Source organism: Pomacea canaliculata, linkage group LG1 (assembly GCF_003073045.1).
Source record: "Pomacea canaliculata isolate SZHN2017 linkage group LG1, ASM307304v1, whole genome shotgun sequence".
NCBI lineage: Eukaryota > Metazoa > Mollusca > Gastropoda > Architaenioglossa > Ampullariidae > Pomacea > Pomacea canaliculata.
This window is the reverse complement of record NC_037590.1, coordinates 27,855,019-28,989,734: the sequence shown is the minus strand read 5'-3', so window position 1 is coordinate 28,989,734 and position 1,134,716 is coordinate 27,855,019. Positions and strand designations below refer to the sequence as shown.

The 1,134,716-nt window shown below is 41.9% G+C and overlaps 42 protein-coding genes, 3 long non-coding RNA genes and 2 pseudogenes across 100 annotated transcripts; 27 read left to right on the top strand and 20 right to left on the bottom strand.

Moving 5' to 3' along the window:
- Positions 1 to 5,833: 5,833 nt before the first annotated feature.
- LOC112562264 (UBX domain-containing protein 8-like) lies at positions 5,834 to 9,864 on the bottom strand. 2 transcript variants are annotated; one of them, XM_025235403.1, is made up of 7 exons: positions 9,752 to 9,864; positions 8,567 to 8,731; positions 7,265 to 7,347; positions 6,988 to 7,107; positions 6,704 to 6,853; positions 6,433 to 6,550; positions 5,834 to 5,968 (listed from the first exon to the last, which is right to left on the bottom strand). In XM_025235403.1, the coding sequence occupies exons 2-6, from the start codon at positions 8,688 to 8,690 to the stop codon at positions 6,443 to 6,445; spliced, it is 585 nt and encodes a 194-aa protein (XP_025091188.1). In that variant the 5' UTR covers positions 8,691 to 8,731; positions 9,752 to 9,864; the 3' UTR covers positions 5,834 to 5,968; positions 6,433 to 6,442. The 2 variants fall into 2 exon arrangements, with proteins under 2 accessions (XP_025091188.1, XP_025091180.1); XM_025235395.1 differs by lacking the exon at positions 9,752 to 9,864 and adding an exon at positions 9,545 to 9,745.
- Positions 9,865 to 10,062: 198 nt separating this feature from the next.
- On the top strand, positions 10,063 to 14,024 carry LOC112562234 (S-adenosylmethionine synthase-like). The gene is given in 8 exon segments (XM_025235351.1): positions 10,063 to 10,238; positions 10,636 to 10,836; positions 11,267 to 11,523; positions 11,647 to 11,865; positions 12,078 to 12,227; positions 12,229 to 12,261; positions 12,390 to 12,523; positions 12,744 to 14,024. Coding segments are annotated over 8 exon segments (1,227 nt in total). The 5' UTR covers positions 10,063 to 10,108; the 3' UTR covers positions 12,847 to 14,024.
- A 28-nt stretch (positions 14,025 to 14,052) lies between these two features.
- Positions 14,053 to 22,073, bottom strand: LOC112560975 (meiosis-specific with OB domain-containing protein-like). The gene is made up of 13 exons (XM_025233069.1): positions 21,750 to 22,073; positions 21,437 to 21,494; positions 21,069 to 21,200; positions 20,563 to 20,638; positions 19,028 to 19,226; positions 18,604 to 18,704; positions 18,336 to 18,385; positions 17,912 to 18,007; positions 17,435 to 17,533; positions 16,849 to 16,979; positions 16,398 to 16,601; positions 15,931 to 16,017; positions 14,053 to 15,303 (listed from the first exon to the last, which is right to left on the bottom strand). The coding sequence occupies exons 1-13, from the start codon at positions 21,948 to 21,950 to the stop codon at positions 15,208 to 15,210; spliced, it is 1,530 nt and encodes a 509-aa protein (XP_025088854.1). The 5' UTR covers positions 21,951 to 22,073; the 3' UTR covers positions 14,053 to 15,207.
- Positions 22,051 to 35,130, top strand: LOC112562215 (protein Njmu-R1-like). 4 transcript variants are annotated; one of them, XM_025235312.1, is made up of 13 exons: positions 22,051 to 22,207; positions 22,760 to 22,822; positions 22,974 to 23,099; positions 23,882 to 24,028; positions 24,834 to 24,891; positions 27,728 to 27,772; positions 29,349 to 29,381; positions 30,652 to 30,771; positions 31,076 to 31,140; positions 31,380 to 31,537; positions 32,307 to 32,413; positions 32,685 to 32,755; positions 33,027 to 35,130. In XM_025235312.1, the coding sequence occupies exons 1-13, from the start codon at positions 22,092 to 22,094 to the stop codon at positions 33,163 to 33,165; spliced, it is 1,248 nt and encodes a 415-aa protein (XP_025091097.1). In that variant the 5' UTR covers positions 22,051 to 22,091; the 3' UTR covers positions 33,166 to 35,130. The 4 variants fall into 4 exon arrangements, with proteins under 4 accessions (XP_025091097.1, XP_025091113.1, XP_025091105.1 ...); XM_025235328.1 differs by lacking the exon at positions 27,728 to 27,772; XM_025235320.1 differs by lacking the exon at positions 29,349 to 29,381.
- Positions 34,432 to 37,224, bottom strand: LOC112562300. Its single transcript, XR_003098839.1, has 2 exons — positions 36,965 to 37,224; positions 34,432 to 36,235 (listed from the first exon to the last, which is right to left on the bottom strand). It is a non-coding gene; the product is annotated as an uncharacterized LOC112562300 (long non-coding RNA).
- Positions 37,225 to 37,322: 98 nt separating this feature from the next.
- LOC112562294 (centrosomal protein of 112 kDa-like) lies at positions 37,323 to 61,631 on the top strand. The gene is given in 31 exon segments (XM_025235454.1): positions 37,323 to 37,467; positions 42,904 to 43,433; positions 43,957 to 44,023; positions 46,139 to 46,256; positions 47,915 to 47,953; positions 48,273 to 48,421; positions 49,000 to 49,090; positions 50,197 to 50,266; positions 50,513 to 50,559; positions 50,752 to 50,838; positions 51,030 to 51,129; positions 51,330 to 51,448; positions 51,674 to 51,817; positions 52,028 to 52,182; positions 52,478 to 52,607; positions 53,001 to 53,093; positions 53,309 to 53,368; positions 53,775 to 53,854; positions 54,521 to 54,656; positions 54,908 to 55,027; positions 55,352 to 55,562; positions 55,688 to 55,800; positions 55,967 to 56,053; positions 56,204 to 56,266; positions 56,495 to 56,547; positions 56,905 to 57,001; positions 57,292 to 57,381; positions 57,658 to 57,723; positions 57,886 to 60,325; positions 60,796 to 60,925; positions 61,341 to 61,631. Coding segments are annotated over 28 exon segments (2,838 nt in total). The 5' UTR covers positions 37,323 to 37,467; positions 42,904 to 43,333; the 3' UTR covers positions 58,039 to 60,325; positions 60,796 to 60,925; positions 61,341 to 61,631.
- Positions 61,632 to 62,287: 656 nt separating this feature from the next.
- LOC112562278 lies at positions 62,288 to 64,149 on the top strand. The gene is made up of 3 exons (XM_025235414.1): positions 62,288 to 62,444; positions 63,025 to 63,157; positions 63,531 to 64,149. Exons 1-3 carry the CDS (start codon positions 62,391 to 62,393, stop codon positions 63,764 to 63,766), a joined length of 423 nt encoding a protein of 140 aa, XP_025091199.1. The 5' UTR covers positions 62,288 to 62,390; the 3' UTR covers positions 63,767 to 64,149.
- Positions 64,150 to 65,299: 1,150 nt separating this feature from the next.
- On the top strand, positions 65,300 to 66,948 carry LOC112562281. The gene is made up of 3 exons (XM_025235429.1): positions 65,300 to 65,449; positions 66,013 to 66,145; positions 66,472 to 66,948. Exons 1-3 carry the CDS (start codon positions 65,396 to 65,398, stop codon positions 66,669 to 66,671), a joined length of 387 nt encoding a protein of 128 aa, XP_025091214.1. The 5' UTR covers positions 65,300 to 65,395; the 3' UTR covers positions 66,672 to 66,948.
- Positions 66,949 to 67,580: 632 nt separating this feature from the next.
- On the bottom strand, positions 67,581 to 69,063 carry LOC112562288. Its single transcript, XM_025235440.1, has 3 exons — positions 68,906 to 69,063; positions 68,566 to 68,692; positions 67,581 to 68,008 (listed from the first exon to the last, which is right to left on the bottom strand). Exons 1-3 carry the CDS (start codon positions 68,957 to 68,959, stop codon positions 67,824 to 67,826), a joined length of 366 nt encoding a protein of 121 aa, XP_025091225.1. The 5' UTR covers positions 68,960 to 69,063; the 3' UTR covers positions 67,581 to 67,823.
- A 6,746-nt stretch (positions 69,064 to 75,809) lies between these two features.
- On the top strand, positions 75,810 to 80,603 carry LOC112560959 (transmembrane protein 26-like). Its single transcript, XM_025233064.1, has 4 exons — positions 75,810 to 75,983; positions 76,249 to 77,041; positions 78,702 to 78,834; positions 79,238 to 80,603. Exons 2-4 carry the CDS (start codon positions 76,764 to 76,766, stop codon positions 80,075 to 80,077), a joined length of 1,251 nt encoding a protein of 416 aa, XP_025088849.1. The 5' UTR covers positions 75,810 to 75,983; positions 76,249 to 76,763; the 3' UTR covers positions 80,078 to 80,603.
- A 1,308-nt stretch (positions 80,604 to 81,911) lies between these two features.
- Positions 81,912 to 91,436, bottom strand: LOC112562207 (annotated as a pseudogene).
- On the top strand, positions 91,391 to 98,731 carry LOC112562245 (uncharacterized protein C17orf62-like). Of its 4 annotated transcripts, none has more exons than XM_025235364.1 (7): positions 91,391 to 91,492; positions 93,345 to 93,456; positions 93,906 to 93,947; positions 94,854 to 94,927; positions 95,454 to 95,547; positions 95,898 to 96,042; positions 96,365 to 98,731. In XM_025235364.1, the coding sequence occupies exons 2-7, from the start codon at positions 93,369 to 93,371 to the stop codon at positions 96,552 to 96,554; spliced, it is 633 nt and encodes a 210-aa protein (XP_025091149.1). In that variant the 5' UTR covers positions 91,391 to 91,492; positions 93,345 to 93,368; the 3' UTR covers positions 96,555 to 98,731. The 4 variants fall into 4 exon arrangements, with proteins under 4 accessions (XP_025091149.1, XP_025091167.1, XP_025091158.1 ...); XM_025235382.1 differs by having other exon boundaries at positions 91,450 to 91,540; XM_025235373.1 differs by lacking the exon at positions 91,391 to 91,492 and adding an exon at positions 91,710 to 91,787.
- Positions 98,732 to 99,721: 990 nt separating this feature from the next.
- Positions 99,722 to 100,646, bottom strand: LOC112557106 (gem-associated protein 6-like). The gene has a single exon (XM_025226749.1). The coding sequence runs from the start codon at positions 100,354 to 100,356 to the stop codon at positions 99,826 to 99,828; it is 531 nt and encodes a 176-aa protein (XP_025082534.1). The 5' UTR covers positions 100,357 to 100,646; the 3' UTR covers positions 99,722 to 99,825.
- Positions 100,642 to 101,552, bottom strand: LOC112557114 (mediator of RNA polymerase II transcription subunit 9-like). Its single transcript, XM_025226761.1, has 2 exons — positions 101,338 to 101,552; positions 100,642 to 100,883 (listed from the first exon to the last, which is right to left on the bottom strand). The coding sequence occupies exons 1-2, from the start codon at positions 101,403 to 101,405 to the stop codon at positions 100,661 to 100,663; spliced, it is 291 nt and encodes a 96-aa protein (XP_025082546.1). The 5' UTR covers positions 101,406 to 101,552; the 3' UTR covers positions 100,642 to 100,660.
- On the top strand, positions 101,538 to 120,542 carry LOC112557065 (UPF0505 protein C16orf62-like). Its single transcript, XM_025226695.1, is given in 28 exon segments — positions 101,538 to 101,601; positions 101,847 to 101,937; positions 102,270 to 102,482; positions 103,913 to 104,054; positions 104,439 to 104,485; positions 104,487 to 104,519; positions 105,056 to 105,184; positions 106,743 to 106,827; positions 107,125 to 107,202; positions 107,400 to 107,544; positions 107,853 to 107,946; positions 110,085 to 110,162; positions 110,611 to 110,780; positions 110,981 to 111,092; positions 111,423 to 111,539; positions 111,962 to 112,015; positions 112,264 to 112,407; positions 112,670 to 112,755; positions 112,853 to 112,933; positions 113,371 to 113,405; positions 113,408 to 113,532; positions 113,883 to 113,960; positions 114,986 to 115,100; positions 115,322 to 115,461; positions 115,741 to 115,906; positions 116,293 to 116,411; positions 117,102 to 117,247; positions 117,483 to 120,542. Coding segments are annotated over 27 exon segments (2,775 nt in total). The 5' UTR covers positions 101,538 to 101,584; the 3' UTR covers positions 117,183 to 117,247; positions 117,483 to 120,542.
- A 550-nt stretch (positions 120,543 to 121,092) lies between these two features.
- LOC112557075 (activating transcription factor 7-interacting protein 1-like) lies at positions 121,093 to 130,354 on the bottom strand. 2 transcript variants are annotated; one of them, XM_025226704.1, is made up of 10 exons: positions 130,203 to 130,354; positions 128,293 to 128,505; positions 127,752 to 127,808; positions 127,201 to 127,416; positions 126,341 to 126,724; positions 125,624 to 125,803; positions 124,733 to 125,038; positions 123,420 to 123,546; positions 123,179 to 123,294; positions 121,093 to 122,968 (listed from the first exon to the last, which is right to left on the bottom strand). In XM_025226704.1, exons 1-10 carry the CDS (start codon positions 130,317 to 130,319, stop codon positions 122,810 to 122,812), a joined length of 1,875 nt encoding a protein of 624 aa, XP_025082489.1. In that variant the 5' UTR covers positions 130,320 to 130,354; the 3' UTR covers positions 121,093 to 122,809. The 2 variants fall into 2 exon arrangements, with proteins under 2 accessions (XP_025082489.1, XP_025082496.1); XM_025226711.1 differs by having other exon boundaries at positions 125,624 to 125,797.
- Positions 130,355 to 130,370: 16 nt separating this feature from the next.
- On the bottom strand, positions 130,371 to 139,643 carry LOC112557089 (dentin sialophosphoprotein-like). Of its 3 annotated transcripts, none has more exons than XM_025226724.1 (3): positions 139,531 to 139,643; positions 135,050 to 135,859; positions 130,371 to 131,038 (listed from the first exon to the last, which is right to left on the bottom strand). In XM_025226724.1, exons 2-3 carry the CDS (start codon positions 135,843 to 135,845, stop codon positions 130,407 to 130,409), a joined length of 1,428 nt encoding a protein of 475 aa, XP_025082509.1. In that variant the 5' UTR covers positions 135,846 to 135,859; positions 139,531 to 139,643; the 3' UTR covers positions 130,371 to 130,406. The 3 variants fall into 3 exon arrangements, with proteins under 3 accessions (XP_025082509.1, XP_025082518.1, XP_025082523.1); XM_025226733.1 differs by lacking the exon at positions 139,531 to 139,643 and adding an exon at positions 136,519 to 136,655; XM_025226738.1 differs by lacking the exon at positions 139,531 to 139,643 and adding an exon at positions 136,227 to 136,248.
- Positions 139,644 to 146,397: 6,754 nt separating this feature from the next.
- Positions 146,398 to 153,295, bottom strand: LOC112563273 (phosphatidylinositol N-acetylglucosaminyltransferase subunit Q-like). Of its 2 annotated transcripts, XR_003099001.1 has the most exons (9): positions 152,164 to 152,937; positions 151,513 to 151,633; positions 151,111 to 151,237; positions 150,723 to 150,876; positions 149,424 to 149,616; positions 148,691 to 148,805; positions 148,168 to 148,232; positions 147,452 to 147,735; positions 146,398 to 147,125 (listed from the first exon to the last, which is right to left on the bottom strand). XR_003099001.1 is itself a non-coding variant. In XM_025237119.1 (8 exons), exons 1-8 carry the CDS (start codon positions 152,898 to 152,900, stop codon positions 147,562 to 147,564), a joined length of 1,686 nt encoding a protein of 561 aa, XP_025092904.1. In that variant the 5' UTR covers positions 152,901 to 153,295; the 3' UTR covers positions 146,398 to 147,561. The 2 variants fall into 2 exon arrangements, 1 of the variants encoding a protein (XP_025092904.1); XM_025237119.1 differs by having other exon boundaries at positions 146,398 to 147,735; positions 152,164 to 153,295.
- A 2,233-nt stretch (positions 153,296 to 155,528) lies between these two features.
- LOC112563285 (dual oxidase maturation factor 1-like) lies at positions 155,529 to 163,119 on the top strand. 2 transcript variants are annotated; one of them, XM_025237144.1, is made up of 11 exons: positions 155,529 to 155,682; positions 156,279 to 156,446; positions 156,665 to 156,722; positions 157,578 to 157,715; positions 158,036 to 158,128; positions 158,388 to 158,541; positions 159,103 to 159,317; positions 159,988 to 160,107; positions 160,510 to 160,640; positions 161,559 to 161,722; positions 162,072 to 163,119. In XM_025237144.1, the coding sequence occupies exons 2-11, from the start codon at positions 156,285 to 156,287 to the stop codon at positions 162,085 to 162,087; spliced, it is 1,251 nt and encodes a 416-aa protein (XP_025092929.1). In that variant the 5' UTR covers positions 155,529 to 155,682; positions 156,279 to 156,284; the 3' UTR covers positions 162,088 to 163,119. The 2 variants fall into 2 exon arrangements, with proteins under 2 accessions (XP_025092929.1, XP_025092919.1); XM_025237134.1 differs by having other exon boundaries at positions 155,530 to 155,682; positions 156,276 to 156,446.
- Positions 163,120 to 165,272: 2,153 nt separating this feature from the next.
- On the top strand, positions 165,273 to 191,552 carry LOC112557025 (DNA-directed RNA polymerase III subunit RPC1-like). Its single transcript, XM_025226591.1, is given in 40 exon segments — positions 165,273 to 165,442; positions 167,723 to 167,858; positions 168,418 to 168,567; positions 169,668 to 169,827; positions 170,020 to 170,171; positions 170,373 to 170,426; positions 170,724 to 170,845; positions 171,095 to 171,194; positions 171,542 to 171,619; positions 175,084 to 175,221; positions 175,523 to 175,689; positions 176,560 to 176,701; positions 177,397 to 177,537; positions 177,755 to 177,824; positions 177,962 to 178,089; positions 178,667 to 178,802; positions 179,126 to 179,290; positions 179,485 to 179,569; positions 179,872 to 179,959; positions 180,090 to 180,201; positions 180,573 to 180,686; positions 181,197 to 181,354; positions 181,598 to 181,753; positions 183,589 to 183,725; positions 183,863 to 183,945; positions 184,195 to 184,287; positions 184,989 to 184,996; positions 185,445 to 185,532; positions 186,981 to 187,132; positions 187,591 to 187,677; positions 187,913 to 187,978; positions 188,444 to 188,560; positions 189,096 to 189,102; positions 189,105 to 189,203; positions 189,773 to 189,945; positions 190,079 to 190,112; positions 190,115 to 190,146; positions 190,326 to 190,389; positions 190,812 to 190,881; positions 191,121 to 191,552. Coding segments are annotated over 40 exon segments (4,224 nt in total). The 5' UTR covers positions 165,273 to 165,398; the 3' UTR covers positions 191,239 to 191,552.
- A 311-nt stretch (positions 191,553 to 191,863) lies between these two features.
- Positions 191,864 to 198,626, top strand: LOC112557006 (tRNA-dihydrouridine(16/17) synthase [NAD(P)(+)]-like). The gene is made up of 11 exons (XM_025226572.1): positions 191,864 to 192,884; positions 193,205 to 193,364; positions 193,616 to 193,728; positions 193,938 to 194,020; positions 194,254 to 194,357; positions 194,524 to 194,668; positions 195,185 to 195,281; positions 196,193 to 196,284; positions 196,582 to 196,780; positions 197,053 to 197,128; positions 198,177 to 198,626. The coding sequence occupies exons 1-11, from the start codon at positions 192,654 to 192,656 to the stop codon at positions 198,440 to 198,442; spliced, it is 1,566 nt and encodes a 521-aa protein (XP_025082357.1). The 5' UTR covers positions 191,864 to 192,653; the 3' UTR covers positions 198,443 to 198,626.
- LOC112557014 (alpha-(1,3)-fucosyltransferase 11-like) lies at positions 198,557 to 201,924 on the bottom strand. The gene is made up of 2 exons (XM_025226580.1): positions 200,103 to 201,924; positions 198,557 to 199,872 (listed from the first exon to the last, which is right to left on the bottom strand). Exons 1-2 carry the CDS (start codon positions 201,245 to 201,247, stop codon positions 199,719 to 199,721), a joined length of 1,299 nt encoding a protein of 432 aa, XP_025082365.1. The 5' UTR covers positions 201,248 to 201,924; the 3' UTR covers positions 198,557 to 199,718.
- A 364-nt stretch (positions 201,925 to 202,288) lies between these two features.
- Positions 202,289 to 216,892, top strand: LOC112560943 (protein transport protein Sec24C-like). Its single transcript, XM_025233063.1, is given in 25 exon segments — positions 202,289 to 202,415; positions 202,772 to 202,880; positions 203,412 to 203,589; positions 204,364 to 204,502; positions 205,138 to 205,182; positions 205,492 to 206,168; positions 206,310 to 206,418; positions 206,701 to 206,828; positions 207,125 to 207,198; positions 207,200 to 207,261; positions 207,507 to 207,622; positions 208,048 to 208,175; positions 208,401 to 208,479; positions 208,836 to 208,948; positions 209,693 to 209,903; positions 210,057 to 210,227; positions 210,444 to 210,540; positions 210,726 to 210,871; positions 211,112 to 211,250; positions 212,553 to 212,747; positions 213,088 to 213,191; positions 213,358 to 213,445; positions 213,708 to 213,811; positions 214,298 to 214,387; positions 214,594 to 216,892. Coding segments are annotated over 25 exon segments (3,570 nt in total). The 3' UTR covers positions 214,735 to 216,892.
- Positions 216,893 to 218,592: 1,700 nt separating this feature from the next.
- LOC112570245 (ATPase family AAA domain-containing protein 5-like) lies at positions 218,593 to 232,520 on the bottom strand. 2 transcript variants are annotated; one of them, XM_025248604.1, is made up of 17 exons: positions 232,427 to 232,520; positions 229,341 to 230,927; positions 228,718 to 228,772; positions 227,685 to 228,039; positions 226,782 to 227,177; positions 226,365 to 226,518; positions 225,845 to 225,958; positions 225,441 to 225,572; positions 224,070 to 224,211; positions 223,737 to 223,890; positions 222,682 to 222,855; positions 222,344 to 222,495; positions 221,976 to 222,134; positions 220,856 to 221,395; positions 219,947 to 220,653; positions 219,201 to 219,359; positions 218,593 to 219,077 (listed from the first exon to the last, which is right to left on the bottom strand). In XM_025248604.1, exons 13-17 carry the CDS (start codon positions 222,051 to 222,053, stop codon positions 218,978 to 218,980), a joined length of 1,584 nt encoding a protein of 527 aa, XP_025104389.1. In that variant the 5' UTR covers positions 222,054 to 222,134; positions 222,344 to 222,495; positions 222,682 to 222,855; positions 223,737 to 223,890; positions 224,070 to 224,211; positions 225,441 to 225,572; positions 225,845 to 225,958; positions 226,365 to 226,518; positions 226,782 to 227,177; positions 227,685 to 228,039; positions 228,718 to 228,772; positions 229,341 to 230,927; positions 232,427 to 232,520; the 3' UTR covers positions 218,593 to 218,977. The 2 variants fall into 2 exon arrangements, with proteins under 2 accessions (XP_025104389.1, XP_025104400.1); XM_025248615.1 differs by having other exon boundaries at positions 232,402 to 232,519.
- A 726-nt stretch (positions 232,521 to 233,246) lies between these two features.
- On the top strand, positions 233,247 to 237,835 carry LOC112566707. Of its 2 annotated transcripts, none has more exons than XR_003099680.1 (3): positions 233,247 to 234,854; positions 235,340 to 235,555; positions 236,776 to 237,835. It is a non-coding gene; the product is annotated as an uncharacterized LOC112566707 (long non-coding RNA). The 2 variants fall into 2 exon arrangements; XR_003099681.1 differs by having other exon boundaries at positions 235,340 to 235,910.
- Positions 237,836 to 245,736: 7,901 nt separating this feature from the next.
- On the top strand, positions 245,737 to 300,475 carry LOC112569391 (protein NDNF-like). Of its 6 annotated transcripts, none has more exons than XM_025247189.1 (4): positions 245,737 to 245,990; positions 286,797 to 287,021; positions 291,537 to 291,664; positions 292,684 to 300,475. In XM_025247189.1, the coding sequence occupies exons 2-4, from the start codon at positions 286,807 to 286,809 to the stop codon at positions 294,015 to 294,017; spliced, it is 1,677 nt and encodes a 558-aa protein (XP_025102974.1). In that variant the 5' UTR covers positions 245,737 to 245,990; positions 286,797 to 286,806; the 3' UTR covers positions 294,018 to 300,475. The 6 variants fall into 6 exon arrangements, with proteins under 6 accessions (XP_025102974.1, XP_025102967.1, XP_025102986.1 ...); XM_025247182.1 differs by lacking the exon at positions 245,737 to 245,990 and adding an exon at positions 251,750 to 252,558; XM_025247201.1 differs by lacking the exon at positions 245,737 to 245,990 and adding an exon at positions 268,455 to 268,701.
- A 14,398-nt stretch (positions 300,476 to 314,873) lies between these two features.
- On the top strand, positions 314,874 to 320,019 carry LOC112575285 (ragulator complex protein LAMTOR3-B-like). Its single transcript, XM_025257020.1, has 6 exons — positions 314,874 to 316,192; positions 317,056 to 317,090; positions 317,601 to 317,659; positions 318,013 to 318,146; positions 318,969 to 319,032; positions 319,531 to 320,019. Exons 1-6 carry the CDS (start codon positions 316,184 to 316,186, stop codon positions 319,596 to 319,598), a joined length of 369 nt encoding a protein of 122 aa, XP_025112805.1. The 5' UTR covers positions 314,874 to 316,183; the 3' UTR covers positions 319,599 to 320,019.
- A 297-nt stretch (positions 320,020 to 320,316) lies between these two features.
- LOC112575233 (probable endonuclease 4) lies at positions 320,317 to 324,816 on the top strand. 5 transcript variants are annotated; one of them, XM_025256954.1, is made up of 8 exons: positions 320,317 to 320,462; positions 320,957 to 321,694; positions 321,982 to 322,118; positions 322,555 to 322,714; positions 323,143 to 323,238; positions 323,577 to 323,708; positions 324,080 to 324,184; positions 324,520 to 324,816. In XM_025256954.1, exons 2-8 carry the CDS (start codon positions 320,989 to 320,991, stop codon positions 324,705 to 324,707), a joined length of 1,524 nt encoding a protein of 507 aa, XP_025112739.1. In that variant the 5' UTR covers positions 320,317 to 320,462; positions 320,957 to 320,988; the 3' UTR covers positions 324,708 to 324,816. The 5 variants fall into 5 exon arrangements, with proteins under 5 accessions (XP_025112739.1, XP_025112757.1, XP_025112748.1 ...); XM_025256972.1 differs by having other exon boundaries at positions 320,317 to 320,510; XM_025256963.1 differs by having other exon boundaries at positions 320,317 to 320,513.
- Positions 324,817 to 324,968: 152 nt separating this feature from the next.
- On the bottom strand, positions 324,969 to 328,147 carry LOC112575277 (ragulator complex protein LAMTOR2-like). Its single transcript, XM_025257008.1, has 4 exons — positions 327,990 to 328,147; positions 327,325 to 327,487; positions 326,265 to 326,354; positions 324,969 to 325,881 (listed from the first exon to the last, which is right to left on the bottom strand). Exons 1-4 carry the CDS (start codon positions 328,055 to 328,057, stop codon positions 325,825 to 325,827), a joined length of 378 nt encoding a protein of 125 aa, XP_025112793.1. The 5' UTR covers positions 328,058 to 328,147; the 3' UTR covers positions 324,969 to 325,824.
- A 12-nt stretch (positions 328,148 to 328,159) lies between these two features.
- Positions 328,160 to 342,207, top strand: LOC112575290 (protein ecdysoneless homolog). The gene is given in 15 exon segments (XM_025257033.1): positions 328,160 to 328,413; positions 328,681 to 328,798; positions 330,481 to 330,568; positions 330,883 to 331,061; positions 331,492 to 331,633; positions 332,138 to 332,188; positions 332,783 to 332,911; positions 333,150 to 333,275; positions 333,760 to 333,845; positions 334,091 to 334,194; positions 334,556 to 334,690; positions 334,693 to 334,743; positions 335,139 to 335,204; positions 335,445 to 335,695; positions 336,149 to 342,207. Coding segments are annotated over 15 exon segments (2,148 nt in total). The 5' UTR covers positions 328,160 to 328,211; the 3' UTR covers positions 336,569 to 342,207.
- Positions 342,208 to 342,937: 730 nt separating this feature from the next.
- Positions 342,938 to 359,605, bottom strand: LOC112575258 (nucleoprotein TPR-like). The gene is made up of 10 exons (XM_025256984.1): positions 359,464 to 359,605; positions 354,921 to 355,011; positions 353,879 to 354,556; positions 353,231 to 353,281; positions 352,369 to 352,509; positions 351,147 to 351,905; positions 350,119 to 350,244; positions 349,733 to 349,862; positions 344,638 to 344,740; positions 342,938 to 344,108 (listed from the first exon to the last, which is right to left on the bottom strand). Exons 3-10 carry the CDS (start codon positions 353,912 to 353,914, stop codon positions 343,988 to 343,990), a joined length of 1,467 nt encoding a protein of 488 aa, XP_025112769.1. The 5' UTR covers positions 353,915 to 354,556; positions 354,921 to 355,011; positions 359,464 to 359,605; the 3' UTR covers positions 342,938 to 343,987.
- On the top strand, positions 355,173 to 357,963 carry LOC112575267 (THUMP domain-containing protein 1-like). The gene is made up of 3 exons (XM_025256996.1): positions 355,173 to 355,231; positions 355,856 to 356,080; positions 356,355 to 357,963. Exons 2-3 carry the CDS (start codon positions 355,877 to 355,879, stop codon positions 357,357 to 357,359), a joined length of 1,209 nt encoding a protein of 402 aa, XP_025112781.1. The 5' UTR covers positions 355,173 to 355,231; positions 355,856 to 355,876; the 3' UTR covers positions 357,360 to 357,963.
- A 116-nt stretch (positions 359,606 to 359,721) lies between the features above and the next one.
- Positions 359,722 to 367,790, top strand: LOC112560931 (solute carrier family 43 member 3-like). The gene is made up of 10 exons (XM_025233060.1): positions 359,722 to 361,731; positions 362,858 to 362,904; positions 363,534 to 363,610; positions 363,776 to 363,875; positions 364,006 to 364,143; positions 364,619 to 364,831; positions 365,106 to 365,207; positions 365,516 to 365,852; positions 366,120 to 366,234; positions 367,151 to 367,790. Exons 1-10 carry the CDS (start codon positions 361,364 to 361,366, stop codon positions 367,268 to 367,270), a joined length of 1,617 nt encoding a protein of 538 aa, XP_025088845.1. The 5' UTR covers positions 359,722 to 361,363; the 3' UTR covers positions 367,271 to 367,790.
- A 1,149-nt stretch (positions 367,791 to 368,939) lies between these two features.
- LOC112561748 (monocyte to macrophage differentiation factor 2-like) lies at positions 368,940 to 383,485 on the top strand. 2 transcript variants are annotated; one of them, XM_025234414.1, is made up of 8 exons: positions 368,940 to 369,089; positions 371,276 to 371,476; positions 372,808 to 372,889; positions 373,711 to 373,868; positions 374,998 to 375,072; positions 375,712 to 375,813; positions 376,465 to 376,534; positions 377,457 to 383,485. In XM_025234414.1, exons 2-8 carry the CDS (start codon positions 371,427 to 371,429, stop codon positions 377,664 to 377,666), a joined length of 747 nt encoding a protein of 248 aa, XP_025090199.1. In that variant the 5' UTR covers positions 368,940 to 369,089; positions 371,276 to 371,426; the 3' UTR covers positions 377,667 to 383,485. The 2 variants fall into 2 exon arrangements, with proteins under 2 accessions (XP_025090199.1, XP_025090209.1); XM_025234424.1 differs by having other exon boundaries at positions 368,951 to 369,103.
- A 1,100-nt stretch (positions 383,486 to 384,585) lies between these two features.
- Positions 384,586 to 399,110, top strand: LOC112561723 (solute carrier family 43 member 3-like). Of its 6 annotated transcripts, XM_025234374.1 has the most exons (12): positions 385,646 to 385,879; positions 388,257 to 388,717; positions 389,763 to 389,809; positions 390,315 to 390,391; positions 390,893 to 390,985; positions 391,333 to 391,531; positions 393,076 to 393,282; positions 394,212 to 394,313; positions 394,571 to 394,760; positions 395,462 to 395,576; positions 396,875 to 397,015; positions 398,849 to 399,110. In XM_025234374.1, exons 2-11 carry the CDS (start codon positions 388,299 to 388,301, stop codon positions 396,968 to 396,970), a joined length of 1,545 nt encoding a protein of 514 aa, XP_025090159.1. In that variant the 5' UTR covers positions 385,646 to 385,879; positions 388,257 to 388,298; the 3' UTR covers positions 396,971 to 397,015; positions 398,849 to 399,110. The 6 variants fall into 6 exon arrangements, with proteins under 6 accessions (XP_025090149.1, XP_025090169.1, XP_025090187.1 ...); XM_025234364.1 differs by lacking the exon at positions 385,646 to 385,879 and adding an exon at positions 384,586 to 384,678 and having other exon boundaries at positions 396,875 to 399,110; XM_025234384.1 differs by having other exon boundaries at positions 385,644 to 385,850; positions 396,875 to 399,110.
- Positions 399,111 to 414,297: 15,187 nt separating this feature from the next.
- LOC112574878 (calcium/calmodulin-dependent protein kinase type II delta chain-like) lies at positions 414,298 to 513,458 on the top strand. Of its 18 annotated transcripts, none has more exons than XM_025256214.1 (22): positions 414,298 to 414,447; positions 457,600 to 457,714; positions 458,058 to 458,152; positions 460,566 to 460,625; positions 468,160 to 468,214; positions 468,859 to 468,924; positions 472,067 to 472,139; positions 473,631 to 473,733; positions 474,077 to 474,160; positions 474,541 to 474,635; positions 475,273 to 475,395; positions 475,709 to 475,792; positions 483,998 to 484,040; positions 486,916 to 486,924; positions 490,495 to 490,545; positions 495,185 to 495,265; positions 495,799 to 495,825; positions 496,422 to 496,514; positions 503,389 to 503,464; positions 505,220 to 505,314; positions 505,748 to 505,862; positions 506,056 to 513,458. In XM_025256214.1, the coding sequence occupies exons 2-22, from the start codon at positions 457,623 to 457,625 to the stop codon at positions 506,174 to 506,176; spliced, it is 1,641 nt and encodes a 546-aa protein (XP_025111999.1). In that variant the 5' UTR covers positions 414,298 to 414,447; positions 457,600 to 457,622; the 3' UTR covers positions 506,177 to 513,458. The 18 variants fall into 18 exon arrangements, with proteins under 18 accessions (XP_025111999.1, XP_025112009.1, XP_025112018.1 ...); XM_025256224.1 differs by lacking the exon at positions 414,298 to 414,447 and adding an exon at positions 457,374 to 457,493; XM_025256233.1 differs by lacking the exon at positions 414,298 to 414,447 and having other exon boundaries at positions 457,414 to 457,714; positions 475,712 to 475,792.
- Positions 513,459 to 513,543: 85 nt separating this feature from the next.
- LOC112560926 (netrin receptor UNC5B-like) lies at positions 513,544 to 824,578 on the bottom strand. Its single transcript, XM_025233048.1, has 23 exons — positions 823,798 to 824,578; positions 787,750 to 787,861; positions 633,695 to 634,591; positions 576,706 to 576,866; positions 575,419 to 575,629; positions 569,537 to 569,640; positions 563,381 to 563,561; positions 560,172 to 560,339; positions 551,983 to 552,147; positions 547,424 to 547,480; positions 546,643 to 546,684; positions 542,433 to 542,591; positions 539,708 to 539,758; positions 536,905 to 537,009; positions 536,377 to 536,838; positions 532,987 to 533,088; positions 530,746 to 530,912; positions 528,948 to 529,187; positions 527,407 to 527,553; positions 524,898 to 525,068; positions 517,882 to 518,012; positions 517,590 to 517,691; positions 513,544 to 517,169 (listed from the first exon to the last, which is right to left on the bottom strand). Exons 3-23 carry the CDS (start codon positions 633,771 to 633,773, stop codon positions 516,998 to 517,000), a joined length of 3,177 nt encoding a protein of 1,058 aa, XP_025088833.1. The 5' UTR covers positions 633,774 to 634,591; positions 787,750 to 787,861; positions 823,798 to 824,578; the 3' UTR covers positions 513,544 to 516,997.
- On the bottom strand, positions 769,616 to 785,817 carry LOC112560920 (sperm-tail PG-rich repeat-containing protein 2-like). Its single transcript, XM_025233035.1, has 7 exons — positions 785,706 to 785,817; positions 785,239 to 785,360; positions 784,315 to 784,455; positions 782,469 to 782,633; positions 775,946 to 776,116; positions 771,008 to 771,170; positions 769,616 to 769,848 (listed from the first exon to the last, which is right to left on the bottom strand). The coding sequence occupies exons 1-7, from the start codon at positions 785,815 to 785,817 to the stop codon at positions 769,616 to 769,618; spliced, it is 1,107 nt and encodes a 368-aa protein (XP_025088820.1).
- On the top strand, positions 786,405 to 902,230 carry LOC112574968 (short-chain dehydrogenase/reductase family 42E member 1-like). Its single transcript, XM_025256425.1, is given in 12 exon segments — positions 786,405 to 786,736; positions 787,298 to 787,494; positions 789,650 to 789,745; positions 848,881 to 848,938; positions 874,468 to 874,583; positions 875,296 to 875,454; positions 897,122 to 897,259; positions 897,605 to 897,670; positions 899,674 to 899,737; positions 899,835 to 899,908; positions 900,444 to 900,527; positions 900,529 to 902,230. Coding segments are annotated over 11 exon segments (1,188 nt in total). The 5' UTR covers positions 786,405 to 786,736; positions 787,298 to 787,308; the 3' UTR covers positions 900,676 to 902,230.
- Positions 902,231 to 902,770: 540 nt separating this feature from the next.
- LOC112574948 (cAMP-dependent protein kinase regulatory subunit) lies at positions 902,771 to 994,304 on the bottom strand. 5 transcript variants are annotated; one of them, XM_025256374.1, is made up of 11 exons: positions 987,055 to 988,492; positions 926,047 to 926,217; positions 914,509 to 914,600; positions 910,786 to 910,847; positions 910,321 to 910,367; positions 909,867 to 909,965; positions 909,476 to 909,535; positions 908,374 to 908,434; positions 906,615 to 906,736; positions 906,028 to 906,109; positions 902,771 to 905,613 (listed from the first exon to the last, which is right to left on the bottom strand). In XM_025256374.1, exons 1-11 carry the CDS (start codon positions 987,358 to 987,360, stop codon positions 905,441 to 905,443), a joined length of 1,275 nt encoding a protein of 424 aa, XP_025112159.1. In that variant the 5' UTR covers positions 987,361 to 988,492; the 3' UTR covers positions 902,771 to 905,440. The 5 variants fall into 5 exon arrangements, with proteins under 5 accessions (XP_025112159.1, XP_025112168.1, XP_025112186.1 ...); XM_025256383.1 differs by lacking the exon at positions 987,055 to 988,492 and adding an exon at positions 994,114 to 994,304 and having other exon boundaries at positions 905,441 to 905,613; XM_025256401.1 differs by lacking the exon at positions 987,055 to 988,492 and adding an exon at positions 985,212 to 985,271 and having other exon boundaries at positions 905,441 to 905,613.
- Positions 994,305 to 1,004,199: 9,895 nt separating this feature from the next.
- Positions 1,004,200 to 1,024,301, top strand: LOC112560910 (leukocyte receptor cluster member 8 homolog). The gene is made up of 17 exons (XM_025233024.1): positions 1,004,200 to 1,004,352; positions 1,004,881 to 1,005,159; positions 1,005,425 to 1,005,488; positions 1,005,758 to 1,005,932; positions 1,006,473 to 1,006,689; positions 1,007,775 to 1,007,822; positions 1,008,774 to 1,008,917; positions 1,010,130 to 1,010,528; positions 1,011,028 to 1,011,047; positions 1,012,597 to 1,012,801; positions 1,014,365 to 1,014,497; positions 1,015,114 to 1,015,203; positions 1,015,608 to 1,015,742; positions 1,016,645 to 1,016,713; positions 1,019,542 to 1,019,671; positions 1,019,916 to 1,020,123; positions 1,020,607 to 1,024,301. Exons 1-17 carry the CDS (start codon positions 1,004,330 to 1,004,332, stop codon positions 1,020,764 to 1,020,766), a joined length of 2,499 nt encoding a protein of 832 aa, XP_025088809.1. The 5' UTR covers positions 1,004,200 to 1,004,329; the 3' UTR covers positions 1,020,767 to 1,024,301.
- A 1,566-nt stretch (positions 1,024,302 to 1,025,867) lies between these two features.
- On the bottom strand, positions 1,025,868 to 1,031,807 carry LOC112560901. Its single transcript, XM_025233013.1, has 3 exons — positions 1,031,072 to 1,031,807; positions 1,028,907 to 1,028,988; positions 1,025,868 to 1,027,448 (listed from the first exon to the last, which is right to left on the bottom strand). The coding sequence occupies exons 1-3, from the start codon at positions 1,031,398 to 1,031,400 to the stop codon at positions 1,026,921 to 1,026,923; spliced, it is 939 nt and encodes a 312-aa protein (XP_025088798.1). The 5' UTR covers positions 1,031,401 to 1,031,807; the 3' UTR covers positions 1,025,868 to 1,026,920.
- Positions 1,031,808 to 1,033,596: 1,789 nt separating this feature from the next.
- On the top strand, positions 1,033,597 to 1,041,686 carry LOC112571882 (mitochondrial glycine transporter-like). Of its 2 annotated transcripts, none has more exons than XM_025251242.1 (10): positions 1,033,597 to 1,034,018; positions 1,034,751 to 1,034,848; positions 1,034,985 to 1,035,066; positions 1,035,502 to 1,035,572; positions 1,036,281 to 1,036,386; positions 1,036,572 to 1,036,641; positions 1,036,970 to 1,037,068; positions 1,039,224 to 1,039,389; positions 1,040,037 to 1,040,129; positions 1,040,403 to 1,041,686. In XM_025251242.1, the coding sequence occupies exons 1-9, from the start codon at positions 1,033,941 to 1,033,943 to the stop codon at positions 1,040,098 to 1,040,100; spliced, it is 834 nt and encodes a 277-aa protein (XP_025107027.1). In that variant the 5' UTR covers positions 1,033,597 to 1,033,940; the 3' UTR covers positions 1,040,101 to 1,040,129; positions 1,040,403 to 1,041,686. The 2 variants fall into 2 exon arrangements, with proteins under 2 accessions (XP_025107027.1, XP_025107019.1); XM_025251234.1 differs by having other exon boundaries at positions 1,033,603 to 1,034,018; positions 1,034,736 to 1,034,848.
- Positions 1,041,687 to 1,042,013: 327 nt separating this feature from the next.
- On the bottom strand, positions 1,042,014 to 1,045,261 carry LOC112571892 (lisH domain-containing protein FOPNL-like). Its single transcript, XM_025251256.1, has 5 exons — positions 1,045,212 to 1,045,261; positions 1,044,408 to 1,044,605; positions 1,043,329 to 1,043,413; positions 1,042,808 to 1,042,911; positions 1,042,014 to 1,042,366 (listed from the first exon to the last, which is right to left on the bottom strand). Exons 1-5 carry the CDS (start codon positions 1,045,237 to 1,045,239, stop codon positions 1,042,305 to 1,042,307), a joined length of 477 nt encoding a protein of 158 aa, XP_025107041.1. The 5' UTR covers positions 1,045,240 to 1,045,261; the 3' UTR covers positions 1,042,014 to 1,042,304.
- Positions 1,045,262 to 1,051,194: 5,933 nt separating this feature from the next.
- LOC112567862 lies at positions 1,051,195 to 1,057,871 on the top strand (annotated as a pseudogene).
- A 449-nt stretch (positions 1,057,872 to 1,058,320) lies between these two features.
- Positions 1,058,321 to 1,129,797, bottom strand: LOC112567844 (calmodulin-A-like). 5 transcript variants are annotated; one of them, XM_025244693.1, is made up of 7 exons: positions 1,129,196 to 1,129,797; positions 1,116,516 to 1,116,928; positions 1,102,879 to 1,102,921; positions 1,067,457 to 1,067,600; positions 1,066,422 to 1,066,539; positions 1,064,947 to 1,065,071; positions 1,058,321 to 1,059,275 (listed from the first exon to the last, which is right to left on the bottom strand). In XM_025244693.1, the coding sequence occupies exons 2-7, from the start codon at positions 1,116,633 to 1,116,635 to the stop codon at positions 1,059,247 to 1,059,249; spliced, it is 579 nt and encodes a 192-aa protein (XP_025100478.1). In that variant the 5' UTR covers positions 1,116,636 to 1,116,928; positions 1,129,196 to 1,129,797; the 3' UTR covers positions 1,058,321 to 1,059,246. The 5 variants fall into 5 exon arrangements, with proteins under 5 accessions (XP_025100478.1, XP_025100468.1, XP_025100485.1 ...); XM_025244683.1 differs by lacking the exon at positions 1,058,321 to 1,059,275 and adding an exon at positions 1,060,417 to 1,064,121; XM_025244700.1 differs by lacking the exons at positions 1,058,321 to 1,059,275; positions 1,116,516 to 1,116,928; positions 1,129,196 to 1,129,797 and adding exons at positions 1,060,417 to 1,064,121; positions 1,127,321 to 1,127,395; positions 1,127,561 to 1,127,786.
- Positions 1,107,363 to 1,108,348, top strand: LOC112567871. Its single transcript, XR_003099934.1, has 3 exons — positions 1,107,363 to 1,107,404; positions 1,107,737 to 1,107,922; positions 1,108,291 to 1,108,348. It is a non-coding gene; the product is annotated as an uncharacterized LOC112567871 (long non-coding RNA).
- Positions 1,129,798 to 1,134,716: the final 4,919 nt, after the last annotated feature.

Sequence of the window (1,134,716 nt, the reverse complement as noted above, 5' to 3'; positions counted from 1 at the left end):
TATATCTAATCAGAAGCCATAGGAGTAGCCAGGACACCTGTATGTGTGACATGCACGAAAAGGTCTCTGAAATGGGGCTTACTTTTCTACATTAGCTTTCATATCAGGCACAAACCTCATACCCCGCCCAACCCTCCATACAACTTACTCTTACACCCGACACACACACACACTGAGAAAGAATAATTCAAGCAGCGGCAAACAAAAGGAATAAGTATGATGCGACTGAAAATGAAAACCTGATATCCGAGGAAGCCATCGCTAACGAAACACCGATTGCCTGTATATATATATATGTTGATATAAATGGATGGTCCGCATGGTCTCCGACTGTCTTGTGTCTTCCGTCCAGCACGTGTCGCACTATTTCATCACTCTACACGCGCCAGTCACGCGCACGACTGCTGTCGACCTGACGCACACACACATCCACGGTAGTCAATGGTGCCATCAGCTGTCGGCAGACTGTGTAGATGATGCAAGAAAATATAAGCACATTTATTAGTTTATCTCATACAGCTGGCGGGATCAAAGTATGAAAGACCTGGAACAGAGTCATTTTTTCCCATTATAATGATAGGCAATGCTCAGTGTACGAATTATCTGCCTAAATGAAGGTAATATCTATCTTCCGACATACAGGCCTACAAGGCTACACCAGATATAGAAAAGTGTCAAAAACACAGAAATACAAGGGTTGTACGTAAAAACTTGACATTTAAAAAGTGCAATTAATTTAACCTTTCTTCTTATGAAAAGTCTGCTATAAATACTATATTACTGAAGGTAATAATAAATATTCTTTGATTTGGGAAAACATTTTCCCTCCAGCTCATGAGAAACAAGCCTTTGAACATTTCTCGCGGCGTCAGTTGGTTCCATGTCACGGCAACATGTCACGAGCAAGTGGACTGCTGCCTTCAGCGGGTAAGGTCAACTGAGGTCACTTCACGGACGTTCACCCCTAAATAAATCGATGGAAAAAATAATAGCACGTGTGTGTGTGACAAACTAATGACAACGGTATGCTCTATTTTGATTTTTGACTCATGGTTAACCACTAGAAACCTTCCACTAGAGAAAAAAAGATTTTTTAATGCTGATAACGAATGTATTTCTAGGAGACAAAACACGAAAGATAACCGTACTATACAGAATCTTGTAATTATTTTCTTTTCCTTATTATTGTAAAAGAGAGTGAGGAAACCCATAATTAACTGCAAATTTTCTTGGATTTTTTTTTCCCGTGAGCGGCAGACCCTATTCGCTCCTATACATTTTATATTAAAGACAATGTTCCACCTGGCCCACCTCTAATGCTCCCGTGCTAAACCCAACCCACCGCTTCATTAGATTTATAATTCTGCCGCGACACCTGGTACTAATTGCCTTGTTTCTGCACATACATCTTTAATATGTTCATAGCACACAGGATCAAAGATTTAGGGTCTATTTAAATCGTTGTACACCTTCGACTTGCTGTGCAAATAAAAAAGATATCGTGGTTATGCAGTTGACATTATTTTCAATTTTTTTTTAAATGGCTTACTGTACGGTAAGAGCATTATATAGCTTAGATAATAAAGTTGTTGTATATAGGATCATGGAAACAAAGTTGAATCGAAGACCAACCGAAGATGTAAGTAATAATCACATCTGTCCATACAAACGCTTCCTCGAAGACTCAGCCATTAATTCTCGACTAATCATCGTGAGACGAAGAACTTAAAATTAAATTCTTAGTTAAAAAGACGGAGTTTACGAATAAATATTTTAAAGTGCTAGGGATCCATTGAACCGATGCAGCAGATGCTTCGTAACAGATATGAGACACCTCGTGTCTGCGTCAGCATGCGAGTCTTTCATTTGACTGCAAGCAGTCATCGGAAAAGGTAATTAACTCCTAGGGTTGAGCTCGTCTCTCCTGTACTTTAGGACTTACCTTCGATCATTGGTAGTCACGATGACAGACTACTTCTGGGATGTCTGGTGTTGGACACCCGATATCAGCTTTTTGCAACTTCAGATCGTAGAGGAGGTATCGAACTGTGACCATGGTTTCTGATCGGGAGGTGTCAAAGGATCACCACAGCAATAATGATGATGATGATAATAATATTTATGTAGCGCTTTTATTAACTGCAGAGTCGATTTAATGCTCTTTACAAAACATCAAATACAAATTTAAAATAAAAGTACTTCAAATAAGACCAAATTAACTTATCAAACATGATACAGAGACATACCCATGGACAGAAATACAAGGTAGAACAAGATAATGCTGCGCTCTAGCATGCCACAGCAACACTGCATCATAAGGATGACATTAAGGTTGGGCTCTACAGTTGTGTGTTAAACTATTCCAAAGACACGAATGTCAGCAGATATTGAGTAAGCATAGTGCACTCAACTGTAGCCGCCCAGTGCAAGTATTCATGCATATTCGAGCGGAAACAGACACAGATTGATGGTAGACATGTCGCATCCATACGAAAGTAACGCAAAACAGTACACATGACATCGCAATAATAATAATAAATGTAAATGACTGCATGGCTGATTGCGTATGTCGGTGTCAGATGGGAACCTGGAATGAATCTTATATGAAGAAAAAAAAAAGACAGAAGCTCCGCCGTGAGAATATTCAGAGGTATCTATGTTATTATTTATTCAGAAACCTCCAGTCAAACTACATCACGCAAGAATACATATATTTCTGTAAACAAAATCGATAATAATATTAAATGAAAACGTAGCAATTTCCGTATGTGAAGTTTTTTGACTGCTGCCACGTCAACTAAATGTTGGCGGGTACAGGTATAATTTCGGTCACGGGATTCTCGTATGTCAGGACACCTCGATCTCTGCTCAGCCAAAATAAGACGGAAGACTAGCAGTGCGAAGCTTTCCTTTCATACGCGTGTGTGTGTGTGTGTCCTTCAGTGTATAAAACATCCTGCGTGTACAAGCACTCGAGCGTGTGTGTGTGTGTGCTGTCACGAGGCATACAAATCCCCTTTATTTTATACAGGTATATTATACAGATTTACACACGAATGCTACCACTGGCATAATGGCGAAGCAGGACATCAAGCGTGACCCGTTTTCAGGACGCGTGGAACAGGTGAAACTTTGTATGTTCTAACAGCTGACCTAGTTCTGTCGCGTTTTTTTTTTAGTGATTTTTACATCATAAGCATTTAAATCAAAATTTTATCTATGCATTACTCTTAGAGATAAGGCTGTATGGAATGCCCGAGTGCATTCTGGAGCTGTATGTGACATTTGAAAGCAGCAAAGAAGTTAAAATTCACATGAACACGCACACAATTTCTGATTAAAGTCTAGCAAACAAGCAAGGTGGCACTCAGCAGCGTCCACCATAATGTTCCATGAGCATTACCCTTACACCAATCAACACAGCTGTAATTAGTTGTGACTAGTCCGCACGCTCGTCTTCCCATGCAGCTGTATGACACGTTCCCTTCTGTTTGTTCCTCGATTCCTCTTTATGTCTTTTATTACTTGTCTGCATAGCTGTTTCTCCTTCTGTCCCTCATATGCTGTCCACGTCTCATACGCATGTGTCTTAAGCGCTGAGAGCATGCTCCCTTCGTAAAAGTGATTATGAGTTATTTAAACCAAAAGTTTATTATAATAATTATTATTATTAAGAATCTTTTCATCCACTGACGGACGAGGTCCTAGAATCAGTGATCAGAGTATGCTGGTCATATCTATGCAATAAATGTCTGCCTGCTCTTCGCCTCCCCCTAAAGGTCGTTTCCTGAAAAGTAGTCTCGCTCAACAAACGCAGATCATTTCAAGTGGAATGTGCATGGTTCAGCGATTTTAATCAGTTCAGTGCATCAGCGATTTTTTTAAAAACTAATGTATCTTTCTCCAATGTGCTTAGAGCTGGGAAACGGAACCATGCCACCCCTCTTCTTCGTTTTCTACACTGGCTTCTCATGCGTTGTCGCATCCAGCTCAAACTGTCCGTGATGTATTTTAATTTCTTTGCTGGCACCTTTCCTGCTTATTTCTCTGAACTGCGTCCCAGCTAGACAATTCCGATCCTTGTCTGATGATTGTGTCCTTACTCTTCCTGTCACCAACACATGACAGGATTTTTGTTTATTGGAAACAATGGAACTCCCTTTCCATACCCGCCATCTACACACCATTGAATCCTTTAAACGTGCACTGAAAACACACCTCTTCCGTAAACATTACTCCTAACACCTTTCCCATCAATGCTAGTCCTTTGTCACACCCCTCCGTTTCCAATATCATGTTACTGTCAGCTCTTGTTCTTTGGTTCCTCTTTGTCTTTTCTGTATTTGATTTTATTCTTTGTTTTGTATGGTTGTTCTTTTATAGTTCATATGTATTTATTTTCCTGTCCCTCGTATGCTGTCCATGTTTCGTTCTTGTTCTTAAGCGCTAAGAGCATGCTTGCTTAAGAGTGTGAGTATGTGCTTTACAAATTTTGGATTTTTAATATTATTATTATCATCATCTTTACACACAATACTGTTTGCTTGTACCAAAATGACGGCCTGAGAAATCAAATCACCTAGAACACCCTTAATCTGCTGACTAGATGGCCTTTTCAAACAACAGATTCGCTCAACAAGGATGTGGGGAAAGGGGCTGGGGAAGGTGAATTTTGTAACCACCCATACTCCCAAGGTATTATGTGATAGCCTTAAGGCCGTAAACAGATAACCCATTTAAGCACCAGCTCTTACCTACTTGCCTACCATCAGCTACTATGCTTGGGCCAGGCAATGATAACAATGGGCCAAAGTAAGGCAGCGCTTCTACCTTCCACTATTAACGCTCATTAGCCATGATACATTATAGGAGAAGAGTTATGCAGAAAATGTTGTAAGAATAAGTTATGATTACAAATTATGACTCAACTGGAATACTTTTGATAAAGTCTCAGAAACATTTTTGTTAATGTGGATGCATACCACATTCAAACCTACCAACATACAGACTCTACACACATACAATATGAAACCTGCATTGGGTATGATAGGCAAGAGAAAACAGTAAACATCAAATAGGCAAAAATGAGGGCAAGAGATTAAGAAAGTAAAAAAAGGTGAAACACAGGTGGGGAATGGACAAATACACATAGCGGAAAATCAGATGAGTGAGAAATGTTAAACACCACAATTTTCAGTACAGATATGCATAAGGAGAAATAAGGTATTGTTATTGTCACTGATTTGAAAATATTGTTAACAGTAACTTTGTTGAAGATAATCGAAAACAATGGCAGCTTTTATCACAATGTCGCCAACATGCGAATGAATGCATATTTCTTTATTGGGTAGGCAATGGAACAAGTTTATTATTTTACATTAAGATAAGTCAATAATTGGCTGGAACCCTCAGGGGAAGAAGAAAGTTGGGAGGCCAAAGCAGACTTGGAGAAGACTAGTTGAGAGCAAGGCAAAAAAAAATGCAGGAACCACATGAGCCCACAATCGGATCTACTAGGAGGTATTGTAACAGCTTTGTGCTTCTCAAGAAGTAGCAAGGAATAACTAGACTTACTAAATAAGCATGATTCATGAATTTAAAAAATATACTTTGGGGAGAAGAAGCAGATATGTCAAACAATCTCATCTGTCTGACCATACTGGAACTGCAAAATGAAAGACTACATCAGTAGTGTGGAAAATGCCTCCAAGCATTCAGCATTAAAACTGCCTTATATAGACTCTTTTACATGCTCATTTAATTCAATTTCCCAAATAAGATGCCAGAAAATATTCACATATTTGCATCACATCTCTTTCTCCTCGATATTAAGAGTGACTTGATTTTGAAACCCAAGCTGCAGTAGAGTGACATTTCTGTCAACTCCAATGTCCTGGCGTGGATAGGAGGTGCACAGGGTGTTGTAAGATTGGTTGAAACCACTTACTGTCATGAAGTCTAGCAAAGTCTGGAACAGGTAAAATTCAAAGAGAAACAGGAATAAATGAAATACTTAACTTGTATTGCTTGTCAGGTATGAATTGTGCATTTTATTTGTTCAAAATGGTCTCTTCCCCCATGTCCCAGTCTCCAATGGGTTACAACAACCACTGCTTTAAAGGCTGAACTTCCACTGCCTGACAGGAAAGAATGGGCTCAAACTGGCAAAGGGAAGTGAGGGTACATGTCAGGCTAGATAGAAGCAATTAGTGAAGAATGACCACCACTGGGGCAGAAAAATGACCACTAGTGTCGCTAGCACTGTGTCCACCTCACCTGCTCCCTTCAGGGTTGAATCATTTTTTTTCTAGCATGAGCTGTAAGTTTGCCTTTAACTTGCTATTGAGGCTTCTATCATCAAAGTAATAACAAAACACAAAGTGAACTGGTACTCCAAATCGGCTGTTAAAATAATCTTGCTGGATGTTTTACCTGGGCAGTGTCAGTTTGGTGAAATCGTCCGTCTGTAAGAGGTCTGGAGAGGTGAGCGTAGTATAACCAGAACTGTACTTTCTGCAGTCTCTTCAGGCTCCTCTGGCAACTTGATGATCTGAAAGGAAATATACTTCTGAGAAATCAATCCTTCAGAATTCCCAAAACTAGATTTGTTTGTAAAGACACATAAACACACTCACATGCACTATGGAAAAAATGTACACAGATATCAGCAGATGACCATAAATGCACATGGTTGTATACTTGCCTGTTTCTGCCGCACAGGTTTTTGGGAGGAAGGCTGTGGTGTTGGACTCTGAATCCTTCGTAAGGCAGCTGCCTTCTGACCTGGTGTTGTACATTTGTCCTGGTTCTTTGAAAACTCCTCCTCCCTCTTGGTTTTCGTGCCCTCATCCTCCTGAAAAGAGAAATAAACTAAATGCAGCAGACATTAAAATTAAGTAAACTTTACACAACATTTGGCACGCATTAAAATACATTGATTTAAATAAATTCCAGTCTTATCAATAAAAATGACATTTTCCGTCTCACCCCTAGTACAACTCCTTTGCCCTTCCATGCTGGTCCTAAAAATCTGCAGAACAATTCCTCTTTTTTCTTCTGCTTGGCATCTTCTCTAGGTGTTAAAATTCTCTCTTTAAACCCTGCAGCCTGAAAAAAGTTAAAAAGAAAGGTAATGATTTTACAAAAAAACAAAAATACCATGACAAGCACAGGCACTGTTCCAGATTTATCTTCTAAAGATTGTTTTCCTACCGTAATTTATGATACAATTAGTTTGTTAAGTTACAGAACACAATGTTGTCACCTTTGCCATATGATCTCTTTGTAATTCTTCTCTTGCTGAGTTTTGCTTTCTTTTCCACCTCTCTTGTTCTTCACCATCCTTGTCTGCACACAGCTACTCAACATAAAACCTAATATGCACTTTTTCTACAATCTAAAGTGTAAGGAGAAAAACCTTCACCAGTTTAATAAAATAAAGGCTGAAGTAATTTAGCTTTCGTATTTTCTTTACATCCTAATAGTGTTGATATGCCATTTGATTCTTTTGGCATGCATAATTGGGCCATATATAATACCACCACAGAAAAAGAATGATCTCTTAAATTAACAGCACCAGACATCAAAAGCACTCCCACTAATAAAGTAATTACAAAGGACACAGTCAATATGTATAGTCAAACTTAAGCACATCAATAATTCAAAAAAAGTACACTTGACAAATTAAAATAAAGAATGGGAAGACATATGAGAATGCTAAATCTCACTACCAGTTTGGAAGACTTGTGTCTGGATGCACAGCATGCTGCTAACCACTATCTGAATGACTAATGTATCACAGTCTACTAAACTGCTTATAAAATATTAGCAGTTAAGATGATTGCCTGATTTTAGCCATCCATTTAATACCTAGCACTGGTCCATGAACAATAAAAGATAAAGAAAAACAAGGACCCAGGTGTTCAAAACCCCCTAAAAGGTGGAAACTGATCTGAATTGCCTACTTGGAGATCAAGACTAAGTACATGATTACCTCCCTGGAGAGTCCCCAGGAACCTCATCTGGAAATAAGCACAAGCTTTGCCTGATTTTTCTATGTACTTTGACACCCTTCAGACCCCACAAAGACTGCTAATGCTGACATCAACATGGAAAGAAACATAAAAGAGAGGATATACCTTCCCATGCTAGACCTGCTCACGAAGGATCAACCTTGTCAGCTGCTGTATTAGTTCTTTCCTTCCTCCTCCCCCCACAGATCCCAGAACCAGAAACTGAACTAACATACACATGGTTGTCATCTCACAACCTGTATCAGATTCTGACCTTTTCTTACTGAGGCTTTTGCATTAGTGATTCAGTGATACATATGATTCAGTCACAACAGATGGTTACATAGACAAGATGAAGACAGTGCCCTCATCTACACATGTATGGGCTTTAAAAGACAAAGTACACACTTATGTTGGCAAACACTGATAGAAGAGTGGTGCTGTGTCAAAAACCAATTCCTTTTAATGTGCGATTCAAAGACCTAAATTATATTTTCTAACAATACAATATAGCAATGAAGTACATATATTTAAAAACACTGGATCTGACAGACCCTGTATCTCGGAAGTCACTGAAGACTGGTTAGCATTGTGTCTTTTGATAAACCAAGATACCATCCACTGAATGAGAGGCACAATCACTAGAGTCATCACAGCCAATCCCAATATACCTTTCATCAACCACTGTCCCAAGCTAAAAAGGGTTTCTCTCACATCACCTGTTATTGATGGAGAAAAAAAAGAAAAGCAATAACCCCAAAACATCAAATAAAATTGAAACATAAACCTTCTAAAAGAATCCAAATTTCTTTTTTTGAACATGAAGTTTTACATTTTCCAGATACATTACCTAAAAATGATTTTCTGATAGTAATAATTTATAAATAGAAAATTCTAGATGATAATAGACATGCCTGGACGGTGTAACTGGTCTGAAAAAGTCTTTATGCTTGTATATCTGCATTTGTATAGATCTGTGTACACATCTTAATATCAAACAAATAATACATATACATTTCATGTCTCAACTAAATGAATGTAAATGGTTCAAAATAATAATTTAATCATAGAAACTATTGATAACCTATTTACAACTATGACCTAACATTTACAAAATGTAAGTATGACTGTTTTCTTCACTTCTTTGATTTTAGTCTCCTCCGGTTGTCATGGCTTCCTACGTCATTATAAAAGCTGTCAAACATAAAACTAGTTAGGTATTTATTGACAACTTTTTATTTACTGTCACTCTTATTAGTCTTGTTTTTCGCCTTAGTAAATATTCTGACTTAACATGGTGAATGAATCGAATACCAGTCTGACGGACGATGTCAGTACTGAACAAAAACGAATTTTGACTTGTAAATCTGTTGCGCAGCAGAATAGGACGTCAAGACCTGTAAGACGCTAAAACCTCGAGTAATGACTCTTTCCTCCCCGTAAACCAGAAATCAATGAGTCCTTGAAATTTCAATTTCATGAGATTTTTAGGAGTATGTCCATCGTACTAGCTTAACTGCAGGTTTGTTTACCCATAGCGTGAAATTATGCCCTTCGTCCTCAGAGCGATGACAGTGCAAGAATGGGTGACTTCTCTCCCTTTAGACTTTAGAAACACACGTTGACAAATTGTTAATTACAGCGAGTATTTAACCATATGTAGATAGGAATAATTGTTTTCTGTTCAACATGAAATACAATAACATTGACGTCTTCTCAGCAAGTAAATTGTGGCTCACAGCGAATGATTGGTGCGCCATTGCACTCTTCATGAGGCTAATCCTCTTCACCACTACTGCTACAAAATGATTTCATATAGAATATGAAAATGTGTTTCAATAGCAAATGATAAATATATATGATATTATATGTTGGTCTGAAAGCGTAATCTATGGTGATTAAACGATGAATTTTAGCGCGGAAAACTGCGCCTTCTCTCCCTTTGAAGGGAAAAGTTTATATTTGGTCGTAGTCGTGAAATGGACCAATGTAAATTACGGATCCGTGGTCACATGGCTTTCGCCTCTCTATAAAAGTATGAGGCACCTTAACAACGTCCTCTTTTCCCTTTGTAGATCCTGTGAGAAGGTGTTAACATGTCAGTCAACGGTTTGAACAGCAGCTCCCATTACTTGGAGATCAATCAGCACTATGCTGAAGAATGCAGCCAGGATGACATTGGTACATTCCTGTTCACATCCGAATCTGTCGGTGAAGGCCATCCAGGTACTTCTGCACACCACTGGCGATTCTGGTTGAACAATTAGTTCTTGTGTTTGGCGCCGGTGATCGGTGCACACTGAGTGAATAGACACGTGCTTTTGTTTATGTCATTTGCGAAGGCCATCCCGGTACTTTTGCACACCACTGTCGACTCTGGATGAGTAAATAGGGTTGTGTTTGGCACCGGTATTCAGTGCACACTGAGTAAATAAACATGTGCTTTTGTTTGTTATGTGTTATCCATAGTTTTGCGTGCAGGATAAGCCGACTTTCGTTGTATTGTTCAGAAAGTAGACATTTATAATTTTTGAAATGTCTCAAACCGCAATTAGGCTAATATTAACCTCCAGCTTATCCCAAAATATACCGAATGGATGATTCTCAATATCTCTTTTCCCAGATAAAATTTGTGATCAGATCAGTGATGCCATCTTGGATGCACATCTGCGACAGGACCCCAACGCCAAGGTGGCCTGTGAAACTGTCACCAAAACTGGTATGATTCTGGTATGTGGAGAGGTCTCCTCAAAGGCAAATGTTGACTACCAGAGTGTCATTCGAAATACCATCAAGCAAATTGGATATGATGACTCATCCAAAGGTTTGGTTATATACTTCAAATTTGGCATAAATGCCAGTTTCTTAGTATTATTTAGCTCATGACGGGCTGCAAGATATTGTTTTGATGTATGGTGCAAGAGAGAGAGAAGGGGTGAGGTTAGCAGTCCACATTCTATTATTTTACATCTTCATATTTAAAAAAAAACAAAAGTCAAAAGATATTTTATATCCAGTGAATCTTGAAAACATATTCAATTTAGTCTTTTAGAGCTATATTCTATGTAGCTGCAAAGTACATTCTTATGCATGCACATTTTACTGCTAAACGGTATACCTACTACATGACTTTCAGGTTGTTCTGGAACTTTCCTCATGCTTTTGGGTAGTTACTGCAAATGTTTCCCAAATCTTAACATTTGACAGTTCTTCCCGTTCAGTTATTTTTAAATTTCAAGAATGCTGTTTTCCAGGATTTGACTACAAGACTTGCAATGTCCTGATTGCTCTTGAGGAACAGAGTCCAGATATTGCACAAGGTGTTCACGAAAATCGTGATGAAGACAGCATTGGAGCTGGTGATCAAGGACTTATGTTCGGCTATGCAACTGATGAGACAGAAGAGTGTATGCCTCTGACTGTTGTGCTGGCTCACCAACTCAATGCCAAAATTGCACAACTTCGTCGTTCAGGGGAATTGACATGGGCACGCCCTGATACCAAGACACAGGTTTGGAATTCCTTTTATGAAACTATGCAGGTGTTCGTTATTTTGGTGATAAAGATTTGAATGCAGTTTGTTTATAAAGGGAATGTGCATTGACTAGCCAATCAAACATTTCGTTTGCTTCAGGTGACTGTGGAGTACAAGTATGTGAAGGGTGCAGCCATTCCACTTCGTGTACATACAGTCGTTGTCTCTGCACAGCATGATGAGAATGTCTCATTGGAGACACTGCGTGAGGATATCATGCAAAAAGTTGTCAAAGCTGTTATTCCATCAAAGTTTCTGGATGAAAAAACTGTTTATCACATCCAGCCTTCGGGCAAGTTCATCATAGGAGGTCCTCAGGTAGATATTGAATTTTAAATATTTTCTTTGTAAAAGACATCTGTAAACACCCATGGCTGAAATATTGCACATAACAGCATTTCTTTCTTTTCAGATATCCATGCCATTTATCATTTGTATGATGTGCATTGTCTTTAAAGTTTCTGAATCATTAGGTTTTAGCATCATAGGATTAGTATATTGCCTCAATGATCATTGTAATAACTTTACAGGGTGATGCTGGTCTGACTGGACGCAAGATAATAGTGGATACTTATGGTGGATGGGGTGCTCATGGAGGTGGTGCCTTCTCTGGCAAGGACTTCTCTAAAGTGGATCGCTCTGCTGCATATGCTTGCCGCTGGGTTGCCAAGTCCCTAGTTAAAGGCTGGACTTTGCAAACGTGTTCTTGTGCAAGTTAGTATTCAGCTGGGTTTTTTAAAGTTATGATACCATTTGATGTCATTTATAATAACTGAAGATAATTTGCATTTAATTTAAGTGTTTTCAATGAAAAGTTCATGACGATAAAATTATGTCTTCAGGTATCTTACGCCATTGGCATTGCTGAGCCTCTGTCCATCACAGTATTCAGCTATGGGACATCCAAAAAGTCAGAGAAAGAACTTCTGCAGATTGTGAAAAATAACTTTGATTTAAGGCCTGGGAGAATTGTCAAGTAAGTTTAAATGTCATTTCTAAAAATGTTTTTGCCATTCCTTCTTAAAGTGTTCTTAAGGCCAATATACATGTTTTGTTTTTAAAAAAAGTTCTAACAGTCTAAAAGATTTTTACCCTATAGGATTGGTGCATGTAATAAGTTGAGGTTTGTATATTCATTTTCTGTCTTGACTGCATGTTTTTAGACATCACTGATAAGCATGCATTTTTTTTTTCAGGGACCTGAATCTCAGACATCCTATTTACCAAAAAACTGCATGCTATGGACACTTTGGACGAAATGACTTCACATGGGAAATTCCTAAAAAACTTGACTTCTAGACTTTAATCAAGAATCACTACTGTCATTTTTTTGTAGTTTTATATCCTCCATACCAATTTTCTGATTCACATTGGGTGTCTCATAGTCTTGCTTACATGTGGGGTTTTAAATGATAGGGCTTATAGCATTGCTTGTTGGTAAACAAGTTGCAGCATATTTGATCCACTTTCAATCCCGGTCAAATGCATTTGTCTTAAACATTCTTTTGCACTTTTTGTTTTTAAATACTGTGTTCAGTTTATACTTGTACATTATGTGGACCGGATTTGGGATTCTAGGGGGTTTATTCCCCTGTGAGCCACAGTAGCTAGAAGGATAGGTTGACGGAGAGAAACAGCCTATTGGATTTGGGGTCCCTGGAAGGCTAGGCATCTAGAAAGATTAGCTGTTAGTCTCCCTTGACTTTCGCCTTCTAGTTATTGCAAATGTGCTGATTTCCTTGACCTAAAATTTTAAGGCACATTTGTCTTGTGTTTATGAAAATTTTCATGGAAAAGAGCACTCTTTATAAACACTCGGGCTCACATCCCAAGGCTAAACTACATAGTTTAAAGTGTAAACATGTTCTTTTTAATATGTACATATGTGCATTTAGGGTTGCATTAGAGTTGCTTAAAATAAATTTATTCTCAACAGTTAGAACTAACCATTAGCCTTTTTAAGTGCAAATGTATATTTACCATCAACATCATTCAAATGATACAGCTTTTTTCTATTATTCTGTTATCATACTAAACGACTTTATTAGCATTTGTTCAAAACATTATGCATTATGATTAACTATTTTTTTGTTTTTGTCATCAACGGAATGTTGACACTGTGGTGAATGTGTGTGCCAGTGTTGGTCTTAAATTTTAGTGTGATTGTGGGGTGTTGGTTTTATAGAAAAGTTTAAGTTGAAGATATCTGATCAAAGCTAACTCATAATAACAATTAATGTAAAGATGTTTAACTTGCCATGCTGGCAAGTCTGGCACAAAGACTATTCAGAGTGTAGTGGTCATTTCATGCAAGAAATTCACAATGACATCCAGATGTGAAGTTCTGTTTGACTGCTTGGTCTTCTTGGATCTGACACTAAACACTTGTTTTAAATGTGGGAGTCCACTGGAAGGAATACTTGTACTTCTGGGAGCAATGCTATTTATTGTTTTTAATAAAAATATTTGTCTTCTTGCCTACCTTTTTCTCTCTTTTTTTTTTTTTTTTCCAAAGGTCAGAATTGGAAGGCCTCAATGGCATGGGTTTAACACATTCCATATGGATGAATTGACACAATTGAGCTTGTGGATTAAGTTGTAGCATCTGTAGGTGCAAACTGCATAGGAAGAGTTAAGAGCTGTGAACAGCGTTGTTAAAAAGAAGCATGATGTTCTCTTAAAAGATTATAAAGGATGTGAATCATAATTCTGAAGTAATTTAAAGAATGGTATTGAATTTTAGTGCTGATGACTGTTGCAAACTCTTTTTCATCAAACTTTTTTAAAGAAGATAACTTGTCTAAAGAATCATTCTTGTACTAACATGCTGCATGCTATGCATTTACAGAAAGTCTACAGATGCTGGAGGTTTCTCCCAAAGAGTACAATTTGCCTATATGCTGAGGCATGACCAGGCTTGTCTTTAGTCTGTATGAATTCTACGTGATTTTGAAGACCACAAATGCTGTGGTTAGTATGTTACAAAAGGATTGCCACTCTGTGCACTTTAAATCTAAATAGGACAGATGTCTGCAGCATGTCAAAAGGAATGGCAATTTTCTATAATTAGGAATTTGGAAATTGTTTTGAAAGCAACAGCATTTCACTATTCAGTGATCTAGAAAATGCTCAACACTTTAAGAATCCTTTATTAACATTTTCAGAAGCTAATCAATAGCAATTCTAAACAGAACATAACATCAACCATTCAAGAAATTTTAATCTTAATCAACTATGGTAAAAAAAATGTGAAAACTATTGTAGATTAATGGCTACTTCTGAATAGAGCATTTGGTGCACTGTATAAACAAAAAAATCCTTCCAAACCCTAATATCCGGGTATGACTAGGATGGATTAAACAGTCATATTTCAGTTCTATAGCAAATGGACTTTGTGCACAGCTGTGTCTATGATTTAATAACATTCTCCTTAAAACTATTCTTTTTAGTGTAATTGTTTTATTTGACAATATCTGAACATGGACATTGTTTAATGAAATTTTTTTTTTTTTTTTTTGCAATTACGACTATCCTTAAAAGTAAGACTAGCATCATAAGTCATTAAGGAAGTACTGTTGCATTCATACTTGTTTGATTGCATATGTATAGGTTTAGAGATAGATTTCTGATACATATATGAAAGCATGTGGAATTCATTGGTTATTTTTTACCAGGGATACTGGTAGTAAACACCTGCTTTTCCAACAACAAAATTTTTAGAGGAGCACTGATCTTATCACTTCTGAATTTCCGCAACTGAAATAAATACAAAATAAAAGCATCATTCAAATTAACAATGGATTATGTAAGCCACTCAGAAATAAGGAAATGATATCTGTATCAGCTGACTACATATTCTAGACTGTATTAATTATTCAAAGAAGCCATTGTCATTTTACTACAACAGTTTTCAGGTTTATTCATTTCAATTTAGAATAGCCATTTCGAATGTTCAGAAATAAAATTGTCCACTTTAAAATGCATTGTAAAATGAAGTTTGTGGCATGTAAGCATAAGTGTAGGTCAATCATGATTTTTTATGCTTATAGGTTAAGCATAGCATGAAATGGTGACAAAATCGATAATTAAAAAGGGTGTTACTTTATCAAAATGTCAATCTGTCTCCATTTTACACTGCATTTAATCTATAAGTGTAAAAGTATGGGTCAACGATTGATAGTTTGATAAAGAAATTAAAAACTTTTTTTTATGCAGAAACAATGCAGAGATGCTTGAGATGCAAATCTGACGTTTTAATGTGATAAACATGGTATGAATACCCTAGTGTTCCTTGTTCATAATTCTCTTTCCTCATAGTTAAAACTCCAGCAGTTACAATCAGGATGAGACCAAGGTTTTTATAAATGTAAAAGTAAACTTTACCTTAAATATTACTTTGCACCTTTCAAGCAGGACTTGCCATTTTATTTGAGTACGTTGTTCATCAGAGAGTGCCATGAAAACTGAAGGCTATAGACACAGTGGAACACACATGAAACATGAAAAATATTGTTGTTTGAAGATTCCCTTATTGCAAAGCTTTAAAAATAGCAATTCAAAACCACAAATTAAGGGAGCAGCAAAAATAAGTTACATGATTTAAATAAAACAAAACAAGATTTCTAGACCAGTTATGAAAATGCCTCGAAGTGAAATTCCAATTTGTTACTATTTAATAGGACTATCTAACCTCAACACATTTTTCTTTTGGTAATAGATACAAGACTGTAACAGTAAGTCTGCAACATACACACTTTTCAGCTAACTTTTTTAACATTAAATTAGCGATTTGCAATTTTGATAAATAATCCCACTTCTGTGTTTTTAATTATTGTAGTAGTAAAGCTGACCTTACAGCCTACAAGGGACTCAGCCACTTCTGATAGAAGGTGGCAGAATGCAATGGTGCCTGTGTGGTCAGACAGTCCAACAGTAAAATTGTACTCCAATATCACTGTGCTGCTAGGATCCACAATCCCAGTCAAATTAGTAGCGCATTCTGGCTTCAAACACTGTACAGAATTTTCAATTGGTCTTCTGCATCGAACACTGATTTAGAAACAAATATTTGGATTGGTTTCAGTCCTCATGTATTCAATATGCATTTCTTATTGCCTAAATTCCTATTTGGGGAGGGAAAAAAGAAAGCAAGTATCCATGTATAAATTCTGAAATAATTTTACAAGCATATGTTTTAAACAAAAATTTGATCAATTGAAGGTACATGAATCTATGAAAATGATATCCATGCATGCAAAACTACTGACAAACCATAGCGTCTGGACCAATGGGGTGACATCACCCATCAATATCAAATGTTGTCAGTACAGCAAACATTACACCATAGTGAGGAACTGTTGAGCTGTCTCTGGACAAAGCAACCTGCTTCATCTTCACTTGCTGAACAGTGAACACTTCATTGATGCTATTGACTAAGAAGTGGACATGGAAAAATAAGCAATAAATAATCCAGGAGTTTTCCATATGTGATATTCCTTAATGTAAAAGTTCAAATATTCTCACAGCTTTTATCTCGTTTTAAACCTTACTAAGTAAAATAAAGAACATCACAGAAATGCGCACACAGTAGCAAACTTGGACAAAATAATACAGAACTTGCACTGGGTTATCTTCCCTTTCCTTTCCCAACCTTCTTTCGTGCAGTCTCCCGTAAGGTCAGGGACAAGCTTTGCTTTCCTAAATCATGTTCCATCTCTCTTTCTCTTGGATCATACTCTAAATAAGTATGTTATACCCATGTAAAAGTACTGTTGATTTGCACTCAACCAGCATGAAACATCTAATAGGCATGCATACTTTGCTATACAAAATATTCATGGAACAGAAATAAAATAGGAACAGGTATAAGCAACAACAATTTTCCCACCATCTGGGTCAACATCATGCATTGGAAGGTCAAAGTCGATGTCCATGCCAGCATCCTGGGTTCTTAGGAACTGTCGCAAACAACGAGCTTCCCGTGTATCTGTAATCACACTGCTGCAATATTTTTGGGGTCTCACACTTCATGTACAGAAAATCATGGAAACCAACCTCTTAGCTCTTCTCTGTTTAGACAAAAATGTTTTGGGGTCTATACACTTCCTCTGTCAAAGAAAAGTGATCGAGGGTTCAGGTTTAGATAAGGTAGTTTTACAGTTAACCCTGCTAGCATGACCATATAGTAATAAACAATGAAAGAGTTATGTTGCAATCCTGCTATAAATGACATTCAGCTTTAGGCTCAGCAATTTAAAACCTTTAAAAATCATAAAGTATTCATACTGCAGCAATTAACAAACTGAGAAAAAATTCTCATATTTGATAAAAATTCTGGAATGTTCATCAGCACTTTGAATAACACCTGGATTTGTTGTAAAGATGGTCTTGCAGTCAGCTGAGGCCACCAGACTTGATTTGAAGTTGTTGTAAGTGATTTTTATATCAGCTGCAAAGATCACTGAAATACACAGTTTATAAATAATCATTACCATGATCTGTATTATAAATAATCTTCCTAAAATACATCAGTCTAGTTTGCATTATACATGCTGTTCCTAAAATATAAAGTTGCTTATTTATCTAAACTTTTTGAAACTGTGTAATTTAGAAATGAATTTCTAGCAGAATCAGATGGTATATTATAAATGCAAATGAAATAAATAGTTTTTTTTTTAAAAAAAAAGACTCTTTATGTAGATGTCTATGGATACTATATGCTTCTACTAGTACTTGTAATAAACTCTAGCAATACTTGACAATACTGCTGTTTTAATACCAAAACAAACCAGTGTCATATGGAATCCACTGAAAGGCTGTATCCACATGATGATCCCATCTGTAAATATCAAGACAAAAATAAGAGAAAGAATTCTATTGTAAATTATTTTTTATAAAAGGATATTATCAACTAAAAATATGTTTTATTTCTGATAATAATGTATATATACAAAGAAAAACTATGCAATACACAAAAAAATTAATAAGGTATTTAAACTTTTAAAAATATTACAAATATCAGAAACAGTTTAAAAAGCAACTTTTTTTCCTACTCACAGATCTAGAGAAAATGCTGGGCATGTTTTATCAAACAGGATGATCTCACATTTCTTCGTTTGTTTTCCCATTTTTGTTGTCAGAAAACGTACCTGACCAACCTAAAGCACACAAACAATAAAAATAGGTAACCATCTTTCCAGACTGAATATGTTGTTAAAACATGCCTTCAAAGAAATAACAATCAATATTTAGGATATTTTTACAAAACACCTAGAAAGGGTGGCAAAATAAATCCTAACTCTTTTATAGACAGCATAAAATGCAGAGATCTAAAGAAGCCATTTTCCAGGACTGTCCACATCAAACAACATAATTATTGACATGAGGAATGGATCTAAAAATTAGACTCAAAGATTGCCTGTACATTTAGATTTTTTTTGTATAATGCATGCACTATATACCAAAAGCAAAAAGGTTCGACATAACCTTTCTGACTGCAGGCAAGTATATTGACATGCTGGTCTTGAAGTGTACCACCACTTATATTTATGTCTTCTAAGGCATAATAATTGTTGCTTGAGCGTGTTGGAATTGTCAGAAAGTTTCTGTAGCTTTGTATATCCCATCCAGCATATGAATCTATAGAGCCATGGTTTTCTGATACACTAAGTTGAAATGGGCTGTGAATATAATCAGAATAATAAAAATAATTTGTAAGTGCATTTTTTCGTTTGAAGGAAAGCTCAATGGACTGTACATAAAATGCTACAACAACAACAAACAAACAAACTGGCAGTAGTGGCAGTCAACCACTTAAGAAAAACAAACAACACCAAATGGATGATACCATATGGTAAACATGCACAAAGTGACGATTGAAGACATAAGAACTGAGTGAGAAAAAGATTTACAAATGTTGTTTATAATGATGATTTCATACCCTGCACCTTTCCTTGAATTTATATTCTTAAAAGATATATATACATATCTTGTTATATATATATAGCAGTTTTCTCCACCATCAAAAAATCAGGTTGAAAGCGTTTTACACACATACATACAAATGCAAAAAGAGCCAAGCACATACACCCATTTATGGTAGGCAAAAAATGCATCTTTCTCTTTGTTATATTCGAAGATATATTCAAATGCTCTCTGAAAAGATATCTGTTCACAAAGTACTATCCTGAATAACCATCCTTAATTCCCTTGCAATACTTTCTGTCATGCTAACCATCATGTATGTAACGACTCCATCTTAGTTTAGTTTAGTTTATTTTTTATTCCTTGTTGCTCTTTGAGGAGCATAGGGCTGCAACAACACCTCGCCAGCAGACCCAGCTTTTGGGCAGCCCTCTTCAGTTGGGCCCAGGTGGTTTCGATGTCCTTTGCCTCACTCTCTACTGTTCTTTTTCAAGTCTGAAACAACTCCATCTTACACTGTTTATTATCTACATCCCTTTATACCTTCACCCGTTGCCTTACGTTCTACTCTTGTACCTCATCTTTACGTTGTTTAGTGTGCCTATATGTACCTCACTGTTTACTGGCTGTTATCTTTCATTCATCATTATTGGTCTGAGAAGAGAGTGCGATCTATCTTGGCCATGATGCTGCGCTCTTTAAGTTCTTCTTCTTATTATTATTATTGGTGCTGTTGTTATTACAAGTTTTGTTGAAGGTTATTAACAGACAAAATGACAATAAACTTAAACTCACACAGAAGACAGATTTCAAGGAGTGACATGTATTCAAACACTGCTTTAAGAATCAAAGTTGTCTTCCTGTAATTAAGAAAGGTGGGTGTGGGGAAAAAAATATAACTACTCTGAGGCAACTATAAGATCCATTTGCCTGTTGCAGAACTGATACCCTAAACTATGACTAATTATTATATACTATAGGCCCCAAGCACATGCATAAGCCACAGTGAACATCTAATTATGACCAACAGTTGTTGCGCCTGATTAAACTTAGTCTTTACCACATTGAAACTGTTGTTTTTATGATACATACACTGGTGTCCATGGTTTGAACTTTTCATCAGACTGATTGCTCGCCTTCGCCTGTACTTGAGCACTTTTGATCTGAACTAAAGAGAAACATTTTAATTTTAATTATACTTTCATAATTTTTAACAAATTAAAAAAATTAAAACGAAGTTAAATGTCTACTAGTAACATGATGGTAATAAGTGAAGTGTCTTAAATGTCTAGGTTATGTCACTAAGAATTAAATTACATTACCTATTCCTGTACAAACATGTTGTTTCTTGTATAGTTAATGAAAGTTTTTAATATTCTGAATAGTATTCCAGATATTAATTCTGGTAATTATAGTGCTGAGTTAAAACAATTATTACCAGCTTCTTTGAACAATAATCCACCCTCAAACCTTCCTTTAAGCAATTATAAGGACTAATACAATGTATTATATTATAGCTTCAATCCATTTTTATATTTCAAAATAAATTCATGATAGGCATTTATATAAAAAGTTCACCACTTTCCATGATACACTACCTATGTCTCCAACTTTGAAACTGGTGGCGATATGATGAATGAATTCAAATCCTCCCCAGCAAGTGACATTCACAAAATATGAGGGTGAGTCTCTCACGATGAATGAAATGAGATGTCTTTCACTACCAATATCTGAAAAAATATTACTTTTAGTACTTACTTCTGCTTTTGCATTATACATTTTTCTAATTTGTGTACTGTTGTTGTACTTCATGATCATAGGGTTAATTCATTAATTAATAGGGTTAATAAGATACATTCAGTGAAAAAAAAAAAAAAAGACAAAACGGTGGATTTTTCCCATAATTATGTTTACTTTGCTGAGGTTCACCTTAATATTTTAATATAACAGGGGCATAAATTCTTACTTTTTTTGCTGAGGAACGATCGCTGAGGTTCTTTTGCTATAATAATGCCTGTTACTGTCTGTAAAGATAAATGCATATATATTCAGAACAGATATAAAACAATGTATACCAATTTACTTTACATATTCTAACACACAAATACATGAACATTAATACTATTGGGTTAACTTATTATGCTAATCAATTTTATTGCTGGTCAACATATATACATATTTACTACAAGTTAAATTGTACTATAAAACCGTACTAAGATTCTAGAGAAAATATAATGATTTGCTTTGATATTTAATTTTCTCATCAATACTAGTCATACCACGGAAATCGTGTCTGCTTTGATGTCACACAGTCTTTTGATTTGTTCGGAAGCGGGCACTTCATGTTTTGTTGAAGTCGATACAGTGTCGAAGCGTTGGTTTTGCCTTTGGCTTGTGTTCGCTAAGTTTTTGAACGATTTCCCAGTCTTGTCGCCTTCTCCATACTGGCCAATATCATCAAATCTTCCTTGCCATGCCATTGCTAAAACAAAAGTTAAATTAGCGACGCAAACAAAACTCTAAAACCACCCAGTGCCTATGGTGGAAAGCAGTATAAAAGTTGTCGTCTGCTCTGTTTCGACCAAAACACGTAAATGCACGAGAGTTGTCTCTAAACAGCAATGGCCGATAAGGCTGATACAAGCACGACTCAGAATTCCACTGGTGATCAACCCAGCGAAAAGAAACAATCAGATATTAAAAGATATTACGCATTGTATACATTTTATCCAAACAGGTTTGAAATCTTATTTTAAATTCTGCTCTTAATGTAATATCGTACTTTAAGCAGCCGTTGCGAGAGATGAACGGACGTATCCGTATAGCTCTGTAGTTCTTTCGTGGTACCATTGTCACTAATTCATCACATTAAGTAACTGCAGCTGTTCTAGTAAGGTCTTATATTTTAAGAAGTCATAAATCATGTTTTCCCATTGGTACTAATAACTTAAGAAATTGGGAAAATGTAAATCACAAATCACAACCAGCATTACAAATCTTGTGACGCATCTTTACTATACATCTTTTACACTTTGTCTTTCCAATTTTGGCATTACTATTCTCCATATCCACGGGATCAAAATTATCAAGTAACATCGTCGGAATTTTCCCATACACTAGAAATGAGCGCTGTTCGCTAAACAAGTCCTTCGGGCAATTTCATTATATCAGATGATACCTTTGAAAGTTCAGACAGTTTGATTATAGTGTGGAATTCATCTAGACCATTTCTATGAATATTTCATTTGTGAATGTATCATGTAATTGCCAAAGTGCTTTTTGTCTTAAGACCTAAAAGCATCAGTGACCCTTCATCAATAGAAGAAGAAACATCTGAAGATGGAAATCTAAGGTATGATACCAAGGAGTCTTTGATGAGACTGTACTACACATTACATTGCTAAATCTGTAACAGTATTTATGATAAATATCATTGTGTAACTATTGATTCAGAAATTTTCTTTCGCTTATTTTATTTCATGAACAATAAATGCTGATTTCAGCCTCAGCATTGCTGCCACAAATCTGTCAGCATCTGCAGAAACAGATTTACGCAAATCTTTGGCTCAGCGCTTATCTAGATTACCTTCACCTTCAGGTCAAGGACATTTCCTCCCTGTTGGAATTAGGTAATGAAGTGGATTAAATTCTTATAAAGATTTTTCAGTTTACTTTAATCCTAAAAAAAAAAATTTCCAACATATGTATATAAAAATCTGTAAAAATGAAAAGGAATATTTTAAAATTAGATTCTGAAATACAAGATTAGATTTCTTTGGGGGTTCAAGGCATTAATAGTAGCATTAGTAACATTAATCTACTCCAACATTGACTCTGTTTTGTCTCATTGGTGGTCTAATTTGCATTGAAATGATTGCTACTTTTTAAATAGTTAAATGTTTGTACAGTTAAAATTTAAGGAAGAAATTAATCAGTTTGTTTTATGGTGTGAAAAGAAGCATCCTTTTTAATAAATTTGTAGGCAATGTTTGTTAGAGAATGAACTTTTTGGGGTTTTGTCATTTCTTTTATAAAATATTTCATAAAATTTAAATATACAAATGAATTTTGTTTGTACTGTTGTACTGTGTACTATGCTTGAAGCTTCCAATATCTGTTGTGAGGAAAGGCATCTATTACTAGTAGTAAATTTTATCATGATTCATTGATAAAACCGCACAGCAAGAACTGTAAGAGATGAATATCAGACAAAAAGAAACACTTTAAGATGATTGCTTATAAAGTATGTTTATTTTAAAAGTCATTTTAAAATATTTAGCAGAAAACAGTTGATATAAAATATTCTTTCAAACAAATATTATGAAAATTAACATGGGTAAATGTGTTTGCATTTATAGTTTGGAAAATCAACTTCACTTCTCTACTTTAACTCCTTTCCTTGTCATTGCAGCTCTACTGATGATGTAGCTTCAGCAGCAGCATGCTATTTCTGTGTTTTGAAATTGCCATCTGATAGTGAAAGTGATGCTGACAAATCAAACAACTTAAGGAGATTTGTGGTCTGTTTTGTGTCATTTACTGACAGCTCTCTTGATTTATATCCTTTGCTGTTGGAATAGGGGAAACTGAACTTCAGTTTTATGACTGGGAGATGTATTTTATAAACTAGAGATTGCAACTTTTACCTTAAATACTTTGAAATATTTAGTCCTGTTTACTTTGCAAAGTACATGTAACTGCAAAAATGTTTAAAATGTTTCTTTTGTGTGAAACAAATTCACTAATAATTATTATTAGAATTGGAGAATTGTTCTTAAATCTGGAGAAAATTATCAATCAAGTATTGACGACTACCAGAAAATAATTTTTATGGGTATGTATTCATAATGTCAGTATTGAAAATTAACTTAGAATGACATACGTTATGTGGCCTAGAGAAAGGGAGAAAAACTATTTCTATAGAATACTGGATTTAAGAACCAGCATTAATTGAAGTTAACGTTATGATTAAATGGGAAATACTAAACTTAAGTTCCCTGGCTGTGTTGTTATTGTTCTTAACTTAAAAGTTAAAGGTTAAAGGTCTGGTAGAACTACCAACTGAAACACTCTCTGTCCTAAACATGATAAATCAATTACACTTCAGTGGGTCTTTGGGAATCCTGCATTATCTTTTGACTGTGATGTAAGAACAAGTTTTTAAAAAAAGCTATTGTTTGAACAAGCCATAATGGCCGTAGAGTTATTAATTATTTAAGGTATTTTGTGAATTAATAATGATGATTATGATGATGAGAAAATGCAATAGTTGTAAAGAAACATTGCCTGGTTTGCCTGCTGTAAGAACCTGATAGTATGCAGGTAAGTCCTGCAGAAGTTGTAGATTCCTTAATAATTCTTACATTTCGTCAGGACCTTGACAAATACAGCGAAGGATTTGTGCAGTATCTAGATGAGGAGGTAATGTTACTATGTGTGGCTTATGTTCTGTGAGTGTGAGGTTTGGGCAAAAGTTATAAACAGAATTTCTTTTCACTTTGTGTGAAAAAGTGGGCTTATATAATATATTTTTTTCCTTTTTAATGTACTTTCTTTAATTTAACTGCCTGTTTACTGCAACACTTACTACAGTTTTATTATTTTTTTCTCTTTTGTTGCCAACATTTTGGGAAAGAAATTAGACAGCATTTAATAGAGTATATTTATGTTATTCTTTTTTTTTTTTTTTTTTTGCATGTTTACTCTTTATTAACCAGTAGAATTTCAAACATTTTCACTTATTGTAAGGCCATAGACTGATGGTCATGCAATTATATTTATCACAAATTGTGCATATACGTGCACTCACACTTATACACATACACTATTTCTTTCTCCTCACTTCCTCTGTCAATTGGTGGCATCATGAATTGCAGCAAATGTTGTTTAGGTATGCCATTCAGGCCTATTCTGTGCTCCTATCAGATCTAACTGGAGGCCTGTCCACTTCTTGATGTTGCTCAACCATCACTTCTGTTTTCCTCATTAATGTTTTGTTCGTCCACGTATCCCAGGAGGGCTATCTTGGGCAATGTGTCATGTCAAGCGACCTGCCTGCACCAAATCTGCTTCTGCCTCTTGATGGTGATGATCAGAGCTTTTTGGGGACTGATCAGGATGGTGAACAGACTGTAAACGAATTCATTTGACTTCTGTTCCCTGAAGGCGATATCATGCAGTCTCTGAAGACAGTTCATCTCAAATGCCTGAATCTTTCTCTCTGTATCTGTCAGAAGGGTCCAGGTTTTGCAGCCGTACAGCAAATGGGGACGACCAGGGACTTGTATAGCTATAGTATTGTTTTTGTGCTTATACCCCTGCTGTTCCATATCTTGTTCAGCTTTGCCATTGCTGCCTTTGCTGCTGTGATTCTCTACCAAATGTCCACTACACAACTGGCATCCTTTGAGAGCGTCACTCCCAGGTACTCTGCACCTCCTCAAGTTGCATGCCATTTAGCCATATCTCTGCTTTTTTCTACCCAACAGTGTTCACCATTGTTTTGCTTTTATCCATGCTGATGTCCATCCCATTATGTACTTGCATTGGTTGCAAGGCTATTTGTGAGAGCTTGCAACCTGTCATTGCTTTCAGATCGATGTCACCAAAGTGGAGGCTGCTTAGTGGTCTTTCTCTAATGGACACTTTCGATGGATACTCTCTTACATGCATATAAATATATACATATGAACACAAGGATCAGTGATTGTGCTGATTCATCTGTATATGCATGTGCACATGGGTTCACCTCTTCTGAAGTCTCTCTCTCACCCAAGTTCTCTGTCTGCACACATTGGCATCAGACTAAGTCATAAGTCATGTGAAGTCTGTCAATCAGTGATTTTTGAACTGCTGCATAGACTTCAAGATTTTGACTTCCAAAGAAAAATTAGGTCAGTTTTTATATGACAAATGTAAGATCTTAGAATAATACATTTTGAAGTAAATTTTATTTTGAATAAACATTGTTCAAATAATTGCTTCAATATACTGCCCTTTTTTCTCATCTTATGGCAGCTTTCTATGTGCTTAACATTTCATTTGCTTAAGTGTACCTTTTAAATGAATTCCATCTGAATCATAGAATGTGACGATTTGTTTCTGATCTATGGGCTCCACTGGCTGGAGGGTTCAACTTTACCTTCTTGCACAAATTAGCCTCTTCTGATGGTGATAGTGTGCTCTGACTATCATGAGCATTGTGCTGCTTCTGCTAATAGTTTTCACTGATGAAGTTCTCCATTATTGAACAGTTTAGATGTTCAACAACATTAGTTGCTATGATGATTACTATGCTTTTGTGAGCGTTTTCCATATACCTTTGTTCCTGGCCTACACTGTGCTCTCTATAAGCATGGTATGCTTCAGAATTCTGGTAGCATCTTGAACATATCCTTTCCTTCTTCTTTCTGTGATGGCCTGTGAGATATTCAGTATGTCTGGTTGTTTGCAACTTCTTCCTTTTCCATTGTCTGCTGCTGTGAGCAAAGTGAGCTCATAGAGAGCATTCATTGTGCTTACAAATGTACATCTTCTCAGTGAGTGCCATGCCAGCAGCAGCATAATCTGATCTCTCAAGGGGATGATGGATAGAAATGGCAACAAAATAATGGAATGACCTGGGATTTTTTTTTTTATATATATATATATAGTTCAATTGAAATGATGTGATTGGTGATTGCCAAGAGAGTGGCGGCCAACATGCAGACATTTTTCTTGTGCAGTATCACTTGGCAAATCAATTCGTTTGTTCACCTTCATCAAGGTTAAAGATATAATTTCCATGGGAAGTGCATTTATGCAGATCATAAAGTTGAACTCAAAAGGTCTGGCAGCAGGATTATCAGGATTAAGGACAATAAACTGAAATTGAGTAGATTTGTGTTACTAAAAGATTAAATATCTGAAACTATTTTTTTAACAAGCTATCACAAGCAAAATGTATGCACACATGATTATATGGATAAAAGATTATGTAAACAGTTTATGGTGGATTTAGTACAAAAGGTAAATGGCACAAATCTTGGGTGCATATTTGGTTATGCACTCATGCATGTGGACTTGCATGCACACTCAGTTTAAATTAAAAATTTTATCATGCTACAGTTACTTTAAAATAGAAAATTTATAAAATTACTGATACATGTATATGGAAAACCTGATGAAAAGGCAGGTGAAAGCATGAGTGAGGTTTTGTGCCATTCAGCTTTACAGTGATTCTGTTGCTGCACTGTGTAGATTTATGTTTACCTCTCAGCATTTGCCCATGGACAGTCCTCAAAGTGGTGACATTCATTGGCAGGTAGGAGAGCATGCGGGCTGTTCTATATGGGTTTTTTTGTTGTAGATTTGATATTTTCTTTCCTGTGCCTTAATGTTTCTCTCTCTTCTTTTTTTTTTTTTGGGGTAATCTTGATGTAAACAAGCGGCATCTGTTTGTATTGCTGTGCAACTGTATAATTTCATTTGCTTACTAGTTCCTCTAGTTTCTTGTATAAAGGACACATATTCACCAAAGTGTTGTTTGACTATTAGTTCCTCAATGATAGGTGTAGAAAATAGTTGATCAGTTAAGTAAGGGGGCAGGGGAATTGATGGGTTTTTTTTTTTTAAGACAGCAACTAAGGCTCTATCACAGCAAAGCAGTTGGTACCACATTCAGAAAACTAACAGCATACCTGAGATGAGATCTGAACCCAGAACAGCTAATCTTTACCATATTGGTGACAGGCACTAATTGTTGCACCACCAGACCACTTCAGTTAATTAGTTAAAGTGAATGGGATAATGTATTCATTTAGTGCTTATAGACTAAGGGAAAGAAGGCATGGCTTTTCTTGATTAGGTATTTTTGGAAAAATAAACCATATTTTTTATTAAGATATTTACTAACAATATTTTTATAGGGCTGGCCCACATTTGACATTAATTTGTATACATTACAATGATAATTCTACTGGTCTTGTGACTTGTAGGCCAGGTTATGTTAATAAAACTCTATTAGCTATAGTATTTGACATGATACCCAGCTTCAGTTAAGTCCACACAGCAATCAAAAGTCCCTTTTTCTTGTTTCAGAGTTTGTGTTGACTTTTTCCCTGGATTTTCTTTTTTTGCTGTTTTTATCTTTTTTTTTTAAATTGTTATTTTGTTTGTTTTATTGTGACTGAAGTTTGGAATGCTGACATTTTAAGCAAACAAATGTTTTAGTAATGAAATAGGCCATTTAATTTGTACATGATTGGCTAGATTTACTTAATAACTCATGGGCTTTGAATATTTATTTCTTATGATGGGAAATCATGTCTTAGAAGAATGTTTGATGTGGTCTTAAGTATCGTATGATTGTGACCTTCTATAAAATATAGTAACAGTTTTGGACAAACTAACGCCACAAACCTTTTAATTTGCTTTTTAAAGACCTTTTTAGAACTATTCCCAAAGCATCCAGGAAAGATGTAAATATGTCAATTTTGAGTCTTTTGACCTTTCTAATAACAATAAAACATTATATAATGATGCATTTATAATTATAATTTGCTGCTGTCTCTTCTCTTGGAAGTTAGTCATTCATTAAGCATCACGTAACATCCACTGAAACAGTAAAATGTTCTTGGAAATATGAATCAGTTGCATCAAAATAGTTTGCAACTTATATATGTGCTTTTCAGCGAGATACATAAAATGTAGCAGCACTAACCTGTTGATAACCTATTTGTGATGGTAGTGACATAGTAGTCTGCTGCTGTAATAATGAGGTTGACTATCAGAAACTGCTTTTAGCTTTGACTGTTTGCACCTATCTACATATTGTGTTTGATTATAACAAGTACTTCACAACTGATCATTTTAAATTTAACTTAATGATTTTGTCTCAGACACATACCTCACCTGAACATTTTACAAAGAAGGTAACAGAGTATATGCAAGTGTCGTTTGCAAATTAAATTGCATTACATGTAACTAATAGCATTGTTTTATACACATGCACTTGTTTGATGTCACTTATCCATCGCTTCCAGCACTTATCACAGATGAAGCTTGTGAATGGTTTCTTTTCTTAATAATAATGATTTTAATTTGCCAAAAATAGTGAAAACTCTTCAGAAAATTAAAATCTGAAATAAAACTTTTAAAAATAAATTCTCTATGTTGATGAGATCTGCAAGACAGTTTAATAATATTGAAAGAAAATATCATCATTATGTTTCTAAAAGTGAATTCATTGTTGTAGTTTACGAACAGAAATATATTCCATCATCGGATTCTTTTTTATTTAAATGCTTGCTTTTTAATTCTAATGTAATATGCTTCAGCTGCAGTACTGTAATAATATACATTGACATTTTGCAATAATGTCACTTAAAATGTAAATTTTGTACTTTTCAGTACAAATTATATTCAGATTTCACTATTTAAATGTGGAGTGGTCATATGTAATTATTTTCTTTATTGTTTGCCCCCAGACATTGTAAAAAAAATAACCTCTAGTTACTGTTCTATATTCAATGTTTCTTTTGTTACAAATAGTAATATTTTAGAAGAAAAGAACAGTGAGTGTACCTGATGAGAAGCATTTTTTACAAATGCATACATTGATAATACAATTATAGATGTTTAGGCAGTGAAAAGAGAAGGCTAATCAGTTTTTCCAATTTAAAACTGAGATGTTCATTTTTGGGCAAGTGGATCTCTGCAGAAAAAAAATGTATTTTCATCGGAAGTTCATTACAGTTAGTGGATCTAATACTATAAAAAAAGGGAAATTTAAATTTAAAAGTAAGTGCATAAAGAGGCATAGATTTTAGGTAATACTTTTTTTTTCTTCTAACCACTATTAAGTACATTATCATTCACAATATGCATTATGCTCAGAACAGTTTTGACAGTTCCTATACTTTGTGTTTCATGCAGTAACAAACTATAAACACAGCTATTAAATGACTAAATATTTACTATAAACTCAACATGAAGAGATTTTCTTTTAATTTGTAGTTTATATGAGATGAATGAATTATGGATTTCATTATTTTATGTGCTTGTTTTTCATTTATGTTTTTTTCACAAACATTATTTAAACTTTTAAATCTTAATTGTATTTGAATGAGATGACCATTGTGTGTGTGTTTTCATGCACATTCTTTAATTTAAAAAGGTTTATGAATTTCTATATTTTTTCAGCTAAGCCAGGTAAACACTGGACTGAAAAAGTACCTGGAGGCATGGCCTGAAACTGTACTGGAATATTTGACACGCTGCATCACTCGTTTGGGCCAAAATGTGCAATATCTCGTCTACAGTGTGAGTAAAATGTAAATAGTTGCATTAAAATAAGTTGATTGGGAGTTTCCTTCCACTTAAGTTTTCTTGCACTTGTATTTATAGACAGAAACAAGTAGTAGATTGTTCCTGTGGTGTCGCTGATTTACCATGAGAAGTTGTTAAAGTCAATGTTATGGGAACATTTGTGTTGTTTTCCTTCATGGTTAGAGCAGCAGTAAACATGGAAACTGTACATATGCTTAGAATCATGTAATATCAAGCACCAACATAATTCTAGACTTTATGTGCTGTTATTTTTTTTAATTTATTTTTGTTTCTGCAGGCTCTTGTGGATGCCTCACTTCAGGTATGTGATGCAACAGCTGAAGAGGAAGATGATATCAGAAAGTAAGCATCTGGAAGGGTTGTGGACTGAGTTTTTTTATGATCTCATGTTCATAAATAAAAATTAAAACCAGTATAACTGCAATTGCAGAAAGTGTGACGACTCCAAATATTGCATGGTTTTATGCATTCTTTTGTAAGCATCACAATGTAAATAGATCACGCTGGATTTTTTTTTGTTTTGTTCTGTTCAATGCTCAGATTTTTTTAATAAGTTCAATGGTTATGGTTTTTTTCTTCAGATTCATTAGCTGCTGCAGTCTGTCTCCTCTTCTAGAACAGTTGCAGGCTTCAGACCAGCTAAAAGCTGGAATTTCACCATCTGGAGAAGCATGGCAGGTCCAACCAGATGTCATCACTCTAAAATTAAAAGAACAGGAGGCAGTCTTTGACATGCAAGGTAAAAAGACAGATTTGTTGTTTTTTTTCACCTCATTAAGATGAAGAAAACAGCTGTATGGTTCTAATGAGTGTGGAATTTTAAAAAAAAATTAAAATTGTACAGCTATTACAAATCCTACACCTTATTCAGATTGGGTTGTTATAAATGAATGAAAGTTCCAGAAATAATTATATGGCGCTAACTGACTTGGACTAAACAAAGGCATAAAAAGTGTTAATACCTACAGGCTGTGATCTGATGCATTATTTCTCACCCAAGACAATCAGCACATGCAAAATCACACATCTGCCCACAATTGCCACCACCTGCCTTACATCCCCAATAAAGTGATTGCCCATGTATCACTGAAGAAAATCAGTGACAATGACCAACTTTATTTATCCCAGTGAGCAATATGAACATTGGAAGGTGCTCTAGTTACAAAGTGAAAGTTAGAATAAAAGTAAGAATAAAGTTCGTCGCAGCAGCAAGGTGCATTGTCAGAAGATGTCCTTGATGATCTAGATCTCAAAATAAGAAAATAGACTTCTGTTAATGTTTGAAAATGGTCCTAAGTATTTTCACAGAGGATCTGGTTTTCCCACTTGAACAGTTAACACATTTAAAACCGGAAGATGTATGCCTAGTTGACATTGGTTCAATTAGCACCTAGTCAACCTTTAACACTGAAAGCTATTCATTCAAAAGACTGATTGTAGTATTCGTTTTATAAATTATGGAACATGTTAATGGGAGTCTATGTGCATATTTTCCATTTCATTTTCAGGAGTTTTGCCATGTCATTTCTGCAAAATAGCTGCTGACCACCTCTTGTCTATTGAAGCACAGAATGTCACTAAAATCAGAGATACTTTGGAATCGGTCAAACTTGCTGTAAGTGAGGGAGCCTCCTTTGGAGATTATTTTCCTGTACTGGGGATGGTAATTATCACTTGCTAAAAAAATTACTAATGTGAACTGTTTTTGTTTATTATTGAATAGCATCGGTCATATTTGTTGGAAGCACTAAAACATTACCATTTTCTTAGAAAATAACATGAAAATTGCACATTTAAAATGGATAAAATAGAAGGGTTTACTAATACTAGTAATTAAACATATTTTGTTAATTATTAGAGAATTTCAACTTTTTTTTTTAAACCAGTTTATCCATAATCTAAACAAGCTCAAAAGATTTCTGAAGGAAGCAGAAGTGGATCATTATGCACTTTATCGGTAAGCAACATTTTGTAACATTGTCACAATTGGCCTCTGTAAATCTTCATATTTGTACAAGCATAGAAATGTATTACAAATATTTAAACTGCAAACTGCAATTTTAATATAAAAATATTGGCATTAACTTTCTTGCGTGAGTGTTTCATCCTTCTTTTTTTTCCAAACAGTTTCATGTCATCTTTATTATTTGTTTGGTAAGATTTTAAAAATGTAATGTTGTTACATGTATTTGTATTTGTTAATGATCTTTCTTATTTGTCTGCAACAGAGCATACGTGTTTCTGAAGAAATGTGGTTGCGGCAACTTACTTCTGCGCTATGTCAAACTGGATGCCAGCTTAGAGACCTCGGGTGTGTTAGCTGCTATTGAACACTTCATTAAAGAGAAAGGTGTTGTGCTGACATAAATACTTGCTTAGTGAACTTATGAAAAGGGATCACCACAGTAAATGGACAGTGACGAGTATGGTGCCTTACCGAGTCCTGGTGTTTACACAATATGCACATGGTTAGTCTCAATAAGATGATTTAAAGTTTTCCAGGCACTCAAATATTCTCAGAAAAGTTTCCAAGAACTTTTAAAAAATCCTTTCGATTTTCTCCTGTGCTTATTTTTTTAAGGTATTTCATTAGGATGATTTGGCACAAAGCAAAATATATGAAGATCATCTGAACAGTGATCACATCTTTCTAATTGCTAGTTTTATAAAAGCAAGAATGCCTTTTAATTATATTATCTTTGCATATAGCATGTGCAATTCGTCCTTTTTATAATGATCTCTAATCTCTGATAACTCTGCAATGAATGTTTTAAAAGTAAGCCCATTTTTCATTAAGTAGGAACATGACTACAGCAATGACCCATTTGGAACAGACAAACAAATTTGTTAAAGACAAATGTAGAAATGAAGATTCTCTCCCAGCATGAAAAAGGACATTATATGACAGCATAACAGAGTGCAAAAAAAACACTCAACCATGACATCCACCTCTGTTGAATAGCAGTGCTACTGAAATTGATATTTTAGGCCACTTACATTGTGTTACTCAAGGAATGGTTGAGATCCTGCAGTGTGACTGACAGATTAGCAAGAAAGATTAGAAAATGTGTGATGTAATATTAATATTCTTGCATTACAGAATCACTCAGTTTGTAAAAGGCGTCATTTTGACAATAACAGTGTTCAGACTGTGAATGTTGTGATAGATTGGCAGCACAAAAATTGTGCAATATATTTAAAAAAAAAAATATGATGTCTATCTTAATTACATTATTTGAGGAACTGCTTGAAGAGAACAGGAACAAATTAGCTCATTCTTACAAGACTGTGTGCTTCAACTTACTGACATGCAGACAAAGTAGAAATGTGCAGAGCTCAATTTTAAAAAAAAAGAACAAAATGATGACATTCATTAATGTTATTATATAGACTTAAAAATTTTCCATTAATGTATTTTCTGTAAAAAGAACCTGAGAAGACATATTATCAACAAGGCTGAGAGTTTTGTCGAGTTTAATCATCGATTATCCCCGCAACGATCCCTTTCCATCTTAATGTAAAATTGTCTTTAGGTGGAAGAAGCTTTTCCAGGCCAAATCAATCAACCAGCCAAACAACTACGATATGCACCGTTAATCTAATGATATCGATTGGTACAGTTATGACATTTAAAAAAAAAAAGACTATATATATTGATATCTATTAGGCATACACAGAATGCTCTATTCATAAACTTTTTTTAAGACAGTGCAAAATGCCACAGAATTCTCCCCACCATATATCAGTTATGTAAAGCTGTTAAAACAGCAGTTTTATTTCAGTGCCAGGGGAAATTTATCAAACGACAGAGTAATAATGAATTGAAAATTTACATGAGGTAATGTTCCAAAATACTTGTTGATCGCAATTTTATTTGTATTCAGTGAACAAGAATATAATGTAAAAATATAGCTGTGATGTTTTAATAGTAATGTCCCAATTCATTACATGCATGTTGTGTTTGGCTTTACCTAATGCAATCTCTTACAAGGCTCTTGTTGACAAATTCCAAGAAACATTTGCGTTTGGTCAACTATATGCCTACCACATGTCAAGCTTATAAACGTCATATTTGACTTTCTGAAAAATTTTAAATAATTTCTCTGTTCTATGTTTGTGTTGTATATGATGACCTTATTTTAATTCAAATCACTGTGCACATGTAACATGGAAGGTTTATGTATCTACTTCTGGGACCATAAAGGTAGAAAATTAATACGGCAGCATGATAATCCTATTTAATATCTAGATGTTACTTTTTGATATGTGATAAAAGATATTGTTATTTCTGCTGTGACATTGATAACATGGAAAAATGCTTGGGAACTTTTTTTTTAAAAAACTGAAGGAAGGGGACTGAAGAAGCAGGTTTTGTTCTGCTTCATGCTTCTGTCACTCCCCTTCCCAGGAAGAATGTTATATCCATATTTTAGTTTTGAAAATACTGAATTGTTATTTAGCCCCTCAAGCATTAGCATACTGACTTGCAGGATGGTGTCTGACTTCTATCCCTGATTAGATTTGTGCTCTGAACTACTAAAACATTAACACATTTGCGTAAATATTGCAGGTATTTGGAGAAGAGACACATGTATTTGAAAAAAAAACTAAGGTTGTGAAAGCATGTGCATACCTGCTTGCACAAATGCTGCTATCTTTCATGTGATATGTATGCATCATGACCCACTTTCAAAAATGAAAGATTGCATGAACAGTTTAAAAAAACTACTGTTTTTCTGGAAATTGCTTTTTTTAAAAAACTTGTAAAAATTAAAGTATTCTTCTAATATTGGAACAGGTGAGAGTATGATATTAAAAATGTTTAATTGAATACTGTTTTCCATCTGTTTTTGTCTGCTGTGGAGTTTGCTTGTATATCCTCTCTACCTAAATTTAATATGCTTATGGCTGGAGCACACAAATACTAGAAACTCTATGCATGAAACATAATTCACAAGAAAGCATAGCATGCTTTACAAATTTTTTTTTTTTATATGAAATAATTTTTATGATAAAGCTAAATCTTGGCCCAACTCCTCTTTAACCCCTCCCTGCACCATTTTGAGCGTGACATTCTTCCTGAAAGCCGGGCCAGTGCTGGGCGCGGCACCACAGACATCTTCGCGTCCGGAGCCCTAGGAAAAGTTCCAAGAACAGCACCATCATCTTTATAAGACCTTTGTTGACATGACCAAGGCTTTTGACAGCAGGGAGGGCATCTAGAAGATAATGGAGAAATTTGGGTGACCACACAAGTCCTTTAGATTCGTCTGGCAGTTCCCCAACAGGATTAGGTCACAGTCTTCGATCATGTAGAGGAATTCAAGTCCTTTCCTGTCACCTATATGGTGTCAAACAGCTGCATGGGCTTTAATTGTGCTCGTCCCAGTCCTCAGCATGATATTTGCTCTTACGCGACGAAGGATGCTTTCCTTGACTGCAAAGAGGAATTGGCGAGCAGATATATGAGTTAATGTCAAATTGTTCAAATTGTTTTTAACCAGCATTAACATTAACACAATTAAGGACCACTCTATCTTAAACGCCAGTACGGAGTAAGCGATGCTTTCTTAGGTGAACCCGTCTATCAGTGGCATGCGATGACTTCGGTCTTACCATCAGCACCGCGAAAGACCAAAGCCAAAGTCCAGCCTGGCCCTGGCAAGACTTCTCAGAAGCCGCACATCACAGTGAAGAGATACAACCTCAAGGAACTGAGCAATTCACCTACATCGGCAGCACTCTCAAATATATAGCTAACATTGACATGTGGAGATCAACAACAGAGTGTTACCTATGGAAGACCGCAAAAACGTTAGAAGTGACCTAGTCTACATTGCAGTAGTCCTCTCCACCCTCTTCTACGACAGTGAGACCTCGACCTCCTATGGCAAGCAACCAATTCCACATGATCGAGCTGACTCGATCCGCTGTCTGCTTTACAGCCGCTAACAAAATTAGATTTCCGACAGAGAAGTTCCAAGTCAGAATCCACACCTTTCTGATGAAATCGCAAGATAGATGGGCGGGGCATGTCGTTTGCCTATTTTTCATAGTCAATGCCTAAGCATGTGTTCTATTGAGAGCTGTGCCTGGGAAAGCGAACAGGTACGTGAAAAAAAAAACAACAAACAAACAAAAAAAAAAAAAAACGCTTCAAAGCCACCTTCAAAGATATTGGCATCACTGCCAACCGGGAGGCTCTTGCCCTCGATCGCCCATCCTGACGCATCATCCTCACCAAGAGAGGTCACGCAGTTAAGATTAGACGCTACAAGTCAGCAGAACAGAAATCCGCAGCATGCAAGGCCAAAGTGTCCATCTCTGCCACACCCTGTCCATCTCAAAATGTTTTTCTTTCTTTTAAATCATAGTCAACAGCCGCCAATGAATAACGTGTCTGAATGCACGTTTGTTTTAAACAACGTGTCGATTATACCTGCAAACATTTCGTTGTAAATTAGAAGAGAAGCGTGTTTTATAACTCTAAAAGGACATGATTTATGTCCCTTGAAGAGGTTTTGTGTCGAAGGGCACGCTACTCTTTACGATCTAGCGAGTAGTCCATCCAATATGGATGCTTTTAAACATGACAACATAAACAAAATTAAATCTCAAAGTCACAGACACGATTCTTCTACAGCGGATTGCAAAAAATTTCAGAATTAGGTAAGAAGATAAGTAGAGATTATAATTGTAGTTTAAGAAGTTATTATTACGAAAAATGTAATTATGCACCCCAAAAATGTCGGGTTTATTCCTCGCTTGTCAATTTACGTTGGCAATCTATTCCCGTGTACTTCAAGTTGTACCCAGATCTTCATCATTGTACAAAATGCATGTCGTGATTTGTCATGATTATTTTTCAGATGCATTTATGATCTCGTTTTCCATGTTTTTTATTTTTACTGCCAAAATACATTGTGAAAAAAATGCCGTAATTTCCCACTTGTAGCAGAACATGACCAGACACGTTATAGTGATCACCGATAAATTTTTTAAAATACCATATTTTCCCGGAAAAATATTGTGTGATTTTTATAGATATTTTCACATTATTTTAAATCGTTGAAAAAATTTATAACTCAAATTTACCTAAATTAATACACATAAAAAAATTGTCTAAGACATATTGAGCCACTTACAATCAATTGTCCGTTGCCCAATAACTCATGGGTTCATTACCTTTATCTACCCTACTCCTCTTTTTCTACTTTGTGTCACTAGTTTTGATGATAAAAAATTTCTGTTATCTTTTACTCTATTTCTCATTAAAGGTTTTTAAAAAAAATAGCCCACTTTTTTGTTGACGCTGTCATGTATCATTTAAAAATCTTGATTTCTCGCAGCATATATATATTTTTTCTCTCAAGTTTTTAATAAAACAATGTTTTGATAGTGTGTATATGTATAGGAAAGTTTAGAAACGCAGTGCTGCGAGAAATCATAATGTATTAACAGTATCAAATTCATCCTCATCGTTGTTACTAGTACTGGAATGCAAGCTTGAGTGGTTCAAAGAAAGGAGAGGGTTCTTGGTTCAGTGGCTTTTGTAACTGACTACGAACCAGAAAGAAAATCCTATAGCTGTTTAAGAAGCTGTTCTCATTCATTTGATATTCATTATCTTTTCATGGTTGACGGCTCTCGAGTAACTGGAATAACGGGATGATCGTAAAACATTTTCTAATTTCACAACCAGCTGTTTTTATTGGTGGGGGATAGGTGGGGGGAAACGTGAAAATTGATAGTTTGTAGAGTTGAAACGACCATTCGCGTGTGGAGCTGTAAAGAGTTCTGGAGGGGTTTTAAGGACGCGAAAGTTCGCCCCTTGTGTCACTGTTGTCAGGGTCTCAGAAGTGCGCACACACGCCACGCTAAAAGCTCAGGTGCGCTCGGTTCCAGCGTCGTGCAGAGCCGCTGTCAGCTTGTAGGGTCCTCTCAGCTTTGTCCGTCTCATTGTACCGCCACCGCCACCCCAGTCGCGAGTGGGCTATCTGTGATCTCAGTTGACGCACTTCACTGCCTGAAACGTATCATAGATACCACTGACGCCTTTTGCTGGACACGGTTGTTGCCTTCGTGTTGGACACTGATGTTGCCTTACGTTCTATATTGCTGATGCCTCATAAACTGTACATCGTTGTCGCCTAACTGTCGCTGTTGTTCGTTGCCGTTTGACATCTGGCGTATAACTTTTGACTGTTCACCTTACTGGTCGAGTAGTGACGTCACTCAAGAGATGCTGGGACCACCAACAGAGGAGTTGAAGTGGCCCGCGCTTAGCGCTTACAGATTCCCCTAGCCCCATCTCTTGTTGGAGTGAGTTTACAGGGTGGCATGTCTTACGGTACACTTTGTGTGATCAGGATATCACGCTATTCTTGTGTCGGGGCCGGAAGGTCGTGCCAGCTCGCAGACTGTCCTCGAACAGACAATGTGCGGCGTGCACGACAGCTTGTTTCGAATTGTGAGGAAGGAGACCCTTTGCTCGGGCTGAAGAATTGAGGGTTCAGAGGTGTAAACTGCGCCATTACAGGCGCAACATACAACAGATTTGACGGGATTAAGACTTCTCTATCAATCAATTAGATCGAGGGTTCGAGAGGCTGCAGAAGGACGCCACGAGCCCTCCGTTGGTCGATCTTCGATGCAGTGTCGACGGCCAAGAGCGGCAGCTTTTCAGGCCACTGACCATAGCGTGGTTTGCAATGTCCACAGACAACAATCTGCCTTGCTGCTTCCGATAAGTATCATTCTCCGAGCAAAGCGGCCGCCAGTAGGACTAGAGATATCAATTCTATCGGAAAATCTACCCTCACCTGAGATTAAATCAGAACTGATTATTCACTCAGCCTTGACATGTTGCCAGCCTTTCGTCTGCGGACAGCATGAACAGTGGCGACAAGGTGTTTATGTGATCATCAGAACTTTATGCAAATTTGACAGGCTGGCCAGGGGTTCGGCTTGCTACAGTTCTGGGCAATTCATAGTTGTTAGCACGCGCCGTCTGAACAGTCAGCGGTAGTGGTATACTTCTGTTAAATTACAGAGTGGCGCTTGGAGGCCAGTACGCTGTGTAAGAAAATGTTGTAAGAGGAGAATAGCATTTAAGGTCTACTTACGTTCACTTAGGAAGTAAAAAAAAAAAGTTTGTTAACAATGCTTTTGGCTGAATGCCGATTCATACCCGATACCCGTATCAGAGCATGTCTGTCTGGTCCCGAAGCCACACGGATTTGATGAAGTTGGCGAAGACGCTACAGGAGACTAACAGACGGACGAGACAGCGGCTGCAGCAGAGGAAAAGCTCCGTGGATGCGGGAAAACTGCCGAGGGCAAGGTCACTGTCACCGACGACGAGGGCTGAACGCACTCTGCTAGGAGAAAAGAATAGCTCTCCAAACAAAGATGGTCTGCCTGGCACACCTTCAGACACGACTGCGTTCACAGAAGATGTGGACGAGACGATCCCCGTTTTTGAAAAGATCGTCGTGGCAGATTCTGCGTTTTCTACTGTGTCAGCTTTGCAGCAGCAAGACGAGTTCGATGCCGCTGACAGGCTGTGTTCTCCACTGTCTTTATTCTGTCAGTCGTCGATGATTTCTTCTTATGTTGAGGATTTGTCGACCACAGGACGTCTTAGACAGGTCAAGATACTTACGACTCAGGCGCCTGCAGCCGCTGAAGACGTTGCTGCAGATATTTCTCCAAGCCGACAGCCTGAACGAGTTTCTAAAAACGACACGACAAAAGCCAAAACTGCCGCACACAACAGTTTATCTCGGCCCCCTTCAACGGAAGGCAAGTCAACAGATTTAGAACCTGCGGATATTTTACTTTTAAACAATGTTCCACATATGACTAGAACCCTATCACAACAAATAGAAATTGATACTGGCAGCGACAGGATGTGTCGAAGTGTCTCTTTCGAAAGTACTGTTTCTGCAGATGTATCCTGTGTAGGAGATGTTGTGCGTGTAGACCCCATGAAAGTCGAGTTCCCGAGTGTTGGAGATAATGACAGAAAATCAGTCAGGTGCCCAAAGGTCCCACTCTTAACCGCCAGAAGCCCTGAACTTCTACGCAAGTTGATGGAAGTAACTGTCAGTATTGGTGCAAGCAGACGTCGGCTACACAGCGATGACCTGACACAGATTAAAGGATCGGATCATCCAGAAAGTGAATGGAAATCAAAAGTCCCAGAGGATAAGGATATGCTACAACACGCTTCAAAATGTCTTTCTTTCGTTACGCACCAGAACACAAGCGTATCTACTACAGGAAAAGACCTGGAAAGGGAGCAGGTAAAAAGTCCTTCAGATTTACATGAGACATCTCCCTTGTTGTCATATAGTGCATCAGTTAGATGTCCTCCAGACAACGTCCGGCAGCTAGCCGTAGAAACCTCTACTTGTTGTGATATCAGTCATTCTGAGGAGTCAGAAACATCGTTAGATAAGTCAGTCCATGCACTGCTGTCCACTGCATCATCCGAAGGTTCACGGACGCTGTGTTTAACGCCGTCGGGTAATTCCACAGCACGTCAACCATTGGCAGCGCCTTCTGCGTCTCTCAGTGAATCACATGACGCGGATCCCGATATCAGCAAATGCCAGCTTTCCTCCACTATTTCGAGAGGTGAAATGTATTCTATGTGGAACCCGAAGACTATGTCACCTCCAGCTGACCAGCAACATTTCTTTGTTCACGACATGGACTTGCGGCTGGTACCTCTAAGCGCTATAAGTATCGTTGTGGGCACATGTGCTGAGGACGTTTCACACCTTGCTGGAAAGTCTAAGCTGGCGTCTGGCGATGACGATGTCTACAGTACAAAGCTAGAGTTTGACATGAAGCACTCTCATGAGAATGACGACAATGAACATCTCAGTCAGTCAAACTACAGCCACAGTTCTCAGTACTTTCACGGGGCGCAACTTAGTGAAGAAGTTTGCGTAGAGAGAGCCTCGACATCCTCCCTGGCAACACCCTCAGGTAACAAGGAGGAAGCAGAAAAACATCCCCTGACATCTTCTAGTCAGGACTCCCTGGAATCGTGGGTGGCCCTCCCCGAGAATGGAAACGAAGGCAAGAGTGGTTGCCTCCTCGACGATGACAAAACCACGCAGATTCAGGAGTCGGAGATTTCCGAAGGGATGCTGTCTCCGCGGATGGGGCTCAGTGAATACCGTAGCTCGTGGTCGGAGCAGTCTCGCTTGTCGTCCACCTCGGGGATTGAAGGCGACTGCGGCGGCTCGCCGGAGTGCACGGACCAGCTGGGATGTTCGACTACAACTTGCGACAGCACCGAGGATTTAGATCGTGCAAACGCCTTCATTCTGGAACCCTCCGAACATTTGAACTGCGGCGACCCGAAAAGGGAGACCGGAGTCTCTCGGCATACTCATGACGACGTTCTCCCCTCACCCAGCGGCGAAGGCCAGCCCACCTGCTCGTTAATGCATCATCACAGGAGACTTGGTTCTGAATTGCGCACCTCAGATAGCTGTCAAACATCACATTCTGGAACACCAAGAAAAAAAGTCTTTAGTTGCGAGACAGGTTCCTCGCTGTGTTCATGTCCGACGCCACGGGACCCGGCTGACGTGTCCGGATCCCCATCATCGGTCTATTCGTTCTGCTTGCTTGGATCGGAAGGGATAGGTGGGAGAGATATGGAAAAGCTGGAAATGGTTTCTGGGAAGTCGGTGGTGGCAGCGAATGATAGCCCTTCCTTCAGAAGAGAAAACAGCGAGCCCAGCCTCCCGTCTTGGGGGCCCCAAAAAAAGAAAAGAAAGAGAAGTGAGAGAGCGGGAAAACCTGATAGTGACACACGTAGCATGTCATGCACCAGCGCCTCGTCCGTCGATTCTTGGCTCTCAATGTCTGACACATCCAGCTGCGTGGTAGAAGTGATGCGCTACTTGAGTTCATCCTCCAAGCGTGGTCACCAGGGTTATGACCATATTAGCAGAAATAGGATGAAGAGGTTTCTAAGTTCTTGCAGCATCCTGACAGAACAGCATCACTGGATGCTTCTTCTTTGTCTGAGATCGAAAGAACTGTCGCTGAAATTCATCAGCTGTACGTTTCTCTGTCCAGAAATATCGAGCAACGACAGCAGCAGCAGGAGTTTCACAGGCAGCTACTCCAGAAACTGTCGCAAGTCGCTGCCGTAGATCCACAACAGCAAGATCAGATCACCATCGTGCCGCCGTGCATCCGCCGCGAGAAACGAGCCACCGCCGACACAAAGGTGTCAAAACGGTCCGGCCGTCGTCAACAGGTTCCTTTGTCATCGAAGACCGAGGCGGTGCTAGAGCGGCCGCGTCTCGTGAAGCAGGATCGGCTGGCTGGATCGGACTTCGAGGAACGTTCGTGCAGGTCAGGTGAGGCATCTGAAGAAGAAACAGCGTCATTAGCATCGTCGACTGCCCCACGCACCTGGGGCGACCTCGGACCTAACGCCGAAACACAGAACACAAGGATCGAGCCACAAGACGACAGCAAGTCCAGGTGCGCTGCGAGCAAGATGGAGTCGGCGGAAGATGCCGTCCTGCAGATGGACGAGGACTTCGACAAGATGCTGGTTGACATGAAGCCACATGTTCTCAAACTGCCACAAAAAGCTGGTAAGTGTGTGTATGCTCGCGCTTGTCTGCACAAAAGAGAGTTTGGAACATAACTTGTTATGTTGTCTGATTCATTGATGTACATGTTGTTGTTCTTATATGGATGTTTATTGTTAACGCAGTCATTGAAGAATGTATTTTTGTTGTCATTACAGTATTTATTCATGGCATTTGCAGAAATATTTTATATATTTGCCTAACAGCACTGACAATAACACTGCTTGATAGCTTTTGTATCGGGTTTCATTCGCGTCTGACAACTGCGTGGCGAATAGACAAAGAATGTTTTGTACAGCAGATTGTAAGTTGGCGGATAGACATTCAGATCAGATGTTTTCCTTTTATTCATATCTTCAACGGAAATGCTTGTGAGCCTTTCTCTTTTTATGCCACAACAATTTTATGTATCACGAAATCTGTGGGGAAAAAAGGGAGAAACCAGCACAGAACCAATCTTTTGTTTTCAATTTCATGCCAAACTGTATGGAGGTATCTATAAAAGTGAGTTTGTTCAACTTTGCAGATCGGCAGAAGTGTGCTGTGTGGATAAAGAAACTGTGCGAGCCCCCATCTTCAGGCATGACTGGCAGGTAGGACAGAAACACCCTCACTTATTTTTCTGGAGCCTGAAATTCTGTAGTCAGGTTTATTTTCATGCGTATCACGTTTTATGCGTGGTTTTAGTTCACATGCATGGCTCGCAATTTAGCTTGCACGTGGCATCGTGTTGTAGTTCATGCTCTATATCCAATTTATTATGTAATAGATATTAATAGCTAGTTTCCTTATTAGCTTTACACTGACATTCTTAAATGTTCCCTGTTTTAATTTTTAAGAGAGATGGGTTTATACGAGAGAAAGAGAAAAGGAGTTGGGGTGGTGGGGCGTAAGGAGGCGTCCTCTTGTTAATGATAAAAAGAATGTATGTAGTGCAGTTCTGTATTTTACAGAAGACTCAATTCTCTAATGCACAAAATACACAAAGGAGGGCACACAATTCATATAACACACACACACCATATCTGCGAACGAATGGGTATAGACATATGAACAGATATAAACACAGGACCAGAAAAAAAAAAGCTGCACACGAAGTATGCCGGGGGGAGTTAAGCGTGAAAAAAAAAAAAAAAGGACTGACAGCGCTAGCAGAAATGAAGGTAAGAGGTAGCGCGTGGAACCGCCAGAAAATCAAGAGCACTCATTGTGTTTACAAACTCGTGACTCGAGTGGTATCAACAGCGCCACAGACTTGAGGTTGCAAAATACATGGCTGCCGATTCGGCCGTCACATGGATGAATGGCATAGCAGTTTTATCATCAGCTGGGAAAATTCATGGAGCAATTGCAGAAAAGCAAGCGAACACCTGACACACAGATCTCAAAGCAATTTTAAGCAGTGGCACAGATGTACATCTCAGGTGACACGCAGCGTCGGACAGCTCGTGCAACTCTGTTCAAGAAACAAATTTGCGTTGTGAAGCATCGGGCGCAATCAGCATTGTACATGCCGCTAACGTCCTACCCTTTGTAAGAGAGAGAGCGTTTAGTCAAGAAATATAGTTTGTTTTGACTTTCGTTATTTCCAGTTTAATATATGCTGCATCACTTTTTACCATTTACCCCAGACAGGCCCGATAGTATTATTAAATAATATTGTTTAGCATTCCTGATTACCAGTACAATTACTTATTATGCCCAGTAGTAGTACTTTGGATACGGATGAACGAAGAACGATTTGTCCAAAAAGTAATGGTTCATTTTACGGTCTGCTAATTAGACATCTTTCTGAGCGCTCATGTCCATGCAGCGACACGGCGTTCGTCAGCCTAACCCCGGGCTTTGTTGCTAGTGACACTAAATGATTCGCCACACTTCTCATGGTCTTTGTAGTGTGGAGAGAAGTTGTGGGGACAGGGGCCGGTATCCTCTGGCCGCCTGGCGACGATTACTTGCGTGACAGCGTGTCGTCCTGTAAGACGCACGTTTCGAATTGCTGGCGCGCCTGTACTGTGAATACTCACCAGTTGAAACCTTTCACAGAGGTAGTTGGCTAAGGACAAAGACGAGTTGCCAGCGGAGGTGGACCGAGATGGAGTTGAGGGGCTGTGTGCGGTAGACTGAGTAGAGAAGGGCGCGACGGAACTATCGCGCTTTGAATGAAAATACAAAGCAGGTCTTTAATTCTAGAGCCCCTTCAGCTAATCAACGACACGTGATGATCTTTTGACCAACCTTTAACACAAAACTGTTCCCTTATAAGCCATACTTGACACATCCACTTCCACTACTGTTTAAAAATAAAAGCAAGCTTAGCTGAATATACTGGCGCTTTAAAAGTGTGCACACAATTCTAGCGAGCCCCCGTCGCCTCCACCCTCCCACATAATGCACCTATGGAAACACGACTTCATGCTTCCAGAAAAAAGACTCTTTTTAAAAAAGTATTAACGAGTGCTAATAATGAGATTAAAGAAAAGCATTACGATGCACGTGCTCTTTGACCAACAAAACTTTTCACTCCCAATCTCTTTGAGGAAGTACTCATTGTAAGGGCTGAAGAATTTGGTGTTGCTTCAAATTTGTAACCTTCAGAGCACTTATCTGCGAAGCTTTATTTAAAGTGTTTTGTGTTGAAGGTAGTATTATGGTGAGACTATTACCTTCATCCTTACCTAACATATTTCTTGTATCTTGTGTATCAGGAAAAATCGGAATATGTATGCAAAGTTAATGCTGCACATGCTAAAACGAGGCAACATTCAAGGACCTTTTGACAGGAAGCCTGAAGGAGGACCATTACAACCTTTGCCCTCGTATATGGTAAGTTTTTCAGAAAATTCTTAAAGTCAGTACCTCACATGAACAGATGAGATGGCCTCTGAAGGAAAATGCAGAGTGCCAGCAAACAAGATTATTTTGTGTCTAGAGAGGGGAGGGAAACTGCAGTGACAGATAAGGCCTTGATCTTTTTGATAAAAATAAGAGATCCCTAACAATAGATTTCTTCTCATAGTAAAACAGCTTATTGAAGTCTGTCCTCTGCATTTTCAGGAAACACAATGTCTTTCTGAATCTCTTACCACCTTTAAGTCTAAACTTAAAATGCATCTTTTCAGAACAGCAACCTCACTGCAACTCTGTCCTGAACATGAGCATGCATAAAACATCTGTATTTACTCTGCGTATGAGCAAGTATGTCTGTCGTAGAAGTGTACGTGTCTGCAAATATGGGTGCATGGTTGTTGGTGATTTAGTTTACTTCTGTATATCATTTCTGGAAAACGCTTTGAGCAATTCATTGGAAAAGCAGTATATAAATGTTCATTATTATTATGTAACTAGAAAATAAGCAGAAAATAGAAGAAAAATACAGAAATTAAAGATGAGTCTTTTAGCACATACATTTTTGTGAGTTTGTTTTTGTTCTTGAATTGATGTAAGTATAGAAAAGATGTCATATTTGACAGATTTTATAACTGTTTCATATGTACATATATCAAATGTCTAAAGTATTAATACAGTTTATCCACAAGTCTAATAGTCAGGAGGGACAACAGTGGCCCAGTTTTCCAACACCCCTCTCAAGGGTTATCCAAGAACATTACACACAGCAGCTTATGCAGTGTGGCTGCCACCAGCTGGGCAGCTGGATGTTTGTGCAATGTAGGTGTTGTTACCGTGTGGGGTTTTGTGGTGAAGGGCCATTCATGCAGTATCACCAGCATGAAAATTCACTGCTTGGGGCAAGTTAATCAGAAACATCACTGCATGAAACAGTTTCTCTGCATGGCAGCTGGGTTTTTTTCTTTTTGATAATTCCTGATGTTGAGTGCCAATTTTTTGTCTTGTCATCTTCAGACTCTTTCTGTTTGTTAGGTTTTTCTCCCCATTATTATTATTTGACCTTTAGATCACGAAACAGCACTTTCACCATTTTCCCTACCTTGACTCAAACATGAAAAAGAAATTGTTGATGTGATTTATCCATTGTGGACTGCAGTTGTATTTTGAGGATTGGATCAATTATATGGGGTTTATATGCATTTTTGGTTATCCATCATTGCGTGGATGTTATATTTCATTCTGATTGCTTCACTATTGCTTTCAGTTCTTTGAGTGCAGATATTTTGGTACTTGAGATTTTGAAGTATGTTGTCATTTAAAGAAACACACATATTTGTAGGTGGATACCCACTCCTCGCTACCATTTCCGACCTATGTATTTTCATCTGCATACAGACATGACACACATAAACTTGATTTTATGAACTTTCAGACAGATCTATTTTCATGACGATACATACATACATTCCAGATTTTTATAAATTTCAAAAATTATAAGGGCAATGAATGAGCTATATACTTAGTAGGTCACACAGATTAACTCAATTTTAAATGTGAAAGAAATGTAGCATGGGATTGTTTTTAAGACTATATTTGAATTTTTTTTTACTGTTGTTTGTTTTTTATTCTTGCAGTCAGTTTATTTTGATGATGGCCCTGAGAAGCACAAGGATGTAAGTGTCTTTGTACTATCTGGGTTCACTGAATGTTTTGAAATTTTGCAGAGATCTTAACTCATATTTTAAAGATAATTAAATTTAAGACAGAAATTTAAGGAGGCAGATCTCATATTTTCAATATTACACCCCTGAAGTATTTGACTTGATCAACACAGACATCTGGTTGACAGATGTCACAGCTGGCCAACAAAAGCTAAAGCTAAAAGTTATGATTTGGCAAGCAAGTCCTACCTAGTTAAACATTATTTGTTTTCAGGAATACTGCTCCTCCATTATTGTGACTCCTGTATATGTTTATTATTTCATTTGTCAGATTGAGAAGTTGCCAGACTGGGTTGAAGGAGAACTTGCAGAATCTACTGGCTCTTCCCTCTTTCGGCACATGGAAGATTTAGGCAACCCTGCAGCAACCTCCACCTGGGTATCTCATGCTGGCTCCTCCCTACATGGTGCCCGCCAGAGGTTTAATGCTGCTTTTTCTCTGTCAGTTACTATTTAACAGGAGTAGCTCTCAGATCTTGGCTTGAGATCTTGCTGCATGCTTCATCATCACCTGTGTTTTAATTTTTAAAGCAATTAAGTTAGATAGTCTGTAAAACATGGTTCTGATGTTCAGTATTTGGAATGGGAATCTTTCTTCCATTATTAAAAATTTATTTCTGATCAATGTTTCCAGCAGCTGTGAACCAACTCAGGAAAATCAAAGTATAGCTTAAATTCTGATAATGGATAATGCCTGACAATGTTCTGTACACCTGCAATTACTAACTACCAATATGTTCAAGTTTGGCTGTGCCAAATATATTGGTTATTTATATTTTGATTCCGCGAAATACCTTCATCTGACAAAAGGTTACTAAGTATCAAAGGCAAAACTTACTCTCACACTCTCTCACACATGCACATGTGTATCATCTAGATTATGCAAGATATACATATGCATTTTCAGCTGGTGTGTTTGAAGTTCAACATAAAAATCTGTTTATTTCTACAAGTGTTGTTTCTTTTATTTGATAGATGGCTTTTTATTTGGTGTACAGGCCACATACTAGTTTGGGCATTAATATTGACAAAGACCCTGGTCTCTCCCCAGTCAGAGGGAACCGTCATCAATCCACTGGATATTCTGCTGTAAGTCTTTTTAAACCTTGAAGATAAATCTAATATTGGCTTGGAAATGTACATTTTTTATTTTATGTGGCATAAGGAGCTAGCAATCAAAGCAACAAAATATCACATGGATAGCAGTGAGTACATCTTTCTTTCACTGAGTTTCATAATCTCCTTTCTGTATTCATCCACCCTAGCCTGTGCCAAAAAATGTATGGGTATGATATATTCTGAAAAGCAAATGTGGATTACAGTCTGTGGGTATAATCTTGTAGAAAATGCTATAGATATTTCCTTTTAGAAGTGGGGTTCACCTGAACTGTTGACAAGCATTTAATCTTACCTGAAAGATAATAAAGCCGTTCAGAATGCCAGCAGACCAAGAGAATGTACCCAGCATGTGAAAGTGATCAGTGAAGCGTGCATTGCTTTCTTCCATTGGTGGCTGGCTTTCAGCTGGTGGTCATGGTTAATGACATCTTTGCTTTCAACGTCCTACCTCGGCTTTCTTAGCATTGAAATGTTTCAATAGTGCATTGCTGAGGAGACATTCAAAATGGGTTGTATTTTATTTTATGTGGGAGCTGCTGTCATGATTGTGATAACTGTGTATCATTCACTTCTGTAAATAGAAGCCTGAGAGCCCTCTTGTCCTGCCTAATCCCTGTGCCATTAGCAACATTGAGGTGCACTGTGTATTTGGTCATGTCAGGGATTAAAGTATGAAATGAAATCAACTGCAGGGATTACTGGTTAAAGAGTGATAGCCACTTATTTTCATGCTTGTAAGAGTGTCAAAAGCCAGCAAAATGCTGAAAAAGTGCTACAAATGCATTCAATTTTTTTGTAGGAAATAAAAGAAAGCACCATTTGTAGTGGTAGAAGCCTCTGTGGGAAGATGATAAGTAAATTTCTGTAGAACTTTATGAAAGAATTTAGTGGGAAATGTACTATTTTTATCTACAAGTATACCTTTAAATACTTCAGTCATTGTAGTCATTTGATAGACAAAAGAGCCTTTCTTAGGGAGGTGGGTGATAACTAGGTGAATGATACACAAAGCTGAAAATATATGATTACTTCTGATTTTGATTAGTATCTCTTCCATTTTTTTAAAACTTTTGCAGCACATAGAGGCTGACATGACACAACAGTTTGGAGTCTCCAACTCTACAGCAGGAGCTTCACTTGCCAAAGGTATGTTCCCCTGCTGTTCCGCTGTGTATATGGTTGTAGTTTTGTTATGCACAGTTACTTTTTTAACAGTTCTTGTACCAGTGTGCACCTGTGCATCAGTGAGAGAGAGGATGGGAGATGGGGAGTGGTAGATAGTGTGTTTGTGTCCATCCATTTACATGCATGCATGTGTGTCCATCTGTGCAAATGTTCAGTTATGCTAGGGTGTAATTCAGATGGACTAACTGCCCTTGCAATGTTTTGCAGGTGTTTTTCTAGACGACACTACATTTGCCAAGCCTCAAGACAAAGAGGTGATACTTCTTTTGCATGTTACATATTAACACACACATTATACAGTAGTTACTAATTTATCATAGATGTTGCGTGTGCTTCTTTTCTTTATTAAATTCTTGTAGTGAGAGAGTGGAGATTTTAATGAAGTACTTCCTTAAACGGTGAGAAAGATATTAGCTCATGCACTATTTTTGTGGGTTTGTTTTTAGATTGCTTTACGCACAAAGATGATAGAGGCCAGATACCATGAGGAAAAACTTAAACTGCAACAGAAACATGATGCAGCAGTGCAGAAGGTAATTGCATGGAATGATAATAGTTTGTAGAGAAAACGTTTTTTTTAATGGCTGTACCAGACATAGTGATTTTATTTACCTAACTTTACAGCAAGTCCAGGGGTACATAAGCTTTGAAACAAATATCTGATGAACTTACTATGTAATGCTGGTGCAGTCTATATGTATGACAGGTTGTTCTTTCCATGCAGATCCTTGACAGAAAAAACTCTGAAATAGAGGACGTGAAAGGTCATTATCGCAACAAGATCAAAGAACTTGAGGAAATAATTACCAAACTGGAAAGAAAAAGTGGGTGCAGTACTGCAGTGATACTTGAAGACTTGGCTTTTATTTTGAATTTTACTTGTAATATTTTATGTAATGGTTGATAGTGTTGAGAAAGTGATGAAGGTAATGGCAGTGGTTATGAAATGTAGAGATGTACTTTTGATGTGGTGTTTACGTTGATATGTTGAACATGATGATGAAGGTTGTGGTGGTAATTCCAGTACAAACTTTGGTGAAGGAGACCACACTGGTTCGGGAAACAAAAGACAAGCAGATTGGTGAGCTTAAGAAGATGTTGGAAGACACAGCTGAGACACGCCGCAGTGAATTTGAGAAAAAGGTATGTCCTGTTTATCTTGAGATACATGTACTGTTATATTTACGCACCTTTGTGCTTTGCACAAGACCATTTTTGATGTGAAGGCATAAACTCCATGATTCAGTAAGTCTTTCCTTGCATTTCTAAAAATCCATTAACATTTTTTTAATTTTCCATTAACATTATTGATTTATGTTTTTGTTTTGTCTGTTTAAGATTTTAACAAAAGGTGCATTTTTGTTTCAGCTGCATGATTTAGAAGCAGACTTTGAACAGCAAAAGTTTGATCTGCAAAAGCTACACACACGCAACATTCAAGAAATCCTGGATGATACTAATTCTCGTTTGCAGCGGATGGAAACTGAATACAGTCAGCAAGCTTCCTCCACTGTTAGGGATAATTTTGATTCTATTCTCATCACTGACTTGATAAAATTTGATAAAATTGCTTTTGGCATTCTTTCTTCTTTCATAGTATCTTAATTGCTAAATAATCATACTGTTTTTTTTCTTTCTATTTCACTCTTAGCTGGTGTGAAGATGAAGTTCATGTATGTTAAAATATCCAGGTTTTCATTATTCCTTTGGTTTATTTTTCAGACTGCCATCATTAAAGAGCTTGAGGGGAGAGTACAACAGTTAACAGGCGAGGTAGATCGTACTTTGTCTCAACGTTCTTTACTGGAAAAAGAAAAAGTAGAGTTACAGAGCACAGTGGAAAAACTCACTTGTGACCTTGAGAGGGCACATGAGAGGTAAAAATAAAACAGTTAAAATAGTTCTGTAGATTTGGGCTTACTCATTTTCATACCAAATAAGTATTTGTTTAAAGAAAATTCTTGATAAGCAATTTGAGTTGCATTGTCTGACATCATTCAGTACAAATATGTATAGATGGTTTTCCTGTATAGCAGCAGATGGGATATAATACAAAGTAACACAAGTGGCCAAAGCTGAGGCAGCTGAATGATCTGGTGTGATATAAGGGATCTGGCTTCATGTATTTGTAATCTGAGGGTAGAATGAAATTTGTGTCTATTTCTGTATCAGGATGGGCCAGCTTGATCGAGAACTCAAGAAACAGATGGAGGCCAGTGAACAGGAGATGCGAGGACTGCGTAACAAGACGGAGGCAAGCCTGGAATTCCTGAAGCAGGAGCAAAACATAGCAGCATCCAAGGTCAGGCCTAGCGCTTTTTAATAGTTTTCAGTTAAAATCTGTTTTGGGTTTACCTTATATCTTTATATTTCCCCATCTGTTAAGCAGATAGGTAATGTAGTTTAGTTCACCTGCTTTTGCCCTACTGGCAGTATGACGTTTTTTGTTCATGCCCACATTCCTAGAGTCATAGACTGTTTATTCATGCTGGGGTTATGTGTCTGTTAGTGTGCATGGGGTACATACATAACAGGCCAATCTGACATACTTAGTTTGATATGTTAATTAAAGTAAAATAATTAACATTACGTTCCTTCTTTCCAGATTTATTTATCTATTGAAAGTATAATAATTTTTCTTAAATAGAGCAAGGCCCACAAGTGAATAACATGACATGATATTATTTCTATGCAGGCTGTAGATACCATTACAGACCTAGAGCAGCAGGTGGAGTACCTGAAGAAAGCCTTGAAAGATGCTGAAGAACACAGGCAGCGCCAAATAAGGGTAGGAAACTGTATTAACTGTAATGTTCAAGCTAATTAACAAAGCTTTTATTCTGGCACAGTTGTTTATCCTATTCTTTAGTGTCATCAGTTTATTTTGCTCTGTAAGAGAGTGAGTGTAAGAGAGAGAAAAGGAGAGTGAGATTGGAGGTACAGAGGAGAAAGGGTAAAAAAAGGGATGCACATTGTTTTAAGCGTGGTGATGCATTATCCTAGGAAACAGAACAAGTGCATCAACAGGATAAGCTTCACCTGGAAAATCTCCATGACAAGCAGGTTAGTCTTCTTTGAGAAAACTGTGTCACACCCACTTTTTGGTCATAAAATATTTAGATGGATGGATTGGTCTTGAAGAAAATTCAAAGAATATGCCATTTATGATACTATGTACAATTTTCCACATAGAATAAATGGAGGAAGACACACTTTGTGAACTAGATGATGCCATGCTTCTTTTTTATCAAACATCTTTGTAAGCAGTCTGCAGATGCATAAAATTCAAGTGTCCTTGAATAATGTAGGGGACTTGGTAATAATCAGTTTAAAACTGCTGGGAAGTATGTCTTACTGTAACTGTTGTCAACTTTACCAGCACAGATTACAAAAAGTGCTTTAAATGTCTCTTTTACTGTTAACCATTTTCAAGAAAACCTTATGCAGCTTACCAGCAAGATTTTTGCAGGTGCGGAGCATGAAAAAAGAATTGGAACAACTGGAACAAGAAATGCAGAGGAAGATGACACGGCTGGAACAATTACTGCAGTACGTGTCATTTGATTATATCTGTAAATGTGCCATCCATACTGTTCAAGTTTTATCTTCATTTGCTGTGTCAAGAACTGGATTGAATTTTGTATGACTTAAATTCTTTTCATATATATTGGATGTCATACAATGTACATCATACTTTGGTGGGGAAGGCTGGTGAGATTGATGCGTCATTTTATTCCATCATCATGTGTAGGTTATAGTTCTCTGGAATAATGCAAGCAATTTGTTTAACAAATTGTTATCTTTCTGTTACTTTTAAAAGAGATTCATGGCTAAATCGCCATGAAGTAGTTCCATAGATATCTTGATGTTTTGCTCATAACCCAGCAATAAGAGGCATGGTTAAGACTAAATGATTCTTTTTAGACGATTCCATGATACCTACAGTACTTTAGACGCTGAAAAAACGATGTGAGGTTATATTAATTTAATGCAACACTTTTTTAGCTAGAAGCTTATATTTAAAATGAATGATCTAGAGTTTATTCTTGGAAATTAATGTGTTCCACCACAGTAAGGCATATTTTTTCCCCAAAATTCGGCACGTGATATGAAGGTGTGTAATATTTTGTATGTCTCTTAGTAGTTCTATGGTCTAAAATTCCAATTATATTGATAATGTGTGTACAGAGATTATGATATTCTTGCTGATTCAAGGGACAAGGAGGCTGAGGTACAGAAACAGAAGGAGATTGGGCGAAGCCAGCTTCAGCAAGCAGAGAAAGCATTGGAGGAGTTCAAACTGCAAGTTGAAAAGAACCAGACTCGCATCTATACTGAAACAAAGCAGCAGGTTAGTATTATGTTTTGGGATGAGAAGAGAGAGCAGGGTGTCAGTTGTTTTGTCCGATGTGGTCATTAATTTTTACTATTGTTTATCTCTAGTCAAATATTCTTAGTAATCTTTTAATGTAGTTGTTTTATATGTGCATTTTTGCAGTGTGTAAAAAGATTAAGTGTTATTTTCGAAAATTTAAAGTTTATACACAAACATGCATTTAAAATCCTGTCTATTCAGGCATTATTGGAAAATGCATGTTGTAGATCGACCAAGTGCAGGCAGACTTGAAGAAGTCAAAGCAAATGAGGGAGAAACAAACTCAGGACTTGACTCGACAGCTGGAGAGCAGAAACACAAATATGAGCATGAGGTGAAAATAGAAAGTTCTTCAGTTGCCGCAAAATCACTCTCTTTGTGACTTAATACAGACACTTGCATCAGGCTATGAGATCATCAGTTCTATGGTACACCAGGAAGTCTCAAAATATTTATTAATCATAATTGTTATAATTTTTGCATGGAGTTAAAATTGACTTTAATTTTAACTTTAAAATTTTAGCTGCATTCTTATGATTCTTTAAAGAGAAGAAATTTGTTTCATCTCATTTAAAATTTACATCCTAAGTAACAAATGCCATTTTAGAAAAGGGATAAAATCTATCTTGGTTTCTTCCAGTGTGTTTAAGTAATGTTACACCTGTCCCCAGATAACAGAGCTGAAACTGAATTTAGAGAATGAAAAAGCCCAGATGCTGCATGAGATGCATATGCAAAAAGAACAAGCATCTTTGCAACATGACCGTGATGTGGAGGAATTGCATGACACTCAGAGGAGCGAGATAAAGGCTCTTGAGCTCCGTTTCAGAGAGAGACATGAGAAGGACATCAAGGTGAAGAAGTCAGATATGCATATTTATGGTTGTAGAAAGTGTTGTGTGATACCATGGAATTAAGAAGGCTGTTCAGTTTGAATTGTTTACAGTCAAGTGTTTGTCAGCTTCATCTCTTTGCAGATGATAAGTGATCTGGAAGCACAGTGTCAGAACTAAAAGAGGAGCTTGTTCAAGCCAACCAGCTTCGCAAGCAGCAGCTGGTGGAACTTGGCCTGCTGAGGGAAGAGGAGAAGCAGAAGATGCAGCGTGACCATGAAGTGGAGGTCAGTTTTACTAGTCTGTCAGAAACAAGGAACAATGTGAAGTGCTCCAGCACAGATGTTTCTTCAAATCTGTAGGGTTAATAAGCTTCCTATTTCTGAACTTATCAGGAACCATGACAACACAAGGTGAGACAACTAAGATGTATTTTGCACCATTTTTTTTCAGTTGGCACGGTGCAGAACAGATGCAGAACAGCAACGTCTTGAGTTGCAGAAAATGCACAGCAGTGAAACAGAACGACTTTTAGAAAAGGTATAAAATTCATTAACATAAAAGAAAATTTGAGTAGAATTTTTTGCAATAGTCTGCTATTGCTACTTGCTTTTAGACACATTTCTGGATGTGAATGAACACAAATGAGTGAGATAATTTATTACTAAAATATTCACACTTTTATTTCAGACAAATGAGAGGTTAAAAAGCATTGAAAAAGAATATTCAGAAAGAGCAAAAAAATCTGCAGAGGTGAGTTACTACTTAGAGTTATGCCAAACTGTGTGGTTACAACCATTCAGTTGTAAATATAATTAATTAATTGCATTATTGTGAGTTGGATGTTCTAGATATGTTAAATGGTTTAAATAAAAGATAATAATACTAATACAAACACTTGTACATTTCAGTATGTAATCTGTTTATAATATGTGACCTGATCATTGGATGTTTTAGTACAAGCACTTTCTATTTTTACAGACCATGGCTGAACTGCAGGGAACTATTAAACAACTCAGAGATGATAGTAAGAGGTAAGGATCAATCAGCGTTGAACTAAGTTTTTTTTGTGTGTGTATGAAATATTCTAAATTTTTATCAATATAATTAACACTGTTAAACCTGTAACCTTTATGCATGATAAGATAAAGAAAATGACAACAGTTAAACAGCAGTTTGCTTGTGTGATAGAGGCTGGCTTAGATGCTAGCTCAAGGTTGATAGGTTGGCAGCGGTGGTCAGCAAAGTTTGTGTCGTCCAGAGGACAGAAATCAGAAACATGGAGAGAACAAGACATGTCTCAGCACTATCAGTGAGCACGTGTTATGTTGGTAGGTTACCTGGTTATGCTTGAAGCAAAATCTGTTCAAATAAGTATTTGTTTTCCGCAGGGTAAAAGATGCTGCAGACTCAAAGGTTTCGGAAGTACGTAATCAGCTAGAAGAGGAGAAGATGAGTTTGAAGAAACAATACTCCAGTAATCTCACAGTAAGTATACTTGTATGCTGTCTTGTAGACTGTCCTTGTTTCTTGACTCTTTTTTTTTTCGTAACCTGAACACCAGTAATGAAGAATTTGTTCACATTTTTAAAGAGGCTTTCAATTTTTGGTGGAAAATTGTCATGACAGAGTGTTAGACATCATGCTGTAAATATGGAATCTTTAGCGGACGTTGACCTACAGCTGAGATCTTTTGGCGGGTTACAATGACTGGGTTCTTTGAAAATTATGTTAATCGTATCTTTGGTAGATGTCTTATTACCTTCTGGCCTTGACAGATGTTACAGCATGAGCTGGAATCCCAGAGATCTCGATGCCACAATCTGGAGCGACAAATGCAAAGGATGGAGGCAGAACAAGAGGAAAAGGTAACAAGATTTTGGTGCTTAGTGGTAAAAGTGACATTTATTTGTTTTGTAAGTTCTTTTAGAGAATTTTTGAAGAAAGTTTGAATGGTTATTACATTTCTTGCTTATTTCAAAGTATTTTTGAAAACATCTTGATATTATGAGACATTTGGGTTAGGGTTTCTTGAATGCATGTTGCTTGTAACCTTGATTGCTAATTGTATTTGCTTTTAAATAGCTGTATTTTAAGCAGATTGCTGCTGTTGTGTTCCATCATTTGTTTACTATTTGATCTAGATCACACGAATAAAATTTGAACATGAAGAAAAGTTGAAAGGACTTTTGCCATCAGAGCTAAAGCAGGTCTGTAATCTTATTTTTCTAGAGATATATAGATCAAAACTTTCATAACATAAAATATTGATGTTTAAAATAAATATTTTATAGAAAATCAGTTGTCAGATTCATGGAGTATAACATACAGAAAACTTTTGATTCTCACTCTGTTGTGTGCATGATGTGCAGGAACTGGAAGACATTATCATGTCACTCAAGTCTCAGGTGAACTCATTGCAGCAGCGAGCTGCCATGCTGCAGGAGGAGCTTGACATACGACTCAAAAACCCACTGGGAGTCTTTGGTTCTCGTACCAGCTCACCAATCAAGTCATCTGTATAGGGCATATTTCTTGGGCAAGGCAAATACACAGCGATTGCAGTGACGTGTCTAGATGTCTTGAGCCCTGTCAAGTTTTCTGGAAAATACTAAATGTCCAAGAAAGTGGAAAACATGGTTATTTACCAGCCACTGCTCCATATTTTGTTTTGGTGGTTTTTGAGACATGTTGATGTGCTCAGCTGCATCAAGTTTTCTGTGAAATACAGAATTTCTAGAACAGAAGAAAACATCAGTTGTTTGACTGTCACTGCTCAGTACTTTTTTTGGCAGTTCATCATGTCTTTGGCTTGTGGCGAGGTAGAACAGCATTTTTCCTTCCATCAGCTCTCTGGTATCTTCCAGGACGGACTTTCTTGTGCTCTCAGGTACAAAGACTGACTCGAGGTTCTTAGTTGTTCATTTTGGCAAAATGCAGTTATGTGAACAGTTTCATGACAACAAATATTTATTGACTTGTAAATTTTACTTTGTGCCCATATGTATTTTTTCCAATGGCTTTTGATAAAAAAAATTCAAGACATTTAAATTAACTTTTAATTCTTCCTATACAGTTTGCACCTACAAGTGTAAATGTTTACATAGCTACAGCTCAATTGCGTCACTTTTTCCTATTGAATGAGTTAACGCTTGAAATGTGAATAATAAGGCAAAGGTATAACTGAAGTGATGAGCGAAAAGGGTACGTGTGTTTTAGAACTTGTTTATTAATCGTCCACTTTTTATAAGGTAAAAAACACCAGTTTTAAATTCAACACAGGTGACGTAAAGGGGTTGACAAGTTTAATGCCAGTCTAAAGTATTAGAATTTAGGTTATTTAATGCTTGTGCCAGTTTCACTGGAAAGTTTGTGGGTGAAAGAGAAATTCAGTGCAAATGCATCTGGACTCATAAGAGTAATTCACTATGAATACAGATTGTGTAAAGATATCAAAATGTGTTCCCATGACTATAAAGTGGAAAATGGTCTTGTGAGGTATGTGCATGATTACTTGACACATTCTTGATGGTTGTAGACAGATTGTCTATACGCTATTTTTTATGAAGAATGATAGGCAAACATTTTTTTAAAAACATGATCAAATATAGTGCAAAATTTTAATGTTCAGTACCCATGTAGATGTTTTAATGCAAATAGCAAAGTAAACCTGTGACTGCTGACCCAGTCTATTTTCCAGCAAATTGATCCTTACCCAAGAAAGAAAGTGCAACAACATTTTTGGGAAAAGTTGTACAAGAAAAAGCTATATTTGGCTTAGAATGATTAAGGAAAAAGACTAGAAGAGAGCATTGTAAATAATTAGTAATATTAGGAAACAGAACACACAAAGAAAATCTAACCATATCACAGTTTATTTAGTTAAAACTTGTTATCCTATAAATAAAACATTTATAAAAATTCTTTATATTTTCTTTACTCATTACAACCCTACAAAATACTTTTTTGTAAAATTAATCAAAACTTTTGGACCCAGAAAATCTGTTAAAATAAATAAAACTATGGGCTGAACTATGTATAAGTCTTTTCGAGTTACTGATGCCTTATAGTGTTATACATGATGATAATGATACGCATTAGAGCGTCATCCCTAAACCACAGGAACTCCAGCCACGATTTCACAAACTCATGCTTGGGAAAAAAAGTACAAAATTTGTAGATTTCAATAGTTTCAACATGCAAAGCTAATGAACGAAGTATGTTCTGTCTAATTCTGCCCATACTTTCCATGTATCAATTTAAAGAAAAATCTGTTCATATTAAATATGTATGTGTTTGCTTCTTTGTCATCAGTGGAACATTTAAGGTGACAAACCTGTATTTTGCATCTGCTGCTATACTTGGTTTTTAATAAGACCACAGTAGGATGTTATGTCTGTGACTTCTTTACACATCTGCAATATCTTACAAAATGTGAAAATGCATAAAAGGAAGTTGCATTCCCAAGTATCCAAAATTATCCAAATATTTTTTTACCTCTTTCATTACGCATGTATGAAACCTATAAACTGAAAGCATAATACATCATTTTTAAAGATGATCGTGTGGAAAATGGTTGTCTCCTCTTTGAGCAGTATGTGTTGGATGAGTGTAGTGTAGAAGACTTTTTTTTTTAAGAGAAAAGCTGACAGATGTCTTTCCTACCAGCTTATCTTCAGTCTCCGGTCCTGAGTTTCTGCCAGATTACTTGACTCTTCAGCAACGTCAGTTTTGTGAAATATTATTCTCATTTTCTCTGAAATGAGGGGTGTTATTCTTGTGTTGCTATTTGTAATGCTGTCCATCAGTCAGGTAAAAACATTTCAAAATTTAAAACTTAATATTTTATGGCAAATTTCAGTCACAGAGGTAGTCAGATTTGTCTTTTAGTCTTCTGATCTTTTTCACCAGCGCAGAACATACACTGTAGATACAAGTAACATAATGTAATACAAACTATTTTCAAGTGATATATTTCTCAATCATCATATTTGAGAGTGATTTTCAGTAAACCAGAGACAATTTCTTTGCATCAAATTTTATCATGACATTCTGGTTTCTTTAATATTGGTTTCCTTAACAGGGAGCTTTTGCATCTGCTAAATGCTTGAATTTTCCTGTGTTCTTGTCTCCATATCCACATCCTACATTAGTGGCCCTTTCAGAACTTCTATGATCATACATGTACATGTATGTTCACAGACTGTCATTCCCACCCCTCTCTCTCTCTCACACTCACACACAAAGAGACAAGCACAGATACACACTGTTCACTTCTGTAGGGAGTAGTTGGCCAGGTGCACGTCCAAAGACCAGTGTGCAGCCGACGAGTGCTGTGAGATCATCAACATCGTCGTGGCCAGCAGGAAACGCCAGGCTCTGTTGCAGCCCATCCTTCCGTCAGCCAGTCAGGTGAGTTAACTGCAAGAGCCAGAAATAGATTTGACACACATTATAAAAAGTAAAATAATGAGAAAGGAAAGTTGCCATGTCAATCAGTGTTGAAAATAATAATGAAGTTTTTTCTCTCGTTGATCGGTATGTATGCACTGGACTTGATCTCCCAATCCCCCCATCCAAGATTTTTAACTTGAATCAATATGATTAAGGATAGCTACGTAGAAATAATAAATAAATATAGACTGTCCGAATGCCTATATTTATTATTAAACATAAGTGACTTGTATGCTGTTGACCATAAGCGTGGTCTGTGCGCGCTGACCCTGTACGACAGGTAAGCTGACCGACGTACGTGCTTATCAAGGATCAGTCTGTATGTGGCTTGCAGCACAATGGACACATTGCCGCTATGACATATCGTTTTCAGGTGTGTGCATGCGGTACAAACAAGAAGGACAGTCATGTGTCTCCTACGAAGTTCTTAATGGCTACTGCGGCTGTGCCCAGGGTCTGTCCTGCCGCACCGTGCGAGTCGAGCAGACAGGAGCGGAGAAGCGCGGTGCCTTGCCTCCAGGCTGGGTGGAGAAATGTGTTAAAAACAATTAGTAATACACTTGGTTGATGCCAGTTCTGTGCAACGGCAGAGAACATGAGGCCTATGTAAAAATTCTTTCTTATCAGCTATGGAAAGAATGGTGCTTTTGCATACGAAACAAAACTACTATTTATGTTTTTGCAGTGTGAGAGCAGAGGTGTGCACGCGCGCTGCTGTCTCACCAGTCCAGTCATATTTTCTGTGTGTGCGTGTGCATGCGTGAGAAATCTGTCTCCAAACAATGACAATTTATTTTGGAAACCGTCCTTTTCAGAAACCTTAGACTATTGTCCAAAAACTATTAATTAGTTTAATATTCTAAACTAAGCTATCGAGTCATTGACTTGGTGAATAAGATCCTGAGGTCAAAGGCAAATTAAATTAGCAAAGGTGTAAAGGCAGACGTTTATTCTTGTTATACTTTAGCCTGAGATACTTTAGCAACAATTGAAGATTCATTAACGGAGGTAGAGAGATACGCTAGAAATTGTGGATAGACGCTAGAAGTTAATAGGAATTCCATGCACTTTTCTTTAAAAATTCTCTTTTTTCTGGCCAGCGGCCTGAGGATCGTATCTCTTCAGCATGGGCCCGATGTTTTATTAATAATGAGAGCTGTAAACCATGGCGGAGGTGGGTTGGGGCAGGTCGTACATGAAGGATGAACAGAAAGACAGACCAGTGAATGACTTCAGCAAGCAATTCTTGTCATTGTAAAACTCTGATACTATGCAACACACCCCGACAGATGGCGTCACTGCTTACTTATCTCTGGTCTTTGGTAGACTGTTCTATTTATTACAGTCCAATCTGCTATCTGTCACTCGACAGCAAAGACGTTAACCAGTTTCATTTGTCTGTAGAACCTTTTCTGTCTTGGAAATGAGGGGCCTGCTGTCTGTATTACTGCTGCTGGCAATCGTGTCAGTCTGTCAGGTAAAACTGAATACTTGAATCAATTATATCGCGTTTCAGTGAATGGCAGCATGTCCAACGGCATCTCTTTAACTGTCACCATACACCTGTGATCCTGTCATTTACTTCTGTCGTCCTAGACAGTTCGATACGTACAAAACAGCTACATCAATAAATGTTTCTTTTAAAATCTCAGTTACCACCATAAATACAAGGCTTTTATTTATGAATTAAAATTGTCCCCAAAATAAGGCTATTTCGAAATATTTTCTTTCGTAAAAGTACGAGACCATTTTCAAGTAGTGAGCATGAACTCGGGCTAAGAATCTGATTACCTGGAGAGGTGTACAAACCTCTCCATGTAAGGATGACAGAAGCCACAGCAAGACATCACCAGACTGCATGGTCATTTTTTGAAACCTAACAGAGGGAGCCATTAAAGCGTTTAAAGTTTTATATTTCTAGCACAATTTCTTTTTTTCTACTTCATTAGTCAGTAAAAGACTCCTAAGTGGAATCTGCTCAGAAAACCTGCTTAAATGGTGTACACGTACGCACGCATGCATCATACACGTTTTCATACACGTTGTTGGTGGTGTAGGGTGAGGTGGGCCAGGTGTGCACGTCCAAAGACCAGTGTGCAGCCGACGAGTGCTGCGAGATCATCAACATCGTCGTGGCCAGCAGGAAACGTCAGGCTCTGCTGCAGCCCATCCGTCCTGTCAGCGAGTCAGGTGAGTTGCTGGAGTCGGGTAAGGAACTGTATAACGGTAGTGAGGGACAGGTGAGTTACGAGCAGAAGGAACTAGAGTAAGCCTATTTCCTTGCCCTGTCCTGGTGGTATGTACTGCCCCGCGGTCAGTAACTACTTATTTCTACACAAACAATTTGGCCTGTTTGGCAGCTTTATCTGGAGGCCATGTCGTTATCCGTGACCTGTGACCCGCTAGGATTAGGGTGGCTCAGCTCCCTGATTAAGTAATCTGACGCCAGAGCGAGTGAGTGAACGACTGAAGGAATGAATGAGGTTTGAGTTGAAAAAATCTCTGCTTCCCTCTTTACTTTTCTGCCGACCGAAAAGTGTTTAAACCTTTATGATGTTTGCAGGTACATGCAAGAAATACCAAGAAAAGGGCACTTACTGCCAGTCCTTTGACGTGCTGAACGGTTTCTGTGGCTGCGGCCAGGGCCTGACCTGCCAGTCGGTCAACATCGGTACCCTTACCCCCTGTGCTGGACTCCCCATCTCGCCGCTCTCTCAGGCCTGGTTTTGCATCGTACTGCCTGGAACCTTGAACGGAGTCAACGTGGAACATCTTCATGCGTCTCTTTACGTGATTTGAGATGCTTGACAAAAAAATCTCATCTTGAACTATGGCTCTTCTAAACAATTTGCTGCCGCTTTTAACTGTTTAACATGTCGCATTTAGAGATTTCGTATTTCATGAATTCTTTAACAGGATATAATTTACAAATACAGTCTTAACTCGCATCTCGCAGCACTTTTCTTCAAAGTTACCCTTAGTTATGGATCATATACCCTCGTCCCTCGTTATTTCGCCATGATTCGTGTTGGACACATGGCGGTAAGAATGAATTGGGACTGTCTGCCAGCAAGATGACCTACTGAAAGTTAGAGTTATTGTTTGATGTTATAGTGTATGTAGGGCTTTAATCAAGATGAGCTAATAATCTTTATTGCAATAAAATTGAGAACAGATAAGTATAGGTTGTTTCCGTCTTTTTGTTAATAGTACCGATGAATTTAATTTCTCGGTCCATGAAGTATTCATTGTACAGGGTCAACAAGTCAACATTCACTCAGCTGTAAGCTGCGATCGTGACATGTGGATGTCAGAAGAAATGAAGTCTTCCTGAAGCCGGCAAATAAAGCTAACGACACAACATAGAAAGATATAGAATTCTTTTACGTTTGACCAAAGCTAGCAGCCGAAGTTTTCTTGTTAAAGTGGGCGGGGAGCACTAATGTATATCTCATGGAGAGAGAGAGAGAGCGGAGAAGGGATACAAGGAAAGTGGGAGAAAGGCAAAATACACCATAGGCATAACTCAGAAAGAAAGAAAAAAGACGGAAAATCAAAGAACTAGAAAACTAAGCTTTGTAAGCTTGATTTCTAGAGAAAAAAGGAGCACTAACACCAAATACCTCCCAATAAAGCAATTAGAAAGACCCGCTTATAATACAAAACTCCTTTTGTCAAAAAAACTTTCTTCTCGAAGGATGCAAATCAATTTGGAAGAAAGGACCACAGTTAGCTGGTTTTTTTTTTTTAAGAGTTTTTGTTGGTTCTAAGCCACTGTACTGAAAGGCACGCAGACAGACGACAATTTCATGCCTACGAGCGGAGCGTTGTAGAGGAGGTGGTGGTGGAGATCATATAGTAGGCTGGTAGCTCACGTTAGCCCAGCAGGTGCGCAGCTACAGTAGAAGTTGAGAACATCAAAGAAGTTGCAGGTGTCCCTTGCTTTGTAGTATTTCTGGCAAGTAGCCGGGAAAAAACGAAACGATTAATTCGAAATTATTTTTCAATCAAACCAGTGAATGTAGGGCATCCAGCCGAGACATCAGACATCACAACCTGATATTAGCATTACAGTAAAAGATGATACGTTTAGAAAGAAATATGTCTTCCACTACTGAAAGATAAATGAACAGGCCATACAATGTGAGTGCGAAGAGAAATTGAATGACTCATGACCCAAAACTCAAAAGATGGGTGGTTAGATGAAGACCTGGACGAACCATTGAATGACTTCAGCAGACGTTGTCCGTCCTTATTCTAATCTAACAACACCCCCACCCCAACAACATCCCCACCCCAACAAATGGTGTCACTAAAGCCAACTTATCTCTTGTCTCTGCATGTGCAGACTATTTATTACCATACAATCTGCCATCTGTCACTCCACACTCAGTTTCGTTTGTCTGTAGAACATTTTCTTTCTTCAGAATGAGGGACCTGATCGCTGTCCTACTGCTGGTGACAATTCTGTCAGTCTGTCAGGTAAAACGATGGATATTTCCATTCGGTGAATGACAGAATATCTGAATGCCTTCCATCTACTTTGTGTGTTTAGTCTGTGTGTTTTTATAAATTGTCTGATTCCTATTACACGTGAACTGTTACAAAAGATTGTTTTAAAATTAGAAATAATTAATACAAAATATATTATCTATTTTTAAATGAATGAAAAACGTTTCATAATAAAGAAGTCAATGATATGTAATTTTTGGCCGAAGGTGTTACTGTATAAACCTCTTCCTAAATATGTCTTTAAAGACATATCAGGACATTACCGTTTCTGTCCTGTTATCAGACAGATCGAAGCTATGAAAACGTTTTAACTTTGAACAGTTTAGTCAATTGTGTATTGTCGGTTACCTGAATGGTTGATCAAAAAACTAAGAATTAAGTAATATATTGATGGCACAACCTCTTTTGAAGCTGGTTTTGTTCATCTCTTCTGTCAGCTAATATCTCCCAACTTAACATCTGCATAAACCATGTGCATACACGCACTCACACACGCACCCACGCATTCGTACATGCTGTGGTGGCTGTTGTAGGGGAGGGTGGGTCACGTGTGCACGTCCAAAGACCAGTGTGCAGCCGACGAGTGCTGCGAGATCATCAACATCGTCGTGGCCAGCAGGAAACGTCAGGCTCTGCTGCAGCCCATCCGTCCTGTCAGCCACTCAGGTGAGTTACTGGTGAGAGTCACAGGTGAGTGACTGACGTCAGTTTAGTTCTTATCAGTAACTCATACGTGTTGCTGACTCGAATCTGGTGAGTTACCGGCATGAGTTGTGACTTATTTTTGGTCAAGCTTGCCCAACAGTTTACATCAGCAATTATTTCGCTCCGCACTCTCGTTTTATATTCCTTGCACGATATGTGCGTACCTGCATGTGACATGTTTCTGATTTGTGTGCGTGCTACGCGTTTGTGTGTTTATGTGAGAATATAATTTTGTACAACTTCCGCCTCTTCATCTTCGACATTTCGGGACTTTGTGGTGTTTGCAGGTACATGCCAGAAATACCAACAGAAGGGCAGCTACTGTCAGGCCTTTGACGTGCTGAACGGTTACTGCGGCTGCGCGCAGGGCCTGACCTGCAAGTCGGTCTACGTGGGTACCCCGTTACCTCCTGTACCCGCCTCTCCTTCTCGCCGGGACATCATGCCTGGCTACGCCTTTTATTGTCTGGAAGCTGGAACTGTGTAATCCTCCGTCAGTCTTGGACTCTTTTTGAATGATGTCTTGAACCTTTTGACACCACGACATCTTCAACAGTGTCTTTGCGCCTATCAGTGCCTGCTAAATAATGAGCGCCTCGCTTTCTAGTGTGCCTTCAACAGGCTACAGTTTACAAATATTTGTCACTAGGATCAGGTTTCGAGTTTTATTCGTCTGTCCACTACGGTCATTTGTTTGACGCTCCAGGTTATGTACGACCCATGCTTCAAGAGGATTCCATGTTCCAATAAAGTTGTAAACAATATTTCCGCTTGGCAATTAATCATGATTTATATCAATCTTCTTGCTAACAGCACCAGTGTCATTTTATTTTATCAGCTGCTAAATCGGCGAACCTGACGTCTGTTGCATGCAAGAAGAAGACATCTGCCCGAAGCCCCCAAATACCATGTACAAAATGAAAAAAAGAATCAGAACAAAGAAACCTTTGACCGATTATATCACTCCGAATTAGCTTGTCTGTTTGTTTCTTTCTTGTTTTGTTTATTGGTGGGGGGGATGGAGGGTAGAGAGACATAGAGGAGGAGTGAAATGAAAACGTGAGAGGAAAAAAAGACTGAACTGAAAAAAGGAAAGAAAAAAAAACAAAGAATTATTCAATAATTGTGGAACTAGAGACAAAAAAGTTTTTATCAGCTTGACTTCCAGAGGGTACTAAGAGCAAATGTATTTATAATATCAAAAATATATTTATAACAGTATACATAAAAACTTTTAGTACAATAAACAAAAATATTCGTTCGTGATGTCAAATTGCTTATGCCTAATGAAAATATTACTATTATCAAATAACACATTTTAATTTGGAAGTATATTACCATGAAAAACAATTCTTACCTTCACCACCTATCCACGTTATCTCAATTTGAAAAAAAATTCGACGACATTAATTTTATTCTGGAAAAAGATTATTCGAGAACATCCTGAGAATAATCTAATCGGAAGCAATAGCTGGAATATTGTCGCTTAAAATAAATCGAATCTGCTGGCTTTTAATACGGTTTATTCGTTTTGAACCGTTATGTGTTTTATGTTGTTTTTATTTTTCCGCTGTTCTTCTCAGGTCCGACGAAGTTTGCACTGCCAGTCAGACGCTAACGTCGAGTTTAACAGTTGGTTCTAAGCCACTGTGCAGAAGGATGAATAGCCAGGCGCCATTTTCATGGCCGTGAGCGGAGCCGTTGCTGGTGTGGTGGACACCTGCACGGTGGTGCACGTCAGGCCAGGTGCGCAGCTGCAGTAGCCGTTCAGCACATCGAAGGAGTTGCAGTTATCACCTGCTTTGTGATATTTCTGGCAGGTGCCTAAAAAAGATGAAAAGAGTGATTTGCTATTATTTTCCGAAAAGCAAAGTTACCTATGAGGCGGAATCAAGTCCAAGACCCTCAGAGTACTAGTGCTTCAGAAAGAAACCGAAAAGAAATAATCTTCCGCTGTATAAAGGCAGACTGGATGGGGGAAAAATATTTTAGAGACTTTTATCCATCTTTATGATACGTCTTCCGGAAGTGAGTTTCTTATATAAGAGTATTCATTAAATTCTGTTTAAAGCGACAAAAATCGCTGTTCTCGGAGACGTAGCTGCTTGACCTGAGTTAGAAGTTTTCTGCTATAACAAAGAAATGAACTAGCGAACAAGCAAACAATAAAATCAAATAAAAAAACAACAGACAGACAATGAAGAGGCAAGGCTGGTGGTTGGAGTTTTAAGCGTGTCAGAAATTGTGGTTCTGTATCACGGCGACAAGGAATAGGCAAGGTAGCAAACATGAAGACAGACAAACAAACAAAAGTATACTGTTCTGTGTAAAGTTCTGTCTATCGTGATCCTGTATACATCTGATGATGATATGTGACATACCTGAGGTGTTGCGAACAGGTGAAAGTGCGAGTTCTCGTTTCTTGCTGAGGATGACGATGTTGACGATCTGACAACACTCATCGGCTGCGCACTGGCTCTGGGACGTGCAGACCTTGCCAACCTTAGCCTGATTTCAAAGAGATTTTTAAGAGAAAGAATCTTCAAACGAAGTGGATGAAGAAAAAAAGTCTTTGTATGCAATTTCCGTGAAAGTAGAGATACCGAGATCGTTGCCAAAATGTTTTTCCTCATAAAAGAAGACAAAATAAGAATAGAATAAAAGAATATATACTCTTGATATGCTACTAATAGCCGCAAACTTAAATCAGATTGCTAGTACCTTGCATGTCGCCAGAACAATGGCTGCCAGTACGGAGACAATCAAGACCTTCATTTTCCTTCTTCGCCAGCTGTCTGTTGGTCTACGAACAAAGCTTTGAAATGATAAAACAACTTGGGGTGAATTATAAACATTTTCTAGCAGGGATTTTGACCTTTTTTGTCACAACGCGATAGCAAGAGCTGACTGCATTGGCACACACGTGGGAGGCTTTGTAAAAATGTCCTTCGATGCCTTGCCACGATGGATGAGAAAACAAAAACAAAAAAAAAAAAAAAGGTGGGGTGGGACCTGCCGTCTGGTGTAGCAGATAAACCCGCTCGGTCACGGCGGGAGGGGCTCTTGCTGGTTATGTGCCAGAGCTGGGTTGCATAATGTTTTAATCTCTTTTCCATATATAATCATGCTTCCTGCGTATAAATGTTGAACGCCTTTTTACAGGCGGAACTATAAATAGACAAAGAATATCCGTGTAACCCAACCCTGGCAGTCAGGGTTTTCTCCAGTTATTTTAGTTTTCCCCCCTTCTTTTACCTTGTTTTCCGTGCAAAATCGCCATTTGATGGAAGCATTTTCATTTCATATTGATCGGGGAAGGGGGAAAAAAAAGGATGTACAAAGAGACAAAAAAAAAAAAAAAAAAAAAAAGAAAAAGAAAAATCCAAGGCCATGCAATCCACGAGAGGGAAAAAAAGGACAAGGCAAGATGACCTTTTCAAAGCTGCAGACTTCAATATTTTCATTTTGTAACAACTCTTTAGCTTGGCCTTGGTGACAACTTACCTCTTTCCTGCACTCACGCAGCACGAATTCACGCGCGGGCGCGCGCTCACACATACACACACAAACACACGCGCGCTTGCACACACACACACAACCCCCTCCCACACACACACACATTCAACTTCCCCCTCCCCCCACACTCTTTTAGAGAATCGCAGTTCCATACAACCACGCTTTCTAATTCCGTGTTTGTTTCGCTTTATTGATGACGTGTCTTATTAGGTTTGGGCACAAAGATTTCAACGTTTGCAGATGCCTACAAAAACAGTGTCCGCATGAACTTCGTACAGGTACGTTTACACCACCGTGAGTCACCCTCTACGAATTTGTTCGTTTTATTTGTAGTTTGAATTCAATACAATGAATTCATACAAATTCTCCCCTTTCGCCTTCTTTTTTTAAGCTGCTCTAAACCCACCAGAAGTCGTTTGCCCGCCACTCGACCTAACAGACAGTCCACAGCTCAGTTCGCCTTTTTAAAACTTCCGGGGGATGCCGTAAAGAGGGCTGTCGAGAAGACCTACATTCATGAAAGCGACAAAAGATGTTTGTGCCTGTAAGTGGCTGCCCCGCAAAAAACGTAAACAGCACTCAGTCCCCCTCCTTCCCATCTCCATCACTGCTGCCGACCGCCAAACCAGCGCTTCCGAACTCGGCAATCACTGCTCCCACTTCACGCAAGCAGACGCCACGGCATGGGACATGGTAATTAGACAAAGGTTACAGGGGTCACGGCAGGGTTTACCGAAGCAACTACTCTCCAGCGTTCTTCTCAAACACGTCACGTCATTAAGCTCCCCCTCTCCGTCTGTTGTTTTATCGAGAAGTTCCACCTGATCGTTTGCATGACTTTTTTTTTTTTCTTTTTAAATGGTTTTTTTTTTCTGTTGAACTGTAGTTTCACTCGCCTGCTCCCCACCACAACCCATCAGCAACCCTCCCCAAACATTGCTGCTGACAATGCATCCCTGGCACGTGACCTCAGCCGAGATCAAGGCTGAGGATGACTAGCAGTCTGGTGACACAGTTCTTGGCTGCCATAATTAGATATTTGCTATAAACAGTACCAGTGATATCCTGTGAATCCACTTCGAAGCATTTTCCTCCCCTCACTCCCCAAAAATAGTCACGCACACGCCAAGTTTGGACACGCACAACTAAACCATATTTAAAAACTATAATATTCTTTGAAAACTTGAAAACCATCTTCAAAAATCACAGTATCAGACATCTTGATGCTGCTTGAGGAATCTGTGGTCCGACCTTCTGTGTTCGCGAGCGCACGTAATAATAAAAAGATCTTGGATCTGTACACCGAGGAACCGGGGGAAGAGGGCAATGGGGGACAGCGGCCCCTGAAAAAAAGATAATGAGGAGGCAAGTGCCGGACGATATCGTCACATAAAATTTCTAAGAGATGTGGATGAAACCGAATGCCATGCTTGAATGACAGGCGAGATGTTTTCCCCCTGAATTCCTCTTTTCCAAAGACAGAATCAAAAGGCTTTCTAGAAATCTCTAATATTTTATATAATACATATATTTTCTTATTTTCAATAATAAAACACGTGATTTCCTATGTGATTTCAATGTGAGGAACAACTGATTTGATAGGTACTTATCCAGTTTATGCAAACACGAGGGTGAGGTGAATATTGTACACTGAAAAGAGAAAAGTGTATAGAAAATTTATTGTGGAATTTATGCGTGCAAATCTTTAAGATTAACAAAGCAACCGGTCACGACGGATTTCTGTGCTGTAATGATCACGATGGAATCTTTATTACACGGAAAAGTACCTGGGCACTGCCATCTGCTGCACGAAGGGCGGCGAGCAAAGTCCGGAAGTACTAGAGGCCATCAGAGGGCGCTAGGTTGTACTGTTGACGTCATTTATCTGAGACTGAGTCGCTTAGTAATGGCCACGCTTCCGGTCACTTTAGCGCTACTGAATGTGCGTTCTGCCTAACCTATTGCTGACTTCATGAGAATCTTTGGCTGCAGAGCAACAAGTCAAGACAAGGAAATAAGTACTTTCTGTGATGAAGGACACCTTCCGTCCACTCCTTCGCCCTTTCACACTTACTCTCTACAAAGATCCCTTTAAAACATTAAGACAAAATATCACATCTTGTTCATCTTTACTTTCTTTATTGTCGTCCGTTACGCTGCAAAATATCTTTTCTTTAATTCTTTGCCTACGTGGCTTCAAGTAAAAGAACCCCTTTCTGGCTCCATCATCCTAACGCCAGAAGTAAACTTTTACGATAGCAGTTTTTGGGAGTTACAGAAATTGCTACTCCGACGAAAATTTCAAAATATTGTGTTTAATTTCGTTTAACGAGAGAAGCAAGTGGGTGACCTAACTTCAGAGGTCACAAGGAAATCTTGGGGGAAACGTGGGAAGATAACTCGGCAGGATGCAGCAACCTCTCCCCGTTGATCGTGTGTTAATGGTATTATGGGTGCGCGAGTGCTTGCAACAGAGAGAAGGGGAGGGAGAGAATGTGAGTGGGAAGATAACTCTTGAAATAATGAGAGAAGTGTGGGGGAAGAGGAGGGTAGGGAGAGTGTGAGAAAGACGAGAGAGAGAGAAGACAGAGAAAAGAGAGGGTTAGTAAAATATGGAGGAAGGAGGAGAGAGAACAGTGAACTGCTATGCCACCAGTTTTCTGTAGTGTGGGGAGTAGTTGAAAAAAGGCCTGTAGAAGTGGGGCGAGAGGTGTTTACGAGGAAATCTTAGATGTCCTGTCTCGGGCACGAGCAGTTGTTACTTCCTGCTGCACGTGCAGAGGATTTTTCCCAAGTTTTCTTACCAGCTCACCTCTAGCGATGGCTGCTGAGAATGCATAACATAATGGTGCCTCGTATCAGTATGTCCAAGGATTAGGACCATTGCAGGAATCTTTGGCTGCCTTCCTTCCTGCTAGTCAGTTTATGTGTTACAATCTTTACCTGACCCTGCACTTGTAAGGGTGGGCATCAGACTGACAGTCAGCTCTTGCATCTGTCACATTATTGAACGATGAGGTATTTCAGACCTATCGTCTGCTTTATTTTCTCCTTTCCCTGGCATTACATGTCTTCTTCACTGGTGCAGCTTATCTCAGCTCCAGTCCATGCCTGGCTTATCTCAGCGTCAGATAATTCATGCGTGGCAGACCTCCACATCCTCACTGTCAGACTCTCCAGCTGAGCAGCCGAGCGCAGCTTCACTGGTTGATTACAGAGAAACCCCAGCGGCTCTAAACATGCTGATGGATAGGGCAGCAGCTCTAAACAGTCGTTGGTGCATGTTTGTACACGTCTGGAGGGTTACACGGGAAGCATTTAGCGCAAGAGCTACCACTGACCTTCCCTAATGGGTCTCCCGTGATGGAAACCGGAAAACAGGTGTTTCGTGTACAGTACACAGCGAACGAGTTTGGAAACGAGGGAGGGTGTTGGATATCCACGAACCCGCGACACCCGAGGCCATGCTAGAAGCTGGATATCCAGTCCGCAAAGATGCTTACTTATCATATAGCAAGAGATAAAAAATTACAGACAGAAATTATTCAGAAAATCACCGCTAGCCTGGTGGATCGTCTAGGTCTGAAGCTGAAATACTCCTCCTGATCTCTCAGAGAAGTGCTACCTGATTTATCAGAGTAGAAGGCTGCAGAAATAAAAGGCTGGACTCCTCGAAGTCCTAAACATGGTGTTCTCCACCTCACTATAAGTAAAGTATTGGACCCTTTATCTCACACACTGTTACCCTATAGTGGAAATTAAATAACACAGACTATAAGCTCTCTCAGACCATGTCGACACTGTCGCTGGGTGTGCAGTTCTAAGCATTTAATGAGAACCATTTGCTCTGCAACTGAGGAAGTGCAGTTTGGGAAATCGTGATGATGGCGACAGTAAAACATCTGCTAATAACTAAAATGTCTTCCTGGCATTTCAGAGTGGCAAAGGTTATTGTTGTAGTCAGAGGAACTTCCGTATACTCTTCAGCGGACGTAATTGTGTCAGTCATTCTCTTCTGCATACATACAGGTCAAGCACTCTTAAACTGTAATAGCTACACATGCACCAGCCGTGAGTATAATTAATCTATCCTTGTAGACTTCACGTGTTTTTAATCAGGAAATTAAGAAATAATAAAATATAATGCAATTTATATAGCGCACAATCATGCTCAGGTTGGAGAGTGCGCAGAACGCTGGACACAAAGCTAAGTCAACAGGTCAATAATAAATAACTCAAATAAATAATAAATAAAAGTGTGAGGGAACCTTACAAATATTTTACACTTAACTTTCTTTTAAGTGGTTTCAAATAAAAGAGTGGGGTTTTTTTTAAACAAATTTACTTATTTTTGTAGTCTTTTTGAATTTTGCTACCGGATTGATCGTTTTACTTTGTGAATATTTTCATACAGACCGAATTAGGGGAGATATCCCTACTGGTCCTAGAGCAGCAGTTACCTTTCACCCATAATTAGGCCTATAAGTTCTCATAGAAAGTTTTTAAAAATTAAAATATTTTACTTCTTGTGGACTGCTAGAAATGATTTAACACTATTGTACAATGCAATATGACTTTATTGATCCCCAGGGCTATTCAAATAGTCCTGGTACTTGCTATAGTATATACATCTACATGATATAAAAGAGATAATATAAATGCACATGTTGAACTAGTGTCTCTTTCACACACATATTCTGTCTCTCCCATACACACATTCCTAACAGCAGATACAGTGGGTGACCCCAGGCTACCTCAGCCTAGTACTAGATGACAGCCAGTAGAGTTAATCAAGTGAATGCCACGTGGAATTAATGAGTTGCGGTGGCGATTGTCACTGGAAATGAGTAACGGGTGAAACTTGCAGACCTGTGTGACGATGGGAAGTGGGTGGAAAATCGATTACAAAATTACAAACATACATAGAAAGTTAAATAAAAGTGTTTAATAATAATATTAATAATAATATAAACAGTACATACCTTGAGTATGTGGAAGTAAAAACCTGGTAATGCTCCCTGTTTTATCTCTTCCATTTCTTTTTGTTTGGTCAATAAAGAAAATTAAACTCTAAATTGTGTCTTTTCATCTTCAGACAGTTAGTTATTCATGTCCTTATGCTCAAAACTGTCTTATCTTCCACTGTAACGTTTACATTTTATTTGGCGAAACCTATAAAATTTGGTTATTGTGTTGTATTTTTGCATGACCTGAAAGGGCATGTCACAAAAGTGTCATTTAATAACCCCTTTACATACACCAGAGTAATTAACTAATTAGTTGTTCTTTGTTCGATTGTGCTATTTCAACTTTAGATGTTATTTTTTCAAGCTTATTTTATCTGGAAAAAAAACTACAAGTCTAAATGGTCTTGATGCGTCATTTTATAATTTCCATAACTTATCCCACCCACTCGCACTCCCAAAATGCAAACCACAGATGGAAATGGGAGGAGTGGGATAAAGGAAAATGTCCAGTGATTTTTTTTATTGTTTCTATTCTGATTCTGCACTATTTCAACCACCAACCTACTCATGTCGACAACCAAGGCACACTTAGTGCGTCCAGAACTTACAGTGCCTCTTAACAGGCGAAAAGACTTCCCACCGTTCCCGCTGCTGGTGTTGGTTGCCATCGTCGCGACCTCACGTGCAGAATAAAGCACGTCAGCTCGGTTGACGCTGCACAGACCCTTGTCCGCGTTCACCCGACAGTTCGCGCCATCCCTCTCCCTGCCTCCACCACCCAGTCATCGTTATCGGAATGGCAAAGTACGTGTGTTCTGCCCACAGAGATAAATCCTCTATATCTATGTCATATACCTCCGTTGTCTACCGGCTAACCTCAGCAACAGGTGATGTGCACGACAGAAACCCTATAGCGGCTCCCTAGCACCTCCGCGGCAGAACAGTGGCTCCACGTCTAACGGCAACAGGCAGCAGTCACGCGGCGGGGGCCTGTTTGATGATGCTCACTAAACGTCCTTCGCGAAGACCCTCCCCTCCCTCACCTCCCACGTACCACCGGCTTCCTTCCCCCCGTCGCCCTCCCATTTGCTTAGCGTGAAAAATTTCCGCACAAAAAAAGGGGGTTACTTTGGGGGGGAGGGTCTGCAGGGGGGAGGGGGAAGAAGGGGGCCGGAAGCACATGGCGACCGTTTCGAGATGTCTATTCGAACCGGAAAGGGGTAAAAAGCGCTGCACGGGCAACGCTCCCGCTGCAGACGAGCAAAGTTGTTACAGACGAGACCCACGCACAGTAGGAGTGGCGTGCGATTCTCACGGTACGTTCTTCCAGGTCTCGGGTTCTCAGCTTTGCTTTCGCCTGATCGCCATATCTTCTTTCACCTGATCAGGTCTTTTTCTCCTACTACTACTCATCACCTGTGGTGCACCTTTGTCACACCAGATTTTGCTTAGAGGTTTGCTTTTAGCAAAATGACATTTAATTTTTTTTTTTTTACTTCGTGGGTATTAATTTTTCCATGTATGTCATCTTACTGTTTAGCGATAAGTTTTTGCACGTCTAAAATTAACCTTTTCTTGCAGACACTTGAATCCACGATCTCATCCACAACCACTGGTCTCTCCGTGTTGCCTGACAAGTGCTTTCCCGCGTACCTCGCTTTCTTCGCCGTGGGTCTCGCCTGTGACGACTGTAAAGAAAGGGTATGCTCATATATCATAAGAAAAAAAGGGCAAATCTCTTACCCCTGGCTGGCTGTGACCTGAAATAAACTTGCCAGTTATAATCTCTTGCCTCGGTCACGGTCGACTGAAAACGCCATCCCCTCCCTATATCAGGGCTGCTGATGTCAACAGATCTTAGTTGGCTGGCTTTGCCATCGGTACTTGAACGGCCGGCCAGCCGATTGTTTCGTGAGATATCTATCTTGCTGACACCGGAAAATCATTTCTATCGTCGAAAGTTCGTTGACCTCTGTCGGCAACAAAAGCAAAACCACTGCATAATGGCCTTCGAAGGTGTTGCCAGACCTGTCAAAAGCATCTAGCATGCTGACTGAGGGGAGGTTCAGACGCGGAGGAAAGTCAATTGACCGGCCATGGGAAAGCAAACAGAAGGAGGGTATGTCCCGAGAGAAAGACGAAGAAACCCAGCCAGGAGCGCCAAGTGGTGGTGGCGCAAGCTGCATGGTCACTACACCAGTCTGGTGGCGCTGGCCGTGCGAGGAGTCCTGGCCATCCACTCCATCATCGCCTTGTGGGTGGTCGTCTCCCTGCGTGGCAACCCGACCTACTGGGCTTTGCTGGCCTGCAACCTGCCGCTGGTCATCGAGTCCCTCTACAGCATCTTCTGGCGGTCTGGGCGAGAAAGCAAGTGGTGAGTCTGTCGATGTTGATGCACTTTTTATTTCCGAAGTGCTTGCAAAGGTCTGTGTAATCGCAAGCCTGGATTCTGAAGTGTGTGAAAGATAGCTACAACAGTAGTCGGTGTGGTGTCGTGCGTGTAGGCTTTGTTTGTGTGTTTTGCGCTCATTCTTGTGTTCTCATCGTCTTAAAGTTTGATCCAATCATACTAAACACAAGACACCACTGTGTAGCCTTATAATCAGCTTCGGCATATGTGCAATATTCCATCGTCCCTGTCAGTCAGACCACAAGGAAAACAATATACTCGCATCTTCATTCTTTATTGTCCTTGGTTCCTTTGGACGCAAATATTCGCCATGCTGTTCCGGTTAAGCCATCAACCTTTCGTCGTTTTGCTTCTTTTCCGGGGTTTTTGAGCCTTCGAATAACTTTTTCGGAGGCCAAACTGCTTGCCTGACGCTACCCCAAAGTATCCCTGCCTGCTTATTTTCTCACTACCAATGGAAAGTATCACTACCTACCTCTTGTGCCCCTACCGACTGAATAGTGAGTGCGTCGAGGGCATGAAACTAGGCAATTTGTTTCGCCCTTTTTCAGCAGGTGTCAGAAGTAAACGTGCTCAGACTGGACGTTTGTGCCGTACCCGCAGGCATGCATGCATGAGTGTTCATCTGTGCTTGCACCTCCCGATGATGTGTGCGCCTGCATCTTGTTTGCTCACTTATCCTGTCTGCGTGCGTGTATGCAGGGGAGATGGGTCGAGCCGTAAACGCGGATTTACATATACGTCCGTGGTCGTAAATCTTTACAACCTGATCCACAGATAGACAAAAAGGTGAAATATTGAGTAAGTCTGTTCAGGATTCTCAGTTTATATTTATGCTATTGACACATAATGTCTTCTTGGGTTCTATCACATGTACAACAGTTTATAATCCTTAACGTAATTGTTAGCGGTTGTTGTATGTTGTGGGCGGTGGTGGTGGTACTTGTATTCTTTCTACCCCTTCCCTCCTTCCCCAAGGACAGTCAGTGTCACTGCGTGCATCTTGTGTAACTACCGATGTAAAGTTTATTTTACTTAAGGTTTTTGCTTTTTCAAGAGCGATGAAAATAAAAAAAAAAAAAAAAACGAAGAGGCGCCAGTTTGTCGACGGGCTGTGACAGGACCAGTGCTTACGGACTAGCAGTGCACTGGCCTTCTGTGGCGGTTACTACTGGAGATGGGGGATGGGGCTGTTGGTGATGATAAGAAATTGTGCTTACACTGGAGCCTCATCGGCGCGGCTATTACCGGCACAAATTTCCTGTTTGACAATCCTCTTGTGGCTAACAGACTTGACTCGTGATTTTAATCCATGTCATGCATAGCTCTCGTCTATAGTCTGTGCACACGCTCGTCCACACAAACAAGCGCATTCATTTACATGTATATATATATTCACCTGCATATGATGCAAAAAATCGGAGATTATACCTTATCCAGTTGTGGCAGAAGTTAGAAAACCAATCTGTGAAAATCTATCAAATGTTCGTCAAGCTCTTTGGAGTCTTCTAGCCGCTTTACCATCTGTGTGTGTAAAGAGAGAAAGAGAGAGCTTGTCCTTAATTGTAACAGTAGAAGTCGTTGCCAAAATGCTGTGTGGACTGATAAGACCTCCCTTGTGCAGGTTCTGTCCCTGCTTTGTGGCGTTTCTCGTGGCGGAGCTGCCCTCCATATGGCTGATGGAACTTAACAGACTTCACAGCTTTGCTGATGCCTACGAATCTGGCAATGTCACGGGCCTGTGGACATTCCTGGGATGAGTGGGGTAAAGTGTGAATAGCTCTATACCCGATCGCTGTTCACCAATGTTTTCCGAGATGTAGCAAACAAAAAGAACTACGCTCTCTGCTAGCACTAGCATCAACAGTAGTGATGGTGATAGTACTTCAAATGAACATTACTCTTAACTTTTTTTTAAAGTACTTTTAGACATTACAAATAAGCTACTAAAAAAGTTTAAAACGCTGTTTAACCGACCCTTGACTATAAAAATTGTCTTCTTTATTTTCTTTGATTAATTGATTAATTAACCGTTATCTTCATACCTTAAGGTTATTTAATCTCTGTATGTTGCCTTGTACGTCACCATTTTCTGCGCATGCTACACACGTGAGAAAGCCGGATTCAATGAATAATAATTTTCCTGTCGTACTTTTTTAGCTGACGGTGCCCTTCAAGTTGGAACCGAACATGTGGGTATCTATGGTGGAGCAGACTCTGCTGTTCTTGCTGGTGCTGTGTCGCTGGCTGCTGCCACGAGGCCAACTGAGCCGCAACGAGCTGTCGCAGCTGCTCTTCGTTTTCATGGGCATCGCTTCCGACAACATGGAGCTCTTCCAGCTCTTCGACGAGACGGAGGTGCGCAAGGACGAGGTACTGACCTACGTTATCCTGGCCGTGTGGTCACTGAGCATGCTGCAGTTCACCTTTGTCCTCACCTCCACCCGCAACCCGCGAAAGATGCGCGCGGTGCACGCGGACCCGTCGCCACCCGAAGCCGCAGTTGATCGCGAGAGGAAGAGGACGCAGAGCTGCGCAGAACTGTTCTTCACCACTGAGATCTGGAGCCTCCTCTTCAGCGTCATCGTGCAGGATGGGCCGTACGTCGTCGTGCGCATTTTCACTCTCGTCAAGTTCAATCTCGTGACCTACTCTGTCATCTTCTTCGTGTGCAAGAACGTGCTAGTCATCTGCCTCGTCCTATACCGGCTGATCGTCGTCTGCGCGAGCTGGGTCAGTGCTGCTGGCGAAAAGGACGACGACAACTTCAATTCCGTCGTCGACGTGAAGGAAGACGAAAAGAGAGAGGCTTGCTGGAGCCGCAGCCAGTCAAGGTTCTTCCTGTCCTACAGCTGGAGACTAGCGCTTCTCCTGACGAGTGCGATAAGTCTTTCTCCTAACTTGTGCGACAAACAAGAAAAATGTGATGGATCATTCTATTCAGATGGAAGTCAGTTTCGCGTACTGGTCAAACAGTTTAGTGCAGACGTTTCAATGTAGACTGCGATGAACGCAAAAGGCAGTCAAAGTCTTGAACAAGCTTTCAAGCTTTTGCTTCGAACTGATTGTCGAATTGTCTTCCCCTCATCGTCGTTTTCACGAACGTCTCAGTCGATATGAAGCACTGTTATCGTCATTGTTATTATCGTCATCTCAAGTTGTGACCGGAACAGTTACACAGCTGTTACGATGTTGATTGGTCCATCGTGGCCATTTTACAAAAGATCTCCTTTGATTGTGAACCCGAGGTGCTCTTCACTGTCAGCCTTTAAGACAATTACAGTCCAAGTGAGCCTGTAAGTTGCTCATGGATTATTTGGCACTTCAGGCCATCGACTAGTTTTATTTATCATTTCCCCTTAAAAAGAATAGAAGAAAAACAGGGCTTCCCTTGCATGATGCTTCTCGTGTTTATTTAATACTGAACATGTGTTTAGCCACGTTGCCATTTTTTTCTAAAACCTGTCGCTCAAAACTCTTTAGAATAGACGGTAATATGCTACTGAATTAAAACTTGCTTTTTACAAGTAAATCTTGTATTTGAAACATCAAGTTTGTGATATCTGGCAAGTTAAGAGCGTTCGACTTAGGAGATTTTGAGGATATGAAAGTTATTTTGTACTGTTCCCTAGTTTAAGAGGTCAAGAGGTGCGCCGCTAAACATGGGGTAACATACAGCTGTTATTACACATGACTGCACACTGTAACTCCTAATTAAAAATGCCACCAAAGAAGTGCCAGCTGACGGCTGTGCTGTGCATGAAAGACAAATACTGCACCCACCTCCCCCAAAAAATTAACCTAAGGAAAGAACAGGTTCGTGACAGTGAATTAAATTAGCTGATCTGAAATTTGACCAACAAAAAAAAATTATGTATTATTTAACTTCAACTGCCTCTACCTTGATGTTTGTTTCTTAAACGCTTTAATACTCTTATTAACTAAGAATGGGATCGTGACATTATCTAAGTGCCCTAAAGCTTAAAGTTTGTAAATGAAAAAATATTGAGCATAAAACATTTCAAATATCATAGCCAAAAAGAAGCTGCGTAGCAAAATTACGCCAGTGTTGTTGTCCCTGAACTCAGCTGCACTTTTTCCTATGTGATACAAGTGTGGAACTTCTTTCAACAGGAAAGAAGAGGGAAAGTTGAGGCTGGCGTGTGGTCCCATCCATCCTAGGGATACACCCCGACCAGCCCCTTTCCCATCCACCAACGCCGCCCCTCGCACTTACCGCCCTCCACTTCTCCGCTGGTTACTTCAAATGCGCTCTCGGATGATGGGCTTTCCTGTAATACATGTCCTGAGAAACTCGTGTGGTGAAGTCAACATACAAGCAGAGGAAAGGTGTCCTGAAAAGAAAATTGTTCTAAGACACAGGATGAAACCTTCAGGTGGCAGTTTGCGTACTTCACTGGATCAAGAATTTGGAGCCTCTTGACTTCCACTAAAGAATAACTATTTGTGTACCTGAATAATACTTCAGTAGTATTTTGTGTGATTCTTGTGGAAATGTTTTTTTTTTCATTTAAAAAAGTTACAAATAAGTAACTAGATCGAGATAATAAATGTATAACTCTCGGCCAGATTACAGTAAGGTAGGTGAGACATCTGAAAAACTGGCTCTCATCCCGCGCATCCTCCGCCACAATAATATTATTTTTGATATGGCTGAGCTGTTTCACGGGCGACCTGGCTCCCCTCCATGTGCTTTAAAGATAAAGGCTTTGAAAAGACTCGACCGCATGCTACAGAAGACTGCGGTCATTGTCTTCGTTATCTGGGGCCTGCACGTTGCCAGTCAGAACACAAATAGCGACACGTAGACACGGGGTGTTTGGAACCAATTTTTATTTTCAATGATAAGAAAATAAGCAAAATTTGTGGTATTGTTTACATCTATCCCTCGAAATAATTAGTAGAAATAAAAAATTACATAAATTCAGAACAAGGTAATAAAAATATAGAGCAATTATTATATGTACAAACATTATGTTGAGATCTGAATTGATATGTTTTGTTTTATTATAGGCTTGGACACTAACAACATGTGCATGTTAATTTTGTCGGTATAATTGACCTGAGTAGGATCCCTCTGTATGTAATCAAAGGGTTTGGAAAAGGTATTGTAGGAATCCCAATTTGAATTTGTACAAATTCTGGATGCCGTCTTTGGAGATATGAGGGAAGTCTGTTCCAAAGAACGCTGCCAGAATATTTTAGGCTTGTACTGAATAAGTCAATTCTCGGCATGGAGATGTTGAGAGACCCTCTTTTATTTTGATGGAGGAAATAGTAGAAAGTCTAAGGGGCATTTGGCCAGTTAGTATTTTAAAGATGAGTATAATTTTGTTAAATTTTAATCTGGTTAGTAGTCGTAAGCCCCACTAGAGATAGGAAATAGTGAAGCTGTATTTTTTGATTAACCGATTTGATAGCCCTTCTTTGAACGCTAACAAGAGGCCTAATCGTAGCACCACTAGCCGAGTCCCATAGGTTGGAAGCGCAGTCAATGGTCGACTGAATAAAGGCTGTGCAGAATAGTTTCCAAGAGAGGATTTAGAAAGTTTATAATTCTTGAGAAGAAAAAGGTTTCCTGCGCTACAGTTTTGCTTATGGCTAGGATATGTTGGGACCGTTGTTGTCAATAGCAACACCTAGAGTTTTGCTGATGCAGTTGAGTGCATTCACGCGCACTTTGGTGTAAACTTCGTATTAGATGCTAGTTAGTGCGTAGATCAACATCTTGCTCTGGGCGTACAGTACAAATCTGCACTGGGGCTGAATGTGTCAGTTTGCTAGACAGGTACAGCCATTGATGCTCAGGGAGTGGGTTTGCTTGCCTGCTGATTACACGCTTCTTCTAAAAGGACTCGCGGGCTGCAAAATTTGCTTCAGATGATTAGGTAAAGCTTCAGTGCAACATAATATTTCCCAAAATTTGGGTGAATACACTGCTTCTGTTTTCGAGTTACACTACAAACATCACCATGCACAGACATACTTTATTAACATATAGTCCCACCTCTCACTGAGGCGTTTCCAAGGTAAACTGATCCGTGTACAATCCTGGCGTACGTCTGTGTTGTTGATTTCTTGCTGACAATTGTGATGTCTGTATGCTTTTATCTCTAGAACGTAAGGATAACATTCACCCAAATTGTAGGAAATAATTTTTTAACCCAATCATTAGAAACAACTTTTGCACTCCACTGTAGTCATTCAGTTGTTCATTCACTGTAGTCATTCCTATGTTCTTTACAAGTATAGTTGCTATGCAATCATTGTATTCAAGCCTGACAACATTTCAAGTGTCGAAATAAATGCATAATAATACATAAGAAAATTAAGAGACAATGAATAATCAGGAAGAAAGAAACAAAACTATGAATAAGGCAATGAACAAGAACCCAAACAATAGAAAGTTGAAGTACAAGAGTAAGTTCAACCGGTAGCTGCTGGACCATTCTTTAAATTGTCCAGTTGGAAAACCCAGGCCCACTGGCAAGGCATCTGCCCGATATTAAGTACTGGAAGTTGGATTTCCAAACCTTGTCCCCCTCTTGGCTCCATGTGATTTCACCCTTATATCCAAGCAGCCTGACACTGGTATCAGACGCTGGTTGTGGGGCTCCCAAGAGTACTATGTCCGTGTCTGGCCACTCGAGTAATATAGCATAGACACTGGTCACTCCACTGCTTTGCTTTTTAGAGGTGTACCTAAACAAAAAGAAAAAACATCGTCATAATTCTGATGAAATATCTTTTTCAATTTATTATTAGTCATGCCAGTAGTCATAAAATTTCTGTCATCGGGGATGCAACTAGTTTTTCATCAAAAGAAGGCCTTCGGAACCACGAAAAGTAAAAAGGTCCTCCAAACATGTTTTATCTCCCTGTTTGATGGGGAATTTTGGAATGACAGAGGAAAAAGTGTTCAAAAAGTTTGTCTCTGTGTGTGTAGTGCACACACATCAAAAAGGGCAATGAAAGTATCTGGGGTTAACATGCTCAATCAAGTGCCAGTTATACATTTTTTTCTTTGGCATGTCCCCATTTATCTTTAATTTATGCCTTTACAATGATACTTTGAGGAATTTCTGTTAGTCTTTGCTTAGATTCACCTCTGAAAATGTTTTCATAAATATTCAAGTCATCTAAAAGACAAAATATTTGTTAACACTTCACACTTGCAGGTAAAGGTTTACACTGCAAGTATAAAGATACATCTGTGGATCTATGGATGTTTTGAGTTATCCTTTAAAGAACACTTTGTTTTCTAAACATGTACCAGGCTTCCATTCCACACTTTGCAGCTAATGCATCAGCTTTTCACTCACCATACACTTTTTGATGTGGTATCATTCTGATAAAGCCATGGAAATGTTCCATAGATGGCATCACCATTAACACTGAGCCACTGACCAACTTGCAGAAGTCTCTCTTCAAATATTGGAACAATAGTTCCATATGCTGTGGGTCCAACATTAAGCAGCAAGTTTCCTCCACAACTATAGTCACAAAAAACATGCAGTTTAAGAACTTCATTTTTTTCTGAACATATTAATATTCCTGAAGGCATTTTGACTATAATGGTCTAATAATGCTGAAAAGGTTATTATCACCATCTCAGGTGCAGTGTCTGAAAATTTACCTGGAGTCTGCTGAAAGTTCAATGTCCAAAACATGTTGGTGATAATAGCCTTCTGCTTTACAGATATTCTGTCTTTTGATGTACAAGCTGTCCCACCACATTTCCCAATAATCACCAAATATAGTACAAATCATCACAAGCTAGTCAACATGAAAAACAGCTACTAACAAACTCACTGGAAAATAAAATTCTGAGTATTATTACTAATAATCTTGTCAATACATTACATTGCTGCACGTGCTGAATATATATAGTCTCTCAAAGCCCTATGGACTAAAAACTGTAAGATCTTGCTATAATAACAAAAGCACAATCACCTCACGGTCTGCACTAGAGTGGTGATCAGTTCTTCAATGGAATGCACATCAGCGAGATGTAGATCTTTTCTAAACTCCCATGCTACGCGGTCAACTGTTGTTGCATCTTCCCATTTCCGCTTTTGCACAGTTTCTGACAGTAAAGATCCATGTGGGTTATTTACTAAATGTACGCCAGTGCTCATATGATTATTTTAATTATGTCATTTATTTAAAGTGTACATTTTTACTATTTTGATAAAAGGATTTTTTCCTTTTGTAGACAGTGCCTGCATTCCAAGAACAAGCAGGAACAGATTTTTCATCACACCTATCAAATCTTCTTTCAAGATACCCAGATCATGTATTGATGTATTAGAATTTTAAAATCTGAAACGCCACTCACTTGGGCTATAATGATCATTGCAGGTGAGATAGCCACCATGTTTGCAAAGAGTGTCATTTCCCCAACGGTCGTTTGTAACAACTGTATCTCTCACAGGACTGTGTTGAAAACAAATATAACATAAAGAATTTTTCATTCAGGTACTAATTCAGGTAATTCCATTATTATAATATCTATCAATCCGCCCCCCAATTTCTTTACCACTCAAACCGCACACACATATTCCTAATTTATGTTTTATAACTGTCTTAATTATTTGTATCTGCTACCAGTCATATACACTTGCAAGGTAGCTCTTCAAATATATTGCCTTCTTTCTAAAACAACTTATAACAGACCAGTAATACAAAAGCTTCATGATCATTTTAACTCACAAACAGCATTATTTTGGCAGATAATCTGTTGTGGTTCTCATCTGAACTATGTTAACTTTTATTCTACAACTAAATTACAAAACATGGCAGCATAACCCAGGATTTGTACACAGGACAAACAGTCGTGCAAGCATAGTTCACAAAGAGGAAAATTTACCCCACTTATGGAACAAGTACGTATAGGGGTGTCTCTCTATTCACCTGTCATTGTATAGCCAGGCCAGGAAATTGGTGGAATTCCAATAGCTTGAACTGGCTTCCCACTCACCATCTGACCAGATTACATCTGGCTTGTAGTTGTTCACTAATTCAAACAATTCTGGCATAGTTTTTTGCTAAAATGAAATATCACAAATGTTTTATAATTTACCAAACTTATAAAACAAATTATCGTAAAATTGCATGCAGTAGTAAATAATACTTGTTTTAACAAAATATACTAAGGACAACAGTATCTCAATTAAATAAGCATTATTTTTTTATTTGTAGGTAGAAAAGGTGGTCTTGTAACCTTTGGTTCACTGGGACGTAAGTTATTAGAGTCTTAGATACTCGTCTTCATTCTTTCACTGTCTTACCATCCCCAACTCTCTTCAGAGTCAGGTACCCATTCCAAACAGCTGGGTCATCTGGGGGAAGTTTGCTGCAGGTTTCAACTGAACTGGAGGAGTGCATAAGAATTTATTTATAAGTAGATATATATCTGTTATAAAGATAATGTGAGCAATTACATGGGACATCTGCAGCTGTTTTTGCTGAGAAACAAAACTTAGTTTAACAACAACTGTGTAGCTAAAAAAACAGAAAAGGCCATCCCATTACCAGTATCTGACCAAATGAAAAGGATATATATTTTCATCTGAAATGTATTTCATAAAGTGGTAATATGTTAAGTTTCATAAAAGATGGGTAGGATACGTGATTAATTCCAGGATTCTTCGGTGTAGGTATAAGGGGGTTTTTTAAAAGAAATTATAGGACTTTTTGCTAGTTTGAACACAAGCACATTTACCGCAACAAAATCATTGGTGATGAAACCATTAGCTTTGTCCCTCAGATACAGTGGGTTAAAGAACTCAAACAGTGAGTGGTATGTTCCAAATCTGAGGTCAGTCCTGGAGCGAATGGCATTTGCCAGTTCCCCTGTCAAAAAGAGAAAAACAAAAATTAAACATGCTGTCAAACATAAATCTCTAACATGAGGTAGAGATAGCATATGCTGTTCTTACAGGTTTTGCAGACTGAGAATGTGTTTGAGAGAGAGAGAAAGAGAGTGTGTCTGAGTAACACACATTTATGACATTAATATAATATCTGAAATATATATTTATATATGCATATTTAATATTAAGAATGTTAATTCCTGCATTCAGTCTTCCATATCATATAATAATGCAAGTTATTTGAAATGATATTAAAAAATGATTGATCACCTTACCAACAAGATCTCTCTTTGGCCCAACATCCATAGAGTTCCAGTTCCATGAGTATTTTGATGGCCAATTGCAAAAGCCTTCATGGTGCTTTGTAGTCAGCACTACATACCTTAAAAAAGAGAAATGAAAAAAAAAACCTGATGAAATATGGCATAAATTATGTATTCAATATTAATAGGCTTGATCAGATATCAATATTCATAAGAAATGGTTTGACACTCAAAAATGTTTAATAGCGTCTCTTCGCCAAGCAGGTTGAGGGAGGCGGCTCTACGCAATTTTTGTATTTGCATTTGTTGTACTAATGGTGCCCATTGTGTAGGCCGGTATGTCATTAATGCGCAGGACTGTTTGACTTTTGTTTTCTTCTGCGGCTTTTGGATTTTCCGGTCTTTTCTGCATATAAAGGTTTCTTCTGAATATCTTGAAGATCACACAGTCAGTCCTTTGCTTAAAAATTTTTCACGCAGTTTCCCTCTGCTTTGTGATTGCGTCAATACCAGCAGTCTTCAGACGATTTCATCTCCATTGCCCGAGTATCTATTGATCTATTCTGCGTTTCTTGTGACGACAATTATGGCTTTCCGATCTGTAGATTAGGGCCGTTGATAGCTGGCACGGGCCCTATCAGACGACTTGCTAAAACAAGTAGCTGGTCAAGTTCATAGGTTTAAGATTGACAAGAATTCAGACAAAGCACTAACAAAGCATTATACTTGTTCCGAATCTCTGCTGTCTGATTCTCCACCAGCAAGTCAGCCTAGCGACATCATCTTCCTACCATTGGTAGAGAACAAGGCGAAGCTCACCCTCAGCATCAGTGAGTCATCGTGCAGTTTGACCACTGTCTATCGGCTATAGACAGGAATAGACAAGGGTCACAAAGATACACCCACAGTGCATCTAGCTCGACACTCGCCAACAGGACTGCAGGTGCCTTTTAAACGAATTGATTCAGAAAACTTCGATCACTATTTCACTGATGTTCAGAAAGAAGTTTAACCAAGCTGTTACAACGTGAAAGTTTTCTTCCACACTGCTGTAGCTTCGTGCATCTGTGGACTGTGGACAGTACGTCATGGCACGAACTCATATTACTGGACTGCTGGCAGACGATTTTTTTCCAGTTAACTACTAAAACGAGGCATGCTTGTACAAAGCTTCCGGTTTAGTCATTCTTTGTTTAGGCTCGCCGAGACCAACAGCGGAGAACTTCGCAAGAGGCTAAGTGTTGGTCTTGGTAGACAGACAGCAGTCCACCTATCCGCATCCATGGTCATGGCTAGCGCTTTGAGTCCGCTTTGAGTGGGGAAAAGTGCTATACAAATCAACATATTATGATTAAATAATATTTAGTATCTTTTTACTATGTCAGTTTGTTTTGTCGTCACCTTATTTTGACGTCACACCACCTTCTGTCATTTGTGAATTAGCTTGTCCATAGGGCAGGGACTTGAGCCTGTCTATAGGGCAGCTTATGGCGCTAGACAAGCCAACTTTTATTATCATCATCTTCAGTTCAGGTACGTGCCTGTCATTTTACTTTCAAGTTGCATACAGCAATACAAATATTTACACGAATACATAACAAATTTCATTATTCATCAATGCTCTTCAACCAGTTTTACAAGCAATGGCCTCTGAAAAAGTGTGTGTGTGTGTGCGCGCGTGCGCGTTTGAGAGAGATAGATACAAATGGGCAAATCAATATACTTACGAGGGTAACAGCCAAAAAGAAAGTAGATCTAGTAAAAGAGAAAAGATGAGAAGAGAAAGTGTAAATTACTTGGCTCCCGATGCTTGGAATATGTCTGCCCATCTATTTGCATCAAAGAACTCCGTTGTAAACTGAGGCGCGAAGTCGGCATAGGTGAAGCCTGGCGGATAATTTTGTTCCATGAATTCCACAACACTGGGCAACGGTTTGGGTCCTTTCCAATAGTACCAAAACCATGCGCTGACGTAGCCGGGAACCGAGAAGACACCCCAGTGAAGGAATATTCCAAACTTTGATTCGTCGTACCATTGTGGCAACGGTCTTGCGTCTAGCGATTCCCATGTGGGATCATAGCGTGCCTCTCCTTGTCCGCACAGAACAATCAGCAAAATACAAGAAGCACTCAGTGGCAGAAAGCAAGCACTCATTTTCATTTTGTGGTGTACTGCTCTGCTCGGCTGTTGCGTGTTCGTTGTGGCGTGACTTTAATTGACCTAACACTTTTGTTTCCTTGTTATCGAGTCAGCATAGACGTGTTCATACAAGTTCGTGGTATAGCTTATGTTGTTCTAGGGGTTGTCGAAACTGATAGTCGAGCACAATCCTACTAGCCTGGGAGCCTGATCAGACGTGTAGGAACAATTTCCGTAGCCAGCCTGATTGATCACCAGCTGAAATTTTAAAGCAGACTGGTTACTAACGGAAAACGTCACATGACTTTTTATTTCACACGCCCAGCTAAATTATTGTTAAAAGTCTGCAGGAGATTACGACATTAGAATAATCAACGTGTAGTACAAAATTAAATAACCTGGTACAGTTTATATGAAAATATAACTCAACTCATGATACCTGCGTCCTAATGCGATGGAATGCCCTTTTAAAAATGAGTTTTCACGCAGTTTACACCAGATCTGGTCGACACTCCTTGGTGGCGCTCCTATCATACAACAATTGGCGTCATTTTTCCAAGGATATTTTTATCCTACTCTGGAGGGTTAGGGTTAGGGTTAGGTCACTGCCCCCAAAGCTAAAGTCAATTCGTCCCAGCCATGAACGAGGAATGACTGGCCCCCGGGCAAATGTGATGACGAAAAGTCCAACTCTGACCGAGAATGACACCCAAACTGCGGAACACAGGTGGAGAAAGGAACAGGTGAATTGTAACTGGAGATGACTAATAAAGATGTGTATCATCAGCATAACTCACATATGTGACATGTCATGACTCATGACAGGAAATGACACCAGACATGCAACACAAAAAATATTGGACCCAAGAAGACTGACCCCCGAGGGACCCCATATCTCAGGACAAAAGCATCTGAGCATAAACCGTTCATACAGTCTGGGTTCTGTCCGTGAGATAGGATCGAAACCAAGACAAGGCAACATCATGAGCCGAGCTTTTTCTTGAGGTGGGTAGTTCTGTCAAGCTATGTAAAAATTCAACATCAAAGAGACTGGCACAGCTCTGTAAGATCATATCTTGGAAAAGAGGCCGACGCCGAGATGGAAAGAAAAATACAGTGATACCTCGGTTCTCGAACGCCATGACTTTCGACCAAATCGGTATTCGACCAGGAAATTCGAGAAAATTTTGTCTTGGAATTCGAACAAATATTTGGAACTCGAACATCCGAACGTCCGAGATGAGCCGAGTTGAGCCGAATGGCGTTTATTTCGGCCCAGCGCGCCTTGCTTGCGTCATCAGTGACAATAACCATCCCCCTTCCCTCCTCCCTCCACATTCATTCCCTCCTGCCATAAAGTTTGGTACAGGTACAGTAAATGTATAATTTATATGGCAGTGTATGAAATTTCGAAATTAATTTACAAAAATTAATCCCTCTTAAAACTGCGCAAGAAATTTTGGTATTGCTGGCTTATAGTAGCCAGCAGCCACGGCCGGGTGGGCTGTTCAAGGGTGGCTATTACGTAAACAGCCCGCGATAAAAAGGGACAGTCCTGGAAGCTGTTCGATCCCTACCCTCTACAAAACAAAGACATAACTTAGTACACTACTAGTGTGTTACACTGCATATTATTTAACAGTAGTATTTCATATTTAATTCCTGAATGCTTCAACTATTCGAATTTCATTTTATAATCATCTTCCTGAATTGCATTTAGATATGTGATTTTCTTGTTTCCGGGATCAGACAGGTACTGAATTAGTTCTTGAAGGATCGATTCCAGTAGACGTGTCAAAGATTGCCCATTTAATGACGCATCTCGTGATCGAGGTAGCTTAATTTATGTGTTTTAAGAAATGTTCCAATCAGTTTAATTATATTCGAAATCTTAAATTATGAAAACAAACATACATCCACTTACTGTGCGCGGAAACACTAGGAAAACAACATTCGGTCTCCCCATGCATGGATCGACGTGTATGATCTCCCCTAGGGACGGGGATCAAAGTTCGCGGTCTCCCGTAGCGAAACAAGCGCGAGAATAACGTACCTCCCGCTCTAGAGATCGCTCTTCGCTCTCGACAGGAAAGTTACTTCCGTCAACTTGTAAACAGTACGGATTTTTTTTTTTTTTAATAACCTTTCAGTCTTGTATTGACATGTACGTATTTGAGACAGATGTTTAGGTATAAACTTAACTGGCTGAAATGAATAAGATATTCATCAACAAGTATTGTAAAAGCGCTTAGCGAACAGATATTGTTTAAAAGTTATTTCTTTCGTTAAAATTTATTGTTGATTTTGTTTTCACCTGATTCGATGATGACTCATTTTTATTTTAGCTGAAAGCTTCTTGTTTTTAACTCATTTTTAATATTCAAAATGTTTGTTTACTTCCTGTGGAATAGGTAGTATTATCATTTATGTTTATTTGTTATATTGTTATGGATACTGCATTCAAGACAAGTTTATATATACCAAAATGTCATTAGTCGAGAGCAAACCCAAACCAGTAGGCTTATTATGTACTTTGTGCGTCTAAAAGCACACAAATGCAAAAAGATTGCTCGTTTCAATTATAATTGATGAGTGATGTCTGTTCGTTGCATAGCTATAACTTACAGTTGAGATTGTTGTTTTACTGCCATATGGATAAAGAGATTGTTGCATTAGCTCGCCGTTGCATCCACAAAACAGAAACATAACAACTTTGGAGGCGGCCATAATTTACATATGCATTGAATGTATCGCTATTTGCATGTGCACCATACTGATTATATTTCACATGTGCAACTCAATTTTGTTAATATCCTTTTCTGGCTGTGTGAAATAATAGACAATAGTATTGCAGATCTAACAAGAAATCACTTGAAAATAGACAAAATTACATGATTTCTAACAATAATAGGATTTATATAGCAGATTTCCTCATATGAAAGCAAGCTCAGTGTTCTTTACAAGGGGTAGTAGGTAAAGATGCTGCATAACAGTGAGGCACAATCAGGCACATGCACAGGAATATGGAGATAGGAGTAAGATGGAGAAAGGAACAGTCAGGATAGACTGATTATAGTAGGTATTTCTGAACAAAATAGATTTCAAGTTCAGACTGGAAAGGATGTAGCTTCCCCAATGTACAGAGGTAGGGCTTTCCAAGTACTGGAACCAAAGAAAGAGAATGAACCTCTCCAGTCTGATATATAGGACAGTAAGAAAACTAGCATGAGCAGAGTGAACAGAGTGCCAGGCTGGTAGGGTGACACAGTCTTAGATAAATTGGAACCAGGCCATGAACAACATGATAGAAAAGTATGGCAATTTTGAATTTGATGCAAGCCCGACAGCAAGTTCAGATCTTGCAGAAGTGATGTGGCATGATCAACCTTCTGCTTGTGAAATACAATGCAAGCAGCACTGTCTGAGTTCACTGGAGTTTGTCAAGTAGGTGGTCAGGGAGATCAATGAACAGAGACTGTACTTAATAGAGTGAATGATGCTGTCAGTACATTATCAGCTATCCTGACAACACAGTGTATTATGCTCCCATCAAGCATATTCTTTTTATTGTGGCTTTTCACACAGCAAGATGTGGAAGTTGCTGAATGCTAAAGAACTAGTTAGAACAGTGCATATTTTTAATAAAGTCAGGTAGAAAGGTTTGAAAAAACTGCCCAGAGAAATCACTCTAAATAGTAATGTAATGTAATTGAGTCAGAATTTATAAAGTTTGATCTAACTACAGGTTTTGAAGAACAGTTTGATGAAAGATAACTGATGCTAGATAAATGATGAGAAAGAAGACCAAAAAAAATGTCAAGACAATTTAGCAAAAGGTTAGAAATGCATTGTAAAGGACTTTGGATGCTTGAAGATTTCTTAGTTTTGTGTAACCCTATTTGAAGCGGTGAGGTTGTTATGAACTGTTGACGATTGTATTGATTTAAAATCTTTCTCAACTGTTTCAGCTTTCCAGAGAGTTGAATGCAAAAATGGGATATGTGAATATCAAGGAACATAGCAATGAAAAGCTCTGCTTGAGCAGGGAACCAAACATCTGGTCATGGAGTGTGCTTATTGGTGGGCAATATATGTTTAACTGCCTTCATTCTTGGTAACAGCATATTTATAGACAAAGGCTGTCTTCTAGTAAACAAAACTATCATTTTTATGAACTGTAAGCTAATTTCATGACAGGACAAAGACAAGATAGATTGTGCAGATTGTTTTGTAGATTGGTTTAACAGTATTGTTAAAAAACATAATAACCTTACCATTTTCACCTTTGAATCACTTTGCATGTTTAGACCACATAATTATTTAGAATCAGCTCTGGAGTATCAACAACAATGATGGCCATATATTTTAAAGAACTAGTATGTTCACAAGTAAATCCTGTATCATATTTTCTTTTGGGGTACAGAGCCTTATCCCATGTGCTTTGCTTAATCAGAGGGATGTAACATCAGATAAAGCCGTGGATCAGGGAAGGAACTTCTATTTTATATTTCTCTTTTCTTTTTTATCAGGTGCTATTGGTGTAGGGCTGGGTGCAGCAGTCTATGGAACAGGTCAGTTGCTTCAGTTGTATGTGGCAGTTATAATGACTGTATTTTTAATGTTCCCTGAATATGAATTATCAAAATTAATTGCTTAAGGCAAGGGGTGGGAAACCTTTGGCCAAAGGCTGTATAAGGGTCAAGGCATCTGCAGGTGGGACTCAAAATTTAACATAAATTGTGAGGGACAGGAAAGGAATTTCCATTACGGGTTAGACAGGACTAAGAAGACTTGCAGGCAAGGAATGTACATGCTGCTAAAGTGTTAGCTGAGGCAAAACTGTGGCTGGACCAAATATACAAAGCTAATTTTTAAGATGATAGTTTTGTATGACCCATGAATGATGTTATAAATATCAAAATGGTCCTTGAAGGAAAAATAGATCCCCGTCCATGGCTTAAAGTTTAAGTTTTCATTTTGAATGTCAACGAGTAACTGTGCAACTTCAATTTTTTTTTAAATTCAATCATTTGAGAGAGTTTCATGTGATATGTATTTCAATTTTCAGTATTATGTGTTTGTGGATTAAATAGATAGCCTTGAAGGAAAGACAAGATGGCCTTAAATGATACTGACTAAATCATTTCTAATTAAAATTTTGGGTTGAAAAACAGTCGTTAAAGGCTGTTCTTAACAAAACAAAGTGTCCTAAAGTCCCATTATATTGGCAAATATCAATATCATGGAAAACACATTTGAACTTGGCTCAACATGTTGATGAAAGTTTCAACTGAACCTAGTCTCAAAACAGTTGGTTTCTTGTGACAGTGACCTTCACACACAACTTTGCCAAATTTGGTAAACTGTTGATTAATGTTTGCTTTATTAAAAATGGTCTTTTCTTACCAGTTCAGCATTTGTAAGTATACTTACCAGTTTCTTTATAAATTTTTTCTGTTATGATCATTTCTTAATAGATTCTCTTTTGTGGAAGATAGTTTACATAGCTGGTGGTCTGTATGCTGGAATTCTTTGGATGGAAGGCTGGGAAGTAAGTAATTGAATTTGATGTGCAATAGCTACACTGTAGTGCTTTGTGATTCAGACCCTTATGTTGAAAGCTCCCCCTCTTGCCAATAAAAAAAGCTCAACTTTTTCAAATAAGAATTATGCTTATAGGTAATATATTGAGAGGAAATTGTTGATTCTTCTTGAAAAGCAGTGGATTGTCTTGTCGCTCGTGTATGAAGAATTTTCTTTTAAGTATAAGTATTATCTTTGACCAAATATTAGATCATGGTTCCGCCATACTTTTATGTTGCAAAAACATTTAATTGAAATTAAGAAAGATATATTTAGATTGTAAATTAATGGATGAAGGTTTGAGTTTTCTTTCTTTCTGCATACCTGTAACTTAGGTAAGAATGGGAACCACTAGACTTGCAGAAGTTAGCAAGAACAGCATAGAAGGCAATTTAATTACTGTAAGAAAGTAATGTTTACTGTCCACAAAAAAAAACCATTTAAGGGTAGAAGAACTATGAATGACTGATGAAGATTTATTGTATACTTTGCAGGAGTGTGTACTGGATAAAAGAACTGCTGAAATGAAAGTGAAAAGAGAAAATTTATTTCAAAAGTTAGTGCCAGGATTTCCAGAACAAAAAATTAGTAAGTCATATTTATGATTGTTACAGATTTTTAATATGTTTAACATTGATGTTTGAATTAAATCCATCAGTATCTTGCTCAGACCTCTCTTAGGTCTGTCTTTTTACCATTTTCCTTATTTTCTCTTTCTCTCTGGCACTCATGCATGTGCAAACACCCACACATCCATAGCATAAAATTGAATGGCCTACAAGTTTTGATCCTTGACAGTCTAAGATTAAGAAATTATTTACATAATGTAATTTTCTAATGACTTTGTTGCAGAGCTTAAAAATATCCTTTTAGACTCTAGCATTAAGACAGTACTAAAATAAGATTTGTGCTGATGTATAAATTGCTATCTGTTTCAGTTGTGGTAAATCTAGATGATATTGTTGGTGTTCGTGTAGATGAAGAAGAGGTGCGATATTTTGGAAAAAGTCACATCGTTGTCTTCATTCTCAGCAATGGCATCACTATAGGTGTAACAGAGTCTTACACTTTTGGCAGCAGCAGGTTTGATGCCTTAAATTAACACAAGAGTTAAATAATTATTTCTCAAACACTTCAGACAAAAGTTTAAGCCTTAGCATATCTGTGCATGTGATCGACTTTTTCATTCATAAAAGGTTGATTCCCAAAATAATCATAACTGCAGTATATATGAAGAAGAGATAAATGGATGCATTTATGAAGGTAACAGAAAGTGTACTAGATTGAAGATCAGTCCATCTTGTGTAATAACTTTCAGTTCTGCCCTAAATATTTTTTAAAAAATGATTGTGTTGACTATAAGGGCAACTTCTAAACATGCATATCTGTTCCCATGTTGCTTCAGGGAACATTATCAAGTTGCTGATACTTTGCGCACATTTCTGGAACTGGATCAGCCAAGTCATCAAGTACAAGATACAGATGACTACCTTGGTGATGGGTCATCTTCAGAGGATAGCTTTGAGCAAGTGGATCATGGCGATCTGGAGTCTTGTCCAGAACAAGCCACACCCAGTGATTTAGCAACACAGTAGAGTAGCCCTTACCTTTGTTATCATGCAGCTCCATACCTGATACCATTGTTCGATGCACACAGCTATTCCTGCAAGATTTGCTGTAGAACCACCTTAGCGGAAGCCATTCCTTTTTTTCTGTGTACAGCAGAGGCAGCTCAAACTTGATTTGTCTAAAGTAAGAATACCTGTCTCCTAATTCATTTTTTAACAACGTTGTGATAAACATTTGCAGCTGAGAAACTTTGTGTAATTTCTTTTGCATATTTGACCATATACTAGTCTGTACAGCAATTTTACAGCTTTGTACTTGAATACAAGTTCTTTGCTTTAGACCTGTGCTAAATATGTGTGGATATTTCACCTCTTGACCAGTTCTGTACATTTGAAAGATGTTTTCACAACTTTTACAATATCAGTATCATGAGTACATTTATGTGTGCATTTTCATGTGGTTTATTGGGCATTCATTTTCACAAAATCTTGAGAAATGTTCAAAGCAGTTGAAATGATTGTTTTAGCCTTTTCAATCTTCAGAACTTAAGTAATAGGAGTTGTACATGGTAACTTATAAAGGGCTTCTTTTAAACAATCATAAAAGTAAGGTTTGTTGCAGACAAAATCTTGAGAAATGTTCAAAGCAGTTGAAATGATTGTTTTAGCCTTTTCAATCTTCAGAACTTAAGTAATAGGAGTTGTACATGGTAACTTATAAAGGGCTTCTTTTAAACAGTCATAAAAGTAAGGTTTGTTGCAGACTGGTAAAAATGAGACATAGTTATGTTAAAGATTTGTTTATATATCTTAGGACTTTTAGCTTGTGGAAAACATTTAGAGAACTTATTTAAATGTTTTAATTTCTTGGTCCTTTATCACAGGTTATATTTTTCACTTACTTCACCTTGCTGAAACAAATTCTTTTAGGATTCCTCGAAGTTTAAATTTTTCAAGTTCGTTTTGTGTGTTGCAGTTTTGAGTCACAAAATAGCTGTTTATAATGGATTCATGTTTAATATGCATTTGTGTAAATTCATGCCTCCCCTTTAATAAGGGATTTTAAAAAATGTAAGCCTACTTGCCCTTTAGCTAGCACTTGTCATAAAGGCTGGTGGCCATTTTACAGCCATATACCCAAAAATATTTTGGAAGTACTATCAAATATTTTGAGTTATGAAGTATGGTATTTTTCTTTCAACATAGGCTTTGCAAGGAATATAAGCTTGACGTTTTGGTACAATGATTTTCATTTTTGTTTATTAATGATCGTAGGTTGCATTTAGTTCCATTTGAGTAGGTGAGGGTCATAGGTTGTTCCATCAGCTAAAACAGCTGTGTCAAGATAAAGTGTCTTTCATGGTGAAAATCTTTTTAATGAGGCATTTATGGTATTATGACATAAAATATGCATATTTCTTGTTTTGAGATAGCATGTTTCATCCTTGTTTTCTTCCCTGTTCACATTTGTTACCTTTTAATTTACACCATCTTACATGAGAATCTCAGATTACCAGTCATGAACATCATATATTGATACATTACAATACAGTTGCATCTGTTTTTCTGTTTAGACAGTCTGTTATGGAATGCTTCAATAGTGAGATAATCCTGAAAAAGTTCTTTTTCAAAATCTGATGGAACTGTATAGATGAGAGGAAACAATTGCACAAAATAAACATTTTCACTGATGTTGCACATGAGTAATTTTATCTCAACTAATGCTTATGCAGCAGTTTCTAATGGTTCCTCATAACCATCTTTTATTTTCAAAAGTATATTCTACCTTTATGCCATTTCTATTTTTAAAAGTTCATTTGACATTGTTCAGTTTTAGAGTTTAGAGTTCAACATGAAATGGATTATGTATATATGATGGATGAAAAATAGTTGAAATAAAGTGTACCCTCAGTAATTTCGACCCTTATACTTGGTGGCATCCTTGTGCACAGATTTTCACTAATACTGCATTATCTGATATGTAAATATATTAGTTCAGCATTTTTAGAAAGATTTGTGTTTATTACAAAATTTCTTGTAATATTTCCAGAAAACTATGGAAGGTTTGTTTTGCTAAGTGATTACTGTAAAAACTTTTTTTTAACAAGGAAAATGGATGTTTTATCGCAAAGAAAGCTATTCATTGTTCAGAAATTTTGTCTTGTATAGTCAGTGATAATGATAAAATAAAAATATAAAAGTAACTAGGCAGTCTGTTTTTAATGGCACCTTGGTACCTTCAACAAATTCTTTAATGTTATGACACTCTAACAAAATGCTTTTAGATATGCTTCACTCGTACCAGCAGATGATCTAACTTGTAGCTAAGCTGGCCTCAGTCATCAAGAAGTTGGGGGGCCGGGGGGGGGCTATAAGCAGCAGCTGACAAGATGGGCGATTTTGAGTGGTGTTAAGCAGGTCAAGCGATCAATCAACTTCTTCACATTTGCCATCCAGTTTTTCCTGTTGGCTGCGACTTCCCTCCATGGTGCTCTGGAGAACAGTTTTAGTGTTGTGCTGGGTGAAATGGCCAAACCAGTATAGCTTGCAGCATTTCATTGTTGTGAAAAGAGTTTCCTAGTTTCCCACAAGGGTGGTGACTGTACTCCATACAAAATCGCTGGTCTTGTGTTCCTTGTAGATGATTTTGACAGTTCTCTCAAGCACATTTCAAATTCTTGAATACTCCATGCAGTAATGGCAAGTAGAGTCCATGTTTCACAACCATATAGCAGGATTATGAGAGATTGCACAGTCCATGCCTGGTGGTGAACCTTATGTTGCTGCTTTGCCAGACCCTGTCCAGTTTGGCCACTGCTGCTGTTATCCTGATACAGATATCTGCCACACAGCTGCTACCAAAGTATAGCATGTCACGACAGACCACAATATAGTGCCCACATATACCTGCCAGAAGAGCAGCAGCTGCATTTATCATTTAGGCAACCATATTGGCATTTCAAAGGCACAGTCATGTGTATGCTGTCCCCTTACTTGATCGGAAGTGTTAAGACAAACTGTGTCTTAATATTTAGATTGTATGATACTTGTCCTCTAATAAACAACTTATGAAAGAATTTACATTTTTAGGTATATAACTGCCTGAACACCTAAACAAACAAAAAAATGGATCCAAAATGCCTTTTAGAGGTTAATATACAATCATGGAGGAAGATATAGTATAAAGAATCAACATTCATCTTGAAAGTTTATTTACTGCTCTTAGATATCAATGTCTTCAACACCAAAATGTGTCAGACTTTATTAGTGCTAGAATGTATAAACTGCAACACAATGTTTACCACTTGTCATGATCTTCAGGCATGCTTTTTATCAGACCCTGAATGCGTCCAAGAATGATTTCATTCATACTGTGACAATTGTTTTCACCATATGGTGGCTGGATTATAAGAGCATCTGAGATGGATAAAATCTCAGAATTGTCTCCTGTCAATTGAACAGGTAAGCGGTTTTTTTCTAGCCACATTTTTAATTTCTGCTTTCTGGCCTTCAGCTCATCTTCTGAAATCTCTGCTTCAGCCTTTGGGCGAAACAAAGCATCCAGTTTTTCTTTGACCCCTACTCCAGCATCGGCTAAAACTGTCACTTTTGTGATGGATGAACCCAAGAGAATGGACAGCTGCACATTCTCTTCCAGGAAATGGACAAGCACAAATGATTCAGAAACAGGGTCAACAGTGTAAAGCCACCCAACATGTTCGTCATCATCTTCTGTCACCACACTTACATGTTTATACACATACTGTAACCACTCATCAGGATCTCGAAGAAATATTGGATGTGTCTCTGAGCTGTTTTCCACTTCCATGATTGCAGTCAGGTGTACAGTTGGAGTAAGTGAAAAACAAAGCTACAGAATCTTTAACACACCCAAATCAAGCAACTGACTGAAACCTGAAAGCTTCAAATTTTAAATTCTATTTCTGGGTTCATATTTTTGAGCAATAAAATTATGTATGCAGTCATTCCTTAGGGAATACTTTTTATTTCATGAATTTTATTTCACCTTCTAACTGTTTCAGCATTCACAACCATGTTTAGGTTGTAACAGCATAGCTGGCATAAGACGAGCAGGAAAACAGAAAATGTTTCACTCTTTTTCCTCTTGAAATTTATTTGCTGATATCAAACGAACCTTTAGATTTGTATTTTTGGAGAAGTTTTGTCTTCAGTTCAAGCTGTTTATGGAGAACTGCAACGCGTTTCAGCTGTTCTTCTTTGCTGTATTGGACACCTGGTAGTTTTTCTGCGCATTCCCTTGCTTTTTGAAACTGTGTTTTTAACTCATTCAGCTTCTGATTCACCTGATTTAAGTCTGGTGATTCTTTTTCAATACTGCAAAATATAAGAAGATATGTTACAGATAGCACTCTGAACAAGGCTGAAGTGACAGTGCCATAGTGTAAGGTCAGATCTATTAACCATAATCAAAGCAGCGTAGTTAATTTAAATGGCAACGAAGCAAACTGACTGGAATGGGAGGCAGTCGGTACACAATCGAATAGATATGTCCTTACTCCATGCTAGTGACCCTTATTACCTGCAATGACTGCTCCATTAGATCATAGTTACTAGTTAGATTATTTGGCTTATCAAGTTCATTCAGTCACTGTCTCATATTGAACGGTACTCCCGGTGCGACCACCACCACCAAGTACAGTGAACAAGCTATTCGACTCATGGGCTGTAATTCTAACAGACATAATGGTAAAAATTTGAAAGTTAAACACAATATCGCGTTCAGTCAACTTATAAAAATATACCATCCAGTCTATCATTATCGGTTTACCTTCGAATTACATCATAAACTGCTGGTAGAAGGTTCAATTCGTTCTCGGCGGGAGAGCTCGACGCCATAATGTTTCGGAATTATTTCCCCTTTTGTGACAGAGAGACATTAAATGGTTAATTATATTGTGTAATATCTCTTTCAAATGATGAAAACGTTTTTTAATGTACGGAAAATTTAATATTTTGGTTAGCTTTTTTCTTATCTCTCATGTTTTTCGGTCCAGGTGAAGTTCCCGTGACCCAAGATGGCGGCCTATGAATGGTTGGTATATCAGTTGGAGTAATATTTGTTTATTAACCAGAAAAGTTGCCTTAAGCATACAAACACACCCAGTTTTTACAACATTAAGAATATATTACACAAGCTTTTTATTTCTTTTAAAATCAGCATTGATAGTTAGTGTCATTACAAAAGTAGAATGTTTGGGGGTGTGTTCGCCAGCAAACGTCGTCTGCACGCGTAGTCGAATCTAGTCAATCAAAACAGAATACGCTGTTATTTTACAGGTTCGCCCGGCCAAGAAATTACGAACTCGAACTTCAGCAGAAGTCACTTCAAAGTCAACTTACTCTCTCGCATCCTTTGAGAGGAATCACTGTAAGTTTCTAAGCAAGGTAGATCAAGGACTGGTGTACTCTTGTGATAATATAATGGCAGGGGCATTCCACCACGCAGCATGAGTTAAACATAAATTATTACTTTCACATTCATGAATTTTGAGAAAAGAGATTGAAGAGCGTAATAACGTATTAGAGAATATACCAAATATATTGTGTATGTTATTAACTGGTAGCTGAGCAGACTTGAATTAAGTTTATGGCAATAGGAGTAGAATTAAATCCTACATTTTGTTGACAAATGAAAGGAATTTTTTTTCACTTGTGGACAAATAAAAATGTATGTGGCTTATGTTTATTTGTGATATTCAGGTTACAGAAATACGATCTACAGATGCTAAAGGAACACCAGCAAGAGGTTCAAAGGCAGTTGCAACAGATGATTTTGTAGATCCTTTGAGTGGAGGACTTGACCCACTGAGTGCTGATGGTGGGGTCAGTCTGGCCTTTGAAGGAGCTGATCCATTATCTAGACTTGCAGCAGAAGCTGAGACTGTTGTCAAGCCAAGAAGCAACAGTAGCAAGGTCATTTTAATTGTGTATAAGCTTGCACACCTGCCTACTTGTTTGGTCTCTCATGGTGAAGTTCAGATATGTCAAACACATGGCCCACAGACACTGTGCCCTCATGAGAATACAACTATGATCCATGCGGCCCTCGGGAGACCCTCAGTCTGACATGCCTGCTGTAGTGTATGTTAGAAAACACTAGCTATGAATACTCAGTTTCCTAGGCTGCTTTCTTCTGTTAACACAACCATCTGTGATTTTATCATCTGATTTTAATCTGTCATTCACATCAAGCATATTAATGTGCAGCATCAGTGTAGCAAAATGGTGGAACACTTGTATTTTTTATATCCTATAATGTCATAGGCTGACACTTCTTGTTCAGCAATGGGGGCTCAACATTTTGAATGAAGGGAAAAATAAAAAATGATGGTGTTTGCCAGCATCTTTCTTGCTTCCCCATTCCTCTCTCTTTGTTTCTCTCTTTCTTTCTCTGTGCCTGCTTCTTTTCTCCCATCCCTTTATCTCCCTCCCACCCTCTCTCTCTCTTTTTTTTTGCAACTTTGTATGCTAGCTCATTTCCTCCTTGATTTCTCCTTTGCTCCTATCTCTCTACTGGCCCTCACTCTCTTTCTTTCACTGTCTTAGGATACTTTCTCAAATTATGATGTTCATGTTTATTCTTAATTTTTAAAAATGCATTCATTTTTTTTTATCTTGAGCCTGCAATACAATCTTAGAATACAGAAAATAAACAAACTCAGGCATTGTGTACAGCTACCAAACATAGCCTATGATCTTCTCTAGCAAATATTCCTGCCAGTCTTGGTAAGGATCAAACAGTGGAGTGTGATCAGATATGCCCCCCTTCCTCCCCGCACACACACATTTCCACAGTCTGCTTTATTTATAAGGTTATGCTTAATTTTTGTAATGTTATGGGGTATACTACTGGTTAGATATGACTCAGCTGCATGTGTATATTTATAATTCAGGTAGTTCCTGATTAATGAATATCCAAGTTACGGACATTTATACCTATGAACAAGCTGCCACAAGATCTAATAAATTATAAATCTGAGTTACTGACAAATGGTTCATGGTAACAAAAGTGGGAATTAAGTTTGTTAATCTATAATTATAGTGTTTAAGATGTTTTATTTTATTTGGAAGTGTTTCCGGAATGTTTTATGTGCAGAATATATGACTGTGTGTATGAGAGAGAGAGAGTGCTCCTATGCACCTACGGACATAGTCATTGGGCATTTGCATTACCTCTGTATTTGTGGTGTTAAAAAAGAGTGTTTTGTGTGATAGTATTTTCTCTTTCTCATTTATGATGAGAAACCCTTTGGAATGCCATATTCAAGACCATTCAGGGCACACTGATGTAACATGCTTGCAAACACTTAAAAGTAACCTTTCATTGTTATAAATGACAACAGAAGGATGATGGAAACGATGACAATATGGATGAATCTTTTGAACCATGGTCAGCAAAAAAAGCAGGAATTCTGGCAAAATATACAACATCAGAGAAGCTTTCCATCACAACAAGCTTTCTTTCAGCAGGTGACAAAGAAAAAGGTAATCACTGTTTTTCTTAATCTCAGGTCAATTACATTTATTTTATTACTTTCTTCTGTCTTTGTATCATTAAATATTTTGTCAGGGAAGTACAAACAATCATTTCTGCACGGTTGAGGTGTTCTTAAATTTCATATTTAATTATTTCCAATGCAAAACAGAGTTTACTGCACTATTAGAAAGTAAAAAATATCCCAGCACACAAGTTCTAATTCTAATCATGCACCTCATTGTAACTGAACACATCACCATCTACAGCATTGGTTTGATTATAGCTTTTAGGTAAAAAATTAACAACTGTTGTTTCTCCTAGAATAGCTCCATTTTAGATCATTTGAATGTGGAAGTTTATCAGTTAAAACTGCATGTACTGAACTGTTACAGTGGTTATTAAGGCACAGCAACAAGTTACAGTCACAGATAAGGTTCGCAAACCGTTTGGAGCAGCTTGATGATTTTGAAGAGGTGATTATTTTCAATAATTTTAATCGCCATCAGTTTTGAGCTGCAGAACTGAACTGAATCTCTGACTGGAGTGTACACTGTGCTTCTTTATTACTGCACAGTATTTCAGACATTACGCTGCTTTATAGAACAAATTCAGTCTAGATTCTGTACATTCTGTACATGCTTTCACTTTTAAGTAAATAAAGCAATGTAATTAATAATCAGAGAACTTATATAATGCTGTTCCCAACTGAAGTCAGGCTCACAGTGCTTTACATACTATTTAAAGGTTTACTATCTGAAAAATATCCATCTTCCATCACCCAATACCCAACAGTTACACAAACACCACAGACCCATATATACAGTCTTAGGAAAGGAATCATTGTTGTCAAGCCTACATAATAAGCACATGGTCTGATGAGGGGACAGGGGACCTTGAGAGAGAAACAATATTAAGACTGATAGAGTCTGATGCAAATTAAGAGTAAAGGAGTGGTAGTACAGGGAAATGGAATATACATTGGACCATGGGTGCACTTATGCGTTTTCAGGGGTCTGTGAAGGAAATGATGAACCTGAGCCAACAGGAGTATGTGAAACGAATAGAGGAGCTGAACCAAGCCCTCATTTCTGCATGGGACCAGGATCAGCGTGTTAAGTCTTTGAAAATTGCCATTCAGGTATTTTAAAACATTTATTTTGGTATGTATTATTGCCTTTACTGTTTCTGTCAGTTTGTCCATGGTTTTGCCGATGCAGGCACTGCAGCTGCTGCTGTCAAGGTGTTGCACAGAATTGTTCACTTGTCTGGCCTGAATCTATGTCCTGAGGTTTCCAAGTCCATACACCAGACCATTATGTTTTACAACAGAACTTAGCCACTACCTACATCAGGGCTTCTGCTAAGGCTGGAGGGACCCTTCTTCAGATTTTTAAGAAATTTGAAGGGACCCCATTGACGAAAACTGAAGGGGTCTCCGAACTTTTAATGCGTACTGTACGCAATTTTTTGCGTAACCAGAAGCCCTGCTACATCACAGTGACATGTTGGCCAAGGGTGCTCACACACATGGGGCAACAGGGAACCATGTGCTCACTATTTGCATAATCTAGTCAGTGTAGTTTTTTAGGTTTTTTATTCATTTCATGCACAGTGATGGATGGGACCTCTGGGAAAATGTGCAAGTTCACAAATTTTGGAATTGTGGTGTTGATTAGTGTCTGTCTTTGGATGTTGCAGTCCAGCGAATGCCACCGTGCTACTCGCCAACATGCAGTCATGAAGGAGTATCGCGAGGCTGTCTCTTTGCGTGCACCGAAATGTGCCTATAGGATTTGGTCTCCCAAATCGCTGCGACTGCTCAGCAACTATTACCAGTAAATCCACCAGAGGGGGATGCTTGCTTGTATGTCCATGAAAGGCACTGTAAAACTGTTGTAGTGCGTGAAACAATCTGCACTCCAGATATCGAGCTATTGTCAGTCTCCCATCACAATTTGCTTGTAGGAAGGAGAGGGGTGTTGACGATGCCAAGTTGTTCATTCTGAACACACTGTACAAACATTTGGATAAGCCCAAGACGCATGCTAGACTTACTCTATGCAGATGAAGTGTCAGTGGTGTGTGCGTGTGTGTAATGTTGTAGGTGTGCACATGATTATTCTTTATGTAAGTTTGGTGTTTGTTTTATAATATATGTATAATTGTCTTGCCTTCTTTTTTCATTGCTAAACCTTGCAACGAACTTTACGTTTGTATTACCTTCCTATTTTCAAATTACCCACTGGGACAAATAAAGTTGATCATTGTTATTGTGTTTTACAACAGAACTTAGCCACTACCTACATCACAGTGACATGTTGGAAAGTTTTATATCAGACTCTGCTGTCAGTAGCATGTCTTCCATATCCATCTGTTCCCTAATTTTTTGCACCTCCTCTTCCTGCAGGGTCTGCTGGATCCTATAAGGATAAGGATCACTAAAGAAAGGAGGAATGCCTGTTCCATGACACCTATCAATAACATTTTTCTACTTCTTTTATTTATTAATATAATGTATATTAGTTAATTATTTTATGAATAAATTAATATGATGTTCTTGCATGTCTAATGTAAAACGCCTTGAGTCTTAAATTTTCACTCATTTCACATACTATAAATATGCCAGAATATTTGTATAATTGCAGATCTGAAGAAATCAGATTATAAAAGCACATTTATTTTGTTTGATCTGACAGTGTTCCAAACTTTTGGCAGATACTTCAGTCATTCCTTTTTACCCTAGCAAGTTTGTCCTCATCACTGATATTCTAGACACTTTCGGTAAGTTGACTAATTTTCGGTGAGTTGACAGTGGTGAGAAAGCAGTTTAACTGTAGTCTTTACAGCTGTTGATAGCTTTTGTTAATATCCTTTTTAAGGATAATATTTGTATTTGTCTTTTTTTAATTTTGAAATATGTGATAGAAGTATTATTACACTAAGCATTTACATTAACAATATGTTAAATATAATTATGCAGAATGAAAGGACACTCTAACAGTTAGCTCTTTTGACAGTGCAGTGTATGTACCCTCCAGTCAACTGGTGTTGATATTTGATAAACTTTTTTGTGGCCAGGACGGTTGGTGTATGACCGATTGCGAGAAAAAGCTCAGTACTTTCCTTCTGGCAGTATAAAGCCAGTGCGATTGCCAGGTTTGTGAAGAAATGTAACTAGATATTTTAACCATTTCTTTTGTGTTATTTTGTTAGGGAATCTAATTCCTCCTTGACTTAGAAATAAATCTCTAATTTGAAAGATGAAATGTGGCATAAATTTTAAATTGCTTGTATTTGTTATTATCTTATACATTCATGTCCCTAACTTCACCATTGATTGATTTCTTTTACAGATAATTTTACTCCTGCTGATGTGCCAGAATCTGCAAAAGAGACTTGTAGAAATTGGTTTTTTAAAATTGCTTCTATTCGTGAACTCATTCCTCGGTTCTATGTGGAGTGTGCTATCCTCAAATCCTACAACTTTTTGTCAACTGGGTAAGTGATGCATCATGAATGATTTTGATCACCAGCTATTGGTACTCCTTATTAAAAACCATTTTAAGGATAGAGAAAAGCACACAGTTTAGAACTTGATCACATAGGTCATGCTATCCATCAATTTGAACACTTTACAATTAATGTATACTAATTTATGTGAATTCAACAAAATATTGAATTATTCTTTGTCACAATATTTCTTTTTGACAATATGTAACGAATAAATAAACCCTTTAATTTCCTACTCTGTAAGATTTGTCACATTAAACAAAAATCTGTGACATGTAGAAATATTTTCTCTCTAGAGAGCATGCGGAAGCACTCAAGAGGTTAGCAGTGATGACACGTGGTATTGGTGATCCACTTGTTTCTGTTTATGCCCGTTGTTATCTCTTGCGGGTTAGTATCTTTATTGGTAATTTATTGCTTAGTCTAGTCACTCACATATTACACTGGTCAACACTGAAATTATTGCTGACTTAAAAAGGTCTTAATCTGTAGTATTTTGGTGTGCTGAACACAGAATATGACCATGATACATTTTTATTGGCTCACATTTTGAAGGTATTTGATATAGTTCATTTTCTATGTTTTACTGTGTACATTTATCCAGTTGGACTGTAACACCATCCTAAATAAGCCTAGAATGATGTGATATTGCATCACATATACGATCATGCACACATCATCCAGAGTTTACTTCATCATTTTCTGATACAATGCATACTACTGGCAGGCAGCTGCTGAAGTAAGCTGATGTCAACAGTGGCTATATAAAGCTTAGTCAGAAAGGTTGAGCATTTAAAATATTTTAGACTTTGTGGGATACAGTTTAAGCTACTGTTACATAAAACTGTTATTATTTTATCTATTTAGTTACAATACAGAGCACTAATGCCTTAAAAGGGCATTAATACTGTGGATACTTTTTGCTGTATTTGTGACATTTGCCAACTAGAACAAAGTATCGCTTCTCAGCTGAAGAAGGCATATCATCTTTACTTCAGATGTAAGATTGATTACCAAGACAAGCCTTGGGCTCGCGTATATGCTGTGCTTCATGTGCAACACAACTTTCACAGTGGTTGAATAGAAAAAAGACCATCAATACCATCTTTTTTTATTACTGAAATGCCGATTTCATGCACTGTGGGCAGAAGTTTCGCAGGCCGGATATGGCACCGCGTCGCGGGCCGTAGGTTGGGCATCCCTGTTCTAGAATATGTCACAATTACTTCATATTGAAAGTTTCACTAGCAGTTAGAGTTTTTCTGTTCCAATATTGAGGGCTTCATGAGTTCCTTAGAAATCACTCATGACCCACAAGAATAGAGACTATTTGTAGACTCTTCAAAACTGAGTCTTAAGGCTGTACTTTTGCAAAATGGAAACTGTCCTCTATCTATTCCAGTAGCACATGCTATCCACATAGAAAGAGAGATGATAACTCAAAGCAGCTACTGAATTCCATTAACAAGTACAGCTGGCACCTCTGTGATGATTTGAAGATAGTTGTCCTTTTAACAGAACTGCAGCGGGGATATACAAAATATATGTGTTTCTTATGTGATTGGAAGAGCCGAGCAAGGGAATTGTACTACTTGCGGAAGAAATGGACTCGCAGACAAAATGTAGCAGTCGGAGAGAAGAATATCTAGCACCCAGCTCTTGGTCAAGGCTCACAAAATCCTGCTACTGCTCCTTCACATCAAACTAGGTTTGATGAAGAGCTTCATGAAAGCCATGGACTGGACTTTGCCAGGTATGATACCTGCATGAAAAATTCTGTCAACTCAGGGAGGCAAAGATTAAAGAGGGAGTTTTTGTGGGTCTTCAGATTCAAGAGCTCTTCAAAGATGACCAAACAACTTGCTGCAGGGTTATGTGCAACAAGCCTAGTGTCTACAAACTTTCTTGGGAATGTTAGGGCAAAAAACTACAAGGAACTAGTAGAAGACAGCCCCTGCCGTCATTCCCATCCGGATTCTTCCTGACAACTGTGGTATGTTTATTGATGAACATGGCAAATATTTTCATCAAGATATTTCGTCAATGGAGAGAAGATACCAGGGAAAATTGTCCACTACCATGCTGGCTGATTACTGCTGGAACACTCCCCAGAGATGCTCCCAAACAGCTGTACAAGGGACAGGCAAAGAAATCTAAGACATAGTCTATGACTTGATTTTTTTTTTTTTAACAGGTATTAACCATAGGTCAATTACTATTAGCACGCATTTCATGATGTACACAGTAATTATTACAGATTAGCTAGAGACAATTTTGCATTTTGATTGTCATATTCTTGTTGAGCACATCAAAATTGATAAGAAATGACTAATTTTATTTCAGTAACATACTTTTGTATAAAAGATTTTGATCAGTGTTATTTTTTTGTATTTGCATATTTGACAGAAAATACAAATACATTAGTCTACATTAATATATTAGTAAAACTTTCTACTTTGTATCTTTGGTTGTGTTGATTTCTTCTCATTTTGTATACAATTTAAGGACGTTTTTATACTTATTATCAGGTAGGTGTTCAGATAGCACCTGGCATAAGAGACCATGTCCTGCCATGTTTTGATGACTTTCTGACATCATTTGTGCAGGTAAGATATATTTTTATAATTTTGTACAACATACTGTTCCTCAATCACTAATCAGTTGAAGTCTTGTATTTTATTTGCATATTGAATAACAGCATAGTCTTTCTCTACATTTTCTTTTATTTTGGTATAGTTAGCAGATTCCTTTATCATTTCTGACACTTATGAAAGCCTTTCTTTGGCTCTTCTGTCCATCAGTTCTTCTTAGATTGCTTACATATCAGATTTCCACAAATGTGCTGATTACCAAAATAGGCAAAAGCTGGTGATTGAATTTAGAGTGGCTAGCTAAGAAAGTTCTAATAGCTTTGTTTTTAAACAAAAATTAAATCCATACTTTTTTGTTGAAAAATAAACATGTTTTTACAATGATCCTCAAAATCATTGTTGCTGTGATATTCTAAGAAGCTTCCCATTTTACTGTCAATGGCTGAATGGCATGTTTGATCAGGTGCAAGGGGACAGTGTTCAAAACATTCTGGCTACACAAAAGCTGGAAATGCCCCAGTATCTGACTCTCTTCTCACCAGCATTGGACTGGATTTTACAGTGCCTGGCCTATCATGCGTCTGAAGTGACATTGACCACTACTTTAGATAAATGCAAGCTTCATTGTAACAAGTAAGATCATTATACTGAGAACATACTTCAAGGACTTAAAGTAGTTTATTGGTTTATAACACTCCTTTTTTGTTATATGTTCATATTTTTTTTTTCATTTGATGAAAGGATTGTTTCATTCCCATTTTTTGCCTATCAGTTATGATACTACAGTTATCCATGGAAAAATTAAGCTTGTTTCTTTTATTCTATTTTTGCAGTGCATTGCTGCTCAATTCTATTATGTCAGCATTCCATCCACAGTTTATTGCTAACAGAGCTCTTCACTTCACTGAACTTATCAGGGACTGCGAGGACACAGGATTTCCAAAAGTAAGTGTTCAGTCATGCACATTCACTTGTGGGCTTATGTAAGTTCATGCACCCATATGTGCAAGTATTAATACTCATGCACATGCAGATCCACAATTTCTGCAAGGATAAAAAAATATTGTCATTGCCATCATTATTATCATTATAGAGGTATGCCAAGTTTTGAAGTATATGTAGTATTTTATATTTGTATTATAGCTCTGTGAATTCTCTTAGTGAAAAAGAAGTATACTAAGCTATGAATGAGGTTTGATAGGGTTTAGACTGTAAATAACATTTTAGTTACCGTTTTAAAAAAAATTATTGTATATTGCATTTATTTGATATTAGCATCTTCTGCATCAAACCCTGGGGCGTTGTCTGGCTATGGCTGACCCACCAGAGGAACAAAAACTGAATGTACTTAATGAAGTTTGGAAGGCTGTTGTCAAACTCAAAAATCCAGGGGTGAGTCCCATGCTTTCCAGTTTTGATCTTACATCTGTAATTTTATTTATAATCAACCAACTAATTAACCAACCTGTCTACCTAACTACTTATTTCAAAGATAAATTTCTGGACATATTTCCTTAATAAGGAAGGGGATGGTATTGGTGTTTTACACTGACCTTGTAAGCCTCATTAAGGCTATATCTTGGCAAGGCAGCCGACCTTGTAAACATATGCTATATGCAGAGAAAGAACAGCGTACCCGAGGCAAAAGCTGAACTCAGGACAGCCAAACCTCACTGTCTTGGCGACAGGCACTAATCATTGCGCACCTGACCGCCCCTTCTTAATGAGGAATTTTGCAGACATTCATATTACATGTATAAGTCTTTATTGTTGGAAGTGAAAAAGCTGGTGTGAGTTTTTTTTTTCACTTTCAGGATTATATTGCATGTGCAGAAGTGTGGATAGAATTTGTTGTCAAACACTTTGGGGTAAGTTTTTCTTTAAATCATCATCTTAACTTTGAATAACCATAGGTCACCTGATGATATTTGAGATTAAAGCATGAATTGTGTGTTGCCATAATGGACATTTACTAAAATAGGAAATTTCAGGATCAGCAATGAAGGACTTCTGAGAAGAGCAATAAATGACAATAAATGAAATAAAAGGTTGGTGGTGTTGCTCATTCTATGGAAGAGAGGTGAATCTGTCATGGTGTCACCATGTTGTGTTACAGAGAAGGGAAGTCAACACAGTCTTGGCTGATATCATCAAGCATATGACACCTGACCGGGCTTTTGAAGAGCATTACCCACGACTTCAATCTGTGGTCATCAAAATTCTGACCCATATATACAACTTCTCACAACTGTTTGCCTTGGTTGGTGATGACTGATATGTTTATCCTTTGCTAAATATACTTTTGTTTTTGCAAAGAAAGCCCCTTGTAAATGTACCTATGGTATTGGTCTTGAATGTTGACAACATGATTGAGAATCAGAGTCTCGCTATCAAACACCCCAGTAAACACCCCAGGGGAAGAATGTTAAACTGATTTGAATTAAGAATCACTGTGTAACTGATTAAGATGTTTTTGAAGTACTCAGACTGATGTCAGAATCTTACTAATCTTTTGATTACAGGAAAAATTTCTTCCTTTCCTAGACATGTTTCAAAGGGAGTCCATCAAAGTGGAGGTTTGCAAGAATGTACTTGAAGCTTTTAGCAGGTAGGGACTGACATAAAAGCTTTAGCTTTATTGCTATTACTATTGCTGTAATAACAGTTTGTTTTTAATCTGATGAAAAATGTGTGTGATGTGACAGGCACCAGCAAGAACCAGTTAATGATCCAGTCGTCATCAATGCTATGATGTTTTTGAGTAAAACCGTTCACGATTCTGTCAAGTAAGTCACCATATGAATCAGATTAGAAATTATTGAGTTTCCTTTTGACAAAGATAGTATTTGTATCTCATGACAAAGTCTTGTCATGCATGAACATATCCTGTAATTGTAAATACAAGATGGCAGGCTAAATATTGCACCAGCTTTTAATGATCGTTTGGCTGACAGAACCTATTTTTAACATGGGTCTAACTTGCCTTGATACATAATACCATATATGTCCAGCTATTGTGAAAAAAGTCCCCTGAAACTTTAATTCTTAGGTCTAAGAAAGTAATTTCTGGATTGTAAATTGTAGACACCTGCTAGATTTATTTCAAAGGATGGCGCATTTTTGGGAGAGCATTCAAGATCTTTGTTCAAAAGAAATACATCTACAAGTTGTAGAAGTAGCATTTTCACCATTTCTTAATACTCATCATTGTGCTGATTTCCAGTGCCCTGACTCTGGATGATGAAAAGCGAATCCTTGGGGTCTTCTGTGTGCTTTTATTAGACGTGTGTCCTTTGGGAGGGACTTTGAACAGCAGCTAAGTTTTTATGTAGAGGCCAGAGCATCCTTTAGCAATCTGGATACAGTTCTGATAACACTCATACAGGCAAGTCTTACTGCCAGATGCTGTTTTGTAACACGTGAACAAAGTATATGTTTAGCATGAGAAGCTGGATAAACCATAGAGTATTAATGTGAATGGCATCTATTAAAGATAAGAAATATTTCGAATTGAGGTCTATGATCCTGTGCAGAAGTTTGGTGAGTAGGAAGATTGACGTATACATACATGTGTGGATGGGCATGGATATCTGCAAGCGCGCACACACACATGGGCATGCATATATTTTTCCTTAAAAGAAAGCATCCTTACTTAAACAGTGGACATATGTTTGTGTAGTGTCAGTATAAGTAGTTATTTATTCTTTAGAGAGACTGGTCTTTCTGATGCTTCAGAGTGTAAACAGTCTCTCCATGGAAACAAGAAGCGTGGTCAAAGGCAGTCACTCTCGGAAAACAGCTGCCTTTGTTAGGGTTAGTATGCAAAAAATAATGTTTCAGATGGACTATTAGGAATATTATTACTACTACTAGATACTCGAGTACAATTATTTTTCACCCTTTTCCTATCAGTTGTACTCCATATTCACGACCTGATAATGTGAAGCACGGAGAGCATGGCATGCTGGGATTATCATTATCATCAATTATCTATCATCCATTAATCTTCATCAGTCATACTATTATCATTCATATTTCTTATTCTGCTGAGAACCTGAGTGTCATATTTGAAGAAGTTTCTCATCTTTATATCTTGTTCTGCCAAGACATACTCCATTACATTAGCCAGATCTAGGAACATCTTTCAACTGATGTTACCATTAAACTTGTTCCTTCATCTTTTCTGGCATTGACTAATCCAGCTGTCTTCTTGCTGGTCTTCCTGACTCTTACCTTTTTCAAGTTTTTGTGTTCAAAGTAGAGAAGTTCACCTCATTTTTAGTAAGAAATTTAAACTGGCTCCCAGTATCTAAACACATTCAAGTCAATGTCTTCTGTTACAAGTGTCTTGCTTCTGCCTGCTTATTCACCTCACCAGATCTACATTCCACCTTGTTTTCTCCAATCCTTTTCCAGTCCCCTCCATCTTTGCATTTGAACCAGAATTGGTATGTTTGTCCATACTGTTTTTCTATCTCAGGCTAACTCACCTGGAACAAATTGTACCTTCAGATTTGCCAGAAACCCACTCTTCTTTCAAAACCTCACTGAAAACCTTTTTTGCTCTTACCACAGCTCTTATCTTCCTAAAGGGTCAGACTGTCTACACATTATTGTATTTATTTTTCATATATATTTATATTCTATTTTATGTGTGTATGAGTGGTATGTAATTGTGCATGCATGATTTTATACGTGTACCTTGAATTGTTGCTGCAAGAATAGGCCCTTTACAAATACTGTAATTGTTATTACTACTACTAATTCTGCTGCTACAACAATGAATTCAGTTTTGGTGATGGGGATCCATTCAACTTCCTCTCTGTGTTTGTTCAAAGGCTTGTGCAGCATACAGCTTCATCACAATCCCATCACTGCAGTCTGTCTCTGCACAGCTGCAGCTGTACCTAGTGTCAGGCCAAGTAGCTTTGGTCAACCAGTGCTTCTCCCAAGGTAAAAGCCCATTGCACCAGTTTTGAATCTTGAAACACAATCTCTTGCACACAGCTATAGCAACTTTTTTTTCATCCAACATAAGGAAAGGATCTCATTGATTACAAACCTTCAGTTTTCCATTGGAAAAGCATGCACAGCATCTCATGGGTATTGTTTTAAAAGTGTGTGCATGTGGTGTCTATGATTTTAACATTATTTTATTAAATTTATGTTTGCAGCCGATGCCTTTTTTAAGGCAGCCATTTCTCGCATTCCTGAACTTCCTCGTACATTGGACATGGAGGGCAAAGTCCGTTCTAGTGAGCCTTTGCTGGTTGAATACTTGAGTAACCTTGTGTCAACACTGCTGATCACACCAGTAAGAGTTTCACAGGCAGTGTGGCTTACTGCTAAGAGTTTATGAGGCTGTTTGTAGAGCTCAAGATAAGTAATAACTTTGATGTGTGAGCAGTCAGTCTTTTTAAAGTGTTTAATCTCTTTCACTTTTCTTACTAACATTGTTCATAGCCCAGGCAACAAGGATGCTCAAAGTCAGAGGGTTTGGACTAACCGAACCCCTCAAAAAATGTATTTTGATAGGTATGTTTTATAGAACACATTTATTGCCATGTGTTAGAGAGCATCATTCTTTCAACAGGATAATCCTGACACTGGGGTTTTGTACCTTTTGCGTGGACTGCTTAACATCCTGCAAGATTATACTTGGGACCAAAACTCAGACTCACGCATCCTTGTCTATGTGCGTGTTTTGGCAGTTTTGTCAGCTTACAGCCAGGAACAGTATATATATCATGCAGACAAAGGTGATTTTACAACTTTTTCTTGTATTGATCCATTCTGATCTCAAATGATATGGTAGATCCATCTAGCTAACTGCATTAATTTCTGTGAATTTGTTCAAAAGATAATTTTACACCCACTGTGCCAGATATCAAAGGGTAGGCCATTATAACCTCTACAAACACTGCTGAACCAAATAGTTTGGATCCTCAGACTACTGAGGTTAATAGATTGCTATTATTGTTTCTACTATTTTTTAAAAAAACTCATCTGAAATACAAGCAGATTACAAAGTGGTCATCTGACTGCAATATCTTGTAAAAATGTTTTCCTTACTCTGTTCAAGCAGCCTTAATGCATGTTATTCATGTATGGATGCTACTCTTGTGTTTGGTGTGAATTTCTACAGTGGACTCAAATGATGCAATGTATGGGTCTGACCCTAAGTTTTTGGCTGAAGTTAAAAGTGTTGGCGACACTTTGCTGAATCAGATTCTCTCACACCTCAAGACATTGTCTTCACCTGAGGCAAGTAATATGTTTTGTACATGATACTTTAAAGAGAATTTTTTTTCCTGGGCAAGTCACAGTAGAGAACATAAATGTGGGTACAATTGTAAATGTCATCTGTCTTATTACAGTTGCAATCTGTGTCAAACGTTCCATATTTGTGTCTAATTTTCAAAACTACATGTAGATTTAAAAAAAATTTTAAATGGATATGAAATCAGAGTGAAATAAGAAACACATAAGTCCTCTTCGTCACTTCTTTTGTTTTGTGTGGATGTTAAAGATTTTGTACAAATTGATGAATCCTGTAAATGCCTATACAATTTTAATAGGCATAGCTTAACGGTTTGTGTCAGATAATATTAATGGCATTACAGCCACTCTCAATAATCTAGTTCAATAATAGGGTCTTTATCAAGACAATTGCAGTGTTGATCAGTATACCTTTCACTATATCAGACTTTCTCTAAAATGGCGATGCATGTAGTCTTGTAGAGTTGTGCTCGTGTATGTACCAAAGGGGAGGTAAGAGACAAGATTCGAAGCCGAGGAATAGTAAGAGGGTTGTTATTCCTTTTAGGGTTTTTTATGCTTTGTATTTTGTGCTTAATTTTTTTTATTTTTTTTTCCCTCATTTTTCTAAATGTCACATCCTCTCCTGACTCCTTAATGATATATAAACTTTTACTTTGCCCTTTGCATGCGCAGACTGAAAAAGAAAAACTTCCCTTGCAATGGAACTACTTGGCACAATTGTGGGTCATGGAAACCTTGACAATCCATCAATGACCACTCTAGCAGCCAACTTGTGGAATCTGATCCAACGATCAGGAACTGCTGATAGCAAAGCTATGGTAAAAATTGCTTCTTATTCCTTATGCATCTAGTTTCCATGCGTCTCACTTAACATGCTTCAGTTTCTAATATTGACATCTAATGCTTTTACTCAGAAACTGACATCTGGACCTTGTGTGGAGTTCTGTTGTCATATTCTTTGCATGTATCAGTTGACATAATAAAACAGTAACTTTCTTTTTTATAAAAGCCGCTGCATTTCCAAACCTGAATGCTGAAAACATTTATTTGCAGTCTCGGCTTGCACAGTATGTTAGAACCAAGGCTGGCTCTGGAGAGAAAGGATTCCTCTTGCTGCTATCTCATCTGAAGACGGATGCTTGAGAATGCTTGTTGGAACCACCGGTTTAAAATCTAGAAACAAATGTGTGCTGATGCAATATATGATGTACCTAGTTTGCAGCTTCATGTGAGCTTAATCAGAAGCGCTGACATTCTTTTTATATTGTTGGTTTAACTTAAAATATGAGAGGCTTGGAAAGATTTTATAATTAAGACATGTATTGAATGTACATGATGACCATGCAAGTGGTTTGTTGAGTGTGCTCCGGTACATGTATGTTACATGTTAAAGTGAGAAAGGTGAGACAGTTTACCTACCCACCGCCCTCCAAAAAAAAAGACAAAATGAAAATAAACATTTTAACATGACCTAATATAAAAGCAAGAAATATGCGATGCCAATTTTGACTTGTTGAAAATCGGATATCAGTGCCATGATTCCTTCTTAAAGGCAAAATTCTGTGTGGACTAGTTCTACTCATGTTGTCACTTAAGGTACTTGCTCATTAATTCAATTATGATTTTATAAAGCTTATCAAAATATGTCAGTATCAATCCACAAATTGTGATGAAGGTATTGGATGAGAGACAAAGCCTGACACACAGAAGGCTAAAGCTATGACGGCATAAATTATTAGATTTTATCAAATAGGGTGCAAAGAGCTCCTGCGACAGTGAAGTCAAACCTCCGTTCATAGAAAATCTCTTTGTCAAACCTTCAATGAAAAGACAGTTAAGAATCATTTGAAAAAGAAAAACTGATGAAACCTCCAAAATGTACAATATTTAATTTATATCATATAGCTCTTAGAAAATATTTTAAACATGTATTAATTAAATATGCAAGAAAATCTCAATTTCAATATTTAAAATTAAAATTCTCACGTGTCCCTTAAACGTCCAGTCTATAGTAACAAAGTAACATTCTAACATCCAGTGACAATGGACATGTCATGAACTGACAATCATGTGCAAGCCATTACAAGATTTATAAAGCCATCCAATAAGGGTTGCAGCCACTTTCTGAGGAGGACTGGTATTTTAAGCTGAGCCTGCAACTAAGACTATATCACAGCAAAGCAGCTAGCCCTGTAAACAGATGCCACATGCAGAAGAAGAACAGCATGCCTGAGACAAGATCTGAACCCAGGGCAGCCAATCTTACTAACCATTGTGCGCACCACAAGACTGCCACAGCCACTTACTGAATCAGATGCGTTTTAGGAATAATTATGACATTCAGTGTAAACTTAAAGGTTGTGTTGATAAGCATGTAGCATGAAAACTGTTCGTGAAAAATGAGGTAAATTTTAACATCGTTTGCACTTGTTAAAATCGAGATAAATCAGACACATCAAGTTATATGAATATTGTTTCAAAAAACTACACATCCTAATGCTAAGGTCAAAATATGATTCAAATTATAGAATTTTTTTTTCAAAGCAGTATCCTGTTCTGCATATTGGCTTTAACTTTCTTGGCAGCTCCTTCTTGTGTTTGCCTTATTTAATTAGGTTTGCATTAGTGATCTGAGCATTTTGCAATGCAAGTTTAGAAATAATCTGGCCTTGACTAAAGGAAAACATAATTTCTCAACAAATACAGCAGATATCCAATGTACTTATTATAATCACTCAAAAATGAACACAACATGTTTTAACATGCAGATAAGTATGAGGGGAGGTGGACATCATGAGCAATGGTAAAGTACAGCTGAAATCTCCACAGCACATTCTGTGTATCACATTGCTCGCATGGTTTTAAACTGGAGTAAAATTAGCAGCAAATGTATGACTCGACTTTAGTCAAGCCATCTACCCTGAACTTGCAGCCAATACAGATTTATGGTATGTTACATGATTTCAAATTCATTATGATGATTCGAGGAAGGGGATAACTGGAAGACAGGAGGTCAAATCTTGCATACCCATTTGTATGCTATACCATTCTAGAAGCACTTTCTCCAAAATATACAAGTCTGCAGCTAATGAATTGGAGGTCCAGATACCTCAGTGGAAGCACCACTCCTCTTAGGACATAGACATTGGAGGTTTCCTCACTTTTTACATTTATGTGCACACTATGCCTCCAGCTCGTAGTCACCAGATGCCACATGGGACAGAGGATTCTTTTTTTCATCCTATTCTCACTGGCCTAGATGATTATCACTATAGCTCTTCCTATACTGAGCTATTTGCTGCCTTGACTGTACTGGCCTTCACAAGTCTTTACAGGACATTTTGAGATGTTATGGTTAAATCCTTATCAGGTCTTCAGTTCTCCCAAGAAAAATACTTTGGGATTTTGTGCATGTCTTGTTCTTGCCATGTAACTAGCCATAGAGTTATATGTCAGTGGTAGGAGAATCATGCAGTCTGTGGCTCATCTAAGCTTTAGAAATTTATGTATAGCGTATTCTGATACTGCCTATTTTCCGCAAATCTTTAATGTCACTTTTTACACAATGCGCATGCAATTTCAACTTATCCACTCAATTAGTGCCCTGTTGCAGACATTTTTAAAAAAATGTTTTATCACTATATATTTTCCCAATGTCTTTAATACCTTAGTTATAGGAATGCCATTTCACTTATTCTTTGTTTTGAGAACTTTTTACAAATTCAGTCTTTGATTCGGAATCAAAATCTAATCTTGGGACAGACCAGAATAAAAAAAAAAACTTGCTGCAGATGCATATGGCAAATGTATTTTTAAGCCTCATCCTTTACTGGTACACAAATACCTCTTATAATTTACTGTTGAAAGCTATTTTTAAGACATTATCATCTTCAAAAAACACTTTACATGATTTCACTGCTCTATGCAGCCTTTTTTGTTATAAACCAATTTAAACATGATTTTTGATAAATCTTTATAAATTTTTTCACTTCACCTGTACACCACTTTGACACTTTTTGTGTGTGGCATATATGTACTGTCATAAGCAACTTTTTTAATAATGGAATGTACACAAAGAAACCTGCCTTAACAGTAAATACAAATATAAAAGACTACACACTATTTTGTCAACATTGTGTGAAGGTAAATTCTGAATGCAAGTAACAAAAGTTAATGTTTTAAAAGGCTTATTCACCACCTGAACTTGTAGTCATTTTATTCTTTTATTAACTATGAAGGGGGAAAAATGTTGAAAATGATAATCACACAATCATAAGAGAACTTCTCTTTCATTAACATATATTTTAACCGCTGTTTTTCCTTAAAGCCAAAGCTTTACATATATCTAAATCCTACATTTTTCGATACCTGTGTGGAAGTGGGGGTATCTAATTATCCCATCTGTATGGAGATAAGAGAACAGTAAAAGCATGTTCTTTTGTGGTGTGTACATGCAATGTTTTATCTGTGAATAATCTATCAACTTCAATTTGCATAAGAGACAAATGCAAACTAGTGAATTAGTAAATTTCTTCCATGCCTAATATCTTTAAGCTATCTTCAAGCAAAAGAAAGAGTATTTGCTGATTACCAAACTGCATGTTCCCTACTTTTGAATTCAGCTATGTTTAACTCTTCACAGTACCGCTGAACATGTGTAAACAAAAAAAAAAGGTTTATTCAGTGGATGATCAGAAATACAAAACTGTAGAGTTAATAATAAGGAAAGTAGTTTTCTATCACACATATTCTAAACTGAAACTTCTAAACATCTTATGATACTCAAATTTGTTAAACTTTTGGATCTCAGAGAACAGAACCAATGATTTTGTGTAGAACAAGGTTGCTACACTTGTAGAAAGCCAGGAACCTCTACTTGCAACAGCCAAGTGATGTAAGCTGTTCTTCTTTGGCCACGTGAACTAAAACGACACCTTGTTGAAGAGTATCCTTCAGGGCAGCTGATGCTGCAGTGGCCAGAAGAAGAACTGGCTAACAAACGTCAAAGACTGAACTGGTCATCCTGTACAGGACCTTCTCACGATCACCCAAAAAAAGGTAAGTGTGGCAAGCCTTGTCAGCTGCTATGTCCTTACCCCCAACGACACATCAAAGGACTGAAATGTCTGAGGACCAATGAAGAGAATAAATCATCGCATGAAATTATTTATAAGATTTATTATTTATAAGAGTATTCTCTGATCAAAAGGAAAAAAAGTCACCTCAGAAAAAAAACAAAACATGGTGGATATCACTGTAAACTAATTTGAAACTGAAGGTAAAATACAAACGACATTCCCAGAGAATGAGATCAGTGGAGCAGAAGTTTGTGCATTAAAACTAACAGCTTGGCCATCAGACCTGCATGGAAATAGGTATCACTGTGGACATTTAAATAACAACATAAGCACAAGGGTAAGGCATGACAGCAGCTGAATGTTAATCAGTACAACAACCATGTAATGTCTAACTTTCTTAGTTCTAAGGACAGCCATATCAATTTGTTGTTAATGACTAATAAGACATTAATTTTGGTGGGCAGAGATATAAAGCATTCACTTTGCTGGCTGAGTGTGGCAGCAAAAAGTGGTTTTTATCATGCTGAATGCATATTATGTTTTTTAGCAGCTGCAAAGGAATGCCCTTGGGTGCACAGACTTGTTAAAGTTGCTTTGAAAGGCCATGTTTATTTTCTGAAGAATGCCGAATTCTAATTCTTTTTCAAATAAAAGGTTCATCATCAGTCTCCAAGGTTGGGTTTTTTTCCTATTTACTGCCAGTTTTCTTCCCTTCTCACACAAATGTCATTAGTGCATTATCTCTGTACAATTAAGGTCATGTCCCCTGTACAATTAGGGTAATTTCCTCCTTCCCCTGTATGTTGTGAGACCTTTAATAAAGCGTATTGTAGTTCAACGATAAAAGTGTTACTTCAGTAATTCCAACACTTCTGTCTCAAATTTGGAGCAGCACTGTTCTGTGAAAAATATATTTCACACATATAAACTAATCATTAGGCTACATCCAGGAAACAAACTTTACACTCATACACATAGTTACCCCTCTTACCCTCCTCTCTCTCGCTCAGGCAAGAAATAAGTAACACTATGTAATATTTAAACAATTAAAAACCAGTAAATACTCACTCACCATGCATAAAACAGTCAAAACATGCATTAGAAAAGACTGTTCACAGTTTGCTATACACAACAAATTTCAATTTTACGGCAATTTCAGTACCAGACAAAAAGGCAGCAAACAATGATGTAGTTGTGGTCTAAACATGCAGACAAAACCTTAAAGTGAATCACACGAGAAAAGCTACGCAGGCCACACTTTTCCCCTGAACGCCCTTTATTTCCAAAACAGGTCTTGTCCAGCTACGATGTCTTTGACAGGAAGATGAAAGCAGGATCACTAAAATTACTAGTCCTGCCATGGATGTCAACAGCCCTCACAGCAAAGTGATATTTGTTGCCATCTTGAAACTGGGTCAGTGTGCAAGCCATTGGAAGTGGTAGAGCCTTTACATCACCAACCTGAGGCAAAAGAATCCACAATCTGTTATCTCCTATAAAAGAATTTGGTAACAGCTAGCACTACATCTGAAGAAATGTTCATAAGTTATGCTCCTATTCAAACTTTTGTTAATTTCATGAAATGCCTTATGTATCTTCTGCACCGGCAAAGAAAGACCAAGCAACAACATTCACCAACCAATCAAGTGAAAATAACAAAAACACATTTACTTTTTTCCAGAGCGATGTACTAGGTGGCGCACTGGTTTCTTGATAGGCAAACAGCTGATAGGAAGCGATTTCCACACAGTCCTTTGGTATAGTCATGTTCCATGATAGTACAATACCTATATTAAAAAATGTAATAAATATTAGTTATGTGACTACATATTTTCTGTAATATAAAATGTCTCTTCTTATAGTTTTGGTGAAAACAGTAATCATTAAAACTTAAAGCAATATATATGTATACCTTGTTTAACCCGAGAAATTTTAAGTCCAGGCTGTGGTGGTGGTGGTTTTGTCTCGTTGGGCAAGTGATAGGTGACTGCTGCTGGAAGAGGAGCTGGATGGCGAATTTTTGCCTTGCTGGGTACATTCTGAAAATTTCAAAATGAAGTGAAAAGTCCTGTTTTCCTTAAACAATGGTTTTAGAAAAAAAAGTAAATTTTGAAACCTAGAACTTTGAGAAACTGGATACTGCTGGCATCTGAGCCCGAAACCTGCACAGTGCTCCTTTCTGATTGCTCAACACATGACTACATTCATCTTTATTTTACATATATGCACATGTTATGGATTATGGTTCTTGACGTGATCTGCTGCATGCCTATTTTACAGCAGGACTGCCAGAGCTAGCGGTCACATATATCTTGCAGGATGTGCTGCATGCTCTGGAATACTTGGCCTGAAGGCTAGCCATGTTTTAATATCAGCTAGCGGACAGGTGTGTTCACTGGCCTTCACAACTCTCTCCACAATCGTATGGGGCCAGTGCCTGTAAACAGTCTATGACTACAAACGTGCTGTTGATTGTATCCAGTGGTTCAGTTCAGAAATTCTTGAACTAAAGAATCTGGCTAGATACAATATTAAATCTGACATTTACAATGCGGGTATCTTGGCCTGTGAGCTGGCCAATGGACAGGCACTCTTTATAGGCATACCTATTACTCAGATACTGCTAGATAAGGTCAATGGAACAAAACCTATGCTAGCTTACTCTACCACCATGGGACAGTTCCTCATAATTCCTCGATTCCAGAATTGACAACTGTATGGTGTTAGCATTTATCACATGTGTGGTGTTCTTTGTGTAAAGCAGTCCAAGTTCACCTTAATGGTGGAGAAAGGTGCTATAGAAATCATCGTCATGATATATATAATAATAAATGCAAAATTTGTAAAGCGCATACTCACACTCCTAAGGAGTATACTCTTAGCGCTTAAGAACAAGAATGAAACATGGACAGCATACGAGGGACAGGAAAACAAACAAATAACATATTAGTTATAAAACAATTAACAACCGTACTAAACGAAGAATAAAATCAAATACAGAAAACACAAATAGGAACCAAATAACAAGAACAAGAGCTGAGATTACATGATATTGCAAAAGGGTGTGAAAAAGGACTAGCATTATATAAAAAAAAACCAATGCCTGTTTCACAAACTCATAGTACCTGTGCTAGTTAATTCACACAGTTTTCTTACTTTCAGAATTCAGCCTCATAAACTTTTTGTCCATAACAGCAGCACAGAAATAAGAAACACAAAACTTACTGCATCCTGCGAGGCAACTGGTGCAGTTGAAGAGGGAATAACACCAGTTGCCACCACCGGCATTCGTGCAGTAGTGGTTGTGGTGCTGGTGGCCAAAGATGGGCGCACAGTAGTGCTAAGACCAAGAACTTGAGCAGGGCGCATAATAGTCATTGCTGGTGGAGGCTGAGCCAAAATCTGAGGAGTCTGAGATCGTGAAACACCGGTGGTAGAAGGGTTAGGCTGACGCACCAGTGCTGGCTGACCAGACACCACAGTCAATAATGACCCAGGCCGTAAAGGTGCTGCATTGGCAATTGTCACAACCTAAAAGTAAAAAACAGTTCAGTTCTATCTTCATTCCGTACAATCAATTGCAAATCAACTAAAGTTTTTCCAACTATCTTTTGACAGAAAAGCTCAGTTTCCATTTATCACTACACACAGGAGACATCTCTCTAAAACAAGACATTCAAGTCTATGTCTCTTAAAGGCCGAAGTCCTGGTGGGCGTTTTTTTAAAATGGTATCGCCCGCGCTAGGGAAGGTAGGAGCACAAGTGGTGCCGACAGCCAGTGGTCACTTGCCCCCAGTCACTACATCAACTGGTGGGCGGGCTAGATGTACACAAACATCACCAACTGCCTGTGATGTCCACCCCGCCTTTTGTCTGGGTAGTAATTGGAGACTACTGGCTGCTAGCAGTCCTCACCGCATGTACTCCTACCTTCCCTCGCACAGGCGATACCATTCCATTTTGCTCGGACAGGAGACTTCGGCCTTTAAAACACATCTACAATAAAAATAGTTTAAAAATCTGATTATCCTTCCTCAGTTTAAAGAAAAGAAGTTTCAGTTTTTCTGTTTTAGGAAGGTTTCTCTAAGCTATTATAATTCAGCTACTCCAACTGACCTGAATCATTCCTGATGGGCGAGGCATATTGGGTGCAGTCACTATCTGAGTGCCAGCTGAAGAGCTAAATAAGATTGCCGATGTAGGGCCTTGAATACCTTGGCTGATGGGTGTTATCTGTCTGACCATCTGCTGAGGCATCAAATTATGCATCTGGCCTGATGAAGCTACCACCTGCATCTAGGAAAAAATCATTTACTACCCTCAAAAAAGTGAAACGCTGTCTAATAAATGACTATCCCAATAACTTTCTTTGCAAGTCTCAAGAAAATATCAGTGTCAGCTTTTAAAGTCTAAATTCTCTTGAAGCATTTAAAAGAGTTTTTTTATCATAATCATAATACTAATACTCTTACTGTCTTCTTTTATGGATTTTATGCCATACTGCTGTCTGACTCATTTACAATAAAAATAGCCAGCTGAGGGGAAATGACCACCATTCATTTAACTAGTCTCACCTGGACTTTATTTTAAAAGTCAAACCAGCAAGCAAAATGCTTTGGTGAACACATTCTAAACAAGTGAATCAGACCATAAGGTCCCATCCTTTCTACAGTCTTTGATCACAAACATCACTGAAATGCAAGGTCATCGACAAATTTCAGACAACTGGAGGCTGTCAGAAGAAAGTTATTTCCCTTGCACAGTTAACATCAACATCCCTCCCTTGTCAGCTCATGACGACATACGTGACTTGCCTAAACATTCTTCCATTACCTGCTTTGCACCTTGTTTTGCAGCACTACCATCATCTTCCATGGTTAGGTCTATCACTTTGATGTTACTAGGGGTGGTTGTCACTCCTGTTGCAGCAGTGAGGATGGCAGAACCTGCCACTGCACCAGAAGCCATCCCCTTGCTAACCAATGGCATGCCTGGGGAAGTATTCACAAAGACCAGATTTGTTGGTGAGATAGTATTTGAGGTAGTCACTTTAGACAGACTGCTTGCCTGATCCAGCAGGCTGCGGACTGATGCATTACTGGCAGGTACCAGTGTAGATGGTTGCCGAGGACCATTACTACTGGGGACAGATACTGGCTTGCTTGAGGAACTGACGCTGGTAGCAGCAGTGGGCATACGTGCAGTCTGAGACAGGAGCTGAAAGGGGGTGAAAAGTACTAAAATGTAATAGAAAATTTAAATGTGCATCAAAATTGTAATTTATTAAACGTTTTCGCTAATATATTTTATAATATTTCAACACTTCCCCACTTATCCTATCCCTAAAGACAAACATACACTGGTAAACCAAGTGCTCATTATTATTGATCTACAAAAGCTTGTGAATCTTTTTGTTTTCCAGAGATCTTTTTCAATGTTTGTTTTTCACATCATCATATGCTGTTTACTGGTGGTTACTACATGACTTTGGTGCAGAGAGTTTGATGCTCATCTATGTTTTTGACTGGAAAACATACACAAAAATCTAGTAGATGGGCACCTTTATCAAAGAAAATAAAACCCACTGGAAGGTAAAGACTGGGCTTTGCCATACACTTCAGTTCCCTGACATTTAATATGCTTATTTAATTTTTAGGGTAGCAGCTTTGCTGGGTGACAAAGCAAGGACATACCTGTGCAACACTTGTGTTGCGATTACCAAAGTTCTGGCCTATTGTGATAGTAGTGACCTTGCTGGGTGGTGAAGTGCATGAAACAGGAGTCAGAATTTTGGGTTGTCCTGGCAGTGAGCTCAACATCAAGGCTGGGACAGGAGATGGTGGAGATGCAGCAGATGACAAAGGTGTTCCGTTTCCACTTGGCACCGTTTTGGACATTTTCTGAGGAGTCTAAGCCAATGAAAAACATTTAGTTACATTTAAAAAATTGCAATAAAGAACTTAATTATGAGCAAAATGAGGACAAATCCTTGATACATCAGTACAGTGATACACTTAATTTACATTCTCTAACCCCTTGATGCTGCTTTTACAATATGAGTATCCATGTTCCATGAAAATATTAGAGATTTTTACCTCTTTTTGAGAGGAATGATCTCTGCAAATGCTTGCATCTCACAAATAAAACAATTTGGGAAATTACTATCTTTAAATCACCCACCTTAAAAAATTATCCACATTATATAACATGGAAATACATGAAAAGTTTTTTAAACCAATCTTACATTTGCTTTCAACTTTTCTTCATTGACTTGAACACCAATGTTCCGAGTGGTGATCGACTGTGTTGGAAGACAGAAATAGAGATTACAATCATGTCAAAATGAAAAATGGACTGATGGACTTTAGACGACAGGAATGCCAATATAGATTAAGAAATTTTTTATTATATTTTTAAAAAATCATTATCCTTAACACCAGAATGTAGGATAGGTGAGACTTAAGTGGTGCAAAATACCTGCTTTAAAAAAAGAACAGAAGAAAAATCCTACCAAACTAATCAAGATATATTTAAATAAAATTTACAGGAATGAAGACTCTTGCAAATACAGTTTAATAACATCAGACAATCTGATGGCTTATTAAGAGAATTTATCTGAATATTTACTTAGCAGCTTTCTTTATAACAGAAATGCAAAACTTATTTACAGGTTGAATGCCTTTTATCTTCAGTATATAAAGTGCTAATTCTGTCTCATCTTCTGTTATCTTTTTGTAATGACTGCTCAAATTATGCTTCATGTCCATAGAAATTTTAATACCCACCCTGAGAGCTGCAGTGTGCGCCTTACGCTTTTCCAGCTTGTGCTGCTTTAAAGTCAGCTCAGTCAATTTCCTTTCAAAGTCTTTGGCTTTGTTACGCCATTCTTCCTCTGATTTCATGAGTTCTTGAATCCTTGCATTCATCACTCTCAACTCTGCTCCTTGGTGTCGTGCCAAATATGCTTTCACTTTACTGCGAACAACACTGTCCAGCTCCTGGAAATAAAAAAAATGCGTGTACTGAAACATTTATGTGGGTTAACTTAAACATGACGCATATTCCTAGGTAAGACTAATTCTACATCTGGCCAATATCTTAGTTTACAGAAAAGTTTAGCAGCTGCAGAAAACCAAAGGAAAGTTAGAATCAAACGATTAAAAAATTATCTCAGAAAAAGGAAAAAAAAGTGTTTGCATGGCAAACATCAGGTGCTTGGCCTGCAGTACAGTCTTTGACGAGTGCTGAGCTACATGCACTGTGGTCGTATCTCTGTGACCTGTATATAGCTGATCGATACAGGCCACACTGTCAAAACTGCACGATGTCTGATGATTGTGATCAACATCTACAAGCCACATGAGTTAAGTGTTTTGTTTGCATTTCTGCGAACTGACTTCTACAGGCTACTCACTGTCAAGCGAACTGCACTCAATTTATTCACTATTCCTAATGTGTTATATACTCTAAAGTGCACTGTGCTTTCATAATGTTATGTGTTATCTTTCTGTTAATTTTTCAACATTGTACACACAGTGAATTCACTTACATAATGTATTACAAGAACCACAATGTGAACTATTTCTTTATTCCAGTAAATGGTAGTTTTACTTTTAACAGAAATGTATTGCTCTTTATCAAGCATCCAAAAGAATTTCTGATTATTAAAAAAATGCACACTTTAAGCAATCTTGTCCTAACCAAAAGCAATTTGCAAAGATCAGTCAATTGTCTCCTGTGGGTTAAGCAAAATGTTAACAGCTTGAATACTGCTACCAACCACATGCCTGTTTGCATACCACACCGTCATCTTAGTCATGGATTAACTCTTGCAGAAAACAACTTTGTAAAAAATGACTCCCAGCTTAACTCCTCCTACATCAGATATGGATCCTAAATACAATTCTCTCAAAACAAAGCTGGTAATTGTAACTGCAAGGCCTACTCCTCTCATGCTCCCAAATACAGCCCGAAAATATAAGCAGACTAGTGAAATTACGAAGATCCATAAGTAGCAACAGCAGCAAAACAAAAAGTCCAGGATCAAGACAGCTGGTGAAACAATGCTTGAAGAACAAGAAACACAGAAAGCAGAAAAAGTGGTTAAGCTTTTAGTTCCATCATCATGCTGCTGCAAAACCATTGAAACTGCACTTTGACAGCACAGTGATGTCCTTCACTATCCATGCAGAGTTGACCCACTCTCAACTCCTAACCCCAATATTCACCGCTTTGATGACAAGCACTTCCTCACTGCATCACCAGACCACCCATCATTTTTTAGTTACCATCATGCAAATAATATGCCGTCTAATATTTGATCATTCGGGACATCATAGTACAAATAACTTACATGCCATAAATAATAATTTTTTTCTAACTTAATCAATGTATATATGATGGTCATTTGATTATTCCCGCAAGAAAACTGAAACACAAATGGAATATTAACTCTTGTTCCAATTGTCAAATACACGAAAATTGCACATACACTGTGACACTTACATATATCACATGACACATACTTATGAGACAAACAAAATAAAATTTTTAAAAATCTCTATTCAAGAAACATACTGCTGAGCTTTATAAACATTGCATTAAAAGCATGACATTCTGCTGAACATTTTTAATCATTTTGTTCTTTTCTCACAATGTGTAAATTTCAATGAAAGCTTGCTGAAAGCTTACATACCTTGCTTGTAAGCCGAAGTGTTTTAGGGCTGGAAAGAGATGTCCTGTCATCTTCATCATCTGAAGCTGAGAGACTGACCCCCTCTGAATGTTTTTCTGCTGACTCAGAATCCTCCATGTTTGAATCCTCACAATCTAAACTTTCTGATTCCACTTGATTCGGGAGGAATGCTAATTCTTTCCCCTAGCTTCCCTATCATTAAGTCTAATCGTGAGCGTTTGGCAGGCTGACTGCTATCAGACTCCGATTCTTTTTCTCATGCTGCCTTTTTCTTTCATGTTCCTTCTCGTTATCATTATCTTTATTATTATCTTGATCATGGCTTTGTAGTGAAGTATCCAGAAATTTTTGCTCATCCTCTTTTTCCTTTAGAAGCATGTCCTTTCTTTCACACTCTGAACTCCCACATGCATTCTCTGGAAGAATTTTTTCTTTATCACTGTCTGCACATTGACTACCTAAACCAGAAACATCACAAGAATTTTGATTTCCCTGACAAGAATTAGACCAACTATTCGGTTCTTGTTCTGGACCCTCAGAATCATCACATTTTGTCACGGAATTTGTTTTTTTATCACTTAAGTCAACTTTTGGATCAGACACTGCTGATGTGGATTGAGTTAATGAATGTTGGTCACCAGAAGAATTGTCTTTTGGATTTGCTGAAAAATCACTATTGTTTAAAATATCTGTCTCTGACTTTGATAATGAGTTACTGGAAACCTCTGCAATGTCATTTCTTTGCTTATATGGATTGCTGCAAGCTTTCTCATCATCATTAGATAGAGCAGAAAGTCGTTTACAGTCTTTTTCACTTGGTACAGATTTTTCATCACCTGAAAGCCAGAAATTTGTGGTAACTTTCAATGTTGTAACCCTCATTTAACTCTAAGAAATGGAGTGACAATGTATGCTATTTTTAAATATGACTTTGGGTAGTTTGAATGAAAACAAAAACAGACATTAATTACTCAGCACCTACAATACCCACAGTCTGTGAGATCATCCAAGTGACAGTCCTTGCCAAGAGATTGATTAAAGAAGACAAAACGATCACAGTATTCTTTTACATTATCATCAGATGACTTTAAGAATCTACATCACTTTGACTTCATCAGCTGGATCAGGAAGAGGTAATGTGATGAGGCACAAATTTTTTTGAAGAATATCTGGATATTACTGAAGAAACCTTTAGTATTTGTCAAGCAAAATTAACAGTCAGTATTGTGGTCTCTTCGTTCTCACAACATAGGAATGGCATTCTACTCTTGCCTTTCAGTCACTGTGTGAGTTGAGTGTTACATGACAAAAGACGTGTGGTGACCACTTTCTTATTTGGGTCACCAAGCTTCATTCTGAGATACTTATGACAGGCACACTTTACCAAGGATGTTATTTTCTTCCGCTGCGTCTTTGCTGTGAACTGTCTACAGACAAAGCAGAAATTGTCTGGGTTGTTCAGACATCCATGCCGCTCAGTCATATTGTTATTAAATTTTGAAAAATAGTCCCAGTCTAACCAATGATCTCTAAAAATGCTGTTTATTTATTACAACTTACTGGTGTATGACATGACAAGGACAAGCACTTTTATACTGTTCAGTCAGCATGTGCTGTGTAACAGCGATTGTGAAAGTCGTGCAATGTCAAATGTCATTCTGACACTGAGTAAATATAAAATAATTATGCAATCACTTCTGTTGTTCTCTTGATTAAGCAAGCCTACTGGATTAATTGCATAAGCCTGTTTCCTAAAAATAAAGTACAGTGGCAACTGTTGGATTACATGTTTCAATTACATTATTCCCCATAACTGGAAAACCTTACGTGGCAGAAAATTTGAATTCGGCACAGTAAAGTTACTTAAACCACCTAACTGCTTATCTGTTACAAAAATTGTGTTGCACAGTGCAGTGAATCACGTGATCTTTTCAATTTTAAACCTGGATGCATGTCAAATGGAGAACAGTTTCAAGGTCAGCAAGATTTCTGTGCAACACCAGCTCCAGTACTCCCTTCACCAGGATACTCTCAGATATGGGTTAAATTTAAAGAAAAAACTTTGACCATGCAATCTGGATGAGCTACTGAGGACTACAGTATCTAGATTGGTCATATAGTGTTTAAAAAAATATAACTCCCTTTTGCAAATCTTTGCAAGTAGTTTGTTGTAGTAAATAATAACTTCCTTGGTGTTAATCCTGAAGGTTATTTAGGCTTGGAATTATTTAAAAACAGTTTACTCCAAGTAAACTTTACACCAAATCTGGAGTCAAATCAAGTTATCCTGAGTGATGTGCAGGGTTCACTCATTTTACGTCAATTCAAAACCCAAGCAGCAATAAGGATTAATGCATAGCGTTAACAGTTTTAAAGACATTTGGTCAAGCCTTGATCTTTTCTACTTCTTCAGATATCAAAGACAGGGATTATTTTCAGCAACTATTACTTATTACCAATCTCATACTAGTCTTCTAAAATTCTGATCACTTCCTCCCTTGTAGGTTTTCATGTTCTGGTTTCCTTCCCTTTCATCTAGCTACTAGTAGCAATGTAAGTAGTGGTTGTCTACAACATTTTTATAAACCTTTTGTTTGTATGTTTTCTTCCAAACAGATAGATGCTATATACAACCTAAGCTACTGGTCAACCATAAGGACAATATGTTGACATGGTTTGTCAATTATACTAATAAACCTTTCCACAAAATACACTCCTTTCTACTGCTTGTATTAGGGCACTTTAACTGTTCAGCCCTTAGCCAGTCAATATGTACTTTATTTAAATGCAACATGCACACAAGTATGTGAAATCTCATTGGCTACAGGACCTTGACCTCCATAATGATACCCAGAAAAATACATCAATTACAGACATTTTAACAAAATAATAATAAATCATCACCATTAGTTTGCATCAGCTGGACACAAGCAAGCTGATCATAGAAGGCAAAATAAAAATTATCAATAGAGATCATGGTACACAAAAATAAATTGCTCCTGGTTCAGTCCACTGTTAAACAGAATTTCTGACCAAGGTCAACATGACATAAATCAGGATTGTACATAGGTACGTTTGGGTTGTTGTGGCCTGGGCTAGAAGGAGAACTTGACCATATATTAATTAGGTGTAAATTATTATCTGTGTATGAACGATATAACAAGTCTGACCTCTTTTATTACTTGCATGGTGATATCTGTAGGCATGTATTTTGACAATGGAAAGGGTGTAATCACCCAGATTTGGGGAAAATAGTATCTTGTGTTAACTATACCTGATTATTAAAAAAAAAATTCCTTAAAATATTCAAATAACACTCACTCCCTTTCTAGCTGGATGTTTTAATTGCTTGTTTCACAACAGCCTTTTTCGCTACAGAAGAATATGCTTTCTACACATTTGTAGCAAGATCTAGAACTCTTTTGTAAAGAATAATATAGGTATCAAACTTAATAAGTAATACTACTGGTGATAAGAAAGGTGACCTTATATTATTTGAATGAGTACTTGTATAGAAAAATGATATCAGATTGTTATCTGTAGCATTTATAGATTTTAGCGAAAGCATTTGATTCCATAAGTAAAAATAAAGTCTGGCATATTCTGTATAAAAATGGAAAAACAATCAATGGAAAAAAATCAAATTGCAATAAAAAAACTTTTAATTTATTTGCTTATTTAACAGAACATTCTGATTGTTCCTGACATCTGAATCTGGGTAAAGTTAATATCTAACAATTTTTCGTTGATTCTCACTGCATTAGTTGTGAAATCTGTGACAAATGGATTTATGGAATTGAACTTTTTCCAGCTCTGTAAAACCACTTATTTCATTATTTTACTCTTCGATGATGTTTCCTTGTTTTCTGACACAGTAATGGGTTTGCAGATTTAATGAAACATTCTCATCCATATATGTAAAGCCTGAAGTAAATTGATAAATTTAATGTTATTAGTTATTTATAAAATTTTACACCAAAATATAAATACATACTACGATAATATATTGTACAATTTTGGTTTTGGAATGGTTTTAAGAAAAATTTTAAAGATCAAGAAATGTAAAACTGTTTTTTTTTAAAAAAAAGAATTTTAGATGAGATTTCACCAACTCTTGCTGATAAGACTGGCATGGAAAACTTTATGTTTGCTAGCATTTCTGGGGTTGTTTTCCTTCATTTAAAACAAATTTTATTTTCTGTTCCTACCTCTCTAAGGTTAGATGTGCACCTACAGGTTTTACAAAAGCCTTAGTTAAACTCAGATGAGGTTAAGTTATAAACTTTGATACTCTAATAAACTCTTTTGTGTTGCCCATTTCTTACTGTAATGAAACTGAACTACTTTTGTATTTGTTCTTCCTTGATACTATTCATTTATAGAACATGTAAGTTTTATAAATAGCCAACTTATTTTAGATGTGCTGCACACAAAGCTGATAGCAATCCAAGTCTGGATATCATGCTGTGGCACTGCAGCCTCTCACTGTTGTAGATTTGTATTTATTATTGTTTTAATGTACAATTATGATTTTTTATTCCAAGAAGTGAGAAATTAAAGATGGTTGGTTCTTGCTAACACTGCTCCAGCAATGGAGGCTGCATTACAGCAAAAGAACCACCAATAGATCTATTATTATCAATCCAATGAAAATACTGGTCTGTTTAGTGCTACTGAATAAAGCAGAAAAAAATGCTGGTTACCAGTACACTGTAGAAAACTGGGATCTTCTAACAAACTTCAGCAGTAATGATAGTTTTATGTAATTCACAATTTTTATCATTTAAAACTTATTTTAGTAAACGATGAACAAAACTACATTTTCAAAAGTTTAAGAAAATACTTACCTGATAAGGATTCCGCCTTTAACTTTGAAAGCTTACTTTCTTTATCAGAAATATCAAAGTCCAGATTGTCAAAGAGATTGCCCTTGTCAAGTCTTGCCAAAGGTACTGAAGGGGTTTCAGGGGATGAGGCAGTTTCCACACAGTCATCTGTTTTCACTTTATTCAACAGACTGCTCACTTCAGGACTGCCACTTTGTACAAGCTTGGACATTATGCTATGCACAGTACTGCGCACCTTATCCCCAATTCTCAAGGGATGTTTCTTTGAGGCTCCTGCTCCATTTTTGTCTTTTGGTATCAGTTCTTTGCTGTCCTCTTCCTTTGTATCGTCTCCAATAATCATCACCATGTCTTCATCTTCATCTGTGGTAGGAAAACTAGTAGGAGCCACAGTCACATCTTTATTCTGACCATTGCCAGTGACATGATCTGTGTGAGAAGCATTTGTTTTGCCTTCATTGACAATATCATTAATCTGATCAAGCAGATCTTGATCTTCATTCTTATTCTTCTCATATTCTATTGCGGCAGAAACAGGCAAACTTTTCTTTTCCTTTTGTACACCTGTATTGGACACCTGCGACTCCCTCATATTCAGCCTTTCTGTCTCAAGAACATCCGTTGCCCCATTGAGGGCCTTCAGATTGAAAAGCACTTCTTGAAAGTTGTCATTGGTTGAGTCGTGATAGTCTGTTGAATCTGTAGAGCCAATACCACTGTCAGTCTCATCTTCTTTTGCTTGTATATGAGACCAGTTATGAGGTAATTTTGTGGTTGATTTCCTGGCCACATTCATGGCTGGTTCTTGGGCTAAAGACAAATATGAGATCAAAACTTATGTTGTATGTCGCTTATATTAAATGCTTCAAACTTAAAAGTGGTAAAACCTTTTCTGATATCGACTCTTTTCTTTACGAACAGTAATTGGCAAACAAAAAATTGAAATATTCACATGCAACAGCCTGGTGGGGGTGGAGGTGGGAGATGAGGAAAAAGTCAAATTTAATTGTTCAATGTGCTATCGACGCTGTATGTTGGTACACCACTTCTTCTGTACATATATTTCTCTACATGTGTGCCATCAAATGAATGGTATGAGAGATTTCACTATCCAATCAATAATACATGGAAAATGTGAAATCGCTTGAGAAATTAGAAAACGAAATTGCATCTGTACCGCCGAAACGCTTCTAGAGTAGTTCTCATAATAACCAGAACAAAGATAATTACACACAGTCCTTTTCCGCACAAAAAATATACTTGTAAACGTTTTCATTAAAATTCAAACAGACTGACACATCTCGTCAATCACATCTACGACTTTGACCCAAATTTGATCCACATGGCAAGCTTGCGAAGTGCAGTGTTGATATATTTACATGTGATGCATTTATTTTCATAAAACACATCTCCGACCTATATCTCACGACAGCTTCGAAATATGTTAAATGAGTATTATTACGTCTTACTTTCTAAATATGCCTCCTTATAAGGATTCACACTCGTTTACTATCAATGACCTAGTTATTGCCCAGCCAACCCTAAAGAGATCGCTCGTTTACAGGTGTCACGTGACCGTAAATCGTTCCTTGCTGTTTTTTCCGCCATGTTGGAAAATGATTGCTGCTTGCGGGTCTGAGACGAAAAGTGAATCTTCACTATTTCTGACTTTTGCAGAACTTTTTTAACTTATTTTATAAAGGCATGCCAAAGTTTAAAAATCAGAGAACTAGATGCTATCTTTCGCTCGAGAAGCCGCGTTGTTAGTCGTGTGCTACAACGACGAAGGTTTTTTTTGTACTTAGCTGTCGGAAATTACTGCTTTATCAACACCTTTCAGTTTTCTCTTTTAAGAGTACCTCAGTTTAGTTTTCAAAAAAAAAAAAAAAAAAGCCTTTTATGGTCATCGGTGAAAGGTCAATGCAGTATGAATGAAGTATCGACTTAATTGTTTGTTCTAGACTGAAAATGTAAAGTTAACGCATACACCTCCGAGGCAGTTTCCCATGTATTTCTGAGATTAAATCGTGCATATTCTGAATAATCCAGCCACGCTGGCTTGTATTTTGGAAGTTAACAATTAAAAATATTAGTGTTGATACAATCTCTTTAAAATCGTCAATTTCAAAAGCTCCATTATACCATCTACAACACTTTGTCGTGCACCATATACACAAAACGTTTTCTTAAAGATGCGCATGTGAATAAAGCAAACTCAATAAACTCACAAAAACGCATGGGATCTACCTAAGTTATCTTATGCGGTTATCTACCAGAGAAAAATGGTGGCTCTAATTTTTAAATTCACAGCCTTTTGCACTTGCCCATCATCGCAAGTCGCATTTTGCAGTCTATAGTGTAAACGACGTGTGGAAGGAGTGTCAGTGGTTGTGTAGAGTGTGAAGTATTTTTCTAATACCAGATCTGGACATTTGGTATTGTGTACTACCATGCTTATGTTAAGAACTTAAGAACCATACACTACTTTTTTAATATGGAAAATCAACAGACTTTTAAATATAGGAGGGGTTATTTACTTCAGCTCAAATGGCCAGACCATATCCCAGCATGCTTTGTGCGAAGGCAACTACACTGACGGGTCTCAACGTCATGACGAAATGCTTGGGTAGTTCCAGTCAACCAATCAACGCTCACTTAGAAGGCGGATATGGGGGTTGTATCCAAACCCAACCAGCCTATTACCCTTATATATTTTGCAAATAAAGTTCTGTTTTGGTAACATTACACAATGATTTCATAAATTAATATTTACTCAGCTCTTGCAGAATTATACTGATTTCAACTTAATTTGCATCACATTAGTGAAAATGTGTTATTTTAAAAATAATTCTGTAGTCACATTTCATGCTCAGCAATCAGGCACTAACAAAAACAAAAAACCCCAGTAAATTAAATAGTCTGTAAAATAAATTTAATGCACATTTGTAAGAATTATATCTAATTTGTCACTACAGGCCGGAGTTTTTCACTCTACAAGTTGGTCACACAGAACTTGCTCTTGTAGCAAAACAATTATGTTCACCTCTTGCAATAATGTTTCATGTAAGAAATGTTTAGATCCAAAAAATACATTTGAATCAAACCATTCTAGTTTTGGTCGAAATTAAAAACTGACACAGGCTTGACAATGGAACTAGGGATTACATTTTACTTATAAGAACTGAATTTCAATAGGTGACATTCTCAGCTTAGATTTATCTTGATTGAAGGGGGAAAAGCAAAAAGATCTTACTCAAAATACTGTGAAGATTTGAGTAACTCAGATAACTATGACACAAAATTAACATCTTGAATGTTTTGGAAAGAATTATGCATATAACAGGTGTTGCATCATTGATCTTCTAAATGATTTAGGGTTAGGGTTAGCAAATTTTAATGTGTTTCATCTTGCTATGTGACATCCATGCATAGTGAAATATGCTACCATCATTTTACATTAAAAAACTGATAAAATCAACAGATTTTGAATAAAACATTCAGAAAAAAATTACTTTATCACATAATAAAAACTATAATGTGGTCGAAAGCACACAATTACTGGCAAAACTGACAACAAAGACTATTTTCTTCAATGAAAACATGCCTTATAATAAATATTTTCATTAGCAATACATTATAATAGTATAACTTTTCTCATATTATAAAATTCCTTACTGATTCTCGTTTGATCATCAAAAATGCTTGGATAATTCACTGCGTGAGTTTTATCATATTTTATGTTTAAACGATTCCCATTACTTCATTTCCAAGGTTTCAAAAACTGCTCTTAAACTAATAACGTATCTGCAATAAAGTAGAATTGCATCGGTCGTAGCGATTGGTTACTTTCCTGCGGTACATTTAGACGTGTGCCATAAATTATAACGGTGACTACCACTACGGCCCGCATTATCCATGTATGCATGCAACTCGTGTTGCTACTTATTTACTGTACTTATTATTACTGTACAAATGCTACTGTGAACTCAAGACATGACAACAAAATGCTCAAACCTATGTCTCATAGCATGTCTCAAGGTCACATGACTAGGGTAACAGAGGTAGCGATCAATGAGTTGCCAGTGCTGAATTTCGAGGTACGCTTACAGTCACGTGATTATGTTCAAGGCAGAGGGACCATCTCAAAAGTCAAGCCGAAGTAGAAGGGCGATAACAATGGATCCCAATTTGTTCTTTGTACTGTTTGCAACGTGTCTGTTCGCTTTATGGTAAGTTTCTCTCCAAACAAAGAGCTCTAACGTGATTCTAAATCCGTGGCTAAGAAAACAACAAAATAAACGTATATTCTGTTTAAAATCGACTTGACTACGGCTGACTTTACAGCTGAAATGTTGCCGATCACGAACAAGGACGGAGATATGACTGACACACGAGGTGGTCTTTATACACAGCCGTTTGAACTGTTAAGTCTTAATGAAACAAACGATCTACAGCTTTGACAGAACTGAGAAAATACTCACAGCGTTTGGCTATTTCTTCATACCAAGTAGATTTTTGGTCAGTTTACGAAGATGTGAACATGGACGCTTCTTTCATGATCTGCGCATGCCCAATGCATATTATGCAAATGACGTCGTCATCAGTGTAAACCTTTGACGTCACATCTGTAAAAGTAATGTAAGGACTGATAGACATCTTGTGCATTCATCGTTTCAAACTAACATCATGCATACACCGATGATATTGAACCACCATGGACACAGGCGTAAGTGTAATGCTAGACTTGGACAGTGAAATGACAAAATTTCTTGGTGATATCGCAGTTAAATTTTCACCGTCGAGTATTCTGAAATTTTCTGGTGTGCTATTAAACAACATACTGGTACGCACTTCGTTAGCCCACACCATTTCCCCCATATTATTTTGCGTAGAGATTTGTTACTTCTTGATATTTAGAAAGCCTTTTGCTCTGTGCTGTTTTGCTCGAGCGTTTGTCGTGGAATTGAAACTTATTCGATACATGTGCGGGATCACTATACCCTGTAGGCATATAAATGGGACTGTTTTAGAAACACGCTAATATTCCTTAAAGGTGGCAAACTGGAAGCATAAATAAATGTCTATAAAATGCAATAGCCGGTACTTTCACAACATTAATATTAAAACTTAGAGGCATTATCCCCGGGAGTACCGAGCCACAGAAAATTTTACATAGGATCACTGCAGACGGAAGGGGTTCCCTTAGCTACAACGTGCGCGAACCCTTTTACAAGCCAGTCCGAGTCGGCTATCATAACGGGGGCTTACGTTCAATATTATTATCTAGGGAACGTAACGTGCAATTTAGAGGAAATATATTTGCTATCTTTGTAGGTCTTCTGCTTTGTGAACTGGTTTCAAAGTGAAATAATTATATTTGGAACACCATATAAACTGTTGAATCCGCATGCGTAGCTATGTTTATTAAGACTGAGAAGGTTTATGCTAACATTAGTCTTTAGGAATGACTCATGCAGCTTGCACCACACAGCATAACAGTCGCTGCGAGTCAGCCTCGGTTGTCGTGCGGCGAAGGGCGGACCGTGCAGTCAGAAGAACCAATGCAGAACCAGGTAGCAAAGGTTGCGAATAAGCACGCCCCTTCATTTTCAATCTCTGCACATGGCTTTTTCCATGGCCCCTATATGCTGCTAGAAAATGTAAGAACTGCGCCAATAGTTCCTTCCAAAAACTAGTCAAACGAGCATCGTGTACTGATGATACTGCTTTAGAGGCTCTCTGATCACATTTTGAGAGGGAAAAAAAGATGAATTATAACTCGCAAAACGCCCCGAAGTATAGAACAAAATATATATCTGTAGGTACGTATTTGTATATAGTGGTATCACTATGCAGTTTCTGCTCGTCATCGCGAGTAGTCAAATTACTGTTCTCTCTCTCTCTGAGAGATAACCAACGCAGGATTACAAGTCGTCTAGCATTAAGTTACATATATAGCGCAATGAATTTGAGAAACTCCATCATCTAATTATAAAAGTTTGTTTTATAGCAATATTAATATGTTAAACTAGTTCTAATTCATTGCCATATGCTAAGCATGTAGCAAGGATAATATTTTATGAATATTTTATGTATAAATGATTATATGGATCTGACTTTATACTTGCATGTTTTGATGGGGGTTACAATAGATATACCTAGAGACATGTATGCCTCACCATAAGAGCAAGTTTAAATAAACCACAAGGTCGATCACATTTCAATATGAATGCATTTACTATTCAGATCTATTCAGAGATGTTTTTCATGTTTTCAATGTTTTTTGTATTCACTCTCTTCAGTTAAGGGCTATATGGCCTACACTAATAAAAGTGAAAGTCTCAAAGTCTATGCGAGAGATAATAGAGTGAGATTTTACTCTACATATTAGGTCGGAAATATAACAATTATTCAGATTTTATCGTGACAATTAATTTTTAATCGACTACTTGAAGTCAAACGTGACCGCGGGCCGCCCCTTGCCCTGGTCTGGTTTACATGTATCTTTATCCATATCGGTCACTGATGGACTGCGCGGCAAAGCAACTCGATCTTGACTGGATTGAAAGAATGCACTACTATCAACCATTGTTCACATTGTTTTCTTCCATTTCCATAACAGCTCCTATTTCCTCTCTGTCGCCGCACTAATGATTGGGAAGTCCTCACTTGAATCTGTGATGGACTCGACTACATTAATTACAGTTATTGTTGAACCAGAGATGTTTTTAAAAACCATTTTCCACATTTCGCAAAGAATTGTGTGTACAGCCTATGTCGTTATTACATTTATAGCTCGAACACAAAATATTGACGAAAAAGAACTGTTCACCACTGGCGTCAACATACCATCACCATCAATTTTAATTCCCATGTTTATATTATTTTTCAAAGTCCCTAATAGTGTTTACTAGTGTTTACACGAAAGAAAGCAAAAATAAAGAGGTAAAAAGACATTCTAGTATGTAATAATGGTACATGTCAACCCTCCTGTGTCGCTAATATAAACTTTAAGATATGATACTATAATGTAAGTATTCCTTTTTTGAGTGTGGTATAATCAAATCTTCTAATCTCATATGCAAAGACTGACTCGAATTAATTAGGGAAGGTATAGAAAGGACAGAAGAAAGGATCGATATAGCACTTAGAAGAACCTTTGAATGGACCAGCACCACCACATCCTTTCCTCGGTTGCCTATGACCAGCCCATCAACTGCAACCAAAGGAGAAAGCAAAAAAGAAAGACCTAACAGTATACCTGCAGAAGTTCTTACAGATGACAAAAGTAATCACAACACTCTTTATCCTTGTATCGTTTGTGAAGATTTGGGTCGAGAAGCAGATATACCAACTATCTAGAAAGAAGGACTTTTCATTCATTCCTCGTGGACTGCCCTCTGCCTATCTTGCTTCACAGCTGCTGCAAGTGTTTTGTGACTATTATGCTGACAAGATTTCGGACATTCGATCATCCTTGGGCTCGATATCGGTGCCTGACAGCATCTCCTGTGATATTCTTCTGGGATGCTCTCTGACCAAATTTCGACCAGTCTCTGATGCTGATATAAAGGCGATTACTCAGAAAGTCAAGCCAACAACTTGCCAATTAGACCAATACCCACAAGCCTTCTTCTTAAGTGCTTTGATATTTCACTTCCTTCCATCACAAAAATTGTAAATGTCAGCTTGTCATCGGGTGTTTCCCCATCTTTGTTTAAAAATGCCCAGTGAAGCCACTTCTTAAGAAATCCACGCTTGATGTCAACGTGTTGAACAATTATCGCCCAGTTTCCAACTCTCAAAGATCATAGAGAAAATAGCTTTTGACATAGCTCTGGGCCTACTTACAAGAGCACCAGCTCATCCCCCATGCTGTCAGCATATAGACCTTTTTACAATACTGAAACTACTTTAATTAAAGTGACACCGACATATTATCTGCCCTTGACAGTGGTGATGTTTCTGCCTTACCTCTACTGGAATTGTCTGCTGCAATCGACACCATCGACCACTCTCTGCTCCTTCATAGACTACACACCTTCTACTGGATTTCTGGACCTGCACTAGCGTGGTTCAACTTCTATCTCACTGATAGGACGCAGTCTGTGTTTGTTGATGGTCAAACATCTCGCCCTGCTCCACTTTCTTGTGGCGTCCCTCAAGACTATTACTCGGCCCAGTTCTGTTTATTATGTATATGAAGCCACTTTCATCTTGCATCCAGTCTCACAACATTTCTTATCAATCATATGCCGATGATACGCAGCTGTACTGCTCCACTCCAAACTGCTACCAGCACCATAGAACTCAGTATTAATGAAGTCAAAGACAGCACCACCGTCACATTCTGTCTACGCGCGCTACCAAACTCTTGTCTGTGCGTTTGTTTTATCCAGACCTGATTACTGAAACTCCTTGCTTCCTGGTTGCCCTGAATACCTTCTTCACAAACTCCAGAAAGTACAGAACTCTGCTGCACGTCTCGTGCTTAGAGCTAGGAAAGGAACCACGCCACCTTCGTTTTCTACACTGGCTTCCCATCCGTTTTCGCATCCAGTTCAAACTGTCCGTGATGTGTTTTAAATTCTTGGCTGGCACCTGCCCTGATTATTTCTCTGAACTGCTCTTCCCTTATGTCCCAGCTAGACAATTCCGTTCCTCGTCTGATGATCATGTCCTTACTCTTCCTGTCACCAAAACAACACATTGCCACATGACTTTTAATTATTGTGCAGCGAAACAATAGAACTCTCTCCTTTCCACATCCGCCAGCTACCCATTACTGAATTCTTTAAAGGTGCAATGAAAACACACCTCTTCCGTAAACATTACTCTTAATAACCTTTCATACAATGCTAGTCCTTTTTCACACCCTTCCTTTTGCAATACCTTGTTACTCTCAGCTCTTGTTCTTTGGTTCCTCTTTGTGTTTTCTGTATTTGATTTTATTCTTCGTTTAGTACGGTTGTTTATTCTTTAATAGTTCATTTATGATTATTATTATTCCCCAAAATAGAAGACCTCAGCATCTGTGTCAGCCACATAGGGATCAGTCCTCTCCATCCCATGAAAAACATTCAGTAGGGTTATTCTGAAGCAGAAAGAAAGACAAATTGACACAGCTTCGGGACCAGCAAGCCGGTTTTCAGAAAGCAAGATCGTGCACTGACCAAATCTCAGCTTTAGATACACGTTTTTGAAACTGTCAACAGAATGGAACTCATACACTTTCTAGAGTAAGAAAAGGAATTCGAAAGTGTCGACAGGGAATTGCTGTGAAAACTTTTCTCGCACTGTGGAACGCCCACGAAGCTGGTTAATGTAATACGAAGCTGAAAGTGAAGATCTGCACAACAAAGTACAGGTGACAGATAAGGCACTCCAGTGAAAACTGGTGTCAATCAAGAATGTTTGCTGTCACTATTCCTGATCTATTGGCTGAACTGTAAAGAAACATCCATAGAAGAAGGAAGAAATGGGATTTAGTGGACTCGTGGACACAGCTGAAAACATGGATTTAGCTGATGACCTGGCACTAGCTCTATATCTTGCTCACACACGTACGCTAGCACACACAAAACTGTTTTCATGGCGTACACATCAGCGCAAGTTGGCTGAAAATTTGATCAAGGTAAAACAAATGAAGACCCTCTTGTCCTAAAGGGTGAGACACAAAATGAAGTGAGAGTATTTATATATTTGGACACCACTATTAACAAAAATGGTGGTGCATACGCAAAGGTCACAGCCAGAGCTGCACTCCTGTAGATGAAAAACATCTAGAAATACAAAGAACTATCACGGTAAACGAAGATCCGGCTGTTCTTTTATGTGAGTCAGAGACCTACCGGACAAGACGACTACAAAAAGACTGCAGTTTATACGTTACATGCAGACGACATCAATCTGATAGCAGGCGCCAACGGAGAACCGTCGCCATCCTCTTAGACACCAGAAACCGCTTCTCACAACCGTCAAGCTGGTCTGGTTTGGCCACGTGACCCATTACGCCACTCACAAGACCATTCTCCAGCATATATTGGAGGTCGGAATGGTGGTCGACGCCGAGGTGGATAGAGGAAGAACTGACACAAACATTAAGGAGTCAGACATTCGTCCCTTGACTAGCAACGGTCGAGGGAGTACATGGTTGGATGCGGCATTTACGCCTGTTTTGGGTGATAAAGTCCTACAGGACAGCCAATCTGCTGCACGTTTGTAAGCCAGTTCTTCCTCTGTCCACCGCAGCGTCGACCAGCCTCCAAGGTATCTTGAACAGTCTATGACAGGGTGTCGTGCCGGGTCACATGGCCTAGCTGTTGCAAGCAGGATTTCTATTTTTCGAAAGTGGCAACCGAGCTTCGTATAAAGTAATTGGTTTTATGTTCTTTGTATAAGCCTCCTCAGGCCGTTCTTCTGGAATGACTGGATTCTCCTATCCGAAACGTCTCACCGTAGAGAGGTATATACGAGGGATTTGTACATATTTTTCGTAGTAAATTTGATGTTATGGCTGCTCCAGACCTTATCAAGCCTAGCCACTGCCGCGCTCAAGGTAAAACAAGTCAAGACCCTATTGTACTAAAGGGTGAGACACAGAAAAGTGGGAAGCTTTCATTTCTTTGCACTCCGTAGATGAAAACATCACAGAAACACAAAGAACTGTCAAATGAAGATCCGGCTGTTCTTTTATATGGGTCAGTGATCTGCCAAACGAGATGACAACAAACAGACCGCAGTTTACGTCTACATGCAGAGGACATCAATCTGATAGCAGGCACCAACAAAAACTGCAAGATATTACCAACAGACTGACAGTTCGAAAGCAAATGAAATGGAGACCAGAACTGACAAAAGCAGTCATGGACATTGGCAACGGCAAAACAGACCTACGCGAACGGGGTACAGTTCATAGGGTAAATAGACTTGGGAGCCACCCTTTCCAAAGACAGATATCTGCATCAGGATCGGGACGGCAACGTAAATGAGTGGACTGGTCGTTTCCATGTATCCCCAAAGACAGGCTTAACTCATGTCTTGTCAAAAGACGACCATTACCGGCGGACCAGCATAACCGGTAGACATTTGCTACAGTCATGAATTAATCAATGTGCTGTATCTACTACCAGTAAATGTAAAATTTCGATTTCGATTAAATCTGAAAACGGATGGCACGAATAAGAAGTGATTTTAATCCCAATGCAGGCTTAACGACTTATAGAGCACCTCAAAGTGATTTAAACCTCTGCTAGCATGCATCAAAATACAAGTCTGTTCATTGTAATATATTTTCTCGCATTAACTTGATTGCTGCAAACGTTGGAAGAAAAATAATAACGCTTTTATCACCGTGTAACCGAAAAAAAAAACTTTTATTGACAGATATGCTGACATTGTTTCAGTCCATACATATGAACATAAAATGATCCAGGTCAAATATTTACATCAATATTATAAGCTCATACAAAATGTTTCAATTATAAAGCAATAGTTTTGATACAATTCTTACTTAGTGTAAAATTGATCTTAATACTCTAAAAAAAAAAAAATCCCAAAAATTGTTGTAACTTGATACAAATCACTAAAAAGTCAATCAATAATAGAAACTTCTGGATAAATTATTTTAGGAATACTGTATTTATTATTTTCATTGATTAACAAAGGTCAAAGATACAATTTTTGTAAGAACATGAAAAAGATGTTTAGCAACATTTTTGCATCACTGTATGGTAGCCTTAGCACAAAAACATGTTGAGTAAAATTTTAAAATGAGGTTAAATTGGCACTGCATAATTAGTTTTGATATGTATATAGCACAAATGTATAAACTTAACAACATTAACTTATGCACATCTTTTGGTTTCAATAATTTGTAAAAAAATGATTTTGATTTTCCATCACATTTGCATGCATTGACACAAATTGTAATCAAATCAACATTATTTTATTCTCCTTCTACCTCTTTCTCATATATGAATGTACATAGATTAGTTAGTTAAATTAATTAAAAAAAAGACTGTTGAAAACCGATACTGGGCTTTACAGCATCACACAGCAGGAAGTCAAAAGGTTGCTGCAACCAATATTGAAACTATTCTCAAGAATATTAATAATAAAGTTCATTTAATTAGTGCTTTATCCCACCATCAAAGGTAGGCTCAAAGTGCTCTACAAAAAGAAAATACACACATGGTCTCTAAAATAAAGAGTTGATTGTCAGCCCTGTTAGTGTAGCAATACACATGTTAAAAAACATGAATAAACAAAGAATAAAACAAACAAGAAACGAAAATGAAGGTTCCATAACCTAGTAGGAGTAGTGACCTGCAAATGGTTAAGGATATCATGGCACATAGAAGATGAAGCCCAAGCTTTTACTGTCACCACATATTACCTTACCTGGTAAATCATACATGATCTGGCTGAGGAAGTTTTAAGTACAATGACCCATGTAAACCTTGAACTCTTCTTTGATGTTGTTACAGACTGCGCGCAATGAGTGGAATTCATTATAGCTGCTTTTCCTTGATGTGAGTCCTTGCTTGATTGATCCATGGATAAATAAGATCACCCACTGCTAACCGCTTTAGCAGTTCTGACCATGTGTATAGCTGGGTCTTCTCACTGTGCATCATTTGGTATTGGGCCTTTTTGTACAGTTTATAAAAAGGAAGATGTACAGCCTGAAATCAAACAAACCAACCAACCTCTTTCTTGAAAGGTTCATTTCTTCTAAGTCCACATATTTCTCTTATCATAAGATAACATGTTCTACAAAGTGCACTGAAAAAAACTGTAGCAGATGAAAACTAAGAAAGTGGCAAATACTTTACAAAACTGTCTATGTGTTAGATTTATTACCGCCAATTTAAAAAACTGTTTATATGAATGCTATCATAAAGTATGGACAGATGGTGGTAAGATTTATTTTGTAACTTCTCTAAAACACATATATCAAGACAAGTGGAAAGTACCTATACTTAGAGAAGCAGATCACCTACAGTTTATCTAATGACAATACCACTGATACATGTGCACTTCTGATAACTAGGTTGTCGAGCGCTATTTATCAAGACAATGAGTATTAAACAAACTGCTAATGAAATTTTAAATACCTTCATACAAAGAACCAAGCAAGTGCTGCAACATCTGTCTTCCTGCACTGTAAATTTAACACTTCCTGAAAATGATGATGCGGATGATGACAATTATTTTGCTTTTCTTTTATAACCGTACAGTTAATAAAGGTTCAAGATCAACTAACAAAAGTTGTAGTTAGATCATTATCGCAGCATTTCTTGAGACATTTATGTACACATATGAATTAACATGTTTCAATAATTTTATTATTATAAAGTCTTAAGTTCAATATGCACTCATATTTTCCTCTTATTAGGATCTAGTGATTTAAATTACCATGTCAATGTATAAGTAGTATATCGCCTTTATTATTCTAGGAACATTTTAAACATCAGCTCTTTGCTTAAAAAATTTCAGATATATGATTTCATGGCTAGAAAATAATGGAACGATGGAATTAAAAATAAATTAACATGGAGGGATAAGCTGTTGATTTTGGACAATAATCTTAAATAAAAATAAATTTCATTAAGTAGATAGATACCAAAAATTTGATACCTGTAACAGCTTTGGAATGAAGAATCCACAGAAGTAAAGTACACACTGGAATGTTGTTAAGATGAAGAACACACTGGGACATCATGCCACGGAAAAACAGTAGTAGTAGTCTTAGCTGAAAAGTACCATTTTTGAAAATGCTATGTTTCAGAAAGAACTTGAAGCATCAGATAACTGCCAACCCTCTATTTGTCTCATGTACATTTGCGCTCCCTCTCCCTGCACAGTCCATGTGTATGTTTTAACAATGTACCTGCTATTGCTAGTGGGCCAAAACAGAAAGCAGTCAGACGTGAAAAGATAAATTAAATAGCAGTAATTTTAGAAGGGTATATGCTCTTTGGTCAGACACATCATTTCTTTAATTTAGATAGGTAATTTTTAAAAAAGTTTTGGATGTAACAAGTGCATAGGTTTCAGAACACTAACTGAAAATGCAGACAATTCGCTACAGATTTGCAAAATAAGCAGGAGGAGAATGCAAATATTTCAGAACTTTCATTTCAAAATTCCCTTCAAACAGTTATGATTACTTCCATCAGTTGACAAATACTTCATATCATCACATGACTTCCCGATATTAATGCTAATATATTATTTACAGAAAAAAATGATGATAATGGAACATATTCATAAAAACACAAGCAACAAACTATTCTGTACTTAGCAAATTTGAATGAACTTGAAAATTCTAATTTAAAGTATTTTTCTTAATCAAACAATTTTCACTTACTGTTGTAAATACAAAGTAGTAAAGTGCTGTGGTGGGTAATAAGAACAGAAGGATAGTAAACAGCAGAGTGCCAACAAACAACTGATCAATGTTGTATGTTGCAGAATCAACGCGCAGCCTCAGGACATTCCACTTCTTTCCCCGAAACAATCGCCACAGAGAAGAAAGTGCATAGAGTTGAAGCCTGTAAATTCTGTTGACAGTGCCAATAAATTATATATTAACAATTTCTCTGCAGTAAAACCTTTACATTCATGTCCTACAAAATTATAATCTTAAAAAAGCAAGATCAAATGTTAAATTTTCAACAAAAATTTGAAATTTAGGAGAAAACCCCCACAATTTTGGTGTACGGGAAAGGAATGCAAAAGAACAAATTACAGATCCTCTCATCTTCAGCCATAACCAGACAAAATGCATCGACTTTTTAATCTGTGTTTTAACTGCACAGTCCTTCCAAGTCTAAAGATGGTTTTAGATTAGTGATTATTGTTGATCCCAGACTTGTTCTTAACTAGGAAAACCCTCATTCTAAACTCCAGGTTGACCACAGATCACAGATTAGGTTGAATAATAATAACTGGATTGGTAAAGCTCATTTCCTCATATTGACATGAGCTTAATGCTCTGCATATCTAAGACCACAAACAAACCACAGAAAACCATATTAAAACATAACAGTAAAAAAAAAAAGTGTATGAGGGGAAGTGAAGAAATATTAATTTTAAAGATTATTAATATTATGCAAGATATTTCCTGAGGAGACAGGTCTTGATGCCGGATTCGAAGGCTTCAAATGTAGATACACTTAGGAGAGAGATGGGAAGAAAATTCCAAACAGTGGGGCCTGAGAAGGAAAGAGTGTTTGTTGAAATTCTTGATGAAATGGAGAGTTGCAGTAATATAGCTGGGACATAAAGCTATTCGGTGGCAGAAAATCAAAAGAAAGACACGCAAAAACGTTTTCTACAACATCACTGTGTACACAAGCAGCTTTTGATCTTTGATGTTTCAATTATCAGCTACTGGCTTGTGCAAAATAAGAAATGATGAAGACAAATCAAGACAACTGTTTGCAACTGATTATTTAAGAAGGAATTTTTGACTGTGAGAACCATGTTCACATGGTATCACTCTAAAAGGATTTCTCAATTAAGACACCATTTCGCTTTGTATTCTTATATTTGTTCACAATAATTAAAAAAAAATAACAGCCTTTAAATTAATAAACTGACAGAGACCATTACACATTTTCAGCAAATTCTAATATAAAATTTGAGGAGTACCACTCTCATATACCTTGCAGCATAGACATAGAAGCAGTATATATGGATTGTCAACATGGAAAGAATGTCCTGTGCCACGCATAGCTGACTGCTTATACCAAATATGCCAGTGCAAGCTGTACACCACATACACAGTCCCAGTACTGGCTGCAGCAATGACAAGTATCCTGAAAATGTTAACTATCGATCATTATATATTATTAAACATATGTCATTTATATGCAGATGCCAAATACCCAACTATAAAATATATGAAAAAGTATACATTCATTACTAAATGAAAAAATAAATTATGATCATTGATTTCTTAAATCAAAAATTTGTTTTAAAAAAAGATGCAAGTCATTAATTATTACATCAATATAACATTTATTCCATTTGGAGAATCCTATTATCCTTACCTGTCCATAAGTAGATATGATATAGAAAAAAATTCCCCATGTATCCAGCTAGCTGAGAATTTAATTTTAATCCAGCAGGTGCACCCATAAGCCAATGAAGAAGATCAGTAAGATAAGAAGCAGTTACCTGAAATGAAAAACCAGATTAAATAATGCAAACACCGTACACCATATGCAACTTAAGTTTCTAAGTGATGTTATTAAAAAATACTGAACATATCGAAGAAAAATTACATCATAACCCAGAAATAAGTGATTAAACAGATGAAAGTAGGTGGATGAAGGATAAGAACACTTGTAAACATATATGCTTAAGTAAAGAAAGTGCAAAATATGTTTTATTTAAGCAAAAATGCCTTTTATCTACTATTTATGTATATATTGTCACATTCTTATACTTACATCTACCCAGTGCATAATGAAACTGGCAATATCACCTGCACAACCGCTGTGTATCACAAATGCCATAACCATCAAGCCCAGAAATGAATCCAATAACTGTTGACTACATATATCAAAAAGCCTGCAAAACAAAATTCCAAAAATCTTGTTAAACAAATAATTAAACAATAGGATAGCAAGCACTAACTAATGGACTATTTTTTTAAGGATCCTGACCATAACTTGGCTCAATATCAACCTCACATGCAAGAGGTCTAATGAATATGCTTTTGCAACCAATTTTCTATTAATTTTAAGTAAACTGAGGCCAGTTACCAGAAATCATGCAGGGCTAAGAAGGAATGGTAGTGATGAGATGGCCGTCAATCTATTAAGTCATTCAAAAAATACATAAATTATTTTAATTATTTCATCAACAGCAGGCCACTGTCTCCAAGGGTCCATTACAAGTTGTATTTCTATTTCTTGAAAATGCAGTTTCTAAACAATTCAAAACAATTGTGGGTTATTTTTTTGTTTTTTATTGCAAACGTAGACCATCACTTCCAAAAATAAAACTAGGACATGAAGTAAATGCAAAAACAAATTTACAAAATGATTTCTCATTGACAATTTTTCTCAATTTCCTTTTTAATGCCTTTTTCTACTTACACAAGTTTTCCTTTTGGTGTTACATTTGTTGACTGAATCTGACTAAATCGACTGAGTTTGTTGCTGATGTGGTTGACAAATTCTGGTGGCTGTACTGATAGATATTTCAAAAAGCACTTGAAGCTCAAGATATCTAAAAACTTCTCCAAACAAACAAGTGAAGTTGTCATTATCTGAAATATTTGTATGATGATAAGCTGGAATGCTTTTAGGGTTGTTGACGAACCTGCACATACTCCATTTGAAATACTTTCCTGGTGACTTTTGTAGACAGTTATTATGTGACTGACATAATCATGTAACTCACTCGCGTGGTTGCCTTCAGTACTTTCACAAATTAAAAATGATGATAGCAAAGCTCTTTGATTAAAGATTACACATACAGCACAATGGTCAGCCTTTTTTTCTTCTTTGAAATACATCACAACTCCAAACTCCTTTTGATGACAAAAAATATTAAAAAAGACAGACTTCTTGTGATTATTCACTTCATCGTGTTGCTGGCAGTGGGACCAATCATTAATGGCATCACCATGTCCCTGCCAAATGCCAATGATTCTGTCGATCTCGCACTCGGTGTGCGACGTATTTTGAGAGATTGTAAGAACATATGCAACACATTTCCGCTCATCAGTGTATCCTTTCAGAAAACCAGAGGCACTGTTGACGAGGTGATCTGGGAAGAATACAGTCCATATTTCTCCCATCCCAGTGTGGTCAATTCTTATTTTAGACATCAGCAACACTCTTTGCTTGTAACTTTCCCAAATACCACTAGAGGGAGCATGTAAAGTACACAAAATGTTATGATTCAAAGGATTTTAAAATACTACAGTTTATTAAGTCAATACAAGATGATCTTTCAAAATATTGAAAACGATAATATTTTGTAAAATTTAGGGTTAGCAGCCAGAATAATGAGTGAAATTTATTATTAGTTTGTCAAGTAATGATCACTCCCTCTCTCAACAGGCGAGGGCGTCAAAGCGCGACAAGATTTTGCAAACACATTTTTAAAACTCAGTTCTTACACTGCTTATAATGATAGTTAATAAGTAATATCCGATTTTAAAAGAACTTTTAAAAACAATGAATCAAAGATGGCAAGATGGTTATGTATAAAAAGAAAAAAAACAGCTGTACGTCTTTGATCTAGATTAAGATCTTTATAAATTTAATTGTTTCTTGTGAGGTCGGTGCCCAATTGCTACGTACACCTGCTTGAAAGGTGGACTGTACTTCAACTGTAGCATCTTGAGAAAGAAGCACATTCAGAAGCATCGGGAGTTATATTACATCTTCGTCGACTTTTATTTTTTTAAAAACATTTTGACAAAATCTGGAGTAAGGATCGAGCTATGGTATATGATGCTAAAATTCAACATCGAAGTGATCGATGAGTCATCAAAACGCTGTATATATAAGAACTCACAACGACTGCGCAGGACTGCCATGCAAAATGTTAAAATTTTCGTGGGGTTTAATAATACGTACTATTTTAAATTATAGCCCTGCCGCAAAAAGTGTTCGTTTTGCGGCCAGAATTAAGGCGATCAGTGTGTGCTGTCGTTTTTGATGAAATGATCATTAAAGAAGAACTGTCTTACAAGCTCGTAGCTAGAGGACAGTATTGAAAGGATGGAGTCTACGTGATTTACAACCTACATCATTTGCTCAAAAGCACTAAAGAACCTATATACTCTTTCAAAAGACCAGGTTCACGCTAAACAACAAAAATATTTCTAGGAAATACGTACGATTTCTTCAATATGATAGCAAACACTTCATCCAAACAGAACCACGACTCTCAGAAAAACACCTACATTTCCCAGAATTTTCAGCCCTTTGAATAAATTTTGCTTCAGGTTCTATCGCACAGTGTTGCATATCAATGATAGTTTCATTGGAAGTGTACCAGAAGAGGCCACTGAGACTACTCTCTTTGTTAAACACATGGATAAACTACTTAAAGAGTCAAACGACCTTAGCAAGTGTGGCATCCATACAATGCATCATATCATCTCGGAAACTTTGGGTCACGTAGAGTCATTGCATGAAGCGTTGATATTGCTGTCGACACTTAAAAGCAATTCATCAATTCCGCTTCCATGTCTGATAGGATAGAAAATAGTTTTACAAAGCTTTATTCAGCTTTGTAGCGATCTTCGTAACACGAATGAGGTTAAATTTATCCACACCAGCATATTAAACCAAAACTGCATAGAAAACATCTAAATTTTCTGCAATAAGAGAAACATTATGGCATGAAGATATAATCCAAGTCGAGTGGGTAGTTTCGGTTCTTTCTGAGCCAGGTGATGGTAGATGATCTCATCATACAGAATGCAAGAAGCAACGTACGTACTGCATCCAAGACAGAGATAATTACTTTCTCTTGACGTTGAACATAATCATTGCTATGCGCACGCCTGCGATTTTGGATGCATGATGTCAGCAAATCCAAAGATGCGAAATATCCCAGTTTACTGTCAGTAATTCTGCCAAGGAGCTATCGGTTCCTTAGAAAAATATTTTAACTTATATCGCTGGTCATATCGCCAAAAAGATCGTGTGATAGCTACGGAGTGATTGGATGTATCTAGATCAGTGGTTCTTAACCGGGGTTCTATCGAACCCTAGTTCGGTGAGTCGGTCTCAGGGGTTCGTCGGAGCTTCCAGTTTATTCACATTTTGATGAATAAATAAAACAAGGCATAAATACATGGTAAGACCCACTCTATCACAGAGTGCCAATGCCCTTCATCACCAGTAGCTGTTTGGTCGCAAACACTAGAGTCCCGAGCGGCTAGCGACGTTTACTTCGCCAAAAGGAATGTGGGTCTGCGCGCTGTGACCTCTGCCTGACTTCAAGCTCTCAGCAGTAGGCTTTCTTGTTGACACTCTTTGCTATACCCATGACCAAGTATTCCATGTGCAGTCCCGTTATCTGGAATTTTTTACCTGTGCGTGTCGAGAACAGAAGGAGGAGTATTCACCCAGAGGATTAATAGTATCTCGCTCTGAGATTTACCCTGTCGTTAGAAAGCAAAATTGCGCTTTCTTATACACCAAAACAATGTGGGTTTGAATTACATCCTTTTACCAGAACACATAATCACCAACGATGAGCCAGTTACTGCTCCTTGTCGCCTATGGACCACTCAAGAAACTCCCATCCCTATTCCCCTGATTGACAGCGAGTAAATTGGGCTCAGCAGAGCGACTATATGTATGGTGGCTGAGCTGTAGAACTGTATGTGTATTACATTGTGCGTACAGTAGCGGCGATCCCGGACGTAACACGATAAACCCGCCCGCCTTTGCAGATACCGTGTCTGTGCTTCTCACACGATTCGGGAAGTAGTTTTTCGCAGTCACGTGATGTGACCAGGAACTAAATTACTTGTCCTCGTAGCGTGCACCGCTCGTTTTATAGAATCTAGTAAAGGGAAAACCGCTCCAGACCAGGCAGTCACAACTTACCCAAGTTCTATCAAGATCCTTGCATCTGGCAATACTGTAAGTCTTCAAACTTTAAACATTTTTGTTAAGAATAAACTGGTGTATACGGACATCTGATTTTATGTCAACAACACAGTAAGGCATTGCTACATATATTTTAATAAACCGCCTAGGACAAATTGAATACAACACGCACACACACACTTTTTAGAATCTGCCCTCTATCTGTGTGTGTGAGAGAGAGAAAGAGAGAGAGAGGTGGCATACGTATATACTTGCCTACGCGCGTTGTGTGTGTGCGCGCGCGTGCGCGCGCGAGAAAGATGGCGTAAGAACGGATGCTTGCTTGTGTGTATGTTTTGATGGTGTGTGCACCCCGTCACTTTTCTCTTCTCTGTCTCCTTCTCAACCTCTTCCTTCTCTATGCAAATAAATGCATTCTTCTCCATAAATGTTAGGCGTGGCTAATACAGTCGTACGTCACTGTTTCGTCAGCGCTTCACGGATATTGTGGAGGGTTTGAACAGTGAACATCTATATACGCTTTCAAGAAATGTATGCAAAGACTATCTCATGCTGGAGAAAGAAATGTGTACATTATACACAGGTGCACTAAACATTACTAAACATCTTGCACACTTTGTGTTAAGTAGGTGACGATGGGGCTGTACGACGCTTTCAGACAGAATGGAGCGCCAACTTTCTACGAGGCTGTACACATCCCTGTAGAGGCCGATCTTGTAGTATCGGGGCTAGTGTTCTGCTTTGTTATTCTCGCTGCATCATTCTTCCTCGTACTGCCAGGTATCAGAGGAAAAGAGGTGAGTCAACAAAATAAACACTTTTGCGAGAATGGGGAAAAACTAATTTGTATCCTTCCCTTGAAAGAAAGATTGTGCAAAATATCTAGACCGGATAACACCAAGCAGGTTAGGTTTATATTGTACATCAGCAGGAAGAGGACAATATCGTTTTAGTAGTCAACGAAATAGCAACAGAATTGTATGATCATCTATTCAATAGAATTTTCTCTTTACAGAGACTGTTTGCTTTCACGCGGATCACTTTAAGCTTGTTCATTGGAGCCGTAATACTTGGTATGTGATTACTACTTTAATTTCTTTCACATTAACTACTGAAGTACGTTTGAGTGTGTGTGGTTGTGTGCGAGCGCGTCAGTTATCGTCAGTTTTCTTACAGACTGGACAGTCTGTTTGTATCGTTGTATCTCAAACCATCTCTCGTTAGCAGCATTAATACCCAGCGTTGTGGTTCTCAGCTTAGCAAAGGCACTTGCGTGCCATTTGGATGTTATAGTGAATAAAGATTTCTCTGGCTACATGTTATCTCTAAATAAGAGAAACCATTGATGCTTTTTGTCGTTCTCCTTGTTTGAATGTCTGATGTGGTAGAAAAAGCAGAAGATTTTTAAATGCCGATATAAACATTTTTATTACCTCCTACTCTCTGTTGGAGCCAGACAATACCAAGAACTCTTCTCTGATAACATTTTTTATGTTGTAATCCAGTTACATTATTTAGACTCGTGTTGTAAAATCATTTTATATGCCTATCTGCGGTCTTGATATATATGTATATCTGGACCTGCCCACCACCATCAACAATATGTATTTGAAAAAGGGAGGGGTACATCAAAGGGGCATGGATGTCAAATGTGTGAATGCTTTTTGAACTACAAGGTTAATTGACCAGGCCACTAGATGTCAGTACTGACTTTTGCTTGAAAATCAAAGAGTTTCCAAAAGACATACATCATTTGAATTCCATTTTTTTAAGGGTTCTTAAATTTCTCTCGAGCAAGTAACAAACAAGCCAAATAGACCAGAACAGATTTAATTGTAAAAGTCAGGTGTGTCTGGGACATTATTCGCAATTAATCGCAATTGTTCATATAACTTTTGTGCAAACCGACCAATTTTCTTACATTTCAGTATCGAATTTTGCCATGACATGGGAGGTATCCACAATCACCTCAACACCAACTAAATATAAAGCAGGCATCGGTGATGACATAACAGCTACTATTGGCGTCAACATTGGTCTCCGTGGCATTAATGTCACTTTAAAGGGTAATCTATTCATTTTGCCCAAATCACATGCATCTTGATCTGCTACCACTTTTAAGATTATCTTTTCTTCAAAAAAGGTTGTCATGCAACATCAATCATTTAAGATGATTTAAATTAACTATCATAATTACAATAGGTTGAGACCAATTACATAGTTTTTGAAGTGTTCGAATATGATTATCCAAATGAAGAGTTACCTTTCCAAATTATACTATTTTATGTCCCTTAGTTGTCTATAGCATCCTGTGAGCACAGATTTATCAGTTAGAGATAAAGTTCCTAATCCAATACAGAAAAAAGAATATATATATCTAAAACAGGAGAGCCGGAGAAACAGTTAAACGAGACTATCAACTACAATGAACACTTCAGCTGGGAATGGCGTCAGGGACGTCCTGGTTTCGGACCTTTTGGTAAATTTTTCAAATTTCCAGAAGGAATGGGTATAAGAATGTTATCGTTCGTGACACATTGCATGTATGCAAAAGAATTCTGGTCAGTAGTCATTTGCTGAATTTTTTTTTCGTGCAGCCTGTTTATTGTTTTAAGAGACACCTAACTTGTCCAGAGAGATGCCTCGAGTTAACAGACTACGAGTGCTGATGTTTCAATCACATTAAAAACTGCTAAGAATTCTTGTGAGTCTCGCTTACAGAAAATTGGTCGTTTCAGCTGGTCGTTTCAACCAGCAGTATCGTGCCGCACAGTTCCGTGGGCTGCCTTTGCCCATCTTGTGGGTGGCTGAGTATTTCACCTTCGACGGCGAGGGGATTCGCTGGGGCCGTCATTACCGCCAGGCTGGCTGGTATTCTCACATAGTCTTGTGGTGAGTAAACTTGTGTCTTGGGCGATATCTAGGGCAAAGATACTTTACAGTAACTATCCTCTATGGCTATGTACCCATCCTATGGGCACTGGCGACGTTTGAAAATTTTGTTAGTCTTTAGTCGTTCTCGGCGTGATACAGACACATTAACTATTATTGTCGTCTCATTTTTTATTTGTGGGGGGGAGGAGACTTTAATAAATCGTTATATAATTTTGTGGCATTGCTTGCTTGTTGTTCCCTATATTTAGTGCAAGTGCGAGAGAGAGAGAAAGAGAGCGATTGAATGAGAGTCGAGAAAAATAAAATATTTCTTAGCTTCATTACCACCTATACTGTTCACCACGAGGAAGCAATCTACATGACTTCTTAACCACAGACAATCTGTGGAAATATTTTAATATAAATCCTGGCTATAGATTGTAAAGTAGCCTTTTATGCTATTTTGCCGAAAAATGGACACAATTCGCTTGTCTCAATAAAATTGTACCGATGTTGTAGTCGATGACAATATTATAGTCTTCTGCACATGTGTCAATAGGTGAAATGATTTTTCTTTAGGCTGGCGTTTCCTCTGTGGATCCTGACAAATATTCTATTTTTCGTATTGCTTCGCTATGGGGCATATTTTTTGGTCATGACTGGAGCTGCAATGGTGACCTCCAACATCATATGGGCAACATTACGCAATGTTAACGAATTAAAGATACCATTCTCTGACAAGCATGTGCTGGAGTTCGCTTTTGGAGGAAGCTTTTGGATCTGTTTGATTACAGGTAAACACGTGGCCAGCGTTTCAGTCTGTTATAGTGTTCAGCTTTATGAACAAAATATTTAAAGGTGTTTACGCTCATTAAAAAATATGCAGACAAATGCTTGCGACTGTTACAGAAGTACACTTCTACAGACAGTATCCGACGCCTTTCAACTTAGATGACACACAGAGAGGAATGAAAGAATGGGCTGATAAAACTGATATAAAAGATATTAACTGCTTGTTGTTAGTGTGATCTATTGAAACATTTTGTCTAAACAATCTTCCAGATGTTCTGGATTATGTAGTTTGTACAGACGCAATGCATAATTCAAAATTAAGCAATAATTAAAAGTAATATCTCTTGGTGCATAAACAAAGGAAACTGATTCTCTAAAAACAGCTGCGATTTCGATGACACATCGAACTACTTTTGAGAACAGGATTTCATACATGTACATAATAATGTACTTTTAAAAAAGAAAGAATTCCTCTTGTGCGATGCGTGAAAAAGAAAAGATATTTTTTTTAAATAGGAAGATTAGCTTAAACAGATTCCTCGACTTGAGCTTTCATCGTAACAACGCATCTGGGTGAAGGGGCATAATTTTGACCACCGGCACACGCTCTGCTCTTTGTTTAGTGATTTGGTGATTTGGTAAGATGACGACGCTGCTTTACTTATCATTCAGGTATCTTGTGCATTATATTGGGTGTGGTGGTGTACGTTATGGATTTACGCTGTCCTCAACTGATTGCTACATTCTTCAACGCTGACGTCATCCAGGACTCGGAGGAGGTACAAGTAGAAAGTATGTCTAAGCATTTTTTTTTTTTTTAGTTTGAGTTTAAGTTTGCTCGGATAAGTTCAAGTTCACAATTAAACAAGTAATATAAATCTTAGAAAGTAGACATAACATGATTGAAAAATTATAGCTTCTTCCAGAAAACCAGCGTAACATCTGATTATTTGAACCCTTAGTATCTTAACCACGATGCATATTTGACCTTACATTTCCAAGGAAAACACCCACGGCAATGTGCGTTCGTAGCAGTTATATTTACTACGTGCTTTTTTTAATATATATATAGAATTTGTATTGGCATATCCTAATCATTAGAAAAGATGCGTAAGTACTTGCCCTTGATTGACAAAGGGGGGAGGGGAAAATGATCTGACCTAATTTTTGCCAGTGCTTTTGTGTTCATATCAGAGGAAGAACCGGTAGTAAGTGACAGAAGAGAAGAAGAAGACGAAGAAGATGAAACCGCCGAAAAGGAAGCTGATAGAAGCGCTTCTGCAGCAGCTGCTGAACCAACTGACGATGAGATATATGAAGTCCGGGTAGGTATTGTTCCGACTTTCTCTGACGTCTTCTCCTTGCCGAGGTGGGGAAAAAAAATCATATGAAAAAAACTTTGTTATGCCTGCAACGAAGATCTGACAATTTTTTTTTATTATGACAAACCGACTGGTTTTTGAGCATTTGTTTCAAAAAGAAAAATCTGCTTTAATAATTGATATGTTCATTTAAGAAAAACAGTACATTTGCTCTTAATATTTTTATATTTAAAAAATTTTTTTTATAAAAAGTTTAAAATTGGAGAATACCAAAATACCACTTAAAGACGATAGGATTACTTCATTACGATATTCTAGTTTCCAACCTATAAATAACTTCTTTCCCATTTGCGAGACCTGAAGTTTCAAACATAAATTGTGTGTGGAGAAGCATATCGTGTTAAACATGGACGTGTTTTGTTCAAACACCACTTTCTGTTTATGTAGATTGGCATGAGCCTGTATCTCACAAAAGGAATCTATTTGTTCTTAGTATCTGTAATCTAAGCCTGTCTTGTGGGGGAAAAAAGCATCCGAGGACAAAATAGCATATATTTAAGCATCATTATTTATTTATAGTCCCCTTGTAGAAAATAAAGCATTAAGGATTTAGGGGGTTTTCGACTGAATTTTATACTTTCTATATTTTCTGCCGAATATAATCTTTTCGTCACTTAATATTACCATAAACAGGTGAGTTTCAATCATGCACAATATTATGAATGCCTTAGCAAACTTTGTAACTGATACCACTAAAGGCGCCTATAATGTTACCTGGTGAAACAGGATAGGTCTGTATCTCAAAGAATTGACAGGGAAACCTTCTACCTCATAAAAAAATGCTTAAAGAAGGAAAATTAATTGTTCGTGGGTTAAAAGCCTCACAATAAGTGAAACGGGAAGTCATCGTCTCTTCTTCAGATGCCTCAAGAGATGCGCCCTGCACAGCGGCGATTTACTCAGCGCTTCCAGAAGCCCAGGCGCCGCCCCCCACCGCCGGTTCCCATGCGTCACATTTCCAATGATGACGGCGAGGACTATCAGAATATGCCAGACGAAGAGTACGAAAATGCAGCAGCCCTCAAGTAAAGAGATTTAAAAATACTCGTTGGCATTTGTAGAGATACAAAACGAGGATAGCAAAACACATGCCATTTTCGCTTTGCGCCTGCAAGAGAATTGCAACAGCAGAAATATGTATGCTAATTAAGCGTACTTAAACCTTTTGGCTACTAATATATCAGCTGTAAAAAAGAAACCGAAGTGACGTAGTTTCAAATAGAATGTAATATTTTCATTAACGTTTTTATTCATCTTCCTCTGTAAACGCTTTAGGCGTGCTCGTGTTCGTTACGCTTGATTTACATTTCATGTTATAATTTGACTGCAGTATAGACAACTTGTAAGGTTAGTCTCTCGTGCGTTCTGTTTCAGGATGAACAGATATTGAGAGTACACTAAAGAAGTATCCTATATAACTCCCTTCTCTGGATACATGTAACGACATCAAGCATTGCTTGTTATATAGCACTTAAACTACTTTTTATATGAAACTGCATCGCCATTAATAGTTCTCTACGTATGCAAACCTTTTAAGAAAAATGAAATGTTAACATCCTAAAGTGCATCTAGATTTTTTTCAAGTGCTCTGCTTGTTTTCCCACTTACTTATTGGCTTTATCTAGTCGCATGTTCATAATCATGTTGAAGTTCATGATCGAATTCATGCAAAATGGATTGATAAACAGGGAGCTAAAATAAATCCTCATCAAAATACACAATACTCGTTATGTACAGATTTATTTCAGCAGGCAGTGTATGATCTGCGCTTTTAACTGCGAAAATCAGCATCAGACCCCCCCCCCAAAAAAAAAAAACAAAACAACAAACAAACCAACCAAACAACCACAAACTTTTTTTGTGGGCAAAGCATGATTTATGTGGTGAAAGAAGCCAAAAGCACACAAATGATAACTGTTTTCCCAAACAGAACTACGGTCATTCGACAGTCCAGAAATATATATACCTTTGCTAATTCCCTATGATCGGGTATGCGCCATGACCAGTTACAAGGTATGGCTTTCAATTGTGTGGTTACCGACGCATGCACTAGTCTTAAAGCAAGTGCATTAAGAACAATATTCGCAGTCCTTGCTCAGAAATAGGGAATTTGAAGAGACGAGAGAAGAAACGAAAGCTGTTTTCATGAAAATGCAGAACAAAAGACGCAATTATGAGAGAATCGAGAATACAGTGACGATTGCGTAGTTGTCGATTAGCCATACGAGATGTAAATCCTTTTAATTCGTTGAAATCGAGTTCCTAACTTTGCTAATGTGATGCAAACTAATTTCTTACCACTGGGCGCCAACAGTCCACATATTTCCATTACTTTTATTTCTGTAATGTTGGAGCCATTAATATCTACATGTACTGTTTCAATGATACGCTGCTTTGGTCAATAAAATACTTTTAAAACATCGCTACAGTTTTGTTGTTTGTTTTGCAGCTCAACCGGAGGTGTCAGTTTCAGGGACGATTGGCACCTCTGGCTTCTCATCCTCACAGATTACATGTACGTGATTTAACGCGAAGGCGACAGAAATGGCGATGGAGAGGATTGGCTTCACCTTCCGCATACTATATATCTCCCACTTCATCCCTACCCCCCTTTTCTTTGAACTGTTTCTACCTATCTAGGTTCTTTGTGCAAAAGCTAAGTGTGGCAATGTGTCTGTGTAAGGGGGCTGCCCAAATCCAGGTCCGCTGGCGAGGTGTTGTTGCGGTCCTATGCTCCTCGAGGAGTAACAAGGACTAAACTAACGTGTCTGTGTGCGGTTACGGAAATCCACACCATCCCCGCCAATATTTAGACGAGGGCGAACATATACCACAGCAGGCTTTAAGATAAAACCATACAAAAACTGCGCCTAGTTACGCCTTTTAATACGCTAAGGTCAATCCTACTGTCCAGCAAACACCTCACTAGTTACAATATTTTTCAGTCATTTGTGTAGCATAAGGGTGATCTGGATTTTAATGCCAGATTGTGCTGAATACAGCCTATATATATATAAAAAACTATCCCTAACGTGTACTGCTTGCTAAAACCAAAAGTTCCTTCAAATAATTATGGCATATAGCACTCAGACAGGATTCTCAGCATTCAGTAAAAACTGTGCAGAACTCTAGCCTATTAAGTGTCATCATTGTGCCAGCGTGTAGCCGTAATTTTCTTCATAACAGAAATGTTTCAATGTAAAGTTTTCTTTACGCTTCAAAAGAAAACATTAATGCTGAAGTGTCCACCCTGCAAATAATAACCCTTTATGCTCATGAGAACGCTAAATTATCACACATGTTCATAAGAAAACTTTATGAGCACTCTCAGTAATTTATTCAAGTCTTCTTGTAACTCCTGCTGCAAACATGGTCACAAAAACTGTAACCAGGTTTGATAAGAAGTCATCCGACTCGTCATCTGAATCATCACAGAGTACTCTAGACATTATTCCCTTTCGCCTGAAAAATCTGCCTCACCGATTTTTTACTATCCTTTTAGATCAACACGTTTACAATCCCGGTAGCACAAATATTTCTTGAAAGGCATGAATACAAGTAATCTGTTAATCAACCAGCTTACAATAGAGAACAGACAACACAGCGTGTTCAGATTCTATGTGATCCATCAGGGCTTTGGAGACTCTAGTTTAATAGTCATCATTACACACTGGCTTAACTAACTACTTTTTCATGGTCTCTAAAAAGGAATAACAATAAAAACTTAAACCGCCATTACAATAGTTTTTAAATAAGGCCTAGAAAATAGTGGTATTTAAAGGGCAGTATTGCACACAGTCTGTTCAGATTCCATCTAATACATCACAATATTCAGCGACTCTAGCCTGTGGAACAAATCATCACCACATTCTGTGTGCATACCCGACTCCCTACTTCAGCAAACTGGTATTTTTATGAAACAAGTTTTACTATCCAGCTATAATTATAACCTAACCACCAAATTCCAGTATTTGACTGAACTAACAAATGTAAAATAAAGCTTATATCTGTCATCAAAAAGATAAATAATACAACGGAAAAAACCGTTGTAATAAGCAACATAAAATAAACTGAATACTTTAACGATGGAAATCATTATCAGAAGGATTGCACTGGATTCTATTTATTGGTCGATGGTTTTTTTTTTTAGTCTCTGGAATACATTAAAGTCGAAGCCACTTATTAAAAAAATAACGCGATAAAATAAACACATTTCGAAAGTTCAAAATAAATGATGACTGTCTCCAGTCCATATTACTGTCATCGATACCCTCTCAATGTACACTGTCAGAGAAACGCCGATCTCTAAGACCACCGACCTCCAAAAGACCACGATGCTCAAGTAAATGAACGATATCAGTGATCTTTCTCGCGAGAAACGGAAGTAGCGTGTATGCAAATCTGAAACTCTTTTTTCTTATACTTGTACTTTTTTATTCAGAGGAGTAAATTTAATGATATAATTAATTTATTTGTCTTTAATCCAAATATCTCAGCATATTTTGTTTCAGCATATAAATTATACAAGAAACAATAATGCGATATTGTCACTTGCAAGCTTAAAGAGTAGCCGCCCTTAGGAAAGTAGCATGTAAGGAATAAAACGTGAATGTAAATACAGCAGTTGATGGTCACCATAAACTTTGACGTTAATTTGAAAACTAAAAGAAGTGGTTAACTGGCTAATCAGCCACTATAACAATGGTAAAGGAACAGTTTCAAGAAACGGACATCGCCAAGAAAATGTGAGTGTCAAAAAGAAATATTGCTGCAAATAACACGGCAAATATTAGCATCTTCAGATGAAACTACAGACACATACGCGTTACAGATAAAAGCATGGGCTGATCTTAAACACATGCATAAAAGTATGAAATAGAAAGCACAACATGATTAGGACATAGTGGATCGTGGTAGAACGGTAGCAAATTTTGGAATATTCATGACGATAATTGTCAGACTATTCTGGCATTCATTCTATAATTATAGTTTATGTCCCATATACTATATTATGGGAAAGAAGTAACGCTCTTCGTCATAAAGAAGAGGTGTTGGTGGATTCTGCTTTTACCTTAGGTCCATTTATTATTCCATGGTAGATTCAAAATAATATTTAAGATTTTATATCACCAAACACCATAATTAATTTTGAGCAACTTTGTAAATGCAAATGTTAAAGGGTATTTCACTGAGGCCAAGGTGGATAATGACATCGTGGTAGTTGTTTACAGAACAAAAGGTTGTTCTCTTCTGAATCTTTTCTAGCAGATTTATATCTCTTTATTTGTGGAAGTTCCAGATGGATGACGCATACTGTGATGAAAGGGTTATAATGTAGTTGAGTACGTGGGACAGTCGATCTGAAGTTTCTCCTATCACAGAAACTGTTCTATTTGCTCTGTATGCTGTTGTCTTAATGTGGTTTGTTAAAGAGAGGTATCTACAATTAAAATTCTAATCTGTGCCTTTTTGCTCTTGAGGATTGACTATTGTAATTCTCATTTGGCTGACATTCCTAGGTATTTTCTTGACAGACATAAAAGGATCCAGAATAATGCTGCTCACCTCATCTAAAGGCCATCTAGATGTGAACACATATCACTCATCATTGGCCTTCTTCATTGGCTGCTAATTGCCTATCTTATAGCCTACAAACTTTCCACTTTGACTTTGTCATTTCTGGCACTGGCCCTCGGTGTCTCTCTAAACTCACTCCCATCCATATACCTGCACATTTTCAATCATTTTCTGACACCAAGCTTCTTCCAATCTCACTAATTAAGACAAAGATGTATGGACAGAGCTCTTTCTCCTATCAAGCCCCATCAACTTGGAATGGATTACCCATCAGCCTTTGTCACTCTAATTCTTTTATCATCTTCAAGTCCAAACTTAAAACACATCTTTTTAGAACAGTGGCTTCACTGTGACATTGTCCTGATCATGAGTGTGCATAATGTGTGTTTGTAATTTGCTTTGGGTTGTGGCCCTATGCTCCACTGAGGGCGAATAGGAACAAGAAAAAGAATTTGCTTTGCGTTTGAGTGGGTGTCTGTTGTAGAATCGAAACTGTCTATTGCATGCAAATATGGTGCATGGTTGTGGGTGATTCAGTCTGTTTATCATTTCTGTAAAGTGCTCTCAGCAAATCATTGGAAAAGTGCTAAATGAATCATTATTATTATGCCTTTTAGCTAGGATCTTCTCTATTTGCCATACTTGTTGTCTTTGGGAAGTATTGACTTCAACAAAGTATTTCAAGTTTAATACAATCATGACTTGCATGACAATGTTTTGTTCAATGGCAGACTGCATAAATGATCGTGATCGCATAAAATTACTGTCATACTCTGCATAATAATAGTATGGTCAGTGATGGACAGGGTATATGACTGTGGTCCTATAAGATTATAATGGAGCTGAAAAATTGCAATTACCTTGCTCATGTTTGTGATGATGTTGTAAAGAAACTGTGTTGTCAGTTGTGTAAAAGTATAGCACATACAATTATGTATAGCATATAATACTTCATAATGATGATAACTATGTTTATGTAAGTACACTATATGATATGATCACAATGACAAAATCGTCTAATGACATTTCTTAGATGTATCTCATTTTTTAGTGATGTATGACTGTACAGTGTTGGAGTGATATAAACTTTTCATCAATTTGTCCATCTTATTCATTTCATTACTCTCATGCAGAAAATTTAAATTTTTTGGCATTCTCTGTATTGCTGTTATTTATTTAACCTCTAGCATCTGTTTCCTTCACTTTATAACATGGTAATGGTTCTTTCCACATTTAAATTACAAAGACTTGTTAGTATCAAACTGGCTATGCTATAAGTTATAATATGCCTCTTTTGCATTTGATTAATTATAGTTTGAATTTTACAGTGCTGACTAGTAAATTCAAGTTAAAATTATGACACTTAATTTTGAATTGTTCACAATAAAAAAACTATTAAGGTTCAATTTTTTACTTTTATTATTATTATTTATTTAATTTTTTTGCAGAAGCCATGTCACTTTTGGATTTATGAGTTCAGAGGATATGCAGCAGGCATCACATTTACATGTCGTCAGCAAGAATCTGTACAGCCAGGATGGAAGTCGTAAACCAGTTCCATTTGGGGTGCTTGATCATAAGATGGTAAGAAAACCCTATAATTTATGTAGAATGAAACAAGTATAGGGCATCTTTGTAAAGTATATTTATATTTCATGAAAATGTTCATGTATTTTATTTTTAAATAGCTTAAAGATTGGAAGCCCAGCATAAGCACCTGAACCCTTCTTTCTCTTTCATGTAGCTACTGTCTAAAACATGTAGTTGTTTAATGCAGCAGTGTAACATGACTTCACTGCAGTCTCTCAAAATAAAAATGCATTTGTTGTGTTGTCGCCACTTGCAATGGATGCACTTGCAGGCCAAATCTTGAGATTAAACTGGCAGAATGTTAACTAGTCCATATGGCTTGATGTCAGTGGGCACTGGTGATGGCCAGATCTCTGTCCTCAGTCCTTGGGGAAGCCTAACTCTTATAGAATTATGTTCCATGGTTTGTTCTGCATCCCTACAGGAGCACTTTGGAGAGATAGCTTCTGGTATTAGCCTGTTATGCCCTCTTATGGGTTAAAAGTTATGTTAAATGGAAGGCATAGTTTGATTTCAGTATTTTTTAAATTTTGTCTTTACCTCTGTTTTACAGGGAACAAGTGAAAAGGGCAATAACTGTGAGACCTGTGGAAATGAGCTAGTTGACTGCATTGGACATTTTGGCTACATCGATTTGGAGTTACCTGTTTTTCATATTGGCTTTTTTAGAGCCACCATTACAGTATTGCAAATGATCTGCAAGGTGACATTCTAATTTGATGTCTTAGTACTGCTGGTTTTACTACTATCAGTTGACATCTTTCTTAAAATAAATTTTGTACACATACAAGTCATGAATGTATATTTTTATACAATGCAGCAGGATCTTATGAGGAGCACTCATCCCTGTAGGCAAGCTAATGGTTTCAAAAAGCATATAAGTAAAGTAAAAATTAAGAACTTCCATAATGTGATTCCTCTTCGATAATGTCCCGAAAAAAAATTTTACACACATATTTTGCTATATTAACATCATCTGTATTACAACTACCTTCTGACATTCTTGCAGGAGTCATATCAAATCAATCAAATCAAATCAAAATTTATTGTCTATCGAGGAAACCCAAGACAGAACTTTTTCTTTTGCTCAGAAACACATATAATATGACTGGCAGGCGTACATACTCATACAGACATTTAACATACATGCGCACCTACACATTCTCACATACAAATAGTTAACTTCGCAGGATGCCAGTAGACCTACGAGTCCTTGTGTCTTTTATTTAGGATGGTGAGGGCAACAGCTGGAAGTTGGGATGGAGAGGGTGCGTTAGGTCCAAAATGATGTTATATTCCATATATATAAATGAGATAGAGATTTTAGCGTTAAGTGCGATATTAAACCTTATTTTACAACATGGCACATGTTTACAGTAAGCAGTCATGTAGTAATGCCTCATGAAATTTTTGTAGTTACTTAAAGGCCCAGAAAATTTCAGCAGTTTTGTCTATGACATTGGTTTCGTTTGTTTTTTGTGCTTGAGCAGGAAGAAAGTCCTTTATGGTTGAGAGTGGTTTATGTTATCAAATATTTTAAATATTAGAATAGAATTGGGACTGATTGATATATTTGTGAGTTAAAATGTTATGTAGGCAATTTCATTGCTTCATATACTCAAATTTCTAAAAAATATTTTAAAATCGATAGAATCAGTTTATCAAATGATGATTGATTTGGTTCCCAGTTCCACCACACTTATTGAATTGCATGAGACCAACAAAATAATTGCATATTGTTTATACAGTTTAATTTATCAGCTCAGAAGAGTTAATAACCATTGATTTTTTTCTCCATCCCAGACATGCAGCACCATTCTTTTGGAAGATGATGTCAAAGCCAGTTTTCTTGAGAGTCTCAAGAGACCTAACCTTGGTTATTTGCAGCTAAAGGGGTTGCGAAAAAAGATATATGATAAATGCCGCAAACTATCTGTCTGCCCAAAGTGTGGAGAGTACAATGGTAATTTCATTTTTGACTGACTATACAGAATATAAAACAAAATACCATGATCTTTTTTAAAGTGTACTACATTAAACAAAATTTAGTTAGTGTGTGGGATGTAGTTTTGTTTTGTTTGTTTGATACCTTGCATTAGCAGAAAAGAGTCAAGATTTAAGATAAAAAGGCAATGTCCTTTTTTTTATTTTGAAGGAATGGTAAAGAAGTGTGGAATGCTGAAGATTGTTCACGACAAATACAAACCTCGACGTGGTGCAGATTGTGTGTTAAAAGAGTTTGTGGAAACCTTTGAAAATGCCAAAAGAAATAATAAGGAACTGGAAGCTCTGATTCCTAAAACTCAGGTGAAATTTTTTTATGAGTCTGATTAATATGCCAATGCACTATTGACACAAACTGTTTTGTATAACTATTTGCAGTCTTTTGTGCTTCCATTTTTTAAAAACTAAGGACTATTCTTTTTACTGGGATCATACATTATATTTTTGTGTAAAATAATTTATGATATGTTGATAAATTTTGTATGCCATTTTCTTTTTTGGCAGGAGGTTTTAAATCCAGTTATTGTACAGAAACTGTTTCAACAGATTGCAGAGGCTGTAAGTGACTTTATAGCTACCTTACAAAACTTTTAAAGTCTTGTCATGAGCATATTTCCCTTTAAGTGTTACAGTTGTAGAAACTAATCGTGACAGTTTTGTTCACTCACATGCAACAAAAATTAATCAAGTTATGTTGGGTCTTAAATTACTGCAGTTCTTCTTGTGGCAAGGTGCCTCAGGTTTATTGAAAATATTAGTATCAGTAAAAACATTGTGAAATGAATAAGGAATTAAAGTATGAAGTACTAGGTAAAAGTTATAAATAAATGGCTCGTGATTTTGAATTTTCTGCAGGATATTCCTTTGTTGTTGATGAACTCATCCATGAGCAGGCCTGAAGATCTGATACTCACAAGGATTTTTGTTCCTCCAATCTGTATTCGCCCTTCAGTTGTTTCTGACCTCAAGTCTGGAACGTAAGCATTTATATTTTATATGCATAAATACATAGGCCGTTTATAATTAGCCTTCAGTCTGTACTTTAGAATTCTTTTTTTCCTTGTTTCCTTTTTTTGAAGTTCCTTATTTCTGTTGGTGTTTCGTTTCCTGTCATACCCTCTAATCTCTCATTATTTTTTAAATTTGATTCTTGATATTGATGCTTCATGGTCTGAATGTGACCTTAAGTTTAACCTAAGTTTTTTTTAAATAATATTTTTATACAGAAATGAAGATGATGTGACAATGAAGCTGACAGAGATCATTTTCTTGAATGATGTCATACAGAAACACAGAGCATCAGGAGCCAAAATGCAAATGATCATGGTAGGTTCAAAAGTTCATTTATTCAGCTGTGTTTTTACAGCTACTTCTTCCCCTTCCATAAAAATCAAGATACAAAACAATCACCAAATGGTCAGGTTTACTCCTTATCAAGAAAAAGTGATGATGTAAAACTTTAAAGTAGATTGGTAGATGGACACTAATGATACACTAAAATGAAACCTGTGTAGATGGCTGTGACTGACTGATCAAATTAGTTTGTAATTTGTCATGAAGCTGAGGAGCTCATGAAGGAATAAATACAAATTTCTTTTTAATTATTTTAAGTGAATGTTATTTATAACATATTTTCACTGGTAAAACTGTTTATCTTTATTGCTAATGAACAGGAGGACTGGGATTTTCTGCAGCTTCAAGTAGCGTTACTTTACAACAGTGAAACATCAGGCATCCCTCTCCACATGCAGGTATCCGTTTATCAATTTATGGATATATTGCTATAAATAAGGTTTTTTGGCATATTAAATACAGCTTTGGTAGCACTGTTTTTAGCATTTTGCAAGCTCATAATTTAGTAGAGAAACCACCTGTACAGTTTTCACTAATTTTTATGTAGTCTGGAATATTTCTCAGCCTCGTCAACACTGATATAGCTTTGTTTTTTCTTTCTATCTAATCCTCTTCGTGCATCAGGTTGCACATAAGGCCTCAACCAGAGTCCGCCACCGATATCGATCGGCTGAAGCCCGCTCTAGGTGACCCCATGTCCAGCCCTTTCCTTTCATCTCCCTTTCCACTGTTCTTCTCCTTTGGGCGGTCTCGTTTTCTTCGGCCATCTGGAGTCCATTGTAGGGCGACTCTGGAGAGGTCTGCTGTTTGCCGGTGGAGCACATGTCCAATCCATCGCCATCGCCTTCATTGAACCTGCGTGGTGATGGACTCGGTTTCAGTTCTTCGGTGGAGTTCTTCGTTGGTGATGGTATTTGGCCAAAAGATGTTAAGTATCAAATCAAAATCAAATCAAATCAAAAATCAAAACAGACTTTATTGTCTGCCCAGGAGGACAGAAATTTGTCTTTGCTCACATACCCATACAGACATTTAACAAACAGTTAGGAGTAAAAGTGAGGAGTAAAATAGTGTCGATTGCACCAGTCCATCAAGGCAGTGTATGTTTATCCTAACAACAAACCTTGGGTGACCAAGGGCCTAAAAGCACTGCTGAACAAAAAGAAACATTTGTTCATCACGGGCAGAAGCCCACGACAGAAGATTAGTACATAGAGAGGACCATGATGCTATCCGTTGGGTGGGCAGAGGCTCTACGAGCATACTAGTTAGTCCGCTTTCAGTAGTTTGCCGGTGGACCAACGAGTGTCGACGAGATTGAAACAGAGGTCGAGTGAGCTCTCGCCATAAACCCGATGTGTCAGAATGCGGCTCGTGGTTACATCTTGAGCTCGCTGGAGGGACCTGCCAGACGTCGAGTGTTGATGCTTCCGCATGACGCAAGAGATACGCCGAGAAAGATCTTGGGTGTCCTAGTGGAGGCGTACGGCGAACGGAAGGATGTCGACATCAGTGCCACAGCAACGTGATGAGGTGGTCGACGAATACGCCGCGAAGCTCCAGAATTTAAGCAGGCGAGGTAGAAGGCGGCGCAGAGCGTCGAAGTGGCGGCGATTGACACCATCTCGGAGGACTGCAGCCCGACCGGTCAGGGAAAGTGACTGCCCCCGTCATCCGTAACAGGATGACAGGGAAATAAAGTGTAGCTGGCCTGACTGGAAAGTGTCCGACGGCGGAGGTTGTCATTTATGGCAGTTGAGTGATGGCGTTGCTCGACACCGGCAGTGAGGTAACGACGGTCACTGACGAGTGGGCACGAGGGCACATACAGGACTTACAGCTAAAACAAACTCAGGAGTGGCGGTGGTGGACATGTTTACGGCCAGCGTCTGAGGACGTTCCTATCCTGGTGGTCAAGGACCTGGTCGATGTGGTCACAAGTGAGCGCAGGAGGCGCGTGTCGCTTCTACTAGGGAAGAACGTCCTTGATCAGATAATGGACTCTACCGAAGATGTGGCGCAGGCAGTACAGGCAGCCGTGCATGAAGCTCATCTTGAGAAGACATTGTCAACAAAAGGACTGGCTAGGGCCGCTGGCAACACGCCCGTTCCAGGATGCCAATGGGTCTGACGTCCACACCAGCCACTTTCCAGAGGTTAATGCAGACCACCATGCGAACTGTTTAATTTCAGTCCTTCTTGTGTACCTAGACGATCATTTGGTATACTCCAAGATAAAGGACATTCAACTGCGGGAGGCGCCATACCTTCAGGATGACGACAGTGAAGAGGAAACGCCAGGGTGGTATGCTACTCTTCCAAACCATCACCACAGAACTCTTGTGACAATGCCTGTGGTGCCAGAAGTAACAGTGTCTGTGGTGTCAGATGACAGTACCAGAAATGAGTCCCTATCGTGTCCGAACCGCGCAGATCGCAGCGACTTACCGCGAGACAGGCAACAAACTCGCACAAAGTGTAGGATGAAACAGTTCGTGCGACGCTATGCCATGGCAATATGAATACCATGGATATATTTTTTAGTTGCGGTGATCGGTGACACCGTAGATGACACGTACGCATTGATCAGTTGTTTATTTTGCTAATTGTTCATTTTTCTTCAACTTTACCGCGGCTGCGTCCAGAAAATGTCATTGACAAGAATGACACACGAGGTGATGGCTGACAATAGATGTCAGCACTCACTCTTCTTCAGTCTCTGTTTGATTCCTCCTGAGTCCTTGTGCCTTTATTTAGGATGGTGATGGCTGCTGGCACGAAGGACCTCTGGTAGGCAGCTTTCCTTATGCGTGGTACCTTATAGCGCCTGCCTGAGGGCAACAGCTGGAAGCTAGTGTGGAGAGGGTGTTTCAGGTCCGAAATGATGTTATGTGCCATCCTTCTGACTGCATGAAGGTACAAGTCAGAAAGTGGCAGCTGTGCTTGACCAATAATTTTATTTGCCTGTATGCGCCTGAGGCATCTGTTTTGGAAGACGTCAAGTCTGTTACTGATGGTTTTGGTCATCTTCCATGATTCTGATCCGTAAAGGAGGGTGCTGATTACATTTGACTTGAAGATTCTCAGCTTGATCTTCTGACTGATGATTTTTGCCTTCCATGTGCGAAGGCCTGACTGGCTTTCGCCAGTCGAGCTCGAATCTCCACCTCCGCATTAGCTATGTTTTGTAGATCCCTCAATATCCCTTAATTAAAAAGTTAGTATTATCAGATTTGTGTTTTATTGTTGGTTGAGCTAAACTAGTGTACATACCAAGCTTGGTGATCATATTAGGTTTTGATGACTGACATGGGTCCCCCTTAACCTGCCATACATAGTGCCAGGAAAATGTGCGGGGATTCGGCAGCATCCTCTCTTTAATGACAACTAGATCTATCAAACAGTTAGTAGGCACCCAAGGTAGTTGGCATTATTAACCCTTTTCTCAGTATAATAAGAAGTACAAGCACAATGCTTTATCTCACCAGCCCTATCACTTACTGAACTTTATGAAACAACAGATTTTCCCTAGTCTCCCCTATGGTTCATATACCCCTTTTATGTTGGCACCATAGCCTTTTGCATAACATGTGTTGGACATTTGGTGGTGAGAATGAGTTGGAACTGTACATATATTTGCTTTACATTGTTGGTGTAGAGTTAATGTGCATCCTGTTGATTTGATTTTGAGCTATGCTGAAACTAAGCTTAGAACCTTTAGAGCACAGGAATATAATAATTGCCTATATGAGAGGGGAAAAAAAGTTGGCACTTTAAGCACTGGTGTTTTGCCTAGATGCAAAGAGTAGTTAAGAGAAGAAGAATTATCATAAATGCAGAGACACATGACTCGCTTTTGCAGCCAAAAAAACCAATGAGAGGCTTTGTCCAAAGACTGAAAGGAAAGCAAGGACGCTTTCGTGGCAACCTTTCAGGAAAGCGTGTTGATTATTCAGCCAGATCAGTGATTTCCCCAGACCCCAACATGCGTATTGATGAAGTGAGATTAATTTCTTTAATGTTCTTCTTTTATTTAGGATTTCTGCTTGTTGACTTTGATTTTCTTGGAAACCCTGTAAAGTTAAAGCTTTGTGAATAGGCAATGATAATAAAACTTAATGACTTTTTTTTATTTTCAGCTGTGTTTAATCTTACGGCAAATTTTGTAGGATAGCTGAACTGCTTATGTGCCATGTATATTTTGAAAGTGCAGATGGGAATCAGATGATATATATTTTAAAACTACTCATGTATAATTATGCACTTTGGGAGATAAATAATGTATGCTTTTACTTTTGCAGGTTGCTGTGCCAGAACATGTTGCCAAAATTCTGACATACAGAGAAAGAGTGACAAAGGCTAATTTGCAGATGATGAAACAGCTGGTTGTGAATGGCAGTGTCCATCCTGGTGCAATTGTTGTTGAACATCCTGAAATGAAGGATGGTCAGGTAACATATCATAAAAGGTATGATATTTCTGTGGAAATTTGTGTGTGTGTGTGTGTATACATACTGTTTACTGCATGAGCTGGAGAAAGCTGGATTCCACTGCTTTCTCTGTTACAGGGAAGTCGTGTTAAGCAGAAAGAAATTAATTGAAATGGTGAACTAGCTTTAGCTGGCTTTGAGAGAGTTGGTAGTGGCTCGAAACAAAAATCTGGTGTCCAGTTGAATGTGGGTTGGGGGTAGGGAAATGGAGAGAAAGACATTAGTAACAGAAATTCACACTCATATTTGCTTTTGCACAAGATTACTTCTTGACCACACAGTCTGTATCATGCAGAAAATGAACAAAACTTAGCTTTGATAAGAAAGTTTTATCTGATCGTGTATGTAAATGCTTTCCAGTAAATGTAATGAATCAGAACATTTTTATGGATATTTCACCTGGACATGGAGTTTAAGCCTATTTAAGGAACTTCAAAAATACCCACAAGCTTTGGTGTCATAAATAGATATTTGAATTTCCTCTTTTCTTTCGCTCTCTCTCTTTTTTTGTCTTGAAAAAACATCCAGTTTAATTAAAACAGTAAGCATTTGGTGTTGTGTGATAAGTTTTTTCAAAATTAAATAAAATGAGTTGTGTGTTGCTTTAGTTTTACAATTCATGACAGTGGTGTCTAGTTCAGTTATTCTTTTTTATAAAGGGAGTGATAGCAACAGCTATTTTTCAACATACTAGTCCACTGACCAATTTAAACAAACTTGTTACTTGCACATCTGTAAATTTATTAACATGTTCTTTTGTTATGCAATACCAGAGGATTTTTAGTCAAAATACACTGATGTGCATAGGATACAGACAAATTTTGCTTTCATCTTTCTGATTTTTCTAGGAATTTGTACTTTATTAATCGGCAAAATGTAGCCAACTCCCTGAAGATTGGTGATATAGTAGAGCGGCATTTGCTTGATGGAGATGTTGTCCTCTTCAATCGGCAGCCTTCCTTGCACAAGCTCAGCATTCAAGCTTTTTATGTATGTCAAGAGTTTATTTCTTACAATTAGTGCAAGCAATTACAAAACAGTTGAACTCATATTTTGCTTTTTGTTTTCTTCTTTGACTGTACCAGATGACATGACCATGGAGATAAAGGGTTATGTTAGCTCTTTAACTATTGAAAAGTTGTTTTCTGTGACACAAGTCCGGAGTCACAAGCGCTTTGCTGCTGTACAGCTGGTGAAAAAGGCAGAGCATACCTGGTGAACACCACAGTAACCAATGAAAAAAAAAACTGGTGTGTTGGCCTTGCATTTGGCCTTTTATGCTGTTAAAGAGCAGTTGCTCACCTGACTTGTAGAGTGCTCTGCACGGCAGGCACATGCTAGCTCACTGTCATGGGATACAACTTCTTGATGGTTAAAGGGGTAGTGTAACCCTCTATCTCCTATGGTAAAGTAAGTCTAGAAGAAAGAAAATTTACTCTCAAAATTTTTACTGCATATGTGTGCACATTTTTTTTTTAAAGGGTATTTGTTTCTTTTTAGAGTAGAAAAATTGTGTTAGCTTTGAATATGTATTTGTATTTGCTTTAAATGAGAAATGCTTTTATCTCAAAAAAAAATGATTGTATGCTATGATACCACAACACAATTTTGAACCTTGAAAATTGCACATTGTGCACAGTATCAAATTTAATTGTGCAGTTTATTTGTTTGTTTGTTTTTTTTAGGCTAGGGTGATGCCAAACAGAACATTTCGATTTAATGAATGTTGCTGCACCCCCTTCAATGCAGACTTTGATGGTGATGAAATGAACCTGCATCTGCCTCAAACAGAAGAAGCAAAAGCAGAAGCTTTAATTCTTATGGGAGTAAGGAATCTGTACTTCAATGCACATTTATTCATCTGCCTTTATGTCTCAAATGAGCATACCATACACACTTAGATGCATATTAGCAAATTCCTTTGCACATGAATGCTTATGAATATATTTGGGTACCCCTTTCATCTCCTCACTCTTTCTTTTACACACATGCATGCATGCATTCTAAAATGAGATTTAAATTGTGCTCTATTTATGGTTGCAGTCAAAATCTAATATGATTACACCACGGAATGGAGAGCCACTGATAGCAGCTATTCAGGACTTTCTCACAGGTAAGTTCTAGGTAAAGTATACGATTGATAATTTTTGAGTGATAGCAGTCCAAGAAAAAGATTCTAATAAATTCTAGACTACAGTTTGTGAAAATGATGAAAGCTAAGCAATTTAATTGCCTTCTAAATACTTGCAGGAGCTTACCTTATTACACAAAAAGATGTCTTCTTTGAGAGGGCTCGAGCTTGTCAGATTGCATCTTCCATTCTAGCTGGTAAAGATACCAAGCTGAAAATTGAATTGCCTCCACCTGCCATCTGGAAGGTAGGAACAGTATACTGTCATTAAAAAAAAAAAATGAAAGAAAAAAATAACAAAACCTGCGTTGGTGCGGAGATTTCTTTTTGGTAAGCTGCAAAGTAATCCTCTAACATCCTCTAGAAGCATTTTTTTTAACCTGATAAGCAGAATTCTATGATATCACCTTAGATATCCGAAACTGTTCGTTCATAAATTCAAGTAAAAACATGCCAAAAGTGAACAATTAGTGTTTTTAAAAAGTGTGTATTTTGTACTTTTAAAATGTGAGAACTTGTACTTCTACCTTATCTTGACAGTTATGTCAATTTAACCACGTTATCTGAGTGCTGTATGTCATCATATCAGTTGCAAATGTAGCTGAGGCTGGTATGGTCTATTAGTGAGAACATTTTTTGCCTAATATTTCTGTTGATAGTTTTCTTTTGATAAAGATCTAGACTTTAAAGAGTTTATGATCAGGCAAAAGTTTATTTCAAACCTCTCACATTAATTCAAGTAACACAACTTACTAATGAATATTGTCCAATTTGACATATTTAATAAAGATACTACTTTTTAAAAAAAAAATGCAATTTCACAGCCATGCAAACTGTGGACGGGAAAGCAGCTTTTCAGCCTTATTCTTAGACCCAACAAACAGTCTCCTGTCAAGGTTAATTTGAGAACCAAAGGGAAGAGATATACACGAAATGAAGACCTTTGCAGCAATGATTCATGTATGTATGGTATTTAGACATTTTTATATCTAACAAAATTGATTATTCTGCTCATTTAATGTACACTCCTTCAATTTGCTCTTGTAATCTTAAATGTCAGAGAAAATACCTTCTAGCATTTTTTTCCTCAGGGATAGACCACTTCTAAGCAGGGTAGGAAGACATTTTTAGGTCAGTGGTTTCAAAGAAGGAATTTTATTTTTTGGAGCGAGAAAATTGGCAGAAGAATTCTGTGGCACAGATAAATGGAGGAATGCATGGGAGAAAAGTAGAATCTTCTGAATATACACCTGATGAGACATGGCATTCTGGGCATGTTTCAGTTGTTGCCATTCGGAACAGTGAGCTGTTGTGTGGAACCATGGACAAAGCAACTCTGGGATCAGGATCCAAAGAAAACATCTTTTATATCATCTTGCGTGACTTTGGGCGAGAACATGCTGCTGATGCTTTGTCTCGACTAGCTCGAATCTGCCCAGCATATCTCTGTAAGTTACATTAAAAAAATGCTTGTTAACATCACTGTCATCATGACAATTGTGTCATTCATAAACATTCCACAAGAATGCATTACTAGCGTATCACCATGGCACTTTTTGGTCTCTTGCAACACTATATTGCTGTCATTAACAGGAAGTAGTTAGGTCTTGAACAATAAAGTCTTAAACATTTTGTGCTGCAGCCAATCGTGGATTTTCAATTGGCATTGGGGATGTCACACCAGGTGAAGGTCTCATCAAAGCTAAGAATAAGCTGCTGGCAAATGGGTAAGTAACTGTAGGTTTTTTTTTTTATTGGATTTGCTTTTTGCTAAAACCTGTCAGGAAGAAATTTATGTCATAAGATGAAATCATTAGGTGAGGATCTTGGCTACAAACTTGTAATTATTTGCTTCCGATTTAAAAAGAAAGATAGTCTTTTGCAACCTATACCAGATTTATCGAATGCACCTGTAATCTGTCCTGAAATGCTGTATCATTTGTAATGACTTCGTAATTTTAGGTTAAACTATAGGAATACATTTGTAACCCAAATATGATGAATAGATGGATAACATTAATAATTTCAGTTATGCCAAATGTGATGAGTACATTCGAAACATGGAAGAGGGGAAGTTACAGACACAGGCAGGGTCAACAGAGGAAGAAACGCTTGAGGTATTAAAACTTCTATGTTCTCTTGTAGTTTTCTTTACTGTGTTTTTCTCTTAGCATTGGCACCTTTAAAACTAATGCAGGATTGAAGTGTAACACTCAAGTTAATTTTTTGCCAATGGTTGTATTGCAGGCTGTGATTTTGAAGGAATTGTCTGTCATCCGAGAACATGCTGGCAAATCTTGCCTGCAAGAATTGCACAAGACCAACAGCCCTCTCATCATGGCCGTCTGTGGTTCTAAAGGTGTGTGAAATTCAAATAATGTCAATCATTGCTAAAAAGGGATTCCATTTATTAACTTCTTATTTGGCAATGCCATTTACTTCAGAGAAATCTTTCAAAATTCAAGCAGCAAGTGCTAGATGACATGCTTGTTATCACCATTGATATTATTTTGATAATGAATAGGTGCCCATTATATTTAGTGTCACATTTTTAAAAAGATAATTTGGTTTTTTTTCCTCTGATAACATTTATTTCCTGAAGCTTTTTCATTTCACAGTAATTGGTTGTTTCTGTTTTATCTGCATGTTGTTTAGCCTAAAGGTGAGCAGAGTTGTGAACAAAGTCACTTGTGATGAAAAGCTCTGTGCATCTATATTTTTTTTCTATAGGTTCCTTCATTAACATCTCCCAAATGATAGCTTGTGTGGGACAGCAAGCCATAAGTGGCAAGAGAGTGCCAAATGGCTTTGAAGATCGTGCTCTTCCACATTTTGAAAGATTTGGTAAGAGTCATGGTTACATTTATTACTTTTTGTTCAGCTATATTTGTATTTGGTGAAGGTCTTTTTTTAAAACTTATTCAGTCAGCAGATTTTTTTTTCAGCTATGTTTCCTTTTAGTTTTTTGTACAAATTTTTCCAATATGTGTTAATCTTTTAGACCATATCCTTCTTCAACATTTTCAGCATTGTGAATTAAAAACAAAATTCCATATTATTATAAGGGGATTAGTATCTGATTCCATCAATATTAAAAGAGTATATACTTATATGTAACATCAGTAACATTACCATTTTGTTTTAAAATGTAAACTTTTCTTATCTTTGCCATGTCTTTTAGTCTTATTTAGTTTGCAGATTTAGTTTTGTTATCTGTCGCCTTCATACTTGTAATTTTTGTTTATTTGTTTTTTTTTTCTTTTCTTTTCTTTGTGATTATTATGGTTTGCTTTGTATTCTGTTGGCATTTAGGAACTAAATCTTTCTGTTTTTTGTACAAAAACATGTGAGCAGCAAAACATCCAGCAGCAAGAGGATTTGTAGAAAACAGCTTTTATTCTGGTTTAACACCCACTGAATTCTTCTTCCACACGATGGCTGGACGAGAGGGGTTGGTAGACACGGCAGTAAAAACAGCAGAGACAGGATACATGCAGCGCCGACTGGTCAAGGTAGATTTCTGGCTCAAATTCCAATGTGCATATGTGGACATGCCAAATGTACACACGTTTCAAACAGGCCCATATGTATCATAAAAAATTATGATAATTTAATGAAGTTCAAAGTGTGCATTTAAAAAAAAAATTGATGAATTAACTTAATCTTGGTAGTGCTTATCTTCAGCTGTTAAAAACAAAAATACTGTGGTTAACTTTTGTGAGATGATATGTCCATGATGTGTTTTGTCTTCTAAGTCACTTGAGGACCTGTGTGTGCAATATGACATGACTGTGCGGTCTTCCACTGGAGAGGTAGTACAATTCAGATATGGAGGAGATAGTTTAGATCCTGCTGCCATGGAAGGCAATGACAAGCCCTTAGATTTTCAGCATCAGCTGCTGCACATTTTGGTGAGGAATAAATTTTAAATTATGTTTCCTTTTTGTCTTCATCAATTTGACTGAGACAGTATTTCTGTGAGCAGTAAATGATTTACTATTTGATTGCAGCATGGATTACATGTCCTTACTGTCAGTGCTACATCTGTTGGCTGCATTTGATACTCTTGACCATGGCATCTTTCTTCAGCATCTTCATGTTATTTTTGGTCTTTCTGGCGCTGTTTTAAATTGGTTGTAGTCTTACCCAACTGATTGCACCCAGTCTGTGGTAGTTAAAGCACATCTTCGCCTGTTCCTTTGAAGTATATGGTGCTAAAGGCTTTGTTCTTTGGCCTCTTTTATTCACTCTGTACATGCAACCACTTGGTTCCACCATCTGCCACCTGGGCCTTGCGGTATCACATGTGTGCTGATGATACACATTTGTTAGTGTCTAGCCACACTTCTCGGCTTCAGCATGTCTGCATCACTACTCAACACACTGGCAACTGTGTGAAAACCTGGATGTCCATCAACATATTGACTGATAACAAAACTGAGGTCCTTACAATAGCCCCTGCTAATAACCTGAACTTTGTACTGTCCTACCACTTTTACTTTCTTTGGGGTAAACATCTCTCTCAGACTGTCCAGAATCTTGATGTTACCTTTGACATATCAATATGTCTTGACTATCCCATCAAAAAACAGACTATGCTACACCCCTCCTTCACTGGCTGCCAGTCTGAGCTCACATTGATTATAAGATCACCAAACTGTGCCACAACTGTGGCCTTCCCACAGCATACCTATCTGAGCTACTGACACATTACCACCCTGGTTGGTCTCTTCAATCTGCTTGTGTTGCCCTTTGCTCTGTGTGGGAGAAATTTGGCAGATGCTTCTTTTACGTCTCAGGGCCCACTGTTTGAATTCTCTCCGCTTTCTCTTTACACTTGAAGGCTACGAATCTGATCTCAAAACAAATCTCATTAAGAAATATCTTGTCTAATGGAAAGTACTGTTCCACCTTCTCTTCAATTCTTCATCCTTGTAATTAAAAAAAAATGTCTTAGGTAATGTTGTTTTCTATTTGCAGATGCTTATCTTTATGTTATTGTTGGCTGTTTGTAGTCTTTTGTGTTTGTTGTATTAAGTTTGAAATGTGCTTTAGAAATATTATTTAAAAAAGAAAAGGGTGTGTGTGTGTGTGCATGCTCATGCACAAGAGAGTTGATTATTGAACGTTTCATATTGATTTTTCTTAAAGAAACTAGTGCAAATTAAATACATACTCAGGAAAGATCATGCTTCTAAGTAGAAGCAGCATCAAAGAAAAAAACTAGGTTGTCAGTAGATGTGAAGAGATCTAAAGAAAGTAAAACCTGGTGGCAAGAATTAGAAAGGCTAAAAAGGGGAAAATCTTGACATTTAGATAGCATATATTTGAAGCTCTGTAGCCCTCCTTATGTTTCTTCAATATAAAGAATTGTCATGACATTTTTCTGTGCAAGTGAGCAGTGGAGAAGAAGCAGGTTTAGGCTTTGCTGAGGTCTTAAAAACAAAGAGAGAGATTAAGCCATGGCAAATAATTGCATTTGTAAATGTAAAAGTAGTGCATCACTGCATGGAGACTGCACTTCATAAGTTAAGTTAATCAAGCTCATTTCCCTCTAACATCTGACTCCTGAGCTGTCTACAAAATCGTTTTGTCACCATGCAGATATGATGGAATTGTGATTATGTATGCCTGCTTAATCTTTCTAGTTCTTTATTTAGAATCAACTATTTGCTTCCAGAAATAGACAGTTTATGGTTTTATCTATTGAAAATTGCCAGTTATCTTGATCATGTTTTTTACCCAGGCTGTGACTAACAGTGAAGTACGAAATGAAGACTCTTTATCTGATACCCAGCTGAGTGCATTAGTGGAAGATGTGCTGATGAAAGAAGAATGGACAAGAGCAGAAGAAAGTTTTGATGACTTTAAGAAAGAAGTCAAGTAAGTTTATCATTTAGTCTTATAAGATGTTGACTTTTGTAGATATGTTTGGTTTTTTTAAAAACTTCTGTGTCTGTTATGTTTTATAGATATTTAGGTTTTAGTTTCATTTTTTACTATATTTTATACATTTACAGGAGTTTTATGGACACTTTGGCTCAGAGAATAACCACTTCGAGGACAAAGTTTCTAAAGCATGGAGAAGTGCAAAATATGAGAGGTAATAAAACTGTGAAGTGTAACCTTTTCTGGCATCTTATGAAAGTCTTCTAGCATCAATAAGGAGTAATCAATGAATAAATCTTTTACAGAACTAATTTTTGCTAAGTAAAATTGTCTGTTTATTCTTCATTTTCTTCTGATCTGATTTTTAAGAGAAAAAAAACAACAACAAACATAAACATTTATGCATGTCCATGTTGATAATTTGTTGTAACCATGCAGTGTAATACATTCATATATCTTGTAGCATTGAACCAACTGGAACGCATCACCAACACTCAAGTCCTTCGATTTATGGAAGTCTGTCTCCATAAATACCTGAAAGCAAACATTGAGCCAGGCAAGAGTTTATTTATTTCTTTGTCTGAAAATTTTGTTGTGAAATTACTTCTTTTAAATTACTGCTTTGATTTTTGCTGATACTAAATGTCTTTTCATGTACAATAAAGAACAATGGTTTGTTATTTTCAACTAGGAGACATTAGTGGATTTTCAGCTCCTACTAATCCCATCTATTGCTGTCCAAACTGGACAAATCACTTTCAGAGCTTTGAAGGCTGGCCTTAATACCTCTTTCGTGAATACCTCCAGTAGGTGATAGTCTCTACCTATTCTCACTGTATTTCCTTCCCACTCTTGTTTTTATAGTTTGTAAGCTGTGCTCCTGTATTTGTTACTCAAGCTGTTTTTTTTTTTGTTTTTTTTTTGTCCAAGCGCACTGAGCTCTCTACCAAACAAGAAATATGCTGTACAAATATTTTATTATTAACATAATGACGACAATGACTAGTTAAGAAGAGCTAAATTTGGAAACATCAAAATGGCAAAATAAATTGTCTGGTTCTACTAAAGTATTATTTTAAAAATTTAATGAACAGCGATTGACCTTTAGAGCATTTGATCATCTTGGTAATTCTTCTTCTTCTTTCTATTCGCCCCAGTGGAGCATAGGGCATCTTGGTAATTGCAAAGACTAATAGTAGATACAGCAGGAATGTATATGCAGTCTTGATATTTATTCCTGTTTTCCATTGTTTTAAGGCACTGTTGTCAGCATCACGCTCTAACATAGGGTTGTTTTTTTTAAGTACTTGTTTTTTCTTCACAATCAAAGGACTTAATAGTAAATTCTTTGTTAATATAGTACGTTGCCATTCTAACCTTATCATGTGTTTAACCCTGAAGTAAATGTTTATCTGCATAAATGAAATGGGAAACTTGAAACTGGAAAGTGGTCTAATCTTTCAGTAATAGCACCTGGCTGAAAAATAGTTATTTCTGTTGACTAGTATCTTACTTTTTAAAAATTCCATTCAGCATGTTAGTAAGGGAAGTATCTTTGTTCAGCCAGGTGGCTATTACTGGATTGGTGGGAGAAACCACACTTTCAAATATTTGAATTGGTTTTAATCGTCCTCTCTGAAGGCATTCTGGTGAGTCATTTGAACTGTTATGTCACAATCTCAATAAAAAAAATTTTTCATGTAGGAGAAGCAGGTTGGTGCCATTACTGCACAATCCATTGGAGAGCCAGGCACTCAGATGACACTGAAGACTTTCCATTTTGCTGGTGTTGCTGCAATGAGTATCCTTTACAGTTCTGCAATGCTTGGGAATGTAGTACATTCTACCAAAATTTAAGGCTTCCTTCTTTATTATGTTTATTGTGCATAACGTTAGTGCTTGGCTATAAAGTCAATCATGGTTTAACATAAAAGTCGCTAAAAAATCTGTTTCTTTTAATAAGCTGTGGAAGGGAATCACATACCTGAAGAATGAAAGTAACTGTAGCTTCCCAAGCCATGGCAAGTCTGAAAGAAAGATATTCTACTTTAATTTAATTTGTGGACTTGTAACGCCAAGATAGGTTGCACTCTCTGCGCTGACCAGCAATGAAAAAAAGGAAGACAATGGAAGGTTAGGCACACTGAATAGATGCAGTGAATGCCATTGCATGGAATCTTCAATAAGTCAATAAAGTTCTGTATCTGAAAATACCTGAAAGTTATTATGAAATTTCTATGGAAACTCATCTCGCAAGCTTTGGTGCATTGGCCCCAACTTAAGCAGATTGAAATATTGTTCTCTCATAACTCTTGTGAGAGCACCACGCTAACAATCCCTGTAAGCTGAGCAACTTGGAGATACCTGATTGCAGACTGGCCTGCACTGCATAAAAAGCTTGCTATGATAGCGTGACATAAAATCTTTCTGAAGCAGCTGCAGGAAGGTAATCAGAGTTTCAAATTGACTTCAAAAGCAGTGGCAGGAAAGTCATCCAAGTTTGAAATCAACACTGCTGATGTGTAGAGCTAAAATCTAAGTGATGGCAAGATGGCGCAGATGTGATAGTAGAAATAAAATGGCTCAGGAAAAGACGAAAAGTGGCACAGACACACAGGAATGTAGCAAATATCATAATAGGTGTACTGATGAACAGTAGACACAAAACTTCACACATATCAATGGGCAGATATGAAAGTTAGTGAGAGTAGTCACCCTCAAGCCAGTTAGGCGAAGAGACATCACTCTTCTCCTTTACTTAAAAACACTATAATTCTGTGGAGAAAGATATTGAGTGGAAGATCACATTTCTGTGAATGCTGAAAAACAATGTTCATCCCAAACTTTGTATTCTCTCAAATGCACTGACAACAGCAGCCATCGCTCATGGTAAAGTGAAAAGGTGGGGGTTTTCATAGCCTTATGGTTCACTGTCTCTAGGGATACTGTGGAAGGTGGGCCAAAGTCTTCCTGCTGCTGTTTTTTACCTTTCCTGATAAATCAGGTACCAATATTGTGGTCAGTAGGGATAGATTTCCAGTTACAAGCTTCAAACTGATATCAGTATACTCTAAAAATGAGCACACTGACTACCAGGCTTCCCTCAGTAACTTGAAGAGTTAGTGATATTTCAGAATCTTTAACATATAGTCATCTCATTTGCTTAACGCTGAAAGAACAATCTATATTAACATTTCATTCACAATAATTCAAGAATTGATGGATTTCATTAACCTTAACCAAACTGAGACATTACACTTGGTGTGCCACGCATCAAGGAAATCATTAATGCATCTAAGAATATCAGTACACCTATTATTACCGCACCCCTTCTAATTGACAATGACCCAGATGAAGCACGTATGGTCAAAGGAAGAATAGAAAAGACCACACTTGGAGAGGTAGAGTACATCCTTTTCATAATTTTGATTTATAGCAGCATTAAATAGTGAGAAACCAGTGCTGTTAGAATTATATCTGGGGGGGGGTGCATCTGTTCAAATGTTTTTGTGAATTTTACAAATATGTTTTTAATGATCATTCATCATATGACTGGTACTTGTCATAGCAGCTGACTAGCCTTGCCACTTGAGCTTGTCTTCAGTGACATTGATCAGATTATTCCATCTCTGAACTTTATACCTGCATTGCTTTCATTGCCATGCTTTGGAGACCATGGTGATACACAACTCACCCTGAATACTCAACAATACCACAATCCTTTTTCATACCTAAATGAATACATAATCAGTCAATCTAGAATATTCCACGAACTTCTGATACAATGCAGCCTCTTCCTGGCTTTTTGGACTGTAGGAGTAGTAGTAGGTCTGATGTTTTCATGTTTGTAACATTTCAGGTGACCGAGTATTTCGAAGAAGTTTATCTACCTGATAACTGTTTTATTCTTGTAAAACTGAACCTGGATCGCATTCGTCTTCTGCGGGTATGTCTTCACTTAAAAGCAGAATGATATAAGAAAGAAAAAAATATGGTTTAAGATGGTGGCTGTGCTTGAAGTTGAACATTTTCAGGCTTGCTTTTATGGGTTCTTGTCAAAAATAATTGTGTGTACTAAATTTTATGGACATAAAGTTTTCAATTCTCATTTTATTGCATTCAAGTGTTATTAACTAACTGTTGGTTGTACTCTGTATTTTGAATTTCTCTGAAATTTGCAGCTGGAAGTGAATGTGGACACAATAACTACATCAATTGTTGCATCTAAACTTGGAGTCAAGTTGTCTGTAAGAATTCTTTGACAATCTGTGCATATGAATTTCACAAATATTTTTCTTTGAAAGCCCCACAGGTAAAAGCCAAAAAAAGTAACTTGCAAGTTGGCATGTAGATGAGTGTTTCTGTCTGAGACACGCAAGATTCGTTGTCATAAATATGATGTTTATGTTTAATTAGTCCATTAACCACTAAAGCTATTAACAATTTTTATCATCAGCTCATTTGCTGGTGTGTTTTTAAATGTTCATGATAGCTCACTGGCTTTGCATTATCTGCAGCTATGCAGTTCCAGGGGAAATCACTTACCTTATGATACTTCAATGAGTGTTGATGGACTGTCTGTTTTTTAAAGGGCAATAGAAATATTTTGTTGAAATGAATGTATCAGTGAGAGTATAATCCTTTGGATAATTGTCGTAATATGAATTCATCTCACAGATGTTTGGAACTTTGATTTTAATATTTTAATGCAGGACATCAGTATTGCTGGGCCTGATATTCTGACTGTGTCTGGAACAGAGACTAGCAAGAGCAGCATGTACTATGTTCTGCAACATCTAAAAAAGAACCTTGCAAATGTTGTCATCAAGGTAACTGCCTTTTTTTCAACATGTATTGGCACAATTGTGTTTTTGTTAAAGAAGGGTGGTCTGGAGGCTAAATGATTAGTGCCTGTCACCAGTACATTGAAAGCTGGCTGTCCTGGGTTCAGCTCTTAGACACACTGTTCTTTCTCTGCATGTGGCATCTGTTTACAGGACTGGCTGCCTTGACGAAATAGCCTTAGTTGCTGGCTCTGTGTAAAACACCAATTCTCCCCTCCTTGCTAAAGAAGAAAATATAATGATTTACATTAATACTCATAATAAATAATAATTAAATTTGTAAAGTGCATTTTCTTGTGTGGATGGAGCTCGATGCACTACACATAACTATGACAGTACTGGCAAAAAACACAAGCATCAGCAAACAAATGACAATATGACAAAACAGGAATTAATGCATGGATGAAAAACCTGATGAGTGGAACAGTTCTTTTGATTGTGCTACATATTTCTTATTGAGATTGGTTTTCTGTTTTAAAGACCCTTACAAATTTTATTGTTACCCTTCATATATTTTTAGGGTATTCCTTTGTGACACGGGCATTGATCAGTATGGACGAAGAGAAGAAAAATACGTACAAGCTTTTTGTTGAGGGAGACAACCTGCTTGGTGTTATGAGTACTCGTGGTATGTCTTGGTGTCTTCACGTGATGAGACAGTATGAGTTAAGATAGCCTTTATCAACTCCAATATGTTTTTAACATTTTCAGTAGAGATGGTTATAGCAGTTTTCTTTAGATGGAATGACAATGCCAAGAACATGTCCTGAACTAAGGAAATGAATTGTAGTGTTTGCAAGAATCAAGTTGCTCAATCCATTGACATAAATATTTATGCATATCTAGAAAAAATGTTTTAGGGTATTTTATAACTGAAACACAAAACCTGTCAAATCACTCTATTCACATAATTGCCTAAGTTTAAAAAAAAAAACTAACTGCTGCCATCAAGTGTGCTCTTTATGTCATTCTTCTGACAAAACAAAAGATGAAGATAAGTGAAAATGACAATTTCACCCAAAAATAAACTTTCATCTGACAACTCATATAACTTTCCATATGAGAAACAAGAAAATCTGTTCATCACCCATCTTGCATTAAGAAAGTTAAAAATAGGATCAGACAGCATGTTAGACTGCTGTAAGAAGTCAACATGATAATGATAAACCCCTTTACTTATACATTGTACTGTTGCAGGGGTGGATGGAACTAAAGCCACGTCCAATAACACCTATGATGTTTTTCGTACTCTGGGTATTGAAGCAGCACGAGCAACCATCATGAAAGAAATCAATTACACAATGACCAGTCATGGCATGAGCATTGACATTCGCCATACTATGCTCCTAGCAGATCTCATGACTTTCAAAGTAAGGGCCAGCAGCCTCTCTTTTATCAGTAAATCATTTATTATAAGTCAGTAATTAAAGCAGTTTTCTAGTCTTGTTTGACTTTATACAAGAATTTAGAGCAGTGCTTGAATATTTTCTTGTTACATTTTAGGGAGAGGTCTTAGGCATCACAAGATTTGGATTGGCCAAATGAAGGAAAGTGTCCTTATGCTGGCATCTGTAAGTAATTATGTTTTGTAAAACACAAGATCGCTGATATCTTTCATTATCCTGAGAATTTTAGCAAAGCATGTTTTCTCTATGACTGTTATAACTAAAAAAATGCAAAAATTTTACATTTTGTTCTTGTATAAGATAATTTTTCACTTGTTTGTTTAATTTCTTCTTTCACATCACAGTTTGAAAAGACTGCAGATCATCTGTTCGAGGCTGCCTATTATGGACAGCGAGATGCAATTAATGGTAAGATTCAATTTCTGAAGTATAAAGTAATATTTCGGTTTTCAAAGTCTACAGCTTTGTTCCAAGCAATGTATTTTGCTGTGTCTTCTAAAGAGGGCATACTTTAGCATCAAAGAAACACATGTAAATACTTGAAATAAATGCATATCTTACCACCCATTCTCCTTGAGTTACGGTATGCATACTCACAATCAGTGTGCAAGTTCCTAAGGAACAAGACCTGATGATGGGCAACAGACAACAAACCAAAATGTGTGAGGCATGGGGCATTTTACAGCCTGAAATTTGGGACATAATTGGTGTGGCAGTTTCATATCTTTCAGATTTATTCACAATTAACAGAGGCTTTGAATCATAAGTTCATTATAACTTTTAAAACTTGGGCATAATTAAAATTACACCATTTATTTGTTTATTGACAGGAGTCAGTGAATGCATCATCATGGGCATTCCCATGAACTTGGGGACTGGAATCTTCAAGCTGTTGTACAAATATCCTTTTTAAAAAGTACTTAATCTCTGACATTGAGTCTGAATACAAGTGTCAAAAAAATAAATCAAGTTGCAAAAATATAAAAATAATATTTTAATAATCAGTTTCTTAACATAAGGATGTTAAAGTGTATTTCGTTGTCAAAACTCATTTTCAGAATTCATTGCTTTAATTTTTGTTAATATAAAGTGAAATTAAACAAACTATGAAGTGTTCTTTGCTCCTTAATACAGTCTACAGCAGAGAGACCAGCAACAGGCTTCAAGCGTTCACTTCTGTTGAAAGTCCAGACTTTCACATTCCTGGGACCCAAACCCAGTCATGAAGTTGTGCCATTTGTTAACTTTTGTTATTGACAAATAACAGTGTATTCTTGAAAAAAAATGACAGCTGTAACTTGCACATTACTTCAAAGATGAAGGAGACATTGCAGAACAGCTGACAAAACTGCACAAGAATCATTTCAGAAAAAGACTGAATTCAAAACCATCTATGCAGAATGTCTCTGCCAGCACATCTCACTGTTCTGAATCTGTTTAACATGCCTGTCTTATTTATGATCTTGACAGAATTAAAAATTTTGTGTAGAATTACGATTGTTTACTGAGACATTAAAGGGCTTTCATTCATACTGTTGATAAAACTCTAAGATAAACTTGTATCAAGTTCATTGGTAGTATCTCTGAGTCATCATTTGTATACCGTGTGTATGAGAGAGAGAAAGAAAAGGACAACATCAATGATGTTAATTAGATGCATAGAGAGCATATACATACATGTAAATATTTTTTCACTTTATCCCAATCTTTCTTTTATTTGCCTGTGTCTTCAAGAAGGTAGAATTGGCACAATAGGCTCGTATATAGCTATTTTTCGGGCATACTTTATACTAAAGTTGTTGTTATTATTTGTGCGCATTCTAAAAATAATAAGAGAAATGGGGAAAAAATTGTACGCGTTGAATAGATTGCGAGTAACTTGGTGCTGAAGGGGCTAGTTTAAAAGATACAATTTCACTTAGACATATCATAGTAAAGGGTTTTAAGACAGGAATGGTTAAATAATGACAGTATTTGCTAATCCTCTTGCAAGTTTCTTGATAAAACACTGAAACCTTCCTTATTTTAAAACCTATAATAGCTTGTGGTCACATTTTAAGAAGCCACGGCTAAATGTCTCATTTATAGGAAAAATAGTGCAATTCATGCTCAGATATGGAAGAGAGACCCTTTGAGTTAAAAAGAAAAAAATGTGGCAGTTGTGTGGTATTTTGAGGCACCTTTTCATCAGTTCAGCTTCGTATAGGAACGGATCACTCTGCAAACTGATGGGTAATGTGTAACAGTGGCGTCCCTTGAGATTCCACATGGGTAGCGGTGACGTTTCTGTAAACATTGAGCTCTACTTAGGAGGCGGCTTCTTTCTGAGATTAAGGACAATTATTGCGTTCGTCGTTGACTGGAGATCGCTGTTTAAATCCTTACTAAGTCATTCATAGAGCAAAAAACTGTCTTTGGTCAACACAAATCTCGTAGTCTTTTATACCACTTGCATGCTATTGATGCTTGCATCGTGCATAAGGTGAAGAACTATCAGAAAGTTGAATGTGAGCAAGTGCGTGTATGAAATTCTGCATATAAAGCTGAAAAAGCTTTTTTTTTTAAAAATGTTGATTGTAACAACAAAAAAGAAGTCTGTATAGTTCCTCATTACAGTTATATAGAAGTTCATTAGCTTTGCAGATTAATAAATTAAACGTATTGTGATAAGCATGGCTAAACCTGGTGGGTTCGACTTTTGGAGAACTAATCTTCGATCAGCAAAGCTTGTTGTGGCTCCAATGGTTGATCAGAGTGAGCTTGCATGGAGAATGCTAAGTCGCAGATACGGTGCTCAGCTGTGCTATACACCCATGCTGCATGCATCTGTCTTTATTCGTGATGTAAATTATCAGAGAGAATCACTGCAGTCATGTGAAGGTGATCGACCTCTTATTGTTCAGGTAACTTCTAATTACACGGTATCTCAATGAATACTGTTTGTAAAATAATTTAGAATTGAGTAACAGCAGACAAAAATCGCGGGTTACAATTAATGAGCTGTTGCTATAATTGCTTAATAATAATAAAAAAACATTCATAATATGTTATTGGTAAAGTTTTTCTCTTTTTGTTGGGTAAGGAGTAGAGTGGACATAATTATACAGCACTTGCTTTACATATGCCTAAAGTATCATATTGGATAATTTTTCAAACCTTCACACTCATTTAAGCTAAAAAAATATAAAAAAACTAAATCCAAAAGATTACCTTTAATCTTCAGTTTTGTGCCAATGACCCCAATACGTTGCTGGCAGCTGGGAAAATTGTAGAAGACAAGTGTGATGCTATTGACCTCAACATTGGCTGCCCCCAAAGTATTGCACGTCGTGGTCATTATGGTGCTTTTCTACAGGATGAATGGGATCTTTTGAGAGATATGGGTTTGTTTACTATATTATTTTAATTACATTTACACTTGTTAAGCAGTAGCACTGGCCCTGGAAGTTTAAAGGAATGTACTAACAATGTTGGTACTGTATTGATTTTTTAAGAATCCTCTTCATTTGTATGTTTATAAATAAACTTTAATCATCACTTTGTGAATTTCTTATAGATATTCGCATTTTCTCTAACATCTTCCATGACCTTGTCTTTGTAACTCTTATGAGACTGTATTATTTTAATGTTGCAGTGAAAATATGCCATGAAAACTTGAAGGTTCCAATCACTTGCAAAATTCGTGTATTCCCATCTGTGGAAAAAACTGTGAAGTATGCTAAAATGCTGGAGAGTGCAGGATGTCAGGTACAGTTGAAATTTAAAAGACATATATGAAATGAAAGCTGTCTTTCTGTTGTGGATGTAGCATGCATACTGATAGAAGAGAATCTGGAGATTGGTGGGAAGAAACAGATTAGAGGGGATAAAGTAATATTTTCTTAAGATGCACTCTTAATGTTGTTTTACAATGACCATGTGAATGAGCTTTTGTGTGCATTTTTAACTTGTTTCAGCTTTTGACTGTTCATGGGCGCACAATAGATCAGAAGGGTGTACATACAGGCCTTGCAGATTGGAACATCATAAAGGCAGTCAAGTATGTTTACTGAAATGTTTCTCAACATAAGAAGTAGTCCTATCCAAATGTTAATGTCATTTATTGCTTGATAAAGGGAGAGAATTTTCAATAAAGCTTTATTTATGATGTTTACTCATGATTAATAAAGGTATTTTATTAAGACTACTATTTTTAGTTAGTATTATCTTGAACCTGCTATTTACTGCCCAAATCTTTGTTTCAAACAGCAGTGTTATTTCTTCCAATTCTAGAAATGCAGTTAATATCCCAGTGTTTGCAAATGGAAATATACAGTATATGGAGGATGTGTATCGATGTCTTGAGGAAACAGGAGCAGAAGGAGTTATGACAGCAGGTATTTTTCATTCTGTTTGTACCATGTTTATAATTAGTCCTAAAGATTTATTAGGTTCTATGTCCTCATATTTAAGTATTTTATATATTTTTGTTGTACATAGATGACAAATTTTAAAAGTGTACATATCATCAGCTTAAATGGACTGTTGTTTGATGATTTTCAGAGGGAAATCTTCATAATCCTGCTCTGTTCCATGGTTTATCACCACCTATTTGGGAGATGGCAGAAGAGTACCTTGACTTTGTAGAAAAGTACCCATGTGTATCTTCCTATGTTCGAGGTCATCTGTTCAAGCTTTTTCATCATGCGTATGTGTCAGTTACTGTCATAATTTTGTTTTTAAGTGTCTCAAACAAATATATAGGTGGGAGTTCTATGTCTAGGAAGTATATCTTAGATATAATAACCTGAAAACAGACCTGGAATGGAAAATTAAATGGAAAAATAATGGCCAGAGAGTTATAGATCATCATACTAATTTTTTGTGTGTTGCTTTTCAGTCATGGAGATGGACTGTGTAAGTTCAGAAATTTTGTTTTGTTTACAGCCAGTTTATGGTAAAACACAAGTTTTCCTAACTTGCTGCTTGCCAAGATGTGAGATTCAAAACTTTTAGAATTTAGTCACAATTTGAATAGGTACAATTGATTTACAGCAATGTTATGCAGGATTATGTTAGACTGCCTGTAACAAGGTGTAAGAAAAAAAATCTCACACACAGCTCTACCAAATGTCTGAAAGGTGTTGTTAGCAAATAAAACAGTTCTAAAATCTGTTCAAAGGTTATTACAATACATGTTTAAAAGTTGTATGTATTTTTCCAGGCTTCATATACACAGAGACATTCGTGATGCTGTAGCATCAGTAAGGACGGTAGCTGAATTCAGAGAAGTAACAATGAAACTGAAGGAAAAGTGCCAGGTAGAAGATTTTGTTTGAAAGTTTCACAAGTTGACAGAATACCGAAACCTGCATAAGAGTAATAAATCTTGTTAGAATGGAGATATCATTTAAAGTGGACTACAATATAAGACCCCACAGACATTATCATAAACTATTTACTTTTAAGACCATCTTCCATTATTATTATGATTAGCTGGTCTTAAAAGTAAATAGTTCATTGCATGCCCTGGTCACGTAGTTACTTAGGTTGAGAAAAAGGTAGATGCTATCAGAATAGATACAGTCTTCAGCTTTGCCATTGCATGAAACCTTTGATGATAAAGTTCTGCTTCAAAAAGTAGCTGAAAGTTATTTTAACTCACAATCCTTGGTGCGGTAGTCTAACTTTTGCAGACAGAAATATTCTATCTACACAACTTGTCTTAGAGCATACAGTCGTCTTAAGCTTAGTCTTTTTATTTTGGAGATGCAGTGTCAGCAATATCAGTTACTGTGCATGAAAGGTTGTTTTGACAGCTTAGCATCAAAACTTTCTGGAACAACTGCAGAAAAAGGAATCAGTCTGAAATAAAATGTTGAAGGCAGCACAGATCTAAAATATAAGTAATGGCAGGACGGCCCAGATTGTGGCAGTAGAAATAAAATAGTCAAAGCAAAAAAAAAAAAGAAAGAAAAAGGGTTTTGACAGAAATCAATCCAGGAACACAGCAAATGACATAACAGGTTTACAGATCAATATTAGGCACAAAACTTGATGCAAATCAACAAGCAAAGTCAAAAGTGACCCTTTAGCCAGCTATGAAGGGTTGTCACCACAAAGGGACATTGAGTGTGGGTATATACATGATAGCTGATATGCAGTGTAACATGAATTGTCATATAAAATTTGAATTGTTGATTAATTTGTTTTGTTCTTGTATCTTTTGTAGGATGATATAAATGAGTTTGAAAAAAACCCTGAGAAATTTATTTCAAATCTTCCTTATCCATATTGGATATGTCAGCCATATGTTCGTCCTGGGTAAGTTCTTTAAAAGTACAATAAGCTTTGATTAAAACATTATTTTTTACACAACCAGAAATAGACCTTAAGGTTCAAAGTTAAGTGCATTTGGTCAGTGTCTAGATGTCTGCAGATTGAGTATTGTAATTAGCCTGGAGAGATTAAAAAGTATTTCTTTTAGTTTGCCATGCAATAAATGTCCAGGATTTTTTGTTGGTGGTTCAGTTGTTTCAATTTAAGCATTTGTATAATACATAAACATTAATAATTATTGAGTAGTTGACAATACGTGCATGAATTAGTTTCAATTTGCAGACCAGATACTCCAAGTGACCCAGAAAAGCGAGAATTAAGAGAGCAACTGAACCAGCAAAAGGCAGAATGTTTGGAAAGAATAAAAGAGGATGGCCTTTCCAAAAAACAGTTAAAAAAAAGACTAAAAAATCCATCTAAAAATTTTGATCCAAACAAAAAGCAGAAGTTTGATACTTGCTCAGCTTGTGCAAACCCTAGGGTGAGTATTAAAAAGATGAATGAAAGGTATTTTGAAGATATTAATTCCAGAGAAATGTTAAGACAAATATGGTTGACGTGGCTGTTTTTACCCTTAGAAAAGTAAATTGGACATTACTGCTGGGATCCAGAAAATGGAAATACTGTATCAGTGTGACTGTGTTACATTGTTTTTGATACGACACATGATTTTTTTTATCAGATGACTTTGCCTGAGTATACTTAAGTTTTGATTCTATGGCTTTGTGATTTTTTTTCGCATGTTTTGAAAAGGGTTTAAAGTGTGCATTTGGACTGTGCAAAGGCTGTTGTCGTAACAAGGCATCTAAAGAAATTCTTGACTGTGAATGTAAGTCATTAGGAGTTTTATGTAAGTCATTAGGAGTTTTGTGTACTTCATGAGGAATTTGTAGCCTGTGTGCATACTTTTTTTTCTGAATGAGTCTTTTATTTTGAGAAAATGAAAGATTACAACAGACCATAATCTACATAAGTTGCAAGTGTCAGGCACACACAGACTTGCATATTTAAACCGATTTGCTTGCTTCACTCTGCCAACTGGCAGTGAAGAGCAAAAACTATCCTTCACTCTGCCAACTGGCAGTGAAGAGCAAAAGCCACCATCCATATTATGTCCCTTGTGACAAAAACACCACCTTCCAGAAGCAGGAGGTGCAGGACATTTTTGCACCCTTCTCCCGATGCACATTATAACAAATGAGAGTGAAGCAGCATTCGTTTTTACATGAATATTCATTATAAGATGAGAGCGAAACAGTGTTCATTATAATCTTTCCTCAGGCTCTCACTCTTGGTGCAAGACAGAAACAGCCACTGCTGTCAAGCATTACGTTTGAAAATGGCAAATCTTGCACAACAAACACGCCTATACCTTGGATCCCTTGTGTCATAGGTTAAATGCACAACAATAACAAAGTACCAAATATCAAGAAATACATAATTTTTCGAGTAATCATAGTCGTTATATATAAAATTCAGTATTTGTCTAGGTTACTAGTTGCTTATAGGGAAGTCATTGTTGTGTAATTTTGTCTTATTTCATTTCTATACATGCATTAAATTTTTTCAATTTTGTATCTGTATTTCAATATTCGAATGAAAGGTTCTAGGTGGGGGATTTTTTAAATAAAAATCGTTAAGAACATATATATATATAATTTAGCAATCTGTAAACTTAAGTCTAATGCCTGTGTGCATCCTTGTATCTCATACTGCACAGGGTCACATGTATTAGCATTTATTAGACAGTATTTGATTATAGATTAAATTTTATTGATACATTTTATGAGCATTATTTTAATTTTCCATTGTTATAAAATATGCTATTCACATAAAACAAATTTTTGGCTATTATTATATCTTTCCTTTCTGTGCAGGTCACAAGATGCAGTATAAAACAAAAGCTGCACTTAAGGATGATGCTCTGCCATACAATAATGATAAACATCTTCCAGAAATGAAGAATGATGGCCTTGTTTTAGAGAAAGCACACCTGGAAAACTGCGAGAACAAACTAGAAGCAAAGAGAGATTCTACCTGTCAAGACACGACACCTCTTATTAGTAATGCTTGTTTAGAAAACAGTGCTGATAATGTTGGTCCTAGAAAGATAGCATCTACAGAAAATACTCATCCATCTTGATAAACTGTTCTTTCATAACATGACCGAGAAAAGAGGGAGGGGTAGGAGTTGAAGTTTAACAAATTTGTATGAGTGTAAAATAATGATGACCATATTTTGTGTCTGTTTTTTTTTATTAAATGAGCTAGGCACCCAATAATAAAATTTTACTAATTTTTATGAGTAAATAATAGTGATGACAGTATTTTGTGTCTGTGTTATTTTTTATGTGCTAGGCATCCACAACTGCAGATCGTGCAAAGTTCTCAAAGTTGGTGCATTTCTTGATAATGGGTAAGCCTAGTCCATGCGTGTCTGTTGGAATACATAGCCATAAAATGGTTCACTTCAGAAACAATAAAAACATACCTTTACTATCTACTACTCAAGAGCTGATCACTGTGGACTTTGTGTTTTTGAAAAAAAATGAAAATTGCATAGATATGCTTCTCTTTAAAATTTGCAATTGGCTTGCAAGAAATCTACATGTTTCAAGCATGAAAACCATTTCAAATATTAGGATGAGTATGGATGCCTACTGCATGTGCACAAGCCTTGTGTTTTTCTGTGTATACATATCACATTGCTCTTAAATCCAAAGTAAAGCTGAGGAAATATCAAAGAAGCCATTCTTTGTGACTTTATGGTCCAGTGTGGACAGTCACTAATGATTGAGATGGACTGAAAATTTCCAACTTAATAAGTTGTGACTTTTTACCTCAGCTTGAAACCCTGCAGCTTAAACTGCAATGTGGATTATTCATAGTTTTTTTCATATTTTTCAAATTCTGATTAATTTTTCAGTGACCTCATGTTAATGTGTTAACTGTTTACATTTTAATATCAAAGCTGCATACAATTAAAGCATTTAGATCAGTTGCTGAAAGACACACCCTCATCATGCTGAAAATGAGATGAAATGCCTACAATGCAGCTTTCAAGTTCTATGTATTTGCGGCTTATAAACTAATTTTTTTGTGTGAAAAAAAAGGAGAGATTTTTAACAAATTTAGTGGGTGCAGCTTATAAACACTCAAAAGACCAAAATTTATGGTACATAATGTGCTTGTATTATTTCTTTAACTATCAAATGGGAGGAAAAAACTCACAACAGACTTGCTACCATTACATCATGTCTATAATAATGCAGATACTTGACAATCAAAAGCAAATTTTAAATCTAGCAACATTTTTCATGTACGAATGAATAGGTGTATCTCGTAAATGTAAGGAAGCTTGCACAAAATTCTTGCATGGCTGTTGCCTGTCTTTATATTTCACTTTTAAAAAATGAAATTTAGTGCTTGTTATGTGCTTTTGACATTTCTTCTCTGAGGTACTTTCTGAATGTTGATGGATTAGTTTCCCCTGCTTTCACCATTTGGTAAGCTGCCCTTGCTCGATCGAGGTCATGCCAGTACATGCCAGTCCAGTCAATAAGTGGCCACCGTCTAAAGATATCACAAAGTAAAATATTAAAAATGCAAAAAATCAGCTGAAAGAATACATTTGCAGATAAATACCTCTCACTAGTTGCATTGATCATGCATTTATGGTGAGAAAGTTGAACTTGTGTGTTAAAAATAATTAGGTGAACATCTAGGATTCATTATGTAATAATGCCTGAGCATCTAGGAAAACAAAAAAAGAAAACAAGTTGGCATTTACAGAAAAAGCTTACAGCTGTTCTTCTTTTCCCTGAATCTGAAGGCGCTGAGGCATGGGGCATCCAAGATGTGAGCTGTTGGCAATACGGATGGGAGGAAGAGTCACAGCTGGGTTTAGCTTCTTTTTCTGTTCAGCCTCCATGCGTTCCGCAAGCTGCTTGCACAGATGGCACTCGAAACCCCTGAAAAAGTCTTTCATTCCCTCTTCCCACTCGCGTTTCTCAAGGTAATTTATTAAATGAGAGTTGGTTATGCCTTTTATCTTGAACTCTAAATATTTCTCATATTCCTCATCATTGTTATCCAAATAAGTTATAAACTCAGCCAGTTCTTTAGGGGAATTGAAGTCCTCAATCATAATTATGCTGTGATTATTAGGCATCCATTTCTGTACTACTGGTGATCCTTTGTAAATTGGGACAACACCGATGTGTAATGGCCGTATAAGTTTCTCAGTCATATAATCGTCACAGTATGCATTTTCAAATGCTAGTGCGAACTTGTATTCAGCTAGCAAGTCAAGCAAGTCATTGTGCTCAAATGTTGCAGCTGGGTCTCTGAGATGAAAAGGTAAATCTTTATTATTAAGACATTCACCATATGAATCCACTTGGATGTATTTCATGAGTTCCTCAACATAGCTGTCTCTGTCAGAGGGAACATCACAATGTGTCTGCAGGTAGACAATAGGGGAATATCCTTTTGATTTCTGTGCAGCATTTTTCTGTTTTGTACTAACAGGTTGTCTTCTAGTCAAATAGTCTGGATGATGGATGGCAAATGTCGTCAAAGGATAATCAGATTTGTGACTGAAAGTAGCAGTATGATTGAAAAGCTGAATCATTGGGTTATGGCTGAGCATGTAATTATTTAAGGGTGATTCCTCGTGTATCAGTGCCCACTCGTGCCATTCTCTCCTCGGCAATGGAAAATCTTCAGGATCAACATCAGTACCATAGAAGAGTATGCCACGCGTCCTTTTGTCATGCAGCACATCCCTGTCGACAGTAGAGTAACAAGTGGCGCCGTTATGGCAGGTAAGTAGCGTGTAAGTGACTTTGCCATCAATTGTACCATGAGGGCTGAGGTTACCATTAGCTGTCCACCAGATAATGATAGGTAGGTTCTCTGCTAAGTGAAGGGATGCGCTTTGTACCATATCCAGGCCATGTCTCCGAATACATGTGATGGAATGTATATACGTTTTCTTTGCCGTCTGCTGCTGAGTACAATTCGTTTGAGGAGAAAGCTCTTTCAAGATATAACAGTAGAATGAAAAGGAGAACCATTTTAAGTCCACGTTAGCTTAAAAGAGGAAGGTGCAGTCTTTAGTTATTCATGGCTGTTCGGTACTGCCGGATTTAGATATAGCTTCGCTGCGAATACTTGCCTTTTGTAGCAAAGCCAAAGCACTAACAGGAAGTAATACTTGTTAACTTATATTTATCCTATAAGTGATTGATGTGTTTAGACATGCCACTATTAGACATCCTTATCAATGACTTATTTAAATATGTCATTGTTTAAAGATATTAATACATTTGTTAATCAAACGTGCATGAATTTATTATAACAATAAATTAGCAACTTTGCCACGACTGACTGTAACTATGCAACTTGTTATGAGTACTTTCCCTTTATCAAGCAAGTTCCTGTCAACGTGGCATAACCACGCATGTACGGAAGTGAAAGGTTAGTTCCGTACGTGGCATAGTAGTCGTCGATATCATATTTATGATTTAGCTTCGTGCTTACTGTGTAAACGTGTCCTTTGTACAAAGTGTCTACTTATAAAGGTACCGGGATTCTTAACATTTGATTCACATCAGCTGACGCAGAAGCGAGGAGTTCTAATTATCAATCTGTCATCTTCTTCGCCCTAGCCGGCTGCTGGAAACAGGTATTTAGTTGTAACATCGTCAGTTCATTTAAAGCAAACGCACATCATACTATGACATAACACAGTGTTTACCTGGTTACGCTCCAAGTGGTGTAAGATATTATTGTAAAAACTTGAGTCCTTAAGTTTCAGTCCACTGATGGATTAGGAAAGGGTAGGCTTTACTATTACCTTTGATTTCCAGTAAACAGGAAAAAAAAAAATAGGATTACTTGTTGGTAATACTATGTACTTCTGTCAGATGCGGCATCCATTGTCTTTCCAGATGACCATATTACTTATCTGATAACCTGCTTTTCGATGAGTGGACAGTTTCCAGGAAATTTTGGTCCTGGACAAGGAATGCCAAGATATGGTGCTCCTCCAGGACCACAAATGACTGGGGCACAGCCACAGGGACAACCATCCATGTTTAATGGGCCACCAGGTAAAAAAAAACCTCTGCCTTATAATATGATGTTAATTGTTTAAAGTGGATAATAATAATAATGATGATGAACAACAACAACATCAAAATACAAGTTCACAATAAAATGATGACAAAATCTTTAATTTAAAAGAGAAAAATCACATTTATTTGCCATTGTAAGATGCATTCTCTGGTCTTGGGGCAAAATGACTTATTGCCGATATTTTTATGCTATCTCTGATGGTGTTTTAAGTGTTTTTTTGGTGGTGCTTGGTATTTTTAATTATAGAATGTTTTGGCTATTTGGACTGTAGATATAGTAACTTTTTTGGTAGATGTAGTATTTTGGATTACTTGTTTACTTATATCTGTAGCCTCAGGACCTGCAAGCAAGACAAGCATAGGACCTCCACCTCTGCAGGGAACAGGACCTGGTTTCATACAAAATGGCTACCAAGGTGGACCACAGGGGGATACCATGAGGTCAGTGATAGGGCACAAGTAGCTATTGAATGATCATCAAGAAGTTTAAACTGTTTGTTACCTTTTCATCCAAGAATGCTCTTGAAATGACGGTGGTTTTGGAAAAAAATCCCACAATGGCAGCTGTGCCAGAATGGCTTCCACTAACAAAGTTCATTTTTGAAAAATATTATCTTTAGTTATTGCATGAAATGTTACCTATCTCCTTATTTAAGAACATATAGTACAACACAACAACAAGAAGAAAAATAAGCTCTTATATATTGTGCAGTTCCTATTAAGGCTCAAACAAACTTTACAATTATCTCTCTCTTGCACACAAACCAACGAAAAAGTATACACACACAAATTACGAAAACACACATACATCCAGCAAAAATCAATAAATCCATAGACTAAAGCAAATTGTAGATTTCTGAAGGAAAATCCAGATTTTAAAAAAACTGGTGATTGTTGTGATTTTGCTATAATGTCTTAAAATTTATGTTGCATGGTATAAAATGTTGTAAAACTGGTCTTTTTGTGTTTCAGACCCACAGGTCCATCACCAGGTGGTATACCTCGCCAGCCTGGACCACCAGGACCCTATGGGCCCTCACAATCATTGCCTTCTGTGGGAGGTCTTCCTGGCCTAGGCTCTGTGAGGCCTTATGGCACACCAGCACAGCAGCCATTTTCCCAAGTCTCCAATATGCCTCCTACATCACAGGTACTCTTTGGATTTGTTAGTAAATGTCAAGACTTTAAGAATGAATTGAAGAACATGAATTCTCTAAAGCAAACAGTCTCCTCACTGTCAGTTCATTGTAACAACTCATTTACTGGTGAAAGATAGTCTGTGTTTTTCTTTTGAGGGGTTACAGGAGGAAGAGGGGTTGGTTGTTGGGAAGTTGTTGCTTAAGGGAAGCTGTGTCATTGTGATAGGGGTGGGGGAGTGAGGCAGTGCTGATAACGATTGCAGCTGCTTTATGCCATGGTTATTATTAACTCTTTACCTTTGATTGTGAAGAGAATTGCTCTGTGAAAGGAGTTTTAATTGTCATTTAAATAATATTGATTAATTTGTTGTGCAGTATATAATAAATATAAATAGGAAGCAAAAGTAATTTGAAAATGATAAAATTTATTAATACAGGTAGATCTGTTATAAAGGAATTTTTTTCAATGGTTCTTTCCAATTCTTTGTCAGCGATAATCTTAAGATTTTGTGTTTGTGCACAATGCACTACATGATGTTTGAGGTAGGCACAGGCATGCATACACTGGCAGTATTGTTTATATAGTAGGGTTGATAGTTGTGTGAATTTTTAAGATACATTCAATTCATAATTGATTCTCTGAGCAACAAAAATGATCTTTGTTATTTAAACTGCTTTTTATCCATTATACACTCGGCCATGTCATCCTTCTCTAATGCCTTTGTCACATTGGATCTGTCAGGCACTGTTTTGAAATGTTTCCAGTTCTACCTGATTACACCTAGTCTGTGGTAGTTGTAGGCATGGCATCTTTGCCTGCTCCTTTGAAGTATATGGTGCCTGACGGTTCTGTTCTTGGGCCTCTTATTCACTTTGCACATCCAACCACTTGGTTACACCATTTACCACTTGGACCTGTCACATGTATGCTGATGATACTTGCTAGCATCTGGCCTAGCTTCCTAGCTTCAGCAGTTCTGTCTCACTACACAACACATGGTCAACTCTATTAAAACCTGAATGTCCATCAACATATTGAAAATGAATGATGACAAAACTAAGGTCTTTTCAATAGCTTCTACAAATAAACTGAAATGTGTGTCACTCTCCTCTACCTTTATTTACTCTTCAGTTCTCCTCTCTCCCAGATTGTCCAGAATCTTGGTTTTATCTTTGGTTATCTCTTGAATCTCACCAAAGCAGCCTGTAAGTCCATCTTCTTTGAGCTTCGCAGGATCAGTCATATTTGATTATTCCTGTTAGTTTCTGCCACCAAAAAGCTCATATCTGCTTTTGTATGGTCACAGCTGTATTACTACAACTATTTGTTGATCTCCCAAACTGCCATACACCAAACTTCAAAGGGCTTAAAATAATGCTGCTTGTGTTATCTTCAAAGGCTAAAACCCATTTATGGTTGACTGTCGGTTTGTTTGTAGTTTTTTGTTTACATGCATTTATCCAATTATTATTATTACAAAGTGCTATTGCTGACAGGATGGGGAAACTCAGAATATGTGATCAATAAATTTCAGTGCTTTTTTATTTATTTTAAACAGTTTCAGGGCCTGTCTATATCAGCACCACCAGGATCTCAACCAACTGTAAGTTTCTGAATAAAGCATTTTCTTGATAGCATCATTATATTATAATATTTTAAGCTTTTCATGCATTTGAGCATCCATTTTTCATTATTACAGATTTACCTTTCATTGATTTTTTTTAATTTTCACTTGTTGGAATATCATGTGTATCACCCTTTGAGTGCAAAAGATCATTTGCTGGCAACATTTTTATAATGTTTGTTGCGTTGTTTTATTACTTATTAACTACCACATAGACTGGCATTCTTTGATGTCAAAATGTAACACTTGTTTTATTAAGAAAGAAAATAATTTTGACTTCTTCTCTAGGGATCTGCAGGGTTTGGTGGTCCTCAGGAGGAGGTGTGTACCCGCCAATTTCTGGCAGTAACATTGGCACAGTTCCTCACACATCTGGAATGGGACCTCAGGGTCAGATTCCAGGTGCTATGCCCACACCCATTGCTACAGCTCAGCCCATGATTAATCCTGGACAAATGCCTGGTGCCATGGGACCACCACCACGAATGGGTCCTCCACCTCAGGGAGGTATGGGGCAACCTCCTGGACCTGTAGTGTCTCTGGGTCAGCTTCCAACGAGTACAGCTGGGCCTGGCCAAGGGTATGTGACCCCAACATCTACTGGAGGGTTCCCTCCACCAAGTGCTACTCCTCCACTGTTTGGACCCCCTTCTGGACCTATGATGCCAGGCCAGGGATATTCACAACCACCTAGTGGCTTTAGCCATCCATCAGGCATGGTTCCGACCTCTTCTGGTCCTCTAAACATGCCAGGCTCTACAGTGCCTCCCAGTGGTCAGTACATTGGTGGCTTCTCTCAGATGCCACCAAGTTCAACTGCTGGTCCAGGAAGCCAGTTTCCTGGAAGCCAACTAGCAGGATACCCACAACAACCAGGATATGGTATGCAGCCATCACGAACACCTGGTCCTCAGACGCAGCCTCAGCAACCTCGTCGTCTTGATCCAGAGCAGATGCCAAGCCCTGTAAGTCAGATTAGATTTTATTTTTTTTTTCTAGAAAGATTTAGCATTAGAAGTAAAAGTGCTTAAAATATCTATACAAGAAATCAAAATAAACATGTTCTGGTAAAAGTTGCATTAAGATGATCTTATCCTTTATTACAGATCCAAGTAATTGAAGATGACAAAAGAAACAGGAGTGGGCCATTCCAGACAAATCAGAGGGGCACATTGCCTCCTCTTGTTACAACTTCTTTCATAACACAGGATCAAGGTAGAATATTGTTCCCCTACCTGCCCACCTACCAAATTGATTTGTGTCTTTGTATCTGAAATAATATCTTGCTTGTTGCATCTGTTGCTTGAGGTATTGAGGATTTGTGAATGTATTTTTACATTTTGATTTTATTATTAAATGATTCTTGGGGGTAGATATGTTACCTCACAACAAAACTTTCTTTGCTTAACAGATTTTATTATGTTTTTCCTCTATGAACATGCTGGTTTGAGGTTTTAAAAACAAAATATAGAACTAGTCATCTTTTGTTACCTACAGGTCATACAAATCCCAGGTTTCTGCGTTCTACAATGTATAATGTACCATGCACAAGTGACATGATAAAAGCAAGTCACATACCATTTGCTCTTTCCATTACACCATTTGCAAGGCTTTCACCTCAGGAGGTATGTAAATAGCTCCAAGGAAGTATATCATTTGCCATATCAGCTACAGTAATAATTGAAAAAACTGCGCATGCACCATTAATTGGGTTTCCTTTATGGGTTTGACATGCCACGACAGTACTGCAAATCTTGTATTATTTAGAACTGTATACATACAACAGAAATGAGAAATATATTTTATATAGTGAGTCAGTATTTTGTGATGGATTATGTAATTTACTGATATTATTTTAACATTTTTTTAATGTGTTGTGTTACTTGTTAAGTTTTTATGTTTGTTTGGACCATATTTATAGATGCCACCGCCTATAGTTGACCTTGGTGAGCTGGGGCCAATCAGATGCAAGCGGTGTAAGGCATATATGAGCCCACATGCAATTCATTGATGGCGGGCGTCGCTTTCAGTGTGTCTTTTGTAATGCAGCTACTGATGGTGAGGTCCAAGTTGATTCTACATATACTTAAGTTAGCCTTTGTTTTTAAAGTGGACTCTTAGAAAATCTTGAGTTGGAGATGTGAAAGAAATTTCTTTATAAACATTCAGCTTATGTCATAGTCAGAAATGAGGGCTGGTGACTTAAACATATTAAATGGTATGAAAGGGGAAGGGAAGATGGGTGAAAGAGGAGGTAGTATTCTTTCAAATTTGGCTGTTCTACTTTTTGTGTATGATTTCAGTGCCAACTGAATATTTTGCTCATCTGGATCACACTGGAAAAAGAGTTGATTATTACAACAGAGCTGAACTTTGCCTTGGCACGTATGAGTTTGTAGCAACAAAAGACTACTGCAAGGTATGTTCATTCTTCTTCTTTCACTATTAGTAATCTTAAATGACATTCAAAAAACAAAAAAATGCTCATGATTATTATCGCCACTTCTAAATAACTAAAAGTCCACAAGAGGTTAAGAACAAAGGGCACTACCCTTTTTATGTCCAGTGTGTGTGAACTTCTTAAGGGCAAAGAAAAGTAAAAGCTTCTTGTTTGCATTGTTGGAGTGAAAATACAAGTTTCCTTTATACTAGGAGGTTCTTTGTTGACTCAGATATGTTTATATCTCATCATAGCATTTCAGAGTACAAGCTTGACGTACTTGTGCAGCATTTCTCTGTCCTTCCATGTAACTCTGCATAATGCAAGGTCATTTATTGAAATTGGAGCAGGTTGGAGGGCTTTAAATGCTAACAGACGCATTATTCGGATTTTTGTGTGCACAGAACAATGAACTTCCGAAGGAGCCGGCCTATATCTTCATGATTGATGTCTCTTACAACAGTATAAAAAGTGGTCTTGTTAATCTTGTCTGCAGCCGCCTCAAAGATGAAATTCTTGTCAATTTACCAAAGTGAGTACAGGTCACCAAGTGAACCAGTTTATGACAGTCATCAGAGCAGATTAAAACAAAACAATCTTGAGCTAAATTAACACAGCAAGAAGGGTAGACAATTCTTTGTTAGCCCCTGAAGTAGCTTGTGTTTTCAATTCTTCCTTTTTGGATTGGTGAGAAATTAAAATAGCATATTTTTGTTGCTGTTTTGGGGAAACTTATGCCGTATAACATTGATGGTAGGGAGAGTGGTGCTGATGAGTCAGAAATCAGGGTCGGCTTTGTGACATACCACAAGGAGCTGCATTTCTATAATGTGAAGGTAACAGTTTTTTTATACCACAATATGCTTGGAAGTAGGAAGATACTTCAGCACTGCAGATGAAATTTGATTTTTAAACTGTATCTTCACACATAGCTTTTTTTTCCTTGAGGCGTTAATTTTTAAAGTTGTGTCAGGCTATACAGCATAGCATATTTATGCATGTTGGTAAATGAGGAATAGCAGAAATACTGCCTAGCTGTCAGTGTGGATCATGAAAAGAGCATTTCATTCTACTGAACCACATGAATGTTGGCAAACATTGATCAAAGGATTTAATGATGGGCAAGAGAATGAAATAATTTTTGATGCATAATGGCAAGTTGGGAAAGTGTGAGATATCCTTTACATTTCAGAGTTCCCTTGCTCAGCCACAAATGATGGTGGTATCAGACCTTGAAGACATGTTTGTGCCCTTGGTTGATGGCTTCCTAGTCAAGTTAACAGAGTCAGAAACTGTTATTGACAGGTACAGTTATTTTATGTGAAATTGCATTTATTTTCGAAAGACTGAAACTTGAAATTGTTCCTTCTGGTAATGTGTTGTTTCTAATGAGAATTATCTTTGGAAATAATAATATAAATAAGTGAGAAGTTATAAAGTGCAATATCTCAGCCAAAGGTGGAGGACTTATTATGATGAAATAAGGTCACGAAGAACAACATGAAGACTTCTGGGTTCTGGCAGTAAAGGGCGATCACTGCAGATTTAACAACAGTGACTCTAAAGAATAAGGGTTGGTGACATCAGGAGAATACTGAGAAGATATTGAGTAATCTTGAGAATGTGAAGAAATGTTATGAAACTGAAAAAGGGCGATTGTCACTTAAGTGTATTCACTTAAGCTCAATGTCGCCGCTGAAGCACAGTGGAGTGGAATCCAGCCAATCGATCCAAACAATTTGCACTTCAAAATAACATTATATGCAGTCCAGCTGCAAACCAGAAGAGGAAGAAAATGCAGCAGAGCCACATGTAAATGTGAAGGTCCAATACTTTTATCCAAACCGAAGCACAGCCACAAAACATAAACAAAATCAATGAGAGCTGATCCCCTCAACCTGTTAGGCGAAGGGACAGAACTTTCATATTTTCATAATTCAGTTTCCTTTAGGAAAGTAGACTGCAAGGGATTCTTATCCATTGTTCCCCACCCAATTTTTTTAAATACAGCCTTATTGCTTGGATTAATTACTTGTTTTTCTTCTACAGTCTTTTGGCACAAATACCACAGTTATTTGCTGATTGCAAAGAGACAGAAACTGTTTTGGGACCTGTGATACAGGCTGGGTTAGATGCACTCAAATCATCAGAACGTTGTGGCCGCCTTTACATTTTCCATACATCTCTGCCTACCATGGAAGCTCCAGGCAAACTGAAAAACAGAGATGATCGTAAACTTCTTGGCACTGAAAAAGAAAAGGTGGGTTTCCTTTTGCTTTTTCTTTTTTCTCATCTTTATTGATAAATTTTGTTGTGCTTTAAGCCTAAATATTGAAAATATTAGACTTAACAACAAATTTTAAGCAGGTTAATCAGTCTTTGAAACTGACATTCATTTGGATTTCATTTTCAGACAGTTCTTACACCACAGACACCATTCTACAGTAAGCTTGGTCAGGAGTGTGTAGCAGCAGGCTGCAGTGTGGATCTCTTTCTCTTCCCCAACTCATACTGTGATGTAGCCTCCATGGCTGACGTTGTCCGCCTTACCAGTGGCAACCTTTATAAATACAGTTACTTTCAGGTTATAATATTTTGTTACTGGAAACAAAACAAAGAAAAAAAAATGCCAGAAACACAAACAAAACGCCAGATTGTTTTTCAAGAAATTGGTGGATGGGAAGGGGTGGATAAAAATTAAGTTTAAAAGAAGAGACAATGTAGTTGTAGACGACCCATATCTTATGAATGAAAATGGTAGATATAATTTCTTTGATGTTTGGAGTCTTATCATTTTCAGGCTGACATTGATGGTGATCGATTTATAGAAGATTTGCGCAGAAATGTGAAAAGGCCAGTTGCTTTTGATAGTATCCTGCGTGTCAGGACAAGCACAGGTGTGTAAAATCTGGTTATAACTGCAGTTTCTGCATTATAAGCTTGTCTAAATTAAGAAAATTACATTTTTAGCATGAGTAAAGGATTTTGATAAGATATATGCAGACCTGTTCAGTTGAAGTACTATAACGATTTTTGTCCATCTTCACATTCAACATTTATCTTCAATCCTTTATTGTGGCAGGAATTCGACCGGTCGATTTCTATGGCAACTTCTACATGTCCAACACCACTGACGTTGAAATGGCTGCTATTGATTCCGAACAATCAATAGCAGTAGAGATAAAACATGATGATAAGCTGTCCGAGGCAGAGGGTGCATATGTTCAGGTATTTTAATTCACTAAGGATACATCTCTTGCCACATTTTAACACTAGATATGCATGCTTTTATTTGTGAACTTATAGAATTTCAGTAACATTTCTATGCAACTACTAAATGTCTCGGATATTTTTGTCTTTTCAGTTTTTTCCTAGTTGCTTGAAGAACACAATCTTTGACAGACCTTCAAGTAGCCAAAGTATTAAGTATTAAGATAGAACAGCATTTTGAAATGTGGGATTTTACAGGTGGCAGTGCTGTACACAAGTGTGAGTGGACAGCGACGGCTGCGGGTCATTAATCAGGGTTTCAACTGCTGCATGCAGATGGCAGATCTCTTCCGCTCATGTGAGCTGGACACTCTGATCAACTTTATGGCTAAACAAGGTGAAATATACTTCTATGCTGAACAACATTTGGTTGAAATAGAAGTGACTGCTATGCTACTATTGGATTTGGAAAGTCATCTTTCCACTTGTGATTTTTCATTTTCAAGCTTTGAGCAACATCCATGTTCCCTTATATATTTGTTGGCATAACACTTGCTGTTTTTGTGACAATTTTTGAGATTAAAAACCGGCACCAAGAGCACACGAAGGACTAGTTAGGTAACCTCCACTATATTTTAAATCCAAAAACACTTGTTCAATCAGAGGTTAAAGATAAGAATAAGAGTTGCTTACAGGAACCACTGCATTATCCTGCCCTGTCTTGTAGGGAGTTTGCATACACCTAAGCGTGAACCTGAATAACAATTTCCTTCTTGATCACAGTGGGGACTCTGGTGGCAAAACAGTTAGTGCCTGTAGGCATTGGCTGTGCTGGATTCAGTTTTCGTTTCGGCACATTGTTCTTCCTGCATGTGGCATCTGTTTACAGGGCTGGCTACCTTGCTGTGATATGGCCTTAGTTGTTGGCTCTTCTCAGCCCTCGCCTCCCCCTTTTTCTTGATTACAGTTTATTTATTCCCTTAGATGTTAGCCTTTTTAGGGATTTTGCTTGTTTGCACAGTGGCGGGAGGGATTTTTTTTTTCATTTTTTAACGAGATTACCCAGAGTCCTATATATATATATATTTTTTGGTCTTTAAGTTTTATCTTTCAGTTATAAAGTGAGGGCAAATCATTGCCCTGGGACAATATGGGGAATCGAGGAAAACCATCTTGTTTCTGAAGTTTTAAAGTGGTATCAAGGCCCCACAGGTGTTTTACATCAGGAGTCATAGTTGTAAAGCATCCACAGGGTCCGGGAATTACATTGAACTACGAAAACAAGATGCTTTTCCTTAACTTCCAGTTTTGCCCTGGGAGAAGGGACTTGCTCATGCTTCATAACTACAACCCCTCATTTGTAATCCTTCCACTGCTGAGGAGATGCGCAAGCTTAGGAATTTCACCTTTTGACACAGTAGAGTCGCTGTTCTCAAACGGTGGGGCACGCCCCCCCCCTCCGTGACATGCTTACAAGGGGAGCGCAAAGGTGGTCATTTTTTAAAAGTTTCTTATACCAGTATTAGTGAAATTAGTTTACATTGCTGGCTAAGGGGGACGCGCGTGGACGTACCTTTGTTCATCAGGGGTCGTCACAAGTAAAAGGTTGATAACCGCTGCAGTAGAGGGTCAGTCAAAGTTTAAAAAAAAACTACAAAAAAACAAATAAATCAGCATAATGTTTATTTCTTCTTTGCAGCTATTCGACACACACTGAACCAAAACCCCAAGTATGTACGTGAACACATTATGAATGAGGTGGCACAGATCCTTGCTTGCTATAGAAAGAACTGTGCCAACCCTTCATCTGCAGGTCAGCTTATTCTGCCTGAGTGCATGAAACTTCTGCCACTCTATGCCAATTGCATCATAAAGAGTGATGGTATTCAAGGAGGTTTGTATGTGTTAATTATAGAGTTGGGAGAAGCATTTTTCTCCATTAGTACCATTGGACATATTTTAACTACAAAAATAGGTTTCATATTTGGAAGACCTGCTATAGTTCAAACATAACTTTTTTGAAGAGATATAAAAGAATTATGATTGTATTTGTTTTTGGTAACTTGTAAAAACTGTAAACATGCATTAGATGGATAGATAATGCTTCCCATGCAAAGACGGCAGACACAGACAAGGACACATTTCTTCAACGTTGCCCTCACTGTACTTGTATTCATTTTGGAAAAGGTTTAAGTATGTAAGTATACAAAATTAACATATTCTGTACATTGCAGGCTCAGAGATTTCAACTGATGATCGCAGTTATCTTATGCATCTTATCAACGCCATGGATGTTGGCCACACCAGTTGCTTTTTCTATCCTCGTCTCTTGCCTTTTGTAAGTTTTTGTTCATTTTATTTAATCCTCATCTTTTGCCTCTTGTAAGTCTGTAGTTCCAAGTTTTAAGACCTCTATAAAGACTTTTGAAAACTGTTGTCAATATAAGTTTGCAGTATTCCTCTTGTAAAATTCTGAGTTTTAAGCTGTGGTTTTCAATTTCTAGCACACAGCAGACTTTGACAGCAGTGAACTACCCACTGCCATCCGCTGCTCCATTGAGAGATTGCAAGACAATGGAATCTATCTTCTTGGTATGTTCTTGAGTAGCATCATATTTTTTCTTAATTTTTTTTTAAAGGATTAGGTGGTGTTTGTACCAAGCAGAGTAATGGCAGTAGAAAAAATGTCATAAGTATTTACAGGAAGATTTTTATTTAGAGTAATATTGCATTTTTTTCTTCTCTTCTTATTTATTTTATTAGGAAAAATTGAACAAAAATGACATCTGTTACAGGCATTTCACATTGTGGTAGCATAATTTTATATGCTGCATTATTATTATCTGATTTTCAGAAAATGGCTTGTCCTTGTTTCTTTGGATTGGGCATAATGTTGATCCTGAACTGATTCAACACATATTTGGTGTAGCTAGCGCTGCACAGGTGGATATAGACAAGGTTAGTCACTTGCCACACGAGTTCTTTTTGTCTTCATATTTTATATCTTTGTGCATTGTATTTTTTCAAGAGATTTATCCATCCCAGAGACAAAATTCTACACAGCACATTAATAACATCCTGCACAGTCTGTGTACTTTATTACTTTTTGCTGAGTAGGGTCATATCTGTACTGTTCAGACTGATAAATAACATGCATTTTTAGTTTCATTAAACATCAAAGCTTAATAAATCAGTTGGTAGGGTAATACATTTTTGCATTTTTCGAAAATCTGTTGAGCTGCCCTCTTTCATTTAGATTTACTGAAAAAAAAAAAAAATATATATCTTCATACTCATAGTGCGAAAAAAGGCTGGGTAGTGTTTAACTTTGCTTTAGACTGAAGAAAGCGTTAGTTAGGAAGATTTATGACTCCAGCCTGGTTATTTAAGCTGTGAAAACCAGATATGTGGGTTCATTGTTGGATTTGTTTTGATTTGGCACAGGCTGACTTACTGGAATTAGACAGTGCTGCATCACGGAAACTTCGGGACATGATACAACATATTCGTCAGGAACGATCTCGCTATTTGAAAGTAATATCTTCTTTTTTGGTCTTATTTTCTCAGAACAATAATTTTACTAGACTCTTAGGTAACTGTTAATTTGAGATGATTGCATCCCTTGTGAAAAGCATTTTTGTAGGAAATGAATGTTATGCTTTCCTTTATGTTCAACGATTTTGCATTCCTATTCTCAGAATGTAAAGTGTCATCTCCAGTGTGAAATGCTTTTTGTGCAGCTGACAGTTGTGCGTCAACGCGACAAGCTGGAGCCATGGTTTAACCATTTTCTGGTTGAAGACAAAGGGATGAATGGCAGCTCATCGTATGTGGACTTTCTTTGTCACATACACAAAGAAATCCGTAACATCCTGAGCTAGGCCTCCCATCCAATTTGGTGTCCAGTTTGGCCATCTCCACTCGTGTCATACTCACTGTTCTGCACTGCTGCAGGTCCATACATGGAAAATGCAAGCCAGTGCTGATGAACTTATGTGATTTTTGTTTAAAGACCATCAACAGACTGCATCCTTTTCTTTTTCAGTTATAAAAAAAATGGCTGTGAGAGCCTTATGTGGCATATTAAAGCTTCTCGGCATTCTGTTGAGCTGTGAAAAAATAGATGCATGTTATTGTCAGAGGATGTCTGCTTTGTCTCAAGATGCAACATTAAAATTGTAATTTTTAAAATTTCATATTTACACAATCAGCTTGGTGCATTAGTTTTCATATGTATACTGCCTCTTCAGACATTCACTTTATCTGCAAGACAGGTCTCTGGATCTTTTTTCTTTAGATTGAACATATTGGATACACTTCTCTCTCTCCCCACAATTATTAGGGTGGTCCAGTGGCACAACAGTTAGTGCCTGCCACCAATACAGTGAAGGTTGGCTGTCCTGGGTTCAGCTCTTGTCTCAGGCATGTTCTTTCTCTGCATGTGGCAACCGTGTACAGGGCTGACTGCCTTCCCATAGCTTCTTGCTCAGCGTAAATCACCAATTATCCCCCTCCCCATACTATTAGTGGGAATTATACATTAAACGGTTATAGTAAATGCAGCCTCTCATAAGAGATCTCTTTTGTTTTGAGTGTTTTGTATTTTTTGTTGAATGTTTATAAATAGGTTCATCTTTGACCTGGGCTGGGTAAAAATTAATTTCTGTTAAATGATGCAAAATGTTCAGTGATAAACAGGGTTCCTCAGCAAAATTAATTTTAGGTGTACAATTGTAGACCATAAACAATTTTTTTTTACATTTGCTTTCAGGTGAATATTATAGAAAATAGTCAAATCTGCTGTTAATGAGGCATGATGATGAGTTACCTAAACTATGAATTCATCTTCTGCTCCACTTAACTGCTAATCAGCAGAGACAAGTTTACTTTTGAAATATGGTTCGTATAACAAGATAGGTATGATAGGCCTGTGTATAATTTTAACTGTATTATTATAGATTACCACAGTTGCTTTCTGTCTGGGTGAGGTTGTTTGGTTCATGAATCACTGTGACTGTTGATAACAGATAAATGTTACTTTTGACAGTGGTAAGAGTTGATGTCTTTGTGCCAAGCAGATATGAAAGAAAATCAGCATTAATACACTTCTATTTATATTTTTTCCTTTGGCATATTCTCTGATGGCAATCATTTGCTTACCTGTGAAGAACAGTTGCATTCTCAGAAATAGCTCATTGTTTCAAGTCAAAATTAAAAAAAAAAAAAAAAAAAAAAAAAGAAAATTAGCAAGACGGACTTTTAACTGGTAAAATTTTCAACAAGTTATGAAGCAGGATCTAACTGATAAGATTTAACTACTTTCATCCATCTGTTGCATTTGCAGCTGGCTTAGATGCTTGTTTCAGGCTTATGGTCAAACTGGAAATAAATATTACAGGGCTTCTGCTTATGCAAAAAATTGCGTACAGTACGCATTAAAAGTTCGGAGGACCCCTTCAATTTTCGTCAATGGGGTCCCCTTCAAATTTGGGCAAAGAACAGGGACCCCTTAAAAATCTGAAGAAGGGGTCCCTGGGACCCCCCAAAGAATTTAGCCTTAGCAGAAGCCCTGTATTACATCAAATGTCATGTAACAATGAAAGTTAACTGGACTAAAAGATTGATTCTGTAACAAAAGAAATCTGTCATCTTTCAAAATACCAAACTTGAATACACAGCACAATATCAATGGTGGTGGAGGTAAACTCGTGTAAATTCTTTACTGCTGGCAACCAAATGTTTTGCAATGTTGTCTAAGCGATAGTTTGAAAACAATGTGTTAAAATGTATGCATGCATATTAGTTTGTTGTGTACATATACTGTTTAGTATCTCCATTTTTCTTCTTGAATGGCATGCACTTGCTAAATGTTGTGGGTTCCTTTAAAAAAGTCCATGGAACCTATACATGCAGGGTAGCTAGAAGAGTAAGGCACCACATTACGGTGTGTAACAGGAGGTTGGTCTGCATGTCTCTTAATACCAGTGATGCCTTTGTGCAGAATGTACGATTGACATTAAAACTGAAAGAAAAATAAAATGGAACATGCCATTTTTTGTTTACAACAAAGGAATGAAAAAAACCCTACCAGGTTTGTTAAAATTATAACAAGGGTGATAATTTTTTTTTAACTGCACGAAGTTTCATAGTTTGATTTATGGAAGCTTCCACATTTCTATTTTTATCAAACACTACATGTTGAACAGAGACAAAAGAGAACATCCAAATTTGAAAAGGAGTGCTTTTCTATTTTCAGTTAAACTTCAGTCCCAGAGAACTAACCTTTCATAATCATAGCACTTGTCTTGGTTATTAGTCTTTTTGACCGCATCAAACTCAAACATCACCCAACTGCACATGGGAATAACAGCTTTGCTTGCACTTGGATTCTGGCCTCACAAGTGTGGGGTTGTATTTAAATATCCAAAGGCGTTGGGGTTGATTCCGTTTACCATGGGAACTGGACACGGTGTTGTCCATTTGCCTGATGGCTCTTTTGAGCTATTGCTCATCTGCAAGAGCACAAAGGACAGGTGCTAGCCATTTCTAGGGTATGAACGACTGTGGTTAGGCCGCCCACCATACAATTTCTACAGGAGCCCCTGAAATTGTCAAGTTCAAAAATTTGTTAAACAAGATTTTTTTTTTTTTTAAATTCTGAGTAATGGAAAACATTAAAGATGCTTTAGAGAGAAAAAGACTAAACAATTTACAACACTAAAGTTTAAGAATTAGTTGTTGTAGATCTCATATTAAAGGCATATGATAAAAAGTTTATTTAGAAAATAGATTCCACTGGCACCAATGGGAATTGGCAGATGCCCGGTAAATGTAGTTTGTGTGGGTACTCAGTAAGGTAGTGAGTTTACTGGGTAGACATTGTATCAGGATCACCAGTCTGAGCTTACATTTCCACCAGAAATGGATTTCAACTTGTCTAAAATATTTTTTGGGCCAGTTGCTCAAGTTTTAGTTAATGGAGAGTCTGCTGTAGTATTTAAGTCGCCAGCCTGAGTGAGTCATGTATCATGCCTCCTTTTAGCAGTTAACTGGGAAAAATCGTCTGCCAGCAGTCCAGAGATATTAGTTCCTGATTTAATGATGAAATGAATCCTGACTAAAAATAAATTTTGCACTTGGGTTCACAGTTGAGTAACAGTCACTTGTCAAGGTAAACAACAGATGAAGGAACAATCACACAACCATTAACAACAGTATCTTTGACCTGTTTTAAGGAAATTCCCACTGAAAGTTGTAACAAGCACAATGCTGATATTGTTGACGTAGGTTAGTTTGCACATACTTCAAAAATAATTGTTGACCCATTCTAGACAAATGATTGTCAGTCTGGATATTACAGCAAACTATAGTTTTAGTTTATTCCTTGTTGCTCCTTTGAGGGGCATAAGGCCGCAACAAAACCTTGCCAGTGGACCCGGTTTTGGGCAGCCCCTTCAGTTGGGCCCATGTGGTTCCAATGTCCTTTGCCTCGCTCTCTACTGTTCTTTTCCAAGTCTGGTTTGGTCTCCTAACTGTCCTCTTCCCCTGAGGGTTCCAGTCAAGTCCCTGCCTGGCAATGGTGTCAGCTGGTTTGCGCAGGGTGTGTCCTATCCAGCCCCATTTGCACTTTTTGATGTCTTGGTTAGTGGCATTCTGGTTGGTTCAGCAAACTATGATCTGGGTTAAACTAAAGTAGTCCATGTAACATGCCTCATAAAAATGAAAACTCTAAATTATTCTCAATCAAGCTACATTTTTAATTTCATCTCCCATGACCCAAACTGAAATTCACAAGTTGATGAAAGCAGAACCTCTGTACAATGTTTCCTAAACTATAAATATATAGTGTTCAAAATAATGCATGATTTCAGAAAAACAAAAAACAAAAAACAAACTGATTCCAGTAAACTGTTATATTAACTTAAATACCGACAATGAGCTGCAGCTTAAGAAACTCATCTTTTTAAAAAAAAAATAAAACAACAAAAACATTACAAATGTTGCACACAGACATGTACACATTTCATTCATGCTCAGCTTAAACAGCTGCTCTCTCCTAATGAAATCATAAGTAATCAAAATAAGAGATCGCTTGTCAAATAGTTGTGGGAGAGATCATGCAGATCAATCAGTCAGATTGCAGTCTGATGGAAATCCTTGGTTCAGGACATTTAAAGTAGATGTACAGAGGCACAGACCAATATTGTCGAAGTAATGATGAAATCTGCAAAAGAAAAATGTAAGTATTTTTTTAAGGTGCAACATAAAGAAAACATGAGCTTAAAATGTATTCAGACAAAGGAGGAAACGAAAGCACTGACTTTCAAAATGGGAGATAAAAACTGACCTGCGCTTAGCCTTGGCAATCTGACGGCAATGCTCTGCCTGGCCAATTGTGCGAAGCATGGGCAGGTAATCCAGACTGATGGAGCTCAAGCAGTGGAAGCTAGTTAAGGGCAAGTTACTCACAACACTGTGAAATGCAGTTTTGTATGGCTCTGGCACACTGAAACAAAGTAAAACAGAAAAAAAAAAAAAAAGCAATTTGTTACCTATATTATTCTTAAATTTGGCCCGTAAAATAACCATGTGATGCCCCTAAATGAGACAGAACCAATACCCAAGATAACTGAGTGAAACAAAACCAGCTAGACACCCTTCAACTGAGGCCAATACCATTCAAACACCCACTAAACCCCCATCACAAAGCTGTAGAGCTGAAGGGACTAAACATAATGCACAACCAATAACTTAGAGTTGTAAATTTCATGTTGACTAATAAATCTCGGCAACATTTTCAAATGATTTTATAAACTTTCAGTCACAAGGTATTATTTTAAAGGTTAGAAAATGGAGATTACAACAAGAGAGGATTCAGACTTACTGAGGCAGCCATTCCACACTTTCTTAGTACATAAATACATCCTGCATAGTTGGTATTTAGAAAAACAAAAGCACCACGGCAGATGACAGTGAGCTGTTATAACTACAGGCCAATGCAATTCTCAAAGAAAAGGAGGAAGAGGAAAAGTACAGGAGATTGAAAGAAAGAAGAGGTTTTTAATGCTCAGTTCAAGTTTAGTAAAACCATACCAAAAATGTTTATCTTTATATTGCACTATTGTCTCGTGGAATCCCAAATTTCCAGACAGTGGGAGGTAACAGCGCTCAGGAAGATTGTCACTATCACTTGTTTTTTCCCATTCAGCAACATCTTCTTTCACAGACTGCAACAATTGCCTGGCACTCCTCACTTCGATCTCAGCTTGCATGAGCAGCCCAGCTTCAAGCTTCTCATCAGCCTGCACCGATGGAACACTGTCATCCATTCCTGGCAACAATGCCCACCGCTCACCAGCAGCCAAATTTGTTTGCTGTTTTTGTGAGCAGTGCATAGTGTCTGCCATGGAGATAGCATCATAGTACTGAGCAAAGCTTCTGAGGACACGAGAACACAGAGAGTTGCCATGCCTATCTGCCTTTGTTTCTTCTTCTCCTGAACATCTTGTTACTGGTGTAAGCAGTGGGTCATCACCAGCATGACAGGAAGACACAAGAACAGTGTTACAGCTGTTGCTTTCACCATCAGAGCCCTCACTGTCAACAAGACTCTCCATACGAATTCTTTTTCTCAAAGGCTGTTTAGCTGGAATCAGTTGTGGAGTCCATTGGCTAGGAAGTTTTATTGTTGGCAAAGGAAGCACACTGAACAAACTAAACTGCAGAAAGTCTATGTGTTGCGCTTTCAGCTCTAAGTGATGCCTGGCAAGGTCTGATACAGCTTCTTCACTGTAGGCATTCTGAAAGCAGATTAAGATAATCTAAACCAAAGAAATGATGTGGACATTTTTCCACGAAACAGAGAAAACCACATAGATATTCATCATCTGATATCACTTCATATCTTAGAAATCTTGTTACAAATAGCAAAATATTAATAGGTTACAAACAGATCTGTTTTAAGCTCCAAAACACAGACACAGGACAAACGTGATTACTGACCTTCATTCGGTCCACAAATAATAATTGTACATCCGAAGGCAAGCCCAGCATACTTTCACACAGATTGAGATGAACTGCCGGCAGTGTGCTGGCACCTGCTACTTCCAAAGCTGCTATGGATGCACCAATGCTATCACATGATGCCTTTGTATGAAGTGTTGCATTGGGTAGTCCAGCAGTGCAATCGCCTTCCTCTTCATCCAGTACTCTATGCACTGTCTTCCTGACACGTCTTAAACATACAAAATCATCATCATCAGTGCTGTCTTGTGAATCTTTTAAAGATGCTGGTCCAGAGACTGCTTGTTTTAAAGATGCTGTTTCTTTTGTGCAGTCTTTCTCATCCTTAAATTTGGGTTTGGTACAGACAGACTGGGTTCTGGTGCTGGTTCCACCTCTGGACAGAACCAAAAACTGCAGAGTGAGGAGAGCACGACGCACATCTCCTGTACAAGCTGAAGCCAGGGCTTGAATGTCTTTGGCACAAGTTCGAATGCCTGCTGCTAGGCATGCTGACTGCAGGTAGCTGGTCATACACATCTGGACAGAAACGTGTCATTTTTCAGCCCATTCACTGTAATACTTAATTTAACAAAATAATTATAGTATTCTAGGTTTAAAAAAAACAAACTGTTGTGCTGACTATAAAAGACAAACGGGCAGGATAACAGGAATATTTTCTTTGCAATGAATGTCTTCCCCACTCTCTAAAAGTAAGGAAAAAAGTGATTTAAATCTTGCTACAAGCAACTGTTGGGTTATATTTCTTGTTTTGTTTTTGTACAACAAGAGACGATGACTGAAGTTAAGAGCAAGTCATTTCCCTGCTGAGCTTTTTACCACATCACATACTTTCTTTAATGTAATACAACCTGAAAAGACACTTTCCATCATTGAAACAAACTGATTAGGCACCAGAATTGGTCAGATAAAAGATAGACATAAATTAGCTGACAGGGCTAAAATTTGTCTCCAGTTACACAAACAACATATCAAAGTCAATCATGATTTTGAAATTTAGTTTTGGCATGTTACCAATAAGCTAAAAATGTTGATGAAAGCTTATATATGTGAGTGTGCAAGTTAGATCAAATATTTCTGAGTGCTCAAAAAGACACACCAGTGAAGGGGGCTTAAAGGTAAGCTGCTCGAATCTGGCTGTTATCTGTCTGCAGAAGCCAGGATCAGAAGCAGTCATGATGATAGGAATCTTGGTTGTGTGGATGAAATGTTGCACTGTTTGAAGGAAGCCACTATCTTCTTTAAATACAATGTCCACCTTTAGAAAAAACATAAAACTCAATAAGTTCAGACACACAAAGACTTTTGCAAAGCAATAGGTGTGAAGTGGTTTTCTAGACATATAAAGATAAGTACATCAGAGATTCCAACAGGCCAAAAAGTAACAAAATCAAGGGCATATTTCTTTACCACCATAAATAAAGGTGTCTACATATGAATAATTAGCATCAATAATTACGTTCGCACCTCATCAAACAGAATCAGTGAAGTGTTGCTCAGGTTCAGACAGCCAGCCAGATTTACTTCCTGTAGTTCTACCTGCACATCTATGGCCTGTTTGGGAGCTTTGTCTCTTCCACTTTCGCCTCGTAGCTTTTTCGGTGTAGTTTTTGGAGAACCTGATAAAGCACAATGACCATGGTGTGTTTTATTCAGAGCCAGCAGCTTTTTACATTAGTCTTTGTTATTCAACAATCAAATTTACCAAATACTGTCTCATTCCCAAAGTAACACACACATTTGGTACACTCAACAGTGACCCTCGCTAGAGAGCGATACTCAACAACTCCAAACTAGGAACATACCTGCACAATCTCGTTTTCGCTTTTGTGGAGTTCTGCTTGCAGAAGTCTTTGCGCTTCTGCTTTGAGTGACAGAACATTCTGCTCCGTTTGTGGAAAACACAGCAAAGGATTTACCTAGGGAAGCCTTTTCTTTTTCACAGCGTGAAAGTTTTGTTTCCTTTGAAATAGTTTGTGCTGAAATCAATAAACCAATCATTATCATATTTCCTGCACCAATGGAGCACTGTCATCCATTCCCGGCAACAATGCCTTACACTGACCAGCAGCCAAATTTGTTTGCTGTCTTTGTAAGCAAAGCATGGTGACAGCAATACAGGTGGAATTGACATACAATCCACACTATCATATACACTGACTGTTGTATATGCATAATATTGAAACAAATCAGCTGCAAACTGTCTCATTTTTTGTTTTCATAATTCTTGATTGTCGATAGTTCAAAAATTAGGTGTGAGTTTGGTAACAGATTATTTTATAATTTACAAAATGTAACAGTTCAGTTTTTCAAGCTTCTTGCCCCATATCCTTTTAAATGCAGCGGTCCGGTGGCCCAACGGTTAACGCCTGTCACCAATACAGTGAAGGTTGGCTGCCCAGAGTTCATTTCTCATCTCGGGCACGCTGTTCTCTCTCTGCACGTGGCATCTGTTTACAGGGCTGGCTGCTTTCCGTAATATAGCCTCAGTTGCTGGCACGGCGTAAAACAACCCCCCCCCCAATATCCTTTTAAAATTCATAAAAATTTCCTTGCTTCCCCTGGAACATCAAAGCTTATAAAATACTGATTCTTTTAGCAAGATTCTGCAATGAGAAAGCTTTTAAATGACTTGTTGATGCACAGAAAGGTAAAAGGTAAAGTTCATCCCATATTTTTCTTTTTTTAAGAATTCTTGACATCTAGGTTGATTGGAGAAAGTTTGTGGCACCACATGGATATCAAACTGACATGCCTCTTGGTTTGGCCATCTGCTTTCCTTATCTGAAGAAAGGGTAGTAACTGAAAATGTGGAAGATCTTTTGCGAAGAGAAAGTGTTATATGGAGGTAAAAGCTAACCTGTGACTTGGAGACTGGTAAGCAGTTGAAGAGGAGGAGGGTGCCGAGTGGTTCTATTCTTTTTCTGGGCCACTTGGTGAGACTGGGTCGCCTCTTGAACTTGAGCTAAGATGTGCTTACCAAGTCGAGATGATGATGCATTTACTTCAAATACCTGAAACCCATATAAAAGTACACAGAAAGATAATTATATGTTAACACTACAAAATAATGTGTGTTTTGCACAAATACATTTATGATGCCAAAATAAATCTAGGCATATTGTGACAGCAGTGACTCAGTCCACACACCACAGCTTCGTCTGCTTCCCCAGGAAAATGAAAAATTACCTACCTTATAGCCGAGCTGCTGGGCTAAAGCATAAACAGCAGCTGTCTTGCCCACTCCATGTGGTCCAACAATCAACACAGTATTGCACAGCTGCCTGGCTTCATCATCACCATCGGAACTGTTCCATCACTGCTGCCATCATGTGCTGAAAACAGATAAAAATAGTAACATTTAGAACATTTTAAATCTCATTCTTTGCTTAAGCATCAACATAAATCCATATGCAGTAAAACCTTGGTTTTCATTGACTTCGGTCATCATCAATTTTGGTATTCGTCGATATTTTCCCATAAAAAAAATTTGTCTTGGTTTTCGTTGCTTGCCTTGGATTTTGTCAGTGTGCCCATGTGAACTTGATACTAATTTTGAGAAAACAGAGCGACCCACGCGTTCTCCTACTTAGTGTGGCATTGTTTCTTGTTATGTGAGCATCTCCCTCTGCATCGAGCTAAACAATACCATTGCTTCCAACAGTTTTCAGGCTTTTTTAAATTGATTGCGAGTGCTAATACTAAAATCACATGTATTTAAATTTTCGGTCTATTGAGTGCAACTATTTATAAGCTGCGCCCACTGAATTCAACAATTTTTTTTTGTCACAGATAAGCTACAAATGTATACAACTTGAAAGCTACGTTGTAGACAATTCGTCTTGTTTTCAGCACGATGAGGGTGTGTACTTCAGCAACTGATCTGAATGCTTCAATTGTATGTGCCTTTCATTTTAAAATGTGAACCATTAACACTGTAACAAACGAACAGTTAACACTTTAATAATGAGGTCATAAAAAAATTAATCACAATATGAAAAATCCACAAACAAGCCGGATCGCTGTTTAAGCCGCAGGGTTTAAAGCTGGGGAAAAAAGTCATGGTTTATATAGTCTGAAACTTACGGTAAGTGATTACTGCATATACAGCATTTGGTGTAATGCGTTTTTCAGTTTCACACGTAAGATAAAATCACATGCTCAAATCTCCTTGTCCGTTAGGTGTTTTCTTTGCTAACAAGTTAACCCTTTCCTTTTAGCTCCATCATGGGACCTAAGAAAGTTTCCAGAGCCAGCAGCTCTTTACATTAGTCTTTTATATTCATTTTATTTCAATTTCTTATTGCTTTCAGTTTCAAACCTTAATTACTCTTTATAAAATGTGTTTGGTTATGTATTTCGGAGTGTCTAGATGAATTGGATTTACAGTAATTCCCATGGAAATAATTGCTTTGGTTTTTGTCGGTTTCGGATTTTGCCTAGTGTCTTGGATGGATTATTGATAAAACTGAGGTTAAACTGCATTCCAGAATAAGGTTAAATGATGCCTCTTTGAACAGGCCCAGTCTTTGGTACAAAAACCGTACAACTACAATTTTTTTACCTGCTTCGCTTTGTATTAACTGCTTCCACTCTTCAAGCCATTCATAAAGACGCTGAATGCTGCTCTTGTTGCCAATCAAATGGACTGCTTGAGCAGGTTGTAAAATTTCTGTCCAGTGCTGACTATAATTGTCTGAATAAAAAAAAAAATATTTTATTATATTTCTGAGGAGTTTTAAGCACTGATTTTGAGTACATTAAGAGCAGGAAAGGAGAAAAACCCCCAAAGATAATTTAAATTTATTCTCCGATATCTTTTCATCATGACAATATTTAGGTTACAAGCAAAACATTGAAAATATAAAGTTATAATGAACGTCTGAAACTTGCTAGCTAGATTGTGGCCAGAGATGAAGGTGTATGCCTAGAAATAACATACTGTAAACTTAAACAGCTGTAACACACCTTTGTCAGAATGACCGTCTTCAACCCCAGTGCCCATCTCCAATAGCAAAACATCAGAGTCACTGGATATATTATTTGTTGACATGTCTGATCCAATGGCGTCTATCTTTGAATCTGTCATAAAATAAAAGCTGTGGATATATTTTTACATTTGTATTGGGAAGGAGAAGGGGGAAGGGAGTGAAAGCCTAATATCCAACAATTAGAAATAAACAGCACTACACAGTTAACAAAAGGCAATTTTAGAATGGCAAAATAAGAGTTACAAATGATGGAAAAATATAACTAAGACAGATTATTAAAAACTTTTAATCTGTTTAGCTTCCCTCCCTGCTCTCATGGATGTATAGGGTGAGAAAAAGAGAGAAAAGGGGATGAGGCACCCAAAAACCCCAAAATAAGCAAAACACTTTTAGATTCCAGACTGTTACACTATCATTATTAGCCAACCAGTAGACTGACTATACAAGAATGTGTTTAATAAAATAAACAATATAACATTCTCAGGTGAACACCACACCTTCTGTACAGTTTGGCTTACTGCCATCACCAGCAAACAGAGTTTTGAACCTATCAAACATTGAAGTTATGGCAGTGTTGGGGTAAGTTTGTTGCAGTTCTTGCACCAGAGCTTCTTCCTGCTCAGCGTTGGATAAATTCCAGTTAGCAGGTGTCTATACAAAAAAGAAATTGAAAGTTCATTAATTTGCTCTTATCAGTTCTGTTACAGGAACAGCAGAAATATTTTATGTTAATCATAAAATATCATCAAAGGTATCAAAATTATAATTTCCAATTCCACAGGTCATATCTACGTTGAAGATATAAGCTCTCAGCTACCCAGCCAAGTGTGCACTTCTCTCTCTGTCACTCACATTCAATTTATCATATGACACTCACATATGTTCACTAAAACTATACAAAAAATTTCACCAACTTTCATGAAACATTTTTCTGCTTTAGCATGGGGGTAGATGGCCACTGTAGCCTACTCCACGAAAAGTCAATGTCCTTCTCATCCAGATCAAAATATTCTGCTTGGAGTTGAAGCTTATCCTTTTGATGTACCAAATGCCAAACATCTAACTGGCAATCTACTAGGGCTGCTGAAGTCTTTTGCTGTACATGACTTAATTCTGGCCAAGGTGCATATTCTGATGCCACAGCACTGGCTATGGAGGATGCTGAAGTCTGATAACGAAGCTCTGATGGCACACCACTCATGAGAAACTCTCGCCGCCTCCGCTGAACTTCAGCATCTTCATGCTGAACTCTTTCAGACTTGCTTCCACATTCCTTTTCTTGGAAAATATTGGAGCAAGTTTGGTAACAGCTGTAAGAAGAAAAATTTAAAGTGGCATCACCCAGTTGATCGTTTCAGGTCTTATTCTTCTTTTATCCCCTTCAGTGGTTAAAAACTGAGTGTAGTTGTCTGCTGCCCATTTTTGGGAGACAGGTATGATAAAGAATTTATTTGCCAAGGGACATTACAGTAGCAATTCTGACTTGATGATAGAAGCCACTTATTTGACAAATATCACACCCACAACACTACAACTGTTGTTTACACCTCCCTAGCTCTACAAAAAATATTCCTCCAAATAAGTATGCAAGTACACAAGTAAACAGTATGCTATATTAATAAAATATATTAAAAGCAGCAACTTTTAGTACATGACTACAGTATACATTTAATTTTTGAAAGGTAAATATTGTTTCACGCTATATCTGCTTCATAAATTAAGTACAAAATGCAGAACAGAATTATCTAGTTTCCCGTTAGTTTTATAACACACATATGCATGCATGCATGCATGCAGACTAGTACTAAGGCAATTACCAGCTTTCTTTGGACTCTCTTGACATACAGGTTTCTTGGATGATGATTTCAGAGCACTAGGTTTCCTTGAACATCTTCTAGGTGACCAATCCATTACTTCTTCATCAGAGCATGATAGCACTTCGCAGTGTAAGTTGTGTTCCTGAGTCTTTTGTGATTGCAAGCCTACACTTTGTCTTCTTTCTAAGCCATCAGTCACATTACTTTTCTCAGAAAGCTTCTTTTCATCATCTGTTGTTGAGATCTCCACCTTCTGTTTTGGTAACTTCGCATTCTGAGTATGTTTAACCTGTTTACTCTGGTGTCTGGCTCTCTGAAGCAGCTCCTGTGCCCTAGCTTGTGCCATGGTGCTAGCCTGCCAATATACAGCAAATCACTCATTAGACATTAATGAATTAATACAGAAATTACAAGTTGTCAAACATACTTAAAAAATACAAGGAGAAGAAATAAACTTTCATAGCTAATTTAATGCTATTCAAAACAAAATGATTTAAATTCAATCAAAGAATTCCTTCCCATGTCTCTAGGTCCAAGCAAAATTTTTGTTCTTAATACCTGGATTTAACAAAGAATGAATAGTTTCATGAATATTCTGAATTTTATATACTTAAATATATTAATATTATATATATTAAATATTTCAAAACAGAAAGACTAATATCACAAGTTCAAGGTAGACAACACAGAAACCTACAAGATTTAATAAAAATTTGGCACAGTACTTTTATACAAATTAAGTGCCCTGTTAAGTATGAATAGGTCATGTCAAATAAAAAAAGTCACAGGTTACTCTCTCACCTACAGCATTTCCTCTAAAAATACACAGGTAAATTTATTTAAAATGTAAATAAAGGTAAAGTTAAAAAAAAAAATCTTCAAAAATCAGTTGACATTTTCACAGAGCAGATAAAAATATATGCACAAATTAATACTGATCTAAATTTTCTAAACATTTCATCTCCTGCTATGTGTCAGATGTTAAAAATATAAGTTTCTTATAAATATAAATATACTTTAAAAGGAATCTTACCCTTCTTGATCGAGGAGTGAATTCCTTTATATCACCTTCCAAGCCACTGCAGTCTCTGTAAATAAAAGAAGGAAAACAGAAAACAATAGGAAAAAAAAAAAGTTTACCTGCAACCACTTCTTTTACGTCATATGCATATGTACACTTAAATGTACAATGTGCACAAAATGCTGGCATATCAAATTACGCTTTACATAAGTGGCCCACTGACATTTTGTAATTATCTCATGTTTGTACAGGTGTGTGTATATATATTTTCAAAGAAATGAAATGTAAAATAACAATAGAAGAATGAAGAGCAGTTAAAAAAAAAAACCCCAAGAGGAGGTATGACATCAGATCCTCATTGGACAAGTAACAACATGAACCATAAATCCACCCCATTAATAACAGAAACAGCACCACTGTGTTCTATGCATATACTATCAAGTCTGAGTAATGATTAGGGATAGCTGGTTATAAAATGTTTTGCTCCAGCTCTCAAAGCAGACCATGACATAGAAATAAATGACCTTTCATACATTTACTTCTGTACCAATCTGTGTATCAAATTCAAAGTTCTATACTGAAAAGATTTGGCAAGGGCAGATCCTTTTTAACATGTACCAGTGGTAGACACTAACCTTAGTTTAGAAAATGCATTTCCTTGACTTTGTTCATTCTCACCAGACCCCTTTTCCTCATTTGCAGCATTTGGAAACTGTGGAGTGTCTTTATCCTGCCTAAAGGATTTCTTCCTGTTTTTGTCAATCAGCTTTGCTGTCTCACAACAATCAGCATCAGCTGCCAGCGAAAAGCACTCAGCCTTGATCATTTTGAGGCCCCCATCCTTATTGAATTGTAATGTAGCTTGTGCCTTTTTCATCAAACCTCATTTTTTCTGCCTCCTGAATTATCCTGTGATGAATACTCAAAGCTATTCTTATCACTTGTTTTACTCTCAATCACTCCTACTGCTTGTTCTTTTGTTGAAACTGGTTGTACAGAATCGCTGTGGTTGAAGTTTTCAACATCAATTGTTTCTGACCCAAGTAATATTATTTCACTTCCTGATGTGCATTTCTGCTTTGATTTAGCTCCTGATTGCCTGACTGTTGAAGACTTGGACAACTCTTTTCGAACTGATTTCAGAGATGATGGTTCACCATGTATATCAGCTACACTGTCACCATACTCTGTCTTGTCTCTTCCTCTGGTGTTTGACTTGACGATTTTGGGTGTCTTTGAAAAATAATTTAAAAGAGACAATGTTGATGCCTTTTTCACATTACAGGGCTTGAACGGTCATCAGCTTCTGGTTGTGTCAATGTCTCAGACACAGTGATGGCATTGTTTTCATTTGTCTCAAACGATGCACCTATGCTTTTTAAATATTCTTCATAAGTCATTTCTAAAATATCTTTACCATGTAGTGACAAATCACTATCATCACGTTCTTGCTGACGCAAAGTTGGAGTCGCTTGATGGGAGAGAACAGGGGAGGATAAGGCCATCATTTCTTGATAGCTTTTCTTTGTCCTTGGCCTTAGGCTGCGCTTCTCACCATGCTCTTCTGGAGCAGAAGTCCCTTGTTTGCCGTTATCAGCATTTTCTTTGCAAGATGAAGCATTTTTAACTTCTTCTGCTAGGCACCTTTTGGCTACCTCACAGTTTTCACTTCTGTTTGTAGTAATCTTCTCTTTTTGATTTAATAAAGCTAACCGTTTAAATTCTTCATAGTCTATTTCTTGCGGCTTACTTGTCATTTTCTCAGCTACATCATCAACTATGCATTCTTTGTCATCTTTGTGTGCCTCTGCTGCTTCTGAAGATAATGAAGTTTGTGTACTGTTCACTGAGTGAAGGTTTGTACTTTTCCTGTTCTTTAGCTTACTTCTGTCTTTTGAAGATTTCTGTATTGCTGGTTGTTCCTGACATAGAGTGCTTTTTGTCTCTGTATGGTCTTCAGAGTCATTTGCACCTTGGTGATAACTAGAAAGACTGACTCTGCTACTGTTTGCTGTATTTGCTTGCATGGACTTCTCACAGGAAGAAGCAGCAGAGCCAATACTATGGGCGCTTCTTGGTGTGCTGGTACAAAATCCCAAGATGCCTTTTGCTTTTTTGCCACTGATAGGCCCCTCTTGAAAGTCTGATGTCTTGAAAAAGTCCACAATGGTTCGTTTTGGTGATATGGAAACATCTGCTGCCATTGAATTTTCTTGGCTTGCCTAAAACAAGAGAAAGAAGCATACTGAAAGATGTTTTAACTTCTTTAAATCATTCTATCAATAAAACTAAAACTGAAATACAGGCGGTCCTTGGGTTACCCAGTCCCGAGTTACGATGTTTCGTGGTTACATCTTCTATTTACTTGTTTCGACTTAAGTGGTTTTGCATCGTCAACGTCGTAATGCAAACTTTGTGTTCGTTATTAAGCATATTTTATATGTGTTTTTTGATAATTACTGGTTAGGATAGGATAAGTGCTCACAGTTTGTTATTTACGAACAGTTTGTACGTATGTTCCGACTTACAGCAAAAGTCGGTTTACGACGTGACAAGAGGAACGGAACGTTGTAAGTCGAAGACCACATGTATATTCATTTCACATGGTAATAAGCAGGAGCATCTAGCCCAACATTAGCATCAGCAAAAATTCATGGGTTTACTCATACTTTTTTTTTTTATCAAGCAAAACAAGCAAGTGAAATACACAAGATATGATTTTCATGAAACAGTATAATCAATAATTATAAAAGTATAATCTACCTGAATCCTCTATCAATCCTGAATTTAATGTCAAACAACATTAACTGAACCATGAAAATAACTAGTTTTAAAAACTGAACATAGCCTAACATTCATAAAGTTGTTCATAGTACAATCTAGGAACAATCTATCAGCAAAACTGTGACCATGCTGAAGTTTATAGCAAGCTGGCTGCACAGAGCTAATTAAATAGAAAAATATTCTCTGGTGACCAGTGACTCCTGCAACTAGTTCTGAAATCTTTCCCATTCACCTTAAGTACACTGTGCTACAACTATTTTCTTTGTTCACAGACTATTCCTGTAGCATTGTACATTTTTTTTTGTAACTGCTTTAATGTCAATACTGAATTGTCCACTGTATAGTCATTTTGTAGTTATTTAATTCCTTTAAATTTTAAACTCCAGACATATTGTACCTTCCCCCTTTTCTGTATCCTCCTAGAACTTGATAACTTTTTTTTTTTGAAAGCTTATTATAAACAAGCCCAATAAATTGGTAATTTAAATATCAATTATTATTAATGTCAATAACACCAAACATATTCATCTAATGTAGCATTACTATTTTATTATTCATAATCTAGTGATTCAGTTTTGTTGTGGTAAATGTTCTCACTGCATTTATTTCTCATAGCACGATGGAGTGAGAATGCAACTAGTCAGCCATCGTTAGTATTATTACGATGAAAAACAGTTGAGGATGCAGGATAGCAAAAGTATTTATGTCAGAAAATATGTTTGTATAATGTTTTCCTGATGCAGCAAAACATAATAGTACGTATGAGTCACTGTTCTAAACTGAAATCAGAAATACCCAAAGTTTCACCTGCTTGCAATCTACCATCACACATCGTACAGTGATCTGCGAATTCTCGTCTTTGACAAAATCCGAAATTGAAAATCAATAAATTCATATCTCTTATGTACTTACGAATTTAGGAAACTTTCAAAAGTACCTTATTAGATTTTTATAAGACCGTGTAATTTACAAGCGCTTTGGTCGAGCAGAGTTGGCGCGCAACAGAATACAATAACGACCTTGACCTTTTCTGTTACACCAGGTTAAAGTTTCGCACGTAAATTTTTGTAAAAAAGCAAAATATAGGAAATACAAAAGAATTTAGTTTAAAACATATGACCTTGATTTTTTCTTAGTTATCACTTTTAATTTTAGAATAAAACACAGAGACTTTTTCTAATTTTCGCATCACCAAGCAGACGACACAGGTTGCTACGGTTACGGACATAAATCTTAATAGTTTTTATCAAACGCATCTCCGTTATTCCCGCAGCAGTCATATGGTATATAAATAAAGACTTAAACTGACTGGGAAAATCTTCAGGAAGAGTAAACTTTTCATGCATACTCGTGCTTTAATGACATAATCTGTACTCCAGGTTAAACTGCTTCGAGAGCAGCCACTATAGATGGCCAAGATAAAACGTGAAATAAATATTTTAAAAAAGTATTCGGTTTGATCACAGGTGATAAATAGCTTAAAATGCAACAATAGCTCAAAATAATATGGATTATTATATATGCAACTTTGCGTTTACGCTAACGAACCGTATAAAACAATTTTCATGCAGGTTTTCGAGAGGCCTGAAGGGTTTATGAAGGCTAAAAATGTCGAGAAAGACCGAACCATGCAGTACAAGCGTCTGGTGTAGGTTTGGTAATCAAATACTTTAAACAGCATCATTTTGATCAGTTTTAATTTTCTTGCTGTGTTGGGCCCCCAGAATGGGAACGAAAGATATTGTGAGGAGAAAAGCAAGACGGCAATCGAAAAATGATTGCATCCTATAAAATATGGAGTGACGTGCGTTTTAAGTGTAATGGTTATCAGTTGCCTTAAAATGCCTTGGATATGTTTAGTCTAGCGAGCACCTTACTATAGTGCACACGAGACTAAACAAATCAGATCTTTATTTGAGCTTGAAAGCCCGCAGGAAGAAGGACATGCATTAAGCATATGGAGCGTGGATGTGAAGACGTGCTGTTTACTTTCACACAAATCATATAACGTGCTTACCGTGTATTCTTTACTTGGGAATAACGATACTATAAAGGCATTTATGTGTAATGTTGCATTGACATTTGACTTCAGTTCTCGAGACTTCTTTGAAGCAATGTTGTTGTTTCATTAGGTGAACACGCAGACAGATCTGAACCCGATCAGCATTCTAGGGCTCCCTTTGAAGAACAATTTGCAGTTTTTATAGTTTCTTGTTTTCACTTGTTCCGTTGCTTCTATTGACATCACTCTGAAGTATTTGTTTTTGAAAGCAGAACAAGATAAAAGAACTCAAATCGGTGAATGAAAAAAATCGCTTAGTTTATTTTATCTTTTTCATTCGTCCAGATAAACAAATGCTTCAATAGAACTTTTTTCTTATTGATGGATATGGCTCTATCACATCAACATTTCAAGATGACACTGAAAATGTTTAGGTAATAGACAATCCTCACCTGGTCAGGGCAAAAAATCTCAAACAGATCGGCCCACAAGAGGTATAACAGACAAGGAGCAACTCGAGCTATAACCGATAACAAAAAATCAACAGGTCGACCCACAATAACAGACAAGCTACAGGTCAGCCCACAATAAATAACAAGCACACAAAGGCCCACAGTGTTATAGAGCTGAGAGCATTGTTGGCTTGTGGACCAGCGCTATGCTTCTATTCCACACATGCTTTCCCTAAAGTGGATATTGGTCAACACAGCTGATTTCCAAGTGCTTCGGTCGTTCGTCACGCCAAGAAAACCTATGATTTTAAAGGCTTGACCCGAGTCTAAAACTGGTCACATTTAGCCGCACTCGAGTATACCTTTCCCTTACTCGGCTTGTTAGTTTAATCCTCATTATCAAGGAACGCTTTCTTATCGTGGGCGTTCAAACCTCTCCGTGAAATTGCCTCCTGGATCGGGTAGCACACGCTCGCGCGGGGAGGGAAGGGAAAAGAGGTGGTGCAGGCGTGATGGTGGTGGCGGCGGATTAATGCAGTGTTTATTGCCAAGGTAATCAAGGCGGGCGGCGTGTTTGCCCCTCGTGGAGCGTACTCCACGCAGCATACGTCAGCCCATCGATCAGCCCGCGTGTGGTCACCTCTAAAGGGGCGTGCAGGCCAGCACGAGGCTCGCGTTCTCGCATTCTCGCGTTTCCGCTCTCGTCGCGCCTGGCATGTCGGGACACTTGGTGACAAAGCGCGCTGACGTCAGCCTATGGTAACCGACACCGTCGTTCTTCTCGTCTGCACGGCAGGCGGCAACCGGTTGAATGTCATTTGAAAAGGTAATTTAGATCCACGGGCCTGTCACTGCGCAATATCGCCGAAGCTGGGTCGGTTCGAATATATGCTGTGAATCAAGAGACAAGGGTACTCATATCTTTCGGAACCATCTTTGTCGTAGTTCGCAGGCTTTTGAAATAATGGTCAAAAGAGTGGTCAAATTGGAGGAAAGCTATTAATTTTTCAGTTAATCGTGATGGTGTTTGAACTGATTAAACAGAAATAGTTGAAAAGTATTATTAATTAAAATTACTGCGTTAAAACGCCAGTATGCTACTATTTTTGGCATGTGTTCAGCAGAAGAGAATTAATATGCATGGTGTCCAAAAAAAAAATCTTAATTCTAGTATGTATAATTGTTGCATACAACAAAATTTCAGCTTGAGCTATATGTCTTTGAAAATGCAGTATCATTCTGTAGAGAAAATGAGCCTACCAACTAGATTATTCAAACAGCATGCGCGCAGAAGTTTGCGTCTACACAATATGAAAGCTAAATTCCGAAATGAAAGTGCTGACGGCTCATGAAAATGCATCACTTATGATATTCTTGGTAATCCGTCTTTGTCTAGACGGTCTGGAATGGAGCCACGCAGCTAGCACCCTTCACCACTCACGCCTGAAATGCAAAAGTATGGCGCAAGCTTAGTTTATACAAACGGTTCTACTGTGCGGCCAGCATGGCAAAGTGACTCAACACTTCTGGTCAGTGTCCACACACCTCCATCCCACGGGGCAGCTGTCAGCGGAAGTTTGACCGAACCAGCGGCACATTTTGGTGGGAGTAGGTGGGAGTAGGAAACCACCGATTTATCATACTGAGGCACACTATATACAAAATAAGCATTTAGTATCTTTGGTATGACTGTCTGACCTCGTTGCGTAATCCCCGGTGTCATGTTCTCAGAAATCCCCCTGCCTCAGAAATCCACCTTTAGATATGCATTCGTCCTGTTTAAATATAATTTAATCGGACCTGTTTCTTGGAGGAAGATACCTTTGTCAAAGTCTAGATGAATACTATGCCATTGCTCACATTACGTATGTAGTTTTATCGAACAGCACATGTGATTTTACTATCATACCAAAGAAGACCACACGTCACATTACTTGATGGCAGGTGCATCGACTTTCCTATCAAAGGTCAGTTTCTTTCTTTTATTTTGAATAAGTATTACAGAAAAGATGAAAAATATAGGTCCAACATCAGGGGGGAACACTTAGGAAGATTAGCTGTTTCTGAGAAATGATGAAACTCAAGCAAAGAAAACACACGCACACACAAATCTACGTGTGCGTCTTATATACACGCTTTCATACTCGCCCAACAGCTTCTTGCTCTCTTTCCACCACGAACTTGATTGACTGACTTAGCCATCCACCCCCTTGATTGTAAAATGACAATAGTCACACAATATTACATAAGTAAATACAGTTTACATGGATATACGTAGCCGAAAAATAGCTAGAAAAAAACCCCAGAATTTGCTGCAGTGTCTGATAGTGGCTGCACATTCTTTCTTTCAGCATTTTCCTTTGTTGTAGCCTTCTCTCCAACACCTCTTTTCCTGAACATTAAGTAACGGATACTTTTGCATTCGATTTGACTCGTTATCTTCTCTCGTGACTAAGAGTGAAAATGTAAATTTTCTGGGTGTTCAAAGAGGACCAAATGCAGCACGAACGATGAAACCCATCATGTCGTCGTTGCTTTTCACCAACATTGAAAGTACAGGCACAGATGTGGCTCTCCTCCTTCTCCTCCTTCCCTCTTCTCTATCTCTCTCTGTGCGTGCGTGTGTGTGTGTGCGCGCGCGGCCTGTTGATTAATAACTTCCAGATCTAACTTTCCCTATGGTCGCAGCCAAAAAAAAAAAAAAAAATCCAGAATTTATCTTTTTCCTCACTTTGTGTTATGTTCTTCAGTGTTTATCAGTCCTATGTTTCTCTGTCATACCGAGATCAGCGTGTCTGTGTGTGTGTCTTTCGTTCACTTTCATGTTGGCAGTTCCCCTGACGTCATGCCTCGCAACAAGATTAAACGTGGCATTAAAAGAGGACGGCAGCAACGATACTTCAAATGTTTGTGATCTTAGCTGGAGGTCGGAGTCACCCAGGGATGATTTATGCTGCAGAAGTTTGAGGTGGTGAGTAGTAGTAGATGGAGAAGCAGAATCTGGCGATCGTGAACAAAACGATCACGAGCAACACAATAACTTTCCATTTAAAAAGTTGAAAGAAGTTAATTGCAAGCTATGAAGAATGGACTGTTCAGACCTATTGACCTAGACTGAGTATTGAAGGAGCGTTCCTTCATGTTTCCTTCTTTGTTTATTGTTTCAAACTGTAGCAGGCATTTACTGTTCTACCCGTCGATCCGATCAAAACATGGGTCTAAGATCTTTACAATTAAAATTTCTTCAAAGGACACGGCAACTTTTAGACAGTTTTTTGGTTAAAAAGGGATTCCGTTATATTAAACAGCCATTTACATTCCTAGAATTCAAATGAAAATAAGAAAGCCATCCAACGTGCAGATGCCAGATACAGGATGGTTATCAACGGGACAGGCTTGCGGTCTCTCAATGTCGAGTCTTACTACTGAAGTATCGTCTGCACGGATCACACTTATCTGCATCTTGCGCGCCTATTAAATATTTGCACCTCACCATTTATCGTCCTTATCATATAGGGAACATTAAATGTGCAGTTTGAAAAGGATGTTTGAACAATTTCTTCATATCTTTTGAAATATCTAGCTTCTAGCTAGGCGACTGTTGTATGACATGTGATTCAGGGGGGAAGGCATGAAAACATTTCAAAACACTAAGAATAGAATAAGGACGCAGAAGACGACTTTCATTGCATCCTTCAGTATAACAAATTTGTTAAACATTTCAACAAATATACGTTCCAAAAGCTTCTCTGTGCAAAAAGTAATATAAAATGTTGTATAAAATGTCAATTCCTTGCACTACTGCTTGAAAGTATATCCTAAAATGGCCAGCCTGCTTCTTCCTTACATACCTCACTCATCATTCACACTCAAAGTCAGGATTTAAACGTTCGCTAAAAACTTATTTGTTTAAAAATCCTACGTTTGATTTTTGTCTTCACATACCAACTATTAAGCATCACAGCAGTTCCTTTTCCAAGGACTTTTCTCATTCGTCAAATGTTATTTGCTTTTCGTATTTCCTATTTCTTTTTAGCTTGATGATTACATGTTTCAGCGACTGAGTGTATTCCGTGTAGCACAGTGTGTCAGTGTAAGCTAGTGTTTTATTGTTCACTTTTGGCGTTTTTATTATTCGTTGGTCAGCGCAGAGAGTAGAACTGGTTTTGGCCATGATGTGGTGAGGTACAAATGTTCAGTTTAACGAGGGATTGTAGAGAGAAGGATTAGAATCTCGCAGCGTGAGCCAACATCTGTTGCAAAGCCCCGGTGATCGCTCACAGGTAGACCCAAGGCAATACATACTTTGGGTGATTCACATCAAAACATACCTGACGGATTTAACGTAGACCAGACTTTGCAGGTAAAAACTGAAGTTTTATAAATGAATATAATGAAAGAGTTTGGGGAAGCATTAAGATTGTAGATTGAAAAAGAATGTAGAAAGAGAAGGATGGTAAAAATTGTGTGTGATGCAAAGCCAATAAAGCTACTGGCGGCCACGGTTGCTTTGTTGTACGGGGATGCTTTTCACAAGACACCCCCCTGATTATGGCATTACAAACTTTACAGTTCTTGATAACTTGATAAACATAAATAAAACTGTTTCTATTGAACAACCTTTTGTGTCCATTTTGTCCTTTAATCTATTTTGACCGCAGGATGTGAACATTCTGATGTTCAGCCTGGTGGAAAGATAACATATGTGTGCCATCTACACATAACTTCTTTTATTTTGCCTACAAATAAACTTACATTTGAAAAAAGGGAGAATGATTGCTGAGGACACTTTTACACATGGATTAGCCAAAACAGTTTGTCGCAGTCATCCGTGGAGTGAACAGACCATTATGCACATTTTTCAGCAAATTACTGTGAGATACGTTATTTCAACAAAACCAAAATAAAACATACATGTACCTGATATCTGGAAACATTCTAGAACAAAGTGGATAAGTCATATTATGGGTCTTTCGACGTTGAAGCTATCGTCACATCTATTCGCTGTACAAACAAGTTAGTAAGTAAGTTGTCAGCACAGCTCCTTAGGATAGTAAGTTTACTTTGTCAGGACTGGCTTCAATTGAGTGTGCACTTCGAGAAGTTGTCGGCACACCTTCTCTTCTCTAAAGACGGTAATATCGTCCTCTCCTCTTTCAAAACATTATTAAGCGCCTCTCTCAGCTTATTTCTATCTTCTGTAAAATCATGGCGGTCAAAACGATAAAAGAAAGAATTCAGATTATCTCCTTGTTTTCTGTTTTCTGATCCAGTTTACCACCGTTTACCCTGGTGCCTATTCATTAGATTAATCCCTTCCAGATTTTCTTTATATTGTGCTTTTCACAATTTTCATTTACCTTCTGGTTATATTTTTCGTTCCCCTCCTTGATGGCCCTTTTGAGTTGTATGTGCACTGCCTTTAGTGCCTCCCTATACCCATCCCTAAAAGTCTCCCTTTTTTTTTGCTACCCTCTTAATGTCTTTGTTAACAGGGTTTGTTGTTGGGATAAACTCTGATGGATTTAGTTAGTAGTTTCTTTGCAAAACTCTTTAAAACTTTTAAATAAGTTTTCCGAGGGGGTCAACCCTTTGCCTTAACTTCTCTTCGAAAAAAAAACCCCGCTGAAATGTCTTCCTATCTTCTCCGAGAAGTCTAATATGACTATAAATAAATTTGTGTTTCTTTTCACGTTTTTGACATCTTTATTTATGGGGAAAAACAAATCAAGATATTATCAGCGATTCAGCAGAAGAGCGAAAATCAATCAGGCCCTCAGATTCTCGAGCTGTCCAAGAGTTCGTTCCTCTGGGAAATTGCTCATTCCAACAGCAGAATATGATCAGTGAATGCATGCTACTTTCTTGTAGCGTGGGCGGTGAATAATGGTGGCCAGTTTCCATGCACACAGCTATTTTGGGGCTTATGCATAAACCAGTAAATTCCAATGAAAGTGGTTTTTGAAGTGGACGACACACTGGAGACACTTCTTTGCTGAGTTCCCAAACGAAAACAGACCGAAAAAGCAGCAAGAGATGAGAAATATTCTTTTAGAATAAGTACTGCCCCAGAAAAGCCTATTGAAATTTGTTTTCTGTTTAGAAATTTTCTTTGAAAACTTTGATATCAATGCTTATTACCCATAATTCACCAGAGTTTGAGATTAACGTGCGTCTCGAGGGAAAACTGCTGCGCTTTTTCATTGAACTTTTTATTTGTTGATCGCGTTAGGAAGAAAACACACACCCACACACCCACACACACACACCCACACACACACCACCCACACACCCACACACACACACACCCCGTTCATTCATGCAGTCAGTAATGGAGAATTGTGGGAGTGCGTTTTGTGAGTTTCTCTCCATTTGACTTCGCTCCTGCAATGTATACTAAGTATTCACCTGCCATTTCATTTGGGAGCGAAGTGTATAAAATATGAATAGTATTCATTAGAAATCAACAACAAACTTACAGTTTTATGATTTCAACATTAGTAACTTCTAAGACTTCAAGAATGTACAAATTCAAAAGCCTGTAGCGTGTTATGAATTTATTTAAGATCACTTAGTAAAACCCAAAGATTTCTGAAGCCAAATTTTAAATACAATTAATCCAGTTACAAAGGCTTTGAAACAGTCAACAGAGTACACCACACGATCAAAATACAGAATGAACGAATTCCCCAAATTATACGAAAGAAAAGATTAGAGGATTTGAAGAACACAGAATTATCGAATCACAATAAAAATTCCAAACTAGAGATAGAAAAGACCACCATTAACAGACTCAAGCAAAATTAACCATATAAATACTCCGTTGAGCACTTAAGAAGCACGTTACGAAAATTTATCGATGCTTTTTCTTATATTGAATTCACAGGGGAGCTTCAGGTGAAATCTTTTCCAAGCTAAGCTGAAGGCGCTGTCACCCAAGCACGGGAAAAATTCTAGTGCGTATAATAGAAATGCACAGAAGATACAATAAAAATATTCTAACATGAGTTGTCAATTTGCTGCCTAGCAGCACAAATGTCATAGGATAATTCTTGTTGTAATCAAAACATTTTGACTGTACTTTGAATCGTCCTGCATGAAAATGGAATGTATTTGTGGAGGTATACCAGTCAGGGCAATCGTGGTTAGTCGCAGTGTCAAAGAGAATAGGTTGAGAAAGGGAGGCATGAGATGTCTAACATTGATTGAACTGAATTCTTATTATTAATTAACACAGATAACTTATAGAGCCCTTTATCCTACCATCAAAGGTTAGCTCAAAGCACTTGACAAAGAACACACAGAACAATAGTAACACACACGGACGCACAGAACAATAATAATAACAACACACACGGACGCACGCAAAAGGACATGAAAACATTATGTCTATAGAATGCCATATGGAAGGATGGAAGATATGTATGTTCGTATTTGCTCCCAGTGCTCAATGTAGTTAAAGAACTGTAAACAAGGTTGCAAATGCTCCTATCCACACACTGTTCCAGTAAAGGAAAGTTGGCTTATATATCGCCTCTAACCCATGCCTGTCTGGAAAGTTCTGACTGTTGTATTCCTGAGCATAAAAGTTCTTCCAAACACCAAGTTCTACCAGTGCTACTTGAAGTATTTGTTATTCTGTCATTTGATACACACACGTGTACTGTCTGATACTGCCTGATACTGTCTTGAGCGTTTGCACGAGCGTACATCTGCACATATCCAAACAAATACTCTTGCATTTTAAGGAGAGAGATTGCTGTGTGGAACGAGAAGCTGCTTTAATTTTAAACATCAAGTTCACCTGCAGTTCAGAAAGTTGTTCGTCTTTTTCCTGTGCATGATTTGAGAGAAAAGGGATAAAATCGTGAAAGTCGTTCACCGTGACACATTCTCTCGTTTGTTGATAGGGTATGCCAGTCTTTTGCAAAACAAGATTCTTTTTTATTTTTAGCAAGAGGTAATATTCCCTAAATACTTCATTCCTACGATGACTTTTTCCAGCGGTCGAGGGAAACACAATCATCAAATACATTCTGCAGGCACTCCTCAGCAGCGGGGAGGTAATCGAGGCCACAAGCATGAAATTTTGTTCTGGGGTCTGGCGGTCTCCTTCCTACCGCGACTAACTCTCCTTTGTGTCACAGTAACCCGTGGCATGCTCCCAGCCCCAGCCCTTGTAGACGTTTCACCATCTACTTCTTCAAGCATTTATCGGTCGGACTACACATAAACACGCAAAAAATGTGGTCACAGAAGCAGTTGGCACATTAAATCCACCGCCGACATTATGATCGTCATCTCACACTTTCTCGCGCTATGGCAAAGACGCCGAGGGAGGTAGTGGGAAAAATTGGGAAGCGGGGTAGGGGAAAGGAAGGAAGGAAGGAGGAGAGGGAGATAGTTCATCTACAAGAAAATCATTTCGCCTGAAAGTCTTCAGAACTCTACTCTGCAACTCTAAAACTGCAAGACTAGCCACTTTGCATTCTCTGCGGAGAACGCAGGAACATTAAGACGCTGGAGGAGAGAAAAAGAAAGAAGAAGAAGAAAAAAAAAAAAAAACAGACATGGGGCTGAGACGTTGCCCTGAGGACGTGGCTAAAATAGCTTGCACCCTCCCTCCCCTCCCCCTGGTCCCGCTACCCATCCCCTCGACAGCTCGGAGGGTGACAATCTCTCGCGGGTCGACATCGCTTACTGACTGCGGTGTCAGCGTATTTGGAATGCCGAACTGAACCTTTTATCTTGGAAAATTTTGCCGCTATATTTATCGCAGCTTTAAATACTGATGATGCATCTGAGGGCAAGCGTGTAAATCAGCTGGCGGAGTTTTCTGACCGACACTGGAAAACGTTAGTCGGGTGAACCATGCACCTACTGACGGAAAACACTACTGGGAGGTTCCTCCTCCCTTCTTCTCCTTATGTGAGAGGTAAGATTTGGTTACCAAGCCAAGCAATGTTCAGCAGTGGATGTTTCAGATACTTAAGACAGGTTTGTACAGCATTTTTTTTCTTGTCCAGTTATATGTATGCTTACGTAGATAAGCTACTTTCATAGTGTCATCGATTTCATGTTGACACTAAGTTACACGTCAGGTCTATTTATACTTCGCTGTTGTTTCTCAATGCTGACAGTTCGATGCCTTACAATCATCAGTAGACGAGAAGGCAAGGAGATATAGCTCTTAATTGAACAGCACTTTCTATCACTAACCGAATCACAATAAAGTTCTTGTACGAAGCGGGATTTTTACCCTGGGTATTAATACTCAATGCACTTGGTCTATGTAATAAGCAGAATGAAAATCGTGTGACAACCAAGTCAGGCCAGACATATGTTTACCAGAAGCAATAGCAGTCAGAAAAAAATCTTGTCTCCGTTCAGTCGTCTGTGTGACCGGTCTTTTCCCAAATTCCGCTTTTTCTCTGCAGGCCCGTGCTCCATTAGAGGAGCTGAGCTCACGGAAAGTAGTACTTGACCTGTTGCACGTGCCAGACCCATTCATCGGTCACGATTACCGCTCGTCAATGAGATCGCCCTTCTGTTCTGACGGAGACAAATGATGTCCATCATTAAGACATAAATGCTAGTAATGATACTTCCATTTTGTGACCATCTGTTGTTTATTGTCCTGTTCATCCCGTCTGTAGTCCAAACATTGAAACATATTTTTCTGAAACTACGAACGAAAATAATACAATTTTGGATTTAAAAGAATTCAAACTCAAAAATTATGAAAAGTTTATCAAAAGAGATGGCTGGCTTCGGTTGAGATAAGATTTATATATTGGTAACAATCGCTTAGCATTTTTTTATTATTATTGAATCGAGTCTGTTCTGCGATTATCTCGTAAAAATCATCAATTGTTTGCTCGTGAATGGTTAGCATAATCTTAAAGGGTTAAATAAATTTGTTCCAGTGAAAGTAATATCTGATCTTTCCGCATCGACGCCAATTATTTACTGTTAAAAGACTATGAATTATTTACTGTGAAGTTTGAGAAGCAATGTCGTCCAGAGGGCAGGGAGGAGAGCTGAGATTATACAGAAACTCCGTTACTTACTTAATATATGCATGTGTATGTATATATATATATGGACGATTGAGCTGAGTATTCATTCTCTCTACTCTCGAAATCTCGCCCTGTGAAATCTTAAGTCCGCTTCACACTGTCCGACTAGGACAACGAAAGCGGTGTTAGGAGCTGGCACGACCATCTTTAACAAATATTTCAATAATTGTCATCGAAATATTTCTTATACAACTTCTTTTTGCTAACTTTGTGCGGGAAATGTATCTGTAGTCTGTGTAATATTCTCAATTGTAGAAAACTCATTATTTTAGGACGGTTAGCAGTTCTTCGCTGTATGTTGTCTTTCTTTGAGATCTTTATAAAGCTTTTTTGAAAACCTACAGGTTGATTCGTTCATTCTGCGCTTTAGATATATATTAGAAAAACATTGTTTGTGTATTATTATTAGGTTAAAGCCCCCAGTTTAGATGCGAAATAACGTTTAAAATAAGCAAAAAATAGGAAGATCGCAATAAGGAAATACCAGAGGGCTGCTAAATTTCGAAGCTGATTGGTAATCTGAAAGGTAATCTAAGGTGTTGATTGTAAATCAGTGTGCCAGCTGGCCTGGTGCTTGATCTCAACGGCTGCTCCGCGACTGCAGGTTCCAAAAACCAATAAACGGAGCGAGGTGTAATCAGAGCAAAAACACTCCACACACCACAGAAGTTGTACACTTGGAGATCACTGGTGCACTCGGGGTCTGGTCCCATCCGCAATACGGAATTCAAGCGGCGGAGTGCAAGAATTTGGAACCTATGCATAATGCTTGAAGTATAGTGCCCTCCCTCCTGCCTCCGTCCCTCGGTCCTCTCCAAGCTCGATATGGAAATACCTTGGACTGTACCCACCTTCATACTGAACAAGTGGTTACTCTATGATTGCTGTGGTTAAGCCCGGCAGACTCCCGCATTGCAACAACACCACGAGGGGGGAAGTGGGAGGTTCTGAGTGGTTGCCAAAGGTGACATTTCTGAGATACTTTTTTGATACTGATTAAAGTGTTTTTGATTGCGAATCAGAATAGTGAAATTTCGATTCAGTAATACGTAGATTAAGAAACCGAGGAAGCTTTCGAGGAAAGAATGCAATTTGACCCTTTATTTGCTGAGGCTTTGAACCTCGCTTTCGATCCAGCGAGTTTCATCTAGGACTTCAAAGGAAATTCTTAGTCTAGGCTAAGATTTAACTAGGCTTTTTGCCGCGTGAGTGTCAAAGATACGTGTTTCTTTTTATAAAGCCAGCTTTTCTCCAGCTTTTAACGAAGCATCACGTACATTTTATTTAAGGTCAGAGCCGATGTTTTTAACACTGGCCCAATCTGGGCGTGCCTACTTTCGGAGGAGATGTTTGCTTGAATAAAAAAGCTTTAGATAACACGAGAAAGAAAAATAAGATTAATATTACCACAGATAGAACCTACAACTCCGAATAATGAGTGCAGAGCTCTTGGCCTACAAAAACAATTTTCACCTGTGCAGTCGTACACAATTAGGTAGAATCATAAATCCGATTCGTTGGCTAAACAGAACTGTTTATCTTCTTTAAAAAAAAAAAACATCCGTTAACGGGATTTCTATAGAACTGCAAATGCTGTATAGCACATTAAAAAGCTCATAGTGTCACATATCTATACACAAAAGCACGCCCATGCGCTCACAAGTAAGATAAGGACGAGAGTTGCCACAGTACCTCAGTACCGCAAATAACGGCCACCACAGTGATTCTTGTGAATGTTTTAAAATATTTGAGGATTTATGCCTCGATGTTTGAGAAAATATGTGTTGGTTATAAATCCTATTTAGGGTATGCTGGAGGCTCGATGCTGAGAACCGTACGCAATCTTCAAATGGGGCAGACACTCGAGGTGCGGCAGGAATGCCCCCGGGAGGCAGTTGTGTGCTGAAAACACTACTCAGTGATACTGATCCCGGTGTGGAAGGGACATCTCAGTTTATCGTCAGAAGGGTAAGTTTTCATGCTTTGTTTTCGTGCACCTCATCTCACCCCTTGCCCACTTTTAGAAATGTTGCATTCGTAGACATGTGCTAGATATCGCAGGATATTTCGCTGTCGTGACCACATGAATTGTTTTGTTTTAAAAAATTAAACAATATTTCTTCTCTCTTGCATTTCTTTGCTATTGTCGCTGTTGTATTCCGTATCGTTCACAAGAAGACTCATAACAGAACGTTTTCTGCGGGACATTTTCATCACTTAGAAGACATACAGCAATAGGTATTCATTAGTAGATAATATGACACAGGAATTCGGCTTCGGAGCAAACATTTGTTCCATCTCTTTCTCTCTCTCTCACACACACACAGAGGTTCCAAAGGTAGTACTGTATCTGTGCCTCGATTATTTCTCATATCCTGATGTTTTACACGAAAAGAGTTGAAATCCTTATAATTCAATTTTTTGCCAAGATTTGTAGCCTGTCTGTCTGTAAGCTCCATCATGTGTATGACATATAAACGACTATAGTTTGCGCCCAACGACAAATTTTCTGGAAATGTAGGTGACCAATGGAGTATTCGACACAAAGTAGGACACAACCACCGTATTCAGACAAGGCCGTCAGACCACGTACTCTCGCGAGAACTAGACGAGAACTAGACGAGTATTCAAGACGTGAACAGAATGGTCTCAGACAAGGCCGCCAGACCTCGTACTCTCGCGAGAACTAGACGAGTATTCAAGACGTGAACAGGTCTCAGACAATGCCGCCAGACCTCGCACTCTTGCAGACGACAGACTGAGAGCCAGGTCTGCTCTGGATCGGGTCAAACGTCGTTCCTGACAATCGTTGCCAGCCAACAAACCTTGGCTGGAAGTGTGGTACAAACACAAATGATGAAAAATAGAATGTTCGCGACTTTATTTTTAAAAAAAAGTTCTTTAATGGCATGTTTATATCTTGCGTGTCTTGATGGAGTAGTAGCATGCAGGTGAGCCGGTGAGGCCAACAATAAACCTGCTGCTTATTGGATCCACCTTTAGTTTTCTTTGCCATCCGCAGATTTTGGCTCACGTTAGTAAACAAGGTCTACTTAACAGGCGACCTTCGCATTTTGTTTTGTTTTGATGTAAACATGAACGATAGCATATTGTCCAGAAACTGTGGATAGTTTCTTTTTTTTCAGTAAATTTATGTAAGGTGCGATGTAACATTAGTTTGTGCGAAAAGCCGAAAAAGTTAGTTAATAATACTGATATGTTTAAACATTCAGTGTTTTACTGATGTATTAAATATAGAGGTAACAACACGAAAAAATCAATTAGAACGATATCACTTTCTCAGAAAAAAATTAATGCGATCAAGCTCCAAAAACTATACCTTTCATTTCTGTCATTCCTTTCTGACACAAGCCACCCACGCGGAGCTGATAAATCATGTTCTGGCCGGCTGCTAGGGTCAAGAGTCACTTCCTCTGTGAGAAAGGCCAGCTGGGTGCGTTTTCACCCGTGGCTAAATGTGGCGAAGTAAAAAAAAATTGGCATCTTTTGCATCATTATGATCTTTTAATAGAAGCAATTCCATAAGGACTGAGTGCGAATCTTTTCAACATATGTTCATTTCCAACTGCTCGGCGTGAAGTCCACTGGCCGGTTGCGTGGGAGCTCACGTACTTTTTATAGCGGCTTCAATTTTTCAGAGGGTAAGTACGGGGGATTTTATCCGTGGAGAAAAAAAATCACGCAGCCCAACTCAGACCACTGCAGCTTGTCGAGATGATCGAGAACAACACCGAAAAAATAAAAAAAAAAAAAAAAAAATAATCACCATCATCATCTACATCAATATAGACAAATAGACAGACTTGGCCTGTACATCGCAAGAGAAAATTCGAATCTTTTACCTTCCTTTCGAGAGTTAAGACCCACCCACCCTTACCCTCAACGAACAAAATTGTCTTTTTTTTTTTTTTTGCAATATTCACCCAAGTGTAATCTGAAAATAACTTTCAGAAGCATTTAGCCACCTATGTGTTACCCACTCGGCAAACCACCAAGTCAATTATTAAACAGAAGACAATGGGTGAATGAACGTTGAGCAAAAATGGCAAGGACGAGAGTAGCAGAAGAAAAGTACATCGCAGCAATGAAAACGATGTTGAATGAGAGCAAATGTTTCCTCTTATGATGACTGCGCACGAGAGAGTGAGAAAGAGAGAAAGAGTCTGCTTGCGTGGGTGCACGCCCGTGAATGTTTGATGTTGTTTTTAGAGGAATTTCTGTCGGCACATCATGCTTCAGATAGCGGGAAGGTGAAAGACGGCTTTCTGGAGACGACGACCCTGCTACACTTGTCTCCAGAGGCTGTCGGTCCAGCATTGTTTGCGCGCGCTGTGTCTACGCGCATGGGCATAAAAGAGATTTCTTCTTTTCAACGCCGTCGTAAATTTCGTCTCTCACGTCGACTGGAGACGAACGATGAAAGACGCCTTGCTTGAAGGTGACGTTTGGCGGGGAAACTCAGTCTCTGATGAAAAGAACTGTTTTCCCGCTTCTCTTTGTTACATAGGTTGTCTTTCCTTGCAGACCTGCTCTTGGACATCTTGCACACCTATCTGTCTACATGTGATGACAGACACGGCGGCAATGCCGCATTGTTAAATGCACTTCGCATGTATGAAAATAACACAAGCTGAAGAATATTTTGGCTTGGTTGATTACAAAGAAAAAAAGTGGCTTGCACTTCATAATAAGTGATAAACCAAATGCAGAGTCTATCCGTCGATAAACCTTTCATGACTTGTACGTTTTTAGTAAATCAGTCGGAACAAAAAAGTTGCAAGCTTTTGTGATAGAGAGAGAGAGACTTGGCACTTGACAGCTTTAATATCACTGATTCAGTCATTAGAACATGGGAGCAGAGGGTTCCAGCAGTGAACAAAAAAGGATAGTACAAAACCTACATCAAAGACGAGACATTTTCTGGTTTTACCTGAAAATCAAAGTTTCCAGGTACATCGCGAATTATTTTAGAGCTGGTAAGATTTCTATTACTTTGTCCATTCATGCCTGATTTGCTCAAAACCACATAAAAGGTTGAAAAGCACATTCCTAAATATTTTAGCTTTTTGTCAGCTTCACTGTCATATTTTCATGGCCACTGCTCATTGTGTGTGTGAGAGACGGAGGGACTGCATCATGGATTCCATCTGCCAGGTCTTTGACAGTTCTGGCTCTCACTGTAAAAAGACCTTCAAATGTGTTGTGTAGGCGAGGAAGCAGATGATTATCTCTCGTATCCAGTATCGTATCCAGATAAGGAGTATCTGTATCCCCAGCAGAATAAGCCGACAACTTTAGAGCCGACCAATGAAATATCCAAACAAATATCTGAGTGGCATTCCGCAAAACAGCTTTCTTTTTTTTTTTTACAAATCTTTTATCCCCACTTCTGTAATTGTGGAATTTGTTTTTAAATTACAGTAAATTAAGATGCTTGTGAAGCAATCTGATAAGGAAACGTATTACTTGTTTTGATTATGCTGCAAAAGCTGCAGTCATAAATTTGACATTTTGACTCGTTGACTCGTTGTTTCTTCAGCTAATTAAAATATTTTAAGTTTTTACACTTAAAGCTACATACCCAAATGGCGCGAAAAACTGTCTGAAGAGGCAGAGTTCTCAGAAGGATAAATTCCGAGTAGTTTTAAAACACGTAAGTGTTGGTTATGTTTTAAAAAAATTAAAATTCAGTATTTGACAAGATAAAAACAATTTTCCTATTTTCAAGTGTTATTCTTAGGCTGGAGAATGTAGGATTTGTGATATGTTCAGGTCTGCTTGCAGGAACGCCCATATACACAACATTAATGAGCGGTCAAGATTTTTTACAGGAGGCTAATATTTAAGGGTGAGGTGGCCGACAAAGTTTAACAAAATTGTTCTTTCGGATTTGAAAAGAAATCGCGCAAACGATGCATAACGCATACGGTCAGCACATGCGAACGAACAAACAAATAAATATACTCAATGGACACACACTCACTCTCTCTCACAGACAGCCTTACAGAGACTTATTTGGACAAACACTGAGACAACACGTACAAGAGAAAGCGTGGCCACAAGTGTGTGCAGTATCTGTGGACACAGGCTGTGGTGATTCATGCTGAAGCAAGCATTGTAAACGTGTCCACACGCCGACATCTTGACCGCTCCTAATGGCCATCGATGACCATGGCGGTAACATTCAGAGACCAGAGGCGACTTGGACAGACTTAGCCGGAAATAGCCCGCCTCCCCTGTCTGCGAGCAGCAAACAAAGCAGAAATGTAGATGGCAGACTCGGAGGCGACACCGTGGCTGCTGTGGAGAACCATTAGGAGGATTATGACTCAAACCCTCGCGCCCTTTAGCCAGACAATCTCCTCCCTACACCGCAGATGCGTTTGCACAGCTGAAGATTGCCTACTTGTACTTTCGTGAGAAGATACAGGTTTAATGTATTGTATCTATCTACTGATTGACATGACTCCCTCCAGTTGTCGTCGTGGTTCTGGTTGTGTCGTCTTGCGCTTTCCTCCTCATCTCATCAACGGTGAGGTTGACCTTTTGTTTAAGGGCTACAAACAAAAAGCAGCTTGCGCAAGTTCTCGTCGCTGACTCTTGTCGCATACAAAAGAAAGCAGTTAAGCTTCTCCTTTTGAAGTGACTGTTGGTCTTCTTTTATTTCTCGTGCCAACAGCCCGAAGGAGAACGGTAACGGAAGCTGCGCGGAGGTGCCCCGAGCGTGTTCGAGAGATATGTGGATCCGTGAAGCTCGCACTCTGCACTCTTAGGAGGCTGCCAATACTGAGCTCAAGACAATGATATCATCTCTCGGGTACCTGCGTGCTGGGGTGGGAGGCTGAGCTGAATTAGATAGCGGCTGTAACTCAGTCTACAAAGAAAATAGAATTTCTTGCTCGGATTGCCAATATTATCGAGACGCAGCCGAAGGCCCTGGAGCTGGATGAATACTTCAGAATAATTGTTATGAAAAAAAGATTTTTGTTCACCTTCACCGTTAGCAGTAGATTCTCCAGCTCTCTCGTGAAGGGATTACGGACAGTGAAGCCAAAGAAAATGTGTTAATGTGGGACGAAAAAGAAACTCTTATTCATGTTGGTCATGGATAATACCACAGAAAACAAAAGCAAACAATTTTGTGCATTGCTACAAACAAATGTATTAGAAATGTTAAGTTTTTTCAAAGTAAGTCATGTAGAGTGAGTATTTGGGGCATCGTGCTGTAGTGACATTTTCATTGCTATGGTTACCATAAAATTACAGCATGCATCTGAAAGACATGTACCTTTTACACATTAGATGTAAAGATATCGTAGCCTACTATCTTTCATTCGGCCCTCTTCATCTTCTCCATAAGAAGGCAGTTTGCCAAGAACAGTATTCTTAGATAAACATGGTGCTTTCAACTTTTCCGCTGAGTTTGGATCCGCGCTAATGGCGTCTCTCTCTCTCTTCCTTTAGCTCTCACTTCATCCTCTTTCTTTCTTGCTTTCTCGCTTCTTTTCTCTTAGTGCGTTTTGATTTTATTATCATCATCATCATCATCATCATCATCATCATCATCATCATCATCATCATCATTCGGAATAGGGGTATACCTACAAGAAACCTAGTTCAATCCACAACTGGCATGTCCTTTTAAGCCTTCTTACCGTGAGATTAACAGATGTCCATTCTTCAGGTAAGTCTGAAGAGACGACAGCACATCTTAGCGAATTAGGTAGACCGCCATTTCGGGGAAGAGGGTTGGAGGGATTGCGGGGAGCCGTTCGTTAGGTCACGTGACCGATTTTCCGCGCTGACGGCGCGAGCTTGCATCCCTTCCCACTATTCACGCATGGCAAAAGGCAGCAAGTGGCACGGTATCGCTCGCAGAGTCAACGCTGGCAGATCGTCCACGTGTGGCCGGCCGGCTGTCTGCCTGGCTGGCGCTCCGTCTCTACGTCGTTGTTCTGTCTACCCTCATCCTGACTATAGACGTCCTCTCCACCCTCCCCTACAACACAGACACACATCCCGACACTACCCACCACCCCAGCTTCTCCTCCCCCACCCCCCTCAAGCCGACACATCCCTCGTCAGTGCAAGCTTCCCCGCTCCCCGACCCCACAACCGTGTGATACGTTAGTTCTTCGCAGACCGCTGGCTTCTCCAGAAGACGAGTTTCTCGTGCGTGAGGGAACCTTTCTTCAACTTTGTAAGCAGTTAGTTTCCCGGATCGACTGACATAGTTGCTGGAAGGTGGTGGGGTAGGAAAAAGGAGGAGAGGGCCGAGAGGATGTGACGTCGCCGACAAGAGAGTTGCTTCCCCGGACTGTGGCTGCTTGGTGGTTGCGGCGACTGGGACGCCAGACTTCAAAGGGTGGTCGCACGCGGATGCACGCTGACCAAGCTGTCCCGGACCTGCTGGTCTTGTGCATGTCCATGACCAGTCCCGCGCCGCGCTGGCGTCTGGCCGGACACCCGTGCCTTTACAGTCCGTCGCGCTTTCCCGGGTGGAACACATGAACAGGTAGGTGTCACAGGTGTCAGTGGATGACTGCGCACAGCTCCGCAGCTGCATTTGCTGCAATGACATATCTAGACACACTCAATGTTACATGACTAGACAGACTCGTTGTTACACTTATTATATAAAACCTTATTATGTAAGATTCGTTGTTAAGTGTCTAGACAGACTCGAAGTTGCTGCTACCGATCGAGGTTGTAAACTAAGCAGGCGAGTCGGTAAAACATCAACATCATTGTCTGGTATAGAGTTGTCGTCGGTATTTTGTATTCTTTTCCGGTAAGCTGCTCAGTCACATCGAACGATATTTAAGTTAATCTTTCTAGATAGTTTTATGTATTTATACATTTTATATCACTTAATCAGGCTTAATCAGAAACTTGATTCGTGGATTAGCGACCTTATCAGTTATCCAGTCTGCACTTTCTGACAAGCATGGTTTTTTTGCTGAATTATCCGTGGCGTAGTCGTGGTTTCACTAAAGTATTCTTTAAGTTTGAATGTCTTTTTTTGGCTATCTTTCCCCCCTTTATCACACACACACAAACAAGTAAACGCGTAAAAGTATGGCAACGCACATTAAGACAGACTTGTACTCGAGTATTTCAATAAGTTTAGTAACAGAAGACAGTAGACATAGCAAGTGGTCAGACAGACACGTAGGAGAAAAAAAAAAGCCGAATCCTTCAGACATTTTGTACTATCCTAATCCGTTAGACAAACTGTTGTATTCTACTTATTATCCGTTAGGCGTAACATTTTGTAACTCATCCGTCAGGCAAACATGTTGTACTTTCTTATCCGTTAGCAAACATTTCTACTCTCCTAATCCCCTAATCGTCAGGAAAACTTATTCTAATATCCTAATCCCAAACGTTGTTATCTTTCCCTCCCACCTCATTTTTAAAACTTATAGTGAATGGCGGGGTTTAAAAAAACATTTCGAGAAACAATGCACAACAAAGAAGGAATATTAGCGGCGCAGGCCTTTGTATCAATGCAAGTTTTTATTTTCTAAAATCACAAAGTGCTAAAGTACGTTTGTGTTTACCCATTGCAACGTGTGTATCAATAGAAGCGTTTAACAATAAAGTATATTCCGTAAGTCTGAAATACTCGATGATGTATTCTCGCCGAACGAAATCAGAAGGCAGTCTGTCTGGTGAGACTGGGAACTGCTTGGCTTCTAAACGCATGGCTTGCACACGACTGCTCTCAACATCACCAGTAGGGTGCTCACCATGTTTCAGTGAAACTGTTTCAGTTTGTGGTTCTGTTTTTTGAAAACAGTTACGAGAAATAAAATATTGCTGCATAAGAAGTTTTCCCGCCCATTTTTAAAAGTATACATGTAGGTATGTTTGCAGAAGCCACGCAACGTACACTCTGCAAAAAAAATGTCAGAGTGTGAACTTAGGAAAGGACTGATGAAGCATGGAGGGTAGTAGACCTAAAAACGTTGCCGTACACACGGCCGGGGTCATCTGATAGTTCTGACAGTTTAAAGGCAGCCTTCACGGCTCAAGGCTGTGCCATGGGGGCCTTATCAAGCACCACCCCTGAGACGCGACACAGACATGTGTGGTGATGGAGGCAGGGAGTCCTCCTCCCGGCTCTCACAAGCGCAGCCACACTATCTCTACACCGCAAAAATCACTCCAGAAATGGCTGGTTGTATAAAATGTTACAGTCGTAGCTGAACTTTCTTCTTCTTCTTTTTTTTTTTTTTTTTTTTTTGGGGGGGGTGACGAGTGATGGAGGAGAGAGGAAACGCTCCCTGGTCATCGTGCAGTCCGTGCTGACCGCTTACTCGGGCATCATGCAGCACCTGTTGCTTACGTCGGACGGAGGGCGCGCGGGCGGTTCAGTCAGTCAATCACAGGCGATGGAGGAGGTGGTGTGGTGAGGATCACATGGAGGTCTGGCATCATTGTCTGACTGTCTGTCGCGATGGGGGCACACTCTCTCCGCCGTGCCTCGTGCGATATGAAGATAAGGCGAGGACGTAGTGCATGCCACAGATACGCTGCCGGTTCGGAGCGGGGTTAGGGTCCCGGGGGGGAGGGGAACGGAGACTCCGTGCTTTCACCTCAGGCTAGAGTGAGTGGTTCACTGAATTCAGACGGACTTGAGGCAGTGCTGTGGGTGTCCTTGTAAAAAGCCGCTTGAAGACGAAGTGAGATATTTCGCCGTCTTGGATTATTCTTTTTTAACTTGAAAAAAAACCTTCCTAACAGCTGGGACAAAGTTAGTCAAGTGAACGTGTGGGGGTTTGGGGGGGGGGTGCCGTTGTGATACTTATTTCAGACGCAGAGAAAAGTTTTAAAGAGTTGACATAAAAGAACAAAAACAAAGAAAAAGGAATATTTGACTACCAAGAAAACGTTGGAGAGTTCCTCCCACCCCAGGGCCCCACATCGTGATCCTGCAAATAACAATAGGAATTACCAGGAAAATAACCCGGTCTTTCCAGTGATCATTAGAAGCCTGTAATGACTAAACGATCATTTCAGGCACGACCGTGTGGTCAGACGTCTAGACAACCCCAAGACCTCTTGACAAACGTGCTGGCAGACGTATGGCAGCGCTCCCTTCTGCCCCCTGAATGGCTGACGACCCTTCTTCGACTCGCACAGGAAACAGCAATCGATAACAATCATCACGTAAGGTCATCAACGACTCGCCCACTCATCGTTACTCCCGGAGTTGGCCGCAGATGCATTCAACTAGCAGAGAGAGAGAGAGAGCAAGAGGACAGGATGGGTGGTCCGTAAATGACCGCACTTTGACCTTTCGTGATGCTCATCGGAGACGTCCAGCAGGGCTCAGTCGCCTATTTGCATCTGTGACCTGTTGTGTCCAATGCTTTGTTTTTCGAGTAGCCAGTCCCTCGGGCCGTGAGTCATTGCTGACGTCGCGAGTGGACAAAGGAAGGAGAGGTGGAGTGGAGGAGTGGGGGATGGGGTGGCGTGAAACTTTGAGGTGTTCGTAGAGGGGTTGGCGGATGGTGGTGGTGATGGTGGGATGGTGGTGGTAACATGAAACTACCGAAATCACGATTGCAAATGTTGGCGCCCTCGTGTACAAGCCCACGCAGAAGCACTCTTACGCAGTCGGTGCATGGATGTGTTACAATGCAAGCAACGGCTTTACACGTTTCAGTTTATATACATATATAAACTTAATGAGAGCTGCATTGCTTTTTGTTTACTTCTATGTTCCCGTCAATATTATTTAACCGTGTATATAAAAATGGGATAAAACCGTACAGTCTACGCTCTTTAGTATTATTCAGTTTGTGTGAATTTGCTTTTTAATTAAATCAAGATTTTTACGGACATCTTTTTCAAGAGAAAGAATTTTTTTAACGAGAAGGAATAACTAAAGATCAATACAAGACAAACAAGTACTAGTAGAGGAAGTTTTGTCATCACACTATCCATAAATCTTTAAGCTGCCATTGGCTGATACAAAACTTAAGTAACGATTCATAAAAGTTTACCAAAATAACCGGTAAAAACCATAGTTGATAATGAAAACTCTGCTCCTACCAATTCTAAGGGTCATATTTTTAACCCCCGAAATCGTTGGTCTCCACGAATCCTGATAAGACTTACAAAACTTGATCCGAATTCGGAAAATCTGGATTACGTGGGAGTGTGTGAGTATTTTTTTCTTCGTAAATGCCCCGAGTGATTCGGGATTTCCAGCGTGGGCAGTGCAATTCTTTCCATTAGTTGTATTTCGTAACCCATTTTTTCTGGAATGGTAATATGAAGAAACGCACGCAGCAGGAGAAGGACAAAAAGTGGGTCTGCGCTATGAGGCGAGTGGTGGAAGCAAATGCCAGCTCTGCCTTGTTTGTTATCTAAATTTGCTGAGAGCGCGAACATGGGTAGAGAAGGGGGTAAGTAAGAAGGGTCAAAACAGCCTTCTTGATCCGAGTGCATGTTGATAAGTAGATAAATTAACCCCTGACATTTCCCCTCATCCCTAAATACTCCGACATCATCCGTGGTAGGTGTACGTCAAAATCAAGGTCGACACACAATATTTCGGCCTGAAGAGCCATGGACTCTGGGAACATCGTGTTTTTTTTCCGTTATACGATGTTTTTCTGAGACTTGAACCATGCAGCTTCAGTCTGGCGAGAAATTAGTCATTGTAAATATGGTGTGTTGCTTCTGGCCTTTCTTCACTCTATCGTGTAAGAGGGATATTTATATGTCTATTAGGTCTACTAGTCTTATTTATTTATTTTGTCAAATGACTAGACCGAGCCACGACCTGATACTTCATTTACGTTGTCGAGGTAATAACCCATGCAGGTCATCACGTGCAGAGAAAGACCGAAACTATGACGTCACACCAATGACCATAAAATACGCTTAATTAGCATACTGACCCGGCTTTCTCATTGGCTGGAGTCTTGGCGACGTAATGGTACCCAGGTACCTGAGGGATGTTTTGAATTTTTCTGTGCACGCTGCACTGACAGACGAATGCACGAATACAGTTACCTCACGCATCCACGCACGCACGCGCGCGTGCAAGCGCACATTGTGCATGCATTTTATGTATGTCTATTTTGACACTTAAGTTCTTTTGTTAATCTAACGCACATTGAATTGCATTCTTGCTCTGTCTTGGCTGTGTCAGACACCTCGTAAACTGCCACCGGGGCTCCCTCCATACATCAGCTCACAGCTTACCCGTAATCGCACTTGACGTCAATGTTTGCGGGTGGCCAATCATTCACACTGATACATGGGTGCTGGGAAGTCTTCGGCAGAAATATACCACCTCTAATGTTAAGTTACACTTTAGATACCCCTCGGCCTCTGTGTAATGTTCACCATATTCACCTCCTCCGAATAACTTGCCCTTTTCTTATTTTTTTTTGACCGTGTGAAATATTTGACGAAAATATTATTACTCGTTCATATGTATGTATCATGGACAAGTAATGTATACAATGATTTATGTACCCGTAAACCTATGTTTTTCTGGATAGGTGGATGTACTGCGGGCAAAAGCTTGATTGATATCTAACTGTAAACAACACGTCTGTAAAGCCTATGGTGTGGTTGATAGCAAGAAAAAACATAATTGTGGTCTGCGTTTAGTGTGATAACATGGGAAATATTTCACCGAAGGCCTTCTCGACAGATAGCATGTGAAACCTTATCACTGTGACTCGAGCTATGGGTGATAAGATAAACACATGCCACTGTGTTCAAAGACTTTGAACGAAGTATGTTTTCTTTATTGCAAAGCTCGGTGTTTTAATGACATTGGGGAACAAGACAAACTGATAGAGAGTAAGTTAGAAAGGAATGAAGAGAAAAAGTAACAAAGAGAATTTTCTTAGTATTTGATAGCAATACAAAGATAATCATAAGTGCGCCTCTTGATGAATACATGAATACAAATAAATAATAAATGTAAACCAATTATGACAGCGATGTAAAAGGGTCTGATTTCAGACTAAAGCTAAGAAATGTTTCTGATTACTTAAATTAAGAAGTTCATAACTGAGAATAATGAAAAGGTGGTCGAAATCACAGAAAATTATTATTTTGTGTTCGTTTTTTACTTTAGAAACAGTTAATGAAAACACAAGGGTTAAAAACTCTTGTAATTAGCAAAGTAAACATGGATCATGATCGCGCGCCAAGTACAAGTTCTCCAGACGCTTTTTAAAATTGTTTTAAAAGCAGACTTCTTTACTTTTGTGTATTATTGCTACACCTGCACCCCTGGTAGTAAATCGCCGTTAGGGGGCGTTCATGTCAACAACAGGCAACAGCAGGTGTGAGTGGAGGCAAACATGGGAATGGGACAGAGTTTACTGTTAGTATGGCTTACAGAAATTAGAGACAAGTAGCATAATACTCTTCAAGTTCTAATGGGTTTGTCTAAATATGTTTCGGCTCATTCAAACAGTTTATGGATGAGGCAGTAACAATGTAAACCTGTTTATACCTCTATACTGCTGTTCTTCCTCCCCCGACATGTAGCTCCGTTTTTGCCTTTTTTTTTTTTTAAAGAAAAGAGTAATAAAAGTAGATAGTTCAGATGCACAGGAACGATTAATTCCTCTCCTTGTGCGAAGACAACAACCATAATTAAAACTAGTCATTACCGTCCGAAACTTTTTTCCAGCATGGCAAGCTTCAACAGGTTAATGGCATTGGCAAGTTACTCGGTGCTTGGCTCAGTGAATTTCCCAGGCTCCAGCGAAAACAATCTTTTTTTGCTTGAAGGACCATTGCCTAGTATCAGGTTAGCTTGGTAAGCATGTGGTTAGGGCAACAGACCTTGAGCTAAACTACATGGCTGCGCCTCGATTAGTACCAAACTTCATTAGCACGAATAATGAAAATCTTTTCTGACGCAGAATTTGGTCACTGTCTGCTCTGGACTAATCGCAATACTAAAAAAAAAATTGGGGGAAAGGGACTGGTGGATAAGAGGGGGATATCAGGGATACGTCGTTGTCCTGGTGCATCCTGGGGAACTCAAGGACAACCGTCTTTTTCTAAAGTTAGAAAGTGGTGTCCAAACCCCTGGAGCTGTAGTTATGAAGCGGTGGCTAAAAAAAAATAAAATAAATAAAAATAAAAAAAATAAATAAATAAAAAAATAATAAAAAATTAAATAAATAAAAAATAAAAATAAATAAAAAATTCCGGGATTAAAAAAAGTGACGAAGTGTCCATTAATTCTGGGTATCGCATCGTAACTACCAAACGACGCTTTTCCTCGAGTTTCCGATTTTACCCCGAGGAAACGACTTACCGTCGCTTCATAACTACGGCCCCAGAAGTGGGCTTGTGTACCTTGGACGATGATGATGTCTGCTTAATTAAGATCTGTTTTCATTTCCATGTTATTACAATTCAGATGCCTGCTTTACGCTGTCTGACCTTGTGAAGTGTTAATGTACACAACACATCATTTCTAGTTTCTTACTAGAAGCGTACAGGTGTACTTATCCCTTCACCTGGCAGTTCCCTTAATGACGCCAGCGGGGGGAAGGTGGATGCAGACGGCTGTTACAGCGAGTGGGTAGGCCGCACACCTCCAGTGTTAATGGGGCCCGGGGGCTCGGGTCGGAGGAAAACCGTAGAGTTCTCTGTGTTGCTGTAGCCAAGTAACCACAGACTTCTATATTCGTCATAAAAAAGCAATATGGTTATGAATAGATTGAGAAAGCAGTGGCGGACTCAGTAAATGACATTCAGTGGGTCTGCTTGTAGCAGGAATCGCATTACAAATCGAAGCCACCAGCAGGTCTTAGAAGTCATTTCTCTTTGACAAACGACGTTTGATAATGGAGGGTCACTTAGCATCTGAAAAAAAAAGTCTCTGTGGGTTGTCATACTATTGCGAATATTTCAAGGAGAAAAGATTCTGACAGGGTTTTTTTTTCTTACCTGCACGAAGCACCTGCATAGTTGTGCAAATGTTTGATGCATCTTTCAGCGAGAGAAGATCAAAAGTATTTAAGGAATGAATCCGTTTATTTCGTCGATGAATGTTGAAGTGAGAGGGAAAAAAACAAACAAACTGTAGATTCCGAACTCGGACTCCGTGCAGACGTTTATCTGAAGAAATGAAGTGCACCTGTTCACCTCTCCCCCATTGATCGACAGGACCTGTGCTAAAAGTGTGCACTGGTTCCCTCACCCTGACCTTCCTGATAGCTTTATTATTGTTAGAACCAGAGACAAACTGTGGAGTCGGCAGACCGTTGTACGGAAAACCAAGATTTAGGTCTTCCACCAACACCTCCGAGTCCTCTATACCTCTCTTTCTCTCTCTTTCTCTCTCTCTCTCACACTGTGTTTTAGAGCGATAATTCGCATACAATGGAGCTGTAGCCAGTGCACAGTGAAGCAGTCTGAAGACAATGGAAGTCGTTCACGTGTGCTGGTGCGTGTGAGTGTCTGCGTGAATGAGCAGATGGATGCGCGAGTGTTTTTGCGATTAGTCGTTTAATTTCGCAATTTTCTTGTGTTTCTGCAAACAATTTTCTAGGTGTAAGAAGTTCAGTATGATGTGTCCATAGGATGCAACAATCAGCTCACGCAAAAATAGTGTTAGCTATATGAACGGGATGAGGCACTTAAGGTATTTTCCTTAATAATTTGACAGAAAACTTTTACACTGATTTCTTTTTTTTCCTGTTGCCTTTTTTGAACTTGATGTGACTGTTTATTACTTACTAAAAGTTATAATGCGTATGACCAAAAGAGGCGAAGTCTTGAAATCTTGATAATGTAGATCATCCGCCTCTTTCATGTTCAGGCTGAAGCACGTGAGTTGAAAAAGATCAAGATGGAGGGGTAGGAGGGATCAGGGTGTCGCATAGAAAGGCGCTGGTTACAGCAGCTGTCAACACCGGTCACGAAGCAGTGCCTTGACCAAAATTTCAAGAAACTAAATAAAGATTCTTCAAAGCAAGAAAAAGAAAGAAGTCACGAGAACTATAGCAGTGTTCTCTGAAGACTGTTCGGTAGCGGATGACTAGCAAACGGTCAGCTGCTTACTTTGCTTACTTGGTGTCTAACTCATCGAAATTTTCACCCGTATATCGTTGACGCAGGGTATGTGAGTCGCCTGGTTATGTTGCCACTCCTACTGAAACAATTCCAAAGTTCGACATGTGGATGCTCTATTGCCCCATGTGATGTCGACTGCCCAGACTTGAGCGGCACAAACCAACGACTCATCGAGGCTTCTAGATGTCGATAGAACATTTGGCTGAGTGTTGCTGCTATTTTGTCTTTGACATATGTCCAAAACGGAATGTTGCTTTTGGAGAAAGCTTTTATCGAGCTCTATGATGACTTTGAGTCACTGCATGGCGCTGCTGCTGCCAGAGGAAGCTGTACTCCACTCAGTGTTATTCTACTGGCATGCATGCCAACTAGCATGGCGTCTGTCAATACATCCAGCTATCTAGTTGTCTTTGATATTTATGTCTCCATTTACTCGCCGATCGTGGCAGAACTCTAGAAATAGCTGCAGATATATTTTATATAAACAACAAAAAAAATAATCGAATAATAGATGGTTATAACTATCATCTCGTACTGTGGAATTCGAAACCAAATGAGCTGACTCTATCATCTCTTACCGTGGTATTCGAAACCAAATAAGCTGACTCTATCATCACTCGGTTCTATTTTCGTCGGCGCTGTGTTTCTCATTTGTTCAGAACCTTCTACATGAGGTGAACCCGAGAAGTGAAAATGAGAAAAACAGAAATGAAAACATTTTCTAAATGCGAATTAGATTGGAGGATCAGAGAACCGAGCGTAACAATGACATTTTCTTTAAACTTGAGCACACAGTTCCTGAATTTCCATGACTGGGTGCGGCGGCTTCTTTAAAAAAAAACTATACAAACTTAGTTCTTCTCTGGTTTTTTTAAGCAAACTTTAATTCGTTCTATTGTGCAGTCTGTGTGTGTGAGAGAGAGAGAGAAAGTGGGGGGTAGCATGAGGAAGTTGATAAACGGAAAATGGAAAGAAAAATGTGTCCTTGTGTGTATGGGTGGGGGAGGGGATAATACCTGCACCAAAAATTTTATTCTGTAAAACTAGAAACAAAGGTGAAGTATTTTGTCTACATCAAAAACATAAGTACCTTTTAAAGTACCGCCTCTTTGACTGGTTCCGACTACATCAAGAGAAAGGACACTCGGCGATTTCAACAGTGACAGTGACACAAACCGTAGACACTATGATATCTCAAAGCAAGCTTTCGTGTCATTTGAACCCCTGACCTTTGGCCTGCTGTAAATTGCCTTGCACTGTCGCTTTGAAAGACTGAAGCATAGCTGGGATAGCTGAAATACTTGGGAGGAGATCGCGAAAGTGTCAACACAAAGTCTGCCCACGCGAGACTTTCACGAAAATAGAACTGCAAGTAGAAATGTGGTTATGAAATAACAAATACTGAGGTGTTAGCAGATGTTAGTAAAATAAACAAACCAGGCTGCTAGACACGGGAAAAGATACATGAAACATTTAAAATTAGACTTATAAAGAGCTGAAACAAATAAACAGGAAACCAGAGAAACGTTAGAACTGCCTTTCCCTGTATATATTTCTTCTTATGTTTCATTTTTTCTCTCTCTCTCCCTTTCTTTCTCTCTGTCCGTGGCTGTCTGTTTGTTTGTCTTCCCCCTTCTCTCTCTCACACACACACACATGACTGACGTGCAGCTTCCCTATAACTGCTGAACCGTGCACTTATACTGATGTTGTTTCATTGAGGATGGAAGTGGATGCTTGCTTCCAAAATTAAACACTCAAACAAACCTCAGAAAACTGATCTTGCGAAGATTTACATAAAAAACTAGTAATTGGAAAGAAAAATAATGAATGAAAACAAAGCTAGCAGTTATTTCCAAGATATTTTAATGAGATTTGCTGATCTGGTTTAAAGTGAAGGAGAAACGACAAATTCAAATCTGAATGTATAGTTCATGAACCAATATTTAACATGAGGTGTCTGCTTGGAGTTTCTTGGTTAAGTTTTGTTTTCTGTTTTCTCACAAAATGCAAGAAACTAGCAAAGTTTAAGCGGTGTTCCAATACGGGATTAGTAAAGCAGTAAAACTTCTCATTCCTTGTATTCTGGATCGGAATGAAAGTAGTACACGTGATGAGTTGTCAGAATGCAGCCATTTGTCCTATTTCGTCTGATGACGCTGTGATGACGCATGCTGAAATCACCCAGCCACCCAAATAGCCAGCCAGCCAACCGACTAATTAACCCTGCCAGGGAAGTGTTTGACTAAACACTGCACACTGCTCGTGCATTTAACGTCGCCCTACAGATGTCCCTTCTTACTTGGGTTTCTTTTCCAAATTTTGAAACCAGCATCCATTCTCGTTCGGAGATATAGAGCATATAGTGTTTCTACCCGATTACATTCCTGTCCCTGGAGATCATAGAGTCGGTGACTACTATTCGGTGGTCCTAGAACTTTGTCTCCACTCTTCTCGGTTCGTCGTGTTTCCTCATTTGATGCAGCGCACACCCTGTACGACACGGGTGGGGAACGTCCGGCCAGCGAAATCGCTTGATCCACCCCGGCCTAGGCAACAGCAGGCGAGAATCGAAGTTCGGTAAATCTGTGAAATGTTTTCATAGCAAAATAAATCTGTATGATGTGAATTAAAATAATAAAGCAAATTCTGACGGACAAGCCAGCATTACGCTGATCACGGGATAGACAGGACACATACGGGTATACGACGGGACAAACCCACGCGCTTCTCGTCGTCTGCTTGTATATATGGACATTTATGCAGATATATGACCATCTCAAGCCTGTGGTAGGCCATTTCCGGTTTGGTGTCGGCTGTTGATACCTGTAGCGTTCTTCGACAATGTCGTTTTTAACAACAACAAATAATAATAATAAATCGTCGACCTTAGCGTACAGTTCAGGCCTACAAGTGTCCAACGTTACTCTTTCGTGGATGTGCAATGTATGAGTAAATGAAAATCCCTTTGGCTGTTATTTGTGCATGTTCAAGCATGGCTTCACAGTCCGTAATTGGCCAACTGGTCTTGATAAATCAGTCACAACAGAGAACACCCTACACTTTTCTGTCACACTTTTGTAATTCATAGATAATGTATAGAAAAAAAAATCTAAAATCCAGCCAGTGAGTGTGATACTAGAGAAGCCTGTTGGCTAACGCTGTAATTCCTCCCATCCACCCCGCCGCCACACACGGCCACCCATGGTCTGTTGGCGCTAAAGCTCTTGTCACCAATACAGTGAGGATCGCGTCTCTTGGGTTCTTATCTCGTCTCAAACACTCAGTATTTTTCTGCAAGTGGCACCTGTTGTTTGCATGGCTGTAGGCTCAGCGTAAAACATCAATCAACAACCACCCACCCCCTAACGCACTAACGACCAACAGGTCAAGAAAGAAGACAAGTGAACTATTGTCATTTGTCCCCATCAGCACCCACTGTGCAATGGCAGGTCCAGTGACGTCAGTCATATTAACCCCACATAAGCAGACAGGATATTCAGACGCTGAAGACATTACAGTCACCGGGTCTTGCAAGTGTATCGATCCTGCACTAAGTCTCCGGTCTTCGAGGGCAAAAAAGTCTAGCCATTTTTTTTTTGTCGCCAACCCCCAGCGGAGCAGTCTCCCGGAGTGTGAATGACCCAGACACATTCTGAGACCACGCTCTTATCGGGCGCCACCTAGCGGCCAAACCTAAACCATCGTCTCTGTGACTGTTGTGACCTTTCTATAGCAAGTTGTGCAGGTGCTGATGGTGTCTGTCTTCAGGGTCCAACAGGATCTGCTTCACGACTCTAGCAGGCGGCGTTTGAGACAGGTCCACCTCAGCACTTTTCGTCAGTCTTTGAGTGCAGAGTAACACGAGAAGAAATTCCTGTTTTTGTATTTACCTCAGTGCAATTATAGCTACATAATTCAAGAAGTCAAATGGTTTTCAAGTCCTCGACCAATTTTTTGGTTTAGGTTTTTAAAGAATATTTTTTTTTAGAGAACCAGATAAAAGATGTACTTCTTTCTACTATAGGGTCGTCTTACGATCTTATCTATAAATTATCTTTTCTAAAGCTTCCGTAGACATAATATATTATAAATAACAGCACATATAGGATCTCATAATATTATTAACACTTGGAGCAAAAGCAGAATAACATAACCAGCCACAAATATTATTCTCCTGGTATGAACACTTAAACACTAATAAAATTACACAATCAACTTCAACTGTTCACCCAGTTCCTCGCCCTTGCGTGTGAGCTTCTTGTTTCTGAACTTTGCCGACATCCGTGAGGAATTTTAATTTCTGATAACTATATCGGTAAATTCTTGAGATATTCTTCAGTAATTTCCGAGAGCCATGTCAGGTATATGTAATTTAATGCATTTCGCAGGAGGGGATAGCACTTTCTGCATGAGTCTAGTCTGAGCACGTGGCAATAAACAGCAATTACATCTCCACTTCAGCAGCAAGTCAGGCTGCAGCACGTGTTTGAAGCAGCAGACCACGGTTAAGAGATCTCAAATCATTTACTCCATCTCTCTCTAGCAACCACATCCCCAAACTTTGAAGTAGGTAAGAAAGCAGCTATATATATACTCTGCGGTGTTACTGGCGTGACAAGATGTTACTAACCTTGGTAAATGATTTCATCATTACCCAGTGCAATGTGTAGAGAATGAGACGGGGGAAAAAAATCTGTCAAAAGCATCTGTGGTGCAGAGAAAACCACTTAGTTTCGAATGTGATATCGTCTATTGTGGAGAAATACAGCATAAATTGTTATATGATGATTGGATGGTAGAGGCGTTATAAAAACGAATTTGTTAAGAAGCCGCACATTAATAATAATGATAATTACACAACGTATTTATAAAACACATTTCTCCTCAGGGCTGAAAGTTAGTTTACATGCATAGGCGCCTGAGCACATACCATCAAATGCATCATCATGAATATGCACACATATCCATATACACACTGAGGAAACATGAGTACTCGAAGAAAAAAAGGCCAAATGGTCAGCCCTGTAAATAAATGCCACATCAAGAGAGAGTTACGTCGGAGCCGAAATGCGAACCCACAGCAGTCGAATCTCACTGGCGCGATGACAGGCCCTGTAATCACTGCGCCACTAAACAGCGCTAAATGTGTTTTACAATATGTGAAGCTACACAGAATATGGATGTTATATCCTTTGCACGGTATTTGCTCTGGCATAAAATTTTGGGGTGCACGAAGGAAAATTCTGAATACAGCTGACACGGTCTTTCTGCCGTTAAAAGCCGACAGGCTTAAATTTGGGGGGAATAGTATGATCATTGAATACTTTAATTAATACTAGCATTGCAATCGTCTCATGATTTTTCTTATTTTTGCCTGTTTGCTTTTTAAAAATGTTCAAATGGACTAAGCATATTCCGTGACTCTGCATCCTCGTTCTTTTAGAACTTATGGTCAATATGCACGATCATCCTACATGAAAATCAGTGTCGGTAAAACTTCAACATGATTCCATTTCAGTTTACTCCTGAACCTCGAAAAGTACAGACATTTTTATATTTTATTTGTGAGGTTTTTCAGTTTCAAGCCTGCAGTAAAAGTTTTCGAAAGGCGTGGCTTTGTCCAAGAAGTACAGTGATACCTCGGTTCTCGAACGCCTTGGTTTTCGACCAAATCGGTATTCGACCAGGAAATTCGAGAAAATTTTGTCTTGGAATCCGAACAAATATTTGGAACTCGAACATCCGAACGTCCGAGATGAGCCGAGTTGAGCCGAATGGCGTTCATTCAGCCAGAGATCTGTAGGGACCTACAGATCTCTGATTCGGCCCAGCGCGCCTTGCTTGCGTCATCAGTGTGAGTGCAGAGAGAGAGAGTGACGTTTTTGTGGAGAGAGTCATGAAATGTGTGCAAATTGGGCAGAAATCGCAAATTTTGTTGAACAACATCACCCTGATAAAGTGGTAGCAAATAGAGCAGTTAACATTTTAATGACAATGTTATGTCCACTTTCCGCAAAATTTTGCAAAGGAGAAAAAAACAGCAAACAATTGACAAATTCTTCCGTAAAGAAATCAGACAAGCAACTGCAGAGCAAGATTCTGATTCTCCTCAGCAAAAGATACAGAGAACAGAAACACCCGAAGAGCAGTTACCCTCTGTTTTTATTGAAGAGGACTCCCCTTCAATACAATAACCATCCCCTTCCCTCCTCCCTCCACATTCATTCCCTCCTGCCATAAAGTTTGGTAGAGGTACAGTAAATGAAACACAATTTACTGTACTGTACAGTACATTTTATTTATTTTTTTTTTTTTTAATAAATACACTTTTATTTCTTATTTCTTGTTGAGACTCATGTTTTTCTACATATTATATACAAATTAGGCCAGTAAATAGGCATTTTCTGGGGCTTGGAACGAATTAATCCAGTTTCCATTATTTCCTATGGGTTTCATTGCTTCGGTTCTCGAACAATTTGGTTCTCGACCGTCCTCCCGGAACGAATTATGTTCGAGAACCGAGGTATCACTGTAGTTTCATTCACGTACAAAGTACAACCAGCAAATCATTCAACGAAGCATTCCACCCCGTGCTCGAAGATGCAATCACTTTGAATGAAATCTTGAAGAGCCTGTACCCTGCATTAGTGAACCAGCGTGGATTTCCTAGCCGTAAATACAAGAAGACCGGGCCGACTGCAAGGACCGTATATCACTCTGTCACGCGGACACCGCTCCAGTGAACCTTTACCTACGGAGGAAAGGGTCGTGGATGATAAGCACTTCAGTCCGTGGGCGGCCACCACACATCCGGAACTGAAAGTACCCGCAAAGACGCCGCGACAGAGCCAGTCAGAAGTCAGCGAGGGCTTGCATCTTCTGCTTGTCAACTTCACACACTCATTCCATCGCAATAAATATTCCAGAAGTCTTTTTTTCTTCTTCTTCTTCTTGTTTGTTCGTTCAACGGCAGATGAGTCTTTTTTCCCCCATCGTACCCGCAAACAAAAACTACACCCCTACACAGGGAGAGGGAAACTCAAGTGTTCAACATTTTCACCTTAACGTCTGTGTGAAGTTTACTCACGTCGATGTCAAATCTGCCCACCCAGGGTGCACCACTTCTTGCCATCTTCTGTAAGTTCTGCCAGTTCACCGTATTCTTGATGAATGTTCCGTTGGTCAGCCGCCGTTCGACGGGAGGGCCCACGTAGATGAGGGGTGGAAGGGTATGGGTTGGAGTTCGGCATTGAATGGATGGTCCCAGACAAAAAAAGGAGTGCGCTGTTTTTCAGTCTTCCTTCACTGTCGGAGCAGCTTCTTGGATGCAATAATACGATTGAGACTTTCTGACACTGTCCGTGTCCAGTTGGGATGACCTCAGATGCGCTTTCAGGACAGCCTGGTGATCTCAGAAGTATTGTCAGGATAGTCATCTGAAAGCCGGGATTTCCCCGCTCAATTGCTTGGTCTTCTCTAAGTGGAGATAACTCCAGTTGCATTACCGGAAGTCATCTTAAAGCCGTGATAAATCTTGTTTCATCTTCAGGATAGTCATCTGAAAAGTGTGCGAGAGGTGAGTACCGCATTCTTTGCCTAGCCATTGACCCCCTCAAACTAGCATAGCATCAATTCACCAACAGGCAACTCGTTAGGGAGGCTTTAAATGGCTCCTAAAGATTGTCCTCCAAAGGACGTACCTCTTACCATGTACTTTCTTAAGCATTTTCTTTTGCTCTTACATAGATATAATTTTCTTCTTGTGATATAAAGTACACGCCAAGGTACCGACCTTTCAGGAAACCTGAATTACTTAAATGACGAACTCGTTCTTTCTCCAAGTTTTGATCGGGCACTCTGTTCGCTGCCCCTTCGTCAGAGATTCTCCTTGATGCTTTTAAAAGCCCACTTCTTTGCCAGAACATTCTATTTGACATATACATTTTCATTTTCTTGCCACAGCAAATATCTGGTAGAAAAATTTTCAGTTCTTTGCCAGAACTTTCCTTTTAAACGATTACAGTACAGAAGTTGCCAGGTACTTGAAAGCTGATATTTTTGCCGGAAGTCCAAACGTCTGTGCTGAACGGTAACAATACGGAAATTCTTTTCATCAGGCAATGCTCGCGTTTTGTTTGTTTGTTTTTTGTTGTTGTTGTTGTTGTTGTTGTTGTTGTTGTTGTTGTTGTTGTTGTTGTGTTGGTTCGTTGGTTGGTTGGTTTTTTGCAGAAAGTCAAAACGTTCGTGTTAAACGATCGTAATTTAGATATTCTGTTCTTTTTAGCCAGACGTCCAATCGTTTGTGTTAAACACATACAGAGATTCTAATTAGCAGTTAAATTCTCGCATCTTCTCTAGAAGTCAGAGTTGATGCTAAGTGACTGGAAGACATTCCAGTTTCCTGTCATCCTGTCGCACGGCGTTTTACCCACAATGCCCCGGCACTGGGTGCGGACCAAGAGATCCCCAGTTCAGCCACGTGGCAGCAGCTCCTGGCTGCTCGTCTGGCGCCCTTCAGGGTTTCTGTGCTCCCGCCCCTGCCGCTTTTAAAGGAGTCTATAAATATTATTGGGTGTTTGCGCTGCGCGTCAGCAAGAGAAGTATGATGCATGAGCAGACAGGTAACTTTGGTAGACAGGTGCTGGGTATGAAGACTATTCTTCATGTGAAGAGCCTCTTAAGTGGAAATGAAGAATCAGCTGTTTAAGTGTTTAATGTCTGAGGCTTTTGCACTTTAATGCTTTGCTAGGGTAGTAGTAAAGATTTCTTAATATTACACACATTCTTAAAATGATTATTTACACACATATATACGGAGAACTAATATACACTCGCAGATGTAGCAAAGTCTACATATGTGTAGGTGCGTGTGTGTCTGAGTGCATGCTTAGCGCACGAATATATATATATGTTTCCCCTTTCTCTGGGTGCACTTTCTGGCTAATAAAAGACAATAAATGTGAGTGAGAGTGAGTGAGTGAGAGAGAGAGAGGATTTAACGAGTAGAGTTTATTGTGAAACTTTAATGTTATGTGACGGACTCTGTAAGTTTTTAATGGTAAGAAGCGATTGAAAACCTTAACCCACCGTGCACAGCTCGAACCAACATCACTGCAACTGCAGTAACTATTGAATTTCATCATCCGTCCGTGCATCCATCAACCCCAACGTATTTATTACATCAACAATAAACGACAGTTTCGCCAAAGGATGATGCTATAACAATAAGATATGTGTTTCTTCTTCCGTCAGTACATCCAGCTACCACATTCTATACTTACATTATCTCCTGAAGCTACCACGAACCATAATTGTAACATTTCTCTTGATTAGACTATAATAGGTTAATGATTATCTAACATTAACGATAGGTGACAAAGAACAAGGGATGGTTATACTTTGAGCTTCTAGAATCAGAAGGGATTGTCCAGCATCTAGAATCAGAAGGGATTGTCCAGTCTCTCTCTCTCTGTTACTGATGCTGTTATAACAATGGTGTTCTCTAGCTCTGCTAGTCACATGGCTCAAACAAGGATGTTCCCTTCGTCCTGCTGCTGATGCTGTTATTAAAAATTCCAGTCCACAGGCTGCTGAGTGCATGGCCACGTGTTGTGCTGCTGTCGCTGCAACGGCTGTTTCGCTTCCGAGGTTGGGCTGGAAGCATGCACCTAAAATGAGACACCCGAGGCTTAAAATAGAACCTGAGTTTAAACGTCCTATTTCCGTTCGCATTTTTCCCTTCTTTTGTGCCTGACTGAAACATCGACATTTTTGTGGCTGCTCTGGATACCATTTTTGACACACTTGCACCCGTCGGGAATATTTTCAGTATTTTTTTATTTTTTACACAAAGTTTATGTTCAAAATAAATGTTTGGCACATGAGCTTCTCTTTTTTTTTTACCCTGGTTGTGTTTTGTCTACTAAAACTGATACAGTGCAGTTGTTGTTTCCTTATGTCAGAGCAGTCTGACATTCTGACATAAAGAGGTATTAAAAATACCATTGTAGTAAGTTCTAAATAGTGCTACGGTTTCCTTGAAGAACTTTTGCCTATTTCACGTTAATGTAAGAAAGTTTAAAGCTGTTCAGTACAAGAAAGGTAAGGAAGGGCGCATAAAATAAATAAGCCGAAGCAATTGCTTATCGCTTGGGCGGATGTCGTATAAAAATCTCTGGTTTTCGGAAATTTAATTTCACATTCTCCTTGTACCCAGCATTCCTTCCACAAGTGTCTCTTCCTTCAAAGAATTTCGATGCTGTCTGACCTTCCAGTTCCTGTTTTCATAACTTGTCGCACCTGAAATATGTCAAGAAATGTCTTCTTTGCTGTCTAGGACCTTCATGGTTAGCAAGTAGTTTGTGATCTTAAAGATGCTGTAACTAGTCTACTGTGATGTCATCAAGCCAGCTGCCCTGTGAGCTTCCCAAAAATCCAGCTGTCCACTGCTTACCAATAACCTTGCTGTCCTGTGAGCTTGTCAGCAACCCAGCTGTCCTGCAGGTTTTCCATTTATCCATATGTCTTCAGTAGTATACCCATCTATCACAATAATCTCGAGAAAAACTTACAATAATTAGCGTTATCGATATTGGAAGGAAAAAAAAGTGACCCAGACCTTATGTCAATATTTAGTCTTGAATCCTGCGGATTGCTGCAGTCTCGGGTACCTACTGTAAGAAATTCTTGTCGGAACGAATCATCTAACGTCATTTGTGAACATTTAAATTAAAAAAGTAAGCTATTTCAACCCTTCACCTTATCACAAGATGAATTACTCTGTATTGTTGACCCCGTGGCTTCGTAAAATGAGCAAGGAAATAGGGTCCATCCGCACAAGTGAATACATTTTTCTCTAGAATCCGAAACTTCGGGCCCAGTCTCCAGACCTTCTGATGCGTAGGTCGAGTCACAAATCCACCTGCAAGTGTTTCTTCGTTCTCTGGGTGCACTTTCTGGGCAATGAAAGACAATAAATGAAATTTATGCTCTGCTCTCGCCTTCTGCGGTCTTGGTCGAACACAGAAAATTTATGGACGACCATGCCAAATAAAACTGGCGGTGACAGTTCGCCTTTTTTAATTTTTTCGCACCATTTTAATCGACTAATGAGCCTAGTGCTTCATGAACAGCTTTTCTTTCTCCCTCCCATCCTTCCCTTTTTCCCCCTGTTTGAGAACAGGTGTAATGTGGGCTTGCTTCCAGCACCTTGGCACTAGGCCTTATTCCCCGCTCTGGAGAAACCTGAACTTGGCAGGGTATTCCAGGTGTTTTAGCATGTCATGGCTGATACCGCAAGATTGCCGGCGTTTTAGCATGTCATGACTGAAGCCTTCAGATTGCTGGTGTTTCGGCATTTTCATCGCTGAACACCACCATCACCTTCAGCCAGTGTCACTGTATCCGCCGTGTCTCTCAGGTGTTTCAGGCAGGCCGTCCTGCTTTCAGAGATGCGGGCTGAACCAGTCCCCCTCAGCGCAAACTGTATGGACCAGCAATGATTCTGCAGGAAACCACTGAGTTTCTGAGAAAATCAGGCACCCAAGTGTAAAGACAATATTGGCAAGCGATAACAACTCTCGTCTTCTGCGGATTGATGGCAGTTTCCCAGATCTTGAAGGCTATTTATGAAACCATATTACTGAAAACTTCGGAGATCGAGTCGTCGATACTGGTAGCGCTTGTTTGGACGAAAATATTGGATCCTAAAATTAGAAACAACGACGCTCCTTGTTGTATGTGCATATATATATATATGGAAAGGTGTATACACACATGTTATATATATATACACACATGAAAAGGTGTATTTATCTAACAGAGTAGTCTGGTCAAACTAATGTCTAGATGTCCTTCTCGATGGCGTTGCGTGTTTGTTTGGCTTGCATTCTGAATAGGAGGGTGGTGCTCAGCAATGGTAGTTCTGACAGGCAAGGTTATGTGAACAGACTGGCAGATAAATTGTTCTTGTTCACAAGACTACACCGACGTACGGGAGCTGAAGTGGCGGAGTGTCGGCAGGTTTTTTGGTGGAGGGTGGTACTTTGTACTTCTTTTGTTTTACTCTACGCGTAAACACATTCAATTAGTAGAACTATGGCGGAAATCAAGTGACCACTCTACATCCACTCCTTGAACAATGCTGATCGGAATTGTGTGTATGTGTGTAGTGGGGAAGGGGGAGGAAAGGAGAGAAGGAGGGTAAGAGTAACCCACAGCGCACCTAGACCTCTTGCCTGGGCCAGAGAACATTTCATGTCATCGGAACGTCTCCTCAAGTAGAAGAAACAAACCTTTCATTTTGACGATGTACTTTAATCTCGGTCCATGTCAGCAAACTAAAAGCTGTAAACATCCTTACTCCTATCCCTCCAAAGAAAATATTGAATAGGTACTGTGTTATGCAAAGTAGGACGAAAATGCGGGTCATCACTATCTCCATTCCCAGATGCTTCTCTTGACTGTGATAACTTGAGGTGGTACTAAGAGATAGAAAAGAGCCTACCACCTGACTGCCATATATTTTGTGTCTTCAGCTGAATCATCTCTTTAATGGTCAATTTCCCGTAATTGACTTCTTCGCGCCGCTGTCTACTTTTGTCAAAAAACGCTGGCGATATTCGTAATCATCTTTTCTCCCCTCCTTCGTATTTTGTTTTCCCAAAAGAAAATACCTCGCATAAAAACTCTATCTGAACCCTCTATAGCATAAACACTGTAAATAAGGACCCTATCTGACCCCTTCCTCCACCTAAGATTATGTAGATGGCGCATATGACTTCCTGTCGTCTGCCGATGGCTGATGATCGTCTGCTAGCTTATACTGTTGTACATGGCTTCAATAATGGCAATGTAAATCAAAGCTTAACATATACTCTGTAATCGGTTTGTTTTGGAACATTGACTTCCGTCCAATACACCAAGCATTGATTTCGAAGGGAAACGATTCCCGATAAAGTGTATTATCAGGAATGTTGACATCTAAACTGGTGTTTAGTAAGAAAGCTAATGATAAGATATCTGGAAACAGAATATTACATACACATATAAACTAAGAGTGAGCGAGAGAAAGGAATTTTTTTAATAGAAGAAAGAGACGAAAACCAGAAAATGAACACTTTGCTATTATATCTCAGGTAGGACATGCCTTCACGCGCAGACTAACTTACCTACGTATTCGTCCATGAATTAAAACATTCGCTAAAGAAAGGCTTAGCCAGTAGGTAAGGAAAGAAGCAAGAGAAGAAAGAGAAAAAGCAAGCGACGGGGGTTGGGGCGGGGATGGAGGTACAGATATAAGGGAGGAGGAGAAGAAGGGGAAAGATGGTGGTGTCTGGTGGAAGGAATATGCTTTGACTGTTTGCACTTACATCGAGGCCATTAAGTACTTCCGTCTGGACTCGGCAACAAGTCGGCAGACAAAAGAAGCGATGCACCCTACAGCCCAGGACCGTAAAACCCTCCGCCGGGTTCTCGCAAAACCGACCGCAGAACCATTTTACATCCTTTTAAATCTTCCCTTTTTTTCTTTCTCTCTCTCTCTCACAGACGAGCCAACGGCAGCTCTTGTCGTACCTGCAGTCGCATGGCCGTTGAAGTGGTGAGTGTCTAACAAGCACACGATTAGTGCCGAAGCTTCCAGACGCCGGTCTGTTGCCAAGACTGACAAGGCGAGCGGTGACGCAGTGGTTTCTCGATGGCCACAGACACCACACAGACATCAGTCCCCTCTGCCTCGGCAAGGCGTTGGGTTGTAAAACCTAATTATAACCTTCTCCAGACTCGTTAAGAATCGTTAAGCACAACGGTGATTGCTGCCTGTTCGAGTGGGTTAAGTGCCACCGAATCATAGGACGGTCTTAACAAGGGACCTACGTTACAGTTACAGGTTTGAACTCAAGCGCGCAGTCCTTTTTATATTTTATCTGAAAAGTAGTTTTGAACTGTATAAACCGAAGTGCTAGAAAGCAAAACAAAAAAAAAAACAAAAAAAGGTGGGAGGGGAGTAAAGTTTGAGAGCGCCATTTGCTGGCTCGCAGACTGAATCTTTACAACTGACACGACTTGAATCATGAGCAGCAATAACCATCTTAGAAGCGCCCCAAAACCCGATTAGTCTCGTTCACAGAGGCCATTCATCTCTCTAGTCCAGGGGTGGGCAACATACGGCCCGCGGGCCGGATCCGGCCCACGACGGGATTTTGATTGGCCCGCATACTGTTTCTGGTCGTACATGATAATGTGGCCCGCGGCCACATTCTGCCGCAATCTCCCACTACTAATTACTTGCTCACTGCGTCGAATAATAGTGACTGTTAGTTATTTTTTGGTTCTTTGTTTTCTTTGTTTTTTGATTCTTTGTTTTCAGTTAGAATTAGATTTAGAAGTCGGCAAGAAAGCAGTATGTTTGTTGTGCAGTGAAAGTGTTGCCGTGATGACAGAGTACAACGGTAGCCGCCATGATGCGACGACACATGCAGGCTATGGCAGTACTTTATCAGCAGCCTAACGGCAAACAAGAGCAACAGAACTGGACAGAAAACTTGTAAAGCAGCAGAATGTATTCGTAAAAACCAAAGTAGCCCAGAAAGCTGCTACTCATGCCAGCTTTGTGGTCGCATACAACATTGCCAAGCACAGCAAATCGTTCAGTGATGGTGAATTTGTCAGAATATCACAACACACTTTCCAACACTGGAGACTATGGTACCCCAGATGATGTCAACTGAGAAATACACTAACATGATATCTACACTAGACAATGAATTTGCTCGTCGTTTTGCGGATTTCCAGAAACTTGCTGCTGAGTTTGATATCTTGTCATCCCCGTTTACAACTGACTTTGAAAAGGTGTCGGATGCTCTACAGCTGGAATTGATTGACCTGCAGTGTGACTCTACCCTGAAAGAGAAATTCCAGTCTGAAAGCATTGACAAATTGTATGCCTCACTGAATGAGTCCAAGTTTGCCAACCTGAGAAAGATGGCCATGAAACTACTTGTTCTGTTCGGGTGTACATACATTTGTGAGCAAACATTTTCGACCATGAACATTAACAAGACAAATCTGCATTCCAATCTGATGTTCACGTGCAGTCGTTACTGAGGATTTCTATGTCCGACATGCACAGCCTGAGTTCAAGCAACTTGTTGACAACTTTGATCGACCGCAGCTGTCTCATTGACTTCAGCAGCTGTTGAAGTACATTACGTTAACATCATTGAATACTGTTTTCGGTCTCTATGCTTTAAAATTAAAGTTTACGAGTTTACATTAAACACGATTTATTCCTTGCATATGTAGATAAATACGCGATTAGGGTATTGATCCAGTACTTAATCTGGCCCGCCAAGGACTTCCTTTCCCCTTATCCGGCCCGCCGACCGGAAAAGTTGCCCACCCCTGCTCTAGTCAATTCTCCTGCTTAACTCCATCGCTCTGCGAATGCGACTTGCGATTAAGTAGTCGTTCTTACTGGTGATGGGGGTCATTGTTCCCACTTATGACGAAGTAGTCGTTCTTAATTGTGATGAAGAAATCTTTTTTAGTTGTGTTACTCCTGTCACTATTTTACCATCATCCTCATCCTCATCCTCCTCCTCATCATCATCATCATCATCACTACCACAACCCTCCCCAATTTCTCATCATCATCATTATCATCATCATCATCATCATCATCATCATCATCATCATCATCATCATCATCATCATCATCATCATCATCATCACTACCACAGCCCTCCCCAATTTCTCATCATCATCATTTTGTACGCAGATTGACGATGCGTTCTTTTTGGTGCTATAAAAGGAAGAGGGCATAAGAGACATCCCAAATACGCCTTTCACAAGACCTCATTATCTACTTACCTCTCTGTCAACATGCATACCTGCCTACCGATGTACCTGCTTACCTAACTACCAATTTGAATATGAATAGCGATATTCAGATTGTTTGTTCTGCTGTCAATCCTACAGACCATGACTATACAATTTATAAGCCAGTCCACACATTTCATTCCCCAGTTGCCCCCTTCTGTTCCTTTTGTAAGTCGGAGAAAGACTGTGCTTGAACCTCAGATGTTGAGCGGCCTTCCAGCGTGCAGTGCCATGATTGACAAAATATAAAGTGCCGGCCCACTGGGTGATCAGCCCTTCCTCAGGTCATACTCTTCTCCTACTCCGAAAGCGGAAGTAAGTGTGGCGGCAGGCAGAGAGAAGTCTCGCCAGAGCTGGAGAGGCCCCACGAGACAGTGCAATATCTAATGTGTCGGAGTTGGACGCGTTCCCGTCTCGTCTGCGCCCATCTCGCCCGCAGCGACCGCCCGGCAGAAGCGAATGAAATTAGCTCCATCCAGAGCCGTTTATTCGTCTCCTGACTTCTTGCGAAGATGGGAACTACTGAAGTGCTCTTTGCGATCTCCTGGCAAAACCAACAATGTCTGAGACCTTGGCTGTCATCCAAAGCCATTGAATTTCCCCCGTGTTCTCTGGCTCCACTGGCGAGGGTCCAGCGGCACCGGGGGGAGAACTCATTTGCCACAGCGTGCAGGACAATATATCGTATGGGCCTCCGTTGTGCGCGAAAAACCTACTCGTTCGTCTCTTAATCAAAACATTGGAGTCCTGCTGCTGAAAGATAATAGAAAGCACTCTTTGATTTGTGTCAACACTCCTTTTTGCCCCGCGCTATGCCATTTTTGCAATGGCCTGTATGGTACCTAACCCTGCGTGGGCGACAAACTCTGTTCCGAAAAAAGCCTCTTCTGGAAAACTCCTAGTCCCTGCACAAACGTGCAGACTAAACCAAAGTTTCTGTGGCTCTGAAGGCCTGATCTCTGTACGTAAAGATAAATGTTTGGCTTTACTGCTAAGCCTTACCTGCTGTCTCTCCCAGGAGTCGTGAGCACGGTAGACAAGCTGACCCCTGACCCCTCTCACCAGGCGGAGCGCAGTAACTACTTTCCTGTATGAATGACTCGCCACTCTCCACGTTTATCGCCTGTTTTTAAGGCCAGAGATAAATTTTAACTCATGACAGTGCTAAAGGCCAGTTGTTAACATATTTAAAGGGAGAAAACCCGAAATGAAAGTCACGTTAAAGATACACTACTCTTAAGAAATTTAAAAAAAAACTTCTTAGATCAAGAGAAATATTTTCTTCGAATTCTGGAGATGCACTCAAGAGAAAGGCCATGCATGTTTAGACAGACAAAAACAACTCAGTGTGTGTGCAGTTTATTTTGCACTGTTAACTCGAAAACACTTCCACGCGCTGGGGCGTGACCCTTCGAAGCAGTTCACGACGACAGGAAAACAAAAAGTGACAAAACACAACATTAATAATAAATACTCTTAGTCGCTTCACTTTGCCGGAAGTAGACATTTGCGCATGACAGATGTTTGTTTTCCGTTTTGTAACCTCGCGGTTTCGGTCAGTGATTAAAAGGAGTGTGTGGATGTAATGGTTGAAAGCATTTTGCAAAATCCAGTTAAAATTACACGTATACATACTAGTTTAAATGTTTAAATACTTTCGTATTAAGTAAAACATCTTCATGCATTCGGAGTTGTTACACGATCCTGACGCCATTGACAAGCTGATGCATGCGAAGAGTCAACGACCCAAGTCCGAATAATCAAATCGTACCTGGCCCAAAAGATAAATCGAAACAAGTAGCTATTAACATCAAATATTACCAAAAGAACCATACTTTGTTCAAACAATCGAGATACGCAAGCTCAGCTGCCTATTTTATACCGAGCCATACGAATAGGTTTAGCCACCATTTTACTAACCAAAAATTACCGCTCGGCAATAGGCATGCAGAGAACCTATCTTACATGGCGAATAAATGTGCTTTTTCTCTTTAAACAATTTTTTTAATTAAAATAAAATTTTTTCATAATTTTATTGTGACTTTTCTGTCACTTTGACTTTTTTCTCTATTATTATTATGATGATGATTATAATATGCAGAGTCGGGCCAGGGACAGTTTGACTTTTCGGTCTTGGGACGAAATGGACATAGCTGGGACGAATTGACTTAGGCTGTGGGGCGATATGACTGGGACGAAATGGTCTTGGGGCGAAATGACCGGCCGCCTTTGTGCTCCACGTTTTTCCCTTCTTTGGCCCCAGTGCCTGGAATACCTTCCCCTTAGTGCCCTGCACACCTTTGACACTTTGAAGGCTGACATCACAATATCTATCAGCCTCAGACTTCTTAAGTAATAATTATTGCAATGATCATGCTCTAATGTAATGGTTTTTTTTTTATTAATATTATAGTTTTCAAGGATGGAATTATAGACTGGGCTCAGTCTGAAAAACGTTTTACGTCTTATAAACTGTGCATCATATTCTTCAATTGTTTTATGACAGCTTGCTGACTGGTCCCCGAGGGCCGTTGAAGGTATGGTCACTTCTCTTGCATCGTCCAGATTCTCGCAAAGTCGTTCTGCTGCCGGTGTGCGGCTGTCTTTGTGTCCGCGCTCTTTGGCCCATGATGATCTTGCGCCGACAAGAGCATCAACTATTCAAGCTCACCCTCACATGCCAGTCCAGTCATGGAAGCAGCAAAGCTGTCTGCTGACAGGTTAAGAATACACCTGATGATATACACACGATGTGTGCATGAGCACTGGTGCTAATGGTTTACAAGAAAAAAAAGTTTCGGGTGCAATGCTTTTATAATGGATTACGAACTAAGCAGGTGTTGTATTAATCTGAAGGCTTACGGACGACCAGGCTCTATAAAAAAAAAACATTTTAGTAAGAATATGAATATCTAATAAATCGTAAAAATCTCATTTTAAGCGTTGCATGTGGTAGTGGGAACTAAAGTATTAAGTCTGACTTTAAGAGCTAAGCTTTCCTTAGAGACGTTAAGAGCACACAGCATGATACCGCACCGTAAGAAATGGACTATCTGATCTTGAAAACATTCTTGGGAGGGAAAATGCTGACGTGTTCCTGAAAAAAAAGAGAGAAAAAGGCAGCAGCAGGTTTATTCAATGTGGCTTTTTTGTACTTGAAGAGATCTCATGGTCGGGCAAAATGTACTACCACAGATGCAGCTGCCGGTAGTATCGAGAACACTATCTCGTTTTTCACAGGTGAGAAGTTACCTGCGAGACGAGCGCAGGCAGCGCTGGGGTGCTATCGCGACCTGCGCCGTGTTAAAACATTGCAAGGCGCAAGTCAAAATGTCAGGGAGGAGGAACAATCCTCTGCCCACTCGCAACCATTTCTGCACGTGTAGCAGCGGCTTGTGCCGACCCGGGGTCGCTTATAGGTCACAGCGGCCAGAAGTGTAGGCAAGGGCTTGTGTGACCACCTCCTCGGCTCTCATCTGCGACATGGACATTCATTTATTCTCTCTCTCTACCTTTTTCTCCCCCTTTCTCTCCTTTTGTGTGAACCATATTAATGCAAATCGCTAGAAACGTTTCAACTATTTCTTCCGAACTTTTAAAACAGGATGCTGAGATCACCACGCGTAACGTCTTGTCACGTGACCTTAGGAACGGAACTGTGGAGGAAGCAGTCAGTTTGAAAGCTACTGCGCATCGTAAATGCAAGGAGTCGTGTTTTGCAAAAGAGTGCGGGGAGGTACTGGAGGTGGTTGGGGAGTTTCCGATCGGCTTGAAGTCGAAACTGCGAGCAAAAATGCAAACTCACAGCGCGCACGTTCTCGAGAAGCACCGCAAAACTGCCGCTAGGCTTTTGTGAGCACCACATTCTAGTCTGGCAGATGACTATACATCCAAGCACTGATACGTAGTTTTCTTAATGATCTGTGTCGAGGAAGGGGAGAAAACCTCGCTCCTTGCGGAGCGAGTTCAGCGAGTTCAACGACTGCCAGCCTTGATTTACGCAGAGGTGCTAAGAGGGTCCGCTTGCAGGATTCAAGACACAGCCAGGCATCAGTTACGTAAGAGAGAGGAGAGGGGATAGAACTGCGCGTGGCTCCGGGACTGCGCCAAGCTGGTGGCAGACAGACAGACAGACCGACGGACCACCTGATGGCTATCTTCCTAACCTTTGCCGTTCGACCTGAGGTCTGAGCTCGAAGCCTAGGGCACAGGAGGGCGGAGAGTGGGTGAGTTGCCGCGGTGTGAGAGGTTGGTGTGTGCGGCTGCCTCTGTGTGGCACACCTGAGTATCAAGCGGAAGCCATGCAGACCTCCCGGCGGCTCGTTCCTGCGGTCACCCTTCAGACCCGTGCCAGACGCTGGTTTCTGCATGGCCGCTTATCGCTGCACCGTTGCTAGCACCGCAGTTCCGGCGGCGGCGGTGAGCGGTGGCTGACCTGGAGATATGGGACTGTGTCCTCACTTCACCGCGGCTCTGCGTACACGCTGAGGTAGGTTGCCATCGCATGCAGGTGTCTGTCGTGCAGCAGCAGCAGCAGCAGCAGCAGCAGCAGCAGCGCCGCGTCTAGCTATTATCGTCTGCGTCCCGGACGCTGACCGCGCGAGCGCTTTGTAAATCATCGCCCTTAATGTGTCTTACCTGGATCAAGAAAACAAAATAGGCCGAGGCACAGGTACTTGCTTTCATCAGCTCACCTGTATTTCAGTTGATGATTGTAGTTAGGAGATCGCGGCGAGGCGAAGGTAAAGTTAATAGCAGAGAAAGGGAAAAGCAAGGAACATATGAAACCGAAAGGGCAAATCCCCGAGCGGAGGGAAAGAAAAATAATCATTAGTAGACCACGTAGACTGAAAACAAACGTTGGGAGGGGACATCTTTGAACAACATTGTGCAGGCAATAGTTCGGATGCGTATCGGTGGCAGCTGGAAGCGGTGCCTACGATGCCACAAAGCGTTCCATATCACAGGACTGGGTGCAAGTAAACGGGTAAACGTACCCGCTCTAGTTAACTGATGATGCTACTCGGTACGGTTTGGTGCATTGTGTGTCTTGTCTTTGTAGGCTAAAGCATGTCGTCAATGTGTTGATGACTGTCTCATCATCGAGCTCTGTGTGCTGTCTAGCAGCGATCCTGAATGGAGCATGTCCCCAGTCGTGATGATGATAACTTCACTGTTGAGAATGTGTTTGATGATTTGAGTTAAGATGCCAAGTAGTAAGTAGCAGCTTCAATAATTTTAAGTCACATTGGTCTTCTATCAGCGTGTCGGGTAAAAGAGTTGCAACTACGTGAGATAGACGTTTTCCTGACGTCGTGCTGTTTGAACTCAGCCTGTAATCAGCTGGTTGAAATGAGCAATATTCCAGTTTAGTATTTGTCGTTGTCAGCAGGATGCTGCGGCAACAGTTTCATCGCATCAAAGTTTCATCGCATCAAAACGAAAAGTTTCATCAGTTAGTTGTTCGTAGAGCAAACCTGCGTTCGTTGTTCATTTTACTTGTCCCTTCCTCCATCTTTGCAGTCTTTCTGTTGCGTGGTCACAGTTTCTGCGAGCTTTTTATTGTTCCTCTCTTGTTACCAAGAAAAAAGTGAGCCAACGTTAAGTGGCCTTGGAAAATCATAAGAGATGGAACACTTAAAAGAACAGCACTTGAGGACGAAACTTATTACCGAAAGAACTATTATTAATCATGCAGCGTAAAAAAGGACCAGATGAGTAGAAATCCTGAGATTAGATGTTACCCTTCTCATCTGATTTACAGACTTTGTAAATATAGAGTTAAAGTGCATTTGTCTATCTCGTTTTACTTTTTTATGTTTACAATTTTTTCTTTTCTTTCATTTTGTGTTAGTCTTGCATTTTATTTTTTGGCTAGTCTATGTGTCTGCCGTCTGTGTGCTTTCTTTCTTTCTTTCTTTCTTTCTTTCTTTCTGCCTGACGGTGAGTTGGCGTTCACTTGTTTGTGTATTTTTGTCGGAAAGTGGTTGTCAAAATCCTACGATCAGTTTCGCGTTGAAGAAACTGATAAATTTACTAAAATAATATTTAGAAAACAGTGGCTTTTTGCAATATGCTCTGCGGGAGCCCTTTAAGCACAAGTGTGGCTGCTTACATGCCCTCTGCTGACGTTGGGTGTTTGACTTTAGCAGCGCCTGCCGATCCTAGCTGCGGCAGCGTTGAAATCGAGGAATTCTGTTTATTCTTCATCGTGCCGTCCTAAACTGATGCTCCCAATGTGGATCCAAGGACGGCTGGAGGCTCTTTACGTGCTGATCTGCAGGACAGTGCACTAAAAATAAAAAAAGCAGGTCAATGCAAAGATAAGAAGTCTGAAGACGGCGGCAGACATTTGCGGTGACTGGCACTTTTCTAGCTGCTTATATTGTCTGTCGTTAACCTGTTACCTACAAGAGAAACGTCCTGCTGGCTAATAGAGCTCCACAGTGTTTATGAGAGTGAACTCCAACACGCGAGCACACACGCACGAAGAGGACTACTAGATGTGTAAATCGTTTATGATATAGATGACGAGGCTTCCCACACCTTTTGCTGATGGTGTTGTCGATGGAGAGTCGATGGAAGTCGTGGCCGTGTTATATTGGAGACTCCTAATAAAGTCAACAATTTGAGTGTTGCGACAAGAATAGGTACAGGTGTCGCGAACAGCAAAACAAGCGACACATCACCGAAACTCCGACTCTCGGGATTTTACTTAGGTTGGTTGATCCGTGATGGCACGTAACTTAGGTTACATAGTGTCTGCTGACTTGTCTTGATGGACATGTTTCTCACATCTGTCGTGCTGCATACTATGAGGTCTGAAATATCAGTTCCATTCTACATACTCTGTCCATCTCAACCACCAAAATTCTCATTTACTAATTTGTTTTGTCTAAACTAGACTACTGAAACTCTCTTTTTGCTGGATGTCCACAGTACATCATCCACAAGCTTCAGAAAGTCCGGAACTCATCGTCCACTATCTGTTCATTTATCATTACTGGTCTGCGCAGCGAGTGCGATCTCTCTTGGTCGTGGAACTGCGTATTACAAATACCCATTATTATTATTATCATCATTATCATCATCATCTGTTCTGCCATCTAAACTTTGGAGAGTGATGTCCCCTCGCCCGACCGGCGGAAGTGGGCAGCTCTGTGTTTTTCTGTTTTGTCCGCGATATATTGTGTTTATCGTCAACTTGTGGATCTACATCTTTCTTTCGTTCCTCTGTGGGCTGGATTTTTTGTGGTTTTCTGCATATTTCCTTTTGGTATGGACAAATTAGATCGAAATTTTTGTTGACTGTCTCCATATCGTGCTACTTCCTCTGCAGTTCGTGATTTGCGGCATTCACATCAGCAATTGGTGTGCATCCAGGTAGCTCTTTGTAAACACTTTCTCCGACGATTGAATGCTTCAGTCCTTCTTCTACTGCTTTGCTTGGATGCTTTGATGAAACGATGGAACAACAAAAGATTGAATTTAGATCTACAGACTGTAATCACTCATTGGTTATCTCCCTTTTGCTAACTGCTTGATGATGACTTTCTTGTACATGTTATTCTTCACGCTCATCGTCACCTGGCTTGACTTCCTTACAGCATTCTTCCTGAGAGCAACTCGTTATCGCCGCATCTTTGCTGTTGTGTCACATCACCGCCTCTTCATCGTGTTTTGTTTCATCTTTGGACTGTGCCTTGATCTTCCTGTGCAGCGCACTAAGCTCGTCTTCTTCACGGGGAAGCAAGTGGCCTCTTATTATTATAAAGTGCTTTGAGTAGTGTTGATGTTGGAAAAAAGGTGCTTATTATTATTTTCTGCAAAGACATTGCACAACAGCGTGCCAGAAGCGGCCATCTTACGAGTCCATACCATGAGACGGTTTATGCCGGTGGAGCGTCCACGAGCTAAAGGTAGGATGGATATCTTTCACTGTTTTCACTACTTTACTTCTTATCAGAGAAATAGGGAAAGGCCGGCACGTCGTCGACTCAGGTACTAACAGACAGAAAAATGAGCCTGGCTGTTCAGTTTGGACTCGTAATTCTTCAGCACCCGTTGCCTTCTGGCCACCCCACCACCGTGCAGGTCGCTGGTGTCAAAGAGTACATCCTTGCTTCACCCCGCGTTCTGATCACTTGCTCTCCTGTAGGAGGCGTGACTCGGTGTGTCTTATAGTGAATCTAGTCTCCTGCCAGCGAGTGCTGGAAAGAGCTTTGGGGAGAGAGAGAGAGAGCGGCGAAACGCCGTCTTTTGTATTCCTACCGCTCCACAGATCCTCTCGCTGCCACACCTTACCTTGTTTGCTTTGAGAGCCTACTTCTGGAAGATTCTCTCGAGGAGCGACGGAAGCTGCGTGTGCGCAAGATGGCGGTCAGACGGTCCTCGTCAACGTGCTGGTGCTGGTCACGTGGCCAAAACTGCCATTGTCGTCCTCATCGTCGGGGTCGTCGTTTTTCATCGATGCAGGGACATCAGCGATGTACCAGGAGACTTTGACCGCCGATTAGGAAGTGGCTTGCCTGCCCATGGTGGTACGTAGCAGTTAACAGTTCTTGACATACTCCACACTATGGCTGGGGCTTTCAGCAGAGTAAGGAAATATCCAAACAGTCTTGTACCTCTTGCTCTTTTATTTTTACTCTGGTCGATAAAGATTGTGCCATCTGTCCTCAGACTAGTTTTTCGTTTCATAGCTGGTTACTAAATATTCGTAACAAACATTCTTTAATATTTCAAAACCACGCGTTCAGTTGTTTTGAGCTTATTTCAAGGCTCTTAATTCAAGAAATTATGATTGTCTCGTTATTACTCCAGATACCCGATCGTGACTAACTTTAGTGGATGGGTGAAATTTTGGGTGATTTAATGGGACAAGTATGACTGTCCATGTATGCAGAGAATGTTGGCGGCCAGATCACATTGATCTTTGTGTATGGAGATTTCTTCGAGGGCTCACATGAAATGGCAAATGGGTAATATTTTACATCACTGAGGCATCGGTTTGCAGCCCCTTCTACAATAAGTTTAATGTGTTACTGTTGAAGGCATCTGTTCTGATGTTACTGCACTGGCAGTGAATGAAGTACAGTACACTGCGCACTCACCATGGACACTCCGACTTTTACAAAAAACGTAAATCAGAAAGGACACCTTGTAGCCGCTTTAGGATTATACTTAGAGGGAGGGTATCTTTATCAGATTACAGAGAAAGACAAATTTTATTTTTATAGCTGCTATCTTTCTAGTTCAAGGTCAGTTTTGTGAAAATCGTTGTGTGCTTGTTTCCAAGGCGATATTGTCTGCACAGGTAGGTCTTACTCTCGTTCTGTTCCAGACTGCTGATGCCTTGCTTGTGCCCTGTTCACAAAGAAACATTACAAACTTTTTATGTGTCGTTGTATTATTAGATAAACAAATGTTTATAAATAAAATTAATTTGTGAATATCGCAATTGTTAATTGTATATTCGAGTTAGCGAATACTGCATGCGAAACATTTGTTTGCAAATGCTTTTTTAAAGTTGTTTTTTTTTTAAATGCAAAGAGCACTTGATAATAATAAACAATTTAAACTAAAACGTGAGGCTGGTACTTTTTTCTATATATTATCACCGGGCATCCTGGTGAAAAACTTAAAGCCATTTGTTATAATAGTTAAGCCTTCCGCGTGATGCTCCCGCCTGTAAAGTCATGACACTTAACACTTTGTCATAACCCCAATCACGTAAGGGACCTCACGTTTTCAACCGATCACGTGGTCAGATACGTTCTTTGACCGTTTCAGGAGGACTAGAATGCCGACATTGGACACGTTGGGCTACCTGGTGGCGCTGGGCAACTTGATCGTGCTGCTGGTGAGTGTGCCAAAGGCTGGGTGCCAGGGACTGCCCTCACAACCCCAACTCGCCTTCGAGAAGGAGGATTATCCCGCCGACCACTTTCACTACAGTCATCAGCTTCCAGACGGGAAAGAGATGAAAGTGTACCTGTTCGAAAACACGCCGACAAAGTAAGTCATTCTGCGTTGCACTTTTTCAAGTAGCGCATAGACACCAGGGGCTAGAGTTACGAAGCGAGGGTAAGTCGTTGCCCTGGGGAGACATGGGAACTCAAGGACAAGCTTCTTGTTTCAAAGTTAGAAAACGGTATCCAGACAAGCAGATGTTGTTTTGAAGCGTTGACCAAGGTGTCCTGGGGTAAAGAAATATGAAGTGGTGACCGCCTGCTCTGAACACTGCTTTATAACCTCGGAAACAAGATGCTTTTCTTTGAGGTTCCGGTTTTGCCCTGGGGAAAGGACTTACTTTCGCCTCATAACTACTGCCCCACCAGTGCGCCAGTGGAGTATCATTTCTTCGCCTGGTCGTTTACTCTTTTTGTGTCTCAACTACATCAGAAACTGTCTCAGAATCTTCCCTATTTGGGAAAAAAACTCCTTTCTCAGTCTCTCACTCACTCAGGCACGCGCCCAAGAACATACATTTATACATGCACACATATTTTAATTTGCAGATGCTAATATGTATTACATAAAAAAAGTCTGGTGAAGTTAACAACGAAACGTCTGCTTTAGTTTGGTGTCCACGTAGTACCGTCCTTATTAAAACTAAAAAAAAGCTCATTCCGGGATGATTGGCAAGATCTTTTTTCTTTTTATATTTACTAACCATCTGTTGATGGGAAATCGTACAGTTATTTTAATTTTTCCGCGTCCTGAAGGATCGTTTTGCAAAGGAGCATTTAAGTAAACTTAACTTCCAGTAATGAATTCTTTGCAGCCTAATTATTATCCCGTAACCGTGTTGAATGGAGACAGATGCTGAACGACACAAAGTTGACTGGAGTTGGGAAAAAGTAATATACATGAATATATTGGCCATTGGTACAGAGTGTGTAGGATTGGGAGAGGGGAGAGGAAAATGTCCAACGCCGTTTTTGCCCGACGCGGAGGAGAATGCCTCATCGGGCGGGGCTGTGGCTCCATCCAAACACTGCCCCTCCCCACAGTAGGGCCATGTCTGCAGACTCGGTGCCTTCTACCCTTGCTGCACTTTCACCTATCTCTAGTCGACAAGGTCACAGAAAGTAGGCAGGTGTTGTGAAGAGGTATCCAGAAGTACTTACTGGTTAGGAAGCGAGGCAACTGATGAGGCATCTATTGAACTCATCGTGTAGGAAGTAAGCTAATATGGAATCTATCCAGAATTACTTACTGGTTAGGAAGTAAGACAACAGAAAAAGCATCCCTACAAAAACTTTGCGAATAAAATATAAGGTAAACAAAGACAGAATGTGTCTAGAATAACGGATTGTGCAGGAAGTAAGTGAATATACGAAACACATGGAGAAATACTGGTTAGGAAGTAAGGCAACAGAGGTAAAAATCTACAAAAATGTACCGTGTAGAATATTAGGTAACAGATGAGACATCTAGAGGTGCTCAATGGTGAGCTGAACTTTTATTTTTTACATTCGCTGGCTAGACTTGCCTTGCTAAACTTGACTCTGTTAGGAGAAAAACGTGCGCCGGTGACCCCGCTACTGCTTGACTGTTCGCAAACGCTTTCCGAGCGAGTGCCTGCACGCGCGGGGCCAGTTGGCATTAGCCTTCAACCAAGCGACAACACAGACGTCGAAAAATGGGCCTGTGTGTGTGAGAGAGAGAGGGGAGACAGAAAGAGGAAGAAAGAAGAGAAAGAGTGAGGCAAGGTGAGAAGGTGGGGAGATAGAGCGAAGAGAAAAAGAGAGAAAGAAGGGGCAAAGAATGAGGAATAGGGGGAAAGGAGACCTTGAGGGGGTAGGGGCTTTTAGAGGTAGGGGATGGGAGGACGGCTGGTGCTTGCATCCCCAAGGGAAGCGGGACACAGGGGTGGAGGTCGGCGTGGTGCTTGAACAAAGCGATGCGTCGGGTCTGCTAAGCTTACGTGTCTTGTCCCGAGATTTACCGTCTACCTCGGTGTGTGTGTGTGCTTCCCCCTCCCCATCTTCCCTAGCAGCCGCTGTAGCAGAGGAGGCAGCAGCGGTACGGTAATCAGTTTCTGCGGGGAGCAGGTAAGTGGTTGGGTGCCGGAGCGTACAGCAGCGGGTAGGGAGAGCGCGAGTGGTGGTCTGGTGGGGGGCGAGGTGGAGAATGGCTCTGGAATATAGCCTGTCGGTGGTTCCTCCAGTCTTTCAACATAAACCAAATGATTTTTAAATGGTGAGAGGGGTGGTTGAGCGAGACACGGGCAGGGTCGCAGTCCCGGTCTGTTCGTCTGAGTGTTAGAAAATACAGAGTACAACTGCTCCAGGGTTAGCTTTCGGCAGTCTTCCTCCTCCCATCTCCATCAGGTCCCCCTTCTTTCGTTGTCTCCCTCTTGGTCAAACATGTTCGTGTTTATACTGTCCTCAAATTTTCCGTTATTTATTTTCCCTTGATTTTTCCCTGACTGCAGTTCACTGTGGTTATACTGCACGTGGAGGTTCCATTGAGAACGATAAGAGTTGCTGTAACTATTTTAATTAATAGTAAGTTCATCAGTTGTATAGTAGTCGTATTATTGTCGTGTTTATTATTAGTAGTAATACTAATCGTGTATTAGTCGTAGAGTAGCATTATAGTAGGGATGGTAGTAGTGTTAGTAGATGTAGTCATAGAGTAGTATGCTAGTAGTAGTTATACATTAGTATTTAGTATAAGTATTGTTTAGTTACAGACAACCTTAAGCCACTTTAACATACTGGACTACATGGACGAACGCTTGAGCAAGTATTGAAAAGTTTGTATACAATTATGACGTAAGAACTTCTGCAAGACTTGGTTAAACGTTCGTGTTAGAACGGACACTAAGGGGTTACATGAAAAGGAAAGACGATAAAATAAGAGAGATGGGGAGAAAGAGAGTCCAATCTGCAATTACAATCTTTCAAAATGAAACTCTAGCAATTTTTTAAAGACTAAAATAAGCGTAACTACAACAATAAATACAAAACAGAGACTAAGCCAAACTCGAGAGTTGCGTTACTTCTCTCTCTCTCTAATCTACTGTCTATTAGTTTTACTTCATATTGTAGCAAATCAGTAATCTGATCTCTCTAACATTCCTAAACGAGTGTAGTCATAAAATTCCCAGTTGTCACACGCCTCGTCCTTAGGATCCGTCGGAACTTTCCACGTCAGCCGAGAAATTCGCAAATTATTCGCTAAGTTGGCCGTTTGTTTTTCTGTGAATCCCATTCACATCTCTTGCAGTTATTTGACTTCAAACTATCTTCTACTCTATATGTATTTTATATTTAGCTGCGTATGCACACGAATTAATTGAATATCCCGTTATGGTGTATCGAAAGGACATCAAAGCTGTAGTTTCCTATTTCGATCCTCAAAATATTCCTGCAATTTCACTTCAACTTGACTTGGAAATAGGCGACCATGTTAAGTCCATATGGTCTATATTTGATCGTCAAGAACTGTCATAAATGTTTCTTAACAAATAAGAAAATCTCTACAAAAGAGCATCATTAAAGAAAATAATGCCAGACTGGCATTTGTCGATTGACAATAATGTACTCAAGTCTTGAAAAGCGATTCGCGATGATTGCAGATGTTCTCAAAATGCGCCTCTTTTGTTCCTCTTTTGAAAAGAAGTTTTATTTTTATTTACCCTTTTTTTTCGTTCGGTATTGAAAAGATGAGCGCAACCCCAGAACATGGGAAGCAGCCATTCCCATGTACAAAGCCAACAAAAGCATTGCCGAAGACAATGATATCAGCAGCTTTGGGATGGGGGTAGGAGGGTAATATTGCAGAGGTTATCGTCTCCTGGCTGTTAAAAGGTGTACTTCTTGACGTTTATGTCTGGGGGGATCGCCCTACAACATTGGCTGGCATGCTTATTGGGCGTGAAGGGCTGTTTTGTTCTGCTCTGATTGTGTCAAACTGACACTAGTCTTTGCTCTTACCTCCGGCGCTACCATCAAAAGCGGTTTTGTTTCCTATAACCTGGTTTCATGAACTCCATCTCTTTCCTTCTCAGAGATGGCAGAAAGGGGCAGGGGTGGAGGAGAGGGTGGAGGGTGAACATCTGTGTGAGTGCCCCAGGGTGCGAGTATGTCTGAATATGAATGTTTACTGTGGTACTGGTACAAAATGTTGTAAATACCCGGCTTTGCGGTACTCTACACTTGTAATGTCTACACTCTGTTTTACAGTCATGTTGACGGTAATCTGTACATTGTACACTCGTTTTTGTAACCTATTCACTGCATACTTTACAGACTCTTTTCCAGTAACCTTACACTGTATACTTAATACGGGCTTTTTAGGATGTGTACAGTATATTTTATCCCGCTAATAATTTGTAATATGTATACTTTTCTTTTTTTTTTTATAATTTTGTAGTCTGTATTCCTTTCAGCTTCCTTTTTTTATTCTGTACACTTTAAAGATTCTTTTTATTAAAATGTCTTCTGTATACTTTACATTTTCTGTACACTGCATTTTTATGACTCTTCTTGTAATCTGTACTTTGTGTATACTTTACAGATTCTTTTTCGTGGTCGAAAACGATCATAGCCATTTAGAGATTACGGTGACACCATGCGCCTCCCCAGTTCAGTGGAGACTCTACAGAAAACCATTGCCGGCTAAAGATGATTCCGAAGAATCTAAAGGTATGAACACTTGTTTTGGGAGGAGAGAGAACTTTTTATAATTAAAGAAATTTAACAAACTCATCGTTATTCATTATGGCCAACGTCAAAGAGTAGGAAACAATTTCTTGGATTGTCTTTCCTTTTCATTAAAATAAAGTTCTTAGTCCAGCTCTTGAGTGTTGATGTCCATGTGTTTCAGGTTATAAACACTGTTAATTCCATACATGAACAAATTAATTAAATTATTAAAAAAATTAGTATTGACACTTATGGGCCTTTCTTTGTCGTAATTCAAAAATCTTTTGCGCTACTGGTCTCTCTGGCTACTTTATTCTTCATGCTTGAAATCTTTGGAATCCGGTTTTAAGAGATACTGGCCTTCTAGTATGTGATCGGAAACTGCGGAGATCCTCAACCAGGGCTTCTGCTAAGGCTAAATTCTTTGGGGTCCCAAAGACCCCTTCTTCAGATTTTTAAGGGGTCCCTGTTCTTCGCCCAAATTTGAAGGGGACCCCATTGACGAAAATTGAAGGGGTCCTCCGAACTTTTAATGCGTACTGTATGCAATTTTTTGCGTAAGCAGAAACCCTGCTCAACTATCTATTCACATTTGACAGAAATGTTCCCAACAATGATATTTATTTAAAGGAGTCTGTATAATATTACTTACCCATCCATCCAACCCTTCTCTGTTCCAGCTTAAAGTTACAGTTGTGAACTAGTGTAGTCATCTTTCAAAATTTCGGTCAAAGAGCACTTTCATTGCAATCCAGATCTCGCAAGACTAGCCTGCACTTAAATATACTCTTTTGTTCACTAGAGATAACATACAAATGAAAAGGCTTATTTTAAAGTTTCTTTAGCTCGGCATACCATCGGTTTTCTCGTTATTTTTGAATAACACCTGTTGGCCTTTCTCTCCATGTCGACAATCTAGGGCGAAAAATTTATATAGTTTAAAAAAACTCATTTATGCTTTAAGAAGGATTTTTAAATACATAAGTTAAGGTTATTTTGTGGTTTTCTTTTCATTACAGAGACAGACCCTTTTCTGGTTCAGACCGTGTCCTTACAACGCAACTTGAACGCTCCATTGGTTCTCGGCAGCTGGCTGGGAGAATCTCGCGTGAACTACACGGACTATGACGCCGAAGCGGGGCTGTACATCCTGGACATCAACTCTACCAAGTCTGATTCTATCGTCAGTGTGCTCGCATCGCTCACGCCGCTGGCCAGCTCCCATTACCCAGCCATTCCCCCCGACGCAGCTGTTCACGTTACGGCAAAGACCCGTAACAAGCTGACCTTCCGGTGGGCAGATGCCTCCCCCGTCAACGCCGGCGCCGTCCTAGAGTACTGTGTGTCCGTCTCCAAAGTGCGAAACTTTCGCACTCGTTGCTCTGTTGTGGCACACGCCAAGGGCGACAAGAAGCCCAGTTTTTCATCGGAAGACAGATGGGGTTTCCGCTGGGAGAAAGTGCACATGCGAGAAATTCGAAGCAAAGCGCGCCCCGTCAAACCCATGTCGCCCAGGAAAGTTTTCTACCAGTGCGTAGGTTCCGACAGGGAGTTTACTTACAGGAAAGCACGGCCTGGGAAAACGTACTACATCGACGTGTTTGTGGTAAACAACAAGACAGACGCAGCAACAGCCTACAACGGCGCCGTTGCCAAGACACCCCGCGGCAAACCTAAGCCGCGGAAAAAGTCGACCACCATAATGGACGGCGAGAGGAAGACCCTCAAGTTGCAAAAGAAAGACGCGGCGCAGGCCGTGGTGTTCGAAGCCAAGCATCGGCTCTCCTCACTGGCCCTGGAGTTCCGGGTGTGCACCGGACGCCTGTCGCTGGAGATCTTCCACAACACCACCCTGATCCACACGTCCACGGCGAAGCGGTGGAAGCGCGTTCAGATGAAGAACGTGCTGCCCGGAGACTATGTGATAAAATTCCCCAAGCTCCACAAGCGCAAGACGTTTGTCTCCATTTATGTCACGTCAAAGCCGTCAAAGTTGACTTTGCCACGTGACACTACCATCAAAGTGTTTGACAATTTGACCACGTGCAGTAACGTGACGGTGGCCTGGATGGGCACGAATCGCAAACAAAAATACTGTCTGTACGTCAAAGACAGGGCCGAAATTCGGAGCCTCAAGCGGCAGAAGTGTTCCGAGATGGACGCCCGGCCGACCTCGGAGCGGGTGCTGTGTACGGAGTACCGGCACAAAGACGTGAACAAGGCTGTGATGAGTGCCACTGTGAGTGGGCTGAAGCCCAACACTCACTACATACTGGATGTATACTTGAGCAAGAAGCACAGTGGACCAGTGGTATACGACTCGGCTCAAGTCAGAACGAAATCGGCGTGTTGAGTGGGTGTATTGGCTGTGCAGGTCAGAACGTGGTTTGTGGGGGGACATGTTGAGGGACGATGGCTGCAGGTCAGAAGCGTGTTGGGCATGGTGAGTGGTGCTGGCTGCAACAGACCAAACAAGCACTGCTTTCAAAATCCCCTTGCCACTTTATCTGCTGCGTTAGGTGATCAATGTTTCTGCCACGTCATCGCATTTTAGAAGTGTCATTTATCGACTGTAAGATAGCCATAGATTCATTCCACATTGTGCTGCCATGTTGCTTGTTTGCTTGTTTGAATGGGCTTGAAGCAGATGACAGCAAAAGTTCACTTTGTCCATGACTACCTGCTTTTGTCGGAACGTTCGTGGACAAGAAGATCTGAAAGAGAATGAAAAGAAACTGTCGAAGGTATTTGCTTTGTAATGTATTAGCCGACGCTAATGATGGCCTCGGAGAATCGGCATTCGACTCGTTAACAGGAAACCAATCAGCACTAAGTATAACAATTGGCTTTAGGCCTTTTTTAATTTGGAAAGAGGCTAACCTGTTCATGACGTTGTAGCGAGCCAAACCGTATTGCTATAGTGGTTCAAAGAGGTCAAAGGTCACTTAAAATGGCACACCGCGGGAACTGCCTTTTCATCTGGAATGACAGGCTGGTGCATTCATGACATACAGAGACATGGCAGTCACTGAAACAAACTGAGACAATAATCAGATTTCAACCACTTCGCCATTTGTTGGAACTTTGTCTGCCGCCTGACGGGACATATTCGTGAACTCAAATAGCATGCGTAACGAATTCTGTTTTTTATTCCTCCCGTGAAATTTGATTTCAGTGAAAAGTTTTGCTATTTTTAATTATTTTACTTTTAAAATTTTATTATATATTTTTCTTATTTATTTGCACTTAGAAGTATTTTTTCTCAATTTTTTCTGATTTATCAGTTTATGTTGACATGGTAGTTCCCTTTTTTATGTCCTATTGGCGTCATTTGACCTGTGAATGCTCCGGGAAGAACTACGAAGTGGTCGGAATCTCAATCTATCCCCCTTTTCCAAACCGAGGCTCGCATGAACAACTAAAGACATTACATATGTATCAATCTAGTCACATGAAAATATTTTTCGTGGATTTGTTTTGCTTCATTATTTCATATTGCAATATGTTTTGAAAGTGGTGATATGGCTGGAAATTTTGTAGCCGACGTAACTTAAGAGGGAAGTGTGTGCACACAGGCAATTGTAGACACCAAACAAAAAACAAAAACAAACAAACAAAAAACCCCAACAACAGCAAGAAACTGTTTGCTATTCAGAAGAAATTACCAGAAATGTTGGTCTATTTTCTAGTCATATATTCATGAACAGTTTCCAAAACCTGTTGTTTTGTAAGTAATGAAATTTAAATGAGGTTCTGTCCTAACTGGATTTTTGATGGAATGATGGTCACTCACTAGACCAGTAGGTTACCGTAATTTTCGATCAGTTATATCATTCAGTGTGTATTCTGGCTGATAAAATATATTTAAGCCTGAAAATCTAATCAGTCACAAAAATAGGTCTCGTACCAGTTTCGTGCTCAGTCACATTAGTCTGTCACGACTGGGGTGTGGCACGGGTGAGTGTTGCTTTCCTGTTGGGAAACTCCAGACCTCCAGAACCCTCAGATGCTCTGATTGTCATATGGCATCACTGACCCGAGCTTTTCCTTCTGTACACCTCACCAGAACCTCTCTTTAGTTCTTGATTTTTTTTTTTTTTGGCTGAAGTTGGACGAGTTGGGTCACCGTGACCATGAGATCGGGATGCATGCCCACGAACAAAGTTTTGGCTTTCGTTCACTCATCTCCACGCTGTCGCTGTGGCTGTTGTTCATGGTTTGATACTCTCAAGGATGGGATGAAGACTACAAAGAAAATGTACAGTGACGAAGGTGTCAGCAAGCTGGCACGGGGTGCTTACCAGCTTGCAGCCAAGAGAGGGGAGGGACCAGTGACTGACAGTGGAGCGGTACCTCGTGACTCAGGGGTGGGGGATATGGTTGGCGCGCTACCTGACGACACAACGTCTACCGAGGGATTAGGCTGCCAGCTAAATACTTCGTCTAGTAGGTCTGCTCGTGACCTCAGCGGAGCTTGGGGGCTTGATGATATAATGCTGTTTGCGCTCAAGCGTCTGGGTGACTCCGGAGTGTCGGTTACCTATTCTGTGGAGGTACCCCGGATGGTGGGGAGAAGGGGGAGATGACTGGCTTCGACATGTTTCGTTCTGCCTTCCCGATTCTTTGCTGACCCAACATGGACGTTCTATTCTAGAACAAAAAGAATAACTGATGAGAGCAGTGTGTTTTGGCTTTATTATTATAAAGATGATTAAATGTCCCTACCACGGAATAATAATAATAGAATACAAATTTGCAGATGTGTCCTTCCCTGTGTAGAATCGAGGCCAATGATATAGGCAGTTGTATCAACAATGGTTGTTTTACACAGAGGTAGTCTTCCCCTAGCATATGCAGGAACCCTGGGACTGGATCCAAGTTTCCTAGTTTCCAAGGTCTGGAGGTCAACCCACGTATACAAGATATATAATAATGTGCACGGCTGCGTCACCAATTTCTTTATTGCAGCGATCCATGAGTATCTGCTTACATCCATGTCCGGAGAGTGGCACAAGCCTGCTGGCTTTACATGTTAACAGCTCATCCTCACTGTTGAGTTTTTTCTTCGAGATGTCAGTGCAGGATGATCCTAACCTCTAACCTCTGGTTTGACTTATGAACCTGACCTGCTCTTTTATTAACGTTCAATGCAGGATGTGTCCTGTTATCTTACATGAACTATTACTGCAGGAAGTGTACACACACCTTTATTCGTGAGATTGCGCTAATATACTATGGGCTTTGGTAGTAGTTAGCAAGCTTCAAGTGAGAAGCCAGTTGTCCTCCCTGATCCCTTGCTGACCTTTACGGGTGGCCAAGAGTTACTGTCCTTGTTAGACGCTACCCTTTTAGTGACAGAACAACTTGTCTTGATTCTTTTATTATATCATGCGAGTGAAGATGCTGACCAGGGGCTAGAATGGGTTGATTTTGATTTTTGTCTTGTGTTGTTTTTTGGCAGTCGAAAATATCTAACAACAACAACAACAACAACAACAACAACAACAACAACAACAACAACAAACAACAACAACAACACAGAAGTCTTTGTCAGACTGTATATTCCGTCCCATTCTCTCTCTCACACAGATATAATCGCTTACTTTAAAAAAGTTGCTTCAAACTTGACGACAGGTATCCAATTTGTCAATTCAACATTCCCTGGTACAACCAGAGGTAGGGGACACCAGCAGCGGCAGGTCTTCAGTGGCAGTCCTTTGTTAACGATAGCTTCGCTAACGTAGCTTGAGCACTAGAAGAAAGGGAAAGGAGGTTTCCTTTGAATCCCTCTGTACGCTGACCATTTGCGTTTGTCTGGGAAACGATCCTCACAAGCTGCTGCCGTCTGACTCGCCCTTACAACCGCAGTCCGATCTACGTGGGGCCAGACGACTTGCCCCCATTCAATATTGAAGTCATTAATAATTGCAGAGGAAATCTCACATTGGGTCACTCGATGATCTGCTAACAACAGGCATTGGTGTGACTTTATTATGGGGATGGGCTTTTCTCGTGCCTTTCCTGTAGGGAGTGTTGTTGAGAAACTTGTCTCGTTGTGATTTTGCGAATTGCCCAGCTTGCGTTTCTTGCCTGAGGGACTCGATGTTCCCCATCGTGACAGACCATGCGACGTGTTCCAGGGATTTGGCATGATTACAGTTCTGTCAGTCTGTTGTTTCTGTGACTTGGCATAATTACAATTCTGTCAGCCTGTTGTTTCGGTGTTTTGGCATGATCCGCGGTTCCACGTACTCACACTGGCAGTGACGAGAATCGCCTGACAATTTCCGAACTGGGACTCAGAAAGGCAAAACTAGCCAGTAAGCATTTTTGTTTCAGTTACGCGAACTGTTAGCAACTAAGTTGTTAGCTCATTTTTTTTTTAAATTTGGCGTTATATGTAAACAATTTATTTTAAAATGTATGTCAAAGCTACACGCACGAATACTATTTTTGTAGTTTCATGCTCTGTGAAAGCCAACCACTTCATGTACCGGAGACCTCGCAGTTGTCATATAATCAACTGATCAACCAAAAGTCATCCCCATCCGCGCTTGGTGAATTTTGTGTGCCATATCTGAGTGACTCATACATCATTCCCCATACCTCTATGAGCGCCAATGACTGCTCCACGTCACGCCGTCGGAGAGCTTGTCATTTATTGTGTATTTGAAGCATGCCATCCGGTCATCCATTAGTAGGGTATGCCCGTCGGAAGATGGTATGTTAGGGCACTTCATCTCCCATCTGGGGCATGCCACGCCATGCTACGTCGCTTAATCCCCAACACATCACGGCATGATGCGTCGGGGATGGCACGAAGCACGCCATACGTCACTTCATCCCAAACGGAGCATCTCACGCTACGTCACTTCCTCCCAAACGGAGCGCGCGGTGCTGCGTCACTTTATCCTCGGCAGAGGTGTCATACTACGTCACTCACTCCCCTACGATGGAGCATGCCATCCCCACTGTTCCCTTGACGTGCGCCGCGCGTGCGGCCTATCGCGTCTCGTGATTTCACTGTACTTACTCAGTATTGCACATCCCCTCCCTCTTTCTTTCTTTTTTTTTCTTTCAATCGCGGAGACTGTGGTTATGTTCATGAAATATCAGTTAATCACTGTTTGGTGTATATTTGTATATAGCAAGTCAAACTGGGTGGGACTACAGAAACGTGCAATTTATTGTTTACAGGTCTGAGATGTACTATAACTGAATGTGTACATAATATTTTACTTTCACTCTTTTTGTACCAGCTGATGACGCAGTAAGATTTGTACATGCTTTATTCCAGGAGCGTTGTGTATGTGACCTCTGCCGCTAGTCATGTCAAGAGGCTGTTTCTTGCGATGTCTGTACCGGGTATTGATGATATCAAGACCTAGGGAGCTTCTGTCGTCTGATACTAATGTAAGACTCCTGCCATCAGCGTTTTTTGTTAATCATTTACTATGCTTCTATGGCCTGGACAAAAAAATCTATTTATAACCGGCTTTCTCGCTCACTGGACATGCTTGTAATACCAATAATATTGCGCAACGTATTGTATACTCTTATTGTAAGACATGCAAAGCGTGAACTACGAGTAGCTTTGCTTTCTTACCCTCAAAGCATTATTTGCTTCTTGCACACTAATCACAAATCCTGACTCCTACGCACCTTGACCAACAGATTTCTCCAAAACCAAAAAGTGAGGTTTGCAAAAATATGATACTTGGGGGAAAAAACAGAGCACAGACCATGTACTGCAAAAGCAAACTAAGCTGAAAGATGTTTTCTTTCTAAAAGTTAGTCAAATACCACTTAATGTCAAGATATATTTAAGTACATACAGTTCGTAATGAGTTTGTAAAGGTCAAGGAATCGACGATTTTTTTTTCTTCCACAGTTCATATTTTAAAAATATTTATTGATGACCAAGGACTATTCTAAAGAGAGCGATGCGTGAGTTCAGAAGAGATGACTGGATATTGTTGAAGCGCGTTGTCTGGAAATAATTTGTTAATCTCTTTCTTTGAAATGTTTGATGAAATCGTCTTGCTTCTTTCATACATCGCATGTGGCCAGTCTTATGTTGGACAGTGTGGTCACTTAACATTTCAGTCTAACATTTGCCTAGTCCTTTATTTTGGTTAGTTGATCTTTCGGTGTAATGCTTTGTTGGTTAATATTTCAATATAGAGCTATGATAAAGTCTTGGCGCCTTTCATCCTTGTATAGCAGTACACAGTGGGGACATCTTGAGACACTTTGTACTTCACATTTTTTTTCCCATCTTGGAGGTAATTAACTCGGGCCAACCATTTATATCAGTAGGTTTCTAAATAATTTGTGGAAGGTAGGAATATGGGTGGAAGGAAAGTTATCCGAGGACTGACAAAAGACAGGATAACGCGAACAAATAATCCACTTGCATGTCAAAACAGAATATGTTGCACTGTACTGCTCGTCTTTATGTGCTCTGGTCACTGCCAAGTTGATTTTCTTTTCGGTGACAGAAATTAATTGTGGTTTTGTGTGCTCACTTTGCTTAGCATAGCTGCAGATAAGCCTCAACCAAAGAAAGTTTCGATGCCGTACAGTATACAGATGTTTTCTCTTAGTGTTTTATTTCAATACATGATGCAAAGGTTATTATTCTCAACAGCTTGTCTTTCTCAGAGACTCGGCAAAAAGGTACAGATTTGTGTTCATCAAATTTTATTTGGTAGAATGCTGAACAGTTGTGGATATTCATGTCCTTGTTTAACACTCCAGTAACGCCTGGCATTGTTAAATACTATGTTGTAATAAAAACTTAAAAACTGCCAAAATGTCTGTTCTTTAAACATGCCTGTATAAGGATTTATGGAAGTTCACTATTGTTGAACAATGTGTCCAATTTCATGCTCTCTTTTCATCTCTCTGTCGGCTGTCCGTGTGAATTTATATTTGTTTGCTTGTTTATTATTATTTTTTGGTCATGGCAATATGTGTGCATTTTTCAGTATTGTATTGACTGTAATTTTTGAATGAAAAAGTATGAAATGAAACACGAATGTTAAACTAATTTGCACCAACCCTTCACCCTTTGAGCCTTTCGCTGGGTAGAAGTTTTAATAACAAAGTCCGATTGATTTGTGACTGTGTAATTATTTTTAGATATCAGTATTTTCAAATGGCGCTTTTGTTCGACTTCGACTATTCGGTCTGTTTCGCTTTCTAACTCCGCATGCTGCCTCTCTACATACAGCGCTATTCTTTGCTTTACACAAAAATATGTAAAGGAATTTTTTCTTTTTTCAACTTATTTGTTTACTTAAAACTCCTGTCTGATTTTCTTTTTCACCTGGACTGAAGCACTAGACACTGCACTATTTTACATTTATTTATTCAACTGCAAACTGTTCGTAGGGTAGTTTTCATTCAGCCATCACGAGTTAACAAACGAGACTAGTTCGACCAGCACGAATAAATTCAAAAGTTAATTTCTTTTCGTGCGCACAGCATGAGAAGTAGATGCTCTACATACAGTAAAGTCTCCCTGTGTCGTGATGTGGACTTACACTCCAGCTTTGTCTTTTATTGTGGCTCTTCAAGTATGTGAGCTTAGAATTGTCGGCGTTCTGGTCTTTCCTAGTGATAGGACCACGAACTTGTATTCCTGGACTGCTGGCAGACTTTTTTCTATTTAACTACTAAAACGAGGCAGGTGTGCACAAAGCTTCCGGTTTATTCACATTTCATATTGAACTATTAAAACGAGACCGGTTCGTACAAAGCTTCCGGTTTAGTCACATTCATTGTTAAGGCTCGCCGAGACTAACGGAGAACTTCGCAAGAGGCTCAGCGTTGGTCTCAGCAGACAGCAGTCCACATATACACGTCCGTATGTTGCAGACCACAATGCTGAATGCCCGGCTGTTGCCTGTTAGGACGCCAGAAATAGGACATGGATGTCAGCCGTAAAGTGCGACGCTATCAAGCAACTTGTAATCACCAGCCTCCTTATTAGCAGGTGCGGGTTCAAGTAGGCGGGGCCGGGCAGGCAATGACTGGTCTTGCGTTAACCACCAGGTGAAGGGTCATCCATTCCAGACACAGCAGCCGCTGGCGGCAACAGTCAGCATCCCTTCTTTCTCTAAGCTGGGAAAAAAGTCAACTGTGGGGAAAAACTGGTTTCAAACATCAACTGTTCTGATCACATTACTGTTAAACGTAAAGGAAAGACATAGCACCCCTTTCTCTCTATAAAACACACACACAAATAAAAACTGGGAATGGTATTCAAACATTACGCTGACCTTATTCTTTAGCCAGGTATCTGTAGAGTAATCATTTGTGTAGTATGCTGGAAGATTCGATTATGAATGTCTGGGTCTTGTGGGACTCATACCTACACCTGTGTCCGCAGGAGGATTGGATGTAAGAGAATGGAAAGCTGTGACTAGGAACTTGAGTCTGCATGATGATGAGATAATGAAACACAAACTTTATAGTTTGAACCACTACCACTGGCGTTTTTAAGGATTTCTACCTCCGATGGACGACCAAGAAACACCAATGTGTATAATAAGCTGGAGCATGCATGTCTCTAAATATAGAGTATTTGGCCTAAGACAGGCCGTCCAGTCAACATCTCTCCACGTGCAAAACCCAGAGTGCATATCCCTAAACACACAACCCTGTCGACGTACCCCTAGATGACTAGCCCACAGGACAAGGGTGTAGACAGAGTCCAGACTACAAACCTGTGCAGATGAAGATCAGAGTGCGTGGCCTTTAAATACACAAAGCACAGTGAACAGCTTTAGACAAACAACCCAGACAGTCCCCTACATACAAAACCCTTCCATTTAAACCCCAGAGTACAGTCCTTTACAAACAAAAATCAAAGGGTAGTCCTTTACATACAAAACCCAGAGTACAGTCCTTTACATACACAACCAAAAAGTGTGCCTCTTGAAGTACAGTCCACACTGTTTATCTCCAGGCATGCAGCCTGTGCCTCATGCATTAGAACACCAGTTTTTCTATGATAGCCATCACACAGAATCCCAGACCCTCTTTACCACTTATTAGTCATCTTATAGTGGTTGCCTTAACGCATGTCCTCTCTGATCTCGATTTGTGTTGTAGAGATGTGTTAGAGGAGACATTTGTAATTTCCAGTCAATTCTGGCAACGCTGGAGAAAATGTAGATGACAGAAAAAAGGAAAACCTTTGGATTACGATGGAGAAGACGATCTGCAGTAGCTGCCCCATAATGTAATAATCGTGGTGGTCATAGCGAGTCAGTGATGTCTGCAGCCCGTGGGATAGAACGATAATCAATGACATCTACAGCAAATATCTCCAGAAACGTAAACGACGAAGGTAAGGAGAGTCTGCATAGGTTACTCGGGTGCAGTCCGTACTTTTACGCACTGCTGCCAGGACCTTATGGAACGAACAGAGTTCTTTGTGGCTGACTCACCACTTCAGAGAACCTTGCACCGACACACGTGGGTCTGTGAGAGCATACAATTACCAGTTAAACTTGCTCATGCAACAATAATTGAACGCTAACAGACTGCGCTGATCGTGTGAGCGAAACCACTTCTGGCTGGGAGACAGGTTCAGGTGTGTATTCATGTAATTTTATGTGCATATAAAGTCTCAAGTACCATGCACATAAACTTGCTTCATAACCGAGAAATTACCCTGAGGTGTTTTAAAAAAATACTCCTGGAAACAAATAAACTGATTTACGTGGTATGACTGACTACACGTCTGCACCGCTGAATTATTAAGACAGAAATAAATGGACAGTTACAAGAGGGTCTCCACCTGTAAACCTCAAGACATGTCAGCGTTTTGAGTACTCCACCGAGCTGAGCTGCCTTTTGCTTTTTCTTCAAACCTCGGATAACAGTCTCCAAATGCATCCTACCCTCGTGTCTACCATAAACTAGCAGGTTTTAAAATATGTTCTGCTACAGACAGGAGCCAGACACATCATGTGAGTGACGCATTAAGGAAAACATAATCCATCTTTCTATTCTCCCTTCCCCCTTCTTCCTCTCTCTCGCCGTCTCACACAGTGGTTCACCTCCACATCCATCCTCTCACAGGTACACGCATACGTATCTGTCTCCACCTCCCACCCCGGCTCCCCTCTCACACACACACGCTCCGCACAAGCATCCTTTCACGGGTACACGCATACGTATCTGTCTACACACTCATATATATATATACACACACACAAAGCAGTCATCAATTTCCAATTTATGAAACCTGTTCCTGCTTGTAACTGGCTGCAGACAGACCTCTCAAAACGTCTTTTTGCAACAGACCCTGGAAGTGAACATGTCTGTGAAAGTACCATGAAAGTCTGAGAATGAAAACCATGTCATGACGAAATTAAATAAGAAAATCAACACTTTCCTGAACCCCCTTTGGGACGCCTGTGTTCTAACTGCACTGCTCCTGGAAGGACGCCAGCCCAGACTGCCTGCAGTCAACGAGGCCTTTACTCCAGCTACTATCTGCATCATCTACGATACGAAATGTCTTCCACCCCATTCCCTCCATACCCCCGCCCTTACAGAGCGAGAGAGAGAAGAGGGGGAGGGGAAGTCCAAAAGGGAGGCAATACGTCAAGGCTTTTTGATTTCCTATGATTATTCGCATGAATTTTTCAGTCACGTCGTGGACATGTTATATCTACCCTCGCTCATCAACAATGTGTGGGGTGGAAGGAAGACTGCGGTTGGATTCGACACCTCGGAAAGAAAGACACCAGGTGTGGATTACCGGTCCTGACATACCCAGATTGCGCGCAGCCAAACATATGCATAGTAATAGCGCGCGCACACACACACGTACCCACGCACGCACGTGATCATTCATACACGCACGCATGTATTGAAAGTCCCACGGACGCACGCATTCACGCGCGCGCGCATGAAAGCAGACACTCGCTGATACGGGTGCAGAGATCTCCTGGCGGCATCAGCAGCACCTTGCCTCGTGCGCCGCGGTTCTCTCCCGTCTCAGGCTCAACCCACCTTCGCGAGACGCGCCTCCTCTACCTGTTCGGGTTCCTCTTATCTGCTCCGTAGGCTGAAAACACAAGAAGTGCGTTCGTCGTGGTCCAGGTGCCTGCGAGAGAGATTAGCAGTTGATAGCAAAGCTCACGGCTCGCAGATAAAGCCGTACGTGGTGCTCTCTACTGCCTGTCGTTCGCCATTCTCTCCCCTCTCATCCACTCACTCACTTCTTGCCTTCTCTGTGCCACCGGCATTGCAGATGGGCAAAGAGTCGGACGATGTGTTGAAACCACCAACACAACAGAGTAAGGGTCGCAAAGTTCCTAGTTTCGTGACATCTCGGGGTACAGGTCTCTCTGGATGTGACACTTGCTTGGGATTTTTAAGTATTGCAGTTTTCTCCCGATCACACCTGTCCTCTTTGCTCACCCTGTCTCCTCGCTGAGCGCTATTGCTCCTGTGTAAGAGCCCTTTCCTCCCAAATAAACCGACCAGTCAGAATTCAGAGGTCTTAATAGTGGAGGAAAAAACATTTTCATATCTAATAAATAACAGTGTGGAGATTCAAGATTGTGTGTGGCAGCAATTGAAACCTAATAAAATCCACACCATTTGGCCGATTCCCACCAATATTCCTTTCGATAACAGCTTGGTTAGGAAGATGTGTCGTTTATTACCCTAAGGTGTCACCGATGGCTCCTCGTGGACAATACTAACCAGAAAAAATTACTACCACGCATAGCAGACATGGACAACTTGATCATTTGAGACGGTACCCATGAGAGAGATAGAGAGAAGCAGGGAGGGTGGAGCGAGAGAGGGGTGTGTGACGGCATCACTCGAAATGTGCTCCACTTGCCAAACATGAGTTGACAGGAGAGAGGCAGCAAGAGTTCTTGTGTTTCTGTGTAGATGATGTGTGAATAAGCTAGGTGCGAATAACGATGTGCATGAAAATGTTTGGCTCAAATGAAGTTCGAATGTAGCATCGAGCTGTCTACACGTCTTTCATCGGGGAGGGACAGTTGGAGAAGGGGCGTGTGGAGGATGTTAGAAGAGGGGTCGTGTGATAGGTACCACACACACACATACATATTCTCCAAAAAGGACACAAAGAATCTGGTTCTGAGAGGATCTAAGCAGTCTAAACACCACTAATCGTCTTGAAGCTTGTTTTTTTTTTTAAACACTTATGTAGCTGACGATGGATGATGCACATGATCGAAACCAATTACACCCTGACGTGTACATACATACTCATAAAGGAAGTACTATTTCTCTGTATTGCTGATTTACATCATGATGCACTTATCGCTTCATCATGTTTGAAAGGTTGGTTGGTTGGTTTTCAAATGAAGCAGTGCTTAGGTCTTCGTAGAAGCTGTTTTCAACACCTTGTGCCCTGAATTGACAAACAGACTAATAAACTTGGGTGGAGGTGCTTAATTAGCACGAAGATAAAAACCGGTTGGTGGATCTCTTTGTTTCTTGCATTCACATTGTTGGCCCTTATTTTCTCATCCTCACTTATCGTTCTCCGACATTCTCCGAGGTGGTGTTGAAAGCAAAAGCGTGCTCGTGTGGTAACCGAGAAGGGTAGGGTGGGAGACCTCTGATTACATGGCTTGTTAGCACCTGTAACGTTTGTTGTCTTCATCGTCGCGCCTGTTTGTGAGTTGTTTCCCCTTTCATCCGTTGCTAGACGAAGAACAACAAGAAGAAGGCAATTTTCAGCTTGTGAGCAGTTTTTGTTTAATCTGTTTCATCTTCCATTTATCCATGAACAAAACCTGTTCCGCGAGCTCCACCTCCATCCTAGAAAACAACTCATCACCGCCTTTTGTCTCACCGCTTGCAAGTTGTCGTCTGGAATCAGTTTCATTGCCAACAAGGCAAAGGGAGGGAGAGGGCGATAGATACTTCTCTACTAAGACGTGAGGTGTGTTAGGGGAAGTGGGGATGAGGAGAGAGGGAGGATGGGTGGGATGAAATGATATAGCCGGTTCGGTGGCAGGGAAAGGTGCACCTTGCACTCGTGCACTGAGGATTTTCACGAGAGACATTTTACGAGCAAGTGGCAAGTTTGCAGGGTTAGTATCTCCGGGCAGCATGTCGAAAGGCCGTAAAAAGGCTCTCTTGCTCTGTCAGAATGCCCGAGAACAAGTTTTAACGAGAAAAGCACCAGCAGCAATGGCGGCAGCCCACCGGTCCATTGTGATATGAGGCCACAGGTTGCAGACAGAAAGCCGGCATACTCCTCTCTACCCTTGGTGTCTCCACCCTTCCAACACTTTGCCCACGAAGGACTCCCTGCTAGCCCTGTCGTGTATGGACCTCATTCCCGCAAGCGCCATCTTGAAACCAGAATGAGACCTCGTGGGCGGATGAAGTGGCTTCCGAAACTAATTTGTGTATTTAATGGTATAATGCTGGATTTTGAATCCACTCAACGTTCTCACATTTACCATAACCGAAGAATAAACACCTGAAAAAAATCACTAGATTGATCCTGTATTTTTATTTCGCTTGGAAGATAATAAAAGTATGTTTGTAATAGGTAGCCTGGTGCCAACGAAGCCTTTCTTTTATTTCGTTATGTATTTCAATCATGATTGGCTTGACAGTTTGAAAGAGTGAAACAATAGATCATAACGTATGTTATTGATATTTTTCATTTGCGCCATGCACCTTTAGCATGTCACGTGGTACTTAGATTCTGCCACTGACTTGAATAATTTACATAACACTTAATAGGTAAACTCTAACAAACAATGAAAATATTTTACGAAAACCAATAGCAAAAGCAGATACTCCTACAGTCAAAAAAGTCAAAAACTCCGCCTGTTAAACCGAGATTTTGCGGAGAAAATGCAGAAATACTGACAAGTGTATTCTATACTTCTCATCTTTAATTTATACTTTTCTATCATAAAAAGCAAAATCTGGGTGGAAATTCAGCATGGGGCCAAACTGATTTGTTTACACTTTTGTTTGACATTCCATCACCCTGTCTATTTATGTTTTATTTTATGCATTCATGCCTCCTTGGGCTGACTGCAGAATAAATAACTTGGAAGGTCGCAGACGCTTTCTGCGATGAATGCTGATGATAATGCCACTTGTTTTGTGGCCGTCGTGTGAGCCAGGTAAGAACCATCTACCTGTCCTATTGCGCTGAATCCTTACAAAAAGAATCAGTTAGCCTCAGGTTTCTTGCTTAACCTTTTCTCTTCTAAAACGTACCTTCGTCTCAATTGTTTCTTAATTTTTTCTTGAGCTCTTCTCACAAGTCCAGAAATTAATGTATTTGGCCAGCTGACATGAAGATTTAATCTCCCTCATTGTGGCAGACGTAACCTTCGGTTGCTGATGGAGGGTGACGATCATGGCGCGTGTGAGAACCGCACCCCTCCCTGCCTGTTCCATGATGCAAGTGTACATCATGATATGAGCTCTGTTAACAATCTCCAGTCCACCCGGCGATGGCAGCTCCGATGTAAGCCGGAAAGGGGGCCCGGTACGTACCCGGGTCATGACCGGGTTGGGGGTTGCCTTTTGTAACACGTTTCCACGGTGTTCTATTTTAAGAACCACGCGGTCTGAGGACGATACTTTACTGCGCACCGCTCTATACTTAGCCCTCCTCGACAGAGAGCTACCTCCTTTCATCATTATAAAACATGATAAGACTGTCTTGCTCGTATATCTACCACTGCCACGAAACCGAACCGCCACACAACCTACTGGCACGTTGAGGCCACCTACCTCCCAGCGTCAGGCGAAAACACCACGTAGGCTACGTCCGAAGTTTTGTTTAAACTGCGATTTGTTTCGATATCGAGAATTTAAAGCTATACTCATGACTGGAAAACCACCTGTATTATCGAGTCTTCTATGTAGTGTTGAAAAATCTGCAACACTTCTCTTTTTGTAGTCATCGCGAGAGACCTCAAGCTCTAGTCTGCAACTTGAGTGAAGCAGGAGTGGATCATCTTGACGGAAGTTGGGGTGTAGTAGACGATACTCACGAAGAGACTAAGATCCATATAGAAGCTGGTTACTGTGTAGTCAATACACTTTTATTTGATGGATATTAATAGAGCTAGTAGCTCGGACATTGTCTAGGGTTGTGTGATTGAGAGATCCTCATGATTTTTAGGATGTACGAGAGGCATGGAGAGGATAATATTCTCTGTGCAACAACGAAAAAAAAAACCACTCCGTCACCATAACCAGCAGTAACAGCAACAACTTAATGGCAGGGTTCGCAAACGTGTGTCCCACCCTCCAGCTTGCAGTAAAGAGCGCTGTTCCGTCTTGGAATATTGCCTACTGTATTGAAACCAGGCTGAGGGCCATCGTCGTTTCCTTCCTTACGCAGATAATATAATTTCAGCTCTTTACTAGTGATGCCGATGGCTACACACAAAAATCCCCAATCCCTAAACCAGTGTTAAATTTGAAACAAAGAAATGCAATCCTTGATGACTGCTAACACAAGCACGTACCTCCCAGCATCACCAAAAACTCTTATAGTCAACATGGGCAGACAACCGCCGAGCTATTCACGCGGGGCGAGAACCGCCAGACATGGCGGGCCTTCTCAAGCTTCGTTAATCGACTTGTTACAAAAACAGGAAGAATAACAAGCAGCATACAAGCTCGCGTGCTCGTGTTTAGACCGGGCCGGGTCTGGCAAGATGGCCAGTCGTCTGCGCAGGGCGGTGAAGAAGACACAACATCCCGGCCGCCCGCCGCCCGTGTCCGGAGCCTCAACCTGCCGCTTGCCGCCACCGACCAACGTTTGGCATCTTTACGCCTGCTTGGCGCTGCTGCTGCCGCAGACGGTAGATGTGGAGCGACGCGACGGAGGTGTTCTCCCGCCTCGGCCCGTGCTCACGTGTCTGTTTGTGATTGTTATTCTAGGGCCAGAACTCACCGCAAGTGCCTTGCCGGCCGCGCCAGCATGCCGTGGTGTTGGGTCGCCTTGGTGAGTCGAACGCCGGGTCCGTCAGCTCACGGTGTTTAATGATGGGTGATCTCGGCTGAGTTCATCGAGGACAGGCGGTTAAAATGATCTGTCTTGCTTATTTTTCCCAAATCACCACCACCACCTACCACCTACCACCACCACCACCACCACCACCACCACCACCACCATTCATTATCATCATCTGTTGGAGCTGTATCTATAGATCTTGTTGTGAATGTGTGTGGGAGGGGGGGAAGTGAGAGAGAGAGAGCGATTACTTTCTTCTATGCTCTCTAGGTTCATTTTCATTTATTTATTGTCAATGTTTAAATTAAATATCAATAGTAAATTTTTACCTTTCTCTTAAAATCTGAAATAGTTTTTAATTTGAGCAAAGTGTATGCATATGATTATGAACCTTCAGTCCAGTTCCATTTTATGTGAAGGTTCCCCCTATAATATAATAAGCAAAGGGATAGTCACTTAAATGTATAAACTATAGATATAAAACAAATGTCATTTGTAAATGTACTTCTCTTCTTTTTTATTTGCAATTCTTGACGATGAGCTCATTATCACACATAGCTACATGCACTATTTTATATACATACACTTTCTTACAATTTCCTTAACGAAGTTGTATGAAAGTGCAGATGAAAAGAAGAATTAGGGGAAAATTGTTTGTTTTCATGCGAAGCTGTGGTTGATAACCACACTCGCGAGACTCAAAAATACCACATGTGTCTTTCTCCGTGTCTTGCCTCTTCTGGCATCGTATACAACTTAAGTACTTTTCCACGGGAGACAAATTCATATTTTTAACATCCTGAGAAACCGTTCTAAAAGAAATCCTAGCTACAGCCGTCAATAAGGATTAAAAAAGACCAAATAATATTTGTTGAGAAAGCTTTCCCTCTTCACCTTCAACACCACCACCACCACCACCACCACCACAACCACCACCACCACCACCACCATCAGCAACAGCAGCAGCAGCCTGATTTACCGACCTTAAGACGGTCTCACCACCCAGACGCTGGAGTCCTCGCTTGACCTGCCCCCTCTGTTGGAACTCAAATTATCGGGTAACGGGACTTCCTCCCAAGCCCCTTGTGCACCACATCGATTACAAGTGCAGCAAAGCGCGACGGAAAATGTTCTCGTGCTAGACCAGCTCCCTCCCCCTTCTGCTTCTCTAGTTCGCAAGAGCACCACAGTTGGTGGTTTGCAGCGAAGACCTACGATTTATCTTTTCCTGCCTACCCTGCGGTGTCCAAGGGCGGGGATGAAGGAAGCCAGCATCAAAGAAAGATGGCGAGGGAGAGCTTTCCGGGAGAAATTGGCCATCGGGAGTGATTAGGCCGTGAAGCCGGCTCTTCTACTGCCGTCTCTTCCAGATCCCCTGCTGGTGTTGTCGCCCCGAGATACGAGTGCACGGTATTGTGTTTCCGGTCCGCCTTTGCGCCTCATCTAGTGCGCACTGCAGTTTCTCTCCCGACATCTTTGCTGTGCGCCAGGGTGTGACCATAATCGGTTCAGAAAATTGTTGCTTTCATGCTTCCCTAACGAAAGCATCAGCTAATTCAATAAAAATCAGATATGACCCAGAAGTACCTCTTTGATACGTGTTACAAAGGGCTGTGGGAGCCGAAGAAGTGAGTCAAAAAAATGAACAAGAAAAAGTGCATATATGTTTCAACACATGTAGCAGTGCAGTCAGTTTTGTGTCATGCAACTTTTGACTTTCTGAAAACAAGATTAAAATCAGCAGGAGGAACGAAACATATGATCGCTGAAGAATTGTTCAGACCCCCTGCATTGTGGAACCCATTGTTTAGGCACATCGCTTCAAGACCAACTTGAAAATATCCTGAGCAATGGCAAGATCGACTGCTCCAAAAGTTAATTTCTTCTTCCACTTTTAAATCCTACTTAAGAAAAATTTAGTAAAATGTTAAAGCTGCTTAGAAAGCGAAATATTTCACTGTACACTACAATTTCCTCCTCTCTTCCTGTTGTATCTCCATGACTTCTCTGCCCCTGCTTTAGGTAATATAATCACTTCTCTCGCCGTCTTCTTTCTCTCTCTCTCTCTGTGTTTCGGCTTCTATTCCTCTATACCCTTGGTACTTTAGGATCGGTTGGTATTTCCGTGAACCTTGCTACTATTGACACGAACCAAACACCAATAGCAACATCAAAGAAGAAAGAATTGGATCTTTTCCTTGTCATCTTTCTTACGCTAATGACAATACTACGATGAGAAGATGGACAACCAATTTCACATGTGTACCATATCAAAAACTGTCACCGCACGGATCGTGACACCAAATCGTTTACGGGACGACAGTTTTTGATGGCAACGAATTCAGACAAAAATAAAAGGATGGCTCACATTTTTCTTTACCCAGAAAGAAAGATGTTTCAAATAACTGCATTTGTGATCATTCCATTTCTTGGCAATTGCTCATGCAATAAATTTCTTTGCATTGCCAAAGAGGCAGGCAAACATTTAACTTTTTGTGAACTTAGCTCAACTTTGAAAAAAAAATTTGTTTACCACTGATTTTAAGTTGTTTTCAAGCAGTGAAAAGAGCGCCATCTATCAAGAAGACTTTACTCGTGACTGCCGTCCCCGCCATTTTCGCGTTATGTCCAGTCAACCGTGAACTACATAAATCGACATTACAATTAAGCAATTCCCTTTCATATACACACACATCCCGTACAAAATTCCAAAATCCAATGAGCATCTGCACCGCTGCTGGGTGAGAGTTTACGGAGTTGTGGAGGTGATGTAGCATGGGGCTTATTTCTGAAAATCTCCACAACATTGAGCGGCCCTTCAATCGGTGCCTTATAATCACATATTTATGGCGTTTTCATACGATTGTCCATTTAACAAAACCCCGGTGTGTTTTTCGGTTTGGTATCTATGCCAAGCCACACTTTGTCCGATCCTAACTAAATTTTGCAGTACTCCTTTCGTCTAATGGAGATCGAACACTATGTATGGTTTCTATATTTTGCTCCGGAGCATCTCTACTTTAATCTGTATGTTACCTCATGAAATGTTACTCGTGGCTCGAAATTGTGTATATATATATAGGCAAAGAGCATTATGGCACGAGTAACATCGGAGGATAGTCGAGAGAGAGGGAAGGAGAATAAAGTGTCACTTGGCGGCCGGCATCACTGCAGTTTTGATCTCCCCTTTAAAAGAAACGGCCGGCGTCATCTCCATAGTCCTCGCTGTCTTTCGAATGATTCCAGACTGTCACCTCGATTTATAGTATTACCACCAGGAACTGAGTCCCAACCACATCGCAGACGATGAAATGAGCATGGCTACAGCATGCAGCAAGACACCAGCCACACACCGACAGCTGCAGATGTTTGCCTAATATTCAATTATCAAAACTGTGTGGCTCATACCCCTCCCCCCACTTTCTCTCATTCGCCGCATGTGTGTGTGGTGGGTGGGGGATGGGCAATGTGGCAGCCGGACTGTGTGAAGACGAGCGGACCCGCTAAAACAGGACTGAGATAAGTTAAATTAGGTTAAGCGAGCCGCAGACGGAGAGACCCAAATAGATGCTCTGGCAAGCTGACCTAGACACAAAGCGTATATAAATGCTGCCGTACGTAATCGCTCCACTTTCGTTTTACTGCTCACTTCTACGTAGATTCCGGACAAGCAGGCTCAGGCTCAGGCTCAAGCAAAATCTCAGGCTCAGCCAGGAATAGCTTCGGCTCAAACGTTTCCACAAAATATCTTTGATGAACGAGACCGAGTGGCTCGGCAGTGAAGACGGGATCGAGTTGAGACGGAAAGAAGTAGGGTTCGAGGTTGTAACATTTCTTGCTGATACTGAAGAAGTAAAGACTCTTGGTCATTAGGGTATTTGGCGAAGGGTGTCAGCAAAGGGTTACTTTACCTCCTTTCTCTTGGCGTGTATCACATCAAGGACATAGTCTTGAAGACGCGCAGTAATCCAAGTAATACAAACTGAGCGTACATATCACAACATGCGCTGATGGTTGAGCTTTTTTTTTTTCCTTCGTACAAAATTATTCCTTTAACACATCTGGGATGCTTACCTACAACTCATAATATAAAAAGATCAAATATGTTGCTTTTCAGGCAACATAATTTAGACATAACCGAAGAGAGGAAGAGATAGGCGGGGATTAGTGTTTTAACGCCGAGCCAGCAACTTGGCTATATCACGGCAAAGCAGCCGGCCCTGTAAACAGGGGCTGCATGCAGAAGAGAAAAAAGTGAGAACTGTAGTCTACGGGTCATATAGATACATCAAAGAGGTGTAAAAAGCATTTGGCTATAAGGTGAAAAACTGTAATCGACAACAAATCAATTTTTCCCCCCAAAAAAAGATAAAGTTTTGTGGCGATCATGTTCATAAAGACTTACTTCTGATGCCAAATATTTTGCACTGGAACTGCTCTCGTATTTGGACTAAACTAACAGAACGTGCATTTCACTGTCTTCTGTGTTCAGGCAGACTTTATTAGCCGGCTGTTCAGTGCAAAGTAATCGCAAGGAGAACATGCCTATTCTGACCCAAGTGTTTCCTTTACTATATCGTGTTATATTTTGAACTTCGGCAAGGTAATAAGAACAGACATCTACCTTAAAACCGGAATAAACATAGCCACTGTCTCATTTATATACTCTCCAGTGCTCTGGGCTCTTTCATGAAAACGAGGTAAATATGTTTGGTTATTTGGTCTGATGTGCAACGAACTATGAAAGTGCTCCCATACGTTTACTCGTTGTTCTTGCACATAGCAATCGCAGTTAGACTTTAATACAATTCCATAAAAAATAAATATCTCACATTATCTCTCCCAACTGAGAACTGACGGGTTATAATTTCGACTTGTTTTCACTTCATGTCAAAGTTCGCGGTGCTACTCAGGATTTGTTTGAGCCTAAGTGGGACAACTCCACCATGCCAGTAGTGGAAGCGTGCAGAAGTTTACGGCCCTTGTTGAGCTTTCTTACCACGCATATGTGGCTTTGCTAGACAGTCCTCTAACCAGCTCCTTAAATGGTTCTTAAATTATCTACGTATACTTTTTACGTTAGACAGACATATTGCGCTGCAATTATTGCATCGGAAATTTACAAAATTGTCAGTGAAAGTCATTCACAACAGTTCAAAGCAAATAAAAATATTGTTTCATCTGGTACACTATTTTCCATCATCAGAATGACATTTCAAACACAGAAGTGTTCATAATACATGGACTGAAAAGACACTGTTTTTTCTGATTATCTGAAACAAAAATCTTCAAATAAAATAAAATCTTCAGTTAAAAACAAGTGAATATTACAAAATTATAAGTATTTTCAACATACATGATGGTGTGTAGATTTTATGCTTTGATGATGAAAATAAGGCAGCAGAAACTGAATACCATCAAACTATTTTAATATATAAATTTAATCATATAATCAAGATTTATATTACGCAGCCAATACATTGCTGTTTTATATTCACTGAATTGGGTTCATTGGGAACATATATAGTTCTAATCTAGAAGACACATGCACAGAAGAAGCATCTGAAAGTTGACACACATGACCACCTTAGAAAGGCCTTCTTCGATCAAGCATACACATTGGAATGTCCAATAAATCCAATAAACTTGCAATAAATCTGTATCTACCTCTCTCAGTAATTTCTAAGAATATTTGTTACATACATTTTATTGTACAATAAAATTGGTAGATGTTGATTTCATGAGTCAGAATTTATGCGTTGAACAAAACTGTTTTACCTTGTCTCATAATGCTCCCTAAAATAATGTCATTCTGACTTCATATTAAAAAATGTGTCTTGCTCATAAGCTGAAAGACTTTTCGTAGGTTTCAATCCCTGAAACTTCCAGTGAAAGAAAATATTCCTGGCATTGACAAGAGAGGCTGTATAGGCATGAGGAGGCTTTGTAACATGAGATTCATGGCATAACCCGACTCCATGTCAGTCAATACAGATAAAAGGAGAAAAATCACAAATGTCTTGACACGTGTACTTCTATTACATCTGATTCGACAACATTGTAATCATTCAAGTTACATCTGTCTTCCACCTCTACACGACGAAGCATCCATTTTTGACGATCTGCGGGTATTCTCCAGATTTTTCCGAGATCTTCCTTCAGTTTTAATATTGGAGATATTGGACTTAAGTCGAATTTCATGTGGTACATTGAATTTTTCTGGACTAGCACAACAGTTAAATTCAAGAAAGGCTCTCTTCTGTCTCTCGATGCTTCCGCCACCATTTCCATCGTTCCGTTTTCGGCTGATGTAGTTCTACCAAATAAAAATACCGTATGTATTATAATACATACAGAAGAATGTTCATGTGACGTATCATCCAGAACCCTGGAAATTCCCTGCAGTAATCTGGTGTTGAAGGTAGCGGTTGTTTAGATTTGCCAGATTTTGATGTTCAGGCAAGGCATGACCAGTGATTACGCCCCTTTGAATCTCGACAGTCATGGCAGACGTGAGTGGCTTATAGAAGATAATTCAAGCTTTATAAATTAGTTACAGCTATAAAGAAACATTCTGTTATCTTAAACATTTCTTGCATTACGTATGTATTTATTTCATATATGGTCTGTAAGAATTTCCATCTAAATCAAAAAGAGTGTAAGCCAAAATGAGTCCATCGTACAGCAACAAAGTGTCAGCTGACGAATCGTGCTTTTTCTGCTACATTGCGACTACAACACTAGCACTACTCACACTGCTTAGTATTTAAAGAAACAACTTTTAAACTTTTTCATTTAATCAGTTGATGAGCTGAGACCCATTGGGTAATACTTGTGAGGGTTAATAGATGAGCAATGGTTTATATTGTTAAATTATTGTATGGTTTTAGTTTATAAAATCCATTTTACAAATTGGTCAGTGAAATGCTTTGTAATAACTCTTATCATCTAGAAAATCGGAATTTTATCTCATCGTGTAATAAAATCAAATCCGAAACAAAAGAATAGGTTAATCCAAATCTTGTATTAACCATTACGTACAGAGCCTACAATTAACTAAATCTATATAAGGGCAATTTATAATAAGGAAATAGCATCAACATACACAACCAAAGACAAAGTAAATAGTCGTATATAACCAGTCTCTCCAGATTATAATATATTACTGAGGAAATATATGACGAAGAACCAATTAAAACGCATGTAGGCTTTTTAGACAGTATGATTTATCTTTAATGATTTCCAAATTGCTTTGCACGTGTTTTTCGAGGAGGCAAGAGGGAGGAATCATAAATTTAATAGTTTATACGTGAAGAATAATTGTGAATATTAGTCAGTATTATGAGTGGATATTTGATTTTGTGATTTGTTACAGGAATGGAAGTTGTTGATGCGAAAGTTAATGAACACGTAAGTGATAATTGATAATTACCTCAGGGTTTCCCATCTAATGGAAACCAAATTGTGTACCAAAGCTTTGCCTACAGGGTTTGAAAACATGAGCCATTTTACCTCTGGGGTCTGAAAATATAAACAAGTTTAGGTTGGAGGTTTCATAAGACGTGATATGAAAAGGGATGTGTTGCTATTCAACATTATTAAATATTCATGACATACTTCTTTATGTATAAAAATTTGACATCTAGATGGGTCTATATGGGTCTACAATATAATACAATGTGTTTGGATATCATTAAGATGTCTTAAACAAATTTCTGATCTGCCATACTTTATGGGTGGAACAGCTAATTTTGTTTTTCAAGTAAGTGAAGAAGTATGAATGAAAAGACACGAGAAACTTTTTGTACTACAAGCAATCACCCTTTTCCTTTCATTTTGCTGTTTTATTGACAATTTTTAAAACAGCGTAATAAAGATTCTGCTAAATAAGACACTGTTTTGTAAATATTTTTATTGCAGTGTCAATGGACTTCATGCAATAGTAGTATCAGACAGGGAAGGAGTTCCTATACTTAAAGGTAACAACAACACTAGAATGCTTTGCAAAATAGGGAAAAATCCTTAGCAGGTCAGTGTTTCAGAGCTCACTTGTGCAATGATTCAATTTATTAGGGAAGGTAAGAAGTAGCAGATGTAGAGAATTCAGCTTTGTTTTTCACATCTTAGTCATGATGAATCACTCAGATTTCACTGCTGTTGTGACCATTTACCTTTTCACCATAAAATAGTTTAAATCATTGCTGTAGTGAAACTTCAAAATTATTTGAACAAATAGATCCAGATAAAGAATAGCTTGTTATTTATATTCCACAAAACTTCCTAGGTAGTTTGAGGATGATAAAAAAAGTGTATTTTGATCCTTGTCTTCCAGTTGCAGACCAGGTAGCACCTGAGTTAGCATTACGGGCTGCATATTTGAGTACCTTTGGTCATATGTCTGACCAGGCTAGCAAGATTGGCATGGGAAATAATTTGGCTATCATCTCCATCTATGACAATCTGCAGGTCAGTAGTTTTTTGTCGTTCATGGAAGGAAGAGGTACAAGTGCCAGATGGCTTGATTTGTTTGATGTGTATTATATTTGCTGGTTCTGGCAAAGCATTGTTGGCATGTGTGCACATATTCTTTAGGAATGATTCCCTTGTACAGCCAGAGAAATTCAACCTAAAATCACTCATGGATGTGGGTATGCACAAAGATTATCAGAAAAATCCCATTTGTCTAGAAATATTATTTCTTAAAACGTTTATTTGATTTGTGCATTAGTAACATTTTTAGATAACATCAAGAATGTGTGCTTTGGAGAAATAGCTTTGTTGTATTTTATCAAAATTCACTGGTGATATAAATAATTAAAAAAAAGATTTTTACAATTCTTGCTGTGGAATAAACGTTCTAGTAGAGCTTTTATGCCTGGGTTGGTTTTGATGTCAAGATTTTATCTACTGTGTATCCACTGGAACCAACTACTTATTGGCTGCACACTTAGTCCCTTCTTCTAACCTGTTATACTTGCGTCTTAAAAAAAATTTAAAGATTGTAGTACTATAATCTGCTCGTTTGTATCAACTATCAGTCTATATAAAGAGACACATGTCTTTCTTATATATATATCCAACATTTATAGTTGTATAAAATCACTGAGTATTTGTATATCTGCAAGAAATATTGGTACATATAATAAATTTGTAGTATTTTTAAATGCCTAGAATTAAAAAAACCACAATAACCCTGTTTGGCATGTCTAAATTATACTACTTTTAATACATGTTAATTTGTGTCATTGCTTATCATAAATTTTGCTATGTGTATTAAATGGTTTACAGGTGGTGCAGGTAAACAAGAATCCGCTAATGGTTACTTTTATTGCTGATTCTGAGTCTAACACTGGTGAGTACATGCAGTTCTTTTTGTGCCCAGTCTATAGTTGTATACTTGCCTGAAAAGTCAAAGTGTGAACCCTGGAGATAATAATGACCTGAAAGCTGATGCTAGACAGTGCTAGTGATTTTTTTTCTTTTGGTGCATTTTTATTGTATTAATTTGCATTCCAAATTGTATTTCTAAAACTAAACCCAACATTTTACTAGTTATGAAAGGACAAATAGTAGAATGTTGTTTCGTGTTTAGATGCAGCTCTTGTCTGAAGATTCTCAATTGTAAACAATTTATATTTTTATCACACTTCCTGATTACAAGATTGCCTTTGTTTAGTTATTGGTCTAAAATCTGTTATTCTTATGTAAGCTTTATAGACTGACTGGTCCCAAGCTTCTAGATTTTGTAGTTTTCAGTCCTGTCATGTGATTTATTATTATTGATCGTGAGAAATTTCTATTAGTTTTTTTTTCACAAAGTTTGAAAAAGTGTAATGACTGTTTTTTTCAGGTGAAATTTTGAATCTGGAACTGGACTTGCAAGATGTCTTAAATGACTTGAAAAAAGTTACTGAATAAGTAGATTTTCCTAACAGTGACTTGTGCAATGTTTGATGGTTTTTTTCAGTGTAGGTAGTAATGGATGAATGAAAAGAAAGAATGAAACAAGGTTGGGCTGACATGTATTCTCAAGCCCTTACTAGATTACTCGCTCTCCCTCTCTGACCTATACACACAAAGACTCCTGTATGGCAAAGATTTTCAATGAATGGTTGTAAAGGAAAAATAGAAAGGCAATGATTTCTTCAGGATGTTGAATGTAAATGATACATGTACATGGTGTTTGTATATATTTGTAAAATTAGAGAAGAAGCTTACTCATTATCAAATTGATCGCTCTCGCTGTTCAAGCACTGATTTTTGGAGGGTTTGAAGACATCAAAGAAAATATTGACACTTGCAAATTGAAAACTGTAATAAATTTATTGAAACACCTGCAGTTTTTGTGAACACAGTGTGTGTGTGTGCTTTGGTGAAAAATGATCTGTTCAAAGATATACGTACAGTGTGCAGAATTAGCTTATAAATTGAAGGCCAGTATCAAGTGACTTGCTAAACATAAACTTTAACACTGAAGAATATTTTTCTAGCTACAAACTAACTCGCTCACCAAAACTGGTCTAAGAGGAAAAATAATGAACGCTGTAACCGAAAACAATAATTCAGACAAAACAGAAAAATCAATATGAATAAGGCATAAAAAGCATGGGGTAAATCTAAATGGGAAGACTCGAAGACTAATCATTCCAAGATCTAAGTGCACACGACGTTCGTGGTGCATCTCCTCTAAGAGGAGACAACACTCAAATACATGTACTTATTATTTCCCTTTAGGTTTCGCGCACTTTTTATCGGGCAAGCTAAACCAAACACCAAGCGCGTGTAATTTACACTAATACTGACTGCCGTGCCCAAGGCCTTATGCAGATAGTGGTGCACTTACGATTTTTAGTCGTCTTATAGTACAGCCTGTAGTAATGCCAGGCAGCTAGCAAAGTTAATTGTTACTAATAGGTGGTCAGAACCGTTGAAATTCGGTTTTCTTCGTTTTTTCATTAAAATACTGTAATGCTTAATGGCATAACAACTTTTTGTCCTTTGCAAATAGATTTAAATGTTTAATGAAATGTATGGGGAAATATCAATGCTATAATAACTAAAATGTGTATAGCAAAGTGAATGTGCGTTTTGTAATTATACATTAGTTATTAGCATTTGATGATCACATATATATATAGGTTCATGAGGGAACTTCAATGGTTCGAACAGTACTGTAGAAACATACCTTTACAAAAAGTAAAAGTACTTTTGGAAACTTGCATTAATTTCAGGTTATTTCATTGCGTGCATTCGTGAGTTATATCATTTGGTTTCAGATTGTGATGCCAAAGCAGCGCAGTTACCAGCAATGAGTAAAACTTCCCCCACAAGTGAGCCATTGGAATCCAAGAAAACATCTGCTAAGCTTAAGAAAATCAGACTGAATAAAAAGCAAGCAGATAGTAATTGCCATAGATCTAATGGTGATTCATTACAGAATTTCAAAATCAGAAATGAAGATGTGAACATGAGAGCACAGAATGGGAAAACTTTTATTCAAAATCGAAAAAAGGAAAAATCCTTGAGTCCCAAGAGGAAGAAATCAGCTGTGCAAAGTAAGTCAATGTCTGCATGTAAGGATGAAGAAGATGCAATTAGTGTGCAACAGAAGGGATTATCTTTTGATGATTCATGTAAGGTATTGCTTGGTGAAAGTGGTAAACCAATGACTCGACTGAGAAGGAAAAGACTAATACATGCAGCAAGGATCAGAGAAGAAAACAAGACATTGGAGAGAGATACAAAAGCGAAAAGAGTTTTAAAAGCTTCAATAGTCAGATTATCACAAGATGAGGGTTATTCTCAAAGTAAAGAAGGAAAGAGAAGAGGGGTTAATTCTAAGAAAACAAAATTTGAAGAGTGCCAGAATGACAAGCATGATTTTCTACTTGACACCAAGACAAATATCAAAAAGGAAAGAGCATTGGCCGAAGGTTGCCTTGATTTTGAGAGTGAGTCTGTTGCCAACTCTCACATACCTGGCAAACTGATTGGAGCCCATTGTTCCATTGCAGGTAATACACATTACAGTCATGTCAAATATGTTGATACTATGAACATAGATGAATCAATATCTGCTATAATAGAATAATTTAATAGCTTGAATTGCTGTTTCATTGGCCCAGACGTAAACTAATGAAAAACAGTTATAATTCTTTTATCAACTGTGACAAGGCATCTTTTCAAGCATATCTGAGTACGTTCAAGAGTGGAAGAGAACAATTAAGACCTCAATTGGTGATGGAGAGAAGAAAACACTTGGCATGTTGTGTATACATGTTCATATTTTTTATATAATCAGGTGGTCTTCATAAAGCAGTTGAAGAGGCAGTGTCTATGGGTGCTCGTGCCTTTGGTCTTTTTCTTAAATCCCAGCGTTCCTGGACAGCAAAGCCACTTGACTCTGTTGCAGCAGCAAAGTTCAAGGAAGCATGCACAGTATGCTTAAATGCATAATCAAGAATGGATATATTTATTTAGAAATGCTAATTTCACTAAATTAGGTATTTTTAAATATCAAATTTTTGCTGTTGAAACTCTTCATTTTTAAACATAATTGATTTGTGCATACATCATATACTATATAATTGTATTATTCCCCTGAGAAATTAGTTGCTTGTTAGAATCCAAATAATGAAAGAACAGAAAGTCTGAAACTACTTTTTTTTCATTAATACACAAGTCTTTACTTTGAAGCCAAATATTTGATGGTGTTATTTTATCACTGATTAATGAGTGCACAAAAAATTTAATTACACCTTCCAAGAAGAGGTTAAAATAGTGTCAGAATATTTGAAAAATCTACTTCATGAGTAAAGCACTCTGTCAAACTGTAATAGATATGTCAAAGTGTGATTCCTTTGTTTGATTTCAGCTGCACAATTTTTCACCCAGTTCTATCCTGCCTCATGGATCCTACCTTCTTAATTGTGGATCTCCAAGTCCAGAAACACTAGAGAAAAGTCGGGAAGCTTTACTGGATGAACTTCAAAGGTGTGAAGCACTGGGTCTCACACTTTTCAATTTTCATCCAGGTGTGTTTGCTTATATCATGTACACATGTGTTTGTGAGAGAGTTGCTGTTCACTGGGACTTTCACAACATAAGGTATAGTCCATTTGCCTTGAGGGCAGTGAATGTAAGTGGTTTATTTTGTCTGGAGCACCAATAGGGAAGGCAGTGGCTGAAGATAGTTGACTTGATAATAAATGCAGTCCCCCTTTTTGTTGAGTGAGGAAGTAATTTTTTTTTTCCAGACAAATGCCTGAAAGGGCCTCCTGCATGCAACCTGCTCTACAGCTAACCAGACTAATCGCCAGGCTATAGAGCATCCTCAGGACTTTCAAAAAGTCATTAAATTCATAGATTTTCATTAAAACATCAGACTTTTGTTCATTAAGTGCTGATTACTGGTAACTAGATAGCGAGTTTTCCAAATTACTATATTTCTTTCAAATTTTAGGGTCCACGTGTGGGCAGATCAGTGTTGGTGATTGTCTTGATAAGATTGCAGACTGCATCAACTGGGCACATGATCAGACCAAGTTTGTAGTAACAGGTGCAGGCTATTTTTGGTTCTAGTCCTCCAGGAAAGTTTAAATTAATTTTTGTAAATTTAAGGCTTTTTTCCCCATATACAGCATATCTATGCAAAAATTTCTTCGAGCATTTATAAAGTACTCCACACATACATTTTTGTTCGTTAAAAATAGGGTTTGGGGGGCATAGTTATGTTGAGATCTTTTATTGATCATTTTACTGGACTGGCTAACATTAAGTTCCATCTGGAATACAGATTTTATTTAGAACAATGCTAGTAATAACAACAATGAACTATCACCAATAGCTGGAATATTTGCATTTCAGTGTTTCTGATTTTTATTGAACTTTATGCAGTCATTGAAAACATGAGTTGCCAGGGCAACACAGTTGGTGGTCATTTTGAGGAACTGAGGGGCATCATTGACAGGGTTAAAGACAAGTCACGTATTGGAGTCTGTCTGGATACATGTCATGCATTTGCAGCTGGTAAGAAATTTTCCCCAACGCTATGACAGCTAAGAACTGTGACTTAACTACAGCGGGCATAATCATTTCAAAGCTATGAATTCGTAATATAAAAACTACAACCACCACCCCAAAACCCAATATGATTTTGCATAAGCTGTTACCAGTATTCTACAGTTATTTCACTGTAAATGCATGGGAAATGACAATTGATAAAATACATGGAAGAACCAATTAAGACCAGCATCATTAAATGACACTTATTTTAACATTTTCTTTAGTTAATGAAACATTAATGAAATTGCAATTCTGGATTGCACTGGATTTTCTCCATTTGGTCAAAATCTGTAGCTTTTGGTTTGATTTTGTGTGTGTGTTTTATTTTTGTAAAGGGTTTGACCTATCAACTGAGAAAGGATACACGCAATTTGTTTGCGACTTTGACAGAATTGTAGGTATGAAATATCTCAAGGCCATGCATCTGAATGACTCTAAAGGTACTCTTTACTCTTTGTTTTTAATTCAGTGATAATTTCAAATAAAGAGCTGATGTACATTATGAACACTTCCCTTTTCTTTTCACATTGACATTAGTAGCATATGTAGTAGTTTTGATGTCAATGAATTTTATTTAAGGAAGTTTGAATATAGTTGTCTCCCATAGTACAGCTCTTGAGCATTGTTCTTCTGAATTCGATTTTGTGTTGTCTGCAATATGCTTCTTTTGCTTACTTGCTGTTGCAAATGTAAGAGTTTATTGGAAATATGATCTTTTTCACTATGAGATGCTCTGTAATTAACAAATGCATAAATTGCTTATTTTATTTCTCAGGGGCTGTGGGCTGTCACTTAGACAGGCATGAAAATATTGGAAAAGGGAAAATTGGACTTGAAGGTTTTAAGCGCTTCATGGTGGACCCTAAATTTGATGGGATACCAATGATCCTAGAAACCCCTTGGGGCAACTACAGTGAAGAAATAAAACTTCTAAACTACATGGCAGCCTCTGCCTGCAAATGATCTGAAAAGATGATCAAAGAGAGAACCGGGACATGGCACATACATCAATTATTTTGATTGCCTTTGTGTTTGTTGTTTTGATTTGTACACACAAAGATTATCAAAGTTTTACTTACACAATAGATTTATCATAATATTTTTGCTACTGGTATTTGATCTGCTTAAATATTTCTAATTATATTTCAAAATGATTCAGAGCACAATTGTTTTTCAAAACTTAGTTCTTTTTCTATCATTGAATGGTAAAAAAATAAAGACTAATAAGTGATTCATCACTTTATTCCATTTTTATGCAGAGCATCTTTTTCTAGACATAGTTAAATATTATTTTTTTTTACATTATTTATAACCAACAAAGTAAAGTTACAAACAGTAAAATACTGCATTACCACTTCTTGCACTCCTGCATCCATCCCTATTATCACACAAAACATGCACCACTGGATCAGACAGGCAAAAACGAAATGACCAGTAGTTTCTATCAAATGCAAAACCACTGTTTCGGATATTATAATCCAGGAATGACAAAATCTCACAAAGCAATGTAATCCTCCTGTTTTTCTTCACATTAGTTTTGCTAAAGGAAAGAAACTAGGTTGTTAACTCCTACTCTCACCTTGTCATTGTCCGTTTGTATCTGCTGACAGGCTGTTGTAAAATTAGTTTTGTTTTCTTGCTATGATGTTTAACATTTTTGTTGGGAAGATCTTAAAATATCTATTCTGCTTGTTGATAATGTTCCTATGGATACTTCGCAAGTTTATAATCACTTTGATAAAACAAATCTTAATATTGAAAAGATTGCTTCTCCCCCAAAGTAATATATTCCCTTACATGACAGGCAATGCACTTTTACCCCATCAGGACCAGTTGACTTATACATGGTGGGCCACTTAATATACAATAATACAGACCAGAGGCAGGCTTCTTTTATGTGACCCATCCTGTCTTAATATGTTATCAGAAAATAATAGCAACCACCTTTATATAGATGTGATCTAAAACTAATCTTTCAGCCAAACAAAAATGCTTAATTCATGCAACAAGGATGAGCACAAAGGCAAAATACATGACAACAATGATAAAGCTCCACGTGGATCAATGCATCCCACTTGTATCAAGATGCTGCAACCTGGGACAGAGGACCCTCCAAATATTCAGCCAAAGCCTCAACCTTAACACAGAATTTGAAACATGCATGACAATAATGAAATAGAAAAACATTTCAAGCAAATATTTCTTTATAACTAACCCCAATAATCTGTATAATTAAGTCTGCTTATTACCCAAGGTGGTGAAAGCTAATACATGTATTTCAAATTAATTTGATGAGGCTTTCTTCTGCAGAAATTTATCACTTGACTTAATATAGGAAAACAGCTACAATTACATGCAAAAACGTTTTATATAGTAGTAATACAGGAACATGGTACATGAGAAAAACTTATGCTAAGTAAACTTTTGTTTACCAAAAAACATTTCTTGGAAAACAAGAACTTTTTAAACTGCTTCAACACAACAGCTTTTATTGTAAGTTGCTGCTAAGGTCAACCATACCTTTGCTTTAAGCATACCAAAGCCTACAGATTCTTTGCTGCAGATACACAACAGTAGATTTGCAACCTTTGTTATAGCTACTTTTCCATCCTGTCAAAAGAAAAAACCAAACAACAGTTTTGCATGTTGAAAATCATAATGCTCATAAAATATATAAAAATTCTACCAAAGAACAATAATTTCATATTTAAAATACCTAAAATGTGACATTGACCATTACAGTACACTGATGACTTGCCTTCTATCCAAAAAGGAATATAAAATTCATATTCTTGATCTATTGCCAAATGCATAAAATTTGTGTGACCAAGTAGAGTAATCACCAGGTGTAGTGGTTGGTTACAGCAATGATCACTTGTCCTTTTGCCTTTTTTTATATTTATCTATTCTGGTGCCTTTCCTACAACTACTCTTTTCTGTGTAGCCACCTTATTCTTTGCCAAATCACCACTTCTATTGGCAAATAAACTGATGAGCTGGCAGGTGCATGCAGCATCCTATAACATCCAAGGCTACCTTTCATGATGAAAGAACAATACAGCGTAATACTATAATCAATGCACAGATGCATCACCAGCTGACTAATGTGATGCCAGTTTCTAGCATTAGGAAAATAAAGTTTTTATTTCAAACTGTGTCCACATTTGATGCCCTCAAAACACATCTTTAAAAAATATCTTACATAATCTGGACTACCCACTCATCCCAGCATTTAGGACTTAGGGTTTCTTTTTTTAATTATGGTGTCATATTTGTTTACTGATGTTTATGCTTATGGTTGACTGTTGGTTCATGTGGTCTTTGTGTGCAGCATATTGAGCTTGTATTCACATAAGGAGATGTAATTTACAAATATTGTTAGTGGGAAATGTGATTTATAAATAATATTGTTAGTGGCAAGAGGAAAAAGCAGCACCATCACTTTTTGCCTTTTGATTTGAATCTGTTCTGACCTGTAGTAGCATTATACAGTATAGTACACTCTGCTCTATGGATTCCACCACAATTAAAATCCTTATCATTTTATGGGACTGTATTTGAACTTGTACATAATACAAACCTTGCAGTCCAATAAAATACAGTCAAGTTTGCTGTTGTCAAATACTTGGTGACCACTTCTCATGTATGCTGTCCAGATATTACTTGCAATGGCTGCTGTGACTGATGCATCTCTGTCACCAAATCCGGAGTAAGCCAGAAGAGCACCTTCATTGTTGAGCAATCTAATTCACATGAAACAGAAAAAAAAAAAATATTCCTATGGAAAACAATTTTTTGCAAAATCACATAATAATTCTACTCACATAAGATCTACATGCAATATGTTCACTATACCAAGAAAAGTCTCAACTTCAGATTAAAATCAGTTTGAGATACGTGCAATTATTTTGATAATTTTGGCATGAGAATAATTCATTACTGAAACACCATAAGATCTCTAAAATGTGTTTAGATTGTTAATACAACAGTAACCACAATTACTACAGCTGTAACTTGTACCCTTACTCAAAAGAAACTTCCAATTTACCCATATTGAAAAAAAAACCAGAATACTAATTTCACAGAAGTATAATAAATTAAACAATTATTGAACAGCTCTGAAAGCAGTCTCCTCTCTCTCGGAGACACACAAATTAGAGTACACATCAGAAGCAGGTATTCTTTTTGTGTTACTAGGAAAATAGAAATATTCTACCTTTCAGATTCGTCATCATACAAACTTACAAAGTATTATTCACACCTCCTGTATTTGCCTGGCTCAAAACCTGCGTCAGCGCCTTAGGTTTTAACATTGTTCTAACCTACAGTGCACACAAACAAGCAAATGCGAGCAAGTCTCTACTTCCGGTCTCACATGACTGCGATGCTTATTGTAAAGACGCTCTTGATTGGAGAAAAGTAAAATGGGACCGCCGCATAAACCATTTGGAGCAGACAGCCTGAGGCATGGCGGAGATCAGTCGCGGGTTTCCAGAGGACGTGCTGGAATATTTGCTGTTTCCTCGAATCCCAAAGCATCTTAATGGAATCGAATTAACTCGTTATTTAGAGAAGTGCTGTGATTCTTATATTGGCCATCTTGGGCCAGTCTTGATTGGCTATATCTGGCAAAATGAGAGTTTTTCTCTTCGCCCCGTTCACAACAAAGGTACGAAGACCAAGACTTTGTCAATTCTGGGAAATCATGGGTCCATTTTATTGACACTACCGCGTGTCTGTCCGCTGTGATTGAGAAATCAAGAAATACATTTTAAGGTTGCTTAACTGACTATATACGCGTCGTTTATCGATTGTGACCCTGTCTTTATTTACTTTCGACGTGCTTTACACTATTTTTAGGCACATGTCAAATGTGCTTAGGTCAAGTTTTCATTTTCAAGAATAACACAGTTTGTTTTGTATTTTTGTTTTTTAGGTGGAATTCCTCCACACCTGTATGGCCGGACAAACTTCGGTGACAACATCGATGATGAATGGTTTATAGTATATCTTTTGTTCGAACTGAGCAAATACTTTCCAGACCTTGTTATCAAGTGAGTGAATGTACATTTTTTTTAGAACAATTACACATCAACCAGCAGAGGACCGCAGAAATAGAATGGTTTTTTTATGTTGTTGATAACAATTTACTTTTTTTTTTTAAGACGACGATGGATTTTAACCTTTGTAGTGTTTAGTTGGTTATTGTGAGCAAGCAGAGCTGTAAATTTGTGTGATTAAGTGAGTGACTGTATTGTTAGAAAAAGTCGAGATCAAGCAGTGCTGCAGAATTATTTCATCAAGAGAATAAAGAGCTTAACTTTTTTTAACTTTATGAAATACATAATTAAGTATTTTAAAATTGACTCTGGAGTGTTTAATTTAATTTAGAATGCATTTATTTAGTACCTTTCCACATCACCAGTGGGACTCAAGGGGCTTTACATACACTATCAAATGCATCTTCATAAACATGCACACAAAGTGGAGGAAATCAAAGTACCCAGAAAAAAAAACAATGACTGGCATCCTGTAAACAGGTGTAAACAGTTATTAGAGTAAAACGTTTTCCTAGGGCAAAATCGGGAACTTAAGGCAAAGTGTTTGTTTCCAAAGTTATAAGTCAATGTCCAGAACCCTCAGACACTACTTCATGTTTCTTTAACCTAGGTCATATTTGCTTCTGCTTCATAACTATGGATTCAGGGGTAAAACAACATCTCTGGGGTCTAGACTCCGCTTTATTACCATGTGCTTGTCCATGAACTCTCTTTATTTCCCTAGGGTAGCAACTTACCGTTGCTACATAACTATGGCTCCAGAGAGATAGAGCTAAGATACCAACCCACAACACTCAGTAGTCACTTCACCACAAACCACCCCAATATGATCACTCTTTCACATGCGAGTATGGTGTTTTGTTTCGCTGATATCAGTTTTAAGACAGATGTGATATTCATGATCGTATGCTTGTTCACTTTCTTAGCATCTCTTAGTTCTTAAAGACTTTATTGAGGTTATGATTTGTTTTTCAGTTAGTTCCTTGCCATTATTGTGTGGTAGTCACTATATGTCAGTCTGCCTACCATGGCACTGCTAACAGTTTGGAAAGGGCTGTTGCCTTACACTTACAGTCCTAAAGAATATTGCAGAAAAAGTCAGAGAAAGTAACAGGCATGGTTACCTTTTTCTGCCTGAATTAGTTACACCTGTGAGACAAGCAGCATTTGGCCAGCATATTTTTTGCGTCTGACCCATTTAGCAGCACAGAAGAAATAAGCTCTCTGATAGGCAATGAGAGTGACAAAAAGGTTGTAGTAACTCCGTTCATGTTAATGCACATTGGGTTCATAAAGTACAGTGTGCTTCTTTTGCGTGCGTGTGTTTTTGTTTCAAATGCTCCAATAACATGTTTTTCTTTTTTCTCATTTTGTATTTGTTTCAGATTTTAGTAAACTGGCTTTTTTCTTCATCTTTCCATTGTAGATTGTTGGAATTGACTTACATTTTTAATATCTGTTTTCTATTTTTAAAACTTTTTACATTTTAAGTGGGTAGCTAAAGTTTGTTACATGTGCAGAATTAATAATCTGAAATAAAACTTTAATCTGGATCTCAAACTATGGGAAGCAAACGGGTTGTACACTCCTTACCAAAACATACAGTGCATATTGTAGTACTCTGTTTGTGCATGTTAATTTGAGTAACCATTATTTAAAATATTTTTAAAATCTAGGGTAAATGACAATGATGGGGAATTCTTGCTGATAGAAGCAGCAGATGTCTTGCCTAAATGGCTGACTCCAGAAACTGCAGAAAGTCGGGTAAATATTCTACTATTTTTATTTAAATTGTATCTAATTTTCTAATTTTTCTCCATCTCTAATGTGTCTATTTTTTCTGAAATAATGATGACTAGTTTCATATTAATTAATTAAATTTAGAATACCAAAATGCATTGTTAGGTAAGTTAAGCATTAGATTAAATAGGAATGATTACATTATTTTTTAATCAACTTATTCTCGTATGTGTGTTTATTTTTAGTCAAATTATTCTTCAGTGAAAGGAGCGGAAAAAAGAAGGAAGAAATGGCTCTCCAATGTGTTTCTGAATTTTGGGTTAATCCCTGTTTTGCAGGTGTACATCTTTGGTGGCAACCTGCATGTTATCCCTATTCCCCAGACACCCACTGAAGTGACACAGTTTCCTTTGTTCACACCCTCTGTGGAGGAGGCACTGGACATCATATATAACAGCAGTCTCAACACTGTAGCTCCTCAAGTGGTGCAGACAACCTTGCGAAGACGCATTGATCAGTATGTTTTTGTTCCTGGGGTTCCTTTCTTTTGTTTCTTAAGGCTTTAAGAGTGGAATGGGTATTACTAATTAAAAAGTGGCAGAGCTCTATGCAGATTGAAAGTGACTTACTAATACATGAAGAATAAGATGGGCAGGAAAGCTTGACCATAATCATGTTTAAATCATAATCAAAAATTGTATATTACATTATAATTTGTGTATATTAATGTCAAGGAAGAATTGTCAAGTTATAATTTATCAAGTATGAGAGTTGCTGAATGGAGCTAGACCTCTGAACATGAATGAATGTTAAGATGTTCTTTCATCCTGAGCAGTGAATATTGTTTTTTGATCAAGGGTTTCTTGTAATGCAATGAGTGTTCCATCAACCAGCTTAAGTTCTGTCTTCAGCGACTTCTTTGTTGTTTTTATTTTTTTAAATTTTAGTTTTCCAGCAAAGATCAAAGAAAACACCCACTACACAAATGTGTATGTACCCGTGAGTGTGGCAGCCTTGCTGAAAGAATACCCATGTCTTGTATCTGATGCTGTCAGGGCATTTTACTACAGAGATCCCTTTGAATTGAAGGTGTGCTTTATGAATTCCATCGGAATAATAAGTTCTATATTTTCTGAAAGAATTACCTGATAATATTTGCCTAAATGTATTAGATGTATCTTATTTGTATTCCACATTAATAGGCTATTAAGTTTAGATATTTTAATTGCATAATTTCCTGGTGATTGGAAAAGAGAAGCTTGATAACTCTTGAAAATTAACTAATGCATAACATTTCATTTCCTTTTGTTTATAAACCCTCTGTATCTTGGACAGTTCTATCATGTGGCAATTTGTTTGACTGCAGCTTTCTCAAGCTCTAGTATTCTTTCCATATGTTGCAAGCTGGTCACTTTCAGTAGCATTTCTCACATCTGTGGCTGTTTGATAGAGATTTTCTATTTGATTGTTTTGTGAGTATTTTTCCTTTGTTGACCATTTTCTGATGTTTTACCTACTCATAGTCTTGATATATTTTCCAAAACTGGTACACACTATAACTTATAAGAACACTGCCTGATTCTAATGTTCCAGGTTTGCCGAACCATGAATCATTTCAAGCCAGAAAATATGATTGTAACAAGAGTAAGTTTTTCTCAGAAAATAAGTTAAGAAATTTATCTTGTATGAATGCATTATTCCACTGTTATAAGATCAGAATACATAAAAATTTAATGTTTGGGTTTTATTATACAAATGGTATTCTTGTAATATGTATTACTCCTAGATTTGTAACCTAAACCAGTGTTCGATGTTATTAGGAATCTGTCAGCCTTCACTGTCTTGCAGCTTTCCTGGAGGTGCCATTTGTTTGCTTCATAATTAACAAGCATTGAAGTTTAGGAAGGAAAGTCTCTTTGAAAAGCTATACATATTACTATCATATGAGTCTCTATATTATTTAATTTTTTTTATATTAATGTAATCTATATTTTTTAGCTCTTTAATTTAAAAAAAAAATGTTCTGCATTTCATGTATAACATCTTTGTGTACAGCTAAATTTCACTTACTGTTTGTTTAATATCTAATTAGTGCGGATACACCACCTCCTCATTTTATATATGTCTTCCCTTTGCTTTACATTGGTGAATATTGAATATGAGCTTTGGATATGTCTGTTTTGTTCATATGTGCTTTTAATTAATTTCTTTATAATGTATACTGTCTGCCTTGAACAGGTACAGTTCACCCGCTGTCTGTATGCACAACTCATTCAACAGAAATTTCAGCCAGACAAACGCAGTGGCTGGGTGTTACCAAGCACCTCGAATCCCAAGTTCACAGAACAGGACCTGGGCATGAAGCTGGTGAGTATGGAGAAAACAACATATTGACTCTTCCGTGCCATTATTGAGCCATTATTTCTCATAATTTTGCAGACAGTTATTAGGATTTCTGCTCTGCTTTATATTATACAAAGTCTGAAGAAGTAAAACATTTTTAAAAAGTTATAAAGTGCATTTTTCCATCGGCAAGGATAAAAAAGAACTGAATATGTTTTATTGTGTATTATTGCACAGTACTTACTATGTTTCCTCCATCCAGGCCCATGGCCTTGAAATTTTGTGTGCCAAACATGGAGGTAGTGGACCAACATCAAATGGTGTAGAAGTTCCCTCTGACAGATTTGCACAGTTCCTTAAATCTCTCAAGGACAAGGGATATTTTAGGGTGAGGTATAGAATGTTACAATAAATAAACATTGATACTTGAATAGCAGTGATAGTGAAAGAGACACATGCTAAAAAGGAATTCGGTAGCTTTTTTTTTTCTCAGGGCTGCATCTTTTGGCCTCTTTTTTGTTCTATTTTAGAGCACTTGTGCTTCTAGAGCAAGGGTCACCAACCTTTTTGACACTGAGAGCAACTTCAAGGGTACTGAATAGTATGATGAAATACTTGTTTGATACAAACATACTAACACACACAATATTATAGAAAGGCCAGGTATCAACATGCCCTGTGGGCACAGTGTTGGCTACTCTAGAGAAGCTATTTCTTGAATTTAATTTGCTTGCTTCACTGGTTTTTATCTGTAAATTCTTCACAATCTTTAACTACTGAACATTTCTTTTATTTGCATAAAATACCATATGAAAAGCTTAAAAAATCATGTCCTTGTAATGTGTTCTCTTCATGCTTTTTTTTTTCTCTAGGGAGAAATTGAAGGCTCCAAACTCTATAAGCAGCTTTTTGATGAGGCGAAAAAATTTTATCAGTCACAAATTGTTGTATCTGAAAAGTGAGTAATATTGGTATATTGTCCCCTCCACTCTAACCCCCAGTTACGTCATAGATATGAAATGATGGGTTTATATCAGTTACTTTTTTTGTAAAATGCATTTACTGCCTTCACCCAAAATCGTAGCAGAAGTTTCTTAGGTCTTTGGCTCCAATGGTTAGTTCTTCAACCAGATAAGAGCTTTTAATGCTGCAACTTGCGGCTTCTGTCAAAGCGTAACAAATAAACAGCTATTATTGTTTCAGGAGTGAATCCAGACCAGCTAGAGAAATATTAAAATTTCTGCAAGGCCTTAATCATGACGTTGGGGTTTGGAAGGCTCATGAAAAATCTCTGCCTCAACCAGATGGTGAGATGATTGTGATCATATTTTAAAATAAAATAACGCTTTCAGACGTTGTTCATAATAGATTCTTCTTGATCCTATTTGCCCCCAGTGGAGCACAGGGCCACAACCACACCCTGCCATCAGACCCAGTTCTGGGCGTCCCTTTCCAGTTGGGACCATGTCATGCCAGCTTCTCTGCCTCTCTGGCTCTCTGTGGACTGATCTCCCCCTGTCTGGTTCATAATAGATGTTACTTTATATTATGTACACATTGTGCTAAACATGGTTACTTATAGCATAGACTTTATGGTTATAATTTGTGATACAAACTTAGACATACACAAAAATAGATAATACTTTTTATAGAATATGTGTTTTCCAGATGACAGCTGGTTGGAGCTGTCACCTGAAGGTCTGGATGAAATACTTCATTCAGCAGGCAATCACAAAGCAACTACAAATGCTGATGTGTTAGATTTAAACAAAGTGGCAGAGAGCATGACTGCTTTTGTAGAAAAGTCTCCAATATTGAGGGTGCAGAGTTTCCAAGGTAAACTTTTCAAAACCAAGGTCACATTACTGTGGCTAGTGTAAAAAGATATTGATTATTTTTTTAATTATCTCCCAATCTATATTTTTGCTATTTGGGGTGAAGTTCTTTTGTTTTATGGGGAGGGCAGAGGCAAGTTCGGTATAATATGGCCTGTTTTTCGGTAACCTTTTCAGACAGTTTGTGTTGTAAAATGCTGCATTTACTTTATATGGTTTGCCTAAATGTGTGGCTTTCAGCCTCATTGGGGTTTTATGAGAAATTAGTTGTAAACATGGCTTGACTTTCCAGTTGTAGATATATATGAATTTATGACTATTAGTATTCCTGTGTTAAAATCATTATGTTTTCACCCATAATTTCTTGGACCATACTATTAGCAAAATTTTTATTGGAAATTTCAGTCCAGTCAAAGATGGGGATGATGGAGACATTGAATTTGATGGTACAGGATTTATTCATGCCATGCAAAAAATGTTTGGTGAGTACTGTCTTCCATGTTGAATGACTGGCCTAGATGCCAGCTGATAATCCTATAATATGTCAGTTCTATTTTCATGGTCAACTTTCTGAGGCTAACATTTTATTGCTAGGAATGAAATATTCAGTGAAAGGTGTGGTATAATATATTACTTTACTTTTAGTTTTAAGGTATGCAGCATAGTGATGTAATCTGGTTACTGATGCAAAGATTAAGAAAATCTCTTGTTGTTGCCTGCAGAATTCAAAGATGATGAAGATGAGTCCAGCTCTGACATGAGCGAGTATGATTGGGAAGAGGAGAGTGATGAGGATCTGGGTTCTCCAACCAAGATGCCAGGCACACGTCCAGCCTCAAAAGGCTGCAGGCCAGGTGTATCCCAGTCATCAAAACAAAGAAAGGACCCTGAAATAGCTGCCATCATGCAAGCCATGGATAGGGAGCTGGCAAGAACTGATCTTGGGAAAAGCTTTGAGACAGAACCACCCAGAGTAAGCAGACCAGTAATTGATAAGTGCAAATATTTAATAATGAAGATTTATTAAATTGGTTATATCATTAAGAAGGATTACGAAAAGAAAATTGAGCTGTACAAGAATCAGAGATCATAACGTCTATTTCTTTTTGTGTAATGTTCATTTGTCCTTGACATATACAGCTTCAATTTTTTACAATATACAAATTAGCAAATATTTCATAATTAATTTTCGGTTAAGACAGTTTCAGAAAAAAAAAATTCTTTGATAAAATTTTCTTGGTTGACTATTTAAATCATGGGTGTATCTGCTTAAATTTCTAACCCCCAAAAAATCTGTGCAACACACACAGACACACACAAACATGTTCTCTCTTTCCAATGCTATCCTCTCTCTCACTTTCATTTCTGATGCACTCATGTATTTAGACAGATAACACTTTTCAGTTCAATTATATTTTTTTAATAGCCTTCACCAAGAAAATTCCAACCAAAACCAAAGAAAGAGGGTAAAGCCAGCAGCAGACCAACAGAAGCCCCACCCATTCCACCACCATCAGCTCACCCACAACCACCTCCTCGAACCAAAAGGTCAGCAGGAAGTGCCAGCAAACAAAGTGGATCATCAGACAAACTACTCCACACTTCTGGAAGACCTACTCAAGCCCCACCAGCACCTCCTAGGCCTTCCCAGATTGCAGTCCGAGGAGGCAGTGCTCAGAAGGACATTGATGATGAGGATGATGAGTTCAGACCTGTCAACATTGACCTGAATGTTGTCAAAAACACATTAGAGTCATACAAAGCTCAGCAAGGTCTGTCTGGTCCAGCTTCTAACATTTTACACAGCATGGGCATCCGATTACCTCCAGATGAAGGAAAAAAGTAACTCTAAAATTAGAGAAGAAATAAACTGGACAGTGGTAATTTTATGAAAAATAAGTGCACGTTCCCTCTTCATCTTCAACAGCTATTTCATTCCATAAATAGCACTAATGACTACAGCTGTATGATTTGACAGAATTTGATTTCTATAGGTGACTAGTAGTTTTTGGAAACAATCTTTGCACCATAGTGGATTATGATTTTTAGTGAGTTCCAGATTCCATTGACTAAGCAAATAAAAGCAAAACAAAGCAAAAAATGAAACAAGTGATAAAAAGTTTCTTTAAGCTCACACTGTTATCAGTATTTTCTTCTTTGCATTAGTCTGTCTGTTGAGCAACATCAGTTTAGATAATGGGCATGGATTTGCATGTGTCTTCTTAGTGTTTTTACATTGTAACAAAGTAACCATTCTTGCACAAATGTTGCTACAACTTGACAAATTCACATCCTCAGTTTTTCTGATGACTTTGCACAAAATCCTTTAGATGTGGAACAAATGCAGATTCCTTGAAAAACTTTCACATTTAATATTAGTAACTGCTTCTTGCATCTGCAAGTAAATAAGTAAATCCCTTGACCTCACCTGCCCAAGCAGACCATTACAAATTAGTAATTACTTTAGAGCTCAATAATCTTAATAAATAAAGTTTCTTTCCAAACGTTTTATAAGATTCATCATCTTTTTTTTTAAATATCTGGCAGTTCCATGACCTACATACAAGTATTTTTTTCCACTTTAGCAGTGGTCTAAAACTTTAAAGATCAACCTGAGTGGTTTGCGTTGTTTTCAGATATCAGAGGTTACAAACAGTAAAAACCTAACCTGTAAATTTCAGCCTCCAAAACCCATCTGTTATTAATTATCCACTACAATTTGCACCTGTGATCAATGGGTGCTGTAAAAGTGTACTACGTCATGCTAGTGCACCATTCACAAGGTTGCCAGTGGCCAACACCAATCAGAGAGAGAATGAGCAACCGTTCGAATTATTCAGACTCTGACAGTCTGCATTTTGCATTTTTCATGGTTCTGAACTCTTTAGCATGACAAATGCAGACTTTCAACATCCTAATAGTCCAAACTGTCACTCTGTTGTTGACAGCTGGCAATGTTGTGAATGATGTACCAGCGTGATATTGTACACTATTAGCAGCACTCGATTGCAGGTGCGAATTGCATACTTAGCTAGCAGATAATTAATAGATCAGTTTTGGAAGCTGAAATTTACAGGTTAGATTTATCATCTGTATCTAGTGACATCTGCAAAAAAACTTAACCTATTCAGGTTGGTCTTTAAGCTTGATTAAAGGCTGCAAGAAGAATTCTTGGCTGATATAGTTTTGTGGACATGAATTGCATTTAAGTTCCATGACTAAGTTTTGTTTACTCACTTGTTACTTTCAAACATTCCTTATGTCTGAAAGGCATAAACGACTTAATAAGCGCCAAATTTTGTAGAATAGGGCAATTGAGATTAAAATCTTTATGGTGAATAGTCTACCTTCTTAGATTCTGTTTACATGAATCACATTGCTGTTTAACCCCCAACTTTCTTTGATACAGATAAATGGCTACCATTATCAAGTTGTTTGATTTTTAAAATGTTTAGAAGAAAGTGAATGTATTCACATCTAGAATTTGATCAGCTATGGGCAGTTCAGCCTTTAGACGTGCAAATGTATACAGATGTGCCTGTAGTCTTGTGCCAGTTTTGAGACTTGATGGATCACCTGAACAAAGTGAGCAATCCATGAAAACTGTTCTAGGTTATGACTTAATGTACTTGTGTGTAATGATTTTTGCATTTTTTATTGAATTTTTTATTAATGCATTTGTACTTATGCTAATCTTTGCCTTTGTAAAAGTAATTGAAGAGTTTACATTACTTGAAAATTTCATAAAATTACTTTATTGAAAGGCAAGAACTTTTACACCAATGATACTCATACTGAACACTTTGATGCAACCATGTTTGATTAACCTTACAAAATAATCCTCATCTTAAGTCCTATTCCATTAATGTTTAATCAAACATTATTTAAAACTGTCAACCCAACATCTAATCTCTTTGTACACAGACAGACAACCAATTATTCAGTTCAGTTTTAAAGAAGAAAAGAATACAATGACTTTATAAATTAGTTGCAACACCCACAAAACATACAGTATATCTGTTGTCCCAAAATGATGAATGAATCAGTCATTGTTTAACTGAATCATACGCTGTTACTGGAACATCTAAGCTTTTGCCAGATAGAACATGAATAGATGGCTAACAGAGAAGGAAATTGGTGGTGTGGGGAATAGGAGAGAAGGAATGCTGAACATTGTTGGAATGCAGGTTTTTCAAACATTTATCTGCTGTTGTGTTTATTTGTGAAAGGACGTTTGACCCACGGGGTCCGGTGGCGTAACAGTTAGCGCCTGTCACCAATACAGTGAAGGTTGTCTGTCCTGGGTTCAGCTCTTGTCTCGGGCACGCTGTTCTTTCTCTGCAAGGGGCATTCATTTACAGGGCTGGCTGCCTTGCCGTGATATACATGTAGCCTTAGTTGCTGGCTTGGCATAAAACACTTATTCCTTCCCCCCCCCCCACTTTCCCCAACCCACATTTTGATGGTGCATTCATTGTCAGATTTTAAAACTTTTGTTGAAGCAGTGAGGAATATGCCATTTGTCAAGGGACCTGCATCAACATTGCAGTTAAGGTCCTAATTTTTTTGTGGTTCATGTGGATAAGAGTGATAAGTCTTCAGTGGCTCATTTTTATGCATTGATGAACAGATGGAAGACTGACTTATTACAAAACTGTTTAATTAATGCAATATGAATGTTTAAGTCTAAAGTATGATTGTACTGCACTATCACCCTGATTCTAAATGCCAAGGTAAAATGTGAATGTACATTGTCAGCTGCTGATGATTTAAAAAAGCAACATTTTTTTTGGTATTATGTCATTTCACATGTTGTGAAGTAATTACTACCTCCATTTGCATTTTTTTTTTGGTGGGTAGTGGAAAGAGAAAATGGTAAGCTAGCTGAATATGCTTTATACAAATAATTCTTGCAGTATATGGCTCTTGTTTAATAATTAGTCATTAAGTAAAATCAGAGAATATTAATGCTAATGCTTGTTTTTGAAGTCAAAAGTAGTTTTATAGGTGTTTTGCTGTATTAATTTCTGACATTAACAGGCGTCAGAACTTCACTATTCAGAGTGTTTGGTGATTGGAATAAGCAGCTAAGGTTTACATCATCATCATCATCACTTTCTGCTTTTTAAACGAACTGAGTGCTATCATGGCTTTAGCAGAATACTTTGTGAATGTGTGCCTTGTGTTGGAAAGTGTTTGTATGTGGGGAGAATTCCTATTTTGTGAGCTTTGGGGAGGACCTATTGTTGTGCAAACAGGTCGGTGGTATGTATCCCAAATTGGTTTGCAGAGAGTGGCTCATAACTGAGATGATGTTGCCAAACATTGGAAAGCATTATTCACAAAAAGCATCTTTTGCAAAAATAGACAAATGTATGTCCAATGTAATGCTAACAAAACTCACCATAGACATTTCTTAGTCTTTATGTTGGTAAAAGATTTTTCACTGTAAAGTTTACTTTCTTGTATGCATGCTTTATATGCTCGATGTTTTGTAGCATCAAGTACATAGAGATATATGTAGAAGGCAGTATTATTGTATGTTACTTTGGTTGTGATTCTTTGATTGCCTAGCTTTTAGGTACTCCAAAATGTCTTAATTGTTGAGGATGTCTTACAAAATAACCATTGATTTGTGATTGCTTTACATCTGCCGGTGCAGGAATATGCAGCTGTTGTATGTTTTTTTTAAACATTTCAATGCTTGCTTCTTAAATGTTTTTGCAGCAGAATTACAATTCAGTGAACTTGCATAATCAAAATGAAGTAAACTTTGCATACCTAAATCTTTAGAGTGGCTTTAAGGTTTCACAACAAATGAATAAATGAATGACTCATGCCAGTTTGACACACCAAAGTCAGGCAATGTGTTGCCCCGGAGATGTGGTCGAAGGCATGCAGAAAAACTATGGATTAAGTCAAAAACAAAGAAGACCAACATAGCATACAAGTAAATTGTGTGACATGAAAGCACTCATTTTCTGTCAAAATGTTAATTCTTTGACAGGCCTTGCCTCAGGCCCTGCATAAAGCCTCTGGTGGTAATCAAAGAAGATATATGCTAATATGTTTATACTAGAATTTTTGATTTGTTTATGCAACTGCACAAGATGGCAGCATGTATCATAATTATCTAAGATTTCATAATGATCCTCTATCAACATTGCTTGTGATCTGCTTCTTCAGTCATAGCAGCTATGACATTTTGCTGTCTCAGAGGACATTCCAGGCATCGCCTTTGCTTCTAGTCAAGGTTTTGTTTATGTCTGTGATTTGTTCTTAATTGTTTCTCCTTGGTCACCATCAGGTTGCAGGTTCTGTCTACATTAACAGATTTTTGTGAAAAAAAGTCTGTGGGAGCTTTATGAGGGGGATTTCAACTATTGTCTTCTTTATTGACTACCCTCATGTTTAAATAAGATCAAAAGCAGTATTTTAAAAATGACAGTCTTTCAGAAGTGCATATTTGGGACAGTATGTCTCGTGTTGTTCTGTGACCTCCATGTTATTTTTCACCATGATCGTCGCTGTCTTCTCAGTTTTCCTTTAGAAACAGGTCTATGGATTCCTCTTCAGAAATGGAAAGATCAGGATTTTTTTTCTTTCTTTCTTGATGCGTAACCCTGACAATGGTCTAATTGGTGTCTTTAGATATACGTCTTCTTGCTTCTTAAAATGATTGGTCCTAGAAAGTTACCCTTTAAAAAAGAAAATCAGGATTTAGTCTCACTGACTTTAGTTTCAGAGACTGATTCATATAGCTCCACTTCATTCATATAAATATATCTTTTTTTAATGCTAGCAGCAACAAACCCCTCAAGTTGCAATGAAATGTTTTAGTGTTCCTTTGTCATAATCCTGAAGCATTTTAAACACAGTGTAGATGCTCTTAAATAGCAGCACCACCCTTTGGAAACAGTATATTGTTCATTTCATGTACTTTTAAGATGTGGATGTCACAGCTTAGTAGTTATTCTTCTAAGACTTGTTACAGTGTGAAGTAATATGGGCATGGAAATGTGCATTTTTCAGCCACGCAGGTTGTGACATTTGTAATGGCAGCAGCTTGTACAATCATCTTTTTACCAACTCTTGTCACATGTTGCAAAAGCCATCAGCAGCAGGCACTTGTACGCAGCCTTTGCGTGTGAGGTGGAGAATGGGTGGATAAGCAGGAAGTGTAACAGCTTACAGGCAAAAAGCCTTACAAATGCATTTCTTACCTTTTGTTAAAGGTAAATATGATTGTGGGTTATAATAGCCTCTCCCCATTTCATACTTTTAGTTAGAAAAGATTTTTTTTTTTTTTTGCTGCATCCCCTGAAAACCCTTCAGACCTGAAGAAGTTTCCTTGACAAAAAAATTAGCTTGTACCTTTACAGTAAGTTAATGGTTATTTTTATTGAAGCTTATGGCATTTTGTTTGGTAACAGAGATGAAAGGGAAAATCATTACCCAGTAAACATTAATATGCAAACTTTTAAATATGACTTGTTTGAGTGTACTTTTGCTTGAATAATGTGTTTTCTTTTTTGTAAATTTTTTAGTATAGAACATACAATTCTTTCATTCAGATAAATAGTTAATAATTAAGAATAGGTGCCGTTGTGTTTACAAATCTTCAAGACCTTAGCTAACCTTATATGGTTAGTGATTAATTTTTTTTTTTTATAAACTTGTTTGAAAATGAATATTCTTGCATGAAATTTTATTGAAAATATTATTTCACAATTTTATTTAAACTTGCTCTGTAAATATCTACTAAGAATTTACAAATGCTGTCAGTATTAAAAAAAAAACAACAGAAATATGCTTTGCAGCTTCCTGACAAGTCTGTCAAACTTAGATCCATTTACTTGCAGGAATACTTCAAGAATTATAATCTTTGTGAAGACATTGCTCTGTATAAAAATATTCAGTAAGCTAGTCTTCCAAAATTCCACTTGTGAACAGTCAAGCATCACTGACATTAATGTGAATATAGTCTCATTTACAAAATGGCTTGTGTTTACCCAATGACTTTAGTGCCAAAAACTGACTTAGATATGAGTAAACCACCATCTACTGAGATCTAAACTTTTCTAATGCCTTTTATAATAATTTTATTGTAGCCACATCATAAAAAAGGCATTTTTATCTGACCACTCCAGCTTGTTACATGTTTATTTTTTGCATCTCTCTAAAACTTCACAATATACAGCATAATGACAAACACTTTTTAAAAAGTGGGTATTTTTTATTTTCCAGTGATCATTTCATGACAGGATACATAGTTTATGTAATAGAATGTGCCCCTAAAAAAGCAGCAGCTTCTAGCAACAAGATTTGATTTCAATTAATAAAAATTGAAAGTTAAACTCATTGGAGTGAAACAACTTTTTCTAATGATGGACTTAAGTTCATCACAAGATACTAATTTCCCAAAGCTGCACAGAAAATCATCTTTCATTGAGGTATAACCTTTCAAATATCATTTTCATCCGTCAAATTTGTGATGCCGTGGACAGTGGATCATTGGATGTGTGTCTTTATTAACAGCCCACCGTTCCTGCTGACAGTAACCTTAATAAAAATGTTTATGCATTCACATGGCACCACAGATTTCTCTTTCTGAGCATGTTTAATGCTTGAAGGTTTGCATCTCATAGTTTTGGGAATTAGTGTTTGTAATAACCAGATCCATTAATTTGAAAAACGTTTTGCTCTCAGGTGAGCATTTAAACAAATAACATCCCATTTTCTATTCTTTCTTTATTAGAAGTTAAAACTTGTCTATGAAAATTGATTATAGCAATACCTTGATAAGACCTCTCTAAAATAACCAATACTTCAACTCTTCATAACAATTTCTTCTTTTTCTTTCACATTTTAAAATGTTTACTAAACCAGCATAGAGAGGTAATAATATTCTCTAAAAGATCTTCATGTATGACTCCACATTAACTTTGTCAACGACATACACTTGCAACTTATTTTTTACCAGAGAAGGAATGAAAGACATCTTAAATATTGTCTATCATTCAAGGTCTTAGACTAATCTCAAGGTAAAACTTCATCTTTAAATAATACAGGAGGTGCCTTGAGTGACACCAAATCAATTTTTTGCTTTTTCCAAATGAGTCAATTTGCATAAAATTCTTACTAATCAAGGGGCCAAAATTTTAACATCTAAGTCTTGAAAAACTAATCAGAAGATGCAATATAACTTGGTCAGAGATATGACACAAATGATGATGAAAAACACCTGGTGAAAAATCAAGACTTCTCAGATTTTGACAGTGAAACGCACAGATTTTGAAGTGGATGGACTCCCAGTCTTGAACAAAGCTTTGTGGATGAGGGGAATCTCAAGTGGTACTGAAGTTTCTGTTGGTTTCTTGCTTGTTCTGAAAGGAAAAAAAGTGCTCATTTAACATCTGTATTTTGCTTATTTATTCTGCACTATTGGACACTCCTTTTTTTGGTACTAAATTTTATTTTAAAAAGTGACACTAAAAATTGTGCTACTCTCTAAATTTACAAGCAAAAGTGAAATTGGTAGTCATTATTCAAAAAGTATATTTTTCTTTCCCGTAGACATCAAAAACCACCACCAAAATATGAAAAAATGCACATTTTAAAGGGGAAAAATAATGAACCTTAATTTTAATTAATGATTTATGTCTTGGAATAAAGCATTCATAATATAGTTTTAACAACTGGAATGAAGCGTTTATTCAGTGGATAAGTACTTAAAGCCTTTTTACCTGGAACACATGCTTTTAAATTTTGCAAGTGAAACCTTGTTTCCATCATTATATTATCTGTTGTTTTGTTTTAGGCATCTTTTCAAACCATGCACATGTAAACCCTATACCTTTTCATGCTTATCAGAAAACCCAGTTTTAAAAAAATAAAAAAAAAGTTACTACACACCTGAGTGAAGCCGGAAGCCCTGCTGTAGAACTTTCCTCCACAGCAGGAATTTTCAGGACTTTAGCATTTAAAGGTGTTACCACTTTTACAAACATGGGCTGGCCTGAATTGCAAACAATACACATTTATAACGTCATCAAGATAAAAACAAAAATGAAAAATTTAACAATCTAACATACAGCAGGTTCTGCTTAGCTGGATCACTTGTTAAAAGAGAGAGTGGAACTGAATACCATGCTTTTTAGCACTGCCCCTGTGGTATCTTGTGGGATAATCTGTTCAGTAACTGGTGTGCTGCATTCAACATTCTTTGATTTAATAATAATAATTATGGTGACTAGATTTGCGTAGCATATTTCCCACTTTAAAGTAGGCTAAATGTACTCACAAACATTTCATAAGTTCCCCTGACACTGTTGTTATGTACAGATTCAAAATCTAATCACTCCAAAATAAAGTAATGAAGTACATGGCCCATACATAAGAAAAAGTTGAGCTGGCAGTGAAATAGAGACAAGTAATCCTGTAAACTGAAAACTTCAGACAAGATGGAGATTAAGAATAGGCAGCAGAAACCATGAGTGGACAAAAATGATGAAAGGACCTGGCCAAGACACAGAAAAACAATCCAAAATATAGGTAAATGGCACAACAGAAAGCATAGTTTGTGGACAGCAGATCCACGTATGAGACAACTGAGAGTAGTCCTCTCAAGCCAATTAGGCAAAGGGACATCATTATTTTTCTTTTTGTGTAAAATCATAAAATGTGATGTGACACTAGCTACCAAAACTGCTCAGGTTTAAGTACCTCACAATCTGTCCAGAGAAGTCAAGGTATACTAGGTAAATTCCTGGAGAGCCATTGTTAGGACCTACATGAGTTAATAAATGCTACTTTTTAATGCTGCGTTATTTATTTAGTATACTTTTCTCTAATATGAATTATTCATTCCAAAATACAGAGAAATATTTCTGTCACCAAAGGAAAGATAATTTTTTTTAAAAATCTTTAAACGATACTTTTTATAATTGGGTAAGTCAGGTCAGGTCAGGTCAGTCCCATGCCCGGTCCGGGCGTAGGGGGGACCGTCCGGCAGCAGCAACAGACAGAATTTTCCACCCGGTCCTGTCTTGAGCAGATGAGAGCAGGTCTGGCATCTCGCGTTCGGTCCATTCTTTAATGTTGGTGACCCAGCTTTTCCTCGGACGACCACGACGACGGCTCCCTTCGAGGGTTCCTTGTAGGATCGTCTTGGACAGGGTGTTGTGGCGGGTGACGTGACCGAACCAGGCGAGCTTGCGCCGCTTCACTGTTGCCAGAAGGGGCTCATGTGGGCCCACGAGGGAGGTTACGGTGCTCCGTACGTACGCGTTGGTCTTGTGTTCGCGGTACGAGATGCGGAGCAGCTTTCTCAAGCACTTGTTCTCAAAGGCCTGGAGCTTCTTTTCCGTTGCGGCAAGCAGCGTCCAAGTCTCGCAGCCGTAGAGTAGGATTGACACTACGAGGGACTTGTACAGCCTGTGCTTGGTACTGAAGCTGATTGAGTTGCTTCGCCAGATCCTATCCAGCCTGGACATTGCGGATGTTGCCATACCAATCCTGATACGGATCTCTGCTGTACAGCAACCATCTCTAGTCAGGGTGGCACCCAAGTACTTGAAGCTGTTGACCTCCTCCAGTTTCTGGCCGTTCATGACGATGTTGCTGCTGCTGTCGGTGGTGGAAATAATCATTACTTTGCTTTTTTCTGAGCTTATTTCCATGCCATAGGCCCCCGCTCGCCTGGAGAGTCTGTCCGTCAAATCCTGAAGTTCGTTGTTACTGCCTGCCATGAGGTCAATGTCATCTGCAAAGCGGAGGTTGCACAGGGGTCTGCCACCAATGGAGATTGAGGTAAGGTGGTTGTGGAGGGTGTCTTGCATGATTTTTCAAGGAAAGATGTTAAAAAGGATGGGAGAGAGTAGGCACCCTTGACGGACCCGATCGTCATCGCAAAGAACTCGCCTAGTGGTTGTTGAGTAGTACCGCGCTGGAGGCGTTCTTGTAGAGTGCTGCTACCATCTGGATCAGTCCCTCCTCTATGTTGAATGATCTCATGACTGCCAGAGTCCATCGTGCCAGACACGATCAAAAGCTTTTTTGAAATCGATGAAGTTATGGTATAGTTGACGCTGATGCTCCAGGTGTTTTTCTATCATAACACGGCAGTTAAAGATCTGTTCTACCGTGCTTCTTCCAGCCCTGAAGCCAGCCTGTTCTTCTGCCAGCAGTTCCTCTGCAATAGGTTTAAGCGGTTGAGGATGATTCTGAGCATTACTTTGCTTGGGTGACTTATCAGACTGATGGTTCTGTAGTTCTGGCACTGCCTCAGGTTTCCCTTTCTTGGGGAGTGGGATGATGATAGACTGAGCCCATTCTTTTGGCCATTTCTTTTCTTCCAAATCTTTTGACACAGTGTGGTGAAGGCCTTGGTTGTTGCGTCTCCTCCATGCTTCAGCAGCTCAGCAGGTACGTTGTCCACACCAGGTGACTTTCCTCCCTTCAGACTGTGCATAGCTTCTCTCACCTCATCAGTGAGGACTGGCAGGTCTTCAGCCTCTCTTGTCCCAGTCTGGTGATGCTGGAGAATGCTGGTGTCTGCTCGATCTTGTAGTTGTACAAGTCTTGGCAATATTCAGTCCAACGACTTAGTACAGCAGCGTTTTCCGTAAGGAGCTGTCCGGCGCTGTCTTCGATGACTGTGGCTGGTCGCTGCTGAGTCTTGGTGAGGGCCTTCAGTGTTTCATATGCCTTCTTGCTGTCTCCGCTTGCCATGCCTATTTCCACGCTGCAACACTGGTCTTCGATCCAATCTTCTTTTGCCTCCTTCATCCTTGTTCTGATCTGCTGGTTTGACAAGTCTGTACTTGTCTGCTGACGTCGGGTCTCGACCTCTCCCTCTCTTCAAGGCTCTCCTTTCGTCGCAAAGATCAAGGATGTCGTCTGTCACCCAGGGTTGTTTGCGCTTCCTTTGCTTCCCAGCACTTCGTCTGCAGTAGAGAGTAGCACCTCTTTGATACTTCCAGCAAGGGCGTCTATGTCGCAGTCTATAGTAGCCAGGGCTGCAAATTTGCCCCCACCTGGGCCTGGAAGATCCTCTCTGTGTCCGGATCTTTGAGCTTCTTCAAGGTTGAATCGGAATGCGAGGGCTCTTATTGTTGTCACGTCTCAACTTCAGTTTCAACTTGAGGCTAGTGAGGACGAGGTTGTGGTCGCTGCCTATGTCAGCGCCAGGAAAGGACCTCGTTTGTGCTTTGTTGATGCTTGATTTGAAACGCTGAGGCAGCAAGATGAAGTCAATCTGGTTATGGACCAGACCTCCCGGCGAATGCCACGTTACAGTTCTTGACTTCTTGTGCGGGTGGAGGGTATTGGCAATGGTGAGACGGTGACTCTGAGCGAATTCTAGTAGCCGTAGGCCTCTTGCGTTGGTGTTGCCTAGGCCAAACTTGCCGACTGTTCCTGCCCATTGTTGGTAAGCGTCAGGGCCGATCGTAGCATTCCAGTCGCCAAGGACAAGCAAGATGTCTTTCTTCGGAGTTTTCTTGATGATGTTGTCCAGCTCCTCGTAGAATTCCTCAACCTCTTCATCTTCGTGTTCTGATGTTGGGGCGTACACTTGTATAATGGTGATGTTGTGCGGTCGAGCAGAGATTCGGATGGAGATAAGTCTGCTAGAGACTGGAGTGCAGCTGATGACAGTTCCAGCCACCTCCTTCCTGACAATGAAAGCGACACCACGTTCATGCTTGATTTCGTCTCCGCTGAACCAGAGCTTGTGGCCTTCATCTGTAGTTGACTCCCCGAAACCAGTCCATCGGACTTCTGCAAGTCCCACTATGTCCCAGCGGTAACGCTGTAACTCGTGTGTGAGTTCTTTCACTTTGCCGCATTGAAAGAGTGTGCGAACATTCCATGTTCCAATAGTAGTCCCTTGTGTAGGCAGCTTAATTGTAGACTTGGGTGTAGACTTGGTTCCAGTATCACACTTGTCGCCCCCTCCCTGGAGACCACCAGAGGGGTGCGCGGTCGTTGGTGATCCGGGCCTCGACCGATCCGGCATGTTGCTTCTATTCTGTTTTGCTACCATAAGTCCTTTCAGTGGGCTTTGGCGAACTTGGTGGCGCCCATCTCCTCTCCAAGTATTTGTATTGACGTGCATAATAACACGTCAGCCCCTCACAGCGTTTGGCCCGCCAGCAGAAGCGGTTACCGGGGTGTAGCCAGGTTAAGGACCTGAAGCCAGCTGTGAGAGTTGATTGCCATGTGAGGACCAGTGCTCCCGTCTGTCCCAAGGGACACTGCTGCCGGAAAGTCAAAGGTGCTTCCTCTACATAGACACCCCGGACACTCTCATAAAGGAGAGAAAATGACACATGACAAAATGACGTAAAATAAAGTGACGTCAGAACTAAATGACGGTCCTCCAGCCAAAGGTCAGCGTCTACATGCAATACAAGCACAGTCCGCAGGCCAAAGATCAAACATGTCATATAAGCTGGAATGCATTCTATAGCAAACATAGCTGCACAAAACACATCCAACAGACGACATCAGTCCTATTGAACGACGAATGACCCCAGCACACACAAAAAGTTCACCGATCCAACGGACATGAAGCTCACTGAACCGCGCCGCCGATCGCCAAGGCTGAAGGTGGACAAAGAATTACGACGAATTGCAGTCATCAAAGCAAAGAGGCACTACACTCTACACACACGATGGCAGGCCCATCAAAAATTATACATAAGCACAAGTCCAACACCAGGAGGATGTTAGATAAAACAAAAAAAGACGACAGAGCTCTTCCCCTTCCAGCCAGTTGGCCAGGGGACATCACTCTCTCATTGGGTAAGCCAATGGGCTAAAGTCTTTTAGTCAAAATCTATCCCACCTAAATGGAATGCACTGTGATTTAAAGAAAATTATATTCAAGAAATCACTGCCATGAGTTTTTTAAAGTTGCCTAGGTACACTTTGTATACAACAATATCATTATTCTTCTTAACAATAAACTCTAGAATGAAGCTGGTTTGACAGCCTGTCGACTCACCATCAAGTTCACGGTTATGATACTTCTTCATAGCTATGGCAGCATGCTCCTTATGGATAAAGGCAACTTCTGCTTGCCCTCTCTGTAGAAGGTTGGCTCTCTTCAAAGGCCCAATGGCACCAAATAGCTCCTAGCAATCACAGTACATTTCTTACTGTTTGTATGGTTATGAATACTATCGTGTTTACACATTCGATTTTACAAGTTTCTAATACACACTCTAAATTTATATCTTTTCTTTTTCTCAGGCTAATGCTAATAAGTTTGCAGTAGTAAACATTAACATGAAAGACATTCCTTTTTATCTCCTCATACTACAATGTGGGATCATAATAAATACTTCGTATAAAATAAAGTATATTATCAGTGTCGCATTGAATACTCACGATGATGTCTTCCTGTGTTACACTAGCATGCAAGTTGCTGACAAGTACACGATATCCTTGAAGAGGACTCAATACAGTAGGTGCTGGATTTTCTATATCTTCCTCATTGTCATCCACAAACTGTTCCTGGTGGTATAAGAATAGAAAATGTTGATTTTTTTTTTTTGGTTGCTGTGGTGACGAAAGTAAGTGTATCCCTTATTCTTTTCCCCACCACCAAGGAAGACAGGCCTCTGGCACAGCAACCAGATGAAACTACAGACAGCTAATCCAGGACCCATGTTATTTTCCAATGACGGACTCGTTTATTACAAGACACAAATTCTCCAAGTATAAGTGAATCACTCAGTTCCATTGGTGAGATGCACTAATTCTCATATACATTCTTGAATGAGGCTGAGGTCAAGAAACATCACTAAAGGAGGATTGTTCTTTAGACAATGCCGCACTTACAAATGCTTCAATGTTCTAGACTGGCTATGACCTTCAATGACATCATCACAGATAATCTGTTTTCCTATCCCTCAAAAAATCACATCACACTTTGTGATAAGTGAATGACAGTGGTGAATTCTTCAAGCATCTAATAACTTAGAGCTTCATTTCCATGATTATGTTAAAATAAAAACCTTCTTTGAAAAAGGTTATTAAAATATAAATGTGGTCTTGGGACTTTTCTGTTTTGCTTTCAAAGATGTACTCAGAGATAAAATGTAAGAATCTGTACTTGTTGTTGACATTTTTGTTTGATATATCACAATAACACTCTTAGGATGTGCTGCTACCCCACATTTTTAAAAGCATAATTTACAAATAAATATATAAAAGCTCAAAATTATTTGTACAAGGTCAGTCTCTTTTCAAAACTAGTCATGAACAATTACACATACATTTAACTGATAGAATATAGGTCATGCACAAACAAGTAAACTGAATCATTAATACTGTAAAACAATGGATGTTTCTTAACATCAGAGTATATTTCTTTTGCACTTTCATTGCCAGCTGATTTTGGTTAACCAACTCACCCTTAATTCAAAGTCCTCTCCAAACTCCTCTTCCAGTGATTGTACAGACTGCGGTACTGCTTGTCTGCGTTTTTTCTCAGGTGCATGATCTGTGATAACAGGGATAGGACTTCCAGCTACAGACGACGAGAACCTGTCAGACAATGACATGGGAGCTGACCGTTTTATACCGGCCTTTGAGCCAGCAGGTTGTCCTTGTAAAGGTGGCTTGATCCGATCTGCCACAGACAGACTTTGCGATGGTGCTGGTGCAAGTCTTTTGGTAAGTGGTGGCCTGCTTGACAGAGTCTTTGTAGTTTCGGAAGTATCATCAGTTTTTGACCTTGAAAGAGGCTGTCCTGACTGTTGCATTCTGACTGAAACTGACTGTGTTGGTACTTTATGTGCTGAAACAGGAGGTGGCTTCAGTCTATTCTGTGTACCTGGAACCACTTCCACTGACTTTGTAACAGCTGTAGCACTCCTGTAAGAATACCTGTTACTGCTGATCACACCTGAAGAAGAAGACTGCACAGCAGCCTGAATAGCTGGCCTAATTGAACCAGAAGCTGAAGCCTGAGAAATAGCAGATGATGACATCTGAACAGGGGTCCGCACAGGCATGGAAGGGGAAGGTTTGGCAACTCTGGTTTTAGGAGCATCACTTTCAGATCCTTGTGCATGTGGCATCTTAAATTTGTCATTACGTATTTGGATAAGAGGAACTTGACTAATACTGCTGTTTTCTCTCTGGCCAGGCTCATCGTATGGTTGCACATTCTGGAAAAAAAAAAACATTAATTTTTACAGGGATTTAAACATTTACCTGATATCTAAAACAGATTCTATATTGTTTAAATAAAGCAGCACAACAATATTAAATACATCAGAACAGACACTCAGAAAATCTAAACCTAAGAAAAACTCTCACAAAGAAAAGAACAGACCAGTAAGTGATCACCTTAAAAATTGTCAGTGCATTAAATCAGATTTAGTGTTATTGAACAAACCTCTTCATCTTAAATTATTGACTTTTATTTTTAATTCACACTGGTTAACCATCAATAATAACCTTGCAATATGTATTTTGGCAAACAAATGAGAGAACATATTGTCAAAACTAAAAACAAGGCAAATACAGAGGAACATTTTATTTACCGAGGTTTTGTTTGTATATGCATAACAAACACAGCATCAACACATGTATATATATATAAAAATTCACAAAATCTCAATACTAAACCTGTTCATGGTTCTGTGGCAATCGACGTGTCACAGTCAGCCTGTTTCCCTCAAAGGTGACATCAGGAATTGAACAAGTTATCTTTAAACTGTCACCTGTATCTTCAACTAGCGTCCCTCCTCCAGCCAGAGGGTTCCGCAACTATTTTTCAGAAAATTGCTCACAGTCACATCCTACCTTGACTTTCCAGTTTAACGTAAACCAAAGTTTCTTTAAAAAATATGTAAAACTTGTACTACTATTAAAATTATTGTAAAACTATAAGCTTCAAGGGGGCATAATGTCCAAGCACTTTATTTCACCCCTACCTATTTCATCCTACAATGAAATGCCAACCTGAGTCAATAGTTTAAGCTCAAAGTTGATATATTAACAGGAAGCAGTATCGAAAATGTATAAAATATGTTACTTCTTTAAGAAAGCTACATGCTGACTGACGTAAATTTGTATTTCTGGCATCAATGACAAAGGCTAATGAAACACTTTTAAGCATATGGTATGTTGGCATGGTCTTGACCTACATCCAAAACTCAGAGAAGGGGAGGGGGGGAGTGGTGTTTTACGCCGTGTCAGCAACTGAGGCTATATCACAGCAAGCAGCCAGCCCTGTAAACAGATGCCACGTGCAGAGAAAGAACAGCGTGCCCGAGACGAGAAATGAACTCTGGGCAGCCAACCTTCACTGTATTGGTGACAGGCGCTAACCGTTGCGCCACCGGACCGCTGCAAAACTCAGAGAAGGAACAAAAATTTTGCTAACATATTTAAAATTATTATCTTTTTATTAAATTAAATAAACTTACCTCAGCACTAAATGTATTAAATATATCAGATCTCGTATAAAAACTCTGTATGAACTTACAGTTCTTGTCAACAAAGGTTCCTCTCCATCAAGCGACTGGTTCACTGACATCTAAAAAATAAAATCAGAATTCTCTGCTTATATAGTTTGCATTTAAAATATGGACAAAAATATATTATATACAATAATAATAATTATAAACCAACTCTTTTTCATAAGACAAACCAGTAGTAATAATGTAAAATTTTTATGTCTTAGCCTAAAGTAAGCCTCAACTTACTAAAACCTATTACAGGATTTCCCACTTAATAAAATAGATGGAATTTTCAGACCCCTAGTTAAAGTTGCTGGAGGTTTTCAGACCTTTGGTTTAAAACTGTTTAAAACTCCCGCGACATAGCGAAAACTCCGTGATACAGAATTAGATACATTTTTTTTAAAACAAAACCGCAATACACTGAAGCCGTCATAGTGAGGGATGACTATATTTTTATTATTCTGGTGTGCTAAAATTAAGAATGAACTATTCAGTATTAGAAAGTGCTAAAACTTTTGACAGTCTCTCTCTTGCTCACACATACACTCTCTCTCTATATATATATTAGGCTTAATGTCTACAATTAAAAATAAGACTAATAGTAATACCAACAAATCCTTATTCTTTACATACTGATCACCAGTAACCATTTTGTAACTGATATAACTTACTGTAAAATCCACTGTGTTTTCGCTGTCTAAATCCATAGAAGGCTGTTGGATTGGCAAAGAATGGTGAAATCCAGAGTTCTGGAGTTGGAAATGTAATGCCTGCTGGAAACGTGGGGGCTGCTGAAAGTGTGGGGCTGTTGAAACTGTGGTTTTTGCTGCCGAAAATTAGGTGCAGGCTGTTGAAATGATGCAGCTGACTGCTGGAACTGAGCTTGTAAAGGTTGCTGGAACTGTTGTGGTCGATATTGTAGTGGTTGCTGAGAAAATTTGTTTGGCTGGAGCAAGTGTTGCTGCTGCTGTGCAGGACCCTGCTGCGTCATAATGGCCCCCATCTTAGCAGCCATCATTGATTTAGTTTGCAGTTTTGCTCGTGCATCCAAACTTCCTTTCTGTAATCTTTTTAAAAGTATTTTTGTCCGTGCATCTGAAATCTTTATTCTGCTCTTAATAGATATCATATCTCGAGCATCAATCTGTCCTTTGCCTGGGCCCAGAAGCAGACTGCCTGCTCCATTTGCTTCATCCTTCGATTGTTGAGCTGGTGCACTGAAAGCTCTTTTGATCTGACCAGCAGGAAAGCGGGGTTTACCGAGATGAAAACCTTGCCGAGAGCTCTGTCCCTGACCTGCTTGATTTCCAGTCTTGCCCTGAAACCTCCTTTTAAGTGCATTCTGATTTCTGAAATTACGGAAAGGTGGTAAGAAATCATTTTGTCTCTACGCAGTGAACGAGGTTTTCGATTTAAATAATTGCAATTTACAATTTAAATAATACACTTAAATCAATACCGTTCATTTACTAAACATATATTTAAACTAAGTGTTTATACATTTCAAAATGTGAAACGCTTTACATAAAAATTCACATTGTTATTTGCACAATTCCCAAGACATATTCATGAATTAATGTTATACGTGAATTCAACGCGTTTGTGGAAAAATATGGTATTAGCAGTCACAGAAACAGTGCAAAATCTGAAGTGTACATTGCAAATAAATAACTGAATACTGTCCAAATACAATAAAATCTCGGAGATACCTACTGAAATTGTACTCTGAAATTCTGTCCTTTTGCTGCTATAATTTCATCCAAAGATAGGTCCGCCATGATGGATCGTCAGTACCCGATGTATTCTGCAGCACGACAGAAAAATACCCACAAAATTAAAACTCTTCAAGTAAATTCGAAGTATTATTTCTTCTACCTTATATAATGTATAAAAAGTTTAGTTAATAAAAGTATATATGTTTTTTAAAAGTTAGGTTTCATCGATTTATTGTCAGACAGTCATACGAAGGGAGGCAACTCTAACATCTTACAAGACAACGCGGAGTGCACGACGGTATTGTGAGAGTAAGCATACGTTAAACTTCATTACATGAGTTAAAATATTCTGCTTATGTCTTAATTTTTGTATACTGCTTGTGTCATTATGTATTGTCAATCGTATAGTTTCTTATACTAATCGACCGGAAATTAAATCTAGCAACAACAGCTCTTAAATTTATATGCAATCTCTAAACGCATGTGACATAAATCAATACAGGTGGTCCTCTACTTACGATGTTGTTACTTTCCTACGTCGCGTCGTAAACCGATTTTCGCTGTTAGTCGGAACATACGTACATACTGTACATAAATAACATACTGTAAGCACTTATCCTATCCTAACACCGTAATTATAAAAAAAACACATATAAAATACGTTTGATAATGAAATGAAACAGGAATAATAAACAGTAATTTAAAAAAACCACGAAGTTCGCGTTACGACGTTTACGATACAAAACCACCTAAGTCGAAAAAAGGCTTGTTAATGGGAGATGTGTCGTAACCACATAACATCGTAACTCGGGGCTGACGAGGATTGCCTGTATTGTTTGTGTAAGACAAAAGTCCAGAACAGAAATATGAAAACAGAGTTCTGAGCTATAAAAAGTTACCACAGTTTTATGATCATGGCATTTTTATGTGCAGAGAAATTAGGTGGATAAAGACATGAGCCAATCAGATCAAAAGAAAAGAAAAAAAAGCTGGTACAAAAGGCAAGCCTTTCTGAACAAGAGAGTAAAAACTGGACATCGCCTCGAAGCTGGGCAAAAGGGCTTTATTATCACCTGCAATGAACACGAAAAAGATGCAGTCAGAGAGGCATATAACATTCTCAATGAGTACGCAGAAAAACTGTATGGCCCGGAAGAGGTAAGACAAAAATTGACCCTCATCTCACAAATTCTTCCTTGTGAAGAAGCTATTAAACCATTTCCTTGCAAAAACTGAAGTAGTAATGGTGAACATTGATATGACCCAGAGATTTTTTTTTTTGCAAAACGATAAATATCTGAAAATTACAAGAACCCATTACACTGTATTTACTTAAAGTGTCTGGCCAAGAGCTGTGAAAAACAAATCCCTCAAACTGGCAGTCATAGAGCAACAGTATTTTCATTTCTTAACTGTATAATTTTGGTTGCAGAGCAAGCAAGTAGTGAACACCAGTTATGATGATAATGAAGAGGAAGATATAGAGAAAGCCATTGCAAATGAAGTACAGAACCTTAAAGCTGTTGAACAATCAGATCGGCGTTTCCAGAATTGCCAAACTGGTGCTAAAAACTGCATCTTTATCAAGACTACTTTGGAAGATCCAGTTCAACTTGCTTATGCTATTTTTTCAGACATGCAGAAAACAAAGATAAGAAAGGCAAGGTATGCTTTACGTCTATTGCCTGTAGTTGGAACTTGCAAAGCTAACATGAGTTCTGTAGAAACTCTTGCCACGGAAGTACTAGCTCCATATTTCACGGATACTAAATTTGAGATTACGTATACCATTAATTTCAAAGCAAGGAATAATAGTGGTCTTGGGCGGGAAACGGTGATTTCAGTACTGAGAAAAATAATCACAGAATCTTTCCCATCAGTGTTGACAAGATACACAACTACTTCTCCTTATTTGACCATCATGGCTGAGGTGATGTGTGGTGTATGCTGCATTGCTGTGGCAAAAGACTTTGCCGTTTTTCGCAAATACAATCTTGTTGAAGTTGCCAGTGAGAGACCTACAGCATCTGACCAGACTGACAACATGAGTGGCAAACCAGACTCAGAAAGCACGAATAACATGTCCGCATCAGGGGGTAACAACACAAACATTGAAGCAAGAGCGAAAAGTAATGATGACACATCACCAGTTAAGGCTGGAAGCATAAGCACCCAACAGAAAGGAAACAGTAATGAAGGTGGGATTTTAGTCATTGGTGAAACCATGAGCATAAAGCCAGATCATACATCTGCAGTCAAGGACAATGACATTGGCGAAAATATGAGTATCAAACCAGGTGTGGAAAGCACAAATGATGTGTCTGTAATCGTGGACAATAACATGAGGGGTAAGCCAGAAATCCAGAGTGATGATGAAGGAAGGGGAAAAGAATTAAGGAGAGATGACAGTAATGAGGTGCACTCAGAAGAACAGTGATTCATGGTAGAAATTATTTGCCTGAAACAGTACTTGCAAATTAGTCTTCTAACAAATTAAATGGGTTTAAAATGTGGAAACAGCACCAAGGAAAAAAATTATTAAAGATATTTAAAAATATGGATGGTATACCAGGCTCTTCTGATACAAGAAATTGTGAAACTGTTCGGAGAACAATTTTTGGCGAAAAGCAGCATAAGGTAGTGTTGAAGAGATGAGATTTTACATCAAAACATAGCCAAATAGCTTTTTTCATTGTATTTCAAAGAATTTTATTCACACTTTAAGAAGACAGTGTACAGAGATCATGAATTACAGATTGTGAGTTTATCCCATGATAAGAGTTGAAGCAAGCAGATGTCTGTGTCAGTATTTTGTCAGATTGTAACTGTAGAAGGTAAGGGAGAAAAAAAATTAACACAACCCTAACAAAAACTGGCGCTGAGGTAAGTGACGGCTCTGACCCATCACTCCCCTTGGCAGTAAGGACTCTCTTTACCTTTAGCACCTTTGAGTCTTATAACCTTGTAACAAATGAGTAGGAAGGTGTGGACTGTGCTTGCTGAGACTGAAAGACGAATCCAGACAGTCGAGACCAAGTGCCAAAAAAACGAGTTTCTTACATGGAATACGGGATGAAGCTTTTGTACCGAGCGCGATCGTGTAGCACCAGGAAACCGTTCTCGCAACGGTAAAGCGGCGCGAATTCCCCTGGCTCGGCCATGTCGCCCTGCACAAGTATTTAAAGGAATACTCAAGGCTTGTGATAAGGCTGTGGCGACGGTCAAACGTTTCAAAAATATATTTAGTTACAATTACAGAGCACGAGAGCAATACAGGAGAAATAAAGGATTCGTTTCTCACTTAATTACCACTTATTAGCACTATTTCGGTTTTATTTTTATTTTATGTTTATAAAAATCGAAAAAAATCCAGTGAAATCGACCCTTGTGTCCTTCCGAGTAACCGCGATAGCGCCCCGAGATGGTCAAGCAGACGTGTCTGAGTGTGATCGGTGTCGGTGATCATTGCTAGGGTTTAAACTCGTGATCGGTGATGTCTCGTTAAAGGGAAATTTTCAACGCACAGTTTTAAAAATTATAGACAACAGTCTGTTTCACTTGGTAAGCAGTCTTGGTCATATGTCATAAGGTCGCGCGACGGAGAACGAGACTTCGTCTAAGTAAACGAAAGACTCTTATGTAATTTCTTTTCTTTGCTAGGGTTTAAACTCGTGATCGGTGATGTCTCGTTAAAGGGAAATTTTCAACGCACAGTTTTAAAAATTATAGACAACAGTCTGTTTCACTTGGTAAGCAGTCTTGGTCATATGTCATAAGGTCGCGCGACGGAGAACGAGACTTCGTCTAAGTAAACGAAAGACTCTTATGTAATTTCTTTTCTTAAACACAACATGGTACAAAACCTTCAACTTTTTCCATATGAACAGACGCGAAAATAGACGAGATTCAAGTGGATCATACTCTTACGAGATTCTAAGCAGTTTTATTTTGCCATTAGAATCTCTTTAAGACTGTTATTCAGGGTACTGATGATTTTTAGGGGGCGCCCGGTAGTGAAGTGGTTAAAACACTAGATTGTCACCACTGCAGTGAGTGGGTCAGGGTTCAGATCTCGTCTCGGGACAATGACACCTTTACACAGGGTTGGACGTCGGGGGTTTTCTCCGGGTTTTCTCAAGGCGGCATCTATGTTCAGATATTCGAGAAAGATATATTTACATATGTTGAGAGTGTGAAACAGTGGAATTAATAGTATAAGGAATTACAAGAACTTTGAGCCGAGAATCCGCATTATTTGGACCATCTGACTGATAATAAAGAAATTTTCTGTTGGTATATTTGATAATTAGTGATAATTAAAGACATGCAAATGTCCAGGCGCATGTGTGAGTGGGCGTATGAGACAGAAGAACGTGATCAGTCCTGTTTAACAAGGGACTTAGTTTTTAGTTTATTCCTTGCTCGAGGAGCTTAGGGCTGCAACAACACTCGACAGCGGTGATATATGTATATAAAAGACATCACTGAAACATTCATGCATTTAGTAAATTGTGCTTGATAGTATTGAATAAATGTTTTACCATTTTAGTTGTATTGGCTTCATTACAAAAATTACGCAAGATGTATACAGTAATCACGTAAAGAAGGATGATATGCAGACTCGTGTATTTGATCGCATCGCGCAGTGAAACTCGCACATGACCTCCAATGCCTTGCTTCCTCGGCCTCACAGGCCGAATATAGGCTGACCTTTTTCGGACAGGAGAGAAAATGCGAAGCACGCACGCAGCGCTATGTTGGCGTTTTGCGTCGAGCGAGCAACTAAGACCTACAAGTATATCACGGCAATCGTGTTGGGAAGCAGACCGGAAACAGCGGCAACAACCGGAATAGTCAACACTCTCAACGCCCTCATCTTGATATTGCAGAACTCCATGCGACCTTGCCTGGTGGTTGCTAACATACATTGATTCACACTATCTCCCTTCCCCAATCCCTTTTCTGTTACGCAGTTCTCGTGACTTTCGCAGAGAAATGCAACCAGAGCAAATGTTATCAGTTCAGTTGATAATAAGTGTCGCATTTGTTACGAAGCTCACGCAAGCGGTGTTGGTATTGGCTCAAGTCTAGGGTTTTGTCGCGATGTAACTGTGTGTGTCCACAAAGTAGAAGAAGCGGCCCGGTGGCGCAACGGTTTTCGCCTGTCATCAATACAGTGAAGGTTGGCTGTCCTGGATTCGGCTTTCGTCTCGGGCATGCATGTGGCATCTGTTTACAGGGCTGGCTGCATAGCCGTGATATAGCCTTAGTAATTTTAGTTGCTGCTCGGCGTAAAAATACCCACCCCTCCTCTCCACAAAGCGAAAACCGGATGTGATTCAAGAAAAGAAGAATCAGTATCTCCCTAGAAACAGTTCGTGTTGGGGTAGGATAGCGATGTTTTCACGTCACTCACATCGATGTCATTTTATAGTGTACCCTATTGATATGGGAAGGAAAAGAAACAGCAGCAGTAGTAACTGATAGCAAGTCGCGTGTTTCATCATTTCGTAACATTGATGCCATGAATGTCGACTTGTTTCAAATAAACCGAAGACGTAACGTGTTGACAAATGACAATAAACACAGCTGCAAGTCTAGGGAGAAACCCCAACAAAAAATTTCTGCAGTGGCCTCCCGGGCATTACCTAATTCTCCCATCTAGTCTAGCTAGTTATTAAGCAATTTCAACAAAAACGAGAACAACTTCAACATTATACAACTTTTCCTAAAGATGTTGAAAAACAATAAACTACACGTAGGTTTTTTAATCATTTATTTGACTTTTCTTTTTCTCATAATTTTCAATTCCTGAAAGAGTGGCAGCTACCAGACATTAACACTCAACAGATGAGAAGAGAAAATAAAATTTTTACTTTGCACTTTTCTCAGTAACCTGCAAGCCTTTTTGAGTCAAAGAACGGTGACACAAACACTTTTTTCTTTCTTCCTTTTTTTTTTCTTTTCGTTTTCTATTTTATCTTCAAGTTTGTTTGCACTAGCTTCACTTGTGTAGTGCATGTAGACTTTAAAATTTATGTCGGTAAAGTTTCACTTGTGCATAGCATGTAGACTTTAAAACTTGTGTCAGCAAAAAAAATTAGGTCAAAACGTTTGCTGATAATGTGCTGTGATATGCTTAAACTCACGTCTATTTTAGATAATAATGTGATAAGCGTTGTCACAAAACATTTTTTCAAGAGACCAGAATCAGAATTCCTATCACGCTGTTATTTCCTAATTACCATCATTACTGAATGATATCAAATATTATAGCAAAAAAGTTCGCTAACATAACGCCATGTCCCAGACCTACAAACCAGCGCTATGAAAGACTAAAAAAAGCATCGCAAACATAGCAGTTTGTTTCCTTTGGGTGGACGTGTTGCTGCATACAAGGCAGTTTAATTTCTGAAACCGTTACAAGCGTGGCGACAAACCATGGAGGCAAATCCCAGATTCCGATTCCTGTATGTGGTGTGGGTTTTCTTCGAAGTCTTTTTATTCGGAGGTCTCCTGTTTGGTTGGGGGTCGCTGGTGTTTGTGTTGAAGGAGCACGGGGTATACAGCCATCTTTGCGACAACACAAACGACACGTCGCCTATGGGAAATACAACTGTCACTACCATCACTACACTCTTCAACCAAACACAAGATGGGGGTCCTTCCAAGAGCAGCAGCTGCGCAGCTCGCGATAAGATGCTGTCGCTGGTGTTCACCATCGCCTCCCTGATGAACTGCGCAGGCTCCGCAGTCATGGGCCAGATCAACTTCAAGTTCGGCACTAGAGTAACTCGTCTTTGCGCTTTGTAAGTATGTTAGAACGTTCAGATGTTTTGTTGTCACGTAACAACAAGAAAAGTCAGAACGAGGAGACTGTGGGTGAGCATCTAGAGACATTTCGCTACTTCATTGTCCCTCTGGCTCCTGTGCCCCATTGCTTAGAGGCCCATTCTCTTTTCAGCTGTAATGTAGTGATATTAGAAATTTAAGCTGAGATGATATATATGGTTCTTTGCCATGTCGACCGTTCTGACATAGTTGTCACTAGCCATACCAACTGTGGTTACGTAGTTGTTCTTAGCCATGTCAGCTGTGGTCACATAGTGATATGTCACCTGCTGTAATGTGATTGACTCTGTGTCAACTGTGGTCACATTGTGGCCCCTACTCCCTAGCTATCTCAGTTGTGATGACGTAATGTCCTTAATCATGTTATCATTGGTGACGTAGTGATCGTTAGCCACATCAAATGCGTTGACGTAGTCATCACTCGCCATTGCAGCTGAATGTAAACTCTAAATCTTCGACGATGACATATGTCTCCAGGCCGCTCAGACAAATCTGGTCCTCCATTTTCATTCTTCTCCAGGATTTCTTTTTTTCCCCAGAATTTATCCGTTTATTTTAATTTCATAGACTTTTCTGGATAACGGAGTACTGTATTCGTTTAGCTGTTAATCAAATAGCACTACATTTATTGTTGTTGTTATTGTTGTTGTTGTTCCTCTGGAGTCGCAGTTATAAAAGGTGGCAAAGGTTCCTTGTGGTAAAAAAAAACACGAAGAAGCAAGTGCGGGGTCTTGACACCGCTTTACATCTTCGAAACTAGACGCTTTTCCTTGAGGTCCCCATTTTGCCCCAGAAAAAAAAACAAAACAAAACAAAACAAAAAAAACAAAAAAAAACCGACTTAATCTCGCTTCTTAACTATACGGCCCCAGACAGGTCCAGAATACCCCACCTGAGGAACAGTTTGTACGCTAAAGCTGTAGCCTCTTTGATTCCATATTTGTTTATGTGATACATTCGTCTTAGATACCTTTTTAAAAAAAAGAAGCAAGCAGCATATTGTTTTGCGAAGAAGAGGGGAGAGTGGAATGGAGAATAATGAAGAGAAATACCAAAGAATTATAGTGTTTATTTTCTTTCCAGTTTTGTGTTTCTAACTGGCGGCTTGCTGACTTCTTTTACAACAGAAGGTAAGGATATACAAATTTGCACACGCATTTACTTAAATGTATTCGTGCATCTTACTATAAATTGCTCAATTTAGTATAACTTTTTTCACTCACCTATCTTTGTTTGTAAGTGCGTTTCCTCTTCCTGTTTACGGGTCAACTAATTATGTCTGAAAAAGTATGCAAGTAATAAGGTCAATAACAGGCGCTTCACCAACCAGTGAACTTTGAAGGCAGCAGGCGTAAGTTAATTATAACTACTATTCATTCCTCCCACCAAAAGGAAACAAGACAAAACAAAAACTCCAATCCCCGCTTTCTCATAAGATCTGTATATTCTGGGAAATTTACTTTTAATCAGTGTGATTGTTACTGTGAGATTCCGGACTTGCGTTACATCAGTGAATCTCTCTGCCTGACTCCAAAGACGATTTGAGAAGGTAAGGCAGAGAGGGAGAGGAGATGGGCACCACTCCTCACATGAAGCTGACCCCGAGGAAAGTGAGGTCTCTAGCACCCCACTTCACAATGACCTTAAAAAAGTCCATGAGATCTTATCTGCCTGCGAACAACATTAGTATCATTAGTCGGCATGGTTCTTGAATCATCTTCAAATCTTCTTTTTTAACCCCTCTTTGTTTCTTTCGAAGACAGATCATGGATAATCTTTCCCGGCATGAGTTTGCTCAGTATTGGAGGCATTTCACTGCTGATGACCAACGCTCAGGTAACAAAATGTGACAAACCCAAATGTAACATTATAAGAGTGAAAAAGTTTATAAATAATTAGTTCTTTGTCGATAACTTCTTTTTTCTATCTTTGTCCAATGATCATATACTCTCCTCCTGTTTAGCACATGTTTGATCATTATTTCTCGTTTTCACCTTTCAGTTCTCAATGCTTTTCACCAAAGGAAGCTCTACTGTGATTGGAGTAGTATGTGGTGCCTTTGATGGCTCCGCCGGTATCATGATTATCCTCAAGGCAAGATGCAGATTTTGTTGTTTTTTTTCCCACTATACGTACCGCCTCTTAGGATATCGAGAACCATTATCTTGTCTATAATCCGTTTTCATTAATTTATTTTATTAAAGTGGATTTTTTTTATCGATTGTCAACAGCTGCTGTTCGAACAGGTGTGAAACTGCAATGGACAATGCTGTTCTTGACCGGACTACACCTGCTGACCTTGATCAATACCTTCTTCTTTTTGCCCAGAAATTTCATCTCCAAGTCCAAGAGCATGGAAGTCGTCTTGGGTAAGATATAACGTACAGACGTAAAGATGATCACTTGATATCATTAACGCCATAATCATAATCATTATCGATGATACCAAATATAGAGACGGAGCACTGACATGATCGTGTTTTGGTCACGTATGTGGTAAGTGGGATATTCTCTGGTGCTAATCGTGTCTGCAAGGTAACCGTTTGTTTGCCATTTTGTGGGAAAGAAAAATAATATTGTTATCGCATATGATTGAAATTATTCTTATTGTCCACAAAACTTAATCTGCAGCCATCGTACTCTCAAACTGCTAGTTTTGTTTTGTCCAAAGATCTGGAACTTTTTAAAACACAACAGTCAATTTTTTTCTTTTAATAATTGTGACCTGGATTCTTCAAAAGTAGATTTAACTACTTGATACACGATTGTGACCTGAAATCTGTCAAGTAGTCTCCAGATACAAAAATACTTGATTCGGTCCTTTACTGTCTGCTTTATTTACAGGAACAGATATGACAACGTTAGACAGTGCGGCTTCAAAGGACGCTAAGGCACCTGTCAAGCGGGAGGAAGTGAATCTCCCTTCCGTCAGATCCTGCATCTTGTCATCGATGTACTTGTTGCACGTGACGTGGTTCTGCATTGTCCAGCTGCGGTTTTATTACTTCCTTTCCTCTTTGAACAGTTGGCTGACAGACATTCTAACCGAGAAAGACGGTACACAAAATACAGTATCACAAATGCATGTCACATCATAATGTGTGATCATAAGCTTGCATTTTATCGTCTACCAAACAATCAAACTTAGCTGTATGGCCTACAACTAATGCTATATTAAATATAATTTCCTAATTATGTTACTGAATTAAAGGATTGGCGTAAAGGGGGAAAAGCGTGTAGGAAATTTCTTACTACATGGATCTGCATATCTGGGACAGATGAACTCCTATAAAAAAAAAAAATTGCTGTTTTATAGTACATTTGCTTGCAGTTAGTTACTTTACCAACGTGTCAACATACACATTGATGTGTGGACTGTTATCGACACTGCTGGTTGGTACTTTGTACGATTTCTTCAAGCGCATCTTTCGGGGTGAGTTTATCGTCTCTCCACCAAGCAATACCAATCTTTTAAATATAGGATTGATTTGTCACCTGTATTTTTTTTTTTAAATATCGAGACCTCATTTTTCCCGACGTGGCAAAAGCTGACCTGATAGGACAACGCTTTATTTGAAGCTCCTCTGGCCTTCCTTGTCAAAAATTATCATTTAGGTCAATCTACGTGCGCTGTCACCTTCTAAAATCCACCAACCATAATATAATAACAGTCAACCAATGCGTTATTTGTGTCACGCTAATGACAGCAGCGTTTTTATTCACCTGTAAAAAAAAAATGAGCTTTATGTTTGACGGGATTTAGTCTTTCGAGTTTTAAGATATTATGCAACGACTCGACCACTAAACCATTGACGACGAAGGAACGCACGAAAGAGCACTTCTTGGAGCATCCACAAGTTGACTGCACTCTGCATCTGTTTGTCACAGGAAGCCGCTCCAGACTCCGACGGGAGTTGATGCCGGCTGTCATCCCATTGGCGTTGACGGCGTTACTGGGAGTTGGTCTCTCTGTGTTAGTGCTCTTTCGCGAGCAGAACCTCCTGTATTTGACTTTCATCCTTGTCACCTTATTTCGTTCGTTTCTCTACGGAATGGGGACTTCCTTTTTAGGGGCCATGTGAGTGCTTTGCGAACCTGTTCGGAAAATCGCTTGGACCGATAAATCATGTACCCTTCGTAGCTAGCTGGTGTAGAGTAGCAGGGGATGTGGGAGGGTTTATTCACTGGCTCGCGCAATCCTTGAATGGCCGACTTTCTTGTCCTAAACCACGCAATACATATATTCCCTTCCCCCCACATTCCCTTTATTCCTTGTTGCTCCTTGTCCATGTGATCTACCACTTTTCCTACTCTTATCACATCCACTCTATTTAATTCTGTGAAGGTTTCCCAGCGAGTACTTCGGGATTCTGTACGGTTTGATGCTAATACTGGGAGGGATCTTCAGCTTGGTTCAGTACGGCCTATTCTCCTGGGGGGATGCCGCTGGATTCACCACTGTGAGTATCACACATGAAAATTACTTTGAACATAATTTGCCGCTTTTAACATAACTTTCGGCGCTGATCAGTTATTGAAAAGACGAAGTATTTTTTTTTTTAAACTAGTCCCAAAGCCTATTAGGGATATGAACATACGGGGTTCAATGTGTCCAACAATCTTTCCGCTGGCTTTACCTTCGCTGCTTTTTCTGATATAATTCTTCTGGAAAGTTTTTGAGTTGGGAGGTCAAGTTTTTCCAGCTACGAGGTAAAAAAAAAATGACTTGAACCACCTATATATCTTCTGCGTTACCGTCGAACGTACGGTACAATCAGACTACAAAACCTCCCCATATGCTTCCTGGCAATAGTGTCATGCTAACCTCAAGTAACGACTCCATCTTACATTGTTTATAGTATCTACATCCATGCAAAGACTCAAGATTCCTATCTCACACACACATATTCGTGCATGCATGACCTATCATAATCACGACTTGCACAACACGCTTGCATGCACATATAGCACTAGAGAGGAGAGTGTTCATCTTTGTTACATGTGCCATCATCAGATAGTATCATTACCTCAAAGCAGATTGCTTTGCGCAATTGTAAATATATCCCTGCAAGCCCACACACCGTTGACTGTTAGATGAGATGACAACTACCTGCTGTAATCTGTCCACTGTTCACTGTTCAGAAATGTTTCTGAACATGGCAGCAGTCACCTACAAAAGTATCACAGAATCTGTGAAAGCAGATAAAGGTCTGTCACATCAAACCTTGCAGCTGGGGAACAATTATTACCATCTAAGAATGAGTGAAGATATTTCTTTTTAAGTTAAAGAAAATTGTATAAATATTATGACATAAGAAGTGGTAAAATGCATACATTTTGTACAGGTCTTGTACAAAAATCGTGTGTCTGTTTCAGGTGAACTATTTCCTCCTCATCCTTGTCTCCATGGCACTTATACATCCCCTGTATCAGTGGTTGGTATGCCGGCGTGCCGAGTTTGAATGGATCTCCAACCATCAAGATGATAGGAAGTGATATAAATCATCATAGCTAAATGTTGATCAAAGACTTCTGCAGATGTTTTATAAACACAACTGATTGCGAGCCTGAAAATCCTGAAGTTTGTATAACCCTGTCCCATACCACTTTCTTCTTGTCTTCTCTACTTCTGCTTGTAAATGGGAAGCAGGTGGCTAGTATTCTACCAAAGCATCCATTCTCAGCAGATCCTTCAAACACTTTTGCAGCACTGGATGTCATGTTTTATAGCTTGTCAGACTTCCTCCCAGCTTGTACTTCTCATGGCAGAACACAAAATAGTAATAAACACATTAGCTGTCCATGGAATACTTCAAATATTTTGGACAATAGTGCATGTACTTAATATATGACCTTTGCCAATTGTCTTTTCATAAATGTGTGCTTATACAGCTGCATTTTTACGTTTTATTGTTTTGTTGAAATGAGATGTATGATGATTGTTGAAATGATCTTTATGACAATAAACTCTCAAGTTTTCTTGAAGATAGCAAGAGAGTGATCAGATACTGGAAAAGGTGTTCTTTTTGTTCGCTATGGAATAAGAAAGATCATGGTCAGTCCACTTCTAATAACCAATGTGGTTGTCTTCTCTAGATCTTCCCTGCAGGTGCCACATAGTTTGTTTTGGAAAAAAATGTCATGAATTTTCATGCTTCTCAAATAATTGTACATGAAAAAATACTGTACTACAAGCTGAAGACTAGAAGCTGACAATGGTTAAAGAAGATTTCGCTGAAGAATATGGTGCTGATAACTAATTGTTTGTGATTAATGGGTAAAACCTTTATATTACTGCAAAACCTATCAAAGATTTTTTGTCTGTGTGTCACATAGTAGCCTTGACAAGGATACATCATGACTGATGATCAATCTAAGCAGACTTTACAAAATTTTTACACAAGGTTTTTTTAATTGCTACACAGACAGCCCCAATCACTAAAGCTATCCTCGCCGGTTTAGATAAGCAGCTAGAAAGATGTTGGAATTAAAGTTCGTGAATGCTGACAAATGCATTACAACAAGGACAGTCCGTCTGGGCGGGCGATGCAACCGTAACACTAATCCTAAAGCTGTGTCTTAATCTTACCAATAAATAAAATCGTAATAGGGTTTAGGCTGATGTCCAGGCTTCTCAAAACTCATCAAATACGGATGCATGTATGTCGCTAATAAAATTTATCACAAATAGCTGAGACGGTATAACGTCTCTGCAAATAGAAAGCACTATTTTCAAACACGCGGGTTTCTCGTCCCCTCCCCTACTACAAAATAAGAATAAAAATAAATAATAAAAAATAAAATAAAACACATGGCTTTGTTTTAAAACCCCAGTTAAAATTGTTGCTGTTCAAATACTTCAGTGGAGGAAGAATTTTTCCATTGCGTACAAACGTGCGGAATGCGGCAATCAGGGTATAGATACCCTCTGCCTCAGTTCAGCATTTCTTCCTGCGTTGACTATATACACATCTGAGGGATGGGCCAATGCGCTAAAACCTAACCAGATATGGCATATACCATGTCATCATTTCATGAAAAGTATATTTAATCCATGTGCTTATCTTCCTTTGGAACCAAAACCTCACAGTGCGGAAAACCAGGTATCCTTTACTAATCAGCATTAGCTAGTGTCGTGGGCGTCCTCCCCTCAAGGGACTGCACTATCACGCACGCCTCAAATGGAATGATTTATCTCACTTGGCTGCTTAACGTTGCCCGTGCCAACACGGGGCATAGATGGACTTAAATCTCACTCACATTGTCGTTGATAATATCAGGGAGGCGGGCTTCGATACGATCGAATAAGCACCAGGTAAAACATACAAGGTGACGTACTTATTTTTCTATTGCAGCTTTTTCTTCGAAATTCATATTGGATGTGGCTGATTTTCCCCCCTAATTTCTCCTTTGTAAAAAGAAGTGCTAATGAATTCTTTTCAGTTTTTTTATACACCCCTTTTTTCTGAGCTCTGCTTGTATTTTTTTTTTATCCAGCTGATTTTAACTCTCGCATCAATGACTCAGCACGGTACTAAGCAAATTTTTGCATTTGGGTTGATCTGAAAAATGTGAGATGACAGGTGTAATAGTTCTCATTTATTTAGGCGAGGTATCTGTGCCTGTAAAACGAGTACTGATTTTACACAAGAAGTAACTAATTTTTGACTCAGTATTACTAACGACAATGGAGTACATGCATGTGTTAATTTCACCCATATCTGTCATCCTTGTTGTCTTAAACTTATTATTAAGAATTAATCAGAAATGTCAAATTGTTTCTGCAGCACCGAGCCGAGAATCCTAACGGCTGAAGAATGTTTAATAATAGATTGTTAAAATTAACAATGCAGCGCACGTTTCAGTAGTTTAAAAAAAAATCTGAAGCTAGATGGATTAACAGACAAAGGATTTTGCTGTAATAAAACAAAATGTTCAAACTAGATGGACCTAGATTTTTTTGCGTGGGTTGCATTAAAATTATCGAGATGAAAATATATGTCCTTAGACATAAGCACTTTCAGCCATTGCAATTAACAGATGTTAAATCAGAAGTGTAAGTGGTTTACAGATGTGTGAAAGCTTGTACATTTTAATTGCAATTTTAGTTTGTGCATGTGTTGTTATAAAGTTTTTGTTAGTTTCCCTCCCCAAAAAAGTTAACCCTAACCCTAACCCTTGACACATTCAGTCCTCAGACAACTGCTAAAATACAAACCTGATAAGTCTGAAGAAACTGAAGTGGGTAGATCTTAAGAAGTAAAGTGGAAATGTTTTGTAAGGTGGTGCTTCAGTGTAGAATTGCACACACACATATATAAATGAATAGGAGGGGGTATGTGTATGTAGTGAAAACCAGGCCTTTTGTGTTTTACAAAACCAGTTGACACTTACAAAAATAACGTAAAAAGAAAGCCTCTTAGAAAGTTAAAACTATGCTCATAGCACCACTACGACAACTGTAGTAACCTGTGTTTTCCAAACTGAACTTTAATCCTTGTTGTTAAGTCATTAAGTTTTATTAATGAAATTCTGCCAATTGACCCACAATGTATTGATTAATTATTGATTAATGAGATGTAAAAGCAGTCACCCCTAAAAGAAAGTGATCACTAGGATTATATAGTGCCACTAGGATACCTGTATTAACCTATGTTTCCCTAACTGAACTTTGTCTCCCTTATTGTTTAGTCATTGCATAATGAAGTAGAGGAGTCAAAGTTTGCCTATTGTCCCACATAGCGTTTTGATTAGAGTGATGCTGTGCATAATGTAGGCCTTGCATTGAGTGCTGTTCAAAGTACACGTGAGCTGTGATAATTATAGTAATGGGAATCACAAGACAAAAGTGATTGATGTGAATAATATATGTCTTTGTAAAAGGGAAAATGTTTAATATTAAGATTGTGCATGACCGTGAGAGACAGCAGTTTCCTTGTCTTGAGCCCACACCCTCACAATCTTTTATTTTTTGTTATCTTCAGTTTTAAGAAGTGCAACATTGATACTTTAAATTTCAACTAAATTAAATTTAAATCATAATTAAAGCACATAAATATTGATTTTACTGGTTGCTGCATGAAATGACAAGAATAGCATTACACCAACAGAATGCTTTATCAATAGAACTCGTTTTCTTTAAAAGGCTCACACTTGAATGTGTACAAACTGATGTGGTAGATCAGATAAGCAGTTTTTGTGTCAAGTTTGCTTTCAATGCTAGCAGGCTTGAGAGATTGCTTTTAGCACTTTAAGCATTGAAGTTTGGTCCTTAAAACCAATCACAACTGATCATTCAGGAAGGTAAAATTTGTGTGTAGTTATTTCAGGTTAATAGTGAAATATTTATAAGCATGCTTTTTACCAGTAACTGTTTGCCATTCTGCCATAACAGTAATTTAAGGCTAGTATTTAGGTTCTCATGTGACAAAAAGAAAATCATACAAAAAGGTATGCTTGACTATTCAGATGGTTTTTAATAATGAGGATACCATTGTTAAGGAAGCCCCATATGCAGATGGATACAACATGGGCAGACAGGAAACATCCACTGGGACAGCATAGTACTTTTCAGCAGGACTCTTCTTGAGAGCACAAGAAGACTGAGAGCTGCTAATTAGGCCATTCAAGTGCACCACAGAACTGCTGTCCAATGGTTGTAACACTTTTACGCCAGGTCTCTTCTAATGCTGATCTTAAAAGGTAATGACATACCAAGCACTACTTGTTAATAGTGATTTATAGCTTACTGGTTAAATGAATAAGTTTACATTGTTATAAGATTTATATCTTAGGGCTAAAAACCCAAGACTAAACGAAAAGTAAAAATAATAAAACTGCTTCTGTTATAGAAGAAAGTACTTAAAGTCATTTAAAAAAGATGAATGAGAAAAGCCCAGTAAAATTAAGAAGATAGAAAGTAATGAAAGTACTATTGCCTAAGCAAGCATTTGGTTTTCTCTACAAACTGTATCTGCTTTGGTTGACTAATATATTTTTCTTCACTTTTACATGAGCATCAATAGGGATTCAATATCTTGTATACTAAGAGCACAAAGCATTTGTTAGTGCAGAATGAGGGTAACTGCCGCAACAGCAAATTAAAAAAAGGAGAAGAGTTAGTATTGTCTGCTTTCCAGATAATAAATGCCTAAAAAACTGGGAAGGCGAAAATTATGGTTATCTTATAAGCGATACGAAAAGAGAGCTTCATTCTGACAACAAACTCAACAACATGTGGCCGACATTTTGTATCACGTGAAAAAAATGCTTGCCCCCAGTTTCTGGTTTGCGCAAGGCACCAGGAAAACTGCTAAATTCTGATTGGATGTTGCCATAGGACACTGATCTAAACGAAAGATGTTCACTGCCATAAAAACTTTCTAGCTTCTTTTTGCCCTCTTTGTCTTAATTCTTTACCTTTCTTGGTTATGTTTGTTTGAGGCTTATCTCATAACAAGAGATCATGGCAGGAGCTCAAAATTTATTTTTTAAAATATATTTTGCACAAACTAATGATATTTTCATACAAACTATGACAAAGATTCCTATTTGGAACAAATTTATATGAAACAACATAAAAGCCCTACATAACTGCACAACACTTTCAAATGGTTAGGTTTAATTCGTAACAAAACTATTTTTCCAAATGCTGACAAATAACAATCATACGCTTTACAACTTACAAGATAAGACACCAGATTTTTACATGCGTCTAGAAGCATCCCGCATCTACTAGTCACGCATGTGCTCTCCCACACCGAACATTCCAGGTACCAAATCTTACACACCTGCTAGAATGATCTAGGCGGGCTGGGTCATCAGCCATGTAACCAACACTGGCAGGTCAGGCAGGGTCAGATACCTCATCAAAACGACGGGCAACACCTCGCGTAGACTGCCACAACATTTATTTTGTACAGATTCATTTGTTCAATTTTATTACAAAACATAAAAGAGAAGACTGAATATATACACACACATTTTAATATTTTTTTTGTGAAACCATATTAAATCATTTTTTATATTTTTAGGTTAAAAAATGAGCCACCAAGTCAAGGGGAGGCTTATAATCCAACAGATGTGGAACATTTGGCCAACATCATCCCCCATGGAGTGAGTTGTAGTTAGTTAGCTTACCTTTGTTTCTTAAAATATTATTGTTAGTTTCTGTTCTCACTAAACTGGCTTACTTCTGGGAATTATTAAAACACTTTTGCATCTTCCTTCTAGAAATGCATTTTTTTAAGAATTTGAATTATAGACTGTAAACAGTTATCATTATAAATTATAATTTAGATTAGTTAACCTTTGTCAATAATTTCATATTGTAACATAACTAGCAGTAGCTATGCACAGACTTCGAGAAACTACATGTATACAAAGCCTTTAAGACATTTAAATGTGTTACCGGTGTGAAATAAGTCGTATGTGGCGAGAGATTTTGAAAGGCCATGAACTCATTACCAACATAAAAACTGCAAGATAGTGATTTTCATTTCTTGTATGTAGTTTCCATGTTAAAAAACTTTTGTGCTCACTAAGATGATGAGAATGATTCAGCAATACCAACAAAAGCTATATAGCTGGCAAATCAAAATCCCTTTTTATTCCACAATTTAATATTTCCTTGCAAATTTAATTGTTACTTAAGTGCCTTTGCGTTTTGACTTGATAGCAAAGTTAGTTGATGTTACTACTCCAAGCATAAAACAGAAGAAATATATTGCATGGGGAGTGTATCAGCAATGAGAACAATAAAAAATGCATATTCAAATTATATAGTACACTCCCATAATGGATTTAATATACATAGAAGAAAGATTGTCGATGCAGATAGGAATAGTTAATGGTTTTTAATTTAATTTGTTATCAGCGTTATACTTGGGGTGGGGAGGGGAGAGTGTATCAGTAAATTGGCTGACTGACACTTTCAGGCATGGGTGGCACCAAGTTTGGCAGCACTTGTATTTATGGTGTACCTGGCAGCATCTGATTTGCACCTGACAGTTGTGATCATCTATGGGCTGGCCTTAATAGCTCTCTTCTCTGTCTCCACCATTTTCCACTTCATCTCTTACACTGGCTGGCTTCGGTCAGGTTTTGTTTTTGTTTTTAATTTTTCATTAAAAATTTTGTTGTGAAAATATTTATGCTCATATTTAAATTAATTTTTCTTATATATACTGAAAGGCTTGTGGATACTAGTTTAGTAGTTGTTTTTTATTTTGCCCTTTTTGTGCTACTTTTCTTTGTATAATCCTAAGATTGCTTTCTAAAATTTTTGGGTGTTTTATGTTTGTTTTTTCTTCCCACCTAGCAAAAACAAGCTTTTACTAATACTAAAATGTTATATACATATGTGAATTTAGATGGCTAAATGATTGAAGAATTTAGGAAAGTCAACAAAGTTCAGCAGAAATTATTAATGTGTTACTGTAGTAAAGCTATTTATATATATCTGTTTGTGTGTGTGTGTGTAGGCATGTGTGTGGATGCATGCATGCACATATGCATTGCATGAGTAGCTGTTAATATGCAAGGAAGGTGTGAAAAATTGAATGAATAAATTTTGTAATATTTCTTTCCTATTTGTATTTTAATTTTATCATCACCAGCTCTTTCTCTTCCTTCTGCCTTGCTGGTTTTCGTCCTCCCTCTTTTTGACATGTTTTGTAGTGTTTTTATTTTTGCTACACTGTCTAAGGGTAAGATGTAGAAAAAGTATAACTTTTGCTTATTCTGTTACCTCATAAATTATTTTTCATCTGTCTCTCTTGCTGTTCTCTTCTTTTTCTGTCTCTCATACCGTCATTCATTTTCTTTTTCTGGCTTGCTATCTCTCTCACTTATTTTTTTTTATTGCTTTTGCTCTCTCTTTCTCTTTCACAGTCTGTTTCTAGGCCATTGCCGATCATGAGTTCCATGACTTAACTGTTTGACAGCTTTGTTTTGAATTGTCTCAAAGCTAATTCACTGCCCTAGCCTCCTCATAGTCACCTGTATCTAACACATGCTTAACTATTTTTGTGTAAGAATGTTTAAATCTACACTGAAAGTGTTATCCCATTTAATCCACAAATTAGTGTTGATACATTTGTGTTTTGATGTTTTTCTCTCACCCCTTATAACTTCAGTGGGTTACAGACTATAGTTCTTTAAATTTAGCATAGTTGAATGCTGAAAATGCTTTATTGTTTTATGTATTTTTGTTTGTTTTTCAGAAACTGGAAAAATTTTTTTCATATTGGAGACCGTGCGGTTATTCATGTATTCATTGCATCGTCTTACACACCTTGGTAAGTCAGTTGATTGCTTATCAAAATTCCTGGTTAGCAGCTTTCAAAATTACAAAACAGAAGTGTTCTGTTCTTCATCAAATATTTTCTGGCTTATTGCAGTAATTTTGTAATTTTTTTGGCCCATCATGTGAATCATGTAAAAAAAGTAATATCATTAATTTAAACTTGAAGTAGAGATTATTTGCAAAGAAAGTCATTCTTGTAGACAAGCAGTTCAGAAGGGATTAAAAAAAAGGCTCTCAAGTGGCAAAATCCATGATGATAGCTTATGTACTACTGAATCTGCTATTTTTGGGGGAGATATAAGTATTGCAAAACTTTGCTGTAATACATATATGTTCATAGATGAATATGTCCAATGTCTTACAGCTTCCTGCAAATGGCTATAAATTTTAAACCAGTATAGTTCTTCTTAAAGATAAACAATGATGATAATTTTGTAGGTTGTTGGTCAAGAATCATTAGTGTCTTATACAGTATATCCAACATTGTATAAAAAGGTACTACCTCTTGTGAGAAATCACATGTTTAATGTAAGAAGTTATGTAATTATGATGTGAAGAAGGATATAGCAATTAGAAAGTTGATTTCAAACTAGAATGGACTGCTGGTCATTATACTGTAATATTGTGACAGGCTGATTCTGAAGGAGTTTCATTCGTGGGCAGAGGAGGTATTGACTGTTGTATGGGTACTGGCTGTTTGTGGAATTCTTTACCAGTACCTGTTCCATGAACAGTAAGCCAAACTGTTAACAAGCTTAAATTGTGTATTATTTACTAATCAGTTATTAAAAAATGTGCACTTAACTGTTATTATCTGAGTCAGAAAAGGGATTATGGTGGTAATAACAAGGAAACTATGAGGGAGACATAATAATCCTATCTGATACAAAATAATGCAACCCCTATCTGCCAGCTACAGGTGTATAGTCCTTTATCACAGTCATTACAATGTGGGGTAGTTATTGGCATTAGTGGCTAAAAAGCTGTCACCATGACAATGAGAATCTGGTATCGTGGGTTCAGATCTTGATCCTGACACATCTCTTTTGGATGTGACTATTGATAGTTTTCTTGGGTACCCTAGTCTCCTTCACTGTGTGTGCTTTGGTGTATGCGTGTGTGAGAGACTGTTTGGTACACTTGATGCCAATTGATATTGTGTGCTTGTGCACCTATATGCAACTTCAGATATGTGCTAGCATGTAATGCATTTTGAGCCTGCCTTCGATGGTGGGTTAAGGTGCTGTATAGATTACTATTATTATTAGTAGTAGTATTCTTTGTGAAAGATAGGAATCTTGAAATACTTCTTTTGACAAGTTGACAAATAATCATTGCATGCAGTCTTCAATTATTTATTTATTAAAAAATAAATGTTTTTCAGATACAAATGGCTTGAAATTGTCTTGTATCTAGTGATTGGGGTGTGTCCCTCCATCATCATCATGGATATGGTATGGAATAAACTATCACTTTGTGTTATTACTTTTAAAATGAAATCTACCAAGATAAATTGTAACAGGCTAGATGTGGGCTGCTTTTCCCGATCTCACCATTATAATGAACACAGTGCTCTCATGGGTTCCGAGTCCTTTTTACTTTTAGTTGATAGTTTTGGCTAAGGCAAAACATCCACATCACACACTCACGCTCTCGATGAGTCCTAGCTCTTACCTCTACACTGTCCCCTCATGTTCTGACCTGCTGCCCTCTTCACTCAACCTTCACACCAGATTTCTCTCCAAAACATCCCCGCATCTCCATCCTGTCGCTAGTTGACCCTCTCCTCTCTCCTTTAGTCACAGGGTTGTCACCCACCCAGTAACAACCCCCACCCCCATCGCCAAGCCTGTACTTGTTACCTTTCCCTCTCTGCATGTGTGTGCTTGCATGCATGTGTATTTGTGCCATGTTCCATACTATTATACAATTTTCACACCATTCCTCTACTGACAAATAGCAAGTGATGGAAGACATCCCGAGTGTACCAAAAAAAAAAAAAAAATATATTGGTCCAAAATATATAAAGCTTCTGAAATAGAAAAATTATAGAGAGTTTTAAAAAGTTTGAGTGATTACTGGAGATTCCTTCAGATCCATTTTGAATTGCATAGCAAAGATAACCAATTTACTTTAAGTAAATCTGAAAAATATTCATGTTTCTCACATGAGTTATAATAACAGTTATACTTACAAGGAAATCTGCCAAAGAGTAGTCATCTGAAAAGGTTTCAGATTATTGATTTCATTTATTGTTTAAAGAGAAACCGTACTACTCAGTTATCATGCAATACATATTAAAATAAATATAGCTTTGTGTGCAGAAATGTGTTATTGATCACTTAATGTAATACAATTTTCTTTTGTGTTTTTCAGAAAGAGTCTTCAGGACTATATGAGCTGTCTCTGGGGGGGATTACCTATATGCTAGGTGTGCTTTTCTTTAAAAGTGATGGAGTCATTCCCTTTGCCCATGCCATCTGGCACTGTTTTGTTTTCGTGGGCGCACTTTTCCATTATTATGCTGTGTGTGTATATCTTCTTGGTGCACCAGTCACAGCAGGTGTTGGAGACAAAACACCATGAATCAGCAAAAGATTAGCAAATAACAACAATGGACAGCAAACAGCATATAATACTATAAAGTGTATACATGTTTGACTTTTGATTTTGACTGTATGTGAGTGTGTGTGATAATGCATGACATTTACTAAAATTAGTTTAACTGTTTTTGTAGATACCATGTGTAATTGTGTACATGCATGTATGTTTAAGGGTTTATTTCACATATATATATATAATCCATGTGCATATTTGTGCATGCCTGCACTTATGTGGGTTTACACAGAATGGCATATGTGTACCCCTATTTGTCTAAAAATACATGGGATTTAACAAAAGAGAGCTTATTTTTGGATTAGTTATTGCACTGCTGGTTTCATTTGGTTATTTTTATTTAATTAATTTTCAGTTTTAATTTTACATATTTTGTTTTCTGTTTGGTTTGTCAAGAAAATGCACAAATAGTTGTAAGGCCAGTCATAGTGGTGATATGTTTTTGAAAATAATTATAACAAAGCAGGCATATATCAGGTCTGATTATATTTCCTATTGATATATTTTCTAGACTTTGTAATATTTTGTTTAATTTATTATGCTTAATAATACTCTCTCATGAAGAAATTAGAAAGCATGAATAGTTAATTATATTTTTCATTACATTCATTCATCATGGAGAGGTGCATTTATTGCAGGTGCACACACACATACATGCGTTCAAGGAGAGAGAGAGAGAGAGAAAAACACTTGTGTTTAGTTGAAAAATTCCTTACAATACTAAGATGTTGACTTTGCCAGTGTCTAACAAAAATGCTAAGCATATTTTACACATATTTTAAATTATAACTTCTGCTGTTCAATACTAAGCTAATAATAAATAATACACCTAGAATGGATATCTGTGTTGTACAGTATACAAACTAAAAAGTTCTTCAAGTGTATGTTTCGTGTATTTTGTGGAGTAACACTACTGCACTTTGGTTGCAGTAAATGCTAGCAACAAAGTTATGAGAAGTTTCAATTACCACAATAATATTTTTAAGCACTGGCATTTGTAATTTTTTTTTTAGTCAACTAACGAATCACTAGTCAAATGTTTGACCTGTGATATACCTGTGTTCTTCTGTATAAAATGTTTTTCAAAGCATTTTTGTGCTCTTTTTCACTTTAAGAATTTACTAGAAATAAACATCTTTTTGAGTCCAAAAGCAAAACATCTTTGTACAACAGGAATATGCATATAATTTTATTATTTATGATCATGTTGCACTTCTGTATGTTTTGCTGCATAGCCATGACATGACTGTTGATACAGCATCATGTATTCTTTCTTTTCTGTTAGCTGTTGCTGTAACTTTGATGTTATGTTTATGTGATGAATGTATGTGCTTGTGCACACTTGTATGTATGGATGAATGTCTTGCATGGGTATATGTAAAGGTTGGATGTCAAGACAGTGTCTTTGCTTTTCTGCATATAGTTTATGCACATGCATGTGTGTGCACATGGACATGCATGTTTGTATGCAGGGCTTTAATCAAATGAATAATTGTGTTTTTATCTTATATAAACATATTGCATGATATGAGAAGTGCTGTTTCAGCGACGTATTTTAGTCACTATCATTATTTTCCTTTGTTTCCAGTTTCAAACTTAGTGTATCAGTTAATTTGTGTGTTTGTGTGTGCCAACAACTTTTAATGAATTATTATGTTCGGTGTAGTAATCCATTAATAATTGCATGTATACAAGTTACACAAATGTAGGTATAGATATTTTTCATAATCTGTAAGAACACATTCAGGCACTTGTGCATGTACATTATACTAAAAGATGCCATGATCTTACTTATTCTCTCACCCACATAGATTTGCTTATTCAGCTCTGATTTTTTTCTGTCCTCCCCTCTACCAACAACTCACATTCTATGTCTTTTATTGTGTGTACACATACACACACATATGCATGAACAAAAACAACCACCTATGCACATGTGCACACACTTTCATGCATGCATACATATCCATTTCTAAGTAAATGCATGTGTTCATGCGCATGCATATGCACACACACCTGGTATACTGATAATAGATTTTACAGAATTATTTTGATATATTGCAAGATACACCTATTTGCTTATGTGCTGCTCAGATGTGACTGATAATTATTTAAGGGGATGGAATTTTTGTTAACACAATACCTCAGTTCATATAGCCTGATCTTTATTTAAGTTCAGGAATCTGTTAGGGTGTACACAGCATTCTCATAGTCATTTACAGGAATTACTGTGATCATGTAAACATGTTTATTCAGCTGCGATAGTAGTCATTTACCTATCCAGCAGGTGCATGAAAGAAAAAAAAAAGTCATGAATGTGTGGTAATTTACAAACTTGTAAAGAAATTCTAACCATGACAATCTTCTGTTTTCTTGTGGAACCTCTTTTTCATGTTTATGTACTTAAAACATATATACACACAGGGCAGATATAAACAAAGGCTCTGAAGCATGTCAAATTTTATAATGTTTATTCTAAAGTTTGCTGTCTCTTTATACATATATTAGTTTTTGTTTTGAGTACATGTCACAGCTATATTTTTATGGTGCTTTAGAAATACAATTTTTTCTGTACATTTAGATGCTATGGCATATATCAAGTGGCAAAATTAAGCAGGAGAAAATTAATTACCTATTGACATTGTATAGACATGCTGAAATATTGTTTAGTGGTGCAGGACCAAGAGTTTATAAAATTTATTTATTAAATTTTCATTAAAGAAATTTTGCAGATACAGCACTTCAAGATGAATTCCATTTTGTGAAAAAAGAGAAGTTAATTATGATAATAAAATGGAAAAATAATGTTTTTAAAATGTAAAGTATTTCCATACACATGTATTGGAATGTAATTATGTGTTAAAAGATTCAGAATATTTATAATGTAAAAAAAAATGCTTTTGGGGCCCTATGCTTCATTGGGAGTGAATAGGAAGAAGAAAAAGAAAAAAATGCTTGGAGATGAATACCTGGAGCAAAATCATGATCAAATAATTTTACCTCTTGTCCTTAAGACATATATTAGACATATAAATAAGACAAATGCCCATATTAATAATTTAGAATGTAATCAGTATCATTTTCATTAGTTTTAACTGCACTTCTTTTACATGAGAACAAGTATACATTTTTATATGATTGAATGACCGTTTTGATCACTACTTGTGTAAACTAAGTTGTACTTGCAGCCAGTATGTTTTGCTGAGTGATCTGATTTTTTTTTTAAATCTAGAAATGTGATCTCTTTTATTTTGCAGTTTACATCATGGGCAGGTACACATATACACACATGCACAGAGACACAATATATTATTTTGAACATCCTGTGAGTGATAAAAATGAAAGTAAGCATTTATCTTTGTCTGTCTCCAATAATGCTTCCATCAAACTGATCGTTAATCCATTTCATCCATCAGATTCTGGAACAAGTTTTTATGGTGAAAGTTTTTATTTTGATATTTGACCTATAAAACTTTGCCACTTGAGTGAAGAACTATTTGATAATACACCACCTTCACATGAAAATCGTGTCCTGAGGTAAGTATGAAGACCTCACTTCCCAAAGACTGAAAGGTTATGGGACTACTTTTACTTACTGTATGCTGTATTATGTTGGATTTCAACTTGACTTGCTACTGTGGTAATGGAGTAATGTTTGTTCTAAACCTTTGGTTGCTCCTTAAGGAATGTTTGCATGTTATAGACAGCTACAAGAAGTCTTTAGTGATATATATATAAAGAACATAGAGAAGGAAAATTTGTTTTGGTTGACTCACTAATGATCCAACATTAGGTGACTTATTTGGAGTAACAGATATTTATTTTCCTATTAGGACCATTTTCTTGTAGCTTATTAAAACTAAGGCTGGTTCTCTGTTATATTTTAGATCTTTCAGTATCCTTTCATGATTGCAGTGTTTTTCAGTACAGATCTGCATAATATGTATTCTGTTGTTCATATATTTAGTGTGGTTTTATTAGTGCAGGCCTGCATAGATAGCTTATCTTGCTTTTCGATGCTCCGATATGGTGTGTATTTGCATAGATATAAACATTATTACTATATCTAATAATTACACTGCCCCAGGTGCTTTTGATAATCTGGTTTAGTAAATGCCATTCCATCTGTGTCTCATCTTGCATAGATTTTAAATCAGAAATTCAAAACAACTGAAAATAAGAAAGTAAACAAATCCACCAAACTATAAAGAAACACCATCTTTATTATCACTATATATAATCCATAATATCCAGGAAACTCCAGCCAGGCAATTTTCAGCTTGCTTTTGAAAGCCATTACTGGCAAGACAAACTTCTAATGTCAGTCTATAGTTTAATTTAATGTAAGCTCATGAAAGGTGGTATTTTTTTTTTGGCCAAAACTCCGTAAAACTTCTTTGCATTCTGTAATGTGATGAGAATCTTTGTGCCATTGCAGTCTTGGACAGAAGTCAACGCTGTGTGTGCACTCACTTTGATGTATTCTCATATAAACCTGGGTTTAAATGAGTGTTGAATAAAGTACCTATGATCAATAAGCATCCAGTGGTAAAGGCAAACACTCACTTAAGTTTGTAGAATTAGCTTGGTCAATTAAATGTAATGTTGTAATGGCAATGAGAAAAATATGGCAGTCACTACTCGTGTATGATGGCACTGTTGCTCTGAAGTCTGTGATTTGTTCCTCAGGTAACTGACCATGCAGTGACATTCAGTTACTGTATTTATCTCTTTAGCCAGAAATCTTGGGGTTGTTATAAGAGAAATATTACCTGTACTGAACTCTGTGTGGCCCAGCACTACATTTAGCATTTTTTCATCACTACATCATTTATGTTTTTGTGCTATTTAGTGCACAGTTCACGAACAGTTATTTGGTGGAAACAGTTTTACAGTTCCGAATGAGTAGCTTCTATGACAGGGTTTTTGGGTATTGGCACAGATTGAATGTGGCACACAAACATAAAAATGACATGTGATTAACCTGAATGCATTTTGTGCTAAGTGGAAAACCTAAGTATGTTACTATATTTCCTGAAAAAAATGGTTTGATGATTTAATCCTCTGGGCACATTAAAATGACAGACCATAAAATATGTCTTGCTGTTGTCATGAGGTTCAGACTAGAATTGTTTCTGTTGTCGTGCATACCTAAGCAAAAGAAGACCACAGATGTACTGAACATTCTATTAAGTGGCACCACATTAAAGAAACAGCCTTATAATTGTGTCACACAGTCCCAGATGTAAAGAGCATGTGAGAGTATGATTAACAGTGCAGTGAATCAACCATCACAGTATTGTTTTTTTATATTTTAGCAATTGATATGTAGAGAAACTGTATTTTTAAATCTTAGAGTCCAACAGAGGGGACAAGGTCTTCCTTTAGATTTTATCACCTCTACATAAATTTAGGAATTAGGTAGGTGTTCTACTCTTTGTCTCACAAAATTATGACATATTTGCTGGTCTGGAACATTTTGAATTTACATTATCTTTTTATGATCAGTTTTTTTACAGCATAACTGATGGTTCACAAATGTTTAGGATACTTGAAATAATTTCTCTTTTGAGAAGTCAGGGTTACCATGTGACCTCTCTTTCCATGTTATTGGTAATAGTGACTAAGGTGTCAGGTGCAACAAGATAAGTTAGATTTAACTTCTGTGGTTTGTTAAGTCCATATAAAATACCATTAATTCCATTTTCAATCTGTGTAATTTTAATTGCTATGTTTATGAAAAATTTGTTTCTTCCCATATCTTGCTAAAATAAAAGATGAGAACTCAATTATGTCCTGTTTGTTGGTTGGATGTATAGAAAGGCATTTTTATCTAGTGCTAATTTTGCACCTTATGGAGGAGGGGAAAAAAAGGGGATATAAACAGGGAGGAAACAAAAGTACTAAAAAAAACAACCCACAAATGGCTAGTCCAGCCCTGTGAACAGGTGCCATATCCAGGTAAAAATGTGTGCCTTGTTGGGCGGTTTGGCAGGTTATTGTGCACTGAAGGAGGAGGAGAACTTAGGAACCTGAGGAAAACCCCTATAAGCATGTGTTACACACAGAGACCATTCCAAGGTGCCATCTGAGCACAAGGCCTCTCAAGGCCTCTCACTGCAATGGTGACAAGTGTTTAATAACTACATTACTGGTTGCCCCTTGTGTGCCCTGTTCCAATCACACTGAAGCTGATAACAGACAGATTAAGACATCTTGTAACCACTCTGGTTGTCATGTTTCTGGAATAATTTACTTAAAAAGGTAAAACAAGTTGTACTTTATACATTAGTTAATAACTGGAACAACAGTTGTTTTATATGGATAAAAGTTTTTTTAATCAATATTATTTTAAAATTTGCATAAGATAATACTTCATTCTTTAAATGTCTTAAGTCATTGCATTTTGGAATAAGATTGATCTTGAGTAGTAAATCATCTGTACGTATGGTAATAGTTTTTCCAGTGATATAGCATCAATGTATAATGTGTGTTTTTTTTCAAATTTTTAAATGCATATTCTTGTGTGAATGTACGTTGAGGAACTAAAATTGTTTGTAGAAATGTTAACAGTTACATAAAGGTTGCATGTACAACTAATTATCACCTGATGAATTGAGGGCATTCATCAACACATTTGTTTGAACTATTGGTGTGTAGTGTACCTCTGTACTGCGTATCACTTTTTTAAAGCTTTGTGTTGAATGTCAATGAAATAAACATTTTGTCATGGAAAAGAAGACTCTTTAAAATGATGGAAAGAGAGGGTCCAAAGTAAGGATGACAAAATTACAAGTGACACTGAATCAGCAAAAGTTTACCAATGATGATACATCTGAAGTACTTGTCTCAGTCTCGTGAGTTTTATCTTGTGGATTTACTTGACCTTTATATTATAGCGGTTTTAAAAATGCCTCACAGCAGCCCGTTCTTGTCAGTGAAACATTATTCCAGTATACAGCTCATTTGATAACGCTTAATTGTAAGTATTACATTTTTAAACATAATTTTAGTTTGACTTTTTTTCGGGTAACTAGCATGCTTTTCTTTCTAGTGTAGGTATACAGGAGGCAGTGAGATTTATGATGCTGGAAACAGCACTAGATTGGCTGATATGAGCTACGGTGATGATCGATATTTTAAAACATGTCTGCTGGAAATTTTCTTATGTTTAGTTAACTTGTTCTATGTCTTTCACACAGACCTATTGTCCGTATCTATATACGCCTTAAACAAGTAGTATAAATATAGATAGGTATACTACTACTATTTTGTTTCGCATATATTAATTACATGAAACGTGGAAAATATCAATAATTATACCAGCCGAAGCTTTTTCGAACACAACCATCTCAATTAAAGCAAAAAGCGACTTTGACAGGAAATTTCGAAATTTCCAATCAAAACTTTTCTCTCTGCATAATCCTTTAAGAAGATTTTTAAAATCCCGCTGGATGTAGACAGTCTGTTTCATCTTTCCACTACTTGATCGATCGTTGCTGGGAGTGTACTTAGATTTTATGTATAGCTATAGTGACGTACATATAGACACTGTGAAGACTATGAACAATGAACATACTTCTGATCTTGTAAAGTTCGTGTTTATATTTGTTACCTTCAATGATGTCTCCTCTGAATCTTCTTTATGTGATACCAAAAGTCATTGTGCAATGATTTTTCATATAGCTGCATGGTGGTTTCTATGATTCTTTTAAATTTAGCACGCCGTCAGGTTTTTTTGGGATTAATTAATTTTGTATATATAATTCAATTGTATAACTAGAGAGAAAATTAAAAATCCCCCCTCCCTTGGTGCCTCGTAGAAATGCGGTAATGTTTCTTGTTTGACGAACACACGATACCTTATCAAAGAAAGTCTGTTTAATCCACGATCTTTGAACTCATGTAAAAATAGCAGACGACAATACGGGCAGTATGGGGGACAGTGCGGGATATCTGTTTCTTCCGGTTTTTTCTTTTTGTTGGTAGCCTCTAGAAAGCAATAACGGCAACAGCTTAAACAACAAAAACGACATTTAATTGGTGTTGAATTTTTTTTATTACAATTAAATAGGTAAACCATGTGCTATATCCGGTGTTAAAACTTAAATGGCGGGAACTAAACTGGCTGGCGCGTGTCTCGTGCAAGATCCCGTAAGATTTCTATGAAAGACCTGGTAGAGGTATAACCGCCTTACCTGATATGCATGACAGCCACGGTTTATGTTTGGTTTCTTATTTCATCGCAAGCTAGTAATACATTGATATTAAGGTGACCAGAATTTTTTGGGCCAATCCGGAGACATGTGAGAAGGGGGCTAGAATAGCGTAGACTGCATGCGTCTCAAAAAGATTTCATGCCTGATTGTGAAAATGCAATTTCGTAGTGACGTCAGGGTTCCCAGGTCCTTGCAAGGTCCTTTTAAGTCCTTTTATATTGAATTTTCGCCGAAAGGCCTTTTAAGTCCTTTTATTTGCCATGCGGTCCTTTCAAATTCTCACACAGGTCCTTACATTTTCTCTGTGACCCTTTTAAGTCCTTTTATCGATAAAATATTACCACAAATTTATTTCCGGAGTTGACTTTGGCGCAAAATACCGACGATTTTTCGCTGCATGTTTGGTCTACACATCTGTACAACACTAGTTGCCCTTCCGTATTCGCAAAAAACACTCTTTTTTTCAAAAGGTCTTTAGAAACTTACTCTTTCTTGAACTTTGATCTTCTAGTACTACTGTGCATAGCTCTATTTCTCTCTCTCTTCCCGTTAGAGTGTGTGTGTGCGAGAGAGAGACACGTGAACTGACTTTTGTATTACACCAAAGAATGGCTTTCAGGTTTTGCAATTATTATTACTTAGATTTCTAGAAAACTTGGAACATTAACAGTGTATGTTATCAGCGCGCTAAGGACACTTTTTAAGTTATCTAATCTAAATATGGCAGACAGGCATCAAAATTAACTCTTTGATTATTTATTACTAGAAATACATGTATTTGAGAACATAGAGAAGACCACAGATTCATAAATAATACATCTTTCCGACCACACAAGAGAAAAACTTCAGCATTGATGACTGTCACTTAGGTCCTTACGAATGCATGAAAGGTACTTTTAAGGTCCTTTTAAGGTCCTTTTTTGGCACCATCCCTGATCCCTGGGAACCCTGTGACGTGTGTGCGTACACAAACAAGCAAAACTTAATGCTAGATCGTGCAAGGACTGGAAATGCAGAGAATAAGTCGGACGGAGTTCTTTAAAATTGTTTTCAACATGGGATGGCTGAAAGGGGGCCGGTCATTTCGCTCCACAGCAAAAGTCAATTCATCCCAACTGGGTCCATTTCGTCCCAAGCCCAAAAGACGAATCGATCACTGGTGACAGGGTCGACGAGAGCCAGCCCGGGCCCCGGGACAGACGACCTCTCCGGGCCCCTTGTACTTGTAATCGTAAATTATTTTCCCAGTATATAATGTATGTTTACAATTCGAATCTCAGTATCTACACTTCATTCAGTAACGAAATATAGACTGCAAACATTAGGACAAGTGCACTAGGATCTACATCACTACTTGAACATAAAGTTGTTTACAAAGTGGTTAGTAAATGAGAATATGATACCCGCTGACTACACTTCTCATGACAGGCCCCAGTACCCCAGAATTGTATTCTACAGACTTGAAACTCAACTTCTGCATGTGTAATGCTTGGGTATTCTGTCCTTAGACCTTTCTTTAAAAGAAAAAGAAAAGGAGAAGAAGAAAAAAAATCCACTGACCAAGGCCGGGCCCCCTTGACAGCCGCGGGCCCGGGTACACCAGACCCCCTGTCCCCCCCTCTCGTTAGGCCTGACTGGTGAACCAAGTGTTGGCAAATGATTTCTCACTCTTGCAGTCTGGCGATACCTGTATGCAGAAAAAAAATCTTCATAATGAAGAGTCAATGCCCTCATTCATTCCACTTGCCATACACTTGATAAATTCTACTGGCTGTGATGTTTTAACCCGAGATGACCTAATGTAGCGTACCTGCTGTTGCTCTGTGTGTGTGTACTTTGTAAGAAGTGGATAGCCAAGGGGTTAGAGCAGTGGCGTCCAAACTGAGAATGCGCTGTTTCAATGCCTGATTAGCGCAACAAAATTTCCCCTGCTGACCCAGCTGGCGGGAATAGGTACCTGACTCTGAGGGTTGGGAAAGGTAAGGCAGCCTGGGAGAGGAGATGGTCACCACCTTCCAGTAAAAGCTGGCCCCGAGAAAAGTGAGGTTTCTAACACCTCACCCCTCTATGACCTGAAAAGAGTAGGGGATCACCTTTATTTTCTTTTAGTAATAATTTTGTTCAATGCAATCAACATATGTGTGTGCTGAACTGTATATTGCTAGCACATGATTTAATTAATTTAATTGCACAATCTTTGTTGTATGATTGACTAGGATTGTTTGTAGGTTTTCCTACACAGCACATTTAGCTCACCTCTTCATGGGAAGTGTGCTATACAAATTCAGTTGTTATTTTTATACTTCCTTGTTTCTATTTGATTTTTTTTTTTAAATTTCAGAACTCACTGAATTAGAAGAATTCTTCGGAGCCCTGCAATAGCATGGCACCCAGTCAACATTTGCGCTTCCTTTATGTTGTATGGGGAGTTTTGGAATGTCTCCTCTTTGGAGGTCTTTTGTTTGGATGGGGCTCAGTTGTTTTTGTTTTGAAGGAAGAGTGTATTTTTTCCCATCTTTGTCCAAACAAAACTCAAGCAAACAGAACTTTAGCAGAAGCTGAGCTTGATATTTATATGGATATCACAAGCACTATGCAAACTGGTTACAGACATCATGATGCTGCAAGTAACTACAGTTTTGTAAAAGAAAAGCAGATGGCTGGCTCTTGCAGCTGTTTAGAAAGTGATAGTGTTCTCTTTTTGGCATTTACCATTGGTACCATGATGTTTTGTGCTGGATGTGCTGCAATGGGTCTGATCAGCATCAAGTTCGGCACCCGAGTGACTCGTCTTTGTGCTCTGTGAGTTGCAGAAAGAGATTAGCATTAATTTTAATTAAAATGTTAAATCTCAAGTGTAAGATGCATAGGATGCACATGAATAGCCCAGTAGTTCTCAAAGTGTGGTCTGCACACATAAGTCAGCTGGTCCGCAGCTGACAGTCATCATATGTCAGCAAAGTGGTGTTTAAATTGCCAGATACGCTAATTAGTCCAGTATTGATTTCACACAAGTTTTAATTTTATCGATGTGCATATCGCATAAAACGTTCAGTCACCAACTAAGTCTTTATGTCACAGCACGAGCATTGTGTCATTTAACCACATCATCCGTTACCCTTAGTAACTCAGTGCACTTCCTTATTTTTAATTTTTATGTATACTTTGCAAAGAATATAATTTCATGTAAACTTATCACTATACTACTGTCACAGAAGTACATTTCGTTTTGAATTGTAATGAAACAAATGCGACAATTTAAATTTGAAATTCACGGTACAGAGTGATTGTAGGCCTTGGTGGTCCGCCGTATTGTTTACTTTAATAAAGTGGTTCACGGTCCAAAATACTTTGAGAAACACTGAGATAGCCAATGCCTCACTTTCTGCTAATCATTATTCAGACGTCCCTTGTAGGTTGTATGCTTCATATGATGCTACAGGACTGTCCCTGTGCGTGTATGGTAACAAGTTTGCCCATTATATATATATTGACCACTGGAGTAATAAATTTATCTTTTCAACAGAAATTTATAGAAAGACTAAAGGAAATTAATATTTTTACAGCTAGAATTTAACCAATGATTAGCAGATCAGCCAAAGAGCATGTTCAAATGAAAGGGGATGTGATTGTTTTCTTGTCAGCAGTACGGCTTGAATGATGTGACCTGAGTGACCTTAGAAATGTTAGTTTGTGGTAATTATGTATGTAAAGAAATGCACATTTTAGCAAGCAATGGAGAAGATGCTATTGGTAATTTTCGTCTACTAAGCTTTAGCATGGAAACATTGGCTGTGTAAAGGTGTGTTTTGGAAACTAATAATATTTTTTTTTTTAAATTTTCCAGGGCATCATTTCTTTCAGGAAGTCTCTTAACAGGGTTTACATCAAAAGGTATGAATTATGGTGTAGCAGAACTGCTTGTTTTGGACAATATATATGTCTTACCAAGATTTTATAATTTGTTTCTTCTCATCATTGAAAATTTTAATCTAACCTAACTGCTTTTTACATTTTATGCTGTATAGCAGTTGGCATATGCAGGTAATGAATTAATGCACCACATTAAATTCTAAGAAGGGTACATGTTCTGAGGGCAAGCATTAATGACAAATATCAAGATTATGCAGAAAACTTGAATAGGTGCTTCCTCGTCACTCATCTCCTGCACCACCATTTTATTTTTACTTCCTTGTATTTAAAGATTATGGTGGTGATTGAAACCTAAAAAACTTTCATTCTTACATTGGGTCTATATGGCAAATAAAAGTTACTAAAATCTCCATCTTTTAAAACTTGCCTTAGTTCTATAAATAGTGTGTGTGTCTTATAGCCACATTTTGTATTCGTGTTTACTAGTGTAGCAGCTTACATGTCTGATATATTTTTCATTTTACAGACTTCCCTTGGCTTATTTTCCCTGGTCTTTCATTTCTTGGAATAGGTGGTATCCCTTTAATGATGACCAATGCACAGGTATTTCAGATTAAAAATATCTTTAAGACCATGCTTGGTGTTTTTACCAATTTTTATGGTTTTTTTTTATATAATTGATTTAAACCTGAATTCAAGGTAGTTTCACCATATGTACAAATACTTTTATATCTATATGGTGCCATAGTGGAATGTTTACAGTGTTTATTTCCGAATGCATTAGTAGACTTTTGAAGGAATTACACAAAAAATTGTGTGCGCAAGAAATCTTGAAGTGTCCTTAGTGTTTTCAATTTTAAACAATAAATTTGGTCAGACACTATTTTTGTATGCCAGAAAAACTTCTCTTTCCTGGGACCTATTTTTCTAATGTACTTTTCTTTATACTTTTCTCATTGTTTTAAAAATAAGCAAAATAATTACATTAGAAGAAAGTTGAACAAACATTTTCAGCTCTGTTTTCAACACTACTTCATTGTAATTCACAATATGCCTCTAGCTTCAATTTTATTTTAACAATGCCAATCATTCTTTTTGCTTCAGTTTTCCGTGCTGTTCACCCATGGTAGCTCAACAGTGATGGCACTATTTTCTGGAGCTTTTGATGCTTCTTCAGGAATCATGCTCATTGTGAAGGTGATTTAGAACTTTGTTCAGCATTTGAAATTGCCTGTTAATGTTTATGTGAACATAATAGGTAAATTTCCAGAATTAAAAATTTATTTAATGAGTGGGATAGTGTTCCTTTTTCCATTTAATGTATTACATTTTTGATACTTTTCCTTTCCTGTATTTCAGTGTTTTCAGCCTCAAGCCTGTTGTAGCATGTACTCTTTATCTGTCTGTTTCAAACATTTGATGAACGCTTTCCACAAATGGGATAGTTGGTCAGTATAAGCAGTAGTAGTTAATTTAAATTAGACTTTTGTGCATATAATTTCCATATCACATTTTAAATGTAACACTTTTATGCATTCTCCTAGCTGATTTATGAAAGGGGTGTGGCATTCAAATGGTCCATGCTGTTCATCTCAAGTTTACACCTGCTGACTTTGGTGAACACTTTCTGCTTTTTACCTCGGGACTTTATCCGCAAACCCACCCCAAGAAATGTGGGCTCAGGTGAGCAAGGGGTTGAGCTCATCACTAAGACATCGCCAAGTGATGCATGCCCTGTCAGCGGTAGGTGTCATTCTTTCTCCTTGGCGATATTCAAAACATTTGAAAACATGAAAACAAACCCATATGATTTCTATCATTCCCATATGAAAGCAAATCTCCCAAGAAGTGAGCTACAAATAGATAATACCTGATAGGAAAATAAACATTCAAGAATTTTAAGGCTTTCCTGGATTCTTGAGGATGATGATGATTTTTTTTTTTTTTGGCGGTGAGATGGGATGCCAACAAAAATTTGGGTTTATACACAATAAACTAAGTAAAAGACAGTGTCTAGTTAGATTGTGCTGTTTTTATTACCATTTTACAGATTTGCCCAACCACTATTCCCCACCCCCAAAGATAACATTCAGGTAGCATAAATTCAATTTCAATGAACTATTAAATATTTACAGCTGTTGTATCTGTTTAAGTATGGTCTTTAAAGGACAAACAGGTGAAATAATGAGCTTAAAGAACATAATGAAGAGTCAATGCCTAAAATAGTAAGGTACATCTGCAAGCCAAATACCAGGAATTCTGAAGATGTATGGGCTCCTGTGATTTGTTAAGCAGGGCACCATAAGTGCTAATATAATGTGCATTGTATTTAGTCATTAGAAGATTATTTTCTATCTCAAAGAACATTTTTGAAAGTAAAGTCACCAAGTTGGATTTTGTATATGACAATACTTTGACTTTACTCATCCACTTTTTAATCTAGAGGAATACATATAAGCAATGTGGACTGAACAATTATGTAGGAATTATAATAGGTGAAAGTGTACACTTTGCACGTCAAAGAGCATAAATAGATGTTCTCTCTTCTGAAAAATGCTGGAATCTTGTTAGAAGGCATTTTGTTTTTAATAGAGTGTGGTCATACTGCATCCTTTGTAATGACCTACTTAGTATAAAAAGAAAAGTTTAAACTGCCATAGAGAATACAGCATCAGTCACCGTCTCACTGATCACATGAGTTGTTGACAATCAGAAGTTAACAGGAAGGCTAGTTAAGAATTATTTTACCATGCAGTTTTCTTCCTTCATCCATGCTTAGGCATTGTAAAGATAACAGTAAACCCTTTTTGCTCTTAAAAAATATTTGACATGTTTTTGAAGAAAAAGCTTGGTGTAAATCATATTAACTTGTTCAACAGAGATATATTTTTTTTCATTGGGAGTTCATGAACTAAACAAAGCAATGAACTAAACAACATGATCCCCCTAACATGTGCCTACCTGCTAGGTAGCCTCTAATCCATCTAAGCAATTCAGGGAGGAAATAATTCCGTTATTTTTCAAGAAATTATAAATATAAATTGGTTACAATGGACATGTCTTTAGCTAATTAGAAAAAAGTATAGAAATTTTGTGAATTCTATGAGTTCATGCATGTTTGGTTTCACAACTGCAAATGAATTATCTCTTTCAGAATTTATTGCTAGAATTATCTTGTGAAAGACTGAAGGATAATCTTATCTGTTCCCAACACTGAAACTGATACTGAGATTGAGTTTAAGAGGTGTTATTTTTAGTATTAAATTTTTACTGTGATCCAATGACAGGTACTAAAGAAGAGGGGGCATGCTTAACATCTGATGAGAATAAAGAGGATAAAGAAGAGAAAGAAGGGCTTCCTTCCGTCATATCCTGCATCTTGTCTCCAGTCTACCTTTTCCATGTTGTCTGGCTTTCGGTTTTGCAGTTGCGCTTCTACTATTTTATTGCATCCTTTAACAGTTGGCTTACTGCTCTTGTTGCCTCAAGTGAAGGTCATTACTTATAAATGTTTTGATTAGAATATTATTTATAGTGTATAGTACCATATCTGCTCAGTTTTTCATTTGTTAGCCATATCCAACCAAACATTAAGGTGAGAAACTTTAAAAACCGCTTTTGAATGACTTATGTCAAATCAGAGAATGACATTTTGTCTTGAGAAATTTGTGGTTCCTGAGATGAAGCTTCTAGTCATACAGATTTTACTCAGGCATGTAGAGTCAGGCACATGACCAATCAGTCTTTAGTTGATTATCATTAAAGTAGATTGTAACATTTGAAAAAGAAATTATGTTTACACCTTTTTTTTTTGCAGCATAAGACTGTTATTTACAGAACAGTTTGCTTAGCAAAATAGAAATGACACATGCCACCATCTTTTTATTGTTTTCTGAGAACTATATATATATTTCAAGGGAAGCAAATCTACCAAAAAAATTCAGTTTTTAGATGCAGCAGCTTTTATAAATATATAACTGGAAAAATAGTGTCCTGAAGTAAAGCATTTTGTACTTAAAATTGCATACTTTGCTGTCAGCATTTAAGGGATGATTTTGAAGAAACTGACGTAGAAAATAAAGAGGACATGCTTGCCAGAGTCAAAAGATAAAGTGTATATTTCATAGAACTATAAGTATTTGTGATTACCAAAGGAGAACATTTTGCATGCAGAAATTTCTTCATACCAGCTTAGCTGTCATTGTATTGATAACATGGAACTGTAGGGTTATACATATGATAGCTTTTCAGCCACTGGAAATTTATCAAACACTTCATGTGAAGGGGTATCTTAAATATATGTAGAAACAGAATTATATTTTATGCTAGAAATATATAGAATATATATTTATATAAATATATAGAATTATACAGCAATAGGCTGATTTAAAAAACATGACTTTTATTTCTCTTTTTATTCCAGTTAGCCATTACACAAATGCGTTGATGTACACCATGATTTGTGGATGCTTCATGGCTCCTTTGTCTGGACTTGTTTACGATTTCAACAAACGTTTCTTTTGTGGTTAGTTTGCATTATTATCAGTCTTATATTCCTGTATACATTGTCCATATTTCAAAATTTACTCCCTCTCTCAGCTGATAGTGACAAATGATGGTTTTGAAGAGTTAGTATGAAGTAAGTCTTATGTTACTAACAGTCTTTGATATTAGTCCTAGAGATCTTGTTTTTAAAAGTAAAATTATAACTCGCATTATACTTTTATCATGTTTGGATGTGACGTACAAGATAATAAGTAATTCTTTGTTTTGTTTGTATAGAGAGCAAGTCTAAGTTGAGACGTGACTTGATGCCATCTGTACTTCCGCTAGCCTTGACTGGACTGTTTGGCATAATGGTGTCAATACTAGTGCTTATTCAAGACACTCGTGTTCTTTACCTGACGTTTATCTTTGTTACCATCTTCCGCTCCTTCTTGTACAGCATGGCAGCTGCCTATATTGGTGTCATGTGAGTAGAATTAACCACATAAACTTTTCAAGACGATTTTCTTTTCCAAGTCTAGCATATAAAAATATATACCACTACACAAAAATTGGGCTTTATTAAAATGAGTAATTTTTTCATTTTCACATGACAGCAAAAAGTAGAAGAAAAAATAGAGTTTCTATCTTAATCAGTTTTCAAGATATTGCTGTTTGATTTTGTGGTGTGCATCACAGCTATAACAAATTTATTTTGGACTGTGTTTGAGGTTTTCATATACAGCAGCTTGAAACATTAGAAGTCTTTAGTCTTTGAGTACTTTATATGAAAAATTACAAACACTGACTTTCTGCTCAAGTGACTTAAAAATTAATTTGCAAAATGATATACGGCAAAAAACATTTTTTTTTCTTTATGGTGATTCAGAAGTGAATTTTCTTTTTCTGATGGTCCATAAATTACTTTTTAATGAAAACAAGCGATTTTTGTGTGAGCACCTACTTTTTACCAGTGGGAATGTGTGTGCCAATACCTAGTGAAAATTGGAAAATGAACAAATAAAAAGCATATTTTACAGTTTGATTGCTTGGGAATTTTTCAAGGTTATCAGATTTTATCAGTAGTTGGACAAAGAATTTAGTGCATGCAGCAAAATACAAATTTTTTTAGTATGATCATATTGTGCTGTTATACAGATATCTCAGTGATGCAAATCTGTCATGTAGGTTCCCCAGTGAGTACTTTGGAATCATGTATGGTGTTATGATCATACTTGCGGGTATCTTTGGTTTGGCACAGTATGGTCTTTTCTCATGGGCTGAGGCAGCTGGATTTTCAGTAGTAAGTATCTTGTACCACTTTTTATATTACTTTCCAAAGACAAGAATAGAAATGTGATAATTATTTTTTCAATGTAGTCAGATGTACAAAAAGGATTATAATGTCTTTATCATAAGGGATATTGTTTCAAAGGGTTAAAAAAAAAACCCAAAAACACTGAAATGAGGAGGGGGAAGGAGCATTGGTTTCTGTACCCAAAGAAACACTTTTCAGCCAGGTTGATACCCATAAGTGGGTACTTAGGAAAGGTAAAGCAGTAAGGGAGAGGAGATGGACAGTGCCCTAACAAAAGCTGATCCCACCATAATGAAGGGAACTAACGCTTAGCCACACCTGTGACTATAAGGTCACAGGAGCACCTTTATCATTTTTATCCATAGCTTAGCTGGCCATAGGGGTAGTAAGCTGTAAGTTTACCTTGTCTCACCATGTCTTGGGAATTGCATATAGAAAGCAGAGGTCAATCCTCTTCTGTTGCCTTTGCCTTCCCTTATAAATCAGGTTCTCGTTTCTAGGATGTGGGCATGAGGTGTTTTCCACTCACATGTTCAGGCAACCTTAGAGCCAGCTGCTCCTAAAAAATATTGGATCAGCAGTTTTGAAAAAAAAGTCAGTAAACGTACAAATATAGCAACTAAATCATAAAAGATTTTTGTTGATAAAAGATGTAAACAAGTCTGGTGGACACTAGGAACATTGTATTTAGCATTCTTCTGCATAAAATGTTTCAAAGAACTGGCCGTCTTTGATTTAAGATAGAACAGAATTTTTTTGTTTGTGAGATAAAAACAACTGAAAAGTTAAAGTCTAGATGTCTTTTCTAAACAAATGGGATGCTTCTTACTGATTCTTCTCCCTGCCCACTCCAAGGGGTTGCACCTGAAAAGCAAAGGTCAACCTGTAAAAGTCAGGAGAATGATGACAACCAGGAGGCTGTGGGACTTTTACTGTGCCTTATACAACATGAGACTATGTAAAAGTTGATGGAATTCATGTGAAACTGTTGCTAGTAACCATGTTATTTAAGATTATATTACTTTTGTAAATTTCTTACATATTATAGAAACATGTTTGTAGTGCAACATTGCATTGATTATGAAATGTATACTGTGCCAAGTAATCAAAAAGTGGTTGCACAAAGGAAAGATCCAGTGAGTTTGATCTATCTTCTTCCTATTCACTCCCAAAGGACAGGATAAGTTTGATCTATAGCTGTGTTTTAAATTAAATCTGCATAGTTTTGGTAAATGCTGTGCTAAACTTAACCTAACTACTTTGTGGGATTTTTTTCTCTCTAGGTAAACCAGTTTTTGGTTGCCTTTGTGGCCTTGGGACTGGTGCATCCTCTTTACCAGTGGTTTGCCTGTTATCGTGCTGAATCTCAAGCACAATGAAATATTGCACTGAATCTTTAGTTTAACTTATACACTACTTTAAAGGTACGAAGTTGTGTTTTCGTTGCTTTTTTAAAAGTATTTTTTCCCTTTTTTTTTTTTAATGACAAGTGAAGGTAACAATGACAACATTTTACGACTGTAGGTTGCTCCTAGTTAAACAAGATCAACAGTTCAGAATTACTAATTGTGGTTCATAAGCCAAAACGAAAAATTTTTCTGTATGATTTCACCTCATGCATATTTGAGGGTTTCAAAAACAAAGAGTAATGCACTATTACCTCTCCAAAATGATGAAATCTACAGTGGCAAATACCTTGGATTCAATTTTTTTTCCCAGGTGTACTAGTGTCCACATATTTTATATCTGTAGCCCCAAAGTTTGACAATTCTCTAATTTGTTAGGTGGAAAAATGTGGAATTAACATGTTAAAAACACCTGTATCTTTTGAACTACTAAAGATACAGCTACAAAATTCATCAGTATTGTTTAAGGGTATGCGTAAATCCGTTGTAAAACATTTACTCTAAATTACAAGGAAGAGAAAATGGATAAAAATGAAATTAAAAATGTCCATGCATTCACTAATTTGCTGAATACTACATCCAGGTATGAATTCTTAATTCCATTATTGAATAAGAAGTCTAGTAAGTTCTAGAGTTCTAGCAATAAGAAATTTTAGGTCATAATTTTTAAAAGCAATTTACAAATCTTTTAAGGTTCAAAAACTGATCATGTGTGCAAAATCACAAACTCCAAACTAATATTAATGGGCTTATTTTTCACTTCTATAGATCATATAAGAACAGCCACATTTCTGGATTGCAGTAGATTAAAAAATATAAATCATCTACACTTCAAATAACAGCACATCATTGCTGGAATGATGCAAACCTTGGTGCAAGTGAAGCCTAAAGATGACATGTTTAAGAAATCACTTTCAGTCTGAATATAAGTGAATCTATTTGCTAAATAATGTATGGCTTTTTCACAAATATGTCAAATCTTTTACATGCAGTTAACTAAATGTGCATATGTTACATATCTGTGCATATGTAGACACAACTGAAGTATTTTCTGTTCTGTACATGATGCACAAATTATTGGGAAAGCAGAGCCATCTGTTTTGGGTCTGACTGTTAGCTACAGTCAGTCCTGCTAAAGGGCCTCACCTCTCAGCTATGCAACAGCCAGATTGGTCACATCTGGCCAACAGCAGAATTGCAATCATCATAGGTGATGAGCAACTTGAATTTAGCCTTGCTTGGATAGATGAATTACCTAATTTTGGCAGTCTTTTGTGGTAGAGTTCAGATGCATTGGCCAGCTTTTGTTAAACTTGAAACAAGGGAAAGAAGTGATATTAGCCAATTTATGTCAATTTCATCACAAGAAATAAATCTCCGACATAAGCAAGGCAAGCATAGTCTAGAATAGGAGATAAGTATTAGCAAGAGTTCATAGTGCTTTTTCAGCATGTAGAGTTATATATTTTTATAAAAGAAGCAAAAATAAACTATTGTGATTTTTGATAATATGCTAGTTTTAAAACAGGGTGTCATTTTGAGGTAAAATATCACTTAACTGTCTTTCAAACTTCAAATCCCTGTTCTTGCTTGGAAGTGGTTTTCATTTTTCAAAAGAAATTTTGTGCATTTATTTTCCCGATATGCTTAGACATTGCTTAATTTCTGATTTGGTTTTAGATTTGTACATACATATCTGTGTTAAAGACCTACCTGATTGGTGAGACATATCATGCTTAAGAGACTCCTTTTATATCCCTTATTAATACTTCAAACATGAAATTGTGTGGAGAAATATGAATCTCAAGAAATTAAATAAAAGTGATCTCGCCTGTTCAAATGTCCATTTAGGCCTGAAGCTGTGTGTGACATCCCTACCAGCAGTATCATCGCTGATACAAGTTGACTTAGAAGATACTAAATCTTGAAAGCCCAAGTGCAGATATGGAAACTATTGTGTCAATGAATACACAGGAAAGCAGTGACGTAATAAGTGTGCACACGTTTCTAAAAGATTCATTGTACAGAAGACAATAGATCAACTTCGTTTGTGCATGTAGAGCTGACATGCAAATGTGGCTATGCTCCTGAATGTTACTCAAATATATATATGCTGAAAAGCAAGATGGTTTTGAGGTACTGCAAAAGCGTATTCTTCCAGGGTCTGTGCCTGCTATACAGAAGCATGCTTTTTCTCGTCCAGCAACATAGAGTTGCTGCACAATCACCTGAAATTATCATAATAATTGTACTTCATATTCAACTTTTCAAGCTAGTATTATAGCTGATTGGCTACACAGTTAGATTGTTAGTGATGTGCACACAGTAAATTAAAATGAATATCAGCAACAGGGTTCCCAAAAATATATATCTACTTTTCCATTTTTTTTAAAAAATTTTGTGAGCAAAATTCTTTTTCTGTTACACCAATGACCATATTAGCTTTTATGCCCATATACAACCTGAAAATCAGTCTCAGTGATAAATTTTCACACTTGAGGCTTTTATAACAGCACAAAAGTAAATGAAAAACAAATTCTAATAAGTCATCTGGGCTATGACAAAATTTGACAAATGTGAATGATGCTTACCAGATTGTATTGTGAAGTCTTTAAGCATATAAGCCTTTATAAGGTTTACTACGTTAAGGCTAGAGAACAGCACTTTCACACTTTACTACGAGGCATGATAAATGATGATTGTCTGATGACTTCAATGTATTGCTCCACCTGGCCATTATGGACACCACTGGCTGTGACATGGCATGTTATTCATGTGCAGAGAGAGATTTTGCAGGACTAGCAATATCATTGCTACATACCAGAATCTGTTTATAACTTGGACCAATCAGGAAGGTCTAGCACACCATTCTTTTCCTTAGATAAAAGTTTGAAAAGGCATTTTAATGTTAAATTATAATCATAACTCGAATGACATTCTTCGAAGACTTTTTTCTATTTGAAATGTAGACTTTATATAAATTATATTTTATCCGAAGCCAAAGGATGACTGCATATTTACAGTTTAATATTGATGAAATGTGTGCTTGGCAGTTTTTGCTTGCGATGTTTTTTCATGCGATGTTTTTTCACCTAATGTGCACAAATTTAAGTTAGATTTTTGTCACAAATACTAAGAGGATGTGACAAAAATCTAACTGTAGTATGTTGGACACTTACCAAGCTTCAGGCATTGAGATGCATTCTACTTGTATTATATTGTGAGGCTGGAGAGAGCATTTTCCCTGCTTCTGTTGATTTCAGATCTGATTGTAAAGAAAAACTTGCCTTGAAACTTAGCAGTGTTGACTTTAAATTGTTTAAATTGTTATTAATAGGTCCCCCCCTCCCCTTAACATTTTCCATGACATTTAGATGATTAGAGATCAGTAGTGCCATTATGGAATGTTTCACAATTTCTTGTTAGCATTTTGTCCTTGATGAATTTTGTGCATGCATGCATGCAAGAATGCAGTTTTTGTCGTTTAAATTGTGAGATATAGTTTAGTCCTTTTTACTGCTCGAGGAGCTTAGGGCCACAGCAACACCTCGCCAGTGGACCTGGTTTTGGGCAGCCCCCCCTCATTTGGGCCCATGTGGTTCCGACTTCCTTTGCCTCGCTCTCTACTGTTATTTTCTGAGACTGCTTTGGTCTCCCAACTCTCCTCTTCCCCTGAGGGTTCCAGTCAAGTGCCTGCTTGGCAATGGTGTCAGCTGGTTTGCGCATGGTGTGCCCTATCCAGCCCCATTTGCACGTTTTTGATGACTTGGGTATCTGGTTGGTTCTTTTCCACAGTCTGCTGTTAGAGATCTTTTCAGGCCATCTTATTTATTCCTAGAATATGGCGTTGGTAAAGGTCTGCAGCTTCTTGTTGATGGTATTTGTCACTCTCCAGGTTTCAGAACCATACAATACGACTGCCTTCATATTATTGTTGTTGAAGATGTGTTTTTTCTGCAGAAGGATAATGCTTGGAAGTTCCAGATGGGGTGTAGGCTGTTGAAAGCATGCTAGGCCTTGTTGATGTGGCTATTTGTGAGATATGAAGCAGTATAATTATTCCTCCCCTTTCACATTTTATTTTATATATATATACAGTTGAGTTCTTTCATTCTGATCTCTGCTAAAAGATGCCAAGTATATACCACACCAAAAGTGGACTTTTTTTGATGTTTTGTGGGTTTTTTTTAATCAGAATGAAAGGTTATTGTTATATCGTTTTAGCTAAGGTTAAGATATTTATACATTAATTATTCTAAAGATACACTATGTTAATTTTTGTATACTTTTTTCACACACACATGAGGTTTGATTTCACATACCTTTTACACATGCACATCCGCTAAGTAAATTTATATGAGCTAATATATTTATACCTAATTCTCTGTCTCTTGATGGGCAAATCATTTATATACCTTTGAGGCATTTTTTTTTATTTATTTGGAGTTCTACATGAATTGTTCACATTTGTACAAGATGGAAAAAGCTGCCATCAAGACCTGATCTCCAGTTTGCTGGTTTTGGTTTGTTACAAGATATTTTTCAAAAATATGAGCAAATAATTTGATTTTTTTCTTTTGAAGATAAAAGGTTTTTGACATTTTACCATTTGCACTCAAATTTTGAAAAGAAATCTACCTCCCTATTTGTGTGATATCAAAGTGGTCTAAAGGACATCAAAAAGTCTGAGGTCATGTGAGTTTTGGAAAAAAAACAATGGGCAAATTCATGACAGCAGCAAGAGAGCTTAGTGACTCGGACTAGCCTTAATAAATGAAAAGTGCATCTGAGCTTTTGAAATCTTTTAAAAGTGTGCGTTAAGTGTGAAGTGTGTATATTTATTTCCTGTGCTATATTTAAAAGAGAATGCAGTTAATTCGCTATGTATACCAGAAGATTGCTTTTTGTGTGAAATATATACTACTTTATGAAGTGATGCGTACTTTGTTAATACATGTATGCGCTTGTGTCTGTCGTGCTTTGACTGGTGAAGCAGATGCACTGTGTGATTGACAACAGCTCGTGGGATCGAGTGCACATAATTGTCAAGAGCAACAAGCTGCTCTGGTTTTCGCGGCATGTGCCACTTTTGTCTGGAGGCATGTAGAAGCCAGACGACGTGCATGCTTTGAGCGTGCTTAAACTCGGTGAGAGGCAGGAGGGAGTAAGGGCAAACTCAGTTCGCCTCAAAGTGTTCTTTGTGTGTGACCTTGACCGGGCTAGCTCGCGTTCAAGAGTCAAGGTCGAGTTCAGCAGTTGTCTCGCATGTAGATGTTGTTACGGTAAGGTATGTAACAAAACAGCTAATAACTGTCGATATTCGAAAGGTGTTAGAGAGTAAGTCGAGTCTGGTTTAAAAGTACTGTAAAGAGTCCCACCCCCCCAAAAAAAATGACGGGGCTGAATTCCGTGCAAAATTCTGTCCCCACCCCTTTATTCCCTTCTTGGACACCGGCGACAAAGGTCGCAATGCAATGAAATAAAGCTGTATAATCACGGATGAACCTCCATGGAATAACCTTTAATTAAATTATCTTAGTTTTGTGGGCAGTAGCCTTGGTGTCGTAGCTGAGTCCATCTGTGGTCAAGATTTTAAGCCGAAGTGAGGGAGAGAGAAGGGTGGGGACTGAACGAGCAACTGACCAGTGGAGTAACAAAGTATTTTTACTTGATTATTGCACGTATGGAGAAGAGAACAAAGTGCTTCTTACAAAGAATCTCCTGATAAATTGTTAAACCTTTTTTTTCTGCTTATATACGGGGTTGAAGATTTCTTTTTAACCCTTCACTCGTACGTTTTTGTAAGTGGAACAAGCAGCTTGATGGTACAGTGGAATGATCGCTTTGGTCGCTCGTCAGCAAACTTATAAAAAAAAAAATGCTAATCGTGAGTTTTACACAGGACATCGATACCACTTGCTATGCTGCTTGATTAATCTTTTGATGATTCTTCGTGTTGTCGGTTTCATCACGTGGCGAAGTGCTGTATTTTGACCTGAGATGGGAAATTTCAGCTTTGACAGTGGTAGCCGCTCGGCATGCAAAAGAGAACGGATGTTAAGATTATCTTGTGGGACATTCTCACCTACAGGTCTCTGCAACATCCTGCCTTGCCGGCAACAGCACGAAGCAAAGACTATAACGATTGCCAGTCAAAAAACTGAACAGGATGTATAGCGGGTGTTGTAAATTTGTTATTGCACCCGTCCACCCCGAAAACATGCTGTTGTACGTTCTTTGTAAAACTTTAGTCTGGGGACCTGGGACCAGGCTATCGGATAGGAGAGTGGCCTCCAGATACTGAGGTTAGCTGGCTGGCTTCCCTGGACGTGTATGCAGGACACCCCTTTAGCCAGTCGGTCCGAAAGAGCAGGTGATGCAGCGCCCCACAGAAGAAGACATCGCTTGTGTCCAGTCGTGTGCATACCAAGAGATTTAGCCCTATGGTGGGATCCCCAGTAAACTCCCCCTCCCCATGAATTAAGGACAGATAACCCTGAAATAAACCCCGAGTGCTGTGGATGCTGGACCTCGCAGCAAGTCATCATAACATTTGGAGACCTTACATACAAATGGTGTTCTCTCTGTGAAGAACCACCAAACAGGTACAGCGACTGTAGGTCCCTCCAACATCCTGTGGAGCCGGTGGAGGAGAAGAGAAAACAGCTGGTCAAAAATAACCCCAATATTACCATCATGTGCTAGAATGTAGAAGAGGTTCATAACAAAAAGACTACAAAACATGCATCAAAACAACAAAGCTGCCGCATTCGAAGACATCTTTGCGAGAGGGAAAGCCATTCTAAATCAAAGGGTGCCACGCTTTTTGTAGTGACCACCAAGGCAAGAGAGAAAGGTGGAGTGTGGCCCTTAGAAACAACCTGCACTTCTGGTGAAACCAGAAAGGGCCTGAGGTCATTGAAGTCAAGGTAACAACTCGAGATCATGTCATCGATAGAGTCAATTGCTATTGTTCTACCAGAAATATGTGTTTGCACACATGTATAGTTCCGGCTTTCCACTTGGCTGAGACCAGGAACATTTAAACGTATCCGTGTACACTTTTAACTTCTCTTTTGTTGACCTCTTCGTGCACGCTGATGTTAGTTTGTATGCGTGTATCTCTAGAACACTAAGGGGTATTCACATAGAAATGGGGAACTTTTATCTCGCACTTCACCCAATAAATAAAAGGAAAAAAAAACCCAAACTTCGTACCCACCTAATCATTTTTTAAACATCCATCCCCGCTGTAAGAAAGCAGACGACTGCATGTACGTATTCCTGACAATTTTTAGAAAGCCTCGGCGAGTCATCGCGATTGAAAGTTTGCTATTTGAATTCTCAGGATATTGCGAAGTTTTTCTTCCGGTTTGGTCGGATATTGGCGAGATTATTTGCTCTGTGTCCGCGCGCACTTTCTTTTCGCCAAGGCGCGTGGAATCGCATCGTCAGAGAAAGGTTCGCAGGAGCTACTCCAGACACAACCGATGGACCTAAAATACTGAAACTAATTTTTGACCCATGACTTCAAACGAAGAAACTCTACCTTGACTTGTAGCTGCCAATAGATGCTAAACTATAAAGATGTCAGCCTATCTTTGTAACTTACAGTTGAAATTAAAATTTAAAACAAGCGGCACTTCTCCCATATATTCAGTTGTTTTAAATGTCCCCAACCCTTCTTTACACTTACACTTGTTTTCTGTCCCAATCTGAAGTATTTCACCTACACCTGCTCACAATGAAATCACTAAACTTAGCTAGAGCCAACTTCCCCAGCATTCCAAGACTTGTTTTATTCTCTACACTCTACTCTATCATCTGTGCAAAATTAAGAACTCTCTAACTTAGGATTTACATATTTCTAATGTAAGGATATCTGAGATGGATTCCCCGTTACTAACAATAACATGTTAGCCCTAATCAGATATTAACTTTTATTTCAAGAACATATCAAGTGGATGCAAACGAGGGTTCAAACAACATACACACGGTTTATCAGGCGTCGCCCGAGGGACTGTCGGTGCACGGTGCATCGCGCGGAGAGATCAAAGGAAGGAAGGAAAGCGCGAGATGCCGCTGGCCGTTTGTAGACAAGCGGGAGATAACTTTGCGGTGGTGCATCCGCCATGCCACTCGCCCTCTTCCTTTCTGTCTCTCGCTCTTTTAGACGATTTGCTTAAATTGCGATGTGGTCCACGTTTGCTCTGCGTGGTGGAGGTATCTGCCATTTCTTCTGCGTAATATTTTCCCCTTTAGAATCATCGGAAATATGTAAGATCGGAAAAATAAGCATCAATATGCTTAGGGAGCAACGCACATTGACCAAACATGGCCGAGCCGTAATCAATAGGAATATTCCTCACAAATTTGATGATCGGACAAACGGCAAGGTTTTGATTGGTTCCAACTGCCCATCCTCCGCCTCTCTCTCTCACACACACATATTTTGCTCTTGTTTATAAAACATACATATATAGATATAAATATCGTCAACCCGCGTGATGTTTTCCCAACAACAACCTACAGTGTTGTCTATAGACTAGTTTGTACCCAGGTATTACAATGCACCGACTAACAAGACTCATATACTTGGTCTTAGCCAGAAGTTACTCAGTAGACAATGAAACACTCCTCGCTTGCCACAACGCGCTGAGAGAGGAAGAGGTCCACGAATTTGTCGATGACAGGCAAGTGTGTGCTCAATCGTGATGTCGTTCACTGGCAAATGTGTCTGATTACTGTGATGGGGGCACACAAGTAGCAGGGACCTAAAGATTTGCTAACTGCAAGAGAGGTAATTACTCCCATCGCCTGCTACCGTTGCGGTTCTGTAAGTGAATCAGTCATCTGCAGATCAACGAACTTTTGTTGACCTTAATCAAGTAATTGAAAGGTAACCCAAGCTCTTTTTTTGTTTTTCAAGCTCACTGTAAGATTTCAATTCCCCAAATCCCTATTCCAGTCGAGAGATGTCAGCCTTCGAGCACTGCAGTTCTCTCGAGGGTTTGGAGAGAGATCACGACAAGACACTTGATGAGACAAGGAGGGGGGAAGGGGATTGGTGTTTGACGCCTACTGATCAGACAAGAATTAGTAGAACATATTCAAAGCTACAGTGACCTTAAAAATTATAATTTAGGTCAATTCAAGTATGCTCTTGTCTTAGAACACTATCATGCACGTTTGTACAACGGGTAGCGCTTGACCTTGCAAGGCGAGATAGGACCACTGGTCAGTCAACGGAACGGAAAATCAAGGGTGCGCATACCAAAAGCTATTTCTGGAAATGAATATTTAAAAAAAGTAGAAATCCCATGACTCTCCAGGGACATCAGCTTCCAAAGCCGACCATCGGAGGTTTTCTCCTGGTATTCCTCCCTCCCTCCCTCTCTCCTCATAGGACGAAATCACTTGTACGTGGAAGCACTTTCCCACCAAAGCAAGAAAGCAAGCAACCGACCGACCTACCAATCGACCAACCATCCGTGGCTCTCTCTCTCTCTCTTTACCTCTTCATTTCGGGAGAGACAGGAGCAGAGATGTAGCGACAACCGTGAGCTGTAATGAGGATGTCACCTCCCGATCTTAAAGTAGATACTTAGATTGTAGAATCAGGCATTCAGGTTATCGAGCCGACGTTTGTGTTAATTATTATCAGTTAGTAGTGTAATTAATAAAGTTTTGTTCTAGGAAGAGCAGTTTGAGGGTTATGGATTATTGTCTTGTGTTATTTATCCGCTGCAGCCTCGTCTCCCTCCCTTTCCATTCTATGACCCTTACCCTTATCTCTCCGCTCTCTGGCCTACGTCACAAAGGCACGTGGCTCTCGGTTAAGGGGGGACAGCTGTTAATGTCTAGTAGCTTGGTGCTCAGCTACACTCTTTTCTTATTCCTCTTTTTTTCCTTTTTTTTTCTGTAATGGAGGCGCGTCTCCCGGTACATGTCAAGCCGTCCCCAGATATGTTTACGGGATGGATATCGGGGGAACCAATCCTGGTGCCGGGGTCATCCCGTTATATTTGTAACAAACTAGTGATAATTAGATAATTATATCCCTTTGCCTGTAATCCTGTTATTAATCTCATGTTTGAATAGCGTTAGCATTTAAAAAATAAAATATCGGCCTCTAGTGTCACTGTGTTTCAAACAGTGTTTTGGTCTTGCGTTCACAAAATTAGCAGTTGCGCGAGGCAAATACATTCCAGAATTCTTAAAAGTGAAAAAAAGGTAAGCAAAAAGTAGAAAGCTATAATCATCCCGGTGTTCTTTTCTTTTACGAAAAGCAGACATTTACAAAAGTCGTGCTTGTCAAAATTTTGAGGATGGGTTGGAACGAATCAGCTTTCTTCATACGTTTGGAGAAAGAGTAAAGCTGTAGCTTGAATACTGTTTTTATTTTCGCAGACCATGTATTTTTTTCTGAAGACGGCGCCTTGCGAAAATTGAAAATGTTTGTAAATTCGTGTTGAAAATAACTTTCAGTTAAAAAAAAAGTGAAACTAAAATTTGCCGATGGCGAACATGAACTGTAACAGGTAAGAAACATTCATAGTTTTCACGAAATGTCATCTACAGGATACACGAACGTTGTGTTCTTGCCTGCATATATTCAGGTAAACTGTTTTTTCCAGAGAAGTTGAGCACGCGCGTGTCCGAGTGTACTGGTCCATGCACGCATCCAGTCCACTGGTCCCTTGCAAGCTTGCGGCACACGCCCGACATGAGTGCGCGTGCATTGGTGCATGCTGCTGGTGGTGGTGCTGTGTAGCCGTGGAGAAATGTAACAGTAGCAGTGCAGCATACACACACACACTCTCCACACACACACTCTCTCTTCACACACACACACACTCTCTTCACACACTCCACACACACACACACGCTCCACACACACACTGCCGGCGTTGACTGTTCTAGCACGACAATGGCGGGGGCAAATCCCCGCGGATGTACAGAGGCTGCTCGACAACAGCGGGGATTAAAGCTCCATCGATCTAGCGCAGCAACGGCTTCTGTCCACTCGGCTGCCTCCCAGACACACACACACACTTACACACACACATACACAGGGTCGCATAGACACACAGGATTCCCCTCGCACAGACGAATTCGCTTTATCGTCTTCCCCACTTTCTGCTGCAGTTAGAAAGATAATTTATACCGATCTTAGAATTTTACAAAATATTATTTCTTTTCTTAAAATGTCGTGCTTCTAACAGATTAAATAGACTTGATGCAACAGGTCGAAAATTATAGAACACGTCTTGTCAGTAATGTTCAAAACATTTTAAAAACACCATTGACACAGTCCAAGCACATGGCTGTGGAGCTTTTCTAGACCCCCCCCTCGAACAATCCCCAATTTACACAGTTTAGGATCATATAGAGGGTAAGAACACTTCTATTCAGCTGAGTTTAAAGCATTGACACAGTTTAGGAATGCGTGTTTGTGTTTATTTAGACAGTCACCACTCAGCCTAAGAACATGGTTTGACATTTAAAGAGCGCTCATCACGTATCTCTGTGATTTTGTATCAGAACAGGTCATTGCGCTTTAAAAACGATTATCTGTTAATCTTGAGTAACGTTTGATACTAATTTTTCGATCAAATAAATTATGCAAACTTTAATATTAACTGGACATTTAATCAGCGACTTAAAAAAAATCATTCACAGAGAGGATGGCTTTATTTATGGAAAAAAAAGCAGGAAAAAAAAGACAAATTGCTTATGTGACCTAAGATACATAGGGTACCCGGACATACATGGAGTAAATTACTGAATCCCAGAAGTTCTCGTGGCAGCCCATAGTAAGGTCACAAAGGTTAAGAATTTGACAGACTGGTGGTGTTTGGGAACACCTTTCTCGTCCAGAACAAAAAGCCTCATACCTGTACAATCCTGCACCTACATTGTTTGTATTGTCTCTCACTGCAGTGTCCTGTTGCCAGTAAGTGGACTGTGAAACTCGCATGACTGACGTACACGTTTACAAGTTGTTTACACATTTTATATGCATAAGAATAAGGAATTTCTACAAAACTGAGATTGAAAATATTGACCTTGCTGCTAAGCTTTTCAGAATTTGAAAACAATTTCTAACGTTGCCTGGATTAAAAAAATATTCAAAATTAGTATGTATGTACCTGAGTGGGCCTCTTGTTTAATTTTTAAATCTTTCTTTACATGACTAATATTTTCTCTGCTTAATGAAGGACGTGGTTGCTAGGAGAACAGGAAACAGCCTTCGACCAAATTGAATTAGTTATGGTGGGACCGTTTCACGACGGCATAACAAATGACTAACAGGGCATGGTGTGTGTGTGTGTTTTAGCGGCAGGTAGGCAGGGGAAACGGACGTACGTGAAAACACGTGTAAAACACAATTTGTATGTTGTGGAGTGAATGATTAGAGTAATCCATGATGTTATAAAACAAGAACTGTGACATAATTCTTGGTCTTAAGTCAGAGTTTGTACCTCGTGTAAGTTATATTGCATCTCATGGGTCTTGACTGAAACTAAATTAGAGAACTTCGGTAACAGTAGAAACTTTTCTGTAAATAAAATAATTATTACTGTCCCTGTAGGAATCTCAAGATGTTCTGTATCACAAGCTGTGCAAAGGAGAAACGGCTGCTGCATACCGGAACCGCCTCTTCCGTCACACGATGCTGTTGGCTCGTTTCCAGATTGTTTTGCATAGGTGAAATGACGGGCTCGTATCGTTTTGCTTTTTGTTTTTGTTTTTGTTTTTTGGCACCAGGCTTTGCAAGCTATAGATAAGAGATTATGCACTCTGATTTCCGTTTTACAAACAAGCGTGAAGTTGAAGGACACCTGTAAATATAGCTCCACTCATAGCTAGAACAAATTTATGTAATAACCCTCAAGAAAGGTCAACGATATGTCAAACAGAAAAAAATCAAACTAAAGTGTTCCCTCTTTCAGTAATGTGTCAGGCTGCATGTGTTAACGGTGCAGCGATAGACCCGACCAACCATTAGAGCCTCGACACAACCACCGGAGAGCTCACTGAATGAATTTCTGCTTCCAGACTGCTCGCAGGAAGTGTTGTGAAGGTGTTTCCAAGTGAGTGACGATCGAGGGTTTGGGTATTTGAAATAATGAACAATTAAAGAATGGAAATCTGTTCCTAATAAGTGTTTACTTTACACTAAAGGATTACGATGTTTCGTTTATTTTAAAACATTTTGCCCTTCTCCAGATCATCCAGCTAAATTTACTCAACGTCACAGACACAGACAGGTAGTTAGCCCCTCAACCAACCCTCCAAAGACAATCCAGATGTGAAGCAGATCAGTTCATAGACCGCCACCAAAGGTTCTTGAAATGTGAAGGACTTGTTATAGCTGAATGGACTCTGAGCCTTTACACAACCTCCTCCTGAGGTCCAGCACGTGAACAGAACAAACACTGACCAAAGTGTGTCGCACGCTGGGAACTGCAGGCTCGGGAAACGCTCGGAGTAATGGGTATTTCGTCAACATACTAGGTCCAAATTTGTTTGCCAATACAATGGGACTTTATGACACTTTGTCATTTAGGAATTTGGCTAGTTGATAACCTTTAACCGGGAAATGTCGCTGAACGTTTGACAAAGTTTGGCAAAATTGTGTGCGACAAAGGTCACAGGAAGCCATTGGCTCTAGTGCGAACGTTCGGTACCTTGGAACTTTGATTACTACCACGAACTAAACTGTTTGCTAGTATCATGGGAATTGACGACAATTTTGCAGTCTTTAAAGACTCCTGTATAGAAGATATTTATAAATTGTTTCTATGAAGTAGTCTAAAACGGTTTCCAGTGTTCTAAAAAGTGTTACAAAGGTCTGGTGCAGCAGGTGACTCGGTGAGAGCCATCTAGTCGAGACAAATTGAGGAATTATGTGTCTCACGTGCTCTTGCACAAACGGTTCTCTCCCATTCTCTGCCCCCTCCCCAGAGAAACGTGGCACCAATGTCCGCCGCGTCAGTATACCGCGATCATGTGATCATGTGTATTGATCAGTCGGAGGGGCGCGCGCGTGCGCGGATGCGAGACTACTGCAGCAGAAAAAAAAAATCCGTCGGGTCTGTCGCCGTATGTGTACCTTGTCGCAGTAGTGAGAAACTGATGGGGAGGATGGTCGGGGGGAGTCTTCCACTTCCAGCCTGTGACGTCACACTGGATTCTTTGTCAACAGCAGTAAACAGGTCTTGTGTTTGAGGCTGCGACACTTCAAAAGAAAAAAGTTCATCAAAGCACACGCTATGTACAGTATTCTGTGGGTGAACACAATGATTACCGTGTGCATGTATTGTGCAGCAGAGTACTACTCACCCTCCGTCGTATCGAGGTATATTAGTGGGTGTATTGTGGCCAAGTGCTCCATTTATCTGTGCACCCCCAGTAGAGTGGACGCCATTGACCCGAGGACAGTGTGAGCTGATAAAGAGAGATTGCAGCTCTCTGTGCCCAGCCTACACTGACATGGCAACCACAAGAGGATTATAATTTATTTGCTGGTCACATGAAATCGCGGGGTAAAAGTGTTGTCATAAACAACATCCTACATGTGCCAGCTGTCAACAAGTATGCTCGGGAGACCTGGCACTATCTCCACCTCCTTCAGTATCCTTCCAAACTTTGTGGACATTTTTATGCATAGGGACGAGAAAAGGAAGAGCTAAAGAGAAATGATTGTGTTTTCAAACCACCTCAAACATGTCATCGTTAGTAGATCATTGCTGCTCGACTTTTACATTCCATCCTGTGATTCATGAGTAAACCTCAGTACCATTCAGACTATGTTCAGATGAATTACCAGGATTCTTTGACTGCATCTTCAACATTTTTTTTTTCCTTTTCATTATTTAGTTTTTTTATGTACTCTTTCAACCCAAGCTGGGCACAGTCTTCTCTCATTCCACAATGTGCTTTGATTCCTTGCATCTCGCTTGTATCCGTCAGGCCATTACCTTCAATTTTCCTTTGCCAATAGGAAGTGATTTCAACAACAAACGTTTTGCGGTAATCGAGTGTGGATCAATAGGCCGATGCATTATGTCAACTAGATAGGGTTAATGTCTACAGACACCAAACAACGGACTAATGGAGCATGGGCAAAAAGTGTTAATGTCAGCATCACAGACAAGATACGTGCACTCCTGTCAAAGGTTAACAAAAGGACTATGTGATCCGTAAAACTATTTTACCAATACTCTCTGCTCCAGCGAGAGTTTGAATATAATTTCCTTTATACCTTTTTAAAACAGCTGACGAGATCTGGGAAACAAACAAATAAATAAATAAAACGGCGGGTTGCTAGTTGTATATGTTCTCCAGCTAGGCTGTGACAGCTTTATAATTTCTTGCAAATGTTATTGCTGACATGACACTACAGACCAACAACCAGCCAACCGATCAATCATGCAGATTTTTTTGGGGGGCATCCCTATGCCTGTAAAAGTTTTTAAATTGACTACGAAAAACATATTCATCTTCCACCCTGCCTCTATGACAACTGTTGTCCGCAGCCTGGAGGTGGCAGGAAGACGCTTGGTGCTGATGTCCCTGCCCGCCCTCCAAACTCCCAGATTACTCGATTGCTTTCCCCTCCTCTCATGCTTCCATGTTCGTTCGTGCTTCGGTCTACTCCTCCCATCCTACTCCACTAATGTTAAGGTCCTTGTTAACCTGGCAAATGTCAAACGTCTAGCTTAGAGACGAACGTTCTGGACATTCAAACTCTGGTCAACTCTGGTTGGTTGAGGACGGCTTTTATTCGTGGCTAGCTCTGGGATACCAATATTTAACAACTGGTAAGCATATGGGGGTTGCTAGCTGTCGAATGTGATAGCGAGTGAAATAGAATGTTTACATATTATATTATGTTTACATAGAAGGACCAAGTTGTATTTTGTGACGATACTGCAGTCATAAATTAATGAAATATTAGCAGTGAGCTGACTCTAGTGCACCCTGACCCAGGTCACTTTGATCCACAAAGACCTAAAGATATCACGTGTACTGAACAATTTGTTACAGCACAATGTCTACTAGATTGTATCGATATAGATATTTAACAATGTACTACCTTCGTTTAACACCTTTAACCCTTTATATTCGCCTCGGGTCTAAAGTCACAGAGGGCACGAGGTCACATGTTGTCATGTGTAACGGGAAAAAAGGCCAGGTTAAAAAAAAAAAATTAATCTTCGTCTGTTTTGTCTATTTTAGGAAATTTTCGAGATGTAAGCATCATCAGATAAATGTCTTGAAGATGTGTGGTACAGACAAGCTGTCTTTAAAGAGGTCAACAGCTGACCTCACGAGCTGCTTGTTAGTGTCGGAGAGCACATAAAAATGGCGTCCAGGAAACCTCAGAACAGTGATGCTTCTCGCAGAAAGCGGCCAGCTAGCTATCTGAGATGTCAATGGCATGTGCGACAGTGTAATTGCTGTTAGAGAGCAGACGAGCGCACTAGTAGCAGGGACAGGTCATCCAGCCTTCTTGTGGATGCTGAGTGCGCGCTGGGCCACGTCCTCCTGACGACATGTAGCAGCCCAGTACCACGACCTTTGTCCTCGCTTATTTCTGTTTTCAAACTAAAAATAAGGTTTAAAATGTGTCTTCGCATCCCGATGTGCAATCTGAGTGATTCGACTATCTGATCGATACTTAATTAATTGATCATCTTTAGCATCCGGAATTCAAACTGGAAAATGTAGCTAGTATATTTAAATTTGTTAATTGACTGGTAACGTGTTCATTGTATGAAATACAAACAAATTTCGACTAACTGGTGAATCAGTCGTCTGCCTGGCGCGTTTAGTCCGACAGCAGGAGAATGATTGCTTTTTGGAATAATGGATGTGGGCTTTTTTCTACAACGTTTTTACAAAGCCATCAACAACATCATCGCCTGGCTCAACTGCCACAATTTATTTCAATTTAAATAAATCATTGCATGTCGTGAATGTGGGAAATGTCGTACTTCAGGTAAAGGACGTTGCGGGGAGGGTTGGGGGATAGAGAGAGAGGTCTTGCTTGCAGTTTTGTACAGATATGTAACTGGCACAAGACTGCGAACTTCACTTGCAAGCTCCGCTCCTGATGTCTCCTCTCTCCCTCCTGCACTGTCACAATGCACATGCCGTGAGTGTGCGAAGACAGGCGCGTGCGACAGGCGCATTCTTGGGTGTGAAGAGCCAGCGACAGTTGGCGAAGAGGGGCGGCCGGCCACCCTCATTGCACAGACGCCGGTGATCCGCTCTCGCCCGGCGCACGGCAAGCATCCAGTGCAGCGGCCGCCTCGCTACCAGACGCTGCAACCGTCCTCACCAGTGCCAGCCAGTGCTGCCGTCCGCACGACAGGTCGAGGCGACTGTGTCACATACAACATCCTCCTCCTCCTCCTCCTTGGCTGACACCGTGCAAGGTCTGTCAATTGCTCTTTGCGTATCTGATTGCACGTGAGTTCATATGTATGTGTGCGTGTATGCGCGATTGTCTGTGTGTGAGGTTGGGAAGGGGTTGGTGGGTGTGTGTGCGCGCGCGCAGTCGTCCCCGCACATATATTGCTAGCATATTATTTTCGGTCGATCTGTGAGAAAATTACTTATTTGCCATCTGTGCTGGAATCCGTCACAGCCATTGTCTGCATTGCTGGCTGGCACCCAGGCGAAGAGTGGCCTCCGACTGCCGCTGTGAGTGGGACTGGCGGAGTGTGTCAGCGTGTCATATCGATGAGCGCAAGCATCTGAGCATGCTGCTGCTGCTGCTGGTGGTGGTGGTGCTGCTGGACCATACTGCTCCATTTCCGTATGGTTGGTCTGTAGAGAACTGTCGCAGCTGTTGTCTCCACATCACAGGTGCTGACAACCCTACTGGGGTGGCGGTTCGTCCACCCTGTCTGTGGTCTGAACTTGGACGAGCTTGATGTTCTCTGGTCAGGATCTTTGGCTGGCTCTCTCTACACTTCTAGTTCTGGTTTCGCCAGGAAATTTTGTCCTTGATGTAAAGAGTTATCTTTCCCAGCATCCACGCGACATCAACACTAGGTGGCGTGTTTTCCCTTCCCAACCACAGCTTCCCTCTTCTTGATTCAATCGCTGCCTGCAAAGAAAGAAAATCCTTTTGTTCCGTCCGAAAACAAATATTTTTCTGACGCAGTGAACCAACACCCATTCCCATCTAGTGAGCCACATGAAACTAGAAGATAAATAATTAAAAAGTCGAAGCGCTCTGTTTCTGCTCTCTGTCTTCTGTGCTGGATGCTGATAGCTTTCCTAGCAAAACACAATAAAGAGGCGAAAGTCGAAGACATTAGTAGCCGTAGAGGCAGTAGGGGTGTAAACTGTCACTGGGAAACACACCTGCCCCTCCCCTCATTGTGCCTCCTTTTATATTGTCTGTTCCTAGATGCTCGGCCAAGTGAACTTCTTCAAGCTGCTAGCCTCCAAGAGAGAACTACCCACAAAAGAATTTAGAAGCTGGCGATTCGCCCAAGTTGTGTCCGTCTCCTGTTTAGCAGAAGCCGTCATTCAAACATACAAAATTTCCACATAAATATCGAGTTGGGTGCAATTTGTTAATGGCTGAGATGAGCTGGGTACACAAATCTATGTCTCCAGGTATGAAACAGGGACCTGTGAGCTGTCCACGGGGATGTGGTACCAGCAAACACTTCCATGTACATGTCTGATGTTTGTGCTTTGGATATTTTGTACCCTACCACACGGTGAACTGCCTTGGGCGATTTGTGTTTGTTCTTAATTGATCACCTTTCAACTCCAGGTGAAATTTTATGTTTACACGCGCTGAGAACACGTCCAAGATAAAGCAAAGTAACAAATAAAGATGGTGGATGTGAGATATAATCGTTTGACAACACGACTCGACCGACCAACTCCATCATTACCTCGAGAGGAACATTACGATAAGACTACTGACCTCTACCTTGACAGTAATGTGCTCAAGTATTAGGTGTTAAAATATATATCGCAAATGAAAAATGTAATATTTATTGGCAGATGAATCCTCAAAGAGGTAATTAGTACTTTAAAAAAATCGGACTTGAGCTGTGCTGTCGTTCTTAGTCATTGCGATGTCATCAACAATTCTGTCAACAATTCTATCGGTTTGTGGAATCTCAACAACTGAAACAATTCGTCGCTCTCTTGTTTGCTAGTAAACACTCCAGGCTCTTCTCTGAAGCTGCTTGTGACAACCGGGGTCATTGCTTTGATAACTGTTTATCCACTTTAGAACAGATCGAAAACCAAATTTAAAAAGTTTATAAACGCCCGTGTGACGCACTGACATGACTTAGCGATTTTCGAAAAAAAAAATTCCGATTCTTTCCGTAGAACAGTTTTAACATTTCGAAACGCTGTGCAGGTGAGACCAAACATTATTTAACGTTTCTGTGCTTTATGTGTTATCAGCTAGTTAAAATGTTTTAATCAGAAGCAAGTAATATTAAAGCGTCAAGAAAAGCGCGGAGAGCTGAAGAAATGAATTAAAAAAAAGCAACGAAACCGTATTAAAATCGTTCATACATTTTTTTTCAGTGAAACATTTGTGACAGGTTCTCACAACCCCTCACAAAACTAAACATGCATGTGCATGTATAAACACACACACACAGAGGGACACACAAGTTACGCTTCCTGTCTCCTCTTTTCAAGCTTCTGTCATATGTACGATAACTCACTCCTGCTACCCGACATTCGCTGGGTACCAAGACGTTTTTGACCAGCGGATGTAAGGTAATCAGCAGTGGGATGATGGGAATGTTTTTCATATCATTTCATATCAAAACTCATCGATTTTTCTAAATAATAACAGCAGTAACAACACATAGTAATAGTAGTAGTAACAAATAATAAAGAACATAAGCAACCAACAACAATAATAATACCAGCAAACGACAATAATAATACAAACATCTAACCACAACAACTTGTATGAGAACATTTCGTGACAACTAGATGAGTGGGAATCGGATGATGAATTGATCGTTGCATTATTGCTTGGCTGAGAGCAGTAGAAAGAAGTCGGACTCCCCCACCCCACGGCGTTAAACATGTAGCAGGGCTTTATTGTCGCTCGTCCACCCAGTCGCTACTCGGGGTCATGCACGGGCGTCGGCCAACGTGTCATCGCCTCAGGATGAAACATTGAAGGCTTTTACGGGTGAGACATGAAAGTCCTCATCCGACAGGCGAGTGACAAGAGAAGCAAAGAAATGATGTGATGATGATGATGATGAGGATGAGGATGATGAAGTCTGTCTTCAAGGTGTTACTCATGCGTGGTATGGGGTATGATGACAGACGGGTGTAGCACCATGTACAGTGTGCCTATAGTAGAGGGATGACATTTTGCAAGCACGAGAGTCGGTCTGCTTTATGATAGTGAAGAGTGTATCATGTATGTAGCTAATGAAACCTAAGAACATTACTAAGCTGGAGCAATCCCAGTATTTTTTTCTTCTCTCTCTCTCGCGCGCATACGGTAGCATCACCCTTTAAAGTCCATTTGATGCTAAGCCCACCCGACTCTCTTTGTGTGCATTTTCCTGTATTCTTCTGCTAGTAAATCTGTGATCTCTCCTTGTTCGTCGGTGGTCTGGTCAGTCAGCAGATGTGCATGTTGTTATTGTTATTGTTGTTGTTATTGTTATTATTATTATTATTATTATTATTAAGGCTTTGATGATTGTCAGCTTATTTCGGTTATAGGTAATTGACGAGAATATTTTTGAGATGTCCTGTAGTTCTATAGTCATCCATCTTCTCAGAAGGTCACTCCAACTTGAACTCTCTTCTCGGTGACGTAAGCGAAGCAATAATTATTCAGATTTAAAAAAAACCCGAAATCCATTACAATAATAAGAATGGAAGAAGCGGCGATAAAAATGATGAGGTGATGCTGATAACAGAGGAACCTACTCACAACAGCCAGAGATTTTTTCTAGTCAGACAGCAGCCCGAGAGCTTTCAGTTAGGCAGCAGGCAGGAAGCTTTCAGCCTGGTCATCTGCAACAGCCAGGCCTCTTTTTGCCCTGCTCTCACGTGGGGGGGGGGAATATGAAATATGAGAGTGCCTCCCCCATTTGAGCAATCTGTGTTCGATTTCTGGATGCGGAGCCAAGCTCGAGGGACTATTCAACGCCAGCCAGCGGCACACAACCCCTGACAGCCTCGCCCCCTTTAGTTCCCATCAGCTACAGCGGGAGGCAGGGTCCTTGCAAAATTGGATTCCTGCTGGCGGCCGGCGAGAAGCCAGAGGACCTGCTGGTGGAGGCAACGGCAGCAGCGCGCATACTGAGCAGCTCCGCTACACGGCGATGTTCGGCGTCGAGTCCCAGCAGGAAGACGGGTACTGCGCATGCGTCTTCAATACCAGACGTGCTGGAGGGGATGACGTACTTCCGGTTGTCATCGGCATCGCAAGTTCGGCATGAAAGTCAAGCAGGCGTGCGGTGTCATATTACTGCCGTTGTTTAGGCATCTGTTTATTGCTGTTTTATTTGTTAATCGGATTTTAGTGCTGATGCCTTTCATGTCTCACAGCGTAGACTACGAGTAGCGGCTGAGAATTTAAATTAACAGGAGCTGTAAGGTCGTTGTCCGTTTTGGCAAGTGCACTCGCACTCTTCCGGTACACTGTGCACCTCTGTATTACACCGGCTTTTTTCCTGCTGACGAAATGGCTTCATGTCTTGACTGTCGGTGGGAACACATTCATCTGATAGACAGGATTTGTTATTTCATGGCGTGGATATACCATGTTGATGATGAGGATGACGACGACTATGATTATATCGCTACTGTAATTGAAAATGATGACAATGATATATATATATGTGTGTCAATCATGGTATTTAAGAGAGATTAGTGTGTTGCAGACAACTGTTTGAATGTTAGCTGCTTATTTGTGCTTTATGGCAAATCAGGAACTAAGATTGTATCATGGCAACCCAGGAAGGCGGAAAATATAGACAAAAATGACCTTGCCGGAGACGAGATTTGAACCCACAACCCTCACCGCACTGGTGACAAGCGCTCTATCGCGGGACCGCACCTTGCGTGTGAAGGCGGCGAGGACGCCAGTGTGGAGATCTCTCTGAGTTGTGTGGACAACAGATTGTAATGAGTGCTTTCTTGTCGACTTCAGCTTTCTGCTCACAAGCTGCCTGTTCATGCCGTCGCTTTTTTCCCCCTCCGCGATCGATTCTGAAAGAAAAGAGTTTGGGGATGAGGGAAGAGGTGAGGTGCGAAGAGGGGAGGCAAAAGGAGGGGAAGGAGCACGAGCTGAATATGGCTACGAATTTCATTTCCTTGACTTCGCTGCTAGAAGCGGCTTCTTCCACTTTTGTTAGCTTGTTCCGACGAAAGACCTTGGCATTCTGAAATAAAAATTATTCAACTGCACTAGAGAGGCAAGCTGGTAAGGAGAGACAAACAGACTTGCTCATATTTCGTAGTTTAAAAGTAATTGATGTTGCAAAAACGTTCACATTTGGCACAATTACTGGATTTGGATATTCAAAACCGTGTTGAAATGTTAGGACAAAGTTACATGTAAGAAATTTTCGCAGAATTATTCAAAACGAGTTACAGGCTGAGTAATATCCCGCAAAATCACAATCGTGAATTCACGCGTGTGCAGTCTACACCGGGATGTGGCTGCCGGATATTGTCAGACCCTTGTCCACACTTGCTATTCCCACTTGCTAAATCCTTAAATCAGATAGTGTGGTGCCTTGCAGCCAGAATTTTACACACTTCCAAGACCCTATCAAGAGACATTGATGTAAAACATTTGGTGTTTATGTTCCATTCTTTTTATTGATAAAAAAAGACGTGAACTGTTGATGTTTGCGTTCGTCTGTAATAACGATGACCGCAGAAACTAACAAATTGATGGACTTGGAGCCTTGATCAATGAGAAGCCAGCACGGACGACAGCAACTGCATCCTCGTTGTCGTTTTTGGCATCATCATCCATACCAGTCTTTTTCATTCACCTTCTATTCCGTTCAGTGTCTCTGACCTCCTGTCTGCTAGTGCAGGGCATTGCAATCGATGACTGCGCCATCTGGGCTTGTAATTTCTTTTTACCTATTAATCGTATTTGTCGATCCACATTTCCATTTTTTTCCCTCTGCCGTTCCTTTAATGTCCATTTGCTCAATCAGTTCAGTCTATTATTAAAATTAGAGCATCTTCAAGCCACATCCCTGGATAATTATTTTTTGTTATGTAAGTGTATTGTCGAAAGAACGAAGAAGCAAGGCATTTGTGGTATGTCGCTGTTCTCGTGAGAGTGTGACTAGTGTGTACTTCAGTTAGAATCATTGACTTAAAAACTCTTACCTTATCTCACCTCAAGCTGTAGAGATAATACTCAGGGTAGTTTTATTCACTGTCCGTCCATCAATCCAGCAGATTGGTCCACACACCGTTGTTGAAGTCCCTTTCTCCTTTTCGATTTGCGAAAGGAAGGAAACCCAATTTGACCACACCTTCTCTCATGTCAGATGACTTTCAAGTCCAGCCATCAATTCGCCGAACCCATCAGTCAGCTGTGTATGCACCATTTCACTCATCCTGATATCTATTTATCCCCCGAAGCCTGCGTCAGCAAGCGCACACCTCCTCCAGCTCACAAACACGTTTGGTCTCCGCCCATGTCAGCCTCTATCTTCTTAGTGATCTGGCAAATCAGTCAGCTCCACGGTGTTCCCGTGGTGCATGGTTTTCTTCTTCTTGGCATTCAACTTCAGTCTGTCTTTCCTGCTGCTAGCATTGTCTGCACAAGTCAGAATCTGATGTCGGCCTACCCCCATCTTTTCACCACACACACAGGATGCCGTTGTGAAGGTACTAGATACCTGAGCTTATCCATACATCGCCATCTTATCAGCTGAACATCATGGTCATCAGTACACTGGAAACATAAAATCTCTGATACTCCCAACACGTGCTGATGCATTCTTTCAGCAGCCTCACTATTTCATTCAGTCTGCATGCGAGCGAGCGCACCCAGAGGTGAAAAAAAACCCAACCCTCGACTATCCCTGTCCACAGACTAACCCTGGCTCTCGGCTTTTACCAACTTTCCTTAGACAGCCATTGTCCTCATTACTTTGTTGCTATGCAAGGAATACAGAATTCCAGGAACAAGCCAACCCAAAATTGTTCACTATGCAAATTAGGATAGAATTGGGAAGAATTCTGTTATATTTAATGCATTTCTTTTCAGTCATAAACTTTGCTTTTAAAATATTGTGTACATCACACCAGCGCCTATAATCTTCACCAGACGAGGAGCTGCACATCAAGAGATGGCATGTAAACGCCATCACGTTTCTTCGTTTAAATATATTTCTCTTCAGGAAATTTGCACGCTAATATTGTATCTCTGTTAAAAACCTCACAGTCAACATCTTTGTAACAAAATATAAGTGTACCCAATATGTGTACAGGTTAGTCTGGATTTTCTGCTGCCTTTCTATTCAAATAAATATATCATCAAAGCGTAATTAAGGAATGGATTTTTTCAAGATTAAGGAATTTCATCTTGCTATCAGAGCAAACGGGAGGTGCCTGTGCCAATCTCCAGCTTCTTCAGAGCAGACGAGAGATCCTCCAGCACAGCTTCACATCGCGTGGAGTCGGAGGTTTCTCAGTCGTCTCTGATGATACAGTGTCGACAACCTTCACAACACTTGTTTTTCACGCCTCCTCTGGCATCCAGTCCTCCTTCGTTCTTCCACCTCCCGCCTCAGCCCAGCCTGTGACAAACAGAAGAGTCCTTCTCGCTGCTGGTGGCGCCATCACTGCAGCAGTGCTGCCGCCTGTTGTGGCCGCGGAAGCATCTGGTGTAACTGGGTCTTGCTTCCCTTGCATGTCTGCTGCAGGCGGGACTCCCTCCCTCGAGATTAACGGTCCCTACTTGCACCACGTTCTTGAAAGATAACGCCTACACCGATTTTCTCTCCCCGTGCCAACGGCAACCCGAGGTGCATGGGCGGATCTTTTTGGTTCTCCGTCCAGAGAAAATGTATTTTAATTCCATTCAGTTTCGATGAATGCAAGACTGCCGGAAGTAATTTTATCGTCAAGAACTACGCTGATGTGACACGCATGTTCTCCACTGAACATTGCACGGTATTTTTTCACTAAACTAGAAAAAATTGCAAAGACCTCCGTCTCCTAATATGAGACGAGAATAAAGCTGTACACAGCCCAATAATATTTTAAGAGACGTATTTCTTCTATTGTGGGGTTACAACCTATTACTGAGGTAATTACAATAAAATATAACATAATCTTGGTAATGATGCAGCCTAACAAATTGCATATAGAAATAAAAGCTGAGAGAAATAAAAGAATTTTTGAAATTTCTGTAAAATTTGGAAAAACAAACAAACAAAAAAACAAACAAAAAACAAACAAAAAAAAAAAAAAAACAACAAAACAAAAACAAAAAACAAATAAAAAAACCCACAAAAAACAAACTCAGCGCTCCGGAGTACGTACGAATATCAAGACACACACCTACATAAATACATGTATATTCGTACATTTATAGTAAATACATAGTCATTCATAAATATACACATGCACACATACTTCTTTGTAATATTTAAAGAATATATATGACAGTTGAATTTTTTTTTACTTAACATTAGAAGGGGTACTTACTAATTGATGTCTGTGTTTCCAATGCCGAATTTTAATTCTTGAAAAAAAATGTGCTGGGAAAAAACTTGCCTAAACATGCGCTGAAAACGTGTCTTGCAATCATTAAACGAGCAGGCGTCTATAAAACGAGTGAGTTGAAATGGAGTTTTGTAACAGGAATTTGGGGCTGAATTTTATTAAATACAAACGTTTCGTATGTACGATGGGAATATAAATAGTGATAAAGAGATTTGATGCCTGAAGCAGCGGCTGGACCATGAAGGAGTGAGTACGCCGATGATGTAAAGTCCTTCACAGACCTTTTGATGACAGACTCCTGGCAGCAGAGGTTTTGATGACTGAGAACACGCAGCCTGCTGCTGACACAACAGCTGAACATTCACAACTCTGTTTGGTCTCCAGTTTGTCCATGTGAGCCAAAGGTGGCGGTTTATGGAAGCGTGAGTGGTGTTCATAGGAACACGAGCGCCATGATGGTGGATACTGAAAAGAGAAAAGACTGAATAGGAAGATGAAACAGTCCGCGGGCTTTGTTGGAAAGAACGCATTACATGACTGAGAGTGCCACTCGAGCTCATTGAGGAATACAACTCCTGGGGTGAGGCTGAGACAACTGACGCCACAAAGACCTGTACAGCCAGTCACAGAAAACACAAACAGATGTGAGGTACAGCCAGACGAGAGGTGGCTTCCTGGAGTGTCTGTATCTCCTATTTCTTTACCTTACAAATCCTGTAGACCTTTTTTTAAATTTTTGAGCATTTTTTTTTTTGAGTAGGAACAAAAACACACCACATATACAGCACAGCTATTTTTATAGCTGAGAAGATGAAGTAATTTTGGGGGGGGATTATTTTGTCTAATATTTGTTATAGCTAGATTTTCCTGATCTTGCGAACAAACATTGTATGAAAACGAAGAAAAAAAATTATACAGAATCATATATTAAAAACTTGAGTCGGTCAAAGCAAGAAAAAGAAACTGGAATGTATTTGTATGCTGTTGGCAAGTCCTGGAAGGCTCGTCGTTTATTGCTTGTCGGCAGACGATGTGAGGAGAATTACCTGCAAGCCATTTCCAGCCACTTAATAGTTCCGGCATGTTGAAGGTTTATGTATGTTTTGAATTCTTGTATTTCCAAGGGTCTTGCATCATCACGAACCGTGGAGGTCCGCACTAAATTCTGTCTCTAGCAGACGCTAGGTGTTCTTTATCCTGAGCATGATACACAGGACTCACACGATCATGTTTTTTCTCTCCCTCTCTACCCTCCTCCTGTACTACACACGCGAGAGAGAGAAGGGGGAAAGTTTCTGCAAACAAGACGAATAACCGCTCTGACGTCATTGCGCGAGACGTGCCGTGGATGAGGGGCTTACGGCGAAAGATGAAATCCTGGCTGATGCGCCTACGTCACCGGGTTGCCAGGGTGGACTGCAGCAGACGATCAGTGCTGCTGGTGTTGTGGCCGCCAGCGAGTGAGTGCGCCGCCTGCTCCCAGCATCTTCAGAACACGTGCCCTTCAATACCGTGCCGCAGAGTTCTCCACGCTTCCGTCTACAACTAGAAGGTAGCCGGTAGAGGGCGCTGTAATTGCTTCCGCCATGCTTTATCTTTTCTTTTTTTTTTTCCTCCCTAGACATGGGCAGAAACTAGGATAGTTTATGGAGGGAGTGTGGGGGTTCTGTTCACAGCAAGCGAAGAAAACGTGAAGCTGAGTTTCAGTTGAATGGATTATATATATATCTTTGGTATGAAAACTGTAACATGGCACAATATCAACGTCAAAAAGAATAACACACTCTCTTACACTCTGTGCGATATCATGTACGTTTCTCCTCACTCACCCTTCCATTCAAAAAAAATGCACACACATACTCTATGATATCACACGCACGCCCAAACACGTACATTCTCTCACTCTGTAATATCACATGCACGCTAACACACTATCCTACTCTTTGTGATGTCACACGCACGCTAACGTTCATACACACAATCTTTCCGTGATGTCACGCGCACGTCCACACTAACACACTGGATATCACACACATATTTTGTGATGTCACACGTTTGCCCCCCAACACACACACATACTCTCACACTCTTTGTGACATCACACACACGCACATACATGGACACACATGTGCAAGTACGAAAAAAATTCATGTGTGCCTATGCACAAAGCTTGAAATTGAAAAGTATATTTGTAACCAAAAACTTTAACCAAAAATCATTTTTGCTCGCAAAATTTATTCTTCGCTAACTACAGAGCGAAATTCAATATTTTCTCAGTTATAGCTATGCCAGTCGCTGTGTGAATGTCACGTGGTTTTTTTTCCTTGTATACTGCTTTGTCATTCGAAAAAAAAAAACTTAATTTTTCGATAATTTCGAATGACAAAGCAATTCACAAAAGCACGTGAAAAGTAAGCGTATCTTTAGTGAACATGTTGGCTGATATATGATCGAACTGGGAGGTCAGTCTATATGATACAGAATGTGTTGGTTTACAAGTTTTATACAAGATTTGTAGTGGTTGTGCTAGGTAAGCTGTTTACTGTGCGGCACCTTTCGAAATTTGGTCCAAGGATTTGTCTCGTCTAACAGGAACTTGACAAAAATACTAACAACAACAAAAATAAATAGCACAATTGTTTAGTGCCTTTTTCCAGCATCAGCTAGACTCAAGGGGCTTACATATAGGCATGCAAGCACATCATACTAATTTCTACATATAATAATTAAATAATATAATTCATATTAGAATAAAGAAAACTTTATCGTCATCGTTCAAAGAATATTTCTTTTACCTGTTTATTCAGTGGAACACGAAATGCATGCTACAATGTGTTATATTTAGATCCCCATGCCATACCTCACTTTTTCTAGGGTTTCACAAAACCAAGTTCCATTCGAAAAAGGGCAAACAACTTTACAGCGCCTCCTATTAGCAATGGTTAGCCGTTAGATGTAACGGGTTTTTGTCATTTAATAGCTTTCATCGATTGAGTTGTTCTTTAAATCTTTTTTTTCGCGATATTTATCCTGCTGCACCATGAAAGGTAAAGCGACTGGGTGTGTAGATGACAAAAAGTGAGGGAGTCAGGGAGAGACGGTCGTGAAGGTTTATGAAAGGAGAGAGTTCTGTTTGTCTAACCCGCGCTCCATCCACAAACAACCTGCTCTTCCAATAAACCACATTAAGCAGACATTCCAAAGGTTCTGCTATCGAATAAAAAAATTAATGCAATGTTTTCATCTATCTATTTTTTTTTCAAAATCAGGCCATCAGACCGCGAGTATATTTTGTGTGTGTGTGTGTGGTAACAAATGGTCCTCAGCTTTTTGACCACTGGTCAGAGTATTTCGACTTCTAAGAGAAACAAGAAGTGTACCGCAGCCTCATTAAAACATCCGCATATATCACAATAAACATCGAGTGGTGCAGCGACTGCGCAGTATGGACAGAAGGTCAGGTCATCACCAGAACACTCCAGTCTTCTATCACCGACACACGGGGGCGTACGGGGGAGACTTTAGGAGCCGGAAGGAGGCGAAAATGAACGATGGTGCATGGATACGGCTTTTGTGTGATGCTAACTCACGTTTACCTGTTTCCCACTGAAGCCATATTTACCTGTTTCATCAAATTTTGTTTACCTTCTTCGTCTTCAAACCGCGTTTATTTGTTTCGATCGAGATTCCAAGCGTACACACCCCTATTTACGCTAGGATTCTTTATCATGTTTACCAGTTTCCGCGAGGTTTCCCATATTATGTTTACCTGTTTCCACAAGGAATCTCATACCATGTTTACCGGTCTCCGCTAGGATTCCTTATTGTATTTAACCGTTTTCCCGCTGATATTTTCGCTAAATAAAAATCAACGGCTGGTGAAGGGTTCTAAATTTCTGTGAAAAGTTGTACTGTACACAAGAGCAAGAAACATGAAACAACAGCATTTTAGGTAGTTGATGCTCCCGTCCTTGAACCCTCTCTGCCTTGGCAGCCACTAAACATGACTCTTCCCGAGTTGTTGTCTGTATGTGGCATCATGTTTACAGTTACCTGCTTGGCCTTCATAAAGCCTTAGTTGCTGGCTCGGCGGAAAACACCAGTCCCCGGGTCCCGCAGGATTATCATTGCCAAGAAAAAAAAAAAAAAAGCCGGAAGTGATCCATTTAGTTGCAACGATCTGATAAAAGGAAGTAGGTGAATGCATAATAAATTTTTTTTCTTTCAATTGTGAAATTGAAAAATAAGGTACTGTGAAAGTTCACAGGTCACACACACATTACTTGACATTCATCAAAGCACGCGGACTCCACTCCAATGACACTGACTTTGTTACTCTTCTTTCCGCTTTAAAAAAAATTTCTTGTCCTTTTTTTCCCGTGTTTTTTCTGCTCCTTTGTCTTCTTGCTTCGTTATAGTGTCAGCTTCCTGCTTCTAAATTTCTTTTTCCTTTGCGCTGTCAATGTTATTTGCTTCATTTCGACAGTCTTTTTTTTTCCCTCCTGTCTTTTTTCCCTCTCTGGTATTCTTCCTTTATTCCGTTTATTTTAAAAAAAAAAATCATGCAAGGGTGGTAGGTTTTCCTGCTGACTTTAATTTGCATCTGTGTTCTACATATCAGGACGCAAGACAATGAAAACGACTCTGCTTCCCATAGTCACGTGACGTGTAGAAGGCGGTTAGAACCGGTTGCGTCTCGCTGCAGGAAATGAAGCGGCGGCCATGATTGGAGACGGCCCAGCGCTTCAACGGTTTCACCGTTCGGTGCCGGTACTTGCTGGCTCAACAAATACCTCGTGTTGACAGTTGTCAGAGATTTCACCACTTAGCACAGAATCCCACGGCTGGCTTCTTGCGGTCGATGTGCGTCTGGAAAAAGATTGGGAAGAAGTTCCTTCCTCGCCGCGCAAGCCTTCGTCTTCTTCACTCATTTTTGTTGGAATCGTTACCAAGTCCTTGCGCGCTCCGCGTTCTTCTCTCGCCTCGATCCCTCCCACTCATTGCAGCAAACTTCGTTACTCACAAAAAGGTACTCACAAATTAAAAAGATCAAAGGTAGGTAAACTGTTGGAAAACGGTTCTACCTTTCCTATCCTAGAACTGGTTTCAGATCCTGAGGGAAGGAGATTGATGTTTAGAATGCAGCTGGCATGGCTCTCTATGGCCGGCATGGCGCAGTTCTTTTATATTCGTTCACCGTTCATCTACCGCCGGAAATGAGAAATTGCTATTTCGAATCGGGTATTTCCGCCAGTCTATTCAGTCTTGGTTCAAAGATAGGTTGAGCTGCGGAATTGGGTGAACTTAATCGGATGATGGACAAAGGGCGAGTTGATTGTGTCAGAGCAAGCTCCTGTCTGCGGGTCATTCTATTCAGGTCGTGACCCTGTGACACACATAGAGACTGAGCTCTGGTGCACGAGACCACGGAGTTAGAATTTCTAGATTCTACGGGTCATGACTTTACAGGTCGAAGTGCACAGCCCCAAAGACCTATTGCATTCACAATATATTGGCAAACAGGTTTGGACTTCGCAAGTTGACCAAAGTTGCGATGTCTTCAAAGTTCCCCCCAAACCATTGATTTCTTGTGACCTTTAGACACAACTTTTCCAAATTTAGTCGAATGCTCGACATCTGCCCACTTTGATGACATCTGATATAAGATAAGAGGCTCGGCGGAAAAGCTGTCTCGACAGGCTGAAGTAAAAATACTGTTCCCCTTCTTTCTCTCCTCTTCTTTCTCTCTGCGTGTGGAGGGTGGGTAAGAACGGGAAAGTCAGAGTTTACGACAACCCACAGTCCATTTCTCCATCGTGAAACCGTGGTTTTCATTGTGCTCACGGTCATTATTCGTGTAGGCATGGTGGTCAATAAAGACTGATTAATGCACCGCTTGCACTGTTTGCTGTCGATCAATAGCACGTGCACGTGTTAATCCCGCGTCATCGATGGGGTGGTTTGTGTCACGTGACCTCGAAACCGTGGTCCTGTAGACGTGTCTGCCACATCACTCGCCTTGCATCACCTGACTTGAATAGTATCGTCCATCAGGAATGCGGGTCATGTACACTCACCTGCAGCAGCTGTGTTTTGTGCTTAGTCTACGAAATAAATCCTTGTAGTAAAGTACAAGAACAAGAAGTCCTCGCTTTGCTGTCGTTTGGTTGTAACATCAATGAGACAAAGAAATATGTTCCAGGGTTAGACAACTGTCCATTTGAAGACTTTATTACCTCCCTGTGTCTGATGGGTTTTTCTCTCGGTACTCCGGTTTCCTATCACATGTTTTAGGTCTTTATTTACAGGTTTGGTAATGCTCTAGTCACCAGAATTAGCTCGTAGACATGTACACCAATAAGCCTGCTGGTAAAATTGGTTTATTTATCCGTCATTTCGGCTCAAGTCGTAATTTTCTAGAACCTACTGATGACCTGAAGTGAGGATTTACTGTACAATATGTTAATGATACAACTGTCATACCCAACATTCTCATCCACTACTCCTGTACCCGCCTCCCCTATCCAGGCATTCACACACCTGAGAGCAAACATAAACACTACGGAGAGTGTTAGCTTTAACATTTATTAATTTTTCCGTGTGGGATGTGACTGTGATGTGCACCTCACTGACGGACGGGAACAAACCACGGAGCCTGTTCTGACAGACAAGCCTGTTGGCTCCAGATGTCTTCTGACAGTTAGACACATCACGTGTCACGTGTTTTAGGTGCACGAGCTTCCTTTGGTGTCAATAGTGTCGGCCTCGCACACCTGTCGAAACTGGCGTGAACTTAGCATCTGCACCTTGCTTCCTCCCGCACAAGGCAGGACGCGTGGCTGGACGTGGCCTGTCCGTCACCCCACGGAGTGACAAGTTGCACTTTGTGGTCTTCCAGTCACAGCGCGTGCGCAGTGCGTGCAGCGGCCTGCTGCCTCATCATCGCCGTCATCGCGGCCAGCCGTGGCGACTTCTGATGTCCAGACACTCTTCGCTGCAGTGTTCACGAGTGTGTTTCCCACAGCAAACCTCCAGCGCAAAATTATGCAACCATGCTCTCTTTCTATGTATAAAAACAATCGGGTAAGTTCCGTCAAATCTCCTCAACCAGAAAGCCAACTCATGTTACTGCTTTTACAGGAACAGGTTTCCATTTCACGAAGCCTGACAAAGCTGAAGCAGCTCTTCATTGTAATGAGAGGGCGTCGTGCATCGCTAACTGCCGCCACCACCCGGCTACCCACCTTTTTCTACATTTGTAGGCAAAGTGCGGCATGACCGTCGGCCCCTGCCTTCAAGTGTTTCTTCTCACTGCCGTCTGGTGTTCACTGCACGATCTGGGGAGGGGTGCAGTGGAGTGGGGGGGGGGAAACGGGAAACGGGATCAATGACCGACCGCGAAACATCGCCGTCTCGGGAGAATGGCTTGTGGGTGCTGGCGCGCCGTCCCGCTGCCCAGGGGCGTCTGCTGCTGGAGTAATGCTTGTGTACTAACACGGCACTGAGTAATGCTTGTGTAATAATATGACACTGAGTAATGCTTGGGTAATAATATAACACTTAGTAATGCTTGTGTAACAACACGACACATAGCAGTAATAACACGGCCGTCAGTAATGCTTGTGCAAAAAGCCAGCACTCAGTAATGCTTGTGCAGTAACATGGCACTGAGTAATGCTTGTGTAATGATATGACACTGAGTAATGCTTAGGTAATAATATGATACTCAGTAAATCTTGTGTAACAACACGACACATAGCAGTAATAACACGGCCCTAGTAATGCTTGTGCAAAAACCCAGCACTCAGTAATGATTGTACAATAACACGGCCCTCGGTAATGCTTGTGCAGTAACTTCTCTCAGTAATGCACTTGCTGTATGCAGACAGTTGCACACCGGCAGGCCGCGGCAACCGGGTGGAGTGAGGAGGTCAACGGCGCAGCGGCTTTCTCCTTTAAGCGAGCTGAGTGCGCACAAGCGGGTGTGCATACGTGTATGTGTGCAACATTTGAGGTTTTTTGTTTACGAGCTTACTTGTTTGGATGGATGTGTGTGTGTCCCCCACGTGATGTACTCATGTCGGAAGATGAAGTAATGGTGGATCGGAGATACCATGTTCATACCATGTGTTGCTACACCTCCACGATCTGATGGAGTATGTACCCAGGCGCACACACAATACCCACAGTCCCCTTTGCAGCGGTTGGCAGACCGCATGCGAGTCCCTGTGGGAGGAGTGAGAAGGAAAGTTTGTTCGGTATTTCATTACAGGCGCGATACACTGCAGGGAGGAGCAGACGGGGGGAGGGACACCCTGCCTTCACGGACAGGCAAACATATTATTCATTACTTGCTGTTGCGGAGAGGCCAGACCAGATGTTATGCGTCGCAATGTGCGCATTATTTCCAGTCTGTGCGAAAATGAATCGAAGCAAAACTGTTGAGCTTTATAGTGCCTCCATAATTTATTATCACCTTTACGTCTATGTAAAAAAAAAAAAAGCTTGAAACACATAGCACTACGTTTGCTTTTGTTCTGCTCTCAAATAGCAGCACCAAGGAGAAAGTGGTTTGTTTGTCAATATGCCAAGGACACAAGCGTCTGTGTACGTGACCGTTCAAGAATGGTTTTCAATGTGTAAAGTCTTTAGAGTATGCTGTCGAGGTGTTCACAGTGCCATCAACAGTGGAGGCCTTGTGTGAAAATGTGATCTGGTTAAGGGTACTGGACAAAAGAGAGCGAAATGAAAAAACAAAACAAACCAGACACTCTGAGGAGCACAGCCAACCGCAGTCTGACAAACATGTGAGCTGAGCTTACCCTGGACATTGATTCTATCGTCACAGAAAATGGGATTAAATGAGCGAAACAAGACGATCAGTGGGGATGATGGAGTGGCCAGACTCACGCACTGACTAAAACCCTCACAACACATCTTTATTCTCTGTCTTTATTACGCACTTGCAGGCACAACACATGCATTTAGTCAACTAAATAAACAAATTGTGTGGATGCCCTCACGTGTGTGTGTGTGAAACAGACAAGAATCATTAGAGTAAGTGAGTAATGATACCTTCTTTCTTTCACGTAAACAAGACCTTGACGAAAGCTCCATTTTCACTTGGCAGATGCATTAGATAATACAACAGATGTTGCCGGCTATTTCCCCAGATGTGTCTGTTCTTTACCCCCACTAAACCTTTGTGCCTGAACAATACATTCAGCGCGAGCGAAATTCCAAAGAACCACCACTTCTAAATTTGTTGCAGAATTTATTAGGAGAAAAAAGAGAATTTATTAGAATATAAAAACGAATTAATTAGAATAAAAAAAATTTATAGAAAAGAAAACAAAAATAAAGTAGTGTTACGTAATTTATTCTGGAGGAAAAGTCTCTGATACCTGCTAAAATAATTTTTTGCACTACTTAAAAAAAGTAGTCTGAAGTAATATGCAAAAATGTTCAGAATTTTTTTGAGTGAGCGAAATCGATTCGAACAATAAATTTTTATATCAATAATAATAATTAACGGAAGAAACATTAGAGGCGATAAACCAAAAGTAGGACCGTTAGCAATTCTTGGTAACATTAACCTAAGTGTTCGTTTTTAACAATCCACACGGGTGCTTTTAAACATCATAATGGTAGATGCAATTTTATAAAAGCCAGATGTATATCTTTTTAAGTCGTCTGCACTGCATGGAGTTGAAAGTGCCCTTGCACCTGTCTGCAGCCTTGCAACGCATGCGCAGTCGTCGCCCGGAACTGGCCTGTCAATAATTTTCAGCAACATCTTAAACCATCTGTTTGAGAGCAGCTTGTAATTGGATCCAGAACAGCAATTCCAAAAACTCTGCACTATTATTGAACTGCCGCAATTTCCATCAACGTGGTTCGCAGTAAGCCACTTTTCTGGGAATCTTTCCTACAGACAGCATCAACGATCCTCTGGCTGAGCGGTTGAGATGTATGTCGCCATCTGATGAAACTTCCAATGTGGGTAGTTCCTAGCTAAACTATACTTGACAGTTGCTGTGTAGCAAGTAAATACTCAAATTATCGTTTGCTTGCATTCCTTTGAGCAACACTGTTACATTCTTGAAAACATGACAGCTTTGTTTTTAATAATGTAGAATCGGCTGATGGAGTTTTTCACAGTTACACATGCACCACGCACCCACCTACCTATCATCCGAGCTTACCTCACAGAGACACAGGACACAAAGCATTAATCAGAAGCTGAAATGAGGTTTAGTTGGTTAATAACTGGGTAAAGTTCAGGGCAAGAAGCCATTTCTCCAAATATGAGCAAACACTTCCATCCGTTCTCGAGATAAGCGAAGTGTACGACTACAAACATCACAATGCACAAAAAATAGCAACAATACAAAAATTACAAATTGTACAAGGGTATAGCTGATGGAAGACCTGAAACCTATGCTAATTAGACTTATCTGTAGACAAAGGTGACAGGTCATTTTCTACTAAGGTGATCTTTGTAGGTATGTATGTCAAGAACAGCAGTGAGGATTTATCCAGACTACGAGAAATAATATCTTGCACTGAGCTTTAACCAATCCGTACAACAAAAATTACACCCTATGATACCTTTAAGTGTAATTAAGTAATGAAGTCAATGCGTGAGAATTCCTCAGTACTACACTTGCTCTAGTATGAACTAGTCTGCACGTGCATCCTGCGAGCCAGCAAGCTCGTGCCCCACGGTCGGTTAACAGGTTAAAAACCTCATTGACCTGTGAGTGGCACCAGGTGTGGAATGATGGATACATTTTGACAGAAGACAGTATGCTTATGTTGCCAGTACGGTGCAGGTAAAGGCAATTAGCAGAATTAGGGGATTTTGGCTGTGTGCAGTGCACCACCTTGAAGAATCTGCAACGTCATCGATCTTGAGAATGTTTCGGTGCACCTGGCCTTGGCACACCTGGCCTTGCTACACCTGACCTTGCTACACTAACTGCGGTACACGTGACCTGGAACGACGCCTACACCCGGCTGTTATACAACCGGTGGTCTGTGCAATCAGTCGGCAGGCAGCAGACGACATTTTCTCTGTCGTCGCCATCCCCCATTGTCTGAGGAAATTCAATTCAGGACAGTAACCTACATGTTTATAGAGAGACAATAAATGAAGTCATTGTCTATCGCTGACAGATGACCACAAAGCCAGCGCCGTGTGCACATGGCAAGAGCTGCAGCTGAAGGATCCCCCCTTGCACTACCCCTAGCGACACAGAAGTTCCCTCCTGCTTCACCAGAGAATGGTGATGGGGAGTGGGGTGGCAAGGTTTGTGAAATGATAAAAAGAGCCCTAGTTGCCAGCTCAGGAATTTAATTTGGAATAAACTGAAAGAAAGAGGAGGGGAGGAAAAAAAAAGTGCCGGCCGATTTCTGTCGCACTGGGGTGGCAACAGCCGGGGCTTGCAGCCTAGAATGGCACTACTACTCTGGGACTAGCTGAAATCAATAGTGGCGATGGTGGAAACAGGGAGAATATTGCAACGTCCACGGGTAGAGTTGCTCGGTGGGCCGCTGTCTGTGTCGTGCTCAGTATAAATATCTCGCTTTCAACCCCGCTCTCGTCGGATCCCGCCGTGTCCAACAGGAGCTGTAGACATTATGGGCGACAGACCAACACGACTACACAGCTACAAAACTGTTGCTGGAACATACATGCGTGTGGACATGCGCACAGACACATGCACACGCACGCATGCACGTGCAGTGTACACCCAGGAGAGAGTTTTAGAATCGAGTGTCACGAGCTCGCTCCAGTCTTTATTGTTGGTGGACTCCTGCAATGGTGGCTTGCAGCACCCGACGTAGTTACGTGACCGATTACGTGACTAAGAAAATGGATTATTTAGGTCTGATTGTGAGTCGTGCTTGGCACTAAACGGGTCTTATGTTTGAGTTTTGTAGGACAGGTCACTGTATAATAAGACAAGTATCGAGTTCTGATAACGAAGGACAGATCTCGAAACAAACCAGCCGTTAGAGACCTCGTATGTCATGTCAGGTCACTAAACCATGAAGTGGGATGACATGTAGGCGGGGTCACTGAGCGAACTGTCGCTTTGACCCCGCCTGCCGGATGTTTTTCACTTTTACCTTATTGTGTATTTTTACTATCAGGCTATGTTTAATCCTAGGTCACTAGAAACCCTTCACACATACTCACGTGTCTTCTTAAGGACCTTCTTAAGCGTTGGCAAAGTTTCCATTGCCAACTGCCATTTATATACCAAAAAATGTATAAGAACACACACACACATGCGATGTTACACCCTGCCCAACATTCAGGCACGATGCTTTTTAGTACGACTACAGAAAAAGACTTTTCTGGAAATGTCACATTACATACACGAATGAACAACAGCTGAATCACAGCTCCAAGTGGTTAACTTAACCTCCAAAAGTTTTATTTGCTCCACAAACTTCCTGTTATTGAAACAAACAGTTCTTCTGACTATTCACGGTCGCTGCGAATAATTCAGATGATTGGTGCCAGACAGTTAGTGATGACACCACTCAGGAACTCGTTTACTGTGGAGACACTACATTTCTGGTTGCCACTTGCTGCAAATACCATCTGTGATGACTGTTCTCAGTCTATTTCATGGGGACTGAACACACTAGATCGACTTTGATGTCCAAGGACTGGGCTCCTCCATTCTGTTTTTCCTTGGCTGAGCTCTTGTGCTGTTGGGATGATGTATATGTTAAGGCGCAGGTATCCACCACATTTCCTTCTGGGAAAAACTGGATAAACTATCAGGACGACAGGAATGGGGAATATCTAAGAAAGGAGAGGAGGGTGTGATGGAGGGTTGAGTCTGCTAGTTTAACTGATAAACACCTGAGTTTTCAGAAGACTGCTACACACTCGGAGCGCTTTATCGCAGGAGGTAGAAGAGGGCCCATAGCAAAGAAGCTGCATTTTTTGATGGTTTTTGTTCAAGTCCTAGGAGACCGGAAGGTAAAGGCAGGGTCTAGGGTACAAAAGCACTGAACTGGCTTACACGGGGGCACAGCTTGCTGCAAGCGATGCAGTGATTATTTATTCGACATAGGTGGCGAAAACAACTGAGGACTGATCTACTAACCGCACCTCATTGTTTTCCACAGGTGCCACAGACACTTGTGCCCAAATAAAAAAACCATTAATATAAAACCTGCTTGACGAAATTTCATTAGCCCTTTGCAGCCCCGTGGTAGAGGATCTTAACTTGACACGTTTCATTAAATATGTGACATTAATGTTTAAAATTTAAAAAAATCCTTCACGAATAATTTTGTCAAACATTGTCACGTAGTCCACAAGGTTACCATGACTACAAGCACTGGGAAAGGAAGAGACTGCACGTGTTTTGCGAGCCATTTGTATATTTTTCAACAAAGCCCTCACGCGCAGTGCACTCGCTAATAATTCAGTCTTAAACGCTTTCCATGTGTTTTGATGTTTTACAGCATCTTTGAAGTGCATATTGTGTGATTTATTATAGAATAGAACTCCCCTGCTTTTAAAAAAAAGTATTTCCTGAATATTTCTTCCGTCTTCGCGAACTGGCTGAATTCTGCTCCTTCACTTTACTGTTCAAAGAGAGATCGGTATTAAACCATTCGAGCATGTATCCTTTTCGTCTGCTGATATCTTTGTTGCAAAATAGGACTTAATGCATTAAATATAGGATTGTTCTCGAAGGCCGAAAGAGTTCGAGAAGCCAGGTTCGACGACAACCAACCCACAGGAAGATGCCTGGAAGGAGGGAGGAGGCTAAATGTCTGGAGACTGGGTTGTCTTCCTTTTGCATGCACACATCTTTTGAGCCTTTTTGGGAGGGTACCAGTAAACAGCACAGCGATTTTAGGGTCAATGCCTGGTCGGCCTGTCATCTGAAGAGCCAGAGCACGTACAGCAAATTGCTGCGCATCAGACGAAAACCGCTGAGAGCAGCAGACGTCAGTCATTTCGCTTCCCGGGGAGGAGCGGCTGCGATGGCCAAAGGCCGCCGCCAGTCTCCAAAGACTGTCTCGCCAGTCCCAGCAACAGGTGGACATGACTCACCTCCCTTCCATGTCCATTTGTTCATTTTATGCTGTCGGACACCAAAGGCATTTTCAACTATTTCCGTTCTTGTCTTTCTTTGTGGTTTATACATTTTTGCAGATGTCTTTGGAGGTCTGTTCCAGCCTCACCTCATCGTCCACAGATGCTGCCTGCTTTGTTCAGGGAAGTCTGGGAGCAGTGACAAAGAGGGCCACAGCTTTGCGCAATTTGGGAAGGAAATAGGCTCTTATTGATGGACAAATGTGGTATCTTTCTTTACTAGTAATAATGTCTTGTTCTTAAACTTTCAAATTAAGAAACCTTTTGGAACCTAAAGGTATTATAATCACCTGAATAACAAACGTTAAACTAAAAGGGAACAATACTCCAGGGTGAACGGACGCGATATCAGAGCAATTCTTGCACAAAGTACTCTTAGGAAGACGATGTCGGCCTGGAGAGAGTGGCGAGTGAGTGCTGCAGGAGGACAGAGGATGATGGGCCACAAGATGATAAAGTGGGAGCTGGGGAGGGGGAGGCAGGGTGATGGCATCAAATCGGCTATGAGGGAACGGTCATTAAAACTCAGAGGAATGATATTTTTTAAAAGCCCGAATGCTCAGAGACAATTTTTTATACTTTTAAAAAGATATTTCAAAATGGAGCAGAAAACTGGAAGGACTGAGGACTGAAGGGTCTCTTGCTGACAGGATTTCCAGGTACCGGCAGGTTCTTTGCTTATTCTGACACGATTTTCCGGATATTAGCAGGTTCTTTGTGCTGATACCATTTCCGGCAATACAAGTTTCTTGTTTGTGCTGGCGGGGAATGTGGATTCAGAGGTTGCTTTCTTTAACTTATCTGGTTGTGGAGAAATGGGTAAAACTGAGATTAGGCTAATGAGCACTTCTTTTGGGCATCCTCTTCCCTGCCGAGGTTGCTAGGTGGCGACGACCACACTTCGGGAGTCAAAGGCGTCTTCCCTGCAACGAGTTCAGCCGTTTATATTTAAAACGTTTAACAAAGTTGACAACAGCCTCATTTTAAAATAATGTGCATTCGTCTTATTGATTTACAGGTCAACAATAAAAAGCAGCATATTTCACACATTGAAACTTACTGGCTTCCATTGAAGGGTCCAGCCTGCCATAATTACTATTTTCAGTTTGTACTTCATATTTATCTTTGTATATTAGTTTACATCTAAATTAATGCAAGTTTTTGAACCACGCCTAGAAAATCTTGCTTAAAATTACTATCACTACTCATCCAACAAATAAGCCACAAATAGTGTCTTTAATAATAATAATAATAAGAAGAAGAAGAAGAAGAAGACATACATAATGAGTTCAAGTTTATTGTAGTTGGAAAGGTAGAATTTCTATTCATATTTTTAAAACTTTCTTATTTTACTTATTTATTTCTGTTTTTGTTTAGTTTTTTTCGTGTTATTAGCCGATGGAGCAACCATCCCAGTATGTTGATGTCAAGTTGTGATAAACATCTTGCCTCTGTCGCTAAACACCACGCAGTCAAAAGGTGCGGCGGTTGCTTTGTCTAGTCCTCCTCCGCCATCATCCATTCCAGCCACCAGAAGAGTTCATCGTTTCAAGGATTTAGCCCTAAACAAGTCGCTGTCTCTTAAAACATTAGCCAAATGTCGGCCTGCCTGTCTTTTCGGTCTCTGACCATTCATCACCTCCCCTGGGGTCATAGAGGTCATTGCTTGAACGAAGCGGTATTCGTCCTGGGAATCGGTCTGTAGTCGTGTGCAGCTGATGTGAGGTAAAGGAGCGGTCGTCTCTTAAAATATATTTATGGCGTTGATGTCCTAGTCACGTGGACACTTTGGTGACTGTCTTGCCTTCAGAAGAACAGACTGAGTGTAGGTTAAAGTCTCGCTGGACCAGCCCAGCATCAGGAGACGATGCCAGTGTCAGGCGGACCAATGGTTTATTGAGTCTCTCGGTCCAGGCCGTCTGACATTTACAGTTCAGCCACTGCAAGTTGCTGTCTGACCGCTCGGAGACAAAAATAAAATAAATGGAGGTGGAAAAAAAGTCGTTTGAGACAGTGGATCGAACCGTCACTTGCTTCATTAACTTTGGGAGTCGCAAGACTTTGCCTCTTGGAGACGTGCATGAACGCTTGAGAGAATCCCTCGCCCTCGTCACGCACAGTGACTAATGTTTCGCTCGAGTTGTACTTTGCAGTTCCTACATTACTCCACACTGTACTGATGAATACAATAGTGTCTATTGTTCCTTTTAAGGTGAGGCTGTTTAAAAAATTGATGAAGTGAGTCAAATGTTTACGCACTAAAAGCTGAGAGAAGGTCAGATTAATTTTCGCCCTAACGGCGCCTTACACTTTCAAGATGCAGCGAGAGAGTCTTCATTTTCGTTAGTATATATGTATATATTTTTATGCCCTCTCTCTCTCTCCATGGGAGAATGACAAGATTATTTGATTATTAGGTATTAAGAGCCAATAGTTTTGTGTTGGTAATACTTGCATGTGTTTTCTCTCTATATTAGTGATTGTAATATATATTGTTGTTTACACCTCTTCTATGGCTATCAATCAATCAATCAATCAATCAATCAATCCCTTTCTTTTCTATGCCGTCTCGTCCACGTGACTGGAAAAGAGAGTTTTCATTATGACTCTATTTCCAATTTTTCCATATCCCTTTCCTTCATTGAGCTTGGTTTTTGGATTGGTTCCTGCCGCGAGGCACATTTCCCTCTCTCACCTGCAGATCAAGGCAAATCAGTATAAATGTGTTTAACAATGTAAGCTTATTCATGCAAACATCTTCCCCAGGAGGGAAAGCTCCCAGGTCACTCTGTCCCAAAAGTTCAAACGTGCGAGTTGAATATTTGCTCCTCTTTGAAAGAGGGATGGATAGGATAAAAAAAATTAGAAGAAAGAAAGGAAGGCAAACTTGCAACATCTCCATTCATTAGCGCAGCGAAGAGAGACCAGGCCTCAGCTGGTTAATCAATGCCCCCAAAGTCATGATCCACGGCGGTTAATCGGCAGCTGGATGTGTTGTGACAGCGCGTCATCATCAAGGGAGGCCCAGCTTGTCTGGGAGACACCCGCGATCCCCGCGTTAAGCCCCCTGATCGATGACAACAGGCGCTGGGGCCGGCCCCGCCGCACTCCTCCACTCACAAAAGCCTTCTCATTAGTGACAGCAACAACACCAGCGCCTACCACCACGCTCTCCTCCGCCTCGTCTCTGTCAAACGCCTACATTCGCCATCAATGTCCCGCATCCCACCCAACCTCCACACTCCTACTTTTTTTTTTTAAACATCGTTAGGGTGAGAGCAGGTTCGGATCATAGCCTCATGATGAGCGCGAGAATGACAGTAAGAGGCGCAGATGAGGCTCGTGCACAGGAAGGAGAGAGGATGGAGGTGGAGGGGAATTGGTATTTAATACCGTCAGCAACTAAGGCTGTATCATGGCATAGGGTTGGCCCTGTAAACAAATGCCACAAGGAGAGAGAGAGGAGGTAGGTTGGAGGAAGAAAGATAGATGAAGAGAAAGCACACACAACAACAGTCATTACACACACGCACACCCGACCAACCATCTGTCCACCCACATCTATCACACAGAAGGGATGGCTTAGTACAATGGAGTCGAACCCTAAGGTGCGCACAGTAGCTGATTGGATACTCGTAGATGCAGTGTATATCTGTTCCCCTAGTTGATCCAGATGTGGAGTGGATATCTGATTACTAGAGGGTTGAGGACCGAAAGACAGAAAGGCGGAGGAGACTGGCGCCGCCCTCACAAAACAGTTGGTCTCGAGATAAATGCAATCCCTGTCACCTCACTCCCTTTCTAATACCCCTCTCCCCTACGATCGTGGAATTACCTTTTATTTTAAATTAAACATCATAAAACATACCTCCAATCGAAGCTCAGAGCAAGGAAAGGTGTATAGAGTTTGGATCATACCGACGACTACAGTTTTTGAACACCCGATAACAATTTCAGACATGACAGGCAGTTTTTTCAGACAAAGATGAAGCTGGGTGGATTTCGCTTACAGTTGACAAATGTCATTCGCTATTTCTTACTGCTGTCGATTTAAGAGCAACGTGTGGTTTGGGCTTACTCAGCATTCCTCTCTAAAGGCTCCTTGAGGACACGAACGATGAGTGCCGCCTCTCACAGTCTGAGTGTCCTTAGGTACAAATTCTTTGTTGATCTTTTTAGTAGATAAACTATGTTAGTTTCACACACACACACACACAGAGTGTATTATTATTGGTAATTTGCTTAAAATATTACTCGATTTTGTGTTTTTACCTGTAAGTATCTGTTGTGTTTAGGAGCTAAAGAAAAGGCCATCACAGGTGTCAAGTCATTCATTTCTGTGAGGGTGGAATGTCTGCTGGTCTTCTGGAGCCCGTAAATTTTAATTAGTTCTTTGATTTAGGCAGTAGAAGGTGTCTGTGTCTAAGACTGACTTGGGTGTATTTTCCTGTATTACCTTGCCACATTTAGTCTTTGTTGTTTGTCAAGTCGGACATTTTCTAGACTCACTAATGCAATTATCGTTTTTAAATAGCTACTCGCTAAAACGTGTGCTCGAGTTTCAAAGATTAATAAATAGAAAACTGTATAAACTTTTTTATTTAGATATTTACGCTTTTTTCCTTATTAGCTGTTTGGATAGCGTGTGACCTGCAGTTAGCGCGTTTGTATTGCTCGTGCCACGCACGCACGCGCGCGAAGAATTCTATAAAGAATTTTAAATGCAGACCTTTTGAGAATTTCCAGGAATTTATCAGACCTTTTCGTAAACCATGAAGAGGTGGAGTGACGGCCTCGGGAGTCCTCAAGATCCCACACACCCATCCCCTTCAGATTCTCTTTTTCTTGCGCCCACACCCTTGCCCCTCCTGTTCCCTCTTCTTCCGTCTCCAGCATGACCTTCAGGCAATGCAGACGACCACATTCTCCACACAAATAGCAAAACGTGGTTTTGTTGAGCGTAGAAAAAAAAACCCAGAAAAAAACGTGCATTTCCTGTCATATTAAAACCGCCTGGTCCTTGGGAATGCCACGCCGACGACAGAGCGGTTAGCAGCAGGTCTTGCGTGAGGCAGTGAAACAATGGAGCCGTGCTGCTGGAGGGAAAGAAGAACCGATATCGTGCTGGCAGTGAAGAAACAATAGAGCTGTTTTACCCAAAGGAAGGAGTATTGACCCCCCCCCCCCGGCAAAAAAAAAAAAAACCTACCAAAAAAAACAAAACAACAAACAAACAAAAAACAAACAAACAAAAAAGCAACTGAGAAGATATTTTCGCAGTCAAGGTCTTAGCATTCGTGTACAATTGTTCCAGATCGTTGGACGTGGAATGTTCCGCAGGAATTCCACCTCCCCCAACATTTCTGTCCCAATTTACGTGATCTATCCTGTTTTTTTTTGTTTTTTTTTGGTTTTTTTGGGGGGTTCTTCGCTTTTTTTTGCGTCTTCTGAGGTCCAAAGAAAAATATGTACCGGGAAAAATGGCCTTTGAAGATGATACTAGCAATGTCTAAAGTGAGGTAATGACTTTTTTATTATTTATTTTTCCTGAGTCTCAACAACAGCAGCAGCAGCAGCAGCAGCAGCAGCAGCAGCAGCAGCAGCAGCAGCAAGCAACAACAACAACAACAACAACAACAACAATTTCTCTGATAAGGCATTGAAATAAAGTTTCCACTCATTCATCACAAACAATAGGCTTTAATCTCGAGAACAGAAGGAGGCTGCTGACTCAGATTTTGGGAAACAGAACCTTGGACCGAGCTCCGCCCAGTCATCTGAAAAACCTCTTGAACTGTGGTCGACCTTCCAAACTGATCTTTGTGTGAGCTATTGTAGCCTGTACTGTCTGAACTGCACTTGAAACATTGGACACAGCTTACTGCGAGACCTAACGTGAACAGTTTCCAATAAATCTCTTCTCCCCTGAGACAAGGGCATGTTTTGATGGAAACCGAAACAACTACAGCAAGTGAAATCTGATAGAATATTGCCACAGGAAGAAAAACAAATTGGATACGTGGTTCTTACTTGTATATGCGTCTGATGCACAAAAGAAAGGCGTCGGCGTGTTTATCAGTATCGTCTTTTGTCTGAAACCGACGATGTCGATTCTCCCAGATAATTAAGAGCCAAGACGATCAGTGACAAGAAGATCCACCCGGCGTTAAGAAAGGATTAAGTCGACCGGGTCAATGAATAACGAAGATTCTGTAGTCTCATCAGTGTATATTATGCTCGAGGTATCTCGACAGCAAGGAAGGAGTGGAGAAAAGGGTAGACAGAAAGAGGAAGATGGTTGTCAATATTTTACACCACCACCTATTATTACAATATATAGCAACATCGTCCTAAAAGAACTGTGATAGAAATCGACGAATCGCTAACATAAATCCTTGAAAGCGGCCATAGGGAACTACCAGCGCCATCAACTTTGGACACTGGATGCTGGTTGACTGTCCGAGGTTTGCAAGATCAGCAACTGAGGCTATACAACAACAAAATTGTCCAGCCCTACAAGCAGGTGGCAAGAAACTTTAATCAGCTGAAGTGGATGGACATGTCGGTTGCCAGAAGCAAATGGCAAGAATATTTTAAAAGACAGAAGAACGTGATTTTCTTGCATTCAGCCCCAAATCTGGATCGACTCTCGGACTTGCTCGTCACCAGAGGACAAATAATGACCATACGTGCCGTGGCAAAGTTCGCGATAGATGAGTTGCGAATAATACTACAACAAAACAACAACAACAACAAGATAGTTCTGATTTTCACGACCCATTGTAATTTTGAAAAAAATGCAGACTGTAGTAATTTTAAACAGCTGATGCGTTAAATTGCTAAGCCGGTACTAACTATGAACACAGTAAACATTGGTAAGTAGGCAGTAAGAAAATGCTGCCTGAAAAAAATAAGAACTCCCCTCTAAAGAGAGGAAGAATTTCACGAAGATCTTGTTACAAGGCCTTCTTACCTGGAGATGTATTGTCAAATATGGGACTGTGTGTTCAGCAGTTGTTTACATTGCGTTCATATCAGTTTATAAACATAGTTACACTTACACATTTGACAATGTGTTCGGTTAAGAAGACCATTACTGTAGTAGTAAGTTGGCGCTAAAACCTTTAATCCCATTGAAATCTTTGGGCGGTTCTGCCATTGTTTGTACTAAAGCTGACAATTTAATATAAAGGATTTGTTTTCCTACATTAGGAACAATCTGCACGATTATTTTCCTTTTGAAAGCGAACAGCAATTAATTTCGCTATCTGATATCAGCTGTCTTTTTAATAGGTCGCCAAGGAAACAAAGATTGTTTGAGCGCATGCAGATGTTTTCTTTGGACCACTGGCTCTACACTAATTCTACTTCTCAACAAATTTTACATGACGTGCAAACGTTTGTTTCTCGCGAAGAGTGAGGGAGAAGAAAAAGCGAGTGTGAGAAAGGGATTTTAGAAGAAGTGAGCTTCAGATTTACAGATCATGGGCTATCGTCAAACTAAAACAGACAGAATGCCTTCCAGTTATTTTCCTGTCTGCTGCAGAGCAACTTCATGGCGCACTTCTTCGACCAACGAACTTGCAGCAGGATTTTCCGCGCATGACAAACATTTCTCTTACGCCCTTGTCTCACTTCCTTTTTCCGCGACCTTTTTTTTCAGTCTAAGCCCTCGTGAACAGCAGGGAAAGTGGTATTCATCTCGTGCAAACAACGACATCCCGTAGGCGACCACGTCATAGTAAAGCACGACATCAAACAAGCAGCGACGAGCTCTGAGGGAGGGAGAGAGAGGAGAGAGAGGAGGTGAGAGAGAGGAGGAGAGAGAGGGAGAGAGAGGGAGGGAGTGGGGTGTCCCCTCAGCGGCAAAATCACAAATCAAACGTGGAAGAGTGCGCATATCGCTGTGCCTTGGGATGATGTCGGTGTTACTAGGGTTTAATAACTGTATTCAAGAGTAAAGACGAGGATACAGCCTTGCCTTAGGTCAGTGGGTGGGGAACCTTTTTTTTTTCTCGAGGGCCATTTTGATATTTATCAGATCATTCTCGGGACATACAAAATTGTCAACTGAAAGACCTGATGTGTTTGGTCAGTCGTAGTTTCACTGCCCAGGGAGGGTGAGACCAAAAGGCCGGCCCTCCCTTGGGTGCTCGGGATGTCAAGATGTTGTTTTAGGTTGGTTGGTTTGCGACGCCGAACGTTTCTTTACATATTTGTTTACTATTTCAAGTGGTAAAAGTATATTTTTAGACGTGTTTGGTGCTCAGCTTTTGAGTTACATATGTACATTCATGCCTATCTAACACCCATAACACCAAAAGAATTACATATGTATGTACTATCCGTGTGGAAATCGGTGAGCGCATGCATGAGAGAAAGGAGAGTTGACAGAGAAATATTGGAAGGGGTGAGGTAGTGGGGGGCTGGAAGTGAGCACACGTACTTGGAGTGCTGCAGCTCGACCATGTCCACCAGCGGCCCGGCCTGCAGTCAAGCTGACCGGTCATCTGACGTCACCGTGGGCTGCAGGCTGCGGACGTCGTGCCGATGCCGCACTGAGTGCAGGCTGAAAAGTGTCTGCCGACTTCATCTGGCACCTCCTGCTGCTGTGTCTGGCTGCAACCGTTGGAGTTTGCAACATTGTTGGTGCCCTCGTCAGCCATAATACAAAACTAGAAGGTGCACTTGAGACAATTTTTCCTCAAAGTCCTTTCATTCTTTCTTCGTTGTGAGATTTCCAACAAAAACAAAAAAGAAAAGAAAAACATCCAGTACGCAAAATATAACTACCGCCACCACATACATGAGCCGAATTTATTTTCACGATAACAGTAGAGACATGAATGAAGCTGTAAAACATTCTGGCGAACAGAGTTAGGAGGTCGGGGAAAACCCTCGCATCTCGTCATCAAACCCAGACTCAGAAAATTGTCTTATAATACTCTAGCTCTTACTTGACATCGATTCCCCAACCCACACGATTTTTGTTTTTTCTGTTTCTGTTCCCGAACTGTGTTTACATTTTGCACTACACAGTAAACAGTAATTATTTAGTAATGATGACGAGCAGTTGAACGCCTTGAAAGTATTACATCCGTGGATTTGAACTGCTTTCCTTCCTCATTATGGTTTATCAAAGAAGCATTCTTCAGGCGTTTTATGTAGCATTTTACACTACCATAAAAGGCAGGCGCAAAGTGCTTTACAAAATGTTCATACACCATACATGTATCGATGCGATGTCTATATATAGACCCGTGTTTTCCGATCATGCCCTCTGACCGCAGTTCTGTCCAATGGGCTTTTTGATGTCATTTGAGTGTCGTCGTGATGCAATCAATCACGACATTGTATCCCAAGTCCTTTATGACGTCATTATACAGACGTCATAGTGCTGTTACTCCCGTCATCGTTAAAAAAAAAAAATGTTTGATGTTGCGAGACATTATCTAGCTACCTACAGTCACGCTTGATGAGTACCGCCAGTGGGAAGCCAGGTCATCATTGATGCTGGAAACATGCAGTCGGGAAGCACGCTCGGTGTGTTAATGTTCCAGAGTGAATTTTTGTCGCTGAGTAAAGTGCAGCATGGCAGGAAGGCCTTGTCTTTTACTGTAATAAAGTAAAGTCAAGCGTGTCAGCAAAACTCAGCAATCAACCTTTAGTACCCTCTTCTTTCAAGAGAATGAATACCACTTTGAAAACCTCTGTAAAGTTGCAGTCCCTTTCTCTATATATTTATAAAATAATGAACATATTCTTGGTGTCCTAGCTACTCTTAAACCTGGCTGTGAAAGTGGATCCACAAAAATGTGTATATGTGTGTCTAATCTACCGTTCTCTCTTTATCGCGCCAGGTAAGATTTATACATATTTATACTAATCCGAAGAAAAAACCTAATCTATTTGCCTTCACCGCCACAGTGCGAGTCTTAATGTCTAAATGTCCGAGATCCATATTGTCGTAGAAATACACTGAGGGCTTAGCAACTAAAGGAACCATGACAGTAAGTGTTCCTATATACATGCGTTGTAGCGTTCCAAACTAACTTTTGTTATTAATGACGAAAATGATCACTTGTAATTTTGCTGATCTGTCCTGCTTTACAATAGTTCATGATTGTTTACAGTTATCGAAAACAATATTGGTTAAAAACAATAGTTCATAGCTGGTATCGTGCCGCAAGTACATAATGATAGCAAAATATGGCATTGTGGCATTCTTGGTTCACGTCACTCTTTTCTTTTTTCTGTTAGAGTTGCTGTGTCAGGGACCTGTTTTCTTGATTAATCTCTTGTCGATCGTCACAGATGTATTATTACAGCTTCATTGACCACGGCGCTTACAGATTGCTGACACAGCCCTCGGCAAAAAATTGGAAATTTTGTTTTCTCTGCATGCAATACTTTTGCAAATAAGCCTTTTTGTTGTCACTCTCAGAGGGGAAGAGGTCTGGAAAAACCTAGACATGGTGTGCTTATGTGTCTGGAAACAACATGCTTTTTAAAGCAGTCCCCGAAGAAACATCTGGATCAGATGCTTACGCGTCCGGTGTCATATCGAAATGTCTGAACAGAATATTCTCCGTCTGGGTGTATTGGACTAAGACCTTTTGATACGTTCTGAACAGACGTGAAGGCAACAATAGTCTGCGTGTAAGACATTCACTACCTTCAAGTTCCGGGGGCCGCCGGCACACTGTAATTTCGCTGTCAGACTTTCTGTGGTGCTGTCTGGAGGCCCTACATCTTGGCCAGGCCAAGGCTACGTGCAGTCGTCGCCCCCAGATGTTAAAAAAAGTCGATGTTCAGCTCTGGACAAGATATTCATTCATTTGTTCTTTCTCCCAACACTCCTGTCTGTCTTCAGTAAACATTACTCCTAATAGCCTTTACCACATTGCTGGTCCTTTTTCACACCCTTCCTTTTGCAGTATCATGTTACTCTCAGCTCTTGTTCTTGTTATTTGGTTCCTCTTTGTGTTTTCTGTATTTGATTTTATTCTTTGTTTAGGTCGGTTGTTTATTCTTTATATTTCATATGTTATTTGTTTGTTTTCCTGTCCCTCGTATGCTGTCCATGTTTCGTTCTTGTTCTTAAGCGCTAAGAGCTTGCTCCTTAGGAGTGGGTGTATGCGCTTAACAAATTTTGAATTATTATTATTACTGTTATGATTACTATTATTATTATTACTATTATTAGTATTATTATTATCATCATCATCATCATCATGTCTGTTCCCTTTCTTTCTCTGTGCCCGCGTACGCGCATGCGTGTGCTCACGCCGGTGTGTGTGTTTGTGTGGGAGGGGAATGAGTGATGTGAGACCCAATAACTTCCACGTATTGATTGATTTACAAGCATTGTCCTCTTTTCTGTTGCGCTCGTGACGGGCGTGTTGAATATTGTTAGCGAGCCCTATTTACAGCTGCCCGAAAAGTTCGTAAATTGATCAGCCTGAATTATCCCCTGAATACTGTTGCTTTGCTCCCTTTGTAAATTTCAGCAGCTTTCATAGATGTCGCCAGCGACAGTTGCTGTCAGCTCGACCTTTCATTATATGTGAATGAGGGAAAAAATAAAACATAACAAACATAACAAACGGCAATCGGTCGAGAACATGGACAAGGTGCCCTGTGCTGATTAAAGACGTGTGTGTGTGTGTGACTGTGTGTGTGTGACTCTGTATGTGTGTGTGTTGCGGGGTCAGGGGATGTTGGGGGAACATTTAAGAATAGCTGAAACGACATCTTTGTGAGGTGGCTGCGTATACAACCACAAGTGGGTGAATGTGCAAGGATCAATATTTCACACCGCGCGGCCTCCTGTAAAGACTCTCGTCTGAGGAGAAAAAGTTAAGGTGCTCTTGCATTTCACGCCAATAATCTTTTCTATTCTTACCCGTAATTGCAGCGGATGCTGCTACAATAAAGTCTAAAGAATGGTTGGGTGTTCAACAAGGTGTCGTCCCCACTCTCCACACAGCCACTCCCCCAGCTCTTTCTCCATCCCTCCGTCTGTTGGCTAGTGTCGACGGTTCTGCAAAAGCTTCTGGCGGTAAGCATGTCCGCGAATCCCATTTCCGGTAAATCGCGTGGATGCACCTTCCCTTATTCTTGCACAGGGGGCTGTGAACGAGATGGGAGGACGGGAGAAAATGGGCGAAAAGAGGACGGATACTTGCCGAAAGGATGGCTGACTTCATTTCTAAAGGGTCAGATTGAAATACACTCCACGAGACTGTCAAGTAGGGGTACCATGTTAACAACACCTCCGTCGTCTGCGCCACTGATGAATCGGATAAGTGACTGCCACGTGACCAGAATAGATTCCAGGCTGCGCGCGCAGCTAGTCTTTCCAGTGTTTGTGATAACATTGTTCGGTTTTATAGCTACCGATCGAGTTCATGTGCATGAAACATAATATATCCTGCTATCAGTTGTTACTTCATGATAAATTTCTCTCTTACCATCATGAGGCCTGCCTTGTTTGTAGACGATGAAACAATGAAACCACTAATACCTATATTTCTCATTTCTCCTTTATGTATTCTGTCTTCTAAACAGCTATTTAATGCTGCTTGTTAATATTAAGGACCACCTTTTTCATCAATTAATGCAGTTAATTTTTTGCATTTTTTTTTTCCTGCCGACATTAAGATCTTTAGTAATTGTCATCCACTGGCGATGGCATCCATTTAAGGCATGTCTTATTAGAACAAAAGCTTAACATGGCCTCTGTCAATGATAACTTTTGTTCAGGTAATGTAACGAGCTTATTTAGTCGTGTGGTTAGTACGTTGCCGTCGAAAAAGATCACGAGGTTTAAAATTATTTCCGTCCACTCAGTAGCGGTTGTAGAGCACCCGGATGTTCAGAATGAAGAGAGGATGGGTCTGGGCTTTGCCTCGAGTATGTCGCGTTTAGGAAACGTGGTTGAGATGACAAATGAACGTCAGAAATTTGTAAGATGGTACTTCCGTAACCTTTCCCTTGGCCTGAGAAACTTTTACCTCTGACCAGCGAAACAGAAATCAGTAGAACATCGTTCCAGGACCAATCTTTGTAGTCCCATGTCGATGCAATGACTCCGTAACACTTCCGGTCAACGATGAAAAGTACACAGAGTTAGTTTTTTCTCCAATCACTCTTCATTTCAAGCATTCACATAAACACATCCCTACCTGCAGGCCTCTACATCATACTACAATCTGCATACAAATACCTGAAGTTCGTTTCTCAATCCAGCCACGTTTTCTAATCAGTTCAGGGAAAATCCTGCTCAGTTCGATGCGGGTTTCCGCTCTCATTACTGAGACGATGGCTTTGTTTGTGGAAAGTAGGAACATCCGGGGCACGTAGTAGAGTAAACAGACCTGGCTGAGCGGAACGACAAGGAAGTTTGTTCCACAATGTAACAGATAGTCTGCTTGCTTAATGCTGAATCTATCCTTGTCATGTGTTAGTGATTTTCTGGTTTGAAAGGCGCTTATTTGTGGGGCTTCCCGCTCCGCTGCCATAAGCAGGTTTGTCGATTTCCCATGAACCGTGTTGTGAACCAGACGGTTCTGTTTAATCTTGCCCTGCTTTGTCAGCACGAGATGAGAGGGAGAGGTTGAAAGGCAGGAATGGAAACAGGAAAAACGGGATCGAAAAAGAGACAGAGAAAAGGATATACATATATATGAATGAGAGAGAGAGAGTGAGTGAGATGGAGACTACTCTCTATTTTCGGTAATTCCAGATTTTTTGTTATCATTACTTAACGATATCTTGAATAGTGATGTGTTTTATTGTGAAAAGACTAACTACATCGGTCTTATTCCCAGATAAAGTGAACGCAAGAGAGGCTAGGGAAATTTTATACTACAAAGAAAGAAGCATCCTTCTGACCACCATCGCCCATCTCTCTTGATCACTGACACAAGAAGGCAAAATCAATCTCAGGAACATAAATATATACCGTTTTGAGAACATTAGTTGTAATAGTTTTGTAAACCCTGGAGAAACACTATCATTGATTTCAGTAAAAATGTATTCTCGATCAGCATTGAGACAGGAACACTTATTCTATCCTTATCCCTAATGCTGTGAAAACATACTTGTCAGAAGCATTTCCATGCGGTTTGGACCACAGTCGATAGGTGGGTCACTTCGCTCCACCTCGCTTAATTTAATATCATTCCAATAAATACATCGCGGAGAAAAGTAGTTATAAATGTGTTTCTACTTACAATAACGTGCTTTAATTCCACGAGACCCTCATCAAACATTAATGGCATGATCAGTTTTGCCTGAGAACGTTGAGCAGCTCAATAATCAAATAACTGGTGTGTTTCAGTCTTTTTCTTTTCAGGTGGCATTTTACATATGCTGTCTTTGCCAACCGAAATTTCTTTACATTATTTTAAAGCGTATTTCTAGACCGAGATACAGTACTTTTGAAAGCAAATCAAAACACAAAAATCGTTTTTCTTTGTAATTGTTTAGGAAATTCACACAATGACCGCATTACTCTCTTTGTACAAAGATGACAGTTTTGGTTAGAAATAAAAATTATTTACAGAAGAACCAACAAATATAAATACTTGTATGCATTAAAGGCAATAACAGTCAAAGTTACTTCGTGCAGGACTGCAATGAGAAGGACGCGGGCACGGCGTAAATCGGTATGAGGCAAACCCCAACAAACAGATAAATTACGGGCATTCCTGTGGCCATTACTGCTCACAAACCAAATTGATTTCAAAGATGTCTAGTTAACAATGTTTCCACGCTCCTCATGGGGTGAATAAATAAAATGTCAAAAAGCTGGGCTGCTGGCAAAAGCACATCTTCACTTCCAGAATCAACTTCCGCCTTGTTAGCCCGACTGAACTAATCACCGCTAGCATCGTCATCGTCGGAAACATCTTCTGCTCGACTGACACTCGCTATCGGCGAAGGACGAGTTCGAATTTTCCTCCTCATCAGACTTGTCCGTTTGTGCTGCAGACAGAGATCCTACAGATTTTTCAACTAAACGTTCATTTTACAAAAAGCAAAAAGAGCTTACCTGATCAAGGCTGCGTTGAGACACCACGAGAAAAGGTCAATAGAAGATTTAATTTTATTCTAGGACATGTTTACAATGCCATTTCGAAAAGCTCCTTTTAAAGGCTACATTTGACTCGAATATTTTAATTTGATTAAAACAGCAATCTCGCTATTCACCTTTACGTGGCGATGAGTAGAAAAAGACAACATGAGAAAACTTAGCCATACATGCTGTGAAATGAAAATCACGGACACCAACAGTCTGGGTATTGTTACAGTAATCAATGCATATTAATCACTGTTTCTTCTTCTTTCTGGTTGGTTCTTGTACTCACAATCTCGCCGTCGCGTTACAGCGAGAACTCAGGTTAAGTGGCACAAGACAAGAAAAGAGAGTAAAGGGATTAAAAAATAATAATAATAATAAAAAAACTGTCACCGAGGAATCCGCAACGTCTCCAAACTCACTCGTAGACACTCGGACTTCCAGAAGAGCCGAACCTATTTTAAAAAATGGGAGTCATCATCCGGAATGGATTGCCGAAGATTGCCGATCGATTCCGAAACATAAGCTTCCGCCGGCGGTCGTCTGTAGTTGTCGCCTTCGCTGGACGGTCGTCGTTTCCACGTTATCGGCACTTCCTGGCGACCTCCAAGGTGTGAGCGTCTGGACGTCTGGCGAGATGGAGAAACGCACAAAGGATCCCCAGACGTGAGTTATATTTACGGGTAAACAGGTCGTCGTCACCAGATGAAGTCCCGATCAAGACGCGTATCCCCGGATGCACCAGACCGAGATCGAGGACAATACAGACAGACGAAAGACCCGAAGCAAGGGTCTCCACTACGGCCCACCGGAACAGTTTCCGTTACCAAGGCGACGCCTTCGCTACTACAATTGCAGCCATTACAGCCTGAACAATGACCGTGCTTGGTGCATGGTGGGAGGCTTGGAGGGAGAACGTAGTGGCTGAGTTAGTCTCGGGAGACCGACAGCTCGTTAGTCATCGCCAAACACAAAGCGGAAAGAGAAACTCCATTTGTCCCTAACGATGTGTGTTTTTGATAATCACTCCTCCACACACACACAGGGACGATTAGTCTTATAGCGCAATAGAGGGCTGGTCGCTGATGTTCAGGAACCTCATAGAAATGTGATCTTGGTTTTGACTAACTGATTGTGGTCTGCCACAGCTTGTGTTAAGGTTGTTCCACAAACCCAGCTTCAGTCTATTCGTAATCGGTTATTTTCGAGAGTAGACATTCATAAGGAATAGCAATTAATACAGAACGATTATTGTTTTATTGTACATAAGTTGATTGTTGCCCTTCATCATATGAAAACCGTCATTATTATGATGGGTCTCTGTCTCTTTAAAATACTGGATTGAACTGTTTTCTCTGGCTATCACGTGCCTCCGTTCTTTCATATTACTAAACCGATCTAGAGCAGTTCTAATGTAGTGATTTGCGTGGAACTATATAAGCTCTGACTTTTAAAAAGTAATGAACACACTTAGCTGCATTGTGTTTTTATTAGGAAAGTAAGCTGGGGTCTCGGAGCTAAGTAATAATAATCTCCATCAGTTAGCAGTCAAGTGTAAGCGTATTTAATACACGTACATATGTGGCAGGAATGGCGGAGTAGTCGAGTGTAGTTACGAGAATTGGTGTACATAACTACGGTATAGGTTCGCGACAGTTATAAAAAGTTTGACATACCCACATATTTGATGATATGTGTCCAGTTAAGAAAGTCCTCGATGGAGTAAGTACATAAAGATCTAGAAATCACAGACTTCTTCACATTCCTGATGCTGTTGGTCTTCATATTCTCAAACTGAGGGTCCTGAACATGTTGGACATACCAGAACAGAACGAGAGTCTCTGTGGTGAATGTCTTTACCTTCTGGGAATTCATTATATCAAATTTAAACGTTTCAAAAGCAAATGTTTGACTACTGATGAAAACATGCACAAAAAATAAAAATAAATAAAAAATTCAAAAGCATGAGTGTGAGTTTAGGAGCAAGCAAAAAGGTCGACCTATATGTTTTCCACTTAAGTCCTGGCATGGCGTTATCGACATGTCATGAACAAGGGAGCATCACTCGTTAACTTGTGTCGCAATTTGCAGCGAGCGCCCAGGTGCGGATTTCAGGTGTATTAAACCTCGATTAGCTTTCCCCACATTTTTTCTGCAAAGTCAAAATGAAGCAGCAGAGTTTCGCGTTTTAACCTATTTTTCCCTAGACCTCTTTGCAGGAATATGTCGGTTGTTATTAAGGCGTTCAACTCCCATTTCCTTTTAGATGAACTGCCCTCGAATCGATAATTTATTAAAAGCAAGAGAGGACGTAGGCATCCACGTGTTTGCTCACTCACCCTCAGCCATTTCCCCTCTAACGACGGACGTGTACTTGGGCGCGTAGAGAAAAATAGCAACGGACACACACACACATACACAAAACAAATGAAGCCATAGGAACTGCATATATGGCATATAACTATTTGAACAATGTACGCATAGAAATCGTTAGTAACTCAGGACATCGTTTCCTCAAGTTTCCATTGCGAGAAATCGAAGCGTAACACTCTGGTTTGAATGTCAACTGTCACCGTTTCTTTGTCTTAGACAGAATGTTTCAGTTTAAAAACCTTGCATTTTTGAAATCTCTCCATCACCGGTAATATCGTTACTTTGCTTCGGTAGAAATTTGTTGCTCTCATATTGTTTTGTCTAGTTAAGATCTTTTCATCTGACACTTGATATTTCGAGGTGCTTTTGTCAGGTGTTTTGGCATCATCAAAGTATCTTACATAAAGACTGCTCTTTACCCAGTGTCCCTCTGACTGCGTCACTACGTTATTTTTTTAAGAGTAGATTGACCACGCCATTTAAAATACCCCAAACCGTTTCACCGTGGTTTCATAGGTGGGGAACCTACAAGTCAGATCACTGGTCATCACAACACTTTGGGGCCACAGATGGAATGTTGGTTGACCTTAACCCGCATACCTTAGAAGAGTGCATCTGTAGGTGGCAGACCTGCCAAAAACGCCGCGCCACTCAACGAGACACACCCGTTACGACTTGAGGTCACGCATTCTAGATGTACATTCAACTCTTTGTCGCTTTTCTTTCAGCCATACCCGCTGCTACATAATGTAGGGCATCACAACCTGCGCACACACCTACGCAGAGACGATTCTCTGACAATGCGCAACCCGCGGCACGCCTACAGGCAAACACGCATACCCAGACGACCAGGACGGCGCATGCACACACACAAACACAAAACAGAAAGATTACAGAATCTTAATATAGCAGCAGTGCTTTTCTCGGTCAAATAGGTAAGTTAATTTCTTTTAAGTGGTCCGCAGTGCATCAAGGTATATAAGCTGTATTTGAAGCCAGCGACAAATGCTTTTTTTCTGCTTTGGATGGCCGGAGGTGTCATAGCAGTTGAAACAAATTAATGAGTGATATATGTTTACAGCATTTAAACGAGGCAAGAAATCCCAAAGCTGAAACATTTAACAGAGCTAGATATTTGTTACAACAACAACAACAACAACAACAACAACAACAACAACAACAACAAGAACGTCCTCAACGTTGTGGCATAACGAGATTTTGGAGAGGTATAGTTATTTCGTCTTGATAGGGTTGTCACTCTTTCACTCATAGGAGTCTGGCATGGCTTTTATTTCTAGCCGATAACCTAAGTGTAAGTTTTCGTTCTGCCGAGGTCGTCAACCCCTCCTTCCATCGTTCGTAGTATTCCATCGCCTCCTTCCTTAGAATCCATCAAATCACTGCTCGTTGTTTGTGCTTTCCCATTTTCTACAGGCGCCCACAGTATCGTCTGCGAAAATTGAAGACGGCGTCAGTCGCCTTACCGAAGTCTTCTATTGTCTATGCCAGTGTTTCACCACATCCCTCGACACAGTTCCTGCTGCTACCGAAATACCCGTGAAGCAAAAATGTGCTCATTGCAAGATGGGGAAGTCGGGAGGGAGAGGGCAGGGCTGTTTGATTGACGTAGCATGCTGCTGCAAGAAACAGAGCTTCTATTTTTCTCGCCTTTGTCCGTTTAGCAGTGTACATGTGTGCACATTCAAATTTGATTTGCTCAGTGAGAAAAAAGTCCCCCTCCAGTAAAAAAAAAAAAAAGCATACAGTCATGTTAAATTAGGGATTATGGGACGATCAACAGTAGTTTGTCTCGGTAAGTCTAAGTAGTACAAGTGAAATATTATACAAAGAGGGGTGAGGGACCAACTTTAAACGCTTAGACAAGCATACGTGGGAGAGGGGAAGAGCAAGAAAGGGTTAATGACCTTACCTTTTATTGATGACCTGGTGTCATAGTATTAGCGTTCCCATAAGATTGGCGGGGGATTGCAGTCACGTAATGATAATGCGCATTCGCAGGTGTATAATTTCAGTGTGACTTACAGCTTTCTGTGTATTAGTAACGCGTGGCTATGTATCGCTAGAGGCACTAGCGGTATGCAACTAGATGAAAGTAAAAGATAAGAAGCATGCATCAGATCTTAAAATTTTTTTTAAAGTCACAAATATTTAATGTCAGGAATAGCACGGGATGTACACGCAGAGTTCATCTGACGTCTATAACAAACAGCTATTTCTAAAGTAAGCCTCAAACTATAAATGTTACTGAAAATATTCAGGCAGTTTATCCACTACAAGTGTTAACGATAAGGCGTCGTTACATCGTCCCAAGCCTATCGAGGACCAAGCCAGCACGAAGGAACCATTGGAAACAGTCATTCTATTAACGATAGAAATGTAGGTGTAGTCAAACCTCAGCTTTCGCAACACCGGGGCTGACCGCGGACTTCAACAGGGTGTAGCCACCTTGCCACCCACGTAAACGGTAACCCAGTCTATGGTTTTACGCGCCCACTGACATGGTGTGGCCTCATTTACCTCAGACCTACTCTCCTTTCAGCTGACAAAAGTTCTTGGACTGATCAAGATATAGGTCAGGAGCTGTTTCTTCTTCGTTATCATCCTTCACGTGCATGGCAAACGGAAACACAAACGAAAAATAAACACAATTATGCAAGACCACCAAAAGAAGCTTTCCTTGCTGCTAATCATCAGTCTGGTTAGCTGCATGATGTTTAAAAATAAAAAATAAAATTCTTCAAAATATTTTCACGTTCCACGCTCGACCTATATATCCTGTTCTGTCTTCTAGCGGTTCCAAAGTGCTCTAAGTAAACTGAGGTCATGTAAGTCCACCACCCCACAAAGTTGACAGTATCTCCATCTTGCTTGCTAGATTATCGGAAACTTTTCGCATCGAGAAGTGGGATGAAAATTAATTCTTGTATCTGTCATCATTGCGATCGCACCATTGCTTTTTTTTTTTTTTCGAATGGTCGGCGGCGGCAGTCTCGCGCTGCGTGCGCGGCGGAGCAACCCAACGCCGCGATCGCTCCGTATCGTTACTGCACCGGCACGAGATGTTGTAGTGCATCCACACACACCTTACCAACTGCTTGGAATATATTTAGTATTTACGTGAACATGTGCACTAAGTACGATTTAAATAAATTAATTTAATTAAATTTGATGGATACCTAGATAGTTCTTCTGGAAGGAAATTACTTGTGTCTTTGTCATTGTTTTCATGCATCTCGTCAGATGAGCGAGATACTTCGAGACTGATGCGGGAGAGTCATTTAGCATTCAACATGGCGACTCCGACGTCTGCTGTGAAGTTCAGTGATATATACGAACTCAAGGAAGAATTAGGAAAGTAAGTACAATCATTAATGCATGTTTATCATTTCGGATTCAATTATTAGTCAGATGCATAATATTTAAGGCAGTATTCCATGGGGTTTTGGTATACGTAGCACTAATCACCAGGTAGCTTTCGTGATAGATAAGATTGCCTACATCCGTCTACTGACGGACTTGTGTATCGCTATGATCGGGACAGTTCAGCAGGATTTTCTAGTGCCTCTTAATTTTCGTAGACACTTATACTATGTGTAGCAGCCCAAAATTTGTTTTGAAAGTGAATACCACGTATATTTATTTATACTGTCTGGTATCTGACTGCTACTGCGATTTAACCCTACTCTTGGCTGTTGCAGAGGTGCGTTCTCAATTGTGAGGCGATGTGTGCAGAAAGCAACCGGATTAGAATTTGCCGCAAAAATTATCAACACGAAAAAGTTGTCAGCACGAGGTAAGTCTCACAGTGTTTGAGACAGGTCGTCTGTCTATCGTAATGCATTCATCTTTCTTACCTTAGGCTTTTAAAAACATGTTCGAATCAGTGGTTAGAAATTTCCAACTGTCACTGTTTCTCTTGGCACTTCTGCTTATAGTATTGTGACTAAAATTATCCCTTTTTGCTTGCTGTAACTGAAATAAGCAGAACGAGACATTTTGCATTATACAACTAATATCATTCTGAATGCAGTTGAAGCTACGTGTCCAGGCACTATTTATTAACCAGAGTTATTTAAAGATTTCTAAAGCAACCAACAGAAAGTTTTAAAAAATGAAAAATTTAGTTTTTTTTAAATAAAATATTTTATTTTTTGACTTCAACATATGTTGATCATGAATAGGAATAACATCAAAAATTGTAAGGCCTTAGCAGTGAGTGTTATTTGAAGAGTGTGGATGTATTTAAAAAAATACCCACAATATGTGCACAAATGCTTGCACAGTGTGTGGCTGTGGTACCTGCAAACATCTTCAATAATTTATCTGTGTTAGGCAGCCACATTATATTCCTGCATTTTTTTCTTTTATCTTAGAATATAACAGTCTAACTTGTGATATTAAAATCTCCGTTAGATACTTTTAGATACAGTAACTTTCGGTTATATGTACCGCCCACTGATTTAGTTTATTTAAATTTGATAGCTGGATTTTGTTATTCTCAATTAAGATTGGTTTCCATGCATGGAATGCATCAATCTCTGAACTGTAAACATGCTTAAGTGAATGCAACCATTGCATTCAAGAACAAGAGGAAATTGGAAATCTCAGTTGAATATGTTGTCATTGTTTGGAACAGTAAAATTTAATGAAGACATTGCTTTCTGAAAAGACTAGATACTGTGTTTTTGGTGATTGGTATGCAACATGTCAAGAGTAGTCCTCTAGCAATTCTGTGTTATTACTGCTGGTTTAAAAAAGTTAACTTCTAAACTATGGCAGCCATTGCACTTTCTTCTCCATATAGTAATTGAAGCATCTATAAATGAATTGACTGAAAGCAAATGAATCTTTTAAGTTTAGAATATTTACTTAGATCAAATCTTTGATTTAGATTATGTTAAAACTTAAAAGTTGTTATCAGAACTAGTGACAATAACCAATGACCAAACTTGTTACAGAATACAGACAATAAATTACTACAATACCTTTAGTTACTAATTAAATCACATATAAAACTAAATAGATTTTTGTGTGTAAATATATTTTTGAAACTTCCTCTGTGAGCTGTAGTTAAGCAAGGGTAAGTCATTACCAAATTGTGGAATCAGTGGCAGGCATCTTGTCTTCTAAGTTATCAGTGTTTAGAGTTTACAGATATTGCTTATTATTATTTATCTCAGGGCATCTTTGCCTGCTTTATAATAAGGCTTAAGGGGTAACGCAACATCTGTGATGTCTGGACACCACTTTATAACTATGGAGATAAGATGCTTGGCCTTGATTTCCTCATGTTGCCCAAGGCGACAACTTACCCTCAATTTGTAAGCATGGCCCCAGCTGTTTTTTCAACCATTTTGAGCACTGCAAAAGTATCAGCTGGTATGGAGCATGTTGTGGACTTATTTTCCCGGGAAAGCAGTAACCACACTGATAAATTAGCCAGACTTTTGGCATCTGTGAGGCAGTATGATAATAATACCACCATCTGCTGCCTGTCAAATGAAACACTGCAGACAGGAGGAATGGTGACAAAAGGACAGTTCACTTGACCTGTGCTTAATCCATGAAGGCATATATTTCTGTACTTGATAACTTTTGCCCTGTTAACCATCACTATCATTAACACAGTGCACCTGAGGTATTTCCTGTGTAATGCTACCACAGCTGAGTTAACCAGCAGTGGTAAAAAAAAAAAATTGCATAACTGTTATCGATAACTAGGGCCAATGTGCTAGCTAATGTCAATGTTCTGTTTGAGGAAGATTATTTTATGAACAAGACAGGTGGGTGATTTTTCTGGCTGTGACAACATGATGCTAGTGTAGTGAGTACTTTTTTGGGGCTGGCATGGGAAACTTGAGTAGATTTGTATGTTGTAAAACTTGTATCTTTGTGGAAAGTTACTGTATTCTAATACAGCGATGACTTCATGTTTGGTTGAAGGAAACATGTGTGAGACTTACAAAATTGTTGAATGGATTTGGTAAACAAAATTAGCAGTTTTTGCTGTGCTCTAAGCAAGTGGGTTTTGTGTTAGAGCAGAATTAAAATGTTCACATGTGACCTGTTCATGTCCATATTTATGTGACCACAGCCAATATGAGATGAAAAGAACCTTTGACTGTACATAGGTTGATTATAGTATTTGATTTCTCTAAACCTGTTCCTGAGTTTTCGTTGTGCACTACAGTTTCCTCATATTTCAGATCACCAAAAGTTGGAAAGAGAAGCCAGAATATGCAGATTGTTAAAACACCCAAACATTGGTAAGTAATTTTTGTGTGTTATAAAAAATTATTATTGACTGAGGACAAATAATGTCTTTATTCCTCTATGAGAACTAGTTCAGCATAACTTGCTACTGGTAAGATTTGTTTTTCTTTTTGACAAAATTATAGACTTTCCTGCTTGTGACAATGACATTATTTTCAGAGTTTATACACATTAATTTCAAAGTTTAGCACAGGAGCTGTTTGGCTAAAAACATGACTTAAGTATGAAGATGATTGGAAATTAAGATCCTTTTTTGTGACTGTGGGTGAGGATGCTGTAATCAAATTTTGGCCTTGTAATTTTCAGGAAAGTAATTAAATTGTTTTGCCTTTTTCATTTCTTTAGCTTTATTTATTGAAGCTTTTAGTGAAACAAATTTATTTACTAGTTTGTGCATATTAAAGCCACAAAAAATATCAGTGCACATGCAAAGATAAGGTCAAGGGCCTTTCTTCTTCTTCCATGTTTAAATTTCCTACATCCTACTTAAATATCACTTCTACTTTTTAAAAAAAAAATTAGGAACGTGGTGTGTGTTTTTGAATATTATATAAGGATGATATATCATTGTGCCAGTTTGAGATCTTCCATACAGTTGGTACATGAACTACATTTTGTTGTACTGTTTTGTTAATAAACCAACAATCACCATAAAATCACCAGAATGTATTTTTGGGTATAAGTATTGCAGTAGTAAACTGAAAACTTGGCTTTTCTAAAATCATTAGCATTATTTCTCCCTTATCCTGCACAGTTTTAAATAGTGAAATATAGAAATCATAAGTGTTTCCCAAGGTTGGTGGTTTGCAGCAGCAAATATATTTAAAGCATGTGAGACATTTGGAGAATGTGGTGTGTAAAAAAACCCGAAATAATCTCAGAACCCATCTTCTGCATCAACAAAATTAAGATTTGAATCAAACCAATTTTGTATGTAAATTGGTTTGACAAAGAGCTTTATTCAATATGGGAAGGAAATTATGGGCATGACACTTACCTGTGAGCCTTAAGACCACTCCCAACCCCTCATTCAGCAGAGAGACCTTGCAACATGGGTGTGTCACAATCCCATAGCTAAAAAATGTCATCTTCCTTAAGGTCAGGAATAACTGACTGTGCAACACCACCCACAGCAGATTAATGGCATCCAAAGGCAAGACTGATAAGCTGGACAAATAGTGTACCATCTACCATATAAAATGCTATGACTATAACCAAGCTTATATGGTGTAAACAGAGGAAACTGAAACTAATACTAAAATAACATCAAAGGGAGTCCTTTTTGCAGATGTTTACAGAACATTAGACTTGTCTTCTCTTTGAGTGATGTTACCATCTTGGTGGTTCCAGAGATGGGTGAAAGACGCAGTTCCAAAACCTTCTCTCAGTAGAGACTAAGGGCAACCCTAAAAGTCTTATTCAGTCACGAGCCCTGAGTTCCTTTCAGGGTTGTGTGCATTAAACACACTAGTCACTTAGCTTTTAGTTGCTGAAGAAAGTGTCTGGATACATGTCAGTGAGCGCTACTTTTTAGCTTGAGCATGAAGGTTTAGTTTTCCTTTTACTAGGTATATTTAATTAAACACTTTCTTCATGAAAGAGCCAATTTTCATAATGGTAAGCTGTTAAAAACAAATATTATATAAAAAGTAATTTTTTCATGTTTAATGGTTGCATATAAGTCATAAAGAAATATGAAGATTTACTCATGACACAAAACTGATTCATGCAGAAAAGCGCAAGGCTATATTATGACAGAATGTTATCTAACATGTCGTATCTGTTGTTTGAAAAGGGATAAAAATTGAACAGAAATGTTGACTGGCAAATTATTTTCCAAAAAAGTAGCTAATGTTAAAGATAAAAGTGAAATGGCTTCAAGTTAGTTTCCATGAATTCTGGCAACAAAATTTTAAATGGAACTAGAAGATTATGATTTTTGGTATCTTGGTAGATGTGATCAATAAAACACAGCATATTTTTTGGAAAATGTAAATTTGTTCAGAATTTCTGACAAAATCTACAAAATTGCATTTCAAACAAATGTATGATTGCTTTGAGGATGATTTTTAGCGAACATTTGTTTTATTTGAATGTCTTAATATCCTTAAGGCAAATGTAGGATTTAATCATACTACTTGCAAAAGCATACACCTATTCATGCAGAATTAGAAAGTCATCCCCAAATTTTCATTTCTTATAAGCCATATATATATATAGAATTAAAAATTTCAATGTGCACACTGAAAAGAAAGAGGTATATCTCTTAAACAAGGAGTGGCTTATTCATAACTTGTGGTTTAGATATAAATATTAGATTTTATAAATTTGTGTGTCAAAGCTGTTTAGTAATTTAAGTGCCTTTTGCTTTACACTATAACAATTATGTGTTGTGCATTATGCATACAGTATAAATGATTGTACTGATGTAATGTTGTAAAATAAAAACCTATAGGTGTAAAAATAAAATTAAAATATTATTGCAGAAACATTTAAAATTTTTTCATTGTTTTACAAAAAATCTTATCTCTTTGAGAAAATTCATTTTCCGCAACAAAAGCAGCTTTTTATTTGTGGTACTTGAGTGGATTCGGAAAAACCATTTTGCTTTATAGTATATTGGGCTTATTGTTTTACTGTGTTTTCAACATTGTACCTTTCAGTTGCTATGTCAGCAGAAGGTTGTTGTGAAAAGTACAATGATATGGTGTATGGGATTTTCTGTGGAACCAGCCAGTAAAATTGGGAAAGCTGAGGCTGGCGCCTGAGGCTTGCGGTTTTCCCTATCAATAATTCATGGGTGCAGTCTGAATACACTGGGCACAAGTGTAGTGGCTAGCAATGCAGCTGCACTGTGAGGTTGGAGATAACTAATGCTGGTGCTGTGGTAGTGCACAACCAGTCAGTCTCTGATACTTAGTCCAAAGCAACAAAGCAAATAGAAAAGGACTAATGCAAAGATCAAACACATTGATGATTGCTTTAATAATGTAATTTAGCTTTTAATTTCTGTCTGCTGTCATTAAAAAATACATATTGGAGAATGAACAGATTCTTGGTAAAATATAGTCTTTAACTGAAAATAAGATATGAGTCAAGAATGTTCATGATCATATCGATACTGTTCAACACAGTTTTTAAATGGAGATTAAAGCATAAATTGCTAAGTATGTTTAGTATATTGATGAAAACCAGTGATTTTGAAGACATCAAAGTAAGTAGTGTCAAATTATTTACAAATTAAGATTGTCAAAATGGGTAACTTTAATGAAGAATGTGATCATGCATAGGGTCAAAATAAAAAGGAAAACAGTGCTGTCAGTGTTTACTGCTAATTGAATTTAGTGCTTTAATTTAAAGTTTAAATTCAAAATGTATGTACTCATTGTAATCACAAAGTTTCAAATTTGGCAAACCTCTCCATTTAATATGTAACACAACTTACACCCTCAGGTATTGAAGTGCTTGATTAGTAACTGCAATAGTAGGTAAAGATGATATAATTACATATGGTAACATTACTACAACTACTATAGAATTACCAGATATGCAGTATGATGCTTGGCTAGTTATGTTCTTACTGCATAACAATAACAAAACAAAAATACTTTTTCTGTAAAATGTACAAGAGACTCGTTTTAAACAATCAACATGAGAAGGGGAAATGGAGTCATATGTGTTTGAAGTTCTCCAGTTGTATTTGCCGGCATGTATCATGCTGTATGAGGAAGCTACGTGACATCTTGTTGAGTGTAAGCTCTTGTTTAATAATTCGTTAGTCATTCTGCTGTTTTTATATTTTGTGCATGAAGTACAGTTGCAGTGTGGGGCTTTTTGCATTTGCTTATGGATTCATTGCAGCACATTAAATAATAATTATTAGATACACATGAGTAAGTTTTGTGTGTCTTTTTTAAACTATTCCACACCTGGTAATACTGCTTAATGAAGTCAGAAGAAAATTCCCAAGAAAAACCTCAGATTCTTATGCCAAAGCCTTTAATTTAAATCATCTACAAAACACACTAAGCTAGCAATAAAATACATAGTACATTTATTTACTTTGTCTTCATCTGCCAGCATGAAGATAGGCTAGACACTCAACAGAGCAGTGCTTTTACATGAATAGGACATCCATTGTAGAAGAGAGAAAGGTAAACAAATCTTTTAAAGCAAGACTTTTGTCAAAACTTAAATTACATGTTGTCCATCTCTGCTTCCTATTAAGTATTCAAATAACTTAAAATGACCCTATAGACCATCTTCTTAGGATCCCTGCACAAATCATAGACCAGTTTGGTTATAGCTCTTGCTGCAAGTGAAAGGCAGTTATCATTTTGTTGGTTATTTGATCTGCTTAGAAGAAGTGTGTTATTGATTAGCATAACAGGAAGAATCTCCTTTTAATTTTATAGATGTTTGTGTGTGAGAGAGAGAGAAAGAGAACATGGTTAGCATCATGTGCATCAGATGTACCATATGGAGGGAATGTAGAATATTTTGAGAAGGATGGATGAATGCAAGATAGCAATTTTTAGGTAGATATAAACAAAACACCTGCAGAATTATTCAGTAAGAATGTTAAGTTTTCAGAGTAAAGTTGTATAGAGAGGCAGGCTTCATAGTACATTACAAAGTATGTTAATTGCTAATCACAAGATTTCAAACAACATGCAGTTATTCCACACAAGTTTTAGCTAAATACGTTTTACTTGGATCAGAACTATCTAAATATGTTTCAGCCAAAATGTTTCCAGACAAATAATGTCAGTTCTAGAAAAAAAATGGTCCAAGAAAGACTTGTTGTCTTCTTTGAAAAATGTTATTGGGATTTGAAGATTATTAAAGTGCGGGTTCACCTGAAATATGTTTGTTGATCTATTAGGCATATCCTTAAATGCTTCGCATGAGTCTTTTTTTTTTGGTTGTGCAAGTATGGGTTTTTTACCCTGGTGAGAGAAGGGCGCACTTGCTAACATGCCAGTGGCAACATACAAATAAAACAGTTATTATTATTGTCACATGCCCTCCCACCCGTGGTTTAGGACCTCCACTTTGATCAGAGATTCTGGTTATACCTGCAGGCCAGGTCTGTTATTTTTTTAAGCTGATAAACTACAAGCGTTTGGCGGTAGTTATTCTCTTTTACTCCCTTTCCTCTGGGCTTTCAGTAAGGTAACAGATAAGGCCTGGACCTTTTTCTCCTTCTCTGTCAAAGGGCATTTGCAGTGTCAACATTCCACCTCACTGGTGCAGGATCCTGGATCCAGGATTCTTTGTATTTTTTTTTTTTTTTGCATCAGTATTTTTGAGAAATCCTCAATTTTGTAAAAATGACCTGTGGGGATTCATGTGGTCAGATTCTGATTCAAGTTCCTGTGTGTAGCTGGGTATTATTTCAGAGGTTGGTCATTAGCAAGATCATCCTTAATCGTGACCTAGAGCTTTTAGAATTGATTGATAGCAATGTGTAAAAATCTACCCAGAAACTGGGTGAACACTATGCAGATATTCCTGACCCTTTATGGAAAAGGGAAAGATTCCACGATGTGTTACGAGAGAAGCAGACTCAGTCTGTTGTCAACAATCTTTGCATGAACATAAATGCATGTGCTTAAAGGTTAAGACAGACTCAAGGCCAACGTCCACCTACCTCTTCCCCTCCAAACAACCTCAACCAAAGAAGAAAAAAATCCCAAACACACCTGGCAGTAAAGTGTAGTAAAGAATTAGGCATGTGGATTTCATTTTTGGAGCGAAATGAAGAGTAGACTGGAATATCGCCTAATAGATGCACGTGTTTCCATCATATGAAGTTTTAGCTGCTCGTGAGATATGTTAGTTTAGCACAACATTTTAAATGCCCAATTCTCTTAAAAGGGTTATATTTGGAACCCCACAGTGACTTGAGGTAGAGTGTTGTCGAGACTAGGACTATCAGGACCTTAGATAAGGTGGTACTAAGAATCTCTTACACTGTGTCCCATTCCTAGTATCTTCTTTTTTTCTTCTCTCTTTCCATCCACTGGATTTGCTCTTGTACCATGAAGGAACAAGTGACATTAATAAAATGTAGTTATATAAGTGGTTTTTCCTAGGCTGTCATGCCACTGCCAGCTGTGAGTTTATCAGTTCTTTGGGTTTAAAAAAATCAGCAAACTAGTGGTGATGCGGTTTACTCAGATTTGGCTTGAATAACCAAGGTTCTATTTTTTGGAGGTTACATGACCCTAATTTTGGAATGGGATGGTGGGTGGGTTCCTCGCCATTAACTGTCATTTTATTTCCATGCTGTCACTTCATGTATTACTGTACCTGTAGCAGTCAGTTTGAAGTCATGAAAGTGAGTTTTTAGAAACATAACTTTTTAAAGGCTGGGAGGGATCCTGACAACTGTCAGAAGGGTTTATGTGACAGAAATGTGTAAAAATCTTTAAGTCATCTTTTTTTGTTTGTTTTTGTGTTTTTTTTTAAAATTTCTAACCTTGCATATTTTTGTGTATAGTGTCAAGTTCCTAGTGAGCTAAGGTGTCTTTAATGAGGTGCATAGGTTGGTGTACCTGTAATTAAGATGTTTGCTCAGTTTTTTATGAATTTTGCAATAATAATATTATTACTTGTGACAGTAATTCTAGTAAAATCAAGAAAACTGTAAAGGTTACGAGATCAAGAGTTCACTCACTTTGTTGGATCTGTTTCATTAGGAACACAATTAAAAGAAATATGATGCTGGGGAGAGAAAGATTTGAGTGCAAGGTTTCCTCATTGTCCAGAATCACAGATATGCAGGAGTGCATGCAGCTGGGCAACAGATATTTTGAATATGGTGGAGTAGTTGACTGGACAGGGAGAAAGAGAGAGGGAACAGCAGAGAACTTTCTAGGCACCCAGAGCATGGTAACTGGTGCTGCAGGATAGGAATGTTATTTTAAGAGCCATGGAATAGGAGCAGCAGGGGGGAGATTATGCTGTGATTTGAGCTGGTTCTAGAGAAAGCATTGTCTAGAATGTGTGTGTGTGTTTGCACATGCGCATTTGAGTGATGGGGAGTCCTTTTATGAAATTCTACTTATAGTAAAGAGCCCTCTCTCTCTCAACACGCACACTTTTTTGGACTATGAAGTTAATGGTGGTACTAGGATACTTAATGGAAAATAGTTGCTTTTACTAGTTACTGTCTCCAAACTTTTGTTGATTGCCTATTCAAGTTTTTTGAAAGGCTATATCACCTAGTGCATGATAATATCAACCAGTTGATGACTTATTTTCATGGAAACTAATATTTTCTTAAATTTTTACTCTGGATTAAATTCATGATAAATGCAATCTGAAAATTGGTATCAAGGCTGGTATTAGAACAGTTGGATCAAATGTATGATAGTTAAAAATTAAAACACATTTACTTGGCAGAAGAAAATGAATCTCTGAACAGCAAAGGAGTAGTACTTAGCTAAAGTGAAGTTCCCCCTTCTTGAAAGATTTGAAGTTTTGCTCTTTTTTTGACTGTTTGTTTTTTCTTTTCAACAGTTCGATTACATGACAGTATACAAGATGATGGCTATCATTACCTTGTGTTTGATCTGTAAGTTTTTTCCAGCTTTGTTTTTTTCAGAATTATTAAATGATGTGAAAGATCATAATGATATGCATTTTACTGCATGAATCTTAATATGTACATAGTCCTTAACAGTAATGATCAAAAGCAAAAATGTTTTTGTAAAAATGGCTGCCTAAACATACTTATGTTAATACGGGTATACCTGATTGACATATTAGAAAAGTTTAAAGATGTTTTATATATCATTTTATGAAAGAGGATTATTCAGGACACCTTAAATAGTGTTAAGAGCAAATGCAAACAATTTGTATAAAGCTGTAAGGCTGTTGTAATAAAGATATAAAAATATAAATATTCAAAGAATCTGAAATGTTTAAAAATTCAGTAAGATTCTTAAATGATATTTATTTAGCCACAATTTATAGGTGTCCTGCATTTCATAAAATATATAATACATTTACAAAATTTAAAATGTATAAAAGTAAAGCTCACATAAAAGAGTGTGTGCACACTGTAATTATTACACATTCTCGTATGTATATGTGTGCACACTTGCATGTGCATGCAATAGAGAGGGAGGAAAGTACTGTGAAGAAAAGATATAATACAAGCTTTAAAATGTAATATTTTGTAAAATGAACATTTTAACATGTGATATTCTGTTTCAGTGTGACTGGGGGAGAGCTTTTTGAAGACATTGTTGCAAGAGAATTCTATAGTGAAGCAGATGCAAGGTAAGGGCATTGAGAACTGCTTTAAAGAGTGATGAATCTGTGATGTGTAAAGAGATTTTGGGCCAAAACTAGATCCATGTTGCAGAGACAGAATATGATGCACACTGGCATGGAATGATAGTTAATTTAGTGTCAGTAATATTTATATCCTTTATTGATCCACAGCGATTCAATCACAAGTTTGAAACTTGGTTACAGAATGAAACTGAAGTACCTTTTTTGGAAACTTTATAGTGATATAAGAAGAAAGCACACAACATGGACTTGAAAGGTTTCAGTGGTTTCAAGTTGAACTGCTTATATATGCATTTCACTGCAAAATTATTAATTTACCCATTACAGTCGCTGCATACAACAAATATTAGAAGGAGTGAACAACTGTCACTCTCATAGTGTAATTCATCGAGATTTGAAGGTGGGTTTTGTAAATGGTAGTGTTTCTCCTGCAGGTGTATCAACTAATTGCTTGAGTGACTTTGTGCTCAGTGTGCATTACTGCATGGCTGGGCATCTGTTTCCTGTAGCTGCTGCTGGTGTACTCAGTGGCTGGAAGCCAGTCATGATTAATAACGGAAATCTATCTGCATGCTTTTTTCAGTAATACTGATGATATTCTAGTGGAAATAATTTCTAGAAGTTTGGGAACATTGAACACTATATGAACTTTTTGAAAAGAAAATGGAAGATTTTTACAACTTTTTAAAATGATCGAATATTATTAATGGAACAGTATCTTATAAAACTGTAGAGATAAAGCAAGCGACAGTTTGGAGAGTGGTATGACTAAACATACCTACCATATTAATTTTTCTGAACATGAACCAAATGCATAATGTGTAATGTGTTGGATTTAGGAACCCGACAATAATAATTAGTTATGTACATCACTTTTCATTCTTACAAAGCAAATTTGAATGTTCCATTTTTTTATTCGTATTGAAAAAATACTTGCAGTCTCAGTGCACAGGAGTAATTTTAGGAAGTTATAAAACTTGACTGTTTCTTTGTATCATGCGTCCATTTTAATTTGAAGTTTATTCCAGTGTGACATTTTAGACTTGAAGTGCAAGCTAGTGAAAACGAGTGGCTTCTTTTTTTCATGTTCAATTTCAGCATAGCACATTGCATTGCAGTTTGTGAACAAGTAAAAATGAATACTTACAAAGACATTGTACAGAAATGTGTACTGTTAATGTGTGTGTGGAGGGGATGTTAAGTAGGAAGTTTTATCATGCAAGCAATCATATTAGCATACTGCATGATTGTAACTGATAGTATTTTTGACACCACCTAAAATTTCTTTATCTTGCTAGCACTTTCAAAGACAGCTACTTTCTTAATCTCATCAGTATATCATATTTTATGTTTAACTTGAATAAAAGCAGTTGTCATTTACCAATGCTGATCTATATGCAAGAAAGGTGCTGAAGTAAGGATACATGTTTGGACATTTGTACTGGAGTTTTAAAGCCGTTCAGATATTGCTATTTGTTTCAATAATGTATTAAGTGTGACTGATTTTGGTTTTATCTCCTCATCAATGACCAACCATATATCCAACCTAAGATCTGACTGACAACCAAGCAGACCAAGTTGGTCTGTCTGAAACTTATATCTGCCCTTTCACACTAAGTTTGTCCTTGTATTTCAGTTCTGTACTTTAAATCATCACTAGACTAGTGCCCAGGGCAAGTTTTTTTTTTTTTTTGTTGAATACTATAGTTGTATTTATCGGAATTGAGCTTGTTAAAGAGATCTGTTTGATTTCATATTTATCATCATATATTGCAATTTTTGTTTAACACACACAGTTCCCCTCTCTCTGTCAAAATTCTGATTGTAATATACATTATAAATAGTGGGAAATGTACTTACCTTCATAGGATAATTGCAGATTGTTGTCTTTGTATAATTTTTTAGCTGATATAAATAGTTCCTTTTTATAAATGACATGAAAAAAATAACTGCCTTTAATTTTCCATTAAAATGAGATAGCCTATGACATAGGCATCTTGACATTGTAAAATGCAAAACAATTACATATGTATTAATAATAAAAATGCAAAATTTGTAAAAAAATTTTAAGTGCATTCTCACACTCCTAAGGAGCAAGCTCTTAGCGCTTATGAACAAAACGAAACATGGACAGCATACGGGGGACAGGAAAACAAACAACATATAAGCTATAAAAGAATAAATGAAGAATAAAATCAAATACAGAAAACATAAATAGGAACCAAATAACAAGAACAAGAGCTGAGATTAACATGATACTGCAAAAGGAAGGGTGTGAAAAGGGACTAGCATTGTGGGAAAGGTTGTTAGGAGTAATGAAGAGGTGCGTTTTCATTGCATGATTCAAAAGTGGGCAAGTGGCGGATATGGAAAGGGAGAGAGTTCCATTGTTTCGCTGCACAATAACTAAAAATCCTCTGGCCATATGTTATTGTTTTGATGACAAGAAGAGTAAGGAGACGATCTTCAGACGAGGAGCGGAGTTGTCTAGCTGGGACGTAAGGGAAGAGCAGTTCAGAGAAATAATCAGGGCAGGTGCCAGCAAGAAATTAAAACAGCAGTATTCTGTTATCAAAGTCATCCACTGATCTGGTATGCCTAAACAGTCTCTACAGTGTTGAAGAAATACTTCACTACAGCAGAACAAAACCTTTTTATGTACATTTACTCTGTCCATTGCTTCATGAAAACCAGAAATTAATGGATATTATTTTTTAAAAAATTGTTTTTATATTTATTATTTTTGACAGTTATTATATGTGGACTTGAAGGGAATGCATCACATGATAAAAATATATATAAGGTCAACAAATATGATTCCTTAAAACTAAAACTTGCATAAAGAGGGCTAACCTGCATGTGCATAGCATTCTTAAAATAAAAACAATTTGTGTTGAGATGCTTTTTATACTTCTTAATAATAAATGTTTGGTTGGTATACAACTATGTATAACTGTATGCTCACAAGCTTGTTGTGTATGTCAGTGTTATATACCCTGTTGTACACTATAGTAGCTGAGATTGTCAACATCTGTCCACAAACTGCTCAGTAGAACTTGCCACTGTGGGTATTAACCATGGATGTGTGTGACGCTTCAGGCAGATTGTGTTGTTTTGTTTGTTTCAGTCACTGCATGCAGCAAATATTAGAGAGCGTTAACTATTGTCACCAACATGGCATCGTTCACAGGGATTTAAAGGTAAGAAAGTGAGCTAGGTTGCAGGCTACTTGTGTGGCGCTGGTCTGTGGAGCAGGGTTCTAACTTCTAAGACATCAACCTTCTTCATTACACTTATGAGTTTCAAGTCCTCTGTTTCTTTTAAATTTTGGTTGTTGCAGAATTATTAGGGAAACAGAGTTAGATGCCTATTTTTGTTAGTGTGACAAAAATCTGGCATTCATTTTAATGGCGTTTCATACAAAACGTGTTTGCAAGCTACCGAATTTATGCTGTTGTTAATATGAAAGAAACCATAGGAAATATTTTCTGTTTCTGATAAGTAAGATTGTGTTTCCAGGTCATTTTTCATTATAGTTAATTTAAATATTCCTTTATAACAAATCAATATTGTGATGGCTAATGTGCTTCTTCTATTACTAAGTAAATCTGATTGTTAGGTAGGTTTTATACTATGTGATCAAAATATACATAAACCCCTGACTTTGATAATTTGAATCGTCTCCATAAGAATCATCATTCAGTGGCTTGTTTGCTTGCAACCTTAGGAAACTGTTGCTTTCAAGTTTGTATTCCAGTTATTAAGAATGCAGTGTTGCTTGCTATAGTTCTGAAACATTTGACATGTTCTATACTGCAGTATTGTAACTGCTTGCTGGTTATTCTTGTTTATTTAGTTTATGGCTCTTATGCTCATACATGTGCAAATGTGCACACATTTTTCTTCCCTTTTCCCCTCTGCTGTACTGAATTAAAAAAAATGTTGAATTTATGCTAGTGTATAAATTACTTTATTTGAATATCTTTTTAGAAAATTGCGAAACATCGGGTGAAGAGCTGTTAGATGTTGGGAACTTATTTTACTTTTGCAGTGTCTTCTCAGACTTAATTATTTTAATGATCATGAAAAAGGTACTGCACATGGCAAGGAAGGAAGCCATCACAGATTCCTTTTAGAAACAGAAGGCTTGGGATTGAGTCATAGATTCAGTGTATTGAAGTAGTGAGGGTGCATTGAAAAACTGGCTTATTTTATCAAATTATGTGCTGGATGCGCATTGAACATTGAATGAATGTATGATTCTATTGATTTGGAGAAGCAGTCATTTTTGTAAAGATTTTGTGCAAAAAAAGTTTTTAGTTTAATCCATGTTGGAAAAATATCTAATGGAAGAAGTGAAAAGTTTATTTTGGATTAAGTTAAAAGTGTATTGTGTATTATTGCAGCATATTGATAATGGTAAAAATGGTGACTGTAATGGGGGAGAGATGTCATATATGCAGTTTATTAAAACATCTCTGTATGTATATTTTGGGATACGTTATATGGGAACTGTCACGTTTCTTGTCTAGGATAATTTGTTTACAATTTACTATGACTTGGGAAACAAAGCTTTCATTTTTATTCAGTGATATTTTATTTGTTTGTATTTTTAAACTGCTGCTAATGACTTTGTATATGTGTTGGGCTGTGTCTCTCTGTGCATGCATGTGTCCATGTGCGGGTATCAGCCTGAAAACCTGCTGTTGGCCAGTAAAGCCAAGGGTGCTGCTGTCAAGCTAGCTGACTTTGGGCTTGCTATAGAAGTACAGGGAGATCAACAGGCATGGTTTGGTGAGCTGATTTCAGTCACATTGTTATTGCTGGATAATACAGTGTATAAGTAGCCTGTCATTCGTTCTTGGTTTTTTTTTTTTATGTCTGGATTTGCTGAGAATTTAAACTAACGATACTCTCTTGATTTTCATGATGGTTGTTTAGTTTTTGTTTTTAATGATTCTTGCATATGCATTCTTACTCTTATACTCAGTTGTTTTTTTTTTTAGATCCACAAATCCTTATCTTTATCAAGAAATTGAATTTCACAGAGTATTTATTTCATTCATTAGAAATAAACAAATAATTTACTCACTGACCTTTTTGACTGGTAAATATTTGGACAATTTTGTGTGTGCAGGGTTTGCTGGAACACCAGGTTATTTGTCTCCAGAAGTCTTGAGGAAAGATCCCTATGGAAAACCTGTAGATGTATGGGCTTGTGGTGAGATTAGCTTGTTTTCTGTTTATTGGGATTGCCATTATGAAGTGGTTAAATGCTTTACTTTGTTTTCTAAAACTGAGACACTGAAATATTTATGTGTATATTGCCCAAAATGCCTGTTTCTATGACATTTTAGCAAGACAATACTCGGAGGGCAACAAAATATTTAGGCTATCTGGATTTTACATTTTTAATTGAAAATGAGTGTTTTGGGGAGGATTGGGTGACCACTTATCCTTTTTTTTGCCAAATGGTTTGTGTCTGCGTGCACACACACATGCATATGTTTACTGACAAAAAATCATTTTTAATTGTTGGAAAATTTTTTTAAGGGTTGAAACATTACAGGTGAAAATGCAGAGCTTTGTCTGTTTTACCAGGTGTGATTCTGTATATTTTACTTGTTGGCTACCCTCCATTCTGGGATGAAGATCAGCATAGACTGTATGCTCAGATAAAAGCTGGTGCATATGATGTGAGTTTCCATATGTCTTTAGTTTAGAAAAGTTAGGGGAAAAAACTCTTATTTTTTCGCATTTTTATATTTACATTTCAAGTTGTTAAACATGTTTTCCTAGGATGACAAGGATCAACAGGAGGAAATCTGCACAACTGCAAACTTTCTTTAGATGTAGAAAGGGAAACAATCCAGTTGCGTGGGAGTAGTCTCCTGATACTTGTGCCTCAGTGATAATATGTCTTTAAACTAAAGCGCTGAATCAAGCTAACTAGTACCTTCCTGGAGAATCATATATAAATTGTTTCCTGTTAAGTAACAATATTGATACAGGACATGAGTATGACATTTTTTTTATGCCATAAGCAATTATTTCTTTTTTATGATCACACAGAAAGCCTCCTGTGTAGAATCATATTGAGCTCCAGCTTTAATGATCATATGTGCTCATGTCTTCTTAAATCTGATAGTAAAGTAACATTTCGCTCTGATGGCTAAGTGTTAAAAATCACCTTGTGCTGATTGTATATTAATGTTTCTGTAATTCACATATATTCTACTCATGCAGTTTGCATTTGAATCTAGCTACATTTTTGTTTAGTCACCTCAGCTCAACCTGGATGTTAGCTGAACTTCGTTTGTGATTCTTTGACAGTATCCATCACCAGAGTGGGACACAGTGACACCAGAAGCAAAGCACTTGATAAACAGCATGTTGACAGTGAACCCTGCAAAGCGAATTACAGCATCAGAAGCATTGAAACATCCTTGGATCTGTGTAAGACTGTATTCTATTTTGAGGAGGAGTGATGGTTTTACATTATTATTATTTACCTTTTTATTTGATACCTTAAAGATGTTTACAAAAAAATTGTTGGTAATGTGAGTGGAGTTGTAAAATGTAGGTACATAATTCAGATCTATTTGTAGACTGTCTTAAATATGTCATAAGCTTCAAGCTTTATGAGAACATATACAACAGTTGTTCAGGAGAATGGTGTATCTTCATTGCTTTTGACTTCAAGAAGTTCATTTTCTGAACTTCTAATAATTTGTCAGATGTTGCCTTTCTTCATTATTTACTTTTGCAGCAGAGAGAACGTGTTGCTTCTGTGGTGCATAGACAAGAAACAGTGGATTGTTTGAAGAAGTTTAATGCCAGAAGAAAGTTGAAAGTAAGTGGTAGAAATCTTTAATGCCAAGATATCTTTTGACAGGAGTCTCACTTTGATGGTGGTGGTGTGCATTTGTGTATCAGGGCTTCTGCTAAGGCTAAATTCTTTGGGGTCCCAGGGACCCCTTCTTCAGATTTTTAAAGGGTCCCTGTTCTTCGCCCAAATTTGAATGGGACCCCATTGACGAAAATTGAAGGGGTCCTCCGAACTTTTAATGCGTACTGTACGCAATTTTTTGCGTAAGCAGAAGCCCTGTGTATGTGCATGCAAATAAATGCGTAACATGTCTTGTAGAATGTAATGCCTTAAATAGTGACTTTCACATTCCTTCTGAGGGGCAGAGTGTACTGTAAAGACACTCTTATAATAATAGTCTGGTCTGGTATTTTTTTCATTTTGCAAAACGTGATTTAGGCATGGAAACAAATGTAAGGCTAGCATACTCTTAAAATAAAGCATGCCATATTCTAACAGTGACCTGCTAACTTGGTTTTTACTTTATAATCACATAAATCATTCACACATTTAAATAGTAATATGTTTTCAGTTTATACACAAAAAGAGGTTTTTGGTTTATATAATTAGGGCAGTGGTTCTTAAACTTGTTTGAGGTACCAAACCCACAAGTTTCATATGCACATTCACCAAACCCTTCTTTAGTGTCATCACGAATTGTGGGTGTGTCTTGACCTCCGTGGCGGAGGCTCCGCCGAACCCCTGAGACCGACTCCCCGAACCTCTAGGGTTCGATCGAACCCCGGTTAAGAACCACTGAATTAGGGGGACACAAGATTGTTGCTGTCTTGTTTTGGTGCATGATTAATTTAGTGGTTGTGGGTAGCATCCTGTTTAGGCAAATGCATGTCTGAGTGCAGTAGCAGAGTGCAAATTTAGCCCAGAAAATCTAGAAGTCTTCCAACTACCAAGAAACCTCTTAGCAGGAGGCTGGTGATGTCATAAGCCATTTTCACCAACTTTGTTGATTGAAAATTAAAGGATTGAATTTGTAGATCACAGGTATGTTGTTCCCTCCACAGTGTCTCACATATGAATGTGACTGTTAAATCTAGCCCTTTTATTCCTGTTGATACTAAATGCGCTCGTTGACTTTTTTGTCAGGTCTGTAATTACTGCTTTTGGAAGGTCCTTTAGGTTACAATTTGAAGGTGACTCCAAATAAGGATTTTAATTATTTAATTATTACTTGTTTTATTTCTTAAAATCATTCTGTGTTCTAAAATGTGCCCATTTAACTTTGATCAGATTTTAAAAGGCTAGCAGCTTCCTTTCAAAGAAAAGAAAAACACCATTCCATTCCTTTTTTCCCTCTTAGACATATCTGCAGTAGTTTTTTAAAAAGCTATTTCATGGGGTTCCCTAGTGTAGTGGTTAAAACACTTGCTTGTTACCACTGCAGTAAGTAGCTCAGGGTTTACATCTCATCTCGGGACACTGTGTGTGACACCTGTTCGCAGGGCTGGGAGTCGGGTTTTCTCCAGGTACTCCAGTTTCCTCCCTACTCCCTCTCTCTCCGTAGTGCAAAATTGCTGCAAGGTGGAAGCACTTTCCTACTAAATAAACCAACCAACCAACCAAAGCTATTTTGCAAAAAAGGCATTTACTCATGACTTGGACTCTGTGACGATCAGAGGTTGTGAATTGTGAAGGATTCTGCTTCTAGTATATGCACATTAAAGTGAGATAAATAATTCTTGAAATATGGACTTGCTCTAAAATAATGTTTAGTAAAATGCTTATTAGTTAGTTTTTGAGTTGTTTTTTTTTAACAACTGATAGTTTAAATGACAGTCAACTAGATGAATTGCTGTGCAAACACTGTTGCTGGCTGCTGAGAGTTTTGATGGTGCTTTTTGTTTATTTCTTCTGCTTGAAGTGTTGCTGATCATGAGAAATTCGAAGTAGTGAAGTTAAAGGATCTAGCAACGAAAGATCGTCCAAAGTAAAAGTAAACAAAGAAGCAAAGTAAACAGCAAAGGAAAACTACCCCAAAACAAGACATTAATAATCTGGAAAAGCAGAATCAAATCAACCAAAGCTACCTGCTGAAATATGGAGTTCTAAAATAATCTTCAAGGCATCTACTGCTTTTGTTTCTACAGTTTTTGATGCTAGTCAGTTCCATTTTAGTCTGGAATACTACAGTGGTTTAGCTACAATAGCTTCAACTGCTGAGAACAGTTTTAATTGTCCAGATAAAACTTAAAATGATTTTTTTAAATGCCCATAAAACATTTATGACGTCTATGCCACAATACTGCAATCAAATTACTAGTTTAATCCTCAGCCTCTCAAAAGTTCTTACCATTGCATTTCCTTTCATTTGATCTTTCTTGTCTGTGATATATAATAGTGCTTGTTGTTTTAGTAAAAAAGAAAATAATACTATCTTCACAATAATGCTGGCACCTGCAGAACTTGTTACTTTTTCCGTTTCTTTCAGGTGTGATTTTGTAATTTTAGCCTGCCGTTGGCTTGTGCAAATGTGATGGGAATTTGTTGTGCTATAAAGCTGTTTCATGCACCTGATAAGTAGAGAGTGGTGATATATGCGTCTCTCTGTGTCTGTGGGGAGATGGTAGGTTGGTACCTATGCACTGCCACGAGTAGCCCCATCCCAACCAAATTTTGCAGATCTTTTGCCTGTGGGAAGGTTGTAGACAATGCTTTAGTTTATGCATGTTGCTCTGGAGTATTTGTATCTGTTTATTTCACCTGTTATGAGATGTTAAAAGTGGTTTAAAGTGAAAAAATATACTAAAATATACAGAGCAAGTTTTTGACCAGGTGGTAACATCAGATCTGTAAGAACAAAAGAGCTTGAGACGGCCGGCATCTGAGATTTTTCTCTCTCCCTTTGCTAAATGGTGATGTGTCTCAGACCCAACCTGCCCTTTAATCTGCTCCACAAAAGTAATAGGCATTGACAGTCTGTCAGGATACAGAACATCACGCCAGCAAGAGCAATCCTGCTAGATGTTACTGGTCGCTTCAAAAATTTAAAAAAAATTAAATGAAAAGAAAATATTGACATCAGCATTATTTCAAAGGGTCCTCCATGAGAGGAGGGGGAGAGGTGTACGGTGGTGCATACCAAGGCAATAATTATCATTTCGCCATTCTTTAGAAAGGTTCGGCAGCGCTTTGTTCCATATGGAATGATCTTGTCTGCATGCTCACTGAGCGCAGGTTGTCAGGAGACAAACATTACCGGGACATATAACTGTAGAGTATATCTCCATTTCATATATCCGTGTTGCGGAGAATCAGCAAGTTAGGGAAGGACATCAAGAGTACAGTAAATTACAGAAGTTTTTTTTTTCTTTTTTTGTAACATTAACACCACACATCGTTTACTCTGTCCAATAAGCTTCACTCAATTGAAGTAATGGATCGAAAGTTGGCAGTAAAGTAGCAGTTGGAAGAGAAATCAACCTGACTAGTTTAAAAGATGCTGTTAAAGGAGACTAGGCATTTAAAAGAGTATTCTGGTTTGTTTTATTATCTGTGTTTTATTCTGAAACAATAAGGTATTATCTGTTCACAGATTGAAACAGAAATAGTCTCATGAATAAAGTGATCAGTACTCCTCACCTTTTTTTTTCAACGGAGAGCTGCCTATGTCTTACGCATATGCACATCTAATAGGAAGCTAATGTTTCCAGTTTTCATAATAAAGCCAAAACAACGCTGACAGTCTACTTCCATTGGCTTGCCTAGATCATTACAGGCTACATTAATTACTAACAGATGAAAGTTATTGCTTATCATGTTTATTTTATACCATAGATGTATATACACAAATGAAAGGCTTGCTCAGACGCCTCAATCGTGAATCGTGAAATCGATTTCCCGAAGTGGAGTGCAGGTGTGTGTGTTTTAAAAAAAAAGATACCCACTCCTCTTTTCGCCCTCATTTTTCGATGTCAGTAGTACATGCACAGTTGCACGCAAGTCGTGCAAAGTCAATGTTTTAAAAACTACGCAAGCAGATGGAAAACCCAGCTAGAATAGTTGGCATTAAGTCAACGTTAGAGCCCTGTTGTCTTTGCATTTCTTCTGTGCACACAAATCGTCCACAGAAAGGAAGGCTTGGGGTGGGGGGAAGCGGAGCGGATGGGTGTGTGGGAGGGGTATTGCGCCTGGAGAGTGAAGGCTAGAAGGCGTCAAGTGGAAGTGGTTTGCGCCTGCAAGAATATAAAAAGATTTCTGACGATGACGACTCCTCTTGCAAAGGGGGGCGTTGTTGTGAATTTTTCAGTTGATGTCTACACGTACACATGCAGCTTGGCTTTTGAGACACAGTGTGTTAGGAGGCAGGAATCAAGGTGAGGGTCAGGTGGCCCTCGTATTAAAGAGACGCTAATTCGCAGGCACACACCTCTACAGTTAGGAAACTCATCGCCGTCTTTTTTCTGGACATGGACCTAGCCCGATTCAAAAGTATCGATCACGGTTATTGATATGCTGGCGAATCTGTGCGCAAAGGGGCAGAGAAGGAGCGAAGAACGCGCAGGCTGTACATTAGGAGAAAAGCTGTCGAGTGACGGGTATCCAGAGCACAAAAAGTCATGGAGACTGGTCTATTTTTAGAATTTTTTTTATAGTGCATCAAGCCAAACATCTTAAAAGAAGATTTAGCCAAGCATGTCAGGATTTGTGCGGTCCAGCAGAGAGGCTGTCGATTCACGCAGAGATGTGCTGAAAGTGTGTCCATACACTGGACTGGCGCCAGGCGCGCCTGTTAGCTGCTGTGATATCAAGACAGAGCAAGAAGATGTGGGAAATTTCATCACAGTATTGAGCAGCGACACGGGTCCTAGCCAGAGACTCGAACGGGCAGTACGTTTTGGCTTGTGTACAGGGACATCGTGAGATGCCGGTGGAATCCCATTCGCTAGCTATTTTGATCGTTGAGGGAGAGAGAAGATTGCAGATTTTTCTAGGCACCTGTTTAGCCCAGATACTAAATCAGATGTGATATATATATATCACTTTCATCGCTTATTATGTGTTGCATTTATACAGTCAGCCGTAAACCCTATCTCTCTCTCCTTCTCATCTTAGGCACGCATATATAGCGTAAAAGGGCATTAAGTCACAAGATGTCTTTATCGACAGATGCTAATAACAGGAAGATCATCTCTACGTCCATGGAAGCAAACACGGTGACGGAGCCGCTTATCAATGATTTTTTTTAATCTTCCTGCTGCTACTGCGCAGAGTGCATCTGATGACTGAGAAACAGACGTTTCTAAATTAGCCGGCAGGCTGGCTTTTTGCCGGAGACTTGTTTTACTTGCTATCGACGGTTCTGAGTAATGGAAAGTCATGATCTTACAGGAACGGCACTAGCTTCTCCCTAATCAGACGCACGACGACGCCTCGTTATATTCAGGAATTTTCAGCAGACTGCGGCCTATGACCCGTGGCGGAGGAACATAGCAAGCCTGTTTGGTCGCTTTCCGTGAGATCTTCAAAGATTTCTTAAAGCAAAGACTTTTGTTTCTCGTTGGCGGGCGATGATGCGAAAGTCGGAAGCGTGGTTATGGTGAGGAACAAGTGTCTGGAAAGAGTATCTGTGTTAAGTAGGCACAGTCCATTTTGTAACTTCTTGGAGTTCAGATCCGTGCGATCGAACATGACATACAAACATTACGATCTACGTGTTTAGACCTCTAAGACTGCTAGTCCAGAGGTATCTAGCTAGCCGTGGAGTATGGTCTTAACCACTTTTTCAGCCAGCAGCGGAGCGCAGAAGACAATGACAGCGTGTTATCCATGTAAAGCGATAGCCGTGTGATGTGTAGCGAGAGATCAGCACCAGACCACTTGAAACTTGTTACTGTCACCAACGTCAAGCGCTCATGAGGCCGGCATCCCGGATATTCCGGCAGCACAGCGGGAAATACGAGTGCCTATGCACGGGATATTGTACTGTGAAACAAGCGGCTGGTGACGTTTGGGCGTTTGTGAAGAGGCGTCGAAGTCTCGTAGGATGACAGAGATTGAAGTCCGAGTGGAGGACGTGGATTTGGGGTCCTCCAGTGCAGAACTGTTTCCTCTCAGAAAATGTCAGGTAGACACAAAACCGATCCATGTAAGTGTTGACCACATGCTTGTGTCTCTCCAAGAGTTATCAATAATACAACACATTTTTATAACATTTTTTTGTTTGAGTTTAATTTTTGTCTTCCATGGATAAATACCTTAATAGTTTCCTGCAGGTGTATACAACTGAGGAGTCCCATCCAAAGTCACAATCTGAACATAGTTTCAGCTCAAATTGCATTTTAGAGCACTCAGCCTTGGCATTTTTCCTGCAGACATTAAACACTCCCTAGGAGGAAAATATGACAGTCTGGCGGTTGATAAACTGTGGTAATGATTCATTGGCAGATAAGATTTAAAACACTGATGCAATGTAGAAGATTATGACTCCACTCTGTAGATAATGTGGAAAAAGAAAGTGATACAGCAAGAAAGTGCAGTCAAGAGCAGTTTATGCTCAGTGAGAAAAGGTGGAGGGAAAGGCAGCTGTTGTAAGAGTGATATATACAGTATAAATAAAAGGTAATCCAAACTCTGAGCTACAATATTTAGCAATAAGTGTGGTTTTTAAATGTTAGATGTTTTTGTAATAGAGAAGTAGATCTTTTTCTGCTATGGAAAATAAGTTTGCATATTTTCCATATGCATGTATTCTATATGGGATGAGATGTTATGAGCCTTCTGTATCTAAGTCTGAACCAGATTTATTTAATCTTTAATAATAATAGCTGTATTTAAAGCTTGAGCACAAGTTTATGCTACAAGGAACATGACTGCTCCCCCCCCCACCAATAAAAAAAATATGCTGTGGATCAAGTATATACATGCACATGTGTGAAAATTAATGCAGATTGGAAAATGTCATTGAAATGGGAATGCCTGAAAATTTCATGCTGTAGATCTGTAAACTGTAAGTTTGATCATATTTGATCAGTTCATAGATGAAAATATTTCACAAATATGGTAAAGAAATTACACTGTATGTATTCTAACCCCCATTCCCCAACACACAAATTCTTTTATCATTTACTCATTCTTGCTCATGCAGATTATTTGTAGCTTATTGATATGACAACACAAAAACTGATGACAGTCTATCCAGCTAAACATGAGCATTGGATTGAAGAAACAGTGTCACTGTTGTTAATATTTCTACAGTCCAGTAAACCACACTGTAATGTGACCAAATATTTACTTCTGACAGAAATATACAGAGATACTTTTAGAGAAATAGGTCCTTTTTTTCTTTAAGTCAACATAATTGTGTTTCATTTCAGCTACAAAACATGTAATGTGGATTGTCACAATTTTTTTTATAATTGTACACGTAGAACAGGACATTTTGAATTAAATAGAAAATCTCTTTCATACATATGTACACATACATGCATTCACATATATATCAAATCGGTAATGTGCTGCTGTATGAAAAATCCACATGCTTTCAGCATTTTACAGCTATTCCCCAGTGAAGGGGAGATGCTTATCTTACTCATGAGTTAATTTTCTATAAACTTATTTCTTGTGTTTTTACCTTTTAATAAGGTGGCATAAAAATATGTTTAAATATAGAAGGAAAAAAATTAAGTTTTAATATTATTTTAATGTTCTGCAGTGCTCACCCCCTCTCCATTTACACATAATGCAGTAATGCATATTCAGCATAGATGTATGGTAGGTAATTTGAAATGCTTTAGACTTAAATATAAAATTTTGATCATTTCTGCAATCCAGATTGAAAATAAAATGCCCAAGATTTGCTTACCTTAGCAGCCACCAACCAAAATGAAATAAGACCCATGAAGGGGTTGTTTCTTCACTTAAGGTCTTTTATGATGTTCAGAAGTATTTACCAAAAATTCCTTTTTGTTTATTATAAATTTACCCTTTTCAGATTTTGCCATGACATAAATGAGAGGGAGGTTCAGACAAAATCAGTACCAATCATTGCAAAGTCAGGTCAATGATGGTGTGAACAAAAGTGGGATGGAAAGTGTGGAAATGCAAAACACTGTTTCACTAATTTTGTGCAAATTCTTTTTATCCATGACTTTTCATGAACATATTTGCCAATTTAATTAATGCTTTATATCATATTGAATCCCTACAGCTATGATGAATTTATTTGTCTTACAGGGTGCCATCTTGACGACTATGTTGGCAACACGGAATTTCTCAAGTAAGTTTCCTTGTAGAAAATTAATAAACACATTGTCTATAAATATGAGGTCACCAATAAAAAGTTCTCCAGTTATATGTGCGTAGCTTAATGTGTTGTGTGTTACGTGCATTCAGATAAGTGCTTTCTTTAAAAATGCTGAGCAGTAGCTATGCATATGTACTATAATCCCATTTATGTCTTCTTTTAATAATACTGTAGTAAAAGATGCCGAACTAGTATACAGTGTGATCTGAAAACTAAGCATCATTAGTCTGCCATTACCACCCCATGTTTATACCTGTCAGATATCATTTTTATGGTTTATTCACCCTGGAGGGAAAGTGCTTAATATTCCGTATAAAAATAAACAACAAATTGTGGCTTTGTTTCTTCATGAAAATGGCTAAATTTTACAAGCTCTCTTTTCCAGTAAGAATTCATGATTACTTGAAATGCCTGAGCAATTATTATTATTTAAAACATTTTATTTGTTGAGTTGGTCTCTGTCTAGATAGGGCCTATCAGACCATCAGGAACTTTTTGCATGTTCTAGATTAGAGGATGGCATGAAGACAATTTTAAAATAAACTTTTGCATATTTGTGTTTTGTTGTGGTGGCTCTGAAGTGAAGGTCATTATTGTGCACAAGTTTTGCTATAATACATTTTTCTTTTTTAACACATTTATTGGATGTTTCTGTTTTATTCTTGATAGTGATCTTTTTGTTTTATTCTTGATAGTGGTCTTTATTGAGCAGTTTTATTTTAAAATTCTCTTCATTGATTCACTGACACTTACGTAAACTGCTTTGCACTTTTTTTTATCTGCCACATTTATTTGCTGGTGACATAAGGCATTCATAGACAAAATATTTATTTCACTTATTTGTAAACACTGGAATAGCATGCATGTATTTTCAATAAATTCTGGCTTTAAAATTTTGTTTTTAATAATAGATATTTTGTTAGAGATAATTTTTCCCAACATTTTTTTGTAGCATCATTCATTGTATTTTAGGTTATGATTTATTTTTAAACATTTTCTTGGTATTGTATAAAATTCTTAAGTGCATTTTGTTGAAATATGGGTTCTGTTGCTAAATGGTTTTGCACTAAGTTGCTGCAGAAAAATTATTAGACGGGTAAATAGCCTAAAGCTGTTTTATGAACGATACTATAAATTTGGTAGATATTTTTAGTTCTAGTTGAGTGACAGGAAAGTCACATTATTTGATGATTTGAAAAAGATAGTGGCTTGGCAGTCTAAGGATTTTTATCAGACAGCCATAGCAGATCTCAGTTGTGAAATCAACAGGACCTGGATGAACATAGGTTAGCAGGGATTCCTTTTAATGGGCTTGTGTTGTTTTGTCAGCCATAAGAGGAGGATTTGGTAAGTGAGCAAGTACAGCCATGTGCCACCACATCACTTGGTGTCATGTTCCTTGTCACCCTGGGTGTCATGCCATGTGTCACCCCGTGACCTCACTTGTGCAGCCAGTCATTGTGTGTGTGGTGGCCTCCATCTGAACATGCTGGCGCCTGTCCTGTTACACTGTAAACAGCACAGAGCCCTGCTGCCCACCGCCCATCTGCTCTTACTGTTGTTGTGTCAGTTTTCATACTTGCTGTACCTGCGGACTTCAGAGCTAATGTAAAAAGAAAAATTGAGAGAAAACATTTCAGAGGGTGTACCAACTTAGCATTGTCATTATAGATCTGTAGGCTTTGTTTTGGTGAGTCTCCCCAGCTCTTATTTTGTTTCTCAGATACCATTTTGTAGTGTATATCACTTATCAATATTCTTTTTATTTGTGTTTTTTTAAGTACCTTCTCCTTCATCATCAGCCTGTAGATTATCTTGGTGCGTTGTTTTTTTTTTTTATAGCTGAAACTGTTGTGTTCTTGCAGACAGTAATTTTTGTTATTGTGAGTTGAAGCTAAAAATTTAGCTCCCTATGTCTTTGTGCTGCTGTTAGTTTGTACAAGTTTTCCCTCCCCACCCCTCAAAATCAGTCATATGGCCTATGTTGTTTTTTTTTTTTTTGTTTTTTTTTTTAAGAGCAATTTTTAAGTGGCTGGAGGTTTAATAACATTTTGAGACTTCTTATCTATTTTTCTGAACATGAGTACCATTTTAGTGTCAAGTGTTTCAGTCTTAAAATACAACAAAGTTGGATAGTAAAGGGGCATGTTTTAACAAAGAAACTACCGATAGCAGTATGATAGCAGTAAATTGTGTAAATTACTGTGGTCTTTTTCTTCTTAAAAATAAATTAAGGAAATTTGTACATGTATGTGGAGGCTATCATCCACTTCCATCCATAAGATGTGGTAAAGCACTTCAAGCCAGCCACTTTTATGGAACATCAGAATTACTTTGCTGGAATTGGAAACTGTCACTTTCTTAACAGAATATGCTGTATGTTGACATACTTAGAAATATAACAAGGATACACAGGGTTGATTTTCCTACAGAGATGATACATACCAGCTGTAGCTTAGGATTGCTCACCTGTTAGGGGTTTTGAGGGCTGCTGGTATGAACTGAGCAGAACAAGGTATTGAGTTGTCGACATTTTTGGTGAAAGTAGTTTAGAGAATATGTAAAACCTTATGTGCAGAGCTTAGCCATCTTTTCATAAGTAAACAAAGCTACTGATGCCCTTCCATAGTGATTATTGTGTACCTGTTGTTGTCACATGAACAGTACAACATAAAGCTTTCTGGAAGGGATAGAAAACTTATAAGAGCTGTTGTAGCAATAGTACCTGTTGTTGTTCCAGCTTGATTGTTTGCATGATGTTCAACATGTCTCAAGTGATTCTGTTTCTCTTGTCTCTCCTTCCCATATTTGTCTCTCTATGGATGTCTATTTTTGCTGTGGCGTCCAGTCAACAAAGGTGAGTGTGGGAAACGGTCCTGCTTCTGGCCTTCTTCTCCTTCTGTCTTTAATATTATCACCAGTTTCAAGCTTATTGCCACCCTTTTTTTCTTCAAGCTATTAATGCACGATATCTTAAAAGTGGGTTTTTGTGTTAATTGTGTCAGTTCGCATTTTAACATTCTTACCTCTTAATTCAAAGCTGAAGATAGAGGTATAAAAGAAGTCTGATCGGTCTTAAAGGCTTTCTAGCTGAGTAAGGGACTGAGGATTGCACTTTTTTATTTTTAGTACCATTTGTCAAACCTGATGAAGTAAGAATTGTGTTAAATCATGTTGACATTTTGTAATAAGTAAAAGAATCTATACCAAAAGGAAGAAAGCAAGACTACAAGTGAACTAGCAGCATTATTAGAAATGGCGCATTCTATAATCTATAATATACTCCAACAATTTTGTAATCACAGATGCAACATTAAAGCAGATGAGTCATAATATATGTACAGCTGTACAGAATTGTTAAACATAATTTTCCTAAGAAAACATCGAACCTCTGGAGCTGAAAATAATGGAGTATGTTGAACAAACAAGCAAGAGAAACAGTAACAGATTACCATTGTTGGCAGAAAAATGTATGGAGAAAAATAGACATTTATAGAGAATCAGTCTTCTTGTTGCAGGATCTGTAAAAATAATACCATTCAGTGTTTCTTAAGAAATTCCACAGTTGAAAACTTAATTTGGAAAGAGATGGCAGTCCAAAGATTCACATATACTGGTGCATAGTGTTGAATATTAAATAACACTTAAAACTGTTGTCAGTTCCTGCTTTTTTCAGGCATAGTGCTTAGATTGCAAAGAAAAAAATATATTTTGAAAGGGAACCATGGGGAAAAAACTGTATAAAAAAATTCATGGAAGCAAAAATGGTTAACAGAAATAAGCATACAAAAGGGAAAGAAAAGCAGCTACCTCTTTCTAGGTCAGTAGTGTCTGATGTTACTAGTAAATACCAGATTTTTTTTTTAGATATTTTTCTAAAAAGCACATTTGGTCACAGTAAGCTTTCAGTTATAGTTTTAAATTTGAATTGGTGGAATGAATCATTTGCTTATCCTAGACCAGAAAAATGTCAGTACCGAAATAGAACAGCAATAAAGATCTTTGTAGAAGCTGCTTTTTGCTGTCTTAATTTCCTGTGCTGTCTAGTCCTGTTGTGAGAGATAATGCACATGAAAATCAATCAAAATTATCGTAACATATTTACCCAAACACTGAATTATTCAGTAAGAACAAAGGGCAAAAATAGTCGTTGCTTTTATAGTCTGAACTATGGTCTGTAAGGTGCGAAAAATATACCACTAAATCTCAGTGAACACCTCTAACTCTTCTAACCTTTCAGCTCTTTTATCTTGCTTCTTTAGTAATAGGTTGGTTTTTTTTTTTAAAGAATATTAGAAAATTGACCCTGCATGATATAAAGGTATAATCAGAATTTTTCAGTTTTGATCATTTTACAAGCATGTACTCCTGACATGTCCAATGTTGTTTTGACCCATTCAAATCTCTTTTGTTTATAAACTGACACCACAGTGGATTGCCTTAACAGTAAACCAAGTAGATAAGTACACATGCATGCATACTGATACACATGCATGAGAGAGAGCTCATACAGACATTCACACACACATTCATCTGGAATGCTTGGTAGTTTGCAAGCTTGGATGTAGACAGTTCTTTGAAGCTATTTTTTTTTAACAGCTGCATGGGGTAGTGGCTAGACTGAATAGAATAGAACATTTATGCAGATTACCCCCTATCAGTTTCGTCCTGGATGAAGTGGAATATTTTTTAACTGCTTTATTTAAATGTCTGGCTTAATGATAAAATTGCTAGTTGATAAGAATTACTTGTTTGCTTGTTTTTGTTTTAGCCACAATTTGTTATTGTGCACTTTGGTATAAAATTTTTTTTTTTTTTCCAACTTTTAAAGTTGATTTGGATTTGGCATGAAAGTTTACTTGGTGTCAGACAACAGTCCAATTTTTAATCTGCAATAATGGCTTAGTAGGGAAAATAGTTGAATAAAACAGTTGATCTCTTTTGTATTCTTTTAATGGCTGTAGCAGTCACATGGTAAGGCAACATTACTTTTATTGTTTAAATGACATTTGAACACAAATGAGAGCACCTGGAAACTGTACTCATCCATTGTGCTAAATGAATAATATGTTTTAAAGTTATTTTAGACAACTTTATTTGTACTCTGTAGTTAAAACAAAATGTGCTGTGGTACAATTTTTTTCAAATTATTACTGCTATTACTTTCAGCACTTTGTCTTTCACTGACATTGTCCCTGTTTTCCTCTGTTCTATCTTTTCTGTGGCTTTCTCTCTCTCACACTCTCTCCTCGCACTTTTGTGCTTTCACACACACACACCTTTCATAGTACTCATTAAAGAAGACCCAGGAGGCATATCATGTTGTGGGTATCATGTTGGAAGTCGGTGACCTCAGAGGCTTTATCTGTGGTGGTGAGGTACAACAGACAGGTCTTTGTGTGACCTATTACTTCTGTTGTGAACAGTAAGTTTAAACACTGTCCATTACTGTCACTGTAACAATGGAATATGCGCAGCCTTATAACAGTTGAATACCAGTTGGAAAGCAAGTAAAGGAGGTCCTAAAAGTCTGTAATACATTTGACTGACTTGAAGGGCACTTTACAAACAGGATGAGTAAAGAAGGTAATGAAATGTGACAGTTTGTGTAGCTGCAGGTAAAATTGGAAGATGAACTGTGTATAAAGTAAAATTCATTAGGTAGTCACCACAAACCAAAATAACGTCTTGGCTCAACAGTAACATCTAAATTGTCTTTATCTTTTATCAGTTTAAATTATGATGCAAGCTTTTAGGTGTGTGGACATTGATATCTTATTTTTTCAATGTAGCATGCTGAGATGGTTTTTTACACTGCCTACAAGATTACTTTAGAATGTTTTTTCCCCTCCTTGAAAAAATAGGTGTAAAGATGTATCGCACATCTATTGCATATATATTATAAAGGTAATCAAAATTAGAATTAGGAAATAACCTGCCAACATACATGCTTATTTTCACCACAAACATGAGAGCTCTACCACTCAAGCAGGAATTTTTAATCATTGAAATGTAATTGTTCGTTTTCATTTTGTGGACCCTCCCTTAAGTAAGAATTCTATAAGTTAGTCACTAGTCTGCCTGGTTATTGGAACTTTAAAAAAAGTTATTATCTTTCACAAACAGAGGAATATATAGTGAGCAGTTTTTACTATTATACCAGCTTTAGATCTTTGTATACTTTGTAAATTCTGTAAACAGTAAGATCAAGCTGTAAGATCATCAACTGATTTATTTGTATTTAGCATAGAGGCACACAGGAGAACATCACGCTCATCTGATAGTTATCTGTCGCCTGCACCTATTGAATTTGGCCCAAAATTGTACAGATGTTTTTGCCTTGTACAAAAGCCCATTCAGTCTATGTTGTGTCCAGAGGTTTGAGTGTACTTGGTTCCAGCTGTACTAATTGAGCTCTGTTGATTAGGTAATGTGATACCAGTCACTGGGAATGGCTCACAAGTAGTCTCTTCACCAGGTAGGTGCTTGAGTTTGCAGTTTTGGTTTTTTTTTTTTGTGGCTGGTCTGCTCTGTGCTGATTGCCAGTCAACAGGGAGTGCTCCACTTTCTATCATCCTCAGCTGGGCAGCCATATACCTCTGTAGTTAAATCTCTGGCCTGTCGCCCTTGCTTCTGTCACAACAGGCATATCCTATTTTATTTCCTCCTCCCCCCCTCCCCTGTCCTACATCTTATAGCTGGTGGATGCTTGCTTCATTAGAATAAAAAGTGTTATTACATAGTTCAAATTTACTCACTGAATGCATATGCTTGCATACTTTGTCAAATGATAGTTCAGTTGCAACATAGACTTTGAAAGAAAGATGTAAAACTTTAAACCTTTCTTTTCAAATGTAACAATTATTGGTTGGTGGAAGAGATAACACCAAATCATTATTATGTGAAAAGACAATGGCACACATTTGTTTTTTTTAGTAATGTTTTACACCAAAAACAACTTTGAGGTTGAAGATAACCCTTAGCAAGTGATTTAAGTGGAATGTGCAAAGTTATATTTCACGTTGTGTGGCAGACTAGAGAGCAGGTAGGAGTGCACCCAAAGAATTGAAGTATTGAGGAATTGTCTGCAGGTGTGAGACTTTTAATAGCTGTACCTTTTCGCTTGCTCATCTGTGCAGGATTGTCTTTTATTAATTTAGTTTAGCTTGTGTATTTCAGTTTTTTTTTAAAAATTGTACCTAGTTTGGTTATCTAAAATGAAAATTAATGAGATATATTCTCACAATTAAAGAATATTTATTTCTGTCCAGTAAAAGTGATACTGATATCTATAAGCACTTTGTAATAAACACGATATAATTTCTGTAATAGCAAGGGAAGTTTGGTTGTGCACATTTTTTCTGGAGGATTCATTTCTAAAGGTGATGAAATCTGTTTCTTGCCCATTGGTTCTCTGAAATTTAGTTGGTTTTTTTTTTTTTTTTTTGTGTTGTTTGCACCAAAGGATAATGTAAACAAGGGACCCTGCACTGCATGCTGCTCTAGTGTATGTTACAGCCTGACCCCAACTTGCTTAGTTTTCTAATGGTGGTTGAGGGTGATGGCATATTTCTTACATACCTTTCAGATTTGTTCTTTTGGTTTTTTATAAAGGTGTGATGCGCTTTTGGCAAACTTTAATTAAGGCTGTCTACACAGGGTGAAATATTGCAGCAATAAGAAGATAACCTAGAGACTCCTGTTTTCGTTGTAGTGTCAAATGTCTTGTTAGACTGCCATTGGCCAAGTGATAAAGAAGTAAACAGGCATAGTCATCCAGTAGCATTGATGTTCATTTTAAACACAAATAGTCTTAGTGGGTCAGGCTTCCTTCAGGTCTGTGTGTGAGAGCAAGAGCGATGTATGCATGCTTGTGTGTGTGTGGAGGATGACTTTGGTGATTGTGCAGTGTGTGACTGATGCTAGGTCATCTAGCCATATGTAGCAAGCAAATTCTTTAACGAGGTGGTCACATTTAGAGCAAGTAGCCATTGTAATTAATACAGTGAATTCCATGGCATTGTCTCACCATCTGATTCTAAAAGGCAAAGGTAGGTTCAGCTTAAATTCTTTTGGACATTCCTGCAATATATCTGGTATTTGCAGCCTGCAAGAGGTACAGTAACTAGTGTATTCATGTAAAGGTCAACAGTATTAGACATCAAGTAATAAAACATTTGTCTAGTGCAAAAATATTTTAAAGGGTCAGACCAGACTTTCCTATGGACTGTTTATTCTGGTCGTTCATAAACTGTAGATTATCTCCCAATTAAGTAACATATTTGCAGAAGCCTTTGTTTCATTCTCCCCCTCTGATTGCTAATTTTTCTCCTCTGAACTATAAAATGCAAGATCAGCATAGTTAGGGATGCCATGAAATGCTTAAGAAGGCAGAGGCTTACACATAAATCGTATCCAGCAAAAGCAGGCTATGCATGCTAGAAAGGTTACAGGTGAATAAAAGCAAGATGAAGGTATTGTTTCCAAGACTAAATCTTGTCTTGCCATTGACAGCAAATTTTCAAAGTTTCAAATGATTGTTTTCTGGGGCATATTAGCTGAAGTTCTTCAAGTTTCTTGTTCTTGGATGCAGACTTGTGGTTCTTGCTATTGCCTTTTCTGCTGTGTATCTTTTAAAAAAATCTGGACTTTTGACCATTTCTCAGCTTTCTGGTGGTATTAAATTTAGCTCCACACACTTGCAGTTTCCATAATTATTGTCTACAGTGAAGCTCTGGATGAGACAGGCTGTAGCGAGCTAAGCATATAGACCATAAAATAGTTTTGTCTCTGTCGAGATACTTGAGTGAAGGTGGGAGAGCTGTGCTTTTATTGTGTTTTTTTAATTTTATAAATAAGCTTGACTTGAATAAAGTGGTAGTGGTAGATCCAGCATTGACAACAAAAGATCTGCAAATTTAGTAATAAAAATAACACAAAATACCAGAATGTTGGATGCTGATTTACAGTCGTGTAACGATATGTAGAACAGAGTATGCATAAAAACTTCACAGAAATGATCATGATATGTTTAGAAAAAGGTCTTGTTAGCTTTGTGCCAGCATTTAATCAGATCCTTCATCATCTAATCATTAAGATGCTTCAGTTTCCCAAGGAACACTTTAGAAATGTTTTATATAGTATTTTTCAATATCTTCCAGTCTATAAAAAATTGTCTGTCTTTTGTCATCAAAACTATTACTGCCCATACAGGAGGATGAAAAGTGAGGAAGGTCTTATTGCACATGTAGCAAATAGCTGGCAAAAACATAGTTGGCAGCATAACTTTCTCTAGAGTGAAATTGCATGAGCTTTCCATGCGTTAGTGGGATTTTGCATCTTGAGTTGATTACCGGTGCAAAACTTGTACTTTTTAATGGGCTCTTTGATAAACTGCTGCAGTTTACAGAGTAGATATATTTTACCAATGTCTATCAGTATGGTCTTTGGAGTTCTAGAAAGTGGACAAGATGTATATTAATGTCATATAAATACTCAACAGTTCAAAATTATTTTCTTAAAAAATACAGAGCTGATTGTTTTGTTAATGTCTTAGTTGATGTTTGTGTGTGTGTGTGTGGTTTATTTTATTTTATTTTTTTTTTTACAAAAATCTAGCTTTGGACTTTCTTTTAGGGTTTTGCCATCCCTTAAACTTTCATGCATAAAAGAACATTTTAGTTATGTGGTGGACAGTTATGTCTGTCATGACTTCACATTGACAAACTTAAATCACTGTTTATTCATAAAAGGTGTCAGAGAAAATGAAAATTTCATGATTACATGTGATGTAAAAACATGAAATGTAAATGTAGTTTGGTGACCTTTGTTGGAGAATGAGGATTTAGAGAAGTCAGCTTTTTTTACGAGCAGAATTCTTCTCCCTTGCTTCATTACCTCCCCTTTCCACAACTGGGGAAACTAATATGCTGATACCCCTACAAGTATCGAATCCTCTAGTGTGCGCCCACCCACTCCACCGAAAAAACCCCAAAAACTCTTTTCATGCTTTGGACACAGATTCTCTGCCTGGCCATGCATTTTTCTGATGGCACCATAGAGAATCATGCCATGGGATGTGTACATTTTCTATTAAAACTGTGCGTCCTACTATAGCAAGAGATGCTTTAAAATAATTGAGCTCATTGTTGTGGCTGAAAGTTGAGGATAGGTCTGAGTTTTTATATTGTTTTATTTGGGGGAAAGGGGTCTCCTAGCATCTGTCCCATTTTGCTTGCATGTGCACAGTTTTGTTCACAAGTGTTCATGTATGCACACACATGCCTGCCATGCTTGGGTAACTATATCAAAGTATTATGAAACATTACTTTGTGAATTGTTGTATTTAACCTTCTGACATTTGAATAAATAGGGTATTGTCAGTGCAACATCGGTAGCAGTGGAGAGACTGGTGCAGGAGTTGCGCATAAATGAAGATACCAGTTTTGTTTTACCTCTAGTGCTAATTGTGTAATCCTGTTTAATGAGGTCACCATTTCTTCCATTAAATAGGCATGTACTATGAAGGCTCTGTGGTACTGCATTATACTAGAGGTTTAGTAACCAAGTTCTGTCAGGGAGCTTATCATAGGTGGCAGAGTAAAGGTTATTAAGGTACTGATAAAGCACTAGCATCACCTGTTAATAGAGCTCAGATTTCATTCTTCAAGAGAATTTGACACAGTGGAAAACTTTACTGCATGGGTTAGAAAAGCAGTATGTGACTGCGAAAAAGGTAAGTACTACACAGATGCTTTAGGGGCTTCCATACCTTGGACCATTTTTTATGAGGGGACAGAAAGTGTCTCCAGATTTATCAAAAGATTGACCAGCTTACATGTGAGAATGTCTTAGAAAATTTCATTACAAAAGAGAATGCTTCAATATTGCTTCATGTTTGGGATATAAAATGGAAATTTTGAGCACTTTGTTAAACTACGAAAACTTCATAATGCATTGCAAATGAGGGACCAGGAGAAAGCTGCCATGACTTTTGTAAGTATACTTGTTAAGAAATTAGTAAGTTATTTCAGAAGTTATTCTAACGGTAGAGTTGCAAAATAAAATTTTTTTAAAAATCAAGAAAACTCCCAACTTTTTGTCAAATATGTGTGCAGGTAGAAGCCTCAATGTGAAGAAAAATGATGGTATCAAGGAATCAACAGACAGCAGCACAATTGAAGATGAGGACACAAAAGGTGGGTCTCAGTATCCAAATGCAAGTTCACCCACATGTTGTAGTGATAATCTGTCTTGATCCTTATGTAATGCAGTGAAAACTGGAAAGAAAATAACACTAATAGTTATTATAGACAGCATTTGTGCAGCATTTTTTTTGGGGGGGGGGTATTTGGGGACCCAAACAGGATAAATACATTGAAAAACCATCAGCTTCTTCAAGTGGCTATTATTCTTATGTGAATGACATCATCTAGCAGAATTCAGGGTAATAGGACATTCCTAATTTAGTCAATGAAGTCCCAGCTGGTCTGGCTTTCTTTCTCTCTTATTGTTTGAATGTAATCTTGCATGTCATGATATCTGCTATTTTTTCAGTCATATTCATTTCAAATATTTATTTTACTTGTTCATTTTCAATATTAGTTTTTCAGATTTGTTTTTTTTACACATTGTAAACTACTCCCATTGTTTTGGTGTAGTTTATTTTATCTTTTCCTGCAATTGCTTCTCAGAAACATTTTTGATATTCTCTGTGCTATGTCTACAACAGTGGTCACACCCAAAACAGATACTGAGAGTGAGTATGTGTGGTGGCTGAGACGAGAAAGCTTCACAGATGAGCTTTATTATTATTATTCAATTTTTCTTTTTAGTAGAGATGAGTGACTGACAGTTTTCCAAAACAGTCACCCTTGCTCTTAGCAAATCTATTTCTTTTGCTTGTCTAGATGCCTTCTTGTTTTTAATAATTGTTTCAATATAATGCACATGTTTGCACTTAGTAAACTTCTGCTGTGTCTACTCTTAACATGGTCATGCCTTTTTTTTTTTTTTTTTTAAAGATTTCAAAACCATAAAGTAGAGAGAGTGGGAGAAACTATGTAATTTGCACTAGAGGGGTAAAAACTTGTGGGAAACGTTTTGCCACTTAGATGGCCATTTTGCCAATTTTTTAATTTGTCTTTGTCTTTGCTAAGAGCTAAGATGACTTTGCATTTTACTAGATCAGACCTACGTTTGCTAGTTTTCATCCCTCCCAGCCCGCATTTCCTTTTTCAGTTTGTGACTTAACACTTCCCTCCTTACCATTGTGTTTTGTTTCATTTTATGCTGAGTCTGAAATCAAAGAAAATTTAAGAGTGGCCAACATGAAATTCATAGATCATATTGCAGTGATGCGATTGGTGGACTACAAACGCAGAAGTTTTGGCCAGCACTGTGCAAGTTTTGGACAGCATTTTACCAGTTTTGGACCCCACTGCTCGGGTATGGTACCCCCCACTTCTTGGTGGCTGAGTACCACTCACTGGTTTGGTGGGAAGTCCACTGCATGTTAAGATACCTAATGTGCATATATGTGTGCCTCATTTTGCACTCCTTTGTCTTCTCCAATAACCCTGCCATCAGCTTGTGGCCATGTTGTTCAGCTGTCTTTTTCAGGACCACCATCCCATCACTGGGACTGTGTGTCCAAGCGATTCATTCGCTTTCCATCCACCTACACTGTATGTTTTAGTATGCAGCAGTTTATTGTAACATTATGCATGCCTGCTTTGTCATGAAACTGTCATCTAGGTCAACTATTACATTTAAGCTGATGTTTCAGTAATCTGCAGCATCAGACTACTTTTGTCATTAACATTGCAAGGAGTGGAGTCAGTGCTTAAGCAGCATCCTGTGTTTATTTCATGTAATAATCATAATTGAAGAGATGTTAAAAAATATTAAACAAAAGCAGACTGAATATAAACCTTTTTGTAGCAGAATGATTTAGAAAAGGAAGGTATTAAATGGGAGCAAATTTCAAACCTCAGAAATCACTTATTACGCCACAGGACAATGCTGTCTTAGAAAAGAAAGGTACTTTACCTAACATGTGAAAATGCTACATTTTAACAGTTCAAACCACACCTGTACTCAAGCCAGTTTTTGGCATGTTAAAGTTTATATTCAAAAATAATTGGTTACATATTCTCACAAGAAGTAATTTTACAGACCCTGTACCACGCAGCATCAGGAAACCTCAGAGGTGTCCATCCATAAAAATTTTCCATTTTTTTTAAAGGGGGGAAAAAACTCGAAAACAAAATATTTTTCGTCATGGCAGTTGTTCCCCCCAGTTCTCTTTTTTTTTTTTTGGGGGGGGGGGATATGCTCAATTCTGTTGCATTCAATCCTAGTTTTATGTCTGCCATGTCCAGTTTTAAGTTGGCATATCTGCACTGTCACCCGAGAGAGTTGCTTGATTAAGACAGTACTGATCTTCCCTCTAGTACTGAAAAATGAAAACATATTTCCGAAATCATACTCAGCTGATTGAACCCAGTTTTCAAAAAAAAAAAAAAAAAACCCAAAAAGTGGTGGACAAGTATACATTTAGCATGTGACCCAAGCAGATTTAGTAAGATGCATAAATACATTGTACTTCCCTGATGACATGGCGGTCAGGTGGTGAAACGGTGTCACCAATGCAGTGAGGGTTGGCTGTCCTAGGTTCAGCTCTTATCTTGGGCTTGCTGTTCTTTCTCTGCATGTGGCATTTATTGGCATCTGCTGCCTTTCCCTAATACAGCCTTAGTTGCTGGCTCAGCATAAAACACCAATTCCTTTCACTCCTGATGCTCTTCAAACCTAAATTTAGCTTCTTTACAGCTGGAGCCTGGATTTACCTAAAGTTTGACATAGTGCACAAGATTTAATGGAAATCACAATTGATTTTTGAGTACAGTTGACAATTGAGTACATATTTTGATGTGAATATATGAGTGGAATGCCCTTCAGCTGCATTTAATCATTTCCACTTCTCCCTTCTATGGTTCTTTTGTTCTTGACAATAGAGTTGGATTATTATTGGATGAAATCTTTTACTTACAGAACAAACAGTAGAAGAGTCTTTACAAGTATCATTCCACTTGAACCTCATTCAGATTTACACTTTTGTATCTAAAAAAATTATTGTTTGTGAAAACTATTTATAAAAAAATGGGTTTGCTAAATTAATCATTTATGAACAGTTTTCAGCTTCAATGCCTTATTAAAACAAATAATAAGACATGTGAAATGCTTACTAAACAATGGTAGATCGCGCATTCTGATTTTTTAAAAGTCTGTGATCAATGCTGATAAGTATATAGCAGCTGTGCACCTTACTCGTCATTCTCCTGGACTTTAGGGGAAAAATTATGAACTATTTATTAAACTTGCCCTTTGTCCAATTCCATCAGCTTTGATGCTTCCAGTAGATTGGTATCAGAGGGAACTTTTATTTATTTGAAAAATTAAGAAACACGATTAATCAAAGCGTATTGGTTTTGAAATTTTTATGCCGAGATGCATCAATTGCAAGTTAGCATATCATAGATCCCCTTCCCCCTTTTTTTTAACAAAAAGCTGTTTTGGGAATTTAAAAAAAATAAGGTTTGATATTTGCTCATCACGCAGAGTTGGTTTGAAGGAGAATGTTTCTTTCCATCAGTTTTGGATTATTCAGATCATATCACCCCATCCTTGGTGTGAAGCAGAGCTATAGAGCTGCTTAAGTGTTTTGATATAACTTGCTTGAATTGAGCTGTGAATGAGAGATCAGTTTTGTATTTAGTTGTCTTACCATCCTCATTTCCACTACTTTCAGAACATTGGTGAATATTTGTTTTGTTGAAGGCTTTGTTAAACATATATACTCTATCTCATTGTGTATAATCTGCATGCATGTTTGCTTCTGATGGTTAGTTCTGAATACTATGGCAGTAGCTGTTGATGGAAGAGGAAGGCAGCCCTGTTGTTCCAAGTGGACAGTGATTTTTTTTTTCTTTTGATCATTAGGAAGTCTGAATAGGATTTTATGTTTATCCTATGTCAAAACCCTGCAGAAGCTTCAGTCCTGCAAAGTAGACAAGTCTAATGGTGTGATACCTGTGAATAAATAGTGGTAGACTGATGCTACTGTTGATGAATGCTCGTCTTGATTTTGTTCACAGCTAAAGTTAGAAAACTGATAGGGCTGAAAGAGTGTTGAACATTCCAATGGAACAAGGACATAATGTAGAAAAGGCCATTATTAGATTCCATTAAAGAAGACAAAACTCATAGCTATCTATCAGTGTTAATGTGACTGTATAGACCTATAGATAAGATTGTATGAAAAAAAAAAGGTTCTTGGTTAGGCATATGGAAAAAAATTATGTGAAGGTTTCAAAAAGTGTCACAGTGCATGAAATTATTTCCAGTTTATAAAATTCACATGCATGTTAACATTCTCATTGTCTGTCTGTCTTGTCTCTCAGTACCAACCATTTTTTTTTTTCCATTTTATTAAGAGATTGATTTTGGAAAGACGTGATTCAAGGAGTTTTGATGCAGTCATGCTCTAAACATGTATGTGCATCATAAGTGCAACAACAGTAATGTTTTTAGAAGAAAAACTGGCTTTATTGTGTGCTTTTGTCATTGTGAATTTAAAAATAATGGGCACCAGATTAGTTCAAAATCACTAATAAAATCCCTGCCATTAATAAAAATAGTAAAATGTCACAGATGAATTTTAAACCAAGTAATTTTCAAGAGTTCGGAGTAAAATAAGTTAATACAAATGTTGAGAATAATTTTGAGTGCCTCATTTCATGCCTTATGGCATGATAAATAGCCAGTGTCAAATCCTGTGTCTGGGAGTGAAACTTGTTCACTTGGGCCATTTGCTAATGACTGTTGGAACTTTCTTTGGTCACTGAGGATATTTCCTGCAAGAATTTGAGGCCATTCTCTTTTGTGCATTGTTGCATTTTATGTGTGTATTTGTAAGGATCAGTCCATGGGTTATGCATGTCTGCTTCACCCACATGTTGTAACAAAAGAACCGATTAAAACATTTGGTTGAATTATGTGTAGACTTTAACATTTTTACCCAGATAGCATCTGTAAGGTGATTGTTACAAAGTAGACTTCCCACCAGCGTGTGAGCACTTGGTATATTTTTAAAAGTTCATTCTTTGCCCCGCAAATGCAAAAAGTTACTCAAAGCCTTCCTCACTTGTTGTTAAGATTTATGCAAATATTTTTTATTCTGCATTGTTGCGTGACAGCTGGATATCAAAGTTTTTATTCCATTTACTTAATTTTTTTCATATATTTTTGTTTGATCAACAGATTTAAAAAAAAACTTTTTTTTCTGTCTACAAATGCGGAACACAGGAGAATTAAGCTGACCGAGTTACAGCACTTTTGACATTGACAGGTTGCAGTTGAATTACAGCAGTCATTTATTTACATGAAACTTGATACAATTGTAGGTATGAAAAACAAGTTTGGAATTTGATTCCACATAGTGCTTTCTTACCTCTTGTGAAAACAATTCTACTGGTTTATCGCTTTATTGGTGAATTCTTGTACAGCTGTACATATGCAGCTTTATTCTACTACACCAGTGTGTAAAATTGATCACACATTTTTAAAGGATTAAGGCATTCTTGTGACGAACCGCACACTGTCTCGGATCTTTGATCACTGTCTTTGAGGAGGATTTTTAAATGTATGTGCATGGCATGATAACAAGGACATGGGAGTGATGCCTTGCCCACAGTCCAGAGGTCTTAAGAAGAGTATCAAGCACTATTCATGTCAAAACTATTCACTATTTCTCTGCAGGCTATCCAAAATTTTTTTAAAAAATGGCTTTCTGACTGAAAGTTGTGTTCATATGAACTGTTTATAGCACTGCATGCAACACTAGAGCTGTAACGATCATTGAATTGTCACTTTTTTTTTTTTTTTCCCTTGCCATGTCATATAAATGTAACCAGAAGTCACTTTGTAACAACAAAGTTGTATATTTAATAATAATGAATATTTACATGCACATTAATCAGCATAAAAAATTATTAGATGCACAAAAAGCAGTTACATGCATCTGGATTCCTTAAGCAACAAAGGCTAAATGGTGATACAGCAAATTCCTTTTCTGAAGGCATTTGGATGTGTACCCAAACACTATCATCACCTTCAGCAATCTTAAAGATTGTTCACTGACCATATTTTAATAAACAAAGAGCGTGGACGTGATTGCATTACTTTATCAACACATGACGTAAGTCTGAATTAAAATGTTACTCCTTTAGATGCTGCAAGTTAGCTCACAGGTAGGAGTGATTAATCTGAACTTTATGGAAGCATGATTATTTAAGATAAATCTAATTTTTACTTTATTATTTCTAGAAAAGGTTATTATATATTTATTTTTACAACAAATACAGATGTTTCCAAGAACAGATGCTAAGAAAATGAATGGCTTTCGGTGGTTTAACTTTGAAGTAAACTGTTTCAGTGGAAAATGGATATTGTTCAGTAGTTACAAGTCATGAAAATAGTTTTTTTTTTTAAATTTTAGTAAGATCAGCATACATTGCTTAAAAATGTACCAAAAATATTTGTGTAATGTTTGAAGATGGTTGGAAAGGAAAAAAAACAGGCATATTTCTACAAGCTTTATCTCAAATATGTATTGCCATGACATAGCCATAGCACGGTGTCAAACACAACCAACCATCTCAAATATGTTACAAATGCACCCCTCCCACACACACTGAGAAAAAAAGATACTGTACAAAAGACCACAAAAATCAACAAAAGAAGATTGTAACTATCCAGTGCACATGTGAACCAATATTTTGAAATATCAGTCAGGGTGCACATTTTTTCCCTCATGATAGGGTAAAGCTCAGTGCGAGATTCTGTTTCCCGTAATCTGGGTAAACGCTCTCCTCTGTTTCTTTCCATTCTCAAGATGTAAGCTACAAACATCACCATTCACAGAAAAAGGGCAGCAACACAGACCTTAGTATTGTACTCGGATATGTTCATATTGTGAAGGTATCAGCCAGTGGGAGGACTGGCATTATAATTAGGCATATCTGTACTAAATATTGCTTGCAGTACGTCTTGTTTCAAAAAGACACTTTTTTAATTGTTATAACTTCAGTCTTTGAGGAATCTTACTGAAAATCATCTAGTCTGTATTTCAAGTGCTGTAGAGCAGGCTAGAGAATATTAGGTTTAAGAATAAAGGAGTAAATGAGATGGCCGGAAAGAACTTTTAGGAAGTAAATACATTTTTTTTCTTCTTCTTGTGTAAGGCTAATAAATATCAATTTTATCAGTCCTGCTGTTTTGTTGAAAGAATACTCTAGCTAGCCACATTTTGTGCTTAGGGAGGGGGATATTTTTGAGAAGCAAAAGCTTTTAAAACATAATGTAATGTAGGGGCAAACAATATCTAATTCAGATAAGACTTCATAGGATTAGATGTGTTGTCATTTGTACAGAAGATTTGTGACCTCAAGGGAGAAGCGCCAATTTTTCATCCTTTCTTTTGTTGTCTTAAAAAATGAGGAGACTTATCTTTGTAAATGTTTGAAACAGTAATATGGGTCAAAGAATTTAGAGATATCTGCCATAATTGCAAATGGTGCCCATGTATTTATGTACATCAATGTTTACATGATAGACTGGTAACTCTTTTATATAAGAAAGTAGGTAATTAGTTTGAGCATACTACAGAAATGGAGTGCCTTTGTATTGCCTAGATATTAGTTTATTCCAGTCCCGATATTGATGTTTTTGTTCATTGTGTCTAAGCAAAATTGGCTAGTTGTACTTGCATATTCTATTCATATTATTTTGCACTAATCTTTGGAACTAAAATGTAGTGTGCTTTTTACATCTAAATTCATATCTAAATATCTTTATTGTTGCCTGAAGAACGATTTTAATAATAACAAATTATTGTGAATATTTTGTTATTAACAAAAATGAAGAATTTTTCTGTGAAATGTGATACAAAGATCAATGTACATACACAAAGTTTCAAGCTGGACATCTTTATTGGACCCTCAAAAATGTCACATAGAAAAGGTTCTTGCAAGCTTAATTCAGAATCAAAATTACTGTAAGTTAATTGTATTATATTTGTTTGGGAGGTATTATTTAAACCCTAATTATATTACATCTGCGTTCAGACATGTTTTAGGCTAGTCAATTTTACTTCATAAAGATATGGAAGCAGAATTTCCAGATTCTGTCCAAGTTCTGCATTATGTTTGGTGCTGTTTGTCAGACATTTGAATGTTTCTATACTTATTATGTGTCACAGGTCGCAAGCAGGAAATTATAAAACTGACTGAGCAGCTTCTTCAGGCAATAACCAGTGGCAACTATGAAGATTACACGTGAGGAAGCTTTGTAGAAATCCATACTTTATTTTTAGAAAAGGTAACTTGATAGATGATGCAGATAACCGAGTGGTGAGAGTGCTGGCATCAGAAATGAAAACCCCTAGTTAAACCGTCTTGTGGGAATGAGTACCTGACTCCTTACAGGGCAGGGGAAGGTAAGGCAGAGATGGTCACCACCCTCATATACAGCTGGCCCAGAGAAAAGTGAGGGTCTTTTAACACCTCATTTCCCAACAACCTGAAAACGTCAGAGAATAACCTTTACCTACTATGGTGAGGTAAAATGTGGTGAGAAATATGTATAGGGAATTGTTGATCATGGTCATTTTTTTTTGTTGTTGTTTTGTTCATTTTACATACTGATGAAGATTTGGTAGCTAAACAGAGAAATGTAATGGTCATCAGGACTCTGGACATTTGGTAAGCACCTGTCACATTTATTTTGCTCTTAGCGTAGAGAAAGGTCATAGGCATTTTTTATATATTTTGCTCTGGGTGTATTTCTTGTAGTGTTTATTGTATTTGTTATGTGATGGTACTAGTGGCTCTAAACTAAGAAAGGAAAGTTTTTAAAATTCCACATAGCACATATTTTGACAGGCACAAAATTTCAGAGGTGCCCAGTGAGAAAGAGAGAAGAATCCAAGAACCATTTCTGTAATCTTCAGCACCTTATCACAGAGGTTTTGTTTCCTTGGCTTTACAGTGGAAATGGTTTTGTTTACTTGGAGCTACAGTGGAAATGATTTCTTATTGTGAAAGAAGTTCTTTCTGCTGTTAAATTTATTTTTAAAAAAACTATGACCCTTTTTCTAACCCTCTTTTAATCTTTTTAATGTTCTCGTTTACAGTCCACTACTTCTTTTCCCATTTCTGCATGTCTTCGATTTTTTTAAAATTTGTTTAAAGAAGCATTCAGAAAGACATGCAGCACTTAACATTTTGGTTCAGAATATCTTGTTCACCCACCAAGTAAATATAGGTTTGTTTCTCTTTTGTATCTACTACTAAACTGTACCCTGCCGCTTATTTATGTTATTCTCATGTTTGAAGCTAAATATTAATTTATAACCCACGGAAGTGTTAAAAACAAATGGTATTAAAAAATTCCAGAATATGAGGAACTATATAATAAAAGTAGATAAATTTTCCACATAACAGCAGTGCCACACCTTAATTCTTATTTTTGTTTTTTTCCTGTGATGCTGGAGTATATAATTCTTCAAACTTTTATCTGGCTTAAGAGGAGATAATTTCATCAGCAGTAAATGCATAAGAGGTTTGCAATACTAGCTACCGATTGATTCAGATGAAAGGGGTGATAATTTTTTTTTTACAGGCAGCATGCAAATAATTGGGGAGCCAGAAGAAGAACTCGTTCATGTATTACATCTTTGTATTACACAAAAAGATAATCACATAAAAATATTATGTAAAGCTGTCTTACCACACTTATCTTGAATGTTGTGTGCACTGCATTTTGCACTGAGAATATGCTCATTTATGTGTTATCATGTGCTGCATAAATCGTGCATTTTTCATATATATATTCCTTCATGACAACAATAAGCTAATGATTTTCAAAGTTTGGTGCCTTGTTGGAGAAACTTCTGTCTGATATATTTTTTATACCCCAAATGATCATATGAAAATCAAATCCTTTATAAACAAATGATCATTTGGAAATCAAACTCATTTATAACATTGGAATAAATTTTCTAAAAATATGTTAAACCTTGATGGTTGCAGGCATTTAGTTGATCCTCACTTGACAAGCTTTGAGCCTGAAGCTTTGGGAAACCTTATAGTAGGCATGGACTTCCACAAGTTCTACTTTGATCATGGTAATTGTAAAAAGAAGACTCTTTGGTGTGACATCACTTCTTAGAGACTAGAACTAACCAGCTCAGTAGCATGGGGACACTGTACTGAATGTTTTAGTGAATAGCAAGTTGGCCTTGCATAAGTAACACAAGAGAGAGTGCTTGTAGATGATGATATTCAAAGTCCAAAGTACTTTTGTTACCTTTTTTCTTTGATAGTAAATCATGGCCCAGCAGTTGATAGTTTTTCCAGCATTGATTCAATTAACCAGCAGGCTCCTGCTCTATGCTTAAGTGCACTAACCATAGGATGCAGAGCCTGCCTTTTACAGTGTTATAATTTTTTTCCAAGGTGTATTTCATAATTGTAATCAAATCGTTGCATGACATTCTGTCATTTTCATGATGATTGTTTGGTACATTTGATGAGATACACTGTCTTTGCATATCTCAGTGTTTTCAAAGAACAACAAGCCAGTGAACACCAGTATTCTGAACCCACATGTTCACCTGTTAGGAGAAGATGCAGCCTGCATAGCCTATGTGCGCCTAACACAGTACATCGACAGGTTAGTGACAGGTTACTATAATAATTTCTGCTGCCAAGATGTTGCTTGACATCATGAGCAGCAAGGCTCAACTTCTTAATCTTATTGTCTCATGATTAGAGATCATAGATCATATGAAAGAAACACTGTGTGTGTATATGAAGAGAGAGTAGCAATCTTACCATGTACTAAGATACTGACCAATCATTTTCAGAAATGGTCTGCCAGTAACCATACAGTCAGAAGAAACCCGGATCTGGCAGCGTAAAGATACCAAATGGCAGAATGTCCATTTCCACCGCTCCAGCTGCAGTGCAATGCCACACGGAAAATAGATGAAGAGGGCTAGAATGCAACCTTTGCTGGCTTTCCCTCTTCAAGATTGACCCTAGGAGGCAGGATCTGGTCTGTGCTGGGACTGCAGTCATTGTACTGTCACCCTGCTCTTGCCACCACCATCATGGCCTCCCCTGCGGCAGGGCCTGTTGCTTGACTGGGGTGTGTGGTTTCTACTCTGCCTCTTGCACTGCTCTGGTTCTCTGACAACCTCGGCTACACCCACCTCGCTCTTTGGCTCACTACACCCAGTTTCTCATCATTCAAGATTGATAGTTGTTTCTCACAAAATTTCCTGCAGTTGTTTCCTGTTCAGTCTCAGCAAATGTCTTTTGTTTTTTTTTAATAACTACTACCCTGTAAGAGATGTGCTACAGAACATGACTTGTGACAAATCTGCTCTGACAATGGCTTTGTTTGTGGACTTGAAATAATTTGGGTTTTATTTATATCGGGTTTTTGGAAGTATGTTAGCAAAGTGTGTGATCATTGATAAACGGCCACTGCATGCTGTGGCTTATCAAGTGAGAAAATCTAACCTGGGAGATGATGACCTAGACATTATCACCTCAGGTCTTCTGCCTAGCATGGTGGTAGCAAGGCTGAGGGGCTGGAGGTGAGTGTGCCACCTTGCTTTTGCATCATGCCTGGTTGTGTGCCAATAAGTCTCAAAGCATGCTTCCAGTTTTTGCATACTGTATGAAACTGGCTGCATCTGGGTTTGTTTTTGTTTTTTTACACCCCTACCCCTTTTTTCTATTTTAAGTTGCAAAATAGGTTTTAATTCAGTGAACTGTAAAAAATACACTGATAAATTATGGAGCAGGCATTGAGGAGTAGCTTTCATGTTTGGTATGAGTGGCAAGGCACAGCAGTTGTAGGCTTGTATAACCAAGAAGTCATTTGCTTAGTCCATGTACAATTCAGATAAATATTCTCTAGATTACTGTCAAGGTTGTCTTTCAAGGTATTAGTGTCAAAGTTGAAAAATCATGCTTACAAAAAAAAAAAACCATCACCAAAAAAGTCTTACACAGATGCATGCTATGTATCTTTCAGAACCAAACCTCACAATAATTGCTCTAAAACAGATACAGTTCAATCTAGAGCAATTTTTTTATGAGATGAAACTTGAAGTTTTTTTTTTAATCATTCTATGTCACATAAAAGAAGGCAAATACTTGTCTGTTAAAAATAGGATGCAAGTCTTAAAAAAAAAATTATAAGGGACAAATGCAGACTGTTTTCATTGATTATCAATAGCAGATAAATACAGTAAGAAGGAAATATTTCATAAAATAACTACATATTTTAATTGCTACTTTTTAACAGTCTATCCAAACATCATAACTTTTATCTGCAGGCAGAGAATAACAATCCTTATTATAGGCACATATGTTGTAACACAGTTAAGTCATTCACAGAATAGTGGATAAATATCTGTGGTACTTTTGGTAACTAGATTGGGCTGCACATGCCTATATATTCAATAATTTTCACTCCAAAACCATGTAATGCGAAAAGGGGAAAAATCCACTCATTTAAAACTAGATAAACCGTTTTCAAATGGAGTTACATCCCTTAACAGAACCAAGAAGTTGTTGAATTGCGATTTCGATTTTTCTGGGTGTACCTTTTTTTCAAAATGATGAAGATGAGGGCAAACTTCGGGTGGTTTAGTAACATTTTGCATCTTGTGGAATATATATAATTTTTTTTTTTTTTATCATTTAGAGTGTATGTCATAGTGAAGCTGTTTCTCATAATCTTGAGTTTATTGATATCTGCATTGTGTGTGACCATTTAAGTTCGCTGGTTAGACATTGCAGTGATCATACATTTTGTGCAACCCTGTGTCATGAAATGGTTTTTAAAAATTACATTGGATAAACCTAATTTCCGTTGAAATCTCAAGAAATTGTTGTTTCACAATGAATTAAGATTGGAACAGTTTATTTCAGCTTACTTTTTTATTTTTAATTTAATTTTGATTTGTCTTCCTGCTATGTTGACTTTTTGGAAAGAGCTTGAAATTTATATCTGAGTATCAGCATAGAGGTCAAAATCACATAGCCAACAAGTTAAAATAATAGTCTGTCATAAGTGGTGTGGCCATATGCTCCTCGAGGAGTAACAAGGAATAAACAAAACATGAGTCGTGCTCACTGAGGTTAATATGTGACTTAGGTGGTCAAAGATTCTTTAAGTTCATTGATGCATGCATATTTCTTTATCTGCTGTCTCTTATACAGGCATGTACACATTCACGGACAAATGCAGGCACATTTTCTGAATCACACTTTCACTCATACTTCATTGGTGTTTCCATGTCTTTATGAGATTACTCAGCTGCTGCTTATTATTTCTTTTGGTGATGCACAGCTTTTTGTAATAATTCATTAAGCCATTAGCATATCTATATCTTCAGTTTATCACAGAATAAACAGTTTTTAAAATATAGGTATATAATTACATAATATATAGGTTTCCATTTTTAAAAAGTAAATAATTTACTGATAAGAAAGGCGTCATCAATACAGTGAGAATCAGGTGTCCTGGGTTCATATCTCGTACACAGTTTTTATCTCAGCATGTGGCACCTGTTGACGTAGATGGCTGCTTGATCTTGAACCTTAGGTACTGGTTCAGTGTAAAATATCTATTTCCCTCCTGAAAAGGGCTGAATCAAGTAATCATTTGGTGATAGAATATCATCTTTGTAATCTTTTATTTAAGAGCACATGGTATTTTTCTCTTACCTTAACTGATGATTTACCTAGCAAACCCCACATAGATTAATAATATATATATGACAGTTAAAGATGAATTAAAAAGGAAGCATTTACATTTGTTCTTGATATTTATAATGCAGCTCTAGACCATGCAACTTATGCGCAGTAATTTTATGTATTTTTCAGTTTTGTATTTTAGAACAGATCAGCTCTGATCTTATTTAAAAATTATTATGTGGCTGACTTGTACTGTTAATACATCACTGTCCCGATGACTCGAAATTTGGTCCTGTCTTTTTTCCATTTTGCTGAGGTGACTTTGTTAGAGAACAAAATGAAGACATTTCATCGTTGTTGCTTACTTGAATTTATTTTAGATTTTTAAAAAATCTCTTTGTAGCAAAAAATTCTGTTTTACTTTGTCATTATTTTAATCAAAGCTTAACTTCATTTTCATCTTAAAAAGCATGATCATCTTATGGCTTAACATCACATTGTTTTCCTATTTGTTCCATATACTGTCTTGACAGTTTTGTTCTTAGTGCACATTGAAATTCTCAGCTGAGTTCATGTTGAAGTAAAATGTTTGTTGAGTGAATGTTAAATATTGAAGAGCCCTACACCTTAACTGGGGCATGAAGATTTTATAAGACATACCAGTTGATGCAGAGGTGTGTATGTCTCATATTTCTCTCTTGACCAAAGTCTGTATTAAATCCTTATTCTGTTTCTGGCAGTTAATAAAGTTTGTTTTTACCATGCACTTTCCTGTCCATATTTGCATGTTGCTGCTGTTTGGCTTCTGTAACTAGACACAACTTATTCTTTATAGAATGTGTACTAGAGTGATCTATATATCTGAACCCCTAGATTTTAACCAAAACTGTAGACTGCAGCCCTGCAGTTAGAGTGTGGTTGATGTGTGACTTGTGATTATGCATTGTGGCTACAAATATTCCTTATGGACGTGGTTATACATGTTAGCTGCTTGCTGCTTCTGTTATGAATGCGAACTGCAAACTTACTGGTCAAGAACTTTGGCTGCACAGAATGACAGCTGGTCATATGTGGGAAACTTCAAAGGGCAGGGAATTTTATTAAATGACATTGTGCTTGGTGTTGATCCAAATGCTTCTTTATTTTCATGCACAGACAGTTTTTGGTCCCTTTTTATTTTAGTTTAATTTAATGAAGGGAATACTAACTGACCTCGCCATTAATTAAAAAACTACCAATATCAGGCTGGAAGGATTTTTTTGTAGGATATATCAGTAACTGACTTGCATAACTAAGATGATGCTGGAAGTAGCGAGAACATAAGAAAAAAATGACAAAGTTTTCAAACACCATACTACAATATACAGTACAAATATAATTATAATAAAGTTTTCATTGTAGTTATGTAATAGCACTGCTTTTATTGCATACTCAAATGTAGTCATCCAGTTTTCTGTATTATAGCAAGTCCTCCATTTACATAACGTTTTGTTAAAGTTGACATTTATTTTTTACAAAGTAAATACTCTTTGCTGGACAATTGTAACTGTTCATTCTATTATTTGTTTTGGAAGATTGGCTTTAGATGTGTAGAAATTTTTACAAGACAATTTATGGTGATTTTGATCTCCAGGCTTAGCTGTTAGAATAATTCATGAGCCATTTTCACATTTCTTCTGATTTCCCTTATTTTATTTTATTTTTGGAGCAATTTGTCATAGTTGCACCCCATACTGACACACATTGAAATTCAGGTTCTTTTTTATATAGTCTATAGAACTTCAGAATGTTATACTGTGGTGCTGTATCAAACGCAGTCTAATATCTGTGTGAATCCAGTGATTTTGTATTTGGCACTGCACATGGTGTAATTACATTCTTTGTGAATTGAGCATTGTTCTTGAATATGAATTGCATATACTCAGATGTCCAATAAAGTATTTTTCCATGTACCATTTGACATTTTTGCAGTAGACACACATTTCTTAGTGTTCACTTCTCCCTTTTTTTCTAATGGCACATCTTGTATGCTGTGTTGGTATTTGAGATGTTTATAATTGAGGTCTATTTATGCCAGTATGTGTTGGTTGATGAAATACGCTCATCTTCCCCAATTTGACTAGTTAGAAATGATTTTCAGCTCTATCATCCTGAAATATGCATGGCTTTTGGCTGAAAATGACTGAAGTATGTAGGTGTTTTGTAATTTGTTTTCAAAGTACCCTTTTGTATGATATATGTTTAGGTTTTTTCCTGGTGCTTGCCTCCTATAAATTTTAATAACCTGCTCACCTTTTTTGCTGTTGCAATAATTTTTATAGCTGGTTGAAGGGCAGTTGCACCTTTGAATATTTACTGATAAAATGACATAATTGAGTTTATGCGCATTATTTCACATAAGAGTGATCAGGATGGCATGGATATTAACAGTTACAACCTTTCACAAACAAGACCTTTGGCAAATTTCTCTTGTCGCCGAAAGGGATTTTTTTTTTCCTTTTTGTTTACTTGATCTGTTGCAGGCAACCTTACCTGTAGGCTGCTATACTATGACCAAACTACAGCAATTAGTGTGGTTTTTTTTTAAAGAGGGGGGGAGTGTTCTGATGAAAACTTAATGCATTTGTCTGTTCCAGTATGGCCAGTATGGTGGTGCTGAGGGTTATAGCTCCATCATCAGATCATTTTGTCCTTGATATTCTGAGGGTGTGTTGGCCATATGGAAAGAGAACCATAGAAAATAAGATGGTGCATGAGGACATGCCAGTTAGGCCTACAGTATAACCATCATTTTGGGAACAGTTTAAAAACCAGACAGCCTGATATGTTTAACTACCTACCATAGTCTTTGGTTCAGCTGTAGCAATTGAACTGTTAAATGTAGTCAAAGTTGTTGGCATTTTTTCTTATTTTACCAAGTGTTTCAGAGGAAGTCAGATGATTTTGTTTTTGAGCCATTTTGCAAATTTTAGTAGCTTCTGTGAAAGACAACCACTACCAGTAGGGATTAGGCCCTCTAGCTCCATTTGAAGGGAGATTAAAAAAGGTCGGCAGCTTAAAGACCTTTTCAATGTTAAACATTTGGTTTAATTTTCTCAAAGCACATTCTTCTTGCATGTTCTTTTCACATGTACTGTTTTACTTTCCAAGTGCATCAGAACATTCAGGCTCCAAAAAAAGGCAGATGTGCTTTGATCTTTGTGCATTTTGAATGCATATTGTGCACACTGGGAAAGAATAAGCTCATCGTTTTGTTCTTTCCTAGCATGGTTTCAAAATAGCTTCAGTTGAGACTACATGGCTTGAGTGAATAGTGAACATTGTCACTTTCAGTGCTCAGACTTAAAGTCACCATTTGTTTTGTTTTTATTTTTAATTTATAATTTGTTGGCAAAGAAATAATGTTGCAGTGCTGCTGTGTCAACTGTAAGAACTACCCTGCTCCAGTTTGAACTTTCAATGCTGTTTGTTGTATAGATTATATTGGCCTTTCTTTAAACATCATTCTTGAAATCTGTCACCTTTAGTTTTCCTACTGTTGCATTTAGCAAGTATTAACAAAATGTTTATCGCAAGAAATACTTTTTTTTTATTACAGCTAATGTTTTGAAGTTACTTAAGTTGTTTTAAAAAGTTTACAGGTTCTTTAATGAAACCAAATTTTTTTTTTGGCAATCCATAATTTCTGGCTCTGGAAGCATGTGATTTCTATGGTAGATTTGATAAACATCATATTTTTGCATACTGAAATTCTATGACAATACTAAGCAGCTTATATTTGAGGCAGAGAAAGCAGACGGGAAAAAATTTTCAGGACCTCTAACATCCATGTATGCACCCGCATACTGTTTATTCTTTATAGAAGTAAATGAACTTCTGTTTTGAGTATATAAACTTCTGTTTTGAGTTTCATCAGTTTCCAATAGGGAATCTGTTATTTACAATTTATAAACTTATGACGCTTATTTCTTTACTCTGTGATGTTTATGCAGTTCATATCTCCAGGGTTTCAGACAGCTGACATCTATGTTCAGTTACTTTGTGATCATTGTTGGTAATGTCTAAACATTTCTTTTGCCCAACTTGTTGCCACATTAACACAAATTCATTTTATCACTGCTGCCTGCTCTAATGTGCCCTCTTTGATCATGAAACATCATCTTTTAGTTTTACTTTCAAAGATTCTTCTACTTTCCATTCCATCAACCCTCCCATTTCAGATAAGTTTTGACTTTATAGTTTTAGGTTTGAGTTCTTTATTGCAGATTGTTTCTGCAACAGTTTTGCATTTAGCACTTTTACAAAAAAAGTTTTTTTGGTGTTAAGCCTTCCATATTTTTCAGATGTTATGACAATAAGCATGTTAAAAAAATTTATTACTGTACCTTTATAAACAATTATTAACCTATATTTTCAACTGCAAACTTGTGATTTTTGTGATGTGGTGTAATTCTGGTAAACACACTTTTTAGACTTTTATGAACTCTCACTTGAACAAAGTAGTGCTTTGAATATATTGTCCCTTACTATTTGAATATAAAATCATAATAAATACACGTGTTTGTTTTTGGTATACTTCCCCTCACCTCCTCCTCGATCTCACACGCACATGAGCATGCACACTACAGAATCCAATCAAGTTTTCCCAACATTTATTCTCATGTATTTACATTCTTACAATATGCTGTACAGCTGAAAATAAACTGAAAAATTATACTTACAAAAAAAACCAAAAACAGGCAGCATTGGTATCGCAGAGGAAAGAAATTCAGTTTCTTTGGTACTATTTTTTTTTCCTACTCTAACCACTTGAACTTCACATTACTATTCACTCTTTTTTCTGCGTAGCAGTTCTGCAGATTATGAAGCAATCATAACCACAGAACTTTGAATACTGTTTTTATCCAGCAGCATAAAAAGACAAAGCCTTCAGTCAACTGGGATATTTTCGTACATTAACAAATTCTTGTTTGAAGTTCACATTTTCATTCATGCTTTCCAGTGAGATCCTTCTCTCTTCTATCACATTCACAGAAGTTTGAAAACTTGTACACATTTGCATAAGTCAAACAGGCATACAACAAACATCATGCACAATATATTCTTCCCTAAAATACTTTGCATTTTAGAGCCCTATTAGAGTTGGCCAATACAGACTCATTTGGCAAAGACAGATATGTAATGAATCTAGACCCTGCAGTTCAAGTCTCTGCCGCCATAATCCTCATCTCCAACCATAAGCACCCCTTGCCCCTGCCTTCACCTTCCTATGATATCTTCATGCAATGTTTTAGAGGTGTGGAAGGGAAAGCACAGCATTGCTGCTATGGTGTTGCAAAAAAGCCAGGAGCAAATGCAAGACATTGCAAAAATCCCAAAACTCAAAAGAGCATGCCAAACACAAAAACTACCACCATGAAACCACTAAAATGTTTCTACATTTTCCACAGGGGAAAAAGTATTTTTCGCTTTCAAAGGATAGCAGGGAATACTTTAAATTCTGAACAAAATTCTCTGACAGTTTAAAACTACAGAAAGCTGTTGCCTCAACTGTTGATTGTGTGTAGACTAGTTAAAGCCAACTGACACCACCAATGATCATTCCAAATGAATAGCCAAAAATGCAGTTTTACAGTAAGCTTTCTCATAGGTCTTAAAATCAAAACTGCATATTTTTCTAATGCTATTGTGTCACACATGCAGCCACCTGAGGCCACACAGCTACTATATCAGATATTGACTGATAGACGAGGCCAGTGTGTTAATGCATAACTTTTAAAGCATATCCCTTTCCTTCATGGTTTATGCAGGGAAGTTGATTTTATTTGTGCGCACACATTAAAATAGTCCTTGCAATTTCACTAACTTTAGGGTTGATAAGATTTTGAATTTATGGTTGCATTGTCCACCTCTGCAATCTGGACCTCTTCTTGTTGTTACAAGATAAAGGCAGCAGGCTTGAACACCAACAGACTCGGATGGATAAATATTAGAATAATTACACACATTTAAAATACTCGTTGCTGTATAGACCCCATTTTGAACTGAATGAAGGTCATCATAAACACGACAGACTTGTCATTGTTGCAGCATGGAAGAGCATGGCCAATTTCACTTTACCTTGTCATACATTTCCTATGACTGCTTGAAATGAAACAAACACCAAAACTACAGCAACACCATGTTTATAACTCAATAGACAAGAACAGATACTACCCTACCCTCCAGGTAGAGAAAGAGAAGCACACAGTTTGCATCCTTGATAAGAAACTCAAGTGAAAGAAGACGCATACGCTAGGCACATTTTGAATAAATATCTGCTGGCAAGCTGAACAGATTCTGACCATGTGGTCTTTGAAGGACCAATAATGCACAAGAAAAGTTAGTCATTTTGTAGGGCACTGGAAAAAAACCCACAAATCAAATGCAGAATGTTGGCTGCTCTGAAGCCATCAGGGAAAACACTTGCAATCCAATTTCAAAATGCCACTTAACAAGCCAAAACCCACTTTTCTTGGAAATGTCGCCAACTTTTCCTTGAGCCAGGCCAAGTAGAGAACCTCAGTCTGCAATAAATCAGTTCTGAAGCAATCGAGGCAAACAAAATGCAGTTCCAGGTGTCTTGGAAAAAGGACATCATGCTGAGCACCAATATGAATAACACATTTTCCTCTGAAATGTTTGTTGGTTTGCTCTGACAAATGTAGTGAACAAGTCTTCTTGTTTTGAGGCACTGTGAGACTTGTGTTTTAATAGGACAACTTCTTTTGCTTCAGGTCAGTGAGAACTGCAGGCTTGGATAAGGAAAGTCAGATCCTAGTCCAGTGATCATGATGCTTGTCCACCAATGCTCATTCTCAAGTTATGGGAGAAAAGGATTTAGTTTGCTCTGATATTTGAACAACAATTAGCTATTCCACTCAAGCAGATTTTTCAAGCCTCACTAATGCATAGGCATAGAAAATATCTGAAACAACGTGATGATCATAATGAGGCAAAGTGCGGTGTTAGCAGCTAAATGACAATTGTTCTCTTCAAACACCAACTTGTGGTAGCTAGCAAAAGTCTCTTGCCACTCTTTGTTTTGCCAGCTGCATGCCACATTAAGTGTAGTTCATAGGTATCTGGATATGCCAGTTGCACTCCTGTTTCAGTACATTCTTTTTCTGGACATTTCAGTTGTTACTGCTTGAGTTTTGCTAAGTAATTTTCTCCTCACAGATTCTGATGTTCAATCACCAAAGTATCAACTGTAGAAGTCAATGGTTGACTTCTTAGCTCTGGAAACATTGCATAGACAGAAATGTTCAACATTTCCAAGTGTAAACTAATGCTGACTCATTGCTTCTTGGTACATCAATTATTCACTGCAGTCAAAAGCCTGTCTCAAGTTCTGGATCTGTGTTACACTTAACAAGTGATCTGGCTTCTTATCACATACACTCTATAGAAAGAAGATCACCAAAAACGCCAGACCATATTAGGGTCACATTGAAAATGTCACTAGCAACTTCAGAAAGCACCATTAGAAGGTCCAAATCCTCCGTGTGAAACTGCCTTCTGGTAGTGCCGAGTTAAAGACACAACTTCACACTGCAGCATGCTGCACCTTTCACATTCTGTTGATTTATCAGGCATTTCCACATTTTTAAAGTGATGTTCACATAAATCTAACAAATCTGTTCAGCCATCAAAAAGAATCCACTGACCAAATCATCTGCTTTGGAGAAACAGGATTTTCATTCACCATACAAGAGGTGAAGGTGACAAATGCACCAACATGGCTGTGCTGAAGATGAAGAAGCCTGGTTTACATGCTGGCATCTGGTGTGCACTAAAATTGCAGAAACGACCAAAGGCAAGCATTTAGTTTGGGGGCAAAGCTACACTTGGAGAAAGACTTCTAGTCATGTCGGATACACACATTCAACAGGCATATCAGCTTCTCCATGTAACTTCACAGTGTGACCACCAGGATATAGTCTTGCCTTTGTTTCATAACTTGACTTCACACACAGTGCAATGACACAAGCACAGACCATCCGGAAAATTTCACTCAGAAATGCATGAGCACTGCCCTGTCTGTGGCTATCACAACCAGGAGCCTATGTCCTTCTCAAGCACGGCAGCAGCGTCCATACGCCCCATCACCCTCAAGATGTTCATTAAGTCTGTGACAGCAGACTCTTCTCGATGTCGTGCTTCCCACAGATCCAAAATGTGCTCAGTGGGACTTGCTTTTGTAGCAAAATAATTGATATACCTAGACAGAAAAAGCAATGGCATTACTTTGCATCAAATTTTGTAATGCAGTGATCGTCAACAAATACAAAGGAAGAAAAGCAATATAAATTGTTGTGGGTAGTGATCTACTCTGAGCATGATGACAGCAGATCTTACTATGGTAGTTAAGACCTGCATTCCTTAAACCAAATAACCTCTATTCGTGTCTAAAGAAAGAAAGATATTCTTTGTCAGCCTGTGAATCCACATTTATAAGTGTCTTGAGAAATGTGTTCTGTATTTCACCAAATAAATCATGAGGGTTAAACTTTTTGTATGCATACATTTGTGTGAAAGAGAGAGAAGAGAGCCAAAACAGATTAGGATGACCATTGACTGGCAGTCAGTCAAGGCTGTGAATACCGAAATGAGTGGGGTTAGCTAAGATTCGTGTCCTCACCTGTCCACTGTAAGCGCCTGCGCCAGCATTCGCCAATCATTCCCACGAGCATTGGGAGGATCCAGCAACATGCACAGTTGGCTGCGAATGTGAGGCGGCAGTCTACAGAGAACAAGACACAGTTAATGTAGATAACATAGTTAACATAATAAGCTGAAGACAGTGTTAGATAATAATGTTTAACTGACATAATTTTGCACAGCATTTTATTATCTCTTTAATAAGAATTTTTATCTGTTCATTATAGGTAATTCATCTAAGCTACTGATGGTGAATAATTTTACACACTTGCCTGAAAACTTGGGTGGATGGGTCAAGGGTGACCATAGAGTTGAAGCCAGAATTTGGATTGTTTGATGCTGTGTTTACTGTTGATGACCGTTGTTTTAATGCCCCTGATCCACTCTGCAGTGGTGCAACCTTCTGTAACAGACAGATGCCATGCTTTGAAGCAGTGCTAGTGGCTCTGACTTATAGTTGTCACTTCTTGAGTCTACAAATGGTTTGAAGCTGACCAACATTAGACCACATGGCACAAGACCATGAAATTCACTGTAATATGTAATTGCTTGTACATAGTAGACAGGCATACAAAGTGGAGAGTGAAACTGAGAGGAACAGACAAGAGGATTACTCCGCTCACTGAAATCCTCAGTTATGTACATACTTACAAAATGAGATATATTTATATATAAAACTACCTTAAAAATAACTTTTTCCCCACGTGAAAAGCATGCTTCCATAATAAACAGAGGAAAACTTTCATTGCTAACAACCAGTCTGTGGAAAAACTGGTGGATTGATCTACCGTTATAGTAGGAACATCATTTACATACTCTGTGTGTGTGTGTGTGTGGGGGGGGTTAGAGGGGGCTGGGGGAAAGAGAGGGAAGATAAGGAAGGCGGCATTATGACTGAGAGGTTAAAGTGCCTGCCACAGATTGATGTGCTTAAATTCCTGTATCCTCCCTCTGGCCCCAACACGCACTCCACAAGACAAAGAAGGTGTGCATCTCCCACCTCTGGCTCCCTACCCCTCCATTAATCACCCAACTGGCATTTGGTCTGATTATATTCAAATCGCCTTTTATCTCCTTTTACTTCCTTTCATGTCCTCTGCGGCGCTTCTACAACCTCCTCCACGCTGCATTACTGCTACTCCTCTATGATGTTTCTACTACCTCCACTGCATTATTACCACACACAAGTAATCCCTTTTTCTGAAAAAGGGACCCAACATTTAAAGTTGACAGGACACTTGGACTTGGCGCAAAGTTATTTGTCAGAACATTAGAATTATGTCCCCTATTACGGATTCTTCTAGTCTACCCAGCTTTAAAAAAAAAAACCAAAACAACAACTAGGAACCTAAATCTTTCCAAATCATTCTTTTGAAGGTTATTCACTGCTCAGTTCCCCAAGCATTGCTTTCTAATTTTGGAACTCCTCTCCTCTCTCTTCCTCTCCCAGATCTTTTCAGGTCAGCCAGCAAGCCAGAGCAAGGGAAAAAGAGAGGGATGTGATGCTCAGGAAGAGCTGGCAGCAGAGCCTGGCATTTCGGGTTGTGAAATGCTAAAAAGAATGACTGCAGTCTCTTATAGGGTGCTCTGGCTCGAGAGCCTGAAGCAATGGTAGATAAAGATCCACAGCTTCATCAAAATCTTATCAGCGCTTCCTGCACACTCAGTCTTCGTTGCTGTCGTGTAGGACAGGCTGAACACAGTTCCGATACCTTCAGATCTTGGTGTGATCTGACTCGAGCTTGCAGCCAGCGCCACTGCCACGTGAAGCGTGTCGTCTGCCCTCCTCCTCAACACGTCACCTGCTGTCTTCCAGTCAACTACTGCTATCAACATTCGCAACAGTCACAGGTCTTCAAATCAAAACTACGGAGAGTCGTCCAGTCCCCTCTTCTTCGGCAGCTTGACAGCGGAAGGTAGACCTCAATGCCTGCGGCTACAAGTGGAATAAAATTTAGTCGCTGGAAGCCTTGAGGTGCAACGCGACAGTGCACCACAGATTTTTGCGTCCTTTAAGGATTTGAAATGTCACACTGCATATTTGCGCGCCTCGGAACAATGAAACTACAGACGAGAGAGCGGGCAGGGGGTGGGTAGGTGCTACAGATGTGTAATGAGAGTTGTCTCCCTTGGCCTAACAGGCTGAGGTGATCAGCTCTCCTTGATATTGTTTATGTTTTGTTGACGTGCTTCGAAATTTGGATAAAAGTGTTGGATCTTCGTGTTTACATGCGCTTCTGCTGCGTTTTATTCCTCTTCAGGTTTGCAACAGGACTGCATGTAACGTTATTTGAAGTGCGCACTGTTTAGATCTATTGGCTGGATTCCACGCCGCCATGTTTCACTCGCTTCAGTAGTAACCTGGAGCTGCACTGAGTAAACTGAAGTGATGATCACGCTTTTCACGCAATTTCATATATCATTTCTTCATATTCTCAAGATTACTCAATAATCTTCTCATTATTTTCCTGATGTCACTAATCTTATTCTCTGGGGTGGTTACCGTTACATCTACAGTTATCGCCCCTTACTGTCGGAGCGCAGCGAGTCCTCGCGTTGTTCTTCCTTCTCCATCTTTGTCACTATATTGTGATCTTGTTCTCCTGGTCAGCGCAGTGAGTCCGCCTTTGGTTGAGATATTGCGCTTTATAAATTTCCACTTATTATTACAGACAGGAATGAAGATTTATCAGCAAAAAATCTCCAGTAACCAACCGGATTATCTGTACTAGGGACTGTTAGCTCAGTGGATAACAGCGTCAGCAAATCTGAACCTTTTGTTGTTAGCCCCTAAAGACTCCATGAATAATATTTTTGCCATCTGTTGCTGCTTATCATTTTGACCAAAAAGATTTTTGAAAGGCATCATCTATGCTGATGACCTGATTTGACTGGCACACAAGGCTAGACACTGATGGAGGGAGAGAGCCCACAGCCAAGCCGCATGCCTTCAGCTGGCGATAAAGGGGCGTAACTTCAGAGGGCAGACCGCAACTCTCATCACTCATCGGGAGAGGCGCAGGTAATCAAGTCTGCGGGAAGGTCTTCGACTTGCCGAGTACGGCACCGCTGCGGACCGGCTGTGTGCCGGAAGAAGGGTGAATAGCAATGCTGGCGAGAAGACAAACTGTTGGTGCGCTGGCCACCAACCGACCCAACTACCACCCCAACCCCTCCCGTACACACACTACCGGCACTCACCCCCTTGTCCCTCCCTCTTCCTCCTCCAAAATATTTCCACGGTCTGCAAAGATCCGGTTTAGCTTGACTAGACACACATGCGCTTTTAAGATCAAATCTCTTCACCAGCAGTATCCCGTTCTCTCTCCTGCACAGAGAAGTACTCCTGGATTCAACAATTCTTCGTGGGAGTTGCAAACTTCATTGTTTCCGAGTCAATTAAACGCCGTCAGCTACATTTTAACAAAAGCACTAGCCAAGATCTTTCTCTCTCTCCTCGGTCTTCAAGGCGTCACCTCCATCACTCTCAAGCCCTGAAGTCGCAGCCCGCCAAGAATATTCCAGGCCACTGGCGGAGTGGCGCGTTTCTTAGCAACGTAAAAAACCTGGCGTGCCTTTCAATATGTCCTTCGAATAGATGAGAGTTTCTGTAGGCATGAATGTTGACATTCAAGTCTCGTTTGGCAAAATATATAAATATAATTTACTGCTGGCAGACCGAGAAGCCTATTAATTATCGGGTCAAAGGTGGTAAACCCCCCCCCCCAAAAAAAAAAAAACAACAACAAAAAAAAAAAACAAAAACAAAATATCCCAAACCAACCCAGCCTGGTGTATTTAGATGATGAGATGTCAAAGATGACTAACGACAAATGTCCATTTTCAGGAAGCGCTGAGTCCTGGACAGTTCTTGTAGGATGCACACTAAAGACACGTGCACGATGTTTGTTAAAGGTACTTCATGCGTGTACTTCCGCAGCAGGCACGGAACAGACGGTTACATAACTGTAAACAGTCCATCGCCTACCTCTAACGCCAGTCGGAGGCGAGAGAACGAGCTGACCAACTGACCAACTTTCTTTTCAAGACCGAAAACACACGCGCACCCTCGAGGTCACGAGGTCACGCTGTCTCCTACCAGCGAAGCGACTTGTACAACTTACGACTCTCTTCCTCCTTGCCCCATTGCTCTGTACAGAACTAACGCCTCGGGCAGACGTGTTTGCAGAAGGAGTTGACAAATGACGACTTGCAGGCCGATGAACACAGCCGATACCCCACATCCAGATAACAGCTGCAGATCCTTGTCACTCGAGATCCTCTCCCCCTGTCGTGTAGCTCGCCACAAGGCGTTTGTCAGCTACCTTCACTTGCAGCCAACCATAAACGTCAAGCAGCATGCGGGAAAAAAGAAAGAGAGAAATGTAAGCGCTCCTTTTTCTGACATTTCCTTTGCCATTTTTTTTAACCTCTCCTTTCTTTTGGTGACTTGAAGAGTGTAACAACTGTGAGGGCAGACGTTGGGGAAGACAGAATCGAAATGTTCGCAAGCAGACGGTTCTCATGCCCCCCCTCGTACCCCCACCCCTCATAGACCCTTTACCCCGCGCACCCACCTATAGTCAAAGCCGTGACGACTGATGGTGTATGCACGGCCGTTGTTGACAGGTTGACGGGTTGCAAGGCCTTGAGGCCAAAGGCTTCGGATACGGGGTGCCGAACGGGCTGCACGCTGCTCCCGTCGAACCGCGCTGCCAGAGAGCGCCTGTCCTTACCATGGCGATGCCACGAGTTGACCTTGCTGCCCATCATTCAACGTCCTCCCCGCACGTGACAGGTGCAAAGATTCTTGGTCTCGACCTGAGCCGGGTGCCTGATTTCTCTCCCCACCCGCTCTTCCCCTATTGATGAGCACAGTTTGTGCAAAATCCAAAAAATCGAGGCTAGCAAATTAATGTATGTGCATCTATAGAGGAGGGCCGGGATGGAGTCTGAAACTTTATCCTTCTTTGTCTCTCTTTCCACGAGTAAAGAAATACATGAACACGACAGCGGGTTAAATAACTAACCTGAAAGTCAGCCAAGTTAAAGGCAAATAAGCCACTATAGCCTGGCGGAGCCTTGCTGACACTAGCAAAGCTGCCCCTCGTCAAGCAAAGTGACCTAGCCGATAAACACCACAACAACCACAATGAAATTCTCCAACAGAAACCTGAGAATATAGAGAATTCAGGACGTCCTTAAACTTGTGCGAGAACTATTCACCTCCAGACCTGTCAGTACGTGAGGGAAATATCGCCTGCGTGGCCAGTAAGCCCTGAGATGTGGGGTGGGGTGATGGTGAAGACCTGCACAAGTGGGTCGAGACGGGGACCGCAGATGAGTGTGGTGCTTGATAAGCACGTGACCTAATAGGAAAGTAAACCTTTAATTATTCTTACCCCCCCACATACACACACATATGCACCCACACAGATACGCATAAATATACGCACGCTCTTTCTCTCTTTCGCACATACAAATGCCGGCATACGCGCACATTCCTTTATTCTCCACCACCACCACGATTTAGACAAATGAGAAGCGTGTGCCAGACTTGCAGGCGTTTCTTTCATTTACGGATCGTCCTCAATGCAGACATGCAAAATACTTGAGCACCCGAAGTGCCGCCAGCTTTTCACTTGATACCGCCAGCTTGACTACGTCCTGCTAATCTGACCACCGCCATCCATCTTGTGCCTCTCTACTACCACGCGTCTACTGGCGCCTGTCTACTGGCGCTGTTGAAGGAGCACCGCGAGCCGGCGCCCGGGGCTTCCGTGATAACGACGTTATGGCCACCATCCGGTCCACAGCTTCTCCAGAGTGCCTTAAAAACTACACTAGCGAGGTGTGTGTGAGAGAGACGAGAGAGAGAAATTATAACTTCTTCTTTCAGGATTCATTGCTGATCAGCAACGTGGCGAAAACCACAGTCCCCGATGTGTTCTGATTAGAATTTGCCGTTCGACATATTATTTCGAAAGGCATTTGCCAGAGTGGTTTACAAGGTCTAGATCTTTACCATCATCTTTGTCTCAGACTTTGACCAGTCCACCTAGTGTCCGACTGTTTTTATCTAGCCAAAATGTTTTCCTGATATTTAGGTGCCCTCCCTCACTCCTCGCGGATGCTTGCACAATGTGTAAAAAGGCCAGCAGCGCAACCTGATGCTTGGTACACTTTAGTGTCTGGCACAGCGGCCGTTGATGTACGCAGCAAAAGAGTGGAAGGGAAGTAATAAAAGTTCCGAACTAAAAACTTTCCGAAACGGGTTATCTTGCAACCCCCATCCGCATGTTCATGTCCCTCCCCCATCCAACACTCCTCCAGAGCAGCCAGGCTCCTCACAGCGAGAAGCAACGAGGCCGGCCGGCCCCTGGGAAGTGGGGGGTGGGTCGTGGAGAAGTGGGGTGGGACGTGGCAAGCAGCCTGAGTGACGTACAATGCCGCTATCCCACCCACACCAACCCTCCCAACTTCACCTCCCAGTCACATCTGCAACAACGTCGAATATGTACTGGCGAGAGATGGGGGGTGTGCTTCACGAGGACAGTCACACAACATAAGATAAAACCCTGGCCGATAAAAACGTACGTGTGTGTGAGAGAGAGACTGGGTAGGAGGACGGCAAATGAAAACAGACTTTTGAGAGTTTCTGTCCAAAAGCAAAAGGCTAATAAAACTCAAAAGTCAGCATAGATGTCTGGAGGAAGTCTGGCACTTCCTTCTCACCAGCTCAGCACACGGCGCCCTGTCGTGCAGTGCCCGGCGCAGCGTGTTGTTTGGGTACAAACTGGGTGGATCGGCCCTGACTGGCGAGTGCTGTGTGGTCCGCCCGCTCGCAAAAGCGCACATATCTGCACTCCTGCAGCTCCCCGCGCATGTCCTGGGCTTATTATTGCAACAATTAGGCTGTTCACCTTGTGCCGGGGCCCGGGATGCGCGCGTGCCCGCCATGAGGGTGCCAGCAGGCCCCTTGGCTTCCCGGCACGTTTATGGGGCGTAACTCCTGCCCCCGTGTCTCCTGATTGCTGCAAACACTACTCTCCCTGCTAACTCGCAGGACGCCGTCCCTAATAGCCTGGTGCTATTTATTGGCTGAGAGGGGGAAACGGGTAGGTTTCCCTTGTCATTCCCTTTCTCCAAGATCGTGGAACAAGAAGGCGAAGCCGTTTTTTTGGCATCTTTTCTCGCGCCCTTTCCCTTAGGCCCTAAGACACGTTTACAAACGCACGCGCACTCACACATATATGTTTCAAAACACCTTGTCCCGTCTGTCCCTCACCTCTTTGAAGTTGGTGTTGATGTTGAGGACCTGGCGGTTCTGCAGGATGCCCTTCTGATAGACCTGAATCTTGCAGGCCAGCCGTGTCTGCCCACGGTCCAACAGTTCCAGACTAAAGGAACAGTGAAGGTTGTTCTGGTTGCCGCTCCAGATGTGCCGGAAAGGGATTTCCTGTGGACACGCGGACACACACACACGTATAAAATATTTCTTTCTTTCACTAGATTAGTTAGGTATCCATGTCTACATATGTTGATCTTAGTATTCAAAACATGGTTGTCAGGTATGATTTACTGATGCTATAGGGAATGAAAGACAATGAAAAACAGAGAAAAACAACAGTAATAAAAATTCATATTTGTAATGTGCTAAAATTCCTATAAAATTAAAAGCGCAAAAAATGTAGGAACAAAGAACACTGTACAAAGCACACAATACATGACACACACACCACAAGTGTAGCAGGATAAACTTTTGCCTTACACACGCCAGTCTTTCGACCTCCTTAGCGGAGGACAGGATATCTGCCACCAATGTTTTTCGACACTCACATCGCACGATCAAAAAACCAACACGGATCTTTAACAATACAGCATATTGTATTCCCATCCTTCCTTCTCTCTCTCACATGCAAAAGGGAGCGGCAGGGATGGGTGGGTGAAAGTACGGAGGGCAGTGTGTGCATGAAGCAATATTTAATGCAAACCGCTGAAGTCAAGGGTCATGGCTATTAAACAATGTATGCCCTCCCAATGTCTGTTTTAAATTTCACTGACCACCTGACTATTTAAGTGGAATAATCCAATTTCCCTATTTATTGCACAAGGATCAAACTCTGGTCACCGTGATGTCCCTTAATGTGCAAGAACTGCCGACACGAAAGCTCAAAAAAAAAAGAGGGACCAACTGGTCGAAGATTCCATACTGAAATAAATGTTTCCTTTCTCTTTGTGTCGAGACTTTGTCTGCAGCCACAGGAAGGAACAAAAGCGAAGAAATGGTCCATCACCCAAGACGACAACAACTGCATCTGACTTGGTGCGCCACCTCTCGCCCCTTGCCGTCCTGCTGGCCGCAGAGCCGGTGTCAGGGAGACAAGCATCGCCGGGACGTGGGGGACGAATGCCAGTGAGTGAAACTCAATTTTTATAACCCCAGCTGAGGCAATCATTTGTTTTCAAATTCATGGGGGAATGCACAAGGGCTGCTCCAGTATCACGCTATCTGACCCCCTCCCCTGCCCCGCAAGTTGCAGATGGAGGCGATAGTGTAAAATATGGGTGATTTCTTCTCGCGGAAAACGCCAGTTCCTGAAAGGAACGATATTAAATTTTCTCAGCGTGAGAGCAGTTCAGTCAGTCCTTGATAAGACAACAGACGAGTAAAGATAGGGCAGGGAGGGGGAAATAAACACAACGAATGCAAATAAGTGTCACGCCAGCGCGCCTTCTACACGTGCCGGGGGTCTGGAAAGCGGAAGTGCCTTGTGCATGCGCGGAGGGCAAACCCTCGGGCAGTAAAGGAAGCGAGGAGTAGGTTGGTAACAGAACGTCCAGGCATCTGGCCGCTGAGTGTACCCATGCTCACGAGGAAGACAAAGGTTTTCAGTAAGATTTTTCTTCATATTCAACAGAATGTTAAAGGGCATCGCAAGGATCGCCGTCAAGACCACAGCTTATACCTTCTTATTTCCATCATTAGGCCCCAAGGATCGACACATTTGCGTTTTCTTCCACTGCCTCACAGTTTGCTCTACTGAACACAAATCTGCTGTTTCAGACTATTTCCAAGTTCGTTTATCCTCCAGCAAAACATGTTGGGAGCTGTTATCATTTTTAATGTAATTTTTATCTCCCTGACACGGCTGACTTGAAAGTAAAGTCGTCTTTTTTTCCTCCTACAACTTATCGTTGAAACGGAAAAGAGCATTAACTGTAAAAAGCCTTTTGGACGGGCACTATCTAGCCCAAAATAGAATTCTCACAAGAAAAAAGAAAAAAGAAGAGCGAAGACGCTGAAGAAAGACAATCTACTCTTTTTTTCTTTAAAGCGCGAGCTCGATGGGCGTGGCGGCTTCCGCTGCTGAGGATCTTCAAAGCCACTCGGCGTCCGCTGGCTGTCGGAGTCGTTCACGTCACTAAACAGATGTTCTTCGCCGCACACCGCAGGCTTCCATCACCAGCGCCACTGCCTGCCCACACCACCACACGTTCACTACAGAACCACTCTGGCCAAAAGTCAGACCTGCTGTCTTGCGCTATCAAACATCCGGGAGGGACGGTGGGAGGGAAGATGCAGCGACGCCGACGTCAGTTGCTTTGCTTGTGCAGACTTAGGGGAGGAAACTGAGGAGCAGAGGGGGGCGGCGACACGACACGATCGATGCGCCATCCTTCGACAACAAGGGGCCACGGCTGCATCACACACATCTCACCTGATAGATGACAGCATCATCACACACACATCTCACCTGATAAAGGGCAAGAAGCATCACTCCAACCTATCTTACCTGGTAGTTGGCGGCCAGCTTGCTGCGCCAGCCTGTGGACAACTCTTCGATGGTCAGGCACAGGTTGGAGCCGCCATCCTGGAATGGAATCTGCTTTGGTTTGTCCAGCAGCCGACCTCCTAACCGCTGCTCCACCTGGATCACACCCTATATAAGAGAAAAAAAAAAACCTTGTACACTCCTGGAATACTCTCTTGACATCAACGACATGGTTAAACTTTGACACACAGCTGCTTATCACCGACATACACCAGTACCTCCTTGAGCTGCTCGTCGTTTAGACCGACAATCTCTAGTTTTAACGAACACAAGGGTTTAAATGTGCACGTAAACTCTGTTTTCTCACGTGCTAGTGACCTCGGTGGTCGCTCACGTGACTGCGTTAATGTTAGTCTGCTACGTGACCTGACGGCTCTGCACATTTGGCAGTTTGGAAATCTTCCTGCAAAGTCATTCATTTCTTCTCCCTTCAGCCACCCACCCCCCCCAATCAGAACTATGTCGTCTGCAGTACTTCTGATTTTATTTTTTAAACCCAATAAAACTCGTCTAATTCTTCTTCCCTAGGCACGCCACACAGACTGGAAACGTCCAGAAGGTGAAAGGTCATGCCAGTTCTTCCATGTGCGGAGATCAAGTGATTGTGGCTTCTGTGCAATGTAGGTCTACATCCCTTTTTGTTCACTAAAAAAGATTCCTCGCGAAGGCCACAAACATTAAGCATTTTTCTGTGATTTTTACAAGATCGTCAAGAAAGATAATCAAAATTTCGGCTCGAACTGCAGCTCGTAAGCACTACCTGCACAGCTTCACATTTCGCTTGTCAGGGTTTAGTACCACAACTTGCAGCTTGGTTATTGCTTCAACCTTACAGCAAGGACGTCGCATCTTTCCACGAGAACAATCATAAACGGCTTTTTACAACCTGCAGGCTCACGTGGGGTGTATTAATTTCACACCAGCCTTTGGGAACCAGCGAGCACATGGTCTCGTATGAGGGGAAACCCTGTGGTGCTAGCAACATTTCACAGAAAACCCCACTGCTGGCCTCTTCATTTAACCCTTTTATTCTGGCCATCTGGTTTCCAACCTTTCTATGTGCTTCAGTTAAAGGAAAAAAAAAATAACCCTTGTATTGTATTTATCGCATTCTCCTCGCCCACTTCAAACACTAAAAAATAGTGAAAACGCAGAAAGAATTTTGTTGTATTCTGACATTAACCCTAACCTACGATTTTCGGAATTCGTTTTATCAATATTTTGGAAAAAAGCTGAGGGTACTGTCAACGTGGGTTGGGATCCAACTGAGTGTACACGTGACTGGACTGTGTCATGGCCATCATCTCTTGTCAAAGCTCCAGTATGATAGCTTCTCATCAATTACCTACACCCGTTGTTATTCAATATATGCCAACGCATTTGTTACTTGTTGACAGTACAACACTATCACATCATACCACATGCAGCCACCCGTCCCGCACCACCGTACCACAGTATGCTGTACCACACAAGGCCTACCAGTCCCCAGACTTGGTGCTTACATCTAGGGCGTCTTGCGTGTCCTCCACCACATACACCCGGATGCTGTAGTCCATGGATGGTGGTAGAGCGGGGGCGAATGCCGCAAGACGGTAGATTTTAACGGCCCGCCCTCCTCCAGGCACCGACTCTCCGATGAGGGCGTAGCGGTTGAGATATTCTGTCATGATGTGGCAGTGGTTGGGATCCAGTTGAGTGTACACTTGTGAGTTGATTGTCTCGTGACCCAACACCACCAACCGCTGCAACACAAGGAAACTGCGACATTACCCACCAGAGACAGCAGCAACAAAATAAAACATAAAACCTGATCACGAACTGGGGTATCCTCAACTAGGCTACTAGGTTATTCTTAACTACATTGCTTATTTACGTATTTAAAAACTGCTGCTTTACAAGCAGATTCAATCTCTTAGTTTTGTAACAGATCCTGAATAAATAATTAAATTTGTTTCGCTTGCTTTTGGGGAGAGATCTCTCCTCTCTACTTCTCCATAAAATCCTATCCCCGTATATACACCATGTCCTTTCTTCTCTCTCATCCAACCACTTGCACCCTCCCGCAGATAACTCTCCTGCCATTAATGACACAGCTCTCGTTTGCAAAGCTCACCAGAACATCCCCATTTTTCGATAACTTTCGTATCTCCCCTGTCTCGATAATGTGCATTTCATGGAGCACGACCTCGAGGTGTTTCATAATGTTTATTACAGCGCGGACACATTTTAAGAGAATGTTGATAAGTCTATACTCAATCTTATCTCGAACATGTTTCACACTTTTTCAGTCTGTCCCCAGCCCCGTGCTCAAATATCCTACTTACAAATATCAATTCTTATCTCACCCATCACTCTGAGACTGTATATTTGTGCTACAACGTCTGTGAAAGACGGAAAGGTAGGTCTGGCATCAGGTGTTACCGTTACAGGTCCTTGGTCTCGCGTCACCCGTTACCGTTACAGGTGCTTTGTAGCACCGGAGGTAAAGGCGCAAAGCTAATCACAGAGTGCAGCCACAAAACCTGCAATACTGCCGGGTAATGAGATGGTTCCAAAATAAACTTTCTATCTAGCCGCAGACAGAATCTGTAACATGAACCAAAACCGGATGCGCTTCCGTGTAGTTCTGTTTTCTCCCACGACTTAAGCGGCACGCCTGCTCCTTCTTGACGGTCTCTGTCAGTTATCTTTGACATTAATTTATGTCCCCACCGACACAATCGTCAAGCCGACTCCTGCACAACCATTTGAGCTGAAATCCACGGCGGTTAGCAGTTCACACGAGGCGCTGCTTGCTGCAACCAGCTTTCTCACAAACGGTGGCGAGAACAGAGAAAGGAACACAACTGATGTAGTGACTGAGACAGATGACAGGTCATCCATCAGCGTCACGCACTCATGTTTGGACACCCAGCTCCATGGCTGATAGCTCCCAGTCTCAGAGCTCCTCTCCATCTCACGCGGCGTCAGAGCTCACCTTAGCATTTATTGCAAGCGAGATGGAGACTTCTTGCCCTTGGCTAATCTTACCTACTACTCAGTCAGGTGTAGTAAAACACGGCTGTGACGTCATGCGTATGCCATTGTCACATAGTGACGTCACGCTCAACACGAATTTTCAATCTAGTAATACTTTTCTGATTTTACTTGATTTCAATTTTAAAAATTTGTAAACCTCAAACAGTGGAGCGTCCAAGTGATTTATCAGAAATGTTGAGGTCAATGTTGGGACTCACTGGGGTCGGGCTTGTGCTACTACACAGAGCTAACCCTTGCTAGTGTTCGGTAACGAGAGCTTACCCTCCACTGTGGCGGCTCGTCGAGCGGCGAGTCACTGCGGTAAAGGGAGAGCAGCCAGCTGCCCTGACGCATGCTAGCGCAGTGCTGGAAGGATAGGATGACCGGCTTCATCAGCACCACGCTGGGCGGACCTACCAGCACCACGGGGCTCAAGATCGTCTGGTTCTCTGCAAAGAAAAAAAAAACCCGCGCTAGGTCAGCATCCTCCTCCATACTACGACGTCACTTCCTGTTCTATCTCACAGAGAGAGAGAAAAAAAATGAGAACACTCTTAGTCCTCATTTACGCAGGTCCTGTACAGTTTGCTGCACTACACTGACCTGTGAATGGACTGGCTGTGGATGCAATGCATGTTCTAAATATTTCATGAGGAGAAGGCTGCATGCGCTCTGTAAAACATCATTATCTGCAGGGACAGCAGCAGCAACGTTGTTGTCGTCGACGTCACAGATGTTAGCGAATGTGCGCAAGTATGCACGTGTTGCCGCCTTTCATGACCCCTGGATGTGTGCTTCTGGACTGATGACGTATATCGCATGATCCACCCCCAATTCCAAGTTAGAGGAAGGCACGGTGGTAATCCGTTCCTCCAACGATTCAGATATTACCAGAGGTTGACTATTTCCCTCACCCTTCCCCCTCCTGCCACACTCCCCCAAACCCCTGAACTAAGTTGCTGTATCACCATGATGATTTAACACAGGCTTCAAGACGTCTTCCGATTGGTTGCTTTTCTTTTTTTTAATTTAGGTGTTTGTGTATTGCTTCAGATGGAGAATTTCCCTGGACACGGATGACTCGTCGAGGTTTCTTTCATCTGGCGCCGGCACGCGCCCGGCTGTGGTACGCCTCCAGAGGGCGCGGCGCTCGTTACGCGTTAGGTTTTCAACACCCGACACCACGATAATGCGACTTGTCAGAGGTTCGAACCTGATTACCAGGGATGAGAGGACCGGGTCCAACCCCCTAACAAGGCGCAGCAGTCAGGCTCAATCTACACGGCGCAGCAGCTTCCAACGGACAGCCCTCAGCACGAGGACGGACAAATTACATTGTCAGCGCCGGCGGGACGCACGTGCCATCTTGGTGTCATCATGCCACGTCTTCTGTACCACCAGGGACCTTGCACTTCATCTAGGATTTTTTAAAAACTTTCTGTGTTGCTTTGTTTTAAAAGAGTTAAGCCTCATTTCTGTTTATTTCCCTTAAGGATTCGATTCAATTTTTCCCCTCTGACGGGCGCAGTTTACACTGAACAAGCTGTGCAACTGTAGATGCCTTTCGCCCTTACAGCAAGTGTCCACAAGTTACAACAGGTAGGAAAAGCACTTATCCACCAGACTCCCCTGTACACAGAGAGATTCAGATCCCATCACTTTTTTCTAATGATCTATTTACTGTTACAGAAGGCTCCACTAAAGGACTGGTCACCCCAAGGGAACAGTTTTTTTCCATTTCAGCGAATAGTTAAATAAAGAACAAAAGCTTTCTTTAGAAGAATAAATTAAGCAACACAAAGCCATAATATCAGAACTGATAGAGCAGATATGTAACTGAAAATCTCTAGCAGTAGCGGCCATTATGAATGTACAACCAAACGGTAATGATATTTGAACATCAAAGATTAAAACATCAGAGTATAAAGGCATGTACAGTACACTCATATAATCACTTAAGCGTTTGGACCATCTCATGAAATTATAAACTGCCAGAAAAATATCAGAGTTCTGACTGTGACAGTTCAGGATGGGGAAAAGCAGGAAATAGATATCTTAATAATCTGAGAAAGGAGTTCGAGACTCTGACTAGTAACTTGGCGCATGTTAAAGTGAACATTTCAATGACAAGTGTTTAGCTGACTCTTGCGGGACTAACGAACATAAGCGACTGTTGATTCAGTGTGATCATACAATGTGTGAACTATGGTGCTTAACATTAGTGTACCATAATTTTCATAATTTCTGTAATTTATACGAATGTTTTCACACGACCTCTATAAGATCTGCTGCTACCAGTAAGTAACGTTTGGGTACTTCTGTGATGTCACACTTTATCGACGATTATTATCATTATAGGCCAGCGAAAGAAAGATGAAAAAGGGAATATGGGCCATCTTTACATTATGTTGGACGACGTTTACATCATGATTTTTTTTAAACACCGCCGATGTCACGTGACGCTGCACCGTGACGTCAAGGTAGTATTTGTGAAGCTACTATCGGGTCAGCGTGTTCACCCACCAGCTAGGCGAGGGCGATCTTTGTCGTCACGGCACACCGCCATGTAGATCTCCTCCACGTGACCCCTCTTGATGGCTCCCTCCGGCACCGTCAGCATGATCCCTGCAACACCACAGAAAATACATCACACCGGTCCTGCAACTCCACAGAAAGCACATCACACTCGTACCGCAACACTCCACGACAATAGGTCACACGGGCCCCACCACACCACAGACAATACGTCACACCGGTCCTGCAACACCACAAGCACGTGATAATCACCTGCTGACCTCAGACGCGACTGAGGGTTACGTGGTACCCGAGAAGGGACTGTTACCCTAACATGATATCAAGTCTTGGTGAGCCTGTCGAGCTCTCTCTTCCAAGTGTGTTCATGGAAAGTAAACAGCAGTAGACAGTGCCGTGGGATGTCTTTGTGGTGAAAAATCTCCCATGTGCGTAGAGTGAGTGAGAAGATAAGTGTCAAGTGTACGACTGTAATGTATTCGTGTGAATTCTATTGTTTGTGACAGCGTGGTTGCACGTCTGTGTGAGTATTCTGACTGTTCTGGTCTAGACCACTGTCTGCCGTGCAACCTCACGTCCGTTTGCCGAAGACCGGAAGCAATAAGTCAGGCACATGGGTGTTGTTTCACCTCTTTTCCATCCCCAGCGTCTTCAAATCCATCTTTCTCTCTCCCACACACACACAGAGTCGGAGGGGCTGGGGCTGGGGCAAGGGGGAAATAAGGCAACTGTCTGTCCGCAGGCACGAGTGCGATATGACAGCTACTCGCATGTTGAACATCGTCTGCAGCATCAGCAAAGGCGCGGCGTCTCCTTCCGCCTCTCCCTCACCCCACCCCACCCCGGCACCCTGGCTGCCAGCATTGCGACCCCTGCATGCAACTCTGCTCCAACAAGGTGCAGCAGGCCGACTCCACCGTTAACCTGTCCTGTGACGCCGTGAAACCTAACCGCCAGGAAGGGAGACGGTGATAGGGAGATAGCGCCTCCAAGACAGGCGGCCGCGCAGGACAAAGCGTGTCTGGCACCAAAGCATGGCGTGTAATCAGAAAAAAGAGAAAGTGGAGGAAAGACGAGGGTGTGTGTGTGTGGGAGGAGAGGGGGATGAGAGTGGGGAAGGTGGTTCCTGTTTCTGCACGACCGAGTGACGTCTCAGTGGTGCCGGCCAATGGAGCGCTGTACCTACGGAATGCCCGCAGCACGGTGCCCAGCCGTCAGTCACAGCTGTCAGACGCTCTTAAAATAGCTGCCAATGGCGGCGTCACAGCTGTCTCGCGCCTCTCCGATAACGCTGACGTGTCTGTTGCGGAGGAATCAAACATCCTCCACCCCTCTCTCTGCAGGCTGATCGCAACCCCCTGATAGCGAAGGGGGTGGGAGGGAGGTCAGGTGACGTCACTTTACGCTTGAACTCTGCTGTCACGAGTGCGCATGAGCAAAGAGATGCTGGGGTGAGTAGGCCAGAGGTTAGTTTGTACCTGTGTATACATGAATGATAATCAGGTGATCGTCAGGTAATCCAGACATGGTAATCAGACATGGCGGATGAATGATCATCAAGAAGCTCAGTACAAAGAGTTACTTCATGAGTTCCACGAGGGCTTATCGTTAGTCGGATGTTGCACAGAAACCTATGTGATACAGAAGGAATCAGACGGAACGACAGTCTAGCAATCGATGCTTCTTGCTTCCAGAACGATTAGTTGTACGCCTATTCTACACTTTCTCCCAAAAGCAGAACTTTATTTTCAACTTATTCAGTGAGTGCGATGGGGATGTCACTAAAATTGAAAGTTTACAATACATGGCTACTCCAAGCCCTCGGCGGGCAAGCACTACTCGAGTTCTGACAGGCACTCAAGTGTTTCCTCGCGGTCAGGTACTCAGATGCGACTACCATCAGTTCCTGTCTCAGTCTGACCTGGAGACAAACATCTTCTTCTTGAAGCCAGTAATGTGAACTTCTCAGCCATGTTTTATCACAGCCTTCTTTTAATAATAAAGGCACTGTCATGAAATCAGTAAATTAATAAACAGAATGTCTGGAAAGGGTTTGACAAACTTCAAAGGGAAACTTTGGTATTTAGTTTGCATGTTTTATCCCTCTGGAATCGAAGAAAAACATGAAAGACTCCCCACATGCACATTAACAACCTTTATCAGTCAAACTTATATCATCGGTCGTCACGTGATCACACAGTCAAGCGTCCCTGAACCGTCTACACCAGCCAGTCCTCAGTCACTTCACCGTCCGCATCATCGGCACAACCGTCAACGATAATTACCATAGGAAGAGAATCTCACCAACTCACAGACGCAAGCGCGTGCACAAACACATACACACGCGGGGAGAGCCACTCAAAGATGGTGAAAGTGTTTCAGTCTGCCCAAAGACGAGACGCGAAATGCGCAAAGCCCGAAAGCTTGGAGCCATGAACTAAAACTAAACAGGAAGTGCCATGTTCAATTTGATCGGAAGCAAGGCGAGCGATTTTATCTCAATGACATCACTTAGCATTACCCACGCCAGCGCCGCCACGGAGTCCTGCAATGAGCAGACGTCTACTGGGGGAGCCTGCTCGCCTTCTGGCCTTCCGGGAACACCGGTCTGCTGGGGGTGGGGTGGCTTCCCTCCCTCCTAGTGGAGCCGAGCTGGGTGGGTCGGGGTGCGGGTAGGGGTAAACCTGGAAACTCGTGCGGCCCGCCTGCACGAACTACCCGCCGAACGGTTTAAAAGCCTCGGCGGTGACCACACAAGCGCGTGGTTTGTTTGTTTGTTTATTGGACAAGTCGACTCGACACGTGGCCGATAATCAATACAACTTCTCGCCCTCTCGCCCCGTGTTGACTGGCAGTCGCGACACGGCGGGAAACAACAAACAGGGTGAGCAGTGTGCACACAAGGGGGCTTCCATGCACCCGCCACTGGAGATAATCTGCAAGCTTTCTGCACATTCCCTACCCCTCCCTCGCCCTCTTTGTTATCTTCTGTTTGGCGCCCTCGGCGACTGACAAGTGCTGGCACGACCAGCAGGCCGCAAGACCGTTGTTGAAGTTGGGATGAAAGGCTGGAATCAGTTCCAGCTACAATGTCTGCCTGCCATCCGTGATCTCCACCAGCATCCTGATTTACCTGCCTGTGATCTCAGGTGTATATCTCTGCGTTCATCTCTTGTACGACCTTAATGTGAAAAATGTTACCACGGAAGACAAATCGTTGACGAACAAGCAATGTATTTATTAAATCACACAAGGAAAATCACATTTTCTACCTGTTAATAGAATTCTACTTTCAAGCGGACCGTTATTTATAGATAATCCAAGACCGGAACACTGTAACTGAGTTGTATACGCAATAGCAATACATAGTGAGTGGCTCACCGGACTCAGGCAGCACCAGTCGACCGCCGGCGTAGTTGAAAGTGTTCCACGTCACGGCCTCGCTGTCGACGTTGCCTGGCAACTGCACGGAGATGACAGACTGACGACTGCCCTGGAGGCTGTCCGAGTGACCAGACGCCGGCCGGCTGTGGCTTTCCGGGGCAGGGGGCGGTGGGGGCAGGCCGGCCTTGGTGTCCACCAGGGTCAGCTTCTCTATGGAGGTGTTGAGGTTGTGCTTGATGGTGGGCTCCACGAAGACCGTCTTGTTGGTGCGGGAGAGCGTGCCCCCCGACAGGCGGTGCTGCGAGCCCCCCGGCAGCTTACCGTCACTCAAGTAGCCCTGCGAGAGGTCGCCAGGCGAGGCAGGTTGAAGTGGGCGTTGGGCACGCTGTACAGGTTGTCGGAGGGGGAGACGCCCGACGCCATGTCGCCGACGCCGACGCCCAGAGTGTATGGGGGGTCAGGGGGCAGGTAGGAGGGCGGGGACTTGTCCAGCGTGCCCATGTGGTTGTTGTTGGGCGAGTCAGCGGAGTTGCTGGTACTGTTGGTGCCGCTGTGGTGGTGGTAGGGATGTTGCTGATGCTGGACCGTCACCACTGTCTGGGTGACGTCTGGCTGCACCGACTAACATATCTGCACACAACGACATCAACATCGCACTCTTTAAGCTGTGAAATAGTTGCCTTTAGGTCTTTTAAAAATAACACAAGCGCACACACACACACAGACATGCGCACAGACAAACACGTGCGCAAGAGATCACAAAAAACGAAAGAACAGGATAATCTGGCTTCGACTTCGACAAAAAAAGAAAAAAAAAAGTATTAATGATGGAGTTCGGTGCGACGCACAGAGTCGTGCAGAAATGGAAAGATGAGTGGGTGAGATGATAACAGTTTCTCCAAATGCGTGCGGGCATTCTCTGATACTCGGAGTCAAAGGTCAAGATCCTAAGAACTAGGTAGAAAAAAACAGTTTTGAGTCATGACAAGCATGACAGTCGGTGACTGGTGACAGTGACAGCCCATGGACTGTACTCTGGTCGTCCAACACAACCAAACCATCAAGACTGCTAGCGTGTCTGACAGCAAGGCCCTCAGCAAAGTGGACAGGTCCCGGAACAACAGGAAATGGCTGGTGGAGGGCGCAGTGTGCAGGACGCTGCTGATGGCATGCCAGTAGGTCACCAGAGAGTTCGCGCCCAGTCGCGGCCAATGAGGTCATTTACACCCATTTGCAGCGTTTCCTGATCAAAGAGGTTATGATCGATGAGCCGGCAAATGCTCGCAAAATAACGGCGTTTGCCGATCGTGTGCCGCGGACCGGGGGACCAGGGCTGCCGCCATGTCCACAAACACAGGCCGGGCTGCGAAAATCGCCTCTCCATTGACGAGGGTAGCATCCCAACATTAGCTGCCAGCGCCGCTCGTCTAATCGTACCAAAAATTACCCATATCACATTGTCGCGTGGTGGCAGAGGAGACCCTGTGACCCTCCTCTTCCCTCCCTCTCTCCTCCCGCACCCTCTGCGCGTGTCCTCTTGTCCCTCGGCCTGACCTTTGTGAAGTGGTTGTTATTAATCTCTCACGAATCATTTTCCCTCTGTCAGTCCATGCTCCAAGCTGGACCACTTGTCCGAGGCCCACTGTCCGCCATGTTTCCACCTGTAGTGTTGGACGCTCAAGCACAGAATGGTTGTCGGACAGCACTAAGCGCACCAAACCTCCCAAAGTCCCGCGCGCGTTCGGTTACATGTCTTCTCGTGTTTTCTCGCCTGCAAGCGGCCCCCGTCTGTCTCATTGGAAGAAAGCGCTTGCTCGCTACACTTTGTTCGGCACCCCTCCAGAATAAACGCATCCGTCAAAGTGGGAGGCAGCCTCTAATCAACCCAATTTTTTGTCAACTTGGAGGCAGACGCTGGGCAAACAATATAAATTTCCTTGCTGCGCTGCCTCGACAAACATACTAATTTTCTCTGGACATGAGCAAAAATAATGGAGGCATTCGGCTCCCACGCCAGGCCTGTCATGGCGGTGTTTGCTGAGTTGCATCGCGGGTAGCTGGTGCAGCACGAGCGCGTGACTCACCTTGTGCTCCTGTCTGAGCCCCTCAGTGACAACTGCAACTGGCCTCGCTCCCTCCTGGTCATCAGATGACCCGATGAAAGCTCGCGACTGACAAATCTTCAGCGATGACGAAACAGGAGCAACCGATAGCCCACGATGAAGGGCAAAAATCATCCAAATATCCTCAAAGAACAAAATAGCCAGTAGCGACTGGAGCTGGTCATCCGGGTCATCGCAATCGAGAGCAGCTTTGGGTCGAAAATTAATTGGCCTGATCCGCCTTGCTCTGCACCACACTTTGTCAGCTTGTCACGGCGAGAGGAACAGAGATTATCCGAGGCAGGACGAGTGTGAGGACACCAAGTTACAAATACCAAGAAGGGAGGACGATCAGACTCCAGCTCTGAGATTTGTTTTGTGTAGACAGGATGAACAGTCGGTCTTCAGACATTTGCCATTCCCATGATGGCCACTATTTGAAGTTTTCAATCGCTTTCTGGATGACAGCTTCTTTCGTGCATGCAAAGATCATGACTGAAAGACGGGAAGAATGTAAAGCATGATAATAAGCAACTACAGTAACAGGACATGATAATAAACAACTACATTAAGTACAATGACAGCAGTTGTGACAGTAAATACGGCGATAAATGACTTCTAGATGAACAATGAATGACAAGGGTAGCGATGTCAAAGCGACGAAGTCAACTATCATTTCTCGTTTGAGATATATAGCAAACCGAGCTTGATATACATATATAATGAAGCAAACTTGACCAGAAGAGAGAAAGGAGGAGAAGAAATCCATTTGGGTGGGAGGGTGAAACGGTCTGTGGTCGAAACTGCACAAACTCTTTACCATCAAGCTTTCATATACAGCATTTGCACATGAACCAGGAATAACAGCTGACCTGAGGATCTCAACTGCTACACAAGCAAACAGTATTTAGATAATAATAATCTATTCCAGAGAGTCCAGGCAACTGTCTTCAACTTTCAAGACTCGACCCTTGTATCGTTGTTTCGCCTTCAATGATGTCGTTTGCAAGCTTGTGCTGCTCTCGAAGCCGACTGCAGCACTTGTCCTCTCATCAACTTCGTCTGCAGTCGATAACTGCTTCGTCTTTTTTTTCTCTCTTTTTCTTTTCTTTTCTTCTTTTTTTTTTTTGCGCACTCCGTGATTCGCCGTCCCGCGATGTGGCATGCACGCAAGCCTCTCTGTAAGCCTGTCTTTGTTAGTCTGCGGCTCTGAATGCGACACTTACCTCCGTTTTTGGTCATTTTCTTTTCGTCTTCTGTCAGCGACTGACTGGCATCTGAAAAGAGCAAAAGAAAATCTCTCATTTCAGGTCAGATCAAACTCAAGATAGCGACTGAGGCAAGCCTCTCCCACACCAGACTGCACTACGTGTTACAGGGAAACCCCGGGCCCCACTACCCCATCACCCTCCACCCCCGGCTGGCTGCGTTCCTTGCAATGGCTGCCCACTGCCAGCTGGTTATTAACTTTGTTTCTAGCTAACCCTCCTCACGCGGCGAGTGACACACATGGCGGTGCTTGTCTGACATTCATTACATACGGGAACTTTCTGATGCCAGACACGACGAACCTTCAACTTTATAGCTAAGATGACAGAGGCTCAGAAACAATGGGAACTGTTGTCTAAAGTGGGGCCTGGATCCATCGGTAGAGTGGTCTGGAGTCCAGACCTTTCCACCATCGCTGTAGCTAACACCTGTCTGGGTGAGACAGAGGGCTTACTACTGCCATCCGTCGGGTGCAGAAAATTAATGCGTGCAAATAACTGCTGCACTTTTTAAAAACAAAAATTTTGGAAGACAGATCCGTCCGAGAGCAAGAACCGTTTGTAGGAAAGAAGGGAGACAAACTGGGAGAGGAGTTGAAACAGGCGTCTGTAAGGTAGTCTGAGGTCAACAGTTATTGGCGGAACAATTTTCTTGCCCACTCTCATCATCGGGGGATCAAACCTTCAGGATTCCACGAGTGATTTGCGCGCCTCCTTATGAACGATGAAGACCCCCCCCCACTCTTGAAATACTGCCAACTGACCGGTAAGTGAAAACAAATGTTCTTGTTGGTTATGGCGGGGAGTGGGTGGGAGTTATTGATGTCAGGAGGAGGAGGAGCCCGCAAATGATCAAAGATGTAACCGACACTGATCACACTGAGTATAGATTACAACAGAACATTTACAGAAAAAAACTATACCTAGCCACTATCTGTGTTTCGCTATAGCTAAGCCTCTGTTCTGCCGCTCCCAGTGTCAGTTAACCCCACATGAGCTGCGCCTAATGTTCAAACCTTCCGCTTGTGGACAGCACACAAAGGGACAGACACGGAGCAGGTGCAAGCAGCTCATAACAAAGGTCGGGTGGAGCGTGCAAGCGCCACTGCACCTCGTGCAGGATCACTGTGCGATCACGTGACTATGGTCTCGCCCTTCATCGCGGCGGACAGTTATGCCACCTGGCGGTGTTAATCAGGTGAATCTTAGCTTCCAACACACCGAAAATACACCTAAGTATACATCCACCACATCTATAAAGGCATTTAAGAGAAAGTAAGAAAATAAAGAGGAGGTGAAGGTTTGGTCATGGGAAAGAGAACATCGGCTGAGACAAATGTCCTTCAACATAGGTTTTTAAAAAAAAAAAAAAGTGCGAGGGAAAGAGTTGGGGATGCGACAGGTTGTCCCTGCCTTGGGTAAAATGTATGTCACACGTGTGTGCATGTACTGAGTGACCTGCACAGGCTCCCGCTGACCCCGCCTCTAGCATCCTCATCGCATGCCCGATCACTCGCCGGCTCCCGGTCGACCCCCAGCCTCGTCTGATCCACTCACACCTCGCGCGCGGTCCACCCGCCCTTCATCACAGGGACGTGCTGACTGACCTGCAGCTGCTGAGATCTGACCCCAGCACGAGTTCCGCCTCGTGCAGTTTCGTCACGCGCTTTTGAGCTTTGGTCGGAAGCTGTTAATGTTCTTCTGTAAAAGCAGGTCTCAAAGTCTGTCTCTTTTGGAAACAAGCTCCGTCCACCCTATCACCAGAATTTCCGTCCACTGTCAGTGGACTGTCTGGTCACTCTCGGGTGCTCCTGTCCACTTGTCTTCACGTCTACAAAACATTGCTGTCGCTGACCGCCGCTTGCCACTCGTGATGTTGATGCGCTTCAAACAACTGGCCAGCGCCCTCGCCCCTCCCCACGCCAGCTGCCGAATCACGACAGACAACAGGCCCTAACAATATCCCTAGGGTTCATCTCTGGAAATTATATTTGTGAACGTGCAAGTCACATGCACACACGTGCAGCCTCTGAGCCCCGGCCAGGAGAGAGCGTGCAGCTCTCAAATCATGCATTGGAAGTAAACACGCCCCCTTTCTCCACCCGCCCCACCCAACCCACCCCACAAAAAAAAAAAGCGAGGACATAACACGTCTTATTGAAAAGGGTCGGGGCGCGTCGGTTGTGAATCAGTGCTGTTGCTAGCTTTGTTATCTGTGAAGGGCTCAGCCAGTCAACCCTCAGTGCTCCCAGAGCACATCCACAAAGGCCGAGCTGACTGCTTTCTATTGAGACCCTAGCAGCACTCCATCCAGTGTAAAAACCCTTACACCTGCCCGTCTCAAATGGGATCCCGATGACAAAGGTTCGACTCCCGCCGCCCTACCAAATCAGCACATAAAACAACTCGTCTGATGATAGTGTACTAATACATCCCACATCAGAATGCAAGTCAGGGAATTACGAGAACCTGTGCAAGGCTGGTGAAGAATGCAGGTGTTGTGGGGAAGCAGAAGATCAAGGGCTCCGGCGACAAGGAGAAACAAATAAAAGAGAGATGAGAGCAGCATTAGAAGACGCAGCACAGAGAAGGAAAATAAGAGGAAGATGAGATGACCGATGAAGAGAAACAAGATAGTAAACGACTGGAGAGGAGGGAAGGATGTCTAAAAGAGTTTCCCCACCTTGGCCATTGGCGTCCATATCGAAGACTCCCTGCTGCTGGGCATTCTTGCGCCGTAGAAGGACGACGACAGCGATGACGATGATGATGATGACAGCCACGCCCACACACAGGCCCACATAAAGCGGCATGTGGTCCGCCTCCTCCGCGCGGCTTGCTGCTGAAAACAACCAACACAAACCCAGCGGTTACCAGCGTCAGCACGTGACCACCAACCCAACTGACGTCATCAACCTCCCTTACATCCTGGCATCAGCATGCTGGCGCCTTAACATCTGACATTTACAGCAATGGGAGATTGCAAATAATACAGGACTTCACTTTTTTAAAAAAAAATTTTTTAATAAAACGTTTACTTTTAAATTATACAAAGTCCCCCCTACCAAAAAAAAAAAGATTATCTTGGTTTTAAGAGATATGCTTTTAAAACTTGTCAATAAATCATTTGAATCAGTATCACAGATATGTTAATTGACTAGTATAATAATTAAAAAGTCAACACTTCAATATCGTCAATATTTTATATCATGTCAGTGAGCCATGCTTTTGTTGAAAGTCGTTACTCCTGGAGTTAGAAGTGACATGCTTTAACCCCTCACACCACAATGTTAGCTGTGGAGAGAAATCCGCTAGGACAGACAGATGTTAGTGTTAACATGCCGTAACTCGTCGCCAGACACCTACATACAATATGATTTAGTAACACCTTGCAAAGTCCCTGTAGTAGTTGGACTGTGAAATGTTAGCAAACAGCGAGTCGTGCCAGTCTACATGCTTACGAGGTCACGAGGTCACAACGAGCTGGGACTGGCGTGTTGGCGCTCGCTGGCAAGTGCCCGAGGATCAGGCATTAATCAAAAATCAACTAATCTCCTGCAAAATAAAAGACTTTTGCCCTTCCCCTCTCTCTCCCATTTCCAGCCAGATACACGGGCGAAAGCGTAATTCCTTCTGCGTAGAAATCGTTTGCATGGCATCAGCGCCGGAATCCCCTCCAGTCCTGACGAGAGTCTGATGACAGGGGCGCTGGGGGTTCCCGCCATCCCACGAGGAAAAAAATAATCACGCTTTGCTCCATTTCGATCTTTGTCTCAGCAGGACATTCAGACAGTCTGCTAAATTTACCGCCCTCCCCTCTCTCCTCCTCCGCCTCTTGCCACCACATAGTCGTCTGTATGTTTTTTAATCCCAAAATCGCTCCGCGCCCTGCAGCCCCTCCTCTCGTCTTCACGAGGTCGCCAGGCGGGGGAACTCTGAGAGATGGTGTGGGAGACCCTCGACCAAAGCTCGTGAACTTGGCATGTACACAGAAACCATCTAAATCCTCACATAACCCACAAGGTTTAACCACGATGGCAAGCTACCCAGAATCTTTTTGTATCGCTGGAGAGGGAGGGGTTGATGTTTAGGAAAATCGTATTTCCTATAGTGATGCGAGAGCGGGTTGACTTCAAGACTGGGGTAGGAGAGGCGGGTGTACACAGCAGCCTGTGGCTTGGCGGTCAGGTTCACGAGGTCAGACATCCACTTCATGTGCGATGTTTTTTTAAAGCTTAATCTAACACTGGAAAATGGGAATTGGGAAAGGGAAGAAAGAAGCAGGCTACGAACGAGCACAACTTGCCGAGTAAATCTTCTTGCTTTGCTGCTGCAGACATGTGGGTAGATGTCTCTCAGCATCTTCGCCCTCAGTTTTGCTGCCACCAGTTTTCTGGCCGAGAGACTTCACAACTGCATCGATTCCGCTCCATTTTTGTGTGAGGCTGAGTAGGATGCAATCTCATGCTTTACAACACATCGCAGAAGTGTGAATTGGGGGGACGACCACATGTCTATTCTGTCTGCTGGCTGGCTGCACTGACAGGCCGCCCGTGACAGCAATGGTGGCTAACTCAACCTGACAGCAGCAGAATGATGGTTGATAAGTATGATGACTGGAGGAGCTGGGCTGTCCCTAAAGTACTCCTAATTTCATGAGTCTTCCATTCCAGGACATAAAGCCTTGTCTGGGTCATTAGCATAATTTCTCCCTCTGCTAGGGGCGAGACCTTTCTATGGGACTTTCACGTTCTGCCAAGCGGAAGGAGGCTGAGTTAGCAGCGATGGTGGGGGGAGGGAGGAGTGAGCATGAAGCACATTTCATAAAAAATTGAACGTTTCTGTCGAGTTCAGTCTCTGGTTGCACAGAGAGCTTTGCTAAATGTTTCAGATGGCAGTTTTAATGGCTTTGTACAAGGTGTGTCTGAAATCAATAGAGCCACCCTGGTCACGTGGACAGGAGGTTTCTCTCTCTCTCTCCTCCACCCCAATGTCACACCTTACTGTCCAACTCCATGCTGTGTGTCTGTCTGCTCTCTGGGAGGCAACACAAGAGATTTGGTGAAGGAAGCTGGCACACCGGGCAGTCGTGGACACCTTATCTGGTGGTGGCAGGCACATTTATTACCGGCGGTGCCACAGCATCGCTCACGACATTTTCCTGACTACAGTGGTGTGAAGGTCTTCGGTGTCTTCATTTTTCTCCTCCTGCCATCTATCACGATGAATCTGTTGCGACTCAAGTCTACGATATTTGGGGGAGTCGTGCCCTACCTTTCATCGGCAGTTTTATAAGAGAATAAAATATTGCGAAAGTTCGCGAGGTCTTAACCTCCTTGACACTGCGTCAGAGATGCGAAGATACCTCGAAACACGGGTGTCTCAAGCTCCCGCCTCTGACATCGAGAGACTGTGGCAGTGGCTCAGTCTTAATTTTTTTTCTGGCAACTTCTGTTAGCAGTCCTCCCAGGTGCTCATGGGAACTCCCAGAGTCCAACCGACAGGTGAACGCAGTGTCACTGAGTTCGTTGCGATCAGTTGGGCCATGAATGTGGCGCATGCATGCGCACCAACACTTTTTTTTACATTTTGTTCAGAAATAGCTACAAGACCAGTGGAGACGTCTGGCAGCAGTAAGAGGGCGATAACAGGGAGCGACAGTCTGACAGCCAAGTCAGGGCCACTAACGCTCGTCTCCCGTGGACGCTCCATGTTTTTTCCGTTGATTTGAGGGTGTGAAGAGGGCGGAGAGTGTGTGGAGGGCGCTCTGCTAGTCTGACAGGCCATGACTGTAGAAACACTTGGCCTGCTGCGTCCAGCGTCTTGGCGCGATTGTTGACAAGCAAGCAAGCGCCGACAGACTGGATCCACGTGACCGGTCGCAGGCAGAAGGTCTTCCGGGCGCGTGCACAGCCACGCGTGCTTACACACTGCTGTACACGAGGAGAGCAGCTGCGACAGGAAACTTCTTTTACCTGCATCACATACACACATTCACACACACATGCTGATGTTCTCACACTAATACACACGTTTACACGCAGACACACGCGTTCACATACAAGGGACGCAAGGGGTGGATCTTGTTGAGAAGCACTTGCACACAGCTTCCTAACATTCCTTTCACAATCAGTTAATCAAATGAAAAGACATCGATCTTCCTTTCTCTTCTTCCTTCTGGGACACGTAGCTGTTGGGGTCACTCATACATAATGCATGCTTTGTAAGCAAATCTCTCAACAGAAGCAGTAGTAGTCGTCACAAAACCCGTGAAGACTACACTGGAATTTCACAAAATAAAAACATCTCAGTAGCTAGTTTTCTTTTCTGAAGGAAGCAATCAGATGTACACTTAAATGAATACGACAGCAGCTAGTCGATGATTGTATGTGAAGTCCACGTGCCTCCTGCCCCCTAACCCTCGACTAACCCCCAACACACACACACGAACCCACCGTCACATGGGCCTGTAGACAATGAGTCACTAGGTTAGTTCTGGGAGGTAGTTCTGGGAGGTCTACTCAACAAAACCCCACAGAAACAAAGATTCTCCTGTCAACAGAAGGTTTCATTTTCACTAAGTCATGCTGAGTTTTGTTAGTGGCGATCATTTGATCCTTCACACCTGTTGGCAACTGTTAACTGTACAGCAGTTCGACAATTACAGGGAGAAGTCACGGTTCTCCATCACACAAGTCTTGCTGCTACCTAAATAACACTATACTAACTACTAGGGGCAACACTTGAGCTGAAAGAAGCGAAGAAGTGGTTACTAAATAAAAATAAAATAAAATAAAATAAAAAAAAAGCTTGACAGTTGATGAGACATCTACGTAAGACATAAGACATCTACACAGATGTTAGGACAGGCGCATGGTCAAAATCCAACAAACCTTTGTCTGAATTTGTCATCTCAGGTTTCACAGACTGAGTTTCTGCAAAAACAGTTTCTTTTCAGACTTTGAAAAAACAAACAGAAAACAAAAATGATGCGCCTAAAGGTCAATGTAAAAATGCCAAGAGGTAGAGATTAAAATCGACTGACAGGGAAACAGGCCTGCAGACAACCTGATATCTACCTTTTATCTCGCGGATGTACATTTACGACAGTTCTTAAGGCTTACAGTTTCCCCATCGCCCAGTGCAAAGGTCACGAAACGTCAACAAAAGAGTTTGGTGTCAGCGACATGCTGCCTATCGCTCGCTTGTGCTTTTTTCCCTCCACCCGGAGCTCAGCCTGAGAGCCACCCAATCTATGGTGCTGGGCGATCCCCAGAGATAGCACTGTGCCTGCAGGTAACAAGACCCCAGCAATGTTGGTGAAGGTGGTGTTGATGGCAGCGACTAGTGAAAGCTGTAGACACTGGGTTAGCTCAAGATAACTACAGATACACATCTTATCAACTTCAATTTACAGAAATAAAGATTAAGGTTTCAAACCTCTCTCCCTATCGGTACCTGCTAATCAGCAAGCGAGGTGTACATGGAGATGCAGGTTCATTAAGAATTAACATACACCTGGGGAGGAGGAGAATGACAGGCAGTGAGCAAGGGGGTCGGGTCGGGTCGGGTGGTTGGGAGTGGGAGAGAGTGTGACTAAGATGGGAGAGAGGTTTTTCACCTGATGTGCAGTGCTATTATATACAAAGCCGGAAACAGGTCCACAGTTCTTACCCTCAACAGTTTTCCTATCTTTTGATGTAGGTATTCTGGGGGTAAGTTCTCTGCGTTCTGAAATTTCAAATGTTCATATTTGACAGAACAATCTTTGCGTAGCTTCACTGGAGAGAAAAGAAGGACAGAAGAGAAAAGAACTACAACAAAAAAATAAAACAACACAAAGACAAGACGAAAGAAAGAAAGAAATAAGCATTCTGCTGACACACGTCACGGTTGGTACACAGGTCAAAGGGCATTGTCCATGCGTGAATCAAGCCAACACACTGGCCAGCTGATCGCATGTTTGCCACGTAAGTCAGGGCTGTTTTCTTCTCGAGAAACAAACCCTTAAACTTATTCCCTTAAAACAATCCCCAGAAACTGCAACTTCATAGGAAGTGAACACTGCTCTGTAGGACAGCACACATTTGCACACACATCAAGACAATGGCTGAAAAATTAACGACAGAACATTTTACAGGAAAATGTCTCTTCTAATTATAAAAATAAATTACAAGGAATGATATCAGGGGAGTCCAGAAACCTGGGAAACCCTTGGCTAACAGGGAGTGAGGGAAGACATCATGCCAGTTTCTCATTATGAGGCCCCTAGTGGACAGCCTCCCCAGCTTTTCCTCGCACCTCTGCGGCATGTCCGCCTGGACATTGTCTCTGCAAATTAAAACTCTTCAGACAAACGGCAACTCGCAGGAAAAATTGAAGTCCTTGTTAAGTATGCATGGCTTCTGTCTGAGGTAAGGAAGGGTCCCCTCGATCCTCGAAGAATCTTCAAAAGAGCCGAGGTGTAAGACCCGCCACTGAACCAGCGCCATTGTCTTAACCTCGTTACTCCCTCCTCCAGCCGGGTAGACGCTGACACTGCTCATTTGGTCTAATCAATTTTGCATTTTCATTTGTCTCTAGCTTCCGAGGATGTCAAAAGGCATCTCAACAGGGACCGAGTCTCTCCTCTCCTTTTCTTTCTCTCTCTCCCTCTGCCCTACCCTTCCTTCCTCTTTCATTTTTCTCCTCTCTTATGAAAACACGAGAGAGCGACAGAAAGAGAGAGAGAGAAAAAAAAAGATGAAAAGGATTTATATTCATATATTTTTAAAAATCCGTCTAAACTGCCGTGGTCACAATTTTAACCAAGGCGCGACATTTTGCAGCTGAAGGTTGATCTCGGCATTGAAAGGACGGGTGGACGGGGTGAGAGCGGGGTAGCGGGAGATCACTCTAGCTGGTAAATGAGACTGCAGGAGGGAGGACTTCAAACAATTTTGTCCAAGGCTGGCTGCCCCGAAGTGCACAGCCATGGATAAAAAGCAATTCATCATACCTAAGCTTTGCGGCAGAGAACCCAATGGCATTATTTCAATGATAAAAATTCTACTTAACTCTCAGAAATTTGCTACTTCATCCATCATCTTGCGCGGCCGTGCCATGGCCTGCTCCTCATTTCCGGCTTTCTGCCGCCAGTGCCGGTGAATCTCAATCTATCTTTGGCCGCGGATTCGAGTCACTTTGGGCGCGTCGACCTTTTCTGTCTGCAGGCAAGTTGCCGATTTCCTCGTTTGTGATGACCGAGGGGGGGGGATGCTGTGTGCACGGGTCTCGCACCTTGCTGTCGTTTACTGAAAGCCTCTAGACACGGCCTGCTGTAGCTTATAAACACTTATTTGTTACTCTCTACAACTGTTGTCACTTTATCGGTGTTACTACAACACATGCAGCCGTCGCAGTCCAGTCTAAGACACAACTACACTAGAGCCTTACCGTGGCCTCCGCCATGACAGAGGTGGCGGGGCTGGAAAGGGTGTTATGGAAATCGTGTGACATCTCGGCATCTGCTTCACTCATCGAGATTCTAAACCATAAAAGCTAACCCCTGTCCCTAAATTTTAACTCTTAAATAAATAATCCTGTAAATGACAGGAGACTGGACAGCTTTTGTGATATTGTCCGACAGTTCGGCTACACTGAAGTTGTGTCCAGTCCACTGTCAGGAAATTCCTGCTGTTTCCCTCTGCGACAGTTTCTATCCTGCCAGATTTCGAGACAAATTATGGATAAACAATCACACTCCCCTCCTCTTCACACACACAAGTGTTCACTCGAAAGATTCACGATACGCGCTGGAAACCCACCCCTGTACTCTACACACTCATGTGTCGGGTGGTGTGTACTACTGAACTACACCACCGTGTGTCTAAACCACGAGGACATCTAAAGATTTAAATTCCGATAAAGTTATTTCGTATGATATTGATATCAAGGCGTTATTATTAAGACTAGAAGCCTCAGTCCATTGGTTGGCCCCCTGGACATCACACAGCTGTCCACCCCGGGTCTTCAGGCAGTCTGTCATGTCCCTGATGGCTATTATGTCCGCAAGTAATGACTATTATGTCCTTATCATGTCTGTAGGCTCCTAAAGGGTATTATCGAAGCCTAGGCTATCCCGATAAGATAATGTCTGTCTGTGGGGCCCCAAGTGAGTTTTACGAGTGTTTATAGCCTTCCAGCCGCCATATTATGCATCAAGTGTCCGGGGAGGGGATTATTCCACAGGCCTTTAATGACCCACGTGACTCTCCTCACGTATGACCGTCTCGTTGGACATTAATTCTTTCTATATATATATCCATTCTGCCAGACTATATATACACACATTCTCTTTCTTTTAGTTTTTCCTCCTCACTCGCCCCCAAAACTAACACCCGAGCATACGCGCACCCTTTCACAAGGACGCTCAATGAGGGTAATCAAAATATTTACATCCGTTGGCTAGCAACTCGCGAGTTTTAACTATGCGAATAGTTTCGTCACCGACACTCAGTTTACCTAGCAACCAGACCAATCCGTTCATCTGCAAGTTGGCCCGACACGCCCTCGCTTCACTACGCCCACTAAATGGCCAGATACCCTGGAAATCAGCCTTTCTACTGAGCTTGATAAACATGTGCTCAGCTCTGCATCTGTCATCAAAGAGTTCCACGACTTTGGGAACTGTCAGTTATGGACACCATAAAAGCTCGGGTCTACCCCATCATGCAAGCCACCCAGCGGTGCTGTCACCCAATCTCTGTCCTCATCAAATTACGAACCATGGCGAGGTTGCTCTACCAATCGACTTGTCTCGAGGCACCAGACCTCGACACACTAGTATAATGCTTTGTTTCTAGTACTAATCGGGATCCAACATGAGGAATAGCTCGGTGTAGTAATGGTACAAACTATTTTGCCATTTACTGTGGGTATTTATTCTCGGAGATGGCCGCCCTGAGCACACAGGTGAGGGCGCTCGGCGTACTTCGCACGCGACCGGCGCTGCTCGTCACTCGAGGTATTGTGGAGACTTTCCGTCTCAATGGCCGAGTTCTTTAGCTTCCAGATTGACACAAACTTCAATGTTTGCATGGCCTTTCTTTGGAGCTAGGTTTGGCGCTTATTCACCTTCCACGACACCTCAATTTAGTCTGTTCTCATTGAGTAACACCGCTCGTTCTCTTTCTCTCTCGCACGCGCGCACACATACCCGTGAAGCCTGCGCTAGCATCACGCCCAAGGTAAAAATGGAAGCACGTGACCAGGTCATCTTGGTTTTATCTTCGCAATGCGGAAAATCAAGAAACAATACTGTTAGAACTACATGGCATATAATATTACTTACACGATGTGAACACTTTAGTAACTTCGACGACGACGAGTTTGCAGATGAAGATGATGACGACGACGATGATGATATTGATGATGTAGTATGTGTGTGATAATAATTATGACCTTGCCGGATCAGACGAGGAGGAAGTAATGATCCTGTCGGAATTAACCCATCAATACTACTCAGGCCTACGACTTCCTCCGTTCCTTCTATCATCAACTGGCTCACGCGTGCGTGCACGTACAGACATGCGCACACGTGCACGGTGTCCAGGAGGTTAGTACTCATCTCAAACCACGACCACAGCAGTGCCAGCGTTAGAACAAGCAAGCAAGAGATCGTGCGCACTGCACACACAGCAAAGGGGTTAAAGAGTGCACTAGCAACCAAACCACCCAACATGCACAAGTCCCAGTGAATACTACAGAGCCATGCGTCTGACAATGCTGGAATAACTGAAAGTGTCATGTGACCATTTTTTTTTTTAAACTTTGAACAAAGACTCAGATCTTAAGGTGATGAATCGATCATTACGAAAATGAAAACCGGATTATTTTCAAAAACCATTACTGGCCTTTAAGATGTCACCGAAGCATTGGAAATGTGCATCAAATGCCCTATGTGCTTTCGTCTATAAATCCGTGGAAGTATGCGACAAGTGTGCAGTTGTTGCAGTCGTGGTTGCAAAGCAGACGAGCAGAAGGCACACAGGAAGCCAGTCCGTCCCTGTCGTACATGCCACCAGAGCCCAAGCCATGTAAGCCAGTACAGTATACTCTGTAAGCAAGTCCAAGCCAAGAGGAAAGGGGACAGGGACAGAAAAGCTCAACCCAAACCCAAAAACTTCAAGCAAAAGGTTTAAAAAAAAAAGAAGAAGAAGAAACAAACCAAAACAAAAAGAAAGAGTGGCTACCTCGACACACGCCGCCTGTGCAATTGGCGGATTCCGAGTTCTTGCTGCCCCAGCAAAACGCTCCCCCGTTTTTGGGCGAGGGGTTATCGCACGCTCGGCGGCGCTGGTGGGAGCAGTCGGGCCCGCAGCTCGACCACGATGACCACTCGCCCCACGCACCGTCCACTACAACAAGACAGGGGCACACAGGGCCACTGCAGTCAGCTTGTCACCACCAATCCTCATCAGCTCCACACTACATCTCTATCTGACAGTTGTATATGTCTCCTGTCCCTCTCTACACATCTACCTGCATCTACTTTACAAATGTGTCTGTCTTCTTTTCTGCGGCCTAATCCTGAAGGAAGCAGTAAAGTGGGCTCTACTCACCACCTGATGTCTTCCATTTTGATATAAACTGATTTACTCTGCGTTTACTTTCCTGAGTTGAGATGTGTGCCAAGAACCCACTGTGTGTGTCTTATTTATTGGTAATGGAATTTTATTCTCTCTTTTTAATTTATTACAGTTCTTTAGCATGGATCTTAAGAAAAAAATTTGCTTAGTGGTAATGCAAAGCTACAATATCTTAAATTTTTCTGGTAATTAGCTCTGTATGTGTGTGCCTGTGTGCACGCACTTTACTGTGTAATTATTAATTTTCCTCCAAAGCTGTCATAGAATCTGAATGTTGTTTATGATGGATAATGCTAATGCCAGTCTGTTGGCACTAACAAAAAACAATATGTAATACTACTTGCTTTTTACATGGTTCATCTTTTCATTTATTTATTAAGAAGATTGGTTAATGGTGGTTTTTATAATATTTTTTAATCAATAATCATGTATGCATCTACTAAAAGCAAGGATAGAATACAAATTCTACAAAAGAAAGTTCTAAATATATAAAACGGTGAACCAAAATAAAAAATACTAGGTTAAAAGCTAAAGTTCTGGGTGGAAAATTAAAGCTCAGAAAAAATACAAATGTACAAGAAATATACACCAAATTCACTAAACCTTGCAAATGACTTCCCACAGGGTGGCACAATGGCAGACAACATTGAAATATTGTATGAATGACCACTTCTCTCTTTAGTTTTAGCCAGATGTTAAACATTGTGTATAGTTTAAAATTTCTCCATACACCCCCCCCCCCATGGGGTGAATGAATAAAATAAAATGTCAAATGATGATGTGTAAGGGTATGGAGAGTGTGTGGGGGAAGGAGGGTCCTACAAAAGTATGCAAGACTATAAGCACAAAGTAATGAACTCATTTGCAAGGCAGGAATCGAAGATAATAATAATGCAACTACCAACTATAAACAGGAAAAACATCTAATGTACTTAATATGTAACCATCACCACACAGAGGATACAAGGCCTCAGACTGCAACATAACAGGACACATGAAGTAAGAAATGATTGTGGCGATGCAAACACCAAGGAGACCCGCTAGTCCACCATCCTGATACTAGTTGCTCATGTTTGGGACACTCCAAGCAGTTCTCAGCCTCGATATGAACTGTATCACTCGACAAGACCAGTTGTTCTCGCCATGGAGAGTCAGTCAGTCAGCAACAAACCAGCGACAAGCTGCTGTTCTGTCCTTCCTGGCAAAGATGCTGCGATGGCAGTGTTGGTGCCCAAAGCTGTTAGAGATTTTTTTCAGTATGATCGATTAAAGCCGGGGATGTTTGTTTTCGCGTTCTAGCACCACTAGTTGTTTTTGTAGCGAGGAAATGGCTGATGTTGAAAATGCGGCTTTCCCATTCGGTTTATTTCGGCAAGAAACGACTGGCGCGCATCCAAACTTTTTAGCGACGCGGGGGATTGTGGGTAACGGAGGCTGGAGGAGAAAAAAGTTCTTTTTAAATGCTAGCTTGGGGTTTTTTGTTTTGTTTTGTTTTGGTTTGTTAATGCTTCTTGCTATCTGATCTGCAAAATTTTTTTGTGCGCAAAACTATCTTCTTTTGGAGGAAAACAGCTTTGACTTACTGAGAGTTTTTAAACACTCTGCAGTCTAGCACAGAAGAAAAGAATAAAATCACTGCACACATTACCAGCTCTGTATTAGCCTTATTGTACAGAACACGAGCGAGGGAGGTAAGCCACAGATCATTACACATATTACCAGCCCTGTATTAGCCTTATTCTACACAGGACGAGCAAGGAAGGTAAGCTTCGGTCTGCTGCAGTTTCTTCTGAAGACAACTCAGGTTTGCCTTTCCTTCCTTCCTTCCGCCCAAAGTGTTATTTAAAAATAAAATAGTGAAGCAGCATCACAGAAACTCTAATGGGGAAAAAAAAATCAAACTTATTGCAGCATTTTCACAAAGTTTCCGAAGTTTACAAGTCTTTCCAAAGTTCTCAGGTCATTAATGCCAGGTAAATCGTAAAACTTAAGCTAGGTGAGTCACGGAAAGCAAGTCTGATCATCAGACTTGTAATGTCAAGGTAAGTGCTGGCAAAGCTCAGTAGAAGGCCGACACCTGCACAATAAAGGTGTTTGATGGCCTTCTGACCAGGAAGCGAGCAACACGCATTTTGTCGCTGATTTTTGTAACGAATAAATACTGTATTTTCTGCTCGCTTTCAAACAACTGACTAGGTTTAGCTTTCTTTTTAAATGGGTGGCTGGGTGAGTGTGAGAAATCATGATTGGTCTTTGTTAATTTAAAGCGGCATATCTTTCAAAGAGAATGCTTTTAAGAACGGAAGGAGGAACGTCGACCGACCAGTCTCCTAGCAACGCCAGGGGTCAGCGGGTCGCGACAGTGCACAGCTTCTCGTCCATGTAAGTGCTCGACGGAATCTTACAGTTAAGTCGCTTTTTGCGGCAATAAAACCATTTTACATGCAGACGATGCGGTTGACCGAGTAGACAATCAGCTGCACATCCTTTTATTTACTTCTATTGATCGTGGCTCCGTGCAGATTTACCTAGTTTAGAGACGAGACGAAACAAGGCCCTCTCGGCGCCCATAATATGCCAGACCGGGCCCTCCTGCTCCATCCCACCCCCCCTCGCCAACTTTCGACAGGCGTCAGGGAGTCCGCTGATAATTAAGCGATAGAAACGCCTAATGAATCACGATCCGTAGGAAAGTTTTCCAAGCAAGACGCTTTTGCTGGAGAAGGCAGGAAGGGTTGGTGCCTTGCCCTCCCAGTGCTGCCGTCTGGTGTACCCAACTCTCTCTTGATGTGTGATTTAAATGCCGGACGGGAGGCGGAGTCCCTCCTGCACTGTCAAGCTGGACGGAAGCTGAGTCACTGTAAAGCTGTAAAGCGCATCTTTGCGGCACAGCTCCACGTTCTCCATCAGCATTGTTCCTTCTTCCTCTTCAGTCACCCGGAAAAGTCCGCCGGCAGTGGAATCTGTAGGCAGTATGACGAGAAAGCCATTGTTTGACATGCTGTGCTTCATTTCACCCTGTTACCGCTCCCCTCGCAGCTTCTCCTCCTTCTGGTCCTCACCCTTCCCTCCTTGCCCCTCCTCCCCCTCGCCCTCCCCGATAAAAACAAGATGATTTCGGCGGCGACAAATGGATTGCCGGTGTGCGGCCGAGGTGTGCCTGGCAAAGCTCCTACACCATCCACCCGTGCGTTGACCCGTGCAGACTCCGCTAATAGCATCCAGCAGGCGGCGCCCCTGTTTGTGCTGACCCATGGCCACACCAGCGCCAGAGCCGTCTGGGCCCGGCTGCACAGGAGACACGGCACAGGTCTGCCAGGAGAGCTCAGGTAGGAGCAGTGGCCTCTTATCTCCTGGCCCCGCAGCGTCGGGCTGCCCTCGACAGTCGCTCAGCCGCGTCAGGCTGGCACTGGAATGGCGAGCCGCTCGTTAGCGGCGGCACGAGGCACTTACTGTTCCCCCGGCTTTTCCATGTCACCCGCAACACCCGCGTCCTGCCCTGGTCAGACAGGATGAGTCTTTCCATCCATCCGTAAACGGATGCAGACACTTGTGTGACAGTAAATCAAGACAGTCTGCCGTGCATTTCCAGGGACGATGATGAATTAAAGAATGGCCTCACCGAATGTTTCCACACTTTGACTTCAATCTTACTTGGTACAGGTGCATTTTGTTCTATATATATACGACAAAAATATTATTCAAGTAAAATTAGGACAGATATAACACCTTAGTATCTCCTTCCTCTGGCTTATTCCCACATCTCTCTCTTCCAGATGCAGCACCTGAAGACATGACTTTGCTCGAGGACCATCTTGTGAAAACAAACTCACACATGCTTTATTTTAAAAAAATAATAAGACATGGAACAATGCCTTACAGCAGGGTAGAAGACCGTTTATGTTCTGTCGGCAATGCCAGGACATAATCTTGCTTCGCAGGTCCTCAGCCACCCGTTCTTAACCCGTTCGTCCTGCAGGTCCTCACCGGTAAGTGTGCGGCATATTTATGTTTTGTCAAGCAAGAGTGCAGGACCTACCCAGACCCGCTGAAACATTACCAGTGACCCCCAGCTTTCACTATCGCTCGTTCCAGATGGAAACCTCAGGCCCTGGATCCCGCCGCGGATTCCCGAACACTGCCGGCAAGGGGTGAGGGGAGGATGAGGGGGTGGGGTGGAGGCTCCCCGGGTGCACGGCGCACATAGCACACGCAATTTACCGCCATCAGCGTCTGTCGTGTGTTGCGCCCTCGCAGAGACCGCTCACATGTCGGGCCTCGTGCTGGCTTTTTGACAATGAGCGATGGCTCTGTTCTAGTGCTCTGTCCTCCTCCGGTACGCTCAAACGAAAGAACAATAACCAGCCGTCATCAGCTCAGGCCTTGACAACCCGCGCCAGACGAAGGGCCTGGGTTTCCAAGGGCGCAACTCCCGTCCCTAGCCCCCGACTCCCACACGCCGATGACTCAGGTCCCCCCGTCCCATTTCCGCGGCCACGGGGAACGTTCGTGTACCATTTTCCCCCCAACGATGAATAGGGGGTCTGTGTCTCACGGTTAAGGCTGAGGATTAAATCGGCCTGGTGATAGATCGGGTCGTCAGTGTCCCTATTCCCCTGGTGATGATTCATGTGTGCCCCTCACTTTCCCCTGGTGGCAATTCGGGTACATGTCTTACCGACATCCCTGGCGCCTCTCGGCTTTTTAAAAACCCGAGGGAAATACCATTTCTCTCTCATTTCCTCTGTTTTATTTCCGACGTTTGAGAACACGTGGACAGCGTACGTCACAGCTCGTGCACGCCTCTTCTAAAACGGATGTAGTCGCCTACTTTACTGGCAAGTCAGGTGAAATGATGATCAGAAACGATTCTCAGTATGGTATAAACAGACTCGCAGCCCTCCATTGACAAGAAAGAGGGGTTCTTCGACAAGAAAAACAAACAAGGCTTTTTTTCGATGGAGAAATTACAGGCGGGAGTCGGACCATCACCTGCTGGGCGCCGTGAACACGTCCTGTCGGTGAGGGTGAAAGCCGGTGTTTGCGTGTTCTCCTCCTTTGAGGGTACGTGACAAAGTTATGAGGACACGAGGCTGACGGCACACAAAGAGGCAAGTCATCTTCAATCTCGCAGCTAGGCGACAGCCCTCGCCAGTCATGTGCTAATCCCCGGCAGGGAATCTCGCCTGATTAGCACCCCCTCTCTCCCTCTCACCCGGCTACCTTTCTCGTCCCGTCTGCTGGAGTCGCTCACCGCATGTTTGGCCGTTGATGACAGGTCGTGCTGTGCCGCAGTCCGCCCGTAGCCCTAGACGACCTGATTCCACATCACGGGCTGCAACCACACTGGCAGCACCCACAGCTACAACCTTCTCTCGCTCCACTTTCATTTCTTTCCGCGACTTTAGAAGACTTTTGAAATGTAAACATGGCCAGCAGGGAACTGCGCGTGGGAACCTGGCACCACAAGCAATTACAGCCAACCAAGCTCCAGAAATGAGGTTAACGGAAAATAACTACTACTTCCGTGTCACGTATTGTCAAATACTAAATATAATCCAGACAACTACTGAGGACAACTCTCGCTTCCGTCGAGAAATGAGGCAGCGGTGATACCATATTCCATGTAATAATGTTTGTACGTCTGTGTGTGTGTCTGCTCATATCTATTCCAGAGCTGATTGTTGTGATGTTCACCGGGTAAGTACTACCGACAGTCACAACAAAAATGTTTACCATGCAGAAGTATTGTTGATACATCAGTTATCATTATGTGCTTGAAACATTTCATCCTCCCCTTTGCTGTGTATTTGTGTCGGTCTTTTAAACCTCGGCAATGGTGGTCAGTGTTTTCTACAGCGATGCAGAAGCACCTCCCCTAACAGCAGATTGGAATTTGGCAAGATGAACCACTTACAGTTCGCTGCCCCTCGGGCCACACTATTATGAGTCCCTTTCCTCCTTCACCTTTATTCCAAGGGGTGTGGGTGAGGACCCCGTCCATCGTGTGGTGGATGCTGTGTAAGGCCACGTACACGTTTAACTCCAACAGCTGTCACCCACTCATCCCGGAGTCAGTCGGTAATTAATGGCCATACGGGGGAAAATGAGCCTTTTGTGACTGGTACAAGGATCATATGACATCTCCGGTTCAAGAAGAGTCCTCTGAGGGAGATTAACTCTGCCATTCAAAAGGTGGAGGTATAAATTTCACGGGCCCGAGGTGGCCAGGTCTTGTCAGGCGCCGCGCTCTCCGTCAGCCCACAAGAAAGGCGGCAGCTGCCGAGCCGCCGGGTGTCACACACAGGCTGGCGGGGCATTCCTCGCACACATGGTCCCCTCCCGCAAAACAATAGTTTCTCAGACCCCTTGCAGCAAATATCCGAGCTGGCAGCTACGTTAGGTTAGCATAAGGGCCCACACGCATTAAACTGTCCGCCTGCATTAGTGGCACCAACCGTTTCTTCGGGCACAATGTGGCGGGACTGACACCCCTCCACCCCATCACACTGCAACACCCTGTCAGCAAACCCGACAAAAGATCGGGTACCGCAAAACAACAACTCATTCTCCCTACCATCCAACCCCTTCAAGACAATGATGCATAAAAAATTCATGCTGTTGACAAATTTCTCCTTCTTCTTCTCCTGACAGTTTAAAACAAACTCCGTGAGTGCAAGTCGCCGTCTAATGCATTGTTGTTGTTGGGTGGTTTTTTTTTTTGTTCTCTCTCTCCCGACTGCGAAATGGAAGGTGAATGCCGTCGGAATGAAAACAGGCATTTACATTAGTAAGCGATGGTAGGTGAAGCAACACTCGCCATACCTAATCATCGTGTGGGCAAACCACCAGCACAAGGCCGCCCTCGGCGGTGATCATGTCGGTAAACCGAGACCGCAAGGTTGCCAGCGGGCAGGTCGTGAGGGCGCCCTGTTGACACAGCTGCTGTCAGGCGGATTGTGTTTTAGCCGTTTAACTGTTTTCCCTCACTCCAAAGAGACTGGAACAGGTTTACTCCCAGCCTCCGCTAGAATAAGAAAGCCCAGGGCTGCGGGGCGCACAATGTGTAAACTGACCTGTCGTTAGGACACTGTTTGTCTTCTTCTGAAGGGCTCGGGAAAGGGACACGAGGTCCGCTGTGGAGATTTGCATGGATTGGTATTGATCTACCTCGGCCAGGGACCATCTTGTTTACCTGTTGGAGCTGCTCGTGTAAATGGAGCTGCGACTACAACTCCACGCTGCGTGGAGTCTCGATGGCTTAGAGGTGGGCGAGCGCCGTTTGCTGCTAAACCCTCGATTGTGTGTGAGGAGGAGACGTGCTTATGACATTAAAATTTTACTGGTGCTGTTGTCTGAACACGAAGTTGTGTCAAACCAGCAATGGGTAAATGTCTGCAAACACACACACACACCTGCAGACAAAATCGGAAATCAGCCACGTGCTTGGTTTGAGACAACAGCTGGACGAGGCTCAATGAAACTGATATTACCAGCATGGGAAGCACTCCTCAACTCATAGTTCTAGGGTGCACACTTGCGCACGAGCACACACACACATATCGTCTTTCGAAGCACAATATCGACAAGTACCGCAAGCCACTATTACGAGACCCTCTCCTCACCTTAAAACACTCAGAAACAAAATGACATAAGTATAACTGCGCTAACATTTTACTTTCAACGGAAACCAGCAAAGTGTTTTTGTGAGGGTTTTTTTTTTTGTGATGTCTTCCCCCACTAGTCGGGACACGGGCGAGGGGCTGTGCGACAAGAAGGGGAGATATCCTCACCTGGACACAGGGTTCCACACGCGATGAAGGCCTGGGAGTCCCCCGGACACATGGCCCCGTTGTTGACAGGACTCGGTTCCGTGCACGTGCGCGTGCGGCGCTGTCGGCCCTTGCCGCACGTGGCGGAGCATTCAGACCACTCACCCCAGGCCGACCAGCCTCCGTCTACTGCAACACACCACAACATTCGTGTTGTCAACAATAAACATCAACAGAGGTGTAACTCACGCATCATCAACAAATAAAAATGGCGGCTAGTACTAAAATATGGTTCTCAGAAAAGGTATATAATTAATAAATAAATTGAGAAGAAATTGCAAAATGTTGCGAGAAGAACCCAAAATTTTAATTTTCAATAATGGGGAAGGATTTTCTATTTCCGACTTTTCCTTTCAATCAGAATGTTGAGGCCGGTGCTGATGTCGCCAGAAGTGAGCCGGACAGACCTGGGTTGTGTAGACAAATCTCGGACCTGGCTGCTGGCACCCGAGATGAGGATGATAAAGCAAGCGAGATTATAAATGCAAGCAGCGCTGCTGTCTATTGTGAAATGTAAACCTCACACCTGCCTGGCAGGGCGAGATGGCAATCGGCGCGAGGCTGGCAGCAGGAGAGCACGCGCATGGCTGCGATCGCTGGTTCAAACCCAGGGAGAGCGCGCAGGCCCCGTGCTGCTGATGGAAGGCACGCACGGTGGTGTCCGTGCAAAAGATTTACATTCACTTCCTAGTTCAAGCCGCCATTTCTGCCGATTGATAAGGATTGTTCGGCTCGGGTGGAACACGGCTGTTCCTGTCAGTTATTTGTACTTGTCAATACTATTCATCGGCCTCTTCTTACAAAAATACAGAATGGTGGAACAAAGCAGTAAAATATTTTTTAGCACGTTGATCAACAAAATAGCAAAGCAACTGGTTACAGATGTCTTGCTGAAAATGTTGGACTCAACATGTTGACTAAAGTTCCAGTATTGGATTCCCATCACCTCACATAGCTACAAGTCCAAACCCTCCCCTCACAACTCTGTCACCCTCGGTCAAAACATGTCCAGTGTCCAGCAATAAAGGGTCATAAGGCGATGCACGTGCCACTGATTACAGTGATTCCATTGATAATACTTTCAACTAACACCCTTGCATGTAACTAACTGCTGAATCCAACCGTCAGCAGTATGTTCACTTCACTACTTTCACCTATTAATGGTCATAACATCAAAAGGTTCACAGCTGCAGGTGTGTCGGTATGAGGTCCGTGTCTTGTTCCTCCTGCACCGGAGTCTTTTTCGGCGAAAATCGTGGGCTCAGGTGCATTGTGCAGTTGTAACTCGCGCAGTAGTTACCGCGCATAGGTGTGACGTGCTCAGGTGTACACGTGCGGAGCTGTGACGCGCGCAGCTGTATTGTGCGCAGCTGTGACGCCCATAACTGCAGTTCACGGCTCATTAACCGCGATCCCTGCAGAAAGCTGGTGTTCAGGGGCCTGTTGGGATAAGACAAGAGCCGAGTTTCCCGCCCCCTGACCGACCTCAGGGTGCTGGCTATTATCGTTAACATGTGGAATGGGACGCGGCCCTCCAACAGGCTCTCCTCCCTCCCTCGTGACTTGACAATTGCCTTCAGACCACGAACCTCCGCGCGGCGCCTTACCGGTTAGGCCGGCCCCGTGACTCACTCCTCCTCCCAGGAGTGGGAGGAACGAGGCCCTGATGAGATAAGAAAGATACATTTCGTCTTCGCCTCTTCAGGTTTCACTTTAGCGCAGATGGAAATAGCGATGTGACAGCTAAATAGCGATTTCTTTCGCACTGACAGCACGGCGAATAAAGGAACACAACAGATGATGAAGAGGCTCCGCAGAAAGAGCCTCAGAAAGACATTGTGGAGCGAGCGGTATTCAGGTTCACCACCATCACCGGCGTCCGTGCGCGGCGGCCATGTCTTTGTGTGGCGGTAGCGGCTTGTGATCAACTACAAACCTGAGGCTGTCAGTAAGACAACACTCCAGTGAGTCAACATCGGAATCGATACAAACAACAACAAAGGTGTCCAGGGAGAGAGAATCTTTGTTGTGTCCAAGCATTATTGGACAATGCGGACATGGAGGCAGGTCGTGCCCACAGCTATCCTGTAGTGTTGTATGGTGTTGTCATAGCAACGCCGTCTTGTTGTGTCATGTCGTACTGTCATGTCCTGCTGTGTGTCATGTCATATCCTGGGATGTTGTGTCGCTGAGATGAGTTCTACGAGAGAATTTGACAGTCGTTCTTCCTCCTCTATCCCCTCCACTGAACATCTTCAGTTCTGCTGCTGGCACCCTCCAGCGAGACTGGGTCGCTGCACCCTGAATTGTATTGTGTGTCCTCCCTCAAAGAGAAAGTGAGAGGAGAGAGTGAGAGGCAGACGGGCAGAATATGGAACAACCCTCCTTCTCTTCTCCAAGACATTTTGGCTCAGACGCACGAGCTCATCTAGAATACCCTCACCTGCCAACTCCCAACCTCCCCAACACGCTCCCACGCTCCTTCAACGAGCATTTCTTTTCCTCCTTTCGTCCTTAAACTACACCCGCCAACAGATTTTCCCAGATTTCCCCATGAACACAAAATCTCCCCCCATCTGCTCGTTCGAAATCGTATCTGTGCCACAGAAAAGTGGAGTTGATGTCGGGGACTAATTCACTGACAGAAGACGGAGTCGCTTCATACGAGGCGGCCACTGCTCTCGGCGGACACAAACATTCCAGGTCCCGAGCATTCCGACAGCAACTTCCTTGTAAAAGGGCGTTGTTACCGCATAGGGCTTCAGTCGGGACCCCGCCATTCTTTGCTGGCCCGTAAATTATAGCCGAGCTTGAGTTTCGCAGCGACAAAACACCGACAGTCAGTGATCGTACCTGTGTAGGGGAGGCAACTCAATCGCTCCTTCTGAGCCCACCTACTCTCGGTAAAGACCTCACCAAACTCGGCCGAGCGCCGTACTTGTGGGATCATACTCCGAAAATTATTGTTTTATATGAAGAAGAAAAAATAAATAGATAACTCTGTCGCCACTCGTAGGGTAGGGTAATTCTTCAGTGCAAATTATCCTTAACCAAAATGTTACATAGTCTGACAAACGACGACGACGATGATACGGGTTTTTGTCGCACCATATCATAAATGTCACTCTAGGTCTCAGCACTGTCCTGATTATACATAAGTAAGAACTTACTAAACACAGTGAGAGTGGCAGAGTCACTCAAGCGGCGACTGGCGGCGTTGACAGCGCCGCAGGTGTAGTTGCCGGAGTCGACGAGGCGTGCCTGGTTGATGATAAGGCTACCCTCGCTAGAGATGATGAGGTTGATGTCCTCCTGCACGTTCAGCTCCACGTTGTCCTTTATCCAGAACACCTGTACACAAGAACAAGTCACGTGCAAGTCAATGACAAGTGTGTCAAGGTAAGTCAAGGTGTGCGTGTGGTGTGTGATGAGTACATATGTGTGTGTGTGTGAGCTTGCGTTCGTTTACGTGTGTGCGTGTGCACATATCTTCGCATTTGTGAGTTTCAGAAAGTTAGTGCAGGTTAACATTTAAAATTAACAACTTGAATGGATGATTTTTCTCATTTATGTCTGTCTTCGAAAGACTTTCTAAATACTGACGTGCGGACAGAAAACATTAACATTTAAATATTTTATAAAATCAATAAAACCAAGAAAGAAGAAAATAATTTATAATCTCGCAAGTTCCATGTAAAAGTGAAATCAATCTTGTAGTCAGGCTACCCGGTGGGCCAGTCTGCGCACAAGATATCATCGCCATTGGAGTGATAAGAGCGGCGTTTTCATCTCTCAGGTACACGTGCAGGTAACATCGCCTGATTACATCTCTTTGTAATTAACCAGACAAGGAGTTCAGCATAGAGAACGGTTCACCTCCATTCTTCCTCTCTCCACGCCTTCCTCCTCCTCCACCACAACCACAGACAATAACCACACCAAGACACGGCGATCATTAACTTGACAGTTGCTTGCAGGCCACTGGGAGTGGGTCGGTTGCTAAGGGAAACAAAAGAGCCTACTCTCGTGACATCACTGGGCCTAGTTCCTTCCATTTGAACTGAACACAGGTTCATACGACATCTACTTCCACAAAGGCGCTGGGATACTTTAGCGGCCACAGTCACGCACGCCCTCATTTGCATAATATTCCTAAGCACGAATATGGTTTCCGTAAACCGACAGTTAAGCCAGTGCTGCTGTTGTGCTCCACTGCACCTCGTGTTCAGGTGGGAACTACGAATGCAAATAAAAATAGAATGAGCTACTTTTAATGAATATAAATCAGGGAGCAGCATCGCTAGCTGAAGGCGCATGCCCGAAGGTAGATAAGGGAGGTAACTGACTAGGGATCGCCTACCGGTTCAATTATTTTCTTAATTTCACGTTTATGATGCTCCATTTGCCGTTTTATTCAAGAGGAAGCTGTGTGGGTGGGTACGGTTGTGGGGCTGAAACCTAGAGATTCACTGCTAACCTTTCGACCCCAAGATCCGCACCGCGTAAAATGCTTCGACAAAAGCAGGACACGGGTATCTTGTAGAACAGGGGTGGGCAACATACGGCCCGCGGGCCGGATCCGGCCCGCGACGGGATTTTGACTGGCCCGCAGACTGTTTCTGGTCGTACATGATAATGTGGCCCGCGGCCACATTCTGCCGCAATCTCCCACTGCTAATTACTTGCTTACTGCGTCGAATAATAGTGACTGTTATTTATTTTTTGGTTCTTTGTTTTCTTTGTTTTTTGATTCTTTGTTTTCAGTTAGAATTAGATTTAGAAGTCGGCAAGAAAGCAGTATGTTTGTTGTGCAGTGAAAGTGTTGCCGTGATGAGAGAGTACAATGTCAGCCGCCATTATGCGACGACACATGCAGGCTATGGCAGGCTATGGCAGGCTATTGCAGGCTAAGGCAGGTTATGGCAGGCTATTACAGGCTATGGCAGGACTTTATCAGCAGCGGAACGGCAAACAAGAGCAACAGAACTGGACAGAAAACTTGTAAAGCAGCAGAATGTATTCGTAAAAACCAAAGTAGCCCAGAAAGCTGCTACTCATGCCAGCTTTGTGGTCGCATACAACATTGCCAAGCACAGCAAATCGTTCAGTGATGGTGAATTTGTCAGAATATCACAACACACTTTCCAACACTGGAGACTATGGCAGCCCAGATGATGTCAACTGAGAACTACACCAATATGATATCTACACTAGACAATGAATTTTCTCGTCGTTTTGCGGACTTCCAGAAACTTGATGCTGAGTTTGATGTCTTGTCATCCCCGTTTACAACTGACTTTGAAAAGGTGCCGGATGCTCTACAGCTGGAATTGATTGACCTGCAGTGTGCCTCTACTCTGAAAGAGAAATTCCAATCTGAAAGAATTGACAAATTTTATGCGTCACTGAATGAGTCCAAGTTTGCCAACCTGAGAAAGATGGCCATGAAACTACTTGTTCTGTTCGAGTCTACATACATTTGTGAGCAAACATTTTCGACCATGAACATTAACAAGACCAATCTGCGTTCCAGTCTAACTGATGTTCACGTGCAGTCTTACTGAGGATTTCAACGTCCGACATGCAGCCAGAGTTCAAGCAACTTGTTGACAACTTTGATCGACCACAGCTGTCTCACTGACTTCAGCAGCTGTTGAAGTACATTATGTTAACATCATTAAATACTGTTTTTGGTCTCTTTGCTTTAAAATTAAAGTTTACGAGTTTACATTAAACACGATTTATTCCTTGCATATGTAGATAAATACGCGATTAAGGTATTGATCCAGTAATCTGGCCCGCCAAGGACTTCATATCCCCATATCCGGCCCGCCGACCGGAGAAGTTGCCCACCCCTGTTGTAGAAGAATGAGTGTCCATCAGCTCTTCTTTCCCTAATATTTACACATGTTCCTTCTTTTTTGTTTCATCTGATCTGTTGTTGAATGACAGCCCCCACCCATCTCTCCGATGAGAACAGCGGAGGAGGTGCGAGTATCAACTGCACAGTCAGACAGAGGAGATGGGGACAAAGACTGTTTGCTATAGTAATGACGATGGTGGGAGGGTGGATGGGAAGGAATTAGTGAACAGCTAGGGCAGGGCAGCCAGCCCTGTAAACAGATGCCTCATGCAGAGAAAGAAAAGCGAACGGAGACAAGAACTGAACTGTATTGGTGACCGGCGCCTCTATGGTAATGATGTCGATGATATAACTAAAATCACACTTCTACAGCAGCACACTGAACTGCTGCTTATTACTACCATAATGTCTGGTACCACTACTAGCTACAGCCTTGTGTCCCTGTTTGTCTCTCTCTCTCACACACGCGGTCCATTTCAAAGGCTGAGGTCAAGGAGTGTTTTCTGAGCCCATGACCACCACACCAAGTCACGTGCTGAGCAGCTGTGAGCAGCAAATGGCGTGGGAGGGGAAGGGCGACTCTATTTCCTCTTTTTTCTTTAATTATCCCCAACCCTGAGTATGAATACTAAACAGAGGGCAGGCCTACCGGAACTACTTCCCTAATGCGTTCAAACGTGTCCGCACTATACGATCAGAAATGTATTGATGGCCCTAGACCAGACAAACAACAAATCGTTTAAAAATCCTTACCTTCTCTTTGATAACACTACTTTTACAACTTTTCACTTTGTCAGCATACAGACAGCAACTTTTTCCCGTAATTTTCATCAGTATTCACTCCTCTTTTCTTTTTTAAAAAAGTATGCGTTAATGTGGGTATATATGTGTGCAGTATTTTGTGTAAACAATATCGTTTCATAATTAAAGACGACGATGAGAAGACAGTGAACACAAAACAACATCCCTATCAATGCATGGCAGGACCGCGGGGGTGGGGTCACATTCACAAGGACACAGCGACAACGCACGGCACCAGGGGTCAAGGTCTCCCAGCAACCAATCATCTCGCTACTCGTCTGGTGAACCGCACTTTCCTCTAACCACAGTTCGTTGGTCTGACTGGCTGCTCACATTATTCTCGCCATAAGCACGCCTTCCATATGTACGTATGTTTGTACACAAATATGTGGGTGTTCGCGTGTGTATTTTTGTCTACCTGTACATGTTTTCGTGTATTTGCACGTGCTTACACGTGTGCTCAGTCATTTTAAAAGGTGAAAATGGAAAAATAAAAACAGTCAAGAAACAGCCATGGCACGTGCCGGCAAATCAGCGGCTGGAAGCATTCCCATCTCTCTCCTAGAGACTAGTCCACCCTCCCCCCGAATCTTAGTTTTCTTTCCTCCCTCAAACCTTTCACCTTTCCTCGCTTACTGCTGGAACCCTCCCTTGGTCACGCTTGCTGCTAACCCCTCCAATCAGGTGCCAGGAACCGAGTGGAACCCCTCACACCCTACCCGCTCAACCGCTCTTCTCACATTCCTGACTCGTGGCATAAAACTACACTCCTAATGGGCTGGTGTTTGAAGCTCTTTGTAATGGCACATGTCCTGAAGATTTATGAAATCAGCAAGCAGCAAATATGCAAAATAATTAAAAGAAGAATGCGAGTGAAGAAAAAGCGAGACATGGGATGGTCTCCTTTTGGCTCACTAGCCTTGAAACCCCAGGAATGCATTGAAGATGTGACCAGACTAGCATTCGTGCATTCTAGGGGCTTGTTGGGTTAAAAAGATTCTTGCTTTTAAATGCTGCCCTCCGAAACACACAAAAAGATCAGAAAACAAACGACTTCTTAAAAAAGAAAAACTTCCCAGCTCACGACCCCCAACCCCAAAGAAAAAAAAAAACTGCAAATGATTGGGCTTAGTTCATTACAGGATATTACTTCCCCAAATCTGATTGAAGAACTCCTTTCTGTTCATGAGATGACAAGGGCCACACAACTGTCAGCCGAGGGGTGGAGCTGTCCGTCAGTAAGCCTCTCGCCGTGCGCCCCACCCTTCCTCTACTTACCCTTGCGTGAACTCAAGTCACCCCTGCCTCGCCCTCGTGACTGTGGGTGCGATATGGCCCACGACAAAGAACAACTCTGGAGGAGCGGCCGGTGGTGTCCCTGCTGTCCGCTTGTCCCCACCCCATCCCCATCCGCCCGACGTAGGGTCAGACTCCGAACTGGCAGTTCCTGTGTCCTCCAGCACCAACGGCCCTCCAGTTCCTCCTGTCTGTATTTCTACTTCCTCGGCGCTCGCTAACCGTCCCGATTAAATCTCGGATATTCGTTTTTCAAAGCACGTTTAAAAAAAAAAACTTGTTTTGACATGTAGCTTACAATACTTTTACAAGAGCTAGTAAACAATCCTTGGCAGTTACAAGCTGTGTGGAGTGTTGTGAGCAAGTAACTCGGTGCGTCTGCTCCGTTCGTCTCCTTCCAGCAACTCATCAAACTTTTTTTTTCTTTCCTTGTGCGAGTACCGGGGAAAACGATGATGAAATCGCACTGAAGAGTTCCACCGTTATTCGCCACCTTCCCTCCCCAAACCTGTCTCCATATTTGTCCACAAGTCCGTTCACCTGACTGTAAAAAGTTCATGCCATTGCTACCGAAAGGTCATCGCGGTCAACATCTGCCATTCGCCCCTCGCCCGTTGGCGAGACTGTCCAGTCCAAGAAACAACAGCTCCACCGACAGTTTTGTCTGATGGGACAAGAAACATGTCGGTAGTCTGATCCACCGTGGAAATAGGTGCCACTGGAGAAGGGAGCGGGGGTTATCTTCCCTTTCCGGGCCTAGTGGCACTGACGGCAAGAGAAACGCTTGCTGATACAGACACACGGAGGAGCTGATACAGACACACGGAGGAGCTGATAGAGGCGCACGGAGAAAGTTATCGCTTCTTCAGAAGGGTGTCACCCCAGCTGCAAGGGGGAGGTGATACAGTCTCGACTCCTTAACCCTCCACCCCAACCCCTCCACTCATCATCAGTATTTGTACCCGCGGCACCCAGAGGGAGACACTTCCTGACACGGATACGTCACCCGAGACGGAAAAATATAGAGCGGGCGACACCACGTCACTTCCCTCGGCTGATCAGCGGCACTCATCTGCAGCCGGCCACATACACGTGCTGTGAATAACCGCCATGCACCGGCTGACTCCTGTAAAACTCCACCGACACCGCGCCCCCTGGTGACAAGTCACACGCCATAAAAACAATGCTGCCAGAGTCAACGATGACAGGCCACTGACTGGCACTGCAGTGTGGTTTATCTGGCATCCACACCACACACAGCAACAACAGGTGGCTGTCTGGCATCCACACCATCCACACAACAACAGAGTGGCTGTCTGGCATCAATGTAACACCAAGAGGACCAAACAACAAGGTCGTTACTTACCGTTGGCAGAGGTTTGCCTTCAGGAGGCAGACATTGCAGTTCCGCCGTACTTTCCAATGGAACCCGGGAGCTCATGGGTACCCTCTGGAACCGTCTTTTTAAATCTGAAACAAATGCAGTTCTCCAGGTTCACTAAAACGTACCAATGGCGAATAAATTAAATAAATAAGTGAATATCTTACTCTGACTATTTATCATTACAGAAAAAAGCATCACAAGCAAGTAAAATGTTTTACAAGCTAAATACAGATTAGACATTTTGTTAGTCATGCTACAAAACTTCGTGTACTTCAAATGATTTAAATATTTGTCTCCTTTACATAGGACTGTGTCACAAGGAAACCACACCATACACATACCCACATACACATGCACGCACCCTCCCCCCTACACACGTGTTTATCATATTTATTGCGTTTACCTGTGTGTCTATCTTTAGACAACCATTCTTATTTGTAACCGCTACAACGTTTGCCGAGGTGCTTCCGGCCTGCACGTGCATGTAGCCGTGGTGCCAGGTCAGGGTTCAAGTCTTACATTTCATGTTTAATATATACACACATGCGCAATGCTCATTTCCTTTGTTTAGCCACGATGCGTTTGTTGAGTTCTATTACAGCCAGTCACCTGCCAAGGCTGGGAATCTGTCCACTTGTCCTCCCACGGCACGGAAATCAAGATATCCACTCATACAGTACAGCAGGGGCCTGAAGCCTGCACACGCACTGTAATTTTATCAGTTGTTCCGAGTAAGTAAACAATGGAAAGTTTGAGTAAGAGGATTCGTGGCGAACGTGACACCACCTTTTTTCCTCCTTGAAAGCAAAATGTTGGACAGACCTTTTGCTTCCCGTCTACACCAAGTCCGGCGGAGACCATCCCGCCCTCGCGTGATCAATATCCTCTTGAAAGCCGATTGCCTCCCCTTGTTTTCTCTTCGTGACAATCGCCTTCATGTTGCTGGTGCTAACTACATTATGTCTGCAAACAGTCCTTCCATGGAGAGGGCTTGTCTAAGTAGAGTATGCCATTAGACGGCGCTGCAGGTTTGTTAATTCCAAGCAAGCCTAAGCTCCTCACTGATCTTGTCGATAATGCCGATGATCCTTAAAGCACTAAAGCAATAAAAGGCCCGTTTTGTGTCATTCAGGGACAAGAAATGCTATCCTCCAGCATCACCAGACCACAGCCTGCTGGCAGCTGGAACAATGACCTGTAACGATAAGGCGACAAGGGGGAGACTTACTTCCCTTTAGTGGCGTTATCTCCCCTTCCGCATCACTCGCTGGTTTGATCGACTGCTTGGCCTTTTGTCCCGGATTATAGCCTCGCTGTGATGCTTTTATAGTCGATTGTTTGGTTTTAAATACTCAGCGACTAAAGTTTCTCTTACTAAAAGGATAAAACCGCAGAAACCAATGTCTGAATGCACTACACACTGTCATGGATGTGAATTTCCCAAACTGCACAGGCAGAAAGTCGTGTACCAAATGCTGGTGAGTGAAATATTTAGCAGGCGACAGACTATCCCACTGAGGCTGTAGATGCAAAAAATATTTGCCTGTTGTTTAGAGCCAGACTTTTGTGATAAATGCTTTCTATCCAGTAGGCAAGCAGTTCAACCCTTATTGTAGAGAATTTTTATATTTGTCTCTTGACTGCAGTATGTCCTCTTGGTATGCAGAAGACACAGATAAATTCATATTTGAAGATGAAAACAATTTTGTACTAGAGTCAAGATTATCTTTAGAAGATGAAATGGAGAAATGGCTCAGTTTGGAATACACTACCATCTCAGTGACAATCAGATTAAATAAATCGACAATGCCCTGAAGCCTTCTTTGGCTGCTCTGCCTTGCTGCCTAATATCCTGGTTTCCTCTATATTATAGCCATTAATCAAATCCTTCTTTGCCGCAAAAATCTTATGTGTCGTGAGCTGTTTTCAGCCTCCCAGTCATTCCAGTAATACCGATAACTCCAGTGAGAGAGATAATCAGACTAACATTAAAATGCCTAACAATTGACATCTGTCTATTTGAAAACCGCGTTAATGTTGAAAATAAAGTTAGAAACCTTTTCAAAAAAATAAAAGAGGTGGGGGGAGACAAAAATAAAAAGATAAAACTAAGGCGTACTCCATCAACTTCCGCAGTAAGTCAATCTACCGCCCCCCTTCCCCTTTCCTGTTCATTGCTACTGACACTCCCAGAGAGGTTTGGTCGTTTCATCAAATCACGTGCCGGGAGGGGCAGGCGGCTCCTACTTATACACACGTCCTCGTGCTGCCACCTTACAACGGCAATTGATTTCCAAAGACGCGGAGCGACTGCCTGATGAGACAGAACCTCTCCGCTGGGAACCGGGCGCCTTGCTCGCCTCCCGACAGCAAATAATGGCAGACAGGAAGTGACATCACACAAAAACCAATCCAATCGCTGTAAATCTTGTGCCACGAAACCAATTCGGCATGCTCCGAGTGGACAGAGCGCCCAAGACAACAGGAAACGCCTTTCTCGGGGAGAAGAGCTCAGGCCAGGGCGGAAGAGACAAGATTGCCACCTGATCGGCTTTCCGCTATTGAACTGTCCACCAATAGCAATCAATGACGACAAACAGCCTTGAGTGTAATTGTGTTGGCCATAGTTATTGCATGGCGGCTTGAAAGGATTGCTTGTCAAGCTGCTCCAACTCGCGGCCATTGATTCTCACAGCAGCTCGGTGGCCAGGAAAGGCTAAGTGAGAGAAAATCAGATCTACACCCCACTAATCATGTCCTCCTTCCATTGATGCCAACAGGAGGACCACCCTGACGTGTGAACAAGGAGACGAGGGCCGGGACGGGGTGCAAGGAACACTAGATGGCGCTCACGCCTATGTGTGTGTGTGAAGTATCTCAATTTTCTCATACCTACATTTTTCTGAGTGTGGACGAGAAAGGGGTGGGAGGAGTAATGTTGGGAGGAGTAATGTGGAGTGTTTTCTGGTGGGTAGCTGGCATATCCAAGATTTGTGGATTTATTTGTGCCAGAGTCAAGAGGGCATGCGAGTTTCAGGCTGCATTCAACACATCTGCTTTGGAGAATATCGCTCTCGTCTTCATGCAGATTGATCACTCGTTCAAAGTCTCGGTCTTCAGGAGAGTGAGATGTTACATGAGTGATGAGATGTTACAAAGTGAGTGTCTAGATGTTACAACATATGTTACAATGTGAGAGGCGAGATGCGAATTCAGCTGTAGACGACATGTAGACATCTTTACACCCTGCACATTATTCCACCCCGACCATCTTGAACCGCTTCTTTCTCCTTCAAAATTTATTCTCTTACTCGAAAGGAAGGGGAGGAAAACTACTCTGTGTATGAAGGTGTGACAAGTCCATTCTAGTGTGATTTATGAGTGCTTGCTCTTTGGGGGACATACGATACTTTCTAAGATGGAGCGATCTCAGACCTCCCAGCCTTGCCATTTCAAACTATGGGCTGGACACACTGCCTCGTGTTTTTCTGTGTGTTGAGCGCATTCCACAGCAACAACAGCAATGTAAGGCTAGTCAAGCCGTAACATCCGGTTTGCTACTACATACAATCTGTACAAGTTCTTCGTAGTACCAAACCAGCTTTACGAATGTGAAGCACGGACTCTGCTTGACATACGAAGAAGAGAATCTTGGCATTCGAGAACAAGTGCCTGAGAAGGTTGCTCTCGATCTCGTATCAAGAACAGTAATGACAATGACTTTGTATGAAACATGATAGCCGCATTTGTACAACACCAAGAACCCCTACTTGCAACAGTCAAGCGGTGCAAGCTGCTCTAGTCTGGTCATGTGACCCGGCACGACACCTAGTTGAAGACTATGGTTCAAGGTACCTTGGAGGGTGGTTGACCCCGCATTGGCCTGAGGAAAAACTGGCTTACGAGCGCGGAGTGGACTGGTCATCCTGTGGTTGACCTGATCACTATCAGGCGTGAGTGGCGGGCTTTGTTAGCTACCATGTGCTCCCCCAAAGACCTGAACGAAATTAAGGGACGAATGACTTTTGTTATAAAACGACGAAAAGGAAGAAAAACTGAACTTTGTTTAGAACAAAGGGGTTATCAATTTCATTTAGGTTGCTATCGCGGCCATGGCTGTTTCCACTGGTTCTTCCGTTCTCAGTTCATCGCCACAAACCTTGCCATTTCCAGATTTCTGGAATATCCCCACAAACCAGTCTGAGTCTGGGCTGCATTACCCACAAGAAAAAGCAAACAGTGGTTATCAGCTTCTCCCGGAATTTATGGCTCGCTAGATCTACAACGATGTTATGAATATTTATTGCACGTTAAGGGTGGCCTGCCCTCCCAGAGGGTATTTACTGATGTTGAATTCAAGTATCCGAGGAGTGCTGCCATGATGGGAAGCACTTGTAGCCCTGTACTCTGTGCTATCCCCCTGTTCCCTTCGTGACGTCTGCTGTGGCGAACTGAGAGTCCGATCAAGATGATTCTCTCCCCTCCTCCCACCCGCCTCTTTTCTTCCTCTACCATCTGGGAACGGTGACAGCCTGGTACTTGGGTGTCTGTGGAACGCCACGACGAGTTCTCGTGTAACTCTCCACGGCAATCCTCGCGCGAGGTGCGGCGGCGCTGGGTGTCGAGCGCCAGACTCTGGAGTCAAACCCTCGGCAGCAGCCTCGCTCAGCCTTTCTCCAGTTGCCGCCCTTATCGCGTGCACCGAGCATTAAGGCCCTTACCTACCTACGTGGCCGGGGCTGCAGATAACCGCCTTGTTTGATGAAGACTTGCTTTACTGCCTTCCCCGTCGCAAGTCTGTGACTGGATCTTTCGGCACCTTAATTGAGAATCTTCTCTCTCTCTGGCTCCAGAGAGAAAGCCATTCCACGTGCAGCTTCCCATGACACTCGTATGAAACATCAATTTGCACTCAGCTGCTAGTTTTGTTTTCGAAACAGTATCTGTAGACTATCCGGAACTAATTAAGCTCCCGCATCATTTCGCCTGGGGTATTCCACGTCTGCAGCTCCCACGTGACTCCCGTCACCATGACAAACGTCTGTGCCACGTGCTGACGTGCATCGCACGTTTGTAGTGCAGTCACTAATCAACAGCCTTCTACCCTGCATAGCGCAGACATTGGTGTACAGCTTCTACAGGTAATCTACATCTCGCAGTCACTGATTACAGCCAGAAGTTCCCTACACATGTCCTACTAACAGTCTTGGTCGCCCCTCAGTGTACAGTACTCGTGATCGTACCCCGCTGAATATAAATCTTGATTAGTCTTGATAGTACCCCAGTGCATACTAATCTTGATCGCACGCCAGTGCACATTGATCTTGATGGTCTCCCAGGTGCACATCAATCTTGACAGTACCCCAGGTGCACATTAATCTTGATAGTACCCCAGGTGCACATTAATCTTGATAGTACCCCAGTGTACACTAGTCTTGATCGTACCTAAGTCCCCACTCGTCTTCGCCTCGGATCTCTGGGTAGATGTTCTTTCACTCGCCGAGCCCATGCAATGTTAGTGTGTCAACTGGAGTTGCATTCGTCTGCATTTTGCTCATGTAAGCACAATGACCTCAGTTACTCAGTAAGACACCCAACAAATTACTCTCTGAGACAAAACTCGGGTAGCTCAGCTTTTAGTGTGAGATCAGCTTTAGCACAAAAAGACAGGAAATAGTGCGTTCGTGGCTCGTATGACAGAAAACAGAAGGGTGGTGGGGCTGACAGAAGGACAGAAATTCTCATTTCTGAATATGATCGGCTTTACGTGACAAATGCGGCCCATAAAGGATCGTCCTATATCAATAAACTGAACAAGAACTTGAGACAAAAGACACATAGCGGGCTGCACGTGATGTACTCACAGGCCGCCTCGATGAGCGCGCGCGTGCTCTTGACGTGCTGAGGGTTGGAGGAGCCCTGCACGGTGTTCCAGGCGAAGCACTCGCACCAGTAGCCGTCCTCGCCATAGTAGTCCTCCACCTCGTCGCGCGTGACTTCGATGCTGGACTGCAGCGTCTTGCGGCCCGTCACGGGGTCCATCAGCTCCAGGTTGGTGTACTGCTTGACCGGCACCTGCCACAAACACCGAGTGTCAGCCACCCCGTTAGCAATGGCGGAGCTCCTACGGACATCGTGGGTGGGGTGAGGGAATAACTTCTACCTCGTCAATGCACAAATTTACAAATGATTTCAAAGCGTATTCCAGCGCTGCTAACATTGACCGTTTAATCTTACCTGACATGGGGGAGAGAATAACACCATCCTAAGAAATTAGAAGACGCGGAGAGAAAGAGAGAAAGAACAAGAAAACCCGTTAAGAACTGTTACTTTGTTACACGATCATTTTAAAACAGTCAACTGATTAGATAAATGTGTTTGTGTGTGTGTGTGAGCGTGTGAAAGAGAGAAGAGAAGGGGAGAGAACTCTCTACATACAATACTCTTTGTTCATTTCGTCCAGAACTCGACTGTGAACAGCCAACAGTGCCGCTTATCTTTCCATTAAGTGTCCTAGTGGTAGGTAGTGAATAAACAAGCAGGACTGAGTCTCGGTCGTCGTAGTCAGTACCCAGGCCGTAACTTCTGCTGTCAGCTTGTGGGGGAGGGGCGCAGTTGTGGGTGGTTTTGAGATACCCGGGGGCTAACACGGAAACCAGCTGTGCACGGTGACGCGTGAGGGACTGGATAACCGAGTACTCCCGATCGCTGGGTGGTCCATCGTTTGTAAACAGTCTGAGTTTTCAAATACCCGTGACATAATAAAGTTCAACGGAAAAGAAAAAGCACAACACTACTAGTGTCGGGTGGCTGGATTTGTCTTTAATAAAAACGCAGGATAATGATGTCAGAAACTCTCATCTAAGGCATAAAACTTCAAGCCCTCTGGGTTTAAAAATTGTCCGCCGTGAAATTATGGCATATTTTGATAACGGTCAAAACGACTTTTTTTTCGTCTCGCAAAGTTTGCAGGTGCAAGAAAAAGACAGTTGGCTCAAACAGGCCAGAGGAAGATGTGTAGATAAGAAAAAGAAGTGGTGGACCTCGAGATACGAGTCACACAGACTGAGAGAGGGTATGTGTGTGCGAGTGAACGATGGACCTATATATACAAAGAAAGAGAGATAAGTGGTGTGAGTGTGCATGCTGACCTGGCTGCCGGCGCACGTGAAGGTGATCTGGATGGCGGGGGTGGCGCGGCACGTGATGACCGCGGGCTTGGTGCGCACCACGTAATAGTTGGCCTCGGGCTGCTGACGCCATTCCGGCAGCCCCTGGTTCAGCGGGTCGCTGCTGCCGAAGGGGAAGTCACCTGCAACAAACATGGCAAGAAAACATAAGAAGACTGATCTCTCTGACCACAACATCGGACAGGAAGACATAGCACTGGGGGTAGGGGAAGGGGATACATCCTGTCACCGCTAACAGTCTCTACTAGTTTTGTGCAGCGATAATCTTTCGCATTAAATAAAACTTTATTTTGCGGGTTTCATACTTTCAAAATTTAAGTTAACACAGAGAAAATAAACGAAAACAAAGACAGCACACATCAATGAAAACCAAACCAGCACCGAGACATTTATATTAGTTGTTTTACAATATTCTTCGGAGTCTACCAACAATAACAGCTGAAATTAGTTTAAAGATACCCAGAGCGCCGGCCCTCCCTTACAATGCACACAAACACAAGAGAGAGAGAAGTGCAAGAGGCAGACAATGGAGACAACACTAACTGCTCAACAGGAGGAGATGAAAGGACCAGACATACAACCACGGCATATCGGCTGTCCAGTGATTACACCACACCCGCCGCTTGTGCTCCTCGTTTTTTCACGCACAGCGCTGCTGCCCCCGTGTTCATCCGTCTGACAGAACCCTCGGTCCCCTTCGCTCTCTCTCTCTCTCGCTCTTTCAGGAGTAGGGGATGGGGGAAGAGGCTAGCCCAAAGAAAGAAGAGCCGATCCAAAGGCTCCTAGCCCGTTATTACAGCCAGTTGTCATTGTTATCCCCCGCCAGCACACCTCCCACCTCTCACCCTCACTGCAAATCAATATGGCAGGTCTAGAAGTGTTATTCTGCCAGTTCCAATTCTGTCTTCCCCTCCCCGTCCCCACCTCTGCCTCCCACCCTGGCTGGCAGCTTGGGCACCTCCTACTGACCCCCTCCCGACTTCTAGTGATGCCAGTTCACGCGGCGTCTTCCGCTTCTCTCGGCAAAACCCAAGACACCCCCTCCCACTTCTTGCCCTCCCCGCACGCTCAAGCTTTAGTCATGAGACTGTCAGAGGGCCTAAGCGGTTCCCTTACAAAGTCAACAAGATGAGAGCTAATTTGCTCATTGTTAGCCCAGCCCAATATTCGCCTTCACAAAGGTGACGGCCGAGTGTCCAAGTTTAAACAGAAACAAACCAAACTATAGCGATCATTTAAAACAAGAGAAAATTTTCTGCATTTGTAAGGCATAAAAAATATTTGAAGTCAGCAAAGGCATTAATATCACTGGGTCGCAAAAGTCTGAAAACCAATAAGATTTTGTTTTCCCCGATAAACCAGGGCTCAAACCTCTTTACATCAAGAAGGCGTTAGTGCAGATTTTTCTTCTGACCGCAGCAAGGGAAAAATATTGTTCTCGAATATTTCAGCGGTCATTCACCAACTTCACTCTCATGGATTATTCGTATGGCAACACGGTAAGAAGTTATAAGTTCCTGGCGGTCAATACTCATCTTAAATTACAAGCACTCGGCACAACAGACAGTGGTCGTGGTGACGAGCAGGACGCCTCCCTCCACAAACACCACCAAGTCCAAGGAGGCTCCTCACCAGAACTCTGGGAGGTGTGGCCACCAGATGGTCTGTCCATGCCATTACTTCCGCGATCACACCCACGAGCATCCTCCCTCCCTCAACATCAACAATCCCCTCCGCAGACAGAGGTACTCTAACATAAACAGATGAAACCGGAAGTGCTCCATGTAAGGACACATTAGAGTCGAAACCTGCAGCGAAGCAGGTACATCGTATGTAACCGACTGCAGTCAACCGGAAACGAAAGAGAAAAGATCATTATCTAATCAAAGCCCATTCCCCGGCCTCAGTTTGCCACTTCAGGGTCCCACGTGACCTGCTCTTGCAACCCCCAGTGTAAGTTATGCTAAAAGTTCAACTCATAAGAAATCCACTTAAACTGGCGGAGTTCTCTGTCATGCCTGTCACCTGAATTCCAAAACAAACTTGAAAAGCAATGAGTGATGGCAGATAAAGAGGAAAGAGTACACAATCTGAGTTTTAGGAGGCCAGATGGGGGCCTAACTAGGGCCGTACGGAGTCACAGATTAATTTCATCAGCAACACTAATTAACATTCAGTCCTGCCTCGGCACCCAATGAAGAAAAACTCATTTCCCCATCCTGATTTGCACAATGCCGACACTCCAATTGTGAGGAGGACGGGCAGACAAGACAGTAGCTGAGGCATGACCTGAAGTCTTGAGAGATGGCCGATATGGCTGGCAGACAAACTCTGGAACCTTCCACAGACGAGAGGATAAGCAGGCGTGCACACCGGCCTCCAAAGTCGCAGCTTGGATAGAAAGAGCGGAATAATAAAATCATAGTCTGAAGACGAAAATCAGAAAAAATGGAAAATCCAAGCTGAACATCAATGTTTAGTAAAGATGACGGCGACTACGGTGTCATCACATGTCGTAGTCGTGTTGTTGTTTGTTTTCCTGCTGTTGAAATGTGTGGTGCGGTCTCCAAGAGACACGATATGGACATACACTGGTCTTTCTCGTGACAGTCATTTCTGACCATCATACATTTTATGAAGGAAGCCACAGGACTTCATGGCTAAAGGCCAGACTTTGGCAGTTTGGTACTTTAAGCAACGCATTCAGTTAATTTTTTTTAAGAGATAGGAGTGATGTAAGCTCTTTTTCTAATATAGAAATAGATTGTACCTTGAGAAAAATTAGAAAAGATCACACAAATATTTTTAAATATTACGAGGAAAAAAATCTTTGCACATAAAACCATTTTCCAAAAAAAAAAAAAAGCTTCGACCAATAAATGTTAATACTCTTTCATCACAAGATTTATCTTCCATCTTTCTCTAACTCAAAAGATTAGTTCTAGCACCGGAGTTTGCAGCACTGGGCAGAATTGTGAAGAGTGTCGGGCGATTAGCTCAACATCAAGTGAGCTGCAATGTGTCCACACTGAGTCACTTCACCAGCCCAGCCGCCAAGCATCCAGACAGTTCCGGAAGCGGTCTGCAATAGTGGTGGCGGTGAGACAACAGCCAAGCGAGGACTCAACTGGTGTGGAAAGAGAAGGAAGTGGAAACCTTGAATTCAATTATCCTGTACGGGTGCAGAACGAGCAATTCAACTGTCTCAAGCAGCGGCCGAGCATCGTCGGCCATTGTGAGCGGTTGAGGCCGGCGAAATCAAACAAGTTGCCACACGCCTCCTCGTGGCGCCAACGGTTTTCACGGACAAGTCCAGCCACTTCCACCCGAGGTTTGGCGGAAGTCTGAACTCGGCGCCAGGAAATGGCAGTTTAAAATAAAGCCAGTGCGCGGAATAAATGTCTGTATTCATGGCGGCCGGCGGTGTTATGTAACTTGTGGTGCATCCAGTCGGATACAATGCCACTTGTGCCGAGTGTAAAGAAACACAGCGGCCAGACACTTCCGTCAAATTCTGCTATGAGATGATTACAGGGTTCCAAAAAGCCATGTGAGGACGAAGCCACTAACTGTTCCACGTCTGGGGGGGGGGGGGAACCGTGCCAATATTCTTCAGCCTTACTTCCCCCTCCCTCACAAAAATCGACAGTCAGAAACGAAACTTTGGACATGTATGTTTAAAAAGTATTTAGTGTTTTCTACAAAATTGTCCATGTACTCTGAAAAAGTTGTTTTGTGAACTGAGTGATAGTCAACTTCATATCACAAACGGCTCGCCAGGTTTTGTTTTGTTTTTGTTTTTGCTTTTTTTTTTTTTTTGAAAGGGGTGTGTGTGACAACTGGAGCTCTTCCGAAGACATGTCACGTTCCAAGGAGACGAATACATGACAACAGGAACGACAACCTACCGATGACAGCGACAGCTGGCGTGACACTGACACTGGCTGCCCGCATCAGCAACAGTCACATGATGAACATTTCAACTAAGTCGAAACATTTCAAAAATAGAAAAAAACCCAAAAGAAGCTAGATTTTCCTCCAGGAGTATATGTAATTTATTTTAATTCAGAAACAAACTGCCAATGGATGGAGAAAAACTGCAAGGCAAAATGTCGATTGTAAAGTTGGGTTCCGCTTGTGTGGGTGTGTCTGCTTCTCCTAGATTATGAATTAAAACGACATTCGCCACACAGCTTTGCATCGTTGTAGCTGTCCAACTGATTTTTTTTTAATTTACAGAAAAATCCCTGGCAGTTTTGAACAATGCACTCTTAACTTGCGAGTGTAGTGTCAAGAGGACTTTCTCCTCGTCAACCACATCACTACGGACACGTGACTAACAGCCAGAGTGACGTCATCCCGGTCAGGCCCACACTGCATGTCCTCCCTGGAGCCCACAAAGCTTTTGTCTCATCCGTGGAACAAGCTTGTGTCTTGCCCTTCGTTGCACCCTCCCAGACAGAGCTGATAACCACAATGAGAAATGAAACGGAAGTACTGGTCCTAGAGAATGATCTAATCAGACCAGGAGAAGAATATCTCTGCCATCAGGAGGCACCGGATTACCTCCCATTGTTCAGCAGCCATAATTCCCTTACAAGTCATCTTTTATGAAGCTTCTTTCTGGAGACTGGGATTTGCCCCGAGGCACAAAAGAAAAACCGCACTGATGTAACGACAGTGCGACAAGGAACGAGGCTCGGAGCACATCCAAGTGCACTCTGCTCGCGAGTCCACCTCATGGTGGTCAGAAGGCAGACAAAAGGTTGGTCGCTACATACGGGTGGTTAGGACAGCACGACATCTTGTCTAGACCTTTAATGACTAACCCTCTCACAAGTCGAAAAAAAAGGGTCGCCGACTACCGCAGCACTGTACCAGGTCCTACCATTTTCTGGAACTGAAGGCCCTGCCAGCAAGGGGTCGTGTCGGGAGGGTCCGTGGGTCGACAGACAACTGTTGTTGGCGACTGGTTGTCTCAAGCCGTCCCTTGTCCATAAAAAAATCGATGGCTCTCTTACGCGATTACTCGGAATAATCTATACACAAACTTGATGCACAAAACCTCTCCTCAAGCCAGGGTCGTGCCCCCTTCTCCACTCCGATATATCGGCAAGACTCTCGTCTCTGGGAGGATTAGCCTGCAATGTGGTTTCCATGTGGCCAGTCTGGCGTCGACTTCAAGAAAGGGGAGGCGCGGGTATCGGCTCGAATATTTACACAAGACATATGCATACCCGCCTGTGCTTGGACAGGAAGGGTCAATGGTCAAAGTGATGTATAACTCCAACCAGTCGTGAGCCGCTTGCTGCTTTGTACCGTCTCTCGCCCTCCCGTCGCTTGTTTTCGAGAATTCGCACGTGATAAATTTCAACCGACGGCGAAGTGGTGTGCCAGGCCGTAACAGTAATGGAAATAACTGTGCGACCGTAAGTGGATGGCTTGACATAATAAGAGGCTACTCTCCGTGGGTAAGGGTTTCAGAGAATAGTTTCAAAAAGAGCTTGACAGGAGTGTGTTTCTCAAACTTTTTTCTTCCGTCTCCCCCTACCCCACCTCCATTCCTTTTCTTTTTTTGGAAGCAGGCAATAGTTTCAAGCTTGCAACCGAGGTGAAAGAAAAAAGAAGAGAACTAGTCTTGACAGCTTAAGACAAAAATGAGTCTCTGCCGTGACCAACTGGGAGCGGAAGCGATTCAGCCCTCGGTTGCTCTCAAGCCGGGCTGAGTGCTGAGCGAAACAAGGTGTTGGGCGCGCTGTTCCCATTCTCATGGTCGTGATTTGCAGCTCGGCACAGCATCCTCCGTAAAGCCTCTGCATCAGCTGTCGACACTTAATCACAATGGCGACTGCGAACATTTGTACCCAGCGTGTCTCGTAACAATAATTCACGTACCTGGGCCTTCTGTTATGCCAGCCTCCTCCCTCTCCTAAGATTAGTCAAAACGGAAGGTCTTGTCCTCCCATCTACTCCTTCTACCTCCCCTACCACCCCTGAGAGCCGTGTCAGACCCTCTTCCAACAGCTACTGAGAACAACCAACGCTGTAATGATGTTCCTCGTCTGGAAAATGGAGCCGCTAACAAAACTAGTGACATCTTGACTTGCCCTCCAACTTTTGCTAATTTGTTTTATTCTGAGCTCCCCGACCTTTTGCGGAAGAGATAATAATCTTCACTTTGATTGGTTCTCTGGTGTGGAGAACTATTTCTTGCTAATCAATCAGAGATGCCGTCAGTTAAAACTCGCTACCCAGAACGCATACCCACAGATGTAAAGTTCCTGCCAGCTAATGAAAAACCAAACACGCATAATAACTGTCTGGTCTGCACATCCTGAAAACACACCTCTACCCCAGCGCTAATGGCTGTCTAGGTCCATACGTGTCGCAAAAATAACCCCAGACTTCACGAGGAGAAACGAACAGCCTTGCACTTTAAAACGAAATAATCATGATGAATCCTGGCGTGAAATGATCGTTAAGTGTTCCCACCCCTTCCCATCCAATTGTGGCTATCCCATGGTTCCCCTCGCCCAACACCACCTCTCACGCAGATGACGCGCGTCAGCCAGACCCTCGGCTGGAATCGTCTCTGAAAATGGCACAAGGTTCCTCCACCCAACCTAATTTTTCTGGGCATTCCTTCTCGACTCACACACTCCCACCTCAAACCCTACTCAACGTCCACCCCTGCCACCCCACAACACGCTCCCCGCCCCCCCACTAGCACCACCTCCAGCGCCATCGACTCCATCCGTTCCTGCGCATGCGCTCTCACAAAAGTGGGGGATAGTGCAGCAACAAAGCATGGTGTTAGGGTCCCGTACGGTGGAAAAATTCTTAATTTCATGCTCAGGCGGCCCTCCAAGGGCGCTGCCTAACTCGGCGAGACAAGGGTGGCAAGGCCGGGTGAAGTACGAGGCTGGTGGACAGTGTACGGAGGAGTGTAGACACTTTACTGGCCATTACAGCCCACTCCGCACGAGGGCCGGGAGCATATGTCACCACACTTTAGCTGCACGAGTTGCTCCGAGCAAGTAAAAACTCGTTTTTTTTCTCCCTGCATCCGTCGAGGTAACAATAATTCAATTCAGTGAATCAGTGAACACGAGCGTTAAGCATTTTCGTGTCTGCGAAAACCCAAGGGAAAAAAAAAAGGAAAGAAAGAATAGGACAAAAAAACTGTTTCTTGGCTTTCTTTAAAAGCTAATCAATTGCTTTGACCTGACGAAGCTGAGTCATTCCAAACTGTTCCAATTTTTCCAGTTGAATTCTATTAGATTTGTGTGTGGGAGGGGAGGGGAAGGTCAGAAGGCGGGGAGAGACTGGACAAGCATTAAATCTGTGGTTAATCGCATGCCTCGGACGGAAATTTAGGAACCAGAAAGAAATAAAATGAGAGCAGGCGGGCGGGTGCCTGTTTTTTTTCTTTTCTTGAGATGTCATAATAAAAATTGCACGTGTTGCTGAAGCCTACAATTGGCTTTTTTTTTAATTTGACCGTTGTAAACTGCACTGACATTTAAACTATTATCACGGGGAGGGTGTTCTGGTTAACTATCAGGATGACTGGCTTCACTCTGTATCGGACAGGGACAGTTGAGGTGTATATATCTTGAAACTTGATGTTGAGGTCGTGTGTTAATCTTGTGCTGAAAGTGATCAACACTTACTTAAGTCAACAAATTTTGTTTACATCCTGAATCTCGCAAGAATAAGCGGTATTTTGTGTACACAACCAATTTATCATTCCACTCTCTCTCAGCCGCGAGTAGGCTCTGTATATACACACACTGCATCCAGATGATCCTCAACACCGTTGCCGCTTTCTTTGTTCATCTTTTGGTTCCTCCCTCCCTCACCCGAGAACATAGAACCAGGGAAGAGATCAGCCAAAGCAGTGTAGGTGGCGGCTTAAAAGGACTAAAACTAACCTCGGTATCCATAGTTTATCCATGACCGGTACTTCACACCTGACTGCTACCTCCCCCCTCAACCCCAACACACCCTCTACCTCCTCCTTTCATGTCCGGGAAGTCGACCTGCGGCCACTGTGGTCAAAGGTCGTAGAAAACAAAGTTGTCTGTGATCAACTAGAACAATCGCCGGCTTCTTGCTGCTGCACAAAAATGCTTCGCGTGCTGCCGGCAGTTGGGAGTGTGGAGGGGAGGAGAAGGGAGGGGAAGGAGTAAACAACACAGGTCTCGCTCGAGGGGGAACAAGAGCCACCACGTACCGAATCCATCAAAGTCTCCGTTTTTCCGGTAACCACCGTCCAGCACAGACGATGGGGGGCGCGGATGGATGGGGGGCAATAAAGCCCACCTGTGCAGGGTCAGGGCATGCAGACAAAGGGCTGCTGACTGCAAGTATCCTGTTTGGCTTGCAACCGATACTCTGGTTACTTCTCCGCCGCTCCTGGTCACTAGTTAGAGTACGGAAAGGAGAACTGTTTATCTCCGGACTGGGAGAATGCCGGGAAGGTTGACAGAATCTGTTGCTCGTGCAGCGCCGTCTGTGTGTTGGCATTCATGTGGTTTCTTTGCACGGCGCGATGCAGAGTCAATGTTTGGGTGCTCTTGGCGGGCTTCTGTGAGGCCAACAGCTGGAGGGACCGCGAGAAAAGGCTCCAACTCCTATGATTGATTTTTCTTTTTTGAACAAGGACAGGAGAGGAGTTTCAGGGTAGAGGGGGGAGAGGAGAAAGAACTGCTGTTTTCATTCGCCGGCCATGCTCGCTTACTGCGGCCTCTTAAGCTGCTACGGCCATCTTCAAACGGTGTGGAGGAGGGGGCCGTCAACACGCCTCATCAATGACGCCGTCTGTCTCCCATCCCATCGATCCGGCGCACGAGGTTCTTCCTCCTTTGAGGATTGCTCTTCTGATGTTTAGAGAGTAAAAAAAAAGGGGGAGAAAAAGGAAACAGCTTGGTGGCGGAGATCAAGGGGGCAAGCACCTGTTGCACATCCCTAATCCGCCTTATTCCAGGCTGTTCCACAGTTAAAAATTAGTTTCAAAACGGACGCCACTAAATCTTACTTTCGTTCCTAAGTTCTTTTAAGTATTTCTAGCAACTCTTTTATTTCCAAACTGTCTTTATGGGTTGTAGTATACACAAAACCACACAACACTACACGTACTGTCACTAACCTACTAACAACCTTCGTCTTTTTTTTTTTTTGTTTCCATGGAGATTTTCCAGTATGACCATTTCGATTCAGTGCCAAGGCCTATCGGTGACACACAGAGAAGGGGAGAATAGAAGTTTTTCTCCCCAGGACTGCCGACGGGGTTTCACTTAGGGAAAGCTTGGCGTACATGTGGTAATCTGTCTGGCCGGCCCACGGCGGGCCTGACACTTGACGTGAAAAATGACTTCGGCCACCCGAACCGTCTTCGCCGACACCAGCAGGCAGCGCCTGGCACCGCGACCGCGCGCGAACACGCATTCCAGCACACCGACACCGCGGGACACGCACACACCCTCGTGCTGCGCCTCCTCCCCTCCCCTCGCCATCCTCATCCCCATCCCCATTGCTGCAGCCGGAAGACAGTGGTCGTGGACAAGTCTTGTCAGGACTGCGTCCACCTCCTGCTGTCCGGTGTCACAAGTAAAATCCGTTCAGTGTATATTTACTCCTTCCTGTAACAGAAATAACTGCTTCCTTTTCTTGATTCATTTTTCTTCCCCTTCTTCCATCCGAACAACCATTTACTTTCCAGCTCATTCTTGAAGGAAAAAAATGTTGAGTATCGGCGCGAGGGGAAGATAAGTCCCTCAATCCACCATTTATTTGAGTGCTGTCCCCTGCCCTGCGTCTGTAATCAGCATCAGTGTTTGGCTGCCACGTGCAAGGACCGGTAACGGGTAACATTAGCTTCACCGCGGCATGTCCGGGCTCTGACACAAACAGGTGAAACAAGACACAAACTGCAACAGGAGATGCACTAGGGGGTGGTGGTGGAGGAGGAGGATGCCGTTGGCGATGATTTATCGCCTGGTCTCCCTCTGAGATTTGAGACCAATAAGCGAACAGACTGGGCCCAGACGGTTACAGGTACCCTCAGGTAAAAGGTTTAGTTTTTTTCCCCTAGCTACAAGACAGTGGCATTCTTGACTATCGATCATCGAAAGCAGACGGGCCCAGGCTTAAAAAAGAAAGCTTTTTTTGTTCCGCACTTGCAGTGCATCAATCTGTTTCCTGCCAAGTGGGCGGCGAGTGACATCAGGTCTGTGTTGGTGATTTGCGTAAACACCTCCACCGTCCCGATTAATGGCCAGAAAGCAAGAATGGGAAAGCTGATGAATCAAGTGGGAACATTCCACAAACTGAGAAGAAAAAGTAGACTGTTGTATACGTCTTGTTAAAATTTTATTTATTCTTGAACTTCCTACACGGCGGCTGCAAAACGTGCATTTTAAAAACAATCCTAAATATTTTTTTCGTTTCTTGCACGTCCTTTGAACTGACAATAGTCCAGTGATGACTCCGTTAGGCAGACAAGATGAAAAAATGTTTGGGTCTGAATCCTGCATCTTCCGGAACTAGACATCACCAGTGGTTCTCAGGTGAGGTGGTCTCAGTTTAGAAGCAAAACAGAAAATGAATGAAAGCGAGTAAATACTGGGGTGCACTACCGTCAATAGGTTAAAAAAAAAACTTGCATAATTTGTTGGCAGCTACCTTCTATCTCAAATTTATGGGCTTTTTTTATGTAAGGAGAACAAGATAAAGATTCTTGTGCAACCTATTTATGGAATTGCACGAAAACGTGTTCCATCATCAATACACAAAAGAAAAAAAATGGAAAGGCAACAACAACAAACCAATATATAGATAACGGACTAAAATCATGAAGTTTGCACGAAAAGAAAACGCCCCACCCTTTTATCTATTTAGAAATCCAAAAAGACCAAAAAAAATCCACAATCAGCCACGCCCATCCAACGCTCCACCATTTTGCAGCAAATATTTTTCTATGGAGATCATCAGTCAACAAATTTCATGTTTGAAGACCAAAGCTACATCTTCTCTGCCAAGACTATCAACCGCCAGCAGTTTATTTTGCGAACATATTAGCAGGTGCTGTAATTAAAACCTGCTTGGAAAATGAAGACAATGCCGCCACATTTTCACTTACAAGACTGCATTTTCCGTAATTAGCGCCCATAGCTCGGGGTGGTGGAAGGCGGAATTGAATGAAGCCAGCCAGGCGGCCATGGTGTCCTGCACTGTGGCCTGCACTAATCACGCGCTGCAAGTCCGAGCGAGGCTCGCGTGCGTTATGTTATTACAGCGATCAATCAGCCGCCCAGACCCCTTCACGCTTCATTAAAGGCGGGGAGGGGCAGCTTCTTGGCAGCCTCCATCCACCACCTTTGCAGTCGTTGCTGACATCCTGTAAGGTCTGGCTTTTGAGTTTAATGACAAAGACCCCGTTTGTAGTTTCTTTGAAAGCTATTGGCGTCTGTTCGTGGAAATGAACAATGAACATCCACAGTCTAAATGAACAAGGTCCACAGCCAAGAAAATAAATGTTGTGCTCACTCGGTGAGTGCTTTTCTCTTGACTGAACCTAGCAACGGTTTCTCGTTATTGCCTTAAAAAAATCCCTGATGTTCTCGCTCTGTTCACAGCTGGCCGCCAGCTCATGTACCCGGATCACCGATAATAAGCTTGCTCTGCGTGCACTAACCTTTGCCGTCAACGCTGCTCGATTTTATGTTCATTCCCGAGCTGTCCTGCCCAGGTGGGTGCGATAACAATTCCTTCTCAGCTGCCTCACAACCTTTCAGGCCGTGCTTCCATGGCTGCCATCATTTAGACTTTCCGGTCATGCCCTCGGGCCCTGAGTACCTTGTGCGCGCTCATCTTAGCCGTGAAATGATTATTTCAGCCAGTCCATTAACACAACAATAAACAACACTACTGAAGGGATCCTCCTACCCAGTCTCCAGTGCGAGAAGTCGGACACAATGGCCGACCAGCACGTGCGTATGAAATATTTCCGCGACAGGAACAATAGTACAGCTTTCAACAGCACACCGCTTCCTCCATCATGTGCATGGGTTGGTGTGGACAAGACATTTGTCGAGGGACTATTGAGCTGCTGAACAGACAAACCGTATTCATCGGAAAATCAAGGACGAGATTCTGTCTTGTGCGATTGTTTTTCAAATCTTTCAAAGTAGAAGAGTCCTCCTGATGAAGTTTATCAGCGTGGGGTCACAGGTCACAGACCACAAATGTGAAATCACACCTCGGACGGGTAGAATGCGAAGATGATAATGGGAGATGAGACAAAGACAAAATTTACAGGACTTGATCTCATTTCGGCGATACCTCAAGTCTTCAGTCATTGTCAAGGCCTTCAAAATACGTTACTGGTTGTTGGACTTCTTTAGTGACACGTCACAAGTGACCATTACCCATCCGTGACACGTCACACGCTCAACTTTTTTTTCTTTGGTGCACTCATAGAGGTCAAAGGTTGCCTGTCATCGCTCCTCGGTGGTATGCACCCGAGTATGGAGCAAGCAGGGTGGTGGGGGACAGCCGGGCCGCAGCTGGCAGGTGAGGATCACCACACCTGACAGGCCGGTTCCCAGGAGAAGGTGTTGGCTCAGATTTATGATTCACGGTCCCCACTCCACACTGGGCGGCCGGCTCCTTGTGCATCGCCTGGAGACCAGCCATGAAGAAGGCCGACTGGCCCGCGGTGATAGTTCCTCACTGGACGCGAGGTGGTCGCCCTGATTGTTCTTGGCTCACCGCTGTAAGGATCGGCAGTAAATCACAACTAGTATCCTGATCTCGATATTAAGGGATCCATCTCTGGAAGAACAGTTGAGACTCGAGGGGTTGGGATGTGCGGCTGGGGGACAAGGAGACGGGGAGGAAGTTGTGGGCGGTGGATGGTGGTGGTGGTGGGCGTGGGGTGGTGACCGGAAAATCAATGGCCCGACCTGCTGGGAGAAGCTGGCGCTGATTGTTAGGCATGGGAGGGGGTTACAGTTATCAATCATCTGGAAACGCTATTTATCAACCAGCTTTGATAACAAGGCGAAGATGGATGAAGAAGACCCGTGTCATCGTCACTTCTCCCTCCTTCACCCTCAACATCTCTTCCCCAACACTCCATTTTCTCGAAGCTAGGGGGGAAAATGTAACCAGCGAGGGCGGACACTCCTATCCAGCTGTTCACCTCCCTTCCTCCTCAGCAACTGAGGGACACCACCTGCGCTCATCTCCCCAAAAGAAGCGACCTCAGTAAGGATCCTCCAGTGCAGGCCGCACACTCCAGAATTTTATACAAAGAACTTTTATTCTAAAGGTGGCGACCACTGTATAGTCTGCAAAGCTCTCATTTTCGCTGCGTGAAATGCCAAAGAACAAAGTGCAGACGAGGTCTCAAGCTTCTGGACAAGTCGTCTTGACAAAATGGACGACTAATTCAGCTCAGCTCAAACTATTCGGAACATGACAAAATATTCAAAATAAGAGACGGATGGCAGCTCGAGAAGACAAGAACCAAAGCTACACATTTTGTGGCAATAAATGAAAGCAGTTTTCAGGGGTACCTTGCTGCTGTCCAGGAAGTCGACCTTTCAGTTCTGGCGATGATTGGTATTCAATGCAGAAGACCCACATTTCAATCAGTAGAAGATTGATGCTAAGACCAGGACTTATCATGGCTCAGGCAAGGCGGATGGTGACGATCTAATGACAAAGAGCGACTGTCGTCCTGCCGGGACACTGTGATGACCAATAAAAGGTTAATTCTTCGCGTGCAAGTGAGGCGGATTCACACCTTGATATACCCTCTTCTCATCTTCAAGAAATCTCCGCTGCTCGGGGCAGCATCAGATGAATACGAAATGAAGAGAGAGTGAGTCTGATACGATAATAACAGCCTAAAGTCGAGGATTAAAAAAAAATCAAGCATGGAACATAAAAACCATAATTTTATGGAGAGTCGTGATAGTCTCCTGCGCCATAACAAAAGGCCCACAATAATCGCAACCCTTTTCCACGCAGGCTGCTTGCAGGACCAGGGTAGTTTTCTGGGCCATAAAGGGAGATCAAGGGTAGAATTGCATTGGTGCGCCCTGATTTTCAAGTTCTGGGCTAACTCATAAAACAGCAGGGAGCTCAGCAATCTCATATTCCGCAATGGTGAATCGGCTAGGAACACGCTAGCTACGATGCCACCACAAGGCCACGTCCACCTCTTAAACGGCTCCTGGGGGCAGACCCATCAAGGGATGCAGGATCATGATGATGATGATGATGGTGATGATGATGATGCGATAAAACGAATTATGAAATGAGTGTATCAGTGGGATTGCCATCAATCGTCAAGGAAACAGACATACTGCAGGCTATTGACCACACAGGGGAGTGGATCCTCCATGTCTGGTGTCTGATAATGGCCATCGCCGGACAGCTTCTAGTGCAACATCGTCTCGGCCTTGGCAGCAAAACACACGTGCTGGCCATTGTCATGGCAAACTTTGAACCATTTACTTGTCTATCAAAGACAAATTATTACATGATTGTTTCTAGAATAGTGGTAAACTTAAGTTGAATCGGCATAGATATGTAGACATTTTATGTTCTTGTCAACCCCTGTTGATGTTGTTTTTTAATGTTGTAATCATGTATGACCTTTTTCAGGCACAACAATTTCCTTAATAGGATTAAGAAACAAATTTATTTGTATTTTGTACACAAGGTTTTCACATGTGCAGTTCCATTTAACCAGTTTTGTGTTTCCTTATTTATTTTAGAATTTTTTCTAATAAGTCTATGAACACTACACGATTCGTGTAATTATACAAAACCATTTTAGACATTGTTTTCTTTCTTCTAACATATTCAAGCTCTATAAAAATATCTTCATATAGAAAGAATTTCAATTTTTTTCCAATTTATGAATGCAAATAATGTTAGTTACAAAAAGAAATGTATCGCATGGAAATATACTATATTTACTTTCTTATGAGTTCAGCTTGACAAGGCATTAATAAGAGAGACAAACCCAGAGAGGACTACCTCATATTTTTTTAATTTTTAATATTAATGAAAAAATGTTATAGCAAGTTACAGTCGCGCTGTAATCTTTGGCAATGTACTGATGTAATTAAGTAAAATGCTGTAGACAGAGAGAAAAACTTGTAATGTCAATTAGCAGTATCTGTCTCTATCAAAATTCTTGTTAAAAATGCTCAACTGTGACACTATTATGGCGATTTCAGATATCTTGTACCAAATCTTGTATCAAAAAAGTCATAATAAATTAGACTGAAATAAATGCATATTTTTATGTCAGTATACAGCGAATGTATTTAATGCATAACAGATGACAAAATAGGCATCAGTCACTTGTGTCAACATTAGACACGTCACCTAATGTCAACAAACTATCTTTATATCATTAAGAAACTCTGACAAAATTAGCATTTTTGAAATATTCACAATTTAACATCTACAATTAGTAGCTTTTATTAAAGAAATCATATAGTAGTCTAAAATATGTTGATGTATTTTTTATATTTACTTTATACTGATTATATAAATTTACATAGGTTATATAAATGTAAATTATAAATTTATTTCATGGTCTAGACTCTAGAACATATAGTGTACTTTTTATATCATTTACATAGATTATATAAATCTGAATTATAACATTAATTATACAGTGGTCTAGAATGGCTAGATGTCTGTTTTATATTATATTTTGTGAAAATGTTTAATCAAAGAAATATTTTGGTAGGTCACATGGGGCCACAACAATATGAAGACTCGATCACACTACAGACATGGTCATGACTGACCATTCGTTGCCGTAATCGTACCCACGGCATTGTTTCTCTCTTGAATCACATTTTAACCTCTATGTCTACACTCACTTGTATAAGCACATATATATATATAAAAGACATAATAGCATTATGGTAGTTTTATTACCTAGAAGTCACATCAGTGTCCCTCTAAAGCCGACAACTGACTGTTTTTATGGTGACTGCCTGTGGACAGCAATCCTGTTAAAGCTGTTAAGTCCATAAGACAGTTCATGAAAAGAGAGTTGTCCCTGACTCACCCCTCTCACTGGCATTACTACAGTCGAAGATAATCACTTGAAGCCTGTAAAGCTAGCGAGGATGCTCACAGACATTAATTTTATTCTAAGTGAATGTGCTGCATATATCTCATTGCCTTCCAACGAAGGTGAATCCCTTTCCCACACTCTGAGCTCGGGGTAAGCTTAACTCGCGCGGGGTAGTTGTCGTAGCCTTTATAAAGCCATCCTTCGGGTGACATATGCTGATGTCAAAATCTTTTTAGTTCAGGAACTCTCGTTACATCCGGTGACTATTTCAAACCACATTCATTCTAGCGAGGTCTTTGTCAGTGACTGTTGTAAGCTACAGCTCATCCATCACCAGCACACGTGACGAACGGTGCTGTGCCACTCGCAGACACACCTACACCCTACCTGCTGCGACCTGAATAGAGATCGGCTGGGAATTGAGGGGTGGGTTGGGGTGGGCGTTGCTTCTGTGTATTAGACTCAAATTTATCATTGGCAATCTCTCGCATGAAAAAATAAAAAAACATTCATGAAAAGAACACTGACTTGCGTTCAACACAAAATTTTAGAAGTCGTGAACAGCAGCGCATCATCTTCATGACTCTGAGCCCTTTAACTTCACAACAACAACAAAACAAAAAAAAACAACCTAGTTTCACTTCTTTCCTTTCAAATATGTATCTTCATCTCAAAAAGCAGAACGGACAAACACATGATATCTCCATGCAGTTCCGGTTCGTACGAATAGATACTTGAGGCGGTGTCAACACCCTCATTCCATTATTTCCTCCCCACGAGGTACTAATCGTCAGGGACCTCTGTGAATAGACGTTTAGTCGTGCTGACAGATTCATGCGCGCAAGATGGCAGGAAATGAGTACAGAAGGCTTGCTGATTTTGTTTCCCCCATTTTCTCGCGCGAGCCGATCGTGGATGAACCGGTCTCCGTCCTTCCACGTAATGCGCACGTCACACACACGTAAAATCTCTGCCGGACCGCCTGTCATGGCGATTGGAATAAATGAGGGTTCCTGGGGGACCGGCCTTGAGGGCTACCGAATGGGAGAAGAAACAGCCTTGGGACCTGAAGACGGTCCACGTGCCATCTTTCCTGGGTCACCTGTCACCGTGTCACTTAGCGTCTGTCCCAGTGGACACACTCCACTGATGACTTTCCCTCCAGCCAAGCCCGCGTCCACACCTCGTTGCCTGACTGCGACTCCATCTTCGTCAGGGCCCCAGGACCAGTGTCCAGCTGCTCCCCCACATGGGACATGTCTCTCACCACTCTCCTGCTCCACCGATGCCGATACAGTCCGCCACGCCTCAGTGAGCCCGTGTCACCGACCGCCACACAGACTCAGCAGGAGGTGTGGAAATATCAAAGAATGGTTGGAGCTCTCGTGAAAAAATTCAGACATTATTTACAAAGAAAACCAACCTTCATTTAAAAGTTAATGTAGTCAAAATAAATAAATAAGCAAGTCATAAATCATTAATGTTAATCAAACCGTTTAAAAATCTGTTGAAACCAAACAGCTACCCTTCTAAACCTGCTGTCAACTCTTCCACCCAGGTCAGACATCGCCGCGCAGTGTCATCAACTAAATGTTAGGCCTGATACTCGAGAAGACCCCGCTAGTCCTAATTGACTAAATTTTATTCTCAAAGCAAGCCATCGAACTAGTTACCTCTGACCCTTCAGACTGTCAGTGCCGGTGACAGTGATGTGATGACAATACCATCCATTGTTGTGGCAAAGGTCATAGGAGGCAAACAAACTGAACCCTGAACTCCATTGTGCTGGGACACGAGACTGACTAAACAAGAGATGAGAATATTACAAGTTCGCCCAAAATAAAGGTTACAGCACAGGGAGATTCCTGGCATGAGAACTGCGCAGTGAGGAGTAATTAATTCTGTGAACTGTCAAAAACATTTTATCATCGGCAGGACAGGTATTAGCAGTCACAAAACTACCACGCACCTCGTATTCGCTGTGTCTCTTTGTTTTTCCATTCTTGGAATTACTAAACACACACAAAGATCGTAATCCTACAATTCTTTACTTTATGCTTCTAGCATTCAGCTCTCGTTAATGTACAACATGAAGCCGAATAGAGGATCGTTTTCAACTGAAGCGCCTTGACAAGATGACAATTTTTCACATAGGGATGTTCAACGGCCTGCTCAGGGCGCAAAAAATAAAAAAAATAATAATAAAAAAAATAAAATAAAAATAAAAAAGAAGAAGAAAGGCAGGCAGGGGCAGGAAGTGATAACAGACGTGGAGTCAGGGTCGCCCATCAGAAATGGCGGGTTGCAGGGATAGGGTTAGGAACACATTATGATAGACACAGGCTCCCGATAAACAGTCGCATCCGTTATCTGAAAACAAGCTGCATCTCGCTCTGGGATAAAAATATATGAACTGTAAAAGAAAAGGTTAGGCATGCTCTGTATGCAGAGGTCATGCAGAAGCTCTTAATAATTAAAGTCACTCTGTGTCTGTCTGTGTGTGTATGTGCGCGCGCGTGTTTATAAACGAAAATGTATCTGAGGGTACTAACAACATTTCCAGTAGAATATACCATGACATACCCTCTCTATTGCCTGCCGGATGCTACTCTTTTGTTTCCACTTGAGACTGACAACTGAGGTACCTGCAAAATATAGTTCTCCAAGAAGAAGTGGGTGTAGCTTCTCAAACCCTTTTGCCAGTAATGTGTCCCTAGCAAACTTTATTTTGCTGTGGCGACAACACCAACGACCTCCACAATTTGGCACCCGAGCACCCGGGACCCGTGACTTTGAAGGAAAGGACGAAATGGAATATTTGAAATAGCCTGTATTGATTGCCTCTTTATTGTCGCGGTGAAAACTCTCTCTTCCGGCCCTCGATTCAGTCGTAAGTGCTTTGGATGGAAATGGCTATTCGATGAAAACATTTTTAGCGCCCTCGGTGCAATTCCTCCAGGAAGCACGTGTCATGCAGTTCATTTTATTTTCTAGACAGAGATACCCTGCGTGACCTCTTCGGCATCAATGGTACCCATCCTCCAAAAGAAACAAATCTATTGCTTTTGCGCTTCTTGGCAAGGTAACGAACCTGAAACACCAAGAACACGAAGATAATAAAATAGTTATCTCTCCTTTTTCCCAGCGAGTTCTCCTTCGGGAAGACGAGACCCTACAGCAGCGGTCCTTGGCCTATGCCAAACACGAGTAAATAAATAATCTTGGGGAAAGCAATATACGAAGGTCCGCCCTCGCCACCAAATCAATGACTTCCCGGAGTCATTTATAAGTGTGATGCTCATTTCCCTCAGCTCTCCACAATCGCTACGCACTCGACTGACAGGCCTCGGTGAGATCAATGGGCACCCAAGGAGGGTTCCTCTCGCCCTCTCGCTTCCTATGGAGAGAGCAGGGTTGGAATCCATCGACCGCTTACAATAAATCCCTTTTAACACTGCAGCTAGCGGCAAAAGACAAAAGGCCATAGGTCTTGATGATGAAACACCTCGTTTCTCCTGACGGCCAGAGGCAAAAGATTTACAAGAAGGGTTTACAGGAGGCTCCTTGGCAACAATGTATGAGTGTTCTTGCAGGCAGTAACAGAAGTTGGTTTCGCCTTCTGAGAGATTCCTCTGGTAACAGCAGACTCGTCTCTGTCTCATTCCTGACAAGTCTAGAACAGCCTTCAGACACACCTGCTTCAGTAATGGACACACGTGTAGACTGGTCTTTCTTGTTACCGTTGATCAGGAGACACTGGCGGCAACTAGGGGGAGACTACCAAAAGTAGGGTGCCGGGGAGTGGGGTGTAGCCGGCAGTTGACCATGTTGCCCCACCCCTACCTTCACCATCCCAACCACAATGTGGAAGAAGTGTGTTGCAATCTCACCAACGAATGACGACAACAGAAAGTCAATTTCTTGAAGGTCCGAGAGAACAAAATACTCCGCATACAATAGAGACAAAAGTTCGCATGCTACACAGAAAGAAATAGTTCGCATATTTTGTCCCTCACCACAATCATGTGTGCGTGAATTAATATCTCGGTTTTCGCTTTGTTTTAAACATTTAACAGTTTATGCATGTGTGTGTTGGAGATGAGGGGCGGAACTGAAGAATATTATTTACAATCAGGATAACCCTACTTGGCCAGGTGCAAATCCCGTCCACGCCCACTACAGCGAATTGTAAGTACCTCTTAACGAGACAAACTGTTTTTCCAGGCAGAACAAGGCTTGCTCAGCAGCAGGGCCCACAGCATTGTCCAGTGAGAATGGACCTCGTGCCGCCGGTCTCACAAGTGGATGATGCCTAAGGACGGCGGGCCGAGTGGAGGCCAACAAAAGCTTCAATTACAATGTGGGCGGGGACTGCTTTCCCACTTGTTTGGAGTGGTTTCTGAGCAGGACTGCGGTGCGGTGAGCAGGACAAAGGCATCCCTGTTCTCCCCCACTGATCGCCATTTTGTGCGACTTGTAGCTGCTCAGAAGGCCTGCTGCCATCATGATGGATCCGCACTTGACTGAAGGTTGCCATTTGAATAGATCAACGTGCCTTTTTGCATTTATATTGCCGTGGAAAGGGAAAGAGGGGAAAAAAAAACTAAGGTAAAATGCTGACTGCCAACTTCCGGCCCTCGAAAAAAATATTCGCTTCAATGTTGTAGCCTCCTTTCTCTCCCCGCCACTAAGCTGGTGTCTGTAACTATCTCGTAGATTGTCGAGGTGCGATGGCCTTGTGGATCGTGGAGACACGGACCTTGTAAATAAATAGCCAACAGATGGACTCTGTAGAGGTGTTCAGCTCCTTGGGGTACACAACTTGTCAAGCTGTGTCCTTGGCTTCGTGAGTTATCTACCCTTGACGTGTTAATCAATTACCCCAGTTAATTAATTTAGTCTTGAACGCGCGGGGTCAAGGAGGAGGCTACCCCCGAATAATGGAGACGGGGTTACGAAAGGCAAGCTGCACAACACTCAGCTCCGCTCGCTCCCAATCAGCGACTCCTGATTCTACCTCTCCCATTCCCTTCCATATCAAGCTCAGGCTTCACTTACAATTGAAATACCCCGGGTGCAGCAGCCGGCAGGAGCAGGCTAGGAAGCTGGCGTCAATTACATGCGATAATAATAAAACACTTGGCATGCCTCGCGATAAAGAGGCCAGTGACAGAACCTCTCTCCCCCCGCCAGTGTCACCGCCGTAATGGGTAGCACCGCTACTGGGGGAATGTTGTGCCTACCCCACCACACACTTGAAAACGCCCCTCCGACAACTAGCATCCCCCGTTCTCGAAATAACCCACCCAGCAATGTCAGCACCAACAATATTGTTGTATGAAGCTGCTACATAATGTTGTGCATGCCAGTGATACACCATCATCATATACTGAGAACACACTGAATGCTCGACATTCATTTAATAACTGCCGCCTCGAAATTCCTGCTCACAACTCATGCCCCTCCACCACTACCCACCACCCGTTTACTTTTGATGTTTTATCTCGAAATAATGTATCGCTGTCTCACCCACCACCTACCTCCTCCGGTCTTCAGCTCTCCACCCAAGTGTTCTCCCGCAAAAGAGAGGGTGGGTGGATGAAGGGACTAGAAACGGTGAAGCTGTTTATTTTTTACGAAGAAGCAGCTATGTCCTGCCATTGTTGAAACCGCTGGGGCTCGGCTCTCCACTAAGTTGTTTAGACGGGGGACCGCACAAGAAAAGCCGCGTGCGGTTACGACACCAGCACCCAGGACCCTTGACCACAAGCGCCGAGACTTGTTGACTCTAGGGATAGTGCTTGAGGCTTGTTGACACGCGGGATAAGGGCGGAGAATAATGGCGGTCGCTGTTCCGCGCCCACACCGTGGACGGGGGGGTAGTGTGGGGTAGTTTGGGGTTGGGGTAGGGTAGTCCGTTGCGTAGCGGTTACTCGCCGTACGTACGTAGTGGCACGTTGTCGCGTGTCGGATGTTCCCTCCTCCCAACTCTCTCTCTTACACACACACTCCTCCAAGACTGAGCTCCGGAGGACGAGTGATGTGTGACAGACGCTATATCTTTGCCCATGATAGGGGTATGAGTTCCTTTGCCTCCGAGCACCCGCAATCCTTGCAGGCATGTTACCCTAAATTTGAACGCTGTCGAGGGACTTCCACGTTTCTGGCGTTTCATGTCGTTGACTGATCAGAAACAAACCTCCAATAGCTACTTCATATCGAAAGCATCTATCCACGGCATGGCAGTACGTGTTTCAGACGTGCGTACACCGTAACCGCGCCATCTAACCGTTTTGTGTAAATAAAACTTTAATAGTTGTATTCAGGAATGCCAGAACGAGTAAAACAAACGTATGTAAATATGTCATGTGGAATTCAAAGTTTCAACAATCACATTCCCTATAGCATCGCTCATTGGTCCAACCATGCACACACACGAAGACACACGCAGCATCCACGTAAATACACACAAGGGGAGGTAAGAAAGGCGCTGCTGTTGGTACATTATGAATTTTGCCTACCAGCGATCACCTTTATCTCAACCTGTCCAGCTCCATCCACCTGTTCCATCCATTCTCGCCACAGACTTGCCCCTCCCCTCCTCTCTCTAAATACCTTGGGTACAGAGCGGCTCTGCGGGAGACCTGGACACGTGATGGGCTCATGCAATTCCAGCGAGATACCATCGCCTGGCAGAGTGAAATATAGTGGCCACATCGTGCAGCCTCCCTGAGTTCCCCCCCCCCCCCAGTCACTTCTGCCAGCCCGTGCTGTTTGTTCCTCCACCTGGCTACACCAGCCTCGGCCGCTGCTGCATCCTGGGCACGACAGGGCGAAGCCCAGACAAGGAACAAGGGATCCTCTTTCGAGACCAATCGCTACCTGATTTTTTTTTTCTTACCGTGCCAAGGGGATCCTCTCTGACCGTTAAAGACATCAGCTCAAGCAATGCGTGAAGTACTCTGTCCTTGTCAGAACCACATCGTTCTGTTTTCAGCAGCTGGATGAGTGTAACAAATATCAACGAACCGGAAACAATCGTGAAGATCAGCTGATCGAAGAGGACAGAATCATGTTTGAGCCCACGACGCCGAAAGCTCGTACTTTGTCCTTCTGTTTATTTATATTTTTATTTGTTTGTTTTTTTGTTTTTTTTGTTGTTGTTTGTTTTTGTTTTATTTTGTTTTTTTGTTAAGTGAAGTGAGCCTACTAATTGAGTTGGGAAATATGATACACTTATTATTCCAATTATTGTTGTTGTTATTAAAATCCATCTCCCCAGACAGCGTCAAGGACGATAACTCAGGCCAGAGACCAAGCTGGAGTTAGTGGGAAGGGGATGGTCAGGGTCAGAGCGATTTCACATGGTGATAGAGCAATTTTCACACAGGTATTAGGTATTAAATACTGTCAATTAACTCTGATGTTTGAGCTGAAGTCTACCGGCATTGTGAACTTTCAAGCAAGGTACAGACGGAGGTAACAATTGCATTGTGGGCAAAACCGTTTCACAGGACCATGCCAGAGGTGGACAGTGCCCTAAAGCTACACAAGAGGCAGCAATTGTCCAACAAGTGTCCACTCAACTTAGTCGCCTCTAAAGTTGACTGACCCCACACGTCACTTCTATCTCCTCAACAAAAGTTCCGAGCAGACTTACAGAGGCAGGGCTCTCTGTGATTCCAATTAGCTCCCACCGATGGACAGTAACAGTTTCGAACCAGAAGACTTCCGGTCTCTAATGGATACAGGAGCATAAACCGCAATGGAACACCAAATATTTGGACCTCTGAACATTAAAACGTCCTCAGGTTAAAAGCATTGGATTTTGATTTATTCGCAACTTAAACTCATTTTCTTTTTTCATTCCTCGTGACTTGTTCATTCGTGGTGGCGCTGTCCGACCGCCTTTTAGCACAGTGGCAATCAGTTTAGCGAGTCTTGGAAAACCATCGCAACCAAAAAGCATAACAAACTGCTATTAGCCAGGGGCGACTGTGAACGTTCCAAGCTCATCACAAGCCAGACACTTGCGATAAAACCGCCGCTAGTGTTGTTTTTACAGCTGAGTGTTTTTCCACACTCGCTAACAATCACCGCCCACCCCGCCTTGCCCGAAAAATCGCATCCTCCACCCGCAGGATCCTACCTACCCTCCTGGCGATCATCTGGCCAATGGTTTGAAGCCTCCCCACGCACACCGTGCAAATACATGTTGGTGTTAATAACCGGCGCACACTACGCTATGATGCTTACCTCCCTTGTCGTCACGCGCTGATGCACGCACGCTGACGCTTGGGACCGTTTGGTGCCAGCTGCTAGGTCTGTAGCACTGCAGCAGTATAACTCCCCCGTGCATGTGTGTGTGTGCCACACGTCAACAGCCTGCTAGACATCCATCTGGCCAGACCCAGCCCAACTACTTTGTCATCACCAAGGTGGAAGCGCTTTCACAGCTGACTTGCCCTTCGCCCTCGCGCCTCCCTCCTCGGAGCTGGGACTGTGATGGCGGACTAACGTCCGACGCTCCACACAAGCAAACTGTCCCGAGATATCAATACCTAAGGAAAGCTGACAAATACATCTTCTCCACAACTTTTCATCACGTGGGGTACATCTAACCTTTCCTCCATCCAAACCTCTCTCCACCCTTCCACAGTCGTAAAACAGTCAGAGGTTAACGGTCGTCAGAATCACAAGAGACAAAAGCCGTTACAGGGCTGTTTATGGCGTTAACAGCGGCACCATGTGGCTGTGGCTTTCCGTCTCCGCCAGACTCTCGCGACCTCTTGTCATCACCCTACACATGCCACAACCCACGTGATTAGCACCACGTGACCAGATACACCAAGAGACGTAATCAAGAGACGAAAAAAAAAGTGGATGAAAGGGGTAAATGAGTTTATCAACACAAGATCATCATCCCTGGGTGCTTGTGGACTGACCACTACAGGAAGTATTACGGTGACGGCAGTCTAGACATCGTAAGTGAATTATAATAAAATTGAAATATGACCCCGGCTCTAAAGGAAAGGAAAACTGAATAAAGAACTGCAACAGGTATGACATCATCTGCCAGACAGGATAAATCTTTTCTAGAAACCAACACCGCGGCCTCACTTCACGTGGGGTAAAAAAAAAAAAATATTAATACTGGGTCTTATATTGCAGTATCACGTTGATAACAGGAGGAAAAAACACCAACATGGCCGTTGCTCACTCGGCGGCTTCCTGACGAGCTGCCAATGGAGACGGTTACACGCTTATCACATCATTTCCAACGTTCAAAGAAATTAACTCTGTTTGCGTTTAGGTAAACCGTAAGTGCGAGAAGAACATAGGGATCTGTGGTAACGATTACCCCTCCTCCCCCTCGTTCACTTATGTACAGTCCGCAGGTGTGTCAGCAGCAGTGCCCAGGTAGCCGGGACGAGCGAAGCGAGCCGACAGACGAGTGTTCCCACAGCAGACGCCGTGCAGCAGGGGGGATGCTGCAGACGCCGGCAGCCACCCACGAGCCGTGACAACACACAGTTCGCACAGCGAGGCTAATCGCAGCCATGCTTCTCCCGGTAAACACGAGCTGAGCTGTGCTCATGCTACTGAGAGATATGCTCGACTTCGTCCGTCAGCAACACATCATCATCATCTGTGTGTGTGTGTGTGCGCAGCGTGTGTGGGTGCGTGAGAGAGAGAGAAGCGAGCTTGTTGTTTACGTAATGACAGCGGTCACAGTTTAGGTCTTCAGGAGGATGTGACTGTCACCCTCGGCCAATCACAGCCCTGCCTACCTGTGCACGTGCTGTCACGGGCCGCTGCTATCAACGGTATCTGTACGCCGCCTGGCGCCGTGAGCGAGCCGCCATAAAGCCTAATGAGGACAGCGGGCGAGTAACTCCTGGCCTAATGGCGCGGTGTGAAATTTCAGATTGCACTGGGAGGGAGACTCGCGTTGCGAGATGAAAATAATGATCTCCGCCATCTAAGCGAAGATGCAGGCCCCGGACTCCAACTCCCCCATCCGCCCCATCTCCCCCCTTTCCCTTCCAGTACCAAACCGTCTGTGATGACAATGCAGAGAGCGGCATCCCTCAGGTGATCCATCACACTGTCCCGCTACTGGTGCCCGTTTTAATTCTTAAATTTAATTCGAGTAATAGCCGCGATCGGGGCCCGCCACCCATCGCGCAGTCCAGTGAGGCGCTGTGGGCCTATGTGTCGGAGCAACTTTTATTCTAACGGTTTTTCTGAAGCAGACAGAAACGAGGCATGGGGTGGGGGTGGGGAACGATATTCAAATTCACCCACGAAGTTTCGTGTCCTTTGGGTTTGGGTAATGACACGTGACCCATCCGATGCGATTAATTTCATTACTGGATCTGTCTGCTGGTGCCACAGGAGTGTGGTCGTAGCATGGCGGAGTGTGGTCGTAGCAAGGTTTTGGTGGGGATGTCAAGGTTCAATGTTCATGGTGTATTCTCGCACCGATGAAGTTCTGCAAGCTTAAACAGTTTAGTATTCGCTGGGTGGAGAGCACTTCCCTGGTGCGACTGTCAGTACGCTCTGACCAATCCTGCTGGACCACGTGGCGGTCACGTTAAAACTCCGTAATAAAATATCGGTTGATCTGACGATAAGAGAGGGGAAAGCGTAATAACCATCCAGTCTTCTCACATACATTTGCACACCCCCCCCCTAACTGACATTTCTTCTCTTCGTCATACGCGTTCTCTTCCATCCATTGGCGTTCCGTCTTTCACTGAGGTGGCATGGGATCGAAGCATATTCAACACTTGCGACAGGTATCTATCTGGCCGCACGTGCAAAAGATCTCTCACAACCTGGAAAAGAGGCGGTGAGCCTAATGAACTCGATAGGAAACCGCCGTTACCTAACACTGCTGACTACTCCACAGTCTCTCCACCCGCAATAAACCCGAGCAAATAAAGTCAGCGTCGGCCTAGCCCTCGGCAGCCATGTTGATAAAGATGCGTTAAAGGCAGGAAGGCCATGGGCAAACGCGCACTGACAGGCTTATCGCCCCCTTTAGCCTCCCTTGGCTGTCAAGAAAGGCGCAGTGCGCCGGAAGTGCGCTCGGAAGGTGATTACGCAGAAGATGCTCCTAGCTAATTGCCTGTCCGCCTAATTGTGAGCATGTGCTGAAAAACACTTTCGGTTCCCGTAATACTAAAAGGGTAGACGTCTCTCTGACTACCACTACCCGTCTGTGTGAAGTGTAGCGAAAGTGTGGACACGTGATACGCACACGCACGCACGCACACAGACATCAACTGATGAATGAATGGTGAGGTGGAGGCGACAGTGCCAAGGCCGTGAAGCCTGTATAACTTATTGTCAAATTTACAGTGAAGAGATGATGGAGAAGAGGAAAAAGAAGAAAAGGGCGAAGAAAGGGAAAAGCATGGAAATGTTATTATTATAACTGCTTACAACCATGTGAACTATACAACAACCCCGTGGGAGGAGGAACCTGTACAGGGAGGTCAGAAGACCAAAACCAAACCACCCTGTGTTATCAAAGATGAAGTTTGTCAACCAGTCCGACCCTTCCAGCTCCCGGGACCGGCACCAGCAGACTGCCAGTATGTTTAGTCACAGGTCTGTTACCTCAGTAGGTTAAAGAGCCCGGCAATCTCCCAGTGCCAGCCTCCAGCGACCCGTGGTGGCAGCCAATGAACCGTGTCCCTCACACTGCCCAGCCGCTCAACCTTAATGCATTATGCAAAGGCGCACTGGCCGGGTGCACGATGCGAGCTAACGACACTGCCAGCCTGTCCTCGCGGTGCTGCATCAATCACATTCCTTCCATATCATCAGCACCACGGCCCGGCCGCCATTGTGTAGTCACTGACTATAGGACCAACAAACTGAATTAGACAGCGCCTGGGACTAAATGGAATAATGAGGCAGAAAATAATACAGCCGTGGGTCCGCCATTGATCTGCCCTCAACACGCCTTCACAGCTTACTGACACACACACAACTGACAGAGAGGAGGAGGAGGAGAAGAAGAAAGAGGAAATGAAGAAACAACGTTGTCGGTTATGTTGTTATCACTCATCACCGCAATATCGAGGTGAAGGATGTAAGAATGTTGGACAACCTTTAAGTCACTTGGAACCTCGTCTACAAATCTTGTCCGAGCATTTTTAATTCGTTCTAGCCCACCCCAAAAAGTAGCCCTCACCCTCGCCTTAAAAAAAGATCATTCAAATTTTTCTGTTAAAACCTGTGCCAACCTCTCAAAAATCAAGCTTTTTACCACCTTCTTCTGAACAACTTTTCGAAAGACAGGTGACATAAGTGAGACTAGAGAACGACAAACACACTGAATTCATTCATCTCATATCATTAGGATACATTTATCCAACTTTTAATAAAATCCAATCAGCTTTTCTTTCATCCACCTAAACACTAAATAATAAAAGAGGTAAAAATACAACACGACACAGTAAAAATAAATCTCGTTGTCAGCACAAAAAAAAATAAATAAAACAAGACACAAGCTTATGTTTTTTTAGAAAACCCGCGGAATCCATCGAGAGATCGAAAACAAAATCGACAAAAAGTATGGAACCATAATGAGGGCAGTTGGCGTCCAGCTGCGCGCCAAGTAGTTTTTCTGCGGTTCGCTACCAGAGGGCTCATCAATTCTCCTTCGCCTGACTATGGCCATGATTCTTAGGCGACATGCCAGGGTGCAATTTAGGGGTGCCAGAGATGTTCGCGGAAATGAAGAAGCCTTAGGTTGCAGGCCTAATGGGTGAGCAGCTGACCATGCCCACTTGTCCTGCCCACTGAGGTCCATTGTCTGACCGCGCGTGTCGAGCTCTCCTGGCTGCGGACGCTGGGGACAGTCTCGTGGGGGGGTCAGCTGCCGAAACCGCAGACCATCAAAACGAGATCAGGTTTCTTGGCACTGTGGTGCCACCATCTGTGGACCCGCTTTCTCTCCCCTGCTGGGGACCATGGTCTCAGTTGTCTTCAAGAGACGGACTCGGTCAACACGTGCAGCTACTCGTGAGTCGAGCTTTTATGTTGCTAACATTCTCACCTCCAGAGGGCGTAACTCAGCGAACACCCCACAGCTGCTCTTGCCACCCTCAGCCTCTACCCGTATATGTCCATAATCCCACATGTTTGTGTCAAGATGTCTTGCCCAACCTACATCAGTTAATTGCACCTTCAAAAACATCCTTATTTATTTATCCATATATTTATTTCAGGACTATCTTTACTTGCTTTAATTATTAGTTTGTAATGTTGTGTTTATGATCAGTCTGCCCAGGCCTCATATGGCAAAAGAACAGCAGGACCAGGGGCTGCATCTGCAGAACATCATAGGGTCTCCGAGCAAACCCTGCGGAGAAAAGACCCAAAGAAACAGCCATGAATAGAAATGCTTCAGCGGACGCCCTCGCAGCTCCCGGTCAGGTCAGCCGGGTTCACTGACTGACGGGGCAAATGATTAATCGCTGGCTTTGCTGACAACGGGCATTAACACGGACTAAGCTAAAAAAACAGATGTGACTTACTGAAAAAGTTGAGCACTTGCGAATCGTAAAACAAGCGGACGACTAAATTTGTGGAAGACAGAAGGCAGGGGGCGAGCAGCGGGGCTAACGTGTCATTGGCGGCGTGTAGCTGCCTTCAAACCCCGACTGCCACGTGGCCCCACTAAGCCCCTGAATGCATCTGTAATGAGGCATGCACGGCGGAGCAGACAAAAGAGGAGACACGGCTTAGAATCAAGGCGCATTAATTTCTCGCAACGAGTCTGACAGTACAGGCACAATGGTGGTGAAGAGGACAGCGCGGAGCGTCTCTATGCCAAAAACTAAATCTTTATTTAAAAAAAAAAACAGGTCCTGATCTTCGCGACAAAGAGCATAATGGTAAAGAAAATTATATGTTATGTTGTTGTTTGGAATAGTAAACAGCTAGACAATAATGCAACCTATCTGAGTGAGTGGAGATCAGTGTTGTGCACGTTGTTGTCGGAAAATAGTTTTCAAGCTCGCTCACCTAAGGTCCCCCTACCTCCGACTGGCCCGAAACACACACTTTCTGCTGCCAGAAACTGTTGTTTGTATGAGCTACAAGAAAACAGTTTTCCTCCATTTGACTTTCCCTCACCGGAAGTCAAATTACTACCGTTTCTTTTCTCTCTGAACTGTTCAGCCAACCCCACGGTCTCAGACGAGCTGAACAAAACAAATTTCACAAACAAATCGCAAAGAGAACTACTCACCGCTGTTCAACAGTTATCATGACACATGAACAAATTTCATATTCATTACATTATTAATGATGTTTCAGGCGGTTTTCAGTTTAAGACATATTAACATTGAAATATTTACAAAATAGAAAACAGGACGTGTCAAGAAGTGTCAGAAAGTGAACTTTGACATCTGTGTGTGCGTCCTTTCTCCCTTGTTCTCACTATGACAGACGTTAGCGGAAGAATTTGGCGGACACCACCCAGCACCACCTCAGCCCCTCACAACAATCGATGCCAGACAACGGCGGAAAGCCAGTCTCAGTGCAACACTTCATCTTCAGGTCGGAAAGGATTAGGCACCGCTCGCCCCTGTAAGTCGACACCTCGCTTTCAACGCCGGGTGGATTTTTCACCCGTAATCGAGATTCCTCAGGTGGGCTTCGTTGTTGGAGCTGTGGAGAGACTGAACGACCTGACAGCAAACAAACAGCTTGACTGACTGCGGGAGCGAGGAGCACGCGGCAACGCGACAGTGCTGCACTCTGGCGGCAAGAGGCTCGTCTGTCATCGGGCCGGTCATCGCTGTGTACGACTGGTCGTTGCCACACTGCAGCTGGTGCTGTGCTGCTCCTGCTAACAAACGGCTCGCATGCTCGGCACAAGAGATTCGACGATAATGTTAGTGATATCAAGAACGACTGTAATTTGTTTACAGCTTAGACTGTAATGTCAACAGCATCGACCGAAGAGTTGACACGCCATACATGCACGTGCTCAGTAGAAGCAGAAAGCATGCTGGCATGTCATCAAGTAAGCAGGCTACAATATAAGTTATTCATCTGTGGTCTACTAAGGGTTTAGAAATAAAAAAAACAAAGTGGCTGAATCACAGAGTGAAATGCAAGTTACCAGTAACTATAAATAATATCATGTGGACGGGTGAGAAATTGAAGATGGGGAGAAAAAAATGAAAACCACCTCAGATGTTGCGATTTCAATAAACCGATCCCTAATTGACTGGAGGGACAGTCGAGGCAGCGTCCCTCGTCGCCTGGAAACCCTAGCTGTCCATCTCGCACCACTCAGTGCCAAGATTACGTCAAGGCGGCGCCACCACTCGGCCCGCGTATCGGGTCAGGAAATTACAAAAAAGACAAGCGGAAGATGACGAGGCCGCATTGGCCGGAGCCTAACCGAGGGTTTAAACCTGGCCACGGAGCGAGGGGCGAAACATTTTCGCGTTTGGCTGCGCGTGGCAAAAGCTGCCCCCCGCAAGTGATAGGCTCACTGCAGGCAGTGCACGGGCAAGATCTTGTTACGTGGCAGGCGGCGTGTCGTGACAGGCCAGAAATCTGGGGGCAGATACAGACTGCGCCGTTCGGCAAAAGCCATTAGCGCTGGACACGATAATGACCGTCTTGCCTGCTTTTTGAGGGCCAGCTGCACCGTCTCAAAGCCTGCCTTTCCTGTCGCTCCCCCAGTCACCAGACGGAAGCAACGGTGTCGTAAAAATTTAATGTTGGAATCAGCAAAAACTTCCGCCTGCGACACATTACGCCATAACCCCTGGTCGAGTCGGGCACCAAAATCGATCCCCTCCCCCCTTCTCTGTGTGTGTTTTTTTATTCATTGTACCAACCTTTTTTTTTCTCAATCACTCCACTCGCCCTTCTCTAACAACGCCAGGTTCCTTTGTCAACCACTCCTCCTACTTAGATGCCACTTCATGCTCATGTCAAGTGTCTGTTTGTTCTTGTTTTGTCCTAAGAAAATATTTTCTCGCGAGCTTCTGTTTCTGCAGAGATCACGCACGGCTTGAAGAAATTTGTCCATGGTTCTATTATCATCAAACACCACCAAGTCGCCGCATCAGGCGCACAATAAAATTAGTCGTCGTCGTGGACGCAGGCGTCAACTCCAGCATGTCACACTTCGCCTCCAAGGCTTATCAGGCTGGCGAGTGGCGGGGCCAGGCAGGGCTTATTTCCGCAAGATGGCCCAAATAACGGGGCTGCGCACAGCCAGCCTGCCCTTTTTGGAGGGAGATGTGACCGAGCTTTGCTGCAGATTTGTGAATTATCCAGGCACTACCATCATCTCCCCCACCGCCCTCCGTCTCCTCCCAGCCCCCTTTGTCTTGCTTCTGTCCTCGGCTGAGTCATCGCGACAGTTGGGGGGAGGAGGGTTCTTGAGGGAGGATGCAACGAATTCTCGGAATAACCTCGTGCATCTTCGGGCAGAAAGTCGCACGGACTTGGAGACACGTCACGATAAGTTGGTACCAATCAAACGTGTTAGCTCACGGTGCATGTGCACAAAGGGAAACTAAGAACCGGAAGTCCTGACTGCCCATGCGCGTCAAATATTATCATTTAACTCTTGTCACAAAATTACTGAGTTAGGAGCTGGGGAAAATTCACAGGTTTAAGTAAGATGTTTGACATTTTTCGAATTTAATCTCTTCACAGACAAAGAGTTCTGTCTCTTACGTTTTTCTTACTGAAACGCTTCAAAAAAAAAAAAAAACAAACAAACAAACAAAAAAAACCGCACTGGATAAAACCCACATCTCGACGGATATTAGCAGATACACTGCGCGGCACCGTTGGCCAAAGGAGGCGGCCACATGAAATGATTAGAAGGGTGATTCTTCTTTCATGTTTTTTCGCCCTCTCCCCACCCTCGATCACCGCGTGGTACCGTCGTCGTAAACCTCGCAACGTACTGATACTGCACCCTAGGCCTTCTGGATGCTCCCTGCTATCATCTCTCCTTGACGGTACCCAGTGTACACCCCGAGTTTCAGTAGACGGCCGAGCAGCTAATCAGAGCGGACGCGAAAAATTAATCACTTTTTTTTTTTTTTGCCGCGCCCCGCAAGTTGCCAGCTCGTGGCGGCGAGGGCTGTGAGGACGTGTCATTTCCACGTTTTATCACGTTTCACGGATCAAGAGAAGAGGGCTCCTCCGCCGTCTTAATTAAACATGATAGTTTCTCTTACAAAACGCCAGCAAGCTCTGGAACACTAGTCATAATGCGATTTCAGTTTTCCTTGGCGAGGGAGAAGAAGGAAGTTCCGAGGGCGTGAGGAAGCCATGTCCTGTGGCTGAGACTCTTGGATGGTGTGTGTGTGGTTCTGCTGCCAGGAAGGAAGAATCTTGTCAAGAGCTAATGCACCTGATTGTTCAAAATGCTACTAAAGCCACAGTCTTGTTTCGTCTTTTCATTCTCTTGGCGTGTGATTGAGGTTTACTGTCCAATCACGACTACTCAAGGTTTACAGTGCAATCAAAACTACAAGGTTTACAATTAAGACTACTCCGATGTTTATAGTTTAATCCAGACATTCGCTCTGTTAGCAGCGAGTTACAAAGGAAGAAAAACGACCTGCTCGCCACATCAGCACCATGTCCATTGGTCCTCTTTCACACTCTGTAAACCTGTCTCTGGCTTCCAGTCTTCAACTGCTGCACCAAGAACAGGAAGTGTCCCGTGAGACCCTGCGGCAGCTGCAGGGTTTGTTCCATGAGATGTCAGCGGTACACAAGTGACCCCCATTCCCCCAACATGTCACATCCATATTTTAACACAAGGTTAACTTCCCCATTTCTACGAGAGCAAGATTGGAAAAAAAAAAAATATGAAAGAAAGCGAGAGGGTGGCGTCTGCCAACACTCGGTCATCAACCGAAAGATGGCGATGAGACGTTCGGCTTCCAAAAGGCGCTGCCTCAAAAGAATTTTGTTGAGACCTTCCCATGCATTCCCCAGTGCCTCAAAAAGAAAAAAAGAAAAGTAGAAAAGAACAAATGTAGATAACATGGAGGCTGAAAGAGGCGAGGTCTGTCATAAGTCATCCACCGTCAAGAGCAGACCACCTCCGATCAGTCATGTGGTGACTAGTACACATATACTCCATTCGCCTCTATCTACCCCGCCCCTTCACCGCCATTACCACAAACCCCTCATCGCTTAAAAAAAAAAGAAAGGGAGGAGAGAAAGCCGGGAGGGGTCTAAAAAGGAAAGCACTGTCTCCCTCTCTGAACAATGTGGTTTTTATTTAAAAGATTCCGAACTGGGATGGCAGAAAACCGAATGGTTTCTCAAGGGAGCCAACGCCGGGTGTGGGTGAAGGCCTGGCTTCTTGACACGAGCCCCAGGGTGTCGCTTAGAGACTGATGAGTCCCAGACACCACCACTCCAGCACCAGCCTCGCTCCAGCTTCTCTCAGGTTCCACGCAGCACGCGCTTCCCCCAAACCCCCGCGCCGCAGAGTGACGAGGATAATTCATGGCTTCACTCTTTAACAATGCTTCGCCCTCAGCTCCTCCTCGTCCTGCCTCCCCACCCTTTCCTGGCCACCCCCGTGTTTGAAGTTGTGCATCTTCCGTGTTGAGACGATATAGATAAAGTGGGTAACACAGTAGTCTGTTAGCAGTCTGTGTGTGCGTGTGTATGTGTGAGAGAGTGAGAGAGAGGGGTGTGTGGAGGTGAGTGAGAGACAGAGATCATGTATATACAGCAGCCCCATGGGGTCAGCTAAGACCATGACAAAGAAACATGTCCGCCTCAGTGTTGTCCCCTCACATCACCAATCACCGTCCGACTGTTCTCACGGCCTGGGTGGTGGTAGCATAGATGTGTACCCAAGCATTATCCACCCCGCTGGCATGTAAACGAGCAGTTAATAAACCTCCATTTTTTTCAGAAATTTGAACTCTGATAACATCGTAATCAAAACCAATATCTGCTTTCTCTGTTTGTCTCCCCTTTGCACGCACGCGTGCGCTAATGTGAACGACATGCACTTGTCCCAAGCTCCTCAGCTTTCCCGACGGTTGGCGAGGATGTCGAGAGCCCCAGCGCCGATCCCCCCTCGCCATCATTAATACAGTCATTAAATTTGCCTTTAGACCGGTAATATTTGCTTTGCAACTAACACGTGAAATCGCTGGAGGTTCAAACAAAATGTCGGCCATTCTTCTTGGGGAACCCTGGTAGTGTAATCCCTCAACCAGCGATTGGTCCACTGCTCCATTTGGCCTTATTTTCACAGCGTTCACTGGAGGCCTGGCTTCCTCGCCTTTATCTCAGGCTGTATTATATGGCCGCGGCTGTGTTATTCCGCGCGCCGCTCCACTGACCGCCGCAGTCATTAGGCCGTTAAGCGCCGATTGTCGCTGAATCAAACGCGGCGGAGATGTCGCCATTTAAGCTCGTGCATCGCCACGCGCACTGTCGTCTGCTGCTAACGATCATCGGGTACAAAGAAAGCAGTTAATTGCGGGGTGGAAAACAGACGGCATGAAAAGAACATTAATATAAGTAGAGTTAGTATAATTATACAGAGTAGACAGCAAGACTACTGTGTGTGTTATGGACGACAGGACCTGTCCTTATTTTAAATTTAAAATTGTGCTAACCCTCAACCTTGTCAACACACGTGACGAGCCTAGGTGATCGAGGTGCACGAGCCGTGTCCCGCGAATTGACGGACTGCAGCAGCGGCGCGACACGTCGCTTGTCTTGCAGTTCAAAGGGCAGGAAGGTTCGCGACTGCAAGACATGAGCGAACCCCAGAGGAAGGGAGATCCGGAACTAAACGGGTCTATTATCGGGGTACAGGTAGCTTTTCTTTCACAACCGGGTGCTGTCACATTCCTTCCACTCAAGAGAGAGAGACCGGCGGTGCTGAGTCTATAAACGAAGTGTTGCTCGTGCAGCTGTGCGTCGGGCCCTGCTTTACATGCGTGACACCTTACAGCGGCTACTGCAAGCGCGCGCCGCCCTGCAGGTCACGTTGACGGAGTTTTAGCACACGATAAATATGTCTCGTTCAACCCACTCTACGACGAACAAACTCTGCCCACCCCACCATCTACCCTACTGCGCTCCACAAGAGAGTACGGGGTAGTTTTTATCATAAGCTCAAGGCATTTACTACCCAGCCTTGGTGGTCCGCTGGGAGCTAGACATCTCGTCACAAAATGCCATAGAGAACGAGAATCTTTGTTAGCGAGGCAAAGTATCTGTCGACTCAAAACAATTGCTGAAGTGATGTTCTTTGTGTGAGCTTGCTGATCACAGCATTCTGATCGGTTGGCCAGACGACCACAATGTATCAACGGCAACACGATGTCTGTCTCCCTGTCTCTGTGTCACGTGTGTCACACGCATGCCACCCAGTGCTGTAACTGGTCCTTTCTTATCCTCCGGGAAATCGCCCTCGCTGCCTTAGTTCTTTTTATCTTGAGATGTCAATTCCTCAAAAAGCAGTGCTCTGGGAAATCCCCAAACGCAGAACCCTTGCGATTCCCCGCACCCTGTGACACATTTGAGGTAAAAGCAAGGGCCGACCGGTCAGCCAGCAGAGCAGCCACACTCCGTGCTGCGAGAAGAGGGAACTAAGTTCGCAATTACCCCCTTTGTCGGCACAACACGCACAGGAGGCAATGGAGGCTAAACCCTGACAGGGTGAGCAAGTGCAAACCATTAAAGTTGGCATTCACGAAGAAAAGGTAATCCTGCATCGGAACGCTAATTTAAATGAGTTGCCGACTTAAATCTTTTCCTATCTACTGCCACACAAGATAGTTCCCACCGAACATTTGTCGAGGCTGTGAATGGCCTTTCTTGCACACCCTAGTACTACAGGGGTGGCAATCACGAGGAACGACAACTGACCTCAGAGCTGTGTCATGCACCCCTTTCCCTTCCCTCGCCGCACCACAAAGCTGTATTATCCTCTTACAAGCCTTGCATCACAAGCCCTCGTTTTCTTCATGAACCAGATTTGTACGGCCCTGTCAGTGCACGTGAGCCCCCAGCACCCCTTGGCCACCCCATCCAGCGACCAGGTGTTACTGACAGAAATGAAGTGCCGTCACTGTCGGGTCTCCTCCCTACCCCGTCGTCCCTCCTCCGTTGCCAGTCAAAGAGACTTTGTCGCCGCACGCGCGCGGCCTGAGGTGGGCCCCGCATCTTTCAGTACAAAGCCTGCACCGCGGGCCGCCGGCGGGGGTGAGGGTGGAGGTGGGTGGATGCCACCCGGCAACTTTTGTGTCGTGATCTGGCCTAGTGACTATACACCCACTTAGATGCTTTGTCGTTTGTTATTTCGCCGACAACTTTCAGCACCCACCGAGGATGGGTGGGTGGTTGCATTGGTGACAAAGGGTGAAAGGCGGCCGTGTGCGCATCTTCACGCGGAGCTGAGAAGCTGGGTACGAGGGGAGTCTACACTGAAGATCGTTACCGAAGACCCGTTACAGTTTGGTTGTGGTGGTGGTGTTGGGGGGAGGTAACTCTATCAGGGGCATGTTATAAACATCGTCGATGGTCCCCCGTCACCATGGCTGACCCCCCGAGCGACCTGCAGTGCTTTCAGTAGCATGTCTCACCTGGCAAGGTAAGACCAACGCTATAGCAGCTGCCGCGCACGTTACGAGACTATCGTGAGGCCACCTCATTGCTGCCCGCACTCCACACCCGACTCCATTTCTCCTTGCCAGTGGCACCCGCTCCACTTAATGAGGCCGATCCCAGCTGCGACTACTGTCTGGCGCAAAACGCTTTTTTCTTCTCACCAGGGCATGCTCTTTGACCTCCGACACGCACGACAATCGCCGCTTACAAGCACACCTGGGTAGGGGTGTACAGGCATGCAGCCGTTGACTCTTCCCTCGTCTATCATTCTCCCTCCCCCCCTGGCCTCGATTAGGTTACGAAACACCTGAAGACAGTGGCTGGCATCGCTGACCTCCACCGTGTCGCGCCCGGACACTTGACCTGCGACAGAACGTGACAGGTAGCACCTGGCCATACCTGTCCTACCTGCCACCCCCCTTGTGTTGCCTTGGACCGTCCCCGGCTCGGCTGTGCGCTTGCCTGCCGACGGAGGATTTTATCGGCGGACGGGGCATGGTGATCAGACCATCAAGCTTTCTGACCCTGCCTGGCGCTGCTGATGTATGAGCCCTCGGCCTCGTGCTTGCGATCGGAAGGTGATCACGGCCGTATCAACACACAATGCTATCGCCGGCTCCATCGCAGACATCGGAGGCTGTCACTGCTCGTCCCTGGCACTCCCCACCCTCCCTCCAGACACGAGCTGTGCCTCGCACATTCTCCTCGGCATTTGTCACTCCCACAGACAGGACAGGTATATTACAAAGTTAAGAATTACAACTCCGGTAACTGATGACTCGACTGTTTGTTTACCCGAAAGCCAACTCCAGCTCGCGGATCTGTCGTCGACATCTGGACGGGTGTAAGTGAACACCAATGAGCAAGGGGGGGACACACTGCCTGAGGAGAAAATGTCAGAAAGCATGCGAAGAGAGAAGGGGGGGCCTTTATTTGCACTAAGCCTGAGCTCGTGAAACGAAAACTTTCCGACTTTTGCGACAGTAAGTGTAAGCTGGTGGAGGAACGTGTGCAGCACAATGAGGCTGATCTTGACGGACGAAACCAAATACTTGCCTGTGTACATGCTAGCCAAATAATCACAAATGTGTTTGCTTGCAGCCAGAAAGGCGCGGTGACTGTGTAGCCGGGTAAGTGTGCATACACCCACTTCACATCCAGGTGCTGAGCACCGTGCAGTGTCAAGATGCTGCGCGCCGCACACACGGGAGGCACCTCACAGCCAGCCCCTCCCTGTGATCAATACCCTTCGTGTCTACACCCAAAACATCTGCAGGCCAGACAGTCAACTGCCCATAAAATTCGTTGTCTAAACAGGACTGCATTCAATTTTCTTCATTTCAAATTTCTACTCTGACAGCATATGAGAACATGGTCAGCATGTGGGAGGCCAGAAGAGCCCCTATGTCGGAAAATGGACATTGCAAAAGATCTCACCCAATCCCGAGGTTCGACCTCTTGATCCCCTCGACAGAGGAGGAAGGGGGTGTGATGTGTGTAGAGGCGAGGGAGGGAGGGGCAGGTACTGGCGGGGACAGCGGCAGGTTGGGCGGAGGCCTGGTTAAACACGAGATGGCCACGAGCAGCTTCATGTTCAAAGCCTGGTTTTATGTCGGCTTCTCTCTGCGCCACCGCACCTGTGCAGACAACTCGTTCAGTCCTGGATCGGTCCACTGCTTTTTGCACAATCGGTCAAAACAAACCTTCCCCCTCTTTAAAAAAAAAGTGTCAAAAATCGACAACTCGAGGAAAAGCATTTAGTTTTCGTAGTTACATACAGTGCTGCCATGACCAGACCACACCAGACACTACTTCATGCTTCTTTATCCCAGGACATCTTTGTCACCGCTTTATAACTCAGGGATAAACATTTGCGAGGTCTGGATACCGCTTTATAACTCTGGAAACAAGATGCTTGTCCTTGATTTTCCCCACATTGCCCCATGGCAACGGCTTGCCCTCTTTTCATAACCACGACCCCACAGGTCTGTTCGGGCAGGCACGCGCACACTGACACACTCTTGCCAAAGAGGCCCGGCCATAAATAGCAGTTTATCGACTACCCGAGGAAGCAGATTGGGGTGGGAAAAGGTAGTGAAACCTGATCCCTCCCAAGCCTCCGGAGCTGTAACCTTACACTATTCAACGAGAGGCCTCTTTGACGATAGTATCACGGTAATCTCCCTTCTACCTCAAATGAAAATCAACAAAGTTTGATGGGCGCACAGTTTACAGATGTGTCACATTCTTGTGGCGACCTCGCCAGTGGGTTTATGGCTTTGGAGAAACACTGCTTCCACCTCTCTAAGCAAACTGATCCATGTCTGATGCAGATTACATGTTCCTGTGTCATTCACGAGGGGGCGCTCTCACTCACAATCTTCTCATTCACTGCCCTCGCACCTCCTCAACACACCTCCGCGAGAGCATTTCTCACGCTGGACAAGTGTTCGCCCCATGGTGCTCTACTGTAACCTAAAAAAGAGGAAGAAACAGTGTTTATGTGTGACTGCTGGTCAGTCTGGTGTTGTCACGTGTGGCGGACGGTTTTGTAAACACCACAAAGACCTCAGTGTAGCACCTGTGGCCTGCCTACAGACCTTACCTGTCTCACCGCAAGCTACCTGTCTGTTTCGTGCAAGAGTGGACGCGCGGGTCTGCGAAGAACACAGGTGTTGTGTTGAGAAAGATGGAAGCTGGGGGTGACACTCCACCTTTCCCTCCTGTTCAGGTACCGTTTCTCCAGCCCCTGACCATCAGCATGTGGGGTGAAATAAGAGTTGTGCAAACCACACGTCGTCTACTACCCTCCTGGGCTCCCTTCAACAATGGATCCACTGAAGACTACACACATTGAAATAAAAACTGCGGATCCAATTCGGGAAGTGTAGGAAAGAGGACAAACCCTCGCATTCTGTCGGCATGTTCATGTGTTCATGTTCACAGGGAAAGTATCCTGACTGCTCACTCACCTACGACACTGCAGCTGCAGCTGTTGCTGTACCTTTACATCGGGTAGTGGGATGAGGACATGAAAAAGTCAATGTCAGTCGTCTTGGTGAGTGGCTCATCAGCTCCATACTAAGACCACACAGTTTCGCAACACACCTGTCTCAGACATGTGGTATCTCTGACAATTAAAAAAAAAAGGTAAGCGACAGGGAAATAAATGGATTCTGACATGGTAATCCCCCATCCTTATAATCCTCCCTGTACTTAATCTTGATCCCTATTGTGGCAGACTCGATAACTGCCGCCCTTTCAACTCTGAAAGCCAACACCTCTGTATTTTTTCCCCTCCTTTCTTAAAAAAGGAGATCAGGTTTCCAACGTGCCTACCCATAGAAGTACGTAGAGGACAAACGGCCGACAGTTGTGGCGGAGATGGTAGAGAAATGTGGGGAAGAGGTATCCGGGGCTGGGGGGACAAGGTGGCATGGGGAGGGGTAACAATCGACAAGGCCACAGGACCACACATAGCGTGGACTTACCCCTTGCACCCAAACAGTCCAAGGCAGATAACACTGCGCTCCTCTCCCCACCCACAGGAGCATGTTACCGGAAGGATATGGCAGCCGGTGGGTCTGAAGAAGGAACTGGACTGTGGCTGTCTTTGGACTGGGCATCATCGCAAAAAAAAAGAAAAAGTCACAGAAAGTGTCTGTTTGGGTGGATGTCAGTTCACATGTGAACGCCATGTCTGCGCTGTCAGCCAATCAACGAACTGTTGTTTGTTGCCTCTCGTTGGTACCACCTTCTTTCGACTCTAAGAACAACAAAGACAACTCTGACCAGCCAACTACACCCTTCCTTCAGACCTTCCAGTCGCCCTCCTTATCACTGACATCCCATGCACGGGGTGAAATGTCTATCCACCCCAACATCCCTTAGCTGACCGAGGGCGATGGTTATCAAGTGACCACACCATTACGGCCGGGAGGGGTCATCAGGAGCCAAGAGAAGACAGCCCTGGTGTCTGCCACAGACGATGCACCAAGGTCCGTTTTTATCGGAGGCACTGACCTGCCTCCAGCACCGGAGCCTGGCAGTCATAAAACAATCAGGTACACCCTGTGGGGTAGAGATTATCTGGCGAGATAAGACTTCTAGTCTCTGATACAACGGCACGCAGGAAGTAAGTAGATAAAATAAAGTACTCCTGCTCGCCCAACGCAAACAAATAGCATCATCTTTACCGTTTGGGTAGAAATGGAGGGTTGTGTGCAGGAGAAGCCTGGTCCAGATTTACAACAGTCACAAAATTTTCGATTTGCTCTGCTGCTCTGAGGAAACCTCCAGGCCATGGAGCGGCAGGCCGGACCGTGAAGAACATGAAGCAAGACAACACTTTGGCACAAGCTAAGAGTCTGTGTCATGACAAACTGCTCTGCCAGTTGCCAAATGCCACGTCAGCGGACAAAGTGAGGGGGGGGGACACTTAATGCCAGAGCCCAGGGAGAATGGGCGACTTATCGGCCACAGGTGTTTCAGATACCACGACTCGGCGATCTGCGTTTCTTCCACTGGCTGAGGAACCGGAGCCCAGTCTTGTGAGAGGCCGGTGGGTCACGTGACTACAGAGGGCGCGGGGCGAGCGTGCGTGTGTGCGGCGCGTGCGTACACGTGCGTGTGTGCGTGACTACAGTTGTCTCCCTGACTGGCACCTCCAGTATTCGTGGACACTTCTGGCTAGATCTCAAGGGAAAGAAGTGCAAGCCCCGACATGAAAGTGGGGCAGGTGTAACACCTGTACAGTCTCACCTGATCATCTGCGGTGTTCATGGTTCAAAACCGCGTTGATTCCTCTATCTCCCTCACTCTCTTTCTCTCTCACCACAATATACATACACAGAGAGAGCGTTTTAGTGACAAAGAAGCTGGGGCTAAAGGTAATGGTACAAATATCTCACTTTTCTGAACCCTGACAAAAAGCTCAGGCTGGACAGGTAAGCAAACACGTCAGAAATGTCAGACATTAACAACGTTGGCGGTTGTTTCCGCCTCTCAGCTGCGGACTTTTTTCCTTCCCACGCTCTGTTCAGGTGTCGGTGTATTCTGTCCGGTCGCCGCTACGTCTGTAAACAGGCTGCCAGTGCGGGCATGCCTAGCCTCCGGACAAGGTCGACAGCAACTGCCCGTTCCTCCGCGCTCAGGTTACCATCCAGTCCTCGCACAAGTCCTCTCTTTCTCCCTCGCTCACATCCGGGGATGTTTCACACGCTAGGTTACAGCCACAACTCACAGCTGGGGGAAAACAGGACATTTTCACCTTTTTTTAAAAAATCCGTTTGCACGGATTCAAAACTGGCAGAATATATACTGTGAATGGCAAAGTGAACAGAAAATAGAGAGATAGGCAGAGGAAGAAAAAAAGACCACAAAGCTGCTTCCAGGACAAATGAGGTCCAGTCGGTGTAGCCAGGCAGGAATTAGGCGCGGCCTGAGGTAGACTGCAGACTAAATTTGCCGAGTGAACAAGCTACACAGTCCAGACCCGGCAGGTACCGCTGGCGGGCCAATGGGGAGCAAACCGCCTATTGACAAGGCAAATGATCCTCCACAACCTCCGGATTTTCTCTACCCCACCCCTACCCCACACAACTGCAGCCCATCCTTCATCAAGCCATTGCAATAGACTCGTCTTCCTTGCAGCGCACGTGGCGAGGCGCGTGTTTACAGTAAGAAACATCAAGTGGACTGGAACTGTTGTCCTCTCGCACTCCCAACCCACCCACCCACACACACAAGGTTGTTTCTTATTTATTTGGAGGTTTCCAGTCGACTGACAAGCATAGTACAAACTTAGGCATGTTTCTCGCAGTGAAGGCGAGGTCACCCAGCAATCTGGCCACTCACTCTGTGACCTATTCTCTCTCTCTCGCTCGCTCTGATTAAAGGCTAAACTGATGTGCCGAGGTGTGCTTTAATTCACATGCCTAACAATAAAGCTCTCTTACAACTTTAAACCGCACTTGGCACAATTCAAGGGAGCCTAACAATCAAATAAATACAGTGATGGGGTGAGTGTCCTCACAGACACACTCTGGTCACGCAAACGACAGTGGGGCCAGAGCTGGAGTGGTGCGAGGTCGGTGTGGATCGGGTTTCTCCTACCCCCGGTCCCCGGCACAGAAGGGAAGGTAAGCAGACAATGCTGTCAGAAAGGCGAGGCACGGCCCTGTGGCTGCACACCTGCACATCACCTGCACGTTACCTTGCGTGAGCTGCTTGCTGAACGGCGCTCACCCTCCCGACTTCCCCCATACTGAGTCATGACAGTCAATGGTCAGGTGAGATGGACACACACACAAACAGGTGCTAAACAAGGCGACGATCACGACACGTGACCAAACAAACCAACAGTGTTTGCTTTCAACCGTATTCTCCACCAGAATACATACCCCTCCCACCCCGCTGGGGTCGACCCCTGCACAAACCATGACCACTAATACACCCAACCTTTGGAGAGGTAATCAGGGAGAAAAAGACGCTTCTAACAGGCTCTCGGCACGTGACTATCGCAAGTTGTTCACAGGCTGTGACCAGCTTGCATGCTTCTGTGCCATCCGGCTGCTTACGACCGATCACGTGATCTGTGGACCAGACTAATTTGCATACGCTGTGTAGCCCGGATGGAAATCAGACAACGTGCCGCTGGCCTCCACCCCATCCCACCACACCCTCTTGATGTTCTGCCGGCCGTCCTCCCGCTCCGTTAGTCTGGGAACTGTAGACTGGACACCGCCAGGCATTGTTCGGTGGTTTCTCGAAACATTTATTGTGATCCGGACACAACTTTTATCCACCGCACGGAATGAGATGGTCGGCTGCTGCTTTTTCTTTCCATTTCCGCCGAGCGAGACATTACCGCCTTCTATCTCCGTTAAACCAGTCGCCCCACTTGATTCCACTCTCAGTTCTTATTCTCCGGGCCTTAAAAATCCCGTATCTCTGCTTGTTCGTGGCATCCATGCCATTATTTTCAGCTTCAAAGGCGCCAGGTTCGAAAACCGTTTCTCAGACGACATGAAAGTGCCGGGGCAGTGAAGGTGATCTGATAACGGGCTGTAAGCGTTTCCCCTGGCCTTGACAGGACAAATATTTCTCCCAGACACGCCGAGCCCACAGTACGGACCTACACCCTGCTAGTGATGAAGAGGTGGGGAGAAGAGAGAAGGAGGGAAAGAATAAAGCAAGTCACTTGCTCGTGGATGAGTCAAGAACCAAGCCGCTCAGTCTAATGAGATCGATGGCTTGATGTTCCCCATTTTGAGATGAGACTTGGACGTGGGCGGTTGACGGAACTGACGTGTCTGGGGAAAACCCTCGCTATCAACACAGCGACGAGGCTGACCACACACACTGGTGACGCAATGAACAACAGCAAGGCCGGCATCTACACTCTGAGACATCGACAACAAGCAGGTTCGGTGATGTCTGGGCTTGATAGCCGACTTGCATCCTACATGCCGGCTTGTCACCTGTATCAAGATGTCACCAACTATTTTTTTTCCAAAGTGCATTCCTTCTTTTCTTATGCGAATGAACTCAGCCTTTAGTAGCAACTCGTTATCCTCAGGGTAGCCAGTGACTGGTGCAGTGTAGCAAATTGCTATTCTCAGCGCAGCCAGTGACTAGTCCAGGCACGTGGGCAAGTACCCCTCTCCTGACAGTCAGCTTTGAACTTTTTCTTTAATCCTCCTACACGAAGGACCCGGCCAAGTCTGCGCAGTTGTTTACAAACGCCTCGGCTAAACTTAGTGTGACCTTTCTCTCAGCTCTCAAGACGGACGGAACGCCTTTTGCTCTTTGCAGGACTGACTACCAACTCTTTTCTTTTTTTTTTCTTTTTTTTTTTTACGGAGGATGGGGTGAGAAGAGAGGATCGTGAACAGAAATGGGCGAGGAAGGGTAGGGGTAAGGGATGTACTGTATAAGAGATGCACAGGGAAGCTCGGGGGTGTGTGTGTGTGGGATGGAGGGGGGGGGGTGTTTCGAGGTTTTTTCCCCTCCCCCAGACTGACTGGTCTGCACACGATCCAGCGAGGTTTTATGGCGACACGAGGCCCGAGCGGCAAGACTACAACGAGTGATGCGGCGGTGAAGTGGAGGTGCTGGGAGTGTTTGCCAGTGTTCACTAACACCCGGCGATACACTCCAGGAAACTCCAGGCGCCGATTAGAAAGTCGTCCTTGCTTTCAACCGGCGGGACATAACTCTCCCAGAACGGCAACCTTTTGAAGCAGGTGTTGCCCATCTATATCTGAGGGCCGTAACTCTCGCTACACTTCCTGTCGCCAAAAACCGTTTCCCTACCTACTTACTCTCCATCCTGAGCATGTGCAGCTGGACATCGGACAAACATACCCGACATGCACTGCGCTCCTGCGGCCCACATACAATGTAAATACTTCCTCAGCTGCTGTAGGGCCTGTCTAATCGACACACACTGTCAAAACAAAGATACTATGGTCAGTTTTTATGAACGCGTATTTTTTAAATGTTAAACAGTCACACTGTCCACACGTGCCTCGTTAAAAAAAATGCCTCATGGGTCAAGGATGCCGGGGGACACGATTAAAGGTCATAACACAAATAGTAAAAGAGCAGAGAATATGAAAGAAAGGACAGCGATGTGACAAGGTATGGTATTGTGTGAGGACAGGGAGGAGACATGATGCTGTGGACATGTGTGGTGAGGGTGGTGAGTTGCGGGTGTTGCAGCCCAGGTTTCGCCAAACTGCTGTAGACCAGCAGACAAATGGCGGGTACCCACCGACTGTTTCCTCGCTCGTGGGAAAGCGATGCAACGTGCACAGAGTCTGACACATAATCGAATGAAACTGGGGGACCAGCTCCGGTCCCCCCTCCCCTCTCACAAAAAACCCACCGGCCTCATCACGGCTAAGTGAGAAAGTCGACACGACTCGCTTGCCTGCCGATGGCGGTCCCAGGCTCCGCTCGTGTTCTGGCTAAGCCGTGTCCTTACTGTAATGATTGCTCGGGTGTCAACCACATTAATCATGACAGCGGTCCTTCTTACTTTATTTTATTTTTCAGGGGTCCTGGACGAACGTGTAGAGCGAAAACAGAAGTTAACTGTTCAGCTGTAACTAGTACCTCCTTAACGCCCAACCCTATGACCTTATTGTTTCCAGAAACATCCACTTCTGTAGTTTTTTCTCCTCCGTCTTGCCCTCGCGTGGCGGCTATCTTGATCACTAAGTCAATAGACCTGTGTGCGCTTCACTGACCTGAAGCAATCGGCCCCAAGGAGGACCAGGGAGGGCGAGCCACCGCGAAGCTTTAATCATCTCCAGTGACGTTACCGGGTCAGTGACGTTCTGCCCGCTGCCACCCCGCCAGCCACATCGCCTCACCTGCGGCCACGGAGTTAAATCTTCTCACTCGCTATGTAGCTCTGTTGGCTGCAGCTCGTGGACCTCGAGGTGTAAACACGAGCCGCTGTCAGTAGTCACGTGTGACTGTAACTAGTAATAACTGCAGTGGTCGTCAACACCCTCAACAATACACTCATGGCGTCTTCCCACTCAACATTTACCCCAAAACTGTCACAATCCTCTTTAGAATATTTTTGACTACAGGGATTGGAAGTGTAAGTAATAGTTTGCATCATCGTCTGATTTTCTCTTATATATACTGTACAGGTTTAACATACTGACAAACAACTGTCATAATGTGTGCGTTACGTAACTTCTAACACGCACACGTGACGATTATTTCTGACATCTCACATGTGTTCACCTTCATACCCAAACTTGTTCTCTATGTACCCGACAAAACATTGAAGTTAGAGAGGCTGTTGCCCAACTGCTGTTCTGGCCGAGTTGTGCCGAGGGGACTGTTCACAGCCCCGCTAATCACGGCGAGGACGCGCGCGCGGCACGGAGCGTGCAGCATGGAGGATCATGGACCACACTGCGCTGTGCTGCAGTCGTCGTGCGCGGCAAGGCGTTGCCAGCTCGTCAGTCAGGCGGTCGTCGACCGGCAGAACAAAGAAAGCTGCACGGCTGCTGCTGATGCTGCTGCTGCTACTGCGGCGGCGCGGCTACGGACAGCCGCTTCCTGCCGTACCTCAAACCGAGGCCGCGGGATCAGGCGGCTCCCTAGCTGTGCGATGTTATCGTCCACGAACGGAAGAAAGGAGAGGTGGGAGGAGATGGGGGCCTCCAAAACGGTTCTTGATAAAGACGACGAAATCCGCTGGGTGTGGGTGGGGAGCAGCACCCTCCACCTTGGTCTGGCTGGCGCACGCCTCCCTCGCAGTACATAAACAGCACAGCAGTCAGTCAGCGCGTTTCCCAACCACCGCCTCACCTGGCCAATAAAAGCGGCCAAAAATACTGTCAAACAGGTAAACAGTTTACATGGAGGGGCCGCAAGGCAAGCGACGAATAAACTGCGCTTTACTAAGATCAACAACGGGATTGTCAAAGGATGAAAGCACGCTTGGCTTTCATTGAACCTGCTCGTAACATGGCGACAATAATATCTCCGTGTGCCCCTCATCTCTATCGAGAGGGCAAAGGTCGAGGGAAAAAAGGTGAACCAGTCAAGTGTTTTCTGTTGGCCGCCTTAGCCCTTTGGAAATCTTTGCAAACACTTCCATAAATCCGTAGGCTGCCCCTTTAACAACCATTAAAAAAAAACTTCCTCAACTGTACAAGCGCATCGCCGTGAGTCATTTGAGACGATGAGTGTGAATGCAGGGCTGCAGTGCACCGAGCACGAGCTGACGACTGCGCCCCATTAAGTAGTGCGACCTGCTGATGGCGGTACGATACACGGCCGTCACGCTCGTCTGTCGCCGAACATGATTTTGTATAGAGAGGTGGGAGGGTTGTCTTGTCTTTTCGCCCTCTCCCCCCTGCATGATGGCGGGTTCTGGCCGTGGCAGCTGACTGCCGGCGAGTGCCGCTGCATGTGGTCAGGCGCTGGTGGGAGCAGCGGCGGGTGTGTACAGCGCGAGACGACAGCGCCATAAAGACTGAAAATAAAAGACATGAAAGGCAGCCGACGGTCGGCCAAAATGAAAGGCCATAAGCCGCCAGCCTTTAGGGTGCGACCTTCCCCTCTCCACCTCAAAGCCCACATTCACACCCCCGCGGAAGCTTTCCTTTTGATGTGGAGGCTGGATGCAGGAGTGGTACCTCGCCGTTCGGCCGATGTAACGTTTGCGTCGCGCGTGCATATTTCAGGCGTGACGTTTGCGCTGCACGCATCGTGGAGACGAACTAACATTTTCCATCTTTAGTCACACTGCGACTGCACCGACTGCCACGGTCTGTGTGCTCTGCATCTTAGGATGGATTCCTACCTCATGCGTGAAATCAAAATCGAGGATTGCTGCTGATAATGTAATAAACAAAACATCCCCCACTCCAGGTCGCGAGTTTGTACATGCGTGCGTTTGTGTGTATGTGTGTGCGCGCCCACTATCACAGTGATCCTTGCCTAGTCTGTCTCAAAAAAAAAAAAAAGGAGGCGCGGAGCGATGGTCCGAGCGTCGACACTGCCAGGGCCCTCGTGTCGATGAAAGGCACTCGTCCAGCCTAGCAGCAACTACAGCTAAAACAATCACCTCCGTCTCTATCCTCCAGCTCCACAGCGACAGCGACCCCGCTGCAGGGGGACGCAATCCAGGGTTAATCCTGTCCGCTGTACACCTACAGGCTGCTTACAGCCTTTTACACTGGCGCCCAGTAACCTGCCGCAGGTGCACGATGTTGTGGTGACGTGCCACCCGCCACCCGCCACCCACAGCTGCTTCGCCTTAAAACACAATGGACATGTCAGTGCACTGCCAAACCTCCACTCGCCACGCCGGTCAGAGGTGAAGGCCACTCGTCGCCAAGGTACAGATGTCCAGGAAATGTTAGCACGACAGTCACGTGCTTTTAAATTGTGAATTTCTTCTTCCACAATGTTTTGTGTTACGAAAGCCTTCCGGACGAGATGTCAATTATAGTCATTGTGTTAAAATATAATGGAGCTCATCGCAGGGTACACATCCCGAGGAAGATTCTGAGAGCAGTAGTCAGGGTTGGTGCTAAGACAATGTCGATATGTGATTGCCAAAAAAAAAAAAAAAGAAGAAGTAGAGACTGCAGATGGCATGAGTAGGTAACCATAACAGGGGAGAGAATGCAAGTGGCCCAAGAAAGCGCCCGAGCACACGCACGTGCGCGCCACACACGCTCTTTCACGCGCGCTTAAACCGGAAGACTGGGTGAAGGAGGAGAAACACGCGCCTCTAGCATGTGACAGACACATTGCCTGACTTTTTTTTTTTTTTGCACGCACCGTCACGAGCGCTGAGTGCTGTGACTTCAGTCACAAATCATGCTGACGTTTGACTTTGATGCTGCAAATGTTGCTTGGGGAGGGTAGAGGGTGTGTGGACCAACGGATTTTTCATTTCTGACGGTTCCCGGACTCAGTTACTCTACATGCCGCACACAAGTACATATGCCGCAATGACGAGGCGCTACACCGGGCATCGAACCACCAGCCTGCAGCTCCACTGACTGCCGTTGTAACATTCACAGACTACGTTTGAAGTGTACTCCTGTCGCACGTGCCAACAGCTCATCACGATCCCCACGCTACATGCTAGCCCACGTGACTAGTTTTTCTTTGAGCCACCTACTTAAGCTTCAAAGAAAACGCTCTTTGGACCTTATGCCGACGCTTGAGATACCCACACTAACATAAATAAATAAACTGGGGAATGAATGTCTGCATTTTGAATAAGCCGTGCAGCTGCCCATGTGAGGCATCTTGCAGCAAGCTAATTAACTGCTTGCATCAACATTTTGATGACACTCCTGCATAAGAAATAAATGATTAAAATAACTACATCAAATTAATTCAGTTCGAGAATCTTCTAAGCTTCGTCATCAACGAAACGCACCTGCCCCCCCCCCCTACCCCTCATACCCGCATCACACATCAGGAAACAGTAGCATCCCCTGATTCAAAGTTTTTCTTCCGCAGACATAAGATCCTAAGCCTGTCCGTCACTACTGCAGCCACTAGTGGGGACGAGGGTCTCCTGTAGTCAGTGCAGCGACAGTCAAGCAGGTGCACAGGTGTCACAGGCCCCCTGTCAGCACAAGTGCTTCGTTTTCGTGGGTGTGGGCGGAGTGGAGGAGGGAATGCTGATTTGAATAAAGGATTGTAAGACCTGATACTGCACAACCGGCTGCTTCATGCGTAGAGATAGCGATGTTCAAGCAGGCCTGACAGGTAGGTTTCTTGCAACGAGAGGTCGTGTGCGAGGGTCTCCATCAAAAGATCGACCACGTGTAACCCTCGGCATGCGGACGACCATCGCCAACATCCTTCAGCCCTCCATACTCTTGTCACACACCTCGCTCAGGGTGTGAGAGAACATGAGTCAACGGAAACTCATCTTAGACCACCTCACTAACCTAGAGGAAGCCTTACAGAGGAAAACAACTCTGGCCTGGTTGCGAGAAAGACACAGACGGAGGAAGTTCTCGACACAAGCAAATTGTCTGGAACACTCCGCTCGCCGCCAAGATGCCGCTGAACCCATGTCAAAGAAAGCAACGACCCACAAAGCCTGCACGCCTTCTTAGAGAGGGGGATGGTGGGATGGTCTAGCTCCGGTTGACATCGGTAGGATGGGGAACTAGCTGACCCCAATACCCTTCTATTCCACTCCTACTTGCGCGTGCCTCACCTCGTTCACAGTAGACTCCACGGAGCGAGCTGGGGACTGGTGTGCGAGCGACAGCAGAACACTGGAACCTGCAGCCTCCCTCCCACCCACACCTTCCTCGTCACAACCTCACCTCCATCCCTCACTCACTCCCTTCCCTCTCCAACCTCCCCCGCCCCCCTATTTGGCGAAGACTCTCATTCCAGCGGCGCTGGACTGAGGATTCTTGACCCTTATTAAATCCATTTCTTTTCATCCAATTTGTTATGGAGGAAATCGCTCCCTCGCCCGCCAGGGGCCCCTGGTCACAATCGATAACGTGCTGGGGATGTGTGTGTGTTAGTCCACAGCATGCCTGTCACAACCATCTTGAGTCGCCATGGTACACCACTGTGTGTGTGTGTGACACGGTGAGACGAGTTCAACCGACAAAGAAATAAACTTGAGCATTAGGTAACAATAGCTCGAGTGTGTTGAGGGCGGAGTGTGGGAGATGCTACTGCTACTGGAAGTGACTGCTATGTTTATGAGTGTAATCCGAAGACATGCTGTTTAGAAGGAAACTAAACCAGTAAATTGTGTTCCAGAGAAAAAAAGAGCCCGGATGGAGAGAAACGCTTAGAGAGACATGTGAGGAGAAAGCAATGAAGAGAAACCGCCGTCTGGTAGTGGGTGCTGCATCATAAAGACGCCAACACCAAGAGTTAAGGTTGGGGAACAGAAAGAACCTGTCGCAGGGCCACACCTGGCCTGATGGGCTTTTGATGCTGACGGTAAGTAGCCCCCCGGCGAGTCAAAACAGACCCGACGCCCGAGGCGCTGTGGAAATCGGCCATCGCTAAATTTATCAGCCAGCAGCGCTCCACTTTTGTCAGGTCGCGGCTTCGTCTGCGCCGGACAGCGGGCGGTCCGATGGCAGGCCGCACGTGTTGTGGTGGTGTAGAGTTGCACGGAGGAACGTCATCACGTGAATAGTGGACTCGCAGCTACTTGCCTCTTGCGCCCAACCCCCTCTGACCCCCTCACAACATACATGCACACCACTCTCTTCTTTTATCTCTAACTCACGCACTATACACACAAGGAAGACGGGAGTGGAGTTCAGGCGCACTGAAGGCCTCCCTCCCTCAATATCTCTGCTACTGTAAAGAAAGACGTGGCAGACTGTGCAGTACCACTGGAACTTTCTCAAGCGTGTTTTGTCGAGAGGGGAGCAAGGGGTGAAAGTGGTCACCCAACCGAGAACGGGAAGAAAGTCCGATAAAAGGGGATCAACTGAAGAACAGGCCATCCCCTCGTAAGCTCTGTCACCTATAACTACAGGGGTCGTCGAGGCCTGACGATGTCTGCAGTACATATCCACACTCTATATATGTCAGAATACTGCCACCCGGGGTGTAAGCTGCCTATATCACTGAACGTGTTCTGAAAACACCTGCAACACTGCGAACACCACGATGGACTTGACATTACTTAGTTCAAGCATAGTTACCTTATTCTGGCCTGGTCAACAATAGGGACATTAATGTCAGATTAAACTCGATGTAAGTGGGGCAGATACTCGAAATCACGAGGTGAAGGCGGCGAGTAAAGAAGACAACACAGGTGCAGCTCGCACCAACGAACGCGATAGATGATGCTACATCGCGAATGATGTTCTTCAACTTGGTAACGGCAGTAAGTCGAGGACGCTGTCGCCATGGCGATGCCAGCCAGCCAGCCATCGAGACCTTCCTGCAAGTTTCGTTGTCAAGTCTGCCCCCGAGAGGTGCATCCACGCCTGAGCAGCCATGGCGCACTTTGGAGTAATTTTTCTCGTGGACATGAAAGGCCAAGGCCCTGGGAGGATGCGAGAGGAATGGTGGCTACCCCACCACCCCTTTCAGCGAGCGGGTGTTGCGGCCTTCTCGTGGCGAGCGGGTGGCGTGAGGAGTCAATGGACGGCCGTACACGCCGGTGCCGACAGGAAGCCACACAATCAATGGCGGCAGTCACGGATCGGATCGAACCCGCCAGCCGTGAGAGTTTTTTTATGGTAAGAGTGAAGGTGGCAAAAGAGCGGGGTGGGGTTAGCGGGTGGGGTGGTCAGTAATGGAGCGTCCACACCCTTTTTAGTTTAGTTTTTAGCCTTGACTAGACTCACTTTCAGCGAGAGAGGTGTCAGACAGTTCAAAGACCGCGGTTCTGCTATGCCACGATGCTTGCTGTGTCTGGTACCTGGATGGGAATATTTGTGATATTATGCGGACAGTGCGCGCGTTCGGGAGATCCGTTGATAATCGAAATATTCACATGCATCAGTAGATTTTTCCCAGCTATAAAGAGTTTTTTCCCGTTAAAGTATGATGATGCGGAAAGTACGGGGATTTCTGGATAATGAGAATAAGACAAGAGAACAGATTAAATAATACTTTAACAATTATTTTGTGAAATAACAATAACTTGTTATTATGTGAAAGGTCACTTGGATGCTGATCATACTGTAAAAAAGACTAAAAACATTCTCATTAAAAAAAAGTAGGCGTCTGCATGCAGTGTGTGTGTGAGAAAGAGAAACTGAGAAGAATCGAAATCTTTCTATTCTCAGTTGTGAGGTGTCCACACACACAGAGCATTTGTTATAGAAGAGATAAGTGATTCCTACACAAAGAACCTAATATCTGTAACATGTAGAGAGGAGATAACTGGGTATTAGCAGGGGGGTAAATGTTAAAAACATATCTAAGCCATTTCCTTCTCTCCCCTCCTGATCTTTTCTTCCCTTGATGTCCAATTTCCACAAGCAGAAAAATAAACAGTGGTATCTCGCTGATCGCATGTCACTCCACACGCTCCAGTAACTACATTCAAGCCACAACAGTGATGGCGAGCAGTACTAAAGGTGCATTACATGGCAGTAATCCCGCCTTGCAGATGAATCTTTCACTTTCACTTGAAAGTACCCCGGGGAGGAGAGTTTCACAGACAGGGTCTGTCGGGGGCTGACTATGAGAGGCTGCAGCGGCAAACACTGAGCTTGCTGTACACCGTGCATCAGTGGCCTGTCGGCAGGCCTGGTGGCAGGCCTGGTGCACAATGCTGCTCGCATAACACTTACACAACAAAAGCATGTGGGCCAAGCAGTGCAAATAATCATGATTCCAGGCAGCCTTTCCATTTGACTGAACATGTCGGCTGGCATCAACACCAAACTGGTGTGTGCAGCAAGCTCCCGATGAGAAACAATCCTTGGCTTTAGTGGCAAGGTCTCAGTCTCTCTCCCTCTCTGGGTAACCCATACACACTCACACACATACACATGTACAAACCTACACACAAGCACGTGCATGTACAGAGTAAACAGGACTACCAGCTACCAAACCCTAGCTCTTCAATGCATTCATCTCACTGTTCTTTCTTGATGATGTGAATGGGCCGCACGCGCTCTGATATCACATCTCAATACACTGGTGAGTATGTGAAAGTAGACACCATATTAACTGGATATTTTAAAGTGGTCTGAATAATTTTTAAATTCTTCGGGTATACTCTAATCACGTTCACACCATGAAACAACAGCAAACTGCAAGACAAATACTATTTTTCCCCCTGATACTATTACAATTAACCCTCTACACACACTAAATAAATTTTTCTTAATAACAAAAGCATATCTTCTTCAAACCATAAAAGTTGCAAGCTGCAACACACAAAAATCTCCTTGAAACCAATATTATAACAAAGCAGTCAGAATAAAAAAACTAATGACAGATGTCCGCGATATGAAAGAATGAAAGAAAGCAAATCGTTCTTGGATACTAAATCACATTTTCTAAAACTCCTGTCATGTGTTAGGTCTCCAGCGATGAGTTTGATTATCCAAAGCGAGAAGACAAGACAGGACAGACAACACGTACAGACTCCATTTAGTCGCAACTATTCATTGTCCGAGGGAATATTGTTTGTGGACTTCCCCAGGCATTAAAAATATGGGTTTTCCCATATGAGCAGCATCCTTTGTTATATCACAAAATATCGTGGTTAAAGATTTATTACTAGTTCCTGTAACACTAAACTCGCAGGGTTAAAAGCGAAACTGTTCTGAAACTTGTAGTCACCGAGTCGGCGCATAGCTGTTTGCTTTACAACTAAAAACTAAACTCCAGCAATAAAATTCCTCCATTATTAAAAGTGAAAGTCACGTGCGCTTGACTGCGTGTATTAAAATAAGCGCAAAAAGAAAAAAAAAACGAAAAAGATGACAAAAATAAATGTACAAAATGGAGAAAGTATTTTCCCTTAATCCAAAAAAAATATATAAAAAACCCACGTTAAACTATTTTTTTTTTTTTTTTTTTTTTTGTGCGGGGGAACCCAGCCAGCATCGCAAGCCTCGCCCTCAGTAATACACTTTCAATGGCTGCTAACTTACACTTGTAGCAACAGTGGCACCACCTACACAGCAACACAATACAAATAAATGGCTTTAACATCCACATTAAAAGCTCATTTGATCGCATTTCGGCACCCGAACCACACATTAAAAAAATTCTTACTAGCGCCATCTCCATGACAAACTGAAAAGGAATCTATCCCTCCTGAATTCTGTGGCTTATTTTCTTCAGCTGTTTGCTTGTCCCATGTATTCCATTTCAATCGATCTCATATTTAACCTTTCCGTCAACCAACTACAAACAGAAAAATTCACCGCAACCCAAGGCCGATCATGAAGTTGGCGAAAGTGAGGATTATAGAGTAGTGTGGTTCAGTTCTCAGGTAGGTGACACCCAACTGTTTACTATGAGACTGCAAAGGCTACTTCTCCAGTAGCCAGGCACACTACTAAGTACTATTGACTGCAACGGCCGTCACGCTACAACACTCGGCAAAGCAGCTCGGGATGCAGGTTTGCCAGGTCCGCTAGCTACCGTCTGTCACGGTCAACTCCACCATCACCGACAGGAGAACCGCCTCTCCACTGTACACAGACCACACGGGTGCTTACACTGGCCAGTCGGGTACGGCACAGACACAGCCACGCGACTAATGAGGCGTCTGCCTGCCCACTCACTCGTATTAACTTTCAATTCTACTGCCTCGCTGCTGGCCAAACACCAGCTGGGAATGAAAGAATGTTAACTGAAAAATGATTCACGGTGACTTCTGCCTCATCACTGTAGTGCTCCTCCCGCATCACTGTAGTGCTCCTCCACAGCGCGTATATTTATATGTATATTTATTTTTTTCGTCTACATTAAAAATAATTATTGTACCGACACATAACAGTAAACTGGACTCGACAATGATGTTGGTCACACAATACGTCACACTACGTCACAGCCTAACGTACTATAGAGCAAGAATAAACCATCCATGTCACAAAGGTATAATACACATGTAAACATACACATGTAAAGCATGCAGACATGGATACGTGACGAACACTGACACACATCATGGAGACCAAACGTCACACTTACCTTTCGCGGTGTTAAGGAGGACGCACAGCAGGGTACACGCCGCCAAAGCTGCACCGGACCTTACATTCCTGGACACCATGGTGTCGCCTGCAGAATCGCTGACCTTTATCCGAGGGGAATCCGACACCAACTCATCTAAGCAAACGGTCTGTGACAAAGAGAAGCACCAGGTATCGTGAACAACTCTCCGACAACACCAACCCCAGCCACCGCGATGTATCTCTCTGTTCAGGTCAGTGAAATATTATTCCAAGACACCACGTGTGCAGCACCTTCCTTCTTGTGTTAGTCGCTGTATACACAATCCCACAGCGCGTGCGAGAAGTTACACAACCTGCCGACAGACGATGACACAACAACACTCGCAGTGCACCATGCAAGAATCATGTTCTCCTCCTTTGCGCCGGTTATTTCACCGACGAGAAGTAAAGCCTCAGGTGAGAGGAGAAGAGCCGAGCCGAGCCGAGCTAACCTCCTGTATATTCCAAGACAAGGGTTCTTCACGTGTGCTCGACAATACACCACTCGGCGAGATGTACAGCAATCCGTTGGCAGCGCGCGCGATGTGCCTTGTGTGTGTGTGTAAACCTCGCGCTTCCCTCCCCGGCACACACACGTGGGGGGAACTGCCTTCTCACCGACTTGCCCAGCACCACTCTCACTTCTTGCCTCACTCAGTTCTCTGGTGTAGTAGCAGTAGTAGTCAAGCCCGCCAGTCGTCTGCTCCAAGCTTGAGGTGTGTGTCGTCTGCTGAGTCGAGACCGTAGACTGGCCCAAACCTTTAGTGATGATGGAGTTACGGTACTTGGGGGCTGCCGCCGGGTGTACGGTACTCACTCACTTGCCGAGCTCACTTGCCTGGCGAGAGGAGGGGGGAGCTCAGCACGCGGCCGCGACCTGCAAGGGAACATCATGAGGATCACTTTTCGCTGTGTTGACTTTAGCTAGCCAGCAAAGTTTTCCTACCGTTCATTCATTCTTCGCGCCGCTCTCATAGCACACGGGGGCGCCCCGCGACGGGGCCAGCCTCTCAAGTCCCGCCCGCCAGCCATGTGCTGTGCACCCCCTGAGGTTAATCGCGGCAGCTGATTGGCTAGAGTAAACGAGCGTTTCCACCCTCTCTTGTCGTAATTGATTTCGATTGGTTGAGAGGTTCACTTGATGGCCCACTTGACAGTTTCTAGATGGGACGTGCAGTGTTTTCCTGCGTCGCCCTGTTGAGGGTTTTGGAGGGGCAGGGGGTCCGTAACGCGGAGGGACGGGCCTAGGAGAAAGGAGATCAGCGACGGGCTCTATATCAAAGCCCCATTAGCTTCCGATAACGAGTGCCCCCGTTTGTATGCTTCTCATCATAGAAAATTAATCAGGTCTGACCCCCTATCCCGCTTCTTACCCACCTGATGGCTTTGTAGGGTGGGCATGACTGTGTGTCTGTCGGGTGGTGGGTGAGGTGCAGTGGTAGTGAGCGGCCTGTCATTGAGAGGAGTAATACCCGGTTGTACGGAAGCTAATATAGTTATTCAGCTGAGTATGAACGAGGGATTTAAACGTTTTTTAAAAGTAGACGTGTTGGTGTGATGTCACTGCAGGTCAAAGATCAGAGTCTGATACAACTAAAGTATCGAAAATATTTTGAAGTTCTAATAATTAATAAATGTTTGAAGCAACTGCAAAGTTTAGTTTATCCAATGGCCAGTGACACACAAAAGACTTGAAAAAAAAAAGAGATCCGGTTAGAACTTTTTTTCGTTCTGTCTGCAAAGTGACGTGCTCGTAAACGTTACGCGCTCGATAACAGTCTATGCAGAAGACTCGACGTCATTTTTAATCGGCGTTCGATGAGTTAGGCATGACTGACGTCACCGCTCATCTACGAAGCGTGTGTGTGCGCGTGTGTGTGTGTGGCATAAGACTTGTCACTGGAGTGTCAATTACATGTGATGTGACCTCACGTGGCGGGATTTGACCCCAAATCGCTGTGACCTTTGATGATCAAAGCCCCGCTGCCCAGGCGTTTAGCATGACGTCACAAACCTATCTCGCTCAACGTCATACGCGGACCATGGGTGCCCTGCCTTACAATTATGACTGTTGGGACCGTTGGCTGTATGCGCAGTCTAAAAATAACAAACTAGCAATAAATAGGCGCGGTAAATACTGTGCTGATGGTTTGCTGACACACTTATCTGGAGGTTAACCTTTTTGTTAAACAGAAAACTGTTTCATTTCTTTACAATGAAACTATTTGGGGAAGATATGCCACCCAAGCCACCCAAACAGTTTATCCACATTGAAAAACTAAATAAAATAAAATGCGTGTAATCATGGGGCAAACATTTAAGTTTCTCGGGTTGTTCTACAAAACTCTGACCTGAAGCAGGCTAACCCCATCAAGCGGTGGAAGTGTTACAACAGTCACACTTTGCTCACTCCTAACCGCCACCCATTGCGACAACTTGCGTAAGACCGCGGCCACCCGGCTGCCAGCGTGCACTTACTGGTCAAAGTGCGCGTGGAGTGCTATAGATCGAGGGCTAGCCACCAGCGACTACAGCAACTACAACTACAGCCACAGCGGTGAGTGTCATTGCGAAGTTTACTGGTTGCTGTATGTCGTCACTTCCCATCACAAAAATGTCTACCTCCTTTTTTTTCAGATCTCTTAACCCTACCCATCCCCACCCCTAAAAAAGTCGCGACAGCTAAAACTGTAAATGAACACAAAGGAACAAACTAATGGAGTCAACATACTAATGAGGGAAATTACTATTCATTGAGACCTCGATTCTTAAAAAAATAAATAAATAAAAAAAATCATGGCTAAAGCTGTCAGATAACAGGCGATAATGCACAAGCTGAGTGTCATTAGAGTCGCACACTCATCAGACTGTCGAGTGAAGAAGAGATGCATTCAACTACATCGTCGACAAGGTAAGTGGGTTACTGGGTGAGCGGTGAGTTGCTGGAGGCTGAAGGGATGCAGTATGGGTGGGGGTGGACCAAAAGAAGTGAAATGACTAAAATGGCAGCGATGAACTGATGAACGATGATGCTAAGACTGTTTGGATGAATGAATACCTGCTGGAGGAATTGTTTGTCTAAAGGAGGACCAGGTTAATATAACATTGTATAACATTGTGGCAGTCGTGACTGGGAGAATGTTTGTTTTCACGGTCGTCTGTCTGCCGTCGTGAATAATTAAGAAAGGTAAATAAATAATTTGTTTGGTCACAGTGTGACGTGCATGTGCGCAAGTGACGTGCAGTCTAGGAGTGTTGACAGTTGCTGGCATCACACGAACAAGATACCCCACTGCAAGTGGATACGGTATGGAGGGAAACAATACACACAAAAGCCAGTCGGGTGGCCATTGAGAGCCGGTAAGCTGGCTACACCCGACACAGACTTTTGATCTCGGCCAGACACGATTCCATCAGCAACATGAAAGCGTGCCGCCACGCCGGTGGGTGCTCATGCGCAGCGGTCAGAGATGCGTCACGAGGTCACGCTTCAAGTGCAGGCGCTGCAGGTGACAGTTGTCCGACACAACAACATTCATATCTATAATGGACTGCTGACGGAGGTCACGTTACCCACCACGTCTCGTCAGTTCAAAGAACGACAGGTGTCGGTTTGCGCATGCGCTGCTTCGTCTGTCCAGCGTTGACTCGAGAGACACTCGTTCATTCAGCATACTTTCGGATTCGCATATTCTGCGTCTTCTGGAGTTGTATTGCATAATTTCTGAAAAACTTGTACTTAACCATAGAATTTGATGTATACTTAAGAAAATTTTCTATTTAAAACACATTTTTTTTCAACTGAAATTGTTTGCTTTAAATTTCTGGAGAAATGAAAACTTGTTTTCAATGTCCGACGTGTTTGACATTCCCATTGCATTTCATTTCAGGTGGATCCCCCTCCTCCACTTCATCTACTCTTAAAATAAAAATAGAGATAAAGGGGTGAGTGGGAGGCAATCTTTCCACCCGTGAACATCCTCCGTGCTCCACTTTAGCGAATCTTTCTAAAGAGTTTCTTAACTCGCTGTATGTGACAGTCATGGCACCTTTTTATTTATTTACTCCATTGCAGAATTTGTCTGGCTAAGAAATCCATTAAAAAGAAAATTTCAGAACTAAATCGTTAAGGAACAAAGTGTCTTGTTTGTTTGTTGTTTTTTCGTCGGCTAAGCCTGACTGCATATTTTGACAACATGCCACTGCTTATTTGCAGCTGTTTTGTTTACAGCACATTTTAGAAAAGAAAGGACTCAGTATTATCGTTTCGCCATTTCCCTGAGAGAACAAAGAGGTTTCTTTATGACGACGACCATTAAAAAACAATCTTAAACTCTTATCATGCTGTACATGATGGACGACTCAGGCAATTTCTTTCTCACGGCCAACTGTTCCAGCGGGTGGCACATGCAGAGAGGAAAGTGTGTGTGTGTGCCCCGAGACGAGATCCGAACCCAGAACTTGACATCCGATATATTGTGACTCGCCACTGGTCACAGGCTCACTGACACGTCTTACTGACACGTCACATGCACGCAAATTGCACATTTTCACGGCGGGACATCGGGTGGAGACGATCGTGCAATTCGAGTTCAGGGTACAAGTCCCCGTGAATACATTGACCTTCACTCACGTGACCAAAGAACCGCCGAGCTTCCTTCGAGTGTCGCACGTGCCTTCTAATTTTTGGCTGTCACCAATTCCCACCCGGCAGTCGAGGCTCACCTCTATGCGGACGACCATGGCACCTGTCTCGGCTGTCAGTTTGTCAACGGAGTCACCACTTCTAGGGATGGTCCTGAACGACTAGCAGCAGGTAAAAACTGTTATCACCTGTCCCTTCTAGGGTAGCGTATACGTCACAGTAGTGGCGGCGTGTTATGAGGGGTTCACCTCTAGCTGATGCCATTTTTATCAAAAGAGAAATGTCACGATCTCAAATCTCCAAGAAAATAAAAGGCAAGAAACCGGCTTCTTGGCCAGTTTGCGAGCTTCGTCATCATCATGATTGTGAAGGACTCCCACTATAAAAGCATCGTCCCCTGGAGTGTCAGTTACCAGGCTCCATGTCGTACTGACAATCTCCATCGCAACTCAATCTTTTTCTTTTCATTTGTTTGGATTTTATTCCTCCCCTCCCACTCTGTGGAGGTCGGTCGCCAAATTACAGCTTCCAAACCTTTTAGCGACTCTCTGGGTCCCTACCTTCACGGCTCGGGTTGATTGTCGGGTACACACTAAGACTGGAAAGGCTACCCGTTCATGTTATCACCCGGCCTGGGGGGGTTTTTGGGGGTGGGGTGGGGTGTGAGGGGGTAGTTTGTTTCTAGTTCGCGAGGGTAGCATTGATTTTCTTTGTGGTGTAAATGGAATAGGAAGAAAATTAACTGGCTACCCGCCGATCTAATGGTTACCTTTCAGTGACTTTCAAACGACGCTGGGGAAACTGAAAGGACCCGATACAACGGCAGATAAACGGTCAGCCTCTGGCCGCGCACTCGCCCTCTCCGTATCACGTGACAAAGGGAGATCATCACCCTGATAATCTCGCTCTGTGAAGGGACACTAAGGGACTGACTGCTGGTCAAGGGCTGTGGTGTCAGACGGCCCCTGCACGCCGTAGGTGGCGGTCAGATCATTTGCAGTAGATGGACAGGCGAGCGACGGGCAAGGCTTCACGGCTGAAAGAACTGGCTAGCCGACCACGACCACCCCTCCTCACTGCTCCACCCTCCCTGGCATCTCTCTCTCTGTCTAACACACGGGGGTAGGGAACAAATTGCTCACTCTCCATGCCAGCAGCATTTCTACAAATAACTAAATAAATAAGGAAGGAGACTATGCAGACATTATGTGAAATGGAGGTAACCAGCAAAAGACAAAGGGAGGTCTCAGACCTCAGTGTTGCGATCACCTGTCATGAGCAGTGAGCGAGTTTATAAAGGACGGAGGACACAGGTCAACATAAAGCTGAGAGGATGGAACAGGTTTTAATGTCTGTTCACTGTGACTGAGGGCTGCATCAGTAAGCAAGGGAGTGTTAACAACACAGGCTTTACAAAATCCTTTCCGTTCAAGTGATTTGTTTTATGACGAGGTTTTCATCTATAACACTCTTATTCTATCGATAAGCTTTCCGAACTAACGAGTCAACAAATAGACAAGAAGAGATAGACTATGGTGCTGAGAAAATCCGTTAATATGGCCTATCCATGTCCTAACAGACACAGTATTATTCACTAATTACTTCCATATTCACTAATTACTTCCATACATGCCACGACTGGGACATTGCTCGCACAACCGCTGAGAATGTATGAAGGGTCGCAAGAGAGAAACACGGTTACCTGAATGCTGTTCATTCAGGCATTACATCACATTTCTATTTTCTGGGTTAAAACAAACTTTGCCGCCTCTCCCCGCTTTCAGCACACCCTGGTTTTCTTTTGGGAAAATGTTGCTGAGCACATCTTCAAGGCTGTTCAGCTGCATGCGATTCCCTGCCGTGCAAGCTGAGCCTTGCAGAGGGCATCGGTGGTCTCACGTCCAGCAATTCCGTAAAGAGCTATGGGTCTGGGATTCAAAGATGCATATCTCGGCCTTCTTATTTATCTTCATGAGGCGCGGGTTATTTGTTGTAGCTATAAAGAGGTGGGAGGTGCAGGGGAGGTCAGGGGAGGTCAGGATGGTCAGGTTCGTCCTTGATTGCACGCCGAGGCTGATTGTTAATCCCGAGCGATGGAAGCTCGCCAAGACACTCGACGGTTTTAATGTGCGCGTTCAGTAATTTGTGTTACTAGTAATGACATACCGCTGAATTACGAGTATGTTTCCTGGGATTTATCTTAAATGACATCTTGCATCCTGATGTATGTGATTAGGAAAACCGCAAAGAAAACGATGTCTCCGTGGTGATGCGTCATTTAGATGGCAGAATGAGAGAGGGGTAAGTCCTTATTAACGATAAATAATATGAACGAGGGCCTGGGACCGTCTAATACTATGGATGGAAGTATTAGGGGGCTTTCTTATTAAGGGTATACAGCATAAATGAGGGTGTTGGACTTAATAATAATAAAACATACATTAATAACTGTCCTATCTGAGATTCTTGACCCAGGAGTCTCCTGTCCAACATCTCTGTGACACTTTGTAGGGAAGGACTTGGCGGTTATGTTCACCAGAACCCCTGGAGACTTGGCGAAGCAGGGCTCATCTGGCATCGCCGGCGACCGTTGGTCTGACGAAACGTGTCGACAAGGACACCAGCCGCAGAGGTCATCTTCGACGACCGCCGGCGGGTCTAGCTCCGGAGGTCTGGCACGTGGCTGACACGCTGGTCGTGGTGGGGTCAAACCACCCTGTCCATCACACGCGTGTCGTCTGACCGGCCAATCAACGGCGTCGACACAAGGCAGGTGAGAAGGTCAGACTTTCCAGAAGCGGCTGCGACAACTGGGTCAGCACCGGCGCACGTACAGCACGGTCATCTCCAGAATCGGGCAGCAGTGCCCGTCACGTGACGTCACAGACACCTCCACCGGACACACCTCCACAAGCTGTCACTCAAGATCCACCCAGGTAATTACACCTTAACATCGGTAGCATACGCACGAAAGAAACCTGTATACATTAAATGATTTATCAATATCATTTCTTTTTCTTCAAGTTTACCTGAGGTTTATGGTAAACCAAATAAACCAATTCCTTACTTTCTTCCTTCATTTCATTCTGTCCTGTTTTGTCCATCTTTCTTTCTTTACGTTCAAATCTGGCCAACGGTTGTTTGTTTGGACACTCAGCATAAAAATAAACAAAGAAAGTGGATGGCATCGAAAGCTACGACAGAGTGAAGACTCCGTATCACGTGCTTAAAGAGAGAAACCGAGGAATTTGCTACCTGAGAATAACTGACAATATTTACCATGCGACCTTGTTAGGATGACAAACATTACGTGCTGTCCTCGTGTTTGCACAAACTTTAAAATCTGCATAATCTGTAAAGCGAAAACGAGAGCAGCAGGTGGTTTTGTACGTGCCATGATTGATAGAAAAAAAAAAGAAAAAAAAATCGGAACGCTGTCATGTCTTCTAATCCTCTTCTAAATTTACTGCAGAAAAAAATGTGACTCAAGTTTATAAGCAGCTTCCAAAAAGGAAAATTCCTCTCACATGGAAATGCATTCAAATCGTCTGCCTGTGCAGGAGGGAAGGACAAGAATTATGCACCTTGGAAAATGCCCTACAAAGCTCGCTGGTGGCAAAGGAAGAAAGAGGACCCTGGTTACTGCCGCCATAAAACGAAAGAAGAGAAGAATATTTTGATAAGAGACAAGACTAGTTCGACCTCCAGGACACAGCCTGGCAACACGCACAAGGCCCAGCGAGCGGGGTCGCCACGCCGAGCCCCTACAGCCCCTATCTACGCCCATTATGTGTACATCTGCCGTGGAGCGCCCACTTATATCAGGCGCAGGGATCTCCGACGTGGAACCTAATCCCTTGGTGATCCACCTACCAGGTAAATAAGCTTCAGCACCAAAGCGCGGCGTTCCTACCTTGGGGAACCTGACACCGGGTGGGAGAGTTCACAGCGGGTACTTGTGAGCTGCGGTGGCTGTCGTAATGAAGGGTTTACGAGCGCCGCGAGCGGGGTGGCTGACATCCGAGAGATCTGCCACCAGCTCCCAAGTGTACCCGCATTCTGCCGGGTAGGAGGGTGACGCAAGGTCTAGATCATGTTGCCGTCAGGCCATAACGTGGAGATTAAAGGTAGCACACACGTTTAATGTTCTTCGAATGAATCCCGAAGTGGCATCAGGTTGAAACCCATAAACACACTCGTCTTCCTGGTCTCGCGCACTGGTACGTGACCGTGATTTTTCGGTCTGGACACAAGCTGGACAACGTGACACAAATTTCTTTGTGTGTGCTGTTACTGTCACCATACGTCACCACGTTGCCGTAGTGTCCCTGAATGTATTACAGACCTAAATGTCATGTTCTCGTTTGGTATCATGTGACCAGATTTGTCACTGTGATGCGTGGCCACAAGTACAGTTTTCAGTACGTGACTACCCCAGGCTTATCAGATGATAAGCACACAGTACGTGATGTGGACGGAAGCGGTGCCGTGACTCGTGTTATCACGGGTGTACAGGCGGCGCGACTGGTAATGAAAACGTTCCAGTCCTCTATTGATTTCCTCGGCCTGCTTGACTCGCGACGTGAATGTGACATTTATGAACGTAAATATGACACTCGTGGATGTTAATTTTTCTTTATTTATCCATTCCACTTCTTCATATCTCCCTCCGTTGCTATGTCGATTCACCCCCCCCCCCACCTCAGTGGGGTTTGCTGTGGGTGCATCTTAATGTCAACGCGTGATGTTAACCATCTACGTGTCTACAGCAGAATATGCAATCTGTGTGTGTTTGTGGAGAATATGCAATCTCTGTGTAGGTACCCGAGGAGAACGTCGTCAGCCACAACCTAAGAGACTGCTGACGTGGTCTGACAGTCTGACAGTCCGACATGCCCACTGCCAATCCTCCGGCATACTACTGACAGCTTCCCAATGTTTCTGGACTACATGGCAGAGACCATCGCACCGGCGTCCAGAGACTCATGGTGAGGTGACATCACCCTCCCGCTGGACAACGTCGTGGCTCGCTTCACGTGACACAGACTACAAAGCGACATTCTGCAGACATTCAACGACGGCCATACTCTCCGGACACATCATTTCAAATAAACGGCAGGAAGTCCATGTTTGTGGGCAACTAACTGCTAGGCTCAAGAATATAAGCTTTTGTCATGGATGACATTTGAACCGAGTGTTCAGTGATCGCAGCTCACGTGCGCCTCATTCTCCGTGCACACTGTCGCATGATTCCTGTTGCCACTGTCAGACTTGGGAGACTAGCGGTGACAGGAAACGCACTTAGATAACGATCTCCGCACCCGAGACTGAGCCAGAGCTTTGGCAAGGGTGGGTGTGCGAGGGGTAGGTGAGGGAATGGAGGGGAGGAGCATAGTGTGTGTGTATCTCCCCGTGACGGGAAATAAACTAGGCGAGGGTGGGAGACAGGACGTGACGTCACGCTGCGAGTTCCCCCGCACACTCACGGAGAATGCGAAAAGCGCCGAGCAGGCCCCCAATCAAACAGTTTAAATGAGGTACAAGAACGCCGAACTTTAAAGAGAAGCCGGCGAGCTTAAAAGAGAAACGTCAAGAGAGCTCGGCAATGAAACATGGCAGCAGATGGAATCAAGCCCCGGCGCTCCTCTGTTGACGACGCCGGCAAGGGCTCGTCTGTCGACAGCACTACAGACGGAGGGCAAGTGTGACGAGCTCCGGCAGCCTGCTGTGTCTGTCGGGTGGGAAGGGGAGAGGAGGGCAGCCACGTGACCCCTGGTTATGCAATGATGAGGCTCCGGAAAAGGAGTTGTTCTGGAGGTGTGTCGGTCTCACAAGCGCCATCTAGTGAGTGCACAGCTATTAAAACTTCGCCACAACTCCAGGTAGTTCGTTAGAGGTTGGGGATGGTTCTTCATGGCGCGAATGCTGCTCTCGCCTGTTGTCAGAAAGTGCGTGAGCTGTGTTCACCATGCAGTAGTTAAAGCCATTGCAGACAATGCCAAACCCGAGAAAGCTCGGCTCTCAACGCCTGTCAGTTATTACCCTCGAAACTTATCTAACCTGGGTTCAAAGACAAGTAGAGTGGGTGATTTTTTGGTTCTGTTAATGTTGTCAACGCTGTTAACGTTGGGATGCACATCTCGGGATGTTAAGAATCAAGATGAAAATCCTTACTTGACCAACTGTCATCAAATTTGTTGGCGAGCAGGACAATTCCGGTATCTGGGGCGAAAGTCTCGACTGTTACGAAAAGAAAGTGGTCGTCCAAGTCTAGAAACTCTAGATGATAGCGTGACCCAAGTAGCTGAGGTTAAGCTACAAGAAAAGAACAAAATAGAAAAGGGAGAAGGGGAGGCGCACTGAATTGTCCTCTGGAGGTTTTGCTGGAAATAGGTCTCTGTCTCGTCCAGTGTCTACATCCTTTTCTACAGAAACCCTCCGTTGCTGCCCTCGTCACTTCCCACCATCTCTTCTTTTAATTGGTACTGGCAAAGTAGTGTCTAATTTAAAAAAAAATAAAGGATTCTGAAGCATTAAAAAAAAAAAACAGTTTCTGATACCTCCCAACACAGGACTGAGGACCTTTGCTCCGGAAAGATCAGTTGTTGAGACTGGGCGTTCCGTTTACATACAAACCTTTGGAAGACTGGCAAGCATTCAACTGGAGGTTTGGAAGCCAACATGTAGCTCTCATGTCATTCTTTAATGCTAGTATTGTGTAAAACAGAAGTGGTTTTCCGTGAGTTAACGATTCCAGAGGGAGCACCTGGGTGTACTGCAGGAATGCCCATGGCACGTGAGACACTGGGGTCGCGTGCCAGAGGAGGGACAGAAACTTCCTTGCCGGTCTTATAAATGTCTGGGACTGTTCTCGCTACGCGTGGCAGCCATCGTCTGGGACCACCACAAAGAAGTGTTACACATCCTAAATAGTTTCTCGAGATTAACACTTGAAAGAAAGAAAAAGAAAAAGGAGGAAAAAAAGCTCTCTGCATTATCTGATCTGGCAAAGGTTGACAAGCACACTCGCCAGATACCGAGGGGAGAAAGATACACAGTTTATGACGCTTTAAAATAGCGTGCACGCACGTGCTGCAGTGTACGCGCCTTCCCAGCAGGCTGTGCGTCAGCCATGTTTGTGCACACAGCTTTCCGAACTGAGGTCACGTGCTTTACAGTCTCTCTCTCTCTGTTTCTCTCTCACGAAAATAAAAATCCCCAAACCAAATTGTTTACAGGGCTAAAATTGAGGCGACGAAAGCGACTGTCGCAGACAAACATACCTTCCTTCCTTCATGTGATGAAAACGCTTCTTGCTGGACAACGTTTTCAATACCTCACACCGACTACACTTGTGATGCCTCAGCACTTCTGACGGTTGGGGAAGCTCATTTGCATTTCACCTGACGCATGTCCTTTGACCTTCCTCTTGTCCGTGTAATTGCACAGAAAGTAGCTCACCTGTGTGGCAGCCATGGACGATGGCTTATCGACAGTCAAAGCCTCGTTTGTAAGATAATGGGTGTGTAGGCCTGTGTACGGACACGTGTTGTTGTGTCCATGCTGTAGGTACACGTGATCAAGCCACTTGATGAAGCAGTCAAATTGTTTTTTCTTTTGAATCCTCGTAACGGTCGGCATTCACGTTGGGGAAGGGGAGAGATCGTAAAACATGGCAACAGCAAAGGACAGACATTTATAGGTGACAGACAGAAGAGACAGCAAGGGACACCAGGACACAAAACACAAAGAGAGAGAGAGATCTCGAAATTTTAAATGAGAAGAAATAGAATGGAGGAGAAGTTGACGAGGAACTGAGAGAGATTTTTACTAGGAGGCAAGGGCGAGACTTTAAACTTTAACAGCATTGTTGTCCGTTACTGAGTAGAGTAAGCTGTCGTTTGGCTTTTTCACTCCTATCATTACCTGGAACCCACCTTTGGAAGAGGTGATGGAACAAAGCTTTGACCCACAGATAGATGACGAGATGAGGTGTGAAGTCACGGGAGGGCAGGACACGACATGCACGGACAAAAGCTGTTTGCGAGACTGCAGGAGACCTACAGGCCCCCACACCAAGATTAACTGCAGAAGCCCCAGTTCGGCGACTAAATTCCCTTAACCGGATCGCAAGGCCTGGATGACAGACGAGGCAAACACAGCAAGCCGAGAACGAGTGCTTTAAACGGACATCTATTTACATCACGCCATCGCGAGGTACCGACGTCGGGTATCATATACACATCCATATCTACGCTTCATGTCGACACCAGCCCTCCGGGGTCAAAGGTCCCGCCCTCCGGGTCAGCACCCGAGGCTTGCATGAGCCTTTCCACCTCCTTCATCCTCCCCATCGTCCATCGATAACTCGACCGTTAATCAGACAGCAGTCAGGGGCGACAGGGAAACGGAGTGGCCTTCTCCTGAAAACCTCGCTAATGTTTGCGTTACAGAACACAGGGTGACAGTCTTCACGGCAATACCGACCCTAGCCCACCCCACCACCCGTATTACTACCTATTTTCATAAAAGTAACTGTGACGTTGATGCAAAACACACACACACATTTCACAATAAATACCTCGTGTAGACTTGAACAAGTCAAAACACTTATTGACAGGCATTGTTCCCAGGGAAACTCTGGGCGACAAACAAACCCACAAACACATCTCTGTAACATAACGGCTGTCTGTTTGTGTTTGTTTTACCTGCATCCCACATGTGCAGCCTATTGTCAACAATGTTTACAGAACCAAACAGTGGGAAAATGGCGCCGATGCGTGGTAGGTGGCTTGACGGCTAATCTCTTTGTGAGGACGCCTACTACAGCAATTAGACGGCCGGTCGGCCGGTCGGCCAGTCAGCTGATCAATCAATCGTCCCGCCGCCCGTCGTCACCAGTCTGCCTGTCACCTTGCCGCCGGACGACGAAGAATGAATGAAGCTCTTAATGTGATTTGTTGACCGAGGAGCATCGAGAGCGGGCCGACCTAAATTCAATCTGGTGTACAGGCCGTTTACACCATCACCGACACACCTTCCGCCGGAGCTTAGAGACTCGCTGGCCACGAGCACTGTGTCGTCTGCTCCCTTCATGAGATTACCAGCACGGACAAGCAGACAGGCAGACAATGCACATATTACCTGATCGAATCGAGAAAGGCTCGGCCTTGTGAGCAAAAAAAAAAAAAAAAAAAAAGAAAAAATCTCTGCTTCTTATATTTCTTCGGAGATGTTCGGAAAATCTTGTGCAAGTCTTTGTGACCGAGGTTGCGACCTGGTGATGATGCTCTGTGCGCATGTCGACTCTTGGGACTACATGCAGGCTGGAGCTCCCATCCCCGTCCTCGTCAGATCGCAATGCCCCGTAAACATCAGCGCCTTTCTCCCCCCGACTATTGTGCCCCCCACCACCACCACTGGGAACTTAAACTCACGTGCAAAGCACGAACCCGAACCGCATGGGTGCGCATCTGAAGCATATTTCATCAGTTCTCCCGGTCTCAGTGCTGCTGACACTCGGTACTCGCTCTCTGACGTTCACCGACATTCTACACTCAGTATCTGACGTTCACCGACATTCTACACTCAGTATCTGACGTTCACCGACATTCTACACTCTGCATCTGACGTTCACCAACATTCTACACTCAGTATCTGACGTTCACCCACATTTTGAACCCAGTGTCTGACGTTCACCGACATCCTACACTCAGTATCTGACGTTCACCGACATTCTACACTCAGTATCTGACGTTCACAGACATTCTACACTCTGTATCTGACGTTCACAGACATTCTACACTCAGTATCTGACGTTCACAGACATTCTACACTCAGTATCTGACGTTCACAGACATTCTACACTCAGTATCTGACGTTCACCGACATTTTACACTCAGTATCTGACGCTCACCAATATTCTTAGCCCAGTGTCTGACATTCACAGACATCTGGTGTGATGTTCGCCTACACACACTATGCGTGTCTGACGTACATCAACATTCCGTGTTCAACATCTGACGTGCACTCTGAATATATGAAAAGGCGCATTTCAAATACACTGCTTAAGCAGCTGTTTAGTAGAAAGTCATTTCAACCGTTAGGGTAGCCAGCCCAGGTACGGGTGTCATGTCTACAGGTAACAGCAGCCGACAGCTTGCACTGGGAAATTGCGGCTGAACACAACTCACGGCTGTAAGTGATGCGCGACAGGGGCATGATTGTAACAGCATCATTTGCCCTGGTGTACACAACTACAGGCACCATGGTGCTTCATGGCTCCCTGCATGCACCGGAATACCAAGACCCTCCTTCCCCACCCCGACTGGATCACGTGACCCTGGAGCTGCCGGTCGGCCCTCGAGCTTCCCCTCGCGTTATGACGCGCGCTCTAATTTGATGTGGAATTCAAAGTTGCTGGGTTCCTGCCGGCAGAATATCTCTAGGTAAAGGCATGTCGGACCATATACACATTATCTCTGTCGGGATCAAGTTTCAAGGGCCAAGCCTAAATTTCAAAAAAAAAAAAAACCAAAGTGAACAACTCCCAGAATAATACAAAATGGATGAGTAAGGGACTAAATGCTAGCTGACAAAAAAGTGCAGACACCAAGAAACATTGTAATGCAAGAATGCATATTAAGAGGCGGAAAAAATAAGGTTTCTATCTACGGCCTCCATTAAACGATGCTTGCCAACAGCCGAAGCTTCACAGAAGGAGGGCAGAAGGCAGACAACACAATTCCAAGAAGCCAAAAAATACTGTTAAATGTGAATGGAAAAGGTTAGCCAGCAAGCCAGACTAGCTTGAAACTGTTGCTTTACAAAAACTTGAATTTTTCGAAAAAGTTGCCTAAGGTAATAATGACCAGACAAATGTTTTTAGAACCAGAGTTTTATTAAACTGTTTTTATTTTATTGAACGATCGTGTCGTCTGAATCCTGCTGAATAGACGAGGGCGGCAGGTATCTCCGCCATCTTGGGAATGTGTCACGCCATCCTTCCCATTCCTGTGTGTTTAACCAAAACTAAAAGTGGAGTGGAGGTGTACTCTTATGTGTGCCTGTCTCGTTTATTTGTTTAAACACGTTTTAAATGGTTGACAGCGCTTGGTACTCAGCACTATGTAACCTTGGTAACCAACAGAAATACTACAGCAAAACAACCTTACTTTGCCCTCGGATGCTAAAAGTGCTCCAGGAGAGTTCTGGTCTACAAAATCTTCTGGAGTAAAGTCTCTACAGTCTTTTTTTTTTAACTTTTAAATGTTTTCTTGAGCTGGGGAGGTAGTCTGTACGGGGAGGGGGACTGCAAGGGCCCGCTACTCTATCCTCAGAGTTTTAAAGGGCGTTACGTGAAGTGGTGCCGACCCTGGAGGCCGGCACTTCATCTCCTTCAGACATTCCCCCACTTGCAGGCCGCAGAACCCAGCCTGCGACAGGCCAGAGAAGAGTCAGACCACGAGGATAAACAAGCTCACAAGCGCGAAGCCAGCGATCTAAGCCATTTCATCAACAAAAATTAAGGAGAGCTTTGCAGAACCATGGCAGTCCCCGGTGAGTGCAACAGACAAGTCCCTCTCGAAAGGCAAAAATCCTCCCGTCGCAATTCCAACAAACAGCAGGAAGTCACATAATATTTCTGCCGTACATACGTCTAGCTACCCGACTGCCGCGCGGACCCACCCGCCAAATCTCCAGGGGAGATAACAAATGAGAGCTGCGCACTCAGCAATGCGCGACGCTCAGTACCGGCGCTGATCGATATCTGGGGCGTTCAGTCACGTGACCACCGAACAGCTAGTCGCTGATAGGGTTTGGGTTTCTATTTCCGGATAAAGGAAAAGCGCAACGGATATGACGTAAGCAGGACTTAGCGACAACGTTGGCGACTGTTGGCTTTGTCAGCAGAATTAAGAGACACTACGTTCCGTGATTACGAGGCTTTTACGTGGGACTAGACGGCTGTTTGGACAGAAATAGCAGCTGCCAGGATTTTGAAAGTCGTTGAGGAAGCAGGATATGTCGTCATTAAAAAAAACTGTTGTTTTTTTGTATCGTTGTCGGTGTGCTGTTTAGTTCGTTGTATGCCAGACATTCACAGACAGTCACTGAGGTCAATCACAACATTAGCGGCCTGATGATGGAGCACGTGCATTTCTTCTACTTTTATCTTGGATATCTTTGTCCATAGTGAGACATCAGCAAACTGTTGTTTTGTTGTTTTACTATTTTATTCCAGAATTGCCTCATCGCATTATTAGGATATTCATCGAGCTGTCCGTCGGTCCATCTATCATACATTTCAGTCTTATCGTTACATTACTTTTATTTTATTTTATGCAAAATATTTTTAAAAATCTACTCACATTATTGTACAGCTGGATTTAAAGAGAAAGTTTTTTTGTAAGCAGCCTTAATCTGTTAATGTCATACGTATGAAAAAAAAAACTCTCACAAGTCTTTGCAGTGTCACGTGACTTCCCTGGGGTTTTCTTCCCTTCCCCCGACATTATCTGCTCGTGTTATGTTCAACACACTACACATGATATTCGTTCATTTCACAACAGTTTCTGGATGTGATGACGTCACGTTGCCAGGTTACCGGTACCCAGCAGAGTCTGTCTGGACCGTGAGATTCATCGCCAGTCTCGTCAAGCTCCTTATCTCCTGTATGAAGCAATGTCATGATGGCAACCTGCACTATAACCTGGTGTTGCCTTATTTCCCGAACGTCCTTACGAGCCCCGAGTCTGTCCGTTTCCTTATCGAGAGACGTTTTATTGCCGAGTGGGATGCTGGGAAAGCATCATGCCTAGCCGTCCATCCGACAAAAAAAAAAAAAAAAAAAAAAGCATGCTCCGCTTAGATGCATTGTCTGGGACGGAGAGAATGCGACAGTCCGCATTCCAAGCCGAGAATGTCTGCATGTGGAGGAAGAGAGAAGTGAGGATGAATTCCTCCTTGACAGTCTCACCCAGCTGACCGAACCACACTTGTTTACAAGTCGCTCTCACTCAATATCGCTGTCTCCTCTCTAGTCTACATCTCCTTCGATTTTTAAAAATATTTTTTTAACAGATAAATTTGGTTCTGAGAAAAAAATATCAAGTTCGCTGTAACACAAGATGCTTCAGCAAAATAATATATCTTTTACTAGACTTCAAAAGCCGAGGTGTTTTATTGTTATTGAGAATTTCGTGGTGGGCTCGCTTGCTTTCGACGTGTGCGATAAAACCTCTCCTGCACATTGTGAATTCATGCCCATAAAACTTCGGGTGGAAAGGCTTCATGAGTCTGGAACTCTGGCTGTTGGGGTTTTTTCTCGCACAACGCACGTGCCTCTCGCGTACCTACAGCGTATGTCAAGGTCCCAAGGACACTGGAAGTTAAATTATTGATTCAAGAATATTACACAGCGGCGCGCAATCACCAGAAAAATGCAAATAAGATGAGGCGGTCAGATGAAGTGCATCAATGATGCATGGAGGGCTGGGCAGGCTTGCATGCAGACACAAGACAGACACGCGCTCGTGCGCGAGCACACACACACACACACACACTCTCTCTCACATACACATACACATACACATTCTCTCTCACACAGGCGAGGAGAGAGGGGGAGAAGGAGAAAGAGAAAAGACAGCACAATAATAATTATGCATCACGTGCACAGCCCCGAGACCCGGAGGTCCATACACACGAGTCCAGTGAAGCCAGTTCACATGCTGGCATCAAGGGAATGGCAGGATACCGTATGGTCTGGTGTCGCGACTGATGCTGACAGGATGAACTGCTCTCACCCTTTTATTCAATCCTTCGCCTGTAGACGTTGGAGAGTCTGTCCATTGGTTTCAAATCAGTGATTTATGAAGACGCCTGAAGACTAGCCATTAAGCAAGACGGAGGAGAATAAAAATACGAAACTTTCTCTTTTCTTTTTTTTCTGTTTTTTCTTTCTTTTGGCTTTTGTACAGGTGTATTAGTGGGTGTAGTCTGGTGATGTACAGTTCAGTTGTTTTCTGTCTCGAGAAAAGGAGTGAAAATATCATCTTGGGGATTTTTCTTTCTTTCTTTCCACATGCTGCATTTCGAAAATGAAAGGTCAACCGATATGACACTTAATATGTATTACCTCGGGTAGACATTTAAATGTCTGGACTTGTGCTGCTTCGTCTAGTCGCATACAAAAAGCAGTCGTCGACATCAGTAATAAACACGAAGTTAGAAAAGTAGGCCACAAGAACATTTTATCCCGATGATGCTTCTGAGGACGAGAGTGCTAAATGAGAAACTTGTAAGTCAAATACGGAATCAGAAGTCACTGGTAGAGCAAACTTCTGTGTCTGAGCTTTTTGTTTGATGTGGCTTCATCTCCAAACACGGCTAACCTTGCTGGACTGATGGCGCATCCCACAGCAATTTGGCCCCAGAGTCAGCGAGCGGAGTCCTGACGGCCGGAAGTCGGGGGACAGCGTTTTGCTGACACAGGAACAGCATGGCGGCCCACCTCTCCCCCCCCAAAACCAATTTGTCCTCCCTCGGACGCTTGTCCTCGATGGATCAACAAGGGTCCAGCGGATGGCACGTAATTGCTGAAAATCATTCCCTCTGATCGATGCCAGACGGAATCGAACCTTGGGACAATCAGAAACGGGAGCCACCAACAGGGGCCGAGCAACGTGGCTGCCCGACTCCCCCTGACCTGGTGCCGCGCGGATACGAGCTGCCTCCGCGGACCGTCTGAGGGCCGGACACCGACTACTCGGACCACCACCATACAGTAGCAGCTGTGGAAGTGGAGCAACCGTCGCCGCAATCACATTAGCAGCTTTTTGCCACATCACTGTCAAGGGAAGACACGGCATCCAGCTTCTTGCCCTCGGCAAGTCTGTGGTAAACAGAAGTACCAAGTGAACTCGGCAGTAGCTCTGTACCACGTGTTAACTAACGAGAAAGTATTTATTGGTCCAGTTGCACGAGCGATCATACTTTTGCTACATATTTATATGGTCAAAAAAGTTGTGAAGGTGCAGGGTCTGTGGACAACTTTTAACACGGAAGAGGTCGTAGGTGTCTTCATGCAACCCTTTCCAGTGTAGAGCATGAATAAATGAAGTCAGTCAGGACAATTCAGTTAACAGACGACATTTGTCAAACTGCTGCCTGCAGCTACACAAATTGAGAAAATGAAATCAATTCGCATGGAATCAGGGATGAAAGAACGAGCGAGCGAAAGAGAGAAAGATCAAAGTGTCCACAATACAGAATGTTCCACGTCCAGACAAAACGTTTACATTCAACTAATTTGTTGTCCTAACCACAACCAAACAGATCTCGTGACAAGGATTGAAAATAATAAAAATAGAATACAAACAGAAAGTTCCGGATAATGCAGTCGAGAAAGTCTGTGGGCGGTGATCACACTGTGGACTAAGCATGGCTGCTGGTGATCACACTGTGGAACATCGTGTTCCCTACCTCTTACTTCATATTTATTTCAGCCATGGAGCTGATCCTATTGCAGCTTATTTACTCTCAGACACAAAAAGAAAAGAACAAAAAAAAAAATCCATAATCCTGGTCACATGACGTCAGTGTCCATGTTCGGATCCCATTGTTTTAATCTTCTTTTTTAAAAATCTGCTATGTGCTGTGAATATTTCCACAAGTTTCCTTGACAAGGTCACGATTCCCACCGGAACACGTGACACCGAGTGATGGTAGCCGAGAGCTGAGACAATGTCGGCCTGCAAGGACCTGCTTTGGTGTGAAAAAAAAAATGAGATGGAGTCTGATGTTCACTGATTACCATCTCTCACGGTGGGATAAATATGGACAAACCATTGAGCAAGGAAAGTTTGTTTTTTTTTTGGTAAAGAAAAAAGAAGTTTGTGAATGTTCCGATGTGCGTGTATACCTTACATATATCCTCCGCCTCACGTTGACACTAACCCCATGAATAGCTATTCATACCCGAGCGAAGATGAGGCCCACCAAAGAGACCAAAATGAGTGTTTGCTTCAGTCCTCCGAGTTTTACGAGCACCCGACCGTTCATGGCCAGCTTCTATAAATAGCTCCCCGCTCGTGCATATCGGGTACAATCTACGACCGTTGCCGTGGAAGTGCGCGTGGCCTTGTTTATTCTGTCACCGTAGCTTTCGCCTCCCTCTGATGGCATCTCATCAAGACAAGACCGCCGAAACATCTGTAATTCGCCTCCCCCCCTGCATGAGACAGAATGAAGCTGAAAGATATTGCTGGATACGACTCCACAGACGACGGTCGGCAGTTGTCCGAGAGGAAGAATGTGCTGGTGTTTGTGAATGATATATGACTGCCATTATTTGCTAATAAATGTCGCGAGCAGTTGGCAATGCACATCCATGTTACAATCGTCCCCAGGAAGCAGGGGGCGTCATTATTACCGACATTATTATTGTTGTTATCGGGTACAACCCAGTTACAAGAATGTGGCTGAGCAGATATCATGGTATTAATAATAATTATCGCAGATCGACTGCGGAAATTACACGAGCATTGCACCATAATCAACGGTCACAACACTTGCTGATAATAATGTTGATTACAGACATTACCGCAGTTCTCACAGTATTGCTGACTGCAGCATAACACAAAATCGAAAACGAGTTCATGAAAATATTTCTTCCCCAATAAAAAGCGATAAAATTTGTCATAATCTACTTGCCAAGCAAGGCACCTTAGTCACTTCTTATTCTCAGTTACTCCCCACGAAAAAAAATTAAAGATGTGCAATCAAGATCAGGGCAAGGATGCGCATCAATATCGCGGCTGGATGGTCGTTGGTTTAACCTCGTGTCAGCAGTACAAACTGCATCACGTTACTATGACAACCGATTCTGGAACACAGTTCTTCGTTGGGGGAGGAGGAGGGGATGGTTCATCATTGTCGGGAGGGAGGGACGTGTATCAGGTTCACGGCTGGCAGAGGGCAAAGTTCATTGGTGTTTCAGGGCGCGGTGCAACATGTGTAGGAGTGTTGCTTGGCAAGTGGTTTGCTCGGTGGAAAACGGAGAAGACAGAAGACGTGCTGTTTACACCGATAGGTGTTTACACGAGTTTGTTCAAGACGCTGTAACTCTCCCGTCGACCGGGTGTCTGCCGGGTGTCTGATGGGGTGTAGGGAGGTGGTGGAGGGGTTGCCGGCCGTGGCGCACACCAAACAGTAGGGGAACGGGGGGAGAACATCACTAAGCGGCACGTAGAACAGAGTCGGATTCTCTTGCCCTCTTGATCCCAGCGTCTCCAGAATCAGACCTGCGAGCTTCCAAAAACCGGACGGTCGTGCGCCAGGGGAGACAACATCAAACAAGGGAGACAACCCTGCCTGCCCGCCAGTCTTGCTGGCCCCCGTGCTGCAAACGCATCGCGCGGCGGTCTGCTGCAAGACGGGTGCTAATGCTAACCAGAAGGCGACCCCTCCTTTGAGACCCTGCGCACCCGCTTCAAACGCATAGCCGCGGGCGTCGGAGGAGGCGACTTTGTTGTGACTGTGCGCCACAGCGTCTGAGGCGCGAGACCGATGACTTCTCACCTCCCTCAGCGCCCGCGATCCCACGTTTCCAGTCCTCGTTGGCCGTCCTCGGTCTGGGAACGACCACCTAAACATCCTGACCGAAATGCGTGCCGGACACGCTGACTTCCTGGATCACAAAGTAACGATTTGTGGTATTAAGGTTGTAATCTGGTTTTGGTTGAGACTAACGTCTAGAGTACGGAATAACCGCCGCACTACGTTCACACAGTTCACACCTTAATACCAAGAATCATTGCTTTGTGAGCTCGGAACTCGGCGTGAACAGACTAAGCCGGACTCAGACGAGTCGGACTCCAGTCTGATGAAACATGGCCAAAAGCTTGTCCAACCGTCTACATTGTCCTCAGGAGTGGCCTGGCCCAGTTTGGGTGGTCCCCGTGGGTCAGGTTCACTAAAGTAGTCCATAAATATTGGTGCATTTCTTTTATAAAAATGTAAGCAAACCATCACGAGACTTTCGTCAATGGACAAATGTAATAGTCTATAGTCACATGTCCATCCCGCTCGCATTTGCCAGTACAAAGGCAAGACAGTGTTTGTGTGTGTGTGTTATGTGTTGAAAACACATATTTATGAGTGAAAGAGAGTAAAAGGCAGGCATAAAAAAAAAAAAAAAAAAAAGAAAAAAAAGAAAAAAAAAAAAAAAAAAAAAAAACAGGAGGTATCAACACAATGTCTACGATTCCAGCCTGTAGAGAACCATTCCGCTAGCCTGCCCGTTTTGCTTGAACCATTTCTCATTTTCCGTATTATTTTCTACCACATTCAATAAGTTAACGATGAAATAAAACTGTAACTAGAAACGTTGCTCTCGCCTTAAACTGCGGTTACCTCCCCTTGTGGCACGGAAGGAGAGCGGCAAAATGAGGGTCGCTGCGCATGCCTACATTATCGATCGCCTGTGAACGGAAGTCATTGGGGTAGCCATGCTTTGACTTCCTGCCTGAGCTGGCCTCTTTTATGGGTGTTCTGGTTCCCGTTCGCCATCGATCTTCACACCCCGATAGGATAGCGGTTACCTCGCCGTGCGGGGGCGCAGCTTAAGATAACGGTGAGCATATCTCGTACTCTCCGGTAGAGAAGACAATAAAGGTTATCTCATTCTGCTCTGTGTGTGAGAGAGAGAGCGATATTTTAATGATTCAGGCCAAATTTCATAGGAGGTACAACAAAGTATATAAAAGTATATAAAAACATTTTCCAAGCGTCCTCCGGCTCCCAAAACTCCCACCTGCGCCACCAAGCGGAGCAATGAAAGGGCGAGCGTGAGAGAGGCCAGCCAGCAAGCCAGACTGCCACACAGCCAGCCAGAAAGGCAAACACGACACAAGTCGAAGGAATTAGCGTAAGCTCCGGCTTTGAGGAAGCATTTGGTGTGTAAGCTAGTGTTAAATAAAACATCGACAGAGAGAAAAGACGATTTAATGCGTGCAGTCAATGCACCGCCGTTTGTGATAAATGGATTACATTCTCCACTCCTGAGTTCGCTGACAACAGCACTAATGCTGTTAATGATTTGAAGTTGGCGTCAAGTCGCTGGAGGAGGACGCGAGGGCGTCAGCAGTGAACGCGAGCATGGCGCGACTGCAGGTAGACACGTGGTCGTGGGGGCGACAATCCCCGTGATAAGCATCGCAGCAGGCACCGCGCGCTGTACTCAATCATTCGCCGCCTCGTGTGAAGGCAGTGACATAAGGCTCATATATCTGAAGGCAAGGGCAGCCACCGCTGGCCTTATTGTTCGCGGCCAGGTCCGTGTAAAGCCGCCAACAATCCCCCCCGTACACCCTTACCCGCCGCTGATACTGCGATTGTACTGTTTGCCCAGGGTAGAGCCTGCAGTCTATTGTTCCCACACCCAAACTATCCAAAAAAAAAAATCCACCACCGCAGGGTAAGAGGTATCGAAGATCATCTTTTCAGGAATGTTGTTATGTAAGAACAAAACATCGGACTAAAAAAAAAAAAAATGATGAAAAAGAGAGAGTTTATAAAAGGGTGAAGGGGGGTGTACATATCCGCCACCTGCTTCGTGATCTCTCATTTCTCCTGAAAGAAATTCAAAGAAACGTGGCCACAGGAAGTGAAACTCAGCTAAGCTACACCAAGGGAACCGAACTAAACCAAGAATAACAAAGCACAAAAGATGTCTAACAGCACATTGGGTGTTTGGGTAGAGGTGGATGGTGGGTGGTATTCGAGGCTTTTGAACAGAACGGAGAGAGACAAAGACAATGAAAATGACCAGCTTTTTTAATCCCAGTGAGCAATTATACTCGGGAAGTGTGAACAGTTGCAACAACAACAAAAAAAAAAACCAAAAACAAAACAAAAAAACAAAAACAAAACAACAAAAAAAACAAAAACAAAAAAACAAAGAAACAAAGAAACAAAAAAACCCCAACGAAACAAAAAAAAAAAAAAAAAAACAAGTTCTAGTAACATGATAAAGATCAGGGCGGGATACGGATAAGGTTGTGCGTCCTAGGAAACTTAAAAACATACAATCTTGCATCAAGACTATTCTGAAGACTCACCTACATCCCCTACACCAGGGGTGGGCAACTTCTCCGGTCGGCGGGCCGGATATGGGGAAATGAAGTCCTTGGCGGGCCAGATTACTGGATCAATACCTTAATCGCATATTTATCTACATATGCAAGGAATAAATCGTGTTTAATGTAAAACTCCCTGGTGCAATCGACCTCTGCAACACGGTCACCCAATCTCTTCAGTAGACCAACTTTCTTTCCTGTCAAAGATGGACAACCATCCGTAGTACTACTGGCCATTTTCTGCCATGGTAATTGCATTGTATTTTCCACACATCTAAAAATATCTTCTCCGGTAGTAGTGTCTTTCATTGATTCCATTGACAGCAATTCTTCTGTGATTTCAAAGTTTTCTGAAATGCCTCGTACAAAGATGAGCGACTGTGCAGTGTCATCGATGTCAGTGCTTTCATCCAATGCAAAGGAAAACAGCTGAAATGAAGGTACCCGCCTTTTCAGTTGTGATGTCAGGTCTTCACCAATTGCTTCAATGAGGCGAAGCACAGTTCTTCTCGACAAACTGACTTCTTCAAACTTCTTTCTTTGTTGTGGACAGACTTGATCAGCTACATCGAGCATGCACTTGTGGACAAATTCACCATCACTGAACGATTTGCTGTGCTTGGCAATGTTGTATGCGACCACAAACTGGCATGAATAGCAGCTTTCTTGGCTACTTTGGTTTTTACGAATACATTCTGCTGCTTTACAAGTTTTCTGTCCAGTTCTGTTGCTCTTGTTTGCCGGTCCGCTGCTGATAAAAACCTGCCATAGCCATGATAGCCTGCCATTGCCTGCACGTTTCGTCGCATCATGGCGGCTACCGTTGTACTCTTTAAACACGGCAACACTTTCACTGCACAACAAACATACTGCTTTCTTGCCGACTTCTAAATCTAATTCTAACTGAAAACAAAGAACCAAAGAATAACTAACAGTCACTATTATTCGACGCAGTAAGCAAGTAATTAGTACATGTAGTGGGAGATTGCGGCAGAATGTGGCCGCGGGCCACATTATCATGTACGACCAGAAACAGTCTGCGGGCCAGTCAAAATCCCGTCGCGGGCCGGATCCGGCCCGCGGGCCGTATGTTGCCCACCCCTGCCCTACACACACTTTATCTCAGGGGTGGGGACACGCACACACAGAGAAGTCAAGGTCCCTACACGCTCTCTCCCTCATTCTACGACTGCTTCAGCTTTTGTTTTTCTCACACACTTTTCTAGAAATGCTCGACTAAAAATTTTTTTTGAATGGAGGGTGAGGGAAAGGGCATGCAGCTCAAACAGCAGGCGGTAGAGAGGTTTGTATGTACCAGTGCAGCTCACAGCAAAATGTCGCACAGCCAGCACAACAAAAAGCAGACACCTTGTTTACACCGCGGTTTGGCTTCAGCTTTCATGCAAACCCGCCATCGATTGCAGGAGAAGAAGAAAAATGCAGTGAAAAATAGAAAAAGGTTTGGACGTAAATTGTGCTCAAAGGTACGTATGTGTAATCAGTTCGGACAGGTGGCTCCCCCCGTTCTTTACTGATAACTGCGTTCGATCAGACCCAGTTGTTCCCTTTCAAAAGGAGTTGTCTTTCTTGTGAACTGTTGTAGACTGTTCGTTTGCAGAAAATGCAAATTAATTCTTGAGAGGAGAGTCTGACGGGCCTGGTGCTGGAAGGTCGCCGTCTGTTGAGTCTGTCGTCTGCTAGAGACTGATGATGCCATTACACGTGATGCGTGTGAACAGTGAACACATCGACCTCCTCTACCCGAGCTACCCGCGCTATGACGTATGCACGCGCACTGACACACTCACTGACACACTCACACACACAGACCTCGCTTTGTGTCTGTGGATACCACCTGCTCTGTGCCTACATACATATGTTTATCTACATCTCTTGGTTAATAACATCCTCGTGCTTTGTGTACACGGATTAACAGATCTCAGATAACACCAACTCCTCTGCGAAAAGGGAAATGACTTTGGGGAAATGACTAAAAAGATCGGTGAATCTCTTCTATTTGCTCACTCCCCTCTCACCTTTCTCTCACTTCATTCTGTCTCTTTTCTCTTTATCGTCCTCGCCTCACAAACAACAGTCGTATCGATTCTGCACTTCTAAATTTACTGGCAGCTTACTTGGCGTATCCCCCGATGAGGGTCCCAGATAAATGACCCGGTCACAAGCAGTCTCAGCCTCGGACAAAGCAAGGGAGGCTGGAGGAGCATAGGTCATTTGTATTAAGTCCCCTATTGCACATGAAACTATAAGCACCGCGGCTGTTCTCCGGGCTTAACTGCAGACTGATACCCGGGGAGGAGAAGGGACTGGCCGCGACCCAGACTAATATAAAACCTATGCAGATTGAACGAAGTCGCTGCTTGGTGGTGCGGGCACTGCCTGAGACACCAGAGGGACACGGGAGAAATTGGTAGCCAGACGTGAAATATAGCAGCTACATAAAGGTAATTTTGAGGTCTCATCCATCACATTTTATCCACTGTCTGATATATTTATTCATCCCTTCCTACACTCAGTCTTTCCTTTTTTTTTTTTTCATTTTCTTTCTTTGGCAATCAGACTCTTTAGCCATGATGAGAATACGAACGCACGCTCTGGAATTGGAGGACCACTACCCCCAGCAAAGGTATCGTTTTACCACCTCTCTTCTCCTCTTTTTCTCACTCAAACAATGACTTAGGAAAAGAACACTCAAATAACACACAACTATAAATCCATGCTATAAAATGCAACAACAACAAAATACCAATAATGACCACCCACCTTTTACATTGTCCCTTTCGGTACTTTTCCCGAGTGTCCGACAAGTGGCGGCGGACGATAAACCAGCGGCTGAAAAACGCGAGCACAGCCACGGGCTGATCCTTTCACCTCCCTCTGCTAATCGGCTGCACACGCGGGGTCAAGCCTCCAGTCTAGACGCTCTAGTTATACCATAAACACTCGCTCCCTCACCGTTAGGTCCGACCTCGCTGTCGGAGCGCGCGCGAATTGAGAGCGAGGCTGCTAGGTTTATGGTACGGAGCCTGGTACTCATCCGGGAGGACGTGGGGTACGTACGTGCCATCAAGTGTCCGAGGGAGGCTGGGTGCTGCGGCCGTTACCGGGCTTTATGCGCTGTTCTCGCACGACATAAAGTAGCCAATCTTGTTTAAGAGCAACAAAGAGCCTACCTTGTCTTTGGTCTCGGTCCCCGCCGTGAGGACTCCCTAGACTGGAGTCTTATATAGCTGCTGAGCACCAGACATTTCGCTAACCACCCTCTTCGTGTTTGTCCGCAGATAATGCAGACAGTGGAGGCTGTAATATCGGATGTGAAACACAGATGAAAAGAGTGTGGTCAATCACACAAATGGCCGTACCACGGATGTATTCCTAAAGCTTCAACAGAACTTGCCGATCCCAGGATCCCCTGAAATACCATGAGTTGGAAACTTTGCAACACTGGTATGAATTAAAAAAAAAAATAACAAACTTAGATGAATAGATGACACTTGACCTCAGTTTTTATAATAACTGTTTCACGGTAACTGGGGGTCCATATTAAGAACTGGCATCGACATCCGAATATAGTACCATCGCCACACAAACAGACCTCAACATGTCGATGACGATGCCAAACCAGACATCTCACTGTCGTTTAAAGACATGTTTCGAGCAGCTTCAGCGTCTACGTCACACTTCCTGTCTTGGCCCCACACTTCCGCTTTTTTACTCATGTTTTCAGGTCACAGCGGAAACCCACCCCCGTCCCCTCAAAAAAAGAGAGAAAAAAAAGGCAGTCTCCCCTAATTGCCGTTCTCTACCATCCTCCACTGTCTGTACTGTACCGTGACGACTCTGCACAAGATCCACAAACTAACCCTGGCTGCTTCCTCCTCGCCATATCTGCCTTCATAACTTGGCGGTGTTATCAAGTGCGTTTCAAGATATACTGCAAATCTAGTTTTTTTTCCCCCCTCGCTTCGTCGCCGAGCGTTCCTGACAAGTCGTTTTGCGCAAAAAATAAATAAATTGGGGGATGGTCCGCACTGGGGTGGGGCACAGGATGCGGGAGGTGCGATACGCTTGATTGGGTTGCTCTGTTAATTAGGCTGGCAGGCCGGGAACGGTCCGTCCTCACAACACACCCAGCGAAAGCTGCTCTACGACCACAACTTCGTAGCAACAAAGGACGACAAGTCAACCATCAGACATGTGAGTGAGTGAGGGAGTGAGCGACTGAGCGAACATGGTAATGAGGAGGCATGTAAGATGTAAGAGAAAGTGTTTGTAAACTTTCCACATTTCCGTTTATAGTTTAGAAACTTTGTGGAATAAAATAAGGTGCTGTAGTGACGTTTCCTTCTTGGAAGATCACGTTGATGATGAAAACACATTTTATTGTCTTCTATAAAAAAATATTCCACAGACATTGCCTCTTCGTGTGTCGCTTGGAGAAAACGAGCGAGAAAGAGGGGAAACGAGTGAGGAGAAAGTGAGAGGCGAACACACACACAAGAGGTCAGCAAAGGTCTGACGATCCTCACAGGTGACGTGCAAAGCTCAGACAGTGGACGACGGTTGTGATAGTCATCAGGCGCAGCTGACGATGGCAGACAGGAGGAGGCAAAGTCTCGCGGGCCCGGGGACTGACGAGAAGTCGATGAGGAGTCGCCCCAGTCGCTGTGACATAAAAGTGCGCGCCAGTCACCCGTGAAAATGGAGGCGGCCTGCCAGGAGGCGGCGGTCTCTCACCGAAGCCAGACGATGGGCCGAGAGCTGTCTGCTGCGCCACCCAGGCATGACTGATGGAGAAAGAGCGGTCGACATTCCCTGAGTTAGGAGAAGAAGATAGTTGGTAGCCATTTCTATTAGGGTTCTCACTGTTACTATTACTGCTGCTCGGCTTTGGCAATATCGCACAGGTCGTCTGTTATCAGTCCCTGTGTGCGCGTGCGATAACGATATTGAATAGGAGAAGGAATGAGAGAAACAAATAAAGATGTAAATGCACATTCCTCGGACTTCATTCATTGAAAGATAAACTTCATGAATTAAGCTCACTCGCGAGTCACAGGTGACAGCAAGAGGTGGGATGGAGGGGAGGGAGGATCCTTCTTACCTGGAGCAAGGGGATGAGACTGGAGGTAAATGAAGACCTTCGTTACAAGAACCCGGTGAGCGCAAGGTGAGGAGCGGTTCTAACGGTTGTGCATGTCAGGCGGCAAAGACCAAAAGGTGACAGTTATTCTCTTCTCTGCACTTACACAGGATGCGATTGTATTGAAATGTTAGAAACAGTTCAGTCGGGAGTTAATGTCCTTTGACTCCCTCTCTAGCGACAGACGGCTGCACGTATGCGTGTGCATGTTCTCCCCCGTGTAACCCTCCCTGTCCACATATCATGCAGGTGAATAGACCCTCCAGCCGCGTCTAATCAACACAAAGCCGAACTTGTCGTCGCCTAGAGGTCCGCTTATGGCCACAACTTTCGATCATGTTGGTTTTTTCCCCCCCTTTTTGGGGGGTGGGAATGGGGGAGAGGAGTTGCTAGAATATTTTGAAAAATCCTTTTTATCCTGTTTACGATGTTTTTATATTGTGTACGCTTCAAAATGATGAACTGTTGGAAACTAAATGACTCTCGAGGGACATTTTGCAGCGTCTGTTCTTTTTCCATTGTAATTATCGAACAGAAGGCTTGCGAACCGTTAAACTTTCGGTTTAATTTAAAGACTTTCAAAGAAGCTGTCTGCCTTGTATGTCATCAGCTAAGTAATGTGTTGTCAAAGCATTACTGGCCCCCATGGGACTAAACAATTTTTGTGAGTTGTTTTCGGACAGAAACGTGTTTTAAATTACTTAAATGACATAAACCATATTCCAACTGCTAGTGAAACTAGCAAAAAAAAAATAAAAAAAATAAAAAAAAATAAAAAAAAAAAATAAACGAACGAAAAAAAAAACAACAAAAAAACAAAAAAAAACTCTAGTGAAAGCTCTCGAACAGACGCGTCACCTGCCCGAGATGTGGGTTCGATTTCCTCTGCGTTTTCTCATTAGCGAAACATGTCGGGTAGCGGGTGTAGGATGTCGAGTGTCGGGTATCGGGTGTGGAGGTTTCGACTCTCGAGCAAAGAGAGCGCCCAGGGTATTGCTTAGTGTTTGAGCAGGTCTCAAGTCCAGCAGACGTACAGTTTGTTTGGAGAGCTATTGTAGGTTGACAACATCATTTTAATTCTCTGTTCAAATTGAAAACCGGATGTGAGTCCAGTGAGAGCAAAGGTCAAGTGATTCACTCTTGTGATTGATCCTGTAATGGAGGACACGGCGTCCAGTCATGTCCTGTCTTGATTTCCTAAGATGATTGTCCACTTTCCTATTCTACATGTTGTATTTAGCACTTGTCCAACTCCAGGGGTAAGCAGCTCTCCATCTGAAAGTCTTCTTTTTCTTAAGACTCTTGCTGTGATTTCGTTTCTTCCAAAGACAAAGACACATGGCTTTATTTTCTCTTCATGTCATGTCTGTCTTTCGAATTAATATTTCAACACTTAAAATACAGTGAATTTTGCCGAAACATGTACAATGCAGTGTACGAAGATTAGCTTTGTGGGGGAAAGGGGGCTTCATGTTGACAGTTCACATTCTTGCCTCAGTATCTTTTTCGAGGGTTGGCTCCCACCTTCCATTGCTCCCCTGGTTCCTACACCACTGCCATGCGGCTTTCCTTCCAGTGGAACTTGTTATCTGTAATGGAATCTGTCTTGTTTTGAGACAATTATCTCTCTGATTGCGGACGAGGGTAAGAAAGTCACAAAGACGTCCCACCATCGCACGAGGGCGTGAGAAGACAAGGACTGGCGACAGGAAGAAAAAGAAAGACGAGAGCGGTGGAAAGGACTGTCCATTGTTCCCTGAGAGGACCCTAGTATCTGTCACATGGTGAGGCCGTAGAATCAAGCCTATCTTGTCTTGTATATCAAACGATAAAGCGAAAAGAACAGGCACAGACAAGTGCTTTTGAAGGCCGCCTTTGAGTAACTTAGCCCTCCCTGTGAAGCCGGTGTGACTGTCCCAGGGTCAATATTGACCACTCTAGGGACCCGTATATCTACCCTAAGACCACTGTCCCGCTCAGCCCTTTGCTCTCCACACCAACAGAGTCAGTCACTTATCGTGTGAGGCCCTCGGCTGACCTCGTCCCACGGTGACTTCCAACGCTTTGTGCGGGAGTTGTTGACGAACTAAGTGGAGAGAGGAGCGATGGCGAGCCAGGGGTGGTCTGTTGGTGAGGGTCACTAACTGCTCTGATGGACGGGAGGCAGACATGGTAGCAGGGTTATTGCCGTTGCCACAATCACTCGACTGTCTTCGCCTTGGTCCAGCAGTCCGGTCTTTCCTGTGCTGATCATCTTGACTGTCAGATGGTGTGCGACTACCTCACAGGTCGGTTGCTTGCTTTGGCGGGAAAGTGCTTCCACATAGAGGTGATTTTGTCACTGTGGAAAAGCGGGAAGGGGTTAAAATACCAGAGTAACCAAAAAAAAAAAAAAAAAACCAACCCTCTACCCTCAGCCATGCAAACAGGTGTCACATGCCGATGTAGCAATATGAATCGTTGAGCCATATGAATCGTTGAAGCGAGGCATTCGAAGAGAATGTACTGAACCTAACAGAAATAAAATACTTAAAAAGTTAAATTTAACAGTTGATAAACAAATGAACGTTTAGGTTCAAATTATTATAGCTTGCAAGTGATGTGGATAGTGGACTATTTTTGTTGATATCCCTGCGCGAGTGGGTGTTTGATCGTCTGCTAAAGAGTAAAATACACGTCAAATTTAAATAAACAACATGAAAAAGCTAAACACATACAACTCACGCTTTATTATTGGTTTTGATTTAGTAAAATACCACGAAAATGTCTGCTAATTCATTCAACAACCCTAGAAGATCCATAGTTTCTACGCATGAGCATGCCTCGCTTCAACGATTCATATTGCTCAACGATTCATCCCGCTACACCGACAGTTTCCCGAGACGAGATCTGAATCCAGGGCCTCCACTTTCCGACTAACAAACGATAATCGACTCAAGTAAAAACTAAGAGATGGTGGTGACAGACTCTGTACCTGTGCTGTTGGAGTGTGATGAAAGCAAACTTGAAAGAGAAGAGTTTAAGACAAGTCATATATAAATATAACAACTGCCTCGTCCCACCCCATGAGTGGAAAGGTGAGTGGCCCTGGCGTCCGATACGATCCCCGTGTAGGGCAGCAAACCTCACCCCGAGCTCACCTGGCGGGGATGGGTACCTGACTCCATACAGGGCTGGGGGGAGGTGAGGCAGCGAGGGAGAGGGAGAACACTTGTCTCTCTTGACCCCGAGACAAGTGAGGGGCTCTATCACCTCGCTCCCACCGATGTGAAAAGGTCACGTGACATTATTATTAGGCTCAGGTAAACGTTATGCCATGCCAACATGTAAAAGCAACAGGCACCTGCAATCGTTTGAGCCATCTGCAGTCCAGCTGCTCAACCTCAGATGAATGTCAGTTGGGTGTATGTGTGTGTGATGATGTAGGTACACACATGAATATCCTTGATGTAAGTTTGTTTGTTTGGTATGATTGTCACGTGTCCATATTTTTTTTTTTTCCATCTGCTAATTTATTTCTCTGTTGACATTTTTAATGCTGCACCTTTATTTCTTATTTTTATTCCTAACATTTACTTTGTGAGTAGAGCACTTTCCCATGTTCAAATTGCTGACTTGGACAAATAAAGTTTGTCATTGTCAATCTTTCCCTTTTACCTATTTCATACTAGTAGTGACAGTGGCGGCAAACTAGCGAAAGTCTAGGTTAATATATAAAGACAAAGAGTACAAACTGGATAACATACTCCCCTGAACAAATAATAAAAGATCAAGAAAAAAAAATCTCAACATTTTATTAATGAATTAATGAGACTGCTAGTCTAGCTAACCATAAATTAAATTTAAAAAGATTTTGAAAAAATTAGACCATAATAAGTGATTTCCTTCGCTCATCCACATATCCGAACATAAGGTAGGGTAAATTAATAATTAAGTAACATCTAAATCTCAGAAACTACAGATAAATGTCAGAGTTATTAAAAAACAAATTGTTTTAAGACTAGCAGTTTGGGGGCCAGTACCTGGGCGAAGACTGGAGGTGAACAATCTGCTCGACTCTCCAAAGTAGTATTTTCTCTCATAGTCCAACATTCCCCTTGTCTCGTATTTTCCTCTCACATGATTAAAGACACTGGCATAGCTACTTGTTTCAAAGGACTTCACGCAGCCTTACAGATAAGCTTGATTCTCATCTGACTTGTAACCGTCCTTTAACGACCATAAACAGCATTCAAAATCACTTTGGGGGGAAAACGCTCACCGCAAATTCACTCGGCAAGAATAATAATCATAAAAAAGCCAGACTCGTTTGCCGACCTGTTCATGTGGATATTCTTGACGAGAATACTCGACAAAAAGACAGGTGACAAAGGCAGGTAGGACTGACAGGAGGTGGTGACTGTAAGAACTGACAGGTGCGCAGACGCGAGGGCTTAAGTGTACTGACAGGGAGTCTATGGCGATAAGCTCGCTCACCGTTTGATCTACCTGATATCAAGGGATTAGGCGATTAGCAATCAGTACTCTTCTACACAGAACCCCAACAGCTTCAAGAGCAGGCTGCCTGGTTGAAATTAAACTTCTGAGAGACTGATGGGGTTGGGAATGTCAAAGTTTATTGCGAAATGTTGACAAAGTCATTTTCACTTCACAGCAGGAGAGGGACTTCTTACACCAGGGATTTGCCAGAAGAAAGTTGGACAGGTGATAACTAACTTACAGTGTTTGCCCTTCCTACTCTTAACAGCAGCTGTCGGTGTGGAGAAGGTAGGAAATACCTGAGATGGCGGCGCGATGAAGCGAGCGGTTGTAGTGTTCAGCGACTCGGTGCAGCAGACGGCAACAGTCGGCGGACGAGCTTCTCACCGATCACAAAACATGGCAACAAGATTTAGAAATCATGCAAAAGTCAGTGTGTTCACTTGATGTAAGAGACATATAAGGGAAAATGTTGTATTGATGTTTAAAAAAGCTACCGTTTGACTTAAATAAAATAAAAAAACATCACGTGACAGAAATTCCGTACGCGCAGTCTCTCTTTGACCCTTGACATCGCCGTGTCTGGTGCATCTCTCTCTCACACACACACCCTCACACGCGAATATTAAATGTTATTGCTCTTGGTATCAGCATTCCCAGTATGCATTATGAGTTAAAAATAGCATTGGTCATTGTGGAGGTACCGTCCCATCCACCCTGCCCACCCCTACCCCCAGCACGTTGCGCGGTCTTCCGCTCGATGCGAGTGTCTGGAATCTCGCCATTTCTCTTTTTCAAAAAGTCATCGGGCGCGAGGCCCTCAGACTAAACAGATCTCTCCAGCCTCGCGCGGGATTCGGTCGGTCGAGTGGATTGCGCCAGTGGATGCTGACGTGCCGAGGCTTCCTTGGCGAGGCGAAGAGGGTCAGAAAAATTTATGAGATTTCAAACAGCCAGTGATGGAGGGCCTAGATAAGGAAAGGGGCCGATAATGAGCACCCACCGTGAACGAAAATTGGAGGTTAGATCGTTCACATCGTTCACATCGAGTTCCCAGAGCTCTTCCTTTCCTCCTGCAGACGACTTTGGTAGAAAATGTTTCGCGTCGGGCGGGCTGGACAGCTTGACCTACCCGAGGTGTGGATGCCCGTCAGACGAGTCTCCAATCGGCTGGTGAGGTGTTAATGAGTGGCCGCGTGAGTAAGTAGATTGTGGAGTATTTCCGCACGACTGCGTCCACTCCCGCCTTCGACCCCCAGCAGCACAATCAGAAGAATTGTTGACTCGACAAGAATCAGCTCACTCCTGTCCTCGTCCTCTCCTCAATTTGCTGTCCGAGAAGCGCAGATAACTCAGCCTGAGAGCATCGTCGGTGATTTCCCCATTTCTATGCAGTGGACACTGGCCAGCGCTGATAATCATCGCCAACACAAATGAGTTCCTTTACGACGCCGATCAAGTACGCAGATGGCGCCAAAGGAAGTCCGCGAGCACCATGGCAACGAGAAAACAAATAGCACCATGGCGACGACGAGGTAAAAATAAAAAATGTGCAGTGCGTGCGCTTTTGGACAATATCTGTTGAATCTGATCAGCTGCTGGGGTCTGGTGGGCTGGGTGTTGTGATAAGGACATGGCATGAGCCGCCCTCTACTCCAGGTTTTACGAGCGAAAGCCGGGCCCCCGTCTGTCAGGCGGCGACATGCTTACAGGAGACTTGTTGTTTAAAGGGCAACGTTAGCTTGCTTTACGTGTCTGTCACGTTGTAGCCACGTTGCTTTTAAATGTGTGTGTGTCGGTTGTTTTATCGGGGAAACAGCTAGTCATTTCTTCACCCAAACTATCTCTCTCAGCATTTGCAAATAAACGCTGTTCTCTGGGGCAGGGTACACCAGCCCAGTCACATGGCAGTGACAGAGTAACCCCGAGGTTCTGCCGACCTGCTATCTCGTTAGATCGTTTCATTCTGACATTCCGGATGCGTTATCAGACGTGTGACGTGGCAGGGTTGGGGGAGAGTGTTAACTGGGTGGCGACAGCGGGACTACACAACAGGCAAGCCAAGCATCCTCAGCTCTCCTTGGGAGGAAATAGGAACCTGCTACTGTTTTCATGAGGTGGATTACATACAGATATTAAACAATGGCACTAGGGAGTACTTTAGCATCAATCAATGTCAGAAAGACAGTACGACGACTCCAAACGAAAAAAAAAACGAGAGTATTACAGAGGGTTAACATTACAAAATACTTATTTGTCTGACAGCAGTGCTGTACGGCGGAGTCGGCATGTCTGGCGCCGCTAACGTGGCGGTGATTCCATGGGAGAAGGTCGACTATTGTTTTTATTTTCATTCCTCACTGAAATGCATTGTGCTGTGCTTTCACCAGCAGAATGTTCTGGCTTTGTGAGACCGCCAAGAACTTCCAGAAGCCAAGTCTAGGGGAGGCGGTTAAGAGGAATGGGTTGTTGATGACAACTATTTTGTTTACGTTTGTACATAGTCCAACAGACAAGAAGATAAATAAACTACCTGACACAAGATGTCTAAGAAGAAAATGCAGGTGGGTGACTTGAAAACTTGTTGATTAGAAGACTTGGTTATTTGTTGACTGGAGTTGGTTACTTGGTGAGTGGAGGACTTGGGTTGCCCTGACATTTTGATGACACAGTGTTAATCTCTATCATCATTCAGGGCAATGCCTTCTCACCTTTACCAGCGGTTTGTGTGGTCGGGTATGAACACTATATACAACAGTGCAGCTGATGTACTGCCAGCCTCCGCCCCACACCCGTCCCCCATCCTCCACCCCAACCGCGGTGAGCCGGCGGACATCCGCATTAAGGCTGAGGTCGGCAAACACGCGGGGCAGAAATGCTTTGGGGGAGTGTTTACCCAGGGGTTAGTCTCTACCCTCTTCCCTTGCAAATGCTTGCATCCCGACCACCCTCGTACCCCAGTACCCCTCAACACCAGGCAGGATCCAGGTCACCCGAAGGAGTCGCCCAAAGGCATCGACTCCCGCAGCACGCCAAGCCAACACCTTTTCTTCTGACTTGAAACAGATTTGCTCTTTCTTCCCCCTTCCCCTTCGCGATTAATCGGTTTTCAAAGACCTGAGTTTTCAGATGAGCAGTGCCTGCTGGTCTTGATGTCCTCCAGCCTGACGGCGGTCACACCGGGGAAAAAAGTCTTGACAGCCAGCCACGCTTTGTGTCTTGATTACACACTACACTGTAGCCACACGGAAGCTCGGATAAGCCAGGGGGGTGGTGTCAAAAAAAAAAAAAAAAAAAAAAAAGAAAAGAAAAAAAAAGTAGTTTTCACACCCGCTTTACAATTCTCTTATTTCTTTTAATTCTTTCTCATAAATTTTTTTTCCTAATGGACAGCTTTTTAATTTTTATCATTTCTTTCCTTCTTATGTTCTTAATTTAAGATTTCTTCTTGTGAGTGCCTCCAGGTGTGACCACACAGTGAAGGTAAGTAAGCACGTGGTACAACACTGGAGGAATAGGTGCTGCACGTGCTTTCTACTGACCCGGTGGTGACAGAATACGTCTACACACCCACAGACCCACAGATAACAACTACATCGCAAAGCAGCGCCACGACTCTGTGGTGTGAGGTAGGCTGGGTGGCTGGGTGGCCGGTGTCCCGGCCCAGGTGCAGTGCGACTAGTCGTTAGATTCTCGTTAGGGTCTTATCTGGAGTTTCACGACAAAAGCCCACTGCGTGTCCCTTGCAGCCGCCCACCCCTCCATCTACCTCCCTCCTTCACCTCCATCCCACACCTTCAACTGCGGGTCGGGTACCAGCCGCAGTTGCCGGGGACCCGACGAGACGGCGAGCAGCCGCACAGGTCAGCGGCACTTCAAGCAGCGGGTAGAGGTATACGGGTATCTAGTAGTTGTATAGGTGTTTTGATATCTAGCTGTGTAGGTGTGTGTGCATCTAGTTGTAGTGTGTACAAGTACAGATGTAGTGGTGTGTAGAGGTATATGCATACAAGTATCTAGTTGTACATTATGTCTAATTGTAAAGGTATCTAGGTGTATATGTACACAATCGTCTACTTGTTCGGGTGTACACATATCTAGTTATGTATGTGTATTGTATCTAGTCGTGTAGGTGTCAAGGTTGTATAAAGTTGTTTAGGTGCATTGTATCTAGGTGTATAAGTATCTAGTTGTTTAGATGTACTGGTCCTGTGTGTGGCGCATTTCACTGTTTCCACGCCTTTTTCTTTTGTTTTTTGATTGTTTAAAATATAACTCATACATCAGCATCTGTCTGCTCGTCTGTATGTCAGTGTGTCGGTATATCTCTTTCTTCCTGAAGAAAGAAAAAAACTGGTAAAAACAATTTAAAGTCGTTTCTCTGTGTTCTCTCGTGTCGGAATGAGCTGATGTATACGAGGCAGGTCCGATGGCTGGCTGTCACTTGTTACAATGTGTGAACTATTTTCTTCTCTTCTCATCCTCTCACCCCACCCGCCTTCTCTTTTCCTTGTCAGGCCACGTGATCGGCACCAGGCCAGTGGGGTTCAAAATACAGACCGCAAATGTTTTCTTCAAACATACCGTCCTTGTCAATGGTGTCAAACATGGATACAACTAGAAAGTCTCATTTTTAAAATCAAAACAACAACAAAACTGACAGCAAGAATGCGTTTAGGGAGGCTGTCCGTGTCGATATTCACAAATCAATCGAGTTTCATGTGTCCCAAGACATCGGTATGTGATTCACGTGACCTGAAGGTGACGTCAGTAGCGCAGTTTTTTTTTTTAAAAGCAAGATCAGCAAGACGAAGAGCGCATGCGCCGAGACGTATGGACAAGAGAAGGGGAGGCAAGCCAAGCTGTGCGTCACAACTCCTCCAGCAGACTCGGTGACGTCTGTGCCTAGTGACTCGCTAAAACTCGTCTCTCGTCACCTCTTCGCCTTGACCATCCAGGCCTCGACAGATTTACAGCCTCACATGTACTTATTGTTGCACCGCGTGACCCTCAGGCCTGACGGTCGTTGCGACACTGAAGTCGTCACTTCCGTACTCCGCTGAGTGCTGTTGCTTTCGTCACGTGACTCCACAACAGACAGACACTTTTTAAAAAAGAAAAAAAAATCAGTTTCAAAATTCAAACACCTCCATCTGCCTTTTGACAAGTCCCAGGTGTACACACGCTTTGTGTTCTGGCTGGTCAAGAGGGAAGGGTGTGGGGGCGGGGGACTGGGTGGAAGGGGTATCGGGTACATTCCTGAACAAGGCGGGAAAGTGAATTCATGTCCTTCCTGCAACTTGATTACATCCGGGCTAAAACCTTTCACGGGAAATATGATACAGGCGACAGGAAGACAGATTTGGAGAATTGAAGGCTTACACAATTTCGGTGAGACGAAAGCCCTCCCCCCACAACACAAAAAACACGAGAACCTGGCTTTCGCTTTGTTATTATCAAGAGTGACTCCAGGGAACAACGAGCGCCCTTAACGGTGTTAAGAACCTCAATTCATTCTCCACCCCATGCTGCAGACATGTTTCCCTGGAAAATACAAACCCTCGTTTGTGAGAGACTTTTTGTTTCAGACATCCATCATATTTCTCGGGGCGCGTCCCTACAGGGCGATGGGGCGATATTGTCGGTGAGAGGCCAGTGCCAGGGACAAGTCGCTGGACAACATGTTTCCTTGTGTCGACCATGTCACGCAGTCTATTCAGTAGCTACGACAAATCCCCGGATGTCAGAGAAAAGTATCTGAAAGTTGGTGTGTGTGACCAGTCTCAAATCACTGTATATATCTGTACATAAAAACATCGAGTGTAGAGAGTTAAAGCAGATGTAGTTGTCATTTGAGGACATCAGTCATTCACAAATTTGTGTTTTGTGTCGCTCTCATTATAAGATCTGATGTACCGGCGCTATTTTCTCAGAACTTTATTTCATGGAGCTGCTGATGAACCTGAGAGGATACAAAAAATTACAAGGCTGAATTATACTTTGGCGTCCGGAAACTTTGGAATGGATTTAGTCTTATGGAATCTCCCCACCAAACTGACAGACAGACAGACAGACAGACAGACAGACAGACAGACAGACAGAAAAAAGAAAGAAAGAAAGAAAGAAAGAAGAGTGAATGAGTAGAATTGTCATCAGCATTGCCAGATAAAAGCTGTGTGAGTTTTTATTTTCGCATCCACATCTTTCCATTAAACCAATCATCTACATACGAACGATGTTAATAAAATACGAGATTCTTCAACTGGCTACGAAAAAGTTCTTTTCCTTCACATGTAAAAGTAAGATTAGGGTGGATCCCAAAGGCGGGTGTGTACTGCCCCCTCCCACTAGAAGCGTTTTTTTCTCTCCAGTCCCTCCCCCCCCCCTAAGCCCCTCTCAGCCCCTCCACTGATATCGATCTTTACAGCTTCAGGACGCGAGTGGGCGCGAGGGTCGACTGGCTTTTATGGCACACCTATCGTGCCATCTTGACAAATTTCAATTTTCCGCAGTTTGATATATTCGAGTGCCGGGTGCTATTCTTCTTTTGTCGTTACCCATAAAACCCTGCACTTGCGCGTTTTCCCAGCATTCCCTTCGCTTCCGCGCGTTGCGCATGCGCCTAGCGGGACTAATTCCGGCAAATGGGTGGAAAACGTTATTGCCTCTCTAGAATCGCTTTTGTCTTCGATTCTGTTGCAGATTTTCTTTGGCCTCCCGAGACGGGCGGCAGCGATAGCCCCCGGGACGCGCTAACTCCGCCGATGAATTTGTGTGAAGAATCATATACGTAAGCAGGGGGGGGCATGGGATGGGAGGGGAGGGCGGTGGTGGGCACTGTCCGGTGATGGTCACTGGAAAAGTAACACCAGCATTGGAAACAACTATCAACATGTGAGGAAATCCTGGAGTAACTGACATAAAATTTGTGTGCGAGACACAAAAAGAAATATTGTTATAAACAATAATTATATCAACATTGTTTATGTTTATGAGCCTGATAATAAAGATGAAAGTGCGGGTGGCGGCCAAGATAAAGCCCGGGTGGGTTTCCATTTGTACACGTGTAATAAACAGCTGGCGAGCGAACTGTCATAACATAATATTATATTCTTGATGTGTCTGGCGCCCTCGGCCCGGCCATTAGTCATTGTGTGTGACAGGAGAGCATTGGCAGTGAAATTTATGCCGTGGGGTGGCCGTGAGTTGCATGACTGTTTGAAAACATGTTATCGTCTGGAGAGCTGATGGCCCCGCGGGCCCACACCCTCGTCAAGGTCAATTTCTTCACTGGTTAATTAATTGTGGGCACAGGACATGGAGGCGGGTATCGGCGGCACCGGGAAACGCAATATGTCTGTGATAACATCAAACAACACATCTCAACATTATTCTCTCGGCACAGGATCTGTGTGAGTGTGTTGGTGGATCGGTGGATGTGAGAGAGAGAGAGCGCGAGAGAGAATGTGTTTATTCGTGATTATGACCTGCACATTCATTTACTTGACCTTTCTATTCGCACTTTGTCCTTTTATCTTCACTTTGCTGTCTTAATAATAATGATCATCTTAAAATTATTTCAATGAAATTCTTTTTCTAGATAATTTGTTTTTCAAAGGGTGTGTCTTGTTATTTATATCACAACTCTTATATACGGCATCATCGTAGATGTGTGACAGTAGTTGAACTCTTTCTGACACGACATCTCCACAACAGTCTGACACATTGTCACAACTGCACGTGACACACTCAAAATAGGAAATTACATATCTATTGTGTTTATATATCACCACAAGTCAAAGTGTGTGCTATTGCACAGCGCGTATTATTTAGTTAATATAGTTTGGTGAGAGTTTGGTCCTCAGGTACTTGCCAGTTTTCTTAAGGATATCTAGGGATTTGAATTTGGCAACATTGCCAGATATTATTAGGAATATCTCTATCTCTGCACTGGCTTGGTCGTCGTACCCTGTCTTGCACGTGTCCCCTCACTAACTCACTCACCCACTCAATGGGTGTTATCGCGAGCAAGATGTCCAGAGCACGCATTAGACAAGGGTCGCCTGTCCTGTCGTAAAAATTCTTCTGGCGAGGGAGCGAAGATAAACAGCGAGTCCTGACGAGAACTATCCGTCTGTGTACATTTTGCAAGTAGCTCTCGTTTAGAGTGCTCTATATCAGCCCCCGTGTAATGCCCTCCAGTGTCCGGGGGGCATAAAAGCTGCCCGAGGTCTCGCAAGGCCTGCAGGAGGTTCAGGGTTCATCACAGCCACTCGCCCCCCGAGAAGTGGCCGTACATCTGCAAGGGCCGTGCGATTACAGCATCCATGGGACTTGTTCATGAACTGCTGCCTCGCCATGCCGGCCCTCGCGACGCCCCATAGTCTGGTGTCGGTGTTTGTTCTGCTCAGCGGAGTCTGATTTACACTCCGGCCCTCTCGGACCTCGCTTGTAACTGGGGTCGGCGAGAGCGGAACTGTGGGGCCAGAGGAGGTTACGGCGCTTTGTAGCCATCAGAAGGACCTCCAACAGGCGACACGCAGGTCCCCCCGTGCTGTGTTTATGGAGGAGGAGGAAGTATATTCGCAGAATGGTTCACGCATCAGGAGACAATCGTCTGCTCGTGCATGCTACACTGTATGTGGTATACATGGGGACTGTAAACTTAGTTGGCTCACGGTGTCATTGTCTTTACAGTAACAATAAAGGCTTTCAGTTTCTTTTATTTACAAACTGCAAACATCATTTACACCCCTTTAATGACAGTTTTAATTTTAAATCATACAGCCTCAGTCTACCTGCAAATATTTGCAGTAAGGTTCACCGATTCTGGCAGTAAAGGCTCGCTACAGCTGTCGTTCTGTCCTCTGTCCCCACGAGTACATACGAATGTTCCTAGCATTTAGTCTGTTACCATGACAACATACTTTAGCTCAGCAGAATGAAACGTTTTATTTAACAAATAACTAATATCTTGTCTGGTTCCACTAAACAGAAAAGAAAATCTCTACTACTTTAAATGACACGTCAAAGGAAGAGAAAACGACGAGAAAGGTTAATTTTAAAGATGTCAAATCATGAAAAAGTATGGAAATGAGACTTGTCCTGGAGATCATACACATCCTCAGTTTCTTTTTTTTTTCTTTTTTTTTAAAGAAAGACCTCTTTTCTAACCGCAAGTGAGAAATCCATTGTCTGAAGGCTAGCGTTTCACAACGGAGTTACTTGGTCTGACTTTAAAAAATCAATATCGTGGTAATTGAAAATAATTTTGCACTCGGGTTGGCCTTTAACGCCCTCGCCGATTCGTGCTCCGCGAAGCAGGGTCCGGGCGTGACGTCGTCATCTGGAGATGGTCGGGAGGGCGGGGGTGAGGGTAGAGTGGGTTGTAGGGGTGGCGGGAGACAGCGAGGGCTCTCAGTGCTGTCAGTATAATTACGATGACAGGCCGACACAGCGCGTCCGGCAAACGCGCCTCTTTCCAAATGATGTACAGTCCGCAAAGGTCAAAGTTCAAACAGGTTGACAATTGGGCGAGGATTGACACCGTACCAATGCTTCATCTGCCACCGACGTACATCAACATTTTCTGACACCAGCACTCGTCCCTGTCACCGAAGTCGTGGTTTAAAAAAAAAAAAAACAACAGAAGTGCTGGTCACGTGGGAGAGAGGTTGTAAAGGGGGAGGGGCGAGGTTTGTCACTACACTACGATGTAGCCGTGACAACGGGACACCTAGCGGTGAGGGGGTTGATGGGGGAGTAGGAGGACACAGCATGACCCTTGACGCCGACCTCTGTACTTCAAACAACTGCGTAGACACAATGAAACGTCACCCGAGACGTCACGCGCTGGGCCGTGCGTTACTACATTTGCATGCTTCTAATGCAGCGCAGACATAAATGTATAAGAATGGCCCGAGAGAAAGATAAACCAAAACGAGGACAGACTTGCTGGTCATCAGTGGTGACGTGGACAGTACACGAACAATAGTTTATGGCCACATGACTCACGTGGTGAAAGTCATCCGCTAACCTTTTTTAAGGTCGTTGGGGGGAGTGACACTGGGCCAGCTTTTTTGTGAGGGCGGAGACCATCTCATCTCCATGTGGCTGCTTTATCGAACCGCCGCCGACAGAGGATCGTCGAATGATTAAAGCGCTGGCGTCCGAACTCGAAGGAGTGCTGGTTCGAGACCCGTGTAGGGCAGCAAACATTTTCCAGTCGAACAAGCTGTCGGAAACGGGTACCTGATTCCATTACAGTTGGGATAAAGGTGAAACATCGAGTCAGGTGTCACCACTAGAGAAGATGGGCACCGCAAGGATGAAGAGGACAGCACGTATGTTTGCCCAGCACTAAGCTACGACAACCTCGGCTACACCCTCACCCCGTGGACTGTTTGACCACCGAGGGATTATGCAGCGACCACGAGAACACAGGTAAGTGTTCCTGGTCCCTCATCTTACGGCGGTAACAGCCGTGTGGCTGGATGCGACCTGCCATCAGACAGAGGCTTACACCCGGCACCAGGCAACGGAGAGGGGGAAGAGGGGAGGGGCTTGGGGGTCGATACTGACTCTGCTGAACTTTGCCGTCAGTTTGTTGCTAATCTTCGTCATGAGACTAACGGTCCACGTTTGCATAGACAATTGAACAATGCCGGTGACGATCCAGCCTTGTCTCCCGGATGTAAGGTAAGTCTGGCGACAAACCTGTGTCTCCCAAGCTAAAAGCTGGTTTTGTGCATCTTCCTTTCATCACACGATCAAACGAAAACTGAGAAGAAAGGAGAGACGAGTGGCACATCACGCGCACACGGAAGAGAGAGAGAGCGGGAGGAAAAAAAGTCGGGGAAGAAAGAGACTGCAAACAGAATAACATCACTTGACATTGTAACCTTGTGCTAAAGACAGACGAGAAGACTGAGATCGCACGTGAGAGAAAGTCAGGAGGTCAAGGCCTCGTCTTCAGTCGGCATCATCGCATCACCTCGCTGACCTGTTTGTGTGTTTGCCTTTTTGAAACATGTACTTATCTTTAAGTGTCAGGGTTAGTTAGTTCAGGTGGAAACTGTTCCAGGTTTTCACGTGAGCGATTTTGAAAGTGGACTTCTTGTTTAAGTGGTGGACAGGAGAGCCCTTGGCAATGTCGCTCGTTTTACGGGTAGACGGCGCTGTTTTTATTCCGGGAGTAAGGACACACTATTACGGAGTCGGGTTACTTACTTCCTGTCGTCTGACTGTCTTTAGCACTCGGCGAAGATCGATACAAATGCCTTTGGCCTTTTAACGGTCGTGGAACCGCGATCTGCCATTGGCCAGACATTGTAGCCGCTCGTAGACGCTTGCAGAGAGACAGGCACTCTCAGGGAGAGAGAGAGGGAGAGAGGGGTAGATGCGGATTCCCTGCAAGTACAGTGGACCAAATTGGCTCAATTACTCCTTAACACCCAGGCAACGTGGCGGAAGGCAAGAGGGGGGAAAGGAAGGGAGGGAAAGGGGACTGTGGACACTGTCAGGTATCAGTTTTCACCGTTTGTCTCAGGACCCAGTAGCCAGCCTGACAAGCGCCGTGTGTATTCAACTGGCGCTGGTGGACCTGGCGGCCCGGCGTTTCCTCCCTTCCGTCGCCGCTTGGTCAGCTCCACAAAGGAAGAATTCCGAGCACCTGAGATCGATAATTGACTGCCAGCACTCAGTCTGGCGCTGACTATGGTCTTGGACGAGAGTGGAATGTGGAACATTTCAAAAAACCTTTTTCTTTTTTTATTATTTTGAGGTAGAGCAATTCTGAAGCAGCACTTGGAAGTGAAGACTTCTATTATCCAACAATCTCCTCGGTAAATTTCTGTCGAGTCTTGAAAATAACTTATGCAACTCCGCAACTCTTCACGCGCCTGACATCAAACATTGCAGCTGTTGAGAACATGACAAACCTAATTAGCTCCAAGTGCTGATAATTGCCGTTGACCACGCTGTCTAACCGTCTCTCAACTCTCATGTACGAGGTGGGCACGTGCACTTTCCTTCACTTAGTCCTACACACCGCGCCAGCTGCCTGTTGGTAACATCACTTTCTTTTCGAGTGAACTGTGACATCACTTCCTCTCAACCCTCGTCACCCATCGAGAACAATATACGTGTTCTGTCAATAATTACCTGGTGACTCGGCCTCCCTCTCTCTCTCTCCCTCACACACAAACAAACATCCACACACACGTTTGTGTGTTAAAAATTTTTTTTAAAAGAAATTTATAGAAATTGTTGCACATGTGACAGGTGTGAGGACTGCTGTCTGCCCAAAGACCATCTCACGAGATACCTGTGTACACCTGTGGCAGCCATGTTGCTGAGCTTCTTGGTTCCGCTGACGTGTGTTGCGGATGCTGCGGATGTAGGAGAACTCGTTTATGTCTAGGAATGAAGTTCATCGGCCTCATTACTTCCTGTTAGCTTTCGACGAGATTCTAGATAAAGATAATGGAACACGGCAGGCACGCACACACGCACGCATGCACAGGAGCACACAAAATCATTCGTTTGCTCTCTCTCTCACACACACACATAGAATGCCATGATCACTGATGGATCATCATCGTTATTGTCATCACTGTTTTATCCAGCTCTGATAAGCCAAAATTCGTTATGGAAAAAGAATAACTACACACTAGCAAACCGATCCATCACCGGCCAGAACTAGAAATAGCTCAGAAAGTTACGCGTGTGTGTTCGCTCGTGCGATCCCACACACATATACAAAGACCAGCATCTCAAACACAAACATAACAACAGCAGATACAGCAAAATGCGAACCCTAACCCTGCCAAATTGCTGGTGGCCATGGTCATGAAGACCGGTTGCCCAGCACTTGATCGGCCGTGGATAAAGGTGAATCTACATTTTACGGACCCACCGAGAGGCTTCCAGCAGGCAAACCTTTAATTTCGTCATAAACCTTTAATGGTAAGCTTTCACGTTTCGCCATAACCCCATAATGGTAACCTAAAACATTTCGCCATAAATCCTTAATATATGGCCTTCCTCCCCACTGTCGTGTCGCCGATATAATGGCGGCAAACCACCCGCCACACTATTAATGCACAATGGCACCGCAAGCATTTCCTCGCTCATTGTCCGCAGAAGAGGAAATACGAGTTCTCTGTTCAGAAAGAAGCATTGTGATCGAACCACATTCATGGTCGTCTACTGCATGAGGGAAAAAAAAAAAAAGCAACAGCAACAACAACACACCCAAACTCCGACAAGATTCCAGCCTTCGTTCTTCCATCCTTTCCATCTTTTGCCCTCTTCTCCCTTACTGAGACTAAGAAGTGGCTTAGTTTTAAAAAAGTAGACAAAGAGGTCGTTAGAATGCTGCAATGCTTTCTCCAAGATCGATTCTTTTTTTTTTTCTTTTTTTTTCTAAAACTCGGGTATTGCCGTCTTGTGACACGAGGTCGTCTTGGAATGCAGAGAACACGGCACAGACCCGAGACGCCGACTGCTCACAGGTGCATCATGGGCGTCGAGAGCGACAACGAGACCGGAAATCAGAAATGCGCAGGCGCAAGCAGTTTCCATGTCAACGCTGCTAGGAGTGGTGAGGAGACTGTAAGACAGTCCACGGTGCATCCTGGTTTGATTGCAGGCGTCGCTGTGTGCGTGTGTGGGTGCACGCGCGTTTGTGGGATTGTACATAATGCGCGTGTGTGCGTGCAGCGGTTGCTAGGCATCATGCAAGTACGCATAAAATATGCGGGATGTGGATGTTCGCCATTGCTTGGCTCGAAACAAGTTTTTTTCCCCGATGTCTGAAAAACGACAGTCTGGTGTTTGTGTGGTGTGAGCGGGTGCTCTACTCGCGTGATATGCTGCAGAATTCCGGGTGGCAAGTCTCCGGTTTGACGTTGACCACGCCAACCACCTTCAAAAAAAAAAAAAAAAAAAGAGAGAAAAGAAAAGGCAATGGAAGGAAAGTTTTGGGCTCCGCCTTCCTGATGTCAAGTCTTACAAGTAAACCACTTACCTCACTGCCGCTACCCCCTACCATTATAAATCATTTGACCTTTGCCTTTTTAAGTTAACTCGCTTTAAAAAGGATATTTGATCCAATATTTTTTCCCCCACTCCCCACCCCCCAAAAAAGTACAGTAACCGTAAACCTGATTACAATCAATGCACACCAATCACAGTAGACAACAATATCGCCTTGTGCCACAAGAATTATGTGTTTGTCATCCTCGTTTTGTGCTTCCGTCATGTTGAGCCTCCCCTCCTATGTTTTTCCCGTATTTTTTAAATCAATGTTTCATTGGAACTGCAGCAGGATATGGTGCTAGGAAACGTGTCAGAAAATGATAATTGATCACATGCAATCACGCAAGTGTTGCCTCCGGTGGTAGACAGAGAATTCCGACAAGGGAAAGACTACCTTCACCTGTAACAACGTCCAGCGCGCAAGAGTCGCACTCGACGATCGTTGGCAAGGACCCTGACCCCTGACCTCTTGCATGTGGTTGATACAGACTGAGACCTGGTTTATCTGATGACATCTTGACATTTCCTGCTTGGCCTTGTCTACAACCACCTGTTGCTGCCTGTCTCAGCACTGACATTTTATTTCTGTGTGGCTGGAATAAATTTTTTGGTTAACAGAACAACCAACCTTTTTTTTTTTTTTTTTTTGTATAAATGTTGTCTACTGCTCAGCCGTCACATATTTTACTACTTACGTTTATTGCCCACATTTTGCACCTGCTGAGAAATAAATCAACACTGTGCCTATTACCTGCTAATCTGTAACGCTCGGTGAACATGCGCCTTTAATGATTTCGTTTTGCACTTTTATTGCAGCAGAAATGTGTTCACATCACCGGGGCGCAGCCCTCACTCCCTGACCCCTGACCCCGGTCTTCAAGACACGGGCACCGCGAGCATCGCATGCAAGTCGGACAGTGAAGACTGTCTACAAACATGCAGATGGTTGATGGAAGAGGTCACCTGACTTTGATAGCAATATATACATCTCACACACAAACACACAAACACAGTGTTTGTTCGCGCCCCCACGCGCTGAATATTCCATCCTTGACCTTTGTGTTTGGGGATGAATACAGCGTCTGTCTCTCACTCCCAGTCAGCCCCGATTAGCGGGCGTGTGGAGTGAGAGAAGCAGATCGATGGCAAGTAGCTCATCAGGAGACATTCTCATTAGTGGGGGACAGTGAGGGGAGGGGGAGGCTCGGCGCCACTGCCTTACGTTATTCTGTCTGTGGCCACAGGTTGTCTCCCATGGACTTCAATTGATGTTGACGCCAGACTCCTGCAGACCTTCTTATCCTCCCCTACCCCACCCCCATCCTGTCCGTTTCCGGAGGAACAGAACGGTTTTTTGAATTCTGGATCGCTTTCAAGTCTATCGATAAAGTGAAGGCTCTGCTGAAAAAGAATTATTTGCAATATTTCGTAAAAAGAATTATTTGCAATATTTCGTAAAAAGAATTATTTGCAATATTTCGTAAAAAGAATTATTTGCAATATTTCGTAAAAAGAATTATTTGTAATATTTCGTTGAGGTCCTCAAGCTATGGCAAACTGTGAAATGAGGATATAATACTCATAAATATCAGGTATTAAACAAATTTGAAACATGAGGCGAAAAAACCATCAACAATGTCTCCTGACCCTGTGCAAGTTTCTTGCATATTTTGAGTAAATTTCACCTCCGTTTCCTCAGGAGAATCTGAAGGAGAATTTCAGACTATTGGTAACAGAAACACTCACATCGCTTGAAGATGTAAGTATACTGTTCGCAACATCTGTTGAATGCAGTGGTCTACGGATGGTAGAAACACAGACAAATGCAAAAATACCTGCGCACAGGTAGAAACTTAGAGAATGGGAGAGACAGACGAAGGTGTGAATGTACACAGCAACTCGCCGAGTGTCACTGTCGTCTTCTGTCACTCACTTCCTCCACTAAGCTAAACTCAAAGATGAAATCAGTCTCCTTCTTTTCTCACAGAGAAACCAAAGTGAGAACAGTTTTATGTCTACAAAATAGTATCGCCCCAGGTTTCTGGTGCGAGGCGTCACGTGACTCCTATCCTCACACCCCTCGAGCACTTTGCTGGGCACAGAAACCACCTCGAGACAGGGTCACTTCAGTGCGGTCAGCAGGTCAAGAGACTCGACAACCTCCACTGTCCCTCCCAGAAAGAATCTCCGTTTATCCGATTCATACCTCCCTCCCTCCCTCCATTCCAGACGGTGCCGACAGCAATAACGTGCTGACCTCTCATCGGCAGTTGCTACAGCGATGACGGCGACCGCAGATGATGAGGATAAGGACACGAGCTGTCTGAAAAAAAAAAAAACGGGGTTCAAAGGTCAGACCTTTTTCTCGTTTCTCGCTCCTGCCTGCTCCCTCCCTCGCCCTTGAAGGTGCGTATGTAAACCCTCCTCCTGCCCCTCCCACACCCACCCCGTCTGCAGGGGGCGCCTACAATTACCGGCACCCACCTCCTCCTGCAGCAAGGTAACGAGGGCTGGCGGTGACGCAATAAATCGGATGAGACCGCCGCCTAGTCTCCTCCCCAGGTCGGACCGCCGTCTGGCCCCCCGGCTGCTGCTGCTGCTGCTTGACACACGGGCTAATTGTCTGCAATCATCTCAAGACCTACCTCCACTTGCATCCAGGGATGGAGGCTTGAGGATGCGGAGAGATGTCAGATCGTCTATAGACCACGTGCACCCAGCCTTTAACTTTCCGTTGAAAGCATAAAAAAGGAAAGAATAAAACAGAGGAAGAATCAAAGAAAGAGGATCACACGGTCAGTAATTCAAAATGTGGTTGAAATACTTGGTTCAGTCTCTGACACTGTGTACGCATGCGTAATGAGAGAAGGAGGGGACTGCGCCGATTAGAGAGAGATAGGGGGTGGGGGAAGCAGGGACGAGAGCTGCTAAAATGTAGGAAAGCAAATGAAAGGTGTTGGCGCTGGTAGCCATGGAAACTGTTAACGAAGTCGCGTTCACTAAAATCGCTTCCGATGACAGGTCATCTGTTTTCGACGGCGCCATGCCGATCTCTTCGCACCTAATTTAAGGCTAACCCGAGTGCAAACTATTTTCAGATGAGTTGTTTAATTCATGATAACATTTATAAGATACCCTGTATAAAAATCTCAGCTAAAAGGTACAAGGTACAAGTTCACAAGGTACAATTCTTAAAAAAAAAGTTTTCACCTTTTCGAAAAGCGGTCACATGACACAGTTAGGCTCGCTGATTGGCCAAAGCCTCATGATTGCATGCTCAAGGCTATCCCACTGACTATGGTCTTAATTAAAGTCAAAGGTCGCAATTTTCCGCAATCCACGTGTGCATTCCATGTCACATGAGTGCCGCGGGAAGGAATGAAAGTAGGATAGAATGACAGTAGTAAGTAGCGTTTGTGAACAGGCCATAGTGCTCTCCCCCTGTAAACGCTAAACAATGTAAAACACATCTTACCTGAGGACAGGCGTTTGAGAAATGGATTAGAAGGTACGAGAAAGAGAAACTAGAGAAATCTGATGCGGGTAGCCTAGAGCCTGATATGGCGCTAAATACACTAACTTTATTTAGGACTTGTATACCAAACCCTCCCCATTATCTAACGGTCCACTGTGGTGTGCACAGACCCCATTATCCCACCTTCTCCTTCATGCAATCCTCCCCGCTTTGTCGGTCATTTATACTGACATGTGCTGGCGTCCATTATCTGACGCTCCACAGAAGTAAGCAGGTGTGCTAACAGACGTGTACGAGCTGCATTATCTCACGTGACATACTCGGTAGAGGTGAGTTCCCCAGACCCCGTACACTAGTCTCGGCAGACCCCACCAGATGGCTCTCAGCACGCCCCCTACGAGTCTATGCAAGGTCCTTAATTCCGACTTCACAGACGATAAAAGTAGCTTGGACTTCATGGTGAACAATTAGTCAAACCCCAGGGTGATCATCATTTCAATCCGAGTTTGGGGACCCCACACTGTTTAGGAGGGCCGTTCAGAGGCAATCGTCTGCGTTCAAATGGACAAGTCCCATAAATCATCTTCATAAAAGTAAGAACGGAAATGTTGCTGTTTGGTTCCCGCCACAAAGCCTGCAATGAGACAGCTGTACTGATTTACAGCTGGGTGAGGCCTACTTCATAACCACAATCGCAATAAGCGCAGGAGAAAATGAAATGGAAATGATTACTCACACTGCTTGCCCCTGCATTTCCCTCCCTTTCACTAAAAAAAAAAAAGGTTAAACGGTTTGTGAAGCTGTCCGAGCCTTAGCGGGAATTATAAAAATGCGCGCCGCAGGCTATGTGGTTCGGTGCGCAGACAGGCGGGTCCCCCCACACAGCTCAACGAGAAATTGAATTGGGGGATGGAGGTTGGGAGGTCAACAGGACCAGAATAGGGAGGGACACTGTCTTAGGTTTTCTTTATGTCACATAGAAGTAACCTCTACGTGTAGTGGTGGGGTAGAGGGAGGGTTAGGGGTGGACTAGCATGCACGAGCTTACACGAGGGTGGAGGAGGTGGGGTGGGCAGCAACGACGCACAGCAGTTGACTTGATTTCTTGTTTGTGATCGTCTGTTAGTCAACAGTCTTCTGAGACCATACTTCGCTCTTCAATCTGCTGTCATCTACCTGTAGAGAGCAATCTACACACCTTCTCCTATCGGCGGCTGTTGGAAGAAATGTTTTCACACTTTGGTGCGTTTGGTGCGTGCGCGCGACTGCACGTGGACACGTGCACACTGCAGGTGCGGCAGATGCCGCGTGTTACACGAACTCGCTCTTAAGCAATCGTCACATCTTATCACCTATCGAAATTACTGTTGCTCTCCGGAAGGGCTTGTGGACCCGTCTCTCAGATTTACATACAGATGCACACTAGAAGTCAGGCTGAAGATGTTGGACGATGTTACTCGCTACTTAACGACGACAAGGGATCTGATTAACAACTTTTTCCACATCTGCTTCCTGTTGTACGAGCTTCATCTCAACACACCCCTGACCTACCCTTACCTAGAAATGTGACCTAAACAGACCACTTGGGGCCGACAGCCGAGGCGACTTTCAAGGTAAGTAAAAGGCAAACAACAAAATAAAAAAAATGAAAGAAAGGAAAAAAAAGGTTACTCATCCCTAGAAACTGTCCTCAAACTACTTTTATAGTTTTATATCTATTGCTCATCGCTCTATACTGTGACACTATACTCTCTAACGTCTAAGGACACAGTGCGGCTCTCTTTCTCTGGGTTTATTCCTCCGCCTGGACCTCCTCCACCCCCTGATCTGTCCTTCCTCTCGCGTTGTCGAGGAGTGTCACGATGGTCCCAGAGGAGACGAGAAAGTTGTTTGGCTTCCATCACTCCGATCTCCTAATCGACTGTTGTGACATTCCGCTGGGTGACTGGCGACTGGACAGCGGGGTGCTCTTACAGTCTCCTCCAATAATCTCCTCAAAGTTACGGTTAAACTGACACACACGCATGCGTAAACATACCCGCTGTCTTTTCCTTCATTCATTAGTCTTCTTTCTCTCACTCATACTCACTCGCTCATTCTGTCTGTCACACACACACACCTCACAGACCCCGCCCCCCTGACCCCGGTCCCGGCAACTGACAGTTTAATTACTATGCTGCTTGTGGTGCTCCTCAGGATCGGCCCTTCAATCACTTTGGCGGACAATTCATCCATGACTGCATCGCAGGGACCAGAGACATAGAAGAAACTTTAATTTTCCAAATGGAGCTCGCCACCAGCCGAGGTCCGGGACCCGCTGGCAAAGGTCCTCGCATCTGAGATCAGAGTGGAAGACATACGTCCCCTCCCCTCACCCCCTCGCACATTCATCGTGCGTGGCCGACTCGACCCTGCGTGCCCCAGCCATGCTCACCAACCGCTTACATCCTGCAAAGCTTATGTCTCCTTCTTTGAACTCTTCCGGTCTTTGGTGTGTCCGGGACTACAATCTGCCATAGCATCTCCTTCCGTTTGGGTGTCGGAGGAGGGGAAGGGAGGAAACGGTATCTGTATGACGTCATGATCACATGACTGGGTGGGTGGTTCTCTTGTGACAGAACTCATTGGGCATTTCTTAATGATGCGAGAGTGAGAGAGGGACAGAATAAAGGATTATTTCCTGATAAAGTGAGATGGTAATTTAATGAAAAGCGTGGCTACGTACTGATATGTCACTGACAATGGACTACTCACTCTTACGATGAGAAATCCGGACACTTGAGCAATGTTGAATAATAGGTGCAGGTATTTAATTCGTAATGGATACAGGCGTTTTAATTATCGGGTAATTAACTGGGATGCTGTAGAAGAAAACCGACATCACGTGGGCTGGAGTCATTTCGTGACGTGCACCGGAACTTGTCAGCCGTCTGCTGGCTAACGTGCAGGATTTGAAAGTAATCGCTGGAAAAACTGGAGACAAGGAATCGAGAACTAAAGCTGTTGGTGAATCCGGTGACTGGTGAGCTTGGAGAGAAAGAGAATCGTTTACGTTTGTAATTGGCTGGCCAGGCAGACCACGTGCAGGTGACGTCACAGGGGTGACTGGCTGCTTTCAGACTGAGACTGATGTTAAATACATTCCACGATATAATAGCCGTGTGTCGTATGTGATGTACATCAAGACAACCACGATTTGAATTCCCAAGTGAACGACAATTGGTTTTGACTGTGCGTGGCGCGTGTCCCTCCCACAGACCTCGGACCGATGCGTTCTGAAGGTCGACAAGGCCGTGGCCCCCATCGCGAGTGGCCTCCCCTGACGTCCACTCATCGAAGGTCTGAGTTATCGTCCGGGTGCCTGACCATCGCGACCAACTGACACCAGTGACACAACGTCCAGCCTCGTGACACACGACCGAGTGACGTGACCGGCAACACGCGCGTCAGCGACAGAGACATCAATCTCCGCGCACGAGACCGGATATCCGGGGCCTTCATGTCCAGCCACGAGACGGAGTGGTCACTTGTCCGCACTCTGTCACCAGGAGTGAGTGACCAACGAGTCCACCGCTCCGCCGAGACGGTGAGGTATCCCGACAGACCGAGAAACTTGCGATGTGAAGATAAATAAATAAAGAGATAAATAAATAATATATTGTGGTTACACGTGAGTTTTGCGTCTGATTATTCCGTGTACACTTCGTAAACACATTCGTGCCTTATACACTACATTATATACAAAGGTAAAAAGCATATTTATGGGAAAAGTTCCTAATGAGAGGCGACTTATCTTTCTATTAAAACTGAAAACTTTTTCTCATTGTCTCTCTTGGTTAATTCCACCCCCCTAACCCACCCATGCACCCCATAGTCGCCGTTGCAGCACTTTCCATTGACAGGAAGCTAGCCGGTTCATCTGGAGGATAACTACTTGCCTCCCCTAGCGGGCCGGCCTATCAATCAAGGCCCTGAGTTATGATATGGGGAGATAATTATAGGCTTCGCTGTCGCCCCACAGTCTGCCTACCGCTCTGCCGCCCAAGCGTAACCTGCTGCACAAAGGAAACACTTTCCTGCTGTCAAAAGCCGTAAACCCCCGCGAAATGTTTACTGCTGTGCACCACAGGTCTTCACCCCCAGAATTCATTGCAAATACCCGACAAAGGTGAGACACCTGTGCAATGTCTTCACTTTTTTCTCGTGTGTTCCTCTGTGTGTGTGAGTGTGTGAGTGTGTGTGTGAGTGTGTGTGTGTTTTGGCGAGGGTTGTTTACCGCACTCATCATGTTTCTGACCTCACAGCCAGGCGGCCAGAAGGCGTCAGGAATGAGATCCACTCTTCATCATGTGTGTGTATGAAGCGAACACTTGACTGGGGTCAAGGGTGATGGATGTCGCCCTGCTGCAGCTGCAGCGTCATGCTTGTCAAGACAGTAACCCAAAGCGTTAATGAGAGCTTCAGCAAAGCAGTAGGGGCTTAAATTATTCGGCACTAGCAAACAGAATGAAAGAAAGAAGTCTGCACCATGCTTTTAACGAGTTGAAACCCGAGCTGAAAGTCTCATCCTTGGTTTCCCTCTCTCCACACAAATCACTCATCTCCTTGATCTCCAGCCACCCTCCTAACCTCCCAAGAAAGAAAACAAACAATAAAACAAAAATCCTCAAGCCTATACATGATGAAATCACGTGGAATTCGCTGATGCAGTCAATGTCACAAAATAAGAGGATGCTCTGTGGCACAACCAGCTTGTACTCAACCTTTTATTTTCTAGTGTGACTCAGCCTCTACAAGACAGCCTGGAACCGTTGGTTTGGCCCCAAGTCACGTGAGGACCATGTGGTCAGACACGTGAATATTGTCTGTCCACTCTTGGTCATTATTTTTAATTTCCTGTGCTCCGACCACCCAATCCCGTTTGGAAGGACTGCTTAGTTTCTGTCTTGTCAATTTGGTCTTCAAATTATTTTTCTGTTTTCGTCTTAATCACTCAGTCAAAGCCGACAGTCACCATCATTATTTGATGTGAATTTAAAAAAGATATCTGTCAATAATTTCTCAGTGCATAAGAACTAATGGTAAGATCAGTATGATAATCGTTGTCTCGTCTCTATCGCTTAGTTTCACGATCTATTGAAGACCTGACTGCCCAGACCCTCAGGTCCATGGAGACACTGAAGTGATGGGTTGTTCAGCCTGTTGCTCCTACAGCTCATGAAGACAAAGACTACAGACGGATTATTCACAGGCTCCAAGTGTCAGGGGTCAAAAGCCAGTGTCAGACATGTCCAGAACGGCAAACCCACAGGGATATGACCGAGGACGCCTGTGAAAATGCACCCATGCACAGAAACACGCGCACACACACACACAAACATGTCTGAATATTTTCTGCGGAATATTTGGATAAACGTAGATAGTATTAGAACATTATATTCTTGATTGCTTTTCGGTGAATTGCACTCACTTGGTGAAACAACCCGTCCTTGACTGCACATTCCGACTTCACTGTCATTTGAAAACATTTGTGACGACTGTGCCTCCCCCACTACACACTGTGAATCTCCTCAGTGAGGGGGCGGGGGACTACAATGAATGATGTGGTGTCGTATGGCCTCGCATACCTTGTATATATGTATATAGTCATTTCCGCAAGCACCTAACAAGGTAGATGATGAGTCAGTGAGGTATGTAGGAAGTAAGGGAGGTAAGCAGTAAGAAGGGCAGGGAGTAGGGGGAGACAAATGTAATCAAGACTCAAAGAGGACTGCGGTCACAATGAGGCAGGTCGTGTCATGATATAGTCTATGACACTTATAGTCTCACTGAAGTGCTCTGGAGAGCCTAACCCTGACCGGACAGAAGCCATGACATGTTCTTGGCAGCAAAAAAACCTCGTCTCCATTACAGACCTCCCAGGGAAGTACAAGAGCCGGTCATCTCGGGCCATCTACTCATCGGAGCCCAGTGGCTTACCGTGCAGTCTCGAGTGTCCCTCTTGACGAGCGATACCGTCAAACCAACCCACCCTCACCTCTACCCGTCCTCCTACCAACCTCCTCCCTACACTCCCTCCCTCCAAGACCGGAGCCAAGCCACGGCGGCCGTCACGAGCCAGCGACGATGTCGGGACGGTCCGGCTGTCAGACCGTCTGACTGCACGGCCGACTGGTATCTCGTTAGACCCCACCCCACCCTCACCTACCCCTCCAACCCTCTCCCCCAACCACTGATGTACGCGCACGGCTGGCCGAGCGCCGCGCCGCACGTCACCTGCACCTCCAGACGGCTGGCGGTCTGAAGAAGGTTTATGAGGCTAGCGCCACCAGCGCCACCCGGCGGAAAAGCTGCGAGTTTTTGCGGTTCTGATATATGAGGGCCGGGACGTGTCTGTGACATGCGTACAAATTAGACTGGCCGTCGTGGGACGAAGACAAACTGCAGGGCGGCATGGAACCTCAACCTCTCCTTATGATATGCTGCTGCTGTCCTCGCCGAGAAGAGATGACGAGACGCAAGCGATAATTAAAACACTAAGTAGCGGCCCCGCGCGAGCAGCCACGCGCACTAACTCACTGTTTCCGTGCATGGCGATGCTGTGTTGGGCTACTCCTCCATCCACCCCGGTGAGAAAGTGTAGATGTTGTGATGTTGTAGGTGGTGAACACGATATACACAACAAGGTCTTCACTCGTCCTGAGGTTTATCTCACAGCAGCTCCATCTTCTCCTTCCCAGCTCACACCTGGCGCTGATGTAGATGCTGGCTTTTCTTTTACCTCTCTCTCCAGGGTCAGTTTTACACATATTTACTAAAAAGGTCATAGATAAATTTTGTAGTGTCAACAGATCACGATACGACTCGACAAACCAACTCGACTACTGTCAAGACGACCTCTAAAAGGAGACGACTCGACCACTGTCTAGAGTAGACGGTATTAATATTAATTCTTTTGAAAAAAAAAATACATGCCAGTGCTCACAAATACTTTAAGAGTCAAATATAAAGATTGTAAATAAAAAATAATATATGTTGAACGATGAACATCCAGGCATCCCTAACTACAGTTTATATTTTTAAATCCTTGGAATTTCGTCAATGATCACTTGCAGTCTAGTCAACAATACTAGCGATGGATCAGATTGTTCAAATCCAGGCTGCTGAAACAATTTATCTCTTTTTATTTCATTGTTGGGGCTGTTGTTTTGCTGCCAAATCCCTGTTTTATTCTCTGACTTTGATTGCGCTCACTTCATTATTACCATCTCTGAATGATGAGGTATGGCCAACAGCCACACCAACTTCAAAGAAAGAGCAAAGGGCACTTGGAGAACACCATGTCGTTTGTCCTGCAGGCTGCCACAAAAATTATTGCTGAAGGAGCGAAAAGAAGAAAGATGAAAACACTATCTTTGAAAAGTTTCATTTTTACGACCCCGAAACTGCTCGCACCCTTTCACCATTTATAGACAAAGTTCACTTTATTCCCATCATTCATTCATTTCCTCCAACCTCAGAAAACTTTATATCCAAAATGTATGGAAAGTGTTCACTCGTTCCTTCACCCATCACTTTCTCGAAAGCACTCAGCGTGTTTCTCCCACCTCTGGAAACAGTTCCATTTGTTACCACAATGTCTGGAAACAGTGACCTCTACACAGGAGACGTCACACTTCCTGTTACGTACGCGCCTGTGTCCGAGGCGAACTCTCGAGGGCTGGAGACCAAAGTGGTGGCACTCTGTCAACAGACTGCTACGACCTCCACCACCGGCGTCCTGGTCCACAGCTCCAGTGCCAGGACTGCTCCCCGCCATTGTGTACTCGCGCCGTTTCGAGAGGAGAGGCTGTTTATTAACATACTGACATACTTTCCTGCCGTGCACAGACTGTCTTCCATCAAGAAGCACGCACCTCCATCACCTTGTGACTATGGCAAACAGACGGTTGTACCGGATATACACCTGTTGAAAGTAACGCCCTGACCCACCTACCAAAAGGTCGTGCGAAAAAAAAATGAACATGTAGCCTTCGGTACCAGATCCGGAAGCAATGAAAAACGTCCGAAACACCCGATATAGACTCCCAGCTATAAACAGCAGACGGGTAGGTGGGTGGGAAGAAGATGTGGGTAGAGTGCTCTGCTCGGATTGTTGTTATTATTATTTTTTTTTTGAAGACGGCAGTCAACATCGGTGTTGAAAGATGTTCAGAAACTTTGGGGCAGGTGGCATAGAGGGTCTGGCTAGATGGCTAACATTAGCAGCAAACCCATAGCATGCAACGTGGCACCGTTCACTGGACAAGCATTCACGCATTCTTGATTTCAATAAAAACACCCTGCAATATGACGAAATATATAAATAATATTCTGGTATTCTTCAAAGACTGTCATCTTTTGTTTTCGCAATAACGAAACACTTGTGCCGTTACTGGGCGTCACGCTGCACGGTCACGAATGTGGTGTTCATCCTCCCGCACGCCTGCCGACTGTTCAAAGGTCAACTACTTCCAGCCCTGCTGCCCTGTCCATTTCCTACAGCCCCTGTCCCCAGCCCACAACCTTCAGGATATTATTTTCCAAGTTCCTTTTACCTTTAAAGGAGTTGACCCCAGCTTCTCCTGGAGGTTGCTTTGAAACAACGGTTTCGTGCAAGGGCAAGAAACGATCAGTTTCAGCCACCCCGGGTGTTGGAAGTATCAGGGTCTGTACAAAGCCTGTACATTCCCTGCCCCTCACCTTCTCCATTTTCTTCCGACCCCTTGCTGCCTGCTCACAGCCGTTGGAGTGTTTGTGCATCTCGCCTGGCACCGCCACAGTCTTCCACTCATTTCCCGCAAAACACCGCGCGAAATGTCACAAGCCATGGAAACCTTTGGCAACCGTTTGCAGGAGGCTGTTGTTACAGGTATTAAGATCGGCTGTGTGGATCTTGTCCCGAGTAGGGGCCCTTCCCTTTGCAATCACAATCTATTTTCTCCCCTCTGGACAGAGCACATCAACAAGCAGTGCAGCGGCTCCATTTTCTTTTGAAGTGGACAGAGTGAAACAACGAAAACACAACGAGACACAATTTCAAAGCTGGACATGGCGAGGGGAAACAGGTAGAGAGAGAAGTTCAGATCTCGTTTTGCACGTGCGATATGGCTGTGCCCTCAGCCCCACGTGACAAGACGATATGCGCCACGAGGCAGATCTCGTGCACGTCTCGCGCACATCTCGCGCTGTCTCGCTGCTCAAAGCTGCCGCCGACATCTCCACACTGTTCCGCTGTAGGCATCTCCATACACTGCAAGCCGTTAATCAACTCCACAGTAAAAGGGCCTCAACTCCCACGCACATCACGTGGGCTTCCTTTATTTAGCTCTTCTGTCTTTCTTTGTCAGGTGCTTACATGCCCACCTGGATGACGGCCACCTGGCGCTCACCGGATTGAGTGGTCCAGAACCAGATTGACTTCCTCCTGCTACCTACACGCTTCAAGATTCGCATCCACAGGACATCTCCAGGCGCTGACATAGTGACCATGACCTTGTCTTAACGAGCCTCAATCTGAAAGTGAGAGCCTCTCACTCACACCTCGGTCCTCTCATGACCACAGTTGTAAGTAAATTTGTCGAACTGAACCTGGTGGACTGTGATGTAGATGCCCCCACCGGAAACATCAAAGAAGGTCTCCTGTCAACAGCACAGGGAGTTCTAAGCCGTCAGAAGAAGAATAAACAATGCGAAGGTTCAGATCTTGACCCAGAACCTGCTGACGAACGTCCAAAACAATTTTGTCATCCCATGTTCTTCACCAACCACAGGTACCAGACAGGAGACGAATGACTCGCTGACAAGTGTTATACTGACGAGAACTACAAAATTTAGTCCACCGATGCTCCTCAACTAGCTCATACTATACAGGTGTTTGTCTAGATGTGTATCAAGAAGACGACTGCGATAACATGATACGACTAACAATAATTATAAGTAGGCACACATCATGACGCCTGTAAACAGGGGTCAAATCCAGAGAAAACAATTCGTTAGAGAGATGATGGTTGAACCCTTGCCATGGATCACCGTGTTGGTGACAAGTGTTACATTCACTAGAAGTAGATGCTAGGGTTGCAACTACTGCTGCTGCTGCTGATGATGATGATGATGAAGATGAAGTAAACTACTGAATAACTGACCTTTGAACTCCGCCCACAGCGAGGCCAACTTCAATCTGTAACAGACGTTTCTAGGCGGTGGTAGGGGAAGAGCGGGGTGACAATGAAGGGTCACTACAGAAGAAAGCAATTGAGAGGAATAATGGTCCAGATGGAGCGACACTAAGGGAGATAAATGAAGTGCATTTTTATGTGGAGTTTGCGCCGTTTGAACTGATTACATCTCTCAGTCGCTGTAAGTGTGTCTGTGCGTGTGTGTGTGAGTGCACGTGTTCGTGCGTGCGTGCATGAGAGAAAAAGAAGAGCGATAGTGGTGTGAAAGTGAAGAAAAAAGATGAGAAGACTCTCCAAGTGGCAGATTCATGTTGTTTACCAGGTGGACGATAAAGCAAATAAACAAACTTTAAACAAGTCGCATACCCTTTCCACATCACAAGCACCCACTCCCAGAATTTCTTCGTCCTCTTCCCACAACACTTTCCCAGAATCAAAAACTCGGAGATGGCTATTCCTGCTTCCAGCATGCAATTTAATTTGTGTTTCCCGTCTATCTCACATCTCACATCTCTGGCAAATATTTAACCGAAATAGCGTGAAAGGCCATTACACAGCAGATACACATCGGAGTCTGCCATCTCACACAGAGGAGGAAAAAGAGAGGAAAAAGCGAAAACATGAATTGGAATTAGAAATTGGAAGGACAAATCATTTGTAGAAACCGTCCGATGATAGCGCATCCGATAGACCATAGGAATAATGTAAACAACAATTAAACCTGTTTGGATCCTCCTTCATCCCTTCCCTGTTTAGCCGTATGAACAATCTGTTTTTGTATTAGTTTATCTCCTTTTCTTCATGCCTGTACAATGTCGAGACCGAAAAAAATTATCATGTAGTCGTTTTAAAAATATTATCTTTGAAAAGTTCTCAGTCTCAATGTACTCATTTGTGTTCACACCGTTGATGTCCTCATCGAGGGACGCAACATTCTTTTGTCTTCCAATTCGTCTTCGAAGATCGACTAGAAGACAGGTTCACCGAGTGCACAGAAGATGCTCCTTGACCTCACCCAGTATGTCACAAGAAAATAGAGGGTGAGTGGGTTGAGCAGGCAAAAGACTTTAGTAACTACACATTATCTTAGTCTACTTTTGCCTTCATTCAACTGGGTAAAATAAAGCGATGTTAATGGGTCTGGTTAAAGGGCTAGGAGGAAGATTTAGATGGCAGAATAAACGTTTACACACTCCGCAGTCAATCACTATTGGGGATCAGCTATCACTGGATCAGGCTATCACGGGGGTAAACATGGTAGCAGATTGGCAAATGCCAAAGGAGTGGACACGAGGAGTAAGGAAATCCATCCTTGACTGGCTTCCAAGACAGACTCCCTGCAGGCGGCCCCGCCGTTGATTGCCAAACATTTCTTTGCATTCTTCAAGGCATGGTAAGTCGTAAACTACATCCAGCATTCCGCCTCCCGAGTACTGTCAACATCCGGGAGGACAAGTCACCTTGTGACAACACAGTGAGCGAGGACTGTGTAGCCCTCAACAGGGGCTGGCATCAGCAGGGAAATGAATTTATCAATTTATCAACCATTGCCTTCCCTGGCCAGTGCAAGAAATGGTATCATAGTCTGGATAGTGATACATCAGCCAGTGTCCTGACCATCGGAGACAGATGGAGACCAGTCCCTGTCCTTGTCTTCCGGTGATGTTGATGCCGCTGTGACTGAGGTTAGTGACAGAGAAATTAAACGGTCTAGTCGAGATGTTTGTGTCAGAATAATGTGATTGATTCAACACCGGCATACGCTAGCAAATTATTATTAAAAAACCAATGAAATACAAAATTTTGTGTGTAGTCTTAACTGAGCTTTCCCTCAACAAACATAGATAAAAGTAAGACTGAACGGTAAAGGAATATAAGAGGAAAAATACAGATGGAGACAAAGACAAAAGAAGAGAGGGGACGATAAATATTTTGGTGTGAGGAGGGAGATAGTGGGTACCCATCTTACCCAGCTACCTAAGTTCTAATGTCCAGCAGTAGACTCTGGCACCACTAGGTACACTCGTTGTCTCACCATGATGTAGCTCACACTCTCGTCTCCGCTGTCTTCTCTCCTCTCCTGCTGCCGGCGATGACAGCTTCTTCACCGCTGCCGTCTCCTATTAACTCTATCGTGACGGGCGGCAACCGATGTGACAAAAAAAAACCGTGAAGGTCTGAAGAAACGGTTTCTGCTATCTACGTGGATGTCTGCGCCAACGTGACATGCGCAGTCAAGCACCTCCCACCCCGAGGAGAATGTCATTAAGCCCACACGACAGAGACAAAGCGGGTTTGAGCTAGCCAAACGAACAGTTCAATCAGTCAGCCTCCGGTAGCTGGGGGTTGCACGGGGTGGGTGGGTGGGGTAGCGGGGTAGGGAGGCTTGCGTGCCGCGACACCTTCCAGCGCCGGCTCCTACGGGCCAAACCTATTTTAACCCGTTCAACCCCTTTCAGACTACAAGTCCCGAAATGACGCCTGTCCAGAAAGCAACCGGAGCTGAATGAGTTAAAAAAAAAAAGGAGAGAATCGATACTGACGGCACTCAGTTAATCAACTTTCTAAGAGGTCGTTAGAGAATGTGGCAACAACTGAAGCTGGCTGTCAGAAAGAAAGGAATAACGGTTCAAACTGGTTGTGTCAGCCGGTCTAAATGGTGTGGCTGATTGATGACAAGAAAGTCCGAAAGGAGTGTTGGTCCAACAAACAAGAGGCCTCCAGCACAGATGGTCAAGTGCAGTGCTGGGTGTTTCCACTGCAGGAGGAGATAAGGACAAAAAAAAAAAAAGATTACAAAATGCTGACCTCCAGTATGTTGAGGGTGACACAGATATTTGCACCGAGAATATACCTTTCACTATTCTTAATTAAATTCTGCTTTCTTCAGAATTTTATCCTACTTAAGTATGTCTTTCTGAAATAAACAATATTATTATCAAACTCTTTATAAATGGGAGGTGAGTGGGGGAACCTCCTTAGTATGAGCATGCAGCTTGCTGGCACCGTCTAACCACCCTGACAATTTGTCTGGAATGCAGATATTGGAACTGACTGTTCTTTGCACAGCTGTCCAGGGAATAAAAAATTTAACAAGTTAGTTAATAATTACAATTTATTTAAAAATATTGCTTCACTTGTTGCTATACATGTTTCATAAAAAAGTAAAAAAAGAAAACAAAAACAAAACATCTCAGATCGGCTGCGAATGTATTACAGACTGTCACCGAGGCAGCCTGGCTACAAAGAAAGCAGACAGAAAGTCCATTACAAGACGAAACAAGTTGAAAATGCCATTAACTGTCGGTCTGGATTATAAAACGTAAGACGAGAGGAGCTGACACTTCCAAAACTTAAAAAAGACCAGCGAAGTATTTCTGACGACCGCATGCCTCTGGCAGGTGCCTGTGAAGATGTTCTTGCCTGGTGAGCCACTCCCGCCCACCCGCCTACCCCACACACACACCCCTCCTTCCGGCCACAGAATTACCTTCACTCCCCTCACTCCCCTCACTCCCACCCTTTGCCTGCCACTAGGTTCCATTCGCACAGCCGGATTAAAAGACAGTTACTGACATTTGTCTGGGCTAAAACAAAGACTAGGGGTCATTAATTATGCATAGCGACCTCTAGCGCCCCCGCTGTGGGCCGAGGCTGTCGGGCGGGGTGTGTAAGATGATACGATGGCGCCGTCAACGGCGATGACACGCACCGAGATCAATATGCACACACGCATCACAACAAAGCTGCGTGTGCAGGAAATTCAAGACAGGATTTCGTCAACGAGCGGCTTGCACACCCGGGGTCGACACCGCTGGGTGGAGGTGGGTTGGAGGGAGGGAGTGCCAGGCTCACAAGACAAGGTGAAGGTTGCTGAGAGAGGGACGACAGTTCCAGGATGAAACAAATATTTGTCTTCGTCATTGACCACCACTACCCCCACCTCCTCCATCCTGCACCCGACTGTTTAGTTTTCCGTCATGTAAAGGTGACAAGTCTTTGCTCCTGTCTTCACGATGTCGACGTGAGACACACGCACTCACACACATACAAACAAACAGACAAACTCACTCACCCATACAGACACACGCAAACTCACTCACACATACAAACACACTAGCAAACTCGCTCTTTGATGTCTCTCTCCCTAGCTTCCAGCAAAGTGCTCTCTCTTTCACTCTCTCTCTCAAGTAGGGGTAGATAACTTCGTTTTCGACAGAGAGATAGAGGGTCTTGATGTTATCTACTCCGCCTCAAGCAGCGCGTTGTGCCCCTGACTGTCTTATGTTTCCCCCCGGCTGTGACCCCGCAGCACAACCCCTGACGTAGAGATTGAGACTTCCAAAATGGCTCTTGAAGTGAGGACCGACAGCTTGTCTCCCTTTTCCCGTGCGCAAGGCGTTCATGGGAAGGCTCCACGGGCCTGTCCTCCATCTCCCCCGCAGCATCCTTGCTCCAGCATCCTTGCAGTGAGAGCGGCCGCCAAAGGACTGCGAGGTGCCCGTGTCTGGAAAGGCAACATCCGCTTTCGATGAAATCCGAGGAAAGACGACGCCGGGAGCTCGGACTGTGACGAGGGTTTGGCGTTGACAAAAGTGGCGCTAGCGTGTTGGAGAGGCTACCATTTTTTTTTGGCAGACAACGAAGGTTGACAGAGAGTTTCTATAAATGAACACCAAGGAGACAATGACATTGTTTGTGGAAGGATGTCGGTCACTTGCATGAGTTGAGAAAAGTATAAAGGTCGGAAAGGTTAGTCTCTCCCACGAAGGACGTAGAGTCCTCCTGTCACGTGACCAATCCTGGCAGACGGCGCACTTGTTTCTCTTATATCAGGAATAATGTTCGTGCATTAACTGTGCTTACAGATTTCTGTTTGTTTGTTGCATATGAGAAGAACAATCATTATAATCAAGTACGACTTGTTTATTTTGACTAACACCACAGGTTTATTTTGATTACCTTCATTACACATCCCTGCAATTGTGTTTGCTGTTTGACGGACAGTCACCTGCGGCACGGCTTTGGCCATCATGGAGGAATGCGAGGGCGAACACAAAGCTCGAGAGGAACAAGAAGAAAATGCCAAGATTAAAGCCATTCATTATTAATCAGCTCTCCGCCTTGCGTTTGTTTCTTCATCCTTCTGCCTGCCAGTCACGTGCTAATGGGTGATTAAGATGGTCCCTGCTTGTTCTCTAATGGTCATCTCGGCAAGAAGTTAAAGAACACCAAAAAGAAAAGAAACAAAAGGCCTTTCGACATGTGGCTGTGTCGGTGTGGTTATGCCGATGAAGTGACTGGTCTAGGAATACTAGGAACAGGGAGTCTTCCATGTTTCATACATCCCGACATTAGTCTCCACACAGAAACCTTTCCTCTCAACCCTTCTCCTCACAAGCATCACTGTACAGAGTCTCCAAGCTTCACCACAGATGCTTGCTGTGCATCATTGTAAGCAGGCGACAAGCATGAACACGAAGGAAGTTTAAAAACAAGCTTCAAACAAGACAGGAACCCTGAAGAAGAACAAATGCAGAACATTTAATATTTCACTGGCCTGATTAGCGGAGGTTAGAGTGGCGCAGCTCGCGAAGGTTTATTCTGCAGGAATTGTTTTCACTGGAATCGATCCTCTTGCTGTAGAAAAACAGCGCCATAGACTGTCTGCAAATAGCCAGACATTAATTATAAGGCTAGGGGGGAGCGCCACGTCACTGGGAGGAACATTACGGGGCTCGTGTGGGGTAGCCTGTGATTTCGGACACTGTCTCCTCCCGTGTCAAACAGCTGCATGTCTGGGGTCTGCCATGTTTTAATGAGCGGAAACAATGTTTGACCTGATTATTTCAACAATTTTACTTCTTGTGAACCTGAGGTCAGGGCTGGTGGTGGGGCAGATGGGAACAGAGGAGGGAGGAAGATGTCTCCTGACATCTCAGAGGCAAAGGCAGAAACATAGGAGTTTCTAGACATTTGAAGACGATTTGATTTATTTTCAAACATGCTGATGTCAAGGAAGCCAGGTCTTAGAGCAAAACTTTGGGTCACATGGACAAGGTATGAGGGTCAGATTGAAAGTCTATAAGTTAAATTTTCCTTTTTTATAAAATGTATTTCTGAAATTACGTTAACCACCTACGGATATTTATTGTTTAACTGTGGAAACAAACAAAAAATTCCGCAGTCTTACACTTACACTTACACATCTTACACTTTCACCTTACATCTGCATCCTACTCCCTGAACTGTGAATTCCTAACCACTTCCGCTGTTTCAGTCCAAAGGACGGTCTACCCTGAACACAGGAGGTGAGTGTTTGTTTATCTGAGACACATCCCTAGAGAGGGGGATTTTTCAAAAACCGGTTTTTGTAAAACTTTCCCCAAATAGTTGGGTTTGGAAAAGCCGAAACACGTATGTAAACACCGCCCCTCAGCCGTCACGCATAATAACCGCCTCCCTTATCCCTCGCTCCCGACCCCCCGAGCCTGCTGTTTACAGCGATCTTTATCTCCTTAGTTCTCTTTGTTTTGAGGTCCAAACAACCTCCTAAGGGGTTTGCAAGAAAACGAATGACCATTATTTTTTGTCCCCCGATAACCTTGCCGTGAGTCACAGAGTGTTGGTCACAGCGACCCCGCCAAAGAACGGCAATCATTGCTTGATTAGTTCGTTGAGAAAGTGCGTACTGCCAAAGGAATAAGCCCGCTTAGCACTGGGGTCATTAACTCCTGACTGCACGGACAGCCCGGCGATCTGAAGCCGACTTTCCACGTGAGTGACTGGCCGGCGGGACTCAATTATTGGCAGCCAGTGAGCGCAGCTCACCACGAGGACAGACATTCAGTCCCACAAAGCTCGCGCAGGACGCCAGGGCCAATCGCACAGCTCCGAGGACCTTCTTCACGCTTGGCTGACGATGCAAGTCTCGGTGGAAGGTGGACCCAATGTTCCAGGTCGCGCAGACGAAGAAGTGCCAGACCAGTGTTTATGGATTTAAAATATTAATTTCTGGCACCAGTCAAAAATACCGAATGTAATTCAGCGATGTAAAGTCAACAGGCAGAGTGTGTGAGAGTTTGAATGCAACACGGCAACGGTGACGGTTGTTGCGGTGCTGGAGCTGGTGAGACTTGGAGGAGGGAGAGGGCACGGGCAAGGGGAGTTATACAGAACATCTATCTTCTCTGACAATAAACTGTCGCAGATAAATGCTTTCAAAGATAAAGAAACCGAAAAAGCTGAAAACAGATATTTGGGATTATTTTTTTTCTAAACTACAAATCTGAAGTAAATCTATTAACAACAAAGTGAATTTTTTTGTGGAGGATTTTTGAGAACAGGGACTGGCTGGGAGCTGTCAGTCCGACTACTGATGATGAGCCGAGACGGGAAAAGAAAAGCAAAGCAAGGAAAGCAAGGGGAGAGAATCAATGGCTAAAATCGAATTAGACGAGGGCGCGCGTTTACGAAATTCTAAAATTGCTGTGTCTGGACATTGTTGTTGTCAGGCTGTGGGAGCTCTGTCTGAGTTCAAGGTGATTCGAGAAGTACAGTTCCACAAACTCCTCAAGTTTGGGTACATCACCACTTCCCCCACCCCACCTCGCTCCACCCCTTCCTCTCTAAACTCTTTCACACACACACACACATATTTAAAATACTATGCAGTGACTGTCGGTTTGGTGTTTGGTGTGTGTGTGTGTGCTACTCCGTTACCTTTGACCTCGAGGTTTTAAAGAGCAACATGAGTGTAACATTTTTGTTGTTGATCGGGTTAAGTTCATTTTAAAATAATAATATGAGTACATAATTATGCTTAATTTTCAAGATTAAAATTTTCCAACATCATTATTCCCACTTGCCACTAGGAAAGCAGAAGAAAATTACTCTCCTAGACTCCCATGTTCAAATTGCCCACTGGGAGAAATAAAGTTGACCATTGTCATTGTCATTGTCGTTGTCATTGTATCGCTGGCACTGCTGTTGGAAATTCTCTTTGTTTTGCTGAAAGTCCAAGACTTGTACTGTATCAGTGACTGAATAACAATTTTGAAATGTTTTCTCTTCAAATTCAACTCACGCACGACATTATTTTAGAACTACTTCCCTTTCGTCACTTCCTGTTTTCTCGACAAATCCAGGTGTGATTAGGAGAAACAGAAACACATTAATATAACATTTCTCGTGTCTCTTGGACATAAACTACCACTGGAACATGTTTTTGTGATACTTTATGCTTCATTTCCACAGATTTTGGCTGAGCGCTAGTGTTGTCCTTTAATGTTAAAAATGTAATCCCTAAAGGCTGTTGCCTTGAAAGGTTATGAAAAATTAAGCATTTTATCGAGGGAAATTCAGAGTAATGTTCTTTCGTGCAGAAGAGGAAAAAATCTATAAAAACTGGAGATATTTGGACAAATTGTCAAAATTATACCGCTTCTGGCTTTTGTCTTCTGTCGAGGCTAAACACAGCTCACGTGATTCCCTACAGCAGGAAACTGCTGAGCTGTGCTGTATCAGTTGTCTGGTGATGGCGGGCTCTCTCTGTCCACGGTACCTTTCCCAGCAACAGGTTCACGTGACCAGAAAGTTTTTACATAAAGTAGGATAGGCAGAATTTTTTTTAGTTTGATCTGTTATGATGAAAAGCGTGCAACAATGTCTGGAGGGGGACATTCAGACCTGCTCCGCTTGATCATAAATGTCTGCTTATTGTTATGATTTATTCCGACCATTCCTCTGACATCTACTGTAATGTTTTCTCGGCACACCCTCCACGACACGATTCATAGGGGAAAATATCTCTGATAATTAGTACCTGCTCATCATTAATTTCCTTCTGTAGCCGGGTAAAAGGCCCGGGGTGCAGACGGAGGTATTAGAATGTAGCAGGTGATATATTATTTCTGGTGCTGAGCGCCATCTGTGAACATGGTGAGTGGTGTTGTCGAGAGGAGATAGCACGAGCCTGCTTCATGTGTGGGCGCCCGTACGTCTTGTGCATTCGTGTTCTGGATCCAGCGCCCATATTTATTTCTCGATATTCGTAAACATGTCAAGACAGCTGTCTGAGACAAGACTAGCATGGCTTCCTGCTGCGGACGATGCCGCCTCTTTGCCAGAATCCTACTTCCGCCCAGTTTTAGAAATTGTTTCATGCTCCTTCTTCTTCTTCTTGACCTTAACTTCAAAAGTTAATTAGGCTGTTCGTCTGCTTTCGTCTCAAAACCGTCTAACAACTGATGTATCAAGATGACTTTTTTGTGTTCATTAAAGAAACAAGATTTATCTCCTTTCACTTGAATGAATTAAGTCTTATTTGAACTTCCTACCACGGGTAGCCTGCGGAGGATCTGTGGTGGAAAGGGAGAATAAAGAACGTGTTTGCATTCATTATTTCACCCGAGTGCCCCGGGGGTTGGCTCCTCTGTGTAGTTCCCGCAATTTGCTGGCCTGCCTCTCCGATGTTGATGACAGGAATTATCATCCACTTACTCGCTTGCGCCATGAGCTTTAGGATTGTCCTCTGGAATTTCTCAGACTTGTTTCCCCCTTTTCTGGCAGGTCTACCATCTTGACTTGCGGAGGAAGAAGTGCAACGGGAGTAATTTTCAAGTCCAGCATGTGCAAACACTCGTCAGTCGTGAGACAGCGTCGGGGGCAATCGATGGCCGTTACACAGGACGTCCAGACCTCGACAAAGCATTCAACTCTCTGTGCTCGTGCCTTCACTTCAACAAACAAGCTTTCTCACTACAGGGCGACGCCCTGCCTCCCCTCACTCTCAGACTTCTCGAAGTCGTTTGGAAGATGAACAATCCGGTTCTTTCATTCTGATCTTTGGCTGCTGTTTGTGTTGTGCGAGACCCCAGATAAAATAACTCCAGCTCTTTTTTTGTGGGGATGATAGCACGGGTTCTATTTATCTGTGTTTCTGTTTGCATTTGTGTTTCTCTTGTTCGGAATGGCAGTTTCTACAAGCTGGAGGAGACGGCTGACCTGAAAGTGAACTAAACGGTCTGGGCGTTCCTAGAGAAAGCAAACAGGAGAATATTGAACTTGGCTAGAAACTGTGAACGATAACACTGTGTTGTTTCCAAAGTGACCAAAGGTAGTTTTCTGAGATCACCTGAGCATTTACACATAAACACGTGTTTCACAAACCATCGGACAATTACACGTTTCTTCCAGACTTTAATTGAAATTTGTGAGGAAACTCGTCACATTTGCCTTCACACCGAAAAACATTTTAAACCCACGTTCTTGCTTGTAAACTAGGTTTAGTTGTACTATTTGTATATGTTTACCTGAATGAGTGTCAAATGTCGTGGATGACGTCACCAACAGTGGCAGTTAAGAGGAACGTTGAATGAATTTTGCATGCGTGCATGCACGTGCGTGGGTGTGGTGGCGCGTGTTGGCGAGGATAGGGAGGGATCTAACATTTCTCTCGCAGACCAGCTTGCAGTCCTCCTGTAACTAGTCCGGACACCCTGCCAGCAAAACCATTTTCTCGGGCCATTTCAGCTGGAAAACGACCGGCACTTCGATGGCGGACAAATGTACGGCACTGGAGTCCGCGTGTGCACACCGTACAGCCTCGCCACGTCCTTCTCTCATTCCCAGCCCATGCTTCATCAGCTTCTGATCACGGCGCATATCGTACCACAACAACACCTTGTGTTTGCTTTCTGGGAGCTCGGCACGACCAACAGATTGACAAAACGTTTAAAGAAAGGTTAGTTGTTGTTGTTGTTTTTTTTTTTCTGCTTTTTAAATCTGGGGATCTTAAGAGCTACCACGCCTGCTACAAAAATAAAGTATCATTGTCAATCTTCAAATCTTGGACGCGTGACGAAGTTATATTTTTGGAGGCAAATTACTGTTATAAATACTCCAAAATATTATTTATAGAAACGTTTACACAAGTTTGTTTATATTACCTTCTGACTCATTTTTAGGAGGAATAATGACTTAATTCTAATGCCTTTCGGAATGAAATACTTTAATGTAGTGTAATATCAGAGAGCATGGATTAAACTCTTTCAATATAAAGTTATTTAAAGCTTATCTCGTCAATAAAACAGTTTTGTAATTAAAGAAAGAGGAACGGAAAAAAGGAAACAAAAATAAAATGGAAAAAAGATTCACACAAGAAAAAAATGTAATAGAACAGTGTATGTAGCAGATAAGAAAATCATTACTTAGCATGTAACAAAATATGCCGATATATATATATATGTTACACAGTGTAGTGGTGCCAGTAGGCGGGGTTGGAATGGTAGTTAAATCTCAGGCGTGAGAAAAATGTGTTGTAGCGGGAAGTGCGGCTGCGAGAAAGCAGCTTCCATACATCATCCTGTGATGGAAACCTACCACACAGCGCGTGCACGTAAAAAGCCTTCACGCCGCGGGATCAAAAGCTTGCAATTGCTTTGCTCAGGTAAGCACAGGTTAGATAACATACCTGCGCCCTCGTGCACACGGCACCAAAGTGCGGCTCGCACCTCGTGCGCCATCAGACCCGTGCAAAGTCTAGTGCAGAGAAATGAATCACAACCTGCTTTAATTACACCTTGCAAATTGAAATGGTCCGCTTCCCTTAAGAATTTCGGGGATGTGAAAATAGGGTCTTTAGCTTTGCAATACCGTCTTAGCAAAATAGAACAAAACAAAAAAAAAAAAAAAAAAAAAAAAAAAACCAACAAAAAAACAAGCAATCAAACCAGCAAAAAAAAAAAAAAAAACCACAAAAAAACAAAAAAACAAAAACAAACAAGAAACAAAAAATAAAGAATTAACTCGAACTTAATCAAGAAACGCCAAATATTTATAAGAACGAGTCACGTGCCCCTACCCGGACATGGCAGCGTGTAACTTGTTTGTTGACTGTACTTATATTGAGTTTACAAGGATGTCAACAAAAAGAAAAGCAGACCTCTGCACATTTATATGTTTGGAAGCAGAACAGAAACGGAGCTTACTTACAGAAATCCCGAAAAAAAAGTCGATGGTGAAGGGTCATGATATCCGTGTTAAGTTTGGAGTATGTTTGAAACACCGGGTCTGGTGTCACTCGGGTTACCTGTGCGCCGGGAACTCTGGGAAAGTCAGACAGGAGGAAGAAAATCTCCAGGAACGCCTGGCACCTCAGTGTTTGAAGTGAAAGCACTCAACATAAAGAGACCAGTACACATAACAGGCCAATTTGAACATTGCCTTCACTCCATAATTCCTTAAAAGCGATGCCTGCTGTAACTTCGCAAAACTGCATTAATATCTGTGGAGGCTCGACACAAACAGGTGCAAACACCGTTAGTGCCGGCTTTGAAGTGACGCGCGTGTTTGACGTTATCTGAGAGTGTGTACCTTTCCCTCTTGTCCCTCTACTCATCTGTCAGCGTGTCTTCGTCTGCATGTTTGTTGGTCAACCACACACACATACACACCAGCACGCGTGAGATAGAATAATAACCCTGCACGCACGCATTCAAGCACACACACACACAAGAAAGGGATGGGAAGTCAGAGAGATTATGGAAAAGGAGAAAAAGGAAGTGAGAGGGTTCAGAGAGAGAGAAGAGAGGAATTAGCAAGGGAGGTAACTGAGCTGTGCAACGCACGTGGCACAATGCATTCCATAAAATTCAAGTCCGCGGCGCCGCCATCAGAAGAAAAAACACGAGCTGCATGGAAGTGCGACGAGACACTCAAGGAAATTATAAACATTGCATTAGTGCTATCACCGGTTAGGACGTTTATGGAAAAGAGGTGGAAGCTCGGGGCTGCAACAAAGAGAGAAAGTCGCGGCCATTCATCTTCTTGTCACCAATTACGCTGACCTTCGCATTACGTGGCGGAGCGCGGCGACCAATTTCGGCGCAGGATGATGTGAGAAGGCCGAATCAGAGCCCGCACGCTCGGGGAACAAAGAATAAATTTCCAGACTTTCCTGCCAAGACAGATGTTCACCGGCGACACGTGATGCATCATTGTCGTTCAAACGTCTGTGACAAATCACGGGAGGACGCAGCGTCATCGGCTCCCATGACGTCACTCGCCCTGGTATTTGTCTTTCCGGTTAGTTCGTTCGTTTGTCTGTTTGTCTAGCTTTCTCGAGTGGGAGAGGGTATGTGTTCCATCTCTCTCTCTCCCCCCAACACCTCTAATTCTATCGAGCATCCATTGTCTCCCCCTCGCGCAGGGTTCTGAGCGTCGCGCAGTTAAAACTTTCCCCCAGTTATGTTTTTCCTGAAATCATTGGAAGGAAGCTGAATCCTCCTCTAACGGTCTTTCCCTGAGGTCATTAATCAGAAGGTTAGCAACACTGTGCGGTCTTGGAGGCTGACACTCACGTTCGTGGCCTGCTGGCCCTGACAAGATGGTCTTGTGGAGCATCCCTGGCACCATTGTCGACATCTCTACTACATTGATGAGGCCAACTCTTGTTATTGTACACAGCCATGTGTCATTTGTTTGTGACAGGTGACAAAGCCAGTCTTTTCTGACCGTAGGCCGCAAGATTTTGTTCGGTTTGTCTGAAAATTCGGCTTTTTGTTTATTCTTTTTTTTTTCAATTTGCTAAATCGGAGAATCCGGTTTAGATAGTTATGTCCACCCCATGTCTGACATGACGATGCCCGTGATTTACTATGGCGAAGACTGTTTCAGAAAATTGTATATCTTTTGTAAAATTATGCAATATTTGGTGAACAGACCCCCATTCATCACAAACATAGAACGTATAATTGTACTCATAACTGTGCCAACTTTTACAATTACAATTCTTTATTTACGAGGGGTAAAATAAGCAACTGAGCGCTTTTTTCCATTTAGCCCTCGCCCTTTACAGGGAAGGAAATTAACTAAATAAATGAATTAATTAAGCATTATAGAACAAATTGAATAAACATAAAGAAGGGTGGATATTTACAAGGTGATGGTTAAGAATGTAAGGGAATATAATATAATTACAGAGCATTACTCAAATAACCATGAATGAAATAGTTTAACTCAGATATTAATTTTTAACTGGGACACTTAAGTCTACTTCAGCTTTTACTCGGGAAATGACACACACACACACAGGCGTTTCTTCTTGCATGTACCCGACCGTTGACATCAGACTCAGATTGTGCTAAGCACCCCATTTCGGAGAGAAAACATCTTGCCTCGCATCCTTGCAACTCCGAGCTGAACTTCTAAGGAAACTGAGAAATGGAGCACTACTGCGCTGGATTACTAACTTCTCCGGCGTTTATCCTTTCACCACGAACATGTTGGCGCCAAACGACGGGAAATCAACTGCTGTCAACCCAGCAACTCACAGACAACACATAAATCTTCTCACAAAATCTCCCTGTATGTTGTACAAAGCCCTTGACTTTCGCCGAAAGACAGGTTTTGCGGGCGGCGCGGAGCTATGAAGGAAGCACACGAGGAGAGGATGACAACCGAGAAATGAAATAACTTTCTTATCTGCGTGTCGTCCGCTCGTGGCACGGTCGTGAGGCCGGGTACAAAGTTGAAATTTATTAAGGATGACGTGGTGAGAGCGGCGGTTATAAAAAGATTGGCAGATTCTCTGCTTCAAGAAAATATTCCCAGCAACCATTTGTTACCTTCCCTCCTTTTTTAATAGCACACGATAAAAGGGTAGAGGAATTAATCACGGGTGGCGTGCGCACGTTAACGTTCACACGGAGACACACGCACAGGGAGACGAAACCTCACGTGTACAGGACACACAGACACACATATACACACACACACATTACAGACACACACACACACAGACACACACATACACAGAGCAAAAGCGCGTGAGCACGCGCACACCCGCACACCCAAACTGTAATCTTCACATCTTTAAAGTTACAGCCAGACCGCCATGGCTGTCAATGGTTCTTTTATCTCCTATCACGACGCAAATGTGTAATTATTGAAAATATATGGCTACAACACTCTGCCACTGACAGACACAACTCCACGTTGATGAGAGGGTCGGGTAGGCATCCCATGCGCGCTAGGCTATAAATTTCAATAAATAACGCGACGAGTACCCCGGGTAGGACTCGAGAGACGGTGGCCTTTGTCATGCACGTTTACGATGGCAAGCAGGCACGAAGGTGCAAGGGAGGACGATCTAGAAGTTCACAAGTACACCTCGAACGTTGTGGTTGTTGTAAAGACAATTTCTTGATGTTGTGAAATCGTGAACCGAATCTCGGTGTGTGTGGGTGTGTGTGTGAGCGCACGCGCGTGAGTGGTATGCATTCCCTGCGCCAGATCGTATTGTGATGACATTAAGGAACAACAGTAGGAACATTTTATTTCGTCTTCCAATCCAAGTTTTTTCAAGCTCTTTCTTATGTTCAGTTCAAATTAAGTGACTAAACGTTTTGATATATTTTAATATAAAATGCAAGATTTTAACTGTTCTAAAAGTTATAAATCTTAAAAAATCTGTAATTGTTGTTATCACTCTCTCCTCTCGTCCAGTCACCCACCACACACTACATCCTTCATTGCGGTTTGCTCAATCGCTCCATATTCTACTTAAAAAGACACGCACTCTCGGAGAGTGCAAAAATACCCGGCTGAAAGCTGGAAACAAATCCCTTTTCCTCTATTGCTTGGAGTGATTTACTTCCTGATTTCCCGAGATTATCTAATGTCCACTTCGTCTGGCAAGATTTGGCCTAAAGACGAGTCCCCGGATGAAGGCGCACGAGGCGCGCAATCAGGCGTTGTGACAAGCCGCAGACCGCTGTGACGAGGAGGAAATTACGGCGGGATACGAGGCGCTGGGGGGGGGGACAGCCACAAAGAAACAGCAAGATTTATGCCAAAGGCAGGCGATAAACAATGGCTGGTAATCCAGGGAGGACACTGTACAAAGTGCTTCACAAAGAGCCGTGGTTAATAGGGACTTGGGGGTGCTTACTGCGCGTGGCCGCTCCCCGGCGACAACATGTGCGGTCGAGTGATAACTCCTCCCCACGTGACCCGCTGTAACTACCAGTAATAACATTTCTTGTGGGTAGCAGTACGCCATGTAGTGGTCATAGCCTCTACAATCTAGCTCACCTGCGATAGCTAAGTCATAGGTAATAGTCACGTGAACCCAGTCACCATCCAGCGACAATAGCAGTCCAATGTTTACACCAACTGCTTCTATCCCTCGCCCCCCACTTTCTTAAGGTCCCCCCTTTTGCTGAAACGCGTTCTTGATCACAAAACAACTTTATTAATCCCCAAGGATAATTAAAAAAAATGCCGTTGAGAGTGATGTCAGGATCACACCTTGGTCACTCATCGCCTTCAAACGTTAACCCGAAGGTGCGCGAATCTGACAACAGCATCCGACTGTTGTCACCACAGTGACGTCATCATTTCAACGCTCAAACGTCATCGGACGCAAAGAGGCGGTTAACCACCAAGTCTCGAGGCTTCTCGTGTCACGTGCTTTCTCTCCATCTTGCAAGCCATCACGTGCTCACAGAGGACACAGCAGTCTGTGCTTTACAGTTTAATGACAGTTATTGTGATTATTAGTCAGACAAACAAACAGTGTAGAAACATGTCACGCCACGTCACACTAGGGAACACCACAGCAGCTCTTCTAAGACTGTACAATATATTGAAGATACAGTAGAATTGCTAACAAAAAGTGTATTGGACCAGCGATAACAGAATCAACCATGACAATGCATCTCCTTCACAGCCATCAGTTTGTTTAAATAATGTCAACACTTTCAGTGAGACAAGTTCACTCAATGTACAACATGGAAAAGATGATCAAGTGAATAAAAGTGAATCGCACTGGAAGATAACACTACAATAATTATTTCAATTCTAGTTTGAAGTGAGTAAAAGTTGCACATACTGCCTTTCGTTGGCACAAATATAACTTCAAATGTTTTAGTTATTGAACAAACATTCGAGCAAAACGAGCTGAAGCTCTTAAAATGTGTTGCTAAAACATTTATCATAAGTCAATTTATCAATAAATGATGAAACGATCGGCTTAGTGTTAGATGAACAATTCTAAATTCTTCAGTAGTATAAATATTTGCATCCACTACGTGCAGTACAAATGTAGCCTGTAACCTTTCTGTCAAAGAGAAAACGTTCCTCGTGTCTGATTTTTGCAAACTGCTGTCCGCCATGTCCGTGTCGGCGGTTACAGACATCCCATCCCCTGCTGCTGGCCTCCCATCCACAACACAAGTCTCGTGCAAGATACTCTCTCTTCTTCCTCTGACTGACGACACATACAACGACGACAGGACGGCCATTGGCAAGTGGCTCTGCGTGTGGTAGACAAGGTTTGTGGAGTCACGTGTCACACACAAAAAAGGTTTGGCTAAAGACTGGAACCTCAGACCCCCAGGAGGAATGCATGGTTGGTGGAGCTCATGCTGTGAGGCGTGGAGATGTGAGGAGCGACTGGGTTGTTGAGTGTGACATTGAACGTGCCTTTCACAACGGTATCTTGTATCAGCGGCGACAGCTGCAACATAAAACAAACGATATCGGTGCCAGACAATGTATAGCTGCACTTTCTCCCCACAAAAAAAGAAGGAATGAAAAAGACAGGCAGAAAAAGAATCACTGCAAAGAAACAACTAAAATCAAACAAAAAGTCGCTTTTAAAAAATAGTTCATGAATATTCGCTCCTTGTTATTAGTAAATAGCACAATAGTAATGATAAAAATACAGAATAAACTATTAAACATTCAGTCTCTTTTGTAAAGAATAGTTTATAGACAGGAATTTCTGCAAATAAAGAGTGTTTTCCTCTCCTGTACTTCAAAGGGCAGTGACACAGGACAGGAGAGCGGAGACATCGGTTTTATCGACATGACTGTGAGCTGATAATCGTGGGGTGATGCTTGTCGCATGGAGAGAAGAAGAAAGGGACGAAAAAAGTAGAAAAGAGGACAACAATACCGACTACAACGAAGAAAAAAAAAGATTGTTGTTGATGATCATGATGGAGACGGCAGCAACGACGATGAAGAATATCTGAATACAAATTTTCTATAAAGACCAACAATAAAGCGGGTGTGGGTTGTCGTCGCTGTTGTTTTGTTCTGACAACTCAGTTGAAAATGGCCGGCACAAAATTTAATTCCCTCCTGTCGTGAACCTTTCCAGGTGTCGCCTCAGCCAGATCCCTGTAAATCATAAGTTGCCCAGTTGCTGTTCATCTTCACTATGAGAGCTCAATCATCGGCAGGTCCTGCACCAACAGTGACACGGAGATGGGTTTTCTCATACGTGTTACACTCCTAGTTTGCACACATGCACACAGTCAGCCTCTTCTTGCCCCTTCCTTGGCCAGCGCACCCCGGGTACATTGTCCCGTAGGCAGCAGGCGACACAGTGCAAAAGGCGCCGCACCGAGAGTGGATTGTCTTCAAGGAAAAACTCTTGCAGCAGGAATTGAGAGTGCTTTGCCCTCGACAGTGGGTGATAATGACTGTGCGCACACCCTGCCTCTCTCCATAGAGTGGAACTCGAGGCGCCAGCCCAATATTCAGTGGAATGATCCTCTGCCCCCAGGACAGACGAGTGGAGAGAGATGAGGAAGTGGAGGATATTGGGGTAAAGAGGCAGCTAGAGGAGCCGTCGATAACTGGAAGGGGAGAGGTGATGGATAAACAAATTAACACTCCGGTGATTGACTGCAAGAAAATATGTTGTGATCACTTGAATGCACTCAACGCAATGACGGCGGACAGAAGCGATAGGGACCGCGAGCTGACATCGATTTCAACAAGTAGAGGAAACGGAGGCTGTTAAAAAGATTTCCTGCTGCGCCGTGCTCGAGCCCGGAGGGGCTGGCTGCTGTGCGACAGAAGCTCACAAATGTAAGTAAGCCTCCTCCCCCTCTCACGAGTCCCCTCCACACTCCAGCATCGCTACACCGCGACACCATCCTTCACTGTCCTTTACCATCCTTCACTGTCCTTCATTCCCAGCATCCTACTCCTTGAACTGTGAGCGCCCTTGAACCAATTCAGGTGAGTGTTGATTATTAACCGGTTGTGTAGCACCTGTTGAGCTAAAAGAAAGGGACGGCGGACACCAATGTTACAGGCAAGTGTCCATGTCCTGTTGGCATTGGTGGACGCTAGAGTCAGGACCACCCTGAAGGTGATAAGCAGCAACAAGACAACAATCTGTAACGGGTTTTCAATGTTTCACTTGCAGAGAGAGAAAGGCAACTATTAAAAAACACATGACCCTCCCTCACCCCCTTCCAGACACGATCTTTTGTTGTTTTTCTGCGACTGTAGCTGTGGGCGACCCCGGGCCCGAGGCATTAGACACACTTGGCCGTGTGGCTAAAGTTCAGCGACTATCGCCGTGTGCGCGTCTGTCTGTGTGTGTGTGGATGGGGAGGAGATGGAGAGGGGGAGAGAAAGCGAAAGGAGGATGAAAGAGTGAATAAGCAGCAGGTCTCATCAGATGACTAACCCGTGGCCTCCCCTGCCAGCTCGCGCTGATCAATTTCCAATCACTGAGGCAGCTGATGGAGCTGCTATGATTATATCCGCTCGCCTGCCTGTCCGTCTTTTATTGGCCCTCCCGCCTGCCGAAACACAGCTTCGCCGCCTTAAAAAAAAAAGTGGCGCTGCCTCAAACGTTTCCATCAGTGGGAAATGAAACAAAACACGAGGCCCAACCAGGCCCACCCCACCCTACCCGACCACGTACCCTCTGCTCGCCACGTTTCGCTTGCAACTCGTGACGGCTTCAATGAACACCCGATATTAAGTTTACTGCAAACGTGTCTCACTCTCTCGGCTCCTTCCCCTTTAACAAATGTTCACACAAATGCATGGTTGCATGCAATCCCACAGTTTTTAATCACATACCCGTCCCTCTACCCCACCACTACCTCCAACAAAACAGCAGCACGTGTACGTCTGTCTCAAAGACGCCCACCCTGGAGCGCCACGTCACCCGATGGCACGCGCGCAGGTCGCCACGTGGGCAGACATAAGTCACAAGCGCCAACGCACACATGCACACCCGTCGTCGCCTGTCTACACCAAAGGCGACCGCAAGTCCTCCCAACAGGTCTGGAGGACAGGCCGTTGGTGACCATCAATGACTCACGTCCCCAGAGGCCCAACAGAACGAGGGCGGACCGCTAGACGAGGGCAGGTCTGCCCACAACACTTGCAGGAACCAAACCAAAGCCTCAGATGTCGTGTTTCTGCTTTGTACGACCATCAGATGCTTCAGGTAAACGACAACCCCCCTCTCCTCTCCCCTTCTTCAATGCAAAGAGAACCTGGTGACCCCCGGGGCAGGCAGAAGCCATCGAACACGGTCCGGCCTTTCGGAAAGCATGGTCATCTCGTCAAACACACTGGCAGCTCCGCCAACATCTATCTCTGCTTCTAATACCGGGCAGCGCCCTCAGCCCACGAGCGGCACGCCTCTCTAGCAGAGTGCAATCGTAGGAGAAGGCCAATCGCAAAGTTATCTCATAAATTTCCTTCCGTATCAGATGAGGACAAGCGCATCTCTTCCTTCCCCCACTCAAGCCAGCTCCCTTCCACCCACCTCCTCCTCCGTTGCCCCACCTCTCTCCCTCCGGGTTCTGCCAGCATGTGAGCGGAATCAAAACCAATCTTTCCCCAACCTTCACGGGCCCTGGGAGGGAATGACAACTGAATCATGATGATTGGAGCGAGAGAAAGAGAGACGGAGAGAGAGAGAGGGTGCAGCGGCAGCAAATGGAAGAAAACTTGTTGCCTGGAAAATGGCGATTCTGTCTCTGAGGCAAGACGGATGGTTTTTCGTCGTAATACAGTTGAAATAGAGAAAGAATCTCTGCAACTGTTGCTCGCGTTTATTAAGAAATTGGATTGGCCGGTCTCCCTCCACGCAAAACACGCGTTTCTGACCGTGACAGGTGTGATTACAAATGATCAGATAAAACTGGTGAGTTGTGAATCTGCGAGTCACAGCTGTGATGCTGCTGGAAGAAGAATAAGAGCAAAAGAAGGAAGAAGAGGAGGTCTGTGGAAATAGATGATCGCTTCAACGTCTTGTACAGCGGCACCACTCATCCCCCACACCCCACACCGACTGGTCCCATGCACTGTCCCATGGCAAGACCAAACTGTGTCGTATTGATTGTATCGCCAGACTTTTCTCAAACTCCTCTCGCTCTGTAAGGTCTCGTGACAAACGTCGTTTAAATGCAGAAGCAACAAGTCTGCATGAGCGAGAAAACTTGTGGAATGCAGTCTGGCACTCTCGGTTCTGCAGTCCCTTGCCCCTAAAGTGGTTTTCCTCGAGTTGGCAGCGAAAGCCCCCACACTTCATTGGAAGGTTGTCACATTGAATCATACAGTTCATAAGTATCCCCCCAAATCACCTTAATCACCACAAGCTGTAGCGCGTCCCGCCCCTCGCTCCTTCTCGCCGTCTCGCCTGTTGAGATTCCAGGCTGAGCGCTAGTCACCCCGGCGGCCCTCGGCCCGATAAACAGCCCGCGCTATCTGCCCACAGAGGGCGCCTATCGCCACATCTATAAGGCAGGGTAGGCGGTAGTTGACTTTTCCATCCTGCTGTTTCCATTTTCGTTGTAACTTTTCGCTCCTTCCATTAACTCCTCCTGCGCCAGCGTTAGAGAGGAGAGGCGGAGAGTGAAGAGCACACTCAGCGACGAGCGGCCATTATGACGAGTAAAGTTCTTTTGCCCCCGCTTACCTCCGCTGCCCCGTAGTTCTCCACTGCTCTCCGACTGAGGGTTGGGGATGGCAAGAACTGATTGGACACATTTGTTACAAGGCGCTCTTAGAGAAAGCGGAAACAGCTCATCGTGTAGAACAGATTGATTCCTCTTGTCCGTGGTGTGTATGAGACAGTCCATATTTAAATATCACACGCCATCAGTACTGTCTACGGACTGTCATGTGAACCCTCCCTCCCCTGCACCTCCCCTTGAATCTCTTGACTTTCTCCGTTGTGAGAGTTGTGCTTCCAGGTGATCCACAACTCCATGTTGATGGATACCTCGCCGCTGACTCCGTAGTCTCCTGCCACCTTGCTCTCCGAGTCCTACTGACCTAACCTCAACTGTTGAAGTCGTTGAGGTGGTGGACGTTGTGCCGTAGGTTGTACCTCGGCTCCTGCTGGCAATGCACAACACCCTGCTCCCTGCTCACACACCGCCTGCAGACCTCTCAGCGGCCACACGGCTTCTGGACCTCGAGAGCTTCCTGTCAGAGGCACTTCCGCTGTCCTCCGCTCTCCGGTCTGAATTATCTGCCCGCAGGAACACTTTACCGCTCGACAGGTCGCTCCTTAGGTTGCAGCGAGGTGTCCCTACCTTGCAAGCTGCGTCTGATGGACGATGTGCTGTTTGTTGAGCACATGGCGCTTCATTGAGGTGTCGACATCAGAGGACATCAGAGGCCGCGTTGCCTGCAGGCCGACTGCCTATCGACCTGACGGTGACAGCAAGGTGTGGGTCTGCCAGGCGAGCCATGAGCAGGCCACTAATCATGCCACGTTGGCAGTAATTGTGTCAGGATCAAATTCTTAGTGGTATTTCATCTAACAGTGGTTATTTATTCAAGTCTCAATGTCATACCTCCAAATACTAAACGTGTTTGTATAAGCAGTTTATTAGACAAACTCACAGGTACGCTCCAACACTCGCACGTGCACACACACGCACACAAGCAAACAGTAATACCGACAGGCGTTGTTAAAAAACAAACAAACAAACAAACAAACCCACTCCACCCACCCTTCTGCCTCAAATACACACTTCAGGTGGTGTCGAGCTCACTGAAGCTTTGGTGTTAACTCATTCTGTCAAGAACATCAAGAGCGCAGGGAATAATTATAATCATGGTCACTGCTGCCTTGCATGTCACGTGGTGTAGCAGGGTGTGGAGGGCTACAACATTCGCCGTTAGGAGCAGGGTGTCATTTCAACGGCAGACTGACGTTAACAGGGATCTCTAACGGGCTGACTAACATCCGGGTAGCTCTCTATTAGCTCCCCCACCCCTCGCCTTTTACTTCGCTCTCACTGCTAGTTCCTTTTCCTCTCTTCCTCCAGTTAACGACAACAGTTCCCATCATGCCCTGCAAGCAGCCTGCAGTTTTCTGAAATTCTGACCTGCGATCGCTGGAGCCCATCTGTCGTACGCAGACTAGTATGTGATTACAGGAAAACATTATGAAAATTGAAAATTACACCGCATACATCACAGCCGTGATAAATGGCGCAGGCAGAGCCCTAAATCTCTGTGAAGTTGCCAAATCTGTTTAGCCGCCGCTGTAATTGCCTAATGGTGCAGTCGCGGTAGACACTTGCGTGTCCGCCGGGGGTCCGGCCAGGCCGCTGGGATCGTAGCCCAGGTGTCGCTGATGTTATCTCAGCTCCCACCCCACAAACCCTTCCCGGGCACCCTCTCCTGTAAGTACTCTACACTCACGCACGCGGGGACTCGATCCCCGGCACTACCCTAGTGCGCATCCCCGACCCTCCTCCCGCTCCGTGATGCCGCGACGACCTGCAGGCTGGTAGACAGAGTACGACTCGATGTCAATGTACTTCCGGGGTACCAATGACGTCACCGGAAGCATAGCGCCGCACAGCACGACGGTCTGCAGGCTTAAACGAGGATTGATATGCATCTCGAGCTCTGATTTATTGTTTTGTTCAATACTTTAGACATCTGCCTGAATGCTCGTTGTAGACAACAGATAACAACGTGCTGCAAACTGAAAATTAGTCGCATACACAGTGACTGATGCGTGCGTGCGTGTTACACGATTGTCTGAGTTTGTAGTTTAATTTCCTTACCCTCCCCCTCCTTACACATTTCAGCATACGTGCACCTGACCCCCAGCAAGCAAACCAATAAGGAAGCAAACCAAACAATTCTTCTAATAATAATGACAATAATAATAAAAAATAATTATAAAAAAAATAATAATAAAGTATTGTGTGTGTTAGCTGCCAACAGGTAACATTTTTGTTACTGAAAACCGACATTTTGTGACAATTTGAGTCCTGCTCCCTCTCAAGAACACCGCTCAACCATTTCGGCAACAGCCGGGGGCGAGTGAGACGCCGCCGCTGCTTCGCTGACTCGACCACCAGGTGCTAGACACCGAGACTACTCTCTGTATGCTCCGCCATCAAGCTCAATTTTAGCCCAAGATCCCAAAATACATGGTTTTGATGGTCAAATGTCAGATGAAAGGCGGAGGAAACTTCAATGACCCAGGCCGCCCTTAAGTTCATTTTAGCAGCAAATGCTCGTGAAACACACATCCCTGATAGCCTAATGTCAGATGAAAGACGGAAAGAAGTTGGGAAGGATAATGAAGGTCTGTGGTTTCTCTCAGGTGGATTATTTGTCTGAGAGAACAGTCAGCAGTGCTATTCGAAAACATTTCCACGCTAATTCCGCGCTTCATCAGTCTTTTTACCTGCAGCCAGCCTGGGGGAGGAGAGAAGCTGGGATGGGAGCTGGAGTGTGGGGAGGAAACGGGTGTGGGTGGAGGTGTAAGAGTAATTTTAAAGTGTCGTAAGTTTGCAGCTGATGAGCTCCTGACTCACGGTAAGTGGGGGGCTGTTCGCTTCCTTTCATAAACGACACATTTTGAGAAGAGGCTTCCAACGTGAACACGAGCAGAAAAAAAGATGTATATATTCAGCAACACAAATTGCCTGGAAAGAGAGACAGAACATGACCTTTGCAATGAGTTACATTAAAATGTCCGCTCCCAATTACTCTTAATAAAAGCTTAAGACGGACGAAGCTAACCCCCTTTTAATGAATACTTCACTTCCTTAAACACCTTAAGAAGAGAGTCGGCCAGCCCCACATCCCTGTTTTTATTAGTTTCTTTTCTGCATTGCGCCACAGAAGCCTCCTCAGTCACGCAGTCTCCCCCCTTCCCAGACATCCGGCAACCCCCTGCCACCCCTCACACCCGTTCCTGACGAGCGTCTCTGTGACTTTGTCCTTTGTCCTCTCCCACGTGGCCATGATGAGTCGCAGACGTCATCTAGTCCCCCCCGACTCCCTCCCAACGCACACGCAACCACGATGACACCCCCTCCGCCCTACTGCCCCCTTGGCTGGACAAGGTCTGGCTTTATTTCACCCGTGCCCATCAAGTACCCACCAGCACTTCCTTGACTTCTCTCACCCCGACAACCATTACCCTGCTCTCGACACGGCCCCGCTACAAAGCCTTGTCATAATTTCATTATCATCGATACTTCTGCTCTCTGCGTAGCATCTCCTGCCCTGTCTCCTCCTCCACACACCCCGCCCCCTTCTCTCTTTCTCTCTCCTTGCTTCTTGTCTTCGTTTCTTTTTCTTCTAAAGCAGTTTGCTCATTGCAGTTAGTGCTTTTTGCCGTGCGTGCGCGTGCGTGTGTGTGTGTGTTGCCGCCAGGCTCGCCTTTGATGGCTTTCACTGGGAGCTGGGAAAACAAAAGCAGTAAATCTGACGTGGGCCTGTGCGCGGCCACCGGGCGAGCCAATCAACAGCCCCAATCATAGGGATGAGTCCCACTCAGCACGCACCGTGCCACACAATCCGCTACAATGACTGGCCACACCACCAGCGACTTGCTACTGTACTCATCCTTCAAGACAGAGAGAGAGAGAGAAAAAAAAACACTGCCGTACTAAAGCGAGATCATGAGATGCTCCAGCGAACAGTTAAAAAAAGTCGACAACTGTATGTCTAGAAATATTACACTAAAAATATGTAAATATCACGACCAGCATCTACGAAGAAATGGACGTTGGTCTTGTGGGGGCAACTGAGTGTTGAAGATGCAGAAGCGCGCGTGCACGGGTCATGGACCACGTGTGATGCACAGAGCAAGACACAACGGGACCAGCACCACGTTAGTCTCGGGAGGGGACGGGAGTGAGTGGGGTGGAGGTGGAGGACCCTGGCAATGTCTGGTGAGGTGGAGCCCAAGCGGGACCGTGTGGAGGGCGCCGGTGCGACTGGGTCGTGCAGCCTCTAATAGACGGCTTAATCTTTGTGGCGCTAACCACAATTTCAAAAACGAAACAAAACCAAACCAAAAAAGGGAGACGATAGCGCCCTGGCATTACAAGTCTTGTATGCAGAGTTTCTGCTGCCACTCATTTGCAAGTAAAATGGAAATTGCAGCCTCGCGCTCAGCACCCGCAATTAGGCCGTGCGTCGAGTCAAGTCGGACAGCACGAGCAGGACAGGGAACTGTCGCTAGTCTCTGTACACCGTGGCCTGGGGACATTACGGTAGGTCTAGGGGCAGTCCAACAGACAACCAACGCAGTGCACCCTCAACTCGTAACTATGGAGGAAACGGTCCGGAGGATGGTTGAGGGACAAATAAAGCACATCCCCCATCTCGCAGAAGAGACAGCGAATATACGGCTGTCCATCACGAAATCTTTGTGGCAACGGGCAGGCAACTGGTGCTTGCTCATACTCCCCGACAACAGACTTGAACCCGATAGACTGGTGCCTACTGTCGCTGACAAAGCTTTGAGCCCTAGAGACTGGTGCTTGTGCGCAATGTATGCGTAACAAACGCCTGGAAATGTAGGGCCGATGTGGACCAATAAAAGGCAAACCAATTAGCTCCACCCTACCCTTTGAGAGAGCCATCCACATTTTTGATGCAATTGTTATTCTGCCCTGGCGAGCAATCATAGCCACCTCAGTGGGGAGATGCAGCGGCACCCGGCAGATAGCGAGTGGAGACAAAAAGAGTTTGGGGGGAATGCTGGGATGTGTCCCCAGGATTGATGGCTGGGTCGTGACCTCCGCGCCTTCCACCCAGCTCGGCGGGGGACACTTCATGGCGTCCCTAGGTCTCTGGTACCACGGGTCTCAGGAGGCCATTACCAAGCTGCTGATCAAATGCGAGTCCGAGGCTCCCAGATGTTTGTCTTCGACTCCAAAGAGACGGAGGTACTTGTCTTCAGCTACTCGGATACACATGACTGACTGCACTCTCGGACGAGACAAGGGTGTGTCCTGCATCACCAGGGTGTCGTGACTGGCGCAGGGGTGGACAACACCCCGACCTGTTCTGTCAAGATCACACAACTCCTCGCTCACTCGTGTACAGGACAAGCAGGTCGCCAATCGATGGCACAGCCTAAACACTCGGCGGAGAAATCGGAAACATGGAAATCTGGAGATTTGTTTAAAATGAGATAACATCGCTTGGAATCAAAATACAGCAGTAAATGCATCGCCATTTTTTTTTTTTTTTTTTTTTTTTTTTTTTTTTTTTGCTTTTTGCTTTGAATATTGCGGTGGAGTCGGCTAGCAGTAAAGACAGATGCTTCTGTTAAGGCTGTTGGGAGTTGGGAGAGTGATGTCCCCCAACCATCTAACTGGCTAAAGGGTGACTGCTCTCCCTTACTTTTCGTATCTGCCCGTTGATTTTCATGAAGTTACATCTTTAGATATTTTCAGATGCACAACTTTATTGACTTATCAAAAATTCAATGTGATGACATGACTGCACACCACATCTGTTGAGTGTGACTACTCGTATCTAACCTTCCATTGTCTTGCTCGTATCATTACTGGTCAGCGCACAGTGCGACCTGTCTTGGTCATGATGCTGTGCGTTACAAGTGTACAAATGTAATTAAATTAAGGGTATAGGGCATAGCAATGGTCGAATTTACTCCATTCATGTGTGTGTTTTCACGAGGGACACAGGTGGATTGTCCCAGGCCTCAGATAATTCACAGCCTGTTCTGGGCAGCAGGTCTCACTGTCAGCGCTGGTCACAGGAACGAGCGGAGACAATGGCCGCTGGTGCAAGAGAGAGACTAAGCCGTGGAGATGAAAGACTAAACCACTGTGCAGACTACAGGCGGTGAATCAAACGTTAACGACCCTGGCCGTCCCGAAGCCACTGCCCACGTATTCATCACTGTCCAGACACTCGCCCCATTGCCACGCTCCCACCCTCAGCGCCTCCCATGCCTGCAATCAAGGGGGACAGGCTCGAGGTCCCCAGGTTCGCTTGCGTTTAGGGCAGTGACGTGTACTTCACGAGTCTTTGCCTGCAGCCATCCAGTGGACGTATGTATCTATTATCGGGGTGGAGCTGGACATACGGAGGTGTCGGTTCAATCATCGCACGAGCCCTTCGTGCACTTGGTAACGGAAACGGGTTTGCTCCTGCATCGTGCGTCTTAGTTAAGTGTCAGGGTGTCTGTGTGTGTGTCGGGCTGGGGGCTGGTGGAACGACGAGAAATGCAGGAGTCTAGGTGTCAAGGTGATCCTGCTAGGAGGAAAACTAAACGTTAATAGAACTGATCTCCAAGATCACCTTGTCGCAGAGCACAAGGACGAGAGATTATGGTAGTGACGACGAGGACGACGACGATGATTATGAAGGTCAGTACAGACCGACTGGAGAAAGTTCATTTGTGTCCGACGTTGGTATGATTCAATATTAACAGTGAGGTGTAAAATAACCTTGTGCAATCTTATTCCTGAAAACGTAGATGTGAAGCAGACAAACAAACAAAAACAAAAAAACAAAACAAAAAACAAACAAACAAAAACAAAACAAAAAACAAATTCTTTGTTAAATTCTTTGTTGGTCTTGTCTGCTCAGTTGGGTCTTGTCCGCCTCACGTCAGTTCTTTACCGTGTTGTTGAAACCGATGTCCTACAATATCATAAGATCATCATTTGAGAACACAAGACGATGAAAGCTACGAGCAAGAAGAATCCATAATCCACCACTTAAAAAATTAACGATTAAATGTTGTTGTTGTCATAACAGTGTGCTTTGCTGGACTTGGTGTTCATGTCCCCAAATGTTCACTGCTCATTGCTACGAGTGCTTGGCTTGACTCGTGTCCAGGTGGAGGGCTACGTGGATTTTACGTTCTCTTCTACGTGCCGACGTCTGGTGGATGAGGAGAAACAACAGCACGGCGATGCCTACAGCCGCGCAGGTAAGACAAGAACTCACGGACTGGAAGAAACACAACTGTTTAGGATTGTTTACGACTGATGCCAGAAGCCTCAGTACACATTATTTATTATTTGTCTGTATTTGTTTGCCTGTCACCAGCCGCCATTAAAGCCCGCTACGCCTTGCGTTTTGCACCGACGTGCAGCTGGCGCCCGTCGACCTTCTCCTCCTGTTGTCGTTCGATCTACGTCGTGGCCACGTGACGTAAAGCAAACGCTGTCTGAGCCCATTTGTGCGACTGCCACATGGCAGACAAATCAGTTGTGTGGCATGCTCCGCACCCAACGCCCCACGCATCCGCCCAGCGGCTGTCGCTTCAAGGCGTAGTCCGCGCGCTGCTGGTCGTCACGGACGTCGTTCTCTCGTGTCTGTCTTCCTGCCCACGGAATCCGCTGGAAGCCATACCTCGCCACGTGACGCTAATTGCCTGCGGCGTGCTCTGCTCATGCGCAACTTCCGTCCCATCACCAGGTTCATCTCCGACAAGACGCATTCCCCGTAGGCTCGGGCGGGGTGAGCCGCGCGGTATGTGCATGGACGGCCGACGGCGTGCACTCGCAAGGGTCCCATCCTCTCTCCCCACGGCCCCTGTCAGTGTGTGGTATCGGCGTCGGTCCTCGCCAGGTGCTGACCGCAAACTTGTCCTCACTGGTCTTCAAATGAACCCGAGACAAGGGATGTGGTAGTTGTCTGCACCCTGTGAGGCTGGCACGCCTTGCAAAGGTTTAATTCATCAACTCAGGGACCTGGCAAAGGTTTGGTCCTGATGGTGACTGCTTTGTCTCAAGTGTATCCTTTGGTCTACATGTAAGTGCTGCTGTCTAAACTCACATCTTGTCCAGGGCACGCTGCTCTTTCTATGTGTGTGGTGCGTGGTTCATGTTTTAGCATCATACAGCTTTAAATGCCGGCTTTGCAAAAAACACCGAAGTCTCACATCTCACCTCCCCCCCCCCTCAAAAAAACAAAACAAAAAAACACAACAAAAACAAAACAAAAAAACCCCCAAAAAATAAAACAAATAAAAACAAGCAAAAACAAATGAAATAAATAAAATAATTTCTAAATGTCCTTACAGGTTATAATTTTACCGTTGGAGTGTCCTGCTGTCTACAGTGCAGGAGAGGCAGCAGGACTTACAATGTTTATTTTCGGTCAGTAGACATTATGGTAGCCGTCATGCAGGTTCTAGACGTTCACTAACAATATGTACAGACCGCCATGCACTTGTTCTCTTCGTTGTCCATACGATCGTACTGATGCTGTCTGACTTCTACTACTACTAATAATTTGTGTCAGCTCAAAGTAACGGGAACAACGCTCCCCCCAAAACTACCAAAGCATTGAAGAAAATCTAACATTAAACGAAAACCGAAGAATGCAAAAACACAAGACATGCAGGATTGCAGGGTATGGGAAATAAAAAAAAAGTTTCTTTAAAAAAAATAACCTCTTTTAGGGTGGAAGCTGCAGCCGTTGCTTCAGGTTTGAAACAATATGTCATTGGAAATTTGATCACAAAGACACGTTCGTGAGCTCAGAATATGCGCTGTCCTGTTTTAAAAAACCAAAACAAACCTTCTTTGTATTAGTTTGCATGTGCCAGAATGTGTTTGTGCATGTGTGAGAGATATACAAGCTGTATAGCAGCAAATTATATTTATCTCGTTATAACATAATCAAACAATAAAATGAAGACACGCGCTCTCTTCAACTCAGTCTGTGGAACTGTGACACACACCCGAGGTGACAGGTGAATTCCGGTTGTGTGGCTGTGACACGGAGGCGCAGGGTGAGAGGTGGCGTATCCTGCTACCTGGCGACTCAGCAGGGTGAGTCCGTGTTATGAGGCTAGCGCTGTGACGTTCATTGTGTATCATTAGGGCCGACAACTCCATGTGACACATAGCAGTTGTCGCCTCCCCTTATCGTGTGTCTGACGGCGGGACGACGAGGGGGAAGATGAGGTAAGCCTATAATCACATGCCACACATACATCGTCAGGCCGGCAAATGGCTCAGTGAATGGGGCTGCTAGGTATTTCCTTACCGAGCTTGGAGATCACGTTTCGCGGTACGAGATAACACGAGATATATTGTGTTTTAAGTGCTACGATTAATTGTATTTATGTGAAATTAAATACTGTTTTCTTAGCACCAACAGGGACACAAGTAGAACAGAGACAGCTAACGGTAACTCCGAACAGGACACTCGGAGTTGTGGAGAACCGTTATCAAGGTATGTTAACTTGTAACTTGTCATCAAAAACATCAGCTGCGTCCTTTTCAAATCCACATATTAGTACACCGATGTGTACAGGCATCATTGGGTCAGTTTGGCAGTGAGATGCTGGTGTGGACTAATGCCGGGTACAACCACAGCCATCGGTCAGAGTCTGTGACAGGACCATGGGAGGACCGCGGGACTGCTGGAGTCGAAGGTTGTAATTGCGATCGTCAGGGTAAGTGACTGCAAAAACAGTAGCGATGGTCGGGAGTGTGTGGTACTGAGCGCAGTCGACACTCGGAGTGACTCATTCTTGACATAAAGCAAGCGGTTCGTCACCCCGTGAAACTAGAAGACAATGCCGGACCCTCTCCCCCCCACCTCTACTCCCAGGCTCCGAGGCTGGTTCCACAGGGCGTCTCGGCATGCAGGCCAAGCTGAAGACTCAAGACCCTTTTGCATGACCTGACCACCACGCATCGACTAGGACATAAATCAGACAGATGCAACTGATAATTCCAGGCAGAGGATTGACAATTAGTCGCCGGCGAGTCCTTTGTTATGTCGGCTGGTCCGCTTAGCGAGGAACTGCTCGTCCACCAAGCCCCATTCACGAACAGCGGCGTAGGCTGTCCGTTATACTGCTGCAAGTCTAAATGTGCTGCGAACACGTTGGGGGGGGGGGGGAGACTGGGGGGAACCTAGGCCCAAAGACAAAGCACCGCCTCGCATGCCGATATCACCTCACGGTACTACAAAGCTCCCCGGGGCATCCCCATCTTTGTTCCTCGCGGACGCTCGTGAAAATTGCGAGCACCCGTCGAGCTTGTAGTTCCGGAGAGTGGTACACTGTAGCCAGCTGCGAACGAGAAAAGGGGAATAAATCAACTTTTCGTCTCCTACTTTCTTCACGCTGCACGTGGGGTGTAAGAGGGAGAGGGGTGTTCCTCTCTTCTTCCGTCCCCCACCATTCCCCACTGAAGCCATTCGTTGGCTGGCGACGTGTTTGGAAGTACGGCACACAGCAGTGTTTACACCACGCGCCGGGGCGCAGCGGCACCCAAACAATTCACCATTAAGATACTGACTTGACCAATGCGACCAAATTGAATCTCGGGTGTCGCCAGCTCAGACGTGCACCGCAGTTATGAGCGACCAGAGAGCTGCACCAGCGTTTCGTGGCAACTCGAGACATCTTTTTTTTCCCTCCCGACCCTCCTCTCGGGCTGATGACAGAAAATTGTCACAAGGCGCAGTGAATCACGCAAAGGCAAGATGTCCCCCGCGCACCGTTCATCTCATATTCCCAGATGTTGCTTGCCTGCCCAGGAGTGTTGGTAATTGGAAAATTGGCATGGAAGGAGCTAAACTGTCTTCTACACATCGGCCAGACAAAGGGAATCTTCTTTATCCCCTTCCGATCCCTTACTGTAGGACGTTTCCGCCCCCCCTCTTCCCCGGCCCCACCCCGCCTCGGCGTGCTGTCTTTCTGAACCCTGACTTACAAAATTACAAACACGATGAGACAATCAATTGTTAAATGACACAGGTCGCAAAAGTAGCCAGACTCCAACGGCCTTTCGGGGTGGTGATTAATTGAATCCTTGTATGCAATGTCAGAGTGCTAAATGAAGAAAGGAAACTCTTGAGACAGGTCAGGAAAAAGTCCAGAAAGGCTATTGATTCCGTCCCCTGTCCCCCGTGAGCGAGATGTCCGCGGAGGGCCCAGGACCCTGTCGCAGCGCATCACACAGACGGGGGCACCGGGAGGGTTGACGATGCGGCAAGCTCAGCTGCTGTCAGACTAAAGGCCGTACGGCAACATTCTGCTGCAGTTGGTAACTGCGCTGCGCAGCAATTCAATTAACACGTTGAGTACACTCACCCTGCACGAACGCTGCCACGGAATCTTGAGCGCGACGGCTTGTGAAGACAAACAAATTAAAATAATTGGATGTGCGTTTTCTTTCAAAAAAAAAACAACCAAACAAACAAAAAAACAAGCCTTCGTGTTTCATACACCGCCAGCTATTATTGTTACTAACGGTCGTCGTTCTTACAGAATCCTGCGCACAAGTCGTCATGCGCATGGAAGACCAAATAAAGATAAATACATAAACTGGGATGATCTTTTTCGTCACAACACAAGTACGACAATGCCCTCTTTTATTGCTTGGTAGGAAGCTAGTCCTTGACACGGATCCTTGACAGTGAGGTGCAGCACATCAAAGACGCCGCGTGACGATTGCTCGCTGATCGATCTTCTAGCGCCGGCGGTAGGTGCCACGCGGACGAGAAGCGGGTTGAAGGACCTCGGACTTTCTGTTTGTCTCCAGACAGGTGCCGCTCAGTACAAATCAGACAAGTAACAATCCCAACTGCAGTAGCCATCCCCCACAGATGCTCTGGAGATAAACGTGAGACAAGATGGCCACCCAGGGTAGCCTACGGAAAGTGACATGGTTGTGATACACATTACCCGCAGTTACACGTGACTGATAACGGCAGATACTAAGCACGACGATCGCTCTGTGGGGTGGGTTTGGAGGGACGAGTGGAGCAGACGAAATCCGAGAGATGTTTGTCGGGTGCACAGGTGCAGCACGTCCACCCTTCGGTCCAACGGGAAATGGCTCGCGCCTTGTTTGACGTCACAGTCTGTGGACCAGACCAGGATTTGTTGCCGTCGTTATGTCAGCTGCACGTCGAAGATGAAAAGAGAATCTGAGTGATAATGTGTCAGCAGGCAGGCAGATAGCGGAGTAATCAGTTAAGCAGACTATCGCTACACACGCAATCAGTTTGGTCTTACTCTTCTCCTGACATAGTGCCGTGATGTCAGCACTCATGGAGTCACCACAGTCAGTGACAACAGTGACAGTCCCCTGCTCAAGTCACTTCTTGTCGGTGACTTTCTCCAGATATCACCTACTCATGAAGAAAGTCTTCAAGACAGTTTCTTCTTCTAAAGAGTTTTTGTAAAGAGATTTTGAAGAAAAAAAATTCCGCTTCATGTTTCAAACACGCCTACTTCTGTCATGCCGTGCAAGACAGACTATGAGGCTACGATTAACTACGTGACGTAGTGCCAGACGTTAATACCCTCAGAGCCGAGCTGTGTGCACGCTGTCACAATCGCGTGTCACCCGTTTATTCCGCCCGACACTGATGCTGATTTGTGACCAGCCGCGGCCCAGTCCTGCCACCCAGCGGTCTGCAGTCTGATCTTTGTTTATCAGGGCCACCCGACACGTTACCCCAACATGCTGTCCTTGTCTAGTCATGTAGCCTTGCTTTCTTCCACGCCCACTGACCACGTCTACCCTCGCTGTACCCCAAAGACTTACAGATCTTCTAAATACTTACTATATTCGAGGTTTCTCGATGTTACCTGGCTTTATCTGGTTAGACCATAGCCTTAACCTTGTCAGACCACAGCATCCTGCTCACTAAACCAGTTTTATCACTGCTAGACTATAGCTTTTTGCCCATAAAACTATCACTTAATGATTGTTTCACCCTCGCTGCCCGCTTTTTACCCTCACTTTAACCAGGGTACACTCTGGCCCTTACCCTCGCTGTTTTACCCTCGCCGACAATGACGTGCATCCGCTCAGTGAAACACGAGTCGCTCGTGCAAATAGATTTTGCTGAATAGCTGTCGCTGGGAGAGTACGTGGTTCATTCTTCTCGTGTGCGCCGTAGCAGCTGATATCGTCAGCAGTCAAAGAAACCCACGAAGCCTTGGGATTCCCGCAGTTTCTTTAACCGACCAACATTTTCAATGTAGCATCTCACAGACGACAGCAATCAACTCTCGGGACACCGCTCGGCATAGGAACGAAACTTTGTGTGGGATGGACAAAGGGGTACATTCATTCACTCCATCCTGAGAGAAGACTACCACACAGTAAATGTTGCAGTCTCTTTAGGAGTGAAAGAATCGGACTCACGGTAGCAATGTCTAGAGCATCGCTACTTCTGAAACAGCGAGAAAAGCTGCTACAAGGGTTTTTTAAGCTCTTCCAATTTATTTTATTTTTTCGTCCAATGGCAGGTTGACCGATTTCACGCTCGTGTAACACTGAGGCTGGAAACAGACATTGGAAAAACATCTGTGAGGAAGACGAGGCAGGGAGAGACGAGGGTGTAATCTTTACTGCCCACCTGTCCCCATAGTCTCCTCAGCCACGCATCTGCAGCCCTCGTCAGCAGGCAAAGACAACTTTACTGTCAGCTGACGTGGCTATAACTGTGCCTACATTCCCTCTTCTTTCGGAACTTCCAGGAATGTTTCAAAACTCCTCCAAATCCACAAACCTATCTCGACACCATTAAAGTTTAGGCTCACATTAAACTAACCTCAGACTCACCTGGTAGTGGGAAGACTCAGGTGTGCAGCATCACACTGTTACTTTGCGATGTTTGTTTACCTCATTTAAGTTTCCTCACAAATACCTACACACTATTCAGTGGGGATGTAGATGCATGCGACCAGACAAACCTATTTAAATAATTCCCGCATCCAATTAGTTTCAGACGCAAATTTAAAAAAAGGTGAGAATGCCAGAAAAAAGGAAGAGATGGGAAAGAGAAGAATACCAACTTGGTCAGGTGACCGAGTCGCTCGGTGACCTGACAGTCCAGCTAGGAGTGTGTCAGTCACAGTGCAAGGGATGCACTATAGCACTCTTCATCAGACGTCCAGCGATTATCATACGTTACAAAATGTTGCTGCAAAACACACAGACTCCATCTCTGCTGACACGCGCCACCGAACAAGAAAGATGGCGCCTGAACCATAAACCTCTGGAGTTCATACACCCTCCTCCATAAACTGCACACGCAGCAGTCGTGGCGGCGACTGTGACCAAACATGCGACTCTTCATGGCCACCAGGGAGTCGGGCAGAGAGCGTGCACAACACAAACACCCAGCATCAACACTTCCGAAATTAAACCTGTCAAAAGGCAGGCAACGATTGCTGATCTACGGTCGTCTGAGCAGATGCAGGAATTCCTGATTTGCGCGCGGGGCCTGGTGGTTAATCTCCTCCAGCCATCGGCTCTGACGTGCGGGCCCCGGCTTCGACCCGCGACCCGTCCGGTTGGGGCAACACGCTGGAGGTGGGGCTCAGGTCGCCGGGCGTGCATCGTAAGACAATAAACCAACTCCCAGACCTTGACGCCAGCTGTTCAGCTTGTCATGCGCCCGCCATAATCAAACTAAAATCAAAACAAAAACTCATCTTCCTTGTTTTCAACCCGTCCCCCACGGACGACGTTAAATCTTGGGGGCCGGGTTGGTTCCCCTTTACCCCCCCCCCGACTGGTCGCCCCGAGAGTCGCGTCACCCCTCACCCGCCCGTGAACCGCGACAAACGACTCGCATGACAAATGAACTGTGAGCACTCTAGCCGGAGGGACGGGGACATTTTTGTTTGGCCATGCATTCACGATCAGGAATTTATGATCCGCCCCGGCGCTGAGCGGGCTGGCCGATTTTCACACAAGCTTCCAAAATTTGTGAGCGATACCGATGGCGATTAGAGCACCGAACAATCAAATTATGATTATTCAACAAATTTCCTCTTCTGGGAAAAATTTGGCTCTCGCGGCTGACGACACAAAGGGATCGTTTCTCAGGCGATGCAGCAAGCTGCAGAATGCTGGAGTGCGACGATGTGGCACCATCGAGATGTCGTGACGGTCGGCGGACACAGCAGAAGTGAAGATCCTGGACCGCGACATGACGATGAACTGAAATCAGCAGAAGCTCCTTGTGTTAATAAATGTCAGCTAGTGATACTTCGACAGTCGCCTGCCATCTCATCAGTCATCCTCCTTCTCACCTGACTTCACCCACAGTTTGCAGTGTCTTTACAAACACCCTACATACATCCTGCATTTTTGCATTGCCAGAAACGTTTAACAGAAAATTGAGGATGTTGACCATTGCTGAGTCAGAGACCGACATGCTAGATAGTAGCGAGTGTTCCTGTGTGTACACAACCAGTCCTCACATCTGGCGACGAGCGCACGTGCACTGTGATGTACAGATAACTTCAGTTTCAGTATCGCTCCTTAAAAACACACCAACAGCTAGGTTTCCACTCCTGGTTAGATAACAAGCATGATCCCAACATAAAAGTAGTTGATAAAGGAGGAACCGTCATGGAAGGGCGACCTACGATCGTCTGAAGTAGCAAAACACAGCTGGCGTTGTCTACCGTTGCCCTCAGTCGTCGACGAGGGGTCATCGTGGGCACAATCTAATGAGCACGTCAGCGTTGTGACGGGGCCTTGCCGCCAGATCCCTATCACGGCGTACCCGGGATGCCCAGTGCTCTGGCAGCCCAGACGTTTGTGAACCCAGAGAAACAAGGGCAACTTTGCATATTAGTGCGGAGTCGTTCAAGTCAATTAACATTCACGCACGCACACTGTAAGAGAGAGAGACACAGAAAGAGGTAGAGGTCAGGGAGAGAGGGAAAAAAGGAAAAAGAAACTAAAGGTAAGAGAGTTCAGTTTTGTTTCACCAGCAAAGAGGCTCTGAAAATACTTTTAGCGAAATCCTGGAAAATTAGATTGCATGTTTGTCAAAGTTACTTATATCAGCTAGACATTATTAACCAGGAGAAATAATGTTCAGTCGACCGTGAAATAAGGTCCTAGTTACCTCATACGCTCCAGGTCCCGGGAAATCTTCAGCAGCCAGCTTCTTAAAGCGCGTGTCTCTGGAGACTATCAGGCCACCCTTTCCATTTGGAACAGTTCTGAAAGTTTCATAGGAACCAGGTCCTGAAAAAGAAGACATTTCCAATGATTACCAAATAATACATTTAAAAAGCAATCAAACATGTTTTAAGGAAAGAAAGAAAAAGATAAAAACTGGTCTTTGAGTAGTCTCCTCCCCCTCCCCCATCCAACAAACAGCTTGACCCCAAAAATGCCAAAGAGAAGGACCGCATGACCCCAACCCCAATTTTCTTCCAGACTTTTCCATCGTCATATTATCTATAAAACTGTAACTTTAAAATCACTTGAGTGTGGAAGATGGGATTGCACGCTGGGGTGTGTGTTATTACAGCTCGGGAATTAGGAAGGCTGGAATTCAAAAAGTGATTCTCCTGTTTTTTTTATTAGATATATATTTTTGGCTTGTTTTGTGAAATGTATTACAGTCAGAAATATCAACGGAATTGAAACTTTCTGGAACAAATGTTCAATGCAAGATCCTGACCTATGTATCTACACCATTAAGGTTCCTCTGTATCTCTACCCTGTTTATTTTATTTTTCAGTACGGAAACTATGTGGTATTTTTACAACTGCAAATTCCTTTTCCGTTCCTTTTCAAGTCTTTTCAAGATAACGGTCTCCACATTTCCCGTGAGTCAGTATCGAGCGGAATCTGACAGGGGCGGTAAAAAGTCCGCGGGGCTGTTGACTGGTTATGAGTGGCATAAAGGAACTCCGAGATTTATTGCGCGCAAGTGCAGACCCGGTGACACCCGGTAGAGTGGGCGCTGAGTGGCGCTGACATACGGGGTACATTTGCCTTGCCCTTTACCCCTGATGGCACCTCATGCTCAGCACCAGGCACCAGTCACGTGACTCCAGCCTCTCAGCCCTGCAGTCTCCCCTTCAGTCACAAAGGCACCGCAGCGACACCTACAGCCACACTCTCCCCGCTCCGTTCACTCGTGACGGTGTCTTGCGTTTACACGCGCCTCCACTCACACACATAAATACACGCAAAGAGGGAGAGAGGGAGGGAAAGGAAGAAAGGAAAAAAAAAAGAAGTGAATAAACTTAAACAAGAAATGTCACGGGTGTTTGGGGTTGTAACGTATGATGACAAGCAAAGAGCGAAAACAACAGCCGATCATTACACTAATCATGGTAACTGCTCGTCGTGACACCCTGCGCAGGCTCATTGGTTATTTCCCACTGGGTCGCTGTTGTCAGTTTGATGTTAAAGGTTTGATTGTTTACTGTTCTTCTTTGCAGATGAACTGATTCATCAAAGGAATCCGAGTACGACATGGGAGGGGAGAGACATAAAATGGAGGCAGTCCAATTCGCTCTCATTAAGATTGATTCTTGCCAGGCGTCTCCGTTCTTTGTCCCAAACTGTACTTCAGTTCCGCTCGACTGACGCGGGCAGCGGTCGTCTCTTTGCTCAGAAAACATCCGAAGGTGACGGAGAGGCAGGCGAGACAACAGAAGCGGAACAGGGAACAATGTGATTTGCGCATTACACCACCACGTGATTTAATACGACTTGAACCTCCAACCGCAGGGCTTTAAAAGAAAAGTTGGCGATCTCGGCAAGTCCCAGGGAGGGCAAGCATGCGTCAGTCATTTCCTAAAGGGTCGGATTAATGAATCGCTTTCGCCAAATCTCACCCAAATCCTGGGGCTGGAGCCTCGAGAACAGGGGACTGCCGCCTAACAATAAATCATAACACAATTTTCCAGCTATGAAGGCAATTTTCGAAAACAGCTGCAACCACAGGGCGCTGTAATGAGGTGGGCGGGAGGATACCGATGAGCCCCAGTGAGACTCGGGATGTCGAAAGGGCATCTGGCCTGCAAGGCATTGTCATGTCACACCGTGTGCACCGGCCTTTAGCTTCTGTCGTTTGCCGCGTGCCTGCCACCAGTATGACGTCATGCACCGGCCAGGTATGCACTAACGGTGGATCCACAGCTGATACTGTCACCTATTTCAGAAAACAAAGACAGTAGCGAATAAAAAAAAAAAATTTCTCCTTAGAATTGGATCATGGGCGAAGCTCTTATGGGAATGGGTAGGGGTCAGAGAGGTGGACAAAGGTTCTGACACAGCAGCCCTACGCCCGACTAATCTGCTGGACCTCCCGCTCCTCCCCACTTTCCCTTCGTCAAGATAAGCACGAGTTCCTCCCGGGCCATCAGAAGGAAGAGCGTGTGACAGAAACAGTCCCTCAAACGAGTGTTAGACAGAAAGCAATAGACCAACCCTCCCAGGCCGAAGGCAACTGATTGAATGCAAATCGAAGCCATGATATTTCTTGTGTCGCCGGGCTATCAGCCAATTTGGTCAAATTAAAGTAAAACCGTTGTGACGGACGGCGGCACTTGTAGCTGATAGATGGAATTATTTCCCGCTCCTGCTGCTGGCGAGAAAGCCACACGTGGATTTTCGGTAATGCCTTTATTTGGAGACTGCCCTCCTCCCCTGCCCCCAAGCCTCCACCCCCAGGAGAGAGAAAATGCTGTAAAAGTCTGGTGAGTTTGAAACTATCCTTTAATGTTGTGAGTGTGGACAGTCCAATGTACCCAGTGAGTCCTGACTCCTGTGTGGCCAGACTCCACTCCACTCCACTCCGCGCTCCCTCAGCCAACTCTCGGCGCCATCTTGAGATGCGGTTACATTAATAACACACATAATAGCTCGCCTTTTCATGCAGCTGGGAGGCGACTAACGACTTCATCTCCAGGCGCAGATATTGTTCTGCTCTTTATAGGGCAAGGCTGAGATGAGAGATCGCCGCTACAGTAATGGCGCGGATATAGCCAAGCCTTTTCATAAACCAGAAAGCTCGTTTCAAGCCTCGCAGCCATTAGCTAACCCTCAAACCTCATCACATCTCCGGGCCAGGCACGATATGGCGACCTTTGTCAACGGTGAGCCACACAGGGTAGGTTATACCCGGGCTTCAGACATGGCGAAAGTTGAAGTTTAACGCATCCGGCGATTCAGGGGGCATCACTGTTGATATCTTCACCCCACCACCACCCCCCTCTCACTTTTCTTCTCCCCTCCCCCGTAATGTATAATCGTCTGGCGTGAGGCTCGCTAACGTATTCATTGCAGGATCTCTCGACAGTGACAGGAATAAATAATGTTTTAGGCTTCATCTTCTGTCGCTCTCTGATTTTATTTCAACGCACGCTTTTATCAAACGTGACTCAGCCTCATTTCCAGATCGCTACCCCTTCACTTCCGCTCCTGCTCCACCCCCTTCATCCCCCGCACGCACAAACACCCAGTTATCTCAACCTCATTAGTGTAACACATTAGTGTAACTTTACTTACAGAATGTGACAATGACACAAATGTATCTTGTCTGTCCTACAGATCTCACCGGTCTATAGACAGGAGATTTCTGGACATGAAATGCGCGTGAGATGACAAGACAAAGGGTGTGACAGGCACCTATCGACACAAACATCTTCCGGTTCAGGAAATCGAAATGTATGTACTGGTACTCCAGGGCCTGCCCCTGCTGACTTTCTATATTTCGCCCCGTGCAGCCATCTTGCTGATAAGGAAACGCACGTTTGGTCATGGAGGCCTGAGAGGCGGGGGCCCGCTAGGGTGGGGCCTGTGGGTTCCCATGTAGAAACCCTGGCCCTCATGGCAGCGTTATGACAAGGCGGCCAGCAAGCCCAGATTTATTATGCCGCAGGATAAATATTCGTGGCGAGATTCGACGGGAAGCTCGCGAGACCTCCTGTGAGAAAACGAGTTGGCTCGGTATGGGAGAAAGGGTAGATTAGATCAACAATCGCACAAATTACTCTGCTGTTTGGTCAAATGTGAGTATAAATCACACCCTCCCGCCCAATGAGGTCACGACCTCTCCCAATGGAATGTCACGTGTAACAGGAACTGCGGGCCGCGGACTACTTGCAGGCGGAGTACTTAGCATGTACTCGCGTGACACTCCGTGTCAGTGGATGGTGAGAGAGGTCAGCGCAACCATGGCCTGCCGCTTGTCTGTGGCGGTCCAGCAAAAAGCAGAATCGAATAAAGGGCTTCCGAGCTCACACACAAGAAAGTAACCCTTTGGAATGGCCTGGGTACTGAGTACAACAGCTCACAGCGGGAAGGCGGATACATAAAGAAATATATAAATAAAAAGGGGCGGAACTGGAGTCGTCATGGATGTAATCGGCTTCCACATCACTCCCGCCAAATGTTGATTGTTTCTTTGCTGCAAAAGCACGGTGGCTGCAGACGACTGCAGGGGGCCACGGGCGTCCTCATCCCTCGGTGACCAGCGTGGAAGAATGTGAGGCAGGGGGGCGAGCTTTCTAATCAAATATTTGATCGCACATCACACGGCAAGATCAGGGGGATCAGTCAGTCGCCATTGACAGAAGCAAGAGTTCGTTCTAAGGGGTCCGCTCAAGTAATCTGCGATGGCTTTCTGGATCAAATGTTACAAAGTGTTGCACACACTTTCTTTTTCTTTTTCATTCACCTCGCACTTGCTTCCTTGTAACATCCCCTTTTTTTTTCCTCCCCTCAAAATTGGTAAGGCCGGTGACCTGGATCAAAGCAGCAATATTAAGGGACCCTCTTTCGTCCGTTTTGTTACTTTAATTAAATGAAGTGAAGAGGGTTCCACGGGCATGTAATGGGGAGGCAATGCTATTGACAGGGCGGACAACTCGAATGTCAGAGCTGCAAATGGAGAAAGTTTTGCCGGCTTGGCCACGCTACGTGGCTGTCCCGTCCCCCCCCTTGCTGCAGTCGTCGGCTGATGGAGTGTGCAATGCTCTCTGTGTGCAGGCGACGGTTACACTGTCAATGATGTGCTGCTGCAATAAGTCAGCGCCTGCAAGTTGTTGTCCACCCCGTCCGCACCCCTTCCTCGCCCCTCGCCCCTTGTCCCTTGTCCTCTGACTCATCCTTCCTAGCGCCTGCTCGCGTCTAAATCTCACTTTTTGGGCGAGAAATCCGCGGGACCCTGGCGAGGAGAAAGGAGAAAGCCGTGGCAGTGGAGAGAGGGTCCGCTGCCATGGGAAGGTGGTACGATGGTGTAATTCACGGCAGCGCTCTGGTCGCTGCAAGCAGTTCATCAGCTCCCTTGTCATTCAGCAGACAATTGTTTATGATTACATCCAACTTCCCTGACCCGAAAGCCGCAATTTATTCTCTTGACTTGTCACTGGACCATGATTCACGGCTGAAGCTACTGGTGGCCGAACAAGCAACAGGGGCTATCCATATATCCCAATTTTGGGACTGAAATAGAAACGGTTACAATGTCAATGCGCGGGCAACCATAAACCTCGCCAGCGGTTGATATCGTCAGATATCCTCGGATATTGAACGACACGACACAACACAACCCAGCATCAGCCCCGCGAAACCCTCGCCACTCCTCTTTCTCCTCATGTCTGTATGAAAGGGCAAGAGGCCGATAACTAGACAAGTGAAGGGGCAAGAGGGAGATAACAAGACAAGAGCACACACAAAGATCATCACATTGATCACCGATGGCAATAAAGCGACGAGGATGCATCTACAAACCCAACTTTTTTTTTTTTTGCCTAGCGCACCACCTTTCATCTGTTGAGATTTCTCTCTCCTATCCCTCAGTTTAAAAAAAGGCTGGGACAGCACTTTTTTGGCTGGGTGGAAAGGTGGAGGGATGAAGGGTATGAATCTCGTAAACGGAGTCGGTAAGCTGCTGCAAGAAGTCCCTGGACCGTGACAAAGAGACTAATTGAGTTTCTTTTTAAGGCAAGATCAAGGGCGCGCGGAGTCCGTCCCTGTCAATGTCATCACAGCCAGCGTGGCTAAAAAACAAAAAAAAGGAGAAAAGCTATATCTACTCCATCAACGCCAAGAGGGACAGGAAGGCCCCTTTTTGCGGCTTTAGCCTCTGCTGGCGGTGAGGTGGTGGTGGAAGCAGCGGCATCCACGGGCTTTTTTCGCTCGGCTGCTGACGTTTCAAAGACGAGGCGAGGGGGAAGGGAGGGAGGGGTAATTGCCTGGCCTGGCCCCACCGCTTGATCAAAGCAGCAGACATGAGGCCCGAGTTGAAACTAATTTCCTGCAAAGTGGAAAGATGGATAAGTCCTTTTTTTTTTCTCTCGCTCCTGCTCTGCCTGTTGCTCATCGGCTCCAGTCCCCCTTGTGTCCCCAGGGTCGGGGCCATGCAGCTGTGACCTCGAGACAGATCACCGCCTCAGGTCGACCATGTTGATCTCGATTCAGCCCTGGTTTCGTATTTCCAGCGCCTGTTGCAATGGCAGGTTCACAGTTTGATATATTGTGCAGGTTAGTGTTTCCAGCGCCTGTTTGTTTAGGCAGGTTCACAGTTTGGCCTGAACAACGGACTCAAAGAAAACAAAGTCATCTGCAAGCAAAAACACAATTAGAAGAAAGTCTGAAGATGGTTATTATCAGAATAGATTATGTGATGACCATGATCACTTGTATAGTTCTGAGTGACTCTTCTGCTTTGTTCTTTCTTAGCTCTCCACCTCGTCCTCTTCGTTCTTCTTCTGTGGAGAGTCGTCTTCTCTGTGGAGGCCGCTCCATGCATTCCACTCCTGCTCTAATCACTGACCGAGGCTTTAGAATTGTCTGCTCTCGATGTCAGATATTGTTTTCTCAGCCATCAAATCTTACTTGAAAATATGTTTGTTCACAAGGTGCTAATTGTAACATGTCTTCACGGCCTCGTCTTGTTTGATGGATGGATACGTCTGAGTGCTGCTTCTCATGATGTAATGGTCGTCGTCGTCTCTTCTCACTGGTGGAATGATTGAATGAGGTCCCTAGTGCCTTTTACATAAGGTGCCTTATACATTATTATTGTTTTAAAGAAAGGTGTGTTAATCGATGTCGCACTTTTCTTCTAATTAACCAGTTATTGCCCCGTCTATCCCTATAATTCACACCTTTGCCACATTCTGCGACACAACACTTGCCTCATTCATTCTGACAACAGTGAAACAAAGCAGAGCGGCAAGCAATCATTTCTCATTCCACTGTACACTTTCCGTTTCCCACTGGGGTTAGGGGAAGAAGAACACATTCTGAGCCAAGTAAGAAAACAACTTTCATTACGAGGCCATAAGATCCACACTCAAGTTTCCACACAAACACTTTTACAAATGCCTCTCTCTGGCTCTGAGACCTTTAAGAGAAATTTCGCTCCCTGTCACCCGTACTCAGTGCATTTAAACAAGAAAGGTTCATCGTGCCGAGAGAATGATGAAGATGCTACCCGACGACCACACTAGTCACGTGACGTGATGCGCGTGCCTTGTTGTGTACATTTGGTGGGGCCGCGCCTCTCCACGCCACTCCGCCACTGGTGGGGGGCCCAAGCGCTGAGTGTATACAGTTCCAGTCAGAACAGGGTCTGGGGATGTTCCTTACATGCCTTCATTACAGTGGCAGTGCGCGGGCAATCTCTGAAGCTCTAAGAGGACAGCGGCTCTGCTGTGCAACTGCCGCATCGCTCGCGACTTCAAAGCCCCTCAGGGCGGTGTATTTCACCTCCACCGCCACGGCCACCATAAACAGGATCAGCGGATCACAGGCGTGCCGACAGGCCCTATAAGTAAGATCCCCAGCACAGACCACACCAAAAACAACAGTGTCGGGTAGGTGTAGTGTCGGCCATCACTCACCCTCGGCAGGCCACTGAAAAGCGATGACCCAGTGTCCCCTAGCTGCTCCCTAGGGACCTGCAGGTCGCTCTAATGGCTCGCGTATGTTTTGTAATCGTTTGTTTGTGAGTTGTAATCACCATACTTTTTCACTCTGCTGCCTTCACACTGCAGGCGCGTTGAAGAATGCCAGGAATGACACTAAGGAATGACTTTGTCCGGAATACCCGTAGTTGTTACCTCGCCTCTCACAGAGGGTTTGACACTCACGCGCCTTTTCAAACCTGTCGAAGTAAGAATGGGTGATGGCCGGCACACGGACAGGTAGAGGTAAATAGCTCGCACCTTGATGTGAGGTAAATATGTACCTCAAAAAGGTGTCAAGACAAACATGAGGCATGTAGAGGGAACATAGCTTGCTTCACTTGTCTGTGGGGTAGATAGTAGGTACCTCAACATATTTTACCTGTCACGTGAGGCAAATAACTTTCACCTCAATAGTTTTGCGGGCCCTAATAGCACGCATCTAATAAGATTTCCTACCAATCAAGGGCCGTGTTCATAGCTGTAAAGGACAGCCCTGTGTATTATCTAAGTATGGAAATGGAAGGGCCAGACAACAGTTGCCCGATTTTCCCACTAACGAGCCAGCGGCGTAAATTGCGAGCCAGAGATTAGGCACCGCATCCATCTTCAGTGCCACGTCGTCGAAAGCTGAAGACTAAATTAAACCCTCCCTACCTTCCTCCACTTTTATTCAGCTATTCACAACATAAATAAATAAATTGTGTATTTTCTACAATCTCTACATCAGTCTGGCTAGCCTCCTCTAGAGGTGACAGAGTAGTTTACTGCCTCACGCTTGTCCCACGCTTTCACAACACAACGACCCGTTCACTGCAAATAAAGACATCGGAGAGAGAAATAATCCGTTTAGAAAGTAGTGACACTTGACACCAGTCATTAGAAAACAAGTGGTGGTCGTTGCCTTCCGTGAAGCTCATTTAAAAAGTGTTTGATATCACACGTTCTCTTCTTACATTAAGATAAATACAGTGTACATGTCTATAAATAGCACCAAACAGAACCAAATAGTCTTCACGCTGGTTGGTCGTGTGTGACGTCTGTTTGTTGTGTGTTGTGTGTTGTGTGTTGTTTGTAAACCGCCTTGAGCTTGCCTGGTAGTGATGCCAGATACACATGCACTTTATTATTATTATGCTAATATTTGTCTAGTTGTGAGGTGGATATGACAGATGTAAAATGCTTATTTCTTGAAAAATAATAAACTAGTTTAAGCAGGTGTAACATTTCAAGACACGGTCGAGAAGAGTGCAGAAAACAATCAAATGAGCGGCATGTAGACAACATGTCTTCTGACCTTTGCACTCTGCACGCCACGCATCGCTACCCACAAGTGTTCACAGTGTGCACGTCACACGGAGGTTTACCTGGGTTATCCGGGTCGGGGCCGAACTGTGACCCCAGGAGCTGAGGCGAATCTGGAGGCGGCGGTCAGGAAAGAGTTGTGTTTACGGTTCGCATCCACTGTGCGAGGTTTGGCGAACTCCACCTTCTTCTGAGACTTCTCGAATGACTCCTGCAAGTTGTAGGAACCTGGGGCTGGCAGCTCCTGAACACAAAGGTGAGACATGTTTATGACAACCTGTAGGCTCATGCAATGCTGGAAACTTACGATTACTACTTGCAACGAATCTTTCATGTCCCCAACAACAACTAACACACAGTCTTAAAAAAAAACCCGAAAGGTAAAACTTATTATAACGGTGAAACTGCTGTACATTAAAGAGTAAACATTCAAACCATTCCAGTTAAGTAAGCTAAAAAAAACAAAAACAAAAAAAAAAAAAACTCTCTTGGCTGACAAGTTTATAGTTTCACGTGCATTTTTGGGCGTCGTAGCGTTGTAAATATTGATAATAATTGTACATTAATCCATTCTAATAATGTTAGTCTATACAATAATATATTTTATGTTGAAAGACAAACAGCTCGATCCCCACTCCTCTCCACACACGAGTCTAACCTGTTAGTCTTCATGTACTGAAGTTTATGAAGCCAGTAATGCTGAAGGAGAAACATTTGATACTCAACAGACAGGTTGCTATGATAGCTGTTATGAGGTCTGTTATGACATTAAGACACAATAGTAGACAATACCCTGCAGCAGACATGGACACCGAGCGACTGACACCGATAGAAAAATCCTCCATATTAATTAACATCTCACACCTCAAGAATTCAACGAAGTGATATTGCTATGCGAGAAATTGAAAATAAAAGAGGTTGCTTTTGTGGTGACATTATTTAAGCCAAACAATATTCCTCTCTGAGTGAGAAAAAGGGAAGAAAATCTCCCACGAACTAAATAAACAAAGCCCACAAAAGTGCCAGAATTTAACCATGGCAGCCAAGCAAAAGCTGGCACAAGAACACAATATTAACGAAAGGAAATGAGGGTGACACCCGACACACATGCTGGGCTTCAGTTCATTATGTTGTGCACAGTGATCAGACTTTATGAGGCCTTCCCACTCCTCTACCCCCCTCCTGTCTTGTTTTAAAAATTAAAGTCAAGATTCCATCAAAGAATTAATCCCTCCTGATCTCTGTCGGGGGGAGGGCCGCACCCTGCAGGCGTCCATTCCTGGTGTAGAGCTTTCCTCAGTTTTCCCTGCTGTGAAACGGCCTTCAGTTCAATGTTATCATCAGTTCACCAGGCATCAGTACAGACACTCTTGTTGACAAGGTGTTCTTCTTCTTTTTTTTTTACTTAGCATTCGTCTCACGGTCGACGAAAACCCACTGACATCTCTCTCTCTCATTCCCATCCTGCCAGTTCCAGTCTAGCCTGTTTCCGCCAAACGCGACAGCGGAAGTGGTAGACTCGCAAGTCTGATACAAAAGCGGAAGTTGTAACATTGTTACCTGAAGGAATAATTTAACGTAGGCCGCTGCATCACAACAAGCAAGAAAGCCAAAGCCTCAGTATCATAACAGGACAGGCGAACACAAGAAGGAGCTCGGTAGCCCCAGCCAACAAGAGAGGTTATGCATATAAACACCACTGGCGATTGCTTATCTCCAGGCCCACAATCCGGAAAACACACATTCCTTCCTAACGTTGCGCAGGCAGTTTTGTGATCGGCGGTATCATCAATATTTATCTTGTTATCGCGAAGAGAATCAAGACTTCGACATTCTGCGAGGAGCACGCGCCCTGGTTTCGTGTCTGTCGTGACGTTCACGTGGTCGAGCACGCGACATCGCTGGGTCAAGCAATGCACTGTGGAGGCGAGTAGTTGTCCCCATGACCATTCACAGATGTCGGCAGTGGTCATGGTGAAGGCCGCAGTTAGTCACTGATGTCGTGAAGGTAGAGGTGGCGTGCTTGAGACAAGGACCACTAGCTTGTAGGACCTCGCGACATGGGCAATGACAACGGATTGTTGGATTCGAACAATTCTAAAGCACTCCCTTTGAAGTTTGTCAAAAAAAAAAAAAACAAAAAACAAAACAAAACAAAAAACAACAAAAAAACAAAACAAAACAAAACAAAAAAACCCCAAACAAACAAACAAAAAAACCGACAAGTCGCTGGAACTAAACTGCAGTCACTTTAGCCGGTATTTCTGATCTGCATCAGGCCCTCAAGGCAAGCAAAGAAAAAATCCTCGGCAGCCTGCTGTGGACGCTGACCGCCACCAGCTGAACTGGACTAAGCTGCCATCTTGGATAAAGCCGGAGACAGAGATGGCCACGAGGTCGGGAGTGTTGGAGGGATGTTAGGAGGAGGACGGGGGTGGGGATGGGAGTACCAGGCAGAAGATTGGGGCGGGGTAAAGTCGGGAGGTCGGGCCAGGGATGCAACCCATGCGGTGTCTTGCGACCGGGACTGTGTGGAAATCCTGGATCAATTAGCTCGCCAGGATTCTCTGCCCTGTCCTTGTCCACCATTACTCCGTAATCCTGCTGGAGTGAGACTGCGGGGCTTTCTGCAGATGCTCATCTGGAACTAAACCCGACAAGGAAATCTCTCTTATCTGACGTTAATTGTGGAGTAGGGGAGAGCTACTCATGTAGTCATTAACTAATATAGTCCAAACGAATGCACGCGTGGTGTGGAAGCTTGAAATATTACCTCCCTTTTTCTCCAGCCCTCAAAGTTACTTATCGGTCTCTGTAAGCACTTGTTCCGAGTGGCAGTCCGGCCAACAGAAGCTACCAGGGCACTGACAGCCGACCCCAAACACGCACACCCAGTGCAAGTGGCTCGTGGTGCTTACTCACGGCATTATCAAGACGACGATGGCAGTAACGAACGAGCCCTCGCCGTAAATAAGTCGCCATGATAGGTCTAATTTTAGGTTGTCGGTCGTCGGAGGGTCGTGGCCCTCCTGTCCCTGATATTCGCCGGCACTGCGCAGCAACTCCAGTGGAATCATCATCTCTTTTGCATCAACACTCGTTCATCAGTCCTGCCGGCGATTATCATTCGTTCAGCGGGCCGCCCACACCCTCCCTCCGACCACAGCACGTGGCGACGATACGCAGGGAGGACTGGGTGTGGACGACTGTCAAGCAGGAGACGAGCGATGGACGTGATGTAAACAGCGATGTGTACGCCTGTAAGGGGAGGTGGGGTCGTTTCACAGCTCTACGACCAACTGACAAGGTGTATCCTGTCCGTAGAGTGGGATACTCATGTAGTGTACAAACAAAACGAAAGCTGAAACAAAAACAGCTTGCATGCTTTGTGAAACAGAAAGCACGCTAGAAAACACAGCCATGAAGGAAATATGTTTACATAGTTAAGGACAAAATATGTTCACATACTAGAAAGTTGTGATGGAAAGCAACATGATTTCATCACATTCTTTTAAAAGTGCAATAGAAAAAAAATTGTACATGCATTTCAGAGAGAGGAAGGTCGATCATCTGCTTTAGCTGAAATCGGTGTTTTTGACTTTCAAAGACTTACAGGTCCGATGTTTGTATTGATTAAAAGAAATTCCTCCCACTTTCAAACTAGTGAAGGGCTTGTAAAATGATCGTGGTCCAAGCGGACAAGTTGAAGCTCAATAAAATTTACTGCGCGGTTTAAAGATGAGAGAAAACATAGCCACAAAGTCCCCAATCATGGCGAGAAAACGAAGATGCTGAAGGTAAAGAGTTTGCAGAGAGCCTAGCCAAAGGATGTAACCAGATTCCTCAGCCGGCAAAATGCACAACCAATATCACTCTAAATGGTGGATACGAGGCTCGTCGGGACATCCAGCAGCTTGACTGAGACCACTGGACCCTCGTCTACTGCCTTTGTACTAGCGGAGCACTGCGATCTGAATGCTCATCTTCAGAAGATAGGTATCGCAGGCTCAGCTCAGTGTAAGTTTATACACAGAGCAGACTTCGAAAGATATCTTGCAGAACTGCCCCACCCACAAGGCAATGCGTCATTAACTGAAGAATAAGAAGGTGGACCTTTACACCTTTTACAACTTTACAACTTTTAGGGACAGTAAACGACCTCCGCAGCACTACCATCATCGCCCATCTCTCGGGAAGAGGATGTGACTAAAAGACGACTGTGCCACACGACTGCCACGTCACACCCACCAAGAAACTGTTTCTCTATCGATCTGTCGTTTTCCTTGAAGAAACATGGAGTAGAATGTTACATTCAATTACAGCTGCTGGGTCAGTGAATGTCAGTCAGAAGTCTGGTTACTAGTTGATGTACGCGGCTGACTAGGTGCCGTGCACGTGCAATGGCCTTTTTTTTTTTTTTTGCTTTTGTTGTTTTTAGTTTTTCTTGAGGAATCGACAATGTCACATAAGAAGGTTACCATAGGAAGGCGTTTCCCAGGTTGTCTGTCTCTCGATGAAGGTACCTGCTCACACGAGTAACGGTCTCTGCTGACGTTCGGCACGTCAGCTCGTGTTCGGTATGTGGTGGCGGCAGGCGCCAGAGGACGCCAGAGGGCGCCAGTCTCTGCGCCAGCCAACTAAAGCTCGACAATGACCTCGTGCTTTTGTTGTGCAAAATAATGAAGAGAGAGTTTTAAGGTAGGGTTCCGGTAGCAACTAAGGAAGACAGAGCATGCGAGTAAGACGGAGTCTAGCATAATTGTCTGCCCCCTGCTGCCTGCAGATACCACCAGCCCTTGCTGCCACACACGATGATCAGTTTCGCAGACAACAGGGGAGACGAGAAAGGTGAGGATCTGGTCGATGGTCGAGGCTGATGGGAAGCATGTACAAGGGGCACAGCCGACGAAGTGAGCTGGCGGCGTCTTGGTGCACAGCGGTCTGTGACACCCGCCATCCATCACAGTCCCTGATGGTTCGCATCCTGGGCGCTTGGTGTCCAGCGCAAGACAATTAGGCCTCGCACCGTGAGGGCGGCTGACAGATAAAGATGGACATGGTGGCCACCGAGAAAATGCCCCAGCACCCCCAGTCCAGGCTTTTCTCCACATTTTCAACCCGGCCGACAGAGTCGGTGTTAGCCTTGGGGATTACCTGGGTCAGAGGTGTTTCCGCAACGGGTTTCTGAACGACGCGTATCGTCAACTACAGTGGAACCTCGGTTAACGAACTTAATCCGTTCTGGAAAACTGTTCGTTATCCGAAATGTTCGTTATCCGAAACAATTTTTTCCATAAGAAATAAAGGAAATAGATTTAATTGGTTCCCAGCCCCTGTTGACTCGCTAATATTTGAAAGCTGCAGGCTATATAGGTATTTGTTTTAATGAGAACAGTTATAATGCAATATAAATGGAGTTAAATAAACATAAAAACATTAACGAAAGCATTTAAACATCAGAAAACTTGCCGTTTTGACAGCGTGGATGGAAGCAGGTGTGGGGAGGATGGGGTGGAATTACTGCTTGGATTCCCTCTCCATGAACACGTGACATTGTAAAATCGGGGGTAACCTTTTTCTGTAGCTTTGAGGTTAAAGGACAAAACTTGTCCAGTGTCTGTTGCTTCTGCCTTTTTTGTAAAACTCTTCGGTAATACGACATCACATATCCGACAGACGCATGCCACCTTCATACTTTGAAATCATTTCCTTTTTTAATTCATTTGTTGGCCGCTTCCTTGTCATTACCTCACTACTATTAATTGCTCTTAATCTTCTTTGGAGCCATTATTGAGGATTATCTTATTAAGATAAAGCACAACAATCACTAAATAAGAAGGATGCGCATAGATAAGGAACGACTGATCGTAACTGTGTCTCGAGCGCGAGTGATTACATGCTGGTCGGTCACGTATGGTTCACGTGGCTGTTCGTTATCCGAAATTTTGTTCGCTATCCGAGACAAACTTTTAACGAAATTTTTGTTCGTTAACCGAAAAATTCGCTATCCGAGGCGTTCGCTAACCGAGGTTCCACTGTACAGAATCTTCCCTCCTCTGTCTCGTGCAGGCAGCTTCCATTCTGAGTGTCAGGAGCTGCCCTCGCTCCCTTCAAAAAGCTCAACACTAGAAACTTTGATCATGTAACCTGCACATCTATATATGTATAAGCTTTGTGTATTCAACTGTCATGAAGCGTAATAAATTTCATGTGGATATGTGGACTAAAAACAAATTTGTATGCACATGTCTCTCAACCTCTCTCTTATGATGAGATCAGCTTCCATTTCTCTACATTTTCCAGATATCACGCACTACCTTCGCAGGCAGACAATCCGTTGTGTACCCTTAACATCATTTCAAACTGATCCTTCTCTCACCCTTGACAGCCCGAGTGTCTACAGACAGGGCTCAGCCATGGACGCTGGAGTTTGGGTGAAGAAGTTGCTGTGCGTGAGACTTTGAGGCCGACACAGGCAGAACGAGTTTCATCCCTTTGTCTCACTGCACAAGTTGGACACAGACATGAAGGGAGACATCAGCAGCCTCGTTCACTCTCACCTTGAGCCACAAGAGCTCCCTCTGACAACCTGATATCTCAGCAGCAGCAACAGGAGGAGGAGGAGGAGGGCTAGAGGCATGCAAGGCCTGTCTCGATCCCCGGCTTTCTTCGTATCTGCCTCAGCCCCCACTCCCTACCCCACCTCAGCCGCCTTTCTGCACCATTTGCAATCAGCTACTGACAGACACCTCATTGGATTTGTCATAAATTGCAAGGGCACACGAAACAAAGAGGCCCTCGTTTTGTCGAGCGCGAAACCTTTTCTCCTCCTTCCCCAACCCCTAACCCTTTCCCACCCTCCGCCACTCCAGATTCCCGAGTACCTCTCACGTTCTTTTGGTTTGTTTTCTGCCTCCCTGGTGCTGGGGGAGTCGCTGACAGCTACACCTATCTGGCCTGCAATCGAAACAGAACTGATCCATTGTGTGCAGGCCCCGCTCTCCTCCCGCCCCTGATGTGGCCTGGAATGACTGAGATAAAAGAAGTCATCTGGAGCCAATACACGGGGCAACTTTCAGATGAGTCGAAAATGCTTGAGGCTAATGCGCAAAGCATGGGCACTTACAGCAGCGCTTATAATTTTCTTTGGGGAAAAAAGCCATTATGACTCGCTTCCAGCGCAGATATCTCCAAAACTAAACTTATAAACTGGTTTTTATCAAAGCCCGTGTTCATGAAGCAGTAGAAAAACCTCATTACTCAGCCGAGAGGAAAACAGCGACGACTAAACAAATCTCTACCAGCTATTTCCGGAGTATTCTTCAAATAGTAAATTTTTTTACCCCTCTCTCTGCACAAAACGATGGGAATGCCTGGAATTTTGATGAGAACAACACCAATAATGATGACAGATAAATAGAGCGGCCATGAACACAGGCAGACACCGTTTATGCAGGGGATGAGAGAGGAATTCCGGATAACTGTCACATTTTGTATCTGTCACAGAGATGTGAACTGACGATAAGCAGGTCACGTGGATGACAGGTCACCTTATGTTGCAGGTCCATGAAACTTAATTTTAAAACGATATTTTAAAATATTTCTAAATCACACCACTAAGGGAATGTGCGATCTCAAGAGAGTTGCCCAGGAGGATGACTATTAAAATAGAAGAAAGGTTGTCCATCCCTGTCAACACCTAATTGTATCGACTTGCTGTCTTCCTGTCTTTTTGACGCTGAGAAGAGCGCTGATTGGATGTGATCCCACCAACACGTATTGCTGACCTGTCTGACCTCCCCCACACTTGCATCTCATCGGATGAGGTGAAAGGTCACAGGCGGACTGTCTATGTCTTAAGAGTTTATGATTATTTATGAATATTTATACTGTCTACAATGACTAAATTTTCATCTGGGGGCTGGAGTGGGAGGTAGATAACCTCGGTGTCCTGGTCCATCGGATCAAAAGAAAGGAGACAGGCACTGCCCGGACAAAATAAATAACAATGTAAATAAATTATTTAAGGTGATTTTGATGTAAGTGTGGTCTTTTATCTCTAACACTGACTGAAAGTTTATGAGATTAGTCTCTAATTTTAAAACACACTGTTCTGAGATATTAACCCTCCTTACACACAGTTCTGAGACACACCATTTACCGGCATTAAAAAAGCTCATTCATGTTAACTTGTTGTAAACTGAGGTCAAAGATATTAACCTTTATATATAAAAACCAGTTCTTTAGATATTAACCTTTTATAAACACTGTTGACAGCTATTAACCTTCTCTACACACATGGCTAGGAATCGTCTACGAGTTAAATACGCCGCGCGCTGCCTTCTGGGGAGGGTTACCCTCAAGGACCTCGAGAACTGCTCACTTCACGATGACTCTTGCGTCATAAAACTGAGAGACGAGGAGCTCGGAAGACAGAGTACAAAGAACTAGCTGGGTGGTCTCGAGACAGCCAAGCACCCTGATAAAGCTTTACTCGAAAGCTGATCAGCTATTATGGCGAACATGTGTTGTAGACACAAAGCTTGTCAGGTGCACTCTAAGACCGCGAACCTCGCTGAACCTACAGGTATTCAAATGTCGGCGATGTGACATCCTCTAAATGCACAGCCACAGAAGACGAATTTTATCGGTTTGTTTATTGGGAAACTGGAGCGCACCCCTTTGGCACTCGGCTGCTGTAAAGTTTAGCGATGAAAGGTAATTGCGGGTGACTTGAAATCGTTTCTGACAAACGTCATGCTGGGTGGCGGGGTGTGTGCATGTATCCGTAGTTTCGCCGAGTCCCTGCACCGCGGGAGTATGTCACATCCCGGCGTGCACCACTGCCAGCCAGCCTCTGCTACCTGAGTCCTCCCACGGTGCTGGGTGTGGCTGGTAACAGGAGCCAACCTTTCTTTTTTTTTGAAAAAGTTTCTGCATTAAAAAAAATTGTGTAGGAGGGTGTGTCCGTGTGTGTGTACTTGTGCATGTAGGTGTGCGGCGGGTCTAACCATTACTGGCTGTACAAAATAAAAAGACAAGGCATTTGCGGTGTGCGCACAACACAGGGAACACAGACCCATAAAACACAGCACCTGGGGTGATCTGACAGCGAGGCGGGTAGCTGGCACAAGTGGTTTGATTACACTGGAGGTAGCCAGTCGGCCAGACCAACCCTTGAGAGGCATCTGCTCGCCTCAAGTTCAGCGCGCGTCTGAGACTGAGTGCGGCCGAGGTTGTCATTCCGCTCACCTGTTTGTTACCAACCCTCTCTGTCTCTCCAATTACTTTATCTGAAAAATGTAATGGAGTGGCATTCAAGCTGAAATTCAAAACGCTATTGTGGATTCATTTTTTTGTAGTTTCTTCTAGAAAAGTTCGTGACACCTGGGGTACTTCCACGACTGCAATACGTTTTTCTTCACGAGCAAACCTTTATTTTCTTGACCCGGATGGTTGAGGTCAACAGTCTCAGTGTCGGGCTTTCATTCGTTTATGGAGATTGTTTATGGCGATGTTCTCTTTGGTCTTTGGACATGAAGTACATGTCCACCAAACACAGGAACAGCCTGGCGGCGGTCACACCAAACGCCCGCAGCCAGCGACAGCAACAACCGATGACGTATTCAGCAGACGCCAGTGCAGCACGGCTCACGCTCGAATGCTTTGATGGAAGACCAGGGTACACCGCGGTCGAGTAGTTTCCCCAGGTACAAAACACTCGAGACAATCCAAATAGTTGCCGACCTCCACATTAGCCTCGTTGCCTTTGTTTGACTTGTTGGCCCCAAGTCCGCGCGCCTGTGTGATAGCCTATCACAACACTTGGTGCGTCTGCAACACAAGAGCAAGCATCTCCTCTCTGACGCCGAGCCTCTCCCCCCTCTACCCCTGGCCTGCCCCACCCGGCGAGGGCTCATTGCCGGATGATGAAACTCGTCAGTCAGCGCCATAGTTCGCTTGTTAAGCGATCTGCCACAGTGTACGCTAGGCAGGAGGAATATCTATCTGTCTGTCTGCCGCTCTCGTCCCCGCCAGGCAGTCGCTCTCATTATGGTGTATTTACAGCTGTTACCAGTCACACAGCAACACAGCTATAGTTCCAATCTCATCTACTTTTGATTACCGTTTTTTTTTAAGGTTTTTTTTTTTTTGTCTTCACCTTTCGGTTTCTTCGCTGTGGACTTGACCCTCTTTATCGCTCAACTACTTCCGCTTCAACCTTCCTTCTCATCGCAGGTATCGCCGTGGCAGACCTCGTCTTTTGCAGGAACATCCTCCACTGGTGCCGGTACCATGCTGCCTGTCTTATGTCAGACATTTAGCTTTACTATATCACTGGCGATAATGGTAGAAATAGTATTTCAAGCTGGTCTGAACTGGGAAAACTCGAGCTTTTTATTGTTGTAAAGAAAACACTGGTTGAGAATGAAGGTGGTAGGACGAAAATACAAAGATAGGAAAATCTGGCCATTACAAATACATTCACCTCGTCAGCCAACACACACACACAAACAAACAATCCGCGCTAGCTTCAAGCGCCATTGTTAGGAGAGAATATTCCATCATCATTGATAACAATTGTATTCATAATAACGGTACACGGACTTTTCGCCGACGGACGTTGCGCCGCCGGACGTTTTGGAGCCGGACGTTTTGCCGACCGGACGTTTCGCCGCCGGACGTTTTGGAGCCGGACCTTTTGCCGACCGGCGTTTCGCCGCCGGACGTTTGGGCGCGGGGCACTTCATTTCGGCATTTCACGCGGGACCTTTAGCCGAAGTCAAGTGTGTGACGCCCCTTAGCTCACACATTTCTCTCGCCATTGTATCAATGTATCAGTGAACTCTCTCTCACTATCCCTCCTCATGTGAACCGTTAGCTCACACATTTCTCTCGCCATTGTATCAATGTTTTTTCTCAAAGCTGTTGCGCATAATCTGTGACAATCAAAGTGAACTGTCTGTGAAGTCTGTGCGTCAAATTTGTTTGAAATAAAGAATCATTGTGTAATCTAGTAGTTACTTTCATTCTTTGAGAAGTAAGTAAACTCTCTCTCTCTCTGACATAATGCGGCGAAACGTCCGGCATCGAAACGCCGGTCGGCAAAATGTCCGACTCCGAAACGTCCAGAGGCGAAACGTCCAGTCGACAAAACGTCCGGCTCCGAAACGTCCGGCGGCGAAACGTCCGTCGGCAAAACGTCCGCACACGATAATAACAGTCTCAAAAATGTCTATTATCGCTTGTTATACTGTGATATCTTCCTAAACTGTGCCTATGCTATTAAAAAAATGAATAGAAAATATAAAATGGGTACACGGACTTTTCGCCGACGGACGTTTCGCCGCCGGACGTTTCGGAGCCGGACGTTTTGCCGACCGGACGTTTCGCCACCGGACGTTTCGGAGTCGGACGTTTTGCCGACCGGCGTTTCGCCGCCGGACGTTTCGGCGCGGGGCACTTCATTTCAGCATTTCACGCGGGACCTTTAGCCGAAGTCAAGTGTGTGACGCCCCTTAGCTCACACATTTCTCTCGCCATTGTATCAATGTATCAGTGAACTCTCTCTCACTATCCCTCCTCATGTGAACCGTTAGCTCACACATTTCTCTCGCCATTGTATCAATGTTTTTTCTCAAAGCTGTTGCGCATAATCTGTGACAATCAAAGTGAACTGCCTGTGAAGTCTGTGTGTAAAATTTGTTTGAAATAAAGAATTATTGTGTAATCTAGTAGTTACTTTCATTCTTTGAGAAGTAAGTAAGCTCTCTCTCTCTCTCTGACATAATGCGGCGAAACGTCCGGCGGCGAAACGCCGGTCGGCAAAACGTCCGGCTCCGAAACGTCCGGTGGCGAAACGTCCGGCTCCGAAACGTCCAGCGGCGAAACGTCCAGTCGACAAAACGTCCGACTCCGAAACGTCCGGCGGTGAAACGTCCGTCGGCAAAACGTCCGCACACGATAAAATGTTTCTTTTCACGCTAATATAGTTATAATGTTTAGAAACAAAATGATAGTGCAACACTTTATGTGATTATATCCATCATTCCAGACAACCCTGCGCTCCCCTAGCAGGACACTGTACAGCTCTGACCCCAGTCCACCCCCCACACTGTAAAGGTCAATGCCACGTCATGGCAGTCGGTAACTGTGGAACCGTTTGTGTGTTACCAGCTGACACTAGACACACAGATGTTATAGAAACACACCATTAATGCTCTGGCATCCATCACCTTACCTCAGAGAACATTTAGCCCTAACCCCAGTGTATCTACAGGAAAGTTCGGGGAGTTGACTGCAACAAAACAGACTCCGTTTGTTCTTTTCCCTCGGCGGTTCTGCCTAATACCCAGGCCGCAGGGAAATATTTACAGTTTTCTTATATCGCACGAAAGCAATTCGTTTTAGAGATTCCCTGGAAATAATAACATCGCACGACAGTGTTCCCCTCATGCGACGACAGCCGGCATTTTGTTAGAAGTTCCAGCATCATGTTTTGCTGCAAGCTCCTGTAATCTCCAAGTCTTTATGTTGTGTTCTGGCATTCTCTCTGTTCCAAGCATCCCGATAATTCCAAGTTTTCAGCCGCTGGGACATGGATTTGTCCAGAGATACAGACACGTAAACATAACATGCAAACTCTGTCCTGTTTGTGGGGTACACGCGTCTGATAATCGCAGTTCTCACCCGGGCTTTGGAAAGCAGTGGAGACAGCTTTGCCCGAGTCCTCACACAAATCTGTTTGCTGATTATGTTAACAAACACTCCGAGCTCTGGCATTAGCTAGGGGCTGTTAGTAGTGAGACTAGGGTCCACCCACAGTCGTGTACTGAACAACGGCGCTACGCATTGTTTGTAACAAACTGATAACAGCTCAGTGTTCTCCTGAACCCACCAACACCCTCAACCTTCCTTTCAGGTTTGACAGACTTTTCGAGGAGAAGTATCAAAGATTCTTTGACTCCGACGCATTGCATTTGAACTGACCATTTTGTAGATGTTTTTCTGATGGTAGTGTAAACTTGTCAGTAGATGTTTTTATAATGGTAGTGTAAAGTAGTTAATTAGTCTTTTCTTAACTGCCTGTTATGGAAAACCCGACAAGAAACCTCGGGCGACAGTGAGGAATGGAATGGAACTCGAACATCCCCACTGAGAGGCATTAAAAATATAATCACTAAAGGTATCCTCCTCCCCTACTAGTGACAGGAGCGTTCGATCACAGATGACAGCATCAGACTTTGGTATGTCTACACAGAGGATGCAACAGTGTGCGGAGGATCTTCTGTAAGGACATTTGGTGGTAAGAGAGAGAGAATGCCAGCAACAGAATGCTGCACATTTGCTTCAGTCTAGCAGTTGCACACTGTGTACATATAATTTATTTATATATAATACTCGCTACATCACCACACTCAGTACAACTAGTTGTAGCAAGCAGCAAGATGGGAACCAAGAAGCTCAATAAAGTGGAGATCGATCAGCAGTGCTCCATGCAATCTATCAGCTGCTCTCCCAGCGAAATATGACAAATCCATTTCTCACTTTTTTTCTGCCACCCGAACAGAGACAAACGGCCACTTTGCGCGTGAAAAACATTGGGTGACCACGGTACTCGTGTTGACCTCCCATCCCACCCCACCGTCTAAACAGCCCGGCGTCCAATAGCCGCACTACCATCTTCCCTCCTTCACCCCTCACCCTCCATCACCCCTATAAAACACACTCATCAGTCGACCACAGAGCTGGTGGTGTCGGCGGGTGGCCATGTTGTAACGTGTTTCTACCCGTAGTTTCTACGTGACGTAGAACGTTTAACTCTGTGTCTACGTGAAAGCACGGCAGGCTGGTGATACGATGAGCATGGATCCACTGGGTGCATTTACACAGCGATAATGGCCGCCTGTTCTCCGCATTAATCACGGACCTGTTAAAGATGAGGAGTGCTGTTGCTTCCAGTGTGCCCCACAGGGAATTCTGGCGGCCAGGCCCCATTCGACACTGCACACCTCTAGGCGACAAAAATCAAATATCATTTTCCTCCTGACAGGATCAAGTTTATTTCTTCTCTGTTTGGTATCTAACAGTTTCCAGTTTTAACGTTCCACGGGAAATGGAAGAGGAGAGCTTAATGATGGATGTCGCTTTATCTTTTGACGTGGAAGAGGGTATCGTGTAACGACTAATCGACTGGTCGGGAGGGAAGGTGGGGTGGGGGTCTGAGGGTGGGAAGATAAAGGGTAGCATTTATGACAGGTTTGGTAAAACAGAAGGAATTCTTGGTGTAAGAAAGAACGGAATTCAACCGAATATCAACCCGCTAGTGGACGGGTATGTCATCGCTTGTCACATCACATCTCCAGGCTTTGTCAGACTAACAGATCCGCGCTCAGGTAACGGTCTCGTCACACAGACGGCAGAGGCTGGGAAAGAGTTTATCCTACAATAATTACCGCGACTGCAGACCTGGCAGACGTGGCAGGACTCGCCAGATGTCGCTGCATGCAACCGAAGCTGACGCAGACAAAGGGCCGGGGCACGGGGACACGATTGGCGCCCTGTCGGGGGTGCACACCTTGTCCTGTAGTAATTCATCGATGGCGTGTTGGCACCCGGAGGTGGGCGCTCACAGCGCGTGCACCCCGCGTGCCAGGCGAGTTCTGGGTTCGCAGCTTGACTTCCAGCAGCCAGCAGCATCCTGCTTAAATGTTGCCGAGACGCTGAGCTCGCGGAATTTCTTTCTTGCTTTGATACATCCGAATTTAGTGTCTTGGCAAAAAGTGAAAGCAAATTAATAGCATATTCTTCATTTTCTATCGCTTCATCCACTCCCGCCCTCGCTTCTTTTTGTAAAGTTCACCTGGTCAGGTTAGGAAGATAATTAAATATTACACCTTGACATGATAGCATACCTGAAGATTTCATTCGGTATGTTTTGAATGCAGGGGTGAGAAAAGGACAACTCACAGCTGCTTTTGATGCGCTTCATTCATCTTCCTTTCATGAGGAAATTTGACAATTAAACCTTGAAACAATCCAACGAAATAAATGAAACAGGCACATCACAGAACCCAGGTATATTTGTGGAAAGCAAAACATTGGGAAGTCACTCAAGATGTGTGAAAATCGAAAAAAGAATCAAAATCTTTTTATTGTATGTCGAGTATGAAACGGAAAAGGAGACCCAAACCACCTCATTTTGATACAACAGGCAAAGAACATACATTTTCAACCAATATTTCTTTCAGTGCTCAATGCTGAAGTCAAGAACACTTCTACATGTTGCTACCAAAGATAAATGCGATTAATCTGATGATATTTCCATCTCTCACACACATACAAGCGCGCTCACAGCTACGTATGAGAGAAAGAAAGAGATGGACAAGCAGACAGTTGGACACATACATTAATGTATAAAGAAATAAATAATAAACAATATGTTAGAAGATAACAAATCAAGCTGACAGTAAACACGCATCTTCATGGTACAGAGTAATCCAGAAGTAGGTGCGACCACAGAGCCTAAGGGAGGTGCTAGCAGGGTTGCATGGGTAGTTCCTGGAATGTTTCTTTTGTTTGCAGTACAAACCGTCTTGTCGTGGGACAGATTGTTTGTCTACACCAGACAGCTTGTTGCCGTCAGCAGAATGTTTTCGCACAATACATCGTTGTTGTGCAACACAGCGCGTGCTAGGGGTGCACCTCGCTTTTCTCAACGCCTCTCTCCTCTGTTGCAAGCAAGCTGTGCATGTCATCGTTCCGGGTGTGAAAATACCCTGACCACGCTCAACATACCCGACTCCCAGCCACTGTGCCTCACAAAGTTGAAGATAATGTCAAAGCAGGAGGCGGACGGCAGAAGCCAAGCATCACGAAGTTGGTCACGTGACTGCCGTACCCGCTTTGTCGTTCCCGTTGCACACATTCATCTGCTCGTGGCCCACTGCTCTACAGACCTCATCCTGGGTGCAGCACCTCGCCCTCCTCGTTACACGCCTCATGAAGGCTCGTGAACACAACATCTATTCTCTCCTGCTCTCGGGTCCCTGCTGTCGTCAACTCAACCGTCCTACTCTCTCCACCCAGCTCGGGTAGCACCCATCGATGCCACGAAGAGCCCGCGAGGTGCCATAAAAAATACGGGGATGCAGCTTGAGGTTTTTATCACAGTCACAGAAGCTATGCCGCTTGATTCCCTGGGTGACATGATCAAATTTACTCAATCTCTTTCAGAATCAGCAGCCAGGGGTTTTCTTTTTTTTTCTTTATTTTTTTTTTTTTTCTTTTTTGGAAATAACTGACTTCTGCAGTTTTGCGAAAGTCAGGACCGGAGAAGCCACGCCTTGTGCTGAAGGAGAAGGTATTGATATTTGGCTTGTAGGTCACCAAGACAACTAGTTTCGAGTATCTAGGTCACAAAAAAGACAAATTTCAGACTGAGGTCACTAAAATAGGCATTTAGGTGAGCAGCCAGCAAGAAGAGTAATTTAGTTATCATAAGTTGTTTTTTGGGGAGAGGGAGGGAACTGATTACATCTGAGTTTAAGCACTGTGAATGACCATATCGACATATCTGGAACAGGAACTTCGCCATGATTACCACAAAATTTTTCTTTTTTTTTTTTTTTTTTTGTAAATTTTTTGGATTCAAAGCAGCTGACACTAAGTACATGTATACGATTATGCCAAATTAACAGGTTGTAAGGCAATATCTAATAAAAATTGAGCCCGCTAATTTTTTTTTTTTTAAAAAATAAAACATCCGTTTTGAGACACTCAAATGCAACTACCACTGCGCGAAGTAAGTCACTGATGAGTGTGAGGCTGTGGGGTAGGTCAAGCCACTCTGTCACACACACAATCCAGCAGTTAGAATTTCACATTCGGTATGGCGATAACAGCCCGCCAGTGTACAGTGATACCTCGGTTCTCGAACGCCTTGACTTTCGACCAAATCGGTATTCGACCAGGAAATTCGAGAAAATTTTGTCTTGGAATCCGAACAAATATTTGGAACTCGAACATCCGAACGTCCGAGATGAGCCGAGTTGAGCCGAATGGCGTTCATTCTGCCCAGCGCGCCTTGCTTGCGTCATCAGTTTGAGTGCAGAGAGAGAGAGTCACGTTTTTGTGGAGAGAGTCATGAAATGTGTGCAAAATGGGCAGATCGCAAATTTTGTTGAACAACATCACCCTGATAAAGTGTAGCAAATAGAGCAGTTAACATTTTTAATGACAACGTTATGTACACTTTCCGCAAAATTTTGCAAAGGAGAAAAAAACAGCAAACAATTGACAAATTCTTCCGTAAAGAAATCAGACAAGCAACTGCAGAGCAAGATTCTGATTCTCCTCAGCAAAAGATACAGAGAACAGAAACACCCGAAGAGCAGTTACCCTCTGTTTTTATTGAAGAGGACTCCCCTTCAAAACAATAACAATCCCCCTTCCCTCCTCCCTCCACATTCATTCCCTCCTGCCATAAAGTTTGGTACAGGTACAGTAAATGAAACACAATTTACTGTACTGTACTGTACATTTTATTTTGTTTTTGTTTTAATAAATACGCTTTTATTTCTTATTTCTTGTTGAGACTCATGTTTTCTACATATTATATACAAATTAGGCCAGTTAATAAGCATTTTCTGGGGCTTGGAACGAATTAATCCAGTTTCCATTATTTCCTTTGGGTTTCATTGCTTCGGTTCTCGAACAATTTGGTTCTCGACCGTCCTCCCGGAACGAATTATGTTCGAGAACCGAGGTATCACTGTATAACCTATCCCCTCCCTTGTGCGGGTATGACAGCTGAACTTTGACAGATCGGAGGTGAAGCTACCCACTACCTGTGGACACGAGACCCAGACGACGAAGTGCGCGCTCCCACCAAGACAACAGGAAGCCCCTGAGGTATCCACCTACCACCGCCTGCCGCCGTCGTTTATCTCAATATGTGGACAGTGTGCGCTGAGCTCTGTCTCTGGTCACACTTTTATAACACTTACCCGCCTTTTGTGCTGCACCCGCAGTTCTGTCACGCTAAACCCACCCAAGCTGTGCGAGGATTAACTGCGGACTAAGGCTATCAAGAGATTACCAGCGCTGCTCGTATATTAAGGGAGGTGAGGCGGCCGGCCGGTAAGGCGACCTGACATCACACATGGTCACACACACTCTCTCTCTCCCTCCAGCCGATCGCTTTACCATCATCCACCTCCCCGGCCCTCATTCTTCTTCCTCCTGCTGCAAACCCGCTGACTGTCAGATGCCAGACGCACCCAGGGTAGCGCAGGCTTATCGCTGTTATCGACACTGACTCAGCGATGTAAACTTCATAAACACGTTTAAAATGAGTCGGCCTTCAGTCTGCACCCGCACAGGTGAAAGAGAGCCCCTGGTGTTATGTGGGCACAGAAACAGGAGACATCAGTATCCATTGACAGGACACTTAGCAGTAATGTGTGGTAATGATTGCTTGATACGTCTTTGAAAATAATTAATTGCGCGTTGCTTAGTAATTGAACTCGTAACCTGTTGAAATATTACACAGCTAGGGGAGTGCATGCAGGTTTCTGACTTCAGTCCAGCGTCCCCACGTTTATATGATATAAAATAAGCACCTTTACTCATTACAAACCGCACTCAAAGCACTTGACACACATACAAATACATTTTTAAGGCATCTAATACACCTTCATGAACACGCACACATACAAACATGCACAGTGGGGAAGGGTACACACAGGGTAGAGAGAGGTCAGGGGGGAGGGAAGGGTATGTCGGAACTGAGATACGAACCCACGACACCCGATTATCGTGGTAGCGGGAAGTCAAGTCCCGAGAACAGTTGCACTCGAGACACAGGAAGAGATGGGGACAAATCATAAAAGAGGTGTGTGTGGGAAATGATATTAAAAGGCCTTATAGTTGAAAACCGCACAAAATATTGGGATCTCGAATAACCGAAACAAAAAGGGTCCCAAGGATCCAACGTCTCACTGGCTGCTTCCTGTCTGCCCTAGCGTGAAAAGTGATGGAGAAGAAAGCATCAGGAAGAGGTCACAACGGTCGGAGGACAATAAAAGGTGACACTTGGACTGAAGCATACTCTTCCTGACATCAACCTGCAAGAGAAGACATGAACTAACGAAGACGAAGACAATCGTTTTTCTCTTGACTAGTGTCGTGTCACAGACGTCCCTCTGCTACTGAGCTAATGGCTTTTGATGAAGCAGTTTCTTCAATGCCACGGAAGTCTTTTTCTTTCATTTCTGCTTTTATTTGCTAAAAAAAAACCAAAAATATTTTGTACTTTAAAAATGTTATCTTTAATGGATTCAAGACAATATTACAACCCTGGGATAAACAGAACAAAGTAGCGCTTTTCACGGCAAGGACTAAAGGTATAAAACTTCTCACTCGGAGAAGGCAGTCAGTGGTACACGACAAGCAAGCCTGTGGGACATGTCCCCACCCCTCATGTTACATAAGACATAAGACAAGTCACACTTCTGTCACACAGCGCGTGTTCAGCTGCAAACATGTTCTCTTGTCTACATGAGCAACTTTTTTGCTCACGCACCTAGATCCTACGCTTATCCGTTTTCTGCTTTGAATTTAGATAAATGATAACGGCCTCAGATAATTTCCACTTGGTGAAGCCAGGATGACAGATGATGCTGTTGAGTTCCTGGTGATAGCGGGTACCCAGGCATGACTTTGACCTCGTCTCGTGCCCCAAGACTCCGACAAACAACTTTCATTCGACTCTTCGTTTGTTACCTTCAAGAAATGTTTTTTTTTTTTTTTTCGGCGGAAAAAGCTAATAACCTACTCAATGCCTGAGGTCTCAGGTTCTGTCATTCTTTCCATACAGTAACCTTCATGGTGTGTTGATGCCACACTCTTGGCCCTAACCTACACCAAAGACTTTATATACAGCCGTCTGCCTCTCGCCCACTAACAACATCGTAATGCCATCTGTCTGGCGAAGTCCAGAGCTCTCTCCCCAAATGTCCACTCCGCCCAGCAAGCTGCTGCCGCTGCTGAACCTACATTAGCATGCTGGACAGCAAACTGCCGAACGTGCTCCCATATCTCTGCGGTAAGGAAACATAATACACACGACAAGAGATTGTCTTTACCTCGCTAAAAGCCGCCCAACGGTACAGGCTGATTATTTCACGGAAAATGGATGTGATTAAGGATCATCGAAACTTTCGGGCCTTTATCTCCGTTGACAGTGTAATGACATTTAGCATGTGTATTTACACATGACTCAGCGAAAATTCCTTGCAAACGGTCGTTTGCCAAGCCTTGAGGATGTGGACAGACGCCGGGAGGTGGGGCAGAGGGTGGGGTAAGAAAGAGGGAAGAGGGAGGTTGGGGTAGGAGGGGGACGAAGGTGTGTGGGAGGATCTGAGGAATGCCCAGTTAATGAAGAAATAATGCTGGGAATTTGCTGTAGCATGCATGTCGTTTTTGCAGGTTGCATGCGCTTCCCATTGGACTGTGTCATAGTTTATGGTGTCCCTCATTTCCTCAGAAAGCGGCGCAAACATCAGTGAAGGAAGAGGAAGAAAGATGTTTTATACAACCCAGCTCTCCATCAGTAACAGCTTTGCCAGGCCCGCTCGACAACGACTGAAGCAGCGAAAGATAAAGGCAGGAGAGCCGGAGTTTTCTAATAGATAATCTAAACTTTATCTCGGGCTTCAATGTTTATTGCTCGGCGCGAAGAAAAACAAGCGGCATAACTGGGCCTGGCGATGATATCTGTCCATATCGAAAAACACTGCGTGATGCATTATTGAAGACAGGCAGACCTGCTCCAGGAACACACCTGCCACCGGGCCATTGATCTCGAGATCAGCCGCCGGCGGAAGGCAAGCAAATTTAATCCCCTTAAGTAAATGCCTGGCGAACAGACTTTCTTCACGTGACATGACATCTCGGAGGGCGCTCCTTTTGATGAGGGAAATGATCTGCTTCACATTATTGTGCAACAATACGAGGGTTCGTGATGTACTCAAAGCCAGGATCATCGTCCTTGACATTAAGATAGGAATTTTTTTTCACCGAAAGTCTATCACCGCGCTGGTGTAAGTGTTTGTTGACACGTGAACTATTTTTTTAAAGCCGGCAAAAGTTTGGCTCTTGGAGTGAAGAAGTGCCCGTTAAAAAGGAAAACACATTAAACAAGTGCTTTATAAACACCCGTCCCTTGAAAACAGGGCCCCGTGAAGGAAAGCCTAAACCGTCATGTCTGCACTGGATAAAGAAGCGCAGGTCTGTCTTTGTGGACCTTGACAAACGTGGAGTGTGTGGACCGGCATACATTCTGCCGCCTCACACAAATGCCGAGCCCACGACGACAAACAAAAAATAGTCAGATAAAATCTCGAATAAAAAAATAACCCCAAATCTGTTCATGATCGCCAAACATTCCACATTAGTCCTCTGGAAAGCATGAATGGACCACCAAAATTTAAAATAAACGAACGGCTGTTAAGCAATGAATTAGAGCACACCAAGCTCGCGTATAAAAAGTCAGGGAGAGAGAGCCACATAACTATACAATCCAACAAATTTTATTCTTAAAGCAGTTAGAGCCCCTGAATAATATAAAAGTACGCCATCGAGACAATATGTCCACAGCAACCCTGACTACAAATACATAACGAGGGCTTCTCGCTCTTCCTCAGGACCATTACACTTAGATTACCCATCGCGTGCACTTTGATGTCAGCTTCGACAGGTGAAGGGCATAATATTTAGCACCAAGCTTGCTTGTTGGAGTCTTCACATCTTCTACACTTGAGAACTAGAGATACCCTAACAAGATTTCTATTAGCGCGTTTAAAAATTCTTGTCTCTTGACAGACGACCTTTGCAGTTTTATGTACCTTACGAGCTACATTTTCTTTCACCTATAAAAATGAGTAAGGGACCCTAAAAGTTTTCTTATTCCATTTTGAAAGCGAAGATTTGCAAGTGTAATTTTTTAAAAATAGATGAAAAAAAGTCACCGCGTTCAAACAGTACGAAAAAAATTCCGTTTGAAACAAAACATTTGTGAGCACCACCAGCATCATAAACGAAAGTATCTTACATTATTAATTCTCGCAAAGAGAGTTACTGCCTAATTTAACAGTCAGGTGTACCGTGTAAAAACTGTTAAAAGACCAAAATTCTTAAAATAATGCAAGCTATTCAATTATCTAAACGCAGCAATTAATCGGTCGCTACCGCAGCGATGAAACTATCAGATATTCATCAAGCCTAGAGAACGATTCCCTGCAGCCCTCAGGGTGTTTTTATTACCTGCACACGTGGCAACACATGATACAAAGTCATCACATGCCGGCAGGTGAACCATTACCCTTTGGTGTAACGCATCTGTGCAAGCACTGCACAGGGTTCTGCACGTGACCTTTGGGACGCACGCACGAACACTTCTCACGGCTGCGACCCTTGCAATGGCGGCTGTGAGCTCGCACGCGCCCTTTAACACACGCCTCGGGCGGAGGTAGCACTTGGCCCGTGTTCTCTTGTATCTCCAGGCCAGGAAACATTTTGTTGCATGTCGAGTTGCTATTCCCCGCCGCCTGTCTCCCCCCAACACCTCACAATGGTCTGATCAGCCACCCTCCTGACTCGTGGTCCATGTTCGCATCGACGTCCTTGTTCTGGGGTGCGAGCATTGTACACCCAAGATGAGCTTGCTATGTGAGTGTTATGATGGGGAGGGAGGAGAGAGAGGTGGTGGGAGGAATACCTTGTGTTGTGTGAGATGCACTGTTCATTAAAGTTTGCAGAAACTCATGTTGCAGATTAGACGGTAGGACATTTAAAAATTGGCAATGGTTGTGGGAATAGTACCACCGGCATTTCTACTGGCGGTCCTGCTTGAAGACACGTCAATGAGCACAAGAAATGTGTATGACATTAATTAAAACCTTGCAACTGGCGGTCACTTTATTACTTCTTCCTAAGTTACTGCCGCCTCTTTCATTGACCTCTGACCTGCTTATGCACCTATTACTCCACTCCATCCCCTTCTCTCTCTTTCTCTGTGGGTGCGTGCGTGTGCATGTGTGTGTGTGCATGTGTGTGTGCATGTGTGTGCGTGTGTGTGTGTGTGCGTGTGCGCATTTCCGTGCATGTGCCGGTGTGCCGCATGGCTATGACTGTGGTTATGGCGGCAAGACGATGGTCCTCCATGTCGCTGATGCTGCCCGTGATATTTCGCAGCGCCTACAGACGTCTTCACCGCCGTGACCTTCCTGGCTTTTGATCTTCTAAACCGCCGCAATCGGAGGTAAAGGAGGAAACAGGATATTCCTCCATAACACATGGCCAAACAACTCCAAGAACTCCGTAACAAGCACGCGGCAGTCTGAAGGAGGCCAGTACACAGAGTTGTACAGGTCGGCAGAACATTATCGCGAGTCTATTTGTCCCTGCTACTGATAGCTTGAGGACTCACTGGTGCTGAGAATGTTCAGCGGCCTTCCCCCTACAACTATTGACTCCCAGTCCATAAAACTATGTCATTTACTCATATCTTGACAGATATCTGCTACAGACATAGACTTCATCCGTCCTCATTAACAAGACATTAACATTGTGCATTATATTCAATATGATATAGTAATATATAGTGTTATACATTATCTAGTATGACATAGTAGTGTCTTAGTCTCTTGAAATACAATGCTTCCGACTTTTGTATTTATTTATTTCCTTCGTTCTGAAATATGTGTTTGTGTGTGTGTTTGTGTGTGTTCTGCCAGTCGATGTTCCTTCTCTGCTCTACCCATGCCACCAAATACCAACCGATCTTTTCAATCAAAATGCCGCAATCCCCAAATTTCAAGTCTACAGTCAGAGAAAAGGTCTGTGTGCCAATAGACGAGAGACAGGCTGTACAAGGCGATGGTCTGTCTGGCCAGGAGCAACTCGGCACCAAATTTACTTCCTGGGGATAAACACAGCGACTGGCAGACCTGCTGTACTTGAGGCCATCTAAACAGTTTAGATCACTGATATGACGGGGTTTTGCTTGGAAACGAGTTGGCCGGCCCTCCCTCTGTGTATGGACAAGACCGCAAATGAATACTTGAAAATGGCCTCCTATGACGTCAGCATGGCGGTTACTTTAAATTAATTACACAGTTTTGCCTCAAAGTTCAAACACCAAACCGATTTTAACAAGGGATTGCAAAGTTCAAGTGCAAACGTCTGCTGGTCTCGGACAAGAAAGTTGGGTCTGTGAGGCCACCTCACCATCTTGTGGTCACACGGTGCGTGGTGTGTGGAGAGAGGGAGGTCTTGCAGTTCAGTGAGGACATGGTGAGGTGCAAGCACTGACTACAGTCTGTTCACAGAGTGCACCAGGGTTGGTAAGCACGCAGCTGTCACTGAATGGGACTCAAAATGTGAAATCAGGAGACGGCAACGAGAGTACTGAATGTTTTACTGGCTGCACCCAGCCGCTCTTCCGTCCCAGCAAAACCACTGAACCCAAGACAAACATGTGAAGAATTGCCAAAGTTCATCGAGTATGACGACCTTCAGTGTCGAGCACTAGCCAGGAGCAGCAAGAGTCTCGTGACTAATTATGAATGTTAAGACAACATTTGCTCAACTTCAGCAAAGATTCCATCTATCGTCTCCTCAGAAATACATTTCACTGACCTCCGGAATCAGGACATAATCCATGTACCAAGTTCTTTCTTGTTTTTTTATTTTTTTCTCTCTCTCTTGGCGTTCGATCATTCTCTTGCTTCGGACATTGTAAGCGGAATGATATACTTTACTGCTGTACTTAAGCTATCGTATATTCCACTGCACCAAAGACGATCAGGAAAGAAGCTGGCAGAATACAAAATGTCAGACCGGCACTAAATTCTGTCTTTGCCTTTATTGCCCACGTCTATCAGGGCTAATTTTTCTTTTACTGCAGTGAATGATGGTCTTTGAGCATGATGCCATACACTGAGTGCCACACCCTCGTTTCCATGTGTAAGTGCTGTTAGTTGATACTTCTGAACAATCCGTCTGTCCCCATTCTGTCTAGCACGTTGTAGAAGTATGTCTCCGAACTTTTTTTTATTCAAGTTCCAGTTTAGAGACAATTGACGGAATGACGGTGGCCAGTTCGATTCTGCTGATAATCACCGCAAGTCGTGACTTCCATGCAGAATACCAAGCGACAGTGAGGGGCAATAGAAAGACAGTTTTTAAGAAAGTAAGATACAACGTACAATTTTATCGGAACCAAGTAAACACATTCCCAGGTCTCTATTATTTGGGAAGTAAATTTGTCTGCCGTGTAAAATTGCCCGAGCAGTAAAAGAAAAAGTCACTTAGACAAGACCGCCACCAGCGAGCTCCTCTCCTCGGCATGTCGGCAGACAGACGGCCTGGGGGACACCCTACAGAGACACCAAATTCTTATGGTAACGAGCTGCTGTGATGATGGCTCCGCCATCAGGGTGTCTTCCGGGTGGGAAGGAGAGTGGGAAGGTGGAGGTCAGGGTGCTGGGGAACAAAATCTATGTCCTGTTTGTCGTCCGCGAGAGCCAGTGCGCGAAGGAAACCAAATTGTCACAACCTGGCCACTGGCAGCAAAACCTACTCCACAAACATGACGGCCCGCCGGGGGTGTCTAGACCAGTTTTCTCATGGCACATAGTGTAAAATTGCCTTCTAAAGGCCTTGTTTATCTCGTCGCTATCCTAATTGCCATTCATGAGGTGGAGACGTGCGACAGGTCAGAAACGCAGGCAGGCCATGTTTCCTGGAGACTGCTGTCGCTCCGTTGTGGGAATTTGTCAAGATCGGAGCTACCCGAGTCTACAGCGCCCTCACACCCTCTATCCTCTCATGTGTACACGGTCTGTTATGGTGACAATACTCTTCACAACGTGTCCACATACATGTCTTGCCCCCCACAACACGTGTACAAGCTGTTATCTCAGCGCTTACGTCACTGTCCAATCAGTGTCTCGTGACCTCTTATAAACCCTGAGGTCAGCGCCTTGCTGTTTATATCCTGCTAACTTCGTTCTATACATCACCACTGATAGATATCAAGAGGATTTCTCGGTATTCCAAGTTGTGTTATGGCCTGAAGATAATAAGAAATCTTTTCGTTGATAATGGAATTGAACATTTGCTCATCGCCCCAATCACGGCTTGAAGCTCTTTTCTCTTCGTTGTCTTGTTATTGTGCACAAGGAAGTAGAACCTTCCGACACTTATAATGAACCAAACAAAAATGTAAATCCTTACCCATTTTAAAGCCTAACCTTGCGAAATATTTTGCTGATAAAGCATCTGGCATCCGGTGGTGTGTTGTTGAACAAATACATTAACATTCCTAGGAACAGGTGAGAGAATCCAGCCAAAAAAAAAAAAAAAGAAAAGAAAAACAAAACAAAACAAAACAAAGAAACAAACAAAAAACAAAAAAAAAAAAACAAACAAACAAACAAACAAAAACAACTGAATCTTGGGAATGACACTACGCTTAATTTTTCGAAATTTCTGTAAATGTTGAAAAAAGAAAATAATAAAAACCACAAGAAAAACGTCGATTGTTGGAGAGTTTGTGTGTGTTTGCGAGAGACAGCCCCCGAAAACAAAAGGTATGGGATCTCACCTTGACGGCAGGTGAGGGGTCAGGGCAGCCTGCTGGTGACGGAGGCGAAGTTGGCGGTGGGCTGTGTGTAGCGGGCCTGGAATGGTTTCTCCTTCACCTGGTAGTGGGCGGGGCCGGGCTGCTCCACGCTGTTCATAAGCATACCCGTGTAGCGGGGGGCGGTGGTGCCGAACACCCCCTTACGGGTACTCTCCAGGTATGCCTTCTTCATGCTTTCCGCCCCAATGCCGCTGCTGTTGTAAGTGCCTGGACCTGTCACACCACAGCAACACTTGTTGTTTTGCTTTGCTTTGTTCTTAAAAGGGTAGATTTTAATAAATCTTCAGATTTAAAATTTCACTGTGAAAATGTGACCTCTCTGTTCGATTCTGCAAAATTCCCAGTAAATTCCCAGGTGTAGCTTTTAACGATAATTCCCCGTTTCTGTTGAATATGATTGACTCTCATAGCACGGACAATTTGTTCACATAGCACATTTGACTGTGCACTAGCGCCTCTGTAAGACATGAATCACCGAATAATAAAACTCTTTTTATAGTATATGTCGTAAAAATGTGTAAGTAAAGCGATGTTATCATGTTACCGTCGGCAAATCCTGAAAAGTATTAATAATAATATTTTGTATTTTTGTATTTGTCTAGTCTTCCTTTATGATGAAACATGCTTGCGGTTTGTTTATGAGAACATGTCAACACCAAAGAGCCCCAAGGAACCAGGACAGCTAGTCAGGGCAACATAGGGGCCTTGTAGTGATCGTGGACAGAAATCCACTGTTTTAGTTAAAACGTGGGACAACAGAGCAAAGCCCACAAGGGCTTCAGTCAGGGAATTTGTTAAAGACAAGACTAAAGTCGCTGATGAAAAAAACTGGAGTCCGAGCACGATCGTTGACTCCTAGGAGACCATGGCTCCTGCTTTCGACTGCATGACTTTCTAATGAAAGACTGGTTCATGGCCATGACAGCCGGCTGTCTTTTTTAGACAGCGAAATGTCAGCTTCTCTTGAATTTGATAAGTTTTTGTTTTCATTTCATCTCTTTATGTTATCTACCCACTGGCCTGTCACTTCTTTGGATTAGTTTTTCGTATTGCCCACAAAACAGGCGTGGCAGACAAAAACGTGAAAACAGCATCTCAAAATGGCAGTGTTTTCATCTTTTTATCGCTCGGAATTTTTTAAAAAAAAAAAAAAGGAAGTACTCGGCAGCAGTTCGGGCCGGCTGTTATGAGGTCTTGGACTTAGACACTGCTTTTGCTTACTGCCATTTGTGACACATTTAAAAAAACGTTTAAGTGGACCGAAGACGTAAGCCAAAAAGGAAAGAAAGAAAAAAGAAATACTCTGGACACAACGTCAGTCAGCGCATGGCGAGAGGAAGTTGAGTGCCAGCAGGTGGCAGACGAGCTTTACCTGGAGTGTCCTTGACATTATGATGGGTAGGCTGGAAACGGACGGAGGTCTGACCAAAGGGACTTCGTTTCAACCCCGAGATTCGCTTCACAGTTTCCAGGGCTGTGCGGGGGTCGTTGTAGGTGCCTGGTGGGGGGACTGCGTTCTTGATCGGAGCAAATCTCTATGGACAGGATATACAGAGAAACAGAGTGATTAGTTTAAAAAATATGTTCATTGACAGTAAAGTATTTCCGGGGAAAAGGACGACAATTTCATTAAAAAAAACGAAGAAAAAATTACTACATGGACCGGTGATGATCTTTTCTATCAGGACTCTGTGTTTTAAGAGAACAAGATCAGGGACTATCTGATGAATAAGCCGTAGAAAATGCGAGAACCGTTTTAATTTTCGATTTATTGTCTGCTTATGGACACCATGAGGCATTGTGACAACAAACACAATAAAGACAGGCGATCACAACAACGGTCCTTTGATGATGACGATGAAACGTTGATGGCGACAGCAACGAAAGAGTAAAAAGAACTATAGCAAAGGCTGCGACGACTTAGAAAGAAAGAAAACGAAGATTAAAGAGAAGAAACGACAACAATAACAGTGTTGTTACAAGCGACGACATACAAGAAAAGAAAGAAAAAGAAGAGAAAACAGAAGAAAATATTGCTCCGATCCGGTAACAACTATAAATCTATAAATGATATAAAAGTTTTTCGTACCTTGGCTTGAGAAAGGAAAGGTGGATGTTCTACCTCCATCCCTCCATATTGATCTTAGGCTGCTGAGGCTCGAACTGACTTCGTATATAATACTTGCCTGGCCCTGGGCCGCCCTGCAGACAAACATCGCACAGTACATCATGGAGACAGTCTATTCTCAGTCCATCATCCGGAAGACAATGATATCATAATATCCTTGAAGACAAGTTATACACATTAAGAATAACAGGAGGGCATATTGCGAATCAGATGTAATATTAGACAACACTGAAATCCTTTACCACAACAATACACGCAGGCCGATCTTGTAAATAAGTATACAAAGGCCTGATGTTACTTACCAGACCTGAAATATTACGGGTGTGTACATGTATGGCTATTTCCCTTTCCCCTTAATCGTATCTGAATTGTAAAATGAGTACATAGTCGCAGTTTGTCACGCTGGTGCTGAGCAGCATGCAGACCTAATGGCCACTTTCATCAGCCTCCCCCTCCCTTCCCTGGCCTAAACAAGACATTATGAGGGCAGGATAGGGACGATAACTCTGCCTTGTATGACAGGCCGCAAGGACGATAATCGCCTTATCGCGGTCATTAACAAGCAGAGAAGTAATGACTCTCTCTTGTCACAGAGGATGATTTCTGTTCGCTCTGGCCGCAGACCCTTACAAGATTTGTGACGACCCCCATGGCCGGCCTGTGCCTGTGGCTGTGTGCCGAGGGTTGTGGGCAGGAAGCGCTCAGTTATGCCGGAACAAAGATCAATCCAAGGTGCAAACAGCTTTAAATCGCCGAGTGGGGAAGGCAAACCGCTTCCACCCTGAGGAATGCTGTGAATTATGAGTGAGGAGTTTTTACAGCGGTTAATCGGAAAATTACGACGTAATCAGCACGCGCTTCCCTCGCACCCACGGCGGGTGGACGGCCCGGGCCAGCTTGTCCTAGTGTCGCACCAGTCTTGTCCCTTGTTAATCACTGTTGACATCTCAGCTTTCCAGGCAAACACACACGTTCTCTCTCTCTTAACTCTCAGCCCAGCTTCCTCTCCCCCACCAGACTTTACTGTTGCCCTCACTGATTTCACGCATACATTCGGTATTAGTAAGTGAGGCGCTCTGGTGACAATGATGTCAATAATTGTGGACATGCTTTGTTGAGCTCTGTATATATTTGTTAATTGTAAACCGTACGGCTGATGAGGATGCTGGTGTAGGCAAGCCTACATACATTGCAGTGTGTGGCTGATTATGGAGATACCTCGCAATAATATTAAGCAAGCCTACAAAAATATAGATAATACTGTAAATAAGAAGAAGTATGAGAATACAAAGACTGTTATACAGAAACTTGCGAACTATGCAATAAAAGAATCCAAGATCGTATTGGAGGTGTCTAAACTCCTCTTCTCCAAGTAGGAATAGATAACAATTGACACTCCATCTTACGAGGAATTTGTGCAGTACTTTGAAAAGTTAAAAAATATTTTTGACGAAGTCATCCTCCTAACACGTACTACTTAGATAAAAATGATGATATAATCATTGATTTTATTAATTAATGAATACGAAAGCAGGCAGTAAACGTATTATTAAGAAATTTTATTCAAATTATATTGTCAGTTTTTTCAGTAACTGGATGAAGATAATAATAATAAATGCGAAAATTTGTAAAGCGTATATTCACATTCACAAGGAGCACGCTCTTATGTGTGTTTTAATATGATGTGAATGTCGTGTTAAATTGTTACGATTGCAGTTTCAGAATGTGATGTATATCTGCATACATATATACATGATTGTTATGTTGTGACATATTTCAGGTTTGAATGTATCATTGTTTGTATCATGGCTACAAATGCCCGCCTGTACTTACAGCCGAATAAATAAATAAAGACAGCCATTTCTTTCTGTGTCTAGAAATGTATATTTTCGGGGGAGGGGAGAAACTGAAAAATGCTCTGTGCGTCTCACTCCATCCTTCATCCTTCTTATCCTCCTCGCCCTCGGACACCCTCTCTCCCATTTACTCACTAAATGCTTCGTTGGTTCGCACTCCTTCACACAAGTTCTGACAAACTTAGTCTCTAGTCTCGACCTCTCTTTCTCTCTCTCTCTCTCACACACGTGCACGCGCACATATACTCCCGTCAGACTTTCCTTTGCACGCCCTGGAACCCTATTCTACAACTTGTAAATCCTATTACACCAGAACATTCCATTCCATTTGTGTTATTGATGTCCACCAAAGTGCTGACACGGGGAAACAAAACTGTCAGTCACTCCACCATTGTTCGTCACGCCATGAAGATCAAGTCAGCGACAACTGCGTGTGATCCCCTAACTCTTCTGCTTTTAACAGCTCGCAGTGATAAGATGAAAGATTAATAGCCTCATTCAAACTTGATGCATTTCATCACAGGGTTTCGAGTAAGATGAAATTTATCGGATTATTTATAACCCTCCCTGTCAATTTTCTCTTTCAAAACTTTGGGAGTTTCCGCAATGCAAACATTAATTTCTGCTGCCGGTGGAAAATCTTTCGAGACATTTTTTGTGTGTTTATCATCAAAGTTTGCAAGACTGATCGCATCCTGTCAAAGACTTGTATTTCTTGCTTTTAATGTCACTGCTGCACTCGTACACGCAAAAGCACACGCATAAGGAATGCAGATTGGGAATGGGAGAGGAATACAGAAAGAATGAGAAATGATGGAGTCTGGTGATGGCACCGACCTTGCTGATATCACGAGCAACATCGTTCACATGTTTTGCTCAGAAACACACCATAAGACACCTTCCCGCTCGTGCTGGGGGCAGGCACCCTAGCCTAATGGTGAAAAATGAATGCAGCGGTTCGAAACCATCTCGAGGCTGTGGATGGAAACTATCCTTGTTAACCCCGCAGATGCCCTAGACCCGATGAATCACTTTGAACCGATTTTCACTGGTCATTAGGTTCAGGGACTCGTTTTTTACTCATTACTGCTAGTATATAAATTCACACATACACGTAGTACCTACACAAGGTCAGTTCATTGTGAACATTATGAGCACTTTCTTTATTATTTCTTCTATGTAATGGAAACGTAGAAGGATAAAGAAACTCTTGCGCTCAAGTTTAAGCCCATTTGGCGAAACGACGAAGTGTTGAAACTCGTCTATGAAAGCATCGCAGGGCAGAAAGTGTTCTCATAGCATCTTCTTATCATTTGGTGCATAAGGTCCTTACAAGTCCTCTTGGAAATTAATAGCCTTTCCTCCCTCAGTTTAATATCCAGTAATGGGGTTTGTATCTGTGATAAACAGGACGGACGCACTGTGATAATGAAATGAGTTCATCCTAAAGGGGTAAGATACGACAATTAATAGTTCTGCCCTCTCGAACACCTACTTTCATCTCAATGTTTTGATGCCATTTCCCTCAGAACTGTAAACAGGCGTTCACGCACCATTTCTCACAAGCCTGCACAATCTAAGGCAGACCGCTTGTGTTGTAACAGCAAAAGTGTATGAAAAGCTCAGAAAGAGAAAAAGAAAGAGCCAGAGAGAAACGGGGACAAAATACAGAAAAATAAAGACAAGAGTTTTGAATGGTACGAGTACAGTGTGGGTACCCTCAGATGGGGAGTAGTATAAACACAGTGTGGTTACCATCTGGGGCCGTAGCTATAAAGCGAGGTTAAGTCGTTGCCCTGGGTAATGGGGGAACTAAAGGACAAGCGTCTTGTTTTCGAAGTTATAAAACAGTGTCCAGACCCCGTAGCCGTTGTTTAGCCCCTAAAGCGGGAGTTAAAATGCGGTTGCAAAGATGCCCTGGAGTAAAGAAACATGATGTAGTGTCCACGGTGCCTGGGAATTGCATTGTTACTACGAAAATAAGAATTTTCCTTGTGTTTCTCATTTCGCCCTGAGGAAACGACTTACTGTCGGTTCATATCTAGGGCACCAGACTCAGATACTCTTTTTCTTTATTCAGTGCAGGCTCGCGCCCAGCACTAAGGGAGGTAAATATTTGTCATGTGCAACACTCACATTTTTGTTACCTCACAATCAGAACTAGACTGAAGTACACAGTTGAGTAAAAGGGAAGTAGTATAAACACAGTATGGTTAACCTCGGGTATATTACTATGTACTATGTACAATAGATCCGCCACTCACCCTTTTCTCTATTTCCTTGGCGATGGCTTCGTGATAGCGAGGAACCCTGGACTCGTGCGAACAGCGGCGACTTCTTCGTCGTGCACGTTGGCGTTCTCGGCCTTGTTGAGCACCTCCTTGTAAGGGTCGTAGTCTCCAGGCCCAGGGCCACCTTTACCACCAAAGTCCGTCCGCTGGGAGGTCATTTTGCCAAAGTGCACGCCTTTGTACTGCCGTGTTGGCTTCGGATCCGTCTGTACAGGAGAAAGGTTTTTGAGAACATTAGGGGGAGAAGAAAAGCAATACAGGAAGTTAGGTACAGCGATGACACAAACATTGTGGAAGACAGTGATACAATGTGAGTGAGTCCAAAGTTGTTTTATGTGGTGTCTTCAGATCCTTCACAATTTGCGCCGCTAAAACACCCTACACCCAATGAACGTTCAACCACTAATGGTAACCGTGCTTCTGAGGCAACAGCCACAACAAATCTTCTTCCGCGGTCTGATGCTAGTATCCACTAGCTTTCACTCTGGTGACAGCAATAATTCAAGAAAATTCACAGTTACTATTCTTGAGTCATATGAGCAAAGCCACGATTTGTGGCCCATCGCGCTAAGAGGTTAACCGGCCAAATATGGACGAAAGTTTGACAAAGTCTGGAAAAGTTTTTTCTTTAAAAAAAAAATAATAAGACGGGAACTGGCTTTGCGTTAGTTAACCTCTAACATCTTCTCTTTCTTTACAAAGCTGTAACAAAGGCAAGATAGCTGTACCCTCTCTCTCTAGTCAAGAGCATCCAGTACACTCACAGCCTCCCCCTACAACAAACGGTGGACCGACATTTGCTGCTACCTCACGTCTTCTCCACTACTTAATCAGATTTTTTCATAGGATGATTGGCAACTGGGAAGGAACAAATTATCTGTAAATGAACATTATTTACTTCAAACGACCAGATTACACTGAGTTGAATGAGTCTATCTAACACACACATATATAAGAAGCACATATAGGTGTGGGTACACCTCTGTACAGATCAAACAGACATAAAGACAGGCTGTGACGGAGAAACACAGAAAAGGATATACAAAAATTAGATACGACAACAGTAAAGGAACTAAGACTAAGAGGAAGGAAGAACACTTCAAAACTACAAACTGAAATTTTTTAAAACGAATTAATGACGATGTAGCCTCGAATTTAGTTCCAGTTTCGGGCTTTTTAAGTCACAGCGTTCTTGAGTTTTCTTAAAGTTGATAAAGGACACGGACACACCTGCTACAGCAGCTACAAGTATGTGTGGGTCTTGTACCTCGCTACCTGCAATCTTACACTTGGTCTGCTACGGCTGAGCTGTGTCCACCAGCCACGTCACGTGATGTATGGGGTTCATCCTTGGTCACCTGCAGGGTGAGGAGCTGGCGGCCGCACTGTAGGCGGAGGGGCCTACATGTGCTAGGGGCTCGCCAGGCCCCGCTATTCCCACGCTCAGCCTCACAGGCTTGGGGAGTCACGCCTTTTATAACCTTTTCAGACCTACGCTCATTTCCAACATCCAAGGAAAATATAATTACTGACCACTTCTCAGTCTCTAAGTTTAACAGCTAGCCACACACACACACGCACACACAGTGCGTTACGTAAAGGATTCCGCCTGTTGCCGTCTGTGAGAATATAATTAGCACCGACACATGAATAATACCATAAAGCAAAACACAGAAGATCAACCGACATTTTTTATCTTCACCGAAAGTGTGATTTTTAAGCGTTTGACTTTATGACTCGGCGCGCATAAATATGATGAGAAACAGATGTGAATATTGCTGTCGGCACACCTTCATTACAACATCTGAAAGGACTATGATGAGCATCTTTTTTGGGAAATATGTTGAATTTGTAAATTAAAAGATTGGTGCGTGCGCGCACACACACACACTAACATTAAGACGTTTTCGCTGATACTGACGTTCATCTAAAGGACATTCCTCTCTCTACACCCTTCATCAGGCGCAGCACATCAGCACACTGCCGATATTATGGACACCTTGGTGTGTTGCATGCTGAGGAAGACTGTTGCACATCTGACTCCAACATGCACAGTCATCTGAGAGTTTCAACAAGCGCACTCCGCGGCTGATAATTTACATTGCGTCCATCCCTCTCTCTCTCAAGACCGTGCTCCATGCGAGTCTGTGCAATAAATCGTCAGGCCAACTTGGTCTTGAACCTTCTGTGACACAGGCTGCCAAAAGGTAACTCCTTGTACATTGTAGGCTCGGTCTCTTTATCTGCACCTGATGCTTGAAGCAAGCTGTTCTGCGCAAGTTCTGGCATAAACGTCGAGCACGCAACTCATCAACCAGCGAGTGAAAGGCATGCAAATGTCCGGGGAGCACCCGGTCGGGATTTAAAGGATAAGGAATTAAAGAAGACGCAAGTGATTTCAAACACCCATCTAGATAGAGTGCCGCATAATGTACACAGTTTTAGATACAAGCGTGCCTGGAGATTGCCATTGTCGTCTAAACTGAACAAGCGCGACAATGAAAAAGTCACAAAAAAAGACAATGGGAGGGAGGGCAAGAAAAATGGAGAAAGAGGAAGAAAGAGCAGAGGAAAAAAAAAAACAAAAAAGGGGACAGCCAGAGAAAAAGAGAAGAGACAGAGAGAGTAGGAAAAGGAAAAACACAAAGATGAGATAAACAGAAAAAGGCCGGTTGCCACAACGTGAACGATAAAGGCAATCAAAGACAAAGGGAAGAGTGAGAACTGTAAGCTTGTGCTGACTTTATGACCTTTTTATGAAGATAAACTTAAAATCTCCACTATTTGCCTAAGCCTGCAACAAACTTGACAGATACCGTTATAATCTTTCTTCTTGCGCATATTTCGCTGAAAGTTATATTTATGTGTATTTAGTTACACAGGAGAAAGAAACTTACTGTAACCTCAGTCCCAAAGTTTATCACCAAAACAATAAACCCAGCGGCGCCACCGGCTCGACCAAGATTCCAATTTATGGCAACAGTGGCAATTTAATTTGCATGACTCTCTGCAAGTGCATCTTAATGATGTGTGCGCACGTGTGCAATAGTGGCGGTGACCAGGAACATGTTCCACGCCGCCAAAAGAACAAAAACTTCATTCAATCTAAATATAGAAACAGATCCCTTTTCCTCGCCGTTCTGCGTTTCTAACTAATTGGCAATTCCACTTACAAATGTTGTACACAAACCGTCTGAAGTACTTGTTATCGCCTATTCCCAGCCTATGGCCATTCTCTCCATTCATTCCCAATATAATACCCGACGCTCCTCGCATGAGGGATATTGGCCGGGGGTTTATCGTCCCACAAAACACGATGTCGTTCAGCTAGCTGCAGACGAGACGCGGGGACCCTGCTGCCCACCACGGCTATTTTCTTCTGCATTCAATTGCTCTCTCTGCGGGAGCTTCCGTGTGCCCATAAAAGCCCGAACCCACTAAATTCACTCTTTGAACGCGATTATGATAGTCGTGAAACGTTAACAGACCGTGGAGGAGGGGAAAAAAAAAATAAAAAGAAGTTGCCTCTGGTTACATCGATGGCAGGCCCGACATGGTGGAAACCTTTTGGTAAGACAGAAAAGTGCGTGGTAAGATGACTTGTCCTGACAATGGCGGTCAACACTGGGGATCAGCGACCACTGATCATTACTAGCAGGCTCGGGGGTGGGTGAGAGCGTGCGTGTGGGGAGGATATCAGTCAAAGTTGTCGATCCATACGACTCAGTCTTAAGCTTGTGTAATGATGCCCGAAACACAGCTGCCTTCTGTACAGACCTGTCTACACAAAGTCATCGTGTGTGCGACGCCAGGACATGTTAGTCATGGCAACCACCACTTGTTATGATGGTGTGTGTCCTGGGTGTGTCCAACAAACCCCAGCCTTACATATATTACAGCGTGAGAGAGAGAGAGTCTTCAAGTTTCAATCCATACCTTAGCTATCACCTCAAATTTATTTTCTTTGTCTTTTTTCGTCTGAAATCTCAAAATACTGCATTCTCTTTTATCTGCTTCTCGTTGGCTGCTTCAGTCCTCTAGAGAAGAAAGTCTGCTACAAAAACCTCCCACCGTCAGCTCGTGTCTCCTCGCCAGCGCGTTGTTAACATAAAAAAGTCGTCTAATCCCGAGGTTAGCGGGTACACCATCGAGCTAAAAGCTTGTAATAACTACGGCATTCTTAGAAAAGCACATTAACAAGGCTTTATAAAAATAATGACACAGTCTTTTAGAGGTGGACTGGTGGGAGACATTTTTACATGGCTTCTGCCAGTTTTAAATAGCTCGCTCTTCACCGCTGGACACGACCAGTGCTCGCGCTGCCATGGTTTTGTTTCACGCAATGTGAGAAAACATCTCCCCCAAGCCCTCCCTCTTTTTGTTTAGCTACGTCACTAATACATGAAGTAATCTGCTCTGTCTTTTGAGCAATCCCTAATCTTCATCCTTCCCACCATTATTCTCTCTTGTGATGGGCGAGAGAAAAACAGTATCCCGTTATTTTTTCTTCTTTTTTGATTGATTGGTTGCCTCGTTCAAACGGCTGAAATTCCTCTTGTTTCAATCACACGAAAGTGCCAGCAAGCCTTAATTTCATCTTTTTTTCTTCCCATTGTTTTCTTGTCTCTGGCCGCACGAGTCTTTTATGGCTTAAAACCGGATTGATCAAGCTCAGTCCTTGCTGGCGCTGACCGCACGGCTCTCGCCTCCATGTTTTTGCGCCGACCACAAGCTTTTTGCAGGGGTGCTGCTGGTGACTTAAACTGGTTAACTAACATCTCGGCACTTCATCGGGAGATTGTCACAACCGCCAAACAATAACACATGGCACGTCCATGCCAGAGGAACAGCACATCTGCCTCGAGGATGACAAAGATGCCGTGGTCTTGTGGTGCTGCAACATGTCTCTGGCGAGAGCTGTCAGCGTCCAACGCCACCCTTACTCCCCCTCGAAATGTTGATATCTTCTTTCACTCAATTATTTATGACAAAAGATCAGATGCTGTTTGATTAGAAATCAAGCGAACGAAAGAAACGTATAGAGGTTACGTTACAATATTAATTTCCGCTGAGCTGCCCTGTCCAAGATAAAACGATTTTGGCCGGTAATAAAACTGGAGCGTGTTGTTGAACAATTTTTCTGTATGAAGAAATATTCCATCTGCAAACTTATTTTCATAAGATATGAAAACTGTAGAAGAAAGGTTTACAAGCTAGCATCAAGCTCTAGCATCTCTGACATATGGTGTCAGCGGCATTCTTTCAGAGAGACGCTTGGAAGACACACACACAAAATTTGTTCCACTACCGCTTTTTATGTAAGTGCCCATATCAAATGTTTCTCCCTATCGCTTTATCATCGAATTTTTTTTTTTTTTGTTTTTCGTTGGTGTGTCGGTCGCATAGCATTTTCTTCGTTCCAGCACAAAAGCAAACTTTAATGTTTCTAGACTTTGTACTGATTGATTGATTGAATATATGGACTGACTGTCTGAACAATTGATTCATTGATTCTGTAATATCTTTTCAGGACACAGTTTGACGTAAGCTCCGTATGCCCACAGCTCCTACAAAACATGTCAGCAGGTGTGGTTTACTATCTTCCCACCATCCCCAGAAAAGACAGCCTAAAGACTACGCCTGCCGCTGTTTGAGTGGTGGAAAAAAATCAAGTTAGACAAGCAGCATTGTAGAAAGCGCGCCACTACGGCAGCTGGAAGACTAGGTCTAAACTCATCAAATTCCAGATGGTTAGGCCGCAGACCTGGACAGCGCCCTTGCTTTACAGATTTCCTGGTAGCAATGAGGTGGGCGGAAAGAGCAGACAACCGAGGCCAAAGTAAGCGACAAGTTCTCCCAGGGCCGCAGAGCTGGGGCGGTCCCCTAATGTAAAACTGAGCGGGGTATGGGTCTAGTGACGTTGACGAAGATGCATGTTCTCGGGTGCCAGACTTGACGAGCTGCATTTTCAAACTAGGGGAAAGCTCTGGTCGGTCGCACATTTGGCTGTCTTCACTTTGGGGTCGCTTGCTTGACCTCAGAGGCTCAATCACTGTAGAATGCATTTCCAGTTTTGGAGTGTATATCCTTTCCTGGTGCACATGCCAATATTGTCATTTGTGTAGTGAGGACTCGTGTTTTCCGGTGACTTTAACAGTTCAACCTCCCAAACTAAACCTTTATAAACTATTGTTACTTCTTATTTTTTGATAAAGATTAATATTGACAATAAAATAGATTAAAAATGTTAACTGTTATAACTGACTATATGTCATATTTTGATAAGGATAAATGAAGTCTAAGGAAAACAGATCAAATGACTTAGAGGATAATTTTGAAAAAAATGTTCATATGAAGTATAAACTACAGATCATACTTAAATTGCTTAAAATATGCAAAAATCTTTTTCATCTAGGGAGACGTTCATCATGTATAGAAGTTGGACATCTGTCTGGAGGTTAGTCAGTGATATATTTCATGCAACATAATCATGTTTAGTATCCAAACAGCCAATACGCAAATACAACACTTACTGTTTTCAATTAAAAGTATACATACACTGTGTGGGTTGTAGAATGCAGGACCAATGGTGGTATCCCTGCTTGGTGCCTCCTGCTTCCGCAAGGTTCCATCTTCACATTCTTCATATCCATATGCCAGACCTCTTGAAGGAATTGATGGTGCGTCTGCTTTTCTATGAAACTTGACTCTGCTGCTTACAAGCTATTAAGGAAAAAAAACCCCAAAACTTGTAAACAGATTTATGAAGAAACAATTTTTGTAGCCATTAATGACTATTTTATACACCCACCATAAATAAAACATATATGAGAGAGGATGGCTAAAAAAAATAGAGCAGAAAAATATGGGCTAGCATACTTAAACTGGTTATGAAAAACTGTTTTCTTTAGTTACATCTGCAGTTAGGATTTTTACACATATTCTATAGAAGGATTAATGAGCTTTTTCTGTTCCGGTTAAAGCTAAAGGTTCCTGATGCTCTATTTGGTATTAATGTGCAACTTACAGAAAACTTACCAAGATAAAATGGGAGATGCATAAAGTTCACTAACTGATGGATTTTTAAGCACACGTGAAAGGAAATAAGTAAAAATCCCTTCCATTAGCATTTTTTCCGCCCCCCAAAAAATGTACATATATAATCTAGTTTTCTTCTAATGATGCATATTGCTGGCTGAATTATGTGTGCATGCTGGTTTTTTTTATTGACAAAAATGAAAAAGCTTCAGAAACAGAGATAGGGAAAGATAAAGAGAGAGGTGGATAGGGATGAAGGAAGTAAGGAGGAGGAAGGGCTAAACATGACTTTAAAAGATCTCACTGATGAAAAGAGACGTGTAAAATAATTTATCACTTTCATTACGTTTCTTGGAAAAAACATGCACAAGGATATCTTTACTTTGCTAAAACTGAAACAATTAAAGGAAGGAAGTATTTAGAGAAACAGTAACTCTTTTAAGTAAGGTGTCTCAAAATGAATTTAACACTACAAGCGTGTCGCGACCTTCGACTTTGACGATAAAGTTTTTTTTGCAAGACGAGAAATTATCGAGACCATTTTTTTTTTTTAAAACGAGAACTCCAGATGTGCGTTAGCTCCATAGAAAGCGCGACTGAAGAATGAGGCAAATCGGACTAAGGGAGACAACCTCCGACCATCGTCAGGCACAAACTCGCGCTCGATTCATAACCCCGGGGTAAATTGCTTATTATTTTCTTTACTTTGCAACTAACGCTACATTTTCCGTTTTCTGAAATATTTTTTGTTAATTAATGATGTGAAAAGAATCATTATGAGTTTTGTTTTCTACTGTTTTTTAGAATTTATTTCGCTAGTAAAAAGTTCCAAAATAGTAAGTCACTTCAACAGAAATATTTTTTTTCAAAGTTTGCAACAGATTTTAAATGAGTGTGTGTGTGTTAGAGAGAAAAAAAAAAGAAAGAGAAAGAAATACTACTGATAGTTCTAAAATAGAGTCCATCAACATTCACTACATTTGGTTTTATAAAAATTATTTAAATTATTAATACTTTGAAATAATTTATTGTGAATATATTCAAAATATAGTGCTTGTTTTCAATGGTGCTTGCCCTGATTTTTAATGTACTTGTGATATGGCATGAAAGAACTTAGGTGAACACAATCAATAAGCATGTTTGACATATGCTTTTGAAAGCTACTCTACCCAAATGGTATATGGGGTCTGTGACCATTTTATAGTAGGTTATACTGAACCTCTCTATAAAAAAGTAAAGTCATTATAACTACTTTTTACTTTTAAATTTGTTTCAGATTTCTTGCTCTTTCTCTTCTATGTGTATTGTTCAAATCAAAAATATTTTCATGTGCTCTTTGTATTTAATGAAACTTACTACACAATACCTTTCCTGTTCCAAAATCTGGAGCAGTTGTAACCTTATGAGGAAAGTCCTGGATTTTGTCACAGTTGTAAGTTCCTGGGCCAGGAGTATCAGTTGAAAGATTCTTGAATCTCTTCTCCTTTGTTGAAAGTGTATGTCCACCCTAATTTTGAATAAATAAATCAATATTTTAAAAGTAAATAGTTGCTAGGTTCAAGTTTACAATTTTATTTTGTCTGATATCTCTATGGGGATAATATTTATTTAAATTATGTTATTTATTAGTGCCAAATAAAAACAGATAAACATACAGATATTTTAACGGAAAAAGATCTACTTTTTCTAAATGGGCAATTTTGCAGAAATCTGGATAAAGCAATTTTTAAATGTCAAGAAACTTTAAATCTCCCCTTTTATTCACTTATATATCTTTATACAAATATTACAATGCAACTGTATTAAATACTGTACAATGATAACCAAAACTATGAAATGAAAGTATTTGCTTTGAGTGAGAAATTTTTCTAATATTTTTGAGGGGATGTCTGTTTTTTTAGGATTCTTTTCATAAAGTAAATTTTGTTATTCTTATTTTAAATGAAAACTGTATGTAATTTTGATAATTTTGTCGGCAACAAATATGTGATAACAACTATTTTCTGTAATGTAATGTGGATTTTTAAAAAGCTGTTTAGTTTTTTCTTAGGCATGTGTAACCAATTATGTAAACACAAACCCTGTCTTTACGCTTTATAGAAGTAAATGTTGTAGCCATTTGAAACCCATAAACAGATAACCTACCACTGTTAAAAAGAAGTCTTAAGGTGTTCTTCAATAGAAAGTAAACTTAATGAATATCTAGATGCTTGCATTTACATGCAGTATCTATTTATACATTTATTAAATAAACAAACAGGCATAAAAATATTGTATTTCTTTCCAATACCTTGATATTTTTCTGTGGTATGTTTGGGTCATAATGGCCAGGTCCAGGTGCTGCCACCACATTATCACCAATGTTTAGAAATGAGTCACGGCTTGTCATAGATAGAAATGGAGCATAACCATCTGCAAATACATTTTACAGTTTACTAGTTCATCACTTAAAGAGATAAAGAAAATAATTACAATGTTGACACTCTCCTGATTTTTCTTGAAAAATTAATATGCATACATTCTCTCTCTTTATCTTTATCGACAAACCGCCTATCTACCCAATCACATACACACAAGTAATGTTCATGCATGAAAACTATGTACACAAGAAATATATATTAAAAGTGCTCGAAAATAATTTGTCATTTTAAAATAACTAGATTAAAAATTCACACTTAATTTTTTTATTTATGACAGTTTCTCCAATTAACATTGCCATAATCTGGCTACTATGCTACAAATTTAACAGGAGTCTACCTGACTTAAGACGTGCTTTGCTTGGCAGGTCAGGGTCATAACTGCCTGGGCCAACATTAGCAGAAGTAGACCCAGCAATAAAACCAAAATCTCGTGCTGCTCTGTCATACATGGTGTTGGCCTGCTAGTTTGCAAATTTGACAACTACTGCACCTGGTGTTGTTGAAAAGATACACATGACACTTCAGGACATGCTTTAAACCTTACACAATTATGTTCCTTGCATATAAGTATGTAAATAGCAAGTCATCCAAAATAATCTACACTCCATTGGGGTGGGTGGGTGTGGGGGATTAGGATAAATAAGATGAACATTTATTAAAAGAAATATATCCACTATATCGTAATTGAATTGCCATTAATTCCTACAGTGTAGTTTACATAACAGTAATCGTCGTCACAGTATATATATATATCAAATCAAATCAAATCAAAACAGACTTTATTGTCTGCCCAGGAGATCCAGGGCAGAAATTTGTCTTTGCTCACATACCCATACAGACATTTAACACACAGTTAGGAGTAAAAGTGAGGAGTAAAATAGTAAAATAGTAAAATATGCATTCGCTTAACGTTTTATTAGATTATGATCTACATAAAATAAAAGTATTGTATCATTTTGGGAAAACAATAAAGACGGAATAATAATGTAGTAAAATAAAAAAATGCTATGAGTAACTGAAAATTCTTACCAGCATTAAGGCCTCTCTGGTGATCATGGTTGACATGTTGCCATGGAGTAAAATGGCGACTAGCCGTAAACTCATCAGAGATGTTGCAAAATCCAGACGCGTGTCACAGATTATTTTGTAACTCTATAGAAACTGCTGTGCAGCTTTAAATTTACATTATATTTTAACATGAAACTATAAAGTTACTACGAAAATGCAAGGCGAAGTCTATTTACGACAAACATCGGTGAGTCCACATAACATCACGCGGCACGCATAAATCGCTGAGTGCAACGAGCAAGAGGTCTTTATTTCTGATTACGAAGTAAAGGCAGCAGTTATAAATCTTGATCTGGAGAAGTATGATTCTTTTTCCTGTTTCGAAGCTATATCCTGTAGTATTATAACATGCAAATATCTGTACGACATTGTTTTTACTTAGCTGCGATGAGCTGTTTCATATGTGGCTCAGTTCACTGTGGTTGGGGTTTGAACTTTCGGTCAGAAAGACGAGCGGTTGGAAAAAAACCCAACGGGTTGGGAGGTAATTAAAGTCAAAAACCGAATATGTGCTGCACTAGATATACACAACAGTAGCATATGTCGGAGGTGGTCTAGGGATTCGCCTCATTGATGTAAGCTCTCGAGACCGCTCAGCAGGCACGCAGCCTGCAGCGGTATGTGAGCGCATATTTAATGCAGAACGATCCGCTTTAGGCCCACAGTAGCTTGCTGGTATGAAATAACTGACTTCAGGCAGGTTTGGAAAGCAAAAACATCAGTTGACACACACAGAAGGTTTTTGCAAGACCAACTATAATGAGTGAAGTTTGTTTCTACAACAAGCTTTCATGAAAACCTTTACAGAGTCTCTTTGATGTTTCAGTTTTCACATAAATTGACAGTTTTTATTTATTTCAGAGTGAGCTGCAATGCCTACACAAAGAAAAGGCAGTGTGCAAGGCATACAAAGACCACAAGTGCATGTAGTGACAGGTGGAGGTGGATTTCCTGGGTTTTCTTTGGGCAAGAAACTGGCAGAAAAGGGCCATCAAGTCCGACTATTTGACATCAAAGAACCGGCATGGAAACTTCATGAAGGAATGAATTTTATACAGGTCTTCTATTTATATTCTTGCAAGAATGTGACAAATTATATCTGTTTATTGATCATCTAGCAAACTATACTTCTCATTTACATTCTTGCACACTGATAGCTTAATGTTTTTATATAACTTAAAAAATCTGTTCAGTATTTTATTCAAAACACATTTTAAGCAAAAACATGAATCATGTTGTAAACTTAAAATCAGCTTTAGTGATTTTAATAGCAAAAACAAAGGATTTGCTTGCGAGCAATGAAGTCTTCATACCTGATGCCTCTCAGTAAGCCATATACAAATGCTGAGGATAAAGCCACTGTCGTGCTTATGGTCCATGTTGATGCTGCACTGTGTATGTACCCATTCCACATATCTCCTCCACCTAGAGAACAGAGTTAGTGATCTCATATTATCAGAGCTGACAAAACGTTGAAAATGATGATAAGGACATTTTGTCATTTGTTAAAAGTGAAGAGATCAGAACGATTGCAACTTGTTGGATAAAACTCACTTGAAAGGAAGCTGAGTACAACAAAATATAATTTCGCTATTTTTTAATTGTCTATTCAACAGTTATAAAGTTTTAATTGGGAAATAGATAAGCACTGACTGAAGCTTATAACTTCATAGCTTTTATAGGATAAAAGCTAAGGTTAGAAAACATATATGTTTTGAGCTAGACGTGCAACATGGTTTCTATGGAGTGTTTTGATTTACCTGATTGAAGTTTTTATAGAACATGTTTTTTTATCCTAAAAAAGGAGGATGTGTGAGAAGTACTAATACTACATTTTAATTTTTGTTGTATCTTTAAGGTCAGCCAATAAAAAAGTATGCATGCTTGTGTGTGTGTGTGAGAGAGAGAGAGTTAATTTGTAATATGTACTTGTTTCCCTGTAGATTGTTCAGCAGAAGTTTGTGGGTAAATAAGTTCCACTTTTCATGCCCTTCTTTATCTTTTACAAAAAGTCTGTATTAATACCACAATCACGATGCTATAAACACTCCTATCTTGAGGGATGCCTCACTTGACAAATGAAGTTTCTGGTAGTCATTAGTGCCTAACCAACCATAATCTTGATGACGATGTTGATAAGTTGTTTTAACTGCACCGATCACTGATAATGTTTGCTTAGTGTGCAAGACCTTCGAAAAGCAAAGAATACGCTGTTTGAGATAGTGTGAGAAGAAATTTTTTTTTTAACCTAGAGCAGTGGTTCTCAAAGTTTTTCAGACCGCGGACCACTTTACTTCAGTAAAAACTATGGCGGACCACCAAGGCCTAAGTAAAAAATATGGCGGACCACCAAGGCCTAAAAATCAGTCTGTACTATGTATTTCAAATTTAAATTGCCGCATTTGTCTCATTACAATTCAAAACTAAATGTACTTTTGTAAAAGTAGTATAGTAATTACCTCGTTTTTGTAATTAAAATGTTAATTAAAGGAATGCATCACTTTAAACATCACTTTGCTGACATATGACGACTGTCAGCCGGGGACCACCTGACTTATGCCTGCGGACCACTAGTGGTCCACGGACCACACTTTGAGAACCACTGACCTAGAGCATTGTAAATGCCAGTTTCAGTAGGCCTACCTGTTGGAAATGGTATGCTATGATGTGATTCTTTAATGAAATTCCAATATTTTGATCTTGAGATTTTAAACAAATTCTGTTTGAATAATTTCAGTGTTATTCATCTTGAGTTTATGTTTATGCACCCATGTTGATTTAACTGTCTTATTTTATTTGTAACCATTGTTACTGATTTGTATTAATTTATAAATGTTTTTACAATTTATAATGTATAATTTATAAATTGTTGAAGCTTGTGTGAATTTATTACATGTATATTAACATGTTTATCTTGATTTATTTCTATCACTATGTGGACCATTGTTTTCTGGGAAAAAAGGGATTAAGATCAATTTACAAATTTTTTTTACTAAAGGCATTACAGAGCAGCAGCAATTTAGTGGCAAATTCTTACTGCAACAGATTTTGTTTTAGATGCACTTGCTCAATATGTAATGTAATGATGTAATATAAACACAATATGTAATGATATGTTGGAATAGAGAATAATTATAGATGCATTTTTACACCCTCATTTTATTTCTCAGCTTTCTTTTTTTTATTTTTAATGAACCTTTTTCTCTCATTCAGGGTGACATCCGGAACTATGAAGATGTCTGCTCTCTTATAGAGGGTGCAGATGTTGTTTATCACATGGCTTCCTATGGGATGTCGGGCAGAGAACAGGTAGGTCATGGTGTATCATACGTAAGTAGCAAACTAACTTTGCCTGCATGTAGCTAACAGTCTGTTACTTTGTATGCATGTAGCTAATAGTTTTGAACTTTTTTACCATCCATGTTGATCTTAGATTCTGAGTGGCCTCTGTCATATATATGGTCATATCACTGAGCAGTAAACAAGGCAGAAAGATGCACTTTAATGGGGGAAAAAAGTTGGTGTGTTAGTCTTGCATAGACACTTTTTCTTCTCTGGTTAGGTCTGTAAAATGAATAGTGAACATTTAGTAAGGTAACCAAATGTACTAGTATTCTGTCATAGATGTTGATAGACGATAAAAACTGGACTAAAACTAAAAGAGAAATTCCTGGTGACTAACTTCTATGTGGTTTAGAAGAGTCATTTAAATTATTAAAGTTTATGACAAATTGTGTGCATCTTTGCTTATGTGTGTATTTAGGGGTGTTTTATGTGTGTGAAAGTGGATAAATGATTGAAAAAGTGAATAATTATGTATTGTAAGCTATAACATTGTTTTAATAATCCTGATGTACAAATTTGATGATTTTTCATTCAGAATATAACAGTAGAAAATCATTTCAAGAAAATAAACATTTTTATCTGGACATGTATATAAATATACTGTAATGTGAAGGAATACTTAATGGAAATTAAAAACACCAACCCAAGTCCTTAAAGATGTTGTGCATCTTTGCTTATAAATGTATTTGGGGGTTTTGTGTTTGGTGGGTGGTTAATGTTTTGGTTAAGAGGAGAGAACAATTATGTACTGGTCTAATAATCTGGATGTATACAATTTGATAATTTTTTTCATACATGATATAACAGTAAAAAATCCTTTTCAAGAAAAGTAAAGCATTTTTGTCTTGATGTGGACCTCAAAATGTATTATAAGGTAAAGGAATATACGAATGGGAATGTTAAATGTCAACCCATTTCAAACATGTGAAAAGAAGCTCTAAGTTTTTATCAATTTAGCCAAACATGCAGCTGTTTTTGGTTACAAATATGTGTAGTTAATTTTTGATAATTTTTTTAATTAAAAAATGCACACCTCAATACATGTAATCCTAAATACTTCACATCACACAGGCTGCACCCAGTGTGAAAGCTTTATGCTTTTATAATGAGGTGTTGCCCAATCATTGAGTGATATTTGTGACCTCATGGGAAACGAGGTCTTGAATTTGTATTTTGTGTATTAGTATCTTTTATATAAACCCACTCATTTAAAAATAATGTTGCACTCTAAAAACATGAGCGTTTCCCCATTTGCTTTACAATAAACCATCAATTTCCTCACATGAATGACAAACATACATCATTTGCTCACGTTGATCTGATATTCTGTAAATTTTTTTTTTATATCTATGGTAATATCTATATATTGCTATGGATTATTGTTCATATACTATTAAATATTATATCATCTGCTGAATGCAGTCTTACAATGACTTATATTCTTATCTTGTACCCTTTCCATATGATATATTGTGGCCGACAATATCAACATCAATATGTTCAACAAGTATCTTGATATTAAATAATAACAATCTTTTGTTCATAAAAATGGTTCATATTAAATATTGTTGGTTTCTTCCACAAGATTTAAATTTTGGAATAGCTTTGTTTTCCAGGGATTTGTGATAGACGAACTTATTTCAATGAGATCTGTAGCATGCCCAGCGGTTATCATTCAGGGAGAAAAACAAACCTAGGAAAGACCCATAAAAACGTTTACTATTGGTTTTAAGCATTGTATTACTTCAATGGCTCTAAAAGCGCACATCTGTCCTGCTGTTTAAATAAACAATTCATCTTGGCTCAGAGCGCTGATAATCATATACACCGATCTTTTGTTTTGACAGAAGCTATAAGAAGCTCTGTAAGTTCTTTAAATGGCAGTTTTGTATTTATTTTGGCGTGCTTGCCCTGTGCGTGATAGACTACCACTGCATAGGTTATGAATTTCATTGACTACACAAATTGCGAACTGAAGTACATGTTCTGTTCTGAAAAGCAGGTTTAATAACATCACGGAATGTCATTTGTCTGCACGTTAAGGTTTTGTATATAAAATGTATGAAAAATCGTCAACATTCTGAACAAAACATGGTAAAAATTTACCATGAAGCATTTTAAAACGAAAATGAGCAATTTATTAGACGTCGGATGATGAATCGATCATGACAGATATTTCTAAACCCTTATCCTGCATCAGTCGCTTTTTCCACCCATCCTAGGTTCTTACTTTAGATTAAACAAAAAAATGGCGAAATTTCATCGGTCACTTGTTTGTGCCCTCATGTTACAAAGAGGTGGACGTGCAAGCAGTTCACGCGGGTGTAGCAGACTGTCATGCTTTATAAAACTCTGTTGAGGGGTGTTAGCCACACCGCGCTCAGCGGGAGCCCTAGTAAACGCGAGCCCAGACCATTTCACCAGAAGCAGTCGCTTTGCTCAAAGTGCTTTTTAATTTTTAGGGAGGTAGTAGAATTGTCCTAGGTGCTAGGCTGAGACAGCAGACGCTGTCATCCTGGGCTCACGGGTTGTTGCATCGTACATGCGTGCTTCATCACTTTATTGTGTAGGCTGGAATATTCTTTTCCACCTCACTCCTGTACGCTTGCCCCTCTCCCCATCGAAAACTAATTATGGTTGACTAAACTATCGGTGCTTGCTTGGCTGCATGCAGCGTGTTGGCTGCGGCCATGTCTGCGACTTGCAGCGTGGGTGCCGCTTGGCTGCAAGCACCGCGTACCTGGGCAACGAAGGCCGGCACTAATTACAAGCCCGCTGTATGCAACTGGGTCGTGCCAAAGGTTTGCAATGCCTCTCTCAATGTATCCAACAGCACAATACTTGAGACGCAAGCTGATGATTTGGGTTTCCCGAGCAGGAAATACACTTCTTCAAGAGGAAAAACATAAAAGAAATAGAATGAAGCCAAAGCAGTGTAACTTTGCACGTTCGGACTTGTCATCGTTGTTTCCACGGCAGTTTGTTTCCCCTCCACTCCCTTCGTCACGATCCATAGATTTGTGGATCCGAGAAGAGATTGGCCTACCCTTTTAATTATAAACCGTAAGAATGTCTTTTTCGCTTTCAGTCTGGTAGTCTGACAATCGTAAAAGGAACAGACTCGTCCTTTTCAAAAATTAGAATACAGAATGTTACCAAGTTTTGCCTGTCTTTCATTGGATTCTGCGTCCAACAGTTAAGCTACATCGTCAAATCGGACAGAGAGAAGTGACATCAGATATTACAAACGGTGTCCGGTCAGACACTTCATCCCCGACACTTCATCCCCGACCCCAGACACTTCATCCCCAGACACTTCATCCCGACACTCAAGAACTATTTTTCATATCATATTGTTGGCTTATATGAACTTTAGTTGTAGATGTTCAAATGACGTTGAAGTTAATAGCATGGTTTGACTGACTTCATAATTTTTAGTTAGTTAGGATTTAGTTTAGGGATTCTGGGGATTAAAAGTCTAGGTGAAGTGTCGGGATGAAGTGTCATTAAGTGACTGGGAACCATTACAAACTGAGTTTCTTTCAAGGTAGCAACAGTTCGCTGTACCCGTAGCTGCCAGTTTGGTATATCAGTCATATTATAAATGTCAAACGGTGACCTCATCATGCAGTAAAACTAGTGTCTCCAGAGAGTTTCATATTTCGTGATAGAGTGAACACGGAGTGTATAGGTGGACTGCTGTCTGTCTGCCGAGACCAACGCTTAGCCTCTTGCGTTCTCCGCTGTTAGTCTCGGCGAGCCTTAACAATAAATGTGACTAAACTGCAAGCTTTGTACAAACCTGTCTCGTTTTAGTTATCCGAAATGTGAATAAACCGGAAGATTTGTACACCTGCCTCGTTTTAGTAGTTAACTGGAAAAAAATTGTCTGCCAGCAGTCCAGTAATAGAAGTTTGTGGAGTAAATCAACGATATGTATGGTAAGACCTTTAAATCATCGAGAACAGTTGGATTAGATCGCCACTTATATTTCTTAGTCGGAAATATTGCTCAATAAATACATTCCTAAGATAGCTAAGTCATTTTTCAAGTCTCTATCTCCGAATATGTGGGACAAATTTACATCTGTTATCGAACTTGCGATCTAGCCATTTCTCTAGGTTTTGGTTTTCTTTTCTGGGATCAACTGAATTGTCGACACAGGTCTAACATGAAAGAAAGAAAGTGCTGGAGAGGAGGAATACAGACTGTCGTATTAAACACCAACTTGTGAAGCTCCCTTCCTCTCACACACACACAACCCATCCGTTCGTGATGAGAAAAAGAAGAATGTTAAAGATGGTGTAAGCTGTACTAATGTCCCGACTGCATATTTCATGCAGCATTGAGCCTGCGCTTCCTGGGTACATCTGTTCGTCATCAGGCGCACGCCGCTGTTGCAGCTCCCCACGGGGCTGTGTCCCTCGCCATAAGGGACTTCACCTCAGGCAAGAAATAATTAGGCACCCTGCCTCGTCTTCACGACATACAACCGTAAAAAAGTGAGCCGCCAACCTATTTGTAACCTGTAGTCATTGGCGGGAAGGAGGAAGAAGAGTGAGGGACAGAGAACAGAAGCATGGTTCTATGTACGTCAGTCGTGCTGCAGTGCATAAAAACAGTTTGAAGAATGCTGTACACTTAAACTTTTCTCATCAACCTATGATGTAATATGGTTATTGTACACTGGTTTGACTTTTGGAAGTAATGTGAACTAATGCGTTCTAACAGTTTTATTTTTGGGAGGGGGAAGAAGCTTACAGCGTAAACGGTGATTAAGATGTTCAGTCGAGATGTATTGCATCGATTGTCAGCAGTGAATGGGGAATTATCCAGCGTCCGACTACATAGTATTATAACCTCGAATTGGTTTGTTTAGAAAGAAATTCAGATTTACGAATGTCTCCGATGTGATCAGTGTTGAAATTATCAGAACTGGGCGTAGAACAGGGTCTGAAGGCATCTTTTGGAAAGAGCACGAGAAATATATCTCCAAGGAATTATTTACGTCGCCGAAGAAATCCTGAAGGAGCGCGAAGGAAATTGGGAAATTTTTATATTTAGGACAACAATCTGATTTGTCTCTGTCTAGAGAATTCGTTTTAAACGTGGTATGCCAAATCATCTGCACGATGTTCCGTCTCCAAAATACATTCATGCAGAGCGTAAACAATGCTGCCTTGTGTGGGCTTGCAGTCAAATGCTATCTCCTACTACCCACGCACATGCACGCACGCGCGCGCGCACACACACGCACACACCAGAGAGAGAGAGAGGGGGGCAACAAAGAAGTGAACAACGTTAATATCCACGGCATCAGACAGAGCGATTTACCAGACGCACGCCGTCTGAAAAATGGACATTTTCTTCCTGTGAGCTGTTTCCCGTTGCTTCAGAAATGGCTGACGCAAAACCCACTTTCTTTTTTCTTTCTTTCTCTTTTGGCCGCAGTTGCTGTGCGCCGCAAATTGTGTGTGGGAATATTATTGCCGGTGGAGTTGTGAATGAACTGGCTGCATGGTGAAGAAGCACGTGTCGGACTTTGTAACTTTTTCATTTTTTCACTCTTAACTTAAGCATGAATGTACTGATACAGATGTTTTCTGGGTTTGTTTTTCATGTAATTTTCTAAAATATACTTTCTTTTTTCTTTCATCTCGTTTCCCTTTTTTTTTCACACACACACACTTGCACTCACACGGCATTCAGAAACTCTGACAGCAGGACACGTGCATGGCATCTTACCACCCCCTATCCCGTGTTGAGAATCGATCTCTCCAGGTCTTGCATTCTCGGCGACGACAGCATATTTTCTTTTTGTGATCGCCTGGGCTGGAATGAGCAGATACCGCTTTAGAAATAGGGGAAAATGACCCCAACGCTTAACATTTTGCATATACGCGCATGGATGCATGATCAGATTTAGAAGCTTGGGGGCGAACATGTAATCACATTTTGTCAAGTTTCGTAAACAACCAGTGTTGTGGTTAGCAGCGGGGCGTTGCCTGGTCCCTTGCCGGTGCTTGAATCTCGTAAAGCTTCTTTTAAACAAAGTCACACTGAACCTGTGCCCTGATGTCTGCTGGCTGTTTTAGCACGTGCCTTCAAGTAAAAAAAAAAAATGGAGGGATATTGTTATCCAAGAAGTAAAGCATGCTACAGGAATATCGAAGAAAGAAAATAATGAGAAAACTTTTGGCACCTTGCCAGAAATAAGTCAAAAGCATTCGGGACGAGGCTGTTAGACTGATGCATGTTTACCCACTGTGCTTAAGATATATATCCGATGGATTAAAAAAAAAGTCGTGGCAAACACAGGATTTATCATATTTTTAAACATACTTTTTTTTTTTTTTACAAGGGCTAGATGTATATGGCTATTAGTATATTTCTCTAGGGATGAACGCTAGCAGCATCGCCTGAACAGCGAATGTGTTGCTTTCTTTTCCTTCCAGGAATAAACTTTTAGACGATCTTCCCTAGCGATAAGAAAATTTCTTATGACTTAGAGGTGACTTTTAGAGAAGTTTGTTTGGATGCTAATCTTCCATAGTCCGCTCTTCGTCCATCCTGTCTGTAGAATCTCACACCTTCCACTCTCGTCCTCCCCCCCAGTCATATGCCGGTATTGAACAGTGTAGTATTTTCTTAGCAAGTTGTGTGGAGTTTTTGTAGAGAAGAGTGTGTGTGGGCGGGTGTGGGGGAGTTACAGCAAGTAAGAGTAATGACATGAATGGTTCCGGTCAGATGAATTGGTTTCTTTTAAAATGCGTTATCGTAGGGGGAATGAAAATCCATATGTCTGGAGCCCCTCAGCATACGGGATTTCGATTTTCGGAGGAAGAGGTTGAGCAAATTAAATGACGGATGATTTAGCTGTTACATCCATTGTGGCCAGATGTCTGTGGCAGCGCAGTCACCAAGCTGCAGTTTATTACACGAGCGGCGCGAGGGCCGGCGGTTAGTTGTGAGTTGTGATAATGGCCGCGGGCCGTCACACCATCAGCACGCCACGCCAGCGATGGACCAGCAAAAATAAGCCAAGGCGAAAAGCGAGAAAAAATAAGTTCACAGGTAAAGCCCAAGTTACGACGGTGTACATCGCCGCCGTCGATGAGCAGAATGGACGACGATAATGGGCTGCAGCTTTTTGTTGCTACGAGAGCTGCATATCCGGGTGCGCAACGCGCGGCCTCAGGGTATCGGCTGCCTAGAATGGAAGCCATCCCATAACAGGGCTTTGCAATTTTCCACCAGTGGGAGTTATTTGCAAATGATTGAGAATATGCTCATCACCGGGGAAGGGGTCAGGGGTTGATTGGTTGTGTGAAAATGATCTTATTGTGCGTGACTTGGGAGCAGTTTCCAATAGAAATTTTAATTTCTTTTCAAGAAACTTTTAATTTATGCATTATTTTATTTTGTTGTTAAGATTTTTCAGGCACTTTGTTCTTTAGACGTTGGCACACATATACTTTTGGTAATGGAGCAAACTGTGTTTCTTAGAACGAAGCTTCACTCTCACTCAAATCATTAGTTGACCGAACTACTGACACAAAAGACCGGATTCTTTGTCTTGTGACTGTTTTCTTGCTAGCTGCATCTCAGTCTTCTTGCAACCTTTGATCTTTTTTATTTTTAAGCTTTTATCTTTAACTTTAATATATTTTGCAGAATCCAGAGGTCTTTAGACAGACACGTTATTGTTCACATCACTGAAGAGCAGTCTTATGCGCAGGAAATTGGCCATTTTTATATCAGTTTGAGGCTAATCAGTTTTGATTTAAGTTAAAACAGATGAGTTTGCTTGAGTGATTTATTTGAGAAGAGAGACTATAATTACTCCCCAGCCATGCATAACCCGCGCGGGTGTTTGTGTGTGTGAGAGAGAAGGGGGAGGAGGTATTCAGGTATGGATAGCAAGCCCAAAGACTGTAGAAGAAGAGAACAAAAACGTTACGCTTTTCTCTGACTCGTTACGTGCACGGTAAGTCTCGTGACCTGGCCACCTGTTTACAGGGTCGGGTCATTAGTCGTAATAAAGCCTTAATTGCTGCTTCGGCGTGAAACACCAGGTCCCCCATCCCGGGCCCTTCCTACTCGACCTGCCCCTGTCGGCAGTGTGTACCCTCGTGTATAACGAACTAGGGCGGCCTGAAGGGGTGCATGGTGCCAGAAAGTCTGCTACACGGCTCCCTGCATATGAGTTGACCTGACCTTCCAGCGGCTGCTTGTTTCATTTGCAGTGTGTGAACATGTGAGCATCCGAGCATACGGTATGTGCATGGTAGGCGTGCGCATGCGAGACATTATTTTTTTGATGAGACTTTACGTGTAGTCACCTGTAATCTGCCCGACCGACATTCACTGTCTGTTGTCAAATAGAGAGATTTTTTTGTTCCTGTACTTTTATAGCAGATACTTTTCAGAAGTTCTCGTGAACAAAATGACCGAGATCGCATTTGTTAGTAATTTGTAAATATCTATATAATTTATATTTTAAAATATCTATATAATGTGTTTATACATACACGCATGCACATGTATCAGATATACTAATAAAGTAGCAATGATCAATACTGTGTACCTATTTCTGGTCCATCTGTGTGTGTATGTATACGGGGGGACGAGGTTGCATAACTTGTTTTGAACCAGATAGCACAATTCGCTCTTCGTTGGAGAGAATTAAAATCGGTTTATTTTCGTCAAAAGCTGAAAGATGGGTTCTGATATAACAAATACACAGGTTCCACCCCATTCCATTACAGGTACTTGGGTATTGGGTCTTGCTTGGACTATGGATGAAAATGCTAACTTATGCAGCAACAACACCTTCAATACTCGTTGCGCACGGTATGCTTTGCAAAATGTTTTGGTAAAAGATCGTTGTTGATGGTTAAAAAGAAAAGTTCAAAAAGAATGTCTTCGTTTTATTTGGTACGATAACCACACACAAAAAATGATTTAAGGTGTTAATGGCGCAAACACATCAGCGGAATGGACCCCTTCTCCACACCGAGGGACTGGCCCGAGTTAATTAGGTCCGCTTACTCAGATTGATTCTTTGGCACTGGAGCCTGGCCAGCATGCCTGAGTTGTGTTTTCCAAAGGCGATGTCTTGCGTGCCGGACCGCCTGATGCACATGCTACAGCGTAGGAGTGGCGGAGCGTCTGGCGAGGAGTGTTATTACATGCACACGTTCGTCGCTAGCCTCCGGCACTCTCGTGAAGACGCGGCGTGACTTTGCAGACCAATCGTCGTCCGCCTTGTATTGTGACGTGAGGCTTTCTCACTTCCGGCAAATGACCAGAGGGACTTTACGTAGTGTGGGAGGATGATAGGATGGAAAGTAAATGATGCGAAACGGTCGTTGGCAACTTCCTGTGAGAGCTGCAATGTTTGTTGAGCCACCAGCGATATTTTTTATCACCAGGTTAACACTCGAATTTTTTTTTAATTAGGTCTGGGATTAAAAATTTTGATTAGATGGCTTTATATCCATGTATCTTTTTTTTGTTCAAAAGTCTGAAAAAAAGGACAAAAGCGTTAAGCAAAATTTTAACTTTCAATGTGTCCGCGGCCTGACATCACAAAGCACAACATGATCCATGCACATTGCTCAGTGTGAAAGATCATCTTGCAGTACGCGGTGTCGGGTACCTCAGTGATCCCGAACAGATTAGTTCACGCCGATGACTAGCACTTAAGCGTGGAAGTCGGCGTAGGAGCGGAACAACTCATGCGTTGGAGCTCTCGGATGGAGGCTCGATTTATGGAACCTTTGGAGACCGCGGTGGTATTTTGTGCAATCACCCATAGGGCTTTGAAAGCTATCATGAAGAAAGCCTTCTAATACATAGACAGCGGAACTGGCTTTTAATATTTCAGATTAGACAATATTGGAGTGCGCATTTATCTATTATTTTCAAGCGCTGACCAATTGAAGCTATATTTAGGGGTAAGGGTTAAGCTAAATTAATTTGTTCGAGAGCAAAAGATGAGTACAGGATGCACAGCTACATTAGAGGTAACTGTAGAGCAGGTGCAAATAGGAGCACACTTCGGAGGTCAGGCAATTAACACCCGAGTCGCCGTCTTGTGTCTAACCCAACATCAGGAGCTCGGAGTGTAGTCCCTGGGGTCATGGCTATAGACTGAAGATAAAGCAACATCTGCAGGAACAGAAAAAAAATGCATGTGAAACCTTAAGTGGTTAACCGTGTCTAAGGCATGGCATGTGAAAGGCGGGGACCAGCCTGCTCCTTTTTTCACCCTTGACCTTCCCTGATAAATGAGGTGCTGATTTGCTGCGAGATGAACAGGGTTTTCCGGTCACTGGCCCGTGAGAGGTTTATGTATGCCACCCATAATGGATCCAAACTATCCCAGAATTTATGGAAACGAGTATCCGTGGCAAATAATTACGTAAATTATACATTTGTCTGCAGTTTGATTGATACCTTAGTCTTTAAAGTGTGATTGACTGTTTTCAGATCATTTCATTTGGTTGTCAGGGGAATTTTTTTTTCTTTGGTGGTTAATGAGTATTTTTCCATTTTTTTAAACTGAACGACATGCTTTGTGTTGTCTGTGTATTTTTGTTTTATTGTTTGTATTTTTATACTGACAGAAAGTTTTGGCTTGTCGGTGTTCCTTTAACTGTTGTTGCTTTTTTTTTCCCCCTATGTCATCAAGGCCTCGAGGCACGAGACCTTTTGGCCATGACTGAAAGATGAAGTTTCTAAGTGAATGTGGCAGGTACAAGTTACTTTAAAACTCCGTAAGGACTGCGACATGTAGACCGCAGTGAGTGAGAAAGGAAGAGCCATGAAGTTGCCAAGGAGTGCGGGAATGTCCCTAATGAAGAAATACTGCCCTGCTGCAGTTAGGAGATAATTGACATCGCAAATTACTGCGCCATACCTGAGCACTTCTTAGTTGTTGCAAGTTAGCTGATGTTCACTTCAATTGCCAGCATTTCTGCGGCAGTATTTAATGATTACCAGTCAGGGGAGGCCTTGCCTGCAGCTCAGATGTTCACCGAACTTCCTCTCTTGTATTGTTTTTGCTATTGTTAGTTTCCTTCCCACCCCACTAAAAACAAACTGAGGAGTAGGACCTATATGGGTGCATCTCCGGAGCTGTAAGTAAAATAACTTATAACAACTAAACAAAACTAGTCCATTTGTATCAGATCGGAAGGCGTAGATGGCGCTTTGTTAAACATTTCCTCCCAAAGACATCCTTAGTACCATATATCGGAAGTGACATTCAGACATACAAGAAGAATGTGCCTCATACCCCTTCCTCTCCAAGCACATGCACGCGAAAGAAAAAAATATCGAGGACCCCTTCCAGAAGCAGATTAAATGTCAAAGATTGAAAAAAAGGATAAGAGCTAAAGAAAAGGAAACTGCAAAGCAAAATGTTTGTCTTTCACTCTTCTGTCGTTCATAGATACGTTCAACAAACAGCAGACCAGACAAGGTGGCCAGAATGACTTGGGAACCAATGCCAACCAAATTCTCAGCGATATTGGGTAGCATGCAAAAAAACAGCGGGTGGCCAAAGAATCAGTCTTTGTCTCATGTTACCGGGCCTCAATACCAGGCGCTGGCAAGCACGTGCAGGTTGTCCGTGCGTAGCTGCTTGTGTAGGTCAGAGTGCAAGTACAGGTGCTCGAAAGGTGGCAAGCATTCCTTAATGTATACTTATAACCAACCTCAGGTGACAAAGCACAGGTGAATAAACCCTTACAACTGAGTTTCTGATGGCTGAGTGGGAGCAGCTTGTGACCAGATGCGGTCTACCAGATAGGTCAGAACCGGGCAAGAATGGAGAGAGGCGTTTATCTTCACATCTTACCTTTGGTGCCTTTCTCTAGGGGCAGGAGTCGTGCAGCGCCTGCAAAGGGGAAGTGATAACACCGATCTGCTCGTGATGCGGCTCTATCTAGATGGCAATGATGGTCCTCCCGTTGCCCTAGTTATTCTCAAATGTTTGGATGATACACGTCTGCTGTCCGAATAAACGACTTTGCGCTGCTGGTTGCCTGCTATAGAAACACTTGTGCTAAGGTTATCTGAAGCAAGCCAGGGTCTCGTCTTTTTGTTCATTTTGTTTCAAAGTGTAGATGTCTAGATAGATATTTTTATGGCGGTGGTAGTATCCTCACAGTCTCCCATCATCACAGGACTGTACCAGGCATTTCGTGATGTAAAACTACTTGACAGTAGAAGGTGCTGGTATAAAAGTTTTAGTGCCACCATTTGGTGGTGCCTACCGCTGCGGACCGAGGCCGTGTCCGACATCAACATACCTCCAGCACTGGGAGTTGTCAGGTCTTCCACTGTCTTAGCTATGCTCTTCCCTCACTCTCTGCCTCAGGCATCAGTAAGAAAAAACAAGCCTGCCTACCAAACTGGATAAAGCATCTCGAACCTTCCTTGAGTTAAAGGCAGATTTATGGCGGATAAAGCTTTTCTCCGTCACGAGAGGATCGTCCGTGAAATGGAAAAAACAGCGTGCTAATGGCGGGAGGGGGTTTCGTCGCCATCGATTCAGTTTTTTTTTCTTCGATTCATCGAAACTTCTAAAGCCGTTAAAGGACTCCCGAAGTGTGCGTTAGATAAAGGATATGGGTTTTACACACAGAAGTCCAGTGCACAACTGATATGTACCGAAATACAATGACATACTTAGCAGGTATTTTTAGGTTCCAGCGTTTCATATATTTATTTTTGTTTCGGTGATCTTTTTTACATGTTTCATTATGGAGGCTATGATCCTTCTCTTTAGGATGACACCAAACGTAAGGTCCTTACCTAGAAAAAATAAATAAAGCTGATTATTTTTTTCCCAGCTATTTTATTTCTTTGCCTAGATTTCCGAGCGAAGTGCAATGCTTTTACTTTTTTGCACGATGCAGTTTTAACACACGAACTTTATTAAAACAAAAGGAAGAAAGATTTAAGGGCTAGATATTTTTATTTTAAACACAAAAAGTGCAAAACTCTTGCGGACATGTTGCCATAGAGACATCACGAAGCACTTGGTCAGCTTTAAAAAGTCCTTGGCTTTCTGTGCTTTTCCTAAAGAAGGCCAAATCTTGATAAATACTTCTGTAGCTTTGGATTACTGGCTCTTACAGTAGTTAGTGACGATAGTTACAAAGAGTAAAACTCCGCTACCTTGAGAGGATGAACTAATATTTAGTGTAACCAATGGCAGTTATATCACCAGACCTGCATTAATTTTGTTTTCTTCCCCTTCTCAAGATTTATAGGCAGAAAGAGTTAAATATATATCTACCTCCTCCTAGAAAAAAAACCTAGGGAGAAAATCCGATAAAATTCATTTCGACTGTAAAGCACTGTCTTCCTTTGAGCAGTTTTATAGCGATCAGTTTTTAACAAGACGATGTACATATTTACAAGTGTTTACGTCTACAACATCATTGCTTTCTTTTTACCAACATCCCGTTTTCGTGATGCCAGCAGGGAGAAAATAGCTGGTGTAGGCTGCTGGTCGTGAGGAGGATTGTTTTTAATGCGATGTATGTTGTGGTGCATCAGTCTTGTCACTTACTGTACTTCTTCAAACGCCATTTCCGCCTGCAGACTACCACAGGTAGAAGGGAGCGGCTCTTTGTTCTCCGAGAACCTTGCCTTTGATGTCGCCTTTCACTAAGCATCCCGTGTTCGTTTCATCATCACTTCACCCATTATTTACTCCTGCTTAGCTTTGTAATGAACTTTCTAGGCCGTCGTCACATTATTTTCTAGCATTCCTAAACCCGATATAGGTATAAAAAAAATCGAATACGTGTATGTCTGTCGAATTGTTGTGTTTTGCGAAAGAATTTCACTGGGTTAAAAAAATGTCAGCCGGTGTTGTTGCAGACGTATCGGAAGTAAAAGTGTGTGTTCCTAGACCTGCAGGATCTTGAGCCTTGCCCTGTGTTTGATTTCCCTTTCCCATGGCCTGGCCAGGCCAGAGCAAATGTCAGCAAGAAGGACGAGTTATACACCATGTGCATGCAATCACTACCCACATAGTCTGGCTTGCTCCCTGAGAATGTGGTGGCTGCCTTAGCACCAGCCCCACCATAGCTTAGGCCACAGAGCCCAGAAAGCCCTCGTACAGTAGTTACTCGCAGTTTTATTCGGCAGATCGGTCGGAAACTAAGGGGTCAAAACCCACCTCGTAAATAGTTGTTAGAGAATACTATTTTTTATACTAGCTGAGTTGTGGCATTGTGTATTCTTACATACAGGCGAATACAATGCATTGCTTGCCCTTTTCCTCAGGCAGGTTCAGTGTGGAAGACGGCGCCAGACAGCTTTGGTGGCGACTCCAAGCCCCGCACCACCGGGGCTGTGTGGATCAGTCAGACGGGAGTGTTTCCATCACATACCAGTCATTTCCACTCTTGCCGGTATTCACTGTCACATGGTTTCACTTCATTCCACCCAGCACATTCCGTGAAACCACTCTACTCGGCACACCCGTACCCACGGTCTATTGTCATCACGTTAAGTAGTTCTCTTGCTGATATCCATTCTTAGATGGCCACTGCGCATGCGTGTGCACTGGGGTTTGAAGTGAAATATGTTCTTGTGGGTAAAACTAATTCATCTTCAAGCCTGGTGTTATCAACTTATAGAAAATTTACTAATTTGAAAAAGATGATTGTGGGTAAGTTTTAACGTTTTTATATAAAATATTTTGTAAGAGGACGTGGGGTGCATCTTAGATATTGAATATTTTGCAGCTTTACAAACTGAAAAAAAAAACTTCCTTTTGCGATTTCTTATCAACTTTATATGATTATCTGCTGTATTTTTTCAAGTCTGCGTCAAGAAATAATAATAGTGCAAGGGACCTTGTGGAACACCAGACTGGGCCTTTGAGCCTTGCTGTGTCATGTCTTGCAGCAAAAACAAACGAACGTTGATCTCAATAAAATTTACTTGAGTAAATGAAAATAGATAAATAAAAATAAACTACATTTTGACAAGGAAATATTTTGTTTTAATAAGGATATATTTCAGTTCGATCGTAATACGCTTTATTTCAAACAAAGTTTGAAAGCTAGCAAGAACCTTAAATCTGTTTTTTTCGTTCATGTCTAGTGTCCATTTGTTGTATGTTAAAGTTTTATTCAAATATCTAAGGAACCTCTAAAGGGAAAAACAAACGAAAAAAAGAGTTTTGGTTTCAAGGTCGTTTGCTTTTTAGTCACGCACCTTTTTTCGGTCTTGTCAATACTGTCTGTGCCTCTCGGATTTTGTTTTATTTTGTTTTGTGAAATCTGATATCCGTCTTGAGTTTCGTTAGGTCTGTTGTTGTTGTTGCGTCCACCCACCCGTCCCCAGACACTGGCGTACCCACTCCCGCCCACACACGACTCTTTTCTCTCGCATGCACCCACTTTATAAAGTCCTTTCCGCCCCATTTCTTTTGAAATATCTTTTCACCTTTTCTTTTGGTTTGAAATTTCCTGCTTGAGCAGAGGACACAAAGCCACGAATTTCACTTCAGTCCGCTTTCCAAAAGAAACCCATACGCGCGTATTTCTCCTCGGCATTTGTATTTATTTACTTTTAGAAAATCTCTCTTTTTTTGCAGTATCCATGTGTGGACATTTTCATGGAAAAGTAATGTTGGTCTTGTTCGACAGCTTACTTCAATAGCGCGCAGTGGCACAGCTATTTGATTTAATGTGATCAGGTTCAATCGTGTATGAAAGGACCTACGCATTTTGCGTGTTATTTTATCACTGAACACTTTTGTTTATGTTCAGGGAGTTTTCTTATAACAGACTGTTTTGTTACCCTTGGAGTTGTGTGTTTCTGAACATACATCACACAGGCCAATTATTCGGCACTACATTGTAGGCTGTTTGTTCTCTCTGACTGTTGGAGAGAAGGAGAGTTTAAAAAATGGCGCTGATGGTTTGGTAACACCATCGTCAGTCTGCGGCAGACAGGCAGCACTTTTTTCTCGTATGATTCTAAACTTGGATCGGGAATCTGGCAAAGTAGGCATCTCTGCGCAAATCCCCTGTTGCCGTTTTAGCAAGCCACGGACCTGAAAATACTAGCTGAATGTTGTGCCTGCTAATCGCACACTTTCTTATCGCCGAAGGGGTGGTCCAAGACAAACAGGATAACTGAGACTAATGCACAGTTGGAGCATGTTTTACTGTGACCCACAGCAAGATCCAATAACCATGCTTCAGGCATCTTGGGAGATATTCCTTTTCTCAGCTGCTGCTTAAGGACTGTGAAATCAAGAGACACCGAGGGAGCAGTTAACAGCACATAAAACCTGACAGTCGTGGCCTGTTGCTTTACCTACATTGTTGAACCTAATAGTAGGCAAAAGCTGGTTGTCGCATCCTTTAGAATCTACATCTTATATGGACATTTTTTGAAAACTTTAAACTGCATGAAAATGCACAGACACTACTAAAACCAGAGAGACAGGTCTGTAAGTGCTTTGTAAATAGAGATCAAAGAGATATAAAGAATGGGTTTAATTCAATGATCAGGGTAGGATTTCTGGTCATGTAAATTCTTGCTACAGTGGTCGTCAGTTCCTTCAGTTCTGAAATAAAGCAGACTCTTCTTTGACCCTTGACTCTATAGTTGGGCGGACTGTACCTGGCGCGGCTGCTGCTTATGGCATCATATCTAAGGTTAAAAGGTTAATAGGATGGCGCGGTTGTCAAGTATTGCCAGACCTCGTCTGATGCTCGCTAGACTGAAACTAGTCGCGCTTTGGTCGGAAAAGTAGATGGAGTAGAACATTTTTTTTAAAATCGAAAGTTTTCTAATTTTACATTGGAGACATCAAGATGAAAGAAAGATCCGTGTCTGTTCAACACCTGCTTCTTGTCCTTTGCGGCCATCTTTGCAGAAATCACCGAAGGTTTGTCCTTGTTTTCAGCTTAGTCCAGTATGACCCTCTTATCTTGCAATGTCTCCTGTTTTAAATACATTGTCTGACTAAGATTTCATTTCGGCTAAGTTTTAGTGGATTAGCAGGTCAAGGAAACCAAAGATGTTGTTACCGTTGATGGATGAACACCACCGCCCACTCAGTTCAGAACATAGAAGGTAAAAATATTAATAACAAGTCTTACCATGGCCCAGACCACCGGGCTTGACAGGGACTAAGCACAAATCGATGTATAAGTGATTGCAGGCTAGACATTTCAGTCATGATACCAACAAACAAGTCTTATCCTCTTTGTCTGACAGACTGTCAGTCCGGTCTCGCTTTTAATGCGGAAGGATTGTGTGGGAGGAAGACATCTTGTGTCATCTTCATAGTCGGTGTAGGTGTTTCACAGACGATGTTTTGTCTCAAGGAAGAGAGACTCACATTAGTTATCTCGAGCGACAGTGGGTTTTTTAAAAAGTGGTTTGTTTTAATCATTTGCCAAAATCTCCTGTGCGATATTTACCCAGAACCTTTGACTTTTTGATAAAATACATAGATGTTGTTCACTGTTGTGGAGATCAATGACAGCTCGACACGTATAGAAGCGGTTTCACTAAGAAATCGTAATTGAACTGTCGTGATAAACACCTGTCGTTGACAGAACAATTATTATGCTGACGAAGTCCCTTTACTTTTAGATAATCGACTGCTTCCATTTCCAAGTTTCGGGAAAAAACAGTTGGGGAAACATGTCGTTAACTAACATTTTGCTGAATCATAATTTTTGCCTCGAAAGGAAACTTCTTCGTCTGTAAATGTGATGGGAGGAGAGCAGTGTATTTAATAAGGTATACCCGTGAAGACACAGGTCGTTTTACGACTCGCTTAACTGCGTGACAGTTGGCCATGGGGGTGGTAGATGTCGCTGTAGATGTGTGCTAGGTGATGATATGTCTGTGTTGATGTGCACACTGCGGCTGTCTGAGTGCCATGCCGGGTGGAGGCAGCACCAGCACGACACAGCAGGGAGGGAGACGTCAAGTACCCAGACGGGTCTGCAAATCTCATTTGTGCGTCAGACGCGCAGATTAGGCTTTCAGACCGGTTATATTACACCTTGCTAGTATGTCTTTGTTTTCACACTTTTATGTGCCCACAGCTGTGCACAGCCCGTCAGCACCGTCCTGTGATCCGCGCTTCTCCCCTGTCTTCAGATTTTATCTTTTCTTGCAAGCAGTAAAACTTACAAGCTGCTTAATTAGTTGTCTGGATGTCCTGCTCAGCAAATGAATTCTTCTGAAGACGAGACAGGAAGATAAGTGACTCGCATAAAATAGGAGATGCTTTAATAGTACCAGTACAACGAAGGTTTTGAAGTAAACTTTAATGTTTAGCGGTATGGGTGGAGAGGGAAAGATAAAAGGCTTTACCGACAACTCCGAGTTCTGTTAGAAACAATCAGTTGATTGATGTTACATTATTTGTACGTATATGTCGGTGTGTGAGAGAGAGAGAGAAAAAAAAATCTCATCATCTAACTGCATCGATTCAATAAGAATAATTTGTGTATGGCGCTATGGAGGCTGGGATAGAGTAGTGCAGTATCGTTGTGTGGCTGCTGATTATGTGAGAGTTGGGAGGAGCTGGCTGGAGCAGTGAAATAATGCAGACGATGGAATTGGAGCGCCCTGTGAGTGTACTGCCGGCCACAGTGGCTCACACTCACCTCTGGTCACATCTCGGGTCCTAATTTTTCTTTTTCTTGTGGGAATGCGTAAGTGCTGCATCATTAGCTGCATAATAATAATATGAGAGAGATGTTATCGGGTAACCGGAGGAGTCGATTATACAACTCTGTAGTACAAGGTTTTCTTGGATAGACACTTGCATGTATACCTATACATCGATATTGTGATTACAACGATAATAAGGATGATAGAATAATTAAAAGCTTTTGCTCACAAGGTATTAAGCACTTCACACCATTTAGTACCCATGATGCAATCTGTTGCCGACAGGCTGACTACCCAGTTCCCAGGTACCCGGGCCTGATTGTTTTGCTGAAATGCTTGAGTACCACTGCCAGGGACCACACACTGCCTCCATTGCCACCAGCCACAGCCGCTGTCTGGCAGGCCGCCCGTCTTCGCGCTTACTTATTTTCAACATCATTACATTCGGGATGGTGCCTTCATACCCATCAGATATCGAACGCCTTACAGCGCATCGACCTCGTTCTTACCAAAAATAACAAAAGGAGAGAAATAGCAACGCTAGTCAACGGTTTAGACGTAGTAGTGCATGAAGGAGGGGACCGGAGAAATATGATTCTCCATTCATCGCCTGTACTGTCATTAATCAATCAATAATACATTCCCATCTAAATGACGACATGGAAAATTTCAGTTAATTTATAAAAATGTGATGGGATGCTTATTGCAAAAGTAATATTTGAATGTTACTGAAAAATTGTATCGCTTTCTGAATGATATAGTAGTAGCGTTGAAAAGACTATACAGTGGAACCTCGGTTAACGAACTTAATCCCTTCTGGAAAGCTGTTCGTTATCCGAAACAATGTTTTCCATAAGAAATAAAGGAAATAGATTTAATTGGTTCCCAGCCCCTGTTGACTCGTTAATATTTGAAAGTTACATGCTACATAGGTAGGTTTTAATGAGAACAGTTATAATACAATATAAATGGAGTTAAATAAACATAAACACATTAACGAAAGCATTTAAACATCAGAAAACGTGCCGTTTTTGACGCGTGTTGGAAGCAGGTGTGCTTGGATTCCCCTCCATGAGCACATGTGACATTATAAAATCGGAGGTGACTTCCCTTTTCTGTAGCTTTGAGGTTAAAGGAAAAATCTTGTCCAGTGTCTGTTCATTCCGCCTTTTTTGTAAAACTCTTGGGTAATACGACATCACATATCCGACAGACGCATGCCACCTTCATACTTTGAAATCATTTCCTTTTTCAATTCATTTGTTGGCCGCTTCCTTGTCATTACCTCACTACTATTAATTGCTCTTAATCTTAATCTTTGGAGCCATGATTGAGGATTATCGTATTTCAATAAAGCACAAAAATCACTAAATAAGAAGGATGCGCATAGATAAGGAACGACCGATCGTACCTGTGTCTCGAGCGCGAATGATGACATGCTGGTCGGTCACGTGTGGTCCGTTCACGTGGCTGTTCGTTATCCGAAATTTTGTTCGCTATCCGAGACAAACTTTTAACGAAATTTTTGTTCGTTATCCGAAATATTCGCTATCCGAGGCGTTCGCTAACCGAGGTTCCACTGTAAAAGAAAAAAAAACTACAGAGAAATGGCGATGTATCAAGAACAATCCTCAGAGACAAGGCACTGCGATAAATCAACTACAAAATACAATAGACAAAACAGTGCAGCATCTCAAGTACAACATACAGTTTTAGAACATGAAAATGAAGCTGTCAACCTATCGAGGACTGATGGACAGCACTGCGTGATGTTAGGAAAGCTTTAGCATCGCTACAGTGATCTGGCTGTTGAAGTGTGATCAGATGGACAAGATGGACGTGAAGTATCTGATGTTGAAAGGAAGATAGGGATCTACAATGACAAGGAGGACACAGGGTGGCGCTTGCGTCCAAGGAGGAGTCTGGAATGGGAAGGGGATGGAGAGGGCGCGGCCAATATAGGAAGGACATTTACAGGAAAAAGCAAGCAGATCGATGCGCAACGAGATGGTCGTTTGGAAGATGACTGATAATATGTGAGAGTTGATGTTCAGGCTGCTGGCTACTCATTGCCGAACATTAACCTAACGTTTCCCGCCGCTGTTTCCTGTTGGTGTTATCGACTAGCCGCTGCTTGTCCCATTCCCTCCTCTCTAAAGATAGTCTGTGTCAGGCATCCCTTCTGGCACCGTCCTTTTGCCGCATTACACCTACCTTCTATCCACGTCCGGGAAAAAGAATAATTTGTACTCTTAGTTACACTAGCTGCTTGTCTCCCCAGCACATCAATTTGAGACTGAGGTCAGGTGTATTCTGCATTTAGCGTGGAGACTTGCTAGACTTCATCCTCTCCGCACATTCCCACAAGTCCTCCCGTGTTCCCCCCTCCAAATTCCCCTTGCCACTGCCACGCAGTCCTCATAAATCAGCGGAAAATGAGACAGCATTACTGGCGGGTTAACCGTTGATAGGTTTACGTGCAAAATGCAAAGTCCTCGGGCGTCTGGGCCAGATGGCTGTCATAGCTGTGAACCAGAAGCACAACCGAAGGCGAGAAAATATGACAAAGATATTCTGTCAGCGGTTAGGACCGCGGTGGTTAATGAGACTTGTAAAGCCCTGTTAAAATGGTTGCTCCATGCCCGCTACTTTTCGGGATTTGAAAGCGATTCGATCAAATCAGATTGGCTGGAATACTGTCAGGCAGTTGGCGAAGTAGAGCTACATAAAAGACGGAAAGAATGAAAAAGACGACGAACGTGGAAAGGGAATGAGAGAACGGAGAATTAGAGATAGCAGAAAGGGGGATGGAAAGGAAAAAGGTGGGGTGGGGGAAGAGTCTGGTCTGTTTCCAGGCGTTGGTCTGTTTCCATGGAAACGTTTGCTGCATGAAACCGTTCGCTCAGTTGTGCGTTCGCACGATCCACATCGTCAGACCTGGGTAATAAGAAAGTGTGCCGGACATTCATAAATGGCTTCTCATTTTGTTCCCATGGTTTTTCCCTTCATTGCACTTGTCAGAACAGGTGGGGAGCATGTGTGCACACGTGACTGGCCGGCACGTTCGGAGATTACCGGGCTTGACCCCGGCTTGTGCGCTTTGATGTTGCTTGAGGAACTAATTCCAGCTTTGTCTATGCCGACATCTTCATGGAGACAGCGATTTTCTGACACAACACACCGCGCAGTATTGCAGCCATCTTGTACTTCCTCCACAGCACCAACACCCCCGTGGCCTTTGCCTCCGGTCGCTTGTCTGCCTGTTGCTTCACAAAACACCTTCGCGTATTTCCATGCTTCGTCTTTATGGAAAGCACAGAGGAGCTTTGGCTTCCGCCCTGTTGCCAGATAACTATCTCTGGACTTCATTTGATCTTTCGATTCCTGCGCCATCATTATCTTTGGCAGGAGAGGCCTAAAAATGTTGTTCAGATCAGGGCTCAGCCTTTCTGCTTTTTTTTTTTACCACTGGAGACTAAAGAAAGGCCGCAAAATTAATCTCGGGATTGCGACGTCCCAGGCATACGAATAAGAAAACATGGGGCAGGCCGCAGTCTTTAGGACCAGAGCAACCGCGTCCACTGAAAAACTGTGATGGTCGTTCTGTCACGGATGGATTTTTTTAAGGGCTGGCGTTGATTTTGCTCACCGCGTGAAGTCAACGGGCATTATGAAAATATTATTGAGCTTGCAAACATGAAGAGAAATTAGTGAAGGAAGTTTTATCTAAACTCTAAAAGAAAGAATAATCATAACTTTATTTCAGCAGGGAACAATTGTTTGTACTTAGAATAAAAATATTCTTTCAACAAGCGTTAAGGTGTCAAACCTCTGTAGACCGTGCTGATCAAATATTGTTTGGTTCACCTATCCATAGGACTGAAACATTTTATCTTTGTTTTGTCAATCATTCCTAGCATACTTAGGGAAAAAAATAGTCCAAGCTACAGCTGAATAGCGCTAAATAAATAAATTTGAATAAATAAAATTCGATCGTACGGTAATGCTGCGCTATTTTACCCCAGAAGGTCTTAAAATATTCTATTTGTGTGGATGTGTGCGTGCATGCATGTGTGTGTATGCGTGCATGCTGGAGAGGAAGTCAGTTCCGACCGAAAAAAAAAAAACCGTGTATTTTTTGCCCCGCAGATCCAAATGAAGTTTCTTCCGCATTTAAAAGACAAGCACAAATAAAAAAGTGAACAAAAAATTTCTTCCGAGACAAGATGAGTTCAAGTTTTGATCAAATTAGCGTATACTTTTCTCCTGTTTTTTTTCTTGCCCTCGTGAATCATGTGCGCACTTGCTCGTTCGCTGCACGTGTGAGGAATCCAAGATGGCGCCCAATGGCAAGGAACGCTGAAGGCACGGTGTAAAAAACGAAAGGACCAGCGGAGGAGGGGGGAGTCATATGCAGGTTTTGCGAAAACGAAAACATACATCTTCGCTGGATGCAGTTAGCGGGCCCGCCAATTTATCGCCTATTCTGCCGCAGTGAAAGAGGCCGCTCATACTACAAGTTTCCCCCCCTTGCCTTGGCGACCGTGGGGAGGTGAGGAGAGGAGGAATGGCATTTGACAGAGGGAGGTGGGGGATGAGGTGAGAGGAAGCACAAAGGAACGAGAAAAATAGAAAAAAAATTGGAGCATGCGAGAGGTATACAAGAGTTCGTAAACAAGACTGCAGGTACGCAGACATCGTTTGGTACCAGTGGATAACACCGAGGTAGGCGGGTGGGCTGCGCCCTAATTTGTTAGGCCAGGTGCCTCGTGGAAGAAAAAGACTGGTGCACTTTCTAGGATGTCGACCAAGGTTGAGGGCCACAGATAAAATCTGCCCAAAGAGGGACGAATGTGGCGAGAATGTTACTCTGCCCTAAGGGATACCTGTGGAGAAGCACGACTTCTCTAGTCTCTGAACTAGTCCACCTTCACGGCCTTGTCAACAGTTTACCTTCTGTAGCGCTTCTGCCAATCGGGCCTCGGACCTGACAGAAGGTGTCTGTAGGTTTGAGAAATTCGGCTTCCTTACGATGGTAATTGCCCATTCTGAGGTCGTATGTGTTTTTGTTTGGTTGGTTGGGTTGGTTTGGATGAGTGGTTGATGGCTGTAAAAAAAGGCATGAATTCCTTCTTGGAAATGCTGACCATTACTACCGATCTAATGCAGTTTCGTGCCTCACAGTGAAAAGTGTGGAATGAAAGATCTTCAACACATCTGCCCCTTGTTCAGAATCCAGCAGTGGTCACACATTCCCGTTTATAGTTCTCTAAGAAGAGCGCAACTTCCATTCCGAAAGATGAAGTGCAAGCTTCACAACATAAGGAGATAGACCATGTGACTAATTTCCTTTCCTACCCTCCTTTGCTCGGCACCGCCACTTTTCATCTGATTATACCGTGTGGCTCCACACCGAGAAGTGGCCTAATTTTGGAGCGCATCTTGAAAAAAAAAAAAAAGGCCTAGATCCCATGGCTCGTGCTCATTCGATCAATTTCTGCTGCAAGCCATAACTTCTGCATGGGTTACAATTCATCACCGCTGGCAACGCATTGCAGGGCTGGAGTGTAGTAGGGGACTTGAAAGGGCAGCCGCCTGGTCTGTCAGCACAAATGAAGCTTAGTACGATTGAGCGCAACGGAGGTGTGGCTCAGCGCATCACAGGATGCGAGGGTGGTAGTGCGCAGGCTAGAAGGAAGGTTGGTACGATTGAGAAATAAAAATTGTAGAAAGTTTACCGTTCTTTGTCTTTCGCTTGAAGATACCTTGCTGTTTGCCATTTGTGTGTGTGTGTGTGTGTGGGGGGGGGTATGTAGGAGAGGGTGGGAAGGTCAAGGATACGGCGCGTGGGGCCACGGAGATTCACATTCCGCTCCCACCCGAGGTGGTGAAAAACAGGGTAGGTGGAGATCTCAGAGAGCGAGCTTACGTTTACTCAGTGTAGTTTTCGCGCACACCCTTGTCCCCTCCCTCGCCAAAATCCCTTTTTCCTCTCTTCCTCCCTCCACCCAGTCTCCACTTCATCTCGCTATTCTGTAGCATCTCCTGCCATATGCCTTTTGTTTGAGTGTGCGCTGATACGCACTTGTGTTTCCTATTATGTATCATTTCCTGTTTAAGGGACTGCAACTCTTTATAGCGTCTGTGCCGTCTTCCGGGCACACTGGCAGTTGCTGCGTAGTCCTGTAGAGCCAGACTACTCAAGTCACGTGATTGGAGCGCGTACTAGTGTTGCGAGTGGAAAGCCGTGACCGGCAAGGGAAGAAGCTGAAGTCGTTGGTGATGAGGTTGGATGAACTCGCAACGCCTTGCTTCAGAGGTTTACCTGCCCCTGTTGCGTTTCTGGGATGCAGTCGGCAGAATGGAGTGTAGTAGTGGCACAGTGAGTGGTGGACGGCAACAATGGCAAAGACCTACAGCTCAGTGTGACAGTGTCCGCACGTTCCCTCCCCACTACACTCACGCACGAACGCTCACACACACACACTCACGTATGGACGCGCAGTAATTAAGATGATAATGATTTGAGAGGTGTACTGTTTCGGATACAGTCGTACTCCTTCCATAGCCACCATGGAGCTGGGACTGTTCCCAGATACCCGTATCCTACTCGGTAAGAAAAAGTGTATCCAGCGTTGGGTAGTGAGCAGTTGGTGAGCTGACATAGAGCGCCACCGTGAAGCTGGAAACGTCGAGAAGGTGTCGAGACTCGGTTGAAAATGTGGAGATTGTGATTGGTGGAGATGCTTTTAGTGTTTGCGTGCGCAGAAGGTTGCCTTGCGTTTTCTCACTCTCCCTGTGCAAAGAAATGTAGCTTAAAAGTTGTAAGGAGCTCATTGTGGGAACATGACGCGCCGGTTAACTCAATTACTTGACTGGAAATTTCCGACGTGTGTTTAATGACCTGTTTCCTGTCCCCTTCGTGAAGCATTTATGCGGAATTGAAGCGTAGAAAGGAAGCTCTAATATTTTTGACTTTTGTCGGAACGGTGCGAACTGTTGACACGAAACAAAATTGCAGTGGACAGCAGTTGCTCAAACGCGTACTTCCAAGCTAGGTAATATCATTGGAAGCTTGTCCCTGTGGGTTAAAAAAAGTCCTTCTGCAAAGAGTAATTGGCTACAATGCTGTCTGCATGTCTTTTTGCTCTGCCAGTGGTGCCAGTGCAGACAAAGCGGAAGAAGCTGCCTTCCTGTAAACCCATGTGCGTTCTGCACACCACAACTTTTTTCTGAATCGGACTTCTTTCTGGGTGCTCAGATAAATCTGTTCATACCCTGTTTCCTGTTTTCTGTCTGCGGCGCGAGAAGTCCATGAAAACCTCCTTCTCAGCTGCTCCTGCTTTCACACCTGAGTTTTTCTAAGAGAGTGTAGGATTAGCGGGGAAGGAGATTAGCACCTCGTCTAGAGGTGCTCATGGGTTTCCCAGGGCCGGCACTCTGCCAGCCTCTTATCGCCGCGTCATCGGCGGATGTGGCTGTTTGACGCTGGTGGAGATAAGTCACCTCGGCGCTGGAACTGCAGGCACTTGGCACTTCTTTTACTAGTATTTGAAATGGAGGAGTTTTGCAAAGGGAGCCTAGATCACAAGATTATCTCTGGACTGAAAAACTTTAGAAAAGGGAATCAGGTTCGTGGAAGGTGATACTCAGAAGAGTCGAGGCAAACAAGTCAAACGAAAAATCAGACAAGGTCCTGGTCGTATCCCCGTTCTTTGTCTTACAATAATGTTATCAGAAGCCAGTGTAGTGAAGACAGAGTGAAGTGAAGGCTCGTATAGTGTGTGTGATGAATGTACTGCACTTTACATATCAATTTCCTCCTTCAGATGTTTGCTTTTTTAGACACACACAAAGAGAAAACGAGAGAGAAAACGGTTAAGCTCATGCATATTTACTCTTTTTTTTCGTTCTTAAAACTTTTAAAACCGAGAAATGAAAAAAATGCATATTTATAACTTTACAATTGGAATAATTGAGTTACTAAGGGTAGGGAGGGGAAAGACAGAGATGGAAAAAAATGTGTGGTCTCCAGCTAACTTTAGTAAACAACCAGAGAAATCGCAGTATTTGTAAGTGAAACGATGTATTTGTACATAAGATGACAGATGAAAGGGATGTTGAAGCAAGAAGACCTCTTTGACAAGAGTGGAAGGGAACACTAGACACTGACAGGTGAAGCACACTAACACCGCCGATTGAGGTGCCGCTGCGGTCTCTACAATTACCCATCAAAAGCCGAACCTACATTACCCACCTGTGAGTGACAGTGATGGGAAGGGAGGGGGAAGGGGGAGAAAACTACAGGGGGAGGGGCTTGTCAGAAAACCAAAATGTCATTTAGACCGACATCGGCTTTTTAATCAGATCGTTTGAAAAAAGCTTAGGGATGGCCTTCACGTGAATGACTTCTCCATTTCCACAGTATAAATCTGTTTGTACTTCTTTGCCGGGAGTTTGTGTTGATTAAGGGCATCAAGTTTTTGCAACACGCCCGCACCCGTGCGAAAACCGTGTGCAGATTTGTTTTCACATCGTTCTTGATCTCTGTTTTTATTTCCAGAGAGAAGGGAGGAACTGGGCATGCCACGAGCACCTCGTGAAGGGTGAGTCTTGTTCAGCCTGCTCTGCCTCCAGGTGACCATTATAATGCCGTCTTTTCTCTTTTGTTGTGAAAAGCCTGATAGGTTTGTTCCAGGAATAGAACAAGTTTTTTTTGTTGGTTGTTTTGTAGTAAGGGAGGGCTGGCCAATAAGAAGTCGGCCATATGTGGTTACGTGGCGCTTGGAAGCATCGCGGGGTTGAGCTGTATCGGAACCGTCTCCCCTTTTGTCGACGGGGCCTTTGAGATCATGCACCTGGTCTTTCACGCCCCCCCCCCTACCCGTCCTGTCTCGCAGGTAGCTGCAGCTTTCCCTCCACATCGAAAATTTAGCACACGGTTATCGGACTCGTCCGCTGCTCTGTGTCATTCCTGGCCATCTCCCATCTCCTTTCATGAGGTATGCGAGGTAGGGCATTATAGGCCCGCCTGTTTCCAAACAGGAAAATAAATCTCACACAGTCACATCAAAAGAGAGGAAGATCCAAGCAGGCAGCCCTCCTTGTGATAAAAAGAAGAGCTTGCTACTCATCATTAAATGTATGATAGCGCACAGAACACAAGGCACTTCCTGTGCCCTCACCTCACCTTTCTCTCCGAGATGTTAATGCGTGCTGGCGGTTGTTGTTTTTGCAGGTAAGCAGCGAAGTTGTTTTTAACGAGACAATGCAGATGCCGGAGGGACAAATGAAGGTGTCCAGGTTTATCGCAGTGACAAATAGCTGTCTGCAAGTGAACACCTTTGTCTGCAGCAGTGCATGCCGGGACTTGCAGGGTCTTGCCGAAGGATGCAGGGAGTTGTGGTCTATTTTAAGGTGTAGAGGACGGGCTGGTGAGAGATAGTCACTCTCTGTGTAAAAATTTGCATGTCACGGGAAAACAAATGTTCTTCACAAGATAAAGCCCGATGCATGGATGTGTATGCCGTCGACTGCGACCGGAATCTTGGCAAACGGAGTGAAAAAGCGCAGCGTGCGGCCAAAAGACGATTTTATTTAAGGGAAGTGTCCTGATGTGACAGCTTAAAACCCCCGAAAGTATACAGATACGGCACGCAAATAAACACATTTCACACCGGTCCTGCAGTGTGTAAGGAGAAACTTCATGAGTGAAGGCAAGAAGCGAGGGTTGCGAGGAGCGCCAGGAGACAGCAGCATGTTGCAGACACACGGAGTGGCCTGCCTGGCCTGCAGGTTGTGCTGTAGACAGCCACCCTCCCGTGGGAGGGCACGAGGGCTGCCAGGTACCCGCCTCTGTGGGGGTCACACCAGCACGCGCACTGCCGACATCAGCGCATCACGTGAAGGCGGCAAAACAAAGACAGTTTACCTTTGCGGAATTTACTTCCCGTCAAACAGAGCGTGTAAAGACCTGCAGTACTCTACCCGCTTTATCAGATGGCTTTTTTCTTCTTCTCTTGAGGCAACATGTATGTGTGTGGAAGACAGAGAGAGAGAAAGTATATTAGAAGGTGTGCGTGTGTGTGTTTGAGAGAGAGAAAGTGTGTGTGCATGCGTATGTGCGTGCCTGTGGAGGACGGAATGGCGAGGGTGTAGGTGTTGGGCAAATTTGTCCTTTCGTATATATATTTATATACATTTTGTGCGCGTGCGTCTCGTGGATGTGTGCATAGATTTGATAAGATGGTTTACTGAACTTTCTGTTCTTTGTAAAGGTAGCATTGAGCGTGCTGGTCTTATTCTGTGTGTGTGAATCTCTCAGGAAAATCTACTGGGTGCTTCCATGCAACTGTGAATGGTGTTTGTATTTCTGGCCAGCTGCCACGTGGACAGTGCTACACTTTGAAATAAATGTTTGACTTGAGATCGGCTCCTCCACATTTTTTATGCGGTGCTTTTAGTTCGTTGTGCTAGAGTATCTTAGAAGAAAAAAAAGCGATTTGTTTTGAGGCTGTGTTGACAGATTGTGTGACAGGTATATATGCCTGTGCTGCAGACCTTGCATCAAGCTGCGCCTGCGTCTCTGCTGGCAGCTGCAGGCGGGCAACGGTCTTGCAGCTCCACAGCAAAAATTCACGGGTGGAAGCTTTGCTGGAAGCCCGCAGCCCGAAGTTGTCAGGGAACAAGAGTTTTATGGCTTTACTCGCCAAAGAAATGGTAGAAAGGGAAATGTAGTATTTACATGCGGTATACAGCAAGTGGTCGTGATGTAGTGAGCACTTTCATGTCAGTGAATTCACTCACACTGTGCATTGTCAACTGCCGTCAGCAAACATGTTCGTAAACTCTGAGCTCGTTGTAAAGGTAAATAGTTTCTAAGTCTGTTTTTGGAGGCTGTGTAGTCTGGTGGTTGGTGCACGCAGCTGTAGAACTGAACGGCTTGTGCGGGGGAAGGGAGATGAGAGAGCATTTATCAGTTTTGGGGTTTTTCAGCATCCGCATGCCTACTCTTATGTATGATAGATGTGAGTATTAAATTTGATAAATTCGTTTCTTATGACGAAGTCATCTAGCCTAAAATAGCAAAAACTCCTGGCATTTAAATTATCTACTCTCTTGCATCTCGACAAATTCCTTCTGGAGGGCTGCACCAGGTAATTCCTATATGCTTGTCTTGATACTGTTGTGTGCCGGCCAGATCGGGTAGAAACGCCAGTTTAGTCTCGATACGGGTGGTCTGTTACCGATAACAAGCTAAGGGAAACGACAGGAAGGTGTCTGTGTGATATGGCTACAGGTATGGCCGATATATATATATTCCTGACGATTGCGGCAATGATAGTTACACATCTTTTTCTTTAGCAAGGAATTGGGCGACTGACCTGTTTTGCGCATGCGCGGGCAGCCGAACGTGGGTTATCAGCTTAACAAACCTTGGCCTCCATCGTCTTAGTCTGCGCAGTCATTCATGTCCAAAATAAAAACCTACGCCAAAACCTTAACCCAAACCCTAACCCTAAAGCTGGTATAATCATAGATGTTGAGTTAGCACGGTTAACAAAGACAACAATAAAAGATCCATAAACACATCTGACGTTGACAGGCACTCGGTGCACCCACTCAGCCATAGCCAGCTTTGACAGAAGCTGAAGTACTGCATCCTCATTGCACATCAGAAAAGGACAAACTAAAAGACGATGCATCCGTTGTAGAAGTAAGCACGAAATAAAAATAATGGCATTGAGGACTATTTACTATTTACAGTTTATTTACAGTAAAACACATTATACTTATTCTGACTGTTGCAGTAGTTGTCAGAGAAACCTTCAAGGTGTTCTTTTAAGTCCACGAACGACGTTAATGGATGTTAAGAATTTGTCAGGCATTTAAAAAAAATGCTTCTCTTTACCGTCCATTGCTGTTGACGACTGCCAAGTCGACGTTTTTCATTTTTATTAGATGTTCGATGTTTTTGTAGCAGCTAAGTCTCCGTTAAATATTATTTTGTAAAAAAAAATGTTTCACGGTTTTTGGCTGTATGTCATAGAAGCTAAACAGAAAGCTTCTTATCATGCCTCGCTCTTCTGTTTTTTTTTTCCTAAAAAAACCTTAAAGGGAGTCTTTCCATCTTTTTTTGTTTGCTTGACATTGTAGAGCCTGTCTCATTTTGGGAGTCTGTCTCCAGCAAGAGGTTAGTGCGCATCTCTTCAGACTAAGGTCACCAAAAGGAGAACACGCCCAGGCCTATGACTAAAATCTGATCTTGCCAGTATTTCAGATACGAGTACCCAGTTTCTAAAGCAACGTGTAACTTGGTAACAGGAGACGTATATATATATACACTCAATCTTGCACATGCCCCAGGCACAGGGAACCAGTCACCTTTCTAACTGTTGCTTAATATCTAGGGGGCATTATATTTACCTCAGTCGCTTGCCATCTCACTCAGTCACACTCCAGACATACTCACGCGCGTGCAAACTTTCTTAGGCTGAAAAGCAAATACAGTATTTAAAGGTTCTGCGGGCTTCACTTGTTCTAAACGAAAAACACCTGTCCTGACAATGGCTTCACCTGCCGAAGGTGGGCAGCATCGTGGACATTCGCTAGTCCCGGGCGTTGACAGGTGCTGAGTGTTGTTAAGAAACAGAAAGATAAGGGAGTGTGCGAAGAAGAGTGTGCAGGCCATGCAGTAATGTACACATGTCTACAGTTTTAGAATTCTAGGTATAAACAGCATTGCCTTCATTTTTCTAACCTGAATGTGCAGGCGTGCGGTTCTGACCACGGAACTAGATGATGGCAGCACTTGAGATGCCTGATACCATGCGCTTGCATGGTTTCTAAAAATATAATCCAGCGATCCTCAGGGGTGACAGACACCCTGGCACTTGAACTAGACTCCAAGCAAAGAAGATCTTTATTATAACCTCTAATAAAACCTCGCCAGGCATATCTGTCTGTTAATGCGCTGACAGGTTTTGACACTTCAGAACATCTTTCTTCTGAAAAGCAGCAAAGATCGTCTCCATTCGTGGTCTTTATAAACAACATTACACAAGCTTTTCTGAATTCAGTTATCGCGGACACGCCAGTGACAGATAGCTCCTACCCTAACCCTTTGACCACCGAGAGGATGAAGGAGGGCTCCTCCTCCTGCCGCATGAAGAGCGCCATTGTGCGCGTGAAGTGATTACGTCAGCGCCGTCTAACGGCGATATGATAAAGTATAGTCAGTCCTTTACGAGTACGAGTACGAGTACGCGAGTTTTGCCGACTTGACGAACTGTCGTAACGCAGCTTGGACTGGTCACACAGAGATGATGGTAACAGTTCGTCGGGAGGATGGGGAGGAAGGTGCGAGGACACAGCTGCGCTGGATGGATGCTTAAGTCTAGCACAGCTAAACTGCTTATCAAATTGCCTTAAAGCATCCACCTCACGGGACTCTCCACCCTCACCCAGACCACTCAGCGAAAGGGTTACTCGCAGTCCTCGGGCAATGAAAGGAGTGATTAGAGGGTTAGCGATGTCAGGAGGATTGTGCAGTTTTTCAGCGGCGTTTGGAGCTGCCTCTCGTATTGGGAGGTGATTACTTGTTTTCAGATGCAATAACAGATGGTCCTGGACCCAGTCCTTGGAGGTGGCCGCACCGGCTAGTTGTGTGCGTGCGCGGCCAGACAATGGTCTTGAATCGGAAGTGAGGGAAGCATGAATACATTGCGCTAATTTTGGGCCTACTTCTCGCGGAAGCGGAGACGGTAATTGCGTTAGGCGGCTGATTAACAGCCGATCTTCTATTGTAGTGATGGCCCTGTGATAGGAAAGGCGATGCCTACGATGTTATTAACGTCTTAGGTGGCATAATCATTGATTTTATTTCTACAATCACCGAAACTGCAGGTCGTGCGTAGCTCGCGTGGTTGGGATGTGGGGAGGTAGGTGATCATCACTTCATGATGTGCCAAGGTGGAGAATGAATGGGGATTGTGGTGGTGGTGGTGGTGGTGGTGGTGTGGTGGTGGTGGTGGTGGTGGTGGTGGTTTTTGGTAACTAAGTTTGTATGGTTTGTGTGGGTGAGTGAGAGAGGTAGAGAGAACGGAGGAAATAGTTTCGTGCCTGTAAAAATCAGTCACCCGCCATTATAAACCTTTAATTAAAGATACCAAAATGATATCATCCTTTTTATTGTTGACATCCATCAGACGTTTTTTGTGCTACCTGTGGCATCCAAAGGTGCTGGTCAACATCTTACATGATATTATGTCCATCATCTTATCTGTGACTTATCTGCCACCGCTGTTCACATTACATCACATTGTCCGTAAACTTGTGTTAAACAATAAGATACATCTAGGAATATCACAACATAGACATAAATTCTTCTTTCTTGTTATCTCGGCTTATAAGGCGATCAGTGATAAGATTACTTGGTGTCTAGTTCATCATCAGCCCTACAAACTTTCCTAATCGACAGCCTCAGTCAGTTATTTAAATCATATTGCTAATCTCATTTAAGAAGAGGACGCTCCTAACTGTGCAAGCTGTCAATACCAAACTTTCTTTATTTGGATGAAAATAGATTGAAAGGTCACTTCTAGCTACATCACATCAAACCATCGCGAGAGCTGGCTACTTTATTGCTCTTGGCGTAAGCTTGTGTAAGAAAGGCGAGATGATATCAGGCACCGCTGGTGGCAGTCTAACGGACAAAAAATATGACGAGTGGCGTTTCAATTGTGATACCCTTCCACAAGAAACTGAAATATGGTGATGTGTTGTCCGGGCCCTTAAGATTGAACATCATTTTTGTTCTTTATGTTGCCTTTTAATCAGACTGGCCCAGCAAAATATGATCATCGGCCTGTTAACAACAACCTTGGGCTAATTAGCTGCCGAATCGATGGATGGTGGGGAGGCCAGCTACAGCAGAGGTTTGCTACCAGAGGTAGAGCTCGGCATCAAGCTGCACAACTGTTTTGCTTTGGGTACATCATTTGAAAAACATCGCCTCAGCACGCACAACATTTTTTTTTGTACACATACAGCATGCGCGCACACCGGGAGGAGAAGGGTGGGGCTAGAAAACAACTTTTTTTGCATGCGTTTTCAAAACTTTTTGGCACAAAATGTTCTTTCCTGCCTGTCTGTATATTTGTGTATTTAAATAGTGACTGCGGAGACTGGTAAGCATGTGATGAAACTAGGCTTTAGTTGATAAGGTAAGTAAGGGCTGGACACTAAGTTACATTATGAAACGAGCTCTAGTGGGTTGCGTGGTGCGATGCTCAAAAAGAAGCAGTGAGTGTTCATAAAAAGTATTTACTTACCAGTCAAATCACGAAGAATTTCGGTCACAGCACAAGTAGATGGTCACAGATGCATTGAAAATTCAATTATCCACCAAAGCCAGAAGTCGTTTTTTTACAACGGGGAACACGGTTGCGCCAGTCCGCTGGCAATCACGCACGCACGCGCACACAGCAGTAAAACAATGCTGCTGCTGCGTTCTGTAGATACACTGTGGACGTGTACTGCTGCACTCAATTAATCAACAAGCGTGATGCTTCCCAGACAGCCGTCACCAGGTGTCGCCTCTGTTGTCATGGCGATTTTGGAACGCCGTTGACTTCGAATTCCAGCGAGTGCCAGTGACGTCCTATTGTGTGGATCAACAAGAAGGGGGAGGGGAGAGAAGCGTGGAGGAGGAGGAGGAGAAAAGTGGTGGAGAGAGCGAGGAGAAGAATGTAATCGTTAGACACGTGCCGCTGGCACGGCCGCACTTGACACCAGCACTACAGCACTGCCCACGTCTTGGTGAAGGACGGCGTGGAGCAGGAGGGCCTCATACAGCGGTGCTGCTGGCAGCTGGGAGTACCCACCTCGTACACCATATTGATAGCAGATACATAAGCCAAAGGTGTGGGAGGCACCCTTCCCTCTTTTGTGGCGGCGCCCACCCTCTGGAGCCAGGCTCGCCAAACTCACGCGCAGTGCTGGGGATGCGGCGCGGGAGCCGGAGGGTCTCACTCTGGCACTCACGAGGCAGACAGTGTACTCACAGATGCTCCGCTAGCACTGTCCGCGGCCACGCCGACCGCTGGGTGTACGTTGAAGCTGAAAGTGAGAGAGAAAAGTAGTGTGAGTGATTGTTGTAGACATTTGCGACAACAAAGGACACCAATCTCTTTGTGGCTTTGTCTTAACAAAATGGGGGCTACACTTTGAGCGGCTCCTTTCATTGTTTATTTGCCTTTTAAAGATAGTTTGGTCGGATAGAATCGTAAGTAAATTTTACATGTGTAAATATAGGATTAAGGTATGACATCCGTGGATAGAAAACTTTTAAAAGCATTGTCTGTCGATGATCTAGCTTTGATAGTTTTTGTTTGTTATTCTTTAGCATCGAGATTTGGTCTACTTTCAGTTACTGTTTTTATGATACATACATTGGCAGTTGTCTTGTGTTGTTTGAATGCCACAAACAGTATTGAAAAGAACACAAAACGAAGGAACAAGATGGTAATGAGGATGACCACAGCCATGGTTCGAGGACAGAATAAAAATAAACGATTTAGAAAGAAGCTGGGGTGGGTCGAGGTTTTAATGGCTCAGGTATGTGAAATAATATTCAGAGATGGCATACCTGGAGTATTGGTCAACCAACGGAATGATCAGATTAGTCTACAGTGTACTTTCTGGCCTCAACAGCCTCTTACACATTCTGTCTTACAAAAAACTAACGAAGCCTCTGAAACACCACAATGAATGAATCAAGAGCTGGAGGCATATTAAAGCAGCATGCCTGTACGAAGCAGCTAACATATATAGTATTGCATCGCATCGCCCATTATCTTGAATGGTAAAGGTTTTCTTAGTGAACAACAACATAGTTTAAAATGTGACAACGAAGTCCACCGAAGCTTGACACTTTGTGATTTTATTGAAAAAAACGATCACCGAGGATGGAACGGAGGGAACATAATTGGCATTTATATTTGTGAAGGCCGGTTGTTGTAGAAAATGAATGCAATCTCAAGAGAGCTATAGAGCCCCATCGTGACTTTAAAAAAATTACTTTATTATTTTTCTGTTTTAAGGATGGAGTAAATGATTGTTTTGAGCAGGCTTTGTGGGAATATAAGTGTGTGTGCGCGCGCGTATGCGTGCCTCGTTGCCTCGTCCCCAGAAGCACGGCCAACACTGAATGTTGAGCGCTGCTCGTTCATTCTTTTTCAAATCAACATGCAGACACTTGCTGCACGGTGATGGATTGTTGCTGAGCAACTTTCCTTTAGTTATGATTACTCATAAGAAAAAAAAGGTAGGAAAAAAACCCTGGTCACGTGCCTGGCTTAGAAACCCAGCGGGAATCATTAGGCAACTTGCTCAGTGTTACTCTCTCACTCCTTTCACTCCCATTCCTGATTAGTTCCCTCTGTTCACTTAACTTGTCAATTAATTTCTCATTAAGGTCCCATCATCTGTCATACTGTTTCCACCGACTTTTATTTTCAGATGATTTTAGGCATCGATCGCGAGTCATTTAGTTTCCGTTGCTATTTATTAAAGTACGATATGAGGGTAAAGGTCGTTGGGATTCAAAGAGATATCGAAAACAGGACGAACAAATGTTTTTACGGAAGATACTGAAAGCAGGAAGGAATCCCACATTCTTTGTCTTCAGTAACATTATACTGCTGTCCTGCTTAGCGGAGACAAGGCATCCGTTCTCTGGTAATTTGTTTTTAAAACAGTTTAAAAAATAAAGTGGCAGGAATCAGTAAACATCGATGGAGACGTTGCCAGTGAGTTTGTCAGACAATGTCTCAGACACAAGATGTATTGAAATGATTGTCGTACTAGTAAGGAATGTTACATTTCTCATCTGAATTGTCCAGAACTGCAGTACGAGGTTGTGTCTGCTGCATGGCTTGTACAGAAAGTCTCGCCGTTAGCTGTCTGCACCACACAAAGTACAATGAAACAGTTTCAAGCTCTAGGGACCACCGCCGACCTACACTGGACACCATATATCTCTGACCACACAAAGCAGAGAATATTGGATGCAATCAGTCAAAGGCAGAAGAAGGACTGAACACACAGTGTCACTGGCGTAATCTGAGCAGTGGATCCCCGTTGGGAAAATGTATACTTTGCTTTGTCAGCGGCTGCAGCGCCGTGTCAGAATCGTAAAAACCACTTGGCTGGGAAACAGGTTTTCAGGAAGTCCTAACGGTCGATCGAAAACAGCGAGCAGGTTTTTGTGAAAACTGGGTGAGTTGTCCTGCCAAAGTCCAAATATTTTCGGTCTCTAATGGTCGGCTGTTAGAAGCGGCTGAGCGCAGCTCACTCAGCACCGGGTCTGTAAAACAAGACAGTGAGGAGAGGATTCTTCCTCCTCTCTCCTCCTCCTCCCGTCCTTTGCTTCTCACCCTGCCCAGACCTTTCTGACGGAGAGATCGCCCACATGGACACAGGTGCCGAAGTAAAATAACACGCGCCCCGCCCGCGCTTTAGTAAGAACAAGTCGTGCTGTATCTGAAATCCTGCAAGTCTTCCACCTCGCCGGTGCTGGTGCCGGAGGTATGCCGTGATGGGATTGTTTGTTCTTGATGTGGAGCGTCGGTTCTCCTTGCCACTGCCCGCGGTGAGAATTGTCTGCACTGAGGCAGCGGCCCCGGATACGTTTCACTGCACTCTGTCGTCTCCACCCACAGGGTCCACATCTTCTGTATGTTCTCGCCCACCTCCTGCCATCACTCCTCTCTCATCTCCAAGCTCGTCTTGGAAAATTGTCAGTCCTCGTCCTGCAACTTTCCTTTGTCGTCAGGGTATCATCGTACCGATAGTTTCATTGGTCGCTCGTTTTTCTCTCAGTTTAGTACAACTTACTAAACTAGACTATTTTCGTTACGAATTGAAAACATGTACTTCCCAGAAAAAGAAAGTATCAACGCCTTTAAATAATAATAATAATTAAAAATAATCGATGCAATATTATAGTATTAATATTAAGTAATAAGCAAATGGAAGTGGTTTTCTGTGAACCTGCCAACAAGGCTAAGTTTAATTTCATGTTGACTTGGGTTGTCCTGGAACTGAAGCAGGCAGCACAACTTATGGGCTTCCCCTCTCCCAGCATTTTCTTTGCTCCCCCCGTCTCCCTGTTTCCCTGCCGTCGATGAGCTTGGACAAGGTCTTGATCTGTCTTGACGGATAAGCGCAGGGTCTGACCTTCCGGCTTTTGGATATTTCTGATGAGACCATCACGGCCATTTTGTCGATGAAACCACTTCATCTTGGCGACTGGAGCCTCGTCACAGACAACACCGTGTGATGCGTGCTGTGCAGCGCTGCGCCGTGCACGCGCCTGTCAGCGACGCGTCTGTAAATGCGTTATGTTTACAGCCAACCCTCGCACTGTAAATCCTGTGCGAATGGCATCTATGTGTACAGGAACACCGCCAGTCTTCGAGACTGTGGTCTTCGAGGGGGAAAAAATGCCAGGAGTCTGTATGGTGCTGTTCCGACATGATGATGCACTGTGAGGTTTCGGCAAATTGTTTGTTTAAGGTAGATGGATGACCCGAGAGAGAGCGAGCGAGGGGTGACCGATACCCTGCGAGATAAGGTCACATAAACTTTCCTGTACCATCTGCTCTCGGTGCTCAAAACTGTGAGCAACCACATTCTTAGAGTAATTTAGGTGATCGGTAAGTACTCGCTGCTGCTCGTGTTTATTATAACTTGAGAACTCGTTGTCTTGCGTTGGTTTGTGCGTATTCCATAGACTGTCTTTTCGCAAGGTAGAAACTCATTTTTCACGTTTATTCAAACATCTCCAAACATATCATGTACACCTCATAATGTCATCTACAGTTAATGATGAAAAGTATTTACGCGTGTATCTTGTATTGTGTACGAATAAACACTATTTTCTTCAACAGTAAACACGGGCATTCAGTCTGTTCACGTTTTTCTTATCGCCGTCCCTTTCCCACCTGTTCCCCAACATTCCTTCATTGCTTTCTAGCCGATCTAAACGTTTCAGACATAAATGCAGGATTAGAGTTTGTGACAGCAGTGCTCATAGAAAATTAGTCTTTAGAGCCCTTCACAACCACCTGTAATACATGAGATAAAGAGCTCGTTCTTACAATCTAATAGGGACACCCCTCCAGGGGTCATTCGGAGCGACAAATAGTGATAATACAATGAAGATGATACCAAGGTGTTGTGTGTTTTTCGCTTCATCATGTAGCCATCCGCCACTTGGCCTTTCGACTTGACTTTCATCGTTTCTCCTAACAATTCTTGTCCCTCTACATTATGCTGCACACACCAATTATTGTTGGCGTGTGTGCTTGGGCGTACGCCTTTATGTGCTTGATTTTTGTAAACACGAGTTTCAAACTGCCAAGACATGCACGTGCTGTTGAGTGAGAGGGATGGCGGCAATAAGCACTGCACTTTCCCCTCCTCCACCCCAACCCCAACAACTGCAGCCCAGAAAGACTAGTTGTTTCGAGGAGCTCGGAAAGGAAAGGAAGATAAGGCGGCCTCTTTGTCTCAGGCAGTGATCTGGCAAGCCGCGGGCTGGGTGGGCTATCGTCACCATCACTCGTGTCGCTCTCGGCGGGCACCAGATTGCACGGCTCTGCTGACACTGCCAGCCCCTTGCAGCACCCTGCTCTGGGAGGCCGAGAGGAAGAACGCGGGCATCCAAACACGCCCGAGGTGCTTGCCCTGCATTCCCTGCCGCGATAGTCAGACGATCTCCACGTGCCCGTGACTTCTGTGTGGAGGAGTTGCCGAGAACGTCTCGCAGTCCGAGGCTGACGCCGTGACACGCACCACTTCTACAGGCGTCAGCCACTTCCCACCGAGTTCTTCAAGCTTGGGACAAAGAGGCACCGAAGCTGCAATTGTTTGAGCTAAGCTCACTGCCTACACTAACCTACAAGAACGAAGTTGCGGTTCACTTCACGTCAGTAGAGAAGCAGGCCAGTGAAATCCCTGTGGGAGAGGAAGGGCAATCAGGAAAGTAACATCCGTGAGGTCACTATGGTGCGGCAGGGCACGCATCTAGCTTTACCGGCCTTTGTCTTCACTTCCCGGAGGCCTGGTCCAGTCCCGATCGCAGCTTCTTGTGGACCGTTGCTTGGTTCACCAATTATTGAAAACGGGTTACCCGATAGCCTGGTCTGATGCCTGTTGGCATCGAGCTGTTGATATCGGTGTTCATATCACATGCACATGTCAAAGATGGGTCTCTCTAGAGCCTTCACTTGTCTTTGCTTTCGCTTGGTTATTTTCCCTGTTCTCTCATGACTTCCTGTTCCTAGGAGTCTGTGTTCGAATGGCGAACCGCTGACTGGCAAATTAAAGAATGGAAGGGGGGCAGACTAGCAAGGAGACAACCTACACCAGTGAGCTACCTCGCGGGACACCTCTGGTAGATCACAAACCTTGTCCATGGGGGGTTAGGGTGGGGAGGTGCAAAGGCCGAACCGCCAGAAGGAAACGTGTGGATGATGCGAGACGGCTCTTGGGAGACTTGCATTTACCGTGGCCGTCAACCCTTCCCCCCTACACACACACCACCACCACCACCAGCAGCAGTAATGTCATAGCTTCACTTCTTTGGCATCATATCATCCATCTGTTGGATGCCCCGATTCATCCTGCCAGAGACCTTGTGTTTATTTACTAGCGAGGAAGAAGAAGGTGTTCCTGTGGATATCAAAGTCCGTGTTTGCGTCCCTTTTGCCACCGTTACCGTGCAGAGGGCTGCGTGTTTTCTCCCTTGGCCTGTAGTTCTTTTTATTTGGAGCGCGTGCCCAGCCCGTGTAGATGGTCCATAATTATAATAAATAGATGTCGTACGAGGCTGTAATGCTTTGAAGTGTTGCCGAGTCCGAAGGTTAAATATATGGAAGAAGAATCCTCCCGCAGAGATTGCGCGTAAAATATCGCAATATTCCTCCGACTGCGCGGGTGCTGGAGGCGAGCAGATCTCGCAAAAGGAGGATGTTTGCGAGAACGAAGGTAAACAGTGCTTTTGCTTCCTCACGAGTGTAAGAGGAACGACAGGCGCACACTGACCCCACAGAGAGAAACAGTTTTAGACTTTCTCCATTTACCTGGACTTGGTAATTGGAATGTTGTTGATTTTTGTTTTAGGATGTTACCTGCGAATTTATCGGCAGTGCTGAAAGTTGCGAGTACCTTTTTTTTGCTTTATAGACTAGGTCACTGTGTTTGACATGTGCATGCTAGAATTAAGTCCTTTCCCGGAATGTCAAGAATGCTTCTGTTTATCTCTTTCTCACTCTTTCTCTCCATCTCTCTGTCTGCCTGAGAGGAGTACCTTAATGCTGGTGAGGAATGAGTTAGATGCGAACGGTATGGGTGAGTGAGTGAGGAGGTTGTAGAGGTTGAGTGAGATAATTTCTGGTTTGGGGAATCCACGCAGAAGATGCACGCATTTGCTTCTTCATTCCTAATGTTTATTCAAACTGCACAAGAAAATCCCCTAAACAAAATCGCTCATCCAGGAACTGGTGAAGCAAGCCGGCACGCGCACCGTCCTTTGAATGGACGCTGTGGCTCAACGTGCTTAGCCACTCACAAACCCACGTGACCATGTCGCTCCACCTCTTCGTCCACAGGCTGGTGCCCTCAACCCCAAATCTCTTCGCGCCCGAGACTCATTCTTGCATACACGTGCTTTTTGTGGAACGATTGGACAGTAAACTGCTGCTGTAGTGCTTTAATTCTATATCACGCAGATTTAAGAGAAAAAGATTTCTCGACAAACCTGCTCCAGTGCTGGAACTGATGGATGGAGCGGCCTTGTTTTGGAACACACCGTTGATTTCAAACACATGCGTGACACACTTTCCCGCACTCGCAGGCATCTCGTGCCTGTTCATCACAAGGGCTTTTCATAATCGTTCAAAGTCGCGAGGTTCTTCAGGAAGAAAGTTCCACTCTGTATGCTTCATATACTTGCGCTGCTTCGCTACAAAAATAAAGAGGATGGGCGGAAGGGAGGTAATTCTAAACCTACCCTTACTTTCAAGGGGAGTAGACTCTGCCAAAGCAGCGTTGATTTTTTTTTCTTTCTCCCTCGTTAATGAACCGAATTTACACGCTTTTCAAAACTTAACGTATCAATTATTCTACATTGTATCAAAGCAGAATATCTCGGGTTGTTCGATTCACACGTCTTCATTTATTCTCACATCTTCAAACTTCATTTATTCTTCATGTCATCAATAAACAGATGAAAAAAGCAACACTGCGGTTTCCTTTGTCATCAACACAGTCATTTTGACTGTAGTTAAAAAGAGACTTATTCTCTCTGCACGTGCGCGCGCGCACACACACACATAAAATTGTTTTCCCCATGGTATGATGTGAGTTTAATGGTCTGTGATATGCTTTTAGTATTACCCTTGTAGAACAAGAGCTTAGGTAGAAATCAAGCCGAGCAATCTGAGAACTAATTGTGTTGACTGATGGCTGATCCCCAGGATTGCTTTATTCGATGCGACACGCCATGTTTGACCGTGTGTGTCACGGTAATGTGATGACTTAAAGGATGATGCGCGGAGGAAGAGCGGAACGTAGGAAAGGAGGTAGAGCACCCATCGGCCTGCCCGTTACTGACGTCAGCTGAGCGCTTGACAAGATTACCAGGTTGGCAGATCAATCAGTATTTGGCATATTCCCTTTCCAATACACGTAGGGATAAATTGCTCTAATGCACGACCCCGTACCCGTGTGCATGCACGCAAAACTGACTCCGGGGTTTCGAATATCTTTCAACGGGTTGTATATCTGCATAAGAGGAAAATCATTTTCCCAAACCTGTTTTTCTCTCTCATCTGTCTCTATTCTTTTGTACCTAGCTATCAATCTCTGCCTCGTTTCTAATACTTCTGATCCGTTTCGCTCGAAACTAGATAACTCATTTTCATAAGCAAAAAGGGTGCTAGCCCCTGTGTTGTACTCGGAAAGGTCCTGTGGTATCGATACAGCACTGGCTGAGCTCCGGCACTTAAAGGTAGCGAGTGCAGGCACTTGTTAGCCAACACCGCCCGAAAGCCCTCAAGTCGTCCTCATTTGATTATAATAGCAAGCAGCAGACATCGGTGTAGACTTTTGCCAGAGGGGGTCAAAGGCATTGATCTCCGTGTCTCTTGCCCCCGCCACTCTCGCCAGCCCGTGGTGGAGCGGACGGACGTGCCCAGGAGTGCATTATTGCTGGAGTAGTTCATTCGATTCGAGAATTTTCCGGGCCGACCTAGTGATGCAGGATATTGCATTACTTATACGGGAAATACTTCTCGAGAGGCCGCACGTCTGGGCAGTCTGATTGTAGCGGTGGAAGTTATTGAATTACATAATCAGGCGCCCGAGACAGAACCCGTTACAGCCAGGGAACACAGGCGTGTGTGCTGCGTGAATACATTTCACTGGCTTCGTCAAACACGCTCGTGATTCTCGCTCTCACCCTTTTGTCTGTGTTCCCTCTTCACCTTTAAGACCACCCGTACAAGGAGAGTCCTAAAGGGGAGAGCATCTGTCAAGTGAGTCAATGTGTGAGAGAGAGAGAGTGAGAGCATTATGTACAGAGGTACATCAGTTGGTAAGTTCCAGACTTCATACAACTCTACTGTCATTACAAGAAGTTCTGGCACAAATTTTTAATCTCAATATGCGGACCATTATTAGCCTGATGGGTACTGGTTATACACTCACTACACCTGCGTCTGTCATTGCAAAGCCGCATTGGATTGAATTTAGCTGTTGGTCATATTCTAGAGCGGAAAACCCTGCAATTAAGCTTTTTTTCTGGTGCCTACCTTCTTCCCTGTGGGTCTAAGAATAGAAAGGCAGATGAGACAAGAAGTTGATTTAGGCACACAATCTTTTAAATCGCATGAAGCCCCCGCCGAGATTACTCTGTAAGCACTTTATACCCCTTGACATTTCCTCTCTGGATAACTCAGTGACTTGAAGAAGCTCCCCCAGACACAGTATTTTTCTTCTAACTCGGGTTCCAGCCCCGGATTCAATAAAGGATTTGTTTTTGTGCAGCATAGTGCTGGCTAAGAAAACTTGTGAGATTAAAATTAGACTAGTTTTTTTTTTTTTTAATGTACGGTACCCTCCCCCGTCACTTCGCATCCTTTATCTCTTCTTATTAACAAGGGAAAAAAGCACTTTGTGTTGTGGTGAGAGAGACTGAGTGAACAGGGAAGAAAGGAAGACAGGCAGACAAGCAGATCAAATATTAAAAAAAAACAACAACAAAAAAACCGCGTTTAGCAGACAGTTCATGATAAACATGTTTTGTTTCAGGTTCGTTCTGTCACTTTGTAGTGTGAACAATTTCTTTTCATCATCTTTTATCTTCTCACCATTCATCTCAGGCTTCTTTGTTCATATTCGTCATTCTAATTGTAGCTGTGGTGTTCAGTTTTAATGCTAATCCTGGCGATAACTACTACAATAAAATTGTGAAAATTGCTTGTATACTTACATGCATACATATATACATTGGAGTGCTGGCTGTAAAAATAAAAGATATATTAAGGTGTTTTAAAATATGTTCCACGGTTTTCCCCAGGTTTACATCTCGACCTAGGGTCTTTGTTTTTGTTTCTTTGCAGATAGGTTTCGGGAAATTTCTCTTACCGGGCTTCTTTCTTTAAAAGCTCTTGGCCTTATGAGCATTTTAAGACTGCGGTGGTATCTGAATGACACAAAGTTCTAACCAGACCCGCGGTTTGAGAGGGAGAGATCCATGGCACCGCTGATGTAGGGCCAGCCAATCTCCTCCTCAGCCTGTCAGCCCCCCCAGTCCGGACCTGAAAGGCTGACCAGGAGTTATGGTCGGTTAGGTCATACTCTGACATGCTGTCACGTAAGTCTTTTGGTTTTACATGCATCAATCTGATCTCTATGACTTCTCGGCCAATCTCGTGTCATTCCGCCATCGATTTTGTCTGAAGTTTTGTCCGGAGACAAAACCAGGAGAAGGTGGCAGCGGAATACAGCAAGCTCTTTTTGTGGCTTCAAAGCACGGCAGAGACCTTAATATAGATTACTTTGGCATGTTATTTGCCAGAGGAAATAATTAATTTTATGTCCTTTCTTTCCTTCCGTCATTGTTCATCCTTTCAGTCGTATTTTCTCACTTTTCGTCATAAAGCTAAGGCAGAAGGAGTCTGTATTTGGGTGTCTGTTTGGGTATCCTTAGGTATACACCCTTTTAAATTATTCGAGTTTTTTTGATGACCTCAACATTTGTGAAAAGCATCTTTCTGTATTGTTTAGTTCTAGGCGTCTAGATTTTCTTCATGCTAAACATATACGCGGAATAGTTATATGAAAGCTTATCTCAGCGAAATCTGGCACCGTGAGATGCTTGGGGATGGGGAAGTCGAGATTGTCGTTAGCCACCCGCTTTGTGCATTACGTAGTTACCACCACCACCTCCTACCCCTACCCCACCCCTCCTGACTTTCCCCCAGCTTCTCCCATTAACTCGCTCCGTCTCGCGACCGTTGAGCAGTAAGCGGCGAAGGCACCAATCGTCTTGGCTGCTTGATGAAAACGTGATTGAGACATGATGACCAAGGTGGCGAGAAGCCGCGTTTTTCCTCGAATGTAATCTTCATGCAAGATTACCCGCTGAGTAGCAAGTAGCATGCGGTGTTGCACGCTTCCGTGGCGGAGAAAGGCGAAATCACAGAGCGCCCCCGTGCCGCCCGTCACCAGGCGAGAGTCTGTGCGCAGAAGACATTTTCTTCTCAGGTTGTCGCTACTGGAGGCGGCACAGAAGGGAAAGTGTGAGTGGGGAAGTGTGGGGAAGTGTGGGGAGGAGGGAGGAACAAACGCGGTTTGGAAGATTCGAGTTCTGTCGAGTGTCGAGAAGCTGGACTTGTGTAATATGCAGAAACGGAATGAAAGAAATACCCTCGGTACAAAAACCCGGTCCGCTATCATCCTCATGCTAATTGCTTCTGATAGTGATGTGCAGCGGAGCTGGTCTGTTGGGAGGAAAATCCCAGCAAGACGGAGCAGTAGGTTCTATTCGTTAGTTTATTAACGTGGGTTCAAAGTGCAAGTGAATATGTGCTACCAATCAAACCGCGGCTGCTTTTGTTTCCTTTCAGTATGTCTTTGGAAGGCCTTCAGCTAACCAAGAGCCGCACGTTGCCGTCTAAACACTTTACTGTCTTGTCAGCCTGACCAACTGTGATCGATGAGTGAACCGACTTATTTTCCAGACTTAATGCTTAATTAAATCTGATTTCCTGAAACAAGCATTGGCCCCAGTATTAGGGGGGAGATGATAAGCCCTGACCTACTGGTCACCTGACGGTGTGCCGGCCATGTGATGCCCACTAATGTATCTGCGCAGTGAGTGGCATCCGTCTGTTGAGTGATCGATAGGCAGGCTGCCAACGGAGGGGCTTCTTCTCCCACCTTACATGCTTGCAGTCCATTGACTGTGCTGGCATTCAGAAAATCAAGCGTTCAAGTTTCTTCCTGTTTAGAGTTTGGTCTTTGTCCCGTCTGGAATCTGCTCATCCCTCCCCGTTCATTGAAAAACGGGGGCAAAAAGAAAAAAAGTCTTTGGCTGAGGTTACGTTTGTGTAACAAGAAAGGCAACAAAAAGTTAAAAGACAGAAAACAAAACACCCCCCCCCCCACACCAAAAGAAAAAAAAAACAACAAACAATAAACACAAAACAAAACCAAATAAACATGAAAAACAAAAGCCAAAAAAACCAAAAAACAAAACAACAACAACAACAACAACAACAAAAAAAACAACCAAAAAAACAAACAAACAATAAACAAACAAACAAACAAACAAACAAACAAACAATAAACACAACACAATACCAAAACCAAACAAACATGAAAAACGAAAGCAAAAAACAAAACAAATAAAAAACAAAACAAAACAAATGTATAAAAACCAGACTTTACAAACAACAAATAGTTCAGTAATATAGACAATGCGGTAGTTTGTTTATCTGGCACTGAACAGCTACCACTTGTTGCACAGGTACGTCGGTGGGAATCATGGCCGGTGGACTGTCACGTGACTAGGAGGGTTTATCACCAGTGCCCCCCTTTCCAATATTGGGTCTAACGCGTGTTTCAGGAAATCAGATTTGATTAAGCATTGGTGATGTAGTTCCGCTGGAACATTCGCGCATGCCCACAGGAGAAAAGGGGGGATAACTCTAGCGCCCAAGACGCTTTTCAAATTAAATAAGTTTGCCGTTTGAAATGACCGGTTCAAATGAAAATGTCGAGGTGGTGGGAAAAGCGACAATAATGCAGAATTGATGCAAGTGTTCCTCCAGGGTCACTCGTCGATGTAGTCGATTTTCCCTTGTGTTTGTTTTCGTCTTTTCCTAGTGTTTAGTGTAAGAAGTTTTATTGGCTCGATAAAAGCTTTGATGCTGTGTTTGAAAACGTGGCGGAGTAAGGAGGAAGGCAGGTGACGCAATGGAAATCAATTTCGCGGTTACACTGCATATAGTCCCCTTGCATTTTACAAGAATTGAAAAAAAAGTATTAAACACTAGAGTATTTTTAGGGAGAATAAAGATAACTCCATTGACTAACTTGAAGTCAATGTATCTTTTCGTTCCCCACATCCATCCACATATAATTAGAAGGATAGAATGGAACTTGAGTTAATCATTGCTGATGCGGATAGTCGTTTGTAGACATGTGACCTTAGAGATGATGATCACAGAACAAAGATTAGGCTTCAGCCTTGAATCACAGAGCAAGATAAGACTGGAAGCTAAATTGAGACGCTTCTGATGCTGGGTCTCTCTCTAGCTGCATGTCACCGACACTGCAAATATTTGTGTGACTGCTGGGCTGTACACCCGGTCCTTACCTGGAAACAGCTGTAAGCCTGAGAAAAGAAAACAAAAGAAATGTGATGTGGTCGTCAGAACCATATTTCACGTTCTCCGAGTGACATTGTTATGTGGAAAGAAAGCAGTAGACTATTTGCCAGATCGCGTGGAAAGCACAGCAGCACAACATGTGCACGCAGGGAGACCAGGGAGCCGAGGGCTGGAGCGACAGGACCATGGAAACCAGTCCACGCAAGACGGTGTAATGGCGGAGACAGGCTGATCTGTCTGACCCCAGTGACCCTAGTGATGCCACAGAAAGACAAAAAACAAGGAATGGCATCGCAAGCTGGTTGTGCCGACGGTGGCATGCTGAAATATCAGTCTGTTCCAATTTATCGCCATCTTGAACCAGTTTTGTGGGAGAGACTCCGGGCGTTGCTGACGGCAGTGTCCCCGCCCTAAACATCTTCCTCCTCCTTAAAAACTTGATGCAAGCAAAGACAAAGCAACAAGCAGCCAACACATGCAAAACCATGAGCGGGGTAAAGTGTACAGAAAAATACAGAGCTGTGAAGTAGCATTTGGTGAAGTTTCTTAAGTGTTAAAAATGTTGATGGGCATACACCATTCTGTCTCGTATTTTTTTATTTTTAGTATTTTTTATTTTTTGCTTTATTACTGGAGTTAAGAGATCAGTATGCTTACTTTTAAATAAGATTTCACTTTTTGTCCTCTTTGCAAAATAAACTGATTTTAAAAATGATCCTTCGTTTTAAAACAAAAACTTCGTTGGTTTTTTTTTGCCAAATCATGTTTAAGCGTATATCCAACAAATATTTTGGAAGTGCGTCTTTAATTTTCCATTTCGCCTGCCTGGAAAATGGCGCTCAGTGGAATAACCAGCTCGCCTGAAGACAAGTCATCATCGCAAGTTGTTTTTACTTGGAAGTATCGAGTGTCCCTTGACGTGGTGCTGACGGCATACACTTTTTTTTCCTCTTTCGTTCATTCTTTCAGCTTTTTTCTTTTGCTCTGCTGCTTGACTTTCAGGGTGCATGGTCTATCTCCTTAAGAGCATTTCCTGTGCGCGAAATCATGGGCTTTTGTGTGCGGCGGCCAGCGAGTGAAGTCCGAGGACGGCCCTTGTGGAGAAGCTGTAGCAATCGACGGACGAGGCCGCCATTGTGCTGGTGTGCTTGCAGTGCACAATCGCCCAATCCACCGCCGTTCAGTCCGGATTGAAATTACCCCAGGAACATTAGCCGCCATTCTTCTGACCAGCACGGCTCACGTGTTGATTTTTGTTGCAAATTAAGCACTTTCTGTTGCGTCTGTGCTTGGCGAAGGGCGTGGAGGTGCTGCCCTGGATGCCCAAAGATAGGGCGCTGGACAACAAGTCTGTTCCCTGATGAGGCGGACTGCAAGCACACGGAGAGGAGAGGCGGGTCAGAGGGGCAAAATGCCGGTTCACGTGCAGCGTTCAGTCCGTGATTCGATTGGCAAACAGTCGGGCCGTTAAAAAGGCTTGTTGATACAGCGTCACCATAGAAGACAATGTGCTGACAGATGCAGCCGCAGTTGGGGGAGAGGGAGGGAGTCGTCAGAGGTGCGCTGGTTGTGCCTTTCCCCTCCGCTCCAGCCATCATTCCTCCGGGCCTACTCGCAGGCATCGGTCACGTGCAAGTGGAAACACCCGACATTCAGGTCACTCAGCCACTTCCCTGAAGAACTGTTTGGTGATGATCGGGCAACATTCGTCCGTCCATCCTTATTTTTATTTTATTTACTTATTTTATCTTTTTTTTTTTGGTACCTGCCGTGAGCGAGGTTTATTCATTCACTCACCACTTTTTACTGACAAGCTCCCTCGTCTCCTTTTTCTTGATCGCTCACGTGCGGGAATGCATGCGTGGGCGCGTGCGTGCGTTGGTGTCGCTGCGTGTCCTCCTTGAGGACATCATAAAGACACGGCGATGATCAATAGCCGAGATGGGATCGGCGTTTAGGTTCTGCCCGTCATACCGCCGCGCACTTGCACTACCAAAACATTTGCACCGGAGCGCTTCCTGACAAATTGAGTTTGCCAGCCACTGGAAAATTGCTTTTGCACAAGAACAATTGAATAGTTTTGTTTCTCCGTCTTGCACTGGAGTCATTCTGGCTCCTTTGAAGGACTTGCTTGGCTTTGCATAAACTTTGTGTTCGTGACTTTATAAAATTTCATTCCATCGCTGTCCCGCCCTGTACAGGGACCAGGCTGATGCCTGGCGTGAAAAAGAAAGTTGCAAACTGTTCTGCAAACGAATGGTATTCCCCAGAGCCTATATCAAACATCAGTCACAGCGGTACTTCGAGTAGATGGGAACTGGTTTGCTGCAAGAGAAGTTTAGAGAATCCCTGAAGCGTTAGTATTGTATGCGCGGCTTGATGGCTCTTACTGGAAATAATGGCAGGCTGGCAGGACAAGCTGTCCGTTGGTCTGCATTCACTTCAAGCTGGCTGTTGGCGCGGAAACAGGTTTTTTTGCGATTGTGTCATGTACACTTCAATTAAAAAAAGATATTTGTACTTTTGGTGTGATATGGGATATGCGATAAAAGTTGACCGCATTCTTTTTTGTCCTCACACCGCAGGTAATTTTAACGAATAATTACAATGAGATCTGAAGTAAAATAAGTATCCTATGGAAGATTCTAATTTAAAAAAATTGAAATAAAGTGACATACTCATAATTGTTAATTGTTGTTCTTGTGCAAAGTTCGATAGTAAAGCACTAAAATTTTTAAACTGTGGCGATTGAGGTTTAATAAATATATAATTTAGTCCTATCTTTCCGTATTATTTATCTCTTCCTTGAAGCCGATTCCCCCGTCGTGTAAGATATATTTCCTCAGTAAATAATTTTCTTTTTAGGTACTGAGCAACGTGCACTCGTATCTTCAAATGTGGGTTTATTTCATTAAAAAACAAATGTTCCAAAAAACTTGGAGAACATTTTGCTCACTTTACAAGATGCGATGCTCGGAACGTTTTCATTGGGGTTCTATGACGTCACAAGTGTGTGTCGGTTGATGTGAGCAGCGCCTCGTCTGCTCGTAGCTGTCGCATGAGCTGCAGCCTTCGGTGATGTCAGAAACAAGTATAGATAATCTCAATCAATCTGTGTGTGTTTTCTGAAAAGAAAAGTTACTAATTCACTGCTCATTTTCGTAACAAACTCCTGCTGTACTGTTAAGTTGCTAGCAACCTTGAGCGTTTTGTGTTTGAACCATGTTTTGGGTTAGCCTTTAAGGCCACGGACTGAGCCACATTATTGCCCTCTGTACGAACCAATGATTTTATCAATCATTTTCATCCGTATTTCTTTGTAGTCCTTTTATTTCGCTTTGACTGTCTGTTCATCCGTTCGCTTATGAATCGTTTAATAATAATATTATTTTCCGGTTTTATTAAGCGATTTTCTGAAAACATTGGATGCATTCTCTTGCTTTGGCACTTGAAGAAGGAACGATCGACATTTTCTACTGTAGCAAAATAAAATAAAAAAAAAAATAAGGCGAGCGTGTGTGTGTGTATTGGGAGGGGGAAGGGAGAGGCTTCTGTTTACAGAAAGTGTTTACCGTAGACGATGCCCTCGTGTCGAAGAATCCTAGCACTTCTGATGAGCAAACTTGCACCGAGTGAACCCATAATGTCACGACCGTGACAAATTGTACATGGAGCACACATGTCCAGCATCTCCAAGACTGGATCCTGTGGTTGGCCTGTAATCGATGAGCTACCTGCTCAAGTGGCGAGGTGGTGCGCGAGGTGGTGCGCTAGGTGTACACAGACCCGGGGGAGCGTGTCGTCTGCCATCACCTAGCCCCCTCAGCCCCCGAGCTGTGTGACCTTTTGTCATCACAAGACAGCCAGCGGCAGGGACATAACAAAGCTGTTGAGATGTTGAACACCACGACAGTTGGAGGTATATAGGTACACGAGTCACGTTTAATGAAGCCTCGACACAATCGAACCTAATTAAGAAACATACTTTCCATGCCAAGCCCTGGATGATGTTATTTCGATGGCGCAGCAACCAGAAGGCAAAACCTTTTATGTGTATAAGGGTATAGGATCGCACGGTTCATAAATAATTTAAAGGGCTTCTGTTAGAGAAGGGAATTTCACAGGCTTCCTTTCCCCTCCTTTTTTTTTTTTTTTGAGGGGAGGGAGGAGTGTGCGAAGGAATGGGGCAGGGCTTACAGGCGTCATGCGATCTCTGGCTTCTCGTGCCATGCCACACATTAAACTTTCTGCTGCTGGTACAGATGAGAAAAGCTGAAAGCTTCCCGCTGCCTCTAATGGCGACAGAGCCCGCGATTTATTGCAGCCTATTCTGGAGTCTCGGGCGTTGTGCGTTGGTGCGCGTGCCTGATCGCGTGCGGACGTGCATGAGTGCGAACTGTTGTGGGTGGCCTTGCGGGGGCTTTCTTCTTCATGCTGGTCATCGTACGTGGAGGTAGCGTCATAATGGTACAGCTATGTATTCATGTAATTGATCATTTTGGGGATGTAAACAGTAAACAATAATATGGCGGAAACTCAAGAGTTATCTTTTTTTTAATATAATTTTTTTTCTGGGGGCGGGGGTCACATTTTATCTATAGAGGTAAACAGTAAAAGAAGAAAATGTAAAAGGCCTACCACTGGGTTATTCCTTTCCGTTCTGTTATCCGTTCAGCAGAACTTTGTAAAGGTGGTGCCAGACCTACATCAGTCTTGTCAACACTGTCCCCAGGTTCGTTGTCACTGCGGCTGCGCAGGTACCGTACTCCACTTAATAATAACCGTGCAACACAGCACCCTCGGCAGAGGAGGGATACCACTTGACTAGAGTGACGATGGCTTACATACCACAAACTTCCTATTGTCAAAACGCTGATGTCTGAGGACGCCAGGTCAAACGTAACACATTCAGTGATCAAAACATCATGGTCATCTCAAACTTTATGTCCACCTTGCAACTTTTTTTCTTCTTCTGAGAACTGAGTTCTGAAGCAAGAGAGCAAATGGCAGGAGGAGTTGTTAGCGAACAATAGTGGACGCAGGCGTAGTGACGGAGGCAGCGCCTTGAGAGAGAGAGGGAGGAGAGCAGGCGGACTTAGCAGCGTGCTGGCTGCCTGGCAGCGTGGGCCACGTGACTTGGCCACTGGGTCTTTGGCCGTAGCACCGGGCGAGCTCCATCCCCTCACATCTCCCTCTGCATCTCCCCCTTCCTTCTTCATCCACCCTTCCCCCTTTGCTGCCCGTCGCCGTACTGTGCCACGATTGATTTTGTTGATTATGGTGACAGATTCTCTATTGACAGCCCGGCTCAGCCCTGGCCGCTCTTCCCTTAGTTTCTAAACACTGGCAGACAAGCGGACGTTCTTGTGGTCATTTAGCAGCAGGCTGAAGCCAGCGGTATGAACAACGGCTCAGTCACCGGGGGAGTGAGTGCTCACTCCTCCTCCACTCTGTCACCTTTCACTTTTTTTTTAATTGCGTGGGCCGTGTGCCTGATGACGTTGTGTATATATATGAATATATTCGTGCGCGTGCGTTTGTGTGTGTGTGTGTTAGATATATATATAGGAAAAGAACCTCCAGTTTTATTTATTTAGTGAAGATTCAACTCTTCAAAGAGGGAAATATAATACAAGCAATATAATACAATTGTGGGTGTGCGTGAGAGAGGGACAATCTGCATGTGTGCCGCTTTTTTTTTTTGTGTGTGGCTCAGAAACGATTGTTAGGCAGATTGCTTCTTTTATCAGATCTCTGGGTTTGTTACAGGTGTATATTTTCTTTTTCTTTCGGTTTTGATATGTTAAATGCAATAACCGCGCATGCGCAGTGCGCACGCAGCTCCTCCAAACGTGCCGCTAAGCCGCGTGTTATTTCCCAATGAAGATGACCATCTCACATTGAACCTTGATTTTCATGAGGTGATGCGCTGCTCCGTTTAAAGCAAAATCGATCAAAGGTAACAAAATAGGCTTGAGGTCTCGACATTTTTTTTTTTTTTTCTTTTTCACTGCTACCGCGAATTCCTTCATAATCACGCACTTCAGGAATAGCAGGGAGAAAGGGAAAATGTGGGAAAGCTGGCTTTTATCTCGGTGGCAGTGGAAATGCATCAGAACACGTGAGCCAAAATCAAAAAGAAGGCATTATCAGGAAGAAAAGGAGGAAATTAGCTCGAGCTGTGCAGCGCAGTGATCAGAGGAGGCCCAGAGCATCATGTTGTCATGGCAGCCGGCACTTACATCCTGACATCCCTCGAAACAGTCAGTAGACCCCCCCTCCACACTCACACTCACACCTTCCTAGAGGAAAAAAAATAGTTAAAGGAAGGGGGTAGTGAGAAGAGAAATAGCGTGATCAAACGTAGTGAAAACTGGACAAAGAGAGAATGCAGTTAAATAGCATTTTCAGATGTGTTCTCACCTTTCCGAAGCAAACAAAAGGTAACAAGTGATAAGAGTGAATAGCACAGGTAGATGATGAGGAGGATTTTTTTCTGTAACGCTTTTGTCCATCATGAAGAAAGGTTTCAAAGCTTTTTACGAAAACAGCAAAACAATAATAAGTAACTGCTAGAGATAAGCTTGTCAGGAGCGGAGAAAGTAGTAGTTATCACGAAGAAGTCGACAACTATATGGAGCATGAGGCAGATCCGTTACCGAGGTTTAAAAACCAAGAGACATCGTCTTCTTGCCAGTAGAAGTTCGATCAAAGAGGTATCTTATTTGGTTTGATCAGAGAGATATGTACAAGCTTTGTTAAGAATAAATATGGACAGAGCTTTGGCACAACTTATTTTTTATTTGGTTGTCTTGTTGCACAATTTATAGTAGCATTCCACTCTGAAAACTCATAAAGTTTCGTGTCGTATTTATCAGTGCAGGTACATTAACGTGGAATATACTTCAAATAGTTGATGATTTTTACCTTGAAAGATTTAGATACCACATGAGAAAATCGATTATGTTTGCCCGTGCACGTGCGCGCCTGAGAGAGAGAGAGAGGGAGGGAAAATGTGTGTGTGTGTGTGTGTGTAGTGTGACATAACATACTATATATATATGTTTATTTCATGTCTAATTCGAAATTAATTTGCGTGCAAGTAAATCTCAGATTCAAAAGAAATCGGACACGTGAGCTATAAAAACACAGCAGGGGAAACAAAAAGCAGATATTGAAACTTCTCTCTGCCAACCTTCCGAGAGGCATGGTGGGCGGGCGGGGAGGGACCTGCCACGACATGTGTTGCTTTTTCCCGAAAAATACTCGCAAATGTAAAGAAAATCGATGGTGACAAACGAGATTAAACAAAACCAAACGAAGAACACAAGGTAATTTTACGCGGGGGCTTGCAAGCTGCCCTTCTTTGTGGGATAATCAAGAGCCAAATAGAGTTGTCTCCGCCTGAAGAGCTCAAAGCATCTCGGCATACAGATGTAGAGGCAGGCTGTCTGGGCGGCCAGAGCGCTGCCTCAAGATGGACAAGATCTCACAGACAGGGAGTGAAGAGCTTCCACGAGTGTAATCGTCTGATCTCTACGTAGGTGGCGCTGTTTTGTGAAAACGTTTTCTTTCAAAAGAACCTTGTTGTTGACAGTGTGCATGAAGATCCCTTAAAGTCGGTAGGCACCTCGCGACTCGTTTCGAAAGCCTCAGAAAAGTATTATTCTACATTTTCCTGAAGTATTCTGATGAAATATTAAATGGTTTAAAAGGTGTAAAAGGATTTTCAAGAAGAGCCGCGAAAAGAACTGGATAAAATGTTGCTTGTGCCCAGCTGCATAGCTCTCCACATCACCTGTACATACGTATGTCACCACTACCCACACCGCCTCACATAAACACAAACAAGGACTGGACCAATATCAAAATAACTGCACAAAGTACCTCCATGGTTTTCTTTCTTTTATAAAAAATACAGTCCACTAACATTTACAAGCTTTTGCAGGAGACTCGCAATCCCGATACAATTTGAAGACTAGACGGAGCCAGCGTCCAGGTCGTAAATGCTCGCTAGTGTTCATCTTCACGATCTACGGTGAACCCTGGACTTCGGTTATCTGAACAACATCGTGGCCCCTTCATCACTTGTCTGTGAAATTAGCAGTAATATCTGCTGCTACGGTGAGGTTTGGAGTTGCGAGGAGACGAGAAGGGGCACTAGATGTTCAGTGGTCCTGAAGGTGAAAGCTGAGTGTGTGATGGTGTCATGCCCAGACCCTCCAGGTGCTGCGCAGTTCGTGCTCCGAGGGCCACGTCAGTGGATGTGCCAGACGGTAATCAGTGCTGTGTTCTACCGCATCAAAGTACAAAGTCAGCTCGCTGCCTACTTAGAGAAGATTCTGCCGAGATTAAAAAAAAAAAGGAAAGAGGTAAAGGTCGTTCCCTAACTTTTTTTTTTCCGACCGCTGTGGAAGGAGGTGTTCGAGACCGCACTTCTCTTGGTGGCCAACTTTTTTGTGAGTACAGCTCACATTTCCTCTCCCATTTGCCTCATTAGCATTCACAAACCCTCTATAGAGTCAGGTACCCATTCCTGACAGATGGGTTGACTGTGCCACACGGGTATCGAACTCCTCGACTCCAGGTTTGGACCTAAGTGCTAAGTGATTACTCGACAGGCCGTTTCCGCCGAGAATATATATATAAAACCAATGTGTCGTCTATCTCTATAATGTTCTGGAATTATTTATCCGCTTATCTACTAACAGTACTGGAACGTCATTTTCCGGTTCATTGATATATTCATGCTTTTAATCTTGTTTTTTGATTCATTTAAAGTGATGTATGGAGGTAAAGTTGTTATTACTGAATAATCGATTCATATGTGGTTTGGGTTACCTTTGTTAAATGCTGATCGGAAATCTTATCAGCGCAGTTTTTCTGTGTTCTTGTCAGCTTTGTCAAGACAGCTTTTGTCTTAGAGAAATAATGATGGCTAGGCTTAAAATGATGGGACGAACGGGTTGATGGCTAAACAGATTTGCCCCCCGGCCACAGAAATTCGTTACTCTTACAACCGCTGAAGTTCCTGTGCCCTCACGTCTTTTGTCGCGTGAAGATCTGGGCTCTTTAATCCAAGTGGAAAGTCCTGCCTCATTAATGAATTGAATGATCAATTAAAACCCCTGACTGTGGAGAGGGACGGGTCAGTTGTCTTTGTCCACGGGAAACAGACGGCAATCTGGGGAGCTCGGTGACAGGCGCGCGCATCTCAAGACGGTTAGGGGCCGCTGCCTCGCCCACTTAAGTACTGCCCATCCCTTCCGCTGCCGCCTCTACCCCAGCCAGATGCACCTCCTCCTCCTCTTGTCCTCCGAGGGCGGTGAAGCGTATGAAAGCTCAAGTCTTTGCTGCGTCCATGCAAGGCCTGTGCTGCTGTCGCAATCCGGGAGCCGCAGTGGTGTGAAGTAGCGAAGGAGGAGGAGGAGGAGGAGGAGGAAGAGGAGGAGAAAAAACTTATGTCGTAGCTGATCCCTGAAAATGTAGTTGAGACAACAGGAACGCCTTCTCCCTTACTTTCTCCTTTGCAGTTCTCTCCCTCCTGTCTTTGTCTTGTGTCAGCCTTCATTTACCTGGCGCTTGGTCACCCTCGCGCTTTGAGGATTGTTTGTACCTGTTTAGACATACTCTTGGGGGTCGTATTCTTCTTCCAGTTGCAGAACACGTACGTGTTTGTTGTAGTCGTGGATATTTTACTAAGGATGTAGACTAATACGACTTACAATGAAAGTCAAAGAGGTAGAAGTGGGCGTCCTGTTTACATCACAATGGCGTTTGTTTTCCCTCAGAGGCAGCGTCTTACTATACTTTATGGCTGCTTTGAAAATGCATCGTGCTTCATCGATTTGAGCTGCTAATGGTTCGGTGGGGCCATACAGTTAACCAACTGAATGCAAATGTTTCCTTCTTCCATTGCCAACTGTGATTAGAGTGGTTCCCCCTTGCCAACCCGTCATCATTGTAATCACGCTCCCTACGTGGACAAATGTGCGAACAGTCAAGTCACACATAATGTCTTGCACGTTTCTTTCCCGAGGCTTCAAGTACATTCTTTCTTGACACCCACTTATTTTTATTTCCTTCGGTCTGTGGGCTGGAGGCGGAGCATTTTGAGTTATGATCATAGTAAACAGGACGGAATTCACTGCAAGGCTTTTACGAAAATATTGTGTGGAGGATGTTGGGATGGACCTCACAAAGTGTTGCAAAAAGGTGGGAATCATATGCATGCTTACAACATTGAGACCTTTTAATTAACTGTGGGTATGGTGATGGGTGCGCACAACTCCCATCCCGCCAATCACACCACGCGGAACGTTGGCGGAAGTCTAGTTACCGTCTTCCTGTGAGGCTGCCGAGGTTTATCTACCTGTCTATCGCGTGAAAAGAAAAAAGCCGGAAGTCGTGAACTTGCTTTTTTCTGCCGGAAGCACACAGACACCCTTATAGAAACCAAGGAAGCAGAAACATAAATGCTATTTAACATTTTACTTACATCGGAAAGAAAAAAACTCTCAGACCCACTGGCTTGTGAGTGGTTCACTGTCTAGCACAAGGGGTGTACATCGGGAGACTTAGCTTCAGGAAGAAGACAGAAAAGAGAAATGCAGACTATCACGCAGACGAGCAAGAGGCCGGCGATCGGCCCACCCAAAAGTAGCCCCCTGCCTCAGCAACCCGAGTGGCCGTGGATGTGAGCCTCCAAGACTGGCCGCTAGCAACAGATGGGTGTGCGGCACAGCGCCCCCTACCCCCCTGACTGCATGCCCTCCCCTGAAATATCTTGGTGTCCCAGGACAACGTCAGCAGCAGTCTTGTGGACACGTGGACATGGAGACTTGCTTACACAGGCAACACACAATCGATTTCTCCGACTGATCACTGAGAGTGGAATGGCGGTGACCGTGATCTATTGTGACGTAAGCGTGCCCAAGAGGGTGATGGGTAAAACAGTTTGCTGCTGACCCCGTATTGGCATTATGTGAGAACTCGCAACGTGCACTTCATACGATAGCTTTGATGGAGGCTTGGTCGAGAGCTAAACACTAGGATCTAATCTCACATTTGTGTGTGTGTGTGTGTTTGTGTGTAGTAATATCTCTCTTCCGGTTGTTTGAAACCTAAACCTGAAAGAAACGCAAAACATTTCCTTGCATACTGCTTGTTTACAGTTGGAAACTTCTTCTGGGAACACTTTTATAGCAGAGCAAACATATAAAAGACTAATGAAGTTCTGGTACAGGCAGATAATCTGTTTCTGATGTTGGCAGTGTATAAGCCAAGAATGTATTGTTAAGTATTTGTTTAGGTTAAAAAAAAAACTGCTTATACGTTTTTATCGAGACTAGAGCAGAAAAAGCATACTAAAGAAAATTTCGTTTAGTCCTCTTCCCCATTTCTCTGATGATTTCTTGCATAACGCTGTTGGTTTCGTTTTTGTGATTGCAGCTGAACAAGAAGTTGATTGAGGAAGTCAACATTGGCGGAACTGAAAACGTTTTACGAGGTAGGCACATTTTTCTCCTTACCCTGGAATCCTTTAAACATGCACTTGTAAGATACTTCCCCCATGTCCGAAGTGTTCATCTTCAGTCTTTAGATGCACTTGTTTGTTTGCTGCTTGGTTTTTGTGTTATTTCTTCAGGGGACACTTATGTCCTCGTCTCTAATGTTGATTGTGTCTTGTTTTGCTATCTGTTTGCCTGTGGAGTTGTTTGTGCTACCGCAGCTCTTTGTGTCCGGGCATGTTTGTGTGCACATGTGTGTGTGTTTGTGTGTGACAGAGAGTGTGTGTGTGTGTGACAGAGAGAGAGAGAGAATGTTGGAGAGCCCAGTCTTTTATAGTGATAACACGATGGAAGTGAGAACACAAGGTGTTCTTCTCTCTCTCTGTTCGCGCATGAGTGTAGTGGTTGGAAGAGAAGAGACGGAGACTTTAATGTAGGGAGACATGCGATCTTCTCGTAACAATATTTTTTGTCACTTTTCTCGACATTTCTCATATCTTGTGGCGATTTTCATCTGTTGAAGTATTTTTCGCCGCATTGCCTACCTGCCGAGGCATTAGTTCGCACCTATTTACACAGCATTTCTCCGTCAAGTCTGTGACTGAGTAATTTGTTGTTAAGATGCCTTTGGTTGTTTAGTGATCGGACAGGAAACCTTCAGCGTCCGTCGACACCGTGGAGCAGGAATGGCCACTTGCACTGTGGGTAATCCAATCAACCTGCCACTCGCACAGCGGTTCTGGAATCTCAGACTCCGGCAGTTCGCGTGCCGCTGCGGAAGGGATCGCCGCGGAGGAGGCGGTGGGAGGAACCGCGATGGACCTGAAGGGTCTTCTGTTTACCTTCCCTGCTGGAGCAAGTGTTTGCTTAACATGCTGGGATTTCTATTTTCTTTCACTTCTCCCTTGTTTCTCGGCCTGGTCGGTTGGGGTTTGATTAACATCTGGGGTAGCGCCCAGACACTGTGTCCCTCTGTTGCCTCATTATCAATAACTCTCACGCCTGGGTGGAGGCTACGGCGACTAACGAGAACGGCTGATGTGAACGTGGTTAAGCAATTTAAAGACGTAATTATGGATTAACGGCTTCATTAGCATATTCATTGTCGGATCCGTGACGTTCACGTTGCCTGACCGCGCACTTGTGCTTTGAGCAAATGGGGGGCGGGGTGGTGAGGGAGGGGCTGACATTAGTCACGTGTTGTAGTGGACAACCCGTTCATGTGCTCTCACACATTCTGGACATAACGGCTTCTTGTAGTCGCATATTTCCCGTGGCTTTGAAGGAAGACAGGAATGATGAAAATAGGATGAATGGAAGTTCTTTTCTGACTGACAAATATGTTTACTGTTCTCGTTCTTTCCCTAACGAAAGACACTTTATTGTGTTTGTTCTTTTTGATCGAGGACAGTTACATTTTTTTTTCCTGACTGAATAAAATCCTATTTACTGTTCCCGTTCTTATATAATCGAATTGAGTCTGCTTACTGTTCGTGTTCTTTTGTTACCTAAGTGAGTTGACTGTCCGCATACTTATCTAACCCACTAGAATCTCTTGACTGTTCATGCTCTTTGCTGCCTGAAGATGGTCTGTTGAATGAAGAGTTTTCAGCAACGATTCTGTGATGTCTTCGGCGATTGCAGTGTGTGGGAATGGTCCGCATGATAATGCGTTTCTGCTTGTCCCAGTAGCCGTGACATTAATTCTGACATTTCTCGGCTTCTCCTGGGATTTCCACATGCCGTTGTCAGCTTAATGCCATGTCTTTTTTGTTTGAGATGATTTGTAAAAAAAAAAATCCATTTAATATATAGCCATTAGATGCTTTTAAGGTAATTAAAAAGTATTTGGAGTCGGGGAAAAAAGTTCAGGTCATTTGGACTTTTGGCATCATCAGTCTAACTTGGGGCTTACAACTTTGCTTACCGACGACCTGAAAACAAACAAACCCAAAGTTATTAGAAGGTGTCAGCAGAGTTTGCTAGTGGACTGCTCTGCTCACAGATGACTGATCTGTGTGAAGGGGACAGGCACGCTTCTCTGAAGGGGGACATGTTGCTACCTACTGGACTGTACATGACATTTGAACTCAAGATGTCACAAGTCGCACCACTTGTTGCACTCATCGTCCTTTGCTGGTCGTGGTCGTTTCTGCTGGACGTCAGACGGACGAACTGTCATTCCTCCAGCGGTGGACATGTCATTAGGATGTAAAGGTGGGTGAGGGTCAAGACTGTGTGGGAAGCAGAGCAAGACCATCTCGCGGCTGACACATTGATTGGGTTGCACCGTGGCGAGCGGCAGCAGCAGCATCAGCAGCTCGAGCAGCGGCCGTGCGCAGGCACGTTCAGCACCCCAGTGATGTAACCCGCGAGATTCAGCAAATAATGTTGCCATTTCCGTCACAGGAAAAAAAATCATTTGCCCTGTCAGAGTCTTTTTTCCCCTAATTTTGTTTTTCTATTAGTCATCGTCAATGCAAGACAGCATTTGATCAATTTATCAACGGCACTGGAATGGAATAAAGTTGTCATAGGATGAAAACGACCATTTAAGGTTTTCAACGGAAAGCTCGTTCACCAACATCTGAACACGCAACTGGAAGCAAGTGTGCATGCATATGCGAGAGTGTTTGGGGTGTGTGTGTGTATATATGTATTGACTACTTTAGAAGATTACCTAGTTATTGATGTGAATCAAGAGTACTCGTCGCTTTACCTCCAGCTTTGCGGTTGATGTATCATTGTCCTTAACGCGCGCGCACACACACACACACACAGACACACCGATTTTATCTCTGTTGCTGAGAATAGCGTGATGTATTGCTGTCATACACGCGAACACACTTCAATTTCGTATTTTTCACGGATGCCAGGTACTCCCCGAAAATCCGGACAAAAAGTGTGTGATAGTGTTAGACATCACGAAACAGAATGAGAAACATTCCTTGTTCCGTACTGGCAGCATTCATTATTTGAGAAATAAAAGTATTCATTTATTAAGAATAGCACTGTTTGGTTATAATTGGGGAGTGTGTATTATAAAGGAGCAGTATGTGTGTAAAGGAAGCGCAGGCGGTGGGTCAGGATATTATATACATCCTTTAATATAGACAGGTGTAGATGGTAGAACAGTTGACGATGTTTTGCGATTTCTGTACTTCAGACAACACCTTCAAGTGTTTGCACTTAAAAAATCACGACAAACGGGACTCAACATTCACTTATTTACTGAATGACTTCCAAGGATCCCCACCTACATCTGTTTAGAGAAATCATATCCACTTATATGTTACAGCCGGCATCAAAGTGCGAGCATGTAGTGTAGGTGAGGGGAGAGGCTGGCGACTTTGAATGGAGTCTGCTGGCCGAGGGTCGTTTCCTCGCATCGTGCTTTCTTTCTGAGAGGCCGCGACCTGTGGACGGTCATCGTGCAATCAGTCCAGCAATATGTTGGCGATTTGGGGGGATGGTATGTGTGTGTGTGGGGGGGGGGGAGGTTTATCAGAGACACACCGTGGTCCGGACAGTCGCTGGACTCTGGAGGAGGCCAGTGGAATTGATTTTGGGGGAGTCGGTAGACAGATGAAATGGTGTTGTAGAGAGTGGGGCGCACTTGGTCTTTTTGATTAGCACGGCCTGCTGCCACTGATCCACTCTCCTGGTGTCCGGCCTAAAGCTCGCTAATGGTGCTTTGAGTTACAGTAAAGAGACACTAGCCGCACCCTCTCTGGTCAGTGTGTCCGTGCTGCCTACAGTCGCATACTGTTGTGGCCTGGGGTGGTCTTAGCGACTTCTACTGTATCAACAATAACGTGCCAGTCACGTGTACTGTCAACAACACAACATCTGTGTTTGCGGAGATGCATTTTAAACATTCATAAACTTTTTTTTCCTTTTCTCTTTTGCGGCCTCTGTTCCGCTGAAGACAAAATGTTCGAAGCGTGACCACAACAACTAAATATCTCGCAAATATGTCAGTGTGTCAGTCAGCGTGACTGTTTACCCAGTCAATAAATGATGAGTACACTGTTTTCTGTCACTCACAGAGTCCGTTGCTGCATTAAAGTACTTGAATGTCGTGGTTTAAGGCTTTAGAATTAAATTCAGCTCGTCCCATTTTCCTTACACTGGACTTTAGTTAAAGTAATTTAATGTCAAACCCTATTTTCAAAATGAGAGGTCTTTACAGTACACATTTTACTTAAATACAATATTTTCATTAGAAAGACATTCTCAACAAATGGCATATGGCTTCTGAATAGAAGTAAATCACCATTCTTATTGTGTAGGATTTTTAGATAAAAAAAATAAGGAAATTGGAATTTTTTTGTTCGTAATATTCGCAACTAGATTTTAACCACAGTCGACTGTAATCAGAGAATAGGAGTTTTAGCGATAAAGCCCATGTGGTTCAACGTACCTAACTTTCATGGAAGCGCAGAACAAATTGCTCATTGTTAACCGAGATGGACTGTCAGCGGAGGGCGGTAATTCCTCCTGCAGGGCCGCCCGTGCCGTTCCAGTGCACTCCCTGTTGAGACAGCGCCGCCTGGCTGCTGGGATTATTCCATTTCTCTCATTTCACACTAAACTTCTTTTCCCCTCGCGCACCGCGTGCTCCGCTTTCCCTTCCTAATTCGACGGGGAGGGCATTCCTTCAGTTTTCCTTCTGACCAAGCACATGGTCAATTGTCGTGGGCCTCTGTCGAGGTCTACGGAGGACCTGTTGGAGAAATGTGGAAGGAGGCTTATGTCTTCTGCCATTCGAGAGCTGCTGTGCTTAATGGTCTGAACAGGCTGCCCCAAAACTGTTTACTTGAAAATTTTATTGTCTGCACTTTCACTCCATGGGTTCTGCTGGAGTTTATGCCAATACTTTAGTCATGATTAAAAAAAAAGCTGGTGTTCATTTCTTTCTTTGTTTCTTTGTTTTTTTCTTTCTTTGTTTGTTTCTTTCTTTGTTTGTGTGTTTCTTTGTTTGTTTGTTTGTTTCTTTCTTTCTTTTTGTTACATACCGCTAAGAACGAGATTGAAACCATCTTAGAAAAACTCCTAGGAATGTTGAGAAAGATAGGTTCTTTGAAGTATCATTCAAAACTCCTTGCTATAAATAGAAACCTCTCGCAGTCAAGCGTGTAAGTAGATGGGGTCGCCGTTGTTTTGATGATAATTAAGTCCCCGTGAGAGCGTGAAAAGAAGTGAACACGGAAGAAAATGAATATTTTGAAGGCATTTGCAAGGGAGAGAGACAGCACAGACAAGATAGAGACAGCACACACAGGATCACCAAGATAAAGTGTCAGGGATCTCTCCCATCCGGTCAGTAGGTGTTTGTAGATCACAGGAAGGGCAGCTCAGATCAATAGAAAGGACATGCGCCTGGCTTTATTTAAGGCTAGCTCCATCAGAGTCATTAAGATGTTTTTTTTCGCTTCTACTAATATTGCTTACGCTGGCCTCAACACAAGCAGCCATCTTCTTCCTTCAGATGGAGTCATCGCAGCCATTAACATCTGGCTTTTTGTATCCAAGATTCTTTTTCTGTCTTTTTTTTTCTTTTTTGGTCTGGCGAGTGGAAGCTGGGTCTGGTGTATGCTGCACGCATGCTTGAGACAAACTAATCAGAGGAAGAGGCCGTAAAACAGCGCTGAACGTCAAGTTATGTCCTCCAGCGGAAGTCTGTGCCCCGTACATGTATGGGGAGGTCTGTGCCCCTCGTGTGTATGCATGCTTGTCGGCTGAGATTCTTGTATCGCCAGCAAACACCTAGTCTGTGTACAGCTGTGTAGTTTTGGCAATAGACAGGAGAGACAGACTAATGAAGAAGAAACATCAAAGCGTGTCTTGTAGAATATGAAGATGGGGGGCGCGCGCGGAGGAGTTCGGCTTGCTTCTTTTTGTCACGGAGCTGATGGTCCATCTCGCTTGTCAAGAGGCAGACTGCCGTGTTGATAAGTTCCTGTGCCCATGCCATCTGTTTCTTTAACTCACCAGCATCATCTCTGTGCCATTTTCACTTTCAAGAAACAATATGGCGAAAAGAAAAGCGATCCATCAATAACTTCCCTTGATACATTTATGCATGGGTGCACGCCAACCACCCTATCTTGCATCCATCATCCGATTTGAAAACACGGGGATGCTGATAGCTTCAGCGCCAAGTGCAAAACATTATTCCTTTCAGTGTGTAATTTGGATAAATTGTGCATTATTTACTCTGTGCTTATGTCAAATATATTCTGATTCATTTTCTAAGATTTTACGGTTCACAACGACCGCGACACTAGGTGTGAATTCTAGAATATTAATATTTCTTTTTATCATAGCTTTCTAAACTTCTCAACTGCCATCTCAGAAACAGGCATCATAATTATTTCTTTTAAAGGCTTGCTCACATTTAGGGTTCGATGGTGGAGGGAGAAAGGAGAGAGAGAGAAAGAAGAAAAAATGCTGTCATTTACATCAAACCTGAACAGCTTGCACGATGCACCCAATGTCTCGTTGACCTCCCGAGATGTTAACTACCTCTCCTTTACAAACTGGAGCTGCCTATGGACTTGGCAGAGTTAAGTGTAGACTGCCTACCGGATATCTTTACATTTCTGATTTAATTTTCTGTGCGCCGAGCCCCGCATATCTTTGTCCCCGAAGACATCAAGGAGACGACCAGATAAATAGAAGTGATGCATCGTCGATCCACTGGAAAAAAAAAAATGTTGAAATTTATGAATCCTTTTGGGTACGGGATTCCTTCTTTTTTTTCGGGATGGAGGGATAATCTGTAACACAAAAATCCTGCAACTCATTTCCTGTGGCATTTGCCACAATGCTCAAGGTTCGCCGTAAAAAAAGACGGATCGAAAAACTGGCTGAGCAATAAAAGATACATCAAAGTATCTCTGGCAGCTTTGCTGTGTATTATAAAAAGCCTCATTCTTTTCACCAAACGAAGTGCCCATTTCTGGGTGTGTCGGGGCGAACAGGCTCCACCAAGAACTGGCAGTTGGTTTGATCTTGCCTGGCAGAATCATCATGTAGATGAAGTCGCGCGGCACGCCGCCTGCCTGCCTGGTATAGAAGTGTAGATGTGTCGTAACTTCATTTCGCTTCAATGCCGCGGGAGAAAGGGGATGGGACTCTAAGCCCAGGATTCCCGTGGATGGGGGAGAAGGACGAAATTGCTGCCAAGAGCCCGGACGGCGAAAGGGGTCTCGGATTCGAGTTTTCAGCGGCGCCAGCGACCCTTCACGACATCCACTTCGCCAGCGAGAATATCCCGGGGCCAGGAGGGAAGCAGGGAGGGACTGCACCAGGCGAGTCTGGGTACAAAGCCTTTAACGTCAACGGCGTTTTGGGCGAAGGGTGGGGTGGTGCGAGAAGCACCCGCAAGGGGTGAAATTAGAAATATTGACGCCAAGAGATAGGTATTGTGGTCAGCACAAAGGTGGGACATGAGGATGCTGAGCAGGCGCTCCTTGCCTGACATGGCAAACGGCCGCCTCACCTCAAGGACTTGTCTCCAGCTTAATGAAATAAGTCCTCGTATTTCCTCCGGCCGCCAGATTTGCATTTTCTTCTATTGCACGCCATGCGTGGAGGATTTGTGCCAATAGGTCCGCGTTTTTCGCGCGCCTTGCAGAAGAGAGTTGAAAAGAAAAGAGGACAAGGAAGAAAAAAAAAATAAAGGGAAACCCTCGCTTGTAGCCAGCACCACCCTCCCAGTCCTGCCACCTACCGTACTGTAGCCTATTGGCGTGGTAACTTCGGCAGGAATATTTCGTACCAGGCCATCGACTGGAATGAATATTCATGGCACATCTACGGAGGGTGAAGATTGAATTGCAGACCTTTGAAGCGTTCACATCTTGGCTTTCTGTCGAGATTTATGCATGTCGTGATGTGGAGGGCTCGCTTGTTAATTGCCGAGCTTCCAGAGTAGTTTGGGTAGTGAATTGACAAGACAAGGTCCCGTTCTGTGACGGAGGGTATGCCGTAATGCAACCTGCCAATCAAGCGCCGGGCGCAAGATGGCGAAAGCAAGGCAATCACTGATGTCTTCAAGACCATCCTGGAAGTGCCAGGCGTGCGGAGAAAGGCACCGGACTCTTCCAGGACAAGCGTGACAGGTGCTCATAGCTGGTGGACAGAGGGCCGGGATGGTTGGGGGTGGTTTGCAGGAGGTTGGGGCACAAGTGGTCGGAGGCGCGGAAAAAGCAGATAATAAACAAATCACCGCAGCTGTCAAGGAGGGATGAGGCGAGGATGCATGGCAGTTTGAAAGCGTCTGCCGGAGGACGCAGCGAAGGTCAGGTGGAAATCCTCCGACTCGCCGCTCGCGTCAAAAGGCGATGATGATGGTGATTTAGAGACATCGAGTGTAGGTCGCTTCTCGCACTCCTCCGGTCCTCCTGGTCAGTCGGAATCGTCGCCAAATCGCTCTCTGCTGTCGGCTCGATGGCTTCACCGAGAGCCGTCTGGTCTAGCTTGTCGGGAGTCCTTTCTATTGCGCACTGCTGGCGTTCTCCAACTGTCTGTCTCTTTCTTCTGTTTCTCTCCCTCTCACCCTCTCTGTAATTCCTTCGTCCATTTCTTTTAGTTTCTAAGTCTCTTGTTTCCCTAGTTTTGCGGTGTGAGGGCGGTGGTGGTGACAATGATGGTTGTAGTGGAGAGGAAAGAGACAGCACGTGTGTTAAAGTTGTGGCTGTCTGCTGCATACATTCAAAGAAAAATATTTCTTAGAATAACAGATAGACAAGAGGATGACACGTGAACCTTTGCTGTTGACAGATTGTCTACCATCAGATTTAGCAATTGTGATCTGGATGATTTCAGTACAGTTCCTTCCCCAAATCCTTCGTGTTTATTACGATGCTTTTTATTCATCGGCCACACTCGAATGCTTTAAACAGTATTTTGTTTAGGATAACCGATGTTCCAGACATGTGAATGTTTCAATATTAGGCAAGCTATATTGCCGTCCATTTCGTCCCGGCATTCAGTTCCGACTCCATGATAAGTCAACAAATATAAACAACTCATCAATCATTCAGACACGTTTATATATTCAGAAATATCGCCAACGCATTTCTTCCGAAATGTATAAATACGCTTAGAACCGCCGCACCGTTTGGTAAGGATATCTTTTGTCCACATTCTCAGTACAGGCCGCCATTATGAAACATTCGTTAAATCTTATTTCTAAGCTCTCCTAAATAAGTACTGAACTTCTGATTTTTCACCATTAATGACTTTAAAATTGAATTTACATCGTTTTGTTTTAAAAATGTCACGTACAAGGTATCTGGTGATTTCCCTCCCCAACGTTATTGAGACTGTATTTTTGACATAGACGTTGACATCTTGACATTATTGTGTCGTCCATGTTGTACATAGTCATTATTGCGGTGAGCGTGGCCTTGCCGTATTGTTCCAGGGTCCAGGTGTGTAATTAAGACAGGTGGGAAGAGCTTACTTGGTTGCTTGTAACAGAGGTGTTCACGCTACTCGGCATCCGACAAAATTCCTGCAGTTGTGTCGGCGAGTGTGGACCATAGGACTGCCGCTGCCACACCGCTTCCAGACCTCAGCGGCGGCGTCCTTTCTCCACAGAACATTTCTGTTAAATGAGGGTTCATTAGCGGTGATGTGAAGCTCGACTTTAATAGTTGTTGTCAGTGGTTCGGTCTGTTGCTACAGTTTTGCAGGGTACCGCCATTCTGTCTTTTCTAGAGGAAAGGGTCCTCTACCCGTTAGCTCCTACACAAGGTGGCATTCGTTCAGCACTAGCAGCCGCTGTAGTCAACGTGTGGATGGGGAGAACATCAGCTGTTGCAGCTACCTGCCTTGCCTCTCTTCAGAGGAGATAACCCACTTCAGCTCTGGCACGTTCGTCTGAAATTTTTATAAAGGTCGACATTATGCAACCTTAATGTAATTATGTCATCACAAAGACGCAATACTTAACATTGTTTATATTGCAAACTGAGGTACGTGTTGTACAAGATAGTCGTTTATCATTACAGGTATTATATATGTTATTCCTTGAAACATATTTTGATGGCGGGCGCTAGATTGGTCTGTCTGGCCACCCCGCAACCTCCTTTACTATTCCAGAAAAATAGTCCAGTGTGGGAGGTGGACCTGTCACTTCTTCTTTCACGCCGACACGGCAGCAACTGTTTCTCTGATTCCTAACTCCACCTGTGTGACCTAGTCGACTTCAAGGACAGGGCATAGCATTTTTAAATACGTATGAACAGGAAAAGACAATCTTCTTGCTGGATAGCTGTTAGCAGAGAACGCTCACCAAAGAATTTCACACAGATAGGAGTCACCGATCCCTCGCCATCTAATCTGCCATTGATAAAGCAAGTCCTGGCAGAGTCATTGATGAGATGCGCTTCGCACCTGTGGCTACCTGGAGCTTGTCTGCAGCAAGGGCCACACGACCTGAGCCTGGCATCATGCTGGTGTGTGGGTGTTGGTATGTTGGTATTATGCTGGTGTGTGTTGGCATTACGTCTGGTGTGTGGGTGTTGGTATTATGCTGGTGTGTGTTGGCATTAGAATGGTGCACGAACTTATATTACTGGACTGCTGGAGACGATTTTTTTCTCCAGTTAACTGCTAAAACGAGGCAGGTGTGTATAAAGCTTCCGGTTTATTCACGTTCATGGCTTAGGCTCGCCGAGACTAACCATGGAGAACTTCGCAAGAGGCTAAGCGTTGGTCTCGGCAGACAGACAGCAATCCACCTGTACAGATGACTAGTGTGTAGGTGCGTCACGTGACGTTGGTTTGAGACCCCATCGGGTAGCTAGCGCTAGGTTTGGTGTAACAGCGCGCATGCGTTGTGGCTAGCTGAGACTTGTGTGATGTCAGAAGTGGGGCTCCAGTTAGTGAAACCACTCTGTGGTGAGACGCGCTCGCAATGGAAGTTAAGAGTAAAGATGTGCTAAAGCGTTTCCTCTTCCTTGCCGACACCCATTCCAACTGAGTAAGAATTTTCTGGTGATCAAATGCACCGACACCGCTGACAACTTATGCAAAACATACTGTAAACTACAATCCGCTAGTGACCTTAGTGGACATCATGTTTGTTATTTGTACGTTGTGTGAAAGATGCAGATGGACATGATCATGGCATTCGTCAAGGTGTGAATGTCGGGTTTGTAGAGAGGTGGTTCTTCGTGCTGGGTAGCAGGGACTGGGAGAGACGACAGTGTACAGTGTGGGAGAGAAAGGTTTGGCCGCCGTAGGCTGACTGCACATGGTTGAAACCTTTCTTCCCACATCGTTAAGGTGCACGCGCCACCTGCCGGGTGCTGTAAACAATGCAGCTGAGAAAACGCCGGTCTATAGTCTACACATGCCGCCGGCAGCTGAGACAGTCCTCCGTGAGCTGTGTGCAAAGGTTAGCCCTCCGCTTGCTTATTTAATTTCCACCCTTCACATATTTCTTTGCCAGCAGCCTCGCTCTCGCCTTTCACTCTCGTCAAGTCAGTCACCTTAGTGATGGACATGCCGTACACTGCACCGTGTCAAGGTGTCAGGGTTGTCGGACAAAGTGTCAGGATTGTCGAGTAATAACCCCCTTGAGAAGGGAATAATTTTAGTTTTAAATACGTATTATGTATTATTTTAATTAATTGTTTAGCTGGAGAAATAGCAAGCAAAATATGTTGTGACTTATTAAAGAGGGATTCACCAGTATATTGCATTTTGTTTATTCATCGTCCTCATCATCTTTGGAGCCAGCTGACGACCAGGATGCTAGTCTGTCGATGCTGGTCCTCCGATACTGGTCATTTGATGGACTCGGCGGCTGACAAGACTCGCCACTTAGGTCTGTCTCGAGCAAGACCTTCATGGTAGGAGATGTCCATTCTTTTAGGTCAGTCAGCCAATTTTTTCCCCTGTCCCAACCGGCATCTTTGACACTCTCGCCTCAGTGTTTGGCTTCAGACAATCTTCCTCCGCTAGCTACCCTTGCTGTAATAAACAGTTTTGAACATAACTGCTATCTTGACGTTTGTCCAAGCAGTCGATTGATGTCGCATCGCAATTCAGAAGACGAAGAGGATTTGTAGGCTAGTCAATAGATTCGCATAAAATACGAAGCCGGCCGTTAAGGAATGAGGGAAAAAAGCAGTACCATCCATGGCAGAGGCTGACTAGAGAATAACCCGAAAAGCTTTTCCCCCCTTTTTTTGTAGTACGCTTTTTACTCATAGTTATTTCATTCTTTCATTCCTTCTCTGAAAGAGGAAGATCCATCAGCGGTCGTTCGTTCCTAGAGCGTGTTTGGTGGTGGATGTAGCGTGCATGGTGGTGGTGGAGGGGAAAGAGCCATCACTTCTCGCTGACTGAGTAATCTCTGGCTGTGTGTGATTGCAGTCCTGCAGTAAAGCATACCGTCGAGGGCGGGTCAGCTACGTCTGGCAACGGACGACGACCATTTTGTCCTTTATGTCATAGAGGAGGATGAAAGGAAAATACCACGTACACCGCCGCGGCCTCACCCGGGGATCAGTAGAAATTTGGCATGCTTTTAGTTTGACTTCAGCCACGAAGCTGTCACCATGGAGAAGGACCACTTGCTCTCATTAAAAAAGTTCACTCAAGCCCGCTCGTCGTCTTTATCGCGGTGCACGGTTCCGAGTGATGCTAGGGACGCCCGCCCTCCAGATCTGCCCGCGGTTACCAGCGGAGCATAAAGGCTTTTTCAATCAGCGCAGGGCCGTGCAGCAATCAGTCAGGAAGTAGCCGCAAAGGGGCTGCAACAGGGGGGCTGTACCCGCCGTCTCCGGCCCACCGGGTGGACAATGCGCACCACAGGCCAGCACCCGCTGTAGCATGCGCGCCTAATGAAGGCCAGCTTGTCCACAAGTCTTCACCAGTGTGATGGCGAGCTTGACTAGCCTCGTCATCGTGCCGGAGAGCTTGCACTAGCCTCGTCATCGTGCCGGAGAGCTTGCACTAGCCTCGTCATCGTGCCGGAGAGCTTGCTCTAGCCTCGTCATCGTGCCAGACTCTGCCGCTTGTACACGTCCACGACAACACGTGCAGAAAGGCGATGATTTACTGCAAATTTTATCCAGTTCATGCACTCGAAGGATCTTGGATGTCGGGATGGACTGTATACTTAGAGAAACTGCTCAGCCCGATCTTTACCGTGTATCTGGCTGACAAGCAATCTCATATTAAAAGTTTTTTTGAGTACAAAGACCCACGCCGCGCTGATGCAAAACTAAAAGAAAACTTTAAAAGGAGGATTTATGACTTCATCATTATTCAGAGCACTGCAAACCCGTGGAGATGAGACAGCTACCGTTCTTACACCTCATGGAAATGTCATTAAGATTTTTTTTTTTTTTTAATTTGATCAGCTTCATCGATAATAGTGTTGATATTTCCGACTCCTGTTCTGACGGATCTTTCATAGGGCGGCAGTCGGAAGTTTGGTGTGTGGAGGAAGGAGTATTATCATCAACGTGGAGTTGTGAACAAAGCCTGTTGTTAAGATGCGGATGTATATGGGTGTTGCACACACACTGCACGTGTCATTGGCTAACGAAGGAGGCAGCATGGATGCTGCAGCTGGCAGTCAGCTCGGAGGATGACGGATCCCATCAAGCGACTGTCGACTCCATTCACCTGTCAGGTTCTCATAACACGGATGTGGTGCTCATTAGACAAATGGCGCACCTTGGCCCGAGTCAGTCGTCTTCTATAATAATGAGACAATGATGGAAGAAGGGATGGGTAGATTTCCTCACTTCCGTGTTAGTTTTATTCATTATTGATTTCATTCACTTTTGTGTTCATTCAGACATTTCTCGCATTTAGAAGCTATGTCATTCTTTCTTTTATTCGTGCTTTCATTGATTCTTTTTTTTTTTTTTTAACGAGTTAATTTTATTTTTCTCGCGGACACCCTTTTCTCAAACGTGCTGTTCGTGGTCTACACAAGATCTCATTAGGTGCAAATATTGAATGCACGTGGCTGCAAACAGCTGCACGTGATTTTGCACCAAAATAGCCGAGCGCGAACTGACAAAAATGTCGGGTACTGGGCTTGACATACAGGCCGACCCACCTCACTGGTAGTGCTACAACAATAACATCATAATAACACTGATGATTAACTTACTCCAGGGAATCCGTCTGATGATGCTGTACATTGTAGACATTGTCCTAGATGAAGGAATTTCTTTCTTCTGGTGATGCGACCTCGTGAGTGACACAGGAGGTGAAGATAATCAGACAGGGAGAGCGACTGCCTGTTGTAGTCCGAGGGTGCCCTAGTATTACTGCAGTAATAGAAATGAATAAAGATAAATAGCTAGTAGACTTGGTAGGGGAAGACAAGTTTGTTTGTTTGTTTGTGTGGAGGAGGGCGAGAGGGTGCAGGCCATGCTGTCACCTCCGAGGCTGTACTCAAGCAGAACTCAAAGACCCGACACACAGTAACGATTGAGGTTCCAGAAATTGCAGAGATCAATATGCTTACCATCAGCTGGCTGTTGCAAATGTCTCATTTAACAGATGACGACAGAGAGGTGTTTCGGTGCAGCTGTTAGGCCTGCTTAGTCTGTACACAGAAGACAAACTTGGACTACTTCCCGTTCGGAGAGAGAGAGGAACCGACACAAACAGCCTGCCGTGCTGCAGAGTCGACATCAGACTTCAGTTCCCTGCAACCTGGAGAATTTAGTTCTTATTTATTCATTCATTTATGTCGGAAATGGTATTTATGTGTTTTGTGTCATGCACTTTTATTTTATTTTTATTTATTTATTTTTTGAGTGGAAGGGAAAACTATGACCTTAGCATCATTAATGGGTTCGAACTGTTGAAGTATCGCTGAACATTTTCATACTTTCTTCCTAGAAATGTAAAGTATATGCAGTATAAAGAAGAGTGGAAGACAATCACACCCCAGCAGCTGTTGCAGGTGGAACTGTTTATGCTTGGAGGACACTTCCCTTTTTCTTTTTTTTGTTCACCGAAGTGTTGGACGCTGTTGTTGCAAGCAGTCTTCAGAAATCGTCCTCTGTTCTTGTCGAATAAAACTTCTCGAACAGTAGTTAGTCCAAGACATCATAACAGCTCCTTTCCATGATCACTGACACTTTTCTTACTTATATGATAATCTTCTTCCTTGTGTGCTACACGTTCTTCTTTATACGTTATATTCCTCTTGCTGTCTATCTCGTGGTCTCTTGTTACTGGATGTCTTCCTGCTGTATGTCTCATGGTGTCTGCTTTTTGTCTTGTGATGTCTGGTGTATGTCTTATGGTCTCTGTTGTAGTCTCCTTCTGTCTTATGTCTTGTTTTATGTCTTCGTCCTTTTTTTTTGGGGGGGGGGGAGGGGGGCTCGCTTCTTCGCTCCTTTTCCTTTCTTCCTTACTGCCTTCCTCCCTTTTTCGGTGGGGTAGGACGCTAAAAGCATGGGGTATCTTTTACCGGGTGTTTTTATCTCGAGTTGGCGGGTGGTTCAGTGAGCTATTTACTTTATTGAAACTGTCCCAAGAACAGTGTCGGTAACAGTAGGAGTGATATGTTTAATAGCGAAGCTTGTTACTTGCCTGAGGATACCTTGCCGATGTAACAGTCTGCTGAGTGAATGCCAGTGATCGATGGTAGAGAAATATAAGGCACTCCCTACATAACCACTCATTGTCATTCACGCGTGTAACTTGTATCGCGAAAGTAGAAGATCGATTTGGATTTTAGTACAAAAAAAGAATAAACATTCATTTTTTGACATGAAGCCTCTGTTATACACATGGGAATACACATTTCCTTGTGTATAATCTCTTTACATTCGAATAACAAAATTGATTTACACCGTATTCCAGATCATAAAACTCTGTTGAAAGGAAAATAAGTAAATTGCTGAATAGACGCCTGAACACTTGAGGTAAAGAACACGTAGCTCTTAAAATGCTGTTAAAGACAGACGATTTGGTGAACGAAAATAATTTCGTTTTGCTAAAAACAAAATGGTAGTCTTTTGTGCAAACAGTTGACTACAAAAAAACGATAATAGGACACAGCATTAGCTCTCATCGGCTTCTGTCCTCTTGAAAACATCAGGTAAAAAGACAACAGGTTGTGCTGTCCTCTTGATCTGTAGTTAGCGCATCGATTATTGTGTCAGCGCCGAGTTCAAGAACCCGACACGGGGGGACAGGGGGGGACAGGGGGGAGCTTCACCATCCCCCGCTCGCCATTACCGAGGAGGACGAGCTCAAGGCAAAGCCGTTTGTTTCGTGGTAATGAACAATAATGTTGTAAGGTCGCTCTGTCAGGTTCCAGTTCCAGGACCGTAACCCCGAGGTGTGTATAAAGCACCCGGCGAAATGGTTGCTTCTGCTTTTGCTGCCAGACTCGGGCTCTTGTGTCTCAGAGTACTGGCTTTTAGCCGCGCGTCTGATGGAGAAATAAACAGAAAGCCTCGCCACATCCTGCCACCGCTTTGTAATGCACAGCATATCAGCATTTATTTTCTCGGACGCAATTATTCTTCCTGCCTTCGTCCCATTGATGGGACGCTCTTTAGCCCATCAATAAACGGGGGGGCGCGGGAGGGTAAAGTAGAAACTCGTGTATGGGTGAAGAAACGAGGGTGCGTAACCCTTTTGTTGTCAAGTTTAGGGAGGGCAATGAGACAGGGATAAACGTCTTATGTGTGGAGCTTCACAAACTTTGTGTCTCTCGAGACCGCCGTTTGGCCGAGTTGGTGTTTGAGGTCGCGGCTCTCAGGACGAAAATTCACTCGTCGACCATCGCTGTGGAGGGACCATTGTGGTGTCCCGATCCGGCGAAGCGAGGCTGGAAGGCTGGAGTGAAAAAAAGAATCTTTCTTTCGACGTCCTTCTCGAGTTCTAAAATTGAAAGCAGTGATTTGATTGCCCACTCCGTCAGATGGCGACACAAGTAGGTGCGTGTTGCGGATGCGCAATGACAAAGCAGAAAGGAAAGCTGTCTTGATAGAAAGGGTTAACACGCGAGCAGCTGCAGCTGGGTAGCGGCAGTTACAGCTAAAATGGGCTTTGGGTATATTTATAAAGAATAGGTTATAGGTTTGAGAAAACAAAACAAACACAAAAATCAAGAACAAAAATGCCCCCCTAAAAGACCGAGGAAGGTAGCAGTCCACCAGACAGTTCTAAAGCAGCTCTTTAATGATGTTGTGGACGTGGTGGGAATGTGCAGTAAACGTGACCCGCGGTGTATTTTCGTCATGACCTACCACTGCTTCAGCTGCGCCTGCTCCACGCTAAAAGCATGAGCTAATGGTGGAGCCGCTGAATGCCGCTCACTGTCCCTGCTGTTAGTCTACAACATCTGGTTGTCAGTCAAAACATTTACTGCACTTTGTGATTCTGTGCTTCTGTGTGCACCAGAACCCCTTCTACCACCCCAACCCCACCCCATCCCGCCCCTCTCGACACCGGGGCTGACACAGCACCATTTGCCTTGACGTTGATGTCCACCTCCAACGCAAAACCCATTCGGTTTCTATTTGTGGAAAAAAGAACAGGGTGTTTGGACTGCTGGAATCCGTGTGTAATGAGGCTGCTTTAGGGCAGCGGAATGATTGTTTTGAAAGAATCGTTAGAGTTGTATATGAACTGGAGGTTGATTCTCTCTCTCTTGCTCTCTCTCTCTCTCACACCACACCTATATGAGCATTCAAGTAGCAAAAAGAGATAAAAGTATACAATAAAACTGCACAAACACCATGCACGCGTACCGTGTCGAGGTCGGGATGGTTTACCGACAATGAAGAATACCTGTTGTGGCGAATGAGATGGCAGGGACGAAATTACCCCTTCGATTGCACTCCCGGATAATCAGCTTAAAAATAGTCCCGAGTCCGCGTCCTGCTGAGCTGTGCGCTTATGTTTTCTTATTGGCAGGGCAGGACAGATGGCATCCCCCAGCCCTCCCCACCCCGTCCCTGGAAGGTGCCCCCTACCCCGGCTATTGGGTTCGTGAGGATGGGGGGTCGGAGCGTGACAAGGCGGGGAGGAAATGGGTTAATTTTCCTCGTCTTCTCCACCAGTTCTTGAATTGGAGGCCACCGTTGTGATGGCGATCCGGGCAATGTCGCAGGACCAGGAACAGTCGATGACTTTGGAGTGGAAAGAAATCAGATTGTTTGAGAAGGGCCCAGTACCTTCAAGTACAAGAGTTGTGCTTGCGTTGCCCCTTCGATGCCTCCTCCACAGAGAATTCCCTCACCTCCTCCTCCACCCTTTGTTTAAAGCGGATCCAGAAAAGCCAATCCTGGGTGTTGTCAAAGCGAAACTCGCTTCCTGCGGTTTTCTGCTGCGCACCTCTCCATCCGGTACCAGACAAACAGGACAAATGCGCCATATTAAGGAGACGATGATGCAGAGGTACTGTGTGTTTATTTGACAGGGAAAAATAATTGACACAAACCCCTTCCAGAATATACACTTTGGTTTCAGCAGCTCAAGCGCGTGCTGGTCGAGAAATAAAGTTAGTCTGAAACAATAGAAGACAATCTCAATAGAAAAACCAGATTTCCTATATCCATAAAGGCTACTTCAACACCAGCGAGCATCTTGTCGTTAAAAATGTGGAAATTATTTTGTTTTAAAATGTCTTCGTTATGTGTGAGCATGTAGAAATAAAAGCCGCTACAACAACAACAACAACAACAACAACAACAACAACAACAACAACAAAACTACATTTGATGAACAGCTCCGACTGGTGGTTCCTGGGTCGAATTTCACTCTTTCCGGGAGTCCCGTGGAGTTGTGGGTAAATAGCTAGTCTGTGTATGTGTGGCAGTGAGCTACGCTCATCTCCATCAAACCAGGGAGGGTCCTCACGATAGCGGAGTTCTTTTCTAAAATACTTTCCACAACCGTCGGCCCTTTACGAGTTTCGAACTTTTATCCCAACGTTTTCTGTCATTTTTTGAAACTGAATTTTTTCTCGTTAAATCTCGAAGACTTCCTGTAGTTATATCTTTTTTTTCGGCCAAATTCGGTGAAGACGAACTGCCAGCATCGCTTCTGGATCTTTCCGCTGTGAAACATAACTGCTGTGACTAGAGTGTTTGGGAGGAGCAGCCTGCTGCCAACAGGAGCCCTCCGAGGCGGCTGCCGCAACAGGGGAATAGTGGGACTGGAAATCGAATGGAGGGACAGTATGGAGCATTGGCGGGGACCGCTAGTCTGTGAGCATGATGTAGGCCCTAATTGAAAAGTCCTGTTGCCCTGCTACTGGTGTCGTGTACAGCCAGTGCTGCTGTTGTGCCACCGACACCATCATGACCGCCTACCCCACGCTCCCACCCCGAGCCCTTTTTACTTGATGAAGTGATAAACGATGATATACACACGATTTCTCAAGGGAACACGATGCTATGTTATTTAATGATTTGCCTTTTGAGAACACTGACCAGAAACAGGTTAGATATGAAGAAAACATTATTTATTCAAATCCAACGAGAGACTGGCTGTTATCGTGTCATTGTCGTGTTTATAAGACAAATGGTTATTATGCGTGGAGCTCGACGTGTTATTTGGTTAGATGATCATCCATGTCAAGAAGGAAGAGGGGAAGGAAGTATTTTTGCTGGCATTTGGTTAACTGGGAAGTCCTCTTCTCTCCACTTATTTCTCTTTCTCTCTGTCTTTCATGGACAATATTTTTGGCCTGGTAATGCGCGAGAGAGCACGCGTGCACGCACTTACTATAAACAAAGCTACTTTTGTCAGATTGATACCATGGCTGCTTAATGAAACTCTTGTACATCGGCCTACATAGCAGGTTTGAAAACCAGCTGGGGACAGGTGTTTGTGCTTCACCTCACCAACATTATTGGTTGTGACTGCATCCGCTTAGAGGTTTCAGACTGCGGCCTCCACCTCTAGCGTGGCCGTGTCCCATAAAATGACAAAGTCTGTGAACCTGGAGCTGGCAGTCAAATCCTTGTCTGAGCTTCTCCATCGAGGGCGAGAGCCGTGATAAAGTCCGCAAGTGGACTAAATGCTTGCTTCGTGAAACCACCTGTCGATGGCTTCAAACATTAAGGAGACAAGAGAGTGATAACCCTCTGGCATCCAGTCTTCGATGTTCTGTATAGTTGGCGATGGTAGTTACTTGGTATTTATGATGCATTCTGGGTCAATGAAGAACCTTTGTGGACTGTAGAAGTTGAACTCCTGGCCGTGCTTCGTTCCCTCCACCCCGCCTGTGGACATCAAGAGGACGAGTGTTGGGCATTTAAAATCATTAGGCATGAGCAGCCCCCAGGCTGTATTGATTCTGTTGGCGTTCAGTACCTAGACCCTTGTCCAAGTGCCCTCCCTTAACTCCGGTTTCATCTCTGAATTATTTTCCCCGCTCAACAAGTTTCGCCCGCCGAGGCTAGTGTCTGGAATCCAGTTGGGAAGGGAAAACGGCAGGCCCCAGTGTTGACAGACAGTGCATTTCGTGCCCAAGTGAAGCAGGTTGCGGAATTAGCTGGATGAGAGACAGCATCTGACTGGCTGAACCCGCAGGAGAAATCATTTAGAACTAAAGATTTTGCCCCCCGCGGTAGGGAGGGTCAACACGGCGGTATTATTCCAAATCGAGTTGACTTTCCGACCGTCGTGTGGTGCCTGACTGTCGAATGTCTGATGGAACGCGCTATGCCGCGCACACGTACTGCTTCTGTCTGTCTGTCTGTCTGTCTGTCTGTCTGTCTGTCTGTCTGTCTGTCTGTCTGTCTGTCTGTCTGTCTGCTGCAGATGAATGAACATCGTGAGACGGTTAGACGTTGAAAGGATGAGAGGAGAGAGGGAGTGGAGGAGGAGGGACAAATTAAAGCCGGATTTAATTATGGGGAAATTAAAGCTTGTAGGAGGTGGTGGTCTCAACACAAGACGGAAGTTATGAGCGGTGCCAGTGGACCACTCGCACAGGAAAGCTCCACCTGTTGCCAGGTTGTCCGCCCTTAACGAGCCTAGGAAGCCGAGATCGGTTGTCAAGATAACCCCGAACATAATGGGGTATCATTGATCATGGTGTCTTTTTAGAGGTGGGCACGGGTGTCGTTTGTTTACCTGCAAGTTGGGTGGCGGCTGCTACTAAAGAGACAAGAGACGTGCACTCTAATGTCTTTCATTTATTTATAAAAATAATTGGCAGTTGTTTGTGCATTTTTTTAACAAGATCTTTGCTATCGCTTGTTAGTGCAACTTCTTTGTGTACATTTCAAGTAGAACTGCATCAATGAATCTTGAAACGCCTTGTTGGGGTGTGTAAACTAGTGTAAAATAGACACAAAGAGTGCCAGAGCCTCATTGTGATAAGGAGCAGTAAGTGGTTCACCGTGTCTAGAGCACGGCATGTAGAAGGCTAGAGCTAAGCTTCTCTCTCTGCCGTCCCTACCTCCCCCAGTAAATCAGGTTCCCACTGCTTGCCATGCAAAGCTGCTCTTTGTGACTTGTCTCGCCACACATCCGAGCAGGCCTCATACCACTGACTTGTTGACGAGTAGACACATCAAATACCACGTGACCGCGCCTCCACTATTAGGTATTACAGGTCCTGATAGGGTATTGTACATCTCCGCCTTGCCGACTATCACGGCTTCTACGGTCGCTCACAGTCTTAGGGTTGTTTATAATGAGCTCTGGTCATCATCACTCCGACTGAAGCAATCGTCTTCATTCCCACTACAATGATCACCACCCTTCTGATCCGATTGGTCATTACTGTTCTGACTAGAGTCATCGTCGACATCCCCACTCATCACCATTCTGATAAGGAGTTCTACCGCCGCCATTTCCATTCCCAGTCCTATATTAGGATAAAGTGGGGAAAAGATGTATATATGTACATACATTTATTCATCTTACGCCTTTTAGCTGGGTGTGACACGGTATGAAACAGTACTAACAATGAGATAATCATAGTCAGGCCGGAGATGCTATGGAGTCTTCTAAGTGACTTGATGGTAAAGGAGGAGGGCGAGGGTGGGGAAGGATGGAGCGTATCTTTGTGAATGTTAACTCAGCAGCACTTGCCATATTTAAATCTCTGTTGATTTAAAGTTGTTTTTATTTAAAGTGGAGCTTAAAAGCAAACGAACAAAACCCAGACTACAGAGTTGATGAAAGCAGGCGCATGTCGAAACCATTCACAGCGCGGAGAGTTCCGTTCCTTGAGGGACACAGCCGCGAGTTTTATGGAGGGTGTGAACAGGACCTGCAGTTTCTCCGACTTATTTTTAATGGCTGCACGATGTTTCTTGCGCGACCCGAAGCACCCGCGTTCTCCATTTAAAGACACAGAGGGAGATAAGCGGTTGTAGCCAACCTCGTGCTGCACGTGGGAGGAGCGCGTGCACGCCACAGGAAACGTCACCGAGAAGCTGTTGGGATGAGTTCACACATGTAGCTCGGCCATATCGCCTGGTGTAACGGATGCTAAGAAAGCCTTATCGGAGCGATACCTCTGGACCCTTGCCGAGATAAAGGAGGCTGAGTGGAGAACGATGGACTGCACACCATGATGACATGAGTCATCTCGCGAGAGTCGACGGTAGGCAGAGATAGGCAAGCCTGTCGCGGTCTCGCCGCTGCTGTACATGACAGATTCATACACTACGCCCCCAGAACTGCACCCTGGTCGTCGTTAATGGAGGGCTAATCATTTAGCCGGAGACAAGTCTGAATTTTGTTTAATTAGACGCCCTCTCCTCGCCAGAACTTCCCTCGCTCTGCGTGCACTAAGGTGTTCCATGAGCTCCCCCCAAGCAAGATGGTCGCCGCCAGACATGCAAAGACTTCATCACAATCATCGTCATTGGCGTTGTCGTCGTTTTTGTTGTAATCATCTTTCGTTGTGGAGCTAGCAACGTTTTGCTAGTTTTTGCACATTACTGCGCATTTCTTTCAGGTCTGTCGCTGCTTCTCAATTTCATCTTTTGCTCACCCTGTCCTATCTCTTTCCAGTCTGTGTCAGCTACAACGATGTTTTGTCATCCAGGAGAAATTAAATGTAGATGAAGGCATCTAAGATCAAATGATGTAAAACCAAAAGTTTTAAGGTGCTGCCTTCTTGTAGAGTGCAGGAAAGTAAAGCGGATAAATGTTCGTAGACCATAATGCAACTAGTTCGGCTTCCATCCTGTAATTATTTCCCATGATGTTCTGTAAAAAAACTATACAGTGATAAATTTTTGTCTTCTTCTTCAAATTTCATTCATTTAAAATCATTACTTTCAAATTAATTTCTTGTTTCTTCCCCAGCGTGTCTGTATAACAAAAATATTCTTTGCTTATATTTCCTTGCAATGGAGACCCACTGGCTGTAGTTGTTGATGTTTTCTTGCTAGGCAATGACCGACTCTTATGGCACAGGCTGCTGTCAGTAGGTGTTTCTCCTCGACCTGTCTCCTAGATATTTAAAGTTTACAAGACACTCCATCACTCCTTACAGCAATTAGAGTCTGCACTGCAGGAGTTGAGGTCAGTTGTACCAGATAGAGCGTGCTCTTAATAAACATGTTTGCAGGCGAATATAGCTCGTGAAATCTCGGGCTGATACCACGTCTTTGATTTATATATATATACACATGGGGCATTGAAATGGTGAGTTTTCAAAACAGATTATTAAGCCATGCCCTGCTTATCAGATATAATCTTAATGCGTGCGTTTTGGGCGCTACCATCTCATTTCAAGTCTTCATGACCATCAGAGTATTTTTGCGAGGACAGGCTTGCAAGGTTTGGCCTCGCTTCAGTGGCACGTGTGGTGTTAATGAGCACCAACAACCAACAAACATAAACTTGGTCTTGGCCGTGCATGTGTAGGGTGTATTTTTGAGCTTACCAAACAACCCGAAGTTGCCATCACGAGGGTCTGAAGTCCTGGGTGCCGCACGCCCAGGGAGCTGGCCGGCCCAGAGCTGTTATTACGTGCGGCAGATTTTTCGCGCCATCAGCGGCGCGTCTTGATTCGCGGTTGTCAGTGGAAGGAGTGTTCCGACTATCATTTGGCTATCAGGCACCCCGACTAGAAAACATTTTAATGCGGCGCGGCGAGTAACCCCCTGGACTTAAACATGGATCAACGCAGCAATGACCACACTCCAAAGTCATCAGCTGTGCTCCTCCCACTCTACCTGCTTACAAAAAAAAGGAAAAGGATGAAAAAATGAAAAAAAAGAAATCTCAGGTTGTCGGGCGTTTTCGAGGATGAATTGATGCTGGTGATGGCTGGACTCTCGGCTGTTGATAGTTTTCGTCAATTTTCGGCATTATTTTCCAATTTCACTCTTGCTTTTCGCGCGGGTTCGCTTTTTTGGTCGTCTTCCGCAGCTCCTGCCGCACGGAGTGGAAATAAATGTTGGAAGGCCGAGCCCGCTATGGGCAGCCGGAGATTTATAGGGCACGGGTGGCAGGGTGGAAGGGTGGGAGGTGTGAATTATAGATCGTCGCTCGCTGTTTGGTAATGACTTTCCACTCGGCGCTTCTTCGCTCCGTGCAGCCGGCCCGGCTTTCCTGTTGGCCAGGACGGGCTAATCGCTACCAGGAGGGAGATAAATCAGAGGCTGCGATGGCCCTGCCTGCTGGTGACACCACCAAGCAGACGACACTTTCGGAACGACTCTTCCGCGGTTCCTGCAACGCTCACTTTGGGACGCGGGATCAAAGGTCCCTCTCACCGCCCATCCCTTTGAGCGCCAACGTGACTCACCTCGCGGCGACGTCCGAGCTCGCCCCATAAAGAGCAGGTCTCGTTTGATAACCCTCTTTTATGTTTTTCCATTTACTCCTTGTTGAAGTAGAAGGTCTCGACATTTTCGGGCACAGCACGCGAGGTGGAGAGCGTCCACGGGTGGAGTCATTGCACATGCAAATTGGCGTGCATCAACCGCCGGACAATCTGCATAATCTTCCTGTTACTTCTGCACGACCAAGCCTGGCAAGCCGTGCAATGCTGAATGAAATTTCACACCGTGGCAAAGGACGCCAGTTTGCAGGGAGAAAGGGATTTTGAATGGCAGTGAAAGAAGGCTTACAAGTCAATTTTAGATGACGACGCCTGATCCCCCAAGTAGTGATTCTTATACCCACGCCTGCTCATGTTTCTCATCAAATAAAACAAAGGCGCTCAATATTGATCAGAGAGTGGCACCACGGCCATAACTTTGTGTGCCCACAGCACAGGCTTCATGTTGGCAGTGGTCGAAAAACACCAGTGCGCTTAGATTCCCCACAGATTCCCCCCTCGGGTAACAGATGACAATTTTACACAGAGAACTTCCGATGCCATCTTCTCTTACTTTCTCTTCCTCCCCTTCCTCTTCTTTGTGGATGAATTGGCTCGCGCACACTTTGGTTGCACCTTTATTAATTTTTTGTTACCTTTGTGTACTCACGAGCTCCATCATCCGTTAACACGCACACACACATGTACATACACGTGGTGCCTGTGTGAGTATGTATAACATTGTCTTCTGTTTGTCGTGTTGAGCTTGCCTGCAGTGCAATGTCACCCGCCTGGTGTACACCAGCACCTACAACGTCGTCTTCTGTGGCCAGGAGATCCGTGATGGCGACGAGAGCTTGCCCTACGTGACCGACGACAAGGTAACTTTTAAAAATATCACGTGATGGGTAGGTGAACATATTTCTGAATAGTTCTTGCGTACAACACCTTCGTGAGATTACTATTATATATACTATTATTGTATACTCAGTATTTCGTTGATGCTGTGATATAAACTCCGGGTGTGATTGCCATCTCTCCCTGCCTCCAATCATGGAAGATGTTCTGTCGGCATTTGGATGCGTCGCTTCTTTGCTGATGCAGGCGTATAATCACGGGTGCAGGCTTCTTCTTGATGCTTGTCGTTACCCGTATTACTAGCCAATGGCAAGAGCGGTGACAAAAAGGATTGACGTGTGATGTCATATAACCTGCTGCACGTGCTGCACACAGGGTGACGCCGGGCGCGTGGTGTGGTCGCACGTGCGTGTTTGCGCTTGCGTGTTTGGCTGCTTGACTGTCAGACTTTGCTAGCGAGCTAGACCGGACTGCCCACGGACCAGAGCTTGCGTGCAGCTCCGACAGAAAGATCATTTCCTCACGTGAGACGAACACCAACTTTTCTTATTTCCTGTTGTGAAGCTTCGCCAGCGACAGTCGTGGGAACGCCTGGGATGCTGGCTTCTGTAGTCCTGCTTGTTGTCATCTGCAGCTCCCAACCCCACCCGCCCACCTCACCCACGTCTTAAGTGAAAATTAAAACATGTTTTTGATTATTATTATTTCACGACACGCTCACTCTTGCATTTGCAGTTCGTTGACCACTACTCCAAGACCAAGACGCAGGCCGACAAGAGAATCCTGGCCGCCGACGGCACGTTGACCACCAACGGCTCGGTGCTGCGCTGCTGCGTGCTGCGACTGGCAGGCGTCTACGGCCCGGGGGAGCAGCGCCACTTCCCCCGCATCGTGGTCAGTACATGAACCATGCGCACTCACCCTGGTCAGTAGATGAACAAAACCCTGTTTAAATTGTAGGTTTGCGGTCTTTGCCCTCTCCCCCGCTTTGAAAACAAAACATCAATCAATTTCAGTGTTGCTACCTTGTCATCAGGGGATCGATCCCTTTATAGAAAGACAACTTTTTCTGGATTATTTGGAAAGATAAAGTCTACCAGTTTAATATATTTGGTGATACGAATTCAGACAAAAACTTTAAAGTTAATTTTTCCTCACGCACCAACAAATGATATTAAAAGTGAGAAATGTATGTTAATGTATCAGGGAGATGGGAGGGAACTGTGTCGCATCAGGGAATAACTCCAGTGTTTCTTTCCCTTCACCTCCTTGCTCAAAGAAATAAGTAAACAAATTGCTACTGAATTTCAGTTTCAGAAAAGTTTCTCAGCCTGTCTCTAAGTTTATATATTCACAGTTTTTTTCCCCGTTTCGTTTTGGAATTTTTTTTTTTGGTCAAGAAATATCTCTGACTGAAATGCAGACCGCGGTTGTCGTTTGTTTGTAAAAGGCGCCTGACTGCTGGAATTCCGTGCTGTTGGGTTGTTCCTTCAATCACTCGGTTATCTTCGGAAAGATAGCAGCAAACCCGAACTTCAATAATGAGTAATAATTACTTCCTGCGCTGATCGCAAATAACGATGAACATTTTATGTTTGACGAACTTTTCATGCCATCCGTTATCGCCAAGTATCGGCCTCAATTAACAACTAAAAATTAGGATTAACAATTTGTAGTTTTGGTTTACTGGCACAAATTTTAATTATTTTATTTGTATTTAATTCACTTTTTGACAAAAGTCTCATTTTTTTCAAGTCTACAATCATCATTTATTTGTTTGTTGTTATGTCAATGCTAATTTTTCCTCGTGTTGTATTTCATTCCTAGTGCGATATTTTGCATGCATTTTGCTGCAATGCTGCTTGTTCAAGTCCTGCCACCGAAATAAGATGTAGCAGCTTTAAGGACTCAATAATAGTTGTAAATATTCCACTTTTGTCCGCCAAAACATTTATGGTCCGAAGAAAAAGATTTACAATGGCTGGATATTGAAGGACAAAAAAAAAAAAAAAGAGAGAGCAAAGGTGAGGTGAATTGTGCATAGATCTTTGAATATTGCTTCCATGAGTGAGGCTAGTGTAAAAAGCCTTCTGAAAACATGGGGAGAATGCGAACCACACACACACACACTATGAAGCAGACGAGGAGTGGACTGTATGGGTACAGGGGTGGACGTGGGGAAAACTGTGTGCGATGTTAGAGGAGAAGCAATGACAACAGAACAAGAAAAATGCCTGCTAGCGCCTTTTAACTGACTGCTGCTTCAAAGGAGGTGTTAACATTAATCTGAATTGTCATCAACAATACTATTCTTGCTGCATGTATGAGTGTAATTTCCTAGACTGTATTTGTTGGAAGTTATTGTCAGTTCGTGTTGCATAAAAATGTAATAAGCAGTCACAGGACCAGAAATGTAAGTGAGCTGACGAGGTGAGATGAGATCATCTCAGTCAGGACACTTACATCATCATACACACGAGTCCTCTCGTGCAGTCGCTGTTTGCCTACTTGTAAAGAAATCATGAGAAATGTAGCAGACTCGGGTATGTGAGGCAGGATGTGTGGTTGGCTCAGCACATTGTCTCCGAGCTTCCTCTCCCCAGGCTCTTGAAAGGGTTGTGGCTTCCTTGTGTAAACTTGGTTTGTCATACGGGTAGCTGGACATCTGTAACTTGACGAACGAGTGTGTGAAGATATACAGTATGCCATGGGTGTTAATACTATTGTCATATATGTATATGTGTGAGTGAACGCAAGTGTCTGTGTGTGTGTCCAAAGTAAATGTGGAGTGCAGGATGACCAGCCCAGATCAGGTCAGACATAGCCTGTGAGACAGTTCCTTCTCTACACTTTCTTTCACAGATGCAGTTTAGTTTAACTTGCAGAGACATGAAATTCAAACCAAAATGTTCGTACAAAAAACGAAGGAAACGGCAGTTTGTATTGAATGAGAGACAATGAGATTCATGGGGAAGACAGCGTTTTGTCTTTCAGAGAAAAATCAATTTAGAAAACAAATACACTTTACCATTTTCTTATTATTTATGCAAACAGACGCTAATGGGCATGCTTTTCTTCTTTCAATAAAATCATCACTTTTTTTAAAAAACATTTGTGGAGTTGCATGACATGGCTTTCCATCAGGCTACCCATCTCCTCCCTCCCTCCCTATCCTGGGTAGGACAAGAGAGAGTTCGCTCACAGCCAGTGCCGGACTGCGGTAGTCGTGGTCTGTGAGTGCCGGGTGGTCGGGTAGACAAAAGAACCGTGTGTTCAAACTCGTGGCGCGTGTTGTGCGCGTGATGTACTAACAGGTTGTAACTGTTTTCATCGTTGGCCTATAAATTTTCATGCCATGCCTCGCTGTCCTGGTTGTGGCCAGGCTGACATTTCAAATAAATAGCAGTCGTTATATACTGCACGCGACTTCATTAGCTGAATGTTTGTGTTAAATCACAGTTTGCTCACTTTGGGGCACACTAAGCATTTTTCTTTTTTAACGATTTGAAAATCTCTCTCCTGTCTTAATATATGTCTGGTTGTCCGTTCTCTTTTCTCTCTCTTCCCTCTTTTTTTACCTCCCCTTCTTTCCATCCTTCCTTCCAAGCTTTTTTTCTGTCTTCCTTTTTTTCTTGTTTGCTTTCTGTATCTCGCTGTTTATATTCGGGATTGAAAGCAGATTAAGTCTTCTTTAACTTAAAACAAACCAACTATAGGTTTCAGTCATTCCTGGAGTAAATTACAATTTTCCGAAATTGGGAAGTGTAAGGAAAGCTCTGTTTGCAGTTGGCATCATCATCTGTGTACAGTTTGGTATCGTGGGTGGCGATGGTAGGGTCGTCATGTCGGAAGGCAACACAGTGTCAACAAACGTGGTGGTTGTAAGGAGCGGAAGGTAGTGGATGACGAGGTCAGAGTGTGAGGCATTACCCAGGCAGTGGGCACAAACCCTGTTCTAGTTTTTCAAGCGGATCGGCAAACTGTTCCTCGTCGTGTGTGAAGCGGTCAAGCTCAGCAGCAAGCGGCGGCAGCCCTTGAGAAAACTTGTGCAGCGGCACGCAACCCAAAGTTTGGTTAGCGCGCGGCAATGAAGGCTTCAAACGATCAGCGGGCCCTCTCCTCCCGACCCCTCGGTCCCCTCCCTTCCTACACTCCGCCCCTCCCCCCCTCGGCAACAGTGGGCGGAACACAGTATGGCCATTGAATCAACTTCGACCCGCGGTCTTAGGTCAGCGTTGATGTCATCTGAACCCAGTCGCGCCAAAAAAGCCATCGTCGATGATGTGAAAGCGAGAATGTTGCGGGGTGAGATGTGGGGTGGGGAGGGGAGAGAAAAGGGAGGGGACGAGGAGTGTCGTGGCGTATTCCCAAAATGGACATGACGTACCCTGGTGCTGCCGGCAAGGCCTGGCAGGGTGTGGGCAACGGGAGTCTGAAGCAGCCGCAGTCACGGAGGGACATAGACTGTGTCGCAGTCCTCTTCCCAGCATCTTCTTCCCTCATAGGTTCCCCCTCGCTTTCAATACACGGGTCCTGTAGGCTACATTACTCAGTAGTGGACATCGCGGAAAACCATCCGCAGGACCGAGATGACGATGGAAGAAGGAGTTTTTGGCCGAGACTTGGGCGAGAGACTGTAGGGTTGCTCTGTGGGATTGTGCGTGCTAGCGTCAGTCTCGTCCCACATCTCGCCAGTGAGGCTGGCTATCACTTTCTCGCGTCTTTCTCTATTTTCCCGCGCTAAATTGGATTTTCGCCTTCGAAAAATCGTGTTTATGAAATGCCATTGATTGACATTTGAACCAAGCTGAACAGCAGTAACTTGATTTGACAGAGAGGGTGTTGACGGTGGAAATACCAGGGTGTAAACATCGGCTAGTTTCTCGCGTAGTCTTATTTTTCTGTTTTCATTAGATGGAGAACTTTTATAAAAGTAAAATCAGGTTATTGTGCTCTGTCACTTCCCCTATTTCCTTAGTTTCAGTTTTCTTCAGTTCTTTACTCTCATTCTGTCTCTCACTCAGTGTCTGTCTCTCTCTCACACACACACACACAGAGCAGTAGTAGGACGATATCTGTAACACAGCGCTCTTTATTTTAAAGGTATTAGTACCACGAAACACTGTTCTGTAAATATCTGAAAGTTTATTTCTCCAACGAGAGACTTTTAAAGAACTCGGAGTAAAACTAACTTATCAGAGGTGATGATTTCAAACCTACCTCGTCATTTAATGATATAAATCAATGTGTCTGTCATGTTTTTAACTTTGTCTTCATCATCTTAAGTCGTCTGTTGTCCTTCACATCTTTGTGCGTACTCTGTGTGTGTGTAGTGTTGAGTAATACAATCAACTCCTATACAGATCGCTCTTTCAAGTCTCCATTCTCTGGCAACCAGACACCTAAGATCGTTGACCTAATTACAAATGCTTCTAAATAAATCACTTAGATGTGTATTCGTGGTTTGCCCTAACGTATACAGGGAAACGATTTCAGAGAGAACTTCCCTGTGAAATATTTTGCTTTCAACACGTTTTTGTCCTCATGAAATGCTTATTTGTTTATGTAAGTACGATGTGTAATTTGACCAGAAACGTTTATGTTTCTTTCATTCAGTGGGATTATAGGGAAAGTGATATTGTCTATACCTTTCTGTGTCGTCGTGGGCACGTCACAAGATCGCTGTACCTGGCGTGAGGACTGCACTCACCTGTCTCGGCGTCTAGAAGTCGAGTTTAGTACAAAGACTGCAGTCTGTGTGTTTCCATGGTTACAATAATTATCTTCAATGTCCATAACAAGAAGGACGAAGACATGTCACAGAAACGGCATTCATGTGTCAGATACCATTTTTAAAGATTTTGTGTGTGCGATATTTTCTGCTGCATTTCATGCCTTTTGCACACAAAAAATGGTGATCGGTCGCGGGTCTGTGACTTAAGAGAGGCCTGACAAAGAGGAAATCGCACAGCAAGAGAACAAAAAATTGTGATGCTTTCGATGAGAGCAGCAGGATGGGGATAAAATCAGGAAGACGCCTAAAAAGTGACAAGTTAGATGAGATGTAATCGTCACCACGTCATGCCAAGAGCTATTACATTAACATCGGATTCAGACAACTATAATAATAAAAATATCTTGACTTTTCTTTCTTTCTTTCTTTCTTTCTTTTTTTTAAATGCCGCGCTATTCCGACAACTGTTGCTGCCTGGCTGCTTGTCTGCATTGATGTTGCTTGTAGGTTCCCAAGGAAACTTGAGATTCCATGACAGACTAGTGTTGTGTTTGTTCGCTAGAGTATCCTGTGTCTGCTGATGACTTCGTCCAACTTGCTGCTGGAGGTCGTACGTCCATCAGTCGTGTCCGCCGCCTGGTGTGGCCGCTGTGTGTGTGGAGATTATCTTGGCGAGCTTACATTACTTTCATCGCATCATGCTAAACCATGGTACACAGACATCAGTGTGTTTAAAATAAAAACAACTCAAACAAAACCTGATTGTAAGTCAGGAGATGAAACACTTGACAATCTGAAATTACATCTTGTCCTCACATTAAGGCAAGAAGCGACTCGAAAATTGAAAACCAAATCTTTACATGATATCACTTGATTTCGTTTGTATGGCCTTGATTGAAACTTTTTAAAAATATTGTTTTTACCCATGTTACGCAATCGGTTGCCATGGAAACGATCCCCTTTAAACAGTTTTAAAAGCTTATAAATTTTTTTTTATTTTAAGTAAACTCAGAATATTTTTTAAGCTGCTAACTAAAGGAAATATATATATATATTTTGATTGAATATAATTGTATACAATGTAGTTATTTTTTATGCATTTAAAAACTCCACTGGAGTCTGTCTGAACTACTTTGTGGGTCAGTCAGATCGTTTGAAGAAGGATGGTGTTCGTGGTGAAGTGCCTTCTGATTTTTCATTATATTCAGGTGGAACAACAGTATGTTCTAATCAGGACATCTTATTTAATAGAGAACTTTATCTGACACCGTAGTCACGCCGTAAACATGTATACGTGTCCACGTGACTCTGCCCACTACCTACAGCCCTAGCAAGTCCTTGGTACCCATAGGTGTGGGTTGTAGGCAAGATCGGGGCTACTAGGTCATCAGCCAGCCTCCTAGGTTTGCCCCCCTTCTCCCCCTCTTTTCAATTACAAGACCATGCAGTGCTCTGAGTCAACAGCTAACCCTGAGGTAAACTGAGAACCTCAACCCCCTGGGTCTCCGTGTCACCTCAGTACGGACAGTACTCAGTGTGAGCATGTAGGTCTCCACATCAAAGTCCTCACAATGTTCCGCTTTGTTGGCACGAGCAATGGCGACCACCAACCGAGGCTTTAACAAACGTGGGAATGAAAGTGCAAAATTATGAGAGGTGCTAAAAGCTGCATCCGATGGGAGTCAATTGTGCCTGGCTTCATTTTCTTTTTTTTTTTTTTTTTATCAGTTGGCATATAGTTCGATCAAATTGCATGATCAAGGGAACGAACGCCGTTTTCATTCCCGTGCCGGCTAATTAGACCACAACAGTCGATCCCTTCCAATTAGCGCGCCCTTCGGTCACTGGTCGCGGCTTCTGTGCGGAGACCATGATCAGTTTGTAAGCTCGTATTACTTTATCAAATATTCATTGAGACAGCCAAGAGGAAATTCGCTTTGATGGAAGAGATTAGTAGGGGCAGCGTTAATTCACCCACAGCACCATCCGTTTGTCCTTCCCCCGTAATACCATCCTTCCCCACTTTCGCATCCTCCGCTAAAGCCCCGCAGGATCGTCGCCAACTGCTGGAGTCGAAGTCGTCGCTCCATCACATTTGTGACAAGTTGGGCTCATCCACCTCATTGAGACCGAGCAGGGCGCTCTTCGGTTTTGGCACATTCATCTGCACTGCCAGATTTGTCTCTCCCTTCCCTGTCTTTTGCCCGTCTCTTCAAGGAGCCATTCATCAGCCGGGCTGACTGGTCCCATCAAGGTCTTTGCCTATCTCCTCCCCACTCCATCGTGCGCCCTGCAACCTGTTGCCACCGGCGTCGACACGGCGACTGTCGCGTGCGAGCGGGCGGAACCAACATGGCGGCGGCTGCAGCGACAGCATCTCGTGGTCCCAGTGAAGCAGAGTCCCTCGGGTGTGGCGGCTGGTCTCACGTGGGGGGCAGGGTGGCAAATGAAATTTCCGCCTGACTCATCCTGGTGTCTGGGGAGCCGTTAGCGCCGCTGTACGTAGTGAGGGTAAGTGCTGGCGGTCCCCCGCACGTCACGCTTTGCTGCCCGCCGACACCCGACGCCAGTCATCGCCATGTTGGTCGGTCAGTCCATCAGATGCCGCTCAGTTGACATCATTTCCCGGGGTAGGGAGGTCTTCTTCCTGACAAAGTCGAGAAGTGACCTCAGTATTGCAGAAGGACCGTTTTGGAGAATAATAATGAATATGATGATGATGATGATGATGAGTGGGGGTGTCGGTGTCGTTGTTTTCAGATAATGCATACATGTGTCCGTGCGTTCGTGTATGTAGTTATTTTCAAAAGCTTTTAATAGAAATTAATTAAGAGTACGGTGCCATAGTTTCTTAAATGTTACGAGAACGGAATATGGCGAAAAGGTTATTTATTTATTTATTTTTAGAACCGTCACGACTCGATCAAACTGACAGAGTTGATTATTTTCGCTTCTGCCAGAAAGCCGTTACACGTCTGTCGGAGAACTGCTGGGCATCGATCCATTGTCAGCAGATTGTAAATCTTGCCGCTTGTTTTTATGTGTAAATTTCTTTGGCTCGCTCCCTTGGGTCGTGGATTTTCCTTCAGTGGTTTGACTTGCTGATTAAGGTGAGCAAAAGGGCCGCTTCTTACTGGACGATGAGCTTCTTTTTTCTCGCGATGCTGGATGATTCACTGGCCACGATGTCGTGCCGAGCAGGTCCCGCGGGAATCAAGGATGCATGATGGTTTTAGGAATCTCCCGGAAATGTGACGGGTTCGAGTTGTCTTCTATGCATACAGGATCAACTTTATTTATGACTTGTCATTTACCATTCTCTTTAGCGCCGGATCAATCGGTCATGCGGAATGAACACTGTGTGCCCTGCATAACTCGGGCTTTTAATTGACATATCATCGACACAAGGGGGACATTTTAATATCGCCACCAGTATTTTTTCGCACTCTTCCAGAGGTTTTTGTATGCTAAATTGTAGGAACCCTTTTTATCTCTGGCGATGTTGATCGAGCTCTGTCCGCAATATGTTGGCAGGTGTTGAAAGCGTTGTTAGGGTTTCAACCAGTTCTCTCCTTGGAGGTGGTCCACCCTGTCAAGACTTTGCAGTCATGTACAGGTGTTATTTTTTATTAAAATTTGAGTTTGACTTTTTCTCAAAGTAAGAAAGATAACTGAGTAGATAATCGCTGTTTTTGGTAAGTAAAGGTACTTGCAAATCCTAAAATTAATAGACGTACAGTAGTCATAAAATTGATAGAAGTAATCATAAAATCATAAGTAGTCATAAAATTGATAAAATTACAGTAATCAAAATAACATTAATAAAAGTACAGTAGGTGGGTCATAGAGATGCATTGTCTCCCTTGTCGGTATTCAAGAGTTTCCTTGAAAGGAAAGAGTTCGTCAAGGGAGTTAAGACCTCAGCACCAGAGGTTGAAAAGGCAGTTCCAATTCTGTTTTACGGCCCCTGCGATGGAGGGGAGGGGAGGGAACAGGATAAAAACAAAAGAGGGAGGAAAAGTCAATACTCAATTAGATTAATCAGTGAGAATCGTCAAGGAGCGGGCCCGACAGTCCTGGCAAGGCGCGAGGAGAGGGGAGGGAAAAAAGTGGGGCGGACTTTATTACAAGGGGCTCAGACGTGTCAAGGAACTCGCCTGCCGCGTGGCGCCTTTGATCTTGGCAGTCACGACTCCGATGCCGGCCTCGTAAACTCCTTTTTGCCCGCAGAGGCCCTCGCCTGTGTTTCCTGCTCTACCTGCCAGGAGTTCCAGACCCGCCCTTTCAGCGCCACGTGCCCGGGAAACGTAGTGGTCGCTGTCATCGGGTCAACCTCTTTGTAAGGAGGACAAGGCGCAGACACGGGGGCCAGGATTTCCACAGGAGGGTGAAGAAGGTTAGCCGACTTACAATAGGCACGAGGACAAGTTCTCGTCGCTGTGTAGAAGTAGTGACCTGTGAGTGGTTCATCGTTGTGGAACATGTCGCCTGTCAACAGGGGCTGACTCTCCCTTTCCTCCGACTTCAGCTTTCCGTGATAAACCGTGGACCGGTCACCTCTGGGAGGGTGGAGGGCACTTGGAGTTTTCCACACATCCTAGTTTTGCATGTGATTAGAGGGCTAACCTAGTTTTGCATGCAAAAAGTATAACTCTGACATCTAAATTCTCTTTTCTTGATTGCTTTCTTATCTCGATCCTGCCATCAACATTCAAATTTGACAGATTTACATATTTTTCAAGATTGAGAAAGGAGATACAAACAATTATGAAGTCTAGCTCAAGACATATGCGTTTATCTTTTTGCGTGTTTTAAAAGTGTATTTCTCCTCTCTTAAATGTAATCGACTGATTACCACGCATGCGCACTATACCTTGCCAAGAACTTGGCTTCAGTGGACGACAAGATGTGTTTATTAGGATCTCTGTCTCTCTCCAATCAGCGCCACCACGGACAACAAAGGTGACAAGACCGACGACTATTCAGTAGTTGTACATACACGGGGAAGTTCACCGTCACCTAAACACCTGTAATGAGGTTTGACTTCATTTCCTGTGCACGAGACAGTCGCAGACCGCGGTGGTGGAATTGCTTCCTGAAGGCCGGCGCGCCATGGCGGGTAGCAGTCCACCCGTGTGGTCACCAGGCACTCGTAGCCTCATGGTTGCCGCTGAACTCGTGTAGTGGGTATCGATCCCAGCGCCAGGCCCAGTCAGCGAATCGGGGGAGCAGTCGCAGAGTTCGATGAAGCTCCATTTTGGGATGCGAGTGATTCGGTGCAAAGATGCTCATAAAAAGGTGCGTGCGTGACAGGAAGTTGAAAACCTATCCTTGATGTAGAACACGACCCCGGAGGGCAACGGTCGCTGACAGCGTGGTGCCCGGAGGTCGAAGCGGTCCGTCACCGTCGGACGAAACAACAAACAAGGGGGCGATTTCGCTGCGGGCGGTTCCGGTGATATGAAAATACGAAACGTGGGACTGACGAGCGAGGGGGTGGTCGGGAGGGGGACTGATGGAGAGTGGGGGTCACTGTAGTGGACATGACGCTGTCTCCATCAGCAGGACACGGAGGGCGCTGTGTGTCCCCCCTGCATTGCCTGCTCCCTCCCTCCATCCTACACACACTCTGGCAGCTCGAGGGCTGCAGGCGAGTAGCAGGGTTCGTTGGAAATGGGAGACTTGCACTCAGGTGAGAATGGCTGGGAAAGGGGAGTAGAATGTGAAATGATTGTTTTTCACCAGCGATCTCTTGGTGGTTTCTATTTCTCTCCACCCTCCCTTCTTCCTCCTGTGTGAAGTCGAAGTAAATAATGGGGACTTGTGGTCCATTGGTGTTTGCCTTGCCTTGATAATTACTCAGTGTGTTTCCACTTGTTGTGCTGGCTATTTCTTTGTTTTCTTGCTGCCAATGACCATAACTTTACTCTTGACATTGCCATTTCCGTTCCATTTGCTATCAAACTGTTAGTCTTTTGGTAAGTTCTCTGCTGGTGCTGTTATTATATCGATGTTGTCTGCAAATAGACTTTCCACTTTCGGGGGCAGACTGTCGGGGTGTGGCACCTTACAGCACGGACCCTTTCCCCAAGTTGCTGACTTGGCATCACACCAACATCCAGCAACAAGCATTTGTCACAGACTCCATTCCCCGCCTCCGTTATAACTAACTACAGGCCTGTCAGCTGTCGCCATCTTCCCACATTCCTGTTCTTCGTCAGAGTTTTCTATCTCCTCATTCTGTTTAGAGTTGTTGTGGTTATTTTCATCCTGAGGAAATTTATCAGTCAATAATGTCCTTTGCTGCCCTTTCGTCCGGGATGTAATGACTAGTTCTTGTGGAAATTTTCCCCCCTTACCTTGACTCTTGCATGGGGAAGACATCCACCTCACTTTCTGCGAGTCAGCTAACACTGAGCTGATGCCAGCAAGGCTTGACGGGGGGAGTCAGAAGTCTCCCTCTTGAATACATGTCTGGGCCCCACCCATTCCAGTCCTTTTTCAATCAGCTGTATTGCAAGTATGTACTTAGCAACTGCTTGCAAGGTTAGCTTTATCTCGGCTGTGCTTTTTCCTGCAATCCGCGCGAGGAAAGTAATGACTGTGTATGTCGATATGGAGGTCACAACAGATGCTTTTTCATCCCGTCAGACGCAGAAATCATCGGGCTGTCCCCGTCCTCCCACAAAAGCTGTCTTCACGATAAGTTATCAAGAGATAACGAGACTGCAGGAGTGGGCCTGGGTGTTACCCAAGCGAAATTCGGGACTCGCAGTTTTGCTGAAAACATTTTCAAAAAAAATCTTTCGTGACAAGATCTGACGTCCTCTGTTGGACGGGACTACTTTCAACGAAGAGTAATTCCGGGAGGGAGGGAGAAGTGCTGCGGGCGGGCATTATGAGGTAAAGTTGAGGAGATCGGATGTGATCATAGCCTGCTGTCTGTGACGTGAGGGGAGACGTCAGACAGGGAAACGCAAGTCTGGCGCCGGTTGTTGCTACCGAGCGCCACCACAAGACCTGTCATTGACAAGCTAGACACGAGAGGACCCCCGGGACCTGAGGTACGAAGCGGGGCAAGTCCTAGACTTCTTCACCTAGTCCTAGGTCAGGGATAGAAACCCCGAATACATACCACCCGCTGATCTGAGTCGTTGTTTTCCATCGCCCAAGTCCCCAGACTTACACGTCTCACGCTTGGCCAAGTCCTCGAGGTTTTGCTTCTTCATTGTCATTCATTGGGGCTGCAAGATTCCTGTAAACAAACACCTGCTATTGATTCCTTATGCCTCTACTGGCTGTAACTGCATGTTTATACTTGCAATAAATCCCGCTTCTCTAGGTGCTGACGAGCGAGGTCTCTTCTCGTGCCGTGCACGATGGAAGACGTGATGCGAAAAGATTAGCTCGGCCACCTCAAGTTTCTCGAGCACCGCTCTCACAACATCAAATCGATGGCACAAGCAACGCGTGAGTTCTCGTCAGGAGGAGAAAAAAAAGGAAAAAAAATACAGGAAAGTTTTGAGTAAGAGAAGTAATTTATCACATCATTCACTATCTCAAAAATGAATATCGTAGCTATGATCGTCTTCCATCACTGTCGGGTGCCAAACGCGCAGCAGAGTCAAGTGGAGTTCTCTCCCGCTACGAGGGCACGAGACAGGGACAGAGGAGAAAGGGGCAGAATCGTAGCCCTTCCCTCCAAATCCAATAAATTCAATCACTTAAGCTGCCTCTTGCCTGCCGCTGCTGGTCACAGACTCGGTCTGGAGTGGAGGGGACGGAGGAGACCCGCCAGATCCTCGCCTGGATTTGGACATGGCACGTGCGGACCGCGCGCTGAGCTGGCGGGCCTAAAGGGCTCAGGAATTAAGGGGGATGGCCGAGAACAGGCTGAACAAACTGGATTTTTATAGACGGGGGTTTAATGCAGGGAAACTCGCCTCGTATCGATCAATTTGTTTGTTAAATCTTGTCGAGTCCGTTTCATCGCCATGTGCCACATATTTGCTGCAGGAGCCATGCTTGTTGCGCGTAGATCATGTTTGGGCGACCTCGCCTGCCTCCGACATCTTCACGCTGTTTGAAGATGGATGATGGAAGTGTTTACTGGTAGAACATTCATGATATTTAATTAAATGGTGTCCACAGTTATTTTGCTGGCTAAGAACTTTTATATCCGTAATATTTGTGTTAGTTTGAGTAGAGTTATGTCCCTTTTTAAAACAGCCTGTTGTTGGTGTTCACTGCAAATATTCTTGAGGACAAAGGGCTACAACCACCGCCCGGCTGTAAGCAGCCCTTACAACTTGCCCTGTTGCTAGTGGTGTGGGCAACTAGTATTGATTAGTAGAGTGGTACAGTGTGATTAGTATTGACTAGTGGAGTGGTACAAAATGTGATCAGCAGTTGCCACACATTCACCCAGATCACCTCAGTATCCACCCAACCCTCCATACTGAGTGCATCAGACACCGACAAGCCGTGGAAATCTGTTTAAAAGAAAACCAAAATATCGGAAGCCAACAGAGCAACAAGCGAGTTAGTTATCTTCTGAAACCACAGTAGACAGGGTGTGTGGGGTATGCTACCTTTTTTTAGGTTTCACCCCCTCACCACCCTCACCACCCCATTGTTGTATTGCCGGCGATACGGGTACGGGTAGCGAGGTGTTGTGGTTGTTAACAGCACTTTCCTCGATCGAAGAACACTTGTGGTGTTGCTGTAATAATAACTGCGCGTGGACCTGTTTGTCGTCGATAGAGATGCTCAATTAAACTACAGGGGAAATAATGCAGGGGAGGCAAATACTCACGCCATAGTTTGTTCTCTCCCCCATCACCCCCACCCCATCTATCAGACGATGCCTACACCAGTAGCGGTGCCAGCCCCACACTCTGGTGACAGGTGTACAAACAATAACGGGCTGTAACAACATGGCGGGGACAGTGTTAGTAAGGTGACATCGTCTGCAATGTTAGATGACACGCTGTCAGATGTCATCTCCTGTGTGCCCCGGCTTCTGGTGGAGTAGTAGTTGTCATCTCCACATCTGTTGCTTTTTACCTGTCTTCTGAGTGTTACATGAAATGTTTAATGTCATATTCCTCTCGTTATTATCTTGTTTTCATTATTATAGCCTGTTGTGTTGTATTTGTAAATGTAATTTCACAGCAACCAATTGGAAAAGAACTCTTTTCTTTTTCTTTTTTTTCCCTCTCTCACAAACACGTTTATGCACAAACAATGTGTGGCAGGAAGAGGGCAGTAGCTGTACACCTGTTGACTGCCGCTGATGTAAAGACCACTGTTCCTCAACAAAACAACGGTTTTTCTGTCTGTTCTCCCGCAGCACTGCTCTCTTCTCTCAAGGGGACGTTTTCTTTAGTCTTTATACACCGAGGGCTGAAAGCTCAGTTTCGACAAGACGACATCGGCGAAACAAGGCATGGCTGGCGAAAACAAAAACAAGGAAAGGTTAAGATGGATTTAGTAGGTGTGGTTAATTATAGAGTTGGTCAGCGGCTGGTACCCGAGTCACAACGACCAGTAGCTGCTTTGTACAGTTGTGGAACTGCGGCATCCATCATACCACACCTTTAGTTGATACTATTCTGGGTGGCACCACTCACAGTTTGCACTCTTTTAGATGATACCATCATAAATTTGCACTAAGGTGCCCCTCTGAGTTTATGCTATTGTAGGTGGAACCACCCAGAGTTTACACCATTCTTTTTTGTGCCACCCCGAGTTTACATTGAGATTGCTTGCCGTACTCCGAGTACACACCTTTCATGGTTTACCTACCCCGAGTTTACACTAAGAGCGATCACCCAAACGTACGTTGAAGGCGTGTTCCGCCATAGCTTGCGGCACGTGGGGCCAGGGCTGGGAGCGTGACGTCATTTCCTGCCCAGATCTTCGCTTCAACAGGCCTTGAAGTCCACGTCACGTACCGCTGTACCACCAATGTAAAAGTCACAGTTGTTGTCGATGATAAACTTTCAAATGTGAAACGCGTTTCACGCGGTGAGCACGTGGAAAGTTCAAAGGTCGCACATGACATCCAGTGCACACTGCGCACTGCTCATCTCGTATTTGTCAACATCACATTGGACTTGAAGACGGATGCCAGACTATCGCTGCCTCTCCAACCTGGCTTTACTTTTTGTCCAGCGGACTTAGTTCCCTCGGGGGCTGGTCACTGCGCTATATACACGCCGCACTTTTTCTTCTAAAGTTTTCTACGGCGTCCCCTTAACTTGTACTTTGTTTTAATTTCCATCATTTGGCAATACTCGTGAAATGCTTTGCTGCCTTCACTCAAATGCCGCACATGAAGGCCGTGAAGAAGCCTGTCACGATTGTACAGGATTTTATAGACTTTGTGAGCACTTGTCTAAGCTGTTCTGTCCCTCCCACAGGCGTAGAGACATTCAAGAGAGGGGGTAGGAACTGCTGGCTAAGATATGAAAGTTAACATTTGAGATATTACTTCAACCTATTTGATTATTCAGCGCATGCGCTGTGAACTTGTGACACGATCTTTACTGTAGTGGTCGACATTGTCATTATTGTCGTCTTCATTTTGAAATCCGGGGCTACTAGGGTCTCACAAGCAATTTGCAGGACGAAGGCGATGAGCTGCAGCTTGTGGAGGTGTGCGGCTGTTGACCCATGTCTTTACCCGGTGTTAGTGTGGGGTTAGGTCCTGGCACTGGAAGCTCGGGTTTGCTGAGGTGACATCAGCAAGAAGGTAAAACCATGTTCACAGACCGACCCAACAACCTCGCTTCCCCATGACTTCTGCTCCGCTTTCCTCTGGTCAGAGAAGGTGTGTGGGTGAGGGGATGAGGGGTGCAATTGCTGTCGTTGACATCCTCATTCCAGGACAACCTTCTTCAAGGCCACCGTGTGATCACGTGACTCGATCGCCACCTCCGGCTCCGCGGCTTCATACGTGCTCGGCCAGAGAGGGAGCACGTCCCGCGCAGGGAGTGAGAACAATAATTGGAATATCATCCCCTTAATATCACTGTTTGTGATGCGCAGTTTGATCAATCTTCGCGGAGCTTTACTGGCAGGTCTGGGCGGGGTGGGGTGGCGAGATAACTTCCTGCCACCGCCCCAGCCTCCCCACCTCCCCTTCCGTCTCCATGCCCCCTCGTGTGTGCCCGTCTATCTGTCGCGTGTTTGTCCATCGTGATTGTATTTATTTTGCGCTTGCAGTGATTAGCTCTTTCACCATCCGTTGAGCTTTGTGGGGCTCCTTGAGTACTCCAGCGGTAAAACCTACCCCGTACCCACTGTCCGCTTGTTGGCTTTACTATTTTCCACTCCCTCTGGGAGTTCTTTCCACAAGAAGCCAGCACATAATCGCCGAATCCCACACCCTCTCTCATAATCCATTCTCCCCGTCCTTCGTTTACATTCATTTTTTTTTTAAAGTTCTTTTCATTTCCGTGATTTGACAACATCTACACCAGCCATTGAGCTCGTGTTGCTGCTTTCAGTTAGATGCCATCAACGGGAACAAAGTGCAGGCGCGGAGGCAAATTGTAACCAGGATTCTCTAGACTTTGCCTGGAGCTGACCTGGCCATTCTCTCGCCTACGCCAAGGTAATTGCTTCTGAAGAGAAAGGAGTTGTTGGCTAATACTTGGGGAAACTAGACCTCGATGACTAATGATTAGCTCACGTTTGCTTTTGCCTGTTTTTAAAACTCGAATTACCCATGCGCGTGAAACTAGTTCATCGTTCTCAGAGCGGAAGCATGCAATAAACCAGTCAGTATTTCTCTCCTTCTGTCGTGTGCACGGAGAGAGTTTGTGGAGACTCGTGGTGTGTATGTTCGCTGAGGGAATCGGGGTACAAGCTTGGGTGTTCCTACCCGTGATAACTTCTGGCTAATTGACACAAAAAGAGGCGTGCGATGACAGGAACCTTCCATATTTTGTTTCAACATTTTAATTACCAGTTTGGTACCTTACAAACTAATCTTGTTGGAGAAAAGTTTAGCTGAGAGCTTCTTGCTGATTATGTCTGGCTTTTGGTCATCGCCTCCTACCCTTCATCTTGTCCTCCTGACGACTGAAAGTCGCTAGCTGATGGTGTCCAGGCGTGGATGTGGTGAGCCAAGGCTAGTAGTTACACTTCAAAGAGGGAGAAAGCAATGGCTAGCGCTGGTTGCCATTCCATATATATATAACAGTGTATAGCATATATATATAGCACAATGACCATGCCAGCAGCTGCCCTTATCTCGCCCTCACATCGTCTTATTTGCCGTAAGCTGCGCATGGCCAGCCACAACACCGTCCAACACAAGAGCAACGTTTAGGTTCCGCCGCCAACCAGCGAGTTATTTCCCCCTCAATATCCTCCACCTGGCTTAGCGCCAAGGGCCGTGAGGTTGCCATAGTGTGCGGCAAGGCGTCCTGTGACAGAAACAACAGCCGCCAACCTTGAGAAAGATTACATCCCAGCCCAGTGCTGCTGTAGCCGCGGACTCCGAGGGGCCGGCAGCTCCAGTGTCTGTGTTCTTTGGAAGCTCCGCTGTTTACAGGTCAGGGTGGCAGCGGGTCCCTCCAGCGACCTGAGGTGGGAGGATGGCGCGAATCGAGCGCGTCCCTCCGACATCTTGACAAGGGTGTAGAATCGTGGCATACAATTGTGGACACTGTGTGGTCTCCACGGCCTGGTCCTGGTGCTGCCTGCACTGGTCCTTGGTGTGATGAAGCAGAGTATCTCTCGCTTTACCACCTACTCCCCCGCACACACACCCTCTCTCTCTCACACACCCTCACACACTCACACACACACAATGGATCAGCGAAGCAAAACACGTGTTGCGAAATGTGAGCATCTTGATGTTTCCGGATGTTGATGAAAGAAAATAAAATGATGTTTAAGTAACCAACAGAGAGTTGGGAAGAGAGGGAGGGGCGTGGTGTAGCATGGTGTGTGCAGGAACCAGGTTCGTTCTAGAAGTGTGGTAGAGACGAAAGGAAACGACGACAGTGTCGTAGTTAGTGTGAGTGGTCAACCCTAGCTAGTGACGCATGCGCTCTGCTTAGTTTCAGAGCCAGTGTTGTGTGTTGTGAATTGCAGCAACATTTCTCAAGAGGTAAACATCTGTCTTCATGCGAAACATGTCCGGGTCAGGGTAGTGTTTAGCTAAATGCAACCTCTGATGATGGTGTTAGCGGGTGGAGTATGCAAGCTGCTTGAGTCAGCTTATGAGGGTGGGTGAGGGACGCGAGAATCACAGACCGGGGTGGATGCTTCACCTGCCAGCCTGTCGAGACTCACAGAAATCTGCTTTCGTCATCATTGTATATCAGGCCACAGACCCAGCCCTCATTCTGAGGACACAAATATTGCGAAGATATTTTTGTTTGCTTTTGCTTTTGCGTTTCCTGTTTTATTTTTCTTTTTGTAGATTTTTCCTTCAGGGCCTTATGAGCAATTTATTGGAGTGCATGATGATAGACTGCGTCTGTGGGTTTATCTCGCCAGGCGGTGGCTTTGAGCTCTTGTTGTTGTGAGGTATCGACATTGAGGTGACTGAGAGAAAATAAGTCACTTGGGTTTCAAACTTTTTTCATCGGTTGTTGAGATGGCTGCTTGTGAGAGTGGAAACACAGACACACGAACACACGTACAATCACCGCAGCATACAGACTCATCGACTGATTAACTCGCATACTTTTGCCCATACCTCACAAACATGTCTCCATGCCAGCAAGGACTGCACAACCTAGATTAATTACATGTAAGGGGAAAGAATTTCAGGCAGCTACTTGACCTGCTGCTGCAAGAAAGACGGCGTTACTTGGATACAGCATCCATCAGCCACATGCAAGTGGGTTTTTTTTTCTTTGTGTTCGTCTGATGCTTCTATTTCCCCCTCTTTGCCGATATGTGATTAGGTCTGCGAGTCGCAATTCAAAAAGAAAACTCACACATCAAAACTGAATGATTTACCGGCAGTAAGAAGGACATTAAAACTCGGGCGCAAGGCACACGGACGATTGAGCATGGGATGGGCAGACTGGCTTCATGCACAGACACAAGAGGGCGCTGGGGCCGGGCAGGCTGTGGGCTTGTTACACGACCGCCGCTACTCTCCTTCTCTAAGGATGGGGAGGGTGCTGATTGCCGTTTGGCTTGGGGAATGGCCAGCGTCTGGAATGGTAAATAATGCTTCTTGGATGACAGTCTGGTCCAGGCCTTTTGGAAAGAACCCGCTCTGCTCCAGCGGAGGGCCTCTACACACAAAGTAATCTAATTGCAGGCATGAGCAAATTGTTGCTCTGCAATGGGCAGCGAGGTGGAAAGCGGAGGAGCACGGGAGGTCGCAAGAGGCCACCGCTGGCCCAGGCGCCTGCGTACGTCTTGTCCTGCACCGATCCCGACCTCTGACCCCGCCTCACAGACGCACGAGGCGGAGCGTCGCTCATAAAGACACGACAAATGCGGTTAGCACCGCGACGACTTTGTCCGCCACTAGCCCCTAATGCTTTTAGTTGCTATGATTGCAGCAGTTGAGACTCAAAAAGAAATTATGCCTGCCTTTTGGCAGAGATATCAGTTCTGCTCGTGTTAGCACCAGCTCAGGCAGGCAACGGTGCTGTGGGCCAGTCGCTATGGATTTTTGGTCAACACAACCTGACCGTAGTTGGGGGAGCTGAACGCGGGGGCGCTGAAGAAGATGCTAGCTAGGGAGAGGTGAACACTGGATTGGGAGGGGTTCGGGAAAAAGAGGGACAAGAAAGCTTTCAGGGGAGAAGGGGAACACTGTTGATTTTCCAGCCAAGGCTCAGCCTTTTAGCCGGATTTTGACAAAGTGTCTTTTACCGCAAAACCTTAGCCTAGGCCCTGTTGGAAAAACACTTGCTTCTTCCACGGGGGTTCATCAAACAACATTTAGAGAAGGCCGCAGTCCTTAACTCCTTTTTTTTTTTCTTTTTTTGCAAATTATTGTTTTAAACTCCCAGCCGTTATTTCTGCATGCCTGGTGTCGTCTGGAACAACGGCGGCGTCACGCGGCCATGAGGGAAGACCTACCGTCGGGGGACGTTGCGACTCCAGAAGCCAGCGATGAAGCTGTTGGTTCCAAGGCCAGATGAAGCTGACAAAAGAGCAGCTGCAGTTTGCCTACAAAGCTCCTGTCTTTTTTTTTTAATTTTATTTTTCTGGCGGTGCGGCTGCCCACCGGTGGAACTCGAGATCCCACGCATGCCTCTCGCCGCAGTCGGGCTTCGCTGCCATATTGAAGGCAATCCATCAAAATTGTGTTTCTCTGTTTTCGCTTCCCTCGCACGTTCGGTGAGCAAGTTTTTCATTTTGCCCAACATTTATATCTATTAGTCGTGGAGGGTTCTGGCTTTGATTGCCAGTTGGCGAATGGCATGCAGGCGAGGGGAGGGGGATGCGTGGCTGATTAAATGTCACCGGACAACTGCGCCCACGTTTATTCCAGGAAACCAGGCGGCCAGGCAGACGCAGGGTGGAAATCAGGCGCTTGACAGTACCTTTGTTCAGCTTTCTGAGAAGCGCAAGACCTGTCTTTCTCTTCCGATGTCGGTCTGCACCCGCCAATGCCAGTGCGTGTGTGTGCGCGAAACTTCTTTATTTCACTGTAGGCTTTGTTGAGAAATCAAAATCCTGCGCATAAAATGGTGTTTTATTCTCCTTTGTCACAAATTTTTTGGAATTTGAGATTGCCAGGAATTTTTTATATTTTGAGTTTGAAGATCGAAAATCCAATTTGAATTTGGTTGTTGTAAAAGCATATACAGTACGTTGATTTAAAAAAAAATATTTTTTACAGTTTTTAGCAGCTAATCAAACGATTTTTGCCATGTTTACAATGACACTGACTATTATTTATTATTTCATATTTCAAATTTTCTGAACGTCATTGACAAAAGCTACCCATGCTTGTTTGAATGGGTTTGTTCTCATTTATCAAAGTATTGTAGTTGGTTCTGGTTTCCAGTTGATGCTAAATATATATACTAAAAATAGCTTTTGTTTTAGATAAATAAATAGAGATGGGTAATTATATCGTGTAGATATATAGATATATAGATAGAGAGATGTTTCTGGATCCCTTCATCCCACACATTCCTCAGCCACTGCAGGCAACAACCTACAAAGTTTCAGAAGGGTTTCCTCAAATCACTTGTACATTTCACTGACATGGGTAAATTTATTGGACTGGCTTCTGTAAAAGACCTTTTTTTTTATTTTTTTTTTTTACCATATTAGCTGTGTGAAGTTGAGTTGGGGTTAAGTTATTCATCTTAAAAACTTCTTGTTCTAAAAATTCGTAAAAAGAGTTACACTTCTTTTCTTTTTAAATTGATGACAGATATAGGAGCAACATTAGAGGGAAGTCCAGTAAAAACAAACATGCATAAAGGTTTCTTCCAGCAAAAACATTTTTCTAGTACACACCATGTCAAATATCAAATACATTTTATTAAACTGTAAGAAACAAAAGCTGTCTTGAAGAGGCTTTAAAAGCCAGATGATTTGATACAATTAGTTGCTGTTGAATCATTGTTTTTAATGTCACTGCATTCTTCTGTACAGTAGGTAGCACAGTTAAGCTTCACTAGTCCTGCTATTTAATTTTCTATTGGTTTTTCAGTCTTCCTATGTGGCCTCTGATTCTGATTTTCCTGTTTCTTTCATTAAGTTTGGTCCCTCTTTCTTTTTTACCGTTTAAATGTGTCCTTGCTTCCTTCATGTGTTCCTTATAAACTAGATTCACGCCTTACCCACCCACCTCAGATTTTGTCATGGTTGTTGCTATAGTCCTACCTGGAGCAGGGCCTGGTGCAGTTCACCTATGGTGCCCGAGATGCACTGGCTGACTTCTTGCACATAGACAACTTGGTGCTCGGCCACATGCTGGCCGCCAGCGGACTCACCCAGGAAAAGGAGTTCATTGCGGTAAGCTCTTGCTAGAGATGCTACAGTATATTATAGATTACCGTCTACTTCGATAACTAGTAATGGGAACTACTATTAATTTGATGGCAAGAGAAATGTGCATGTAAATCTTGAACCTGTTATTCAGCCGGAATGGTAATGATGGAAACAGAGCTATCCAAAAGCATCTGTAGGACACTTTATCAAATATTGATCGAGTCAAAGAGTGCTTTCTTTGTAGAGTTAACACAAAAATATTGCTACGGAAAGAAAAATTAGCCATATTTTATTGATCAGTTAGTTCACATAAAAATTGTTTCTTCATTTGCATAATAGTTAAAGAAATTTTTATTTTGTACTTTTCAGGCAGGCCAGGCCTATTTTCTCTCTGATTCAAAACCAGTAAATTCTTTTGAGTTCTTCCGTCCGTTGGTAAGTTGTATCTCCTACCTCTCAAAGACTTTACATTTTATTTACACTGAGGTGCTTTAGATGAAGATGGTGAGTCAACTAGGCTTCAGTAGTAAACAACAGTTGACATCACAGTTTCTTTTTCTTCACATCCCTGAGAACATTCCTCTCCTAGGTTTTCAGTGCTTACGAAGTTGGTAATTCACACATCATTATAAATGTTCTGTTATTAGTCTTCATGATGATCTCTGGAAGCTTCATTTTCTATTGATTTAAAGTTTGTTCAGCAGCCAGGAGGACAGGTTGAGCAGGCCTTGAGTGCAGGGTTTTATTGTTATTCATGTGTTTTGCACTGACATAATCAGCTAGGGTACAAAGCAGGACCTTTTAGTGGATGATGGAGTGAGGTGGAAAAGTTAATGATGAACTGGTCTTGAAGAGGGATGTGGCTGGAAGCTGTCCAAATCTAGCATTTGGGCAGACAGCAGGGTATCTGAACATAGTTTTAACTGTAAAAGCTGTCAAAAAACACATTTGTAAAAATAAAATCTGTCAAAGAGCATCACTATAAAATTGAAACCTGTCAGACTAAACCCTGATATTCTTACCAGGCGTCTGCCCCAGCAGTTTGTTGGTTTTAAATTTTACCTACTTCCCCATACATTTAGGTGCCTTCAAATGGAAGTTCATCACCTGTGCTGGTCTTCCCATTCACTGATATGTTTGATGTAACTCATTTGTTTCAATTATGTGTGTTCATATGTGCAGATGTGTGTGTGTGTGCATGCATGTTTCATCACTACAGCCACTACTGCTGTCATGATAAAGTTTCTTACCACAATTTCATAATGAAAATAGCTTTGATGTAGACAAACTAGATACAAGAAAACTAGTGGATTTGAGATGAAAGAAAAGAAAAGATGGGATTGGATTCAAAGTCTGCATTAATTTAGTCAGTACATGTTGTTCTTGTGCAAACTTTTTATCTTGCCAAAATAGCTCTGAGTCATTTGCACATATCTTTGAGAAGCATGCTGAAAAAAGATTAAAATGAAAGACTTCAGAGACGTGGAGTAGGAAATGCAGCAGAAACTTGCCATTCATTAACCAGACTGGGTGTATGCTTGCAGACAGCATTAGCTCGCACTCTGTGATGTCTGCTTTTCTTTTGCATCGACATTTTAACTCTTCAAGTCTGAATGAAGCATTTTGTTGTCCTCTTGATGAACTGACATAAAAAGCAGTTGGTTTATATCTATAGCCCATGTGATTTTCAGGATGGACATCGCACTTTAGTAATCCTATGAATGTGTTAATAATTAAGTGCCATAGATCAGTCTGTTTTCAACCTAATGATTCATCACCAGGAAAGTGACATTACCTTTACAGCATGATACACTTGTTTGTAAATTGTTATGCTAATCCGACAAATGTCAGTCCTGTCAGGGTATCAGTGCCTACTAAGTTTTGCTGCAAATATTCAGCCAGTTCCTACTGCTTGCTGATGTTTATAATACACATTCATAATTTGCTTTTCCTGGAGCTCTTTATATGTTTTTGTTTTCTTGAACTGCTTTAGATTTTGTCATGCTGCGATTTCAAAGATAGGAGGTTATAGGTTAGTCTGTTGATATTCCATGCTGGTATATACGACATAGCTTGTGGTAAGATGGCTGTGTGGCAGCTTCAGCAAGTTCAGTGGGAGTGTTTGCAGGGTTTAGCCAGCAGTTTGAGATCAGTGGCTGGTGACCATTAATCCAGCAAATGCCTATTAGATGTATAAGGAAAGGACTGTAACAACTTATCAGGAGAGCTATAAAGTCACATTATGACAGATGGTATTGAACACAAAAATGAGTCATTTATTCAAAGTTTAAAAATAATAGAAAATGAGATGTTTTTTATCATAACAGATTCCATTTAGAAAAAGATCCACTGGAAGAATTTTTTGAAAGGTTTATCAGCATTTTATATGTAACATGTGAACTGTTTTATGCACATTTGCCTATTTTTGTTCTTTTCAGATAGAAGGTTTGGGCTACAAATATCCGAGGATAAACCTCCCACTAGGCTTAATCTTCTACTTTGGTGAGTTGTTTCTATATGGCCATATTTGAGAAAGTGCTAGACTTTCAGGGTAATGGCTGTGACCAGCTTTTAAACAAACACTTTTTCTTCTGTTCAGCACTCCTCACTGAAATGGTGCATTGGCTGGTGAGGAGATTCTACAACTTCCAGCCAATACTGACAAGAGCAGAGGTAAAAGATAGACCTTTTCTTCCTAAATGATTGAGCCTCCTGTTAGGTAGTCTGACAGTGTGCCTAGTATTAGAGGGCAATGTATCATGATTTTATGGGTAAAAACAGCTAGAAAAATATTGGTTTATAATCTACATCTCTTTGTGCTATGGATTAATTATGGTATAGCATATACACACAATGACTTCAGGTCTATGCTAGGACTTTCATTGGATTAAGTATGCGACTGTTGGAAATGTGCTGAGCATATATATCTATGACCAGAAAACTTTGCTATTTTTTTTTTACACTATTTTAACTGCCAGTGATTTTTCTTCTGAGATTATTGTGGAAAAGTTGAGTAGAATAGTGATACATTTAATTTTACACCATCACTAAAGAATGCAAAGCAGGTGTAAGGGAGGTAACAATAACATAATTCTTTAGCTTTGTATTTTTTTTTTTCACACAAAATCATCTGAATTTCCTCAATATTTACCAGACATACATGACTTAAAACTTGTAGAAAATAGGAATGCTCTTTCTTGCTTTCCAGGTTTACAAAACTGGGGTGACTCATTACTTCAGCACACAGAAAGCTAAAAGGGAGTTGGGCTACGTCCCGATAGTGCAGAATGACGTTTCGGAAAGTGGTTGAATACTTTATACAGACTGGCCATAAGAAAAAGAAATCTGGATCATCACCTCTGAAGCACTTTATTATTAATCTAATCATTGGCTTTATTTTTGCTGCTTTTATAATGTCATACCTTCCTCTTGTCCGGTAGACATTTAAGTGCTTCAACACTGCTACCTTAAGTCTTCTTTTAAACATTTTAGTATTTACACATATGTTGTTTTCTGGGACTAAGAGTTTTGGTAGAATTTTTATTCCTGTAATTCTGGAAAATTTGTCATTAATAGGTGTTGGGATGTGCTTCCTCACAAAGACATGGTTTTCACAACACAAGACTGTCACATCTTAATAATATAAGAGATGAGTCATACTAACTTAACAGGAATATAACCATGATTTATTTCATGCTCATGGTTCTTCATCATCAGTTCTGTTCTTTCTAACATTTGATGACAATATATTCAGCACATGATGATGTGGTGGTTCTGCTAACATCTGAAAGTATACTCAGATAAGACATCAAATGGTCTAGAGTTTGTTTTCCAGCATTAAACTGATCACACCAAATAAAACATATTAGTTACCATTCCAAAAATCTGAACTAGGGGCAGGAAAGCCTAATAAGGTCTTTATTTATTGCCTTTATTGATGCACCTGCTGAAGCACGTTTGTCATCTCCCAGCTTCAGCAAATGATCATAGTTTGCTAGCAAATGGAAATGACAAGGGTTTATGCTTAAAGGTACCAGGTCATGGTGTTGCAAGCTTACAGCCTCATGAAACAATCTTTCGCTAGTTTAAATGGAGGGAAAGGGTTTCCACTGCGGGGATTTTGCATGATTAGAGAGTAAGGAACAGGTTGTAGATGGGGTTTGTGGTCAGCTGCTGTAGAGAAGATGTAGCCTGCACATGGTGGGTTTTAGCTATTGATAGCGTTCACATTCAAATAATAATAATACTGAAGTAGTAAGTGCCCATTCTTGCTACAGAAATTCATATATCACTATCTTTTTAGACAACAAAAGGGAGTTACACATTGGTGCTATCTTGTGCAGTGAGCCCCCTTCATTCTTTTAATGATTTGATGCAGGATGGTCAACCTTAATACTGATGATAATATAAGCTTAAGTTAATACAAACCTACTGAAGTAGTTATGCTGTCAACTCAATAAATATGGCTTTATATTTTTAAAACATATATCTCATTTCAATGCAACTTAATTTTTAACCTTTCTTTAATGGGGTCTTTCCTTCTCTATTATTACAAACAGGACTATAAAAAGGACTACCAACACAAGTATAAAAACAGTAAAGATGCGAGGGTGGATACCAGGGCATATTGATCATAGTGATAGAAACGATTCATGTCTATGGTTTGGCATGTGAAGGGCGGAGTCCAGGGCTGTTTTTCCACCATTTCTACCTTCCCTGACAGATTAAATAAAACATTTTTATAAACTTTTATTCAGCATCTAAATGTTTTTCTTATATTTGCAAACATGATTTTCTCTGCTTGCTTCACTTTTAATATGTTTATCTTCTTAGGCTTGCTTGGAATTTTTAAAATTGATTGATGCTTCTTACTGTCCTTGTTGGTAAATTATGTTGATGAAGGGGCAGACATTGACTTTTTATGCGACCATGACCTTGTTATATTTGTCCTCACATAATTTTATTAGTTTGGCAACTTAAAGGTCTTTGATGAAACAGGATGAATCATAGCCTCCATACTTACAAACAGGGGCCAGTTGCACATTTCTAATTTTAACATTTTTGCATATTGCACATCATGCTGCAAAGTGAATTCTGCTCAGAGTTGTCATGAAGAATATGAACAAGAGAAAGATGAAAACCACTACTTTTCACTGGGAGTTTGTGGAATCATTGGCAAGGCAGAATGTCCTTAGTTATCAGGTGCTAGGTGATTAAGGCACACTTCTGTAGTATTGTGCACCTAGCAGAAGTGTGTCATGTTAAAGCTTAATCTTGTTTCAATCTTGCTCTTCATGTCAAGCCACATCTTTTTTTTAAGTATTGTGTGGTCAGTTTAACACTGAGAAATGACTGAGTTATCATAAACTATAGTAAACAAGTATTGACCCAAACATCTTTACCAAAGCAGGGCAAGCTAAGCTGCAAGTTGCAACTTAATGATGAGAAACATACAATAAAAGACAGCCACGAAGAAGTTTGATTTCTTAGAAAATAATCCATATAAATGAATGGAGAAAGAAATCTCATAGAGAGGCAATGCAGAGACAGGTTTAAAACTTCGATATAGGAAAATGGAGCTGCACACACAAACTGCTGTACAGTCACAGTCTCAACAGATAAGAATGTTCATCCCAAAACAACAGCAATACTAGAGAAATACAACTTTGGCAGTCTCTTATGACTATATAAGAAAAACAAATTACAATGAAAAAAAGTGCTACAGGCTATTGCAAGTATCTAAATTCTAGAACATGACCAGAAAATATGCTCTTTCAACAAATTTACATTTCTGATGCATTTTAGCAACAGCAAAAACACTAAGCATTCTACAGGAAGGACATGCATACTAATTCTGTATGTTAAATAGTCTAACAATGATTTCCTCATTACAATATTTTCCACATTATTTTGATGTTTTATTTGATACTGTTGTAGCATTGGCAACTCCTACAGTCCAGTGAAAGGTCGTCACTGTACACTTCTTTTGAACAGGAAAAGTACTTATCACATATCTACTCACCAGCAAGGGGGAAAAAAAATCTTAATCTAATTCTTGATTGGTTTATCTAAACTATTCACAATTACCAGCATGCACATTTTTTTTGTTTGTTCTGTGAGGTTTGAGCTGGGAAGTAGTAATTTGGTATATGAAAGACCAATGGGTTCCCTACAGTTTGAAATCCTTTGTTCTACATTCAAATCTCTTTGATACATTTTACATACAAGGTTGGTGGCAGATTAATAAACTCTGAAGCTGATATCCACAATACACCCTTTTAAGTGTCTGCTTTGACTCGTCATGGTTGAAGTAGTCTGTAGACTGGAGGCAATAGATAGCATAATCTCAAGGGAGAAATCCCTTGACAAGAGGAAATGGTCACTGGTGTCACTTGTTTTGCTCCAAATATTACTTTAGTTGTGTACATATGCAAATGCTTTTTAAACGAATGTGATTTTTTTATGACTGTCTCTGTGAAGCAAATCAGCATGCAAGCAGTACATGCAGATTCACTGCACATGACAACTGCAAGCTGATTTTTTTAAAAATGCAATTGGAGTACAAGTTTTAGTTTTGAGTTAATGATATGGTTCAGATACTCTTTTAAGATTTTACTCAGCAAACATATCTCTTAGTGTTTTTGTGCTTTAAGATTTACCTTAGCTGCTAAGACTAGAGGCCTGTACCAGCAGCATACTACCTCAGGGTTTACTTATTTATAATATCTAACAAATGCTGTGAATTTTATATTTAAAAAAACACTTACTGTGGAAAGGTCCAATATTGTCAATAAAAGCCTGATAGCTGTCTCTTCGGTGATTTTTCTTTTTATCATATTTGTGCCATCGTAGGGGATTTGTTTATAACTACTTGTCTGATTGTCTGCAAACATTATGCGTACGTTTTCACTGCACCAGCTATGTCAACCATACATCTTAACAGCATATGACACAAGTTTACAAGTATTGTAATTTGTTACTGTCATTGTGCCTTTATTTAAAATGTTTGAGAAAGAGCTGAGCTACTTTGGTGATTGTTGCTGCTACATAATTATTTCGTTTTTAAATGCAGAGACTAGCGCAACTGCTGCACTGAAGACGCACCTCAAGAGTCCTTCCCTTAACATGAATCTTTGAAGATGTGTTTGAAAATAAGCAACAGTAGTTTAAACAAATATACAAATGCACTTGTAAATATGCAGACTATATGCTAAATGAAAGAAAACAAAGCTGAAACCATTTCAGTTATTAATGAGCATGCTGTATTTTTTTCCAACATAGATCACCTTAAAAAATATTTTGCACCTACAATGACCATGTACAGTCTGGAGGTAAAACAGAAGTGTCAAAACCTGCATATGTTAAAAAAAAAGACTCCAGAATGCAGAAATACAGGTCACATATCTATTGCTTGATTATTACAATTAAGTTTAGAAAAACAGCAGCGAGGTCCACAAACATGAGAATGACACTGGTGGCTGAGCACCACTGTTTTTCTAGCTATCACCATACAATAAGACAAACAGCCCCAAGAGAAATGACAGATATACAGAAGATGTCAAATGATACCCCTCCAAATATCAAGCACAACAAGAGTGTGCATTCATTTTTGCATGTTGACAAGATATTCACAATTTCCAGTTGTAACCCTGACAAATACAATAATCCCCTGATTTGTTTTTTCTACATCAACAAATAAAATATGAAGAAAATCACAATGCTTAAATGTCCGACCTAAAGCTATATCTTGCACCAACACACACACTTCGCCTCCCCCCGCCCAACTGTCTGAAGAGTGCATTTACACAAGTTATCTTTTGGCAACTTTATCCTGTTGTTTGCACAAAGACAACTTTCATGTTGGTTTCTCCTACATATTTTGCTATGAGAAAATAGCACATGTGTGCATTCAGAGGTAGCGAAAGGTAATTTTTCAGTCAGCTGTATTTTTTTTACTACTGGCTTGGCAAAAAACAAAACTAAGTTCAGCTTTATTAAGGCTCACAAAGTCCTTGTGAGTATTTCTGTGCTGTACATAGCATACAATGTCAGTCTCACTGCTTTAAAAAAGGGTACTATTTTAACAGAAAACTGGGTTGAACACAGGGAAACATTCATAGCTGTCACTACTCCAATAACCAGTGTTTCAACATAAGGACAAACTTCAGTGTCCGGTGATCTTGATTGTGAAAGCTAAAGTTCCACCTAAACGGAGAGGGAGACAAAGCTGTTGTACTGGTAGATGTTGCGCTTCAGGATGTCTGAGCATGGCCCCAGAACACGTTCAAAGCGTGCACGGTCCAGCTTGACACACTTGAGAGGTCCCCGGGCCACCACTGTTGCTGCACGAGGCCGATCCAACAGCAGCGCTATTTCACCTAGAAAATATAGTACAAACATCTAAAGGCTGCAAAAGCACACATTAAAAGAAAAATCCAAAGAAAAATGTGTGCTTGGCCATAGGCTCAACCATACCAGTCTCTCCACATTAAGCACCTGCACAACATGGAACAAGCCATGAACAATGCGCACATTTACACCTCTGCTGCTTTTTCCCATCTTAAAACTTGCATCAGGAACATCAGTCATGGGATAACATTCCTCCTTCTACTGCTATGGTGACATTTGTTAATACTAGGTGTTCTTGCAGGACTGAATGTCAGTTTGTTTGTCTATTGTGTACAGTGCACGTGCCTCCTACGCTTTACAAATTTTATTATTTTTCAAGAAAAAGAAAGATGTGAAGACTGAATGATTTTGTACACTATTATGCTATGTATAGGACAACTCACCAAAGTAGTCAGATGGTCCTAAGCGCCCAACCTCCACTGGCTCCTCATTGTCTGCTCTGCGCTGGAGCACTGCTGCAGTACCCTACAAAGTTATTTGCATAGGCTATAAATCTAAGATCATCATGACTTTCATCACCTTTGCAAGATGTACATTTTATGTTACACAATGTGCTGTTTTAATAACAAATGCCACTTCCATTTTTTTGCTAACAATACATTATTACGGAAAGCAGCTGTTGTGGTAGTTCCTAGTGAGCTCCATAAGCTGTTCACGACTGTAATGGTATGAGACAAGAATGGAACACACACAGAGTACATCATAATCATATAAGCAACTTATCTAGATTTTCTACATGTTCTGAAGGCAATTCCACAGAAGAGTTAAAGAGAAAACTATTTTTGAAATTTCTGGAGTTGACAGCTGACATATGATAGAATAACTAATGAAGTGAAACAGCCTTCTTATGCTACACTACTGTTTTCTTTTGAAAGAGTCAACATGTTTTGCTGTCTCCCCAAATGTCTTTTTCTAAAGCACAATAAATTATGTGCTAGTTCTAATAAAAATAAAAGTTAACCATGCAAACCTCTAAAATAATGAAGAAGTCTTCGCCTGGTTCTCCCTGTCTCACAATCTCCTCTCCATCCTCAAACTGTACAGGTTCTAGAGCATCAGCCACAGTTAGCCGCTCCCACTTGTCAAGATTCTCTGAAGAAAACAAGATAATGTCCTCTTACAGTTCAACCAACAACTATTGCTCAAGTAAGTCTTTTTAAAGACAAACACTTAAGATTTCCATCATGTTACTGTATGTTATTATCTTATACTTGATAAATGTTAATGAGTTTTTTTTCTCGCTTTAGATCTATTTTGTCTCATGAAATCCCACCAAAAACCTTTGTTAGACCAGTATTTCTAAGCTCAAGTATAGTAAACTCACTCATTAGTCTCAAGGTACCTCACAATGGCTGTTATATAATGCACACTAGTTAGCGCTTGGGTCCTGTTTTTCACTCTTTCTGGCATAAAAGTTTTCTTTTTTAAATTGATTCCAATCTAAGGCTTAAGCAAATAAAGACAGCTTATAAATAGTTCATAAAATAAATACTTTTTCACCAAGATATAAACATTCCAAAGTGGAAAACTGCAAAGCTATACCACCCCATTTTGCATCCATACTATATGTATTTGCTTTCATTTTTTCTGTGGATTTTGACTTAGACTGTCATGATCCAAATTCTTGCTGTAAAATTTGATAAACCTTGAACACATTCAGCCCTTAATAGCATTACTTGTATGTATGCTGTACACAATTGTAAAAACTCTTTACATTCTTAGGCCCAAGACTAACAAAAACGTCTGCCCCTTGTGAAACCAGACCCAGTCTGTCTCATTTAATAATTTTAACCTCAAAAACCTGTAAAAAGAAAGGGATGTAATCCAATCATTTAATGAGGTAAATTAACCCATGAACAGAGTTACATCCCTTAATATGCAATTAAAAAACCCCAAAAAACCAAACAAACATAAAAGGCCTTAGTCTCTGGGGGGAGGGGGGGGGAGGAGAAAGAAGGGGGATGAAAGCAGAATACCTGGAGAAAACTCCCGACGCCCAGCCCTGTGGAGAGGTGTCACATACATAGAATGTAATGAGATGAGATCTGAACCCTGAGTGGCTCACTGCAGTGATGACAAACAGGTGTTTTAACCACTACAATACCTGGCGCTCTGCATAAATTTGTGTCAAAATGGTATTTTTCAAAATATACCTAATTTCCTTTAGATTTACAAAAAAGTGTTTTACTATGAAGTAAGAATGGTTGTTTCCTCTTAACTTTACACTTTTGTTTTAATTTTTGATTTATCTTTCTTTCATGTTAAATTTGTTGTTGTTGTGATTTTAAAAAAAATTGTCTTTATCAGGGAATCTAATTGGTACCAACTAAAGAGTTAAAAATTAAAAAAAACCAACCATGATGGATAGCTGTGAAAAAGGAAGGTAACGCCACTATATGGTTCATTGTAGCAACAAGGGAGGTAACACTGCAAAGTTTATGCTGGACCATTTTCTGAAGTTTCATCCCCAAAAACAAAAGACAAATCTAATTTGTTTTGATTTAGAAGAAAATGACTTGTAATGATTAAATCATGCCCAAAAAGTTGCCCTCTGCATTTTAAATATAGGTGAAATTTATGGGTGTCTTGAAAAATAAATTAATTTCTTGAAAAAAAAAACAACTGAGCTTCAAATAAAAGATCTTTCTATAAGCTATATGTCTTTCACCAGAAGTATCCTCCCCTCCGAATAAAATAAAGTTCCCCTTCAAGCTGCCAAATCCTCTCACCCAAAATTGAGACTTTGCTGAGGAAGTCTTCATAGATTTTCCTCTTTCTGATTGTGCTTCCCTGAGAAAAAAAGACATTGAAAACATGCTATTAGATTGGGGCATGAGTCACGCAGTTTTCGTAATAACAGACCAGAGGGAAGTATAAAACAACTTCTCCAATATTTCTTAACACCAACAAAATAAACTATTCTTTAAGGGGAAAAAAACTGAGTGCAAACATCTCACATAAATAATCACCTATAGGTCTAGCCAACACTTTCCCAGTCACAGTAACATCTATTATTTTCCTCTTACCTAAAATGGAAGAAGCTAAGCATTTTCTGAAAAACTGTAACAGTGAAGAATGGATGTTACAAAACTTACAATTTGACTAAATCATATAATTAATTGGTGGCTGCTGTATGGAATGATGAATCTGTTAGATAAAGGAGGGCCCCAGGCTGACAGACAAGACTGTCTCATATCAGCGGTTCCAGGAGACATTTTTTACTTCAGCCCCCAAACTTCCACCTACCATTTCATTTAGGCTGCTGACTTTTTGTTTTTGTTTTTTGTACACTCCAACCCCACCACCTCAAATGCCAGGTCACACCCCAGTCAAGTTGTTTTTTTCATTGCCACCATCTCTGTTGGTAAACTTCAGAAGTCTAGCCTTATAACAACATGTTCCCCTTACCTCTCAAAGCTGCTGACCTCTTTGAACCATGAATTTACAAGTTTCATTTCTAACATTTACAAGATTTAGGATAATTTTTGTTCAAATAAATAATGCCCTTCCACATTTACTTAGGGAGCATGCCTTTCTGTAAGTGCACATGGACTTTGCGCTGGAGGGTTGTTAGAATTTTACTTGTCCATTGGCGACATTGTACACAGACCAGTGAAGGGAACAAAAGGCGAAACTATGAAACTGGCTAGTGACTGAGAGATACTATGAATCAGAATCTATGATTAATCTGAAACTACCCATGTCAAAACACACAAGAAATTCATAATATGAGCAAACTGTAGGCTAGTTCCTGGAATTTCCTGGCATTAAAGGCCTACAAAAGTGGCAGGGCTTTCTAGTGCTGTAGGTCTTGCTGCACTTAGTACTTACCATAAGGATTCTCCGATAACTGTCCCTGTCAATACCCCACAGCTTCACATCATTCTTCGCCTGCCAGAAGTGACCATCATTATCTCATCATTAGCCATGTCTGTTATCACTGGTAAAGTGTCAATGTTATATTTTATTCTCCGCTTTGAGGAAACAATTGGAACATTTGTGCCTACTTTTGGTTGGTTTTTTTCTGCATTTAACGTCTTGTAATCTGAATTGCACCTTTACTTTAAGTGTTACAAAATGAAATTGTACTGCATAACAAGTTTTATGGAACTGATTTCGTTTTATTGCAGGAGACATTTCAGTTTACTACCATCACATTTTATCAATGAGATGCACTCAGGGTCTGCACAGCACTTGTAGTCATTGCTGTATGTAGACCCACCTTGACAGTTGCTGCCCTGGGAGTGCCATAGATAAGAGCCAGTTCACCAAAGCTGCCACCTTCACCTATTGTGGTCACATGCTCCCCATTGACATACACCTAGAAAGAGAACAGAAAGCACTCAAAAGGAGAGAGAAAAGGACAATGTGTTCACACAAAGAATGTGATGTCAACATCAAAGAAAACAGATTATGCCTAACATTAAAAAGAAGCCAACAGTTTGTCATTTAAATGATAATAAAAATAATCTTTTGACAAAGCCATATAGTTGAAATCTGGAAGAAATAAAGTACATTTGTATACACTCCTTAAACTGCAAATGAGTAAATAAAAATAAGTCTTTTCTATTCTGTTACAATGTTTTTATGGTTAAATATAAAACGCAGTGGTGAAGACGTTTAATGAACAGCAGAATCAAAAAAATGGTCACACATCAAAAGAACAAGTTTCTCACATCAACTTCTCCCTGGTCGATAACATAAAAGTTGTCGCCTTCATCCCCTGCAAGAAGAAGACAGCAACTGTATGACCAACATTTTATTAATAATAATAAAAAATGCAAAATGTATAAAGCGCATACTCACAGTCTGTGAGTCCCAACAGAAGGAGTATGCTCAGAGCACGAAAGGATTTTTGTTTTCATGAAGGGATGCAATTCACTGGGATGTATGTTCAGTATTTATTCACTTGGGCATAATGAATAAGCTGCATGTGAAATCAGACACAGACACTAAATGGATTTCAAGTCTGTATAATGGTAAATGCCGCTGGTTTAAAACAACATGATTTAAAGCTGGAATTTCTTAAATTCAACATCAACAAAAGCCCTTCTGCTCAGCTAGTGGGTAGCTGTATGTGCATACCCAGTCTTTGATTTTTCTTGCCCTCATTAAATAAATGTTACACAGGCTATTCTCACCTTGCTGAATGATCACTTCCCCAGCATGACGGTGAACAGGGAACATGGCATCAAAGATGTCACTGTACAGAGACCCAAATCAATAAAGAATCAATTTACAGCACACTCAATTCACAATCATGGCTTCCTGACCAAAATTTAACATACCAAGCTTGGTAAGTGAAACCAAAGACGAAGAATGGCACATAATCAGCACAATATAATGTTTTGACACCGCTACCCCCAAACATCTTTTCTCTTTAATTTTAAAGAAGAAATCAATATTGTAGAGGGCTGAAGACCTCTCCTATATGAGCAGGAAGGTTATTCCTCACATAACAGACTATGCACTTTCTGGTTTGAATCTGAGGGTTTTTTTTTGGTGTGGCATGTTCTTCCAAGAATAAGTGGACCAACTACGTGAATAGAACTGTGGATACTGCCTTCCTGTTAATAATATTACAAAATGATGGACCTGGGTTAAGAAAATGTTTCAATATTTCAAATGTGCTACACTCACAACTTTATTGGCACAGCAGAAACTAACCGCCAGTAGAAAGTTCCCAAGAACGCAGGACAAGAAACAAGTGAAATAAAAATGTAAATGCAGGTGTATGTGTAAAGCTTATGACCACTGAGAAATGTTACATAACAATTGTTATTTTTTTCTTCTTCCAGTCTCTCCCACATTTGTATTGAGAGAAAAATAGAAAAGAACCTCTAGGCATCCACACCCAAGTAAATCAATGCAAGAAGTGAGCAGAAGTGAGTGCACTAAAATAAGGATGTAAACATGTTCTGTAATATTTGTTTTAAAAAAATCGGGACTAATAGAGGTGCTAATTTGAGCTCCAAAGATCCTTTGCAGCTGGCTGGTAAAGTGCACAAAGCTTAAGCAGGCCTCTCCTGATGATGCTGAACCTCATCACCAACTGCTAAAGAGCACAAAGCCTATTGATGCTTGCACAGTGGCATGCTGGGTAGAACAGCTCTAAAAGGTGCTTAGCACTACCAAGGACAGCTGGGACACACACTTCCTGCGCTCAAATGAGCAAAAATATAGTGCACTGGTGAAATGAGAACAGCAGTTTTACATGGTGGTGGTGGTGGTGGTGGTGGTGTGTGTGTGTTTTCCACAAAATGTCACTGCAGACAAAATCATGATTCATGATACCTAGGACTCCAATTATCCACTTGTACCAAGCTTTTATTCTGGAGTAAGATCAACACTTTTCTAGGAGCTCCGAGAATTTCAGATGTTTTGAGTTTTCCAAGCCACTGCAATATTTATATTACAGTAATACATTATTTGCTTTTCTAATTCACTCTCATTCTGAATCCACTAGAAAGTGAAAGACACAGCGTGCCATGCATCATCTGAAAAGACTGCATATGGTTAGGAATCAATCATAAATGTTTTCCTTTAACTTATTTTTTTTACGAGAGTCAAACATAGCAGAATATTGGAATACAGCTATTTCTGATGGAATTTCCAGTCTTGTACTTCTTCCAGAGTGCTCACTTTTTATGTGGGCAATAATTGAAACCCCTGCTGTCCCCATAGGAAAAAAACATCCTCTTGCCGCTAGGTTTGCAACAGGCACACAAAAAGCAGCTCCCATCACCTAGCTAATTAGACCCTCCATGGAGCTCAGTTCAAAGTGATGCCCTTTCGCCACTCCTCGCTGCAGCTGTCAACAGCTGAGATCATTCTGAGATGTGGCAGATTTCCCAGACATTCATTCCATACACTAAAAAAAAAAAAAAATTCTTTTGCTCTGGAGATACAAAAGTCAGGGTTCCCAGCCGCCTGCCAATCATGAAATGCTAGATAATTGTTGGCCTCAGGTAAAGGAATACCAATCTTCGCATCTGTGATGGAAAATAATCTCTACATCAAAAATATTCAATCATCTTTTGTAATTTGACAGAGTTACCACTTCCACGATGGCATGCATAATAGCCTCAGTAAAGAAAGCAAGTATTCAAAATCTGAGTCTCATGTACACAGACTCATGCCAAGACATCATTGCACACGTGTAGGCATGCCATTGACATCTCTCACTAGCACAAGCAAAACTTATGAAATGTAAAACTTATGAATGCACAAAAAGCCACCTGCTTTATTCTGTAATATCAAGCACAGAAAGATCGAGCTCATAAATAATGTTAACAATCATCATGTTTAACCTAATAATCGATGTGAGCTCTAAATGGAGGAATGGGAAACATAAACTCTCAATAAAAGAATCATGCAGCATACACAACAAACAAAAATCATCACTAAACATTAGAATATGAACACCAGCTGAGGGACTTAATGAACTGTAATGATAGAGGCGGTAGTCTGCCGCGCAATGTTTATCTTCCCTTCAGTCAACACAGGTTTACGGCAGCGGCGCTGCTCTTTGATCTGGTCAGGCTGGGGGGGGGGAGGCATTAACCATCTTTACAGCTCTAGAAAGCTCTATAGGACGCTGCCCACTGTTCTGTGCGTGGATATATACGCTTGAATGTCAATGGATAGTTACAGATTGCTCCATGAGTACAACAATACTGGCGAGGGAGTCTGAGTCGACGACAATGACATCTCTCATCTCTAGTCCCACAGTTCGGGATGGGGGGAGGAAACCGCTGACATGATTTCACTTTGTCTCCTAGTGTGAAGCGCATAAATACACAGTGAGGATGGGCGAGTGTTAAACGACCTGCAGCCCTTAATCACAAGTCACTTTCTTCGAACCGCCGTTTGATTACTTCGCTACTTTGATGCCACGCGTTGCAATTACTTTGACTAAATAATATAGATTAATGAATCCACAATAAAATCAACGTTGGAAAAGTTGGGTGGAGAAATGAATGTAAGACAATTTGTGCAGGGGAGCTCTCTCCAGGTAACGCCGGATCCCCCCTACCAGTAAAGAATACTAGCCACATCCGTGCAGTTCAAATCAGCAACCGGACCTACACTTATTTTATTCATAAAGGTCATATTGTTTCTCAGTGTAACCAATTAAAGCGCTTCTTATGATCAACAAAATGCACGCAGTTTGCTCTGAGCAACACATTCAGACTTTGCTCATTTCTGAGATACCCTTCATGGTTCAAACCAACGTAAGCCCACCATTTGTGTAGGTTCTGGAGGGTTTGGGAGTAAAAAATATCAGAAAACACTTGTGGCAAGGAGCTGCTGACAGGTTCAACCAGACACTATGGAGTTTCCACAAACCGTCCGTGCCAGACACTGACGTCAGCAGCACAAAGCCTATCTGCCGCTGTCATTATCAAATAACGGCTGTTTGCTGTAATTCTGCAATATCTGGCAATAAGTGTTTTTCTGATGTCTCTGCGTGGGCTGGGTGATGCTGTGCTCCCTGGTAAACAGTCGATATCATGGGATTTGTTTGTGGCTTGGATTCCAGCCCACCAGCTCCATACAAGTTAATAGCGCTTTCGCACTATTTATATATATACAATGATGTATATATTGTATATCTGTGCAAAAGCACTGCTTGTAATTATGTAATATTTCATTACGTATGCAAATGTCTGAAATAATATGTTTATATTATAAATGTTCTTAACCTCTAGATACACCCAGTAGATAACTCGGAACTGAAATAAACAAAATGTTAACATCTTTCTAAAATAAAAGAAATATTAACTAGCAAAAATGTGTCCGCGTGCGTGCGCTTGCATGTATAATGAAGGAGTGCGGTAAAGAAATATAGTTTCAGCACCTACCTTCGCTCATTGTCATCCAGGTGAGAAAACAGGACGTTCTTGGCAATGGCTTTGGACAATGCTGCCATCGTCTTGTAGTCTTTTGGCACTACCTACAGAACACAGCAGAGCATGCTGGTCAGTAACATCTCGCTCCACAACTGCTTCAACATCAAAGCATAAAACAAAGTTTAAAAAATACTCAAGTAAATATTTTAAATTTCTGCTAGTAAATTCAGGACCAGCCCCATCTTACAAAAAAATAAATAAAGTAATCGCTTTTCCAAAGAAATTTGCGATCTTCGGATTACAGAAACTTCATTTAAGAAAATTTGCTAAGAGGACGCAAATACACCGAAACTGTCTTGTCCAGGGACAGTTCTAAGCAAGAAAGCTTTAAGCTTGCAATGTTACAGCCTGAACTGTGTTTCCCTAACTATTAGGGCTGCATGGAGGCAAGCAGTCAACACGCGCTCTCTGCGGTGACCAATGACCTAGTCATAAATAAATACAAATATAAAGAGCCCGGCAATGAGCCACCTCTGAACTTGATGCCATGTCCTCTAACGCTAACGACTGAGAGCCCAAGATCAGCAATAAGGTGTGACGACAGGAGTGGTGCCGCTCGGTGTCCGCGCTGATGTGACGACCGACGTTGACAGCGGTTCTGATGGCGCTGATGTTGCGCCCAGGCCAGCGGTAGCAGGCTTTATAGTGTCCCGCTCTGCGACTTGTGATGTTAATGCACAGCAGCCGGTCAGGGGACACTGGGAGCGAGGACACTGGGAGGAAGAAGGAGGAGGGAGGAGGTCTGCGGACAGGGCGGTACAAGCCGCCGGTGGCTGGTGGCAGCAGCTTTTGATACAAGTTTCAATAAAAGCCAGTTCATTTCAATAATACCAGCTCCAGCCTCTTCCACGCTATTTCCGCCTGGAACCGCACAAACCAGACGGATGAGGACATCAGGGTTTGGAGGAGATGGAGGAAAGAAGAGCGAGAGAATAATTTTCTCGACAACACCAGCTCGCTCCCTTAAGGTGGGCTGTCTTTGCTCCAGTTTTCAGATTAGGTGTGTGTCAACAAAGACGACAGGGCTCAGGCACGCTTTCGTCTAAGACTGTCATTTCAACCACGTGACCTGTCTGTGTCACCACAAAATAAGCCTCCAGTACTCATCCTCCCCACTCATAAGACACCATCACATCACTGGGTGTGCACCGGAATCACCCTGGACTAGGCTGAGTTACCTTGCCATCTGGAAGAAGTAGGGACTAAAACCTTCATTTCTGGCCCCCGCATGTCTCTACTTGCTACATGAAATTAATGATCGATGAATAACTGCTGACAGTCGGTTCCCACCTGACATACATACTTATCTTCGGCAAAGTTTCGTAGGCCGCCAAGACAGACAACAAGAATCATAACACTCCCGTGGGAATTGTAAGGACTATACTTCCCCCATAAACTCATCATCAATATGGAAAAGCCCTTTTTCCAATAATAATAAATAATAGCGTTGAACCGCAAGAGATTGTCTAAAACTGATTGCAGCCCAAGTTCAGAGGAGTCAAAGTGCAACTGATGCTATAAGTCTGTTATCTCCATCCTGCTCGGCATAGAAGTCAAGGCTAATGTTCTGGTTCACTGTCATCAATCCTAGGTAAAACTTTCCCCTGAAAAAATACCAAACCGAAAAGCTGGCGTTCGGAAATGTGAAAGTGTTACGAAACAGGAAACCGACCCCTAACTTTCGGCCGGGCGGACAAAACCACACTGACCTTCCATTCAACACTGTTGTACGTTTACCAACATTGCAATAAAGAGGTCCTGACATTCGTGGTTGTCTGGCCAGAACATCAGCTTGTCTCTCACTCTCTGCTGGCGTGCACTCTGTGACATGTAATTCGTTACTCAGTTACGAGCTGGTGCTGCCGGTAAACTGAGATCCCTCTATTAACGGAGAAGCTCGTGAAATTATAGCAGACTGCCGACAGACAAAAACAACCAGATCCTTGACAGATTCACACGGCAGACGCGCGTGTGTGCGAGTGATTCCATGCTTTTAACAAAATTATGTTTTACAACAGTTTCTGGTGTAGTCTTCGTTTCTTGATTTTTTTTTTTAAGGTGACAGACTTGTGGCCTCAACAGAACATCGCATCTTCACTAACAAACGCCTACTGGAGGACTAATTTGTCTCCTATATGAAGATGCTATCATGATAAGAAAGTGTCCCCGCAGATGTATTCCAGTCATATCTACCTCTCCCCGCCCAACACACACACTTCTTATTCAACAAGTGGTCCTGGTCATAGGGCTTGTTTACACAGTTACATTGGAAAATTGTTTGGGCAGCACTGATAAACAGTGCTCAGCTAACCTGCAAACAACTGAGGAAGTCTTGTTAAATAGACAGTGATAACTAACTTGCAAACATTTGAGGCAGTCTTGATAAACAGACATTGCTCCCTAACTGGTAAACTGTTTACGCAGTCTTGTTAAACGCAGAGTGTTCCTAGTGTTCGTGGTCCAAGTTACCCTGCTGGCCAAGGTCTCATTTATCGAGATTCGGCAAAGTGCCGGCCTTAGCGGAGACTTTTAGGCGTGCCGAGGCAATGGCCCGGATTTAATCCGTCTGCTGCGCTTCGTCCATTAGTTTTTCTCGCCACCTTACACTCTGGGTAGCATTCCCCATTCCTTCCCTTAAGTCCTGCCCACAAGGCAGATTGGACGCTGGTCTCACCGCCATGTGCACACTATTCCACGAGTTTGGACGCCAGCACTTTCAAGCAGCACAGCCACCAGTGGAAAGCCTCTGGCACCATCTTGTATCATGGGCAGCTCACTTACCTGACATATGTGTGTGTCAGGAACAAAATAGTAAGTGCTACAGACTTCCAGCATTTTCTCGTTTAACGCAAAGCACTGACCACGGTGAAGGGACACGTGGGTGACTGTTATGAAGTAACTCTTACTATCCAAGCTAACATAATCCTACAAAAAAAGTTGACTACACACCAGTCATTTTAACCTGCTCTTCACCGAACAAAAGACAACGACGTGCGAAGTTACTACACGAAAAGATTTATTGAACAAGTTACGCGAAATACATGCATACGACAATTTGTTCATCTAAAAGGAGTGGCAGTCCTATCTGTACTTCCAATGCCACAGTGCTGTTAACTCATGCTATTGTCCCCATCCACTCTCGCATCATGTGCACATCAAGATCTGGCAGTTGTAAATGCTGCTGTCTCTCCACCTTACGAGTCCTCTCTTCCATCTCTCACAGGTATGAGGTTGTGGTCGTGTAGTCTGAAGTTTCTCGTCACGACCACGACAGCTGCAACCCCCCAACGTTCCTTTGTCGCCGACTGGCTTTTGTGTCAAGGTCTTCTAACACAGGCGCTCTACTTTACCCGAGTCTTTGTCCTCTCGGCTCAAGTCTCAGTCCTGAAGAAAAGGCCAAGTGTCTGTTCACATCGATGTTGTGCCGAGAATAGACCTTTGAAGTTCTTACTTCCTGACTTAACTTCATGCATTCTCTGTCATATACACATGAAACCAGGGATGTCATTGGATGACCACCCAACCAGGATCCATTCACCAATCAACTAGCCAGCGCTAGACCACACCCACCTGACCAGCGGTTGCCTTGGTCACGTCTCCAAGTGGCATGTGGGTAACAAGACCTCCGAGGTTTACTACCTTAGATGACTTTGGCACTTGATGGAGGAAGACTGTTCACAAGGCCCTTTTAACAGCTTCAGTGGTTTCTGGCTGTGGATGCCTCGACTTTATTTCAGACTTTAATTGTGGGAAATATTTTGTGCCTCACTGAGTTTCACATGACAGCAGGTGTACTTTGCATGCACTGGCATCACACCTCAGTTCATGTGCATGTAACTGTTAGTGTACGAATCAACTCCTGGACGCTTTGATCCTGCTCCTAGAAAGGAATGGCGACATTTTTCTGCTTTATGATGATAATATATGCATAGAAAGAGATGAGAACACTTTCCCAAAATCGAACACGAAATTAACGTCTAAATAAATAAAAGAGGAAGTATTCACAGGGTTGTCCATGGGACATATTTTTCTATCCCGTCCCATGGCAATTTATGCCTGTCCCATCCCGTCCCATCCCACGGGATGTTTCCCATGGGATTCCCATGGTATTAACAATCCTATGGACAACACTGAAAACCACTTTTCGGCTTTTGTTCTATAATTCCTGCTACTTCACATACAACAGATGATTCAGAGGAAAGATTTAAATCCTTGATGAATGAAATAACAGTAAATTTATTTTGCAATATCAAGTATCGACTACCATGGGAAATACAAATGTGTGCTGTCCCATCCCATCCCGTCCCATGGGACGTTTCCCATGGGATTCCCATGGGATTCCCATTCCTATGGACAACACTGAGTATTCAACATAGTGTTAGAGCAAAGCACAAGGTTGCAGATGCCCACAGAATGGTCATTTGTGTTTTAATCTCATGTAAACATAAGAGATGGGCAGCGTACGACCCGGTGACGTCTTTGGGCCGGCCCGTCTGCCAAAATGTGAAGGGCACTAGTTTTTTTTTTTTAAACCTAGGTTCACCTGACTGAAATTTAATGTATCAAATACGATTCGTCGTTAGAAAACGGCAGCACGAAATAACACAAATAACAACGTGGCTGACACTAATGTAGTCGTGAGGCCGGCCTGTAAAGACAAGGCTGGCAGCAAAAGCCGCGCACCATCGTTTTGTTTCAAAATAGTCCCGCCACCGTTTAGCGATGTTGTGACACGAATGTGTCATCGATGGAGATCAGACGCGCTGCTGGCTTAATATGTTAGGGTCTCCCATCCCCTTGCAAGCAGTCCCATCCTAATCACAAGTTCAGTCGTTCCGTGACAGTTTTCGTGCAGTTAGCACCGTAACAGTTAAACGTGATGGGGGAAGGAAAAAATAGAAAGGTGGACGGTGAGAATCCAAAATCCAATAATGAGTGAGCAGCACGATATTTGTTCACAGACATTGTAAAGCTGTGTGGTTAATTCGCCGAGAAGCCATCCCAGTTTTCTAAGAGCACAATCTAAACGCCATTTAAAGGAAACCAAAAACATCCTGCATATTGCAGTGAACTTCCCGAACATGCAAGGGCAGAAAAGTCAGACCAATTGGTTGAACATCTGAAAAAGCAACAAAATACTTTTACCAAAAGAACAAAAATCCAGCAGGCGGCAGCAAAAGCGATTTTTTTGTGGAATGTAATATTGCAAAAAAAAAAAAAAAGTACAAGGCATTCGCGGACTGAGTTCATCAAGAAGTGAATGCTTCGTAAGGTCGAAATCGTGTGTCCAAAAACAAGGACTTTGAAAATATTATCTTATCCAGGACAACAACGAGGCGCCGAATACAGCACACGGAACACGATTTGCTGGAATAGCTGATGGAAAAATGTAAGCAATCTGACTGGTATTTAATGGCGCTGGAGGATAGTACAGATGTAACTGATACTGCACAGCTGCTGATTTGTATCGGTGGCGATAAGGATGAGTTCAATATAACGCAGCTTTCGACTGGAGTCAATAAAAGACACTACAACAGGAGAGTATTTGTTTATGAAAGGGGAAGGGTGCATCAAGAAGCATGAACTTTCATGGGGAAAATTGAGAAGTGTCAATAGACACGGATCTCTAAACGTGTCTGGGATTTCAGAAAACTGGAAAGTAAGTTATAAATATTGTCAAATCCGTTTACCGTTCATGTGAAATGTGTGCCAGATATTCTGCAACTTGAACTCATCGATTTACAGGGCAACATAGTGTTCAAGGATTCTTTTAATCCACAAAACGTTGTCCAGTTCTTCAAATCGCTAGGGACATCATTCCGAACTGAACAGAATTTGCCATATGGTGGTGATTTTTGCATCAACTTATGTGTGCGAACATACTTTTTCGATTATGAAGCAGAGCAAGTCTGACATTTGTTCGTGGATGACGAGCATTTGGCCACAGTTGAGCGGTCCGGTGGCGCAACGGTTAGCGCCTGTCACCAATACAGTGAAGGTTGGCTGCCCTGAGTTCATTTCTCGTCTCGGGCAAGCTGATCTTTCTCTGCACGTGGCATCTGTTTACAGGGCTGGCTGCTTGCCGTAATATAGCCTTAGCTGCTGACACGGCGTAAAACACCAATTCCCCCCCCCCTTGGCCACAGTTCTTCGAATTGTCACATCGGAAAGGCGACCAGATTCTGAAAGGCTCGTAAGAGAATTCAAACAAGTTCAACTTTCACATTTAATTCGTTAACTGAACACCACAATGTACGCATATTTTCCCCCCATTTTCACTAGACTTTTTTTTGTAGCGTGGGTTTTTGCTATGTTACCGGCCCGCCACATAGCTTAGAATTGTGAGACCTTCCCGTGGAAAAAAAAACTTTGGATAACCTTGCATTAGAGGTTAAATCCCAATCAGAAACTATAAAAGGGTAAACATCGGGTCTGCATAACAAATTTACAAAAACAAAAACAAAAACAAAAAAATAACAAAACAAAAAAAAGCATGCAATTTTAAATAACGGTAGTACTAACAGGGTTCGATGTCATCCTTGTAATCATGACGACGACGACGATGATGGCCTCGGACGTTTACCGTCGACCCTAGACGACTTTCGCACTTGCTGGAGGCGGCCCGCCACTGTCTGGCGACTTAAGGCCATGTAAGTAGTACCTACTCTATCAGAGACTGTGAGATGTGATGGCCTACAGCAGTACATCTTATCTATTAGGTACAGTAGAGACGGCGGACTGGTATCCCCCTTCTACACAGCGCGACCCAGCCTACAGGTCTATATATCTACACTGCACTGCTTAAAGAAGTAAACACATCGCATTCTCTGTTTATCAAAAATAAATACACTGAATTTTGTTAACACTGTTCCGTAATAAATAAACACATTTTATTCTCTTTGCTTATCTCAACCATGAAATAAAAAAAAAGAAAGAAAGAAAAGAAGTACAAAACACAAGCTAACAAAATATGGATGAAAATGCAAAATCTCGCAAAATGGCAAATATATCTATACATTCGTGAACACTCTTGGGGGAGGGGAAAAATTGCGCTTAAGATCAGGTTCTTATTCTTGTGCGTCTTGCCTCATTCCTGACATATAGCCAGGTTCTGGTCTTCTGCGCAGCCTGAATTTTGAGAAAATTAATGAGAAGACAGACCCCAGTGGAGTGGAGCATGTAGGTGAGGAACGCAAAACGGAGATCAATTGGCTCTCTCTCCCACGCGGTTGTGGTAGCAGTAGGAAATGACATTTCGCACACATTAATCGCCATGTCTAAACTCCACCTACAACTACAAGTACTTTGAATTTGGCTGCGCATTTCACTCGAATGTTTGTCTGCGTGCTTTTGTCAGTGCATGCGTGCCGACGTACATGCGTGCGCGTAAGAAACACACCGAGACAAAAAAGAAAGTCAATATTCGAGAAAGAAAAAAAAAACCAAAGAAAATTAATCAAAAGGGATGTCAGTGATGTTTAAGCATGAAAACTTCTGTCTGAAAAATATTCTGGTGCCTGTAAATTAAAATATGTACTTGTGCGTTTGTTTTCTTTTTCTGTTTGAATAGGTAATAACATAGCTTATCGTGAAATAACATCTTACAAGAAGCTGGGATTTCCTGGGTAGTGCTTATTGTTTTTACAATTTGTTGTTTCTACATTCTGTTGCGGTCTTTTCTTCACTCGGCTCCCCGGCTTTTTCTTCCTTGGTGTTTTTAATTTATTTATTTGTGAAAACATTCTTAAGGAAAGGCGATGTATGAAGCAGAAAAATCTCGTGCAAAGCAATGTTTGTGTGAAAACCTCTACAGAAGCAAGCTGCATTAAAAGAAGTCATTGCAATGTGCTTTTCTCACCCAGCACTCGGGAAAACCACCTCCAGCATGTAGGTAAATACTGTTAGTAACTACTATTATACGGGTAGTAGCTACTATATATGTATATGGTTAATATCTACTACGTATGTAGTTAGTAGATATGATTTCTAAGTACTATATACATATGTAAATGATTAGTATCTACTATATATATATATAGTAATGACCACTACACCCTCATCAGTCCCTTGCTGGCCGTAGGGGATCTGACGATACAGCCACCAACCCTTGCCAACTTTCTCAGGTCTCCGCTCGTCTCTGGCAGGTACTAAATGAAAGTCTAGCGCAAGTTTGAAAGTTGTCCACCTATTTCTTCTTTTGTCTGCCTCTTGTCCCACCTCCCTGTACCTCCCAGGTGTTCTAGTTCGATTCTTCACCTCGACTAACCACCTACCCCCGGGCAATATTGGAGCTCGACTCCTCACCTCAGCGCAGCAAGACTGGCGGTTGTTACATAGCTGGACTCCTCCCTGCCACTTGGCCTTCACAACAATTGCCAGCAATTTTCTTCTGCCGCGCCACTAGCTGGCGAGAAACAAAGGTCTGGCCACGGAAGGCATCGATCTGTTTGTGGCGATCAGTCCAGCGGACCGCTGTGGCATGATGGCAGCACTGGGCTTCCTTTCAGCGTGTTGATCATCGAGGATTGATGTTTGAAGGGAGGGTAGGAGAGCGGTCGGCCTTAATCACCATGGCAGGCCAGGCTGGAGTGCTAACACTCGTCTATACCACACATTTCCAGAACCCTATTTCACGTCTGCCCAGTCCCAATATTTTAACTAAGCTGGTGCTTACTGCGGAAACGTCACTAGGGAAAAGAAAATCAAGAAGTTCAAGCAACTCACTCTCTAACAGGGAGTAAATTAATCCAATGCACGAACCTATGGAAATTTATAGCATTTCGGCAATGCATTTAAATTTTCTAATTTTCGGACTTCTTCCTCTGGTGCTTAGTATGTGTTATTGTTTTCCAATACCGTTTTCTTTCCTTTTGAACAATCGCGTGATTAAAATATATGTTCCTGAAGAAATCAAACCTAACACGAAAAAGTGCTTAAAGTTACAGAACAAGGCTGGTGGAACGGGGAGGTTGAAGTGCTGATAAATGTACTGACGACTGTGCATTAACATGATCAAACCTTAGCCACATGCTTTGAAGCGTATTTGTGTTTACTGGAAGTCACAGGCAATTAGGAAAAAGCGGCAAAAACTATTACTGTCACAGACAAAAACATGTAACACTGCAGAGTTTGACAGAGACTGTATTCAACCCAAAGCTGAGATCCTGTGTACGATGTGCACAAGGTTTTTCAGAACGACAAAGGCGTTATTCTTTCATTAGTTGACGCTGACCAAGTAACACCTCCAACAGAAAGCCTCCTTACCACTAGTTCAAAGTGAGAGAAGGGAGAATTGGTGTTTTACACAGAGTCAGCAACTAGGGGTATATCAAGGCAAGGCAGCCAGCCCTGTACACAGATGCCACATGTAGAGAAAGAACAGCGTGCCCGAGACAAGAGCTAAACCCAGGGCAGCCAACCCTCACTGTATTTGTGACAGGCGCTAACCGTTGCACCACCAGACTGTCCCAGTTCATAGTGAGAAACGGAAAGTATAAAAGCATAAAATATAACATTTAAATAAGTAAAACCTTGATTAGAAGAAAAAAAATCGCTAACTCCTAAATAGTAAAATGATAACACAATACTAAGAGATCCCAGTACAATTCAAATTTAGTATATTGCCCCCAACCCCCATATGCAGGCCTGACGAGAGGGGGGGGACAGGGGGTCTGGTGTATCCGGGCCAGCGGCTGTCAAGGGGGCCCGGCCTTGGTCAGTGGATTTTTTTTTTCTTCTTCTCCTTTTCTTTTTCTTTTAAAATAATTTACGATTACAAGTACAAGGGGCCCGGAGAGGTCGTCTGTCCCGGGGCCCGGGCTGGCTCTCGGCGGCCCTGCCCATATGTCCAGCAAAGCGCTCAAGAGGTAGAGGTGACAACAGGAAGTGAGTGCATGTAACTAAAGGCAACATTGGGTCAAAATCAATTCTGATATAAGGTGCGGCAAAAAGTGAGTTTAGTCTGGTAAGATAACAAGACTGCTTTTCCTGTTCAAGACTAATGTTCTTCTATGTCAGAGGTCGAGCCACCCTTCCACTGAATTCTTTTTTTTTTTTAAATAGCTGTTGGGAGGATGTGATGATTGCAACAAAATATTGCGAAATTACTTTGAATAGTTTTAATATTCAAACTGGTTTCCTTCATTAAATTATATGAGAACCTGGAGAATACAAATTATCTGAGTAAAGAGTTTCTTAAAATATATTAAAAATATAGAAAATTTCTCCTTAATGTCCATGTTTATATCAAAAGCAGGAAGCTGGTATAAGATGCAAAGAATATATTTTGCAAGCAAGCAAGGCATGCTGTACTAACAGGAAAGAGAAATAACTCCTGTTTTACACGTAACGACAGGGAGTGCAGGGACCAAGGGAGGCAAAAGGCTGGCCTTACTTGTTGATGGAGCGGTAAGGGCAGCAACCCATTTTCTGGCACCAGTTACAAGACGAATACTTTCAAGGTCCGTATAAGCTTATCAACTTAATATAAGTGTTAAATATATACTGGACAAAATAGGGTAGCGGAGTGACTTGAAGCTCATCGACAGCAGTTGTCTTAGGACCATGAGGTCAGAAGATTGCATACAAGTGTGTGTGTTCAAGTAAACAAGAAAAATAAACTGTTGTTTATGTCGACGCCATGTCATGACATGTACTAGCACACTAGATTATGAAGCTGTAACGACTAAGGGTTCTGCAGTTATAAAAATACAAATTACACATTTTTTATAGTAAAATGTATTGATGTGTTGTATCTGAAAAGAAAACTGTATTGAGCTGAGAACGGCCATGTTAAGTATAAACGATTTTTATCGAAGTTTTAAGCTTCAGCTTTACTCAGCTAACATGTTGGGGGAAAAAACAAACTGTCCAAAAATGGGGTATTTAGTTGGGTTTTTTTTAAATGTATGTATAATCAAAAATCGTCACGCTCTACAACTCTTACTTAATGCCAGGGGAAAAAGTACGATTGTTACCTCCCTTGCCTTGAGTTTTTCTACCCCTGCTGCTACAGCCTTCGCTGTTCATTTCTCTCTCCCTTCCTCAGTCACTCTGTGTGTGTGTGCTTGCGCGTCAGGGAGAGCAGCACACAATTTAAAACACTTTAATGAGAACGTAAAGTTCAATGCACATAATAATCTAACAAAATAATTTAGGTAAACATATGGTTAAACGGTTGGTTACAGTTTACCTTTTTTTGTAAAGCCCAATACATATTTCTGCCGATTCTTCATCACAGGGGAAACAAGTGAATATTTACGCAGGTATAAAATATAACTGCAGAAGGAACCACTAGCATTTTATATTCCTCTTGATTTATTTAATGTATGGGTGGGTTGCAAGTTTATATATTCAAGCCTCTCAATCATTGCAGTATCAGTCAGCCTTACAATGTTAGCCTTACATGGCGGGATTTATAGTGATAACACATTGACACAAGAAACTCCAGGGAGGCAGCACTGTTGTTATTGCAGCAACCGTGGCGCTCACCTTCTTGACGTACTGCGCGGCGTCCTCCTCCTTGTACACCTCAGCACTGACGGCCCCGCGCCGCATCCTCGTCATCTTGGCGGGCGGGAAGTTGGGGGGTGTAGTGGACATGTCATCTTCCTTCTCGTCACTGGGCGGGGTGGCGGACTTGCTCTTGTCTTTTACCTGCTCCTGTCAACAGACGAAAAACGACTTATTACTCTTGACTTTTGGTTTATGGTGATAGCAACACTTCCCTCGTTATAACGCAGTTTATCGCCCGTATGGGAGAGCTCAGGGACCAAGAAGGGTGACAGATACGAATCAAGACATGCAACCAATAGCAGGTTATGTGTCAATACGCAGTATTTGTAACATTTAGCATTAATCGCTATGTGATGATCAGCTTAAACTGTCCAATCTTGATCTTTAAAACGTTCACAAAATTATTAGGAGATTTGGCAACCCTAAATGCCCAGATAGCGAGTTTCATCAACTAGGTTTGGAACTATTACACGCAAACTGAAACTACAATGATAGATTTGTCTCTTCCTCGCGAAAACGAGATACACCCACCAATAACTCCTTAATAATGGTCGAGTGACATAAGTCAATCGATAAAAATGTAATTTCATTTAACCACCACTACCACCACCACTTTACAGCAGTTAATTCCAAGTACTTCCGGAAAGATGCTTTAAACATTGTCTACAGCAGAGATCAACTGTTATTCCAGTCGATGATGACGAAAAGTGTATCTATGACAAGAAAACTTCGTGGCATTAAACTAAGGAATTCACTCCAGAACCGTCAATTAGGTCTTCCATAGCCAATGGTGAGATAAACAGAATGTGGCAATAACATGGGAGAGTAAGACCGAAAGAGTAAGAAAGGACTGTGTTAAAGCATAAGCAGGGCCCTAAACCGCCGTCAGCTCACTGTGTTATGTAATGGGTGAAGGGCGACAACTGCACGTCCTGCTGTAGGTGGCGGCAGCTGCAAGTGTCGCTTGCGTGTAAAGGTTATAAACGAGAAATCACGAATGATAACAGAAATAGTTTTTGTTAAAGTTTTACAGCGTTTTGTGTTCCGAACCCCACTAAGCTATTCAAATGTTACAGGTGGGTACTGAGATAAACACGTGACGGGCAGGTGCTAGAATTTCTCAGATCATTCGACATATTTGGTCGGCATCGGGAGCAGCACGACCAGGTCAGAATACACACAAGCCAGGGACTGGTCATACACAGATTTCAGCGGCCTGCCTTTTGTGGCCAGACGACACGCAAGCCCATGGTGACCGTGTGTTGTAGTGAACAGGGGTTCACTGTCACCGTCTCCAGTATGTCATCTACAGCAGTCAACTTCCACGGGTCCAACTGTCCGAATGCGGAAGGACAGTAAGGACTGTGGGCGGCAGTCTTAGCTACGGTCATTAATACTTCACACCTTGTCTGCTCCATCATCAGCCTGGAGTGCAACTAAACACTTTCGAGAGTTCAATAAATTGCTACACAGCCAGTGATGGTTGCCGCATAGCCCTTGCTGGGTTGTCTGCGCTTTTCGAGGACGAAACCTACCGGTTTGACACAGAATCTGTCAGTCAAATGACACCAACTATGCTTTGGTCAGGTTTCGCAATAACCGGCGGCTGCTACTGTTCCCTCCCCCGTCCCCCCAACTGAAGCCTTTTTCAACGAGAGAAGCATCGTGACAATGCAATGTAAATGATTGAATAGAGATCGGTAGAAAATACTATTTCTCTAAATATATGTGAATACACGCCCACAAACATCACTGCAAATCTTTGTGAATACACTCCTTATATTTTTCCAGATACACCCCTACAACCATCACTGTGCACAGAAAGAGGTTAAGATCGTAAGGTCACGCTCGTACACAGATATATATATATAATTAACATACGCTCTTTAACTCTCGAACTGGCTGAAACCTTTACATTCTTCACATCAGTTGTCACAAACCGATGTGTCTTGTGAAGCTCCTTCTCCGCGTGGTGATGTCTGTATCGCGAAAACGGAAGTGGGGGGCAGGGATATTCCCCCAGATCCAAGGAACTATTATCTCGCACTGAGCATGAACCAATCATTAACAACTTGCGCCCCGCGTGTCCTTTAAGGATGCTAGCTCGCTCCCTATGAGAATGAATGACACGACCTTAAAACAAGTTGCATTTCCAGTCAAACAAATCACTAACTGCAGGAGTCGTATTGATTCTGCCGGCCGCTCGGGTTCCCTAGTCTTTCCAGATATGGACAAACCTAGGCGAAACGGCACTCATCAGGGCAGGAGCCTGGCTAGAGAACTTGCTTGAGTTCTAGTCTCTCGCAAGAAGCGATAAATAATTCAGCCAGATTTCCGCCTCTTGCCATCAAAAGCATCTGCTCGCATCCTAGCAGCGGCAGGCGCAATCTGTGTAGCCCAGTCCACTACGGGGCGACGGCAAGTTGGTAAACATTTCGTCTTCGCGGTCAAACGCACTAACACAATAGCCGTTATCACACAGTTTCCTCTTTTGCACCGAGTTAAGACTTGCTTGAATGTCATGTCTGGACGAGTTGAAAAAGCGTGATGAATAGGCTAGACCGTGTAAACATTAGTGCCTCCATTTACACGGTGCAAGTCTATCGCCAGCTTATTCTTTATGCAAAGAGCAGCAGAGGGAGGCTTGTTGTTTTGTTTACGAGCGTCTTTACTGTCGGCAATGGCTGCACCAGACTATTGTTTTTCACGAGTGCGTTTTCACGCGCCTGTACCTGTAAGCGTGAATGTTTTTGTTCACAGAAATCTGAGCAATAACTGACTCACCCAGCACCTATGAACTGTGTTGTAACATGGTAGTCTAGCACCATGAACTGTTCAACTGTAATAATCAGCAATTGTGCTAGTTATTACACCAAGTCATAAAGGCCAGATCGATGCGGTATGTTTGCATGCTCCACAGGCAAAAGAATAGAGGAAATGCTAAATTAGTTCATTAATCTCAGACGAACCATGACACATAAATGAAAAAAAATTGCATCGTCCTAAACATAAACCTTTTCTGATGTTCGTACAAATATTCGCCACCAGTGCCATATTTCACGTGTACCACATAAAGGAAGGCAGGATGTGGCAGTCGTTTAAGGGTGCTTTGAAGCGAAACAATTGTAACCTGTGTAATGTGACAGGTCAACAACATCTGCATGTCAAAGTCAAGACAAAGCTTTTATGGCTAGCGGCACAAAGTGTGAAACCATAGCACGTGCGTGTGTGCGCGTGCACTTGCGTGGGAGCGTGAAAGTAAAAGGCAGGAAATGACGTGTAGGCGGGTGTGCGCACGCGTTGACAGACTCATATTTCCAGTGAACACCACCCCGCACAAGCAAGTTAGGAACTAAGACCCTGCCATTGCAAGTAGGCGGCTGAACCACACAGCTAACCCCTCGACTCTTGCTTCACGGCTGAAAGTGCGTCTGCCTGCCTCCCCTCGGCAAGGTCTGGGTTCATCACCTCAAAGTGGCCATTGTTTAATACAAGCTAACAGCAGGATGAAGAGCAGACGACAGACTCAGCCCCTTAGCACCTGCCACCTCGTCAGCCCTATTCCTCCCAAAAACTTAATTTAAATGAAAGACGGCTGCAGGCATAAATTAGGTTTCTTGCAAAACTCATACAGGTGGGTTAGATTACCATGCTCTGTGGACGAGTGTCAATGATGAGGACTAAGCTGAGAGCACACTCATGACCACCCACTATCGGCCACTAAGTAAGAAATATGCACCCAACTGGCCGCAGTGTACATGCGCAGTCGCCAGGACTGGCAGCGACTGCCTGGTCTTGTAGTCATTACCGATAAGTACATTCAGATTTGGCAGGACTTGGGGCATCAGGTCACATTCGACAAGATGTATACATAACGGAAAACACTTTTCATACTAAATTTGCCTCGGAGGAGCATCTGTAGCCGCAGTACAAGCAGTAGTGGCCCTTGCGCATACATTATCGCAATCACTTCACGACAATCGTTTTCAGAAATCGATGCAAGTATACCATCTCTATCACTGGCGAGTTACCTTTTTAGGCCACAGCTGTATACTCCTACCTCTTCTGGTAGTTACAAGACACGCCTCTAGGAGCATACACAAATGCTTTCAGGTTATGTCTGTCCTGCCTACGCAGCGACCCTAGAGAACCTGAGACTGGACAAGACAAAGGATGTTGAAGCAATGTACCAGCCTATCTGATATTTTGGTACAAGCGTGGGCGACGTGTCAGATGAAAATGAAACTAAAAATCCGCCTTGCCTGACATGCAAAATTCAGGTCCCTGGCTCTTACAGCCTCTTAGCCAGATGCCCCTAAGGCTCAATTTTAAAGACGATGACCTTTTTTTTCAAGAAATCTCGTCCAGCTTAAAGGCTAAGCGCAGAAGGAAATGCTTTCCGACACTTTTTTTTTTTTTACTGGCTGTTACGTTATTCGTTATTTGGAATTTGCACTGTCTGGATGAGACATTTCACGCAAAAAGATGTTTAAAATGTAAGCCATGTAATATCTGTAACATTCTCGTCCCTCCTACCCCTTCCCCTTCATAGTGCAACGCATAAGATATCGAAAACCCACTCGACGTCCATTGTATTTCTGATGGTTGTGATTACGACGAGTTTAACGGCGATATTGGATGAAATAACGTGGTGTGAGACAATGAGTACAGCCAATGACGGTCGAGGCGAGGTACACTCGCGATAAGCCTGCTGTTCTCCGATAAGGACAATCTACTTACACACACACAGGCTGCTGTATGGCCGAACCCTCCATCGTCTCCTCCGAGTGACGCCAGCTGGTCGGCGCAGGTTTCCTCCCGTTTACTCCAGTCCAGGGGCCATAGTAATGAAGCGAGTGCAAATCGTTGTCCTCAAGGACAAGAGTCTTCTTTCTGAAGTTATATAAAACTGTGTCCCGACTCCGCAAATGTTATTTTACCATCGAAGCCATAGTTAGAAAGCGGTAGCGAAAGTGTCCTAGCGAACGAAACACGAGTTAGTGTCTGCAGGGGGTCTGGACATAGCTTTATATCTTCGGAAACAAGACGCTTCTTGATTCCCGATTTTGCCCTAGGGAAACGACTTGCTCTCCGGGCCCCTTGTACTTGTAATCGTAAATTATTTTCCCAGTATACAATGTATGTTTACAATTCGAATCTCAATATCTACACTCAAACTCAACTTCTGCATGTGTAATGCTTGGGTGTTCTGTCCTTAGACCTTTCTTTAAAAGAAAAAGAAAAGGAGAAGAAGAAAAAAATCCACTGACCAAGGCCGGGCCCCCTTGACAGCCGCGGGCCCGGGTACACCAGACCCCCCTGTCCCCCCCTCTCGTCAGGCCTGGGTGCAAGTAGCGTCCATGACGCCGTGTTCTGCCTCCCCAACAGACGGATGACAGCTGGACTAGTAGGTCAGCATCTCCTCAAGGGATACAAAAGGAACGTGCAAGGCTTCTGTATGGCCGTTGGTGACTAGACATTGTATTAGAAACAGATCGAACGAATCTGCACTATTTCTGCATTGACAAAGTCGGCTATACAAAAACATTCCAGCCATCTGTGACATTGGACAGAGATGTAAAGAGGATGGCGACACCTGAAGGGACCTACACACGTTGTTATTCATCTTCAGGCCAGATTGCCAACACCAGAACCACTCCGCCACCTTTGCTGAGCCTGGAAAGCAGGGAGTACGGATCGAACGATTGAAACCATAGTTTTCTTGATGCACGCGACTGCTTCAAAAGGAGGGAGGAGTAAAAGAAATACAATGAGTGCTGAGAGTGAGTCAGTATATTTGCGCCTATTCGTTACCAAAACAAAATCTGAAAGCAGTGCGTCTAGAGCGTCTGCTTCGTTTAATTACAAACCACGGGAGAGCACGTACAGAGTTTCCTTCACGGTATAGATCGAGCAGACGAACTCGGTTGTTTGTTTAAAAAAATCCATGTCAATCACGCCCGCAGACCAGAGGCAGAATTACAGGGATCAATTAAACACAGTTCTCCAATTAGCTGGAATGTCCAGGGCAACGTTCAAGACAAAAAACTGATTTGCAGCACCAACAGCACCACCAGCAACAGGAAACGAAAGTTCCTGAACAAGTCTGCGAGGTATGTTCCCTGGTGATATGTGCAAGTTACCACTCGAATGCACAGTACCAAGGGGGACACTGAGCACGCACTGCACTACCTCCCACACGTGCTGAGACATGACCTGGTACATACATCACCATCACGCTGTAACCTCACCATGTCCGCACGACTGCCTTTCTCACCCCGAAGCAGCGGACAGTCGAGTGGTTAACAGCACTGGCGTCCGAGTTCCAAAGCGTGTTAATTCGATTTCCACGAGGTGCAGCTGGTTCCCAAGTCGACCCAGCTGTCGGCAATCAGTGCCTGACTATAGGTCCCCCAGTCGACCCAGCTGTCGGCAATCAGTCCTTTCTTACTCATTAACATGTTGGTTTTCCCCACACACACACAGTTCACCCAGCTGTCGGCAATCAGTACCTGACTTTGTAGACTGTTGGGGAAATGTAAGACAGAGAGGACGAGGAGATTAGCACTGTTCTCACAAAAAGCTGGCACACGAAAAGTTGTATGTCAAACACCTCATTCCCCTGAGACCGAAGTGGACTATTCTGTTACTTCCTCATCCTCTGCATTACAGAGGTGACGAGCAGCTACACGACAACATCATCTACAACAACGTGGCTACCATTACATGCTCCCACCACAACAACGGAGTTCTCGCATATAAAAAAAAAAATGATTTGACTGGTCAGGCCGAGGCCGTCCCGTGCGAATGAAATTCAAACCAAATTGAGTTAATGCGCAAGTTTCGCTTTTGCTAGCAGCATAAATTGTGCTGGTAAGTTTGATAAGCTTTTTCCTGGATGAATATAACCACATGGCTCCCTTATTTAGCATGAGCTTTCTTTTTTTCTCTCTCACCTTCCCACTTATGTGCCATATCTCAAATATCCTTTAGTGTCCATACATCGAATAGATGATTAAAGTATATTTTTTTAGCGAGCGGATGAGACTAGTTCATCGTAGCTTTAAAAGCTAATCTTTGATAATGTCAATGCAATGGATTCCCTCGAGTTCATTATCATTTATTGCATGCAAAACGCCATCGTCCTTTCCTTGTATTAGTCAGCAAAAATCTCTTCGGATTTTCTTTGTGCATGCTTCTGAAGAAGAATTTTTTAAAAACGGCAACATTTGTCATCACTGAGGACTTCGCACTGGAGGTAATCACACATGGGAGAAAACTATTCTGCTATTCACTGAGGACAATTTCTCTGTCACACAAACACACACGCGCACGCGCGCGTGACAAAGGTCAGCTCTGAATAAGATGAGCTGAATGTTGAGTAGTTAATATACATACACAACGAGGTTGAGTGGATTTTCGGGGAAGGAAATGGACAAGCACAGGCACGAAAGAATATGCACATATTTATAATTGAGCACTCAATAAAGCACTGGAGTGCGGTCTCAATGCTGTGTTATATTGTCCTTTTATTCCATAAGAAAAGCTGTCTTTGGAGGACTGTCAATGAACGCAAACGTGAAAGACTGAAAAGAAATATTTAAAAATTTTAAATGCACCAAAAAAAAAAGAGAGCTAATGATTTTCTTTTTCATTGATCCACAACGGGGGCAAAAAAAATCAGCAATGAAAGCTTTGAAAAGCTGATGAAATCGAACAAAATGTCCTAATGGAAAATGTTTTAAAAATTGCTGTTCAAGAAGGCTCTCTTACAACAGATGGCGCTTTGCACTGGTTTGCATGACAACTGACTAGCGCATGGAACAGATGGAATGGACAACGAGATGTATGCTGTGTAGCACGCCACTCGCCTTGCCCTGGCTGAGAGGTTTGTAGGAAACACCGCAAGCTGCCACTTCATCCCCACGGACAGAAACTGTTGAGTGTGATTCGGGAGGCCTGCAACCTCAACTGCAACGTGTCAGATCCCCATGACGTCCGAGATGTGAGCTGTGGAGTGCAGTTCACCACATCTGAACTGTGCTCCGCATCTTCTACACAAAGCAGGGCTCGACATATCTCGACAGATTGTATATACCTTACAAAGCTATTCCACCATTTGATAACCCTCCCGAAAAAAAAATCCCACCAGTGATTGAATGAAAATACAGGTAGCGCCGACCAGGTCAACAGGAAGACGAAGCAGCCAGAGAAGTGCCGGCAGGAGCTGATGATAGCAAAGTAAAGCTACATGACGAGTGCCGTACATTTGCAAGTCATTAGCGGCGGAGGACGAGGCCAGGATGTCCCCACATTTCACACGCCACTGCACTTAAGGCGGCCACTCACGTGCGCCTCGCGCGCTGCAGTCTCTTCTGGCGTCACCACCCTGACATCATGCAAACTAGCTATTGGTTACATATTGCGGTTTGTGAAGAAATATTTGATTTACAAAGAAAAAAAATAAAGTAAAGCTCTTGTAAAAATACAAGAACCTTTTTCCACAGTCTGGAGAAACTAGAACTGAACACTGCTCTCTCTGATGAACACTCAGATATTTGTGTGGTTCCATCACAACACTGTCTGGTAGAAGACATGCACTTGAATGTCACCACTGGATATCGCCAGGCCTGTTTAAACTTACTTCCAGAAAGCAAAGCAACATACAAGCGAACGCCCGGCAGGCGATTTTGCTTTCGACATGCTACACTAGCGTCTTTCCTAATTTACATTTACTATCTGCTGCTAACTGCAGTCGCGTGACCGGCACGTGAACAGCCTGCTGAATTTCCATCAATCCTCCCCTCAATACTTCTTTTTCTCTCTCTCTTTTTGGCAAACTTGACAGTTTTCAAGGCGCTGGAAATCGCATTCGCCAGCGCACCACGCGAAGTAGTCTCAGCGAACACGGCCTCAAGGAGTTGTAGCTCTACAAACTACAATCCAGATTTTTTTTGGTGGCAAATTTGCGACGGCTGGCCATCGCCATGATATGGCCACAATTGTGAAATGTTGCTAAGCTAACTGCTAAATGCCAAAGAGAAAGGAGGGGAAAAATTTCCAATAGTCGTTTACCTTATAAGAAAGAGCGCTGGCTGTCCAGTGTCGACAAACTCTTGGGCAAACATTCACGAACCTGCTCTCATTAAATACATTTCACTTAACAGCAAAGGCTGAAGACGGGGGATAAAGGATCTACTAAACTTTCAGCATTTCTTCATTGAATACCACTTCAATCTCTTTTTGACCAAACCAAGCAGGCAAAAAATAAAACAATCTTTCAAAAGCTTGAAGTCTTTTTAAGATTGCCAATTGTGGAGCAAACTTTGCCTTCTGTCTATAGCAGTGCTTACTAATATCGAGTGTCTGTGTGTGTGTGTTTAACAAAGTGAAAGGTGTGTTCAGAAAACAAAAGCAGGCGGGAGGTCACTAACGATGCCAGACGCAGCGCTGGCCGTTCAAACAAACACGCCAGTCACTGCTGCCCACCGCGCCATCTGGGTGTCTCCACGCTGAGCCGCAAGGCATCGTGAATCAAGTCCTTTCATGAATACTGACTTTATCGGCTCTCATCCCATTCCTCCACCAATCCTCGTTGCATAATTGCTGACCGGGCTCGCCTGTCTCCACATCAATATAACGACAAGGATCGCGCCTGTCGACGATGGAGTTTTCTGTCAACGCTCTCTGGGCGCGTAGCGCGGTTGGTGAGAGAGACGAGCATTTCCTTACCTTTATACACAGCAACCGATGTCACATCGCAATTAGAAATAACCGTACAGGCAGCATCATTAACATGTACAACAGCAACGCCAGTGGTCCCAAAACAAAAGTCATCATGCTTGACTGATCAGGTGCAGACCGACGATCTGAGTGCAACCGTGATACTGAACGCCTGACCATCAATGACGTGTGGAGGTTCTACCCGAAGGCTGGAGACCAACGTTTGCAGGTAACGGGACAAGAAGCAACAGCTACGAACGCTGAAACTTGTGTAGGTTCCAAATACAGTGGAACCTCGGTTAACGAACTTAATCCGTTCTGGAAAGCTGTTCGTTATCCGAAATGTTCGTTATCCGAAACAGTTTTTTCCATAAGAAATAAAGGAGATAGATTTAATTGGTTCCCAGCCCCTGTTGACTCGCTAATATTTGAAAGTTACAGGCTATACATGTATAGGTATTTGTTTTAATGAGGACAGTTATAATGCAGTATAAATGGAGTTAAATAAACATAAAAACATTAACGAAATCATTTAAACATAAGAAAACGTGCCGTTTTGACGGCGTGGTTGGAAGCAGGTGTGGGGAGGAAGGGATGGAATTACTGCTTGGATTCCCCCTCCATGAGCACGTGACATTATAAAATCGGGGGTGACTTCCCTTTTATGTCACTTTGAGGTTAAAGGAAAAAACTTGTCCAGTGTCTGCTCCTTCTGCCTTTTTTGTAAAACTCTTCTGTAATACGACATCACATATCCGACAGACGCATGCCACCTTCATACTTTGAAATCATTTCCTTTTACAATTCGTTGGCCGCTTCCTTGTCATTACCTCACTACTATTAATTGCTCTCTCTTTGGAGCCATGATTGAGGATTATCTTATCACAACAATCACTAAATAAGAAGGATGCGCACAGATAAGGAACGACCGATCGTTAACTGTGTCTCGAGCGCGAATGATTGACATGCTGGTCGGTCACGTGTGGTTCACATCCGAAATTTTGTTCGCTATCCGAGACAAACTTTTAACGAAATTTTTGTTCGTTAACCGAAATATTCGTTATCCGAGGCGTTCGCTAACCGAGGTTCCACTGTACTTTGTCATTACTTTTACTGGGACATCTATGGACTCTATGATGATTGCTTTAGTTCAGTTCTCTTCTTAAAATATTGTTCATGCCTTAAAAGAATGCGCAATGAAAACAACACTCCACTCCAGAACACTAAGGGCGTTTCTGCAGGGTCGACATGCATCTAGATGAAGAGTGACATTCGTTGCACTAGAGATGTGGACGCAAAAGCTAGGTTTTCCAGAGGACCGTGCTGGCACGAGGAAAAGAGGCCAGCTCTTGTCCATGTCGAGTAGACTACGTGACGAATTCTCAGAAGCCAAGAAATTGGAGAGGCCTCAATCCAGACCCCACGCAGCGGTGCACACTTCGATTAATCTTCGCGCAACTCTCTGGAGCCCGTCTAATGCATCTTCTCATCTCAAAACCAGCGCCTGCCTCTAACAACTCCAGAAAATTATTGGACAAAACGGGCAGCAACTGTTACAGCTAGCTCTCTTCCATTTGAAATCGCTACTGCCAATGTACTTTGTGCAAGCATCTTCATTACAAAATAAAAGTATTTCATGAAAAAAAAACACAAAAAAACTCAGGCACTGTTCTCTGCGTGACTCCTTTTCAACCATTTGAAAAGCCAGACTACGGTTTTATAGATTACTTGCCCTGCCTCCATAAAGTGGCGTACGTGTTGGCGCGCGCGCGTATGCTCGAACAGGTGTTGCATAGGATTTCATTTGCAGGCTCAAAGTGCACCTACATCTTGGTTAAGTAGTTTTCCCCCTCCCTACTCCTTCATGAAAAAGGACAATTCGCACTTTATCTGATGAAACTATTACGTTGTTGTAATAATGAATCGAGTCTTACAACACAAATATCCTGAAATAAAATGTTATTCATTCAACCATCTCTCAAAATACTCGCATGACACTAATTGTAATCTGCTCTTTTAATCCAGTTCTTCGGCCAAACTTATGCAAGACTATTCCTTTTGTTAAGGCTGAGGAGTGCAGAACATTCACTTTTATTGCCTGTCAAGTCAGCTGTTTGAATAAAAACGATTGTGAACGTTTGGCTTAGAGTTTAACACGAACGATGGACCCAGCAAGTTTTCAAAAAGTCATCCAATGTACCTCGGATTATCTTACAAATAAAGCTGTGTGTGTGTGTGCAAGCCGGTTAAAACATAAGCAGGTCCAAACATTATCCGAGCCTTACCAACGTTTAGCACTAGTATTCCTGTCGCCTACGAATAGGACGAGTACTATGATTAGTGTATGTCGTCGAGGAGGATGTTTATTACCTCCCACACCAGTTGCTAAAAATGAAAACGCACTACGCATAATAAATGTCAGCTGATGTCTACTACGTACACAATGTGGGCAGTGTCGTAACTGGAGACAGCAGCTTGTGTGAGAGTGAAAGACAGACAGGGAGGGAGGAGGATACGAGCCAGCCACTTGGCGGTTGGCACCACCGCAATTTTTAGCTGACCCCTTTAGTCGTGACCCCGTTCCATTTGACAGTTTGACATTTTATTTTTTTTTCATTCACCCCAGGAGCGGTTTGCAGAAGTTTTAAACATGCACAATCAACAGTTCACCTTGCCGAACACCAAAGACAAGATTATTTCCCTACATCGCTACACACACGCCATGCACCGGATAACCGTAATTAATGACGCGAAGAGAAACGTTTACAATAGAAGCCACAGCTAGAAAAGTTAGCGGCAAAGATCAACCCAGGTCATATGTGTAATCAATGAGTGTACTCAACTAGTTAGTAAGTGCTTCATTGTCTTAAAATAGATCTTATGACTCCATCTTCGTATACTATACTCCATCAACCTGCAACTGAAAAAAAGGTTCCAAGCTTTGAATTGCAGTGCATTTCTAAAAGGAATCCGCAATCTCCAAGACACGTCACCAACATTGGCCTGCTCTCTTACCAATCAACTGATGAGCTTTTTCTCTCACTCTCTCTGTGCCATTCCCCAACCCCACCCCGCACCTCTCTCCACCTCATTTTCTGTTTATGGGATCTTGCTAGTGTTGTTGTTTTTGTTGTTGGGAGATAAGGGGAGCTAGCATAGATCGCATCAGCCACCAGCATGTCTGTGTGTACTAGAAATGTGAGGAACCACAGGACAGCTGTAGCAGCGTTAAAAGGGTTATTCTGCAGAGACTGAACGGAAACCAATGAGACTGAGCTCGACCAGCCGTTCTCATTCCTTTACTGCCGTCTGACAATCCCACATCTCGTGTATCGGGTCTAGCTCCGCCGTCCGTTAAAAGTACTCTTGTGTTTGCAAAGTAGTTTCCACGGCCAGCCCGACTTTGATCTCGGCCCAGACCGCCTAGCAAGACACATTTGTCATAACCACGTTTATGCCATGGGAGTCTTCGTTTACTTGAGCTTAATGCCTCATCAGAAAGCAAGCATTAGCTGCCAGGCCCAGTCCACGCTGCCTGTATCTGTGCCCAGTTGTAATTATGTTCCCCGAGAGGAAACCCCAACCACAAAGTATCAGAACCCAAGGGGCAGTGGAAGAATGCCAGGGGGAAAAAAAGGTTGTAGGGGCCGGTGAATAGTTGTGCATGGCCGAACAAGTCCAACTTGTCTTGCGGTTTTCCCTCTTTGTCTCTCTTATCTGATGTCGTTTGTGCCTTTGAAAATGCTTCGTCTGCCATTCCACACGCAAACCTCTCACCACTCTTGTCTCTGGCACTGAACCCGGTACTCAACAGCTCCGGTTGCAGGTCTTGGCTACGAAAGATTAACTCCATCATCCAGTCCCTGACATGTAGGTGGTGGGATGATGACAAGTCCGTACTTTTCTTGCCCTCGATGAGTTTTAGCACCGAAGCTGCCTGTCACCGACATAATGATGGCGATTAATTCGGCACCCCACAACCTTCTTGATGGAAACAGGAGCAAATGTATCCAAACTCTCCTTCTAATCTCCCTTGACGTACAATCAGCAACATTAAACAAGTAACCCTCGCTCATCAAGCAAACAGACGCACTGTTCCTCTGAAAAAAAAGAAACCGTGCACTGTGTGATATTAAAAAAAACCTAACGATTTTCGAAATAAAACACAACCGTAGCATGACCTCAACACAAGCATGCACCTAAGACAGTATCCGGTTTCAGCATGGCCAAGCTGTGGTCTTTTATGACGAGCTTTTTAGCTCATTGCAGGTGGTGGAGTGTAGCAACGGTAAGCATGCCTGTCCAAACATGCCACTTGCACACCAGCAACAATAATCGACACTGTACAACGACAGCTTGAAACAGTCTGTCAGCCGCCCTGCCACTGTAATGCTGCAGATGACAATGTGTACATCAATGTGTACAATCTATGTTGTACAGATGTACTCCACACAGTCTCTTCTAACTCCATGACTTGTTTGGGATGATCAAGCCCCAACACTCCATGGAGTCTCGTTTCCATGGTGCTGTTTAGTAAAATCATGCCTAATGTTCCAGAAAACAGGATGACAAAGGCTCGAAACATGAACCCTTCCAAGTACTGTACAATCCTCCTCATCCTCGAACTGGGGTCTTTAACAGCTGTCAATAACCGGATGAAGTAATATATTCAGAAAATAAAACAGGGTTGAGTCATAAAATTATTTATCACTGTATTCCCGTACAACATTATGGATGCATTTAAATCGGAAGTGATGCTGCTAACGCTCATAAATAACTCATAATGACATGAAATCTGGGATAGTCTTTCTTACAAGCATATGTGTGTGTGTGTGCGAGCACGTAAAACTGATTAAAAATGTACAGTATTATACAGGATATGTGCTTGTATGCCTGCATTCTTACGAGAGGGAACAATGTACATCCAGTGCTATTGTTATATATTGCATTGTTGGAGTTGTGTTTGAATATCCCCGTGACATAATGACAAAGATATCAAATGTCTAATTCTCTCACACACACAGAGTGAGAGAGAGAGCACCCAAAGTTTACAAGAAGCGTAACTTCACACACGATAACGTAACCTGACCTCTCGTCTGGTTGCTAGGCGTTTGCTGCATTTTTTAGTCAAAAATATCTTTTTATTACCAGATTTCCTTCCTTTCTTTCTTTAAAACACACAAACACACGCGCGCATATCACACTGACATTAAAAAGAAACTGTCATATTTCACATTGGACAATAGCTATCTATGTGTTGATAAGTGAAAAAAAAAACATTTATACAAGTAGAGATGTTCGCAAATTTGCAATGTTTCCTATAATGGGATGTCCTGCTGTTCGTAACCAGGAGCGTAGACTCAAGACTACACGAGATATTATGACCAGCGAGTTTGCCCTACCTGGTGACGCCACCGACGGTACATGTCACGTCTGAAGACCGGGTAGGGAGGGGCGAGTCGCCTTGGCCAACCTGCCCGTCGCTAACGATGACAAGGTCTGGAGGCTGTGAAGACAAGTGACCGTCTCTGTGTGCACCACTCGCCGCAGTGCCACCTGCGTGCAGCGCCCCCGCCTGCCCCCGTAACCCGGCCTCTCGGATGCCCGCACTGTTGGGACGAGCACGGACAGCTCCGGCACCGCCTGGACCACGTGTCGCACGTCGGCGGGGCTTGTCCTTCAATTCTCATCAACTGCCGCAAGCCCGCCTAGCGGCAGCTACTGCCTCTGTTATGACAGACTGTCAACTATTTCTGCGAAATCAGACTGCTCTGTTCATCGGTGCGACTGCACCCGCGCCTGTCAGGGCGGTTCAAAGAAAGATCACCTTCCACTCGTTTATTGTGCGTGCTTTCGTGAAAAATAAATATTTATAGAGACCGCTTGGTTATAGGTCTCGCTTCCATTCATCTTAACAAGTGATACCAGGAATTGCTGCCAGGGAAGGTCCCCATCCCCCCATCAACCGTTCAAACCCTTTTGTTTGATGTTTGTTTGTCTGGCGTGGCGGCAGGTTTGAGCCCATACTTCCATTACAAACACTCACAGCGTAATCTGAGCGACCGTGACGGATTAAGCAGTGTGTTGTAGCAACAGCAAATAACGGCCAGTTCACGTCTGAAATAAAATGTGCGTGAAGTGCAAAACGCAGAAAGATGCATCTAATCTGTATACCCATCATGGAATGCACACACGACGACATTTGTACCCACGGCAACATCGAAAAGTTGCAGTTCTCAACTACTTTCGCTGAAAGTATAAGCCGACATTCTCAGGTCTGTAATGGGTTGCGTCAGCATTTTCTTTCTCCTCTTTTACAAGTAAAAGTGTCGGCAGATTTTGTTCACCCTCTGACATTTGTGAACATTTCACGGACACAGTCCAGGCCAGGGTTGCTGCTAAGCGATGCTGAAAGCACTGACCTTCGTTGCCTTGATCTGCAGGTCGAAAGAGATTGATTCAGCAATTAGCTCTGCACACAAGAATCAGATAACCGGGTACGCACGATCGCCACTAAATTAACAAAGGCCCCGTGTTCTGCTAACTCACTCTAACCGACAAAAGGAAATTACCGGCCAAGCGTTGCCACAGCTACCTACTCCTACCTAACACTATAAACCACACGGCACGGTTGGCACAAGAGAGGAGAAGACGACACTTGTTGTCTTTGTTGATGCTGTCTCATCCCTCCCTCTCCCACCCCAACATTCCCATGCGTGACAGAGAACATTTTCCGTGCCAGCAGGTCATTAGCCATTTAGTTCGGTGCTGTACTCTGCAGCTTACCTAAACCTGTGTTTATTGCTTGCAGGTCCATGACAATGCTCCTTCCTACAGCTAGAAGCTATTGGGAGAGCACGAGTTTGCCTGAACACTCGCTACGTCTTCAGGCAACTGTCCCCTGCAGGGTTATTTGGGGTGTCCTGAATTAATATGTCATTTTTGATCTGCCTGAAAACAGCTAAAGACTGAGTTTTAGTTCGCAGAAATCACAGACAAAATTGCAGCTTACACTGTGATGGGGTTGAAAAGTCAGAAACTCTTGCACTCATACCGCCACGGAGGAAGTCATATGTTTCTATAGCATTCAACCCATCCTAGTCAATGGCCGTGTCTGCACCAGTACTCGTTTGGAGTTCATGTTTTATTTTATATGTACACCAAGCTAATCTCCACCTAAATGTCACTCCAGTTTGATTCTTTAGATGACAATAGTTATGCATTTTGTTTTTCTTCTCATACATCGCCACACAGAGTATTCAGCATTGCATTTCGGATGTTAGACTATAAGCCACCCAATGAAGATAGAATCGCTAATATTTTAAGTCTGCGAGTGTGTGAGCTGGCGATGCTGATTTCCCTTTGGGATCTTCAGAAACTTTAAAACAGGACAGGAAATGTCTCAACGTGTTTCTGGCGTGCTGCTTGCTAACAGCTTCGTCACCTAGCTCTCTTCGTCATCCTCAGTCCAAACTACTAGGCCTTTAGTTGTTTTTGTGTATGTGTGTCTAAAGTATACTATTGTAACTATCTTTAGTAAACTGCCTTATTTTAAGAACTTACCTGACCGACTTGTTCTCTGAGCTTGCAGGTCTAAACTTACCACATCACTCACACACGCTCTCCTCTAGTTTCAATTAAAGCAAAGATATAAGCTCTAAACTGTCTGCTACGGATTCCCTGCTGGCTCTTGTTGAGCGATATAACTGTTCAATTTAATTAAATTTTGATCTCTGGTAATAAAAAAAGTATTCGGTTATCTTCAAGGCTGTTGATGAGAGATATTTAGAGAGATACCAAGGGAAATAACGGTACAGGCTGCTCTAAATCCCCTAGTGGACAGGAAAGCGTGGAAAGTGTAACCACGAACTTGTATTACTGGACTGTCGGCAGACGATTTATTTCCAGTTAACTGCTAAAACGAGGCATGAGACTACAAAGCTTACGGTTTATTCACATTCTTTGTTACGGCTCGCCGAGACTAGTAGCGGAGAACTTCGCAAAGCGTTGGTCTTGGCAGACAGACACCAGTCCACCTATACACGTCCTTGGTATAACAATGTCTCACCTACTGTATTCATTCCAAGGAATTTATTCTTTACTTTTGAAATTGATTTGTATCCGTGTTTCTCGTGCCAGTTCCAATATAAGTTTATTGAAATACCCAACTCTACCGTCGATCACACTAACTCTTAGAAACATTGAGCACTAGTTACTTATCCGGTCTCTCGAAGAGTCATTTTCTCTCGAAACTTTTCGAGAAACAGTTCTTTAAGCTTGGTAAACATTTGCGGATAACCTTTAAAACGCCCTTGCTTATGCGACAACCGAGGATGGTAGCTGTTACCAGACGAATGGCCTTCGTAGGATGACACGCTGCGCACAGAACAATCAGCGATCCACCCCTACCTCCCCCCTAAAAAAAGAAACATTAAAAACACAGGAAGACAGAACAACAGCCGTAATTTAAATGAGAAAATTGATGCTGAAGACGAACCAATCATTACCTCAGCGGAAAGCATCAACAGTCCCAAACATTCTCAACATCCTGCCGAACTGTCTACAAACAACAATTATAAACAACTAGAAGAACGCCCTCCGGTTTTCATCAAAGTAAACAAGTTCCAATCCTAAAATGGAGGGAAGCACTTCGTTCACTACTAATTCTAGTATCGGACACGAAAAGAAAATGTAGTCACATACAAAGAAAACACACGACACCACTCCTACTTCCGCGTCAATGGCGTGGGCAAGCACTCTCATTTCACCTACCCCAGACTTCTCCTGAGCATCGCGGACCGTGGCTGAAGGCCAAGCTGTAATACGTGACCTTACGGACAGTCTGGAGCCTGCAGTCATTGATCTCAGATCCTGTGCCAAGTGCCATTCTCCCAAGATGGGCGCTCTGACTACAGTCACAATGCTAGCAATGCCGTGCGCCTGGGAGATGGCTGGAGTATACAAACCAGTTGCGTGTCATAACCCATTACTGTCATCATTCGGCCGAGGGTACTTTTGTGTCCTCTGTCATACCATGCCAGGCCGTCTGTTGTCCTCTGTCCCCTGACTCCAATCCGCCTCATCCAATGACTGCCCCCTACTTTCCCTCACAACGCAATGAGCCCAGGAAAAAAGGTCAAAGCACGGCAAAGGTACAGGAGGGGAATACAAACATTCGTCTTGTCCCAAGTATTTGTCTTTCTGTTGGCTACCTGCTGGTGACGAAGAGGTCGATAACAGTGCTTCAGCCTATGACTGTCTTATACTGGAGAGGACGGTGATATTGTCCTGTAAGACTTTATGGAGCAAGTGGCCTCACTTTCTCCTTCACTCGTCTGGCCACGTAACCATTCCATTCTCTTTCCCTCATTAGTAAAAACATGCATTCTGCAAGGCTGCATGCGCGCGCGCGCCCACACACACACACACACAAAGACGAGTACCGCCTGAGCAGAGAGAGTGTGTAACTTGATTCTATCATCTACCATCGCTGCAGAGTATGGCACTAAACACAACAGTGTCTGTAAACCATTTATGAGCTTAACTGGAACCTTTAATATACTTACGGGTACATTTTTCATACAGGAATAAAAGCAGCCGTTTTCTTCCGTGTCGAATAAAACTATAATTCACAATTTATTATGTAACGAAAAATATATGTAGATATTTTACACGACTAAAATATAACGCCATTCCAAAATCTCCCCAAGAAACAGCGTACTCACCATGAACACTAAAACACAAAACTCCGATTCAGCTCTGCTGCAATGAATGTTTCGAATCCCTGTGCCACACCTGCATCATAGCTGCTGGTTGTTCTCCTATGATGTGGAAGTTTTTGTGAAACTAATCTGCTAATAGCCTTACGATGCGCTTAACAATAATAAAAACAAACTGACCGCTTCTCCTTCTCGAGCAGGAACTACAGAAGCGAAAGGGTTCCTAACCGCAAAAGGCGCCGCCTTACTCAGCACGTGGCGCCCCCTGAAACCCGCTCTGCTGACAACCTGACGACAGTGCTCACTAAAAGCTTCTTAATCTTACAGGACAGGATGCTGCCTTCGTGCTTATCTTCCTAAGTAATAATAATCCACTTCGTCCCCATTCCGAGGCATCTATGACTACCTTCAGCCGAGTTGCCCATTTCACTCAAGCTCAAGATTATTCTAAAGGCCATGACAGATGAAAAAAAAAAAAAACCCAACCCTATCGTCAGTGTTGATACACCACCCTCGCCAACACTCCGCTACGTGCTGTTTCGATCAGCATGCCCTTGTCAACGCAAGATTTGGGGGCATGAGTACGGCCAGCAGTCAAGAAGCAGTCAGCCTTATCGATACTAACCATGATTGGAAGGCAGCATCCATCGGCCGTGTTCACCAGTCCGGAGCACGCGCAGTACATCCTGTAACGCACACATGCACACACAGCTGCGGCGCCGTCAGCTGCAGGCATGGAATGGCGAGGCCACTGTAACACTCTCACTTACTGCGGCAATGAGAGGTGGGTGGGGAAGCTGAGCGCTGTCCAAGGGGCCCCCCACAGCGGAAACGTGCAGGCCGGCGTCTAAAGGCCAAGAAGAAGCTGCGCCCTTTTGTGGTGTGTCCGGTCCAGCGGCGGGGCCGTAGGTCAGGGACGGGACCCAGTGAGCCGGGAGCTCCGCCACCCGCTATGACGTTCACGGCGCCTGTGAATGAGGCGCGGGGCGGGCCGACGTTGATGCGCGGATGCACGGCACCTTACAGACGACGGCCTTCACAGCTGCACGAAGGGGGGTCGAGAGGACATGCAAGTTGTGCACGCTGCTCCCACTGCCACCATCGCCTGGGACAACAAAGTGAGTACGTCGGTGCTACTAGGCCAATGTTGAACGGGAGCATCAAACTGCAGGCCACGTCGATTCTACAAGCTGTCGATTCATCAGGGCCAGTCCGAGTTGATTTCCATGTATCAGCCACAGCCTTTCATTTCCCCCGACTGCTGTCCCTCCACCCAACCTCATCTGCGTCCCAAAGCGAAGCAAATTACAAAACAGTTATTATTCTCGTCTTTTTTTTCGTGTAATTCCTATCGGAAGAAATCAATACAAGTGGGGATGGGTGAGCTCCGACATTCAGCGTTCTTTTTGTTCTTCTCACGTACTTGAAGCTTTCCAACACAAAAAGCGCGTGTTGGGAGGGTTACTCCTCATTATACAAGACATTATGCAAAGCATTATGCTGCTCAGCAAACAAACTACAACTTTCATCGTTTCTTCAAATGAGAGTTTTAAACTACCAGAAGCTATCCGGGCTAATCAGTTGGGTATGGAACGTAAAGTGCTTCATTAGAATATTTTAAATGGCACGTTTTCATGAAAGACTGGATGGCCGTCTGCAAACGTGCCAATCAATACGCACTGTGCTTGCAGTCGTCTCTGGCAACTGAATGTCGGCCCACAACCAATCCCATGGCTCTGTCGAGATCAAATCAAAAGGCTATCGGATACCGCTCGACAGAAGACAACGTCGAGACAGATCAAAACCCCTATCACTTTCTGTTCCTCCAATTAAGCCAATTCACAGAAGAGTTTTGACTACGGAGTAGCGTTATCTTTCCACGAGCACTGGGACCAGTCAGTCTCAGTGCTGAGTGCAGGGGTGGGATTAGGGTATTCTTGCTGGTGGGTTGGTTTTATTGCTTTTTTTTACCCATTTTATCTAAAAGATTTTATTTTGAGGGAGGGGGTAGGTTCTTATTTTTAACAGACAAGCAAACTAGGCAAGCTTCCATTTCCTAAAAGCGTTTGAAACTCTTTGACCCCAAAATCTTTCATACTTTAAAAAAAAAAAAAAAAACTACCTCAAAATCTCTGTGTGTGTGTGTGTCACAAACATCTTTAATGTAAAACCGACTAGTTTCAAACACTTATTTCAATAGTCAAGCAGACTGTTGGCCCAGATCGCACTTTCAGAAAAAACGATCAACCTAGCCTTTATCTTCCACACCCGCTCTCCATCCCATTAAAGTTCCCCAGATAAGTTCCTCCAAAGACACACATTAACACTGCGCATGTGATGGGTGAAACATTCCGCTGGAACAACATCCGAACACTAGAAATGGGGACAGTAGCTATTAATTAAGGTAACAGGCCACGGCTGATGTCACACGTGCGGCCGTGCCTACATACCTGAGTGTGTATCGTCTCATATGTGGCTTCCAAACTGCGCGGTTGATTAGCGTCACGCGGAAGCTAATTACTGCTACATGTAAACAGTGCGTGTTGTAATCACCCTAAAAAGCTTGCCAATTCTTCTTCTGGCAAAGCTTTCAGACTCTGCATCATGATAAGTCTTTAGGGAAAAGATCGTCTTGTTTTATGAGGACGTTACTTGAATTCCTAGTTTAAAAAGCATAAAAAGTATTTTTATTTTCTTTAATGAATGCGAAGGGCAGTTTTGTGACAAAAAAAAAAAACTAGAATTGGCTTTGTTCCTCTCATTTGCTTAAAATACTATTTAAAAAAATGGTCCACAGTACACAACTCCAACCCATACCAGACCCAATGGCTGCTGCGAGGTAATCCGCGATCCATTTTGTTAGAACTGGTGTGAGTGACGAAGACCTCTCATGAGGCTTCTTCCCGTGGCAGTGTGACATCAGGACCCTCCCAATGCGAGGAGGAAATGAAGTTTCCCCCCTCCTCTATCATGAACATCTTGCATGACTGTGGCACACGAAAGCTCCTTGCGATCCCACAATTCGCAGCTCCTATTTGTTAAAAGGGTGCCTTTTCTTCGGTCTCCGCCACTATCATATGACCCATCAACATCTTTGATTACACTTGACAGGAAATGGCCCGGATATATGTAGGAGACATATACCTCTCACAAACCCCAGCACAACTGACGTGCAAAGTTTCTCTACTTTTCTCTCAGACCTTTACGATCGAAAGGTTGCACATATATGCTGCAAGGTGAGGCAAGCAATCGATAGCCTTCTCTGACCTTAAACGTATCAACAGATTATTAAAAGGAGAAAAAAAAGTGCAAGCCGAGAAAATAGATGACTCATAACTACTGAAGAGCATGGATAAAAATCCCGGTCCTGCATCATGGGGCTACATCATCGCTCTTTACAGTGCAGGGCACATTATTTCACCTCTCTCTCTACGCCGCATAGGTCACTAGGTTTTTGTTCCTTCACAGTTCAGACAACGTCGCCAATCCCTTTCCACACCAGCGGCTTCTATACATCGCAGAAGGAAATCACACCACGTCCTACAAATTATTGTTCCTACGGATGTTTGTAATGAGAGACAACTCGCCCAGAAGACTGTACAAAAACAACTAGGCACTAGCTGTGGCTTGCCCATCAATGACGATACTCAGAAAAATGACGAAGGACAAAATTATTCTGGGGAAGGGGAGGAGGTCACAGAAATACAAAATGAGAAGTCCGCCTGAGAAGATCAAATACAGCAACACTTTATGATGATTAGGCAAAATCGGGCGCAACAGTGCATAATCAAAAACAAAAAATGCTAATAATTGTGGTTCACCATGTCTAGGGCACGGTATATGGTGAGCAGAGTTCAACTCTCTCCTGTCACTGCTTTTGGCCTCTTAAAAACAGGAGTTCCCCTAGTCACAGGGCCAAGTGGGCCGCAATCTTTGGAATGACTTTATAAATTGTTAGTCCTCATAATGATTAATGATATTGTTAGTTCTCATGATCAAAGGATTGCGATATTCAACGCACCCGAAACTATTGCCCATTAACTGAAAGGAGACACAGTTCATTACATACAGGCTTCTGTGTTAATGAACACAAGCATTAAACAGATGCTACATACTTTTAAACTCATAATAAGAAAATCTGCCTATCTGATATTTTCATATGACATGTACTTTGTACATATGCATATCTAGCCTACCTACCAGATACAATGCTCAACGTAAAGGGAAACCACTTCAAGGGAAGAAACTCCTGACACTCTCACTTGACGACAGAGAGCTTACCTCCTCTTCTTCAAAAAAAAAGAAAGTTGTCTCCCCTGCCCCCAGTATCACCTCCCAGCATTTCTGTCCTAAATCTTTCAAATAAATATCGTCAAAACTACTTTTCTGACAGTATTCCGCTATCCCATAAAGTGCATGAGTTCTTGAGATTCCAGAAACCATTAATGGTATGATGTACCAAACCGCAAGAAAATTGGATCAGCCTCCCCGAGTGAGGCCGTCCTTACTGGTATGTTGTGGGTCTGTCGACTTCCTTCTGACACGCGCAGCAGCTGTAAGCAGACGATGGAGGCGCACACCTTACAGCTCAGCACCATGTCGGCAACAAAGGGGAATGATGTAGATGCCCAGAGGAGCAAGCCTGTAGGGAAATCTAAATGTTAATCCAGTTGGTAAGGTGAGGAGTTACAAGACACCACACACATCGTGTCTCAAGCTCCTTCCTTCCTTATCACGAGCTTTGTGTGAAGCTGAATCACGAGAGCGTCAAGTCACCAAAGATTTAAACCCATTGATAATAAGGAAAGTAACCCTCTGAAATACTGAAATGAATTAAGCAGCAGTCTGGTGTTACTTTAGAATTGGCAAACACTCTCAAAATGAGCATTTACTTCACATGTTTTAATGAGTTCCTTTGGTGCACTTTTTCATCAGGCCGTTAAACTGGACACCTATTTCCTGTACGTCCACAGATTTTTTTAATATTTTATTTTGCATAAATAAAAGTGTAAAAAATGTTGGGCGATTTTCGGCAATTATAGACCTATTTCCCGAGCTGAGAAACAGGCCAGCTCATCTTGCTTCGTGCAAATGACTGGTTCTAGAGACCCTCAAATCAGCTGTTTAGAGCACTTGCTCGTGAAATATTGACAAGCCCTATAATCGGAGGGCGCTGGTTAGAGTGTGTTGATTTTCACCCCCACCCACATCCACCCCCTCATCCAATGTTGACATTTGTGTCTTGTCGGTGCCCACGGAATCGAAGGCGTAGAAAGCGTCCAAAGCACACAGTGCTCAGCGAAACCATCACTTCCAGGCCAGCTACAACTGCTGTACAATCGGGTGAACAAACAGGTCTCATCATGAGCGGTTTGTTTTATTTTGCAATCTGGACTGGGGGAAAGTCACCGTCAACATCTCTTTTTACACGCGTTCTCGCTCTCTCGCGCGCGAGCATATGCACTTGAAGTGGATAAAAGAGAGAAAAAAAAAGGGGGAAGGGGTCGATTAGGAGAGGTGGGGGAAAACGGTCGTTGTTTGTGTTCTTTTGCCTGACTGAGTGATACTGACTTAGGGTTTTGTAGCATATTGTAAGGAAAATTATTCAGGAAAACACTGTGTGCTTGCGCAGCAAAGTAACAGTAAGAAATATGACAGTTTTTTTCGCTATTATTACACTTAACTACAAAGTATCATTCTGCGAGCGCGTATATCATTATCCACTTCACTTCATCAATGATATGCTTCGATTTCCTTCAAACGCCAGGCAGATGAGTCATAATAGCTTTACATGATGAACATAGTGGATTAAACGTCTGCGTGATGATTGGGTCACATTCGGTGCAGCTCAATGGGTTTCGTGTGGAAGAGGCAATGCCCAGCAAGCGAAAACAAAATGAGAAAAACAACACGAAAAATAAAACACATGAAAAGGACTCGCACTGCACACACATTACAATTAGAGGGAAGACACACACACACAGCCTCCCTGTGTGTGATTTTCTCTCATCCACTCGATATGATCTGGATGTATTCAGCTATAGCTTTGTACTGTCTGAAAATGCGTGAACCAAATTACCCTTGAAGGTGCAGCAACTTCAACCTCTCTATCCGAAAAGACAGCTGTTCTAAGACAGCTTTTTGTTAATGACATAAGAACACGGTCCAGACAACTGGTTATCGCAACAGAAAAGTACAAGGCTCGGCAAGCCTTATCAGTGCAACACAGCTTCATCTGCATGCAAGAGGTTTGCCAAGCCCTTGATTCCCACCTTCAGGAATCAATAGAATCATTTTATCTCCTCAACACCACCTACGTCTGGCATGTCCTAGCAACATCTGCGGTAATTGTTGCCACATCGTCCCAGCGTTTTGGCATTACTTGCAACAGAGGCAATAAATAAACCGCAGTTCAATTCCCTACTGCTCTTTCAATGCGATAATAAACATTGTTTATACAAACTCAGACACTATCAAAGACTGTAAAACTATAGGCATCGAGCGAACCCTAGTGACGGATAATGTATTAAATCAACGATTTTCTCAGTCCTTTCTAGAAGAAATTGCAGAAAGATAAATGGCAATAATAGCGGGATACTCAAATGGCAGCCAACGGTATAAACAAAAACAGTATTTATTCGATCCTTATTTATTGGAGCATGGCTAATGTCAATAAATTATAATAAACTACAAGACGGGTTTCCGTGAACGGCGCATCAACGAGACGGGGACTACAAACAAATACGTCTTACAGCTGAAACTGAATTCGATTTATAGGCGTATGCAGGCATTGTGACATCCCACAGCAATGTTTAAGACCAACGGAATAATTCCTGGCATTTCTAATCTTTTTAATGTAATGCACTTAGTGCCTTTCCCTTAGTTGTAAAAGTAATCAGACTTGAATGCAAAGCTGTAACACGTTCGACACAAAGGTGGAGAACAAGCAGCTCACACGACTGTAGATCCTTTCCTAGTTTCAACAACTCCCCACTCCAGCCTGTAAACTCAGTTAACCCGGCATTTAGCACTGAAATAACTGCAGCCAGCGTTAAAATGAAGCATTTAATGGAAAAGCTCTGCACACGTGCCGGTATCGAGTTCCACTGTTTTGGGTGGACAGTGACGTTGGCAAGGCTTCCCTATACCCCTATATCAGCCCCAGAATGATAGCTTTCAATGCGCATTAAAGATGACTGTCAGAGGCAGAGCAGTTTTATTAGGAATTATACCAGAAGTTGGATTTCCTATAATATCCACATGGAATCGCCAATCTAATTTTCCGCCTACTTCCTCGGTAGAGTTTCAATACCTTTGTACTTCTTTTGAAACACATTTGTCAAAGGATCACAAACAATAGACGCTTTTAACCCCGTTAGCTAAGTAAATTTAGAGGACATACTTCCCAACGAATCTGTTGCATGTAAGCTGCATGTCATTAGCATTCCTGGCGTTCATCCTTACAGTATTCAGTATACACTGATCACATGCTGGCTGATTTGCATTGGACATCATGTTAGTTCCATGGTGACATATCGTGTATTTTATTGTTGTCTCCGTCTATCATATTAATTTGATGTTAGCAGTCTAGTATACGTTACATAACTTTATATTTTAATCTTCCTCATAAACTGGTACTAAATTTATTAAACTGCTTAAACATTGATAGTGTTGAAGTAAGAATGCAAATAACTTTCGATCTTATCTTAATTAACATTACAGTAAACATCTCTCTCGGAAGCTGCATTATTTTTATCTGTACTAGAAAAAGAGTCAAAAACTTATTACTGCAATTACCTGACGCGTAAATCAAAACCAATTACTATATTTAACGGCAAGTGTCAGCAACACCCAGCTTCAGGAAAGCGAAGAAAGGATTCAGGCCTAATGAAAATACGTTTGCAAGGCTTCGACTGTTGTTTTTTCACGACCACCACAACATCTGCATGCCACATCACGTCACTCATATAAACGCACCGACTTCCACAAGCCGGTTACCTCTCCTTAGCCAATACGACAGAAGAAAATATTTATAAGGAGGGTAAAATGTTCTAGGCACCTCTGCAAGAAATAATGCATAGAAAGTGGCAGAGCTTGGAACTATCGATCCAACGGTGCCTTCAAAGACGAAAACCGTGCAAAACACTTCTAAGAGCTGAAGGACGTAGGTGAAACAGCGGAAACAAAACTAACAGCCGTGGAAGGAGAAGAGAGAGAGTGTGTTTTATATATTATAGACTTGTCTTTGGCACATACAATCATTGCTACAAGCATCTGCAGGGCATACTAGTCACAGACATTGCTAGGCGTCATTCAGAAGACCCTAGAATGGTAGATAAACATCTAGAGGTCTGAGGTACGAGTGGGACTAGAGATCACTTGTATGAGTGCGGGCACTTGGAAGACGCTGAGTCTGCAAGCTACAGACAGACATGCAAACACCCAAAGTGATTACAGCTGCACATGGCGGCGACGATGTCAATAATAACGATGACGATTTCCTGGAGTTCAGGCACAACTGGCGAGACGTCTGCAATGTTTCTCTTCGCCGTTCCACGTGTGTGCACACGGCACGCTACTCTGTCTGGCCACGTCTTGCACGTCCTTTGCAGGGCGCTAAATAAAGGACACCTAGCCTTTACAAAGTTTGAGCAATTAGTCCCCGTGTCTAGCGTAATGAGTCTGCTGGTCGATGCCGTTCATTGTGTGCAGGGACACTGCCAGTAGGTATTCGTGGTAAGATAATATCACGGAGTGGTGTGTGTGTGTGCGTGTGTGCTCCGGCACTTTTCCACTTAACACAAAAATAAAGTTCATACTTGCGAATGAGTCTTCTTTTATTGTCTTTTACGCATTTTCTATTATCTTTTAACGTGGTTTTTTTAAGGGACAAGACAGGCACAGAGAAAAAGTACATCCTAAAAACAGATTATTATTAGAACAGAGCTGCTAAGGTGCCATCTACATTAGTTTACACCCTAATGAGCGGAGACCACGGACAGGCTAATGTAATTCTGGAGTAGTGAGCATCGAGGTAACAGCTTCTTTTAACACCAAGCACTGCCCTACCATTATCAGTAGATGCCTTTCATTGGAATCTGGCAGGCCAGATCTCATTATCCGGGGACGCTCGCTCCCTGTCCCAAGAAAATGGAAAAGATGAACACTCTTAGTGCCTCTTAATGCGCGCGCACGCACACACTCTCTCTATAAATATATCACTCACTCACACACACACACATACATAAAACCCATAATGCATGCTCGTAAACAAGAATGTTTCAAAACATATGATCAATATTGGTATCAGAGTTGCGACGAAGATATGTGGAGACCCGTAATTTCAGACAATTAAGGCCCCCTGCTGCCTTTTAAGGTAGAAGGAGGCAGACTGAGGAGAGGTGATCGTTCAAGTAAGTTTCTTTTTCAAGGAAAGACATGCAGAAATGTTTACAAGAATATTAAAAGCAAACAAAATTATGTACCGCTCTATATGGAGAGAAGGGCAAGGGATGCAGTAATTCAGAACAGCAGGAGACTGCAATTGATTTCCCAAAGCAATCAAAACACGCCAACTTTACTTGTCTAGGTGGCGCGAAGGGCATGGAGTTCTTCTAATTCTTGTGTCCTACAGCAATTAGCACAATCGATGGAAAATCAATTGACATTTTCAGTTTCTTTAAGCTGAAAATTACTAATTCCGCTCTGTAATATTGGCTTCGGGTATGTAACCGACAGGAACAGCCACTCCCAGTCTCGTTCTAGACCTATTACCAAATTCCATCCAGAAATAAATGCATAGAAAACTAATTTAGTTTATTGTCTACAGAGTAACTTCGACTGGATACTTCGTCTCTTTCCAGACATCTTACACGATTTTACCCAGATATGTTGACAAAGAAATAGCTTACTACTTTATCACTTCATGCATCGATTCCACAGACCAGACCTTGCCTTTCATGTCGTTGACATCACCAGTGCTTTAAGTTCAAAGTTACAAATCGAGTGTTCAATGGGTAAGTGTCTTGTACACATCTAACGTTAAGTTTCCATCTGATGAGGCATCTGATTTTTCATAGACGAACTTAAACCTCGAGCCTATCAGCAAACGAGAATGGAATCTACAAAAGAGTCGCATGGAGAGGTGGACCAGGGTGCAGAGGGGTATAACCGAGTAGGAGTCAGCGAGAGAAGCAGAAAAGTTTGTTTACACACCAGTTGACCCAACTACACCTACTACTACTTCTGCCGCTGATGGTGGTGTTGGTGATGATGCTACATATGATTGCAAGAAAGGAAGACTCCAAGCGAATAACTGATCGCAGGATGAAGAAAACTAACCAGATAACGACTGTCTGTCTTGCCCGGAGATGAACAAAATTCAAATAACAGTTGTCTGTCCAAGTGTATAATTTATTGCCGATGAGTTATGCTTCCATTCAAGTCCAGGTTCCTTCTCCGTGTCCTAAACTTAAAACCGGTGAAGACTGTGGCGCCTTATAATGTGAACTGTTGTATAGGAAATCTATTCCGACCCATCACCCTCTACTGATGTCGTGTCGCATTATATGGCATTACGGTAACTGCGTTCCATTATTCCATTGGCTCCGTGCACAAGTAGAAGCTAGCCCTCCTGAGACCACCAGAGACGTGAATTAGATCGCCTCCCCGGCGTGGCACAAGGGTACAGCAGGCATCGATCTTTGTCACAGCCACTAGCCCGTGTGCCGCGATGAACTTTGCAGTCCTGTCAAGTCTGAGGCACCGGCAACTCCCTCTCCTGCTCCTTTCTATGATCTGAAGGAGGGCAAGCACCTCTCCACGCCAGTCACCAAAGCTGAAGCACACACACCCCGTTTCTATGTTCACTTGAGTGAGACGCTCTTGCCATACTCCAGGGATATGACATTTTAAGCACAAATATTCACTCTATCGCAAACTGTTCGGTCGAATGCTGGACCACTGAAAATTCACAAATGGATTTTTTAAAAATATCGCAACCTTTTGCGTGAGGTCAAAGTTTCGATAAAACTCATAACGATGTCAATGAAAACATGCAGGGGCATTATACGATGGGATGAAGAAAATAATTTCACACAAATCGGTTGATTTATTACGAGATGTACCAACACATATGCATGTACATAGCGCGTTCAGTTTTAAGACACGAGTTGTAACTCCCGATGAACAATGCGCTATAACCATGCCTGACAATAAAACTGCTCCTGGTTTTGTTTGTTCGTTTACTTTTGAATAATAAACAATCGTCTTTGAGATTCCTTTGTTATATAAGATTTTGTGAACGTAGAGATTTTTGTGTTGATGACGTAACCGCAGCACCATTCTTGGGAAAAAAAAAAGAAGTAGATGTTTTAGTCGATAAATTATTGAGGGAAATAAGCTGTCCGTCAAGATAACGCTGACGTGCAAGGAGCGAAGGGAAGACTATAAGGATTACAGCTGAAGCGAGCTGCCTGATCCAATTGTAGCCATCATGTTCCCGCACGCCGCCTGCAGCCCCAACAACACGTCATTTCACAGCTTGACGCCATTGCCACTGGTTATCAACGGACGCGGCGGGCTGCCACTTTTTTTTTGCTTTTAACACCGACTTGGGCGGCTGACCTGTTCTGCGCATGCGCCAAGAGCCGAACGCGGTTGAAGCTCAATAAACCCTGACATCGATCGTTTTGTGTGGTGATTCCCACAACCACCACCTTTGCCTACTACGCTATAGCAACTTCCACAAAAAGAAATCTTCAGTTAAGCTTTCTAAAGTACTGAATTTTTAATGGACCACATAAAAGGTCAACTCGTAAGTCTGTGTGCATGCACTAAGTCAGGGCATTAAGTCGCTGGCTGGCTACTTTCTTGGGGGAAGGTGGGTGTCACTGTGTCCCTCCACACGATTTCAGACGCTCGTCATCAACGAACTCTGTGTAACTTGCGAAAACGCTTCCCGACTGCCGATTCTGCCTGAATTTCTGGCCTTTATCTCCTCCATCTTCTTGTTTCCTGTTCCTCGCGACGGCTATATTGCTAGAAAGACAATTTGTTCAATTACAAAAAAACTTTACTGACACATTTCAGAAAAAAATCCCTCATTTTTACAAAAAGCATACGAATTTCTATCCAACGATTTTTTTTTTTTTTTTTTTTGTTCGGGGGTATTTCTGATACTTTGACAGCCCGATTTGACTAGCAGATAGACGGCAATGCAGTGAACGGAGGCGAAGCGGACAACAACAGGAACATGGTAAACAAATGTGTCTAGCAACAGAGGGAGGGATTTGCACCGACATACTGTCTTTACTGTGTTCAAACACACCGTTATTTCCTGGTTACACAAACCTCAGGGAAAATATTAACTTTCGCCCGAAGGTTCCTTTGAAGACAGCACAGCCTGCTTTTTCTTCTATTTGTTTGTTCTGTTCTTAAGAGCATGCAACCTTCTTACATGCACGATTCGTGTCGAAGTGGGTTAATAGTTTACAGCAGCTGAAAAAAAAAATCTTGTCATATCTTACTGAACTGTACAAGACATGGCGTTGCCAAGTGATTTATAAAAATGATCACAATCTACCGAATAAAAATCATAAAGGCAGCCACTTTATGACATAGACACAGAAACAGCAAGACCTTTTTAGTAACAGTGTCAGATAAAAAATGAGTCACAGTCACTTTTACAAATCTTTAAAATAAATATTAGTTCTAATGTGTCAAGCACGCCTCCCAGTTGTGATGGTCAAGCTGAACAATCTGCAGTCTGCGATGCTTTCTTAACTATACATAACAAAATAAAATAAAATGCATGCGTTGCTGTTGGTGTGTGAGAGTTTTTAAAAAAAAAGTCACATTCGATCTTTTTTCCCAGCACGGAAGTATCAACCCACTTTCATCACATAGGTATCTTTCAGGCCAGAATGCAAATGACCTGTGGGCTGTGATTCTCGGCTGTTAGGATTTCCGCTCGACTTAAAAGACCCGTCACACCCGAGGCCTTTTTCTACAATTTCCTTGCAAATGTTCCTCCCTTCTGCTTTTCAACGACTGGACCTGATCGTGCGCCCGAGACAAACAACCTGTGTGACATTCTCATGCTCACCTCATACCAACGACTACGTGTTCCTGCATACAGTGCAGCCAAGCACTCGCACACTTGGGAACACAGGAACTGTCAATCGGGTTCGACTTGAGTGCAGAAGACAATGCTTGGGATCTTTTTTTTTTCCTTTGCTATCCTTTATTACCATAACAACCATGGCTTGTCCAACTTTTTTGCAGAATGAAGTCTATCTGCGTAGAAGACCAAACCTTATTGTGCAGCTGCCAACAGTTAGGAAGATGCATTCTCTTGCATATTTATGTTACAGCAGACGCTGGAAACGGCTTGTGTGTGCTTGCAGACATGCGTCTGTATGATTTAGTCAGTATCAGAACAAAGTTCACTGAATGAGATGTGCCTTGAAGGTGTTGCAATGGCTCTCGAGTGTCAAACGTTAAACTTGGGTTTTCTCTCTACACTCTGTCCCTCGTGGCTCCCCGCGGGGTCAAATACGAAGCTGCGAGTGCAGTGGCCTACTGTTCATTGTAATGTGTCTACTGTTTATTAAGCCCAGAAATTACACAGCGGTGCAATACGCTTGTGCTGAAGCATAGCTAGACAATAGCTACTGCTGGAGCAACTGTCACGTATCTTAAGAAAGAAAAAAAAAAGTTTGTGTTTTACGCCAGAGGCTAGGGCTATATCACGGAGAAAAGAAAGAAGGAATATATATATAAACAGGGAGCAGAAAGAATGTATCATATATATTTGCATTTTACTTACTATTCCTAATAGTACACGATATTTCTACTACCCAATACCACTCAACCAGTACACCCCGAACCAGCGCTTATCTGATCAACTAGTTTATTCGTGAGCGAGTCTGATGTGTTCGACATCTGCCACCTTTGCCGTTGCTCTAGAACTGATGCGTTTCCAGCTTCTTCGCGAGAATGAGCGTGTTAGGTCGAGCAACGCAAGATTTTCTTTTTCCAATGTTTGACACACGTGCTGCAGAAATTCGCCTGAGCTCCTGTCTGCTACTTTTTTTTAACCAGTCAAATGCTTGCAAGTCATCTACTCTGACACGCCACACATTTCGGTTTCAACTTTGCACCCTCTCAAGCCTTATCCAACTCGACAACTGTGAAATTTGTTCAGCTCGACAACCGAAGCATCTAGAGACCAACTGCAAACACATAAGCACACCATCTTCTGACTAATACACAGCGTTCGGTTCCTTAAAGACAGAAAGAATGAAAGAATGTAAGGAATGAAGACAACGATGAAATGGGGAGGGAGCCAGTTCTGCTGAAGGCAAAGGTAATGTTCGGGTGAATGGCTTAGGAGGCAAATACCCGCTTTAGCACTCTGGCACACGGGCTGGCTTACGCAGGTAACACGTGCTACACGGTGTGTGCCGGTACACCTGACACCGCAATGATTGCCTTGTCACGGCTTCTGTTGTTCTAAGCTGAGTCTGGATGTGAGTCAGCGTCTACAGCCAGGCGAATACTATGTTCTCAGACTGTAAAGCTATGCGTTTTAGCTCCTGACATGCCATTTGTGCTAAGCTAGCATCATCTTAATAAAATGGAAAGTTTTTATCATTAACATTAATAATCATAATAAAACCCACTAAAACAATTTTTTCTGTTCGATAAAAATGGCTATTAATTGGTTATTTTTTCATTAATCTCTTTACAGCTGTTAGTTATTGCACCATAGCAAAAGGAAAACAAATATGACGGAAGACCAACAAGTGAAGGCTGTGACTTTGTACGGGACTGTAACACTGGTTTGGACACTGGTGCATGGGATCTGCAGAAGAAGCTGCTTAAAATGGTGGAAGCGGAATCTCTATCCGGCAGAAGTCACTCCAAATCCGTGCCTTCCGGCAAGCTATCCACGAACTTCCTGGCGGAACAGATTGCATCATTAACGGCAGCCAAATGCCTCACTGAAGCAGATGATCGCACAACACACGTGGTATTCCTTACAGATTGCAAGTCGGTTTTGGGAAAAAAAATGTCGATGCGCAAGATGCCACAGCACACTATCAATGCACAGGTGCAAAATGCCAATAGATTGCCCCTACAGTCTGTAAGAGGGGAATGAAACAGAACAACAGACTAGGAAAAAAGTTGTTTGAAGACGGATATCTCGTATTCACAAGCCCAGATAACTGGTGATGTCTGCGGGAGTGCGTCTCGTGAACGGAAGCGGAATATTACCCTGATTTGAGGAAATAGTCTCCTAGACTGAGCTTTATCTCATCTTTAATCTCAACACGAGCTTTACAAAAAAAATACTGCTTCCCAGTAGGTCTTTAAAGGGAAAATAAATTTAATGATTATGGAGATGGGAGGGAAAGATATAGATTATACACAGTTTCGTCTACATATGCCTCACTAATGACTGTCGAGAGTGCACTTCCGTCAATGTTTTGCTTCAAGGGATTTTTTTATTATTATTACCATATTTGAACCTTTTGCTCCTGTTATCCAAAAGGTTTTGCTCTCCAGTGTCCCGGATGTAATAAAACTTTTTTTTAAGCCACAAGAAAATGCAGTATATGAACTTTAAAAAAAGAATTGAAACAGGTAATAAGGAGACAGCAGGATAAAAAATAAGTCCTGCCTTGCTTAAAGGCTGGAATTCAGGGATCAATTCTGTTCCTATTCATCACTGCTGCACTCCAATGGCAGCCCAGCAGTGTACCTGCGTGTCCGTCTCCAAAGCATTAATGTTAAGTGCCCAGTGTACTCGGTCATCTGGGGACAGATCAGGTAGCAAATCGGCCACAGATTACATTCAACAAATCAGCACCACCACCCCACCCCAAGCCACATCCCTCCTCACTGCCCTTCCCCCCATCAGCTTCACGTCTGTCAGCACTCTGGTCCGTCCTGTAAGCGCGTGCTAAGCCCAAGCACTAAGCAAACTATATGGATGATCCTCCCGCACTGCAAGTCCCCCCAGGCCCATCACTTAGCCGCGAGCTTCCCAGCAAGGGAAGGTGGAGGATGTTAAGTCAATAAATCAGCCGGTGCACTTTGCTTTGAAGCAGGCTTTGAAAGCCGACTCAAGGACTGCCAGACAACAGTTCTCACCTCATTAGTGCCAGAGCGTTGTTACCAGTTTCTGGCAGATGAACGGCACAGGGAATACAACAGTCGCTTCTCTCCAGTCATTATGTTTACAGCAGTTACTTTCCACGGCTTGACAACCGTCAAGAACTGTGGTCTTCTTCGTGCTGCCTATACAGTTCATATAACTATCTACCAAGCCTAATCACTTTCATCTAACTTTCTACAAGCCACCTCACGTTCATCTACCTTCTGGGCACATGCATGGGGCTACCTGCGTTTTCTTTAAGACCCTGGATTTTTTTTGGGTTTTTTTTAAACAGTGTATGAAAACAATATAAACAACTCTAGATAAACATTTTACATTCCTAAAATGTCAGAATTCCTTTGGGGTAAATATTCCCAACGAAAGTCCTATCTTCAGGCCTAAGGAGATTATGTTGGTATGGTACGAATCTCCGCTCTCCGGAACTCATAACAGTAAACGATGATGACAACTATGAGCGTGGAGGCAGATCAATTTAACCACATATCTTGCACGATATATGGTGGGCTGATCAGATTTAGCCATACACCTTAATACAAGATTTTCACACTTAGGCATATATGCTGTACGTGTATGTGTGGTAGATCGATTTACCAATACATCTTGCTCAATATATGGGGCTAACATTTAGTCATCCATCTTCTGAACTGAAGATGAATTACTGAAGATACAAAATAATTAGTGAAAATGTCGCCAGCAAGAATGACTGTAAGTGCAAACATCAGACCCGACCTTTAGCATTGTGTCGTCGTCTTCGTTACCGGTTAATGCCAGCCATCTCCCCACCCACCCCGAGGCAAGAAAGATTTTTTTTTTAACATCCAATTAGTTTCCTACACACTGGTCGCCGTATTAGAATCTGATGACCAATTAAGCCTTTCCTCAACAAGAGGGTGGCTCTTCCGGTGCGACATCGACTTACGTCTCCCAGCCAGAGACCAGCGCTTCCTAGCGTCCAAATGAATGACGGTCTTGCCATCCTTCCTATCATCTGCCTCAGCAAACGCAGAATTGTCAAGAGGATAACACTAAAAGGATTACTAAAAGCTTAAAAAGGCATCCACAATCGTACAACGCGTGTGACACACACTCTCTGCCCTTTCCCACACTCAAGTATTTTTTACTCACGCTGACACAGTCGCACGCAAAAGTACTCGTACAAAGACATCTCGGCTCTGCTATTACTCTGCATCATCAGTAATCACAATCTTGGGAAACAGGATATCGTCCAAAAACATCAGAAAAGACAGCTGATGTCTAACACTGAGGTGGGCTGGTTGGGGGAGGGTGCCTCGTGAGGATCACTGAAACTGGCACTGCGGGGAAATAGTACGCTAGTCCCAAGTACAATCTCACTCTTAGGACTAGTCTCCATCCCCTTCCCCAAACCTACTTTCTATTCCAAGCTAGCTCTAACTCGCGAATCGACCAAAAGAATCCGATGGACCGTGACAGCTGTTGTGGTCCCGGTTCGACCGGTTCGACTTGTCGTAGGCAAAATCATAATAAAGCTTTCTGTCAACGAACTGCTTCCATCGGCCCCGATAGTCCGCCATCTGACGCAACTCACCCAGTGAACGGCCTATCCACTTTTTCAAATTACACCGTCATCTTTTGTCCACCCCTACGCCTTGATCCCTCGACAAGGCCCTACAATGCCACTTTTGGTATACCATCATGCCAAACGACATGCCCAAAACCCTTTATTTACCACCGTTTCCACGGTGGGAGAGACACCTGGGGATCTACGAATATCGTTCGTCTGCTGCCTATAGGAGATCTGAAGCATTCTCCTATAGCACTGCATCTCGAACGCTGCCAGGTACTGCTCATGAGTCCGGTGGTGTCCAGGTTTCACTGCTGTTGCGGCTGTAATGCATGACCGAACGTATGTCGTGCTGCGCCTACTTCCTGGTTAGGATCGAATTAGCATAGAATTCGTTAAACTTTGACATACTCATGGTTATACACTGACAATTTACTGGGCCAGCGGCGTCCAACCCTCTCCGGCCCATGTTTTTTGTTAGGGGTTTCTCCCTTAGCTAACTATTCACAGGCCAGGTTTCACAAGAGCGCAACAATCCGGGTGTGGGGGCCCACGGAACCACGGAGTCGCTGGCGGACGGACATTCCCTGAAGTAGGTTTGGGTACAATGCTTCAGGGTGGACAATGTAGATGGGGGTGAGTAACTCATGGGTTGCGCAGTAAAAGCAAACGTCTAGTATTATTACCAAAGGAAGGACTGACTTAAGACCTCCGCGTTCGGCGCTTGGCTGCCGATAGCCAGTTATCCCTGTTGAACTGCGCGTTCCTTGGCGATCCCTTGTTCGCTACCGACAGGATCGATAGGCCACGCTTTCACGGTTTGTATTCGTACTGAAAATCAAAATCAAGCGAGCTTTTGTTCTTTTGCTCTACACGAGGTTTCCGTCCTCGCTGAGCTCGCCTTAGGACACCTGCGTTACCTTTTAAGAGATTTACCGCCCCAGTCACACTCCCCGCCTGACACGGTCTTCAGAGCGGATCGCCCGCGGACGTTGGCGAGACGCGGCGAGCTTAAAGAAGCGAGGGGCTTGTGCCCCGCTCTCCGATCTGCTGAATAAGTGAAGAAACGAAAAAAACTTGCTCTAACTTGCGAATCGACCAACAAAACACCGAAGGCCCTTCTACACACGAAACAGCTGTCTCAGCACCATGCGACATGCTGTATCGTTGACATGTCCACGAGATAAACACGGCAAGAATGTGTGCGATGATATCATGCACTTCACTGACTTTATCTTCCCCAGCTTCCCCATTCTATTTAGCTATAAATACAAATATTAAGTTAATAAGCGACCTTGGCACTACGTATTCAGTCAGGCCGTAAGCTGGATACTCTTTGCGTTCACCAGCCGGTCACACAGTCAAACAGGATGGCGTAAAATGATACAACAGGACATTGTTTAATCCATTTTGAAATTTTTCAAATTTACTGTAGAAATTCGTGACTGTTTTGTTTTCTCCAGAGATATGCTACAGCCAGAGTAGAGAAACCTTTTTGATGCTTGAAGTAGCTGATAGTGAAAAATCATTTATGACAGCAGACGTCTCTGGACTCATAAGTGCTCCTTTGTCAGTCGGTTTCGATTGCTTTTGAATATGAACCCCTGACACGACCGAACAATGAAGCAAGGAAACTTCTTTCTTACTGTCTTTGCGGCTAGGAGGAAGCACGTGAGTTGCAATGAGGTCTCTCAACAAACACTGTGTGTACGAACGCAGAGTAAGCTGCAAAACGTGAACACAATGTTCATCTAAGTGCTGCAGGGACCACAACCGGTTTGGTAACTCTCCTTTCAAGTTTCCATCGTGTCATGATGGCACAAATGTCAGTATGCACTATAAGACTCAGGTGCGCGTAAAAAAAACTATATTTTATTATTGAATTATCTCACTTTGAAGTCAGTAGGGGATAAGGTCTAATGATAGTCGCCCACATCAGTGTTTAAATACAATATACACCTGTCAACTGACCGCGTATATGTGCTGTACCAATTACTTCTTTTTCTCCCTATCAATCGTACAGACAGAACTATTTTACTTTTCGAGGTCATTTGCCAAAACATGTCTACATTTAGAATTCTTCAAAACGTATTTTTCCTTGGAAACAGTTGTTGGCTTTTACAAGGCAAATTCACGTAGCATCTTGTTTCTTATGCCAGACATCATGTCGTGGTCACAAGGGACAGGAGGGTCGTGTTAGGAGCTCGAAGCATTATAAGTGGGGGTGACGTCTAGTTCTCTTCCGCCGGAAGAAAAGTGAGGCGCAGCAAGAAGGCTAATCCAGCATGACTACTGTATCCGCCCTCCTTGTCCCTGGCCACGTCCCGCCCCCGACACGCAAAAGACGCGTGGTCGGGTACACAGCATATGGTTAGGTACTAGGTGGATGGGTAAGCTGCTCAGATTTTCTACTGAGTTGACAGCTCTACATTACCTATTCAACTATGCATCCGCCCTCTGGAAGTTGACAACGGTCGGACACAAGAGTTATTCACGTTGTGCAAAACTGTCTGGTCTGTTCACTGATGCTGCAGACTCTCTGGTTCCGTGCTCTACAGAAAGCTAGGAATAAAAAGTTGCTTAGTATTACCAACAAGAACATGCCAAACAATGAAAATCTGATCGACGTCCACTAAAAGACATGTTTTGCAATTAAATTTGCATTTGACAAATCCCAAGACAAGGCCTAGGGTAGGCCGTCATGCGGGCGCCTGGTTGGCAGGCTCCTTCTCATTTACACCTTGTAAGTCTGTGAGTGTTGTGACACTCTCCATGAACTCCATTGATCTCCGCATAAATCAAAAAAGGACACACACTGGTGACTATTTTCTCTTTCCCCGCTTCCCCTCTCTTAGACTTGCAGCTGGCCTCCCAAATTTTCGTCGTTAGCTGCTTCTATCCTTTGAGTTCCTGGCAGCCACCCTTTCCAAAGATGGCAGACATCCACATCAGAATCTCAACAGCGACAGCAGCAATAAGCAGGCTGAACATGATTTGGCAAAGTAACAACATAGGGTTTTCTACCAAGTAGAGACTGTTCAAGTCCCTCGTAGTCCTGCAGTAGAATGCCTGATTGCCAATGGAGAGAATATAGCACAGACATTCGAAACCATGCGTCTGGGGAAGTCGCTCCAAATTTCATACAGTGAGCGCAAATCCAATGACTTTGTACGGATAATGGTCGCAACCTTCGTACGACACCAGGAACAGTCTCGCAACAATAAAGCGGTGGTAGCTGTTCAGGCTCGTGTGACCCGGCACGACACTCTCAAACTATCCTGAAAGGAACCTCAGAGTAATATACTTACTTTTCTTGGTCTTTTGTGAAAACACAAAACAAAAGTATAATAATATTTAAAGCTACAATTTCTGCATTAGAGAATGCTTTCTCACTATAACTGCAAAAAAACCAATTACGAGTAGATTAACTTACCGATACCGACGAGTAGTTCCAGTTCGAACTCATGAGTAAAATGCCTCGTGATGCTGCTTACAGCAGGAGCTTTGTCTATCAACCGTCGGCTCGCCCAAGCGCTAAAATATTCAATTTACTACGCAATACTGCAGAGGTAATCAAATAAGGGTTCAACTAGCTTGAAGTTGTCACGAAAACAGCATCTGCATTGTGCATCTCTACTGTATTTGTTGCAAAAGAGGGACATTTTAATTCCATTTTAAAATCTGTTTCTGCATTTCACCCCACCACACCGTGCCATAAACCCATATCACGTTGCTTACAGGTGTAATGCACTTAAGGGAAGGGTTCGCCTCATCTCCCTTCCCAGGCACTCCACCCCACAGGTAAGTCGTGAGACAGCCATCAAGCTACCTCTCGTAATAAGCCATCTAACATTTTCAGATGTTTTGAAAGTCAGCCAAGGGTCAACTATTAGCATGGCGGTGCTAGACGAAAAGTGACCTCTTTTTGAAAAAGTTCAACAAATGACCGTTTACAACGATTTTGAGGTCTTTTTCAAACTAATGCATTTTTTTGTAATATACGATCCCATAAATTTATGGTGTGGTACTTGACCAAGATGAAAGAAATGAAGACATTGTCAAAGGGAACATAGCCTTGCACAGCGTTGTGAACCTGGCACGCTCAATACGGACCCTGTGACCGAAATGATTCTAAGAGACACTCCATCTCCTAGTGCGGCATCGTGCAGAGTACCGTATGATTTATGGGTTTAATCTCTCACGACCACAGGCACGTCTTTCTAAACACTCCGTTCCCCCCTGCCTTCGATTTCCGAAGAAAGGAAGCCATGCAAGCAACTACAGAGCACTGAAAGTGCTTCAAAAATGCTTGCTCAAGCATGGTGTTTGGTGTTGCGCCTCGTCGGTCTGGAACAGTCTCAATGCTACTGGCAACCACGAATAGGACAACAAACGGCAATGAAATTAAATCAAGTACAGCTAAACTGTATGGGGGTGGTGATTGTATGTGCCTTGGTGTTTGTCTCGGAAATCGATCCACCACTCCACCCTTTCAACATGCAGCAGTTGCTCAGTTCACAGCTTTAGGAACATAGCGCTTCCCATCAGGGCCTAACGTCAGATTAACTCAGTCTTTAGCAGTCAGCCCTTACAACACAACGCATGCGTATAAAAGCAGACATCAACTACCCACCAACTCTGTGGCTGTGGTGTCGATCTGCGACACCAAAAAAAAAAAAAAAAAAAAAAAAAAAAAAAGAAGAAAAAAAAAAAAACGAGAAAAAAGAAAAAAAAGAAAAAGCCTGTGGTAGACGGCCCCAGGCCATCTTAAGCTGTCTTATGGGATGGATACTCTGGAAACGTGCGTGCCATACTTCCAGGGCGCTTGGTGCAATGGTGTAGCTGACAAATGTTCTCCGCGAAATCGTCTACATAAATTAAGAATACAAAACCTTCGCGTTGACACAAAAATTCAGCAAACCGCGAGAAATAACTGTACACATTTCTCCAAGAGACGATTCTATCATCACTTTACTCTTTACTAAAATGAGGTTTTACAACCCATGCTTTATCAACTCGTGAGTAATACGCTTTTCTATATATGACAGTACCTCTTCGTGCTATCTCTGCTTCTACATAACTTAAAACCTTTAAAAAGAATGGCTCACATGAAGAGAGATTATAGAGAGCAGAGTATACAAAGCTTGATATCTGGCCGAACCCAGCCTTTGTCTTCCGTGGTTACTGCCTGTATATTGTAGCCTGTCCCAAACTACGTCTGAATATGTTGTAAAGCTATGAACCAGAAACAACGTAGCATGTAATACTAGTTATGACAAGGAGGCTGAAGCATACACAAGCTCTAGCTGCTCTCAGAAAATGGCGGCTACTCTGCAGCGTTGGAGCCTGTACAGTGTGGTGTCGACCACAAGTCTGCCAATCAGCCATAGCGGAAAATGCAACTTCCGACAACCCTCGCCGTGCTCTCAGCCTATGTCTGAGCTCTTGGACCGCAGCTACAAAGTAGGTGACGTCACAAAGACACCTTGTGTATTTCCTTGCACGCTCCATTTGTAGTCGCCGTAAGTCTGTATGATGAGCTGGCTTTTATCTGTGCTACACGTATTTCCACTTACATCATTTCTTTGATCTAATTTAGCCATGGCGTCAGCACTTTCAACTATCCCCTCCCCCCTCATCCAGCTTGCAAGAAGTCCCTAGATATTACTTTCAGGACAACACGACATTAGCATGGAGAAACGCTGAACAAGGTCTCCTGGTTCCCATCACTGTACAGATCTGACAGGTCACTCATTATGTTCGTCACCTGTCAGGATGTGGAAATCATGACAGCCGGCTCTTTCTCCACTACGGTAATGATTGCTCTTTATCCTACAAAGAGATGTTAGTGAAAAAATCAATAGTAATTGTTCAGGAGTTCATGCAACCAACGTCCTCTGTCTGTTATCTATATCCCTCTACCTTTTCCCGTCCTCTCTACAACTCGCCCCTCCAGTTCCGCCGCATAAGACCACTGCAGTAGCAAGGAATATTTTAGTCACAGTTGTGATTAACACTATCTAGTACAACACATTTATCACATAATTTTCCCGATAAAATTCAAGACTAATGGGAACTGTGCAAAGAGCAGACATAACATGATTTCATTAATTTTTGACACGGAGAACTGTTCATAAACTTCGATAAAGTGTCATACGTGTACAACGCTTACAAATGTTAAACGTGTGTAACTGCGCCTAAACTGTTTTAAATTACAATCACAAATATTTAAACGCGCAAACTTCTGAATAAAGCCCAATGTGGCCATTATACATCCCAATGCAAGGGCATTAATGAACCTTAAAGCCTGTACGCAACAAAGAGTATATCTTGCTCGGGGAACTTTCCTCTGTACCGAGTTAGGTGAGACTGTCACGCAAGACACACAGTCCTTCCACCTCACAGCCAGCATACCACTGATGCCAAGCGCCACATGCTGCGAGGTTCCAGGCTCACTTGCGTGACAGTTCTTGCCACGCCATGTGAGCAATGACTAAGGTGAGGTTACATCTCCACAGCCCACAGCCGTTCCCAGTGTAAGTATGAAGAATCCATTAACCCCACTCCTCTTCCCAAGAACGTTGTCCTCATGCACTAGGGTACCACGAAGAGAGCTGAAAAGAATAACGCACAACGTCTTGCAACTCGTCCAGCCACTGACCGTTATGTCGGCAAGCATGTCCATGTTGTATCTCAGGGCCCCAATAGCCGCTGACCAGCTCCACCGCACAACGATTTCCCGGCAAAAGATGGCGTCTGCATAACAGACCTCTACTCAACTTCTCAAGTGCCCCACGTCTACTCTGAATAGTCCTTCATCTCAACAAGCTCAACATGTCATCTTTCACATCTGTCATCCTCTTCCTCGCCTTTATACTCTTTTCTCCCAGTGCCCCTTCCTCTGACATGTTCACAACTGTCTTCCTCTCTCTCACTTATATATTTTCATTCGCAGAAATACTGTCAGCCCGATAAAGAAAGATGGAGAGAAGCTGAGAATACAGATTTCTAAAGCTGCCAGTGCTGTATAATTTGACTCCCAAAGTGGAGGCTATCGATTGTGCTGGACCTATCTTTCCCATCCTGCCTCCACAGCAGGCTGCAACAAGCAATGGCGTCAGCTTTGTCGCTTGGAGTAAATGAAACGCATCTCGATCAAGAACATGCTAATGCAGCGGACAGTTAATCACGGCGACAGTTTAGTGGTGTGCAACAAACGATCATTCAGCCTTATCTCCGTTTTTCTGTTACCACAAATACACAATACACTGTGTCAACTTCTCACGGATACATACTTGGCGTTGTTCACCAGAGCGGTTACTCTGCTTGTCGATATTCAGACCATTGTTCTTAATGACATCATGCAATGTCCATTCCCAATTTTGTATACAGATAGATTTCATCCGTTTCTCTGCTTTGAAAACGAAATTTTTTACGAGAACAATATAACTGAAAAGCGTTAAATTTTTTTTCTTTTTTTACAGTGTATAAAGACACATTCAACTGAACACTAATCAATGTAAATGGATTTGGGAAAGACTGTGAAAGGGGTGCAAAGGGAAAGAAAATTTAAAACATTTTCAAACATGTACAGCTCCTTGTGGGGGAAAAAATCCAACAGTAAGCATGAGTAGGTGTGGAAGCAAGTTTTATCATTGCTAGTGACGAAAGAAACGTGTATGAACCAGTCACGTGACAATATAGCGACTACACCACCTTGCCCTGCAGGCACGTCTCTGATGAATCTGTCGGCAAGAGTAACAAATCGCTGGGAACTGGGATTCACGAGAAAGAGGGCGTAAATAGTCAGGACATCCAAACCCTTTAACGCACCCTGCGCACGGCACGAGGAATATACAAAGCCCTGTAAACCAAACCATACGTGACATGCGCGCAGTCGTTATTGCACGTCTTCAGGTCCGTCTGTTGGTGCCAGCATCGTCACATCGCTGCCGCCTGTCGGCAGAAGCAACGCAAGGCAAGATGCTTGCTAGGAGCAGTCGGCTGGAATCATGGTGGCAGCGCCAGCGATCGATCTGATCGTCCTGTGCCTATATGCGCCGCAATCGAATAAACTGACAGGAAGAAGGGAGGGGCAAGTCGCCTCGCTCTCCAAGAGTAATCCAGCAGTTAGCCAACATTTTGGCGCTTCACCTCCAGGCGGCAGGAAACGACTTATCTGTAATCAATGCACTTTGTAAAGCTGCAGGGAAAAAAACTACACGGAACACGAACATTTTTTCCTGATTCTTCTTTTGTTGCGGCCATAAGCTCCTCGAGGAATAACAAAAAATAAACAACTTTCTTTAAATGAAACTGCAAATTCAAACAGCTGCGTAAGTGCACCTATCAGTTGCTATGACGATAAGGCTGCACGCTATGTGTCCTACTGACTGGGACAAGGCAACAAGCTGACAATAAATCAGACAACGCTGAAACCGATCAAAAGAGTCTTTTACTGCTACTATATAATGACAAGTGAAGACCGTAGCCATGATTCACCCAAAAGCGAGGCTCCCTGGTATTAGCAGGAAATCACACACATTCATACTTCATCCATCACCTAACAAAAGGGACTTTTTTTATAAAAAAAAAAAAAAAAACGTATCGTAACTGACTAGTCAGTGGATTCTAAAAATATCTGAACATTTGTCTATCACATTTATTTTTATTATTTCAACATGTGAATGACGTCTGCAAAACCAAAAGGTCATGTGCCCAGAGCAACATGGTGCTATGAAAGGGCAGGCAGCTCCCCTGGAAGGAGCACACTACTGTACTAAGCACCTCGATATGCTGCCTGGACTCCGCGAACATGTTCATTGTCTGGCTACTCTTTTTACGAATTTAAAGCTCTACAAGCCTCATGGAGATCATTTCAACATAACGTTCTGCATCAAATCAGTTCACAAAGTTCCTGCGTCCCAAGCATTTGTACTCGGATCAAGCAGAACTCATTTCACACAACTAGACTTTAAAAGTAAAAACCACGTGCTCAGAGCCTTCGTACTTTTTTTAATCGGTTGGAAGCCATTTCTTCACAAATGCCTGCAATATGATGCTTCCGATGCCCATGCAATCATCGTATATAACGCTCAAAAATACCAAACACTGACATTCACGTGCATGATACATCTTAAATCTTAATACGAATCAAACATGTGAGGAACAAACGTCTTTACAGGATAATCACATACTAAGAAAATCTGAAAATTGAAACATTGGAAAACGCTTGGGAAAATTAAGCGATGTAAACGAGACCTACAGGAAAAAAATTGCAGGTCTATTACTGGCATGTCCCCACTTAAAGACCAACCTGAATGGCTTGCGTTTTTTCAGATATCAGTAGATATAGGCAATATAGACCTAACCAGTAAATTGCAGCCTCCAAAACCCACTCATTCAGTTGGTTTTTAATGGAGTGGACAGGACCAGACCATAGTGATGCGGTCTCCATCGCCAGCACGAGACGACCGGTCCTCTGAACAGTTAGTGCCGTGAGAGTCGCCACATGTCTTTAGTTATTTATGCATCATTCGGCTATATATCAGCCGTCAATGAATTATTGATCTCGCAGTTCCTACAGTTTATACTTTCACCACCTAATGTTAATTATTAAGCTGGTCTACAGTTCTTCAATCTATCAGTCATCGCCTTCCTTTGCCAGAACACGGCATGCATTGTGCATTTAGACCCTAGTGCTCATAAACCATGCCGTTTGATAAGAATTCGTCATAGACTTCAGAAAATTTTATTTGTGCTGAACTTAGTTATAAACTCATTGAAAATGACTGCGTTCATATAAAAGGGCGCATCTGATTCCAGCCTCCATTTTTCACGCAGACTAACGACAAAGAGTGTACTGAGCTAAATTTGCCTTCACCTAATGCCAATCTAAGGAAGAAAATCGGCGAAATGAAATATTTTGAACCTACAACCATCTTCAGCTATCAGAAAAAGGATTGGTACCGTCCAATAAGGCACGGGAAGATGGGAAAGAGGGAGCAGCATCCATCCTGTGATTAGCTGTTGATGTCATTAGCGAGACAGGTCTGTGTGCGCGCAATTGTGAGTGTGTGCATGTGTGTGAGAGAGAGAGAGTGCGTGATTTAAGAGCCGCCATACAAATTAGTGCCTCACTTATGCTATTCTGTATGTAAGAAACGCTATCAGAAAGCGGATAGTTTTATAACGTCTGCCTGCACTGCGCATGCTCTAAACCTCGTCTCTGCTCGTCTCGCTTTTACTCCGATCGTATAACAGACATTTTAATGCTCCGATGGGTAGGGTGTGGGCTTTTAGCAGATAAATAAAACATCTAGTTTTGAAAGAGCAGAAAATAAGTGGAAGAAGAGCAGAGGAACTTAAGGAATGAAAACGGACGTTCTCGGCGTATCGGCATGTGTATTTGCAAACATTTTTTTTTCAAACAAACGGAACAAAAAGAAGTCAGCGCCTGGAGACCACCCACTCCGGTTGGTACGAGCGCAGCAATTGACGCCCATTGCATTATCTACAAAACTGCGAACATTTCCACACTATCGATTAGCTCCGGTAAGCTGAAAGAAAGAGAATTTTAGGATTAGGAATGTTCGGGGTGGATTAACAAAGCCAACAAAAGACAGCTAAGGACTTTTAAAAAATGACAGTTTTGATTCTAACAACAACATGGATTTCTCTATGACTAAGAGAAGGTCCAATGCCGTGTTATCGATGGACGATGTCAGCCGACTGACTTGACGTGCAGACAAACAAGAAATTGATTACACTGTCAGGATGCCAAATTTCTTTCCGGAAATCAAAATTTTCCGATTCCTCAAACACCAGGACTTGTTACGATAATGTCATGTGGACCATTAATGTTTAATTACCACCGACTGCAAAAGAAAAGAAGAAAAGAAATGTTGTTAAAGAAGACTCTACCTAATTCACTTAACAATTTCACGCAGACAAGCACCCTTGCACGTGAACGAAAGCACGTGGGCAGGCAAGAATACGAACACACATTAGAGCAGGTAGAGAAACGTGAGCGAGCGGTGACAAGCAGCCCTGCCACAAAGACAGCTACATCGGGGTTTTACGGATAATACCAATAAAAAAAAACCACACACACATATAAGCCTCAGCTTTCCGCGATTAGCTGTGTTCTGGGGATTTCTCCGTCTTGATTTCCCTTCCCACTAATGACCATCGTTTTGAGAGAGCGCTGAGGAATCGCTACAAAAAAGACCGCCATAATCTTGAGCGCGAGCACCACTCTTTTTTATTCATCTTCTTGGACTCTGCTTTAATCCCTACTCAGACACGACCCCGCACCTCCAGACGGACGTAAGTGGACGTCTGGCGAAAAAGCAGCTGTCTCGCCATGAAGAGTACCTGTCCAGGTCGTCTCGTCTGCTTTCAACGCCCGTGACCAGGGTTGCCGTTCATGCCGGAAGCAAGCCTGACAAGATTACGTAGGGAAGTAGAGGTTGGGGGTGGAGTGAAGAGCGCCACAAACAAGAAGAGGGCGAGCGGTCCTTTCTTAATGAATGCCTAATGATATTACTGTGGTCATCTGCAGGCTCAACCGCGGGTGTAAATGTAATATAAAAACTATGTTAATGGTCCCAAAAATGCCTTATCCTGGGGGCTCAGGGAAATTAAGTTCACCCCACACCTCACCCGATACAAAAGCAACCTTTGCGATCTTATCTTCATGCCTTCGAAGAGCTCCTGGGTATTCTCATTTCCTACATCGTGAAAAAAGAAATAAAGCATAAAATTCTACACCATTTTCTGCCATCAAGATCCGACTGAAGCACCTTTGCCATAATACTCTTTTAAACCTCTGTGAATTTTCAGCAGGAGCATTAGATGCCATGGGCAAGGGCAAACTTTCATTCTTTTAAATATTATCAGACCGTTGTGCTAGTGTTGCTGCCACCGGGCTTCTAATGATGCTTCGTTGTCACTTCTTTCGAGAGACTCTCTGAGCTGACTACTATAAGACAATACATGGAGAGTTACAGCTATACTTATATTCTCTCTCCGTTCTGAAGTATTCTAACATCCGTGACGGTCTAATCTCTTTCTTTTCTTCCAACCATAACTCTTCTCAATCAATCCTTCGATTTTACTGCAGCTATTGTCTGTATTCCCAAGCACGTCAGACCATCTCAGGAAAAAACGGTTCTTCGAAATTAATACAGTTTGGTCAAATGTCACAAAGTACAGCAACAATCTTCAAAACAAAGGCACTTAATAATGCTATCAAAATCATACAAAATAAACAATTAAAATATGCGCGCCTTTATTCAATAGAAATCTTATTTCTCAGTGCGCATGACGCATGCATGATGTAACCCAGTGGTTCTCAAAGTGTGGTCCACGGGCCACTAGTGGTCCGCGGGCATAAGTCAGGTGGTCCGCGGCTGACAGTCGTCATATGTCAGCAAAGTGATGTTGAAAGTGATGCATTCCTGGCATTAACATTTTTTACTTAGGTAAAGTGGTCCGCGGTCCGAAATACTTTGAGAACCACTGATGTAACCGACAAGATGCATGGCCAGTTCTGACGTCACCTGACTACGGCAGCTCCAGCACTGAGCTTGGGAAGACACTGAGGACATATAAAAAAATATCAACAATGGTGCTTCGTACGTATCATTACTTCCCATAAGCTGCGGTGATAAGAGATAAAAACAATGGTGATAAGAGATACAAAGAGCGGTGATAAGAAATACATGTCAACAGCTCATTCACGTTGCCTGGTAACGCCAGTTTCCGATAAAAAGGGCTGCGACGATCAAAAGACCAGAGACTGATTGTCTGAAAAGAATCATAAATTGATGTTAAAAGTCGACTGCGAAAAATGAAAATCCAGCACAAACAAGCATTCTATACATACTGATTTGTGCGCCTGTTTGATACGTTTCACCTAAATGACCCTCTTAGGTCCTGCCCAACATAATCGACCAAACATGAAACAAAAATTCCCCTTAAAGCTTCCAGAGAGACGCATAGTTCTGAAAGGTTCACTCAGTTTGATCCTCTTCCATGTTAAACTCCTTTTTTCGTATAATTCACTGTCACACGTGCCAACCCAATAAGGCTGCTTCTATTAAGAGTGATGCCCACACAATTTCAAGAAAATTAAACGTTTGCTAGTGGTATTTCACAGTTCATCTGCTTTATAAAACCTCTTTTATTTTACATAGTCCCTGCCTTTCAAGGTACAATACATTTCTGCAAACCCTATAACTTAATTAATCCTAGTAATGCTTCATTTTTTTTCAAATCCATCATTTCTCAAATACAGTGAATTAAAATCGAAAAAACGACTGAGAGAGCTTTGCAAATCAAATGTGGCAATACGATGACGGGGTTTCCTGTTTTAGACCCCATGCATCAATGAATAATTCATGAAGCTCATCAGAAGATCTGCATGCAGCGCTTGCCAATGTCAGATAAAGCCAGGTGTAAATATGCCACGCGAATAATCGATCGGTAAGAAGCAGCATCATAAAATACGTCATCATATGCAATTTATCACCTGAATGATTACAGTCCAAACATCACAAATGACAACCTCTTGTACATGTTGTCATCTCAACGATTCCAAAATAAACATGCATGCTCGACTGTGTGGCAACCATAAGTTGTTTACTATGACCCTCATGGCATCATTACCTGCTTAATGTTTATCAGACACCTTCAGGCTGACAGAGGCTAACGACGAATATGAAAAGCTACCTCCTATCTTTTTTCACAATCCTCTCTTCGGTTAACGGAAATGAAAATAAAATAAAATGCACTGCAGCATACGCTCAGATGCGAGGCAAAGTAAAATTATCAAACAAGACATCCCTGTGCAGTAAGCACGCCTCGCTGAACACGCTAACGAAGCATCGATTACATCCCAGTGCACTCCCTCAGCGCACCACAAGCTCTTTTCACAAAGGTAATTATAGTGCTGTCCGCTTGGCGTACTTATACAAGCCATTTGCATTATTAAGTGTTCTAGCTACTGATCACCGGAAAAGCAAATAGAATAACCTCTGAACTCATGTCATTGTGTATTTCTATATTGTGCAAATCTAGGAGCCATTTACATCCGAACAAGTCGGCTGAAGAATTATTTCTATATGTTCGTACAATGACAGTAGTCTTGCTGCACAATTCTCCCTGAGCTTGGTTTTATCTATCTTATTTGTTCTGTTTGCTGCTGTTGGTTTTTGTTTTATGCTGTTTGTTTGTTTGTTTGTTTGTTTGTTTGTTTGTTTGTTTTGGGGGGGTAGTATTTTTAAGGCTAAAATTTCAAAACTTTCCGATGACATGTATACGTGTGAAGACTTCAAAATTACTCTTAACTTGCTGGTCAGAAGTAGAACGTCAAGTTTAACGAAGTCGACGTCCACCAGAGACCGGCGATTTCAGAAATTTTGAGGACCGCAAAAGAAACTCACCCTTGATGTCCGACGCCGACATCAAATTCGAAAAAAATACTGCCATCATTATATTTTTCAAGTATAACATTGGAATTCTTAAGCTGCAGAACGTTGATCTGCCTATTGGAAGAACAAAACGTGTGACATCGTACTAATGTAACGCAAGCACTTTTCTCGCAAAGGGAAACATAAAAGTTGTTAAAACACCGCCCAAGAAAATGTACCCGTGGAACCCGCAAATACATATGTCCGACTGTACTGCTTCAATGCACATACTACAAAGCGCATAGTAGTAAGGAAGATCAATCAAAACACAATGGACATAGATTCAATTTAATAATAATAATGGTGTGAGCTCTCCACGCATTACAAGCACAAAAACACAAGACAGACTAAATTCCTGTGGTTCCCTAAAGTTAATAGGAACGCCAGGTCGTTCTTCTGCCGGATAACATTCATACATCAAGAAGTCAATTAAAAATCTACAGTCATTGGACTGGAATAGAATATATCTATAAACAAACACCTCATCAAGAGAATATCCAGACGATCATAAAGCAAAAATTGCAGTACATTTCTTTTTTTTTTTTAAATTCCATTTTCCTGTAAACACTGACGCAATAGTATTTCCATCAATGCACGTATCAATCTATGTCTTCCTTACTTGGGGTTATTATTATGAAAAGTAGATTTATTTATTTCTCAACCAAAGAGTCGACTAAGCGTGATTTACAAAACAAGCAACTTTAAAATACAGACTGAAACTAAACAAAAAAAACAAAAAAAAAAACCGTTGAAACACAGACCAAACTTGCTATCAAGTATACAGAAATAGTACAACAAACAAATACAAGGAAAAGAAAATACTTGACACAAGCATGAACACAGCATCAAAAGGATGACACTAAGACGTGGCGAGGCCAAGCAGAGAGCTTAGATATATCTAAGCTCTCTGGGCCAAGTCTACAGCTATGTGCTAAGCCACTCGACGACTTTCAGCAGACACAGTCACAGTGCTCACACCTCAAGAAGCCCACAGCATGCAGGAATGCATGTCCCCACGGCGACAAAGACAAGCCGACACATGTCCGGCGTGCACGCTGATTGCTGCCAAAGACACAAAAAGCTGTGCAAAACAGCTCACAAAACATCAGAAGGTGTCAGTCCTTCCTGCAGATGCAACAAGATCCACAGCCCAAAGCGTTTAGGAGATAAGAAAGTGTCAAATATGCGGTGACAAGATGGAGAAGATACGGCTACAGAGACCGCTAGACGACAAAATCATGCTCGCGCAGGCAAAAAAAAAAAAAAAAAAAAAAAAAAACAAAAAAAAAGAAAAAAAGAAACAAACAATCCTGAGCAGAAGCAGGCAGCAAAAACAAAAACATGGATGAACAGTTGATATCGAAAACGACGAAAATCACCGGCAACGAGCGAAAGAAGACGAAGGATGACTGTTAAAAAATAGAAGAGGAGGGGGAGCAGTCAACCTCTACTCTTATCGAAAAATAAACACTACAATGCCTTTATGAACAACATATTCCAGCTTGTGTTGTCCAAATTAGATCATTTCCGCTAGTTTATCTGATGGTCTTCTCAGATGGCTGCTTCACAAGTTTCGAAGAGCTCCACACAATATATTACTCGTATAGTTTCGGGTCCTCTTAACCGAACACATTTTGCCAGAGCGTCAGACTTCGACATTCCCATCCCCGGTGTTACCTTGAGACGTTGCCATAGTTACGTTACTTTTTCTCTGAGCGCTGCGATGCCGCTCTGACGTCTCGTTGGTATTCCAAGTGTCTTAGACTCCGATTAACGAACCTTCGATACTGAAAACTATCAGCCGCCCGGGTGTTCAGGTCACCCAGTGGACGTCCAGTCCACTCCAGCACATTTGTCAGCCACAGCTTCTTCTGTTTACCCACGCGTCTTTTGCCCCTAACGTTACCCTGCAAGACTGGCTTAGGAATGCCGCCATGTCGGGTGAGATGGCCGAATCAGCGTAACTTGGAGCGTTTCACGGTTGTGAGGAGTGGATCCTGGTCCCCCACCAGACTACGAACCAGGTTTCGCACGAAGTCGTTCGTCTTTTCCTCTCTATAGGAGATACGAAGCATTCTCCTATAGCACTTCTTCTCAAACGCTGCTACCTTCCGCTCCTGGTCCGTTAGCAGCGTCCAGGTCTCGGAGCCGTACAGCAGAACTCTGGGACGACTAGAGACTTGTAGAGTCGAAATTTCGTAGCAAACGAGATCCTTTTGCTATTCCATATTCGACTCAGTCTCGTCATCGCCGCAGTTGCGGCTTCTAACCTGGCACGAACAACTTCGGCACTACTCCCGTCGCTGGTGAGGGTGGAACCCAGGTACTTGAAGGTCTGAACCTGCTCCAGAGTTTTCCCGTTCAGTTTAATGTCAGCCTCTGCTGGACTGATGGCATTCGCCAGGACCTTGCTCTTCTCCGTGCTGATCTCCATCCCGTAATGACGTGCGCAAGTGTCTAGCCTGTTGGTAAGGTCCTGTAACTCGCTGTCCTGTAACCAGCTATTAGAGCTATATCATCAGCAAAGCGGAGATTACTGATCGGTCTCCCTCCGATCGAAACGGAGGGTTCGTGGCCTTCAACGCGCTGCTCATTACCTTCTCCAAATAGATGTTGAACAGCACCGGAGAGAGAGGGCAGCCCTGGCGGATACCCATGGTCATGGGGAAGGGCTTCCCCACTTTGTTGTGCAACTGACCGGAACTCGTAGATCTATCATAGAGGCCTATAATAGTCCGGATCAGACCCTCATCCACTTGGAATGACCGAAGGGTGTCCCACAGTCCCTCATGCCAGACCCGGTCGACAGCCTTTTTGAAGTCCACAAAGTTATGGTATACTGAATTACCGTGCTGCATGTGTTTCTTCACCATGGCCCTCAAGCTGAAGATATGTTCGATCGTGCTTCGGCCGGCCATAATCCGGCTTGTTCTTCAGCTAGAATCGACTCTGCGGAGGCGGTGAGTCGTCGGTGGAGAACACGCAGCATAACTTTGCTGGCGTGACAAATGAGGCTAATCGTTGGGTAATTCTCGCATTTGGAACTGTTTCCAGACTTTGGCAGCGGTACCACGAGGGACCGCAGCCACTCCGGCCACTGCTTGGTTCGCCAGATTTTGCGACATATCTTGGTAAGTACGTCAGTTACCTCCTCACCCATTCCCTTGATCAGTTCCGCTGGGACACTATCGATATCAGCAGCTTTTCCGGACAGAATGTCCCTTATTGCCGCCTCGACCTCCGCCCTCAGGACCTCTGAGCCCGGAGTACCCTCTGCGGATGGCCGCGCCCCTTCGGGGACGGTACTATCCTTCTCGATAGGGGCTTTATAAAGCTCGCTGCAATATTCTGTGAATCGATTGAGGACCTCCGTTTGACTCTTCAACAGGCGGCCCTGTTTGTCCTCAATTTTCATCACTCCCTTCCGCGGACCGTCTCGGGAGAGTGTTCTCAGTAACGCGAACGCCTTCCGATAGTCGCCCCGATTTCGTCACACCTTGCCTCGATCCAAGCCTCCTTGGCGGCTTTGATGTTTTTACGCACTTTCCGGTGCACTTTCCCGTATGCCGCGTCCGCCTCAGGACTCCGACGCCTTTGAGCTCTCAAGGTTTTCCTGAGCTCACAAAGTTTGAGAACTTTCTTTGTGATCCAGGGCAACTTTGTTGGCGCTTTCCTCCCCAGTACTTTGTCTGCTGAGGAGTGGAGAACCTGTTTGACGTTATCCGAGAGGATGTTTACGTCAAATTCGCCATCTAGTAGGTTCAGGGCCGAGAACCGCCCGCCTACTTCGACGCGAAAGGCAGCCGCGACTCCAGGATCTTGGAGTTTTTCCGTGCACCATCGAATGCGTGTGCCATTATCTCGGCGCTTCGATGAGACCTTCAAGCGCAGGGAAGCCATCACGAGCTTATGGTCTGACCCGATGTCCGCACCCGGGTACGCTCGTGTCCCTGCCTGCATGATGCTTGAACGAAAGCGTCGAGGGACCAGCACATAATCAATCTGATTGTTCACCGCGCCGTCGGGTGAACACCAGGTAGCCAGCCGAGAAGATTTGTGTGGAAACAAAGTGCTAGATACAGTCAGGCCATGGGCCCCGGCGAACTCCAGCAAACGCCTTCCGCGGTCGTTGGTCGTTCCTAGACCGAACCGACCCACGGTGCCGGCCCATTCGCCGAATTCGTCTGAGCCGACCTTGGCGTTCCAGTCACCTACAACCGCGAGAAAATCCTTTTTTGGGATCTCCGGCATCGCTTCTTCCAGCTGTTCATAGAACGCCTCCACCTCGTTGTCACCTGGGTCGGAGTGAGGCGCATGAACTGTAATGACTGATAAGTTTTGTGGCTTGGCCGCTATATGAATGGTTGCGAGTCTGCTCGAGATGGGCTCCCAACATGTTCGACAATAAAAGCATTAGGTTGAACACGCAGCCTGTGCTAGAATTTATTTCATAATGCTTGCTTTAAATGAACAGCGAACACCAGTTTGTGTAAGCCTCTGATAGTTGAGATGTGTATAACTTATACTACTAATGGCTTTGCAAAAGAAGTGGTCCTGGAGATTAAAACTCGCTTGTAAAAAATATGGCCTTCGTCGAAGAAAACACTGACCAAGTTACAAATCCACAATACACGATGAGAAGGGCTCCAATATGCTGTGATTAATGAGCCAAAAAACCTAATAGCTGTTCCATCAAAGGCAAATTTGCAATTTTGTCTAGGATTACAGGCTGTGAAAGAACAGGCTATTTAAACAGGAAAAATATAGAATAAAAACTGCTTCTTGCTGTTTGATGTCGGAGAACGTGCTGGTCAGTATGCTGTCTAAACGCCAACACGCGCATGTATGCAGTCTCTCCTATTTCAAGTGATCATCCATTGCGGGTCTAAACTATACGGGAAAGAAAATTTCATATTATGACAGCAGACTAGCTCCAAACAACCAATGCATCTTTAACAACAACAAAAAAAAAGACTTTAAAAATGGCAGCAATTATTTTAAACGCAAGTGATTATTATCCCAGAAATTACTACAACTATACTCATGGAAATCAAATATTATATTGCTGGCTTCCCTACAGGCTGTCTAACCATGATTTAGCCACCACAATGCGAGATTTGTGATTAGGCAGTTAATAAGTATCTGCAGTGGCAGACAAAAACCTTTATTGTACCAGAATGGAATAGAAATTATGTTCTTTTTGCAGATGTCAGTGTAGCAAACCAAGCACTAAATACAGCAGTGAAGTAAAAATAATAACAATAATAAAATTCAAAAGCAGAAACATACTTACTATTTTACAAAAGCTACACTGAAATCTATAAGCACATATTCCACTTTAACCTATAAACCTATCCTGGTATGTGACTTGTTAAGAACAGCTTCCCTATTTATCAGTGTTCAGCAAATAAACACGTCTGCTCTATAAAAAGAACATGCTTTCTATATCTTTCTCGTACAATGAAGGTTGTAATTTAAATCATATTCTGAAAAAAAACTGGTGAAGTTTTTCAAAGTGTTTCAAGTCTGTTAATATCGACACGGACAGCAAAAAAGCGTGGTGAGGAAGAGTGGTGCATGCACACGGCACGGGAGCCGGGTTGTTATTGAGCGCCTCAAAGCCAATAACGTCTAACATTTCCTCAGGACCAAACAGACATTTGCGTAGCGTTCATTTGATCAAGGCAACGATTTCACACGAGACAACAAAAATGCGGAACGACATTTCGTGTCTTGTCTCTTGACACGCTCTCCGTCAACGTGTCCAATTCTTTGGCTTTTAGCGCAGCCTCAAAACGGGTGTTAATGTCTCTTGTTTCCACATCCGTGCGTGCATGTGAGTGTGTGTGCACGCCCATGAGTGTGTGTGTGTGTGTGTGTGCACCCAAGCGTGTGTGTGTACGTATATAAAGTAACCATTTTCCTGTCCTGTCAACAGCGAGTCTCATATTACGTCCAGCACTGGAGTCGCCTGTACTCTCTGGCTGAAGAGAAATTCAAGTCACGTACACTCTCGTGCTGTCGTTTATTTCTAAGCACCGACTTCACCCGTCGTTTAGCGAGGAGGCGCAGTCCTCACCCCACCCTCCGTGTAAGCTGCTGAAGAACTTGTTCTGAGCTGCCTGGGATGGACTCTGTGAAATAGCTCACGCTTGTCTGATTCCGCGGTTCACAGATGTGCGTCAGCTATAAAGTCCCGTGGCCATTTTCCATTAGCAGTGGATGAAAATAAAGCCATCTCCGTTCGGGTTTGGGTTTGGTTTTTTTTTTTTTTTTTAAACCTGACAACCGAGTTGTCAGCTAGCCGACATCAGGCCATGCTTCAAATCAACTACCCTCTTCTTCCCATCCATCTTACTAATTATCAGGTCACTGCCTAAATCGCAAGGATAAACTTCATCCTTGTCCTTAATCTTCACTGACAGCTGGAGCGATCAATGGGGTACACATTGTTTTAATCTAATTACACACCCTGTCACTGTCAACTCTTGAATATGCTCTGGAGGGAGGGAAGATCGCCCTGTGCTGATGCAATATTTCGGTTATATGTTACACGTCTTCGGCAAATCTTAGTGTTGTACACCGAGCCAGCAACTGAGGCTATATCACGGCAAGGCAGCCAGCACTGTAAACAGATGCCACATGCAGAGAAAGAACAAACAAGCGGATCTTTAAACAAAATACGTGACTTAAATGGACTCAGGTATAAACAACAACCCACGCCACAGACGTAGACGTCTAGCAAATATGACACTACACACATATACCTCAGGGTATTGCTGTTCCGACTAGCGCTCGTGATTGTGATGTCTGCGGTAAACCAAATCCTGACATTAATAACCTTGATTCTCTACGCCTATACCATTAGCAGCTTAGGCTGATGTTCACACCAGGATGATGTAGGAATCAGACACTCGAGACCGACTAAAACAAGAAAAATCCTAGCACCGTGAGAAATCCCACGCCACACAGCACCTAGCGTTAATCATTGTTCGTCTAGTTGTGCAGCATATTTACGTCTGGGAAGAAACCCTCCGAGCCATGGTGAAGTCCTAGTCTATTAACACAAAACATGGCTTTCACCTGTCACCATTCAAAAGATGTGACCTCATTCTGTCTCCTGTTCCAAACAATTAACAATGCCCTTAAGAAAAGCAAATCCGACAGGATGGAAGAAAACTACTTCGCAAGCATCAGCGCATCCCCTCCTGCTTTGTAAGCTTCAAACGTCAAGCTATACATATCACTCTTTCATCATCTGTCTTCATTAGGGCAGCCCAAGAATTGTGCTCGCTGCTTGGACTTCAGTGCCAACAAAAAGGGTTGTCTCACTCGGATTTCACTTTTGGTTACAGCAAAACAGAAACCCTCTTTTTTTAGCCACTGAAGGTTCTGTGAGATATACTTTCAGTCTGTCGCGGCTGGTTGGAAAAGAACACCATTAAAAAAAAAAGCTGCACCACACCAGCGCATTTTAGCGGCTTCACTGAAGGACTTACCACAGAGTTGATCGAGCTTCCCTCGTGTGCTCCTTCACCGAACATCAGTAGCTTTTTCTTCCTTGCTACAACCAGTAATGAGAGGCATACTTTGTTTACTTCGTGGCAACTAAATTTCTCTTTTCGCGAATTGCAGCCTGGTAGATATCGGCAAACCAATCGAACCACGGTAGCAGACTCACGGATTTTATTTTAAAGTAGTATCGATCACATTAATGAGCATCAGTCGTTTCCCGACCTTTTCCTCCGGCACACGTAAAAACTCGCTTCTCCCTCCGGCCTTGTATTTCCCCGTGAAAATGTAGTCACATGCCCGCGTCTGGTGCTGTCTGCGGTCAGATGTGAGCAAACATCGGGCAACCTAGACAGATAAGGGATGCGAAACCCGAGACACTGGAAACGGCTGACGAACATTCTCCTAAACACAGAAGGTGCCTTCACGCATGCTTAGCAAACGGCAGATGTCTAGAAAACGAAAAGGCAATGCTCCTGGCAGCTACTCGCCAGAGTAATTCGGGCAACTACATTTGGGTCTTTCTTCAGTTACTTAATAACTGTTTTGCGGTTGCATTTCGGCCTGTGAGGCAATGCTACAGATACCTGTCATTTCTCTCAGCACTCCAGACTCTTCAAGCACGTGGAGGAGGTAATGAAGGGAAAGTGGCGGCCACCTGAGCCTTAACACAGGACCTCCGCAGCTTCATAATCAAGGGTCTGTAACCGCGCCGAAGCATTCATTTTGGTGCTGGCAGGTCCTCTTCTGATGGCAGCTCACACATGAGCATACCCGCTGGGCTCTCATCAATCTCACAAAACAACTTGCCTTGCTGAACTCGCGTCTCCACATCTCAGTGTGTTCTCCCTACCAACATCATAAAATAGTTTGCCACAGACATTCATTCACTTCGTCAAACTACGTGCATATATATCAACATAACTCTCAATATTAAGGAACTTGTAAAGATTTTACAGTATGCGACAGCTTCCGGGTCTTCGGGTTTAAAGTAGACCGTTCAGTGCAGGTGGGAAGAAGAGTGTTTTATAACGGACCCATAAACGAAATTTTAAATAAAGTTTTTTGCCAGAGGTTTTGCACGCACTCATTTAAAATAACTGTGAGAACAACTCTCCAAAAGTCGACGTCTAGTCTGAATACGCGATCGGTGTGTGCACAGGAAAATCGAGGCAACACCGATATCCTCAGAATATTTAAAAAGCATCATAAGACAGACAGAATACTAGCACCGAACGAGGCCCAAAATATAGGAAAACCATAACTTCAACTACACATGAACACATATTAATAGGCATTTTTGCTTTTTCCTTACTGTGGGGGTGTGTGTGGTGCATGTTCACGGCCCCCACTTTCTAACAACCCGAGACCTTCGCAGCGAGCTGATAGGTCGGAACTACTAGGAACACCGGGCTTTCGGCAAGCGGCAAATCAAAAGGCCGTGGATCCATATTCTGCCTGTGGGCGCCGGGCGCCACCACCCACATCTCATTTTGCAGGCGATGCCTACTAACAGCTTTTCGTGCGAGGCAAGTCTATCGCTGAGCCCTCGTCCCACGTTACTTATGACTTGTTTACTGTTCACAGAGGAGTGCTTTTATTAGCATGGCCACAGTGTAATCAAGGTAAAATGAAAGATGGTCTTTGAGCACATCAGTTTTTTTTTGTACTTTCATCTCATCGTCCTCATTCCTTTCTTTCGTCGCTTTCGTGAACTTGTGTAGGTTGCGGGCATTTGTTTATGGCGCGCGTGTGCGTGTGAATATGAACTTGGAGCGAGGCATGTCTGCGTTATCTAATGGAGCTTTGCTATTACCATGATCATCTTACCTCTGCTCCTCTTAACGATTCTGGTTCCTGCGGCAGCTGGTGTTGACTTGCAGGGCGTTGCGGTGGCTCTGCGTGGCTTTCATCGTGTAATTCCTGCTGGAGCTCCTGCTCACCCTGCCTTTCAGAAAATGCTGGACAACACGTTTGTGAGGAGGGGGCAGGGAAGTGGGGATCAACAGGGAAACAAGTTCTCTCTGCCGCCTGGAGCCTGTTGTCAGTGTCTACAGGACGGTAGCTCCCTTCACAACCTACATCTTCATTGGAAGGAATGACTGCATCACGCAACTTTCGTAGCTTGTTGCCCATTCTGCCAAACTGATCTTAATGTAATATTCTTTTTCCTGCTGCTAAGCAGAGGAAACCGTTCCGATGACCTGCAACTGCCTGTTCAATCTTGTCACAGTTTCATAATTTAAATAATGGTTATTTCTGTGAACTCGATGGTCTAATCACTCTCCTCTAATATGCGGCCTGGTTCACTAACTGACATGCAAACTCAAAGTATTATTTATCAATGCGCTGAAAAAAAATTAAAATTCTACAATCAGAGTTCTACTGACCTGCTGTCTTTCCCAAAACGTCAAGGCCAAATTTTTGGCACTCACTTGCTGAAGAACTTAGTTACACGCTTAGAAGTGTGAGGATGTAGAAGAAAGCTCTCTTCTCCAAGACTATACTGTTCGGGCTCTATAAACTATGTTGCTTGCTCCGGTCCGAAAAGCGAAAGAGTATTCAACACGTTGTCCCGGCCACGCGAACTTGATAACCTCACAAAACCAGCGACCAGTCACACGCCAACATGTTTAGACGCTTCTCCCACTCGCGGAACAAACATGCCGTGTCCAAAACAGGAAAAAGCACCAACCAATAAATAAATAACACAGGAAAAAAACAACGCTGCCTGGAAAACACTGCAGGACGGCAGCGCTAGCATGCACATCAATAGCCACTACGCTTGTTCCGTGTCGGGCTGCTGCGGTCCCGTGATCACAGCTTCGTCCGCACACACGTGCCTGATCGGGCGAGCGCGGAAATTTGCTGCGATTTTTACAAACTTATTATTCATTTACTGCAGGTCACGTCGCGTGGAACAGACAACGAGAAGGAATCATCCGCAGAGTGATGCGAAAGCCGATGTGACAAGAGGCTGCGGTTTGTGGCGGTGCCGGCCTGTACCGTGTGTCGTAGTCACCGCTGCCACTGTATGGCAGAGCCTGCACGCTCGCCACAGCCCACTCCACTGGTACCAGCGGTCCTGCGCGCTCTCAATCCAGTCCAGTTTGGCCTCTCGCTGCGCAATCAATGACCCTGCATCAGCGCCATCCAGCCTACTTTTTATCTACAATCATTTCCTGGCACGGTGGGGACTTTCTTTTATCTTCCCCTCTTCCTCCAACTAGGAGTTTGTTCCGCTTACCACCACCGCTACTGCTACAGTGGAGAGGGCTTTCTCGTAAGCTCGTTGCAATGTGTTGCCGATCTCAGTCACCGTGGAGTCAGTTACTGTAGCGACCAGTCCGTCCTGTTTTTGCACATTATATACACAAGCAATTAGTAAACCTTAGCTTAGCATAAACGGTTTTTACACAGGTAGTGTGGCTTTGCCCAGCGCATCTGCCGTGAGACTGAAAGTAAGGGCGAGCTACTCCACTGTTCCCCCGAGTATGGTTGGAGAGCTATCCGTCTAAATTATTCTCCTCTACGGACGTGCCTGGGGCTATATATTACAATGCACACATTTTTTCCAACACAAACTCTCGCTGAAAAACACATCCCTGAGAAGACATATCGTACGCTATCTCCTGCTAATCCTCGGAAAATACATTCTCCGCACGAACACACTTCTCCATGCTACACACACTGCCTAGTGATAAAATATGTTTGTGTGTATGCGTGCGTGTGCGCGCACTTTTCAAAGTCTTTCTCTGCAAGCCAATAAAACTATTACTGTAAAAAATGTTTTTAAAAAACAGCTTATCGCAACTTCATTTTCATCTTTACCGGCCCCCAGCCTTTCCAGCCCCTCCTCACCAAAGTGAATGCAGATGGGTAGGAAGCTGCGAGTTCGTGTGACACAGATTACGCATTTGTCTAACTCATGAAATATTCATGCTCTGCTTAAATTCAGGATGTCGCCAAACTGCATGTGTGCGTGTGCGTGTGCGTTTGCCACGGAATGGCCGCATATGGTTGTAAATGGAGACTAAGTGAAGGCTGAATGAATGAGCAGTCAATAATAGCGAAGTGTTCACGGCACATATGATAACAAAAAGCAGTGGACAAAGAAAAGGCCCTGCTGCGAGACCGCTTACATGCTGCAAAGAATAGCGACTTGCAAGTGACCAGGACCTGGTACTCGCAAATGACCAAATGCTGGTGCTTGCGGGTGACATTTGACTTGTAGCTGCATGTGTTGGCGTACAAAATACACAAAATATTCGTTGCATCCCTTAGTTAGACAACATTAAACGAGACGCGAATCAGACCCACTAGCACGCCCCTCAAGGGTATATTGCTTAACGCTAATGTCCTCCAGACAGCATCTGACAGCTATAAAATATGAATATCAAAACAAGGACGGCCAGGGTTACTGCAAAAGTGGGTCGACAGTGGACAGTCTCACGATCCAGCTTGTTCGCTCACCTAACAGTCGCGTGACGAGCAGGACGAGCAAGGTCATAATATTACAGTTGCTGAGGTACATGACTGAATACCGTAGTTGAGTCGTGACCGTAGCACTTTACTATCTCCCCTGTAAATACTCGGGAACCATCCTGGGGGCATCCTTCAGCAATACGCTCAGCAAGCACTATTCAAATACTTCAAAAAAAAAAAAAAAAAATAAAAAAAAATCCGCGTTTTTCTTGTAACAGTTTTTGGCTGCATCTTGAGGAACACCTTCATACAACGCTTTCTCTCACGCTTCAAAAGTACCACGAATTCAAGCCAGAACATTTACTCATTTGAGCCTTTAACCATTGATAAATGCTGCACATTTAGTCCTTGCGTTTAACCTTTGACGATTTCGAAGCAGAAAACAGAAGTGGATGATGTGATTCGCCTAAAAAGGGCTCCTCAATGCCGAAAGAGTGAGGAATTGAGGTGGGAAGGAGCGAATATTGATTCCCAAGCTTCTTTTAATGCGATTGCTGGGTTGTTTATTTGGTGAATGGAAGGAAATATCCTTAAAAGCATCCATGAAAATGCACAAAAATAAATACATTTCGAGGCGATACGCTGAAAATTTTCGCTCACCACAGAAGTGCTTTCTTTGCACGTACCAAACAAACAAAAAAAATTGTGTGGGTGGAAAAACAGATGGTGACGTCAGCAGTGCCTCTCCCGGCTTCCCCTCCTCATGCAGACGTGTGCGAACTCCCGCACTTCTAGTCGTGACGAAAAGAGTTCGAACACCTACTACAAGCGTGAAATCAACGTTAAATGTCGCGACAAGAAACGAGGAGGAATTTCTCGATCCCGAAATACCAATCCCTCCAACATCAAATGTCATCTGGGTCTCATGTCTGCCTGGAGAAACCTCGATCGACACATGAGTCTTGCTGGAGAGTCCTATTCTGAGAGCGCCTTTAACTGCTACATGCCAAATCAGTTTGCTGCCTTTGTGCATGTACAGCCTCCAAAGACTTTTCTCTCCTTTTAGCCCGACCTTCCCGACAGCAAGTCTGATGGAGGTGATAACCAACAAGCCCTCGCGCAAGATCTAAGACAGTTACATTTACCTAATAAGCAAACAGCATTTTGAAAAAGTGTTTGAAAGAAACTTTAAAGTGAATGAAACTTAAACAATGTGACTTTTTAATTCCAGAAAGAGCACAAGTCCAGGTCAGGAAAAGGGTTTATCTTGGATATCCCACACTATCTTTGGACTTATAAAGTATACATTGAAAGAACTTTTTGATACAATGTCCCAAATTAGTAAAATGAATTTGTTGACAAGTCTAAGTGCGAAGCAATATTTTACAACTCACCACCCAAAACAGATATGGGTTTGATAACGCTTATTCAAAATAAATATTTTAATTATAATTTTGTTACACTATTAAAAATATTTGTTCAACAATCTGTCATAAGCAGATATGATGTAACATATCAATCAGTTCAAACTGATTAAGTTAGCTCAAACTTAAATCATGAACAAATAAAGTATGTAAATAAATCTCCCTTAAAATAGATTAACCTGCTTAAACATTGTTTACACATCATCTGCAAACATGAGGAATATTAAACATAAAAAATAAACATCAGAATAAGGATCACTGGTCTAAAAGAAAGAAAACATATTTTTAAAGTCATATTCTTGAGGGAGAATTGCACAGTAGCAGACTGCAAATGGTGTGCATGTTCTGACCTCAACATAAAGTAAATAGAGCAGGAAGAATAAGACACCTTCAAAGATCCTTGCAAGCAAGGAAAACCCATCATCAATATCCATTAAACACACAGTGTCTGCAATGTTGAATGACAAATACCGACTGTTACTGCACAATCTGGTGCAGCCTTTGTAGTGGCATTAGAATTACACATCATGAATTATTTGCTTTTAAAATATCCAGTTAACTTCACTTGCTCAAGGCCACCTTAAAAGTAATAAAGAATAGTTATGTATGGATTATCATCTTAAAAACTTAAACTTCATAAAAATGAAATCAACACAGGATTATCTTGATTTTTATGGAAGTCTATGTCTAACATAACTTTGACATTAACAAGATAAAACCCATCTCATCAATATATTCATTGTTTCAATCGTAGCTGTGATTCCAAAACCTATTAACATGTTTCATAATTTTAAAAAAAAGCAGATCCCCTATCACAAGAGAGTTTTCAAACCCTTGATGAAAACTGTTCAAATTTTTCTAAGCCCCATTTACTGAAAGGTAGCACATTAATGTATTTATTATTATAATGTTGATACATTTAAAACAATGTCACATCTGATAAGAGCTAAAGATGAAATGTCACCTCCCATATGTCTAGGTTTCTTTTTTACAAGTGTTATGCATGATGTGCAATAAACCTTTGACCTAAACACCTTTAAGTTTTCAGACTCCCATCGTCAAATCATTTGCATTTTCTCACTAGCAAATTTTTGTTTGACTATTATATGCTCCTCCTTCTTGACCTGAGCTTTTGCACACTTACTGGTAATGTTAGTGATTGAATAATATAACCTGCACATAAAAGTAGCTTTTCCTGGACTATAGTTCCAAATATTACATAACCATGCTACTACACAGCCACCCATCAGTATTACTATTATATTCTATAGTGTGCTGCCTTTTCAGAGTTTAAAAAAAAAAAAAAAACTAAATTAGACTTTAGTAAGTCACTTCTTTACCCAGTAGTTTTCTTTTCAAGATATTATAAGGCTGCAGTATGTGTTGTCCTCTTAGTAACTAAGTCATAGAATATTTAAATCTCTACATTCAGATAATGCCAAAAAAAAATAAATTTTGCTTCAAATATTACAAGAAAACTATCTTTATAAAGCCTGCCTTTTCTATTTCTTTCTCCCTAATTTTGGAAATTGGGTGATTTACAATTTGCTATTATGTTTTCAAAGTTTGTTAAAAAGTATGAATTCTAAACAAACATATTTTAAAGGACATCCTTTAGATAACAAAATATTTCTGCTCAGTCAAGCAACTTTCTGTTATTGCCTGTAATATACTTTGTACATATGCTTTTATCCATGCTGGTTCTTCTTCATCCTATCCTTAACTGGGACTGGGAAACACAATAGCTACAGCATGGGTGAATGGTGGTTCATAAGGTAGATATTTATTACTTTTGTTCATGTGCATACACATGCCACTTATTTATAATTTAAATTGCAGAACAACTAGATTTTTATTTCTCTGTGTAGTATATTTTGCCCTTTACAAAAAAACTATCAATCCAAACATATTCTACAATTCTAAAAAGAGATAACAAATGCCTGGAATAAGGATGGATGAAGAGAGAGAAAAAAGTTCTTCGTGCACTCTCTATTAATTGCTACTGACATGTCATTTAACATGTATTATGTTATTGTACTGTTAATCTACTCTTATAAACAAATGATTAAATGTAATGAGAAATAAATGGTTCCAAAAACAGAATAAAAAATAACAAGCAAGCAAACCATCCTGTCAAAAGAAACAAAACGAAACAAAAAACAGTGAAACATTGTTTCAATGCCTGATTGTGAAAAATCTTTTTTTCAGAAAGTATCATGCTATTTTATGTAAACACAAAAAGTGTTGCTCAGTATTTGAACTAGTTTAAAGACTTTTCATATGAAAATAATAAGACACCTTTTACTTATTATCTTATCACCTAACTTATTCTCTGAACTAAAGAGTAATAAAGAATATTTTGACCAAACAAAAAAATTACACCATAAACCTAATCTTGATATCAGTGAATATCTCACTAGTTATGTGCTTCAATTAGAAATTCTCTAGTGTGAAAAGAATAATTTTTTAAGAAATACACATTAAAAAATCGGTATGAAATGCCTTTAAAAACTTGATACAGTACAAGAAACTGCTTGCTTCTTAAAAGCATAATTGGAAACAGTGACTAAAGGCGAAAGATTGCAATATGAATTTATTGTGCAACACAACGCTGAGATTTTTAAGATGCTATATGACATATCAACAAGCATGTATCGTGTACTGCTGTGATGCTTAAAAGTTTCCAAATGATTCAGTTTTACTTACTTCAGTGGAAGTATAAATTATCATCCTTCGAATTTCAGCTTTTTTAACAAATTTTCACATAACTAAATGCGCAACTTGTAAAACAATTGGCAATACTACGTACCGTTGTTATTTTGTTAATGTTCTATTATGAACTTCATTCGATGCTTTGTTTATCGACTTTTCGTGAACTACTGTCGATGTGCGTAATCCTAAGCTTTACTCTCAGCAATTTCAGTCCGTAGATTACGAGTACACTCAATGATTTTGAACGAGGTAATGAAACTGAGTGAAGTATGTGAAACTCGAACAGTGCACAACTGCAAGACACTTATTTTGCGTCTTGAGTACTTACCTTTTCCAGACGCTCGAAATATTCCTTCAAAAAGGTCAGAGGATTTTCTGGCTTGTTGACGCATAGTTGTACGATGCAATCTTTCAGTAACTGTTGTATGTTGTGCTTCTGCACATAGGCTTCGCACTCTTTCAAGCTTTGCTCCTCGTCTGCATTCGCCGCCATGCTGGTGCTAATGACAGCAACATGAACTATGTAGCAGGTCCCCCACGATTGGTCGATCAATGCTACTTCCTGTAAATAACAGCCAATGAGATACGAGCTTGTAAAACTAACTTAAATCCCCCTCTATCTGCCTTTGTAAGGATATTCGCCGACTGCTACCTTTCTGACCCGACTGTCTCTAACAAACTCAGCAAAAACCTCATGCCAGATATTGAATAACCAATACCATTAAGGAATACCCAGATAATTTTTGCTTTTGTTGCATGCATTTCCCTTAAGTGATAATTGATTTATGTGGTTATAAGGAAGAAAGAAAAAACAGGATTTATTGAGTTTAGCACTGACGTCAGCGGTAGCATCCAGACACGCACATACCGCAGGCTAAGCCCGATTCGCCAGAACATAAATCAGATAAAGCAGCGCTTTGCGAACAGCAGTACCCGCTCAAAAATATGCCACCCACTATTTACGACGAAAATCGTCCAAGCCAGAGCTTTCCCGTCTCTACTTGTTTGAGTCTGCTGGTGTGTACCTCGAATCTGTGTCGAATATATATACACGCGCGCAGACAATCCCCCCTCTCACACGCGCACACCTTCAGTGTGATGCTTGCTTGCATACGTGCGCGTGCCAGCGGGGCAAGAGAACGATTTTTTTTTTTTTTAACGCCCCAAACACTGCAGTCTTTCAGCAGATGGAGGGCTTTGCGGCTTTGGCTGATTCAAGGACGCCAAGATTTTTTTTTATTTCACCTCGAAGTCATGTACAGAGAGGGATCTGGCCAAACCTCCATCAGATACATGGACGTGCTTACTTTACAATTAAATCTTAATTACAGTACAGTTTGCGGGAGGTTTGCGCCAAATGCTCCTCATTTCTTGAACTGATGCTCTCTGGTTACTGGCATCGCGATCGAGCTGGGAGATGTAGCGAGAAAAAAATTAACATGATCAACCCTTGTTAGGCTGTCAAATCGGGTCAAGGCCTTCTGGACGTGCAGAGAAGGAGGGGTGGAAACCGTCCCCTGAGTCGTTCTGATTGCAACTTCTCTCTTGCATTTGAAAATAGGCGAGAACTTTTCTGCTGTAATCTCTTGCTGAAGCTGTGTAATACCCGCAGTGAAATCGATGGGTCGAAAATCATTTTGAAATTTACAGGGGCGACAAAAAAAAAAAAAGCCCAAATTTACTCTAATCACATCAAAATGTTTCTCTACACCGCTATTCTGGACACCCTCTCGCATATTTGTCGATTCGGTTGGGTTTTAAAAAATCTTTATCAACCCCACTTCTTCCCCAGTGTGGTGTTTGCAACTGTTACAGCTTACTTTCTATGTAAGCTGAAAATAAGCTGATGAGCATGTTAATTAATTGCTGGACTGCCGTTCATAATGTATGTCCGTTGTCACCAGTTACATACAGCTTACTGCTTCCATATGCACTATATTGTTACCTTCTTAGAAAACTGAATAGATGCATGGAGTCGCTCTGCCTGTGAAGCACTAGCCGGACAGACATGATGTTTTCATTTCTTGCCTCCGTCTTTTTGATAGCGCGGGCAGTCTCCACCCAACACCGTCTACGAGTTCTTAACACATACACAGGCAAGCAAAACTGTGTAACAAACGTGTATGATTTTGCTAACGGCGTCCCAGTATACAGGTGAATGGTCTGTCTGTCCGTCCGTCCGTCCGTCTGTCTGTCGTCTGTCTGATTTTTTTAAAGAAGCTCCAGAGCTCATTAACAGCATCGCCAGAAGAATCTCAGATTCGAACTGAGAGCGATTGTAGTGAAAATAGTAGAAGCAGTGAGACTGCTAGTCGTAGTAGTAGTAAAACAAAAAGTGTAAAATGACTACTAAATTAAAGAACTATTAAAATTAGTAAACATAACATTAACGATAATGTTGGCAGCAAGGTTAAGAAAACCATAACCTGTATATTTGTAACAGAACTGATAAAATGAATATAAGTAGCCCGCCTAATTTTGAAACAGCGATCTGCTCCATAATTCTTTGAAATGTTTTAGAGAAGAAACCACCGAAAGACATTTGTTCTCATTGGGTATGTTTAATATAATATAGGTTTACAGTCACGCTTCGGGAGAACATACACCAGCACTAAAATGAGGAAAATGGAAAATAAAAATACCGGCTTAAAAAGAACACTCAACCCCGCATAATACACATTTCTTTTCCTTCTACACCAATGTATTCACAACCTCAAAGCGCGATGATACAAAGGTTTGTGTCAGGGAAAAGATTTTGTTTCTTTTACAGGAAATGCTTTTTCCAAAATGCAGGATTATAGGGATATGTCTGAGGAACATCAAAACTGCAGCATTTCAGCCCTGGAGGCATAAACTCCTTTCGCTTATGTCCATCAAATCACGTGCACTGTCCTCCCAGAACAGGTGTCTCGAAAGTATTTTCCTGTTCGGTGGGCCATACAGAACAGCACGGACTACTGGTCGATCCAGGACAGAATGCGTTCTCCAGCTGCCTTCTTTTCCAAAAGAAAGAAAAAAAAACGTGAATAGAAAACACGCTGAGAAACCAGACGAGACCATTATGCAGCAACCCTTCAACTACAGTTCACAAGGGAGAGGAGAAAAAGGAGAGCGCCTAAAGCAGGCGCGGACGAAATCCTCGAGAGAAATGAAGATGACAGACACGACGTGAGATGGGGGTAGTTGCTGGCAGTGATGTCAAGAAATTTTTCTGGCTTCCCCCTTCCTCTTCACTCCCTGTGTAGAGTATCCGACCAGGTCGACATGTTTACATGAAGCTAAGAGTGTTGGATTCTCTTCTGCACTTAAAGGAAAATGAAAAGTTGGGCTTAAATGATGGATACTAACATTCTGCATCGTGTTAAAACGCAGTCCTGTTTCGTATTCTTTCGCGAAGGAAAGCAGATCGAACCTAATCCATGACGTAAACAGCACCATTTGACAAGAAACATTTTCTGTCCCTCCAATCCTTCTCCATGGTTTTTCCACGCCGTATTCAGGTTTAAAATTGTATGGCACGACTCCCAGATCCATGCTGCTAGAGTTTCGATCACTGCACTTTGGAAACTAAAACTAGAGGCTCACGCCCAAATGGTTGGATGAAGGCACTCGACAGCAAAGCATGGCAGCCTCCTTGTGCCGCCCAAGAGTTTTGCTTTAGATGTGATTGTAAGTAAACAACTGTTTTGCAGCACGAAATCTTGAATGAGAAGAATTCAGTATCTATAATTAAAGCCCAGCTTTCCGTTTCGCATTTTTCTTGAGTTTCTTTCCAGAAAATCAGAGGTAAGGGAGAGGTAATTTACTCTCTAAAACCCTTTCGACCACTTTTCTACAGTCGACAAGGCAGAAGACAATGGTTTATCTAAAGAGAAGTCATTGATTATAGTGGCGTCTGCTGCTGCCATCCATTACTGTTATTAGTAATGTTTTTGTTTTTTTTTTCTTCTTCTACATTAAGGAGCATGTTTTTATTCAATTCGGCATCATTTCAGCGTCATCTCCGCCGTCATCATCGTTGACATCTTTCTATTTATTTTCTAGTGGTCTTAATCTCCGACATTCGTGGTTATGATGGTAGTAGTACAGCAGTTTGGTTAAACAACAGAATGGTTGTTTTTGTTGGTACCAAGAACATTTACTTCTACGTTGTGAAATTTGTTGAAGATGCAGTAGCTAGTTGTAAGCAAATTTTAGAGCTGTATGGAAGAATGTTAAAAAAAACCAACTAAAGATGGTTATATTGCAAACTCCAGTAAGAAGTCCTAGCTAAGGAGTGAGTGAAATGTCGCAGGTAGGAGGGGGGAATAAGTGTCTGTTCGTTTCAGTGTTTCCCTGTGTGATGCTACGCGGCGCTATCTAAAAATAAAATGGCAACAACAGAACGGAAGTATCATGACTATCTAACCAACAAAACACAAAAAAACCGACAACCCAAGTATCACCAACATTGCCCCACTGTGCGACGGACCCAGTGAAAACTAATTAACAAAAATACAAGTGCCACTACTTTCACCTGATGCCTGCAGTCTCAGTGTGTACTGTGATCACCCCAGGAACTAAGAGCGGTCCCAGGTAGAATTCAAAAGAAGCAGTGGCATCATCGATCCCGATCGTGTCAGGTGAGTGCAGAGAAAAATCAATTCTCCCCAGAGACCTGTTAATTTGCTGATCGGTATTAAGCATTCGAGGAAATCACTACAAATCGATTCACTTTGGCAGAGTAGACGCTTATCAGATGTCAGCGCTGGGGAAAGTGACTGAATACAGAATAGGTGAAGGAACATGACATGAACCTGGGACCAAACGTTATGCAAACTCGTTTCGGGAAATGCTAAAGACTAGGGCATAAATAATAATACTGAAATAATACTCAATTTTTTGTGGAACGAATGATGGCAATAGTATAGTTTATAGTAATAGATCGTTTGCATACCCACAAGACTCTCAATGCGCCAAAAATGTTGGGAAGTCACTGATCACTTATTATGAGTGGCGAGTGCACTCTCTACTGTCTCATTTGCTAGTGAATTTTGTTCAACTTATTTATTAGTTTGAAAAACACCATTTCGATGTCTGTCTTCTTAGACTCAGATTGACCCTGCTTTGTTATTAGGGACCAGTCAAGCACTAATTATTTATTACAGGTTACTTATTTATATATTATTATTATTGTTGTTATTATTATTGTTGTTATTATTTGTGTAGCCCTTTTTCCCCACCATTAAAGGCGGGTTCAAAGCGTTTTACTAAAAAGAAGAGCACACAAACATAATAAGAACAGATGCCGGTCTCAAAAACAGTTGTAGAATCATTGTAGATGTGTTATAGTGCCCTCTGAGACGGTAGTCTCGGCTCCATTACTGTTTTTATTCAGATTTTCTTTTGCGGAACACCTCCTAGGCACGGCTCGAACCTTGAAATGTTCAGGAGAATAGGAAAATCTCATCAGACCTGTTGCAATGGTGAAGCTCCATAGTTTCCGGAGGCAGGAATTGGAAGTGTTGAACCATTGTTGACAGATACAGAAATAATTCAATTCTGTCAAGCGTCTCACCCAAACAGACACCCCGATCCAAAGAGAAGGAAATGAACTCTTCGGGTCGCCACAGTTTACCGTCCCCTCCAATGACTAAAGGGCCTTTAGGGATCTGGTATCCGCCAAACTCCACGTCATATGCAGGGGCATGCGGCAAACTTAGTGGCACAATGCTGACGTAGCGAAGAACCTCCATCATGACTGGGTGGTTAACTGGGTGGTGGGCGTCCGCTCAGTTCCGATAACACTGTGGATCTCCTCATAGCCTTGCCCTGCACGTCAGGGTGATGAAGGAAGTAAACCAGACTCCGGCAAATTATTTTAGAGCCCGTGTCCGTTCCGCCCACAAAGTTAAAAATATACCTTATAATCCCACACTCGCAGTAAAATTGTTTAAAATTGAGCAAATCGGAATATGCATTTACTGAGTGTGGACCTTTGCTAAGAATTATGCATACACAAGACCTTCGTCCGTTTCGGCTAGTCACTGTGTGTAGTACATGTATTTCAACCGTGTATGTGTTTACTATGAAAAGAAAGTTGTTAGAAAAACACGTTCAACTGCAATTAGCTTCAAATCCCCAACCTTGTTTCTCGTGAATTTTCTAAACATAGAAAACGAAAGTGATGTGAGTATACTGTCATGTGTGAGAATTTCCAGCAGACAATGGGCGTTTCTAGCTTCACTTTCTACAGAATTAAAATGTTCAGGTTATTCTTCGTTCTGCTATTGAATCTTCGGATAAAACTGGTTTAACTCGCATTCTTAAAGTTCTTGAAGCGGGTACCTTTAGAGTCTTAATGAGAACAAACAGCGTGCAACTTCGGTATGATTGTGTTGAATGAATTATTGAGAAATACTTTTCGTTTGGAGATTTGTTATCAAGCATTCCAAGTGTTTCTGTCAATCAAGTCAGTAGTTTTTAGCAGTGCACTTTTTTTTAATGGGGTTTACTGTAAATTTGCTCTGCGGTGGCGTGTGAAGCACTGACGCTATCAAGCTTATATATCTGTTATTTAATAAATACCTGGGTTCACGTTCGCATTTGCTTCAATGTAGGCGCAGTTTGTCCTTTTTGAACAAAATCTTTAGGATACACTGTCAATTTTTTCAATTTGCGTAGGAGATATGTGCTGATTGTACTTCGACCATGCTGACGGCAAGGACCGCACATCAACCGGAAGAACCTTAAAAAAACAAACCCTTAGCGCGCTAATTACCGAAAAGATCCATACTTTGCAGAATATAGGCACTGTTGTGTTGGTTTAAAATGTATAATTAACTGATATAACTAGGTGCAAAGGACGAAAATGAAATCGGCAGTGTAACGCTGCCATTCCACTTCTCCACAGTGATTTATATCAATTGGATCCTGCCTTTTTATCCGGTTTTTTTTTTCTCTCTCTCTTTGAGTTCGACTTCTGATGACAGATATGGCTTTTTTTTTTTTTTCAGTTCCTCCCGGGTATAGCTTTGTTGTGAGAAGGATGATGGTTCTATCCCGGGTGTCTGACAGCTGACATAATCTCAGATTACGTAATCCTCTTTGCTTGTTGGTTTATAGCGTGGAATCAACAGGGAAAATCACATTGCGGCTTTGGGGCAATTCAGACCTAAAGAACCTTCGCGGGAGTTGATTAATACAAGAGCATTCTGTTTGTGAAAGACGATTGTTAAAAAAAAAAAATGTGCATTGTTTAAGACTAGCCCTGCCATACTCGAACTTTTGTTCAGACTTCTCTTAGCTTTATAAACTTAAAAGCCATGCCTGTTTACATAAACGAAAAGAAAAGTATAACTTGTAGTTTGTCCATACGTTGTCCAGATGACTGAGCAAATCCATGGCAGTGCCATCCAGTTTCACCTTTCTAATAGTGTTAGCGGATTTCTGAGCGTTGTGTTACGCTTTGCACCATTAACTGTCTGACCACGTAAAGTCTTCTTCAATAACTTTGAAATCAAGGATGAATTCCCAATAACATCCTCAGGAAAGGGAGACAATATAAAACTCTTCAAAATGAAAATAAAGAGAAATCAGAAACACCTCTGCAGTTTTCCAACACAACGCCTCCTCTCCACGGTTACACAGGGGTGGGTCAGTCGTGCAAGAAACAACACAACGCGGAGAGTAGTTGTACGAATAGTAAAAGATTCTTTATTTGTTCCTCCGTAGAATGGTGGAGGAGGAAGCAAATTAACAGGATCACAGGAATTTTGATGCAAGGCATATAAAAAGCACAGAGCGCACGCACGCACGCACACACACACACAGACTACATTATCACGATCTGTTCGAACACAAATTATTTCAAGAAACAACGCTCATTAACGTTGGTTAGTTTATTTCGTAGGAAAGTGCTTCCATCATGAGTTTCCCACTACAGTGGTGACAAGCAAGTGTTTTAACCACATACTCTAGCGGGCACCCCTGGAGATGAGATGGGCGCCATCAAGTGCATAAACCTAGAGACAGGGCGTGGATAAAATGAAATGTCATGCCGGACTGGTCGAGGTCCGGATATAGTATGACCGCGTCTCTCCCGCCCTCCCGTTACCAGCAAGCTCCAGGGAGTGGACAGCAAAATGTGTGGCGTGATCGGCTGTACATCAATTTCTGGCAGACATCTCGGACAGGCCTCATAATATCACCATTTTCCTAGACTAAATTTCGATTTCCATGCATGAAGACGACCAAGTGCAGTTCTACGATCAGTAGAAAATGTCATAAATGAAGAACATTCTAGTCTTACTCAGTATCTGGAACGGCGAGATCTGCTCAGATGCATATTAACAATAAGCAGGAACGATAGCTCAGTTTGGACAACGTATAACCAGCGACAGAGGACTTAAACTTCTAGAATTTGCACGGAACAAGAGACTCGCAGTAATCAGTTTCCTCTATTCCCATAAGAAATCAAGAACTGCAACTTGGCACTCTCAGATGATTTGGTCCATAACGAAATTGAATTTATCCTGATGCCAAGGCGCTTCAAATTCAACATCAACAAGGGTAAAGCTAAGTAATATACAGGAGCTAACAGAGGCAGCGACCATGGCCTTGTCTTAATGAGCCTGAACTTGGCTTTGACTTGGAAAAACTGCAAGACCCAAACACTACTGATATTTTCAAGGCCCAAGTTGGAGGCCAGTTTAATTTCCGCTCTGAACATGGTCGGCTTCTGTGTGGACATCAAATAGGTGCAGTTTTAACAGCCAAAGTAATTCTGGAATCATAGGAAGAAAAGAACGAGAACCTATATCTTTGAGACCAAAGAAGGTCTTGAAAAAAGAAAACGTAGTCCCGATTCAGCTTCCTAGTACAAATTATTGAAATGCGACATCGTGAAGATGAAAGCAGCTAAGAAAAATTGGATTGAGGACAAATGCCAAACTCTAACGAAACCAGCACAAAGCGATAACATAAAGCTTATCAGCTACTGAAGACCTTCACCAAGATACGTCAACACAAGACTTCGGTCATCGAAGATAACATTGACCACCCTCTCGCAGAAAGCACTGGTGTTCTAAATGGGTGGACAGAGTATTGCAACGACCCGTACAACTTTCAGCTGAGGACAGGCTCTATGACATTCTGCATTATGGAATCAATGGAGACAACTGATACAAAGAAAAGCGCTAAACCTCAGTCTGTGCAGGGCGCAAAATGGACCCCTGTACTAATAGCACTTACCCGGCAGAGCACAATGTAGTTTCGCCCTCTTTGAAAATCGGCGACGCACTGCTGTGAATTTATGTGCGACATTGTTGCACAACCGCTAAACATTACAACTGTTTACCTCGGCGGATGGGTTGACGGATTGATTCGGGAACTATTCATGTTCATTAGATAAATTGTTTCGGGGATTGCTCATGTGTGTCAGACGATGAATGGTTCATGTCGTAAAGCAGTGCGCCGTGGCGAATTTACAGTGGGTTCTGGTCGCTGGGGTGGGCGAATAAGTGTTCCAGGACATGCGCACTGGGGGAGACGTGGAGGTGATTTACACAGGCGGTGAAACACAATAATCAGCAACAGGATCCAGCATGGGGAGAAGGACCGCGCAACGGTAGACCATGAAACACTAACCTGAAAGGCACCGTACAGGAATATAGCGAGAAATGGTCGAAGCATATATATATAGCAAATAATATATGCTTCTTTCTTCAGAGCTACACAAACTTTGCAGCCAATTTAATTTTCGTTCACTTCGGATCATGGGTCGTAAAATTAAATTTAATATTTTTGGATGAGAATGTTTGCTGTATTTGTTGAAAGTAGGTGGCATAAAAGTGTCCATAAATTAGTTAAAAAGATAACTGCTCACCTGGTTCTTATGCCTATAAAAAGTCGACACAGAACAGTGTCATTAAAATCAAACGGTCGTTACAATTAGACAGATTTCAGTTTCAATAAATTTTTTTTTTGTATATTTCTGTAAATCTGTTGTGTTTCTGAGATTCTTAGCAGATATTTAATAAAATTAACGTTGAGAAAACCATTTGTTATACACAACTTCCGTCGTCTACTAGACAAAAGCGATTATCTCGGTGATAAAAGTTTCAGAAGTCATCATAATGATTGTGGCTGATAACATAGAAGAAGGGTACCTTTCAGGTTTCAGTAACGAGGAATGAGCGATCAGACTATCCTCCACGCATGTTGTGGTGACGTCACAAGAAAGGGTTCAATAGTTTTTTGTTTTTTTTGTGTGTACACGTGTTTATGTACTGATAAGTGCGTTCAACTCTGTGATTACCATGGCTATTGCTTTAAGTAATTGCATAGTAAATGCAAAATCTCTTTACTTTATTCCGTCTTGCATATACTTTTCCTGTGTTTGTTATTACTATTCTTTTGTAATGACGTAGGTGGTGGATGGAAGTAGCTTCCCTGTGGAAGGTGGCGCTGCTTCCTCTGAAGCAATCATCGTTAGAAGCGTGTAGAAGAAAAAGTAAACCGAAAATCGCTTGCTTTGACCAAGCACAAATAATACATTTTCCATTATGGCCGCAACAGAAGTGGCATGGTATTGTACTAGACATTTGTTTGATGATTTATGTTTCTATGGAGAGTATTTAAAGAGAAATTAAGGTTATAATTGATTGATTGTGTAGCTTGTTACTTCTCTTAACAAGATGGCGGCTTACCCGTAACACTCGATTAGTATTTTCATGTATTTCTCACCAAGAGGGTTTACAAATGGAAATGTAAATGACATTTTTCCCATTATCAGAACAAAATGATTTTACTGTTGTAAATTTTGGTTCTGTTTTATTTTTTGTGATTAGAACACTATATCACTGGTCGTGGTAGACCATACGGCATTGTTAGTAAACGCCTCAAGCTGATCTTGAGTTATGAGATCTTCGCGGAAGGTTTTGTAAGCTGTTGCGTAATAAGCTACTTAATTATTCCAGGATTTAACTGCTGGAACACTGTTCGAGGGAAAAACCCAAAATCTGCAGCTTCGATAATTTCTAGTTTCTAGACACCTATATTTCGCCAACCATTAATTTCGTTTGCCTCCAGAAGCTTTACAAAACTTTTGTTTCAGGCCACCTGTGGGAGATATGCAGCAAACAGAAATGAAACCAGAATGGGAGACAGCAAGAAAGGCCCTTGAAGCTGTACAGTCTTCCTCCCCATCAAAAGGAAATAAAAAGAAAGGAGGCCAAGAACATAGCAATGCTTTAACAAGTGAATTATTGAGTGCACCACCACCACCACCACCCCCTGGCCCACCTCCTCCACCACCACCACCAGATCAAGGGGCACAATATGCATTTTACCCACCACCAAATCCATATAATATATACCAACAATATGGCTACCCGTAAGTGATTCTATTAAAAAACAGATGTGTGATAGCAGTAACAAATGCATTCGGAACATTGTATGACTATTATCATAACAAAGGAGTTTCATCATTATTACTCCAATTTTTGTTCCCTATCTAGTTTAATATGTTGTAGTATTGGCAGTTTTATCTATAACTTATCTATATATTTCACTTGTAGCATGCTAAAAAGTGTGTTGCTGAGTTTGTTTCTTTCTTTTAAGAGAGCTATTGAACTATTAATTTTAGAAATATGTTCCAGCTACAGTTATGGTATGCAGAACTATGCACCAGTACCACCACCTCCACCATATGCTGATATGCAGGTGAATTTTTAATCAGCAAGGTTAATCTTAAGACATTCTTGATGAATATATATTTTCTTTTGGAATATGTTGACATCAATTGTAATCTTTTTAGTTTTTTCCCTTTTTTTAACAGACGCTTTTCAAGTCACTATCTATATGTATCAGATTGTGTAAACAGTTTGAGAGTTTTAATCACCATTAAATGGCTCAAAAATATTTACAGCAACCTACCTTTGGCTTCATTCTATATTGACCAGGATTTTTATTATCCCTTTTAATTTTTTTAGACTGGAGGCTATGGTTTTCCACCACCCATGGGTCCACGGATGAGTGTCCATTCTAATGGCATGGACCATCATTCCTCATACCATCAGAACATGGTTGATGGAAACGACATGAGGGCTTCCTCACAGTCTGAATCACGAGGACTTTCACTTGATGTTGGGTCACGATTTGGACAAAGTGAGTCTTACAAACAAGCTACTTTTACTGCATTATCACAATACCACTTTAATGAATTTCTAAGGACATTAATGGGAGATTTTAAATTGCACAGTATTATAAATTAAAATAATGCCTTTTGTTTGGCTGTTATTGATAAGTTTTCCAAGATCACAACAACAAATCTTTTTGTTCTTATCATACATTACAATTTTAAAAGCTGTTTATAGTAATCAAGTCATTTTAGTGGTATTAAGCTCCTAAACATTATAGTGACTCATGTAAGCATGAAGCTTTAAATCATGTTTACTTTTTGGTTTCTCTGTTTTTTGTAACTTTGATAAGTATGATAAAAATTAAAATTAGTGTATTTCCCTGAAATGAACAATAAATTTATATAAGACTTTAGCCATGGCAGTAAAAGTAGCATTGGATGAATGTTAATGAAAGAAAGCAAACTTAATGCTTAAGTTTTTTATTAAAAAAAAAGCAAGATTCATTTCTGAAAAATATGTAAATTTTTGTTTCAGAATTGCATTTAACTTTTTTTCTCTACTTCAGAATGGCCAGGGCAAGGTATACGCTTTCAAATCCCAAAGCGAAAACATGTGAATCAAAATACTCCAGCAACCAGCCAAAGCTCTGGACCTAAGTCCATGGGGCAGATGCATCCAATGATGCAAGCTGCAGCTCTTCAGTCACGTTCCCTTGCCAAGAGACACAGTCCATCAGAAAGCCCAGCTAAAGATCAGATAGAAGGCATCAGTGGAGCTAATAGGTAAAGCTGGTGGAGTTTCTTTTTTTATTTATTTTCTTTTAATTCAGCACCGTTTTACTTCCATGCAAACTTATTTATTTTAAATGATTTGTTGTACATTTGGTTGATATTTTTCATCACTGCATAACCAGATTTATTGAAATTTCCACTGTGCACCCGATATTGAAGTACTACTCTCAAGTTTCCATTTCCATCCAAAAACTATTACAATTTGTTCTGTGACTAAAACAGGTTACGATGAAAAGCTCTAGAAAGATTAAATATATCATAAAACAAGTGTACTCATTGTGTGAGGGAGGGAGGGTGGGTTAGGGGGAGGCACTCCTCACTTAAATTGTCAGGAGCAGTTGTTATCTACACATCACAATGTCTTTCAGCACATGGTATGTCCTAACTCATTTTGTTTTGCTGTGTAGTCGCATTTTGCTTTTGCAACATTTGAGAGTATTTCTCGTTTCGAGATTTATTCTTATCGCTTATAAATCAGACTATTTAACAAACTGCGTCAATCATAACTGAGCTTGAATGAATCAACAAATGTCTGCCATTTTACTAATGGCAGAAGTGCTCATCGTGATGGTTATAAACCAATTGGATCATGTTGTTTCAAATTTATTTACTGGAATGTACAATGTCCGTCTACAGTTGTGAACACTTGTAAATAGCTTTGAAATTATTTTTAGCAAATGGCTTTCAGGTGTATAACAAGCTAGGGGAGAGAATGCCTATTCTAATTTTTGGCTTAGTGCAATCATGTGCATAACTAAGACTCAAACAAGAGATTTTTGCACAAGGCTTTGAAAGAAGATGGGTGAGGGTAGGTGTGAAAAATGAATTAATTTACCATCAAAACATATACTTTATAACAAAAAAACACATGAACCTTATTTATTATATATCAAAGTATTCGATCAGTTCGCCTAAACGCTGTTTTCTCAAGCCACACCTTACCTTAACATATGTAGATGTGTAGCATTTTCACAGAGATCTTTAGGAAGTTTTGTCAGTTTCATACATATTATCATCAGTGGGCATGTGTACTAGTTAACCATTAATGGTCCACTTGATTCCTTTCTGTTTAACAGAGATGAAGACAAGACTAATGCGGCCAAGGAATGGTCTCCTGAACTAAAGTATGTTATACTGGTGTTTTCTCCCAAAATTTTAATAAAAATATGTCTCCTGACAGAGTTCGCAGGGTCCTTACCTATCCTTACAAGTCCTTACGTAGAGAATTTTCGCCATAAGGCCTTATAAGTCTTTATATTTGCCATTCGGTCCTTACACATCCTCACACACGTCCTTACATTTTCTCTGTTAATCTTACAAGTCCTTATATCAATAAAATATTTAAACAGATTTATTTTTCATGCGTTTTATAAATCCACAAATTTATTTTCTGAGTCTACTTTGGCGGAAAATACAGACAATTCTTTGCCTCACCGCCATTTTAATTACACAACTGTCAAGTCTCGTTTGCGTCAAGAACTTAAGTTTCACGATATTTTAGTCTTGACAGATGACCACATTTGTGTGTTGTCTTGACAATTCAAAAGATGCCGGGGAAGTGTTCTTTTACAGAGAACTGGCTAAAGGAAGAAAAATATAAAGACTGGTTGATAAAAGACTCTAAAGATAAACATTGTGCACAATGTGCTGCCTGCAGAATGTACTTGAATCTTTCGTCAATGGGGAAAGTGTTTTGAAGAAGCACATTAACATTAACGGTGTATGTTATCAGCGCGCTAAAGAGACTTTTTAAGTTATCTAAATAGGCATCATAATTAACTCTTTGATTTAGCTATTACTAGAATAGTAATACATGTATTTCAGAACATAGAGAAGATCAAAGATTCATAAATAATACCTCTTTCTGACCGTACATGAGAAAAAATTAAGCATTGATGACTGTCACTTAGGTCCTTACAAATGCATGAAAGGTCCTTACAAAGTCCTTTTAAGGTCCTTACTTGGCACCATCATTGATCCCTGGGAACCCTGTCCTAAATGTGTTTCGAGATTTTGGCAGATTCTCTAATTTAAAAAATTGTGCATTAATTTTTTATTTTATTTTTTTTTTGCAGGGAATATGTTCAGAGAGCTTTTGCATCTGCTCAGAATGAGACAGAGAAAGATCGCATGGAGGCTTTGTTAAAAGAGAAGTTGCAACGAGCTTTTGATGATGGCAGTGCAGCCACTAAAGATTGGGCCAATGAACCATTACCTGTGTAAGTTTATTAAAAAGTTAATCTAAAAATTAATAAAAAGCAAACTTACCAAGAAGCAGTGTCATATTCCAATTAAACATAAAAATGGATTTGTGTGTGTGTGTGCTGTCATTTACAAAGAGACCAAATATAATCAGCTTTTTCAACAATGTCCCATGCGAAACCTTATAGCACTTCATATAAGTATGACAAATACAATGGCTAATAACTGAAGACGACAGTGAATTATGTTTGTTATTGCTGTTCTCAGGTAAACCTATGCAATTTTGGGAAAAGAGAAAGCTTGAACTTTGCAACAACAAAAAAAGTGATGAAAATGGTCTTTCCCATGCTTCCCAGAAAGGCTTATTTGTGGCTCATTGTGCTATAAGGGTTAAAGAGCATTTAGGTCAGGGGTATACTCCAAAACTTAAAACCTTTGTTTTAAGTATCTTTAATTGTTGTTTATTATAGTGAATGGAGGGAGCGGTTATTTTAACCCAAAACAAATGGATGCCTAAATTTCAGCATGTACACTTAATGCTAACCTATGAACACAAAAATAAATGATAGGCTTTTTTTTTATTAAAAAAAAACTGTTTTAAGACTAACATTTGTGCCATTGTAAGATTTTTTTTCCTTTCAGTACATTTGGCCAAGTACCGATTGTTGTTTAGTGTGATGTTGGCTGAATGTCTCTGTTGGTAATATTTGACATTAGTTGCTCCTTGTGTCATCAGTGATCGATTTGTGTTTTAGTTTTGGGTTGATGTAGTTTTATTATGGAACGATATGGCAGGGTTTATTCAATTCAGGTTGCTGGTTAATATGGCTAGGGTGATATGGTTTTGGGTGGAAATAATTGTTGACACAGTGACCAAGCAGTCTCTTTTATAATATACTTATTTATTTTATTGTATTTCTGCTTAGAGTTGTAATATAGAACAAACACTTATAAGCAGTCTATTTTAAAATGTACTTAATTTATTTTCTCAACACAAGACTATTGCAAAAAAGTTGTAATATAGCACAAACTAGGCACTGGGGAGGTACTTCTAATAGAGATGACATTAATATGGTGAAATATGTTCATAAAAATTGTTTGGGTTATATCTAAAACAGCTGCAATGATCTTAATGGGAGGTTTTTATTGTATTAGCATCGTTCGTTTAAGAAGGATGAAAGCATTGTTAACAAGCAAACACAATTTCTGTTGTTTCTTTTTTTGTGCAGTCTAAATGGTGGATTTGACTCGCTTAAATCTTTTGGCCATTCACCTGGGTCAAGATTTTCAGGTTCTCAGATGTTAAGGGGAGCCAAACGCAGTCGTTTTGACATGCAAAACAAACAGCAACAGCAGCAGCGACCACCACAAGCATATCCAGTTGCTCAGACACAGGGTCAGCCTTTGGGATTCTCTCCCAAAAATAGGCCTCAAGGTCGGCCATATAATCGTGATCGAGTCCCTACATATCGGAGGTCGTACAGCAGGTCATGGTCAGGGTCATCTTCAGGGTCTAGGTCCAGATCAAGATCTAGGTCCAGGTCAAAATCCAGATCATGGTCCAGGTCAAGGTCCAGATCTCGTTCTCCTCGATCCAACTTCACCAGGAATTTCCGAAAGAGAAAAGGGTAATACTATTTTCACAGCTTGTTTTATGATACTTGGTTTTTTGTTAATTAAGCATGTGGTCATTAAAGATGAAGACAAGATATCTTGGTGTATCAGTTCTTCAATAATTGATATCTGACCAAAAATATTCTTTCATTTGCTGAATTCAGGGGTTGGGGTACATCAAATTTCTAGACCACATGAGATACCAAAAAAGTTCAGGTCATTCTCTAATTTACAAAATCCTTTGGTTGGTATATGATTTATCTTATGGTGTGACCTTTTAAAAAAAAATACCAAGCTTTGACGAAAGTAACAGTTTTCATTGTAGATATGTGAAAACATTTGTGCTGCTTATGTAGTCTCGTAATACTTATTGTAAAAATCTTTAAAGATTCTCATATTTTTGGACTATCCTTATGACCTTAAATTTATGCATTTCTAAGTAAAACTACATTTTTATTTCTGTATCACATGCCTATCTAAAGTAAGTTTTAAAATATATATATTTTGTGGCAGATCACTTAGAAAAATGTCTGGTAATATTTGTAAGTTACAAAAGGCATTCTTCCATGTGATTTAAGTCAAATCTTATATCCCAGTGTCATGTTTTATTTTCACTTTTTTAAAAAAAAACTTGGAAGCCATTAGTGCTGCGGTTCTCAAACGGTGGGCACGCCACCCTGGGGGGGATGCGACGTGCTTACAAGGGGGACGCGAAGGTGGTCATTTTTTAAAAGTTTCTTATACTGGTATTAGTGAAATTAGCTTACATTGATGGCTAAGGGGGGGACACGCAGACGTACCTTTGTTCGTCAGGGGGGCGTCACAAGTAAAAGGTTGAGAACTGCTGCATTAGTGTTTTCATCTTCCCTGTTTCTTTTCTCTGTCTATGGGCTTCAGGCATAGCCTCCTATTGTGCTTGCCTACATTCTTTAGATTAAGCATTGTTTCTCTTAGGATTATATTGCTTATTTATTTTAATGATTTGTCCGTTGTTACAGCTGATAAAATGTAGACATTTTTATTGTCACCATATCAGCAGTTTTACTAACATATCCGTTTTATGTCCAGCATTGGCGCCTAACATCAAATCCCATTTCCGTGTAATATAGAGCAAATGGGTCTAGAAAACAAAGAACTTTTGTAATTCTTTCTGCTGCAAAAACAGGCAGGGGTAAAACAGAAATATCTGATACGTCATGCAATGGGTGTACTTCGTATTTCGGGGGTGACGAAAAAAAAGGGAAATTAATTGTGCACTTGCCTAAACAGAATTCGTAGTCTGTCTCATGGCTGTCTTTGTGATATAGCCTTTAAATTAGTTGCTGGAATGGTATAAAACACAACCAACCAAGGCGGTCATTCGTTGTTATATTCTAAACCTCGTGAATTTTTAAGCAGGAAGATTTTGCTATCAGAATTTTTTTTTTTTTTTGTTGAAATCAGGAACGAGCATTATTTGCACTTGACTACAATGTCATATCACTGTGTGGCATTTCCCAACACTTGTTTTACTTAACGAAGTAATCATTACATGTTGATTTTGCGACATGAAAATATTTCCTCCCACCAAGATTTCTTCTGTTCACTCATAAATCATATCAAACTGTACACTGATGATGGAAGTGCTCATTGCTAGGGGTACAAACCAATCAGATATCATTTTAAATTTTTAAAAAGAATCTTCCAAATAGACTTATATAAAGAAGTCCTGTAAAATTCCAAAATTGCTTCTGAACTATTTATAGTTTAGGGGTTTTTTTTTTTTTTTTTTTATATAGCTAGTGAGAATAAAACCCTCCAATGCCAATGATACTTTAGGCTTTACATGATCATATGCATATCCAAGGCTCAAGTAATTTATATGGGGCTTTTAAAAAAAATCAGTGCTGGTAACTTTGGAAAATGATTTATTTAATATTAAAACAAATTTTTCAACAAAAATATGTGTGAACCTTATGTGTCATACAAAAATTTGATCTCTCAAATAGGACCAGGTTATCATAAAATCCTCTTTCTTTTTTTTTTTGAGCCACTTTTCACCTTAATGATGATTTATATGTAAAAATGCCTTGCAATTTGCAGAAGCAGCAGCAGCCATAGCAGCCAACTCTGCAACACCAGATCATGATATTTCAATATCTGGAAGAATTGCCAGAGGTAAAGCACGTAACAGAGGTCGAGGTCGTGGACATGGAAGAGGTAGAGGCCAGAATAAAGACACAGAAGACAGCAAGAAATCTACTCTGGCAGGCAAGAAGAATACTAAAAAGAGTCAGCAGCAAAAGAAGTGAGTAATTCTGTGAGAATCATCAGAATAACATGATTAACTTTTGACAACGCATGATAACTCTTTCATGCATGTATACCCTACACTTTGTTGGTGCACCCTAGACACATACTACATATGAACATGTTGGAGCATTAAATTTGTTTAAACAGATATTAAGGATGTGAAATGTTATAATTAGGCTAGCTTAACCATTTCCAAACAACTATTTCTATTAGATCATAAAAAATGTGACTTTGACAAATGTTTATAAATTTCTTATTACTACTGTCCTTTCTGCAGAAAAATAGCAAGCTGAAATGCAGAGTGTTGTAGTTTTTCATCCTTATGAATATTATTTATCTTTACTTGATTTGACTACATCTGTATATTTCCAACAGGAATAGACTATATTGGGGTGACAGCTGTGTGTGAATTTCTTTGGACATATTTCTTTTGGATTTACAAAGTTTATTCTTGCATTTCTTATCTTTTGTCTACCTGTTTCAATAATAATTTCAAACGTTTTGGGGTAGCTAGTCAACATTTGGAATTTGTCTCAAATGAGTTAAAGATTAAATTTAACTTTCTTGGTTCTTGACGCATGCTGCAAATTCTTGGTGGTATGCAGCCAGTTGATCTTTTTGAGTAAATTATCAGTATAGCAGCATGAAGAAAACCATCTCCTGGCTTAAACTAAAGAATATCTAATATTTTAAATAATAAATATTTTACACGTTATTTAAATTTTTGTTTTTTAATTCACTTTTTATTTGCCTTCTGTACACTGGGGTGGTACACAAAGGATTCATCTGAAAATTCTGATCACACACTAAACATTCTAAATCCCATATTATAAAAAAAGAAATCGAAAGTAAATAAAAATTCTTAAAACACAACTAAAACAAAAGTGAAACAAAAATTTTGTAAAATGCTTCAAGAAGTTATGAATCGCTAACGATTATATGGAGACTTTTCTTAGTTGTGACTAGTGGCTGCATAGTTTAGATAATTCCATTATCTTCTTACTCCACGTTTTGAGCAAAGGGACTCATCATCTTAATTGAAACTTCAGCTTCAAAATCTGATATTTCTTAACTAAAATTAATTAAATCACAAACACATAGAGCTGCTCACATCTTATGTATACAAAGAGTAATGTCAAAAGGAAAGAAGGCCATACGATCCTTTTTTTCCTTTTTCTTCTACTCAAATGTTTTAAAAACTTTTTGTACTTTTTTGGTACAATTATATAAATTTATAAATATATAAATAAATATGTAATATAAATATAATATAAATTTTTAATTACTCCTAAATCAATAAATGAAAGTTTAATGTAAAGTTTTAAAATAACTGAGCAGCATTTTATGGTGAGCAGAGTTTGAACGAACCCTATAGTAAGAGTTAAAGGAATATCCAGTTTTGTAATGGTAGTGCTTTTATTTTAAACAAAATTTCAAGTATTTTTCATGGTCTTGCATTATGAGTCCCACTTGTAAGTATTGGGTTCTTGCATCTTAAATTCTTTTGGTATTTTCAAACAGCACAGTTCCCTAGCCTTGCATTTTGTGCCTGTTGCAGGCATTTGAAGTTTGATTATGAAGACCCAGACAAAGCTGAGCGAATGTTGATAAGAGCTGCTCGGTTTGGTAACCAGTTGCAGTCACCAAGCAGGAGAAAGCAGACCTTGACTCTAACCATCAACACCATGAGTGTATGTTTACCTAGCTTTGTTTGCTTGTGGTTGTGTGAACATCAGAAGCATAAGTTGCATGAAAAAAAAAAGATTTATTTTGGAATATTTCCTAATTTTGTGATCTGTACCTAAAAGACTGTGTGCAGGCAGATGACTCCATTGGTGTGTGATGCTTTCCACAATCTTACATAGCTTTCACAGGCTTCTGCAGTGTGTTCTCTTTCTTAATTCTAGCAGGCATAATACCCAAGGCTGTGACCATTTGATAATAGTAATAAGCAGTAGATAAATATTGCTCCATGTTTGAAACTGTCATATGAAGATTATTTTGAAATGCAGGTATCTATCTCAAAAAGAGACTGTTTATTTTAAAAGTAATGCTGAATAGGTGTGAAGGGAATGGGCGACTACTGTGTGAAGGTTGGAATAGGTACTGGCACACCTGACTCCCCCGCTAGCGAAAAGTGGGTGATTGCATGGGGGAAAAAACCCCACTCATTTTTCAAGCCAGAGTATTTTATTGACCATCTTTTGAATCACACTAAATAACTTTTCGTCATCTGAACAGATTTATGTGACTGAAAGAATAGTGTTGTATTTTCTGAGGATTTTTTTTTTTTTTTTCTTATCCCAGGGTGGAGATGAAGAGGAGGTGGATCTTGGGGAATTCACAGTGGTTGGCACTTGCACAGATCTTGAGAAACCATACCTTCGTCTTACTTCTGTAAGTTGACTAAATATTATATATAGAGAGAGATGTTACCTCTTGAAAGCATACTTTAGATTACACATTTCATTATTCATGATGCATTTTTATACCTTAACATCTCCCATTGTAAATTTGTTATATGCAAGTTAAGGAGGCTTTACCCCTGAGTGAATTGAATATAGCCTACAGTCCCCTCCTGATAAAAATCTTGGACCAGAATTATTGAGTGCATTATTGCTCAAGCCATTAAAACCATTTTTTTGACAGTTTTAGTAAATCTGTTGTCATACTTGAACAGTACATGGTATGGGAAATAACTCTGTAAACTTAGAGTTTTATTCTAAAAATTGCACTGATGATTTGTGAAGTTCTGTAACTTAACCTGGGTTTTTACATATGTTTAACTCCTTCATTTACAGGCACCAGACCCCAAACAGATTCGTCCACCAGAGGTATTAAAGAAATCTCTAGAAATGGTTCAGGAAAAGTGGAAAGTAAAGCAGGATTACCATTATGTGTGTGAGCAGCTCAAATCCATACGGCAGGATCTCACGGTCAGTTTCATGAAAGTGGTTTACAAGGGAATGTTGCACTTGAAAAATCTTCTGTAGTTGTGCCACTCTTGATTAAGAACTGGCTTGCTAAATTTACATCTGCAACAAATATAGGGCAAGACAGGGCTCAAATATTGAAAAGAAATGTTTATGTTATCAGTACTGTTTTGCCATATTGGTGTAACTTACCTTGTGGTGTCGTGGCTTGCACGCCTTGTCAATCCACAGAGCTATGCCAGCAGGAGCCTTGTGCTTCTGGTAGGTCTAACCAAACCGAACAGGTCTGTCAGGGTAGAGGCCAGACTAAAATGTTGCACCCTGGCCCTCCAGGTTAGAGGTTTTGCTTTTGGCTAACAACCCACTTGTCAAACAAAAGCTGTTACAGAAACAGCAACAGTGCATGTTGCGGCCCTATGCACCTCGAGAAGTAACAAGGAATAAACAAAACACTGCTTTGACTAGATTTTTTGACCCTTAAATAAAATTTTAAAAGAATATTATGCCAACCAGTTGTCTTGAAAACCATCCAGGATGGCACCCAAACTAACATTTAAAAGCTTATAACTTTTGTTCTGTTGTGAGTAAACTCTGTAAGTGTTGTTTTGATATTGTTAGCTGAATGGAATGTCTACTCTTTTTTAATATTTGAAGATCAGTAAGAAAAAAACTTTTATTTGATAAAATGATATGACTAATTTACAAAAAATTAAAAATCTTTTCAACTACTTATTTGTTTAAATCAAATGGACGTTGAAATATTTAAATGCATAAGATGTAAATCAAGGAATATGAAATTAGCTGAAAATCAATGTAGTCTTTCTTTTTTTGATATTATTGATTTTTTTTTTGGCTGGTTGCTATGCTCAAAAGAATCTGATCTGTAAAGTGGTTTTTTTTTACAGGTACAAGGTGTCCGGGATGCCTTCACTGTAAAGGTGTATGAAACCCATGCTAGAATAGCAATGGAAAAGGTATGATTACGATAACAATTTATTAGCCAAGTAGGTACTGGTACACAAAATTTATTTTTTTTTTTTATTGGTATTTTTTTATGTTCACATGAAAGTACAAAAAAATACAAGAAAAAGCAGAACCTGTTTCTTTCTCAGCCAGTATTTGAGATGATGCTTGAAAATTTGCATCACAGCTATAATTACCATGGACCATGTTCGAAGCTCACTTACCAAGCATCTTGAAACAGAAGACCTTAGTTGCATTAGATGAGAAATTACCAACAATGACTTTCTACTTAATTGACTGAAAAAATAATTTTCAAAAAGACATAGTGGGGAAAGACTACTTTAAAATCTGGAAAAATGCAAGTTTGCTGTTTATCACTTAGCATAAAAAAATACTTATTTGAAGTACTTTATTTCAAGGACTATGATACAAAATACACCCAAAACATTTACTTCAAAGTAACCATTATATACTACTCTTAATTTTCTTTTCTACAAATTTAGAAGACTTCTTTCATGAGACATGCAACTTGAAATATTACAAAATCAGTAATTAACACACTATAAAGAGCATTTTCAAGAAAGTTGAGTCGTGATTTGCATAAAGTATAGTTTTTGTTTTCTTTTACTTATGAAGTAAAAGATGGTAACTTTATGGAACAAAGAGCTCTTGTCATGAAAGTAGGTTATGAGGCAAAAATAAGAAATTTACACAATTATATACAAACATCTTGAGTGACGATATTAAATTTTATACATTTGACCCAAGCTTTAGGAATTGCATTTTTAACAAACTTTTCCATACCTTGCTGTTTCACAATTCTCATTTAATTGTAAGTGACCAGTATTAATTTCATTGATTTTGTGTGTGTACCACATTTTTCAGTTGAATTTCTCTCTGATTTACAAAAAATAGAGGTGGCATAAGTGTCTTTATTATTGTACACCGATACCTTGTTGTAAAATGAACGCTTGAGGCATATCAACAGCATTCTTGTGTACTGCTGGCCCAAAGACCATGGGTCATTCCAGAGAAGGGCTGAATGCAAAATTAAACTGGCGTGGACTTCCCATGATTAAGCAAAATGTTCTGATTTGCTTTTAAGGATCTGTACCAAACAAAAGCTTACATCTCTATAACTTCTACATTGGATTCAGTAAACTGTATCACTGTTGCTGTGTTATTAGGCATATCTTATGACATTCTTGTGTATCTTTGGCTCGATGTCCGTGGGCCATTTCAGTGAAGCAATGAATGCAAAATTAATCAGGAACTTCCTTAAATTTAGCAAATGTTCAAGCTGCTTTTATGGCTCTTCATCAAAATTTTATTTTGCCCATAGTCAAATAAATTTAACTGTAGTTGTGTAATCACTGCCATTCATGAACATGCACATCTTAATATAGCATTCTTGTGTACTGCTGGCCCAAAGACCATGGGTCATTCCAGAGAAGGGCTGAATGCAATATTAAACTAGCATGGATTTCCATGATTGAGCAAAATGTTCTGATTTGCTTTAAGGATCTGTACTAAACAAAAAGCTTACATCTCTATAATTTCTGCATTGGATTAAGTAAACTGTATCATTGTCACTGTTTTATAAGGCTTATCTTATGGCATTCTTGTGTACTGCTGGCCCTATTTCTGTGGGTCATTCCAGAGAAGGGCTGAATGCAATATTAAACTAGCATGGATTTCCATGATTGAGCAAAATGTTCTGATTTGCTTTAAGGATCTGTACTAAACAAAAAGCTTACATCTCTATAATTTCTGCATTGGATTAAGTAAACTGTATCATTGTCACTGTTTTATAAGGCTTATCTTATGGCATTCTTGTGTACTGCTGGCCCTATTTCTGTGGGTCATTCCAGAGAAGGGCTGAATGCAATATTAAACTAGCATGGATTTCCATGATTGAGCAAAATGTTCTGATTTGCTTTAAGGATCTGTACTAAACAAAAAGCTTACATCTCTATAATTTCTGCATTGGATTAAGTAAACTGTATCATTGTCACTGTTTTATAAGGCTTATCTTATGGCATTCTTGTGTACTGCTGGCCCAAAGACCATGGGTCATTCCAGAGAAGGGCTGAATGCAAAATTAAACTGGTGTGGACTTCCCATGATTAAGCAAAATGTTCTGATTTGCTTTTAAGGATCTGTACCAAACAAAAGCTTACATCTCTATAACAGGGCTTCTGCTTACGCATAAAATTGCGTACAGTACGCATTAAAAGTTCGGAGGACCCCTTCAATTTACGTCAATGGGGTCCCATTCAAATTTGGGCTAAGAACAGGGACCCCTTAAAAATCTGAAGAAGGGGTCCCTGGGACCCCAAAGAATTTAGCCTTAGCAGAAGCCCTGCTATAACTTCTACATTGGATTAAGTAAACTATATCACTGTCACTGTGTTGTAAGGCTTATCTTATGGCATTCTTGTGTACTGCTGGCCCTGTTTCTGTGGGTCATTCCAGAGAAGGGTTGAATGCAAAAGTAAACTGGTGAGGATTTATGTAAATAAGCAAATGTTCTGCTGATTTGTGCTTAAGGATCTATACCAAACAAAAAATTACATCTCAGTAGTTGCATATCAGGTTAAAGTCAACTGTATCATTGTTGCTGTGCTATTAGGCACATCTTACAGCATTCTTGTGTACCTCTGGCCCAACGCACGTGCGTCATTCCCGAGAGAAGCTGAATGCAAAATTAACCAGGTGCACCGCAGCATGGGGTGGTCCATTTATTGCGTTTGATCTTTCAAATTGTAGAAAGTACACCAGGTATTTGTTACACAAACACATTCTGCCACTTTAGAAATACTTCTTGCGTTTTTGACAGGGTGACCATGAAGAATTCAACCAGTGTCAGACGCAGCTTAAACTGTTGTACAATGAGGGCATCAAGGGCCATTGTTTGGAGTTTACAGCTTACAGAATTCTGTATTACATTTTCACTTCCAACTCCCTCGATATCCTTTTGTGGTGTTAGTGTGCACAGATGCTGGGGCATTGGAGTTTTTTGTTGTTGTTTGGTGTAGTAGCTGTAAATATTATTGTCCATAGATGCAGAATTACCTGATTTCAAGAAGATGCAAAATTTCTGATTGTATGGATAATAAGGTATATGAAAATGCATTGTTGCATTGAATAATTTATAATTATTTTGTAGTCGCTCACAATAACATTTTGAGGATATTCCTTGACTCGGTTTAGATATGACAACCGTGATGGCTAGCCTGACACCAGAATCACGAAAAGATGAATGTATCAAGCATGCTTTAGCTGTGCGCGCTGCCTGGGCCCTTAATAATTACCACTCCTTTTTCCAATTATACCAAAATGCTCCCAAAATGTCAGGTTATCTCATGGACTGGTTCGCTGAGAGGGCCAGGAAGAGTGCACTCAAAGCCATCATCATGTCGTATGTACATGCAGTGTTGCCTTTCAGGGGTAGCATGCAAATAGTGGGGCTGTTGGTAGCCTTATCATTGTCAGTATTTCTGTCAGTTCCATTATTGCTAATATGGGTGGAGTATGGTCTTCAGAGTAAATGATCTGAAGTAGTTATTGTTTGCTCTAATACATTCAGCATCAGTCACCTGTAAAAAGGGCTATGCACAGGTAAAATAATTGCTTGGTATGTCAGTTTTGAAACTAGCACAGGTAATGTTTCCATGGATGGTAAGTATTGAACATTCAAAGGTAAGGTTTTATGGAATAAACTGCAATTAAATCTACCTTTATTGGAGATACTGTTATTGTGTAGATATAAATGATTTTTTGTTTTAAACAACTTTTTCTTTTTCAGCCATTAATCTTTCTGTATGTTTGTTTCCTTCTTTTTCATCACTCATGTGCTTCGTGAACCGACTTCCCCACCCACTACCACTCTGCACCCGTGTAGGTATCGCCCCATGGTCTCAGTAGAATTGTTGCAACGTGAGCTTGCCTTCAGTGAACGAGAAGACTGTGTCAAGTTCCTGGAAGAAAAAGGAGTCATCTTCAATGAAGAGAAGTCTAAGGTGGATGGAAAGCAGAGTATGACCGCAGTCCAAAGTTTGTGAAGAGGGAGGGAGGTGAGGGTGGAGGGAGGGAGCGTATGATGCCAGCCTCTCCACCCTCATTTCCCTTGGTATTTTCTTTCAAAAGTTTTCACATTTGAAGAAAGGAGCTTTCTACAGTGCCACATTATTTTCGTCAAAGTATTTGGAAACAGCTGCTCACACCAGCAAGCAAGAAAATCTAGTATAAAAGCTAAGAAGAAGTAAGCTTTGAGAGGATTGCCATCGGTGATCTTGCAGCATGGTCCTACTCTTTGTCCTGCTGTTATGCCAAGTTCTGCCTGTGAGTCTTACACCCTAATTTTGTTCCAGAAAAAGCCAAAAAAAACCCGCAATGTTTTCAGGCAGAAAGTGATACAAGTAAGTGTTAGGTTTGATAATATCCCACCTCATATAAAAATGAGAAGCTTCTTGGAATTTCGATCTTTACCAGCAGCTTGGCTTAAATTTTGCTGATAGGTGCCACATGCTGCCTTGGCATCCAAAAGCTTGTTGTGAATCAAGTAACTGTATGGAGGATGGTTCTTTGCACATGGAGGGAAAAAAAGGCATCCTAAACAAAAATAGGACTTCGCTTGTTTTGACTTTTACTCCCAACTGCTGTGTGACATTGATAGCCCCCAAAACTTTTCTTGAGTAAAGGTTGGGAATCGTGCAAAAGCAGAGAGTATTTAAATCTCACTAAATGATGACATAGTGATTTAGTCGCCATCTGTTCTACTTTCCACTGCATCATACTATAGTTGCACATGAAATGGGTGGGGAAGAGGCAAGTATACAACTAGGCAGCAAAGTGTGAAATTTCCAGGATACTTAAGGCAGAGGGTCCTGGTTACTGCAAGCAGAAGGGTAAACAGATTACACTACTACACCATAACGCTTTTTAAAAAAATGTATAGGCTATTTCAAGGCATAAGTTAGAAAAAGAAGGATGCAACAGGCAAGCAAGATGTGTCTTTGAGTTCTGTGTCAACTGCAGGAATCTTCATAAGTTTACTCAAGTTTCTGCATGTATCGTGCTCTTCAGAGGACTTGTAAGAGACTTTTCCTGAAGATTTTAAGTCCAGCCTTTAGTCTTGAGGTATAGTGAGAAGTTTTGGAAAATCCCCTCAGAATTACAGAATGAAAAATGGATTTAGAAACGTTTGTGAATTCCTGACTGAAATGAGTTTGATATCATCATCTCAGCAAATCATGCAACAAAAGCATTTAAAAAATGTCAGCTTGAAGCTGCTTTTCCAGGTCTTCCAAATGTGGCTTGTGCAACAAAAGTCCTGAAGAGCTCTTCAGCCCATCTAGATCACAGTGTTCCCAGCATTACCTTTGCAGTTCTTGAGAAGAAAATCATTGGGGTAGCCCTCGAATCTTCAGCCTGTGGATCATCAGGAAGAAACCAACCACAGGCAGCTTTCATCCCTGACCTTCATTCTCTTGCGGCTACACACAGCCAGTGGTTGCCGTCACTTCAGTTTTGTTTGGCTGCTGCTTTCTCCCGAGTTAGGTTGCTCATCCATGTGGTCAAGCCCTGTCCCAAAACCAAAGTCCCTATGTCCTGCTGTAGTTGGTGCCCATTTTTCCTGTCCCATTCCCAAAGTACCCCTTATTCTGCTGTAGTCGGCGCCCATTTTTCCTGTCCCTTCCCAGTTGTCCCATTTTGTTACCCAGTCTTCTTTCCAGCAGAATGCAGCAGCAGCAGCATGTTATCAACCTTTCAGACTTCTCATCCAGCCAAGTGCCGCACAGTCGTGGTGCTCTCCTTTGCCTGTTCTTCACCTGGTAACATCCAGCGTCATGCTGAGGGCTCACGTCTATCCCGACTTCACTTTCAAGTCACACAGAATCGTTTGTGTCCATGGTGGTGCCATTCTTGATGTTCACCATTGTTACTTTTTTTTTCCCTACCTTTTTTCCTTGGTACATGGTGTCAACACTGCTGACCTAGTAACATGTTTCCACCAAGCTAGATGAAAAATTAAAATGTTCATTATACAGTTCTGATAGATTATGTCAGTATTGTGTAAGTCATTTTGCCTGATTTCTCTTTTGTTACAAGTCTTTCATCATGGGGAAGAGAAGGAAAAGGCGGGCAGGGAAGGAGGGAGTGCTGTGTACATACTCATAAGGTCCACACATTAGTTAGTTTGTTGCTACCAGCAGTGTCCTATCATGCTATTGATTTGATACCAGCAGTTTGTGGGAGATGTTTATGCTTGTCACATTTTGTATCAAGGTTATCAGCGTGGGCAGATGTATGTTGAATTCCTTTTTCAGGTCCATTCAAGGCCAGTGGCTACTGAGCACAATTGCAAAGACTGGTCAGATGACTTAAATGAACTTTTTTTAAAACAACATGCGTCATGAATCTGTGATTGTGTGATAATATATAGCTTGTGGTTTTGTGTGTGAAGACAGATGACTAGCAGTAAAAGATTAAGATTTCAGTCTCTAGTTTGGGGTTCATGAAATTAATGTCAACAACAGGAATAGTGTGTGTATATACATGTTATTTCCTAATTTTTTTTATTATTATTATTGCAGGGGTTCTGATTTTCAGTAAATTACTTCTGTCTATACTTGATTTTTTTTTTTTTTTAAATATCCATGCATTAGCACATTCCAGCATGGTCTTGTCTCTGTGCCTCTCTCTTTCTCTGATCATTTATTTTGCCTTCTTGAATGGTGTAGCAAAATGAAAAAGCATTAAAACCTGCAGCAATATGCTAGTAGTTTGGGTTTTTTAAAAAAAGGTTGGATGGGGTTTTGGCTGAGGGAGCATATAATGCCACATTCTCCTGAAAGAAAACAATACAGCAGTATCTAAGGGAGTTCAACGTCGTGTTCTGAATTATACTTTAATTTAAACACTTCTTCAAAAGGAGGAGGAAACTCTAGCTGGTGAACATAAGTGAAATCATCTGAACTTCGTGTGTTAGAAAAGAATTTTTCTCCAAATAAAATATCTAGATCACCTCCTCTTATGTTGATGGTATACAGTTTGTTCTATTTAGGTTGTTTTAGCAATTCTACCTTGATAGCTGTACAGAGTAGTGCAGCAGCCATTTATGTGTCGATGAGATACCCTTTCTGATAGTTCTAACAAAGTCGTATGAATCTCTTGTGCTAATTTCTTCATATTTAAGCCTGAATGGCTGAAGTTTACATATGTAGGTCTTATACTAAAGATCAGTTTTTACAAAAATGAAAAAGATGTTCTGCAAGTATGATCTATTAGAACTAGAGTTTTTTCCTGTATTTGGGGAGGAAGACAACTTGTATGTTATTTTTGTTATGTAATGTGAAGGTTTAGGTCTGTTAGTATAAGTGATAATTGAATGCTTGTGTGAGTGAATGTTGATTTGTATATATACATAAATTAGCAATGCCTGGCTTTTGTAAGTCTTGTTTGGGATTTCCTCTTGTTGGCATCACTAAAAGAGGCTCAGAACTGTTATGACTTTCCAGTGAATCCCAACCTAGAACATTTGATTGTTATTTCCAGAATTGGATAATGATTAAAATAAATTAACATTAAAAAATATGCTTGACTTGAGTATGTTTGTGTTCACTTGAATAAATGTTATTAGAGCTCCAACAATTGCAGATAATCATGGAGAATTAGTTTGCATTGTGATTTCACAAATGAAGAAAAACATGACATGCAATGCATACACAACTGTGCAATTTAACCACCTTGGTCACTGCACTGGGTATGTTCCTACTGTTGGAGTTGGGTTTCTTGTTTAATTTTTAAATGAACACTTTTTAATGGGGTAAAGGGAATTGAATTTTTGATAATTTAGAACTAGAGAAAGGAAAGATACATTTTAATGGACGAGGAAAAAACCAAAGAATAACCTGTAGATGTGTATCGTGCATCTTTTAAAAAAAAAACCAGTATGACCTCGTACGAGCAGGCCGACCATATAATTGTCAAGTGTTGTTAGAATGTCTTTACTCCTGTCGTTTCTGTAAGGTATGAACAGTAACCATAGGCATTAGAAATTGCACTATCAACAATGGAATTTTAAACAGTTCAGCAGAGGCTATTTAAGAAATTCTAAAATGTATTGCTGCAAATGTCAAACTCTAATGTTGCTGATAGTTTCACCTACTGTTACCATTTTTGTGAGATTATTGCCAGGCTTTTAAAAAAATTGTTTGCTTGTAATTCGCCAAAATTAATGTATTGTAATGTTCATGATGATTTAATATCTTTAAATTACCACCATTCTAAACTGCTTGAGGACACTCTTAACTAACAAACTGGCAGTGTGGCAGGTGTTGCTATACCTGTTTGCAGTGCTAGCAGAGACAGAAACACTTCAGTATAACAAGGTCGCGTGACCGTGTTCAACTAGGAGAAAGGTTTCAGCCATAGAGGAGCTGCTTTGGCAAGCGACTGTCAGGTACACGGACATGTCAGGCCCATCTAGCTTGCCACTTCAGCAGATGGAATGCACACGCCTCGAGACTTGCATCGGGGGATCCTATCCCTCTAGTGAAGGCAGCTCACGTGGAGCTGCTTGGCGTGTCTGGAATGAGGTGCCAGCTCTCGTTGTAGAGTAGGGTGGATGTAAACTTTCAGCTTGGTAGTAAGGTTATAACCACTATGCTCACAGATATTCCATCGATACCACTTGCTATAGGCGACTTGATCTCCATGTCGACGTTTGTTGGAGAGCGTGCTGCCCAGGTAGGAGAAGTGTTCAACTGTCTTGAGGTTGTATCCCTTCACCTTGATGTGCAGCTTTCATGACTGGATTCGTGACTGCTGAACCCACTAGAAACCATGATGCGATGGCCAACGGCTGGGGTTCTGTATAGCCATAGCCATGATAGCCTGCCACAGCCTGCCATTGCAATTCATGGCCGCTACCGAGGCAACACTTTCACTGCACAACAAACATATTGCTTTCTTGCCGACTTCTAAATCTAATTCTAACTGAAAGAATAACTACAGTCTTTATTCGACGCAGTAAGCAAGTAATTAGTACATGTAGTGGGAGATTGCGGCAGACTGTGGCTGCGGGCCACATTATCATGTACGACAGAAACAGTCTGCGGCCAGTCAAATTCGCGGGCCGGATCTATGTTGCCCACCCCTGGACTAACGTGTAAGTCATCATATGATTCTTACGCTGTCTCCTAATAAGCGTAATATAAGTTTGTAATGTAAACAATACCCAGCAGGTGGAGTGATGCATTGGATTCTTTGAAGATTTATTTTGCTCGTATAAACCCGAAAATTGTGAGGGTTCGGAACCCAAATACCAGAAGACAAAGAACGAATCCAGGCTACAATGGTTAGTACGAGTCCATGTTCGTCTAATTTCGCAAGCTGCAGCCGACTAATAGGAAAAAAAATGTTATTGCCTAACATTTAAAAAAAACGAAAAGAAAAGGAATCAGAAAAATTGGCCAGAGACATTTTGGGAACACTTTCATGATCGACGGATGGCACATCACCATAGCATTTGAAAATCCTCAGTTACTGTTCAGAGCTGGTACTGATGATTGTTATAAGTACTACAATAATTTCTGGGTTTCGTTCACATGACCTCTGCAATGTGTAATCTCTATAAAGTTGCTGTACATCCAAGACATTTTCTCCTATGTGCACTCAGTGTGCCACCAAGACAGCTGTCTTCCATAGCACTGTTTCGCACATGTTTGTTTTGCCTCGTCTACTCCATGGTAGTGTGTAGTATCAGTACCCAGCTTTTCAAAACACAGTTGTGCATAGTATCTCTCTGGTATCTTGAATTTAGCGAAAATGTCTGGCCTTTGTATGAATGCGTGTGCTCTGTATGTGTGTGGCAGATGTTGCTAAGTCGATTATGTCAAAGCGCCTTGAGGCTGCTGCTGGCAGGCAAATGCACCATACTTTTTATTACTAATATATCTTACAATTGTTTCCTGTGCATTCAGCAGCGGGACATACGCTTCCAGTTGTCTTTATGTTTGGTATTTTTGTGTAATGTGTCGCTTGTCACATTCCAAACACGTTGCGCAGGTGCAGAGTACCAACACGTCATTTCCGCCATGTATTGGGTAAATACAGTGTAACGGTTAAATTTAAACTTTACAGCACACGACGTCTTCGGTGTTGGTAAACATCATTCAGACAAGTGACTTACGACACAAGCTGCTGCCTTGTTCACACCACGGGGCCGGCCAGGGTGGAGACTACACTGGGCTTGCTTGCCATGATCCTGGACAGTGCGTTCATTTCCTTCTTCACCTTGAAACGAAAAACCCACGGCAACTCCCGCCTGGGCACGATCTTCTTTGGCGGGGGCAGCTCGCTCAGGTCGTCAAAATCGTCTGTCTGGGAGAGGACTTCCGGCGGAAAGGGCTGCTCGACGTATGGCGCCACATTGACATCACCCGCAACGAATTTGTTGCCAGAGGAGAAGTCCGGCCTCTGCCTTGGATCTGGCTCCATGGGCCGCCTGGAGCGCGACGTCGCCGACTTCCCGCTACTCTTGGTTGAAGATGCAGACGACCAGACTCCGTGGAATCGCGTCAGCTCAGGGGTTTTGGAAGGCTTGGATGTGAGGGATGCATGGTATGGCGCTTTCTGTGTTGAGAGTTCTCTGCCTTTCCCAATCGGCGATTTGTTAGACAATGGTGCCATGTGCAAAGCGGTGGTAGTCATATTGTCCAGCTCACTGAATGATGGCTGCTGAAAAAAGGAAAATCAGACGTAAATAACAATACGATACATTCGGGGGCGCGGGAGTTAAAAGCATTGTAGTTTGGCAGCACAGATAGACTGGGACCCCTTTCAGATGAGCCAACTTTTAATTGTGTATTAAACGTAATTTTTATGTTAATAAATAAGATTTTTGTTACACTGGGATTCATACGTCGTTGTCCTTTGTTGGAGGAAGAGCAGGTGTGGGGCATGTACCGTGTGGCGAGATTTTAATCAGATCAATTTTTATTGTCCAAGACAGAAAATTTCCTTTTGCTCACAAACCCAGACACATATACAAACATAATATGAGTATATATGTACATACAAAACATAATGGGCAGACATACCAAGACATTCAACACACACACACACACACACCTACACCTCACACATACATGTGAACCTCCTAAGGAGGATGCCAGGTAATGTAAGTGTTTGACATGGTAACATCGTACGCAATGTTCCCCTGCAGAATTATGTTAATGTGGCGGTAAGTATCACGTCATAACTGTCATTCACACGAGAAATCCCAGGAACATCGTAATTTCGTTTGCAGACCAACAATCACGAAGTAAAGTATGGATTGTTGTCTGATTATTATCAAACTAGACTCATAATCATGACCGTTAGCAGTTTACCCATGGGCAAAATTGCCATAACTTATCAGGCTAAATTAACTAGACAGACAACCTAACTCCTGCTTCATAAGCCAGTGAGTAGGTTAACTAACGATCGGTATAGTTGGAATTCCAGACAGTATGAGATTGTGCATGTTGTTTGGTCAAAGTTAAATGGTGAAGCCTAGAACCCAAACTAGAAAATTATTATTAACAATGACCTAATTGTACTCCCCAATCAGACAATCAAAATATAAATCAAACAAAAAGAACAACGGGGGTTAAAAAAAAAACAAACAAACAAACAAAAAAACCAACAACATACGGCTTGATCGTTTTAACTCAACAGCGGGATCGAGGATGGGTAAGGTATCGACAAAGATGTTTAGTTTCGTTTTAAATGGCGTCTGTTAGTCTCAAATTATGAAATCTACAAAATCGGCAATGAGTACACGGTTCTATGCCATCATTATTGTCTAGTTTATTTTTAAGCTTTTGGACAATTTTGTTGTTTCTGTTGAAGGGGATCTAACACGATCGCCAGCATATTTATCCACATTAAACCAAACTGCGAGAACTTCATTAGCAAAGCCCCATTCCATAAACTATCCGTAGTGAATAGGGTCCGGCTACACAAAGGCCAGGAATACGAGAAGTTAGCTGCTATGTGTGGATAATATTTACCTAGCTTGTGCCGGTTAATTGGCTGGCTAAACGTGCTTTGTGAATACAAATGCGAAGAAGCATTCTACGCCCGTTCTGATGTATGTATTTTTGTCCCGCTTGGAAGTAGCGCCAGAACAAATCCGGGATTCAAACTATTTACCTGTTTGCTCACTCGGTCGTTCAGGGGACTGAGACGAGCATTTTGTAAGTTCACTCTAACGCATACTTCAAGCTGAAAAGTCCTGCATATAGTCACGACGCCCAACTCTTCAGTTACAATAAAGGTGGACAAACAACTCAGCAAGGAGATCCACTAACCGTCGATTGGCAAGTATCCCTGCTGACAGATACCCCGAGTCTATCAATCGAGTATAAAATTACAGACATACTGCAGGTAACTTTAAAACTTCGGCATTGTTAAGACTCGAGCTACACCCTCGATCGCGCTTCGTCTGGAAACGTTACCCCTGCTTACAAACAAAGTGTGTTGACACTTTTGCAACGTGTACACTCCTACCCAGCCTGGCATTTACTGTCCTCTGAGTCACCAAAATACAAGCAGACGGGCCGGAGCAGACGAGAATCATACGTGTCTGTCCCGTTATGTACTTATCTAGATGTCCTGTCAATCCCGTAATGGCCGTTCCTTGCCAACAAAATTTTCTTGGTTATTAGGATTCAATTAATATAAATTTATGTTGCTATGAAAAATGTCCCTAGATTTACTGAACTTCGAGCCCTGCCAGCGGCCAGACCAAACGACTCCACGGACTGGACATTCCCCACCCATGTCCTAAACGAATTCTTTATTACAGCTATTTGTCCGCCTGGGTGATATATCTCTCGGCAAAGCACGCCAAATATTCAGCAAAATCATTAGGACATACGTAATTGTTTTATTAATATTCATTCCGTAATTTACCACTGCTGTATGTAGCAGAAGCACATGCCTACTTTCTCACCAACAGGTACTAACACAAAGCTACCCACCACAGATGATTGATCAGTTCTTATAAATACCAGTTTATTTGTAGTCTTGGACAGACTAATCCCTTTCATGACATACCACAGCCACAGCACACCTTCTTCAAAATGTCCATGCTCGACATTAAAAATGATACTTACCTTACATACCATCGTTTCCTAACAACACCACGCAGGACTTCACTTAATTAGTTTGTAGGAAAAGTTAAGTTAGGTAGTCGCACGGGGAGTTCTATTCTTTGGCGTGCAAGCTCGTTATTATACTCAGATTTATGACAGGTGACTCGTGACTCAAGTGGATTAACTACGATGTCAACTTTATACCATTACACTTGCAAGTTTTATCGGGATCTGAAAACAGAGGAGATAACATCCAGAAATCTTTGTTATTGTTTAGGTGAGGAAGTACAGTGAACTAAGGGACGAAGTCATCCGTCCTAACTTCAAGCCCGTTTATGATTCAACCATATATGGAACACATTAAATTACAGCAGGACATTCAAGTATGGTACAAAAGAAAATGCGATTTCTCGGCACTCCCATTTATATTTCTTGTTATTGACACATGCAGGTTAGATTGAATCAGTCACTGTTATTTAGCCCCTACCCCGTAAATCTCTTACTCTGTGCACTTGTGTGTGTGTGTGTCTGGACACTGATTGTCGTGTATCCGTGAGTTTGTGTAGGTCTTGGTGTCTGGATAATACCCGCACGATATTTGGCACTGAGACTTGTATTAGTCTTTGTCCTGGCAAACACAGAGTTGTTTCATGTCGACTGATCTTACCCGAACTAAGCTGGCGCTGTGGTCCGAATACCCGACGAGCATGCTACCTGCCATATAATGGCTATTGTCGGCATGGTGTGGGCTTCAGCAGTGTTTTCTGCCTTCTGAGTTTTCGTAGGATTATGGAAGTATTCAGGCTGTATGTGGGCATCAGAATAATGTTTGATGGTCAGCTACGCGTTTGGGTCTGGTCGGTCATGTTTGTAACTAGCGCTAGTAGCGGTTGGTGACACAGTAATCGTTGGAACAGAACTCCAGGAATGGAGACGTAGCAACACTATTAGCAAAAACACTGGTAATCAATCATGCTTTTCGCCTAGCAATTTTCTTTCATCTAGTTCCCGAACAATAAAGGGCTCTGACATCAAAAACATTACACCAAAGTAAACACAAAGTGTAGTATACTGAAAGTCATTGCACGGGAATAACTCTGCTCATACAGACAGGTCTTCAAACAGCTTAATTCATTGTCGGAAGTAAAGAGCAGAAGATGAGCGTCATCTTACAATACATTTCATTGTCACCATCGTCGTCAGAGGACGAAACGCACATACCTCGTGCAGCAGTTTTTGCCAAACTTCGTGGCGGCACTCTGCGCAATCTTCTTCGGTGGAAAGCCGTTACCCAGTAATAACCGAGCTCCTTTGCCTTTGAAAAGTTTGACGGTGGCGCCGCTGAAATCGATGATGGCCGGACGGGTGGTAGGTCGGGACTTGAACCTCTCGACGTACTCCTCCGGCGCGTTGGACGAAACCACCACACTCCGCGACCCGCCTCTCGGGCGGCCACCTTCTGACGTCTGAAGCATGTCCGAAAAAGTGTAGTTCAGAGGTCGAGGCGGCACGCTGTGATAGATGACGGACAGCGTGTTTCCTTTGCCCATCTTCTTCACATGCAATAGCTTTACGACGACATTGGAGGGTCCCTGTGAAGGATCTGGAACAGTACGTTCGCTCTCTCCTTTCTTGTGCAGCTCCCTTCTAGCTTCCCGTCTAAACTTCTGGCCTCCAATAACCCTTTATCCCAGGAGAATTAAAGGCCAATGGAACTTATCTGACTTGTAATTTTTTACGTCAGTATAGATATTTTCCGGATGATCCAGCATTGGTGCGGAACCTGCTACTGCAGCGTTGATATTATCCCTTGTGACTGGGGGCAACGTTGCCAGCAACAGCGACGCCACCTTGCTTAAGTTCCGTTCAGATATGACGAAAGAATGTCTGTCAATGGAGTGCTACCAAACGGTTGGCTTCCCGTCAAGAGGCCTCTGCCAGCGAAGGAGACGACGAATCCACGCGGTTCAGTCTACGAATAGACACTACGTGTCCTCAGTGCGAGCCTCTGACAGCAAGGTTGCTACACGATTCTGCATGCCAGTGCTCGTCGCCCACGGTATGCCATTGTCTCAAGCTTGTCTAGAGTCGATGTAAACTCTATGCCACCTTCGTGTTGCCCACTGCACAATATTCCCTATTCCCTCCACAATCCACCGACTCAACCCTCAACAAAATGTCATGATTAAGTTTGCCTATACCTATCAGCAACGTCATCATAGCAACATCAAAATAGTTGCCGTATTCTATAATTGAGCAGTTGTACCAAACCAGGACGCTAAATGTTTATGCCTACATTGCAAACTATTTTTGATTTAGGTGGGTGGTGGTGGCAACAGTATCTGGCAAGGGGGTATAGTATAGGTAGGTCTACAGGGGAAGAAATCACTCAGTAAACCTGGGCTCAAACACGCTCGCAGTGTCAAAGGGTGCGTGGGTATAAGAGAGTACAATTAAAGAAGCCGACAAAGCGAAAAGGGTGCATTCCAAGGTGTCACACGATAACACTGCAGGCCCTCACCCAACACCACATGTGCATTTCTTGACATGCTTCTGAAAATTGTGTATAGTAGTACAATTTAAACACGCCAAGTGTATATGTGTATGTGGAAAAAATGTCAGTTAAATATGCTTATAATTCTGTAGATATTTGTGATAACAGAGTGGTGACACACTTTGTTCTGCTATTGATATTGCAAAGGCCAGAAAGAGCGACTTTGACCACGATCGAGCAGCGCTTTGAATGATTTCAGCGTGTCACGAAAATGGCATTGTCACTTCGATCTCGCTTGCTTACTCGCAGCCTGACAACAATTAACTAACATTACAAATGCACATCGCCAAACGTCTAGTTGCAGTTCGCACACTTTGTAGAAACTATAATCTACATATCGCTCATCCTGCGCTTTGTTTCCTACAAACAATTACTAATTTCTCTCTCTCGCGCGCGCACACACACACAGTGCACTACCATATGAATGAATCACTATAAACTGGCGATAGTCCATAAGCCACTTGAACAAGAACTTTATATACATTTCTTTGTTCCTTCTATTCACCGAGACTTTAAATGTGTCAGGTGAAATCGTCAAGTTACAAATACTTTGTTTAGTTTATACTTGTACATAAAAAAGATGTGGCGGAAAGAGAGACCACTCTTCCAGTCACGGTCGCGTTTATTACGTCCCTCGAGTTTAGTCACGACAGCGTGAAACAGAAGGCAGATCACGTATAATACAATTAAGTTCGTGCTAGTACATTACTGATGTCTTTAGTCTTTTTCCATGTTTTTACACTGTGCTCGTCGGAAATGACCTACTGTATCTTGTATGGGAGCCAAGAGGGCAATTTTACGAAAAATATATTTCTCTACGTAGTGTAATTTTGTTTATTTCTTCATCGTCTATTGGCCTGTAATTTTCGAAAGCAACTTTTAAAGTTGTGTTATTGTCATTATCATACAGACCAAGATTTTTCTTACTTAGTACGGTCAAATGTTTAAGTAAATTTTTAGTATATTAACGATGCGTTTCTCCAGATTTCAGACAACTGGTTTTAACTGCTTTATGTACCTTATATGTTTACTACTCAGTATTCTCAGAGTAATTTCTTCACTTAGTTTATTGTTTCCCCGTAAAGAGCGAGGGCTAAAAAAAAAAAAAAGCATTTTCTTGCTTATTTTACCTGTCATCGATAAAGAATTGTCATTGTCAGATAATCTGTGTTTGTGTGTGTGTGAACGTGTGGGTCACGTGAGGATTGTATGGTGTGGTTTAACCGAGTTTTGAGAGCCGTTACTTACTCTGCTGCGTACGACTAACGCCTTGAACTTAACTCCCTCCCCGTAGATGAGTTGAAGGTGCCGAAATGAGCACGCAAAGAGCCAGTGAAAAACGCAGATGCTCATATTTGTTATGACGGAGATTGTATTTTATCTAGACTTCTACAGTAGCCACACCAGCCTTATCATGAACTGACGAAGTCTTGGCCTTCACACCACTTGTTGCGAAGCAGTTTGATCGGTTATCACAGAATCGTAATGATGTTTACAGTTTGCCAATGACCAAAACACAAAGAGTTCACCAGATCAATGCAGACAACAGACACACCAACACCATCTAATAAGCCCCGTGAGAAGGGGAAAGGAATGGACGAGAGACTTATATCTGTGAGTAATTTGGTACACTCAGTTTATGTTGTTTTGAAGCGAGTAGCAGAAATGTGTGCTTGATGTGTTATTTTGCCTGCAGTCCTACTCCCTAGTTAATTTATTATTTCATAGCTCTAGGTATATGTGTTCGAACAAGAGTTTCTATACAAATTATTGCTAGTCCCATGAATTTGCGATAAGTGGGCAAAGTAGGGGTTGGAGGCAGTTTTGATGATGGGTGATGAATAAAAAATGATCAAAACATGATCGCCAGTTTGTGTTTAGGGAACATATGGACATGTTTAAGCTGTAATTTATCAACAGTAACATGATCAAATAGAAAGAGGTAATATAGCTTTTCACACTTTAAATGAATTTACAAGTTTGTTTCTGAAACAAATTACAATACTTTGGTTTCTTTTACTTGGTTAGATAACAGAAGATAAGCCTGCCTTTACAATTTTTAAAGCAGTTTATACAAAGGAAAAAACGCAAATGGGCTATGGTAGTATGTAATCTCCCTCCTGGAATCTTGGCAATAGTTGCCTAAGTTTCATTAAAGGATCATGTGAAAAGTGGAAGGCAGAAATTTGGTTCTTACTAAAATTAATAAAGAGAAAAGGAATTCTGGCTTGATACTAACTTACAGTGTAAGCTTGTATAAATAAATAAAGAGACAATTCAGGCAATCCAATACAATTCAGGCCTTATTTATTTCTCTTTTATAACACACAGTCACCTGTAATACAGGCCTTCCTGGCAGGAGCCACTGGGGGCTCAGTGTCTGCAATAATACTACAGCCTCTTGACCTTGTAAAAACTCGTTTACAGTCATCAATATATGTTGGGTGAGTATGATATTTTTACTGTGATCAGTATATTAGTAGATGTTGGGTATCATATTTTTAGTCATTAGTATATGTTGGAAATGATATTTTTACATCATTAGTATACTGCCATTTCTATACATCCCATAACATGCAGGTCAAACACAGGAGTGATGAAAGTTGTCATCAGTGTTGTCCAAAAAGAGCGAATAGCGGGACTGTGGACAGGAGCATGGCCTGTGAGTAATCTTTGCTTAAATGTAGGATTTGATTTGTAAACTGAGATAAAATTGTGCTGCCTTCCTTCAGACGGTTGTATTTTGTAACTTTAAAGGAAGCAAATGTCAGTTTCAGCTTTTTGTTTTCATTCAAAACTTCTCTGTTATTGCAAAAGACATAAAAGTTTACATTTCATCAGCGATGTAGATAATGTAAATATCCAAGTTGAGTCCGTATTGATTATGTAAGAATATCTCCAATACTTGTCATTAAAAAAAAAGTTTTGTGTCATTTCATAACACCTGATAAAATACTCTATGGGATCATCATACAAAAACTAAAAAAGAAAACAATTTAAATTTCATGGGCAAGTGCAAATATTCTAGTAGTGACTGCTTTTTGTTGTTAATGGGTGATGAAGAGTCTTTATCATACACTTTATTCTTGTGTTTTAGTCTGTGACACGCTGTGGTCCAGGGATTGGTCTTTACTTTGGCATTCTGCACTGGCTTAAGAAAGACCTGGGGTGAGATTGCAGGCACAAATTGTATTGTTATAGTAGTTGCAAGACTGGGTATTTGGTTATATTAAATTGAAGCCAGAGTATTCAGTCTGTTTTTGCCCATAATGTATAACATTAGAAAAGATTAGAATGTGTTTTCTATGAAACTGCACATGCTTTTTGTTTTGAAATAAATTGTTTAAATGTAGATGGAGTTCATGTACAACCCCTAAAAGATCATAAAACCCGCAAATAGAAGGGAGGTAATTAACCAAATTCCTCTTCTTCCTACTTGAAACTTCTAGCCCTGTGGCTTTTGTTATTGTGTTTACAATGGAGGGAAAGCCTTCAGGGTAAGAGGAGAGTTGTTGTGATCACCTTAAGGTTTGTTAGAATGATTATATTAATATTAGCACCAGTTGTTTGTGACATACACTACGCTGTCTAAAGTTATGAAGATACAGGGCTTCTGACATAATATTTCACAGAACTTGTTTTAAGTGATAAAGGTAAAAGTCTTTGCTAGTTTTTATAAAGATGAATATAATATATTTAAGAATCCCTCTAGACAATAGACCCTTTTATGACAGTCATTTTAAAAGTTGGAGGAACTCTCTCATTTGTTCATGACAAAGACTCCAAACTGAATTTGCTTGCTGTGCATCTTAGAAAGGTAGCAGATCTTGTAGATTTTGCATGGATCATAGGTTACATAAAATTCATGTACTGTAGGAGTGCTAACCCATCAGCACTGGAATCTCTCCTCCTGGGCATGTCAGCACGCTCCATCTCCTGCTCTCTGATTCTCCCGATTACAGTCATCAAGACACGCTATGAAGTAGGTTTGTTTAGTAGTAAAATGTTCTTCTCATATGTACAAAAATAAATCTGTTCTTTGTATATGGTATGTGGATTCATGCATTTAAAGCATAAAAAGTATTGACCCAGAGTGTGTTGTTTCTATCGTCATTTGTGAACTAGTACGTTTTAATATTATCTGTTCTGTAACGTTTTTGTTTGCAGAGTGGAGCCTTCAGATACAGAGGCATAGCTCATGCACTTACTGTGATATACAAAGCCGAAGGCCTTCGAGGTAAGGTAGATAGATGTCATTTGAATATGCATCCTTAATTTGAACTTATATTTGATAGTTGGACTTATGTGTGTGTGCTCATGTACTTTATGAAAACTCTGAGATGTGAATAGGGTTTGGGTTAGTGTTATTTGAAAGGCTAAGTTGGGTTAGATTATAGATATTTTGTGGTTTAAATCCATAATAATTCACATGATATATTATAAAATATAGTATAGTTAATAACTGACATTGACACTAATAATCAAAACTGTGTTTTATGCCATTTCATTTTTTGTTTTTACACATCTTTCTATTAGTCTTAAATCTCAAGAAAAGTTTGTTACAGGTCTCTACAGTGGATTACTGCCAACCTTGTTACGAGATGTGCCATATTCTGGTCTTTATTATATGTTTTACACTCGACTGAAACTCATTAATCAACGTAGTGAGTATTTATTTTTTGAATCGACTTATTTAGTTTGGAAAGTGTTTTCATTGTTTTGTTGGTTTTTTTTTGGTCACAGTATTGGCCTTAACAGTAGTAGTTCACAATAAAATTTTATTGTCTTTTTTCTTTTAACAGACAAATGACTTATTGATTATGTTGAAAATGAGTAGATTTTTCAAGAATGTAAACACAAACAACTTTATTGATCCCCAGGGGCAATTCAGAATAGTGCTTGTACTAGCAATAGTATATAAAAATACATGATATTAGAAGATAATATAAATGTACATGTTGAAATAGTGTCGCTTTCACACACACACATTCTTAACAGCAGATACAGTTGATGACCCCAGGCCACCTCAGCCTAGTACAAGATGATGGCCAGTAGAGCTTATTATGTGAATGGCACATGGAATGAATAAGTTGCAGTGATGATTAGTTCTGCATACAGGCATCGTGTACTTACAGCCAGACCGCAAGACTGAAAACTGCCAACACACGATCAGAAATAGAAAGGATGAGTGATTCCTTCCTGAGGATTCGCTGATGACAAAAGGCTGCTAAATCACTCTGCCTGGTTCCCGTGATCTTGGAACAGATATTAACAAGGGAGATGAGGCTGTTCCTGTTCCCTAGGGAGAGGATGTGGAACCAAGAAATAAAAGAAAGAATGATGAGACTTTTGATGCCGGACTGATAGAACCAAGTGAGGATGACAGAGCTGACAGAGAAAGGTCTGAGTTTCCGTAGGAGGTACAGACGTTGTTGGCTCTTACGGAGGATCATGTCAGTGTTGATGTCCCATGTAAGCTTGTTATCAAAAATAGTACCTAGATATTTGTAAGAGTCAACTATCGCAATGGCATGATCATGGATAATACTGATGACTGCCTCAGCTCTGTTCGTCCGAAAGTCAAAAATCATTCCTTAGTCTTTGAGGCATTTAGGACAAGAAACTGTTTGCACACTCGTGAACAAAGTCAGGAAGAGCTCCACTATGATCATGTTCACTACCATACAAAAGAGACAGCAAGGCAGTGTCATCAGCAAATTTTACAAGAAAGCTCTAACCGTGGGGCTTCTACTGTTAGTATACAGTGTGAACAGTAGTGGAGACAAGCTGCAGCCTTGAAGGGAAACTGTACAGGTGACAACAGGATCTGAGAAAAGACTGTTAACAGAAACTCTGTTGCCTGTTTGTTAAAAACTCCATGATCCAGAGAGTAAGTTGGTGAGATAGATGGAAATCTGAAACTAGACTCTCTGCCAACAAGTGAGGTAGCACAGTGTTAAAAGCAGAAGAAAAATCAGCAAAGACAAGCCTGGCATGAGCTCTGGCTTTCTCTAGATGTTTATACAGAGTATTTAGTATAAGCAGCTTAGCATCATTGACACCTCTTCTAGCTCTGTAGGCAAACTGCAGCGGGTCAAGGTGTGGATCAACAGCAGTCATAATCTCGCTCCTTACAATTTTCTCAAGTGATTTCGTAATGATTAACATAAGAGCGTCTGGTCTGAAGCTGTTGGGTCGACTGGGCCTATTGATTTTTGGAACAGGCACAATGTTAGAAAGTTTCGAAATATCAGGAATGTGACCAGAATCCACTGACAGCTGGAATAGATGCTGTAAAACTCCACCAAGTTGTTGGCGCAGTAATGGAAGGTGCATCTACAGATCCCGTGTGGATCTGGAGTCTTGTTTACATTTACTAGCCTCAAGAGATATTTGAAAGAGGACTGGGCAATCACTAACCCATGCTCAGGGACCAGAGGTTAAGTGTGGAAACCTCATGAGACAAGTCATGTTTCTCAAAGCGGGCATAAAAATAATTAAGCACATTGGGAAGATCACACTCATCAACGCCTGCAAGTGCCACATTTTGTAAGTTAAGTATTCTAAGCCAATACTAAATTTAAAAGTCACAGAAAAAAAAAAAAGATAATTCTGCAGCTCATGTGAGCCAACTCATTCTTATTTCAGATATGTGTAATGTCAGTGTCTTTCAATTACCTGCTGTTTTTTCATATGCACATAGAATGGTGATTAAAATTGTCCCTCAGCTGCCCAAAATAGTGAAGAAGATTTGCCTCAGAGGAATGCTTTTTTTCTTATAAATTTTATGCTAAGCATGTGGATAATTTTTTTCAATAGGCATAACCAGAGAGAGTTTCCAGGTCATGATGGATTTTTGTAATGGAGCAATGGCAGGATTCTTGGCATCATTTGTGACCCAGCCTGCTGATGTTATCAAAACCAGCATGCAGATGTATCCTGCCAAACATCAGAGCATCATGCAGTCATGTTGTTTATTTATCAGGTACGTGAACAACCCTTAAACAGATATTACATAAACATTACATTTTTGAGCAAAATTTGAGCCATAAATATTGTTTACCTAATTTGGCTGTAAGACATGGAAAATACTATTCTTTTTATTTTTAACTCAGGGCTTGTAATTCCAGAATTTGTTTGATCTTATGTCTTGCAAGCATTTTGGAATTGAATCAGAAAATATTTTTACCCCTAAGCAGGAATGTCTGAACCAATAACTCAATGTATCAACTGCCTCTCTTTACTGAGAATTCTAAATATGTTATAAATTTACTAGTATAAATAGGCACCAACCAAGTATATGTCACCAACTGAACTTAAAAGTAGCAAATAGACCAAATTCTGCATAAGGCTAATAGGTGTACCCCTATTTCTACACATGCTCATTTAAGTACTTTTATTAAACCACACACTTCAACAGGAGCAAAGTGTAAGATGATAATGCTGTGCCTACATGTTAGCCTCTTACATCATGTGGGCTATCTGATACTAAGTGTGGCCATCACTTTGTCACAAATGCGGTATAAGGAAAATAATAATAAAAAAAAAACCCAATAAAAATCACAAACTTGTCGGCTAATGTTTTGCTGTTTCGTGGAGGACTGGGCATTCTAAGTTGTTTGGATTTTTTAGGAACGAGGATTTGCAGGGTTTTGGAGAGGCCTTCTTCTTCGCACACTTCGCCGTACGCTTATGACTGCCTCAACATGGACTGTGTTTGAAGAAGTTAGTTTGTCTTGCATTCAAAAGCACTTTTGGTGCAGTAAGTGATCTAACCAGAAAGAACTAATTATCTGACCCATATAATGCTTTACTTCAAGGCCTCCAATTTCAACTCTGAATTGATTGACAAGTATAAAAAAATTCATAACCATTTTTATGCTGAACAATTTCAAAATTTCATTTCTGATTTATGCATTTTCAAAGAACTGAGACTAGAGATAAGACCATTTTTTGTTATTCTGATGCTAATAATGATGGTTTAATGTCTGTTTGCAGATCATGAGAAGATGCAGACTCAAGACATAATGAATCTCCATTTCTTTACCTCATTTCCAGAACACTCCATGCTGTATTCAACATTGCCACTATTTTCGTGTGGTTATTTGCTAAAAGGTCCAAATATAAAAAACTTATGTTTGTCCCTGTAAAAAAATATTTCATGAACACGCCAGTTTCAGTAATCAATTTTGCCAGTACATTATTGCTAGCACCCCAAGATAGGTAAAATGTTATTGAATATTGTGCCAAGATCTGACCGGTGCAATGTCTCTAAATGAAATATGTGACTATTTATTTTTCATGGGAGGCAGTATTTTTTTTAGTAGTCTGAGAGTGGTCTTTATTGGAAATGATTTGGTTCTCTTTCTTTTGTTTTTTTTTTAATGTCCCCAGGATGAAAAGTTATGATGTAATTTGTATAACTTTTGGCAACAGTTTTGTGAATCCTTCCCTTGGAAATTTGGTATTTTGAAATGGTGCTATTATGATATTAAATTGTGTGCATTCCAGGCTAAATCAGGTCAGCAATCTTGTGCATGCCCATGGATAACCTATGATGGATATTACAGGGTTAGCAACACATGTGCATGCACCTCATTGTAGTAGTCTGTAGGTTACTGTTTTCTCTCTTTCTCTTGATCTTCATGAAGACTTCATAGCAAGAAATCTTCATAAGACAATAAAGGTATGCTTGGAAGGCTAAGTGATGATGAGAATCTGGAGATGATCACAGCGTTTTGCAGCTGAGTCTGCTTCTGCTCCTCTTGTATTGAGATAGTTGAATGTATCCAGTTTGTAAATCTTTAGAAGAATTTGTATTCATACATAATGAAATTCTCTATACCAAATTCAGCCAATCCTGCAAAACTAATGGGGAATGCATGTTATAGCATCTTAGAAAAAGATGTATTTTTGCTATGGAAAAGATCTTAAACTAGAGAATTATTCATGTTATCCACTTTTGCATCCTTCCCCCAATCATCTGCATATATGATCAGTAACATTTCATTTTATCAGATTTGATGTAACTGCATGAAGCATGCTGAAATCACCTGAATATTTTAAAGTGTTTTAAGATTAGTTTACTGTAATTGAGACTGCATTGACTATGGTGTGTTATGTTTTGCATTGAAGAAAATATTTTACTGTTGAAAACAACTGAATAGGTAAATTTTCATGAACAGCAGCTGATAACTGTTGTTAGCTGCCCTTTGTTTAGGGTCATATATTTAGTTTTTTCCCCAGTTTTGATGCCAGATCTGATTAAATCATTTATTTTTATATATTTATTTCAGTTATGTGGATGGAGTAGAGAAAGAGGGAGAGCTAACTGGTACTTTTCCATGCATAATTGTACACAAAAACCTTAGATGGGAAGGAGAATCTATGATAAGTCGTCATATGAACTGAATTTTTGAACAGATAAAACTGACACCGTAAAAGCTTAATTAGTCTATTTATCTGCTGGATTGTTAAACATTTTAGAAAAGCAAACTGATGATACAGTACAAATAGCGTCATCAGCATTGGGGCTGCAGCTATAGTTTTTGTGTACAAAAATGAAAATGCACATCAGAGCATGCTGTACTTGAACATAAACCAGGGATATTACATGTACTTTCAGTTTATTTTATGCAAGATTCTGTTTTACTAAATCACGCTTTACAATGAAGTGGTCAAGACATAGCTTAACAAGCAATATATTCTTTTCAGACAATGTACAAGTACTGCAGATTGCATACAATATAGCACCTGCAAACTATATCACAAAGCACTGATACTCATCTTTAAATTCTTTATGCCAAAGCATGTCCTGATTCTGACCCTTCTACATACATGCAAAAGCAGACAATGTTGTGTGGTTTTGAAACTTAACTAATTTTTCTGCTTTGCGCTGAATCATCGTTGCCCTCCCCTAACTATCAAAGGGTCACCTGGTCCTATACCGTCCACTTCAGTAGCTGGAAAAATAAAGACCATGAAAGCTACACAGCATGAAAAATCTCCTTTTAATGAAAATGTGTCTACATAGGTAACTAAGCATTCATTTCTGAGCCTAATTTAATAAGGAAAATCTAACCACAGCTAAAATAAATTACATATCTAAAATGTAGAACATTTGTAACTTCTCAAATCAAGTAGAGAATAGTTTATGTCTGCAGTATTAACCGGCTTACATTACAAGACTCTGAATCTGTTATAATGAGCATCACCTGTAAGTAAGGATATTTCCAAAAAAACCAACTTAACATTGCATATAAAATGTAATATACCTTCTGGTTGTTGAAAGTTCTGTGGTTCTAGCACTCTTGTTTTATTTCTAGTTTAAAATTCAACTAAGGTCGAAGTGAACAGTTCTGTTATTGCATTCACAGACTGATTTGATGTCTACTGAAACTTACTATCTCTGGCTATCTGTTCCATGAAAGCTGTTCGTGGTTTTTGCTGCTGTAAGCTTGTTCCACTTCGAAGTGTATAGTTAGACACAATGCTGTACAGGAGGGGTCTGGCAAATGAATTTTTCATCTCATAAATGTCACATGCATTCAGACAATATCTAGTCAGTATACTAATAAATTTTAAGATTGCATAAAACTGATAATTGGAAAATGTTAACAAATTTGAAAAATAAAATTTTGTAATGAAATACTTTTTTAAAATATGGTTTCTGTCAGCTGTTCCAAACACTTTACAAAAGGAAATAAAGAATGGTAAAATAAATCCTTTCCTAGCAGGTAGCATGATGTAGGATACAACACAAAAATTACCACACATCCCTCATTTTCAAAACCTCTCCAAAAAATGGATTCAGAGCAGGTAGAAAGCTGCACTGCTACAAAGAATCAGACCAAGCTATGGATTTAATTTAAAATATGTGCATGTTCTGTTGACTTCTGAAGCTGAAGAATGTGAGATTACTTACACTGAACGAGATGGTGCATCTTCAACTACATTAAGTTCAGTTCTCAAAAACTCTCTGTCTAGAGGTTCTTTTGACATTCCTGATTCTGAAACATTGCATAAACGAAAATACATTTACAGCTTCTGGTAAAGATTTAAAACTATTTGATGGCATATTAGATTTTAACCTGCACGCATACTGTTGATACAAAGTCCCAGATATCTAAATATCTAATACAAATTAAGATTGCTGTGACAAGAACATTTTTTCTAAAAGTAATTTAAGCCTACTGTTTGACAAAATTCTTTTTGGTTTTATATATATACATACTTATCAAGTAGAATTTAAATCTTGCAACTACCATGTGCATGGGATTTTAGGGACTAGTCAACAGTTATTAAGTGGTGATAACACTAGAGTTTTGGAGGCCTAAAGTGTTTGCTCTCTGGTTTGATGTGAAAAGTTGATGATTTTATGCCAAAGGTCCAGAAACCTGTAAAAATTTTTATTTATCAGTACTGTTGCTCAGCTGGATTATTATATTAAATGAATTAAACTCTTTTTAAAATGAATCTTGAGGCACTGAAACGTAGTTTCTTAAAACAGCACCATGAATCAAAATGTTTGCTATATTCTGTGTGGTAATGTTTGTTCTTTAAGTACTATATTAGTGTTCAGGAAACATTTCTTTAGACACAATTAAGCATTTTAAACAAAATGTTCTAAAAATTGTGACAGTTTCTTAAGCAGGCTATTTTTTTTTTTTACCAGTAATAAAAATTTACTGTTTCTTTTAAAATCGATTTTATTTTACTTTTAAAGTCTGTCACACAGACACACTATATCTACAGCTACACTTACCTGACTTATTTCTAATACCAATATATCACTATCACAGACCAAGAAACAGAGGATCTAAAATTTGAGATTAATTCACTGTAGTTGGATATAATTCATGACTTCCATAAACATGCATGTTTGATCAAATGTCAAATTTTGCTTTCACTTTCGCATATATAACAAAAATCTGTAGACACTCTTGGTTATAATATTAATCACTAGCAACACAGTCCTTTCAGACCTAATAGTGAAAAACAAACCTGCAACCAATACTGAAGCAGAATAATGGTACTTGTTGAATTCAAAATACTCTCGTATCAGCTCATTAATTAATATATTCTCATTGCTAAGCACAGGCCTTCCTTCTGAGGGTCTGTCGAGAGCATTGAACACCTCTGCACGAATTCTGGCCTTAACTTGGTTTAAAACTCCTCTGCTGTCCAGGTTTTTCTTTAAGACTGTAAAAGGAAGGAAAAGAAAAGTGAAAGCAAATATTAAGATTACAGAGGTAATGTGTGATATGTTTTAAGAGTGATGCCAGTGGCATTTTCAGTGGCGTAACTTTTGTGGAAACTGAAATTAGTAACATAATAAAAATTTAAGCATCTTTATCTTCTTGTTTCTCATTTTTCATAGACAAGATTAAACTTAATCAACTTATATTTAAGTACTTTCTTTGGAATAGTGATAAGCGCTGGAAGACTGGAAACAAAAAGTGATGTAGAGTCTTAGCCAACATCATTCCACACGAAAATTCAGAAATTACTACAAAAGGAAATGAGATGCTGACGTGTACTATTAAGAACTATACAATTTATTTCCTTCTTACTCTTATGAAAGTCTGTCTGTAATGGAACTGATGTATGCCATATGCTGTGACTTCAAGCAATTAATTGTCTTTCTCATTAAACTATATTTATTTTGGATATTGAGCCCCTGAAATAAAAATAGCTAACTGAAAGTTCAAAGAAGATGAAATTTAAATAAATCTTTAGACAACTAAGCAATTCTTGGATTCTGTTCTGAAGTTGTTAATTTGTATATATCAAAATCGTTTCAGGTACCATCTCGTAAACTTTCGTTGGAAGCCATTTTGAAAAGCGTACATTGCCATGACGTCAAGGGAGTCAACTTTGTAGTAAATATTATAGTGTCCTTCAGCTGTAAATAGAACTGCTTGATTTTGTTTTATAAGCATATAACGTACATATAATTTTAATAAATAATTTTAATAATGGTATGATTCTTATGTTCGGAGGATTATATATAATTTGAGTGAATATATATATATATCAGTCGGTCACTGGCCGCTCCCCTATTGAGGCAAGCTTGTTTTCACCGCGAAACTTCGGACATTCGATTTACAGAAAGCAACGACTGTTCCTCTTCGTGCAATTTCTTAAGTTATGCTTATGATGCTAGTGTGTTATGTGTAAGAGTATCGAACGATCCGCCAAGCAGCAGATACGACTAAGAGGAAGCAAGACCCATCACCTTTTCCTTTTCACATCTTCGTTTGCGAGGAAGTACAAGCATCATTTCACTACGAACTTCTACGGTACAACGTACAGTACATATTTTCGACGGGGTGGGGTTTATCTGCCACAGAAGTACTGTCACGTGTGAGAAATATGTTACATAGTCATCGCCGTCATCCTCGTATTCTATGTGCTTAGCTGAAGTAAGAAGTGCTTACTTCCAGGTAAAGATCAGGAGTAAGCATGGAAGGAATGTTTAATGGCTATAATTATATAAGATCGAAAACCTATGCACATACTTCTGATTGCAAGAGAATATAGTACTGCACAATAATATTGTGCCCAATAAGAATTAAAGATATTTATTCAGGTGTTTATTCTGACTGCATGGGTGAGTTGCTGTTGTTGAGACGGTGCCAGCCAAAGAAAGAAAGACCATGCAGGCAGGGCCGTGCTTAGGGGCAGGCGGACGAGGCATCTGCCTAGGGCCCCGCGCTTCAAGGGGCCCCGCGCTTTTGATTGATATGGTAACTAGGCATGAGGAAAACAGTGACTTTAGATCCCAACTAAAACCGTGTGATCGTGGCGTGAGGGCCCCGCACATGCCCTTTGCCTCGGGCCCCGCGGGGGCTAAGAACTGGCCTGCATGCAGGTAATGGAGATATAATTATAAGATTGAAGATTACCAGTAAAAGCTTACTTTATAAACTGTTACATGCTGGAGACAAAACTGAAATGAAATTTGAAGAAAACGACCGATGCTAACAAACACTAAACGAAATCGTTCGAGGAGCCGGCAAGTCAGCAACCATGCACCAGTTTACAAAACGAGTTTTCCACACAAAAAAAAGCAAAGAAATGGCAACTTCAAGCTGCAGTCCAATAATATTAGAGTGCATTCATTTTGCTCTAATAGCTATCCCGAGAAATCCAGTTTACTGCGTCTGTATAGAGTTTATGAAAGTGCTACTGGACGGCTCAGCGAAACAAGGCGCTGGGCCAAAACAAGCAGAGAAAACTTTCCCAAGTTAATCATGCGCTTGCTGATGAATTTTCCTTGCGGTAAAAATTCATCAAGCAAAAACCAGGAGGTCGCAAAGACAAATAACTAGCGAACTAGCAAACGTTAACAGCAAGAGGGGGAAGAATGGGGAGGTGATAAAAAAGATCGGGGGAGGGGTAAAGATCAGACGGAAAGCTGGCGCCATCAGCACCGGAGGGGCATCAGGACAGATCTGTCGAGTCTTCAGGAAATACACCCGTAGAAAGACACCGGGTACGCAGCCTCGGGGAGAAATTTGAATGACCGAAACATGACTTGGCCAACATCCACGGAAGTAACCGCTGAAGGGATGAGATGAAAGGCTGTTGAGATAGAAACTAAGGGATAAATAAAACACCAGGTTGGATTAGGTGAAGAAAGACCGGATGTTTGACAAAGTACCAGAACAATGACCAAGGCACATCTACCAAGAATGGAATGCTGCTTATTGATTGGCTGTTGTGAAGATGAAGTCTAGACAAACAGGGGGGAGGGGAGGAACTGAGAATGATTCTTGCGGAAAGTGTCGTCTCATTCATTCCCTGTCCCTGTTTTCTCCTGATCCTCCTGATCGCTCGAAAGGCTGTTTACCCTTTTCAGTTTAAATAATCTAGCGATACTTGCTGTCCAGATATAGCTGGTTAAATCTCACTGTATATGAGCTAAAAAAAAAAAAAAAGCAGCCATCTCATTACAGAAATAGCGACGGATAATTTTGTTCTTCCACCGCACTTTTCTTACCGAATCTTGTCAAAAACAAAAGGCATGTGCCGCGCTGGTGGGGGAAGTGACTGCTGATACCTTTCCCTAAGTTTTTATCGCATTTGATAAGATGACCTATTATTGTCTCCCGATGACTAGTCGGACAGAAAGAAGTACGCAGTAGTTCTGGAGCACCCTTAAAGCGGCGATGATCCAGCGATGTCAGTGAATGAAGAAAACAGAGGCAACTGAGATATGCTGAACTTTTGTACCATTGGTTAATGCATATTAATTCCCTTCCCCCTCCTTGTTTCTTTTGCTGTCATCTTACTAAGTCCCACCCACTGTCAAATCCACTTTGTAGGGCGGCACGAAGAAGTCAGTACTGTCTGAAATAGTTGCGAACACATTTTTTTTCGAAGTTACCAGCCGTTGCACTGCAGTGTCTTTGCTACCAGAATGATAATTGTTTATGCGATTGCTTTGTAAGAAATTTCTTAAGATGTAAACATGCAATCACATGCAAAAATACAAAAAAGCGCAAACAGGTGATATATATATAAAGAGAGAAAGGGATGGGAGAGAGACAGCTTGATCTGCGTCGTTAATGATACATTCGTCTTCAGTTTTTACCTTGAGAAAGGGAAGATGATACTACGGCGGAGGGCAACAGTATTAAAAAAAGAAAAGAAAATTAACGATAATGTTTGTGGACGTGCTTTTATAGAGACATACAAGAAATAGTAAAGCTTTTTCAAACTGTGATAACATGGTATGCACACGAAGGTCGTAACATGTGTCTTGCTTGAATCCGCAACCTCACGCCAGCGAGAGCAATGGTCTACGACCAGCAGACAGTGCTGTCCTTTTAACTCAAACAATTCAAGTCCAACCATTTAGGTGATCAGGGGACTAAAAGTCGTTTTTTTTCTTCTCACAATTAGACCAAGTTTCAAGTAGAATTTTAACTCCTGGCCACCATTCACTGGCTAATGCTCTTGATGTCCTTCATATACACGCTGCGACATTTGTTTTGAATTATTTTCTAGTGATTTGGACATCGCCTGTCGGCTTTGATGTATTAGAACTCATTCATGCACAGTGAATTCTTCATGAGGAGATAACACTACTTCAGGTTCTTATTAAGCTTTGCTGATATTGGCCATCAATGGGTTTGCAGAAGTTTTCATGCGGCTGAAAATGTTGTCTTACAAACATTTCTGTGTCTGTCGGACTTCCTATTGTCTCCTGTCACTCATGGCTTGGGATTGAAGAAAGAACTGATAAATGAGCTTGTCTCTTCCTTCATCTGCTTCTACTGTTTTATAGGAACTCTCTCAGGAGCTCTCGACAGAGCATCAGCTGTCGTCATGGTTGTTTCCTCCTATGTGAATGATTTAATAAGAAAATCGCACATTTCATTCGGAAGCGCTGTATTCTTGGAGTAGACACATCCAACAGTTTTTCTTTAACAGAGCTAACAGCGGCATTGTGGTCAGTTTTCATAGTGGATCTTAATAGCCCCACTAGAAAATCTGCAAAATTCTCACAACACCAGTTGACTGCTAAAAGCTTCCTTCTCCGCGTGGGTATATCCTTTGTTTAGTCTCAGAAAACTTGTTGTCTAGAACACTAGCTTCCAATCGTTGCCTTTTGGTGAAGAAGTCCATTACCAGGACCTCATGATAAATCTGCAGAACCCTTTGACGGGTTCTCTTGGCTGCCATAACTCAATGCTGGCGTGAGCTCACATGTTTCTTGATATTCTGGAAAGCCTTCTTGAGGTTCATCCCAAGTCTAGTCATTTGTCTTGTTCAGCAGTGATGTAGTAGTGTTCGAAAGATTCTGTGTAAGTGTTCGAACATGACTGTATGTACCTAACAACGACGCATGTCTGTGACATTCTATGGTCTACTAAAAGTTCTGGATGGCATTGACTTTTACAAAATCGACCTGGATTCCCTCAGATATAATTCTGTGACCCATAAACTTCACTGATTCTGTCTAGAAAATATATATTTCATTGTCATTGTCATCCCATCTTTTCTCATTCTCTGCAGGAAAATTCTCATTATGGAGGTCATGTTTAGCTTTGTTCCTACCACTGAAGAGAACAGAATTTATGTCGCAGAGGTATTTTGAGCTATAAGTTGAACCATTGACTAAAAAGAAAATTCTCCTTCCTTAAGCGCAGCACTTACATTGCTTGTTTTTACTAAAAATTGTTTTTCTTAAATCAGCTGCAAAGTACATAACTTACTGTGACGAAACTTTCTCTTTTTCTCGTTTAGTCTTAACGCACAACCAAGTCATGGATCTGGTCCAAACCACTTCTTTCTGATCAAAGGCAAAATTCTTCTTGAAGAATTTATCGAGTACCACAATATCACTTGCATTGTGTTCGTCTTGAACTTGACTTCACGGCTGTGAATTGCAGTCACTTTGATTTGACACCCAGAAGTGCAAGCAACAGAAGCGGTTAGGACACGTGGCTGTGACGGAAAGTAAACATTTTGATATCTTTTTGACTAACACACGGGAACAGAGAAGCTTCAAGGACTACATTATGCCACCAAAATTCTATATGTACAAATCCAACAGCTCTACGATTTGCTTTTATGTAGTCTCACATCCATCTTCACTATTTCTGACACAATTGCTTAGACTGTAAGTATAAGTAATAAATGAACGGTTATACATTCGCCCATTTTCTCTAACCGACATTACTCTACACCCTAAGCCAAAATAAAAATGAAAATATATGTAGCGTCAACAAATTAATTTTTTCTATTAAACTTACTTTAGCTTTAAAGGAAATATAGATTGGTGTTCTCACGCGCAAAGCGGGCAAGAGCCAGGCGATCAAATGCTCACTCAATTAAACTGGTTCGTTGAATCAAATGTGTTTTTGTTTCTGAGCATCATGTACAGAGAATACAATGGGGTGGGGTGGTGTAAACCCAAACGATTGTTTTGGTGCCCAAGCCGATAAACCTAACAAAAGTAGTTCAATATGATCGTAACCGTAACACCGAAGTGACTTTTGGGTAGCTGTTAGAAATGTTTTGCCTGCATGAACTGGTTTCTACATGTTCACAGCAAGTTTCGACTACTGAACAAATGACAGGGCAAACCGACATTTTTGCACCAGTTCTACAATGGTTTATACCGTGAATGAGCAAACGAACGAACACAGCCGCATAGCCAGAGAAATCCCTAATTATATATGTAATGTTTAAAAACATTAGGAAGTCATCTTGGTCATTTTGTTCTCAAACGTAACATGCAACAAACAACAGCTTTGTAAAACTTGTCTTTCATATTTGAAATAATTTTGCATGTCCTCATAGCAAATCATCGAAACATCTCTCTCCAGAAACCAGGACATGTCAGCGAACGGGTGTTTATTGGACAGAAGGAGTGTTTACGTCTCCCATTACCATGTCAAGAATTGTTTTCCCTGTTTTCCAGAGATTCGTGCAATCTCAGAGTCCACTTGTAAGTCAAGGACGTCGCCAACAGCCGTGTCTATTGTCGGTGGACTTTCTTAACGGCATCACCGGATGCGAGTGTAAAGTTCGACTGAGGTGAGGATTTGATGCTTCAGATTGCGACCTTCAGAAGGACTTGCCCTAGTACCAGGCGACACTCACACCACTCATCGCAAGGATATGGCTTGGAAGAGGAGATAGTGATACCCGTTTTAGACAATTTATCAACCGCCACTCCTTTCAAGTTTCAGATTTAACGTTGTTGAGGACTTTTATCACTTCTCTACGACGGTGAGAATGAACCAAATTGAGGGACTGCGAGCTAAAAACAGACTAAGGTCAAGAGAGGTCCTGGTGAGGTCCAGGGGTCATTTGTTGCGCCAAATCTGCTGGCGACCTCACAGCTCCGCCCATTTTCCAGTTGCTGACAATCTATTGGTTAGTTCCAGATCACCTCCAATAACTTAAATAGCCAACGGTCTAACGAGTTACCAATTACGACTCCGAGACCCCTGCTTCGAGCATTCTTCACTGGTCTTCAGAAAGAATTGTATTCAACGTTCAGAGTTTTGAGGCACGTACCCTGTACTAGAGCACCAGGCCTTTGACATGGATGGCATCACACTCTTCCTCTGGGGCTGCTGCTTGGCCTTTCTTTTTGGACTCTGTGTCTACTGGTAAGTAGGTTTAGATGTGGACCACTAAAGCGTTCTCTTTTTCTTTTTTTTTCCTCATTTTTTTCTAAATTCCTTTTCAAATTTTACAACGTCTTGACAGTCTTTGACGAATTTGGCGTGTGTTTGGAAGCTTGTCTTGTGCCTCTTAGTGGACAGGAATTGTAATCTGCTCACATTTGATACTCTCCTTTCAACTGTGCGTGTAATGTGAGCAAAGGTGCTCACAATCCACAAGTTAATTTATGCACATTTAATTTTTTTCTTGCAGGCACTTGAAGCGCCACTTCAGTATCTTCGAGAGGCTGAACATCCCTGGACCTAAGCCATCGATATTGGTGGGAAATCTCCGCGAGATTATGAAAAAGGTAGATCCCTATAACCTATAAATAAATAATATAAATACATAAATAGTAATGTGGATAAAGTGGATGATTAAATTTGAGAAATCAGTGACAACAATGACTAAAACAGAAAATTTCACAAAAATAAAAAAAATCTGTTGAGTTGATGTATTGATGGAAACGCAAAAAAAAGTGCGAAAGAGAGAAAGAGAGAGAGAGAGGGTTTAATGTTTTCTTAACTCGTTTTCAGGGTCAGTTCCATGCAACCGTTGAATGGAGCCAGAAATATGGACGCGTGTTCGGTTTCTTTGAGGGCTACACCCCGGTTCTCAGCATTAGTGACCCGGACATTCTGAGCCAAATTCTCGGGAAGGACGCTAGTAACTTCATGAGTCGCAAGGTGATTGCAAGTGAACTTTTCAAAATATACAGCAAAGGCTGACTAGACGCCAGAAAAAAAATCCACATCAAACTAGTAGTGAAAATCAGTAGATATTCACCCTGGATTCCGCTTGTTGCAAACAGATTTTTTAATGTAAAATTTGCGACAGCATTATCCTTTTTCTTACTTTCGCGTGTTTGTGTTAGAGATGATATTCATACTTCCTTTGACATGACTCTGTGTTTGAGAAGGAGAGAGAGTGTGTGTGGCGTGTGTTCATGTGTTCTTTTTATTTGCACTTTAAGGTGACTGTGAAAAATGTTCCTGTTTTCTTATACCTTTATGTTCCTGTGTTTGGGACAGCCGTTTCCGCTGGCTCCACGCAAGAGCCTCGGGCTTTTTCTGGAGAACGGACATCAATGGCGTCGCAGCCGATCTTTGTTGACGCCAGCCTTTTCCTCGGGAAAACTCAAACAGGTATGAATAAAACTGCTCTCTATCTCCCAGTCTATTTAAGTTATTCTATGATTAAGCATCTCCGGTAAATAGCTGTATCCCTGCCCATTAGTCACGGTCTTTATTACAGGGAATCATTGATCTTGAAGGTTTGAGCGATTGCAAGAAACATTCACGAAAATGTGATCTTTAACACTTTTTCTAAATAAAGCACACAGTTTGGGGTAGAGCTCTAAACCATGACATATCTGATGTATTTCCCCCAAGCAGCAGCCAGCAGGGAAGTGTAGAAAAAAGAAGAAAACAAATGTGAAAAAGACATTGCTCTGACAGCTAGTAACAACTAATTACTACTAATTACGTCTCAGGAACTCGTTTTTTCAGAGCTCGTTGAAAGCAATGGAGTGTCGGATTAGAAAGCTTGGTGTCTCAAAAACGGAACTTTAGGCTTTTCATTCTTGTAACGAATGGTAAGGGGAAATGTGTTGGGTTATTCTTTAGTGAGTAGTAACGGGGTCCTTGACGCTCTGTGTTGTCAGATGATGAATATCATGACTACTTCCGCCGACATGCTGGTTGAGAACCTGTCTAGCCGATGCAGAGGGAGGGAAGGAACCGTGGACATGTACAGCGCCTTCCAGTCCCTGTCTCTGGATGTCATTGGGAGGTGCGCCTTCGGCCTGCAGACCCGCGCCCAGACCGATCCCAACGACGAGTTTTTAATCACCATCAAGTCCCTCTTCGACCTTATGTCAACGACCATCATTCTACTTTAGTCAGTGAGTACAGCTATCTTTCTGATAGTAGTCATGGAGAACAGCTTGTACGCACAGTCATGTTTACAGTCATGTTTACAATCCGTATAAGCCAGGAGGGATTATATCGTTGCTCGGTGTATTATGGCCATTGCTCTATGATAGGACCCAATAGTCTCCTTGAAGGAACTTCTTTTTAAAAATGTTGCTATTGCCCGCCAGGTAAACGAAATCGTCGCATTGACACTTGGCTAAAACTAAACTAAAGACTCATATTTTATATTCTTTATTTGTCATTTCAATGCGCACAACTGTATGGCACTTACAAGTTCCTGTCAAAAGGTTTTGGACAATACAGGGATGTCTATTCATGAAGGGTCTGTCTCATTTTCTACCACAGTGGCCGTGCCGTTCCTGTCGACCTTCATTTTTGCGCTCAAGAACATGGTGGTGTTCTTCGGCATGAACCCTGTGGTGTGGCTCAGGCTCAGACTCAGGGAGGTCATTCGCATACGCAAAGAGATGGGGGTGAGTTATCTTATCTTGCTGAAGTTTGTCAATTAAGTATCGATTAAGAACAAATAAAACATTAACGCAGATTGCGAGCCCAAGAGGAATAAGTGTATGTACAATAATAATTACAATTTTATGTTTAAAATCTTTTTTATGTTATGTGGGATAATGAAGTAAGCCAAAGCTTAGACCAGTTCATTTGATGTATATTTTTAGGCAGTCGCTTTATTGAATGGTACAGATGATGGAATAAAAAAATACATGCCTTGGTGAAGATTTTTTTTTAAAGTTTAAAGGTTGTTAACAGCCTTGTAACAACGTTGTGCAGCGATTCCATAAAGAGGAAGTCTACAATAAACACAGTTCAGTTAAGTTACCTTCCGATTTCTTGACTGTTTCAGCCCAACAACAGGATCACAGACCTTGTACAGCTGATGCTGTTTCCGCCCACTCATCGCAGTCATGTCGAGGGGACGGGAGACGAGGACGCCAGTCACGAGGACAAGCTTCACGCCAAGATGACGGAGCGGGAGGTGGTGGCGCAGAGTCTGACGTTCCTCCTGGCGGGATACGAAACCACCAGCGCCGTCCTGGCGCTCCTCTCTCACCTGCTGGCGCACAACCCGCACGTGCAGGCTCGCCTACTGCAGGAGATCGACTCCCTCCCCAACAAGGTCAGTCTTGAAGGCTTGGCTCGCATTTCCTCCAAATAGTCAAGATATACAACAAGATTATTTCAAACAGCTCTTCTCTACTAACAAGAATAAACAAAAGTTAAGGGTGATTAGTGAATATACACGTTTGACAAGAAACAGTTGTTTGTTTACAGGAAGTGACGTACCAAACTGTCCAAAAGATGGAGTACTTTGACATGGTCTTTGACGAAGCCTGCCGTCTTTTCCCGACTGCGTCTCTGTAAGTATTTTGTCCGATGTCAGGCACTCTTCCTTCATTTCTTTTTTCATTTATTGATTCGTTCCTCACAATCAGGCTTAAAAACAATTTGATTTCTTTCACATCGTAACTTAAGTGCAGATATCAAAGGCCTTAAAAATCCCGAGAAAGAGGAACACAATCATTGAGAATCATTGTTTACAGAGAGGTTTAGGTACGAAAAATGTTTTTACATGGAGGCGCGCCCGTGGTTCAAACCTTGTATTTTTTGCGTGGTGTATAACCTTTTGCCCTCCGTGAAAGTCAGGTTTCCATGTCATTATGTCCATTGTTTTCAGAATTGTGACACGCAAAGCCGACAAGGCTCGGGAGTTCAAAGGCTTCACGATTCCTGCCGGGATGAACATTCACGCCAACATCTGGGCATTGCACCACGACCCCGAGTTCTGGAACCACCCTGAGGACTTCGATCCCGAAAGGTTGTCACGCTTTTTAAGCTCGCTAACAGCAAAATAACAGTTTATTTCTGCATTTTAGCGCAGAACTTGTAATCTTTTCTGTTTCCTCTTCAACTCAGTTTTTACTTTAATTCGTTCACAATTGTCTGCGCAAAAATGCATATTATTCTTTAGTAAATCGAAAAGACAGAGAATTTGACTTAAATCCAGTTCTATCGTTAAAAAAAGAATGACAGCCATGATGAATGTTGGGTTATCTTTTTGTCGTGCAGGTTCTCCACGAAGAATAAAGACAAAGTCTACCCCTACTCCTTCCTGCCCTTCGGATCGGGACCTCGCTGTTGTATTGGAATGCGCTTTGCCGTCTTGGAGGCGAAAATCGCGATGGTTCGACTCCTTCAGCATTTCACTCTCACGAGAGACGCAGGTGCCCAGGTAAAAAAAAAAAATACATAATGAAGATGTTCTTTTAAAATCACTGTGTTTTCAGCTTTAAGAAAATTACCCAACTGTTACTGCCTAAATTCTTGAAATGAGAAAAGCCAGGAAGTTTCATTTGGAGAAAAACGTTTTTGTTTAGTTATTAATTAATTAAATTTTTAACCAAATTTCGCTGAAAGGTCAAGATGACTGGACGATCCAGGAAAGGGAATGATTACTTTGCACGTTACAAAATTTTTAATCTTGTCGCTCCTATCAAAAATTGAAAATTAAACTGACATTTAAAAGCGTATTAAAGATCCTTAAAAGTTCAACCGACAGTTTAAGGAAAGCGCATTAAAGATCCATTAGAGAACAGCAGAGAAATAACTAATTATGGGATGGAAAGTCCAGAACAATTATTTTGACAGACATGTAAAACATTTTAATTTTCCTCATGGGAAGAAATTATGAATTTTAAAATGGTCGTTCAGCCTGCACTGGCAAGAAGAGTACTTTTAGATGAGTTTTAAGTACAGCAGGAGACGAATGTTAAAATATTCATATGAAAATCCGCCTTTTCTTTTTCTATTGTTATTGCCCTATCAAACATTCGCTGAAGTTAAAATGTATTTCTTTTTTTCTCCTTATTTCAGAAAACCATTGAGCTGCAAGCCCGCGGAGCGATTGTTCCCAAGGACAAGGTCCTGGTCAGGGTCGTCAGACGTGACCTCGGGCGCTATGCCAACCACGGCTGAAAGACAGACAAACAAACACACACACATAAATGCATAAGTTTGAGAGGCTTTTATGATATAGTCTTCAAGATTAGTCTGGCTTGGGATGCTGCCTGGCTGGCAGAAGTGAACGAAGACAAAGTTGGCAGACCAGAATGAACTCACCTGTCGAGAGAGAACTCAGAGAGAAGTTGAAGATGTCTTGCTGGCCAAGCCAGACAGAGCAAGGACGATGAGGATCTCATCAACTTCCATCATCGTTCGTCTTAAGCAATATGGAGAACGATTTGAACTGTCGATTGTGTTATTAAGGCTGACTTTCTGTGAACATTACTAATTTATATTCTATGATCAGCACTTTGAACGCTTTGCAGATGCTGAATCGCATCTTGCGGACAGAACTTGGCTGATCTGTCTGACAGTAATCCGAACTGGACCATTGCAAATGTTGAAGAAAATTATTTTTATTTATTTATTGTTGTTATGCGTGTTTTATAGCTACCAGAAAGATTAAGTGCTCACAAAATGTATTTCTTCATCTTATCATGAAAACATATAGGTCATATCAGAATATTACAGTGCGAATACGAGTCTTGTTACTTTGGTGATTTTCTGGATTTTGTTTTCACCATCGAGTATGTAGAAGAGGACACCATACGTTGGTCTATTCTACTAATACCTGGGTGGTGCAACGAGCCAGTCAAGCGTTTCTGAACGTTCAAGGCTTCCGTTAATTTTGAAAAGTGACACAGAGGATAAACCTTCAGTATCCGAACATTGCCGAACGAAATACAGTTGCTTCTGGCGAAAAAAGACAAATCTCGTGTGGCACCCAGTCTACTTGTCATATTATCTATCACATAATCCTTGTGTTTATATGTTCGGGTCGTCATATAGCCTTCGTTACTGGCTTGGAGTCAAACACCACTAACTCCCCCTCCGCCTCACCTCCCCAACCACAATCTCTGATGATGTGTTGGACTTGATCCACGTACTAACATCTGACAGTCACGTGGGCCTCACATGCTGTCAACATTCCTTCATGTCCGTGGTTTTTAATCGAATGCAAAGTAAAACAGATGTCTCAACGATGAAGAATCATCGAACTAAAACAAGTTTATTTACATTTGAACTTTTTGAATACTGACTATTTTTTTCTAATATGTAAGTATTTGATTGCTTGCTTATTTTTATGAACGGCTCTATTTGTCCTAAAATAGTTTTGCAAGTTAAATGTTGAACTGGAGGGATGAGATCGACATGTATGACGTGCATGAAGATTAGCGAATGTCTGTGCGTGTGTTGGTGTGGACTGGACTGTGACTATTGACGACAGTACACAGAATCTTGGTGCTTACCATCGTCAACGAATGCTTCATGTGGGCTTTTCATCCTATTGTAATTGCATGCGAGCATGTTTACAGTAAAATATTGGAATGCAGAACAAACAGAATAAAGTGATATAATCAAAATAACGTGTTTTTTTTTCTATCCAATGATTGTGACTTTTGAATTCTGTATTTTGAATGCAGAATTCTGTAGTTTGTAGCTTGTAACGGTGTCTCTTGAATTGTTGCCTGTGTCACATGACATCTCTACGACACACAAAGAACTATTCTCTCACACAAAAAACAATCACAGCTGATCCGTCTAAAGAAAATAAGAACAGGACACCTTCATAATAACATATTTTATTTTGTGAGTGTGTGAACCATTATAAACTCGCGCACATTCAAGCTTGAGAACCAGAAGACACAAAATGTGGTATGGAAATGCTTGAAATCCTGGGTTTTGACTAATATATGACAAAATTGTGTGCGCGCGCGCGTGTGTGTTTGTGTGTGTGTTTGTGTGTTTGTGTGTGTGTGTGTGGCTGCGATAGCCTGAACTACGCTGAAATTCCCCCATGCATATATTTGCATGATCATTGAGTTGTGGGTTCGTTGAAGTATGTATGGCGATCGTTTAAATCTGATTAAAAAAAAATCGAAGGTATTTAAGAAATTTGAACATGCATCCCGAAACGTTTGGTCTGAAAACTGTAATATTTATTAGTGTGCTTCGTAGAGAATCTGCTACAATGAACACGGTGTCTGCCTGACCAGAGACGGTAGGTTGTCCAGGAGAGCACCAGACCGTGAAACAACAGCATTTCGTGTGAGTTAAGTAAGTTAGGTAAGAACAAGCTGTTAGTTTAGATAAGAGGCTTTACGACAGTGACGGGAGGAAAAGAGGATGGAATTTACAAAAGCTCATGGAAGTCATACAGCCGAGCGAAATACAAGAAAGGCACAGAAACTACAGGTGAGGGGTCAGGTTGGTAAACTCTCAAAGGCAGTTAAATGCCCCTGATACCCCGCGGGAGTGACTGACGAAAAATGTAATTCCACCCGTCGTGTAGTAATCTTGCTCGCTTACCAACTGACCAACAGACTTGTAAGCACTGTTTAGCTGTTGCATGTTATTCGCCAAGCTAATATAAAAGTGAAAATGAATGCACAGACTTCATCCATTCTGCTCAACAGCCCAAGAAAGTCATTCAACACAATCCACACTTCATTTCTTGCCAGAGTCGGTCGTTCCAAGCACATGATTTGGTTGACGATTGCCTGGTGTTGTCGTCAGGCGCAGACAGGCAGATGAATGAGAGCCAAGCTGTGATGATGGTTCTGTAGGTGAAGACCGCGGCCTGGGGTCCGAGACCGAGTATAGGTGTGTGTGTGGGTGGGTGAGTGGGTAGGAGGCTGATGTCTTTACTTCGCCGTCATCATGGTCACGAACTCTGAAAAAGGAGGACATCATCACGTGAAAAAATATCAAATGATTTGTTAGAGACTGATCTCCATATCTAACCCCTCACCCTGAAAAATAACCCCGGACAATGCGTGACCAAGAAAAGGTCAGTGTCAGTCATGCCATGAACGCATGAGGAATGATATATACAGACATACGAACGACGCATGCATATAGATGCAGGCACACGCACTAACACACACATATAGCGAAAAAGATAGATAGAACATTAAACACATATATTTAGCCAGAAAATGATTCATCTATTTTTCTGCCATTAGTACTTAAGAACAAACATTCAAGAGCTAAAGTGACGATCAGTGGTGTCTGTCTATACAAACACAAGATTCTGCTGGAAGTTTCATATCAGTCTTGTTGCTTTTGTCTAGTGCAGGTCAACATTGACAGAATAATGATTGGAAACGCATAAGTCGTCACGGGAGCCTCCGATGTTGATGTGAAGCATCCCGGGGCACATGTCACGTGGCATCGTCGTCCAGCCGTTTGCTGTTGCTGAGGCTGGTGGTGTAAAATTCTAGCAGACACTGAACAGTTCATTTATACTCAACCTCAGCATGAGCAGACTCGCCCGCGTGCCAGAACAGCAAGTAAGTGAGTTCTGTTTCTATGGCAACAATCAATCAGCCGTGTCTCGACTGGGTCTCAGTCGATTCAGCTGAGCTGTCTGTCGCCAGATTCCTGAAGTGGAAACGGAGGGTGAATGCTGGGGAGGGGGTGATATTGAGGACATCTATCCCGTGGTACTGGCTACAACAACCAGAGAGATGTGCATCGCTAGAGAGCCAGCTAAACTGTACTAATTATCCTACTGAATGTAGCTAATTAACACAACAAAATCGATAGAGCGTTGTGAATTGCTGTTTCCATGCTTTTAAAAGACCTAGTGCTGATTCGTTTTCTAAATTCTGCATTTTCAGAGTCTTTTATACACTTTATGCACTGGGTTCAAATTTAATTATAATTCAATATGATTTACGATATGTCTATAGAACATGACGCACACACACACACACGCACACACACACACATGTGTACACACTTGCTAACACACACATACGCATACCACTAGAGATAAAAACAAGAGTCGTGAAAGGAAATCAGGAAAAACATACTTTAAATTCTGTTGTAATTAAATCTTTCTAAATTTTCTTGCAAAATGTGAAATGCCCATAAACACAGAGGATACACAATAGTTCAATAGAAAATAGAAAAAAAAACGTACTCCTTATGGGTCTCCTAAACAACATAGATAGTGGACATTACAGTGGTTACAAAAAACTGGCTATGATATCAAAATTGTAGTCTGGTTACATATATACTGTGCAAACTATCAGGTGACACAGTCTGTGACCTATTGACCTGCAGGGATGTCTGACATGGCGTCCCACAGTCCCGTGCTTTCATGAAAATCGCGCTAAGATGGTTACATCAACTCGACAAACAAGTTATATCACATGGTTTCAAAATGATATCGATAACTGACACATTTGAAATGTTTATAATATATAGGTTAGATAGTTTCGTGGTCTATTTCTCCATGAATAAACACTGAAACAACATGAAAACTTTCTGCATCAGGTCATCTAACACCCTTGTGAGGTTTACGGCCAACCGAAAATCAAACAAGAGTAACACTGGGTACACACTCGTCAACTGCAGGTCCTCGGGCAGCTTGGGTAAAACAGTATCACAAATGTATATCGAAGATAATCTGATGACTTTGTATCCTTGTCGCGTCTAACAGTCTCTTTCCTGATGTGAAGTGATGCGACCTTTGATTATTTACATGAAAACTTCAGCGAACACAAGATCCGAGAGCATCAAGCAGGCATCTCGATTTTAATAAACATAAAACAAACAATAGACCTTGAGTAGACATCCTCATAGCCGTGTCGTCATCATCATTGTCGTCGTCGTCGTCGTCATCATCATCATCGTCGTCGTCGCTGTCATCACCTCACATGTAATAACCATTTTATTTTACTTTCATGTAATGTGTGCCACTCTAGCCAAGAATGTATTTGCTCAGACGAGGGTAGGGGGACATAACAGTTTAGCAACATTTGTTGGTTGTTTCATGGAATGTGAGCAGCAGGCGAGCTGATTCGCGAATGGCCAATGAGCAGTGAGCCTTGAGCTGTTCGAGCAACACAAAGACCACAAACAAGGAATGAAGAAAACGTGGGAATGGATGTGTACAGAGCAATGTTAGGATGAGAAGGTGGAGGGAGTTGTGTGTAGCAGACGACAGTGTGAACAACTTGTGTCGAGCTCTCACATGTCCGCACAGACTTCTGGTCAAAGAGACACCAACACTCGAGATTTCTCGTGAAGCTCGGACATCACAAAAAGTTAAAAATCCAGGTTTGTGGGCTGTATGGAAACATGATACAGAGAGATAAAAATGTCATCTAACAGAAACACGCCATCAGAAAAGGTTGTGTCGTGACTAACACACCATCAAAATGTCACACAGACATTAACCAACTAGACAACCCACTGTGACAGACTTGTCACAGCCCATCCAGAATGCGATTCAAAATTTTTTTGTTAAGAACACGCTTTGATCTTATAATTCTGGGAAATGAATTTTTTTAGATGAGAGTTTGTTCATGACTATACCAGCCACACGGTATTTGCGTAAAACGTTTGCTGTGTACAAATGTAAACAAATGTTTTTACAAGTGTCACCATTGAACATCACACTAAGACATCTCACTGAGTGGGTCTAGTGCCCTCATAGAGATGCCCTCGATCGAATGAACGCATGAAATCGATTGTGTCCTGGCGTTCATCGATTCAGGGCTGACAGTTTTCCATCTAAATTCTAAGGGAAACCACAAAAGATGAAAATAAGAGCCGACCACCTCCCTTTTAATTATTCACCATTCAAAATTCACCGAGATTTTCTGGTTTATCAGGAAGATCTTTAAAAAACGTACCTTAAATTTCTGTCAGCGATTTTCTTATAGTACAACAAGTAGATTGTGACAATGTGGGTTCGAACAATAACTCTTAAAATGTTGACAGCCAATGAATACCTCATTGACATCACTGAGATCCGGTAAACGAACTTCAAAATAGCTAATTTGTTCATATTGTTCATAGAACTATACACAGATGAGCGAAAACTGATGTCAGAACTAAGAAGTTTGTGTTTGAGTTTAGAACTTTCAGACAGACAAACAGACAGATAATCAAACATACAGGCACGCTCTCTCTCTCACACACACACACACACTCTCACACATGCTTACGCACAGTCGCACTCACTCAGGTAGGTAGATAATAGATAGATGCCTTACTATGAGATTTGTATAGAGAGACAATGAGGTTTAATCAGTTAATTTCAAAAACAAGTCCTCTTTATCCTAGAAGTCCAGTGCTCTCACCATACTCACTGTCTGAGCCCCACGTGCTATGTTCACACAGAGACCGCGCTGAACATGAACAGTGAACAGTGAGCTACAATGGTGTCCCCAGCAACAGAGCGTAAACACATTTATTTCACAATAGTACAACAGCATAAAGTCTTTCATGAACAAATCAAAACATTTTGACATCTGACTTTAAGTCTGACACTACAAGCTTCAAGAGGCTTTACAAATTTAAAGAATGCTAATGAAAAATTATTTCCAAAAAGGTGCAAAAAAGAACCAAGTACATCCTAAGCTATTAATAAAAATATCATTAGGACTTTTCAAACTGAGGTTTCTCCTATTCCCTTCCTTCAATCCTTTTAGACTGGTGGCTTTCATAATGTTTCTGAATAGGGCTGCAGGAGTTCATCGAAAAGGAATGTTGTCATGGAAACAAGACTTTGTTCACGAGTACCTGAAATAATGTCCTTACACACGATGGCCTCCGTGCGGTGGCTTCAATAAACACCGGACAGACTCCAAACGCTGGCGAGACGAGGCTTCAGTCTCCAAAATGAGTTCAATATTGTTATTGCACATAAACAGTTTCAGTCTTTCCACTGAAACCTCACCAAAATACATCGTTGGCTCGCGCGATGGCGAGAACAGTGTTACACGTAGAAAAGGATTCCATTGAAAAATATGCAGGTTGCAACGAAAACATCACATTTATCTGGGTCTTTCTGGTTCACCAAAAGTGTTACAAATATTACTGGCTTTTGCTTTCAGATTAAAAACGCTAAATTTGCACATAAAATAATATCGAGTCCAACAGCAAAAATAATTCTTCCAAATCTCCAAAGAAAAAAAACCCATCAAGTTTCTCCTTTCTTGATTCTGAAAACCACCTGCTGGTGATGCTCCACGACCACTCACTGCCTCTGAAGGCATGCAATTTCCGAAATATGATCTCCAAGATGCTTCAGCGTGGGACTGTTGCACCTGTCTGTTACAATCCACTCGTGGACTTTGAATGTTAGTGACACAGACGTTACGAGACTGAACACAACAAAACATTTTCCCATGATGCAACGACAACGTAGGAATGCAAGGCGCACTCAAGCTGGTGGGAGGGTTTGGGCCGGGGGATCAGGGGTGGACAGGACCACCATTTTTTTAAAACTGTTTTTCCAGAGTGGGATTAAAAAAGTGAATTTCTCAGTGGAGGAACGGATGGACTGAGGGACAGATGGATGGTTTGATGGTTGTATGGCTGTGGACGTATTGGGAGGGAGGGTTTGCCGGTAAACAGTCAGTTCAGGCAGGCAGGCAGACAGGCAGAGGCATATTAGGCGGGTGAAGGCACGCCTGCTCATGTTACGGCGGCCGCCGGCCGACGCCATCACTATCGCTTTGAGTTCTTAGAAAGCAGTTGGGATGCGAATCCCATGAAATCTGCAACGAATGCAAAGAAAGCAAGAGGTTAGTACGTCGAGGTTACGTGAGCAAGCCGCCGGACAGACTTAAACCACATACAGTGTGTCATGTGTTGTCAGAGTGATGCAGCTGTGTACTTTGGTCTCCTGGTTCCTGGGCCAGTGTCAGCGCTTACAATTTTCACATTCAGTTTTCTTTTCACAGAAAAAAACAACTCATTTGATTTTTTCCTCTTTCTAAACTGTAGTGGATTGTTCAATGAGTAAAAAAAAAATAAAACTGAGAAAAAGAGGAAAACTCCACTCCTCCCAGAAAAAAAGCGCGTTCTCTTTTCCAGGAACCGGAACCACATATTAAAGGGAGTTAATGCATGACGTGTAATGACACTTAGATTATGTCCCCTGCATAAGATACCGTTAATCATAGCATGCGATCAATTTTTTTTTACTGTAACGGTTATTCATAATAATCATTACATGCTCACAATGATAAATACTTGTTCAAGATCAAAATGCAAATAATACAAGCTCGAGAAGTTGTTAAGCTGTTGGAATAAAAGTGTTAGTCGTGCATACAGCTTATACATTGATGAATAAAATACCTCACAACATCGAGCGAGAGACAGAAAATGCAAGCTTTCATCAAACACCCAACCACCACCACACTATTTTAAAATGTATGTAGAATGTGTGGACTGAAAATTACAGTTCAACCGCCAGACACACAGATGCGCACTGCGGGTGCACGAGTCACGTGACCGCCGGCCACCCGTGTCCGGTGCGTGCAGGACAGTCAGTTATCTGCCTGTCAGGTGAGAGGTCTGCGGGTACGGAACATGCTCACCTTCATAGTTCACCATGCCGTCTCCGTCCAGATCGGCCTCCTTGATCATCTCGTCCACTTCCTCATCGGTCAGCTTCTCGCCCAGGTTGGTCATCACGTGCCTGAGTTCCGCGGCACTGATGAACCTGTGCGACAGGAGTGTTGGTCTCAGCGTTCACGGAATGCATGGCACGTCTGCAGACACAAGTCTGCGAGGGAAGCTAGACAGTGGCACTCGTGGTATGAACGGCAATGCCACAGCAATGTATGTCACTGACCTAGTTGTTGGTGTGATGTAAGACACACAGACCTAGTTTTCCCGGTATGTCTGTTAATGTTGTGGCTGTCATGACAGGAATACCGGCCTCGCAGCCTCCATGGAATGTGTGTCAGGCAGTAGTCTATGTGGAATGTAGGTTAGTCACTTTTTCATAGTCTTTGTTCTGTGGCCAGATGGAGGCTAGTCACCTAATTAAATAACTCATCATCAGTGTATTTGTTATGAAAATTACTTTTTTCTCGAGTGTGAACAAGATATTGTTTTGTCAGCCAGCTGCCTAACTCTACGCTCTGGACAGAGCTCAGGAGTGGAATGACCACGTCTGTGTAGCTGACATCCAGAAAGCATTTCGTAGCGAGTTTTTTGGATGTCCTGCTAGAAGTAAGCTTTTTGGATAATTGTGGGCAATAAAATAGTTCAACTACAATCTAGTTTCTTCCAAAACTTCGTAATTATTTTGTTACAAACGAACTTTATCAAACTATTGAAGCAGTTTCTGAAAGTTTGGTTCGTGTGTTCATGTGCACCTTCTTCTTTCCTTTCTTTCTTTCTTTTCTTTCTTTTTTTTTTTTTTTTAACTTTCTGCCATGTTTCTTCTTTTAGACTTTCTTTACTACGCCTATCTCTACAGTAGCATCATCGACTGGTCCAGAGTTCAAATCGAATCCATTTTGCACAGAGCACCTCAGCAGGACACCAACATCAGTCTCGCAGTGTATCGATAAAGTATTTTGAAAGCTGCCGAGGAAGGATACCTGTCATCCTGGATGTCAGCTGACTAGAAATGTCAGACTGTGGTGCACACCTACCTGACACCACGGTCAGCGCTAAAGATCTGCTGTCTGTCAATACTTATCAGCTTGCAGGGCAAAGAGGAAAAGATAAAAATAATGATTTTGTTGGGGAGGGGAAGGGAGGCAAAGCGTAAAGGTTATTGATTTACACTAAACTTCGATTGTGGAGGGCGGTCCGGTGGTGCAACGATTAGCGCCTGTCACAACTACAGTGAAGGTTGGCTGTCCTGGGTTCAGTTCTCGTCTCGGACACACTATTCTTTCTCTAAATGTTGCATCTGTTTACAAGGTTGGCTGCCTTGCTTTAGTTTCTGGCTCGGCGTAAAATATCAATCCCCTTCCCCATTACGGACCTACCCCTCTCATAGAAAGTAATTATTTTGCACACGGCTCATGCGCGAGGTGGGGGTTCACGTGCGTACCCATTTCCGTCCTTGTCAAAGACTCTGAAGGCCTCCCGCAGCTCCTCCTCGCTGTCCGTGTCCTTCATCTTGCGCGCCATCATGTGCAGGAACTCTTCAAAGTCTATCGTGCCGTTGCCTGCAACACAGGGTCGTCCACAAGTAGACTCCCAGCTCCGAACACGAGGTCGAACACAGACACCATGATCACATGATAATGTCAGTCATCAACTCATGCACTTCGTGATCAAACAAACATCGCATTTTTAGGTCTAATGGACACAAAAGCAAACCCCGGGAGGAAAGACTCCATTGCCTACGCTTTTAATAGGCAGTGGAACATAAAACCTGATTGACTGACCGACGATTTTTTTAACCTAACCTTGTTATGAAAACCAATTTTGTGTGCGGAACTTCAATCCTGCCGTAACGTGGCTTAAAAGGGTGGGGAGGAAAGCCAATTGGTTAGAGAAAAATCGTCTGAACCCGGAGGTGTGCACACTTGGGGGTTGGATACCCGTGGAACGCATTTACTCTCCCCCTTCCATAGTTGAAACAGTTGTTAAATGAACTATTGACTTATTTGAGGGTCTGGGAGGGAGGCGATAAATTTCTCAAAAGATGACCCCGATAAAACCCTCGCACCTTGCTACCCTCAGTCACAGACGGATATACTATGAAAATATATATGTAGAAGGCATATAACAACAAATAAATAACTTTGTTATTCTAGTATCAAAGCATTTGCAAATGCTCCAAGCCATTCTCATTTTGGTTTTCGTGAGTGTAGCTGTCTTGAACTAATCTAATGAGCTGAAAGCAAATCCAGGTTTTATCTTCGCCTAACTGATGACAACTTTGCTAATAACAATATTGAATATTATGTTGTGACTTTAATAAAAGGTAGGGCATTAGGATTATCTTATTTTTTTACTCGAACTACTAACTGCTTGTCACTGACTCTCCCCGTCACACCCTTCTTCAAGCCTACTGGAATACAGAAGCTGTCCTTGTCATTCTCTCTGTCTCTGTTCTTACTCACTGCACGCTACTCACCATCAGCATCTACCTCGTTGATCATGTCCTGCAGTTCAGCCTCTGTGGGGTTCTGCCCCAGTGATCGCATGACTGTCCCCAGCTCGCTGGTGGTAATGGTTCCGTCTCCATCCTTGTCAAACAGCGAGAAGGCCTCTTTGAACTCTGCACACAACATCAACAACATGGCGAGTCATTATGATGTCAGATTAAAGACACCCGTTATTTGAAAACGGAGAGCTATCACCAGGGTCTGTAAATAAAAAGAAACCCACGTAATTCAAACAGTCACATAATTTTGTCTGTACAGCTTTTTTATAAAGCTATTACCAGTCCACCTTTTGTCTCACCTACAAATCTGCATCACGTACAACTGCAGACAGCTACCCCATTCCCACCCCTTTACAGAGCATCACAATCTGCCACAGGTTCAAGGCTGTCCCTAACTGGCAAGGACATAGAAGCTGTCTCCAAGACTTGGTAGACTGGGAACAGCATCCTTCCCCATTCCCCTCACACTTCGCTCTTTCTGCAGCAGCAAAAGCAGCAGCCTTTGCACCGCTGACACTTGTGTCAAGGTTTGGAATTCATGGCCAGTGACCCACTCAAGAGGCGTTCAGACCGATAACCTCTGACCTGTCGTGGCTGCATACATCGATGCACAACAATGAGGCGCCGTAGGCTTCCTCTGGGTGCATGACAGGCTCACAAGATCAATCGGCTCGTCCCGGGCCTCCAGGCTCGACAGCAAGTCCACATCACCACCACATTAACCGAGTAACCGTTGGCGCCTACAGCTTGAGGTCTGGAACCTGGGGCAGGGAACAGGGAGTCCGGAGTGATCAAACCTTGCTGTCAAAACATCTCTCCCACCACCCCCACGTCCATCAAGAGCACTGATCAAACTCAGATATCCCAATGTACCTGTTACACACAGATTTGTCATACCAGTCGAAATAATGCTCAGTATTTATTGAACACGTCGACCTCATCATGGTCAGAGGTCAGAGGTTCACCCTTCCTCGTGGTGCGTGGTCGTTCTCTCAGCCCGTGAGAACCCGTCTTCATTTCACCTTTTTTTTTCATTTCACTTAGTCTTCTCTTTATGAAAGGCAATGTCTTCAACTTTTTATCACTCGTTCATGAGAGTAGCTATGCAGATGACAAACAACTAATGTATCCGTTAAAGGGCCAGAGCAAAATATTTGTTTTCCAAACTCTGGGTAAACTCACCTCCCTCAACCCTTTCCGTGCATTGGCTGGTACCTCGAAAATGGAAAACAGGTTTCCACCCAAATTTGGAGAAATAATATCCGAGCTTTACCCAGTAGAAAATATTGCACCTCTCTAGACCTTTTAAGAAACGGAAAATCCAGACAGGAAAATGGAAGCAGCACTGATAGATCGCCTTCCCACATTCCCTTTCTCGGAGCTTATTTCTGATGACGGGCCACATATCTCACGCCTTGCGGAATATTTTCTGTACTCCTCTTATCAGGACAGACCCGTCATGGGATTCTGATGCTGGGATAATCAGGAAGGTGCCGTGGCCTGTCAGACTGAAGGCATCTTCACTAAATGACCTTTGGCTCAGCAGGGCAGCCACAGCTGAGAACACCGACATTTTGTGGACGGTCGCAGTTGGAATCATTGCAGAGGTAAATGTTGAGGACCTTATAGTAGTAACAATCTGTAACTACAACCAAATCCCTCCCTCCCACTCAAAACAACAGATAAACAGGTAGATGGTGAATTTACTGACACTTTGTAAGCGGCAGTATTTTTGCGAGCATATCATACCGTTTAGTGCGCTTGCAAGGAGAGAGAGAGAATCATTCAACAAGACCATGCCCTCTTTGAAGAGGTGCATAGAAACTTAGCAAAGAAAATAAACATCTTCATGCATCATCGTGCTAGAGAGGGATGGTGGTGATTGAGGAGAAGGGGGGAGGGGAAAGGGACTCAGTGGAGCTTGCAAAGGGTCCCCCATTCTCCCAATGCAAGCATATTCCCAACCCACGAAAAAAATCCTAAACCTCCCACACCCCCAACACTCACACACTTCTCCCCCGTGCCTTGGTCACGTGGTGTGCCGCATTGCGGCAGCAGTGTACACTCCAGCAGACCACGTGACAAGAACCCAAAGCACGGGGAGGCTGCGGGGCACGCTCGGTCTCCGCGGTGGCGCAGAGGTATCACTGGCGTCCTCGTCGCCGGAGGGCAGAGAGGGATGGAGAACTATCTCCAGTGCTGCTGAACTAAGTGAATGAAAGTCTGGGAGCACCAGCACCCACTGCGCTATCGATCGCCTGTGATTTTTCTCAGCGGGAGGAAATTCGCCCTGTACTTGTCTTCTGTCAACAAAAATGACCTCCGGGAAGTCGCGGGCTGAATGAGTTGCATGTGTGTGGATGTGTGTGTGGCTGCGTGCATATGAGCTCTCACTTGCTCGTCATCAGCAGCTGACATGACGTACCCGGCGTGCTGTAAGTCTAGTTCTTACACCCCTACCTCCCAACCTTCCCCAAATTCAACTCTCAAAGCTCGTCCGAGACTACACAGTGGTCCTGGCACTGCCCACCATACTTCCATCACCTTTCAGCAGACAGGTTCATCACTCGCGACTGGCAAATTTCTCTGGAGGCAAAAGATGGGGATTGGGGGGTTGGAGGTAATGCAGCAGAACCCTGCTTACTCGTGAGTTCTGTCACCCTGTGGAGGCAACTGCTAGAGTACAGGGGACGCCACCAGTAGACGACAGCTCGGGCAGTCTGTGACCTCAGGTCAGCTTTATATTTGACAGTCTAACGGCGACATACATCATTTCCTCTCTCTTTCTCTCTCTCGCACACATGTGTCCGCTCCTCCCACGCAAGAGCAAACGCAAAGTCGTACAATTTTTAATAATCTTCTCGGAATCCTCTTGTCCTCTCATATTGTCCTCACCAGTTGCTGTGCAAGGGGTGACGTGTACATGGAGCACAGACGTTGAAATCAGTTAACTCCGTGTTTTTAAACAGTATTGGAATTCTAAGCCTGGGATTAATTACAATCTTTTCCCCTACACAAACCAATAAATATATCAATACACAAAAAACTTAAAACGCCTGTTTCCTGTCCTGGTCTTGCCATTAAGAACAGAGCTTGGCCAGAACTCATAAATCTCTAAGCAATTCCAGGATCCCTTGTTTATCAAAGGAGTTAGAAAGGTCAGGTTGTCAGAGGTACTCGGGTTGCAGCTTAATTTTATCAAGTCCTTTATTCTGTTCCATGAGTGTCGGTATTTTTTTAATGAAAAAACTTTTCTTTCAGTCCTCTTTTGACCTTTACAGTCAAAGTACAGCGATTTCTTCCAGTCTCACTTGTATGACAATCTGTGAGATGAGGGGATTCAGACTGTGAGCTGCCCACAGGGATTCAACAGAAGGATGTAAATCCTCCTCCTTCACATCTCCCAGTAAAGGAAGGTCTGCAGATTCACTGTTTCATGAAATGCATTAAAATTGCATTTATTTAAAGTGTTATTGAGTGAAGTAATGGTGGACTGTTGGAAGAGAGACAGCGCATTTGCATTGAAGGAAAGTATTGAATTATATAAAAACTTAATTGTGTAGATTCGCAGAAAAGCCAGGTGAGTGAAATATGGCCCTGGGTCTGAACATTAGTAAATGCATACACACACCACACACATGCGCACACACACGTATACACACACACACGTCTCACTCTGCGATTCCAGCAGACGGCACGTCCTGTGGGAACAACACCAGTCGTTCAACGCCCTTTTACTGAGACAGCATCCGGGTCACCTGACTCTTGTAGTTGTCTTTCTCTGTCTTACAACTCACCTGACACTTGCTAACAGTTGTGCTTCTTTCTCTCTGCCAGTCTAGCAACTCTACTCATTCATCTCCGTGTCCGCCTACACATTACCTGCCTCGTTACATCTCTCGCTCGTTCTGCACGTGCAAGTCCAGGCGGAGCGCGAACGAGCTTATTTTCACCTTTTGTTTTTCTACATCCACGCACATCACGTGCATTCTTGTGAGAGTTTGTGGGTCTGTACACTCGTGTACTATCCATGCTGACAATCTATAGTCTGCACACAGCAATGTTAGTAGCTTCACGACGTTTTGACTTTTTAATGTCAGACTGGAAGCTGTATGCAGCAGGTGTCATGTTTTCTTTCCTTTCACACTTTGTTAACAGGGAGAAGAAGACTGTACCTTCCATTTGAGGGATTCAACACTTTTCGTCGTGTTCCGACTTCCAACTTCATGCAGCAGGCCCCTGGTCTTCTCATGCTCGCTTCAACTTACTTCGAAACTTACATAACAAATTCAAATACCTCCTCCCGAGTACAAATATTAGGCTCTTTCAAGGTGGATTGCTTGGAAACTCGTGAACTTTTGCTGATCATTTTATGTGTTTAAAGGAAAAGGGGGCGAGGAACATGTGTGGACTCAAGAGTCAAGAGAGTTGTCAGCTTCTCTCTGTCACCTTCATCGATTCCGAGATCGATGTGGTCGTCATTGTGCAGGACTGAGGATCGAGAAGAAAGAAAAGGAAAGATGAACACATCTTTGATGAATCTTCATCTCTTGGAATTAAAGAAGTAAATTAATTAAGGAGGACAGGAAGAATAATGTAAAAAACCCACTGCACCACACAATGCGTTTTCGATTTGTCCTGTCCTTCTGAAAGAATTCTCATATGACCACGACTGGCATGCCGGCAAGGCAGATAAGAGGTAAAACCTCAGTTGGTGTCCTCAATATAGTGAAGATAGCGACAACTTCGTCTCGGCGACATACGCCCTACCCACCATTGAATCATTCCAACCGGCACTAACACACATCTGTTCCACCAGCATTACTCCCTACTCCATCAACATCGATGTCAGTAGTTGTGATTGTAGTCAATGGACTAGTCTTAGTCTTTCTTTTCTGATTTATTACACTTTCCATCCTTATTGCTTGTTCCTTGATTCCTCTTGGCGTCTTCTTTGTTAGTCTTTTATCACTTGTCTGAACGGTTGTTTTTCCTTCCGTCCATCGTATTATGTCCATGTCTCCTACTTGCCTTAGCGCTGAGAGCATGCTCCTTCGTGAGCCTGATTATAGCCTTTATGAATCATTATTATTTTTACAATACGTCTCGGGTTGCGTTCCCTCCTGGCAGGGCTGACTGTCGGGGGTTGTATCTGGATTCAAGGCCCATCATCCCAATGTTCAGAATTTACAACGCTTTCTTCTCCTAGTACGATGTTATCACTGACTGGAAATACTTTACTGTGCAAACAAGCAAACAAACAGGCAACTAACCAACAGCGATAATTGAATCCGTTAAAAAAAAAAATCCAACAAAACACTGAGCCCCGGATGTTGCTGGCTGTCTAGCGTCAGGTTGCTCAGTCTCCTGTGGGTCAAGGAGCTTGCACGAGACTACTGGAAAATGAGTTTACAGGGTGTACAAGTGCAAAAAGGGAATCTGGCAAATACACAGAAAGTTTCAGTGTTTAATTGAAACTTTTTTGCATAAATACATAGAAGACAATTCGTTGAAGGAAAATGTGTATAGCTAAGAATTCCATTGTTTCAATTTTGGGCAGAAAACACACGTAGTTGGTCTGTAGCCAGGACTGAGACTTGCCGGACCACGTGACCCGAGCTAGCAGTCCATTAGAGACACAAGCCTGTGGGTTCACTGTAGCCAGGAGAAACTGTGCAGGCCTGGTACCCAAGGAATGTCTTGAGCCTGGGTCTGATTAATCACGATGCCAACCACAACAGCGTTACTTCCTTCTCGGAAGTGCCTTTTCAGGTGTCGCACGTGTGTGTGCGCGTGCGTTCTCGATGTAGGCTGTAGCAGGCAGGTGACAAAGCGAGGTGTAGCAGCCGCGGTCAACCAGCTTCTCTACCTGTAGGCTGCTATCAGCACGCTGGCTGTCCACTATTGATGCAAGCTACCCGTTATCAGCAGTCGTTCATTCTTGCCCTGTTACCCAATTCTTGTCTCACGGGCTGTCGACGATAAGTCACAGGCCCTCCAGGCAGCCCGCAGTCTGGCAGTCACGCGAGACTCACGCCAAGTCACGGACGGCACAGACGCTGTCCACGTGCAGGTGAGGGTCGGCGCCTTTGATGTGGGGTGCGAATAACACAGGGTTTGTAGGAAAATGTGCACCGATTGTGCGGCCTCCGTCGGTGAGATCCCTCCCTTCCCCTCCCTACTACCCACCCATGGCACGGCAGGTATGGAGCGATGAAGTCCTTAATTCTGACGATAGCTGATGGATTTGGCTGGTTAGTAGTAACGATTACCGGTGATTAGGCTGATGATAGCTGATAGCCATGGTTGGTTAGTATTGGCTGCTGAGTACTGTCATTACCTGTTGACTGGTTCGTTGGTACTAACGATAGCTGTGGTTCGTTGGTACTGGGGATCGACTGGTTGGACCATAAACATTCTGAAAGATGTCGATCATGAAATTGCCTTTTTAGTAATATTTTTTAATTGATTAAATGACTTAAATAAACACAATCACTTTCCTCTTCACACGCGTGAGGGTTCACACAGAGGAAGCAGGAATGTGTGAGTCTGGAAACGGTTGCTTGCAGGCATCCGCCATGATGGCCGGTCGCGTCTGCCTCACACCGCGAAAACACGCGTAAATTTTGACGAGTGTCTCGCGACTCATTTACCTGTTAGCAGGACGATAACAGACAATTCTCTTGTCGAGGCCCCCCCACAGGCTCAGATTTACTGCCTGTTTTTTCCATTGTTGCTACTGATTGTGTGTGTGTGCGTGCGTGAGTGTGCTAGAGAAAAGAGAAAGGAAAGAACAGTGTCAATGAAGTAAAAATACAAAAGTAAACAACAGTCTTATTTTTTTTAAACATCAGATGAGCGAAACATTCAATACAGTTTTTGTCATAAGCAAATTCCTGTTGTGGGGAGGGTGTTTCCGCGGCCATGAACCAGAAAAACGCGACCTTAGAAGAAACCGTGTACCCCGGGTGTCAGCTTTTTTGACTTGCCCCCTCCCATTCTTCAAAGAATCCGACCCGCTACCTGTTACTGTTTGATTTACCTTTGGGGTCTTCTGCTTTTGAAATCACGAGCACATGCAGCCGATGCTCGGTCTAGGACCTGGAAAAGTAATTAGGAATGCCACAGCAGACAACACATTGAGCAGAACAGTGGATGGAGGCCTCCAGACTAGCGCCATGATGCGATTGCCACAAAACCCACAGCCGCTGGATCGCTCGTGCAAACACTGAGCGACTGATTAAGGTGTGGGCCTGTGGCAGGGTGCTAGCCAAGAGGGAAGTTTCTCAACGACTTACTTCCGGTCCTGCCTTTGTTTACTTCCTGTTCTGTTGTTATCTTTTTTTTTTGCTTCTTGTTTACTTAGTTTTATGTCGCTAGATTTATTTGGATTTAAACAAGCACAGTCCCAAGCTTACAGACGTGAGTCATTTAGCTATTTACTTGCTGTGTTGGACCTACTAACACTATATTTTAAAACCGAAAAATATTACAAGTTTTGCTAAACGTTGAAAGACATTTTATGAATTTACTAAACATAAAGTGTCATGTAAAAATAATACAAAAGAAACTACGTCAGAGAAATTCAGTCATTACTGCATTTTGTTTCTCTAAAAAAGAATATAAGTGGGTGACAAGAGTTTGTTGTCCTTTAACCCCTGGCTGCAGTAGAGGTCTTTACGGCATTGTTATCAGGGATCTGACAAAATGTCTGAACAGTTCAGACACCGGGATCTAAGATCTTTAGAAACACTACCGACACTAAGTAAATATTTGTGTGATGTTGTCTACGGTTGGCATTCTCTGGCTAGTCTGCAAAGTATGTTTACAAGCTTGGGGTCGTTAGAAACACAAAGACGTAGCACCTCCTGTGTTGTCTGAACACCCTACAATCCACTGTCTGCAGATGCTCTTTCTCTGTCTTTGTTTCTCTCTCAAGTCCTTCCCACCACCACCACCAATACCCCTCCCCTCGTCAAAAAAATCTGCCACATGTGAAGTAGAGAAACCCAGGATGTGGACCTTGTCCTCCATCTGCATTTTGAAGTCTTCCGCTGCAGCACTCAGCGACCGGTAGTTCAGAAACTCCTCTCAAAGCAGCGGCGTCGGTGGACATCTTAGCGAAGCTTCCAGCCACCAGAGCCATTTGTTACAATGAACAAATGGGGAGACAATCACGCTGGCACCGCGACACCGAGCTGTCTGCCCTTGTTTAGAGGGTGAGAGCGCAAAATGGCTCTCAGAGGACATCTCACAGGACAGTGACTAACACAGGACAGGCTCTCTGACATAAATAGGACAGGTTTATTGATGTACACAGACAGGACAACCTTACTGAGGTAAGTAACAGGACAGGCTTGTTGATGTACACAGACAGGACAGGTTTATTGAGGTAAATAACAGGACATGTTTATTTAAGTACAGGGAAGAAGTTAAAGCCGGCGGTTTACTGAGATTTTGGGGAGGGGGAGGGTAGATTGATGAATCAGGTATTAGATATCCCTCTTCCAACTCTCTTTGTAAGAAAGTGTCCACATCTCAAACTAAACGTGTATTATCTGCAATAATCACACTCGCATTCTCAACATATTAGCTTCTTTCTGTGCCGTATGTCGCACAGATACTGTGATGTCCAACATGTGTTGCAGAGAGACTGTGGTGCATACCATGCATGTCATCACACAAGACATAAGCTAAGTAGGGGCACCTGTCAACATCATCATTGCAAGACAGATTTAAAAGGAACAGTGCAAGCGGCGATCGTCACCAAAATGATGATTTTATTACTACTACTACATTGTCACTGAAATAGCGATGTTGTTGTTATTATTATTATTACATCAAGTTGTGCCACGCACGCGCAGACCATTCATCTTGTAATGTGTAACAGTAAGGGCAGCACTCGAAAGGCATTACATCAGATCGATGTGACAGGTGATTGATGTCGCTCCAGATGCTGTAGCCAGGCGGTTAAAACGACCGGCTTTGAATGCGGCAATGGCAGGTTCGATATTTACCGGGGTGCTTTTCTTTTCTTTTGTATGCACGCTTTGATCTTTACTTTTCTGTTGTCATAGAGAACTTGTTGTGTTGCCAGGGTTAGGTTGACAGGTGTGTAGAAGGCAGGTGTACCGCAGTAAATGGCCTTTACACAAACTCTGCCTGTAACATTTTTATGAGTATCGCCTTTTGAAATCCTGTGAGTTCGCGGAACCTGAAAATTATTTGTCTTGGACGCAAATAGCGGAGCTCTGAGTACAAGAAAATTTTACAAAGCGCCAAAGTCTGTTGTGGTTTCATCTTCAAAAGAAAATCTAGCACCATATGGTCTGTTTCACCGCAATTACTTAAAAATACGAACATTTGAAAATGTGAGCCCGGATAACATGTGCAGTGGGCGTCTTTGATGTTCTTCAGGAGCTTAGGGAGCGTGTGGCTCCCTCTTTACAACATCATTAACAACGGATGGACCACCGTCAGTATTCTGCTCAAGAAGATCCGGTCTCCAGTTTCACCAAGTCTTCGGAGATTTACGACTCTCCGTTTCGTTCCACCGCTTTCGCTAAAAGGTCCGACAAAAAAACTGTCCAACAGACAGAAACTCCAAACAGCCGCCCAATGTGTGGGTCCAGGTCAAACAGAAAGGAGGATGCAACAAATGCATGGAAAAGGATTTGGAATGTGAGGCTGTTGGCCAGCAACATCATCGACGGCTTTGTGGGAGTATAGAAAATACCCTTTTATGTATGTAAGCTTTTGTAGACAAGATTGTAGCTGGCATTGGTTGACTACATTCTCGGTTTCCCAAACCGCGTGTTTGACTCAAAAGAGAAACAAGCTTTTATGACACCGGGCCGACAGTTCGCATTCTCCCGCGCCATGTGTTTGCTTTGCCGGTGGTGCATGCGCAGTGAGGTGGCCGTGAAACTTAAAGGTCTAGTGGGGTGCACATATTTTTCCTAATGAGATGGTATTTCTACAAATCTAGGTAAATATCCCTTTTTGCTCTCGAAATACACGGCCTCAAACAAAACCACTGACAGACCGAGGTCACCAACACAGAAGTCAGGATTGCATCATGATACGTGTACTTTGTGAAGACCCCAAACCAGCGGAACCACATGTTAATTAGGACTGTGTGTAGGTATCTGTGTGTAGGTATCTGTGTGTAGGTATCTGAGTACAAAAGCGGGGTCACTTTTCCGACCTGTTTAAAACTGTGCTCCATAAGACCTTTAAGGATAAGTCAAAGAGAAGGTCTGTGACTAACAAAAGTACGATAATGTTCCAACTACTGAAATATGGAAGAGTCAATACTTTATCGTAAATGCAATTCCCCTTCTACATTCCTAGAGAATTTAGAGAAAGCTAATAAATGACAGATCGTTTCGCAGGCACAGTGTAGTCTGGCTTTATTGTTTATTTACATCCCGTCACGAACTGACAGTGTTTAGGTTACAGCCGTGAACGTAAAACTCAGACCTCCCCCCAAAAAAAAAAAAAGAAATTAAAAATAATGAAGAGCAGCCAGTGTACCAATAACGAAGATGGAAAAAAATCTCCAAAGAACTGTAATTATAATGAAGCAGACCTCGCTATCGACCACTCATGCGCACTCGCGCCCTCACACAGCCTCCCTGCAACATCCCGAAGGCACTACACCAAAGGAGGGAATTAAATAAAGTCTGAGCAGACAACGATTGTACCAACGGCTTGCTGGCACATTCCGACATCGGCAGATAGGGCAATTACCTGCCTTTGTCCCCCTCCACGTTTGTCTTGTCTAGCAAGGCGCGGCGACTGGGTCAAGGCCCGCCATTGTCGGACGAGAGCACTTAGGCGGGAAGTGACGTCAGCAGGGAGTGTGGCTTGGACGATGTCCTGCTCCAGAATATTCTTCTTCTTGCTACTGTCGTTGTCATCAGGAAATAGTAAGGATGTGCTGCTAGGAATAGACAAGTACAGACATCTGTGTGTGTGTGTTGCCTGAGGCAGAGTAAGGTCCCTTGAGGGCAAAGGGCGAATGAAAATATGAGATAACATTTATGTGAGATCAGAAGGGTAAGAGTAGACATATATATGTATGTTTGTGAATTAAAATGTTGTGTATTGATTTATTGGATATGAAGCTTATAGAAACCTATATAAATTATTCATGCCCCTTGGGAAAGAGAATGTGCTTGATGACTATACACTCAGGGTTACATTTCTATGAAAATGTACCTTTGCATATAGATTGCTGTTGAACATGCTATTCCGTATTGTAAATATGCTTGTATCTCTCCCATGTCATGATGACCATGAGTCCATGGCATTGAGGATATCATGTCATGAGTTCTTGAAATATTTCGCTTTACTTATTTTTACAGGTAAAAAGCTTCCCGGATATTATTTTGTCTTTAACGAAATTTGATGCATTTTGCACGTTTTCTTTACATTTTATTTGATCTTGTAAAAAAGCAGCCGGCAGATCATGTAAACAACTCAGCAGCAGTTCACCTCTTGTCAGAATTCTCATTATTACTGAAGGTAATGCTGTAGGGAACATTCACGTATTGCAGCTTTTTTCCCCTGAAGGTGCATTTGAGCCGCAAAAAAACATGAACGCACGCATGACATAAAAGAATGTAATCTCGCGGTGAAAAACGAGAAGGATGCTATGGAGTTAACAGCTGACGATTGAGGTCCCACTTTTTTTGGCTCAGAGTTTTTTCCTGCACTACGGAAGACGTCTCTGTAGACAGTTCCAGTCTATTCTACAAACCCCAGCGAGGCTTCCTTTGCCACTTCGCATGAAAACATCTGACTGACATCGAAATAGTATCGCTTTGTCTGCTTAGTCGGTGGCTAGACCTTGGAGATTATCTAAGGAGGTTGTTCTGTGGTCAAGTGAAAGCGAAAAGAGTTCGTTGTCATGGCAACAACGCCAAATTCTCTCAGCTTCAAATTTGAGCAGGGCAAAAATATTGCCATATTCTGTCATTCACAGCAATTTCATAATCACTGGGGAGTTTTATCTACAATATACATCACATTTCCGTATGCTTTATTTAAAGTAATGTAAAGATGAGTAATGAAACAACAATAATATTTAGTCGACTGAGGATAATATATCTGTACCGAAGCCAGGGTGCACCGATTACATATCTGTGAGGAGTACCCGGGTAATTGTAACAAAGTGTCTTAACATCTGCTCCGGCAAACAGAACCAGATACGATGGCTGCCTGCCAAGTGCAACAACTCTTTAACATCACCGTTAAAACCGTTCACTGTCTTTACCGCATCTGACCTTCCTAAAAAGATTTTTATTGTTGATGTCAATGTGTCTGAATGTAGTTAGAAATGTCCACCCTGTCAGTACACAGCGATACACGGTGACAGGACCCATGCTCACCTGTGGTCAGGGCTCTTCAGGACGACAATTTGTCTCTACATTTTTGAACCAGCAACACACGATACAGCAAGTTTTACACTGAGGCAGCCTACAGTTTCGGCGTGTGACTAGAAAAAAAAGTTTTTTTTTTTAAAGAACATCAGAAACTTAGTCTTAACGATTTCCTCAAGTTCACTTTTTCACTCTTTGTGTGGTTCACGATGATGGAAAGTGCCAAGATTATCTCGGGGTTGTCTCTTTCTGCCAAAATGCAGGACTTTGGGGGCTTATAACACTTTGAAGGAAGTGGATGCTTTTAATGTATCAATAGCAAAGCTTCTGACTGTCTCTCAGAAGAAGCTGCAGTAGGTCTGGACGTTTCCCAGCCACGGCTCAGACCAACCGACCTTCAAAGATATCCCTTTCTTTCATAAGTTTTCAGAAATGTTTTCACAAACTGTATTTACCCCTGCATTAGAATGTTTTGAAACTCAAGCAAGTTAAAGTTAAAAATGACGAAGACAAACTACAAACTTTCCTTACTTTTGCTGCTTGCTGAAGGAATCATACAAGAACTGCAATCTGCAAAAGACAGAGTTTTATGTCTGCTCCACCAAGGTAGGTGAGAACACCGAGCATGAGAGACATCGACTCTACTGCTTCCATGCGTTGGTGTTGTTTCATCGACTCCAACCAGTCTCCCAGTCTACATGTGCAGATATTTTGACAAATTGCTTGACATTTCCCGCTACTGGAACAAACGAATGTCACTTAAGGCAAAACGTTTATTAAACACGAGGATGTCACGTGATCACTGTTCGAATCCAGGCCGTATGCATGCACTTGCGTCCTTCTTCCCACCAGATGTCGCTGCGGTCTATATTGAACAAGTAACGATGGCCGGAAAGACGACTATTTCCCTGTCGCTCGATGGCTCTTTTAAACATTTCCATTTTAGCATCTCCACGGTAAAACCCAGGCATGTCCAGGTCCGTGCCAAACATCAAGTCATCGACTTACTTCTGACAAGACCTGGGGCATCAGTCGACGGGACAATCGTCAGAAAAATAGCAGAAAGATTATTTGACCATCAAAGGACTTGGTTCGGAAACCATGGGCGTCAGATGCTTTACTTTTCTTGCCAGAAACAGAAAGAACTGGAAATTAAGAGCCGATCGACACAAGATTTTTGTTTAATGCGTTCACGGTATCTGACTTGCAGACAGGCTCACGGACTTGGTTAAGATAAAGCTTTATTTATCCCAGAGGGCAATTAAAATCACATCATAAAACACGAAAATCACAAACAATCCTATCTCCTCCACCAGATAGACTCTCATAAAATCATGGTTCAGGCTTAGATAGGAGCTACATTCATTCCCACACAGTAGCATTCACAAGTCGCACGACCAAAACATGATGAAACTCTCTTGACAGGAGATACGTGTCCTCCCATTAAAGTGCAAACACTTTCAGAAGTGTCTGCCTGTTAAAGAGAATCTGAATTTAGCTCTAGGCTGTCCCAAACCTTTGGAGCAGGTGTATACAACATGACTCAAGCTGCTCTTGTCCTTCACTGATAAAGCTGCTGTAAAAACAGATAAAGGCATTGCTCTTAACTACAAGTGATGGGAGAGAAAAGGCACTTCACTGACTTCTTTTCCTAATGTGGGATCGTGCAAAATACCTGAGGTTGACTGGACGAGCAACGACAGCTCTGACCTGAAATCTGACAGAATAATCGCGTCTTTGTTTGTTTGTTTGTTTGTTTGTTTGTTTGTTTGTTTGTTTCAGCCGCACAAATTTGATGTAGATAATGTAGTGTGCGACCACCTAGCTGTGTATGACAGCATTGAATGGTCTACTACTAGTGTGCCAAATGTCTTCAAATGACTGAGATGTCCTCTATAAACATAGCCTTGCCCTCAGACTAAATCTTCAAACATCATCCCATGCAGAAAGTGGTCCAGCCTGTGACCTCACAAACCCCCAAGGATGCATCTAATTAACATTAAATTATAATTAATTTAATAAATAAAATAACATTTAATTAACATCGATCCAATTAACAGCATACCCACTGATTGTAACATCAACAACTAAGATTAGATTGGTCATTAAAACAGAAAGTGTTTTGCACTGCAGTAGGCCTTTAAGCCGAGGCAAGCTGAGGGTTAGAAACAACGACAGTTTGCTGACGGCACACACCATCTCACACCATCTCATCTGCACACATCACATGCCGGATCCGCCTTGGCCTCGCTTCTGGACAGTTAACGGGTCTGGTGAATGGCGCCACGCGTCTTGCGGAAACAAAGTGTAAATCACCACAAGGCGCAGTGGAGGCTGGAGGAAACAGCAGGCGGGTGGTTGCTGATGGCAGTCCATTGCAAGTCAGCTCGGCTACAGACAGGTCTGGGTTAGCCGCGACTCTCCGTCTGACAGGTGACCCCCTGACTGACAGGCCGCGAGTCCTGGGGTCTGGCGAATAGAGCGACCCTTTGAGGGTAAGTGCATGGTCAGCACCAAGATTCATCTCAATTCTTTCTATTCGTATTAATTAACTTGGTACAACGCTTGACTCATGCAGATGGCGCCCAGTCTTGCTTTGTTATGTCCAGGCCTCGGAGACTAGCGGGGCTGACCGAGCCGGACACCGGCAGGGGACGAAGACCGCCAGGGAAAAGCTTGCAGACAGTTGCTGCACTGGTGTGCATACACGTGCACGAACAAACAAGCACGAGGGACCAGGCACACGGGCGGAAGGTCTGCAGACAAGTGCCTGCTGGTGCCTGCCGGTCTGTCAGATGGAATACTCCCACTGTGCTCAGACTAATTCTTCGAGCTCATGCTGTCCCCTGCAGGTGACATGCAAATAAGTCAAGCTATTTATAGTGAATGAAGGCATCATCATCATTCACTCTCATGCAATTTCACCGAATACAGTGGTTGATGTGAGGAGAAGACCAGTCTCAATGATGGCGGTAACCAAAGGTAGAGCTGGCGATGTAGCCGCCTATTGGTGTCACCATTTCATTACAACATTTTTCCCCTAAGTGATCATTAATAGGCAGCTCGGTCTTTGTATTCACATGCTTTGACACGACATTATGTTGCTTTTTTTAACATGATTCGTAATACTGTTACAATATTCAGTCATTAATCATAATACTGTTTCTTGATTCAATCATATAAAAATATGCTGCATCAACACATATCTTTGTTGTACAAACAAAGGACAGGTTCATTTAAAATATGATCTAACTGACCGAAGAATAATTTTATGTTTGGATAAGATAAGAAAACGAAAACACAAATCCTGTAAACTGTAAAAATAAAACCCGCTAACCTGTGAAGAATAAAAATAATAACACGCCCCTCATCCTGAAAGTCCAGCATCAGAAGCTGAGAGGCAACAAGCCTGGCATTGCCAGTTCCTTTCACTAGACAGCCTAGAGCAACAGTTCAGGTCTTGTCTGTCGTACGATTGACATCAACAAACAAGGCTATCTGAATATCTGACTGAGTTCCACACCAGCTGACACACTGGCACATTCATCCGAGATTGCACTTGACTGGTGAGCCACTCATTGGCAGGCAGGGTCTCCCCCAGTCAGTCTGTCAAACATTGCCATTACTTGCATTTCGGAATTGTGAGCAGATTTTTATGTTTTATAAAAGTTTGGTTATCACTTGCTTGTAATTCTCAAACATGCAACCAAACTATGAGAAGAATGTTACGAATGGTGAGGTCTGAGTTTAACCTCACTTTAAAAAAAAATAACTGACTCCCCTTCGGACACTTATCTCCTCGATCGTTTTCCCACTTCCTCCGACCACGCACTACTCCCTACCGAGGAGGCCGACGCATTGATTTTGCAGAAAACTCTTTCAAGACATTCGAACAATCTCCTTTAAGGCCACGAAAAGAATCCCCAGCTCGAGGAGAATCGATACCCACAGCTTCGAACTCTATGGAATTCTGAGACGACAAGGGTATTCACTAGAGTGTTGGTAGTCGTAAAATAAGGGAAAGGCTAAAGGGCAACACGAGCGCTCAGCGAAAATCGTTGGACATAGAGCATAAAGTATTGCAAAAACATATTTCGGTGATATTTTATGAGGAAGAGGCAAGATAAATTTTATATTAATGTTTCTTTTTCTTAACCCTTTAAGAACAAGTTATTAAACTAAGATTGCTGGTAAACAGCTGTAACAAAGATCAAGCTCCAGATATACAACATCCAGGCTTTCTACACCATCTGGTCTACCAGTAACATCGTGACTGTTACAAACACATCATCACTCATTTTTGGGAATTATTATTTTTAAATGAAGTTAATCTGATCATTATGAAAAAATATTGCACTTGTGTAGTCACTGCAGTGGTCCATCTACCTTTTTGCTGAGAATACAGACACCAAAACCAAAAATCATCAAAAACTTCAACAGGTTTTTCAGTCCAATCTCCTGCCTGCTATTTGTTTCAAAGGTCCGTGCAGTTCCTGAATGTGGATGCTTCTATGTTACTCAGGAAGAAAGAGGAAGGGTTGCTAGACACTGACGATGGAAGAAATATTAGCATCCTCTGTATTCAAGAGGTATCTGCACTTGCAAACACAGAAACAGAGCGCTGCCTAATGCCACTTAACAGTTCTGGCGCAGGAAAATGATTAAAAAAGCCCTCGACGGCATATGTGTGTGAGAGAGAGAGTGAGAAACGGAGAGAGGGATGGAGTGTGCGGGAGAGTGGCGGCCCCTATCTATGTCTATGCAGGGCGATTACTCACGTTAACTTTTTGACCCGCAGATTCGGAGGCTGGAAGTCGTGTTCCCACAATCCCCCTTCCACTAATCTCGTCACCGAGGCCCTTGCCTGCTGCTCCTACCTGCTCCTGCTTGTCCGTCTGCTCCCTCCAGTCCGCACCCGTACCTGCACTCGTACCTGCCAGAACATCGGATTTCTCCCTGCAGACACGATCTCGCTTGATGAATGCATCCCGAGCAGAAGCAAATATGAAGCTTAAGAACGAAAAAAAAAAATGAGGTTGCACACATCGACTGAGGTGGGTGGGTCGGTGGGGGATTAACGCCTTGATGAGGATGACGCATCTGAGAATGCTTACACCCAACAACCTCGGAGCCGACATTCCTGAGTGATGCTCGCAAACATTTATAATAAATATATTTCCTTTTCAAGCAAATAGCACACGGCAAGTTCTATGCTGGTCCTGGTGTCTGAAGGCTCCTACCCGGGGAGGATGTTGCCTGTCCAGCAATGACACTCCCTTCCCGTGTGTTCACCTCAGTGGACAGGCGAAATTTCCAGACAGGAAGAAGCAGGGACTAGGGAGACTGGTCACATAGAACACAACTCGTCTGCGTGACCCTGAGGTCACTGCTCCTCCTCATCTAATTCTCTTTATGCACTATTCTTACTCTTGTACCCAAGGTGTAACGCCTGTCGACCCTCAGATCACACTCACGTCCTGCTGGGACACAGTGACGACACCATCATGGCGAGACTGGTGGTAGAGAAAACAACCAATATTCTGTTCTGAGTAATGTCGGTCCTCGGGGTGATGACGACAACAGGTTTACAATTTCCTATTTACATTCCGGTGTCTGATGTATGCACTTGCTTGCCAGAAAAATCTCGCGACTGTTTACAAGACCAGCAATCGACTTTCTGTTCTGTCGGAAACGTCAATCTCAACCTGGTCGTCAGCGGTCCGTGGTGGTCAACGAGAACGATGTCGGCCCTTCTTAGGGATGGATTTGGCAACAGTGCTGACTGGTGATTGTTTTCGCTACAGGAGGTGGAGAAGAGATTGAGAAATTTAACAAAAGACTGGCAGACGGCTCGAGATGCGTGGAGCACTGTACTTGAGGGTAGACTAGCCGTAGTCCAGCTCGGCACCAGGAGCCTTGTCCTGCACCAAAAGCGCAGATGCATGGTCACTCGTGTTGTCTTTTTCTATAAATTCTTATAACCTTAGTGGAGGACGCCTTCATCTTCTGAAATTAGTTGTCACTTTTATGGTTTTATGTCTGCGTTCCACTTCCAAGCCTTTGTTGTGACTGAACACTAGTCAGCTATACAAGGACGAGACACTCCTTTCCTCGAGTTTGTGGGTGGCTGTAGTTTGTACTGCAATAAGAACCTATCTTGAGGTACTAAAAATATTTCCGTAATCTTTTAAAGGCAGAGAAAAAGATGGAAAATCAACTAGAAAGATTTCTTTCTCATTTCTAACAAACAGAAATGTCTAATACAAAAAAAAAAAAAAAAAAATATAGAGAGAAAGGGAAGGAAAGTAAAAAAAAAAAATACCAAAATAAATCAGAAAGCCCACCGCCAGCAACATATTGCACAAACACCCACATGGGCGTTACCTAATCAGCAGACGAACAGTTATCGTTAACAGCAAGGCTAGAGTGCACGTGCACTGAGTATAGAACACGCCGATAAGCTCGTCACGAAGACGCCGCGGGACGCTGGGATAGCAGGATGCTGCACGTGACTCGCGGTGTGTCTGGCGTCAGCACGATGGCGGCATGCTGGCTTCTATACAGACGCCCAACTAGCAGACTTTTGGCAAGGCAAAGCAGCAGTGACTAGAAGTACACAAACAAGGTCACAAAATGTGATCCGCAGACATGGCCAGGCCCGCTTACCTCCCCTAGCCGCGCCGCCATGACCTGGTCGTGAACCTGTCCTCTAGGCAGACGGCGCCACGCGAGTGACAAGTTGCTCCACACGTCAATGTGCGATCATTCACGATGAGGCAAGTCTCCTTTGGGTTCCTGGAATGTGGGTTGGGTGGGGAAGCTTTTGATTCCACAGTTTTCTTGGTTTTGTCACTTGTTGCCCTTCTCTCTCTTCCCCATCCCCCACACCCGAATCACAAATGGAGCTATTTTCAAAGATCACAGCAAGGTGCACGGACACGGAGTAATACCTAACAAAATACACACTAAGTGGAGGACTTAAATGCACTTAAGCCAGGTGGATTGTACTAAAAGAGAATAAACCATACAGCCGATGTCAAAGTGCATAAGACAATGGAGATCGCGTGAGTGCGCGAACACACGTTTGAAGCAAACGCCAAGAAAGCAAATGGAGGACATAGCTGAATAACCCGCACGGATGAATAAAAGTACATCAATCAGAGACGAAGACAGGAATAAAAGAACAAATCATGAGAAACAGGCAACAGAATGAAGACTGATGAAGAAGTTTGTGATCGTGGTCTATGTGTATGATATTGCACTTATGTCCTGTATCTTTGTTTCTAGAACCACTGGCCTGTGGACAAGCTTCACACCATCATCTTCATGGCTTTTTCCTCCTGTGACATAACTAAGCATTGCACACTTCTCTTATTTCGTGTTCACTGTTCTCTCCTCACTCAGCCGCCGGTGGTTGTCGGTAACCAGGGTCTGGACGTGAAGACGTCTGCACGGCCACAACTCCACGTTCCTGCAGGAGGACTGCGCAAATCACGGAACCACTGGTTGGGTCGATGGCTTCAGTCGATCACATCATTACAGCAGCCTGAGCCGACTACTTGGGATCAAGGGATCCAAGTGTAAAGCTGGTCTGATCAGTGTTATGTTGTTTCAGTATTACGAGTCCCACGTCTCAGGATGGCCTCATCAGTGTTGTGTTATTTCAGCGGGAGTTAATTTTGCTAGCGGTGAGCCGATGTTTCTGTAAATCATGTATCATGGCTTAGAGAAGAGAATCAGGTGTATCTATACGTCAGTTCAGATGTACCCACTAGATGCATGTTGAGTTAAAGCCATTACTGCCTGGCTTCCAAGTTCAGTTCTACACGAGATGGACATGTAAAATAGTTGTTTCCCCACTCAACGTATCACAAAGTTCTCACACCAATACAAATAAAATGCTTCATTTGCAGCACAAAAAAAGAGTGACCAGATGTACGTTGCTCAAGTTACCCTGCTTTGTCTACTTGCAAGTTCATTTTTCACGAAGCTTTCAGCTAATGGACTAAAAACTATTCAAAATGCAAGTTTTACTAATTTCTGCGTCTCCAGGATAAATGTAAACACCAAGATCCTTATGCAAATTAACCATATTCAGATGCTAAAATAAAAGACGAAATGAAAGGACAGTGACGGTTAAGGAGAGGATCAAGAGTCATGAGTCACTGTGCTCTGGGAAGCTTGTCCGTCCTGCAATGACCGAGGCGAGGACATGACGTGGCACTACTGACCAGTAAAGACAAGTGAGTGGTCAGTTGATCGCATTGACGGACATCGATATTCAAAATGTAATCAGGATTTTTCACACTGTACAGCTAACTCCGTGAGCGGTGTTTGGTGCCGAGGAGAATGTCGCGAAGACTCAGAGCCATTGATCGCCACGGCCTGCAAGTGGTCTGGCAGCTCGTCTGCAGACTGCAGCTTATCTCGACACTTGACAAGAGGACGCACAAAACAGCCATGTCAGCTTGTTTATCCGTGTTATACAGACAGACACAACATTTTCTAAGCACTTGGCAGACTTCCGTTCAAGGGTGTAGAGTTGGTGCAGCTGCTAGCAATCCAGCCGTCCATCAAGCTATCTGTGTCCGTCTGTTCCTTTCCCTCTGCATGTTTGTCTACTGCTTTATTTTTTGCTTGTCTGTCGGTCTGACCGCCTATTTGTCAGTCCAATGGTCTGACCATCTGTCCTCCAAGCTGACCTTTATGTCTGTCCGTGAGTATCTGCACCAGGATGTATGTCTCTATGTCCTGGGTACCTGTCTGTCTTTACATAAGGTGTATTCAGACTTCGAGGTTTATCTTCACCACCATTTTACAACCAATGCCAATGAGGACAACGACGATGTTGATCATGAAGACATAACGACGATGCTAACGATGATAATTATTCTGCAGAGGAAAACCGGCTTTTTTGACTCTTTGTAGATTCTGAAGCAAAACACTTGCACTGCGGTATCAACATGGTCTGATCAACATGGTCACGATAAGCCTAAGCAGATGGTCGTGTTTGTGATAGGGGGCGCTGGCGCCAGCGGCGAAGGGCTGCACACAGGGGCAACAACTCCCTGGTACGAGGTACAGGCACAAGGGGAAGAGGTTGACTAGTGAGACTTCGCCAGGAGGACCATAAGGGAGGCTTTCTGCGAATAAAAAGATCTATGACAATTATTTTTTCAAATATACTAAAATAAGTTAGGGCTGCATGAAGCACTTACTATATCTGAGCTCAACAAGTAGTTGAGAAAATCTTTTTTCACTTGTTGCACGTCTACAATCACACATCATGGTTTCACTAGGATGGAGTAGCTCAACGAAAAGAAGGCCATTCGCTCGGATTTGATCCGATAACCTATCGACGGCTGCAAGTATTCATTTAGCTACAAAGTTGACATAATTACCCCTAAAGTAACTTCTCTTAACTTATTGGTATTTTTATGTATGCCGTAAATTCAAGTTAATGACAAGATCCGCAAGAGAATGGCCTCTTATTTTAATAAGAAATACAGTTTTGTTATATTTGTAGGAAGAAGACAGACGACATTCAGTATGAAAAAAATATGAATTAATTTGTCCTGAATCTTAAATTTCAAATTTATTTTTTTTTTCATAGAACGATTGAGAATTCCGTTTTCTACAACAAAGAGGTTTTCCACAAGGTTGGCAATCGGTACAAGGACTTTCAGGCAACGTGGGAGTAAGAAAAGAATAATTGAGTTCAGGTGTTCAACACCTTCGTTGTAAAAGAGGATGTAGCAGGTAAGATAGTTCTGAAGATGGCGCCACCGTCAATTTGAACTAATTTCCGCCCAGCACAGTGTTATCCCCCTTCCTTGGCGCAATCTTGCTTTTCTAGCATGTCTGAATACTGGGAGCTGACTCCAGATTTGCAACATTCGCCGTTGAATAGAGTTAATCATCCGGTGGTCCTGGAGTGTATCGCACGTGATTTTCTCCAGGTAGATGTTGAGCAGCAATGGGGAAAGCTGTCATCCTTGGCGTACACCCACCGTCATGGGAAAGAGCTTACACACGTGGTTATTGAAGAGTACTGAGCTCCTGGAGTCGTCGTACAGTGCCTTGATGGTGGTACCAGACCTTCCTCCACACAGCCAGCTCAGTCCCTTCCATAGATATATTATACATACTACATACTATCATACATATCAATAGAAGTCCAGCCAGATGCAAGACACACAGTAAAATCCGAGTGTGCGTATTTTGTGTGCATTAACACGAGGCCAGATGTGACCTATGCACCAGCCTCCTGGCTACAGACTGAGTCGCAGGTTCAACTTTATAATCATAAACTGTTGTTAAATGTCATATACAGCCAGCGCTGTGTGTGCGTGGGAGGGGAGAAGGGAAAAAAAGGAGATATTTCTGATAATTTGCAAACGAAAATGATTGCAAACAATCAGAAGAGTAGCAGGGGATAGAAATTCTCAACTTCTCCTTAGTTACCGCTCTTTTTTTTTTTATCAGCATTTGAACTCGTAACAAAGATTTCTTCAGTGCTAAGAACAAATTTAAAAATGACTAAGACTGCCATGAGAATGGATTGTATTTGCAAACGGACTAGTATTTTATCAGCCTCTCGTGCTGTCTGATAGTGTGAGGGAGTGCCTCTAGTGCTGTCTGATGATGATCAGGCTTGCCTCTAGTGTTTTGTAGTCTCTGATGTTGTGAGTCTTTGTATGCAACTGCATCTTTTGGATCTTGTCGCAGGAATAACTCAAACTTTCAAAGAGAGATTTAAACAAATTGTCAAAAAAACAAAAAAAATTCTTGAAATTTGCAGCCTCTAACCACTGATTTCACCAAACAGACTCCATAGAAGCTTTGTGTGAAGACGGAGGCAAAATCCTATTTTCCCATGCACTTCGTTAGCCTGCACTTAGGCACCCTCCGTGTCCGCTGGAGTGAAGGCAAGGCAAATGGAAATCAGAAACAATTTACAGGACATTGTTTTGGTTTTATTTCTTTTTTTCTTATTTGAATACATATTTCAAAATAGATTTTTTACGGGGTTTAGACGAACAATCATCTGAGGGCTAAAAGAAAAAAAAAGAAAATACAGAACGAAAGTAAGAAAAAGAAAATGAAAATACAGAGCGAAAGAAAGAAGACAGACAAACAGACAAGACAGAGAGAGAGAAAGTGACACATCAAACGAGGGAAGACAGAAATGTAAAAACACAAATAGGAAGGAGGTGGGGGGCCCAAACTAAGGATGAATTATTGTGTGGGGATGAGGAGGAGGTGCAGAAAATGAAAGTAAACAGAATGGCGCTGATCGATCCGTTAACTTGAATGAAAAGTGAATTACAGCAAAAAGTGCGGCTGCCAATACAAGGAGCTGCGGAAGCAGGGTGCCACAAGAGATTTCATGCAATCCCTGTACAGCTCACGAAAGCAGTCACAAACAAAGATGTTTCAAGCGGAAAGATGGGGTAGAGGGCGATGGGGGTAGCGGCCGGGTGCACTAGGAGTCTCAGTGTTACAATTAATGTACTTTCATGCTCTGGTTCTCAACTGACGATCGTGGCACCGCGTGGAGACCTCTGACACATCAAGTGTGGACCTGGGCAGGGAACCAAATTAGTCTTCCATCCATTAGTCTGACATTGAGTGTTCTGACATTGTTTAGACTACTGTAACGGATGAGTCTCTTCACTCACGCGGGTGTTTACTTCCTAAAAGATTCCTTCGCCTCACATACATGTCGTGCCGTCCCAGAGTTCCTTTACAACAATTTCAAAAGATTTTAATACAAGAGTGAAACATGCCCCACATTCGTCAAAGAGGGTAGATGTCTAATGCAGTAATAGGGTTCAGCCATCTTTATCAATTTGAAACTCCGTAAACATTTAGTCTAAAAGCAAACATATAATAAAGGTAAAGATTTCCTACTCATATAAACAAACTAGATTAGGTAAGTAAGCCAGGATTTCAGAGCAAGGGAGAATTCTTGAAACATGAACTAGCAGCACATTAAAAAAGCTTGTGATGTTTTTTGTGTTCATTCATATACCGCCAACTAAACTCACTTTGCTCATGTCTCTTATCCCATCAGATTGTTGATATCTAATGGAATTCACCAAAGACTCGAAAACTCTGATCATAAAAAGTACAATGAGTGAAGAACACAACACTTGTTTACACAAGTGGATATAACCTGTTGATCTCTTGGACGAGAACCATCGAACAGGGAAGATCGGATTTCAGGAAATTCCAATCAACCCTATTCCAATGTAAAGTATAGCTTGAATGATGATATAAAGAAATAAAGTTAATGCCACTCGTTTCCAGGATTGTTAGAGCGGTAATAATTGATTAAGGGTTAGAAAGACAAAGAAAACATTAAAAAATGTGAAATTAGGCGCCAGGTCCTCTACGTGTTCATGTTATCTTTCTTTCAGGAACCAACACTCCTTGTTGAGGAGAAAACAACATGGTTTGCTGGGCACAGAAACCTTACGATGACCCAAGACAATTGTTTATGTGTGTGTGCATGTGTTGATGAATGTATTGCAAGACTGGCATGGATGGTGGGGTGGAAGTCCAGCAATGAGAGAACCACATATCAGGAACGTTCCTGATAACAGTTGTAGTCATCATGGCCGCTGTGATAGATGGACAGACGTGACAGAGGCAACTCTTACACAGGCAATGTTCGTGTTGCAGCCACTATCCGAGCGAAATAAGCTGTCAGCTTAGCTTACACCGAGGTCAAAAGTCGTACAGTGTCCGGGAATAAATCAGCTCATAGTTCTCTCCCCTCGGCTTACCTCAACATGTCCCCTTCCCGAAGTCACATGCATTCACCATCCACCTCTCCTCTACACATTAACGGTGTTGCAGTCTTTACTGCCGCCATCACCCTTGGAAACGGTTCCTAAATCTTGTTTCCTGACCGACAGAGAGAAAAATTATAACAGATTGAGAGATGTTAGCGAGGGAACCTTACATCTTTGCCCTCTGAGAGCCCTGGACCCGACAACCCTGACGTCATCACTTGGCGGGCGAGACGGTCGCGTGACTTCAGGAACAAGACTGACGACCAAACATCGTTCTTCACGCGAAAGAGCGCTACTGCAAGGGCTGCACGCGAAGACTGGAACTGGTGTCGTTTGTGGACACCCTGACATCACACACCTCGTGCAAAGTGTTTTCTTCTTTGACAACACTGACACAGCTGCCAGCAATGTCACGAGCTTTATGAACCTCGTCTTTGTTCTCGACAAATAACAACTACATCAGGTAAACCACAGAAAAGGGCAGGTAAATAAAGCATATTTGGAAGGTGCGGGAGGGGAGGGGAAGGGCAAAGGATTGATGCACGAGACACAAAAACTGGGTGTAAACTGTTTTCTCGAGTTTGGGAAACTATTTGTAACTTTCACGTTCTAAGACTGCGGAATCCTTACCTTTGTCGTGTTTTCCTTTCTCCATTTTAAATGTGTTGATGTACTTATACAATAAAATAATCCTATTTGTCTATTTCTGTGCCAAAGAGATAGGCATTTTTTTTTGTTGGAAGCTCATGAACTAAACAAACTGAACAATGAACAAAACAAAATGCAATCGCTTCCCAAACACCCATACACTTACTATACTCTTAACTGCCCCCCCTCCTCCTAGCACACACATACATATACATACACTCACATTCTAGGTACATTTTATGATAAACTGACATGTTATGATAAACAGGTGTGCGTTTCCAAAAAAAAACTAAAATCAAATAATGAACAAAAATCCCTTTTTAAAAAGTTCTCACTAGTTTCAATGCATTTTATGTTACTGTAATAAACTGACAAAATAGATTTTTTTTCTTGTTATTCTTCTCTGTGAATTAAATGTTTGTGAAAGCATATTTGCTGCATGCAGATAATAATACATCGTCAACCGTAAGGAGAGAGGGAAGGAATGTGTACAAGAGGCGGGCGTCCACGAGGCCTCACCTCCCAGACCGCTGTAAAATGGCAAACAGCACGTCATCAATCGAGAAGGATATGTCGCTGGCATTTTCATCCATAATTTTGCCAATAGCCATTCTGAAAGTAGCAAATTTATGGCTATTTTAAGCTCGTCTCCTGGAGAAAATCCAGTCATCATCGTTGGAAATGATCCATACTGGAGGGGAGAGAGAGAGAGATGCAGGAGGGGCGAGCAGCGAGAGATACATCCGCCCTCAAAAAAAGCGATTTTGGTATGAGGGACAACAGGCGGTAAGAATTTTGTCTGCTTCGAAATCGGTCTTGCTTCATAATTTATAAGATAGTGTTCTTGAAGCAATTCTTTCAAAAATATTAAAAAAATCAAAAACATAAGTTTTCAACCGATCGCAATGTGTTTTTTTTTCTTCTTTTATGTTTCCTACAAATAGAGAGAAATTTGAAAAGAAGTAAAGTGGCGGTGTTAGGTTCTTGCTAAAAGTTTCCTGAAACAGGATAACAAAATACAGTCTTTGGCGGGTATTTTCATGCATGGTTCATGCAGAAGAAAACACACCTTGTGTAAAGTTACAGCACAATCGACTTCCCCAGGGTCCAGAGGAGGTTATCGAGGAGATGCAGTTGTCCCGTGCCATCCCACTCGGCGAGTTCACACGGTCTCTGGTTACAAAGCTGTTTGCCTGCTTCAGAGCTGATTATAGTGTCGAGCCTCTTAGCTGGCATCATCATCCACAAACACAGCAACAAAAATGAGGTTGAAGCTACTTGGAAGTAACTACCCCTCCTCCTCTCAAAACCGACGAAGCCAGGAAATCTCAGCTTACCTGATGTCTAAGATGATATTGTTTGGACACGTGACCTCCAGCACTAAATACAGGCGGAGAGCAGTTTCCAGGTAAAATGACAGAGTTGCAGATGCCACACCTGCTCAGACGTTTCGTTTTGATAAACAGCAGAATCATCGGCTCTGATAGTGTGAATTCTGCGGGCAGGCAGTGCTTTTTTCCAGTTCATCATTTTAATAGATTCTGTATGAAGGGCAACTCGCCTTACACAATTTCCCAGGCAATAAATCTTACTTTAGTGACCTTCTGGCATGAGCTTTTATGGCAACCCTGACAAGTTATTCCTCAACCCTTATAATTGTAAATGCATTTTACACTTACATGTACCCATCCCCCTAACACACACACACTCTTATACACACACCCCACACACCCTCTGACATACACACCCACACACTCTCTTACATCCATACACACACCACACACACACTCTATTACACGCTGACTGTGAACACAGATAAAATAATTGTTGGTAGGAAGCTGATCCACTAAGGATGTGTTATCTCGATGAGATCTCATCGCCTGATGAGATCTCGATGGGTCTCGATACTTTATTCAAATGGACCCTGCACAGCGGTGCTTTGTAGGATAAAGATTATATTAAAAACACACAAACACTAAACATATTCATGCTGCTGTTTCTTGGTGGTTGGCATCAGCTGCTGCTGCACACTTGCCATTTGATATTCTCGGAGCATTCATCACGTGCTGGGTGTATTTTCAGCTCTCGGCCCATCCCTCAAAGGTTTTAAAGAGCAAGGCATGTCAAAAAGCAACTTGGACCAATGATGGATGCCGAAGTTTTGAATTATTTCTGCCCAACATTTGGGACTGGATAAGAATCATTGACTTACAATCACCTCCCCCAAAAGACCTAGCTCCGGGTCGACTCACGGGTGGCACCGTATTTCCGCACTATTTAGCGAAGGCAAACAGACCATAATTCATGATTTCCAATGAACAAGAATAACGCGGTCGATGTAGCCGAGAATCGATGTCTTGAATGAGAAATCAGGTCTTGGCACCAATATTGCACCCAGGAAGGACATTTTTAGTTACCTTCCTAAGTCCAGAGATTTCTAACAACTCAGTGTTTCTTTTACAGTGGGTGGTAGGCACTGGACCTGGGTTAAATAAAGCAAAGTATGTCATGGGTTCCCTAAAAATTAAATATTTTTAACTTGAAAACGTTGTATAGTGAAATGATATTGTAGCTACCCTAATCTTTTCACTACCATATGCTACTTGTGGAGATGTGGATGGTGTGAAGGCCTCAGCCAATCGGCGAGCTGATAATAGATGCTACTGAGGTATAGAACGATGTCATGCTTTTGGATATTTTCTGTGTTTTTGTTTTCCTGAGATTTGTAAGTGAATACCTCGATAGGAGTATAACACAAATTTAGAGAAAGAGAATGTGGCATCTTTACCAAATCATTAGAATAAAATCTTGCATCCCTTAGTCTTGTCTGTGCCTAGCTGCTGAAAATAAAGAAACTGTAACATTCATTTCAACGAATCTTCCGAGACGACATTAACAAAGAAGTTCTAGCTTTGTAATCCAAATGATACCCGTTCCAAAGAATGTTCTGAAAGCTATTTTATTATTATTTTTTTTTATCAAGAAAAGCAATCAAACAGATCGACGTCACTCGAACCTACTCTAATAAGCAACACGAGTCAGGAGAACTGGCTATAAACATGGGTGGAATGAAGTTCAGCAAGGAAGGAAGAATAAATAGGGGAAAAAGGACAAAGGTTAGGAGGTGACGGATAATGAAAATGAGTGCAGACAAAAAGGTATCTAGAAAAAAAAAGAGAAAGAAATTAGCATGAGGAGGAAGAGGATAAGAAGACAAAGTAATATAAAGACCAGGAGGAGAGAGAGATGGAGCAGGTATAATGAAATAAGGTGGGTGGTTCAACTTTTTTTCTCTTTCTCACATGTTTGTACACAGTTTCGATTCAGCCATGGCCATCATAGCCCTCTTAAAGTGAGACGATTAATTTTATTTAATTTTTGGAAGTGGTGGCCTTAGAGCTCCTACATTCGACTGTGAGTCTGTGACTTCACGACTCCTGGAGGCTCATGTCTTCACAGATCGTTACTGATATCGCTATGAGTAAAAAGAAACGCTGACCAGAAGGACCAAAAGACTTTCAAAGTTTGATGTCAACAGCTGTCATCGTCTGGTGCTGCAGGTGGGTGACATCAGGTGAGCGGCGGCAACTGATGAACGCCCATTAAAGAGAGAAACTGAAAGCTGACGAAAGGAAATGAACAGATGACTAAGAAGAATATTTATGTAAAACAGTAAAATACAATGAATGAAGAAAAGCACAGAAGTGTTTCTTGTTTAGATTATCCTCCCTTACTTCAGATCATGTCAACGATGAGAAGATTGACTTCATCGCTGGTTACTCAAGTTTGTAAGAAATTTTTGCCGAGTCCAGGATTACTAGTATAACAGCATTACCAGTGTACGAAATAGCAGGATTACCAAAAGTTAATAAAGTAAGAGCCCAGGATTACCGGTGTTTGTGTGTAAAGAAAGCAAGAGTCTTATTTTTTTGCTGTCTGTTGACTCTGATGTCTTATCAGCATTTATTCTGTCTGCTAACCATCATTACTTTAATCTTTAGTGTAGCTTATTGTTCAACATTTTCCTGTCTTAAAAGGTTTCCAATTGTTAGCGCTGAGAGCAATCATTCTACTTAAATCGTAAATATCGTCTTCTGCTGTTCTCATCAACATTAGAGAGCCTAGGCTTACCCTGTATTTTAAAGTGAAGTTAATAGAGATTGCTGGTTTTCATCCTTCCTGTTTCATCTCTTCTCAGAGATCTTAACTTACCAATCTATGTCCGCGGGAATTAGGCTTTCCGCAAAAAGTTTTCTCAGGATAGAGGCTTTCTACAGAATGTTGGTGAGACATCAGCCCAGTATAGAGGCTTTCTACAGAATGTTGGTGAGACATCAGCCCAGTATTGAGGCTTTCTACAGAATGTTGGTGAGACATCAGCCCAGTATTGAGGCTTTCTACAGAACGTCTGCGAGACGTCAGCACTGTACCGAGGTTCAGTGGGAGAAGGACATAAGTAAACAGTAAGTAGAGTACAGGAAGTGCGTACAAGACCTGACAGAAAAAACAACTGAAAATAGCAATGTGAGGATGAGCGAGACAGAAAGCAAGACAGAGAAGCGGAAGTTGGGGGGCGGGGTAAAAGGCTGGCATCAAAGACTATTGATCACGTGGCCGCGCTAGTCCTTGGCGGCGCGAGCATAATTCTGTCACCAGAGTGCGCCTGGTTCAGGGGCGCGGCCTGAAAGCCCATTTTTTGGTTGAAAAGCCTCACAAGAGCCTGGCCTTTGATTACGCATGACATAACAGACGAGTCACGTGACAGTGTACACCAGCCAACAGCCTTCACCTTGACACCATAACTGCCAGTGACGTAATCGGTGGAGCCTGGTGCTAATTAGTCAGCAGCTCGGGGCTGCGCCGTCGGAGTGCTCGTGGTCAGATGTACTCCAGGTTTGTCCACCGTCTGAGAGCTAGGGACAAATACATGTACAAGTGGATGTACTAACGTGTGCACAGACAAAGTTTAACACACTCGACAAGCTGGGATGTGACGTTTACAGCACGGCAATATGGCTGCCAACAGCACCGTCTGAAGTGTGGATGTAATTAGTGCAGACTCCACAGCCTGCAGTCCACACATGACGACACAGGAGTAAAAAAAAATGTCCAGTGCCAAAGCTTCATTTCGAGAGCGCAAGGCAGTGGAGATAACTCTGTCACACAAGGAATGGAAAACCTAATTGGCAATGCCTGACATCCACACGGAAAGCTACAGCAACTCTGTAGACAGGTAAAAGTCTAATGAGAACCACTGGCCTTCCAACCAACTTCTTCCCCTTGCCCGTCACTTCAGAAGATTAGGCTCTGACACGTCTGGAAACTGGCCAGGAAGACAAACACGAGGAGCAGAGGAGCAAACTTTGCCGCCTTTCCCAAGGAATAGTCTAATGGGATTTCAGTCACCTTAGGGAGGACTGGCCGTCATGTCCGGATATTGCTAAGATGATGCATGCTGTCCACAAAATGTTCTGCCCTGTCAGAAGGGAGGCGTTGAGTTGATGGACGAATGGACCAACAGACCGAAAGATTAGGAGAGAAAGATAATGAGACTTGTTGCGAGTAAGCCAGTCAGACATAGAAATACAAAAGGTAAATGTATTAAAATTACTCATTTACCGTAACCTTTCATGAAATGACCTTCCTAATCACCATTGATACTCAATTCTGCTCGATTAGTGACAGGTTACCATGGCAATGACACAGTTCATTTGCATACTTAGAGAAATTTGAAAGGGTCAGTGGCGCTGCTTATTTCATTGGCAATTTCTGTAGCATTTTCCTAAAAGGGTATGTCCAGTGCAAACCCACCCCTTTCTCACAATGTTATTGCTCGTGATCACTTCTTTGCAACTGTAGTATGCAGGCGAGCTTACAATCATGATGGCTGTCGCTCTACAAAAATCGACATCTTTACTTAGGATAAAGAGGAAAGCATGTGGTATTCTTTGTCTGAATTACTTTTGGATTTGTAATAAAATACTTTTGGTGTAAAGAGGCGACATATTACCTTCAGCTTAGATGTTTGTGTGAGCAGAATTACCAGGCTCTCTTGCAGCATTCTGTACTACCTACCAGCAGTGTATAGAATGAAGGCTCTAAGTCAAGTAAGTCCACTAATGACTTACCTACCATCACCGCTGAAAAAGAGAAACGAGAGGCTTAATTAGAATCTTCAAAGGACCATTATGGGGTCCAGAATACGAATAGTGCTTTAAAGACAGCAAAACATAGCAAGCCTGTACACAGGATGCCTCCATGGACAGACGGTAAGTGTTTGCAGGCTGCTGTGCTTCACATCGCACCTGCTGCTCGGGACGCTCTTTGCTGGAAGTCAAGCACTTGGCCTCCCGAAACCTTCCAACTAAATGAGAAAGTGGGGTTTGGTACCGAGCACAGACAAGCTCTCAGCTTCTGGAATAAGTAAACCCTTACAAGAAAAATGAAAGATTTGTTGGAGACTGGTCAATGTCCTGGAAAAATGTTCAGTTTTGAGCTGTGATTTCAAATTAGAACGCATCTCTCTATACGTATCTTTTTTCCCCTGATTTTTGTTCCCTATAAAAGAAGCACTACAGCAATACACAATGTGCATCTTATTTCCTTTTAAGTGATTCATGGCAATTTCAACAGTAAAATGATTTATTATAACGAATGCCTAATTAAGAACAGGTAAAACTGTCTACGTTAAGTGCAAATGTCTTTTCCTTGATGAGAGCTTCTTCAAGCCACTTGTAAACTGTGAAAATCCAACGAAAACTTCACCTTTTGGGACGAAACAATCCTGGAACCAAAGCATGTAACAATGCATAGTGATGAATAATGAACAGTCTGAAAAAACAACTTCTTCTTCGCTTAGAATATTTTTGTCAACAAATACTTAAAAGTCTCTTATACAGTTCAAGGCAGTCTGAGCAATACCAGCCCCAAATGCGAAAGAAAAACGAACTCAACCTACCCGTAATCCTTGCACTTGTAAAGGAGAGAAGTGAGCACTACCCGGCTAATTCTCTGTCGACATGACTACCTACCTATCTCTCTATCTCCTTCTGTTTGTCACGATCCACAAAGATAACAAGCCGATAAGTGCATTGCAGAGAAGGTTTACACAAACATCTCGATTGTCAATCATCTCAACCTATAGATTAACCTAAACATAACCTGAATTCCCAGCTTCCCCGCCAGGATTACCCTCAGACAGAAAGTGTTAGCAGCCCTACAGAGAATCTCTGTTCGGATTACCGGGTATTAAGTGTCGTCTGGTGAAGCTAATGCTAAAGGAACACAGCATGTCGTCTGCCTAGAAACCTCCATTTTTCATCCGCCGCATGCTTGGATCAGTGAGGTAAAAATGGATGACGGTAATAAAGTGGACTATGTGTACCTGCTCAGTCATGAACTTCATAATTTCATGAATAGCAAGGTAATTAAAGTAATAAACTGTTATTGCTGAAGTCTTCTGTCATCAAGACAATAACGGTTGAGGCAATATTAAAAATGTCACGAGCCACACAGGGTTGAGCTGTGTTGATGGGGGAGATGGGTTGTCTCCTGACTACAACAGATTTGCCAGGTATCATCCACTTTTGTACATGGGAGCCGATGGTGTCCAACCAGACAAGCATCCCCACTCCTACCACGCAAAACTGAGCCTTCATTCTCTCCACAGCGAGGTCATTTGTACCCGAGAAATGTCGAGTACCCACGCTTGCAATCAGTCAAGCCAAACTACCACTGCAAAGAAATTCTGATCCGAATTATTGCTTGCCTCACTTCATCCGTGAGCAATGTTGGCTGATATTTCAGCCAGCTCTGGATGCATGCATCCTTAGTTGAAAGACAATTCTTACAGCGGCCGAGCCAGATTCGCACGTGCATGCACGCTTCATTTCCTGTCAATCCAAAACCTAATGACGACCCTTCTGCCAGGAGAGAGAGAAAGAGATAAAAAAAAGAAGATAGAGAGTGTGTGTGAGTGTATATATAAATAGCGTGTGTATATATTTTGTGTGCGTGTGTGCGTGTGCTTTGCCCTTTGTCATAATCGAAGACATTTTCTTTTTCTTGTTCTTCGCAACAATCGAAGATTTTATTTTCAGTTGTCAAAGCTTTCTTAAGACCAGACCTGACGTTTTGACATTTTAAGGCCAGATATACATGAATTACATTGGCAATTTTTATTTCAGATATAGATTTTGTCTTAATAAAGGAAGGAATGAACGAAAATCAAAGCAAACATAATACTTTCCTGTCCTCTATCTTCCTTGCCTTTCTTGTTTATTTGTTATATATTAATGAAAAGTAAAACATAGGGAAACAAAAGAGTACAATATTGAGAATAAAATACCGAGGTTGGATCTCCGAGGTTTTCGCTTTCTCGTTAGAAGGGAAAGTGCGATATGCGTCTGGCGCTTAATGAAAGTCTGACTATTAACAACGGCGAATGGAGTTCACGACCTTCGCTTAGAACACTAACAACACTTGGAGTAGGGGTCACACAGTTCACTCAAGTCTTCTGATTTCCTGATTAACACTTTTACACTAATGTTGTGTGTGTGCAGCCAATTATTGCAGTTGTACTACAGGCCGATATAAAAGTACCCCACTGCCGACAATGTTCACACTGTTCTGACCACCCTGGCCAGGGCATCCCTCCGTCCAGCAACAGTCAAGGGTTGTCTGCTCTTGGAACGGCAGAGAGAGAGAGAGAGACAGAGACGACGTACCCTGCTTTCCACACGCCGGGCATTAGCCATGATGAACCACTTACATTTCGTAGTGCACTGCTATGTCAGGGAGACAATAGACTCGAGGACAGGACACGTACATGAGTGCAGACTGCTTGCCTCCTGCCTAGAATGTTCACACATGTGTACGTTCCATCTGATGTTGTACTGTGAGTGGTTATGTGGAGGTGTACACAATGTAAATAATTGCGAGACAGACTGTAAGTGTCAGTGTAATTGAATTGGATGTAGTCAGTTTATAGTTTTGTTATTGCCTGTGTTAATGTTTTATGTAGAGTGTCGTTCTCATGTTGCTGTTGGCAGACGAAACAATTTCATGAAAAGGATTAATCAGGATTTATATATATATTTATCTGTATGACACCTTTACCTTTATTGTTTGCATGCTCACGTTTAGATGCCACTGCGCTTTTTGGCAGCAGGTAAACACTCTATTTCACACAGAAGATACACTTACGAAATATTTCTACAGTAGGCACCCTATAAGTAATTATTTAATTTAGCGATGAAATGACAAAGTGTTTCTTAAGGCTTGAGCATGATCGTGAAGATGAATTGTCAACTCTCAACTCACAGTCCATGCCTGTGGATGAGTACGAGCTACAGTCTTTGTAACTATTCTTGGCAACATGTCCGATACAGTAGACTGCACATGACCGACATTTCGTGCAGAAAACTAAACTCACACCATTAAAACTCTCATCATTCATTAATCACGTTTATTTCCGAGCTCTCCGAGGTCAGCTTCCAGTCTCACGCAGTCAAAGGTTAAAGGTCAAATAACTCTTGACCAGACGCACCAAATACTCACCTGCTACCTGCTCATCTGTAAGTGTAAGGACCTGATCGTGGTTCTGCAACAGAAACAAGAAAACAAGTTTAGAACAAGCCCCACACGTTTTTCTCGAGAAGAGTTGATGAGGTCTGAACACAGCTCCCTCAAACGTCACTCACACCCAGTCCTGCATTATTTAAAGAGTGTTTTTAAAAAAATACAAGAACCATCGGGCATTGAGACGAACTGGTGGTCCTGACTGCCGGAATGTTGATTAATATCACGGTTTTTGCTTCAACTGTGTCACGTGGTGATGTGGCAGACTGGAGCAGACGGCTGGGGACCGCTCGCTGCTAGATGCTCAAGCGGCAGAACGAGAATTTTCAGAGGGATTTGCTGAGAACTTACATTCTACGAAACATAAACGTGTCCACCCTAAACAACTTTAGAAATGCCTGATACATTATACCACAGTCTCGAGCACATAAACATCTGAGCACACACACACGCACCCACAAACAAGAAAAGAAAAAAGACACAACACGCATCATAATACAAATAACATGCATACAAACTGGTGTGTGGGCGTCTGCACCTAAGATTCATAAGTTTTCCACATCATAAAGTTTAAAACACACCCTTATTCCCTCCACCCAGTGCACAGCCACATCCGCAGTTTGGCGATGTTGATAAGCGGCCTGTGTCAGTTTGTTTTATCTACAGCACTACCGACGACGACAACAAGAAGTCTTTCATAAAAAGAGTATGAATAAATGTTTACTTGCCTTTTTATCTGTAATTTCACACGCATTTTAGCTGGATTTCATATCAGTGCATTTGTTATTGATAGAAACACTTATTCCATTTCGTTCTGTCTCAAACACCAGAACTAACGAAGTCTGTATCGCCCACTGCCACGTCAGCTTAGAAATCGTTGAATTATTTAACAGAATATTTACACTTATTCACTGAGACATCTAACCAGCCAACCCAATAAAGAGAATGATGTGTATCAGTTTGTTAAACTTCAGAAAGTCAGCAGTCAGGCTGAATGTGTTCCATCATCAAATCTTTCCACAAGATTGACCATCAGTAAGTACCAACCACAGACACCTTTGCCAAAGACCCTGCCATCTAAGACATGTCATTTTCCATAAATTCGCCATTTCTTGCCTTCGTTTTATTTGCATTTATATTGAAGATTTTTACGAGATAGGATCTTGTAATATTCAGCTGATTGTGACACACCAGACCAATATCGCAAGCAAACAACAATGTAAACATTCATTTCTTGATCCTGTTTTGGGAACATCTTTTTGTCATGCAAGCAATATCGTCCATCGATAAAGCAATTTTTCTCTGACTTGGAGATTAAACGGGAGTATTCTACTCTATCACCATGCGACAAATTTTTGTGAGTTTTTTTACTCATTTGTTTGAAAGACTTGATTAATAGAGACGCAGGCACGCACGCAGGCTGCCACTAATGACAGACTTGCTCTCCGGGTTGTCCATATGATGATGTCCAAGAGTTATCTTTGCGTCTTTTTTCGGTTCATATTTCTAGAATTGTGTGTTCCAGTTGAGTTGCCATCAGTATGAATGTGAAAGTACTAGCATGGTGTACACGGTGCTTCCAAAGTCAGATTGTGTTCAGATGGCCTTCTACTGCTGAAACCTGGACTCTGAGTCTGGACATAGTTATTGGAATGAGAAGTGTATATACGAGCACAGACATTTACATTTATGAGAAAGCTGTTAATCTGTACCTAGACATCTGGTTATGACAATCGGAGAGATGGTTAAATCCATAGCTTTAAAAATGGATGAGACTCATTAAAGAACTTTCATTCTCATTCAAGGGACTCCATTGTCCTCACCACCATCAATTGTCAGACAGATCAGAGCTGCTTCACAACATTAATTACCAAAGAAATGGTGAAACCTTCTTCATACTTGCCATTCCACACAATTTTGTAAAAATGGATACAAACAAAACACAAACAATGTATAAAAAAGAGATGCTCAGGGGGAAGGGTCAGCAAGCAAGAACAGTTACAGAGGAGGGGCAGACATGGCTGCCCTGACATTCTGCTTGCTAGATGACCTGCAAGAAATAAGACATCTAATGTCTTCGTCTGAAACTTTTCAGCACAAAAACTCAAAAAAGAAAGTTTTCATCTCTAAGCTGGCGAAATTGTCAGTTCATATTTGTTTAATTTTCTTTCATCTACGGTTGTCGTCAGCAAAAAAAAAACAACAACAACAAAAAACAACAAAACAAAAAAAAACAAAAACAAACAACAACAACAAAAACAACAAAAACTCCATTCAAGTTTCCGGTACTTGAGCAAAACTTTGAGTAGCCATACTTTAAAAAAATACTTATTTCCCATCCAAAAATGCATCACTTCACCTCAAACCAGCACAGACAATGTCTTGAAACTTTTGCTTTTGCATAACAGTTGGTTTGTGACAAGCTAGGATGGACGAGCTCAACTTATGTTATCAACACTTTTTTGTTTGCGCCTCGAGGGTAATGTCATGTGAGATCTTCTGCACAGTATTAATATTACAAGAATCCCTTTTCTTGACAAGCTCCGAGCTCTCATAGAAGGATTGTTTTTATCTGTGGCATTTTCGTGGTTAATTCTTGGGAATATAGCAAAGACGGCCTTCAACAAGACATAGATATAGATTGTTGTAGAGAATCTGTTAGCGTCGTGATTTTACAAGGATGTGAAAGTTTTGAATACAGCAAAAAAGTGACATTGCACTGATTCTAAATCCGAAATAGTAAGTTTCTAAATGATAGCAAAATATCACATTTGTGTGGATTAAAATAGAAGTTGGAAATATTTGTTTGACGTCTGTGATACAGTATTTGTACAGAAGTATGGCGACACATGTAAAGACCCGCATTTTTCTTTGTGGACATGGCTTCATACTGCACACGGAACTACAATGATCCCCCTGAAGACATTATGGACAGAAGACTTTATTTCTGGCATGGGAGCTTATAGGGTTCGTATGAACTTAGCGGGGAGATAACACACTATTACAAGAGGTATCGTGTGCTCAGGGATGGGGAGTAGCTGTAGCCTAGCTACAGCTACTGTAGCTGGCTACAAATTTTGTAGCTTGTAGCTTAGCCGGCTACAAATTAAAAAAAAGTAGCTTTTAGCCGTAGCTACATTTTAGAAAGTAGCTGTAGCTTGGCTACAGGTTGGCTACTTTCACGACTGTAGCACTCTAGTAATGTACAAAGTATAATGTCTTTGGGTTGTAGATTTGCATCTATTTTCCAGAATGTTCAGCACGGCAGCAATGTAAAAGATAGAATGTCTTTGCGCGAGGGAGGAAATGATGTTCAACAATGTAGCGATGTTCAAAAATGTCTTTATTGCGACGAAATAGAATGTCTGTGCTAGAATGTTCGAGGGGAGGGAGAATAAATAACAGGACTGACAGTGGTGTGGGACCTCTTTGTGAATTGGAGAGAGAGAGAAGTTAGGCCAGCTGCTGAGAAAAAGATACTGAATTAAAGAAAACTTCAGTGTGGAATTCCATCTCTGTGATATTTCTGGTACGACAGCCCACTCTACGTAGCCACTTGACGTGTTGGTTACACGACCATTCGTCGACAGCGTGTCAGCAAGACGACGACAGACGTACACTGCTCTCACTGCTCGGTGTGTTGACACACTCAGTAACCGGAAGTACCGGGAGCGATTTGAAAAACGAAGATGGACGTACCCATCAATTTCCAGCCTTATTTGAAATTTTTTACATTTTGCGAAGCCACAAAATGTGGCTATAGTTTCAAATGCAAGAATGGGTGCACGAACAAGTACTCAACGAACAAGACGTCGGCGTTTAATTTGAGAACGCACTTGCAGGTAAGTTCGTTGAGATTTTCATCGATCTTCATTCTTCATGTTCTTGCTTTTCTGCTTTTGGAATAGAGGAGTGTACATGTTGTAAAGATTGTGGAAAGGTAAGGGGTTGCATCAACGTGATTACCGCTGGGGCGACGACTGATCAAACTGCTGTCTTTACCGTTTCTGTACTATCTATTTAGTCTTTGTCATAAAGTGTGTGTGTGTTTTTGGTTTGTTTGTATGAAAAAGAGCATGGAGGACGTTTGAACAGTATGGTGGCTTGAAGGATTTTATATTTAATGCTAGTAATTTAATATGACAATTAGCTTGATAGAAACTTGCTGTGATTGTGAATGGACTTCTAAATTTTGTTTCATTTTCATGTGTTTATTTTAGAGGAAACATCCACTGCTTGCCAGGCAGTTGACTCAAGACTTGGAAACGTCACGAAAGCGGAAAAGGGAAGACGACGACCAACCCTCTGTCTCGAAGCTCTTCAAAGTGGAACACAAGAGTACCGTCAGCAAAGCAGACGTCAATTCCGCCGTCCTTGATTACCTGTTGGAATGCAACCTGTCCTTCTTCATGCTGGAGAACGAGAAGTTTTCAAAGTTCGTGTCCAGACTCACTGGCCAGGAAACGCAGTTAATGAGCAGGAAAACGGCGAACCAAATGTTGGAGGTAAGTTTTACTATTTTTGTTTTTCTTCCTTTTTTGTTTGTTTTACTAGTTTTATTTTAAGTAGGGTGATGTATGGAGCCGTCGTCGTGGTCGTCCGAGGAAAAGCTGGGTCACCAACATTAAAGAATGGACCGAACGCGAGATGCCAGACCTGCTCTCATCTGCTCAAGACAGGACCGGGTGGAAAATTCTGTCTGTTGCTGCTGCCGGACGGTCCCCCCTACGCCCGGACCGGGCATGGGACTGACCTGACCTGACCTGATGTATCCACAATTAATATCTTTTGTTCTTGGTCACAGAACTCAAATTTCATGTGCCTCGACTACTTGCAGGGCGAGAAGTGCGTGGGCTTGGGACACCTCCTGCCTCAGCTCAACACCCTCAAGACCCGCATCGAGCAACAGAAGTCCAAGCTAGAAATCCGTGGTCCCCTAGCTACTGCTGAATGGGTTGGAGACCAGATTTGCTGATGCCTATAAGGACCAAGACACCCTGCTTGCAACTGTGTCGAACCCAAGGTGAGGGAGAGTTTTCGTTATTTCAGTGTATTTTTTCTTCATTTATAAGCTACTCTCTGTCACTGTTCTTTTGAGAATGAGAAGAATGTGAAGCGTTTAGAGCTCAGATTACACGAGAATAAGCCCTATACAAATATCCGTAAATAAATTAAAAAATAAACTTTTGACGGGAGGTGGGGGGAGGGGGCTGTTGATTAAAAAAACAAAACATAATATTCACTGTCACTGGTCTTTTGACACTTGCCTACAAATCAAAATAAGTACATAAAACCAGTACATTTTATAAAATTAATTAAAAAACAGCAATAAGAAAAAAAATTTAACGAAATTAAACAAAGCATTAATTATTGTGCATATTATTGTTTCAGGTGCAAGTTGATGTGGACTGGGGACCAAACCCTGCATGAGAAATGCAGATCCCTCTTGACTGCAGAGGCAGCATTGATGGACACGCCAGTCCAGTCCCCAACCAAGTGCTCAGCTCAACAGGCAGACTTCATCATTATGAAGAAATTACCGGCACCCCTGAGACAACTACCTTCCTGATGTCTGGATTGTCGCAGAATGTCAATGAACTGGACAAATAGCCCACGATCAAACAACTCTATCTGCGCACCAACACCGTCTTGCCAAGCAGTGCTGCGGTTGAGAGATAGTTCAGTCTGGCAGGACTTATCATGACAAAGCTGCGCACTAGGGGGACAGACAGCAACTTTGAGGCCAAAGTTCTGGTCAAGTTCAATTCCATGGAGGACTGAAAGCATGTAGATTTGTTTTAACAGTATTCACAAATTATCAGCACTAAGTCAAAAGGTTGTTTTATACCTTTGCATTTTGTTGTTAATATGGAGTTTTTGGTGGTCTCAGATCAGAATAAAGGTCAATGTATATAAAAACCAGTTCTTGTGTTAGCAAGTAATAGTGTTTTGTGTGTATGTTTGATGTTTGTGTATGTTGCTACAGCCAGCTGACTACAGCTAACTTGTTATAACATCACGCTTTTAAAAGTAGCCAAAAGAAGCTAAAAGAAGCTGACTACATTTTAAAAGTAGCCCAAAGTAGCTGGCTACGTTTTGGAAAATTGTAGCTGAAGTGTAGCTGGCTACGTTTTGAAAAAAAGTAGCTGTAGCGTAGCCGGCTACAAATTAAAAGTAGCTTGCCCATCCCTGCGTGTGCTTAGACGGAGGAACAACCAGAGGTCCTTGATGACTCGTTAACGTCAGTGGACAGAAACACCTGCCGGCCATGACAGACGCAAGACCAGCAACTCTGGAATCGAAGGGTATTGGAAGTTGTAACTATAAACATGAATATTAGACCCCCATGTGTGTGTAAATGGTAGAGATAACACACAAGGGAAGAAAATAGATGACAGCCACAAAAACATCCTCACAGTAATCATGAAGATACTTCACGGCACGCAGACCACTGGAAGCACGAGAGATACAGGTTCACCGAGGGGTCAAATCTCCTCGTGCACTTTACCTGACCCTCGCCAAAACTGAGGATGTCACTAGAATGGAAAATAGAGAATGGATTGCAGGTATCAAACGAGTGTAACGAGGATTTCACATTTCTGGGCGGATTTTCTTTGAAGTGTTTGCGACGCAGAGATTAAACGTGGCGGCTTGGGTCTGAACGCAGCGATTGATGAATTCATCAAGAAGTTTTGATGACACAGCTGCCTCCTGCAACTGATCGAAGTTTCAGGTGGTACAAACATGTCTTGTGTCTGTCTTCAAAGGTTAAATCAGATTGCTTCGTCGCAAACAGGGTCTGAAGGAAGGGCGGTTATTACCAACGAGGGCGGTATGAACTTCTGACACCAGGATCTAATCGTTTGCTAACGACCTCTCCACTGACCTTTTAGTTCTTTGCTTCTCTGAACCAATATTGCGGCGTGTTATACTACACCTGTCCCTATCTTCCAAGGTAGTATCATTGTCAACATTTTGAACACTACAGGTAAATATTGTATTAAAGTTAATACTGAGCAATGTCCACAGTTGTACGGAACTTATAGGGTTCGTATGAACTTTAAGAACTTTTACTTTATGAACTTTAAGTAGTTTTGAGGTTCGGTGATAACTTTTTATTTTCTAACTTGTTCATTGGAATGGAACTAAACTTTCAAAGTTTCCAAGTCCTGTCTTTGTAACTTTGTCTAGTTCACTCACCCAGGGGCGTTCTCCCTCAAACCTTTTTCTCTATCACTTGAAATCTCTGTCTAAATAATAGTATTTTCTGCTATTTTCCCTGAAAATCCTGTACAAGGGGTAAGTCACTGGACTTCGACAGGAAAGAGTCGCCTTCTTCAAGCAATACCAGAAAAATATTCTCCTGAGCAACGGTTTACACCTTTGACTGCAACGCAACATCTTTAAGTGATGTCGATGTAGGTAACCAATAAAATAAATTCCAAGCTGTGGCACCAGGAGAACTGGAACTGGAGAAAAAACAAACAACTTAGTGCAAATCGTGATCTCCCATTAGCTCAAAGGATTTCGTTGTTGCTTTTTGGGGCAAAAAAAAGGTCGAAGACATCTCGAATGTTCTTTTGCCAAGACTCAAATCCAACAGCTTCCACGTGGCCGTTAAGTTGTTTGCATAAATCTCACCAAATAGAAATAAAGCCCTGGCTGTCCGAATGGCGTGTCAGAAGACCCACCAGAACACACTGCTTTGTTGTTTGTTTTCCGCTGGAGGTAGGTGGTTGTTGTTGATTGACCTTTTAAACTGTCCCGTCTGGCAGAAAAGTAAGAGGCTGGTTCTTGACAGAATGTCTTGAACTCTTTAATCCATCAGAGTTATTCACCTCTCCACCCATGAAAACCGTTCTATAGACAAACACGGGAAGCCACTCCATGACTCGGAGAGAGACAGACAGATATGGGAGAGGAGAAAGGTAGAAGAGAAAGTGTAAGAGAAAGAACAGCAATGTGCGCGGTAATTTTATCATCTCAACACGTTTCAATGGAGCAGCATTCTATTTACTGACCAGCTAGGAAAGAAAAATGAATCGTTCACTCCTAATCAACTGATCAGAAACTCAAACATTGTAATCAGCAAACTACACCAACAGCTAAGGTGCCGACAGTAAGAGCTCACACAGGCAGAAATCAACTGAGACAGGAAATGAAGAATTTAACTTAAAAGCTTCAACAGCAGTTCTATTCAGTTGTAAAAATATATTTCACTCTTTCTCCGAAATCCGAGGGCACGGTTCTGAGAATGTGTAAAAGGCTCATTGCAGACGGTGCGACTCGTTTATCGCATCGTGTGAAGATGGCTTTATTGACGCCTAAAGACTGCTGTGTAGTTCCGGTTATGATACATCGCCGTGTTCTCTTAACTAGTGGATGAAAAATGTGGGATGGCAGGGGGATCTGACAGCTGGTAGGGAGAGGAGCAGATTGGTTGTTGGGCTTTGGCCTGCCTGTGACTGGCGGCTACTCGCTGCCTCGTTAACCACACGGACAAACAACATCCACAATCTTCTCCGCCATTGATCCACGTCAGTCTTGTCGACCTGTAATTGGGTTCCACCAGTGTCTGGCATTCTCTCTCTCTTTCTTTCACACACATACAAAGAGATGACAGTGACAAGAAGCAAGAAAGCGAAAGGAAGAGATGATAATTCGAATTTATAGAGCAGCCCACTGGTCCAATTTAAAAGACCAATGCAAGCATAAAAAACTTAAATATGTTTACTAACAAATTACTTCAACCAACATATAAAAGGTAAGCATAGGACATTGTGCATATAAATAGAGAACTAGCCCAATCAAAAGCAGTCTTTCGAAGCTGTGTTTTATGTTTGCTTGCACGAAAATCCGATGTATGGAAAATATACTAAAATGTAGCTTCATACGCCATTTACTTACATACCTCAAAATATTTATAGTGGTAAGGGCGGCTGATGTTTTTGTCTCCAAACTTTATGACTAAATAACTACACAACTGAAGGTTCAGAAGAGCCAAACGCAAGACATTAAAATAATGGTGTGTGTGTGTGTTGTCAAGTGTCTCTACCGCTTGTAAACACTCAAAATAGAAAACTTGACAGTAATATAAAATGAGAATTGTTCAATGAAAAGGTTTCTCATGGAACCATTTCATGATTAGTATTCACTCATAAATGCACACAATGAGCAAACTATTCTACCTTCAGTAAAAGAAAGGAAAACCCAGGAACCTAATGGACTCGTGCTGTCTGTTATTAACGACTTGCACTGTCGATCAAAACCTGTCATTACACTGATGAAGAGTGACCTTCCACCTTTCCTCTTTTAAATTCTTATTCCAGTTTGCCTCTATGTCAGCAGAAACAAAAGTTTTGACCCGATTACAATTTATTTTATGACAGTGATAACAAAGACTTAAAAAAGTATGTTATATATAAAAAAATGAATGACACTGCAGTTGGTATTCATCCAGAGCCGTTGTACAAATGTCGGCGTTCAAGTATCTGCCAATGACTTCCAGTCCTTCCATTCCCACGATGCCATTGACTTCCTGCTGCGCCTGTGTGGTGCGCAGCATGACTGGCGATCACGTGAGCTAAACGTGGACTATCTCAGGTTTGTTTTTCTCAGCTTAACCTCTCTCAAATACCATTTCGAAGAAGCACTTTTCTTTCTTAGCAGAAATCGTGGCATGAGAACATTTCACACGCGATTGACTTACTGCTGACTTAAAAATAAGCTGATGGAACATGGCGAGAACAGATACAACCATGTAGGTCACACGTGGTGACGAGGTCGACATTTACAGGTATGAGAATTCCGCTTCAACATGCCCATGACAGGAGGAAAGAAAGATCGACGGGTAAATAAACTGCTGACACATCTTCAGCTCCAACTCCTCCCCTTCCAACCCCTACACCTTACAGCCCATCCATCTCGGAGAACGCAACGAGAAATCAAAGTAGCTCATGCCGATCCTCCCACCTACCCCAGCAGAAATATCCGGGTGTTCGTGACTGTGGAACGCTCAACGACGGTGTTCGATCTTCACCGAAAGTTGGCAAACTGATAGCAAAGGGTGCATGTTCACTAGAGGTAATTTCACAACTATATTGTACACGGAATTGGAAGATCCATATAATTTTGCAGACCTACCAATCCTATACAAGGAGTCATATCTTGATTATGTACCTGCTGAGCTGCTGAAGCAGGGTGGGGAAGAAACTACAAAGGCCCTCACTGTCCTGTGCCAAAGAGTCTGCGAACGTAAGGAATGGCCTAAAGAATGGCCGCAGTCACGAGTTATTGTTTCTCCCCCAAAAAGGAAAAAAGCAAACCGTGCCAGAACTACATAACCATTAGCAAAGTCATGCTGAAGCTCATACAGAACCGCATCAGTAACACCGCAGAGGAGCTGTTATCAGAACAACAGACTGTCCTCAGACCACGTACAAGCACATTGAGCAGATCTTCAACTGTCGCATCCTTATAGAAAAGCATCTTCAGCACCAGCAGAACCTTTCCAACAACTTCGGTAACTTTTAAAAGACATTTGATAGTGTCTGGCACGAGGGGCCATGGAATGTGATGCGAAAATTCAACATCGAAGAAGGCCTCGTTCAAGTTATCAAAGCACTATACAATACCTCAACGAGTATGAATAACATAACTGCTGAATAACATAATAGAATCTTACTTTCGCACTACTGGAGGCGTAAGTCAAGGATGTACTCTATCACCGCTGCTGTTTAATATATTTTTGGAGAACATCATGCTCGAAGCTCTCCACGACCATCATACTTCCATTTCCATTGATGGAGGACCGATTGACATTGATGTCAGCTGCCACGTCTGTCCATGTGATTCCCCCAACAACAGGTGCCGGTCAAGGGACTGACTGACTAGTGAATGAAATGTTGTACTTAGATACAGTGAGCATCCTCATCTTCCAGCAACGGCTTATGCCATGTTCATCACCACAATAAAATATTTACACCCACATTATTTCGGGTATACTGCCAGGAACGTCAAGAGATAATCGGTGGCTGTAAAACTCTTTTTTACTATTTATTTCTTATCTCTTTGATATATTGCGGAAATATAGCCTGGTGTGAGAGAGTGGGTTGTCTCGCAGCCATGTGTGAAGTTGTGTGTGTGTGTGCGCGTGCGTGCGTGAGTTCTAGGTGGAAAGAGAGGAGAAAACTGATGGAAACATTGGAGGGGGAGACCTACCAGGAAGAAATGAGATGATATAATAATGTTTCACGATTGTTGTCCATATATTCATCACTGATATGATGTGACTTAGCATGTATACAGAGAAATTTTTACCTCCTTCTGCGCAGAACCAATGAAAAAACTATTAAGTTGTAAAAATATAAAATTTAACGAGAATAGTTGAAACATTAAATTTTGAATGCTGACTAATCATGAATGAATGATCATAGATAAATCTTTTGTGGAAGATTCACGAAAGCTGGCATAATAAAGAGATTTTTTTTTTGCAAGCAGAAGCGACGCAGCCATCTGCATTACAACTCTCACAAGATTTCTTTTGAGACTGGATCGAAAGTGATTATCACACTTCATATGGAAAGAAGTTTTGTGAAGGCCACTTGCCATTTGATACATCCTCGTCTAAGACGAACTGTTGAAACGGGAAAAGGCTCTCGGCGTCTTTAGAAGCAAGAATGTCTGAAACGAGAATGTCTGAGGCGACAAAGAAAAAGTCTGGAAGGTGATGTAAAGAGAGAATGTTCACATTTTTCCCGAGAAAGCAATCTGCAAGTAAAGCACTTCTGATCTGACAGATGCTAATGATATGCAGCACGGTTCACACGCAAATATCACTCGTGTGAGCAGCTGCACACAGAAGATGTGAGGGGAGAGGAAGGAGGGACTGGATGGTGGAGGCTGAGGATCTACTATTAATAATGCTTACTTAAACACAGGCTTACTCCACCTCGAGGGCTGGATAAAGGTACTTTACACACATACATGATTGAGTTTGCTAGGGTCAAGTGTGTTCTAAAGTCAGTCACACACACACAGAGGAGGAAGAATCGTGGTGTCTTGAGAAAACCACAGACCGTTAGTCCTGTGAGCAAGAATCACATCGAGACAGGTGTGTCAGCCCTGTAAACATGTGTGTCGGTGCCACGACACAAGATTCTCACTGTAGTGGTGGTGGTGGTGGTGGTGGTGGTAGTGGTGGTGCGGTGAGAATGAAATCCATCCATCGATCGAGGAAAAGGTCACTACGTCACCAAAGTTTCCATCAATCGACTCTTGCATATGCAAGTCAGGCAGCAGACGACACATCAGCCTCCTGATAGACTGTCCTGTGCCAAGCAGACTTACAGAACTTAAAACATGGCACCACTCTCTCTCTCTCTCTCTTTCCTCTTTCTTGCTCTCTGCCAGAGTTGCCAGACGTTGTTCATTATTAGAAACAAATGAAAAATGCTATCAGCTGTTCTGACAGCCCTCAGTCTGTCCAGCGTCTGACGGTGATTGTGTCCGTGGTTCCTTAAAAGCTTCTAAAAATAGTTCTTGTCCTAACGGGTGTGGAAAAGATTGTGTGCGTTAACAGAGGAAAGTAAAAAAAATGTTTTCTTCTTGACACTGGTCTCTGAATACGTAAAAGAGCAAAGCAGAGAGCAATCATTTAACCATCAATCAGTATTCCAAAATAATCAACCAGAACACATCAATTTCTGACCAAGTATAAAATAAGACATGGATAATAACTGTCAAATTTAAATACTGTCTACACACTCATCGCTAATGTGTACATGTATGACCATCTTGATACACCTGCAACTTTACTTCAGAACGAAAAGAAGGATGAAGAGCAGAACAACATCGAGGGACTCACAACCAGGCTGTGACTCAAGTATGGTGAGAAAGCAAGCATGCAGCCCAAGCCATGATGGCCTAGTAATGAAGCAGACACGTAAATCGATGAAAAGGTCAGAAAACAAAAGGTCAGGAAACACGGGAAGCTGATCTGCTCCATCCAAGACAACGATTATCGTAAGTACCACATAGGTGCAGGCTTCATTCAAATCAAACTTCATTGTTTTCACAAAGCACACGTCACAGGACACATCCAGCAAAGATGGTCAATGCCAAACAAGCGGGTAGAAAGCAGACAGCAAAGGAAAAACAAAACTGAACGCAAAGCACATGATTTACAGCAAGATGCGGTGTCATATTAAGAATTTGTGTGAGATTTATTCACAAAACATGCGAGGCCTTGCAACCACAATTATCTTTTTTTTTCTTTGAGAAAATCCGTGTAATATACAGCTTGTTGTCACTTGAACACACAATCACAACATCAAAGAAGGTCGATAATCACAATATTTCTTTGATAATAGAGAAGTACATTGGAACTGGTATTACATCATCACAAAACATAAGATAACTAGACATGAGAGAGATGCGGGGTTGGGTGTGGTAGACACTGGACGAGATGTTTGCCAGAATCACAACATCAAGGGATATCATCACAACAACCGATGCATCAGATAACACCAAAGGGAGGGCATGCAAAGGTGGGGGGGGGAGCACTGATGGATGTTCACGGCAATACAGATGAGAAGGTGCAAAGGGCGGTCACCCACCGTTCTCGTGCGCGCGAGGCTGAGGAGCCAGACGTGGAGACAGGAGCATCTGGACGTCGCCCTCCGCTTCTCCTCCTCCTGAGCCGCAGCCTGCTCCTCCGACGTGGCTACCCGTTGCATGGCAACGCACGTGCCAGATATAGTAGCCGTCCTCACGCTTACGTCACGATTCCCTTGGCAACGTCCACAAGCAGCATGAACGAACGTGTCGCTAAAGGTCAGGGTCACACACCTCTCAGGTCGACCTCCGAGGGGCTAGCCATGCAGTGGAATGCATAAATACGCGAACTGGATTGCACAAGCGAATGTTTTCTTGAGTTTTGTCCACAGAGAACATGCAACGCTGCCTGGAAGGTCAAGGAAGGGTCACTGCACTGGTGTAACCCTCTGGATGAACTATTCCATGCAGTCTACTGGAGTGTCCACAGCAGGGTGGCGTGCAAATGAGGGAAGAAAAGGACATTGAGGTAAAGGTTAGTTGGATGCGTGACTAAATCTGACGAGGTTGTAAACAATTAAACCACTGACATGCATCTACTGGTTAAGGTTCAATGTTAATAACATTCTACAGGACTCTACTAGAGGTAAGGAACTAGGTAGAGACACAAGAACTACCTCGATGGGAAATAATCATTGAAAACATGACAATGAAAGATGGTTTACTGTTATTCACAGACTGATTGAGCCTGTAGAATGCTCCTAACCGCATTGCCGACATTCACCATGTCCTCCCTGTCAAAATTTAGCTCATGGTTACACAAGGGATTTGGGATTTCTTGAAGTTTGCTTCTCACTTTGCATAAGACACAAAAATGACAGTTGCAGATTGAAAACTATCATATAACATTTAAAAAAGCTAAATGGCAGTAACTAATGAATTTAAAATTAAAACAGAGTAATAAATGAGAAAAATCTGTTCAATCATTAATGAGAACTTGCACCGGTTACTTTGTGGTAATACGTGGCACTGGAAGGTTGCCAAACTGCTGCATACTGAACGAAGTAGGATTTTGCTGAATCAAGCCTTTGGTTTGTAAGAAGATTGAGTCAAAGAAGATATACTCATACTTCAGTGTGCCATGAATAATGAATTTAAAATCTTATCAATAAAGTTTATAGTCAAATACCTAGGTCAAGATAAAAAAGAAAGATGGCTGACCACTTCAAGAACTTGGCTCATTCTGAAGACCAGAGTACATTCATTATGATATGCGTGGGTCGTGATGTTGAGCTGATAGCATTAAACCCCCCGTTACCACATAATACTCAGCCAAGTCTTCAAACATACTTGTTATTGGCCACCCACCCCCATTCCCCCGTAGTGTCCATGAGAGATGGTTACATAGCATTGTATGTATGTGTGATTTAGGGATTTATGTGTTAATGTAACCCTACCTTTTTCTCCCCAATAATTTTGAAAGAAACAAAAGTTTAATCTGATCTAGCAGTCTAGTGGCAGGGTGGCAGGGTGACAAGCTTGTCATATATGTGAGCATCTAAGCCTGCTATTGTTTCATCTGTTTGCACTGTCTTCAAGGATCTAGCACGACTGAAGATATTTTAAGAAAGGATCCAAGACGTGAGTGTGGAGAAGGAAAGATCGAGAAGCCCAAGATAAGATGGCGGTGTGCAGGGGGAACGGGTGTGAGTTGTTGTCACCAAAATCCCCCTCAGGCCCCGCACGCGCCGAGTAAGGCACGTGAAATTGTACTGCTAATGGAATGACCCATGGCGCCCGTCCAGCAGGACTTGGTCTGAATACAAATGCCTGCTGCTGCTCTCCCCGCGCCATAAAAAAGCCATTTTATTCTGTGATAGACGAAGCCGAGATCCGACCATGTGCATAACTAACCCCGCCAGCGTAAGACACGTTCGCAAACATTTTTGTCTTTGATCGCCTGACCGGCCTGGACGGCCTCCCTCCTCCTCTCACAAGACTTGTTTGACCTGACTTCAGAATTGAGTGCCTCCTCCTCTCGGCGCCCTCAGACGGCAAGGCGAGGCTGCTACAGAAAAAAAGTTCTCCTGTGTTGCAAGCAAGCAAAACATCATCGTATATATGTATATTTATTTTTGAATCGGCAGAAAATGCACGCCTGTCTGGTGGGCTTTCAGTGCAATACACTGAACATAGAGGGCGTCTTATTTATTGAGTACTCCCACGATGCTGGGTTTATCTGTGAGCTCAATCAGCAGACGGTCTTCTACTTGAGGCGGGAGAATGAAGAGCTCCAGAAATTGGGGAATATCAAGAATGATTCATTGATAATGTATTTGCGTCTCTATTTCAACCATAGGTTCTCCGACTATTGCATATTATATAGGTAAGTTCAAATTATGTAAAATGATATTCAAATATGTGCTTTTAAAGGAAAAGATGTATGAGAGCCGACCTACTGTGGGATGCAGAGTAAACTGTTCATTATGCAGCTGACATTTGCAGTGGGTTACCTCATCCTCCATTCTAGTGAAGGAAATAAAAACGAAACTGAAAGGAAAGCTTTAGAATGAGAAACACAATTTCGAGCTCAGCAAAACTGTTTGTACCGGGGTCGAGTGACTGCAATGGCTGTAAATGGCGGTATCCAATGGCGCTTCTGGCTGACGCTGTGTTCCATTGCTGGAAAAAAGTTTGAAAGGAGACACTTCAGCTAGGCATGGAGTTCAGTTTAAATACACTTTCTGAGTGTCTGCTTAGCAACTTTTGTCTTGCAGGTGAGAGCACAACTTTTGTGTGGTTTGGAAACAAATACCTTGCACGTTAAGGAAGGTTTTCAACCTGACACTTTGAAAACTTAGTGGAGGTTTCTTCTTCAACAACATTGTCTACACCTTGGCTTCAACAACATTGTCTACACCTCGCATACAATGAGATTGCGTCTACACAAACCATGTTATAAAGCTTAACTAAACTGCTGTTGCCATCACACCCACAATCAGACAGCAAGCAGGAACAGCCGGGTGGCATTGCCGTCTGGGTATTTGTGGAAGCCCATGTGCTGTGGACATCTGGGTGCACGTGATGTCGCGGGAGCAATGACCAAGCATGAAGTGAATGAAAGGAGAGTGATGGCCAGGACTGGTCGATGCCATCATCCAAAGTCTCGCCATCCAGACTGAACGGCCTCACTTGGCCCGCCATCCTCACCCAGGCGCATGCGTCAAATTAGGTGGCCTTTCCTGGATATTTAGATAATAGGACAACTAACCGTAGCTGATGTTTGAAAAGTGAAGTAGGGGATGGGAATCCATTTGCTCCGTCATATGGGAATAGTTGTGGACATTTCACTGATTTAACGAAGCCTATGTTTGGGTAAAACGAGTTTGTATCTAAAGACACAGTAGCATAGTGCATTTATAATTAATATTATATACAAATTATTCATCAAATTCAAAGGTCTGTCATTCGAGATTTTCTGACATCCTGATGTCACCAACTCCGAATGCATAATTTCTTATTTGTTTATAGCAAACTACTGTGTCATCACCATCACTTTGGATCACTTGAAATACCATCTTAGTTCACTGATTAATTTTGTTTAGTAGCTCTCAGTTCAGTGAGGATTTATCTTTATTAGCTGTGGTTTTCAGGGTTGTCCATGGGACATATTTTTCTATCCCGTCCCATCCCGTCCCATGGCAATTTATGCCTGTCCCATCCCGTCCCATCCCACGGGATGTTTCCCATAGGATTCCCATGGTATTAACAATCCTATGGACAACACTGAAAACCACTTTTCGGCTTTTGTTCTATAATTCCTGCTACTTCACATACAATAGATGATTCAGAGGAAAGATTTAAATCCTTGATGAATGAAATAACAGTAAATTTATTTTGCAATATCAAGTATCGACTACCATGGAAATACAAATGTGTGCTGTCCCATCCCATCCCATCCCATGGGACGTTTCCCATGGGATTCCCATGGGATTCCCATTCCTATGGACAACACTGACTAACAGTTTTCGGCACCGTTGTGTGAAAGAAGAACAACACTTAAAAGAACGACAGGAATATAAATGAGAATTACATTGCCTGTTTACACTACTCAAACCAAAATCCCGCACCTACAGTGTTGTAACCCGATGTGCAAGACCACACAACGGTGAACTGAGGCGTTAATAACGAAACCCGGAGGTGAATATGTTCCGGTCGCAGGGAACCATTATCTACCTTAAGCTCCTTTTAACCGGGTAGATGTCGTCAGATGTTTGACCAAACTCAGCAGAGTGTATGAAGGTCGCAGGAAAGTAATGTTTTCAATGTGAATGTTCGAGACATTGAACTTTTGGTCAATACACTTGTTTGCCAATACAACATTTTCGAAGCACAAAAAAAAAAATGATATAAAATCAGAAACGTCAAATTATCACCAACAGGTATTGAAAGTCTTAATAATTCATTGATACTTCAGCAAATAAATCATGAAGTGCTTGAATGAAAGTCGATACTTCATGAGAATGATTTATGATTACCATTACTAAAAGAATTAATCATCCGTGCCAAGAGCCGGAGACCTGAGGCGGTTAATAGGTGCAATGGGAGAAGCCGGGAAAATATGTCCATGCATGCTTAAACATCTTGTTTGTTTGAGAAGTTTGCGAATCAAACTTCTCTATAAACGAAAAGATTGAAATCGATTGTGTTTCCTTGCTTCGACTGGTAAATTAGAATGTTTGACTGCCATCCAGTCACTGGGCTGGAACTAACAGTCGCCGCCAACACGCTATGGATTTTCTTTTCTTCAGAAGGAAGCCGAGTGGAGCCGCCCTGACAATAAAACCTAGCTGCGAATCCTTCAAGTCTTTTGCTGCGTTCATGGCATGCCTGTGCGGAGTGCATGCTGGGTGGCTGGCTGGCTGGCTGGCGGCCTCGACACCACAACAACGGGGATCGATGCTAGCGGAGACGCGCAGCAGCCGCAGATTGACTACGGTTCAGCGATAGCATCGCAATCAAAGGCTCGGGCCGTGACAGACACACCACTGATATTTGTTTACCCCACAACGAGAAAGTCAATGATGCGAGACACTCCAGGGACGCCATCTTGCGAGCAGCGACTGTTGTCACACGCCATCGGAAACAACGTTTATTTACAAAGTGAATGGCGTGAAGGAAGAAGGAAAGAACCACGACGGAAGGAAGGAAAAAATGCGTTGTAAAGTGTCTCTGATTTCCATTATTTTTCTTCCGGTGGAAGACAAAGGCTTCTAAGTGCCAGGCTCGCGAAGTGCCTGAGAAAACAGGATTTTGCGGAGTCTTGACTCACAAAGTCTCAATCCATTCTGTTTCTTGAAATCGCTCGTTCCAGGCTGCTACCTGCAACAACTCTTTCCTTATACGCATGAATTTCTTTGTAAATTTGTTTATTTACTTCGTTGAAAGATAGAGTGGACTACAGCGACTGCAGTGAGTTTCAACTGCCCATGTTTGTCAAAACATCCCGCCACTAAAACTAACATTTCTGTTGTCAAAGAAGACCTGGAGACAAGCTCATTTAACCAGACACTATTGTCACGAGGGCCTTCACAGCAATAATTCAGTGGGTTTTTAAAAAATGAGGTCTACAAGATACACAGTTTTTTTTTTTCTCTAGCTTGGTGAAAGGTCGTTTCTATGAATAAAAACCGACTGAAGTGAAAAATCACTTTTAGCAATTTTATTGCAACGGCAACTGAAGCTCGACGAACTTTCTAAAGGACACACCGATGGAGAAGAGTCATGGTTGATTCCTTTCAAAACTAATCGCACTTAGAAGCCCCATTTCTTTGTTCGATACACGTATTACATTTTTGCCAGCTTGAAGCACATTTCAACGAGTATTTCCGTAAATGTTGGATGATTTTTGAATTCCGGAAACATTGCAAATGGACCGCAAAAAATCTGGAATAGCACACGGGTACATTTCATGGCACCGGAAGCACTCCAGCTTCACCTCAGCATGCTTCATTTTCTCATTTTAGATTGTTTGTAGAAGCACAACTACCATGAGAATCTGTAGGCATCTGATATGGCCTCAGGTTAAGGTCCTTCAAGTACGGCAATAAGTAGCTACAGTCGAGCTTCCAGGGTCTGATCTCACCGGCTGTTCTTTTATGATGCATTAACTTACTTCAGTACAATAAAAAGCTTTATGAACGGAGTTATCATTTTTCTCAAAATCTAAAGATAGGCTAAAGAAGACCACGTAAGAGCGTTTGTGAGATCACGTGTTGAGCAGATGATCACGTAAGTAGCCTGATTTCCTGGATTCTGAGCTCGTCTGTCTGTGTGCTGTCCTCATGGGCATCCTCCTAAGCACCGTAGATAGGAGAGCTTCGCTTAGTGTCTCAATTAAAGAGTAAAGAAAGGTGAACATACAAAGTGTTTCATGCAATATGCCGGGTAAGACAGAGAGAACAGCAAACTGTAGTTGCTGGCGATATTTTCTTAATCCGAGCTTTTAAAGTGCTTAACTTTGGAGCATTGAATTTCTCTCGTCATGCCGAGCTCAAAACAAGTTTTTTTTTATTTTTGCGTTGATATTTTGAATTATCCTGCTGTTGCCTTAAATAACAGAACATGATTCAGCCAATTTCGTCTCCGCCGCAAGATGCACTATAGTGAGAACAGAAGCACCGGTATGATGCCAGGGTGCAGGGCTGGTGCTAGGATAAGAACATGAAGACGCAAGGTAAAGGCGAGGTGTCGTTAGAAACAGAACTTGGCAATAAAAAAATGTAACTTCGCAATAACACGGAGTTCAGCCACAACAGCTGCAACAAGATGCGTTATTGCTGTTATGTTCTGTCAGTTAATCAACACCTTGCAAAAACATTCACACTACAAACATCCTCCTCCACACCACACACACATCCCCTCCCTCCACCCTACACACACATCCCCTCCCACCACACAAAGACACAAGCTCAGAAGAAAAGGAAGAGAGCGGCAGCACGCACAAGGACAAAGATGCTACAACAGAAGACAGTCACAACAAACTAAACAAAAGAACAACATATTGTAAGTGTCATACACTCCTGAAGTACAAACAGACCTAATCCTGGGGTGGGCAACACATCTTTAGTGCATACAATGATTAGCAAGATGTAGACTGTTTCTCTGCTTTTTTTTTCTTTCTCTCTCTTTTCCCCTTCTCTCTCTCACAGATTTTTTTCTTTTGTGCTTGAGGAACACTTACTGCTTAGTGCCTATATGGCATCCTTTATTTTTTAAAAGGAAAATGAGAAACATACTGAAAATATTTCTGGAAATTTTAGCTTGAGGCAAATTGTGTTGAGGGCTGGATTTTATTTTTTAAATTCTTCAAAGAAAAAAGTCAATTCTTAAACATGTTTAAAAAGGTGAAGGTCATATAACCTCGGACCTGATGTAATGGACTTTGGAGACCTGGTCTCTGTGAAATAAGAGTGGAGAGTGTGAGAATGTGCATCACGCGGTCACTAGAAAGTTGGAAAAAACCCTTGATGGTTATTGAACCAGACAGTTTCTCTTTATTCCTGTGCCAGATCACTCAACTCTAATGCTGTTCCGTTGTAAGGTACCAAAAGTTTTTAAAAAGTTCCTAAGCATTAGGTGGGTATGTAGTAAGGTATTAGACTTATCCCGCGGGTAGTGAGGTATTAAAGCATCACCTATCTTGTGAGGAGTAGAGACATCACTTATCTTGCGACCATCTTTCTGTAAGGACCATAAGGTGTCCATTTCCATTCTATCCTTCCTCTCTGTCCCTAACCCACTAAGGCAGTGAATCATAATAATAATAATGTCAATTTTGTGAAACAAGCAAGGAACGTCCATTACGAGATAGACAGGGCACACACGAGTTGAGGACAGGCACGGATGCTTCTGGTCGGCTGACCCGGGTCTATAATCGGTGATTTTTGAGAATTGTGCATGCTGTGATTCACCCACCGAGGGTAGACAACTTCCGGTTGTGATACGCTTAGTTATTCAATCATGTCGGCGCTTACAATTAAAACAAAAGTGATCGTCAACATTGCTGTGTACTTAAGTCAACAGTTCAGTCCTACAAATGTCCAACATTTTTATTTCGTGGATTCGCAAAAGACGATAAATTGAAAAACATTGGCAAATAACGTTTGGTTTTATTAGTTGTTTGTGAATGTGCATGCATGCCTAGGTGTGTAGTATAGGTCAGGTATATATCACAGCTGGGTATGCTGCACACACGGGGTATCAAGGAGATGACTGTGACTCCTCCGGTCTCCGAGCCATTGTTCTGACCACTCATTTATTTGCGACCCCTGCACTGTCCGGCTATTTGACTGACCCCCACCCTACCTACCACGACTACCCACGCATCCCAATCCTCATACAATCTTGCGTTTCAATTTCAGTAAATGTCACTGAAAGGAAATCCACTTGCTCTTTGATGACATTAGTCTGTTTTCACGACACAAATAAATCCCCGTTTTCATTTCGATCGTTACACTTCGGTATCCTTACAACATTTGATATCTTGTTTTTACCATAGCTCTGCTTGGGCCCAGCCATTTGGCAGATGGAAGATGGCGCTCTGGCAACAACGCAATAAATCCATGCAAATCAACGATTCCCAGAACCCTAGACAAGGTAGAAACAGCCGCACATGACAGCAAAGACGAGTAGAAATATAGAAATTCCCAGACATATTGCACACTCATTGAGCACCAGCGATGCAGAACTGTAATACAAGGCTTTACATCGTATATATTATCTTTGGCCTCTCATGTTGTCACAACAAGACCTGAATCGCTCTTACATCTCGAAAGATTGCCATATAAAATACCAGTTCAATACCTTTGTAAACATTTTTTGTAAATACAGTCCATGACCGGCCTCATTGTGTGACTAAATGACTTCCCTGTCAATGAGAGTCGGAATGAGTGAAAGCCAGAAGCAGCTTGACAAAGACGAGAAGAGAAGAGATGGAGGAGATCGATAAGGCGATGGGAGGAAATCTCGATCGTCAGGCGCTCGGTGAAGGCCTCAATCGATAGGCTGAACGTCTGCACCGGTCCTGCCTCTGGTAACGAGGTCCGTAAGTTACTCTCGTCATTTGTCAGGCAAATAGATCGTTAATACTGCCACTGAACAACCTCGTTAGGACTGGTATGTATGTTTAGATCATCCAATATCATCCTGTAAATTGCCTGATAACAGATTGCAAGTGTCGAATTAGCCGTAACAGAAGAAATGCAATCTCTTCTCAGCATCGTCCGTCAACACAACCATCAGATCAGAAGCCCGGCGCACGACACCTTGGTCCTGAAACTTCTTTGATCTCGAGTGACCTTCTCCTCAGTAATTCTGCTTTCATGCGTCTATACTTTGAAAAAAGATCAGTTTATCGTGGACCTTTTAAGATCATCCGTTTGTAGAAATATAATCGCATGTATAAACACTGGAATGTTGTCCTAACAATGGAAGTATTTTCAAAACGTAAGGACGTCCACAGAAAGAGACAAACTTTGAAGGTGGTGTTGATGCCCAGTGCCGGGCAATGGCGCCGCACGACGTAGAAAATGGCGAGAAGGGACAGAGTTCACTGGCTTCATCTCCCTGCCAGGCTCGACACAGGAACGTCAGATTTACAGCTCTCGCGAGAGTTGACGTTTACCTCGTGATAGTTCTGGTCATCTTCTCGTCGTGTCAGACACAGTGAAACATTCCTCATTCTCGCTGTCCATACATGCATTAGGCTTGAAATCATTTTTTTTTCTTCGAAGTCGTGAACCGGAAGTGGAGTGAGACGATCTAACCACTCGCTAGCTTGGCGTCACATCTTTAACATTGATAAACTGCTGTTAGTTTAGTTCCTTGAGAGTGGTAGTCAAGGGGAAACGCTCCCAATCTGTGCATATGAAGTGTTGAAAATTTACTGACCACCAATGGCTGTCATGTCCTTTTATCTGTTCATGTAATTCTCTGTTTCTGGATCTTAACAACTGACCGCTTCTCTTTGCTTATCTCGCCTGTTGCCAATGTGTGTGTGTGAGAGAAAGGTCTTGGCCACAAAGGTCAATGAGTGCTTAGTGGCTAAAATCCAGAAACTAAACTAGAAATGTCTGGTTCTTGTGTAAAAATATTCTTGCATTTAGGATAGTTCATGCAGACTTTGGAGAGAAGTTTACAAATAATGGCTTCCGTTGTTTTGATTTGTTTGTTTTGTTTGCATAGTTCACATTTATCCTCGGCCCTCAGTCACCGACCTTTGGCTATCTTCGAGTACCGACAACCAGAGCTTGTATTCAGTGGCAGACACAGGTATCTTGGCTAGGAAGCTAGCAGGTAAGGTTACGTTCACCCGGCAGAGAGCTAACCCTCCTTGTCTGAGTTGAAATTATATTATCAGCCGGCATAGCACCACGTCCTTCATAATGATGAAAGTGCGCATGCGTTGCTCAGCTAAAATAAAACATAAGGAATGGAAAACAAAAACGGAAACAATAAACACTGAAAGATTTCCCTCGTGCAAATATTAAACAACCAAAAATGTTAATTTGTTTTGAATCGAAGGAAAAAAAAGACTAGTGAAAGAAAGCGAACAACTTGATTATTCTCGTTCTGCGTAGGAGAAAAAGCCGAGTAAAATCCTGTCAACAGAGGTTGTTTGGATTTTGATGAGGTCTGCTAGTGTCAGATTGCGAAATATGTTCTATGTTCTGAAAAATTCGTCATTCACGTTAGTTTTCTTTGATCCGATATTATTTCTGCTGTTTGTACCAGGAGAGATTTGCTTTATTAGCACATCCCCCGCCTGATAAATTGTTTGCCGAGGAAGAGGTTTGGGTAGGCCTACCTCTTTGCCATGAGCACGGAATTTCAGCCGCTGTCTGCCTGTAGTAGATATACCCTTCTGGGGTAGGGTAACGGTCTGTGTAAACATTCATAAAATAGAACCTGATAACCTTTGATTTATGAAGATGATTTTGATAGTTACGACAACGAGATAATGGAATTCGGTTCTTAGCCGCGCATGTGATCACGTGGTTCAAAATTAAGAATGAAAAAAGAGAGAGAGTATGGTGACCTCACTTACTTGAGAACTCATTCTGAGTCCTGGAGCACACAGCCTCACCAGATGAGTTAATCCATCACCCACAGAAGGGTGCACAGCCTCATTCCCGCATTACTTCATCTCACGTTCGAATCTCATCCCTAGTGGAGAAAATCCGTTACCAACAGCGAGACTTTGAATGTCTCACACACACACACGTTACTTCATGGCCACGTCCTTCACACCGGGGTCATGAATGCTGCGCCGCGAGAGTTTGTTCTAATCGATGCGCTTGCACGACGTCAATAGAAATTACGTCGCGGGAGGATGACGCAATAAACAGCTTCACAAGGGAAACAACGCAGACTCTACTCAGGGGAAGTAATTACATCTCACGTGATGCACAGGGATGCTGAGGGCTGAGCGCAGTCCTTCTTAGCTTACCCACCCTGAAGACAAAATGTCCTCAACCTTTTGCACCCCAGTCTTTGACCTGTGGCTGTACTATACCCGGCTAACTACCCAGCGTGCTTAATGCTAGTTGAAGACCAATAAACAGTTTGATGTATAAAAATAAATAATAATGCTCTAGGTTAGAAAAAATTTTTTGAAACAGCTTATGATAAAAAAATGCCAATGGTTCTAAGGTGATCCCTGAACAGCACAATGCCAGAAATATTCTTCTAACCACTAAAGCAGGAGACAGCCTTTATCTTACATCTCGGTTTGCATTCAGCCGTGGCACATGGCTCACTGTGTTAAATATAGTGGAAAGTGTGGTGCCCAATCTAGGAGAAACACAATGGCACAGAAGGTGGCGCAGACCAGTGTATTCGCTGGGTGGGCGGAGGTAGCGAAATTGGTCTTCTGTGTATATATGCTACAGTTGGCGGCATTCACATTTTCCTTTCATGTAATCAAGAGCGCAGTTAACGCCAACAAACATGTTGACATCTACACGTCAGACAACCTGAATGTTGACAACACGCCAACTAAAACTTCTAGTAAGACAGTACAGCTGTCAAAATGTTGTTAATACTGTCGCAATCGCGGGAGAGACAGTTTTTAAATGATCCGGTAAAAGTAGCATTCGCTCTTAAGTCACAAACACCGAGACAGACAGAGAGACAAATGTCTGTAAGGGACAGTCTTTCTGGAAGGGCAGAGAATTCTTTAACCTTGTTAGACACTTTGGTTGTCTTTTCACTGTCTTATTTGCCAAAATAACTCAAATCGTGAGCAAGTCATACAAACGGAATGTCTCCTGACCCAGGGGACGTGAAAGGCGGTGGTGTGCAAGAGGAAGCTCTTTATCTCTCTTGATAAATCAGCTTCTCATTTGCTGCTGGGTGAGCAGATGGAGTTATCAAGCATGCAATTTGGTGTATGTGTGTATGAGAGATATGTACAATACTTATCGTTTTCCTTTAAAGACATAAGAAATGTTACAAAAAAAGTTTCCTGCGCACATTTCGCGAACTTCCTATGAAAATCAGATTATTTGATATCAGAGTATTTACTTCCCAGCATACAAGTTGGAGCAGATGAAGAAGCGCAGTATGACAGTAATCGGCGGAAAAGTAATCCCCCTTCTTGCATAGCTCTATCAAGTAGTACTGCAATTAGCTGCAAAAGACACAGAAAGCAAATCCTTGAACAAACTGAGCATTAACTCACCATAATAATGTGTCTGCGATGCTTCAGCTACAAACTACAAGACCCGCACAATGGTCAGGGCCCGTTTCACACCAGCCAGTGTAAGCGTCTGGAACTGAAGGTTGGCGCTCAAATCCAGTGAGGCCCCCCAATGCCGCAGTTTGTGGCGGTGTCTGCAGGCAATACACAAACAGTAAACACGGAAGTGCTGCTTGATCCTCCGCCTCGCACTTCCTATATCTCTTGGCACGCCGCGCCGTCTGCACTCTGACCTTTCGTCTTCACGAGGACCGTCGGTACTTTACACAATTCTCACACAACGACAGTCTACACTAGAAACTCGCAGATTTACTTTGTACTGGATTTGATTTTTTTTTCAGAGAACCAACAGGCGACGATGAGACAGCAAGCAACAAGTTTGTGGAGACCAGCATCAGCAGCAAGCAGGTACACAGGAGCGGAGCAAACGTTCGCTGCGCGCCACACACACACACGGCAGCAGCACGGAGAGAACGGCAAAGGCTGGACTGCAACTGGCTCTATCGGAACGGGTCCTTCAAGACACCCGACCGATATCTGGCGCCGCAGACATGCTCACGGTGCGGAAAGCATTTGGACGCGGGGAGTGCTTGGGTGTGCGCGGCTGCGGGGACAGCTGGCCGTGCTTGCAAACGAACAGCCGGCTGCGGACGCGCTAAGGCGGTTCTGGCACCGAAGATGTCGCTGACGAGGCGGCTTCGCTCCGAGCGGCATTTCCGTGTCTGCAGACAGCTGATGTGCTTGTTTGTGTGTGTTTATGCGTGAATGCTTGCGGGAGGATTTGTAAATGTGCATGTGTGTTTAGGAGAGAAAGAGAGAAGTGGTGCTAGTGAATCGAGAATCAGTCAGCCGTGCACAATACTGGAGGGGCGACAAGAAGAACTGGTCGGACTCGCCGATTCCGAGTAGCGGGGTAGTATGTTGACAATAATGTGGCGGAAAGGACAAAGAGAGAGAGAGTGTGTTTGGTGACCCCAAGAGACCGGTGTCTTGGAAAGGGTTGCACGTTGCTAGCAGTGACCAGACCTGCGTGAGACGAGATCACACCCACATTCGGCTACACACCAAGTATACAAACAACTAATCACACAATCATGCACCCAAACGTTGCACGTGAATATCTATGAACGCCAGGTATTCGTGAGTAAACCTCAGGCAAGTATACTTGTAAAAATAAGAAGAAAGAAGCTGAAGGACATGATAAGAGTGATAACTGCTGATAACTGTGTGACGAAAGCTTTGACAAGTATATGAGCTTCACACCTGCTTGTATAATCTATACTGTGACACATTTATTTTTACTCAGCGATTCCTTATGTTCTGTGTTGACTTATTTGTTTGTGTTGTAAGAAACCCATTTTGAAATTTTCCTATTCACCCTACAACTAAAGCGACATTTGATTTAAAAGAGTTGTGGTGTCACATGGTAGGAAGTAGTAAATTAACCACTGATTCATCAGCCGTTGATAAGTTACCTTACTAACCAGCGTTCATTTATCCTGGGCTGCTCGCATCAGGTTACTCATCTCAAAATATTAGCGACATAATACTATATATTAGCTACATATTAGCTACAGAATAAAAAATACTAGCTCACGGTTTCAAATCCGCGTGGCGTGTCAAGGGCAGATAATTCGTGCGGCCTGTTTTTAACGTGCACTTTATACGCCATTAACCCAGCAGAAGAACACGCCATCGACATATTAAGAAATGTGATCAAAAGAGGGCCCTCAGGAGAGACAGGAGATGCAGACCTAAAGCAGCTTTTAAGAAGGGGATGAAGACAGCGAAGGAAACTGAATTGAAGAGCAATGACGGATTATAGAAAATGGGAATGGTACGAGGTGAAAGCACAAAGGTTTGCCTTCTGCTAAACAACCTCACCAAGAAAAGCCAACACAAGAATTTAGTGATCAAAAACATTAAAGACCATCCTCTTACAAAATTCGCAGCTGTATTAACCCGACACTGGACTACATATTCCAATGCCAGTCCTTCTGGAAGAAGTCGAAAGAGCTTGTACAAACTCTGAAGAGAGTGAAGTCATGTATCGTTGCTAGCGTCCCAGCGGAGCTGCTCAAGAAAACCTAAGAAAATACAACAAAGACTCTTACAGAATATGCCAAAAAATGTGGGAAGGCAAAGCATAGCTGAAAGAATGCACGCAATCATTAGTTGTATCTTGTCTAAAGAAAAGAAGCAGCAAACCTTGCCAAACTACACAATCATAGGCCTAATTATCCACCCAATCAAAAGGATGCTGAAAGTACTGGTAATCCAGAGTCGCCTCAATATTACCTCTGAGGAGCTGCTTACAGAATACAAAAAATAATTAAAGACATTCGAGACAAAGTGTCTGAAGTGGCTACTCCAAATCTGGAACAGAAGTACCAATAACTGTTATGAGCGAGGTCGTCCCTCACAGGAAACCCTTCTCGCAACAGAATGTATGAATTGATGCTTTGATGGCCGACAACCAGCCTCTGTCATGGGCAGGGTGACAGGGAGACACCCGGTAACCTTGCGTGCGGGCAAACGATGAACACCGATGTTGTCCTCTTCGGCTGGTCCAGTGTCACAAATCTGAGGTTAGGATGTCAAGAAAAGAAGAATCGTTCAGGCAATCGGCGATAATGCTTAAACTTTTTAACCTCATGGTGTTTGTTAATCTTATGACATTAGAAACTCTTGTCGAGATCCTGTTGACAACATTGCCCATCTCCAAGACATCAGAGACCTTGACCTGCGCCCAGTGACTGTCAACCGCTATAAAGGTCAGGCGCCGAAGGAGAGCTTTACTGATGATGGTATTATATGAATATATGATGGTAATACCATGTTTGCTAATATGATAATACAATATTTGCTCTTCCATTTTAAGGCTTTTGAACCTCTGGATGCATATCACGTGTAAGCCGAAAACGTTCAATGTGCAAAACAACAAAAACAATTAAACTGCGATTGTGTGAAAGGTAATAGTCATTAAGTAACATCGCCATAGCAGGACATCAAATACCAAAAAATCCTAGACAGCCATGTTCCTTTCCTTGTCACTCTTTTCTCTCACTCGTTCTGGCAGTGGTGTGGATACACCATTCCAAGCACATTCTTGGCTACGGTGCTTTCGCGCATGTTACACGTGTACACGTCTGCTTCATGTCACAGCAAGAATTACAATAAGACTTTCTATTTACCTTCTGTGTCGCATTCCCGTTATTTTCAATGCCGTCTTATTCTTTGAACATGTTCACTTAATGCTCATTGGGTACATCAATCCCGTGCATCGTTGGAGGTTTCGTAGCTATTTCAGTTCTAATGTGTGTGCGTTGGGTGGCGCATGGTGGGGGGAGGGAGAGATGGGGATCGGGAACTATGTACGTGTGTGACCGAGAACTGTGGAGCTGGCTTTTGCCCTGAATATTTCAACAAAGACCTCGTCTAGGCGGAAGAATCATAGCGGAATTGGCATGTTCCCTGTCCTTTATTCCCCGGACACTTTATCTGACGGCAGTACAAGGTACGCTACAGTGGTGTGTCTTCAAATATTTATGGTTGCCTTGTCTTGCCTTACCTCGCTTGTCTTAAAGACCCAAACGAAATGGCTGCCGTGCCCTCAGGTGTAGGCTGCGACCCCTAGCGGCGGGCATGAAGAGCAAATTAATGATGACACATGCCGCTCGCGTGCGCTGTTCCGGCACTCGAGGGTGGCGGTTGGGGAGGAGGAGAGAAGGGATGGGAGGGAGACTTAATGCCAGAGCCTGTCATTCGAAGGCTCAGCCATTCCCTGGGTTAGTTTTGTCAGGCACTTAGAGGTCCTGCCGCCCTGATTGTGGCTGTCTTATTAATATATGTAGAACGTTTGATGCTGGATTGATGTTACTCATATATCAGACTGAGGTTTTGATGCTGTACAATGTATGACATACATTTTCTAAATTGACTTTTCAAAATGGTCATTGTATACTTTAAAAGGAAAAGAGATTGCATTCTTTTCTTGTCTGGACAGCCGTCGGTTCCATGCTGGCAACTGCTTATCTGACCCTTGTCTGGAACAGAAACAGTTTAATTAATTACTTCCTCCCCCACCCCTCGACTCCTAAACTCCTTTCCACCAGACAAACAAGGCGATTATTTTCAGATCTTTATTTCTAATCCACTGTTTTCTTCTTTCTTCATCGTAAGACAGAAAAGAGACTGTGCTAATCTTCTTTTATTACGGTATATGTCACTGTTTCTAGAGTTAGATTGCAGGGCCATATAGAAAATACATCGATTTCATCAGTCTAAGTGTAAGGAACCTGAAGACTGGAGTGCACTGGGAGCTAAGCTACATAAATTCCGTTACCTTCCGTTCCTAGGACATCGCCGTAGATCGAAACGAGGGAAGGAATAATTGACTGCACTTTTATTGCTCACGAAGGCTTCATTTCTTGAAATAAAGACGGTCTAGTCCCTGACAACCAAATTAAAATGATCTCATTTTGTCTTTTTTTTTTTAAAGACAAGTCGGCGTATAGAGCTAGCAGACAGCGCTGAGTACGACTCACAACCTTCTGGCATCGCTTAAAGTGCGTATTTTCTTTTTCATGAACTCATTTCTGTCTTGTGAGTTGCTGTTACAGGAGTGTGCACCAACAAGACATGCGAGGATGCACGAGTAAACAGTCTGCCCACAACTTGTTCAAGCCTGACCCGCACTCTTCTATCAATGGATGGAATGTTCTCGACGGAAATTTATTCTCGTGATCATCGTATTATTGAAGAATTATAGGTTGTCTCTGCTTTCTTTTCATCTAAGATCATTTTCTTCCACGTTTTTTTTTTATATTGTAATCTTGACCTTGTAACAGCCTGCTCCATTTTCAATATTTTGAAAACAAATCACAGCAAACTCCCAAAGTTTAATGTCCTACGCCTATAAAATAAATTTGTTAAACATTGCAAGAGAATGTCAATGAAGTCTGAATATCCAACCTGTTCCTAGGCAAGAACAAAATTTTGACAAGTGTTTGCCTTTTATTTTCAAATTTATGTTATCAAAGCTTATTATAGCATACAAACCACTAGTAGAAAGGCAAATGCTCTAGTCCCACTAATAACCGTTTTCATGAGTCTTAGATGACCTGTTAATATAAACTACAAGTTGGCCCATGGACACTGGTATTAGAACATATCATATGTGTTAAACAAGTGTGCCCCCCTCTCCCCACTCCCACTTTCCTACACACAGAGATGGAGGTGGGTCGGGGAGTAAACATTTTTGAAAAAAAAAGAAGCTAATCAGCCAAGATGAGGGAAACACGCAGTCCCTGAGGTTTTCTTTCTGAGACGAGGATTGACAAAAGTCCAAGAAGCAGATGAAGAGCGCAGCGACTTACATGAGGAGTTCATCTGATGTCATTTATGCACAAATTAGAAATCTAATCAACCGAAAATACATCAATCGCTGGTGCAATGTGAGTACTACTTATAGGCAAAAGGCATGATAAGCAACAAGAATGTA

Bases quoted from the DNA above. Each gene is read 5' to 3' on its own strand.
- LOC112562264 (XM_025235395.1), bottom strand. The intron at 7,108-7,264 runs GTGACAACATTG...AACTTTTTTCAG, and splicing joins AAAGAGATCATATGGCAAAG to GCTGCAGGGTTTAAAGAGAG. The intron at 6,854-6,987 runs GTGAGACGGAAA...TTCTCTTTTCAG, and splicing joins GCAAAGGAGTTGTACTAGGG to GAGGATGAGGGCACGAAAAC.
- LOC112560975 (XM_025233069.1), bottom strand. From the start codon at position 21,950: ATGGCATGGCAAGGAAGATTTGATGATATTGGCCAGTATGGAGAAGGC. The intron at 21,495-21,749 runs GTATGACTAGTA...TTATCTTTACAG, and splicing joins AAGCAGACACGATTTCCGTG to ACAGTAACAGGCATTATTAT. The intron at 17,534-17,911 runs GTGTTATTCAAA...GTGTGATTACAG, and splicing joins CATCTTTACAACAAATCCAG to ATACACGGGAAGCTCGTTGT.
- LOC112562215 (XM_025235312.1), top strand. From the start codon at position 22,092: ATGGCCGATAAGGCTGATACAAGCACGACTCAGAATTCCACTGGTGAT. The intron at 27,773-29,348 runs GTAGGAGAGCAT...ATTTTGTCTCAG, and splicing joins GTGGTGACATTCATTGGCAG to ACACATACCTCACCTGAACA. The intron at 31,141-31,379 runs GTAAGCATCTGG...TTTTTTCTTCAG, and splicing joins GAGGAAGATGATATCAGAAA to ATTCATTAGCTGCTGCAGTC.
- LOC112562278 (XM_025235414.1), top strand. From the start codon at position 62,391: ATGAGGGGCCTGCTGTCTGTATTACTGCTGCTGGCAATCGTGTCAGTC. The intron at 62,445-63,024 runs GTAAAACTGAAT...TTGGTGGTGTAG, and splicing joins CAATCGTGTCAGTCTGTCAG to GGTGAGGTGGGCCAGGTGTG. The intron at 63,158-63,530 runs GTGAGTTGCTGG...TGATGTTTGCAG, and splicing joins CCGTCCTGTCAGCGAGTCAG to GTACATGCAAGAAATACCAA.
- LOC112562281 (XM_025235429.1), top strand. From the start codon at position 65,396: ATGAGGGACCTGATCGCTGTCCTACTGCTGGTGACAATTCTGTCAGTC. The intron at 65,450-66,012 runs GTAAAACGATGG...TGGCTGTTGTAG, and splicing joins CAATTCTGTCAGTCTGTCAG to GGGAGGGTGGGTCACGTGTG. The intron at 66,146-66,471 runs GTGAGTTACTGG...TGGTGTTTGCAG, and splicing joins CCGTCCTGTCAGCCACTCAG to GTACATGCCAGAAATACCAA.
- LOC112562288 (XM_025235440.1), bottom strand. From the start codon at position 68,959: ATGAAGGTCTTGATTGTCTCCGTACTGGCAGCCATTGTTCTGGCGACA. The intron at 68,693-68,905 runs GTACTAGCAATC...CTTTGAAATCAG, and splicing joins TTGTTCTGGCGACATGCAAG to GCTAAGGTTGGCAAGGTCTG. The intron at 68,009-68,565 runs GTATGTCACATA...CATCTTTTTTAG, and splicing joins ACCTGTTCGCAACACCTCAG to GCACCTGCCAGAAATATCAC.
- LOC112560959 (XM_025233064.1), top strand. From the start codon at position 76,764: ATGGGAAAGCAAACAGAAGGAGGGTATGTCCCGAGAGAAAGACGAAGA. The intron at 77,042-78,701 runs GTGAGTCTGTCG...TCCCTTGTGCAG, and splicing joins TCTGGGCGAGAAAGCAAGTG to GTTCTGTCCCTGCTTTGTGG. The intron at 78,835-79,237 runs TGAGTGGGGTAA...GTACTTTTTTAG, and splicing joins GCCTGTGGACATTCCTGGGA to CTGACGGTGCCCTTCAAGTT.
- LOC112562245 (XM_025235360.1), top strand. From the start codon at position 92,782: ATGCAAGCAGCACTGTCTGAGTTCACTGGAGTTTGTCAA. The intron at 93,457-93,905 runs GTGGGCAATATA...CTTTTTTATCAG, and splicing joins GTCATGGAGTGTGCTTATTG to GTGCTATTGGTGTAGGGCTG. The intron at 93,948-94,853 runs GTCAGTTGCTTC...ATTTCTTAATAG, and splicing joins TGCAGCAGTCTATGGAACAG to ATTCTCTTTTGTGGAAGATA.
- LOC112557106 (XM_025226749.1), bottom strand. From the start codon at position 100,356: ATGGAAGTGGAAAACAGCTCAGAGACACATCCAATATTTCTTCGAGAT.
- LOC112557114 (XM_025226761.1), bottom strand. From the start codon at position 101,405: ATGGCGTCGAGCTCTCCCGCCGAGAACGAATTGAACCTTCTACCAGCA. The intron at 100,884-101,337 runs GTAAACCGATAA...TATATTTTGCAG, and splicing joins GTTTATGATGTAATTCGAAG to TATTGAAAAAGAATCACCAG.
- LOC112557075 (XM_025226704.1), bottom strand. From the start codon at position 130,319: ATGGAGGATTCTGAGTCAGCAGAAAAACATTCAGAGGGGGTCAGTCTC. The intron at 128,506-130,202 runs GTATGTAAGCTT...TTTTATTTCCAG, and splicing joins CACTTCGGCTTACAAGCAAG to GAGCTGGACAGTGTTGTTCG. The intron at 123,295-123,419 runs GTATACATATAT...TTTTTAATATAG, and splicing joins AATTTCTCGGGTTAAACAAG to GTATTGTACTATCATGGAAC.
- LOC112557089 (XM_025226724.1), bottom strand. From the start codon at position 135,845: ATGAATGTGGCCAGGAAATCAACCACAAAATTACCTCATAACTGGTCT. The intron at 131,039-135,049 runs GTAAGTATTTTC...TCTGGCTTTCAG, and splicing joins AAAGGCGGAATCCTTATCAG to GTGATGAAAAATCTGTACCA.
- LOC112563273 (XM_025237119.1), bottom strand. From the start codon at position 152,900: ATGTCTAAAATAAGAATTGACCACACTGGGATGGGAGAAATATGGACT. The intron at 151,238-151,512 runs GTAAGTATAAGA...TTTTCATTTCAG, and splicing joins TCATTATGCACTGGGTAGAT to GTAACTGCTTCTTATCTTAC. The intron at 147,736-148,167 runs GTATTTAAAATT...GTTTGATTTCAG, and splicing joins GCTTGGTTCTTTGTATGAAG to GCTGTACATCTTCCTTTTTA.
- LOC112563285 (XM_025237144.1), top strand. From the start codon at position 156,285: ATGGGGCTGTACGACGCTTTCAGACAGAATGGAGCGCCAACTTTCTAC. The intron at 157,716-158,035 runs GTAATCTATTCA...TATCTAAAACAG, and splicing joins CATTAATGTCACTTTAAAGG to GAGAGCCGGAGAAACAGTTA. The intron at 158,542-159,102 runs GTGAGTAAACTT...ATTTTTCTTTAG, and splicing joins TATTCTCACATAGTCTTGTG to GCTGGCGTTTCCTCTGTGGA.
- LOC112557006 (XM_025226572.1), top strand. From the start codon at position 192,654: ATGGCTAAACCTGGTGGGTTCGACTTTTGGAGAACTAATCTTCGATCA. The intron at 194,669-195,184 runs GTATGTGTCAGT...GTATTTTTCCAG, and splicing joins TTCAAGCTTTTTCATCATGC to GCTTCATATACACAGAGACA. The intron at 196,285-196,581 runs GTAAGTTCTTTA...TTCAATTTGCAG, and splicing joins CAGCCATATGTTCGTCCTGG to ACCAGATACTCCAAGTGACC.
- LOC112557014 (XM_025226580.1), bottom strand. From the start codon at position 201,247: ATGGTACAAAGCGCATCCCTTCACTTAGCAGAGAACCTACCTATCATT. The intron at 199,873-200,102 runs GTAAGCTTTTTC...TGATATCTTTAG, and splicing joins CAGGGAAAAGAAGAACAGCT to ACGGTGGCCACTTATTGACT.
- LOC112570245 (XM_025248604.1), bottom strand. From the start codon at position 222,053: ATGACTGCTTCTGATCCTGGCTTCTGCAGACAGATAACAGCCAGATTC. The intron at 219,360-219,946 runs GTATGGTTTTAC...ACTTTGTTTCAG, and splicing joins TATAAAGATAAACATTTTTG to TGTGCCAGAGCCATACAAAA. The intron at 219,078-219,200 runs GTCAGTTTTTAT...TTTCTTTTGCAG, and splicing joins ATTGCCAAGGCTAAGCGCAG to ATTTCATCATTACTTCGACA.
- LOC112569391 (XM_025247182.1), top strand. The intron at 287,022-291,536 runs GTAAGTCATTCT...TATACTTTACAG, and splicing joins TTCGAAAACACGCCGACAAA to ATTCTTTTTCGTGGTCGAAA. The intron at 291,665-292,683 runs GTATGAACACTT...TTTTCATTACAG, and splicing joins TGATTCCGAAGAATCTAAAG to AGACAGACCCTTTTCTGGTT.
- LOC112575285 (XM_025257020.1), top strand. The intron at 317,091-317,600 runs GTAAGTGATAAT...TTTTTATTGCAG, and splicing joins ATGCGAAAGTTAATGAACAC to TGTCAATGGACTTCATGCAA. The intron at 317,660-318,012 runs GTAACAACAACA...CTTGTCTTCCAG, and splicing joins AGGAGTTCCTATACTTAAAG to TTGCAGACCAGGTAGCACCT.
- LOC112575233 (XM_025256954.1), top strand. From the start codon at position 320,989: ATGAGTAAAACTTCCCCCACAAGTGAGCCATTGGAATCCAAGAAAACA. The intron at 321,695-321,981 runs GTAATACACATT...TTATATAATCAG, and splicing joins AGCCCATTGTTCCATTGCAG to GTGGTCTTCATAAAGCAGTT. The intron at 323,709-324,079 runs GTAAGAAATTTT...ATTTTTGTAAAG, and splicing joins ATGTCATGCATTTGCAGCTG to GGTTTGACCTATCAACTGAG.
- LOC112575277 (XM_025257008.1), bottom strand. From the start codon at position 328,057: ATGTTAAAACCTAAGGCGCTGACGCAGGTTTTGAGCCAGGCAAATACA. The intron at 327,488-327,989 runs GTAAGTTTGTAT...CATGTGAATTAG, and splicing joins GGAGGTGTGAATAATACTTT to ATTGCTCAACAATGAAGGTG. The intron at 326,355-327,324 runs GTTTGTATTATG...TTCTTTTGACAG, and splicing joins GTATTTTATTGGACTGCAAG to GATGGAAAAGTAGCTATAAC.
- LOC112575258 (XM_025256984.1), bottom strand. From the start codon at position 353,914: ATGGATTTAGACAGCGAAAACACAGTGGATTTTACA. The intron at 344,741-349,732 runs GTGAGTCGACAG...TTTGCAATTCAG, and splicing joins TCATAACCGTGAACTTGATG to GCCAGCCCATGTTTGTAAAA. The intron at 344,109-344,637 runs GTGTGTAGTAAC...TTTTCCTTTCAG, and splicing joins GGGCTTCCGGCTTCACTCAG to AACAAGCAAGAAACCAACAG.
- LOC112575267 (XM_025256996.1), top strand. From the start codon at position 355,877: ATGAGCCAATCAGATCAAAAGAAAAGAAAAAAAAGCTGGTACAAAAGG. The intron at 356,081-356,354 runs GTAAGACAAAAA...TTTTGGTTGCAG, and splicing joins AACTGTATGGCCCGGAAGAG to AGCAAGCAAGTAGTGAACAC.
- LOC112560931 (XM_025233060.1), top strand. From the start codon at position 361,364: ATGGAGGCAAATCCCAGATTCCGATTCCTGTATGTGGTGTGGGTTTTC. The intron at 363,876-364,005 runs GCAGATTTTGTT...GATTGTCAACAG, and splicing joins GATTATCCTCAAGGCAAGAT to CTGCTGTTCGAACAGGTGTG. The intron at 366,235-367,150 runs GTGAGTATCACA...TGTCTGTTTCAG, and splicing joins ATGCCGCTGGATTCACCACT to GTGAACTATTTCCTCCTCAT.
- LOC112561748 (XM_025234414.1), top strand. From the start codon at position 371,427: ATGGTTGTAACACTTTTACGCCAGGTCTCTTCTAATGCTGATCTTAAA. The intron at 375,814-376,464 runs GTAAGCCAAACT...AATGTTTTTCAG, and splicing joins CAGTACCTGTTCCATGAACA to ATACAAATGGCTTGAAATTG. The intron at 376,535-377,456 runs GTATGGAATAAA...TGTGTTTTTCAG, and splicing joins CCATCATCATCATGGATATG to AAAGAGTCTTCAGGACTATA.
- LOC112561723 (XM_025234364.1), top strand. From the start codon at position 388,299: ATGGCACCCAGTCAACATTTGCGCTTCCTTTATGTTGTATGGGGAGTT. The intron at 394,761-395,461 runs GTGAGTAGAATT...TCTGTCATGTAG, and splicing joins GCTGCCTATATTGGTGTCAT to GTTCCCCAGTGAGTACTTTG. The intron at 395,577-396,874 runs GTAAGTATCTTG...TTTTCTCTCTAG, and splicing joins AGGCAGCTGGATTTTCAGTA to GTAAACCAGTTTTTGGTTGC.
- LOC112574878 (XM_025256214.1), top strand. From the start codon at position 457,623: ATGCGGGAGAGTCATTTAGCATTCAACATGGCGACTCCGACGTCTGCT. The intron at 457,715-458,057 runs GTAAGTACAATC...TGGCTGTTGCAG, and splicing joins CTCAAGGAAGAATTAGGAAA to AGGTGCGTTCTCAATTGTGA. The intron at 503,465-505,219 runs GTGAGGAAGCTT...TGATGGTTGCAG, and splicing joins GGCAACTATGAAGATTACAC to GCATTTAGTTGATCCTCACT.
- LOC112560926 (XM_025233048.1), bottom strand. From the start codon at position 633,773: ATGGTGTCCAGGAATGTAAGGTCCGGTGCAGCTTTGGCGGCGTGTACC. The intron at 575,630-576,705 runs GTCAGCATGCAC...TGTTTGTGGCAG, and splicing joins TCACGTGCGCCGGCAGCCAG to GTGCCGGTCAAGCAGTACAC. The intron at 539,759-542,432 runs GTGGGGAAACTC...TGCTCTTTTCAG, and splicing joins TATGGACGCCAATGGCCAAG to ATGCCAGTCAGTCGCTGACA.
- LOC112560920 (XM_025233035.1), bottom strand. From the start codon at position 785,817: ATGTATGACAGAGCAGCACGAGATTTTGGTTTTATTGCTGGGTCTACT. The intron at 784,456-785,238 runs GTATTGGAAAGA...ATTCAAAATTAG, and splicing joins TACCACAGAAAAATATCAAG to GGTGGACATACACTTTCAAC. The intron at 769,849-771,007 runs GTAAAGCTCGTC...GTGGTGTGACAG, and splicing joins TAATGTCAAGGACACTCCAG to GTCCAGGCACTTACAACAGC.
- LOC112574948 (XM_025256374.1), bottom strand. From the start codon at position 987,360: ATGGGCAACAAGCTACGAAAGTTGCGTGATGCAGTCATTCCTTCCAAT. The intron at 914,601-926,046 runs GTGAGCGCCACG...TGTGTTCTGTAG, and splicing joins CCGCGCAGTACGTCAAGAAG to GTAGTGCCAAAAGACTACAA. The intron at 906,737-908,373 runs GTGAGAGGATTT...TGTTTTCTTCAG, and splicing joins CAGCAAAGTCTCAATTTTGG to AGAATCTTGACAAGTGGGAG.
- LOC112560910 (XM_025233024.1), top strand. From the start codon at position 1,004,330: ATGGCCGCAACAGAAGTGGCATG. The intron at 1,010,529-1,011,027 runs GTAATACTATTT...ATTTTGTGGCAG, and splicing joins AATTTCCGAAAGAGAAAAGG to ATCACTTAGAAAAATGTCTG. The intron at 1,016,714-1,019,541 runs GTATGATTACGA...CGTTTTTGACAG, and splicing joins CTAGAATAGCAATGGAAAAG to GGTGACCATGAAGAATTCAA.
- LOC112560901 (XM_025233013.1), bottom strand. From the start codon at position 1,031,400: ATGGGCAAAGGAAACACGCTGTCCGTCATCTATCACAGCGTGCCGCCT. The intron at 1,028,989-1,031,071 runs GTATGTGCGTTT...GACTATATGCAG, and splicing joins GGCAAAAACTGCTGCACGAG to GACTTTTCAGCTTGAAGTAT. The intron at 1,027,449-1,028,906 runs GTAAATAGTTTG...TCCTTTTTTCAG, and splicing joins ACGACCGAGTGAGCAAACAG to CAGCCATCATTCAGTGAGCT.
- LOC112571882 (XM_025251234.1), top strand. From the start codon at position 1,033,941: ATGCAGACAACAGACACACCAACACCATCTAATAAGCCCCGTGAGAAG. The intron at 1,034,019-1,034,735 runs GTGAGTAATTTG...TATAACACACAG, and splicing joins TGGACGAGAGACTTATATCT to TCACCTGTAATACAGGCCTT. The intron at 1,035,573-1,036,280 runs GTGAGATTGCAG...CATGTACTGTAG, and splicing joins TGGCTTAAGAAAGACCTGGG to GAGTGCTAACCCATCAGCAC.
- LOC112571892 (XM_025251256.1), bottom strand. From the start codon at position 1,045,239: ATGGCTTCCAACGAAAGTTTACGAGATG. The intron at 1,044,606-1,045,211 runs GTACCTGAAACG...TTCCTTTTACAG, and splicing joins CAACGAAAGTTTACGAGATG to TCTTAAAGAAAAACCTGGAC. The intron at 1,042,912-1,043,328 runs GTAAGTAATCTC...TTCATTTGCCAG, and splicing joins GATGCACCATCTCGTTCAGT to ACCCCTCCTGTACAGCATTG.
- LOC112567844 (XM_025244683.1), bottom strand. From the start codon at position 1,116,635: ATGCAACGGGTAGCCACGTCGGAGGAGCAGGCTGCGGCTCAGGAGGAG. The intron at 1,066,540-1,067,456 runs GTGAGTAGCGTG...CCTGTGTTGCAG, and splicing joins CAACGAGGTAGATGCTGATG to GCAACGGCACGATAGACTTT. The intron at 1,065,072-1,066,421 runs GTACGCACGTGA...CCTGTCGCACAG, and splicing joins TTTGACAAGGACGGAAATGG to GTTCATCAGTGCCGCGGAAC.